Below are 1153433 nucleotides of genomic sequence, written 5' to 3'. Positions count from 1 at the left end.
AGGATCTGCCATTAATTAGATTTGTGATAAGTAGCCTTTCAACTTCCATGAGACTCAGTTTCTTCATCTGTAAAATGTAGATAAAATTATCTGGTCTTTGTTGTTGGTGGTATAGCTGACGTTTATAAAATTCTACCTGTGTGCAGGGCACTGCTGCAGGGGCTTTGCATGTCAATTCATTTAATTCTCACCTCTTCCTGGTACAGATGAGATTGAGGCACAGAGGGAATGTGCTGTGGGTCAGGCTGCTCATAACAGGTGCAGCTTGGATTCCAACCCAAGGCACCCGGCCCCAGCACCTGCCTTCTTACTCTTCTTATTGTAAAGAATCAAATGGCACAATAGTTATGAAAGTGCTTTGGGGATGACTAGCTCTATACAAATATAAGAGTTTATTAACTACTTATCCAAGTCTCTTAGTATTTGGTCTTCAACTGGGATCCTTAATCTTTCTTGGCAGGGGATGAGGTTGAGGGACTATTTTATGTTTTCCAAAAGCCTTCTCATCACTGACTAAGAAGAAGGAAGGTGGAGATGAGCATGAAGAAGGAGAAAGATGAGTGTGACAGTCAAGGATGATGATAGGTGCTGAGAAGGGCCAACTACTCCTGGGTGTACATGCCTGTGTGCTTGTGTGTGTGTGTATTGACAGTATGAAAACTGGCTCCTGAACTCACCAAGCCTGGAGAGCTTTCCTCTGAAGATCAGGTAAGAGACAAAATGGGCATTCCATCATATTCCATCTCTACTGAAACAGGTAGGAAAGGATAATCTTAGATCATCTCATCAACTCCAGCTCCTTTGTTCTGCGGCTGAGGAAGTGAGAATTGGGAGTTTAGTTTCAAAGACACATCTACCAGTGAATAGCAGAAGTGAGACTGGAAATTGGCTTTTCTGACTCCTTGCCTTGTGGTAGAGCCACTCAGCCACACTGACCCACAGATGCTTACTTTTGGTTGGCGCGAGGAGCTCGTTCTTTCTGTGACCTATTATTTCACAAAATCGTCACAAGGTTACATTCTGGCTTCTTTGTTTTTAAAATAAATTTTAGATTAAAATATAATATACATACAGGCATGCACACAAATCATACATGTGCAGCTGGGTGTGTCCGCATCTGTGTAAGCAGCAGTCAAAGAATTAACCACCACCTGACTCCTAACATCACAGATTGGTTTTGCCAATTTTTTTAGCTTGATATAAATGGGATTTCACAGTATTCTTTTGTGTCTGGTTTCTTTTGCTCCACATTGTCAGTGGGATTTGTCTGTATATTGCATATTGAATAGTTGATTCTCACTGCAATACATCATTCCATAGTTCTGGTCTTTTGAACCAAATCAAGAGGTACACATAGAAAGAAATGTCCTAAAACAATTCAAATTGAACTTTTAAAAAAAAGGGAGGGAGGGAGGGAGGGAGGAAGGGTAACTAAATTACTGAAACAAACAAAAAAAGTTGGTCGTCTTTGCAAATTAGATGCAATTTATTTGCCACCTTCCCAAGTCACTCTTGCACCCCATTTTCCTTTTCTTTTTCCCTGGATTCCCACACCCCCAGCTGCGTAAACTGTGCTGATCTAGTCCGGACCAATGAAAGGGGCTTGGCGGTTAACTGGTATGTTCTCCCTGGGTGAACCCACTTGACTTTGGAAGCACTCAGAAGCTTGGACTGTGCCCAGCTTGGCCAGTAGGGTCCCTGCATTTTCATCAGCATCCTAGCCTCCTTCTTCCACAGTCAAGAAAACCGCCTCTCACCTCTGAAATCCTGGAGTTATTCCCCTTGACCTCCGATACCCTTGTCTGTGTCTGCCTGGGTATAAAGCTCCTGAGGCTGGAGGCCAGCGAGAGGCAGGAAGGGGGCTGGTCCTCCACCGTCCCCCTCCCACTGCAGTCACCACTAGGAATCACTCCCACAGCTTTCTCAGGCTCTGGCCTTCATTCCCAAGCCCAGCTTGGCTGCAAACGGGCTGCACCCTCCTTCTCTCATCCTTTCCTTGCCAGACCACAACTGGTCCCGATTTCTTCATGCTGACCGGCCATTCTGGGGTCTCCCTTTTGTGGGTAACAATGACCTAATCCCAAGATGCAGTTTTAGGGGAGCCCTGATGCAAATCAGCTGGAATGCCTGTTCTGAGCCTGCACCCATATATGGTACAATCCCTGAACCACTAGGATAATGCTGACTGTAATGCAACACAGCTGATTCCTCAGCTGTCCCTCTCTCTCTCCCAAAGCTGTGCCTGCCCACTCCAGTTTCCATTGAGATCGGCACGACATCCACCACAAAATGTTACGATAGCTGTAGTGCAGCGGGGGAGTTTTTTCTGCCTTTGGCAAATTGCAATTTAGTTTTTACTTCTTTCTAGACTCCCCAATTGCTGGGAGGCAGTCCTCTGTGGAATGTGATGGAATAATGACTGGTGCTTTTTCTTCAGTACTTCACTTCTCTCTGCTGTGGGCATGGTCCGGGAGAGCTGAAAGGAGCAGCAGTTAAAACGCAGCTCGCTCAAGCCCAAGTGCAGATGCTGGAAGCCATCACGGTGCCCCACCCTGACCCTGGGAGAGTTCAGAATTTACAGCACTTTTGTCGGGCTTTGGCAATTCTTTGGTCTCCACCCTCAACTATTTTTTATTTCTCTGGCCTTCTTTTAAACATGAGGGATGGAGTTAAAAAATTCTCACACCCAGAAAAGAACACTGGAGTCTGCGTTACCAGCTATATTCAAAGCTCATTAGTGGATATTCATGCTCTTTTTCTTGGTTTCCTCACTATCATTGCAGTGCCTATTAAAAGCAAAGCATTATACTAGCATCTAGCAGTGGTGTGCTGGAGCTGGCTCAAACTGGCTTGCGAGGCTCATTGTTACATTTCCAGGAAATTCGCAAACCAATTGTTAAAGACAGCAATTATTAAATATTAAATTATATTCAATTACAATTAAATAAATTAGATTAAAAACAAAGAAACAAAGACAGTAAATACCTTATCATTTCCTAATTATCTCACAATAGACTACAATTATTTGTGCCCTGAGGTTATCCACATCTATTGTATCCATGTGATAGAAAATACCAACTAACATGCACATTTCTTCCCATGGAAGTCAGAAAACTCAATAAATCAGCCCCCACATACACACATACCCAGGGCCAGTGTAAGTGTTTGCATATATAGCGCTGACTCTAAGGGTCAATCAAGAATAAGACAGGACCCCCTGCCCTCAAGGTGCTTATATTGAGGCAAGAGAGACAAGTTCTTTCAGACTTGGGTTGGGCACTTTTCGTTTCATTTACCATGAAATGGGTCCGATTAAACAATGGGGACTTATTTGCTCATGGTTTGAGGCTGGGAAAAAGTCCAAATTATGGCGTCACCAAGATGATGCTTCTTCCCCAAGGCTGGCATTCTGGAGCTGGCTGCTAGCGATCTTGGCTCCTCTGTCACGTGGCAAGGCACATGGAGGCATCTCCTGGTCTCTCCCTTCTCTTCCCGGGTTCTGTTGATGTTCAGCGTCTGGCTGCTTCCTCTTTGGTTTTTTCTCTCTCTCTCCTGTCTGAATTCATTCCATTTATAAAGGACTCCAGTAATAGGATTATGACCCATCCTGGTTGGGCTGGGCCACACACACCATAACTGAAGTACCCTCATCAAATGTTCTGCGTACAATGGGTTCACACTCACGGGAATGGAATAGATTTAAGGGGATTTTTTTCTGGGATACATACGGCTCCAAAGCATCACAGGCACTACCTTCTATAAATTAGCAATGGGGAGTGAAAAGGAATAGGATTTGAAGTCAAAAAGACTTATATTCCATCCCAGTTCTGCTGCTTACAACCATATCACCCTAAATAAATTAACGAATGTTTTAAAATCATGTGCAACACGGTACTAATACCATGTTCCTCACATGATTGCCACAAGGATTAATGGTAAAGATAGTAAAGAAAGGGCGTTTCTGATTGAGGGACTGCAAGCAGAATGGCAGAGAGGCATAAAAGTGAAAGGGCTACTCAAAGAGGAGCCAAACAGTTTAGTATACCTGGATATGAATTCATGCCAGGTCGTCAAGAGCGGCAGAGTGTAGGTATGATGTGACACTGGAAATGCAGGATTAACAGAGAGGGAAAAGCTGAGATGAGATGGGGCAGGATTGGGGCAACTGAGTCTCTGTAAAGGCAGCCAGCAGTCAGGTAGACAGTTTTGAAAGGCCCAGCAAGTTCAGGCATAACTCAATCACCTAAACCAGGAGGCACAATCTGACAGGCAGTGTCATGGGCTATGGGACATCTGTTCACCCAAGACAGATCTGCAGTCAGAACAGAATTACGGGGGCCACATCCCGGCCTTTGAAGAGGGGGGGGCCAGGAGGAGTGAGGCAGGAGGTCCAGACCCCAGATTAACAGGCTATGGTTTGGGGTGGGGGTGGGGAGGTGGTATCACTACTAGGATGGTAGGATCAAGATACTAGGTAGGAAAGGCAGACAGATTTCAAAATAGTGAATCAAGGCATTATTGGAATTGTCTAATACATGAAGGGGTTGAATAGTAGTGAGGGTGAGCTCAGCTACAAGTAACAGAATGTTTGACTAACAGCAGTTTAAGCAATAAAGACATTGAATTACTTCACAAGAAGTCTGGTGGCAGGTAGTTCTAGGGTTGGTTAAGTGACTCGGCATTCTTATTAATCTTTCTACTCTTGCTGTTCTCGGTGTGCCAGCTTTCATTCTTGGAGTTGATACCTTATAGCTATAAGATACCTGCTATTGCTCCAGACATCACATCCTCATACCATCTGAAAGTAGGAGGGAGCAGGGTAAGCTTCCTCAGTGTTTCTCTTCTTATCAGGAGGAAGATCTTTGTCCCACCACAGCTGACTTTCCCTTACATCTCGTTGGCCAGAAGTGGGTCACAAGCTGTGGCAGGTCAAATAATGCACCGCCCCCCCATGCTCAGGCCCTAATTCCCAGAACCTGTGAATATGTTACCTTACACGACCAGAGGGATTTTGCAGATGTAATTAAGAGCATAGACCTTGAGATGGGGAGATAATCTTGGCTTATCCAGGTGGGCCCAATCTAATCCCATGAGCCTAGTTGAACGAGGGAGGTGGTGGCCTGAGGAGATTTAGACACCCAGTTACTGGTTCTGAGACTGTGGGGAAAGATATGTAAGAACTGCAGTCAGTCTGGGGGTAGTAGTGGAAACCTCCAGCTCTCAGCCAGCAAGAAAATGGAGACCTCAGCTCTGCAAACTTGCAGAACTGAATTCTGCCAATGCTTGAATGAACCAGGAAATAGATTCTCCCCTAGAGCCTTCAGAAAGCCACACAGCCCTGCCGACGCCTTGATTTGAGCCCAGTGAGACCCATTCCAGACTTCTGTTCTACAGAATTGTAAAAGCATAAATTTGTGTTGTTTTAAGCTAAAGGTGTGGCGATCTGTTACAGCAGTAGGAAACTAGTATACATGCCTACCCCTAAAGCCAAGAATGGCCAAGGCAATTAGGGATTGTCATCTGGGATTGGGGGACCAAACTCCTGAGTGTGCCGTCAAGTGTCTATAAAACAAAAAAGGAAGCCAAACACCTAAAGGTACCAACAGGTAAGGAGCACCACAGGCAGGACTGGGGCTTAGCAGGTAAACTCCAGGTCAGACATGCCGGCTGTTTTCAGCCATCTTCTGTTCTGATTGGTCTGCTCATTAAATATTTTGGATATTGTGGCAGTTTGAAGCTTTCATGAACCACAGAAAATCCTGTTCTTAAAGATAATCCATTCCTGTCTGTGTAAAGTTTACACTGTAAACCTCTTGTTGACGAGACCTTTTGCTTGGATTCAGTTAAGGGAACTTCCTTTTGATTAGATCGCTTCAGGAGGGCATGACCCAGGGTGGGTTTTTTTTTTTAAAGATTTATTTTTATTTCTTTCTCTTCCCTTCCCCCCATTGTCTCCCATATGATAGGCGGACACTCCCCCAGTTGAGCCACGTCTGCTTTCCCCAGGGTGGGTCTTAATCTTCCTACTGGAGTCCTTTATAAACTGAAGAATAAAAAGCTGCAGACAGAAAAAAAAGCTTCAGAGACAGAGAAGAACCCTGGAACTGTGAAAGGCGGCCCCGGGCAGTGAAGAAGCCACTTTAGCCAGAAACTGAAATCAATGAGTCCCAGAAGAGAGGGGAGAATGGAGTGGGCACTGCCACGTGCCCACAGCTGCAGCTCGGTGAGAAAGCATCTCTGATGATGCCTTGATTTAGACACTGTCATAGCCCCAGAACTGTAAGCTTTTAACCTAATAAATCCTATTGTAAAAGCCAACTCATTTCTGATATACTGCTTTGACAGCATTTAGCAAACTAAAACAGATATCAACTCGGTTACAACGAGGGATCACCCTGGGCTGATTGTGAGGAAAAGACTTAGAGAATGAGTAGACATGTTCCCAGTGGCTGCCTGTGCTTCTGGAGAAAGCTACTAACTGTATCTAATCAAAGCTGAGATGACTGTAGTTGTAAGGCACCACTGTTTTACAAACCACTAAGACAGAAAAAATGCCACCAAATAAACAATAACATGCCATTGATTGTGGGATCAATGTTAAAGGAGTGAGATGTTAAGAAAAAAATTAACAAAATATAATAATCCTAATTTTCCACCAACAGTAAGTGTAAACTTTTTTTTTTCCTATCTGGTTGTGTCATTGTCTTTTTTGGTGCGTCACTTCTTCACCAGTCTGGGACACCTTTTTTCTTTTTTTACTAGGAGGTCTTGGGGATCAAACGTGGGTCCTCCATATGGTAAACAGGAGCTCAGTTGCTTGAGCCACAGCTATTTCCAAAGAGTAAACTCTTAAGATGCTGCCTAGTTGAGTCAGTATTGGCAGGGGGAGGTTTCCTGCATTCCCAGGGAAGGCAAAGGTCAAGGAAACAAGAGCGGAAAGCAAAAACTCATGGATCTCCAAGAAGCCAAGCTAAGAAATGTAGACTTCTTCCACAGGCAATGGGCTTGGAAGCAGAGGTTTCCAAGAGGGGCAGTATGATATTGGCTCCTCTGGCCGCTAGTACCTGAAACCATTTATGACTCCCTCTCCCATCAAGGCATGAAGACGCACACTCCTCTTGCCCAAGAGGGTTGGACTGGAGCAGCTGCGGAGTTGACCTTTGACTACCGTGTGTCAGTACATTCACCCCCGTGATAAGAGGATACGCTAAAGGCACTGCTCTTTCCATCAAGAGCTCACCTTTACCCATCCCGATGTGCAGGCTCTGTTGCCTCTGAGTCAGTCATTAGGTGAGGGACAAGTCCTCTTTGTACCCATCTGGGACCCTGCCCCAGGGCCTCAAAGGACAGCAGGGATTACACCAAAGGCCTGGTCTGGTTGGAGGGAGAAGTTGCACAGATGGAAACTTTAGGAGCCACTAAAGATCAGTTTTGCCTCCTGCTTAATCCCTTTGCCTGGGGTTGGCCCCGAGTCCAGACAATTTGGAGTTCTTTTGTGTATAATTAGGGAAATTATAATTGTATAATTCCTTCTTATATAATTAGGGGGAAAAAACACAGAATAACAATATGGAAGGTCTCCAAAAATCACCTCAATCCCATAATTTTCCTGATTAGGAAACTGTGGCTTGGGAAATGAAGCATGCCTGGCCTCAGCAACACACCTTAGGGGTGCCAGAGCTGGGTTGAGATCTAGGTGGAGTCCCACCTCCTAGGCAAGGTCTGGACTTGCCTCTTCACAGCAAAGGACCTTGGGCAAGTGACTTACCACATCTGGGCTTCCACTTTCTCCTCGGCCAAATGGGGCTAATAATAATAGAACCTATTTCAGAGGGGTGCTGAGAAGACGACATTTTTAAAAATCCGTGTGAAGGGCTTAGACAATTGCCTGCCAATTAGCAATTGCTCCAAACAGAGTCATTGCTGTTATTGTTATTCTTTCCAGCAGGTCATAGGCTGCCTCCATCACGGGCTATCAAGCTGGAATCCTGAACTTTGATACTTAGGGACAGAGGCATCTGTGGAATTTGCTCCCCTTGCTAGTCTGGCAAAATCAACAAACCATTTCTGTTCAATCTGAGAGGAGCTTCTGGAGATGTCAGCGTGTGGCACGGAACAGCTTCGTAGGAGAGGTACCAAGCTTTGGATGGAGGGAGCATTGGCATCCCAGCTCGAAAGAGCCTTTCTGAAGGCTGGAGGAAGCCAGCTGAGTGCGGAGGAGAAGAGGTGAATGAGTCGTGAGACAGCTGAGTGGGGACACTTGGCCTGTGAGTGGAGAGTGGAAGGCCAGGCAAGGGGATATGACGTGGGCATTTATGGCTAGAAATGCCAGAGTCTATGAAAAGAAGCATTTTCTGTGGTGCTCAGGAAGGGCCTCTCACAGGGGATTTCCTACACGGGGCTCCGGGCCTTGGCTGCCTTCCCAGGGAAAGGTGGTGTTTGCCATGCGAAATTTGCACACTACCTGGCATCAGTTCAGAGACAGAGCCCACTCCCTTCTCTGGCACCGCTGGCCTCCCTGGGCCTCGTTCAGCAGGGAACAAAATACTCTGTGCTTGAACCACACACTGCAGACCTCTTAATGTATGACAGGGACACTGAGGTCAGGGCAGAAGTTGGAGAGAGGGGACTGGAAGTTTTGAAAAACACCGGAATAAGGGGAGGTGATATACACAAAAAGCATGCCCTGGAGACAGGGTGGTGGGGGATATTTCAAAGGAATGGGCCCTTAAGGGCTTTTGCATGGTCCTCAGACTGCAAGTCAGCCCCATACCATTGGTCATGCTGAAGTGGAGTTCAAAGTGGTCTAAGGCAAGATCCCTTTGGAGAGAATTTCAGCTTAAACACATGTGCGTGCACACACACACCCGCCCACACAATCAGCTCCTCTTTCCTTTTTTCTCTGAGCCCAATCAAAAAGTACAGTGCACCGTACTGAAAAATCACATCTCAGAAGCACTGTGCACTTTCTGACAGCATCTGCCAAGATTTCTGATGAGGCTGATAGAAACGTATTCCATTTTCATGTTGTATAATGAGTAGACAGGAGTCTTTGCACATCTGTTCAGGCAAGATAATGATAATATTATTACTAGAGGCATCGTGCTGCAAATACAATCTCTTTTTTTTTGTCTCCCCACCTCCTCCCCATATGCAGCCTCACCCCCTCTTTTCCTTCTCTTCCCTCATTACCAGGTGGTGCCTCCCTTCTTCTCTTGTTTCCCTTCCTTGCGTTCACCTTTCCTTTTCCTTTCTCCATTTCTTTCCTTGCCGAGGCCCTCTGCCCAGCTTGCCGAAACCCAAGGGACAAAACAATGAGGACTTCTCATCATATCAGGAGAAGGGGTTACTCAGATGGCACCAGGGCAAGGGACTGGTTGCTGATGCTCATGAGAGAGGGGGGTCTTAGAGGTTTCTTCCTGTAAAGGGCTCTCTCCCATTTGTCCACAAGTGTCAGAGAAATAGCTGAAGCAATGTGACTAGCTAATGAGCAAAGGGTCAATAAACGGGAAGGACTTAATGTATTTAACATCAGGAAGTATTTTGCATAATAACTGGGCAGTTCTAAATACCCAATTGGTTTGTAAAGGAAGGAAATTTTAATGCTGCATTACAAGCACAAAGAATAAGAATGTGCAGGGGACGCCTTTCTTGTGCTTCTCAAATCATTCATTCATTCACGCATTCATTCATTTTTGTTAAGAAATATTCACTAAGCACCTACTATGTGGCAGAGAATGAACTGGACTACTAAGACACATAGATGGAAAGCTGTGATTCCTGCATTTCAGGGTACAGTTCTACTCAACCTAAAATTAGCTCTAGTCCTGACCATGGCTCCTCTGGGAAGAATCCCTTTGGGGGCCTTTATTATAGAATTGCCTTGGGTCCTGTAGCAGCATGAAATTATTGATGAATTCCAAAGAGAAATATTGGATTATATTTGTAAACTGGTCTTTTCCTCTGGGCATATTAGAGTGTATTAGATTCAGAAGTTTTACTTGTACTTGATTAAATAATGATTAAGACTTTGGGCCACATCAGTAGGACATTGCATCCCTGCCCCCTTGGTGGGCACGGACTCACAGAGAAACCACACCACAGAGAAGGCAGGCTGGAGTTTTGAGCTGAAGCTCCAGGAATTAAGCACATAGAGGAGCTTGGTCCTGAGGAAGGAGAACAGCCATTAGCCTGATTGTGTACAGTTGACCTTGTGGAGGAGCCAGCAGAGGAGCTGAGCCTGGAGAGAAACGAGCCTCGGGCGGAAAGAAACCCAGGAAGCCTGAACCCTCACAGATGTCGGCAGCCATCTTGCTCCAACATGTGGCGATAGACTTTGTGAGGGAAGTGAGTCATGTTTTATGGCCTGGTAACTGTGGGCTTCTACCCCCAATAAATCCCCTTTATAAAAGCCAACAGATTTCTGGTATTTTGTATCAGCAGCCCTTCGGTTGACTAATACAGGTACCAAAATAAAGATGAAATGGTACAGATTCTTGTATATTGGTCCATTCATCTAGCCACCTACCCATTGATCCATCCATCCACCTAGCCATCCATTCACACACCTATCCATCCACTCATCCATCTTCCTTCCAAACATGTGGTAGGGGGTAAATTATTAGCTCAGTGGGGAGCTGGGCATACCTCACCAATTACAGTGGTAGGATGCGAGGCAAAGATAGAACCCCAGTAGTTGCACTTGGTATTTTCACCTGACAATCCACTAGTTGTCTCTGGACTGAACACTGGGTTGTGATCTGAGAAGCAAAGATGAGATGAAGTTGAAGGACTGGTAACAAGAGTTCAAAACGAAGTACCTAAATTTAATCAAGATAATGTCTAAGTTTTTCCCCAGTCTAGAAGAGAGCTGCTCAGGGAAGGCAGACGCAGCTGTCAAGTAAATAGGAATTCATGAAAACCTTCTTCCTTGTATGGAGTTCTTGCTATTGGGCTTTTCCTCAATGTGAAAACCTGCTAATCATAAAAGGGTTACTCTAATGATTATTGCTCTCTGCTACCCAAATAAAAACTAAGAATAAGCATTTTTGTGGGAAGTTTAAGTTTCCAATACTTTCCATCTGAAGGTGCCCCCCAAATTGTAGAATTCAGTGGAAAACAATGCCTGAAAATTTTCTCTTTGTCCTAACATAGTATAATTGTGTCCCTTTTAAAAAGTGACCCCTTCTTCCCATCTGAAAGTCAGGTGGCACATTCATTAGTCGAATGGAATTAATATGTCTCTAGCTGAATGAGAGCCGGAAAGAGGAAATAGGGTGCAGTGGTTAGAGCCCTGGCATAGTCAGGAGTACTGGTTCCCATGTCTTACTGCTACTGAGTCACTAGCTGACCTTGGACATGGGCCTTGGCTATTTTGAACTATCACCTGTGCTCTAAAGGAGAGCAGGCATAGGATGAACGGGTAGTATGTGATGAACATTGGAGTAGGAAGGAGAGGCTCCTGTCCTCTCCACAACTCACAGAATCCTTATTAACTTCAGCAAGCTTGTAAACCTTCCTTTATTTGTCTATAAAAAGAGGGACATGAGCATATGATCTCTAAAGTTCTAATATGTGGAATCTTAATTTTACTCCGTCGTGTACTTAGCATATTTGATATTGGAACAGATCATTTTTAGCACCTGCTCCACTACATGATAAAAAATACTTCCAGAAATAATCATGCAATGAAAAAAGGTAATAACAATGGCAACTGTTTCACTGTTTTAAATTTTAAATGCAGATAAAAGCTCCAAGTGGTCACAAAGAATGACAGAATTAAGGTAGCTTAAGTTCTGTCTCTTTGTCTCTACAATCACTGGGCTGATTATCATTGTTTATTTCAAATCTGTGGTTCCAAGGCAAGAATTTGTAGTACCACCAGGCAAGAAACATAAACTGTGCCCAAAGCAAACTGAGATGATTGCAAACCATTGTGAACATACTCATGAAACAAATGTGTGCATCTGAGATCGCATACATCAGGGACTGAATGTACATGTGAGAGTTCTCAGAATTAATTTCCATGTAGAATGCAATGTTTATTAAAAGATAAATAATCAGGAGGATTGCAGGAAGATGACAGAATAGGAACCTCCAGGAATCAGTCCTCCACCAAAACAAATATTGAACTGACAGGAACTGTCTCAACCAATTATTTTGAAACTCTAGAGTCTAGTGGAACACAGAGCAGCTTCCAGGGAAGAGCTGGTGGAAAAGGATGGTAAATTATGGTAAATATTGGTGAATTTCCCCCTCTATGCAATAGCACCATCCCCATTCCCCAACCCCATGGAAGGAAGCAGTGGGGACTGCAGCTTGGGCTTCTGGTAGCTTGCTGGTACCAGGGTGGGCCATAGAACCTGGTCCTCCAAAATCTGGTTGTGTGTGGTTTGACTACTGATCATTGCTTTTGATTGACTTCTTCAGATCCCTGGGTGGGAGTCATGGGTGGGGGGAGGAGGTGGAAGCTTGAGGTTGGCCATTTTCAACACCTCCTCAGGATAGAGTGGTAGAAGAGTCTCAAAGAAGCAGTACCTATTTTTTCTTCTCTTTTCTCTTTCCATCCCCAGATTGGAAGCAAAAATTGTTTGAGGGAAGTGGACTTGGCCCAGTGGATAGGGAGTCCGCCTACCACATGGAGGTCTGTGGTTCATATCCCGGGCCTCCTCACCCCTTGTGGAGCTGGACGACACGCAGTGCTGATGTGCACAAGGAGTGCCCTGCCACGCAGGGATGCCCCCACGTAAGGGATCCCCACACGCAAGGAGTGCACCCCATAAGGAGAGCCGCCCAGCGCAAAAGAAAGTTCAAAGACCTAGAGCAGCACTGTGCCTGGGAGTTCCCTCCGGACAGCCTCCGTGTTACTCAAATGTGACCAGTCTTGAAGCCAAACTCAGCATGTAAATGCAATGCCTTCCCCCCAGCGTGGGACATGACACCCGGGGATGAGCCTCCCTGGCACTGAGGAATCACTACTAAGTACCAGCCGATGATGCAACTAGAAAATGAGCTTGAATTAAAGGTTCAGTGTGGACCAGCAGAATATCCCTGTCTACATATAGTAACAGGAGTTAAAAATGCTGTTTGACCTAAATTAAGGGGGAAATGGACAGGACAAATGAGTTTATATGGCTATGAGTCTCTAAAAAAGAGTCTGGAGGTTGTCAGAAGGATTGCCCTTATGCACACCTGAGCAGAGTCTCAGAGACAGATAAAGTAGATACAACCCCAGGTATTGGTCCTTTTGAGGGCTAAAAAGACCCACAGGTTCTATGGTCATGGCAGATGTCAGTTGGCCCTTCTTTGGAGCTGGTGTTTCTGTGTGATGGAGCTGGACTCAGATGGGATCTCTTTTCACAAGACTTTCATGCTACTTTACTGGAATTGTAGTTGATGCTCGGGCTTAAGATATATCTAGGGGATTTGAATCTCTGGACTGACAATATGATAGCCAGGCCCTGACCTCAGCAGACTACAGCTCCTACACTCTGGTTTATTGGACTTACCCCACTCAGCTAACATGCAGTTGAAGAATGTCAACCACCACACCATGGAGCCTAGAGTGCCTACAACTGAAAGCAGGAGGATTGCATCCAATATCCATGTGGAATCTAAACCCCCTCTTGACATAGATGTGGAATGGACACAACCAAGCCAAGGTCCACAGGAAGGAGGAATACAGTAAGGATCAGAGTGGACTTAACGATATTCTATTCATGAACTATTGTGGTTAATAATCGAGAAAATGTGGCATTGATGTGGAAAAAGTGGCCATGGTGGCTGCTGGGTGCGGGGAAGGGGAGGAAGAGAAAGGATGTGGAGGCATTCTTGGGACTTGGAGTTGTCCTGGGTGGTGCCCCAGGGACAATTGCTGGATGTTGTATGTCCTCCCATGGCCCAATGGATGGAACGTGGGAAAGTGTGGGCTATGGTGTGGAATACGGGACATGGGGTGCAGCGATGCCCAGAGATGTACTCACCAGATGCAATGGATGTGACATGATGATGGGGGAGAGTGTTATTGGGGGGGAGTGGTGGGGTGGGGGCGGTGGGGGCAAATGGGGACCTCATATTTTTTTTAATGTACTATCTTTAAAAAAAATGAATAAATTGAGTAGAATTTGAAAAAAAAAAAAAGAAAGTTCAGCCTGCCCAGGAATGGTGCTGCGCACATGGAGAGCTGACACAGCAAGATGACGCAACAAAAAGAGGCACAGATTCCCATGCTGCTGACAACAGCAGAAGCAGATGAAAGAAGAACACGAAGCAAATGGATACAGAGAACAGACAACTGGGGCAGGGGTGGGGAAGAGGAGAGAAACAAATAAAAAAAATAAAAATAAAAATAAAACAAAAAACAAAAATAGTTTGAAAAAGTCACAAATTGATGGCTCCAGCCCTCAAAAACACAACAATAGCAACAAAAAACATCTGGGGGAGCAGCAGATGTAGTTCAAGGCATTGAACGCCTGTTTCCCACGTACAAGGTCCCAGGTTTGATCCTCGGAACCTCCTAAAAACAAACAAACAAACGAAAAAACCAGTCACGCATTGGGGAGCGGGTATAGCTTAATAGTTGAATGCCTGTTTCGCATGTACAAGATCCTAGGTGCATTCCCAGTACTTCCAACAACAACAACAAAAATCTGGCAATCTCAGATTTTGTACGTGTTATAACAACGTAATACTCAAAAAGTCCAGTTCTCAGGAAAAAAAAATTAGAAAACACACAAAGAAACAAGAAAGTATGGCCCATTCACAGGACAAAAAGAGTTTACCAGAATCCATGCCCAAGGAAGCTCAAATATTGAAACTATTAGTGTCAAAGGCTTTAAATCAACAATCTTAAAATATGTTCAGTGTGCTAAAGGAATCTACGTACAAAGAACTAAAGGAAATTAGAAAAACATTGAACAAAATAAAGAGATGGAAATTATAAAAAGGAACCAAACAGAAATTTTGGAGCTGCAAAGTACAGTAATTGACAAATATGAGAGTATTCTCTCATGAACTATAACAAATGTACAATACTAATACATAGCATTAATAATAGAGAGTGTATGGAATAATATACCAAATGTAAGCGATAGACCATAGTTAGTGTTAATAGTCTGATGATGTTCTTTCCTAATCTGTAACAAATGTTCTACAACAATACAAGGTTGTTGCATCCAGCCTGAAGGGTATAGGGAATGAATAACAAGAGAGAAGGGATCAGGGGATCTGCAAGTTATTGTCCACAGCCAAGTTTATTTCCATTCAGCTACATATTTATAGAGAAAGCTTGCGTACTAAAAGCCCAAAAAGCAGAGACAGATTTGCTGTTGTTATCTTATCGTTAGGAACAGGGACAGGTCGTTTTTATTTTAACTTTTTAAGACAACTTTGTTCTTTCTTCTAATCTGGCCTGTTGACCTAATAGATCTTAACCAGAGACATTCCTGTCCTGTTGACTAAGAAAGTCTCAACAAAGAACATTCTTTTCTTGTTCTGTTTCCTAGATTACACCACGTCTTATTTTCTTCAGCCAACAAGTCATTACTTCCTTCATGTCCCCCTTTTTGTTTTAATGCCAGGGTGACTGTGCCTGTCTTAGGTTGCCCTTATCACAATTTTAGGGTCTTACCCATCATTGACTACCAGCCAAGCTCTTCTGGCACAATATTTAGAGGGTTTTTTTTGCAATGCTCTTGCAAGAACAAGGATGTTGACTCGTCCCAGCTGGTCGGTGCTCTGTACTCACTTTGTAACATATCAATTAAGACAAGCCATTGTTATAAGCAGTATTATTAAAACAACCATCCCTATTCCTAAGGATGATACAAAATGTTGTGATTTCCACCAATTTACAGGATTAAGCTTCATAACATGAGAAATTAAACCAGAAAAAACATCCTTATCAGTGGCTACATGTATCTGATTCTGAGACAATTCTAATATTTTCTTTTGCAATTCAACAATTTCTAATGAGATATTTGTTTTGTGACCCAATAAATGATTTTTTATTTTTTCCCACTCTATATCTGAAGAATTATATACGAGTGGTGGAATACAGAAGTTGCTTTCATTCCAATCACATTTAAGTCCTCTCAACAAGTTTAGATTATGCAATTGATCTCCAATATGCAATATAGCAGATTCTAAATCATTAACTCTATTATTAAGCTGCTCATCAGTATGCTTTTGACTATGCCATAAGTCACTGGCGTTTTTATGCCATTCATGCACATATTGCTGGGTCTGAACTGTTTCATGCAATGCAATGGTGGCAACTGTTATTATTCCAGTTAGTCCCAATATTCCAGCAATAATCAGTCCTATTAGTCACTTTGTTTTATATAAGCTTGTGCAAGATGTAACAGCAATTGACTTTCAGGTAATGACTTCCACATCCGGGTTGTCCGCACTGGAACCCATACTCCTTTTCTTTCCTGAGCAGCCAAGTTAGTTTCATTTTCCTGTAAAATATTCTCAGAAATACAAGTATACAGTGTACATCTTTGCAAAACAGGGTCTGATTTCTAATTTCTAATTTTCCTGTCACAAAAACGTAGGGATCTCATATACATGTCATGAAATGATATGTTTGGTTAAAATAAAGATAATGTCCAGTGTTGTTCTTATTCCCAAACCACTCATAAGTGGGAGCTAGTCCAAGAAATACTTTCCATAAATTTCTCTGAACAATTTGTGTACTATTAGTTCATGGGGAAGGTAACCGCCTTCCTTTGTTTTTCCAAATAACTGATCTATTAGTAAATATAGTTTTTTTCATTCTTGGACCATGGAAAAGGATGTCCATTAGCACTAAGCTGACTATTCATTCCATACCATGTAAAGCTGCTGCTATTATTAGTGGGATACCCCATAGGGGTACTGTCCCGTACCATTCCATAGGAATCATTAAAAGTGACAACTCCTCTTCCCTTATGGCAATCTTGCCATCTTTGTTCATCACTTTGTTCTTGTGGTGGACAGCTATAATTTTGTAACATGGCCAGAGAATTATTATAGGATGGAAATACAGTAATAAACAATTCAGTAATGATCACAGTGTGATTCTCTATTCTCATACAAGGAAGCTCTTTTTCTATACATAAAGGATGATCATCAAAAGGAAAGGTTAAATTTACTATAATTCTTTCTTCTTCCTCAGGTTTCAAAGGTAATCGATGATCTATAGGTCCTAGGAACATATAAGTTTTATTTAAAAATACTGGAAATGGGGAATCTGCCCATGTTGAAGCTCTCAATAATGGTGGATTGGGTATATATGCCCAATAAGTATGGTTTTCAGCTACATTACCCAGAAGCATTGGTCTTATCAGGAAGAGGTGAAAAATCATTAAGGAGCAATGTTTCATTTTCTGTCCATGGTTTAATTTGCTGTGCTGGTAACCAAATTTGTTCTCCATCTCCTGTAATTACAAGAGCATATCCTTGCCCCCATACTTTAACTTTCCTGTTATGCCAAGTGTTAGTCAAGACCTCTTTCCAGTATACTGGCTGATATTCAGCTTGGCCAGATAAAACCATTTCTTTATTTAAAGCATAATGCCATTCAGCCAGTGTGAGAGAATCATATACATTAAGAAAATTTAAAGTAAATAAAGCCTTTGTCAGTTGATCCTTTGGTACTATGATACCATCACAAGGTATTGGTAGAGGGATGATGTATGGGAGTTCTGCACATTCAACGTGATTGTTCTACAAGTTCACAACTTATCTAATAAAAAAAATTAAAATAAAAAGTACAGCAAACTCCAAGCAGGATAAACTCTAAGAGATGTACACTAGGACACATTATAATGAAATCATCAAAATCCAAAAACAAAGAGAGGATTTTGAAACCAGTAAGAAAGAAGAAACTTGTGATGTTCAAGGAATTCCCTAATAAGATTAACAGCAGATTTCTCATCAGCAACCATGGAGGCCAGAAGACAGTGGGGTGACATATTTAAATTCCTTAAAAGGGAAGCAGATTTGACCCAATGGATAGGGCGTCCACCTACTACATGGGAGGTCCAAGGTCAAACCCAGGGCCTCCTGACCCGTGTGATGAGCTGGCCCATACACAGTGCTGATGCATGCAAGGAGTGCCGTGCCATGCAGGGGTGTCCCCCACATAGGTGAGCCCCATGCACAAGGAGTGCGCCCTGTAAGGAGAGCCGCCCAGCACGAAAAATGGTGCCACACACATGGAGAGCTGATGCAGCAAGATGATTCAACAAAAAGAGAGACATGGATTCTGGGTGCTGCTGACAAGAATACAAGTGGACACAGAAGAAAACAAGCAAATGGACAAAGAGAGCAGACAACTGGGGTGGGCGGGGGGAGGGAAGAGAAATAAATTTTTTAAAAATCTAAAAAAGAAATTAAATCCTTAAAGAAAAAAAAAGGTCAACCAAGAATTCCTATATTCATAAAAATTTTCTTTAAAAAAAAAAATTAAGACACAGATAACCAAAATCTGTAAGAGTTCATTATCAGAAGACCTGCCTTGCAAGAAATGCTAAAGGGAGTTCTTCAGGCTGAAATAAAAGGACACAAGACAGTAACTTATAGCCACAAGAAGAAATAAAGATCATAGGTAAATATAAAATTCTGTGTTATTGTACTTCTGGCTTATAACTGCTCCTTTACCATATGTCTTAACAGGCATATGTGCAAAATAACATTCTAAATCTATGTTAATGGGCATGCAATGTATAAAGATGTAATGTGAGACAATAACAATATAAATGGGGAGTGAAGGAGATATATAGGAGTACAGAGTTTGTATATTACTGAAACTAGGTTGATACTAGTTAAGCTTGATTGTTATTTAAGATATTGTCATCACAAAAGTAACCACAAAGAAAATACAGAGAAAAGGAAAGAAGAAACAGAAAAAAAATGGTACACTATTAAAAAGCAACTGTGGTTGTTTGAAGCTGTATGTACCCCAGATAACATGTTCTTAAAGTTAATCCATTTCTGTGGGTGTGGACCAATGATAAATAACTATATTTTGATGAGGCTACTTCAGTTAAGATCTGACCCACCTCCTTTGGAATAGGTCTTAATCCTCTTACTGGAGTCTTATAAACAGAATGAAGGGAGAGACAGAGAGAGAAACAGAGAGAGAGAGAGAAAGCCACAGAAACAAGAAGCTGAAAGCAACAAAACCTGAAAGAGAAGGGAGAGACCAGCAGACACTGCCATGTGCTTTACCATGTGGTAGAGGAACCAAGGATTACTGGCAGCTGGTGTTTAGGAAGAAAGCATTACTTTGATAATGCCTTGATCTGGACATTTTTCTCAGCCTCAAAACTCTAAGTGTGTAAGCTAACAAATTCCCATTGTTAAAGCCAGCACATGTCATGATATCTGCTTTCAGGAGCCTAGCAAACTAAAACAGCAACTAAGTACAAAAAAAGCAGTAATGGGGTAATTGCAATGGATTTTTAGATTTTGAATTAAAAGTACAAAAAACAACAACAGAGATAGGTAAGACGCATGCCACCAAAATTTAAAACTTTTGTACATCAAATGACGTTATCAAGAAAGTGAAAATATAACCAAGAGAATGGGAGAAAATATTTGAAAGCCATGTAAGGGTTTAATGTCCACAATATATAAAGAACTCACACAATTCAACAATAAAAAGACAAACAACTCCATTAAAAAATGGGCCAGGGATTTAAACATACATTTCCCTAAAGAAGATATTCAAATGGCCAATAAGTATATGAAAAGATGCCCAATATCATTAGCCATTAGGGAACTGCAAATTAAACCTACATCAAGATATCGCTTCATACCCAGCAGGATAACTTTGAAAAACTGAAAAATAACAAGTGTTGGTGAGGATGCAGAGCAATAGGAACCCTTGTACACTGTAGTAGGAATGTAAAATGGTGAAAATTTTAAAAATTGGTAGATCTGGGTATCTGTGTGTGGGGGGAGGCTGGTTGGAGTTCTCTGCATGTAATTTTTTTAAAAATTAGAGTTGTAGGTTTATGGAAAAATCATGCAAAGAGTGCAGAGTTCCCATATACCCACCTCAGATGCAGTTTTCCATATATTGACATTTTGCATTAGTGTGCTATCTTTGTTACAATTCATAACTCAATATTATTAAAATTATCCTGCTAACTTTAGCCCACTGTTTACATTAGGGTTACCTCTTTGTATTGTACAGTTCTGTGTGTGTGTGTGTGGGTAACTTATATATAATCTAAAATTTCCCTTTTGTCTCCTTTTCAAATATACAGTTCAGTGGTGTTAACTACACACCCAAAGTTGTGCCTCCATTCCCATCAACCATTGCCAAAACTTTTCTATCATGCCAAACAGAAACTCCACATCAATGAAGCAATAACTCTCCCTTGGGTTTTGTATTATTTTTCTAACTCTCCTGTAAGTTTGAAATTATTTCCAAATAAAGATTTTAAAGGGAAAAATATAAGGCTGTGGTCCATATGGACAAGGCTGTGGATGGTGCAACAGCCTCTCTCAGTCAGGCAGGCATCCGACAAACACTTGTATACAATACACCGTATATACAATACTTGTATACAAACACGTATATACAATACTTGTATAGAATACACCGTGTAGGGCTTGTGCTTGGTACTGTCAGAATATGAGAGTGAATGGCAGAATTCCTGTCTACCATCCAATGGGGTGGGGTAAAATTCACAGAAAAACACTGATTTCAGGAGAACATGGTGCTACCTGAGAGATAAACAAATGGTGCTGTGTGGACGTCTCCAGCCTGGTGCCCTGAAGACAGTTTCGTGAAGAAGTACATAAATTTCATACTGAAGGATGATTAACCTTTAGACAAAGGGATATGGAACAAGGATGGTGTAAGGGAAACAAAGACACAGGAATTGATGAAGCAGAATTGTCAGTGGCCATGCTAGAAAGGTGGAGAGGGCAGCTGGTGGAGGCTGACCTGATCAGGCTCTGGGAGGCCTGAAGCGGTTGCAGTGTGTCCAGCAAAGGCAGCCGGTACTGAGAGCCTGACTCACCGCTCTGAGTCCTGGTTCAGCCACCTACTAATTAGGCAGCCTTTGGTCATTCATGTGTTTCTGAACAGCTACCCAAAGGGGTTGGTAATAACTGTCTTGCTTTCCTTAACAGAGCAATTGTGAAGTGAAATATACACGTGAGAGGTTATTATCTCCTCCACCTCCAGATGTAACTATATATTCACCCATTCTTGGGCCCTTGCCCCAGTCGCAGTGTTTTCTTTGGTTTCTTCAATGAACTCCCATATTTCTAGTATTTTCAGTATTTCCTTCTCTCTCCTGGGTGTGTGTGTCTGTGTGTATGTGTGGTTTTTGATTTTTTTTTCAGTCTGAAACATACTCCACTTCAAACAAATATAATTTAAAGGTCCTTTCCTAGAGCCTTCATATTTCTCAAAACACCATCCATTTTCCTTTTTCTCATCAAACTTCTTAAAAGAATAGTCTACTCGCTGTCTTCTTTTTTCATCTTCTCCTCACTGTAAGCCCATTCTAATTGTTCAGTTAAAATTGAGCTCTCAAGAGCCATGCTGGCTAAATCCAGGGCTTCATCTTAGTCTCATCCTGCCTGAGTTAACTTGCCCTTGTGAAACCCTTAAGCCTTGGCTCCTTCCATCCCATGCTTTCCTCTTCCCCCTCCTCTCCCTTCTGGATGTTAGGGTTCGTATGATCCTGCCTGACTTTGGGCTTCTTTCTACACATTGTTCCAGGAATACTTATTCAACTTCATGGTTTCAACAATCATAATCAGATGAGCTGCTAATACTTAACTCTAGTTCTGATTTTTCTTCCCTAAATCCAATCCAACAGTTTCCAAATGACCTGTGTGGAAGTCCTGTGAGTCCTCAAACCTAGCCTGTTCAAAGCTGAGGTTGCTTTCTCTCTTAAACCTGCTATTTCTCTATTGTTAAATAATATATATCAATGATGTCACCATCACTCACATCATTCTAGCTTAACGGTTTTTTAAAATTTTTAATTTATTTCTCTCCCCTTCACCCCCAGTTGTCTGCGGTCTGTGTTCATTCACTGTGTGTTCTTCTGTGACCGCTTCTATCCTTATCAGCGGCACTGGGAATTGTGTTTCTTTTTGTTGCGTCATCTTGTTGTGTCAGTGCTCTGTGTGTGCAGCGCCACACCTGGGCAGGCTGCATGTTCTTTTGCGCTGGGTGGCTCTCCTTATGGGGTGCACTCCTTGCGCATGGGGCTCCCCTATGCGGGGGACACCCCTGCGTGGCAGGGCACTCCTTGCACATATCAGCACTGCGCATGGGCCAGCTCCACATGGTCACGGAGGCCCGGGGTTTGAACTGTGGACCTCCCATGTGCTAGGTGGATGCCCTGTCCATTGGGCCAAGTCCACTTCCCCTAGCTTAAAGTTTTGACACCTTCCTCTCCCTATGTCTTATATTCAATCAGTCACCAAATTCTATTAATTAACCTCTAAAATGTCTCTGAAATAATCATCACTCTTTTATTCTTATCACCATTGTTCTTTTGAGAATTATTTCTTTACAGACCTGTTGTAATGCTTTTTCAAGTGGTCTCTATGATACTAATCTGTTTGAATCAGAAAGATCCTCCACATTCCTGAGAGTTCTCTTTCTAAACACGGATCTGGTCATGCTTAGGAATCTCCCCTTTCTTTCCATTGTTTTAAGAATAAAATCACAATGATCTATCATGGCATTCAAAACCTGCTGCAATCCAGATCCATCTTAACACTCCACAATTCATCTCCTACTCCTCTTCAGTACTCTGTCAGTAAAATCCTACTAAAGGCCTAACCCAAATGTCATCTTCTCTCTATCACAAAGTAAGCCACTTTTTCTTTATATTCATAATATATATATATATATATATTTCAAATTAGAGTCACCATTATCACGTTGAATTGTAATGATGTCGTTATCTCTCCTAAAAGAGTATCAGCTCCTTGAAGGCAGGGCATAGCAGTTACCTATTACTGCCTAACAAATTACAACAAGCTTTAGAGACTTAATACAACAAACGTTTATTAACTCAGTTTCTGAGGCTCAGGAACTTGGGAGCAGCTTAGCCCGCTGGTTTTGCCTTGGGTTATCTCATGAGGTTTCAGTCAAGAAGTCATCTGAAGGCTTGACTGACACCCGAGGATCTGCTCCCAATGTGGCTCACTCAGAAGCCTGGCAAATTAGTTCTGGTTATTGGCAGGAGGTCTTGGTTTGTTGCCATGTGGACTTCTCTATAGGACTGCTTGAGTATCCTTACAACCTGGCAGCTGGTACCCTCCAGAGCGAGTGATCCAATAGGGAGAAAGGAGAAAGCTGCAATGCCTTTTTTTTTTTTTTAAGGAGGTACTGGGGATTGAACCCAGGACCTTGTACATGGGAAACAGGCACTCAACTACTGAGCTACATCCTCTCCCTGAAATGACTTTTATGCCCTACTCTTGGAAGTTACACACTATCACTTTTGCTGTACTCTGTTAGAAGCAAGCCACCAAGTCCAGCCCATGGTAAAGGGGAGGGGAATTAATTCCCACCTCTTGAAGGGAAGAATATCAAAGAATTCAAGGACATATTTCAAAACCACCACACAGGGGTTATTTTAGCTTTGTTTCTAGTAACTAGCACAGTGTCTGGCACTTAGTAGGTGCTCAATAGATGTTTCTATGGAATGACAAATTAAAGATCGTGGAAGCAGAGATATTAATAGGTAATTAGCGTGAGCCAGGTGTAGACCCCTGGAGGTGGGAATGAAAGGGAGGAGAGCAGGGTGGGGGAGGATTCTGAGGGCAGAATTCATAGGACTCCATGACTGGATGAGAGGAGTTGAGAAGAGATCCGTTTGGGGGTGAAGATGGTTTCAGAAACTAGGATTTAGAGGTGGTTATGATGGCTGAAGTTGGCATCCAGTACTTTCAGCAGAAGGTATCAAGGGCTTGAATATGCAAATCATGTGTCTAAGAACTGTGCATCTAAAAACTCTACATCTAATTGCCCACCTGTCCTTGAACGGGCCCAGGGCAGGGAGTCAGCAGAAGGCACATGGTCTGAGCTATCCCCTGACCTCAGGCTTCCAGTCTACACATGTGGAGACTGTACTAATTAGCGACTTCCCAGGACTTTAATCTTAAACTACAAATGCTAACAGCTTGATAAGGTCAACATCCCACCCAGAACAGGAAATTCACACAACATCCTCTATAAACGATCCCTGGGGAACACTCCTGTGAAAATGAAGGATTATGTTGAACTATCCAGATATTCATAGTTCACAGTTTTGACCTACAAAGGAACCAATTTCATATTGTTCAACTTAATCAATGTAGGTACAGGTTGAAAAGTTGAACATTTTGGAGATGGAAAATCATGATCCTGCAGGGGATTCTTGATCTTCATATTCCTCACAAGCCTAAGGTTCAACTTTAAGAAAGGTTAGTCTTGAAGTTAAAAAGAGGTCTAGTCCACATAGGCATAACTTACTTATTTTGCGGAGAGTCAGATAAGAGAATTAAAGATCAAGACTGCTAAATATCGAAGTCAAGAAACTTAAGTAGTGAAATTTATCTGGGAACTCCAGTGCATTTTACATACTGTGCCGTTTTTGGAAAATAGTTATTTTCTGAGGACTTAATAAAAAAGGGGAAGAGAAATTAAATAGCTTTGTTCATTTTGCATTTCTGTGTATCTAGAAAGTGATTTGTTTTCTCTTTCATTACTGCTAGTATTAAATCCAATATTTGCCAATATAAACTAATTTTCTAAAAAGACCCAAACTTCTGTGACTCTTGGTGTACTTTCAAAATTTAATATTAAAAAGAAATGTCCAATAAGTAAGTTCTTTCAGTACTTTTTCTTCAGTGTTTTTACTCTTCTATTTCTTCAAATCAATTAATACTGAAGGGAGACTTTAGGGAACACGAGTAAAACCTACTGATGATAACACAAGGATCTCAAGTTGGAGAGCAAAACTTCACCCATGCACCCTTCTCCCATTGTAATATAAGCTCCCTGAGGGCAGGGAATTCTTTGTTTCCTGAGTATGCCCAACACTCTGAATCCAGCTTAGCCCACTGCAAGCTCTCAAGACATACTTGACTAACTGTCCATTCATTTATCAGTTCAGCGAGTCCGTTCCTGCCGGTCGCTCGCAAGGCGCTGTGGTCAGCGAGAGGGCCGGCCTGCAGCTTCCCTCCTTCCACCGAAACCTGTGCCACTCTCAATGGCTCTCCGGCCCAAAGCCCCCAGTCCCGGGAATATCCTACGGCCCGGCCCACCCCTCCGCCAGCCCGCGGCCTCCCGCGACCTGCCTCCTACCCCGCGGAGGAAGGAGCGGGGCGCCGGGGAATGGGAAACCCGGGCCCACTTCCTGTCCGGGCAGGTCCAGGCAGAGCCAAGCGGCCGCCTCCCCCGCGGCCTGCTCCCTCCGCGCGGCGGCCACGCCGCAGGCACCGAGAACGCGGCGGGGCGCGGCGCGGCTGCGGCGCGAGCGGGACCTGGGCCACGCCCGCCGCCCCCACCCAGCCAGACCAGCGCCTCCCGCGCGTCTCCGGCGGCGAGAGGGTTAAGCGCGCGGGGGGGCGGAGCCGGAGGGAGCCCTGCGCGCCGAGTGCGGGCCGCGGTTGGGAAGGGGGCTGCGGCCGGGGGCGGTTCCGGGCGGGAGCGGGCGGAGGAAGGGGGCGGGGCCCAGAAGTTGTTCCGCGCAGGGCGGGCGGGCGGCTGGCCGGCGGGCGGACCGGGCCGGGCTGGAGAAGTTTGCGCCGCGGGTCCTGAGCGCAGGGTGCGGGCCCCGCCGGCCGCTGCGCGCCCGCTGCCATGGCTTTCCGCAGAAGGACGAAAAGTTACCCGCTCTTCAGCCAGGAGTTCGTCATCCACAACCACGCGGACATCGGCTTCTGCCTGGTGCTCTGCGTCCTCATCGGGCTTATGTTCGAGGTGAGAGACTAGAGGGGGAACGGGCGGGGCGGCCAGTGCCCCCTCTCGGGCGCCTCCCGCCCGGCAGTCCCCGGTAGGTCCCCGGGGTCCTCGTCGGAGCCGGGGGCGCCTGGCTGCCATGTACGTTATCTGCACCCCCGGCTTTGTGCACCGTACCCCCTCTCTCGCTTTTGTGCACTGTACCCTCCTCGGCCTCTCAGTCAGCCCAGACGCTACCCTCAGCTCCACGCCGTGCCAACCCTGTCTCCCCCTTGGGCACCCACCGTATCCTGCAGCTCTCCCTGCAGCCCTGAAACCTAAAGCTGGCCTCGAATCAACCACAGAGCTGCCACCCTGGCCCGACGCGTGGGGTTTCCTTTCTGGCGTCTGGGAGCCAGGCTCGGAGACTCCCAGTCCCGCAATCATTGCACAACTCCCCCTTCCAAGCGGTGGCCACCAGCTCTTCTCGGCTCTTCCAGTGGGAGGGCCCTCGACCCTTTTCCACCTCCTACGTGATTTTCAGGGTCTTTTGCATCCTTAACTCTGGAACATTCCCGGGGTTTCACGTGTGGCACTGGCCCATTCCAGGAGTTCACTTCTGCTGTTTTCCTGCCCCCTTTTTTCAGATGGGGCCTAAAAAGCAAGTTTTAGGATTCCCTTTATCACTCGTGGACTGTCCTTTTAGAGTCGTCTATTGTGGACTCAGAGCTTCTCCCTCTTTACAGATTAAAGGAGAGTGGCAGGGACACCCTCTGCATTTAGGGGAAGGGTGATTCTCTTACGGCTGTGGGAGTAGAGGGCAGAGGATGGGCTCTGACCCCACAGCAGTGTGCTGGTGTGGAGCTCACGGTCCTGGGAGTTTTAGTAAGCCCTCAAGGGGTCAGAATGCAAGGGAGCCGATGGGGAGGACTCCCTACTCCCAGTAAGCAAAAAAAATGGGATATTCAGAAGTGGAAAGAACTGGAGGAAGCTGGGTATAGTACTTGCTGTGGTATATCTTATATCAAAAGTGAAATTCCTGACACTCCCCTCACTCACCTCCAACTGCTCCAGTTCCTCATCCTCCCGTCTGGGTAGGGTTGCTTATCTGCATTCTCTCCGGACGGGTTAGGAAGCTGTAACCATTTACAAACTGCTTTGCAAGTGGAGGATTCCTAGCGGGGCTAGGTTCTCCCTCCACGTCCCTCTGTTTCTGGGTTCCCTTGTCGCCTCTCCAGGGATGACAAGGTCTTGCTTGGCTGGTGAAGCTGTTCTCAAGCTGGGGACATTCTTGTGCTGCCCAAATCAGAGCTGGATGGGCGAATGTGTCCTTGGCTGGGCTTCAGCATCTGTAGGAAAATAAATTGGGAACTCTGATTTGGCTCCACACTTCAGTTTCTGGTGCTCCTCTACTTCCATCTCCTTCCTTGCCCCCACGGACAGCTGGTCTTTGTCAAGGCAGGGTGGTCCCTGTGTCCCAGGCCCTGCTCTGTCATTCCTCTGACTGAAAACTGACGAGAGCCTCAGTCTCGCCACCATATAAGTGAGATTAGGAAAACCTGCTGCCCTCACAGGGCTATTGTAAGGCTTACCTGGAGATCACGAAGGCAAAAAGAAAAAGCCGGAACAAACTCTGCAAATGTGAAAACGCATCTCTTGCTCCAGCCCCATATTTATCATAATAATAGCTTAATGAAATCAGAGACTTTTTTTTCCCTCAGCCAGTACCCTCAGTATCTGTTGGCTGCCCTCCATTCTAAGAGACATCCCAGTGCCCTGTCATAAGTTGTGGAGGGTGTGGCTGAAAAGACACACGTGACAGCTGTAGACCTCATAGCCACGCGCTCGGTGGCCAAAGATTCCTACATAGCCTGGTGGCTCTCTGGAGTAAAAGCAGGCTAGACTCCTCGTAAGCCAGCACGGTGTTTACTGGATGTTACTTAGGATCTAAGTGTGTTTTCGATACCTGTTAAGGTTTGTGGCTCTACCTGGTTTGGGTTTGAGCCTAATACCTGTTTTCCTCCCTGCCTCTAGGCTTGTGAAAAGTCCTGTGTGTTAAGCTGGCCTCTGTGTGAGAGCTGAAAAGTGCTAGGAACTCTCACGCCCTGTACCTGACAAGAGAAAGGCCAAAAGTGCCTGAAAAAGAAAAACAGCTACCCTCAGTGTCCCTTTAGGATTGGACTGGGGAGTGTGGAAAGGGCCCTGGTTGCAATGTTTGCAAGGTCCCCCTTTCCACCATCTCTACCACGCTCTTTCTTTAAACTGTGTTCCCGTGGTGGGGTATCTTGTCTCCTCTTGGAGACAGATTGTGGGATCAGCAGTCAGTGCTGGTTTGGAAGAAGGAAGGCTGTGCCCCGGTCCTCCCTTATGAAGGACGGTGTTCTGGTGCTGGACACAGAGTCCACATTGTCCAGACCACCTGCCCATTCCACAGAGGTAGTTAATGTTTAGGGGGGGTAGGCAGGGCTTGGAATTCTACCAAATGAGAGCAGAAAAATCAAGGTTCTTTCTAGGGACCGCAGAAAAAACGTATGTGGACATCTCCACCCTTGGAATAAAAGCAGGCTAGACTCCTTGTAAGCCTGCACGGTATTTACTGGATGTTACTTAGGATCTAAGTGCGTTTGAGTTCTCCCAGAGGTGTGTGGTATGTAAGTGTGCTTACGTAGGGATGCACGTGGCGGTGGTGGGGTGGCATGCATGCAAGAGGATGGGGTCAGCTCAGCACTTAACACGCTTTTTCCTAGAAGTGAGGACAGGAGGAGGTGGAAGGGGAAGGAGTTGGGGCAAAGGGAGAGAGGACATCAGGCTCTTGGGTTTCTACCTTGGAGCAGGCTAGTATTTCTTCATTCACAAGCCAAGTCGGGAAATCTGAATTTTGATTCTTCCCACAAAGAGCTGCTCTCCCGGCCACTCCTGCCTCTGGGGTCCCCTGCCCAGCCTTTGCCAATGAGCCGGGCCCCGCTTTGCCCCCACCACAGGCTTTTGCAACCCTGCCTTGGAACCAGTCTCCACCTTGCTGGTCAGCTCTCCAGTGTTCAGAGGGGCTTTCATTTCCTCTCAGGAACCCCAGGACTTCAGTTCTCTGTCCCCTGGGAGATGCTGATCCCAAATTCCTTCCCTTGGGATCAGTTCCTTTTTCAAGTACCCATGAAAGGGTGACTCCCACTTCTACTTTATTGGGGGGAGGGGAGCGGGAGGTTAGTTTTGAGCCATCCTGAGATCCCGTTTCCCATTATCAAGGGGGGGGGGCGGGTTTTTCCCCTTGGACCCAGGTTTTCTCCCCTTCCTACGGGCTGTTTGGAATTGAGCTGTTCTGTGCAGCCACAGCACTTGGCTAAAAAAATGTCAGGAATGTGGAGCTTTATTTCCCCCTCCTTCCTTTCCAGCTTTCTCTTTCTTAAGGCTGCGCAAGGGGGAGTTTTCTGCTTCACAGTTTGGTCCTTCAGTCCTTAGGTGGAGTCTGGTCTGACCGTCCTTCAGCGTCTGGGCGGCTGGTTGGGGGTGTGTGTGTCAGATTTGAAAGTAGCCTTTCCCTCCCTCCCCTTTCCCTTCGCTTTCCTGTTCAGTGCCACGTTTCAAACTGAAACAGGCAGGGGAAGAGAAAAACTCTTTCATTAGCAAATAATGAGAAAAAGAGGGCACATTGCATAGAGAGGAAGCAATTTATATATCCTACTTCTGAAACGTCCTTTTGAGACAAACTTTTTTTTTTTTTTAAAGCTGATTTGCACACTGCAGCTACAAGGAAACGTTTCTGAAATTCTGGGCCTACTGTTTGTAGGTTTGGTTTCTGTTTGGTCTGTGATGACCTAAGGGTTTAGAATCCAGAGGGGTTTTGGTGTAGTGGTTGGTGTTTGCTTCTTAATTGTTTTGGAGGAGGATGTAATGGATTTACCTTTTCTCCAGGAAATACTTTCTTGCCTGTTCCTGACACGGTGAATGACTTGTCAGGATGAAATGTTTGCAGCATATACAATGGAAGCCCATTGTGTCATAGCCAGTTAGTACATGGGTTCCCATGGCACCAGATCACATCCTCCAGACACCTGTAGGCAGTGAACGCCCTGCATCATAACCTGCAGTGAGGCTGCTGGTCCTGACTCTTAATGTTGACATTGTAGACCGGTTCTGCCTATAGCATATTCATAGAGAGAGGTATGTAAATGGTGCAGACATAAATCTGTGACACATGCCATCTTTCTTTGACTAATTTCTAATGTGCTTTTCAAGAAGTTCTTAGTTCCTATTGCCAGTTCTGGGGTTCAAAAATGAAGAACTTTTTTTTCTTTGAGGTCCCGGGGCCAGGGATTGAACCCTGGACCTAGTATGTGGGAAGCCGGAGCTTAGTCACTGAGCCACATCGAGGAAGAGCTTAGCTTTTTTAGTGTCTGACTGTGCATCAACCTCCCCAGCCTCTGACTTAGTGCTTCAGCGGTGTGGTAGAGAAGTTAGTCAGGGGAAACCGAGTGGGGTCACTTACTCTCTTGAGTGCCCTTGTTCAGTGGGTGAATTTCTATGAGCATTGCTCAGGGATTTACGAAAAAGAGCAGAAATTTGGAATTACTTTTTCTCCTGGTGAATCCTTGAGTGTTACCCTACCCAGAGGACGTAAGAGCATATAGGTTATCCCTATTTTCATCTCTTGGTAAAAGTGGGATGTCCAGAAAGGTGGCACTGATCAGTTAGCGAGTTTTTGGTTTTTTTTCAAATGAAGTTATATATATTTTTAAAGATTTATTTATTTATTTTTATTTCTCTTCCCTTCCCCGCCCATTTGTCTGTTCTCTGTGTCTATTTGCTTCAAGTTCTTCTTTGCTCGCTTCTGTTGTTGTCAGCAGCATGGGAATCTCTGTCTCTTTTTGTTGCGTCATCTTGTTGTGTCAGCTCTCCGTGTGTGCGGCGCCATTCCTGGGCAGGCTACACTTTCTTGCGCGCTGGGCGGCTCTCCTTACGGGGCTCACTCCTTGTGCGTGGGGCTCCCCTACGCCGGGGACACCCCTGTGTGGCAGGGCACTCCTTGCGCTCATCAGCACTGCGCATGGGCCAGCTCCACATGAGTCAGGGAGGCCCGAGGTTTGAACCGCGGACCTCCCATGTGGTAGACGAACGCCCTAACCACTGGACCAAGTCCGCTTCCCTAGTTAGCGAGTTTTAACCCAAACTGCTGGATAAAGAATAATATGAATAAAAATGTCTTGTAGTGTGCCTGGCACATGGCACTTGATAGCTGCTATCAACAACCATGCAGATTTACTAATGCTACTGACTCATTGTTGGGTCTTTGAGTACACCCTCTGCCATCAGACCTGCTCAGTAGGCACCCTGGGTATATTTCTTTTTTTTTATTTTTTAAAGTTATGGCATGTTTTTGAGAAGGAAACCTTAAAGGTAAAATGGGTCTTTCCCCAAGCTTTCCCATGCTAGATGTCTTCTCTCCTTTAAAAAGGGTGAGTGCTCTGCACTCGTTTTTCCCAGGGAGCTAGAACATCTGTTTTCTCTCTGACATTCATCTTAATAGAACATGGGCTGTGGGTATCAGAGAGTCTTAGTGCTGCCACTGTTAGCTTTGTCCAGGAGTAAAAACCACGAGGAAACTGCCCTGCAAGCTAAATAGGTGGCATTTTTCTCTTGCTTGCTCTGTTATATGAATCCTCAGTCGCTCATTTCTTGAGGGCACTCTTTGGACCGGTCACAACAGAGTGCTTTAGTCCTGACTGTTTGTAGAATAACATGTGTTGCTATGGTGAAACCTTCACTCTGGCAGGCATGAGCTCCTTTTTGATCTGCTTCTTCACGGGCAGGGGCCTCAGAAATCACTCTGTGGCATAGCCGATGTTCCTCTCGTTCCCATCCTGATAAACGATGAAGCCAGAGGGTTGATAAGACTGGACTAGAGTTCCCAAATGACAGAAGTGCTTTCTAGTCAGTGAGAGCTCTGTTAGCAGGCTATGGTGAAAAACTCGACTGATATTATCTCTTCACGTTTTCATCCAGCTCTGTATATCTGGTATCCACTGGTACCTAATGGTTAGAGAAAGAAACAAATAAAAAAGGGGAAGAAAACAGTAAAACGAATGTGACACCTGACTAGCCCTTTCATGTCATGAACAGACCTTTATCTTTTACACAGTTTATTACTTTGCCTTGATTTACCTCCACTGTCTGAGATGTCCCAGAGTAGAAGAGAACCAAACCTAGCTTAGTCACAGCTGGCCACTGTTGCTTCTTAACCCTGTGGTTTGAAGTGCTTTGCATGCAATGCTCTTGAACAGCGTTCGGGGTAGGTTCACATTATCTTGTTCAGCAAAGGAAATGGAGTGAGGTGGAGAGTGGGTGCTTTATGGCCTTAGGAGCCCCAGGATTAGGTGAGGGGCTGTTCTGTGGTTCTCATCCCCAGCATTGGTAGCCTCCTGATGGCTTCCCTCATATGTCTTCAGGGGTTGGCAGCACTTTGCATCTGTGAAATGCTTTACTAGCCTCACCCTGTAATCTGGATGGTTTATGGGGGTTGTCATGCCCATCCAGAGCCTGGTTTCTAGTGGAGACTTGGCCAAGAACCATCCGCTTGCATTAGAGTCAGAGCCAAAATAAGAATTCAGCAGTGCCTGGCACATTTAGAGCTCAGCCCTGATGCTTCCATGAATGGGGCGTCTACCGAATGTAGCCACAGGCTGCTTTATTTTTCTTTGTCTGAGTGGAATATATTTATTACTTGGAAGAAATACCTGTGGGTAGTTGTTCTCCTTGGATCCCTTGCTGCCTGGAAGAATCATTGCAATTTGCATCTCTCTGAGTGTGTGTATCACATGTGAACATAGAAATGTAGGCAAATGAGCAGAGACTTTTCCTTCTTTTAAAGTTCCTGCCTCTTATTACCCAACATCTGTGTCAGAATAGATGCCTAAGGTTGTTAAATTTTCATTGCTCTTATCATCAAGTTAATATTGTGGCCATAGCTCAAGGGTACATCTTTTCTTTATATTTTACTAGAGGGAAACCTAGATGTCATCTATTGTCTTTACCAAAGAGGAAACCAAGGCCCCCAGGGGCTGGGAGATTTGTCCATGACAGTAGAATGAGACAGTAGAATGCGTTTTTCGCAAAGCTGGGGCTTGAACCCACATCTTCTGACTCAAGTCCAATGCTCGTTCGCTGCCTCTGCCCACTGAAATTCTAGATCCTACCTTTGAATGCCAATGCATGTGTAGAAGTCTTGAATTTGTTATAGCTTCAAAGTGCTACGTTCATTTATTTGGCAGCTGCTTATTGACTGCCTGAATGCCTGCTGTGTGCCCGTGTTGAGCTCTGGGAATGCAGTACTGAATTAGGTGGGGTCCCTGTCCTCAAAGAGGTCACGGTATGGTAGTTTAAAGCTGATAAACTATTTGTGGATAGGAATCAGGTCTTGAACTTGATGTAAGTGGCAGGTGCTACTTCAGACTTGTTGAGCTCAACCTCAAGCCACTGCCTGAGGTAGAAGGGGTGGTTTATTAAATGGAGACCTAACCTCCTGAGATGTGCGGTTATCAGTATTCAGAGAAGCGTGTTGGTCTCTCCTAGATACCTTGTGAGGCACAGCTGGTACTTTTATATACAGGTTACTGATTTGAGAATAAGAGAACTGACCAAAGGCTGTTTGTGGGTATGGGTGCGTTTGATTTTTAATAACTTTATTGATTGAAACCCTGGCTGGGGCTAGGAGAACTTTTCTGTATGGTTTAATACTTTTGGCATCAAAACCCCAGCATGGTTTATAGTGTTCCTTTTGGATTGGTGGAGGTGATGCTCATACATGGGTTGGTAAGGACATAATGCTCTGAGCCTCAGTTGCCCTGCCTTTGCAATAGGGAGGGGACTATCTTAATAAAGCACCTGAATTTTGCAGGGGTAGAGTATTATTCATTTAATCAGTTTGTTCCTTCATCTTGATTACAAAGGTATAGATACAGTCTCCTGGTGGGTATTTAATTTTTTCTCTTTCACAGAGACTTTTTTTTTAAATAGAACTTTTTAGTGACCCTCCACCATTATTTTTGTCTGGTCTTACTTGTGTCTACTTGGGAGGGAGAAGGATTTGCCTACCACAAGACAAAGGGTAGAGGTGTAATTTATGCAGCTATGCCCCTCCTTTCTCTGTTGAGCTTGCACCCCTTTGTTTTCAGGAATACCCTGGACCATGCTGGTCATAGTCAACAAGTACTTAGGGTCTGTGTGCCAGGCACAGTGCTGGAATCTGTGGAAATACCCTTCCTCAGGGTTCAGTGAGAATGAGGTTTCAGGATTTAGCAGTGCTAGGGATGTAATGTCAGCTCCTTTCCCTAAGGTCTGGAGTAATTTGGGGGTTCCTGAGCTGTGGGGAGTAGTCCTAGGATAAATAGGCCTTCCCTCCAGCAATTCCTGGAGTTCTGCAGGAAATCGCAGGGCCTACTTCACAATGCCCAGTTTCCTGCTGAGAAAGATTCCTTGGAACTTGGAGCAGAATTGAAATATTTCAGAGCCAGTGCTTCTGGAGTTTAGAATGTGTTTAGTTTGAAGTCTGACTTTGTATTGGATCAACTTTTGACCTCAGTAGGCAAGGAATAACTTGTTGGTATGGATTTTGTGATTGTTGGTTACATGGAAAAGAATGGGTGACACTTTTTTAAAAAATTGCAGTTTGGTTTTGGGTTTGGGCATTGTGGCAGTTTGAGATTATTTATGAATCCCAAAAAGAGAAAGATTATGTTGCAAACTAATCTGTTCCTGTGTGTGTGATACCCTTTGATTGTGTTAGATTCAGCTGAGATGTCTTTGATTAAATTACCTGTTAAGATTAGGGCTTTGATTCAACCACATCAGCAAGGTGGGTCTCAGGTTGAGTCCCCACCCCTTTAGACACTTCCTCAAGAAGACATAGGGGAAGAGAGAGAGCTCTGTCATTTTTGACTCTGGGGCCCTGGGAAGAGATGAGCTATTATTTGCATGATAGCCTACAGCTGAGATCAGGAAGAAGCTGGGCCCACAGAGCCTTAAGAGGAAGAGAAAGCCCTGGAAGGAGAGACCATGCAGAGACCCAGCAACCATCTTGCTTCAACACGAGGCAGCTCACTTTGGTGGGAACACAACCTTGATTTGGACTCTTTAGTGCCTTGTAACTATAAGCTTTTACCCCAAATAAATACCCTTTTATAAAAGTAACAGATTTCTGGTACTTTGCATCAGTATCCCTTTGGCTGACTAATACAGGCATGAAGGCTAGAAGATATGCCTTCCAGAGACCGTGAGACATGGCTAGTGCTCTGTGGATGGACCCCATGGTGTGCCCTCAGCAGAGAAGAGTGGGCTGTGGAAAGGGTAAGGTCTGGGACCAGGGGACCTAGACTCTTGCCCAGTCTCTTGCCATTAAAAATCTGTGTGGCTCATGACAGCTCCTTTCCTTCCCTGGGCTCCTTTGGCTTCATGGGGTGGTGACAGTCCTGTGGCTTATTGTGCTTCTTTAACCTGGATATGCAGAACTGTGCTGCTAGAAAATGGGTATACAGCTTAAGTTGCCTGTTAGAAACTGGAAGGAGAGGGAAGGAGGCACTTTCCCCCAATCATATAAAGTTAGGATTAGTCATTAATTGGAGTAGTACCTCCATTCCATGAGTGGACTCAACTTGTGATCTTGGTTTCATGTCTTACTTGAGATGAAAGCAGATTTTAGCCTAAATTTGGGTTTGGAATGTAATAATCTAACTTAGTGGAACCCCTGAGTTTTATAAATTAGGCAATCTATGGTATTTTGGTGGTGGAGAAGGAGTAAATCTGTATATAAGAAAGGAATTATTGTCTTGGGGTGGGGTGGGGTAGGCCTGTCTCTGAGACTTTCATTTTAGAGGTGCTTTGGCCTCTCCAAGGCATGCCCGGGACCTGGGAAGAGCAAAAGGAGGTCACTGCTTTGGGCAGAATCGCCCTTATCCAAATAGTGCTCCAGAGCACTGATTAATACTGTCTGGCTAATTAATACTGTTACTGCTACAAGCGCCTTCTTAGGAACCTCGGCCTTGCCAGGGTCTTCAACTACCCTGACCAAAATGGCCCTTTTTCTTCCTAAAAATTATGGGAATGAAAAACAAACAATTACAGGGTGGGAGATTTTGTGAGGAGATGCATTAGTACTTAATTATATTCTTTTGAAGCCTAGTTACAAGTAGGAATTATTCCTTCTGTTTAATTTTTGAAACATCACAAATTTTGACTCATCACAGTAGTTCACAACTGTGTCTTGGTAGCCTGATGGTGTTCCTAAATCTCTGCCCTTCACACCTACGCTGGCCTTTCAGGTCCTTGTTCAGAGCCCAAAGTACTTTATATATTATCATAAGAAGCTTGGTTATCTGGTTTGCAAACTCAGAAAAGTAAACAAGTAAAAATGGGAGAGGCGACTAGAGGGGGCAGACTTGTAGTAGCTGACAGCTAGGAGGGCTGTACATTGTTAAATGTTTAGAAGTCATGAGAAATGAAAACTACAGAGACCTGGTGGCAGTTAGTATATTGGTAAACAGCTTCAGTAGATTTTTGAGGTCACTGTGATAGAATCATACAGTATAATAGTTGATCATAATGATTACCTTGTAACACCACAAAAAAGTCAAGAATATACCGTATACCAGGGTAGATTTTAAGGAAAATTTCCATCCACAATGATTAATGTCAGAATTGCAGTATCCATATCTTTAGCAGCATGGAAAATTTGACTATCCAAAGTGATTCATTCCCAGAAAGTTCTGGGGAGCCACATTGGATAGTCCTATGGAATAAAAGGCAAAGTTGGTCTGCTTTTCAGTGTATTTTATTAGTGAAAAATGTGAAAGAAACATTTTTGTCATTCTTAACACCTAGCCTGGGAAATGTCCTCATTCAACACTATTCAACCACCTGGCCATTAATATATTTTTAAAAATCATTCAACAAATATTGAGTACCTACTCTGTAAGACTGTGAAAGCAGAAATGGAAACCATCTAAGATAATGGTTGACCCAGCTCACCCTACTGTGGTCATTTTTGGCATTTGAGCAAGAAGGGAATGAGATATTTCTCAGCCACTGTTCCCTGAGTTTCTTGGGTCCAAATACTCTAGCTGTGTTAACTGACCACATCAGATTGTCACCGACCTTTTACCACACCTTTAACCTGCAGCTGAGGTCTGTGTAACTTGGCCAGTGTTTCTAGGACTCTAAGTCCCAGTGGCCAGGTGGCCTATGGGATGAGCTGGTTCTGATAAATTGTCCCCTCATTCTGCAAACATTAAACAGTGCTTTTGTGCGAGACATTGTTTTAGATGCTGGGAACACAGCGGAAAAGGGCACAGTTCCTAATCACCGGGGGCTTACCATTAGTAAGCCAGATGAAAAGAGACAGATGAAAGGAGACAGATGAAAGGAGACAGTGCAGAAACCTGATGATGAGTACTGTAGTTGAGCTGCCATATTGGTTTTCTGTGTTTAGCACACTCCAGTGTTCAATGATTAGTACTCTCTTAGGGGGCGTGCTTTGAGAACATGGAGGGAGGCTCCTAGACCAGAATGTAAGTGGGATGGATTGCTCTATAAGGCCAGAGAAAGATGGGGATGTGAGAGGGCAGCTACACAGAGGCAGCAGTGCATCCTTCTGAAGGCACAGAGATGAAGAGGAGGTGGGTGAGTGTACTCAGCAGGCCAGTGTCATAGGATGCTTGGAATATGGGGCAAAGTGGGGAAGGAAAAGGGATAAAGATGGGGCCAGATCGTGGAGGGTCTTGTATATCATGCAGGGAGCTGAGACTTTATCCTGGAAGTAATGGGAAGCTTTGAAGAGTTTGGGACAGGACAGTGACCTGATGAGGTCACCCTGGAGACTGTGTAGAGAGAGATTTAGAGGGTCAGGTTGGAGCTAGGGAGTTGGTCAGGAGACTGTGGTACTAATCCATGTGAGAACTTCCCCCTGGGGAGGTTTCAGTCGTGGCCCACAACCAGGAAGTAAACCCAGAGAAGCTGGGAGGTGGTGTAGTGACGAGGGCATCCCACACACCTGCCTCTCCCTGGTGTTGATTCAGAGACTGCGAGGCCTTGCGTGACACACACAAGCAGCAAGGCAGTTGTGTGGGGCAGCCCAGGACTGAATGCTGGGAAAGAGAAACAGTTTTTTCTAGACTTGGTTATAATCCCGAGGCATGCATTAATGCTGGTATTGCCCTTGAAAATGAATATCATTCTGTCATACTGTCTTTTTGTTTGTTTGTTTGTTTGTGGTTGCTGTCTGCTCTCTGTGTCCATTTGCTGTGTGCTTGTCTTCTCTTCAGGAGGCATCGGGAACTGAACCCGGGACCTCCCGTGTGGAAGAGAGGCGCTTAATCTGCTCCCTGGTTTGTTGTCTTTCATTGTCTTTCCTCTTTGTGTCTCTTTTGTTGCATCATCTTGTTGCATCAGCTCACCATGCCTGCCTTCTGCGTCAGCTCGCCTTCTCTAGGAGGCACCAGGAACCGAACCCAGGACCTCCCATGTGGTAGCCAGAAGCCCGATAGCTTGAGCCACATCCACTTCCCTGTCATACTGTCTTATGTTGCCTTTGTGTGACTTTATCACCAAAGGGTCCTTTGATCTTATTAAAAGGTATTTATTTGCATCTAGTATGGTTTCTGATTTTTTAAGAACTAGGACCACAGAGAGAACTTCTTTCCCCTCCACCTTTTCCTTTTTAGCTATAGAAGCCTTGAAGGGGCTTGCATTCAAGTTACCGTGGCCTTATCTAAGGAAGCTCGTTTGGTTCCAGCATTCAGAGAAGGCAGAGGGAGTAAGGCCTTCCTCTGGGAAGCCTTTCGTAGGGAGTGGTAGGGGTGGGCAGGCCTGGTACATGGTTCAGTTGATTGGACAGAGAAGAATGTTGGCATGGTGTGTATTTACCATTGATTCAAAAAAAGCTGTGGAGCACTCACTATATTCTAGGTTTTTACCTATATATTGGACCTGGGAGTACCCAAAGGGGATGTCAGTAAATTCTTATAGGTATGTTTGATAAAATGAGGAGGACTTGTTGATGTCATGTTCCTTTCATCTCTAGACTTTTGCAGACCCCTTGAAACAGATGCAAGATTTTCCCCTTGTCTGATATCTAGCAACCAGGTAGAACATCTAGGACTCTTTTTACCAAGGCCTGTCGATGATCACCGACGATTTCATTAACCTTATGTATGACTGCAATTTACTCAGTCTCCAGAAGAAGGAAATAGACAGGTGCGTCTGCCCTAACAGAATCCTGCAGTCGTCACTTCTCCCGTGCCTGGCCTTCCCCCCAGGTCTGTTCATTTGCTAAGTTCATTCGCCAAGTCACGTTGAGTATACCTTCTGCATTGCTCCTAAGTCTTCTCTCACCTTCACTTCTCTTGCCTCGGCCTTAGCTCAGGTCCTTGACAATTCTTGCCTGGATGGTTACAGTGGGTCCTACCTGTCCCCCAGCCCCAGCCTCTCATCTTGTCTCCTCTCTGGTCCTTCCTCCACAAAGCCACCACTGATGGTTCTAAAACATGGAGCTGAGCGTGGGTAGCCCCTACTTAAAATCCTTCTATGAGACCCATCTAAAGCCGGGGCTGCTTAGCCTGGTGTGTCTGACCAGCCTTTGTCCTGGGCCCACTCTGTAGCTCATTCATGGCCTGAGCTCTCATTGCAAACCCAACTACCTGCAGTTCCTCCTCTTTCACACCTCTCGGGTTTTGTTCGTTCATGCCTAAACCCCCACCCCCAGCCTCTTCTCTTTGCCCCTTTCCTCCAACTAACTTGTGTTTCTCTTTAACGTCTGCCTCAGATACTGCATACACACTGCCTGCAGACACTCTAATAGAGTTAATTCCTCTTTTCTGCTGGCCTCTGTATTTCTCTTGCGTTCATTCAGCCAGACTTAGACCGAGCACCTGCTTGCTCTCTGCCAAGCAGCCTTCTCTGTGCTTGGGATAAAAGATGAAAAGGCAAATATTCTGTCGTCATGGAGCCAAGAGTCCTTAGGGAGATGACATTATCATTGCGCTCTTGTGCGTACAAAGTATGATGTGCACGTCAGGGAAAGAGCACAAATCTCCCTAGAAGCATTAGGGGCAGTTTATTTTCCAAAGGAGTAGTTTGGGCTGGGTCTTCAGGCCCAAGGAACGTCAGCCAGGTAAACATGCAGGAGAGAGAGTGTTCCAGACCAAGGGAGGACGTGTGCAAAGATGAGACGTGGATGGGGCGTGGCAAGGGCTCCGCACTGCCAAAGCATTGGGTTTAGGGAGGAGGTGGTGGAAGACAAATCTGGACTGGCAGGCCGTGTTCAGACCATGGAGGCCCTTGTTCAGAAGTCTGCATTTGGTCCTCTGCTTAGGTGACAGGGAGCCCTGAAGATTCTCAAGCATGGGAGTGACTTGATGAGATTAGCACTAGGAAGCTCATGAGCAGTAGGGTGGGGGATGGCTCCTTGTACTTGCTGTGAACTTCACAAAGGAAGGACTGCTTCACATTTTCTCTGTGCCTAACTCGTAGTTGGTGAACTTACCAAGGCTGGTCCTGCATACACACGTTAAGAAGAGCATCACCTGGGGGTGATGATTTCAGGTTTTCCTATCTGTGCTCTCCCATCTGGGCTCTCAGGAAATAAGAAAGAGATGCTTGTGACCATGTTAGAAGTGCTGGTTACTTTAGCTTGTGATACTGGTAGAGAACCTATAACCTTGGCCTTTTAAAACTTAAAAACAAAAAAAAAATTTGGGTGTAGGTACTACTGGGTATGATACATTCACTTGGTTCAAAAAATCAAAAACATACCAAAAGGAATACATTGAGAAGTGTGCCTCCTCCACCTGTTCTTATCCATCTTCCCCTGCCCAGTAACCACTTTTATTGGTTTTTATATATTATTTTCAGGTTTATTTACACAAATACAAGCAGTTATAAATGTGTAATATGTAAGATATATAGGAATTTATACACACATATACACATGTACTCCCATCCCCTTTCTTACATAAAGCATAGCATATTGTGTACACTGTTCTATGCCTTGCCTTTTCAGTTAAAAAATACATATTCTGGAGATCTTTCTATATCAATGCACAGAGAATTTCCTCGTTCGTTTGAACAGTCCCCCCCCCCTTTTTTTTAAAAAAAGATTTATTTATTTCTCTCCCCTCCCCCCCTACCCCGGTTGTCTGTTCTCTGTGTCTATTTGCTGCATCTTCTTTGTCCGCTTCTGGTGTTGTCAGCTGCATGGGAATCTGTGTTTCTTTTGGTTGCATCATCTTGTTGTGTCAGCTCTCCATGTGGGCGGCACCATTCCTGGGCAGGCTGCACTTTCTTTCGTGCCTGGCGGCTCTCCTTACGGGGCGCACTCCTTGCACGTGGGGCTCCCCTACATGGGGGGGTACCCCTTCATGTCACGGCACTCCTTGCACGCATCAGCACTGCACATGGGCCAGCTGCACACGGGTCAAGGAGGCCTGGGGTTTGAACTGTGAACCTCCCATGTGGTAGATGGACGCCGTAACCACTGGCCAAGTTCGCCTCCTGAACAGTCCCCTTTTGCACTTAGGTTGTGATCATCGATCTTTTGCTCTTATAAACAGTGCTGCAGTGACTATCCTGGTACAGATGTCATTTTGTATCCCTACAGCATTACTTGTAGAATATTTTCCCAGGAGTGGAATGGTTGGGTCAGAGGATATCTGTATTTACTTTTTTGATAGATTTTTTTTTTTTTTAAGATTTATTTATTTTATTTATTTCTCTCCCCTTCCCTTCCCCCCCGGTTGTCTGTTCTCTGTGTCTATTTGCTGTGTCTTCTTCTTTGTCCGCTTCTGTTGTTGTCAGCTGCATGGGAATCTGTGTTTCTTTTTGTTGCGTCATCTTGTGTCAGCTCTCCATGTGGGCGGCGCCATTCTTGGGCAGGCTGAACTTTCTTTTGTGCTGGGTGGCTCTCCTTAACGGGGCACACTACTTGCGCGTGGGGCTCCCCTATGCGGGGACACCCCCAGGTGGCACGGCACTCCTTGCACGCATCAGCACTGCACATGGGCCAGCTCCACACGGGTCAAGGAGGCCCGGGGTTTGAACCACGGACCTCCCATGTGGTAGACAGATGCCCTAACCACTGGGCCAAGTCCACTTCCCTTTTGATAGATATTGGCAAATTGTAAACACCCTGTTCAACCCAGTGAATCAGTTAACCACAGACTATTTACCATGAACTCGTGAAAATATACAATTTTATAGCAGATACTCTACCAGAGTTCGTGTTGGTTTTGCTCTCTGTTGTATTCTCAACATTTAGGACAGTGCCTGGTACAGAGCAGGAGTCAAATATTGGTTGGGTTTTAAAAATTACACTGTTGGTACATTTGGTTGATGAGAGTCTTTCCTGTCGGGTGTTTTCCAGCCCTGTCATGATGTTTCTCTCACCTCCGGCCCTTCTTGGAAGTTCTTCCCTCAGAACACTCCCATCCTTCACTTGGACGGCTGCTCCTCATCCCTCAGCTCACAGCCCACTTTTTCTGGAAAATCTCATTTCTCCAAGTTCCCTGTACTACTTCTCATGCCTCTTACTACTCCACGCCCATCATGTATGGCCTTGTCACTCTCCATGGCCTGACTATGAGTTCCTCAAGAAGTCTTGCTGAACCTGCACAGTACTTGAGATTCTGGTGGTTCTCGTGTAATATTTTTTAAGTAAATAAGTGGTAAAGTAGAATTACTATAAACAGTTTTCAAATAATTTCTTTTTTCATTTTTTATTGATATAATTCACATAGCATAAAATTTACCATTTTAAAGTTTACAGTTCAATAGTTTTTGCTATGGTCACAGAGTTATTCAACCATTACCACCATCTAATTCCAGAACATTTTGTCACTCCACAAAGAAATCCTGGACCCTTTGTCTGACAAAGACTTTCTCTTTCTCGATTTGCTTATTCTGGGTTTTCTTAGTTTGTCAGTGCTGCTATAACAGATAACACAGACTGGTTGGTTTAAACAACAGGAATTGTCTTACAGATGAGGAGGCTAGAAGTCCAAAATCAAAGGTAGTAGAGCATCAGCATTTCTCAGAAGTCTGTGGTCTGGTGTGGATTGTTGTCAGTCTGTAACTCAGTCTTCTCTGTGTCAAAACTTCCTCTTCTCCAGTTGTATTGGATTAAGGCCCACCCTCATTCAGTTTGGCCTCATCTTAACTAATAAATCTTTGAAGATCCTATTTAAAAATGGGTTCACATTCACAGGACTGGGGATTAGGACTTGAATGTGTCTTTGTGGGGGCATGATTCAATCCATTTCATATAAATGGAATCATGTAATACCTGACCTTTTATGACTGGCTTCTTTCACTTACCATAATGCTTTCAGGGTTCATCCCTGTGTAGCATGAATCACTGCTTTGTTTCTTTTTGTGACTGAATAATATTCCAAATGTGGATGTACCACATTTTGTTTGATTCATTAGTTGATGGGCGTTTGAATTGTTTCGTCTCTTTGGCTATTATGAATAATGTCTTTGTGAACATTCATGTACAAGTTTTTGTGTGGACATATGTTTTCTATTCTCTTGGATATATACTTGGGAGTAGAATTGCTAGGTCATCAAATAATTTTAATATTGGAAAGAAGCCAGCACTGAAATTATATTGAACAGTTTGTCTTTTTGATTTGAGAGTTATATCCCCTAGGGCCAACATTGTGAATATTCCTCAATATTTTCCTGTCTTCATATGGCAGTGCTGGTTATTAAGTAATAGACTGTGAGCCAGTAATCCTTTGGTTCAGTGGCAAATGTTGTCAGAATTCATACAAAAGAATTTATTGAATACTTACCATGTGCCCAGCACTGTGTTAACACATAGAGATGCTAAAGTGCATAGGATTCAGCTCTAGCCCTAAAGTCACAATTTATTTGGAAACAACCTAAATATCCATCTATATTGAACCAGTTCTGTAAATTGTGGTTTAGTCATATAATGGGATATTCTGTAGCTCTTTAAAAGAGTATGAAATGTGTGGATATGGACTGATGTCTGAGAAAAAATAAGTTACAGATTAGTGTGTATAGGATGAGTCCATTTTAATAAAAAATGTTTATGCATAGGCATAATCTGGAAAGATGCAGGAGACTGTCAACATTGATTTTATCTCTAGAAGGTAGGTTATGGAACACTTTAGCTTTCAACTTTATATATTTCTCTTAAAAATTTTTTTTACAGTAGTTATATGTATAGCTTTAAAATTATTTAACTCTCCCAATTCCATTTTTGGAAAAGATGGAACTTGAGGTAAGAATTTTATCTGAAATACTTGATATCAGTGTAGGACCTAGTACCACATTTTGGCATATAACTAAATGCCTAATAAATTTGTGGTAAACCTAGTATTCTTACAAACTGTGTAAGCCCAGAGGTGACAGAGCTTTTAGATTTGGTAATTAAGCAAGCTTCCTGAAAGAAGGGTGAGACTTAGATTGGGCCTTAAAGAATGGGCAACATTGGTATAGCAGTTTGACCTGTATACAAAGATACATGCGTGCTTACACAGTGATAAACACTTGACCTGTATTCTCTCATTCAATCTTCACAATCACAGTATCCCCCAATATCTACTCAGTGAGGTAGGAACTATGATTACTTCCATTTTACAGATGAGAGAACTATGGTTTAGAAAGCCTAAGAAACCTGACCAGGCTCCCATTGCTCATAAATGTCAGATTCAGAATTCAAAGTCAATGTGTCTAGCTTTAGACCTTGAGTCCTTTACTCCATTTTAAGGGTAAAGAAAGAGAGAGCTAAGAATTCAGGTAACTTTCCCAAGATCACACAGCTGGTAAATTGGGGAGCCACGATATGAACTTAGGATGTTCCAAGGAATATAGCATGTCGGTTACACTGATGTTTCCTGAGGTGGGTACCGGGCTCTTGACAGCTCTAGGGCTGGTAATGGGGGGCTGGGAGGTCTTGGGTCAGAGAGGGATGGGGAACTCTCTCTACCACACTCCCTTTCTTGGACATTCACATCACCAGTAACCTTATTGGCATCCACAGTTTCTCAGTCCTGGTGACAACCTCTTTTCAAGTAGTATTGATAATATTCCACAGATCTCACTTTGTGAAAGGCCACCCTCCCATTCTATATGGAAGCATAAGTGAAGACGTGTTTATGAACGGTTTTCTGTTTCTTTTTCTTTTTTTAAATGTGTGCATGCTCTAAGATCGGAGGTTGGAAACTTGTAAGGGAGCATTATTCGTTGGAATTAATGGAGTGGAACCTCTTGATTGGGCTTGGGGCCACATCTCTAACCACTTACACATTTTTTGGAGCCTTCCTGCTTTAGGACACCTGCAGAGCCTATTGGAGCTGTATTTACCATCTCTTTCTGACTTTCTGTTTTTCAGTACATCATGATTCATCATTGATGTTACCTAATCTGTCCAATACTTCTTAAACGCATTCAATTCTCACTCTACCAAATTTCATACATTGAGTATTGGAAGTATCTGAGTGCTGCCACAAACATTTATTGAGCACGCACTCTGTGAAGGTATCTGGGACACTGAAATAGTTAGGACACACTGTGCACAGTCTGATAAAGAAGACTGCTAGGAAAACTAGTGGTTAAGTTCAGTAGGACCAGGGTTGTAAGGTCTCCTTAGGGAACTGAATCCTCAGGGTCTTACAAGCCTCTGGATGGAATCATGTTACCTCCCAGGGAGTGCTTCAGGATCTCCTCTTGAAGCATCCTATTTGCTGATTGCTGGCAATCAGCAATCTCACACCACCACGCCCTAGCAGAACTGTGCTACTCTGTTCTCCAGACTGTTAGGGAGAAAAAGTCAGGCAGATTTTGCTCTGTAGCTGAGCCCACGTGGCCTGGGGCGGGGGCAGGGAGTCGTAGGGTGCTGCTGCCAAAACCAGAACTTCACCAAACCCCAAATCAATGGTTTGCCCAAATATAGTATCCTAGGCCTTCCACCCGTCACGTTTAAGCTAAATATACTGTCTTTGAGTTTGCAAGCTCAGTTTCCTCCAGTAATGACTTCCATGATTATTCCAAAGTGCCTTTTCTCCATTTTGCTTCTAAACAATGACCATGGTGATGTGGCCGAAGTCCCAGACTAGGGGCATGTGTAAAACTAAACAGATTGAAGAGGACTGGCTCCATGTCACGTTTGGTTTTGTGGATTTCCATAGAGATCTCTTGGAAGTGTGGCATTCTTGTAAAGTAAGTAGAACACTTTAAAAAGAAGGTTTACTCTTATGATTAACTTACAGGCTCTCCTTCCCATGAAAAATAGTGCTGATTTGAGGCTTAATTGCTTTAGGCATCTGGATATGCATCCTGATTCTCCATTTCACATTGCCAGATTGTGATGGGCTTATAAATATGGTGAAATGTACACAAGTTGGGAATGCAGGCTTTTAATTCCAATGGTCTGATTCTTTACCTGGCTCCCTTTTTAAACTAGTTAACTGTCCCCCAGTTTTCTTGTCAGTAAATGGGGATGAAAATAATTGTACCGCCCTCGTTGGGTTTTTGTGAAGATCGAGTGAACTAATAATGCCTGTGTAGCACTTTGCAGATCCTGGTATAGAGTAAGGACTCAATCTATGTAAGGTTATAGTCCATGAATATTAATTCCATAAATTTTGCATCTGTCATTAAGTGGTCATTCTCTGCCTCTTTCGTATTATATGCTATTTAGTCTGTGCATCACAGAAACAGTCCAACGCTGGACATATCTTTTATGTACAAACAAAGCCACCTGGGCCACGAAGACTGTTGAGAAATGTGCAGGTTAAGTCAGTTTGCTGACGACTTCTTTGTGGCCCCTGAGCTCTTCTTTGTGCCAGTCCGAGGTCAGCCTTCTGCCCTCTGCCCCCTGCCCCCAACCAGTGGGTTTGCCCCTGAATCCCCAGCTCAAGTGCCTCAAGTTCTGGAATTTCTCTCACCATTTCCCTTTTTCAACGTTACATGGCTTCAGTACTGCTGTTTTCTTTTCCCCCTGGCAAGAAAACTAGATTAAATTAAATGGAGATCAGCTGCTTGAAATATTTTATACTGAAGCGCAAGGCCTAACCATCATAATATTTTATAAAATAATGGAGAGTTTGCATTTTAAGAGTTACTTTTCTTGTAGGACTTTCTTTGCTGTTTAAAGATTGCTTTTATAAACAGAGTTCCTCAAGCTATTTCAACTTAACACAGCTGATTAAGTTTCTACTCTATTCTTATACGTGAATTCTGTGGTTTTTCATGGTTGTAATAAAATTGCACACTGGATTCTGATTGCTTTTCTACTCAAGATTATGCCCAAATATTTTGAGATGTTAGCACTTTTAAAAGATGAGGCTGTTTAAGGTTAGAACAATTTAAAATGTTGACATAAATCTGTATGCAATGGCATAAAATGATGCCCACACATTTGGTTGTGTTTTTTTAAGAAGGTGACAATGCCATATTGGTTGTGGGCCCTTTTCTGTAAAAGTTTGGGTTGTTTTATTTTTATAAAAAGGTTTCTATAAGGATGATTGATAAAATATTAGTGGTTTTCTCTGGGTGGTAGAATTTCAAGTAATTTAATCTTTTTTTCTCCATGCTTTATCTACTGTCCATATATATGTGTATCTTTTTCAATGAATGTATGCCATTTTGATCATCAGAAAAAGGCATGGAAAGATGGAAAGCTTGGTTGGCGACAGAGCCCATTGCTTGGAGGACAGCAGGAAAAGTGAGTGGATAGAGGGGAGAGGAGAAGCTGGGAGGGAAGTTGGGGTGTGGGAGTGAGGCAAGTTATCAGCAGAGCAGCTAAGGGATTCTGTAAAGATAAGCCTTGCCCTTGATCTTAGAGATGCTAGTCCCACCTCCTGTAAATAAAAGCTTTGCTTTTAGGGCTTTGTCAAGAGTGACTCTGAGGGGCAAAACGGGAGTATTTAAATCATTCAGAGAAGCCTATACAGAAGCATCAAGGAAAACTAAAGTCAAGAACTGAACGAGTCGCATGAGTGAAATGACCTGCGGTAAAAATGTACACTTTTAAAAACAGCACTTGAAATTTAAAAATTTAAACCCCTACACAGCAGGCCGTTGTTGTCTGAAGGTGGGGCAGTGGAAACCGGCCCTTCAGCCCCTTTGGGGTGAGATAGACACTTTCTTCCTGCTGGCTTCCTCACCAGCTTGAGGGGTATGGTAAGCCAGCAGGCGGTGGGGCAGGGCAGGACAGTGGGGCAGGCAGGACGGTCAAGTTCCGGGCTTCTTGCCTTGAGGAATCCTTGGACGTGCCGCCTAAGATCACGCTTGCTCAGTGCTCTACCTTCTTCCCCAATTTATGCATTTACCTGCTGTCCCATGAGAGATGAAGCTGCTGTTGGCATTGCCTCCATCAGCGTATGTTTGTTACCCTGATTTTTTGCACAGGGCACAGCACTTAGCCCTGGAATTTCCTGGGGCTTCTCCTCTGAAAGAGAAAAGAAAATGATAAATGACAGAGCAATGATAAAAACAATTGTGCCAGGCGGGTGCTAGTATTTGACCTACTGATTGCACTAATCCCCTCAACAGTCCTCTTTAATAGATTCTCTTATCTCTGTCTACACTGAGCAGGGAGTCATTGAGGGGCAGAATTGGGATTTTAGCACAAGGTAAAATTCTTCTGCTTAATGGAATTCAAAATCCAGGCTTTTAACCCATATGTTCTATTACCTCTTAACAACAAGGTCTGGGCAGCCAGTGCTTCAGGGAAGGAAGCCTGGGGGCTGATGTAGGATGGGGGAGGCTTCCAGAGGAAGTAGACGTGAAGGCAAGTCAGGGCAGAGAAGCAAATGGAAGGCAGGTGAGGTTGGGCGTCCAGGTGTAATGCAGGACTTGTCAGTCTTTATATAGTAGAAAGGAGCATAGTGTATCTGCACTAAACATATTTGTTGAGCTTGGAGAATATTGCATGGAATAACGTTCTCAGAATATCCTTTAGGAAACCCAGGGCTGTCATACTGAGTTTGGGGAGTTGTGATAACCAAGTGTGGTGAGAGATTAAAGTAGATATTGTCCTTTAAGCAGTGGGGAGCCATGGAAGGGGGTGTCTGCATATTACTGTATTATAAAGTTTATTCTGCCTGTGCTAGTATCTAGGATGGGGGGGGTGGCAGTAGGTGGGATGTCACCTAAACAGAGAATCGAGGTAGAAGCCTTTTCTGAAGACTGAGTGAGAGATGAGGGTGTGAAGCTCCTTAGTATCAGTGGAGTAGAAATAATGGACTGCAGCCTGGGACCGGGCAAGTATCGGAATGTCTCCCAGGCACGAGCTTTTGGAATAAAGACACTAAGTTTGAATGTGGCACGTCAAGTGGGAGTTGATGAGCAATTTAAGTAAAGATGCAGCACTGTCTGCTGGGGAAAGGTAATAGTAGGAAATGTGTATTTGCGTGTCACTGGGATGGAGGTGGTCCCTCTGACAGGGATTTCCAAGGGAGCGAGAAGAGCCGAGACTTGAACCCCAGACCGGAAGGTGATTCCATGTGTCCAGAACTTGTGGAGGAATCTATGTAAGCAAAGGGACTTGGGCAGTTACTCTTTAAAGAATGAGAAAACAGAGGCTTAGCAAGTGGGTGGGCAGCACCCTAAGGCTCGGCCGACTAAGGCCCCGGCCTCCTCTGTGCTGCCTGCTTCCTCTCAGTAATATCTCAGGCCACCTGAGGTGTGGACGCTGCTTGTGCGTCACTTGGGCTGCAGGTGGCCTTTGAAGCAGGTGTAGCCACCACTTACCCACCCAGACTTTAGATTTCAGTCTGTTCCAGCCCCCACGCCCTCCGCAGGGCAGTAGAAGGGCCGGAGGAGCCCATTGGTCCTGTCCAGTGGGGTTTCTGCTCTGAATCCTAGTCGTTTGGGCTTTGCAGGCGGACCCAGAAGCCTCTCTCTCTTAGGATGCCAGCCAGGATGGCTGCCTGGGGGTGCTAGCTATCTGTACCCTGCCCCAGGAGCACCTGGCTTCGGGCTGGGACCGAACGTGGCCGCGGGCCAGCTTGTCAGCACACGGCTTGGGTTTCCGTGTTAACGTTCCCAAATTGGGATTGCAGGGGATCGAGTGTCCGTGTTGTCTGGTCACGCTAGCCTTCTTGAGCAGCCAGCTGCGAACCTTTCAAAGGACTGCGGGTAAATTGGTTTGGAGATGCTGAGGGGGACTGAGAGGAGGACAAAGAAGTTGGTTTTTAAAAAGGAAAAATAAAATGAATGAACATAGCCTTGGGCCATTTGGGTGGGGCACGGTACTTGGGCACATTGACCAAACTGCCTTCTTCCCGTCGTATTTGTTCACCTCCAGAGCCCCCTTTGGCCAGTGTCTTACTGACCTCTGCAGACCCCTTCTGTGTAAATGCTGCTTCTGTCCCCACCCCTTCGCTCATTACGCATTCCTTTAATCTGACCCATCTCCAGGTCGCCAGCTGGCAGAGGCACAGCGGATTCCAAACCCCAGCTGGTGCCGGAGTGTTTACACGGGCGGGCGGGGAAGCTTGGCAGACGACATGCCCCCAAGCCACTCAGCTTTGGGAAAAGGTAGAAAGACAAGCCCGAGATAAGTGGCCCGTTTGTTTGCAGACTTTCCCTCCTCCCTCACCACCAACCCTCCCCTGCAAGCCCACTCTTTTCTCCAACTCCTGCTGTATCCTGAAAAAAAAAGTGAAAAGAATCCCTTTGTGAAAGAGGAGGTAAAGGTCGGGGACTCCCTGGCTGATCCTTCCATCCCAGCCAACCTTTATGCAGTGCTGTGCCCACGTAAAGGGAAGAGCCTTTGACTTCCTTGCTGCAGCAGGTCGATCCGAGTTTAAAGTCAGCCCCTTTTCATAGTGGGTGGATTTTCCAAAAACAATAATAAAAGCTACGTAGTCGAGTTTTCACGTAGCCAGTGCCGGGATTGGAAATGGAGTGTGATGTCAGTGCTGTCAGAATCCTGCATTCACCCTCCTCCTCCCTCAGTGAAGCCTCCCCCAACACTCAGAAAGTGGTTCCTGATCCACATATGTGGTTTGTTTCCATCAGAGTTTGTGAGAAGCCAGTCAGGGGGAGTCCTGAACAGAGGCGCCGGTTGTCAACACCACTGGTCATTTGGTACTTCAGGGGCCTTACAAGAGTGTGGCTGTGTGGCTGCCTCCTGCTGGTTTACGAGGAGCATTCCCAGCACGTATGTGTGGAAGAGAATTTTGCTAATTTAGAAAGCTCTGTTGCCAGTGGTGGTACTGATGAGGTTAATTGTTGTCATGTGGTGTTGGTATTAAGCGTTTTATTTGAGGCGCATAGGTACCCCAGCCAGGCTTCTAACAAGAAACACGAGGTAAATGAGGAATGAATGGTTCATGAACGCACTATTTACTGCAGGCAGGATCTGGGGCAACTTAAGGGTAAAGCACCGCAGGGCTTACAGAAGTTGGCAGATACCCTTAATCCCGAAGGGAATGGGGATGGAGTGAATACAGTAGTAAGGAGGGTAGAGAGGGGAAAGGGGTGAGGGAAAGGATGCAAAAGGGCACCACGGCTGGAGAGGGACTTCAGAGACCCCCTCCTCACACCCTCTAACCTGCAGAATTCAACCTGAAGCCGGAGGTTGGGGAAGCCCAGTGATGCATTCCATCAATGTCATCAGTTTATGCACTGGGATGGGGCAAGGTAGAAAAAGGATGGCAGGGGGTGGGATGGCAAGTGGGGACTATCCAGCTGAGTTGCACTTAGAGATTCTTCTCTATTTCCTATTTGAATCCTGCCTCATATATCTCATATATGTCACAGGCAATAGGGAGGGGTGGAAAAGCTAAACTTATGTTCCTAAAATATTGTAAACTCTGATGGCAGGGTTTTAAACAGAATTTCCTGAATGCAGTAAGCCAACTGCAATGTACCACATCTGCTTTAAGCTACTTACTGCCCTGATTTCTAGTGAGGCCAGAATCACCTCTGCTTCTTAAGGTGGTAGCACATTAAGTGTCATCTTTTGTGGCTAGTTCAGAAAATGCACAAGTACCATTTAGCCCATATCCTTTGGTTACCCCAGTGCTTTGCTCACTGGGCCCCCAGGGACCAAGAGGACTTTCCATTGTGGACTAGATGGGATTCTGATCACTGTGTCCAGCTACCACTGGTCTTCAAAATTACTTCCTTGACAGCTTCACATGGAGCAGTGCACTCATTTCCATTAAGTACCTGAAAATTTTGAGTTGGTAAATTATAAATTATGCAACAGTTTTTAGAGTTTTGTGGCTGGAAGAAAAAAAAGCTAGAATTTTTATGTTACAACATTTCATCCTTTACTTTGAGGGAAGCAATCATTTCTTTGTCTTGACCAGAATCACGTTGAGAAGAAAGGTTTGAAAGGTGCACCATGCTGGAATAGATGATGTCTCCATTAATGAATTTAGTAAACAAGAACAGTTGACTTTGAGGCCCAGTAGCTTTTACAATAAGTGAATGAATAAGTAAAAGCTTTAAGGGATCTGAGTGTCAGGTGTCCCTTCCTCTTCCTATTTTAGGGTAGTTTCTTAGAAATAAATAGGACAGTTATGACCTGAAGTTGGAACATACAGAGGATGGTTCCACAGTGCCACTATGACTACATTAAAAACCTTCCCTCTTCAGTCCTGGTACATTCTCAGCACCACGATGGTTCTGTCCTAACCCTCACCCCTTCCCTTCTACTTATCTACTGTCAGCACATCTTGCCTGTTCAGCTCACCCCCGAAGTCTTTCCGGCTTCTTATCCATAAATCTCCAAACCTAGAGCACTAATCAATATTTATTGAGCCCTTACTTTGTGCCAAGACACTGGGGGCTGCAAAGGTGAATGAAGACATGGTGTCTGCCCTTGAGAAAGGAAAAGAGCCTCCACTAGTCCTTTGCCTAATTGTGTCCTGATTTATGGCATCTTGTTGTTGTTTTCTTAAAACGAAATCTTCATGCTTGAAAATCTCATTTTGATCATTAGTTTTTAGATACGCTGTTTAGGTAGCTGTATTAGCCAAAGGGGTGCTGATGCAGAATACCAGAAATCTGTTGACTTTTATAAAGAATATTTATTTGGGGTAGAAGCTTACAGTTACCAGGCCATAAAGCCTAAGTTATTCCCTCACCAAAGTCTGTTGCCACATGTTGGAGCAAGATGGCTGCTTTTTCCTCTTAAGACTCCGTGGTCCCTGCTTCTTCCACTATCAGCTGTAGACCAGACTCTCTAGGCTCTGTCTCTCTCCCAGGACTCAATTCTCTCCAGACTTAGCTGCTCTGCTCCTCTGTGTGCTTACTTCCTGGGCTCCAGCTCAAAACTCTAGGCTTCAGCTCAAAACTACAACTAACTCCTCTGCTCTGCCATGTAGTTTTCTCTGTAAACATCCTACTGATGTTGCCCAATCAAAGCCTTAATCATTATTTAATCAAGTAAAAGTAAAACCTCTGAATCCAATACACTCTAATATGCCCAGAGGAAAAGGACCAGTTTATAAACATAATTCAATTATCTATTTTTGGAATTCATAAATAATGGCAAACTGCTACAGTGACATCGTGGTTAAGAGCCCAGAAGCCAAATCAGATGGACGTTGGATTCAAATCCTACTTCTGAGTTTATTAGCTGTGTACCTTTGGGGAAATTTCTTCAGCTTTCTGAGCCTCACTTTATGTGTACAAGAGGGCCACTGGGAGGATTAATTGAGATAATTTCTTTAAATGTTCAGAATAGTTCTGGCACATGGTACAAGCTCAGTGAGAAGTAGTGGTAGTGCTCTTTGTAGAGTTGAAGTTTAAATGAGGTAATCCTTGCTTGGATAAGGTTACTTGAGATTAATAATGTAAAGTGCCTCCATTTTGCCTTGCTCTGCAGTAAATGATGGATTATGGGAAACCTCCCTTTATCATTTCTAAAATAAGGTACTTGGACTAGATTGATAGTCCAGCTCCTGATTGGGGTCTCTGAGTTTTTGAGGGGAGTTTTTGAGGGTCTTATACTTTTTTTTGCATCTCCTCTAACATTGTGCCTTGCCCAGAGCTGGTGCTCAATAAATATTTTGTGATTGGAGCATTGATTTTTAAAAAATTAATTCCATTTTGTACAGACAATGCTAAACAAAGACGTAGTTTCTGGGGTGTGAAAGTCTCATTCTGGCCAGCTTTTGCACACATGCATACACATGCATGTGCACACACACACTTTAATGCTTCCCTTGGCACGTCTGTTTAGAAAACTCAGTGTGGCTGCTCTGGGATCCCAGAGAGAGTCTGCGGAATCACGCTAATGGCTGTCGTGGCAATTACTGCCAGCCTTAGAACGTGGGCCCTGACTCATGGCCAGTGCTTATCTGCCTGTCTGCGGGTTCTGATTCTGAACTGATCAATCTGCCAGAGGCAGTAAAGCCTCTTGTGGGGCTGATGGACTGATAGGAAGCTGGAGGCTTCTGCCGGCCCTCCAGCCAGCACCCTAACAATTCTCTCTGAGAGTGTAAACTACAATGTAAACCATTATCCATGTGGTACAGCAGTGCTCCAAAATGTATTCACCAAATGCAGTGAATGTCCCATGATGATGAAAGAGGTTGTTGATGTGGGAGGAGTGCGGTGAGGATCTTTTCTATAGCTAGTGGCATGCATATTCACAAGTGTCGGAACTTTAGAAGGAATGGGTGGGTGGGGTGGTGATAGGGCCAGTGGCCAGTGCTCCTCCTTGAGCATCACTCTTGGGGTTCTAGATCTCGTTTCCTGAAGAAGTGCCAAGGGAATTTCCCTTGCTTTTTTGCACATGCAACTATTTTCTCTTTCTTGGGTCTTCCCTTGCTTTTCTGCGTGTGCAACCACTTTTTCTCTCCTGGGTCTTTCTTCTCAACTCATAGTAGGTTCAAGCCTCTCCCACGCCCCTCTGACCTTCCACTTCTCTAACTGAGGCCTCTTTTGCTTTGCTTCGTAGTCAAACCATCTGAAAAGGCAGTCTGCACTTCTCCTTCCACTCTTATATTTTGTACTCACCCATGGACACCAGCCCCCGTCCCCATCTTTCCTCCAAAATTTATTTGGCAAGGTCACCAGTGACCTTCTGGTTACCAAATCTAGTGGGCAATTCATGCATTCATTCCACAGATCTTTACTGAGGTCCCACTGGGTGGAGGACAACTGAAGAGGGCCTGTGGTCCTTTAGGAAGATGAATCTGTCATCTTTCCCAGTGCCTGGTGAGGGGCAGATGGCAGAAACAGCACTTGTGGGCGCTTCTTTTACCTGCCCTGTGTGTGGACATGACCTTGGTTCCTGCATCAGGGTGTGTTTTTGTCTGGGTGTGTCTGTCTCTGTCCTCCCCCCCTTAGGCTCTTGCTCTGTAATTGTTTTGTAGGGAGATAACAGTGCTTCTTCGTGAAAGCTTAGCAGGGGCTGGGGACACTTAGCCCCTGGACCTTGCCCCGAGGCCTGGGTTTGTCAGCAGGTGGGGTTTTGCACGTTGAACCTTTGTGAGGGTGACTGGCCCTCTGGTGCCCCTGACCTCCAGGGTCGGGCTGTAAGTTCGGGGGGGGGGGGGGGGCGGCCCTCACCTGCTGATGTTAGGTTTTCTTCCCGCACTACGGTTATTACCCTTGCTGAGGTCATCCTGACTCCCAGGGTACCAGGTCGCTGTGATAGAGACCGGCCTAGCCACTGGAATGAGTAAAAGCACGGAGTTCCCGTGTCAGAATCTCAAGAAAACTCAGTTTTCAGCGTTTTAGGTGTTATTTAAAATAGTGCTTTCAAGCTAGGAAAATGAGAGTTCATAGTAACATGTATAGCTGTATCTAAGTGCTTGTGTGTGTGCAGTCTTGGAATATGGTCTTTTACCTGAATAGCAACGTTTCCCCAGGCTGTGTTAGTTTGACAGAAAGGTTTGGAGGCATACAATATTTACCTCAGGCCATGATGTTGGGGTTATATTTGTCTATTCTGTTCATCTGTAGCATGTTCTGCTGGGAACCCTTGCATTTTATGTTGTTGCTTTCCTTCTTTGCTTTGAAGACAATTAGGAATATCACCTTAACGAATATCATTTGTTCACTAACAGGGACATTGTGAGTATTGGATGTGTTTTTCCCATTAACCTTCCTTGTCTTCATTTAATTCATCCCAATCAAATCATCACCATTAAATTTCCCTTATCAGGTGCCCCCGTGGATGTGGACCTTGGCAGGTCTTTGTAAACTCAAACACGATGGACCTCATGCCAGCCCAGAATGTAGTTATACTGCGCTTCTCGTAGGAGCTGGATGCATTGCTGTGAGGCATAGAACGGCAGGAAGTTAAGGCGATTCAGCCTCAGGATGCACAGAGCAAAGTTCCCTGGACCAACCTTGACTTCTTGCATGCTTAGAGAAGAGGAAAGCTACTGGAGTGGTACCACTGGCCAACTTGCTGGGACTCCGCACTTTAATCTCCTTCATTGACTTACTCAGTGCTGGAGTAGGGGTGTGCTGGAGCCGGGATAATAGATTTGCCCTCCAGCCCCAGTTCCCTGTCAGTTCAAACATAGGCAGAGGACACCCCTGGGTTAGAGCCTCTCTTTATGTGCTCCACACAAATGCTTAAAGGAACCTGAAAGCTTCCTGTGAGAATTGGCCACTCAGTTGTGCCCTCAGGCCTGGTTTATGACTCCTGTAGACTTTGCTCGGTCCCTGAGGCTCATTTATCTAGCACGCTCTAATTCATGTGCCTGGCTCGTCATCTGTAAGGTGGTGATCAACAGGCTGGTGTGTTTTGAGTGGGAAACTTTGCACATGGTAGAGAATAATTAAGAACATCACAGTAGATCACTTTTTCCTTCTCTAAGCACAAACAAAGCAAATGAAGGCAAATAAGCCTCAGGACTTCCTGGTCTAGCTGGTTGCCCTGAATCTGTGAGGCCCCTGAAGAATCCTCTGATTTTTCCCTGATTATCAGGAAATGCCAGAAGTTCCTTATGGAAAATTTTCCCTGGCACCCACTCTTGATGATTGCGTATGATTAGCGACTGGTGGGCAGGGGCACATCTGTAATGATTGGAATTACCCCCTGCTTTGTGTTTCCTGTTTTTATGGAGCTAAAGACTCTTATTTTTTTATTTTTTTGTATTTTTTTGAAGATACATACATTTAAAAAACATAATAGGTTCCCGTGTACTCCCCACCCCCCACCCCACTCCTCCCACTCCAACAACCTCCCCCATCATTGTGGCACACTCATCGCACTCGGCAAACACATTTTGGAGCATTGCTGCACCACGTGGATAATAGTTTACCCTGTAGTTCGCACTCTCTCCCAGTACATTCAGTGGATTATGGCAGGATATATGAAGTCCATAATCTGACCCTGCAAAATTATTTAGGACAACTCCAAACTCCCAAAAATGCCCCCTCATCACATCTCTTCTTCCCACTCCCTGCCCTCAGCAACCACTGTGGCCACTTTCTCCCTGTCAATGATACAATTTCTTCTATTGGTAGTCACAAGTTTTATAGTAGAATATCAGTAAGTCCACTCTAATCCATATTTTATTCCTTCATTCTGTGGGCCCTGTGATGGTGATGTCCACTCTACCTCTAGATCAAGAGGGGACTTAGATTCCGCATGGATGATGGATGCAGTTCTCCTGCTTGCAGTTGTATAAAACCTCTTTTAAAACTGCCCTTAAGATGACACCACAAAATTATATTATTTCATCAGTTGCAACAAAGGAACCACACTAATGCAAACTATTAATAATAGGGAAAACTACATGTGTGATGGAGGTGGGGGGAGGTATAGGGAGGCTGTATGTTTGTATGTATTTACTATATGCTTTTATGTAAACCTACAACTTCTGTAACTAAAAAATGAGAAAAAAAATAACACTACAATATGTTGGTTCAATGATTCCTTTCTGCAATGAAATTTAAAATCTCACCTAATCTGGGAGGCGGATTTGGCCCAATGGATAGGGCGTCCACCTACCACATGGGAGGTCCAAGGTTCAAACCCAGGGCCTCCTGACCCATTTGATGAGCTGGCCCACACGCAGTGCTGATGCGCGCAAGGAGTGCCGTGCCATGCAGAGGTGTCCCCTGCATAGGGGAGCCCCACGCGCAAGGAGTGTGCCCTGTAAGGACAGCCGCCCAGTGCGAAAGAAAGTGCATCCTGCCCAGGAGTGGCGCCGCACACGTGGAGAGCTGACGCAGCAAGATGACCCAACAAAACTAGACGCAGATTCTGGGTGCCGCTGACAAGAATACAAGGGGACACAGAAGAACACACAGCAAAAGGACACAGAGAACAGACAACTGGCGGGGGGGGGGGGGGCGGGCGGAGAGAAATAAATAAAAAATAAATCTTAAAAAAAACAAAACAAAACTCACCTAATCTTATTCTCCAAAAATCACTTGCAACCTAAAAATCTATACACCAAAACTTTCTTTTTTCTGTTTTGTTATTAATTTATTTTAAAGATTATATTGCATCAGAACAGGCAGCTCTTGGCCAAAATGCAAATATTTTGTCCTGGCCAGTGTGTATGTTTTAATAATATCCACAACACAATCAGTAAGTTTAACTGTGCCCATGGTTCAGGAGAAATAAGTTTTAAGAACATTGGTATTCTTAAAAAATTTTGTGTGAGCAATTCTTTATTTTTTGTTTTTTAGCTTTCATGAGGAGTGGCTTATACATATGCTGTGCTATCCAAATCAGGAAAAAAGTTGTTGGGAGAGGGGAAGGATGTGAAATATATTATCAAGTAAGAGTATTGGAAATATTGATCTAGTACTCTTCTTTGGGGCTAGGGGGTAGGTACATGTATAAGACCTTCAGGGAAGAAATGTATTTATTTTAATAACTGTATGCATTTATATTAGGTTACCTGTAAAAGGCATATAAGCCATGTTCAGTCTGTATAAGCTTAAATATGCTATTTTCTTGAAGTTTCCATTAAGTTGTGAATACGAAGGAAATAGGAAGGACTGTTCTAGGCTACTCCTGTTTTTTAGTATTTGATTTAAGTTCCCTTGTTGTGGATGGATAGCATGGCAAGTTTGATCTTCATATGTATCTTTTTTAAAAGTCCAACTTCACACATTTTAAAAGCTCTTCAAGTCACCCTTTCTAATTTCCTCTTTATCCCAATACAAAGTTTAGACTTTTGACCTGATGAATATAACAAATAATATATTTTTTATTGTGATTACTCTGAGTATGGGTTTTGCTCATCAAATATACGTTGGCATTTAAAAAATCTAATATAAAACCACAGCTATGGCTGTTGGGAGTGGTAGTGAGTATCTTCAGCATTGTGAACACAGACTAGAGAATGTCGTGTGTGTGTGGGGGTTTAGCTTTGCTGAAGACAGTGTTTCAGGTGAGAAAACCAGAATCCCTAGGCGTTGCTGCAGGCACAGCAAGGCCCTGTTGGAGCTCTACCCCCTTGCCTGCCAGCCAGAGCTGGTCATCCAAACCGGAGATTTTCAGAAAGCAAGAGTGAAAAGCGTCTTTGTTTCAGCTGTGTCTGCCTCTTACTGAGTGCTGGGGCAGGGGCTGCAAACCTGCGTACATCGCATGATGGGCGACCGTGACCCACAGGGGTCCTCAGGGCGCAGGATCCTCGGGAAGCAAACCCTCAGGAAAGGAAGGCAAAAAGACTCTTAAACAAACAAACAAAACAACAACCAAAAAAATCCTCTTCCTCCCCATTTGGGTGTGACTTTGAAATGTTTTCCTGTCTGACTGAAATTTTCCTATCTACTGCCTTAGCAAAAAGATGCAGAATCAATTTTGGGAAAGCCTGAGTTGAGGCCATTTGGCTTCCTGAAAACAGGCTGACCTGGGGGAAGAAGGAAAGTTTTAAAAGCTCCTAATTTCGCAAGCTCAGCAGGACGTTTCCCTTGGCTTTCCCTGTGCTTCTAGGCAAGAAGATACCGAGTGCCTTCGCTGTCAGTCACGGGGGTTATGGTTATACCATCTGCTCCTGTTTGAGTTTCAGCCCCTCAAATGGGAGTGCCCGGAGATCATGGGACAGAAGAGCTTTGGAGCAGAGCTATTTTCTGTGGAAATAAGGCCCTCACATCCTGTCCTTTCCTCAGTGGCTAGTCTACCAGCATAGCCCCTCCCAGTGCAGGGAGGTACCTGCCAGGAAATACATAGAATAAAACAAACACAAGGGTATAATACCTAAAAGGAAAGTGTTGCCGTTGCTTTCATCTTGGTTCTCCTCTGTTGTCTTCTGTGTCCAGACACCAACTTGCAGGGAAGGGAGAACTGATTGGGGCATTTGGAAGCCTCAGCGTGATCCAGTGCTTGTGGCTGGCAGCCTGGAGGCTGGCAGGTTTACCTAAGAGGCCTTACTTCCTCGCTGGTCAGACATGGGTGATAACTGGATCTTGTCTTCACAGAGTGAGGAAGCAAAGTGGAGGTAGATGGTAGAGAAACAATAATACATTTTAAACTTTTGGAAGGACCACTCAGCAATTGTCAGTGTAAGGCTGTGTTTTTGGCATTGAAAAATAAGTGGAATCAGGAAATACTGGGTTTTTCAAAAAACTTTTTTCATGGTAAGATATTGTAAAAGTTTGATATGGTTCATGAATTCCAAAAATAGGTATTGGATTATGTTTGTGAACTGGTCTGCACCCGGGTGTGGTTATATTATGATTAGGATGTCACTTGGGCCACACCAGTAGGCCCACCCTTTGGTGGGTGGGGACTCACAGATAAAAGACATGGCAAAGGACAGAGTCGGAGTTTAGATGCTGGAGTTTTGAGCTGGAACCCAGGAAGTAAACACACATGAGAAGAACACACAGGAATAGAGACGGCTCTTTAGACACGGTAGAAGCCGCAGGGAGAGAGTAAGCCAGTCACCTGATAGTCTACAGCTGACCTTGTGGAGAAAAGAGAGGAGTTGAACCTGGAGAGAAATGAACCCAGGAAGAGAGGAACCCAGGAAGCCTGAACCCTCGCAGACATCGGCAGCCATCTTGCTCCAACACGTGAAAATAGATTTTGATGAGGGAAGTAACTTATGCGCTATGGCCTGTTATCTGTAAGCTCCTACCCCAAATAAATTCCCTTTATAGAAGCCAACAGATTTCTTGTATTTTGCATCAGTTCCCCTTTGGCTGGCTAATACAGAATTATAACAAAATTTGCCATTTTAACCATTTTTAAGTGTACATTTAAATGGCATTAATTACTTTAAAAATATACTGCCATCACTACCTTCCATTACTAGAAGTTTTTCATCACCTCAAACAGGAGCTCTGTACCCATTAAACTAGAACTCCCTCTTCCTCCCCTAGCCCGCGGTCACCTCTATAATCTAATTCCTGGCTCTATGAATTTGTTTATTCTACTTATTTCAGATGATTGGAATCATACAATATTTTTCCTTTTGTGTCTGGCTTATTTCATTTAGCATAATGTTTTTTAAGTTCATCATGTTGTCGTTTGAATCAAAACTCATTCCATTTTAATAGCTGAGTGGTATTCCATTGTATGGATACACTGCATTTTTCTATCCGTTCATCTGTTGATCAACACTGGTTACTTCCACCATTTGGCTATTGTGAATAATGCTGTTGTGAACACTGGCATACAGAATTTTGGGGGTTTATACCTAGGAGTGGCATTGCTGGGTAATATAATAATTCCATGTTTAACTTTTTGAGGAACTGCCAAGCTGTTTTCTATAAGAGCTATACTGTTTTACAGTATCACCAGCAATGCACAAGAGTTCTAGTTTCTCTGTATCTTACGTTTTGGTTTGTTCTTGTTTTTAAATATTAGCTATCTTAGTGGGTGTGAAGTGGTATCCCATTGTGGTCGGGAGACCTCTTTTTTTTTTTTTTTTTTTTTAAAGATTTATTTATTTAATTAATTTCCCCCCCTCCCCTGGTTGTCTGTTCTTGGTGTCTGTTTGCTGCGTCTTGTTTCTTTGTCCGCTTCTGTTGTCGTCAGCGGCACGGGAAGTGTGGGCAGCGCCATTCCTGGGCAGGCTGCTCTTTCTTTTCACGCTGGGCGGCTTTCCTCACGGGCGCACTCCTTGCGCGTGGGGCTCCCCTATGCGGGGGACACCCTTGCGTGGCACGGCACTCCTTGCGCGCATCAGCGCTGCGCATGGCCAGCTCCACACGGGTCAAGGAGGCCCGGGGTTTGAACCGCGGACCTCCCATGTGGTAGACGGACGCCCTAACCACTGGGCCAAAGTCCGTTTCCCGGGAGACCTCTTAAAGACAGTCCTTTCTAGCTACCTCAGTCTCCCTTATATTTCTCTGCTTCTCTTTGAAATGGAAATATCACTGTTACCTACCTTGAAGGGTTACTGTGAGAATTATTATTGTTTTTTTAAAGATTTATTTTATTTATTTTCTCTCGCCTTCCCCCCTGCAGTCGTCTGCTCTGTGGTCATTTGCTGTGTGTTCTTCTGCGTCCGCTTGTGTTATCAGGCAGCACTGGGAAACGGAGTATCTTTTTGTTGTGCCATTTTGCTGTGTCAGCTCTCTGTGCATGCGGCGCCACTCCTGGGCAGGCTGCACTTTTTCATGCAGGGCAGCTCTCCTTGCGGGGTGCACTCCATGTGCGTGGGGCTCCCCTACGCGGGGGACACCCCTGTGTGGCATGGCACTCTTTGTGCGCGTGGGCCAGCTCACCACATAGGTCAGGAGGCCCTGGGTATAGAACCCTGGACCCTCCATACGGTAGACAGATGCTCTTATCAATTGAGCCACATCTGCTTCCCAACTGTGAGAATTACGTGACATAATTTATGTAAAATACTTAGAACCATGCCTGGCCCCCAATAATTTTAACCATTATTATTATTACTGCTGTTAACAAATGAGGAAACTGAGATCCAGGGAGGTAAACTCTTTGCCCAAGGTCACTCCACTGGCCCAGAGAAGAACCGTGACTGGAATCTAAGTCCACTATGCTTTGCTGAAAGCAGCTATTTCACAGGAATCCTTGATGTCTTTGCATCCAAGAATTCAGCTTCATGTGTCCCTAATAGCACGCAGCATGTGGAACAGTTTTGGTGTTGCTTGGCTTCACAAGGATGCGCAGTGTCACCGCGTTTGTGTTTGATGCCGTTTTAGTTAAAAATTTAATGAAGCTTTCTGTGTGTGTGTGTAATGTGGTCCCTCCTACATAATTTAGTATTCTTCCTTTGCATTCGTGTATTAGTATGTTGTCACTTTTAACCTTTTGCCCCTAAGCTTGGAATTTAAAATGCTATTCAACTCAGTAAGTTTCTTATAAACAGCCTTAGAGGGATAAAAAAAAATCATTGGAATGACCTTTTTAATAAGCCCCTGTTCCTTAGCCGTCTGTGTTACAATAATATAGCCCATACTTACAGAGGGGATTGTTACTTGCTTCGAACTGGGAAAGGGTTATAAAGTGATGTTTTGGGGTGCCAAAGGACCTTTTTGCTTGTTTTTTCTTTGTTTGTTTTTATGCTGGTGAAGTAGGGTTGCTCTTTGGAACAGCCTTTTTAAAAAACTAATGGGCACGTTGAATCCAGGAGCTGGACACTTCCTCCTCCAGATGGCTGTGAGAAAGCTTAGAGCCAAATTTCTGGCCACTTTTAGCCAATTAATAGGACTTTGTGTAATGCATTTTCATGGGTCAGCCCCGTGCCTTCCTCATTCTCTTGGCTGTCACTATTTTTTTTTTTTCTTCTCCTACTTCCATTTTATATTGCCATTCTATTTTATGGGCTTTATTGTTCATATCCTGAATTGTTTCAGAAGCAAATTTAAAAAAAAATCAAGTCAGATCATACCGTTTCTTCTTGCATCCTTGTAAGGTTTCAGGAGGCCAGTTTTCCTCTCTCTACCCCAGTTTAACATCTTCATCAATTAACTGGGGAAACTGACTATCTTGCTAAGATGTGGGAATGTGGGAGCAAACATGCAAACATGAATGCTTGCAAAAAAAAAAAAAAGCCTTTTTTTTTTTTTCTAACGGTTGATGCTGCCCTACCAGAGGGGCGGGGATGGAAAAATACTGGAATCCAGTATTTTTGCCTTAATCAGAGCCCTGTATCCTGTTCTCTCAGAGTCATATTTGGAAAACGTATGTTAAGCATTCACCCCTGATTACTAAATACAGCCGCTTGTAGCTTTAGGTCTTCAAGTGGGTATTTATGAGATACCTACTACATGCCTGGCATCGGGCTGGACCCCAGGAGGAGAGAGAGGGAGAGGACAGTACACTCAACTGTCAATGTAGGCAGATGAGGACTGAGGGATCATAACTGAGTATGATATTGGCTCTCCTACTTAATCATTATATTTATTTATCAAGTACTTACCGAGTCCCTGCTGTGTTCTCAGCAATGTGTCAGGCTACAGAGGATTAAGGATAATCAAGGCAGCTAAGATCCTACTTTCATAGAACTTACATTCTAGCAAAGGAGGTAGTGGATAATGATAAACCCCATGGAGCTGGACAATTAAATTGGGTGAATTTTATGGTGTATAAATTATACTTCAGTGAAGCTGGTAAAAACAACAACAACAAGAACTCTTGGCCCTTGTGGAACTGGCATTCCACTTTGCCCTAAAACATATACAGGGCTAGGGTAAGAATACACATGGAGCCCATATACAAATGTCTTTCTTCATTTTAAAAAAATAGTGTCAGTGGGATTCTTGTTTTAGTATAGGAGTCAGAGCAGCATACTCTATATATTTTTATACATGCTCACACAGAGCCCATTATATTTGACCAGACTTTTCATTGTTAACCATTAGGAATTACCTAATGGGGAATAGTCATGATAGATAGACACTACTATATGATGGGGATTTTTATTGTATAGCCACTTATTTATATGTTAGCATTAGTAAACAAAAGGCTGACCACACATTTTATTTTTTTTTTATTATTTTATTATCTTTGACCTACACATTTTACTTGGAAGCACACTTTGAATAGTTTCATGTACATTGCATAGATTTGCATCTTTGTCTATCTGATTAACAGAAGCTAAAAAACTTCAAATATTTAATAAGAATGTAGCACATTTTACTCTTTAACCCTTGTGTTAAGTTGTACAAACACAGTCCAAGTTGTCACATCAAAGTAAAATAATATGGATTCTACAAAGGACGTAGGGAAGCTCTGAGATAGAGACTGCACTGTGGGGTCTCCTTAGGCTGATGCGGGACAGACGCTCTGACAGTGGTCCCAAAGTTTCACGTTGGAAGCCTCGGGAGCCTGACAACACTATGACGCCCCGAAGGGTCTGGTTCAGTTCTTCTGGGAGTAAGATTTTTAAAACTTCCCCATTGATTCTCACGTGCAACCTGGTTGACCATCAGTGCAGTACACATAGAATAATGTATCTTGGAAACACTTTGCCTGGCACAAGGGGACGGTCGGGGCTCACAGAGCTGCAGGGAGGCTGGGTACCCCCTGGCGCTCCAGGGACTGGGCTGAGGAACCACAGCAGGAGACTCGGGGTGGGCACGTGGCACTGACCTGCACTTCCTCCTTCCCCACCCAAGATCCAGAGCCCAGGAGTGGGTGGCGGAGTGGCTGGACTCCAGTCGTGGTCCCATGCTAGTAGAGGTTCTGTCCCCTTCATCCTTCATGGCAGAGATGGTGACCGAAGTCTCCCTCCACACACCCACATCCACACGCACACACACACTGTACCCATACACAGCTGGGGACAGGTGTTTCCCGCAGACAACCCTGGTGCTGTTAAAAGGGGTGATGGATGCCAGGTAGCCAAAAACCCATGGAGGTCCACTTCACAGCCTTAACAGATGAGTGTGTTCCTGAATGAAACCAGGTGAGAACCTTGCGCCCAGAGCATGGCAGAGTGTGGGAAATAGTTTCTTGCCTGTGTGCCTGCCTTTCTCCTCTCTCTTTCTCCCATTTCCTTCAGCTTCCTCTGATCTCTCTTTGGGAGCTCAGTCTGAGAAGACAAGGTTTTACCCCCATGGGCGTCGTGGCAGATGGTGGAGAGCGTTCTGAGTGTAGTCGTTTCGAGGATGGTCAGCATGGGTGGAGTTGGGGGCAGAGGCAGCATGGGGGGACGGTCAGGAGGGGCTTCGTGCAGGGCTGGACTAGAGGATGGCTCAAGTGAAGGCCCTGGGGGCCATTCCTGCAAGAGAGGGAGCAAATACTCCCATGTAGCAAGCCAGTACAGACTCAGCTTCTGATTTTTCACCTTATTCAGCAAGCATTTATTGAGCACTTACTGTATGTATTTGGGATATAATGAATAATGAGGCAGCAGAGTCCCCACGTTCAAGAAGGCTATAGCTGGTGATTACTCTAATTCAGTGTTTGGAAACAATAGTACAGCAGAATATGGCACAAAGTGCTTCCCTGGGAAGAAAAGACCATGACTTGAGGAATTAGGTTTCCTGGAGAAGGTTACAGTTGAGCTGGGTCGAAACAGATGAGTAAGATTCTGATCAGTAGACCTCGAAGAAGGAGGATACGTTATGAGAGGAGACAGACCCCCCCCAAAGAGGGGGTTAGAATTGCTTGTTAAAGAAATATAGGCAATTGGACTAGAAGGGTAGATTGGGAACACTGAAAAGGTCTTGAGAACCAAAGTGAAAAGGTTTTGAGTGGGGCTGGGGGAAACCTGGGTATTTGTACAGGGCTTTGTGTTTTCCAGAACTCCTTCTCATACGTGCTTTTCATTTGAGTTCTTCCCTGTGAACTTGATAGAACTTGTCTACGACAGCTGCACAAATAAACAAGACCACTCCTGCTTGCTGCATGCAAAGATAAATGACACCTCCTGCAGAGGACCTGGTCTAGTTGACAGAGTTTTGCTCTTTAGTGGAGAGTGTTGTCTTCAGGGGTTAGCCGAAGGAAGGAACCTCTCCCTGGGCATGTCAGGAGTCCGAGTGACCTGGAGAGTCTGCCATTTCTTCAGTGCCCTGACACTCAAGTGCACATCCTTCGTCTTTCTCTGTGCTAGCCCTTTATGGAAGAGGTGTCTCCAGGGACCTCCTGGAAAAGGCCTGAAGCTGGGCTTCCTCCTCGCCTGGCTTCCGCACATGTCCTGGAACAAAGTGATGGTGTTTCCTAGCCCCAGCTGTCTATCAGAAACATCTGGGGAGCTTTAAAAAGCTCTAACAGCTGGGCCAGCACCAGCCCCGGCCGGTCGAGTTGCAGTCTCATGAGGGGGTCCTACAAATATCTCTGTTTTTATAGACAAGGACATGAGGCGTAGGAGTACAAGATTACTCGCTCATGCTTCCGTGGCTAGCACATGGCAGAGTCAACATTCAGACCAGGCAGTGGATTCTGGAGCCCAGGCCTTGCATACCCGTATACTTTGTCATCTCCCCCCTTTGGGCTAACCTGCTGTAGGACTGATTTGGCGTTAAAAGACAGGCGACAGCCAGGGTCTTTACACAGCAATGTCAAGATTTTAAAGGGCACTTTCGAAATAAACAAATCAGCAGTGTGTGGTGTTACGCCTCGCCCCGTGCCCCACACCGGAATAGATGTGAAATTAGCAGCTGGGATTCTCTGTTTCTGAAGCTCAGGTGTAGATTTTTGGGGCGCTGTCCAGTGTGCAGTCAACCAAAGCCCTGGGGAAACCCCCGCTTGGCCCTAAGCTTTAAAGGCTATGATCTGGGAAGTGGGCTTGGCCCAGTGGTTAGGGCGTCCGTCTACCACATGGGAGGTCCGCGGTTCAAACCCGGGCCTCCTTGACCCGTGTGCAGCTGGCCCATGTGCAGTGCTGATGCACGCAAGGAGTGCTCTGCCACTCAGGGGTGTCCCCCGCATAGGGGAGCCCCATGCGCAAGGAGTGTGCCCCGTAAGGAGAGCCACCCAGCGCGAAAGAAAGTGCAGCCTGCCCAGGAATGGTGCCGCACACACGGAGAGCGACACAACAAGATGACACAACAAAAAGAAACACAGATTCCCATGCCACTAACAACAACAGAAGCAGACAAAAGAAGAACATGCAGCAAATGGACACAGAGAAGAGACAACTGGGGTGGGGAAGGGGAGAGAAATAAATAAAAATAAATCTTTAATGAAATAAAATAAAGGCTATGATCTCATCTTCTATTAGTTTCTGTCTTTCAACATGCTAGGTGTGCAGAACTTCTGTAATAAATACTTGAATGAGTGAATGAATGAATGAATGAATGGCAGACCGATTTGGACCCTTAGCTCGTGAGGTCTCAGCTGCCAAGGCACACAACTTGTTTGTTCCATCTGCTGTTGAATACAAGCCCTCATACCACCTTGGGCTCAGGGTTTTATGCTTTATCTGTCTTCAGTGCAGGTATTGCGAGGGATGTTGTTAAAGAAAAATGGGAAAACTGGTGTTAACTCTGCCTTCGGGAAAACCCTTCCTCAGAGAGGTTTGTGGGTCTGGGATGTCAAAGGGTGGGCCCAGGGGCTAGTAGCAGGCTCTACTTGTTTCTTTTGACGTGCCCAAAAAAGTTGAACTGGAACTTTTCCCTTTGTCTTACAGGTCACAGCCAAGACTGCCTTCCTATTTATTTTACCTCAGTATAACGTTAGCGTGCCTACAGCAGGTAAGGAAAGCACTAGTCACCACACTCCCCTGGCCCTGCCAACCCTGCAGGACGTGGAAAACTTCCTGGACCCATGTACGTGTGTGAAATCTTTAGATGTTTAAACTCAGCCTCCAGCAGCTCCCTGCAATTGAAATAACAGTGATGCAGCACCAACACCTAGTTGCTTCCCTTGGTTCTCCAGCTGTGGGGTCAGAAGGAAGCCACTGCACCTGGGGGCTCTTTGTGTGGCCCCCACTCTTTCCCCTAAAACACCTACCACTGACCTCTGTCGGGCACAGGATATGAGGCCGGCAAGACCACTGGCCCGTCCTCAATTGTATGTCTTCTTTTTTAAGAAAATTTCCATGAGGAGTGAGGGCAGGAGGTCACATTTCGATGGTGTGTGGGAATGTGGTTTGGAGACGGAGTGTTATACTGGACTGGATTGGTGGGTCAGGAGTAAACCCCAGTCCCCAGAGGTGTTGTTAGGGCCCACTGTGGCACTAGTGAGCTGCCTTCGTGTCCGGCAGTCATTCTCTATTTCCTGAGTTTACAGGGAGCCTAGCATCAGGCTAGGTACAGCACAGTCCTCAAGCAGTTCCCAGGCCATTTGCATAAATGCATAAATGCATAAATGGCTGGACTGGGCTGGGGAGATGGCCCATCTGCAAAGGCCACCCCTGCTCACTTCCAGCCAGTTGTACAGTGACACTAAGAATTGGAAGAAATCCCTTAATAGGTTGCAATATCCTGGTTTTTTAATGTTGGCAACTAGTTTAGAAATTTTGGAAACATCACGTGGGCCATGCCAGTACATCTGCAGGCCGAATCCAGCCTTTAGCCACTGGTTTGCAACCTTGAGGCTCGGTCTCCATCGGGAACCAGGAGTCTCTCTTTTCATCTGCAAAGCGCTGGGTGCCCTTGGATGAATAAAGGAGTTTTTCTGGGTCAAATAGTTTGTACATTTAAAAGGTTTTGTATATATATTGCAAAATACCCTCTGTCATCTAGTACTTATTACCCATATAGCCTAAGTATGTTCGTGAATATAAAATGCATGGGCTTTTTTTTCCTTTTAATGTCAGAATCCTAACTTATTAATTTACAGTGAGATAACCAATTATCAGATGTACCGGGATTTTGAAAACTTTCTCACTGAAGTCAACTTATATGGGACACCAGCAGTATCTATCTCACAGCTTGGATGAGAAAAGTAGACTTAATGCCCAAGGGCCAACTCATTGCCTGTGAGTTTAAAGAGCTCCCCACGTGTTTCAAGGGTGTGCCACTATTGATCAGGCTGTGTCTTTGTTTGAATTAATTAATCCAGACAGATATTTGTGTGCCTACTTGGTGCCAGGCTCTGGGTGTAAAATAATTTACAAAACACATTTGATCTCTGACTTATGGATCTTACCATTTATTAGGGAGAGGTAGAAAATAAACAAGTATACATAAACAATTCCAATTGTGGTAAGGGTGGTAGTGAAGGTTAAGGTTACATGATAAGGTTACAAGGCTATGTAATAAGGAAAAATAAAAGGGTGATAAAGGAAGATGCTTCTGAGAAGCTGAGTTGGGGAGGGTAGTGTGTTGGGGGTGTAGGGACATTCCAGGCATAGGGATCAGCATGTGCAAGGACCCTCCAGTGAGAAACAAACACCTTGAGGTGTTCTAGCAACTGAACAAAGGCCAGTGTGCCTGGAGCCAGCTTTTTCCAGTGTTGGGCTGTTGACATGCGCTCCTGGAATCCTCTGGGCCCCAGAGCAAGGCTGTGGATAAAGGTACATTAAAATCCATACTAAATTGAGGAGGACTTTAGAAAGGAAGGACAAACTTGTTAAATAGCCCGTTTTTTTGGTTTAAATCTTGCCATTTAGGGCTATTTATGACAAGCACATAACCAGGAGAGATAATGAAATCAGAATAGCCTGTTTAATTTTGCCTTGAGCTGCTTAATCACCAACCTAGTATGGTAATGTTTGGTTTGTAAGTACTAGAGGAAAGCAAACTTCTCATGGGAAAGATCGCTTGACAATAACAGGCCTGTTAAGGTTGTGATTTTTAAAATCCTCCCCCAGCTCTCTTTAGGGCTGTAGGTGCTGGAATGTATCCTTTTTGTATAATCAGGGTATATTCTGACAGTAAGGTTTCTTCTTCAAATGATGTGTAACTAAAACGGAATTTCAGTAGAGTAAGGATTCTTTTCGTACAAAGTAGCCTATCATTTTTAAATCCGTATGTCGTCCTTTAGCTGAGGTCTTCAGGTTTTATGGAAAATAATAATAATGTTGATGAGATTCTCTTGACTACGTCGTTTTGCCCTAATTCCCTCTCCTTCTCTACTCCCTTCTTCCCAGCAATGGCCTTTTTTATTTTTTTGCATTATAATTAGCTAATTAAAATTAAGCTCCATTCGGAGAGATAAAATAAAAGAGGAGACGGGCTTAGTAGTTTCAGTGCTAAGTCTGTGTATCCTTGTGGAGCACCTGGCAAGCTGGCGTCCTTGTGGTTTTCTTTAGGGTCAACAGGGATGAAGGAGGAAAGGTTCCTTTTATCAAATCCCTGTTCTCGGTGGTCCCACTGCCACCCGTTAGGGTTGCCAGAATTAGCAAATAAAAGTCCGGGACACGATATACTTATACTAGAAAATTATTCATTGTTTATCTGAAATTCAGGTTTAACTGGCTGTCCTGTATTTTATCTAGCAGCCCTACACCCTGCCCAGTTCTAGCAATGAATGAAATGTCAGGTGTTGAGCCTTACCACTAGATTCTCTCGAGTCTTCTTTCTCATTAACATACCACAGACCATCTGGAGTTATGGCCAAAAATGTATAGACTGTAAAAGATCAGAAAATAGAAGAGGTTTGATTTTTCCTCCAGGATGACTCAAGAACAGGTGCATGACCCCAAATGGGCAAGTATTTACATGGTGGTTTTGAGTTGAGCCACTGATCTGCTGAATTGTCTGAATCTCTATCCCCCATCTGCAAAAACCCAGCGGTTCCTGAAGACAAGAAGCCTTACTAGTTCTCTGAGTCCTTACTACTCAGACTGTCCACAGACAAGCACCGTCATCATCACTTGGGAACTTGTTAGAAATGCAGACTCTCAAGCCCCACTCTGGACCCGATCCTGCAGTTTAACAAGAGCCTCAGGTGACTCCTGAAAGTGAGGACAGACTTGTTATATAGCCCATTTAACGAGTGAGCTGCTCCTAGGGCGCTTTCAAATAATCCCTTATTCTCACAGCAAAGATAATATAGTTAGCGAACTCACTAAATCAATAATATACATTCATCTTTCTCATCTCCAAATTTGGCTTTTCTACAAATAACTTGCTCTGGACATTTGAGGCTAAGGTTGCAGGTCCCTAAGAAGGTTGCAGGTCCCTAAGAAGTCAAGGACACATTGGCAAGGCAATGTGAGATTTCATTTGTAGGGAAATTTGCTAGCCTTGATGTTCTCCCGACTGCCGGCTGCTGTACATCTAGGGGGGGAAACTGAGTTTAGGGGATCTCTTCAAGAGAAGGGTTTGTTTTGCAGTCATTGAAGGTGACAAGGCTTCCTCCCCTGGCTCTGTTGGTTCCAGTCGCTTCATCACTCCCATCTGCCATGTAGCATTTTGCAGCTGGAGATGAAAAGCCCAGGAAATCTCCTGCACCTTGACCTGGCCATTGTTCTCACAGTCCCTTGTAGAAGAGATATGCTGCTGCTAAAAACAACCCCAGACAAATGCTTTTAAGGCCTCATTCAGCCAGAGGGCTTTGTCTAGGGCTCAGAGTACTTTCTGGGTCCCTTTGCTTGGTGACAGGAATTATTGTTGTCTGGTGCTTGTGCTGCCATATACTTAAGATTGGCATCACATATCAAACCAATCCCCTCTTTGTAAGACGACCTCGTGGGAGACGAGAAAGGTAAGAGACAGGTGGCAGTAGTGGCTGGAGTTGGACGGTTTCCTTGATTACAGATGAAAGCCATCCAGCCCAGACACATGGCTTGTCCTGCTGTGGAGGAGGCATTAGACCCAGTCCTTTTACAGAGCAGGGAACTGAGGCTCAGAGACTTGATTTACATCCTCAGAGTGATAGGAGCTGGACTGGCTACACTCTGTGCCTCACCATGGCCTGGGGAAGCCTTGGAAAAGGCTGCTTTTGCCAAACAGGGTGGCAGGTGTGGTGCACCCAACCTGGGAGAGAGGGACCTGGCTCTGTCCTGGTCCCCTGTGGCCTCAGAGGCAGGTTATCTGGCCAAACAGCCACCAACATCTCTTCTGACCTGATGATCCTGTCTGTTCAAATAAGAGGAAACTAAGGAGAGCCTCGTGTTCTGGCATTATGGGCTGGCCATCCAAAAGAAATGGGGTGCTGTTGACCTACGACTGCTGCCAGCCCTGGGCTTGATTTTTTTCCCCAGTAAACTTAATATTCGAGTATAATAATCATGTAGAAAAGTGGACAAATCGTAGTTGTTCAGCTTGATGAATTTTCACAAAATGGTCAAATCTGTGTCACCAGTTCCCCAGAAGCCCATGTCCTCTTCCAGCCTAGATTGATTTCATTGACTCCCTGTCATAGCCAGAGAATTTGTTCCACTCAGAGTGGAGCTTCTGGAGGTTTGAATAAATAGAACCATGGAGTCACTATGGCTAATTGTTAACCAGTGTGAAGCCCACAGTCACTTGACCAGCAGTGGAGTCTAGCCACCTGCGTCTCTGATTTCCTGGCCTGCTTCCTTTTCTCCTACCTCTCTGGAATCATCTTCCTCTTTCCCTTCCTTCTCAATTCCTCCGGCCTGGACCCCACCCCACATTTTTATTTCTTCAGCCTTCTGATCAAATCTTTTCTTTATCTGGCATAATTTTATTTCTACTTGTTGTTCTTATTGAAATAATCCTTGTCCTTATTTTAACAATGGGTTAGTTGAAACTGTGATTTTTATCCAAGAAAAAAAAAACAGTTCCAATTTGTGTTTTTCTTTTTATGTCACTCCGAGGAATTGTTTTTCCTTTTTGGCTCTCAATGAATAATTTTTTAAAAAGTTAACACCTTGCCCCCACCTCTAGGCATTCTTCACAGTGCCACAGTCTGCTGAATGCACATTATCTCGTCTGCCCATGGCGTTGGTTTGTTTTTTATTTTGTTTTTATAGAAAGCCACAAATTTGTAAACTGCTGTGGAGAGGTGGTATATGCCTGGCACATAGGAGCTCTATTTATTTCTTGAAGGCTGTGGGGCAGGTTACAGTCTTATACATCAACCCTGATATCTTAGCCCTCATTTTCACTACATCTTCTTTACAGCTTAAAAGTACCTTTCCCTGTCTTCCTTCCTGACCATAATGGAGAAATACATTCCAAATCATGTGGTTAAATTGGTAACTTTGAAGATCCATCAGCTAGTGCTTTCATTCCCTGGGCAGCCCAAATGTGGTGTGTGTGTGTGTGTTTGTATGTAAGGGGCGGGGAGAGAGCGAGAGCTCTGAGAACCATGACAGTGCTCATAGACGCTGCCGACTGCCCCGACCAAGCTGGGAGGCAGGAGAGGGAGTGGCCTGGCAGCCTGGCGTGGCGGGGCAGGGGTGGCGGTCCCTGCCCATGGCACCCGTCCTCGGCCCCTCTCTCTGCCCTCCCAACCCAGGGTGTGGGGCAGGCTTTCAGGGTCTAAGAGCGCTCCCTCCGTGCGATCTGAGGGAGAGTCAGGAAGCAGCGACGCCTGACTGTCCTGGGCCTGCACTCCTAACTGGTTACTGGGCCTGGGGGCTGGGCTCCTGCTTGCCTCTGAGCCTGGCTGCCCCGTCTGTGATCAGGGCGATGCTGACTCAGAGGATCGCCGTGAGGCTTGGGCACCGTGGCTTTCTAGATGTGCTCAGTTGAGTGCCTGGCACAGCTGGTGCTCAATGAGCAGCGTGGCAGTCGTCTGCTGTGTTTATCCTACACAAGCACCCTCATGGCAGTATGCTTTCTTGCTGCACAGTGACTCTCCTGTTCCTTTAGCTCCCAGTTCTGTTAGAAATAGGTATAATGGACACATCTTTTCGTGTAGCACTTTACAGGTGTCTATTAATCCTCAGAGCTTTGTGAGAGAGGAGATGGTGTGATTTCCATTGTTCAGAAAGGGTCAGAGGCAGACAAGCTGGATCACGTGACAGGCAAGCGGTGGCTCCACAAATGGCTTAAGGCCTGCTTGTCCCTGGTCTGGGCCTCTGTGGAAGAAAAATGGAGTGACAAGATAGGAAGACACTGCTTTTTAGTTTTATTTGAACAAAGCAAGAAGACTTTGAAGATATACTTTTTTATTTAAAAAAAGTTTAAATAGACGATATACTCACATGTTTCAGATATAAATTTGTATAAAAAGTCACAAGTGAAGGTCTTGTTCCCACTCTGTGCCTCCTTTTCACATCCCACCTCTGGTGGATAGTCACTGTTGTTTTCCATGTTCCCTTCCAGAATTTCTCATTTTGTCTTCCAGTGCTGCTTTATGCTAATAACAATACATACTTTGCTTTCCCTCTCTTTTTTTTTTAACATAAAAGGTAAAATACTATATGTGCTATTCTGTACCTTGCTTTTTTCCTTTAAATAATGTATCCTGGCTATCAAAAACTTCATGGCTTTTTCAGAAATTTTATTGAGGTACAACATGTATGGTGAAGTGCACATATTCTTAGGAGTACAACATGATGAATTTTTATTTCTAAACCCATGTAGCCATCATCAGATCAAGATCAGCATTCACAGTTCCCTCATGCTCCTTCTAATCAATACCTCCTCCCCAAAATAAGCACTATTTTGATTTCTGTTTCCCCTGATTAGTGTTACCTGATCTTGATCTTGCCTTATTTTTTTTTTTTAATTTGTTATTTACATTATTGCTTCTTAAAATTTATTGTGCATCAGAATCACCTAGAACATCTTGTTAAAACACAGAATCCTGGCCCCTTACACAGAGTTTCTAATCCAATAGGCTTAGAGTAGGGCCTGAGAATGTGCATTTCTAAGACATGCCCAGGTGATGCTGATGCTTCTGGTCCACAGCCACACTTTGAGGGTCCCCTGTGTAGTTAGAACTATATTTTATTTAACTAGTCTCCTAGGGATGTGAAAAACCTAGATTGTTGCCATTACTTTCCTAATAAAAACAGTTCTGGCAATTGTGTGAAGATGGTGGAGTCGGAAGATCCAGGAATCAGACCCTCCACCAGAATAACCATTAAACAGCAGGAACTGTCTGACTCACCTATTTTGAAACTCTGGAGTCCATTAGAACACTGTGCAGCATTCAGGGAAGACTGGGAGGAAGAAGCTAGTAAATGATGATAAATACAAGTGAATTGCTCTCTGCCCAGCGGTTACTGTCACCCACCCCCAACTCACACAGCAGGCAGCAGTGGGGTCTGGCCCCTGGAGTAGCTTGCTAGTGCTAAAGAGAGACATAAAAAACGATTTCCCCAATACCCAGGGGGATGGGCATGAGAGTTGTTCAGTCACTGATTACTGCCACCGAGGGTAGACGTTATCCCAGCCCAGCCCGCACAAAGGTGGCAGAGGAGGCTTGAAGATGCGCAGTTCCTCAGAGCTGCAGAGGACAGTTAAAGGACGGCATTTGCTGGCTGGTGCCCAGTCAAGAAAGCACGTCTCTGGGGAGCCATGGAAGAAGCCCCTTGGCACCTTCCCTGGCCCCTTCCTTATCTCTTCCCCAAGGCAGTTTGGAGCCAGCTGGTGCTCCCTTTGTGGGTCCCTGGGCTTTGCTTCAGCTGAGAAAGACTAACATGGGAAACTCCTCTCTGGTGCGCCCCTTCCCTCCCACCCCATCCCCCACCCCCAGAATTTGTCCCCCAGGCAAAAGCAACTTGAGAAATGAAAGTAGTGTAAGAACCAGTTGGGGTGGATGGCCTGGGGTAAAAGCTTGCCTACGTTTAGTCCTACAATAGAATTCCTGGGAGAAGGAGAAGGTCTGTTTCCTGGGAAGTAGAGGGGCCACTCGATCTCCTGTAAACGGGAATGCCACTAGCACGCACAAGCTCAGAACAAGACACAGACCCAGAAAAGACAGCGCGGACCCTGAACTTTGCATTTGCCTTGGGCTAACCTTGAGAAGAGGGCTAAACTCTGATGGAGAGCACCAGCCAATACAAAGCCAATTTGCAAAGATGCTGAAAGGAGCTTTTGCATTGATTGGTTTTGTTAGCTCCTGACACTCAAGAAAACATCATTCAGACCAGTAGCTGGATACAAACTCAAAAAACAGACATCTTAGGGGATAAATCCCAGAGTTAACATTTTAAAATATTAAAAATGTATAGTGTGCAACAAAAGAGTAAAAGACGAAAAAAATTATGCACCATCCACTGAAAGAGGATAAAAATCCAGAGAAAATCAACAAAGAAGATCAGATTGTGGATGTACTAGACAAAGACTTTCAAAAAATGATTTTCATTATGTTCAAGGAAATGAAGGAAAATGGAAAATACAGAGAAAGTACTACAGGATAGCAGGGAAAAAAAGAATGAACAATACCAGAATCTCAATAAAGAGATACAAATATTAAAAAGGAACCAAACAGAACTACTGGAGTTGAAGACCACAATGACTGAAATATAAAATTCCCAGGAGGGTTTCAACAGCAGCTTGGACCTGGCAGAAGAAAGAATCCGTGAACTAGATGACAAGACAATTGAAATGAGTCAGACTGAGGAATGTAATGAAAAGAGAATTATAAAAAGCAAAAATAGCCTGAGACCCCTGGGACACCATAAAGTATACCAATATACACATTATGGGAATCCCAGAAGGAGAGGAGAGAAAGGGGTAGAAGGAATATTTGAACAAATAATTTCAGAAAACTCCACAAATTTAGCAAAACAGATGAACGTGTACATTCAAGAAATGCAGAATACCTAAGAGGATACAGTTGAAGAGAAATATTCCCTGTCACATACTGATCAAACTGTCACATGCAGAGGACTAGGAGAAAGTTCTGAAACCTGCAAGAGAAAAGCAACATGTTATGTATAAGAGTATCCCAATTAGATTAAGTGCAATTTCTCATCAGAAGCCATGGTGGCAAGAAGGCAGTGGGTTGAAATACTTAAAGTGCTGAGAGAAAACAATTGCCAACCAAGAATTTTATAGCCGGCAAGATCTTCTTTCAAAAATGAGGGAGAGAGTAAAACAATTCTAGGTAAACAAAAGCTGAAGGAGTTCATCACCACAAAACATTCCCTACAAACAATGCTAACAGGAGTTGTTCAGACTGGACGGAAAGGACACCAGACAGTGGTTCAAAGTGGCATAAAGAAATAAAAACCTCCACTGAGGATAGCTGTTTCAGTAATTACGAAGACCAGCATTATTGTATTGTATTGTTTAGTATATTCCACTTCTTTCTTCCTATAGTTTCTAAACTGTAAATTCATAAAAAGTAATGATAAATCTATGGTTTCATACATGAAATGTGCAATGATATAATTTGTAAAAAGTACAAGAGTTGGGGAACCAGAGGACTTATGGGAACAGTGTATGTGTATGCTATTGAAGTCAACTTGGTATCAAATAAAATATAATTGTTGTATATTTAGAATGTTAAATTTTAACTCCATGGTAACCACAAGGAAAATATATGAAAAATATATTCAGAAATAAATGAGAAGGGACTGAATATGGTACAATACAAAAAAACAAATAAATATGAAAGTAGGCATTATTTAAAGAATTAAGAGACAAAAAAGGTGTAAGAGTTACAAAGACTAAATAACAAAATTGCAGAAGTCCAGCATTATCCATAGTGACTTTAAATGTAAATGGATTAAACTCTCCAATCAAAAGGCAGAGATTGGCAAAATGGATAAAAACATGATCCAACTATATGCTGTTTAGAAGAAACTCACCTTAAGGTCAAAGGCATCAGTAGTTTGAAAGTAAAAGGATAGAAAAATATATATACCATGCAAGTAGTAACTAAAAGAGAGCTGGGGTAGCTAAGACTATTTTATCAGTCAGCCAAAGGGGTGCTGATGCAAAATACCAGCAATCTGTTGGCTTTTATAAAGGGTATTTATTTGGGGTAGAAGCTTATACAGTTACCAGGCCATAAAGTGTAAGTTAATTCCCTCAACAAAGTTTGTTGCCATGTGTTAAAGCAAGATGACTGCCGATGTCTGCAAGAGTTCAGCCTCCCTCTTTTTTTAAGGCTCCGTGGTCCCAGCTTCTTCCAGTATCAACTGTAGGCTGGGATAAGTCTCTCTCTTCGGGCTTATTTCTCTTCGGGCTTAGCTGCTCTGCTCTTCCCATTAGGCCAGTTGTAAACTACCAGGCAAATGGCTCATCTCTCTTCCCAGGGTCTCTGCCATGTCTATTGGAGCCTTCTCTCCTTCTCACTTACCTGCTTCTCTGTGTATTTACTTCCCGGGGCTCCAACATTAAGACCCCAACTAACCACTCTGCCGTGTAGTTTTCCCTTGGTTGGTGGGGATTCGACATCCCACTGACATGGCCCAATCAAAGCTCTAATCACAACTCAATCAAGTAAAAGTGAAACCTCTGAATTTAACACAATCAAATATGCCCAGAGGAACAGACCAGTTTATAAACATAATCCAATATCTATTTTTGGAATTCATGAGTAATACCAAACTGCTATAACTATTATCAGGTAAAATAGACTTTATGTCAAAAACTCTTATGAGGCACAAAGACAATCATCATATCCTGATAAAAGGATCAAGTCAACAAGAAGATAAAATGATTATAAGTACACATGCACCAAACAGAAGAGCCCCAGGATATATGAAGCAAATATTGACAGATTTGAAGGGAAAAATAGACAATTTTACATTAATAATAGGATACTTAAATTCATGACTTTCAATAATGGATAGAACATCTATGCAGAAGATCATTAAGAAAATAGAGCACAACACTATGATTATACTAAAAGCCACTGATAGTCCTCTTTGGGTGGATTTTATGGTATGTGGATATATCTTAGTAAAACTGCTTTAACAAAATAAAAAAAGAAAATAGACATGAACAGTACTCTAAACCAACTAGACCTAACAGACATATATAGAACTCTTCATCCAACAGCAACAGTTTACACCTTCTTCTCATGTGCACTTGGATCATTCTCCAGGATAGGCCATATTTTATATCACAAAGCAAGACTCAATGAATTCATAAATGTTGAAATTATACAATGAAATGAGGCTAGAAATCAGTAACAGAAGGAGAAATGAAAAATTCACAAATATGTGGATGTTAAAACAGTACAAACTTAAACAACCAGTGGGTTAAAGAAGAAATCACAAGGGAAATTAGGAAATATCCTTAGATGCATGAAAAGGGAAATATATCAAAATTTATGGGATTCAGCAAAGGCAGTGCTGAAAGGGAAATTTATAACTCTGCTTTCATTAAAAAGAAGAAAGGGAAGCGGACTTGGCCCAATGGATAGGGCGTCCGCCTACCACAAGGGAGGTCCGCAGTTCAAACCCCGGACCTCCTTGACCGGTGTGGAGCTGACCCATGCGCAATGCTGATGCACACAGGGGTGTCCCTTGCATAGGGGAGCCCCATGTGCAGGGAGTGCACCCCGTAAGGAGAGCCGTCTAATGCAAAAGAAAGTGCAGCCTGCTCAAGAATGGCGCTGCACACGGAGAGCTGACACAGCAAGATGACGCAACAAAAAGAAACACAGATTCCCATGCCGCTGATAAGGATGGAAGCAGTCACAGAAGAACACACAGCAAATGGACACAGAGTGCAGACAACCAAGGGGGGGGGGGAAGGGGAGAAAAATAAATAAAAATCTTTTTTTTTTTTAAGAAAAGAAAGATTTCAAATTAGAGACTTAACCTCTAAGTGGAACTACTAGAAAAAGAAGATCAAACTAAACCCAAAACAAGCAAAAGGAACAGAATAATGAAGATAAATGAAATAGAGAATTAAAAAACAGTAGAGAGAAATAACAAAACCAAAAGTTGGTTCTTTGAAAAGGTCAATAAAATTGGCAAAACTTTAGCTAGACTGACAAAAAAAGAGAGGAAACAAATAACTAAAATAAAAGGTGAAATGGGGGAGATTACTACTGACCCTACTGAAATAAAAAAGACTGAGGGAAGTGGACATGGCTCAACTGATAGAACATCTGCCTACCATATGGAGGGTCCAGAGTTCTATACCCAGGGCCTCCTGACCCGTGTGATAGCTGGCCCATGCACAGTGCTGCCACATGCAGGGAGTGCCATGCCATGCAGGGGTGCCACCCTGCATGAAAAAAGCATAGCCTGCCCAGGAGGGGCACCGCACACACAGAGAGGTGACACAGCAACAAAAAAGAGACGTAGTTTCCCAGTGCCACCGGATAATGCAAGTAGATGCAGAAAAACACATAGCAAATGGACACAGAGAGCAGACAACAGGGGGAAGGGGAGAAAAATAAATAAATCTTTTTAAAAAAAGACTGAAAAAGGATAGTATGAGCGACTAGTAACTGATATAAAATGGACAACTTCCTAGGAACACACAAATTCCCTACATTCATAAAGAAGTAGAAGATCTCAACAAACTAATAACTAAAAAAGAGATTGAATCAGGAAGCACCTGTGGCTCAATTAGTTGGGCTCCCGTCTACCATATGGGAGGCCCTGTGTTTGTGTCCCGGGGCCTCCTTGTGAAGGCAGGTTCACCCGCACACTGCGGAGAGCTGCCATACTGCAAGTGCTGTGGAGTGCCGCCCAGCCCACAAGTGCTGCAAAGTGCCACCAGCCCACAAGTGCTGTGGAGTGCTGACTCAGCAAGGTGACACAACAAAAAGGGAGACAAGTACAAACACAGAAGAGCACACAGCAAATGGACAGAGAGGGCAAACAAGCAAGCTGCAAATGAGGGGGAATAAATAAAAATAAATACAGACACACAGAAGAATGCACAGGGAATGGACACAGAGAGAAGACAGCAAGCAAGCCACAAGGGGGGAGGGGAAATAAAAAAATTTTTAAAAATAGATTGAATCATTAACCAAAAACCTCTTGTCCATGAAAAGCCCAGAACCCAGATGGCTTCACAGGGGAGTTTTACCAAACATTCCAAGAAGAATTAACATGAATCCCACTTGAAGTCTTCGAAAAAATCAAAGAAGAGGGAATATTCCCTAATTCATTCTATGAAGCCATCACCTTCATATTAAAGCCAGATAAAGATATCATAGGGAAAGAAAATTACAGACCAATGTCTCTCATGAATGTTGATGCAAAAATCCTCAATTGAATACTAGCAGACTGAATCCAACAGCACATAAAACAATTATACACCATGATAAAGTAGCATTTATCCCAGGTAGGCAAAGATGATTCAATATAAGCAAATCAATTGATGTAATATATCACATTAACAGAATGGTGGAAATAAACCACATTATCTCAATTGATGCAGAAAACACATTTTTTAAAAGTGTCAGGGTACAAGATCAACACCCTAGATTCAGTACTGTTTGTATATACTAGTAATGAACAATTGGAAGAGGAAATCAAGAAAAGAATTCCATTTACAAAGTAACTTTGATGGTTTGAAACTGTATGTACTCCACAAAAACACGTTCTTAAGTCTAAACCTTTTCTGTGGGTGTGAATCCATTCTAAGTTGGACCTTTTGATGAGGTTACTTCAGTGAAGGTGTGACCCAGCCCAGTCAGGATGGGTCTTAATCCTATTACTGGAGTCCTTTATAAGTGGATTGAAACTCAGATAGAGAGCCAAGGGATGTAAGAAGCTGGATATCAGCAGAACTAGGAAGAGAAGGGAAAGACCAAGAGATGCTGCCATGTGCCTTGCTGTGTGACAGAGGAGCCAAGGATCACCAGTAGCCAGCCCCAGAATGATGGTCTTTGGGAAGAAAGCATTACCTTGATGACACCTTTATTCTGACTTTTCTTCTCCCAGCCTCAAAAAGTGTGCAATAAATTCCCATTGTTTACCCTGACCCATTTAAGCAGCCTAAGAAACTAAAACAGCAACTAAAAGAATCAAATGTCTAGGAATAAATCTAACCAAGATGTAAAGGGCTTGTACAGAGAAAACCACAAAACATTGCTAAAAGAAAACAAAGAAGCTCTATATAAGTGGAATGACATTCTGTGTTTCATGGTTTGGAAGACTGATGTTAAGATTTTCAACCCTACCCACAGTGATTTACAGGTTAAATGCAATCCCAATCAAAATATCAACAGTGTTCATTGCAGAAATGAAAGAGCCAGTTATCAAATTTATATGAAAGGATAAGGCCCCAAAATAGCCAAAACCATGTTGAAAAAAGAAGAAAGAAGTTGAAGAATTCACACCCTGATATTAAAACTTATTACAAAACTACAGTAATGAAAACAGTATGGTACTGGCACAGGGACAGACATATAAACCAAAGGAATCAAACTGAGAGTTCAGAAATCAACTCTCACATTCTTGGTCAACTGCTTTTTGACAAAGGGCAAAGACCACTCATTTGGGAAAGAATGAGAAGTCTCTTTAACAAATGGTATTGGGAAAAATTAATGTGTAACCCTACCTCACAACATATACAAAAGTGAACTTATAATGGATCTAAGACCTAAATATAAGTGCCAGAACTATGAAATTCTTAAAAGAAAACATAGGGAAGTATCTTCAGAACCTTGTGTTAGGCAATCATTTCTTTACCTAAAACACAAGGAACAAAAGAAAAAATGGATGAACAGGACCAAATCAAAATTAAAAGCTTTATTTTACATTAGAGGACTTTATCAAGAAAGTGAAAAGTCAATTTACAGAATGAGAAAAATTATTTAGAAATCAAACATCGGGTAAAGATTTATATTCAGGATATACTAAGAATTCCTACAACACAACAAGAAAAAGACAACCCAATTTAAAAATGGGCAAAAGACTTGAATAGACATTTCTCCAAAGAAGATATGCAAATTGCCAAAAAGCAGATGAAAAGAAGCTCAGTGTTATTGACCTTTAGGGGAATGCAAATGAAAACCACAATGAGATACTATTTCACACCTACTAGAATGGTTACTGTTTTTTAAAATGGAAAATTACAAGAGTTGGAGAGGATGTAGAAAAAGGAAAACTTATTCATTATTGGTGGGAATATAAAATGGTCCCACCACTCTGGAAAAGTTTGCCAGTTCCTTAGAAAGTTAAGTAGAGAATTGCCGTATAATCCAGCAATCACACTTCAAGGTAGTACACCCAAAAGAACTGAAAGCAAGAACTGAACAGATATTTGTTACAATATTCCTAGCAGCATTATTCATAATTGCCAAAAGATAGAAACAACCCAAATGTCCATCAACCAATGAATGCGTAAACAAAATGTAGTATATATATACAATGAAATATTGTTTAGCCATAAAAAGGAATAAAGTTCTGATACATGGGACAACATGGATGAAGTTTGAAGACATTGTGTTGAGTGAAATAAGCCGGACACAAAAGAATAAATATTGTATGATCTCCCTGGTATGAAATAATTAGAATAAGTAAACTCACAGGGTCAGAATCTAGAATATAGGTAACCAGGGGAGAGGGTGGGGGTAGGGAGTAGGGTGTTGTAACAGTCTGATATTGCTTATGAATTCCAAAAATAGATAATTGGATTATGTTAGCAAACTCGTCTGTCTGAGGTTTCCCTTTTACTTGATTAAATTATGATTAGGGCTTTGGGCCATGTCAGTAGCACGTTGAGTCCCTGCCCCTTGGTGGGTGGGGACTCACAGGTAATAAACATGGCAGAGGACAGAGTTAGGGGTTTTGAGCTGGAGCCTGGGAAATGAACACACAGGAATACACAGAGGAGTGGAGATGGCTGCTTAGACACAGCAGAAGCCCTGTGAGAGACAGAGCCATTCACTCATAGTCTATAGCTGGCCTTGTGTAGAGAGCACAGTAGCTGAGCCCGGAGAGAAACAGAGCCCTGGGAAGAGAGAAACGCAGGAAGGTTGATGTCAGCAGCCATCATGCTCCAACACATGGCAACAGACTTTGGTGAGGGAAGTAACTTAGACTTCATGGCCTGGTAACTGTGAGCTTCTACCCCAAATAAATGCTCTTTATAAAAGCCAACAGATTTCTGGTATTTTGCAACACTTTGACTAATACAGGTGTTAATGTTTAAAATTTATAGAGTTTCTATTTGGGATAATGGAAGCGTTTTGGTAATGGGTAGTAGTGATAGCACAATAATATGAACATAATTAACAACACTGAATTATATATTTGAGTGTGGTTAAAAGGGGGAATTTTAGGTTGTATGTAAGTTACCAGAAAAAATTTTTTTAAAACTTCATGAAACTGTGTAACACAGTGAACACTAATGTAAACCATGGACTATTGTTAATAGTAAAATTATGAAAATGTGCTTTCATCAATTGTAATAAATGTACCATACCAATGCCAGGTGTTAATAATTGGGAGATATACAGGAACTCTATATTTTATGCATGATATTTATATAAACCCATAACTTATTTAAAAAAAAACCAGCATGCAATAAATTAGCTTATACATATATCATTTTGAACATTGCAGGTAGTAGATATAGGATAAATTCCCAGAAGTTGAATTGCTTCGTCAAAGAATATATGCATTTATAAACTGTTAGAAATTGCCAGATTGACCTCCATAGTGTTGGTACCATTTTGCATTCCCACCCATTGGTGTATAAGAATGCTTATGTCCCCACTGTCTCAGCAAGAGTGTATTGTCAAGCTTTTGAGTTTTTCCAATCTGATAGGTGTGAAATGGTATCTCAGTTTAGTTTCAATTTGCATTTCTTTTATGTGTAGTGTTGAGCATCTTTTTTAAGTTAAGTTTAAAGGCCATCTGTGTTTCTCTTTCTGTGAATTGTCCGTAAAATTAGCCTATTTTACTATTTTTTAAAATATATTTTTATCTTCATGTTCTAGGAATCTTTACATTTTATTTTAGCAAGGCCAGCCCTTTGTTATCTGAATCGTAAATATTTTCCTCAGGTGTTCACTTGCCCCTTGATTTTATTTATGGTAATTTTTCATATTAAGTTCTAGGTTTGTATAGTAAAAGATTTGAAATAATGTGAAAATAATGTTGGCAGTAAGCACACAAATGAATAGTAAGCAAATTTTACAAACTCAGATTTGCAAGGATTGGGAAAATAGGACAGAGAAAGAAGCATCCAAGGTATGCTGTGATGCTTTTTAAACAATGGAAAAAATGCCTTTGACAGATGCCCGGACTTTAAAAAGATCTGAAAAGCCGATGGGACAGCAGCAAGAAGTTGATACCAGCTCAGGTCATGAGGAAGGAGGAGGTCAGAGACGGCACTACAGTATCTGGACGAGCTTGGGAAATTTAAAGGCAGGCGGGAGAAGCCACTTACAAGTGATTCAAAAACGAAACAACGGGAAAATAGTCATATGTCACAGGAAACAAAACAGGAAGAATATTACTTTCAAAAATGGATAGCTGCTTAGAGGTTGTCAAAACAGCCAGTGCACTTACTGATTTTTTTTTTTTTTCTGTGATCAAAGATTAGCAAAGCAGGTATCACTTTTCATGGCACTTGGGATAGCCCCTCTACAGTGGGAAGATCGTTGTTGAAGGTCTTTCTTTCAAAGCGGGTGAATTCCTCCAGTCGAGCGGATTGACGTACTCAGTGGTGGCATGTAGGAAGAAGACCCTGAAATTGGGGTTGGAAAGCTTCCAGAAAGAACTCGAGAATAATTCCCCACAGTCAGCCCATCAGCTGGTTCTTTGGATTCCATCGTCAGAATGTGTCTGGAATCTGTCTTTTCTCCAGTGCTCTGCCACCGCCCTGTGCAGGGCACCACCATCTCTGCCCTCACTGGAACTGGTCCCCTGACCTTGCCCTTCTCGTCCCTTCTCCGCAGGGCAGGAAGGGAGATGGTTTACGTTGGTGACTGAAACCACCGTGGCGTCCTCCGTCATGGTCCTGACTTGTGAGGGTGCCTTCGTGAGGCAGCCCTTGCCACCTCCTCGGCCTCCTCTCCTCAGCCACCAGGGTCTCCCTCACCAGGCCTCTGCCCCGACCACTCTCCCGGCAGCTCACTCAGCTGCGCACGTTGGCCACGATGACCCCTTACAGCCGACCTCCATGATCCCCCCGAAAGGGGCTTCTACGCAGCTCTCAGTCCCCTTCAGGACACTTACCAAACCTGGACATTGGTTTGTTTCTTGTTGCTGTTTAAATTTATTGTGGTAATACATGTATAACATAAAATTAGCCATTGTAGCCATTTTTAAGTTTACAGTTCAGTGGCATTAAGTACATTCACAATGTTGTGCAACCATTGCATTACCAAGACTTTTTCATCATCCCGTACAGAAACTCAGTACCCATTAAGCAAGAACTCCCTCTTCTCTCGTCTCCAAACTCCTCCTGGTAACCTCAGATCTGCATTCTGTCTCTATGAATTTGCCTATTCTAGATATTTCATATAAGTGGAATCAGATAATAATTGTTTTTTTATGTCTGGCTTATTTTACTGAGCATGAGGTTTTCAAGGTTCATGCACATTGTAGCATCTATTAGAACTTCATTATTTTTTGTGGTTAAATAATCCATTGTTTCGCTATACTGCATTTTGTTTATCCATTTATTTGTTGATGGACACAGGTTGTTTCCACTCTTTGGCTAGGGTACATAGTGCTACTATGAATATTAATGTACAAGTATCTGTTTGAGTTTCTGTTTTCAGTTCTTTTGGGTTTATGCCAAGGAATGAAATGTCCGCTGGTTTTTGAGTATTTGGGTATTTGGCATTACCTGCTAAGTTCCAAGAGGTCAGAGCCACACCCGCCTTGTTCACGCCCCGCCTCCCAGTATAGGCCCCTGCACACAGTTTGTTGAGCGATGAACAAAGCATGCACTTAACACTCAACAGTGAGGGAACCAAAGAATCTGTGTATTCATATGTTCGTTCTTATTTCAAGAAGGATTTAAGGCTATGGTGATCTCTCTGTGGAACCACTGTATTTGGGGTGGAGAATGGCAGGTGACCTTCAAAACATACTTATACACTTCAAAATAGATAATCCACAGTCTTTGTTATTTGATTACTTTTGGACTGTGCTTGTTTGGTTGGGGTTAAATCCCTAAACCTAAAATAATGATGTCCTTATCCTCATGATGAAACTTTGCTGCTTCTAATTAATCACCTGTGGTCCTCCCTTATGGAGAAGGCAGGGAAATGTTCTACCAGTTCCACAGATGCTAGAGCAGAAACAAGAGACAGAGTCATAGCCCCACCGTTTCACCCTCACCTTCAGTACCTTTTCCTTCTGTCCTTGTGCCCACTTCCACAGCTCAGGCGCCCGGTCAGTCACCGGGTATCATCGGTTCTCTGTCATTGACGTCCCTTCTCCCTCCCCCCTCCCTCTTCCAGCTTGACTCAGACCCCATTGTTCCTTACCTTGGTCACGGTGGCAGCTTCCAACCTGGCCTTTTTACCTCCAGGTTAGTTCACTGCTGCTGGGATAAGCTTTTTAAAACAGATTTCATCATCTTACACTTTAATTTGAAATTCTTCATTGTGTCGCGGTTGTTTTCAGGATGTAGCCCAAGCTCTTTCACATGGCCCACAGGGCCATTCACACCAGCCTCATGGTGTCACCCTCCACCCCCCACCCCGCGGCCCCCAGCTCCCCAGCCTCAGTCCCCACATCCTTTGCAGATGCTGCTTTCTCCACCCCCAGCTGGAGCCATCCCGGTCAGCCATGGCTCAGGGCTCAGGGCTCGTGGCTTGCTGTGCTTACCTCTTGGCAGCACGGGCCTCTCTGCATTATAATTGTATGTTTATTTGTCATTCTTCCCACTGGACCGTGTGCTCTGAAGCCAAGGGCAGTGTCTTTTATCTCCACATTTCAACAGTTAGCCCAGAGCCTCTTACAGAGTAGGCCTTTGTGGAAAGAAGGAGGGAAAGGAAAAAGGAAAGTTTGTCGGATTTCAAAGTTCATGTTCTCACTGTACTCACCACCTCCTCCCACCCTTTCTCCACCGCCCACCATCACATTCTCCCAGTGCAGGGTGGCTGAGGTTATGGGTTGACTCTCTTTGTGACCTGCTTCATTTCATGGCCACCCAGAAGCAAATCGACCCTGGCCACCATCTGGTAATTGCATCCCAGCGAAGAGAGATGACCTGTGTGTGTGATTCAGGGCAAAACACCACTACTGGAAAGACAACCAGTGTCTTTTTTGGGGGAATGGTCGATTTAATGGAGCAGCAGAGAACAAGCAAGCGTTCGTGAGCCTCCAGCAACTCTGTGACCTGCTCACTAGAACAAGGGTATAAATTCTCTGTCCATGGGGAAATCAGCTGCATTAGCAGAACTTTTCAAGACTATATATCTGGAATTCTGTTTAATTTATTACTATTAAATAACATTTTAATAAACCACCACTGATTGCATGCTTACCATAAGTTACAGACAACTGCAATGAACATCTTGCAAATTACCTAATTTAATCCTCCCAAAAGCCCAGCAACAAAAATAACAGCAAATGCATATATAGTACTTACTATCTGTTAGATGCTGTTCTGAGTACTTTGCGTGTATCAACTTATCTAATTCTCACAATAATGCTCTGATGCAGAAACTGTTATTATCCTCATTTTACAGATGAGGAAACTGAGGCAAAGAGGTGACCGAAGGTCACAAGGAAGTAAGTGGCAAAGCGGCATTTCAAATTCAGGCAGTCCGGCTCTTGAGTCCACACTCGTTGACACCCATGCTGTATTTCCTCAGTGAAGTGTAACTACTGTCCCGTTATAAAGGGGAGGCAACTGAGGCTCAGAGAGTGATGGAGCCAGTGCTGGAGATGAGTTATCTCCATGCCTGGCAGCTAACGCTTGTGCTGACCTACACAGACTCAGGGAGTGTTCGTATCACAACATGGTGCGGTTGATTCTGCCTAGCCTTCCCCACTGGGGCTTTCCAAGGGTCTTTTGGGTAGGCTTCTGCGCCTGAAACTCTTCCTTCTAAGTCTAGGTTTTGCAGCAGATAGGTTGCATTTGGTGGCACATTTTGCTTCAGACACCTTTTCAGTTTGCTTAACGAGGGGCAAAGTGGTGTGCTCAATATTTGGGTTTTGTAGATTTGTGTTAATAGTGGATTTGAACGTTTCCGTGAGACATGCAGACTTCACCCCAGGAGTCCTGATGTGGTTCTGGTTCCCTCCACAGACAGCGAGACCATGCACTACCACTACGGGCCCAAGGACCTGGTCACAATCTTGTTCTACATCTTCATCACCATCATCTTGCACGCCGTCGTTCAGGAGTACATTTTAGATGTAAGTGGCATCTCCAGTTTCTGAGATCACAGGCTGGGGAGATGTCTTTGGTTGGAGGTCCTTACCTTGAAGGAAACTCTGCCTCTGAATCCATCCACCCACCCCTCCCCATTTACATCCCTTGGTTGGCCTTGTGAACTGGGTTTCCTCTCCACACCTTGGTCCCTGTGCCCTCTCACAGCACCTGTGAGACAGCAGTATTATGTGGGGTGGAAGCTGCCTGAAATATGACAAGACAGTACCCTAATAAGTTTATTGTACTCACTATGTTTAGGGGATGTCTTCTCCATGTCTAGGCTAAAGATAATTATCTTGCCTTTCTCAAAACGCTTCCCTTTAGCTCAGTGCTGTATGCACACCATAAGACTGAATAACTTGGATTTTGGCTGGCTTAAAACTTCTAACCATTTTGAGCCCTTTCCTAGGGAGAAAACAGGAGTTTGAAACCTGCCCATTATTGATACACATGTATATTTATATGTGGCCTTTTCTTTTTTCTTTAGAAAATTAGCAAACGGCTTCATCTCTCTAAGGTCAAACACAGCAAGTTCAATGAATCTGGACAGCTGGTCGTCTTTCATCTCAGCTCTGTGATATGGTGCTTCTATGTGGTGGTGGCGGTGAGTGACCCTTGGGACTTTTTATAGAAATGACTGTGAAGTCCTTAGCAGGGAAGGAAAAGGGTGATGAGCGGAAGGTAAACTTGGGGCACTTAGAACTGAAACTCTATGTGTATCCTCATGGTATAAGAAGGGAGAGGACAAATGATATGGACACTGCTTTAGAGCTTGAGAGTCATCCTGTCCAAAAATTGATACTTTTGTAATTATTGTGGGGTATTACAATAATAATACCATGTATCTGCACAGCACTTCCTTGTTTTCCAAGGCTCCGTTATCCCATCAGATAGATTTATGTCCCCATTGTGTAGATTGGAGAAACTCAAGCTCAAATTTAGCAGCTTGCCTACGGTCAGGTAGTTCTGCAGTGGCAGAGAGAAGGCTTCCATGGGATGTCTGGTTCTGCATCTGGCACTCCTTTTGTACACTACGTTTGCCTCTCAGAAGCAAGGTCAGCATCAGCCCTGTTCACAAATCAAATCTTGTGACAATATCATTCCCACAGTTGTCTCAAGGACCAGACTATTTATCTATCTTTCTACATTTCAGGACTTACTTCGACCAACTTTTGATAACGGCAGAATTCTTGTGTATAGAGGAACGTGGACAGTGCCCTGGAGTTGGTTGTAACCAGGGTGGACCTGTAGTACTAGCAAGTGTTTAATTCGCACCCACCCCTCCCCAGGGCACCTGCACCTGTAACCTGTTTCTCAGGAGCTAGAATTGGCCTGTGAGAAACCCAGGACCGGGCCTTGGAGCATTCAGCCATGCTGTGCACTATTTGAAATTTTTCTCCTGCCTTCCACAGATGCTGCTCTTCTTTCTTTTCCTTTAGCAACATTGATGGGCTTCACATAATAAGGAACTCTCTCTCCAGAGCTGAAAGTTGAATCCATATTATCAAAGCAAGAGCCAACATGCCCTTTTCTATATTGATTTTATTCCTGTTATTATTTACCAGCAGAACAGTTTTGCTAAATGAAACTCTAGGAATTTGAGATGAGGACCCCAAGATTTGTGTACTCTGCAGCAGGGCTCCCCTGTTTACAGGGTGGTCTGTGTGCGCGCTGCTCCCCTGCCTTTGCACAGCCCAGCCTAACCCTGGGAAGCCAGGCACTTACGGACTGCCCACCCCTGGAGACCCTCAGCTGCTCTGAGGTGGAGTGGCCTCAGGATACCACAGTATTCAACTGGTCCTTCCTGGGAAGCGTTGCTTCATCTCTGAGTCACTTTTGCCCTTGCAGCCTCACTCCCAGATAATCCCATCCCAGCTGTGACACAGATGTGGGGGCCAAAGAGCCCAGTTACCTAATACCCCTTCCAGAGTGCAAAATGCTGAACTTGCTCTTTCTTTGCTTCTCTCATTCCTTCAAGGGCTCAAAAATGATGATGCTGATGAGTTTGGGAGCACGGAGTGTTTTTCTTGGGAAAACTTATGATGGTCTTTTTTGAGGAACCAGGGCCTGGGGACTGAACCTGGGACCTCCTATGTGGGAAGCTGGTGCTCAACCACTGAGCCACATCAGCTCCCCTGAGTTGTTTTTTTTGTTTGTTTTGCTTCTTGTTTTTTTGTTTGTTTTTTTCAGGAGGCACTGGGGACCGAATCCATGTGGGAGGGGGGAGCTCAGCCACTTAAGCCACATCCGCTCCCCAGTAGTCTTTTATTATGGTATAAGCCTGTTCCCTACTCAACATTCTCAGCAGGAAATGGAGACCCAAGGGATCCTGGAAAGCACCAGTGACCAAATTCCTAATAACACCGCTTAGCTCCTTCTCCCCACCCTTCCATCTGCACTGTTCTACATGGAATGAAAGGGATTAAGGAAGAAGAGAGAGTAGTTTTGTAAAAGGAGTGAAACATTTTTTAATCATATTTTTCTTTTATGGTACAAATTTTTCTCAAGCCCTCTCTGTCCTATTCCACAATCATTTCATCAGCAAGTCTGGCCAACTTTACCTGCAAACGATACTGAGGTTTTATTGTCTGCTTTCCACCTGCACTGCTCTCCCTAGTCCAGTAGTTCCCAAACAGGACTCTCCATGGGACATTTGGCAATATGCTACCGGCATCTAGTGAGTAGAGGACTGGGTGCTGCTGTATATCCTGTAGTGCACAGGACAGCCCCCTACAACAAAGAATTACCCAGCAGTACCTTGTGTGACAAATCCTGCCCTCGGCCAACCCACCATCATTTCTCGCCGGGACTCCTGAATTGCTTCCTTCTAGAAGTAGGTCTATTTCATTTTAAAAAATGCAGATGAGTCATGCGTTCCCCTCCTGAAAGTTGTCATCGCTGATGACCTGGACCCCGCCAGCCTTGCCAATCCCATCTCCTCCCACTCACTGGCCCAGCCCGCTGTTCTCCTCTCTGCTCCTCTAGCTCTCCTGGGAGGTCTCTGAGACTTTGCATTAGGGGTTTCCACCCGCTGACATCCCATGACCGTGGCCAACCTCACCTTGTTATCGGAGTATCCACCTCCTTAGAGAGGCCTTTTAGACAACTCAATCCATAAACTCCCCTGGTTTGTGTTTTCTGCACTTTGCCCTTTACCATGGTGTTTTTCTTGTTCATGAGTGTGTTCTCTATTGTCTGTCTCTTCTCCTAGACCCTAAGCTGCTGGTGAGCAGGTGCTGTGGTCCCTGCCGTATCCCTAGTACAGTGACTGACACGTGCTAAGCACTAGGTTGCAAGAATGAGTGTATAAATTACTGCAAATGCATCTTCTTGCTCCAACCTTCAACATTTTTAAGTGATGAATTGATGTTATAAAACTCATAGATGATCATTTTTTTAAAATGAGCAATATAGGATTCAAAATGGAAAGAAAAAAATTATCCCAAATCCCTACCACCAGAAATAACCAGTTTTATTTTGGTATTTAATTTAGACATTTCTCTCTGCAGATGTAAATTCCACAGGGGAAAGCAGAATTCATATTTCAAACCTTAACTCTCTTGCTCAGGAGAAACCCAATAGATTGGGGTAAGGGGGCACCTTTAATGTAGTGCTTTGTATCTGGGCTGGTTTCTGCTAATGGACTAGTTACTTTAGCGCAGATTTTGTTTTTAATTGTGGTAACATAGATGACAAAATTTGCCATTTTAGCATTTTTAAGTGTACAGTTCAGTGGCATTAATTACTTTTACAATATTGTGCTACCACTGTTCATTACTAAGACCTTTCCATTACTCAGAACAGAAACTCTGTACCCATTAAGCAATAATTCTCCATTCCCACTGTAATCCACTTTCTGTCTCTATGAATTGGCCTATTCTAGATATTTCCTGTATGTGCAATCATACAATATTTGTCCTTTTGTGTCTGGCTTATTTTACTCAACAATTTTTTCATGGTTCATTCATGTTGTAGTATGTAAAAGAACTTCATTCCTTTTTATGGTGAATAATATTCCATTGTATGGGTTCATCCATTCATCAGTTGGATGCTTGGGTTGCTTCCATCTTTTGGCTATTGTGAATAATGCTGCTGTGAACATTGGTATATTTGTTTGCATCCCTCTTTTCAATTCTTTGGGGTGTATACCTAAGAGCAGAGCTGCCAGATCATTTGGTAATTCTACATTTTAATTTCCTGAGGAACTGCCAAACTTTACCACAGTGGCAGCAACCATTTTACATTCCTGCTAGCAGTGTGCAAGGGTGTGTCTACATTCTCACCAACACTTGCTTTCTGTTGCTTTTTTTCCTCCCAGTAATAGTCATCTTAGTGGGTGTGAAATAGTACCTCACTATGGGTTTTTTTGTCTTTTTTTTTTTTTTTTTTTTTTTTTTTTATGGTGGCAGGGGATTGAACCTGGGAACTCTTAAGTGGGAAGCCTGCATTCAACCATGACCCACATTGGCTCCCCTGAGTTGTTTTTTTCATTAGTTTGCTTGTTGTTTGTCTTTGTTTTTAGGAGGCTCTGGAAACCGAACTGGGACTTCCCATATGGGAAGCAGGCGCTCAACCGCTCGAGCCACCTCCGCTTCCTCATTGCGGTTTTAATTTGCATTTCCTTAATGGCTAATGATTTGAGCATCTTTTTCTGTGCTCTTTTGCTCTTTTGTATATCTTCTTTGGAGAAATGTCTATTCAAGTCCTTTGCACATGTTTTAATTGGGTTGTTTGTCTTTTTGTTGTTGTGCTATAGGTGTTTTTGTATATTCTGCATATTAAATGCTTAGCAGATATTTGATTTCTAAATATTTTGCTCCCATTCATTAGCCTTTTTTCACCTTGGTATGTCCTTAGATGGACAAAAGTTTTAAATTTTGATGAAGTCTAGTTTTTTTGTTCTTGTTACTCATGCTTTTAGTGTTTAGAGCAGATTTTTAGTATGAAGCTGCTCCTGATGGATAAAGTATGTCTGAATCTAGATAGCAACTGACTTTGTTTTGTCTGGATTCTACTTGTTTTTGTGGTGATTTTTTTCATACATCAAAAACGAAGCTTGCTGGAAAAGGAAAGGATTGTTCCAGCTTGCTCAGGCCTCACTGAATTCATGGGCTGATCTGTAAACTCAGAACAAAGCTCCTGAGACCATTTGCTGAGGCCTGTCAGTGGAGGTGATTTGGAGTGGGTTGTTACAGGTAACTTCTTGTGCCAAACTCAGCCCACTGTGAGCTCAGGTGGTCTGGTGTGCCTGGCCTCTGAGGGTCCCCTCAGCCCCCATCTCCTTTAGGCAGCTGCTTGGCCAGAGGTCTGGACTCAGAGCAGTGAGTCATTTTTCCTTTGGCTCCCTCTATCCCCTCCCTACGCAGTCCCAGTGGACTGGACATTTGCAAGCAGACAGCATTTTTCTGAGAGTTTTGTTTGCTTGTTGTCTTCAGAGTTCTGACCTCTTTATCTCCTAGAAAAAAAGAGACAAGCTGAGGAGAATTCCTGTTTAAAATCTTACAAGATCATTTGGACTTTAGATTTCTCTCAGTGCTGCTTCTCTCTTGGCAAGATTTTTGGGTTTTTTGTTTGTTTGTTTGTTTTTTGCTGAGAATCCTCTCACACCTCAGTCTCAGAAATACCATTTTCCTCCTTAACTACATTACTGCTTCCTCTAGGAAGGAATATTCTCTCCTCTCTGATTTCCCTGGAGTCAGGTAGAGAACAAAGAAAACTGCATAATGCTGTGTGTCTAGGGTCAGAAACTGGTGAGAACAGTTGTGAGAAGGGCAGCGATGCTCGTCAGCAATGAGGGTGTGTGAGAGAAATCAGAACTCCCCTGCCTACAAGCCCAGAGCCTTCCACTTGTGTGTCTCTGCTTGGGGCTGAGCAGGAGGATGGTGGTAGTGAGAAGAGATTAAAAATGAAGCTCTAAGGGGTTGAGGCGACCTACAGTTCCTGAGGCCCAAGGGGTGTGGGATCGGGGCTGTAGACTCGACCTGAAATGCATGCTCATAGGCCAGAGGGCCTTTGGTGACCAGAGGGTGGACGGATTGGCCTTCACTTGGAAATACAGTTGAGGATCCAAAAGATAATTATTGAGAATACCTCTCGCCCCTGTCGGCCTTCTCCTCCTTGATACTGCTAAGCTCAGATATGTGAACATCTGAGGTACTCAGTCTCCTCAGCCTTGTCCATGGGAAGCAGACACTCAACTGCTGAGTTACACCCACTCCCCCCAAGTTTATTTTATTTTATATTAAGATTTATTTTTATTTATTTCTCTCCCCTTCCCCCAGTTGTCTGTTCTGTGTCCATTCTCTGTGTGTTCTTCTTTGCCCACTTGCATTCTCAGCAGTACCAGGAATCTCTGTCTCTTTCTGTTGTGTCATCTTGCTGCATCAGCTCTCCGTGCGTGTGGCGCCATTCTTGGGCTCACTGCGCTTTTTTTTTTTCATGTGGGGCAGCTCTCCTTGCCAGGTGCACTCCTTGCACGTGGGGCTCCCTTATGCGGGGGACACCCCTGCGTGGCTCGGCACTTCTTGCACACATCAGCACTATGCGTGGGCCAGCTCACCACATGGGTCAGGAGGCCCTGCGTTCGAATCCTGGACCTCCTATATGGTAGACAGACGCTCTATCAGTTGAGCCATGTCTGCTTCCCCCAAGTTTATTTTTTAACTCACTGAAGGCACCTGGCCGGAGGTAAATGAACCAGATGATAGAGGCCCACAATCAGATTTCAGGTGTGCTGTGAAAAATCATATAATTTCAAGGATCCTTCCTGTCTGTTCCTTCATTTCCCCATTTCTAAAATAAGATCATACAAATCTAGCTTTCTCTGTCTTCTCTGAGTGATAATGTTTTTCTGAGGGAAGAAAAGCATTCAACCAACGTCCCTTTCTCTCTCCCTCCCTCCTTCCCTCCCTCCCTGTCTCCCTTCCTTCCAATAAATTTTTATGGGACTTTTGAAGCATCATCTGCCTCTTGCTCAGGGTAAACTATTTCCTCATGTATTTTGTAATCTTGGATTGTAAACTCATTTTTTTGCAAGGCTTTTTCTGCAGGAATTCTGTTCACCCTGGGATAAGGATACCAAGGGTATCCCCAGCCCAGCCCAAAAATGATTAATATTAATTTCTTAGCTTGGTGGGTCCTGGACCACACTGGTGGGATAAATTTGAACTCCAAATCCATGTGGAGGTGGACCTGAGGTTATGAATTTTAAGGGATTATTTTTCCATCGAGGACTCTGAGACAGACCTCTTCATCTCTGTGTTGGTGGGCCAGTGCTTTGCAGTCTGCCCTTTCTCTGAGGCTGTAGCCCTTCAAGGGTCCTGATCTTAACGGGGCTCTCAGTTACACCTCCTGCGACACCACCCTCTGTCCCCTGGGCTGCCAAGGCACCACCCTTCCTTACTGCTCTGGTTTTTAATTCCTGTCTTGGGTTGCAGGGGGTTTCCCTTTCACAATGTGAGCTCAGCTTTGCACTTAAAAGAGTATTTAATTTCTAGATATTCTGTGATGGGACGGTTTTCAAGTTACCTTCCCACGTTTTAGCACTGGGCACGTACTCTGTAGGAGGCACTGGGCTAGTGCTGGAGACAGAAAGAAGGCAAGAAAAGACCCCTGCAGGAAGGTGCTTGTGGAACAGTGGAAGCCACCGGTGATGATGGTGCAGTGTGGGAAACGTCAGAATCCACGTACTTGGCAAGACCAGTGGGGACCTGCCATTCTTTTTCTCCATGGTGATAGGCAAAGCCAAACCAGATTTCTCATCTTTCCAGTCGATGGTTACCCTAGAGTCCATTTGCTTATTTGTTCTATAAGCCTACATGCCAGGCACAGCACTAGACACTGTCACATAAACTGAGGCATTAATTTCTAATAATAACTCTGTGCGCATAGATATTTTTATCCTCCTCTTACAGATGAGCCAACTGAAGTGTCCAGAGACGGAATTAACTTGTTCAGGGGATGCAACTAGGATGTTTCAGACCCAAATTCAGACACAGATCTTCTGACCCTGAGCCTCCCCTTACTGTTTCATGGCTCTTTCATGATAAAGAAACGGGGCAAGTACCCCGGGTGCCTCACAGGGAGGTCCTTCGTTTTGACATTTGCTGTCCCTCCTCTTGCAGGCAGCTGGGGCCTGGGTACGTCCCTGACCCAAGTCCATCACAGGGCCCCAGCACCTCTCTAAATGCCGCCTCTTCTCTTCCACTGCAGGAGGGATACTTAACAAACCCAAGAAGCCTCTGGGAGGACTACCCACACGTCTATCTCCCGTGAGTATTCTCCTGACTCGATCTCCAGGGTGACGCGAGCGGTCACTGGCTTCTTCACGCCAGAGGGAGGCTGGCGTCACGACCAGCTCCTGCCCTGAGTTCGGGGGTAGTGCTGTGGAAGGCAGGCTCACCGGGGCCGCTTCCTCAGTATGCTTTACCCAGAGAATCCCCAGGTGCAGTCCATCTGCACTAGCCCTTACCTCAGGAACACTTATAACTGCAGCAACAGAACCCCTCCAGGAAGTGCTCCAGGCTGGGTGCCTCCTGGGCGGGCCCTGCCTTCAGAGCACCTCAGTGAGGCTCCAGCAGAGGCTGCTATCACCCGCCCTTCCTCTCCTGCTCCAGGGTGCTCTGTGCCGCCAGGACACCAGGAGGGCGGACCTGCCTCCCTCCAGAGCCCCCTCTTTACCTTCTGTGAGAGCTTTAAGAGCCACAGCTAGGGCCTCCTCTTGGCGGATTTGAGTCCTCCTTTTGCTGCGGAGCTCCACGTACTCTTCGGTGTATTCAGTGGCCACCACCTTCTCCACTGGCCATGCTGTCATCAGCTCCCTCCTCAGCCTTCCCTTCTCTAAGCTGAAGAACCCCTCCTTCTTCCTCTGCGCTCCTCATCGCTTTCGTGTCTTTTCAAGGACTTTCCGCACCCCTTTAAGTGGCCCTCGGGAGAAGCCAGGGTCCCCGGCTCAGGAACACGGGGATGCCTGGCCCTGCCCCTCGCTCCTGGCCCAGCTCCTCGGGCAGCCTCAGCCTGTCCGTTTCCCTCCTGCCCTTGGCGGGCTCCCACGGGGACACTTTTTTTTCATCCTTATGTGACTCACTCCCTTGTCTCCAGCTTCCAGGTGAAGTTTTTCTACCTGTGCCAGCTGGCCTACTGGCTGCACGCACTTCCTGAGCTGTATTTCCAGAAGGTACGGAAGGTGAGTTCTCGCCTCTCCTCCCCCCGCCTTGAGGACCTCCGTTCTCCGCCTCCCTGCAGTTCTCAGAGAGAACTTTCCCTGCCTCTGGAAGCTCCGGCGTTGGGCGGGGACGGGACTGTGTCTGGGCGCAGCACTGCATCAACCCCTGGAGAAGTCTGCCTTAGACCCCACGGCAGCAGGTCGTCGGCATCAGCCTCTTGCCTGCCTGCCACGTCACACATGTGGCTTTGGGAAAACTTATCTATGATATTCTGTAATAGATACCAAATGGAAAACTTTTTGCCTTTCCTACAGTCTTTTTTTTTTTTGATAGTCTCCCACTGAATTATTTCCAGAAACTCTCTTCCCCACTCCCTGTCATATCTTTCTCAACCTAAGCATGGCCCTCTGCTAGGGGACCTGCAGCTGCAGCCTCCCCCTGAGCCTTTTCGGGAGCCCGGTACCTGAGACTCTGTGCCGTGGGGCATCCGTGTTGCAGCAGCCCAGCCGTGGAGGGGCAGGGTGCTCTAGCCCTCCCTCATTCCTCTGCCCTTCCCCTCATCCCATTGACAGTCTGGTTCTTTTCATTTTCAGGAGGAAATTCCCCGTCAGCTCCAGTATATTTGCCTGTACCTGGTCCACATAGCTGGAGCTTACCTCTTAAAGTGAGTGAGACCCTGGAACTGGCAAGATTTCCTTGCCCATTTCCTTCCATGCATCAATCCGTGCATCCATTTATTAGATGCCTACTGTGTGCCGAGCACCATGCTTACACCTGGGAATACAAAGATGGGTAGGGGAGGATTCCGTTAGCTTCGGTGGTTCAAAGTCAGCCTCAGCATAGGAGAGACAGTTACAGACCTCAATAAGGATAACCTGAGTGTGTGAACTGCTGGGGAACGATACGTAGCATCTGCTCTGGAGGCCCGAAGAGTGACCACCTCGGCCTGAGAGCGAGCCAGGAAAGCTTCCGAGGCATGGTGGTGCTTGACACACGTCTCTGCAGGTTGCAGGCGGCCTGAAGCTGGGCTCCTGCCTTGGCACCCGTGGCAGGTGCCGCTAGAGCCGGAATCCTAAAATCCTCTTCCTCTAACTTGTAATGAGATGGAGAGTAGACCAGGCCCCACCAGGATAGCTTGCTGCTTGGTGGTTCTCCCGAGTTGAAAAGTTGCTATAGTATTAGGCCTTGAGCATTTCTTTTATGAAAAGAACCACAGTAATGAATAAGCTGTGTCCGTGGCAATTGAGGGCGACGTTTTTTGAGCTTTATCAGTGCAGCGTAGGAGAATACCTTGTGGTTTCTCTAGGCTGGCATTTTTAGAACTTGCTCTGCATGCCTTTGTTCTGAGGTGCCTGAGTCCTGAGGCCCATTGTCTCCTGTGTTCTCACAGCAAGAATGACTGGCCCAGAGTCCTGGAGGTAGGGAGGGAGGCAGCTTTGACTCCCCAGCCTCTTGCCTCCCGGAGGGCCCTGTCTCCAGATGCCTAGAGCAAAGGCAGCTTCTGGGTGGGCCTTTGCCGGGCAAAGCGGGCTTGGGGGTGCTGGCTCTGCCCTGGGGTGCCGCAGAGCCGGTATGGAGACGCCAGCATGCACTGAGGCCCTGGCCCTGTGTGGTGAGAGCCAGGGTGAGGAGGTCGGGTCCTGCTGTACCCCCGTCACTTCTTTCTCCCAGAGATGCAAGATACTGTCAAGTACATTTTCTTCCCGTCCATCTGTGTTCCGGGGAAGGAGGGCACATGCCCAGCCCTGTTGGGGCTGAGTTCTCTAACTTCTTGTTTGGTGGTGAGAATGGAGCCGAGGGCAGGAAGCAGCAGATGCTCCACAGTCGTGCCCATTACACCACTGCAACTGAAGATGTGAAAAGTCCTTCGGGACATTCACCAGATGGGCGCGTACCCAGCGAGGCTGGCACCGTTTCAAGGTGCAGCAGCAACTCCTGGAGAAATCCTTTTCCTTCAGTCCTTTTAGTTTCCAGAAGTGAGTGTGTGGAGAGGAAGACACAAGATCTCTCAGGGACAGACCTTTAAAATGCCAAATGATACAGGGTTTCGTTCGGGCTCAGAGCTTGGCTCTTGGAGTTCTTCCCTCATTCAGCGCCTGTCTGAGCACCACCTGGGCCAGGCACTGCTCCAGGAGCTTCAGTTATCTATGGACAAAGTCCGGCAAGGCCCTGCTCTCCTGAGTCTTCCATTCCAGTGGGAGGCAGACCATCAAGGAGGAGTGAGATAAACAGAAGTTTCTCATGACAGTAGGGGCAAGGCTGGAAATAACCCAGGGTCCTGAAACGGAACGACTTGTCCGTTGGGCACGTTTGGTGTGGCAAGGGAAGGCGTCTTGAGATGACTGGAGCCAAGGCCCAAATGAAGAGAGCCTGGCACGTGGAGCTTTGGTCGAAGATCGGTGCAGGCAGTGAGAAAAGCACGTGCAAAGGTCCCGAGGTGGGAATGAGCATAGAAGCCCAGTGTGGCTGGAGTCGAGACAGTGAGGTTTGAGACAAGGTCATGGGCCAGACCACGTTGGGCTTTGTAGGCTACCATGAAGACACTGGGTAGTTTTTACTATTGTCACCCTGTTCACTGGGCATACCCTCCCCATGAATGTCCTGATCACTTTTTTACTTCTTTAGTTGCATTTGGTATAATCAGCCAGATCCTCATTTATCCATGCTTTTGGGTGTGCTCCCACGTTTTTTCCTTGACTTGGTAAACCTGCATGTTTGGCAGGATTTATAATTTCGCTCTACAGTCTCTTAGCTTTGTGAACTACATCTAACATTGTTAAGGGACTGCCTCACAAAGTCACAACTACAGTTAAGCAGAGGGCCATGCCCGGGTGGGTGCTAATTTTATGAGTCCGGGTCATGAGTAAGTACTTTTGCATTATGTTGAATTTTGCTTCCCCGTGTACCTTTTAGCTATGAAGACTTGGTTCATGAAAAGTCAGGCAAGAGGAACCCCTTGTATTTCAACAGTCAAGGTTCAGCAGACTTGTTCTGAGCCTCTTTTATGTGTTTGGTTCTGGGCCAAGCAATGAGGGTGGAACAACGTGGGCAAGGTGAAAAGTGCTCAGAGTCTAGGCCAGCTTCTCTGCGGGAGGCAGGTAGGAGCGCCAGGCCCAGAGACGGCAGGTAATGGGACGCGGCTGTAGGAAAAATCCTTACAGGTGCAACAGCTCCGCTGACTTCCTGGAGGATGGGGAACGGTCAGCCAGCAAAAGGGGGAGTGGAGAGCAGAGTGCGGGATCCGGGGGCAGCCTGAGCAAACCAGGGTGCTGAGCCCCCGCCCGCCTCTCTAGCTGTCCTCTTGGCCCGTTTCCTTCGCAGCCTGAGCCGCCTGGGCCTGATCTTGCTGCTGCTGCAGTACTCCACCGAGTTCCTCTTCCACATGGCTCGGCTCTTCTACTTCGCAGATGAAAACAACGAGAAGCTGTGAGTGGTGCTGCTGGAGGGCTGGTCTGCCGGAGGCGGTGCGGGCTCGGCGGGCAGGGCCTCCCCAAGGCCTGCGTGCCTTGAGCATCTGGGTGCGAACTCCCCGCGTACCTGTAGGCGGCACCCCGAGGTTATTTTTCTTCCTGGCGCATCTTATTCTAGATAGCTCGTCCCTCAAGCACCTTCTTAGGCTACTCCAAACCTTCTTCCCACTTGGGGTTGCTTTGGGAAAAGTAGGTGAGGGTTCTCTCGGGGGCCCTGACGGCTGACATCCCTTTCCTGCCTCTGCGAGCAGGTTCAGTGCCTGGGCTGCTGTATTTGGGGTCACGCGCCTCTTCATCCTCACCCTCGCTGTGCTGGCCGTTGGTTTCGGACTGGCTCGCGTGGAAAACCAGGCGTTCGACCCCGAGAAGGGCAACTTCAACACCTTGCTTTGCAGGTGAGCTGGGCAGAAGGCTAGGGTGGTAGTTCAGGGCTTGCTGCCTGGAGCCTCCTGCACTCGCACAACCTCCGCAGAGGGCCAGGAGGTGGCTGACCTTGAGGCTCCTGCACAGTGACCTGGAGCTGGAAGCCTCGGCACATCGGCCCCGAGGGGAGAGGAGATATGCCAGCCTTCTGTTCTTGTCAAAACCTTCTTCACTTCCTGCTCCTAGTTGGCTCAGAGTGCGGCCAGAGACGGAATCGGCATGCGAATCCTTTCCATTTCCCCGGGGCCTTTTGGCACACAGAGCTGTCACATCCAGCTTCTCCGTGTGTCATTTACGACTGTGCTTGGACTCTTTCAAACCCTGTTCTCCCCAGCTTGGCTTCCGGCCCCCGCCGGTGAGGAGGGCAGGGAGAAGGCCGTGATGTAGCCGTCAGATGGGCCCTGGGCAGGGCGGGGTGAGATTTGGCCAGGGTTGCTCAGGTTTAGGTGGCTCCGGAGGTGAGAAGCCGCTCTTCCTGAGCCACCTCATAATTCTACCAGTCCTTCAGGAGCTCATCCCAGCCACATTCTGGGTAAGAGATGATCTGGAGCCAACACAGTAGCACGATCTTGGAGCTGGATGTGCATCCCTTGCTTTCTCCTTTCCCATCTCTCCAGCCCCAAACGTCACCAACCCCGAAGCGCCCTAGAGCGGAGACAGTGGCCCTAGGTGCTTGTCAGCGCTGAGCCCGGTACCTTCCCGGGGAGGTGGCAACGGCACGAGGGGGGCCTGCAGAGGCTGAGGGCCCCGGGACTCAGCCTCGTCTCTGCCCCTCGCCCGAGGCTGTGTGCCCGCCGCCCTGAGCCGCCCTCTGCCCTCCGCAGGTTGTGCGTGCTGCTGTTTGTGTGCGCCGGCCAGGCCTGGCTCATGTGGCGCTTCATCCACTCCCAGCTGCGGCACTGGCGGGAATACTGGAACGAGCAGAGCGCCAAGCGCAGAGTCCCAGCTGCCCCCAGAGTGCCCGCCAGGCTGGTCAAGAGGGAATCTGGTGAGTGCCAGCTCCCCCGGGCAGACGGCAAAGCGGGTGGCCTGCGGGGGGCGAGGCGCGGGCCCTGCTGGGCTTTCTCCAGGTCGAGGCTGACCAGTCCTGCCGGCTCCTCTGCCCGTCTGCCCCCATTGGGCTGGCTGGCACGTGGCTGGGCCTGGGGCGGGGCAGGGTGGGGGCCCTCATCGCGTGGCGGGCAGGGGCGGGGGCGCATTCTGGTGGGAAGCAGATCCTCAGGGTGGCTGCCGGACCCTGCCAGGTTCAGCCGCTGCTGCCTGTCCCCGCGGCCGGCCGGCTCTGTCCTCGCCTGCCCTCTCCCTCTCAAGCTCTGCCTGCCCTTGCCTCCCAGGCCACTGGCTCCTCCTCTGTCTTCACGGGTGACTCAAGATGACAGCGTGCCTGGCGGGCAGCCGCTGGGAACACCTCCTTCCCTCGTGGCCGCTGCCCTCACGCCAGCCAACACCCACGCCCCCTGGGCCCAGGGGCGCTGCCAGCACTGCACTTTTTGTCCAGCCTGGGGCACGTCTTCCCCAGAACCTGTTTTCTGACTCACCTGCCTTTCTCCAGGCAACGGCCTGCTTGGCAGAGGCTCGCGTGTGTTTGACCCAGACACGTGCGGACACGTGCCCGCCGGGAGAGAGGAGGCGCCGGGCCTGGCGTGGGGCGGTGGGAGGCGGCAGGCAGGCCTTGCTGCTTTGGCTCTGAGGAAGCCCGGGGAGGCGTGTCTAGCAGTAAGGAAAGATATCCAGGTTTTCTGCCAGAGGAGTGCAGCCCTCTGAGCAGGCCTTGCAGCCTGCAGCCTCTCCAGCCACACTCCCTTCTCGGCAGTTCTCACCGTTCCTGGGAGTTGTCGATTTCAGCGCCAGCCTCAGGCAGCGCCGGGGCGGGCAGGCCTCAGCCTGTTCCCAGTTACTGTGTACCACCCCAGCCCCCTCCCACCTAAGGACAGCCGGAGACCAAATGCTTTCAACGGGGCCACCTGCAGCAAGTCTGCTGGGGAAGGCGGGAGCCCGTCGGAGCTGCCTGCTGTTTTCCATTTGCTTCTGGAGCTGCAGCCCCACGTCCCCTTGGGCCCTTCCTGCTGTGCTGAACTGCCCTCTCCTCCCTGGTGCTGCTCCAGTCCCAGCAGAAACACCATGTGTTTGTCTCCCTCCACTTGCCAGGTTACCATGAAAATGGAGTGGTGAAAGCTGAGAATGGAACCTCCCCACGGACTAAGAAACTCAAGTCTCCTTAAGGCCAAAGTGCTGCCAACAGGAATCCTCTCGGGGGCCAGCGGGGCGGCCAGAGCCCAGGCCCCCGCCGCCCCGCTTGCGATGCTCCATCTCAAACAGCAGAAACCTGTTCTCAACTGGGCTTTTCTCGCTTTATCTTCTTTGATTCCTCTTCCTTTTTCTTCCATAAACCATTCTCAATAAAACCAAAAACCTTCCTCTTCCTCTCCCTCAAGCCACCTCCTGTCCTCACCTCTGTCCTGTGTCAGGTTTTCTGGAAGCCCAGGTTCCCATGACTGTCTTTCTGCTTGCCTCCTCTTTCTCTCCCTTCCAGCTGCCTCTCTCTCTTTCACTTCTTAATTTTACCTTCTTGTGCAATTTGTTTTGCATCCAATTTTTACAATGGGAGGGAGCTAAGATTGCAGTACTGTCCACCCAACACCCGGCTTCAGTCCCCCGGACCGGCAAGCCTCGTGCCTGGGGCGAGTAGCAGGCCCCTTGGCGGTCCTTGTGTGGAGTGGGCAAGAAGAGGAGAGTCTCCCCCTCTTGGAACTTAATTTAACCTCCTTGGTGCTGATAAACTGACAAGATGTAGGATTCCAGTTCCGCCCACACCGTCTTGAGGCGCAGCGTGCCGCCGCTGGCTCTAGATGCCGGGGCGTTTAGCTCTGGGATGTGAAGATGTGGCCCAGAAGGCTGGTGCCTGCGTCAGGTCCCTTGACTCGAGAGCTTACCGGCAGCCGGTCTGGCACTGGACGCCAGCCTCAGTTGCCCTGTTAGGCTGAAGGAGGACAAGTCTTCCCGCTGTCTAGAGCAAGAGCAAAGCGCACAAAGAGCAAAGAGCAAGCAGTGGGCACTTTCGGAAAGGTAACGGCGGCAGAAATGATGGAGGAGTCGGCCTAGGCCTTTCTAAAGCAGCCCCAGCTACGGCTGCTTTTTCAACCAGTTCACCAGCATTTGAAACTAAACCAAATAGCAGTTAGCAAACCTGACCAGGATGTGCCACCCTGGGCCCCCAGAACCAGCCAGCCTCGTCAGGGGCCGAACTTGCTCTCTTCATCTCTCCACCTGCGGGAACACTAAGCCCCACGCCAGGCCCGCGGGGCCTTGGGGAGGGTCTCCAGGGCTGTGCGCCCCCTGGGCTCTTAGTGAGTGAGCTTTGGGATTGTCGTCATTTGTGGTGGTTGCCGGGCACACCTACAGCATTTTAGACTGCCTGAAACCAGGACTGTCTCAGAATCGTTCTTCTGGCTAGATGAGCAGGTGCAGCTGTGTCAGCAGGAGCCTTTTGCGCTCCTTGCCTGCTCTTTTCCCTCCCCTGAACCCAAAGTCAAGGCCTCCAACTCCTTAGGGTGCCTTTTGAGGACTCCCAGGAGGGTTAGGCTTGAAGAGGCCCTAGTTAAGGACTCGGGACTCCGTGCTGAGGAGGAGGGAGCAGTTTCTGGTGGGTGCAGGAACATTGTCTCTTTCAATATCCTGGTGTTCTTCCTGCCATCCCAGTAGAAGCCAAACATTGGATTTTTGTCCACAAGTGGCAAGGTGGGTCTTTCCATCAAGGCACCTCCCCTTCTCCATGTCACTTGCATCCCAGATAGATTTTCCTTTACCTGTGAGTGAGGGATTTGTTTCCTAGTACCATTGTAGGCCCTCGTCTCTGTCTGGGTTAGGTTACAGAAATGGAAAGATGCCCTTGGCTCTTTTTTTGATTGCCCTTAGGAAGCAGGACAGTGTTTTAGAAAATACCCATTTCTTCTGTCCCTCCTTTCCTGTTAAGTAGCATGTTGGTGACAGGGTGGTCTGGTTCCAGCAAAACAGCTCTGATCCAGAGCCCCATGGCAGTTCAGACGCCCCCGGCGCAGGCTGTGATGGAGGTCACTCTCCCTGCCTTGCTTGCGTGGAGGTCACTGTCAATGGAAGGAGTGCTCAGCCAGCAGCCTCCTAAGCCTGCCTTCCCCGCCGTTAGCCTAGACGCCCATCCCCGGTCCCTGCTGGCTGTTGGGGGTCGGGCAGGGCCGGGCCAGTGTCCTGCGGCAGCCCCCGCCCCCACCAGCTGGGCCTGGGTCAGAGTGCTGCCGCATGCCTGCCACAGCCTCGTGGGGTGTGTCCGTGATGTGCCTGATGCTGGGGATGAAGTTAAGGGCTGAGCAGCTGAAGTCTGACATCACGCAGCCTCCAGGCTCACGTAGGTAGGTTTTCATCACTGTCCCAGGACACGGGTGCCAGAAAGGACACAGCTCCCTGTTCCCCCAAGACTCCCCCATGTTTCTGGCACTGCCAGAATAATGTGCTTGGATGTGGTACCACTGGCCCGATGGCAGGGGGTTAACCTAGGCTTTTTTTCCTAAAGGAAACTCCTGAGAGTTTGGTCAGTGATGGGACTTAGTACAGTCTTTTTTGCTATGTTAAAAAAAAAAAAAAAATCCCAGAAACACCCTGACACCTTTTGTAAGGCTGGGATCTCATCAGCTTGACTTCAGGGGTGAGTTGGGGGATTAGAGGGTAATTGTAGGGTACTTTCACCCCACTGGCTTCCCTGGCACATTTATGTCAGAGCGGAGCCAAGTCTTCAGTGAGTTGGCCCCAAACCACATTGCCAGAGGCTGAATTAACTCGATTCTACTTTATCCTGTGAGCTTGTTGGGCTGTTTGTCCTGATTTGGCCGCTTGGGCTAGTTTCATCAGCTTTACACACTCTCTTGTCCCAGAACAAAGTGCCAAGCCACATGTGATGGCCCTGCCAGACACCTCCGGGTTGGAGGCCTGGCTCACCACCACCCGCCAAGAGCAGAATAGGTGCTAATCTACCTCAGGAAAACGCTGCCTTTCTCCCGTGGGCAGGGAAGGCCCGGGGATGGCGCTGGTGGGAGAAGGCGGCCGTCTCGGCGTGATGGAGGCTCCCGTGCTGTCTGCCCTTCCGGGGAGGTTCAGTGATGGGGAAAGGTAGTCTTATCCAGGGCTCCGAGAGCTGCACTGTTGATAAGTCACGTGTTCCTTTTCAAGGGAGGGAGAGCTACTGACTTTAAATGCAAGATTGTGCGGGAAAGGGTGTCAGGCTGAGGCAGGCAAGCCAAGCACTTTTATTCTGCAGGTTACTGGGCCACCAGACCTTAAGTTGCTGAGAACCTTTTCCGTTTCTTCCTCGAGGAAGAACTTAACTAACATTCAAGCAACCGAAATGGAACCTGTACTCTGGCCAGCTTTGCAGATGCTTTGCAGATGCTTCTCGACTGGAATCCTTAGGACCCTGAAACCGCCGGGGTGTGGGCTGGGTGCCCCGGGGCTGTATGTTTTCAGGTTTTCTTGTAGGAAGGTCCTTAATACCCCTTGACCTTTTTGTCTAAGTGGGAAATTAGGGTAAGGGCAGAGAGTACCCACCCTGCCAAGATTCCACTTTTAAAATGGAAAGTGGCTGGCCACCCGCCATGGGGCTGGTCTGACCTTGGCTTGGATCTCCTTCATGGGCTTCAGCCCCGCCCTGGTTTGCGCTTCCTAGGCCTGAGGTGGGTGAAGATGGGGAAGCCTGGATATGTCGAACCCCCCAGCCTAAGGACCTCAGTGCCTCAAGGGGAAGAAACGTCAATTCTTGGTCTTCTAAGACCTCTTGGATCACTGGTCTTTAGCCTTTTGGTAAATCTTACTGGAGAACTAGGTAATGGTCAGATCCCTTGCAAATCTAAATGGAATCCCTCTTCAGCCCGTGGTTGGTCCAGAGAGGAAGCCTTCGCCAGCTTCTCACTCTACGCCCCAGTTCTCGCATGCGTATTAACACCAGCTCCCCCAAAGGCTGAAAAAGACACCCCTCTTCCCCCCCCTCCCCCCCAGCTGCCTCACCTCCCACCCACTTGCTCTTTTAAAGAAGGTCTCTGGGATCAGCGGAGCTTTGAAGATAAGCAGTCAGACTGGCTGGCTCTGGATCCTCACCTGCTGTGCTGGGCAACCCCTGCCAGGCTGCAGAATTTTTCTCCTAAGCAGATCCTTATTGTGTGTGTGTAAGACGTGCCTTGCTCTGCTGTGTGGTCTTGCAGCCTTCACTTACACTGTTCGGCCAGCCCCCAGCTGCCAAGGCTGCGGGGCTGATGGCCACGTGCAGACAGGGACACCGTACCTCAGTACACGGCAATATAGAAAGGGACGCGGATTCGGGGTTTCGCCTCACTTGTCGCTCTTTCCCCTCGTTGTGCTAGGGTGTGGTCTGTGCTGTTTTGTTTCCCGTGTCTCTCTTGTGCGTCTTCTCTTGCAGCCAGACTGGTCGGCTGCAGAAGCGCACAAGGTGGCCCATTGAGGCCTCTGTGCCTCTGCCTCTTGAGGGAAGCACAGGCTTCTAGCAGCCCGAAGCCCGTTGGGCCTCTGGTCCCACACAATGAACCACGTTCTTTCAGTCTCCATATTTAAAAAAAAAAAAAAAAAAGACATCCGTACCATATCCTTTCTCATCTACTTTGCATCTCCCTCAACCCAAAGTTTGTGTTACAAAGGTATTTACTTTTACCTCCCAGTTACAAGTGTTAACCCATAGATAGACGTTGTATTCCCATAGATACCCGTTTTACATCAGGCCTGGTCTGGCCCTAGCTCCTGACTCAGTGTTAGCCCTGCGTTAGCAGCAGCTCCCCTCTGCCACCCCTGCCTACCTTCCTTTTTCTTGCTCTTCCGGGTTGTGCAATAACTCTCCCAGCTTGTGGTCTTTTCCACAGGCCTTTCTGTCCCTTACAACACCCTGCAGTCAGGGAGAGATGGGACCCACAGGAAGGGGTAGTCGGTCATCCCTTACTGAAGAATTGTCAGCTACTTTCCCTTGTTGCTGTCATTCTCCACGATACCAGGTGGGTGCCTGTGGCTCTAGTAGAACATGTAGCATCACCTTAGGGGTCGCTCTCTCTATTTAAACCTGTTGAAGAGGAACAAAAAAGAAATGCAACCTCATGGGGCTTTAGTAAGTCGGCATCTGGAAGTATGCTCTGTCGTGATGCCCGTGGCATCGTGCGGTCGCCGGCGCTCTGCCTAAAGGACTTCCAGAGGTTCTTGTTCATGGGAGAGGAAGGAGGTTCCAAGAGTCAGCCATTCGCCCGGTAGTCTGGCTGTGATAGCACCACCATTTCCTTGGGTACAGATTCGGTGTTTGTGTGATGAGACTAGAAACCTCATTTTTTCAGTTCCTCTGTTTAATAAACATCTGAAGGATGAGCTGAGGCTGCTGGTGCCCTAAGCAACTCGTAATGCAAATGCGGACAAATTGTCTTTGTTTTTCTACCTTAGCCTGTTCATGTTATGGACCAAATTTCAACAGGAACTCAAGGAAAATTTGTACCTGCCATATTTATGCGTTCATGTAAAAGGGTTTTTTTTGGGGGGTGGGGGGTGTGTCTTTTTACTTTTGGTGAACCTTTTTCAAAATCCTTTTCCACTGTTTCTGTCTGGTTTTAAAACAAACTGCAGTTTTGTATGGATTTTTTAAATGTACATTTTGAAACAAATGATCAAATATTTTCTGATATAACTGAATAAAAGGCATAGAATTATCAATATAGTCTGAAATAATTCCTTGAAATGCTTTTATATACTGTTTTTAATCTAGATGCTTACATTTTCTTTCGTTTGAAAAAGAGTTTGCATTGATTTTAGCCCTACTTTCTAATATTTCTCACAATAGTAGTCATTTCATGTAGATCTTTTGAAATATTTTTGTTTATTGTGGTGAAGTGAATTAGGGAATTGGAATTAAGGATGGAGAAAGATCTGTTACTATTGGGTGCTGTATAGCAATGGGCATCATTTTTATTTGAATCTACAATGGTCAACTATAAAAGTGGGTATTTTTCTTGACATGGATTTATAAATAGGAAGCCCCAGAAAGGAAGCACATCATTCTTAATGGGTGCTATATTATAAAGCCATTTGACTTGGAGGAGATGGGGAGTTTGGTTTGTATGTAAAAGCCACCGAATATTAGTGTTAGTGCTGTGGATAGAAGGCATGTAGGTATTAGGAAAAATGGTGGGCAGTGGGATTGCATTGCAGGTGTCAGGTGGCCTGCTTTTGCTGGAAGTTCTGCTGCAGCTGTCTGCTCCGTTTTCCAGAACCATCTTCAGAGAGCTGAGGGGATGCGTGCTGTCACAGGTAGTAGTCAGCCAAGCACACACACACCGTAAGAATTAGACAGGAAGCATTTATTTGAATTGAAGGTGAGTGGTACTAACAGGGTAAGCTTCGGTGCAGACTTGGCTTTCATTCCTGCTCTGCCATGAGAAGCTAGGTGAGCAGTTAACCTCTCTGGGCCTGTTTGCTCATCTGTATCCCAGAGGTTGTGTGTGTGTATGTGTGTGTTTCTGGGGATGGGGAGTGTTTGGGGAGTGAGATTTAGAGAGAGTGAATGCTAAGTTCATGGTACAAATAAAGCACTCACTAGACTTTTTCTTCAGTGAGCATGTTGATACCCATGTGTGAGCAGGATGTTTAGGAGCTGCTCACCCAAGCAATCTTTTTTTTTTTTTTTAAAGAATTCTTTTTTTTTTTTTTTAAGGTTTATTTTTCATTTCTCTCTTTCCCCTCCCCCCCCCCCAGTTGTTTGCTCTTTGTCCATTCGCTGTGTGTTCTTCTTTGTCCACATGTATTCTTGTCAGCAGCACTGGGAATCTGTGTTTCTTTTTGTTGCATCATCTTGCTGCATCAGCTCTCCGTGTGTGGGGCACCACTCCTGGGCAGGCTGCACTTTTTTCACACTGGGCAGCTCTCCTTACGGGGCATACTCCTTGTACATGGGGCTCCCCTACGCAGGGACACCCCTGCGTGGCACGTCACTTCTTGTGCGCATCAGCTCTGAGCACGGGCCAGCTCACCACACAGGTAAGGAGGCCCTGGATTTGAAACCTTGGACCTCCCATGTGGTAGGCGGATGCTCTGTCTGTTGAGCCAAATCTGCTTCCCACCTAGGTAATCTTTGATTCTCTGGAAACAACATTTAGAGAAGTTCTTCTCTACCTGTTGGTCCCAAACATAACTCCTTGAAACCTAAAGATATGGGCATGATAAAACCCTAATGAGATGGTATTTTCAAGGCCCCCTCATGGTGCAGACAAGGTACAAGTCCAGGTCTCTAAGCATTGGCTAAGTCAGCCAGTCTTCACTCATAAGGCAGATGTGTGTGTGTGTGTGTATGTGTTTGCTAGAGCATTGGTAGGTTTACAGAAAAATCATACAGAGTACAGAATTCTCATATACATTCCACCTCACACAGCATTCCCTATTAGCATTAATGTGCTACCTTTGTTACAATTGATACTATTATATGTATACTTTATGGTCCATGGTTTACATTAGGGTTCACTCTGTTGTACTGCTTTATAGTTTCAACATTTTTATTCTGGTAATATACAACCTGAAATTTCCATTTTAACCACTTTAAAATATGCAGTTCAGTGGTGTTCATTACCTTCATGATGTTGTGCTACCACCAGTACTACCCATTGCCTACCCCCGCCTTGGCCCTGGGAAACCTGTATTCAAGTTTGTGGAGGCAGTGGCCGCTGGAAGTTCTGAAGGGAGGGAGAAGGAAAAAAAGGTGTAATATGGGGACATTTTTGGGACTTGGAATTGTCCTGAACGACATTGCAGTGACAGATACAGGCCATTATATAACTTGCCATAACTTACAAAACTGTGCGGGAAAAAGTGTAAACTGTAATGTAAACTATAATCCACACTTAGTGGCAGTGCTCCAATATGTGTTCATCAATTGTAGCAGATGTCCCACACTAATGAAGGATGCAAATGGGAAAGTGTGCAAGGGGTAGTAGGGAGCGGGCATATGGGAATCCCCTATATTAAGAAAAAAAAATGGGAATAGTAATTTTTTCTTCCTCACCAGACTGTAGACAGGATTAAATGAGATCATGTATGTAAAGTATTTATTCGTCATGTATTAAGTGTTCATAAATGATGTTATTGGTTTTTTTTAAGATTTTTAAAAATTTATTTCTCTCCCTTCTCCCCCCCCCCATTGTCTGCTCTCTGTCCACTTGTTGCACGTTCTTCTGTGTCTGCCTGCACCCTTGGTGGCATCAGGAAACTGCATATGTTGAGTCATCTTCCTATGTTAGCTCTGTGTGTTTGGCGCCACTCCTGGGCAGGCTGTGCTTTTTTCACGCGGGGTGGCTCTCCTTGCAGGGCCCACTCCTTGGTGTGAGGCACTCCCACGCAGGGGCACCCCTGTGTGGCACAGCACCCTTTGTGCGCGGCAGCTCTGCACATGGGCCAGTTCACCACATGGGTCAAGAGGCCTTGGGTATCGAACCCTGGACCCTCCCATATGGTAGGCAGATGCTTTATCAGTTGAGCCACGTCTGCTTCCCTTTTGTTTTTTTAAATATAGGAATAGATCTAGCTTCGACTTTAAAAAAAAAAAGGAATGTATTCAAGGGGAGCAGATGTGACTTAAGCAGTTGAGCTTATACCTCCTATATGGGAGGTCTCAGGTTCAGTTCCCAGTGCCTCCTAAAGAAAAAACAAAAGCAAAACAAATGATAAAACCAACTCAGGGAAGCCAGTGTGGCTCAGTGGTTGAGCGCTGGCTTCCCATGTACATGGTTCTGGGTTCAGTCTCCAGCCCCCGGAGCCAACCTTGTTCAAGATTGCTCACTGGGAGATGCTTCTAGCAGTTACAGTGGGGCTGGCATTGTAATACTGGTCTCAATTGCTCTCAATAAAAAGATACATTTTATCTGGAAATTTTATAGTAGAATAAAGAAGAGATTAATAGTCACAACTAAGTTTAGAAGGGCTATGAGCACTTGGATTTCAAAGTGTGAGTAAGAAGATAGTAAGAGACTTGCCTAATGTCTCTATTTTGACTGGAGACTACAGCTGAGTACAAAAATTGGCAAGTACCTCCATATGTGGCAGATTGGTACAGATTCATGAAAGACTTGCAGAAATGGAGTCCTAATACTTTTGTCAATTTCCCTCTTCCAGGGGAGGCAGGGGTAATGGAGAAAATATTGGAGAGTGTAGATTTCTTGAAAGGAGCTCTCGGTCCACATGCTCAATTAGGGATGCTTGATGAGACCCTCTCAGGCTTAGCATGTGTCCCCTGGAGTTTGGAGAGCACAAGATTTGGGGTGCCTGATTCTTACATAAGATAATCTCAAGGAAAGTTTAACCGCACAGCAGAGAGGGAGATCTGGGCAAGAGTGGATGCCTTGGAAAGTCAGATTATCCTGAGAGGATGAGGAGGAGCATGGGTGGTGTACACTTTTAGAGCTGGGCCTGTCAGGTGGTCAGTTGGAGACGGGACTATCTGCATCCAAGAATAGTTCAGTGGGAGGTTTTCTGTGGGCATCTCCTAAGAACTCACAAAAAAAGGTGCCCTGGGAGAGAGAGTCAGCCTTTGGGAAAATATCACTCAGATGCCCCTGATTCCAGATTACAACCTTACCAGCCCAAGAAATAAGACTGCCCTTTCCTGTAGTCTCCACCCCATACAAGGGGCCAGAAATAGCAGCATGACTGAATGGGGGAAGGGGAGCAGGAGATGGAAGGAAGTGGTGCATGGAGGGAGGGAAAAGGAGAGGAAAGGAATGAAGGGAGGAAGGATGGGGGAAGGGACAGAGAAAGGAGAAAGGAGAAACCTAGATTACCTCCCCACCCCACCCCACACACCCCACCACAGTCTTCCAAATCTGAGGCAGGACTGAGCTAAAGCAAGGACAGAGGTTAGTATTTTATTTAAGAATAAAATGGGCTTTTTTCAAATACTTGAAAAGAGAATTCTTTAATAGTTGAGAATAAAATGATGGGGCAAAACAAAATGGTTCTTCCCTGAGATATCAATCTGGAGCAGAAAAAGGAGGGTCGAGATAACACATTTACCAAATTTTTAATAAGCTACGGTGGGTGCTTTAGCTCATCAAGGAAGGATAAACTATGGGAATTCTTCCAGTAGTTCCGAGAAGCCCAGGCATCCTGTGTCCCATGTAACCCCATCCTCCTTATACCACACTTTGGGAAGCACAGAGGAACGTGCAATAGCATTTGTAAAGACAAAATTGGCAGCTGGTCTCAACTAATGAGCAGCCCTGGTTCTGAAATAAGTCCACACTCATTAGATAACCAGGAGCTGGTACTAGTCTTTCTCTCCTATCTCAAGGCCAGGTTCTCTAAAAGCATTTTTCTAAAAAAAATTTTTTTTACTACTACTGCTCACATCAAAAATACATTTTATATCATAACCCAGGAAAAACACAATTGAAATAAGTTTCATGGACCAGTACATACCTACTCTGGTATTTTCTATTCCAGTCTATTTTTTTTTTTAATGCAGGTCTACTAATGGGTCTGGAATCATAATTTTTAAAACGTGGTATATTTCCCTGCAATACTGGGGCAGGGGAAGAGGTGGCGGGAAGTAGGGTGGAGTGTGTGTGTGTTGGGGGGAGAGGCTGACTAGCACCAACAGCCAGTACTGTGAGCTTATTTTTATGCCCCAATGATTCTTCTCCTAACACATTCTATCCTTCTCCTGCTCGTAATCATTTTCCATCCCTATCCCCAAAAATGGCACCAATCTTAATTGCTGTAAGATTCAATTTAATTTAGGCTTCAGTAGTCATGAACTGTCAGAACCAAAAAAGAAATAGAGCTTCAAGAGTCCTGTAAATGCCCCTATAAAGAGCACAAGGTATATTTCAAAGTGTAGGTTCAACCTCAAAAAATCATCTTGCATTCTCTCATCAGGTCAGTTTGAGAAAGCACGAATGAAGTTGTAGTAGTTAATCTTGCCTTCTTCGTGAGAGCACATCCTGATTAACTGCAGAGGAAAGCAAACAGGTGAGACCGACATGCAGGGGTGCCTTCTGCTTAACTGCAGAGCACGCTTATGCATAATGATTCTGGATGTTAAACCAGTTCCAAGTTTTTATATTCACAGTTGATTCTGAAACAATCCTGTGAACCTGGCAGATAGGGCAGACATTATCCCCATTTTACACTTAATGAGACCAAAGCTCAGAGGGAGTAAATGGCCTGCTCAAGTTTCCAGGGCTAACACCTGCATTTATAAGGGGTCTGCCATTTTCAAATACTTCTACATAGGCCACATGGAGTAAGACTTAGGTTCCTATTATCACAGCCTAATAGAAGAATCCAGCTATTCACCATGTGATCCACACCCCCTGGAACCCATTTGGGAGTAGTGATGGACACTTGATAGGCCACGTGTAAATCTGCCCCACTGGCCCCTTCTCTCCCACTTCCCATGAGCTTCCGTTCCTCTCTCCCATGTGACAGGTGGGGCAAAGGACTTGAGAATCAAAAGCTGACATGTTGGGAGTGGATGGGGCTCAAGCAGGTGAGCACCTGCTTCCCACTTCGGAGGTCCTGGGTTCAGTTTCTGATGCCTCCTAAAGAAGACAGACAGCAAGCAGACATCTAGCAAAAACGAGCAAGAAGTGGATATGGCTCAAGCAGTTGGGCACCCACCTACCACACGGGAGGTCCCAGGTTCTGAGTTCCTGGTGCCTCCTAAAGAAAACGAGCAAGACAGCAAACTCACGTGACAGGGTGGTGTGGTGCAATGATGCACAAAGAGACACAATGAGGAAATACAATGAGACACAACAAGTAGGAGCAAAGGTGGCTCAAGCCATTGGGTGCCTCCCTCCCACATGAGAGGTCCTGGGTTTGGTTCCCAGTGCCTCCTAAAAAGATGAGCACACAATGAACAGATACAGAGAGCAGAAAGGAGTGCAAACAATGAGTGGGGGGTGGGGGCAGGCTGGTATGAATAAATAAAATAAATTTTAAAAATACAGAGCAAACAGACAAGGGAGCCATCTCAGAGCAGGGGGCAAAGTTGGCATGCTGCCAGTCTGGGATTTGAGACGCTAAATGAGTGTTTGGACACGTGAACCAATAATTTTCTATCTGCCCTCCCCCACTCCCTGCTAATTGTTCGTGTCTATGAAAAATTCTCATCTCCAACTTGGTTGTTCTATAGCCCTAAACAAAAGCTTTCCCTAAATGAGACTTAACTACTCAACTTCTCTTAGAATCTCTGCTTGGCAGGTACCCCTCCAGGATTCATGTCTGCTGCCCTCCTTCAGCCCTGACATCTTGTGCTCTCTAGCCCTATTCCCACTTAGAGATTTTGTTTTCTGCCCTGGGATAGCAATTAGGGGAAGGGGAAAAAAAAGCTAAATCTAGAAACGGGGAAATGCCATAATTACGGTAGAAAGATCTGATTTAAACAAACCAAACCTTCCCCAATTAAAACAAAATACACATGCAAATAATGAGTGAATTTTGCTCAGCCTGTCCAGCCAACCTGAAGAGTGACTGCTTGTACTGACCTCCTTCACCAAGGAGTCATCGATTGGGACATTAAGAGATTCACAGATTTTAAAGAACTTCTCCCTGTCCACAAATCCAGAAGCTTCCTTATCATGAACTTGAAATGCCTCTTGAATGTTTTCTTTACACGAATGATCTTTCAGTTGCTTCTGGATTGTGTCTATTAATGCCTCCAGTTCTTGAGTGCCTGGATCCTCTTCAGTTTGCTTGCTGTAGAGAAAGGAAGGAAATGATTGGACATGGTGTTCGTTCGTGACCAGTCTTATCTCAGTGACCAAAGTTCTCACATGGAGAACTCAAGGAAGCTTCTAGTGACAAACAGCTTTGACACCGAACTGACCATTACCTAAATGCCTCCCTGGGCGGGCTGACTGATGGCTGACTTCCACACCAGTGTTTGAACCAAAGCTCAGCCTCCCTTTCTGCCTTCTCCTAAATCACTGCGCTGCGAAGAGCCAAATCTACAAGAGTCACATGATTGCCTCTTAATGTTGCAGGTTAATGTTACACCATCTAAAAATAAATGTCTGAGGATTTTCTGTAATATAAATATGCAGCCAGGAACCTCTTGCAGTTTTAACATTTCCTCTTCCATTCACTCTGACTTTTGTGCAAAGTTCTCTATGGGGGTTAAGAGACTGCTCTGTATTATGGAGTGAGAAGTTCAGGCTCACTAAAACTTTAGTTACTGAAATAGAGAGAGATGAGGAACCCAGAGCATTAAGAAGGGAGATCTTTTCCTTCTAAGCACAAGCACAATTTGTAGAAACCTAAATTTTATTTACTCTGAACATGAAGGTACCATGAAAAAATGAAAGAATTTTAGAGTTGGAAAAGATGTCCTCCTGTTTCACCTACTTAAATACTTCAGGAACAAAATGGGACCCAAATAGATTTAAGCAAGCACTCTTCCCTTCTCCAAGGATGAGAAAACACATTTGAGGACTTTGGTTCATCCCAGGCATCATGTCAGAGGCCAGAGCAGAACTCACGCCTCACTCAAGGTTCAACATGTTCTTTCAAGCATTCCCAACCACATTTCACTGAATCCCTCTCCTTTCGAGCCTTCAAAATGATCGATCCACCATTGTGTTTGTTTTTATTTATTCTTATAAAAATGGGATCAAAAGGTTTACTGTTCTAAATAACCTCTTTTAACTTATTTTCCCCTTTTACTACAAGTAACCCTTTTTAGGGGAAGTATAAAGTGAAATAACCTTTCTGGAACAATTTGGAAACATGAAGCAAAAGCCCAGGAAAGCAATTCACCTAATTTATCTTTAGGAAATAATCCTGGGTTGTATACAAAGATACATATAGAAGGCCATTTTGCACAGCCTAAATGTAAAAAAAAAATAAGGAAATGGCTAAATAATTTACACGATAATCAGATAATGTAATGATAATGCAGCTATTGATAATGCTGCAGAAAAGACTAGAAAGACAGTAAGCAAGGCACAAAGATAAAGAATGCTACCTTTTGTATAAAAGTTTGTGGGGAATAATTATATATATATATATACTTATTTTTTTATTTTGTCTTCAAAGATGCTTTAGGTTACAGAAATTCATGTACAGAACATACAGGATTTCCATATTCCCAGCATCCTGCCCCATTTCTCCTTTCCCCTATTAATAACATTTTTTTGTCTTTATTTTTTAATGTTACATTAAAAAAATATGAGGTCCCCATATTCCACCCCACCCCCACCCCCCTCACCCCACTCCTCCCACAACAACCACCTCCTCCAATATCGGACACTCACTGCACTCGGTAAACACATCTCTGAGCACTGCTGCACCACATGGTCAGTGGTCCACATTTAAGTTTACACTCTCCCCGAGTCCACCCAGTGGGCCATGGGAGGACACACAATGTCCAGTAACTGTCCCGCAGTACCACCCAGGACAACTCCAAGTCCTGAAAATGCCCCCACATCACATCTCTTCTTCCCACTACCCATCCCCAGCAGCCATCATGGCCACTTTCTCCACCTCAACGCCACATTTACTTCCATCACTAATCACAACAATTCCAGAATAGAGCATCATCAAGTCCACTCCAATCCATACTCCATTCCTCCATTCTGTGGACCCTGGGATGGCTATGTCCATTCCACCTCTCTATCAAGAGGGTGCTTAGATTCCACTTGGATGATGGATGCAGTTCTCCTGTTTGCAGTTGTAGGCACTCTTGGCTCCCTGGTATGGTGGTTGACCTTCTTCACCTCCCTATTAGCTGACTGGGGTAAGTCCAATAAACCAGAGGATAGGAGTTGCAAGTCTGTTGAGGCTCAGGGCTTGGCTATCACATGGACAGTCCAGAGATTCAGGTCCCCTGAGTATACACTAAATCCCAAGCGCCAACCACAGGTCGGGTAAAAGTGACAGGAGAGGCTTGTGAACAAAGATCACATCTGAGTCCAATTCGATCACACTCAGGAATACAAACTCCAAAGTAGGGCCTACTGACATAGCACTGAGTTCCATCTGCAATGACCAAATAACCTGTGGGTCTCCGTAGCCCTCGGAAGAACCAGTACCTGGGGTTGTATATATTTTAGCTGTCTCTGGGACTCTGCTGAGGTGTGCGTGGGGCGACCCCTCTGATGACCTCCCAGCTCTTTTTTGGAGACTCATAGCCATATAAATTCATTTGTCCTTTCCATTTCCCCCTTTTATTCAAAGTCAAAAAGCATTTTTAACTCCTGATATTACATGTAGGCTGAATATTCTGCTGGTCTGAATTGACTCTCTTATTCAAGGTTGTTCTCCAGCCACATCATCAGCTGGTACTTGGTAGTAATCCCTCAGTGCCAGGGAAGCTCATCCCAAGGAGTCATGTCCCACACTGGGGGGAAGGCACCACATTTACATGCTGAGTTTGGCTTTGAGACTGGTCACATTTGAGCAACACGGAGGCTCCCAGGAGGTAACTCTTAGGCACCTGCAGCTCTAGGCCTAGTTCTTATTTCAGGCACACGGGCTCACAAGCATAGTCATTCGTATCAAGGGCTCATTGTTGGACCATCCTTCCTTATTGGTCTTAGTCACTGCACTTGGGGGATTGTTGCTGTTCCATTAAGGAATGCGACAGAGCTCCCTTGGCCAGGAACTCAGCACTCCCCCAGCCGTCATTCCCAACTGTAATCACTATGAAAATATCCAAACATTTTTATGCACCCTGCACATATGCCCTGGGGAACTCCCTCCCAACCATGTGCCTCCCATCAATAACCCCCCACACCAGTATTCCTCCCCCGCCACCATCGAACCCCTCTGTGGTCCAGAACCTTCCTGAAAATGAAGCCCAATATATTGCCAGGTTCCATTAATAGTAAAATGGAATATAGTGATGGGTTTAAAGGTTAGATATAGAATACATACTAATTTAGAAAAATTAAAGTAAAAATAAATTGGGGTATCAAAAATTTAAAAATGAAAAAGCTTTTGTTCTTGATGTTTTGCCTTCCATCACTGCAATAAGTGTTGCCCTGTATGTACATTGGCAAGGCAACTTCTCCCATCTCTTCCTCAGTGTCTACGTCCTTTCTTTTTCTTTTTTCTTTTCTAATTATTAAGCTTGTCTTCACAAAAGTTTTAGACCACAGTAATTCATATATACAATATATGTTATTCCCATATATTCAACATGAGACACTTTGTCCCTTCCCCAGCAATAATCTTTTCACATGTTCATACTATATTTACTGCAACTGATGTACAAATATTGAGACAATAGCTTTCAAACAAGGTTACACTTGGGTTTATATTATGGTAATAATATATATTTAAATTTGCATATATTATGTAAAGAAACTTGGGAAAGATAATCCAAAGTCTAAGGTAAGAAGTAGCTATTTATGTGGAGTTGAGAGTGAGAACTAGGTGGGAGCAAAACTTTCCCCTGGTGCCTTCACATATATCTTATCTGTGTGAATGCAATACCTACTCAAAAAATTAAATGATCAGTGTTACAGAATATTTCATGGTATCAGAAAAGTTCATAATATACTACCAAGTGAAAAGAACTGGTAAAATAGCATTGTGGAATGATTTCATTTTATATGCATATTGAAAAAACAAAAGCATCAGGACTAGTCACCTTTGGGTTGTGGGACCTTTAAAAAATCATTTTGCAAATTTCTATTTGTGTTTCCTAAATTTTTCCTCCCTGATTTTTTAAAATGCTGGAACCACGCTACTTTTGTGGTAAGATAAAAACAATAAAAATTGTTATTAAAGAAACCCCAGTGTCTAAATGCTCTTGGGCATTATTTATTATAGAAGCAGAAGATGTCTATCTTGTGGTATAACTCTAATCATATATACTAAATTACTAATGACAGCCAAAGAGCTATTTTGGTGGGAAAGCAGTCAAATCCCAATCTTCCACATGTTCCCATGAGTCAGAGCCATGCATTTTTCTGGCAAGAAGCGTAACGATAGCATTGTAGTAAAGAGCATGGGCCCTGGAATCTGACTGCATGGTTCAAAATCTCGGCTTTGCCACTTAGAGGTTGCATGATCTTGAGTAAACACTGCTTAATCACTCTGCGCCTCAGTTTCCTCATCTGAAAGTTTGTAAGGGAAGTCACTTCACAAAAGTTGTGAGAATTAAATGAGTTATTATACAAGTACTTAGTGCCCAACACATAGCAGTCATGCAATAAATGTTAGCTTTTCACAAAATTCCTTTGGCAGTCCTGGTAGAAATATTCATTCCCTAATCTAACAGTTCCTTATTAAACATGTAAGGCTCAATGTGAGCTTTTGCAGAGGAGAATAACCTGTTGAGTATGAAGAGGATCCTGTGAGGAGCTTGCTGTCCAACAGGGGAGTTAAGATACAGACTTTAAACTCCCTAACAAAAGAGAGAGATTGATCAGTATCATTTACAAGAGGTACAGAGGATGGGAGGACCAGGAAGGGCTGAACTGCAGGGTGGCATTTGACCTAGGCCTTGAAGGATGTGAGGGCTTGGACATGCAAAATGAAATAAAGGAACTGTCTAAGAAAAGACATGAAGAAAGGCATGCTTGAGGTCAATATAATAAACCTGCTTGTATGGAGTGTAGAGTGCATGAAAGGTAAGTTAGAACTCTAGGTTAGAGGGTCACTGGGAGCTACACTAAGGAGGTCTCAAATACCATACTAAGAACTTCACACTTTTATTTTAGGTCAAGTTCCAGGGTGCTTGGTCTGGCAACAGTGTGTAAAATGGATTCAAGAAAAGAGTCGGGGTGGGAATATGACTTAGGAGTTATTGTGATAGAGCCTCAATAAGTAGAAATGGAGGTATGGCAGACACTGGTGGTGACCTGCCCAATACCCACCTCTCCATCCTCATAACTCAGCCTTTATTTTGTCTGGGGCAGCAATTAGGAGTAGTCATATGATTGGCCTAGCCAATGAAATGTAAGCAGAAGTTGCTAGATTCCTCAGAAGCCCTTTAAAAAGAGGAAGGACAAGGTGAGACTGGCTCTTTGGTCTTTCACCCTTGGTTCTTCCCCTTCTTCCTGCCTAGGATATAGCTGTGATGCTATATCAGTATGACATTCATTTTGAGGCCACAGAGTGAAAATCATGAGGATAAAGGCTACTTGCTAAAGAGGTCTGAGAAGAGAGATAGAAGTCAGGCCCCTGATAGAAAGCAGCCCTGAACTTCTTATCTCCAGACAGTGTTTTACATGAGGAATATAAAACCTCCATTAGGTTGAGCTAATGTATGTTCGTTTTTGTTATTAGATATATGCTACTGCAACTCCTAACTTAAAAAACAGAGTTCTTTACATTAGCAAATGATGGTAAGAAGGAAAAGGAAAAGTCAGAGGCAAAAAGAAATATTGTAGAGTTAAATTAAAGAACTTATCCCCTTACTGGATGTGGTATGAAATTGAAGGGGTCAAAGATATCTCTAAGGTTTCAAATCAAGGAAAATGGGACACTGATGTCATTAAAGAAAAAAGGGGACTAACATTTACTGATTGCCTCCTATGAGCCAGACACTCTGCTGGTGCTTGACCTGTGTTATCGCAATTAGTTATCTCAACTTCATGAGATAAACAGAAAGCAGGAATGAGGAAGAGCAGGTGGGCTGGAAAGATGACTATGACAATGGCTTCGTTTTTAGTTGTACAAGAGTGAAGTGCTGGTGGTTCAGCTGGATGAAGACACACCCAACAGGCAGGCAGGCAGAAATGTAGGATGGGATTCAGGAGAAGGGCAAGGATGGAGAACAGCTCGTTTAGACAGTGTGAGATAAGATGGCAATTGTCCGGAGAGTTTAGAGAAGGCCAACAAATGGACTAAAAATAGGACCTTGAGAAACACCAGCCTAGTAGATAGAGTAGGAAAAAGATACAAAGAATGGGGTTCAGAGAGATAGGGAGTGTCAGAGACTATAACTCCTCAACAGGAGGAGCTTCAAAAAGAGAATGGTAAAGAGTAATCAATACTGTATCTAGATTTTTTTTTAAAAAAGACTAAACACTAGTTTAAAAGGTCAGCAATCTACAGCCCACAGCCAAATTCAGCCTGCTGCCTGTTTTTGCAAATAAAGCTTTATTGCAATAGCCACACCAATTCATTTACATGTTGTCATGCCTGCTTTTACTATATCATCACAGATTTGAGTAGTTGCAACAGATGGTATGGCCGGCAAAGTCTAAAATACTTACTATCTGCCCTTTTACAGAACAAGTTTGCTGACCCTTGCTCTAGACTATGAAATATACTCTCATACATTTGCGTAAGTATTTACGATAAGGTCTGGCACATGGTGCAGGCTCAAATATCTGTTGAATTAATGAATAAATGAGAAGAAAGCATTAGATTTGGAAACAATGATGACTTTCAAGAAAGCAATTCATGAAGCCTGTTTGTAAGATTCTACAACAGTCAGGAGGGAGGAGGTTACAAGCCCAAAATAGAAGAATTAAATTAGGAGAAATGGGGAGCTACTTATCTTTGACAAAAGAATGGAAAGAGAAGATGAATGATAGTACAAAAACATCCTAAGGTGAAGAGTGAGAAAATTAAATAAGTTTACACCAAATGATTTGATCTTATATTCAAGACCAACAGCAAAACAAATGTGAAAGAGCTTGAGGCTTAAAGAAAATGAAAAAAGAAATGACACTATTTGGAAATGTCTATATGGCAGTGAAAAAAAGAAGATTGAAAGGATCATTCAACAAGAAAGGAGGGTCCTCTTGAAACTGAAAAACACAAATGGGCATGCTATCCAAACAAGAATATTATATCTGAGTATATGTGTTTGTGTTTATATATGCTATTCACACATGTAGATTTGTATGTAGCATGGGTTTATGACCACGCACATTTGTTATCCTTGTGAATTTGATATATTGCAATAATGATCGAATACTTCAAATGAACTTCAAGATGCACTGAACAGTCCATTAACTGTGCACTATTCTAATTTTTCTGGTTCAGAGAAAAGAAATGGCTAGATCCAAGTTTTATCATCATGTAACTAACATGAAAAAGCATGGAGAGGAGTGGATGTAGCTCAAATGATTGAGCGCCTGCTTCTCATATATAAGGACCTGGGTTTGATCCCTAGTACCTTCTAAAAACAAAACCAACCAACTCACAGGAGCCAATGCAGCAGAGGGGTTAAGCACCAGTTTCCCATATATGAGGTCCTGGGTTCAATCCGCACCTCTACCCCCACCCCCCAGAAAAGTACACAGGCCTGACAAATACTCAAAAGTGCCTTTCATTCCTGAAGTAAAGGATTTGTATTTCCTTAGAGCAGGACTTTTTTACCCGATGGGTGGAGTTAAGAGCCAGGGACAGAACCGCTAGAAGACACAGATGGTATGACACTTGGGTTGATAACACCTTCAAGCATTTTCTCTCTCTTTTCTCTGACCAATCACAAGAGAACAGAGGGAAGGTGAGGGCCAAAACGAGGATAGTTATGGATCTCTTACCCCTGAACTTGAATTTAACTTTATTTTTTACTAGTGTCTCATTCTAGGGGCCTCAATGATAATTTTTTCTTATTGCTAAATACAGAAGTAAAAAAAAAAAAAAAAAAGAAAAAAAATTTTTACTGATAATATGCCAAAGCAAGAAGTTTTCCAGTGTCTGCTGGATCATAGTATTTGTACACACATGGAAAAATTACAAAATAAAAACTTCTGAAAAGTACTTGAATTATATGTATGGCTATGAATTTCTAGTTTCTGAATGCTGTCCAGCATTATATTGTGCTTCTAACTATTCACACCCCTTCCCCCACTTTCCTGGACAGCTACTGTATTTCTTTAGTCCTCAGAGGGTGAATATCAAATATAATTGCAAAGTTTTCTTTCTTAGTAGCAGATAAAATAGTGCAGTGCCTTTATTTTCATTTTATTTTATATTCATCTTATTTATATATTCAATAAAATAAATATTTCCCAACTTCCCCTCTCCCCTTAACCTCAGACATCTTGTCCCCAGTCCTCACTCTTCCTATGACCTACTATACCGAATATAATGAAACAATCAGAGGCAGATCCCCATCCACCCACAATACAACCAGATCTACCCCCTACCAGCATTCACACCCATATACTCTGCCTTCCTGACGTTATTATATATCAAGGTTCTCAAACTCCTGGATGCCTGGAAGCTCCCAGGATGCTTTTGGGGGTCCAAGAGGTCAAAACTCTTTTCATAATAACACTAAATCATTATTTGCCTCTTTACTCTTGTTTGCTCACAAGTGCCCAGGGGAGTTTTCCAAAGGTTACATGACAAGTGATATCACAGCAGACTGAATACAGAATCAGATATTAAAATGCAGCTGTCTTCTATCATGTCAGATGTAGATAAAGAGATTCACAAAAATTTAAAACAATGCCACTCTTCTCACTATTTTTTTCCAGTTTGGAAAAATATAGCTATTTTCATTAAAAATGCTCTTTCTGTTCATATGAAATGAGTTTATTATTGTTCTTTTAAAATAAATAAATAAATATTTATTACAATTTCCTAGACATAATTTCTAATATGGTAAATATCAACAGATATATACCATGTAAACAAAAACTCTTTGGGGTCCTTAATAATTTTAAAGAGTATAAATGTGTCCGAAGTTTGGGAACTGCTGTCCTAGATGAATGATTGGCGCTTCTATACATTACCAATTTCTCCGCTGGTGTACTGAATGCCATCCCCTCTCACCTACTCCAGCAATTCTTCCTCTGTCTCCCACGTTATCAATGTTTCTCTCTCTTCAGGATCATGCCTATTAGCATACAACTATGCAGTTATTTTTTTCTATCTTAAAAAAAGATAACGCAAAACAAAACCCTTTCTTTTGACTACTTCCTCTGTCACCTACTGCACCATTTCTCTGCTCCCCTTTACAACAAAGTTCCTCCAAAGAGGCTCTAATTGCAGACTCTAATTCCTCTCCTCCCATTCTCTCTTAAATCCATTCCAATCAGGTTTCCCTACCACTCCTAATCCACTGAAACTCCTCACTAATGCCACCACATCGCTAAATCCCAGAATCAATTCTCAGTCCTCATCTTACTTGACTTAACAGCAGCATTAGTTAGACACAGCCAATCACTCTTGACTTCCTCATGAATTTCAGTTACCTCCATTTAGTTAAAAAAAAACCCAGTCTCCCAACAACATGGTTCAGATTTCAGTTACCACCACGTATTAACTGAAATTGCAAAAGGTATAAACTTCACTGCTGGCTCTTCAGTCCACAGATTATTATGTAAATAACAGATGTGCATCATCATGATCAGTGACCAATCACATCACTTCTTTCATAGTCTGTTTATTTTGCCACTGAGGTCTGTATCCCAGTTCTTGAACTGGATAACAGCAAACATTGATTTGTATTGCCTTCTTGTCGCTCAATGATAAGTGCACATGACATTTTACAAAAATGGATAACTGAAAGAGGGAACTGAAGTGCATCAAAGAAACAAAAAGTGATTAATGCCGCAAGTGAAATTTGAGTCAAAAGTAAATGGTGGTGTTATAGAAAAAATAGCTGACTATTGAATGTTGCCACTACTGTCATTCAAGAGAATGCAGCGAGAAGCAAACTTACCAACACAAGTGAGGAAAGTGGTTGTGACAGGAAGAATGAAGATGTCAGAGGAAGTACACTGGCAAAAACTTCACATTAAAAGAACTCTCAGAGATATTTTGTGATAATTAAAGCCAAAATAATGAAATGCTGGAAGCTGATCCAAACTTAGAAATGAGTATGACAATTTGTCAAGGCATAGAAAAGATACTCACTCTATATGACAAGAAGGCAAGTGCTATTCTAGCTACTCTTAAATAAGTCTTTGACAAAGAAATAAAACACTTTAATTCTTAATGTTTCCAATGCTTTAAATTAAAATGTACTAAAAAGATATTTTATTTTTTCATTTCCTTTATTTATTTCATTTCCTATATTTATAATCGAAGGAGATTTTTAATGTTTTGCCAAAAGTTTTTTTAAAATCATGGAACTGTAAAATTTCCCATTGATTGTTGAGATCGTTTTGCATTGTTTTAGTTCGCATGGCCACTTTTGCAGTCCCTTACAACCATGCAAAAGGAGGATGACTGTACTTCCTTCATTTGCCTTCCAGGACACCACAGCCACTTGGTCCTTCCTGCCTCACTGGCATGTCCTTCTCAAAATCTTCTTCTCAACTCTTAGAGTTGGAGGACCCCAGAGTTCAGTCCTTGGAGCCCTACTCTTCTTTATTTACTTCCTTCCTTAGTGATTTCATCCACTCTCATTGGCTAACATATCATCACATGCCAGCAACTCCCACATTTACATCTCCAGCCCAATCCTCTTGCCTAAACTCCAAATTTTTATGTCTAACAGCCTGTTTGACCTCTCTACTCAGATGTCTAATAGATATCTTAAACCTAGACTATTCAAAACTGATATACCGGTCTCCCTCCACCCCCTGCAGAAAAAGAAAAAAAGTGCTTCTTTACCTACAGTCCACATCTTCTCCATCTCAGTTGATGGCAATTTCTTTCCAGTTGCTTGTGCCAAAAACCTTGGAGTCATCCTATGTTTGAAATTCTGTTAGATCTACCTTCAAAATGTATCCAAAATCAGATACTTCTCACCATCCCCATCCATACTACCCTGGTCCACATTCTATCATCTCTTGCCTGGATTACTTCAGTATTCTCTTAACTAATTCCCCTCTTAATCTAATCTCAATACAGAAACTAGGATGATCATGTTAAAACATAGGTCAAAACTTTTCACTCCTCTATTCAGAACTCCCTAATGAGTCTCCATTTCACACAGAGAAATTCCAAAGACCTACAAGGCTCTATACGATCTGGTTCTTTGTTGATTTTCTGATTTCATCTACTACTCCTCTTTTTGTCACTCACTCTATTCCAGGCAAGCTCAGTGGCCTGCTTCTTGTGAGTGTTACTTGAGTACTCTAAACATACCATCACCTAGGCTTTGTACGCAACTTTCTGTATTCCTGGAAAGCTTTTTCCAGATATCCACATGGCTAACTATCTGACCTTCAGTTGTTCACTCAATGTCACTTACCTCAATCAATTGCATCCTATCTCTATTCTTCCAGAAGACATTATCACTCCTACTATGCTCCATTTTCCCACAGTACTCATCACCTAAAATACTGTATAATTGACCCTGTCAAAATTCATGTCCTCCAGAAAATTCAGAATGTGGCCCTATTTGGAATGAGGGTCTTTGTAGATGTAATTAAGTTACAGATCTCAAGATGTGATAATTCTAGATTTAGGTTGGGCCCTAAATCTAATGGCTGGTTTCTTATAAGAGAAAGGAGAGGGAGATTTGACACTCAGACACACAGAAGGGAAGCCCAGGTAAAGATAGGATTTCTGTTGTTCGAAGGTACTGAGTTTGTGCTGATTTGTTACAGCAACCCAAAGAAACGAATACACTGTACTATTTACTTACCTATGTTTATTGTCTTTCTCCTGCTGCTTAGAAGGTCAGCTCATGAGGACAGAAACTTCTTGTTTATTTTGTTTACTGACAAAAGCTCAAAGCTATCGTGACAGTATCTGACACACAGCAGGCATTCAACAATTATTTATGAAATGAAAGAAGTTAAAAAGGTTCTAAGTTATTAATTTCTATAGAGGACCCAGGGAACCTTTTGTGTATGTCTAAGAACTCCCATCTGGTGGGGGAAATCTGAATGTTTGAACTGTGATTACCTATTCATTTTGTCAAGAACTATTCCATGAATGCCTAATATGCACTAAAGCCAAAATGAACTCTAGGCGGCCAAACATACTTTTCCAATTCTGGCGGAGGAGCCTCTTTCTTTCGGATGTGGTTCTGAATTGACAAGAGTGCTTCTGGTGGATATTGGGCAGCATTGCTCTCCATGTATTTCAAAACATACTCATCTACATCAAGGATGATAAACCGGTGACCAAATACTGGGGAGAGGGTAAAAATACATACAGCTTAGTTATGTTTCTATCACGCAATTGGGAGTGAAATAATACTGATCCTCCAATGACAAATTTAGATATGCATTTGTGACCCCAGCTAATGACTTCCAAAAGCTCTATAAACTAATATGCATCAAATTGTTCAGTGCTTAGGAAGCTTGGTGACTACATTCATAGCAAATGCATTCAATTTAGAGTTTAATTGATAAAGAAGGAGATTAAGACATTGTACCACATATACAAGAATATTATCTTTATAACATTTGGAATACAGCCTAATTTTTTCTTCCAAGGATTAAATAAATTAAGTTCCAACTAAGAAGAATCCATTCACTTGGCTAGTAGGAGAACCTGAACTGTGTTTAGACGCACCTTCAATCATAGCCCCAATGAAGAAGTCACCAGGGCCATAGTAGACAGGGTTGTCCACCAAAGAGAATGGTTTAACAACTTTTGTCCTGCCAAGGTACTTGCCCCCAATGATGCCAGAATTTCGAACTGGAGGCTCAAAGATACTGATCATGTCTGTGGCTAGAAAATAAGAGAAGATGAACCGGCGGTCTTTGTCTTCTGGGATGGGGGATTCCTAGAAAGGTGAAGAAAAGAGGATAATTAGAAAATAAAGATTCATGATCCACCCAGATTCCTCAAACGCAAATGCCTACAAGGGCTAGGTATATAATATACATGAAGTGGGCTGGGTTAGGGGTTCAGTAGGTCTGGGGGGACTCTGGTGGCCTGGAAAGGACGCCACATTTAAAGGGGGGCAGCCCCAACTCAATGCCTGTGGATTGTTGCCTTGTAGGAATTTAAGTCCAATGTTACTAAATCTTCCAGCTTTTTAAGATAGAAATCTGGATTACTACTCCCTGATTTTAAAATGTTGGCACATCAAATAACAGCACTCCTGAGGGCTCTAAAGACATCCAGACACTATAAGCAGGGCAGACAAGCTCAGAAATTTGGCAACCTGTCAGTCGGCCTTATTTTGGAATTTATGCTCCCCAGTGTAACAGGGTTAGACTCATTTATAGTTTCCCTATGCATGGCTTTTCTGCCCCTTCTATTTGAACATATAATAAGCAGTATAATTGATAAATATATGTCTCAGAGACTTAAATCTTTGGTCTATCCATGTGCCAGTTGAGCCTTGAATCTCAGCAGAGTTGGAGCACCTACTCTCCAGTTCATTGGACTTACCCAGGACAACTAATAAGGAGATGACGATGGACAACACCGAGCCCAAGGAATAGAGTGTCTGCAACTGCAAGCAAGACAGTTTAATCCATCTGCCCCATGGGCTCTAAGTCTCCTCTAAATTAGAAGCACAGTGGGTATCAACATTCTCAAATCCTCAAGATTAGGGAATGAACAATGGACTAAAGTAGACTTATTATTATTCTACGATAGACTTATTATTATTATAGCAATGGAAGAACTTTTATCATTGATATAAAGGCAGTGGCCACCAGAGGTTCTAAGGGATGGGAGAGGGAAGAACAGGTGTAATATGGGGGCATTTCTGGACATTAGAATTGTCCTGCATGACAGTGCAATGACGGATACGCCATTATATATTTTTTCATAACCTACAAAATTGGGCAGGACAGAGTATAAACTATAATGTAAACTATAGTCCACAGTTAGTAGCAATATTTCAATATGTGTTCATCAATTATAAAAACGTGCCACACAAATGAAGGATGCTGTTAATGTGGGAAAGTGTGGGAGGGGTAAGGAGAAGGGTATACAGGAATACCGTATATTTTTTATGTAACACCTATGTAATCTACAGATTCTTTAAAAATAAAAAAAATAATTAAAAAAATATTGGCACAAACTCTTTAAGGCCTTATGCTGGCCAAACAAAAACATATAGGCCACATTCTACCCACAGGCTGCCAGTTTGAGACCTCTTGGTTGACACTGTGCTCAACTTAGCAGACACTAAAAATTATGCAAACTTTAATTCTTTAAATATATCTATTTATAAACATAATTTTAAAAAATTGAGTTGGGAGGAATAAGAACAATATAAAATCACAGGATTGAAGTGCTCCTATCTTTCAGACAAGATTTTTCTTTAATCAAATGGCTTAATCAAATTGATTATACAACTCTTTTGAGAAATTCCAGATTGAATAAACCTTAATACAGACATGCTTATTCCTGACTAAAATCCTCTCATTTTTCAACTTCACACACATCTTCTTGCTCAGACCATGGAAATATTTGTGTAATAACTTCTCATATATTGAAGAAAGTCATTAGGTTTCCTCATAGTAAAATAATTTCCTTATACCATTCCTTAATCTAATAATCTTCAAACTTTTTTGATAGATGCTCCTAATGTAAGTCACTGCTCTGCCTCTAGTGGGGGGTGGGCACCAGTTGCCACCAGAGAGACAGAAATTTACTGTTCTTTACCGTAATTCATCAGCCTCTTCCTGGATACTGTATAGTGTTCTTCTGGGCTCTGGAGTTTCAAAATAGTTGTTTCAGACAGTTCTTGCCTGTTTAATCATTGTTCTGGAGGAAGGACTGGGTCCTGGAGCTTCCTATTCCACTATCTTCCCACAGTCCCCTATTTTTACCAGTTTTAAAGTGTACATTTAAGTGGCATTAAATACACTGGTGAGCAGGAGATGGCAACGCCTCTACGGCCTGTAGAGGCTCAGTTGGTTGTGCTGCTTTCTGACCTGCAGGTTTTCAGGAAGTCAGGGGGAACGGAACCTGAACTCGCCACAGCCCAGGGCTTCTGCCTGGCATCCATGTGACGGGATACAGCATTAATGGGCAGGTTCAGTCTAATCTGCAAGTCGGGGCATGACATCGACAAACTGGCCCACATCTTCAGTTATTACATTACTGACATTGTGGAGCATGTGCTCTGCGTTGGAAAAGATATCCTTAAAAATCACAGGAAATGTGCTCCTGGCCCTCTGGATGGTAAAAAAGAATTGACTGATGACATTATTACTCTGGTGGGAAAATGCAGTCTGGAGATACAGGAGAAGTTTGGGATTTACCATACCAGAGAAGGCCAAGACCTACAGCTAAAGATAAGTAGTAGCTCCTAAAACAGTGATCCAAATGAAAAAAAAAAAATGCAATAAAAATTTCAAAAGATAACCAGTGGAACAACATTGTGAATGTAATTTAATACCACTGAATTATATACTGGACAATAGTTAAAACGGGAAATTTTAGGTTGTATATATGTTATCAGAATAAATTAAAAAAAAAATAGAACTATATAGTACCAAGAGTAACCAAAAGTAAACCCTAATGTAAACTATGGACTATAGTTAGAATAATAATATTGTTTTGTCAATTGTAACAGAAGTACCACACTAACAATGTAAAATTTTAATAACAGGGAAAACTGAGTAAGCAGAGAGCAGGTTATATGGGACTCTGTACTTTGCATGATTTTCTGTAAACCTAAGACTATTCTAATAAAAAATTTTTTAAATTACATTCACAGTGTTCTGCAACCCATAACCACTATCTATTTCCAGAATTCTCATCACCCCAAATAGGAATAATATACTTATTTAAGCAATAACTTCTCATTTCCCCCATCCCCCAGCCCTGGTAACCACTAATCTATTTGCTGTCTCTGTGAATCTGTCTATTCTAGATATTTCATATAAATGGAATCATGCAATATTTGTTCCTCTGTGCCTGTCTTATTTTGTTTAGCCTAAGGTTTTCAAGGTTCATCCACATTGTAGCACGTATCAGAACTTTTTTCCTTTTTATGGCTGAATGATATCCCATTTTATGGATATACCACATTTCGTTTATCCATTCATTTGCTCCTGGATTGTTTCTACTTTTTGGTTACTGTGAATAATGCTGCTATGAACACTAGCATACAAATACCTGTTGGAGTCCCTGTTTTCAATTCTTTTGGGTTTATACCTAGAAGTGGAATTTCTATATCATATGGTAGTTCTATGTTTAGCTTTTTTGAGGAACCACCAAACAGTTTTCCAGTCATAGTATCATTATACATTCCTACCAGCAATGTACAAGGGTTGCAATTTTTCCACATCCTTGTCAGCAGTTATTTTTTTATATATAGCCATACTAGCAGGCATAAAGTATCTCTCATTGTGAATTCAATTTACACACCTGTAATGACTAATAATGTTGAACATCTTTTCATGTGCTTATTGGTCATTTTCATACCTTCTTTGGAGAAATGTCTTCTCAAGTCTTTGGCCCATTTTTTAATTGGGTTGATTGTGCTTTTGCTGTTGAGTTGAAGAATTCTTTATGTATTCTGGATATTAAGCCCCTATCAGATATATGATTTGCAAACACTTTCCACCATTTTGTATGTTGTCTATTCACTTTCTTAATAATATCCTTTGATGCACATTTTAAATTTTGATGAAGTCCAATTTATCTATTTTTTTCCTTTTCTTGTCTGTGCTTTTGGTGTCATAGTTAAGAAACCATTGTCTGATCCAAGGTTATGAAGATTCCTCCTAAGTTTTCTTCTAAGACTTTTATAGTTTTAGCTCTTAAACTTTGGTCTTTGATTCATTTTGAGTGTAAGGTAAGAGTACAACTTTATTCTTTTGTGGGTATATATCCAATTTTCCCAGTACCATTTGTTGAAGAGACTGTTCTTTCACCATTGAATGGTCTTGGGACTCTTGTTGAAAATCAAGTTATCATAGATGTAAGGGTTTACTCCTGGGTTCTCAATAATATCTCATTAGGCTACCACACTGTTTTTATTATTGTAGTTTTATAGTAAGTTCTGAGATTGGGAAGTGTGAGTCTCCCAACTTTGTTCTTCCTTTTCAAGTTGCTTCAGCTATCCTGGGTGCCTTGAAATTCCATATGAATTGGGATAGGTTTTTCCATTTCTGTACGAAATGTCATTAGGGTTTTGATCAAGATTGCACTGAATCTCTATATCACTTTGGGTAGTTGTGATGGTTAGGCTAATGTGTAAACTTGGCCAGGTAACAGTAACCAGTTGTTTGGTTAAGCAAACACCGGGCTAATTGTAATACAAGGGCACTTCATGGAGTTTAATCATCAGTGAGTTGATTGTACCTATAGATGATTACATCTACAATCTACTAAAGGAAATTGCCATCACCAATGAGTGATGTCTCATCCAATCAGTTGAAGGCCTTAAAGGGAGAAGTGATTTCAGCATTCAAAGAGAGTTTCTGTCTCTAATTCAGAGAGACAGTGTCTCCTGGAAAACTCATCAATCAAGGATCTTCACTGGAGTCTCTGGCTTGTAACCTGCCCTATGGAATTTGGACTTGTGCATCCTCATGGTCGCGTGAGACAATTTTATAAAATCTCAAAATGTTTACATTTATCTTCTTTCAGTTCTGTTTCCCTAAAAACCCCTGACTAAAACAGTAGTATTGTCATCTTAATTATATTAAGTCTTCCAGCCCATGAAAATGGGATGTCTTTCCATTTATTTATGCCTTATTTTATTTCTTTCAGCAATGATTTATACTTTTCAGGGCACAAGTCTTTCACCTTCTTGATTAAACTTACTCCTAAGTATTTTATTATTTTGATGCTATTGTAAATGTAATTGTTTTCTAAATTTCTTTATGGATTGTTCATTGATAGTGCATAGAACTACAATTGATTTTTGTATATTGAATTGTATTCTGAAACTTTGCTGAGTTTATTAGCACTAAAAAATTTTTACTTGTGTGAATTTTTTAGGGTTTTCTATCTATAAGCTCATGTCATCTGTGAACAGAGGTAGATTTACTTCTTTCTTTCCAATTTGGGTGCCTTTTATCTTTTTCTTGCTAACCGCTCTGGTTAGAACTTCCAGTACTGGTTAAAGAGAAGTGATGAAAGTGGATTTCCTTGTCTTGTTCCTGACCTTGGGGGAAGAGCTTTCAGCCTTTCACCATTATGATGCTAGCTGTATGTATGTTTGTGTGTGTGCGCTTTCACAAATGATCTTTATCATATTGAAGAAGTTCCCTTCTATTTCTATTCTTCTGAATGCTTTTTTCTAAAAAGGGTGCTAGATTTTGTTGAATGCTTTTTCTTCATCAATTGAGATGATCATGTGGTTTTTTCCTTCATTCTATTAATCTGGTATATTATATTAGTTGACTTTCATATGTTGAATTATCCTGGCATTCCTGAGATAAATCCCACTTGGTCATGGTATATAAGTCCTTTAAATATGTTATTATAGTTGGTTTGCTAGTATTTTGCTGAGGATTTTTGCATCTGTATTCATAAGAAATATTGGTGAGTAATCTTCTTGTGATGTCTTTGACTAGTTTTGGTATCAGGATAATGCTGGCCTCACAGAACATTAGGAAGAATTCTCTCATCTGCAACTTTTCGGAAGAGTTTCAGAAGGACTGCTGTTAATTCTTCTTTAAATGTTTGATCGAATTCACCAGTGAAGCCATGTGGTCCTGGGCTTTTCTTTGATGGGAGGTTTTTAATTATTGATTCAATCTCTTTACTTATAGGTCTACTCATGTTTTCTGTTTCTTCTTGAGCCAGTTTCAGTAGTTTGTGTGTCTAGGAATTTGTCAGTTTCATCCAGGTTATCCAATTCATTGGTGTACAGTTTCTCATAGTATTCTCTTATAATCCTTTTCTGTAACACTGGTACTGATGTTATCTCTTTAATTTTTTTAAAGATTTTATTTTATTTCTCTCCCTTTCTCCCCTTATAGTCTGCTCTGTGTCCATTTGCTGTGTGTTGTTCTGTGTCCACTTGCATTCTTGTCATGTGGCACTGAGAAACTGTGTTGCTTTTTTTGTTGCATCACCTTGCTGCATCAGTTCTGCATCAGTGTGTGTGTGTGGCACCACTCGTCGGCAGGCTGCACTTTTTTCACATGGGGTGTCTCTCCTGGAAGGGCACACTCCTTGCATGTGGGGCACCCCTACACGGGGGACACCCCTGTGTGGCATGGCACTCCTTGTGTGTGGCAGCACTGGGCGTGGGTCGGCTCACCACATGGGTCAGGAGGCCCTGGGTATTGAACCCTGGACCCCCCATATGGTAGGCAGATGCTCTATCAGTTGAGCCACAACTGCTTCCCTCTTTCATTTTTTATTTTAGTGATTTAGTCTCCTCCCTTTTTTCTTAATCAGTCTAGCAAAAGATTTGTCAATTTTGTTGATCTTTTTAAAGAATCAACTTTTGGTTCCATTGACTTTCCAAATATTGTACTTCTTAAATTGTATGTAAAAATAATTTGAGGCTTAGGATGATGCTATCTTCAGAGAATTTACATCTGCTTATTGCCAGATGCCTGGGGGCATTAGTAACTCAGGATCATCTTAATCCAATTTCTAGTACTTAGATAATTCAGGGACTGAGATAATTCAAAGCCAGGCAACAGTCTCTTCAAGGATTAGCCACTTCTAAACTAAAGCACAGAGGGTTTACCAGTTGCTTCTGTCTTTAATAAGCCCAGGATTCCAATGTTTGCCATCACATCTGCTTCTTCTGGAATTACAAACATGCCCAAGAGACAAATTCCCCTATATGCCAGGCTCACCTCTCTGAATTTCTATTTTCTCTTGATTCTTTTTCAATGATTCACATATCAGTTGCTCAACACCTTCAAGCAGAATGTATATCTATATGTACATGCATATGTATATGTACATGTATTCCAATTTTTCTAGTTGTCTACAGTAAGAGGGCTGATACAAATTATCTAGTCTATCATTACTAAAAGGAGAAGTCCTCTATGTACTCTTCAACCTTTTGTGATATATCACATTTTCACAGGTTACTTATGAATATAGAAGACTACAATCAATATAAATGTGTCCTTTCTCCTCATTTATCAATGTCAAACAATATTTCTAGCAGTTTTTGATAATTCAATTATATAATATTTTTTCCAAGGTTTTTTTTTCAAGTAGAAAAGGTAAGCTTACAATTATGTAATTTACAAATTCTTATGAGTCCTTTTCCCTTTTCTAAGTATTATACTGATTCTTATTTAAAAGAATGTTGGGTTAAAAGTCAGAAGGCTGGGTTTTAGTACTGTTGGCCCAAGTGGCATTGAGACCTGGGACAAACCAGTTAGCCTCTGACTTATGTCTTAAAACATAAAATGGGTATTATATTATAATGCCTAATCATGGAGAGTATAAGTATAAAATTCACTCACCCATTCATCAAACAGTTATTGAATACCTACAGAATCTATTAATACATGAGCCCTGCCCTCTAGGAGTTTACAGTTACCCCATCATAAGTCACAAAACCTCTTGAATTTTAATAATAACTTAGTAGTGGTAAAGCCTTCATTAATCAGAATTCTTAGGGAACAGAGTATTCCAGTTAGCCTAGAACTTGCTAGAACCCTTTCCTGCCTTTTATTTAAAGGCTTGTTATGCATTTTTCTAAAATATATTAGTCAACTATGTTTTCAATCAATTTTTATATTTTTCAAATATACATGTACATAATTTGAAAAGTCACCTGGCCCACCTCTTTCTACTCCCAATTCCTATTCTCAGAAGTAACTTATTCCCCTTCTGATATTAAAATCCATATTTCTAAATAAAATGCTTATCTTTCTATTAACTACATTTTCTTCCCTTTAATAGGATTATCCTTTGAAATCCTATCAGAGGGAAGCAGATGTGGCTCAAGCAGTTGCATGCCCGCCTACCACATGGGAGGTTCCCAGTGCCTCCTAAAGATGATGTGCAAGACAGTGAGCTGACACAATGGGATGGCACAGCAAGCTGATGCAATGAAGAGACACAATGAGTAACACAATAAGAGATGCAACAAGCGGGGAATGGAGGTAGCTCAAGTGATTGGGAGGTCTCCGGTTTGGTTCCCAGTGCCTCCTAAAAAGAAGACGAGCACATAACAAATAGACCCAGAGAGCAGACAGCAAGAAACAAACAATGAGGGGTGGGGAAGAAATAAATAAATAAAAATAAATTCTTTAGAAAAAAAATCCTATCAGCAATTTGTTTTAGGTAATCTAGCTAGTAAGTGGAATATTCAGGATTTGAACTTGTCAGTTTTCAAACACCATGTTCTATTATTTCTCAAAGGCAGCATCTATTAAATTGGCAGTACTGTTTTTTTACATGTATTTAATAAAAAATGTATCAAGGTAGATATCACAGGTAATGGTAAAAATTAGTAAGACATAGTCCATACTCTCAAGGAAATCACAGGATACTGTTGTCTTAGTTTGCCAGATCTGCTATAACAAATAGTCCACATTGGTTGTCTTAAACACAGGAATTTATCATCTCACAGTTTTGGAGGTTAGAAGTCCAGCATCAAGGTATTGGCAGGCTATGCCTTCTCTGAAGTCTGTTGCATTCTGGCTGTGGCTTGTTGGCAATCAATCTGCCTCCATCCTTTGGTAATCTGACTCCTTTGGTCTCCTCCTGTGGCTTCTACTTCCATGTCCAAATTTGCTTATTCCAATCATATAGGATTAAGGCCCACCCTGATTCAATTTGGCCTCAACTTACTAGGATCTTCAAAGATCCTATTTTCAAGTAAGTTCATACCCACAGGACCAGGGGTCAAGATTTGAATATGTCTTGTGGAGGGCATTGACTCAATCTCCAACAACTGGAACATACAAATTTAATACAAGGCAGACTCTCATAATTGCTAAATTAAAAAGGCAAAAGGTCTCTTAAATTTTGAGAAAGAACATCTAAGAAAGATTTTTGTGGGAGAGAAGACTTGGGCTAGGTCTTGGTTCAGGGGAACCACACATAATACTATCTAACCTGCCTAGATGCCGATGCTGAGTAATAAATCAAAAGAACGTTTGCATAAGCACCTAACTCTGACAACTGTTATTATACAGCTTTCAAAATGGACAATTATAGGGAAGTAGACTTGGCCCAGTGGTTAGGGCATCTGTCTACCACATGGGAGGTCTGTGGTTCAAACCCCGGGCCTCCTTGACCCATGTGGAGCTGGCCCATGTGCAGCGCTGATGCACGCAAGGAGTGTGGTGCCATACAGGGGTGTCCCGCAAGTAGGGGAGCCCTGCGCGCAAGGAGTGCCCCTGTAAGTAGAGCCGCCCAGCGTGAAAGAAAGTACAGCCTGCCTGGGAATGACGCCGCACACACAGAAAGCTGACGCAACAAGATGACGCAACAAAAAGAAACACAGATTCCTGTGCTGCTGACAACAACAGAAGTGGACAAAGAAGAACATGCAGCAAACAGACACAGAGAACAGACAACTGGGGCAGGAGGGGGGAAGGGGAGAGAGAGAAATAAATAAGTCTTAAAAAAAAAAAAAAGGACAATTGTATACATTCTGAGATAGAAAAGAACCTTTGTATATAAATCTTAGCCTTACCAGTGCAGCCAAATAACGAAGCACCTTGTTATCATTCACCAGCATTTTAATAACATCTTTTGGGGGAGCTTTTGGAATCAGAGCAAAGCAGTTCTGAGCAGAATCCTCAACTAGTCCATAGCCATTATAAGGAGGTAATTCCTGGAGGCATACAGGAAGCAAGAAATAAAGCAGATGTTCTATGGTAAGTTAAAAAAAAACCTCTAGAAAACATTTATTCAAAAACAATTCCCATATTTACAACTGTATTCAGAAAAAGTAACACATTATATATTCCCTTCTTATGGACTTTATATTGTGCTCACTGGTCACAGAAGTAACTGATGATGCTACAAAGTAACCCCAGGGCTAGACAGAAATGACCACTGATGTCCACATACCTCTCACTGCCTAAGCAGGGTCTGGTCCCATTGTCAATCCCAATCCCAGCCCTTCTGGTCATTTTAGGATGGTGAGGCCCATGGGTCTGTGACCTCTTGGTTTTAGAGTGTGTGCCTGACCAATCTGAATAGTGTTTTGTCAGCCTACCTGAAGTGGTTGTGTGTGCTGGAGTTGAGAGTGCAGGGTAGTCAGGACTTGGTTCATGCTTTTTCTTCTATTTACTTCTATCTTTCTAACATATTCATTTACTGATTTTATCTCATGGAAGAGGGATGACAGCCATACTTGACTGAGAAATGAGACCCCTGTCTACACAGGACCCTCATTTCCTAGTGAAGCAGCTCATTCAGGAAGCCAAATTTCAAGTGTGAAGATTATTTGGTGAGTTAGCATGAAGGTTTAAGATGAGTGTGTCATATTTTGCTCAGGCTCCATGAAAAGATGAAGAACTAAAGCATCACTCTAGGATGCTAGGTTTTTTTCGCCTAAAAACTTAAGTAGTTCAGAGACTACATTTTCCTCTCCTCCATCAATGCTGGGCAGACATTAGCAGAGTTCTTTTTCCCTGACTCCTTTTTGCTATGCTTTTTCAGCAAACTCAGCTTCCACGAGGTGTGCTTACTTGTAGATACCATCCAAACTAGTAAATATGGTTCCTAGAACCATCCATTACACAGTATTCCTCTTGACAACCAATGACTCTGCTTTTTATGTCTAAGGCATATTCATTGAACAATGACCACTTATCTACTTCCTAGGGCTGCAGTTAATGTGATCAACATGGCTTGCATATGACCAGTGGATCCAGCAGATGGACAATGACCTAATTTGCTCTGAGTGCAAAACTACTATTCAATGAATATATAATACAAGTTGCCACAGACAAAGGGAGTTTGGGCTAAGCATCTGACCCACTTTGGAGACTAGGTAGATAGTGCAAAGTGATAGAACCTGTGTTTGTTTTGCCTTCATACCAGCTCATGAGAGCAGCCTCATTGAGGAGTGAGGGTGTAGTTGAGGTATTATGTAATAGGGAGGTAGTGTAAGCCTCTGAGTCTTCCTCTCAAATTCATATTGTGATCTATAATTAGTACTATACTTGTTAATTATATGTCCCAAAGACATAAATCTTCAGTCTGTTCGTATGTGGATTGAGCCCTGAATCTCAGCAGAGTTGCAACACCTATTCTCCAGTTCATTGGACTCACCCAGGACAACTAACAAAAGGATGATGGTGGACAATACCCATCCCAAAAAGCAGAATGTCTACAACTTCAAGCAAGACAGTTCCATCCATTTGCCCCATGGGATTTAATCCTCCTCTCAATCAGAAACAGAGTTGGGCATCACCATCCCAAAATCCTCAAGATTGGGGAATGAACAATGGACTAAAATAAATGTATGATTCTATTATAGACTTATTATTCTAGCAACGGAAGAATTTGTATCATTGATATAAAGGTAGAGGTCACCAAAGTTCTGAGGGGAAGGAGAGGGAAGAAAAGGTATAACATGGGGTCATTTTGGGGACAGTGGAATTGTCCTGCATGACATTGCAATAGCAGATACAATCCATTACACATTTTGTTAAAACCTATATTTGTGTAGAGCAAAGTGTAAACTATAATGTAAACTATAGTCCATGGTTAATAGCAATGCTTCAATATGTTTCAGTATGTAACATATGTACTACTCTAGTGAAAGATGTTAATGTGGGAAAGTGTAGGAGGGGTGGGGAAGAGGATGGGTTATATGGGAATCCCCTATATTTTTGATGTAACATTTACATAATCTAAAGCTTCTTTAAAAATTAAAAAAATACATATATTTTTAAATTCCTATTGTGTTTGAACAAGCTTCTACCTGTTTTCCCTGACTCACACACATCTCATTTCCCTGCTTGGAATGAAGAGCTTCCCTAAATATAGCCCATATACCTTGGATCCTGGCACCCTGCTTCTACTCCAAGCTACTGCCAGGGTCCTGTTCTAAATTAGACAAGCCACGTACCTGACAACGTGCCTCATCACTCCTAGCTATTCCTACTCATGTGACCTACCCACGAGATTTTTCTGCCCAGGCTTTCCTAACAAATCTAGTACATGTGGAGCCTCAGAGTCCCATAATCCTTCAGATATTGCTTTTAAGTGACAGTCCCATAGCAGATTAGCTCTCCTAGTCATAGTTTCTTCTTTTTTCCTATTGGCATGTCCTCCGGTGGTGAGATAGAATACATCTGGGCATTGGATCCATGTAGACTTATTCCTGATCTAGCAGATCAGTTTGACCATCCCCATTCATATCCATATCGGTTCCTGACCACTGACCCAGGATTCCTCCAGACACTGATACAGCTTCCCAGGCCTGGTTGCCACCTACATGGGCCAGGGTTAAAATGACTAAGGTGTAATGACTGAGGAGAGTTAAAGGAGAGTTAAAGGTTGCTTAAGGTGTTCTCCTACTTTCACACACAGGCAGAGACAATTTATTTGTAATCAAATTATTTATTGTGGAGAACTTACTGGAAACAAACCGACCTAACACTACAATTAAAGTGCCATCTGTAGGGAGGTACATTTAGTTCTATTATACAGAAGGCCGGAGATAGGGCAAAACAAACAAACCAAACCAAAAATCTACAGTGGTTCATCAGCTCTCTCTCTGCTCTTTTTCCAAGCTTTCGCCTCCCTTTCTTTCCTTAGAAAATAGGTTAGGGGAAAAAAAGATGAAACTAAGGAGATGGGGAACAAAGGTATTCTGGGACTAAAATGCTTTCATCTGCTCAAAAGATGGATAAAAGTCCTTTCACTAAGAAAAATGCACCACTAAATTGCAATCCCTCCCCACCCTATATCCTCAAGCACAGGTTAGATAAGACCCCTGCTTTGTAAGAATGCTTGCCATTTAATAGAATTGCCTTTTGTTTTGCAATGTGACCTTGGGCAAATCCCTTGAACTGCTTATCTTACACTATTCTTATCTATAAACTAAAGTAGTAGAAAAGTTTGCTTGATCAGATTCTAGATTTTTTTTCCTGTATACTGCATCAAATGCCACCTCAAAATGCAAAAATTGGAGGTGAGGGAAGGTATAAAGGTTTTATTATAATTCTTAATCAGTGGACATATTCATTAATAAGGCATTTTATTAGAGTGAAATTGCACCAAGAGGTGTTATCATCACCCACACATCCTTTCAGAAGTTTTATTGACCCTGAGAACTCATAGTCAAAATCAAAATCCTTCTTTGTAATTGTTTTTATGAAACATTGGTTCTCAAAGTCTTGCTTAAGACATTACCCACCTTTCTGGGGAACAGCTACATACTTCACAGGCAACTATCTTCAGTCCATGTTCAAAAAAATACTACCTGCCTCCTATTTCTTAGGCACTGTATTAGGTGCTAGGAGCACAAAGATGAAGAAATTATAGTCTCTATGCCATAAAGGAAACGATAGTGTCATAGAAGAGATTCATAAACAGATATTTAATAGATAAGAGGGAGGCACAGAGCACCCCAGGAAAACAGAGAGAGGCATTTAGCCATGCCTGGAGCTTTAAAGAAGACTTCTTGGAAGAGAGTGGGTCGGTGGGAGTCTTAAAGGAAGAGCTAGCTGTGTAAAGAAATCTGGGAAAAGTAGCTCAAGCAGGTGGAGAAGCGTGAGTGAAAACCCAGGGGAGTAAAACAGGATGCTTTGCTGGCAAAACCACACGTAATTGGGAGGAAAGGGCCATAAAAATGGAGGAATTCAATAGTTTCATCCTTTTATTCACACATTTCTTTTGAGGAGAAAGAGCCTGGGGACATTAATTTATACTTCTAGTAGCAGGTATTAGCATCCTAATTTATACATGGACAAGGAACAGAAAGAGGTCTACTCCAAACACATATAACAACCAACATTATTTAGTCCATGATACTATGCTATCTTAATACTTTATTATTATATTTATATATTATATATATAATATATATTATCTATATATTTATATTATATTATATTTATATATTAAATTTATATCATATTATATTTATTATATTATATTTATATATTAAATATATATAATAAATATATATTTATTATATTATATTTATATTATAGATTATTCTTGAATTTACTCTATAACATGAATTTTAAAAAAACAAAACATGCAATTATCATTTGAAATTCTTTAAAATATACAGCTTGGCTAGAATTCTGAATGCTAAATTTATCAGATTACTATTTCAGTACATTAAAAGCTCCACAAACTTATGTTCAGATCAGAGGTACTTCTGTAGTGTACACAGAATTGTGCAGTTCTGTGTGGCTCTAAGGAAAGTCATGTTTCAATGAAAGAAAGCTGTACTTCAACATCTTCAATTAATCAGTCTTCTGTTAGCAATTGTTTTTGAGACTAAAGGGCTTGATAAACAGGCAAGGAATAATGAAATGCCCTAGGGATCTGGAATTTCAAAAGCCTCTTTTTTTTATCAAAATGGAAAAATAGTATAAAAGTAATACAGGACTTGTTGTAAAAAAAGTACATATTAAAGTCACAAACGAGTATAAAAAGAAAGGTCCCTTGTCATCTTCCCTTTCCTTCCCTACTTTCAATGTTTATCCCTCCAGGTTTTTTCTCAGCATATGTAAGGTGATATTATATATATTAAATTCTAAGAATAAGAATATATATATATTACTTTAAAATATACCATGGACATTTTTCCATGTTAATATGCATTAAATTTACTCACTTTTTAAAAACCTTCTAGTTGTATGGATGGGTGTATTATCATTTATTTTGCCATTTATTTATTTATTTGCCATTTATTTGCATTTATTTTACACTTTATTATTAGGTATCCTTTCACACATCTTTATATATTCCCCAAAACAGATTTTCCAGATCAAGAGACATGCAGTATTTTATTTTGAAAATAATAAAAATGATAACAAACTGCCCTTTAGAAAGGTCATTCTGACTGGCTCTCTCATTAATAGTATGTGAAAATGCCCATTTCTTCCCACCAAGGCAAACACTGGCTATACTGAGTCTTTTTCATCTCTGCAAATAAGATAAATTAATACACTTCATTATTTTCAGTTCTATTTCTTATCAATTAGACTGAGGTTCTTTTCACAAGTTTATTGACCATTTTAATTTCTTTTTTTTGTGAACTGCTTTATGTCACATACTTTACCACTTTTTTTATTGGCTCTTCATGTAAAAGTCTTTTTCCTACTTTTCTATATCAAAGATTAATTCATCACATTCATATCTAGTGTTCCATTACCTGTTTTACAGGCGGTGGCTCCTTCTTGCTCACATCAATACGTGGTAAATTGGTGATTCCAAACTTTGCTTGGTAATACTGCCGAGTAAATGGATCACAATCATAAAGGAAGAATGTTCTCCCAAGGATAGTGAGTGGTTTTCCAACAATAAAGTCTTTGGCAGTATACCATTCCAACACCTCTTGATCAGAGATTTCTAGCACACACTGAGGGAAATTCTCTATCATAAGACAGGAAGAGACAGAAAAGGAGGAGGAATGAGTATGGGAAGAAAGGCTGACACACAACAGACGGGCATTCTTGATTACCTGAGGGAATACAGTCTTTTGCTTTGCTCAAGGTTCTGGAACTCCCTTATATTCCCACCAGAATATAAGGCTATGTATTTCAACTGTTGACAGGACACATAAATAATATCCTAGATGGTTTTTATAAAGTCTTTCTCCCATGTTCAGTTTGAACTATCACTCCAACTAACCTTAGCAGAATTAATGCTGGTAAGAAATCATTACTCTAGATATAGAGAGCTTTAGTCCTAGGAGGGATCCATGTCCTTTTGTTCAACCCTTTACCCATTTATTCAGTCATCCAACAAATTATCAGAGACCACATATACCAGGCACCAGGTACACTGCTAAATACTAAGATTACAACAATGAACAATAAAGATACAATTCCTGCCTTCATGGAGATAACATTCTGTAAGGGGAGACAGACACTAAACAAACAATTACACAAAAATAATTTCATTTCAACAGTGATCACTATTAGGAATGTCTGACCTAATCATAGGTGCAGGGGACAGGGCAGGCAGTGAGATAATTACAGTAATCAATTTATGTGGTCAATCAATAGATTTTCAAATGCAGAATCAACCTTGAATTCTTGAAATAACTCCAATTTTGTCATACTATTTTATGAGAACTAAGAGTTGAAATGTTTAAAATTGATTCCCTGCAGCTTAGTTTCTATGAAAACTATAAAACAAAAGTTCTGGCGGAATGGCACATTGTATACCTGCAACCATAAGGCATGAACCTTATGGCAGGAACCCAGTGAATCCTAATCACTGGGTAGGATGACAAATAGGCTGGTATTCTCCTCATTGGTAATTTTCTAAGATGGGAAAACAGGGAAGGAGGCTAAGATTCCACTATATTGTCCATAAGAGCTTGATTGTCTATAAAAACTTGAACCCCAGTCCTTAATCATGTCAGGGAAGGGGCTGGTTATTTTCCCAGTTGTGCATCTTAAAAGCATCTTCTCCCAGTGTCTAATGCCTAATCCCATATCTTTCTCTATTCCTAGTTTGCTACAAGTTTTATTTTTTTTAAAATCATGAATGGGTGTAGGATGTTGTCAAATGCATTTTCTGAATGTAATAGATGATCATATGTTGTTTTCTCTTTTTTGTCTGTTAATATAATGAATTACACTGAACCATTTTCAAATGTTGAACCAACCTTGTATTTTTGGGATAAACTCAATTGGCCAGACTATATTATTATTTTTATACATTGTTGGATTGAATTTGCTAAAAATTTTTAAAGGATTTCTGTATTGATGTTCACGAGGGATACTGATCTAGAATTTTCTTTTATCTGTAATTTCTGGGTTGGGTATCAGAATAATCTGACATCCTCTTCAATTATCTGGGAGAGTTGTGAAGAATTGGTATTATTTCTTTCTTAGATATAAAGAAAATGGCTAATAATTTTCCAGAGTTTATTCACCAGTGAAGCCATCTAGGTCTGGAGTTTCTTTTGTGAAAGGTCGTAAACAAATTTGATCTTATTTTTCTAGTTTCTTAAGGTGGAAACCTGAGTCACTGCTTGGAAACCTTTCATCTTTTCTATATATTTGCAGCTATAAATTTCCCACTAAATATTGCTTTAGCTGCATCTACAAATTTTAATATGTTGTGTTCTAATTTTCATCCAGTTCAAAATAATTTCTAATTTTCCTTTTGATATCTTCTTTGACCCATGTGTTATTAAGAACTATGTCATTTGGTTTCTGAATATCTGGGGATTTTCGAAATATTTTTTTGTTAGTGATTTCTAATTTAATTATATCATGGTCAGAGAACATAGTTTGGATGACTTATCTGAATTCTTTTAAATTAGTTGAAATTTGTTTGATGGTCCAGAATATGGTCCTCCTTGGTAAATGATCCCTGTGCACTAAGAAAAAAAACTATATTAGGCTTTTGTTGGCTGGAGTGTTGTATAATTATCAATTAGATCAAGTTGTTTATAATTGTTCTTCTATATCTTTGCTGATTCCCTGTGTACTTGTTCTATCAATTATTGAGTTATGGGTGTTAAAATCTCTCTCTAAATCACTAGATCTCTATTTCTTCTGAGAAATTAGCTGCCATTCTAATTGAAATTCTGTGTTGCTAACTTTTTTTTTTTTTCTGGCTGCTTTTAAGTTGTTTAGTCTCTGGTGTTCTTAAATTTGCTTAGGATATGTCTAGGTGTTGGTTTTATCCTGCTTGAGGTTCATGATGCATCCAAAATCCAAGATTAGTGTATTTTATAAATTCTGGGAAGTTATTAGCCATTTTCTCTTTGAATATTACTTTTCCCTTCATTAGTTTCTCTAAATGCAATTCTAATTAGACTTATGTTTGGCCTTATCTTTCTGTTCTCCAAATATTTGGAACTTCTTTTATTTTTTCATCTCTTAATGTTTCTGTTCTGCCACCTTGGTAATTCCTTTGGATTATCTTCCAGGTCATCAACCTCTCTTCAGCTGTGGTTAATCTGCTATTTTATCTATCCATTGCCTTTCTCATTTCAATGCTTATGTTTATTATTTTTAGAAATTCTCTGGTTCTTTCCCAAATCTGATTAATCAATTTTGATAATCTCAAATTCCTTTGCCATATTTTTACTCTAAAAACATATTAGACATATTATTTTATATTGTCTATAATTCAAATATCTTCATTCTTTTTCAAGTCTGTATGTAGTTGTTTCTTCTGACTAGCTCACTGGAATTACTATTGTTATTATTTTATAGTGATTTTTGGAGAAACTCATGGTTCTAAACATGTGGAAATTCTTTGCATTTAAGGTGTGTTTTTATTGTAGGAATGCTTTGAGGCCTGGATTTACAAAGCAATTCTTTCCATGAAAGGACAAATATTGCATGATTTCACTAATATGAAATACCTAGAATAGGCACATTCATAGAGACAGAAAGTAGATTAGAGGTTATTGGAGCCTGGGGGAAGGTGAGAATGGGGAGTTATTGCTTAACAGGTACAGCATTTCTGTTTGAGATGATAAGAAAGTTTTGGAACTAGATAATATGATAGTTGCATAACTTTGTGAATGTGAGTAATGCCACTAAATTGTTCACATGAAAATTGTTAAAATGGGGCGGCGGACTTGGCCCAGTGGTTAGGGCATCCGTCTACCACATGGCAGGTCCACGGTTCAAACTCTGGGCCTCCTTGACCCATGTTCAGCTGGCCCATGCGCAGTGCTGATGTGCGCAAGGAGTGCCCTGCCATGCCACGAAGGGGTGTCCCCTGCGTAGGGGAGCCCCACGCGCAAGAAGTGGGACCGTAAGGAGAGCCGTTCAGCCGAAAGAAAGTGCAGCCTGCCTAAGAATGGCGCCGCCCACACAGAGAACTGACACAGCAAGATGATGCAACAAAAAGAAACACAGATTCCTGTGCTGCTGACAACAACAGAAGCGGACAAAGAAGACGCAGCAAATAGACACAGAGAACAGACAACTGGGGTTGGGGGGGGGGAAGGGGAGAGAAATAAATTTTTTAAAAAATTGTTAAAATGGGGGAGCAGATATAGTTCAGTGGTTGAGCGCCTGTTTCCCATGTATGGATCCTGGGGTCAATCCCCAGTACCTCCTTTGAAAAATAAAAAAAATAGGTTAACATGGCAAAACTTGTGTTACATATATTTTACTACAATAATTTTATTTTTAAAAAGGGGGAAAACGTGGGAGAAAGGAAAGTTAAAGCTACCAACAAAGTTTGATAATTATCTGCAGATTACAAAAATATAAAGCAGTTATTTCAAAGTGGTTCTGCATTGCTTTTGATGGGTACCCGTGGGCATTATTAAGACAAGAACAACTTCTCATTTTCAGTTTGGCATTATGGAGACACATAAGAGAGGTAAATTCTAACCCCAAATGTATGAAAGTATAGGCTTGTGGGAATTTTAGGGAGACTTCATTTCTCCTGCTTGCTCAAAAACCAAGGTCCAAAGAGGCAAGCATCCCTCGTTTACCTCTGCAGAGGCGTTTATTCCTAGTTCACTCACTGAGAGTTACCCTTCTGATATCCCACCTTTATGGGAATCCATGACCTTTACCCCTTATTCCTGTAGCTTTGTCTCCTGTCCTTCCCGTGCAGTTTTGTAAAAACTCCAACTCTAGTATTTAATTTTCTTTATGGATTGGTAATTTCTTGTCACTTCTAGCCTCCGCAGAATCTCCTCACTTTACCAACTCCAATATGCCAGTTAAAAAAGAAAAGGATAAAATATATATATATATTGGGACCAGACGTGGTTTAAGCAGTTGAGCACTCTCCTCCCACATGGAAGGGCCTGGGTTCAGTTCCCAGTGCCTCCTAGAAAAAAACCCAAAAACAAACAACAAGCAAAACAAATGAACTATATATACATACATACAATGAACCAGCATTTTAAATTATGCCATATTAGGAGGGATTTCTATAAATATCTATTCTATCATATTACTGGAAATGGAAGTTTTAGGATCTATATTTTTACAGGTAATTCTGGGATGCAGAACCACTGATATTCTTTCCAGTTGTAGCACTGTCACACTATATTGCAATTATACACTTATTGATATGCATTACTCACTAGATTGTAAAAGCCTTTGAGATACAGGCTTATATCTAGTATTGGATTCTCTGGGCCTAGCATGGAGCTTCCTTCATATATAATGGATGCTCAGTAAGTATTGTTCGAATGTTTGAATAAGTCAGTAAGGATGCCTAAAGAGTGAGGAAAAACATTCAACTTTCTGGAACACTGAATGTCCAACTGAGAGCTGATTTTGGAGTCATTTGAAAGGCAAGTTCAAACTATGAGAGCCAATGTAAAGGATAACTAATATATTTAGATTTTCAGAACCTAGTACCCTAAGATCAAAAGCTGAAAAAATATATATAAGCTGAAGGCCAGAATCCTCCTTTGACATTAGTTACCACATATTGGTAACCTACAATTATACACCACAGAGAAAGAACTTCTGGAGGTCCTGATATTTTAACTCCATTCATCCTAAAAATATTATTTTGATTCATCTTAACTACTTAAAAGAAGGCTCTGGCACAGAGAACTTTTGAAAAGACACTCCTGCAATTTCCAGTTACTGTTCAACACAAACTCTCTGCCTAGCCACACAGGTCTTCTCTTGGACCCCCCAAACATGCCATACTTATTCCTAATTCTGGTCCCTTACTCTTGTTCTTCTCTCTAAGTGTTCTTTTCCTTCATTTTCTGCCTTTCCAAATCTGGGCCCAATCCCAGCTATTCCACAAAGTCTTCTTAGTCTCTCTAGCCCATATTTCTCTTCTTCTGAGCTCTCTCTACGTGACATAACTAATTATATAAACAGGTAATCTGAAAAACATATGACTTGTCTCCCCAGTGACACCAGAAGTGCTGGAGGGTCAGAGATTCTAGGTGTGGGAGTTACATTTTCATTTTATCTTCCATAGCACTTAGCACATGAAATGATTTCCATAGCATATATTTAACTCTTATTTAATTGAATTTAATACAAACCATTCATTGGATAAATGCCTTCAAGAGTCAATTAGATGATACTCCTTTGACACCACCATTCCAGTTTAAGGAATTATTCAGCTGGTGGGACCTCAGCCTTTTCTGTCCTGCTACCTCATGACAAAAAATAACTTTCACAAAAAAATAGGTTTCATACTTCTGAAAAGGACTTTACCTATTCACCAGGCTGCCTCTCCCTACACCTTTGGTGAAAGCTAAAAATTCAGAAGTTATAGAAAAGGATTGGTTACATACTGAAAATTTTAAACATGGGGGGTCACATTGGTAAGATAGAGACAGATCTGGAATCTGAGATTTCAAGGGATTCAGTTTCAGTGACACTCTTCCCATGCCACCATGAATACATTCCCATTCTTTCTTTGACTATACTGTAAATCTAATTTGTTAGCTCTAGATGGCAGGAATTTCAGGCTCCTTTAAGCATCTGTAAAGCCAAAATTAGTACATTAGTCCCCATGTCATAGAACTCTAGGAGGATAATAAAGGGAGTTGAGTCTAAGAATAACAGTAGGAAGCAGCTGGATTATTATGATTTAGGGCACAGATCAGTTGTTGCTGAGACTGAATAGTAATATAAAGCATGTTAGCAGTTATTTTTCATTTCTCAAGAGAACTCAGAAACCTCGATTTTTCAATGTGAACTCTTCTAATTTTAAAATTGATGACAATTTCTACTCCCTTTTACCTCTGTAATCATTCTTTGAGTTAACTTGGCCAGGCAATATATGGTACCCAGTTATTTGATCAAACTCTAATCTAGGTGTTGCTGCAGAGGTATTTTGTATATGTGGTTAAACATCTACAATCAGTTGAATTTTAGGAAGGAGATTCTCTTGATAATGTGGGTGGGCTTCTCATCCAATCAGTTACCCAGGTCAGCTAACAGGGAGGTGAGGATGGTCAACTCCAATACCAGGGAACTGAGAGTGCCTACAACTGCAAGCAGGAGAATTCCATCATCCATATGGAATCTAAGCCCCCTCTCAGTATAGAGCTGGAGGGGACATCATCATCCCAGGATCCACAGGATGGAGGAATAAAATATGGATTAGAGTGGACTTACTGATATTCTACTATGGAACTACTGTGACTAGTAATAGAAGAAATTGTATCATTGACAGGGAGAAAGTGGCCACGGTAGTTGCTGGGCAGGAAGAGGGAAGAAGAGATGTGATGTGGGGCATTTTCGGGACTGGAGTTGTCCTAAATTATATTGTAGGGACAGATGCTGGACATTATATATCCTGCCATAACCCATGAATGGACTGGGGGAGAGTATAAACTACAATGTAAACTATTATCCATGTTGTGCAATGGTGCTCCAAAATGTATTCACCAAACGCAATGAATGTGCCACAATGATGAAAGAGGTTGTTGATGTAGGAGGAGTGGGGTGAGGGGGGTTGGGGATATATGGGAACCTCATATTTTTTTAATGTAACATTTTTTGTGATGTATGTATCTTCAAAAAATATAATTAAAAAAATTGATGGGGGTGGAAGGGTGGGAAGTGGGTTATATGGGAACCTCTTAAGTTTTTTAATGTAACATTTTGTGTGATCTATTAACTTTAAAAATATGTAATTAAAAAATTAAACTAAATTTTTAAAAAATGAAGCAGATGGGAAAACCTGGCCAGGTAGACAGAAAACTAAGGAAATGAAGAGGCATTTAAAATGAAGAAGCCAAAAAGTATACAAGATAAATGTAATTATGGTACCCACTTTTGCTATTGGTAAGACTTTACACAGTCATAATTATGTAAACATATTGATTTATTTAAAAATGATGGTTTCTAAAAAATAAATAAATAAATATGCAAATGCATAACTTTCCAAAAAAAAAAAAAAGGCTTTGAGAGCAAAAACTGAGGTTTCTCATAGAAGGAAAAATTCTTCAAGACTACATCAACTCTGGCTGGAGTTTGCAGCCTGCTAAATTGCCCTACAGATTTCCAACTTGCCAACTGTATGAACCAATTCCTTAAAATAATGTGTGTGTGTGTATCTCCTATAGGTTGTAATACAATTATACAATGCTCTTTTCCCACTCTCACTGTCCTCTCTCTCACATGTAACCATTTCAATGTGCAGCTTTTCATTTGATTATATGAGTACTAAGTGTACTATGTTTTGTGTGCATGTATTTTTTTTAAGATTTATTTATTTATTTCTCTCCCCTTCCCCCCCACCCCAGTTGTCTGTTCTCTGTGTCTATTTGCTGCGTGTTCTTCTTTGTCCGCTTCTGTTGTTGTCAGCGGCACGGGAATCTGTGTTTCTTTTTGTTGTGTCATCTTGTTGTGTCAGCTCTCCATGCGTGTGGCGCCATTCCTGGGCAGGCTGAACTGTCTTTCGAGCTGGGTGGCTCTCCTTACTGGGCGCACTCCTTGCGCATGGGCTCCCCTACGCGGGGACACCCTTGCATGGCACGGCACTCCTTGTGCACATCAGCACTATGCATCAAGGAGGCCCAGGGTTTGAACCGTGGACCTCCCATGTGGTAGATGGATGCCCTAACCACTGGGCCAAGTCCACTTCCCTGTGTGCACGTATTTTAAGTTATGTAAATGGTACTACATTATAACGTTATATATCTCGTTTTACTCCAAACCCCCTCCCCCCACAGCACTATGTGGTTTTTTGTTTGTTTTGTTTTTTGAGGTACCAGGCCCCAGGGATTGAACCCGAGACCTTGTAGTGGTAGGCCAGTACTTAACCAGTGAGCCACAGAGCCATATCAGCTCCCTTGAGTTGGTTTTTTTCATTTGTAGCCTTGTTGTTTGTTTTTGTTTCTTTCTTGGAGGCACCAGGAACCAAACCCAGGACCTCCCATGTGGGAGGCAGGCATTCAACTGCTTGAGCCACATCCATTCCCAGCACTATGTTTTTAAGATTCATTCGTTTTCTGGGTATGTCTTGTTTATTGCTCCTAACTACTGCCATTAATTAAGTTGTATCTTCACCATATTTTGTGAATCTACACTCCCATTGATGAAAACCTCTAACTCCTTGCTCACAAATAACTGCTTTAAAAAAACAAACAAACAAACACTGTGCAGGCCAAACAACACATGTGGGTGGGTTGAATTTAGCCTGCAGACTGCCAATTTGTTTATAACTTCTAATCTAGATGAATCTCTTTCTCAATATCTGGAATTTCTTATCTCCTATTTCCCAAAAATACAGTAAAAAGAAGAAAATTCAATGAAAGTGTTTAGAATTCTGTCAGGCCCCTAAGCATGAGAGATGTCATTACATATGATCAAAATGATATTTTTGTAAGAGAAAATTCTTTAACTATTAAATCAATAGCTAATGTAAGCCTACTTATCCCAGGGAAATACTGGTGGATGGTAGGTGTCAGCTGCATTTTTTTGCATTCTCATTCTCCAACCCACTAGGTTATTTAAACTAGGAACGAATGAGCAGAGGTTATCACAACAGGGCTCCACCTCTATGAATCACAGACGTGACTTTTCCAATCTCAAGTTATCACACTTCTTGTCTAGAAAGCAGTTGAGGCAAGAAGCAAAGTCAGGAAAGCACATAAGGAAATCCTAATCCATATCCTTGAATGAAAGTGAGACTGTTTTAAATACACATAAAAAATCTGATATTAAATTGCTTCAACTCAAAAGCCTTCCCCCATCGCCCTTTAAATGCATCTCCCAATGCATTTAAATGCATTCAAGGTTTTGTTTCCTTGAACTGGGCATTGGTCTTCTCCACTGGACTGTCTCAGAGGCATGCCTGGCCAAGGGGCAAGTAAAAGAGGAAAGTTCCGGGAAAGTCATCTTCTGAGCACCTAGGAGACCACAGGTAGACAGCCTCCCTAGTGTGATGGGAATGAGCAGACTGATTAAGCAGCTCCTTCGGGAGCCCAAAGACGTCCCACCCAACAGAGGATGCATGGAAGCAAACATACTTGCATTCTCCACCAAAACTTTGGGCATGCGCTGGCGGTTCATCAGGAGTGGAAAAGGATCTCGTCCATCGTTACGTTCATGGACCTCCCGAATTTCCACAGTGTCATCCGCAAGATAGTAATGAATGATATAGCTCCGACATTCACCAAACATACTGTCTGTATCATCCCAGATTGCATAGAATCGAAGAACCTTTGAGAGATCCAAAGCAGTGCTTTAAGTAAGAATCCTTCAGGTATAGAGTTCAGCTATTTTGGCATTTATATAAAAGACAATGATGAAAAGATTAGCTGAAAAGGCTGTGAAGCAATCTTAGACAGTGAATTGGAAAAAGAAAAATTCATCAAAGACACTAAAATAACATCTGAAATTGTTTACCAAATGTTGGCAGCTGGAAATAATTAAATAAAAGTTTGTGCAGAGAAAGATGAGTTCACTTTGATCCATAATACTAGTCAGTAAAAGAGAAGCTGAATTAAAAGGACAGTGGGTCCTTTTTATAGTGGTTTATATGTATTAATAAAGGTACACATGAGAGGTTGATATACAATTAACATGGAAGGATCCCATCAACACACATCCATGCTGATGGTATCAACAACATAATCTTTAAATTCAAAGGAATAACAGATGTATGACTGACATAAAGAAAATCTTTATAAGGCCAAATAGCTGGAAGGAAAAATTTTCAGAACTAAAAAGAGTTAAATTTTTGAAAGAAGAAGATTACTGACAAAAAGGCAGTGCTCTCCCTTTTGTCTTTTTCTTTAGTACAGAGAGAAAAAGACTCAAATCTGCCTACATTCATTAGCCCACAGGAGAAAACAGGAAAGTTACGCCAGAGTTGGAAGATACCCAGGAACATTCTGCACTCAAACATTAATATAAAGTTTAACAAGGAATTATCTGCAATGGAGTTCCTATGAAATTGATATTTTAATATAAGAAACATATATTCAACAGCTATGAAATTTCCCAATAATTCGTTTAAGATTTCCCAAAGGATTCTATGAGATTAGGTCACGTTTTGGGGACAGAAATGGTCAATCGGAAATACAAAACATGTAGCACATGCGGTTGGGGAATTTTTTAGGATTTTAAAGTTTGGTGGAACTCACAAACCATAATGCCCCAATTTTCTCTGGATCTCTAATCTAAAACTTAGATTTTCTAAACCTCAAAACCTAGAGGAAATCAGAAAGGTAGCATTATATCCAAACGGCTAAATTGTCGATGTAATGTTTTGAAATACACATCGACCAAAACAACTTGCCAATAAATACATGTGTCACATTTGGAAATGAATAAACCTACTTAGGTGCCAAGGTCACTTACTTGTTTGTCAAAGGTGAGAAATTGCTTGAGTTGATCAAAGTCCGATGGGGTGACATACTTACGAAGAGGCTGTTTCCGGAGTTCAGTGTAAGGATCAAGAGCCATCTTCTCTGGGGGATTTAATTCAATTCCTTGACTTTCCAAAAATACCTAAATAATTCAAAATAAATAATGGTCATCTTTCTTGGCTTCTTAGAACAACTAATTAATCTAATGATATAAAAAATAAGTGTAACCATAACTTTTACACTATTGCCCAAGTTAACTTTTAGTTTGCAGCTTGAGCATGTGTTAACAGTACTAAACCTCCAATTGACCCAATTCTATAATGCAGATAATTGATAATTACCTTAATTACTTTATATTATAAAAGTACTAAGCAATATACTGAGGTAGTCAGGGAGACCTATTTTGGTAAGGTTATTGGTTCCAAATATGAATTCAGATCAATAAAATTTAGTTAGGTGTCAAAGAACAGAGTACATCCTAGGATTGCTTACATTAGTTTCAAAACAATGGTAGGTATGGGCAAGCTGCCTAACGGAGGAGTTATGCCGAAATCATATTCTCAACTTTCCAACTTACTTAAAATAAGTATATGATTAAGTATCCCTACACCCCCAAAAAAGAGGGGCTTGGAGAAGCACTATCCACTGGTTATTTTAGACCATAAAACATTTTGGCAATTTAGGAAAAACATATTAAGTACTCACATCTCACCAAAAAAAAAAAAAAAAAAAATTAAGGTAAGCATCTGAATTTGACATGAACTTGAATTTTATTTTGCTAATTATAAATGAATATATTATTTTCACAGTCACTATGTATTTTTATATTACAACTTGACATTTCCTCTTAAAAGCACCAAAATAACCTCTACCTTGTTTGATCATCAGAAAAGAAAAGTACAATTTCACGGTATCTATTTACATTCTGGAACTGGAAATTAATCTGAAGTCTGGGTCTCTTTGGGGAATTAATAGGATTGCTTTTAGACAGTTCAATAGAACATATATAGAACACATCAGGGTCAGTATATTTGGTTCTAGTATCAATTCGGCTGCTAACTAGCTTGTAATCTCAGTAGTTAGGCAGTTTCTAATATTCTTTTAATATAAAAATATTATGATCTTATTCTATTAAAACTGCTCAACAGGAGATAATGAATAACAATAAAATGATTAATGTAGGGAGTGGATGTGGCTCAAGTGGTTGAGCACCTGCTTCCTACATGGGAGGTCCTGGGTTTAGTCCCTGAGCCTCCTAAAAAAGAAAAGGAAACAGAAAAAGGAAAGAAAGATTAGTGTAGGTGGATTACTGCCCGAGGTATTAAGGGATGTGTTACTCCCTTTTGTTGCTTCAGACAGATTACCAGATTACCAGGTCCTTTGTTACCTTACTTTAGGGATTTAGGCAGGAATGTAGAAGCTACCTGAAGCTGACTCTTCTTCCTGTCTTTTAGAAAAGCCTTAACTCTATTAAGAGATAATTCTCAAGTATCCCAGGAGGAGAGGAGAGAGAAGGGAATGCCTTTGAGGGCAAGAAGAGGGAAATTCTCTAGACTGGAAAATAGGCTCTCTGTGGATGTCTCTGAGGCAGTCCTTAGAACACACAAGAAACCAGTATCAGGAGCAGGCAGTCTCAGGCATTTCCCAGGTCCAGATCTTACCAAGCACCAAAGTAGCAGGGAGGTACCCTAGGTCTCTGGACAACAGTCCACAGAAGAGCTCCTGTCTGTCTTATCCTTTTAGATCAGGGAATGTCACTGCTTCCTAGTTGTTCTTAGGAACTGGAATCTTTGGCAAAGCTGGGGGTGATTAGAAACATCAGCCCAGTTGGGTTGAGGCTCAAGGAGGTTTTACGTCATCTTCAAAAAAACAAAACAATATTTTGTGCATACCTACATTTGTGCAGTAGGATTCATAGCTGCTATACTGGCAATAATACTTTATTAAAGATAATTCTAGATTTTTGGACCTTTATTTTGTTAATGTGTTCAGTTAATCCCATCTGTAGGACTAAACATTTATTTGGAATAGTGAGGAAAGGGTAAGGAGGGATGGTGATATATTTGAGTAAAGGTAATTCCTGCTTCAAATCACACCATCAACAAGTGATCTTCCCTACCCTCTCATAGGTCCAGTCCTAAAGAAAAACACTAAATTTGATGAGATTACTATGTGCATAAATTTTAAACTGTCATAGGAGCCAACTTTCAACACAGCAGATCAACTAGAGAAAATGTAATTCAGTCTAATCACCAGTGCCTTAAATACACAGCTCTAGTCAAATATCAGTGATTAAAATAACTGACTTAGATCAATTGCTCATTGATCAACTTGCAAAAATTAAATTTTTCCATAAAGACACACAATTGCAATACCTTAAATTTATATAACATTTCATAATTTCCCATTGTTGGTGCAATAACTCTGAAACTGCCTCTGATAAATATGACCTAAGGCATCTAAAAAGTGACAGATCCACAATGGAATATTATTTGGCTGTAAAAAAGAACCATGTGAGAAGCGGACTTGGCCCAGTGGTTAGGGCGTCCGTCTACCACACGGGAGGTCTGCGGTTCAAACCCAGAGCCTCCTTGACCCATGTGGAGCTGGCCCACATGCAGTGCTGATGCGCGCAAGGAGTGCCGTGCCACAAAGGGGTGTCCTCGCGCAGGGGAGCCCCACACGCAAGGAGTGCGCCCCATATGGAGAGCCACCCAGCGCGAAAGAAAGTGTAGCCTGCCCAGGAATGGCACCGCACACACAGAGAGCTAACACAACAAGATGACGAAACAAAAAGAGACACAGATTCCCATGCCGCTGACAACAACAGAAGCAGACAAAGAACACGCAGCAAACAGACACAGAGAACAGACAACTGGGGCGGGGGGGAGATAGGGAGAGAAATAAATATCAAAAAAAAAAAAAAGAACGATGTACTGAGACATATTGCAACATGGAAGAACTTAGAAAACGTTATGCTCGGTGAAATAAGTAAGACACAGAAGGTCAAATACTGTATGCTATCTAAGAGATGTCTAGAAATAGCAAATCTGCAGAGACAGAAAGTAGATTAGAGGTTACCAGGGAAAGGACGAGAGGGAGAAGAAAGTGTATTTTGGGTATATATGGAGTGCATGTAAATAAAATAAAGTAAAATAAATAATAAATAATAGATATAAAAAGAGAACAAAACATGTCTGAAGGGGACAATAAAAGATGGTTTAGCACCTCTACCTCCTAAACTGTTTACCTCTATTGCTTTTGGGTGGCACTAATGCCATGGCCCCTTCCTCCACCTCCTTCTGGTCTCTGTTCAACTCTTATCAGTGAGGCCTTCTCTGACCCCCTTTATAAAAAGCACCTCCCCACTCCCATCCCCTTTTCCTTTGCTTTAGTTTTTTCCATAGCTCTTATCACCATTTAACATATTACAAATTTACTTATTTGCTTATTGCTTCTTTCTTCCAACCAAAATGCAACCTTCACAGGGGCAAATCTTTATCCTTCACACCTAGAACAGTACCAGTTCTGGGGCACTCAATAAATATTTAAATAAATTATTAAATGAATAAATGAATTCATAGGATCCTAGTGAATGGTAAAAATTAATCGCATTTGGCATTAGGTCTCATGGTATAAAATACTTCAGAGTACTTTAGAAATTTAAAATTGGCCAATGTTTCTTCCGTACTTCCATCCCTTCCCTATTCTCCGTTTGAACTTACTGATTTCTTTTTTTCTTCTTCTTTTTTTCTGATTTCTTATCAAATGATTCAGCTATGATGGGAGTTTATTTTATTTGAATGGTTGGGTATCAATATCATTCTGAAAAAAATGTTATCACTAGAGAGTGATGTCATGTATATATGCTCCCACACATAAATACCAAGTTAACTTGCATAATAATTAATATAGTACAGATTATTAGTATCTCTCATTATTCTAATACAGGGGTTCTTAACCTTTTGTGTTCCATGGACCCCTTTGACAGTCAGGTGAAAAACACGGACCCCTTACTAAGTCTACACTATACTGTGTATTATTAATAAATATATCGCACCCACACCAACATGTGCCCACAAGAAAAATGTTTTTTTGAATTTCAATTCAAGCCCACAGACCCCTTGTTAAGAATTACTACTCATGAAACATATCCCTCTGTAAATTAGAACAATGCCTCAGACTCCAAAACTTCTAAAAATATATAGAATACCTGTGTGAACCGGTCGCAGTCAACAATGCGGAAAGTTTTGCCATAAATTGTGATATCTATTCCCAGATTTAGGTCTTTCCAATGGTAATGGTCTCCCTGGTCATTCTTGGTTAGCCGCTGGCGTTTGATTAACTTGCCTTGAGGGATCCCGGAGTTTTCTACAATAGGCTCTATGATAGACATACTGTCATCTTCCAGATAATAGTAAATGTTCACTTGACGGATTCTATAATGTTCCTCAGTTGACATAGGTACATCTTCTTGGAAATAGGCATCAAATTTTAGCACCTGTAACACACAAAGGAGGGAGAAATGGTAATATACTAGTTTTCAAAAAAACAAAACAAAACAAAAAAAATCAAGTATCCTCCTACAGGAGACAACTACATAAGGGGATTTGAATATTCTTCATTTTCATCCTCTAATCAGCGGTTGGCAAGCTATGGTCCATAGGCCAAATCCACCCTGCCACCTGTTTTTGTAGGACTTGTGAACTAAGAATAGTTTTAACATTTTTTTTTTAAAGATTTATTTTATTTATTTCTCACCCCTTCCCCCCTACCCCAGTTTTCTGTTCTCTGTGTCTGTTTGCTGTGTGTTCTTCTTTGTCCGCTTCTGTTGTTGTCAGCGGCATGGGAATCTGTGTTTCTTTTTGTTGCGTCATCTTGTTGTGTCAGCTCTCCATGCGTGTGGCGCCATTCCTGGGCAGGCTGCACTTTTTTTCGCGCTGGGTGGCTCTCCTTACGGGGCGCACTCCTTGCGCATGGGGCTCCCCTACATGGGGGACATCCCTGAGTGGCAGGCACTCCTTGAGTGCATCAGCACTGTGGTGGGTCAGCGCCACACAGATCAAGGAGGCCCGGGGTTTGAACCGCGGACTCCCATGTGGTACACGGATGCCCTAACCACTAGGCCAAGTCCGCTTCCCATTTTTTAAATAGTTGGAAAATTCAAACGAATACCTCATGACACACAAAAGTTACATAAAATATGAATTTCAGTACCCACAAATAAAGTTTTATTGGAACACAGTCACACTTATTTGGTAATAGCTACTTTTATATTTCAAGAGCAGAGAAGAGTATTTGCAACAAAACCTAAAATATTTATCATCTGGTTCTTTACAGAAAAAGTTTGCTTATTTCTGCTCAAAATACTCAAACAGTATGTAGACCATTTACTGTGTGTTCCTTGGTGAGATGACTTAAAGATATTTACTAGTTTCACCTTCATGTAAACAATCCCACTGAGAACTTTTGGAAAGAGTAACAAATTTGGACAAGACTATGATTTTTGGTTTCTGAATGAAAACTAAGGCTCAAGTCCATGTCTTTAGGAGTCCCTTGTAAATGAATATTAATGATACATTCATTCTTACAACTTTATAGGAATTTCAAATCATCAATCCATTATAGAACTTTTATTTTCTATTTATTTATTTTTTAAAAGATTTATTTATTTATTTATTCCCTCCCCGCCCCCCCTTGCAGCTTGTTTTTTGCTGTCTGCTCTCTGTGTCCATTTGTTGCACGTTTTCTCTGTGTCTGCTGGTCTCCCTTTGTTGTGTCATCTTGCTGTGTCAGCTCTCCACAGCACATGGCCGTCAGCTCTCCATGGTGCACGGGCCAGCTTGCCTTCACAAGGAGGCCCCGGGATGGGAACCCAGGGCCTCCCATATGCTAGACAGGAGCCCAACTGATTGAGCCACAGCAGCTTCCCCATTATAGAATTTTTAGAGGGCATGTAGGTACCTTCACTGTGCTCAATTACATACATTATAATTATTCTATAATAATTCTATATATATGAGAGCTGTTGCTAAAAATGGCATGGTGTTCAAATATGGAAAAACAAGTCGAAGAACAGAAGACAACTGGCTATTGTATAGGAGAAATATGAATATACTGAAGTGAAGGCCTTAAAACTCATAATAAAAAGATGAAATGGATGAATGCAATGGAATGTCTAGAGAAGAAAAATAACATGGTAAAAGCAAATGACAAAATATACCTTTTAAAGAAACATTTTAAATCAACTACAAAGAATTCAAAGTGGGGGCACAGGGAGTGGATATAGCTCAAGTGGTTGAGTGAGTGCCTGCTTCCCATGTACAAGGTACTGGGATCAAATCCTGCTACCTCCAAAAAAAAAAAGTGGGGACAGGATCACAGTGACTCATATATGAAATTGACTGGATTTGAGCCACAGATTTATAGATACACAAAATGTTGAAGCCAGAAGCTATGAGCTAATTCAACCCCTATTTTAAAATGCGGAAACTGAGACTCAGGGTGGTAAAATGGTTTGCCTGAGGCCATGCAAGTAGTCAGGGGCAAAGATGGGACTGAACTCAGTCTGTAGACTCATAGCCCAATGTTCTCTCCACACACTACCTCTCAGATAACAGGTGCTGCAGGGTTTCACAAAGGGACCTGTGTGGGCTAAAATTGTCAGAAAGTTTTAACAGAGGATACAGAAGTATTAGATTTGCAGAGTGGGAAGAATTTAGATAAGTAGAGGGGATTCCTGGCAATGATAACAGGGAAGCAGGGGGCAGAAATCCAGCAGCAGTACGCAGGCTATAGCACAAGAGGGAGGTGCTCGGCATGACCATCAGGCTGAATGCCCCTGCAATAATCCAGAACTGGAATCCTCAACTACCAGAAATGGAAAAACAAAGGCAGGCTGACTGCACTGATAGTGAGGAAGCCAGAGGATGGAAACCAGACGAGGCATCGAGGAGAACACAGTGCTGGAGCACAGTGGTGACTCATAGAAATGGAAACATAAGGGGCAGAAGATAATTTTAGTCAGGCAGATGGCAAGCTCGATTTTAAATTTACTGAAATTAAGTGACAGCTCAAATTGATATTCCAGGTGGCAATTTGAAATTCAGGACTGGGTTTTGGGAAAGAAGTCAATATTGGAGAAACAGCTTTGTGGCCCACCTGCATAGAAGACTGTTAATTCTTAAAGAACTCACAGAGGAAACAAGAGGCAAGGATTTGAAGACAGCTTTACATGAAGAGAAAAACAGCTCTCAAATATAACATTAGGAGGTGCAGTAAAGCATATGACATGATCAGTTTTGTGTTTTTAGAAGAATTACTCTGGTTAATGTGTTGAGAAAAGACTGCTGGGGTAGGGACAAGGAGGGAAGCAGGGAAACCAATCAGAAGGCTATTGAAATACTCCAGACCAAACAATGGTGGCTTAAACCAGAGTAGAAGTAGAAGGGGCAGAAGTATTGGAGTCTGGTTAAATTTTGAAGATGGATTGGATGAGAAATATGAGAGAAAAAGAATAGTCAAGGATGACTCCAAAACTTGGGGCATGAGTAACTGGAAGGATGGAATTACTTTCAAATTGACAAGGGAAGACTGCAACGGAGAGCATTTGTGGAGTTGGGGTTGGATGGGGAAGTGGGAAGAATTAGTTCAGTTTTGGACACATTTAGTTTGAGATTTCTCAGACATTCAAGAAGTGGCAAATAGGCCAAATGCATATACCAATCTGGAATTCAGGAGCAAGCTCATCACATGAGTCTGCATGAGGTCACCAAAGGAGTCAGTGCCCTGAGAAGAGTCAAGGACTAGTCCTGAAGCATACCCATGTTCCGAAACGCTATGCTGTCAAAGACTTGAGGACGAGGGAAGCGGATACGGCTCAACTGATAGAGCGTTCACCTATATATAGGAGGTCCAGGGTTCAAACCTAGACCCACGCACAGTGCTGCCACACGCAAGGAATGCCATGCCACACAGCGGTGTCCCCTGCATAGGGGAGCCCCACACGCAAGGAGTGTACCCCACAAGGAGAGTTGCCCAGCATGAAAAAGGCGCAGTCCACCCAGGTGTGGCACCACACACACGGAGAGCTGATGCAGCAAGATGACGTAACAAAAAGAGACACAGATTCCCGGTGCCACCAAGAATGCAAGGGGACACAGAAGAACTCGTGGGGAATGGACATGAGCAGACAAGGGGTGGGGGGGAGGGGCAGGAAGGGGAAGAGAAATAAATAAAATAAATCTTTTTTAAAAAAAAAGACTTGAGGATGAGATGAAAATGCCTAAGGCAACTGAAACTTGGCCTCAGAATGGGAGCAGAGGGGTTCAAATAACCAGATATTTCTGCATTGTTTTTTTAAAAATCCAAATGACATAAGAGTTATTGAAAAGCATATGTAGGCAGGAATACTTTTAGGCAATGGGGTGTGAAGGGAAGGAGATGAAGGAGGACAGTGAGAGAAGGTGATGGGATTAAGGGTTGGCTTGTTCTCATCATTATGGTAGATCATGGATTAGAAGACTGGGAAATAAATTTAAAAGAAAAGACTGGGAAAGAAACTAATGATGCAAGAAAAGGCAGGTATAATGGAGAGAGGACATTAGAGGGGAAGGGTGTGCACTGAAGGGCATCAGGAGAGGTGTTTGCCTTGCAAAGGAAGACAGTTGCTTCCTGTAGTGAGTGGGAAGGAGGAAGATAAGTATAGAAAGAAATTTTTGGAAATTTATTTTGAAATTTTGAAAATATTTTACATGGTTCCATTTGCATCCTACATTTCCTCTCATAGGTGTATTCCTAACAAAAGGTGTACAGATGTGCGTGAAAACATGTGAACAAAACTTTTTAGAGCGGCAGACTTGGCCCAGTGGTTAGGGCGTCCGTCTACCACATGGGAGGTCCGCGGTTCAAACCCCAGGCCTCCTTGACCCGTGTGGGGCTGGCCCATGTGCAGGGCTGATGTGTGCAAGGAGTGCCCTGCCACACAGGGGTGTCCCCCATGTAGGGGAGCCGCACACGCAGGGAGTGCGCCCTGTGGGGAGAGCTGCGCAGCACGAAGGGAAGTGGAGCCTGCCCAGTGGCGCCACACACACGGAGAGCTGATGCAACAGGATGACGCAACCGAAAGAAGCACAGATTCCTGTGCTGCTGACAACAACAGAAGCGGACAAAGACGACCAGCGCGCTAATAGACACAGAGAACAGACAACCGGGGTGGGGGAGTGGAGGAGAGAAATAAATAAATAAATAAATCTTAAAAAAAACTTTTTAAAGCAGCATTATCTCTAACAGCCCAAACTAGAAACTACCCTAATCCATCACCAAGTGAATAAATAAATTGTGGTATATTCACCAGGAAATTCTATTCAGCAGGAGTTCTCAAAATGTGACCTACAGAATAGGGATCTCCAAAACCCTTTCAAGGGATCTCAAGGTCAAAACTATTTTTATAATAATTTTAAGAAGTTATTTGCCTTTTCTACTCTCATCTTCTCATGGGGGTACAGTGTTTTCCAGAGGATACATGACTTGTAATGACATCACTGCCCTTATATAATGGAATATGTGGCTTGCATATGCTTGAATTTTAAATATTTCTGTATTAATTTTTAATTCAGCAAGTATAGCAGTTTGATATGGTTATGAATTCCAAAAATAGATATTGGATTATGTTTGTAATCTGGTCTGTACCTGGGCATGATTAAGTTATGATTAGAGCTTTGCCTGGGCCACATCATTAGGGCGTTGGGACTCAGAGATAAAAGGCATGGCAAAGGATAGAGCTGAGGGTTTTTGATGTTGGAGTTTTGATGTTGGAGTTTGAGGTGGAAGCCTTAAGCTGGAGCTCCGGGAAGTCAGCACACAGAGGAAAGAGAAGCCAGCCCCAGGAAGAAAGGAACCTTGAACCCAGAGAAAAGCAAGACCCTGGAAGGGAGGAACCCAAGAAGCCTGAACCCTTGTAGCTGTCGGCAGCCATCTTGCTCCAACACGTGAAAATAGACTCTGGTGAGGGAAGTAACTTATGCTTTACGGCCTGGTATCTGTAAGCCCCTACTCCAAATAAATAACCTTTATAAAAGCCAACCAATTTCTGGTATTTTGCATCAGCACCCCTTTAGTTAATACAGCAGGCACTAATAGATATAATCCACAAAAATAAAAGGTCTTGACTGTAGGGGTCCTGAGACTAAAATGTTTGAGAACCACTCCTACATAAATGAAAATGAACAAACTACATTGCCTCGCAACAACATGGGTGGATCTCACAAACACAAAGTAGAGCAAAGGAGGCGAGACACAAAAGCATGCATACGGTATGATTCCATTTACGTGAAAACCAAAGCCTGGCAAAACCAATCTCTGCCACTGGAAATCAGAAATAGCTCAGTTTTACATTGGTTTTTAATGACATTTGGATTTTGTAGGGGAAAGCAGTAGCTGATAATACATGTATGCTATATTGGTACTCATCTAGGAAAGTGACTACTCAACTGGAGCACTAAATTCTCAAGTTCTTTGGATAAATGCCAATTGGTTGTCTTACATAAACTTTAAGTGGTGAAAATATTACCTGTTAAAATACCTCCTAAAAGTTGTTTTTTTTTCCTGTTTGTACTCTCATCCCTGATAGTTTAACATGTATCAGCTTGCCCAATAAATTACATTGGGGGAAGTGGATGTTGGCTCAAGCATTTGCACTCCCTCCTACCACATGGGAAGAGACACAAGAAAAAAAAACATGAGACACAAGGAAGCAGGGAGTGGGGTGCCTCCTAAAAGAAGATAGCGAGCTGACATAATGGGCAGGTACAGCAACTTTACAAAACAAGATGACACAACAAAAAACACAAGAAGAAAAATACAATGAGAGATACAACAAAGCAGGGAACAGAGGTGGCTCAAGCGATTAGGCACCTCCCTCCCATATCAGATGTCCTGGGTTTGGTTCCTGGTACCTTCCCTAAAGAAACAAGGATGATGAACTGAACAGACACAGCAAGTGCAAACAATGAGGGGATGGGGAAAATGAGTAAAATAAATCTTTTTTTTTAAAAAAAAGCACTTTGGTTTCCTCTGGTGTGTCATCTACATAGATGACTAAAACTACATATTTTCTCAAACCCCGGGCCTCCTTGACCCGTGTGGAGCTGGCCCATGCACCCGTGCTGATGCGCGCAAGGAGTGCCGTGCCACACAGGGGTGGCCCCCAATAGGGGAGCCCCACGCGTAAGGAGTGCACCCCATAAGGAGAGCTGCCCAGCACGAAAGAAAATGCAGCCTGCCCAGGAATGGCACCACACACACGGAGAGCTGACACAACAAGATGATGCAACAAGAAGAAACACAGATTCCCGTGCCGCTGACAACAACAGAAGCGGACAAAGAAGAACACGCAGCAAATAGACACAGAGAACAGATAACCGGTGTGCGGGGGAGAAAGGGGAGAGAAATAAATAAATAAATAAATAAATCTTTTTTAAAAAAAACAAAAACTACATATTTTCAACATTTGTAATTCATGTTACAGAGACCCAAAACAATATGTGAGGATGCAGGTAAAGAATAATCTAACCCATAAAGTACTTAGGAGCAGATGTGACTCAAGCAGTTGAGTGCCCACCTTCCACATGGAAGGTCCTGGGTTCAGTTCCTGACGCCTCCTGAAAAAACAAACAACAACAACAAAAAACAACAACAACAAGCAAAACAGATAAAAAAGCCAACTCAGGGAAGCTGATTTGGTTTAGTGGTTGAGCACTGGCTTTTCACGTCGAGTGCCTGGGTTCGATCCCCAGCTCTTGGGCCCTAAAAAAAAAGTATTTATTTATTTGATTGTTAATAAAAAAGGCACTTATCAATTTACTTATGAAAAACAGGATTAAGAATTCTATACTCCTCCTACAAAGATATGACAAGGAAAGAAGTTCATATTGGAAAGTTCATTAGTAGTTAAGATAGTATTAGCTTTCGCAGGTGGACTTCGGTGTAATTAAATAGAAAAATAGGAAAAATATAATATTTATATACTGTGTTTAAAAATGCACCTTTCATGGAAGTTTAGAGCTAAATGGGATCTTAGTTATCATGTACTCTAACCTTCTGATTTTATAGATGAGGAAACTATTATGACTTTCCAAGGTTACAAAGCTAAAGAACCAGAATTAGAACCCAGGTCTCCTAACTCCTAAACAGTGCTCAGAATGTCACAATATAGATGGAAATACTTGCATTTACTTTAAGATTGGGAGCGGAAATGCTGAATAAGTATTTTTATGTCACACAATTATAAAAAGCCTAGTCATCCTTTTTTTTTTTTTTCAAAACAATCAGAAAACATATATTACACCGAAATGTATATCCTACTTTTTTTTTTTAAGTAGCAAATTTGCTGGTGCCATAACTTAACCTGTTTCACTGGGATAAACTAATGTTCAATACTACTTGTATAAATTAATTTGTATAATTTTGGGTCTGACAAGCTTTTTAAGTTTATTTACCACCCTTCTAAAACCTGATGAGTAGTTCAAAATAGCACATAGCTTTAGGTGGCATTTATTGTTCCATATATCTTGAGACTCCAAAAGGAAATATATAGACAAGCAAAACCCTAAAACAATTAAGAGAGAAGCTCACTTCTTTCCCAGGTGATTGGTACAGAAAATACGTGGTCATACAAAAGCAAGGGAAAATGACAGAAAGGAAAGCTTTCTTCCTGTAGGGTCTACAGGAGTTGCAGGTATTTTTAGACTGAGGATGGAAGTCTCTTGAGACTGTACTTCTTTGTATTAAATTAACCCTCCTTATGAACTAAATATAAAATGTCAAAACTTTTACCCAGCTAAGTAGTTTGTCTTCGGGGAAAGAATCAAACTCAAAATTACTCATCCCTATTTTTCCATATGAACAGAAAGCAGTGACTTAAGGGACAGGAAATTTAAGGAGCTAGAAGAAAGTATGAATTGTTTTGGACAGTAAAAAAAATCAAGCACACTAGGGGAGTGTATAATATCGTCAGACAATGTTGAGAACCCCATTTGCGATTTGAAGCCATGAATTAAATATAGAAATACCAGAACACTAAAGCATATGCTTCCAGTCCAATCTCAAAATAAGACATTTATTCACTTGCTTATAAAACAAAGGTTTACTATCTATTCCAACCAAGGCACTATAAATAAGGTCCAATGAAAGATTCAAAGAAGCATGATCTCAGACTTCAAAGAACTTACATTCTATTAAAAGAGATGAAACAAATATGTACACAAATAACTATAATGAAAAGTGATGGCTGACAAGAGACTAGTTCAAGTGTTGTGGATGTTCAGTAGAAGGACCAGCTTAAGGGATTACAGAGATCCAATAAAAAGGTAACATCTGAGCTGGGCCTTGATGAACAGTTAGAATATGAATATTCAAAACAAGCAGGGCTGGGGGTGATATGCGGGCAGGGGCAGTAGCCACACGTTCCAGGAAGAGAAAGGACAGTGAGCAAATGTATAGAGGCAGGAAAGTGCAGGGCAAATTCTAGAAATGGTGAGTAATCCCTTCCAGCTGGAGTCTGAGGTATGTGAAAGAAAAGTGGTGAATATTAAGTCTAAAAACATGAACACTGTGTTACAGGAATAAGGACAAATAAAGCCTGTGTAAGAATACCAGTCTGTAGAGCCTACATGTATTCAAAAGTCAGTGAGAGCCTCTGAAGGCATTTTCCCAGAGAAATGACCTAATCAGAGCTATGCTTTGGGGAATAAGCCAGGCAGTAGCCCTGTTATGAGCATAAAGACCAAGTATGGGGCAAATATAACTGTTCATGTGAGTCATATTGCTTTAACTATGATAGTGGAAGAGAAAATGGAAGTGAGAGATACTTGACTCGGCAACTCATTGACTGTACAGAATGAAGAAGAGAAAAGGCCAGAAACATTCAGGTGTCCACCTTGGATTACTGGGTGAAACCCTAGGAAGAGCAAATCCATGCAAAAAGGTGATAAGCTCACATAGAAACACATAGAACTTGAGGTGAACAGCTCATCCAGATGCAGATATTTTGTGGACAGTAGGATGTAAGTCTGGAGTTTTTATAGGGTCAGAGTTGGAAACAAATATTTGACAGTTGTCTACACTGATAGTTAAAGCTGTGAAAGTGGGTAAGGTCTTCGTAGAAGACATTTAAAAGAATGGAAACAGAACCTTGAAAAGGCTTAACATCAGAAGTGGAGGAAGTGAGACAGAAGGAGCACAGAAGGAGCAACCCGATAGAGGGAGGAAAGCCAGGGAGAGCAGAGTCATGGGAGCAAAAGAACTGCGTTTCAAGAAAGAAGGCAGGGTCTACAGTGTCAGAGGTTATAAATAAGTCAAAGAGAATGCTGGCAAGGAAAACCTCTCCAGATTTGGCAAAAAGGACAACACTGGTGTGATGGTTGGCTAATGTGTCAATTTGGCCAGGTAATTATGCCCAGTTGTTTGGTCAAGCAAGCACTGGGCTAATTGTAATACAAGAGCATTTATGGACTTCAGTCACCAGTGACTTTACTGCAGATGGCTGATCACAATTATGTCAGTCAGGGAAATTGCCTCGGCAATGAGTGCCTCTTTATCCAATCATCTGAATGCCTCAAAAGGGGAAGTGATTCCAGCATTCAGGGAGAATTTCCCAGCTCATCTTTGGACAGCCATTGTCTCCCAGAAACTCATCAAGGACTTTCACTGGTTGCAACCTGTTTGCAGAACCTGGACTTATGCATCCCCACTACCAAGTGAGAGACTGATAAAATCTCTTACTATTGACAGATATCTCTTGTTGATTCCGTTTCCCTAGCACCCTGACTTATACAACTGGTTACATAGGAAAAAGTCATTTTGGAGTTTGGTGGTGGGCAGGAGTCAAACTGAAAGCAATCTGACAGTCAAGTAAGGAATAAAGCACTGTTGCTTAAAGGAGTCACACGGCACAGAGGGTTTTTTAGGACAGGGCAGCATGACCCTAGATAGAGATGTTATTACTGGAGCATTTGAAATGGAAGTAGTATAGGGGTTAAAGATGAGAAAGGGGGAAAGAAGAAAATATCAGGAATAGAGAAAGGGAAGATAACCTGCGAAACAGAATGTAGAATATTGTGGGTGATGATTTTAAAAAAACAAAAAACTATCTGGGAGTAAAGAGAAAAAATTAGAGGTCTCACATTAGATGTTCTGGTCTTTATTACCTAAGTAAGAAATGAAGCCATAGCCTGAGGATGAGGAACAGTTCAAAAAATGTTTAAAAAATATATATGGACAAATATTTTGGCTATTAATAATAGACCTTGGGATATAAAAACTGCAATTTCTTTATTGCAAAAACAAAAACAAAAACAAAAACCCTAGTTTCAAAACCACGCATTTAACTATGGTCTACTTCATTATCTATGTCAAGAATCATTTTTCTAGAAATTGTGATGATCTAAGTAAAATGAACAGTAAAATAAAAATGTGAATAATATTCTTCATGTCCTCTATCCTTCAAGAAATAACGTAAGAATAATACTAAATAAGTAATTATCATTACAATTAGTATAAAATAACATAGTGAAAATAACATAGACAAAAAAAAATCAACAACTATAATTTTCTACTCAGGCACAATTTCTTCCCCATGGAATTTCATTAATACTTTTTTGTGACCCATATTACTCTATCACTTTCTACCTTATAATATAGTTACTTGCAGTTCTTTCAATAAAAATTGAATGTGCCAGGATTTATATCTTGATGAAGTGTTAAAAAGCCTATTCTACTGATTTCTTGTCATTTTATCCCCCCTCTTTTCTCTATTGAATCTGCAATGCGTGTCACAGCTGTGAATAAACAAGAGAAACAAGTAAAAGTAAAGAAAACACAACTATCCCATTTATGCTATCTAGAAGATGTTTAGGGTCCGTTTGTAAAGAGATACATGAACATGTTTCTATCAAGGGTCAACTGAAATGGGGAAGAGGAAATGATATGGATTCTGGTTGATACATTTACAGAAAAATATTAGTGATTGTTAATGTAAATGGCATATTTCTTCAACCAGATTATTTTGTATCTCCCATTTTCTAGCTTGCAATGACCACTAGATAAACGTTGACTATATGAATGAAAATGTTATAGACATTTAGCAGAAATAATAAAATGAAAGTTAAGACAAAGGTTAAAGAAAAAAGAGAGGCTAGGAGTAAATTAACAAAGCTAATTTATAAAAACTGGTCAGTAGTTGTTAGACCCAATTAAACATAAAAATCATTTCAAAATTAGAATGGAAGAGGGTTGGGCAACATTTGAATTTGTTAAAATTTCCATCAGTGAGTGATTCTGTAGCATGGCCATGATTAGAACTACTTAGTCTCAGTGAAAAGAGGAGGCTTACTGACAAGCAAAAACAAGAAACGGGAATGTCAATCAATGGAAATAAGGCAACTTGTGTTGCAAAGTATAAGGGTAAGTCAGAAACAAAGATAGAAAAAAATGTTATACCACCTTTTGGTTATGTTATGACAAATCTGCAATGTTGCCTTAAAAACAAGATCTTATGGAGACATCTTGGAGAAAATTAATAATAGACGGAGTCGTCGTTTGCATGGCGACATTTTTGCATTCCATAGAAAATTAAAGATCTGTCATAATTATAGAATACAGTGTTTTTAAAAAGAAGAAAACACAGAGCAGGTAAAGACAGAGCAATAACAAACTCAAGAATTCAGAACTTTTCTTTGATTGCATTTGGAAAATATTCCAGTAAAGTCTACAAGGAATTTCTTATATTTACTTTCTGTAATTGGTTTCCTCACTAAAGAAGGCCTCTTTCAATTCCCAGTTCAGTTGTCTGTTACTAAAGGTTGAGGCATTTGAACAATTTCCTCCTCAGAACTCTCTGGAAAACCTGTGGTTTACTGTTAGGTTTTCTGCAAGCAGTTGGCTCCCAAAAACCTGAATTCAAGAGGCACCCTAAAATGCCAGATAATACCTTTTTGTCGAAAGCCACATGAGCAGGAATAAATTCAGCAGGCGGAGCCTGCTTAGGTTGGCCGTAGGTTAGCAGTGGTGCTTTATTGGCCAACTCATCCAGGTCAGCCTGGGACAGCTGGTTGACATGGAGCCGGTCGCCGCCTATCCCAACTGTTGGACGTCGAGCAATTGCATAGCCGTTCCTGTAGCCCAGTGTCTGACTTCTATGGAAGGCTGTTTTCTGAGGAAGAAAATCACATCATTAATAAAACCATAAATGTATTTGTTAGGTAAAAAAGCTCACTTAAAAAACATCATAATTTAAATCTCTGCTTAAAAACATCACAAAAGTTTTATAAAAAAGTTATCTACCTTGAAGATATGTTCAGTGAAATAAGCTGGACACAAAAAGATAAATATTATATGATCTTACTTACATGAAATACCTAGAACACACAAATTCATAGGGACAGGTAATAGATTACAGGTTACCAGGAGGCTGAGGTGAAGGGTGGGGTAAAGGAAAGAATGTTAATGCTTAATGGGGTACAGAGCTTCTATTCGAGGTGATGAAAAATTGGGATAATGGATATTGGTGATGGTAGTGCAGTTTTGTGAATGCAATTAATACCATTGAATTGTACACATGAAAGTGGTTAAAATAGGAAAATTTAACTTGCACTTACTATTACAACACAAAGTTTTTAAAAACATGTCCTACATTAAAACACCCTTGCATTTTAAGCTAAAAAAAATTGGCAAGGAACAAGAAACTAAGCAATGACCTGCTCTTAAAGCAAAATTTAAAACCCTGCTTGGTAATCCTCAATTTAACTACCAGCCATCTTTCACAAAAGACTAAAATATTATCTCATCAATACTCAATTTTTCACTGGTCTTCCATGCTTTTCATCCTATCTGGTGGTTATGAACCATGGAACCTAGAAGATCTGGTTCTGTATATTTTATTTTTTACCTGAAATGAAAAGCCATTCTTGTCACAATAAAACTAGTACATTCATATAACTCTTTGGCAAATAACAAGATATATTTATAGTCTCGGACTCAATAATTCCACCCCTGATAATCTATTTTAAGGATTAATCCAAAATTACAGGAAAAAATTACATAAGTTGCCCATTACAATGTCAATTACAATAGTAACACATGGGAAACAGTCTAAAAGACAAACATTAAATGAAGATGTGCATAAATGAAGAAACATTCACTCATTGGACTATTATTCAGCCACTAAAATATTGGTTTTAAAGAACATGCACCAACCTGGGGAAAATGTTTATGATTTAATAAGGTCCCAAAAGCAACATACAAAATTATATGTATATTACAGTGACAAACTTATAAACATGTACATGAAGAGAGTCAAGATTTGGGGAACATTAGTCTTTCTATATTACACATTTCTGAATTGTTAATTTTTTTACAATAAACATGTTTTTATTGGCAAATGGGGAAAAAAATAAAAGATTAAATATAAGAAGAAAAAAAAGTAGACATGAATATTAGAGGTTGTATTAGTTTGAGGGAATATCTTTTCCTTTTTCTGTTCTTTTTAATATTATGTTATCCTATTATTTTCCAAAGAGTTATATGAATATACCAGTATCACTGTGACAAATAATTTAGAATGAATCATAAACTTTTCTTTTAATGAAAAAGAGACACATCCATCAGCCACGTGGGATCTAAGCCCCCTCTCAGTTTAGAGGTGGAATAGATATCACCATCCCAGGGTCCACAGGATGGAGGAATAAAACATGGATTAGAGTAGATTTACTGGTATTCTACTATAGAACTATTGTGACTCTAGCAGTGGAATTGTATCATTGATGTGGAGACAGTGGCCATGGGAGTTGCTGAGGGAAGAAGAGGTGTGATACGGGGACATTTTCAGGACTTAGAGTTGTCCTGAATGAGGCAGGACATTATATATCCTGCCACAACCCACTGAATGGACTGGGGGAGAGTGTAAACTACAATGTAAACTATAATCCATGCAGTGTAGCAGTGCTCCAAAATATATTCACCAAATGCAATGAATGTGCCACAATGATGAAAGAGGTTGTTGATGTGGGAGGAGGGGGAAGGTGAGTGGGTATATGGGAACCTCTTATATTTTTTAATGTAACATTTTTTTGTGACCTATGTATCTTTATAAAAAAGACAGTTAAAAAATTTTGCTATTTAAAAAAAAGACTTATTTGTCTACTTCCTAATTTCTTTGGAGCCCAGCCTACAATTTTTCAAGATCTGTACAAATATGAAAGGTACAACACATGAAACTTCTCTTGCTAAAAGAGTGACAGACTGTGGACTTTTGTTTAAGGATCACATGTTCAGGGTCACAAGTCACAGCTGTCAGAGCTGTTTCAGGAGCAAAATACACATGACATAGAATGAAGTGAGGCGGCGGACGTGGCCCAGTGGTTAGGGCGTCCGTCTACCACATGCGAGGTCCCCGGTTCAAATCCCAGGCCTCCTTGACCTGTGTGGAGCTGGCCCATGTGCAGTGTTGATGCGCGCAAGGAGTGCCCTTTCACGCAGGGCTATCCCCCGCGTAGGGGAGCACCACGCGCAAGGAATGGTGCCGCACACACGGAGAGCGGATACCACAAGATGACGCAACAAAAAGAAACACAGATTCCTGTGCCGCTGACAACAACAGAAGCAGACAAAGAAGACTACGCAGCAAATAGACACAGAGAACAACCAGGGGGAAGGGGAGAGAAATAAATAAATAAATCTTAAAAAAAAAAAGAATGAAGTGAGCTGAGCTGAGTTCCTCACTTGGGGAACCAGTATAACTTCAAGCTCCTCTTCTTCCACTTTTACAGACAGAAGCCGCATCAGCGACTTTAGTTCCCTCTCTCTGTTACGGAAGGGTATCTCTGTCATCATGCAGCTATATGACCTTTATTAGTGAACCCTCATGGGCAACCCTAGGCAAGGCAACCTTAGGTTCACCCTCTTATTCAACCCTCTCATTCATTATAGGCTCACCTTCTGAATACCTTTAGAATTACATGTACCTAGACTTTCACTGTTGAAAATACAGTGACAGTGTTTATCAAATTTTAAATCTAAGGCATTCAGTGAGTAGATTTAAAATACAAAAAAAAATCTCCCACTTACTATATGACTATATCACAAACTAATTCAACTCAGTTTTATATTTCATTACTATGTCCAATGCACAGGTCATCTTACTTGTAAGTACAGCAATAAATGTCCTCAGAATCTGGTACCTCCAGTCCACATCTCTGTAATTCCTGAAATTAATTTAAGTCTAATCCTCCCACTATCACATGATCTTTTTTCTCTGTCAGTTTTCTTTATTCTGCTGTCAATCCCTGCAATCAGCCTCTTAGGTAACCCACACTCACTAATACCAAATCCTTTGTCTGCTCTCATATGAGGCAGGAACTTGCCTACAACCTCTTCTAAATTACAGAAAAGTCCACCAAAATTAAAAATTTATAATGCTGAGTCAATGCAGGAATAATTGTGAAGAAGGAGAGATTTGGAATTCAAATTCCTTGACTAAGTTTTCAATGGAAATTACATATTCATTCTCTCACAGAAAATACATCGATACATGAATATTTTATCTTAACATGATGAGTGGAAAGGAATTTACAGTTTAAATTATGTAATTATCATTGGCTCATCTAGGATAATCAGCCTTCTGAATCTTAATACTGACTTTCCAGAACATATATTTCAGTAACCCTGTTAGAATTAAAACTAATACTAAATAATTTTGTCAAGGCCTAAACAATGTCAGAAGGAACAAATGCAAGCTCCCCCCGACCCCACCCCAGTTTCATCTAGAAAACTTAAACGAAAATGCTTAAGGTTGGTGGTGGGCAGAGAAGAAAAAATCTGAATAGGAATCTTTTAAAAAATATTAGGGTGAGAAGAATAGTACTAAAGTAAGAGAAAATAGCAAGTAACCAATTGTGGTTGGGGGAATTGGGATGGACTATCTCCTACAAAACAGGGAGGGATGGTTTGGGAGGAAGATGGGCTAGAGTTCAAAGTCTGAGTTTTGGAGAAACAGTAATTGAGAAGGAAGATTAAACAAGGATGGGTACAAGTTAGGACAGGCCGTAGAAAAGGAAGAAGTGGAGGACAGAAAAGAGATGGGGTTGGGTAGAAGCATAAACCAGAAGGGCGGAAATTGCAGTAAAGGACATGGTTGGATAGGGCAAGAGAGAATAAGTGGAAAAGACACACAAGACAGTAAATGGCAATGGGAGTGGGAGACATGACGGGTTTAGGATTCAGGAGAGGAAGGAGGCAGAGCGGGAATGATGACCTGGGGAGAGTGGGTAGGATGGGGCCGTGGAAATGAGGATGAGAGTAGAGAGAAGAGAGTGGGGGTGGCGGGCGTGGGGGCGGAGGCAGACCTGGCCAGGGTCGGAGGCTGGGGGGGTTAAAGAAAGAACTGGGGAGAGATGAAGTATGGTGTGGGAGAATGGGCCAGAGAGAAGTAGAAATGCTGGCTGTCAGATGAGGATAACAGTGAGAAGAGGCAGGGGCTAGGGGACGAGAGCAGCAGGGAAGAACGCGGCTAGAGGGATGAGAACTGGCGGGACGCGCGTGGGGGTGGCGGGTAGGTAGCCAGAACGGGGTACAAACACCGAAGAGAGGGATGGAGTGGAGAGGGGAGAATGGGAGAGGACGAGGCTGAATGGGGAAGACAGAACTGAGGCCGCGAAGTGAGAACCGGATTAGGGCAGAAGACGGTCCTGAACGGAGAGGACAGACCTGGGTGGGGAAGAACGGAGGGGCACTGAGCGGCGAGACCCCGGGCGGGCCAGAGCTGGGGCAGGTGGAGGATGGGCAGATAGGTCTCACCGTGGAGTCTTTAAAGGACGTGCCCGGGAGAAAGGGCAGGCCGTGCACTGGGTTGGACACCATCGAGGCCGCTTTTGTCCGCGCGGGGTGCGCTTTGGTCCCCCCGGGTTGCCAGGGCAACGGACCGCTTCGGCAGGCCTCTAGTTTCCATGGTAACGCCAAACAGGCAGCTCTTTCGCGAGCAGAGGGCGGGACCTGAGGCGCAGGCGCGCCAGTTTGCGCGTGCGCCGCTCGCAGGCTCCGCGTGCTCACCGGGAGGTGGCGGGCGGCGGAGCTGCGCGGTGACTGGGCTGGAGGCGCTGGCCCCGCCCCCCCCGCTTCGCCCCGCCCCAGTCCCTGTAGTTCGGCGGTACAGCCGGGTCCGGGAGGCTGTGGTAGGGAGGCGGTGTTTTTCAAATGAAGGCTGGGGGTCGGAGCTAGCAGACCTTAGCAAAGTTAAAGAAGAAAAGCAATTCCTTCTTCCCATCCTAGTCCTCGCAGTCATCGCCACGCCGGCGCCGTGACTTTAGACACTCCTCTCTCAGCCTTGAGAAGAGGACCCCTGCCCCATCTTTCACTTGTTACCTAGCCAGACTCGGAGCTTTCAGAGGCAGCGACCACGGATTAGTCACGGTTGTATATTTGTTGCTCAGGGATTTTCGATAAACGAATGCAAAAACCTCACCTCTGATTTTGTCACTGTCGAATGTTCTTTTTCCCCCTTCAGCTCTCTTTAGTCTACTGTCAAATTCTGCATTTCAGCAGCCTCCAGGTGCTTGCAGGTCGTACCTTGCCATGTTCCCTGAAAGACATGGTGCACCGCTGCGGTGCTCGATATTTGCCGACGGAGGAACTGGAGGATGCTGATCTCAGTTCCCCTGACCACTGGTTTCTATCACAGCTGCAAATGAGAAGAACGGAACCTCAAGGGGAAACACACCTCCTTCAGAGGAAGAGAGTCTTGAGAAAGAAGCAATTCAGGTGAGGCGAAATATTGCCAACAGCGTAAAAGTTCTTGCCTTTGTTGCTTTTTATAAAACATGTTTAAATTACTTTTCTTTAAAAAAAACGTAATCCCATCTAGCCCATGTGGAGGCGGAGGGTGGGTCTGCTATCCACTAGCCCTGAGGAGCTTAAAAATAAAAACAAAAAGCAAATAAAACCCAGATGCCCAGAGACTTGGATTTATTAGGTCTGAAGTGGCACCCAGGAATTTGATTCTGACAACAGGTTTTCTGAAAATGAGCTAGTTTATGAACACAATAGACATTTCTGTGTCTGACACAAAGGGCATTTCTCAGTGTGTTACTGCCCATACAGAGAGCTGCTTTAGTTTTACTGCTGCTTGTCAGAGCAAATCACCCTGTTGGGTTTCACTAATTAGTGTGAAACCCAGGGTGACCAGGACCTGAATGCACTAAGTGGCACTGGAAGCTATTGGTGGCTATCGACCTCCACACCTTGCCGAAAAGTGTCTTTTCTATTAGCTCTTCCTTTCCCTGTACTACTTCTGCTTCCTGTTCTTGTCCCTTTTCACCCTTTTACATCCTCCCCGCCGCCATCTTCTGTTGGTACATTCATAGACATTTGCCTACCTTAATACAGGCAGTTAATATACTTTTTTAAAAAAGATTTATTTGCCTCCCCCTGTGCGGTCACCCCTCGGGCTGAAGTGTGGTTTGCTGGCCTGGCGGGGGAGCGGCCACGGCAGGCCTAGCCGCTGCCCCCATAATAGGGTGGCTGGTCGGACTCACCGCCACCCCTGAAGGGAGCTCGGCATGGGCGCAGAGTGCCCTCGGGTCTCCCCTTCTCGGCAGCCATGCTTCCGCAGCCGCCCCTCCTCCCGGATGGCACCCGCAGGGCGGAAAATTCCAGTCTGCCCTTTTCCCCTCCGGGGACAGCAGCAACAGCCAGCGTGGGCGGAGAAATCCAGTCTGCCCTTTTCCCTCCCCCGACAGCAGCAACAGCCAGGCGTGGGCGGGAAACTCAAGTCTGCCCTCCACCCCAGCAACAGCAGCCACCAATCCCTAAACCCTGCCCCTTCCCCCAGCAACAGCGACAGCCAATCCCCAACCACCACCCCACCCCCTTCCAGTACCTCCCACTGACCTTTCTCCGGCAACCAATCAGAACAGGGCGTGGCTTCGACCAATCAGCCTTCCCCAGCCCCTATAAAACTGTTGCCTCTCCCTCAATAAAGTGGACTTGCGTGTTTACCTTGTCTCCGCGGTAGTTCTTCTGCCGTGCGCCCTCCAGTCCTGAGAGCCCCCGACAAGGGCCTGGCCTCCCTTGTCCCCAGTTCGTCGCCTGCTTCTCCGGGCGACCCCGTCAGCCGAACCGCGCAACCCCTTGTGAGACCGATCCCTCGTCTGCTGCCGGACCGACCCCTCGTCCCAAGCAGGACCGACTCCTCGTCCAGAGCTGGACCGACCCCTCGTCCGCAGCCAGACCCCACCTCTACCGACCGAGCAAGCCACCGCACCCCTGCCCCCCCATTGTCTGCTCTCTGCGTCCATTTGCTGTATGTTCTTCTTTGTCCACTTGCATTCTTGTCAGCGGAACCGGGAATCTGTCTCATTTTGTTGTGTCATCTTGCTGTGTCAGCTCTCCATGTGTGTGGGCAGGCTGCGCTTTTCTCACTCAGGACGGCTCTCCTTGAGGGATGCACTCCTTGTGGGTGGGGCTCCCCTACTCGGGAGACTCCTCTGTGTGGCATGGAATTCCTTGCGAGCATCAGTACTGCGTGTGGGCCAGCTCACCACATGGGTCAGGAGGTGCTGGGTTTGAACCCTGGACTTCCCATATGGTAGGTAGACGCTCTATCAGTTGAGTCAAATCTGCTTCCCAGCTAATACACTTTTAAAACAAGATTTATTTATTTTTATTTATCTTCCCCCCCCCCCCAAGTTGTTTGGGCTCACTTGTCTGATCTCTGTGTCCATTTGCTGTGTGTGTCTTCTCTTTAGGACACACCAGGGACTGAACCCTGTACCTCCCATGTGGGAGAGAAGCACTCAATTGCTTGAGTCACCTCAGCTCCCTGCTTTGTTATGTCTCTCATTGTCTTTCCTCTTTGTGTCTCCTTGTCGCATTATGTTACCATAGCACCAGCTCTCTGTCTTGCTTGTCTTCTTCAGGGGGCACCAGGAACCAAACCCAGGACCTCCTATGTGGTAGGCTGGAGCTTAATCGCTTGAGCCACATCCACTTCCCTGAATACACTTTTTTAAAAATTATTATCTTTTTTTTTTAAGATACATAAATCACACAAAATGTTACATTAAAAAATATAAGAGATTCCCATATACCCCACTCCCCACAGCCCCACTCCTCCCACATCAACAACTTCTTTCATTAATGTGGTATTAATACACTTTTAAAAAAGAAACTTCAACACATGAATTGCTGAAGTTACTGAAAACCTTACAAGTATCAGCCCATTGCATTCTATCTTAACCACTGGGAGAATATTGCAAGATAACAAGTTGACTCTTTCCAAGAGAAGTTCTTTCTCCCACTTTCTTACACCTCATGTGATTCATAGTAATCAGAATCACTAGTTACTATAATTCTCATTAATTCTTCATGATAACTATTAACTCTTTAGGGTATCTGACCCCTGCTTCCCTTCTCTCCCAAGAAAAGTAAATCCCACAGCATTAGAACACATTTTGAATAAACCTTTTGGCTAACAGCACCAGCCTGGCAGGGAGGGAGCATCTGGGGGCTGGAAAGGCTGAGTCATGCTTAAACCCATTGTGCAGTGTGGCATCTGTTTTTTGTTGTTGTTGTTTTTAAGATTTACTTGATTTATTACCCCCTCCCCCTCCCCGTTGTCTGCTCTCTGTGTCTGTCACGCTGTGTGTTCTTCTGCACCTGCTTGCGTTATCCAGCGGCCCTGGGAAACTGCATCTCTTTTTGTTGTGTCATCTTGCTGCATCAGCTCTCCATGTGTGTGGCACCACTCCTGGGCGGGCTGCGCTTTTTTCACATGGGATGGCTCTCCTTGTGGGGCGCACTCCTTGCACATGGGGCACCCTTAGCGGGGGCGCCCCTATGTGCCACAGCACTCCTTGCACATGGCAGCACTGCACGTAGGCCAGCTTATCACACAGGTCAGGAGGCCCTGGGGATTGAACCCTGGGCCCTCCATATGGTAGACGGATGCTCTGTCAATTCAGCCACATCTACTTCCTGGGCATCTGTTTTTATTTAAGGAGTGCCCTCTGCTCAAATGCCTTTTCCCCCAGAAGCGTATGCTAGTTAAACAGCAGAGTGTTTTATCTACTTTCTAGAAGTACATAATGAAGAACACTTCTCTTGGTCTAGGGCCTGGTAAAAATGCCATCACTTCTGAGGAAGAAAAGCCAGACAGTGCTGCAAGATCACAGAGGCAGATCTGTGAAGAAGGAAAAGAAAAGGCTGGACTTTGGAAAACTGCTCAGCCCCTGAGAAGATCTGGTATGACTAAGAGATTATATCCCATTTCTCCCAAGTGTGACTACTCAGCTTGTAATGCACTTCGGTCTGTATGCACTATTTCTCTGTGGAATATGTGGGAGGGGCAGGAATCTGACCATTCCCAGCAGTTAAAGTAGAAAGTGCTCTAACTTTAATGTGTACATAAAGCCTGGACTCAGGTGACCATGGAGACATTGTGTGATTTTAGCAGGTGTTTCGAAGCTTGGGGATTGGGAAAAACGGAAAGGTCAGGCTGCCAGCAGGACAAGCCTCAAAGAGGGCCCCGTGTTGGATGAGGTCTCCAGGGGACTCCTAATGGGAGATATAAGACTGGCAGAGGCCAGGAGCAGTCGCCAAAAATAAACTTCTCCTCTTTTAGCATTTTGCCCAGGGCTGGCTTTACCCCAGGATTTTGTTTTTAAGCCTGCAGCATTTTTCTTCAGTATCTCGATTCACTGGAAAATACCAAACCTATGCGTGTGTGTACGTGCTGCAGGGAGGTAGGGGAATGGCATGAATATATTTCTGCAGAGATCATGGTATTCTTTTTTTTTTTTCCAAAGATTTATTTGTTTGTTTATTTCTCTTCCTCCCCCCCACCCCCACCCGGTTGTCTGTTCTCTATGTGCTGTGTCATCTTCTTTGTCCGCTTCTGTTGTTGTCAGTGGCACGGGAATCTGTGTTTCCTTTTGTTGCGTCATCTTGTTGTGTCAGCCCTCTGTGTGTGGGCAGCGCCATTCCTGGGCAGGCTGCACTTTCTTTCGCGCTGGGGGGCTCTCCTTACAGGGCACACTCCTTGCGCATGGGGCTTCCCTATGCGGGGGACACCCCTGCGTGGCAGGGCACTCCTTGCGCGCATCAGCACTGCACATGGGCCAGCTCCACACGGGTCAAGGAGGCCCAGGGTTTGAACCGCGCACCTCCCATGTGGTAGACGGGCGCCCTAACCACTGGGCCAAGTCCACTTCCCAAGATCTTGGTATTCTTTTCCCCTTTTCTGGATAAAAATGGTACATCATTGTTTCTGACAAACTAAACTTAACTACACACTTAAAGGTTTGAATGTATGGCAGTGTGGCGAGTGCATGACTATGAGGGCATAACTCTCCTATATTAGCCCTGCCAAAGGGCTGCCACTGCAGAGTACCAGAAATCTGTTGGCTTTTATAAAGGGGTTTATTTGGGGTAAAAGCTTACAGTTCCAAGGTCATAAAAAGTACAACTCAAGGCACCATAAGAGGTGTTTTCTCACCAAAGTCAGTGGCCACATGCTGTAGCAAGACGGCCACCGATCTCTGGCTGGTCTCTGCCTTCTGCTCCAGGCTCACCCTTTCCTCTTGAGCTTTGTGGGCCCAGCTTCTCGAGGCTTCTTGAGGCTTCTTGAGGCTTGAGTGATCCTGTAGTCCTCTTTCCTGGCATAGGGCTTGTTTCTTTCCGGGCCTCTAGCAGTCTCTGCTGTTCCGCTCTCTTCCTAATCTCAGCTGTAAGTTCTCATCTCTCCACAGGGCCTCAGCTGTTTGAGCCTGCTCCTTTATGTCACATGGCAGGATCAAAAATGACAGAGCTCTCTCTTCCTGTGTTTGTCTCTGTCAGTGTCTGTTTATATCAGACCCAGCAAGGGGGCAGGGACTCAACCCGAGTCACCTCCACTGACATAGTCAAATCAAAAGCCCTAAATCAATCTTAACAGGTAGTCGAATCAAAGGGCCCACAGCTGGATTTAATACAATCAAAGGGCATCACACCCAGAGGAGTAGATTCATTTACAAACATAATCTTTCTCTTTTTGGGATTCATAAAATAATCTCAAACTGCCACACATCCCGAGGGAGTATTCCTCAGAGTGCTCTCCTGTATTCACTTCCATCCTTCTGTGATCTCTGGAATATCTTATCTAAAAAGAGGGCCCAATTGATGGCTTTTTATCATTGCAAAGTATGGGAATAGGAAAAGGAGAGAGAAGCATCCACAATGATTTCCAAGCAGATTCTGTAAGAGATTTGAGACCTAAGTAAGATCTTCATTTGGCACAAAATCACCCAGTTTGGGTTTAGACTATTTTACTCTTGCAGTGGGCTTTGGCCTGCAGCTTGGCAAAACCTGTAGTTCTGCTGTCTTTTCCTTCCTTTAGTCAAACTCACCAGATGGCTTTAGCTGATTCAGTTGAAATTCCTTTCCCTCTGAAAACATCTATCAAATATTGCCTCACAGAATTACATATTACATTATATCCTCTCAGGTTGTAAGCTCCATATAGACAGATTCCTTGTTTTTTTTTTCATTGCCATTTTCCTAACTCCTGTCACAGTGCCTAGCACCTCCTAAGTAATGAAGAGTTGTAAAATGACTGACCAAATAAATTAATGAATGAGAACTGAGAGGTCACAGGTGAAGTATTTTCCAAACTACCAATGGATCACCAATTGTAGGTCTTAAAATTAACTTAATGGGGGAGCAGATGTGGTTCAAGACTCCCACACAGGAAGTTCCAGGTTCAGTTCCCAGTGCCTCCTAAAGAAGACAAATGACAAGCAGACAGTGAACTGACAACAAGCAAAAACAAACAAGCAGGCAGCAAATGTGGCTCACATAGGCGAGCACCCACCTCCCACATGGGAGGTCCCAGGTTCAGTTCCTGATTGTCCTAAAGAAAAAAAAAAAAAGAGCAAAAAACAACAAGCAAAAGAGAAAAAAGAGCAGACAACAAAAACAATGCACAAACAGATGAGGGAGTCATCTGGGGGGTGGGGATTAACTTAATGGATACCGGCCACAACCAGAATTTTTAGGAGGTATTTTTGTAGGTCACAGTCAAAAGACTTGGAAAGCAATTGAAATAATCCAGCCTAGTCATTTTACTGATAAGAAATCCCCAGACCAAACAAGATTAAGGAAACATTAGGTAATGACTTATTCCCAGTTGAATATTCCTTACACTCTGCCTCACTCTCAGCTTCAAAAGATATTCCTCATTCAGCTTGTGAGGAACCACTGGTCTTAGCATCCTGCTTGTGAGACATCTCTCGCATAATAAAGTTCTCCAACGATATGGAGAAAGAGAAATGTTAAGAATGCGGTGGCAGTAATACTGATTAACAGCACTCTTCCTTTTCCCCTTTGGAGGGTACCCTGTGGAGCTGAAAATGAAACACCAGGTCGGCGGGCCTGAGAGCTATATTCTTGTCCTCTGTTAGGATTAGTTATGTGAGCTTGGCAATCTTAGACACCAGAGTCCCATTCACTAAAATGAGAAGGAAGCCTCGGCAGTAATTAATTAATGATCATTAATCATTTTGGGGTCATTTTGAAAGTCACATGAAAGCTATGGACCCTGGCTTCCCCAACGGACATATTCACATGGACAGATTTTACATATAATTTTGTGGAATTGATGCATGAGCTCCAGTGTCAAGAAGGACTCTGGTTGAGTTCTCCTCTCTCTGAAATCTTAAGGAATGAGACGTTGTAACATCCCAGAGGCAGAGGATGCAGTGGTTAAGAGAAAATGCTGTTATATTTGGAATTTGCTTCAAAATAATATAGGAAGGAGCACGTGAGTGGAGGTGGAGGTGAAACTAGATTGTCCATGGGTTGATAATTGTTGAAGCGATTACATGGCAGTTCATTATATGATTCTGTTTTCGTATATGTTTGAAATTTTCCATAGTAAAAAAGTTAAAAAAAAAAAAAAAAGGACTCTAGAGCCAGGCTGCCTAGGTACAAATCTTGATTCCATCACTAACCACCTGGGAAAGTGGCTTAACCTTTCCTCTCCTGTAAAATAGGGATAATAATAATTCCCACCTCACAGTGTTGTTAAATTAAATTATTACTATATAAGCATTTACAATAATGCCTGGCATTTAGTAAGCAATGATTTACATTGTCTGGAGGAACATTCCTGAATGGTCAATTTGGAGAGTGACTGGGGACTGGGAAAACTCTGGATGATTAATTAAAAATGGAGGAGAACGAAGGGAAAGTGGGGAGTGTGCATTTGGGCATTTTAAAGCCTTGCACCATTTAGAAGGGTTTGGCACGCGTGACTTGTCTCTTTCCTCTCTACCCCCCAAAACTCTGTACAAACACTGCACACACACACACACACATAACCAGTTCCTTTTGGAGAGGGGGAGATGGCTGGGGGGAGGGTGGGGTCTTTTCATGTTCCATTTTCTGCCTGTGTCCGCTGAGCTGTCACACGAAGAGCAAAGCGGTTAGGACAAATCGTATCAACTGCAGAGAGAGGTAAGAACTAAGACTGGTCCCGGGATAAGAATCAAGAAGTGAAAAAAAATGAGCCAGTGGACCCGTGAGGTCTCTTCTGTGGGCTGAGATTGTATGAGAAGCATAGTGGGAAACGATGGTGCCGTCTTCCTGTCTGGACAGGTGTGGGTCCCGGGGAAGGCTCTCCCCAGGCCTGTGATGGTCTGTGACAATAAAGAGGGTTGAAAAGGGAAAGAGGAGGAAAGCAACAAATTCCCTACCCAAAACACATGTAGAATTCCCCACTTTCCTGGGAAAATAAAACCTGTCTTAATCTGTTATGGATAGAGAGAAACCTCAAGGGTAGTGAAAGCTCTCTGGTCAGAGATGTCTCACGACCCAGAGAGGCTGGATGCATTTGTATGGAATCCACAGCGTCCAGGCTCAGTGTGACGTCAGAGAAGTGACAGCCATAACGACAGTGAGCGCTACCAACTCGTACTGAACACAAACTCTGTGCCAGCCACACTACTGCTAATTTTTTCACAGTAAAATTGGTCACAGATTCCAAGATAATTTGTTCTTGTTTGGAAAATTTAAAAATACTGAATGGAGATGCTTTGAATGTTGCCATAGTTGTCTTTAAGAAAAAGGAATTATTTAAGCCTAGGATAGTACTCAAATTCAGCTTTATGAAAAATAAGATATATTTAATAGGTCCTAAGGATGAGGAGGGATTCACTGGAGGCATTTTGTGTGCATTAAAGACATGTGAAAAATAGTTTGAGGCTAGTCAGCAGTTCTTAAAGCTGATTTGAGTTCTTAAGGTACTTTTGGTGATTACAGATGTTTGTAGTGGGACTTATATGCATTTTAGATTCTTACACAAAATACATTTAAGAATTTCATCACTGGCACCACTTCAACAGTAACATCATAGTGGCTTTAGCTTGGTTGAAGTGTCTAGAAATGACAGAACCACATACTTATTTCCCTTATCGGGCAGTGGAAAGTACATTACATTTCTCTCACTTCTACACATTTTCTACTTGTCACAACTGGCCATGGGAACATTAGTACCAAGAGTCTTATAAATTTATTTTGGTGGTTAAGAATATGGACTCTGGATTCAACAATTTGAGTTTTTGTGAGATTCCATTATTTAGTAGCCAGGTAGTTTTAAGAAAATTACCTTAATTTTTCTAGACCTCTGTTTCCTCATTTATAATGGGGCAATAGGGTTCTTCTGAAGATTAAATGAAATTATCTAAGAAACTGCTTAGCTCAGTGCTTAGCCAGTAGTAAGCACTAGATAATATAAATGGTTTTGGTAATATTATTATTCCCAATTTATGGACTCTGCCCTGGATGTTTCATTCCATTTCTGCCCAGAGAACTACCCAGAGTACAAACTAGTGTCAGTAGAACCAGGAAAACTTCAAAGCCTGCCTTAGAAGTGGAGGTCAACATTCCAGGCACTTTGTTCTGGGAAGAATTGTGCATGCATGAACTTGTGTCTGTAAGAAAGGAAAGTCTGCTGGGCTGAGCCCATAAATAGAATGACTTAATGATAACCTGGTTTTCTGTAGACTGGAAGAAATGAATTTGCTCTAGTTTCGAAAAGGAAAGTAAAGTGCAGTTAGCAATTAACCCATAGAGATAACCAGCTACTCTGAAGTTCGTGGAACAGAATTCTTTAACAGTCTGTGCGGCCTTAAGTCACAGTGAAAGCCAAAGTCCTTTCGGGGCCCTACACACTCTGTCCTCACCTACTCTTCTCCCCTTCTGTATTCCACGGTCCTTTTGTGCTTCTGCTCCCTGCAGGGAGAACAGCATGGCTGGTACCAGACCACCCTCTTTAAAATTGCTAGCCCTTCCTATGCCCCCACCCCTCTTCCCTGCTTTCTATGTCTCCTCGGCATGATCACCTTCTAATAAACTATGTATTTATTTGTTTGTTGGTTGTTCGCCTTCCCCATTCCAGAACATAAGCTCTGTAAGGGCAGCGATTTGAGTTTTGTTCATTGCTGAATTCTCGGTGCCTAGATCAGGACCCCGCCCCAGCCAGCGGGTGGCTAGTGTTTTGTCCAATGACTGCCAAGAGCCCACTTACTCACCAGTTCAACAGGCTGGGCCTTCCCTCCAGGCAAGTGTTTTCTAGCTCAATACTCTGAGGGCTTCATTCAGGAGAGGCGTTTCACAGAGTTTTATCATCCTAAGAGAGAATGTATCCCTGGCTTTTGTTTCCTAAGCCAGTATCTCAACCACAGTATCATCAAATTACCCACATAATGTAATGTCAGAAGGGAGTATAATTTAGCCGTCTTGGTATTCCTGTAAATGGAACCAACAGTTTTGCTGATTTTGACTCTTATAGAATGAAAGTATTTGGTTGCTTAAAATGCCTAGTTCCCAATTTGTTTTTTCAGAAAGCTTTGACTCTAATTTACCTTTTATCATTGATAATATTTTTGTGTAAACTTATCTTGTCCCTAAAGGGTTTTATTTTAGCAATGAGCCCAAGAATTATTTTTCTTTCTACTTCTATGCATTTTCTTTAATATGCATATATTACTTTAAAATGAGAAAAAAAAAGACTTTTGGGGGGGGAGGGCTTTCTACTAAGTCTGACTAACTCTTTTATAAGGCAGAGAAAGTTTTAAAATCCCATATTTAAATTCCTATCATTTGTCAGAATTCCTGGGAAAGCTAATTACCTGAGAAACTGACGATGCCAGCGAAAGTGAGAGTGAGGGCTTGGAGTTTAGCAAGGTTATCAGTGCTAGATGGGTTTTTCACCCAAGGATTCTAAGGTATTTTCCTGTTATTTTGTAGCTTTCAATATGGTCATGACTTCATAGTCTATACTGCATACCTCTTCCAACAAGAATGAGGTTAGGTAAGAAAAACCTGTTCCTGAGATAGACATGTTCCCAAAGGTAATAGTGAAATGATTTCATTTTTTAATGCAGTGATTTTCCTCCCATACTAAGTAATTTTCATAAAAATTCCACAAGGACAGAATACTGCATGTCCTCTTCCCTGGAGGGTGAGACTGGGATGTCTATACAGTCAGTGGAAATTCAGGGACACTCTGTCTGGACGTGTCAGGGATCCCCAGGACTGAACTAAGACAACTAGAAAGCAGTGAGAAGGGGTTTGGAGAAGCCTCTGGAGTAACAAGAAAGTCGAGGTGGCTTTGAGGTGACCACCTTGCTGGTGGAGTAGATGTTCCCAGCGTCTGGTGTGGAGAGGGAGAGTTTTTTTTTTTTTTAAGAAGAAGGTTCTGGCCCAAAGCAGGCACTAGCCTTCTATGAGTTTCGCAGGCTATCTGGACCTCAGGCTGAGGTTGGACCAAGATCTGGAGGAACGGACCCTTTCATGGCCACAGGTGGGAAGATGCTGGTCCTTAATTATGGACTGCCAACTCTGCATGCAGGTTCCATGTCAGTTTTTCCTCATTTTGGTATCACCAGAGCCAGCTCGGAACCTGTCACTAATAGGTGCTCAATAAAAAATTGCTGAATCAATAGCTGAAGAGTGGTTCAACTATTAACAGTGACAGCAGAAGTATTTGCAAACTGCCTGGCACCCCTGCTGGTAGTGAACAGGGTTTGGGCAAGAGGGACACCCATAATTCAACAATGGGGTCTCTACCCGGAGAATGCTCTTTTCTTACTGTTATTGTGATACTACTACAGCCTGAAGTTAGAATATCCTAGAGATTCACCTTAGCCATAGCTATTTAAATTTAATAGTTAAGGCTACAAAATCATCTCATTGATAGAGTCACATTTCACAACAGATATGTTATAATTATACTATGTCCTAATTTTTAGATGCCATAAAATGTCCATCAATTTTAAATCCTGAAATTGTTAACAATAGTGTCCATCAGACTAGGTGTATTAGGAAGCAGATGTGGCTCAACTGATAGGGCGTCTGCCTACCATATGGCAGTTCAAACCCCGGGCCTCCTGACCTGTGTGGTGAGCTGGTCCACGTGCAGTGCTTATGTGCACAAGGAGTGCCCTGCCACGCAGGGGTGTCTCCCACGTAGGGGAGCCCCACGTGCAAGGAGTGTGTCCCACAAGAGCCGCCCAGCGTGAAAAGTACACAGCCCACCCAGGAGTGGCACCACACACACAGAGAGCTGATGCAGCAAGAAGACACAATAGATACAGATTCTCAGTGCAGCTGACAAGAATGCAAGTGGACAAAGAAGAACACACAGCGAATGGACACAAGAACGTAGACAATGGCGTGCCGGGGGAGAGGGGAAGGGGAGAGAAAGAAATCGTTTTCAAAAAAGACGGTGTATTTATTCAACTAAACAGAAATCCTCAGAGACATTAACTCCGTAGGTTTTTTCTGGGGGTGGGGGTGGGGAGGACAATCTGTTTGCCTACTCATAAATAAGGATTTGGTGAGCATGTGCGTGTTGTTGGGGGTTGGGGCCAGGAGACAGTGTGGAGACTTTTTTAAGCTTTCATGACTTCCTACCTCTGAGTGGCTGTAACACGTCCTGTCTTCCTCCTCCTGGCACTGTTTGCTTTGACAAAACCTTTCTTTGGGATAGGCCTTGTTAAGGTAACTTTCTTTAAATTGTTGACACTACAGCAATCAAGTAACAAAATCTGTTTAATAGTCATTCGTGTAAGTAGATTTATATAAACAGAAAACAGTTCCATTTTTTTCATTGCCAAGCAAACAGAGCACAAGGACCATCACAATCAGGAGGCTGAGGCCTCCGGGATGAAGGCGTTGCCTTAGGACATGAGCGCCATCTGGAGGATTCATCTGAAACTACAGCGTGGCGGCCAAGGAACCTAATGTTTTCAAGAATTAAGGTACAATTTGTAAACAGGTGGGCAACCAAGGCAGGAACAAACTATCTTCATTCCCATGGCGTGAGCTTCTACTCTTCGAGTTTCCAGTAGGGGACTCCTGAGGATATTTTTACTGAGTGAGGTACTTCCAGAAGAATTGGGAAATGGATCCCTGACATCTAAAGAGTATTAACATTAGGTTCATAAATACAGGTCAGGAAACTCCAGGCAAAAGGGTAGCAGGTGAATATGTCCCCACCTCGCTGTGTCTTGCTCTCCCCTATCCCTGCCCTGGGTAGGGCTTCATACAAACCCATCAAAAGTTTTAATGACAAGAAAATGTAAATGACTGATAGTTTAGTTTTTTCCAGAGCATTTCTATTTTAACAAGTTGAAAGTCTTAGTTAAAAAAACAGAGAGGGCTAACACAGGATTTCCAGTAGATGTCAGCTGTTAGAGGGGCTATGGTGGAGTAGGATAACATCCACCTTTACAAAAAACTTAATTATTCCTTTAAATAAACTAGGTCTATCCTTACTGATACACCTGTTCTCATGAAAATGTTTTAAAGGGGGGTATTTAACCCCTGAAGAGTCAGAGCACTTAAAAATAAGTATCTGTGTTTCCTGTGATTATATATTTCTACTGAGATACTCATATTTTGAGAGCATGTCATAGTCCTTTACCTCAATGCTTCTCAATATCTGTGAAGACCGTTTTAGTTTCTAATTACTTTGACTAATACTTGTATAAATTAAGGATAAAAACGTTATGGCAATGTCTGACAGTTTAGTCTCTGAAATCGTCTTGTCACAGAACATTAGCAGTGTGTAGACTATGAACTGCATTTGAGCATCTCTGCTCTACCTCCTGTTCTCTCTTTAAAAATCCCCAGATTTAACATAAACATCTCTGTCCATTACCACAACAGTTACTTTCATGAGTGTGTTTCATACCTACCTACCTCCTACCTTCTTCTTTCATATCCTACCTCCAACTTAAAAGAACAGTTGTTGAATCAGTAATAAGGAAATTTTCAAACACTTTCTCATCTCCATTTTAAATAGACCCTCCACTTATAATGCACTTCTGCCATTACCATGTTCAACCCGGCTCAGTTTTACCTCAAATTTGCCTAGACACCAGAAGCTTGTATAGGACACTTGGGTAGAATAGAAGTTCAGGCATTTAAGGAGTAACAGGAGAAATCCACTTAAGAAAACACTGTTGCTAACGACATTCTTCCTTTCTTGAGATAAAGACTGCAGAAAGCTTCCATTGAATATGTTTTTCTCTGCTTCCCACTTTCATTTTCGTTTTGCCCAAAACAGGTTGAAAGACGCTTTTGACTGTCGAACAATCTGGCTTTGTGGAGTTTCCTTCATTCACTGTTTTGAAAGCAATGGATTATTTTCTTATCCTGATCCAAAACAGAAAATTCCACATGGCCATATTTTAAGTAAAATGTCCTTACATTTCCATTTATAAGGCACAGGCCCCACACATCTCTCAGAGGGAAGAAAACAAAGATTTGAAGACTAAAAAGTAACCTAATAACAGAGGAGGTTATCAAACTGGAATTAAAACAAACCACTTCCCTATTTAGTAACTCGGGACCTTACACTGACAGGAAATGTATCCTCTGAGGAGGCTTCCACGGCCCTTCCCCCTCTGCAGCCTCCTTCTCGGGGTTAGTGCTGAAGTTCGATCAGAGGACAGAACACATCAACTGCAAACACCACTCCGCAGAAGCTGCGAGGCTGGGATGTTCTCTAGAGAAGCCTTCAGGGACTGTCCCACAGTGAGCACATGTGCTCACCTGTCTGGGGCTTGATTATTTTAGGAGTTCTGCTTTCAGCTGAAGCAGAACTGCCTGCCTGAGGACCCTAAAGTAGGGTGGTGATGTGGGTCCTTCATGGAGCATCATCTATTGAAGAGGCTGGGTCTTGGGTTCCTCTTGAACTCCAGAGCGACCCTTAGAACCAATTTACCCTACCCAGGGCTCTCTAAACATGCTGGTCACCACCTGGAGATTCACTTGAGCAATCTCCAGATCTCCTAGCCTGTAACCCTGCAATCCTCAGGTGGAGAAGAGAAGGGTCCTATGATACCAAAGAATATCCAGGCTGATTGGCTAGGGCTCCTGGCGGCTCTTGGCATTGTACTGTCCAGTACCGTTGACACGAGTATTATATGCAAACAAGTTTCCTAAATGTCCCCAGGGATCCAAGAATTTCCTGGAAGTACGAGTGCCTCTTAGTCCTTTATATTAGTACCATGCAAGGTAGAGATGGGTGTGAAAACCACTTCAGAGAAAACAGGCAGGCAGACGGACATCCTGAGAAAAGGGTCAGTGTTAGAGTGCACAAGAGAGGAGAGGCCAGAAATCAGACGAACTGAATAATTCATTCTAAGGGTTTCACTGAAAGATCTTGAAGATTCTGACTTCTCTACCCTGGACAATCTAAAATCAAATGAAATCGAGTTCTTGGGCCAACTTAATGAATTACCAAAGACCAGTACAGTTGGACAGCCATTCCATTAGTCTGTGGGCCAGCCATCTACTTTCCAATCTAATTTTATTATCCCTTCAGTTCTACCACTTGCTGCTTAAGTCCGTAGTCAAAATTCTGCTACATTTTAGGCATGACACTAGTTCTCCTTAATTCAGTGTCCTGTGAATCTTTCCCTTCCTCTGCCTTGTAAGGCTGTGAGCCAGAGGGAAAAGGGATAGTCCTGTTGTCAACAGCAACAAAACTCATGAATCCTTTGGCTCCCCAAGGCTGCAGCCATGGCACATCCTTGGAAATACATATTAATTTAAACGCCAACCCTTAAAAACAAAAAGTCACTTCTTATTGTTGTTTTCCCAAATCACAGCTGGCCATCTCCACACATGGCCCCACCTGCCAGCTTCAGGAATCTTTCTTAGTCAGTTTGTCCTTGACTTTGTGCCTCAGGAGGGCTGCAGTGGCAGCACTACAGGCCACCAAGAAGAAGAAGGAGAGGCAGGCCATGTGGACAGCCAGGGGACTGTGGCGCTGCAAGAAGATCTCCCGCCTTCCCTGGTAGTCCAGGAGGATGGCCTCCAGCTGGGATAGCGTGCAGATGGACAGAAAGGCATGGAAAATCTGATGCCCATGGCCCACAATGTCACAGGAACCCGGGAAGTACTTCTCAGGCACAGGGCAGGAGAAGAAGTAGGCGCTGACCAAGAAGAAAAGGATCTGGAGGGTGTGGTACCATGCCGCCTGCTCCTGGCAGCTAGCCAGGTGGCAGAGGGCCACGCGGTGTGCCACGGGGCTGATGTCTAGGACGAAGGCCAGGCCTGCTGGCACCACTTGACAGATCTTCCTCATGACTGGATAAGGCCTTCGGTAACGATACTTGGCATAGCAACAGCCAGCGCAAGACAACCAACCGCAGAAGGCAGCCGCTGGCAAGAAGAAAAGCCAGAACCGCTCGTACCAGGCCTGGTCAGAGCTGTAGAAGAAGTGGGCCAAGGCACTGCCATACTGGTAAACGCTCACCCCGACATAGTCCACAAAGTAGAAGGTGTAGTGGGAGAGCTCCGACTTGGACTGCAGCAGGTGGGCCAGAAGGCTGCACGTGAGGTAAGTGATTGAGGACAGAATAAAGAGGAGCAGCGGCAGGGAATGGGTGGAAGCCCATGGCAAAGCCTCAGCCTCAGCAAAGGCCCAGAATCGCAAGAGGACTGCCAGAGCCGCCAGTAAGTGGGTCCAGACATTGACCACCTCGTTATGTTTCTGAAAGAGGCTGAAGAAGTAGTAGCGCCACTCGTGGCCTGTGGGGCGGTAACCGGTGTGGATGTAAGGCTCCCGGAAGAGCTGGGGCACATCCGTCTCTGGGACGGTGCAAGGCATCTTGGGGAGCCCATCTTCCAGGATCTTGGGTAGGCGACGAAGCTGCTGTCCACTGACAGACAAGGTGCTGAGGCGTTCCAGGATGGCAGTTGTCATGGCTGTGGAAGCCTTGACTTAAGTTTCTGCACAGCAAGGTCAGGACAGGAGGGATGCAACCTAAAGAAAATAAAGTAAAATCAGCAAAAGTGCAGTGAGAGAGGGCCTGAGCTAAGACAGGGGAGGAACTAAGGGTAATTTAAACACAACATAGCTTTCCAGTGCAATAGTGAAAACAGGGAATTGCTGATAGCTTCTCTGAGCCTCATTTTCTTCATCTGTTTAGAATGATGGAGTTGAATGTTTACTATTCCAACATTCTAATTCTGTCTGTACTACCCACTACAGTGATGGGTGAAATCAAGTCCTAAAATTTAGGAATTTAGCCATACTTTTGTTTTTGTATTTTTTTTTAAGATTTATTTTTAATTTATTATTTCCCCCCCCCCCCCACTGTCTGCTCTCTGTACCCACTTCACTGTGTGTTCTTCTGTGTCCACTTGCATTCTTGCCAGTGGCACTGGGAAACTGTGTTGCTTTTTGTTGTTGTTGCATCATCTTGCTGCATTCAGCTCTCCGTGTGTGCAGCGTCACTCCTGGGCAGGCTTTTGGGCGGCGTGGCTCTCCTTGCAGGGCATACTCCTTGAGTGTGGGGCTCCCCTACGCAAAAGACATCCCTGCGTGGCACGGCACTCCTTGCACACATCAGCACTGTGCATGGGCTAGCTTACCACACAAGTCAGGAGGCCCTGGGTTTTTGAACCCTGGACCTCCCATATGGTAGGTGGATGCTCTATCAGTTGAGCCAAATCTGCTTCCCAGCCATACTGTTTTTTAATGATATTTATAAGATAAGTAAGGCTACCTTTATAGGCTTTGGGGTCTCCTAGATGTTATTAAAATGTAATTTTAGCCTGGCTCTAATAGCAACAAATAGTGTATTATACTATAAAATATTAAAAATGTAAGTATTGATATTACCTAAACTACCCACCAGTTTCACTGTTAAATCAAAGATCTGGGATAAGCAACTGACTAAACCTCAAAATAAAGACAAAGTAAATGACTTATTAATTAGATCAGTGAAGACCAATATATATTCTGGGAAATATTTTAACAGCCATTAGAAATTAACCATTAGAAATAGCCATTAGAAATAAATGGCCTAAATTTACAATAAAATCTAATTACAAAGATTGTTGTTGATATATATTTTTAAAATTATACTCTGGAAAGTACTTTTGGACTTGCCTCTCCTGGGTAACTAAATCTGTGCTCAATGAATTTCAGGCCTGAAAAATTCCTAACTTTCACTTGGAATTTCTAGATGAAACAGCTGGATGAGGTCAGTGATTAATTCTTAAAACATTTAATAAAATGGCAGTTTTCTGGTATGTAAAATGGAAATGTTAACCACCTTGTTATTTTAATAATATCTAGGAAATAAACAAGACTATCCTTAAAAGCATTTGGGGTTTCTAGATGCTATTAAATATAATCATTAAACCAACTTTAAGAGCATTAAATGTTATAAGTATTATATAAATGCATATAAATATTATAAATATTTACTAACACCTAATCCTGTACTATCCACTAACTTCACTGGTAATTTGAAAATCTGATACAAGCAATCAACTGAACCTCAAACTAAAGGTAAGAAAATGATTTATCAATTAGGTTAATTAAAAAAAATTATAATTTTAAAAATTAGGTTAATAAAGGACAACTGGGTTGGTAAAATTGATGCTGAGTAAAGATTCTTGTAATGGCTTAACAGTTGAACAAAATTAATACATGGTCTAAATTTATTTTACTATAAACTGTAATTGCAATAGTTAGTCTTTATTAAGCTCTGGAAAGTAAGTCACTCTGGACTTGCTTCTTCAAGGTAACTAAATCTGTACTCCTTAACTTTCACTTGGAATTTTTTGTTGAAAGAGCGAGATGAGCACAGTGACTGCAAAATTCCATGTGAAGTTGCTAGAAAAAGAAATGGATTTTGAGCTTATTTCCAGTTACCAGCTCTCCTTATGGGACGCACTCCTTGCGCGTGGGGCTCCCCTACACGGGGGACCCCCCTGCGTGGCAGGGCACTCCTTGCGCACATCAGCACTGCACATGGGCCAGCTCCTCACGGGTCAAGGAGGCCTGGGGTTTGAACCGTGGACCTCCCATGTGGTAGGCAGATGCCCTATTCATTGTGCCAAGTCCGCTTCCCTCCAGTTATCCTCCATACCTTGTATTTCCCAAGTTCTTTTCCTCAGTAAAGTTCAAAACTTGATTTATCTAAATGCCCCCTGCCTCCAGAGACCTCAAGTGGGAGAGATATAGCAAGTGCTGCTCAGGATACCACAGATTTTAAGGAGGAAAATTTAATCTTCCTATTCATGCGCCTTAATATTGAAAGGGGAAAAAATATCTAATCAGGTAAAAAATATAGGGCATAAGAACAAATAAATGTGAAATAAGTTCTGAGACACCTTGAGTCAAACCCTGGTTTTGCCACTTCCAGGATGACCTTGGACAAATTTTTAAACTCTTTAAGCCTCAAATTTCTTCATCTGTAAAATGGGGATAACAATCGTACATATATGGGTGGCGGTGATATTGAAATGAGAGAATCTAAAAATGAAATGTTTAGCACGCTGCCCAGCCATGATAGGTGTGCAGTAAATGTTAAGTACTACTGTTATTTTATTACCTTGAGAGGATGTCTGTGCTAGGTAGTAGGGTATGATACAGAGACCAATAAGATAGGGTCCCTGCTTTAAGGTCAGTGTCCTGGGGGAAACAGACAAGTAGAGGCACATGACAAAATTGTGCCAGAAATGCAGACAAGCGCTGGCTCAGAACCTCTGCAAACCAAAAGAGAAGAGGGCTGGCTGGTCAGGCTTCTCCAAGTGACCCCTGAAATGAGGCTGGAAGGAAAACTCAGAATTCCCAGGAGAAGATGAGGTGGGGAAGAGGTTTCCAGGCAGAAAACAAGGCCAAAGAGCTTATGCCAATATTTGGGGCCTCAAAAGCCGGGAGTGTCTGAGGAGGTGGCACTGGTGTGGTTCTCAGCAGGAGTCCTGAGCTCAACGCCTGAGCCCACCTTCTGTGAGCACATGACCCCCAGCAGCCTCTCCCAGCCTCCAGCCTGAGCTTTGTCATCTGTCAAGTAGAGCTAATGACAGAGAGAAGCTGCCTCCCAGGGCTGATGTAAGGAATAGATGATGTAATGCTTGTAAAGGGTTCAACAAAGCACATGTTCAAAGTCAGCAAGGTTTACCATGATTGTGACCATGGCTGGAAGGAGACGTGGGAGTGGTCAGAGAAAGGCAGGCATTTTGTGCATTCTTCTATGGAGCTGTTTAGCCAGCACCGACCAGACATGAGTACCTACCAGGATTGAAAGGACCATGAACTGTTGCTTAGTACAGGAAGTAAAAGCACCAAGACTAACTACTGAGGAGTTAGCCAGAAGGAGGGAGAGTGGGAGAGAAAAAGAGAATAGTCATGAGAATAGTGTAATTCATCTAAAAACAAACCAAAAAAGGGGAAAATAAGAAAAAGCTGAGCAATGCTTCTGCTCTTACCCAGCAGAGGCCTCCAAGTGCTCTAGATGTAGACTCCTTCAACTGATCTCAGTGGCAGCTGATGATGGGAGCGTGGGAAGGGCAGGGAGGGGTCACGGACCCCCAGGCTGGGGCTGGGAAAAGGGATGACTTGCTGTTAGCTGAGAAGCATATAATCTGGGGGAGCTGGGCATGTTGGAGCTGTGGGGAATTAAAGTGTGCTATTTTCTTTAGATCTGAGCCTCTACTATATCTTGTGAAACAGAAGAGGAAATTAGATAAATATATCAGTCTGATTTCTGGTTGGGAGAAATAGAGGCCAAGTCAGTGGGAGATGAGGCTTCAGAAGATAGAATACCTAAAGACTCCCCAGGAAGCCCCACCTGCCAGCAGTAGGAGACGGTGGATACGTCCACTCCCTCTGGGCATCTATACCAATCGAGACAACTCTGCATCCAGAGTTAAATGAGACATGATCGCACAATTCCTACTCGACTTTGTATCCTATAAAACAGGGAGTCAAGCACACAGCAGGTTCTTGAAAACAAACAGCTGAACTGAAATTCTGAAAACTAACCACTTTGGATTTTACTGTCTGAATGGCCAGAACCAAGCACAGCTCAGACCTGGGAACCAATTAGCACTGTCTATTCCAAGGGAGGAAGGGAAGAATTGGGGCAGGCTCGCTGCTGTCTCCAAAAGCCCATGTCTGCTGGGCTTGGATCTGAAATCCCCAACTTCCTCTCTAACGGCTTTATGCTGACCACTCTTTTCATAAAATTATTTTCTAACTCTTCTTTATGGAAAACACATGAGGAAAAGGCTAATAGAACTGAGAAGCAGAGAGGTACAAGACCAAAAGGATATTAGCTTTAACTTCAAAGGAAAAGGCACACGGGGGGAAAAAAAAAGGCAGAATAATCATTCCTCTGAGGGCAAGGAGACTTGGGGGACATTTTCGGGACTTGGGAATTATCCTGAATGACACTGCAATGACAGATATAGGCCATTTTATATCTTGCCATACCTACAGAATTGTGTGGGAGAGAGTGTAAACTACAATGTAAACTATAATCCATGCTCAGTGGCAGTGCCCCAAAATGAGTTTATTAATTGCAATGAATGTACCATACTAATGAAGGATGTTTGTGTGGGAAAATGTGGGAGGTATGGGGAGTAGGGCATATGGGAATCCCTATATTTTTTTTTTTAATTTTTATTTTTTTATTGACTTTGTAATAATATTACATTAAAAATATATATGTGAGGTCCCATTCAACCCCACCCCCCCACCCCACCTCTCCCCCCCCCCCCAGCAACACTCGTTCCCATCATCATGACACATCCATTGGATTTGGTAAGTACATCTTTGGGCACCTCTGCACCTCATAGTCAATGGTCCACATCATGGCCCATACTCTCCTCCATTCCATCCAGTGGGCCCTGTGAGGATTTACAATGTCCGGTGATTGCCTCTGAAGCACCATCCAGGGCAGCTCCATGTCCCAAAGACGCCTCCACCTCTCATCTCTTCCTGCCTTACCCCATACCCATCAGCCACCATGTCCACTTTTCCCAATCCAATGCCACCTCTTCTATGTGGACATTGGATTGGTTGTGTCCATTGCACCTCTATGTCAAGAGGAGGCTCAGATTCCACATGGATGCTGGATGCAATCCTCCCACTTTCAGTTGTAATCACTCTAGGCTCCATGGTGTGGTGGTTGTCCTTCTTCAACTCCATCTTAGCTGAGTGTGGTGAGTCCAATAAATCAGATTGTAGGTGCTGGAGTCTGTTGAGGCTCAGGACCTGGCCATCACATTGTCAGTCCAGAGATTCAAATCCCCTAAATATATCTTAAACCCCAACATTAACTGCACCTCCAGCACATTAGCATGAAAGTCTTATAAAGGAAGATCCCATCTGAGTCCAGATTCATCACACATAAACACCATTTCCAAAGAGGGGCCATCTGACCTGGTAGTTAACCCCATCGGCCATGACCATAACTCCCATGGGTCTCTTTAGCCCTCAAAGGAACCAATATCTGGGGGTTGTATCTGCTTTATCTGTCTCTCTGACTCTGCTCAGTTGTGCATGAGGGCAATCCCTCTGCCAGCCTCCAGACTCTTTTTTAGAAACTCGTAGCCATATAAACTCATTTCTCCTTTCCATTTCCCCCTTACTTTAGGTCAAACAGCATTTTAAAGTCATGTTATTTTATGTAGACAGGGATATTCTGCTGATCCGCATTGAACCTTCCGTATAAGGTTATTTTCCAGTTGCATCATCAGTTGGTAGTTAGGAATCCCTATATTTTTAAAGTAACATTTATGTAATCTAAGTATCTTTTAAACAAAAAAAATATTTTTTTTAATGATGTGCTGTTTTTAAGGCTCTTTAAAATGCAGCTACCCCAGTCTGAAAGTCTCTTTAATAACTCCACCCTGTGGCATGTGCAACTCAACTCCCACAGAGGGACTGCAGTCCAGGGAAGCCACCACCATGGCCAGGAACTCAGAAAATGATCCCTTTTTCCCTCCACAAGGAGGGGGTTGCAAAACCCGATCTGTGTTTGAAAAGGACTTAAATTTCCCTTTGGAAACCCAGGGTCATGAAAAATTTTACACCTGTTGTCAGAAAGACGGAGGGTTATTTCTTTGTCCTTTCTTTAGCACACCCACTTATTCCCCTGCCAGGAAATTCTCCCCTTGTCCAAAGACAGCCATCACGGCCACAGAGATGTTAGTAAATGATTGTTCTTTTTATTATTATTAACTCCAGAAGCCAGTGGAGTCTGAGCACCCTCACTTTCACCAAGTCAGAGTGGACAGTGCTTCCAGAAACAGACTTCAAAGGACCACCTGTAGGCCTGTTTTGGAGGAAACCACGTATTGATGTCATGATGGTGGTGCAAGCACACACCTCCTGTTCTTCCTTAGTGGCTGCTCAAGTAAGGTCCTTCCTCATTCCTGACCTCTGTCCCCATGTACTCCTAGCTAAGCTGATATGGCCATCAGCTGGCCAAGAAGCTACCTGAGAATGATCTCCTTTGCATACGGTACACATTCTGGAGCTATCCAACTCCTCTGATAAAATTTAAATCTTTTTTAAGAATCAACTAGGTAAGCGCTTAATAACTGATCAATCAGAAAGCTTTTTCAGAGAAAGAATTATCTGCTTAACATTAGTTCAAGCTATAAAGGCCAGAGAGACAGGACAAAATAAGACTCCTTTTCTCAAGCGGCTTACGAGGGGAGACATACTTCATGAACATCAACCAGCACCACCCGCATAATCAAGTGTAGAGGAGAGTGATATAGCAATAGGTCTCTACAGAACCGAGGATGCTTGAGGCACACTTGGGCAGCCATGGGAAAAATGAAACTTGGGCTACGCCTGGAAGGCTGGATAGGTCTGAGACAAGTGAAGGGGTGAGGAGTGGGGCGTTCCAAGGAAAGGGCAAAATATGAGCAAAGGAATGATGTGTCTTCTTCTTGAGTCCATGAGCAGAGGGGCTGTCAAGGAGTAGTGGGGAAGCGAGTAGGGTACGTGCAGTGGTATTAGTGGATGGAGTTTAGATTTGATGTTGCAGAAGAAGATGGAACGTTTTTCTCTCTTGAAGCTGTTAGATCATTTTAATCCTTATCTCACCTGAGCTCTCTGCAGGTTTCACACCTCTGACCAATGTTTCCTCTCTTGACTTACGTGACACTATCGTCTCTGGCCCCTCCTCGATCTTCTTCTCCCACCCCTTGTCAACTGCAGTGGCCCCAGGTTCCAGGAGCAAGGTGCCTTGTTCAGGTGTACTTCTCTCACGCCCTTGGCTTCAGCTAGCACCCCTACCAGATTATACCCAAATATGAGGTTTGGATTCAGATATTCCACAGCTCTGAATGTGTCCATCGGAATGTCCCCCAGGCACCTCAAACTCAACATCTCCAAACATCAACTCTGGCCCAGACTTGACCAGTCCCCTACATCTAGGCCTGCTGATTTATCTAGACATTTCTCGACTCCATTAGTCCTTTCCTTTTCTAATGCTCTCCCTTATTTCAGGCCTTCACTGTTAAAAAAACAGCAGCCTCATACCTCACCTCTCTTCTCCAAGTAATGTTTTCCCTGCCTCACACCCCCAATTCCTTATTCTCCTCACCACTTCAGACTGATAATTTAAAAAGGAAAATATGATTGCCACTCCTCTCCTGGAAATCCTTTAATGGTTCACCATTGATTGTTTTCAACACAAACTTGAAATCCTTACCATGCAAACAAGGCCCTTTTTCAGCTGACCTCAATTAACCACTCCAGCCTCCTCTCCCTGAGCTCTTCCCCCAGGCCTGACTCTTTAAGGAAAGTTCTTCTGAAGCCCCACCCTCCACCCCCATGCTCTTTCTGCCCTTTGTATTTCTGCACAAGAGGATCCCTTTCTCGAAAATCCTTCCGTCCCCTCATGCCTCTCCTAAGCACAGTACCCTCTGCCCAGCCAACTTCAGTTCATCTTCAAGATCTGCCAGCCAGGAAGCCTTCCTTAACCCCAGCCCGGGCTAGGGCTCTCTCCAGCTCCCCTTGTACCTGGGCTGGCTTCCTTCAGTAGCTTTTCTTCTGGGGCCCTGATCACTGGTTTGTTCCACTGATTTCCCCATTAGCCATCAGCTCCTTTAAGGGTAGGGACTATGTAGATGTGGAAATCCCCATGTCTAAAATAGTATCCTGGCACTTGGGAGATACTCAACAGAGGCACAGAGATTAAGTAATTTGTCCAGGGCTACACAGTAAGTGGCAGAGCCAGCGTGCAAACTCAAGCAGTTAGCCCTAGAGTCTTAGCCAGGAACTATATGACCCTCAAAAAATGCACTCTAAACACAGACATATTATTATGATATGCAACTTCAGATATACTCTTCTAACATTGCTTTGCTCCATTTACAGAGATAATCTGCAGTTGGCCTGACAAAATCAATCACTACTTATAAAAAAAGCTCAGTTCTTTTCCACTGAGTTTATTTGTAAATGAGGCTCACATACTCTGCAAGAACAGACACATGCTTCCCACAAAACCTGAGTGCAATCTATCACACAATTCAAGCAGGTCTGTAACCCAAATAAAAGTGGTCAAAAACCTGATGGACCTCTCTCATCTTAAAGAGACATGTAACAAGCATGGCTGGCCTTGCAGAGTCAGTGCAGTGCCGTATAGCCATTGTAAACCTGAAGACTGAATTAAAGACATGTAACGAGCATGACTGGCCTTGCAGAGTCAGTGCAGTGCCATATAGCCATCGTAAACCTGAAGACTGAATTCATTTAGCCTGTTGGTGGAAAGCACATAGACATTGAGAACAGTCAATGAATTCTGCAACACATGTAATGTGCTAGCTATAAAGCCTCTCCCATAATAACAAAGAGCAAAATTAAAGGCCCCATACTTGGGAAACTGACATAGTTTGGTACTGAGGACATTTTCTCTGGTACCTAAATAGAAGCACTCCAAAGCAATGATACTCTCTGATCTATTACAAGGACCCTACGTGAACCTACCACAAACGTGGACTAGTTGATTTCCTGCAAAGAGCACTGCACCAGGAGTTAGAAGTCTTGACTTTCTGTGCCAGTTCAAACCCCATTTAGGTAGTTTGAAGCAAATCGTTCAACCTTTGTATATCTCAGGTTTCTTGTCCATAAAATGGGGTGTAATCTCTGCAAGCTCTAATACTGTGGAATTCAGTAATTCATCTGGGCTACGTTTTGCTTTGTGCTGAACATCAAGCTAGGGACTGAAATCAGCAAGCAGATCCTGTGGCATTACCTCGTGTCACAGTGAGCAGGAACAACACAGATGGCAGGAAGATGGCCTGCTGGTTGTTGGACAGAGAACAAAAGAGGGGCAATTCTCATTACACAGGGCAGAAGAAATGCTTCCGGAACCCATGGAAGCTCTGCCTTCCACATCACTGCATCACCATAAATGGCTGAGAAAGAACAGCAGCCAAAATGCCAACTTGGTATTCATTTGTAAGTTCTGGAACTGTGCTTTTGAGCGAAGCCTTTGGTCTAATCAGAGACGGCGGTGGAGCTGTGAACAGCCACAGGCGCCTCTGGGCTCTCCACAGTCATCCATCAAGTGGGAGAGAGTGGGCCCACACTGATCTTGGTGGCCACGACTGCCAAGTCTCATTATCGCTCTTTATAAAGTCCTATTTTAAAGAGAGGCACCACGAGCAGAATCCTATTATTAGCAGAGACAATTTTAACATGGACTCAGATTCACCAACAGTCAATGCATTTTCCCCCTAACTCTAACAAAGCCTAACAAAGAGCTATCTTGCTATCCAAAAAATGGGTGATCTATTTAAATACAGTACAATAAATCTATGTAATAGAACACTATTCACATATCACAAATAATTAGCTAGATATATTTACATATATTGTTATAGAAAGATGGCAGGATATATATGTTAAGTGCCACTGTTAATTCACTGTAGTCTCCCCTGCACTTAGAGAACAGTGATTAGCACATAGATCCTCAAGGGATTTGTTGAATAAATAAGTGAATGAGACATTTTTACAAAAGAAAAGCAAATGAACAAAAAGCATGTATCCCATTTTTGTAAATGTAGAAGCATGATGGCACAGAAAAAGTATGGAAGTGCATATAATCAAAACATTAACACAGATTGCTAAATGGTAGGATTATGGGGAACTTTATTTTTCTTCTGGGGTAGGTACTATCGTTATAGTACTTTCTTTTGTTGTTTTTTTTTTTATTTTTCATTTTTTATTTTTCTTTATGATGTAGCACTTTTTAGTAACAAAGTTATTGCTATTCTGCAAATATAAATGTTTGACAGAAATATACAATAAGTTAAACACTGTAGCAGTTTGATATAGTTATGAATTCCAAAAATACATGTTGGTTATGTTTGTAATCTGGTCTATTATTGGGCTTGATTGAGTTATGATTAGGGTTTTAATTGGGTCACATCTTTAGGGCATTGAGTCCCCAACCCAGAAAAAAGGGCTGGCAAAGAACAGATTTGAGGGTTTCTGATTTTGAACTTTTGATGTTGGAGTTTGATGCTGAAGACCTGGGAAGTCAGCACACAGAGGAGAGAGAAGCCAGCCCCAGGAAGAAAGGAACCTTGAAGCCAGAGTAAAGCAAGCCCCAGGAACACAGGAACTCAGGAAGCCTGAACCCTCTTAGACATGAGCAGCCATCTTGCTCCTAATAGACTTTGGTGAGGGAAGTAATTTATGCTTTATGGCCTGGTATCTGTAAGCTCCTACCCAAATAAATACCCTTTATAAAAACCAACCAATTTCTGGTATTTTGCTTTAGCACTCCTTTGGCTGACTAATACAAACATGATTAATTTTTAAAATGGATACTAAGACACCCACCCAAAACACCCCAGAATTCTAAAGGAATACATATATACTCACATTATTCTGTGGATTTTGAGCTCCACTAGTTAGCATACCCTACTAATATTAAGTTATCATTAGGAATAATCTAACTATACTTGCCATAACTGTAAGCTAATGGTCATGGGAGATAAACTAGACTGGGGGGAAAATGTAACATCTACGGTTAACGCAGCAATCAAGTTCTCTTAGATTGGAAAGCCAGTCTATACGATATTTTCAGAATACTTTTCCCACAGCACACAAACCCAATGGCCTTACTAAGCGAGTGGCCATGTGGGTCCAGGGCATGGCTGAACCCTGCCTCTAATAAAAGTGAGGCACACCTGAGTGCCACGGATGTGCCAGGGTGCTCAGCTTCTGAAAATCCTTTCATTTGCAGCTCCCTATCATGTAAATAGGAGGAAAAAGAAAGGACCTTAATTTGTTGCCATGCCCCGCTGGGGAAGATGAGAGAAATGCCATTTCCTCCAAGGGCCTTTTTCTCTATCCCTACTGGAATCCTGTAGCAGGAATTCCTGAATTTTAAAAAATTGTCACCACTTTATCTCCCACAGTTCACCTCAGCTCCTCACCTGAGCAGGCACTATTTTCAAAACGCATTATTACAGATATCAAATGAATCTTTCACAAGTAATATTATCTGTGATTCATCTTTTGTGGGGACAATTTGGAGGAGCTGAGAACAGTTAAAAGGAGAAGACATTTCAGAGAAGCAGTCTAAGGAAGGAGGTCAGTCAACTGATCAACTGGGTGTGATCATTATTCCTTCAGAGACTTCTTGTTTGGGTAAAGGTAAAACTCTGCTGTCTGAAATTCACGTTAATTAAAACCGAGGGACAAGAGTCTCCCAGGACCACTGGCTTCATTAGCTGTGGTTTGGCTGCAGTTACAGTGTCTCTGTTAGATCTAGCCTCCAGCCAGCAGGAAGCTTCACTGGAGACCCACAAACCTGCTGGGACGAAGGCCAGCTCGGGTGAACCCCAAAGAGAGCTGCAGATTTCCACTTGCAGGAAATCAATCTTAGGAATGTACTTTCCATGGCAGAAGATTCTGATAAATTAAGCCAGGGTTGAGGTACCATGTAAAAATTGCCGTGTTTCCTTGCGATTAAAAATTAGCCCTTGCGCATGGAATACTTAGTCTTTTTTGCTACAGAGAATCAAGCAAGTCACTTCATTCTTCCTTTCTCCTTAGAGATCCTCAAGGCCTTAGTTCATTTCCACATGGGCCATGAAGCCTTCTCCAAACCATCTTGATGTCTTTTCTCTCTGAACATTCATCTACCAATTCCACATGTTTTGATCAGCCGAATATCCATGACTTCACAGCTGTGTGTGCACACCTTGCCTCCCCTGGCCTACTTGGGTTGCAAGCTCCTGGAAAGAGGAGCACTGACTCAGCCTTTATTTTTCCTAGCAGCAAATTATCAAAGGTGCCCCAGAATGTGTCAATAGATAACTGTTCAAAGACAAAGTGAATCAGACTCTCCTTTGCCTTTCTCCACTTCTAAAAGCAAGAATCAGTGAGATCTTAGGTAATGAAAATGCTGAGTATTTTTCAAAAGGAAACAAAATTTCAGTTGGCTGTTGATCTGTGTGGGGTTCATCTACTTGGGAGGTATACATAACAATATCTAAATTGCTAACGGAATTTCCAGTCACCAGCTCACTTTTGGAATAACTCCTCCTACCATTGATACTTTGTGCTCAAGAATGCCTAAGCAGAAGTGGAAAAAAAAATAAAGAATGCCTAGGCAGAGATGTAGTGAAAAGGAGAGGCCAGGCAGGGGAAAAAAAAAAAAAAAAAAAAGACGGAAAATAACACTGGAGCAGGAGTTGAGCCCTACTTGTTTGTTTGCTTGTTTGTTTAAATTCCTGCTGCACAGGAATCCACAGGAAAAAAGGCAGAACAGACTGTCCTGGTTCCCTAAACAAGCCACACACTTGAAATCCCCAATGCTGCTGGACCCCTCCATGCCTGACAAAACTTGCTTCTCTCTAAAATTGGGGCTTAAAACGCAACCCTACTCTGAAGATTTGCAACAGCCTTAAGTAGAATTAATCACATCCTGTTACAACCCCTTAGCATTATGCTGTAACTGACTCTACATGTGTCTTCCTTTACATTAAATTGTGAAATTCATTGAAATGCATAAGGAAGTTAAAGACTTTTTAAAGAGATTTTAGTTTATGCTACTTGACTGTGAGAATAACTGAAGCACAGAGAATTTAAGTGACCTATTAAGGCCCTAAACCAAAGAGGCACTAAGGTGTGGACAGATCCCACTGCTTCTGACTCCTCTGTCCCAAGAGTCCAGTCAACTGTGTCTCAGTAAAAGAAAACCAGGAACAGGAAAGGAAGAGCAAGGTGAGAAGGGGGTGTCTGTCTGCCTCTGAGCTGGTGACAGACTGCAGTAGTCCTGGCTCGCTGCAACGTCCTCGGGGTGTCAGGCAGAGCCTCTCTACCAGGACATTCCATGAGGGCTCCTCTAAGGGAACCCCTGAAAAACCCTCTCCACTTCTCAGGGAGGCCTCTCCTACAATTGGAAGTAGTAATTTATAATCAGTAGTTGGTCCTGTTAAAAATGAGTAGCTCTTCCATAGAGAAGCTATGCTCAAAAAGTTAACCTACACAATTCAGATCATTAACTATCACACAACTACAGCTTTCATTTCTGCTATACTACAATGACTCATCAGCCTAGTTTGCAAGTTCTACCAGGAGAGTGATAATTTATCTTTCAGAATTACTTTGGCTCCAACATCTCCCATCTGAAATTCCCACTCCCTGATCACAACACTCCTGACCTCCACTTGGCTGTCCCCCACACCTGCTGCACATCCTCTTTGGGCTCCTCATGACCTCCAGTCCCCGGTCCCTTCTTATCTCTTAGTTTCCTAGCCTCATTTTGGCACCACTACCATCCCAGCTATCTCATTCCTACCCTGGCCAGGACTCTGCACCCGTTCTTTCCACCCCTTCCTTCCTGCCCAGCCTTTGCTGAATCTGCATAGCCCAACCTTGAGTTTTACCTAATTTTCTTTTTTCCTTACCAGGTACAAGTATATTGCTAAAGAAAGTCATAAAACACTATGAGACTATTATAAATTCATGCCTTTTCACCTTGACCAAGATTTCACTCTATCCTTAAACACTGTACGTTCAAAACCAAACAATTCCTGACCAATCTTCTAGTCACCAAGCCTTGGAATCAGTGTGATTTCAAATCCCAGTCATAAAATCCTTTTCATTAAAAAAACAAAACAAAAACTGTAGCATATCTAAAACCTGTTCCTTCTTTCCTTTTCCCTTTTGCCCTGCCCCAGCTACACCATGGTAACAAATTCCTAACTGATCTCGGATCCCCCAGCCTCTAGCCTCAATTCTATTTTATGTGATGTGCCCAAAGCTCAGCTTTGACTCTGACCACCTCTAGTGGTCTCTCTTCTCTACCAACCAAAGCTCACATTCCTGAGCCTGGCACTTAGGAGCTTTCTGTGACTTGGCCCTAATCTGCTTATTCAAACATCACCCGCCACTTGATTTCATGGGGAACGAAGTAGAGTAAACAGAATAGAAAATGTCCCAGTGCGCCCCACATTTTAAGGATGGGTATGGTCATGAAACTACTGCTCTCTAAAGTAAAAAATATTTCTTATCAAAGGTCATGTTAAAATTGGAAAAATTTACACCATTTGCTATTTCCTAAACATGCACTTTGACTTTCTCCCTTTGTTTCAAAATTATTAGGTATTTCAATAGAGGATAACAGGACAAACAACTGTCAAATCTTGACATATATTTGCTTCCAATCATATGTAATTTTATGGAATACAACTGAAACCCAGGCTCCTATGAGCACACATGCCTTCCCTCTCTCCCTAGCAGCAGCCACTATGTACTGAATTTGCTATTTTTCATTTCCACTGATGTTTTCCCATGAAAAGGTTACAAAATTATAAAATTTTATATGGCAAAATAAATACACAAAAGGACATATACAGAAACAATGTATCTATTATTTTGGATATTTTTAACCTTTATACGAACTTTGAACAAAATATTCTGCATTTTTCTTTCACTTAATATGTTTCCAGATCTTTCCATATTAATTGCTACATAAATCTCCAGTCAATTCATTTTTCCTCTGCTGAATAATTTCCACTGGGTCATTACACCACAATTTTTTTTCCCATCCTCCTGTGGATGGCCATCTACGTTGTTTCCAGCTATTTGGTATTACAGACGAGACTACACTGCACAGCCTTGTTCATGCCTCCTTTGCCCAGGTGGTGCCTTTTTCCTAGAATGCCCTCCTCTCTATTGCTACCTCAGAAAGCTTCATCCACCTCGAGGCACCTCTTAGATGCTGACTCTCCCATATTTTCCAATTGAGTCAAAGAGGTATCTCCCTCTGTCCACTCTCCTGCAGCCTTCATTTTTTATCACTCGAATGATACTGCTGTTGGGAAGTGGATGTGGCTCAAGTGATAGGGCCTCCGCCTACCATATGGGAGGACTTAGACTCGATCCCTGGGGCCTCCTGGTGAAAAAGAAGAGAAAGCGTGCCTGTGCAGTGAGCTAGTGCCCACATGGTGAGCCAAGTGCCCATGCAGCGAGGTGAGTGCCTGTGTGGGTGCCCGTGTGGCCAGCCAGTACCCATGCAGCAAAGCCAAGTGTCCACACGGTGAACCAGTGTCCACGCAAGTGAGTCACGCAGCAAGATGATAACACAACAAAAGAGAGAGGAAGGGAAGAGAGTCAAGGTAAAGCGATGAAGAAACCAGGAAATGAGGTGGCACAATTGACAGGAAACCTCTCTCCATATCAGAAGTTCCCAGGATCAAATCCCAGTAAATCCTAGAGAAGAAAGATGAGAAGAGAAGACAAAAAGAGAAATAGATACAGAAGATCACACAGTGAATGGACATAGACAGCAAAAACAGCAAGGCGGGGGAGGGGAAGGAAAAATAAATCTGGAAAAAAAAAAATGATACTATTGCATGCACCCTTGTCCTGTGGCTGTTTGGGCAGCTTCTTATACTCCTGTCAGGCTGTAAGCATCTTGTGGGCCTGGACTGGGTCATGTGGCATTAAATCTCTCTCCTCCCCAGTCAGAACCTAGCATAGGTATTTGTCAAAAAGTAGACCCTCAGGGAAGTGAATATAGCTCAAGTGATAGAGCTTCTGCATACCATATGGGATGACCTAGGTTCGATCTCTGGGGCCTCCTGGTGAAAACGAAGAAGAGAAAGCATGCCCACGTGGTGAGCCAGTGCCTCATGCAAGTGAGTCATGCAGCAAGATGATGACACATCAGAAGAGAGACAAGGGGAGAATCAAGGTGAAGTGCAGCAGAGACCAGGAACCGAGCTGGCACAATTGACAGGGAACCTCTCTCTACATCAGGTGTCTACAGGATCGAATCCCGGTGAATCCTAGAGGAGAGAAAATGAGAAGAGAAGACAACACAGACAGCAAAAACAGCAGGAGGAAGGAGGGGAAGGGGGGGGGGAATAAATAAATACATAAATAAATCTTAAAAAAAAAAAGAGTAGATCCTCAATATATTTCAATTGAGTCCAGTGAGCTTTTCTTCTAATGGCTATTACTTTCCCACATATGACTATTTCACCACAGGGGTAGAGAGAAGCCTGTTTCTTTCATTAACACTGTATATTTGGAGAAATGAAGCTACAGGAGGACACTCTGACCCTATAACCAGCTGGGACTAACGTCATCATAGGTAGTGGCCTATGCTTTAAGGATCAAAGAAAAAGGCTCCCTCCACTCTTTATTGTCAAAGCACCCAAGATACTACAACATTTATGCCAATAATTTTATAAGATATTTATTCAGAACTAAAAGAAATCAGACATTGAGAGATAAAAATGTGGCAAAAAATGTCCAAGCATGGTCTGTACTGTTTCAATCAACCAAAGCTTACTGCATCAGGTGGAACAGACTTAAAAGAGGGAATCAGTTCCTCCTCCCCCACCTAGCCTCTGTCCTTAGCAATTTATTCTACAACTTTAGATGGGGAAGAGATTCACACACAGCCCCGGGTGTTCTGAATGGCTTCTAACGTAGCCTCATAACCCTTGGCCAGGGGATGGGTTGGTGGAGGGGCAAAGTTTCTGTCCATCCACAGATGTTCATCTGCCCATCATGAGGGGGCAGGGGAAGACTCCTTCCTGATTCATGCTCATTATGTTTCTTTTTTATTAGAACTTTAAAAGTGAAGGTAAAAAGTGAGATGTAGAAAATCAGTTCAAGAATCCAATGCCACAAACCTTTTTTACTTTTTACATGAGTACAAAGTATTGGCTTAAATGATGGTAAGTTGATATGTGTTTATACCTGCCTCATAAATTACTTATAAAGCATGTCCAGGTAGCAGGATTTTTCTAAGCAGCTCCCTATTCAATGCAATATGACCTATCAGATAGAAAATAATAGCAACCATTACTCTTGAGCTGCCTACCCTCCCTAGCAATGGGTTGAAAGAAAGGTCAGCCAAGACCTAAAAACGCTAGTCCTATGAATTTTTTAAAACTCAGAAATGAATATTTTTCTCTTGACTCCTCAGGCTAAACAACAACGTGCAGAGTTAGTAGTAACTGAAAACTCAAACTTGGCTTTTGCTTCTAGGTTACAGAGTTTGATTTTAGAAAGGGCCAAGCACAGAACAACCATTTCTTTTCACTGTAACATAACCGCAAGTTTCAGATGGCATCTGATTATAATCTGTGCAAGTGCCACCTGAGTACCTGGATTGTTTTTCCAATGAAGTTGAAATCATCCAGGTCCGCAATTTCGACATCAGCTGCCCACCGCCTAAACCTTACAGATACACACCACCGGTCTCTGCCTTGGCTTTGCTGTACATCACCCCTGGGCCCTGGAAGAGTCAAGCACAGCTGATGACAGCAGCCAAGAGGAAAGCAATTCCTCTCAGTGCTTGCTCAAATCTCACCTTCTTACGGGGGATTCCTGACCACCTATTGATTTAATACAGCACTTGCCCACTTACTGGTACTCCAGAGCCTCTTACTCTGCTCTACTTTCTTTGTTTTCTGTAGCACTTATCATCTTCTGAATTAATGTTATGTTTATTACCTGGCTTTCTCAGTCCCACATCAGTCCAGAATATAAGCCCCATCAGCAGAGGGATCTTTGTCTATTTTGTACAACGATATATTCCCTGCATCTAACAAACAGCACCTGGAACATACTAATTGAATGCATAAGTAAAAGAAAGAAATACTGTAAGTACACTAGTCTAGTTCTTGCCTTGTTTCTATGTTAAAATCTCAATCTGGCCTTGGTCATAATTATATATCTATATATATAATTTAAATATTACCTTTATTCAAAAGCAATTTAGGGCCCTTAGAAAGCAATTATCCCTTTAACAAATATTTGCTGAGGGACTACTATATACTCTTATTCTTCTTCTGAAGCACATGGAGTTTAGTTTTTTGGTGAGCTGACAAAAAATCCATAGGAAAACCAAGGAGAGAATCTGCAGTACAGAGAAAACTTAGTGATCATCTTAAGTGGGGTATATCCCCATGATAATCTCTGTTTAGCTGTATGAAAGATTCTTCAAAATGAATGTGATAAAAAGATTCTCTGCCCCTCCTCAACTAAACCTGCTTCTGCTCCACTGCTCCTTATTCCGATCTCAGTAAATGGCAGCATTTAGATGCTCAAGCCAGAAACTAGGAGTCATCTTTAATTTTTCTCTCTTCTTCATTCCCTGCTCCTTTTTATCCAGTTGCCAATAATTATTATAATGACTCACATATATTGACCAATTACTATATGCTAGGCGCTGTTCTAAGTTCTTTGCATGTATTAACTATGAAATGGGAGCTATTATTTTCAGCTATTGTGCAGATGATGAAAAAGGTTAAGTCCTTCCCTGACTCATAGTTACCCATCCAGGAAGTGGTGGAGCCAGAATTTGTACCCAGGTAGTCTGGCTCCGGAGTCCATGCGCTGAACTTCTATGCTATTCAGGAAATGCTTTCTGTTTCAATATCATTGACTGAACATCATTCTAAAATGCACTTTCCTAAATGTGTAGGTGAATATAAATCTGGGAATTCAGAATTGTCTGGGTCCTTCGTCTCCTGGATATAAACGATTACTACGCAGCTTAGCTAATGGTGGTACTTATGGTCAACACTGGACAGCATCTACGGGGATCCTAGGACCTCCCTGGGAAGCTGCTTTTAAACAAAAATTCCAACAGGGCCTTATTTTCCTGAGTTTTGATAGAAATCAAAGTGGAATATGTCGGTAAGGGTGAGTTTAATCGGAGGTTTTCATTTATCAGGTATGTTGCAGTAGAGACACTATCAATATCAGCAAGACACTTCCATTATAAACACCATAACAATTCTGACAATTTTTTCTTCTTTGAGGTTTTATTGCTCTTGGAGGCAAAGTGAACTGGAAGACAGAAGGCCCAAGTCCTACTCTCATCAAATTAAATGAATTACGTACTTAAACCACAATCCTTCTGGGAACCAGGAGCACCATCTGTAAATTGAGAAGAATAGTAAAGACCAATGACTTGAGATTTATGAATCAAAGTTTAAAAACTGAATGTGCAGCTACAAGCATAAAAGAAGATGATTACCAGTCCAGAAAGCTTATTCAGTGGCTAACAGTCAACACTATGTAAATTCACAATCAAGTGAACATTCAAATAAGAGGCATTTTAAAGCCGAAAGGGTGCATTTTAAAGTCCCCAGGGTACCTTTAGAAAACAAAGGATACAGTACCATCTAGAAGCTGTACCAGCCAGAAGCTATTCCGAGAAAGTACTAGCTATTTGGGCAAGTTCCTTAGAACTTATAGGCTAGGGAGAGACAAGCACTTAATGTTACCAGAAAATTCAAGGTCAGCACTTGCAGTTTCATTTTCATGCCTCAGAGCGCCCTTCCACAAAGGATTATAGTATCTACTGAAAAGTTGCATTCATCCTCCAACTGGCTGTTCCAGCCTCACCCACCACTCATCTCTCCCCAGAGAATTTCATTATTTCAGACATTCCCAAATAACAAATGCAAACAACAATTACTGATCTCTTTTCATATAACATCCAAAAAGAAAAAAGAAAAAAGTAAACAAAAAGAATAATAGTATGCCACAAACAATGCAGCCAAAACATGATTTTAAAATATGCATTACTAAATGAAAGCACACATATAATGGGGGCAGGGGTGGGGGGGAGCCCTAAAGCTACCTGAATTTACAAATTACCTTTTAAATACCTGGACAATCTAACCCTTTGCCTAATTTCTATGCTTTTTTCCTCCTCCCCCTCCCCTTCCCCTGCCTCCCTCCAGTAACCAGCTAAGACTTCTGAAATGGAACAGCACCTCTGCCTGTCCTTGATGGTAAATCAGAGCATTCCAAAATGAGCCTTGGTCTGGCTTTCCTTGCAAACAAAATGTACCATTGATTAAAACAACAACAAAGAAAACCGTGTGCACGTGCGCACACTCGGCTCTTAACCCAGACTGCAGCCTGGCACCCTCTGTCAGTCTTCCTGAGGACAGCCAGGCCTGGAGCAGCAGCAGCATCTGCCTGCTCAGGGTAAAGCAGGTGCTAGTGAGTTCTGGGGGCTACTGACTAGCCTAAGCCTTTCCTGCCACCCAGGACATTATCTATAATATGGTCCTGAATATTTAAAACACCGGTCACCTGTTGCTTCCTAGGCCTTAATATCCTCCACATTTCCTTGACCGTAAAGAGAACTGTTAGTAAGCTGAGAGAGTGAGTTACTTAGAGCCAGGCACTTACCAAGTGTCTTGCTTCCCATCTTATTAAACTACACTGAATCCCAATTCCACTGACTACTGCTGTTACACCAGATTAGGAACTCCTTAAGGACAGGCTCTGCACTTCAATTTCCTGTGTATTCCCCTTGGGCATGAAGCATTCCATTGTCCTATAAAAAGAATGTCTTCACTTTGCCTTACTGACTTACCAACCAATCTACAAACCCACTGAAGAAACCACTTAATGGTTGACAAGGGAGAGTCGTGGCCTTGAAGTCCTCCTTGCACCAGCAGCTTTTAAAACTTCGTACCCCTTGTTATTTGCTTTCCAGAAAGGGTTTAGCATCCTCAGGGAATAACACTTCCTTCCCCTCACTTTGATCTGGTTCTTGGTGAAAGAGAACAGCTCCCTAGCTGGTAGGGACCTCATGGCTGTTGGCAGAAAGCCTCTCAGATGTTTGTGTAGAAAGGGCTTGTAAGACAATTCAGGCACAGCAAATCAGCCTCAACCGTGGTGCCAACCCCTACCACATGGAGGAGGGCACTGAGTGGTGGTCGAGACCTAGGCTAAGCTGTGAGGGAGAGGTGCTATGATGGATTTACAAGATCTGAAAGGCTCATGAGGGAGCCGAGGCACAGAGCCATGATCTGATGTCCCTGGCTGACTCAACTATAAAGATTAAGTGACTTGCAGTCCAGTGTTTTTCCCTCTAGACTTTTTTTTTTCAAATTCCCCCCCACGCCACTGGCTCGTTGTCTGCTCTCTCTGTCCATTTGCTGTGTATTCCTCTCTGTCTGCTTGTATTCTCATTAGGCGGTTCCAGGAACTAATCCTGGTACCTTCTGGAGTGGGAGAGAGGCTATTACTCTCTTGCGCCACCTCTGCTCCCTATTCTGCTACGTCTTCTTATTTTCTCTCCTCTTTGTCTCTTGTTGCATCATCTTGCTGTGCCAGCTCTCTGCATCAGCCAGCACTCCTGCCAGCACACTTTTGACTTTCTTGTGTGGGTTGGCATTCCCACGCAGGGTGGCACTCCTGCATGGGGTGACATTCCCTGCATTAGCCAGCACTCCACATCGGCCAGCTCATTGCGTTGGCCAGCTCACCCTCACCAGGAGGCCCTGGACATCAAACCCTGGACCTCCCATATGGTAGACAGGAGCCCAGATGGTTGAACCACATCCATTTCCCCCCCACTAGACTTTTAAAAAGGTACAAGTTGTATCAATAATGAGAAAATATTTAAAAATATTTGCAGCAACAAATGTTAAAAAAAAAAATAGTGTTCCTAAAAAGAACACTGAGCTCCTTGCTGGTATGTCCCATAGAGGGCCAAAGGCATAATTTCTAGGAACTTCTTCAGCTCATCCTGACAAATATCACCTTTTAGCGCTCCACAGATGAGAGGATTAAAGAGGAGCTGGCACTCCTCCAGCGGTGATGGGGCTTTTGTGATGGGACTAGATAGGTAAGGAGAAAAGGGAAAGAAACTGAGGGTTGAGAATCAAACTAATGTCAGTGATCCCAACAAGAAAGGAAATTATTCAGCGGAAAAGTCAATGTGATGCCTGCTTTGACAGAAAAATGAAGAACCGATTTCTTGAACTTGAACTAGCACAGCTCTCTTGGGTCAATTAATCAATAGTATTAACTTGCTTTCTGCTCTGCCCTTCACACTGTGATGGACCAAGTGTGGTGCTGTTAAGGCAAGAGGGATGGTTCCTTTCGTGGATGGTTTATAAAATCCCTCCTCTGAGGGGCCTTGGGCACCAGGGGCTAGGTCAGATCTCTGCAGAGGCAGAGTTGGCCTCCCAGCATCTACTCTTTGTTGTCAGCCAACTGGATCCCAGGTGAGGAGAATGTTCTGGCAGTAAAAGCAGTACACAGCAGGCAAGAGACCTTAAGAAAAGGCAAGGGAGAGGAGGCTGGCATGTGATTCTGGAGACAAATAAACACAATTAGCTGTGCTAGAAACAAACTGAAAAGACTCAGTGGGAAGATTCTGATTCCTTCTGCCAAAAAGAAAACCACAGGGAATTTCACTTCAAAAGAAACCTTTACTTCCCTTGGGAGCCATATGCAGTCCTATTTTCTGCCTTTTAAGTGCCGAATTGTCCAACATTTCAAACACTATCACAATAATGGGTTGACTGCTTTATCTGTTTTTTGCTGCCCAGGTAGAATCCATCCATATTTCAGATCGGTCCTTTTATTCCTGGAGATGACAATTCCAGGCCTTTCACAGCCATCCTACCCCCGTGTACCTAAATAGAACCAATTTGTAACAACGGACAGCAGAGTTGAATTCATGGAAATCAATAGTCACGTTCCTGAGAGTTTGTTTTTCTATTCCCAGCACTTAATTCCGTCCAAAGAGGGATTTAGGGGAAAACACGTAATACAGTGGTTAACAGGACAGGCTTTGGAGTTAAGCAACTTGGGTTTGATTCCTGGCTGTATCATTACAGGTTTTCCTTTGTTTTCATTGTTTTACTATTTAAAATAGGGATAAAATGGTCCCTAATAGAGCTGTTGTGATTTATAAAGAAGATAATAAAATGAATCCTTATCTTTTAGAAATACATTCTGAAATATTTACAAATAATGATATAATGTCTGGGGTTTGCGTCAAAACAATCTGAGGGTGAGGTATATATGAAGGAAGATGGGCCAGGAGTTGATAATTGGTGAAGCTGGGTATGCGGATGGGTATACGAGGGTTCTTTATACTGTTCTGTCCACCTTTGTCCATTTAGAATTTTCCATAGTAGAAAGTTAAAAGGAGAGACAAAGAGAGGATACCACATGTAAAATCCTAGCACACATGTTGTGTTCAGTAAATCTAATGTTATAGAAGAGACGGGGTCTTGAGGCCTTGTTCACAGGTCCCTGAGAGAACAGCCCGCGAGACACAGGCAATTCTGGGGCGAGCAGAGGGGGGTGAGAATGTCACTGTCACTCCAGGCCAGTAAGACCCAACTTTCTGGGAAACGGACTTTGGCCCAGTGGTTAGGGCGTCCGTCTACCATATGGGAGGTCCGCGGTTCAAACCCCGGGCCTCCTTGACCCGTGTGGAGCTGGCCATGCGCAGTGCTGATGCGCGCAAGGAGTGCCGTGCCACGCAAGGGTGTCCCCCGCGTGGGGGAGCCCCACGCGCAAGGAGTGCACCCGTGAGGAAAGCCGCCCAGCGTGAAAAGAAAGTACAGCCTGCCCAGGAATGGCGCCGCCCACACTTCCCGTGCCGCTGACGACAACAGAAGCGGACAAAGAAACAAGACGCAGCAAATAGACACCAAGAACAGACAACCGGGGAGGGGGGGAAATTAAATAAATAAATAAATCTTTAAAAAAAAAAAAAAAAAAGACCCAACTTTCTGCCACCAACCCCCTATTAAATTGATTATTAGTTCTCTATGCTTTGAAAGCTTACTAAATGAACAGCATTCATCATAAGGTCATTACTCCATATATTTAAGTCAGATACACATAATCAGAAGTCAGAGTATCAAGTCAGCTTTAGATAGCTACTGGGTGGGCTCCAAACTGAACTGCTATCACTCCAGCCAAAAGTAGCACACTTTCAAGTTTGTATGGCCTGTGTGGCTGTTTGACATGCAAATACGTGGTTTTTGTAGATATATAAAAAAATGAAAAAATGCTCAGTGATGCACTCTCTAAAGCCTATGCCTTCAGTGGGTTCAGGGAAGCACTTACATAAATTCAGAAGCAGCCCTGGAAACGCCCAGTTTCTGGAATTCCTTAGATAGCATGCTGAGCTGAAAGGACTCCCCACTTGGACCAATTCCAAACCCTATATGCACTCCAAGGCAGCCTGCAATTAATCCAGCATCCCTGAACTCTTCCACCCCATGTCCTCTCATGGGCAAGGAAATCTGATATCCAGTTCTAATACTTGCTAACTGTAATGGCCTCGGGCTACCCACTTCCTCTCTGTCCTGACGTGTAAACTGGGATATTATCTCTCCTAGGTTGTTGCAGAGGTTAGAGGTAATGTAAGTCAAGTGTGTTGCACAGCACCTGGCACATACAAATTGCTCAATACGTGGTAACTATATTCTATCTCTGTATGTCTTTTTGTACCCATGGATATACTATTACTACCTCCTTTGGAATTTGGTTAACATTTACACCCAGTGGTTCTCCAGATCTTGAAACCTATCACAGGTAGTACAGAGTATTTTCTTTCTCTTTCAGGTGACAAAACTTAGATGCATCTGCACTCAATCCTCTCCTCCAGAGTCAATGCACAGATAAGTATGTCACTGTCATCTGTACCTACGTGTCCTGTCCTATGCGATTCACATTTCTCCTTCAGTAAATGTCTTGTGACAGTATCTTTTTAAACTAAGCAAAAAATTATACAAAGCAAAAAGAAGAGAAAAGGTAGTCCAACGCAAGTCTAACAAGCCCACCCTTATTACTATTACGCACTGCTTGCTGCATGTCAAAGCATTGCACATCCACTGTATATATCACTGAGGGGATCAATGGATGAGTATAAATGCAAAGGGAACTTCATTTCCCTTTAGTGGCGAGTCATGCTTTTCCAGGGAAATTAAGGGCTAACTTAAAAACCTTTATTTTATCCTTGTCCTTAACCTTCACAGCATTTACCACTACCTAAAATTATAGATTTCCTAATTTACTTGTTTATTGTCTGTCTTCCCCTAAGAGAATATGCATTACCTGAAAGCAGGGATCTTGCTTATCTCTATATCTCCAGCACCTAATACTTGTATCCAGCACATACTAAGCCTTTGAGAAGTATTTTTTAATGAATAAATTAATTTTCTTTTCCTTTCTCCAAGCACCCAACTACAAAAGGGAAGCTAGTTCTGAAATCCTGCCCAATGTATTCCTTGTACAGCTGATGATTGTGCCCCAGTACAGGCTCTAAACAAGTAAACGTACACTATGTGAAGGGTGCTGTGTGATGAGAAGAGAAATGAAGTAGGACTAAGTGATTTCCTTAGGACCTTACACAGACATACTGTTTTGATTTTTGCCTCTGGGTGATGCTTGAGCGGTTCTCCCATTAGAAATGCCCACCTGTATATCTACACATTACTCCTCTTTCAAGGTCTCATTCAGGTTTTCTCCTGAATGATATACTCTGACCACAAGAGCTTACATGGACTTCTCCCGTTTCTAAACGGAGTGGCACTGCCCATATTATCAGTGCCTTGTAGCTCAGCATACTTATAAAACGATCTGAAGTCTTCTTTGTTTTCATGTGAAAAAAATTTTGATGTTCCCAGTATATGACAGGCTCCTGAAGCCCCCAAACCATGCTTTAAGCTTCTCTGGTATAAGGAAAGGCTAAGTTTAGTTTTCACATAAAGGTGAAGCCAAAGCTGGCTCTGCATTTGGAGGAGGAGGGAAGGGGGTTCTAGCGGCTTTGGTGCCAAAAATTTGAAAAGTGGCACCAAAGCGAGGGTGGGGCCAAAACAAAGGCGGGGCAAATGGTGAGGGCAGGGCCAATGGTGAGAAGCAGCACTGAATTTGAAAAGTAGTGCCAGGAGTGAAAGTACCTAATCAGTGGGGAACAGGGGAGGGACCTGCGCATTAGGCTTAGGGTATAAATGTCATTGTTTCTTGTTTGGCACACCAGACATTTTATCTGGTCTCACGCCCATTCTTGCAAGATTGTTAATAAAATTCTTTTCTACCGGGTGAGCTTTTGTTCTCTTACAGGTGCTGCTTTCTTTTTAGCATCTGGTACCCCTCAAAGTACTTAGCACAGTGTTAGGGACTTATTATGGTCAAAAGTCCTTAGAGGGAACTGACAGATTTCCTACTGTGAGCCTCCCCTGCTGCTGCCCTGGTGGAATCATAGCCTAGCATGATTCCATTTATACCCCAAGAATATCTATTTCCTTTTTCCTCTTATTCCTCCCAAGTGCCCCTCTCCAGCTGCAAAACTCTTAAAATAACATCCCAGATGAGGCAGAAAATTGTCTTGGGCCCTGTTAATGATTTGACAGCAGCAGCTCGGAAGATGGCACTACTTCCTGGGCCGTAAGCCATAAAAAAACAAATCATCATTCAAGATATTTTAAAGAGAGAAAACAAAGCAAAACAAAACCCAGTCATACAATCCCAGAAATTAACCTGAACATCTTCACCAGACCTGAATTCAAGGAATTAGTTTCTACCTTCCTGAAATGCCACCAGTTTCAATGACTTTCTTGGGTCGTTGTCTAGAACTACAGCCAATTCCGAAACTGACATTAGCCCATGCATGAAATTGACTGATTCTACATATGGTCTCTGAAAACTCAAAGGATAAAAGTAATGCCTTTATCTCACTTAAGTGCAGGAAGAGAAAAGCTAAGATGGGACTCCTGGAATGAATTATTTGGATGGAGTTAAGTATAACATGCAGAATATAAAAATTATTATTTTATGATACTGAAGCCAGATTCATGCTTTGGTTGCAATCCCCTTTCTTCTCATAGTCTGCTAAGTCACAAGAGGCAAATCAGAATTTTGGGCCTACAAAAACAGGGGTTTTCGTAATTTTCTCATTGTGACTTTGAACAAATTTCTTACCCTCTAATTCCAAGTTTCCATCATCTGTTAAAAAACACAATATGATGATATCTGTCCTCCATGCTTCATAGGATGATTACAAAAGTCATATCTGACAAGGTATTTACAAAATCACCCTGAAAACTGTCAAGCAGATGTATGCACAGAAATACTCAATAAGGTAGATTTATCAGTATTAATTAGATACCTCTAAGGTTCCAAAATGATGTTTTTTCTTTTTTAAAAAAAGATTTATTATTTATTTCTCTCCTCTTCCCCCCTCTCCAATTGTCTGCTCTCTGTGTCCATTCTCTGTGTGTTCTTCTGTGACCGCTTGTATCCTTATCAGTGGCACCAGTAATCTGTGTTTCTTTTTGTTGCGTCATCTTGTTGTGTCAGCTCTCCGTGTGTGTGGCGCCATTTCCTGGGCAGGTTGCACTTTCTTTCGTGCTGGGTGGCTCTCCTTACGGGGAGCAGTCCTTGCGTGTGGGGCTCCCCTACACGGGGATACCCCTGTGTGGCACAGCACTCCTTGTGCACATCAACACTGCGCGTGGGTGAGCTCCACATGGGTCAAGGAGGCCCGGGATTTGAACCGCGGACCTCCCATGTGGTAGGGGGACACCCTATCCATTGGGCCAAGTTTGCTTCCTGAAATGATGTTTTTTCAAAAATTTTTTTTCCCACCACAACCCACTAAAAGAAACACATTTTACACAGCAACTCAGCATACATTCATCTCTAAGAATAAAATTTGACAAAATACTTTTGTTACTTTGATATTTTTTAATTTAGTTCTCTTCTCTTTCTCTCTCTCTCTCTTTTTTTTTCTTTCAATTCCATAGCCCAACAAGGTAGGGGTCTTCGGCCCTCAACTCTCATAGGGCATCCAGAATCATCTCGTAAAAATTCTCCTGGGCGAGCCCCACCCACTGAGATTCTGAATCAATGGTTTGGGGTTGGGCCCAGGCATCCTTTTCTTGGATAGCCCCAGGTTACTCTATCCTGCAGCTGAGATAGAGAACTACAGCACCAATGGGTTCTAGCTTAGAGGCAAAAAAACAAAGAACCTAAAAACTGCCTTATTCACATCCCCATCCTTTCAAGACTCTCAGCACCCAGAAGGTGCCCCACCCTGCATCCAACCAGCTGAAGATCTGGTGGTTACTGTATGTTGATTACTCACTCACAGGGCTCCAGTCTGCATGAGCAAACCCAGAGAGGCATGAGGATCAAAGGGGAGGCTGGGCTTTGTGGGAGACCTCATTTCTCCTCCCAGATGGCCAGTTAACCTCATGCATCACAGCAGAAACTGGAGCTGATTTGGAGTTTTTTGTTAAAAGTGAAGGGACCTCGAAGTTAATCCATAATGAGTCTAGAGTTTCTGTTTGGGGTGACGGCAAGTTTGGCAATGAGTGATGGTAAGGTTACTGCAACATTTGTATGTGATTAATCCCATGAACACTATGCTTGGGAGTGGTTAAGATGGGGAAGTTTAAACTGGGTATGTGGATGGAAGGGAGGGAAGGAGGAAGGAGGAAAGGAAGAAAGAAAGAAAGGTAGTACATAAGTGAAGATCCTTGTTCTCAGGAAGTATTATGTGTTCAAGGAGCATGACATATACAACCTACACTCAGATGTGCAGGAAATGGATTGATAGAATGATACGGCGAAAGTGGTAAAATGTTAAAATTCGTGATCTGAATATTTGGCAGGGGGAAGGGTATCTTGGATTTCTCTGTAAAGGTTTTGTATTATTTTTGCAACTGTCCTGTAAGTTTGAAATTATTTCAAAATAAGTTCAAAAAGAATATAAAGAGAAGACAAGAATGATTTCCCTGAGTGAGAGGAGTGAAGGAAAAACAGAGAAATTGTAAAGAGAAACTGTCAGCTCGCAATGCCTGTTCATGCAGAAGAGCAATCGTTAAACATGCTTAGATAGGGGTCTAGCAGAGCCCTCCTGAGCCCTGGAGACAAGCTCTGCCTGGGGGGTAGGCTTCCAGGCCGAGCCACCTCATGCTTCCAGGTGTGGCCCAGATGGAACAGAGAGCGCCTCCATTCTCAGCTCATCTCTGCTCCCCACAAGAGAAGTCTGGAGGACCGTCCGGTGCACTCAGTTGGAGAGATGTGCAGCCTGCACTCAGCTGCCTCACAGAATCTATCCTTGGGCAAAGGAATGGGAACATGTCTGTCTACATAATGTGTTAAAAAATCAAAGCTGTGTCTGTTTAAAGCATAGTCCCCAGATTTTGAGCCAGACCTCCAAACCAGTTATAATACTAAGAGTATGCGCTGTAAGCTTCATATACATCAATTCCACAGTATCTCTTCAGATATGCATTTTATAAATATTCAGGTGAAGTACCTTCCTCAAGGTCATGCAGTGACTAACAGGTGGTGCCAGGATGCTAAAGCAGGTCTGTCCTCAAACCAGATCCCACACTGTAGTCTAGGCTTTCTCAGCATGACTCTTTGTGGTGGGGGAGTGTCCCGTCCATTGTAGGATATCTGGCAGCATCTGTGACCTTTCCCCAACTAGATGCCAGGGACACCCTGCCCTCAAGTTGTGACAACCAAAAATGTCTGCAGACATCACCAGCCTCTGGAAGAAAAATCCACATCCTCCCACCCCTCCCACCATTAAGAACCACCGTTATAGTCTAAACCACGAGGCCACCTTGTCTCCTGGTACTTTACAAGTCCATAAACCACTATGCAGCAGACAGAAGAACCAGCTACCATGGCGGTGATCATCAGAACGTGCCAGGGAAGAGCGGTATAACCAGAAGACCACCCTACCTACAGTTATGGATCACTTCACACTTCACTGCGCACTTGTATAGCCATTATTTTCTTTCATGGCCTCTGAGTGTCTAGAGGGATCTAATCCTGAAAGAGTGAATCTACTTCAAAATATGAATACTGACAGACCTACCTATTTAGGCTTCTCCAAGAAACTGAGGGACAAGAATACATGGTCAAATTCATATTAGGGAAGCAGACTTGGCCCAATGGATAGGGCGTCTGCCTACCACATGGGAGGTCCACAGTTCAAACCTCGGGCCTCCTTGACCCGTGTGGAGCTGGGCCCACGCGCAGGGCTGATGCGTGCAAGGAGTGCCGTGCCACGTAGGGATGTCCCCCACGTAAGGGAGGCCGACATGCAAGGAGTGCACCCCGTAAGGAGAGCTGCCCAGTGCGAAAGAAAGTGCAGCCTGCCTAAGAATGGCGCTGCACACACGGAAAGCTGACACAGCAAGATGACACAACAACAAGAAACACAGATTTCCAGTGCTGCTGATAAGGATAGAAGCGATCACAGAGCAACACACAGCGAATGGACACAGAGAGCAGACAACTGGGGGGGGGGGGGGAGGGGAGAGAAATAAATAAAAAATAAATAAATCTTTAAGAAAAGAAAAAAAAGGAACTATTACATTGTTTAAAAAACAACAACAACAAATTCATATTAGTCCTTAACCCCATAAGCCATTAAGAGAAAAAGTTTTACTAATACATAATCCTAAAAGAGCACATTATGTGAAATTCTGGAGGGTAAAGCCTGTGTCTTGTACCGCTATTTCTGTACTAACTTGCCTAAAACACAGAAGACTCTCAATGATGAACATTTAATAAAACATTATCTATTTCATAGCAATCCAGAACCACTTGATTAAATTAAGATAGTTATTTTTCCACATTTTCCTAACTTATGTATATAATTTTCATAAAATCCTTAAGATTTGAAAAAAATTAATGTTGATATTTACAGAAGAGCTGAGAACTTGGGCAAGGCAACTCTTCCCCATTGTTTAAAAAAACAAAAGAGAGCAAAACTCAAGTTTAACGGAAAGAAATGTTTACAGAATCATCCTTTTCAAAACATGCCAAGATAAATGTAGCTATTTTGTTAGAACAATATTTTCATTGGATCAGGAAAAAAAAATTTAGGAGAGGCTTTTAAGCTCCTTTTGTTCCTTCAGATTTCCACTGCCACACCTAATACACAATCATAAAATAAAAATAATGATCATTTTTAAAAATCTGAATTCAAATAAAGTAACCAACTATAGTTACATTTAAAGTGGCCCTTTAGAAACTCCTTAGAGGCCAAGAGACTAAAAAAAAAAAAAAAGTTCTCATTCACATATTCATCTGCAAAGCCTAGCTGCAGGGGATATCATTCCTGGGAAAATGATGAACTTGTACATGGCTTCAAAAGAATTCAATAAAAAACTACCAATAAATAATCCTAATAGCAAAATGGCCTTTATTGAGCACTCAGTATTGGACACTGACCTCAGTGTTCTATGTGCATAAATCTTATTTAATCTTCAGCACAGCACCATGAGGTACATACTATTAGTATTTTCATTTTAAGGTAATAAAACTGAGGCTGAAAGAGATCAAATTACTCACTCAAAGCCACAGCTAGATCAAGATTCAAGTTATGGCTGTATGAAGCTTTACGATATAAACTGAAAAAAAAATATGGGAATTGAGGGAAACAATGGAAGAAAGGCATCTGTTAAATTCATTATTCACACTCTGTAACATGGAATCCCAGAGTTCAAATGGACTTTCAGAAATCATCTTCCCTCTGCTTCTATGTAAATCCTTCACAATAAAACTCAAATACATAGCATTAACTATATATCGGGTAGGTGAACTTCTGGCTACCTTTCTAAAGAGAAAACAAGCCTTGAGTTTTGTTTTGTATTTTGTGAAAAATCAGCCGTGATGCAAACTGCCTGGAAGGGGAAAAGGAAAGGCTTACTTTCTCCAGCCCAGTAGGACATAAGGTATAACGATCAAGTGAAAGGACCGATGTTTTCCCACACCAGCAGAACATAAACACCTACTGTAAAGGCTTGTACTTCAAAGTCATTATTTTCCCATCCTAAGCACATACACAATACCTTTACTGGATACCCATTTTTAGAACTGCCAGTCTGTCAAGAGGACTTTCATTACTCTAATGGGCATCCTGCATATTATAATCTCAGAAGCCAGCGTTGGCCCTATGCCAGTTTGGCTCTTCTTTCCCATTGGAAGAAGGCTTGCCTCCACAGAGGAGACTCGGGAAATGTGCCTCAAACTCTAAAGGCAACTCCAAAGCAGGAGTTCCAGAATTATTCTCAGCAATGACAGCATCATTAGAATTGGTACATACCTTGCCAAGATGAGGCTTCTGAAAGGGAGAAATACTCATCTAAATGTATAAAACTGGCAAATTTATTTTAACATTTGGATAAAGACTGAAACAATCAGCTACTTAATAGCTTTAGGTCCAACTGAATGAATAAATATTCTGCTGCAAGAATGATAATGCAGGTTTTGGTACAAGGTTCTAACCACCACATAAAGTATAGATACCCCCTTCATGATAAAAAAAGCTTGTCCTCAAATAAGTCTTATAAAATGAAGAAACTGCTTTCCCCAAAACTTCCATAATGATTGAAGAAATTCCCCTTCTGTGAAGAGAAAAAAACTGAACCAAGAAATTCTAGTTGCCAGAATCGTCCTTGGTCGGCCCAGGAAGTTCCAGTCTCAGAAGATGGACCAATGGCCACACAGCACAGGAGGAAAGAGGGGTCTTGCTCCCCTTCCCCCAAGCTCAGGAACCTTCTAAGGGAGAATCCACTTAATAGGATTCTCAGGCCTGGGCCTTTCTAAAGTTACTGTTAAGCCAAATGAACAATCACTACACATAATTAACCAAAAAGGGTAAGGATCTAGTCAGCGTTATTTAAACTAACTGAAGAAAGCCTGCACCCAGGACAGAAGCAGAAAAAAAGACAGACAATGCTCTTGTCATTTGTCTTCATACACACACTTGGATAACTTTCTTTTGGCCTGGTCAAGGGTGCAGCAGCTGAGGGGGGAGTGTAAGCTGTGCGCTGTTCTAAGAAAGCAGCCAACTGTAGTCTGTCCACCTTCCAGGCAGGTAACTTCTTATCACCTTCATGAAAGGGAGGCTACACGGACAATCTCCACAACTGTATTTTTGTTTACTCGCTGGTGGAATACAGCGCTTTCCACCGAGTTTCCGTGTTGCTGATCTTCCTCCCGTTTTTACTCAAGAGTCAGCGTCTCACAGTGTACGGGGGAGTGGGGAGCAGGTGGATCTAAAAATTATCCGTATAGACCTTTATATATGAGCTATGCCTAAGGCACACACACCTGTACACTGAAATCTTACTCCATAACCGTTCTTTATAGCCCAGGCTCTTCTTATCTGGTCTCCAGGCGAAATCACATCTAACGCGCCTCAAAAATATGAGATGCAACTTTGGCCAGGAGTTGTCCACCAGTGCCCAGAGCGTCCACAGCGCCCCAAGAAGCTGCTGTGCCCCGCGGCCTCAAGGTCGACAAGGTGCATCCTTTCTTAGCCGCATTCCCCCCCGCCCCCCCAACCCCCTTCTGCAAGTGCCCAGGACTTCCCACTAGCGGGGTGTCGGGTCCCCGCCCCACCCGGTCTCGGGTTGCCCAGTTTTGCTGCCCCTTTCTCTCGAATGGGTACTCTCTCAAGGTACCCACGACCCCATTCCACCCAGGGGGCTGCGTTCCCACGGCCGAGCCTGGCCCGGAGTCACAGCCCCAGCCAGCCGCCTCTGCCGCCGCGGCGGGTCCACTCCTCCCAGCCGCACCCCCGCCCACATCCAACAGCCCCGGGCTCTCAGGACAGTGGGCTCCCGGCGCCCACCGACTCGGAGAAGCCCCTTCATCTTTACCCAGAGGAGCCTCGCCGCTCCCCACCCTGCCGGCTGATTCCCTTTCTGGGGCTCCCCTCACTGCGGCTCCCCCTCCTGCCGTTCTCGCCCGAGCTTCCTCTTCTTCGCACTCCCCTCCCGAGTTCCGTTCCCCACCGCCCTGCAGAGAGCGCCTCGAGAATGCGGACAGAGCACCCTTCATCCCGCCCCCTCCGGGGGCTCCGTCTCCGGTGTCCCCCAGTATCGCGGTGCTGAGAGCCCGCATCTCCCCCTTCCCCCGGCTCGGATTCCGGGGCTCCCCCATCTCGCGGTCCTGACCCTTCCCGCCCTTCGGGCTCGGTCTCCCAGGCTCCCCAACATCCTGGTTCTGGACCCTCTGACCCCCGGGCTCGAGTTCTGGGGCTCCCCAGCATCTCGGTCCCGCTCCCCTCCCCCGCCGCCCCGCCCCACCTCCCCGCGCCGCACTTACCGACAGGGGCGCGGCCGAGCCCGAGCGCGCAGCCCCGCGCAGCCCCGCGCAGCCCCGCGCAGCGCAGGCCGGCCCAGCGCCCGGCGCCCGGCTCCCGGCTGCGAGCTTCCAGCCGGCCGCTCCGACCGCGGGCTCCCGGGCACCCGAGAGCCGCGGGGATGAGCCGCGGGGAGGCGCGGCCGGGAGGCGGGACCGGCAGGGGCGGGCGAGGCCGGCTCCACCCCTTCCCCGCCCGGGGGCGGGCTCGGGCGCGCTCCCACCCCACCGCGTCCGCGCGCGGCCCCGCCACGGAAGTTGACAGTTTCTTCCCTCCCACGCGGGGCTCCGACCTTCCGCACCCCTTTCCTGCTGCAGAAAACCCGAGGGGTTGAGAAAGTGACGCGGTCACCTCTCTCCTATTCTTTCCAAGAACCGGTCCCTGGGGGCCTTTCCCAAGTCCTTCGGGAAGGGGAAAAACAAAAACCAAAAAAACTTCATCCCAGACCTATAGACTGACTCAAACCTTTGCCTTCCTTCACCTGCCCGTCCTAGCCTACCACCCTAACTGCACATTCAGGGTCATTCTGCCCAGGAAACCAGTTTCTAACACCTCACCCAAGGGCCTTGCTGACCCGAAATGCACCCATGCCTTTCCCATGACCTGTGCCACACCCCGCATACACTCACACGTCGGGGAACCCACTTCTACCCCTGCGTCCTTAATCCACAGCGCTTTAGCCGGTGCTGTTAATGACCCGCACATACGACCACAGCCCGGAAGGGAAATTTCACGTCCCTGAACTACTCGTGGCCCACAGTGCTTTCCATATTTCACCAGGAGAAATACAGACATAAAATGTAGAATCATCAATTAATAAATCAAGGTGACTTTGCTGTTAAAAGATGGCCTTTATTAACTGGAGAAGAAAGAAACCGATCAGATCCTGAGAAGGAGGCCTGCACCAATGGCACTGGAAAAGGAGAATTTAGTTACCTTTCTACAGAGTCCAGGCACGTTTTCATGACATTCTCCCCTCACACCCTTGAGTAACATGTCCCATGAGACCTCACCTTGTAGAGAGTTTTCACTTTTCAGAGCATTTTGAAGCCTATTATTTTATCTGTTCTGACAATGTTGAATTTTACCCGAGCCCTGTAATCCTGGGAAACAAAGGCTAAGAAATCCCCCACCTACAGTATTCCAGAAAATGGCTTACTGCTAAGACCTACCCTTTCCCATATGACTTAGGTAAGACAAGGATGCCCCCTTATTTTCCTGTGACAAGGCGAGACACGGACCCTCCATATTCCCATTCTTTGCCTAATAAATGATTAGCTGAACTGCTGGTCAACTGGAACAAAATTCTTGTCAACCAAACTTGGGTTAAGCTTCCTTCCTTCCTCCAGGTCCCTGAACTTCAAGGGCACCTCCCAGAAAAATAGGCTGCTTCAGCATAAAGCATTCTCTGATCGTGCCACCCTCTCATCCCACTTCCCTCCACTTAGTTCTTCCCTCTCTGTAAAAGAAAATCCTTTTTTGCCTAACTCTTGGGATGCTTGCTGATCTTATGGTCAGAGTGGTCCCCCTATAGCAATAGTCCCTTTTCCTCCTTGCAATAATCCTTTTCAGTGAAGTTTCACCTTAGCAAAACTGGCTTGTTTTTTAATTTGACAATCCTCAACAAAACATCATGAAGCAAAGAAAGTAGATTTCCAGTGCCATTATTTCTATTCCACAAATGAAGACATTTAGACTGCACCTGAGCAGTTAAATGACTGATTTGAGTCAGAGTTAGAACTAGGAGATGTTTCAGGGACCTGATCTTCCCACAGGATCGGGACCCAGCAAGCCTAGTAATGGTGGAAATGTCACAGGAGACCTTCGCTAACTCTGCCCCCTATATCTCAGCTTCTCCCCAAAGATGCCAGGGAACTCTTGGTAATCTCAAAAACTGGTGCCATCAATATTAACAGGCATTTAGTTTTTTTTCTAATGTTCCTTTCCTCTGGCCCTTTATCTAGAGGGTAGGTGTGAACGTGGTGTCATGAAGTTAACCTGTGACTCTTAGGAGTTTTACCTGTGGAGGGGGAATTCTGTTTGCAGGGGCACTGTCAGGGCCCTCTAAACACGCCTGGTGGTTTCTCATCCTTCATGCAGTGGTTCTCACACAAGCTTCTTCCATCTTCTACTCTGAGGCGATAGCTTACCTCAGTTTGAGCAGTAAAAGTGATGTTTTGGTAATGATGGAAAAATAGAATCCTAAAGTGAACTTGCTATTTTTGAGTTATAATGAAAGGCTCTTGGATCCTTTCAAAAGAACAGTCAACATGGCCTTTAAAATATGAACATTCACAGCCAATCTCCCTCTATGTAACAGTTCAACAGAATTTTGACCTGTGGTTTTTCCAAAGGCTGGAAATAGGCAAGGTATTGGGGAATGCAAAATTTCCTCTGTAAGCGGAATGTTCAACTGCTAATCCAATTAACATGCTCTCAGACACCATTCCCTTCTAGATCTCCCTTGAAAGCAACGAACACAGGAAATTTGCAAAGTGATTTAAAAAATAGATAGGGAACTATTTTTGTCCTACATTTTATACTGGCACATTTTACATTTTATACATACCACAGGACCCTTTTTCTATCATGTTACTTTGTGTTTACATAGCATTCCTTTAATCAGAAGCTCGAAGTGCATGGGACAACATCATATCACTGAACCGCATACATTTTATGTGAGTTGGAAAGTGGTAGGGACTTCAGCCTTACTGTAACATGGAGAAATGGAAGTGTGCTGTAAATATTGTACCATTTATACAGGTCTAGCCTTAAAAAAGACCTATTAAGAGACCTACTTGTGAAAATTGATGCAAGATACAGTTGTTTAAAAGCCCTAGTTATTGTTGTTTTCTTTTACATCATGTGGAAAGACTTTAGAGTCATTATTTTCTTCACCATTTTGGCAGTGTAAATGGGAGATGCCTTGCACAGTAGTTAACTGCATGGGCTTGAAAAAGTCAGACCATCCTGAGGCTGAGACTGGGTACCACAGTTTAGAGCTGGGTAAGTCTTTGGTTAGTAACAACCTTTCTGTGCTTTAGTAATCCTCATCTGTAAAATGGAAATAATAATTATACCCATTTAGTATAATTATTCAAGGAGTCAATGAAATAATGCTTATTAAGGACTTAGTATTGTGCCTATCACATAGCAAGGCTTGAAAAATGTTAGTTAAAAGGCAGTGGCTTGAATTTGAATTAGGTAGTTGCTTATAGGATCCTTACTCCATTTCTTTTCTTTCTTTTATTCTTTCTTTTTTTTCTTTCTCTCTCTCTTTCTCTCTCTCTCTCTTTTTCTCTCTCTCTCTCTTTCTTTCTCCCCACCCTCTTGTTTTTCACTTGCTATGTCTGTCTTCCTTGCTTCTTTAGGAGGCACAGGGAGCCAAACCTGGGGCCTCTGATGTGGGAGGGAGGTATCTAATTGCTTGAGCCACCTCTGCTCCCTGCTTTGTTGTGTTTTTCATTATGTTTTTCCTCCCCGTGTCTCTTGTTGTGTCATCTTGCTGGGTCAGCTCATTGCGTTAGCTGTCTTCTTTAGAAGGCACCAGGAACCTCTGCTCCCTGCTTTGTGTGTCTCTCATTATGTTTTTTCTTCTTGTGTCTCTTTCCAATTCTTTCTACTTGAAGAAAAGATGTACTTTTCCAGTGGACTGCATAGAAGGAATTTGGAGAAACTTGAGTATCTATGTTTAACCCGAGGTCAAACTATCCATTCATTGATAGTCTGTCAGGCTTTTTTCACCAGACACCTACATTTCATCAGACAGCCATACATATTTGGCTTTTCTGTTTAGACCCCACTGCCAGCTGGTCAACTGGGGAAAGCAATCAGGATAATTTAATTACTTTCATACACAGAATGCTAATGAACTGTGGTTGAATCAGATGAAAAATCAAAGCAAGAGTAATGGTTTTCTTGTGGTGTGTCTACATTATTTCATTTCATGCTGGAATGGTAGGGGCTCACTAAAGGCTAATTTGATTTTCATCGGAGTGATTCACTCTTTCTATTTTATTATTTTATGTTTTTACTCCTTTTATTTTTTAATAATAAACAATTGACAATTCAGGAAGCAAACCATTTAACATCTGTAGGCAACAGAGAGAAGACACAGAAATTGCATCCTGGCCCTCAGTAAGCCAGGGCATCTTGGCATTTGTGAGGTTTCTCACCCTTGGATCTGAACTCCCACTCTGACATAACTCTTTCCTGGTTGAATAATTTCAGATGGCAAACTTTGGGGGTGAATGATAAAATGACCAGCCAGGAACCTTGTATATTATCAATAAAATAATATGAATTCCTGAATCTCAACAGCATTTGATGTATATAAGTATTAATTTTAACACTTCTTAAACAACATGTAAATTTATGAAATACAGTATATAATTGGATAATACTAATTTAATGACAAGTAAAAGAGTATAGCTATTAAAATATGAGGCCTTTCCATATTCTTCAGCAGAAATTTGCTTCTGAAAAGCCTCAGGATAAATGGCCCAGGTTGCCCATTTTTTCAAAGATCTGGACAATTTTGTTTCTTCCATTCACTTTGCTCCTTCTGATTCTTAGTTCTTATATCCTGGAAGAGGGAAGGAGGTGGGCAATCTCTGAACATCTGCAAAACCAGAGGAATTGAACTTCAAAGATCGATGTCAAAATTTTTGAGAAATAGTTTTCACTTTGCTCAACTTCAATTCAATCTGGACTGTTTTCTTTTTTTTTTTTTTTAAGATTTAGTGTTTGTTTATTTCTCCCTACCCCCTCATTGTTTGCATTTGCTGTGTCTGTTTGTTGTGTGCTGGTTTTCCTCTTAGGAATCCCTGGGAACAGAATCTGGGACCTCCAATGTAGAAGGAAGGAATCTCCACTCCCTGCTTTGCTGTGTTACTCCTTATGTTTTCCTCGTGTCTCTTGTTGCGTCATCTTGTTGCTTCAGCTCACCACACCTGCCCATCGGTCAGCTCGCTGTCTTGCTCATCATCATTGGAGGCGCACCGGGAACCACATACTGGGTCCTTACCTGTGGTAGGCAGGAACTCAATTGCTTGAGCCATATCCACTTCCCATGGACTGTGTTCTAAAGGGAGATATTGGAGAAAAAATTCTCAGATTTAAGGCTAGAGGATAGCCATGTGAACTCATCCATGATGAAAACTGAGGCTTGAACCTTTGGACTTTGCCACACCCCCAGGTGCCTGGAAGTGCACATTCCCTTTAGGCTTATTTCAGTCTGTCATCTATCATATGGTCTAGGCTAATGAGCAGAGGCACAGCTGGGGGTCGGAATCCCCAGAAGGGGCACTGTGTTCTGTCCATAGCTCTTTAGTTGAAATCTGTCTGATGAGAATTATCTTGGCTCTCAGTTCCTTCTAATAGAATGGAAAGATGAAAATGGCAATCTTGGGCAAGATGAGTAGCAATTGCATTATTCATGTTTGATTCTGGCATTGTTTCAGTGTTCCAATCATTTAAAAAGGAAAAAGAAATTCAGTGCAACAATTGACCAATTTAATTCATCTCGTGTTTACTGAATCTCTTCACTGCGTAAAGGTGAGCTCAGGGACCAGAAGTGGCCTGTCCATATGTCCATCTGGAAGGATTTTCAGAATAGATGAGACCTGGATTGGGCTCCAGCCCAGACCTCAGGACTGGGGCTGATAAAATTCTCCAGTTATCTTTATAATCTCCTGAATGAGTACCGGGGCTTGGGGCTTGGGCCCGATTTAAAGTTTGGTTTAGGGTGACCTTTGGTCTAATGAGGCAGAATATCTTGAACTGATCTCTTTTCTGGTACTTATACATCATTTTTTAATGATCTATTTGCTTCTTTGGCTACTCCAGTAGACTGTAAGCTCCTAGAGCAAAGTTTGTGCCTTATTCATGGTTGTCTATGTTGTTCATTGCCAAACCCATGGCCTAGCACGCAGTATGTACTAAAAAATATTTGTTGAATAAATGAACGAATGAACCAAATAATTTTTTATAAAGTGTTGGTATGAAATGAGCTAAAGTAAGCTGAACTGAAGGATTTTGACCCACTAAGAGGGCATCTTGTAGAGTCAGATTAAAGTAAAATTCTTCTCCTTCATTCTCCCTTTGTAAATTAAATTGTTATTATTGCGCTTCCCACAGGTAGGTTTCCCCTAGACCTGAGGGCATGCAGGGAGGATCCTAGAAGTTACTCTGGGTGTGGAGACCCAAACTGATTGGTTCTTTCACCTAAAATCCTAGATGTTCCTGAGAGTCTCCTAAAAGCCTGAGGATTTCAACTAGAACCTTAGCATCCTGGCAATGCCAACCAGAAGCTCCAGCAGGACAATTATAAGACAAGTATTCCCTGCAGTACGGTAAGATGGCTCAGGACTGACTAAATTAACTATGCTCCATGCAGGAGATGGAATACTGTAGCACAGCCTTCAAAAATCATGTTAGACCGTGTGCTATACATAAACTTTCATCCTGCAGGTCTGTGGTTTAGTAAAACAGAGCAAGTTATAGTGCAGTATAGTGCAGTGTGATCTAATTAAAAAAAAAAAGATAGATATGTTTTGAAAAAGAAAAAAAGAAAGCTGTATAATGCAATGATCATAATGGTTATTTCTAGATGCTGATATTCCAGAAGTTAATTTCCTCTTTATGATTTTAAATATTTTAAAAAATATCCTTAATAAAATAAATACATAAATGAATGTCTGCTGTTCATTGCTGTGTGCCTAATTATAATTTTAATGGACTATAATTAATTGTAGATTATTATAGGACAGAAATATAATGATGTTAATTATAGCGATTGTGATGGTGATGTGTGGGGCACTTTGTGAACACACTGTGCTTTTCAACTCATACAATAATAAATAAGAATCTCTATTCTCTTTTAAATAGAGACATTAAAAGAGGTAACTGCTCGGGGCAACCATAAACTTTGTCAGAGTCCCTTCATCATCCGGGAGCCGGCAGCGGGGAGGTCAGGGAGGTCAGACTCAGCGTGCTCAGACTTGGGGGAACTGAGGTTCTTGGAGGGGCTTCTGCATATTAGGCATCGTGCCCTGTGTCTTAACAGTCACTAATGGGCAAGACTGGCTCCTCTGACCTGCCTTTTCAGATCTGAGCAGTCTCCCTCCTCCCACACACCTCTTTAAAGTTATATTTGACATCTCTTGCCCCTTCTATTAAATCAGGGCTGGAAGAAAACTGTGCCAGCTGATCCATGTTTATGGAGACTGAACCAAGCAAAATGTGCAACAGGACGGAGTCTGCCTGCTTTAGGTCTCTGTCTTCCTCTTTAGATGCATCCAACAAGTCCTGATTGCTCTACATTCCTGACAAGGGGAGCAACAAATTGCCTAGGTCGAAAGAAGCACCTTATAAAGATGGTGTGAGGACACTAAGATTAAGTCTGGGGCCAAAGGGACCTGCGGACATTATTCATTAGGCAAGATGTAGTTTTCTATTATTAATTCTGTCATCTATCCTGAAAACATTTATGGAAAACCTCCTAGGTACTAAGAGAACTTTGCTAAGACCTGGGGATAAAGAGACAAGATGCAATCCTCATGCCCTGTGCAGCAGAGAAGACCTGTTTAAACAAATAATTACAAAGCAATGCCATGAGGGCTGTAAGAGAGATACACTGGCATTAGGGAAGATCGAAGAAGGCATCTAGCTCTCTAGTACTGGGAGGGTCAGGAAAAGCTTTCAAAAGGAAGGAGTACTTGAGATGAGTCATGAAGGGTGAATTTAGCAAACATTCAGGCCAAAGTAGCAGCAGGGGCAAAAGCACAGAAGCACAACACTTGTAGGAAATGACAATGACTAGTGTGCAGGGCACATGTGGGTACAATCTTGCTTACACACCTGGTAGTAGATTCCTAGAGCTGCAGTAACAAATAACCACAAGCTGGGTGGCTTCAAACCATAGAAATTTACTTTTCACCTTTCTGGAGGCTGAAAATCTGAAATCAAGGTGCTGGCAAGACCACACTCCTTCCAGGGCCTCTAGGGGAGAATCCTTTACCTGCCTCTTCTGGGGGCTGGCAGCATTCCTTGGCTTGTAGTTGCATCACTCCAATCTCTGCCTCCCCCTTCGCATGACTTTCTACTCTTCTGTCTGTATAATCTCCCTCTGCTTTGCTGTCATAAGGACACTTGTCAATAGATTAAGGGCCCACTCCCACAATCCAAGATGATCTCCTCATCTCAAATTCCTGAGCTTAATTACATCTGCAAATACCCGTTTTCCAAATAAAGTAACATTCATAGGTTCTGGGCATTAGAATGTAGACATAGCTTTGCAGGAACCACAATTCAACCTGCTAAGCCCCTCAACATGGAAGGAAGAGAATGTATAGTCCATAGCCAAATAGTTTTACTGTAAATTACTTAATCACACACATGGAATATAAAAGAATATAAAAACAGACCTTTATTTTTGGGTTCCAGCAGCACATTCTAACTTACATAAAATTTTGGGGGGACTTGATATACAGGAGCTGTTTCTTGTCTCTGGTCAACATACCCCACCAGATCCTCTAGCTACCACCAAGACTTAGTATCAACTCTTACAGTGGCCATGGGATCAGTACCTTGGACATGCAAGGTCAGAGGAGCCATCTCTCCCTTTGGGCTTTCTCTGTCTCCCCTCTCCATCCCCATTCCTTTCATCCATGTAAGTGCTTTCATTCCCCCCCACTCCCTGCTCTGCCCAGTGTCCCACCTCTTCTTGTGCTCAGCCTTAGGTTGTGAGTCAACTTCATTTGCTTCTGCCTCTAGCCTGAGACAGGGACTTCAGATCATGTGGTTGGAGACAGAGCCCATGAACTGGTCACAGAGTCACATATCCAAAAAGATCAGGCAGAGCAGGTGTAGCTCAGTGGTTGAACACCTGCTTCATGTGTACAAGGTCTGGGTTCAATTCCCATTACCTCCTAAAAAGGGGAGAGAGAAAGACCATCATACCTTTCATGTGGCCTAGTTTAGCCATCCATTCACATAGCATTTGTAGCTTTTTATATTAAAAGAAAGTCTGTCCACCTCTCTGCTTTGGGGAGCATTCTCATATGGATGATGTATAGCCCATGACAATTGGGAGGAGGTTGGGAGGAGCCATGGCAAGGTGTGAGACTGGAGAAGTAAGCAGGGGTCACATTATAAAGGCTTAGGAAGGAACCTGAATTATGCAATGATTCTCCACCGAGCTGGGGAAGAAGGGCAAACCCCCTTCGTATCAATCACTGTAGTCATGGACCCCTGTTCCAGTGGGAGTGTGTTATAGTCCTCAGGTGTGTCAGGGTTTCTATAGGAGACAAAGTAATTATAAGCTGTGAAACGACATGATGAGATGTTTTGTTTTCAAAATATTTTGCTGGGAGAAATGTAGGAGAAAGATTTGAGAAACTGGGACAAGGAGACTGGTGAGGAGGCAGTCACAGACCTACAAGCAAGAGCTGATGAAGGCTTAAAGCAAGGCAAGGTATGGTGGGTAAAGAGCAGAAGCCAGCATTTGGTGACTGATTGGAAGAAGGAGGTTAGACCCCTGTGCTGTGCACTTGCAGAGATCCCTATATTTCCCTTATTGTGGTCTTCATCTTACTGTGTTGGGATTATTGGCTTAATAGTCTTCCCCAGTATCAAACCATATAGGCTAAAGCCATATGCATCTTGTTTGTGGCTGTGTTCTCACAATGACTGACATATAATAGGTCTCTAAAAAAGATTAGCTGAATGAATAAACAACAAATGAACGACTGAAATAGAGAATGACTCACGTATGGATGGCTTCAATGAGTGGGTGGGTAGGGATCTCTCAACAAAGGGAGGAAGTACAGAAGGAAAAGGAGGTTCGAGTCCAAAACAATTTTATCTTCCTCATGTTGTTTGAAGTGTCTAGGGGACCTCCAGGGAAGACATCCAGCTGCAGTCGGAGCCCAGGGCAGAGGACTGGTATGATAGATTGGGTAATTGTTGGAAAATAAGTGGACATACATGGGCCAGGTGCAGGTAGGATGAGTGTATAAAGTGAAACAAAGAGTACGAATGACAAATCCCTTGTTTCTAACCATACGGTGGTGGGTTTTTTGCTTTTATTTTTATTGAGATACAATTCACATACAAATTTCACCCTTTCAAAATGATTTTTAGTATATTTTCAAGGTTGTGCAACTATCACCACCATTACTCCCCAAAATAATTACCATTCCCCATTCTCTCCTTTGCTAGCCCCTGACAACTACAGATCATCTTTCCCTTTCTTATGGATTCTCCTAATCTGGATATTTCCTATAAATGGAGTCATACAATATGTGGCTTTTCATGTCTGGCTTCTCTCACTTAGCATACTTTTTCAAGTTTTGTCAATGTTGTATCATGTATCAGAACTTTATTCAGAAGGCTGATATTTAATCCTTAGCAAAGTTCTTTGGATCCCCATCTTTGAAACTCATAATGTGTTCCCGGATCTTTGACTGTATCCTTCGAAGTCCAGATGATAGGCTCCTTCATTAATCCATAGAGTTTAGAAAATCTTTATGCTGACAGGAGCCATAGATAGCATCCCCAGTGACTCCCTGAGGCGTCCCTGACTACACTGGCCCACAGGGATCTCTCCTTTCTCTGCCTCCCATATCACCCACTGTAAGCACTACACAATTACATGCCTTACTTTAGGTCTTACTTTTCAAATGAGAGTAAAGTCTCCTGAGGGCAGAGGGCAAGGGGTGTTCTGTGCTGTATTTTTCTCTTATTTTCTGTAATAAGTTAGTACAATGTTGTACGGAATTCTTACCTACAGGCATATAGAAACCAAAATGGCACTCAAATTCCTGCTAAACAGTTTCCAGAAATACTATTGCTTTGCTTTCATACTGGGGTTGACTTTTTTTCTTTTTAGACTCCGTAGTAGACCATTCTTAGATTAACTACCCAATCACAATTATTCCCCATTTTCTGGAAACTGGTTCTCTTCTGTCCCTGTCCCAGGCTAATATCCAGCTAGAATGCCCTGCCCGGCTGTACTGGGTTATTTATAGCTGATGTCCATTGTCATTGGTTGATGCCATATCTTACCAGTTTTAAATATTTTTTTTATATCAATTTGTGCCATATAGTAATAGCAATAGATTCCCAGTATCCATTTTTTTTCCCTAATGGGATTATGTCACCCTGGTCACAGTTGATGGTGCAGTTGGTAGGATTTGCCAATGAGAACCTGAGGTAGGCTGAATAATGGTCCCCTGAAGATGTCCACTTCCTACTGCCAGGAATCATGTTGTTGATGTGATTTAGTTCAGGATCTTGAGACAGGGAGGTTATCCTGGATTTTTTGTATAAACCCAATGGAATCACAAGGGTCCTTATAAGTGGGAGGCAGGGGACGGGGTATATGGGGACCTCATATTTTTTTAATGTAACATTAAAAAAAATAAAAAGAAAAGAATAAGTGGGAGGCAGGAGAGTCAGAATCAGACAAGAAGATTTGGGTCATAGGCAAAAGGAGGAGTATGAAGATGCTATACTGCTGACTTGAAGATGGAGAAAGAGACACAAGCCAAGGAATGCCAATGTCTCTAGAAGTTGGAAAAGGTAAGGAAACAGTTTCTCCCCTGGATCCTCCTGAAGGAGTGAAGCCCTGCTGACATTTGGTTTTAGCTTCATGAGAACAAATTTTAACTTCTGACCTCCAAGAGAGTAAAATAATAAATTTGCATTGTTTTAAACCTCTAAATTTGTGACAATCTGTCACAGTGATAGGAAACTTAACACAGACCTCCTACATGTGGATTTGGTTCACCTTTAGTCTATGTGATATTTTGAACAAGGAAGATGCAAATTCAGGAGACAGCAGTGCCCGTGTAAATTGGAAAAGCAGACAAAACCAACCTGAGCAGATGAAAAAAATAAAACAATGAAGTCCTCCTGCAGAGAAGGGCCACAAGAGATGGATTTCGAGTCTAGATGGCTTTCAAGCCCCTGGTTCCAATTCATTTCTGCAGGCTGGCTACAGCTCTGCCCTTGAGTTCCAGTAAATGCTCATATATCTTTGTATGTTGAGTTAATTTATTGAGATATTAATATCCTTGTGATATTAGTGGGCAGTGGAAAGAATCAGAAAAGAGAAGAGCTACTTGAGTTTTATTCTTTTTCCCTCACCTCCCATTCCTCCCTTTCAACAGGGCTGATGTTCAGCTTGTATGCACCTTTGTGCCATAGTTGTTAAATATTTTGAATATCCTCCCTGCTTCTCAGCTCCCACCCCTGCACTCATACACATTCTCTCCCTCATATTCCTGCTCGCACAATGGGCTGGAGGATTAGAATCAGATTTTGTTTGAGTCAAAGGAAATTTACTTATGTCCCATTCCTTGAAGCTGGAGTTTCTAAAAAATATATTTTTTAGCTTTAGCTACCTCAAGGGAGTTTCAGTTACTGATAACCAAAAGAAGTCTAAGTCAGAAGACTTCTAATGCAGAAATGATTTTTTAAATAGCGTTGGAAAAGGCTTTAGAAATCACCCTATTGTTTGATCCAGAAATTTAAAGAAACTTGTCTGATACCAAGCAGATTTGACAGAGCAGAGACTGTACATTTCCTTCCACTCAGTCCAAAGGTCTTTCCCCTTCAACACTCTCCATCTCACTTCCCTGGCAACATGCAAAATGGAAAACGTTTGCATTACTTAATGGCAGGAGAAAGATTAATTAGTGCTTTTACTAATTACTCAGTTTATTGTCATAGTCAGGAGGGTCTAACTGCATTTTACGGAGAGTGTGTGATCAGTTTGAACTGAGCTTTGCTGAATTGCTGAAAGGTATTGACTGTGGCTGACAAGCAGGGATCGCTGCACTCCTTGGTATAGGTATAATGGTTTGATTTGGTAACTACTAAATAAAGACAACAACTGAGCTTTCTGGGACGGAGTAAGAGGATTGTCCACTCTTTGCCAAGTCCTCTGACCATCTCTACCTGATAACTCCACCATATCATAACACATCCAGCAACTATATTCTCTTTCCATGATGGATTCCACTGCTACTTTCCCCATCCTCTGTTCTAGTCTAAACTTGCCAAGGAAAGTGAGGAAACCTAGAATGTCTTGAGTTGTCAAGGATTTTGTGTGTCACTGCTTGAGAAACAGTCTTTGATTGGTTGAGTCCCAGCAAGGCTGCAGGTAGCATGTGTCTTGCTGGGTGCTGTAAATGCCCAGTGTAGAGCCAGATGCTTTGAGTGTGCCAAAGAGGAACATGGCGCAGTGAGTAGGCACTCCCATGTCTGCTAGGTCAGAGACCGCTCATCTAAGACCATATTCTAAAACTCCAGGCTGGATGAACTCAGAAGGTTTAACTGACCTTCTCAAAGAAACAACCCTATATTTTGATCCTACTTTGGTTACTAGCTTTCAGTGCAATTCTACAGATATCATTTAACTCTTCTCCATTTCTGTTTATTTATGTAAGAGCATACCAGTGACTTACTTCTGAGTCTTTGTTAGTCAGAATCTTATGGCTTTGTCTATGCTATATTTTTTGTTAGCTAGTTTTTCATTTCCCAGCAAAAGAATTTCATCTAGCCAATTACCATTGTCTACCCCAGGCCATACACTTCTTGATGGCAAACACTTTCAATTATTTTGTGTACTACCCAGAATGCTGCCAGGATAGCAGCATTTAAAAGTCCATTAAAACCTTAAATATAGCAACTTCATAATCATACTTTTATTTAACTTAGCAAGCAGATATTGACTACATTCTGTAGTGGTTATCTGTTTCTGCCTGGCAGCTTTTCATTTCAGAACTTGTTCTGCCTCACGTAGCAGCTCTGACCACCACATTTTCTCACTTCCCCCATCCTGCAGGTAGGGAATGGACCAAGGCTGGCCAGTAACAGTTTCCTAGCCCCCTAGAGACAGGGATGAATATGCAACCCAAATTGGACCATTTGGAATTTTCTCTAGGACTGGAAGGGATCATTAATGAAAACACACTGTTTTCTTTGGATCAACTACTTAGTGAGGACCATGTGAACCCCGTGCTGCCATTGGGATATTGACCACCATTTTGAGAGACTGCCTGAGAGGAAGCCATGGACCCAGTTCTGATCCATACAACTTAAAGAAAATCTGCCGAGGGTGGTTCTGGAAAAACTTCCGTTAGTAAAGGAGACAGTCATGGTCCCTTCTACTTTTCCTTCCTTCTGACTTGAATGCAGGTGTTATCGTTGGAGTTGAAGCCACCCTCTTAAAACCATGAGGGGACCACAGAGATGACAGGCCTGACATCTTCAAGCCATTCAAACAATGCCCAACAATTACCTTACTCTAGGCCAGGGGTTGGCAAACTATAGCCCCCAGGTCAAATATATGTTTGAATACCTCTGGGGCATCACTTGAGTAGGCTGGCACAGTGAGCCATGGAGACCAAACCAAGGTATCCTCCTCTGCCCGTGCTTCCCCTTGGCTCCCAGCACTTGCTTCCTCCAGCTGGCTGGCAAGCTGTGCCTCCCTCGCCTCTGCCTAGGACTCTGCTGGTTGCCACCTACATGTTGAAGACTCTACAGTTAATAATGCTGGGCACTGAGTAATAGACCCTCAGCCCAGGGTTGGGCACTCAGAGCGTTGCCTTGCCTCTGGCCAGCAGCCCAAGTTGATATGTTTAGGCTCACCAGGAAGAGAAAAAAGCACACAGGACTCTGGCTGTCACTGGTGTGGAGAGTAAAACTGACAAGGGCTGCCACTCTACAGCCCACCTGGTGCTCCTGGTTCCTCCCATTGTGCTAATAGCCCTTTCTTCTGAGAAGGTTTCCAGCAGAAGGTGTACCTACTACCGAGACAGCCCATGCCAGGAAAACAAGGCAAGACAGGAGCCTACTCTCCTGTTATAGAAGTACAGTAAATTCTCATTATTTGTGAATTCAGGATTTGAAAATTTGCCTACTCGCTAAAATTTATTTGTAACCCCAAATCAATTCTTGCTGTGCCTTCATGATCATTTGTGGACCTGGACAAAGCAGGAAAAAGTTTGTGCTGCCCTGAGTCACCTGACAGGCATGTTCCCAGCTGAGGCTAAACAAGACAACGCTCGACCTTCTTATTCAGCTCTAATGCTATAAACAAGTATCTTTTTCATGGCATATTTAGTGCTGTGTTTTCTGCTTTTTGTCAATGATTACATTGTTAAAAAATGGCCCCCAAATGTAGGGCTAAAGTGCTGTCTAGTATTCCTAAGTGCAAGAAGGCTGTGCACTATTTATAGTAGGACAGTTATAAAAATATTCTTTCCTCAGTTGTAACAAATGTACACACTAATGCAAGGTGTTAATAATCAGGTGGTATATGGGAACTGTGTGTTTTATGCAAGATTTTTCTGTAAATCTACAACTCCCCTAATAAAAAAATTATTTTGAAAAAGGTTACATATTGCATGATCCCATTTATACAACATTTCTTGAAAGGGAAAAACTAAAGATGGAGAAATGGTTAGTGATTTCCAAGGGTTTGGTAGGGAGGAAAGAAGGAAGTATAGCTATAAAAGGGCAGCATGAGAGGTCTCCTTGGTGGAACTGCTCTGGGTCATAACTGTGGTGCAGTCACAGTGATCAACCCATGTATTAAATTGTATAGAACTAAATGTACACACACATACGCACACAAATGGATGCATGCAAAACTGGTGAAATTTGAACAAGGTGGGTGAATTATATCAATGTTGGGGAGCAGATATAGCTCAGTGGTTAAGCACCTGCTTTGCATATAGGTGGTCCCAAGTTCAATCCCCAGTACTTCCTTAAAAAAAAAAAAGGTATCAGTGTTAATTTCTGGGTTGTGATATTACACTGTAGTTATGCAAGATGTTACCATTGGGAGAAACTGGGTAAATGTATCTGATATCTCTATTATTTCTTACAAATGCATATGATTCTTCAATTATCTCAAAATAAAAATTTAAATATATATATATATATTTAAAAAGGACAGAATCTTGGTAGGGTCTAGGGAAAAGGATACAAGAAGTTAAAGAAAGTATGGTGGAATATGTGCAGGACAGGACAGAGGTTGAGAATGCTGAGAATATGGATGTTTGTCTAGCCATCTCATTTCTGCTGGAACTTGGTGTATCTACTCTACTGTGCATTTTCCTCTCATTCCCTTAATTCTACTTTCAAGTATTTGAGGATTTGTCATATGTCAGGCAACTTGACAAGACATTTTCTACTGACTTTTTTTTAGTTAAATTATAAAATGATCTCTTCTTGTGGAAAACGTTGAAATTACAAATACATTGATTTATATTGAAAATATTACTTATTTTATTCCTTATTCTTACATGTAAAAGACAAAAAAGATGAAATTAGTCAGGGTTCTCTAGGGAAATAGAGCTGACAAGAGATAACTGTAAATATTATGAGATTTTTATACATATTTTTCTCATGTGACTATGAAGATGCACAAGTTCAAATTCCACAAGGCACACCACAAGCTGGGAACTCTCACGATGGTTTTCAATGAAATTCCCAGTAGGAGCTGCCTGGCTGAAGTAGAGATGGAAATTCTTACTTATGACTGCTGAAATTATCATTTCTCCTTTTAAAGCCTTCAACTGATTGGATGAAACTTCTCTCAGGTTGAAAGTAAAGGTAATTTCCTCAGTTGTTTGTAGATGTAAACAGCTTTAGGTATAATCAACTTACTGATGATTTGAGTTCACAAAATATCCTCACGTTAACAATCAGGCCAGTGCTTGCTTGACCAAACAACTGGACACCATCACCTGGCTAAGTTGACAAATGAATTTCACCATCACACTCCACCCCTTGTCAACTTGTCAGCCATACACATCTCCTTAAATCATACTTAATCTCTAAAAAAAAGCACAACATTCATATTTTTGCCTGACAATAACTGCTCTGTGTGTACAACTAGAAATGCTCTAACTTTCCCAAGAATAGGGTATAATTTCTTGGATAATGTTCACTCTTAAAGTTGACACTTGATATTCTATAACACACGTGTGTGTGCACATATAATAATCTCATGTGAAGTTAATATAACTAATGTCAAGATAAGGGGACTAGGGAAGAAAACAAAGAATTTTGTTTTATGCGTATGTATACAAACACACTCATAACAAAACAAGGAAGAAATAGTCATAACCATTGCAGACATCATTTCTATAACTGGTCATGTAGTTGTAACTCATATTTATAACCACCTTCTTCCACTACCCATTCCATATTCCCTTTACTCCAGTAAGCACTTTTGCTGGCCATGGTTCTTTGCCTGCGGGGGCCTTCATTCCTGAAGTTTCTGGGCCATTTTTCAGCCTGTATTGGATTGTTGCAGTTTTACATTGAAGTTAAGTACAGGGCATGGTAGTATTAAGAGAGGCCCCCAGGGACCTCCTGTATTCCAGGCAAACTCTTTATTTCCATTATGTAATTGCAGACCTGTTTCCCTTTGATAGTCAGGATCAATCACCTAGACAATACAGTAATTTCCTTCTTGGCTTTCTGATTCAGAGGCATAAGGAGCCCAAAGTGGCCAGGTGGCAGTCTAAACTTCTAGTTCAATAGAATCATTGTTGTGTCTCCTGGTGGACACATTCCTCCTTTTGAAACTAAGACCCATAGTCCAGAAGAGTTTAAGTTTCCAGGGAACAGGAAGCAAACAATTTTCTAGTGGATTACTAGAGGTTATAGTGAATGTTGCCACTCCCATTTCCTTCCCTTGATTCCTGGCCCCATGAATCCTGGCTATGGAAGAAATAGCCATCACAGAGTGGACACTGATTTAGTATACACAGCCTTCTGGAGAACATTGACCCAGCCTAGCAAGGTACTTCCACCTCATTGGTGCCACAACTGAGTCTTCAAAAGGCCATTTCACTATTCCACTAACCCAACTGCTTCAGGAAAATGGGGAACATGCTAAGACCAGTGAATTCCATGCATATGTGACCATCCTGCACTTCATTTGATGTAAAGTGGGTTTTCTGATCAGAAGCAATGCTGTGTGAAATACCATGCCAGTGGATAAGGTATTCTGCAAATCCACAGATGGTAGTTTGGGCATATACCCATATCTGGAGTATGTGTCTATTCCAGTTAGAATAAAACACAGTCCATTCTGTGATGGAAGTGGTCCAATGTAATCAACCTGCCACCAGGTAGCAGGTTGATCACTACAGGGAATGGTGCCATATTGGGGCCTGCATGTTGTTGGTCTCTGCTGCTGGAAGATTGGAAACTCAACAATGGCTGTAGCCAGGTCAGCCTTGGTGGATGGAAGTCCATTTTGCTCAGTCCATCTACTCTCCATCCCTGCTACCATGGCCACTTTGTTCATAAGTCCATCGGGCAATGACAGGAATGGCTGGGGAAAGAGATAAACTGGTATCCACAAAGTGGGTCCTATTTTCCACTTGATTATTAAAATCTTCCTCTACTGAAGTCACCCTCTGTTGAGCATTCATGTAGGACACAAATATGTTCATTTTCTTGCCTACACAGAAAGGTCTATCCAGATACATCTTTCCCAGACTTCTTTTGTTTTTGTTTTTGTTTGTTTTTTAGGAGGAAACTGGGATTTAACCCAGGACATCCTACATGGGAAGCAGACACTCAACCTCTTCAGCTACATGTGCTCCTCCCAGACTTCTTTGTCACCATTTTTTTCTATCACATCCCTTCAAAGTCCCTGACCATTCAGCCAAACCATTGGCAACAGCTCATGAGTCAGTATACAAATGCACCTTTGGCCCTTTCCCCTTCCAAGCAAAATGAATAACCAGGTGCATTACTCAAAATTCCGCCCACTGGATATATTTCCCTTCACCACTGTCGTTCAAGGATGTCCTTGGGTCGTACCTGCATATCATGCAGAATTATCTGTAAACCAGGCCTGAGTTTTCTCTCCTTCAGTCAGCTGATTTTAAGGAACTCCCCAAGAGGCCATAGCTGAGGGCTGAAAAGGAGAAGGTAATGTGGCAGGAGTGAGGGCCATGGGCATACGGGCCACTTCATCATGTAAACTTACTGTGCCTTCAGGACCTGCTTGAACCAAAAATGTTTATGTGCAAAGATATATTTTCTTGATTATTATCTTGAAAATAAAATAATTCAATTTAGCCACTTGCACAATGAAACTCTGGGTCCCAAGCATAGGGTTCATTTGTGGGTCACAGGGAAAGGCAGAAGGCTGTGCTGCACCAACAATGAGGTTGAGACACTGTATTCATTTTCTATTGCTGCATAAAAATTACCACAAATTTTTGGTTTAAAATTACATATATTTATTATCTCACAGTGTCATATAGGTCAGGAGTTTGCACCTGGCTTAACTGGTTTCCCTGCCAGGCTGTAGTCAAGGGATGGGTTGGCACTGCATTTCTATCTGGAGGCTCAACTGGGAAAGAGTCTGCTTCCATGCTCACTCAGGATGTTAGCAGAATTTATTTGCTTGTGGTTGTAGGACTGAGGTCCCTGGCTTCTTTTTGACTATTGGCTGGGGCCACTTTCAGGTCCTAGAGACTGCTCTCAGCTCCTAGAGGCTGCCCACTTTCGTAGAGGCCTCTACAGTTCCTTGCCAAGTGGGCTTCTCCAACACAGCCACTTACTTCATTAAATCAGCAAGAAGTCTCTAAAGCAAGTCTGCTAGCCTAACAGTCCATATAACAGAACATAATCACGGAAGTGACATCCCATCGCCTTTGCCATAATCTGTTGGTTAAAACAAGGCACAGGCCATATTGTCATTCAAGGAGAGAAGATCACATAAAGTCATGAATACCAGGAGGCAGGGATCACGAGGTGGTCTCCCCAGGGTCTGTCGGCCACAGACAACATAGCCAAATCTGGTCAGATATCAGCTCAGGTACCAGAAGAAGGGGGATGGGAAAGCTTTCTTGGAAATTAAAAATATAGCTCCTTCAGTTCACCTTGAAATGAAAGAGACATTCTGGAAACAGCATTGCTGAGATTTGGCCCCTGCTGAGTAAGATTTAAGAAAGGGACTAGACAAACTTGACTCAGGGTTTTAGAGCCAGTGACTGATAGAGGGCAAAGCTCTTGACTGAACTTGGAAACTCAAGCAGAAGGAGAGTGTGGTGGCTTGGAGCTACGTACCCCAGAAAAATTCTTAAAATTACCCCATTCCTGTGGGTTTGGACCTATTGCAAATAAGATCTCTTAAAGATGTTACTTCAGGTAAGGTGTGGCCCAAATTGTGGGAAACAAAGGCATGTTGTTTCCGTGGAAGCAAGTTACTTCCTTGACCACTGAGTCAAACTGTCCCTTGTGATTATCGGTGCGGATCACAATCTTGGCAGGGAAAACACACCTGCAGGCAGAATAATAACATATAGAACAGAACGACCTGAGTAACAAGATTCATAAGTATAGTTACTGATATTTATAATAATAGTTCCAGTAAAGTTTGTTGGTGTTCATCAATCACTAGTTAATATAGAATGAGGTAAGGGTAATAGGTAACTTGATTTTATGCTGAATGTCACGTATGTTAGGGGTATATATACTAGCCCCTCGACTCAATAAAGTTGTCTGATGAGCTTGAGAAATCAATGCTCTCAGATCTCCTGAACCCAATCTTTCTTTGTCTTTCATTCCCGATACCCTCGGGTCACCGACTAAGACTCTGACACCAAATGAATCAGGTTGGGCTTTAATCTGGTTTACTGGAGTCCTTTATAAACAGAGTGAAAATCAGACAGAAAAAGAAGCCACGGGGAACAGATAGAAGGTGGAAGTAAACAGGACCCACCAGAGAAGCCAGAAGAGGCTGCCATGTGCATTGCCATGTGACAGAAACGCCAAGGACCAAGGATCATTGGCAGCTGGGCCCAGAGCGCCAATCTTCTAGGAGAAAGTGTTTCACCTTGATGACACCTAGATTTTGGGCTTCTTCCAGCCTAAAAACTGTGAGCCAATAAATTCTCATTATTTAAGCCAACCCATTATGTTGTATTTGATTCACAATCAGGAAACCAAAACAGAGTGAAGGGGGGAAGGTGAAGAGATTCATTGAGAGCTCTTGTAGGATGTCCACATGTTTGTACATCTGGAGCTCAGAATAGAGGCCAGAGAGGTAGATTTGGAAATCATCCAACTAGAAGTAGATGACGGGAAGCAGACTTGGCCCAATGGATAGGGCATCTGTCTACCAAATGGGAGGTCCACGGTTCAAACCCCGAGCCTCCGTGACCCGTGTGGAGCTGGCCCATGCGCAGTGCTGATGCGCACAAGGAGTGCCATGCCATGCAGGGGTGTCCCCCGTGTAGGGGAGCCCCATGCGCAAGGAGTGCACCCCATAAGGTGAGCTGCCCAACGCGAAAGAAAGTGCAGCCTACCCGAGAATGACGCCGCACACACGGAGAGTTGTGGAGAGCTGATACAACAAGATGATGCAACAAAAAGAAACACAGATTTCCAGTGCCGCTGATAAGGATAGAAGCGGTCACAGAAGAACCCACAGCAAATGGACACAGAACAGACAACTGGGCCGGGGGTGGGCGGGAAAAGGGAGAGAAATTAAAAAAAAAAAAAAGAAGTAGATGACATTTGCAGCTGTGGGAATGATTTGTGTATGGAATGGTAGCCATATCCACATACTCTCCTGCTTACAACATTTCAAATTTCCTCAAACTCCTTAAGCTTACAGGATCCTTCAGAGTTTAGCTCCTGCTTACCTCTCTTGACTCTATATAGCTCTCTCCCTAGAACTCTCTTACTACTTACAGGTCTCCAGATATGCCATGTACTTCCTATTTTCTCTGAACCTTTGTTTACTGTTTTCTCACTGCACAGAGCACTGCTCACCTTCACCTTCTGTCATTGCCTAGTTATGTATCCTTTGGGTCTACACGTAGTTTACATCATCTGGAAAGCCTTCAATGACTCCTTGGGACCAAATAAGGAACCCCTCTTTTGTATACCCAGAGCACGATATACAACCCCTTTCTGTAACTCTAATGGCACTGAATTGTCATTACCTATTTATGTGTCTCTTTGTAGACCATAAGTGTCTCAAAGGCAGGAATGGGGTCTAGCCCATCACTATGTTCCCAGTTTTTAGCACAGTCCCTCGTACATTGAAGATGCTCAATAAGCATTTGTTGAATGAATGAGGGGCGAATGTTATGTTTCTCTCTCAGTTAAAACTCCTTTGCCTTCAAGTGTTAGAAAATCTCATCCACATAGAACAAAAAGGGTACTTAATGGCTCATATAACCAAAGAAGTCCAGAACTCATGTTGGTTTCAGGGGTGACTTGGCTCTCATTCCTCTGGTTTAGTTGCACCCAGTGCTGGGCTGGGTGTCCCTCATGGTAGCACCATGGCTGCAGCCACTTCTGGTCTCACATCTACATATTCAAGCCTATGGGCCAAAATGTTTGTTTCAGTCCTAGAAGTCTCATGAAATTCCAGTGGATTTTTGAGGAGTCTCAGGCCCATTCATGAACCAATCACTATCAGTGTAGGAGAATGCAAGGCTTTGGCCACACCTGCATCAAATGTTGGTCTGCTCTATCAAAACCACTCAGACTGGGAACAGGGAATAGAGCTAGGGGTTGGGGATAGGGTAGACTCGCCAGACAGGAATTTGGGACTTTCTTTGGAACTTTGGTGAAGGGATTCTGGGTGACCCGAAAAAGCAAATTTGCATGAAACAATGCCTACAATTCAGGGGAGAAGGGAGACAAGGATCTAGGAAAGAAATCTTAGGTAAAGCAATCAGAGAGATAGGCAAATAACTAAGAATATACAGCGTCATGAAAGGAAAGGATGGGAAGCGGCTGTGGCTCAATCAGTTGGGCTCCCGTCTACCATATGGGAGGCCCTGGGTTCACGTCCCGGGGCCTCCTTGTGAAGGCAGGCTCGCCTGCATGCTGTGGAGAGATGCTTGCCTGCAAGTGCCATGGAGAGCCGACTCAGCAAGGTGACACAACAAAAAGAGAAACGAGCAAAAAAAAAACACACACACACAGAAGAATGTGCAGCAGACACAGAGCAGACAGCAAGCAAGCCACAAGGGGCAGGGGGGAGGGGGAAGAAGGAAAGAAGGAGAGAGAGAGAAAAAGAATGAAAGAGAGAGAGAGAAAGAAAGAGAGAGACTACTATTTGCCTAGCTCCAACCCTGTGACAGGAACTTTTCATATGGCATTCGATTTAATCCACATTATTATTCACAGTTTACAAATGGTCAAACTGAGCTTCAGATAGTTTATATGACTTACTCAGCCAGCTAGGAATAGTGCAGCTGGAACAGGAGCTCGTGCCTCTGTCTCTGAAGCCTGTTTCCTCTCCATGGATCCAAGCTGTAACTAGACAGTAAGGTGTCAAATCTAGCAAGGCAACAGGGTTAGATGAGTGCTAATTTGGCAATTACAAAGTGAGAGCTGACTTTCAGGATGGCCGTTTCAGGTGAGCTGTGAGGACTAAAGGTATTGAGTAATGAATAGGTGGGTACTCTTGCAGGAAGTTTGACCATGAAAAGAAGGAGAACGGTGACTCAGATATTTACCTCTTAAATATTTCTCTGCAATCACAAAGTGAGCTCCTCAAAGGCAAGGACCAAGAAGGTCTTATTTGTTTTTATGTCTCCTGCTAGGAGAGGGCCTTGCTCATCGTGTCTGTCACTAAACATTTGTTAAATTAATAAATGGATGAATCATTGCTTGACTGAAAGAAGAAAAACAGTATGCCAAGAGGAAAGGAAGGTAGAGAAAAAAATGTAGGAGAGTGGCTAGACTTGAATATGTTTCTAAGGCAAGTGGAAAGAGGTTGACAATGAAAAAAAAATTGATGATGAAGAAAAGTCCCTTGTAAGGTTCAAATCCAATGGAGGAATACACTTTTGATGAAGGTTTCAATTCTACTTCCCCCAAAGCAAGAGGAAGGGAGGAAGGTCTACGATCTTCAAAAACTCTGGGGTGGAGAGAAGAAAAAACAAAAGCATTTTTTCTACTGTCCTCAGTCTTCACTGTGAAGTCAATAGTAAATTTTCTTCATTCCCTAACTGTTGAATGTCCCACCAAGACAAATATTTTAATTCATGCCTCACCCTCACAGTGCCAGTCATAAAATAGATGCTAAAGGAAATATATAAACTCACTGGGGTAAGCTGAATAAAATTAAATTAACCTTATTTTTTTAAAAAAATTGAGGACAGCCTGCAGAAAGGGCAGCCACAATATAATCAAATTTTGGTGACTTGCAGGGACTTTGGTAGAGTGTTGTGGGAGGCAGTACAATGTGGATGTGTTATTTGCCCTTCAGAATGCCTTCCCTGGGCAAACTGTGCCTTACTGTTTTCTTTTTTAATACAAGTTTACACCCCACTTCTCCAGAATACCTGGGCTTGGGGAGTGATTATTAGGTTGAGTATTTGTAATAGCAGGTTTGTCTTGGGAAATTATAGGATGTGAGGTCTTAGAGGTTAGCAAGCGGGAGGGATTTACCAAGCAAGTCTCCCATGGCCTGGTGCCAGGACCGTCCCTCTTAGCCGACTGATTCAGCCAGCATTGCCACCTGTTCAGCAGCTGGTAGAGCTGGTCCTGCCACCTCTATCTACATGCCCTGCTCTGCCCACCGCTATGACATCAGCCAAGTCAGCAAAGCTCAGGGCTGCCCAGAGGTGACCTCCAGCTGCAGGAGGCAACCTGACTTTGAACTCTAACAAGGCTTTGAGTTCTTTATCTCATAGAATGAGGAAACAGGGAAGATGGATTAGAACAACTGTGAAATTTAAAAATATATTAATAATAACCCCTAGTGAAAAATTCACTCCCCTGGCTATGTTTAGGAGTAAGGATGAAAGAGGGTGAGGTGAGAGAAGGGTGTGTCAGTAGACCCCTTATGGCTACCAGTGGGAGCCTTTATTGATGCGTTCTTTTTTTTTTTTTAATTTTCTTTTGTTCTTTCAAGTGAGTAATTTCTTTTTTTTTCTTCTCCCCTTCCCCTGCCCCCCATTGTCTACTCTCTGTGTCCATTGCTGTGTGTTCTTCTGTGTCCGCTTGCATTCTTGTCAGGCAGCACCTGGAATCTGTGTCTCTTTTTGATGCATCATCTTGCGCTCCGGGACAGGCTGTGCTTTTTGTGTGTGGGGTGACTCTCCTTGGGGGCACACTCCTTGTGCGTGGGGCTCCCTTATGCAGGGGACACCCCTGCAGGGCATGGCACTCCTTGCATGCACCAGCACGGTGTGTGGGCCAGCTCACCACATGGGCCAGGAGGCCTTGGGTACTGAATCCTGGACTTCTCATATGGTAGGTGGATGCTCTATCAGTTGAATCACATCTGCTTCCCTATTGATGTGTTCTTGTGAGGCAGGAACAAAGACCAGGGGCTGGAAAAAATGGAATTTAATTCTACCTCTTTGTGTGTGGTGGGGAGGCTAAGACGTGGGCTGGGAAGGGAAGCAAGTAGAGCTCACTTGTCCATCTTCAGTGATTTCTGGTCCTCCTGTTTGGACAAGCAAGTGATTTATTTCCAAGTAAGTAATTTAAGAGTCTTACTTTGTACAGAGTTGGTGTGTGTGTGCTTTCTGGAGTAAAGGGCAGCAAGAGGAGGGAAGTTTGGTACTGAAGCTGGCCAGAAGGAGATTCTTAATATATGAATCTTTACCTTAATTTCAAGCAAATATATTTATATCTGGTCCCTTTACCCCTTCTGCTTGCTCGCCCCCCCTAAGCACAGTGAAGGTTTTTCTTCTTTTCAGAAAAGAATATATTAATTAGCCTTCCCTTTATGGTGGAGTGTTTTATTATTGCAACAAAACCATTCATGGGGAGAAAATGTGTAAAAGTCAAAGCTTATCTTCAGCTTCCTCTTTCCTGTGGCTCTGTCTTCTTCACCAACTCCATAGCACAATCTAGTTGTCAAGGAATGGTCAGCAATTTTTTGTTTGAAGTATGAATTTCCTCATGGAATATTTTCCTCCTCATAATAAACCTTACATTTTGCTTTGCTGTACATGATCTCATTTGGCTAGCAATGCTGTGAAGAAGATAGTCATGGGTATAATATCCCAAGAGATATTTTTGGCCACTTATAAAAAGAAGTACAATTTACTGAGTACTTTTTACATACCGGTCCCTTTGATAAATGCCTAACATACTTCAATTAATCCCCATGCTCCCTCTGTGAGGTTGATGATATTATCCCTATTTTATAGTGTAGGTAACTTGTCCAAGGTTATAGAGTTAACTAGTGGCAAAACCAGGATTTAGGCCTGGGCCTGGTCAAGTCCTAACCCTGTGTCTTATCTCCTCTCCTGTTCTACCTATGCAGAAGGCATTCTAGGTATCATTTATAGCCATTTTCTAAGGGTCTTTTTCTCTTTTGGAAGTGGAAATTCAGAAAACTACTTTATAACACTAACAAGCGATAGAGCTGGGGCTAGACCTCCTTTAATAGATGATTCCAGAGATGAATTACTATAACAGATGGAGTGATTGGACCGCCATATTGGATTTTCAGGCATGGTAATAAGCATTGGAATAATCTTCATTGTACCTCTCAAACCATGTATTTAGAACCTGACTATCTTACTTCATAAATGGAGTTCAAAATAAAATAGAAGAATCTCCTGAACTTTCTGCAATCTGGCTTCCTCCCTACCATTCTGTGGAAATTGCTCTTATTAAGATACCAGTGGGGAAGCGAACTTGGTTCCGTGGTTAGGGACTCTGCCTACCATATGGGAGGTCCGCGGTTCAAACCCCAGGCCTCCTTGACCCGTGTGGAGCTGGCCCATGCGCAGTGCTGATGTGCGCAAGGAGTGCCCCGCCACGCAGGGGTGTCCCCGTGTAGGGGAGTCCCATGCGCAAGGAGTGCGCCCCGTAAGGAGAGCCGCCCAGCGCAAAAGAAAATGCAGCCTGCCCAGGAATAGCGCCTCCCACACGGAGAGCTGACACGCAAGATGACGCAACAAAAAGAAACACAGATTCCTATGCTGCTGACAACAACAGAAGCAGACAAAAACAAGAACACACAGCAAATGGACACAAAGAACAGACAACGGGGGGGGGGAGGGGAGAGAAATAAAATAAATCTTTAAAAAAAAATACCAGTGACCTCCTGGTTGAGTAATTTCACTTCACAGTTTGTATCTGTCTTGAACTCTATGGCATTTAACTGTTGATCAATCCTTTATTGAAACTCTCTCCTCCCTTATTTCAGGGACAACATTCTGTTTTGCTGATACTTTATCTCCATTATGTAATTGCAGACCTATTCTCTGGCCTCCCCTTAGTCTCTTTCAAAGGCTTCTGTTTTTTCACCTATATTGGTCAGGGTTCAGATGCAGAGGGCAGAACCAACTAGCTATTTTAAGCAGAAGAGTGATATTGCAAGGTTTTAATTGGCTTACAGAATCAATGGAGAGTTGAAGAAGTAGACATCACAGGCCAAGCTACAGGAACAAAACTGCACTGCAGGACTAGGTTGCCAAGGGAGTTGCTGCTTCTGCCACAATTAGGAAGTGCCTCCTGAATTGGGAAACTGCTGCTACAGCTGCCAACTAGAGACCTAGAGTTGTTATACTCCATACCAAAAAAAATGGATGCAATCTGCCCTGCCTGTTTCCCCACGTCTTCAACTCTGAATTTAAGTTTCAGAGGAGTTGTATCTATTTGGTAGAATGAGAATTACATTCTCTGAAAACCTAGCTGCAAGGAGTCTGGGAAATACTTTTAGCTTTTTAAACTTGCAGTACAGGAAGGTGCACTAGAAGGAGATTGAAATAGACACTGAGTCACATAGTCCCTTAAATTTTGTTGTTATTCACAGTTATATTTTACACTCCCCCCTCCACCCCCATTTTTTCTAGTAACTCATGGCTTCAACCACCATCTGGGTTATCTCCTCCCAGATCTCTTAATCTGAACACTAGACTAGAGCTCTACTTCCTCTGAAATCAGCATCCTCCTACTGTATTTCCTGTATCTGTGTATGGCACCACTGTCTACCCAGTAATACAAGCCAGAAATCAGGGGCATTGCTCTGTCCTTCATCTGCCTCATCCAAATGGTGTGACATGCAGCTGGTCTACGTTTAACAGGTTTTCTGAAGTTAGGTGGGGCCATGTGACTGCATTCTGACCAACATAATATGAACATGGGTAATGTGAACAAGGTCCAGGTGAAGCCAATGGAAATTTCACACAAATCATCTGCCATCTGAATGGAGAGAACTCCAGGAAACTAGAAGAGGGCAGAGACATAGATATAAGGACTCTGGATCCCTGAATCTGATCTGCATTGTACTGTGATATGGGGGCATGGCAACCATGAAATGGTGCCACTCGGATCTCCTGTTATGGGGAGCAAAATTAACTATGACCCTAGCTGCTGCTCTATTGGATCTAACACTGTTTGTGCCAAGGCTATACTTTCCATGGGCTACTTCCAGACAATGGCTGAGCATGATGGGGGTACTAATCCGGACTCATTCCTGTGAGATACATGATGCCTCCAAAGTTTGACCTTAATTTGTGAATTCTCCATTGGCCTGGCCAAACCTTACTTGGAACTATGTTGAAGTCCAAGATTCTTCCTACCCAATCCTCTTACCTTTTCCCTTTCCTTCACAGGTGTCAGACCTGCATTATGGTCTGAAGGCTCTCCTTGCCTGGTTTGGCTTTCTCCCTGTGATGGTTAATTTCAAGTATCAACTTGTCTAGGTTAGTCTCCCGTCACTTGGTCAAGCCAGCCCTGGCCTGACTGTGATGGTATTTGGTAGATGGATTTGCTTCTATAGTCAGTTGATTACATCTATAATCAATAAATGAGATTGCCCTCAGCAATGAGGAGAGTCTCCTCATCCAGTCAGTTGGAGTCTTGGAAATCAGAACTGAGGATTGCAGAAGTCAGAAAAAAGAATTTCTGCCTATATTCCAGTCAGCCAAATTTTCCTGGGGAATTAAACCTTACTTTCATCAGTTTCCAGCTAGTGGCATGCCCTATAGAATTCAGACATGCCAGATTTCAGAATCATCTTTATGAGAGTTTTCAGTTTGAGGGTTGTGCTACAGAATCCCTATGTTGTGGGAGGCGATGTCTATAATAAATCTCTCAATATTTAAACACACACATGTAATCTCCTGTAGGTTCTATTTCTCTGGAGAAATCTAATTAATATACTACTTTTATCTTTCACAAGTGTTTCCCCCAGTAAAACTCTTGCAGGTCTATTCCTGTCCTGGCAGCTGCTTTTCAGATGACCCGAACTAACACAGGGAGAAATAAACTTTTCTTATGTTTCAGCTGTGACCTTTTTTCATTGTTTGTTATAGTAATCAGTCTATCCTAATGTAATCATCGGTTTTGAATATTTCTAAAAATTATTCTCTTTCCTCTTTGTAGCTGACCCATCTTCCTGAGTGAGCCTCTTGCACCTAGGGCTGGTGAGCAGCCCAGCTTCAGAATCCACCTCCACACCACCTTGACAGTGCTTTTTCCAATATTAGCCACCACTTTTTAAACACCTATACCAGGCACTAAACACATGTTCTTACCAGTTCTCAAAACAATCTTGCCAGGAAATTATTATTACTACTACTGATAATATCATTATTATTACTCTTCATTTTACAAAAGGGCACTAAGATTTAAAGAGGTCAGAAAACTCACCCAACATTACATGTCTATAATTTATAGAATTGGGATTTTTAAAAAGTTATTTTTGTTTTAGTAACAGATACAACAAAATTTCCCATTTCAGTCACTTTCAGGTATAAAATTAAGGGGTATAAATTACTTTTAAAATATTGCACAACCATCACCACCATCATTCCCAAAAGTTCTCTATCATCCCAAACAGAAACTCTGTACCCATTAAACACTAACTCCCCATCAGAATTGGGATTTGAATCCAGATTTGTTACCAAAATTTGTGGATTTTTTTTACTACTCCAGTATTTCTTGACCTTTTTTTTCTGTTGCACTATACCCTGACAGATGACATTCACATGTATTATCCATGCCCTTGAATTAACCCTAGTTCTGAAATTAACCCAATTTCCTAAAAGTTCCATGGTAAGTAAAGCAAATGCATCACAGGCTACTATGGAAAGGGACATGAAATTCATAAAAGCATATTATAAGCATGTAAGTAAAGTGGCTATTTAATGATATAGATACCCTAAGCATTTTTCTTCATTTATATTTTCTTCTTCAAATAAAAATGTAATAATTGGAACAGGTAAAAAGAACGTGGAAATAAATATAAAATTATAAACAAGTACTACAAAATTTTAATATCTCCTGATATTTAGAGGTTCTATGAGGTGCCTTTCTAAAAGCTGGGACAAAGATAAGCTGGCATGTAAGTTATGCATGCTATTCTTGCAGTTCTGATAACCCCATTCAAAATAACATTTGAAAGCAAATGGCTGAGAGTGCTGTTATTAAGGGTATAAACTGGTGCCTGTTTTAATTTATAAAAAGCAATGCATTTGTAATTTCAATTCTTTACTATTATTTTCAGATTTTGAATGCAACCGAAATAGAAGCAATCCCCATGTGTGGGTATAGCACAGCACCTTGCCATGCTAACACGCAAATCTGATTACCTCATGCCCTGCTAAATAGCTTTCAGAAGCTCCACATACCTCTGAGGATAAGGTCTTTAGTCTCGCATTCTGGGCCCTCCGTGAACTGGCTGTTGCCTCCCCTCTCCTGATGTCTCCATTTCCACACTCCCTTCTAGCCCTAGCAAACCAACCACCAGCTCTCCTAGGCATCACACTTCCCCTTTTCCTGCCTCTGGATCTTGGCAAAGGCTATTCCTTCCGAGGAGAGAACATCTTTCTCCCTTTCTTGTCTTCTTTTGAAAACTTAAAGAATTTCCCAACATACAGTTTGTGTCACCTTCTTTAAGAATCTCTCCATGAAACCATGCTCAGCACATTCCCAATCTAGGCTGAATTAGCACCCTCCCCATTGCCACCCACCCTCCACTCTGCTCTCCCTACCTCAAGGCTCCTACTGCACCTCTGTCTAAGCATGCTGTTATAACTGCTCATTTACATATCTGATCTCCTGATGAACTGGTTCAAGTCTTAAGGCTGGGGATTGATGTTACATAATGTATTCCTTCCCCCAAACATGTTAAGCAAACACAGGCGAACCAATGATAGAATGAATAAAAGTGCTGGCTTCTCTAGCCTACAATAATATGTATGCCTTATATAATTTATAAAGACTATTCACTTTCCAATACCAGAAAATGAATTTGGCATCATGTCATAGGCATCTGAGTATATCAGGTTAACTAAAATTTGGGGGTCAGAATTTCAAGAACTGAGAATCAGGCAAGATTCTTATTAAGGGAATTTTAACTGGGACTTATACTGGACTCTTAAGCTCACTGAGTTTATATGCAAAATTGTGTTTGTGCATAAGACTGCCCCTTATCTTCTTGTGTTCTCCCTTATCATACAGATCAACAAATGGAAAGCACCATGGTAATACTGTGAAGGACTTTGAGGAAGCTTAGGAGGGTTAGGTGGTCATAAAAATGAAGAGATAGTAGTTTCAAAGAAAAAGCTACTTATGTATTTTAAGTTATTATTAGGCTTTCATCTGGTGAAGTATGTGAACATCAAATATAGCATTAAAAAATAACATTTTTACCATTTAAATATGAAAGGGCCAAGTTTTATTTTTTTTCCCTTCACTGTTGAGTCTGATTTGTCCTTTGTATGCTGTTGAGGGTAATGAAGGGAGGAGAATTGAAAAGTGTAGAGAAAAACTGATTTATATACAAACAATGATTTTCAGAAAGGAAATAATTCCAGAAAGTCAACGAAAAGGTCTATTGAGGTTTTCCTTGCAATAGAAAAGGGAGATTCTGCAAGCAGTAGCTTGGATGGATGAAGCCCAGGAGAGCTGTCCAAATGGGATTTTAGGAAATACTGTACAGTTTTTAGGAAGTGTGACAAAATGTCCTTGCCAATTTTTCACCAGGCAAGACCGTAGGAGTCATATGTATGTTTCTTTTTCAGTGTGGTCACATGTGGCATGAGGTCTCAAAGCAGAAGCAAGAAGGCCCTGCTTTATTTGTTCAGGTTACACAGGTTTCCCTTCTTGTTCTGCTATGGGGCAGCCTCAAGTCCATACCCGCCACACCTATTTTTGGTCTGGTTGGGTAGGTAGGTTGAGGAGAGGTGAGTCAGGAAAATCTAAGTGACCTCCTGTCAGCAGTTTCATTGACTAAGTCACTTCCAGGCTTTTATTTGTTTTGTGGTAGGACTGAGTCCACTTGTCAGGTAAAGAAACTTCCACAGGACAATCGCTCAAGTCCCTGGATGTCAGAATGTCGGCCTGAAGGGTATCGGGAATGAAAGAAATAGAAAAAGGAGAATGAAACAAAGAGAAAGAAAGAGAGAGAGCTAGGATCTGGAGGTCTGCAAGTAGAGACTCATCAGACAACTTTATTGTTTACAAGGGGCTCTCTATATACTCCAGTCTATGTGAGAATAAGAAGCAACATGCAGTTAACTAGTAGCATTACTCATGCTCTAAGGAATTAAAAAAATCTTATCTCCAGGTACAAAGTCTAAATGTTCGATTTACTATAAAATATATGCGCTCATTTTTATCTCTGCCTGTGGCATCATCCTGATAGCCATCAAGCATTCAACCGTTGCATTCCTTATGTTGCAAGCTAGCCATGGAGACAGCACGTCTCTCCTTGCGAGGCCACTGTGCCTCAGTTTCCAACACCTGGACAAAAGAACACCAAAGATGTTACTTTTTTCTCCTGAGAAAATTAATGATTTATTTTACTGTTATACTGCAATCATAGCCATTTTTAAAGGTTTGAGGTAGACACTGTGGTTTGGCATGCAGTAGCTGTGTGATAGTTAACATTTCAGGGATTGCATACCTTTGGAAGGGAATGTACTGGCTAGGGCAATAGATCAAGTATTTGAGAAACATGAAGAAATAGGAAATAGTAATTATAAGGATAATGGATTCATATGGTTGTTGCTGGAGGAGGAGAGGGGAGATGTCCTGGAGAAAGACAAGGAAGACGTAAAGGTGATTAATCAGGAATTGAAGGCTAAACATGAAAGCCAGAGTGTATCTTTGGCAACATACAAAGAAACTTTCATCTCATACAGCTGGCGGGCAGAAAAACCTAAAGACTAGGCTCAGCAGAGCTCCTGAGAAGTTTCGATTCTCAGTGGCAGGTCTGCTATACCAAGACTCACACCCTGATTGGGGAAGAGCTATGGGGAAGCATGATAAATGGAGTCATGCATTTGGGTTGATACACTGAAAATCTTTAACCTCCAGATTCCCCTCAAAGCCTCTGAGCCTGCAGAAGGGCCAGTTCCACCCTGTTAAAGGCTAGTGCTTGCTGCTTGCTTAAGGATATGCAGAGGCCTCTTGCCTTGTTAGACAACATATGCCCCATCAGGATCTGCTGCCACTTTCCTTCCTGGCCACTAGACCCATGACAATCCATTATAAACAATAATGTAACCCATTAAGTCATGACAAACCCTGACAGGGAAGTGCTGGGCCTGCTAAAGGAGGAAAGGGGTGATACCCTGACGGAGTTACAGGACCTGGCCGCAGCTCCAGGAACTGCAAGAGCATGAATGGGATTGGATCAAGGTGAAGGGGAACATAAGGATAGATACAGCAACAAGGATTGATATGGGAACATTCTCCTGAAATCCAGGATTTAATAGCCTGGCAAAGACCCAGGACTCAGGGTTAACACACTGCTAGGTGGCTCTTAGACAGTTGGAAAAAATGATGGCTACACTGAATAAATGCCAGAACTTCTTTTGCATTGCAATAAGAAATAAAAATCCTTAGAAAAGGGGATGTGTTCAACAGGATTTTTTATGTAAGGCTGGAAACCCACCAGATGACTATTTTCCACCCATGGAAAATAGCACAGCTATTTCAAATAGAAAGTCCCTCCTGGACCCGGTGCTCCAAAGGAGAAACAAGCCTCTCAGTGAGAAGGGGATTTATTGCAAGTGCACAAGCGAGGGCTCAGAAGACACTTCATTTACCAAAGTAATAAAGAAGGCTTTGGTAAGATTTTTAAAAATGGTTTGCCTTCTTTATTCCACAAAGTAGAACTATTTTGTAGGATCGGAAAACATCTGTTGCAAAGGTGTGCTATTCAGTCTTTTAAGGCAGGTTTCTGCTTCTAAATGTAGAGATGTAGTTTGGATTTATGTTGAAAAAAAGAAAAATTTTAAACATGACAAAGATGTGAGAAAAAAGCAACCTACACTAAGACAAAATGGAATTTGGACCACTGTTTGGAATCATGTACCATGGTCTAAAATAGATGTCTCTAGCATCATGTCACTTTGATTCATTTCAGTTTCAAAGGTGTCATTCAATGAAGGCCTGGAATCTGGAATTTTCCTTGAGGTTTCCAGGGTGCAAGCCCTGGTTCTTTCCTTTGTAGGTCAGAACTGATGGTAAGAGATGAAGTTACAGAGCTGGGCCCCTGATGTTTCTGTAAGCACGGCTATTTCAAATAAAAAGGCCTGCCCAGATCTGGTGCTCCAAAGGAGAAACAATCTTTCGGTGAGAAAATGTTTTATTGCAAGTGTACAAGCAAGGAACTGGGGAATCTTCCCCAAACCAGTTCAAAGTGAGAAGGGTTTTAGGGATTTTAAAGGGAGAATTGGGGTTGAAGATCAAGTGATGCCTCCATGTGGGTGATGACTTGGTAATTTTTTACAGGGTCTTTTGAAGGGAATGTGGGCAAATTTCTTAATCCTTTGTTATCTCCTGTATGTGAAACTCCTATTTGATGTCACAGCCTTGTATCCCAGAGAAGTTACAGATTTCCTGGACTATATGGTGCTCCTGGCACCATTCTTTGGTTTTACTGAGATACCTTATTCCTGACTTTCCTGGGAGTAGAAGTGGGAAGCTGTGGTTATTGTCCTTCTAGGAACTAAGAACAAAGAGTAAACTACTAAGATTAGGTTAATAGGAAACCAGTTCAACTAGATCTGGGGAGGTTATTTGAATTTTTCTGAGCTGCTTAAGAAATTTCCAGCTTTCACTGCCAGCAATAGGGATGATTATATCCTAATGCTAGATGACAGTGCTTAACCATTAGAAGCAAGGTGGGATAAATTGTTGTAGTGGGCAGCAATTATTGTTATAAACTAGGCAGCAAGACTTACAGAGTGCTATGGAGATGTTAATAGAACACAGTATATTTTTTGTTCAATCTACCCAGTCAAAATAATCAAGAATGGATGATCGAGAAGCTAATAGCTTTCACTCCAATGAAAGTCATGATCCCTTGCCCAGTTTCCAGACCTAAGTCTGTTTTCAGACCTAGAACTCTTGACTGAACAGAAGAGACACTAAGCACTAAGAAGACATAATGACTCAGCTAATTGATATCAACCAGCCTCTGTTACAGGCTACCCCAGTGTTGTCACAACAAAATAGCCATGATGGCAGGGATGGAGGAGATGTGTGGGCCCAATAACAGGGGTTCCCACTCACCAAGATGATCCAGCTACTGCTACCAAATTTCCAACTTGCCAGCAATAGTGATAAACCCTGTGCCCCCAATATGATACCATCCCTTGAGGAGGGCAACCAGCCATTTAGAGGCAAGTTGACTTTGTTGGACTCCTTCCATCCTGGATGGGGCAAAAATTCATCTTGATGGGAAATCAACAAAAATTTCTGCTCTGTTTGCCTTTCTGTTTATAGAGTCCCAGAGAGCACCATTATCCAAAAGCTTATAAAATTTCATCTACAATAAAGGTCGGCTATATATGACCACATTGGAATTAAGGACACTTTTTTTTTTAATTTAAAAGATGAAATTGTTCCTTTATTTTATCTTTAGGCAAGTTCTTTTCTTTTTCATTGTTAAGAAACACTCTTTTTTTTAAGCAAAAGCTGTTAAATAGAGTAGAGCCTAGATAGCTAAAACTGTACTCCTGAGATCAAACTTACAGATAAGTTTTTTGCAAGTAGTGCTCAATAAAATATCCTCCCTTCCCATTCCCCTGCCCCAAATCTTGTATTGTTTCTTAAAAAAACTTTGGTCAAAAGTAGAAATATATCCAGGCAGATGTATATGTCATACAATAGTAAGAGCAGTAGAGCCCAACTAATGACTTTGGGTTTTAAAAATAGAAGGCAATTAAAATGTACTCAAAGTTACATTAAGAAAGCTTTCACGGGGTAATATTGAAACGGTCACGAAGGTTAAGAAAATACTGATATCACAGTACAAATGACTACAATGTTAAAATAGACAAAATACAAGAGCCTCTTTTAAAATTAAAAATAAAGGACACACATGAGTCAGGATTATTTTCCTGGTCTACTCATGATTTTTAGTCTTTATATTCACAAGGTTGTTTATGTTGCCATCTATATTAGGGCTTCTTATGACATCTGATGACATCTCATTCCATCTTCGGGGGGTAGTTTCTTCCTGAGGAACCTCTGGATCCCGGTCACATCTTGGTCATTGAACAAGTTCAAAGTAGTGCAATATTGCCATGATGTGCTGAGGCATGAAGATGTAGCCTGTGTACAATGCCATCCCCACAATGGACACCAGCATGGAATTGAACACAGTCCACTCCCAAGGCTCCAGCATGTAGAGCGCCGTGACCAGCAGGAATTGTAGTAGAACCACGACATCTGCTTCCAGGCCCGCGCCAGTGCCATCCCCGCCAGGCGCTGCCCCCAACGTGGCCGACTGTCAGTCTCTAAAGGACATTTTTTTATAGCAAATATGTGGCAGTGGGTACATAACCTTGGGATCTACTGGCTCTATCATATGCTGCATCACCCAGATAGAGAATGGACTTGGCTTGTTGAGCTACAACTGAGAGAACAGCTTGGAGGTGACCCATAACAGTATATACCTTAAATCAACAATCATTATATGGTGTGGTGTGCCTAGCAGGAGGATATTCAACCAAGAGTCTCATTAATTTTCAAGTTTCAGCTGTGATTCAGTCACTTCAGGTTCCTTGTGCCAGAAATCAACAGCAGGGAAAGAAGTTATCATCCTAAAGGGGTAACTGGCCCTATTCCTCTGGGAGGGTTATAGGTTCTTCTTATATAATGGGTGGGGGGGAGGGGAAGCAGGGAACAATGTATTTGGTGATCCAGCTGGTACTCCTTTGTAGTAGCTATAGCCTGAGAAAGGCCTGGGGACCATGGGCTCAGACCCTTAAGAGATGAGAGTCTACATCATCCCACTAGAAAGGCCACTGAGACCAACAAAAGTGAGGTTTTTTTTTTTTAATTGAGAGCAGAAAATGGAGATAATAAGCATTAGGTGGAGCCTTGCAATTAGCTGCTGTGGTAATTTAGTGGGGACTGTAGTTATTTCCACTAAATTTTCTATTATAAACCTCCACCAGGCTGGAGAAAGCTGCCTCACCCAAAGTCTCTCCTGCTTCCCAGGCCAGTCCTATTTCAGACCTCCTTTGTGGGATTGCCTTTTGGCCCAACTTTCCCCTCCACCCATTCTTGCATCTGTCACTCCCCTACAGATGTTGATCCTGGGGGCACCCCTAATAAATTGCTTGCCTGCAAATCTCTGTCTCAGTTTTTCAATTGTATCAGTCTCTCCTCCTAAATACATCTATTTTAATTTTTCTTTGTTTCTCCCTAGTTGTCCTCATTTATATGCATTTTCTGTTTGGTTATTTTCATTATATACATGCACTTTTATATTCATTTTAAAATTTAATACTGTCATAAAGCACCTTTTTGACATATTATTACATCTCCTTCATAATTACATTTCGTTTTACCTATGAAAAGATTTATTTTAAAGAATTGACTTACAAAATTGTGGGGGCTGGCAAGTCTGAGATCTGTAGGAAAGATTGGCAGGCTGGAAATTCTGAGGGGAGTAGATGCTGTAGTCTTGAAGTAGAATTTCTTCCCATAACTGCAATTTTAATATCAGAATAACCTTCCCTTCAGTTGATGTAGCATAACTTTTGAAAAATGATTCTTCTGTTTTGGGACATTTCATTTTCTTTTTATTATCAGGTGCATTTTATACAGAATTGAGATTTTCCTGCAGATGGCTAATTTCTTATTTGAATTACATTCTTACATAAATCTTGAGGAGTAGAATGATCCAATTGAGTAAAAGGGTGTGAACATTTTGGGTCTCTTGGCATTTTTTACCAAATTGCTTTCCAAAAAGAACAGAGCAATTTAAACTGCTATTATCAAGGAATATTTCAACACAATCTCTCCAACATTAGAAATTACCAATATAAAATTTGTGAGTAGTTTAATAAATGTATAATAATAATTGTATCTAATTATTGTCTTTGCTTTTTCTTTTTCCAGAAAATTCTTCTTTAACTTTTAATGTTCATTTGATATGTTAAGTTTCCTTGGAATGATGACAGTATTTTTAAAAAATTGGAAGACACTCTCACACTACCGTAATTAAATAGGAGAAGACCTGAAAGAGTCTTGAGTAAAACTCAGATAGAAGCAACATGATAATATATTGGAAAGAGCACTAGACTTAGATTCAGTGGATGTAGCCTCAAATCTTGACAGAATCATTTACTAGCTGTGTTATTTTGAGAATGTTTTAGACCACTGAAAATTTGAGAAGTATCAATAGACCAGATTCTACTCTTTTTTTAGGGTTTATTATTTTATTTTTATAGAAGAAATTGTAGGTTTACAGAAAAAGCATGCAGAAAATACATAGTTCCCATATTCCCCCTCGCACACAGTTTTTCCAGTTATTAACATTTTGCATCAGTGTGGTACCTTTGTTACAAAAGATGAAAGAATATTATTGAAATTGCACTATTAACTATCACCCATAGTTTACATTAAGGTTTACTGTTTGTGTTGTACAATCCTATGCTTTTTATTTAAAATTTTATTCTACTAACATATATATAACCTAAAATTTCCACTTTTAACCACATCAAAAATATAATTAAGTAGTGTTAATTACATTCACAATGTTGTGTCACCATCCAATACCAAACTTTTCCATCACCCCTAAATAATAACTGTACCAATTAAGCATTGGCTCCCATTCCCAACCTTGACCCTGGCCCCAGGTACCATTTATTCTAGTTTCTGTCTCTGTGAGTTTACTTACGCTGATTATTTTGTCTCAGTGAAATCATAAAATATTTGTCCTTTGTGTCTAGCTTATTTCACTTAACATAACGTCTTTGAGGGTCATCCATGTTGTCACATGTATCAGGACTTCATTCCTTTTTATGGCTGAGTAGTATTCTACTGGACATGTATGTCACATTTTGTTTATCCATTTATCTGTTGATGGGCACTTTGGTTTCTTCCATCTTTTGGTAACTGTGACTAATGCTGCCATGAACATCAGTGTGAAAATAATTGTTCCAGTCCCTGCTTTCAATACTTTAGGGTATAGAAATAGAAGTGGGATTGAGTCATGGTAATTCTATACTTAACTTTCTGAGAAAGTGCCAAACTTTCTTGGCAGCTGCACATTTTACATTCCTACCTACAATGAATGACTGTTACTATTTTTCCACATTCTCTCAAACACTTTTAATTTTCCATTTTTTAAAATGGTAGCTATTCTAGTGGGTATGAAACAGTATCTCATTGTGGTTTTGGTTTGCATTTCCCTAATAGCTAATGATGTTGAGTATCATTTCATGTGCTGTTTGACCATTTGTATACTTCTTTGGAGAAATTTCTACTTAAGTCTTCTGCCAATTTTAATTGGATTGTTTGTCTTTATGTTGAGTTGTAGGATTTCTTTATTATTCTGGATATTAAGCCCTTATTAGATAATTGGTCTCCAAATATTTTCTCCCATTCTGTATGTTGTATTTTTACTGTCATGATGAAGTCCTATGAGGTACAAAAGTTTTAATTTTGGTGAGGTCCTGTTTATCTATTTTTTGAGGAAGGGAATGAGACAGGAGATTGCAGTAGAGACCTCCAAAATAGTGCTTGGTAGATAATTTCATCATTCTGTGGCTAATTCTGTGATGTTCCATTAAGAACACAAAGCCTCGCCAGTGAGCCATACTATAGACTCATAGGGCTTTGTCGTGGGACTAAAAGAGAAGAGAGAGCTGTGGAGTGGTGGGGTCGAAAGGACGCAGTTGCTGTCAGAAAAATTGCTAAGAAGAAAAGAAAGGTGGAGGATCCTATGGGAAAGATGGATAGCATGGTGGCTCAGATCGTGGGTTTTGCTGTCACATGAAGGATTCCAGTCTCAGATTACCTCTCACTATATGTCTGTCCTTGCAGAAGTTGTATAAACTTTCAGATCTTCATTTCCTTGTGTATAAAATGGAGATAGAGCAGTGCCTTCTTCACAAAATTCTCTTGTGGATGAAAAGATAAAAAGCTCTTATGTGTTTGGCACAAATCCAGACACAAAATGTATACTCAATAAATGCCAGAAATTATTATTATTACTATTCTTTCTTCTTTCTTGGCTTAAAACTAGTGACATTGTGCAACTGGGGGACATCAATGGCCATTTCCTCTTTCACAAGCAGCAAATAACCATCAAATTGCACTTCCAGGTGGTGTCAACATTCCTTATGAATGTCCTGAGGAACCGGCCAGTTGGACCTGAAGAAGCTGAGGAGCCACTTAGAAAGAACCTTCTATTTCTCTCCCTGTCTCTCTAGTCCTGAAGCCAGCTGAAGTGATGACATCTTGGTGACTTCACAGCAACCATCTGCAGAGGAGACAAAGGTGCTTTCTGCTCTGGTCAGAGGAAGGATTAACAGCCTTTTTGTACTGCAACATTTTCAGCCAGAAAGCCAGGACTGGCTCTTTGCCTTGTGTCTGAAGAATTGCCAATAAGCCATTTTGACCCATTTTAAATTCTTAAGAGTGGCTTCAATGAATGTGGGAGTTCAGGGGCACTGTTTTTGAGTCTTTAGTTTGCACAAATAAATTAGGTGGCTATTTAATATTGGGCATGTCAACCTCTATTTGTAATACAGTGGGTAGTATGTTCTGTTTCTTCCATTTTATAAGATTTATAAGATGTTGGATGTGTTTGTACTTGAATTAAATAAAAAATATTTATCATGTAAACTTAAGCCTTAAAGCCACAATTTCCTATTTTATAGACTTTATTTCTGAAGGTGACACCAAGGTTATCAACTTACACCCTTGTCAGCCAGGACATTTTGACTCCACTTAGGTTACTGAACCTGAAGTTCTTCATTGTGGCCTTTAAGCTAGGTTTTCTCACCATGGAAAATTCTATGACCTTCCCAATACTTAAAAAAATAAATCCTTTTTGTGCTTACATTACAAAAGTTGGCTTCTATTATTTACAGCAGAGCATGCTGAATGATAGTCATCTCTCATACATCGATTTTCTCATGTAAAATATGAGTAGTGTTCATATTATTTATTACTAGCCCCAAATTTGAACATTAAAATGTTAAGCAAGGGAAGCAGATGTGGCTCAAGTAATTGGGCTCCCATCTACCATATAGGAGGTCCAGGATTCAATACCCAGGGCCTACTGGTGCTGGCCCGTGCAGTGAGCTGGCCCATGCAGAGTGCTGGCCCACATGGAGTGCCACCCCATGCAGGAGTGCCAGCTGACACAGCAAGATGATGCAACAAAAAGAGACACAGAAGAGAGACAGTAAGAGACGGCAAAACCAGGGAGCTGAGGTGGTGCAAGAGAATGATCGCCTCTCTCTCACTCTGGAAGGTCCCAGGATTGGTCCCTGGAGCCACCTAATGAGAATACAAGCAGACACAGAAGAGCACACAGCAAATGGACACAGAGCGCAGACAATGGAGGGAGGGTGGAGAAAGAAGGAAATAAATCTTTTTTAAAAAATGCTAAGTAAGCAGTCTAAACTCTTTCTTGCAAATAATCATCAAGAAAATTAATATTTTACATTTTAAAATAAAAGTAGATCACTTGTTCTTTCTTCATTATTCAATCTTCTTTCAAATAAATTAATAGGTATTAAAATAAGCAAACATAATATCTTTGAATGAGTTGCAAACTAGGTAGCTTTTAAAATAGCTATAAAGTATTTTGATAACAGAAATATTGTAATACCTTAAACACTTGTTGAAATTTTGCTTCATGAAAAAAGCATTATTTTTGAAAACTTATAAAAAGCTTTGGCTTTCTGGGAAAAAAGTGATATAAAATATAAGGTATTCTTATTTAAGCAAGTTACAATAGACATGTCTACATCCAGCTGCCACAGAGGGCAGGAGATACAGTCTTTGTTTAACAAACATATAGACATCTATATTTCACATTCTCTCTTTTTAAAAAGATGTATTTTATTTACTTATTCTCCCCCTCCTGTTTCCTCCTCTCCCTTCCTCCCTCTTGTTTTTGTGCTCATTGTCTGCTCTCTGTTTCTGCCTGTTGTGTGCTCCTCTTCTTTTTAGGAGGCACTGGGAACTGAACCCAGGACCTTCCAAGGAAGGGAGGTGGAAGGGAGGTACCAAATTGCTTGAGCCACCTCTGCTCCCTGCTTGTTGTGTCTCTCATTGTGTTTCTTCAATGTGTCTCTTCGTAGCATCATCTTATTGCGTCATCATCTCATTGTGACATCATCTTGCCATCTTGCTCATCTTCTTTAAGAGGCACTGGGAACTGAACCTGGGACCTCCCAAGTGGTAGGTGAGCACCTAACTCCTTGAGCCACATCTGCTTCCCCTCACTTTTCCTTTAATTTCAGGTCGTTTCAGTATCAGCTTTATGTTTCACATGAAGTGAGCATTTTGCTCACCTCATCAGAACTCCTTTTAAGGAATTAGACAAGATGAGGAAATATGGAGATGTCCAGTCACAGAGGCCAGTGGTAAATTAAACAACAGTCAGAGCAGAAACCTCCATAATTAGTGATTAGTGCTTAATAGGCAGATAATGCTGTATGAAGCAGTACGAGGGAAATGGCAACAATATATGAGGAACAAAAACACAAAATCTGGTCCTGATTTTCTCCCTTGGACCCCCTATTTATCTATGAAATGTTGAAATATGTAAACTTGTGCTGTAATTACCTCAGATATTTGATGGCAAAAATAATAAATAAATAAACCCACTATTTCAAAGGAAATTTATGCCTGTTTCCACATTTTTTCCAGTTAAAGATTACTTACTATATTCATGTCAGATTATCAACATTATCTCCTCCACATCAGCTATAATTCAAACCTTGAAATACTTAGAATTTAATTAGAGATAAGTATGGATATAAAAGAATAAAAAATAGGATCTTTCAAAGAACTCTGAGAATCTCAACCATAGATAATGTTAAGGGTCTCCTGGTTGGTCTTCGTGGACAATGTCTCTGCTCTTAGCCTGGTTCACTGTCTACCTTGCAGCTCATCACCCACTGCCTTCATTGTAGCTCACCCCTACCACCAATGGTTCCCCATTACTCTTAGATCAGCTTTCAAGACTCTCCACAACATGTCCTGACCCCCCTTTCTCATTTGGTCTTCCACCATTACTGAGAGGTAACCAAATAGCCAGGCTAGTGTTTCCACTGTTCCCTAGACCAGCAAGCCTGTCCTCACAGGCTGGGCTTCCTCTCATGCTGCTCCCCCAACTCAGAATGCCCAGCCCACTCCTCTCCATATATCCAAACCCCTCTACTTCCTTGAAATCTCCCCCAACTCCTTCCTTTTATGTCCATGTCTCTTTTCTGGCTTCCTATACCATTCCTTTTAACATTGAATTGTAGGCGTTTTCACATTGCTATTCACCTGCTTTAGGAGTGTATGCTGTTTCCTCTCCCATTTATTAAACAAATGCTTAGTGAAGACTGTCTGCCAGACAATGTGATTGGCACTGCATATACAGCAGTGAACCAAGCAGACCTGATATCTGCCCACCTAGAGTTTATAACCTAGTGATGTAAGATGATTATATGTAAATAAATCAACAAACATAAAATTCCAAATGATAAGTGCTACAAAGGCAAAAACAACAACAACACACATACACACACCCCACATCAAGAAACTATGAAAGAATAACAGAGGGACCTAAATTAGATGGAGTGGTAGGTAGGGGCAGGGTATGGTCAGGGAAGGTGTGACATTTGATTGGAAATCTGAACTATGGTGTGGCAGTTTGGTATTTATGAATTCCAAAAATAGATACTGGATTATGTTTGTAAACTGGTTTGTTCCTCTGGGAATATTAGATTATATTGGATTCAGAGGTTTCACTTTTACTTGACTGAATAATGATTAAGGCTTTGGGCCAGTCAGTAGGATGTTGAGTCCTGGCCTCTTGGCAGGTGGGGACTCACAGAGAAACCATGCTGCAGAGAAGGGAGACTGGAGTTTTAATGGTGGAGGAAATTATATAGAGAAGTAAATATACAAAGCGGCAGATACATGAGGAAAGAGAGAAGACTCCATTAGACACAGCAGGCGCCCTGGGAAGAGAGACGAGCCATTTGCCTGAGAGTTTACAGCTAGCCTGTGGAGAAAACAGAGCAGCTGGGCCTGGAGACAAATGAGACTCATCCCAGCCTACAGCTGATATTGGAAGAAGCTGGGACAATGGAGCCTTAAGAGGAAGAGGAAAGCTGAACCCTGGCAGATGTCAGCAGCCATCTTGCTCTAAGACGTGGCAACAGACTTTGGTGAGGGAAGTAAATTATGCTTTATGGCCTGGTGACTGTAAGCTTCTACCCCAAATAAATACCCTTTATAAAAGCCAACAGACTTCTGATAGTTTGCATCAGCACACCTTTGGCTGACTATTACAGATGGGTAGGAGTTAGGCAGCCAGGCAAAGCTAGGAATAGGAAGAATATTCTAAGGAAGAACATCTGCAAAGGATCTAAGTTAGAAAGGAAGGGGCTCAGTGAATTCGAGGAACTGAGAGACGCTGTGGAGGGGGAGGTCCTTAGGCCCAGGCACCACATTCATTTACATTGAACATTATTTATATGTCACCACCTAAGAGTAGAGTTGAGTTGCTGTTAACTGGTTTTCGTAATATCAAATTCTGTGGACCTTTAAAGAAAAATATATTACTTTGAGTATTGCAATATTTTTTAAAAATTCAATTCTTTTTCCAGGTCTCAAACATTTTTGTAGGTCCTAGAAAAGCCTGTGGGTCCTGAGTGCTTTGCCTAATGGATACAAGGCTTGTAATCAAGAGCCAAACTGGTTAGAAAAAACACTCCCTATAGGGACTCAGGAAAAGGACATATCAACAACTCCCAGGAAATAGAGAAAGTAAGAGGGTCCTGCTAGTCTGGATATAACCTGGGTCTCAAAGCAGAAAGCAGTAGGTCAAAGTGAATCACCAGGAATCTTGCTAAAAATTAACTTTTTAAAAGTTTAGAAAATCCAAGAATGAACACACTCAGATTTTAAGAAGGCAAACTTTACAAATTCAAGAAAAAAAACATAGATCTGAATTACATGGCCTAAGACACTAAACAGGATGATATCTCCAGGGGATAAGACAAGTGTCAACAACAACAACAAACAGTGAAGACACAATGAACAATGAGAACTGGACAGACTAGTTGTAATGCAAGCTCACTATTGAGTTCTGATTTGAAAAGGGGCACATCAGGAAAAGGAGGGCGTAGATACAAATGAAGGACACACCTAAAGTGGCACGTGGACTTTCAAGACAACTGTAGTAATGAATAAAGCCAAGAATGAACTGAGACTTGTGAAAAGGAAGCAAAGTTATTTTTTTAAAAGGCAGTGTATCGCTGAAACATACACTTAACAATGGTTAAAATGGCAAATTTTATGGAATATGTAAGTTGCATTATTTAAAAATGAATTTAAGAAAATGTTTAAAGCCAGGATAATATTGTAGAAAAGATCAAGGGGCTTTGGTTCAGGCAGACCTGTGCTTGAAATCTGGTTCTCCCATTCATTAACGGCATGACTTTGATTGTTAATTAGCACTTCTGAGCCCTAATTTCCACAGCTGTAAATCGGAGCGGAAAATGCCTGGATCACAGGGCGGTCATAAGAATTAATGCAATAGGGGTTTTAACGTACCTGGCAAAGAGGAAAGGCCTTTGTAAGGTTTTCTTTTTTTTTTTTAAGATTTATTTACTGTTTGTTTATTTATCTTCCTCCCCTTCCCCTACACGTTTCTCTTGTCTTTCTGCTTATTGTTTGCTCACCTTCTCCAGGAGGCACTGGGAACTGAACTCAGGACCTCCCACATGGGAGGGGAGTGCCCAACAGCCTGAGCCACATCTATTTCCTGTGGGCTGGGGCATCTGCTGGCTTGTAGCATCAGCTTGTTGCGGTGGGTGCAGGGTCTGTTCATCTTCTTTGGGAGGCACTGGGACCCAAACCCAGAACATCCCACATAGTAGGTGGGTGCCCAACTGGTTGAGCCACATCTGCTTCTCTTTTGCAAGGTTTTGATGTGCACAGAAGGTACAGACATGTTGCCCAGGGGTAGAAGTTGTGATGGTAAATGGTGAAACACAGAATGCCTGCTTCACAGCTGGAATGCCTGCTTCACAGGGAGCTCATAGAGTGGGAGGTGGGACCAGGCAGTTTACAAATATAGTCTTATTCAATCTTCACTACAACCATCTAATTATAATAATAGCTATTATTATTCCTATTATATAGATGAACAAACTGAAGCTCAAAGAATTGGGTAACCACCCAAGATCATACAGGTAGGGAATGGCAGAATCTGGATTTGTACCTAGGATTTCTCATTTCCTTCTCAGAATCCCAGGTTTCCTGCTCCAAATTTGTGGATCTGAATGCTTTCCATACAACTATCAGTAGGAAGACATTGAAGCACAAAATGAGAGGGGTATTGTAAGAGAATGCCTAGTTTTGAATGAGCTTATGTCTCCAAGCTTGGACAAATTCTGGCTGGGGTACTAACAGAATTTGTATATGAATTGACTGTTGGCAGTTTTTCAGAGACTGCAGAGCCAGGGGGAAATGCCAGAAGACTGTAGATGGGTACACACTGTTCCAATTTGTGAAAAGGGGAGAAAAGTTGATTCTTCTAACAGTAAATTCCAGTCCTGGGAAAAGTTCTAGAAGGGCAATCCTTGAACAAAAAAAAGGAAGGATGTGCTTACTAGGTGCCAAAAAGTTTTCACTGAGAAGAAATTATTCTCAATGAACCTCATTTCCCCTTGCTGAGGTAAAGGACTGATATGCTTATGTTTAGAGAGTGCATTTTGTTCCTTATCATGAACATAATGGAAATGTGTCAACTGCCTGGCAGACAGGTAGATTCATAACAAGCTGAAGAAGCTTTTTTAATGAAAATTATAAAAACCATTTAATTTCATTGTTTCATGAAAAATATTTTTGGTTATTCAATTTTAGAAATTGAGACAATTGTAGATTTACATGTAAGAAACAATACAGAGATCCCTTATATACTTTCAGTTTCCCCAATGGTAATATTTTGCAAAACTATAATATAATATCATAATCAGCATACTGACACTGGTAAAATCTACCCAGTTTTACATGTACTCATTTGTGTGTGTATTAAGTTGCTTATAATTTTATCACCTGTGTAGTTTGGTGTGTCTACCACCACAAAGTACTGAACAGTCCCAATTGATTAATCATTTTATTTATTTAGTTTTTTTTTAAATCCCCCTCATTGTGGCTTTTTGTGTGTGTGTGCTGTCTGCTCTCTGTGTCCATTCACTGTGCATTCTTCTATGTCTGTATTTATTTATTTTATTTCCCCTCCCCCCTTGCAGCTTGCTTGCTGTCTGCTTTCTGTGTCCATTCGCTGCATGCTCATCTGTGTTTTTGCTTTTTTCCCTTCTTTGCTGTTGTTTCATCACCTTGCTGAGTCGGTGCTCCACGGTGTCTGCAGGCCGGGCAGCTCTCTGCAGCGTGCGGGTGAGCCCGCCTTCACAAGAAGGCCCTGGGACATGAACCCAGGGCCTCCCATATGGTAGGTGGGAACCCAACTGAGTCACAGCTGCTTCCCAGTTAGTTAGTTTTTAATATATATAACATGAAATTTGTCATTTTGACCATTTTTAAGTATATAATTCAGTAGCATGAATTACCATTACCATCATACATTACCAAAAGATTTTCATTACCCAAAATAGAAACTTTGTAAAACAAATCATTTTTAATAAAGGTGATGGAACTGTAAATAAGTCTTAAAAGACAAAGGAGAGGAAAGAATATTTCAGATGAGAGAAAGGAAAAAGGAAAATCAGAGGGACAGGTGACTATGGGATGTGAGGGTGGGTATTAGGCCCATTATAGGGAAGGATTGCTAAATTATAGAAGAGGGTAATTAGGTCTCTTAGATAGGATACATAGCCAAATTATAAATGGCTTTGAATGTCAGGGACGTTATCTTTTGTACTAAAAACAGTATATTGCCTAACTCTTGTGCTTAGAAAACATTCAAATATTTACAGTGCTGGCACATAGTAGGTGCTTAATAATTGACGAGTAAATAAATAGGCGACCTGTAGAAGTTGTGGTCTTGCATACCTCCTCCCATTTTTCCTTCCTATTCTTGACTTTGTAGGTTCAAAATCAACAAATAAAAATGGGGGTGTTCTATCTTTATTCCCAGGTAGGCTTCCCAAATTTTACTTCAAACCATATAAAAAGATGTGCTGAGTAGTAAAAGAAGGGTATTATTTGTTAATGGTTACATTTGATTGGACTCCATACTAAGACCATTTGTTGATTTATAGACTTGGCGCCCACTCAAATTAAGTATCAGGCAGGAGCTGAGTGGCTTTGTCCTCAAAGACCTCATAACCTAGTGTAGGAGACCACATTAAAAATTATAGTACCGTAGAAAAGCACAATGAGCCAGGTGAGATGAAAGGAGTCACTTAATATCTGAGTAAATCAGAAAGGATTCAGAAAGGAGTGCCACTGAGATTGGGAATGGAAAAAAAGAGTAGGTATTTCCACGTAATCAACCAGAACCAGAAAAGAACTGAAATGTAGGCAGTTTTACGTATTTTGGGAGATATCTCTGTTCCTCTCCCTGCAGTATTCGTTCATTCATTCATTCATTCAGCCAGTCAGTCAGTGAATAGTTTTTAAGCACCTATCTCTATCTGGGGAGATACAAAAAAGGCAGATTTGGTTTCCTGACCTCAAGACTTTCATAATTTAGTTGGCAAGGTAAGGCATAGACAGCACAGCGCCCACTCTGCTATCAGACTGCCTGGGTTCAAATCCCAGCTCCACTACTCACTAGCTTTGTGATGTTGAAATAACTTGACCTTTCTTAGCCTCAGCTTCCTTATCCATAAAATGAGGAAAATAACAGTACTTATCTCATAGAGTAGTCTTGTATACAGTAAGTATTCAATAGATACAGCTATTAGTATTGTCAATTTCAACAAAATATAAAGAATTGTGAGACTGGACAAGAAGGAAAGAAGCACAGGATCGCAACGTTAATCATGGCCACATCCTTTCATGAGTTTTTTGATATTCTTTTATCAGCTCAATTACTCTTTTTCCTCCAGTCATTTGAAGCTTCCCATATGTGTTGATGAAGGAAGGCATTTACTTATGTAACTTTTCTAAGGCCAAATTCACTTCCTTTTTTTCTCAATCAGTTTCCATAGCTTTTGTATCAGTTGAGCTCTTCAGCTGGGCTTCGACCAAAGAGTCCTGTATTTATATGGAATAGAAGCTTATAGTTACCAGGCCATAAAGTGTAAGTTACTTCCCTCACCAAAGTCTGTTGCCATGTGTTGGAGCAAGATGGCTGCCAGTGTCTGCAAGGGCTCATGCTTCCTGGGTTCCTCTCTTTCTGGGGCTTGTTTCTCTCAGGGCTCAGCTGTTCTGCTCTCTCCACAAGGCCAGCTGTAGACTATCAGGTGAATGGCTCATCTCTCCTCCTGGGGACTCTGCTGTGTCTTCTCTCCTTTCTCACATATCTGAGCCTCTATGTGTTTACTTCCCAGGCTCCAGGATCAAAACTCTCACCTCCCTTCTCTGCTCTGCAGTTTCTCTCTGTCCTACTGATGTGACCCAATCAAAGCCTTAATTATTATTTAATCAAGTAAAAGTGAAACCTCTGAGTTCAATATAATATAATATGCCTAGAGGAACAAACCACTTTACAAACATAATCCAATATCTATTTTTGGAATTCATAAACAATATCAAACTGCTACAAGTACCTATGAGTTATGGAACTGGATGAGGGGGAGAGGCTGAGGGGCAGCCTTGGGGTGTTAGGCCTGAGCAGAGCAGAGCACATCCAAAGGCTCACAGGGACCTAGCATGTAGCAATGTGCAAATCTGCCTTGGCAGGGACTGTGATCTAATGAGCAATGAGGTCCCTCAGCAACCCGGTTTTGCTGGTATATAAGAAATGTAGGTCCAGTACTGATGGAAAGGATGACTCTTTTTTTTCCCCCAAAAAAGCTAAAAATCCAGATTTGTATATGAAATCTCATAATAATTTATGAATTTGTGTGTCATCTTGGCTCAGGAACCATGATAATTTCTTTATGATTCAGATTTTAGTATATGTGCTGCTGAAGTAAACACTTACCAAATAATTGAATATTACCAACCAACCAACTAATTTAAAAAATTTTAAACAAAACAGATTCACAAGCAGGACTCAGTCCATGGGCCTTGAGCTTGCAACCTCTGAGAGGAGCTCAATGTTTCGGGTACAAAGGGACCCAGACCATCCTGTTCCAGCCCTCCTTTACAGAGGAAGCAACAGGACTAGAACCCAGGTCTGTGCTAACAAAACCAGAGTACTCCTGTTGTTCCTGGTTTTGAGTTCAAGCTGTTATTTTTCTAATCATTTTGCAATCGGTGAGGGAAATCTTAGATGCAAAGGGAGGAAGTGGGAAGTCAGAACTTGCAGTTTTGTTCTGTTTAGTCTGTTTTGTTTGGGAGTTGTTTCTTTCTCTTCTTTCCTCTTCTCTTTTTCCTTTCTTTTTCATTCTAGCTTTCCTCTGTGAGAGCAAGTTCCCTAACTGCAGAACCCAACTTAGGTGGTCCCTGATATGTATACTCACAGCCCTTCACCCCTCCCTGCGACCAGCCCTCCTTTGCTGCAAAGATCTGTTTTCAGCTACGAGTCAGTCAGCCTGAAGTAAGTTTGACAAACGCGTTCACTTCAGTAGCAAGGTCGGTGGCCCAGGTGCCTAAGGTCCAAGAATTATTCCCCACTGTCACGTGTTATCTCCTCTGGAGAGCCTTGCAGTTTAATAAGAACACCAAAGTCAACTGCAAATCGCCATCCCGGGAAGCGCACCCGCCTTCGGAAGAGTGGGGCAGACACCAGGGCGGGCCTGGGGCCCTGAGAGCCGGGCCCTGCCCTGGGGTTAAGGGTCTCCGGCCAGTGGCAGCCGGAAGTGCTTCCGGTTAAGTTGGAAGTCATATAAAAATAAAAATAAATTTGCTAAAGCTGGCTTGGAGGAAGCGAGGGGAAAACGGGGAAGACAAAAGCCAGAGGAGGAGGAGCGGGGAGGAGGAAGACTAGCGGAGGCCGGGCGGCCCCAGCGTGGTGGTGGCACTAGACTTCGCCTGCCCGGCCAGGGCTGTCTGTCCATCCGTGGGGACTGCCGGGCGGTCAGGTTTGCGGGTGTGTGCGGGTGGGAGTGGGCTCCTTGCTGACCGCCGGGCTTCCAGGGCCCTCGGGAGCCTGTGGGGGCCCCGGGGGGGCTGGCAGCCAGGTAAGCCAGACACCCTAGTTCTGGTCTCCATTCACCCGGGAGTTGCAAGAACCAGTGTAGGCCCTGACAGACCGATGTTTTAGAGTTTAATAAAAAAACTTTTTCCTTTGGAAACCACCCCGGGGGTGGGGGTGAGGGGGGTGGGTAGCAGGAGAGAGTAGAGCAGTTAGTAAAGGTGAGCCGGGCACCAGATTCTATGCGAGAAAGTTCAAACCTAAATGGGAAAAATAAAGTTCTTAATTTGTCTTCACCCATTTCTCTCCTTTAAAAAAAGAAATGTGTGTGTTGGGCAGGATTGGGGGGTGGGGTGTGGGGAGGCCGGGAATGCTCAGTTTTCTTCCTCTTTTTACCAACCAATTAATAGATGGAATGCAGCATATTAGCAGCAGGAGGACTTGCTGATTAGGAGGCACTGGGCACAGAGAAAATCAGCTGGAAATTCTCCTTCACCTCCACCTCTCCTCACTAGGTTCAATGAAATGGGTCTAGAAATGCTTAGAGGAGCTTTAAGGTGTGATAAGACCTCACATTTTAAGTTATTAGTTGAGTTAATAACTAAGGAGGAAGCAAGCTAACTTATTTAGCACAGGGTTGAGAACATAACTAAGACGAGGTATTACTGAAGACAAGCTGTGAAGATGATTTACATCAAAGGAAATCAGAATGTGAAGAAAGCAGAACTGAAACATGCTTCCTCTTGATCAGTGGGGTTTGGTTAGATTGTCATTTCCAAAAGGAAGATGTCACAATGTTTAGTAATAGAGTAATTTCCCAAACGGGTACACTGAGAATAAACTATTACCATGAGAGCTTTTGTGGCACTGACTAATAAATACATTCCTTCCTGCCCAGAGAGAGTTTATAGAGTTTTGGGAAAATATATTTAGCCACTACATGAAAGGACTCATCTAAATCATTAAAGGCCTAAGTGCCAGAATATTCAGTCCTGCCTAAGTCAAGAATCTGCTACCAACAGCAAACATAGAAGTTTCCAATTATAAACAGGTACCAAGAAAGGGAGGACAAAATACTGCAAATTCTTTCTCCAAGCTGCTGATCCAATAACAAGTGAAATTTCATACTGTAACAGTTACCGCATCCCCTGTGCCTTAGTTCCTCACACATAATAAAAGTCTTGATAAATATATGTGGACTGTACATTGTATTTATTATACTACCTTAGGAATAAGCTCTGATATGCAAAGTTTCAACCTTTTCAGCTGGCATCCTGTGGAACCTGGCCCTTTAACTCAAGGATGTTAGAGCAGCAAGGAACTTAGGGTCAGATGAGTCCAACCTAATTATTTTACAAGGAGAAAACTTGAGGCACAGAGAGGGGAGGTCTCTTTTCTAAGGTAGCACAGCCTATGGAGCTAGGATATTGATGCATCTTCTGGCTCCTATCCTGCACAGGATGGACACCAGCTCATACAGAATGATCTGTGATGTATTGAAGTAGATTTTCATTAGGCAAGAAACAGCAGGAGAGGCATTGCGGCATGGAGGAGGGGCTGCTGTGGTGTGTCGGGAAGCCTTTGTAGCCTTGTAGATCTACCATTAGGCAGGTCATAAGAGCAATCCAAATGATCTGGCAAGGCCCAAACTCTCAGATCTAGAAATATCCAGTGCTAATGTTATAGCCTATTCTTCATTTTGAAAACTAAGGAATAATTGATTTGTTCTTTTTTCCACTCCTGCGAAGCAGGTATAATATTAAGGAAAGAGGAATCCAGAGTGAAAATTTCAAATAAAAGCCAGGAACCTGAGATAGAAAAGGATCTTATCTTTTTGTCCAAGAAACCTAACTGACCGTTTCTTCATGTGCTTCCTTGTGGGGGCACCAGATGATCAGGAAAGAAACTGGCTGGTGAACTAAAAAACTGGTTTTTCAGATCACTTCTTGATTTCAGTGTTTGGGAGGGAACTTATGTAGACTTTTTTTTCCCAAGATTTTTATTTTTTTAGTTTTTTATTTCTCTTCCCTTCCCCACCCCAGTTGTCTGCTTTCTGTGTCCATTCACTGTGTGTTCTTCTGTGTCTTCTTGTATTCTTGTCAGTGGCACCTGGAATCTGTGTCTCTTTTTGTTGCGTCATCTTGTGTCAGCTCTCCGTGTGTGTGCTGCACCATTCCTGGGCAGGCTGCACTTTGTTTCGCGCTGGGCGGCTCTCCTTACAGGGCACACTCCTTGCACGTGGGGCTCCCCTACGTGGGGGACACCCCTGCATGGCAAGGCACTCCTTGCGTGCATCAGCACTGTGCATGGGCCAGCTTATCACATGGGTCAGGTGGCCCTGGGTTTGAACCTTGGACCTCCCATGTGGTAGGTGGACGCCCTATCTGTTGGGCCAAATCCGCTTCCCTTACTGCAGACTTTTGCCAAAGTGTTTGCTTGAAGAGAGCCAGAAGGCTAACAGAAATGGAAAAGTCCTTTAAAAGGAGTTTACAGAAGAGGAAGTCTGCCTATGAAGAAAAGAAGGCAAGCTGATATCCACACCAGGAACCTACTCTTATTTTCTTTGAACTGTTTTATCCTGGCTGACTGAATCTGTAAGAATATAGAGGTTGTGTGGTTATACAGATGTAATTACATTTAGATCCCCAGTCAGTTTATGGGGAAAAGCCTGCTATTCATCAGCAAACTCAACCTTGATCTTTCTGGTATTCATCCTTATCTGAAGGCTAAGAATTTCAGTTGACTATCATTAGGAAAGCATACTCTACACAACTCAACTCAGTGGCACCCACAACCCCCAAAGTAGGTTCCATGGATCAAGCTCAGGAGGGGCTACAACTTCTTGCATGAGCTGCCCTGCAAATGGAAGCCCCTTCTATTATGCTTGTGGTTGAGAGTGAGGAGGCTGAGAAGGTAGCTGCTCTGACCCAGGCCAGGCAGGCAAACCTGAATCAAGCCATCCTCTGTGCCCTGAAGACCCAAGAGGTCATCCACACTCTGTTCATAGACTGCTGTGTTCTGCTCTCTTGGAAGAAGAGCCCAAAGGACCAGGACTATTCCCATATCATCTCATCTTTGGCAAGACCTCTGAGCAAGCAGACTTGCCCCCCACAGATGGAGGCAAGACTTCCAAGTGTATCAGGACAGAATATTTTACTATATCTGAAGAGTTGTCCCAGCATCTTCAAAGGGAAATCGCCCACATGAGATTGCCCTTCTCTGTCCCTCAGAAAGTAGCCACTGAACTGTATTGGCTGGCATCCCTGTGCCTCTCTGCTCTGTGTGGCCAAGCTCTTGGGGGTGGGCACATGGACCTCTGGGCATGCCTTCCATGAGGTTGTCAGTGCCATCTGTGTGACCTTTCATTGCCTCCTGGACAACCAGCCTGACATGGAGGAGATCATGGAGAAGTTCCGAACCAAATATGACTTCCCAGTGTGTGCTGAGCTATCGGAGGCACAAATATTGAGGCATCCTGTCCTAAGAGCAGGAAAAGAACTATAGGAACTAGCATTAGTACTTTTAAGAAGTCCTTCGAGCCGTGGCTGGTCTTGACCTTTGTTTCAGCCACGTGTTCACTGGCTGCCCAGGGTCCAGCCATGATTCACATGTGTTGAAGGCCAGTCCACTTTGCCATAGGGCAGATAAAGGAACTCTCTCCCTCTTTTCCCAAAAGAAGTAGGGGGCACATCATAGGACCTGTCCTTGTGGGATGAAGCCTACTCTCTCCGCCAATGGGCGATAGCCCCATACCACCAACTCATCACCCCCAAAGACCTGCGTTTCAACCAGCAGCTCTTGGCTGTCTGGTGCACAGTGGAGTAGACCTTCAGGCAGCCTTGAGGCTGGTGGTACTGTGTCTAGCTGAGTACATCTGTAAGGTGGTCACTGGTTGCTGCAGTGACCGCAAAGAGGTCTGTTGCCCAGAATGGGACCAAAGCCTCTATCCTCACTATGTAGGGCAGGGGCATTGGGAACAACGAGGCACAGAGGGAGCTGGGGTTCCAGGTGCGCCCAGCTGTCATTCTCCACCTGGCATTCCAGGCCCAGGGTGAAATCTATTGATTGTCCTTCCTGCTTTTTCTTTTGAATTTCTCCATCATGGCTTTTTTCTTCTTTCCGTGTTAACTCTTCCTTCTCCCTTACTGTGAGTAAAGCACTATTGTTAATATTTGTAACATTCCAAGTGTGCCAGTAGTGCCTGGATAGGGCAGGTAGGCTGGTCATCCTGTAAAAGTGCAAAAAGTTGTCTGTATCATCCCAGGGACCTGCAAGGAAATTGTTCCAGGTGTGTGACTGCTTTATAATATCAATTTATAGTGACACACTTATTCATCTGTTGGTCCTATTCTAAATTTCCTGGGTTTTGCTTTTTATTAGTCACAAAGGCACTTCCATTTTCATATATATATTTATACTTGTACACATGCCTACCCTCCTCTGAACCAACCCTGTTCATAAAATAACAATAATAATCAGTTTCCTACTGTTGCCATAATGAATTTAACACAAACGTAATGACTTATGATAAAACATTTATTGTTTTGCAGTTCTGGAGGTCAGAAATCCAAAATTAGTATAAGTGGGTTAAAATCAAGATGTCGGCCAGGTTGCATTCCTTCTGAAAGTTCTAGGGGAGAGTCTATGCCTTGCCTTTTCCAATTTCTAAATGCTGCCTACATGTTTTGGCTTGTGGCTCCTTCCTCCATCTTCACAGCCAAGAGCATAGCACCTTTTCTCCTCTTTAACCTTGGTTCAATTTCTACATCTTCTTTTACCCCATCCTACTTCCCTTGAGCTCTGAGATTCCTTCTAGCTCTGACATTTTTTAAAAAAAATATTACATTCAAACAATATGAGGTCCCATTCAACCCCACCGCCCCCAGCCCCCACTCCCCCCACAGCAACACTCTCTCCCATCATCATGACACATCCATTGCACCTGGTAAGTACATCTCTGAGCATCACTGCACCCCATAGTCAATGGTCCACATCACAGCCCACACTCTCCCATGTTCCATCCAGTGGGCCCTGGGGGGATCTACAATGTCCCATAATTGTCCGTGAAGCACCACCCAGGACAACTCCACGTCCCAAAAACGCCTCCCCATCTCATCTCTTCCTCCCATTCCCCGCACCCAGCAGCCACCATGGCCACTCTTCCCAAACCAATGCCACATTTTCTCTGTGGACATTGGATTGGTTGTGTCCATTGCACATCTATGTCAAGTGGGGGCTTAGATTCCACATGGATACTGGATGCACTCCTCCTGCTTTCAGTTGTAGACACTCTAGGTTCCATGGTGTGGTGGTTGACCTTCTTCAACTCCATGTTAGCTGAGTGGGGTAAGTCCAATAAATCAGAGTGTAGGAGCTGAAGTCTGTTGAGGCTTTGGGCCTGGGTATCATATTGTCAGTCCAGAGATTCAAATCCCCTAAATATATCTTAAAACCCAGCACCAACTACAATTCCAGTAAAGTAGCATGAAAGTCTTGTGAAAAGAGATCCCCTCTGAGTCCAGTTCCATCACGTAGAAACACAAGCTCCAAAGAAGGGCCATCGGACATGGCAGTGGACCCTATCTGCCATGACCATAGAACCCGTGGGTCCCTTTAGCCCTCAAAAGAACCATTACCTGGGGTTGTATCTACTTTATCTGTCTCTTAGACTCTGCTCAGTTGTGCATAAGGACATTCCTTCTGACAACCTCCAGACTCTTTTTTAGAGACTCGTAGCCATATAAACTCATTTCTCCTTTCCATTTCCCTCTTACATTAGGTCAAACAGCATTTTGAAGTCATGTTATTATATGTAGACAGGGATATTCTGCTGATCCGCATTGAACCTTTAATTCAAGGTCATTTTCTAGTTGCATCTTCAGCTGGTATGTGGTAGTGATCCCTCGGTGCCAGGGAGGCTCATCCCCGTGTGTCATGTCCCATGCTGGGGGGAATGCGCTGCATCTACATGCTGAGTTTGGCTTCGAGAGTGGCCACATTTGAGTAACATGAATGCTGTCAGGAGGAAACCCCCAGGCACAATGCTACTCTAGGCCTTGTTCTTATTAGCTCTGACATTCTACGAGTCATGTTCCCAAGCTGAGATAAAATACATAACAACTGGGAGATGATATTGGTTTGTGGGAACTGCTCTGGAATCCTTCAAGACATGAAATCATCACATCACCCCTTCCTGGGCAATGCATATACTCTTGAGATCATTCATTCACCATACATTTTATGTGCCTGCTAAATACTAAGTACTTGGTATACAAAGGTAAAAAAAAGATACAATTCTTGCCTTCAGGAATTCCAGTGGGAGAAAGCTAAGTAAACCAATAAAACACAATAAGAGAGCCATTGTGACTGTGTTAGGAGCTAGGCATTATAGTTACCTAGAAGAGGGGCACCACATTGAGCTGGGGGGGATCAAGTAGACCCAGAAGAGGTGACTCTTGAGCTGATCATAAAGGACAGGCTTGATCAAAGGGGCTCCAAGAAGTAGCAACTGCAGAAGGCTCAGGGTGAAAGCAATGTAATGCTTTGGAAGAATTGCAAATAGTTCTGAGAGCAGGATGCTAGAGTGTGGGGGACTGCAGGGTTGCAGAGCAGGCAGGGGCCAGGTCATATGCGCCTGCATGCTAGCTAGGAAGGTTGAACGTGTATCTAATAGCCAAAGGGAATCACAGAGGGGTTTAAGCGAGGGGGGAGATGATCAATTTGGCTTTTTAGAAAGATGACATTGAACAGTAAAGAAGTGGAGGTGGGGAAGCAGACTTGGCCCAATGGATAGGGTGTCCACCTACCACATAGGAGGTCTACAGTTCAAACCCTGGGCCTCCTTGACCCGTGTAGAACTGGCCCATGAGCAGTGCTGATGCGCGCAGGGAGTACCCTGCCACGCAGAGGGGTGTCCCCCGCATAGGGGAGCCCCATGCACAAGAAGTGCGCCCTGTAAGGAGAGCCACCCAGCACGAAAGAAAGTGCAGCCTGCCCAGGAATGGCACCGCACACATGGAGAACTGACACAACAAGATGTTGCAACAAAAAGAGACACAGATGATACTGACAATAGCAGAAGCGGATAAAGAAGAACACACAGCAAATAGACACAGAGAACAGGACACAGAGAACAGACCACTGGGCGGGGGGAGGGGAGAGAAATAAATAAATAAAAAAAAAGTGGAGGTGGGACGAGGGGAGGAGGCTGGGGGCAGGAGGACCATCTAGGAAGTCAGTGGAAGAATATGTGAAAGCTGGAGACTGAATTGGACAGGAATGTGTGTGTGCGTGGGCCATGGAAATGAGGATTTCGCAATTTGAAGAGTACCCAGAAAGTTCCCCTTGTTAAGCATCCACCATCTTCTACTTATAACTGGTCAACACAGAACCACAGCCCAGTAACCTGTTTGATGATGGAGTTGCCCGTTCCCTCAGTTGGGCTAAACTGAGAGACTTCTGGGAGACGTAGTTTCTGCAGCCGCCTTGCCCTTTGCTGCAGGTCCCCTAAGGCAAGGACCTTTCCTTATCCATGACAGCCCTCTTCCTTGGCCTATCCTCACTTCACCCACTACCCTCACTCCACCTGCCCAGTGCTAGGCAGAGCACCTGGGCAGCCTTCCCAGAGATCTGGAGCTTGCAGACCAGACTCTCAGGAGTGAGAGGCAAAGAGTGGACTGGAATTCTGCAGAGCTGGAGGAGGAGCCTCTGCCTCTCCATCTTAAAAAAATGTAGGGAGACAGTCCCCCAAATCAGATGTAATTTTACCCATTTCCCTGTGCTCTCCCTCTCTTCCAGTTTTCCGTCCTTCCATCACAGTTTTCTAGAAGTGAAAAACATACCAGGTGTATGGGGGGTGGGAATTAGGGTGAAAAAATCACAATAGGAAAGTTCTACTAGCTTAAAAAGTATAATTTGGAAATGAAAGTTTTGGGTGAACAAACCACAGTTGGAAAGTTCTACTAGTTTAGAAAGTGTGAACAAATCACAATTGGAAAGGTCTACTAGTTTAAAAAGTATAATTTGAAAATGAAAGTTTTCATTAGTTTGTATGCCCCTGTCTACTTCCTCGAAGACCTAACGGTTGCATGGAGAGGGCAGCACTCAATTCACAGGTCAGGGGAGTAAAACCACACCTCAGGCTCGGCTTTCACTTGCCCCAGCATTCTGCCAAGAGATAACTGTGAAAATAGTGGTTGTGGCTCTTTTGAGATTATGAGAAGCTTTGGGTAAACCCTAAACTCTGGGACCCCAAGTTCCTGGAAAGTTTTCAGGCCTCAACCTCTATCTGTAAAGTGAGAGAGCACAACTGTAATCATCAAGGCCACTTCTAGCTCTAACACTGCATCACTTCTAGTATGGAAATGTTGTCATTGTCCTTGCTACATACCCAGTAGCATTCTCTGAGGCCTCAGACAAATTTGAAGGATGATCAGAATTAGCCCCAGTTCCTGGGTCAAGACTTGTTAGCTGGTGGCAGGGGAAGAGAAAGAGGATTCCTCTGCCCTTCTTAAGCCTTTGGAGTCACAGGAAGGCAGGTACCTACCCAGAAGTCTGGGCCCTGGCCACAGGAAGGCCCTGGGCTGAAGGAAGAGTTGGGTGGTTGGGCAGAAGTTGAGGTAGTCCAGGGTGCAGATTGGAGAGAAACCTCACAAATGGCTTTACCACCATTTGAAGACAGAGCATCAACGGTAACTTGCTTCCCTCCTGGAAGAGGGATGCAATACCTACCCCTAAGGATTAGTTGGAGGTAAGTGTTCATGAGTTGTTTCTGTAGCTCTTGTTCTCTTTTTGATATGGCCCTAAATGAGAGAGCATGGATGCTTTGAGACCCTCAGGCCTAAAAAATTGGTAGCTTCCACTCTTACAAAGACTAAAAAAAAATCATACACAGAATGCTTATCACAATACAAAAGAATGCTTCAGTCTAGGCTTGGGTAACTGTCACCCTCAGTCCAATCTGTGCTTCAGGGAGTCCTGGGAGGAGGAGGAGGTGACAATGATGGTGGAACAGCTAACCCTGAGGGACTGAAGGAACTGGCAATTGGCTGTTTCACCTTTGGGGTGTGTTTGCTGGTAGGATATTTACTGACACTTCAACTGTTGTGATTACTACTTCAGTGATCAAAGTGGGAGACTGCAGTTGAGTTGGCCTCTTCCCCACTGGAAGAATGTCCTCATTTCCAGGGCCACTCTGCATTTGGACAAAAGATTGGGGGGCAAGACTTCTCTGAGAGCCTATAGACAATTAATTTGGACCAAAATCAGAAGGGCCTTCCTGGATCAATCACATTAAGCAGGTCTGAATCTCACCCTCACCCCATTACTATTCCTGTTCATTTTCTCTACAGTGCTAATCATTTGTTTGTAGGTTTATTTAATGATTATCTTCCTCACTAAACTATGAGCTCCATGAGGTCAGGGACAATGTTGTTGTTTTTATCACTCATGAATACCTTGCACCTAGTATAGTGCCTGGGCATAAAGTAGACCCTCAAATGTTCTTTGAATGTATAAATGATAATAGAAGGGACTTGGGATAACAAAAAGTGAGACCTAAGTCTGTCCTCCTTGTTCCCAGCCACCAGCTTGTCTAAGGCCTGTTTGCAATCATCAGAGGCCTATCCATTCTTTGCTTCTGGGTTAAGACAGCATAAAATACAAAGAAAAAAACACAAAACATTAGCTGCTTTCATATCAAGATCTTTCTATTAAAAAATCTGGATTCCATTGTCTTTTGTTCACCTTGCCCACCTGTCTCTTCAATCTATTTTTCAAATTTCTCCTAAAAGAAGGAGGGGGAACAGGGGGTGAGAATCCAAGCCTCTATGAGAAGTCTCCTCCAAGTCCTGAGGGTGCTGGCTGTGGCACAGGCTGTGGGTTGTATGTCTCATTCCTGACTCAGGTGGGTTACAGATAACCTAAGGAGGGCTATCCCCTCATGGACAGCATCAGCAAAGTCCTGTAGAATGGCCACCACCTCCTGGTGCTGGGTATAACTGTCTTGTGCCACCGGGATCAGGGCTGCCATGTAGATGTTGTGCAGGTCTAGGTGGTGCTGCAGCTGGGCAGCTGATTCCCAGGCCAGTTCGCTGGCCAAGCGCCAGTTCTCTGACATCTCGGCGGCAATCACAGCAGCTGTCTGGTGGTGCCTGAGAGTCCGGGCTCTGGGCAGGAGTGGGTGCATGCGGCCCACCCGTGCTCTGGTAGGTGCTATAGACACCCCTGGAGCCTCTGAGGCTGATGCTGGGGCCTCTTTCTAAGGCTGGTTTCTGTGTGGAGATTCTGCCCTCCTCTGGACTTCTGTCAGAGGAAAAAGAAAAATCCGAGCTTCTCTCCTCTTCCCACTCTTTCCAGGTCTCCATTTTAATATTGGAAAAGATCAACATGATAACCAATTATAAACTACATTTCAGGCAAGAGCCAGTGGAAAGATCACTGGGCTGTGTTCTAGTTTCAGTCCCTGGCATTAACTGGCAGTGTCTCCTTAAGCAAATTAATTTCCTCTGGCTTCGTTTCTTCATCTGTAAAATGCAAGGGTTGGGGATGGTCTCCATCGCCATCCAGCTTTAATATGCTGACCCCAACACCTACAGTGAAACCATGATTTCTTAAGTTTTCCAGAGCTCCAGCTCTTTTTAGAAGTTCCCCTACCTTGGTTTTACCTTTTATGACTTTACCTCTCACCCAACCCATCAGGGCTTTGGTAGAACTCAGTTAGCCACTTACCTGCCCTGGTCCTTTGGGCAACATGGCTAATCTCGGTCACAGTGGTTGTGTTGGCCTGGGTATTAGCAGGACTTTCAGGACTGAGTTCACTGGGCAGCTCTAATACTTCCACTTCTAGCTTGAACTGATGCCCCCTCTCCATATCCACCTCTGCTTCTGGTCCCTCCTGCTGCTCTTGCTGGGGAGAGTGTCCTTCTGACCTATCTTCCTGCTCACTACCTTTCCCCTTCTCTGGGTTGGCCAGTCATGGTGGTCAAGACCCCATGGTTGGGTCTGCTCCCTAAGGTGGTCTGGGCTGCTGCTGCCCTTGATCTGTAGTACCCGACCTATCTCTTCATAAAAGGGGCAGCGCTGAGGGGCCTTCCCAGAGTGGAGGAGAGCCATATGGGTCTTCTTGTAGGCCACTTTGAGGGCTTTGAACTTGGTGTGGCACTGGTGTGCATGCCTGATGTACCCCTGCTTCTGAAGGCGCCTGGCCAAATCCTCACAGACTGAAGTGTTGCGGTGAACTGTGCTCAGGCGTCTCTTGATGGTGGGCTCCTCCATGATGGTGAGCAGGTACTGGATCTCTGCTGGGGTCCAGTGGACCCCAGCTGGATCCTGCTGTGGTGCCTGGGATGATCCTGCCAGCTCTTGGCCTGGAGGTGTGAGGGCTGAGGCCATTGGTGGATATCCTGGACTGGTCCCCTCCTGGCACATAGTCTTGCTATTGGATCAGTCAGGAAGCTGTGTGGCAGTAAGGCTGGAGGATCCCTTTCTTTCTTTACAACCTTCTGTGGGTGATGGGAAGGGCAAGGTGGAACACCTCTAGGCCATGTTCAATATGAAAGGCTCTACACTGTTTCTGCCTCTATTTCAGAGAGTGAATGTTTGGTGACTAGTCTGGAGATAGGCTAGGGACAATATTATTGAGGAAAGGACTCCCAGTGAAGAACTTTCCATGACACTGATTTTCCTGCTTTGGCTGCTGGAGCTCATTAGGGATGTTGCTGATATAACAGATGATGTTGTGGAGGCTCCAAAATCAGAGAGCTTGCTGAAGTCCTACGCCTTGTGATCTGCCATGCTTTGCTCAAGCTATAGCCTATGGCAGGGAGGAATGGAACCAGAGAGTTGCTCTCCAGTCTTCCGCCCATCCAGCAATCCCAGACCTGTCCACGACCCAACAAGACTGGCAGTCAGGTGAAGAGATTTCTTGGCTGACTGCAGCCACCCCAATCTGTTGGCAGGGAGAGGTAAAAATGGATCTGTTGGTCTTGTCCCCTCTTGCTGTAAGCTGCAGCTTCCTCTGAGTACACCACAGGATGTGTCTCTGCCCGTGATGTATCTGTCTTACTGTGGTCTGTGAAAATACGTGAGCTACATTCAGCCTTCCTGCTCACTTACCGCCACTTAAAATGGCTCCTGAATAGCTCATGGCTGAAGGACCTGCAGGACTTGCACGATGTGTGGCCAATGAGAAAGCAGGCTCAAGATGGGGCAGCTGCAGTCCAACAGACCGGCTGCACTCTTTGGAGCCAAATAAACGTCTTTGGTGGAAAATCCTTTCTGTTGCAACCAAACAGACTGGTTCCCACAGCACAGTTGATGGAAACATCCTGTGTGGCCAGGTTAATTTCTCTGTTAAGATATTACCACCCACAACTGTAAGCACCAGCCGATTTCTCTTGAAAAGAGAAGATTGTTATCATGAAAACTATGGCTGGCTTTGGAAGGCCAGGGCCAGGTGTGAGAGAGTGCTCATGGGACAGTACACTTCCTGGAACAAAGTTCCCTCTCCCAGATACCTGCTCCAAGTCTGGCTCCCTGTCTTCTTGGCAGAGCACCCTGTGGGCCACCTAGAAGATGGTTTGAGTGTCCAGCTTAGACGTGGAGATAGAAAATTTAACAGTTTCAAATTTCCAGGCCCTGAAAGATAAACCCATGGATGTGTTGAAGCAAAATGGGAAGGCTTGGAAGGCTTACACATACAATGGAAGCTGCTCCGGTGGGAAAGAGGCTATGGAATCAGTGAAAGTATGATGTTGCATATTCCACATTAATTCAACAGACACCCATTAAAACCTACTTTATGCCAGTCACTGTGCTGAGCACCTAGTGGAAGAAGCAGAATAAGACACAGTCTTTGTTCACAGTTCAGTAGGCAAGACAGATACATAAATGATCACGGTGATACAATACAAGAAGCTCCAACTGAAAAAATGTCAAAGCAAGTGGAAGAGGTCATTCTATTTAGTTTTTTTCTACAGGGCTGTGATGCTCATGGCTCTGGTATGAGAAAGACAATTGGAAACTCCATCTCGACCATTTTCTCCTTTTCTCCCCCTTCTCCTCCCAACCTGTTTCCTCATCTGCCCTCTCTTCCTTCCCTACAGCCTTCCAGTGACACCTAAGGACACTCCCTAGTGGTATTAATAGAATACATAGTTAAATAAACCACTGGCCCCCGTCCTAAGGAAACAGACCTTCCCTGTGCAACTGGTTGGCTCAACTTCTTAAGCCTCTGTTGTGAAGAGGACTCATTATGTTAGATCATTATGTTGTTGGCAGAAGAAATCAAGTTTAATTCCTAAGATTTAAGCCAGTGAATACTCCAACACAGAGAAAAGAACAAAGTATCTGAATAGTTTGACTTAAAGTGTTTCTTTAAAATTTGTATCAATTTTTTATTGATATATATTAATAAAGCATAAATCCATCCAAAGAGTGAACAATGGTATTCAGTGTAAATACATGTTTGTGCATTCATCACCACAATCACTCCCAGAGCACTTTCATTATTCCAATAATAATAATAAACAAAAACAAACAAAACTCATCATCTCTCAATCTCTCTATGCCTCACCTACTATACATAGCTGCTATTCTTTGCCCTTCTCTCTAATATATTTGTATTTATATTTTGTAAGTCTTATATATGAAATATCACCCATATTTGTGTTTACATAAGGTTTTACTGTCTTATATAGTCCCATGTTAAAGTTTTTTTTAAACTTTTCTTCTAGTAATACACATGATCTTAGACTTTCCTTTTCAACCACTGTCCTACCCATACAATAGCACTGCTAGGTATGAACACCATGATATGCTTTAACCATTTTTATCCATTTCCAAAGATTTACAACAACATTTTAAACAATTCTGTACAGATTAACCCTCAGCTTTCCATTTTCTACCTTCCTTCTATTTTCTGGTGACCTATATTCTAATTTTTAACTCCATGAGTTTACACAATATATTTAGTTCATAATAGTGCCATCGTACAGTATTTGTCCTTTTGTGTCTGGTTTGCTTCACTCATTGTCCTTCAGGTTCATCCATGTTGTCATATGCTTCATGAGTTCTTTTCTTCTTACATTTTAAATTTTAATTAAAAATAATGAAATAATTTAAACATGAAAATAATTTGAAATCCATATACTCACTACTCACATTTTATATATGTTAACATTTTATCACATCTGTTAACAAATCTTTTTATGGGAAAAAATTTAGACCCAACGAAAGGTCTACTACTTCTCTTCCCCAACCCCTTCCCCAGAATAAATCACTTATCCTGAAGTTGGTTCATGCTATTCATTCCCATGCATATTGTTATATTTTACTGTATTTGCGTGTTAATAAAAAGAAATAGTATGAAAGTTTCAAAACTTTACATAAAAAGTTTAGTTCTGTACATATCTTTTGCTACCTGATTTTTTTCATTTAGCATTAGGTTGTTATATGTGCTCCATTAAACTTTTTAAAAAAAATTTCCCTCCCCTTCCCCCGCCCCCGCCCCGTCTGCTCTCTGCATCCATTTGCTGCGTGTTCTTCTGCATCCGCCTGCATTATAGGCGGCACTGGGAAACTGCGTCTCTTTTTTGTTGCATCATCTTGCTGCATCAGCTCTCTGTGTGTGCAGTGCCACTCCTGGGATGGCTGTGCTTTTTTTTTCACATGGGAAGGCTCTTCTTGCAGGGTGCACTCCTTGCATGTGGGGTGCCCCTACGCAGGGGTGCCCCTGCATGGCACAGCACTCCTTGTGCATGTGACAGCACTGCGCGTGGGCCAGTTTACCACATGGATCGGGAGGCCCTGGGGATCAAACCCTGGACCCTCTGTATGGTAGATGGATGCTCTATCAGTTGAGCCCCATTCGCTTCCCCATTAAACTTTCATATTCCATTGTAAGAATAAAGCAGTTTATTTTCTATTTATTTATATTTCTTGTGCTTTCTATTCACCATGCTTTTTCTCTTATATCTTTTTTTCCATCTCTTTCCTGTCTTCTGTGTATTGATAGTATTTTCTTTATTCCCTTTTTTTCCTGTATTACTTTGGAAATTATACATTCTATTTCTATTTTCCTATAATTTTTAGCAGGAGTAACTGCCTCCAAATGTCTATTCTCCTCTCACAAAATATAAAGAACTTAGACCGTTTAACTCTGCTTAGCTCCACTCATTTGCCGTGTGTGGTGGTTTAAAGCTGTATGTACCCCAGAAAAACATTTTCTTAAATCTAATCCATTCCTGTGGTTATAAACACATTGTAAGTAGAATCTTTTGATGAGGCTACTTTAGATAAGGTGAGACCTGTGTCGTTCAGAATGGGTCTTAAGCTTATTACTGGAGTCCTTTAAAAATGGCAGGAATACAGACAGAAAGAGAGCAAGCCATGGAAGCCAGAAGCTGAAATCAATGAAACCTGGAAGAGAAGGGAGAGGCCAGAAGATGCCTGCTTTGGCTTTGCTATGGGACATAGGATCTAAGGATCACTGGCAACTGATCTTCAGGAAGAAAGTATCCCCTTGATGATGCCTTGATTTGGATATTTTCTTGGCCTTAAACTGTAAGCTAATTGTTTATGCCAATGCATTTCATGATATCTACTTTAATCAGCCTAAGGAAACTAAAACACCATGTGTGGCAGTTTGAGATTATTTAATGACTCAAATGAAGAGAAAGTTTGTATTTATAAACCAATCTAGTTCTCTGGGTATGATACCATTTGATTGCATTAAATTCATTCAAGGGGGCTTTGATTAGATTACTTGATGAGATCACTTTAGGGCTTTTAATTGGACTACGTCAATGAGGCTAACAGATTGAGCCTCTGCTCCCTTGCTGGGTCTGATATAAACAGAAACACAGAGATGGACTCACTCAGACAGAGGAAAAAGGAAGCCAGCATATTTGATTCTGCAATTTGAGAGGACTTTTTAAGCACAAAGCCCCCAAAAGGCTGGGTTCGCAGAGAAGCTTAAGAGGAGACCAGCTCTGCTATATGCCTGATAGTTTACAGTTAAACTCAGGAAAAGAGTGGAGCAGCCAAACTGATACAGGAGGCCTGGAAAGAGACAAGCCCTATGCCTGGGTGCCCTCAGCTGAGCTCCAGGAGACGGTAGATTCTGGAGGGGGAGGCAGAGAGCAGGCAGAGATTGCCTGCCATCTTGCTTCAACACGTGGCAGCTGGCTTGGGTGAGAAAGCACTTCATATGGTACCCTGAGTTGGACTTTTCATGGTCTTAGAAATGTAAGCATTTACCTCAAATAAATATCCTTTATAAAAGCCAACATATTTCTGGTACTTTGCATCGGCACCCTTTGGCAAACAAGAACACCATGTTATTATTGTCTAAAGCTGTGCTGTCTAATATGGTAGCCACTAGTCACATATGGTGATTTAAATTTAAATTAACATGAAATGAGATTAAAAGTTCATTTCCTTGGTTGCATAGCCAAATTTCAAGTGCTCAATAGCCACATGTGGCTAAGGGCTACCTTTTGGACAGAACAGATATAGGACATTTTCATCATTGCAGAAAGTACTATTAGACAATGCTGTTTAGTTCTACTTAGTTTTTAATCCCCTTCAAATTAATCATTATTGGTAATATTGGTTTTTAGAGCCCATGCTTTCTTACATTTATCTTCTTGTTTAACAATTTATTTGCTACCACTGCTTTATGCACCCTGTAGCAGTTTGATATTATTGATGAATTCCCAAAAGAAATATTGGATTATGTTTGTAAACTGATCTTTTACTCTGGGCATATTAGATTATATTGGATTCAAAGGGTTGCTTGATTAAGTAATCATGTAAACCTCTTTGCCAGTAGGGCGTTGAGTCCCCACCCTTTGGGGGGTGGAGATTCACAGATAAAAGGCATGGCAAAGGACAGAGTTAGGGGCTTTTAGTGTTGGAGTTTGATGCTGAAGCTGGAGCCCCAGGAAGAGAGACTGAGCCATTCGCCTGATAGTCTACAGCTGACCTTGTGGAGAGAGGAAAAGCCTAGAGAGCCTCATAGTCTAGAGCTGACCTTGTGGAAAAACCAATATTACCAATAATGATTAATTTGAAGGGGATTAAAAACTAAGTAGAACTAAACAGCATTGTCTAATAGTACTTTCTGCAATGATGAAAATGTCCCAGAGGAACCCAGGAAACCTGAACCCTTGCAGATGTCAGCAGCCATCTTGCTCCAACACGTGAAAATAGGCTTTGGTGAGGGAAGTAACTTATGCTTTATGGCCTGGTATCTGTAAGCTCCTACCCCAAATGAATACCCTTTTTAAAAACCAACTAATTTCTGCTTTTTTGTATCATCACCCCTTTGGCTTACTAATACACACCCATTCCTTTTGTATTCAATTTCCTTCTTCCTAAAATGTATCCTTTAGAAGTCTTTTCAAGAAAGGTCTGCAGGGTTATTCTGAAGGTCTTTATTTTGTTCTAACTCTTCAACTACAGTTTAGCAAGGAACAGAATTCTAAGTTGTTGGGTATTTTATTCCAGTATTTAAGACTATTATTCCATATTGTTGAGAAATACTGTTGTTCTAGTTGAGAAATCTGCAGTCTTAAGTGTTGTTCCTCTGTTGTTAACCTGTCTTTTCTTTTGATTGCTTTTAACTTTTGTCCATATTTCTGATGCTTCGAAGTTTTACTACAGTGTGTCTAAGTGAGGGTTTAATTATATTTAATATATTCCTTATTTAGGTTTGACTAATCTGAGGATTTCTGTTTTTGATAAATTCTGGAAAATTCTCAGCCAATATTCTTTTACTTCCTCTGCTTTTCTCCTTCTGGAATTCCCATTATATGTATTTGAACCTTTTCAGTCAATCATTCATGTCTCTTAACCTCTCTTTATATTTTCCATCTCTTCCACTCTCCTGCATTAAGGGCAAGTTCCTTAGTTCTATTTTCCAGTTTAGTAATTCATATTCATTTCTCTCTCTCTCTCTCTCATGCACCCTGATATTCAATTACTCTTTAATAAACATTATTGGCATACTTTTCATTTCCAATTAATGAAGGTGGTCTTGGAAGTCAGCGAATAAAGAATGATTAACTTAAAAGTCACCTTCCCCAGATCGCTAAGGTTGTGTGCCAACAACTTCAGTTTTCTTATATCCCCTTCCTGTATTAGCATAGAGAGAAACAGGTGGTTAACCAGATGGATACAGGCCAGGAAAAATTTCCATCTGGGTTTGATTTCAGATCAGAGATATTTCTTTAGAGGCTCATGAAAGAATCCAGTGAAAGCCTGAGGAAAAGCAGTAAACATTAAAACCTCTCAGCTTCTTAGAGATTTTTGTTTTGATCCTGGTAGCTCTGAAAATACAAAATTAGAGTGCCAATGTTTTTCTTCACTCTTGAAAACCAACAGATTATTGGAGAGCTGAGAGAAGGATAATGAAGGCCTATATTTCTTTTTATCTAAAGAGTATCATGGTTGAGCTGGAAGAATGTTGGAAATTGCTGCAAGGACAATCCTGGTATGAACTGAAGGTGTGGGATAGGGGATGTGATCTTTTATTTTTATAATGGGCAAGTGAGTGATAAATACATCTATTTCCACAGCTTGTATTCAAATTTTGCTTCTATATTGTCAAATGTTCACTGAGTTGAGGATGCAATGAGATTCAGTCTTCCCAAGCCTCGGCTTCATATCTCTCAAATTGATTGTTAATAAGTATAGACAGGAACTGTAGCTTCTTAGGAAAATAGCATGGAGCCAATTAAATTTAATATTCAACTCACTTCAAAGAGTACTGGCTCCTCCTCCTGTAAATCCCCTCCTACCCTCATCAGCTGATCAGATGCCTCACTAAGCTTCTAAGGTTTATTTTCTTTGCTTAGATCTTTAAAATAAACTTGATTGGGGTATAATTTATATGCACTTTCCTTAGTTGTGGCACAATTTATACATACTTTGTATTTAAAGTCAACAAAATATCATTTCCTTCACTCTTCCATTCTGTCCTAGATGAAGTTTCGGAACTAAATGTCAAGGTTGTATTCTTCTTCTCACTGGTGTTTTGGAAGACTTGTTATATCTTAAATTTTTTCCCTGTGTCACACCTGCAAAACATTTGTTTTCTAAATAAAGATCCTTAAACCTCTGTAGGTTTTTTTTTTTTAAGATTTATTATTTATTTATTTCTCTTCCCCTCCCCCCCCACCATTGTCTGCTCTCTGTGTCCATTCGCTGTGTGTTCTGCATCCACTTGTATTATCAGACAGCATTGGGAAACTGCATCTCTTTTTTGTTGCATCATCTTGCTGCATCAGCTCCCCATGTGTGCTGCGCCACTCCTGGGCAGGCTGCACTTCTTTCGTGCTGGGTGGCTCTCCTTGCAGTTTGCACTCCTTGCATGTGGGGCTTCCCTATGCAGGGGCACCCCTGTGTGGCATGGCAGTCCTTGCTCGTGGGAGCACTGTGTGTGTGCCAGCTCATCACACGGGTCAGGAGGCCCTGGGTATTGAACCCTGGACCCTCCATATGGTAGGTGGATGCTCTATCAGTTGAGCCATGTCCGCTTCCCTCAATATGCTTTTTGTAACCCCTTGAGGCACTATGTCTAATTTATGCAACATATGTATAATTTTTATCATTCACCCTCTCTTGTTTCTAACTCCATCCAACTAACTTTTGATGTGTCAATATTTCCTTTGAAATGTTTCATATTCATCCTTTTCTTTCTGTCCCTTCTTTGAACACCCCTTTCCAGGCCTCCTTTTTTTTTTTTACTTGATTAAAATAATCCATTCTGCACAGAATAAATTTCCCAATACAAGACTTTGAAAATGTCACTTTGTTCAAAAGCCATCATTGGTCCTCTTTGTCAATCAAATCAAGCCCCATCTTCTTACTCTGCTGGTGAGTGTCCTCAACAGTTAGACCTGATATACTCGGTTGTTTTCAATCCTATTCTGCACTCACCTCTCACATGGACCCTTCATTCCAGCCACGTTGGTATTTCTCTAGAGCTTGTTTATTGTTAACTTAACACTTGACTTAGAATGTCAGGGCTGCTGCATTTCCCTAGAGGAAATACTGCCTGCATTCAATCCACAAATCAAATACTACCTCCTTTCTTTAGCCTTCCCTCATCATTCCAGTGCAAATTTCTGTCTACCATTTTTGATGCATATGGCACTTTGTGTCATCCTTATAACACCTTTTGCCTTTTTTCATGGTTACTTGGGTTTGCCCTATATTTTCCATACTGTATAGTAAACTTTTCATCTTATCTATCTTTGTGTCCCCCCATATACCTTGCGTATGATGAGCAAGGAATATCATTTATGGTGTGAAAAAATAGTACCTCAAAGCTCTGTGGACTGAATAAGGACAAACATTTTAAATATTCTGAAGCTTAAAAATAATGATGTACATGCACACAAAACCAAAAACAACAACAACAAAAAAATAAAAATAATTATGTGCACTTTGCCTGAGGGATAAGATAGGCTAAAAACTGATTACAAACAAAAAGAACAAATATTACAGGATAAATGCAGATGCTAGCCTACCTGCAACCTAGCAGAAGACAAACATCAAGTCCAAAGAAAGTCTTGCTCTCTATACCTTATACAGTAAAATGATTAAGAAAAAATTATAATCAACTAAGGTAAATACACAGTATACTGTTTTTTGAACTTAATTGAAATATCTGAAAATAGAAAAAATCTGTTTACTTAATATTTAAATACACTCTATTGAATCTTATGGAGCAGAGTTTGGATTTGGATTTTAACATATTCATTTGTTTTTATTTTATTTTTTAAAAGATTTATTTATTTATTTCTCTCCCTCCCCCGCCCCCCCCGCCCCAGTTGTCTGTTCTCTGTGTCTATTTGCTGTGTCTTCTTCTTTGTCCGCTTCTGTTGTTGTCAGCTGCACGGGAATCTGTGTTTCTTTTTGTTGTGTCATCTTGTCGTGTCAACTCTCCGTGTGTGCAGCGCCATTCTTGGGCAGGCTGAACTTTCTTTAGTGCTGGGCAGCTCTCCTCATGGGGTGCACTCCTTGCGCATGGGCTCCCCTATGCGGGGGGACACCCCTGTGTGGCAGGGCACTCCTTGCACGTATCAGCACTGCACATGGGCCAGCTGCATACAGGTCAAGGAGGCCTGGGGTTTGAACCATGGACCTCCCATGTGGTAGACGAACGGCGTAACCACTGGACCAAGTCCACTTCCCTTCATGTGTTTTTAAATGCTATTCCATATAGACTTGGGTTCAAACCTGCGTCTGCCTGTTGCTGGTGTGGGATTCTGGGATCTTTTAAGCTTTACATCTCCTCATCTATAAAGTGCAGATTAAAAATACCCACTTTTATAAGGTTGCTATAATGATTATATGAGATTAAATGATAACATACTTAGCATAGTGTCTGGTGCAAGCACATGTTTGATAAAGGTTGCTATTATTCCAAGCTAAATCATAAGCTATTTCAAGAGATAGATTTTTACAAGGGGGGGAGGGGGAAAAAATAAAAATAAAATAAATCTTAAAAAAAAAAAAGAGGGAAACGGACTTTGGCCCAGTGGTTAGGGCGTCCGTCTACCATATGGGAGGTCCGCGGTTCAAACTACGGGCCTCCTTGAACCGTGTGGAGCTGGCCATGCGCAGTGCTGATGCGTGCAAGGAGTGCCGTGCCACGCAGGGGTGTCCCCCGCGTGGGGGAGCCCCACGCGCAAGGAGTGCGCCCGTGAGGAAAGCCGCCCAGCGTGAAAAGAAAGAGCAGCCTGCCCAGGAATGGCGCCGCCCACACTTCCCGTGCCGCTGACGACAACAGAAGCGGACAAAGAAACAAGACGCAGCAAATAGACACCAAGAACAAACAACGGGGGCGGGGGGGGGGGGGGGATTAAATAAATAAATAAATCTTAAAAAAAAAAAAGAGAGATAGATTTTTATACTCTAAAGCTACATTGCCCAATATGGTAGCCACTAGCCACATGTGGCAAATGAGTACTTGAAATGTGGTTAGTCCAAACTGAAATGTAGGTAAGTGCAAAATACACACTGGATTTCAAAGACAGAACAAAAAAGAAGTAAAATATCTCATTAATATTTTTATATTGATTATATGCTACAATGATAATATTTTTGGATATATTGGGTTAAATACATCATTAAACTAATTCCACCTATTTTGATTTAATTTTTAAAATACGGTTACTAGAAAATTTAAAATAATATATGTGTCTTGCATTATATTTCTTTTGGGCAGTGCTGATCTGAAGTCTCTAGTGTAGGACAGGATTAGGTGTTTGGATGTTCAGTGAACAATATTTGATTAGTTGATTAATATGACTAGATCTCATCATCATTCTGTTACATTGGCACAATTTAAAGCATTAAGGGACTATATCTTTACAAACGCACACTTAGAACAAATAAAGATAGATTTATTGAATGTAGTTATTATTAGAGAATTTCATACACTGTATTTGAATTCATTCAATTTCTGGTAACTTTCCCCTGCAATTTTATGGCTCTAAGGACTAAAGCAAAGCTGTTCAAGTAGAACCTCACCAAAGGTTTGTGCCATTAAGAATGGCCATGACTTCTCAAGGACTAAGAAATTTGGATGCTGAAATCAAATTGAACTTGGCAAATGAAAATGAATCACGAATTGTTGGCAGGACAAATGTCAAGTTTAATGGGCAAATCAGAATGACTGATCCTCCATCTGGTTCCTGAATTTTCCTGCTCTGTGTAGCATTTCTAACTCTCAAGTTTCCTGGAAGCTTAAGATGGAGCTGGGGTGAAATGAAAGGAAGGATATGGACTCACTTGTCTTTACAAGGCAGGATTCTGCTAGCTGGATCCAGAGGCCACTTAGTAGTCTATGAAATTCTTTACACATGGGGCAAAGGCTTCTGATGACTTTCAACACTGGCAGAATCCTAAAACAGGAGGAGTAAGACAATACTGTCTATAAGTGTATTATTCCTTTGACCAATTAGATTTCCAGCAAAGTGAGTCCCAGTCAAAATCATGTCTAGATAGTTTCTATTGCAAGCCTTTGGTACGAGTGGGAGAGGGTTGTCTGAATTATTCCAGAATGCACCAAGTTGCTTCTTCCCATTTCCACACCACCATGCCCCCACCTGTCCTCATTCCTCAGTCCTTCTCCAACCACTGTCACCACCACCACTGTCAGTTTTATTTGGTGCTTACTATATGCCAGGCACTTTTCTCAATATTTTACATCCTCTTTACTTCATTGAATACTTACAACTATTTTATGAGATAGATAATATTTTTATTCTAACTTTAAGAGTAAGGAAACCAAGATACAGAGTGGTTAAGTAAGTCATCCACCATCACGCAGCGAGTAAGTACTGCAGCCAGAAAAAGAACTTAAGTGGCGCTTGCAACCCTAGACCACAGTAAATGGCAGAACATGCTGACTAACCCATTCCACAGACAAGGAGAGCAGGTTTGTTCCACTGAGGCAATCCTGGACTTGCTGATTACTTCTTAAGCCACGCTGGTACCTGGACGTAGTTTTTCATCTCCAAGCTCTAGTGGCCTTTGAGTGAGCATCACATTCTTGAGTACCCGAAGCTAGTTAATCACAGGGTATTGTTTGGAAAGTGTTGTTTAATGTTGTTCATTGATTTAAATAAAAGCATATCATTTAATAATTATAAAAATATTTATTACTCATGTGAACAATGTATGAAATATGAAAAAATGTCCATAGCTTTTCTTTAATCAACAACCTGATTCCTGGTTCTCTCTGGGCAATTGAGAGTAGGTGGAGGATAATAAAGTAAACTGTGGATATGCTTTCTCTGCTCTAAGATCCTACTCCCTAATGAAAGAAGGTAGAAATGCCAGTTAAATATCTGAGTGTCCTTCATGGTTGAAGAGGATGATATAAAGGCAAAATTAAGTCTTTATCAAGGCCCATGGCATGATAATTCACTAAATGAAATGGTCTTTACATAGTTTTCAAATTTACCATAGGCTCATAGAATATTAGAGTGGGATGGACTATTAGAGATGTTCTTACTCAACTTCCTCATTTTATATATAAAAAACCCGAAGCCCAGAGAAAAGTATGCTAGTGTCAAAGTTTTCTTTTTTAGACTCCCACTACATTGGGCTTTCCACTGCTAATGACTTGGTTTCTTTGTTTTTTTGAATTAAGCTGGTTCCTGGTTATGTTATGTTTCCAGAGCAGAGAATATTATTGGTATTGCATTGCCTTCAATATACTCATAAAATAACATTTATGAAGTCACAAAGACATTTTAAATTTACAAATAATTATTTTTTACTAGATAATTACAAACAGGATCTTATTCTAGAATTAAATATTTTTTTCTTCTTGCCTAAGATAAACGATGTAAAAAGCAGCCAGGCAATGAATGGCCTTTTTAAAAAAATTTTTTTTCATTTTTATTTTTTATTAAAAATCATGTTATCTGCCCACAGTCCTGGAGATTTTCAAACATAAGTTAACCACCAGTTGGTTTAAATTTCAAATATAGCATTTCCAGGTCTCATATTGGGTAATCTGGTATTTTAGCTTCCTGTTCACATTCTGGATCAATGGAAATGTTCTTTATAGTGAACTGGGTGATGGTTACATGCATGTGTACGTATGTAAAAATTCATTGAGTTGTACAATTAAGATTTATGCTTTTTACTGTATACAACTGATAGCCTCAAAAAATAAAACTGAAAAAAAAACCAAACCACAAAAGAAAAACTCTCATTCAATTGACCTAATATAATTAGCACTATTGATGCTTAATCAACAGTGGATTGAAACAATTGTTTTTTGTTTCTCCTTGTATTTATTTAATTTTTTATTGATTTTGTAAAAATATTACATTAAAAAAAATATGAGGTCCCATTCAACCCTACCACTCCCACCCCACCACTCCCCCCCCAGCAACCCTCACTCCCATCATCATGACTCATCCATTGCACCTGGTAAGTACATCTCTGGACATCTCTGCACCCCATTCTCCTTGTATTTAATTACCCATTAATAAATTAAGCTACTTAAAACGATCTTGTGATCCTTTCATAAAGTGAAAATACCTTTTGTGATTTAATAATTTTACCCTCTAATTTACACACTTGCAAGTAAGATGACCTAGAATTTTGTTTAGTAACGCAAGAGGTCGTCTCTCGGGAGGCGGAGTATATTCAGAGAGTTTTCCTTTGACTCCACCTTTCTAGACGGCCTGGCATTTTTATGGGGTACTTCATGCAACAGTAATCAGACAGCAAATGGGTTGAACTAAATAACATTTCCCTGAGATGCTATGATTCTATTTTCCATTTCACAGATTGTTAAAATTCAATTTTTTCCCCCCTAGATGCCACTTAGGGAAAGTTGCTTCAGAAACATTTATTAACAAACTTGACTTGGATAGGTTTTTAAAACGATTTGCTTTTATGTTTTTCACCTTTCTGCGTTATAACTACCCATTTTCTGACGTTTAGTCTACTCTCACGAAGGCCCCACAGAGTAGTCCAAAGACATGGTCATATTGCTGCGAGTTAGGAAACCGCAGCTTGAGAAGAGCCGACGAAACATCCGGGAAAAGAAAGAAGACTACGACTCCCAGAAAGCAGCGCACCCCCGCCTCTCCCGCCCGCAGAGAGGGGCGGGGAGAAACAAAGACAGTCCCAGCAGGCGCATTTCCCGCGACCGTGGGGCGCTGCGCCGGAAGCCGGAAGAAGAAAAGCTGCCGATTGTGTATTCGGTAGGCTGGCGTAAGAGGAAGCAGCCAATTAGAGTGTGCATCTCTCCCGGAGTCCCTGCCCCTTCCTCGAGGGACTTTCTGGTGGCGGGAAAAGTTTCTGAAGTTTTCCCGCCGGGGCGGAGTCAATTTAGGGCGCTCCGTGCGGCTCGCGAGCAGGCGATTCCGAGGCAGCGAGCATGGCCGGGACCGTGGTGCTGGACGATGTGGAGCTGCGGGAGGCACAGAGAGAGTACCTGGACTTCTTGGATGACGAGGTGAGGGAGGCCACTGCTCGAGGCCCGGTTGCTTGGAGACCCCGGGGACTGGGGCGGGTTGGGTGGCTGCACGGGAGGCTGCTTCTCTCTAGAGTAGCGACACAGCCTGGGAGCGAGAGGCCCGTCAGGCCCCCAGACTCTTGGCTGCTGGAGCCTTCCACCCTGAAAGTGTAATTTCTAGCCGTGGAGTCCGTCGCTAATTGGCTCTCGAGAGCTATTCCATAACTGTCCTAAATACAAGTAATGCTTAGGTCCCGGGAACAGCGACAGGTTTCCTTCAAGTGCAAACAAAATGAAGAATCCCACCTTGGCCTTTTCGAAATTATGTCCTGCCCCCTTTTTTTTGGATATGATGGGAGACAGATAATAACCTGTCGTGTGTGTAAAAGTCTTTACTGAGATGAAAAGACTTCCTGATTCGGCTGCATCCTTTTTTGGTTTCCTGTAATATGCAGATTAAGAGGGTTTTGTGTGCATGTAACGGGGGTTTTGTATGTCATCCAAGTTTTAAATCCATAGAAGGTTGAAAGGTTGATGCTGTGTCTGTAAACAAATAGCTAAACTTCCCTCTTGAGTTCCTTTTTATGACATAAAAACTGGGGAAGATAATTAAGTAAAATAAATTGGGAAATAGAATATTTTAATTATTTATGTAACTTTTAATGAAAAGTCATTTTAGTATGTATACTAAAAGTTCATTCATTTTACTTTTTAAAAGGTTTTTACCTATCCTCCTCTTAGACTTTATATGAGCTTGTTTTAATGCCCCATACAGAAATGTTTTAATAAGCTGTTGATGATAATAGAATAATAACTTGGACTGTTTTCCTTGAGGAAATTATTATGATTCCTACAGTGTCCCCTTTGCATCTTTTTGGAATCTGAGGCCATTGATGAATGGATACTTGGAGGTCAGCACTGCCCAGAGAGTGATTGATTTATCCTGTTGTGACAGTTACCTGTGTTTTAAAACATCTAATTTTTTTATGGTTGTGCTGATACGTGGTGGCTATTTTGCAGGAAGACCAGGGAGTTTATCAGAGCAAAGTTCGGGAGCTGATCAGTGACAACTATTACCGGCTGATTGTCAATATTAATGACCTGCGCAGGAAAAATGAGAAGAGGGCTAACCGGTGAGTGGCAAATGGGGGACATCCTAGCTCTCCATAAAACCGTTGTCCTCCCTCTTCCCCAAGTCTTAATAGGGCTTTCCAGGAAGCAACCTGGGTGAAACATGATTGACCTAGAAGCCCTTGTTGCCTCATCTGCTCCTATGTTTTGTTTTGTTTTTTTTCCTTCTAAAAGTAGGTGGTAGATATTTTCCTCTCAAGTGCCCCACCTTCTAATGTTTAACTAGGTATCATTTCTGTATCTTAGACAAGCTGAAGTAAAGTTGACCCATAGTTCTATTTTACTGAATCTTGGATAACAGGAGCAAATAGGAGCTGGATTCCCTCCTTGGTCTTGATGATCTAAGAATGTCCAGTTCCCTTTCCAGGGTCACTTTTGTGGAGTTCTGGCCTCTCTGCCTAATGATTCTTTTTTTTACCCATATGTAGCCTTCTGAGCAATGCCTTCGAGGAGCTGGTTGCCTTCCAGCGGGCCTTAAAGGATTTTGTGGCCTCCATCGATGCTACCTATGCCAAGCAGTATGAGGAATTCTACATAGGATTAGAGGGAAGCTTTGGTTCCAAGCATGTCTCTCCCCGTACGCTCACCTCTTGTTTCCTCAGCTGTGTAGTCTGTGTAGAGGGCATTGTCACTAAATGTGAGTATGTTAAAGGGGGTAGGGGGTAAGGGAATGATAGACTTCGGGTGGTTGGGGCTGGAAAAGCAAGAGAGGCAAAGTAGAGCTGGTAGGTTGTGGCTTCAGAAAGGTGGATGGTTGAAGTTACAGGTGAACTTGGAGGAGCTCAGAGTGTGTGCAATGTGATACCTTGAGTGTCTACCTGTGCTAGCAGGACAGTGAATTCTGAGAGGTTGAGGAGAATCTTGGCTCCTAGCAGTTTTCTTATTCCAACTCTGAATCCTTATTATTTCTTAGTTTACATCAGTTGTATTTAAAATTTTACGTAGATACAGTATGTTCTATATAGAAATTTAAAAATGTGTAAAAGGTAGATAGTGAAATAAATTAGTTGGAAGAACACAGTATTTGGAGTCATTGTTTGTAGGCTTGCCTGTGTTAAGATTACATCTCCATCCCTGTCTAGATGGATGACTGTGAACGCATATTTCCCTTCCTAGGCTCTCTAGTTCGTCCCAAAGTTGTCCGGAGTGTCCACTACTGTCCTGCTACCAAGAAGACCATAGAGCGGCGTTATTCTGATCTCACCACCCTGGTGGCCTTTCCGTCCAGCTCTGTCTATCCCACGAAGGTGAGGGGGATGAATCCATTGGGCTTCTTTGGGGGTTGGAGTCAAAGATGTCTGTTTTCATGAAAGTAATTGGGTAATAGATGAAGTCTTTTTTCTAGAAGTAGATGATGTAAAAAGTAGGGCTGGCCAGCATGTAATATAGAAAGTAAAATAGAATTATTTTAAAAAAAGAATATGTATTCATTTTAGAAAATTTAGAAAATTGTGGAAGGGTTGAATAAGGGAAAAAAGTTCTTCAATTTGCATAAAGTTAAACTTTTAACAAGTTAAAATTGTATGTATTGCTTTGTAATAGGCTTTTTAAACTGAACATAGGAAAATAGTTATGCTATAATGCTGCTATATATAATCTTTGCAAATGTTATTTTTCTGTGCGTATAAGCGTCCATAAAACAAAACAAATGCCAGTTTATTAAACCATTCCTCTGTATGTTGAATATTTAGCTTGTAGAAAGCCCATAATTCCTAAAGTTAGTTTTAGGAGCTTGGTAGGTTTGGGAGAAGGCTGGCATAGGAAAGGGCTTTTTACTTGGTATTGGGATTGATCTGAACTGAGAAAGATGGAAGGCCTTCTTGCTTAATGAGATGAAAGAAAATGATTAATATTGGTTACTTGATGTCTGAACTTATCCTATCAAAAAATGTTCCCTTCCCCCCATCAAATTTTAATTGAGAGCTCTTGTATCTGAAGTATTGCTAGATTCTGGAGAACACAGATGTAAATAAACTGCAGTTCTTGTCTTCAAGCTTATCTTATATTAGCTTGATTCATAAGAACAGAAGGGAAAAAAAGAGGAATGGAGACTCATAAAGTAAATTACTATAAATCCATAGAATAAAATGAATACCAGGCAGCTGTTAACAACAGCAAAAAGACAGAACTTGCAAACTCCAAGCAGGTTACATGTAAAAGGTTATCCCTGGGCATATCACAGTCATGGTAATTTTACCAAATATAAGGAGAAAATAAAGGTGGAGGAATCTAACATCTAAGCAACTAAAACAAGAGTGAGTATCTTAGAATTTTAACTGAAATATGCTTTAAGTCATTTAAGCTACTTCCAAATGAATGGTTGAGATTTGGAGAGGTTAAGTGTTCTAGTTAATGAGAGCCCCGTAGGACTAGGACCTTTGACTTCTTTTTTTGAATTTTCTAAGACATCCTCTAGTCTTCATTAATACCCCCACTTTAGCTTCTAGAACTTATCTAGGAACCCATATTTTGGCTCAGGGAGTACTTGTTTCTGCTAATCACTGGCCGATCTTCTTTTCTTGAGGTTGAAAATACATTGTACCAGGTCTCTTGGAGGTGGTCTAGCTTAAGAGCCATGGTCTTTGGAGTTATATCTGGTTCAAGCCCAGCTCTGCTTACTCTGTGACCTTTGGGAACTTATTATAACCTCTTTCCTAGCCTCAGTTTCCCTATCTTTAAAATATGAAAAAGATCTGCTTTACAGACTTGTTGGGAAAACTACATTAGATAATTTTTATGAAATAATAGCACAATGCTTGATAGTAAGTACTGAAGAGATCATGGTTTGTTTTTTTTTTTTAATTCAATGGCAGGGAAGCAAAACTTAAGAATTGCTTTTTTTGAAGTTTATTATACATACAGGAAAGCTCATATAACTCTGCAGCTTGATGAATTTTCACAAACTGAATATATCTTTATTCAGCATCCAAACCAGGAAATAGAATCTTACTAGTACTCAGAGATACCTCTTGATCCACTACCCAAGGATAACCACTATCTTGATTTTTAACAGGATAGGATACTTTTCCTGACTTGATACTTTAAATACTTTTTTGAGTTGGGTTTCTTATGTTTAACATTATGTTTGTGAGATTTCTTCGCATGTTATGGAGGTATATTTCATACATTCTCATTGCTGTATAGTATTCCCTCATGGGAAAATACTAACATTTATTTGACCATTCTGCTGTTAATGGTATTTGGATACTTTATAATTTTGGCTATTAAGAATAGTACTTCTGTGAACATTCAAGTATACATGGCTTTGGTGAATATTTCTGTTGGGTATTACTTAGGAATGCAAATACTGTGTCATAATATGTTCACCTTTACTAGGTGAAGTAACAGTCTTAAGTTAGGTGTTAGTCTAATTTGTGGTATTAAGCCATGGTCCTTTCGGAATATGGATCACTCCTTCCATTAAATGATTAGCTACTAGAACAGAGATAGGATGGGAGAAGTTATAGAAGGTATCTGGCTTTTTTGTTGTTCCTGTATACTAAAATCTCATTAAGTCATTTCCAAATATTGTTCCCCACAACAGATGAGTATGGCATTTCTAAGACAGGGCTGAGATAATTGCTTTTCTGTGTTCCTTTTTAGGATGAAGAGAACAATCCCCTTGAGACAGAATATGGCCTTTCTGTGTACAAGGACCACCAGACCATCACCATCCAGGAGATGCCGGAGAAGGCCCCAGCTGGCCAGCTTCCCCGCTCTGTGGATGTCATTCTGGATGATGATTTGGTAGACAAAGTGAAGCCTGGTGACCGAGTCCAGGTCGTGGGGACCTATCGTTGCCTTCCTGGAAAGAAGGGAGGCTATACCTCAGGGACCTTCAGGTAAACGATCAGCTGTCAAGTGTTTACAATGCTGCTGGCAGCTTCCATTTCTGGTAGTATTCTTTGTTGTCCAGTTCGCCATATTCCAGAGAGTTATATCTGACAGGTGGAATACTGTTCCTGCCTGGAAGGAAGGAAACCTCTTCTCTGGCAGACAAAACTGGTGATAACTATTTGTACTAAAAGTGGGAGTTACTGGTAACATGACTACAGTCTTATGGTTTATCTGGAAGTTTCTCGTTGCTGTCTTCTTTCCAAACACACTTCTCTCTGAAGCTCTGTGTCAAGTAGCAATAAATAAATTCCAGAAGTGAGGCATGATTAGTATATTTGGGTCATCACCTGAAAGACACTCAGTTACTGAATTGAGAACAGCTTTTTCCCCCTGATTATCTCTTTTGGATTAGTAGACTAAAAGGCTTATTGCTGCTGGGAGTTAGGAATAGCTTCTAATGTTCAAAATTGAACATAACAGGCTTCCTCTTATTCTTTTTGTCCCAGGACTGTCCTGATTGCCTGTAATGTGAAGCAAATGAGCAAGGATGTTCAGCCTTCATTCTCTGCTGAGGATATAGCCAAGATCAAGAAGTTCAGTAAAACCCGTTCCAAGGTTTGGCATCCTTTGGGGATAGATAGCACCATACCTTGAATTTAGGGTTTGAGGGTAGGAAGGATTTTGGTGTGGATGGCTATCTTTTGTATGGGTCAGGATGAAGGTCAAGATTTATTTTTCCTCTGGAGTATTGGTGTTAGTGTCTTCTAGTTTTGTCCCAGTCAGAAAGTAAAAGGATATTTTTGTTTTTTTAGTATTTCCTTGTGCTGCTTGCTGGGTTGCTAAATGGACCTAAATACAAATGTTAGCATAAGAGTTAAAGTATCAGCCTGTGTAGTTATACAGATGAGTCAATTTTAAGTTATTACTGATGACATTAATGATGAATGATTATTTAAACTTAAAATACATTACTTTGTTTTAGTCCTCCAATTTATTTTTCCTGTCTTTTTCCTTTTTTAAGACAGGATGTTTAAGGTTTTTTTCCTGTTACCTTGGCTTGCAAAATGTAACTTTGTAATATCTTTGGGGAGTAGATTTGTGCAGTTTTCCTCTGGTGAGGCTTTGTTTCATACTGAAATTATTTTCTAGGGAAGATTTTATAATTTGAGAAGTGTTTTCCAGTCATCTGTATTGGATGACTTAAGTGGAGATTTCATTGGAAGGTGGAAAGAACTGCAATGGCAGACCTTTCATAGGTAGTTCTTTCTGTATTTATAGAATTAAGCAACATATATGAAAATGTGATAAGGATTAAATCCTGAAGTACATTCTTATTAAATCTCAAATATTTCAAAACTGGGAACAGTTTTTTTCCCCTAAAAATAAAACCTCTAAGCAAGTTTTGGAATCCAGACTACCTTTATATCTGTTTTGTTAATGGTCTAGTCAATGTGATTTATCTTAGAGCTTTTGCAGTTAGGAACAGTGTCTATGTTTCTTCTTCAAATAGTGTCAATCAGCTAAAGTATAAAGTGGGAGTTCAGTCAGATTCCTTTGAATGTCAGTAGGCTTTTCACTCACTTGGTTTCCCTCTTCTAGGATATCTTTGACCAGCTGGCCAGATCATTGGCTCCTAGTATCCATGGACATGACTATGTCAAGAAAGCAATCCTCTGTTTGCTTTTGGGAGGGGTGGAACGAGACCTAGAAAATGGCAGCCACATCCGTGGGGACATCAATATTCTTCTGATAGGTATGATGTTGGGGATTTGCTTTATAGACTCTTGGCCTTAGCTTGTGGATTGTGTTTGTGAGAATCTATAGTTTATAAGATTGTGTATTCTGTTGCTGGCAGTACTTCAAAGAGCAAAAGACTAAAGGAAACTTAAAATTATTCTTTCTGGGTTCCTGATTTTAATATCTATTGTGTATTATTCCACAGATGGTAAAGGGAAAAGTGAAGGAAGAATAGCAGAACTTACTGGGGTAATAGTTAGGTATCTTTTCTTAGTTTCTTTTCTTAGTTTCCTAGAGACTCACCATTGACTTCATCCAAATTACAGGAGACCCATCGGTTGCCAAGTCTCAACTTCTTCGATATGTGCTTTGCACAGCACCCCGGGCTATCCCCACCACTGGCCGTGGCTCCTCTGGAGTGGGTCTAACAGCTGCTGTCACCACAGATCAGGAAACAGGTAAGAGGGTAAGGGTCCTTAGCAAAGGCCCAGCAGTGAGATTGAGCACAGATTCTTTGAGCTTGCACTAGGCACTGGCTTGTGTTGGGAAGAGGTTCATTGGGTCCAGACTGTAGAGAACTGAGTATCTGGCAATAGTAGGTGAATTATTTATTAAGTCTGTTGTGGCATCCTATTAGTAAGAATATCTCTTACAGAGAGTTTCAAAAGAGAAAGCTTGGCAAATTGGAAGGGAAATTAAACTGAAGACTGTCCTATTTTATAAATTAGAGGAAGATATTTGAAGACCAGTGAAAGAGAACAAAGGTCTTGTTGGGAAATCACTTGATGAGGATGAAAAGATAAAATCAAACTATGTAGGAAGTTTGAAGGAGGCCAGCTGCTTAGGGGTCAAAGTGGAACAAGGGAGACATTGTTGAGGGTAGAGCTGAAAAGGTGACCCACTTAGAGTTTCCTTTGACTCTCTTGAGAGCTGACATCTCTTTACTACATTCTTAAGTGCTGCAATGAATGACACATTGGAAGAGGCTGAAATCCCTCTTCTTGGTCTCCTACAACCTAGACCTTCACATTAATTATTACCAACTCACTTCTTAGGGGAGCGCCGTCTGGAAGCAGGGGCCATGGTCCTGGCTGACCGAGGCGTAGTTTGCATCGATGAATTTGACAAAATGTCTGACATGGACCGCACAGCCATCCACGAAGTGATGGAACAGGGTCGAGTCACCATTGCCAAGGCTGGCATCCATGCTCGGCTGAATGCCCGCTGCAGTGTTTTGGCAGCTGCTAACCCCGTCTATGGCAGGGTGAGTGCAAAAATGGACTATATTCTCACAACTTGTGTAACTTGTTTTGACATTAAAATAAAGGTACTACATGCCTGCACATGGTAGTAGAATTTATGTTCAGAACAGGGATATCATATGAAAAGTAAAAGCCTTCCTTCTTTTTCCTGTCCCTTTCCCAAGAGGTAACTAGCAAATACACTATCTCCTTTTTGAGAATTTTTTCTTTATCTTGGGTTTTTAGCATTACCATGAAGTGCCTAGGTATAATCTTTTTATTTATCCTGCTTGGAGTTTGCCGAGTTTTGCCTTTTTGTTTATAATGGCTGGTATTCATTCTGTTGTATAGATTCATAAATTTACTTAATGAGTCTCTATTTGGTGGGCATTTGGTTGTTTCCTTTTTTCTCTTTTTGTTTTTATGAATGAAGCTGTAATGAACATCCTTTTACGTGTACTTTGCTATACATTTGGGAATATATCTATAGGATAAATACCCAGCAATGGAATTGCTGAATTTGTTTATATGCATTTTTATTTTGGCAGAGATTGCCTAATTGCTCTCATATAAGATTATACCATAATACTTCTCTTAACTAACACTGCTTAATGATTTTATCTATCAACTCCTTTCATCCTCAATAATCCTATGAGATAATAGGTATTTATTATACTCATTTGACACATGAGAAAAAATGGTGACACTTGTTCAAGGATTATAAGCTAGAAAATAGTTAAGCCAGGATTTGAACACACTTGCCATGCTGTGCTTTGGCAGTTTATATTTCTAATCTTTGGAAATATCTCTCTGGTGGTACTTTTTAAAACACAGCAGTTCCCTGGTCCCCAGCCCAGAGTTTCTGAATCCATATCTCTGACTTGGGGCTCTTGGTAGCTGTGGTTCAGAAGGGTTCCATAGGTTGGTTCTAATGTATACCCTGGGTTGAGAACCATAGATTTATGGATTAATGGTAATATTAGGTCATTCTGAAGAATGGTATTGGAGAATGTAGGGAGAAAGTGGCATACTTATTCCTGAAATAAGAATATATCCAAAATTATTTTTCATATTAATTAGGCCCTCTGTCTGAAAAGTGTATGTGGATGGTTAGGTATCAGCCAGATAGGCCCATAATTGACTATGGATCATTGACCATTTTACTCATTACCACCTGTGTAAGGGTCTTCAAGGTTCCTAAATGCTTCTGGTCTACCCACCTTTTACTGTATTTATAACAGGTAGGGCAAAAGGAATCATCTTTCAGGGTTGATCCTGCCTTTGGAATGTGAAGAGCAGAATAAAGCTTGGGAAGAGGTGACTGATTTTTATACCCATATTTACCTTGTTAGAGGTGCCTAAGCTAGTAGATAGGGTTTAATTTGCTTAGAAGGAAGGTGATGGGACTTCTGATCTACTTTAGGTCACCTGGGCTTTAGTTTGAGAAGGGTTGCAGATAGCAAGAGGTGATTCTGAATTTTAATGGATTTAAAATACTTGGCTAGATTTGTGTGTATTTTTTGTTTGTTTTTTTAAAGGTCTAGCTTGCCATTGCCACTTTTGAGAAATCAGTTTCTTCTATCAATGTTATTTCCATTTCCCTTTTTCTTATGTTCACCAGTATGATCAGTACAAGACACCCATGGAGAACATTGGGCTGCAGGACTCACTGCTGTCCCGATTTGACTTGCTCTTCATCATGCTGGATCAGATGGATCCGGAGCAGGATCGGGAGATCTCAGACCATGTCCTTAGGATGCACCGTTACAGGGCACCCGGGGAGCAGGATGGAGACGGTGAGGCCATGACAAGAGTAAGAGTGACTAATTAAAGGGATCCTGAACAGAAGCAGTTAATTCGAGCCCAGCTTAGGTGGTGGTGGGTGTTTTAATGTCTGGGCCAGGTGGTTGGTGCCACCTTCCTTATTTGTATGTTCCTTGCTTCTGTTTCATTCTGGGTCCTTGCTTTGTGAATCTTGACTCTGTCTTCCCTTCCAAAACTATCAAAGAAGGAATTTCCACTGACTTAAAGCTCTTTCTTTTCTTTTTCCTAACTTGGGCTTTTCTAGCCATGCCCTTGGGTAGTGCTGTGGATATCCTGGCCACAGATGATCCCAACTTTAATCAGGAAGACCAACAGGACACCCAGATTTATGAGAAGCATGACAACCTTCTGCATGGAATCAAGAAGAAAAAGTAAGCAGTCCAGATCCTGAGATTTATGTCATCAGAACACATGTATTTCTGAGCTCAGAGGCATGATGCTTTCCAGGCTGATGTCATGCTTGTATTCATAACTGTGGGCCAGTTTTCCTTTCTGGGTCCACAGATAAACCCTTTATCCTGACCAGTTGCCTTGTAAATGTTTGTGGGTGATTCACCTCACTTTCAAATCTTTTCCTAAAACAAGACTTTGCCAGCACACCTTACTGATGGTGGGTGTGTGATGTCACCTTCATATATATGAAGGATTGCACATGCCATGTAGCCATTTGTGGTGAGTTTATGGTGAAGGATCAGTGGGTAGCAAGATTGGAGACTTTGCAGTTGGATTTAGATGAAAAAAAAATTGTGATCAGAGCATAAAATATGGGGTCCTATACCTCTTGTTTTGACCATGGTGTAGTGGAGGCATAGAATAATCTTCAAACCTGCTGATTTAAGAATGCAGAATCTGGTATCAGGAAACGGAACTTGAGTCCACTTACCTTCTCTAAGCATGATTTTCCCATCTCTGAAATAATACCTACCCTGTCTACTTCATGAGGTTGTAAGAATTAATAAGAATATGTGAAAAGGCCTAGTAAATGTTCCATATGCATGGGCATTGTGCTAATGGGATCTAGGACATGCTTCTGCTTTGCCACTCAACCTTGACTTCTCTGAGGTGAGGCAAAACCGCTACCCCAGGTGGGTGGCAGGGAAGTGGGATTCACTGTGTATGGGCCCAGGGAGAAGATGGTGAGTGCAGCTTTCATGAAGAAGTACATCCACGTGGCCAAAATCATCAAGCCTGTCTTAACACAAGAGTCGGGTACCTACATTGCAGAAGAGTACTCCCGCCTGCGCAGCCAGGACAGCATGAGCTCCGACACTGCCAGAGTGAGTCCCCAAGGGGAGGATGGGCTGGGAATCCCTTAAATATTTGACTGGAGAAGGGGTTCCTCCTATCTGGGGCTTTGAAGGCATTTTAACTTAGTGCTTCAACCTTTTTCTTTCTGGTTTGAAGGGCCTCCTGTAAAACAGTTTTAGTCATTTCTTTTTACAAGTGAAAATGAAATCAGAACTCCAGAGATACCCATTTATCTCATTAGTTCAAATTGCTTTGGTTTCCAGAAGCTGTGATTCATTAATCAACATAGGCACAGCTTCTGGAAACTAGTCTCTATTCTTTTTTTCCCCCCCTATTTGTTCATACAGTATTAAAAAGAGTTGTCCTCAAAGAGCTCAGATCTGTGAGGAGGAGGCAGAAAGGTATTAGATATAGGTGTTCCTAAGTGTACTTTTTATAAAAAGGAATGAATGTGAAGGAATATGGGAATATAGATGAAAAAGCTATTAGCTTTTCTTTAGACTTTGCAGAAGGAGTATGACTGTCAGGGAAGACTTTTCAGACAGTGTGATCATGGGAGCTGGACTTTGATGAATATGTAGGAGATTGACAATCATGATGTTTATCCAAAACTATTTCTAATAACCTAATAGAACTGCCCTTGAGTTTATCTAAACCTGTTGGGGCAGTGTAGTCAATTCAGGATTTTATAAGAGAGAGGCCCAAGTCCAAAACCTTCATGACTTGTCTTCAGATTAAATATCTCCCTTTCTTTTCAATTGTTCCTCCCCTGATGTGACATATTCCAGTGTGTCAGAGACCCTGAATGGAACATAATACACTATGTAATTATGTTATTAGTGAGAATGGTAAATCCCTCAACTTGGATCCTGTAGTTCTGCTGCTACAGGCCAGGATCTCATTAACTTTCTAAGTTAGTTTGGTAATTGGGGCTTAAAATGGAACATATAACCTGTGAACTTTGGTAGCTTTCTAAATCTTTCAAAGATTTGGTGAATATATTTAAAACCTGAATATATGTGCTTTTGAATATTAGTATGGTTGACTTGAAAGTAGAAGTGACCAGGACACATTACTGAAGGGTCATATAGTGGACGGTTCAGAAATAAGATAGAATTAGGGCTAGGTTTGCTTCCCAGTTCTGCAGCTAGCTTTTGGACTTTGGGCAAATCCTTTTACTTCTCAGGTCACAGTTTTCTTATCCATAGAATGAGAAGTTGGATAATGTCAGGGATGCTTAATTAAGAAGGCATATCATAATAGCCTATAATTTAAAAGGTACACCTGCTTGGACCTCAGCAGAAAATTCTGATTCATTAGGTCAGGGATGCCATTCAGACAGTAGCACTTAAAACAGATAAACTCACCCCTGTTGATTTTGGTATATACCTTTGTGAGAAGAATTAAGTGAGTTTACCCAACTGTTAAAAATTTGTCCTAGATTTCCTTTTTCACACCCTTTCCTAGTGTGATATTGGGCAAATTACTTTAAGCTCTTTGAATTTCATTTCCTCATCTGTAAAATGGGGTATTAATATCTTCCACTCCAAGTAATTAAGAGGGTTAGGTAACATGATGAATGGTTTTTTGTTTTTTTTAAAGATTTATTTTTTATTTATTTCTCTCCTCTTCCCCGCCCCAGTTATCTGTTCTCTCTGTCCATTTGCTGTGTGTTCTTCTGTGTCCACTTGTATTCTTGTCAGCGGCACCGGGAATCTGTGTCTCTCTTTGTTGCGTCATCTTGCTGCGTCAGCTCTTCATCAGCTTTCTGTCAGCTGTCCATGTGTGTGGCGCCACTCCTGGGCAGGCTGCACTTTCGCGTTGGGCAGCTCTCCTTACAGGGTGCACTCCTTGTACGTGGGGCTCCCCTATACAGGGGACTCCCCTGTGAGGCATGGCACTCCTTGCACACATCAGCATTGTGCATGGGCCAGCTCACCAAACGGGTCAGGAGGCCCTGAGTTTGAACTCTGGACCTCCCACGTGGTAGGTGAATACTCTATCCATTGAGCCAAATCCGCTTCCCATAATAAATGTTAAAAACAAAGTTTTTAACTTAAAAATTTTTTTATTTTGGAATGCTTTCAGACTTGCAGGAGAGTTAAAAAATATTACAAACCCCATACAGAGAATTCTAACATACCCATATCCTTGCCACCCCTCCCTGCCCCTGATCTCCCAATTTTAACATTTTTGTCACATTGGCCATATCATTTATCACTCCATTTTCTGAATCCTTGTATTTTGGTTGTATTTACCATGTTCCTTGAACATTTATGGTGTTTACCTTAAGTGCAGTTATCAAGTTCAAGAAGTTTAACGTTGATATAAAACTTAGTCTATATTTTAGTTTTTCATGTGTCCCAATAGTGTCCCTTTGGGCCTTTTCCTTTGTTAGATCCCATCCAGGATCATGTATTGCATTTAATTATCATTGTCTGTTTATTCCCCCCCCCCCTTTTTTTTTAAATTGTGGGAACATATATACAACAGACTTTCCCATCTCAACCATTCCCAAGCATACCTTTCAGTGGGACTAATTACATTCAAAATATTGTACCCTCCCCATCTTCCATTACTAAAACTTTCCCATCACCCTAAATAGAAACTCTACACCCTTTATGCATTAGCTCCCCATTCCTCATGCTCCCCTCCCCTACTTTGTCTTTAGAAGCTTGCATATTCTCCATATTTTTTTTAGTTACCATGGAGATAAAATTAAACAACACAAATCTATGACAATATCATTTGCTTTGATACCAACTTAACTTCAGTATATACAAACTGTGTTCCTGAACCCCTCTGTTTCTCCACCTTTATGTAGTTCTTGTCACAAATTACATGTTTATACCTTGAGTCCAAAATCACTGGTTTTTATCATTACATTTTATTCATTTGCCTTTTAGATCCTGTTAGAAGTAAAAATAGGGTTCCAGACCAGAAATTCAGTAGAACTAGCACTTAAATTTACCCATGTTGTTAACCCTCACTGTAGATCTTCATTCCTTAATACAGCTTCAGCCTTTTGTCTATTGTCCTTTCCTTTCATCTAAATTCTCTTTAGCATCTTTTGTAGTAGTGGTGACAAACTCACTCAGCTTTTGTTTATCTGGGAATGTCTTTATTTCACCTTCGTTTTTGAAAGACAGTTTTTCTGGATATAGAATTCTTGGTTTGGCAATTTTTTGCTTTTAGCACTTTAAATATGTCATCACACTACCTTGTCTCCATGGTTTCTGCTGGAAATAGGCACTTAATCTTATTGAAACTCCTTTGTATGTGACATGATGCTTCTCTCTGGATTTCAGAATTCACTGTCTTTGGCCTTTGGCAGTTTGATTTAAATATGCTGATCATGTTGGTTTATTTGGATTTGTTCTCTTTAGAGTTTGTTGTGCATCTTGGATATATATATTCTTGTCTTCCATTAAATTTGGGAAGTTTTCAACTGTTACTTCTTTGAATTTCTCTCTGTCCTTTTCTCCCGTCTCCTGGGGCTCCCACAGTGTGTATATTGGTGTGCTGGATGTTGTCCTATGGGTTCCTCAGGCTCTGTTCACTTTTCTTCATTCTTTCTGTTCCTCAGACTGAACGATTTCAATTCTTTTCAGTTCTTTCTTCTGCCAATCTGCTGTTGAACCCTTCTAGGGAATTTTACTGTCTGTTACTGTGGTCCTCAGCTCTATTTAGTTCCTTTTCATAATTTCCATCTTTCTATTGATACTCTGCTTTATCTAGGCCATTAGTTCCTTCTTCTTTGTATGTTTTGTAACTTTTTGTTCAAAGCTAGATATTTTAATATTTGGATTCTGAGGTGTCTGTTTCTTAAGCAGCTTGTATCCAGCTAGTGTAATGACAGAGTTTTCCTTACATGTCAGAAGTAACCAAAAAAAAAAGAAAATGTAACACCTTTCCTAATACTTACAAATTGAACTGTGTGAGCACTCTCCTTCAAGTCTTATATAATGAGTTTAGAGAATAGCTCCAAGCCAAAGTATAGGGACCTCCTTGATCCTTTCTGCTAGTTTTGTCTTGGGCATGTGATATGGCCCTAGGAATTCCCTTATTTACAGGAATACAGATGTCCCTCACCAGCAATCCCTTACCCCAGGGAGCATGACTTGAGTGTTGTCTTATGGTGTTCAGTAGGAAAGCTTTGTGAATTGCCTTCTACAGGCAGGGCCAGCTTTGGAATGGCATGTACCTCAGGCCACCACCAGAGATTGGGCCAGACATACATGTTGCAGTATGTGCACAAGGGTTGCTCTGTTTCTTATGGCACTGGGACCAGGAATCTGCACTGGAAGTGTGCACTGGCTCCTTGCTGAGCCCGTGAGGGGTGAGGGAGGTCCAGCTAGGGCACAAGGATATCCTATCACTTTTAAGTAGTCTTTTTCTTGATTTGCACTCACACTGATAGTGCAGTCTTCTGTTTACTGGAGCTCTGAGAAAGATGTTTCTCTCAGTTCTTGCTGATTATTCCACACCCTTCACTTTTATCATCTTTTTAGCATATGTCTTTCCAGCTGTAAGAGGCCTTATAAAGACTACAGAGTTCCGATTTCTTTGCTAGGATTTCCTGGAGTGTTTTTGGTAGTGCCTTTATTTTTCCCTTTCTGTATGGTGGGGAAGATGGACATGTCTAAATAATTCTGGATAAACAGTCCTCGCATGTTCTTCACCAGACATCTCCAGTTACAGCCCGGACGCTGGAAACTCTGATTCGATTGGCTACGGCCCACGCCAAGGCCCGCATGAGCAAGACTGTGGACCTGCAGGATGCAGAGGAAGCTGTGGAGTTGGTCCAGTATGCTTACTTCAAGAAGGTGAGTATTCAGATGTCTGTTCGGCCATGAAAGATTCTCCTGAGTAAATCGTTGGTGCACGTGCTTCACAACCTCATGGCTGACACCTGCATTTACATTGTCAAAAGAAACCAGCATTTGCTTACCAGGGTTCAGTTTCTCTCTCCTTCCTCTGGAACTTGCAACACCAGTGGTTTTCAACTCTGACTGCATAAGAAAATCAGTTGGAAGTGTTTAAAATTCTGATGCCAGGGCCCTGGAGATTCTGACTTAATTGATCTCCTCCACCTTCAGACAGTTTCTTTTGCCTCTTAAAAAGTAGGTATTTCCAGAATTTTCCCCTTCTTTCTTCTATACCTTTCCTCTTGGCAGTCTATTCAGGTGTTCCATTGGCACCTCAAAAACTTGTGTCTAGAGTTGAACTCTCATACTCACCTCCCATTGTCTTTCTCTATTTTTGTTGCATGATGTATCTTATCATTTTAGATAGCAACCCTGGAAGCTTGTCTCCCTTTTTCCCTTGTTGCCCACCTTTCCCCCAGTTTAATGAATTGTAGCCTTTTGAGAGTTTGATTATTGTCTGATAAGCTTCTCTTGGCCTTTTCTCTTTGCCAGTGTGAGAGTTGTCCTTAATTTTAATTAAATACCTGATTTGTAAAGAACTGAACTGTTTCCTACTTAACCATTATGGAGTGGACATTATTTTTACTTTATTCAGTTAATATTTATTGCATAACTACCATGAGAAAGAAACAGGCACACCTCCCACCATTTTTTTAGAGATGGATAATGCCTTATCCCCCTGCCCCTGGGATGTGGGTACAAAGGAACTATAGGTCATTAGACCTTTGAAAGTCAGTTCTGCTGAAGATGCAGAAGGCACTTTTTATTCACAGTTCTTTATTCAGTTCCCCAGTATCAGTGATCCCTCCATACCTTGTTTGGTCCTAGGTTCTGGAGAAAGAGAAGAAACGTAAGAAGCGAAATGAGGATGAATCAGAGACAGAAGATGAAGAGGGGAAGAGTCAGGAGGATCATGAGCAGAAGAAGAAGAGGTAAGGTGGGACAGAGAGATGAAAGATAAAAAGGGTCAATTTGGGGCTGGGAAGAGGGATGTGGTGGGATCAAGTGCTATTTATTGACATCATCTTCAGGAAAGAGCTGCCTAGACCGGTAGAGAAATGAGCAAAGAGAAAGAGTGAGCAGTCCCCTCTTTTGTGTTGAGTATGATGCTTTTGACTTCTTTCCAGGAACAATATACTCAAGGTTTTTTGTTTCATTTTGTTTTCACTTAGATTTTTGAGTATGTGTTTTGAAGTTTTGTCCCCAAGATTATTATTTTTTCCCTCATGTCTGTAGTTGACTCTGTAATGGTGGGTGAAATGAAAAGAGAACATTTGGAAGCAGAGCCTGTTTTAGGTTCTAGTACTTTTGTTCTCTTTCAGGAAAAGCCATTTGTACAGGTCTTAGTGTTTCTCTTTGATTGTAGATGGTTCTGTTTTCTATTGCCTGTGGTCATAACCACAGGATAGGTGCTCCCAGAGCTTCTTTCTTAACTGTTACCGGTATTTTAGGAGGAAGACACGCCGCTCGGATGCTAAGGACGGGGACTCATATGACCCCTATGACTTCAGTGATACAGAGGAGGAAATGCCTCAAGGTGAGTAAGTGAGCATCCCTCTGTTTATCAGAGAGGTTGTTCCTTTAACTGCTCATCGTTTAGTTGCTCTGTCTACTGCATGTTCTTATGGGCTTCCATCTGCTACCTGCTTGGGCCTCTGTCCAGGAGGTTCGTCCCAGGAACCCCTGGGAAATCCACAGAAAAAGCCTGGGAAAGTAGGTTTACTCAGTTGTTTGCTTTATTGATGAACTGTGCTCTTTTGCCAAATCAGGTATAAGTGTCCCAGATTATATATGTTGAGGGTCTCCTTTATCATTCAGTGGGAGTTTCCCATTATCCTCATTGTTCTATCTGCCCCATAGAAAGCATAAGTGTTCTGCAGGCTCAATGAAGGATGGGGAGTGGGGAAAATAACTTCTGGTGTTTGTAAAAATTACTTTATCTTGGTGTCTTCCCAACCTCTTCAATTATTAATCCTCTGAAGTGCACACTCCAAAGCCGATGGACCCACAGGAGACCAAGGAGTCCCACGGGGTGGAGTTGAGTGAATCCAGGTGAGAAGGGAAGTTGTTCCTGCTCCTTTACAAAGTCCATATGCTATTGAGGCAAGGATTGTATCAATCTATCTATACGTCTAATTTTTTCTTTATTAAATTGTGGCCATTTTGAATGAATTTTTTTTTAAAAGATTTATTTATTTATTTTTCTCCCCTTTCCCCCCCACCCCGGTTGTCTGTTTTCTGTGTCTGTTTGCTGCATCTTCTTCTTTGTCCGCTTCTGTTGTTGTCAGCAGCACAGGAACCTTTGTTTCTTTTTGTTGCATCATCTTGTTGTGTCAGCTCTCTGTGTGGGCAGCGCCATTCCTGGGCAGGCTGCACTTTCTTTCATGCTGGGCGGCTCTCCTTATGGGGCACACTCCTTGCGCATGGGGCTCCCCTATGCGGGGAACAGCCCTGCGTGGCACAGCACTCCTTGTGTGCATCAGCACTGCGCATGGGCCAGTTCCACATGGGTTAAGGAGGCCCGGGGTTTGAACTGTGGACGTTCCATGTGGTAGACAGACGCCCTATCCACTGGGCCAAGTCTGCCGCCTGAGGTGAATTTTTATCACTAGGGTTTCAGAAAACAGGTTTGTAAATTTCAGTACTAGACATGTTTTGTTTTGTTTTTTGTTTTTTTTATTTCTCTCCCCCCCTCCCAGTTTTCTGTTCTCTGTGTCTGTTTTGCTGCGTGTTCTTCTTTGTCCACTTCTCTTGTTGTCAGTGGCACAGGAATCTGTGTTTCTTTTTGTTGTGTCATCTTGTTGTGTCACCTCTCCATGTGTGCGGTGCCATTCCTGGGCAGGCTGTACTTTCTTTCGTGCTGGGCGGCTGTCCTTATGGGGCGCACTCCTTGTGTGTGGGGCTCCCCCATGCAGGGGACACCCCTGCATGGCACGGCACTCCTTGCACACATCAGCACTGCGCGTGGGCCAGCTCCACATGGATCAAGTAGGCCCGGGGTTTGAACTGCGGACGTCCCTTGTGGTAGACGGACGCCCTAACCACTGGGCCAAGTCCACTTCCCGACACCTCTTTTTATACCTTAAATTGCCCATACTCACGATGTGTGTGTGTTGTTGTTGTTTTTAAGATTTATTTTTATTTCTCTCCCCTTCCCACCTCCCCCTCCCCAGTTGTCTGTTCTTGTGTCCATTTGCTGTATATTCTTCTTTTTGTCCACTTCCGTTGTTGTCAGCGGCTTGGGAATCTGTTTCTTTTTTGTTGTTGTTGTGTCATCTTGCTGCATCAACTCTCCCTGTGTGTAGCGCCATTCCTGGCAGGCTGCACTTTCTTTCGCGCTAGGCGGGACACCCCTGCATGGTGCAGCACTCCTTGTGTGCATCAGCACTGTGCATGGGCCAGCTGCACATGGGTCAAGGAGGCCCGGGGTTTGAACTGTGGACCTTCCATGTGGTAGACGGATGCCCTGTCCACTGGGCCAAGTCCACTTCCCTCACAGTGTGTTCACTGAAGAAAATTTGGAAAACAACAAGAATTTAAGGGGGAAAAATAAACATTAAAATCAATTGTAATTCCACTTCCCAGAGACCGCTATTAAAATAACCGTATCTTAAAGTACTCTCTGAATTAGTTCATATCTTTTCAGTAACTAAATAGGGTTTCTGTAGTAGAAATGTGTCAACATTTATTTAATGAAATTACATTAATAAATGAAAAAAAAATTACTTCTCTAATGATGGACATTTAAATTGTTCCATACAATTGCTGTTTTTTTTAAAGCATTCTTATATTTATCACTGTGCACTCATGCAACAATAAGAATTCCTAGAAATGAATCCCTAAGTCAAAGAGTATTTGCTTTGAAATTTTTAGTAAGTTGCTAGTTGTCCCCCCAAAGTTGCCACACTAGTTTACGTTTCTTCCAACAGTGTACATGAGTGCCAATTTCCCACCCTCAAAAAGCCTCTAACTTTAAAATGTCATTTCTCAGTGTGCATAAAGCTCAGTTTAGCTTTAAAGGGGGACGCTTAGAGTGGAGCAGCCATCACAGGCAGAAATGTGTGTGCATGAATACTGGGGGGCCCTGTACTGTATTAATACCTTGGATTTTCCTAACAGATCTTGCCTGAGAGCATTTGGGTGTGTTTGCTCAGCCTTTACCCTTTCTCTTGTCTTGGGCAGGTTGAAGGCATTCAAGGCAGCCCTTTTAGAGGTGTTCCGGGAAGCCCATGCCCAGTCGGTGGGCATGAATCGTCTCACAGAATCCATCAGCCGGGACCAAGAAGAGCCCTTCTCCTCAGTGGAAATCCAGGCTGCTCTGAACAAAATGCAGGATGACAACCAGGTCATGGTGTCTGAGGGCATCGTCTTCCTCATCTGAGGGGGGCTCATCTCTGAACTTTGTGGGTTCTGCCAAGAAAGTTTCTCCCAAGCTTCCTGTCCTCTTTCCCAACCCTAGCTTTTGCCTTCTTTCCCTGAGTGTTTAATTAAAATGATGATAGGAGACACCTGGTTAGAGGTGGAGTCAGGACTCAGTGGAAGCTTTGGAAACGAATCCTGCCACTGCATAATGACAGAGAGGAAAGTGGGGAAGTACTGAGACTATTGCATCTTCATTGCAAGGCACTGGATCTTACTTTCTTCACTTCCCTTCCCCAAACTAACCAAACCATTGTTTTCTGTAAATAATATGTAACTTCTGACTATTTTTGGGGGGTGAGACACAACTTGTTTATCCTCATCCTATCTATGTCTTTTGGATATTTGTTCTTCAATGCACTTTTGTCTACAACAGACTTGAGGTTTTTCTATGCTGGTGGAGAACTCTGAGGCCAGATCATACATCATACAGACCAAGAAAGCTTTTTTTTTTTCTTTTCCAGTAGTGCCGGTTAAGACTTAAGTATTTTTGACCTAAATATCCAAGAAGTTGAATAAATTTAACCATTTTACACTGTGCACATGTTACTCTTCTGTTGTGTTTTTGTTTTTACAATGGCAAGAGGCTTACTAGGTGTAAACTCTAGGAAAGATTAAAGGGGGCGTTAAGCAGGATTGGACAGTGAAAGCCTTCAGATCATGTTGTAGACCTGACACCTTTTTTGAGATTGCAATAGCTGTATCCTGCTGACCATTGCTGAGGGTCCTCTTCAGATGTCAAAACGAATTGTCTGAATGGAGAAAGTAAAGGCAGGGGCTGAGACTCAAGTTGCACCAGGGTGAAGGAGGAGACCCATAACTCAGTACTCATGTTAGAGGGCCTCCCATGGGGTGGTGCCTGAAGGGTGATTCTGGGAAAGGAGAGGGCCCGTTTGCAGCCATATTAATGGCTTCTGGGGGCATCGCCAAAGACGACAACCTGGGAATGGAGGAACCCTCCATCTCTTGGGGAAGGGAGATGCCCTCCATCTCCTCGGCAGGGAAAGAGCTTCCCAAGCTGCTCTTCCTCATGGGAGTTGCTTCAGATTCTGGATCTCACAGTGGAGGGTCCTGTGTATCAGGTCCTCCTGGCGTTGGTGACAGTACCTCATCCTTCTGGCAGCTTCCTATTTTGGGTTATTTCTAATCTGTGTTTCAAGAAGGCAGCTTCCCTGGTCTGCTCACCCTTTGCTTTCTCTAAAGCATGAGCTCTGAGCCAGTTGTCATGGGCTTTCTCCTCATAAAGAGCAGTCTGCTTTCTGAATAAACACTGTTTATTGCAGTTTTCATTCCATTTCATCAGCTCTTTGCTTGTAGTTCTGTACTTTCTCTATAACCATGTTCGCTTTTTCCTCTAGCTCAACAACTGCACCTGGCTTTGCTGCTGCTCACAAGCTTTCAGTTCAGGCTTCTCTTCTGTGGCCATCCTTCTTTGATCAAAGATTTTGTCAAGAATCTCTACTTTCAGACTAAAGGTTTTGCATTCCACTTCAGCTTTCACACACTTCAATAAGTCATTCCAATTCCCTTTTATATTCTTGCGGGTTGCATTTAGTGGACATCAAGGCTCTCTGCTGACATTTTAATGGTTTCAGCTCATTCTCAACTGTTGATATGGCAGTTTTTGTCTGCGAGACACCCATCATTTGTGTCCTGAGTTTTCATCTCCATGCTCATGTTACCTGCGAGTTCTCTATTCAGACATAGAGAGACCCAATTCAGCTGGGAGATGCAGTTAGTCAAAGCAGCAACCTCCTCATTTTCAGTCAGATCTCTTTCCAAATCTTTCTCCGTGTTCTCTAAGACTGGTTTATTCCTGGACATGAGAGTGCTCTTTTCTCTGGCATTCAATTTCCTGCTGCAACTGCTCTTTCTTGGTCTTTAGTGGAGCATCATCCTTCCATTGCCTCTTATTTTCTGACTTTGCTTTCACCTCAGTGATAACTACCTGGAGGAAGGGCACTTTTGACTTTGGACATGGATGAGGCAATTGTTAATATAGTATTTTAAATTTCCTGTGATTTTTTTCCCCCCTTCTTCCAGTATCAAGTCCTAATTGTTTACATTTTGAAGTTTCTTTTTGCAAGGTGGCCCGTGTGCACTCAAGGATGTCACCCAACGTTTCATTCTTCCCTTCAATGGTCTTTATGTTAAGCTTAAATTTATTTCATCAGATAGCCCTTCATTTCTTACATATATTTCTTTGATTCATTGAACTTCTGTTTCTAATTGGATAATTTTTCTAGTAATTTGGTGTTTTCCTCCATGCAGTTCTTTGTCTTTGACAAAATTTGCTGTAAATTAACTTGATATGTTTGAGGCTTTACAGCAAGGACAGTGCTCCAGATGAAATGACAAATGAAGCAATTTCCAAGTAGGTAGCAGTATTGGTTACCTTTTTATGGAAACGACCATTTACAAGGTCGTTTCCATAAAAAAAGATCAGGATGAAAATCATCAGGCATAGTTCTTTTGTATAATCATGAATTAAATAAGTATATACATGACATAATATACCTGAATTAAATCCTTTGTTAATTTTCTAAAAACGCACTCAACTGGTAGACCCAAGCAGGAGGACTCAGAAGAGCAACCGGGGGGTGGGCAGGGGCGGGGTGTCATGTGTTTTTGTTTTTTTTTTTTAATACAGACTTTAAAATTATTTTTCAATTTTCTAAAAGTTTAATTTTTTTATTTTTATTTTTTCATTTATTCCCCCCCCCACACACACAGTGGTCGGGTCTCTGTGTCCATTCGCTGTGCGCTACTCTGTGACCACTTCTATCCCCATCAGGGGCACCGGGAATCTGCACCTCTTCCTGTTGCGTCATCTTGCTGTGTCAGCTCTCTGTGTGTGCGGCACTATTCTTGGGCAGACTGTACTTTCCTTCACGCTGGGCAGCTCTCCCTATGGGGCACACTTCCCGTGCATGGGGCTCCTCTACACGGGGGACACCCCTGCGTGGCAGGGCACTCCTTGCGCACATCGACACTGCTCATGGGCCAGCTCCACACGGGTCAAGGAGGCCCAGGGTTTGAACTGCAGACCTCCCATGTGGTAGGTGGACACCCTATCCATTGGGCCAAGTCCTCTTCCCTAATATGTGCTTTTTATACACATTTAATTTTGTTTTCCTTAGAAGCTCTGCCCTATAGGATTGCTGCTGCCACAATTGCACCAAAGCCACCACAAGGTGGCGGCAGGCTGCTGTCCTTTCTATGTGCAGCTTAGGTCTTCTCTTGGCAGGCTTCCTCTTCAGTAACACCAGTGTTTATCGGTTACAGTTGTACAAACAAAAATCCTGCTGGTTTGAAATAGCTAACTCGTCTGTAGGAGGCCAATGAGTGAAATTCCAGGAGAAGAACTGACTCTGCCTAGCTTTTCCAAATTTGAAGATAAGCTCTTTCATGAACAATTAGTATCTGACATGTTAGACACCTCAGAATCCTGTGACTTCTTGCCTGTGAAGAGTCCCCACTTGGAGGACCACTTGTGGCTGGGTGCAGTTTGTTGTTTTGTGTAACTGCTCTAACAGTGATGAACTGTGCTGAGATACTCACCCACTCATCCTGACCTTCCTTTGGGAAGGCATTTGTTCACCTGTTTGCACAGAAGTTTGTAAAGGGGTCTGGGCAGGCCCTCTCTCCTACTCTTGTATGGTTTGGGTATCTTCTGAAGGACTTAAGGTTATTTAAAGGAAAAATAAGAGCAATGTGTGCCTTGGTGGGGGCCTGGGTCACATAGGTTGTGTCGGAGTCTTGGTCGGTGACCCGAGGTATCGGGAATGAAAGACAAAGAGAGATTGGGTTCAGGGGATCTGAGAGCATTGATCTCTCAAGCTCATCAGACAACTTTATTGAGTCGAGGGGCTAGTATATATACCCCTAACCTACGTGACATTCAGCACAAAATCAAGTTACCTATTACCCTTACCTCATACTATATTAACTAGTGATTGATGAACACCAACAAACTTTACTGGAACTATTATTATAAAAATCAGCAACTATACTCATAAATCTTGTTACTCAGGTCGTTCTGTTCTATATGTTATTATTCTGCCTGCAGGTGTGTTTTCCCTGCCAAGATTGTGATCTGCACCAATAATCACAAGGGACAGTTTGACTCAGTGGTCAAGGAAGTAACTTGCTTCCATGGAAACAACATGCCTTTGTTTCCCACATTTCCCCCTTTTTGTTTTAGTCAGGGTGACTGTGCCTGTCTTAGGTTGCCCCCCAGGGGGTCTTACCCGTCATTGACTACCAGCCAAGCTCACTGACTGGGGGTACTATTGTAGTGTTTTAGCAAGTACTAAGTTATTAGCCTGTCCCATTGTGTCCAAACGGTGCAATCTCTGGCAAACACCTTTACCCACGCAAGCGACAACCATGAGCAACAGGATTAATACACATATCCCTATTCCTAAGGCAGATAAGAAATGCTGAGACTTCCACCAATCAACAGGATTAAACTTATTTAAATGTGAAATCAAATCATTAAAGATGTCCTTATTATCTACGTATATCTGATTATGAGACATTTCTAAAATCTTTTTCTGCAATTCCTCAATTTCTAATGACATATTTCCTTTGTGTCCTAACAAATGATTTCTGATCTTATTCCATTAAAACATAGAAATGTTATAATCCAAAGGAGTAATACAAAAATTACTTCCATTCCAATCACATTTCAATCCTCTTAACAAATTCAAATTATAAACTTGGTCTCCTAAGTGTAAAACAGCAGATTCCAAATCACTAACTCTGTTATTAAGTACTACATCAATGTGCTCCGGACTATGCCATAAGTCACTTGCATTCTTGTGCCAATCATGCACGTATTGCTGTGTGTGCACCGTCTCATGCAATGCAACAGCAGCAGTGGCAGCAGCAGTGATGACACCAATGAAGCCAAGAATGCCAGCTATGAGAAGTCCCAAAAATCTCTTAGATCATTTCAACAGTCCTTGAGCCAATTGGAAAAGAAGATGACTTTCAGGTGATGACTGCCACATCCGATTCATTTTCACCGGGATCCACACTCCTCGTCTTCGGTGAGCCATGGTGATAATATCTCCATTCTGTGAAATATTCTCAGACAAGCAAGTATACAAAGCCCATCCTTATAAAATAAAGCATTTTCAGTAATGGTAGCCTTCCCTACCACAAACACATATGGATCTCTGACACATGATTGAAAATGATGAATTTGATCTAATTGTAAATATTGTCCATCCATACTTTTATTACCTTTCCATTCAGAAGTAGATACCACTCCTAAGAAGACTTTCCATATTTGTTTTTGATCATGGACTCCAGTGCTATTGCACCATGGAAAAGGAACCCATTTCCCTATATTTTTCCAATCACTTATTTTTGGTAAAAATTATTTTCTCTTCCAAATCAAGGGATTCATGAAAGGGGTACTGCATATTACTAATTTGTTGTCCCATGCTATTTATACCATACCAAATAAATCTGCCCTTATATTTGTTGGGAATCCCCATAGGGGCACTTTCCCAAACTATTCCATAGGAGTCATTAAAAACGACAGATCCTCTTCCCATATGGCATTCATACCATCTTTGCATATCACCAGCATTCCTCTTAGGACAACTATAACTTGGATACTTATATTCTTGGTATTGATAGGATGGGAATAAAGTTACCAAAGATTTAGTATTATTATGGCTAAAATTGATCATAGTTCTATTTTTCACAGCCATACATGGTGGGCGATTGCCAATGCAAAGAGGTCGGAAATCAAATGGAAGAAGGAGATTGTAAATCCTTTGTCCTTCTTCTCGTGGTTTAAGTGGAAACCTATCATCCACAGGTCCAGGAAATATAATAGTTTTATTTAAATAGACAGGAAAAGAAGGATCTTCCCAGGTTAACACTCGAAGTAATGGGGGATTAGGGATATAAGCCCAATATGTGTAATTACCATTACCATTGCCGGTTTCACTCACTATCAGTAGGATCCATATGTGTAGAAGACTCCACTTCTTCAGTCCTAGGTTTAATCCTTTTTGCCGGAAGCCAGATTTCTTCTCCATTTTCTGAAATGATAAGAGCATAACCTCGCCCCCATACATTAACCCTGCCTTTCTTCCATTCATTACTTAAAACATCTTTCCAAAATACTGGTTGATTCTCAGATTCTGCAATTTCTGTGGATTTTTGAGAATGTCCAAAATGACATTCAGCCGGTGTCATAGAATCATAAACGTTAAGAAAATTTCAGGTAAATAAAGCTTTAGCCAATTGATCTTTAGGTGATATCATACCATCATCTCCCCCTTTTTGTTTTAAAAGCATAGTCTTGAGAGTATGATGGCATCTTTCAACAATAGCTTGACCTGTAGGATTATGGGGAATGCCGGTAACATGTTAAATAGCATATTTCCCACAAAAGGAAGCAAAGGATTTACTAATGTAAGAGGATCCATTATCAGTTTTAATTTTTAGAGGGCATCCCATCACAGCAAAAGCAGACCAGAGATGTGAGCGAACATGATGAAACCGTTCCCCACTTTGAGCAGTAGCCCACATGAAATGAGAAGAAGTGTCAATACAAACATGAACATATTGTAGTTTACCAAAGGATGGAATGTGAGTAACATCCATCTGCCATAATTGATTAGGAGTCAGGCCTCTGGGATTAGTTCCAGCCTGAAAAGGCACTGCTGTTAGTGGTCCACAGGTAGGACAAGTACGAATAATTTCCTGTGCTTGTAGTCTTGTTAGCTTTTGATATTTATTTCGCAGGCCTTTAGCATTAATGTGAGTTAAAGCATGGTAATCACGAGCACTTTGTAAACACCCTACTAATAAATCAGCTCGAGCATTACTTGCTGTCATAGGACCAGGCAAAGAGGTATGAGAACGTATATGTGTAATGTAAATAGGATGCTGCCTTAATTTAATGAGATGTTGCAAATCAGTAAAAAGTTGAGATAATTCATCAGTAACAAAGATATGAGCCGTTTCAATATGCTTAACAGTAAGGCATACATATTCAGAATCAGAGACAATATTCAAAGGTTCCTTAAATATTGTTAACACCTTAATGATGGCAGCAAGTTCAGTACGCTGAGCAGACGTGAATGGAGTCTGCCAAGCCTGTTCTTTTCCTTTGGTAACAAATGCTTTCTTTCCCGTTACTACTGCCATCAGTAAACACTGTACATGCATTTTCTAAAGGTAGAGATTTTATAATCTTAGGTAATATCCAAGTAGTTTTTCGTAAGAAAGTAAGTAATTTTGAAGTAGGACAATGATTATCAGTAACACCTTGAAAGTCACTGATAGCTATCTGCCATTGAGGGCTGGTTACATATAGATGATGAATTTCTTCCTGTGATAATTCACAAATAATGCGATCAGGGTCAGACCCTTTAAGTTGCATTAAGTGCACACATCCTTTTGCCAATATATTGATGATTTTTTGTAAATAAGTTTGTAATCTCTTTTGTTTATTATTAGGTAGGAAAATCCACTCCAAAACTCCCTCCTGCCACAGTAAAGTTGTGGGAGATTGAACAGTGGAAAATATAATTAAATCTACAATTTTTCCAGGGTCAGTTTGTGTCAACTGTCCTTGTGAAATTCTTTCCTCAATTAAATTTAATTCTCGTTCTGCTTCCGCAGATAAAGAACATGCACTAGTAAGGTCTGAATCCCCCTGCAGAGTTTGGAATAAATGAGTTAACATATAATTAGGAATTCCTAACATAGGCCTAATCCAATTAATGTCTCCTAAAAGTTTTTGAAAATCATTAAAATTGTTTAATTTATCTCTACAATTTGCACCTTTTGAGGTGTAATACACCCTTTAGACAATTTCATGCCTAAGTAAGAGAATGGAACTTCTTTTTGAATTTTTTCTGGGGCTATTTGTAACCCAAATTCTGGTAAAATTTTTTCTGCCATAACAAATAATTGTAATTTTTCACCAGAAGCATGAGCGAATAATATATCATCCATATAATGGATAATCATTGCTTCAGGAAATTGATCACGTAACTTTTGAAGAGGTTGGTGTACAAATAATTGACATATGGTTGGACTTTTCATCATACCCTGAGGTAAAACACACCATTGATATCTTTGCATAGGTACCTGATTATTAAATGAAGGCACAGAGAAAGCAAACTTTACCTTATCAGCAGGATGTAAAGGAATAGTGAAAAAACAATCTTTCAAATCAATTATAATAAGAGACCAATCTTTTGGAATCATTGATGGTTGTGGAACTCCCGGTTGTAGTGCTCCCATAGGACTCATAACTTTATTTATAGCTCTTAAATCCGTCAGGAGTCTCCATTTTCCAGATTTCTTTTTAATAACAAATACCGGAGAGTTCCAAGGACTATTAGAAGGTTCTATACGCTTTTGCTCCAACTGTTCTTTAACCAAACTATGTAGGGCATTTAATTTTTCTACTGTTAGGGGCCATTGATCTATCCATACTGGTGTTTCAGTAAGCCAAGTAATTGGTATGGGACTGCCCTTTCTTTCAATGGCCCCTAAGATAAATTTGCTCGTTCAGGATCCGATGAACTGGAAGGAAATCCAATTCCCCTCCTATCTCCTTTACTTCTAGTATTATATTGCATATCCATATATAATGTTTTAGCCTGCTCCGATAAGGTAGGAATATGAATGAAAGCACCCCATTGACTTAACAAATCACAGCCCCACAAATTAATTCCCACATCGGCCACATAAGGTTGTAAAGTCGATTTTTGTCCATCAGGGCTTAAAACATCAAAAATGTTAGTGCTTTGATAAACATCAGTCATTGTACCAACTCCAGTAAAAACTGTAGGTACTTTCTGCAAAGTCCAGGATTGAGGCCAATAATGATTAGCTATAATAGATACGTCTGCTCCTGTATCTATTAAGCCAAAGAACACTTTTCCATTAATTGTAATTGTAGTTTCAGGTCTATCATCATTTACAAAAGTTTGCCAATACATATTTTTTCCAGTTGATCCGAATCCCCCTTTCCTTTTAAGAGTAGCTGGTTTATTATAAGAAAGCAGTAATAATTGAGCAATTCGTTGTCCTTTTTGTATTTGAATAGAATTAACAGCTTGAACCATTATTTTTATTTCCTCTGTAAAATCACTATCTGTAATTCCTACTTGCACCAACAATCCCTTCATAGTTAAACTACTTCTTCCAACTACAATGCCTACTGTATTGTTAGGTAAAGGTCCTTTTACTCCTGTAGAAATTGTTTGAATGCCTGCCTCTGAAGTTATCAATTTAGTCTCAGTAGATGGAAGATCAACAGCAGCACTACCTTGAGTAGCCGCTCTTAACTCTGAGACTGGGATGAATGATACTGACCGCTGCTGACAGGACATTGGTCGGCCAGGCTCATATTTTTTGTCTGAGGGCCCTGAGCTAGGCCGGCAAAGCGGTTTCCCGATTTTAAGGGTGTGCCTTTCCAGTCTATTTTTGATCTACATTCATTAACCCAATGATAACCTTTACGGCACACTGGACAAATTTTTGATGGAGTACGAGGTCCTTTACCTGCTTAATTAACATAGGACCGACAATTCTTTTGAAAATGTCCAAATTTTCCACACTTAAAACAATTCCCTTTCTTTTTCAGGTTATTTCCTCCTCTCATAGCTGAAGCTAACACTGCCATCTGGTGGGTGGTTGAACCAATGTCCTGACAAGCTTTTATATAATCAAGGACAGACCCACCTGCGGCCTTAATAGGCCGGATAGCTTTCTTACACTCACTGTTAGCTTGATCAAAAGCGAGCGTTAGCAGGATTAACTCTCTAGCTTCAGGAATTTCAATAGTCTTAGTAAGCATATCAGTCAGTCTGGCAATAAATTCCACATAGGGTTCATTAACACCTTGAATCACTTTAGCAAAAGACTGCGTAGGCTTTCCTGGAGCTGTAATCCTTCTCCATGCAGCCAAGCATGACTGTCTCACTTGATTAACAGCTTGATCTTCATAATGAAGCTGCCTCTCAATACTTGTCCAAGCTCCAGAGCCTAGCAATTGTTCAGCAGTAATATTAACAGGTGGATTTTGAGCCCTATTTCGTCGTTCTCTCATAGCAGCTTCATCTGTCCACCAAGTCTTAAATTGTAAGAACTCAGCAGCACTCAATACTGTTTTAGTCAGCATGTCCCAATCCCAAGGTATTAACCTGTAGGTGTTTGCAAGTCCTTCCACCAATCCAACAGTATAATGACTCCGAGTGCCATATTGAGTACATGCCTGTTTGATGTCCTTCAATACTTTAAAAGAAAGAGGCTCATGATGAGCATAAATTCCCCCTTGTGGGTGTCGAGCATCAGGAGGAATTTGTTGAATAGTTACAGGAAAAGCTGCTACAGCTTGCATAGCCAGAGGCTCACCTTGACTAGATCCCAGTAAAAGACATCTCATTAATGGAGTAACAGGCACAGGATTTGGCTTAAAGCTGCTACGAACATAAGGCAGGTCTGTAGAGAAAAGTCCACTAGGTACTTTTCCAGGTTCTGGAGGTGCAGAAGGAACCTCATGAGTCAAATTAGGATATATGTTTACCTTAGAAATATTTAGCTCCGACATGGATTTAGTTAAGAACGGATTTGTGTCTTTAACTTCAAATAACTCCTCTTCTTCCTGATCCTCCTCCAAGTTCCTGTCTTTACCTGTATCATTCATAGCCGTTTCCTCCCTTGAGAAAAGAACAATCTCTTCCTCTTCGTCAGACTGCAAAGGATCTAATGCAGCAGCAATATGCTGTCCTAAGGCCCAAACTGATACAGGTATATTCTCTCCTTTCTGATATGCTCTCTGCAATGCTTTCATTACTTGCCTCCACTGCTTAACATTCATCAAATTCTTTCCTTGTGGTTGAAACCAATAACAATGCTTTTGAACCAAAGCAAACAATTCTAACAAATCTGCAGTCTTAACTGTGATGCCTACACTGTGCAACAGTGTTTTCAAAACCTGTGAATATTCTTCCAAGCGTCCTGGTTGATTACCCATACCCTGATGCTAGCGGAAAGCAAAACTTAATAATATGAAGCAGCAATCTACCCGGGTTAATTAATTTCGACTCTCCTTACCTTAAAAAACGCTTTTCAGCTTTCCGCGTTCCCGATCCAGAGGTGGAAGATCCTACGCTGCCGTGTCTTGATGAATCCTCTGCCTCAGGCCCCACATCTGGGCGCCACTGTCGGAGTCTTGGTCGGTGACCTGAGGTATCGGGAATGAAAGACAAAGAGAGATTGGGTTCAGGGGATCTGAGAGCATTGATCTCTCAAGCTCATCAGACAACTTTATTGAGTCAAGGGGCTAGTATATATACCCCTAACCTACGTGACATTCAGCACAAAATCAAGTTACCTATTACCCTTACCTCATACTATATTAACTAGTGATTGATGAACACCAACAAACTTTACTGGAACTATTATTATAAAAATCAGTAACTACTCATAAATCTTGTTACTCAGGTTGTTCTGTTCTATATGTTATTATTCTGCCTGCAGGTGTGCTTTCCCAGCCAAGATTGTGATCTGCACCAATAATCACAAGGGACAGTTTGACTCAGTGGTCAAGGAAGTAACTTGCTTCCATGGAAACAACATGCCTTTGTTTCTCACAGGTTGGAAGTTGCCCTATGGTGGTAGATGAGGCTCTGAGGAAAAGGGGTTTTGCCATTTCTAAGCTGTAAGACTGATGAGGCACTTTCTTTTCTGGGAAGTAGCCCCCTACCCGAAGTCCTAAGGTATTGGTTTCTCATGGCAAAGGTATTTTTTTTTAAGGGAGGGCAAAATTCTGAGAGAGTTCAGTTTCATCTTTGTGGGTTTTTCCCCCTACAGATGTGAGATCAAGTTCTATTGGAAATGCTGTAGAGAGCACAGGTGGTGGTGGTTGCAGCTTAGCCAGAAGGAGGAATTTCACATCAATTGAGCGCTTGCAATGAGTTAGGCATTGTGCTAGGTGCAGCCGTGGGTGCAAAAATATGACTTTATGTTCTTGGGGCCTACAGCCTGGGGGCTTGTATGTTTGATACATCAGTGAAACTTTAAAAAGTAAAATTATATACCAAATGAGGGTGTACAAGAACTGTAGGAATTATTCTAGGGGAAACATGAGAGTGTCAGAAGAAGGATGGGAGCTACTAATGGTGGTCTACTACGAAGAAAACGTATGGAATTTTAGGGGTCTCTTTTTCAAATAATCTGTACCAGAAAGGGCAAATATTTTGTCAGTAGGATTCTTACTCCCTATCCTTCACACCTGAAGAAACTGAGGTACAGAGTGGGAGAGTAACTGTGTACCAGCATTTTGATAATAGCTGTAATATCAGGTTTATATTTCTTACCATTTCAGCTATCTGCACGCTAACCCAAAGAATAGAAGGTAGAAGACAATGTATTCAGCAGCCACAATAGATGTTAATTGTATGAACATAACTTGTCTCAGGAATTCAGTGGATCATTACTCACAAAAAACTTGTGGGTATAGTTTCTCCACTCACAGCAACTCAGAAGTTGGTATCTTGAAAAGCACCAACTGAAAAGAACTGAAAAGAAGCATCTTGAAAAGTTGCAATACCTGACTTCTTGGTTTTCCTGATTAAATGAACTGTTAATATGAAAACATAGTTTTCAAAAAAGGTAATTTGGTAAGGGTTGCTGGGATTGAGTCCTGCTTACTAAATAACTTCACTTAAGTTTTGAGCTTTCTGCTTTAAAATGGGGATAATTGTCTTATAGGGTACTTGTGAGATATATAACAGTGTTGGCTGGTGGCAAGAGCGTGCCTGACATCTCATGATGATTTAAAACAAAACAATTCATTTGATAAGCATTAAAAAACAAAACCAAACAAACAAACAAAAATGGTTCTTCAGTAAAAACCAGATAAAACAATTTCACCCTTGTTGAATTCTTGAACTCTTCTTTGCCCTGCCTTTCTACTCCCTGATGGTTCTTGTCGTCTGGTTAGTGTAGCTCTGACTTAGGTACTTCTCACAGAGAGGACCCTTACTTCTGGCTTGTACCATTAGCCCTGTAGCTTTCTCCCCAGGATTGAAATCTTCTGCTCCATGCAGGCAGTGTTCACTCTATCTTCACAAAAACCCTATGAGGTAGAATCATTAGGAAAACATGGAGGAGGAGAAAGATGAGAAAGGATCAAGGAGACCAAAGAATAGGTAAGTTATTCCCTTATTTCTCTTGTGGCATTTTCAAATGACACCAGTTGTCCTAATGATTCCAGACTTACTGAATCTCCCCAAGGGGTTTGGCTAGTGGAATATGGCAAGTGTGACATGGGGTCCAGCCAATTAGCTGTGCAGCTCTCTGTGAATTCTTGCAATTTCCTGCTGTCTTCATTCCTCCCTCTTCATCAGGAGCCAGGCAGATGAATGGAGAGGAGGTGTGCTTTGCACAGATCATACAGCCAAAAGGCTGGCAGGAGATGAGCCCCTTTCTGCAAGATAAGGGTGTTGTTATGTTCAAGTTCCTTTTCTGACCCTGTAACTAAGATCTGTGCCAAGCTCGGTGGGCCACTTCCTTAGAGGGAAGGCCTTGATTTCTTTTCGGAAAAGGTGGTGGCTGAACCAAGGGTTCTCTGAGGTTCTTTATAGTAATGTGTATGTTTGTCTTAAGGTCCAGTGTGAGGTCTACCCACAAAAAAATGTTAGCCCTGATACCACGTGATAAGACCTGGCTTGGGCTTTTTAGAGAGTCTAGTCAGACTGAAAGGACTGAAAAAAAAGCAATGAGTTGTCTATTATCTTGTTAAATATACCTTTTAAGGGTGGCGATTTTCGTGCTTCTCTGTTCGGTGGGTAGCCCTACAAGATGTTTCTATTTATCTCCAGGGATTTTTTTAATTCCTTGAAAAGTTTCAGAACAAAATTCAGTTTTGTTTAATTTTATTTTAATTTACTGAAATATAAACCTAGTTCACTTTCTTTTTCAGGTCTGATGCCTTAGTGATGGGTCCTGGATTCAGGCTGGTTTGTTATTAACCAGCATGTACTCCTAGCTCATTCTCTTCAGTCTTTCCTCAAGGGAGAGAATTAAGATTCTAAATTCTTTTCCTGAATATTTTCACTATTAAGTCTTGAGTATTTTCTCACAGCCTGTAGGAGGAGATTAGCCTCTGCTGAGATTTACCATTCTGATAATAGTGCTCTCAGCAGGTATTCTTTGTAGCAAGCTAAACCTTCCTACCTTTTAGTACCAGCATTTAACCTTGATATAGAAAGGTCAGCTCAAGTCATCTCTCATATATGATGTTGTTCTATTACTCTAAGTGAATGGAGTCCTGAATGAGGGCCATAATAAAGCCTGCTAAAATCTAAAGTCCTTTAAAAGCAGCAGGAGATTGGAATTTAACCATGCGCATAGTTCTATTTTTAAAGTATTATTCTTATAACTAATAAAACATAATACCTTAAGGAATGCTTAGAAAAACAGAACAAAAATTTATCTCACCACCCTACATTACCTACTAGTATTTATTTCTGGTGAATTTTGAAATGAATTTTAAGAGTGATACCTCAGGGAAACGGATTGGGCTCAATGGATAGAGCGTCCGCCTACCACATGGGAGGTCCAGGGTTCAAACCTGACCTGTGTGATGAGCTGGCCCACACGCGGTGTGATGTGTGCAAGGAGTGCCCGTGCCACGCAGGGGTGTCCCCCACGTAGGGGAGCCCCATGCTCAAGGAGTGCGCCTCGTAAGGAGAGCTGCCCAGCGCGAGAGAAGTGCAGCCTGCCCAGGAGTGGTGTCACACACACACGGAGAGCTGATGCAGCAGCAAGATGATGCAACAAAGAGAGATTCCCAGTGCTGCTGACAAGAATACAAGCAGATACAGAAGAACACACAGCGAATGGACACAGGGCAGACAACTGGGGGAGGGATGGAGGGAAGGGTGGGGAAGGGGAGAGAAATAAATTTAAAAATAAATAAATCTTAAAAAAAAAAAGAATTGATACCGCACAAATATTTCCATTGGTATCAGTAAATTATAGATTAGGCATTTGGGATTGAGATTAATAAAGAAACAATAGTCTAAAGAGTTTAGGGACAAAAAATATTCTGAACTTGAAGTCAGATTTCCAAAAATTCTCTGGCACAATAAATGTAAGTATCACATGTCATATTTAGCCCTAATGGATAATAAAAAGCAAAACAAATTAAAGTTAACATGGATTTGTATGGGTTCCATGCACCCAAACTTTTACTCTGATTTCCAGGAACAACTTCATGCTTTTAGTGATTGGGGCAGGTGAGAGGGGGTGGCCCTGCCAATAGCTGTCATTTATTAAATGCTTACTGTATACTAAGCACCCTATATATCTCATTAAATCTTCACTATAATCCTATGCAGTGGATTTTATCCATTTATGGGCTTGGATTAGTTAACTTGCCCAGGGTCTCATAGCTAAGAAGTGGTGGAGTCCAGATTCAAAGTGCAGGCTGTTCGAATCTAAATTAACCACAGCGTTCTAACCACCATACTGGGCCCCTGTTTTTAAGGGCTTCAGAGTTCTGGGAGTGCTCTGAGGACCAGAAGTGTTAGGGCTACATCTGTGAATGAGCTGGTGGACAGGGCAATGGAGTTCTAGTGTGGCAAGGTCTGTGGTGAATCTCTTCTGAGATGAAGCAGAAGATGTCCCCCAGCTGGTGATCTGCTGCCTCTGATCAACCTCAGATTTGTTCTAGTTGAAAGAAGCAGCCTGTTCGGCAATGATTGGTGTTTGCCGTTTCATATCATCTCATGCAGCTCGTGCTGTGGTGGTGCTCATTACCAGGAAACTACCTTTCTGGAACCTGTTTAGAAATTTAAAAACAGCTTTAATGTATTTTTTAATTACAAAAACAGGATATTTTCATTAGAGAAACACTAGAAAGTAACGATAAAAAAAAAAAAAAGAAAATAGAAAACACCTAACAATTGGGCCACCTAGAGAAACATGCATAGAAGACATTCTTTAAGGTATTCCATGCCTATATAGTTGGACATTTATTATTATTATTATCAATTTTCCATGACTATAAATAATGCTGGGATTATAAATAGTACTTTGGATGAATTTTGCCGTATCTTTATTTACTTCCTTAGGATAATACCCTACAAGTGTAATTGCTGGACCAAAAATATGAACTTTATTAAAGTGTTAGATATGTATCACTAAATTACCAATTTATGTCCCCACAAGTATGTATGAGGAGTGCCCTTTGCCCTATACCTTTGCTATACCCTCCCTCCCTACTTTTTAAGAATTGCCAAATTCAGTCTGGGTAAGACTTGAAGCTTACTTTTAAGATAGCATACCATGCACTTCTTGCACAATACCTACAGTAGTACTTGAAATTCAAAATTACAAAAATGGTTTAAAAATTCTTACTATCACTAACATAGCAAATGCAGAAAGGCAATGTCCTATTAGCAGAACACTCTGGGTTCTGGGTGTCTAGGTTCTTGAATTTGCTGCATAAAAAATTTTAGGGGAACGGATGTAGCCCAAGGGGTTGAGCTCCTGCTTCCCATGTACAAGGTCCTGGGTTCCATAGGGTAGGCAAGGGAGTAAAGAATTTATTAAGAAACAAAATTAGAAATGAGATAAGCACACAACCGGACACATGGGTTGTGGACATGCTACAGGGTGAGGCGCAGACGTGGGGCGGGGTTAGGCCTCTTAAGACCTTTCCTTGTGTCGGGGAGGGGCCCCAGCTGTTTGCTGTTCTGATTGCTTCCCCCACCTGTTAGCTCTCGGGGTGCCAATGGTGAGACCTTTTGTTTGAAGGTGTCTGGGGCTTCCCTTTGACCCTGGAAAGAGTTCCAAATAGGACCTCGTGGCCAGGTCTCAACGGGGTTTCACGGCCATGTTTTCTGCCAGGTCCTAGCTGTATTCCCTCTTTCCCTTTATTAACCTGCCTCAGTTCCACCACTATTATTATCGTTCAGCAATAACTCCAGGTGAAATGCTGATAGAGTAAAGCGTCTTAACTGTCATTTAAACCACCTGGCCTGACCTTATTACCGTTTATCTTGTCATACAGAGATAAATGGGTGTAAGGTAATGGGCAAAAGCTAAAAAGAGTTCATAATTAAAAATAATCACTCTAGTTTTATTTCTCGTCATCCTGCATCTGGGGAAATTTATTTTTCCTTCTCTGGGTTTGGAGTCAGAAGAATTGGCTTTGAATTTCAGTGTGGCTATTTAATGTGTGGCTTTGGGCAATTTCCGCGCACTTTTTAAGTGTCAATATCTTGATCTGTAAAATGAGATTTATCATAATTTCCCTATGGGATTGTTGTGAGAACAAAATAAAATGTAGGTGAAAATGATTTGAGAGGAGTGTGGTTTTATACACATTGTAAGACTATTAATATAATCATTTCCCTCCAGGTTGATGGCAATTTGTTAAAAAGTCAACAGGGTTAGAACACAGAAAAATGGCCCTGAAAGTCAGAGAGGAATCCCTTTATTTTCAAATGGAGGCTAGAGGGGTTTAAAAGCTGTTAGAAATAGAAGATAGTGGAAAAAAACTAGTACCAACATCAAATTAAATCAAGTGAACAAATATTTGTTGAACTCCAGGTATGGGTACGATACTTTGCTGGATGTGGTAGAAAACACAAAAAAACTGCAAGACAGTTGCTTCCTCTAAAGGGTTTAAGATCTTGTATACCAAATTAGGAATAAACACTTGAAAAATTAAAGAGCCAAAGTACATAAATAGCAGTTCGAATGGACAGGAGATAAGTTATCTCTCATTAATTCCAAAATCAAACACCACAGGACTAAGTCAAGAGTACAGAGGAGGAAAAGATGCAAATGGGCTGCATGTGAGAGGGGATAGATTTGGTGGAAGAGGCTTGAAATTTGGGTAGAACTTAAATAAGCAGAGAGACCTGAAATGATCATTCCTGGGAAAAGCAACTGACACGGAAAGAGTGAGGGCTCAGAAATAGAAAATGTTTTGTGGAATGGAACCTGAAAAAAACCAGTTCAGCACAAGTGGAAATTTTGGGACAGTGGTTTGCTTTCATGTTGGGGTGGGACCATGCATTAGATTTGGGCTGATATCTGTGGAATGAAAGATTTATCTTTCTGAGGCTGAACTTGTCATCCTGATCCACCACCCCAATACTTCGTTGTTTACCGGTATGATAACGGGGGGGGAAAGTGCAGGACAAGTTGCTGATTCCTGGTTCCTGTGTAACCGTAGTAGCAACAAGGTGAGGAGAAATTTTGAACGGGGAAGCCAGGAAAATTCAACAGTGTTTGATAGACACTCACCCGGGGCTTTCCCCAATCACTGACATTCTGGCAGTGTGCTGACTAATTTGGTCTACCTCAATGCAGGAAATCAGCTTGGATGCTGAGTAAGTGAAAGTCTGCACGAAACACTGTGGGGCCTTAGCTAGCCTGTGGTTAGCCAGGTTAGCTAAGGAAGAAGCTGCTGCTGAATTTTGAAATAGAACCACCTGTTATTCTCTTCACCCCCACACTTGGCCAAAGACCCTTCCGGAGTAGGACAATAGGTATGGTTCTTATCTGCGACAGAGTGACAATCTGAAATTGAATGCTTCTCTTTTCTTATCCCAGTTTCCTTTCAAGGATACTTGACTCTCTTTTAATCTAGAAAATGTAATGAGTTTAGTGAACCCCATTGCCATTTTATGGGAAGTTCAGTACCTGCGCCAATGTTCCCTAAAGCAGCACATTTCAGACTCTAATGCGATATAAATCATTTGGGGATCTTGTAATAATGTGGAGTCCTAGTCAATAGGTTTGGAATGGGGATCAAGAGTCTACACTTCTAACCAGCTCCCAGGGGCTAATGAGCTAGTTTTTGCTGGTCGCAGGACCCAACTTTGAGCAACAGGACCCCATTTAGATGGGAAGGGGTGGTGGGTGGTGCTTACGCTTTCCTTCCAGATTCTTGCTCAACCTGCACTTGCTGCCTTCGCTCCTGAGGCTGCTGTCCTCTCTCACATCACTTTGCTGTCATCAGGCATTGCCACTTTCCTTTCTTCTCCCAAGCCCCAAGGGCATAAGGCTGTTTAGTATGTAAAGGTCTTATCTTAGATGTGGAAGTGATGCAAGCAAGTTAAAGCACAGAGTAGATAAGGAAAGATTTGAACTCTAGGCTCCTGTCACTTCCCTAGCCACCAACTGCTGGAAGTTTCTCACTCGTTTCTCCATTTCTCTTCTCTCCAGAGGTAACACAAAATTATTATTATTTTTATGTGGAGTTATTCACGTCTCTGTCTCCATCCTGGATTTGTACTTCCAAAGAGATCCATCAGTGTAATTCTCCCCACAGCAGAAGTGCCATCTGGACTGACAAAGTTCATGGCTTTCCTGGACGGAAGAAACTTTTGTGGTCAATTTCATTTTGTTTTTTTTAGATAGCTTTTTTTTTTTCTTTCTCTTACCCATGTTAAGTGCCCAGTACAGTGACTTGTACAATGTGATTATTCAATAAATGGTGTTTTTGTAAGCAAGAAGTAAAAGACTCTGGAGCAAAAGCTTCCACAGGCCCATAGAATAGATTCAGAATATCAGGGTTCCTTGTTGAATCTGAAACTTTCTCCAGGGACCTCAATTTTATTCCCTCAGGATTCTCAAGCAGTGATCTGGAGAAACTCTTTTCCTATATTGTCCCCCTTCCTTTTCTTGGATTTTGCTTCCAATCCCCTTCCCTCATCTCTCTTTTCATCCACAACTCTTTGCAGAGGCTCTTCATTTTTTTCCTCAGTAGACCAGGAATTGTACCGTCTTAGAGAGAGAGAGAAAGAAAGAGTAAGAGAGAGTGAGAGCGAGAGAGAGAGAGCACTTCTTTTTAATAAAAAAATCTTTTGTTTACTTGAGCCCCACATAATTCCTGTTCCCATAAATATCAGCATATGATGATGCTGGCCCAGATTTTTCATCTGACAAGTAATCATTACAATGAACTCCCTCCTTAAATTTTTAAAAAAGTTATTGTTTTAACATTTTATTTTGAAATACTTTCAAGCTTATAGGAGGTGTATAAAAATAATATAAACCCCATACAGATAACTCCAACATACCTCTCTCACCCCAGATACCCAGATCCACCAATTTTATCATTTTGCTACTTTGGACATGTTATTCTATCTATCTATCTATCAATCTATCTATCACTATCTATCTATCTACCTATCTATCATCATCATCTATCCACTTTTTTCCTGAACACTTGAGAATAGGTTGTATACATCATATTTCTTGAATACTTAATACTGTATATGCATTTCCTAAAAATAAGGATATTCTCTTATGTAACTACCTTAAGTGCAATTACCAAGTTCAAGTAATTTAACTTTTATATAACACAGTCTCTGTTCCAAGTTTTTTGTATTACCCAATAATGTATCTTTGGACCTTTTCTCCTCCCTTGTTAGATCCCATCCAAGACCATGCATTGCATTTTATTGTCATTGTCCCTTTTTTTTTTTTTTTAAAGTTTTATTTATTTATCCCCCTCCCCTCCATTGTTTGATATCACCATCTGCTCTCTCTGTGCATTCACTGTGTGCTCTCTGTGTCTGTTTAACTTCTTTTTAGGAGGCTCTGGGAACTGAACCTGGGACCTCCCATATGGTAGGCAGGTGCTCAAGCACTTGAGCCACATCTGCTTCCCTGAACTCCTTAATTTTTAAAGCAAAAATAAACTTGTTTTGTTGTTGAAAATCTTTTGATATTAAAAAAATATGTTGATCTTTAAGAAACCAAGCAGTTGCTACAGAGTGTGATTTTATGGAGACCCTAGCAAGTACCTCATCAGTTGAGTATTTGACTCAAAAAATAGGCAAAGCTGAGTTAACATTTAGGTGCAAAGAATCCTAAAACTGAAGATCAATTGCATTAAAAAATTATGAGGCCTGTCATCTTTCATTAACAGATACAATCATGTTACCATGTATTTTTTTTTTCTTCAAGAAAGGACAGAGAAATGGGGTTATGAAAGTGAATGGGGCATGGAGTTTCTAACTGATCTAGGGGATAAAAAGGTGACTAAACCGTATCTTTGGTTAGTTTGAATAATCTAAGCAGATGAAGACTTTTTGTGCTTGAGGGAAAGAAGAACTACAAGAAGCTTGAAGGTTGAGGATAAAAGACAATATTTTGAGGTCATTCTGATCAAATATTCTTGATCTATATTCAGAAGGGTTTGACTCTAATATAAATGTGTTCAGAGAAATTAGAAGGGGGAAGCAGACATGGCTCAAGTGATAGGACTTCTGCCTACCATATGGGAGGACTTGGGTTTGATCCCTGGGGCCTCTTGGTGAAAAAGAAGAAGAGAAATGTGCCTGTGTGGTGAGCCAGTGCCTGCATGGTGAGCCAAATGTCCATGCAGTGAGCCAGTGCCCACACAAATGAGTCACGCAGCAAGATGATGATGCAACAAAAGAGAGGCAAAGGGGAGAGTCAAGGTGAAGCACAGCAGAGACCAGGAACTGAGGTGGCGCAATTGACAGGGAACCTCTCTCCATATCAGAAGTCCCCAGGATTGAATTCCAGTGAATCCTTGAGGTGAAAGACAAGAAGACAAAAAGAGAAACAGATACAGAAGATCACACAGTGAATGGGCACAGACAGCAAAATCAGCAGGGCAGGGGGAGGGGGAGGGGGAAAATAAATCTTAAAAAAAAAAGAAATTAGAAGTAAGTATTTTAATATCATTGGGAGATAAGACTGGGATTAAAATAAATTATATAATACTAGGTTTGTTTAGTGAATAAGAGTGTATTATAGTCTCAGTCTATTTTTTAGCTTATGATATTTTTTATGTTTCCCCCTGAGATGGCTCCCTTATCTGTTTGCTTATTGTTTTTGCTTGTCATTTGCACTAATTGTCTGCCCCTTGTCTGCTTGTTTTCTGCTCATTGTTGTTTTCTTTTTGCTTGTTGCCTACTTGTTTTTTCTTTAGGAGGCACCGGAAACCGAACCCAGGACCTCCCATGTGGAAGGCAGGTGCTCAACTATATGAGCCACATCTGTTTCCTGCTCATTTTTGTTTTTGCTCGTTGTCTGCTCATTGTTTGCTCCTAGTCTTGTTGTTTTTGCTCATTATCTACTTGTTGCTTTTGCTCAATGTCTGCTTGTTGTCTGCTTATTGTTTGTTTGTCTTCTTTAGTGGCACTGAAAACCGAACTTGGGACTTCCCGTGTGGGAGGTGGGCATTCAAATGCTTGAGCCACATCCATTCTTCAGCTTTTTTCTTTGTGAATGCTGTATATCTGGAATAAAATAACATTGTTTAACTGGCTATTTTAATGAGGCTAGTTTCTTACAAAAAGACCAACTTGTAAAATTCTTTAATGTCTGTATCAGTCAATTTAGACTAGGATATGCAGCAGTAACAAATATCCCTAAATCCCAGTGGTTTACAGAATAGAATCTTATTTATTGATCATGCTCACATGTCGAGTGTTGGCTAGCAGGAAAGCTCAGTTCATTTTACTCACTGGAGAGCTGGACTGATGGAGGCTCTACCCTCTTAAAATGACCTCATTTCCCTCACATATTTACAGCAGAGAATTCATGGAGAAAGACACATAAACTTTAGATTTTCTGTCTGAAATTGACTCACATTGCTTCCACACACGTTTCATTGGCCAAAGCAAGTAATACAGTATGCTTAACTATAGGAACACAAAGAAATGTTATCTTGCATGTTCCTGGAAGTAGAGGAGAAGAAAATTTTGATGATCATTAGTAATGTCTACCACAATCCATACTTCTATTCACCAAATATTTGGTTCATTCTCCTTGCATACATAATATCTTTACTCCTTCCCTAAGGTCAAGCCCCCCATAATCCCACCCAATCAGAATATCTAGCTCAAAGTCTAAGATTTCTAAGTGGTATACTATATTTATTATATAAGGTCTGGGTGGGTGGAATAGGGGCAGGAAAATAACAATAAATACTTGCATTTGGAAGGGAAAGAATGAGAGATGCATAGCGGTTTTGGTCAGTAGCAATTTTGCAATCCTGCTGGGTTGACATTGTGGGAACTATGTAGCCAGGGCATGGAGAATGTTCTTTGATTAGACCCTGATTCTGCTCTTTGGAGGGAGTCACCTGTCCATTGTACTCTGAGGTCCTTGGCTCCCCCTCCTGGGAGGTTTTCTTCTTTGCCAATAATCTCTTCCACCACATTTGTGATAATGTTGCTATACCTCCCTTGGGGCTTGTGTGGCTTTCTCAGCTCAATTCCTCCTCTTAGATGGTTGGGAGACTAAAGACTGTTTAAAGTCTGGAGCAGTTCCCGATTATTTTTGAGAATACTCTGAAAAACTTAGTGAAGGTCTTCTCTTAATTGTTTTTGAGACATAATTCCTCGAATATCTCTCTTTCTTTGCTTTTCAGCCCTGTAACTCTTTCTCCCTCTCTTGATTTAATGGTAAGATTGTGAGAATTATATACCCTTAGGCTCTTAGTGTTCTAAGTTTTTTTTTTTAAGATTTATTTACTTTACTTGTTTCCTCTTTCAAGAGATCTGGTGTATTCCTCTGCATTGAGGTATGGTTCTGAAATGAGGGGAGACCACTGAAGAAAGTGGGTGACTCAATCTACTCAATTTAATATCCAGTTAAGGGTCTTTTTCATATTTTTCTCTAGTAACATGAAATAAGTTGAAAACATGCATCTTGATTTCACTCTGTCCATGGAAGAACATACCGATGAAGCCTCAAAGAACATATCTGATGAAGCCTCAAAAAGTTTCTTATGAGATGGATTTACAGACTTCAATGTGGCTGGAAGGGATTGGCTAGGGGATGTGTCTTGATGCTAAGGCTGCACAGAAAATACAATGTTTTAATTTATCTTACATGTTTGGGGGAAGGAGTCTGGTAGAAACTATTGGGGGGAAGGGGTCCTAATGACTTTAGAGTCAACCGAAATCTATGAAGTCACCAGAGAACTATCCTAAAACAATATGTAAGCAAGAGCAAGATAGATGAAATATGAGCACTGAGGTAACAAGGAAAGGAAGATCCCTGAGAGAATGATTCAAGGAAGTCTCCTTGTGGGAGTTAAACTTTTGATTGTCTCAGAAGAGAAAAGCAGAGAAAAATCCATAGGCATGGAGAGGAGCAATGTGGATGAAAGGCTCATGATTACAGAAGAATTTTGATCAATTTCAGAGGCCCTTTTCAAAGAACCCAAGAGTAACTTCCTCTTTATTTTTTTCAGTTAAACAAAATGGAGCAGAGTTGTTTAAACATGTTGCTAAGAGGGAAACGACTCTGTCTTGCTTGAATGTGGCTGCCTTTTTAAAAAAGTGTTTGTAATTTTATTTGATTTTTCTTGAGGTTTTAAACAAAGTGAGTTACCATTATTTTGGAGATGTCTGGGTATTCCTAAGGTACAATGCCTGACAGACAGATGTGCTTAATAAATGTTCATTTGCCTGAACTGAACAGAGACAGATAAACATTTCTCAGGTTAGAATTACACATCAGAGCGTTTAAAGGCTTCTACTTGCTAATTCATTTTAGTTAAAAAAAAAAAGTCCTCAATCAGAAATAGCCAAGAAAATGTTCATTTGTATGTTGTCTCAATAATGATTATTTATTAAGCACTAGTAGGTGCCCAGCCATGGTTTAAAAATAGAGTTAGTCCAGGTGGACCACAGTGGTTTTGTTGAATCTCTCATTGGTGTTCTTCATTTCTTTGATTTGGTTTTCCCATCCATAAAATGGAGTTAAAGATAGCCTTCTAATTTACCACAAAGATTCCTCTAAATGAGATGATTTACTTCCCATTTAAATCACAGTTCAAATTGCATGACTGTTGAATACTGGAAAGTACAACATATGGTGTGTGACAAAGGTTGCTGACAATTTGTGGAAGATCATAAAAGATCATGCTAAGAATTTGTGACTGGTTCATCTCTGTAGTAAATTAGTTAAGAATTTTGTTATAATTTCGCGGCAGTGGGGGTGGAAGTGGGGTCGAAGAAGAGGAAGATTTGACCCTTTTTCCGTCATTCTTTTTTAAGGCCCCACTTTGATTCTCCTTCAGGAAGTGGAATAGTAAAAAAATGTAAATTCGTCAGTAACTCTGCGTCAACCACAAATTACAGACGGTAAGCAGGTCAGTCAAAACAGGGACAGTGATTGCTATAAATCTGACAGGTACTCGCATTGACTCCACACAGGCATATAGAGGGATACATATACACAGGAAGAACTTACTGCACAAAGCACGTGACCAGAGCCAAACGACAATGGCCGTCCTTCGTGATACAGCCATGGTGAGTAAAAATAATTGCTGTTTAGGTGCAGTCATTGCTAGGAATTTAGAAAAACTGATTTCTCTGCAATTAGGGTAGAGTGAGGTCTTTTCTTGGGTCACTTCTTTCAAAAACAAAGCTGACTTTAATCTTGACTCCTGTCTGGTGGAGAAAAAGAAAAAATAGCCAGCAGTTTTAGTGGGATACAAAACAGCTCTTCACCTGATAGTTTTTGCACAGGTGGTGTTTGCAGGCCCGGTTCTTAGCATCACAATTAGACGAGCTTTCTCCTGTGGCCTGTTACAGAGTTAGGTTGGTCTAAAGGTCTTATCTCGTGGTGGGAGCTTAGGCAGCAGGGTTTTTTTTGTTGTTGTTGTTTGTTTGTTTTTTTAATGCAAAAGGCTGGAACCCACAGAATTTTGTAGTCCCCAAGACTATAAGTAGACAAAGAATGGTCTGGGGGGAGGAAATGAAACCCCCCAGGGCTGAATTTTGGACAGCTCCCTCTGAAAGCTGTTTTTTTTTTTTTTTTTGCTTTGTCCCATTCTTGGAGGAGAGAAGGATGTGGGTGTGATGGAAATTTACCATCTCTTGTCCACAGTCTTGCAAGGTTTTAGACATATAAGACAGTGAGAAATTTAATATAATGGAGCATGAAAACGGAGCTTGGGAAATCACCTACCATATTATTGGCTTAAGTAATTCTTTTTTTCCCCCTCCTTTTATAAGAGCAACTTAAAGAGCTTGAATTTCATACAAGGTGATGAGGTGATGATAACACAATTTTGTATTTATATATCGTTTTAGAGATTAGAGATTTAGAAATGCAGCAAAGTGCATCTGTGGGGACATAGGTTTTGGAGTCAGAGAGACCTGGCTCAACCACTTACTAAACATGGGCTTTTTGGGTAAGTTAACCCCTTTGTGCCTCAGTTTCCTCATCTTCTGGTAGGAATAATAATGACATCTACCTCAGGTTTTCTTTGGAAAGGATTCATTGAAATAATTGAGAGTGATGAATCTATACTCTGAAATGGCAGATCTGTGTATGCTTAGCTTTTAGTTAACTTGGCCATTCTAATTTACCATGACTGATAAGGATAGAGAAAGGATTCAGTAAGTATTAGCTATTAATATTAATATTAGTATTTTATTTTATTTTTTTTAATTTTTTTTTAAAGATTTATTTATTTATTTAATTTCCCCCCCTCCCCTGGTTGTCTGTTCTTGGTGTCTATCTGCTGCGTCTTGTTTCTTTGTCCGCTTCTGTTGTGGTCAGCCGTACGGGAAGTGTGGGCGGCGCCATTCCTGGGCAGGCTGCTCTTTCTTTTCACGCTGGGCGGCTTTCCTCACGGGCGCACTCCTTGCGCGTGGGGCTCCCCCACGCGGGGGACACCCTTGCGTGGCACGGCACTCCTTGCGCGCATCAGCGCTGCGCATGGCCAGCTCCACACGGGTCAAGGAGGCCCGGGGTTTGAACCGCGGACCTCCCATATGGTAGACGGACGCCCTAACCACTGGGCCAAAGTCCGTTTCCCCATATTAGTATTTTAAAAAATTCCTTTGACCCAGTGAAGTAGGTAGAAATTACTTTACCCAACTACGCATAAAGAATAAAAGTTCAATTAGGTTGATTTATTTTATACCACTGGCTATTGGATGTGCAAAAATTGGGGTGTAACTGTAGGTTTTCTGACTCCAAGCAACAGTATGCTCCTCTTTGAAGTGTTCGGAGGCAAGATTTCTGAAGGTAAAGCCATTGTGCTCCAATAAATCTGCTGAGTAGTTTTGTGCTCCAAAGCAATTTCTATTAATGGTTACTTTGAAGAAATCTGTTGGATGATCAGCATCAGAATAAGACTAGAGGGTGGGAGGTTGGGGAGCTAGGACAACTTCAGTAAGTAGTTGAGGCACATTCTCCTGATCTCAGGAGCTGGCCAGGTTCTGGAGTCCACATCTACATAGGAGAAAGCACCAGTTGTAGATACATTTGGGAGACAGATGACCAGATAGTCTCTCAGGTGGACTCACAAAAGAGTGAGGAACCAAGCTAGACTCAAAGGCTGTGTACTGTATCTGCTCACCTTCAGCTTGTGGTTCTGACGGCTTCTATTTCTTATTATACAAAACAAGAGTAATACCAATTTACTTGCCTCACGGGTGGCATATAAGAATTCAAGTCTGTAAAATGCTCTGAACTCTCAGAGAAGTGCTGTCTGTATCTTTCTTAAGAGCCAGCAGGAGTCTTATCGAAGCCACGACCTTGTTTTGCATAACCACTAAAATCTACAGTTTTAGATAAAAAAGAGTTGTGGTGCAAGCTAGAATGATTTGCAGACATCATCTATTTCTTGACAAAGGACCACGTGACCTACTATACTCATGCAATTCTAATGTAGCTGTCACACTGCTTCAAATATTTAGTTCCTCTAATGAGACAAAGTTAAAGACTAAATGCCATGAGTACTTCTATGTTGATAATAATAATGACCTTCAGTGGAAAAACACTGACCACTGACTCCTAGGTTCCAGGCCCCAGACTGGTGAACTCAACCAAGTTATTCATTGCCTCTCAGCCACTACCCCCTCACCTGTCTAATCAGGATAATTAATATTAGCTTATAAAGTAGTTGTGAGAATCTGGTGTTTAAAAAGATGTGAAAGTGTTTTCTAAAATACTCTAAGAATACAAGGGATCACGGTAATGAATTATTAGCAGCATGAAAATTTTTGCCAAATCGTGTAACCCAAGGTATGGTTACTTTAGAGCTCAGATAATGAAAATTAGAAATAATTCAGTGAATATGATACAGAGGCAGAAAGAGAAAACGCAAAGGAGCAATTCATTTTTAAGAAACCTAAAGAAATGATTGATAGGCATGGGAAGCTATCTAAAGACTCCTTACCTAAGTAGACATTCTTTTTGTTTTCTAAACCTACATAGCACTTTGTGAAGACAGAAGGGTCTGGGGGGAAATTCCATGTTTTTTTGTCCACTGTGTGTCATTAGCACAATGCTGACCACATGGTCGGTACTTAAGAGCTTCTTACCATGTGCTGGCATAGATTGTAACATTTACTCTTAGTACTTTACCTGGATCAGCACATTTAATCTCCACACTTTCCAGTGGAGGAAGCTGAATTGTAGCTATTAGGAGTTCTGGAATTGAGTTATGAACCCAAGACATTGGACTCTTGAGCCTGTGCTCTGAATCACCATACTAGAGAGTCAAGAAAAAGTTGTTGAATGAATGAATGTTTAGGGGTTGGAGGTAGATGTCTGCTGATTATCTGAAGGCAAATCAGCCTCACTCTAGCTTATCTGGGTCAATCTTCCTTTCAAATTCTTCATAACAGCTACCTGTACATGGCAAATTGACACCGTGGCCTTTTTGCTTATTCTTATCATTTCTTGCCTCCAGCATCTGCAAAATATAAAAAGGAGGGCCTTTTAAGCCAACACATCTAATCACCTGCCATACCTTAATTCATCGAAGGTGTGAGCCTGAACAACTCTGCTGAAAGCAGCTCAGCTTTGGCTATTGTTCTACTTTTCGTTGAGAGTCTGTGATTGGCATTGTCCATTCTCAGTAAAGGAAAGTGATGATAGTGGGGTGAATGAAGCAATGGTTGTGACAAAGGGAAGCTGGAGAGATATTCAGCTTTTCTTTTAGTTAGGTCTTCAAGGAGCACTTCCATTCTTTGTGCATTTCTGTAACACCAGACAAACCTGTTTTTCAATCTAAGTATAAAAATATATGTTCCAGAGCTAAAGAGAAACAGTTTTCCATATTCTTGGCTGTGCATCATTAGTGCCCCTGTTTCTTTCAATTAGCATGGATAATTGGATAATTGGATAACTTTGTTGTAGTTGTTTTTGCATAATGTTTTTCTTAACACTTTGAGCTTGGCTGTATTGTGTAACTGTATCATCTTGTTGGTTCATTCACTCATGTACTCTCAGTCCAGGAAGTGTTTATGGAGCATCTGTTCTAAGAGATGTTCTCCTGTAGGGACTTACAATCTAATGCATGCAGATCTGACATGAACACAAATACTAACAAATACTATATTTTAAGGAAACAAAAAATGCTGCTTGAATGCTAACTATGAAAGATCTATGATTTAAAGGTAATAGACACAAGTCTGACTGAACTAGCTTAGGAACTACTCCTGGAAGAGAATGTCTCTGGGTGGGACCTTGATGGAAGTGTAGGATTTCAATAGGCAGAGTTGGGACAGCATATTCTAGGTGGATGATGAGTATAGGAGAAAGGAGTTTTGGAAGATTCATGGAATATGAGGTTGGAAATAAAAGCAAAAGCCATCATTAATTAGGACACTATTTGTGTCAGGCAGATTTATAGTGCTTTACACAAAACATGTCATTTAATCTTGTTACTATTATTATAAGGTGAGTATTATTATCCTATTGGAAAGAAGAGAAAGAGAGGCTCAGGGAGGAAGTCTGAGCAAGATTCAAAGCCAGTTTGAGAGCTGACATCTCTCCATCTCATGTTTGGGAGCTCTCAGGCTGTGAAGGGCTTCGGGCATCTGGCTGTTGAGTTTAGTTCTCAGCTAGGCACCCCGATAGCTTTGGGAATGACTGTTTCCCATTCTGTGTGAGGACCTGAAGTTCCTAGTGAAGCCCTGATCCTAGAAGAGGGCCAAGAATGTCAAGTTCAGCTGGAGGATGTGCTATTTTTTGCAGGCAAGTGTTGCCAGGTCCGTAACCAATGCCACCTCCTCTCTTTTCCAGGTCAAGTCCCTGCTGATCCTGATGTTGGGGCTCACCCTACTGTGGGAGGTGGCAGCTCGGAAAAACCCCAAAGCAGGGGAGATTGCCCCCCAAAAGCCTGGGGCTTGCCCCCCTCTGGAGGACAACAGTGTGAGGGTGGACATTCGCATTCTCAATCAAAATCAAAGGGTTCACTTCTCACATGACTTCCAGAACCGTTCCAGCTCTCCCTGGGATTACAAGTAAGTGCAGAAGGGACTGATCTCACTCTTTTTAAAAATGTAATTTATTCTAATTATAAAAATAGAAAATTTAGAGAATATAGAAAAACAAAAATAAAAGCACTCCCATTCATTAATTTCTTTAAAAAACAGAAATTCTGCTCTACCTGGGAATTCACACTTTTTGGGGCATTGGTTTTGTGCTAGATCCCCTGATATGGTTTTTGCTTCAAATTCTCATTGACTCTGCCTTTTTCTGCTTCATGTAGTCCTAGGTTGGAAAGAATAAATTTTCTGGGTGGGTAGAGAGGGCTTTTTAATGCAGCTTGCATCATTATTTCTGCATGGAGATAAATGGGATCCATTCTAAAGAGACCTTAGTCTTCAAGGAGTGAGAAGGGAGAGGTGGAGGAGAAAGGCCAGTTTGGGAAGTGGGACACCAAGTGGAGGGCTTCAGGTTGCAGGTTCATTAATTTGTCTCAAGGTGTCGAATCTCAGAACACCAAGCACTTACCTATACCCTCCAAATATATGTGTGGAAACACATCCCAGGGCTTCTGGGGCGGCCCGCGTTGCTTCCACACACCCGAGTGTGCACAGGGCAGCCTGGCTGGACAGACTCGCCTGCCCTTCTGCCTCCTGGCCGAGGGATTTACAAGGGAGAAACAGAGAAGGCACTGGATTCACAGACCTCTAGGGCTTTGGGGTCCTCTGGCAACGGACATTGGTTTTCCTTCCCAAGCAGCAAGCCCTGTAGACTGTGTATTGGGAGACCTACTAAAGATGTTCAATGTTGGGCAAAGGATGAATATAATAAAAATAACCACGCAAGTCTAAATAAAATAAAATCAGTCAACATTTATTGAATGCTAGCTTTTTAGAATGTGTTTTATATACATTTGTAGCCTGAATGCTCTCCACAGTCCCACGAGAGACATAAATGCCAGTCTCCACTGTGTAGCTGAGGCACCTGAGGCTTAGGGTGCTAAGCACCTGACCTAGAGGGGTGCTTGGATCCCGGCCGCCGGGCTCCAGGGGCTGGGCTGCAGCCCTGGATTTCTCAGAACTGCCTCCCCAGAGGCGGGCGCTCGGGTGCGCGGCACTCGTCCCCTCTGTCCGCCTCCGCTTCCCTGGCCTCATCCTTCGGCTCTCTGTCTGCTCCTCCTGCAGCATCACGCGGGACCCGGACCGGTTCCCCTCGGAGATCGCACAGGCCCGGTGCAGGCACGTGGGCTGCGTCAACGCGCAGGGGCAGGAAGACAGCTCCATGAACTCTGTTCCCATCCAGCAAGAGTTCCTGGTCCTCCGGAGGGAGCCCCGGGGCTGCTCCCGCTCCTTCCAGCTGGAGAAGGTACGGGTGACCGTGGGCTGCACCTGCGTCACGCCCATCGTCCGCCACGTGGCCTGAGAGCGGCGCGTCCACCGCGCTGCGGACGCTGCGGAAAGGCACCTGCTTACCCAGCGCGCTGCAGCAAGTCCCGTGTGCCGCCCACTTCCCTCCACTTCGCAGGACTTTTAATAAGAGCTGCATGGAATTCTCAAAGCTCTGTATTAGGTAGAGAACAAACATTCTGGGATGTTTCAGAAGCAGACATAGTCCTGAAATGTTCCAATGTCCCACCCCTCTAAAAAAGCAAGGAGAGTGTGAAGAAGCTCTTGGCCCATTCCATTTGGGCTTTATGAGAATCTCCTAGCCAAACAGTCACCCTGAGAAATGCCCTTCCCTGGGAGCTCTGTTCCACATAGAGATGTAAAAAGTAGAAAGTAGAACCACAGTGTATTGGTGTGTGTGTAGGGGGTGTAGGGTGGGGTGGGCTTACCTTGGATGGGTACAAAGACCTATAACACGTTTATTAAGCATTTGCTAAATACAGGGGAGGTTGACCTGAACTACAGGATATTTATATTTGCAAGGAAAGTGTCCCTATATTTATAATGGATTGATTGTATACAATTTTAGAAGAAAAAATAATATACTAAGTGCTAGTATAATAAAGTATGCATGATTGAAAAAGTGCTTCAGGTGTTCATTTCCCGTCTCAGCTTGTACTCCGAGACCTTGTAGCTCTAAAGATTTTGAAGTCTATGTGCCTATCATTTGTTTTTCCTATTTCCTCATCAAAGCACCTGTGTTAGAGTTATTTTATGACTCATGGTACTTGGGAGTTTGATGGAGAGTTAAGGAATCTAGTACAAACAGAACTTAGGCTATCTGGTCATTGTTTACTGCTCTATCTTTCTGGCTACATTTATTCTGTAAAGCGTGCAGTTATTGGCTCCTGGGCTAGCTCCTGGGAATACAAAGAAAAGCTGGACGTGGCCACCCCACACAGTGTCTGGGTATTAGGGTGGTGGCAGTAACTTTGCCTCCTCCTCGTTTGACTCCTGGCTTTCTTTCCTCTCTAATGGATCTCGGCACCCAGAAGCTTCCAGATAGTCCCGTGGCAACTCTGGGGAAACTCAGGCACTCTCATCCTTTCCTTGTCCAGATAGACCATACCCAGTTTCCTCCTTTCCTGCTACCATGTTACTACCCCCAGCACAACTGCATTGCTGCTCCTTCTACAGGGGCTGTGGGGCTCCATTTCTCAACTATTCAGAACCCCAACTCTCACCAGGGACTTGGCTTGAGGACGGGCAGAGGGCAGGAGCCCTGCACGTATTTCTGACTCTCTTGTGTGGATGACTTTTATTTAGTCTGTGGTAGCAGTGAGGATGGAAGGGTCATGGCTGGCTCTTCATCTCTTTGTTCCAGAATCTTTTGCTTATGTAAGAAACACTGAATTTTGTACTTCAAACGTCCAGGCTCTTGGAATCTGAAAAACATTTTCTCTCATAGCCATCAGCTTCCTATGTTTGCCATGGCTCTCACAAGCCCATTTTGATACTCAAATCGGTGCAATGAATCTTTCTTTCTCTGTTCATATTTTTAATAATAATCATACCCTGAGGGTGGTACATATAAAAAACCTTTTGTACAGTCTGAGTGGTGGGAGAAGAGAAGAAGGGAGAATTACAGGGGAAAAATTATACCTCTGAGTGTATCAAGAAATTATCTTGTCACACATTTACACAAGTCATTTCAAGGGAGTGTGCTAAGTACTGTAATCAAGGTACAAAGTGTTAGAAAAACACAGGGATGATGGCACACCAAGAAATTTCAGAGAAGGAATGACGTTTGCTCTGAGATGAACACGAGTTGGTCTGGAGGAAAATGGGGAAAGGCGTTTGTAGCAGAGGGGGCACAAAAAAGCCTGGTGTGATGTGGAATCTGAGCCTCCTCTTGACATAGAGGTGCAATGGACACTACCAATCCAATGTCCACAAAGAAGAGGTGGCATTGGATTGGGAAAAGTGGACATGGTGGAAGATGGGTGTGGGGAAAGGCAGGAAGAGATGAGAGGTGGAGGCGTCTTTGGGTCATGGAGCTGCTCTGGATGGTGCCTCAGAGGTAATCACCGGACATTGTAAATCCTCACAGGGCCCACTGGATGGAATGGAGGCGAGTATGGACCATGATGTGGACCATTGTCTATGAGGTGCAGAGGTGCCCAAAGATGTACTTACCAAATCTGATGGATATGTCATGATGATGGGAACGAGTGTTGTTGGGGGGGGAGAGGGAGGGGGGGTGGGGATGAATGGGACCTCACATATATATTTTTAATGTAATATTATTACAAAGTCAATAATAAAATAAAAAAAAAAAAAAAAAAAAAGCCTGGTGTGTTAGAACTGTTCGTAGGACTTCCATGTACCTGGGACAGTATGTAATACATGCACAGACAATGGTGAACACATAATAATTCTTTAATGAAGAAATTAAGCAGTTAATGGTAAAGAAAAGCAGGCAAAGGGCTCACTTGTGAAGGATATTCTAATACAAGGAGTAATAGCATAGCTCTGTTTCACAAGATAACTCTGGTAGTAGTGTGCAAAAGTGTGCAAGAGGACTTGGAAACCCGAAGGTCAGTCAGAAGATCGTGGAGAAGGCGATTTCTCTCCTATGGTAGACTCATGTTGTAAAGGCTGGGATAGCCTGTAGTTCACCTGGTCACCCCTTCTCACTTGCAGATGAAGTCCAGAGGAATTAGGTGATTTGCTCGAATTGACTGTGGTAGTTCGTGGCAGAAACACTGATTCCAAGTTCATGATTTTCACACTGGTTTTGCAGCATGCTATGGTGTTTCTAATAAAGACCCAGTCATTTCTTACGTGGCCTAAGGTGGGCCCTGGGAGAGGGTACAGAAGTATCTCCACATCCCACAATACCAAAATGCATTATACATGGTGACCCCTGGTGTCTGGGGTCCTCAGTTACAGCTTTCCTTCCCAACTTGTGTTGAGGGTAGTCACTGAGAAAACTGCATATCCTCTCCTGCTCACAAGGTGGCAAACTGCACCTATTTGTTCCTAGATTACCTAATTTGGGTCAAAAGGAAATGACTGCCTGGGGGGTGGGATGGGATCTGAATATTTCAGCAACCTGCAGCTGTTCAGGCAGAAGAGCAGGCGGGTTCTTCAGCCCCCGCTAGCTTTCTAGGTCTCAGAGATCTCTTGCAGGGGAAATGCCTAAGCCGAGCGATTCAGGGGTTCAAATACAAGGTTGCCATCTTAATAGGTGGGGAGAGGAACTTTTCTTTCCCTATGGACACTTGAAAGCATAGAGCCTTTTCTCTTGATAGCCTGTTCTAATTTATAAAAGTTGGCTGAGGGGGAAAACATTCTCTTTCTCCTTCCCTCCCTGTCTCCCTCCTTCCCTTTCTCCCTCCCTCCTGAGCTCTCTTTCTGGATAAAATCACCTGTGGCTATGCTCTCCATTTCCCTCTCTTATTCCTGACCTGAGATCAAGTCAGTTTATTGACTTAGCTCCATAACTTTTCCTCCTTAGTCTATCTCTTCTGTTCCTTTCATTAAACTCCTTCAGTGCCATCCTAGCCAAGCTATCAAGAAACAGACACCTGAAACTCCTTTCTCTTTTCTTCACCATCTATCAAATTTCTTACATCTATCAAATATTTTTAAAGCTCTATATGAGAACTTTCACCTGTAATTTACAGTGGTGAAAATGTTTAGGAAATTGTTTTTTTCCCTAATAAAAGGACTGATATTAAAAATTAGAATTTAAAAAAAATTAGAATTTAGTATTCGGGTAGTTCTGACTTTCAAGCCTAGTTCTACCACTTTCCGGTTGTATGAATTTAGGCAAGTTAATATTTCTGAGACCTACTTCCTCATATATTAAATGGGGATAATGTATATTTAAAAATACTGTGTATGAAGTCACCAGCCACCAAAATAATAAAATGTCAATGACTTGATACATTACCAGGAAATGGTGGCTCTTAATAACTGGTAGACATTATCCCAAGACACACAGAACTTATGTTTCCTATTTTGCTAACCTTTATGCTTAAGCACAACAACTGTGTTATTCCTCATGTTTATCAAACTTATTTTTTCCTTTTAATTTCTATACACACATATACATAATGGATTTAGAGTGGTTTAAACAAAATGCCTATATATTGTTACATAGTCTAATAATAGATAGGTCTTTTGTGTAAACCACTTTAAATTCATTTATGTAAGAATTGAGGAAGTTATAGATTCAGTACATTAAAAAAAAGAGGACTCCTTGGGCCCAAATACTCATTGTAGTCTATTCCACTGATATAAATGGAAAGAAAAACATTACTTTTAGTTAAATAGGTCCTAGGGGTCGTACATGTTCAGCTGGATTCCCCTCGGTACAAAGGAATGTACGTTTTCTCAAACAGAGACTGCCCCCCCCGCCCCCCACCATGGTTGGCACTAAGGAAAGAATCTTTGAGAAAGTGTCAGGTTCTGAAATCGATCAGCCCTGAACTTTGCTTGCATATCTCCAAGTGTCATAAAAGACTACAAAGAACCATTCCTTCCTCTTTAAAGAGGGCCCAGGAAAATTGGAATTTCGCTGGTGAGAAAGATCAGGTATGGGTATTGGCCCCATGGTAGGAGTATTTCTGTATGGAGGGTTTCCTTCATTTGATCCTTATACTTGTGAATCTGATAATCAGGAGGAGGTATTTTCCAAGTCATAACTCTCCATCTTCCTGTATTTGCAAAAGGATTAAACTGCATTTGCCACAGAAGTTTATTTTTTGGTCTAGAGCATTAATGTGATGCAGGGAGATAAACCCAATGACAATCCTATTGAAGTTTGTTAAAAATAATAAAAATAGTAATGTTGTAGAAGATGAGAGAGGTTCAGTTATTTGCGTATAGAAAGGCCAGGACTCAGGAATGATTTTGAGAAGGAAAACATGATTTATTGATGGACGGACTCGGGAACTTTCTCTTTCAAATGCAAGCCCCGAACAAGATTCTTTAGTTCCTTTTATACAGAGAGGAAGGGCCAAATCGGTCTTTGTTTCTGTGCTCAATAGGCTTGAATTAGCATATATGGTCCACATCCTAGGTAAGCTTTTAGTGTGGACTTCATACATTCTAGATAAGCTTTTAGCACATTTGGTTTGCATTTTCCCTGAATATTTAAAACTTATAGAGTTTGCATTGCTAAACTGTTTCTCCCGGACTGTAGTCGTTGCCATGGTCACCAAGGGCAGGGCTGCAGCCTCTTACAGTCGCACAACCACAGGTCAAGACACAGACAGCTTAGGTTATCTACGAAGAGATGAACAGCCTCCCACCCATAGCCCACATCAGTAACAATAATAGCAGCTCATATAGTGAGTGTTTGCTGTGAGTGTCAGGCACTGTGCTGTTTTAAGAGCATGATTTTAGTTTTCACAACAGTGGTGTTGATATGGACGGTGTGGGGGGGGCTGTGTGTTTCTTCATAAATAACCTGGGCTGTATGTGTAAACTAAATGTGTTAGTTCAGGCTTACGTGGAATGTGGAGGATCTGTGTTAATTCAAGCTACCTGGAGAATATGTGTTAATTCAAAACCTGCTATTACTCAGATAAAACACTTGAAACTCTAAGAAACTAACAAAATGTCCTTTTGCATATAAGCACCGTTTGACTCCCCACTCCTACATCCTCTGAACAAAAGGAACCCAACATCTTATCTGGGGCTCGGTTTTCATTAGGACAGGAGTCCGCTGAGTCTGGCTGGTCATAATAAACCTTCTTTCTCAGTTTCTTGCATCCTGACCTTCAATACCGCATACACCTGACTTCTCTCTCTCTCCACATCAGTATGTTTGGAAACGTTATTATCTCCATTTTACTGAAGAAGAAACAGAAAAAATTGGTAACTTGTCTAAGGCCCAAGAGATAGTAAATATTTCCACCAAGGTCTAAACCCTGCTCTCATGGGCTTCAGATCCCCTATTCCCCTATTATCTAATCAGTCCATCTGCAGAAGTTTGGATAACTTGCCTAACTTTACTTCAACAGAATCTTTTCCTATTTGAAAGTGAGAACTGGCTAAAATGTTACTTATGTAGCTCCCATGGAGGTTCTCAGGACTAATTCTTATACAAAGAGCATTGGAAATCTGCTACTCACTGTTCTTCAAGAAACACCCCTAACTTTTCAATAAAAGAGGATTACCCCAGTCTTATATTTTACCATAGGGACCGTGGTGGTTTGAAGGTATATGTACCCCAGAAAAAACATTCTTAAATCTCCTGTGGGTATGAACCCACTGTAAGTAGGCTCCTTTGATGAGGTGACTTCAGGTAAGGTGAGGCCCAGCAAAATCAGGATAGGCCTTAATCCTCTTCTGGAGTCCTTTATTAATGGAATGAAATTCTAACAACGAGAGAGAAGTCCAAGGAAGCAAGAAGCTGAAATATCAGCAAAAACCCAGAAGAGCACACGGAGGCCAAGAATGGCTACCATGTGACAGAGGAGCTAAGGACAAGGGGGAATAAATCCCCCTTGTTTAACTCAACTTATTTTATGGTATTTGCTTGAACATTCCAGGAAACTAAAACAGATTTTTGTAAGGAAAGTAGGGTACTGTTATTGCAAATACCAAAAATTAAGGAAAGGACTTTGGAATTGGCTAATGGGTAGAGACTGGAAGAATTATGAGATGCTTGAATGAAAGGACCTAGATTGCTTTGAAGAGACTGATGGTAGAAATATGGATACTAAAAGTATTTCCAATGAGGCCATAGACAGAAACGAATGTGTTATTGGAAAGTAGAGAAAAGTTGATTGTTGTTTTAAAATGGCAGAGAACTTGGCAAAATTGAGACCTGATTTTGGATGGAAGGCAGAAACTGAAAGTGATGAACCTGGATGTTTAGCTGAGGAGATTTCTAAGCTAGTGTGGTAGGTGCTGCCTGGTTTCCCCTTGCAGCTTGTAGTGAAATGAGAGAGGAAAGGGATAAGGTGAGACGTGAACTCCTGGTCACAAAGAAACCAGAAACTGATGGTTTGGAAAATTCTGAGCCTATCCAGAATAGAGCTCCATGTGAGGGTTTAAATGAACATGGAACCAGTCAGCCCTTTCCGTGGAAGTCAGGACTGGGAATGCAGTTATGGAGGAAGGTTCTGTGGGAGGTCCTATTGTCTGGTGGTTTGGGCCCCTGTAAACTACATGCGAAACAGACAAGATTTTGCAAAATTTGTTTGAAGAGAACCAGCCTGGACTGAAAGGGACAAATTGAAGGACAAATGAGTTCAAGGGCAGAATCATGGAAGCTGAATCTGGACTGAGGAGATCTCCTCTGGCCAAGACAGCAGGTCCACCTGTGTGTGGCATGGGCGCTGAGCCTGCCCCTGCGCTGGGAGGAGGCAGGCTTTCCGCCTCGTTGTTCAGGAAGAGTGCTCAGAAGGCAGAGCCTGTGCCATGGGGTTTGTGGAGAGCATACTTGCTGCATAAGCATTTGGAAGGGGTGGAACTGATGCTCCATTAGCACCAGAGGACAAAATATTGTTCCAATTGATGACTCTCAGACTTTGAAAACTTATGGAATATGTGCCCTGTTGGGTTTCAGAATTGTGTGGACCCATGATCCCTATTTTCCTTCCAATTTCTCCCTATGGGAATGGAAATGTTTATCCTATGCCTGTCTCTCCATTACATATTGGAAGCAGATAACTTATTTTATGGATTTCACAGGTCTACAGAGGACAGGCTACACCCATAATGGTTTTAATGAGACTTTATACTAAGCATTGTTTCTGAAATGACTTGAGGCCCATGGGATGCTGTGAAAGAATGAATGTGTTCTGAATGTAGAAAGAACATGTGTTCTTGGGGTCTAGAGGGTGGAGTGTGGTGGCTTGAAGCTGTATGTACCCCAGAAAAACATGTTCTTAAATCTAATCCATTCCTATAGGTGTGAACCCATTTGTAAGTAGGATTTTTTTTTTTATTGACTTTGTAATAATATTACATTAAAAATATATATGTGAGGTTTAGTTCAGGTGTGGCTCAGACCAATCAGGATGGGTCTTAATCCTATTACTGGAGTCCTTTATAAGCAGAATGAAATTCAGACACACAGAAAAAGAAATTCATGGAAGTGAGAAGCTGAAATTCAATAGAACCTGGAAGAGAATGGAGAGACTGCCATGTCCCTTATCATGTGACAGAAGAGCCAAGAACCAAGGATCACTAGCAGCCCCCCAGAACACCAGTCTTTAGGAAGAAAGCATCGCCTTGATGATGCCTTGATTTGGACTTGCTTTTAGCTTCAAAACTGTGAGCAAAAAAAATTCCCATTGTTTAACCTGACCCATTTAATGGTATTTGCTTGAGCAGCCCAGGAAATTAAAACAGGGACTATGTGAGATATGAGTTTTAAAAATTGTGACATACTGCCAGCTCCCTGGCAATTAATTAGTGGGTTCTGATTTAGAGAACTTTGCTCACTAGTGAAAAAGAAAATATTTAGAAACTAAGATTAGAAAAAAAAAAAAGACCTGATTTGAATAGTAGTTGTTCTTGCCTACAGAATGTTTCTTTTCTTAAACTGCACAAACATCATAACAATATAAGGGCTAACAACCGAGCCCAGGGATGTTGGAGCCAGGCGGCCAGGTTGAAATGCCGGCTCCACTATTTACAAAAATCACTTACTAATGATTTTTGCAAGTTACCGAACCTCTCTGTGCTTCCCTTTCCTAAATTGTAAAATGAGGATACTAACAGTACTTAACTGCATTGGGTTGTTGAAAGGATAGAATAAGATAAACCATAAGGGGCTTGGAATAGTACCTGTCATGGTAAGTAAGTACCCATTATTTAAAAAGAGAAGAGAAGTCATCTATTACCCCAGCACAGTGATAGCACTTTTACTTTTTTTGCTCCCCTTTGGCTTATTTGCCCCACAGATACCTGCTTTCTAAGGCTCTAACTGTAACATATAAGCTTTTTATATTTTATAACTTTTAAACCTACCGTTATATTTTATATATTCCTCATATCTCTATGTAGTATTTATAATGATTTTCGGTGTATATGTATATTCTTTCAAGTTGATAAACCACAATTTATTTAATTATTCCTTTATTTTTATAACTTTAACTATACTGCTTATAGCTGTTTTCATTATTTTTAAATTATGAACTATTTAATGAATACATAAGATTATATGTCTTTATATATGCACATTTAGCTTGCATGTTTTTTTTTTTTAAGATTTATTTATTTCTCTCCTCTTCCCCCCCATTGTCTGCTTTCTGTGTCCATTCGCTGTGTGTTTTTCTGCGTCCACTTGCATTATCCTGTGGAACTGGGAAACTGCATCTTTTTTTGTTGTGTCATCTTGCTGCATTAGACTTCCATGTGTATAGTACCACTCCTGGGCAGGTAGTGCTTTTTTCATGCAGAGCAGCTCTCCTTGCAGGGCACATTCCTTGCGTGTGGGGCACCCCTATGTGGGGTGCCCCTGCATGGCATGGCACTCCTTGTGCATGGCAGCACTGCACATGGGCCAGCTTACCACATGGGTCAGGAGGCCCTGGGGATCAAACCCTGGACCCTCCATATGGTAGACAGACGCTCTATCAGTTGAGTCACGTCCGCTTCCCTAGCGTGCATGTTAACATTCTATGTGCATGTGTTTCCATATCTATAGCTTACTTTGGCTAAGTTGTTTAAATTCTCTGAGCCACAATTTCATTGACTCTAAAACAGGGATGTTAATAATAAATAATACCTGCCTCCTAGGGTTGTGGTGTGGATTAAATGGTATAATAATTGTGAAGCACGAGTATCAATTCCAGGTGCATACTGGCTGTTACTAGTCTTAATATGTCACCTTACACAAGGCCTGTGGATAAATGTTGTCACCCTTTACTTCTTGTTTTCAATGTCAAGTGAATCAAAGCATTAAACAAAGTGGGATTTCTGAGTTGTTCTAGGCTTGTGGCTGTCAGAAAACCTCGAGACTTCTGACTCCATTGGCTTACCTCTGTGGTTTCCTTGCGTGCTGTCTGTAGGTGCCACACCACAGCCCTTCACAGGGTCTGAAGGCAATGATCAGACCTTGTTTAAAGTGGTGATAACACCAGAAGTCGTGTGACCATTTCCCACAACCACATTCTCATGGCTTCGACAGAAATCAGTTCTGGGAGGCAAGCTCTGGATGGGTGATGGGTGCTGAATATTGGCCTGGGACCTGGGTGGACTGACCCCTCAGGAGGGACACCGTGCTCACTGCAAATTCCTAAGATTCTAATCCACAGGCATGTGCTCTGGGGCTTCTCAACATTGAAGAGAAAAAAGGCCCAGATTATCCCACAGACCACTTGTCAAATACCTGATTACCTTCTGTGGTCAACTCAAACCTCAATGTGGGATCCATGAAAAAAGCTAGGTTTTCTTCTGTCACTTGCTTTTGCCTATGTCTACATATGGGATGCTGAACTTCTCGTTACTGTCTTTGAAAATACATAAAAATGGAATTAAGTAAAAAAGGAAACAATTTTTTTTTCTTTTGGATCTATGTTACTTATCTTTGTAAGTTCTACCAGGTACTGTGGTTTGGCGTTAAGAATTTGGGTGAATTGTAGTTCCTACCATACATGGGAGGAAGTGTTTCTAGGTGAAGAAATGATGTACAGTAGAAGAATACCAAGGAATTCCCCATTATCCTCATTGGTATTGGAACCCTTTTCTAATGAACGTTGACACTTGCTGAACGCTTACAATAAGATAGACGTTCTTCTAATTTTATGTGCCTTCACTCATTTAAGCTCTCCTAAGAACTCTATGAGGTAGGGACTGTTAGTCTTATAAAATATATAGATGAGGAAATTGAGGCATAGATTGAGCTAGTACCTTTCTTCAGGTTACAATAGTCATCTGGTGGTAGACTCTAGCATTTCATCACCAAGTTATATTTTCTCTTTGTGGGACAGCCACCACTAAACACTCGCCTGAACTGGAGTCCCTGATCTGTTGAATCTGCTCTGGGGATCATTCTCTCTGTGGTCATGAGGGGTATATTAATTTCCACGTTTACTATGTCATAAAATGATGGAATTTGAAGCCTTATGGAAAGCCTATTGGAAATGTAACTAATAGGTCCTTGACATTGCCGACTTCTGTAAATACCTCAAATTATAATGGCGATCATCATGCTTGTCTCTAGGATGTCCAGTCCTTTACCAGGCCCCCTTCCTCAAGGGTTTCTGGAAATCTCTAAGCAGCATCCTCATTTCCTTCAACTCTTTCCTAAGGTTACTTGCTACCTTGAAACTGTTTGGTTTTGGACAACCAATCTCTGCGCTGTCAGCCACCTTCTTTCAGGCTGCTCCTTCCCCTTTATTGCTTCATCCCAAGCAGGGATATGGATCCATCTTCTAATTTCCCACAGAAGTAGTTGAGGCCAATTTGCAAATGTTGACAGAATTTTACTAAAGTTAGCAGAAGGGAAGTAACTACTAAAGATGACAACTTTCAGACTCTACAGACCCAGATGCTTTTTGTGGAGGTTCCCAACCTGGCAGTCCCATCTGGCAGGGTCTGGATCATATCCCCCATTGGGAAGGCTCCTAAGATTGAGTTTGTCTGTTGCTTACCTTTTTCCAGGATTTGGCTCTTACAAGGACAGTTAGGAGTGGGGATATACTTTCTATTCAGGAGAAACTTCCCCACTGTATCCAAAGAGGTATGGTCTTACCTTAAGGGCCTGATGGCTTGTTTAAAAGTGAATACAAATTCTTTGCTATTCCCCCTCAGTGAAAAGTGGGGCCTGTCACCTCACCTTGAATCTGGGTAGGCTTATGACTGCTTCAACCTATACAGTGTGGTGGAAGTGATGCTATATGATTTCCAAGGCCAGATCACAAAAGGTATCTACATGGTTCTCTTATAATGCCCAGTTGAGCCCTTCCTGAATTTTTGTGAGCAAAATAAAATGGATGTTACTTTATACCAGTACATTTTAGGTGTAATTCATCACACAGCAGTAGGAACCAAATGTCCTCCAGCAGGAGTTGAAAACTGTACCATTCTGTATTTGTTACATTCTTGGCTATCTCAACAACTGCTGATTAAAAATACACAAACACAAACTTATACAATAACAAGTAACACAACAGCGCATAACACAGTATATCTATACTTAAAAAGGCATTTTTCTAAGAAGGATATTCTGCTGACAGTATGAAAAACTCTTTATATCACCTTTAACAGAGAACAATTTAATCCCCAGGAACCACAGCCTCCCATATTGTTCCCCATTATATTTGCATAATTAAAGAGCTCAACTGTGCATTTCTCAGAAAAAAAAGGGGGGTTTCAAGACACAACTTGTGCAAGGTAGAAAAATGCTTGCCTCTTGGAAAAGCAGATTTTCAAATTCTATTAGCACCAAAGTTTCAAAGATTTTAGGGCACTCTGCTTTTGAACAATTACTACCACATCCCTCATAGTTTATACTAATTCAATTAGAACTGAGCCTCTGGTTTCATTTATTTACCAGAACTCTTTATAAGTGAGCACTTCTGTATTTACTCCTAGAATATGGTGATGAATTAGTTGATGCTCATAAGAACAATCTTAGATACTGCTTTCTAAATAAACAAGAGAATATTATGTTCCGTTTTTAGTTTTAGTTTGCTAAAGGCTGACAAGGCAATATACCAGAAATGGTTGGCTTTTACAATAGGATTTATTAACTTACAAGCTTATAGTTCTGAGGCTGTAACAGTGTTCAAATCAAGCCATCATCAGGAGATGCTTTCTACTTGAGCTGCAGCTGCGAGGGATCAGGCACGTGGTGGTGTCTGCTGGTCTCTGCCTTTTCCTCTGGGCTCCATTGCCTTCAGCTTCTGTCTGTTCCTTCTGTGTTTCATTGATTTTAGCTTCTGGTTCCTGGGGCCTTTTCTCTCATCTTCTGGGGGCCCTTTCTCAAATGAAAAACCATAATGGCAGTGGCTGAGGCTTTTTATTCCTGTTTTTTTAAAGGACTCCAGTAAAAGGATTAAGACACACTCTGGGCCATCAAATCTTATCAAAGACCCTTAAATGAAGTAATTCAATCAAAATGTCTTACCTGCCATAGGTTTACACAACAGGAATGGATTAGCTCTAAGGACATGATCTTTTGGTGTCCACCCAGCCTCAAACTCACAGATGCATTAAAGTACTATGTATATTCTGTTGTTTTCGTCTTTGGAAATCTTTCTTGCATGGTTTGGTAGGCTGAATAATGGCCCCCAAAATACCCACATCTGAATGCCTGGAACCTGTGAATGTTCCTCTATATGGCAAAATATAAATGTGTAGCTGTGATTAAATTAAGGATTTTGAGATTAGAGGACATTATCCTGGATTATAATTCTAAGTGTAATTATAAGGGTTCTTATCAGAAGGAGGCAGAGGAAGATTTGACTATTGAATCAGAAGACAATTTGAAGATAAAAGTAAGATTCTACAATACTGGCTTTAAAGATAGACGAAGGAGCCTTGAGTCAAGGAATGCAAGGACTGTACCTCTAGAAGCTGGGAAAGGCAAAGAAACAGATTATCCCCTAGAGTGTCTGGAGGGAGCAGGGCCTAGCTGACACCTTGACTAAGGCCCAGTGAAACTGATTTTAAACTTCTGAATTGTGAGAGAACAGATGTATGTTGTTTTAATCCTTCGAGTTCGTGGTAATGTGTTAGAGCAGCCATAGGAACCTAATGTAGTGCTATATGTACCTGATTGCCTTTTCCTCTTTGAAACTCCTTGTAGGCGCAGCTCTTCATCAGCACAAACATTATGGTTAAGTATTTGTTTGATTAAGCATCTAAGCATTGCTGGAAGAGCATTTGCTCTAGGAATTATTAGGAATGGTCTACTCATTTGTACTCTTTGTGCCACTGTCCCCTGCTGCAGAGCAGTAATAATGGTTCATTGTGTTTCAAGCCCTTCTTTTGGTGTATTCCAGACAATTTGCTTTTTTCATTGCCCAGCCAGCTGAACAATGTCTTTGGTAGTGGGAGACGCGAAGTCTGAGAAATGCTTCTGACTCACCCTTGTGATGGTTCTGAAAGGACGCAACAAGGATGCTGTTTCAGTTTGACTGCTGCGTGCTGTGTGTGGGGAGACACACAAAGAGCATTCTGGGACCTCATGTTGGCTTCTCACCATCTGGCCGAAACAGGCAACTTCTTACAGTAACCTCAGCGGGAGGAAGTCAGCGTTGGCGGCGTGCTCCTTCCACGAACTTAGACCGAGATGCTTGACCTATATTTTCAGCCTCCAAAAGACCTTCCTTCTACTCATAGTGGTTCAGGGCTAAACACATAAAAGTAAACATTGCATGCCCATCATACTTTATATAAAGATTATTTGAAATTCTTTGGCCTCTTCAAAGTCTTTCAATCTGATGCATTAAAAGGCAGTATGGCAAAAGGGTTGAGCGGGTAACTTATTTGTCTTTGTGAGTGCGTTACCACAGACTTTTAGGAAAACCTCCCTCCTCCATTGCCAGGAGCTCTTTTTCCCCACCCTGATCTTACTACCAGAGAGTCCTACCAGGTGATGACAGAGTCCAAGTTAGGACTAAAACGGATTGTTTTCTTCAATGCCAAGCCCCGTTCTCCTCCTGAATGGCTGTCCCTGGTCAGTCACTCTTCTTTCCTGGGGCCACAGAGACAGAGGTGGCAAGGGTCTCAGACTGTCCTAGACTCTGTGGTGAGCTTGCGTGGCTTCAGAAATGTCAGCTTCAACTGGTCTCAAGCTGAGCAAAACAGTTCCTTTTCTATGTATGTGTCTCGTGGGCCCCTGGAAAGGGACTCTGGCTCCCAAAGAGGATAAATATCTCTTTATCCTCTGCTGAAATACTTCTTTTGAAACAATAGTTTCGAGGACTACTTGAAACACACACACCTCTAGGAGGTTGCTGCAGTGAGCTGGTGAGGTAGATTCAATTTTTAAAACATCTTCTGAAAACCTTCCTTTTAAGGGCTCAATTGAAGATCAATCAATAAGGCACCTAGTCTTTCCTTTGCCATGCTCATGGTCTACAAAAGAGATAGCAAAAGCGTCAACATATATAATCCCTGTCAGCTGGAGTCCTTGTGCCTATGGAAATTTAGATAAAAACTGGTTTAAACAATTCAGTGAGCCCCTCTGGGGATATCTGGGCAGTGGGTCGGAGATGGGGGAATCTTAGGTTTCTTCTAGTCTCCTGGAGTTTTAGGCACTGCGCTCCTGAACTTCTGCTGTCATTCATGTCCCACCTCCTGCAAGATGGTTCTGCTCTGAGCTGACCTAGAAGCTTTGGTTTGTGAGAAAAGCACATTGGTATTCGTGCATGTGGCAGACATCTGTGCAGATGCAGCATGACAGAGGGAGGTACCCAACAGCACCACAGGACAATTAACCCTGAATGGTAGGTAGCCTTGCTCTTAAACATTCTTTAGCTTCTACTGGCACTGAGCAATTCTCAGTGGCAGCCATTTCTGTCCCTCTTTTCCTCATCTTCCAGTGATGTCATGATGCCTTTAATTGTCCTAAGGACCACACATTCGAGGCCTTCAAAACCAGTTATTTGGCTCAAAGGATAGGGTGTCCGTCTACCACATGGGAGGTCTAGGGTTCAAAACCCAGTCCTCCTGTCCCATGTGGTGAGCTGGCCCACGTGCAGTGCTGATGTGCGCAAGGAGTGCCGTGCCATGCAGGGGTGTCCCCCTGCGTAGGGGAGCCCCGAGCACAAGGAGTGCGCCCCGTAAGGAGAGCCGCCCAGCGCGAAAGAAAGTGCAGCCTGCCCAGGAATGGCACTGTACACACAGAGAGCTGATGCAGCAAGATGACGCAATGAAAAGAGACACAGATTTCCAGTGCTGCTGAAAAGAATACAAGCGGACATAGAACACAGAGTGAATGGACACAGAGAACAGACAACTGGGGTGGGGGAAGGAAGGGGAGAGAAACAAATAAAAAATAAATCTTTAAAAAATACCCTTTCTACTTCTTTTCCAAAAAATGAACTCCTCCTTTATAATCAAATACTCTCAGTTTGCAGTGAGGAAAAAAATCATTTCATATAGTGAATTCAGACCTAGTATGAATGTTCTAACATACTCTCTTTCCCTGGTTTGTGGTTCTGAATCACCTGGGAAGGCTGAAAAAGTTCTGATGCTTGGGTTCCATCCTCAGAGCTTCTGATTCAATTGGGCTGGGTTCAGGCCTGCTTTGTCACTGGGATTTTTTAAAGCTCCACATGTGAGTCTATTGTGCAACCAAGGTTGAGGACCTCTCTTACAGTTTATCATACTGACTCAATTGTCAATCATAACCAAGGACTGTAAAACTTATTGTTGGAGAAAAACAGAGTTCACTGGGACATGGAGACTGATATGACCACAGGCAGAGGACTTATTGAGAAGCTCTCCCAACAGAGTGGGTCTGAAGAACAGACCCCCAGCATGGAAGGGGTCTGAAGAGAGACTTCAGCCCACTCCAGAAAGGAGGAGATTTGAATTTATACAGAACTTTCCTAAGCAGGGAAATGATAGGTTGGTGGGAGGGGGTTGAGGGACTGAATGAGGGGCATAGACCAATAGGAAGCCCTAGAGGTGAAAATTTTCCCTGATATGGCTAGAGGATATTGGGTTAGGGAGTTATGGTTTCTTGGAATGCTGCAGGAGCATATGTTTCTTTGATCTGTAGGGATTACAGGGTTTCTTTATCTTCTTCTGATATGTAGATAGTGAAGGTTTCTGTCTCCCTCTGATTTGCAGGTGGGGAAGGTCTTTATTTCCCTTTATTTCCATCTCTACTTGGTTTCTTTGTTTAACTTGTGGGGAAGTATGGTGCCCTCAGGCATGGGGGTTAGCCTTTTCCCAATACATATTAGGGGAAACTGAGCTACAGTTTGTTAATTATTGCAAACCTCTAACACTTACATTTCTAGACTTCACTTTAACCCTCCTCATAAAGTCTGAACTAATATATCCATTTACCCATGATCATCCCAAATCTCCATGTGCCAGCATCTAAACTCTTTGCCTCCCCTACCTAGAAATTGCTCTTCTTCATAGTCCCATCTTGTTTTTGAGCACCAGTGCCCACCCATTGGTCTTACCAGACCCCTGAAAGTTATCGTGAAGTCCTTCCTCTCATTAACCTTTCCCTCCTCTCTGCCCCAGCTGCATACGAGCAATCACAAATTCTATTGATTCAATCTTTTCCCTCTCTGCCTGCCCCATGGACCGCGGACATTTCAGAAGCCCCTTATTTCTTTTTATTTATTTATTTATTTTTTATTTTTATTTTACTTAATTCCCCTCCCCTCCCCCGGTTGTCTGTTTTCTGTGTCTTTTTGCTGCGTCTTGTTTCTTTGTCCACTTCTGTTGTCGTCAGCGGCACGGGAAGTGTGGGCGGCGCCATTCCTCGGCAGGCTGCTCCCTCCTTCGCGCTGGGCGGCTCTCCTTATGGGGCGCACTCCTTGCGCGTGGGGCTCCCCTACGCGGGGGACACCCTTGCGTGGCAGGGCACTCCTTGCGCGCATCAGCACTGCGCATGGGCCAGCTCCACACGGGTCAAGGAGGCCCGGGGCTTGAACCGCGGACCTCCCATGTGGTAGACGGACGCTCTAACCACTGGGCCAAAGTCTGTTTCCCCCCTTATTTCTTGTTTGGGCTTTAACAGTAGCATTCGAACATGGCATTTCCATGCAATCAGTACAATGTTATCCAATCTTACAGTGTTTTCAGAGTGATCTCCCTAAAATGCAAATTCAATCATTTCACTCCTTTGCCTAAGATCTTGAAATGGTTCTCACTCTTTTAGAGAATGGAACCCAAATTCCTTAACATGACACAGATTTTGGTCCCCATGTGATATGCTCTGCTGCACCCCTAACCACACTTCATGCTCCTGCTCTGCCAAATGCTCCTAGTTTCCTGAGCATGCCATTCTATTCTGTGCTGCCGTGCCTTTGCACACACTGGACTCACTGTTCAAAAGGCCATTTGCCTCCCAGTCTTCCTGGTAAACTCCTATTCATCCTTCAGAGGCAACACTGACGTTACCCTTTTGGGATGCCTTCTAGGACCACCTCTCTGTCCCAGAAAAAAAGCCCATCATACCTTATTTTATCTTGATTCTGTTCTTCATGTCTATATTTATTTTTGCATTTATCACACTGTATTGAAATTGTTCACTACAGTGGTATAAAAGAAGAAAATGCTGTTTAAAACCACAGCTGACTTAACGGCTTTCACCCTAAAATGAGTAGTATAATTTCCCCCAGAGCAGATGTGTTTGCAAAACACTTTAAAAGGCAGCATTTGGTGCAAAAGGCAAGGCCACCAGAACCTGTTTTAGCAGACAACAGAGATAGCTAAACTGTCCTGCAAATGAAGGTGCTAGGATGTGGTAAGGGGCAATGGAGGCTGGGTAAGAACCGAGAAGAGACTTCCTCACATCAATTTTGCCTGAAGCATCTTTTGGGTAAGGACCCCCAAGCATAATCACTGGGGTCTACAAGAAAGTCTTTAGAAATTATGGTCCTTTTATTATTGATTCATTGACTTATTGCTCTGGTTCTTCTGCTAGTTTCTAGGGGTGCAGGCAATGCCACGGAGGAAAGGGGTGGTTGCCAGCAGCCCGGGATGACGCTGTCAGGGGTGTGAGAAGGATGGCTTCTTCAGGGAGGCCCATCTCGCATCCGTCAGGCACTGGAGCTGTTCCAACGTCCAGTGAGAACGATGTAAGTTCAACCATTTTACCACCTACATAGCTAAGTTAGTATTTCCTCAGAGGCATGTTGACATATAACTAACATTCTCTGAACAAAGGCTACTGGTGTCCTTGAGCAGTATCAAGACTCTGGAGCCACCTGGAACCTGAGCCTGGAAGGGTGTTGTGAGAAGGATACTCTCTCTTTCCAATGCGATGGCAAATCTGGACCTCCAAATGACCGTGCTCCCTGTTACTCAAGGTTTGCCTGCAGTAGGAGGGCACTAGGCCACACACCAAGAGCCAGAGGCAAGTGGAAGTGACAGATAGATGTAGACAGAAAGAACTGGGGGTGGGAGGTGGGGAGATGATCAGGGCAATTCTTGGTCCTGATTACCATAGCCCTCTTTTTTTTTTTTTAATTTTTAAAAAAAGATTTATTTATTTATTTAATTCCAACCCCGCCCCTCCCCTGGTTGTCTGTTGTCTGTTCTTTGTGTCTATTTGCTGTGTCTTGTTTCTTTGTCCGCTTCTGTTGTCGTCAGCGGCACGGGAAGTGTGGGCGGCGCCATTCCTGGGCAGGCTACACTTTCTTTTGTGCTGGGTGGCTCTCCTTACGGGGCGCACTCCTTGCGTGTGGGGCTTCCTTATGTGGGGGACACCCCTGCGTGGCAGGGCACTCCTTGCACGCATCAGCACTGCGCATGGGCCAGATCCATACGGGTCAAGGAGGCCCGGGGTTTGAACTGTGGACCTCCCATGTGGTAGGCAGATGCCCTAACCACTGGGCCAAGTCCGCTTCCCTACCATAGCCCTCTTATCCTTCCTTAGCTTTCCCACTTAGATAAGCTAATATGAGTTTTGTTAAATCCAACTTGAGGACACAGCCTTGGGGATGTTTATTTGAAAAAGAAAGAGGTGCTATTAGAAGCGACAAAGACTAAAGATGGAGGTAAAATGAGAAACCAAGGAGGACCTTTTCCAAGCAGAATGATTACAAGATGACCTTGGAGATATCCTGTTTCAGTTGATTTGCATTGTTGTCATAAAAGCCAAATGCAAGGGCTTTCGAGGCAAAAGAAAGTGAGGAAGTAGAGGTGACAGGTACTGACTGCTGCCTCATAGCACCTGGCTGCTAAAGACCTGTTAATACCTGTAGCAATTACAGAAGGATGAGGGATGGTGCTATACTTTAGGGATGGTGCTAAAACACACAGCACTGGGTCTCAGTTGTTTTAAGAAAATAAATGTTTTCTTCAGGATAAAGAACCCAGCTGCCCTCATCTGCACAGGGGTGACCAGGGCAATGTGAGCATGGAGGAGGGCAGTCCAGAGGCTCCAGGGGCTGCCATCACCACTACCTAAGGGAAGTGGCTTCCACCAGGTGGGAGCAGCGAGCTCTACCTCACTCCCGGCTTTTAGAGTGGGCTGTGGCTTGATAATTGTGTGAGAAAGGCTGCTAAGCCAAGACCAGCAGCCTCATTTCCTCAGGTTGCTTCTCTGCATTCAAAAGTCTCTGGTACACACTTGTGCTGGATAAAGAGTTCTCAGGGAGTTTATCTTCCAGGCACCTTCTTTATAGCAGCTTTGGAGAGGGAAAGGGAATGAAGGAAGGAAAGGAGATATTTGAATATGCCCATAGTATAGGGAGGGATTCCCTGGAGAAGAGAAGATTCAGGATACCAAAGAGAAAAGAGAATGATGAACACTTTCAAGGAGGTTGCAGAGGAGGGAGGGCAGATCCAGGGGAGGGACGCCTTTGAGGCAGAAGGAAAGATGACAGGGAAAGGACGGGTAATGACAGGGAAAGGGTGGGTCCTGGAGGCATTAGGTCCAGGAGGGTTATCTGGACCTAAGGAAATGAAGGTGGGGTTGGGAGGCTTGAAGAGAATGAAACATTTGGCACGGCAGGCAAAGGAATGGCAGGGACAGATGCTCCCAGACTTGTTCAAGCAGCAGAACTGTCAGGAATCATGGCATCTTTGTGAGTCACTGAAAGATAATGATGGATTTAACACGAAGCTTATTAAAGTGATTTACTTGGGAAGCAGATGTGGCTTAAGTGATTAGGCACCTCCCTCCCACATGGGAGGTCTTGTGGGTTCAGTTCCCAGCGCTTCCTAAAAAGAAGATGAGCAACAGTGAGCACAAACAATGAAGTGGGTGGGGAGAAAGAGTGATTTACTTCAACATTATATATTTGTCTATTTTAAGCTTACATTGTTTAGTCATGTTACACTTGGTTAAATTTACATGCTATAAAAATAACACCAGTCATAAGCACTTGTGCATTACACATTACTTTGGAAGACTAGGCATAACAAGCATCTCTCAAATTTGCAATATATCAGCTCAAATGTTTATTTTTACAAGGTGGCCATGGCAGGGGACTGGCTCCTCTGCAAAGAGACCCTGGTGTGGGTCTTCATGAGATGCTTTGTGAACTCCTGATAGGGGTAGTTGGTGAACATGGTTTCTTTCTAGAGGCCAGGGGTGAAATAGCTGTAGGCCTTGGAGATAGTGTGGCAGGTGGCCTCGGCGAAGGTGCCCAGGGCCGCAGAGCCCCTGGCCGAGGTGTAGCACTGGTGGACATGGGCCATCAGCTGCAGCTTCTTGGGCATAGGGGCCAAGAGGGTGTCAGTGCTTCTGGGGGCAGGTCTAAGATGCACCAGTCCAGAGATGGAGCAGCTGGCATCTTGCAAGGAACAGTGTGGCACTGGCTGATCTTGTTCCATCAGTAGCCCTGCCGTGCATGGATGATGGGGAGCTTGGCCAGAATGATGGCTCTGTGGAAGGCGTGTGTAGCAGTTTGATGTGGTTATGAATTCCAAAAATAGATACTGCATTATGTTTATAATCTGGTCATACTTTGGTGTGATTAAGTTATGATTAGGGTTTTGATTGGGCCATGACGTTAGGGCATTGACACCCACCAAGGGGTGGGAACTCATAGATAAAAGGCATGGCAAAGGACAAAGTTAGGGTTTCTGATGTTGGAGTTTTGGTGTTGGAGTTTGATGCTGATGTCTTAAGCTGGAGCCCCAGGAAGTCAGCACACAGAGGAAAGAGAAGGAAGCCCCGGGAAGAGAGGACCTGAGCCAGAAGAACACAGAGGAATAGAGATGGCTCCTTAGACACTGCAGAAACTCCAGGGAGAGAGACACAGCCGTTCGCCTGATAGTCTACAGCTGACCTTGTGGAGAGAGGCAAAGCCTTAGAGGGCCTCATAGTCTACAGCTGATCTTGTGGAGAAAACAGAGGAGCTGAGCCCAGAGGAACCCAGGAAGCCTGAACCCTTGGCCACCATCTTGCTCCAACACGTGAAAATAGACTTTGGTGAGGGAAGTAACTTATGCTTTATGGCCTGGTATCTGTAAGCTCCTACCCCAAATAAATACTCTTTATAAAAACCAACCAATTTCTGGTATTTTGCGTCAGCACCCCTTTGGCTGACTCATACAGTGTGGCTACTTCCTCTGAGCACTTGATGCCCAGAACCATGGGCCACTGTAGGGCCCATGCTCCACTGGCCAGTGTGGGTCTGCTTTGGCACAGGCATAATTTTAAAAAACTTCTCCTTGAGGGACGTCCCCAGGAAAAAGTCAGTGACTTCAGACGCCTTGATGGGCAGAGAGAGGAGACAGCTCTCCTCCAAGGACCTGATCTTCTTGTCTTTGACCATGCATCCCAGCTTGGTGACAGGGAGCTGCTCCATGTCCTGCCTCAGTCAGCTCTGGGGTCCTGGCCCCTCCAGGACCCCAACCACGGCTGCAAACCTCGGCCCAGGACCCCGCTGCTAAAGCTTCCACGGAAGCTTCCAGGGCCTCCCATTCCAGAGCCCCAGGGCCCTCCAGAACCTCCGGGGTCTGCACACCTCCCATAGCTCCTGTGTCATTCCCCATATGGTGTTTTCTCGAAGTATAACATATTTCTCTTCCTATGTGATTACTACCGATCTGAATAGGGATGCTGGAGGGGAAGGACGACGTGCTTATGATTGGATGGACCCAATGTTCTAATATGTGCTGCTGATGTAAGCACAGGTGACTAATCTCTGATTCTTCTGGTCACATCTGAGTATTCTGTACATGTCTAGACCCCTGCTTTTACCTTAGTTCTCTCAGGCATAAACTGCTAGCTTATTTATTTAGTAATATTATGCACGTTGAACAGCAGTTTTCCCAAAGCAGCTTTTTCCTTTCCTTTTTTTACCTTCGTCCCCCTCTCCCTCTCTTTCTTTCTCCCCCTCTCCTTCTCTCCTCCCTCCTCCCTCCCTTTCTCCCTTCTTCCCTTCTATTTATCTCTTTTGTTTGCTCATCTGTTTCGGTGTTTGAAGAAATTCAGAAAAAATACAACTACTGTAACAGCTCAGGAATGTTTCAAGTTGAGTCATGAATGACTGGAATTTTTCACTTTTGCTAGAAGTGGAGAAAAGTTTGTTCTGATTTCTCTTTAGTCCTCATCTTGAAGTTGATGCTGAGGAAGACAAAGGGTCTGAAAAGGAAGGGAAAGGGTCTCCAAAGAGAATGGAAGTACACTAACTCTCTTCCTGGCTATGCTAAATTCATTCATGATTATTTTTCAAGATGAGAATTTCTGTTTTCCAAGTGCATTTTTTCCCTTTCTTCTTTCTCTCTGGATCTGAGCTATGGGGTTATTATATTATTGTGATAAGCATCACTATGGTAAGCCGCCAGTTTGGGGGTGGGTATGTTGTAGACAGTCTGGCTAACCTCAAGGCTTGCTGGGAGATAAGATAAACAGACTAAACCTAGAGAAGAGGGGGCTCATGGGAGTCAACGAGAGTGTGACACAGAGATAAAGTCCAGGTTATCTAGGACAGTGAGGAGCTCTCTGAATGCTGTACTCCAAAATACCATACCATCTGTTTAAGAGCAAATTGTTAATACCAGATTTTGTACTGTGTGCTCCTTATATCATTTAAGAAACTTTGGCAAAGAATCTGAAATGCTTGGTTAAAGAAATATTAAATAAATGGTTAAGGCCAGTTGCAGATAGTGTGCTTTCTGATAGAAATATATATATAATTTGTAAAATAAAATAATAGCCTGAAAATACTTCTGTTTTTCTTTTCTGGACCTTGCCCTTAGGGAAAATTGTTTCACTCACTACTGACATTGTGAAATGTTATACTGGATGTATGGTTTTCAAATATAAATACTATTTCTCATAGCAGAGCTTTGGCTAAAATTTGGACAGCAGGCAGTTTGAAGCTATATTCTCTAGCAATTGCCTGGAGTGTTAAGTATTCTTTATTGCTGCTTAGGGAAGAATATTAGTTAGAAATCAGTATGGCTGCTGTAACAAAGATCCCCCATTAAAAATAGATTGAATAAAATAAGCTTGTTTCTGTCTCACAGAAAGGCCAAATCTGGATGGTGGTCAGGGCCTTAGGCTTCCTCAATCTTTTTTTTTTTTTTTTTTTTAAGATTTATTTATTTATTTCTCTCCCCTTCCCCTCCCACCCCGGTTCTGTTCTCTGTGTCTATTTGCTGCGTCTTCTTTGTCTGCTTCTGTTGTTGTCAGTGGCACAGGAATCTGTGTTTCTTTTTCTTGCATCATCTTGCTGTGTCAGCTCTCCATGTATGCGGCACCATTCCTGGGCAGGCTGCAGTTTCTTTCACGTTGGGCAGCTCTCCTTACAGGGCGCACTCCTTGCGCGTGGGGTTCCCCTACATGGGGACACACTGCGTGACAGGGCACTCCTTGCGCGCATCAGCACTGCGCATGGGTCAGCTCCACACGGGTCAAGGAGGCCCGGGGTTTGAACCGCGGACCTCCTATGTGGTAGACAGACACCCTAACCACTGCCGCTGGTTTCCTCATGACTCAACTTGAAACATTCCTGAGCTGTTACTATAGTTGTATTTTTTCTGAATTTCTTCAAACACTGAAACAGATGAGCAAACAAAAGAGAGAAATAGAAGGGAAGAAGGGAGAAAGGGAGGGAGGGAGGAAGCCTGCCCCTACCAGGAGGCCCTGGGCATCGAACCCTGGACCTCCTATATGGTAGATGGGAGCCCAATTGGTTGAGCCACATATGTTTGCCCAAATTATGTCTTTTTACATTGTATGTCCCAAACCATAGGTTTATCATTATTTTTTCTGACTTCCCATTTTAGAGGGCTGTAAGAAGTAAAAAGTGTAGTTATATACTAATAAATACATTACAGTAGTACTGTGATTTATAATCACCCATATGATTATCTCTATTGGAGATCTTTATTTCTTTATGCTGCTTCAATCCACTGCCCAGTGTCCTTTATTTTCCATCTGAAGAACCCTCTTTTTTAAAAATCAAATTTATTGATACTTATTTATAAAGATACTCATCCATGGTGTACAATCAATGGTATTTGCTATAATCACATAGTTGTGCATTCATAACTTCAATCATTATTAGAGCATTTTCATTATTTCAATAATAATAAAAAACGAAAAAACCAGACAAACAAGAAAATTCCTCACCTCTCAATCTCTCTATGCTTCCCCCACTATACATAGCTGTTGTTTCTGGCTATTCTATCCAAAATGTGTAATGAATGGTTTTTAGTGTAATCACAATGTTGTACATTCATCATCTTAAAACTCTTAGAACAGGAAGCGGCTGTGGCTCAATCAGTTGGACTCTCATCTACCATATGGGAGGCCCTGGGTTCACGTCCCAGGGCCTCCTTGTGAAGGCAGGCTCACCCACATGCTGCAGAGAGCTGCCCGGCCTGGAAGCGCTATGGAGAGCCAACTCAGCATGGTGATGCAACAAAAAAAAAAGGAGACAAGTAAAAAAAACACAGAAGCATGTGCAGTGAATGGCCATAGAGAGCAGACAACAGGCAAGCTGTGGGGTGGGGGAGAGGGTGATAAAAAAACAAACAAAACTAAACTCTTAGAACAATTTCATTACTCCAAAAAGAAAAACTCTAAACCCCTTAACATTCCTTCCTCAGACCTGCATAACAACTAATCTCCTTTCATCTTTATGAATTGATGTATATTTTCCATAAATGGAATCCTACAGTATGTAGTGCTCTGGACCTAGTCTCCTTTACTGAATATAATTTTTTTTTGTCTGATATTAACATTGAGATATTAACATAAACTTACATTTGCTAAACTTCAAGGAAAAATGGTCTTATGTATGCAATTCTACCCACATTCATATTTCACATAATATATTTATATTTCACATAATATATTTAGTTTATAATAGGGCAATCAAACAGTATTTTTCCTTTTTTGTCTGGCTTGCTTCACTCAACATAATGTCCTCCACGTTCATTCATTTGTCATATGTTTCATGACTTAACTTCTTACCACTGCATAATATTCCAATGTGTGTATACTCCACAATTTGTTTATCCATTTGTCAGTTAATGGACACCTGGGTTGTTTCCAACTTTTGGCTATCATGAATAATGCTGCTATCATATCAGTGTGCAGATGACTATTCATGTCACTGCTCTCAGTTCTTCTGAGTATATACCTAGCAATGGTATTGCCAGGTCCCATGGCAAGTCCATATTTAACTTCACTAGGAACTATCAAACAGTCCTCCACAGTGGCTGTACCATTCTACATTCCCACCAACAGTGAATAAATGTTCCCATCTCTCCATATTCTCTCCAACATTTACAGTTTTCTGACTTTTTAGTAGTGGCCAGTCTAATATGTGTGAAATATCTCATTGTAGTTTTGATTTGCATTTCCCTAGTCGCTAGCAATGTTGAACAGTTTTTCATGTGTTTCTTTGCCATTTGTACTTTGGACAGTTGTCTTTTCAAGTCTTTTCCACATTTTAAAATCAGATACTTTGTCTTTTTATTGTTGAGTTGTATGATCTCCTGTTTATCATGGATATTAAACCCTTATCAGATACGGGATTGCCTGATATTTTCTCCCATTGAGGCAGCTGCATTTTCATCCTTTTGACAAAGTTCTTTGAGGTACGAAAGTGTTGAATTTTGAGGATGTCCCATTTATCTATCTTTTCTTTTGTTGCTTGTGTTTTTGGCGAAGGTTTAAGAAACTACTGCCTACCACAAGATCTTGAAGATGTTTTCCTACATTTTCTTCTAGGAGTGTTATGGTTGTTGTTTTTATATTTAAGTCCTTGATCCATTTTGAGTTAATTTTTGCATAAGGTGTGAGATAGGGGTCCTCTCTTCCTTTTGGATATGGCTGTCCTCTTCTTCTAGCACCATTTGTTGAATAGACTGTTCTGGCCCAGCTGGGTGGGCTGAAGAGCCGTCTTTAATGTTGTTTGTAGGGCTGGTCTAAGGGTGGCAAACTCCCTCAGCTTCTGTTTATCGGGGATTGTGTTAGTCTCTCCCTCATTTTTGAAAGAAAGTCTTGCCAGATATAAAATCTTTGGTTGGTAAGTGCTTTCTTTAATCACTTTAAATATTTCATACCACTGCCTTTTTTCTTTAAAGATTAATTTATTTATTTCTCCCCACCCTCTTGTTGTTTGCGCTTGTTGTGTCTGTTTGTTGTGTGCTCATCTTCTTTTTTTAGGAGGCACCAGGAACTGAACCTGCAACCTCCATGTGAGAGGGAAGCCCCTAATCGCTTGAGCCATGTCTGCTCCCTGCTTTAGTATTCTATCATTATGTTTTCCTCCTTGTGTCTCTTGTTGCATCATTTTGTTGCATCAGCTTGTTACGCTAGCCCATCATGCCAGCTCATTGTCTTCTGTAGTTGGAACTAGGGACTGAACCCAGGACCTCCCGTGTGGTAAACTGGAGCTCAATCACTTGTGACACATCTGCTTCCCACCTGCCTTCTTCTTTCCATGATTTCTGATGAGGAATTGGCACTTAGTCTCACAAGGATTCCTTTGTAAATAGCTCCTTGCTTTCTTTTGTAGCTCAGAATTCTCTTTGTCCTTGGCATTGTACAGTTTGATTACCCTGTCTCTGGCATGGTTCTCTTTGAGTCTATCTTATTTGGGGTGTGTTGGGCTTCTTGAATATGCCTGTTCATGTCTTTCATTAAATTTGGGAAGTTTACTTCCATGATTTCTTTGAATGTTCCTTTTGCTCCCTTTCTTTTTCTTCTCTTTCTGAGACTCCCATAATGCATAAATGGGTACACTACATAATGCAATAGTGTCCCACTGGTCTTTTATATTCTTTTTAAAAAAAGATTTATTTATTTATTTATTCCCTCCTTCCCCTCCCTCTCCCCTTCCCTGCTGTTTTTGCTGTGTCGCTGTGTGATCTTCTGTATCTATTTCTCTTTTTGTCTTCTCTTCTCATTTTTTCTCTCCTAGGAATCACCAGCATTCAATCCTGGGGACCTCTGATGTGGAGAGAGATTCCCTGTCAGCTGTGCTGCCTTAGTTCCTGGTCTCTGCTGCACTTCACCTTGAGTCTCCCCTCTGTCTCTCTTTTGTTGCATCATCATCTTGCTGCATGACTCACTTGTGTGGGCACTGGCTCACACGTGTGCACTTGGTTCACCTTCACCATGTGGGTACTCACATGGGCACTTGGCTTACCATGCAGGCACTGGCTCACCATGCAGGCATGCTTTCTCTTCTTCTTTTTCACCAGAAGCCCCAGGGATTGAACCCAGGTCCTCCCATATGGTAGGTGGAAACCCTATCACTTGAACCACATCCACTTCCCTCTATATGCTTTTTAAAATTATTTTTTCTGGGAAGTAGACTTGGCCCAATGGATAGGGCATCCTCCTACCACATGGGAGGTCCCTGGTTCAAACCCCAGGCCTCTTTGACCCATGTGGAGCTGGCCCATGTGCAGTGCTGATGTGTGCAAGGAGTGCCCTGCCACGCAGGGGTGTCTCCCACATAGGGGAGCCCCACGCGCAAAGAGTGCACCCTGTAAGGGAGCCATCCAGCATGAAAGAAAGTACAGCCTGCCCAAGAATGGTGCTGCACACATGGAGAGCTGACTGCAGCAGGATGACACAATAAATAGAAACACGGATTTATCTGATAAGGATAGAAGCAGTCACAGAGGAATGCGCAGCAAGTGGACACAGAGAGCAGACAACTTGGCGGGGAAGGGGAGAGAAAAAAAAATCTTTTTTCTTTCATCCCCTTAGTCTGAATCATTTCAATTGTCTTGTCTTTGAGACCACTGATTCTTTGTTCTACCAGCTCTAAACTTCTGTTGAAACCCTCTAGGGAATTTTTCATTTTACTTTTTGTAGTCTTTAACTCTAGTATTTCTATTTGGTTGTTATTGAGAATCTAAAAAGGGATTCCCATATTATTCATTCATTGTTTTCCTTATATCCTTTTAGTTCTTCATATTTTCCTTTATCTCCTTGAGTATATTTAAGATCATTCTCTGTCTGATATGTCCAAAGTCTGGTCCTCTTCATTGATGGTTTTGGATTTTTACCTTGCTCCTTTGGATGAGTCATTGTTTCTCATTTGTTTTTCTTTTAATCTTTGTTGCACACTATACATTTTAAAGTGTTAACTCTGGGATTTAGTCCCTGAATTGTGTGTTACTTAAGTTTGTATCTAGCTAATGATATGATGAATATTTAATGAGATTTCCTTGAGTGTCAGGAGCTTACAAAAACAAACATACCAAAGCAAAAAACCTCTTTCACAATCTTTGCACATTAGCCCTGCTTTTTCTGGTGTCTCTTTCAGAGTTTAGCCCTCCCATCAAGGTCAGCCCAAGGCAAAAGTGAAAGGAGAGGTCTTCTCTTTCTTATCTAAGCTGCGGGAAGCCTGCTTCTTGTCCTGGGCTTGTACCAGTGGCCTTAGGAATTCCTGGTTTATGGGAATTCAAATGTCCTCTCTACTCCCTTTGAAATAGACTTTCCCTCCCTCCTGGGTGCTCAATTATATGACTTAATGCAGGTAGTCCTTTGGCAGACTGCTTTGACTTAATTATTTCTCTCACTCTTCAGCTGTCTGCAACTGCTTCTCTGCCTTCAGGACAAATTCTTCAAGTGAAAGCCTGAGTCAAGTTTCCTAGTTTAATCTTTCAGGCTTCCCCCAATATATTCGCAGTGACAAACAGGCACCCCGATATGTGCACAGGGGCTAATCTACTCTCTCCGGAGCAGGGCCACGGACCCACAGTGGGGGTTTGGGCTAGCTCCACACCATGTCAAGGAGGGGATGGTGTAGGGGCTAGCTAGGCCACAGAAGCTTTGACTACCATTTTTGAAGCTGTTTTTATTTGATTTGGCACTTGCCAGCCACAGGACCCTTTAACTGTTTTCTGGAGTTTTGAGTAAGATAGCTCTGCTAGTTTTTACTAGTTGTGCAAAGATTCTATGGTATAAGTTACCACCATCTTGGTGGACCAAAAGTTGGCTCAAAGTATCAGTCATTTATTTATTTATTTATTTATTTATTTATTTATTTATTTATGTATTTATTATTTATTTATTTATTTATTTATTTATTTAACAGTATCTATGTGATCCATGGAACCACTGGATCGGAGTCAGTTGAATTGCTGATCAAGATGCTGATTGCTTGACTGTATCCATTCTACTTCCACAACCCAATCACAAGACCACTGAATTGAGTTTTTTGCACAGGCCTATGAATGTGCATTTTAAAGCAGGATTATTTCCATGATCAAGAAAGGAAAAGGAGTTATAAAGGTAATTGTCATCTGGTATTTTAAACTCATTATATTGAGATAAATTTGCATAAAGCAAAATTCTTCCTTTAAAAATATGTCATTTGATGAGTTTTGACAAATGTATTATCATGTGCCCTCCATCTCCAGTCACACCATATATTATTTCCATCATTTCAAAAACGTCCCCTCATTCCCCTTACTAGTCAATTCTCTCTCTCCAATCCCAGCCCCTGGCAACCTCCTACCTAATTTCTGTCTCCATAGTTTGGCCTTTTCCAGAATGTCATGTACATGCAATAAGATAGTATATATCCTTTTGTGCCTGGCTTCCTTCACTTAGCAGAATGATTCATTCATGTTGTGTGTGTCAGTGATTTCTTTTGTTTCATTGTTGAATAAGATTCCGTTGTATGGATACACAACAATTTATTTATATACCAGTTGATGGGCGTTTGGATTGTTTATAGTTTTTGGCTATTATGACTAAAAATGTACATATAGATCTTTGTGTACACATATATTTTCATTTCTGTTAGGTAAATACCCAAAAGTAGAGTTGTTGGAACTTTAGTAAGTGTATACTGAATTGCCAAAATGTTTTCCAAAGTGACAATTTCATTTTACATTTCCACCAGAAATTTATGAGAGTTTCAGTTACTGTCTCCTCCTTGTCAGCACATGGTTTTATTAGTCTTTTTACTTTTAGTAACTCTAGTGGTTGTGGAGGGGTATCTCAAGGTTTTTTTTTTTTTTTTTTTTTTTTTAACAGATCAGTCTTCTTGATCTATGTGGTTTTAATTTGCTTGCCACACTACATTGATTTAAACATTTGTTACACTAAAGAGTGCTATCTCTTCATTTAAGTGTTACTGTTTGGGGCCTGCATAAGAGGCCAATCCCATGTGTCAGCAGCTCCATTGTAGATGATGTTTTATGAGAAAAGTCGACTTTCTGCCTGTCTTTTCCTGTCACTTGTTCTGACCTTGTGAGGGTGCCTATGAACCTCTCTTTCCAGAACGTTTGGAGTCATGTTGTCATCTGCGTTCTACTGAGTCATCTTGTTCCAGTTATCTCCTTCGTTAGTTCAGAGTCTGCCTTTTCTCTTTTTCTTCTCTCATCGTGGTTAAGGCATTCATCTTTACTCAGAACCCACCCAGCTGATGTGGAATTTTCCTGGCCTTCATATTCTTGCCACAGTCACTCAATCATAGTCATGTATTGGAAATTTTGGTCAGTCATCACTGATCACTCCTATTCTCCTTTTGATTTGATGCTATTCGCAGTGCCCTGTGCTTCTGATTGATCTGCTCCATTTTCCACAAATATCTTGCAACAACGGCCTGAAAAAATGTAGTCTTGGACAGCTGATGCCCTATATTAGGGGGATTGAAAACCTAACTTTGGAAGCCACAGATCTTGGAAGCACATCTACATTTAGGCACAGAACAAAGAAATGAAACTAGTGTACAAACAGAAGAAATTAGTAGGGAGATAAGGTAAGAGAAAGTGTCATAGTAACCAAGGTGAGAGAGAGTTTTGGGAAGGAGAGGGTATTCAGCAGAGTTATGCTGTACACAGGTAGAGAAGGAAAGGAATGAAAATACACCACTGAATTTTTAGGAGAGGGATTATTATGTACATATTTAAGTCTTTTAAAGAAATTGTTGGATTACAGAAAAATTGTGTAGAATGTATGGAGTTTTCTTTCTCCCTCTCCAGTTTCCCCTATTGTTAACATTTTTCATTTGTGTGCTAATTTTGTTATAATTGATGAAACAATACTAATATAATTATATTCTTAAGTATAGTCCATAATTTCCATTAGGGTTCACTCTTCGTATTGCATAGTTCTATGGGCTTATTTTTATTTTTATTCTGGTAACATATATCTAAAATCTCTCTACCTAAAATCTCCCATTTTAATCACTTTCAAGTGTACAATTCAGTAGTGTTGATTGCTTTCACAATGTTGTGCCACCATTACCACCATCCATTACCAAAATTTTATCATCACTCCAAAGAGAAACTCTGTACCCATTAAGTATTCCCATTCCCTATGCTGAACCCTGCCCCTATTCTAATTTCTGACACTATTAATTTGCATATTCTAATGAAAAAATTTAGGTTCCATCATTCAATATTTGTCCTTTTGTATCTATTTTATTTCACTCAACATGATGTCTTCAAGGTTCATCCATTTTGTAGCATGTATCAAAACTTCATTCATTTGTATGGATTAATAATATTCTATTGCAATTATATATCACATTTTGTTATCCATTCTACCACTGATGGATGCTCAGGTTGTCTCCACCTTTTGATGCCACTGAATTTTGAAATTGGAGGTTATTTGAGAATTTGAAAAGTGCAGTTTCAGCAGAGTGATAAGGCCAGAATGCATAGAATTAGGATTTCTATTCTAGACAAGAAAGTGGAGGAAACAAGGAGAGATGGGTCTTTCAATAAGTGTGGCAGCCATAAGCATACCTCATTCCTTTAATCCTTTCTATAGAGGAAGAGGTGGACATTCTCCTGTGCTTTGGGTCCCACCTGCAGCCTTACTCTCCTGAAGTTTCCCCTATATCTTTAATCCCTGATAATTTCCCCTCTGTTTATTGACCTCTTCAAACATCTTCAGACTTTAAAAAACAAAAGTGAAAAATGCTAAAAGTAAGTCACAGTTCTTATGGCCATTATTCTATCACCTTTTTTTTTATAGGCAGCTACTGGAAAAACAGCCTTTTTGTGTACCTCCCACTTCCCCCCCTCCATTCAAGTCTCAAATTATTCTAATCTGACTTTGGTCTTCATCACTCCACCTAAACATCTCCTTGTAGGGCTCACTGACTTACTTTGTCAAATCTGACTGTCTCTTTTCAGATCACAACTTAATCCTTGGCATTTGGTTCTGTTGACCTACTTCCTCCTTCTTTAAATTCTCTGTTCTGTTGGCTTCTCTATACAGTTTTGCTTTGTACATCTTGGGTATCTCTTTCTTATTCTCCTTCATGGGTTCTTCTTCACCTTGGTCCTTAAATACCAGGGTTTTGTAGAGTTTAATTTCAGCTGTTGGATCCTTTCACTCTAACTCCTCTTTAGGAGAACTATCTGAATTAATGGCTACTGATAGTCACTCACATGTCTGCTGTGCTTTGGATTCTACCTGCTTCTGCCTGAGGGACCTTCACCTCCTAAATTCTTCAAGATCACATTGGCTGAGCTGCAGGCTAATTGCTTCCTTTGCATACTGGACATCTGCACTGGAATGTCCTGCAGGTATCTCAAACTCAACATCCTCACGAGCCCCTCACCTATTTTCCTTCTTTCTTCAATTCTGTACATGACTAAAGGATATTGCCATCCACCTCACTGATCAAGCCAGAGACCTGCGTGACATCATGTCTCTTTCTACCCCTGCATCCTTCACCTTAACTGCTGCATCAAATTTTGTTGACGTTATCCTTACTATTTCCCAAATCCATGCCTTCTCATAATTTACACTGCTACTAACATACTTCTTATTCTCTCCCTCAGGAAAATCATATCTTTTTGATTACTTCCTCCATGTAGAGAATGCCATTCATTCATCCATTCAATTTCATTCTTTCAATTTATTCAGCGACCATCTGTTATATGAAAGCTACTATTAAGGGGACAGTATCAGATTCTAGTCAAGTGTTTTTTCTATCTTGAATACTTCCTCTGGACAGCTTCCTCACTAAAGCACACATTAGGAATCTAAACCTTAACTGATTTTTCCTCCACTCACACCATCCTACCTAAAATGGGTTACTCTGCATATTATGAAATTTTATACTCTTCAGGCTGGATTGGAGTTAAATATATCAATTGAGTTAATTTTGCCTTGATAAGATGATAATGATTCAAAATAGAGAACAAGTAGAATGAAAAAATCAATAGTGGTGACTGATGTAAGGGTCAAATATCCCAAACCCAACAACCTTTTATCCCTCTTTCCCATACCAGACTCTCTAATTAATTTACTGTCCCTTGTCCCCCATGTCTTTATTTCCCTTCTGCAGTGGTATGAAGTTGTATGTATCCCAGAGAAACATGTTCTTAAACCTAATCCATCCCTGTGTGTGTGTGTGAACCCATTGTCAGTAGGACCTTTTGATGAGATGAGGTTACTTTAGTTTAGGTGAGACCCACCTCAATCAGGATTGTTCTTAATCCTATTATTGGAGTTCTTTATAAGCAGAATGAAATTCAGACAGATAAAAAGAAAGCCACACAAGGAGCAGCCAGAAACAAAACATCAATGGAACCCAGAAGAGAAGCTGAGAGGCTACCATGTGCATTGCCATGTGACAGAGGAGCCCAGGACCAAGGATCACTGGCAGCCAGTCCCAGAATGCCAGTCTTCAGGAAGAAAGCATCACCTTTATGACATCTTGATTTGGACTTTTTCCCAGTCTCAAAATTGTGAGCTAATAAATTCCCATTGTTTAGGGGACTCATTGCATGGTATTTGTTTGGTAGCCAGAAAACTAAAAAACCTTCTTACCCAGCCTAAATCCATGGTGAGTCATTACATCACTCCCTTTGCACATGCCCTCAGTCCCTTGCCTATCCCAGTCACATTCTACTGGTAAAATTCAAGTTTAATTCAAGTCTCCAATTACTCTGTGCTTAAACCTGCAGTGCTACATGTGGCTGGAGAAAAACATGTAACTCTGCTGACTGATCTCACTGGGTCCTTAATGCTACCCAAGCATCCATTTACTATCCTATTCCATTACTACGTCATATTTTCTCTTATCTTCTGGTGTCAGTTACAATTTTTTCCTCATCTCCAAATCTACCCTGACATATACTCCTCAAACATCTAATACCTGCTTCACCCTCCTCACTTTCAGCTGATGATTTTGCCCATTTTATGCAGAAAATAAAACCAACCAGAAGAGAACTTCTACAAGTCCTATACCTCCACCCATCTACCTGGCTCTGCCTGCTTTCCTGTTCATCTGGATGACCCGACTGTGCTCTTAGCTAAGGCTGACACTTCCATTTGTTCAATGGCCCCCATCCCCTCCCCGCTTATCAGTTTATTGTTCCAGAATTCTGCCCTCTGTTGAACTGCTTCTTTAGATAAATTCATAGAAGTAGTTTAATTGGATTAAAGGATTTGAATGTCTTTGTAGTTTTGCAATTCTTTGAATACAGTATGCGGCGGCTTGCTCGGTCGGTAGAGGTGGGGTTGCACTGCCCCACGTTGGGCGCCAACTGCGACGGCTTGCTCGGTCGGTAGAGGTGGGGTTGCACTGCCCCACGTTGGGCGCCAGCTGCGACGGTTTGCTCGGTCGGTAGAGGTGGGGTCTGGCTGCGGACGAGGGGTCGGTCCCGCTTGGGACGAGGGGTCAGTCCCACTTGGGATGAGGGGTTGGTCCGGCAGCAGACGAGGGATCGGTCTCACAAGGGGTTGCGCGGTTCGGCTGACAGGGTCGCCCGGCGAAGCCGGCGACGAAGGGGTCGCCCGGCGAAGCCGGCGACGAAGGGGTCGCCCGGAGAAGCAGGCGACTAACTGGGGACAAGGGAGGCCAGGCCCTTGTCAGGGGCTCTCAGGACTGGAGGGCGCACGGCAGAAGAACTACCGCGGAGACAAGGTAAACACGCAAGTCCACTTTACTGAGGGAGAGGCAACAGTTTTATAGGGGCTGGGGAAGGCTGATTGGTCGAAGCCACGCCCTGTTCTGATTGGTTGCCGGTGAAAGGTCAGTGGGCGGTACTGGACGGGGGAGGGGTGGTGGTTAGGGATTGGCTGTCGCTGTTGCTGGGGGAAGGGGCAGGGTTTAGGGATTGGTGGCTGCTGTTGCTGGGGTGGAGGGCAGACTTGAGTTTCCCGCCCACGCCTGGCTGTTGCTGCTGTCGGGGGAAGGGAAAAGGGCAGACTGGAATTTTCCGCCCTGCACCTGTGCAGGGAGAAAGAAGAAGAAGGGTGCCGCCCTACAAGGCATCGTGTGGCGCTATCCGGGAGGAGGGGCGGCCGCGGAAGCATGGCTGCCGAGAAGGGGAGACCCGAGGGCACTCTGCGCCCATGCCGAGCTTCCTTCAGGGGTGGCGGTGAGTCCGACCAGCCACCCTATTATGGGGGCAGCGGCTTGGCCTGCCGCGGCTGCTCCCCCGCCAGGCCAGCAAACCACACTTCAGCCCGAGGGGTGACCGCACAGTAACATAGTATTATATATTTATATGTCTTTGTGACTAATGCTGCTCTATTCCTGAATCAATTCATGTGTATTCATTTTTTTTTCTTAATTAAAATGTAAGGTCTTTGTATTAGTCAGCCAAAAGGTGTGCTGATGCAAAGTACCAGAACTCGATTGGCTTTTTTAAAGGGTATTTATTTGGGGTAGAAGCTTACAGTTACCAGGGCCTAAAAAGTCCAACTCAAGGTACCATAAGAGGTACTTTCTCACCTCAAGTCATTTGCCCCACGTTGAAGCAAGATGGCAGGTGATGTCTGTGAGGATTCAGCCTTCCCTATTCCTCTTAAGGTTCCGAGATCCCAGCTTCTTCTGATCTCAGCTGTGGGCTGGCATAAGGCTTCTCTCCCTTCTTGGGGCTTGTTTCTTTCTGGGCTCAGCTACTCTGCTCTCTTCAAAAGGTCAGCTGTAGACTGTCAGGCTCATCTCTTTTCCCAGGGCCTCTGCCATGTCTGATGAGCCATCTCTCTTCCTCTGTGTTCTTCTCTGTGTGTCCACTTCCATGTGAGAGTCTGTTTTACTAGCTCACCAAGGGGGCTGGGACTCAAAACTGAGTTGTACTCTAATGAGGTAGTTGAAACAAAGCCCTGATCTTAACACACTATAATCAAATGTCTCAGCGGAATCTAATACAGTCAGAAGGTTATCACACTCAGAGGAAGAGACCAGTTTACAAACACAATCTATATCTCTTTTTGGAATTCACAAATAATATCAAACACCCACAAAGGGCCTGCCAAAGGCTTCAGACAGCATCTCTATTTGCCACTGAAACTTTCAGCACAATTGGATCAGCTTGCAGAGCAGCCTGGACCTGTCATAGAGCCTCCTCTTATTCCAGTCCTCAGTAATTAACACATTATCAGTGGCAAAGGTGTCCTTAATAACTTAGTTTTTTACTGAATCCTCATCACCATCACCTCGTCCACATTTGGCATACATCTGGGTATGTGCACAACACTGCTCACTGTTACTCCTTCTAGGAAGGTGTGAGAATAATCCACCTGTGGTGTTCCGGCATGAGGTATGTGAGGTAAAGACCACCTTTGATCTGAGCCCTTAAAGGCTGCTTGCTTTTAACCACACACTCATCTGGGCTTCCCCTACATCACCAAGAATACATTTCATGCTCTGAGAACCAGGCTTGTCAGCTCTGACCTAAATCGTACACCTGGTAAGACTTGTTCCTGAGCATATGAGGAAGCCTGGAGACAGACAACCACTCTTGAGGTCCCTTGTTAGTGGTTTTCATGATCATTCCTGATTTGCTTTTTTTTTTCCATGATAGGCTCTGAGTTTCTAAATCTGGGTTCTAAATGTGCCCTTGTAGTCAAGGAAACAGAAAAACACATCACGTCCCAGCTCTCTTATTTCCTAAGCCTGAAATTTCCTTTTCTCACTTCTCTCTCCAGCTGCTTTGAATTTTTTTCTGGGGACTCAGCTCAAATTCCCTCTGGTTGAAGCTTTTTGTGACCATCCTATCTAACAGTGAAGAACCTTTCTTCTGAAAGTCTTTTTTTCCCCTTAAACAACAGGAATTTATTATCTCACAGTTTTAGAGGTTAGAGTCCAAAATCAAGGCATCAGCAGGCCATGCTTTCTTCAAAGTCTATAGTGTTCTGGGGGCAGGGCTTGCCAGCAATTGGTCTCTGCCTCCTTTACATGGCAACCTGTCTTCTTAGTCTCCAGTGGCTTTTACTTCTGCTCATCTGTTTCTGTCTAGATTTTCTGTTCTTATAAGGATTCCAGTCATGTTGGATTAAGGCCCATCCTTATTCAATTTGGCCCCACCCAAATAGGTTCTTGAAAGATCCTATTTACAAATGAGTCTACACCTAGTAATCCAGGGATTAGGAATTAAGCATGTCCTGTGGGGGACATGATTTAATTCCCAGCATTCTTCTTTTAAAAGTCCTTGACACCTATAATCTGTATCACTCATGTTGTCTATATCTTTCCATAAATTCTAATTCTTTCTTCGTATTTATCTTCTATCCCTCACTCTCCCTTGTCCCATTGGACAAGAGACTCCTTGAGGATAAGAAGCTAATCATTTATCTTTGAGTCTCACCATAACTCCTTCTCTGGTGTTTTGTCAAAATTGATGCACAATATTAATTTTAAAAATAGTTGATTGATATTGTATTAGATCAATATTGCATATGATCCATGGCTGTGGATGGCAGTTACTATGTCTGAGAAAAAAAAAATCAACTATATTTGGTCAGCTGGGTTGGTCTTGATGGAGAACAAAAAAAAAGCTGTTCAGCAATGCTCCTGAGGGCTCTAAAAACATCTAGACCCTATGAGCAGGGCAGACAAGCTCAGGAATTCAGCATGCTCTCAGTGGGACTTACTTTGGAATTTATGCTCTCTAGTGTAACAAAGTTGGACTCATTTGTAGTTTCCCTAAACATGGCTCTTTTGACCCTTTTATCTGAACCTATAATTAGCACTATACTTGCTGAGTGTATGTACCAGAGACTTAAATCTTTGGTCTGTCCATGTGCCGGTTGAGCCCTGAATCTCAGCAGAGTTCATTGGACTCACCCAGGACAACTAACAAGGAGATGATGATGCACACCACCCACCCCAAGGAACTGAGAGTGTCTGCAACTGCAAGCAAGATAGTTCCATCCATCTGCCCCATGGGATCTAAGACCCCTCTCAATCAGAAACATAGTGGGCATCACCATCCCAAGATTGGGAAATGAACAATGGACTAAAGTGTTGTGGAAGCAGAGAGAGTCAATGATCACGTATGGAAGGCCAGGACTCAGGAATAATTTTGGGAAAGAAAATTTATTAATGACCGGCCAGGCTCAGGAACTTTCCTGTTGAAAAACCAGAGCCCCGAATAGGATCTTTTTTTTTAAAGATTTATTTTTATTTATTTATCTCCCCTTCCCCCCACCCCCCCAAAGGTCTGTTCTCTGTGTCCATTTGCTGTGTGTTCTTCTTTGTCCACTTCTGTAGTTGTCAGCAGCACAGGAATCTGCGTCTCTTTTTGTTGTGTCATCTTACTGCGTCAGCTCTCCGTGTGTGCAGCACCATTCCTGGGCAGGCTGCATTTTCTTTCACTCTGGGCAGCTCTCCTTATGGGGCGCACTCCTTGTGTGGGGGACACCCTGCGTGGCAGGGCACTCCTTGCACTCATCAGCACTGTGCATGGGCCAGCTCCACACGGGTCAAGGAGGCCTGGGGTTTGAACCGCTGACCTCCCATGTGGTAGACGGATGCCCTAACCACTGGGCCAAGTTCGCTTCCCCCAGTAGGATCTTTGGGTTTCTTTTATACAGAGGATGTAGGAGTTGGGAGTCAAACGGTGGTGTTTATATGCAAAAGAACTTTTTGTTAGTTTCTTAGAGTTTCTATTGTTTTATCTGAGTATCAGATAGGCTTTGAATTAACACATACTCTCTAGGTAAGTCTGAATTGATGCATACCCCCCCCACCATATCTTCCACATTCCAGGTAAGCTTGACTTAACATATTAGCTTACAAACACAGCCCAGTTATTTATGAAGAAACATACAGCCCCCCACCCCACAGCCCATATCAAAAGTAGACGCATTATTATTCTATTATAGACTTAGTATTAGCCTAACAATGGGGAAATTTTTATCTTTGATATAAAGGCAGTATTCACAGAGGTTTGGAGGGGAGGGAGAGGGAAGAATAGGTGTAATATAGGGGCATTTTTGGGGCATTGGAATTGTCCTGCATGACATTGCAATGATGGAAATAGGCCATTATATACTTTGTCATAACCTATAAAATTGTGAGGGGCTGAGTGTAAACTATACTGTAAACTGTAGCCCACAGGTAGTAGCAAGGCTTCAGTATGCGTTCATCATTTGTAACAAATGTACCACACTAATGAAGGATGCTGTTAATGTGGGAAAGAGTGGGAGGGGGAAATGGTGGGGCATATGGGAATCCCCTATATTTTTGATACTTATGTAATCTAAAGCCTCTTTAAAAATATAAAGAAAAGAAAAGCTGCTCAAATTTTGATGAAGCCCACTGCTCTCTGACTCTTTGCAAGTACTCCACCTCCACCGATGTTCCGAGATGCCTCCTTTCGGTTCCAGCTCTAGTTGCCTGGGTCGCCTTGTCTCTTCTTTTATTGCTCCTTGTCTCTTTTAGTCCTATTACCCACCCCCCCCCACCCCCCGCCCCTGCATTATCAAGACCTAAGATTGAGAGAGGACTGAGATTTTCATCCCAAGGGTGGGTCTTCCCCATGAATGTGTAGGGAAGAGTTTTTTGTTATTGGTTTGTTTGTTTTTTTCATAACACAAAGCAGGAGGCTTGAAGTAGGTCATGAATAAAGACAAGCACAAGAGTGCTTCTCAGAAAATCTGTCACTCCCATGGAATTTGCCTTCAGCAAAGTCCACTTGAAGTTCTTCATGACTAAACCTTGGAAATTAAAGGACAGGAATGTTATATTGATGTGGGCTATGGGTGGGAGGCTCTTCCTCTCTTTGTAGATAACCTAAGCTGTCTGTGACTTGTGGGTGTGGGACGGTGAGAGGCTGCAGTCCTGCCCTTGGTAACCATGGCAATGACTCCAGTTCCAGGAAACTGTTTAGCAATGCAAACTCTATAAACTTTAAATATTCAAGGAAAATGCAAACCAAATGCACTAAGAGCTTACCTAGAATGTACAAGGTCCATGCTAAAAGCTTACCTAGGATGTGGACAAACCTCTTTAACATCCTAGCTGTGTAAAAAGCGTTATCACAGTTAACTCTCAAAGCAAACTTTAGGGTTGTCTCTGTTGTTGCCTCATTTCACAGGTGTGAAAACCAAGGTTTCGAGGCATCAAATAAGTTGCCTAAAGACACAAAATTACCAAAGCTGAGGCCTGCTGGCAACTAGGGCAGACGAATGCCAGAGCTTCTCCTGCCTCTGGTGAGTGAGAAACAACTTCTTTGCTCCACTTGTTGCTGATGCCTGAGAGTCCAGTGTCACCAGTAGAGTAATTCTTTTGGGTTACCAGAGGTCCTCTCTGGAAAGGGAAATGTGCCTGGAACAGCTGAAGCAGCCTAGTAAGATAGGGAATTAATAGACTGATCTGGAACCTCGCAAAAAGTCCACGTGGACGTTGGTAACCCCAGGATGGCTGCTGGAGGACTCTCCCCAAGATTCTGCCACTCAGAAGAAGACTTCCTCCAGAAGTCAGGAGAAGCCCGGATATTCCCCGAGGACTTTATCATTGGGCCCTCCTGGGAGACTGATGAGGGAAATAAGAAATCACAGTGATGAAGAGCTGGAACTCCTCCCCTGCCATTAGCAAAGGGGTGGGATAATTAGCAGTTTAAAAAGCAGTGCCAGGCCTGAGTTTGCTCTCTCATGCTCTCTTGCCTCTGGACCTGGGCTCCAGATGCTTCTTCTCTGTTAGAATCACCACGCAAGTAAAACCTGGGCATTTAGAACCTATTATGGGAAATTGTGGCCTGTAAATCAGCCCTCTTTATCACTTCTCAACCCCTTCCTCTCTACCTGGGACCTCTGATCTGTTATTTTCTCCCATTTCTCTTCCCTCCCTACCTGAATAAATGACTGGCCTACCTCACCTGACATGCTCTTGAAATTCATTTCTGCAACATAGTTAAGAACCTAGACAACATCTGGTAACAGTGACATATTAACGCATGTCACCCATATCTTAGTGTGGCTTAGAAACCTTCCTGGATGCCTGCTGAGAAAAGGATACAGAGAAAATGGAAAGATAGATGTGCTGAGAAGTAAATAAAGGGTGATTATGGAACATAGGAAGAGCTTCCATTTGTCTCACCTTGTGTAAGCCAGTTAGAATTTTATATATTCTTTACATTGTCACCCTTCCAAAAATTATCCAGAAAATTTTGACACTTGGAAAATTTGCACTTAAAAAAAAAAAACACCCAAATACTTCTCCTGCCCAGAAGCGGAGCCCAGATGCCTTTTAGACCTCCTGCCTTGATGTATTTTCCCTTTGGATGTACGGTGGCCGTCAGTGTGGAGAAGGGTAGGGGGCAGCCTTTGACACAAAGCAGCTGGGGAAGAGAGAAGGGAACCCGCTTTCATCTTGTTCACAGTTTTGTCCAGGGCAGTTCTGCTCTGGGCCAAAAATCAGGGCTTCTTGGAGGACGCTGAGACTCTTTCAGAGTCCAAGACATTTGACGACAGATATTCAGATAAAATAGGTGTTCCTTTGCCATGAAGTCCAGCCAGCGCACTGTGGTAACAGGTGAGAGCAGGAGCTGCATCTGGAGGAAGAGTGGGCTGCAGGATCCCTCCTAGACCTAGGAAGGTGGGAAGCATACACTTCCCGAGGTCTGTGGGGCCAGGCTCTGTGCATCGCCTTTGCTTTCCTTCCAGGCAATTAGCTCAGACGTCCTTGCTGGCAGCCCAGGAAGGAGCTGTGGCCAGGGCCTTCCAACAATGGCTGCTGAGGAGGGAGGCTGAGGGGAAGACCAGCTGGCCCATAACCCAGGGATCCCCGCCAGCCTGCAGCTCTTGACTCTGGAGCCCGAGGAAAGGTGGTTGTGAGGATTAAATGTGATAACCTGAGGAGCACCGTGGCACTTGCCTAGCATAGAGAAGGGGTTTATAAATGTTGGCTTCTGGGAAGCAGGTGTGGCTCAACTGATAAAGTATCCATCTACCATGTGGAGGGTCCAGGGTTCGATCCCCAGGGCGTCCTGACCCGTTTGTTGAGCTGGCCCACGTGCAGTGCTGCCGTGCACAAAGAGTGCCGTGCCATGCAGGGGTGTCCCCACGTAGGGCTGCCCCATGCACAAGGAGTGCACCCTGCAAGGAGAGCTGGCCTGGGTGAAAAAGGTGCAGCCCACCCAGGAGTGGCACCACACACACGGAGAGCTGACGCAGCAAGATGATGCAACAAAAAAGAGACGCAGTTTCCCAGTGCCACTGGATAATGCAAGTGGATGCAGAAGAACACACAGGGAACGGACACAGAGAACAGACAACAGGGGGAGGGGAGAGAAATAAATAAATAAATCTTAAAAATAAAATAAATGTGAGCTTCTTTACTTCATCCTCCCATTGCTCTTTATGTCGTAGTCAGTGCCTTTTTATCTTCTTTTTTATCTTCTCCCATTGCTGGCAGAAGAGATCGGCTGTGGAATGGGAGCTGGGTAAAGAAAAAAAAGAAGGAGGGAATGCTCCTGGGTGTCAAATGTTGCTGAGAGTTGGAGTAAGAAGAGGACTGAGGCATGCCAATGAAATTCGGCAACATGGAAATCATTGCTGACAGTGGCAGCAACTGTTTTGGGGAAACGGTCAGGAGCGAAAGCTTGATTAGAGTGAATGTTACGATATTTCAAAACCTTTCCCATTTTGAAAGGTAGAAAATTACGACTACTACCTCAGCATTTCGGTTTGTACCACTGTGATATTTAAAAGTCTCTGGAGGGGAGAGGATGTGATTCAAGCAGTTGGGTGCCTGCCTCCCACATGGGAAGTCCTGGGTTTGGTTTCTAGTGCCTCCTAAGGAAGATGAGCACACAGATGAGGGAACCATCTTCTGGGGGGGGAGGGATTTAAGAAAAACAGCTTATTTTATATAAAAAAATCCTCTGGTCTGAATTTCCTTTTGTTTTTCAATCTCCACCATACTTTGCTTTTGATCCTGCTGAGTTTATTTTTCACCAAAACACAACAAAATTGAGGATGTGATGGGGATGTGGCAGTGATCACTAATTTGATCAAGAGAAATAGTCCTTTTGGATAATTTATGCCCCAAAACAGACTCGTTGAGCCCTTCAACACTAATGGTTGTGTAAAAGTGGTTTAGAACACAATGTAATACGTGGTTCCAGGTCTTTAACCTTAGGGGAATGAGTCTTTGATCCTTACAACATGAAAAGAATGAAAGGGTATGTTAATTTTTTAAAAATTTAATTATTTCTGGATGAGGTTTTTTTCTTTAAAGATACATAGATCATACAAAATGTACTTTTATTTTCATGTTGCTTTGTGTATGTGAGATCTTTTTCCTGATGTTTTGAAGATGAAGCTTTGTTTTTAGAGCGAAGTTTGTAGTTTTTTCTGGTTGAGCATGTTCTCACCTTACTCTTATTCTACTTTGGGTGTGCTGCCACAAGGGGGTGCAATGGGCCTGAACTTTTATATTTTTTAATCTGAAGTTCTAGGTTTCCAATGTTGACTCTTTCTTTGAGCCATTTTCATGTACTATTCTACTTTCCAGTCATTATACTGTTGCTTTAAGAATGGAAACAACTTACTCAAATTCAAATTACCAAACAACAATTATTTTAAAGCTTATAATTTTCAGCTCATAAAGCCCCCTCCAATTTAAAGAGATAGAATTTCATTTAAAATCAGAAATTATAAAGAAAAAATTAAAACGATCCATTCTCCATATTCCAGAGTAATTTCTCTTACTATTTTTTAGTATTTCATTCTTTTTTTTTTTTTTTGAGGTACTGGGGAATGAACCTGGGACCTTGTATTTAGGAAGCTGGTGCTCAACCACTGAGCCACATCAACTGCCCTAAGATGTTTTTTTCATTTTTTTTCCAGGGGGCATTGGGAACTGAAATGAGACCTTCCACATGTGAGGTCCGTGTGGGAGGTGGGTGCTCAACCACTTGATCTACATCTCTCCTCTCCTTCCCATATATGTATATATATATATTTCCAAGATGTCTTTTTTTCTTGCCTATCCCCTCTCCCAGATGGTTTTTTTCATCTGTCTGCTCACTGTTAGCTTGCCTTGTACAGGAGGCACTGAACCCGGACCTCCCACATGAGAAGGAGGGGTCTGAGCCATCTCTGCTCCTCATGGGCTGCAGCAGAGGGAAGCAGCACCTAGGTCATGGCAATGGGAGGTGCCATCTACTGGTCTTCTTTTAGGAGGCACCAGGACCTGTACCTGGGACCTCCCATGTAGTAGGCGGGCACCCAACTTGTTGAGCCATATCCGCATCTCTCCTTTGCATATTTTTAATGCCTCATTTCAAATAGTTGAACAAGCCTCTTTCTTGCTGTCTTATCCTTATTTTTACCCATGTATTTATACTATATTATAAACATGTGAGAATTTCATATTTTATAAGCTGTTAGTTTTGAATATAGTTTTTGTCTATACTTCTTATTATTTTGCTATTATAACTTTCCAGAAATATAATTAAGGCAAAAGAGCATGGACATTTTTGATTTGTTTTTCTTTTCTTGTTTTATTTACATTTTGTCTTTTTTTGCATGAACATTTTCAAAGGTCTTGAATTGAATTATAAAATTATAAAATTGCTTTTTAGAGTGCTATACCATTTACACTTATTCGAAGTGAATAATTGCTCAACTTAGTACATCCCTGCCAACACTATTTAATTAAAAAATAAACTTCGCTAATTCAAAAGGCAAAAGGCTGCTAATAGCTTAGTATGAATTTATTCGGTTGTTAGTGATAGCATATATTTCTCTTCATGCTTATAAAACATTTTGATGCTGTATATTGTATAAAGTTAGTTTGTATCTTTTGTTCTTAGTGCATATCTTATTAATTAACATTCACTTTTCATATTCATTCATTCATTCAACAAATGTTTATGAGCATCCACCATGTGCCAGGTACTGTTCCAGACACTGAAATACAGCATTGAAGAAAGCAGGCAAAAATTCCTGCCTGTGTGGAGCTTTCATTTTAGTCGGGAGAGATGGACAGTGCAAAGTGAATAAGTTAAATAGTATATTAGAAGATGCATTCCATGGAGAAACAAAATCATCCAATAGGAAAGAGAGTACAAGTCGTCACCAGGAGGTCAGGGGAAGCGTGTGCCAAGGAGAGGGAAGAGCAAGGCAAAGGCTGCCAAGAGCGGCTCTGCCTGGTGGGCAGGTTCACAGACCGGATATTAACCACATGCAGTAATTGTGGCAAATACAGTGTTCAGTTTAATGCTTTTTAACATAATTGATTTACAGTTTGTATAGCTAAATCTATTACTCTTTTCCTTTGTGATTTCTTCTATAGCTCTTAAAAGTTTTAATTGTGAAATACATTTATCTGGAAGAATGAATAAACTGCAAGTGTACAGTGTAAAGAAAAAAGAAACAGCAAATATCTCAAACACCTCAAACTGCAGCACTACTTACCTACCTACCTACCTACTTAACTAAAATCTCTCGTTGTTTTCATTTCTCTAGGGAATCAGAATCCTTAACTAATATACTGTGCATATGGGATATAGTGCTGTAAATCTTATTTTTACATTTTCAGTCACTTAATTATTAATGTGTATCTATATTGTGACTTTTTTTGCTTTTCTCTGTATAACAGTCCATAATATATGTCTAACAAATGTCCATCTATATTTTAATGGTGTTATTTTGTTTGTCTCCAATTCTCAGCTATCATCACCACCACTACAACCTTGAACTTGTTCCCTTAAATTTTTGTGAACCATCTTCTCTGTGATATACATATTGCATCCCTACCTGTCTCTATATGTGTGTGTGTGTAGCTATATCTGAGCATATTATTTTTGCTTTTTTGGGTGATTATCTCTCTACATAGTTTCTGTGCCCTCTTAATTGCTCTTTTTTGTATGCTTTTGTATCTGTCTTCCATGTTAGATTTCCTCAGATATTTGCTTAAAATTAAGATTAAAAAACCTGACTGATAACTTGTGTGTGTGGGTAAATCCGTGGACTCGGAGTTTCACTAAGGGTGATCTAAGCAGGCAGTTGTGGCGAACCTCTCTGAGTATCTTTAGGTCTTTCGTTTTGGGCTGATCAGATTCCCCAGTCTCCTGCTATGAGTGAAGGTCTTGCTACTAAAGTTCTGGAAACGCAGGGAAAGCCCAAATCTGGGGTGGTCTGCCGCAGTCAGCCCCTGTAGCTCACCTAATCCTTCTGTTTCTGCCATGGTACCTGTGGTGGCTGAATACTGGCCCCATAGACATCCAGGCCCTAATTCCGGGAATCTGTAAATGTTACCTTGTGTGGCAAGAGGGGTGTTGTAGATGTGATTAAGTTAAGAACCTCGAGGTGGTGAGAGTATCCTGAATTACCCAGGTGAGCCTTAAGTGAAATCACAAGTGTCTTTGTAAAACGGAAGCAGAGGAAGACTGGCTACAGAAGCAGGAGAAGTGAAGGCAGAAGAAACATGGCTTGAAGTGGTGTGAGGAAGGACTGACAAGCCTCCAGAAGCTGGAAAAGGCAAGGAAACGGCTTTTCCCGGAGAGCCTGCAGGAGAAGCCTGCCTTGCAGATGCCTTGACTTTAGCCCAGTGAAACCAATTTCACACTTCTGGCCTCCAGAACTGTAAGATAATAAACTAGTATTGTTTTAAGTCACCCTGTTTGTGGTAATCTGTCACCGCAGCTACAGGAAACGAGTACAGTATCATACCTCACTTGTGCTGCTGGACTCCAGTCCAAAGATCGGCTTTCCCCTCTCCAGAGAGAAACCTCCAACTTTCTCTTGGGTTTAGGAAGACTACTTGCCCAGCAGTTGGGGATTGGGAAGAGGAGTGGGGTGAGGGGATGGGGGTGAGCATTGGGTGGGAAGGTAGGGGTAGATCAAACTGCTGCTTAAACAGCTTTTATCCAGTCCTTCTAAAATCTACCCTCCTTCCCTTACTTTTGTTAAAAAATTGGTTCTAGTAACATATATACCACCTGAACTTTCGCCTTTTAACCACAGTCACATCTGTAATTCACTGCGGTTAATTACCTTCCTTCCCTTTTATACCTGGCTCTTGAGGCCCCGAGGTGCTGCGAGGACCTGAGCTTTCAGAAGATTCTGTCGTGTAAATTGAGATGGTTCTCGGCTGCCCCTCTGTGAGATTTTTAAAGGATTTTTCTCTCTCAGTTCCATGACACGATAGCACTCATTCTCGGTTTTCCTCTTGTAAAACTGCGTTGCTGTTGTTGGGTTTATGTGTGTGTGTTTTTAAAAAATCACTTTATTGTAGTTTAAGTGTAGTTTCAAAAGGAAGGAAAATTAGACGTTTAATCCATCATGTGTATATGGGAATTTCTTCATTTCTGTGAAATTTACAAACTCTTAGACCATATAGATATTTGGTAAATACTAATACTCAATTATATTTTGTTTTTAAAAAATAGAAAATTAATTTTTTTGTTTTAAAAATAATATATACTTTTAAAAAGTTGAATATATAGGTAAATATAAGAAGAAAATAAAAATTATAATCTCACTGGTTAAAGAGATTTACCTTCAATTCTTATAATTTGTGGTTTTAATTTTTTATATTTTACTCTGTAATTCATCTGAAGTTCATCTGGGTGTATGATATAAGGGAAAGATATAGCATGGTTTTATTTCTCTTCCAAAGAATCTCCCAGTAAGTCCAAACTTATTTACTAAATAATTCTCATTTTATTAATTTGTGATGAAAGTTTTCTTTTACCATATTTTATATCTTTTATAGATATCATGATATATTTCTGGGTTATTTAATTTGTTCACTGAGTTTTCTATTCTCAAACCACATTACCTTAAGAATGCAACTTTAACAATGTTTCACCACCTGGTAAGAGAAATCTTCAATAGCTTTTCTTATGCATCCTCAGAATATTTTTAGAAATTTATTATATTACCACAAAAACCCTTATCAGGATTTGAGTGGTAGACATAGAAATTAACTAGGAAAGAATTATTTTATTTTGCGTATGTAATCTTCCCATACATGAATAGTGGGTTTCTGATTATTTATTCAAATTATTTTAAATAATTCATCAGCATTTTCTAGTTCTCTTTCTATAATCTCTCTCATATTTCAGTAAGGCTGGTCCTAGGTATTTCAGGCTTTTTCCTGCCCCTCCATAGAAAATGGTGCTTTTTTTCATTATGTTTTGGACTTCTTATTGCCACAATATATAAAACTATTTTTTAAAAAACTATACATTAATCTTTCAACTAGCCAGTGTCTGAGCATTCTCATTACATCTAACAGTTTCCTATCGATTTGTTTATATGTAATTATATCCTCAGAAAATAATGATGATTTTATCTCTTCCTTTCCAACATTTGTTTCATCACATTGGGCAGAACTTTTAGGCAATGTTAAAGACTGTAGTGTCTCTTCATTTTTAAAGGTGTTTTAACTTATATATTTGGATGTTATCCTATGCATGTGTTTTAATAGCTCTTATCTTTTCCCCTATTAATCTAAATGTTTTCCATTTACAGTTACTTTTTTTTTCATTTAGTGTTTCTGAATTTTACTACCTCTGATATTGACCTTATCCCTGGCTGTTTCTAGTATGTATTTGCCTGGATTATTTCTTGCCAATTCCTTTATTTTTAAACTATCTTTGGCATTTGAAATCTGATGTTTATATCCAACAGGAAAACAAAATGGTCCAGCTCTAAGTGTCAGATCAGTTGGTAATAATATTGCTGTGAGCATCAGATTAGCTCAGAGATCAGGGGCTGGTTTTTTTCTTCCTTTCTTTCTCACAAGCAATCAAATCCCACCAGCCTTGGTCTCAGTGTGCGGGGATCAACTGGGAATATGAGGTTTTAGTGACTTAGCAGTTGGAACAAGCTTTTTAGTGAGGTTCAGTTATGGTTTTGCAAAACTGAGAACAGTTGGGAAGCATGTGGTGGCATATTAGCCAGTACATGCCATTTCTCGGCTGGTTATGAAAAGTAGTTAGTAGTTAAAACATGAAACAAATAAAACCAAGTCCGAGTCTCTTTGTTTAAGATGTAAATTAAAAACATTGGGTGGGCAAGGAAGACTTGTCTGAAGAGATGATTCCTGAGCTGTTCTTTCTCCCCTTCAGTATTTGGAGACTTTTCTTCATTATCTCCTGGTGTTTGATGTGGAAAAAGTCTGCAATCAATATAATTTTGTTCCTGGGAATTTATTTATATTTTCCTCTTGTATATGAGTTTATATTTTCCTTAGTCCTAAAAATGAAAATAATCAATATTTATCCATACAAAATTATTAACAAGCTGTTTTGCATTTTTTATACTGTTTGCAATCCAGTATTATTTCACACTTCCAACAAATCTCAGTTGGGACTAGCCACATTTCAAGGGCCCAGTGGTCTCACTCGGTTAGTGGGTGATGCATTAGTGCAGTACTAGATGCTGCTGCTATGAGAAGGTGGAACCTCTCAGGCTGGGTCCCTGAGTGACTGAGTGGAGCAAAGCTCCCAGGGGATCCCTGTTGGACAGTAACATGAGCAGGAAAGGAAGCTTTACTCATTTGAGTTTTGTTTATTGCAGCAGCTCTGAATTACCTACCCTGACTAGGCTTTCCTCGATGTCTGAGAGACACTGAATTGCAGAGTTTAAGAAACAAGGCAGAGAGACAGTTGCAAGGCAACTATAATAGTGACTGTGGAGTTAGTGAGAAGAGGGAGGACACAAGAGAAACAGATGAGAATTTGTTACTGATTGGTTAAAGAAGATGAAAGAGAAATCTATGCTTCTGGCTTAGGTGGGTAGGGTGATGCCATTTGCTTAGATAATAATTGCAATAAGAGAAGCTAGTATGGGAGTAAAATTGATGAGTTTATTTTTGTCTCTTGACTTTAGGGTGTCTTGGGCTATTGGTTCAAAATTCAGTTCAATATTGATCATCTAGTGTGTACCAGGTCAGGTGTTGATATCCCTCCTTTCAAGGAACCAGAAACTAGGTTAGGGGACCTATGCTTGAACAGACGAGGCCAATGTAGTCTATATAAGAGCAGTGATAAAGGATGCCCACAATGCATTTGGAGTCCAGGAGAATGGAATCTAATCTGGGCTGATAGGGAGGGAAGGGTCTGGGTGTTTGTTTTTTTTTAGGATTAAAGTAAGGTTTTAAAAAAAAAAAAAACTGTGGTAGTTTGGGTATTTTTTTATGGGGCCCAGAAAAGACCAGGTCCTTTGAGCTAATCCATTCCTGTGGATGGAAAGCTATTGTCAGTGGTACCTTCCTTTTTTTTTTTTTTTTTTTAAGATTACTTTCTTTCTTTCACTCCCCTTCCCCCCTGCCCTGGTTGTCTCTTCTCTGTGTCTATTTGCTGTGTCGTCTTCTTTGTCTGCTTCTGTTGTTGTCAGCGGCATGGGAATCTGTGTTTCTTTTTGTTGCATCATCTTGTTGTGTCAGCTTTCCATGTGGGCAGCGCCATTCTTGGGCAGGCTGCATTTTCTTTCATGCTGGGCGACTCTCCTTATGGGGCGCACTCCTTGCGCGTGGGGCTCCCCTATGCGGGGGACACCCCTGCGTGGCAAGGCACTCCTTGTGCACATCAGCACCGCGCATGGGCCAGCTCCACCCATGTCAAGGAGGCCCAGGGTTTGAACCATGGACCTCCCATGTGGTAGACAGATGCCCTAACCACTGGGCCAAGTCCGCCTCCCACCTTCCTTTTTTATACGATTGCTTCTGTAGGATGTGACACAGGAAGGGTCCTCTTACTCGAGTCCTTTATAAACTGGATGAATATGGAGAAATGGGGCCACAGAACAGACACAGGAGCTCAGAGGGGAACCTACAGGAGTGGAGAGAGAAAGCCTCAGATGGAGCATCCAGAAGCTGAAAGCAATGGAGCATGGAGGAGAAGGCAGAGATCGGTCGACGCCACCACGAGCCTTCCCGTGTGAAAGATGCATCCAGGATTGCCCACAGCCAGTCTTCAGGGAGAGAGCATCTCCCTGATTTTTACATTTTCATGGCCTTGGAACTGTAAGTTTGCAAGCCACAGCCAACCTATTTTTGATGTACTGCTTTTGGCTACTTTTAGCAAACTAAAACAATTATAAAAACAATAACTCTTGAGAAGTCTTAAAGGAAAGGAAAAAGACACCAGAATGCAAAATTACTATTGTGTGACTCCAGGCCTTCCCCAGCTACTCAGAGGGTGGACATGGGGAAAAGACAGTTGAAGCCAAGAAGCAATTCTGTAAAACAGGAAGACTTAGAAACCCTACAAATATGATTAATATCTAAACTTGTTTTGCTTAAAAATTTTTTTTTTAATATACCAAAAAGGCCTGCTTTAGTGAAATGCTACTCCCACCAGAAAATACCCTCAATACCCCAGTGTTGGGAACATGACCAGTCAACTCATATTGCTAAACCCTTGTGTGTATAAGCATATGTGTATCTTTTAAACCAGAGCCACTGCTTTAAAGGGCGACTGCTACTGCTAGTAACCTGTTTCCATTTGTTAATGAACCAATTTTTCCTTCCTTCAGAAGGGTGGGCATTGCACAGTGAGATTCAAATGGTAGGGAGGGAATTCTGGCCCTAAATAGCCAACTTCTCAAGCAATACCAAGTGGGGTTTTGAAGCCTGAGTAAGAGTGTGAGGGGAGAATTGAGTGGGAAGAGGGGCAGGATATGACTAGAAGGAGACCAAACCTACTCTGTGGTTAGAGGATGAGATATTGGGGAGAAAGCAGCCTGAGAGAAAGCAGGAGCAGGAGCAGGGCCAGATGATGGAGGTCTTGCTTTGTTTGACTTTTTAAAAAATATATATTTATTTTGAGGACAGGAGCAATGGCTACAGGAACAGCTAGAAAGCAGTGGCAATTACTGAAGTGGGAAATGAGAAAAGCTGAAGTCCTGAGCTTGTGTAGTATGGCATTGGTGGCAAAGCAGGAGGGTGATCTGAGAACTTCTAAGAAGTGAAACTTCCTAGATTTGGTGATGCATAGTTGTCAGGAGAGAGGAGAGGAAGAGCGGAGCGGCAGGGATGCCTCCCAGATTCCCGGCCTGGATGACTGAGTGGATGAGAGTGGATTCAGGAGCCCTTCTCTTGCTGCCTTCCATGACCCACAAAGACAAAAACACCTACAACAAATGGAATTTTTACTATCACCATGCAGGAGACTCTGGGAAATGAACCACAGGTTTTTAGTGAGCGGTTTTAAAGCAGGGGTTCTTAACCTTTTTTGTTCCACGGACCCCTTTGTCACTCAGGTGAAATGACTAGTACTGTAATTTATTTACTGCATACATTCATAAGTGTAGGAAACGTCAGATTTCAGTTAGTGGTCACAGAAAATAAAGACAATAAGTTGATTTTTTTCAATGCAAGCTCATGGACACCCTGAAATCTTTCCATGACAGTCTGTTAAAACTGTCCGGCACAGCTGCCTATGGGTTTCCTATGTGAAGGTGGGGACAGGCGGTGCCAGGAGAACCACCACGCAAGAGCACAAAGTGACTCTAGAAGGAGGGGCTTGGGGAAGTCAGCTCCTAGACTTGGAATTGGGAGAGAAGCAGAGAAAAGCCACCAGCTCTGGCTGGGCTGGACATCCTAGAGGCGGAGGGAGTGAGGAAGACGGTTCTGAGATTCTCCAGTGGCCTCCAGAAGTAGGGCAAGGCAGGCCCTGCACCACGGTGGGAGCATGGTAATGACTTGAAACTTGAAACCACTCTGGAATTGAATGTGATGCAGTTTTTATTTTACTTGGGGTGAAATTTTCTCATACCTCATGTTTTCTTTGCCCCAACGGCTTTTTTTCCCATGACCTTGGATGCTAGGGAGAAGGAGGGTGGTTCTAGGAGTGTGTGGCCTGAGAAAGAGAAAAATGTTCTTCTTTTGTTCTCTGGTTGAGAGATTCTGTTTGGAAGAGAAATCAGACATCCTAGGTCAAAAGCAATGTCTCCTCTAAGCACTTCGACCTTCGTGCCTTTTTTTGGGGCAAGGTCTTTTCCCCTTATGACCTTTAATAATGACATGCCTTTTTGCCAGGGCTGTTCTTTTATTTGCTTAACTCATTTCTAAATGCTTCTGTCTACAGCACTGGCCAATAGTATGAGAGCCTCGGTCCTCTAATGTCCTGAAAGCAAGTAATATTGAGAACTTGGACCTGTGTGGGTCCAAGGCCTTGTTTCTCAAGGGCATGCTTTGTTTTGCTTTATGGGTAGCCCGATTTGCATACTTTTCCAAATGGAGAAGAGTTATGTTTGCAGAAGCACTTTTAGTAGAAAGAGTAAGGAAACAAACAAAAAGTAAGTTCTTCCAAAACTTTATTATTACAAAGTGTTTTTATTACAAAGTGTGGACAGAGCAGAGTTAGATTTTCTGTCATTCTCCTGAAATCTCAAAAGTTTACAAAATTAAGTTAATAAATATGAAACTAGGTTCTTTAGTCTTTCTTTCTCTTCAGCCAGGTCATGCACTCCAAAAAGGCAGAGATGAGAAAATCCTATATTCATATATAGGAAGAACTCAAATTTCCAACTACCATTTAGTTCTAGATTTCCCCACGCATAACAGGGAATCATGATTTCACCTTTCTCTAAAGACTTAAGACATAAATAGATCAATAAATAGTTCATATAAATATAGTTTTCACCTTTTAAATAACAAATTTTCAAGCCTGAAATTTTGTCATCTTTAAAAAACACAAAATAAGGTAGGCAATCCATTAAAGTGGAACCTTCTGCCCGAAATTCTCTCAGGGCATACAAATACATAACTTAAAGCTCTTAGAAAAGCAAAGAAGAAGCAAAACTGGTACTCAGTCTAAAATTTCCTCTTTGAAGAGACAGAGGGAGAGAGAATTCTGCACCCAGGTGTTAGCTCCAAAGCTTCAGTTAGATGAATTGTCTAAAGGGCTCTGTGAGAGTGGCCAGGGGTAGGGTTGGATCTGAGAAGGTTGAGGGTTCCTGAGGGGATAGGTTTATCCCACCAGAAAGCCCAGCTGCTACGGGGGGCCTCAGGTTCTGACCCACCACTCAGACCATGGTACGGACAATGGGGGTGACGCAGGTGCAGCCCACGTCCACCAGCATCTTCTCCAGCCGGAAGGTGTGGGGACAGCGCTGAGACTCCCTTCGGAGGACCAAGATTTCTTGCTGGATGGGGACGGAGTTCATGTGGTGGTCCACCTTCCCCTGAGCGTTGACACAGCCCAGGTGGCGGCACTTGGCCTCCCAAATCACAGACGGGTATCTCTCAGGGTCCTCGTTGCGGCTGCAGGGGAGACAAAAGTCAGGAGGAAAGTGAATTCCTGGAAAAGTGGGAAGGAAATCAAACAGATTAAAAAAACCAAAAAGGCAGGCAAGCTCACAGGGTGACAAATTATAGGCACTGCAAGGTCTGAAGAAGAAGGAAGGTGGGGAAAACTTAAGGATTTTCAAGCAGACGAAGTGTTACGGAAAAGTAGAAAATGATTGGCTTTTCCCATTTTCTTTGAGGAGGGAACCACAAGATAGACTGAAGCTGCAGAAGGGGTTTAAGTTTGTACTTAATGCACTTTGGGGTACATTTGATAGATGGAAAAGTTCAAGGCAAGAATAGATGTGGAATGATCTTATTCTTATAAGACGGCTGTTAATCTGACTTGATGAAACCTATCTTTGTGAAACAGGGAATTTCATCATCATTTTATCTGTGGGCACGTTCCTTGGACAGAGCCCAAAGCTGAGATGAAGACCTGGAAATAAACTTTTCTACCTGAACATTTTTCTTCCCTCTTTCCTCTCACCCAGTGAATGATTTACTTTGACATTTGGATTAATTTATTTAACTATTCTTAGTAATGGGAGGAGAAGAAATCCACTAGTCAGACAAATCTGTAGGTTCCATATAACCAAGGTTTGTTTGCAGAAAGTCAAAGTATCAAAGTATATTTTGCATTTAGTCCATGGTGGGGATCTAAATTCTAGGCGTTAAAAAGGGGCACAGAAGCTATGGTGTTGTGGAAATAGATCAAGACATTTAACTTAAAAAAGGATGGAAATACACAAGATAATACTTTCTCCACTGAGACTTAAGCTGTATTTTTCCAATGCTGATATGCCCTCTGGTCCCCCACCAAATTACCCTACAGCAAGGATCCCAGTTAATTACTAGTTATTTTCACCAAGTATTCTCAATGGTAGATAATTCAAGCATTAATCTCCCATGATGAACATCTACTATTTTTCTGGAATAAATAAAAGACTTGGGGGGCTCATAAGTATCAGAATGATGGCTATTTAGTGGGGCTTTGGTGTCAGTGACAGTGATATATAATAACGTGGTGATATGGGGGAGGGTCCTCTTTGCTCTACCCAAGAAGTCTGTGGAATGAAAAGTTTGAGAACGCTTGTTCTGCACAATGGCCCTTCCAAGTTTGACTGATCCTTTTGAGTGAATAAAGTCACTCCCAAAGTATTTTAACTGGTAGTCTCTGATACATAAGAAAGTTGAAGAATACAGAGCTTTTTATCTGGAGCGTTTACGTACTGGAGATTCCAAGGTGAGGTGGATCGGTTGTAGTAATCTGAGGACCTTCTAGAATGTGTATTCCGGTTTAGGATGCTCAGGTTGACCCTCACAGTCTGGGGGAAATTCTTGTCCTCAGTATTTGGGCATCCTGGATTTTGTGGGATCATTATTCCTGCCTTTACTGTCGCCACCAGACTCAGCAGCAGTAGCAGTGACTTGAACTGAATGGGAAAGGGAGAGAGGTGAGATCAGATTAGTGTGTGGTTTTTGTTAAATCAATTGTGATGATGACAGTATTGCTAATCATAGAAAACATTAATGTTCTATACTGATTAGTTAAACAAATAACTGGTTAGATGACCAAAATAATGTCAGATCATGGATTTGTTTAACCAGTTTTAAACATTTTTGACTTAGGAAAGATACATTATATGTGGCTGGCAGGAATTTTAGTAAAATGACAAGTAGTAAGTGGCACATCATAAGCCTGTCAGCTCATTGATGTTTCATTGGGAGAAGAGCAACCTTGATTTTCTGGGGAAAAATGTCTTCCTGCACCATATTTCTCAGTCCTAGCATTTTATGAAAACCTTTATGAAGTTTAGTGTGCACCTTGGAAAAAAGAGCTATAGAACACCCATGTGGTATCAGTAGTCAGGTAGAAATGCTGCTCCACTGGCAAATATCCAACTAAAAATTAGATCCCCCTTACATTTTCTTATGCGTATTTTCTAATTTTTCTAAATAAACAGGGATCAAATCGGTAATAAAATCATTTCAAAAAAGATGCTTTAAGTTAAATGTTTACATTTACTTTAAGACAGTTATACATATGTCTAATTAGAAAAAAATAGTTTCGATGAACCAAGACAATAGTAATATATACATAGCAAAGAAAGATTTCTGCCACAGCTTTTAAATCCTCAACAACAATAATAAATTTTATTATGGATTTAAAAATGCTATGGGAATATTCTATTAAAGCCTTTGTACCTAGAAAAATAGACTTTCAATAAACATTCTTTCTCAATGCACAGCATCCTATGCCACTTCTTGTGTGGTTTAGTCCCAAAATAGCTGTCTTTCAGTTTTAATCTCATCTTTCAAACCAATGTGTCAGTTCATGAAAATGCTATACAATGACTTAAGCACTTACCAGAGCTTTCATTTATCTACCCTACATATACAGTATTCTTGGATCTCTCATATTTAGAATACAGAATTTCATGCCCACAATCCGGATATATTATCTGGTATGAATCAATGAGAAAATTGCACATTAGTGCAGGACTCACCACAGATGAAATCCTCACAGAAGACATTGTAGCCTCTTTGGATTAGCTGGAGATGGATGAAGTTGTGTCTGCTATGAGACCGATAAAGTGCAGCGCTACTTCTCTCTTTTTATAGGACTTCTTTCCTTCTGTGGTCACTTACGTGTTGGCTTACGTTTTCTTAGTTCCATCCCCAAATGAGGTCAAAGAAGAACCTCCCCTTCATGATGGGTAATACCTGCTTTCGAAGGAAAATGGGGAGGGGGAAATGTATGATTCTAAAGACCATGACCTCTCTTCATTCTTCAAGAAACTATTACTTGTTGGAAATCAAAGCGAAAATGCTTCGCTAGGGGCAGACATCATTTACGTCAGCATGTATGTCAAGGTGCTGTAAGAGCTATACTCTTTTTTTTCAAAGATTTATTTTTTATTTATTTCTCTCCCCTTCCCCCCCCAACGCCCCCCATTGTCTGCTCTCTGTGCCCATTTGCTGTGTGCTCTTCTGTGATCGCTTCTATCCTTAGCAGCAGCACCAGGAATCTGTGTTTCTTTTTGTTGCGTCATCTTGCTGTGTGTCAGCTCTTCGTATGTGCCGCGCCACTCCTAGGCAGGCTGCACTTTCTTTCGAGCTGGGTGGCTCTGCTTATGGGGCTCACTCCTTGTGCATGGGGCTCCCCTATGCGGGGGGCACCCCTGTGTGGCACAGCATTCCTTGCGCGCATCAGCACTGCACGTGGGCCAGCTCCACATGTTTGACATAGCACACAAGTCTTCTGGTATCAACTACCTTTCCTTTCCTCACCACATTCCCTGGCCAGAGGTCATGGGAGCAATTCCCAAAGTGATTCAAGTTCTTGCCATATGACCAAACCAAAACAAATAATAGTTTAATGATGACAGGCTGTCTATATTATATATACTTGATTTTAACAACTATTTTATTGAATGTCTATTCTGTGCAAGGAATTAATAACTAGGTTCGAGAGATGTGAGATTTACTGTTAAAGGCATATCTAGTACTACATGTTACCAAGTAATTTGTTAATATTTTGTGTTTTGAGGCTTGATCTCATACAATCCTTTAGGAATGAGATAGAGATGGAGGAGAGAGGATATTTAGCCAGATAATGGAAAGAAGAAATTGAAAACGGAGATTGAGATTGAAGAAAAGTGATGGAGGTAGAGAAAATAAGGGTGATGGAGAGTAGAATGTGATAAGAACAAGAAAGAGAAGAGGAATGAGGGGGATTAGAAAGAATGAGAGAAGGAAATGGCTCTCTCCTTCCCTCTTTTGTTTTCACTCTCTAAGTAAAATGAACTTTGATTTCAGGTCTTTGGGAATATGAAGGACTGGGGTAAGGATGATAAAGATGAAGGGTCAATAAATACAGATGTCGCTGGCTACACATCACCCTTTTCTTTGCTTCTTCTATCCAGTGAGATAAACCATGGCTCCTGTTCCTCTCAGTTGACAACTCATATTCTCCATGGTCAAGAAGAGAAGTTCATCAGCATTTCTCACTTAATTGTTGGGGAGGATGATAAGTTTGAAGATTCTGGATCGGTTTGTCCTCATATCCATTCCTTCTTGCCCTGCTTTCCTCTATACCTCGGAAGGCTGACACTTCAGGCTGCTTTCTCAGAATGTCCCTCAGCTGGGTTCAGCCAAAGGGAGATTGAAGAGAAGAGAGGGGAGAAGCTAGGGTATCTCTCCCCCTCCTTCTCCCCACAGTGCAGCCGGATCCCGTTGTCCCTTCAGCCTTGGGCTGGCAGCAGCCTCTTGCTGACACCAATCAGCAAGTGTGAGTTTGTGTGTATGTGTTTGTGTGTGTGTGAATATACCAAAATGTCTGGAAACGTAGGCTAAGTATGAAGGGATACTATCAAACTGTTCATGATAGTTAACTCAGTGAAAGGGAGTGGGATGGGGATGGGGTGAAGAATGTTTCAAGAGATCCTTCTTAATATTTTGTCTTCATTTGGTATTTTTTAGAAAATTTATTAAGCAGTTTTATTGAGATATATTCACATATTGTACCATCTATCCAAAGTGTATAATCAATGGCTTTTAGTATAATCACAATGTTGTATACTCATCACCATGAAAAAGTTTTAGAACAATTTCATTACTCCAAAAAGAAAAACTTCATACCCCTTAGCAGTCCTTCCCCAGCCCTACAAAACCACTCATCTAATTTCCTCTTTATAAATTGATTTATATTTATGCTTTATATAAATGGAATCATATAATATATAGTACTTTGTGTCTGGTTTCTTTCACTTAGCATAATGTTTCTTTTTGTTTGATATTAACATCTTGTATTAACATACATTTGTTCAGTTTTAAAGAAAAATGGTCTTATATATTCAATTTTACCTATATTTATATTTCACATGTTACTTTTTTAGCTTTCCTTTTAGTAATATACGTGATCTTAGTTGTATCTTTCAAACCACTTTCATACTTACATAGTACTACTGCTAGTTATAAACATTATGTTGGGTTTTCACCTTTTCTATTCATTTCCAAAGATTAACACATCCTTTTCACCAATTCTGCACAAGTTAACCTTCAGCTTTCCATTCTCTGACCTCATTCTAATTTCTGGTGACCCATATTCAAATCATTAACTCCATGAGTTTATACTATATATATATATATTTTTTTTTTTAAAATTAATTTATTTCTCCTCACCCCGCCCCCAGTTGTCTGTTCTCTGTGTCCATTTACTGCGTCTTTGTCCGCTTCTGCTGTTGTCAGTGGCATTGGGAACCTGTGCCTCCCCCTGCTGTGCCATTTTGCTACGTCAGCTCTCCATGTGTACAGCGCCATTCCTGGGCAGGCTGCACTTTCTTTAGCACTGGGCGGCTCTCCTTACGGGGTGCACTCCCTATGCGTGGGGCTCCCTCATGCGGGGGACACCCCTGCATGGCACAGCTCTCCATGCGCTCATCAGCACTGCGCATGGGCCAGCTCCACACGGGTCAGGAGGCCCGGGGTTTGAACCATGGACCTCCCATGTGGCAGATGGATGCCCCAACCACTGGGCCAAGTCCGCTGCCAACACAATATATTTAGTTCATAGTAGCACAATCATACAGTATTTTTCCTTTTGTATCTGGCTTGCTTTGTTCAACATAATGTCCTTCAGGTTCATCCATGTCATATACATTATGACTTCATTTCTTACATTTGCTTAATATTCCATTGTGTGAATACACTATAGGTTGTTTATCCATTCACTGGTTGATGGACAGCTGGATTTTTCCCAACATTTGGTAGTTGTGAATAATGTCACTATGAACATTGGTGTGCAGATGTCTGTTCGTGTCACTGCTCTCAGTTCTTCTGGGTATATATCCAGTAGTGGTATAGCTGGGGTATATGGCAAATCTATTTTCAACTTCTTTAGGAACTGCCAAACAATCCTTAACAGTGGCTGTACCATTCTACATTCCTACCAGTGGTGAATAAACATTCTTATATCTCCACATCCTCTTCAACACTTGTATTTCTCTGTCTTTTTAATAGTGGTCATTCTAATAGGTATGACATGATATCTCATTGTAGTTTTGATGTGCATTTTCCTAATTGCCAGTGATGTTGAAATTTTTGTCATGTGTTTATTTTTGCCATTTGTATTTCTTCTTTGGATAAATGTCAGTTCAAGTCTTTACCCATATCTTTTTATTGTTGAGTTGTACTGTTTCTTTATATATCATGGATATTAAACCCTTATCAGGGAAATGGATGTAGCTCAACCATTTGGGATCCTGCCTACCATATAGGAGGTCCAGGGTTTGATGCCCAGGCCCTCCTGGTGAGGGCAAACTGGCCCACATGGTGAACTGGCACATGCGGAGTGCAGTTCCACGAGAGAATGTGGCCCCGCACAGGCTGCCCTGTGTGGGAATGCCATTCCATGTGGGAAAGCTGCCTCGCACAGTAGTGCTGGCCAACATGGAGAGTTGGTGCGGCAAGATAATGCAACAAGAGACACAGAGGAGGCGGCAGACTTGGCCCAGTGGTTAGGGCGTCCATCTACCACATGGGAGGTCCACGTTTCAAACCCCGGGCCTCCTTGACCTGGGTGGAGCTGGCCCATGTGCAGTGCTGATGCATGCAAGGAGTGCCATGCCTTGAAGGGGTGTCCCCCGCGTAGGGGAGCCCCATGCGCAAGGAGTGCACCCCGTAAGGAGAGCTGCCCAGTGCCAAAGAAAGTGCAGCCTGCCTAAGAATGGCACTGCCCACATGGAGAAATTACACAACGAGATGACGCAGCAAAAAGAAACACAGATTCCTGTGCTGCTGACAACAACAGAAGCGGACAAAGAAGAGGACGCAGCAAATAGACCCAGAGAACAGACAACTAGGGTGGGGTGGGGGGGAAGAGGAGAGAAATAAATAAATCTTAAAAAAAAAAAAAAGACGAGAGAAAATAAGAAGTAGCAAAACAGGGAGCTGAGGTGGCACAATAGAATAATTGCCTCTCTCCCACTCCAGAAGGTCCCAGGATTGGTTCACAGAGCTGCTCAGTGAGAATGAAAGCAGACACAGAAGAACACACATCAAATGGACACAGAATCTGACAACAGGGGAATTGTGTGTGTGGGAGAAATAAATAAAATAAATCTTAAAAAAAAAAACTCTTATTAGATATACAATTGCCAAATGTTTTCTCCCATTAAGTCAGCTGCCTCTTTACCCTTTTGACAAAGTCCTGTGAGGTGCTAAGGTGTTTAATTTTGAGGAGGTCCCATTTAGGTATTTTTTCTTTTGTTGCTTGTGCTGTGAGTGTAAGATCCAAGAAACAATGACCTACCACAAGGTCTTTAAGGTGTTTCCCTGCATTTTCTTCTAGTAGTTTTACAGTCCTAGTTTTATATTGAGTCTTTGATCCATTTTGAGTTGATTCTTGTATAGGGAGTGAGGTAGGGGTCATCTTTTATTCTTTTGGTTATGGATGTTGAGACCAGCTCAGCAGTAGGTTTGCACAAAGGGAAGGTGATGCAGAGATGAAGAAATAAAAGGACAGAAAGGAAGACACAAGAGAGGAAATAAAGATGGGACCAGGGGACTCACAGCTTCTGAAACTGAGAGCCTCAACCCTAGTTTCCACATTGTATTTATTTAGGAACTAACAAGCAGCTGTTTGTTATCTACTATAATAAGGGACAGGAGCAACATTTATGATAATAAGGTACAGGTCATACAAAATTCAAATGCCTCCTCTCACAAGCATTTTTTCGTGCTGACCAGATGGTGTTCCATTTAGTCAAGGCCCAGTGTTCCTGAACCCACACTTTTTGTCTGTGTTATGGAAACGTTTCAACATCAAACCATTGTTGTGGGAAACTGGCTTACCTATTCCTTATTGTAAATGTTACACTTGTGCTATTGTAGATGTTGCAGTTGTTAGATGTTGCACTTGTTCCCTATTATTATAGATGATGTTGCAGTTCTAATAGCAAACAGCTGCTTGGTAGTTTCCAATAAATATGAAGGGGAAACTAGGGTCTAGGTTCTCAGTTTCAGAAGCTAGGAAGTCCTCTGGTCCCATCTTTATCTTCTCTCTTGTCTCTCTCTCTCTGTCCTTTATTTTTGTAAGTTCTATGACACCTTCCCTTCGAGCCAACCTATTATTGAGCTGATTGCACAAAAGGAAAAAGGCTTGCAGCAACTTGTGCCTGAACAAGGACCCAAAGGGAAGAAGGATAGCCTCGAGTGAAAGTTGGTGTAATGGCATAGAGCCCCGAGAGGTTTGGAAAGCCTTTGAAGTCCCCAAGGGTTTGCTTATATTTCCCCAGGAGATGTAGAACATCCTGTGTGGGTACCAACTCATTGGATAAAGCAGTACAATGAGCGCCAAGAGACGATGAGAGTTTCTGTGGAACCCAGAACCTCTAGTCATGCAAATGGAGAGACGGGCTCTGGAAACTGCGTGGCTGGCTCTCATTCCAAAGACTAGAATTGCTTTACATCAAAGTATCTAAACCACAGAACTTGTTCAAGCATGGCATCATAAAGCAAGTATGACTTTGGGACAGAAAGAGATTAAGAAGGAAATTGAGAGGAGGAAAACAGGAAAAGAAATGTATTATTACCTAAGTTTAAAATGTTAATGAGATCTCTATAATAATATAATAAAAATTGTAAGTCTTGATTAATAGAATTACTTTGTCTCTTCATAAAGAATAGTTTTTGCTTAATTTGAAATGAATAATTTATTTTTTTAATAGGATAAAATGAAAGATGTAAAAGTCAAACATATTGAAAAGGTAAAAGTTTCGTGGGAATGCTAACTGAAATTTAAGGTGTAGGTTGTCTTAAAATAAAATGGTTTTATAAAATCAGAAACATGGAGATATGCAGGACAGAACTAGTATGCATATAGCAAGTTGTAAAAGTATTGTGGTAGTATTCAGTGAGATGTGTTTTGTAAAAGTAAAACAAGCCTGAATGAACTGTGTTGAAAGGTCCGCAATGGACTTTTGCAGTTCTTCGAAGAAACCTGGGGCAGTGACCCTACTAAGAAACATCAGAGACAATGGTATTTGAGGAGCCTGGAATAGGCAAACAATTGGGACAAGCCGTAGGGTCCCTGCTACTCTATCAAACTATTAAATGTTGTTTGGTTGGATAAGACAAAACTATACTCTCTGCTATTATTGATAAATACAATATTTTCTCATATTAATGGAGTTTGTAATGACTTAGCCTGTGAATTGGATGTGGCAAGCACTAATATCGAGTACTGGCCTATATAGCCTTGTAGGTTGGGAATTTTAAGCCCATGAGAAATGAAATCTATTCCTTAAATGTCTGCTAGTTGGAAGTCTAATTGTTTGTTGTTGCAGTTACGGGTTATGTATGAAATGCTTGAATACTAATCAGAACTTTAATAATGAAACGTTTTGTGTACTTAAGTGATTTGATGAACTTTAAGTGACATATAAATGTAACTTGATGTAAATCTCTTGTTTTAAGTTTGAACAATTCTGGTACTGAATATATTGAGAAAAAACTTTTGAGTATTGTTCAAACCTAAAAGTGAAAATATCATGCAGGAAGCTTTGTTAATCAGTGAAATATCATTTGCGTAGACTTTGCAAAAACAAAAAGGGAGAAATGTTGTGGGATGCTGGCTTACCTGTTCCTTATTGTAAATGTTACACTTGTGCTATTGTAGATGTTGCACTTGTTAGATGTCGCAGTTGTTCCCTATTATTGTAGATGATGTTGCCGTTCTAATAGCAAACAGTTCCTTGGTAGTTTCCAATAAATATGAAGTGAAAACTAGGGTTGAGGCTTGCTGTTTCAGAAGCTGGGAAGTCCATCTCTACTCCTGTCTCTCTCTCTCTGTCCTTTATTTCTGTAAGTTCTATGATGCCTTCCCTTCCAGTCAACCTATTGCTGAGCTGATGTTCCTTACTGTTTTCCCACAACATATGGATATCCAGTTCTCCGAGCACCATATGTTGAAGAGACTAATTTGTCCTTTTAATATGGCTTTGGTAGGTTTGTTAAAAACCTGTTAGCTGTAAAGATGATGGTTTATTTCTGGACTCTCAATTCTATTCTTCTGATCTATGTGTCTATCTTTATGCCAGTACCATGCTGTTTTGACCACTGTAGCTTTGTAATATATATAATTCCTCCCATGCCACTTTTCTTTTTTAGAATGCTTCTGGCTATTGGGGTTTACTTTCCCTTCCAAATGAATTTGTTAATTTCCTTTTCTATTTCTGTAAAGAAGACTGTTGGACTTTTGATTGGTATTACATTGAATCTATGAATCAGTTTAGGTAGGATTGACATTTTCATGATATTTTGTCTTCCAATCCATGAACATGGGATGCCTTTCCATTTGTTTAGGTCTTCATTGATTTCTTTTAACACTGATTTATAGTTTTCTGTATATAGGTCCTGTACTTCTTTGGTTAAGTTGATTCCTAGGTATTTGAGGCTTCTCGTTGGTATTGTAAATGGAATTTTTTTCCTGATTTCCACCTTAGGTTGTTCAGTACTGGTGTACAGAAACATTACTGATTTTTGCATGTTGATCTTGTATCCTACTGATTTGCTGAACTCGTTTATGAACTCAAGTAGCTTTTTCGTAGACATTTCAGAATTTTCTAAATATAGGATCATGTCATCCGCAAATAGTGATAGCTTTACTTCTTCTTTTCCTATTTGGATATATTTATTTCTTGTCTAATTGCTCTAGCAAGAACTTCTAGTACAATGTTGAATAACAGTGGTGACATTGGGCATCCTTGTCTTGTTCCTGAACTTAGAGGAAAAGTTCCAACCTTTCCTCATTGAGTATGATGTCGGCTGTGGGTTTTTCATATATGCCTTTTATCATACTGAAGATCTATTCTTATCTTTTGAAGTGCTTTTTTTTTATTATCAAGAAAGGATGCTGGATTTTGTCAAATGCAAAAACCAAGATGATCATGTGTTTTATTTTCTTCAATTTCTTAATGTGGTTATTACATTAATTGATTTTCTTAGCCTGAAGTACTCTTGCATACCAGGAATACATCCCATTTGGTCATGATGTATAAGTCTTTTGATATGCTGTTGGATTCAATTTGTAAGTATTTTGTTTAGAATTTTTGCATCTTTGTTCATTAGAGAGATTAGTTTGTACTTTTCTTTTCTTGTAGTTTCTATATCTGGCTTTGGAATTAGGGTGATAATGGCTTCATAAAATGTGCTGGGGTACTTTTCCCTCTTCTTCAATTTTTGGAAAAAAATTAAAAAGGATTGGCATTAATTCTTCTCAGAATGTTTGGTAGTCACCTGTGAAACCATCTGGTCCTGGACTTTTCTTTGTTAGGAAATATTTGATGACTGATTCAATCTCTTTAAATGTGATGGATTTGTTAAGTTTTGCATTTCTTGTAGTGTCAGCGTATTGTTTGTGCATTTCTAGGAAATTGTCCATTTCCTCTAGGTGGTCTAATTTATTGGCACACAGTTTCTCATAATATCCTCTTATGATCCTTTTTATTTCCATGGGATCAGTCATAACTTTGCCCCTTTCATTTCCTATTTTATTTATTTGCATCTTTTCTCTTTTTTTCTTTGTTAGCCTAGCTAGGGGTTTGTCAATTTTATTGATCTCAAAAAATCTCTCTTTTTTTTTTTGGTTCTCAATTTCATTGATGTCTGCTCTAATCTTTACTATTTCTTTCCTTCTGCTTGCTTTGGGAATGGCTTGCTGTTCTTTTTCTAGTTTCTCCAGTTGTTCCTTTAGTTCTTTGATTTTAGCTCTGTCTTCTTTTTTAATAAAGGTGTTTAGGGCTAAACATTTCCCTCACAGGATGGCTTTCACTTTATCCTATAGGTTTTGATAAGTTGTGTTCTCATTTTTATTATCTCAATGTATTTACTAATTTCACCTTTGACCCCCTGGTTATTTAGGAGTTTTGTTCAACCTCCATACATTTGCAAATTTACCACCTTCCTGTCTATTACTGATTTCCAGTTTCATTCCATTATGATCTGAGAAGGTGCTTTGTATAATTTCAATCATTTTATAGTTATTGAGAGCTGCATTGTGCCCTAACATGTGATCTATCCTGGAGAAAGATCCATGAACAGTTGAGAAGAATGTATAACCTGCTGAGTTTGGGTGCAATGTTCTGTATATGTCTGTTAGGAATAGCTTGTTTATCATATTGTTCAAGTTCTCTGTTTCCTTGTTGATCCTCTGTGTAGTTGTTCTAAATAATGATGTGAGTGATGTGTTGAAGTCTCCAACTATTATTGTAGAGATGTCTATTTCTCCCTTCAGTTTTGTCAGAATTTGCGTCACATATATTGGAGCCCCGTGGTTAGATATTTATGACTGTTATTTCTTCCTGGTGGATTGTCCCTTTTATTAATATATATTGGTCTTCCTTATCTCTTATAACTGCATTTATTTTCTTTTTTTAAAAATTTCTCTCCCCTTCCCCCCCACCCCGGTTGTCTGTTCTCTGTGTCTATTTGCTGTGTCATCTTCTTTGTCCACTTCTGTTGTTGTCAGCGGCACGGGAATCTGTGTTTCTTTTTTTGTTGCGTCATCTTGTTGTGTCAGCTCTCCGTGTGGGTGGCGCCATTCTTAGACAGGCTGCACTTTCTTTCGTGCTGGGTGGCTCTCCTTACAGGGTGCACTCCTTGCGTGTGGGGCTCCCCTATGCAGGAGACACCCCTGCATGGCACGGCACTCCTTGTATGCATCAGCACTGTGCATGGGCCAGCTCCACATGGGTCAAGGAGGCCCGGGGTTTGAACCATGGACCTCCCATGTGGTAGACAGATGCCCTAACCACTGGGCCAAGTCCACTTCCCTTATAACTGCATTTAAAGTCTCTTGTCTGATATAAGTATAGCTACTCTTGTTCCTTTTTGGTTACTGTTTGTGTGGAAAATTTTTTCCAACCTTTCACTTTCAGTTGGTTTGTATTCTGGGTCTAAGGTGAGTCTCTTGTAGGTAGCATACAGATGGCTCATGTTTTTTTTTTATTCATTCACTCAGCCTACATCTTTTGATTGAGGAATTTAATCCATTCAGACTCAATGATATTACTGTAAATGCATTATTTACTTCCACCATTTTATTCTTCGGTTTTCATTTGTCGTAGCTTATTTTTGTCTGTCTTTTTACTCTTCTGGTTATCCTTTCTGCTATTCTTTCTTCTATATTCTCCTAGCCTCTCTCTCCTGTCTTTTTCTTTTGGGCCATAGGCTTTTTTAATATTTCCTGCCAAGGTGTATTCTTTTTTTAAAGAATTCTCTTAGTTTCTGTTTGTTTGTGAATATTTTATACTCACCTTCATATTTGAAGGACAATTTTGCTGGATAAAGAATTCTTGGCTGGCAGTTTTTCTCTTTCAGTATCCTTATTGTATCACAGCACTGTCCTTTCACCTCCATGGTTTCTGATGAGAAATCTGCACTATGTCTTACTGGGCATCCCTTGTATGAGATGTTTTGCCTCTCCCTGGCTGTTCTCAGAATGTTCTTTATCTTTGACATTTCACATTCGGAGTAGCCTTAGGGGCTATGTACCTCTCTCTCATTTTCTGGGGGAGGTAGATCCCTGGGGTGCACTTTGTCTATAGCTGCTGGCCCCGAGGCCTGAGAATTCAAAAGTGTCTATAGGGTGGGGGAAGATGCTGGCAGTTGTAGCTGTGACTTTTAACTCACAGTTTTGCTGTCAAGATTTTTCTCCTTTATCCCTCTCACTTCTGGGTGGTGTCCAGCCTTCCCCTGGTGTCCTAAACCCTAGAAGATTTTTTCCCCAAGCCATTTGTGCCTGTCCTCTAGCTATTTTTCTGGGAGAGCAGAGAGTCCCATATCTTTTTAGTCTGCCATTTTCCCAGAACTCCTCTGGGACTGTTTTCTTTTTCTAAAGATTTATTTTTTATTTGTTTCTCTCCCCTCCCCTGCCTCCCCCTCCCCCAGTTGTCTGTTCTCTGTGTCCATTCGCTGTGTGTTCTTCTGTGTCTGTTTGTATTCTTGTCCATGGCATCGGGAATCTGTGTGTCTTTTCCTTGTGTTATCTTGCTGCGTCAGTTCTTTGTGTGTGTGGTGCCACCCCTGGGCAGTCTGCACTGTTTTCACGCTGGGCGGCTCTCCTTACAGGGCACACTCCTTGTGCATGGGCTCCCCTATGCGGGGGACACCCCTGCGTGGCAGTGCACTGCTTGCACGCATCAGCACTGCGAGGGGGCCAGCTCATCACACCGGTCAGGAGGCCCTGGGTTTGAACCCTGGACCTCCCATGTGATATGTGGACACTCTATCTGTTGAGCCAAATCCAATTCCCTGGGACTGTTTTAATAGCCACATTTGCTCATCCCAACTCCTGCCCACTGACCATCTTCAACATTCCTGCAGTGACTCCCAAAGCACGAATTGTGCCTTTTCTTTCCTCTTTAGTTTGCATACAAAATGAAATGTAAACCTCTTATCATTTTAGTTAGTATTTGAATTTGTCCATGATTGTCTGCACCTTTCCTTTCTAGCCTCATCTCCCACCCAGGCTCCATGATCTGGGCTCACAGAGCCCTGATATCCTTCTGGACCTCCTTCTGCCTATATGCCTTTCATTTAGATACTGTCTCTGAAATGCCCTTCTCCTACCTCAGTTCATCAAAATGTTATTTGCTGTTCAAGATCCTGTTCAAATGTGTCCCCTAAATCTGGAGGTCTCTCCTGATTACCTCTGTTGCAATGAATAGTCCCATCACATGTAGTTTACACTTATTCTCTAGTAATATTGCTTCACTTTGCACTGTGCTTTTTTTTTTTGTCTTTAAAGATATGTTTAAAACACATGTCTGTCTCCTCGTTTAAATTTTATCGTGACCCTTCAAGACAAATATGCTACTCATGTTTGTAACTCCCATGCTTAGCTTGGATCTTAAAAGATGGCAGATCTTGCCCTTTCCTCCCTGATGCACAGCTTTTTGTATATTTTTTAGTGTATGGCATGTCATATGTTTACATATTTGCCTTTTCTGCTGGAGCGTGAGCTACATGAGGGCAGCTACATGAACCATCTTATCAGTCTTTGTATCTCCTAGTAGAGTAAATAGTAGGCATTCAATGTTTTGATTGATTGACAGTTTGAATGATGTTATTCTGGAAGTTCGGAATCTTGTATAATATATTATTTTTGGGGTCCATCTGTATTCCAATAACCATAGTGAGTTGTTTAACACCTTGATTCTTCATGCTGATGTCTCTAGAAGTAGCATGGCAAGGCCTGCTCTGGACCACTCTGGAGTGGTAAACTCCTTGCTTGTTGTTTTCTGGCAAGAAAGAAGACAATGTGTTTGCTGCGAATTCCTGTAGGAGAAGGGGCCACAGGTGATGGTGAGGGGGAAGAGCTGACTCTAGCAGTTCTCCTTATCCCTGCCACCAGCGAAATGCAATTTAGCCTCTGTCTTTTGAACTATCATTGCTTACTTTAAAACCAGGATGGAGAAGCAAGGTAGGTTTTCATAAAAGTATGAAAATGATCATTTTGAAGTGGTGGCTGGACCTAACAGTGCACAGCCTCAAGTAGGGCTGATTCCCATATGCTCACTTGAGCCATTAATCTGTGCTCCCTGGAGGAACAGTCAGAAGTGAAGAGCACATGGAGAAACTCAAAGCGAACATCAACAGTGCTGAGTGGGGAGCGGTGAGCTTTCCCTCTGCATGTGATTACAGAGGCAGCTGGCTCAGGTTTGGATCCCATTCTTTGAGGTAGAAGTAATCAGGGAGCCCAGAACACTGGATGGAAGGCCAACTTTGTGGATGAGAGGACACCTTTGCTTTAGTTTTGGCTCTGCCACTACTGACCCATGCCTTTGGGCACTTCACCTCTTTGAGACTTAACTTCTCTCATTGTAAAATGAGTTTTGTTTTTTTTTTTTTAATTGTATTTTTATAACCAGGTAATCTTTAATTGTGTTTGACTTTTTGGGAAGAGGAAATAGTAAAAGAACAAATCTGAACAGTAAAGAGGTAATAATTGTGCTTCATGATTCTCTTCTAGTGTTTGAATCGTGCTTCTCTGAGGTTCTGGGAAACAGAGGGCCACCAGTCATGTGGGACTGCAAGTGGGAGCTAGGAGAGAAGGAAGAAGGTTTGCAACTAGAACCTGGGAAATATTCCTGGGAACCAAACACACTTGAAAGTACAGGACTGGTTAAATGTCTGTGGGCTTCTTGATATAGAGAAATGATTTTCAAGGCCGATTGAAATTATAAAGTCATAAAACAGTATTCCTTTCTGCTGAGAGTAAAGAATGAGAGGAATGGAAGGAAATTTTCTTCATTTTGTACCCAGTAGATGGTATTACAGACTCTGTCTCAATGTAATGGAAAATTAAGACCTGTAGCTAAAATATAAAATAAATGAAAAAACCAATTTTTATTTTTTTTGGTTAGGTGGTGGGGTTACCTTTAAGAGACAATTGAATTTTTATTTCTATCTTGAGTCACAATTATAAAAAACAAAGTTGGTCACAGGATAGGAGGATATACTATGCCATCAATAGTGATTTATGTATATTATAATTTAAAGACAATGGTTATTCTCAGTGGTAGAAGCCATTTTGTTTAATGCTGTGTGCATTACTAGACAACACTCCTCTCTTGATCTTGATCTAATACGGAGAGGATAATCGGTAGCTGGAAAGAATTGTCTTGGTTTGAAACCTAGGGAAAGTGATATTTTGAAAGGGGCCAGCACTTATGGAACAAAGTCCAACTCAGTCTTAAGAAGATATGATGTTAAGGGAGGAGAATATTTGCAATAGAAAGTCACTTAGCGGACCTTAGGAATTGTCAGGATTTAATTGAGATCCATATTTAGATCCAATTTATCAAGATTAGGATCATCTTCCCCCAACTTCACAGTCCAGAGACCATATATAGCAGAAGCTCAACCGTGATGTTAAAGCTGCTGACTTAGAAGAACTGAGACTTAAAGCACATTAAGTTACCATGACTTATTAAGTAGGAAATGTGGTCTCAACCTTAGCATCAGCCTGAGAGTATTGTTCCTCCCCAGCCTAACACTGTAATGTGTTCATGATGGCTGTGCTCTTGAGGGCACATCCACATCCAGCGCCTTGAAGGATGGGAAGACTCAGGGTAGATACAGGCTTCATCTTGAATTCCTGGTGAGAGAACTTCCCTTGCTTATATGGCATGATGAATTAAAAGAATGATTCACAATGAGGTCCTTTTAGCAGGGTCAATGTCAGTGGGCAGGTAAGGACTGAGGAAGGGGAGGCCTCAGAATCTTTTTTCTCTATTTGGTTTTGTTTTCTGACCGCTGGTCATTCTAACTCTCACAAGATGTTCTCTCCCGATGAAACCAATTCCTCTGAATAACAGTTTTCTTTCTTCTACTATTGGTTTTTGATATATCCCCACATCATACCAGTTTTAACTGATGACAGATCACAAAAAGAGTTTAAATGCCTTTATAAAACAAACCTAATCTGTATGACCACTGGAACATGGAATAGTCATCACATTATCCACATGAGGGATCTAATTGAAAGGGCATTTACGGCCAGTGGCTTCCAAATAGTGTGTAATGCTTTTCTTATGAGGGTAATTGAGGCTTATTGTTATATACCCTCTTCACCAGCCCCAAAGCATAGAAATAACTCTTGGAAACTATGTGAAAGATAAAGCTGTGCAAGAAGGAAGACATGTTGCATCATGTCATCTTTAAACAACTACAGTCCATAAGTATTTCCCCTACTCCTATATTAAAATCTACTAGCAAACCAAACAGAGGAGTATGTCAATTTGTCCTTTGAGTAATAACTATTAACCTCATGGAAACCGAGCCTCTTCCTTACGTGGGTTTCTAACTGAAACACTGATTTAAAGTGGGTCAGAAAACTTTCCATTTTTTGCAAAGAAGTATATTTAGAATTCCACACCTTTACGTTAGCAGGCCCATGCAAATTTGTTTTACGGGTGGCCTTCCCTTCGGTAATGCTGACTTCATCTGATACCCTAAGAATTAAGGTCATCAAGTGACTGAGGTTTCAAGTCTTCTGAACGGATGTCACCGAAAAGTAAGGTCTAACATTAAACAAGCAAACCAAACCACACACTGTGGTTGAGCTATCCAGTTGAAAAGCTTTATTTTCTTTTCAGCAATTTTGAAGTGAATATGATTAAGAGACAAACGCAGGATGTATTTAAAAGGAAATATGAACGTGGAACAAATTGCTAATTGGTTTTATTTATTAATACAACATAGAGGATGCTCTGGTAAAGTAGCTGTCCACAAATTGGAAATATGGTAAAGTCAATACAAAATATTGCTATATTCCTTTATTCTCGAATCCTTCACAGGAAGGAAGACTTATAACAAAAATCCAGGTAATAAAGCAGACATAGAAAAATGAATCAGGCCTAAGGAATATAGAAACAGATTCAAAAGTCAAGGTCCGAGAAAACGTTATAGTCCATAAGGGCCAAAATAGTTGACTAATTGAGGTCTACACTTGTCTATGAGCTTCCTGGCAGCCAAAGAGAAAAAATGGAGATATGCTCAGTTACATAGTTCTCATTAACTAATTATTTTACTAAGTCAAGAAGGAAGAAGATGGCTAATTCTTTAGAGGAAGTAGAGATTTTCCTATCACATTTGAAATAAAATTTTTGCCTGGGATTTATAAAAGTCTCCTGTTTAGGATATTGATTAAATTTTTCAGCACCCGACATTTTTACAATCAAGTGCCAGCTCTACCTTAGTGGAACTCGAGTCACCTTGAAAAATTACATCATCTAAGTCTCAGTTTCCATAGCTGCAAAATGGAAATAATAATAGTAAATGCTTCATAGATAGCTATGAGGTGTAGTTAGATAACACATGTGGCCTCATAAGTATTGTGTTCAATAAATATTGATAAACCATTAACATTTATAGGAATGTCAGATCCTGAGAATCCATATATTTATTTCATTTAATGCCTGTAGCAACCATGGGATCTTATTATCCAAATTTACAGACAAGAAAATGGGAGTTTAGTGGGCTTTAAGAACTGCTCCAGGGGGAAAACGGACTTCGGCCCAGTGGTTAGGGTGTCCGTCTACCACATGGAGGTCCGCGGTTCAAACCCCGGGCCTCCTCGACCCGTGTGGAGCTGGCCATGCGCAGTGCTGATGCGCGCAAGGAGTGCCGTGCCACGCAAGGGTGTCCCCCGTGTGGGGGAGCCCCAAGCGCAAGGAGTGCGCCCGTGAGGAAAGCCGCCCAGTGTGAAAAGAAAGAGCAGCCTGCCCAGGAATGGCGCCGCCCACACTTCCCGTGCTGCTGATGACAACAGAAGCGGACAAAGAAACAAGACGCAGCAAATAGACACCAAGAACAGACAACCAGGGGAGGGGGGGAAATTAAATAAATAAATAAATCTTTAAAAAAAAAAAAAAAAAAAAAAAGAACTGCTCCAAGGTTGTCCTTCCAGCAGGTAGTGGTCCTGAGACTGATCATAGTGTCCCTGACTCTCAAGTCCATGGTCTTTTCACTGTGATAAACTAAAAGCACTGATATTGAAAACTTTTATTTTTTTAAAGATTTTTTTTTTATTCCCGCCCCCGCTCCCCAACCCCGTTCCCTCTTTTGTTTGCTCTCTGTGTCCATTTGCTACGTGTTTTTCAATGTCTGCTTGTGTTCTCATTAGGCGGCTCCAGGAATTAATATCCTGGGACCTTCTGGAGTGGGAGAGAGGTGATTAATCTCTTATGCCACCCCAGCTCTCTGTTCTGCTACTTCTTGTTTTCTCTCCTCTGTGTCTCTTGTTGCATCACCTTGTTGTGCCAGCTCTCTACGTCGGCTGGCACTCCTGTGCAGGGCGGCTTTCCCACGCTGGGTGGCACTCCTGTGTGGGGTGGCATTCCATCAGGGGCTGTACTCTGCATGGGCCAGCTTGCCATGAGAGTCAGCTTGCACTCACCAGGAGGCCCTGCGCATTGAACCCTGGACCTCCTATATGGCAGATGGGAGCCCAATTGGTTGAGCCACATCCATTTCCCTGAAAACCTTTTAAAACATATTTTGCAGCTCATTTTTTGAACTTTTTGAAATTTGTTTGGTAGAATTACCTCTTTCATTTACCCTTGCCCATTATCTCTGTTTTATTGACAATGCATCTTTTTCTCTGCTATGCCCATTTAGATTGAGAATTCCAATATATTGATTCACTATTCTTATAGTAGAGATTTCCATAAAAATAAATAAGGGAGGAGCAGAGAAAGGTGTAGATACATTTTCCTGAGGATAAAGATAATAGGATTATTGCTCAATTTCCTGGCTGGATTAGATGATCATTAATTTTTTTCTTTCTCTGTTTAAAAAAAGAGAGGTTGGAGGAAATAGAATTTAAGTATGAGAACCACATAGGGGAATATTACATGATGGCTATGATTCAGATAGGTTTTTCTGTTTAGTTCTGAAGAACTAGGCCATTACGGTCATAATGGAGAAAATCTCTGTGGGAGGCAGGGTTTTGAGTATTAGACCAGCATTGAATTGAGCCTGATGCCAAGTGTATACTGATAGTAGTTGAAGAGAAATACATTTTGAAAACTCTCCAATGAATGTTTCATTTTTAGTGTTGGGCTAGAATTCAATTATATGTATGTATCATAATTTATTTAGTTTTTTATTAAGGGATTTTAAATTCATTTCACATTCCCTTTTATTCAATACAGTGATAAATATTCTGTTAGATCTCTGCTCAAATGCATACTATTACAATAGGGTATATAAGGCTGTTTATGTTATTGCCTAAGTTTTTTTGCTAAAAGTTTGAAAATGCTATGGTTTCTTTTTCATTTTTAATAGAAACTCAGTTGAACTAGCCTCAGCAGTAGTGTGAAATTAATTATAAGGATATAAGGATGCTTTAAAGAAATCAGGCAGGAATTACAGAAGGACTCAGGCAAGTATTGGAACAAGAGCTAAAAAAGTTACTCTCAGCCTCTCACACTTCCTCTTTCTCTAAACTGTCTGTTTTCTCTCTTTCTCCATATTTCCTTTCTCTGTACTTTTGGTTTTCCCACAGCCCCCAGGTTCATTTATTTTCTGGTCCACCCCAATAGACAGCTCTCAGTTCAAAGTCATATTTATGGGAAATTTTGATGGACCTTAATTTGAGTCATGTATCTCATCAGTTATGATTGGGCAGGATCATGTAGTACAAACTTATTTGCTAGGCGTCCAGCCTTGTGGTCAGGTTAGCATATTCTTGAAAAAGAGGGCTGTGGGCTAGGCAGGTATTCTTAAAGGTGTGTGTACTCGAAACAGAGTTTTCCTTCAACAGAGGAAAAATGTACACGGATGGCAAAGTGGTTTCTTTCCTCCATACCATCAGAGCTTTTTTGTTTTTTTTTAGGAGGTACCAGAGATTCAACCTAGGACCTCATACGTGGGAAACAGGCACTTGACTATGGAGCAACATCTGCTCTCCAATGATAGATGGCTTTTTTTGTTTGTTTTGTTTGTTTCAAGAGGTACCGGAATGAAACCGAGGACCTCTTACGTGGGAAGCAGGTGCTCAACCTCTTGAGCTACATCCACTCCCCATACCATCAGATCTTGACAAGAGTGCCTCCAGTTCTTTGAGCTTTATTATTCCTCCTCACTTTGAGTGATGCTAGTGTCTTTATCTTGTTGTTTATGACATTATATATATATATATTACATTTTAAATTTTGAAATAATTTCAAACATACAGGGCAGTTTAAAAAATAGTACAATATTCCATGCAGAGAACTCTAACATATCCCCCACTCAGATATCCAGACCCACCAACTTTTGTTTTACCTCATTTGGTGTATCATTTTTTCTATGTATCTATCCATCTACCTCTATATCTTTCTATGCATTTGTTTACTAAACATTTGAGAATAGGTTGCATACATTATGCAGTCTATACTCTGATTTTTCATATGTCTCAATATTGTCCCTTTTTCTCCTCTATTATTAGATCTAGTCTGGGATCATGTATTGTCTCTAGTTGTTATTGTCTCTTTAATCATGACATTGTATTTTTTTATTCTTTTTTTTTTTTTAGATAAATAGATCACACAAAATGTTACTTTAGAAGACATAAGAGGTTCCCATATACCCCACCTCCCCCTCCCCACCCATCAACAATCCCTTTCGTCAGGACAGCACATTCACTGCATTTGGTGAATGCACCCTGGAGCACTGCCACACCACATGGACCATAGTTTACGTTGTAGTTCATACTCTCCCCCAGTGACATTGTATTTTAATTAAATATATGTATTTATTATATTGAGTCTACCCCCATTAGACCTAAACTACTTGAAGGCTTCTTTTAAGTTATAGTTTTGAGCATTGTGCAAAGTGTATATGTAGATGTTTATATTTTCAGGATGCTCTCTAAAAAAGGCTGGGTGCAAGTCTATGTCTGTTGTCACCTTTAAAAATAGTTATGTGGTTTACTTAAGTCTATGTGGCTCCTGCTGAACCTATAGGCTTCTTATGTTCATCTTTGGTTAGATCTGCTGCATAAGGCGTTGATACCAAATGTGGTGAGCTTAGAACCCAAAAATGAGAGATGGGGAACAAGGGCCTCTCTGGGCTAAACAAAGTACTTGCCAGAGACCGTGAGGAAACAGCCATCAAATAAGCAGTTGAAATATCATTTGACTGAGGTGAGAAACTCACTCAGCTCTTGTGTTTATGCTTACTGCCAGGAGAGATACTTGAGCAAGGACATCTGGTGCTTTTGTTTAGGAGCCTCAGTCCCAGCAGGGATGAACTACTCACTGATTGTCCAAATTCATCAAGCATCTCCATTCATCTACCCATCATCTATCCCATTTCAACTATCCATCTAATAAAAATTATTAAAGAATTGCTATGTGAAAAGCAACAATAACATTATGTTGGAACATGCTCAAAGAGTTCACAAATAGGAAAACTTTGGAGTTAGAAACATCAAAATTCACTGTTGCTTTGTAGTTATGTGACCTTGACTCAGTTACTTAACATTCTGTAAGACTCAAGTTCCCCATCTTTAAAATGGCAATAATAATAATAATAATAATAATAATAGCATTTACATCATATTGTTTTAAGGATTAGAAGAGATACTATCTAGAAAGTTCTTTGAGACAGTCATACATATTTTTGCTATCTTTATTTTTACACTTTTTTATTAAAGTTAATATATCACAAAGAACGTTACATTAAAAAACATAAGAGGTTTCCATATAACACACTCCCCACCCCCCCACCCCCATCATTTTTGTAAATTGTATTTTTTTGAAGATATATACATCTCAAAAAATGTTACATTAAAAAACATAAGAGGTTCCTGTATACCCCCTACCTCCCCACTCCACTCCTCCCACAGCAATGCTATTATTTTTAATTATCATCTTTGTCATCAATGACAATGAATTCTTATAGGAGCTCAAAACTTTATGCATTAAGAAACAGGTAGAGGGAAGACAAGTACTGCCTGCCAAACCAGTCACTCTAAAGAGGAGATTGCTTCAAGTGGGATGTGTCCATAAAATAACAAGGCATCTGAAGAAAATAAAACCTAGGTTATCAGAATGCTTTGTCTACTTGTTACCAAATAGAACTTGGTTATTTACTGTAAAATCTAGATGGGCTAATTTTTTGTCTTTCATCTGTAGGCATAAGTACATGGCTTTAGACTCTAGGCCTACAGAATGAAAAACGGAAATAATCCAGAGAGTTTATCCAATCTTAGGTGTTCTTAAAAACTTCTAACTGCCTAAGCATCTATGCTGTATTTAAGCACTTTCAGAGAAAGAGATGTTATTACTGCCCTGGAAATTTATCTTTATTTTTAACTTAATTGCTCCCAATTATAAATTCAATTAATTTTCTTATTTGTTAATATTCTTTAAGCAATATTTTTCAAATCATAGGCTTTAAACTTTGTCATTGCCTTCGTTCTCTTTTCTCTTCTCTTGCTACCTTCCTTCTGAGCCCTGTTACCGATTTTAATTTTTCCTCTGCTGTTCTTCTGCCATGTGGTAGAAGAAATTCTTTCCAACCCAACTGGAACTACACTTGTACAGGCCCCCATCACTTCATGCTTTTATTTATTTTATTTTTAAAAAATATTTATTTTATTTTAAAAATTTAAAAATTTTATTTAATTGTCTTTTTTAAAGATACGTAGATCACAAAAAATGTTACATTAAAAAATATAAGAGGTTCCCATATACCCCACACCTCCCACTCCTCCCACATCAACAACCTCTTTCATCATTGTGGCACATTTATTGCATTTCGTGAATGCATTTTGGAGCATTGCTGCACCGCATGGATTATAGTTTACATTGTAGTTTACACTCTCCCCCAGTCCACTCCACTTCATGCTTTTTTAACAGTAGTTGCTTCCTAATGTGGATTTCCCTACTTCTAACCCCTCCTCCTTGCAGCCCATCTTGCTCATCAAAACTAGTCCAACTTCCTTAGCTATTACTCTTCATAAAGGTGTTCCTATGTAAAATTATTATAGGATCAAGTTTGAACTTCTCAGTTTTTATATCACAGTCCTCCACATGTCCTTGCCCTTCCAGTCCATCCCTATCCATCACAATTCCCAACTTTGCTTCTGTCCATCAGGTTTTCTTTCTTTTGCTCACAGCACTTCCATTCTTTTCTCCACGTCTTTGGTTCTATAAATTATTTCCATGGTACTAAGACAACCCCTCTCCTCTTGATTGTTGTATGGATAAATGGTTGGGAAACTGTACAAATGTAATGGGACAGAAAAGTAAAAAATGGATTTGTGGATGTTAGTCAGCTATGCTTACACATGAGCTGGGAACCATTTGGTTTCCTCAGAATGGAACTTGGGAAAGATGGCAGATTTTGAGACAGAGATCCTTAACCTAAGGTTTATGGATCTCTAAGAAGATCCTGGGATAGAATTCAAGGGATCTGTGGTCCTACTAAAATTACACGCAAAAACTCATGTGTATGTGCATTTTTTTCATGGGAAAGATCCAGGCGTTTCATCAGAGACACAGGACACCTGAGAAGAAGGGGCTTTAGTTAAGCGATTGACTGGGCAGAAGAAGGTAGGATAAAGCTGAGACTGAGCCAGGCCAAGGTGAAAACTGTCACCTTGTACCACACCATAGTGAAAAATTCTTTTCTTGATTCCTCTGGGGAACTTGAAGATGAAGAAGCAAAGACTCACCAAAAGGCTGAGTACCTGCTGAGGGGCAATGCATTCAGTTGATCCTAGAACCTCCAGAGTGTTAGTCCCTGAGACTTCTTAAACCCAGGTTAGAAAAGGGCTTTTCTTACTTGAGGTCAGAGATTAGGACATCAAAGAAGGTTTGGGCTGATGTAGAGCATTCATTTCTGGGGGTAGGATGGAATTGTCTGTTTTGGTGGAACTTGTGGGACATGCTTGAAAGATTAAGAACTGGATTTTGGAAAGTACTGAGATTCTTTTTAACAGGGCTACTCTGAAATAACTTGAAGAAGGGGTTTCAATGTAGATGAGAAGAGGAAAAGGAACTCTATACTAGATCATTTTGTTGATTAGGAACTCTGTGACTTGATTTTAGTTATGTAAGTTTCATATCCATTAACATGTACGTTCAACATTTTTTTTGCTTGCATATTTTATTAGTCATACTTTTTCCTTTTAGTTTTTGGTAAAGATGTGTTTGAAGATGTGAATCTAATAAGTTTTGAAGAAAGGAAACTTAGGAAAGTGATAGGGTATAGTGGGGAGGGTGAAAGGGACTTTGTTGGAAAATGGGAGTACATGGTGGTGCAGCCTTCCTGCCCCCAAATATCTATAGCCTAATTATCCTTTGATCATATGACAAGTTTATGAGACTTTAGCTTTCTACTGAACCTCTGATAATCCGTCACTCTCTCCTCCTAGCGCAGTGGTTCTTAACTAGAGAGGAGGTTGGGGAGTTTTACAAAATCACCCCAACTATCCACAACAATCGAGAGCACACACTGTGTGTAACACTTAAAAAACAAACACGTGATTTTGACATTATTTCTCTCTATGTGTGTATGTGTGTCTGTGTACATGTGTGGGTGAGTGTGTGTATCCTTACAGTAATAATACTCTTAAATTCTATCAAGTTCAAATTAGGGTGGGTAGGATATATTGTTTATATTATTAAAATTATTAAGAAGGAAAGAACCCATAGTTTATATCCCTTAGTAGAAAGGTCGAATGTTGCTGCATTAATAAAATATGTTAATACTGTAATTTAATCTTGATTACAATATGTTAATCTTTGAATGTTAGTAAAATAGATGGATTCACTTAAGATTATTTAATGACCTATTTTGTAAGGCAATAAAATTTCAAATTCACTTACAAAAATTACACAAATGAAAAGACGTTATAACTAAGTAATGACAAACTGCCAAGATGAGAGAGGTGAATGGGTTGAAACTACCCCCCCCAAAGTTAAAAATCTGACAGTTCAACCCATAGAAGAAATGAGAAGATACATATTCATGAAAAGTTGGGGGATGGTTTAGAAACTTTCACGGTCTTGTGAGTTAAAAAAAAAAATCACATATATAAAAATAATGGGGAATATGTATTGAATAATAAGAATGTAGTGATGCTGAATTTATGTCTCATGTAACATAGCAATTAAAAAAGACAGCTTGGAAAATGTATCAAAGTTAAATGTAAGACATATAAGAAGGGATAGAATTGTAACAGGAGTTAAATCTTTATTGTTAGAACAATAAAGATTCTGTTTTATTAATTATCAATGATTTATATTTTATAAATATTTTATTCTTAACAGAAGATCTATTTTATTTTTTTTAAATAAAGAAATAAAAGGCAATTTATTTAGTAATACCAATTAACACAAACGGAAAGGAAAAGATGGTTAGAAATTTTTTTTCCAAAATAGATAGATTTTTAATCTTGTCCTTCGGATATCTTTGATGTAGGATTTTGCCAAGTACCAGCATCCTTGCATGACTGTGGAAGGAATAATCTTTCTTACACAGGCCGCATTCGAGGCCTTGTTTGGCCTTGGATTCTGAGCACAGGTATCTGAGCCAAGGACTACAGGGTCCTGGAGACCAGGGCACATTTGTGGGCATCAGAATACTTATCAGCAACTTTGAAAACCTGGGAACACACTAGGAAAGGCACTCTCCATTGTTTTTACTTTATTGTGGCTGCAAATGAGTGAAAACTGTTATCGACACACTTGGTTAGGCACATGTTTCTTTGATCTGATGCTGAATTAGGGAGCCTGAAGTGAGGGTGATTGAGGAACACGAATACAGTTCATTTTTCTCTAATTTGAGGCAGGCTACATTTGGATAAAGACAAGTCCCAATCAACCCTTTAAGCTTCACATCAGGGGACTGGTCGGGCCCTGTGGGTGTGAGTGAAAGTTTCCTGCTGCCCACAGGAAAGGAGAGAGAATGTGTGAAGCTCTCGACGCCAAAGCACAGGCTGTATGTGCGTTTATGGAAGCTGAATCCACAGGGTCTTCAGAACACCATGGTCACATTTCTGTCACCATATAGTCACTATAGTACTTGAAATGCCATTTTCAGGGGATCGATTGCTATGCATAGGGGCAAACTTTGCCCATTCCTGGAGCTCTCTTTCAAAATGTAAGCGATGTCAGGGTAGAGTGATGTTAAGTTAGACATGGGTGGTATGGGTTACTTGCTAAGAAAGAGTCTTTCCTAATACTCCAAGAGCAATCAGGAAGGGAGGGCCAGTAAAGATGGGGGATAATGGTGAGGGGAAAAAAAGGTGCAGAGAGAGGTATTGAAAGGGCAAAGGAGATGAAATTTCTGACTCCGTCACTTCTAAACTCTGGGGATGCAGGCTTTGTTAGAGGCCCCCATGAACTGTAGCCACACTTTCAAAATGAGCTCCAATGGCAATAATGGAAATCCCCAGGCATGTGCTCATGCCTAGTATCATTGATTGCAGGGACATTAAAGCAATTAACACTTTTATACACTTTGAGAAACTGCAACCTGTAGAAAAATCTTCATAAAATTCACCTATCAGTCTATCATCTCAAGATAAATGTTAATATTTTGGTACATTTCCTCATTTTTATGTTGATTGTCTTGTGTGGTTGTAATTAGGCTTAATACTTGACATTTTTAAAATTTGAAATTGTGTGATATATATTTCCCCATGTGATTAAAACACCATTTGTGTCGAACATCTTTTAATGGATATCTAAAATTCTTGTGTGGATGTACCATAATTTTTAAAAACTATTTCTGTATTAATAAGTAATGAGACTATTTCTAGTATTCTTCTCTAATATCACAATGGAAATCTCTGCGGATAAATCTTTGTCCTCTTTTCCATTCTTTTCTTAGGAATCCTCTAAGTGAAATTTACATGGTATGAACATTTTTGAGAGTCAATTTATGCATTATCAAGTTGCTTTCTGAAAATAGAGGTTCCAATTTATGCTCCTGTTAATAGAGAAGAATAGTTTCTAGTACATTATTTAATTTACTCATAGAAATGGATGATGGCTATCCCTTTTATTGAGCCCACACTGGCACTGCTATTATGAGAAGCAATCTAAACTAAAAGAAAAAAATAATGTCAAAGACAACAAAAGGTCTTGCTAATTAATTCACAAAGAATTGCATTTAGCTGCTATTATTGGTATTTCCTTTAAGCCTGGTAGAGTTAGGTAATTTTTCTTATGTTTATTAGCTCTTGATTTTTTCCCTCTTCTGTGAATTATCAACTACCTTTTTATGTCTGGAAATTTTGGAAGGAATTGTTTCTTTGTTGACCCCTAGGACTGTCTGGAGGCAGGACAGAGTTTGTAAGGGACCCAGGTTGTGAGAAAATTGACTCAGGTCCCAAAGAGAAACTTCCTCTATTGGCTTTGAGTTCAGAAAGTCTTTAAAATGGGCTTCTTCAAAAAGACGTCCCAGAAAGATATCTAAAATCCATTGGAATTGCCAATAGTGATTGAAAACACCTGGGAAATAGTACTTATTATTTACAAGGGTATGTTCTAATTGATCCACTGGTATACTCTAGTGACCCACTATATTCTTACCATTTCCCTCTCAGATAGTTACTATTATTATTCCTATTTTTCATGCAAGCACTAGAAAGGATAGACTGCTTAAACAACATGCTCAGAGTCACACAATTAGTAGGATGCACATGGGTTTGAACCCAGTCTGCACGCAGAGACTCGTCTCTTCCTCACCAAGCTACACTGGCTTACCAGGCATGTCAGAGACAGGACGTAGACAAGGTGGGTGTTCCTGTTCAAAGCCCTCTTCACTCCCAGGCGTTTTTTTTTTTTTTCATGACTTTTACTATAATTAATTAACTGGGAAATACTTAAATGTCTCTTTTCTTGCTAGAATTTAATCTCTGTAAAGGTTGTGATTGTTTCAGTCTTGCTTGTATTCTATCTCCAACATCTAAAATGTGCCTTGTGACCGCACAACACGGTATTTTCTGGGTGAATGAATAAATGGCCTCAAGATTAGTATAATCTTTTCAGTGGATGTTTGGCTGGGGACCAGGTTGATATCTGTGCTTGGTCAGATAACAGGATGTGAATGGTGTTTGATAAACTACAGGCAGCGGATGTGCCTTGCAGAACTTCTTTCCCAGTCTATAAAAGTTCTGTGCTGGTCTGTCCGCACACTCTCCATGCTCTCTTTCCTCTGTCACCAATGGCACATTCTTGATGTACTTTGCTGAAGCTGTGAGCATGGCCTGGCTTCTCTCTTACCTAGAGAACAACAGACCCTGGTAGCTTGGTTTAATCATGAAACTTCACACTGTCAGTGGATCTTCGGAGTCATCTAGCCCTCTCTGGTCAAGGAAGCAGGTATGAGGAGATTAAAGGACTTGTTCAAGGTTAAGGCTAGCTTACAATGGGATGAACTTCCTGTTTTCTCACTCCCCATTCAGGACTCATTCAGCTACACCACATTTGAGTTTAGAAATTTTGAGCCAATTTTTGTTCCTTATTCCAGTTCAAGCTTAAGCAATGCGTACACTCGAAGCATAAGGACCTAAGCACCAAGAAGTGAATGTGAGGGGTCAGCTTCTCCATCCAGGCTCTTCCCTTGTACTAAGAGGAGGACTCTTACTTCTCAGGTTGGCTCCAGTGCCCCGCATGGGCTCCCACAGCACACTGCTGTCCTCTTTGCATAGCCCTTATCACTCAGCACATGTCTGTTTGCTTGTCCGTATTTCTGCCTTGACAAGATGTATTTCTATTTTGTTCCTCACTGTATTTTTAGAGCCTGGCATATAGGATTTGTGTAATGATAAAAATAATATTACTGATATCTAACATTTATTGTGTGTTCACTAATTAAAAGACATAATCCTCAATAACTCTTTGAGGAAGGTACTATTATTTCTATTTCATAAATCAGGAAACTTGCTTAGAGAGGTCAAGTAAATTCTACAGACAGTGTAGTAGGTTGAATTATGTACCCCAGGAAAAAATAACATAATCGAAACCCATTCCTGGGGGTCTGGTCCAATTTTGGATAGAGCCTTTTGAAGAAGTAATGTTTAATTAAAGTCTGACCCAATAGAGTGAGGTCAGGCCTTAATCCTATTACTGCAGGCTCCATAAGGAGAGAACCATGTAGAGGGAAAGAAGCTGGAAGTCAACAGAACTGGGAAAAGAATGGAGAGGACATTGCCATGTGCATTGCCATATGACAGAAAGGCCAAGGACCCAAGGATCACCAAGCCAGCCCCAGAATGCCACAGTCCTTGGGGAGGAAGCATCACCCTACTGGCGTCTGACTTTGAACTTCTCCTAACTTCAAAACTATGAGCCAATAAATTTTTGTTTTAAGACAACCCTTTGTATGGTCTTTGTGACTGTAGCCAGAAAACTAAGACAGCCAGCCAGATAGCAAATGGCAGAGCCAGAATTTGAACCCAAGTCTCAGATAATCTGGTTTGGGTACCGCCATGAGTGGTGCTCTCCAGTGGAACCTCGAACTTGTTAGACGAGAGTTCCCAATTCTGGCTCAAGGAATCAGGAGGCTAATTTTTACTTCTTCATACCAACTCTGTAGCAACCCCCTCCTCACCTTTCCTTCTTATTCTTCTGAGGTCTGCAGATAGGTGTTGACAGCATCATTTAGGTTAGAAAGAGCAAAATCCTGATTTACTCATTTCTTATTAGGCTCATTCAAGCCTCCGCTTTAATTAAATGTCAGACTGGAATCAGATCTTTTTTCAGATGCTTGGAATCTTATTTTGTGAGTAACTACTCCAGTGCCAATCATTATCTTGTTGGCTTGGGTATAGTTTATCCAAAGGAAAATTTTGGGTCAATGTAAATCTTATACTCCTATTTTTCTATTGCCATTAATCCCTCAAAATGCCTCATAACTACATGTATATTAATAGAGTATGTTCTTCTAGGTTTAAACCCTTGTTGGCAGCATATATTTTAGAGTAGAAGTTCCAGAGAGGAAAGGAAACTTTGTTAACTTGTAAACAGAGGTGTGTGCTTAATACAGGCTGTTGAAGGATGTTCTCCTATTGGTGTTTCAAATGGAGGAATCATTAATGAACTAGTGTCTAAAAGAGCTTTCCTTTTATCTACTGCTGTCATCTGGTGGCAAATTTGAGGAATAGCAGAAATGTTCAATATGCACTGTAATTTTCCTTTTTTATGTTCAACAAAATACATTGAGTATTTTCACTGTGTTTGCCTGAGCATATGATCCAATTAAGTGGTCTTTGAGAAAACGAGGATTTATTATAAACAAAAACCTTATGATAATAACCAATATTTATAGAGTACATTTTGAGGACCAGGACCTGTTTTAAGTGCTGTATATGGATCATCTCGTTTAATCTTTCTGAGACTCCGATAAGATGGATATCATTATTACGTCCATTTAATCCCCGAGGCATCGAAAGCTTGAGTACCTAACCCCACACACACTCCTGATAAGTAATGGAGTCCGAGTTGTCATTCAAGAGATCTGCTTCCTGTGCCCATGCTCTTGTCCTATGCTTTTCATTGGGTACTTCAGCTAAGCTGGCTGACAAGGGCAGAGGGAAAAGCACTAGAAGGGGGGAGATGTGGGTGTGAAGTTGGCTCTACTGCTACCTAGTTAATAAAAATGCCTTGCTCCAAAGATTTACATCAGCAGGCATCTGACTTGGCCAACTTCCCTTCTCTGGGTTCCCTTTTCTTGTCACTAAAATCATGGGATTGGACTGAATCAATGATTTTCCAACTGGATTTTGTTCTGTGCTAGAGATTCCACATGAGGTGGGAATGGGTAGGAGGGAGATGGGAAGGGAAGGGGCGCTCGCCAGGTGGGACTGGAGACCTTCTCCCTAAGCACTACCACTTTCTTCACTTCTTTTGCATAATGGTCTTTCAATTAAGGTTTGGGTTCTGCAAAGGATGTAATGACTAAAAGAAAATTTAGAAACAATAGGGGAAAACCTCTTCTGGGGATTCTCAGAGGAACACTTAGCAGAGAGAACATGCCTAGATACCTGTAGGTGGGAAGAGTCACTGAAGACTGTGTCATTGATTTTCACTAGAGAAGCGGTGGAAATATCATTCTTATGTGATGCCTCCAGCTTGGCGTTCTGAAATACAGCTGCTTCAATGGGATATTTAGAATACGTATTTATAATATGCTTAAAACATTGCAGAGATCTTTGCCCATGGAGAACACTTAAGAGAAAGATTATTTGTTTTATATTTGGAATAGGATGCAGATTTAAAGCCAAAACTTTTACTTTGAGAATTTAAAAAACTTTTTTTGGGGGGCGGGGGGGGGGGGGGGTTGAGGAGAAGTGATTTAATTCAAAGAAAAAGTTAGAAAGAAAAGAAATCATACAGTATTAGTCTTCGAGTTTCCAACAGTTTTTATGCTTACCCAAATGTGTTTATCATTATAGGTTTATTTATATCTCATTTATTTCATGCCATATTACATTGTGTATGCTATACTCACGGTTGCTTGTAGGACACACGGTTTTTGAACATTTTGGCCCTGGGTGGTAGGTTTTATCTAAATTTTAAACCTGTACCCCGCATACCATTGTGCCTTGTGCGCTGTAGGTGTGCCTTGTGCGCTGTAGGTGTGCAGTAACTGCTGAAGGAGTACTACGGCAGCTGAGTGAAGGAGCGTGGTTCATTCAAAACCATCTGATTTAATTCTTTGGCTTTTTGTCCTACTGAATATTTATTTGCTTAGTAAATATATATATTTTTTCCATTTACTGGTTTTCCCCCATTTTATAGATACAGAAATTGAGGCCAGGAAAACAACATTGTTCCAAAGTGTTATATAGAAAGTAGCCTAGAGAGAATTAAAATTTAGTTTCTTTTGTTCTCTTTTGATTTTTTATTGCAGTAACCTATAGAAAGCACATTTCTCATTTTAACCACATTCAGGCATGCAATTCAGTAATCTTCTTTATATTCATAGTATTGTTCTATCATCACCAACTGCAATTAGCCCCTAGGACTGAGTTTCCTGATAGCTCTGTGTCACATCTCCACAACTCAATTTCTGGAAAGCCAATCTGTCAATTAATCAATTCACCACACTTAGTTGTTTCTTTTAAACTATTCCATTTTGAATGACCCACTTTAATTTTCTCAGATTCGTAATAAATTTGAACATCTCTTTTTTGGTTTTTAGCCTGTTGGAGTTATTTTGTAAATTGTTCTTTATACGCTTTACCCATTTTCCCATTGGGGGTTCCTGTCTTTTTTTTTCTTGTTGATTTGTGGGACTTACTTGTTTGTTATAAATATTAGCTGTTTAGACTTGCAATACCTGTTTTGTACTTTGCAAAGGCCTTCTTTAAACTTCTTGTCTATCTGTCAATGCTTCCATGGTATCCCTCAGTGAACAAAAAGCCAGAGTTTTGATGTAATCAAACTATTATTTTTTTTGTTTTTGCTTTATGGTTTAGGATTTTGTTTAAGAAGTGATTTCCCACACCAAAGTAACAAGGGTATTCTCCATTTTCTTCTATTAACTTTAGAACTTTACTGCTCACATTTATACCTTTAATCTGCCTGGACTTGGCCTTTATTTGTAGTGTTAGGTAAGAATCCAATTTCATTTCTCTCCTTTTAATGAGCCAGTTTTCTCTACATCATCTTCTTAATACTCCATCTCTTCCCTATTGACTTATGGGGCTTCTTTTTTTAAATCATATATTAAGTTTTCCTATGTATATGAGTCTGTCTCTAAGCTTTCTTATCTGTTTCATTAGTTTATTTGCCTGTTCTTTTTATGAAAATGCTAAAAAGCAGTCCTGTTTGATAAATCTTTGAAATAAAGAATTTACTGATTCCTGCTTCACTGATGAGAACACAGGTTCTAGAAGTATTAATGTATTAGTATGAGATGGAGGATGAAATCTGCCCCCTGGATTCCAGTGAGGAAATTGATCCCATGAGACAGAGGCTCTAACTCTGATGGCGCCCTGGCTCTCTGAAGAAATTTCTTTTAGCATGTCTCTATCTAATAAACAAATACAGGAATTTTCTTTTCTTTTTTTTTTTTTTTAAGGCAGGTACCAGGGATTGAACTTGGGACCTTGTACGAGGAAGTGGGTGCTTAACTACTGAGCTACACCTGCTTCCCCAGGTAATTTCTTAAGCAATAACATGAAGATTTAAATACTAAGGTATTTAGTTTGTTGAATATTGTCATATTTCCCCCTTGCCTTGGCTGCCAGGAAGTTCCTGGCTGAGTTTAATGCCTGACTACAGTAACTATCTTTTCCCAAGGTCTGGATTATTTCGCTTATGTATGTATTTCAGATCATACTCTCTGACTTTGTCTTTAGGGGCCCACTGACTTTGGAGAATGTCTAAATCTCTCAAGCACATAATTAAAGTGTTTGATTTCACAGTTTCATCATCTTCAAAATGGAGAGGATAAGACCCATCTCACTAGGTTGTTGGAAGAGCAGATGAGACCTGATTTCGTCCATGGGACAGATGACCGACAGCCTGCTGGGCTCACTCACTTCCTAAATGACTCACTTCCACACACTAGCCTCAAAGGGAGAACAAAGTTACGTATTATTGCACCGTGGGCTTTTAGAGTCACTTATGAAGAATCAAAACAGCAAATGCCAAGGGTCTGCTGTGTGTGTTCTTTAGGGGAAGTGGAAGTGGCATAATGTTACACAAACATGTTTGCCCGTTGAACATCTCAGAAGTCAGGTGCTCTACAGAGGCCCTGATGAACACTCATCTCAGCTCTCATTCCCAGCACCCTTTTGGCTTTTTCCACGTTAGCCTTATGTAGCCTCCATCTCGCTCTGGCCAACGTAGAGGGAGAGGTGCTGGCTCACTTCGTCCATGACTGTGGTCAGCCTGCAGCTTGGCCTCTCTGGCTACAGGGCGAGACATTCCTACACATCTCTGAAGGACTGAGGGTGAGGTGGGCCCCGTCCTCCAGCAATGAGGATCCCTCAGGGGTGATGCTCAGAGCCTCAGCCCTGTCACAGGAGGCTATCACCTCCTATAAGGTGTGGAATTAAAGCAGGCGCCTCCCGGGAGCCAGGGAAACCTAAGGAGGGGCCAGGGAGGGATGAAGAGAGGCCAGAGAAGAAAACAAGGTAATAGGGAAACATCTAAAGCTAGTTACACCCATGGAGATTTTTAGCATTTAATCCCTCCATCAAATTTTCCTTTTCTAAATTTTTACTTTCCATTAATTCTACAAACCAGTTCCCCTTGAGAACCTTATGGAATCTTTCTTCATCAAAAACACTCATGGATTCAACAAAACAAAACTCTACCTTGCTGGAGTTTGAGAATTGGAGTTTAAGAAGGAATTATCTCCTCTTGCTTAAAAATTTCTCAAAGAGCAACAACTTTTTTGGAAGATATACAATTCAGGAATGTAGCATTTGCTCTTAGTATAGAAAAGCTATTTTCTTTTTCTGCCATACTCTCCTCAAACCTTCTTTCTCTATTCTATAGCTCCCCCTCCCACACCCCCATACCCCAGCACACCCCACTCCTTGCACACATGTGTGTTGATGAATAAAACACATTGATGAGCTTCCACAGAGAGGGACTGAAAGCGCCACTTGCCATTGGAGGGGCTGGGAGCCAAAGGAATGCCTGTAATATAAGAAGCGTATTTTTTGTAAGGATTCCCTTTCTCTTCCCTCCTCTGGACTATTTTCTCTACCCTATAAAAGTGTGTGTGTATGTCTTTTTGTTGTAGAGTGCATGTGTCCCTGACCACAGTGGAGCCCTACAGTTTGGACCAGTCATGCAGAACTGTGGGTGACTCTGGCGAACATGTTTTATTGAGTGATCCTTGCGGGGTGTTGAAGCCCAGCAAAAGCTGGTCAACAGGTGGCCATTTTCCTGGGGTGGCTTTTCTCCAGTTCTCCAAGGTGCCCATGGTTGCTGCCTTGGGAAGAAGATACCGTGGGGGTTGGGGGGGGGCATGGGAAGGGGAGACAGAGGCCGTGAGGGCTGCCACATGTGCTGCGCAGCTGTGCCAGGCATGCTCAGGCCAACAAGGCATCGCCATGGGCTCAGGCCAGCGGGTAGGTTTTCTGTGACCAGTAGTCTTGTCCTCAAAACCTGACAAAGAAAGGGAAATGCACACATTATTTAGAAGATTCCACCGGTCAGTGTTCAGTTTCTCTCTAAGGGCTGTAAAATGCCGTTGGAGACTTTCTTCTGCAGGTAACATAAGCCCAAGTCTTTCTTCCCCCCCGCCGCCCCCGTGTGTGTGTGAAGGAATATTTTAAAAATATGTGGCTGCTGGTGGATTTCAGTGAGACCTGAAAAGGAGTCAGGAACCTTTAGTTGTTTTTTTGTGTTTTTTTTTGAAGTGACCAAGTACACGCCCACATCACCTTCACGGCATCCCTGCTCCCCAACTGACCCCTGGGGCGTAGGTGAAAGTCTGGGATTAAGGTCAGCTCAGGGATGGTCTGGGGTCTGGGGTGGGTTAAGCTTCAGGGATGGGGTGAATATGACTGCACATGTAACTTGGTAATAAGGGTAAGATGAATATTTAATGGTTTGTTTTTAAAGACGCATGAAATATGTGTAAAGTAGTTGTCTCAAAATGGTCATCATAAGATTTTGAGTACCTAGGCCTGTACAGGAAGAGGGAGAAGCAAGAAAAGTTTTAAAGTAACATTAAAAATACATAGCTATTTTTCACATAGGTTTTCTTCCTTAGGATTATGAGAAAATAGAGACAGCACTGGGTCTTTGCTATGTGAAAGAAAAAGTTCATGGAAGGCTGTTAGTTTTCAGCAAAGAATCTGCTGTGGCCTGGTCCTCTGAGTCAAGCTACGGAACATTGGGAAGTTTGGGGTATGTATACATGTGCTTCTGCGCGTCATCAGTGTGGCTCCATAAATGCACTTTCCCTCCAGTTTAGTCGTTTTAAGGGTGCACTTCAGTGGTATTAATTGTATTCACAATGTTGTGCTACCATCACCACCATACATTACAAGACTTTTTTTATGATCCCAAAGGGAAACTCTGAAACCACTGAGCATTACCTCCCCATTTTCCCCTCACTCCCAACCCCTGGTAATCTCCAGTCTACTTTCTGTCTCTCTTAATTTGCATATTTGAGACATTTTATATAAATAGAATATAGAATATTTGTCCATTTTTGTCCAGCTCATTTCACTCAGCATAATGCGTTCAAGGTTCATCCATGTTGTAGAATGTATTAGAACTTCTTTCCCATTTATGGTGAAATAATATTCCATTGTGTGGCTATATCACATCGTGTTCATCCTTTTATCTGTTGATGGACACTTGGGAAGTTTCCATTTCTTGGTTATTGTGAATTACACTGCTATGGACAATCACGGACACATATCTATTTGAATCCCAACTCATGAGAGCACTTTTAATTTATAACAATTTCTTTAATAGAATATGGATTCTTGCTCTACCAGTTGAACACTCTAAGCACATGAGACCCATTTACTGGCCTTCTATGAAGAAAGAACTGATAATTATTTTGGGATGGTGAAAATGCAGCTATTATTGATTTCCCCAGAGAAAAACTCAAGATGAAATGAGTTTACGTATCAGTAGGGGTTATTTATTGGGACACAAAGAAGAGTTCCCCTAGCAAGGCCATGTAAAGGATGTGCATGAAGCTTCTCCTTAGATTACAGGATGGTCAGAGCAGAGTCCACACTGGGCCTTGCACAGAGAAGCCTCTGCCGGGATCCCACCAACCTTCCTCAGGTTCCTCTGCTTGCAGGGATTCAAATGGGCACACTGTGGTGGTGAGTGGGTGAGGGATGGAATGTTAACTGGGCAAAATTTAGAACATTTAGAAAGCAAAAAAACCCACCAAAAACATTTAGAAATACTTACTATTGACTTTCATTCTAGAGTCGGCCATGTTTTTCTCAACATATATGTACATGTACTCTTGTTAATTTTTTTTTGAAATGGATTGGTAGAGTTGAAGTCTTTTTTTATTTATCTCATCCCCTTTCTGCCTGCTTGCCATCTGCTCTCTGTGTCCATTTGCTGAGCATTCTTCTATGTCTGTTTGTCTCCCTTTGTTGCATCATCTTGCTGCACCAGCTCTCCGCGGGCGTGGGCTGTCAGCTCTCCGCGGGCGTGGGCTGTCAGCTCTCCGCAGGCACGGGCCAGCTTACCTTCACAAGGAGGCCCTGGGATGTGAACCCAGGGCCTCCCATATGGTAGACGGGAGCCCAATCAATTGAGCCACCTCTGCTTCCCTATTATTAATTTTTTTCAAAAATGGATCATGTTATTTTGCTTTCGTTACTAATGGTATGTCTTTCGTATAAATTTCTAGGTAAATGGGTATGCATTTGATGTTATATGAAATAGTCCCCTTTTGTTTCCAAGAGACTGATTTTAGGATTAAATTTAGATGAAAAGGGACACAGTAAGAGGAGCTAGCCTCAGGAACAACAGGGCTCAGGGCTCAAATGCCTCCAGGACTCAGTATCTCCTCTCTTTGGTTTCTTTTTATGTATTTAACTAAGTCTCTCTCTCACTGAATACTGGGGGTAAGTATGGGGAATGGTTACTGTGATAATTTTATGTGATTGTTAATTTTTAGCCTAGACTATGGTGTCCAGTTGTTTGGATAAACACTGGACGTTGTTTGAGACTGGATGTTGCTGTGGAGGTGCTTTGTAGATTTGGTTAGTATCTATAGTGAGTTGACTTTAAGTAAAGAAGATTGTGCTAATGATGTGTGTGGCATAAAGAGCAAAAAAAGGAGAAGAAATTCTGCCTTAGGACTATCACATCAACTCTGCTGGCCTTCTTCATGGATTTGGACTTGCTGCCTGCCTGCAGAGTTCAGATTTGTCAGTGTCCACAATTGTGGAAGCCAATTCCTTAAAATAAATCACTTTATATATACCCTTTAAAAAAAATTATTTTATTTCTACCCGCACCTCATTGTTTGTACTCGCGGTCTGCTCTCCATGTCTGATCATTGTGTGCTCTCTGTGTCTGCTTGTCTTCTTTCTAAGAGGCACTGGGAACTGAACCTGGAACCTCCCATGTGGTAGGTGGGTGCCCAACTCTTCGAACCACACCTGCTTCCCTATATATACTCTTTTTAAATACACACATACATCTATTCTGTTGGTTCGGTTTCTCTGGAGAACCTGGACTGATAGTGTTGGCAAACTTTCCATCTATCCATTTTAGCTCTCCAAGGAATTACATCCCTGATTTTCACAGACCACAGTCCAAACACCCAGGAAAGGGTCGCTAGAATTAGATCAGACGGTGGTGTGGACATGAAAGATTCTTGTGGAAACCTGGTGGATAGAGTGAAGGAAGGAGTGGTTTTAAGAATGTCCAAGGAAGGGGCACCAAGCTATGAACAGAGGGAAGGGTTTGGGGCAGAGAAAATAACAGCATCCTCAGTAAATGAGTATTGGTAAATTATGCTCTGGAAAGTGTGTATCAATATTGACTACTCTCAGAAGTTGAAGAGCTGCCTGATTGCCAGCAACCAGCACTGGGGATGATCATCAAAAAGACAATCTTTGAAGAATGCTGAATGGGGTTTTCCTAATTGTTCTGAATTCCTGCAAGATAAATAGCTGTGGTAATATTTTCCATCACTCCTTCTGGGGAAATGCTCCGTGGGCATTTGCATGCTATCATTTTCTGCCATTACAAATTGGATCCCACCCCAACTTCCGGTGAGCTGTATCTCTAATAGGCAGAAAATGATAGCATGCAAATGCCCAAGGAGCATTTCCCCAGAAGGAGCAATGGAAAATATTACCACGGCTATTCGTCTTGCAGGAATTCAATTTGAAGGTGACACAGCGTTGTCATGTTTGAGCAGTGTGACATCATCTGTTGCCTCTTACTGTCACCCGAGGGGACACAGCAGCAAAAGCAAAACCACAGGCTCGGTTTGGTGGCCTAACCTAGATTTCTGCCCTGAAAAGGGGCTGTGGCAGGATGAGCAAGAGCAGCCCTTGGGCAGGATGCCCAAATCTTTGATTCAGCTTGATTCCTTATGTAGAGTTTGGTTTTGTGGGATATTTGGGCATGGATGCCAGGAACATTCAAACTTACCAAAAAATAAACATTTTCTTAAAGATTCTGCCTGTCTTTTCAGTGGCAAGCAGGAGCAGGGATTCCTTTGCTCCTTTCCTGACTTTATGAAAATAAAACAGAAAAAAACTGGAGTTGCAGTTGTATTCTCAAGGGGCCTAATCATTTGGGCATACGAAGTTAGGATGCAGGCTGCTGCCAGAACTGCTTCCATCCTGTGGCCCTGGAAGATTGTGTGGTCAAGGGCAAGGTCGGGTGAGCTCAGGTGGGAATGTTCACTCTTTGTTCTTCAGCAGTTGCAGGAAGGTCTATGACCTGGTTCTCTGACCCCGTCCAGAATTGCTGTCGAGGAGGCGGAGAAGGAGAGGGAGGTCAGGTGCCCGCCAACTCAAGCTGTGTGTGGGTTGGCTGCTCCCTAACGTAGATAGACATATTGTTTAGCCTTAGCTTTATGCGGCCCTGTCCAGTTTCATCAGACATTTTAGTTATAGAATGCCAAATTTGAAATAGCCCCATATTGAAGGCTCCTTATATAAATAATCAGGTGCAGGAAGGGTGAGTGACACCAGATATGTGTGAAAGACAAGTTTATTCGTACACACAGTCCTAGAACAGAGGGGAGTGGCAGGCTTTGCAGGGTTCCACGGGGAGACACGTCGGGAGTTGGGCTCTACCAAGGTTGGAGCACAAGGTTTCCGTGGGCCTGGGCGCTACACCTGAGTGGTGTTAATGGGTGGAGCTGTCCCAGTGGTCAACAAGAGTGGGGATTGGGGGGCTTGTATTTGACTTTCTCTAGCAAACCCAGGTAGGCTGCCGGGAAGAGAAGGAGCCGTTCATCTTGTATAAGCAGGTGCCACGGTGGTCCTTGAGGGTTCTAACAGTAGGGTCCAAGCATCTGGACAGTGCAAGAGTCCCTTAGCGCAGAGTTGCAGAGGCATCATGAAAGTGTGAAAAGCCGCTATTGTATTTTAATTCTCTGCAGATGCTTCTTTCCCTCTCCCAAGACCTGCATTTGCACTGCTGGTCTAATCCTTGCCTTTAGGACCTCTATGTTCCCAGACGGGTAATCTCTTCTGTTCTCCCCATGCAGACTGAGAGCTCTGTGATGACTTCCAGACCTCCCTTGCTTTTGCCCCCACTCCCAGGATCCGCCTCGCCCTCAGGGCATCTCCACCCCGTGGGCAGCACTCCATGAAGAGGAGGAGGGGCTCTTCCCACCCCCGCCCTTAGATTGGTTGGAACCAATAACAATATGCTGTGTTTAAGGAGGCAAACAGACCTGGTTGAACCAGAAATGACATGATTTCATGGTTTGTGTTCGTAATAAAAAGAAAAAAATAAAGGAGGTGATCATTTATTAAACACATTTTTATTGAACACCCATTTAGTTTCAGGAATATTTCAGGTACATTTGTCAAAGATAAAACCTCTTTAGTGCTTATCATGTACCCAGCACGCTTTTTAGATCTTTACATGCTTTTTCCTTTCATTCTCACAAAAACTCTGTGGAATAGACACTACAGGGGAGGAAGCCCAGGCCCATAAGCAACTTGCCCACGATGGCAGAGCTGGTGAGTGGGGCATGGGATCTGAGCGGAGGCAGTCTGGCTCCAGCACCTGCGTGTGAACTTCGCGCTGATCTTTGGAGAACACGTTCTGTTGCCTTCCTGTGCTCGGAAGAACTCATGGTTACAGACTAGCATCTCTGATGGCACTCACAAATGCAGGCTTTCCAGACAGGGTATTTCTTTAAGAGGATAATATGTGCCTCATGTGTGATACATATTTTTTAGTAAATTCTATTACATACTAATGATACATACCAGGATGAGTGTATACTATATACTAGTATGATTGGTCAGAGATTGATTGATTTAGTGTTCTATTTTTCTCTTTTTTTAGTCTGGTCTTCCTCTTCCAGGTAGGACTGCCTGTGGAAGCAGCTCTGTCTTTGTACTCTGGCTGTTTACAACAGCAAAACAACAACAGCTACCCTTTTTGGGGGGCTTATATTTGGATCTTTACAAACATTATCTTTCTTAATTCTTACATCAACTTCGAGTTAGGTAGCATTGTCCCCATTTTACAGATGAGGAAACTAAGGGTTATCTAATGTTAACTGACTCTCAAAAAGGATTTATCATAGCTAATACACGAGAAGGGCAGGATTCCGACCTGGGTCACCCTGACTCCAAAGCACGTGCAGGAAAGCACAGCACTCACTGATGTAGTGACTGTGGTGGGCAATGGGCATTTATATGACCATATTTTTGTCAGAGTACAGCAAGTGAATACATGTGCCTATGGACCCTTGAAAGGCAAACATTTATGAAGCACTAGCCAACTTTCAGGCACAGGTGGTACATAGTCAAGGCTATAAATCTTGAAAGAGAAATTGGAAGGATAGGTTAGGATTCCCCCATAATAACAGCTAACAATTACTGAGAGCCTTCTAACACCTTTATGTATTCTCATTTCATTCCACAAAAACCATATGTGTTAGGTACTATTTTTATTATACCCATTCTACAGATCAGGAAACCGAGGCATGTAATGTAGCTTAGTGTTGAATGGATCAGTAGAGACTTGATGGGATATAATGAGCCAGGTTTATTTGGTGGACTATGTTAAGAAAAGGTATCTCTTGTAATTAGCCATGCTCTGACTTGCAATAGCATTGCATTGTGCCATGTTTATATGCCCAGCCTCTTTTCTCAAGACTGTTAGGCCCTTGTGAGCAGAAGCCCTGTCTTCTCTGTCTTATCCTCCTCCCATGGCTGGCCCAGGACAGGCCCAGACTCTGTCCTCAGAATCTTTACTGACTGTGTGTGTCAAGAGCATGCGAATAGGTCGAGTTGTGGGTGTGGAGGCACAGAGTTCTGGGTACTAAGCATGAAAACCTTGCTTACTTTTGAACCCATAGCTCCCTTTGACTTCCTTTCTGGGAGCGAGAGAAAATGATGAAAAGACCAGAGCTCATTTCCCCCCACCAAGGAAGGCATCAGTAGGTAATCTCAGCCACAGGATCATCTCTTCTCTTCCTCCAGGGACCGGGCATTGCCAGCCCTGCTGTAGCTGGTTGAAGGGGACCAAACCTCTCAAGAAGACGGACTTGGTTCCGTTTGACCAGCCAGAGCAGGCGGCTGCTCCCTGGGGAGGTGACTGCAGGATACTGGGAAGATAACTTGGTATGTCCCACGCATTAGTTCTCCCAACCTGCAACACACAGAGAGAACCACCATTAGCATGGATCAAATCCCAGTAGCTTGCCTTGTCCAGAATATCTTCTCACGTGATTTGTGGAAAACATACATAATTTGTATTTTGCATTGCATAACTTTGGTTTACTTTCTTTCTTTAATCTTTATTGTTTCTTCAAATGTAAGCATTGTGAAGAATTAAAATGATAAAGAATTATAGCATATGGAAAATGAAAGTCTCCCATAATTGTCTCTCTCCCATCTCCCCAAATAAATTGAACATTTTAGTATATATTCTTTGAATATCTTACATTTTAATTTTAATTCAATATAAGGATGTCCTTATAAAAGAATATGTATCATACACATGTAAACTATGACATAATGATAAAACAAATACTCACAAACAACAATCAACCTCAAAAGAGAACTTTTCCAACGCTGTTGAGGCTTCCTGTACGCTATTCCCAATTTATCTCTCTCTGTTTCTCCCAAGAGGTAACTATTACTCTGGTTTTCTTCCTTTCTTACCTTTTAACTGATTTTCTTTATAGTTTTAACCACTTATGCATATATTCCTAAACAATATAGTATTTTTTAATATAATGGAATCATACCATAGATATTCTTCTGTGACTTGATATTTTCACTTAAAATAATATTTGTAAATTTCATCCACATTGGTGTGGTAGCTATAGTTTAATCTTCTTTGTCTTATGGTTTTCCATTACATGAAACTACTATAGTTTATTTATTCATTCCCTTGACAAAAGACATTCAGTTTTTTTGGTTTGGCAAGTAGGGAGAATTTTTGACTAAACAGATTCTCAAGAGAAGTGAGGAAATCTTTGATTTGTGTAAATTTTAAAGTAGAAGCCTGGATTCCAGTGTTAATGAACTTGTAGGATGACCTTGCAAATGGAAAACAACATTTACCAGCCTAAAACATTTGGATAGTTATATATATACACACACATATATATATATTTGTATATATATATACAAATATATATATATATATATTTTTTTCACTTTGAGGAAAGAAAAATCAAGATTCATGTCATTTGCTAGCGCTGGGAGGTGGAGATCAGGCAAGCTTTTCCTCCACTATGGTATAGGTCAATAATTACCTAATTAGAAAATCTGTGGTTATGTCCCTCACTAGTGGTCTGAAAGCTAATGGTTGAAATCAGTCTTTCATTTGTGGTTGGTCTGTTTGTACTGGATATTGGAAGAGGAGACCATTTTGGTATTTGCTTTTTCTACCACAGCCTCCTTATCTTGTGAACTAACCCTCTCCATTGCCCATGGGAGTGGCTCCAGGAGTCATGTTTGTCCCCAGACCTTATCCTCCTTGCCAGAGTGGAATGGACCAGGGTTGAATGACACCCAGCCCAAATGAGAACAATCAGATCTCAGGAATTTGGTCTCTGGGGAAACTTCTTTCCTACCCGAAGTTATTTGACTTGACTTCCCTATCATCCTCTTCAGTGGCCACCAAACCCCCCTCTACCCAGCCAGGAGGGTCAGCAGCACACATGTTGTTGCAATCAATTTAATAGTTGATGGTGAGGTTGGTTTCATCATCATCATCTTTCTAAAGGTAATAAAACCGGCCAAAGGCACTTCTCTAGATATGTTAGAAAGAGCAGAAACTGAAGGAGGTCCTGAAGATAAGTATTCTTGGAATAGTTTGTAAGGAAAGGGGAAATGATAAATTTCACCCCAAAGCTGAAATGGAGTCTCACCTCCATGGAATCACTCTAGGAGTAAGACAGTATGAGAAATGAGCCACCTTTTCCCCAATGGTGGTGGCTGCCTTTGTTCTCGCTCTCCTAGACCGCTGACTGGCTATCTTTGCCTCTCCAGAGGCAACCCGACCTTCAGGAGGAGAGGTTCTAGGTGCCTGAGGCAGTCTGCAGCTTCCTTCATTCAGGAAGATTTTGAAGGGATGAGCTGCTTCTGCCAGAGGGAAATGGCCTGAAGCTCTGGGTCAGGTTATGAGAGTTGTAGGAAGCTCCTGAGAGATAAATTTGGCTCCTACTTCCAAGGCAGTCTGTGTGCTGTTTGATAGTGTGGCTCTTCACCATGGCCCTCCCCCCAAAAAACCAAACCAAACCAAACCAAACAAACAACCAGAACAAAACCCAAGTGATTTAATGTTTATTGAATGGTTACTATGTGTCAGGGACAAAGCCAATCACTGTACATGCACTATCTCATTTAATTCTCAGTACAGCCTTGAAAGTTGGATACTGTTATTCCCTCTTCATTTAACAGATGGGAAGAGAGGTACAGAGAAACTGAGCTTTTCCAAAGCTGGTAAGTCTGGGATTGCACAGGTGGTGTTGATCCACAGTCCACATCTTTAACTACTATGCATTATGGCTTCTGAAGGCCAGGTAGTGACCTACTGTGCTATTTCCAATACCTTCCATGCATGAGACTGGTGGTTCTCAAAGTCTGATTCCCAGTCAAGAAACATCAGAATCACCTGGGAACATGTTAGAAATCCAAATTCTCCATCTCCACTCCAAACTACTAAATCAGAAACTATGGATTTAGCCTACATTCTCTGCTTTAACAAGCCCTCTGGGTGATTCTGATCTCCTAAAGTTTGAGAACCATTGGACTCAGGGAAGTACATGCTCGTTTCTCTCTCTTTCTAGGAAAGTGTCGTAGAGAGTGCAGGTTGCTTTTTAAGAAGGAGACACTCACCAGGAAGGTGGCCTGGGTATCTTCAGGATGTATTTGAGTAGGTGGAGGAAGAGGTAGGCAGAGAGGACAGGCTGAATGTTGACAGAAAACTGCCCTTGTCCCTTGGGCATGGCGTTAACTGTCTTTTATTTCCTCTCCCTGAGAAAGAGAATTATAATCAAGCGGAAAAAGCGCAGTCTTTGAAATCACACTCACCTGGGTTGTATTAGCTCTCTTCTATTAGAAGTGACATAATGTCTTTAAGCCTCAGTTTCAACCTCTGTAAAGTGGAGAGGCATACCTCCCTTGCCTGCTCTTCTTATCAGGTTTAGCAACAGGTAAGGAAAGGTGCCCAGTGCTGAGTCCATGGTAGGTGCAATGAATACTGGCAGGGTTGTGGGAAATTTCTAGAGACAGACTGTGTCAAGGTCCCAAATCAGATTGCATTGAAGGGACAGAGTTTCACTCTCAATTCCTGCCTGTCCTTCCTTCAGCCGTAGGTATTTTCATTTCATTCCTGAGGTTGTTGAAACCACTGATCAGGAAAAGCAGAACTGGTTTAACCAGCCCAGTGGACTTCTGCCCCCTGGATCCCTGCTTTGGAGCTCTGGCTGGAATAAATAAGACGCTGCAGAAATCAAAGCACTGAACAAGGCACAGAAGAAATGGCAACTAAGTAAAAGCACATTGTGGTAGTGGTGGTGGGAAAGTGGGGTCACCACAAAATAGGGCTTGGTATAGGGTGATGTTTAAGCTCCTTCCTTGTGCATATATTCACTGCTTGCTCTGCAGTTAGACCTCTTACCTTTTCCCACCTCCTCCCACCAACGTGTCTTAGGTTATTGCACACCAGCTGTTTCTCTGACTAACCCATCCTTGCCCTCCAAATCTTCTCCAGCTCCTCCTGGGGAGGCAGAGTGCAGACAGACTGCCCGAAACTAGGACATAAAAACATGTGCGTCCAGCTCATCAGTCAGAATGACAATCTTTTTTGGTGAAATTTCTTCAATTCAGGATATTGTTCTTCCATCTTCTTCCCCATGCCCCAGTAACATACCCGTCTACGCATATAACATGCCCACAATTTCTGAGCAGACCACATGAAATGAATCTCCAGAGCAAAATTATCTTTAGAGCAGGCACAATGTAGAAAAAGGGAGAGTTATTGGAAAAAAGCACAACCTTGAGGTAGCTACCTTTTTTACAGACACAAAGACCAACGTTCATAAAATAGGGTCATTTTCTTTAGAAAATATAGTGTGCCATCATGTGCAGATGTCTGAGACCTAATTCATTCAAAGCAACACTATCTAAAGCAGAATTTCTCAACCTTTGCACTAGTGATGGGATAGGATAATTCTTTGTTGCTGGGTGGGTGGGTGAGTGGGTGTTGTACTGTGCATTTCAGATGTTTAGCAACAACCCTGACCTCTACCCACTGGATGTCAGCAAGCCCCCCTGTTGCAACAACCAAAAATGTCTCTAGAAATTGTCAAATGTACTCTGGGGGACAAAACTGCCTCTGAGTGGGAACAACTTATCTAAAGATGTAAGTTTCTGTGTTCAGTACTGAAGGTGTCCCATCTCTAATTCCTCCATTTTCTTCTAAAGTACCCCTGCCCGGAAAGATTACGGGTTGAAGTGCTCTTGAAGGCATTTAGACAACTGCCCTGTGTCTGGAAGGGATAGCTGGGTGGTGTTCCTGCATGCTGCAGCCCCGTGGGGGCATGGAGGAACCCCAGCCATGTGTACAGGGTGTGCTGTCAGCCTCTCAGGGAATGGCACCCTTCGCCTCCAGCCACTCAGCATTCATCAGCCCAGCTGCCATGGCAATATGGCTACCCTCACTTCTTCCTTCCTGTTCCTCCTCTCTCCACGTCCATGTCCAACGTAGCTACATTTTACATCCCTTCCTGTGCATCTTAGCACACATCTGTCCAATCCTGTGGCCTTTCCTTTTGTGGTTCTGCTTAAGAATGCATAGTATAAATTTAGTGTTTTCCAGTCTTTATCTCAAACCCATTCACCCTGAAAACAAGGGAGTGGAGCTGTGGAAAGTCTAAAGCCATCCTGGCACTGGGGCTTAAGAAAGGGAGGGAGGCTCCGCCATGCCTCCCCTCTTGCTGAAATGCTGAGGTAGGTGATGGCGTGAGCCTTGGGTGACTACAGTCCCCTAGGGCCATTCTGTCCCTCACACTCCTGGACTCTTTCTGTAAGTCCAACTTCTTCCTGGGGTAAGTTCAGGCCCTTTAGGGTCATGACTGGGAACACAAAAGTCCAGAGAAGAGGGGAGAAAGAAACATATCCTAATGAGATAAGTGAATCAGTATTTTAGGATCTCAAACCGTTTCCTCAAAGAGCACCATCTAGAAGCATCACTTTGCGATAGGGTTGTGGTGAAATGGAAAGGACAGCAGGGTTCAGGATTTCCAGCTCCATCATAAACGGATGGTGTGGTGGGAGGCAAATTGCTTGTTATGGCCATAGTTTCCTGAGCCTCATAGCACCTGCCTTCTCCACCTTCACAGTGAAAGCACTTGAAAACGGGCAAGCTGCCACAGAAGCATGATACGAATGGTTACAGAGGAATTACCATTTAGTTTGGTTAGTAGAAACATCTCATTTCAGGAGCAATATGACCAGAGGAAGCGGGTTAGAAGAGAGAGACTATTTCTGTGAAAAACCTTTGGTAACTGGACTCTTCCCACCAAGCAGAGACAAGGAGCCAAGTCTGGAAGGCTGGTCGCAGAGGGGACTCTGGGAAAGCAGTCCTGGGGCTTGAAACCTTGATCTGCTCTGAAGCTTCGAGATGGGCAGCAGGGAGTGTGGGAGAGGAGTGCAGCCAGGCTTTGGAAGCTCTTGCTTTGTTGGCGAGGGAGACACCTGGTAGCAAAGAGGGTCACCAAGCTTGTGCTCTGGGTGGGACCAGCGACGAGACACTTGCCAAAACCACACACTTCCTTACATTCCATAGCAATGTAATCCGTATGGGGATATAAAGAAGCATGTGGCCTCGGGAAGCAGGGCGGGCCCCAGGCTGGCTTCTTCTGTCGTCCAGATGGAGCCTGGCGTCTCAGCTGTGGGCCACGCACTTCTCACCTCCTTCTCTAGATGGGGAACCCTCTGAGGCAGGGCCACGGGGGCCTGATCTCGTTCATCCTAGAATTCCCTCCCGACTGTCCTGGAACCCTGGCTCTGCTGAGGGAAAGTCCACAGAGTAAAATTCAGAGAGTTTTTGGAAAGCAGTTTGGCCTTTAGCATCAAGATCCTAAACTGTTCCTTTTCTTCATATCCTAACAATTTCACTTTGGGCATATATTCTGAGGAGATAATAAAAGATGCAGAAAAAAAGGTATGAATAGGGATTTTCATTTAGAATAATTAAAAGGGAGAAACAAACTTAAATATCCAACTCTTTTAAACAAATAATAAGACACCCATATAGTGATTGTTATTCAGCCTTTAAAATAATATTTTGAAAGGATTTCAATAATTTGGGAAAATGCTTGTGATTAAATACTGTGTGAAAAAGGGTACGCCTTTTATACACATGAGCCCAATTTTATTAAATTATGGGCACAGAAAACAACATTGGAGGAAACACTACAAAATGTTAACATGGAGTATCTTTGGGTAGGATTTTGGGTAATTTTATTTTTTATTCTTTTTGAATTTTCTATAATGAACATGAATTATTCTTCTAAAAAGAAGATTATACTTTATTTGAAAAGAGTTAAAGTAAAGTTTCATTCCAGCAACTCAAGCCAGTTCCAAGGCATCTCCCACAGTGCTTTTTCACAGTAAAGAATCAAGATGTCTGGATTGTTTTTGAGGACGAGGCAGTTTGTGTGGTGGATAGAGCAGGGAAGCGGTCCAACTATGCTGTGGTATGCTCTGTGGCCCTGAACAAATTGTACAATGACCCCAGGCTTGTTTTTCCCATGATTAAACTGATATGTGTTCATTCTAGAAAACATTGACGATTCAGAATTGCCAAGAGAAAAGGAAAAGTACCTACAGTCCCATCGCCCTCATGTGACTGTCTTTACTTCTAGTTTCTTAGTTTTTTATAGACCAGTTTATCATTTCCAAAATGGAAATGCTAGTTTTAGCTTTTCAGAGCCATTCTGAAAATTAAATGAGGCATGATCTCATTTAGTGCAAATAGTGCATATGAGGTATATTCATAATTGTTCAACAAACGGTGATGGTTATTATTAAAGAATAAATTTTCTGTTCTTGAAAATGGCTATCCTTTTGGGGACCCAATCTTTGCCTACTGTTTGTTCAGAAAATAAACAGCACCAAAGTTTCACTGTCTTCTTTAGGGGGAATTAACAGTTTATCACCCTTTGTTAGTACTGTTAATTAATTTGTTGCTGCTATATGTAGTTCAATATATTATTCTTAAAATTTTTGGAATCCTGTGAAAGGAAAATGAAAAAAAAAGAGAATTTAAAGGAGAAATATTCTGCACATGCACAGAGAGCAACTAAGTCTTTGAAACACACGCAGGGCATACTGTACTTTCTACTGTATGTCTGTTCCTGTGTGTCTGTCCTGGGTGCTGGCTGATGCCTGCAGCTGCCGGCACGGCATTCCAAGCACAATTGTTCACTGTGGGAAGGAGCCCTGTGTTTGGCTTCTGCTCCCCTTGGTTCATCTGTGCCCCACAGTCCATCTGTGAGGCCTGAGCTGGGGAAGAATGAGGGACACTGGCAGCTGTTGAGCCGCTTAGAGTCTGGAGTGGCCACCCCGCCTGGAGGGAGAGAGGGTTTTCTGCATCAGGGCATCTGATTGTCTGCCGGGAAATGGTGAGGTCCTTGCCAAGAGAAGGACTGGGCCCCAAAGAAGGCTTGAGGCCCACAGCACTGACAAGGGTAGTCAAAGAAGTTTAAAAATAGTAATAGAAATAGGGGCTGACTTTTCTTCAAGGATGCTCTCAATGACAGGCTGTTTTTGGTGCTTTACATAAGTAGGCTCCTTTAATCTTCATAGCTTTATGAAGTGGTTATTATTTTTAATCTGGTTTAATAGATGAGATGCATAGAAAACAATTTGCATATATGTAAATGACTATATTTTTGGGTTTTTTTCTAACTAATTGGACTAGAGGGACAGTCCTGAGTCAACTCGTGGAGAGAAGGTTGGAAGGTAAGACGAGTTGAGAAGGAAGGAAATGAAAAACCTTGGGTTAAGACTGTGCACAATTATTCCTTTGTAGCTTTGTACTTGGGGTGGTGATGGCAGCTGAGAAACGATATTTTTTTCTCAGGAAAATAGGAAAATGTCCTGGGCATCCCAGTGAACATGTTTCTGACTGACCTTGAGAATCATCCAATAACTCGTTTAATCTAATGCTACATAAACTTTTTCTCTGGGAACACCGTTCTCCCTCACAGTGAAGTGCAAGCTTCACGTGAGTGTGAATGTGGGCTGCTCTTCCTCTTCCAAGTTTGGGGTGGTGGGCAATCAAAAACACGGCGTCGAGGGCTGAGGGGCTGGAAAGGCAGAGGGGTCTGAGGAGAAGATGTGGTTCTGCCCTTGAAGAGAGCAAAATGTCTCATGTCTTTCAGTGAGTGAATTAGGCAACCCGAGGGCTGAGTAAATGTTTACCTGGTTAAGCTCAAGAGCCTCCAAGGGTTTGGCATGTGAGTTGGTGGTAGTGAGGGTTTGCATAAATGAGAGGGACAGAGTTTTACAGTCTAGAGAACTAGAAAGAGCTGGCTTTAAGTGATTTGCTACTCATGAGCCAGGCTGAGGAAGGCAATTAAATCATGTAAGATTATTATAAAAAAAGATGTCCAGGGAAAAGGTATGAGAAAATTGAGACAGTGCTAACCATCCGATGAGACTCTCACAACCCTTGGGTATGAACTGTTTTGTCTTTGTAAAGGCCAACCTTTCATGGTCAAAAGTTTACTTCAAAAACTACAGGAATAATCAAAAGCTTTGAATAACTGATTATTCAACTGTTCACGTGTCTGGGAATGAAATTCCTATCAATTTAGAACACAAAAAGAATATTGGATTCCAAGGGAAAGTATGAAATGGGCACATCTATGACAAAGTCTCCTATAAACTTCTGCTCTACTTGCCCTGATCATCTAATTTAAGATGCAAGGAAGGAAATTCATGGAACAGATTAGAAAACGGAGTGAAAGGTAGACTGGAAAGAGAAAACAAAATAAATAACAAACTCAAAGCATTTCAGACCAGGAAAAGATCTAGGATGGGGAACATAAGTATATACTTTTTTGAGCTTTGCACAGGCAAAGGGCATTGATATGGTAATTTGATATAGGTCTATCCAGGAGGTTTATTTATTTAATTTTTCCTACTTGCCAAAATCTTTTGACTTTGGTAGCCAGGTTAATAGGAGATGTTTTGTCTCAGTAGGTCACACATGTGCTCTGTGATAGTTGCAAAATGACCACCTTTCTGTACCTCCTCCCTGTACTGTATCCCATGCCAGTTATCTACAAATAACAGTTGTGAAACTACTTGCCCATTAAAGGGTGGGCTGGAGATTAATGAGATAAGACATGTGAGGGAGAACAGGCTGATGGCAAAATAGAATGCCATTTGACATGCTATCGAAAATAATATTTATTTCTTCTTTCCCTAATCCAAGTTTGTAATTGGACAATTGTTCAAAAGCCTTAAATGACTAAATGGTCCCTTGTTCCTGGGAAGCAACTACCATGTAAAAGCATTCTGAGCTTAAATAATAGTAAAAGTAGCATCACAGCCTAAACAGCAATCACAATTCATTTCCTGTTTCTTTCACTGAACAAGGAAGTGTGAGCATAAATGACTGATGAACATTACATAGATGTGATGATGGTGAGTTCTCACTAATGGTCCCTTGAAAACCTCTCTGACTGGGGAAAAATCAAGGAGAGTCTGAGAAAGGAAGAAGTCTGAATTACGGACTAACACAACGCTACAACCTTCGAAGTCATTGGCGGCAGAGTGGTCTAGGGAGAAGAGCCTGGGTGTGGAAATCTTTGTGTTTGGCTCTGAGACCCTGAGCAAGCTACTTAACCTCTATGAGACTCATGATCCCCACCAGTAAGGTGAGAATAAGAATGCTTACTCGGTCAGAGGTTTCAATAAAAATGTATTTACATAAGGGCTGTGGACATAGTTTTGGGAGCCTAATACATGATCTGTTATTAACATTAACATTCATACAGTAACTGAAACTACCCATTGTAGATTCTGAAGAGTTTCATTAGCATGACAATTGTTTTTATGCTAGGAATATTGGTCCTACAACTTTGGTTTTCTTTTTCTTTTCTTTCTTTTTTTTAACTAAAAGAACAGTTTCAATATTTTCATGTGCTTAAAAGGGATTGGTTAGGAAAAGGTATTTGTCAGTACCATTTCTGCCAAAAATCATTATAGCTTCTGGATTTCCAGGCCCTCAATCTCATTTTCAGGACCTTTGTGAAAGGGTAAGAGCAAAATGTGCTGACCACAGCATATTTGCCCTCTTGCCCTCTGATGACAGATGTGACCTTCATTACTTAGTCCTTCATTAAAGGAGGAAAGGAAACCTGGACTCTGTGGAGGAAAATCCCCCGTATCTCACTCTCTGAATTTCTATCAGTATCTTAGCTCTCCTTTCCCCTTCTCTGCCCCACGGAGGCCTGGATGTTTGTTTTATTTTTAAAATTTGTATTGTGGTAACATATATACACCACAAAATTCCCCATTTTAATCACTTATATGTGTACAACTCAGTGATTTCAATTGCATTCACAATATTGTGCGACCATCACCACCATCCGGCACAGGCCTGGAAGTTTTAAACAACTGATTTTTAAAATGTCATCAGAATTCCATGCTTTTACGGGGATTAGAGCCCTGGGGTGTCTGCAGCGTCAAGGGGGAGTGGTTTGCACAAATGCCTCCACAGCAAACTCTGAAGTCTTGTGACCTTCTGAACTGGTGTCTCTTGCTGCTCTCCTTGGTGTCTCTCCTTGGAACAGGAGCTATTCTGGAGCTCACCAAGGTAAAAGCCAAATCATTTGGGGCTTACCATCATCTGGCTGAGGATGGAGGAAAGAAAGTAGGCCCCTCCTTTTAAGGCAAGCGTGGGGTAGTAGGTTGGGACGGAACCTGGCTTTTTCCTGAGGTTCAGCCAGGATGTCTTACTATTTTTAGACTGGCCAGTTCTGAGTGTTGATTCAGTCATGGGCAGAAGTCCCATTTTAACTTTCCAAGGGTGGCCGAGAGCAATGCCAGCTCCAAGCACCCACTTTCCTTCCCTGCAGGCATTTGTGCCATCTTTCTTAGAAGAGGTGAGTAGCGGTGGCATTTTCCCATCACTGTTTTCTTTGTCCTGCTTCCAATGCAGGAGAACTGGAGCTGGACCTTCAGGGGAGGGTGTAGCAAGGGGAGGAGAGGTAGCCAACAGTATATTCAGCCTTTAATTTGAAGTATTTATGGTTACATCAATCCTGGGAGGTCAATTTTATTCCATAGGATGCAATTGTCTCAGGCAGGTTAAGTAATTTTGAGGCATAGAGTGGCTAACAAACTTGCCAAAATCATACAGCTAAGTAAATGGCAGACCTACGACTTGAGCTCTCTGTCTAACCCAAAGCACGCATTCATTCTACTGTGCTGTACTTCCCAACTTTGCCTGATCATTGGTGTCACCGAGGCACTTATTAAATAATCCTGTTCCCGATACCCCACTCCAGAACCACTGAATCCAGAATTTCCTTGGGAATGGCCCAAGTATCCATATTTTTAACAAGCACCTCCAGGCGATAGCCCTGCTTAGCAACTTTGGAAAAGGATAGCTCTAAAAGAACTGTTTTTAAACTTGAATGAATGCTGAGTCACAAGGGAGCCTGGTAAAAAGCAGATTCTTCTCACTTTCTCTCAGAGATGCTGAAATAAAAGATCTGGGCCAAGGCTCAGGAATCTGCATTTTTTAGCACCCCCTTTCCCCTCAAGTTATTCTATCGCACCAGCAGTCAGACAACTTTGAAAATCAATGATTTAATATAAGGAAGAAAGAGAGAAATGGATTTTAAAGTAGTGAAAATTTCAGTACAATAGTTCCTACTGCTTGTGGCAGTCCTTGTGCACACATCACATTTTACCTTCTAGTGTAATTCCTTGTGTACCTGTAATGCACGCCTCTCCTCTCCTACGTGGCTGGGATCCTAACATCTTCATTTTTGACTCCCCATACCTCCTGGTCAAGGCCTTTTAGACAGAAAGAGTGAAGTAGATAAAACCATCACCACCACCACCACCACCACTCTGATATTGCACTTCCTGCATGCCAGGCTCTGTTCTAAATGCCAGAGCATGTTAACTTATAGATATCCCTATTTTATGGAAGAAGGAAATGAAGGCACCAAGAGGCTGCTGAATCGAGGGATCTCCTTTAGAAGCTATAGCGCTGTAGGCAATCAGTATCAAACCTGTAAGGAGAAATGAGCTGTGTGGACTCAGGAAAACAGTGCTTTTAAAAATCTAACCTTCCAATTTAGTGCATCAGAATCACCCAGAGGGCTTATTAAAGAAGATTGTTGGGCCCTACCTCAGAGTCTCTGATTCAGTGGTTCTGAGGTGGGGTTTGAGAGCTCATGTTTCTAACAAGCCAGGCAATGCAGGTGCTGCTGGTCTGGGGACCACACTTTGAGGGTCATTGCCCTATTTCAATTTTTCTGAGGCGCAACAGTTTGAAAGCAAGGAATGGACCCATATAGTCTGAGATTCCTAAACCGGAGGCAGAGAGAAAGAGAAGTAAAAGCCGACAGAAGCCAGGGGAGGTGTGAGCCATCTTCAAGGATGTGGTTGTTGGAGCTTCCCAGTGAAGGTGGAGACAGTAAGTCAAACCCCAAAGAGAGGGAAATCCTGTCTGGGAAGTTAAGTATTTTAGGCTAGAAGGGTTGTATACTACTGGAATGGCCTCTTTGACTCTCAGTTCTTACCAATAAGTCTTAAGTGGGGTTTGGTGAAGAACCGATATAAATAGAAGTGAATGCTTTTCTTGAGAAGGTAGAGGGTCCAGTGACTCACATTACCTCACATCATTTTTGCAGAGAGATTCTAATGGATGGAACATAATAATACATTCTAATGCTAAAGCTCTTTAACTCCAAAATATCATACTGTTTTTCAAAAAGTACTGAGTGAAGATTGAGGAATGTTTAAGATCCAGGGAACAAGTCAGGAGAAATGAGTTCTTGCCCTAGTTTACCAAAGAAACACATTGCTCAGGGACTTAATTTTTTCATTTTTAAAAATAATTTAACAGTTGACATTGGCTTAGGGGGGCATCTATAGGGTAATCTGAAACCCATCCCTATTCAACAATTGAATATTTGAGGTAGATTACATGTTAAAATACATATTCATTTGAGTTCTTTTGAAGAGAAATTCAACACACATTCAAAAACATTTTACCAGGCACTGAAAGGGTAAACAGCAAATTCAAGGTCATGTGCTGCTGTCATGTTCTCTTCCACCACTCCTAAAACCTGTAGCTCTTCTTGAAGTAATTGACCAGTCCCTACAGAGATTACTGTGAAATCTCTTTCCTAGAGCTGCCTTTCATTGTCCCTCTGTCTTTCACTCCTCTGTCTTTCCTTCCCCTCTGCCTTTGCTTCAAGCCCCAGCACATATTGTTGGTACTGCTGACGAGCCATTCTCATGCAGTGATAACGAGGGACAAGATGGTTTCTCTCATTCATTTCCCCTTGTGTACTGCTGCCTGATGGAACTGACTCTAGCAGTCCTCTCCCTTCCCTCAGATTTTGGAGTTTCACCTGCTAGTATAGACACTGTCATGCTGGCTTCAGATGACAGAAGCAGATCGCCCACAGGGCTTCCCAAAACTTCACAAAGAAATAAAGACAGATGGGCAAGGCAGGAACGGCCAGAGGACAATTAGAGGAGAAAGCAAGCTCAGTACATACCTGGGGAAAAGTTGCAGGCAGGTTCCTCCTCCTTTCTGTGAGCTTTCTTCCCTGGCAGACTTCGGCCCCCATTGAGATGTTTAGAGTATGGATTGTTATTATTATTATTTTTTTTCAGAGCTGGCAGTGTTGGCTTGCATTTCTCTGCCTTCCTGTCAGAATTCTCTCAAGGAAACAGCAGCTGGTGAGCTCAGAAATGTCAGTCAGAATCTTGGCCTAGTTTGGGGCCTTGAAGATTCTTACAGAAAGTTAAAAAGGTTTCTGGGCCAGAGTCTCCTTTGGGTTTTCCCTCTCCTGTTTCTCACCTTTTCCATCTTCTTTTTTTTTTTTTTTTCCTTTTCATTTTTTACCTCAGTAGCTAGCTGCTCAATTGCCTGCCTCTGTATTTCTGATGGTCCCTCTTGGGTAAGGCTGTGGCTCTTCTTCCAGCCCCATCTAATAGCCTGGTGATCTTCTAAGCATTCAGAGGAGTCCTTGTACACTTATTACTTATTTTGTCTCCTTACTTATTCCCTTTTCCCTTTTACTTGCCTTCCTTTCCCTCTGTTTAATTAGTATCCTTCTAGTCACACAGAGAGTCTTTCCTTTGTCTTTCCCTTATGAGCACTCCCCAGCCCCACAGGACATCCTGCCATTTCTCCCTTTTCGTCCCTGTCTACCCATCGCACTTCCATTTTTTTTTCTGTTGTTGTTCTGACTTTTGTTCGCTCTTTCCCTCTGACTTGTGTCCTCTCTAGCTGTGGCCTATCTTCAGAGCCCTCTCCTCTTTCCTCCCTTCCCCTCCCCTCCTCTCTCCTCCCCCATTAGAACGCCTGGTTCTTGGCCCATCTAACTCCTGCCCCCTTCTGTCTCTGCCCTGGGAAGGCAAGCCTCCTCCTTTTTGTACTCTCCAGCCTTCTACCCACCCCCAGCACACTCTCCCACCTGTTTGTGTCTTTTAAGGGCCTTGGTTGTGTCCATGCCTTCTGTCCACCTCAATCACCACAGTGACGGGCATCTGAAAGCTGTTCGGTTACACCTCTTCAGCTGTCCCATCGCAAGAAGGAATGTCCTCTGCAAAACCCTTTTGCAGATAGGCAAATCTATATCAACACTTCTGTTTATTTATAGAATATACTGAAACAATTAATATAGCACTATGAAGAGTAAGAACATTATCAATTTTTAAATGAATAAATCCTTGTTTCTTGAAAATGGCTTTCTTTTATGGTTGTATATATATATACCACCTCAGATAAAGCCCTTTTAGGTGATCTATAACTTATTTTGGCCATTTTCCAAATAGGAAGGTGGTTATGGTGGAGTTTATGGAAACTGCAGGCAATTTGGAACTTGACTAGATACTCAATAATATATGTCATGAGTGCCTGCTAAATCACAGTATGCCATTTAAGCACTGGAAATAGAAGGAAGTGTCTATGTTCCCTGCCCTTGAACGACTGATCGGCTCTTCAGGGATAAGACTTGAATCTGGAAACTATACCTTCTCTCCCAAAATAGAATATGATTTGTTACAAAGCTGACAGACAGAAAATAAGTATTGTTGGCACTCAGAAATAGAGATTGATAAGTTGAGGACCAAGTAGTGGAGGCTGGGTTTCAGCCGGGCCTGAAGAAGTGGGGGGCCCACATCTGTGCAGAAGGGAGGGAAGGCAAGGACTTTCCTAGGTGGGGGAGCAGCTTGAGCCAGAATGTGTCCAGGAAATACTGCTTTACCTGTGACTGGACCCAGTGCTTTGCGAAGCGGAGCTGTGGATAAGGGTGGAAAGGTGGGCTGGGATCAGATTGAGGAAGGTCTTGGACACAAATCAGCCATTTAGAGAAAAAATACTTATGCTAGGAGATCTCAATTTATATGAGTCCCTTGAGACCACATATATACAGGTAACTTCCTTAAAAAGAATAAAACAATAGTGAGGATTTAGATTCTGCAATTTAAATGGATATGAATTTGTATTCTTTGATAATAAAACATCTGGATAACCATAATTGAAATCTGTTGATATTGAATATTCAGAGAGAAACACACATTTCTCCCTAATCCCCCAAATATAAAATATTCCTCTTTATTATTCATTTCTGGCATTAATTTGTTATCGGAGGTCTATTGTTACAAGATTTGGAAAACTGCTAGTCCCGCTCATTCACAGTCCATCTCCAGTTCTATCTTCTTTGTGCAGCCTGTCCCAAACACTCTAGTCAATACCAATCTTTTCCCTTCCTGAAGGCTTAGATCCTATCTTGGCTGGATTATATGTATATTTTTTATGGGCCACACTTTAATGTCACCATACTGTTTTTGAAATTGCTTTATAATAGTTTTTTGTGTGTCTATGTAGAAGTCTTGAATTCACAAGATTATAAACTCCTGGAGGTCAAGCTTATACTTACTTTGACTTCTTCGCTGGTATCCAGCTTGTTTGAAGACACACAGTGGGCTCCCAAAAACATTTTAAAAAATAAACTGAATAAACAAGTATGCTAAAATGTCAAAACAGATATAAATCCACACAGCCACCCTAGTAATAGGAGACTAAGCATCTTTGTAACACTTGTGGGATTTATCTAGGATCCAAAGAGGGAACCGACTTACCTGTATGTAGTATACTTAACAATTTTCCAGGAACACTTACTTTTGAGTCTTCACTACTATTTGGTGTAGGTAAGTCAAAGAGGTATTGGCACCAGAATTTGAAAGGTGAGGAATCAGGGGTCTAGAGCAATGAGGAAACTTGCTGTGGGCTATGTGGCCAGTTAATGAAAAAGTGGGGATTAAACCCAAGTCTTAGGACTTATAATCAGTTCTGCTCTTTGCCATTCCATGTTCTGGGGGAATATTGACTTTTTTCTGATAAAGGGCTAAATTTGTTTTCCCTAAAGTCTTGTATAAATCAAGTTGAGTTTTAACAATCCAAGTTGATGAGTGAAGTAGAAGTGTAGGCAAGGAGTGAGAGGATTCCTTCGTAGAACTTCTCTATAGAAATCTACAGAAGCCAGGAAAGGAGGGAAATCAGAGCTGGTCAGAGCAGGAAATAATGGTCGTTTATCTCACTTTGTTACCTCATTCAACAGATGAGGAACTGAGGCACAGGTTAGCAAAGAGACTTGCCCTTGGCCACTGAAACAGAGTTTCCTGACTCCTAGGTGAGTGCTCCTCAGATTGTAATTGCCTTCTGTTTTGTTTTGTTTTTAAATATTATCAAATTTTATAAGATTATCTCATGCAACTATGGGGTTGCACAAGTCCAAGTTCCATAGGGCAGGCTGCAAAATAGAATCTCCTATGAAGGTCAAGATGAATTCCTATGGGGGAACTGGCTGGCTAAAATAATGAGGTGAATTTTCTCTTCTGACTGCTGAAACCTCACTTCTCCATTTAATGTTTCATCTGATGGGATGAGACATCTCTAATTGTTCAAGGAAATCTCCTTTGTTGACCCTATTTGAATGACCAATTTTCACACATATGAAGATTACCACTGACATGATGGTGGATGTGTCCTTCCTGTAGATATGTTGTATGCTTTCTGTTTGACAAAGAACCCCATGAAGAACCTTCCCCTCCTCAAGGTAACCATTGAGGCAGGTGGTGGTGGTGGTAGCGTGAATACTTGAGCTACCATATTTACAGCTGGAGGCACCTCTTGGAATCTTTCAACAGTGAGTGGAAACAGTGGTGCAGACCCACAACTGTTGAGGGAATGCAGAAAACAGTGTTCAGTGTTAAAAAGTATCTTTTAAATATGCTTTGTTGTGGGCTCAGCTCCTGAATTTCTTAAGAGTGGTAATAATAATAATGAATCATGGGATGATAATAATAAATCCTTTGAGATGCTGCCAGAACTACATATCGCCGGCATTAGATGCCAATGGGCAGCTGCTTGGCTAAATGTGGTCCCCAGTTGTCAAGGAGAGACCCACCCTGACACGGGAGAAACAAATCAACAAGGACTTGCAGAACATGCACAGGGCAGAGCCAGTGGAGGTGAAGGTTTCAATTCAGACACCATCCATGCCCTTAACAATTTAAAATTTTGCTCAAAATTTCAAGTTTGGCAGATGGGAATTTATGGCCCTACGGATTGACTTGCATGGATCAGAGATCAAATGAAGTATAATGTGCCTTAGTTCATTACCCTGTTTTAAACCAAATGGTTGAGATTTGCTGGCGTTATGGAGCTGGATGTCCAAGAATAGCAAAACACTCATATTAACGTTTTTGTTTCCAAGATGTTTTGGTCTCCTTAGAACTGGAAGGTGGTGCTTTGCTATTTATTGTTTGATTTGCCAGTAATTACTGATTCTCCCCTCAATCTGCTCTTCTAAAGACTAGAGATAGTAATATCTGAACCACATCCCTTATTAAGTTTGGTTGGGAGGATTAAATGAAGTGGCTTGTTTGTTACAAAATATCCCAAAATGGTTTTTGGTTTGTTTGCTTTAATTTTCTTTGGAGTGGGTAAGCTGTAAGCAGTGTGAGAAAGATAAGGGGACTGCTGGAGTTTTTTGAAAGTGTATTCAACTGTAGATGGAGTTGATTGGAGGAACTATTGCTTTGAGGCATTTGTTCATAACTGTAAATTAAGGGGAGATCATCTTGTCTAGTTTTCTCATTTTGTCGTAAGGAAATGGAGTCCTGAGAGTTTTATCCAGTGTGTCAGAGGGGGATCAGAACCCAGACTTTTGAGTCCTGATAAGTGAAGTCTTCCAAGTTTGTTCTGAAGACCTAGTGAGACCAAATGAGATAATGGACAGGGAGCTGTACAGAACATATGTCCAGGGTGCATGGTAATGTTTGGATATACTCATAGTGGCAACAATTAAAAACCACAGTAGGGGGGGTACTGGGTTCCTGGCCAGTGGTGCTCTGTCGTGGTCCCTAGGGGAGCAGCGACAGTCTCCCAGGTACAGTGACGGGGACCGGGAGGGAGTGAGGGTTCAACAGTGAGCCCCTGATGCTAATGACTATGCTTGTGAGGTGATAAACCCAAAATAAGAACAAGGCCTAGAACAACTTTGTGCCTGGGAATTTCCTCCTGTCAGCCTTCATGTTACTCAAATGTGGCCAGTCTCGAAGCCAAACTCAGCATGTAAATGCAATGCCTTCCCCCCAGCGTGGGACATGACACCCGGGGATGAGCCTCCCTGGCAACGAGGGACCACTATCAACTACCAACTGATGATGCAACTGGAAAATGACCTTATACGGAAGGTTCAATGCGGATCAGCAGAATATCCATGTCTACATAAAATACCATGACTTTAAAATGCTGTTTGACCTAAAGTAAGGGGGAAATGGAAAGGAGAAATGAGTTTATATGGCTACGAGTTTCTAAAAAAGAGTCTGGAGGCTGGCAGAGGGTTTGCCCCCATGCACAACTGAGCAGAGTCAGAGAGACAGATAAAGCAGATACAACCCCCAGATATTGGTTCCTTTGAGGGCTAAAGAGACCCACGGGAGTTATGGTCATGGCCGATGGGGTTAACTACCAGGGCAGATGGCCCCTCTTTGGAAATGGTGTTTATGTGTGATGAATCTGGACTCAGATGGGATCTCCCTTCATAAGACTTTCATGCCAATGTGCTGGAGGTGCAGTTAATGTTGGGGTTTAAGATATATTTAGGGGATTTGAATCTCTGGACTGACAATGTGATAGCCAGATCCTGAGCCTCAACAGACTCCAGCACCTACAATCTGATTTATTGGACTTACCACACTCAGCTAAGATGGAGTTGAAGAAGGACAACCACCACACCATGGAGCCTAGAGTGATTACAACTGAAAATGGGAGGATTGCATCCAGCATCCAGGTGGAATCTGACCCTCCTCTTGACATAGAGGTGCAATGGACACAACCAATCCAATGTCCACATAGAAGAGGTGGCATTGGAATGGGAAAAGTGGACATAGTGGACGAAGGGTATGGGGAAAGGCAGGAAGAGATGAGAGGTGGAGGCGTCTTTGGGACATGGAGCTGCCCTGGATGGTACTTCAGAGGCAATCACCGGACATTGTAAATCCTCACAGGGCCCACTGGATGGAATGGAGGAGAGTATGGGCTATGATGTGAACCAATGTATATGAGGTGCAGAGGTGCCCAAAGATGTACTTACAAAATCCAATGGATGTGTCATGATGATGGGAACGAGTGTTGTTGGGGGGGGAGGGGGGGGGGTGGGGGGATGGGGTTGAATGGGACCTCACATATATATTTTTAATGTAATATTATTACAAAGTCAATAAAAAATAAAAAAATTAAAAAAAAATGAGATAATGACTATGAAAGTTATCTGTCAATGTAAATGCTACACAAAGGTGAAATGTTACTTTAATGAAATGTTTCCCCAAAAGCTTGTTATTGTAGAAAACTAATATTCACTCTGGATGATAGTAGAGAGACAGGGCCTCAGGCAACAGCTGTTCTCATGAGGTTTTCCCAGCTGCTGCGAAGGCCAGCACCGCGGTGGAAGAGCCCAGAAGTGGGGGTATTGCATATAGAATCAGGCCAAAGCAGGTCAAAGGCAAAACAGTTGAAGCTGTTTGGGAAACAGGTGGGTACAATGGAAAATTCATTTGGTTAAATGTGTGCTTAAATCAACGCAAAAGTTATCCCAGTTGCTTGGTTTTGGAAGACAGAGCATACAGTGTTTAAAAATTTTTCTCCCTTCCTCTGTCCCTCTGTCTGCTCCTCCCTCCCTTCTCCTTCCCTTCTCAAAATAGCATAAATATGATGCCTATATTAATAATGGCTAAATATAAAGATTAATATTTATTGGAAATATACCTCATGATATTGATAGGGATTTTTATATTTCCATGAGTTCATACATACAGGGAATGGATATTACTCATTGTTAGAGTGAAGGTTTAACATTGACTCTATTCTTTTTTTCCATTTATTGAACTGAACACCAAGAGCTCTTGTACATATAAATAAGAAGATGGGAATGGAAAGAATTTTATTATGGCAGTTTAACAAAATTATTTGAATTTCGTATGAGATTTATGCCAGAAATCATGTAGTAGTCTATTATCAAAATGATAATTAATAATCTATCACTGACTACCCGATGAGATTCTCTTTCAATTTTGTTGACAACTAAGATATGGAAACTGTATATTTGGCAGAAGAATGTGTTATCCAGTCATGAGAGTATTTTGGTGCGAGAGGCAATCCACCATGGGCCTTGAGTGTCCCTGCACATTCTTGCTGGGAATCCCAAGAATGCAAGGTCCTGACGGAATTTTCCCCTGGCCATTTCTCAGGGCTGTATTTGCTGCAAGCACACTTGAGATGAGGTAACATCTCTCCACAGACAAAGAACAAGGTTTGTGTGATACAAACCTACCCAAAGCTCAGTGTGATACAAACCTACAGTTTACACAGAATCTACTTTTCGTCCATGTGCTTTTCCCCTGTGGGACTTGGGAAACCAATGCAAACCAGCCTCATGCTTATGCTTCCTGCTGTGCTGAGATTGCTAAATGCATCAGTCTTTGATCCAGGCTTCTCAGGCCTGCTGTCAGCACACGTGAAAACAGTACAGACTAGCTTATTAGCTTGTAAGCAGAGTAAAATCCCAGAACTTTCAAGACCCTGATATATTTAGGTTTTGAATTTCTGGGAAGAATACCACGAAGGTGTTCCTATGACTCACGGAAGGACTGCTAATTGTACCAGTTACTCTTTCACTTGAGACAACCTGTTTACCATAATTAATTAGAAGTGTTGGAAAAAAACTGAACATTTTTCATTTCAATGCACGTTTGTCAATATGATTTTTTTTTTCTTTTGGAGACACTGGGAACCGAACCTGGGACTTCCCATATTGGGGGAGGGTACTCAACTGCTTGAGTTACATCTGCTTCCTGCTTCTTTGTTTTTGCTCATCAGCTCATTGTTTTTATCCCCCCCCCTCCATGTCTGCTCATTGTTTGTTTTCTCTAGGAGGCACCAGGAACCAAACCTGGGACCTCCTGTGTGGGAGGTAGGCACTCAACTGCTTGAGCATATCCACTCCCTCAATATGATATTTTTGAAAAATACTTATAAAAAATCTTGTCACATACTTTAAATATGTAGTTATCAATAACTTGGAACAAAAAAACCCCCCAAAACAACAAAAAACTTGGAGCCACAGATTTAGTTCATTCAATTTATGGGAATGTCTGCCATTAAAACCTGCCTGGCAAAGCTAGTCCTTATGGTCAAAACCATCAATCAAAATGAATTTATTCAATGTCACTACTCTGTCTTTATCTTTTCACTCCAAATGTGTTAATATACCTTTCTGGGACAGCCATTTCATTTCTGAATGAAACAATAAAGGGGTAATAACTTCCTCAACATGTCCTCAAAAGATGGCATTCAGTGTCCCTAACTTCATAACATTTTCCATCTTCAAGGCAACATCCAGTGTTCTGCACAAATCCATATCCAACCTTTCAGAACCCAAACTTGATCATAAAAAAAGCATTCAATTAAAGTTTTAAAAATGATTTTTAAGAAAATGATTTATTTAAGCTCTCTGTGTCCATTCACTCTGTGTTTTCTGTGTCTGCTTGTATTCTCATTAGGTGGCCTCAGGAACCCATCCTGGGACCTTCTGACGTGGGAGAGAGGCAATCATTCTCTTGTGTCACCTCAGCTCCCTGATCTGCTCCGTCTCTTATTATCTCTTCTCGGTGTTTTTTTGTTGTTGTTGTTGTTTTTACATCATCTTGCTGCACCAGCTCTCCACATGGCCAGCACTCCTGCATGGGCCGGCACTCAGCATGGACCAGCACTCGGCATGGGCCAGCTTGCCTTCACCAGGAGGCCTTGGGCATTGAACCTTCTATATGGTAGATGGGAGCCCAATTGCTTGAGCCACCTTTGCTTCCCTAATTAAAGTTTAAAGCATGGAGCCTGACATTGGCTGAAATGGCCTATTTCTAATGCCATACTTTCAGTAATAGAAATGTATTGAAGAGGAGAAAAAAGACAGTCTTACTGCAGCTTTATAGTACCTGAATTGAAGCAGCTTTTGCAGACACCAAGATTTCAAATTGCCCCTTTTGTTTGGCATCCACAGGAAGAATCAGGAGGGGTAAAAGGCATACATTTCTTTTTGTATGTGAAGGAGGAGGATTGTGATAGGAGAAGAAAAGAGAATTGGATTGAAGTTGTGAGAGATGAGTTTTAGCAGAAAGTACATTTCCAGGAAAGTGGTTTCCCTCAAATTTTCATTGTACCCCTTAGAAAATTCCTGATTAGTCCAGTTTTCAGATCTCTGGCCTAAGTAACTGAAAAGTGTTTGCTTGGAGTTGGGGTGGGGACAGAGAAGGGTAGAGGAACCCAGTGGCTGTTCCTTTAATACACTGGGCTGACTTCTTTCAGGTTAAAATCTTATCCTATTATGGGATGAGATTAAGTGAAGAAAGGATTATCCTCAGAGTCTATGAAATTTGAGAGTAACAGATTCCATAGATTTAATGTGCTTGCAAATAAAGTGGTGAAATAAGTGTACTCCAGTATAAAATGTCTAAGGGCATGAAAGCAGGAAGTAGGGATCCAGAGCAGAAGGAGAGTCCAGGTGACTGCCTTTTACATTTTTCAATCACAATTAAAAACATACTTTATTCGAAACCTCAGATTGGATTCCACCACTTTGATTTATATTTTTTCTTTCAGTAATGGAGTCATATTTCACATATCACTAATTCATCTGGGAGATGTACCACACAATAGTATAAATAAGCTACATGTCTAGCTACCTATGTCAATATTTTATGCATATTTAGTGGATGTAAAATGGATAAAGATTAAATTTGCAGAATGGTTTAGTCAGAGGAGTGTTTAGGTGGTGCAGAAAGAAGCATGGCCTCTCTATTTTTTTCTAACGAGAAATTATTTTCAGACCACATTCAATCTGAACTTACTATTAAGAGGGAAATACGCGCCGACATTTAGCTGATGGGCATCCCAAAGAGATAACTCTGCAATGCTGAACACAGACAATGAAAAAAGAAAAGAATCAGACAGAGACATTTTAGATTAAGGGTTTTCACTAATTCTTTAAGGAGGAGTTGAAAGTTAACATCAAATTCCATATTGTACATTTATTTGTAGCTTATTAAATAGGTAATCGTGTCTGTTAATTGTTAGCAAATTGTGTATAGCTGTACTTCATAACCTGGAGCCAGCTGGTCTCAATGGATCCTTTAGACTTCGCATAGTCCCAATTAAAGAACTCCTTGACATTTTGTTAGAGATCAATGTCTAGACAATGAACCTGACCCTTAGGTGAGTCTATCAGGTAAGCATTACCTAAGGAATGGTGTTTATGCTATTCCTGCCTCTGGCCGCTTCATGTGCTGTGTGCATTTTAGGGAAATCCTGCCTATAGGTTCACGGTCACATCCTGTGCTGGGTGGGGGTCCAAGGTGAGTCCTATTACTTGGTCTGGTGAAATCAAGTTAAAATGAACATCCGGGACAGTTTGGAAGCAAATGGAAAGGAAGCCACCAAAAGGCACCGATAGCCTGCTGGATGTTTGGAAGGGGAAACTTGGACTTGGTAAGAGGGATGTAGGATGGGGCTGATAACGTGCGTAAGAGGGGTCCCAGCTTCTGCTGGAGCGGGCATTTCTCATGAGAATGAAGAACCTCCTGGCAGTGAATGCATCCTGAGGGAGGGGCAAGAAGTAGAGCTTCTCTGGAGAGAGTGGGTCTGAGTACCACATGCAGTGTGCTCCTGAAGGGATTCCCAGCTTGAGCTCTCCTGGACTTGCGACTGGGTCTGGGGCATGGGGAGGGGAGCTGTAAGTAAACATTGTGAGGGATTTTTACATTTTGCAATTACAGACTGTAAAATTTGAGGCCCAAACTGTGCTAGTTTTTGACACCTCTGGCAGAGGTGTCCTTGTTCTCTTTCACCAGGGACCACTGTGCAGCTTTGGGTCCTTGAGGACACCCACGCATCAGAGGTGGCACCAGAGGGAGGCAGTGGTGCCCAGAAACACACTGGGGAAAGGCCAGGAGGCTGGGGGACTCTGGGGGGTGGCAGTGGCTGCAGTACCAAGTGGAGAGAATTGTGCTTAGAGGGCCAGGTGACACTGAGGGAAGTGGCAGTCAGTAGTGCCCAGCAGAGACCTTTGGTAGATGGGCGCATACATTTGTGAGTATATAAAAACCTCTAAGTGAAGTCTCAGCTATTTTGACATAACCGTAATAACCGGGGGCGGGGAGGGGGGACTGTAAGAGACCGAAGTTCTGCTGAGTAAATAGGGGATGGAAAGTGCCAGTGACATCTGCATTCATGACACCCCATTTGCCACCACATTCCAATGTATGTGGTGGTCCTGGGGAAACTCAGGTTACATAGAAAGCCTTAGTTCTTTCTGAGCAACAACTGGTGAAGCCCCTTTCTCCTTCCCTATCAGCTGTCTCTTGAGTTACCACCCTCTGTGGCCTCCAAAATTTCTGGGGAAAGTAAGCCTTTTTTTCCCTTTGATTTTCTCTGAAGCAAAAACTGGAACCTCCTCTCTGAGCCCCTGTGTTGGACTAGCCCAGGCACATCCCCAACCCTCCTGGGAGGCATTTGAAGGGGAGATGCTCTTGTGAACCTGGCGATGGCACAGGAGAACGGTGCGGCCAGCTGCCCGGCCCTCCCTCCATCAGCTGAAACCAGCAGTTCCACCTGTTTCCCGGTTTAGTCCTGCTCTCAAAGCCCAAGACTGGCAAGCTGCCTGGTTAATGTTTAAAACAAAAACCTGTTGAACAGAAGGGAATTCCCCCGAAGCACAGAAGGCCTTCATGCTGAAGCCCCTGTTAAATCTTTCCTCAGCAGGACACTAGGTTTATTATCTCAAATAATGCTCAGTGAAGTGGAGGTGCAGCTGCTCAGGGAAGGATAGGATGAGCATATAGACCAGGAAAGACAAAATTCTGAGGAGTAGCTTAGAATTTTAGGGAAGGGGAAGGGGCTGAGATGGTTAGAGGACCCCGGAGCCAACATGTTCAGAGGAGGGTCTCGGGCCCCTGAACACGGCCAGTTGCAAGGTTGGCCTTGGGCTGTTGGGTTCACGGGACAGCTGGGTGGCTGAGGGGGCCAGTCAGGTGGTTTCTGGGAAGGGCCAGCCCGTCAGCATCTTTGTGAAGAGGCAATCATTAACCTGCTCTAACTGCAATGAAAGAATGCTTCAGAATTTTGATTAGATGTGACTAATGTGGGCAACAAGAGAAAAGAACTAAGTAAATGTTTGACAGCCTGTGATGTGGAGGAGAGGAGACAATGGAGGACTGTACTGACAAAAAAACCAAACAAACCTGTATTTGAAAAAATTAATTAACATTTAAAATTGTGGCAGCAGATATTCAACGCAAAATTTTCCCTTTTAACCACTTTTATGTGTACAAACCAGTTCTGTTGATTATATTCACATTGTTGTGTTACCATCCTCATCATACATTACCAAAACTTTCACCATGCCAAGAAAAAACTCTGTACTCATTAAGCCGTAATTCCCCATTCCCCAACTCCGCCCTGCCACCGGCCTCTGATAACCTGGAGTCCACTTTCTCTGCTCATGGATTTAGTACTGTAGATGTGAAATAACCTATATTGAATTGTTTTGAATGAATGAAAGAACATGTAACAGGTGCATCCACAGCCCTTTTCTCAGCTCAGAGGGTCCTAGTGGACCCTTATGTGCATCCGCCTTCCCCAGTCTCTTAAGGGTCTAGCGGTCCCTATAGGGTTTATAAATGTGTGGGGGTATATCAAGGGTTGACAAATGACTAGTTTTTGGAGAACTTTTGCCTGTTGGGTCATGTACCCACATAGGTAATATCTGGAGAGGGAAGAGAAGAGGCTTCAGTGCAAAGAAAGGGTGGTGGCTGGAATACAGTTTTGTTCACTGATGTATGCTAAGTGATTAGAAGAGTGTTTGTGGAGTACGTGGCTCCACTCACGTGAGGGACAGTCTGCTGAGGCCGGCACAACTTCTGGACATGTGAGGGTGTCACATCGTGGTTACTTTGCTGAACCGCCAGGTGGTTCAGCTTACTGTGACTGAGGGATGCGGCCTGGGTATCTGAACTTCAGTCCAGTTGCAGTGCTCCACCCCCACTCCTCCCACCACTTCCTCTTGCCCTTCCCACACTAAAAATCAACTCAAAGCTGATCCTACCCTTTTCCAAATGATAGCATTCTTGCTTGCTGTTTTAGGGTAATTGATTCCTACATATACCCCCTTTAAGGGGAAGCTACCTTTACTTCTTAAGGTGAAGAAAAGGAGACACTAATACAACAACTCTACAGTCCAGCAGGTCTTTACACAGAGGAAATAAATTTACTGCATGTGAACTCTAATTGGCCCCCTCCTGTGCTCACCTTGAATTACATTTCTATAGATTTTTCAAGAAGCTGTTAATGGGATATTTTATGGAGAAGAAGTGACACAACTTCCTTCTATAAGAAATAATACATGGCCTAGCATCATCCAATTGTGTCATGGGTGTATCACACGATGGTACAGAACTGAAGAGCAGGAAAGCAGAGAGGAAATGCTGTTTCCTTGTCATTTACTTATTCATTCAACAAACATATGTCACACACTGACTTTGTGCTAAGCACTGTTGCTAGAAGCTAGGATGCAGTGGTAAAATGGAGACAAGATCTCTGTCTTCTGGAGCTTACAGCCTATCGAGGAAGTTAGCACATGCCTACCTATGCCAGTGGACAAGTAAAAAGAGAGAAGTGACAGCTAGAAGGCCTTCAGCATTCTGTAAAATGGAAGTTGAGAGAAAGACTGGGAACACTTTGGTGCTAAATTAGCCTGACATGATCAAGGTTGCATTAACTCCAGGACAGATCTAACTTGACTATAAGAAAATAATTGAGCCTGAGAGATAAAGAGATTTTCTAATCAAATCTAGGAATAAGTTAGGGTGTGTTTTTTAAGTTCAGGGCTAGTATTGAAACCATTAAATGAACCTATGGGAAAATAGAAAAAAAAATGTTTTGTGTATGGTAGAAAAAGAAAAGAACCACCTTCAAATGCAAACCGTAGGCTGGGAGAAAATATTTGCAACATATGTATCCATAACATTAAAATCTCCTACAAATCAACAAGATAAACTGAAGATTACTTTGTAAAAATAGTCATTGTATCAGTCAGTTCAACAGGAAACAGTGGTTCACCCAGAGGATTTTAGTGAAGAGAGTTATAAAAGCGCCATTTGCAGAGACATGGCCAGGGCTGAGGCAACAAACCACAAAGGTGCTGGCAAACAACAAAGGTGCTAGCAAAAGCAGGCTGCCATCGCCACTCCTGAGTCTGCAGGCGTGAGGGGAGTGAGTGACTGCTTGGAGCCTGGAGAACCTGGAGAGGGCTGGCGCTCTTGATGAGGGGCCTCCCTTCTGGAGCTGAGCCTGGGGGAGGCAGTCCTTATAAATCAGTCCTGTCGTCCAGAGTGGACAGAGAAGGGTCCTGAGTGGGTCTGGGGTGGGGTGTGGGGCAAATGGAGAATAACCAGAGCAATTATAAAAGGAACCCACAGTTTTAAAATAAATATAATCATTCGATTCATTTAAAAGTTCCCCAATCTCACTGATGAGCACTGAAATTTAGTAAGAAGATACTATTTTCTCTTGTCCCATTGAGACATGGGAAGAAGTGGGAGCTCTCATACATTACTGATCGCCTGTTGGAGGATTGTCAGTAACGATCCACTTTTAAAATACTCTTTGACCCAGCAACACTACTTCTAGAAGCCACTTATGCTGCTGAGTGATAAGTTGAATTGCCTATGTTTTCAGAAGGAGACAAAATCTTTGCCTTCCTGGAGGTTACAGTTCATACAAGAAGTTAGCTCTTTCTTATGCCTTGTTAATAATTTGTGTCCCAATGAGTCAGTTCAACAAGTATTTATTGAACAGTTAGTATGTGTCAACATCTTTACCAGACAATGAGGATTTTAAGAAAATAAATTGTGGCTCTACTCTTTGAGGGATTATGATCATGTAGGTAAGGTGGCTACATAAGCAGATAATTGGAATATTTGAAATATAATCAGTTAAAGGTCTTAGCAGACATATTCACAGAATAATATGGGAACAGTATTATCTAATATTAGCTCAGGAGAAAGAAAAGACACTCCAGACTGAGCAAATAGCATGAGCAAAGCTGAAAGCAGGAAACAGAATGGTATTTGGGAGAAATAAAATCAGCTTAGTGGAGACTTCCACTTCTGCTAAGATGGGGTAACAGGACCCAGATCACCCTCCTGCCTGCAACAAGCAAAAGTCACAAACAAAACTACACAAAGCCATGCTTTTCAAGCAACTGGACATCAGGCAACAGATAGCGATCCCCAAGAGACAGAAATGAATGAGCTGAGTTTTCAGATTTCCCCATCTTAGCATTTTAAGAACTTTTCTGGGCTGTAGTTCAGGGAGGAGAACCCAAGCAGAGTCCACTGGATTCCCAGAGTTGAGGAGACAGAGCTAAGAGTCCTGAGGGACCAGTGTGGCTATCTTTCACTGAGAACTATAAAACACAGGTGAAAGAATTTAAAAGAGATCTAATAGAAGAGGAGATATACCTTGTTCATAGGTTGGAAGACTCAATATTGTTTAGATATCAATTCTTCCCAGATCGATCTATGGAGTCAATGCAATCACAATCCCAGGAAACTTTTTTTTGTAGGTATTGACAAAGCTGTTTCTAAAATTCTTAAGTATCTGTAATAGTAAAAACCATTTTGAAAAAGGAACAAAGCTGGAGGTCTAATGCTCTCTGATTGCAAGACTTATTATAAGGCCACAGTAATCAAGACAATGTGGTATTGGTGTAAAGATAGATAGATTGATCAATGGAACAGAATAGAGTGTACAGAGATAAACCCACACATATATGGACAACTGATTTTTTTTGGAAACTCTTTTAAATTATCTTTTTTAAAAAAGATACATAGATCACACAAAATGTTCCATTAAAAACATATAAGGTTCCCATATATACCATTCCCCCCACATCCCCACAACTGATTTGTGACAAAAGTACAAAGGCAATTTAATGGGGAAAGTATAGTCTTTACAAGTGGTGCTGAAACAATGGAATATCTATATGCAAATTAAGGAAATTTGATCCATGCTCTCACCACATAAAAGTTCACACAAAATGGATCATAGAATAAAATTAAAACCTAAAGGTATAAAACTTCTGGAGGAAAACACAGAAGGAAACCTCTGTGACCTTGGATTATACAAGGATTTCTTATGCGAAACACCAAAAGTATGATCCATGAAAGAAAAAAAAAAAAAAAAGATAAATTAGGCTTCCTCAAAATTGAAAATTTCCTTTTTGAAATCCACTATTGTGAGAATAGTAGCATAGACCAGGAAAAAAATCTTTGCAAAATCATCTATCTCATAAAAAACTTGTATCCTCAATATATTAAGAACACTCAAGTCTTTTTTTTTTAACTTAATTTTTAAGAAGTTTATGATTTCAGAAAAGTTACATAGAAAATATAGGGGAGTCTCATATCCCCCTCCTTCCCCCTCACTTTTTCCCCTATAAATAATATCTGGCAACAGTGTGGTATATTTGTTACAATTGATAAACAGATCTTGAGGCATTGCTACTAGCCGTGGTCTATAGTGTACATTATGGTTTACATTTTGCACTGCACAATTTTATAGTTTTTGACAAAATGTATAATGACCTGTATCCATCATTGCAATATCATTCACAACAATTCCAATGCCCGAAAAATGCCATATGTTCCACCTATTCTTCCTTTCCTATCCCTTCAAAAAGTCTAGTAACCACTGTTTATATATCAGTGTTACATGTTCTTCTGTTACTACAACAATTGTTTTACTTTGACCCATGGTTGTATTCCTCCCTTAAGTTTGTTCATTCCTCAATCTTGAGGATTTTGGGATGGTGATAACTCTTCTGCTTCAGACTGAGAGGGGTCTTAGATCTTATGTGGCAGAGGTTTTGCTGGCAGGTATAATCTTGGCTTTCTGGGATGGGAATTGTCCATCACTGTCATTTTGTTTGTTGTCCTGGACAAGTCTGATGAGTTGGACAGTAAGTGTTGGCTGAAACTCTGCTGAGATTCAGGGCTCAACTGGCATATGAAGAGCCAGAAGATTTAACTCTCTGGGACATATATCTAACAGGTATAGTGCTAATTATAGGTTTAAATAAAAGGTGTAGAAGAATCATGTGTAGGGAAATTATAAATGAGCCTATCTCTGTTAAATTGGGGAATTAGATTAATATATATTCCAGGATAAGGCCTTGCCTATGCTATCCAGATGTCTCTAGAGCCCTTGGGAGCACCCATCTAAGGCTTTGTTTACTGCGGCAGTTAGTAAGAGCCACCTGAGATGGGCATGAGCGTAACCTCTGGAATGGCCTCCAGACTCACTTTGAAATCTCTTGGCCATAAAAACTTGTTTGTCTTTAGCCTTTCCTCCTTTTGTTCAAGGTATTTTTCCAAATGCATTGCTGTTTGGTGCTCGGTATTAATCCCTCAGTGTCTGGAGACCTATCTCCGAGAGTCATGTCCCATGTCAGGGGAAGGTAGTGAGTTTATTTGCTGAGTTTGGCTTGGAGAGAGGCCACAGTTGAGTAAAAAGGCTTTCAGGAGTTAACTCTTAGGCAATAGATATTATTAGGCTAAGTTTCTATTTTGCAAGAATAAGGTTCTCAAGTACAGACATTAATATCGAGAACCTGGCGTATTGGTCTGTTTCCTTTTTTTAGATACTGCCTATGTACTCTAGAGATTCTTGCTACTCTATACATACTCTAGAGAATGTAGCAAGACTCTCCAGTGTCAAATCTTAAACTTAAAATAAATAATGCCCCCACCCTCAAAAAGTGGACAAAAGATTTGAACAGATAATTCACCAGAATAGACATACAGATAGCCAATAACCACATAAACAGATGTTCAACCTTGTTAATCATTAGGCACATACAAGTAAAAACCACAAGGAGAAGCCTACTACAATGACTAAAATAAAAAAGACTGACCACACTGATTTGATGAGGATGTAGAGGAACTAGAACTCTCATCTGCTGCTAGTAGGAATGTAAAATGGTACAACGACTTTGGAAAACAATTTGGTAGTTTCTTAAAATGTTAAACATATACCTACCATAGATTTACATATTTACTTGAGAAAAGAAAGCATATGTCCATACAAAGACTTGTACATAGATGTTCATAGAAGCTTTATTTTAATAACCAAAATCAGTTGTCTATCAACAGGTGAAAACGTATGTTGTTGACTAAATAATGTCCCCCAAATATATCAGGTACTTATCTCTGGAGCCTGTGAATGTTACCTTGTATGGGAAAATGGTCTTTCCAGATGAGACTAAAGATCTTGAGATGGGGAGATTACCCTGGATGCTAAAGGTAGACCCTAAATGCAATGACAAATTTTCTTATAAGGGAGAGACTGAGGGAGATTTCACACAGAAAAGGAGACAATAATGTGACCATGGCGGCAGATGGGAGTGGCGCAGCCATGAGCCACAGAATACTGGCAGCAACTAGTAGCTGGGAAAGGCAAGGAAGGGATCTCCCCTACGGCCTCTGAAGGGAGTGCGGCACTTCCACTACCTTGATTTCAGGTCAGTGATACTTATTTTGAACTGTGAGAAAATAAATTTGTTGCTTTAAGCCATCAAGTGTATCTTAATTTGTTCCAGGAAAAAAATCCATTGTGGTATAGACATACAGTAGAATACTACTCAACAAAAAAAAAGGAATGAATTATTGATACACACTACAACATGTGCACATTATCAAAACAATTATGCTGCATGAAAGAAGCCAGACCAAAAAGAAAATTCATTATATAAACCAATTCATTTAAAACTCTAGAAAAAGCAAGTTTTTCTAATCTATAGTGAAAGACTGTAGATGGGTGGGCATGAGGAAACTTTTGGTATGATGGGTATGTTTATTACTATTACTGTAGAGATAGTTTCATGGGTGTATACATATGCCAAAAATTATTGAACTATACATTTTAAATATGTACAGTATTTTGTATGCCAATTATACCTCAATAAAGCTATTAGGCTTAGTATAAAGGCTTAGTATAATGATGGGACTTAAGATGCTAAGAGACTTCAAAATGAATTGGGAGGTCGTTGGAGGGGTCGCGTTTATGTACACCTCAGCAGGATCTCAGAGACAGCCAAAGTAGATACAACCCCAGATGATGGTGCTCCTGAGGGCGACAGAGACATCCATGTCCTACAGTCATGACAGATGACTCTGGAGTTCAGTGCCTTGCCCGTGGGCCCTACTTTGCAACTTGCATTCCTGAGTGTGATGGAGTTGGACTCAGATGTGACCTCTCTACACAGCCTCTTCTGTCACTTTTACTGTGATTGGCACTGGGGTTGGTGTATGCTCAGGAGACTTGAATCTCTGGGCTGCTCTTGTGCCAGCTGGGCCCTGAGCCTCAGCAGAGTTGCAATACCTGCTCTCCAGTTTGTTGGACTTACCCAGGTCAGCTAACAGGAAAGTGAGGATCGTCAACCAACATACCAGAGAACCAAGAGAGTCTATAACCGCAAGCAGGAGAATCCCATCCAATAGCCATGTGGGACCTAAGCCCTTCTCAATTTAGAGGTGGAGTAGACATTGCCATCCCAGGTTCTTTGGGATGGAGGAATAAAATATGGATTAGAGTGGACTTACTGGTATTCTACTATAGAATTAATGTGACTCTAGCAATGGAAGAAACTATTATTGATGTGGAGACAGTGGTCATGGGAGTCGCTAAGGGCAGGGAGAGGGAAGAAGAGGTATGACATGGGGGCATTTTTGGGACTTGGAGTTGTCCTGAATGATATTGTAGGGAAGATGCAGGACATTATATATGCTGCCATACCCCACTGAATGGACTGGGAGAGAATGTAAACTACAACATAAACCGTAATCTATGCTATGTAGAATGCTCCAGAATGTACTCATTAAATGCAATGAATATACCACACTAATGAAAGAAGTTGTCGATGTGGGAAGAATGAGGGTGGGGTGGGAAGTGAGAGTATATGGGAACCTCTTTTATTTTTTAAAGTAACATTTTGTGTGATCTATATATCTTTTAAAAAAATTTTAAAAAGGAGAAAGAGGATTGGAGAGGAAGGCGAAGATAAGTCATGGGCAGATGGACAGTTTTGTATGGCATGTAACAGAACTAGGACTTTAATCCTTCAGATGATACAATCTATTGAAGAGTTTTAATGATGGTTGGACTGTGTTTTCTGCAGTTGTACAGAGGATATATTTGAGGGTGTGAGACTGGAAGCAGAGTGACCAAGATGAGGCCATTGTGATATAAGAGAGGAGAAAACCTGAACCATGGCAGGGGTGTTAGTTTGGAGAGAATGGGAAAAAGTAGACATTAGAGAAATAGGAGGAAAGCAAATGGGTCTTGGATGATTGGACATAAGTGTTTTTTTTTTTTTAATACACTTAAGAAATTTTTTTAAAAGATACTTAGATTACACAAATGTTATTATACATAAAAAATATAGGGGATTCCCATATGTCCTGCTCCCTAACCCTCCTACATTTTCCCACATTAACAACATCCTTTATAAGTGTGGTACATTTGTTACAATTGATGAACACATTTTGGGGCATTGCCACTAATCGTGGTTTATAGTTTGCATTGTAGTATGCACTGTCCAGCACAATTTTGTAAGTTATGACAAGCTATATAATGGCTTGTATCTATTATTGCAATGTCATTCAGGACAACACCCAAGTCCCAAAAATGTCCCCATATTACACCTGATTTTCCCTCTTCCTCCCCTCAAAACCTCTAGTGGCCACTGCCTCCACATTAGTGATAAAAGTTCTTCCATTGCTAAAATCACAATAAGTCTATAGTAGAATACCAGTAAGTCTACTGTAGTCCTGAAGATTCTGGGATGGTGATTTCCACTCTGTCTGTAATTGAAAGTGGGCTTAGATCCCATGGGGCAGATGGATGGGACTATCTTGCTTGCAGTTGTGGATTCTCTCTGTTTCTTAGGATGGTCGTTGTCCACCATCATCTCCTTGTCAGTTGTCCTGGCTGAATCTGATGAACTGGAGAGTAGGTGGTGCAACTCTGTTGAGATTCAGGACCCAACTGGCACATGGACAGCCCAAAGATTTAAGTCTCTTGGACATACACCTATCAACTCTAGTACTAGCTATATGTTCAAATAGAAGGAGCAGAAGAGTCATGTGTATGGAAACCACAACTGAGTCCAACTCTGTCACACTAGGGAGCATAAATACCCAAGTAGTGCCCATTGGCAGGGTGCCTAACTCCTGAGCTGTCTGCCCTGCCCATAGTGTCTGGATGTCTCCAGAGCCCCCAGAAGTCCGGCCATTTGAGGCAATATTTACCTCGGCTTACAATGAGATCCTGCTGAAATGTGCATAAATGTAATCTCTGGAATGACCTCCCAACTCACTTTGAAGTCTTTTAGCCATTTAAACTCATTTGTCCTTGTGTTTTCCCACTTTCGGTGGAGGTCTTTTTACAGTTGCATTGCTATTAGGTGCTTGGTAGTAATCCCTTGGCACCAGGGAGGCTCATCCCCAGGAGTCATGTCCCATGGTGGAGGGAAGGTAATGCATTTATACACTGAATTTGGCTTAGAGAGAGGCCACATTTGTGCAACTCTTAGGAGGTATCTCTGAGGCTCCCTATACTCCTAGGCTAAGTGTCAATTTCAAAAAATAAAAGTTCATATGTACAGTCATTAATATCAAGTGCTGTCAATGGTCCATCCTACTTCACTAGTCATTTCCCCTGTACTCAGGGAACTCTTACTGTCCCAATAGAAGATGTGGCAGAGCTCACCAAGAAGGGAATTCAATTTTTTGTGTGTGTTATTGTGTGAATATCCACCCACTGTGACAAGGGGCAGGTTGACTTTGATGACCCTGTGAATCATCCTGCTAGACAGGGTCAGCAGGCAGTTCAGGAGAGGGATGAGGTCTAAGAGTCATTAACACAGAAGTAGTGGGAATAGATGACCATAACTAAAGAGACTGTGCAGAGATTTTAGGGAAGTGGTCAGGAATGGAGTCCTGAGGAGCATCAGTGTTTAAGGTGTAGGTTCTGGATGAGGAGCTCTCATTGGTAAAGAATGGTCAGAGAGCAGGAAGCCAAAGAAATAAAGGGTTTGAAGGAGTAAATGATCAGGGCTTACATTAGCTTTCTATTGCCAGTGAACAATTTACCACAAACTCAGTGGCTCAAAATGACACACATCTACTATTTCATAGTTCCCATAGGTCAGGGTGCTGGGCGCAGCTTACCTGGCTCCTCTGTTCAGGATCTTGCACAAGGCTTCAATCAAGGTGTCAGCCAGTCTGCATTCTCATCTGGAGAAGACTGCTTCCAAGTTCATTCAGGTTGTTGGAGAACTCATTTCCTTGTGGTCCTATGACTGAAGGTTCTGGCTTCTTACTGGCTGCCAGCTAGAGGCTGCACCCATGTTCTAGAGGCCTCCTGCAGTTCCCAGTCACATGACCATTCACAATGTAGCTGTTTGTTTCTTCAAGGTCACCAGGAGAGCCTCTCACTCTTGTTTGCTAAGATGGAGTCTTCCATAATGCAATGTAATCAAGAAATGACACCTTATTGCCTTTGTCATAGTTTATGGATTAAAAACAAATTGCAGGTTCTGCCCACACTCAGGGGAGGAGATTTACAAGGATGTGATGCATTGGGGTCACCTTAGGGTGTATCTGTCTCAGTCCTGTTAAATGCAGAGATCTTTATGGAGGTAAGAACAGGACATTTGGCTGTAGGAGTGTTACCTTTAGCAGTACAAGTACTACTGGTGCTTTTTATTTGGCCAAATTCAGCGGCATGGTGGACATAGAAGTTGTAATGGGAAGAAAAAGCAATGAGTGAGTGGTGCTAGCCAACATAAGCTACTCTTCTAGGAAACTTGAATGAGAAGCAAAGAAGGGTCAGTGACTGTAGAAGTGCACAGGGACAAGAATAGTTTTGTTTCATTGTAGATGAAATCTGAGCCTGTTGATTGAGTGGAATCAGTCCACAGAAAGAGAAAGATACAGGTTTTGGAAGGGAAGATCTTAATTCAGCCCAATTAACCCTAATGGCACACTACCCCCAGAGGTTCTGACTTAATGGGTCTGTGGTGGGTCCTGAGCATTGGTATTTTTTAAGCTCCCCAGTTAATTATAATACACAGGTAATAGATAGAACAAACTTCATGAGGGATTGGGAGCTGGTGAGATTAGGAATACAAGTGGAGGATATTATGCACTTTGGTGGATTATAAAGGTAAGGTGTTTTCAGGTACAACATGACATTCCTGTATTTCTTCACTCTTTTCTTTTCTTTTGGTCAGTTTTAACCAGAAAGTGGTGGATGGTAGGGATAAGCATGTTTTGCTTGAATCCTTCCTCTCTCCCTTCCTCCTTCCTTCCTTTCTCTCTCTCTGTTTCTCTTATGATGGAGAATATGGAGAATAGGCAGGCTATTTATTCATTCCTTTAAAAAATACTTTGTATCCATTTTGCTCTATGCTGGGAACTGAGGATATAGAAAGTAAATGGGCAATTATAATAGAGTCTGATAAATGCAAAGTCAGTGGGAGTGGAGAAGAGTAGAGAAGACTAAGTGAACAGAGAAGGGATTGTTAAACACTGGAAGGTGAGGAAGTCCTGCTAGAAGTATCTACTCAGATACCTAAGAGGTGAGTAGGGGACAGCCAGTGACAGAGACAAGGATGGAGAAATAAGAGTTCCAGACACAAGGAGTAAACAGCCAAAGACCTAAAGGTGAAAGCAAACATGCTATTTTTGAGAAACTCGACTGCAGCCTGAGTGCCCTGGGATGCTGTTGAAGTGTTGGAACTGGGTGGTTAGGAGCTTACCCATGCTTGAAAAGACCATGCTGCCTGCAGGGTTAAAGGGGGACAAGGCTGGAGGAAGTGACTGTGATGGTAATTCAGGCAAAACATGATGGGGGCCAAGCTAGGGAAGTGATTGTGGAGAAGGTGACTGGGATTGAGAGAAGGGGACTGGACAGACTTGGCTATAGTGAGGGACCTTGAGGAGAATCACAAGTTCAGGAAGACGTTCATTTTAGGGGACATGAAGGTAGGTTATCAGTTCATTTTTGCATGTTGTGTTAATATACAGTACAATGCATATTAAATGGTTTGAATCTGAAGAAAGAGAGAACTTGGTTGAATGAAGATTTGGGAATCAGTACCATCTTTGCTTTACTGTAAAACAAGGAAGTTGTCAGGGCCTCTCTTCCACTTGCGTATATCTATGTCACAGTACAAACAAAAGCATGTGGAGCACTATATTATGCTACTGTGTTGAGTAAGTCCACCTTGCTAGCTTATTTCTGATCATAACTGCAAAAAGCCTGAGTTGACACGCCATGCTATTTTGATGGCAGGGTCTTAAAGGAGAGACTCATTAATCTCACACCTCCCTATATTCAAAACATCTGCTCCCCCAATGATGGGGGTGGCTGGTAGCACACCTCTAAGCCCCTTCCCTCCTCTCCCCCCAGATAAAGGAGGGCTGCATGGGGCTAAGCTGATGGCAGAAACCAAAGAAGCCCCAAATCTGTTGTCAAAGCAGCTGCATGAGCCATTAATTACTGTGGAAGCAGAACTAGTGGCTGTCAAAGAGTGGCGGAGTGAAACAGGAGCAGCTAGAGTTGGGATAGATTTCCCTTTGGTTTCTTCATCATGGCCCTCAGCTCAGAGTTGCAGGATTCCAGGCCTTTTCTTGGAGACAAAAATTCATGGGCTGTGTAAGCAACAAAGGAAAAACCGATAAATTGGATTTCCTAAAAATCAAAAAAATTTTTTTCATCAAATGACAAGATTAAGAGAATGAAGAAACAATCCACAGAATAGGAGGAAATATTTGCAAATCATATACCTAAGAGTCTAGTATACAGAACATATAAAGAACTGTTATAACTCAACAACAGAAAGACAAACAATCCAATTAAAAAGTGTGGAAAGGACTTGAATAGATATTTCTCCAAAGAAAATATGCAAATAACCAAAAAGCACAAGAAAAGACGCTCAATGTCTTTAATCTTTAGGGAAATGCAAATCAAAACCACAGCGAGATATGCCTTCACACCCACTAATTCCTCACCAATACATGTTATTTTGGTGTATTGGTGAGGATGTAAGAGATTGCTGATGGGGATGTAAAATGGTACAGCCACTTCAGGAGACAGTTTAATAGTTCCTCAATAATTTAAACAGAAAATTACTTTATGACTTGACAATTCCACTCCTAGGTATTTACTCAAAAGAATTGAAAACACATTCATAGCATCTCTAGTCACAACAGCCCAAATGCAGACAAACCCAAATGTCCATCATCTGATGACTACATAAATAAAATGTGGTATATCCATACAATGGAATATTATTCATCCATAAAAAGCAATGAAGTACCAATACATGTTATGGTATGGATGAACCTTGAAAACATTATACTGAGAGAAGTCAGACAGAAAAGATCATATATTGTATTATTCCATTCATATGAAATATCCGGAGTAGGCAAATCTATAAAGACGGAAAGCAGATTAAGTGTTTGCCAGTGGCTGGAGGGAAGAGGGAATGGGAATGACTGCTTAATGGATACAGGATTTCTGTTTGAGGTGATGAAAAGCTTCTGAAACTAGATAGCAATTCTAGTTGCACAGCACTGTGGTAGATGCAGCCATGTAACCCCAAAATCATGTTCTTAATATTACACTTCATTCCTGTGGGTTTGAACCCGTTGTAAATAGGACCTTCTGAAGGTGTTATTTTATTTAAATTGTGACTGGATTCAATAAGGTTGGTCCCTAATCTGGAATACTGGAGCTTTTTATAAGCAGAAAAAAATTCATATAAAGTACGAGGAAGCCATGGGGAGGAGCCAGAAGCAGGAAGTTAGTGGAACTCGAAAGAGAAAGGAGAGGGCACAGCCATGGGAGAAGTAGGAGATGCGCGCCAAGGAACACAGAGGATAGCTGCAGCCAGTCCAGAGTGATATGGCCCTGGGAGGAAGCAAGCCTTCCAGCCTGCAGAGAGACAACACATTCCCCTTGTTTACGCCAACCCATTCTGTGCTATTTGTCCTAGGAGCATGGCAAACCATGATAAACACTGTGAATGTACTTAATGCTACTGCATTGTACACTTTGAAATGGGAAATTTTACTCTGTGTGCATTTTACCACTTTTAAAAAAAATCTGTGGGCTGAGTTTTCCTTTGGATTCCCTTGGGCTTTGTGGCCAGGTGGATGGCTCTACCTCTGTGCTTACTCCCATCTCCAAGAGACTTTTGAAGAGCCTCCTTCTGCAAAGATGGTGACAAGACAGCCCTGCTCTAGGTTGCTCAAGGGGTTTCCCAGCAGGTTGACCATTATGGCATCATAAATGTCTTTTTACAGATAAGAGGAAATGGTCCTGAGGGGTTGTCTCTATTTTCTTCCCTTGTAGACTATAAGTTAAAACCCTGATCAATTAAGTGGGAGTCCTTTGCCTATAAGGAGGGGCCATACAGCATGCACAAATAGTATATAGTGTGTTTTTGTGTGGGTAGTGTGTGTGTTCAGTAGGTGTGGTTTATTAAAAAATAAATTTTAACAAGAGCTTTAATTTATTTGGTGATACAGAAGAGGTTTTTTAAAAAATTTAATTTAATTTTGTTTTTTTAAAGAAAAGTTGTAGGTTGACAGAAAAATCATGCAGAAAATATAGAGTTCCCATTTATTCCACTCATATGCAGTTTTTTCTATTATTAATACTTTGCACCAATATGGCACCCTTGTTATAATTGAGGAAACAATATTATTATAATTATAGTATTACTTAAAGTCCATAGTTTACATTAGGGTTTACTCTTGTATTATACAGTTCTATGGCTTTTGTTCAATTCTAATAACATGCATGAAATCTAGAATTTCCCCTTTCAACCACATTCAAATACATAATTAAACAGTGCTAATTTTACTCACAAGGCTTTGCTACCATCACCATTACCATTATCAAAACTTTTTTATCACCCCAAACAGAAACTTTGTACCAATTAAGCATTAATTCCCCATTCCCTACCCCTGTCCCTGGTAGCCTGTATTCTTATTTCTGACTATAAATTTGCTTCTACTGGTGATTTCACATCAGTGCAATCATATAATATTTGTCCTCTGTGTATGGCTTATTTCACTCAACATGATGTCTTTGAGGCTTATCCATGTTTTCACATGTATCAGAACCTCATTCCTTTTTATGGTTGAATAATACTACATTGTATATATACACCACATTGTGTTTATCCACTCATCAGGTGGTGGACATGAGTTGGTTCCATCTTTTTGCAATTGTGAATAATGACGCTACAAATATCAGTGTGAAAATGTCTGTTTGAGTCCCTGATTCCAATTCTTTTAGGCATATGCCTAGAAGTGGGATTGCTGGTCATGTGGTAATTCTATTCCCAACTTTCTGAGAAACTGCCAAAATGTTTTCCACAGGAGCTGCTTAATTTTACATTCCCCTTAACAATGAAAGACTATTTATATTTTTCCACATCTTCTCCAACGTTTGTTATTTTCTATATATTTTTTAAAAATAGTAGCCATTCTAGTGGGTGTGAAATGGAATCTCATTGTAGTTTTGAGTTGCATTTCTCTAATGCCTGATGACAAGGGGTCTCTTTTGTTTTTATTTCTCCCCCCCTGCCCGCCCCCCCCAGCTTGTCTGTTCTGTGTCTATTTGCTGCTTGTTCTTCTTTGTCCTCTTCTGTTGTTGTTAGTGGCACAGGAATCTGTGTTTCTTTTTGTTGTGTCATCTTGTGTCAGGTCTCCGTGTGTGCAGCACCATTCCTGGGCAGGCTGAACTTTCTTTTCGCTGGGCGGCTCTCCTTATGGGGCGCACTCCTTGCATGCGGGGCACTCCCTGCGCACATCAGCACTGCGCATGGGCCAGCTCCACACAGGTCAGTGAGGCCCGGGGTTTGAACCGCGGACCTCCTATGTGGTAGAGCAATGCCCTAACCACTGGACCAAGTCCACTTCCCTGGGGCCTCCTTTTATGTGCTTTTTAAAATGTGTTTTTGACCATTTGTATATTTTCTTTGGAAAAATATCTACTCAAGTTTTTTGCCCATTTAAAAATCGAATTGTTTTTCTTTTTGTTGTTGAGTTGTAGGATTTCTTTATATATTCTGGCTATTAAACCTTTATTGGATTTGAGGTTTCCAAGCACCTTCTCCCATTTTGTAGGTTATCTTTTTACTTTCAAGATAAAGTCCTTTAATGCACAAATGTCTTTAATTTTGATGAAGTCCCATTTATGTTTTCTCTTTTGTTGCTCATGTTTTTGGTGTAACATCTAGGAAACCATCGCCGGAGACAAAGTCTTGAAAATGCTTCCTATGTTTTCTTCTAGGATTTAAAAAATTTGTTTTTTTCTATTTAGGTTGTTGAGGCTTTTTGAGTTAATTTTCATATGTGGTGTAAGGTAGGGGTCCACCTTCATTTTTTTTGGCATGTGAATATACAGTTTTTCCAGAACTATTTGTTGAAGTGACTATTCTTTCCCTATTGAGTGGATATGACCCCTTTGCCGAAAATCAATTGACCATAGATGTGAGGCTTTATTTTTGAACTCTCAATTTGATTACATTTGTCTATAAATCTGACCTTGTGCCAGTGCCATGCTGTTTTTTTTTTAAATTATTTATTTATTTATTTTTAAATTTACATTAAAAAAAAAATATGAGGTCCCATTCAACCCCACCGCCCCCGCCCCCCACTCCCCCCACAGCAACACTCTCTCCCATCATCATGACACATCCATTGCACCTTGTAAAGTTCATCTCTGAGCATCACTGCACCCCATAGTCAATGGTCCACATCATAGCCCAGACTCTCTCACGTTCCATCCAGTGGGCCCTGGGGGGATCTACAGTGTCCCGTAATTGTCCGTGAAGCACTATCCAGGACAACTCCACGTCCCGAAAACGCCTCCATGTCTCATCTCTTCCTCCCGTTCCCCACACCCAGCAGCCACCATGGCTACTGTTCCCACACCCATTCCACATTTTCTCTGTGGACATTGGATTGGTTGTGTCCATTGCACACCTATGTCAAGTGAGAGCTTAGATTCCACATGGGTACTGGATGCACTCCTCCCGCTTCTAGTTGTAGACACTCTAGGCTCCATGTTGTGGTGGTTGACCTTCTTCAACTCCATGTTAGCTGAGTGGAGTAAGTCCAATAAATCAAAGTGTAGGAGCTGAAGTCTGTTGAGGCTCTGGGCCTGGGTGTCATATTATCAGTCCAGAGATTCAAATCCCCTACATATATCTCAAACCCAGCACCAACTATAATTCCAATAAAGTAGCATGCAAGTCTTGTGAAAAGAGATCCCCTCTGAGTCCAATTCCATCACGCAGACTCAAAAGAACCAATACCTGGGGTTGTATCTACCTTATCTGTCTCTTAGACTCTGTTCAGTTGTACATAGGGGTATTCCTTGTGACAACCTCCAGACTCTTTTTTAGAGACTCACAGCCTTATAATCTCATTTCTCCTTTCCATTTCCCCCTTACATTAGGTCAAACCGCTTCCCGAAGTCATGTTATTATATGTAGACAGGTATATTCTGCTGTTCCGCATTGAATCTTTAATTCAAGGTCATTTTCTAGTTGCTTCTTCAGCTGGTATGTGGTAGTGATCCCTCGGTGCCAGGGAGGCTCATCCCCGGGTGTCGTGTCCCACGCTGGGGGGAATGCATCACATCTACACGCTGAGTTTGGCTGTGAGAGTGGCCACATTTGAGTAACATGAAGGCTGTCAGGAGGAAACCCCCAGGCATAATGCTACTCTAGGCCTTGTTCTTATTGCAGGTGTATAGGCTCAAAAGTGTAGCCATTAGTATCAAGAGCCCACTGTTGGGCCCTCCTTCCTTCCTGGTTCTTGCCGTTGCACCTGGAGGATTGCCGCTGCTCTCCCAGGGCCCACAACAGTGACCCCCCAGCCAGGAGCCCAGTACCCCCCCCCAGCTGTTGTTTTTAATTGTTTCCACTATGAGTATATATAGACATTACCATATACCCTGGGCATATGCCCTGTATAACTCCCTGTCAACCATATATATCTTGTCAATAACATCCCATATCAGTATTCCTCCGCTGCCATTGTTGAACCACTCTGTGATCCAAAACTTCCCGTAAAGTGAATCCCAACATAATGTCAGCTTCAGAAGAGTCTTAGATCACCGAAATTCATATATACAATATACAGTATTTCCCCATATCCACCATAAAACCTTTTCCCTTCCACAGCAATAATCTTTTAACTTATGCCATGCTGTTTTGATTACTGAAGCTTTGTAATAAACTTGAAAATTAGGAAGTATGAGCTAAAGGTTTGTCAATTTTATTGCACTTTTAAAAGAAAAAAACCTTTTTGTTTTGTTGATTCTATAATTATTTTATTTTCTATTTTGTTTATTTCCACTCTAATCTTTGTTATTTCCTTCCTTTTACTCACTTTGGGCTTAGTTTGCTCTTACTGAAGAGTTTACTTTTAGAAAAGGAGGTATATAGAAATTCCTAATGATCATTAGAAACATGATAGGAGAAGTAATCGTACATCTTATTTAACTTTTTTCCTTCTTCCCTCCTTTCAATTTGCCCCTAATTAGCCAGAGGATATTTTAAAACCTAAATCCCATTCTTTTATTTCATTGTTTAAAGCCTTCTAATAGAGTCCCACTTAATTAAAAATAAAATCCCAAAGCCCCCAAGACCCTTAAAGAATACGACTGTTCCTGGCTTTTCTCATGCCAACCCCTGCTGCTTCCTTCCACGCACTGTCGCTAGACAACTCTTGCCCATGCCCACTGTAGGGTCTTGGTGTGGAATCCTCTGTCCCCAGAGCTTGATGTGGCTCCTTCCTTGACCTTGCAGTCTCAGCTGAACAGTCACCATCTCAGAATAGCCTTCCCTGAACATCTGAAGATGCCAGGCATCCTTGTCACTCTCTGCCACGTCCTCTTGTTTTACCTTCTCTATTATTTTTATTTGTCTTAACTTTTTTAAATTACAGAAGTTTTATGTTTACTGAAAATCATGCAGAAATTACAGAGTTCCCAAATACTCCTCTTCACACACACGCAGGTTCCCTACTATTACCGTTTTACATTCGTGTGGTCCCAGTATTAAAATTGATGAAACAATATTATTATAAATATATTATTAACTGTAGCCCATAGTTTACATTAGGGTTCACTCTTTGTGCTGCACAGTTCTATGTTGTTGTTTTTGGTGATGGTGTTGTTTTAAACTTTATTCTGGTAACATATAGACAATGTAAAATTTCCCATTTTATCCACTTTCAAATATAATGGTTTAAATTATATTCACTGGGTTGTGCCACCCTCACCACCACCCATTTCCTAATAGAAATTCCATGCCAATAAACCTGAATTGTTGCTCATTATCTGAAAGTACCTTGTTCATGTATGATTTACTTGCACGTTACCTGTCTTCCCCAATGGCATGTAACCTGCATGAGAGCCCAGACCTGAGCCATCCTATTTAATGTGCCTACGAAGGTGCCTGGCATGCAGTGGGGCTCACATGTTACTCCTCTGCCAATGACCCTTCACTTCTTTCCATCTTATGCCAAGGAAAGCTCTTGTGCTTTTGGTGATCCTCAAGGTCCTATATGATCTGTAACTCCTCCCTGGCCCCCAAACTGCCAGCACCTCTCTGGCCTCATATTCTCTCTTACCCAGCTCCAGTCACTCTGACCCGCTCACTAAATTTCAAAGAAGCCACGCTGGCTCCTGTCTCAGGTTCTTTGCAGTTGTCGTTCCCTCTCCTGGAACTCTTTCTCCCTAGATAGCTGAGGACTTGTTCCCTCAGTCTTTCATGTCTTTATCCGGGGGCCTCCCTGTCACAAACTTTAGTCCCTGTGTTTCTTCTCTTCCTGTCCTGCTTTACTTTCTCTCCTTTGCATGTGACTCTCTCTAACCTGTTGTATCTTTTACTTGCTCTCCTTATTGATTTTCTTTCTCTCCCGTAAGACTGCACTCCCTGTGAAGGCAGGGATTTCTGCCTGTTTCATCCGCTGCTGTATTACAGTGGTTGAGCAGTACGTGGCACATAGTACTTCTCAGTAAACATTTACCAAGTGAACGGAAACTTAGGGAGGGCCTAATATACCTCATTACAAATTTTGGATTTTATTGGGAAGCTATTGAATGATTTTAAGAAGATGAATGCCATATCAGTTTTCCGTTCAAAAGAAGATCACTTTGGAGACTTGAGGCAAATGAATTGGGAAGGTAATTGTGGATTTTCAGTGAGAAGCTAGGGTGTTCTTGCAGTATTTTGGGGTGAGAGGTTGACCAGGACTAAAGGTGTGGCAATGGGGATGGAGAAAAAGGATGAATCTGAGGCATTTATGAGGGTAACTATAAGGCTTGGTGATTGCTTAGAAGTGAGATGCCAAGGAGAAAGCTGTAGCAAGTATGAAACTAGGGTTTTCTACTGAGAGTATTTGCATGAGTAGTTGTTCTATTCCTGGAGACAGAAAACCCTGGAGGAGGAAGAGATTTTGGGCAGAAGATCAAGGGCTCAAAGTATGGACTTGCTGAGTTTCGGGTATCTGAGAGATAGCTGAGTGGAAATACTGTGTTGGCAGTTGGCTATTCAGGGCAGGAGCTCAGAAGATTCGAGTCATCGGCACAGAGATAGAACATGAAGCCCTGGCTGTGCATGATAAACAAAAACTGGCTGTTTCTCTCTGGGAAGACTCCTTTGCTAGGTCATTCCTATATTGAGGGCTAGAGTACTCGTAATCTCCAACTAGCCTCGTCCTGCCGAGTCCTCCCCAGGCCCCTCTGTTGGGGTTACTCTGGACATACTTGCAATCCTGTCTTTAGACAGTTCTGTTTTGGGGTTTCCTTTCTGCTTTGTCCCTGGACCTGCCCCATCAACCAAGCTGGCTGTGAATGAGCTGTGAGGGGAGGGTGACAATCACCCCACTCTCCTGCGCGTGGGAGCAGTTTCCTCCTGGGGCTTCTGGACCTGTGCTCAGACCTCAGTGTTCAGTGCTCACATGGGAGCAGGGGGACAGATGCCTCAAGAAATAAAGAGGGTCGAATGAATGGAAACGCTTTAAAGTGAAAACAGCTCTTGGTATAGTTTGGTGAATGCTTGGATATCTTTCTTTTATTCTGAAGCAATTGTTGTAGAAAACATGCCTTTATTTTGGGTTTGGGTTTTTATTTCTTTTTATTTAAACAAACTTTAATAACATTGCATATTTATTGTAAAAGTTCAGTGTAGAAGGGTGTGTGTGTGTGCATGTGCACAAATATAAAAAACTGTTTCAATTGGTTATCCTGTTAATGTTGTTTTAAAATTCAAATTTGGTAGGGTTCGTCAACTTAACATGATTCAGTCTGGTTGTACTCAGGTTTCTCAGTAGCAGCTGTTTGCTCTGAATGAATATCTTTCAGCAAGCAAGAATGAATATCTTGCTTGTGCTGGGGTCTTGCAGGCAGCTTCTCCAGGCCACTTTTGACTCAAAAGCACCTGGGAGTACATTCACATATTTTATTTCTTGGACAGGAGATCATGAGCTCTGAGGACAGGCAGCTGCCTCCCTTTAGGAGGAGAAGCAGCAGGTGGAGCAGGAGGGTGAGGTGTCAACAAATCCCTTGCAATTTTTCCCCCTTCCTCAGCAGAGGCTGCCAATCAGCTAAATAACACAGGGAGATTTTTTCCACAGTGAACAACTGTCCCCGGACAGCAAGCTGGAGATCACATTTCAGGAATCTCGTGTTGCCCTTGAGAAGCCGTGTGGATGGCTGTCAAGTGTGTGCAAGGGATAAGAAGGCTCCAAAGAGAGGTGATGAGTCAGGAGGCCTGGGGTGAAAGGGGGCCTTCTGGCGTGGTAGGCGGGGCAGATACCTCCAGCTTGCACTCAACTTTACGTGGAAGTGAATTATCGAAATGCTAGCAACTCACACTTCTATAAATTACTTCTTATTTTTCCTGTCCTTTTAAACATTTTCATTTCCTTTCAATTTAATTTCCAATCCAGTTTGAAATATAGTATTGTGGAATACTTTAATAATTTATTAAAATTAATCGAACACTGAATAACACGACTGGACCCGTTTTCTTTCTTATCATGTGGCTCTAAAACATATAATTTGTACCTTCAACCCCAGCACCATCCATCCCTATGGTTTTAATGATACCTGTTACCCATGAATACACCCTCTTTGTAAAATATTCCAGTAACACTGATCCCTTTCATTTGAGGATACTTAGCTTACAAAGTATATTCACAATTTTTCTCTCTCACCTTATCTTCAAAAGAAAAACAGAAAAATTACCTTCTTCAAATGACAGAGGAAGAACCTGAAAGAGAGATCGAGCGACTTGCCTCCTTTCAGGACCTTTCCTGCTCTTCACGATGGTTTCTCTGTCCTCTGGGTGCACAGAGCGGAGAAGAATCAGCCCCCTAAGAGGCCCTGCCGACCGTGGGATAAAGCAAAAGGAGGCCATCAACTCTAGGTGCTCTCAGCCAATGTCACACCTCTGCATATCTTTTGAAAGACCCTGGGAAAATAGCCCTTCCGGTCAGAGTGTTCTAAAGAAAGTATGGGGCAAGGAGGTGGAAGAAGAAGGAGAAGGAGCCTGGAGGTGGGAGGTTCTAGTTCTTAATTTAGTTCAATGTCCTTGAATCACTGCCCAGGAGGTCCGTGTGGCTCCTGATCTCGATCCACCCTCTTTGTTCCAGTCCCCTCACTCCATTCGGAGGCACTTCGCTAGATCCCAGACCTGGGTGGAGGGGATGGGCTGCATTGATTTGGTGCCCAAGAGGATGGGCAGTGCCTCAAGGAGGCGGCCAGCGAGAGTTAAACAACAGCACACAAACAGCACACCTGGGGAGTGATAGTTACACTACCCACAGCTCTCCTGCCTTACCCTGCCTGGCCCATCTTCCAAAAGGCCAAGCAACTGGGTGAGAGGGCTTCTCTCCATTTCCACCCATTGCCCTCAAACGCCATTTTATGTCTCTTACTTGTCAGTACCTGAAACTCCTTTATTCACCTGCATAAACGTGTTTTTGGGGTCTGTTTGGGGGTAATGAGAGCAAAATGAAGACTATGATTTATCTTTTGGGGTTTGGCTGGAGGCAGAGTGAAGGGCCCTGGTCCCATCACGCTCTGCTCCCTGTCTGATACATAAATTACTGGAATTAACTATCATCGTCCCTGAGATGGAGAACTGGGGAAAAGACCGCATTCTTAAAGCATGGGGTAAAACTGAAGTTAGTAAAAGGCACAGCCAGTGCCAAAGCCACAAGAAAACTCACAGACCATGTGCCTCAGAGTTCCATTTATCAGGTGCCTCTGAGAGGGCAGGAGGCCGGTGTCAGTTAAGGTCCCTGGGAAAGCCATGGGACTGGGTGCTGGGCCTGGCTTTCCCCCCACCAGTGGTGTGATTTCTGTCTCTAGGCCTCCATTTCCTCTTGTTGTCAGCGGCACGGGAATCTGTGTTTCTTTTTGTTGCATCATCTTGTTGTGTCAGCTCTCTGTGTGTGCGGTGCCATTCCTGGGCAGGCTGCACTTTCTTTTGTGCTGGGCGGCTCTCCTTATGGGGCGCACTCCTTGTGCATGGGGATCCCCTACGCGGGGGACATCCCTGCGTGGCAGAGCACTCCTTGCGCGCATCAGCACTGCGCATGGGCCAGCTCCACACGGGTCAAGGAGGCCCAGGGTTTGAACCGCGGACCTCCTAACCATTGGCAGACGGACGCCCTAACCACTGGGCCAAGTCTGCTTTTCCATTTCCTCTTAACTAAAATGAAGGGATTGGACTAGGTGATTGATATGTAACTCTGATATCCTTCAATGCAAAATGTAAGGCTTCACAGCCAGGAAATTGGCAGGGCCAGGGAGCAGTGAGAGGTCATTCTCTGCTTTTAAAGATCCTTGACTCTGTTCTGCTTTGCAAAGTCCTTAGGGTCCTTTTCCCTCCTGCCCTCCCCCAGCGTGGATCTACCCAGCTACACGGTGCTTCTCTTCTAGACCTAACCCTGTCCGTTGTCCATTCTGAGGCCTCTTATCCTCAGGACATGGACTCCTGCCAAGGGGCTCCCTGGTGATGATGACTTTGCTAAGCTGCCTCCATTTCCTCCATGGGACTGAGAAGGGTCATCTGAAGAGTCATATTGGAGCAAAGTACACCCTTATTTGATCATGTCTCCGTAGATGGGTGCTTGAACACACAGGGTTCTCCCCAGCTCAGAGTTCCCCATGAGCAGTATTCTGATTGTACTTATAGAAAACAATTGCCACTGTCTCTAAGCTCTTTCATTTGTCCTACATGCCAGAGCTTTTAAGATCAAATCTTTCTGTTCCTGGCCCATCTCTTAAGTTCCTTGGTGAATAAAGGACACATTAGCATTCCAAAAGGATAAAACAGCATGGACTAGATAGCTAGTCCTTCTAGAAATGATTGAACTATATCCAAACTACAGAAAAATCAATTTCTAAAATCCCAACTAGTGTTTGTAGAATATTACTTCTCTCATTTTGGGGTTTTTTGTTCTTGTTTTGTCTTCTTGTTATCCAATTCTGTAAATCAGAATTTTCCAAAAAATGTTTGGGAACACTTGCTTTGTTTTATTTTTTTTGTAATTTGAGAAATTGTGATTTAATAAAACAATCAAGCATACCACATGGGATTCCCATACATCGCCCCCCCCCACCTTATGTTGTTGTGACACATTTGTTACAAATGATGAAAGAACACTGTCATAATATTAATGCTGTCAATAGTCCATAGCTTATATTTGGGTTTTTTTCCCCATACAAACCATCCTATTCTTAACATCATGTATTAGTATTGTTTATTTGTCATAGTTCATGAGAGAACCTTCTCATATTTGTACTGTTAACCACAGTCCATCATTCACCTTGGTGGGGCACTAGTTTTACGCACAGTACGGATCTGTGGCAAAATAAGTATTTGGGAAATACTTCAGCAATCTTAAATGGGATTCCATTCTGCAGGACTTCTCAGAACCTTTAATATGCTAATTTGTAATTCTTCAAGGAAGGGATACAGCTTTTAGCAATTTCCTTATTTGCTTTTTGTCATGGATTGTCTTTCTGAATTACTGAGTTCACAGAATATACTTTTTGAGATTCCTTTGAATGAAAAAAGTTGCTTTAATGGTACTCCATGAAGTAGATTAGTTAAGTAGATAGGCACTGAAGTGCTTGAACTTTTGGTTTACTATCTTTTCCTTATCAGCATTTGCTTATAGCTGTCTGATTCTGTGTTCATCTTCACGGGCTCAATATTGCCTCCCAGTGGGTCCGGTCAGACCTCAGATTCTCTGTCATTGTCTTAAACTTGGAAAATGACAGTTTTTTTTTTTACAAAAATAAAATCTTTTTAAGTCACAAAAAAGAGAACCACTACCATCAAATATGCTATCACTTAAAAACCTTTATGACACAAACAACGCATGCTTGTTTTAAAATGAGAATATAAAGGTAGACAAAATGAAGAACATAAAAATAACCCATAATCTTACTGCTCAAAGCTTAGTTACAAAGATTTTAATGTCACCTTCCTATCCTTCCAGTCTTTATTCTTTTCTACCCATGTACATACAAATCCATACCTCACCCCTGCACACTAAAAATTTTCTTTTCTAGCTTTTTTTTGTAAATTTCATTTGAACCTCTTTGAAGGGGTATGGTAGAGAGAGAGGGTGAAGAGATAAAGGGGTAACCAAAAGCCAAGTAACCCATTATTGTTTATGGGTAGTGGTGTCACTAATGTCTTCCAAGAGGAACACATCCCATTTCTAATGTACCAAATGATAATACTTCCTTGCTGTATTAGTTTTCCATTGCTGCGATAACAAAGTACCGCAAACTTAGTGACCTAAAACAAAGTGGCTTCATTATCTTACAATTCTGGAAGTCAGAAATCCAAAATCGGTCTCACTGGGCTAAAGAGAAATGTTGGTAGCCCTGTTTCTTCTGGAGGCTTTGTTTCCATGCCCTTTTCAGCTTTAGAGGTCACCTGCTTATAGGTTCATGGTACCTGCTTCTCATCACCTCCATCTCTTGCTTCTGTTATCACAGCTGTGACTATCAACTCTGACCTCCTGCCTCCCTTGTCATTACATTGGAATGACCCACATAATCCAGGATAATCTCCCTATCTCAAGATCCTTAATTTAATCACACCTGCAAAGTCCTTTTTAACATGTTAGATAACATATTCACAGTTCCTAGGGATTAGGATGTAGACATCATTGGGAAGCCATTATTGAACCTTTAACACTTTTTTTTTTAAAAAAAGAATTTAAAGTGAGTATTAGGTATTCATTTTCTGGCAGCCAAGGTCTGTAAAGGTCATGGATTAATCCAGTAAATATGAGAGTATGCCATATGGTGACTGAAAGTCAAATAAAGCCCACTTGTATCTCCTGCCATGACTGAAAGATGTTGTTCTGGGATTGACATAAAGGACTTTGGCCATCTACTACACCAGGGGTGGGGGTAGTGGACAGACAATTGAGCATTCCTGGCATAGTTCAGAGCCAGGTCCCAGAAGCTGTGGTGTACCATCCATTCCACTCTGAATTTGAGATCTTAGCACTCTAGAGTGTTCCCTCCACATTTCTGGCTTGGCTATGTGCCCCCTTTGAAGTTCTGCACCAGTTGTTGTCTATAAATAAGGCATGTGCAGGGCCATCAAAGCTCTGAGTTGAAGGGCATGGCTCACCTACATAAATACTGAAAGTGTAGGACACTATGAGGGAGTGATCATAGTGTCACACTTCTTCCCCATCCTCTTCTCAACTCAGCCACTTCCACCTCATGAAAAACATACATGAAGGTGCTAGAGAGAATAATCAAAGCTATCTCACACTTGGCAGACCCTTTCTTGCTTGCCTTTAACAAGAAGGGAGAAAAAAAAAAAAGAGCATTTGGATAAGAGCCCTCGAGCCCACATCAGGTTCTTTAGTTCAGATTTTCCCTGAGCAGCAGCGCCTCCTGGACATCTCCTTGGAGTGGGGGGACACTGATGATAACAACATTTATTGGGACTTACTCTTGCCAGTACTAAGTTAGCTTATCTCAGCTAATCCTCATGACTACGGCATGGAGTTGGAGTGTAAGAATCTCCATTTCACAGATGAGGAACTGGAGCTGCAGAGAGGCTAATCAGTGCTTATCCCAATTTTTGACTTCTAGTAATACACAGAAAATGATATTTGAGCTTCACCTGAAGGTAAACTGATAAAGCTGCATAAGGCAGAAGTGACTGACCTTGTTCTCCAGTTGCCCAGGTAACCACACAGCAGTGATGCTGAAGAGAGCAACACTACAGCATGCCTGTGAGCTCTTCATGGTTAAGAAACTTGTCATGGACTCTGTAGCAGTTTGATATTAGTGATGAATTCCAAAAAGAAATATTGGATTATGTTTGTAAACTGATCTTTTCCTTTGGGCATAGTAGATTATATTGGATTCAGATGCTTACTTGATTAAATAATCAGGTAAACCTCTTTGCCAGTAGGGCATTGAGCACCCACCCTTGGTGGGTAGGGCTCACAGATAAAAGGCATGGCACAGGACAGAGTTGGAGGGTTTTTTGATGTTGGAGTTTTGATGTTGGAGTTTGATGCTAGAGCCTTAAGCTGGACCCCTGGGAAGAGAGGAACCCTAAGCCTGGAGAGAAGCAAGACCCCAGAAGGAGGAACCCAGGAAGCCTGAACCCTCACAGATGTTGGCAGCCATCTTGCTCCAACACATGGAAATAGACTTTGGTGAGGGAAGTAACTTATACTTTATGGTCTGGTATCTGGAAGCTCCTACCCCAAATAAATACCCTTCATAAAAACCAACCGATTACTGGTATTTTGCATGAGCACCCCTTTGGCTGACTAATACAGACTTGAAGACCAGGAAGTTGTTAACAAATTGCATTTGAGTCCATGTTTGTCTGATTCCAGATTCCATTTAAAAAAAAAAAAAAGGCTCTCTGGAGGTATCTCAAACTGAAATGATCTTTCCTCAAAACCATCCTCTTTTCCTGGTTATCTGCCTTCAGTCAGGTTCCCTAGAAGCAGAGCCTTAACAGGAGTTCTTGGGCTAGTGGTTTATTGAGGGAGTGATCTCTGTAAAGCAAGTTTAGGAAGTAGGGCTGTGCAGAGGGCAAAGCCAAACAAGGTGTGATTTAGCTGAAGTCTACCTCAGTTTGGTCCTGCAGGGAGCTTTGGAAAATGAAGGTCACCATGGAGTTATTTCTCCTTTAGAAAAGGGGTTGGACTTTTGCCCTCCATATCAGCTAGTCAGTGGCTTTGGGCTGCTTTAGGGGAAGGATGCAATCTTCTAGGCATTTCCAGACAAGGTGGCTCCCACTGCTGAGGGCAGTTCTTAGAAAGGCAAAACTAGAAGCAAACCCCCACTCACAGGAGCTGAGGGATGGTCACACCAGCCTACTAAAGGGTTGCTGAGCTGGACATCGCCACCCATTACTGATCCAGTTGTAATAACACCGTTTATCCAGCTGCCCAAGCTGGAAACATTAGGGCATCTGTGATATCTCTGCGTCATCCTGACCTTGGTCAAGACCACTTGAACCTATATCAAAAATTTCTTTCAATTTGTTGTCTTTTCTCCATGCCTCGGTTGCTGGTGGAGCTCAGGCTATCATCATTTTCCTATTACGCCATTTTCCTTGGACCTTCCTAAGGCCTCCTTACCTCCCTTTCTGCATCCATTTTTCCCTCTGCCAAGCCACACAGTTTCCAGAGTGACTCTTTGTGTCTGTTTATGTCATTTGATGACCTAAAATAGCAACAGCTTTCCAAATCCTAAGGAATACAACAATCATTTCTGTGGCCTGACCCAAACGCTCTTCCTAAGTTGGCCCAGCCCCAGCTGTCCATCGATACCCTTCTCATTCTCCTAGTGCACCCCCAGACTCATACCTTCCTCAGACATCTACTACAGCAGGGGTTCTTAATCAGGGGTCTGTGAGCTTGAATTGAAATTCAAATAAACATTATTCCTGTGGGAATGTGTTGATGTGGGTGTGATATACTTATTAAATAATACACAGTATAGTGTGGACTTAGTAAGGGGTCCGTGGTTTTCACCTGACTGGCAAAGGGGTCCATGGAACAAAAAAGTTAAGAACCTCTGCACTACAGTCTTGTTGAATGAATGAATGAGTGAATAGGGATAGTTTTGTTCAGAAGTTTGCATTTCAGGTTGACATGGAGATATTGTCTATTTCTGGGACTGTCTAAAACCTGGGTATAGACTGGGAGCAATGATGTTAATTCCAGATCTGAGACTTGCTTCATGCTCTAATTAACTCCTCTGTAGCCCCAGGTCCCCATCTATTCCAACTACAAGGTGTAGCATAGTAGAGACAAGTAAGCCCCAATAACCGTAGATGTCGTTATTGTTGCACATTGGGGTGGCATCGGGGAGACACTGCTGCTTAGGGAGAGTCTGAACTGAGGAGCTGGATGTGGGTCTAGACCTCGCTTTCTCTTATGTTCTGCTAGTTTTCACTTAAAAGCATCTACTGAATGTCTTACCTGATAAAGTTTGTCTGTTTGCTCCTTAATTATTAGAAGGTGGGGAGAGCATTCTGCAGTGATCAGAATCTTGCCTATTTTGAATCTGCTCAGGCTCTGTTTCCACCTCACATTGAACCCATTTTGTTCCACTTATTTTAGGGTTCCAAATCAGTGAATCAATGTCTATATCTAAGGATATGGAGGAATCCTTTATTTCTTAAGGCAATTTGATTGGTCTTTGCAGTCAGTAAGAAAGTAGACAGCCAATTAGAAGAATTTTCCTGCAGCTTTGGTCAAGAGAGGTGGGGTTGGCTGCGGGACACAGAGTAGGAAGCTAAGAAAAAGTACTGCCCCAAGGTGAATATGGGTCCAGGGCCAAATGAGCCATCCAAATGCAGCTTTTCTCTGGAGTGGTCCAAAAGGTTGAAGGCTGGACTGAGGTAATCATTCTGCAATCAGAGAAGAAGGACAAAGAGAACAGTTTTGTGAAGCCTGAGGCACGCTGGAAGGCTTTAGCTGAGGAAGCCTGTGGCCTCAGGTGTGGAGGGAGCTACTAAGAGCACAAAGCTGGCTCAAATCAAATTGTGCCTCTTTTCATTTTCAACATTTTTTCTTTTCTCTATATATATCAATATATCAACCTACTATTTAGGAGTGCTGGATAAGTTTATTTTTTTTCCTCCTAAACAAACATCTTTTGTTTCTTTTTGCTGTAAGTAGCTGTAAGGTTTATGGCAGTTTGGCTCTTGGATTTGAGTCACTGATAAAGTGACTGAAGTCACTGATAAAGCTCGGGCCTGTGGTTTTGACCTCAAGACCACACCGATACACTCTATCATCCACATTTTAAACCCTGAACTAGATGCTTCTCAAGGCCAGCTGTCCCTAATCTAATTCTGCTGTTTTTTTTTTTTCTACTTTCCCAGTATGTCCCTTTCAGTTGTACTTTTGTGTTTCCTCTCCGTAAAATGGCTCTCCACCTACGGAGAGCCCACAGTCCATCTAAGTCCTACTCAGATGTTCACCCCTCCAAGGGCTTTCCTGATTACCTCAGGGAAGTGACTGCTCTTCTCGTGATTCCTGGAACATCATCACTTGTCCCTCTTCTGCGGTGCTTCCCACATTGTCTTATATTTCTTGGATGTGACTTTTGCTTTGTTCTTTTCAACTAGGTTGAAAGTTTCTGGAGGTTAGTGGTCACATATTATAGATCTCTGTGGCCCTCACAGCACCTAGGACTGCACAACAGGTGTACAAGTAACATTTGCTTGTTTGGTTCATTGGATCAAATTAGAATCAAAAGTCTGGATTTTCCATCTCCTAATGCAGTTTCTTAATTAGTGATAAATAGATGAATGCAATTAATGGCATCCCATTTTAGTTGGAGGTTCAGCTCTCTAGGACTGTTGCTAAGGCCCCATGGGTGCTGGGAATCTTTGTGGGGTCCTTGGGAGAAGGCATCTCACTTCTCTTTGTTAACTGTTAGACTTCATGAGGCATTGGTGCCTGTTCAGGCCATACAGTAGAATGTGTGTATCGATTATCTGGGTCCCTGATGTGGAGATTCGATTGTTAGTCCTGACTCCACTCTAATTAGCTATGGACTTCAGTGTGCTGCTTGTATTTCTGAGTGCTGCTGTTTTTCACCTATAAATTGGGCGCAATAAACCACAGGGCTGTAAGGATTACATGAGTTAATGTGTGAAAAAGAAAAGAGAGAAAGCTTTGAAAGGATAAAAAAGTATCAAACATCTGAAATTAATATGGGGTCTGGAGGTTTAGAGGCATTATTACATTGTTTCCAACACTACTTTGCTGAATGTAGTTAATAGTATAAGTTTTGCCAGAATCTTGCTCATGGTTTGCAACTTTATGCATCCTTCATCTTTTTTCCTTTTGCTTATAATGTGTCAGATATAAATTATTGAAATAGAAAATCTCAATACATGGAAAGACTGGTGGTGCCACCTGTGGAAGACTGGCTGATACTCAGACAAGTCCTCACAGTTGGCAGAACTCTCCTGGGAGAACTACTTGAGTCCAGAATGAAGCCCTTGGTTCAGAGACCTCATCTGCCAGCATTCCAATGGAGATCTGGCTCTCAGGTGGGTTCACCTGTATCAGATTCTAAGAGACTGAATTCTCTGCCAATGCTAATTAATTCATTTATAGTAAAATCCACAACAAATCTGGGGATCTTGGCTGGTGCATCTCTCCCTTTACACTGGCATCTCAGAAGCTCAGAAGCAAGGCTGTTCTCAGATGTGTAGTAGTTTCCTAGCTGCTGAAGCAAATACCATACAAGGGCTTGGCTTATCAACAAGAATTTATTGACTCCTAGTTTCAGCTGTGACTGCTTCCTCTCAGGGTCATAGCTTCTGCTGGTTGCAGTGTTTGGGGTTAATGGCTTTTCGGTCACATGGTGATATCTTCTTTCTCCTCCAGGTCCCAATGTCTTCTGTCCCTGGCTGGTCCCAGTTGCTTCTTTCTCTGTATCCAAATTATTTTGCTTTTAAGGACTTCAACCATATTGGATTACGGCCCACCCTCCTTCGGTTTAGGCACCTTAACTCACAACATCTTCACAGGTCCTATTTACAAATGGATTCACATCCATAGGATGAGCGGTTGCTCTGAACATGACTTTCGTGGGGGACATGATTCAATCCCCAAAAAGAGACTTTCACAACGGCATAGATTCAGAACTGGGAGCTGTTACAGTAACTGAATGTTTAGAAGCATCAGCTCCACAAAAGGGCAGCACAGGGAAATGGACTCAGATCTGATCCCCACGCCCAGCTCTATCCCTCACTAGCTGGGTGATCTTGGACACATTTCAGAACTTCTCTGTGCCCTGATTTCCCCATGTATAAAATGGGAAAATGATAGCGCCTGCCAGATAAGGTGGTTGTGAGGACCAAATGAAATAGTCCATGAAATTAACAGACAGCTCAATAGGGCCAGTAATTGTTAAGTATTAGTATTAAATATCTGATAAGTGAACTTATTCATTGAACAGGTATTTGCTGAGTACCTACTATGTGCTAGTCCCTGTGGACAAGATGGACACTCTCTCTCTTCTGATGGCATCTACTTTGAAATGAGTGAGATGGACATTAAACAACTAAGTAGAGATATAACAGGACAGCAAATGAGCTTATTCTTGTTGCCCAGAGTTTTGCTATTGAAAATTAAGGACAAAATTGTGTCAAGTACTCAACATTTAAAAGGGAATCTTCCCTCAACCCCCCAAAAATTGGGTCATGCATCTCAGGGATAATGAAATATGGCTCTATCAGCCCTGCTCACTGACCACACAACAGGCTCCTTGACTCCCCCATCTCTTAGCAGCCAACAAAGGGGTGGAGGAGGAGTCTTACATTATTGGAGGCCTGGGCTATTGCCATGCCCTTTTCTTCCTTCTTTATGGAATAAGGGGACCCCAGCAGGAAGAAACTCTGGTAGGGATGTCATGACAAAAGGACAGGAATGGGTTGGAACAGCAGGCAGGGGATTTCACCCAGGTCAGGGAACTGTGCAGAGGGCAGATTCCACTCAGGACTGTGGAAGAACCCACCTAAAGGCCCTTTGCCTGCTGACTTGCAAAGGGTATCAGTGACCAGCAAGGGATAGCTGGTCAACAGAGGACCCTAACAGTAGTCACATGAAGAAGATGATAGCTAGAAAATATACTTATTAACATTTCTTCATTTAAGCAGTTCTCAAAATTTAAAAAAAAAAGAATTTAGCTGGTTTTCTATTAACATAATTTTAGAAGTTTACTCTTTGTACTTAGTTTCATGAAGGATATTAAACAGACCTTCTCAGTTTTGCTTGCAGGAATAAGATAATGTCTCAAAGCAAAAGCAGAGAGAATGGTGCCAGGAGCACCTTATGACCCAGTAGATCTGTAATTTTTCTCAGAGACAAAAAGCTTGATATCCTTGAGTGGTCAGCTGAGAAAGGAGCCATGGTGACCTTGCACCTGCACAACACTATTTAAACTGTGATTTATTAGCTGCTAAAACCAAAGAGAAGCTGAACATGCTTCAGACAAGGCTGGACTGAGAAGTTGCACGTAACCTCCTCACAAGACCCCTAGAAGATCTAATGTCATCCCCTGTTTTTTAACTTATTTTTCTTCTCCTTACCCCTCTCTTTTGCCTATGAAAACTCTAGCTCCCATTCTCACTTTGAACTGGTTTTGGGAAGATTATCCCAGTTTCTTTTTTGAGCACTTGCAATAAATCACCTTTTCTCTGAGAGATGTGTTTCTCCTTTTTGGCACTGGATCAGGTGGGCTCTTCTACTGAGAATAGCCATGTGAATGGTAACAAAGACACATGAGTCCTTGTCCCCAACTTTCTCCCCATGTTTTCACACTGGTGCAGAAAAGGTCTCAGAGGAGTGAGGGAGCAGTAAAAGCACAGACACACTCCTCTCTATGAGGCCCCTGGGGCTGTGGGGAGAGACTGAGCCCCAAAGGAGATTGAAATTTTAAGCAGGAATATGTTAGGGTCAATTAGATTTTTTCCAGTATATCTTTTATTTTGAGATAGTTTAAAATATAAGAAATATACAAAAAATATCATACACAGAATTCCAGTATAACCCTTAACTTGGTTTCCCCTAATGATAACATCTCCATGAACATGGTAATTATCAAACCTAGAAAACTGACATTGGTACAATACTGTTTATGGCAGACCTTATTCATATTTCAACTGGACTGGATTTTTAACAGTTTGAAGCAAGCTGCAAGCAATGGCATCTTCCTGAAGTGTTGTTAAGGAAAGAAAAAGATTTGATGAGCATGGTTGAAGGCAGGGATTGGAGAAAAATAAATCCATTTTGTGTATTATCCCACAAAGTTCAATATGTCAGTAATACTTAAGTAAAATTGTACTAAATGTGTCAGGATTAAAAAAGAATTCAACAAATGCATACAATGGGATACTCTTAGTCTAGGAGGAAAAGCTTTCTCTTGGATAGTCATTTAAGAATACTCTCTGGATGAGCAGAAGGTAATGGAGATGAATATTAAGTAATGTGGATGCAGGGTGGTTCTTAGTTCAGAGCTTAGAGAGGAATTCACAAATATTAGTTTCTGAGTTCTCCCATTTCCAAGCTTCCATGGCTTATTCCAGGTAGTATATAATAAACCATCCTAAAGCATAATAAATCATCCTGAAGCAGTGGCGTTAGTGAGCAAGGATTTTATTATACTCACAGATTCTGTGGCTCAGGAGTTGGGGAGGCTCATCTCTGATCCATGATGTCTGAGGCCCCAGTTGGAGAGACTCAAAGGCTGGGGGTACCTAGAACCCTGGAGAGCTGGAATCATCTGAAGGCTCATTCACTCTGGTGTCAGGTGTGTGGGCTGGAAGGATGGAAACGGCTGACTGTGGTGCTTACAAGAGGCCTCTCCACCTGGCTTGGCTTCCTCACAGCATGGTGGCCCCAGGGAGTTGGACTTCTTACATGGTGGCTCAGAGTTCCAAATAAGTGTACAAGGCAAAACTGCATTGTACTTTCTGACCTAGACTTGGAAATACTGCAGCATCATTTCTGATGCGTTCTATTGGTTATGAGTCCCAAGCCCACCGAGATTCAGGGGGAGGGATACTAGAATCTACATTTCAATGAGATAACTGTCAAAAATTAAAAAATTTAAACCACCACACTACCCATCTTCACAAATAGGTTTTCTTTAGATTCATTAATTGCCTTAAGTCTTATTGAGTTATTTGATCTATGACTTGGTGTTTTCATTGTTTAACTCATTTCTAAAATTTTGGGTTCCCCTCATTTTCCAATGCTTTTATGTCCCTCATATTAGGTTTTAGGCTATTTTATCAGCCTGTGCAACATTCGCCAAAAAAAGGGCAAGCATTTCTTCCATTTTTAAAACAGCTTCCTTTAAATATAGAACTTGATAATACCATAACATTCTGGAGCTAAAGCAAGGATTCTACTGGGTTGCAGAAACACATGAATTCAGTGTCACTGATAATTTTAAAGCTATGTGTGAGATGCACTTCAGAAATCTCAGTTGGGCTCCTAGACTCAGGTAGTAACATGGTATCAAACTAGAAAAAAATTAATTGCTTTCATGTTGTTGCTCCCTGCTGGTATGATTTATTTTAAATTCTGCTAAACCCAGAGAGAAGGAGCTGTACTGTAACTCAGAAACTGACATATGCTGTTTTGCCCAAATCGCTCACAGATGCTCCAAATTCAAAGAAAAGAATGTTTCTGTGGTCTGGAAAAAATTGAATATTGCAAGAGCTATTTTATCCGACATGGCAGGAATTGAGTTACTCCACGTAAGTGAATTTTATGAGAAACTGAAATCTACCTCTTTGAGTGGCAAACTGTTTTAGAAAACGTTTAACTTTTCTGGAATAAAAATCTGTCCAAAATGTATTACACTTATTCTGCTGGTTTTTTTTTTTAGATGTAGGTGACCAGCCATTCCATTTTGCCTTGGAATTTCCTGGTTTTCACTTTTAAAGTTCTGTCACTCTCTTGTTCGTCACCTTACAGGTAGATATGAACTTGATTTCATGGCTCCTTACTGACTCTAAGTCATAGGAACCTGAGCTCTGTGGAGTGTTGTAATCTAGTGATGCCCTCAGGGATGACTGAGTTTGATAGTATTGTTTGCTCTCAGACTAAATGACACTAGATTTGATGAGCCAGATCTGCTCTTCTGAGTGAGGAGCTATGTCTAGCTCCATGCTACTCCCAGAGTGCATGGGCTTCGTAAACTGTTTTCACCTGGCCACCCAGGGGTTTTCAGGACTCTCTCTCATCAGGATAATGGACATTACTACAGTTTGGCTTCTGGACATGTGGGGTCATTAGTATCAAAAGAAACAATTCAATGGGCAAAGCTTATCTAGGACAGAGGCTATAATGACAAATTGCATTTGCATGATTTTACTTAGTGGGAAAGAAAACATTTCTGAAGAAACTATGAAGCAAATATTTCACCTACAGCTTTAACTTCCTCATGGAACAGACTTGTTTTCCCTCCAAGTTTGAGTCCATGTATCCATTATCCTCAGGAGCCCAGTGTAGACAAGAATACGACTTTTTTGCCTTAATTTTGTTTCTCCATGAAGAAGGAAGACTAGAGAAACTTGAGGAAATGAAAGGAGGAAGAGTTGGGCAAAACTAGGGAGGGGAAATGGGAATTGCCTGGGGAGGATTCTGACAACAGGAAGTGTGAAGGGTGTAGGTCCATGGCCAGTCACAGCAGATGGTACCCGGAGAAGAACTTGGGGTGGAGGCCAGACTCTCTGCAATCTCCAGAGCTCTTTCTGCCAAATTAAGTGCTTACTTAGGTGGAAGGGCCTTGTTGGTCCTGCTCCTTTGATGACCCACCTTTTTCAGAAATATGCCTGTAAGTCAAAGAGGATATAATAAAACTAATCTGATGAGGAGGAAGAAAAAAAGAAAGAAAAGGAAAGAACTGAAGAGAAAAGAAAAGAAAAGAAGGAAAGGCAAAAATACATGAGAATTCCTAGTTTCCATTTTAAACTTAGTTTTGGCTTTTGCTTCTCTGAGCCATGCCAGTGTGCTTTTCCTCAAATTCACAAGGCTTTCCTGCCCATTTCATTGTATGCCTACCTACATAAAGCAGAGTACAAAATGTTTTGGGGGTACAAAAGGCTAAAGATAACTCTTGTCTTTCCAGAATTTACCACACAATTTGGGAATGAAATGCATAACTCAGCCTGTGTATACTCTTGAGGTCACATTTACAGTAGCATACAAATTTTGATGACTTTGAACTCTACATTTTCCCAGATCATAACTGATGGTTTGAAGCTGGATGGATCCCAGAAAATCATGCTAATCTATTCCTGTGGGTGTGGACCTATAGGAGGTGGGACCTTTTGATTAGGTTACTTTAGTTAAGTGCCTTTTGATTAGCTTGCTTCAGTAAGGCATGGCCCAGGGTGGGTCTTTTATTCTTACCCTCTTACTAGAGTCCTTTATAAGAGAATGAAATTCAGATGAAGTGAGAGAGAAAGTTGGAAGCAAGAAGCTGAAACTATGAAACCCAGAGAGAAGGTACAGCCCAGCAGATGTCACCATGTGCCTTGCCATGTGACAGAGGAGTCCAGGATTGCTAGTACCTGGTCTTCAGGGAGAAAGCATTGCCTGATGATGCTTTGATTTGGACATTTTTCTCAACCTTGGAACTGTAAGCTTGCAAGTCCGTAAATCCCATTGTATCAAACCATTTCTGGTATATTGCATTTTGGTAGCCTAGCAGACTAAAAGAGGAACTTAGCTATCTCTTAAAGCTTATATATCAGTTTGGATACCAGCAGGAAATGCTTATTCCTGCTGGTATCCAAGCTGGCTTATTCAAGTTGGAAAATTAATAAAGAGTTTATTTCTAAGAGGTGTGGCCAAGGTTCAGGAAAGGCAATAATGGATATGCAAGCTCTATGTGCAAGCTGGCTACAGGAGGAACTTCTTGGCTCCTGGGATCACCATTAAGTCTGAAGGGGCAAAGGGAAGAAGGGTTACCAGAACTGCAGAGAGAGACAGAACAAGAGAGAGGGAGTGGGAGTGAGAGCAAGCTCGCTACATGGAAAGGGCTCCCTGCAGTAGCTAAGATCTTGTAGGCATGGAAATGGGGAAAAATACCAGTATCACATACCTCTGAACCTCCTTCTGGTCTCCTGATGGTGGCCACCATTGGTGGAACCAAACAGACACCAATAGGCAAGGAAGCCCATTAGCTTTATTTACATAGGACACCCTACCAGGGCATAGAGTAGGCTGAAAAAGTGTAGAGAAGAGATCTGGAGTGTCAATGGAAGATATCAAGCACAGTGATTTTGGAGAGTTCCTTATATGATGCCCTCTTATCTTTCCTTTTCTTTTCTGACTTCCCTTGTTTAATATCTGTGGCCAGCAAACCTACCTAAAGGATCATCACCATTGATGGCATCTTCTGGGGCCATTTATGAGAAGTCCAAAGTCCTTGCTGATGGTTATCTCTTCCAGTGTTCCTCTGTTAGTCTGTGTCCCCCAAGAAGTAGATACCAAGACAGGATTCAATGTGCAAGAGTTTTATTAGGAGAAGAACCTATGAGAGAAAATGAGAAGGGAGCCAGGGAAGGTCTGGGAGAGCTGCCAGACCATGATGCCACTCTGATCTGCAGAGAAGGGGAGAGTGGTAGAAGCATCCTAGATGGCCATGTAGTCTACAGAAGATTCTGTGAAATTGTCAAGGAGTCCTTGAGCTGAAGTTGCTCTCAGAGAAGTCCTGTGTCTCCTCTAAATGAACAGGCCTGACTTAGTATTCCTACCATGTTCAGTCCTTCACTGGGAGCAAGCTATAGGAAGCACTGCCTTGGTACAAATGTGGCAATGGATTTCATACTGCAGCAGCTGGGCCCTTGATGACTTATGCTTCCTGTAATTGGAGGTCTGTGAGGTGCACTCTCCTGCCACCACCCCCACCCCCCCCACAATTCCCAAAGTTGCTAGTTCCCAGAAATTCAGAATTGTATTGGGAACCAAAAGAAAGGGATCAGAGAATGACCTTCAGCTCATGACCTCTCTGGAGTTTGTTTCAGGAGCCTGAAGCAACACTTTTTGTACCCAGAATTTCATTTCACAAATTCTCATGGAACTATTTCCTTGTGGAACAGTGTTGTGACAGATGAGTTAGGTTTGCTGCCGAAGTCAATGTCTGGGGATGGGCATAACTCCACCTCAGAGTGGCAGGGAAACCATGGTCAGGCTGCCTGCCGAGAGCATTTGTCCTCATCAGTGTGTGAGAGACCTGAGCTCAAGCTGTGTTTAGAATTTCTATGTGGGAGAGACTTCGGAGCATGGTTAGGTAGGAAAGGGAGTTTTGAATGGCGGTTGTGTTGGCCTGGCAAACACACTGTATTTATTTGGCTATGTATGTATTTTGGGGGTTTTGGGGAGGATGATGAAGCTCACAGAGAAGAGTACTCAAATCTCTGCAAGCCACCATTTGGTATGGGCACTGCCTGTAAATTTCTGCAACTTCTCCATTTAGGCTTTGGAGCATGAGATGGCTCATTCTATTTCATTTCTTCAACAGAAGATCTTAATTCCCCACCAGCAAGTTCCTAGACCACAGTAACCAAAGTACCATGTATCATTTAGGAATTTCTTTAGTTAATAGTGAAGAGGTAAATCTCCATAAAAAATTGGCTAATTACGTGAGGATAGATGGGATTAATTTCTGGAAACCTTTTGCCAAAGCATCAAGAAATAAAACATGAGTTAAGTCTTTATCAGGAGACTCTTATACTATGCAGTAAAATAATTGGATTATGTTTTTGTCTCTGTCAGAATGCAAATACTTTGAGGGCAGACATTCTGTTGTATTCTTTAAAAAAACAATTTGGAATCATCCAAGTGGTTCATGAATATAATTTCCTTTATGAAAATAAAACATTACCAATAATGCTGAAATTTCCTTTGGCTATTTCCCCCAAACCTGATCTGTCCCTTCCCCCCCCCCCCATTTCCGATGTGCCAGGCATATAAGTGTGGTTCAAATGAAGCTTGGTGGGAGGCAGACTTGGCCCAGTGGATAGGGCATCTGTCTACCACATGGGAAGTCTGCGGTTCAAACCCTGGGCCTCCTTGACCCGTGTGGAGCTGGCTCACACGCAGTGCTGATGCACACAAGGAGTGCTGTGCCACACAGGGGTGCCCCCTGTGTAGGGGAGCCCCACACGCAAGGAGTGCACCCCATAAGGAGAGCTGCCCAGCGTGAAAAGAAAGTGCAGCCTGCCCAGGAATGGCACCGCACACACGGAGGGAGACCTGATGCAGCAAGATGACTCAACAACAACAACAAAAAAGAAACACAGATTCCTGTGCCGCTGATAACAACAGAAGCAGACGAAAAAAAGAACATGCAGCAAATGGACACAGAGAACACACAACTGGGGGGTGGGGGGGAAGGGAGAGAAAGAAATACAAATAAATCTTTTAAAAAAACAAAACAAAACAACAACAACAACAAAAATGATGCTTGGTGACTTGCATTAGAGGGATTCAGAGTGGAAAGTGAGGTTCAGCAGGCAGGCAGGATGGCAGGGTGATTCTCTCTCCACCTCCCACAACCTGGCTAGACACCCTCTTTCTACATTACAGACTGCAGTGCTATGAAAACTCGTTTGACTTATCACTAGTTGCCAAGCTGTGATGTAGAGACAAAGTGGGCATGTGAGTTCCCAAACTTTCTAGAGGCTAAATTCATCACTTTCAAAAGAGCTCTGCTGTATTTCTACAGGTTAAATCTGCTTTGACTGGGGATGCTTTCCTAGATCAACTGATGATCCTTTGTCCAAAGAAATGGTGGGAAACAAAGAGAAGAAAGATCTTCCAGTTGGGAACCACTGGGCTAGGGTGACACGATCAGGAAGCAGCTGGTATAACTTGGAATGTACAGTGGAACAGGGACAGAGAATTCAGATGGGGAATATAGGAAGGCGGCATGACTGGGCCTCTGGTTCTCTGGGTCTTTATCAGATGAGAGTCAGACCCATGACTGAGACCCAGGGCCTGAGTGCTATAGGAAGGCAGGCGGGTGCAAGTCAGGGACTTCCTCTTGGTCACGAAGCAAGGTCAGGAGACAGGGCAGGCAGTGCAACTAAAGGAGTGTAGTCAGCTTTCTCGGCAAGACTTTGAAAAAGTGCTTTCCTTTCTCTCCTGTACATCCACACCCTAAAGTGAGTAGGGGAGTGTAGGAATGTCAGCTATAGCAGAGCGTTTATGCGTTGTTCCTCTTGATAAGCGCCATGGACTGCTCATGCTAGAAATCAGCCCTCTAGTGGCCTTTTCTCATGGGTCCTCTGTTTCGTCACCGGCTTGCTGGAAAATTCTTTCAATCATTGATTGCCTGTTTGTCTCACTGGGTAGACGTTTACTTAGAATTCTTGTCTGGGGCACATACAGTAGGTGGAGAAAAAGGTAAGAGATTTTGGTCATTAATAAAGGACCCCGAGGGAAAAAGCCTAAGTAGCTTGTGTTAATCATTAAGCTTGCCCTGTGGACAGCTCTGAACTTTTACTTTGGCACACATTTGACCGGGACTCAAATGAGTTAGGTGACGTATAGGCCAACATGAGTGAGTTACCTGCCTGGTAGCTGTAGGCTGGCTCTACCCAGATAATGCAGCCATCGGTTCTCAGCAGAGAGGAATAACCTCATTTGAAAAAGCAAGAAAATTTCTCCTTTGAGGCACAAGACAGAAACAGAAAAAGGTACTGTCTGATTCAGAAATGGCTCTGCTGTCTGTTTTCCAGGAGTTGATTTTCCTGCCAGCATTGTGGTGAACAAAAGGAAATGGGGAATCTCTTTTAGCCATCTTGTGGTTCTATTCTCAAAGTCCCAAAGGAGAAGATAAGAGGGAAAGGAGAAGAGCGGAAGAGGGGGGCAATGAGAGCAGAGGGAGTTGAGATTGACAAGAGAGAAGACTTCATCAAATGCACATGGTTTTCTTCTGTGGTTGAAAACAATCTGGTTGAAAGAAAAAAAAAGGAAGCTGTGTTTATCTTTAGGAAGAATTAGTGGATTAATCACACTGAGCAAATTATGTTTCTTATTGATTTGATTGCTCTCCTCTAGGTGCAGGTTTGAACTTAAAGTTTTAGGAAAAGTAATGTGTAATATTTATTTCCATTGTAATATTTATTTCCATTGTTCTAAGCTTGGGAGGAGGTGCTGAAATGAAATGTTAAAATCTTGGAGCCAGATTGGAAATAGACTCTCCTGTACCGAGTATATTTTGTCAGGTGTAACAAGTAAATCAGATCCCATACTTCTGGACTAGGTAGCAAATACTACTGGCTACCTTTCTTTATGCAGTAGATGCATTTCTGAAAATTGAATGTTTGTAAGTTGAATTCTATTTCAAGTAGATGTAAAAATGTAGGGCATTTTCCAACTTAAAGGAACACTTGCTGAATCCATTTGGAAATTTTAGAACTCCTTCATAACACAAATAACCTTCATTTCTACCCCATTTGCTAGTGACATGAGGGCAGGTACAATTTATTTGTTTCTGTTTTCTCAGCACATGCAGTGCCCACCATAGAGGTGGCATGCAATAAATGTTTGTAGAATTGAATTAAATATAAATAATTTTATTTATTGGACTGTCTTAATCAAGATATAAGTAAGACCAGTTTATTGTAAAAATTTTTTTGCAGATATTCTTTCTCTGGGAGTTTATTGTGGATTTTACATTTTTGGAAATGGTATAACTACTATTGCTAGTCTCTGTTTTCTTGAAGCTATATATTAAATATACCAATTTAGTAACCTCTGTGTGTATATACATGCATGTATATGTGTGTGTACATGTGTGTTTATTCTTTTTAATTTCTCGAACTTTCAGAAAATTTTAAAGCCAACATTTTAAAAAGATTTTTTTCTGTGCCCTCTGACTTGGGGGTGCTGGAGAGCAGCTTGGCAACCTTTCCAGGGCAGGCATCAGGGTATTATCTAAGGCATATGACTTTTGAGCCAGGCTTCTGTGGATTCCGTCCATTCCTGCATGTGTATGAAAGCCATAATCTCTGAGATTAGGTAACCCAGGTTTGAAGCACTTAACTATGTATTCACCAATTAGAACTGACTGAGCACTCTTTGGAACTTAGCACTAAGAGGGTTATAGAAACAGAAGATTGGTCCCTGGATCTCTTCAAGGGATATGCAATCTGGAAGAATTGGCATATGTGGTACTAATATATCTGATTCAGGTTCTACTGGACATATGCTGGGGGCTCAGGGGAGGAAAAGTCAATGAAGACTGGAATGACTGGGGAAGGATTCAGTGGGGGAAGTAGTTCCTAAACTGGGTCATGAAGGAGGACTAGGATTTGACTCGGCCAAGGAGGGAGTTTGGAGATTCCAGGGAAGGGACCAGCAGGAGCCACGGCAGAGAATGACATGTAGAAGGCTTGTCTGCGTGAGAATGAGAATGGCAAGGCTAGAGTGCTGAGTTGAAACTGAAGAGTAATGGGAGGGAAATTGGAGAGGTAGGAAGGAGCCCGATCATGGCGGGACTGAAATGTCTGGGTTTGGCCAGAAATAGAGGGCCCGTGAAAGGAAAACTGACATTTGTGGGATCTCACATTTGCGCCAGACCCTGTGTTAATTTCTTTAATATGTTACCTATTGAATTCTGATAAAAATCCTGAGAAGAAGAAAACATTCTTACCTTCATTTTTCAAACGATACAAGTTCTGCATTGAAGAATGGCACAGTGAAAGCAGTGTTTAAGGAGGATGGGTCTGGTAGTCCCAGGTGGATTCCTGGAGCCACTGGGGTCAGGGGCCCACCTAGAAAGGCCCAGCACTTCCTGCTTCTGTGTCTTCCCTCCCTTTCTCCTCTGCTGTGAGGATAAGACAATTTCCCCCCAATTCCAAAAGGTCCTATTTTCTTATTACATAACTCTGCTTCAGATTTACTTTATTAAGCTCTTTGCCTTTTGCTGTAGATTGGTTCCTAGAGGACCTGGACTCAATTGAAGGAAAAACAGACTAAAATAAAATAAAAACTCAGACCACCTTTTGCTCATTGAGGAGGTTCATGAAAGAGGTTATTATTAGTTATTCAGATTAAACATGCATAGGTTGGTTGAAGGAGGTGGGGAGTGATGGGGATTTTATACAAGACTCGTAGATGACTGTTGTCTACAGAGCTTGGAATGATGGCCCTTTCAAAACTCTAGGGCTCTATCTGTATCATTTACCTAATTTCCCAAGTTTCAACATAGCAAAGTATAATATGTAAGTAAAAAATGATAGCAAATTTCCACTTCATTTAAATTTTTTTTTATAGATAAAAAGCCTATGCTACTTCAATCAAAATGGAAAATACTTTAATGCCTGAGCAATCTTAGGAGGTTTCCTTTAAGTGGACAAGATGCCTATCTGGCTGAGTTCTCTGATAAGTATTGAAGTAGTATTTTTGGCAGGTGAGTAAGATGGGTTTTGAGGGATTATAGATAATAACACGATAGTTTACCTTGAGAACGAGTTTAATGATACTTAAAATATTATTTTGGGAGGATGTATTGAAGTGTCTGCTTCTGGGTTTAAATTTCTTTGTTTAATAACAATTTTTTCTGTTTAATAGTTGAGGTTATATACTAAATAGTTACGAATATATACTTCAATTTTTAATTACCAGTGGACATTTTTGTTATAGTCCAGTGTTTTTAGGAATAACTTACAGCATTTCTTTTTTATTTCTTTTTGGGGTATATGATATAATTTTTTAAGATTTATTGCTTTGTCTTCCCAAAGGGACTAGCTTATCTTGTCTTAGTCTTAGTGGTTGATTAATGACTGCTTGCTTTAAAATCTCCTTTTCTCAAATCATACCTCCAATTTTTTTGTAAATTTGGTTATCTTCTGAGTCTATTTGTAGCATTTGCTTATGGCCTTCTTTAGATAGAAGTATTTAATATTCTTTGAAGGGTATGGATGGGCCAGTCTGGCCAAGGCTGCTATGAATGGTCGTACTAATGGAAATGGTTCCCTACCTGTTCTTGGGTATGCAGGGTGCTACTTGCAGAGCTGTATGTGGAAGCCCTGGGCTGACCAAGTTAGGATGACTTCAATTATCCTTTAATACTCCTAATTTTGAAACTGAAAAGTGTTCTTTAGATCACACTTCCCTTGTCTATGATCTCACTGAGCCTCAGGCTAATAGTTGCTGCCTTCCTTGCATTGGCTTTACCTTGGTCAAGGTGGTTGCATGTCCAGGAGAATCTTTAAAGTAGGAAGGCTCATTAAGGCCATGTTCACTGGTGGCCACTAGGGGACAACCAACATAGCCTGGCCTGTGAGGTCTGTAACCAGTTTTGTTTAAGGAAATTTCAGCAATGATCCTCTCTGTGCAAGCAAGGTAGAGGATGCAAAATGTGATTCCAGGATGGAGGTGGGGAGGTCAACAAACTAGGGAATTATCCTTGTAGATTCAGAAAAGGGAGTGATTCTGACCATTTATTTAAGAAAGGGAAACTAGAAAATGGTATCCTAGGGAGAATTGAAATATGGACTGTTCTGGAAGTCTCTCCTCTCTGGAAAATGGAAATACAAGAAATAAGTAGTGATTTTACAATTAAATAGAAACATCTGAATAAAGAGTAGAAAAAGAAAAGAGAAGGAAATAGTCTAACTGGTAACCATTTGTATCCTTGAGCTCTTCCCAAAGGAAGTAAAAATTCGGGATTATCCTGGTGAACACTGGGTTTTTGTTTGTCTAAGAGAAGATCAGTAAAGATTTTCCTTAAAACAGGGATTCTGAAAATGTGGTCCCTAGACCAGCAGCACCAGGATCACTTGAAAACTTGTTAGAAATCCAAATTCTTGGTTCTTTCTCTGTTCTACTGGGTCAGCAACTCTGGGGTTGGGAATAGTGGTCTGTGTTTCTACAACCCCTGTGGTGATTCTGATTCAAGTTACACTTTCCATAAGACATTGGGGGAGCTGGTGGATCGATTCTGACATTCAAAACCAGTGTTTTTCTCATTCATTTATAGTGCCTGGTCTGTGTTTACATATTGAACCTGAAGAAGGTAGCCTTGCAGGCGGAACATGGATCACAGTCATTTTTGATGGTAGGTTTGGTTCTTACCAAATGCAAGTTTCTTACTGACTCATGATCCTGAAGAACATGAGTCTTGGGTTTTCTTCCTTACTTAATAATGGCAAGTTTACAAACGGAGCATGTGGAACACTTGGCTGACCTGAGGAGGAGGCTGGGGAGGGCTTGAAGGGAAATGGCTGACAGACCAAGTTCTGTCTTTTCAGACGCTCACTTAGTGTTGCAGAAGCAGAACACTCTTGCCACAATATGTCTCTGTTCACTTCCTCATCCAAGCTGTAGGACAGAACAGCTTGGAACCCTAGATGAGGTGCTGTGTGTGAAGTGCTTAGTATACCATTTGGCCATGTGTTCCCCAGAATCTTGGTTATCTTCCTTGTAGAGAGTTCTGTTTGGGAGCTTTAAATTATGGTTTAGCATATGTCTCTTGGCCATGGAAAAAGTAGCTTTGAGGGTTAAAAATGCTTTCCTGGGTTTATGTGGACCTGATGAAAGAAACATATTTATATAGCAACTATTCATGCCTTTGGAAATGAGAAGTATTAATTTACTCCTTAGGTGACCTCAATGCTCACATTGCCCCCATGTGGCCACATTTTTATATGATGTGTGGATTACAACCTGCTCAGCCTGAGATCCACCCTTTCTCTTGTGCTCAGATTTGGACATGGGTCTCCTTTATCCCACCAATGGCTCTCAGCTGGAGATAAACCTCGTGAATATGGCAGTGCCTGCACTGTTGAGTATCCCCTGTGACGTCTCTCCTATCTTCTTGAATTTGCCTGTGGTGATGTGCCAGACCAGGTAGGCTTGTCCAAGAATGGGAAGACTAGATAGGATGAGTGCTTTTTGCACACCTCAGTAGTTCTTGGTGAAAAATTGGAGCAACTCCTGCTGTGACTGCAATTATCAGCTATAGATGAAAAAAACTTTCCCATGTGAATATATACCTAAAAGGTCCATCCATATCAGAGTTCTAGAGCTCAAGGGAAGATGGCAGTATGGGGAAGAATTTTGAGTTGTTTATAAGGTGATGCTGGATTGCTTTAACCATTTGTTCTTCGTGAGAAGCCTTATGGTTATTAAGATTTCAATAAATGGTGCCATTTTGCTATCTAAAGAACTCATCCTTTGAAGTAGGTACAATTATAATAATTGTGCATTAGTTGGAAAAAAATTTGGATTAGTCCTCAGTTTGTTTGCTGAGTTTAATATAGTTCTCATTAGGAAATAGTTATATAGGATTTCAGATTATCCACTGTTCTATCAAGTTTTTGTTGGTTTGTGAAGTTTCCACTAGTTCATTCTCTCTTTACTAATGTCTTAGAGAAGCTACATAAAAGTGGATCATTGATTGAGAGAAAAAAATGTAGTTTCCTTTTGTCTTCTGTTCCCTTTCTCCCAGGAAGTTTCTTCCTTTTCTGCCTCTACCTATTGGAATTCTCACCAACTGCACTGCAAATGCTGCTTCTTTCCTGAACATTCAACTGAGTGTAACCTTTCCCTTCCTTGATAGGGGGTCAACTTAGGGGCTGAAATCAGTCTGTGGTTTCATCACTTTGAGGATGGAGCACCTTTTTGTAATTCATCCACAAGGTGTGTGTGTGTGTGCGCGCGTGCACATGCGTGTGTATGCCTGTATACACATTTTTGTACAATTCCTCCTCCTGAAGAGGGCACATTTTTATATAAAGGCACGGCGAGTATATCCTTAGTGGTCCTATTTCCATAGCACTATGTTTCTCATGATACTTGGGCCAGTTACCCACATGTCAGATTCATCCTCATAGAGATAAGTATGTTGAGGGCAGGGGATATATGTTTAACCCACACTTTAGTCCTTGTGATACTTAGCACAATGCCATGTAAATAGTAGGTGCTCAATTGATGTCTGTTGAACTAAACTTCCTGATAGCACTACTATTGATTTTAAAACTGGGTTTTAAGTTTTCCTTTGGAATTATGATGTATTTGGTCATCTACTTTCTGAAGACTTGCCATAAAATATGTCAAAGCTCTGGAGATTTGTGTATCCTGAATCCCAACAAGTTATTTATTTGAAGATATACAATTGATTTAATATCACCTTGCCCTCTTAATGGTACTCCTTGCTTAGAAGATGTATATCAAGTTTGATTAACATTCAAATGTGAACAAAATACCTTTTATCATCAATGAAATACTGCCATACTTCTTATTATAAAAATAATAAAATTATCATATCTGTTTCTCCAAAACAGTCACAACAACTTTAAATCAGTGCTGCCCAATGAAAATGTAATGTGAACCAAAAATGCAATTTAAAGTTTTCTAGTAGCTATATTAAAAAGTCCAAGAAATAAATGAAGCTAATTTTAATAATATATTTTATTTAACCCCAAATATCCAAAATATTATCACTTCAACAAATACTCAATTTATCAATTACTAACGAGATACTTTGCATCCTTTTTTTGTGTATACCAAGTCTTCAAAATCTAGTATGTATTTTATACTTGCAGCATATCTCAACTCCATCTAACTACATTTCGAGTGTTCAATAGCCACATACAGTTAGTGACTACCATATTGGATAGTTCAGATTTAAATATTTAAGGTCATACTGAAGATTTTGCTGAGAAGGTTTGAATAGGAAGCAATTCCTGAATCCAGTTCCTTAGTCATCATACCCACCCCCCTACAAAAATCAACGTGAATGCCAGCCTTGACATGACATAGACATCAGTGAAAAGTGTGAAGAGAGGAGAGAAGGTTGAGGACTCTCTGTCTTGATGCAATAGAGGACGTGCTTATTGGCTGTTTGGATGGTTAGGAAATCAAGACTTTTTCAGATAACAAGTAGCAAAATCAAATCCCGTATTGAGAAAGAACCTGGGATTCAAGCCCTATTTTGCCCTTAACCTATGGTGTTAACATACATGGTCTCTTAATCTATCTGGAACTGCAATTTTTAAAAAAGGAAATCAGGAATAGATTATCTATCAAAATCCTTCTAACTCTGAAAATCCTATGAGCCTATAAATCTGAGAAACAGAGGACTTTTTTTTGAAGGTCTTTTTCTTAACAAAAATTTTAACTTTTCAAAATTTCTATTCGTCTCTTTTGCTGAAGGATCTCATCTTTAAAGTCCCATAATTATGAGCAGATCTATAGGTGTCCTTGGTTGGCTCTGTTTCATAAGCACAGAGAGGCTATTTGAAGTGGTTAAATGGGTCTGCTTGCTTTGGGAATTCGTGAATTTCCACTTTCTGCCCTCAGAACCCTGCTGTCTGAAGTACAGGAAGGCATGTACCGCCTGGAAGTGCTCTCTGGGGGACAGGTGGCAAGCAGCCTGAGTCCAGGACCACAAGATAGCTGTACTTTCAAGGTGAGTTCTTGGATGGAGGAAGAAGGCATCTTTGCATGGTCTGAGAGTGTGCTTGTGTTTTTGACAAGCAGTATTATTCATGAGCCAGTGTCTCCTTTGGCAGGGTAGAGAGAAAGGTGTATGGTAACAACAGGGGTTTTTAGACTATATTAATGAGAAATATGTAGCGAGCACTTGTGTGCCAGACTCTGAGTAAGCACTTCATGCACATGGCCTGGTTTAATGCTCTCCATAGTTGTATGGGATAGCTGTTTTATCCTGCTTTGACAGATGAGCTGGCTGAGGTTCTGGGAGACTAAATAATTTGCCCATTGTCATCCAGATAGTAAATGACAGAACCAAGATTTGAGACTGTACCTGACTGTAACACCACACCTAAGCTGAGGCCTTAGAGGAGCCTCAAAGAGTACCACTGTGGATCAGTGTTTTGTTTTATAGCTGAGTCTCAGGATGGTGATGGCACTCAGGAGCCCAACTTTCCTGGTGAAGGCACCCAACTTCCTTCTCCCCTTGCTGTTCCCTGGTCTATTTCTGGTGCTCTTTCCATATTAGCCTGAAGGAGCATTTGCTGGTAGAATTTTCTCTTAAACTCAGAGCAAATAGAAAGCAGAGAGAGCTTATGAGGCTAATGTTGACTTATTCTAGAGCGCATCCACTGAGTATATACACTGGTACTTAGTTTTATGTTTGACTCCATTTCCTGTCCATATCATATTAGTTTTACCCTAAAATAGTATCTGATGGAGTAGATCCTAGACTTTTCATAACAGAAAAACATTTGGTATTGGTCTTAAGTACAGGGTTGTACTTTCCATAGGTTGTCTCCATTTGAAAGCTGTTGTAAAGAGCACAATTTAGTCGTTAATTAGTGCTCCTTTAAAACAAACTTTCACCCTCTAAATTAATCTCTAATACGGTCCACATTATAGAAAATTTTGAAATTTGAAATTTGCTCTCAATTCACAGTTAACAACTTGTTTCTCTGTCTAAGAGACTCTTGTTTTCCTGAATGTTCTTCTGCACATATGCAGCAGAAAGAAAACATGTCATATTTTCATATTAAGATCTGTACTACCACTTCTACACTGTCTCGGTGAATATAGTAGAAGGAAGATGGCTCAGCTTCCTCCTTAATCAACATGCTGTGTTGGGTTTTGATGTTCCTTTCATTCCAGATACTAGCTTTCCTATTTATTAAAAGATTGATAAGAGAAGAGAGGGGAAGGAAGAGAAACACTTCCTAAAATTGCACATTAAAGAAAACAAGTCCTTCAATGGTTCAACTAGCTTGGCGAGTTGATGAAAAATCATCAGGGGATGTAGTTAATGAGAGACATTCCAAGCTAGATAAAACACGGAATGTGTCTTTGTTTTGGGACTAGGACTGGGTGAACCATGAGTATAAAAAATTAATTTCACCTCACCAGTCTACTGCAAAGAGCCTGCTGCAGGCACTGACGAGTTTGAACCACTCATAGAAGGTTTATCAAGCAGCTGGTGTCTGTGGCTTTTCATTCTAACCTGCTGCTTTTTCTCTCTCCCATCTTGATGCTGCTGACCTCCCTTCAGCTCAAGGATCAGCATGAGGGAAGTTTGATTTGGAAGCTCATTAATTTTTCACTTTGCCATGTCTCTGGCTTTGTGGGTGACCAGGGGTTTATTTCTCCTAGAAATCTACCATATTATGTTGTGCCAGCTCAGAGAGAATCACTTTTTTGAAGTTTAACCCTCACTCTCTGGGACTTGGGAGGAAGAACTCCAAGAGTTGCTATATTCCTCCCAAACTCCTGATAGGAGGATTCCAGACTTTCTGAGTAGTTGGTATTTCTTATAGTTCAAGTTGAAATTTGTGTTTCCTTATTTGTTTTGAACTCAGTTCTTCCACTTGCTTCAGCTTCTAACCTCTGTGAGATGAGGGAGTACCCACTACTCTACCTCTGGAGGTCCCTAGGATAAAGTTCCAATTGAAATAACATTGGTATGATGGTCCTTTCAGTGGGAGACAGAGGTCTGGGTGCAGGAGGAGACTGAGGTGGTGGTGGGGTGTAGGTGGAATTACATTAATCTTTATCTTTTGGTGAGATGGGAGCCAATGCCAAGTCTGTGAGGTCACAGCATTCTTCTTGTGACCTGCTGCCTGTGCACATTTTCTAGGAACTCTTTTATAACAGCTTCCTTTAGAAAGGGGGAAAAACTAGCCTTGACAACAGACAGCACAGCTACGTGGATCAATACTAAAACCCAAGTTTGCCAGGCCCCCATCAGCTTCATTGAAGTATCTGTTGATTTTCAATGTCTAATTAGGGCTGTTGATTAACCATGAAATTATTCTTCGGTGATATTCTCCATGGGAAGGTGGACTCCTGGGGTGGTGGAAGCAGACCAAACAAAACAAATTTGCTGTAATTTTTTCACAAATGGCAAACATTGTAGGTTATGGAGAATGGAAGAGGTCTAGGAATCTAGAAATAATTAGGGGGGGTGGGTAGGCAGGGGAATTGGACTATTCCTGGATGAGTCACTGTCTCATGGATCAAACTTTGGACTGATTAGTCCATCCATATGCTTCTTTGATCCTTCACACTTCCCCTCAGTGTGATTTCCCGAAGGGTGCTAATATTAGACTAATCACCTATGGGTGAAATGGAAATCCTGAGATTGTCTCATTCTCCCTCTGCTTCCAGGCAGTTTATCAATCACGTCAGATGAGCAACTCCATTCAGTCATAAAAATTTGAATGTATTTTACATACCAAGCTATGCATAGGAATACAATAGCAACAGTGCCAGGTGTCATCCCTGCCTTATAGAACTCAAGGTTAGCTGATGATGTGCTTGGGGAGGGGAAGTGTCACAAATTGATTTGGAATGTCATGCTCAGGCTTTTGCAGGGTACCACTTATCCCATCAATGCTATTTTCCTCCTTTTTGAAGTATGATGTTGCTTCCATTCCTTGAATCATTTTTCTCCCAATGGCACCTTCCATTTCCCAAAGCAACTCACTGGTATGCCTATCCAACTTCCCCCCCTTTTTTTTTTTTTAGCTTAATGATCCCTACCAAGGTCCTGGCTGATAATAATTTAAGTTGCAATCCTTCTAATTAAGTAAGTGAGCTCTTGTTTAGAAAGGTAAAACACCTTTAACATCCAAAAGCATCACTTGAATAGAATTAAACGGTTGTTCTTCTAAAGCATGGCCTTTCCTTCCGGTAAAGGATGTTCCTGCATAAGCAGGTGGGTAGGTAGGAACAGGTTTGCCAAGGTTTGGGGTAAAAATGGTTCAAGATAGAGAGCTCTAAGACCCTGATCAAATTTCCTTTCCCACATTTATAGAAGAAATATAGTATTATCTGTCATCTCAGCTTCACAGAAATATTATGAGAATTAAAAGAAATACATTTGAAAGTATTTCTGATGTAACCTACTTATTTACTATCTTCAACTAATGTGTTATGAGGAAGGACTTGTATCTCTGAAGTCTGTGACTAGGATAGGCCAATGAAATTCTAACTTGAGATTAGTATTTTTAATTAAAAATTTTTTTTAAAAATTATACTTTTTAAACAGTTTTCCAAGGCAGAGACACCTATTGTTTACCAAGTTTATCCACCAAGTGGAGTTCCAGGTAAGAAATATTCTGTCAAAATAGAAATAATTAAGAGTCTCTTTGTTGAAACCTGTTGCAAACTCTTCTAACCAGGTGGTGGTCTCTATAAATGAGGAAATTTAGTTTTTCCTCTGATGCTGTTTTGAACCTATGGTTCATTTTTAACTGGTTTGATTTCACTGTGGGCACTCTTGCTCTATTACTTCACTGATAACCAAAGTATTCTAAACATGAAGGAAAAAAGTCCAGACAAATCAAACAGGGAATCCAAGAGAATGAGGAAATAGAAAACCTCATCATTCTTAACTTTATAATCATCCTCATAATAACAAACCTTTATTGATACTTATTATGTGCCAGGTTCTGTTTAAAGTTCTTGACGTGTATTATCTTGTAAATCTGCACAGATCCTGATGATATAGGAACTACTATTGGTAGCATTTTGCAGATGAGGAAATGATGTATCAGGAGGTTAACTAGTCCTAAAGTCATACAGCTAATTGTTACAGCTGAGATTTGAGCCCAGACGGGAGAAGCCGGAGCGAGTCCAAATGTCCACCATTTGGTTGGGTGTTGTGTGGTGTTGGACACCGCTGGAAAGGCCAGAAACCCTCATACTTATACAGGAAGTTTGTTGAGTTAGAAAGCACATAGCTGTGTAAAGGCCAGGAGGATAGAAGAGAAGAAGAGAGAGAAAGCTGGAGGATTTACATAAAAGGGAAAAGGATTGCAACTAAGAAATAGATCGAGGAATTGCAAATTCTACCTTAAAGGTAAATGTAATCATAGCAAGGATTATATGTAATTCTTTGTCTGACTTCTTGGCAAATTTCGACTCTTTTTAAAAAAATGTTTTTATACCCATTCAGATAGGTTTACAGGATGGCATAAGTATGGGAACGCAAGTTGCTAAATTTTTATACATGGTTGTGTTTAAATGCATAAACTTGGTGTAGTTGTTTTGAATGGATTGACTGGTCAATAACATCAAAATGAATATCTGAGTTTTTGAAAAGTGCTTATATAATTTTTGCATGTGTACAGACACAGGTTATTTATTATGTATTAAATTATATCCCAAAGAATATGAATTTGGCATTATTTTTTTAGCATGGGTTATTCACAAATCTATTCTTTCCAGTTTGTCTGAATAATCATGACATAATAGTGTTTTATCAAAAAGAGATGTGGAACCTACAGCTTTCATAGTTAAAAAAATGTAAAAAAAAAAAAAAAGAAGAGACATGGTTTATGAAAATCACCTGCAGATGTTTGGGTCTCTGCTGCTGTGTTGTTCGACTGCTCCTGTTTAGATGGTAAAAGTCTCGATAGGGTGAGATATGAGGAAGAAGCCAGCCTTTAGAGGCATAAAATTGGATGTCAGCTGGCACCCAGATCTGTGAAGCCTGTTTGTCTTTCTTCTAACAAGTTTGAGTTCTGCATCCTGTCTCCTCTACCTTCTTGGGGAACGATTGCTCGCTGGCCTGGCTGCAGCGATCCTGCCAGGCAGGATGCACATGGCTGCATCCTTGCAATCACTTTCCAGGCAATTACCTCATTTCATTTGGGAAGCCAGTCCAGAGTTAGTAGCCAGAGAGGAAGGGAAAGTGGTGAAGACAGGACAGATGATGCTTTATGAACAGTTGAATTCCTATATGTGGTTAAGGCCCTCCACTATGATGCAGAATTCCCAGGCATCATGGTCTGGCTTAGCTGGGTCTCTTTTATTTAGAGACAAAACAAAATCTCACAGGACCTCCTAATTTCTATAACCTGCTATTAATTTTAAAATTGTAACCACCAACATCAGAAATTGTGCCCAACAAAGCTAAGAAATTGATAATGTGACCCTGCTAAAATTAAGAATTATTATTCTGCCTGTAATTAGCAATAGCAGAGAATTTCAAACTCCAGGTTTTCAGAAATCCTTTGACCTCTGTCCAAGTCATTATGTTCCCTCTTTTTCTACGTATCCACCTGTAAAATGGCCTTAATACTACTCAGAAGGTTCCCATTGTTTTAGTGCAGGCATCTAAAGTATATATGTGAAAATCACAAGTGAAATGTGAAAGGAACAAAATGTTGGTAATGTCCTTTGGTGGCCCTTAGATGTCCATGAAGAGACTCAAAGTCCTCTGAATTCAGTGACCTTATGAGTCTCATATGTACCCTTTTCTCACTGAGGTTTTATCTCCTTAACCAACACTTGTCTCATCTTTAAACACTGTTTGTGATGCTACATGATTACAGCATAGATGATTAAATTCTCTAATTATTTGGAAGGCATTTGATTCCAGGTTGTGGGGGTTGTGTGGTGCACTGTAACTACATCACCTTGCTGTGGTGTGTTTGTTTAAAACTTTTGCTTCATGCAGTTCCACAGAACAGCGTTTAGAGGTTTTTCAAATATGGAAGAAATTGGCTCATGTAGCATTTGGTACAATTCCTATGAACCTGGAGGTGGGGTTGGTTCTGAGAGTGCACTTTACTGAAAAGAGATTGGTGATGCCTGCAGCCCCATTATTGTGAATGCAAAATAGAGGGGGATTAAGGAGAAGTTCCTGCTCAAATGGAATCTTTGTAACTCACAGAGGGGAGGCCCAGCCGTGGAAGTCATCTGCTTATCAGTAAGGTAGATGTCGCCTATTTGGGGAGCCCCAATTTCCCATCTTTGAACATTAGCCTAACATAGATTGGGTGCTCAAGAAATATTTGCTGAATGAATGACTTGTGTCAATTGTCCACCATTCAACCCATAACTACGCTGCTAATTTCTGCCCTTCTATCTTTGGACCTGTCCACTTGGGGCTCCTGTGACATTTATCTTTTGTTCTTTGAGATATGGAAAAGAGTTTAGGATACCTGAATGCCCGTCCGGATCATGTGATATGAGCCTCCTCATATCAGAGCCAAGAGAGCAGAACAGCGCAGTGTGCAGAAACTGGCTCCTCCCTCCTGAAAGCCATACACTGCAAAGGACTGTAAGGAAGACCCACTGTACCTTCTGTGCTCCATCCAGAGACAATTAAGTCTGTGATCAAAATGGTTGACCCCTTTAGTCTTGCTAATATGTAATATTGATCAATGGATCATACCATTGACCTTACATGCCGTATAGAAAAGCATTAATTTTCTTGGTCTCTACCAGTTTGGTCATATTAGGTAGAGATACACAGTTTATGCTATGTTATACATTTAGAATTTGAGCTAAGTGCACATAATTTCAAAAAATCTTTCTAAAACAGGAGAATTAATATATGTGTATGGCTGGATTATTACTGGAAGATTGGAAACCTTTGATATTGATGCCATGTACATTGATAGGTAAGTGTGTGTGTTTGTTTTTGCTTTCAATTAATTTCAAATCTGCTGAATTGCTTCCTGGGACCAGCTTCTCTGGTAGCAATAAATTGTTAGTAGTTGGTGCAGGATTGCTGCTTTTCTCTTTGCAGTTCATGGTCCCTGGTGTTCTGGATTTCAGCAAACTTTGTTAATGTGATTGTGACTCTTTGATTAAGTTAGTCCATTTATTTACTGGTCACTCTGGGCTCCATATGAACTGTACTGTAATTGTATCTGTGGATTTTCCATTTTGATTCTTAACCATCTCTGCCTTGTTTCCTGGGATGAAATAAATTCTTTACAAAATAGTGCATAAACTTGAACTCCTTTATAATTTTTTTGTTTGGTGGTTATTAATTCGTGCTGTTGGAAATTCTGTTAGTGTGATCAGAGGAAACATGTGGAAGCAAGTACTGAAAGCCATTGTGTTTTTAATGTTTCCTGAGCATGATGAGGATGTTAACATCATTTTCTTCAACTGAGACTTGTTTCATGGAAAGTGGTGCTATTAAACCATCCATGCTAGGGAGAGAGGAGAACACATCAAGCAGTCAAAGTGGTGGTGTTTGTGGGAAGCTCTAAGCAACTGTGATTATTTAGTAATGAAGTGATTATAGTGAGGACTTATAAGGTAGAAGGAACACAAGCCTACTCTATGCTCAGCTCAGTAGAGTCTCTACAAGGGACCAAATTTTTCCTTCACTACTGGAGGGGTAGGGGACCTTCCTCTGTTCCACCCCATCTCTCTGACTCTGTCCTATTCTTCAAAAACATTTTGACTGTTCTCAGGATCTACATTTCTGATGTTGTCAACTTTCCTTCAAAGAAAATTGCTCTTTCTGTGGGGCCAGAAGCCCTAAATACATCCTGGACAATATGCCATATTCCTTGCTCAGGCTTGTTGCAGTCTTGGTCTGGGATACAGCCTTTGTAAAGGAATACCATGGCTCTGTATAGACCAGTATAGTCTATGTAAAGATGATGAAGATTTTTTAAAAAAGGGAACTTCTCCCTCTGAAAAGCACGGACCATGATAAAGTATTGTACACCCCTACTCTCAGCCTGAGAATTTGGTTCAACCTTTCCTTGGGACAGGCTTCAGCTACCTGCAGTCATGCTCCATAAATTCAAAGGAGAACATTCATCTTACTGTTCCTCTGTCAGGAATATTTATTAGGAGCATTGCACTATTTTCTCATAACTTTTCTTTGGACTTTTTACCTAGCCCACTGATCCTAGAAGCTCAAGGAGGCAAATGCATCACTCCTTGTTCTCTTGTAAATAGGCAGACAGGAAGCAGGTGAGTATCTTTCTTTTCTTGCCATCATATATGTTTTTTGGTTCTTCTACATGGGTACAACACACACACAAACACAAACACATATACATATTTATTTTTTATAATTTTTTATTTTTTAAAGATTTATTTTATTTATTTCTCTCTCCTTCCCCTCCCCCAGTTGTCTGCTCTCTGTGTTTATTCGTTGTATGTTCTTCTGTGTCTGCTTGCATTATCCGGCAGCACTGGGAAACTGTGTCTCTTTTCTGTTGTGTCATCTTGCTGCATCAGCTCTGTGTGTGTGTGGCACCACTCCTGGGTGGGTGGCACTTTTTTCACATGGGGCAGCTCTCCTTGCGGGGTGCACTCCTTGCCTGTAGGGCTCCCCTACGCAGTGGTGCCCCTGTGTGGCATGGCACTCATTGTGTGTGACAGCACTGTTTGTGGGCCAGCTCACCACATAGGTCAGGAGGCCCTTGGTATAGAACCCTGGACCCTCCATGTGGTAGGCAGATACTCTATCAGTTGAGCCATGTCCACTTCCCAGTATTTATTTTTTGATACAAATCACCCATCACTGTTGACTACCTTGTATGTAGACTTACCAGAAGACACAGGAGTTGATTTACATACAAATTAAACTGGATTCTGAAACTTTTCTCAAAAACAAATAGCTAATTAGTGCTTATTATAGGCTAAGCCCCACTCTTAGCACCTTGTAAATATAAACTCATTTGTCTCCCATAACCTTTTTTTTAAAGATTTATTTATTTATTTATTTCTCTCCCCTTCCCCCGCCCCCACCCCGGTTGTCTGTTCTCTGTGTCTATTTGCTGCATCTTCTTTGTCCGCTTCTGTTGTTGTCAGCGGCAAGGGAATCTGTGTTTTTTTTTGTAGCGTCATCTTGTTGTGTCAGTTCTCCGTGCACGTGGCACCATTCCTGGGCAGTCTGCGCTTTCTTTTGCACTGGGCAGTTCTCTTACGGGGTGCACTCCTTGTGCGTGGGACTCCCCTACGCGGAGGACACCCCTGCATTGCACGGCACTCCTTGCGCGCATCAGCACTGTGCACAACTAGCTCCACATGGGTCAAGGAGGCCCGGGGTTTGAACTGCGGACCTCCCATGTAGTAGACAGATGCTCTAACCACTGGGACAAGTCCGCTGCCCCATAACCTTGTTTTGAGTTCAAATGGTAATTGGTCCCACTCTACAGATGAGAAACTGAGGCACACAGAGAGTTTAATAACTTGCCCAAAGTTTCAGAGAGCAAGTGGCAGAGCTAGGAGTTGAACCCTGCATCCTGACCTGCCTCTAGAGTTCATGTCCTTAGCCACTATACTGTAATGACTAAGCAAATAAAAACAAGTAAAAATTTTAAAAATGAGTGCCTATATGCTCACAGTTCAGAGAAACAGCCTTTTGCTGGATTTTCACTTCACTGTGGTCTGAATAGATTAACCTTCCACTGAGACCATTATATGAAATATATTCTGTGGCTTAGCTGTTTTTGGACAAATACTATAGTGTGGTTTCTTTATGGGGTCTTCAATTTGTTTGCTTAGGATTTTCCTTTTTGGGTTCACACTTGATAATAGTTTTTTGTTTTGTTTTGATTTGATATGGGTTTTGCTACACCTGTCTATAATAGAATTTGGAAAGGCTGAATAGAGGTTGAGAATAAGTTATAGTTTGTCTCACACATTGTGTGTTTGACTGGTAGCATGTACAGTGATGATAACTCTACTGATGCTCCAATGAGCTCATTATACCTTCATTATCTACCAATTTTCTCTGACTGATTTGCATTTTATTTTGTTGATTTCATTTCATTTTACTTTACTTTCCTGGCTTAAGAGTCAGCACTCCAGAACTGTGTCTGGATTTCATTTTTGTTGTTGTTCTTTTCTTAGCTATCCTGTTGAGGAGAACCAGGGCCTTGGGACTCTTCAGTGTCGGGTGGAAGGCAATTACATCGGTCTGTTCAAGAAGTACTATTTTAAAGTTCTATCCATTTCTTCCTCTGTAATTGGAAAAACATGATTTCAGGAATTGGTTCTCATGAGGATAATGAAATTAGCTACCAGTTGTTGAGGACTCCCTGAAAAATCCAGTGTAAAGAAGCTTATATATAAACTTATCTAACTTAATTCTCACAATAGGCCTTTGAGGTAGGTACAATTATTTTCACTGCATACATGAGAAAGTCAAAGTTAGTAACTGGTGGATCAAGCTCGACCTAATGGAAGCCTGGGTTCTTACCCAGTGTCCCCTACTACATTTTCCCTTTATTGCTGGAAGGCAACATCACTGATGGTGCTAGGCCTAGAAGGTATTTATTTTGGGGGGCATTAGGATGTTTTGAGTTTCAAAGGTCCCTTGAGTTTATGGTAGAAGGGACCTGGTCCAGGTGATTTGTTGAGGTTTCTCCCTCCTTCCCTCCCTCCCTCCCTCCCTTCCTTCCTTCCAAAATTGACTGTTTTTTCTTTAAAAAAGATTTATTTATTCCCCTCATCCCCCATTGTCTGCTCTCTGCATTCATTTGCTGTGTGTTCTTCTGTGTCTGCTTGTTTCTCATTGTTACAGGTTCCCAGAATGTTAGCTTCTCTGTATTTAACAAAGGAAGGTATGTAACTGGGAGTGGCAAATTTGTCTTCATTTTATATTGTTTATATCTTGTCTTGATTTATTTAACTTTTTATTATGGAAAATTTCAAACTTACACAAACAGAATAGTATAATAACCCCCCATAACTGCTTGATTTCTTTTACCTGGATAAATATAATTGTGTTACATCCACTCATCTGTAGTCTATGTAAATATTTCAATCTAGTGATGGTACAGAATTTTGAGAATGATCTCTTAGGTGATCTCAGAGTACTCTAAATTTAAAACTGTCACATGTGTCTAATGTAGAATATGATTCTGTGAAATACATCATACTATTCCAGGATATGCCAACTTCAAAATGGAAATGGTCTAACTTTCATAGAGCTTTGATGAAGAAAATTAGGTTTCTGGATTTCTGTAGGCCTTATCTTCTGTTGTGCACTATAAAATGTGATAGGAATTTTCCTTAAAAGTGCGTTGTTTAGCTGATATTAATTTCATTGCGATGGTGGTAGGATACTACTTATAGCTAGACAGTCCAAGGTTTGGAGACTCTCATTTACAAAGGGTAAAAGAATATTGCATGGCCATTATGGGGTAGACTCATTATTATGTCCTTTCAAGGTCATCATTTCCATTTAATACTTGGAAAGCCCTGTAAAGTAGGTGTTATTATTCCCGTACAACAATAGATCAGAAAACAGACTTTATCTCCGTGGTATTGTTCTCTAATCATTGGAGGGAACTGGTATCCAAAATATTCTAAAGGTCCCTAGTAGTTATTCCATGGTCTTCCTTTTGGTAGTCAATTAAAAAAATTAAATTCCAGAGTGGATGCTGTTATTTTCATCTAAAACAAAACTGTCTTTTTTGAAGGTCAGTAATACACAAGAGTGCCTGGCTCATCAGTGCCAAACAGGACCTTTTTCTGTACCAGACTTACTCAGGTACTATTCCCCTTCACACTATACTCCTCATCCCCTCCCCTCATGTGTCATCCAGTGTTGAACCCTTCCTTCCAGCCATTTCTCCATTAACGTTTTACACCTGAGGTGCTCATTGACAGTCCCTACAAATGTGAATGCCCTTTGGTTTGGGATGAGAGTAAATTGCATATATAAATATCTGCTTTAGTTACAAAATTAGAAGAGGCTCAGTTGTAGATTTCTACACAGTTTATTGATATAGACTGAATGAAAGAAATGGGAGCCAAGCCTTGATCTATGTTCTGAAAACTAACAGAAAAGTGGTAGCACTTCAAAATTTAAAAGCACACCTTTCCAGTTATTTTAACACTTCACCTCTGAGCATTCACTTGGCAATTTATATCTTGCTGTTGTACTTCTATCTGGTCGGTAAACCTTCATGTAAAAACTCAAATGCTGAAAAGAAAATCTTGCATGAAATCATGAACATTGTTCAGTTGTAGAGAGTTGGCTACTAAAGAATAGCATGTAGATTCTAGGGCTAACTATGATCACAAAGCCACTGAAGAAATGTCTAGATTGCCAGGTTCAGATTCCAGATGCAGCACAGCGTCTACCTTTGCCAAAAGTGAGAAATTTCCTAGGTCTTATGCCATTCTAAAATAGCCTAATCCTGCAAAAGTTGAATTTTGGGCCTTGCCTTTATTTTCTTTAACAGTTCAACTAGTCTCTTTTGAAGTTAGTTTGAAGACACTCCTAAGGTGGGGATGTTAAATAGCAGCAGGAAGCAGAATTCCAGCCCATGAGGGTTTTACATACAGTCTCATTTAACTATGGGGAAAGTAATGTTAGCCCCCTTTTAGAGACGAGGCAAACCAAGGCCAGGAAAATGTCCTAGTGCTGGAATATGTAGATCTAATGCAAATCTTGTGCATAGATCCAATGTCCTATGTGAGGTGTTCTCTCTTCCCACCATCTCAAGCTGCTTTGGGAGTCTGCCCATCAATACTGAACCTCAACATGCCAGACTGGATGATGGTTTTCTCCAATCATACAGCTATTTTGTATTTCCAGGGCCAATGTCTTCTTGGGATGAGGACTCACAGATCAGAACTTTTGCCTAGCAGAGGAGGAATCTGTCTGTGGGGAAAGAGGATGTGGACACCTGCAATGAGACCTGAGCTGAGAAACTTGAGAACCAGCATTCAATTAGTTGTATGAGCTTGGTTAAATCAGTTAGGCTTTCTGAGTCTCAATTTAAACATCTATAAATTGGACAAAGTAGAGTCTGTATTAACTCCAAATGTTGTCGAAAGGAGAAAATGAACAAGAATCTTGGGATTCCAAGATTTCTATCCTTCCCTCACTTCCGTAACTATTCAATCACCAATACCTACCAATTTTACCTCCCATGTATTTCTTAAATGTGATGTGTCCACTCCACCTCTACAACACTGTTTTAATTCAGGCTTCATCACCTCTTACTTGTCACAGTGCAACTGTTTCCCAGAAGTGCCCTTGTGCTACAGTTGTTCGATTCTGACCCAAGCCCTGCATAGCTACCTCCATTCACTACATCAAGCACACATCTGATGGCTTTTCCCTGTCTACTGTCCTCTAATGGCAACACATGTGCTTCAGAAAATGGTCCAAGCTCCTGATCAGCTCCTTGTCTGTTTCTCCAGCCCCATCTTGCACTTCTATTCCAGAAACAACTACACGTACTATGCAATTACTTCTCTTCACGCTGGGACTGTTGCTCACTTGAAATGCCTTTGTCCTCTCTTTGTCCCTTTCCTGGGCCCAGTTGTAATTCTTCCTTTAAGATTCAGCTCAGATGTCATCTTTAGGAAATTTCCTTCTATCCCACCAAACCCTACCCCACTTCCAAACCTCTCCTTGATACTTTTATATACTCTCTCTAACTTCAATAACCTGAGGTATGATAAATATAATTTTGTGTACCAGTCCTTCCTTATTAAGTTGATCCCCTTGAGGACAGGAATTATTTTGTATTCACTTTATATCCCTAATACCACATAATAGGTATTCTGTGAATGTAAAAAAAATGTAAAATAGTAGATTAAAATAAGGGGATTATTGTTATTGTTAGTGATGAATTTTGATATTTGAGGATGGAGGTGGAAATCTTTGCCTTAAAATAATTCCTATGCTTTGTCTCATGGGCAAAAACATTATATAGGAAATATCCTCATAAAATTCATATTTTGGAAGAGTAACCATTCGTGATTAGTCTCCTTGTACCTTCAGTTCATCAGAAAACAGGTCCCTCTTCTCTTTGAGGGAATGAAACTTTGAACTATTGAAGTTTCATCAAAGTAGTGGAAAGCATCAGAAAAAGTTAAATTCTTGGGGATATGTGGCATGTTACTGTGGGGGATTCTTTCTCTCTTTTTTTTAAGTTTTTAAAAAAATTTAATGGAGCCAATAAAGCATATAAATTGTGTTTTGGCAGACATTAAGACCTACTTTCTCTTACCAAAAAAAAAGGACACATGTTTTATCAAACTTTGACAATTGACAGTAAAGGGTACTGAGATTAAGCTTCAGAGTACCAATTTATAAACAAAAACAACAAAAATATTGTTACTCAGCTTGGAAAGAGAAACTAGAACCAAGGCATAAAGGGAGGGATTAAATATGTGTTCTTTGATCTCAAAATCCTTTAGGAATAGGAGCTCTGGCCATTTGTGTGCCAGACCCCAGACACCACCAGACCCCCAATTTCAAAGTCTAAAATTTGTGATGATAGAAAAACAGAAGGAACTCCAAATGCATTTCTTGGTATATTCCGAAGGGAAGTTTGAAAGTATTCATAATACATAGGCTTGTCCATTTCAGGTAAAATATGACAGATTGCTATAATTCTTCCTGCTATTATATATTCAAATAACAAATGGGTCAGTTAAAAAAAGAAAAGATTTATTTATTTATTTATTTCTCTCCCCTCCCCCCCCCCAGTTGTCTGCTCTCTGTGTCCATTCACTGTGTGTTCTTCTGAGACCACTTCTATCCTTATCAGTGGCACTGGTAAACTGTGTTTCTTTTTGTTACATCATCTTGCTATGTCAGCTCTCCTTGTGTGTGGCACCATTCCTGGGCAGGCTGCACTTTCTTTTGCGCTGGGCGGCTCTCCTTATGGGGTGCACTCCTTGCGCATGGCGCTCCCCTACGGGGGACACCCCTGCGTGGGACGGCACTCTGCGTGCATCAGCGCTGTGCATGGGCCAGCTCATCACATGGGTCAGGAGGCCCAAGGTTTGAACCGTGGACCTCCCATGTGGTATGCAGACACCCTATCCATTGGGCCAAGTCTGCTTCCCACAAATGGTTCACTTTTACAAAAATTTAGAAATACCTCACTTAACGTTCCTATTTTTAGTATGGAATTCACTTTTTAAATAATGGCTATGTCTATAGTGAATACGGAACTTCAATTCACACATTTCTGATATTCCATTCTTAAAACAATCAGGAGTCAGCATGAGGGAACCAGGTACAAAGTGGTAAGTTCACAAAGAGGAAAGGTGGATGCAGGATGGGAAGTGGAAGAGTACTGGATTGAGTGTAATTCATGTTTTGGCTGAGAGCAAATTGCAGACTCGTGGGTGGATTGAAGCCTTACCTGGTGCATCTAAAGTTGATTCTTCCATTTTGGGTAACCTTTTAGATTTCCTAAAAAAGTACCATAGTTTGCAGGGGGCTTTTACTGATATCATGAGTGACTCTGCATTTTCCCTTCCTTTAAAAACTGATTCTATGTATTTGATACATATTGTATTAGTCAGCCTAAGGGGTGCTGATGCAAAGTACCAGAACTCTGTTGGCTTTTTAAAAGGGTATTTATTAAAGGGATAGAAGCTTACAGTTACCAGGCCCTAAAGAGTCCAACTCAAGGTACCATAAGGGGTCCTTTCTCACCCAAAGTTGCCATGTGTTGACGCAAGATAGTGGTGAAGTATGTGAGGGTTCAGCCTTCCTCTTCCCTCTTAAGGCTCCGTGGTCCCAGATTCTTCCCACCTCAGCTGTAGGCTGGCAAAAGGCTTGTCACTCTCCTCAGGGCTCATTTCTTTCCAGCCTCAGCTGCTCTGTTTTTTCCACAAGGTCAGATGTAGACTATCAGGCTCGTCCCTCTGCCTGTGTATTTGCTTCTGTGTGTCTACTTCCGTGTGAGCATCTGTTTTATCAGCCCAAGGGGGCTGGGACTCAATGCTGAATCATACTCTAATGATGGGGTTGGATCAAAACCCTAATCTTAATATAATTTATTGAGACATCTCAGCTGAATCTAATATAATCAAAGGTTATCATGCCAGAGGAAGTGACCAGTTTACAAACACAATCTATATTTCTTTTTGGAATTCATAAATAATATCAAACTGCCACACACATAAAGTCCTTTACTTATTGTAGGTATTGTAATGACTTTTACAAGAAATGAAAAAAATTCCAACCATTGCTGGTCTTAGAAAGTTAATAATTAGAAATAAATCATTGATAGTTTCTATTATATTATTATTTGGTTCACATCCTGGTCTATAATCAGAAACTTACTTTTTATTTCTCTTGCAGAAATACTATCTGTATTTCCAGAAACTGGGAGCCTTGGGGGAGGAACAGACATCACAATTACAGGAGATTTCTTTGACAATCCTGCCCAAGTTACTATTGCAGGTAACAAAGTTGGTGTAGCTGAAAATATTATAGTTCATTGTTTTAAATGCTGTGGGAGATAATGCATCTCCTATAGCATGGGGTGTGTGTGTATGGGAAGCAACTCTTGCCCGTTTTAGATGTATCATGTCACCTTACTTTATCTGTGCTTGATAGAGACCAGGTGGGATTGCAACCATGTAACAGGGACCTGGATGTCAACTTTTCCTTCCTGCAGACACACTCAGGAGTCCAGGGCATGTCCTCAGCGTCCCCATCTTACAGATGTGAGGCAAAACTGAGTGACATCCTTCTCCATGGAGGAGAGAAGGGAAATACACAGCTGCCTCTTCACAAAGGATTACTTCCCCTAAAAGGCAACTCTTCTCCCTTCCTGCTCAGCCTTCTCTATGTAGAAAAGCAGGAGTGGGCAGGCAATACTCTGCAGTTTCTTCTGGAATGCTTCCTCCACAAACTTTTTGGGGACCTATCTAGAAACTTTTGTTCTGCCCTCTAGATGATGAGGTAAGGATGCAGCAAAGTGTCCTCACACTTTCACATCATCCTTGCTTTTCCAACATCCCAAGGTGGTTGAGTGCATCCTAGTGAATATCATCGCATTGCTCTTTCAGATTCCTACAAACAGCTCTATGTTCTACTGTTCCATGATCTCCCTTTCTTTGCCCTCCATCAATTGGTTGACACCATTTGCTCTACTATCCACATCTAGCCCTTCGTCTTAGAATAGGGGCCAGCCCACTTCAGTTTTGTCCTGTCCTCCCATCTTCATATATATATATATAATTTTTTTTTGATAGGCATTCCATGTGATATTAGACATGTGTCTCCCAGGAAGATTGAGTGCACCACTAGGTCTCCAGGAGAAAGTACAAGGCTCACTGCTCCTCAGACAGGTAAGGAAGTTCCCAGAGCTGTTTTGTGAATCTCTGGTTACATTTTTTTTTTAATTTAATTTTTAAAAAAATTTATATTTTTTGATTGTATTCTTTTGAAGATACATAGATCACAAAAAATCTTACATTAAAAAAATAAGAGGTTCCCATATACACCCTACCCCCCTCACCCCACTCCTCCTACATCAACAGCCTCTTTCATCATTGTGGCACATTCATTGATTCATTTGGTGAATACATTCTGGAGCACTGCTGCACCACATGAATAATAGTTTACATTGTAGTTTACACTCTCCCCTAGTACATTCAGTGGGTTATGGCAGGATATACAATGTCCAGCATCTGTCTCTGCAATATCATTTACAAGTCCCGAAAATGCCCCCATGTCACATCTGTTCTTCCCTCTCCCTGCCCTCAGCAACTACTGTGACCACTTTCTCCACATCAATGCTACAATTTCTTCCATTACTAGTCACAGTAATTCCATACTCTGGTTACATTTTAATCGCAAAGGGCTGGGGAGTAGAAATGAAGGCATTTGGATTCTGTCTCAGGCCTTGGTCTGGTGAGCTCAGTGAGCCCTGGGCTGATGATACCATTGTCATGGGCTTCCTATCCGAGAGGCTCTTATCTGAGAGGCTCTTAGCTTTATTGAGATGCTTAGCCGCATTCTCCACTCCTAGCCCAAGCCAGATGTATGGCCAATGGGACTTTAGTGGATGTCATGATCCAGACATTGTTACTGCTCATCAAGACATTGTTACTGCTATTAGAGGGAACCCTGAACTGCCTCCCTCCCTAGGATGGGTAAGCTGCATGCCCATTGTCCTTGAAGCTGGGAACTTTAGAAGTGGATTCTTCTATGCTCATAACCAACAGTATACAAGGCCAGAGCAGGGCAGTGCAGTGCAGTTAAATGTCAGTTCTTCTGCCTTGCAGGCAGCTGTCTAATACTTTGAAAAGTAAGGGTGTATTAAGTGAGCAGAGATGGAGGAGGCAAGGTGGAAGCTCCACTTGTCCTCCTGTGTTTCAAGCTTCTACCTCATGGATGTAAATTAAGAGTACAACATCCGAGCTCTCTTCTCCGCTAAGATCTGGAGGCTCAGGGTAGTTAGGGATAAAGGGCAGTTGGCAGGTTACCCACCCTGGAACCCCAGCCTGCAAGTTTGTATTCCTTCCGGGTCCCACAGGAGGATGACTTAATGGTAAACCATAGGCAGTCAACTCCAGAGACTCAGAGCTTAAAAGTAAAGTTGCCCTGCAGGGGAAGAAACCTTTCTAAGGAAAGGCCATTCAGGTGTGAAAATGCATGCAAAGCTTTGGCTTGAGAATTCTCCTGGTCCCAGATCTGCAGTTTTTATTCAGAGAAAGCTCCCATCCAAGGAAGCAAAATTACTGAAACAAGTGATTGAGAGAATGCATGTTTCATGTGTCAGGAAATAGAATGCCTGCTCCTTCTTTGAGCATTTCCACTTTAGCTACTTGGGTAGTGGTAGTGTAATTTCCTGAATGCAACTGTTTTGTTTTTGTTTTTTTTTTTTAAGTTAGTTAACAATGTCCTTTATGAAGAGCTTTTGAAGTTTTTGTTTTGTTTTGTTTGTTTTGTTTTTGCCCATGGAAGTAGGGCAAATTACTACATTTAAAGTAGTGATTCTCAGCTGGGGGTGATTTTGCTCCCCAAAGGACATTTGGCGATATCTGGGCCCATACTTGGCTACCACAGCTGTGGAGAGGGCGGTACTGGCACGCAGTGTGTGGAGGCCAGTAATGCTGTGAAACATCTGGTAGTGCACAGGACACCTCCACAACCTAGAGTTACTGGCCCCAAAGCCGATAGTGCCAAGGTTGAGAAACCCTGGTTTAAAATAATATTCTTAAAATATGCTCTTATTTTTCTGTTTCTTCTCTGTTTCCTCTTTTTAGGAGTTAATGAAAAACAACAGTAGTAGTTTATAAAGGTAATTATGGGAGCTCTCCTTTATTGAGCACTTATTGTGTTTCAGACTCTTTTTGTATATATTTAAGCTCCCTTAAACCTTGCTATATTACCTCTACTTGCTATTAGTCCCATTTTGACACTTGCGGAAATGAAGATACGGGGGCATTAAGCAGTTTTCTCACATCTGGTAAATAGCAGAGCTGGGATTTGTACCCGCTGTTCTCTGATTCCAGAGCTTTTACCCTCCATCCAAGTTAGTTCCCAATATTCATCTGTGCCTCTGGCCCAGGGTTTGCTTAATATCAAACATAAATTAATAAGTATAACATGTAAAATATCACAGTCACAGCATACCACATAATTGGCTCTATATGCAGGTCCTCAGATTTGGGCCAGGGCACAGGAAATATACAATGATTGTCAGTTTTCTGGAAAAGAAGAGGTTTACAGGAATAGAATTCTCAGGTTGAAGTGCACCTTAAAAGATAATGAAGCCCATACTAGCTGCAGGAAGCAAAAGACAAGTCAAGTTCACAAGCACGGACTTACTTGGCTCGCCTTCTATTCACATAGTATTGTTTTCTCTTCTCTGTGCCACTTGATTAGAAAGGGCTTTCTACTCTTCTCTGGTCTTCTGTGACTCTCTCTCCCTTTTCTATTCCTTATCAATTTTCTCTTTCTAAGAAGCCAAATCCTGTACCAAGGAGCATTTTCTACCCTCCAGAACTTTTGCATTCTCGATAGAAACTCTCCTATGACTATTCCATCTAGGCTTTCATTGACTCACCTTTGCAGATCACCTCTGAAATAACATATAGTCATTCCCCATTTGGGGAGAATGCCCTCTGACATATGAGTTGTACATGTCTTTCAGGCAATCGAGGACTTCTTTTTGAAGTTGGAGATGCTGTTGAGGACTTGGACCTGAATGAAGCCACCCCTGGGTACAGGTGGCAGATTGTCCCTAACGCCAGTTCTCCATTTGGGTTTTGGTCAAAGGAAGGACAACCTTTCAGGTATGTTGTAGAGCCCAGGAAAAGTAAGAACTGATATCAAAAGCATCTTTACTGGTTTAGGTGAGACTAGGATAGAGTTAAGTAAGGCAGTGAGATTCCTAGGAGAGAATTTATAAACTGGCCCTTTCAACAACAGTGACCAGTGATCTCAACTGGTGTGGACCTTTTGTAGGTGCACCACTAAATTTTGATCAATATGTAAAATTTTTATTTTCAACAACTCAGTTTATAATCTGCTTCGGAGATCGCTATCCATTTGGAATATTGAGCCGAGTAAGTGAGGAGCCTTGGTAGAGGGCAGTATAAAGCTAATGCTTGAGAGATAACAATAACATTTGGCTGATGCCAAAGGAAGATGCAAGGATTTTCCCTTTGAGCCCACATGGGGGCAAAGTCAGGGCAGTCAACAGTTCTTCAGAACAACCATTCAGTGCTGAAGAGCAATTTAATGGCTGGCGTAATCTCTGGGGAAACCTTATGGGTTCTGCGAGACAAGGTTTTCTGTAGAGGTGAATGCGTTATGCTTATGGCTTTCCTGTTTAGTGTTATTTTGAGTATTTCTAACCCCTTCATAGATGTGGCAAAAATCTCAAGTATTCTAAAGAGGGCTTAAAAATACAAAAAGTTTGAGAATCATGCAGGCACATTTTAGAGTGCTTTCCATACTTATGGAAAGGGATGGTTCCTTTCATATGCAGTGGCTCTCTCCTTTTAAACCCTTCTCAAAGAGGGATTTGATGTGGGTCATGACCCCTGAGTGTAAATTTCAGTCAGTCTGTGACCTGCTGCAAAGATTTTATCATTTTAAGTCTCAATTCAATTGTGGAATGAAAGACTTTGTTCCCTGTGCAGGGAATTTCAAGTGTTGAAGAAGCCAAGTAGGGAAGATGTTGTGTGAACAGAATAGCATCTCCATTGTCCCCAAATTTTACTAGCTAGATGCCAGATAACATGGTACTGCTATGTACTATTATACAGTACAGCTATAAATATTATTTAGGCACTGATTTATGGTTTTAAAGTGGTAGTAACTTCTAGTCCCTTGTAGCCCTATGATGTCTTTATCACAGATTTTGAGGACCATTAATAATATTCACAGCACACCTTTCAGCCATATCATTGTGTGTGTATGTGTATGTGGGGTATGCTAAGGAGAGTGTCTGTCCACCTCAAAAGACAAAAAGAACAAAATATTTTCCCATGATCCATTGGGTATGGTCCTTTCAACTGACTTTCTGAGGAGTGAAAAACCAGATAGCAACTCCTTTTCCATTCTTCCTCCATTTATTCCTTTAAATTAAGAAATTAAAAATAAAAAAATTGGCATATTTATTCATTGACCCGCACATTAATGCTATTACATTGATGGTTCTTTTTTTAAAAATATTTTTAAAAGATTTATTATTTATTTATTTCTCTCCCCTCCACCCCCCCTTGTCTGTTCTCTGTGTCTGTTCACTATGTGTTCTTCTGTGTCCACTTGCATTCTTATCAGGGCACCGGGAATCTGTGTCTCTTTTCATTGCAAACTCTTGCTGCGTTAGCTCTCCATGTGTGTAGCACCACTCCTTGGTAGGCTGCGCTTTTTTTCACATGGGGTGGCTCTCCATGTGGGATGTACTCCTTGCGTGTGGGGCTCCCCTATGCAGGGGACACCCCTCTGTGGCATGGCACTCCTTGCATGTATCAGCACTGTGCATGGGTCAGCTCATCACACAGGTCAGGAGGCCCTGTGTTTGAACCCTGGACCTCCCATGTGGTAGGCAGATGCTCTATCAATTGAGCCACATCCGCTTCCCTTGATGGACCTTTGAAAGGAATATTTTCAAAATAAAATTCTTTCTAAAGATGAAAGCAACAGGCATGTGTATATTAAATAGAAATTTAAAAATCCTTTATTTAAATCATCTGAAGACTTAAAAAAATAACATAAGCAGAAAATCTATGTGGTATTTTGTTGGTACTTTAATCAACTCCTTACACATATCTGTCTTTAATACTGTGTCACTAGAATTTATCTTAAAATTTAAATTAAAAATATAGTCTTCTTTTAAAACTGTTTCATAAAATTTCCTGCAATCATCTTCAAAGTTGCATTTTATGGCTTTTACATTTGAAATTGTTGTCACCTTCAATTGACTCTAGAGTACTCTGGCCAGTTGTATTTTGGCACCAGAATCAGTTTTTTCTTCCTGACTACTATTAAGGAAAACAAAGTACAATGGCAACCGGTTGTTGGTTTGGTGATGTAGGCCTCAGTTGCTCTTGCATGACTCTGGGTTCTTCTACTTTACAGAGCACGGCTCAGCGGGTTCTTTGTGGCCCCAGAGACAAATAATTACACATTCTGGATCCAGGCAGACAGTCAAGCTTTGCTGCACTTCAGTCTGTCAGAGGATCCAGGGATCAAGGTATTCACCTTCCCCTCATTTTCGTCTTCCTCATCCCTAGCCCATCGCTCCTGACAAATCAGTATCAAAACTAAAGCTTTCACGTCCTACTGATAGTTGCAACATGCCACTAGGGATGCTAATTGTTGAAGAAAATGAATTTGGCTGAATGTAATGGTGCCTAATGTTGAGGCATTATGCTAGACCTTTTATATACCTTGTCTTACACTGCGAGGTATGTACGTTTATCTCCATCTTACAGGTGGGAAACTGAGGCTTAGGGAAATTGGAGAGCCTGTCCAGGGACACTTGAATAGTACACAACAGATCTGGGATTCAAACACAGGTTTTTCTGAGTCCACGACTTGTGCTTTTCCCGTTGACTATGGGTCCAGGGTGTCGGCAACCATATGAAGGAATAGTTCCATCAACTTTGAGGGATAAATCTATTAATACACTTCATGAAATTGCTCTGCTAACTAGTTGGAAAAATGTCATGTGGTAAAATCATTCTAGCTCTCAAAGGACTGAATACGGCTCTTTATCCACAGCATCTTCTAACCTAGGGTTTTAGGTTGACTGTCCCTGCTCTAAACATGGTCTGTTTCACCTCATTTGAATACTTAGCCTGAGAGAGAGAGACAGAGAGTGAGAAAGAAAGAAACTCAAGGGCTTGAGAAGCATAAACATAACCACAAGTCTAAGTTTGACTGGGCTACCTTGTTGGAAAAAGACCAGATAGCTTGGTTCCCTTGAGAGAGGGTTCCACTTTGGAAAAGATTAAAAAAAAAAATCCCTTGTTAGTGGCTGTCCAGACACTTCCTGTTTGAGAAAGCCCAGAAGCTTCACAGTGTTGACCTTGAGATGCTTATTTGGGCACAGGTGAAAGTGGCCTCCATCAGAATTGGCACTGCTGACTGGTTTGACTCCTGGGAGCAGGATGGGGATGAAGGGACCAGGCAACAGAAGACCCCCAAGTTGGAGTTGGTAGGTGGAGCCAAGTACTACCTGGAAGCAGAGCATGTTGGGATAGCTCCCAGCAGGGGAATGAGAATTGGCGTCCAGATCCACAACACCTGGCTGAATCCCGAAGTTATCAGCACTTACCTCCGTGAGAAGCACCAGATCCGAGCCCATGCCCAGAGGCTTCCCGAAATACAGGTCTGTGTCTTTTCCCAGTTCTATGGGTTAAGTTCAGGAGAGGAACTCTGGAATGGAGATCATCTTGACCTAGAAGAAGGATCATGACTGGGAGCCAGGAAATCCAAGTTGTAATTATAACTGCTGCCAAAGGAACAGGATATCTAAAGTAGAAAATGTGATACAAGAGATTAAAAGCTATATATAGGTCTCACTCCATAGCAAAAATGTAATGTACCCAATAGGTAATGCATTGGAAGCAAAGCAGAACTTTAACGAGGCTTGGACGGAGTGTGGGATGTTAGTGGCCACAGTTGAGAGAAAGTACTCTGTGGAAGGGCTGAATGCTTGGTGCTCCATGGAAACATTTAGGTTTTACGCTCTGAAGAAAAGTGGAGGGGATGAATAGGGAAACAGACACTATATTATTCCAAGAAAAGTTCTCATTTACTGATAACCCTTGAAATTATAAAATTAAAATTATAATGAAAAGGAAATGGCAAGGCAAGGAAGCATGTCCTATGTTTCTAGATAGGCTCTCTGGTTTAATCAGCACATTCATTTAATCCTCTCTCTCTTGAATTTTTAGATGCTGGATGTGTCTGGCATAGGGAAATTTTTCCTTACTTGGGGCAATGTCGCTAGCCAGCCAGTCTCTGCAAATGCCACAGCTCATCAGGTGGGGACCTTTTTCAGAAAATGGGGGGCAGGTGATCTAGGGGTGGTCCTTACTCATGAACTTGGGATATGTTTTTCTTTTTAATAGATTCAAACAGCCATTGAGGAGTTACTTTCAGTAAAATGCAAACTGGAACCCCTTTCAGCTAACATCCTTCTCCGGATTGGATTTGAACACGGTGCTGTCCCTGGTTTGACAAATTATGACCCTCATTTTCTTCTCCTTTCCTGTAAAATGAGAACACCATTCATTTTGCCTCAAAGGTGCTAGGAAAGTCAAATGAAGATGTGGAGACTGGATTTGTATACTTGTGTGGCCAAGCGAGTGGCTACATGCTTTGGTGGGAGGTGCTTGGTGTGGACATCAATAGAAAGACATCAATAGAAAGGCACCCAACCTTCTTCCCGTTTCACAGATCGGGAAAAGGGCAAACGATATATGTGGAAAACAGTCAAACAGTACAAATCTTGTTGAATTCAGATTTGTGCCTTGTTTACAGGAATTATTACATAAGGGAGTAATCTTTAAGATTCTTAAAATGTGAGGGTCTTTTTAAAAATTCTACTAAGGTCAACCAAATTTCAGTTGACAATCCTTGTCTCTTGTTACTTAACAGCTTTTCACTTCATGGCACACCTAGAAATGATTATATGTTTTTGGTACTCTGGGGCAGACAGAAGGAACTTTTCATGGCTGGAGGCTTCTCGCTGGGGCACGCTCACCTCCCCAAGCCCTGTCCAGCTCTTTCAAGGGCAAAGCGGCCCATATCCTGGTGAACTGAACCCATTCCCCACATACATGTTGGGGAATTCAGACTTGTTCAACTTCTATGCCTATCTTCCTCTTGGTCTTTACTTTTAAACTACATTCTATTTTTTCCAAACTGAATCCAAGGCCTCCGAGGTTCAAGCTTTGATGGGGACCTCACTAGTAGCACGGAGCCCTTCTGTGGAAGGTTCAGCATTCATCAGCCTCAACACCTTGTCCTAACACCCCCGGCTGCCCAGAAGGGCTATCGGCTACATCAGTACACACATGTAAGTAGCAGTCCTCATGCTTCTAATAATAAAAAGGAAATAGCAAGGCGAGGTGGTAGGGAAGGATTGGCACTGTTTCTCTGGGTTTGAGACTGAAAAAATGGAAGTACAAGGTAGTGATTTCTGTGACATGTTCAAGTGTCTCAGACTGAGGTTCTAAACCTCTCAAATGCTATTTCAAATACACCCACCTCCCACTTGTTAGTTGTTTTCAGGAGAGGCCTTTTGTTTCAGTTTGCTAAAGGCTAAAATACCAGAAATGGGTTGGCTTTGATAATGGGATTTATTAGGATAAAATCTTACAGGCTATGAAAATATCCAAATCAAGGCATCATCAGAGATGCTGTCTTGCCAAAAGTCAGCTGCTGATGATCCAGGACTTCTGTCATGTGACAAGGCAAAATGGCAGCTGGTCTCTGCCTTGTCCTGCAGGGTGACTTCCTCCTGAGCTCAGCATGGGTGATCAGGCATATGGCTTGTCTCTCCCTGGGTTACATCTCTTCAGCTTTGGGCTGCTCCACTGACTCCAGTCTCTGGCCTCTCTCTCAGCTCTCGGGGTTTCTCTGTCTTTCTGCTGCTGTAGGTCATCCTGTAGTACTCTCTCACATGGCAGGGTGAAACAGAGCAGCTCTGCTCATCTATCCTCCATTTATATAGGGCTCCAGTGAGAGGATTAGGCCCTACTCTAAGCCCTGCAATTTATTCAAAGACCTTTAACCAAAGCCCTCAATCAAAAGTGATCTAATCAAAAGGTCCCTTAACCGAATCTAACCAAAGGTACCACATAACACAGGAATGGGTTTCCTTGAAGAATGGGATTTTCTGGGGTCCACAAAAGACTCAAACCACGGCACCTTTTTATTAGCTGTGAGGCCTATGAAAATTTATATATATTCTGGTATTTTCCTTGCTCTCTAGGTGAGAGAGTGCAGACACTGTAGTCATACACTGTGGCTGAATCTTGACTCTAGATACCCTGCATGCCTAAGTATATTACACATTTGTTTACTTGCCTGTACAATGGGAATAATGTGGTCTACCTGTCAGGATTGTTGTTAAAATTAAATGAGATAATCTAGTAAATTGCTTGCATAGTACTAAAAACATACAGCTTTTTATTATAATTATAATTATTACTGATGGATTTACTGACAGCTCTTGAACACCACACATATCCTTTGCTTCAATAGCTCTGCCTTCCTTTATCAAAGAGGTGAAGCTAATTTTCTCCTTTGGGAACAAGCGCAAGCCTTGCTGAGGTTGCTGAGTTCATGGCAATGGTTTCATGTCTTCTCCTAGTTGGGCTGCAGGGGGCGCTGGAGCTGAATGGTTCATGCCAAGGGCACTGCCCATATTTCTGCCTTCACTCTAGACCAGTGTTTCTTAACTGGGGCTATTGGCTCACCAAGATACATTTGGCAAAACTTGGAAACATTTTTGCTTGTCACAGTGTAGGGGTAGGGTGGTACATTGCTACTCGCATCTAATGGGTGAAGGCCAGGGATGTTGCTAAACAATGTACAACGCACAGGAGAGACACTCGTTTCCCCCCAAATGAAGAGTTATCCAGTCTACTATGTCAGTAGTATTGAAGGTGAACAAATCCTGCTCTAAAGTTTCCTTGTGTCCAAAAGTTTGCACTTAACTCAGAAACCAAGGAAGCTGGGGCGTCAGAGTCAATGAACTGAGGCTCAGAGAGATTAAGGAATTTACTTAAGGTTGCACAGGTAATTTAGTCAAAACACATGTTTTCTAGTTGAGATACTTTAGCATCCTTACTGCCAACTACAGTCTAGGCATTTACTAACTCTGTTGAGTAAATAACAGCTTAATCATTATACTTGTATCTCCAAGTAGACTGGTCATCTCTAGGAGGGCAGGAACTGGGCTGACTCTCTCTCACAGAGTGTTCTAGGTTCTAGGGAGGCAGACTATATCAATATGTTTGTTAAATTGCTGTTGCTTGCACTAGTGGAACTGAAGGACTTATTTGATGTCTATAGCTATGCTTTGCATACAAAGGCCATATGAACCACACCCTGAAGATGACCATATCCTTCATAATCGACTTTCAAAACACTGTAAAGAACAGCACCTGTGACTGGAGCCCAGCGCGGACCAGACCCGAGAGGTAGCTAATCTGCGGTGAGCTGTGGTAGGAACTCAGTCAACTGCGATTATTAGCTGTCTTGGGACAGCAGTCACCTGAGCCACTAACAGTCTCTTATATTTGGACCTCGGATACTAGGATCTCTGAACACATGTTATTTGACCAAAGGAATTTGGTTTAAGAGTAGTTAGTTGTTAAGAATATAATACTTGGTAAGAGTCTGGCATTTCTCATAGGGATAGAATCATGGAACATCATAGTTGGAAGAGACCGCAGAGAACATTCCTTGACATTAAAATTGAGGAAAATTGAGCTCCAGAGAATTTGTGATTTACCAGAATTAATTCAGTTAGGGCACTGAAGAACCTGGAATAAAATTCAGGCATCTCGAACCACTCATGAGTCACGGGTGCTCTTTCTACTCTGTTTCTTACAGGTTTTTAAGTGGTTTTCAACTTAAATGAGTTCAGTAATGACTGGTAGTATCAGTCTTCTTGTTGATTAAATCCTTAACATATAAGCTGCTTAGGACATGCAATTATATTGTAATTTGAAAATGTCACTGACGTTGAGTGTCACAATTGAATGATTGACTCACTAGTGTTCTATCAAAAGCCGAGCTGAGCTTGTCTTGGGTGGGATGTTGGTACCCATAGCACACAGCACTGCTTGGGGGCAGGTGCTCATGGGGTCTGTCCCCTGGTAGTCTTCAGGTCCCAGGTTTGAGAACCAGGACTCTGATGGGAGAGCCTGGGGGTACACTGAGGGCCCCTCCTGTTCCGTGTTTGTTTTCCAGCTGGCAGTTCACTTGCACTGACCTCTGGGAGAACTGTGTGCGTCCTTCTCAGTATCTCCAGCCCCTTCTGGCAAATTCCCCAGTGCTGGTTCATCAGATTCACCTCTTCCCACTGGCTCATGAGACTGATGTGTTCTATATGGATGAAATTATTATCGCAGACACAAATCTAACAGGTGATCATCAAAGCCCCTCTCCTCCACTCCTGTCCATCAAATGCCTCCCTCACACTTGACTGCCAGGGGCAGCAGTTCTTTTAATGGGGAGGGAGCAGGAGATTCTCCGTCTAGCCTGTCTTGGTCCTAGAAAGGGGATAGTGTGGAGCCCCTATGCATGCTCTTTTTTTTTTTTTTTTAAAGATTTATTTATTTATTTAATTCCCCCCCTCCCCCGGTTGTCTGTTCTCTGTGTCTATTTGCTGTGTCTTGTTTCTTTGTCCACTTCTGTTGTCGTCAGTGGCATGGGAAGTGTGGGCGGCGCCATTCCTGGGCAGGCTGCACTTTCTTTCGCGCTGGGCGGCTCTCCTTCCGGGCGCACTCCTTGCGCGTGGGGCTCCCCTACGCGGGGGACACCCCTGCACAGCACTCCTTGAGGACATCAGCAATGCGCATGGGCCAGCTCCACACAGGTCAAGGAGACCCGGGGTTTGAACCGCGGACCTCCCATATGGTAGACGGATGCCCTAACCACTGGGCCAAGTCCGTTTCCCCTATGCATGCTCTTGCTACTGGTTCCTGTGTTGTAGGTTTGGGAAAGTCAAGTGCCAAGTTATTATGCCAATTTTATCACTTTCTGTCTGAGAGGCCTGGATTTCCTCATCCGTAAAATGAGGATAATAAGGACCCTACCTCACTGGATTACTGTGAAGATTAACTATAGTGTAAAGTATTCATCACAGTTCTTGATCATAGTAAATGTTCAATAAATATAATAATAATTATTATTACTTCATCATCATTATTTTCAGTATTAGGCCAGCAGACCAGCCAGCAGGGCTTCTCTATCATTCCATGAGTTCATATCTGTCATACAAAGTGCTTCAAGGAACACATCAATATCTGGCCCTGTAACATGGGCAAGAGGTTTGATTTATAACACTCAATACAGGCCAGGGAGAGTTTGCAGGGTAACCAGGCCTCACGAGGAGGCCCTTGTCCTTCTGCCCATCCAGATTCCTCCCTCTCATTATTCGAAGCTCCAGCCCTATCCCTTCCTCCATGGAGCCTCCCATGACCTCTTTTGGGCACAGTCATCTCACCTAGTTCTCCTTGCCCACAAGTCCTGGGGACAAAGTAATCATCAGGAGTCCTTCTGAGGCTGACCACACATGATGCCCACCCAAGGGAAGAGAAGCCCATGACCAAGATAGAAGGTGTGGTTTGCTCTCAGGGACTCAGGTTCCCAACTTTTGATTTTCCACCAAATCCCTTGGGGCTCATCCTTCCTGCTTTTTGTAGCTTTTCTCCTCTTCATGGAGAAAAGAATGAGACCATCATTTACGTTTTGATTGAAATGAACTTACAAAATGTGCAACTTTTCCATCTTCTGCCTAAAAATTGCAGAGCTGGGATCAGGAAAGATGGGGATGAGTAGTATACTCTATCAGCCCTGACATGGTGTCATCTTTGATACTTGTCAAAATTCCATCCCTTGTCTGTTTTAGTGGTTTACATGTGTTTGGAGCATCTAGGTGAGGCCAGGTCATTGCTTTTCATTCCTAATCCTGCTCATGTTCTAGCACACTTAAAGAAATTACCATATTTGAATGGTGTGCTGGGATAACTGCTTGGATTTGTTCGAGCCTCAGACAACTGACTGGAGGCATTTGGTGACCCCCTAGCCCTCCCAGCCTGGAGGTCTGAGATCAATATTTCTTATGCTTGAACTTGTTGATCGCAAAACTCAGGACCAGACAACAGCTGCCATTTCCCTTTCTCTCTCTCTCCTAAATGTATTCCTGCCCCTCTAAACCCCTGAAGCCAAGGATTCAGAGCCCTTTCTCACTGCCACCCCACCTCTTTGCTACCAAATCCTCCAGCATCTGGAATTATCCAGGGGTGAGGTGAGGCGGGAAAGCAGGAAAGAAGATGGACGGGTGGCTTGACTGAAACGATCTGTTTTCTACTTTGTCTAATTACCCTGCTGCCAATGAATTTGATGAGGATTTTTTTTAATGCCAACATAAACACAATTCAGCCCATAGTTAATTGTATGCCATTTATCTGATCAATTTAATATTTGATTTTATTCCACCACTTAATGTCTTCTATGAAAGTACTTTTTATCTAGACTTAGCTACCATTTATTTCTCATTTAGTTTTCAGAAGCCCATGAGATGGTCCAATTAACCCCACTTTATTTTTTAATTATTTTTAAAAAATTTTATTTATTTATTTATTTTTCTTTATTTTCTTTTAATGTTACATTAACAAAGTATGATGTCCCCATATACCCCCCACTCTGCCCACCCCACCCCTCCCACATCAACAACCTCTTCCATCATCATGGCACATCCATTGCACCTGGTGGATATATTCTGGAGCACCGCTGTACCACATGGACGGTGGTCCACATTGTAGTCCACACTCTCCCCCGGTCCACCCAGTGGGTCATGACAGGACACACAATGTCCAGCATCCATCCCAGCAGCACTACCCAGGACAACTCTAAATCCTGAAAATGTCCCCACACCATATCTCTTCTTCCATCTCCCTACCATCAGTAGCCACTGTGGCCACTCTCTCCACATCACTACTACAATTTCTTCCCTTATAATCACAATAGTTCCCCAGCAGAACACCAGTTAAGTCCACTCTAATCCATACTCTATTCCTCCATCTTGTGGACCCTGGGATGGTGATGTCCACTCCACTTCTATATCGAGAGGGTGCTTAGATTCCACATGGATGATGGATGCAATTCTCCTGCTTGCAGCTGTAGGCACTCTTGGCTCCCTGGTGTGGTTAACCCCACTGTAGAGACAAGGAAACCCCAGGCTTAGTGAGGTTGAATAGCTGGCCCCAATCACACAGATGGGATGTGGGGAGTTTGGAACCCATCCATCACTGACCCCAGAGCTAAGCTGTCAATGACTCCCTTAGCCAGCTGAGACTTAGTGAGCACCTATTTTGTGCCTGGTACTCGGCTAAGCATTGGGCATGCAAAATGTTTAAGACAAAGACATTGTTCTTAAATTGTTCACAGCCTTGATTGTAATCATTTGTGGGGAAGAAGTTGTCTTTTACCCAATGCCTAATATTAGGTGGGGGGAAAGGGTATTAACATCTATTGTGCTGCTTATTTTACATCTACCATCTCCCTAAACTCTTTCTGCTAAGCAGGGAGATACATGTTATTACCCACACTTTACAAATAGAGAGGGTACATTGATTAGCCAAGTGGCTAGACAATTAGAAATGGGAAAATTGGGATTTGAACAGCAGTCTGTTTTTAAACCTTGTGCTCTTTCCAGGGCACATGATATATCCTACAGAACTCCACACAGTAGATAAACTCAGTGCTTCAGTAAGTGCCTCATATGTTCACTGCTTCTGAGGAAGATCAGTTGTGCATCCTGGGAGTTGCCAGGGAGCTTAAGAAGGAAGGAGGAAAGGGTGGCTGTCTGTCCTGCAGTAGACTATCCGTGTAGGGGTTCCTCCAGGGGTGTTGGGAGGGATGTGGCCTGGCTTGGGGATTTTGAACTTTGCTATGGAATCAGTGTTAGTCTCCCTGAATTGTGACCTTGCCTCTTCCTTTTGGTGCTAAACCTAATAGTGGTTGCCCTCCACGGCAGTGGATGGGTAGGAATCTCAGCATCTCCAGTTGGGATTTTGCACACAGCAGGTCTCCCATCCTGAGTTTCTTGGTAATAATTGGCTCTTTGGCTTCTAGTTTCTCAAGTTGATTCTGGAACAGCTCGTCCAGGTGGAAATCTGGTGGAATCACTTTCTGTGGTGGGAGCCCCTCCAGTCTACAATGTAACCCTCTGGTCGGCAGGGTGTGGCGTGGAGCTCCCGCTCATCTCAGCACGGTAGGCCCCAGAGTTGGTTCACTTTTCCTGCTTTAGGATTGTGAGTTGGCTTTGGGAAATGCAGAGGTGGGACTTTATTCAGGAAAAGCCCCTTGTCTTGTTGCTTGAAACAAAGGTTCTCAAGGGATTATGCAGCATCAGACTCACCTGAAGTCCTGGTTAAAACGCAGATTGCTGGGTCCCACCTCCAGAGCCTCTTGTGCAGTTGCCCTGGGGCAAAGCCTGAAAATTTGTGTTTCTAATGAATGCCCAGGTGATGCTGATTCTGCTGATCTGGGAATCACTTTTTGAGAACTACTTGCTTAATGGAGGAAAGTTTCTGGTGAAATTGTTTAAAAATATTTCCCTCTATGCTTGTCACAAGTTCACGTTACCACTGTTTTCTGTCCTCTTCCCTCATTCCATTCTCATGTATTAATCTTTTCGGAATACTCTGAAGTAAAAGGAAATTCTAAGAACAAAAATAGCTGTTTTCAGAATTAACCACCAGCTGGCACTAGAGCCCCATAAGCATTGCTTTTCCTTAACAGTCAAATATCTCTTAACTGCTGTTTACAAAGCAGTAACCAAGGATCAGGGTCCTCTGAGCTCCTGGAACACACATATGCTCTAATTCATCCTTTTAATTTTTCACTTAAATCCCAGTGGGATGGGACAAATGGAGATGCTCTGCTTTTAAACATTTCTTCTTCTTTTTTTCCATCTCTTTGTACCAAGTTCCAAGCATGTTTCACATGCTTGTGGCTTGGTATTAAAGGCAGACACAGAAACCTTGAATCTGTGCTTCATTCTCCTCGACCTACTGTTCTGTGCTCCTCTGCATGGGAAAGAAGCAAAACCCAATACATAGAATGAAGGGGTGCGGGAACTTCACTGGCAGAGACTGCGCTACCACCTTGACTGCCCTGCGGTCCTAGACCCCCAATGCTAACACTGGTAACTCTGTAATGATGGGGGCTAATTTTGGGTACTTTAGACAGTCCCACATCTAGAGTGGTCCGTTTCTGAGTTTTCCTCAAGTCCCTTAGCTCTTTCTGTGTGTCACTGGCCTAAGAAAGACGGGATAACCTTCAGACTGGCCTCTCTCACATGCTCTCCTAACCCAGACAGTATCACTCTGTTTGCCTGTCTATGTATGCTTTGTATGCCTATATAGTAATATGTGGTAATTAAATAATGTTATCAGTGATAGAAATGGTGTATGCTCATTGTTGGTAATTTGGAAAGTACAGAAAAACACATGGAAAATAAAAAAGTGCTCATAATCCCTCTGTTTGGCTATATCTTCTATTAACATGTTGGGTCCATATTCTAATCTTTTCCCCAAGCAGTTTTATATGCATGTAAATGTATCTTTTTACTTTTTAAACATCAGACTGTGATCATACATTGCATACTATATGTGTAAACTTGGCCTTTTCACCTAAGCGCATATGTGGAATATTGCCCCATATCATTAAACATCCTTCTAAAATGTGAATTTTAGTGGCTGAATAATATTCCATTGCATGGGTATGTCACAATCTATTTGATCCAATTGTTATATTAGAAGCAGGGCTAGGTAGACTGTGTTTGTACTGAGGGACTAGATAAGGGCTTTGCTGGATGGAGTGGCATTGCCTTCAGCATGGGATAGTGGGTGGGAGAAGGGAACCATGGCCCATGACTTTCCTTTTGGCTCCGCAAATGAGCTTAGAGATACCAAGTTTTCTCTGAACTCTGCTTCAGGATCAGAACTGTGGTGGCTGAAGCTATCACTTCACTTTGGATCCCTGAGCTCCAAGGTTCCATGCAGGGTCAAGCCTGGAATACTCAGAGAAGCATTCCAGTATTTATATTATACTTTTCCTTCTGTGCTCGGAGAGGGACACCCAATTTTAGCAGCTCCAGCTCATGGCATGGAAACGAGGGAGATTGCCTGGTCTTTGAGGTGAGTGGTTCTTCTTGATGATTTCAGTTACTAATGCTTTGTTTTTGACATGCCGTAGTTCTTTGCCAGACGCAGGAATGGAAGGAGGCTTGGAATCGGTCCGGGTGACAACACAGAGACTACAGAGGACAAGTCCACCTTTAGGAGGACACTTTCGTATTCAACTTTCCAAAACAGTGATATCTGGTAAAGGGGCAATTGAGGTGTATACTTCTCATTTTCAATTTTGGGGCCATTTGCAGACAACATCCGGTGAGGTTGCCAGGCAGGGTGACAGTCTTAAAAACTTGTTTTGTTTATTTTCCAGTGCCTAAAAATGACCTTAAAATTAAAGTTCTGGAAGGGACTTATTACATGATTTCAACTTTTTAACCTTGTAGACATGGAAACCGAGTGTATTAGCTTCCTTGGATTGCTTGGTGGCTTTAAAGAACAGGAATTTTCTCTCTCAGAGAGGTCAGAGGTCTGAAATCAAGGTGTGGGCAGGGTTGCGCTGGAGGCTCTGGGGAGAGTTGCTTCCTTGCCTCTTCCAGCTCTGGCAGCTGCGGGTGTTCTTTGGCCCGTGGCCAGTTCACTTTCACCTTGGCCTCTGCGGTCACATTTCCTCCTCCTCTTCTGTCTCACAACTCCTTCGTGGTGTCTGGGTTCTTTCACTTAGACCAAGAAAAATACTTGTGTGCAAATGTTCCTAGTAGCATTATTCACAAAAGCCAAAACCTGGAAACAACCTCGATACCATCAGCAGATGAATGGAAAAGAAAAATGTGGTTCCATTCATGCAATGGAAAATTAGCCATAAAAAGGAATGAAGTTCCTCTCACTTATAAGGATACATATGATGGCAGTTTGGACATACCCAGATAATCTAGGCTAAGCTCCCCTTCTTGAGATCATTAACTTAATCACCTCTTTTACATATAAGGAAATAGTCACAGGTTCCAGGGATTAGGATGTGGACATAACTTTTTTGGGGGGGTTGTGGGGGAGGAAGGACTATTTAGCCCATTATACTGAGACTTGCTCAAATATCATAAAAACAGTTGGTGACGGGATCTGGATGTGAACTCTGGTATTTGATTCTTGGGTCAGTCTTCTTTTTTCTAGGTTCCTTGAGCCAAGATCCATAGTGGACATAGTCCTTCCAAACTAAACTCAACCGTGACACCATGGACTACTAAAAGTTTTAGTAGTCTTAACAAATGTAGAAAGAGCTTTCCAGTGCCGCTGGTACAGAATAGTTTCTAAATATTCAAGAATACACACATTTCACAAAGAACAGGGATTAGAAGTAACTAGGATATATTAGTTATTTGGTAGAAACATAGGGGAATCTGAAGGGAGGCTCAGGAGAATGCAAGAGTGACTGTTTAGAAATTGGTCATGGTCTGGAAGTCTTTTGCCCTCCCAAGCAGAAAGATGCTGGGCTTGCAGAAGATTTTCTTGGATAGGAAGAATGGAGTGGTGCATTTACAAAGATAGGTCAGTTTAGGAGAATTTGAGGCCCCCTAGGTTATTGGAATCTGGTAAATGGCCAGCAGTACCCTGGCTTTACAGAGTCCATTAGTGCCCCATGTTTCTGTTCCCTCTTCATGAATGAGAGAACTGCAGCTTATCTGTAGAGAGACTTAATCAGTCATCATGTTCTATTGCCGATGTCCTCACATCACTGAAAACAACAACTGGGGAAAGTCTGCCTTAACTTGGCCTTTTGAAATGGTGGTGACCCTCAAGTTATGTACAAATATATTTAAAAAATGTTTTTAAAAAGGGTAAGGGTTTTGTTTGCTTTTAGAAATATTGTGTTATTTTATTAACCCTTCAGGGCTGAGTGGAATAAGAACAAGCCTCTAGAATAGGTAGAAGGCAAACCTGGGCTTTCATCTAAACATTTCTCATTTGGTTGGCAAGCTTCTGAATCTTGTTGGGTCTTACTCTTTTCAATCTTCTAAAGCAGACATTCGGTTCCTCATCTGACCCACCTCACAGGGCTGTTGTGTGTAGCTAACTAAATGGAAACTTTTGGTGAATCATGAAGCAGACTTCAGACATAAGCAGGATTCAAACAGAATGGTGTTATTTCTCTGTGGGAAGATGGAATGGGGAAGCAGGTGGTTGGGATTAGAGGAGATTTTAGTAGAGAAACCCAAATTGAACGCCAGCATTCCTCAGATGGGCTGGCTAAACTTTTATGGGTTCAGATGCTATGTGCCTCCCCCACTCCTAGAGAAAGGTGGCCAACATTTTTCTGTTCACTGGGTCATCTAAAAATTTCCAGGGAAAACCCAATATTTAAGTAGATTTTCAGGCCTTACCAGGAAGTTTGCTTTCTGAGCTGACAGTGTTGAGAAAGTTCTGTCTGTGACTGTGCTCTCCTTGCTATGTGGTAGTGATACTGATTAAGGGCATCACAATGTACAAAGTGGATATCTACTTGTATTTGACAGGGAAAAATGGTTTAACTAGGGCTTGGGGTTCTTTTGAAACTGTATTTTGATCTCGAGAAAATTCTAATAGGCTTCCTGACATATGTTCTTTGTTATTTTTGATAATAAGACTGGGAGGTGTATAAATTAGTGTCTTGTTTTTCTATATCAAAACTTTCTCCTACAGGTGTCCCTGTGCACATTTCTGCTGGTCACCTGCACAAGCTCTTACAGAAAAATGCTGATGACATCACATCCAGGTACCTCAATGTCAGTGACTTGAATGTGAAGGAAGATCTAAGCTCTTGCTACGAACGTGTGTGGACACTCTCTTGGTCCACCCAGATTGGGGATTTGCCCAATTTCATCGGGGTATGTACAGTATCTCTTGTGGTTGTGAGAATTTGGTGCTGTGGAGCAATGTGTAAAAAAATCAGAATCATGTGAACAGAGATTGTCATGAATTGTTAATTTTATTGGCATATTTGAGAAAGAATTCTATGCTCTTTCTTTTTGGAAGTTTTTCAGTGATTTTTTTGGTGTCTCATATCCATGATGAAGCAATTTAAACACACTGTCTCCTTTCCTAACTCACTCTAGGTAAAGAAGTTTTGGTCAGTGTCCACCATGCAATAATTCTACATCTGTTATCGGGTAATTTAAGCAGATGTGATTGACTCAGATTATTATAGAGGCAGATGGCAGAGCAGAAGGAAGTTTGGAAAAAGATTTGCTGTCTTTGGATAATGACAAAAGCAGCTGCCGTTGCATATTGAGGATTTTAAAAAATAATCTACTAATCATCTAGTATGTAGTTATTATAAAGCGAAGCCAATGATCAAATATTACCTAAGCTATATGGTATTGTGGATCATCATGTGGTTAACAGAAAAGATACTTGGGTGGAGATGGAAGAAGGACAGGATCCTTGCTCTTATAACACTTGTTTCATTTTATTTTAATGTTTTGAATTGCAAGCGCATATAAGATAGAGAAGTATATATAGGGGCAAAATATCTCAAGACCTAGAGAGAAGGTTGATGTGCTGTACCTCTTTAGGCAACTCCACTTACAAATAAATATTCCTCTAGTCTACTGGGGCTTTCATTAGCCATCACTTACTGTTAGGTTTTAAAATTTTAATCCTGTCTCTTTTTCTAGTTGTCTGATTATCTTAAACAGAATGCAAAAAACCTCATCATTTATTTTAAGCAACACTAGACCTCTGTCCCATGGCAGAATTGACCAAAAATGTAACCATTTCAGGTCTCTGATGAAAATCTGACTGGAGTGGACCCTGTCGCAACTACTCGTGTGCTATATGATGGTGGAGTTTTCATTGGACCCATATTTGGAGACATGCTGGTTACGGTCAACCAGCGCCCCCAGGTGAGAATAGATGGGCTACCTGGGGTGCAAGTCTAACTCAGCCCCTCAAAGATTTGTGATGTGGGCCTATGATTTAGCTCCCAGTGGTCATTTTTCCAATCAGTTAAATAAGGGCAATTATGGTTGTCCTCTTTCTACTGCTACAGGGAATGTAAAGTCTATGAAGTATAGGTGTATTGTAAAAGTAACATCCTATTATCATAATTATTGATGCTATTATTATAGTATAAAAAAATAAAGAACCTCTATACAAAAGTTATTTTGTGCCTGCACACAGTTGCACTTAAGAGTAAACAGGCTAAGTTGACTCTTTCCTTTTTAAAATGTCCTTTTCTTTTTCTTTCTGTATTCCTCGCGAAAAATTCAAATCACGAAATCGACAAAGAACAATAAAATCTGGGTATATTTGGGTACCCAAACCAAGGATTGACAATTGTGAACAGTTTGATATATTTATTTTGTCTTTATGAACAAAATAAAACATTATAGATAAAATTGAAGTATCACCCCTGTCATTCCAAATCCCTTCCATAAGAAAATACTAACATAAATAAGATATGTGTGCTTTTAATCCATTTTATAGGTAAAGTTAACTGACATTCTATTTTATCTTCCTCACCTCTGAGTATTGCTTGAGTCCTAATAGATTATTAGTTCCAGGGGGAGGGAAAGACATCTAGTTTCTTCTTGGCCATTCTAGGACAAAATGGACCCAAATCAAATGTACAAATACACCCTAGCTTTCAGTTATATATCCTTATAGTGATGATGGAAGGAGGGAGCCTGCTTCATTGGTGTTTGCTAGCAAAGAAAGGGCATTACACAGCAAGTAGGTACTTTGTTGAAAATACAGAGTGAGAGAAAGTCCTTGTACACTTTGAATTTTATTAAATTTACTTCTATATGACAATGAGGGAATTTATCTGAGAATTTAGCTTGTTAAATTACAGAAATGTTAGGTTGCAGCATAGCCCTATCATTTAAAAAAAGTTTAATATATTTTGAGCCATTCATTACAATTTTAGTTTTTTTATCAGGAACATAGAAGAAAGAAAGGAGAATAATATTAATAAAATCATTAAAACATTTTCATTTGGGTAAATTGTACAGCTATTTTATGAAAGCCCCTATGCATATGAAATGCATGCATTTGTTTTAATTCTTTTGCTTTCCTCAGGTGGTTGTGCATGTGAACGATATACCAGCTCACTGCTCAGGTTCCTGCTCTTTCCAGTACCTCCAAATGTCAACTCCTTGGGTTCACTCTGTATGGTATTCCCTTGGTATGATTTGTGACTTGGCACTAAGATGGGCATGAACCCAGACCCAAAATGATTTTGTTAGAGGCCATGTGTCTGATGATGGTGTAGATAGAAGGTACATCAAGACATGAGGTAGAGTTGCATAAGAGCAGAAAGTGTATTTTTTTTGGGCCAGTCTAAATGAGGTGATCATGATATGTAAATGGAGACAAGTATAATTTTGATGACATAAAGTGTTTCATTCTCTTTGTTTCTTGTTTTGGAATATTCTTTATTTGGGTTTTATTTTCATTTCCTTAGTGAGTGGTAATCTCTCATTACTAGTTTAAGAAACTTTTGGATGGGGCTGTGTGCTGCAATGGTAAATGCAGATGGCCAGTATTTGGTTCAGCAACCATATCTCTGAATGTTTAGGAGGGGAGGGAAGAAGGAATAAACATTTGTTGTTAGAGATAGGTCTCTTACATGAAGTGATATGATTGAGGGATGATTTTATTTTTTAAATTTCTTTTCTCCTATTAGATGGTGACACCAGCCTACTGGTTTATATTACTGGAATTGGGTTCTCTAATGACTCCCAGGCCTTGCAGATTACAGTGAACCGAACAAGTTGCGATGTTGTTTCCTCAAACCACACACACGTTGTCTGTCAGATGGATTTGCTACCAGTTGGAGTGCATCAGATCTCGATGTTGGTGACACCCTCTGGTCTTGCCATCAGTGCCCATGGAAGAGGCCTCTTCCTAATCGTCGAGCCCAGACTGGATGCTGTGAAGCCTCCCAGAGCTGCCGAGATTGGTAATCAGGGGAAGTCACCACATTCCATCTCACCCTGGGAAGCCGGCCTTTTGGACTTGGGCAGGAATCTAGTTCTGCTGTGTGATAAATTCCATATGCACTATGAGTCACAGCTTTTTGTTCTCTGCCATCAGCATTTCTTTTAATGAACAACAGACAGTTGGGCCTTTAAGTGAACTCCCTTGCCACATAAAGGGTCACAGTTTGGCTGGAGGTGTCAGGCATAATTGGAATTGGGTCAGACACTGAGTCACGGGGACTATTTGGTCCAGTGGAAACGATGCTGGCTGGGGTTAGGGCATGTTGCCTGCATTTTAGTCCCACCACAAGTCAGATGTGTGACCTTAGCAGTTTCAGTTGCTCCTGTGGGTTTTAGCTTCTTAATAATGATGATGACAACTATAGAATCAGTTAGTGAGCACCTCTTCTAAGTTAGTCAGTGGCACATTTTATCTCTAAAGGCTTACAACCCGTCAAAGATGGAATTATTATCCACATTTTGCAGAGGAGATAATGATGGGTCTAAGAGGCAAGTGACTTGCCCAAATCTTCACAAAGGAAAGAGGTGGAACTAGGATGCAAAACTGCCATGTGGTGACTCCCACACTCCTGCTCCTTCTGCAATTCCATGCTGCCTTACGAATAGGCCTCCTCAGTTTTGGCGAGATTAAAATCAACCTCCAGGTGGGAAAGCCCCTTGCAAAGTAAAAACATTGTGGCAACTATGAAGTACAGGCCTTGCCCACTGCATTGGATTTCTTGGGCTGCCAAAACAAAGGACCACAGGCTGGATAGCTCACGATGACAGAAATGTGGCCTCCCACAAATGGGCTGCAAGTTCAAAAGAAAGACGTCGACAGAGCCTTGTGCTCTTGAAAGCTCTAGGGGTCTCCCCTCTTGCCTCTTCCTAGCTCCTTGTGGTTCCAGGCAGTCCTTGGCTTTGCTGCCTTGTAGCTGGATCACTCCAGTTTCTGCCTTTGTCTTCTCCTGGCTGTCTTCCCTCTGTATGTGCCTGTCTCTCAAATTTCCCACTTTTTATAAGGACACAAGTCATTGGAATTAGGACCCACTTTCATCTGGTATGACCTCATCTTACATAATTAAATCTGCAAAACCCTGTAACAACCGTATTTCCAAATAAGGTCACACTCCCAGGGACAGGGTAAGGACTTGTGGGCAACATAATTCGAGGCACTATACCCACTATGAGTTTTGCACATAGTGAGAGTTTCACAAATGCATGTTAACTGACAGACACTTGATATCTGGCTGACCTACAAAGTCAAGTACTGTTAACCTCCATGATGGCCGTCAGCCCCATCCAAGCCCACCCAATTGCACAAGCTTCTGAGTCTTGACAGCTTAGAGTTCCTAGTTGCCTCCCTTGGTGCCCCTTAACCAGTGGCTGCACTAAGGCCCTCCATTTTACACAGCCTGAAGCCACTGTCTTTGCTACCTGTATTCTGTAATGTGCTTTCCATATATAGGCACAATAAATTAAAAAAAAAAAAAAAAGGAAAATATGGAGGGCAGAATGACAAGTAATGTCTTGTCAACATTTAGCCCCATGAGTTGGGTCTTAGTGTTATGGAAAACTAAGGAACCCTCATGACTTGCTACTTTGTGAGGAACACAACTAGTTTAAACTGGATGGCAAGAATCACGCTTAGGAATATTCTTGCTTATGTTTGCTAAAGTGTAATTTTTAGAGCATAAAACTCCCTTTCTTTATGCCTTTTGCATCACTTTTATTATGATAGGTAGATACCTGCTGCTTAGAACATTGTTTAAAGCAGTTTATCCTGGGCCCAAACTCATTGCCCAAAGGAATGTCTTGTTTCTTACTTGACTTTGCTTAGAAAAGTGAATTAAGAGGCCCACCCCGCCTGGTCTCTGTACCTAAGACAGAGAAAGCAGCACTTACTATTATTTCTTAGTGATTTAAGGAAGGAGCCAAATAATACATGGTGCTTAGAGTGGAAGCTCATGGTCTGTACTGACCCAGTAATTATTGACTTGTGATCAGAGTCATATAATAGTCTTCTACCAAAACAATGCAGGGCTTTGGTCTTCTTAAAAAGTTACCTTCGCAGTTCAGGCCACACAAACCTTCTTTAGCTCCTCCCACCTTGATTGTAGGCCCTTTAAGGGCAGGAAGTGGCTTGGTCAACTTTGTATGCCTTATACAGAGTGCCCTGCACAGGTAGGGTGACCAACTGTCCCACTTTTCCCAGGAGTGTGGGGGTTCCCAGGATAAAGGACTTTCCGTTTTAAAATGGGGCCAGCCCTGGGTTCTAGAACTGAGGGATTTCCTGGGATGTGGAACTTAAGTAGTTAAAACTGAGAAAGTCCCAGGCATACCAGGATAAGTTGGTCACCCTATCAGGCAAGCTGTACCATAAATATATAGTGAAGGGATTAGAGTCTGGGAAGATTGTACACCATCCTCAGATATAAGATTTTAAAATATTTTCTCCTATATTGTGGGCTTTACTTCCCATTTCTTTATTGTGTCCTTGAAAGCCCCCATGTTTTTAAATTGGATGAAGACTAATTTAACTATTTTTTTCTTTTGTTGCTTGTGATTTTGGTATCACATCTAGGAAATCATTGCCTAAACCAATGATATGAAGATTTATACCTGTGTTTTCTTCTAAGAATTTTATGGTTTTAGCTCTTGCATTTAGGTCTCTGATCCATTCCGAGTTTTTTGTATGGTGGGAGATAGGTGTTCAATTTCATTCTTTTGCTTGTGGATAGAGCATTGTCCCAGTACCATTTGTTGAAAAACTATTGCTTGCCATACTGAATTGTGTTGTCACATAAATTAATTTTAATTATAATTAAAATGTAATTTATAAAATGCTTTATCTGGCAGAAGACTCCCTATCCTCTTATTTTTGAAATTTTTAATGATTATTTTTCTCTGAACTTTAGAATCAGCTTGTCTAAATTAAAAATTGTATCTGTATTTTTATTGGGATTGCATTAACACTTTAGATTAATTTAGGAAGATATTCCGTCTTGTAGCTTTTCACTCTTTCTAGCCATTTTTTAAAACTTTCTTTTGAGTTCCCCAGTGGCATTTCAAAATTTACATCAACTGTCTTTATATTCTTGCATTCTTCTTGTCAAGATTGCTTCCTGATATTACATCTTTTATTTTGCTACTGTCACTGGCATCTTTTCTTTTATATTCTCTAATTTTGAAGTCTATTGTAGTTTTGCCACAATTCTTCAGGATATTTTCCCACCCAGTCACATCCTACCCAAAGGTTTTCCTCAGGTTGTATAAGTTCCTCTTTCTCACCCTGACGTGTAGGGGAAGGTGACCTTGCTCTTGCATCCCCTCCCCACTCTCAAGGGTACCTATTTCTCTATTTGGGGCCTCCTTGCCTCTCTTATCCCTTCTGGGGAGATGGCAGACCTTGTCAATAATAAGGAGGATTTTCTGTTCAGCAGCCACATCCACGGCTACTTCTGTAAATGAGAAAGTGAACCACGAAACCATAGGGTGCCATCTCTCTTCTTACTGATGTTTGCAATAAGGAGTAAGGGGTTTCTGTGTTTGCTTGTCAATGGTCAGCAGAGAAATCCTGACAGCAGTGGGTGGTGGTGTCAGTCACTTCTATACCATTATGGGGACTAGAACCTGATATGTGTGGTAGCAAAACACAAAGCTGGGAGGACCAAGGCTAAGGGACAGTAGCATAAAGACCTGCTTTCAAGTGGCAGAGCAAACTGGTACACTTACTCTGGACCCATTGCTCTTTCTATGATGATGCTCTTTTATACTTGGTTTCTCAGAAAATGAGTAAATGTCATAGGTTTGGTAGTGATGGTATTTAGGAATCCAGGGTAGGAAGAGTTTTCAGAAGCCATTTATTTTACTTCTCTGATTCACGGCAGTATTGTACCTCTGTTTTATTATTCATTATCTCTAGAAATCTGTTACTATTTCTCTCTGTCTCATAGTCCCCATTTTAATCTCTTTTTATGTAGTTTATATATTTAACTTCAGTCTTTTTCTGCAGTTTGAACATTGCCTTGTGTTTTAACAAATCAAGAGTCTTCATAGTTTAATTTCATTTTACCTCTCCTGTGGCTTATTAATTTCTTTATGCCTGTGTGGCTGGGGATCCTATCTGAAAACGCTGTTTTTTTTTGTACAGGAGGGCTCTGGGCCACCATCCAAGGTTCTAGTTTGGAAGATGTTAGCCTGGTGTTATTTGGTTCTCAGCCTTGTGCCATCAATATTACTACAAGCAATTCACAAAAAATTCAATGCAAAGTTCCACCCAGGGTAAGTGGAATCCTTTGGCATCTCTTTCTGAGTGGGTTACAATCATTAATGTGCAGCTTAAGGTTTTGAGTGAATCACTTCTTAGAACTAAATTAACTGATAGTACCTTTTCCTCTTGAAAGTATTGTTATATTGTCTCTTACTATGAAGTGGGAAACTGACCCCACCAATGGGACTTTTAATTAGCATCAGTTAGTTCCTTTAAAAACAAGACAAATGGGTAGTCCCAGTACACAGTCTCAGTGAGTGTTAGTACCAAAGAATAAATCAATTTATTGGGTGCATGTTCTCGGTGTGGGTGTGCAAAATTCACAACATTCACATAACTGGTATTATTACTCCTCTTAGTTCTGCCTCATGGTCTATTAAGGGCACTGAGTCCATGCTGTTCCCTGGTGCTCTAGTGAGAGATGTTCTCACAGCTGCAGTTGAGCTTCCTATTAAGAGTTGACTTTAATGTTATCAGTATTCCTCGCACACCCATGAACAGGCAGAAAACTACACCATGCCCTTACAAAAAACACAAAAAACAACAAAAGATATTTAGAGCAGTTTTAGGTTTACAGAAAAATTGCATGGATAGTAAAGAGGATTCCCTTATACCATCCCTACCACGCAGTTCCCCTGTTAGTAACATCTTGCATTAGTGTGGCACATGTTCTTAATTGATGAACCACTATTGATGCATTATTAGTATTATATTAGTCTGTAGCTTAAATTAGGGCTCATTCTCTATGTTGTACAGTTCTATGGATTTTGACAAATGGATGTCATGTACCCAACATCACACTATCATACAGAATAGTTTACTGCCCTATTTACTTATTCATCCCTCACTTCCTCCCTGAATTCCTGGAAACCACTGATCTTTTTATGATCTTTTTATTGTGTCTATAGTTTTACCTTTTCCAAATGTCATGTAATTGGAATAATCATACAGTATGTAGGCATTTCAGACTGGTTACTTCCACTTAGCAATATGCATTTTAGATTCTTCCATGTATTTTTGTGGCTCATTTCTTTTTACCACTGAATAATATTCCATTTAAATGAATGTGTTGTTTTGGAACTGTGTGTACCCCAGAAAATCATGTACTTAAAGCTAATCCATTCCTGTGGGTATGAACCTATTGTAAGTAAGACCTTTTTATGAGGTTACTTCAGTTGAGGTGTAGCCCAAGGTGGATCTTCAAGCCTATGCTATGTAGTGTCCAGTTGTCTGAAAGTCTTTTTCAATTTATACTCCTATCATCACTGTATGGATATATGATTTCTGAGATTTGGTCAACCCTGGATATTTTCCTTTGATTTGTATATATATAGTCACCATTTAAATGGGTAAAATTTATACTGTTGTATTTCTTATACTAGAGAGGATGAACATTAAAAAAAGCAAATTTTAAGTTTTGATTAAAGTAATACATACAAGTAGGGAATAGTAAAACAATCATGCCCTCACATCCCTTTCCCCCTTTCTCAAATTGTTTTAATTCTTTTGAATATAGTTACAGAACCACTTTTTGCTAAGTCAGTAATCTGTATTTACATTTTTATAACAATCTAAATGATGTGGGCAGAGAGAAGTAGAATTCTTTTTAAATGATTCGTTATTTTTTTCCTAGAGTTCCTATTTTTTTTCCTTAAAATGTCTTTCTTATAAAATTCTTCCATCTTTTAAAAAAGTTCTATTGGAACAATTACTGTTTTTTCTTGAAACTCTCTGTTCTGTTCCAATTAAGTTGGCTGTTTTCTAGGCTTCTTCCACAGATTTCATCATAGTACTTCCTTTGACTACTCTCCTGTGTTAGATACACAGTTCTTGAAGTTCACATCTTATTATGGTTGCTCCCTTGTTTTCTAAGGCCATGGCCTTAAGAAACATCCTAAGGAAGAGTATATGGGAGGGAAATTTTATCAGCACTTACATGTCTGCAAGTACTCTTATACTTGATGGATAGGTTAGCTAGGCATAGATATTTATTTGACATTGCCATATTTTGCAGGTCATTAAATGATTGAATATTGCCAGCTTAGTATAGTGGAACAGATAGATGAAAAAGAATTTTCTTCAGAATTTTAAAAGCATATTTCATTTGTCTTTTTTTTAACAAATCAATTTTATTAATATATATTAATTAAGCATACAAATCATCCAAAGTATACAATCAATGGTATTTGGTATAATCACATAGTTGTGCTTGCATTACTTCAATTATTATTAGAGCATATTCATTATTTCAATAATGATAATAATAATAAACAAAAACCAGACAAAGAAATAAAAAGAAAATTCCTCACCTCTTGATCTCTCTGTTTCCCCTGCTGTACATAGGTACTATTCCTGGGAATTCTTGCACAATTATTTATTTGTTTATTAGGCAGTTTTATTGAGATATATTCACATACCATATGTTTTATTGAAAGTGTATAATCAATGGCTTTTAGTATAATCACAATGCTGTACATTCATCATCTCAAAATTTTAAAGCAATTTCATTACTTCCAAAAAGAAAGACTCTGCACCCCTTGGCATTCCTTTCCCAGCCTTGCATAACCACTAATCTAATTTCATCTTCATAAATTGATTTATATTTACATTTTATATAAATGGAATCATACAATATGTAGCATTTTGTGTCTGGTCTCCTTCACTTAGTATAATTTTTTTTGTCTGATATTAACATTTTGTAATATTAACCTACATTTTTTCAGCTTCAAAGAAAAAGGGTCTTACATGTGCAATTTTACCCATATTCATATTTCACATAAAATATTTATATTTCATACAATATATTTAGTTAATAATAGCACAATCATACAGTATTTGTCCTTTTGTGTCTGGCTTGCTTCACTCAATATAGTGTTCATCCATGTTATATGTTTCACAACCTCATTTCTTTTTACTGCTGCATAATATTCTATCATGTGTATATATCACAATTGGTTTATCCATTCATCAGTTGATGGACACCTGGGTTGTTTCCAACTTTTGGCTTTCATGAATAATGCTGTTATGAACATTGGTGTGCAGATGACTATTCATGTCACTGCTCTCAGTTCTTCTGGGTATATAACTAGTAGTGGTATTGCAGGGTCAAATGGCAAGTCTATATTCAACTTCCTTAAGAACTACCAAACAGTCCTCCACAGTGGCTGTACCATTCTATATTCCCACCAAACAGTGAATAAGCATTCCTATCTCTCTACATTGTCTCCAACATTTAGAGTTTTCTGACTTTTTATTTTTTAAATTTTTATTTATTATTATTTAATCCCATCCCTCACCCCCCCCACCTGCTCTCTCTGTCCATTCGCTGTGCATTCTTCGGTGTCTACTTGCATTCTTGTTAGGGGCATCAGGAATCTGTGTCTCTTTTTTGTTGTGTCATCTTGTTGCGTCAGCTCTCCAAGTGTGCAGCGCCACTCCTGGGCAGGCTGCACTTTTTTCGCACAGGGCGGCTCCCCTTATGGGGCACACTCCTTGTGTGTGGGGCTCCCTTATGTGGAGCCACCTGTGTGGCGTGGCACTCCTTGTGCACATCAGCACTACGCATGGGCCAGCTCACCACATGGGTCAAGAGGCCCTGGGTTTGAACCCTGGACCTCCTATGTGGTAGGTGGATGCTCTATCAGTTTAGCCAAATCTGCTTCCCAATTTTCTGACTTTTTAATAGCAGTCAATCTAATAGGTGTGAAATAATATCTCATTGTAGTTTTGATTTGCATTCCCCTAATCGCTAGTAATTTTGGACATTTTCTCATGTGTTTCTTTGCCATTTGCTTTTCTTTTTTGGACAGTTGTCAAGTCTTTTGCCCATTTTTAAATCAGATAGTTTGTCTTTTTATTGTTGAATTGTATGATCTCCTTGTAAATCATGGATATTAAACCCTTATCAGATATGTGATTAACAGATATTTTTCTCCCATTCAGTAGGCTGCATTTTCACCCTTTTGACAAAGCCCTTTGAGGTGCAAGAGTGTTGAATTTTGAGGAGGTTCCATTTATCTACTTTTCCTTTTGTTGCTGGTGCTTGGTTGTAAGGGTTAAGAAACTACTGCCTACCACAAGATCTTAAAGATGTTCTCCTACATTTTCTTCTGGGAGTTTTATGATTGTTGTTTTTATATTTAGGTCCTTGATCAATTGAGTTAATTTTTATATATGGTGTGAGATAAGGGTCTTCTTTCTTTCTTTTGGATGTGGCTATCCAGTTCTGCCAGCACCATTTGTTGAATAGACTGTTCTGGCCCAGCTGAGTGGGCTTAACAGCTTTGTCAAAAATCACTTGACTCTAGACATGAGGGTTGATTTCTGAGTTCTTGATTTGGTTCCATTGGTCAATCTATCTGTTCTTATGCCAGTACTATGTTGTTTTTTACCACTGTGGCTAAGTAATATACTTTAAAGTCAGGAAGTGAAAGTCCTCCAACTTGGTTCTTCTTTTTTAAAGACATTTATTTCACTATTCAGGATCCCTTACCCTTCCAAATAAATTTGATTATTGGCTCTTTGAATTTTGAGAAATAAAGGCTGTTGGGATTTTTATTTTGATTGTGTTGAATCTGTAAATCAGTTTGGGTAGACTTGACATTTAAATGATATTTAGTCTACCAATCCATGAACATGGAATGTCCTTCCATTTATTTGTCTTCTTTGGTTTCTTTTGTCAATGTTTTGTTGTTTTTTGAATACAGGTCCTTTATATTCTTGGTTAAGTTTATTGCTAAATATTTTATTGTTTTAGTTGCTATTATAAATGGAATTTTCTTTCTGATTTACTCCTCAGATTGCACATCAGTACTGTATAGAAATGCTATTGTTTTTTGAGTATTAATCTTGTATCCCACCACTTTGCTAAACTTGTCTGTTAATTCTAGTAGCTTTGTGAAATTTTTAGGATTTTCTAGATATAGGGTCATGTCATCAACAAATAGTGAAAGTTTTACTTCTTCCTTTCCTATTTGGGTGCTTTTTATTTCTTTGTCTAGCCTAACTGTTCTAGCTAGAAGTTCTAGCACAATATTCAATAACAGTGGTGACTGTGGCCATCCATGTCTTGTTCCTGATCTCAGTGGAAAAACTTTCAGTCTTTCACCATTGAGTACCATGCTAACTGTAAAATTTTCATAATGCACTTTACCATCCTGAGAAAGCTTCCCTCTATTCCTATCTTTTGCTTTGTTTTTATCAAGCAAGGGTGATGTATTTTATCAAATGTCTTTTCTGCATCAATAGAGAGGATCATATGATTTTTCTTCTTCAATTTATCAATGTGCTTTATTACACTAATTTAGTGTTGAACCACTCTTGTGTACCTGGGTTAAGAACCCATTTGATCATGGTGCATAATTCTTTTAATGTGCTTTTGGATTAGTTTTGCAAATATTTTGTTCAGGATTTTTGAGTCTATTGTCATTAGAGATATTGTTCTGTAATTTTATTTTTTCATAGTATCTTTATCTGGTTTTGGTATTAGGGTGATGTTAGCTTCATAGAATGTGTTTGATAGTATTCTTTCCTGTTCAATTTTTTTTTGGAAGAGCTTGAACAAAATTAGTATTAGGTTGTCTTTGAATGATTGATCAAATTCACCTGTGAAGTCCTGAGTTTTTCATCTTTGGGAGGTTTTTGATGACTGTTTCAATCTCTTCAATTGTGATTAGTTTGTTGAGGTCTTCTGTTTCTTCTAGGGTTAGTGTAGATGGTTTGTGTTTCTAGGAATTTGTCCCATCTCATCTACATTTTCTAGTTTTGTGGCATACAGTTCTTAGTATCCTCTTATGATCTCATATTTCTGCAAGGTCAGTGGTAATGTGCTCCCTCTCATTTCTAATTTTATTTATTTGTGTTCTCTCTTTTTTTCTTTGTTAGTCTAGCTAAGGGTTTGCTGATTTTGTTGGTCTTCTCAAAGAACCAGCTCTCAGTTTTGTTGATTACCTCTGTTGTTTTTTAGTTCTCGATTTCATTTATTTCTGCTCTGATCTTTACTATTTCTTTCCTTCGACTTGGTTTGTGATTAGTTTGCTGCTTTTTTCTAGTCCTGCCAGGTGTGCCATTAGGTCTTCAATTTTCTTCTTTTTTAATTTAAGCAATGAGGCTATAAATTTCCCTCTCACCACTGCTTTTGTGGTGTCCTGTAGGCTATGATATGTTGTGTTCTCATTTTCATTCATCTCAAGGTATTTGCTGAATTCATTTCAATTTCTTCTTTGACCGACTGATTATTTAAGAGTTTGTTGTTTAATCTCCATATATTTATGAATTTTCCTTTTTTCTGTCCATTTTTTATTTCTAGCTTTACTCTGTTATGATCAGAGAAGGTGTTATTTTACAATTTCTATCCTTTTAAATTTATTGAGACTTGTCTTGTGACACATCATATGGTCTATCATGGAGAAAGATGCCATGAACACTTGAAAAGAATGTATTTCCTGATGTTTTGGGGTGCAATGCTCTATAGATGTCTATTAGGTCTAGTTCATGTATCATATTATTCAAGCTCTTGGTTTCTTTATTTACCCTCTGTCCAGATGTTCTATCCAATACTGATTGTGGTGTATTGAAGACTCCTACTATTATTGTAGAGACATCTATTTTTCCTTCCAGCTTTACCAGTGTGTCCCTCATGTATCTTGGAGCAATAAGTTCGGGTGCTTAAACATTTAGTATAGTTATTTCTTCTTTCTGACCTGCCCCTTTTATTAGTATATAATGACCTTCTTCATCCCTTATAACAGTTTTGCATTTTAAATCTACTTTGTCCAATATTAGTATTGCTACTCCAGCTCTTTTTTTGGGGACTAATTGCATGGAATATCTTTTTCCAACCTTTCACTTTTAACCTGGTTTTATCCTTATGTCCGAGTTGAGTCTCTTATAGACAACGTATAAACGGTTCATATTTTTTTAATCCATTCTGTCAGTTTATGTCTTTTGATTGGGGAGTTCAAGCCATTAACATTCAAATGTTATTATTGTAAAGGTATTACTTACTTCATCCATTTTGACCTTTGGCTTTCTTTTGTCATATCACACTATTGTCTATCTTTTTATCCTGTAGTTTACCCTTTCTAATAGTCTTCATTTCTACACTCTTCTCCACATCTCTCACCCTTGTTTTTTCCTCTTAGGCTCCTGTACTCCCCTTAATATCTCTTGTAATTCTGGTCTTTTGTAACATATTCTATCTGTTTTTGTTTTTCTTTGAAGACTTTAAACTCACCCTTATTTTTGAAGGACAGCTTTGACAGTTGGACAGCTGGCAGTATTTCTCTTTCAGTACTTAAATACATCATACCACTTCTTCTCCATGGTTTCTGATGAGAGGTTGGCACTTAATCTTATTGAGGGTTCCCTTTTATGTGATGCTTTGCTTTTCTCTTGCTGCTTTCAGAATCTTCAATTTATCTCTGATATTTATCATTCTGAATAGAAGGTGCTTTGGAGTAGGTCTATTCATATTTATTCTGTTTGGGGTGTTCTGTCCTTTCGGATATTGATATTTTTGCCTTTCACAAGGGTAGGGAAGTTTTCATTCATTATTTCCTCAAAAATTCTTTCTGCCCCCTTTCCATCTTCTTCTCATTCTGGTACACCAATAATGCATATGCTTTTGCATTTCAAGTTGTCATTCAATTCCCTGAGGCCCTGTTCCATTTTTTTCCATTCTCTTCCCTATCTGTTCTCTCGTCTTTTCCACTTCAGATATTCTGTCTTCGACATCACTAATTCTGTCTTTGAGCAATTCAAATCTGCTCTTATGTGCCTCTAATGTATTTTTAATCTCATCCATTGTGTCTTTCCCTCCCATAAGTTCTGTTAACTTTTCTTTGCAGACTTTCAAATTGTTTTTTATTTTCACCCAGTGTCTTCTTGATATTCTCTATCCTTTAGTTATATTTTCTTTTAATTCTTTAAATTGATTTAGGAGAGTTATGTGATTACCATTGATTAATTGTCTTAAATCCTTTATCTCTTCAGGGTATTTGGTTTGTTCCTTTGACAGGACCATCTCTTCTTGTTTCCTAGTATGACTTGTAATTATTTGCTGATGTCTAGGCTTCTGAATATGTTGGTGAATTTACTCTAATGGCCAAGCTCTCTCTCTTGTATATTGTTATTATTTTTTCACAGCTCTTCTTTGATATTTGGTTCAACTTTTCTTTAAAATTGCCCCAGCTTAAGTTATCAAATTTGTGCCAGAGACTCATGAATGGAACCAATTTTCTCCCAGAAGTAAGAGAACAGGGGGACCCAAATGCCATTTTTGCCCATGCAATTTCCAGACTCACTAGTAGATGGCACTCACTGACACACCTTTCCATGGAGGTGTATCTCTCCATTTTCCTTTGTTTTGGTCTGGGCAGATCCAAGGTTCAAAGATGGCTCCCCTGGCTGATTTCACTGAAGGAAAGCACCCTGCCTCCCCCTCCCTTTTGCCTTGTAAAAGCTGACAGTGAAAAAGATGCAGTCAGCTGCATTTCTCAGTCAGCTGCAAAAAGCCATGGGTTCCCCGTCCCCATAATATCTTAGTGGTGGGGGAGGGGAGCCTTTCCTGACTGCTGTGGAGGCTTGGTAAATCATTGTTGTTTTGGCTTCTTCATCTCTCTGTCTCTCATCCTCCTGGGAGTTGTGAAGCACTGTCCTGGCTGCTGACCCCCAAAGCATGTAACTCAGGCAGCTTTTGGCTCTTCCTCCATTGTTTTTGTGAAAGAGCTGAGCCTTGTCTGCCTAATCTGACACCATCTCCCCACAATCCTGTCATTTATCTTTTAGCATCCAGTATTGCTATTGAGGTTCAATGTAATTCTGATTTTCTGTCCTTTGTAGGTAATTTGTGATTGCCTTTCTGGGAGTTCTTAGGAATCTCTAATTTAAAAATGATATATTTTGATAGGAATCATCTTTTATTTATTATGCTGACCATTTAATGAACTCTCTTAGTCAGGTGACTCATGTCCTTAAATTCTGAGACCTTCTCTTCCACCCCTTTCCTCCTCTTACCCTCCCCCTCTCTTCTCTTTCCCTTTCTATCCCTTCCCTTTTTCTGAAGTTACTCCACCTGCAGTTTCTCTATTTTTCTTTTTGGGACTCCTATTTGTTAGATGTCATGTCAGATGTCCTGGATCCATCTTTATGTGTCTTATCTTTTCTTATATCTTTTCAATCGCTTTGTCCTTTTCCTCTACTTTATAGGAGATTTCTTCAACTTTATCTTCCAAGACTTCTATTAAAGTTGATTTTGGAAATACTATTTTTAATTGCCAAGATCTCATTTTGGCAATACAATTTTTAATTGCCAAGGGTTTGTTTTTATTTTGATTATTCCTATTTTATTCATGAAATATCTTCTTGAACTTCTTTAATTGAGTTTCTTAAAAGTTGATTTCTTTTCTTTGTGTTACTTCAGTATCTCCCAGAGTCATATTTCTGTCTATTTATCCTGGCTTCTCCTATGTCAGATGTTTTCATGTTTAAGATGGAGGGACTTAAAGGGAGAGTACAGGTCAGTGGACATAGATGGGTCTCATGGACTGCTGGTCTTTCATTTAGGGAGACTGAGCAAGGAATTGGCTGCACTGTTGGGGACACTCAAATGCTATTCAATTTCTCCAAGGATCTCTCCAAACTCACCCCTGGGAGTAACTATGTAGCTGCTGGCATTCTGTATGTGTCAAGGGTTGGGATGTAGGGAGGTCATTGTTTCATATAATATTCCTGACTTCAACTCTATATTTCACCTTCATTTTCCCCATAGACCTGGCTCACAGCATCTATGGTGTTCTATAGAACAAATGTTTCCTTTTTGCCTGGGAAACTGAATCTCCCTCCATCCTGCTATATCAGCTACTATCTTCCTAACTATTTTCTGTCTTTCAAAATTGTGTTAAAATCTCCTGTCTACAATCAGCTCCACTCCTGCTGTTTACATTCCTATGAATTAAAAGTATTTTTTCTTTACCACCTTTTTGGTGGGGTCTTCAGAAGGAGAGAAGAAAAATGTATGTATTCAATTTTCTATATTTAATCATAAATCTGAATAATTTTTCAAATGTTTATTTGACATTTGTAGCCTCCCTTTTGTGAATTAGTAGTCTAGTATATGCTCATTGCCCATAACCCCCCACCATTTTTCCCTCCTCTCCATTGGAATAACTGTCTTCTTATGAATTTGGAAAATCTTTCTTGTATTAAATACATTAATCCTTTGTCAGCTATTTTAGATATTTTCATCCCAGCTATTCAAGCTATAGTGTATTTTGGTAAAGGATGTCTTCTGTAAGTCATAGGTGCAGAGTGGAAGGGGTGAGGATTTTTAACAAGTAAAATTTTACTAGATAAAATGGAAAGAACTTGGTGATAATTGAAAAGATGAAAGTTGGGGTATCTTGTGAGGGAGGGAGGGAGGGAGAGAGAGAATATAGATCACTTTACAACAGAGAAGTCTGGATGATGGCAGAGAAATGGATGATGGATAGAAGTGGTTACAGGTGAAGACAAAGTTTATAGAGAAAAAGAGTGACATTTAGGAGCTTATATAGGATATCATATAGGAACTCATATATGCACTGGTGCATTGAGGGACCTTAATTTTCTTAATTTGAATGTTTCTAATTCATTTATTTTTGGTTACATATTCTAAGGTTTGGACTGGTAGTGGAGAGTACAAATTGGAAGGACTATGTTGGTGATCTCACAAAGACTAAAGAAAAAAATATAGGCTCTGTGCTGAGTAGTGTATAACTGGTTCAAAATACCCAGTTTCATCTAGAATTTTAGACTGTGATAAATATTCCAGATTTTCTTTCACATAGAGGATTATAATTCTATATCTGTGCATTGGTTAGTCTAATTTGCATTAAAATATTGACCTTCTTGAAAGGACTCCTAAAAGTCACCCACTTTCTTTTCTTGGAAGGCAGGATACAACTGAAAACTCAAAATGATGAATGGCTGGCTGTTTTAATTTGCTAGACTGCTGAAAGCAGATATCATAAAATGGATAGGCTTTTTAACAGTGGAAATTAGCTTACAGTTATGAAGCTGAGAAAAATGTCCAAATCAAGGCATCATCAAATGATGTTTTCTTCCTGGAGACTGGCTGCTGGTGATCCTTGGCTCCTCTGTCACATGGCAAGGCACATGGTGGCGTCTGTTTGTCTCTCCCTTCTCTTCCACATTTTGTTGTTTCAGCTTCTTGCTTCCATAGCTTTCTCTCTCTGTATTCATTCTGATTATAAAGAACTCCACTAAGACGCTTAAGACCCATCCTACCTGAAATAGCCTCATCAAAAGGTACTAACAATGAGTTTACACCCACAGGAATGGATTAAATTTAAGAACACATCTTCTGGCATACACACAGCTTCAAAATTCCACACTGTCCCATCAAATGATAAAAATTCAGAGTTGAAAAAAGAAATTGAAACAATATCTTATCTTCATTTTTTTTCTGAAATTGGAAACTTATAGAACTGAATTAATACATTCAGATTTCACTAATTAGAAATTTTTTTTATCATTTAAAGAGGGCTAGTGTGAAACTTACCCTTCTATCAGTTTTGAAGAAAGGGAGGGCTTATTTTACAAATCTGTATTTGGAGGAGGGTGGCCTTAGGGAATGTTAAACACCTGCATTCTCTGGAGAGCAGGCTATTTTCAGTCTTTCACAAAGACATTAGAAGCAACCATTTACTTAGAAACAATTGGAGTGTTAATTGCAAATCATTCTTATTTACCCTTTAGAGCAGTTACCTCTGCATCTGTTCAATACTGTACTTGGGTAGTTCAAGTACTTGTCACTGCATGTGAGTGTGTGTGTGGGTGTGTATGCAAGTGTGCACATGTGCACAAGACTTGAAAGGAGAAAATAAGCCCTTTAAAAGCAATTTTTTTGAAATTAATGTTTAAAACTAATTCTATATGGACTTTTTCTCTTTCCTCAAGTGACTCTTATTTACTGAGGTTTGATTTTAAAACTTGATTTTCAGGGGGAAGATGGACCCATTGTGAATGTGAGTGTGGTAAGCGGGGATCATTCTTCAGTTCTACCTGCAGCATTTACATATGTCTCCACTTTAAATCCAGTGATCGTGTCTCTTGGCAGAAACAGAAGCAGCATAGCAGGTGAAAATACATAATACTGCAGGAACTTTTTTTATTTTATTTTAAGGTATTGATTGTATAAGTAAGACAAGCAATAGCCTATGAATTTTACTGAAGATGGTATTATATTTTGGATGAAAGGGTTTTTCTCTGAAAAGCAAGAAACCTGTTTTCTTATCTTAGTTATCATTAATCAATGTCCTTATACCTGTTTCTACCTCTATAAAATTGGGGTCACTTTATCATGATGTGGGAACTTAGTTCTGTGAATATTTATTGAGTACCTACCATGTGCCAATAATAATAGCGTAGGCATGTAATAATAATTGACTTTAATTTAATCCTTACCACAAATGTATAAGATGATTAGCCCTGGTTTACAGAAGAGAAAACTGAAGCTCAGAGAGAATAAGTAACTTGAGCATCTTAGCTCTACTTTCAGTCAGTAGCAGAGCTGGGATTTGAACCCAAGCAGTTTGCTTGCAGATCCCAAGTACTTAGCCACTTGCAGTTAACTATAAAAGCAGGTTTTTTTGGTCAGCAGGTTCAGTGGTAGCAGTTATTGATATGATTAAAGAAGAGGGTGCCCTGAATAAATAAGGATTCTTGTTCCTGGAGACATATCACATATAATTACCTTGTTAGAAAGCTAATGTCTCAGACTCTGTACATCACTTATAAAAAGAATGGATTCTTTAGCACCATATTCCATGAAATAATTTAATCTTTCCTTGATGATTTAGATGATATGCCAGGATGGAATTCTAACAATTTATTATCATATCATAGCTTATAGATTTGGAAAAGAAGAAGGCAGTGTATCTTTCTGGGGAATTAAATGCCAGATAAGCATTTTAGGCAGCCATATGTAAGGGTTTATTGTCAAAGGCCACCTTATTTCCCAACAAAAATGCCTGGGCTCAATTTCTCTGGTATCGTTTTCATTTTCCATTGCTCAAGAGTACATAAATAAAGGGAAGTGTCTTTTAGTTCCTCAATATTATTCAGATCGGAGAGTGCAGAAGAAGAATTTGTTGCCTCAGGCAACTAAAAAGCATGAAATACCTTAGTGGGACAGGTCCTTCTACTTCCTATGAGGTAGGAAAGGGAGGAGGGAGCACCATATTCTCTTCAGAATTCAGTGATTTTGGCTTTTAATAAAATATCCTACCTATAATGAAAAGAATGTATAGTGCCTCAAAGACATTTAGGGTTAGCATTAGCTTGACAATTAACCAATAGTCCAAGGAGCTCATACTATTGATATGTACAATGTGATGCATTGTTTTCAGGGTTTACACTTGCATTTCAGTCTTTCGATGGGCAGAATAAAGAACACACTATAAAACCCACAAAGGATGGTAGCCTATTTGCAAAATCTCTTTTGAGTTGGAGAGCTACATGTCTTCATCCAGCAGATGATTTTGATGACAAGGAACCCAATGTGAAAACAAAGAAGAGGAGGGAAGAGGGATGGGAAGGAAGAATTTGATTGGTCCATTAGTGTGGTATTTATAGACAGACAGAACTGGATCTGAATGAATCCTAGCTTGACCACTTCTTGGGAAAGATATTTAAATTACTTTATTTTCAGTTTCTCCATTTGTTAGGTTGGAGAAAAAGTGGTTGACAGCACCTAGCCCAGGAACTGGCATGGGACAAGCACTTCACTTTTCTTTGCTAGCTCCTGTAGAGTCCCTATTTTTATCTACATGCACCTTTTCTTCCAACAATACCCAGTGCCTTTTCTTTCTCTCCAAGTCACTGGCTGATTAAGCAAGAAACTGCTACAAAAGGCTTTGGGTGAAACTGATGTTTCAGAATTGAATTATGAGTTTCCACTTTATCATTTTCTCTTGGGGTTTATCTTCTAAATTAGACTTCAAGCACCATCTTGCTGCCCTTAAGGCCATTCCTGATATTCAGAATGTTGCCCTGATTTGAACAATCCCACTAGTTGATTTGCACCTCTCTTGTGGTATGTCTTGTACTAAAATTATTTGGCACCTAACATCCTACCTTTGAGGTCTCTTTGAGGACAAGGTCTGTGTTTAACTTATTTTTGTGCCCCTTGTGATATCTTGCTTAAGGTGCTCAGTAAATATTTGGGTTAAAAGGAATTGAATTAAAGTGTTCATAATATATATGGCATTTCAGTAGAGTTGCTAATTATATTAAAAAATGTATTGAAATAGGAGACAGAAGAGTATGCTCAAAAAAAAGCCCTTGACTTCCCTGTCAATTGGCTTTGAGGCCTTGGTAGCTAAACTTTGGTTTCCTCAAGAGCAAAATGCCAGTCCTACTATCTGTTCACATATGTCATCAGGATAGTGTGAGGATAAAATGGGATGATGCATGTGAAAGTGCTCTGTAAACAGTGAACTACTTTACTCATAAAAGGGGTTATGAGATTCAGCGCACACTAAAGATAAAGTTTTAGACTTTTTTCAGTAAAAAAAAAAAGAGGGTGGAAAAAGAGAACACAAGGTGCTATCTGCCAGTTATGAAGACCCTGAACCCTCCAAACTACTTCTTAATTTACCATTGCATAGAAATAGGTTAAGTTTTTGTGAGTACAGTCGTCCTAACAATTTTGCTTTTGTGTATTTGAGGTTATAGACATAGCTCTGCTAAAACAGGTGTTAAGAGTGTCATGGAAAAAATGAATTTGATATTAAAACTCTTAAGAGTGTTATATGGAGTGCTTACCATGTATTTAATCATGTAGGACAGTTTTGAAATTGACTAGATGGTTGAGGCCACTGGCCCACATCAGAAGCTAATGGATTCTTTTTAATGTAGGAGGTGAGATACTTTTCATTGGAATGGCATCGCTGGTGAACTATACAGATTTGAATGTGGAAGTCCACATCTGGGACACCTTGGCTCAGGTTCATACACAGACGGCTCGGGGCCTGGAAGTGATGCTGCCCCCACTGCCAGTTGGCCTTCACAGAATTTCAGTTTCCATCAATGGTGTTAGCATTCGCTCACAAGGGTGAGGTGGACACTTGTCATCTTAGGTCTGTTTGATGTCCTTGGCCATCCAGCTGGGAAATTCTCTTTATTGATTTAGGCTTGCTTTTTGTTTTGTTGTTATTGTTTTTTCCTCTGAAGTTAGGGGATAATGACTTGAGAATGGTATAATTTGAACAAATCTTAGAAATCCCATAGACCTGTTCACTCCACGATGGATCCTGGGGAAACCTTTGACTAACTACTTGTCTCAGTTTTCTATTTGCTACAACAAATACTGTATAAGGGGTTAGCTTAACAACAGAAATTTATTGGCACATGACTTCAGAGGTCAGAAAGCTTGCATCCTCTTGGGGTTGGTATTTTCTACTGGCAATCTTGGGGTTCCTTAGCTTTTCTTTCACATGGCAATGCACATGGCTGCATCTTCTCCTTTTCTTCCAGGTTCTATTGACTTCTAATGCTGGTTGCTCCCTGTGGCTTCTCTGCATCCAATCTCCAATGCTTATAAGGACTTTAGCCATATTGGATGAAGGCCCACCCTCATTCAGTTTGGGCACCTTAACTAATAACACCTTCAAAGGTCCTAGTTATAAATGGGTCTATATTTATAGGAGCAGGGGGTGGGAGCTGAGCATGCCTTTTGTGGGGGACATGATTCTGTTCCCAGTACTACTTGTGGAAAGGGGAATTTCCTGGGATATACTATTTTGTGACTCCTAGTTAGAATGGAAGTTGTGGGGAGGGGAACATTTATATTTGAAAAGGGAAAGAGTCTGTGGTTTACACCTTTAAGAAGGTTGTGACTTGGATTACAAACCATCTCTTCTTCATGACCCACTTTGCTCTGAAGTTCCTTTTCCCAATATTTTCACAGAAGTTCCCTCTCTTCACTCCAAAAGTAGCTAACTTGTATGGGACTGATGTGACCACATGATACTGGCCCAGGAAAATGTTTTCCACAATATCTTTTCCCCACCATGTATTTTCTTCTCTGTTGGGTAGTATCATTCACACTCATCCTCCATCACTGCTGCTTTTCTCTCTCTTTCTCCCCCAAATACATAAAGCTCTTCTATTTCACCCTTTCTTTACTTCTTCTCTACATCCCAGTTATTCCATAATGATCTCCCTGTCTTCTCTAGGGTTGATCTTCATATCCAGTACATCACACAAGTTTTTGGCATAGAGCCTTGCTGCGGATCCCTCCTGGGTGAGTGGTTCTGGCATGACTGTTATATTTATCCAGTGAGTCAATTCACTAAATATTTGGACTTTGTTCCTGGATTCATTAACTTGCTCAAAATGTCACCTATAACCCCATGAGGCTGGAGACAGGGGACAGGAGAGAGAGAAACTTTCCTTGTACTTGGTGAATTGAGTGGTAATTCCTTAGCCAAGTAATCTTAAGAAATTAAAGAATATTTATGAAAAAGAGATGTGCCTAGTTTTCTTTACCCTAATGGAAAGAGGCTGAAACATCTACTGGGTAGCATATCTCTATGCTAGTGGATATTGGAAAAACAACAGCAAGAGTTTACTGCCTTAGCCTTTTAGATACTACATGTGCAACAGAGGAGGAATGAATCTTTAGTGTTTTCACTTTCTTTTAGGGATAGAGATAAATGACCATGAAATAGAAACACAAATGCCAATATAGGAGGAAATATAAGGACGAGACAAATAGAGGAATCTCTATGCATCTGAACAAACATAGAAATTGTGTGTGAAATACATATTATCCTTTTGGAGTATAGAAAAATGCTCTTTAAAGATGCTTGGCTGTACCACAGTTTTGTATAGGCTGTGGATTGTATTACTCCATCCTCTGTCCTGAAGATGGGATTTGACTCTCCCTCAACTAGAGAGCAAGGCAAAGTCTATGAATATAGCAGCAAATTCACAAGTGTAATTTAATGGCTCTTGATATGCTTCATAATACATACATACACATATACATGTATATCTGTATATATATATGTATGTATAGAAATAATTTATAGAATAGATATAACATTAGAATGCTGCATAGACTAATATAACAAATAAGTAGGAGACTGCAAGGTATATTATTTTTCATTATTGTGTAGTTGGTACAAATGGAAACTTCCAGGAAATGAAAAGGTACTTAAAAAGTTTGTTTTAAATATTTTAAACTTACTTTCTCTATAAAAATTATATTATTTCACAGGTATGTGAATTTCAGCCCATCTGACTCCTGTTAAAATGACCACAAATTTGACATTAGTGGAGGCAGTGTGAAATTGGGGCTCCACTGACATTGACTCCAACTTCCACTTAATTGCATTAAGGCTTAGAGATGCTGTGAGTTCTTAGTTCTGAATATCATTCTTAATATTTGTTTTTGATATTCATGCTTTAGGTGGAACCATCCTCAGCATCTCAGGAGTAGGCTTAAGCAGGGAGGCAGCTTTGTTTAGGGTACTTGTGGGCAATCGGTCCTGTGACATCATGGACTCAACTGAGGAAAATATCTGGTGTGAGACCCCATCGGTCCCCTTGCTGCCTGATGCAAACAGTCTCACTGCTCCTGTCCCCGTGGAGGTCTGGATTGGCAATGTTACCTTCACCCATGGACCTGCACCAAGCCTGGCAAAGAGGGGCTTTACCTTCATCTATGAAGCAGCAGCAACACCTGTGGTCACTGCGATGCAAGGAGAAATCACCAATAGCAGCCTGAGGCTCTATGTGGAAGGCAATAACATCTCCAACTCAGTGATGCTTCTGGGGAACTTGAAGTGTGATCTCGAGGCCCAGTCTTCCAGGAGCAACGTGAGCCTGTCTTGGTGCTCCTTTCCTCTTCACGCTTTGGAGGCAGGCATCTATCCTCTCCATGTACGTCAGAAGCAGATGGGATTTGCCGATATGTCTGCAGTGCCCAAGCAATTTGTGATCACACCTCAGATAACATCCATCTTCCCAACCCAAGGTTCTGTTTGTGGTGGAACAGTCCTCACTGTGAAGGGTGTGGCTCTCAACTCTAGTAGGGGTTCAGTTCAAATTGACCTTTCAGGCCCTTTTACTTGTGTGATTTTGCATTTGGGTGACCGGACAGTCCTCTGCCAGGTCAAGCTGGTGGGCAACCCCTTGCCAGGAGATACCATCGCTCTGAATGTCACGGTGTTCGCCAATGGGCTGACCAGTGAGTGTTGGGGGAACTGCACGCTCTTCATGCAGGAAGAGACAACTCCTGCCGTGGATGCATTGACCGCCAACACCAGTGGGTCACTGACCACAATGCTGATTAGGGGTCAGAGATTGGGGACCACAGCTGATGAGCTGATGGTTTTTGTGGATGACCACCTTTCTTGTGACATAACTTTCTTTAATGCAAGCCACGTGGCATGCCAAATCAGTGACTTGACCCCAGGACAGCACCATCTCTCAGTTTTTCATAAAAGATATGGGTATGCTTGTTGTGGAAACGTTTCCAGACATTTCAACATTTTCCCTCGAGTATTTCATTACTTTCCTAAGAATTTCAGCATACATGGTGGGAGCATCCTGACTATAGAGGGCAGATCCCTGAGAGGACGGAACACCTCCTCGGTCTACGTTGGCCAGCAGGCCTGCCTCACGGTGAAGGTTAGTGCTGAGCTCATCCAGTGCGTTGTTCCTGCCGCCAGTGGCTCCATGCCCCTGGAAATAGAAATAGATGGAAGTTTGCACCACGTGGGAGTCATTGGTTACAGCAAAGTCTTCACCCCAGAGTTGCTTTCTGTTTCTCAGACTGATGACGTCTTAACCTTTGTGGTGGCCCAGGTCACAGGAGCTGTGGACATTGACATTTTTATCGGGTTGTCACCCTGTGTGGGTGTCTCTGGTAACCACACCGTTCTCCAGTGCATGGTCCCTTCCCTTCCTGCTGGGGAGTACGGAGTCAGAGCATACGACCGGGTCAGAGGGTGGGCCTCTTCTGTTCTGGTGTTCACGTCGAGGGTTGCTGTTACAGTAGTGACCCAGAACTTCGGTAAGTCAGGCAAATAGGAAGGAGCGCCTTTGTTATGCAAGTGAACTAACAGCTGCTCTCACTTCTAAAGGTGGAAATCTATGTCAATATAAAGATGGGGCAAGAGGAAGGGTTGACCTCTTACAGTCCCAGCTTCTTCCTGATACTTGTCTTTGCCATGCTCTATCTATGAGACTCTGATTGCTTTTTATTGAGGGAATTGTGCATATCCTCTAAGTGTTTGATTGTATTTTAATTTGATGCATTAACCCAATTTAATTTGTTTTAAATTAAATAATACTATTTGTGAGAGCTCATAATTTGATCATTTAAGTAGAACATAAATGCTTTCACCTATTTTTAGACCTACATGCTTGTTTTCATTATTTTGAACCTATTAAATAGAATTAATTTTTATCATTTTGTGTTATTTCACAGATGAATTCATACTCCATCAATAATAAACCAATTGCATAGTACAATCATGTTGGTTGAAATTTTCCCCTTTTTTGATATACTGAAATTTGCCTTGCCTTCTCTTCAAATGATGGTTTTGATTTCTATTTACTCAAAGCACTTGGGATACCTCAAATCTGAAAGTGGCTTAGAAAATATAGAGGAAATTATGGAAGGAGAATCTTAGACTGATGAGGTACTAACTAAGTAATTTCTTAGAAATGGCCTCAGATGGGTGAAGTGCTCTAGGGGTCAGGATTTGGATCTTGGTTTTGTCACTTACCACCCCCTCTCTGAGCTTCAGATCCCTTATTTGAAAAACACAGGGCTTTAGACTGGATGACCTTTCAGCGTCCCTTTCTAATCTCTAAGATTCTATGAATTTTGTGGTGGGAGAGTAGGCTTAAGATATGTACCTTAAGCAGAAAGTGTTACTCTTGAGTTTTTCGGGTGGCTGTGTCAGTACTGCCTAGACTCTCCTTGAAGGCAGTAGGAATTTGGGGTGCGGTACCTCAATGTACACTAGAAGATTCCACCCATCTCAGATTACAGGGGAGTGTGGGGCACAAACAGCATTTCCCTTTATTGATTCTTAGGCTAAAGCAAAACATGTCATCTGCTTCATTGTCTGTAAAGAATTGTCATGCTTTTACCTATCAGAGACAGGCACTTTCATACATTGCTAGTAGGAGTGTAAACTAAGCACAATACTGCTTTGGAGGGAAATTTGACAATATCCATAAACATTAAAAATTCACTTTTCCTTTGACTTAGCAATTCTGCTTCTAAGAATCTCTAACAGCTTTACTCACACAAGTTTTCCAAAAATACTTACAGTTCTTTGCAAGTACTAATTCTAGCAAAAGGGGAGAAATAATCAAAGTATTCATCAATTGGAAGTTTGCTCAGTAAATTGTGGTAAAATCATGTAATGGAATTCTAAGTAGCTATTATAATGATAGCTAGACTTGGAGAAATGTTTAAGATATATGTTTAGGTTAAAAAAAAACAAGTTAGATAATATATAAGAATGACCCCTTTGTATGAAAATATATATACTTAGAAAATTCTAGAAGGATTAACAGGATACTATATATGGCTACTTCTGAGGTATGAGACATGTGATTGGGAGACCATTTATTTTTGTTTTATACTCTTTTGTATAAAAATTTCAAAACTACAATTACTTTTCTGTGTAAATATTGTTATGTGTTTTCAAACCCCATTAACATGATAGGTTGTTGAACACAGTTGGGACCTGACAGAATACAGACCCCAGACTCTGCATATCAGGGACCTAGAGCCAGTTGTGTGAACTCTGGACGGTGTAGAAAGAATGATGGGCAATGTAAAAGCAAGTTGTTTGAATTGTGAGTTAAATAAAGAAAGCTTTGCCTCTATGATCATGCATTTGTAATTTGGTCTTTAAAGGCTACCTGGGTGGAAGGCTTGTGCATGTGTTTGGAACAGGATTTTCTCCAGGGAATATCTCAGCTGCCGCGTGTGGTGCTCCCTGCCAAGTCTTGGATAATGCTACAGTATCTGCCTTCAGCTGCTTGGTTCTGCCACTAGATGGTCAGTAAAAAAATGCAGTTACAATTTTCAGTATTCATTAAATAGTATTAAATATTTAATATTTAATGATATTTTTGCATTACTCCTACTTTTGTAGTTAATGTGGTTCAGACTACTGGTTTTTCTGGGAAAAAATTTCTCAAGTACTCATCTAAAGTGGTAATTAGAATATAGGGCTGCCTATTAAAATGGTTCTATAATAACTTTTATCATATTGATGGGTCAATGTTAAATGTTTGCATAATTATAGATCTTGTTAACCGTGCACTTTAAAAAAAGTTTACTACATGTGCTTTCTGTGTTGTGCTTTAAGTTGTATTCCTAATGTATTTGTCCTTAATTTTGATGTGTGCTAAGGATTTACAGAGTGATACAAATTTCTCTGCCTCCGAACTTGGCCAATAATTCCATGATGGATAATACTTTTGAGATGGCAATTTATACTGTATTTTCATAGACAACATGAAGAAAATGAATCCTTGTTTGAAATACTAGAAATTGAATTTCCTATTATCACTATGTGACTAAGTAGAACATTATGCAAGAGAGATTCATTCCATTTAAGATTCCACAGTAGGAAACTAAAGATCCAGTTGATTTGAGCTTAAAATATCTGTTTCATTCATTGTTCTACATCATGTGCAGAGAACAGTCCTAGTGTAGGGTGGGTTCAAATTTAATGTTTTATGAAAGATTAAATGAAGGAATTGGGCAATGGTGGAAAAAGAGAATGAAGACCCCACATTTCTGGTAATCTTTAATCTGCTTTTACTTTTTTTTAAAAAAAACTTTCACATAGACATTGCTTAAATTAATAGATTTTTAAAAATCCCTTTGGTGTTTTTCAGGATACAACTAGAAGTACAAATCAGTGTGGTTTTAGAGTCAGGTGAATTGTGGTATTGGAAGCTTGGTAACTCCTAGGGGAAGAATAATAGAAATTATTCTGTTTTAAAAGATTCAATTATGTTTTCACAAAGGACTTCTCAAAGTTTTTTGACTTTAGAGGAGGAAATTACGAATTGAAAGTTGTAACTCTTAGTGTTGCCACCAGGTGTCACCAAACACCTGTTTATTGTGCAAGGGACCCGCTTATCCTGGGGAAATGGATAATTTGACTTATTTTCGTATTTCATAAAAAAAGTCTTTTTATAGATTTTTACCACAGTGTCTAAAGATGGAGAAAAACTGGTGAGACCCAACCCCAGAGATTCCTTACTTAAGATCCAGGATGGAATTCAGGGATTCTATCAACCACCTGGAATTGGATCATTTTGAGTATATATTTTAGGGAAGTAGGTCCATAATATAAATCAAATGATCAAATGGGCTATGTGTCAGAAATCATCCTCCGGCTTTCAGACAGGAATGCATATAACCAACTTAGCTAAGAATCTGCTATATTTTAAAAGTTTTCCAGAGGATGATTTCTCAGCAGTGATTTTTCCAAGTGTTTTATAAGCACCATATTCAGGAAAATCTATTCTTTTAGCTAACTAGTTTTCCCTAGCTTTACTTTTTTCAACCTTCAGTGAAAACTAGAGAAATCAGCTGGTGGTCCTTGGAAGATGAAATAATCTCGTTTCCTTTAAGACAGTGATTCTCAAAGTGTGCTTCCCCAAGCAGCAGCAGCAGCAGCAGGGTCCTGGGAGTTTGTTAGAAATGCAAATTATTGGGTCCCACTGAATGAGAAACATTCCAACAAGTAAACATTTTGGCACTTCTCTTAAGCCCTCTGTGAATTCCTACATTCTTTCCTAGTTTGAAACCCAAACTAGGTAGCTCCTCTGCATGAGTGAGTTCTGGCTACACTGGGTATGTTTGTCTTTAAGGGGCAGCACCGTCTTGCTTGTTTATAATCTTTCTGTTACCTACCACTATTCCAAAGTGATTTTTATCTCTAGCACGGCTGTACACAGCTGGCCTTTCCTCGTTTTATATTTATATAATTTCTTTTTTCTTCGGTAGTTTACGCCTTGCTATTTTGGTCATTTGTTTATTTCTGTTAACTTTTAAAATTTACCCAAGGTCACTTTGAATTCTGACCCTTGCTTTGAGTTTTATTCATCAGTTTGACTTTGTACGCTAAGGACAGCGATGCTTTACAAAAACGTTCCTAATTATTGTTTTGCTTGTTCCTAGGCCACATCGCTAATGTGTTTTCTTTTCATGAGTCCGGCCAAGGGGGTTAAAGGTGGGGCTCTGAAAAAGTTCTTTTGCTGCTTTTGGTGTCATCTATCTTTACCTTTTCCTGAAATTGTACTTCTAACAACAGAAGAATTTTACCTTTTAGTATGATGGGTGACTAAAACATCCTGTTGGGGAAAGCAATGCTTGGCATTTGTTTAAACAGCAGCAAGCTCTTTGAACATCAAGTTTCTTGCATTTTGTGAATTACACTGCATAGCTTTTACAAGAAACCTTTAATTTTTCCAGGAGTCACGACAAGGTAAAGTGATTAAGGTCACACAGCTATTTAGTGGTAGAACTTTGAGTAAATAAAACCCAGGGATTCTGATCCTCGGCCCAGGATATTTTTCGTAATCTTCTCTGTCAATTTCCATCTATCCAATCACCCTGAATGAGTTCATTATTTTTAGGTGTGGAGCTTGTTTTTTATTTACCTTAGGGCTTACTAATTGGAAAGTTTTCAGGTTTTGTCTATCCATATGAGAGTGCTACTGTTGATCATTTTTATGGCTATAATTCTTTGGACACACATTCATAGAGAGCGTCATAGGTGTCAGGGACTTGGGGATGTAACTGCAACAATGACACAATTTGTGTGTTTTGAATAGCTTCAAGCCCCTTCATGGGTTGCATCTCATTTATCCCTTGCTGCAGCACTATGATGAGGCAGGGCAGTTAGTTTCAAACTCACAGCCCTTGATAACATTTCTTGAATACCTTTATGGAGAGGCTAGCTGCAGCAGTAGCAGGCTGATGAGACCTTTCTTTTTCTTTGGTCTCCTTTACTTTATTAAGGTTTTCAGACAGAGCTACTTGGCAGGATCTCACATGGAGAGCTGTCCATCATCCTGCTGAAGGTTATTGCCAATCTGCCTTGGTGATGCTTTTTACATTGTGTCTCATGTCCCAGCAAGAAATAACCTGAGAATCAAAGGGCTTCAAATAGTTGCTTTTCTGCTTTATAAAATGCTAGTAGGGAAGTGGCTGTGGCCCAATCGATTGGGTTACAGTCTACCATATGGGAGGCCCTGGGTTCACGTCCCAGGGCCTCCTTGTGAGGGCAAGCTGGCCCGTGCCTGTGGAGAGCTGATGGCCCACACCCATGGAGAGCTGGCACAGTGAGATGACACAACAAAGGGATTCAGGCAGACACAGAAGAACGTGCAGCCAATGGACACAGAGAGCAGATAGCAAAAAAGCTGCAGGGCAGGGGGAGGAATAAATTAAAAAAAAAAGCTAGTAGTTGTGACTGTATTTAAACCATGGACTTGTTATTCAAGAGATCAAAAAAAAGAGAGTAAAAAGTTTACCCTTAAACTTGAGGAAGATATTATAACCTTCATAGGTTTAGTACCCAGAATATGTAAAGGATACAAATCAGTAAGAAAATTAAAAATGGCCTAGAAAAATGGGCAAATGGTAGGGATAGGAATTTCACAGAAGAGGAAACTCAAATTATTGGTTAACATATAAAGAGTTGTTCAAACTAAAAAGTAATGATGAAAAAATAAGGCCTCAATGGGGCTTCATTATATATACAATCAATTGGCAGAAATTAGAAGCCTGACAATTCTAGTCATTGATAATTACGTGGAGCAATGGGAACTTACATATAGAGGTGCTGGGAATGTAAAATGGTACAATCATTTTGGAAAAGAATATATAATAGCATTATCTTGTAAAGTTGAACTTATACTTTAGGAACAAGCAATTTTTTTAACAGGCATATTCCTTAGAGAAAATTTTGTGCATGTTTGTAGTAGCAAAAACTGTGAAATGCCCAAAGACCATTGGTAAGAGAATAAATACATTGTAGTATTTTAATGCAATGCAATATTGCACAACACAGATTCAAGAGTATTACAACTGTTATAGATCTTATGTTGACTGGTAGAATCACAAAAGTTTGCCTTATTATGATGGTTTATAATTTACAAAAATTTTATGTATATTCTTCTGTATGTATCATATAGACATAATTTATTACAAAGTAAACTGGTAACTTCAAGGTCCCATTGGCCAATTGAGAACACATGGACTTCAATTATGAAACAATGTGAGTTTATCTAACCTAATGATGACCGTTTCCTCAGCGTCCTTGGCTTTCCTTTGTGGCCTGAAGCACAAGGAGGAGGGCTGTGAAGCTTCCAGTCACACCTACATTCAATGTGATTTGACTTTCACTGTGGGGACAGAGAAATTGTCCAAATCATGGCCTTACCTCTACATTTGCGAAGAAAGTTCCCGATGCCTCTTTGTGCCCGATCAGTGGACAGAGCCTGCCTTTCCAACGTTCTCAGGCCTCTTCATCAGGTAACCCTGGCCTGTCTTTCCCTGCTCCTGCCCCATGAATGCATGGCCAATGGTCCGATGGGGCCATGAGGGACGGTAGGATGGGTGGAGGCTACCCTGAGGGCCCACAACTCCCATTAGAGGGGCCATTCCATTGTGAATTCCAGCCAGGCTACATATCAAAGCATCTCCTGTCTTTTTCAAGTGTTCAAGAGAACATCTGAAAAATCTGCCCAGTAAACAGCTCGCTTTGTTCTTGCTTAGATTTTAATATTTATCTTCCGATCCAAAGCAACATCTGGTGAATGCCAATGGGGAAAAAGATTAGACATTATGAAAAACAGAAGGCTTTTTTCTCCTTTCCTTTTTCTTTTCTTTCCAAACAGATTCATAAGCAGGAAAAAAGTAACAGAGAAATCCGGCAGATTTTACAGTGTTTATTCAAAAGAAGGGGGGAGATGTGCAGATGGAATTACTGTAGATTTAGGATTTGGAAGCCATAAGCTTATAAGAATTTTTTAAACTAAAAGATAAAAAAAAAGTACTGCAACCCTTTTTCTTAAGAAAATAAGCAAACAAACATGAGACCATGTTGGCAATTCTGGATGGCCTTAATTTCCAGTAAGCAGTACTTTTCCAAGGCAGTGTGATATCTCAGTGCTGAATATTGCCCTGCTTCCTTTATTTCTTATCTTTCAGGTGGTTACATCTGATTATTTAATGAAGGCCTGTTTTTCCCATTTAAAAAAAGACTGAACAAGACCAGTTACACAGAATCAAAGACATAACCAGCCCTTTTCACAGCAGCCTGACTTCTAGGTGTCTTGAGATTGAGTGTTTTTTAGGATGAGTTTGCTGTCAGAGGTTTGTGTTTAGTTAGATGAACTGAGGACATTCCTTGGCTGGTTGCTTTCTAGAAGGCCATGAAAAACCCTGTTTAGGTCACATAGGAAATGCGGTACTGGAGGTTGGACTCTTGTGAAATTGGTTGGACCTCACTAATGCCAGATATAGAGAAGTACAGTCAGCAGTTCCTGGCTCCACTGAGTTCAGGGGCTCTATCTGGATCCCCAAAGCTCTTCCTTCAGAGTTCTTCCATGTCCTTCTTCATTCTAGGGGATGGCTGAGGAAACGGAGCCTTAGACCCCATCAAAATTGTGGCCCAATGTTCTGGCTATTGATCAGGCAAAAGTGGATATATTTTCTTGAGTAAGAATTAAAATAAGTTCCCTATAATTTCAAAAATAAAGTTTATTTTTGTGGGGAGACCAGCACTGTTGCATTTTGCTGGTGGGAAGGTAAGTTAGCACAATCTTTAGAGGAAAATTTGGCAGTATCATTAAAAGCCTAATAATTCTTAATGCTTGTGACCCAACAATTTCACTTCTAGAATTTTATTTTAAGAAAGCAGTTAGAGATATGTAAGATTTATCGCCATGTTCACTGAAATGTTAGGTATAATAACAAAAAATTGAAGTTCGGTGTTTAGTAATAAAGAATATATCCAAATGATAGGCTACTAAAGAACCATTAAAAACCATGATATAGCATTTTTAACTAAGTAGGGAAATACTTAAAATATACTGAGAAGTGGAAAGCACAGTTCACAAAATAATGTGTGAATTTAATCCTAGTTTTGTGTACAGTACATACATGTGTACATACATGTGAAAAGGGTGCTTAGGAAAAAGACTAGAAGGATGTATTTAAAAACATTGATAGTGCCTATTCTTAGGGGGCTGGAATGCTGATGATATTCATTTTATTTTCTTGAGTTTTTATTTTTCTAGTCCTATGTACTAATTTTATAATCAGAAAACACAACAGATTATGTAAGGGACATTAAGAAAATTCTTAGTTCACAAAATAGCTTTTCTGGGTTTCTTTTAAGATTATACATGTGAATCCAGAGAACTCTTCTCCAGGACCTTTTTAGAGAACTCACTTCCATTTAATGCTTTATCTCCTTGCCAACCACTCTGATTATTGGCTTGATGTCATTTTTCAAAGTTAAATGTGTCGGTATGGCAAAAATAATGCTTCATCTATCCATCTGATAGGTATTTATCAAGCACCTACTGTGTTCCATGCCAGGTGCAGTTTTGAACATGATGGGAAAGACCCAGCCCTTAAAAGGAGACTTTAGGGTAGAGGGGAAATGCAGACAATAAACAAATGATTGCCTGTTGGGATAGGTACTGTAAAGTGGTAATGAATAATGGAGGCTACTTTAGACAGCAAGCTCAGAGGAGGATTCTCTGAAGGCTCTTTTATGCTGGGATGAGAAGAAGAAGGAAGAAGAAGCAGAGAAGGAGGAAGAGGAGGAGGGGGAGAAGGAGGTATCAGCTGTGGAGAATCAGGCAGTGGGGACAGCAAATGCAAAGCTCCCTATAAGTTCTACAAATTGCCAGAAGGTCAGTAGGACTGGAGTATAGAGAAAAGGAAGAAAAAATGGCCCTCCATGAGCTAGAAGAGGAATGTAGGGCCTTGGAGTTCATAGCAAGGGGTTTGGATTGTATTCTTAATACAGAATAAGGGAGTTTCTCAAAGTCACACAGTCAGGCCATATCAGTAGTTGGGACTGGATCTCAAGGCTGCCAGTTCACAGTGTACTTAATGATACACTGTACTGTGATTGTTAGTGATGAGAGCTTTCATTGACCTCTGCGAATTAAGTGAGATTTCAGAGTCATAGGAAGCAATTTTCAGACTAAGTTCAGTTGATGGAATACCTTCAAGTGTTCTTACTACCTATCCTAGAGAGCACATAGGTGAAGATTACCTGATTACTTTAGGATCTGCTCAGACGAACTGAAAGAAAAATAGATTAGGGATCAAGAAATCTAGGTTATAGAACTATCTTGGATAAAAAATTTTATACTTTCCCCATATGTACAGACTTTCTCTCTTTTTCTCTCTTTATATTTAAACCTGGCCAACTGTACTGCTTAATTCACAGGATTATTTATTGTGGAAGAGAACAGGGAATAATAACTATTAAAAATTTTAATATTATGTTATTGTTAGTATATTTTTGACATTGTGGTGTCTATGCTAATTTTGGTGATGGCTTTTTAATTAAAAAAGTTCTAGTGAGGTGATCAGGGGAAAATACAAGAAGGAAGTATGAGCTAAAGCATGTGAACAAAAGTCTAATCCAACCTATAGGAGTTTTAACTCTTTTCAGAGCAAAAAGAACATAACTGGGGAAGAGTGTATCACTAACAGGCAAACAAAAGGAGAGCAGAGTGACTCACCACATTTTTTTTTTTTTTAATTTTTTTATTTTTTATTGACTTTGTAATAATATTACATTAAAAATATATATGTGAGGTCCCATTCAACCCCACCCCCCCACCCCCCCTCTCCCCCCCCCCCAATAACACTCGTTCCCATCATCATGACACATCCATTGGATTTGGTAAGTACATCTTTGGGCACCTCTGCACCTCATATACATTGGTTCACATCATGGCCCATACTCTCCTCTATTCCATCATGTAGGCCCTGTGAGGATTTACAATGTCCGGTGATTACCTCTGAAGCACCATCCAGGGCAGCTCCAACCACATTTTTACTTTTACCTTTGCCAGCCATGAACCTAAAAAGGGCAGAAGAAGGCTCCTTAGAGAATGGAAATCCAAGGCGGAGAAGGTTGTAAAGGAAGTCAGTCACTCCTTTCCTTGAGTTCAAGTGTGTAGTTCCAAATCATTTATATATTATGTACAAAGAACTTGCTCATGTGATTCAGGATCCACTAATGATAATGAACCACAGAAAAGCGTGCACAAAACAGAAAAGAGGTGATGGGCAAACAGTCTCTGAATTACCTTAAAGGGAAAAAGGGGAGAATTCTGGAACGTTAGACAGAGAAGCTTGATGTCAAATTCTAGAATGAATTATCAATCAGATGGTTTGTGAACTCTCAGAAATGAAAGTAATATGAGAACCAATTGAAAAAGAGCATGGTAGTTTGGTAAGCCAAATGCATTTCATTTCTGATGATAAGTCATTTATGACTGGAATATATAAGGAGAGCTTCTCAAACTATTTTGAACCCCCCCTTCCCAGTAGCAAAAAAGGAACCTGTGTGAAATAGGTGCTCAATTATTAGAAATTCCATTTTATAACGAGAAAACCAAAGCTTAGAGAGCATGTCTCCAAGGTTACACAGATAGATAGTATCTGTTTGGGATTAAAATCTAGCTGGTCTGATTCCAAGCCTAACCTTTGCATGCTAATGCTTCTCAGAATATTTGAACAAATACAGAATGGTGAAATCCTCAAGTACCTGCAGCTTTGAGATTTTTGAGTATGCCACTATCTTAGTATAAGCACAGAGGCTGCAGAACAAACACAGTCTCAGGTACCATGGGAGGGAGGGCTCAGATCAAGACCATAGTTCCAGAGGCCAGCCTATACTACCTATGTTCATTTCCCGGTGGCCTGATGTTAAATTATTGGCACTCTATGGTGGGTCTAGAGGACAGTGGACATGAAAGTCCCACCTTAGGTGAACATAGAGCTGAGACTATTTTATCATGAAGAAGAGAAGATTAAGTGGGGGAGAGGGGAGGGATAGTTATGTTGCTCATTATTTCTCCTCAATTATGGTAGAAACCATTTTGACATTGATTTGAAAAAAGATGCTATACCTCAGCATGATTTATAGGTTCCCAAGGAGTGACCTTTTGCCCCTTTTCCCACCCTTTCCTGGCTTCCCATGGGATCTGCCGTCTTGGGGACTCTCAGAACTTGAGAGTGCTGCTCCAGGATACAGGACACCTGAGTTCGAATCATGGAGGTACCATAATTTTGTGTGGGATTTAGTGCAATTGTCCTTATGTCTTTGGGTTCCATCTTTTGCACTCCTACCTAATTTACAGACTGAAATGAAAAAATGCTTATGAAATTGTTGAAAATGATAAGATATAAGGCACTATTAATGCTAATAATCTTTGCATTAGTTGTGACAGTGCCTAAAGCCAGGATTATTCTTGAATATGTATCACACCTGTTGGGGATGATATCCTTCAATATCCATGCTCTCCCCTCTTCTGGACCACATATTTTTAGACTTCCTGTAATGCTACACTGCTGTTTTTCATTTTAAATCCAGTCTGGCTTCTCTCCTTAAAGCAGGAGGACTTTTAAAGCGAGTGGCTGGTAGTATAACTGGCACATATATCGAATCTCCTTAGTCTGGGCTGTTAAGTAAGTTTAATTAATTTACTAAGTTAATGTTCCACTGCTAGCAACAGAGCCTCATTGCTATCAGCTGGGGAGAGGGAATTGAAAGCCTAAATGAGCTCATTTTTTCACAGTTGGAATTAGGGACCAGTTAGCCAGTTGTGTGGGTTTTCCAATTTCTCCATCTGCCCTGGGGGAATTCAGGCACTTCACTCCCCAGACACTAAGTGTGAGTAAGAGCTGGAAGAGGGAAAGGGAAAAGAAGAGAAAAAAAAGCAGGAAAAAACCCCCAAAAACTAACCTCTCCCCAACCTTTGCTTCCATTTCCAAAATTATTTTTGTCTGTGCTTTACTTAAGTTGGTCTTGGAGAAGCTTTTGCTAGTGTTCCTAATAGGATACGAAAAAGAGAAAGGTCTCAGTGAAAGCTATCTACCACGTGTATTTTTATTGCAGGGTATGTAGATAAAAGAAAAACAAATAAACAATAAAACAATGGAAACAAAATTACAGAAATTTGCAAAATTTGACAAATGGTGGCCTGTAGTTGCCACAAGCTAATGGCTTGCAATGATTAATAAGAGTAAAAATAATTGCATTTCATTAAGATTGATGACACATCATTTAACCTCCCCTCTTGTTTCAGCCCTAAAGTGGAAAGAGATGAAGTTCTCATCTATAATAGCTCTTGTAACATTACCATGGAAACTGAGGCAGAGATGGAGTGTGAGACGCCTAATCAGCCAATTACCGCCAAGATTACTGAGATATGGAAACACTGGGGCCAGAACACTCAGGTATAATCAAATCTTTTTTACAGACTGATTCAAACAGCTCAAATTAAATTTGTAATATTGTGTACATTAAAAAAACAATTTAGTCCAAATGGCAGCGATATATAATATTAAATGCTCTCAAACTTTGAGGAGCTGGTCTAATGCACATCATCTGAATTCAGAGTTAACTATGGTTAATCATATATTTTCTCAAAAATAGATGAGTGCTGCCTGGGCTCTTTTAAAGCAAATTCTGAGCAGATAATCTCCTCAGTATTTTGTCCTCTTTTTCTGCATGCATGTTTGAAAGGGGCTCTCCGGGGTTTATTTCTTCATGAAATTAATGGCCTATAATTTACCCAGGTCCTTCACAACTGGAAGGCTTCCAAATCCCTCAGCCATCCGCAGCCTGATGGGACAGCAATGTCAGCTGGTCCACGGTTCACTTCTGTCCCATGGGGAGCAGGGTGGAGATGTCAGCTTTGCGTTGCATGATATGGAGATTAGGACTGCCAAGGACCTCAGGGTCATTTGGTTGAGCCCCTCAATTCAGTGGTTTTTAAGTCATTTAAACCACCCCTTCCAAGTGGCTCATCTAAGAATGCTTAAGAAGTCCCCCAGTGAGAAATTCCACAGTCTCTCCAGGGAGTTTGTTGGACTTGAAATCAGAAGCTGAGAGCTCTTTGGGAATGTAGCAGCTAGTCTTTTATAACTCCCTAGGCTTCTCACTCTACACAAATAAAAAATAATATTTATTGAGCACCTACTCCCTTAGGTCTATTTCCCTTTATGAAAGCATTTCACAGATTTTCCTCCTTTTGCCTCTTTCATTTGGAACAAACATTTATTGAGTGCCTGTTGTGTGCCACATACCACACAGATTCTCTTGTGAATGCTGCTTCCCGATCTGAAATTAAACTTACTAAGTTTGTAATGTATGTTTTTCAATAACTTTTGAACTGGGGCTGAAATACATAGGCAGTTACAATAACGTCATTTTTCTCTCCTTAAACTGTTCCCTGTCTACCTTCCTCACACCTTGGGGCCTCACTGTCCTATTTCCTTTCCTGTCTCCTAATGCTCATTTACCTTCCCTTCTAGGTGTCACCCAGGACTGTTTATTCTTGCTTCATTGTTTCCCCCAACAGGCCTCTCCCATTCCATTCATTGTCAATTTTACTTTTTCATCTCCAACACCTCTGTCCCCTACCTGCAGCCTTCTCTGAGCACCTGTGCCCCTTTCTCACAGGCAGCTGCCAGTGATGTCCCCAAGGCTTATGGTAGTAGGTGGGGCAGCTATATCACCTATTGTATTGTATTGTATTGTGTTGTGTTATAAAAAGGGATGCTGGATCAGATGAATCTGTACTATGAGCTTTGTGACACTGGGTAGTCTTTAAACTTCTCTGGGTCTCAGTATCTGTCTGGGGAATAATGTGGGGGTGGTTGGGGTGGTCACTTGAGCAAGTGCCAGGGAAAGAGAGGAAGGGGCAGGCTACCCCAGGGAGGAGCACGTGGACTTTGGATCTAGACTACCTGGGTTCGAATACGTTGTTGGTACTAGGGGACCTCAGGGGGCTTAACTCCTCTGTGATTCAGTATTCTCACTGGAAAGCTGGGATAATGATAGTATCTCCAGAACAGAGTTGTTACGCCATGGAAGCCAAGAGAGGATTGGACCTTGCACATAGCAAATGCCCACTGCTAGCTGTTGTTGGTAGTAGTGGTTAGCTAGTTGAAGTGCTTGAAAATGATAAGAAATTATTTTCTGTGGAGCTTGCTACTTTGATCAGATCAGGTCCCTTCTTAGATTGTTTAATTTTTCCTCATCTCAAAGTCTAATTTCGAATTTTGTTGTTCAGCTTAAATGTCTCACTCATTTTTAAACATATATACAACACATATTTATTGACTTTCAGCTATGCTCAAAGTCCTCTGCCATGCTCTGAGGGAGAGGAAAACGAATGTGGAAAGAGACCCCACCTTTAAGAGGTGGTAGAGAAGAAGGGCATGAATGGAAATGGGTGAGGTTCGAAGAAGAGCCTGTAGAGCCAGTTCCTTGGAGTTGATTGGAACCTTGGACCCAACCTAGATCCTCTCATTTCATAGATGCTTAACTGAGGCCCATAAAGGGAGGTGATGGGATGAAGGTCACACAGCCAGTTCTTTGGCATCATAAGCCATGGAGCCAGATGTCATTGTGGTGAAAGTAACACATTTACTCTTTTTTTTTTCTTATTTATTTATTATTTGTTTATTTAAAAGATACTTATATTACACAAAATGTTACACAAAAAATATAAGGTATTCCCATTTGCCCCACTCCCCACACCTCTCATCCCTCCCCACATTAACAACTTCTTTCATTAGTGTGTTACATTCATTGCAATTGATGAACACATTTGGAGCATTGCCACTAAGCATGGATTATAGTTTACACTCTCTCCCACTTAATTCTGTAAGTTATGGCAGGATATATAATGGTCTATATCAGTCATTGAAATAATGCCATTCAGGACAATTCCAAGTCCCAGAAATGCCCCCATATTACAGCTCTTTTTCTCTCTCCCTGCCTTCAGCACCTTCAGTGGTCACTGTCTTCACATCAATGATATAATTTCTTCCATTGCTACAATACCAATAAGTCTATAATTAGAATACCAGTAGGTCCTTGTGAGGAAAGAAAACCATTTACTCTTTAGGAACCAGAGGGGCATGTCTCTCAAAACCTCCTGGCTATTGACAGTGTCTAGGAAACCCTAGTCCTGGGAGGTGGAGGGGGGTGGTGGCGGGAGCACCGCAGATGGAGATTCTGGGTATAAGCATCACATTCAGATGTTGGTGATGATGTGGTAGTTTTAAACAGTCTGTTGGAAGCAAGGCCCTCTTGAGCAGGAGGAAACTGGGACAATGACAGAACTTTATAGCAAAATCATTTGAATTTAAGAAGAGCCGATGTTCCAGTGAAGTCCTAAAGAGTGAAGCAAGAGTTTCAGGCACAAGTCCTATGATATAGACTGGGTCAAAATGGTAGAAGTCAGGGAACAGCTATGGCTAGGTGGGCACATGGTTGCCCAGAACCCAGAAAAACAAAATGAAATTCTAGGTAATTAACTAGAGTTAATTCTATGTGCCATTCTTTGATAGGGTAATTTGGTTTGCTTTGGGAATTGGGTGGAATGAAGTCTATAGGTAGAGGGCTTAAACTAGGTGACCATATGATTTATTACTCAAAGCATGATGCTTTTGAGAGTGAAAAGGGCACCATTAATAATTACACAGGGATAATATGTCACCCATGTTGGGGTGTATGTTTACTTTACCTAGGCTTGTGGACAAACCACCACCTATTATGGGATACATGGTCACCCTACTGTGGTCTGGTGTGAACATGTCACCTGTGTTAGGATAAATAGCTACTTTGCCAGAGCTTGAGCCCAGGGACTAGAATGCAGGTGCTCAGTTCTGAGTCAGAGAATTCCCTAATGGGAGAACCTCAGAACAGTAGTTCCAATAAGATATTAATAGGCATTCAGTGATTAAAAGGTTCCAAAGTCAAATATATTTGTGAAAGCGAGGTGAAACAAAGTTATGTATTTTCTTTTACAATAGGACTTTGAGAGCATTTAATATGTGAATTTAATATCACAAGTGTCTAAGAAAGGGCTGTGGTATGGAGTATTATCAAGCGTGGTTTTCCACAAAACTCTTCATTCACAGAATTTCTCTTGGGGGCTGCTATCCTGCTGCCCTCATTTTAGGAGATGTTGCCATGCCATGCTCTTTCTCCTGACATAGAGTGGGGGCTCAGAGGAGGGAAAGATTATTTTCAGTCAACTGAGAGCTACTGAAGTGGGTAGCTACTGAAGATGGTTCTTCAAATAAGCCATGAAGAAACATCAGGATTTGGCATTCAGGGATACAGAGGAATGGTTTTTCTGGGAGAAGCACCAGCATGCACAAGGTGGCAAGGCAGGAATTCACAGGAAAAGTGCAAGGAGCATGATGTGTGTGAATGGGACTAAGGAGTTGTAGGTTTCGAAAGATGGGCTGGGATCAGATTGTGATGGCAGGCTGGGCCTTTGGTCCTTTAATTCAGCATGTGACCAGGAATCCTTGAGGACTTATTGCTTGATCATAGGTGTATATTTCAATCACATTGTTCTAGTTGCTAGGTGGGGATGCCTTGGTTGGGAAACCCACAGGCGGCAGGTGACAGATAAATGGCGCCTGAACTTGGGAAGTTGCAGAGGAAATGGGGAAGGGGAGGAACATACGATAGTAAACTCTGGATAACTTGTGTTAAACCAAATGTTCAAAGATATGGAAAATTAAATGAGGTTAGTTAAGAAATATTATGCACAGGTTTTCCAAAATGGTTTTTTCAAAGTTTTGAACAATAGTATATCTATGTTCGTGACTCCCCAAATTGGAATTTCCAACCCAGATTGCTCCCTTGTATTTCACATTCCTGTGTTTCACTGTCTACTGATACCCTTACTCACATATCTAAATGACATCTTAAATTTAGCAGATTCCAAACAGAACTCCTGAACTTCTCCCTGCCTCTTACCAACCTTCTTGAACTCAGTTGATAGCAACTCTATCTTTTCAGTTGCTCAAGGTATGGAGGCATCCTTTACTTTCCAAATCCCACATCAGCCCTATAGAAAATTCTGTGAGCTCTACCTTTAAAATATATCCAGAATCTGGCTACTTCTGGCAAGACCACTGCTACTGCCATCACCATCATCTCTTCCTGGATTATGACAAGACTCTCCTAGTTGGCTTCCCTACTTCCACTCTTGCCTCCCTTCAGTCTGTTCTCATAGAACCACATGATCCTCAAGAAATGTCAGATAATTTTACTCTTCTCTTCAAAAACCTTCCACTGGCTCCCCAATTCTCTCACTGTAAAAGCCACAGTCCATATACTAACTGAAATGGTCATTCTCATTCTCTGCCGCTGTCCCCAGGTCCTTGGACCTCACCTCAACTTGACCTGCTCTGCTCCTGACACACTGGCCTCCTTGCTGTTCTGTGAACACACACCCGCTCTGAGGCCTTTGCATGTATTGTTCCCTCTGCCTGGATTACTCTTTTCCCACCTTGTTCACTTTCCCCCCACCCCTTTTTCACTTCTTGCTCAAATGTTACTTCCTCAGTGAAACCTACCCTTACCACCCTCTTTAAAATTGCAACCCAGTACTCACAACATATGCCATAGTTCCAATTTCCCTTATTTTCATCTATCTTTCCATAGTACTAATCACTGGTTAACATTCTCCATAAGCTACTATTTTATTATGCTTACTGTTTACTGTCTGACTTTCCTTTCTATTATACGATATCAGCTTGAAGAAGGTGAAAGGTTTCTGGTTTCTGCTTTATTCACTGGTGTTTCTCAAGCACCTAGAGCAAAGCCTAAATCAATTGACAGAATGAACAATACAGAAACACAAATACAAGAACTTAAAAAAACATTCTCACATGTCATGTCTTTAATCATACCTCCAGAGGATTATATATGAGAGGAAATATGCACACATAAACATACATGCACAGAAACATACAGTCCCATTTGTACTCAAATATGTTACTGTGCTATTTATTTTATTCTTACAGTTGCTTTTAAAAAATAAACTTTTTTCATTAAAAATTTATTGAAGTATAGCACACAAACATACATAAACAAAGTATATAGTAAAAGTTGTGAACGTACAAAACAAACATGCATAACATAATACAGGGCTCTAATACCTCACCCTATCACCAATACCTTGCGTTGTTGTGAAATACTTTTAAAAATGATGAAAGATCAGCCTCAAAATATTACTACTAAAAAAAATACAAAACAGAAAAAAATATTAATACTTACCAAAGTATCTTATATTTGGTGTATTTTCCCCCCAACCCACCCTATTATTATTATTATTATATCATTCATACATGAACATACATAAACAATAACTGTATAGTAAAAGTTGTGAACTTACAAAGCAAACACGCATAACATAATTCAGGGGTCCCGTACATCAACCTACCATCAACACCTTGCATTGTTGTGAGACATTTGTTTCAAATTATGAAAGATATCATCAAAATCTTACTACTAACTGTAGTCCATATCTTACATTTGATGTGTTTTTCCCCAATCTACCCTATTATTATTTTTAAATATATTTTTTATTACAGAAATTGTGAACTTACAAAATAATCATGCATATGTGCAGAATTCTTGTACAACACCTCTTCACCAACACACCACACTGTGGTAGAACATTTGTTACAGATTATGAGCTAATATCAGATTATTACCAGTAACCATGGTCCATAGCATACATTTGGCACACATTTTCCATGCTCCCCCAGTATCAAAACAGTACATCTTTGGTATAGTTGCATGAATATTATGGTATTGCTGTAAACTACACTCCATAGGTCACTCCAATTGTATTTTTCCCATGCTTCTCCACATTCCCACCACCCTGCAATAGTGACTTGCATCTGCTGCAACTCACAAAAGACACTCTTGCCTCTTTACCATCAGCCACAATTCTCATCCACCTCTGGGTTTACTGTGTTATTCAGTCCCTAGATTATTCTCTAGCTTTCTTTCAATTGGCATTTACATCCCTAGAGTACCCTTTCCAGCCACATTCCCATTTATAAACCAGCTGTTACTCTATTGTGTTTCCATAAACAATATATTCTACACTTTTAGAGTAAAGTTAATTAAAACTTCTACATATATTAAGCACCAGTAGTCCATCTCAGTCCTTCTGTTATCTCCTTTAAGAATCTACTACCTACCACCAGGTCTTGAAGATGTTTTCCTATGTTTTCTTCTAGAGGCTTTATGGTTCTTGCTTTTATATTAGTTGATCAATTTTGAGTTAATTTTTATATACAGTGTGATATAAGGCTCCTTTTTCTTTCTTTTGGCCATGGATAGCCAGTTCTCCTAGCACCATTTGTTGAATGGAGAATTCTACTTGAGCTGGGTGGGTTTGATGGGTTTGTCAAAAATCACTTGACCTTAGATGTGTGGGTCTGTTTCTGAACCATCATACTGGTCCTATTGTCTATATGTCCGTCTTTATGCCAGTACCATGCTGTTTTTACCACTGTAGCTAGGTAATATTAATTAAAGTCCAAAAGTGAGACTCCTCCCACTTCCCTTTTCCTTTTTAAGATGTTTCTGACTATTTAGGTCCCCTTACCTTCCAAATAAATTTAATAATCTTGTTTTCCATTTATTTAAAAAATGTTGGTGGAATTTTTCTCAGGATTGCATTGAATCTGTATATTAATTTGGGTAGAACTGACATCTTCATGATTATTTTGTCTTCCAATCCATGAGTGTGGAATATTCTTCCAATTATTTAGGTCTTCTTTTTAAAATTCTTTTAACAATGCTTTGTAGTTTTCTGAATACTAGTACTTTATATCCTTGGTTAAATTTATTCCTAAATATTTGATTCTTTTAGTCTCTATTATAAATGGAATTTTTTTCCTCACTTCCTTCTCAGATTGCACATTACTAGAGTTTTTAAAGTCTATTTCTGGGAAGCGAACTTGACCCAATGGATAGGGCATCTGCGTACTACACGGGAGGTCCGCGGTTCAAACCCCAGGCCTCCTTGACCCATGTGGAGCTGGCCCATGTGCAGTGCTGATGCATGCAAGGAGTGCCCTGCCATGCAGGGGTGTCCCCCGCATAGGGGAGCCCTACATGCAAGGAGTGTGCCCCTTAAAGAGAGCTGCCCAGCATGAGAGAAAGTGCAGTCTGCCCAAGAATGATGCTGCACACACGTGGAGAGCTGACATAACAAGATGACGCAAAAAAAAAAGAAACACAGATTCCCAGTGCCGCTGATAAGGCTAGAAGTGGTCATAGAAGAGCACACAGTGAATGGACACACAGAGCAGACAACTGGGGGAGGGAGGGAGGAAAGGAGAGAAATAAAACAACAACAAAATAACCTTTGAGTTGTCCTGGGTGATGCTGCAGAGACAGTTACCGGACATTGTATGTCTTCCCATGGCCCACTGGGTGGAACATGGGAGAGTGTGGGCTATGATGTGGACCACTGACCATGAGGTGCAGCAATGCTCAGAGATGTATTCACCAAATGCTATGAATGTCTCATGATGATGGACGAGATTGCTGCTGTGGGGGGAGGAGTAGGGTTGGGGGGTGGGAGGTATATGGGGACCTCATATTTTTTGAATGTAATATTAAAAAAATAAATAAAGACAAAAAAACAGATGAGGAAACTGAGGCACAGAAATGTTCAAAACATTGGCAATTTTAGCAAATAAAAATGCAGGATACCCAGTTAAATTAAAAAAAAAAAGTCTATTTCTGATATCTACTCCTGCTATTTTTCTTTTTGGTTACTGCATGTGTAGAATATCTTTTTTGAGCCTTTCACTTTCAATCTATTGGAACCCTTGAGTCTAAGGTGAGTCTCTTACAAACAGCAAATAGATGGCTTGTATTTCCTTATCCATTCTGCCACTCTGTATCTTTTGATTGGGGAGTTACAGCTATTAACATTCAATGTTATTACTGTAAAAGTGTTTCTTTCTTCACCCATTTTGGTCTTTGGATTTTATCTGCCATGTCTTATTTTCACCATTTTTTTTACACTTTGTTACTTTTACTAATATAATCTTCATTTCTAGACTCTTTTAAAATCTTCTCTCCTGTCTTTTCTTTTCAAGCTATTGCATTCCCTTTAGTATTTCCTGCAAAGCCAGACTCTTGGTTACAAACACTCTCAGTTTCTGTTTATATGTGAATATTCTAAACTTGCTTTCATTTTTGAAAGACAATCTTGCTGGATATAAGATTCTTGGCTGGAAGTTTTTCTCTTGCAATATTTTAAATATATCATACCACTGTCTTCTTGCCTCCATGGTTTTTGATGAGAAATCAGCATTTAATCTTATTGGGTACCCCTTATATGTTATGTATTGCTTTTCTCTTCTTGCTCTCAGAATTCTCTCTTTGTCTTTGGATTTGACATTCTGATTAGTATGTGTCTTGGAGTTGGTCTATTTAGATTTATTTGGATATGAGTTCATGGTGCTTCTTGATCGTGGCTATCTATATCCTTCAATAGGGTTGGGAAATTTTATGGTATTACTTCTTCAAATATTCCTTCTGCCCTTTTCCCTTCTCTTTTCCTTCTGGAACACCCATGACACATATGTTTGCATGTCTCTTGCTGTTTAGTTCCCTGAGAACTTGTTCAATTTTTTCCTTTCTTTTCTTCATCTGTTCGTTTGTATGTTTGCTCTCAGAAGTCATGTCTTCAAGCGCACGAGTCCTTTCTTCTGCCTCTTCAAATCTGCTGTTATGTGATTCCAATTTATTTTTCATTTCATTTATTCACCTTTCATTCCCGTAAGATCTGCTATTTTCTATGTATGCTTTCAAATTCTTTGTGCTCATCCAATGTCTTCTCAATATCCTAATCCCTTTAGCCATCTACTTCAATTTATTAAGGCAATTTGTTTGAATGTCTTTGATTAGTTGCCTCAACTCCTTTATGTCATCTGGATGCTTATCTTCTTCCTGTAACTGGGCCATACCTTCCTGTTTTTTGGTATGAATTGTAGTTTTTTGTTGGTGCCTTGGCATCTGGCTTACTAGATGTACTTATTCTGGGTACAGTTTCTCTCTTTAGATTAGGGCTTTTTTGCTCTTTCTCCCTTGCTGGTTATGTAGTAGGAGCTGAGAAGGTAGTTGGTGCTATATGCTGTGGAGGCGCAAGCTGCCTGTGTTACTCCAGAGGCTGATGAAGATTTTCTCACCTTTGTCCTTTGCCAGAGGGAGGGGCAGATTCATAGCTGTGAATAATAATCCAAGTTGTGCAGGCCTAGACTGTAGTTGCCCAGAGAAACTAATGAAGCTTCATGCCTCTTTCTCCCATGCCTGGCGCAGGATGGAGCTGCAAGTGTGGGCAGCATTTTATGCAGTGCAGGTCCAAGTGACTGCAGTTTCCCTGGGACACTTCTGGCTATTTGGTCTGTGCCAGCTGACTGTACCTGCTGTTACCCGGAGAGGCTGGTGCAGGTGCCACTACCTTCCTCCCTGCCAGAGATGGGGCTGAAGGCTAGGCTAGGGTTGCAGTTCAATCTGGGTGGAAAGAAGCTGGTCCCTAACATCACTGTGATTTTCTGACTTGGACAGGTTCAAACTTTAGCTTTTCTTAGGATTATACTTTGGCCTGCTACATTTACTAATCAGTAACTGAAGGTGTTGCCCAAATGTCTCTTCCTCTCCTGTTTTTGGGAAATGGAACTTCCATTTCCAGTCAAGGAATAGCTCCTGAGGTGCTGCCAGTGGAGGATGGGTACCAGCCTCCATGGTCTGGAGTGCTCTACTCATGAATCTTCTTTGCATATGGGCAGTCACCTTCTTCCATTCTTTTAAGGATGTTCCAGGCTGTTCTTCTGGTTTCCTGGAGCCCCCAAATAGTTGCTTTAGATAGATTTGGGTGATTATTAACTGCCCTGTAGCAAGAGCTGACTCTAGGAGCCCCTTACTCTGCTGCCATCTTGCTGGCTATCCCTAAACTTTAATTGAAAAGTGGTTTTAGATTACAGAAATGTTGCACTGAAAGTATAAGGGAGTCCCATGTACCCCACCTCTTCCCCCTCCTATATATTCCCCTATTAATAACAGCTTACAATTCTGTGGTACATTTGTTACAATTGATGAATAAAAATTGAAGCACTGCTGCCAGTCACCGAGGTCTATAGTTTATATTGGTTTATATTTATTCCAATGCCCTAAAAATGCCCTATATTCCCCATATTATTCCCTCTCTCCCCTTAGAACCTCTGGTAACCACTATCTTTATGTCAATGTTACATGTTCTTCCATTACTGCAATAGTAATAAGCTTACTTTGTCCATGGTTATAATCCCCCCCTTATGTTTGTAAATTCCTCAACCTTGAGGATTTTGGGATGGTGATGCCTGCTCTGCCTCAGATTGAGTGGGGGCTTAGATCTTAGGTGCAGATGGAAGAAACTGTTTTGCTTGCAGTTGTAGATACTCTGTTTTTTTGGTATGGGGACTGCCCATCATCATCATTTTGTTAGTTGTCCTGGGCAAGTCCTGTGAACTGGAGAGCAGGTGTTGGCCACAACTCTTCTGAGATTCAGGACTCAACTGGTATTATGAACAGACTGCAGATTTTTAAGTCTCTGGGATATATATTTAATGAGTATAGTGCTAATTATAGGTTCAAATACAAGTGGTAGAAGAATCATGTGTAGAGAAAGTATAAATAAGTCTAACTCTGTTACACTGGGGAAATAGGTTGTCATATATTCCAAGGTAAGGCCTACCAACAGGGTGCTGATATCAAGGGGTTGTGTACCTTGCCTATGGTGTCCAGACGACTCTAGTGCCCTCAGGAACACCCCTAGTTGAGCCTTATTCACAGTGGCAGTTAGTGAGATATGCCTGAGACATGTATATGTGTAGCCTCTGGAATGATCTCCTGACTCATTTTGAAATCTCTTGGCCATAAAAACTCTTTTGTTTTGTTTTTGTTTTGCTCAAGGTATTTTTCCAAATGCATGGCTGATTGTGTTTGTTATTAAATCCTCAGTGTCAAGGAGGCTCATCCCTGAATTCATGCCCCATGCTGCGGGGATGATAGTGTGTTTATTTCTGAGATTGGCAGGGAGAGGCCACATTTGAATAACAAGGAGGTTTTCAGGATATAACTCTTAGGCAATAGTTATTATGAAGCCAAGTTTCAATTTTACAAGAATAAGGTTCATAGTTACATGCAGTAAAATGAGGGCTTGACATATTGGTCTGTTTTCTTTTATTAGGAACTGCCTAAATACTAGAGAGATTCCTGCCTGTCTATTTGAGAATGTAGCAGGACTCTCCAGGATGGGAATTTAATATTGTGTTATTGTCTGGGTCTCTACCACCTGAGATATTACCCTATGACAAGATGAACATACTCATGTATCATAGAAGAATGCCCCAGGTGCACCCTTTCCTATACACCCCCCACCCCTAACACCCTGTACTGGTGACTCTCCACTGCCATACTTGCCAAAAGAACATTTCCACAATTGTATTTTCAATCACAGACCTCCACCTCTCCAGGGTTCACCTGTTCCTTCCTCCACCATTCCTCCCAGTTCATGGATAGCGCAACCCGCTCCTTCAACCCTTCTTAGCCTCACACTCCAGTACAGCCGACCTCACTCATATCTCTGCACCACCATCATCCCCATCCATTGCTAAACCACCCAATTCCACCTTATTACAGGTTCCATCCAGATTGAGCATTGACTCACCACTCTTTTCTCACTTTCTCTCAGTAACCTATCTTCCAGACTCTTATCTTTGTGAGTCTGCTCAATATGCTTAGGTCATATCAGTGAGGTCATGCAATATTTATCCTTTAGTGACTGGTTTACTTCACTCAACGAATAGTCTTTGAGATTCATCCATGTTGTCACATGTGTCAATTCTAAATTGCTTGCTTTTTCAATTCTGAATTCTTTTTTCCTTACAGCTGAGTAATATTCCATTGTGTGTGCGTGTGTATGTATATACACACCACATTTTGCTTATCCATTCCTCTGTTGATGGGCTCTGACTTTCTCCCAACTTTTGGCAATATTGAATAATGCCACTATAAACATTGGTGTGCATGTATCTGTTCATGTCCCTGCTTTCAGTTCTTCTGGATATATTCCTAGTAGTGGTATTGCAGGATCATATGGCAATTCTATAGTTAGCTTCCTGAGGAACCACCAAACTATCCTCCACAATGGTTGAAGCATTCTACATTCCCACCAGCAGTGGATGAGTATTCCCATTCCTCCACATCTTCTCCAACACTTGTAGTTTTCTATTTTTTAAAAAAATAACTGACAGTCTGATAAGTGTAAAATGAGATCTCATTGTAGTTTTGATTTGCATTTCCCTAACAGCTAGTGATCTTGAGCATCTTCTCATGTGATTTTTAGCCATTTGCACTTCCTCTTTGGAAAAGTTCCTATTCAAATATTGGGCCCAATTTTAAATGGGTTGTTTGTCTTTTTATTTTTGAGATGTACGATTTCTTTATATATGCTAGATGTTAGACCCTTATTGGATAAGTGGTTCCCAAATATTTCCTCCTATTTAGTAGGCTCCCATTTTACTGTCTTGACAAAGCCTTTTGAAGTACAAATGTTTTTAATTTTGAGGAGGCCCCCTTTATCTATTTTTTCTTTCATTTCTCATGCTTTTGGTATAGAATTAATGAAACCATTTACTACTACACAATGTCATAGATGCTTCCCTACATAACCTTCTAGAAAGTTTTATGGTCTTGGCTCTTATATTTAGGTCTTTGATCCATCTTGAGTTATTTTTTGCATAGGGCATGAGGTGGTAATCCTCTCTCATTCTTTTGGCTGTGGATATCCAATTCTCCCAACATAATTTGTTGAAGAGACTATTCTGTCCCAATTGAGTGGGCTTGATGGCCTTGTTGAATATCAGTTGGCTGTGTATGCACTGGTCTATATCAGAACTCTCAATTCAGTTCCATTGGTCAATCTGTCTATCATTGTGCCAATACCATGCAGGTTTGACCACTGTAGCATTTTTTGTAGTATGCTTTCAAGTCAGGGAGCATGATTCCTCCAATTTTGTTTTTCTTTCTCAATATGATTTTGGCTACTTGGGGCCCCTTACCCTTCCAAATAAATTTCATAAATGGCTTTTCTAGTTCAGTGAAAAATGCTGTTTTAATTTTTATTGGGATTTATTGTGTTAAATCTGTAAATCAAGTTGAATCTATAAATCTTAATGATATTTAGTCTTTCAATTCATGAACATAGAATATTCTTCCATTTATTTAGGTCTTCTTTGATTTCCTTTAACAATGTTATATAGTTTTCTGTGTACAAGTCTGTTCATCCTTAGGTAACTTTATTCCTAGTAATTTGATTCTTTTAGTTGTTATTGTAAATGGAATATTTTTCTTGATTTCCTCCTCAGATTGCTCATGATTAGTGTACAGAAATGCTAATAATTTTTTTTTTTAAGATTTTATTTTTATTTATTTAATTCCCCTCCCCTCCCCCAGTTGTCTGTTTTCTGTGTCTTTTTGCTGCATCTCTTGTTTCTTTGTCCGCTTCTGTTGTCGTCAGCGGCACGGGAAGTGTGGGTGGCGCCATTCCTGGGCAGGCTGCTCTCTCCTTCGTGCTGGGCGGCTCTCCTTACGGGTGCACTCCTTGCGCGTGGGGCTCCCCCACGCGGGGGACACCCCTGTGTAGCACGGCACTCCTTGCGCGCATCAGCACTGTGCATGGGCCAGCTCCACACAGGTCAAGGAGGCCTGGGGCTTGAACCGCGGGCCTCCCATGTGGTAGACGGACGCCCTAACCACTGGGCCAAAGTCCGTTTCCCAGAAATGCTAATAATTTTTGTGTCTTATACTTGCTTTTTACAAAATTTAATTGTTTTCTAGGCTATAGAACTATTAAGAAAAGAATATTGTTTTGTCACTGCCGTTTTCCCAAAAGCTTAGAAACGTGCTGTGATGTTTTTTCAGGGCATGGAGGAAGTGGAGACTCCTTGGGTCAGGCTGGAGATTGGATGATGCAAGCAGGATAGCATGACATCATGTGGTCTCCACAGGGCAGACCATTACAGGTTTATCTGGCAAAGTCTCAGCGGAATTTAGGGTTTTAATGTCCCCACCAATATCATCATCAACCCATATATCTCTATCCCAATCCTAGGGTTCCACTCCTGTCCAATCAATGCCCTCACTTTAATAGCAGACACCCTGCAAGATTCAGATTTTAATTTCCATTGTAACTCTGCTACTTGTATGATGAGACTCTGAGTCTAGTTTTCAGAGATCTCAAATCTGTGGCTTCAGGAAATAAGATTCTCTTTCAGAGCACACATAGAAACTTTCACATCATTCATGCAGTGTTTTTATTGCTTTAGTTCATTCCTTTCTTTTGTAACTGTATCCAGCATATTTAGGAACAATCAGCTAACACCATTTTACCCTTTTACCCTTTAACTCCACAAAACTCTGATAAGATATCACAAGCACTCTCATCTAGATTCTTTCCTCTTATAAACATGTAAGTAGTATCCAGGGGAGATATTTTGCATATTTCTATTGTCAACTCATGCCATGGACTTTCAATGTCCTCTTTTTTTTAATGGGAAAAAAATGTATATTTATATTCCGAAAAGGTAATACAGAATTTTTAACAAAACATGTAGTAAAAGTACTGTGTTACATTCCCAATATAATCAGTGAGAACGGTGATATCACATATATTTTTAAAACACGCAGCATATTAACTAAGGGGCTTATATAATAATACACAACTTTTTGTTACCAACCATATTAATAGTTTGATGATTAGAATTAGGAAGCAGTGATGTAAGCATTTTGCATCTTAACATGATTCTCATATGTACACATTCTACAGTTTCAGTTATATTTTAGTAATTTGGTTTGGGTGGACATGGAAACATTGTTTCCTATTTAAATTATGACATATCAGCTCTCAGTTACGTGTTTTTATCAGGAAATAATCATAATTTTTATGAGGGAGATGCCTAAATGTATGGTATATGGGTCTGTGTGTATGTAGGTATGTATATTGTGTGTATACATATATATATATGCATATATATATATAAATTTAGTAGTCATTTCTGGTTTCTACCAGGTATCCAGTCTCCCCCTTTACCTTTACCTTCTTAACAGTATTCAAACATTTAGCTTTGACCCTAGTCCATGGAACCCACATGATTTTGGGGAAAGCTGATCTCACCCTTGGTGGCAGGCCATGTCTGGCTGGAGAAATCACAGCCCATTGTTCCCAGAAAGCAACCTACCAACTTATTATTCCTGGTTCAATAGTAGATAAGCAGAGTATTTGGGAATATGCTATTACAAATAGGACATTATCTCCTGGATGTAAACTTTTACTATTGTTCTTTAAGAAAATTGAAGACTAATATAATTTTTCCTTTAGAGTATTGTAAAAGAAACATGCCTAACTATAAATTCAAAGATAGTATGGACACACTGAACAGCCCTAAGTACTGTTCTCATTCATCTCAAAGAGAAGAAAGCATCCCTGAGGTTTCCCTGACCATTAACCCAAGTTCTTATTTTTTAAAATGTAGTTAAGGTAAAATTGTTCTCACTGTATTAAAATAGTAGGAAAGATTTGTCCTCTTGATTATTAGAAACTGAGTCATTATTGTACTTTAATCAGAGTAGAGTGCCAATTGCAAAAATCCCAGAACCAATTCAGAAATCCCATTTTTAAGATTCTGTTTTTAAAGAACCACCTCTGGTACCAAACTGTACTAGTCAGTGTTCTCTAAGGAAACAGAACCAACAAGAGATATCTGTAAATAGTAGGAGATTTTATAAAATTGTCTCACACAGTGATGGGGATGCAGACATCCAAATTCTGTAGGGCAGGTTGCAAACCATGGACTCTGATGAGTCCTTGATGATTTCCCCAGGATGCTGTCTATCTGAAGTAGAGATGGGAATTCTCTCTCTGAATACTGAAATTACTTCCCCTTTTACGGCCTTCCCCTTTAAGGCTGGTTGGATGAGACATCACTCATTGCTGATAGAAATCTCAGTGGATTGTAGTTGTAACCAGCCATCTATGTAATCAACTCATAGATAATTAAAGTCCATCAAATGCCCTTGTATTACAATTAGCCCAGTGCTTGCTTGACCAAACAAACTGGGCATCATTACTTGGCCAAACTGACACACTAGCCATCATACATGCCTAGTACATAGCAGTGATAATTAAAAATTGTTGAATGAATGAATGAATTTATAAATGAATGAATACATAATGGTTACCTTTTCTTTTTAGCATATGCAAATCCTTTTCCTTTAGAAAACTTTGTTTATATCTATGGCGTATCATATGATATACTGAAACAAGATAAAAGATTGAAAAAGAAAATCCAAAAGAGTGCTGGAAAATAGAAAAGGGTGCCCCGCAAGACAATCAAAGATTTTATGGGATTTCTGAAGAAAAAATAGCCAATTGAACTGAATCCATAGAGACCATAGAAGAAAATAAACAACCCAAACCGAGTTTAGAGAAAAATGCTTTAAAGATTGCAGCTATAATTCTCAATGAAGTGTGGGAAGAAATTCCAAATTTAAGAGTCAGATGGGGCTGCCATTAGGATAGTTTATCAAGCAAGTGCTTGGGAGAAGCTGAAGGTCAACATTTCTCTTTCCATTTCTTTCTCTCTGACCCTGTGTACATGGAGTGGCTGTATCTATGGCTCTCAAGATAAAGTCTTAAGAGCAGATCACAAAAGAAAGGGGGGTTATTTGTCTGGGGACAGGAGAAGGGTTTGGTTTATTGTTTGTTTTAGAACTGATGTTAAATGAAGCCAAATCCTAGGCAATCTGGAACTCTACAACAGACTCAAAGGGAAAGGTGTGGAGGGTAGAAAAGCAACTTTCTTGTCATTTCTGGCTCCATGGAATCCCTTTACTTTGATACCACTCTGTCAGACATTTTACCCAGAAATTTTAGTTGTAATAACCTGGAGAACATCTGATCTGCCATGTCAGTGGAAAAAGAAGACTGAAGCAATCTTATTAAAGTTCTCTGGGAGATGATTTTGAGCCTAGAATTCTAAACTCAGTCAAATACTATTTGGGATAGTAACAAAGTAAAGACATACAAGCTATACAAAATTCATAAAGTTTATCACCTTTGAGTACTCTCTGAAAAAGAGGTACTTAATGATGTGCTCCAACAAACTGTAAAATTAATCCAAGAAAGAGGATATGGTATATATAAAATGGTGGTGAAGAACCTTCACAACAGTAAAAATGGAATAAAAATTGTTGGTAAATGACTGTAAAGTTGAATACATTTCTTAAGAATGGATTCTTAACAAAGAAGAGGCAGGAACCTCCTGTTTCAAGTTGGTATAATAAAGGGAGATCAAGAAATAGAAGTATAAACACCTTTTTGAAACACAAATTGCATTATGTGAAGCTGGAAAGTAAGTGGAAGAGTGGCAAATGACTTAGAAGCATGAAGGAGAGTAAAAATTAAGTGATTGTAAATGGATATTTAGATGAAAATCAAAACAGTTGGTCCCATAGATTCCTAGGAAAGCTTTGGGATTAGAGAAGTTGGGTACCAGAAAATGCAATGAGGCAGGATACTAAGAAGAGAAGAGTTATTTGAAATCTTCTGTAAGGAGTAGTTTGATCCTCAGGACACTACGGTTAGCTGGAACAGTCAGGCATCTATTTATTTCTGCCCCACTCTCCAGGAAGCAGAGGCATAGTTTCTTGGCAAATTGGGTTAGGCAGATGATAATTAAGTACTTGACACCAAGCACAGGGGACAGTGGGGAAGGAAATGCAACTGAAATCTGAAGGATGAATTGAAGTCTGCCTACTCTTCTGAGAGAGGTTATCTCCATCCTTCACTGACTTCTTTCCCCTTCCCACCTCCAGAATCCTGGCAACCCAAGTTCTGCTCCTCCAAGGAAGGAAACTGGAAGTTATTTCTCTGGAGAGAGTAAATATCCACAATTACTGACATTTGGAAGCCTTCGTGAAGTCCCACCTACATGGATTTTCTGTCTAACTTTTTAGTGCTTTGCTTTTAAATACAAATGGACAGACTTCTGGTTTTATCCGTGAGAAAGCAATGAGATTCAGACCCACCCTCTTGCCACACATAAGTATAAAACTGGTCAAAATATATTTCAACTTTTGTATAACAGGCAGCACAGTGTTGTGACCTTTGAGAGAAGAGAAACACACAAGGCAAGCTCCACATTCACCCTGACTTTCTGTCTGGGGACAGTAGTCAACATATAGCAAAGAAAGTGGATCCCAAACAGAGACTAGCAGTCTCACTGGGTGGAGCTCAGTCTGTTGATGTTTCTGGAATTTTCAAGGCAGGTTACTAGAGAGGAGGGAGCTATGTAGAGAAGGAGCTCTAGAAATCTTCATGGTGTCTCCTTGAGTCTTTGGTCAAATAGTAAAATGATCATGTACTGAATGCATTTCTGTGAGGTCTGACAGATAATAGCTACTAGGAAGCTTGAGGAAAATATGGATCCCAAAGATTGCACAGTTCTGAGAGATTTTTGGAGTGCTGGCCAGTTAGAGAAGAGAGCTTTCACTCAGCTCCCGAGAAAGGCCACGCTTTATGAATAGGGTTTCTTTAACTCTAGAAAAAGGCTACTCTAGCCACCCAAATGGAGCCTGAAGAAAGGCAGGATAAAGCTTCTCTTTCAGTAAATTAAATGCCTGCCAGAACCAAGCCTAATATTCTTTGAAGGATGAAAGTAGAATCCAGAATCTCAAGAACATAGTAGCTAAAATGTTCAACCTACAATTAAAGAGGCTGAAAAAAACAAACAAACCTGAAAAACAACCAACTAACTAAACAAACAAACAAAAAAACACAGAAAGTATAATCAATTGAAACAGACCCATGGATGATAGAGACATTGGAATTTATCAGCCAAGGACTTTAGAATAGCTATTATGAACATATTTAAGGTTTTAAAGAAAAAGACAGGCCTAATTAGTGAACTGATAGGAAATCTTATCAAAGATATGGGGACTATTTCAAAGAACTAAATGAAAAGTGTAGAACTGAAAGATGCAATATCTATAAGTTAAAAAAATCACTAATGGTAAATTGGACCCTGCAGAAGATAAGATCAGTGACCTTGAAATCAGGACAATCAGCACTATTCAAATTGAAGGACAGAAGGAAAAAAGAGAAAAATGGACAGATATTTAGTAACCTCTGGTATAATACTGAATAGTCTAATATTTGTAAAATTGGAGTTTCAGAAGGAGAGTAAAAGTAGAAGGGTTAGAAAAATATTTAAAGAAATAATGGTCAAAAATTTTCCAAATTTGATGACCAGTACAAACTTGAAGATCTAAGAAGCTTAATGAATCCAAAGCAGAAGAAATCACTGTTGGTTTCCAATAATGTTAAATTGTCAGTTCTCCCCAATTAATCTTTAGATTTGATGCAATTCCAAAAAAACATCCCAACAGGTATTTTTGGTATACATTTCTGTGTTGATTAAAATATTTTATGGAAATGCAAAGATCTAGAGTAGACAACACTACCATGAAAAAAGAAGAACAAATGAGGAGGTTTCATTCTGCCTGATTTCAAATTTTACTGTAAAGCTATGATAATCAAGGTAGTATGGTATTGGCTTAGGACAAACAGATTAAGGAAAGAGAGTCCAGAAATAGATCTGTGTTTATACAGTCAGCTAATTTTTGACAAAGGCATCTTAGCAATTCAATGAGGAAAGGAAAGTCTTTCCAGCAAATAGTGCTGGACAACTGGATTGTCACAAGGAAAAAAAAAAAAAAAACTTTGGGACCTCCCTCATATCCTTCACAAAAATTAATCTGAGGTGGCTCATATACCTAAACATAAACTCTAAAGCTATAAAGCCTGTAGAAAAAAACAGAAGAATGTATCTTCACACTATCTAGGAAAAAGCATACGATATTACCATTGGCAAAGTTTTCTTAGACAGAATTCAGAGCACTAAACATAATAGAAAAAATTGAGAATTGGGCATCATCAAAATTAAAAACTTCTATTCATTTTAATGGACCACTAAGAAAATGTACAGGCAAACAAAAGACTAGGAGAAAAAATTTCAGAAAATATATTTGACAGAGGACTTTTATCCAGAATATATAAATGACTCTCACAACTCAATAAAACAAACAACCCCCAAAAAAGTGGTAAAAAACTTGGACAGAAACATCCTATAGAAAGGTGAAATGGTCAATAAGCCCCTGAAAAATGCACCACATAATTATTCATCAGTAAAATGCAAATTAAAACAAAGAGGCGATTAGATTAGCTAAAATATAGAAAATTGAGCATACTAATTATTGGAAAGGATGGGGACTATAGCAGTTTGATATGGTTCATGAATTCCAAAAATAGGTGTTGGTTTATGTTTGTAAACTGGTCTGTACCTAGGTGTGATTAAATTATGATTAGGGCTCTGATTGGGCCACATCAGTAGGGTGTTGTGTCCACACCCCTTGGTGGGTGGGGACTCACAGATAAAAACATGGCAAAGAACAGAGTTGGAGTCTTTTGATGCTGGAGTCTTGAGCTGGAGTCCTGGGAAGAAAGCACACAGAGAAGCTTAGTCGTGAGGAAAGAGAGAAGGCCCCTGGAAGAGAAAGAAGCCATTCGCCTAATAGTCTACAGCTGACCTCATGGAGAAAACAAGGGAGCTGAGCCCAAGAGAAATGACCACAGGAAGAGAGGAACCCAGGAAGCCAGAACCCTGGCAGATGTCAGCAGCCATTTTTCTCTGACACATGGCAAAAGACGTTGATGAGGGAAGTAACTTATGCTTTATGGCCTGTTATCTGTAAGCTTCTACCCGAAATTACCCTTTATAAAACCAATTGATTTCTGGTTTTTGCATCAGCACCCTTTGGCTGACTAATAGAGGGAGTAAACGGAACTTTTATACTTTGCAGGTAGGAGTACAGAATGTTAGTTACTTTGGAAAGTATTTGACAATTTCTTATAAAATCAAGCATGCGGTTACCCTATGACACAGGAATTTTACTCCTAGGTATATGTTTAAGAGAGATGAAAATATATACCCTTCCAAAAAAGATATATCCATGAATGCTCACAGGAGCATAGCAGTCCAAAACTAGAAACAGTCCAATAGCAGAATGGATAAACAAATTGTCCATATTCATGCACTGGAATACTACTACGTAATACAAAGGACTGATGTGCTGATTTGCATAATGACATGGCTTAATCTCAGAAAGCCAGAAAAAAGTTTGATTCCACTTATTTGAAGTTCTAGAATAAGCAAAGTAATCTGTGCTGGTAGAAGTCAAATCACTGGTTTCTCTGGAGTAATGGTTAAGATTGGCTGGAATGTGCCAACTGGGTACTTTTGTAGGACTATAGAAATGTTCTACATATTGATATGGGTGTGAGTTACATTATAATATTTGCTTGTCAGAACTCATTGAACTGTATTCTTTTTTTTTTTGTCTTTATTTTTTAATATTACATTAAAAAAATATGAGGTCCTCATATACCCTCCCCCCCTCCCCCCACTCCTCCCTCCATAACAACAATCTCCTCCATCATAATGAGACATTCACGGCATTTGGTGAATACATCTCTGAGCACCGCTGCACCTCATGGTCAATGGTCCACATCATAGCCCACACTCTAAAATGTTCCACCAGTGGGCCATGAGAGGACATACAATATCCGGTAACTCTCTCTACAGCATCACCCAGGACAACTCCAAGTCCCGAAAATGCCTCCACATATCATCTCTTCCTCCCATTCCCTACCCCCAGCAGCCACCATGGCCACTTTCTCCACACCAATGCCACATTTTCTTCAATTACTAATCACAATAGTTCATGAATAGAATATCAGTAAGTCTACTCTAATCCATACTTTGTGCCTCCATCCTGTGGACTTTGGAATGGTTGTGTCCACTCCACATCTGTAACAAGAGGGGGCTTAGATTCCACATGGATGTTGGATGCAATCCTCCTGCTTTCAGTTGTAGGCACTCTTGGCTCCATGGTGTGGTGGTTGACCTTCTTCAACTCCATGTTAGCTGAGTGGGGTAAGTATAATAAACCAGAGTGTAGGAGCTAAAGTCTGTTGAGGCTCAGGGCCTGGCTATCACATGGTCAGTCCAGAGATTCAGGTCCCCTGGGTATATATTAAACCCCAGCACCAACTACAGTTCCAGTAAAAGTAACAGGAGAGGCTTGTGAACGAAGATCACATCTGAGTCCAGCTCCGTCACACAGAAACACACACTCCAAAGTAGGGCAAACTGACATGGCACTGAACTCCATCTGCCATGACCATAGCACCTGTGGGTCTCTGTAGCCCTCAGAAGAACCAATACCTGAGGTTGTATCTACTTTATCTGTCTCTGGGACTCTGCTGAGGTGTGCATAAGGGCAACCCCTCTGATAACCTCCTGGCTCTTTTTGGAGACTCATAGCCATATAAACTCATTTGTCCTTTCCATTTCCCCCTTGATCCAGGTCAAAAAGCATTTTTAACTCCTGGTATTATATGTAGATTGAGATATTCTGCTGGTCTGAGTTGACCCTCTTATTCAAGGTCATTTTCTAGTTACATCATCATCTGGTAATTGGTAGTAATTCCTCAGCACCAGGGAGGCTCATCTCCAGGAGTCATGCCCCATGCTGGGGGGAAGGCAACGCATTCACATGCTAAGTTTGGCTTAGAGAGTGGCCACATTTGAGCAACACAGAGGCTCTCAGGAGGTAACTCCTAGGTACCCTGCAGCTCTAGGCCTTGTTCTTATTTCAGGTGCACAGGCTCACAAGCATAGTCATTAGTATCTAGGGCTCATTGTTGGACCTTCCTTCTTTTTTGGTCTTTGCCATTGCACTTGGGGGATTGTTGCTGTTCCTTTAGGGAACTGTGATAGAGCTCCCCTGGCTAGGAACTCAGCACTCCCTCAGTTGTTGTTTTTAATTGTATCCACTATGAAAATATCCAAACATTTTTATGTACCCTGGATATATGCCCTGTAGAACTCCCTGCCAACCATGTGTCCCCTGTCAGTAACATCCCACACCAGTATTCCTCCCCTGCCATTGTTGAACCTCTCTGTGATCCAAAACTTCCTGAAAAGTGAAGCCCAATATATTGCCAGGTTCCATTAATAGTAGAATGGAATATAGCAATGAGTTTAAAGGTTAGCTATAGAATATATATTAATTTGGAAAAATTAAGGTAAAAATAAATTGGGTATCAAAAAATTTAAAAATGCAAAAGCTTTGTTTTTGATGTTTTGCTTTCCATCACTACAATAAGTGTTGCCCTGTATGCAAATTGGCAAGGCAACTACTTCCATCTTTTCCTCAGTGTCTACGTCCTATTTTTTTCTTTTCTTTTTTCTAATTATTAAGCTTATCTGCACAAGAGTTTTAGATCACAGTAGTTCATATACACAATAAATAGTACTCCCACATATCCAACATAAAACCTTTTCCCTTCCACAGCAATAATCTTTTTACATATTCATACTATATTTACTGAAACTGATGTACAGATATTGAGACAATAGCTTTCAAACAAGGTAACATTTGTGTTTACATTGTGATTTATATTTTAGACTATATGTTTTCTAAATTTTTAGTTATCTTATGTTTTACATTATGATTTACATTTTATCCTATCAGCCCCTATTTATTTTTGGAGTAATTTTATATGTCTTATATCCATCCTTACGTATTCTTGTGGAACACTTCTGTTGCCCACACAGTTACATTGGTTCCATCTATTCAATATCTATTTCCCCCTCCCCTTAGGGCCCACAGTGACTGTCAATAGTCAATCTTCATTGCTTGAAGGGCCATGTTCAGAGGTACTTGCAACAGTGTTGAGGGCTTGACATGCTCAACTGCCGAAAAGCACTGGGAGCCACCATTTCTCTTGAGAGATACAATTCCCTCTACCTGACAATATCCTTTGTTTGTATGTTGCCCCACCCTCCCCCCAATTTCTTGGGCAATATTACCCATCCTCCTATCCCTAGCCTCCCTCAAGCCTGCAAAGCCCTACCCAAAGGTAACCCTATGCCCCTATTTTATCCCTTTCTTGTACAAATACTTACCTCTAGCTTATCATAGATTTCACCCATGTAGGTGTCATCTTACATCCTTCCTCTACCCCCCAATTTCCTGTAATCCTATCATCCAGTCTCTAGCTCTCTGAGGCAGCTTGGTTTATTTACTTCATATCATTGAGGTCATGTAGTATTTGTCCTCCAATGCCTGGGTTGCTTCACTCAACATAAGGTTCTCAAGATTCATCCATGTTATCACGTGTTTGTAGTGTATTTATTCTTAAAGCTGAGTAGTATTCCATGGTATGTATATACCACATTTTATTTATCCATTCATCTGTTGATAGGCATTTGGCTGATTCCAACTTTTGGCAATAGTGAACAATGCTGCTATGAACATTGGTGTGCATATATCGGTTTGTCCTTGTTTTCAGTTCTACTGGGTATATACCCAGCAGTGGAATTGTTGGGTCATATGGCAAATCTATGGCTAGTTTTTTGAGAAACTGTCAAAGTGTCCTCCAGAATGGCTGGATCCTTCTGCATTCCCACTAGCAGTGGATGAGTGTTCCCATTCCTCCACATCCTCTCCAGCATTTGTAGTCTTCTGTTTTTTTCATAGCTGCCAATCTTATGGGAATAAAATGGTATCTCATTGTAGTTTTGAATTGCATTTCCCTGATAGCTAGAGAATTGGAGCATTATTTCATGTGCTTTTTAGCCATTTGTATTTCTTCTTTGAAGAAGTGTCTGTTTAAATCTTTTTCCCATTTTTTAAATGGATTGTTTTATCTTTTTATTTTCAAGATAGAGGAGTTCTTTATATATGCAGGTTGTAAGTCTCCTATCAGATATATGGTTACCAAATATTTTCTCCCATATATATAGACTCTCTTTTCACTTTCTTGACAAACTCCTTTGAGGTGAAGAAGGCTTTAATTTTGAGGAAGTCCCATTTATCTATTAGTTCTTTTGCTGCTCGTGCTTTTGGTGTGAAGTTCATGAAGCCATTTCCTATTACAAGGTCTTGTATATGCTTCCCTACACTGCTTTCCAAAGTTTTTATGGTCTTGGCTCTTATATTTAGGTCTTTGATCCATCCTGAGTTGATTTTTGTGTAAGGTGTAAGATGGTAATCCTCTTTCATTCTTTTACATATGGATATCCAGTTCTCCAGGCACCATTTGTTGAATAGGCCATTCTCTCCCAGTTGAGAGGGTTTGGTGGCTTTATCGAATATTATATGACTATATATATGAGGATCTACATCAGAACTCTCAATTCAGTTCCATTGGTCTGTGTGTCTCTCCTTGTGCCACTATCATGCTGTTTTCACTACTGTAGCTTTGTAGTATGTTTTGAAGTCAGGGAGTGTGATTCCTCCAATTTCGTTTTTCTTTTTCAGTATGTCTTTGGCTATTCAGGGCCTTTTTCCTTTCCAAATAAATTTCATAGGTAGTTTTTCTAGTTCCTTAAAGAATGCTGTGTTGATTTTTATTGGGATTGCATTGAATGTGTAGATCAGTTTTGGAAGGATAGACATCTTAATAATATTTAGTATTCCTATCCATGAACAGGGAATATTCTTCCATTTATTTAGGTCTTCTTTGATTTCCTCGAACAGTGTTGTGTAGTTCTCTGTGTATAAGTTTTTTACATCTTTAGTTAAATTTATTCCTAGGTATTTGATTTTTTTATTGACTATTGTAAATGGTATTTGTTTCTTGATTTCCTCCTGAGCTTGCTCATTATTGGTGTACAGAAATGCTACTGATTTTTGTGCATTGATCTTATAACCTGAGACTTTACTTAACTCATTTATGATTTCTAGAAACTTTGTTATAGACCTCTCAGGGTTTTCTTTGTATAGGACCATGTCATCTGCAAATAATGAAATTTTGACTTCTTCCTTTCCAATTTGAATGCCTTTTATATCTGGTTCTTGCCTCAGTGCTCGAGCAAGTACTTCTAAGACAATGTTAAATAGATGGGGTGAGAGTGGGCATCCTTGTCTTGTTCCTGACTTTAGAGGGAAGGATTTTAGGATTTCACCATTGTAAATGATGTTGGCTGTGGGTTTTTCATATATGCTCTTTATCATATTCAGAAAATGTCCTTGTATTCCGATCTTTTGCAGTGTTTTTTATCAAGAAAGGGTGCTGTATTTTGTCAAATGCTTTTTCTGCATCTACAGATATAATCATGTGATTTTTTTCCTTCAATCTGTTTATATGGTGTATTACATTGATTGATTTTCTTATGTTGAACTATCATTACATACCCGGAATGAATCCTACTTGGTCATGGTATATAATTCACTTAATGTGTTGTTGAATATGGTTAGCAAGTATTTTGTTGAGGATTTTTGTGTCTAGGTTCATTAGAGACATTGGTCTGTAATTTTCCTTTCTTGTGGCATCTTTGTTTGGCTTTGGTACTAGGGTAATGTTGGCATCATAGAATGAGTTAGGTAATGTTCCTTCTGTTTCGATTTTTTGGAAGAGTTTCAGCAGGATTGGTGTTAGTTCTTTCCGGAATGTTTTGTAGAAATCACCTGTGAAACCGTCTGGCCCTGGGCTTTTCTTAGTTGGGAGGTTTTTAATGACTGATTCTATCTCTTTACTTGTGATTGGTTTGTTGAGATCATCAATTTCTTCTTTCATCAATATAGGCTGCTTATGTGTTTCTAGGAATTTTTCCAATTCCTCTGAATTGTCATTTTTGTTGGAATATAGTTTTTCAAAGTATCCTTTTATGATAGTCTTTATTTCTGTGGGGTCAATGGTGATATCTCCTTTCTCATTTCTTATTTTGTGTACTTGTGTCTTCTCTCTTTTTTTCTTTGTTAGTCTCCCGAAGGGTTTGTCAATTTTATTGATCTTCTCAAAGAACCAGCTCTTGGTTTTGTTTCTTTTCAAGTGCTTTCTTATTTTCTATTTCATTTAGTTCTGCTCTTATCTTTGTTATTTCTTTCTTTCTTCTTCCTGTGGGGTTACTTTGTTGTTTTTTTACTAATTCCTCCAAATGTGCAGTTAGTTCTTCAATTTTTGTTCTTTCTTCTTTTTTGATGTATGAATTTATGGCTATAAATTTCCCTCTCAGTACTGCTTTTGCTGCATCCCATTAGTTTTGGTATGTTGTGTTATCATTTTCATTAGTTTCAAGGTAGTTATTAATTTCTTTTGAGATTTCCCTTAGACCCACTGTTTTTCTAAGAGTGTGCTCTTTAATTTCCATATCTTGCTGTGAAATCTGGCCCTATGGCCCTTGCAGATTTCCAGCTTCACTCCACCATGGTCAGAGATATTATTTTGTATGATTTCAATCTTTCTGAATTCATTGAGCCTTTCTTTGTGACCTAGCATATGGTCTATCTTGGAGAATGATCCATGTGCACTTGAGAAAAATGTTTATCCTGCTGTATTGGTGTAATGATCTGTATATGTCTATTAGATCCAGCTCCTCTAATATACTGTTCAAAGTTTTTATTTCTTTATTGATTCTCATTTGAGATGTTCTGTCCAAAGTTGATAGTGGTGTATTAAATTCTCCCACTATAATTGTAGAGGCATCTATTCTTTCACTTCGTTTTCCAATGTTTGCCTCACATATTTGGAGGTGCCCTTGTTAGGAGCATAAATATTTACGATTGTTCGTTCTTCTTGAAAGATTGTCCCTTTCACTAAAATGTAGTATCCTTCTTTGTCTCTCACAATTGTTTTGCATTTAAAGTCTATTTTGTCTGATATTAATATAGCTACTCCTTCCTTTTTTTTTGGTTATTGTTTGCTTGTAAGATGGTTTTCCAGCCATTCACTTTCAACCTCTGTGAATCCCTGGGTCTAAGATGTGTTGCTTGTGGACAGCATATAGATGGGTCATATTTCCTTATCCAATCTCCCAGTCTGAATCTTTTGACAGGTGAGTTTAATCCATTGACATTCAGTATTATTACTATCAAGGAATTATTTATGTTAGCCATATTTTGTTTGGACTTGTGTTTGTCATATTTTGTTTGTTTTATTCCTTCTCTTTTTGTCTTTTTTGTTGCTCTTACACTCTCCTCCAACTCTGCCTCTCCTGTTTTTTCCTTTCTTCCTGCAGAACTCCCTTTAGTATTTCTTGGAGGGCAGGGTTCTTGTTGGCATACTCTTTCAATTTCTGTTTATCTGTGAATATTTTGAACTCTCCATCATTTTTGAATGCTAGTTTAGCTGGGTAGAGTATTCGTGGTTGGAAATTTTTTTCTTTTAGTACCTTGACTATGTCATACCACTGCCTTCTTGCCTCCATGGTTTCAGATGAGAAATCAGCACTTAATCTTATGGAGCCTCCCTTGTATGTGATGGTTTTCTTTTCTCTTGCTGCTTTTAGAATTTTCTCTTTGTCCTGAGCATTGGATTATTTGACAAGTATATGTCTTGGGGTAGGTCTGTTGGGATTTATGGTGTTTGGGGTGTGTTGTGCTTCTTGGACATGTACATCCATCTCTCAGTAGATGTGCAAAATTTTCAGCCATGATTTCCTGCAGCACCCCTTCTGTGCCCTTTCCCTTCTCTTCTCCTTCTGGGATGCCTATAATACGTATGTTTGTGCATTTTGCCTTGTCATTCAGGTCCCTAAGTCCTAGCTGGATTTTTTCTATCTTTTTATCGATCAGTTCTACTATCTGTTTGATTTCAGATGTACTGTCTTCCATGTCACTAATTCTCTCCTCTGCCTCTTCTAATCTGCTGCTATTTGCTGAGAGTATATTTTTGATTTCTTGAACTGTGGTGTTCATCTCCATTATATCTGTTATCTTTTTGTGTTATGTCTGCAATTTCCTCTCCAAGTGTTTTCTTCATATTGTTAATCTCTCCCTTTACTTCATTAAGTTGGTCTCTAATATATGTTTTGAGATCTTTATTTACTTGTCCGATGTTCTGGTCCCCTTCCTGATTTTTAGTTTGTTCATTGGATTCAGCCATGTTTTCTTGATTATTGGTTTGGTTTGTAGTTTTTTGTTGCTGTCTGGTCATCATTTTATCTTGACAGGTTTAATCGGTTCCTTAGCTTCTTTGTCTAGTCTTGGGGATTAATTAGTTGTTTGTGCATAAGTGTTATGTCTTCTCTTTGTCACTTTGTTCTTCTTACTCTATTTTCTTGTTGCTGGATAAGTTCACTTTGAAGGAAATTATTATGCCAGGGAAAGCAGAATGAGTAAGAAAAGAAAATGTATAAAGTAGTATTGATAATAAATGTTACCAGAGCAACAATGTGAGATCTGGGAGAATGGGTATTAGACTCATGTGAATTGTGTAGAGTTATAGCAGTAAGTAGAGTACCTATAATGAGACAGTCAATTGAATATGGGGAGGAATATAGTATGAATTAAAAAGCCAGTGTTTTCATGAGAGAGGGAAAGAGAAAAGAAAGACAATAATATCAAGAGTGGATAAAATATAGAAAACAGAACAAAGGTATTACAAATTAAAAGTCAGACAATTTGGGGGCCAAAGAGAAGGAGGTGGAATGGAATAGAAACAGTAGATGATGGATGATGGCAAGATGTGGCGGAAAGAGGATAGTGTAGGTGGCCAAAATCAATTCACACAGAAAAGAGGAAATGGAGGATGAGGAAACACAGCAAGTGTGAAGCACTCCCTGCAGCACCTATTATATAAAGAAAAGAAAATAAGAAGTAAAAGAGAGAAAAGAAAAAAAAAAGAGAGGAGAAAAAGAGGGTGGGCAAAGAAAAAAAGGGGGGGGGGTGGGGACAAGCAAGAAAAAGAAAAGGAGAAAGAAAACTAAATAAATGGAGAAGGACCTTGGGATATAAAACGGGAGAAAAGATCAGGAGACAATGCATATTAGCAACCAAGACAAGAAAAAAAAAAAGAAAAAAGAAAAAAACACACACAAATGCTGAGGACTAGGGTAATTAAGGACCTCAGATGGACCTCAGATGGACCTCAGGGTGCGGTGGATTCAGGGATGGGAAGTCTGTGACATTGCAGACTCAAGGTGTGTGAGTCTCTGGAGCATGGGTCACCAGGGTTTAGGGGACTCAGACCTGGGAACCACACATCCGGTTAACAGGGAGCCTGGGAGCACCACAGCACAACACAGCCTTCAAGGATCCCCACAGCTGGGTGCCAGCCCTAGGGGGAGGAGTCCCAAGTCCCACCTGCACCCTCTGACCTCTGTGTCAGAAACCCAGAATTCCACCTCTCACAAGAATCTCTTCTGTCACTGTCTTACCAAATTGACATCCAGATACCTCCAGCCCTGCAAGCCCCCGAAACAACCCACTTGGGATGCCGCTGCACTACAAAGATTTCAGGGACCGCCGCAGATAGGCTGCCATCCCTAGGGGGAGGGGTTCCGCCTAGAATTTCTGACTTCCGTGTCAGAAACCGAAATTTCCACCTCTTGCAAGAATCTCTCCTATCACTGTCTCACCAAATCGACATCCAGACACTTCCTGCCCTGCAAGCCCCCAAAAGAGCCCGCTCAGTGTTTGGGAATACCCCACACAGCAAAGATCCTAGGGATCACCACAGCCCACCCACCGGAACTGTATTCTTAAGATTTGTGAATTTTACCATATATATTGTATCTCAATAAAAAATAAATAGAAAGAAAAAGGAAAGAAAGAATGAAAGAGAGAAAGAAATGAACAGCCAAGGATCATTAGTTGTGGTAGATTGAATTATGTCCATCAATTTAGACATATTCTTAATCCTAATCTGCAATTCTGTGGGTATAAATAGGATCTCTTGAAGATGTTATTTTATAAAGATGTGGGCCAACTGAAAGAGGGTGGAACTGAATCCAAATGACTAGAGTCCTTACAAGCAGAAGAATTCATGCATGGTGAGGGAAAGGTATGGGGAGGAGCCAGAAGCTAGAAGTCAAAACAGCCCAGAACCTAAAGGAGGGTGTAGCCATGTTATACAGGGCAGGGATACAGGCTAAGGAGCCCCAAGGATCACTGGCAGTCAGCACCACAATGCTGCAGACTTTCGGGAGGAAGCATTGCCTTGGTGATGCCTCACTTTCAGACTTTTCCTAGCCTCAAAACTTTAAGCCAGTAAATTCCTGTTTATATACCAGTACATAGTGTGGTATTTGCCATAGAAGCCTATAAAACTAAGGCATTCATCATTTAAGAAAGTCTCTAACACAAAAGAATTTCAATAAACAAAACCAGAATAAGCAAGTAGGCAAAAAGAACTCATAGGAAATAGAAAATACTCAGAGAGAAGAGAAAATATTATAGCAAACAGGAGTGAGCCTCTGTATAAAAGAAGCAAGCAAGGATCAGAAACCACTCTTTGATACTAAAAGGAGAAAATTACGGAAGATAGAATTAAGAGAATAGAATAGTGGCTACCAAAGTATGATTCTCAGATTGGCAGCATCAGTATTTCCTGGTAACTGATTAGAAATGTAAGTTTTTGAGCCTCATTCCAGAGTCTGGAGGTGGGTCCAGCAATCTGTGTATACAAGCCTTCCAGGAGACTTTGGGAACTACTGTCTTAGAAAATGAAACAAACAAACAAAAATACAGGTGGGCTACAGGACAGAAAAGACAAGAATAGTAGAATATAGACAGGAGGCTCAACATGCAAACAAATAAGAGTTACAAAAATGTCAAACAGAAATATTTAGAATTGAGGAAATGATAAAAAAACAGAGCTCTCAGCACAACAGGGCAAAGGATTTCAGCTCTCTGTCAAGTAATCCAGTGTATGATATAGGAAAGTATCATGACCAAGGTATGTTGTCTTGTAATTTTTTACTGACTTGCCAAAGTCCCACCCTGGTTAGATCCAAGTCTTGGTCTATTCTGTGCCTGTACTCTCAGACCTGAATGTGACTGGGGAAAAACACACCTCAAATTCTGACTGCTAACCTCAAGTGACCTCATTTCCTTGTTTAGTCGTTTTCCTAATTCTTATATGGCTACTCTACCCAAATTAGGGCAAGTGTTTTCTCTGATGTGTTTACAGTTATCTTCCCAGTGCTAGCACATAGTGGATGCTTGTAAATGAATCAAGCAATAGGAAAAACAAAACTATAGTAAAAATAGTAAAATAAAATAAATATAAAAAATAAAAAAATAAAATAAATAAAAAAATAGTAAAATAAAAAAATAGTAAAAACAGTAAAAATAAAAACTAAATTAAAGTAGTGTAGATATGTAAAGCTATATGAGATGCTACCCGTGAGAAGCTTACAACACAGGTCTGGAGGAACTATCAGTAAAGAAAATATGCATTTGGGAATCTTAACCTTAACAACTGTGACAAAGATCTTTGGTGATCTCTTAGGGTGTAGAAGAGGGGAGAGAAGGGATCATGGATTGAACCCGGAAGCACCCAGTTCTGACCAAGGAGAAGGACAAACCAGGGCAGTCAGAGGTAAAACAAGGCAATGTCTTTAAACTGGAGCAGCTTATGGCCCATGATAAAGCCTTGCTTTGATGTGTTTTAAAAATTGGGGTTCTAGGCTAGATCTCATTTGAAAAAAGGGTTCTATTTTTAAAGGTATTGTTTGAAAACTCTTGCTGTGGTGTTATGGAACCCTGGAGAAGGGAGAGTTTGAAGGAAGGTGTGACGAAAGGTCTCAAAAATTATGGCATTTGGGAGACCCTCAGAGACATTTGTGGGGGTATGGAGTAAGAGAATGACAAGAATATGCAGGCAGCTGTTGGAGACCCCAGGTAGGAAGGCAAAGGAAGGATGCCCCTAAGTACCATGGATGGGCAGCTCCTTCCTCGGGCCCCCATATGTAGTTGAGGGATGGTTTTCTTAAGTTAAAGTTACATTGATTAAAGCTGTGGTCGTCAAGTGTGCAACTTAAACTGTGAAATGATTTGACAAGACCAAGACACCAAGTTCTCTCACTCCTCCATTCTTGTAGTGACTACAGAATGGCCCTCCGACAATTCTGATATTTGGCTGGTTAAATCACCATCATTTAAAAAGATATTAAAAAAAAAAATTCATATGGGCTCTTATGCACACCTTCAGGAAAATTTTTCTTCCCTTAAAATTGAAGGATTTTTCTCCTGAGAAATCTCATAGTACTTTATCATACTTGTCTAATGGAATTTATTATTTTTTGTACTGTTCAATTACTTGTTCATTCAAATATCTTATCTCCCAACTGGACACTAAATTCCCTGAGGGTGGGATCCATGTTTGATGCATCTTTGATGAATGGATCAGTGAAGGAGCATATTTACCCAAGATCAAGCAAAAGCACCCTGCTTAATTTAATACCTACTTTTTTTTTTTTAATTTTTTTATTTTTTATTGACTTTGTAATAATATTACATTAAAAATATATATGTGAGGTCCCATTCAACCCCACCCCCCCACCCCCCCCTCTCCCCCCCCCCCCAACAACACTCGTTCCCATCATCATGACACATCCTTTGGATTTGGTAAGTACATCTTTGGGCACCTCTGCACCTCATATACATTGGTTCACATCATGGCCCATACTCTCCTCTATTCCATCAAGTGGGCCCTGTGAGGATTTACAATGTCCGGTGATTACCTCTGAAGCACCATCCAGGGCAGCTCCATGTCCCAAAGACGCCTCCACCTCTCATCTCTTCCTGCCTTTCCCCATACCCTTTGTCCATTATGTCCACTTTTCCCAATCCAATGCCACCTCTTCTATGTGGACATTGGATTGGTTGTGTCCATTGCACCTCTATGTCAAGAGGAGGGTCAGATTCCACCTGGATGCTGGATGCAATCCTCCCATTTTCAGTTGTAATCACTCTAGGCTCCATGGTGTGGTGGTTGTCCTTCTTCAACTCCATCTTAGCTGAGTGTGGTAAGTCCAATAAATCAGATTGTTAATACCTACTTTTAGTTTACGTAGACTCTCCTAGAAAATTGGTACAATCAGTGATGTGACAAATTTTACATGTACATAACTATATAGAGGCTAATTTGAATGCAAATTTTCTCCATTTCCTTCCTCCTGCAAAACACTTTTTCCGTCCCTTCCCTTCCTCTCCCCTCCCTCTTCTGTCTGTTCTTGCCTTCCTTTTAATTCTGTGTGCATCTTCAGGGTTGGTTGCTGCAGAGGCAGGTGCTGTTGAAAGCAGCGTTGAGCTAGTGGTTAGATCCAGGAACTCAGCCGTCCCCGCCCCTTCTCCCTCATGCAAACTGGAGAAAACTTATCAAGTCCCCTGGGCCTCTGTTTTCTCTGTGAATGGAGGCCCCTAATGTATGCCAGTCCACTACTGCAGGGGTGGGGGCTGGGGGAATGTGGGAAGACATGTGGTTTCACATCTGAAAGGGACTTTATCTCTTTAGGGTAATTGGGTGGTAGCTGAGACAAATAGGATGCGAGGTGGACGGACTCTTGGGGCCAGGCTTCAAGTTCTGGTAAAGTCCCTGTCTGACTTCTGTGTGGCAAGTCACTTAAGCTTTCAATTGATTGAGGTTAGTACTCCTTGGCTTCCAGCTTTTGAGGGAGGAAGACAGTGCATTTAAAAAAAAAAATAGTGGTGGGAAGAGAAACCTAAAAGTCAATCAGGCATTTGATCTAGTAGTTATGAACTTGGGCTCTGGCATACAACTGAATTTGAGGCTGCTCCTTCTACTTACTTGTTATATAACTTTGGATAAATTTCCTTAGCCTCACTGAGCCTGTTAATTCTTACCTCATAGGATTGTCAGAATAAATAATGCTTGTGTAACACTTAACACAGAATCTCACTCAGAGGAAACCTTCAGAATGTGTCAGGGATCACTATTTTTGGTTAAATAGATAATAGGACAAGTATAAAAGAGAAGGAAACCATTGAAGACCTGTTTTAAAAGAATATTTAAAAAGAGTCGGGTGGTCATCAGGGGGTAATGCTTATGCATGCCTCAGCAGGGTTCCAGAGACAGCCAAGGTAGATGGAAACCCAGGTGCTGGTTCTCCTGAGGGCTGCAGCGACCCACAGGTTCTATGGTCAAGGCAGATGGCTCTGGAGTACAGGGCCATGTCAGTTGGCCCTACTTTGGAGTTTGTGTTCCTGAGTGTAATAGAATTGGACTCAGATATAACCTTTCTACACATGCCTCTTCTGTCACTTTTACCGGACCTGTGGTTGGCGTTTGGGTTGTTGTATACTCAGGAGACCTGAATCTCTGAACTGTCCATGTGATGGCCAGACCCTGGGCCTCAGCAGACTTGTTTGCTCCCCTCTGGTTTATTGGACTTACCCTGGCCAGCTGACAGGGAGGTGAAGAGGGTCAGCCACCACACCAGGGAGCCAAGAGTGCCTATAGCTGCAAGCAGGAGAATTGCATCCATCATCCATGTGGAATCTACACCCCCTCTTGATATGGAGGGGGACAGGACATAGCCATTCCAGGTCCACAAGATGGAGGAATAGAGTATGGATTAGAGTGGACTTACTGGTGTTCTGCTGGGGAAATATTGTGATTAGTAAGGGAAGAAATTGTAGTAGTGATGTGGAGAGGGTGGCCTCGGTGGCTGCTGATGGTCGGGAAAGGGAAGAAGAGATATGGTGTGGGGGCATTTTCAGGATTTGGAGTTGTCCTAGGTGGTGCTGCAGGGATGGATGGTGGACATTGTTTGTCCTGTCGTGGCCCACTGGGTGGACTGGGGGAGAGTGTGGACTACAATGTGGACCACTGTCCATGTGCTGCAGCGTTTCTCCAGAATGTATTCGCCGGATGCAGTGGATGTGCCACAATGATGGAAGAGTTTGTTGATGTGGGAGGGGTGGCGTGGGTGGGGTGGGCAGTATATGGAGACCTCATATTTTTTGACTATAACATTTAAAAGAAAATAAAGAAGAAAAAAAAAGAATATTTAAAGACATGGATATGTTCCTTAATTATAGCAGACTGTAAAACAATATTATTCATATTTTTAAAGTACATTTGTGGACACAAAAAAATTATTTAAAAGATGTCCAAGTCACATTTTCTTCATCTGCATTGGTGGCTAATAATATGTCCTCATATATTAAGAAAGGTAACAAATGCATAAAGTTCTGAAAACTACAAATTCTCAGTCACAAAGTTAAGGTGTTATACTTTATGCCATTGTTTTTTGTAGTGTTATCATAAACAGAACTTGCTGTGTAAAAGCAGTTTTGCCACTTGAAACCAAGCCTTTATGCTTCTCTCCCTATTGCTCTTATTTAAAGAGGGGAAATTCAGAAGATGTTTACCCAGAATGCTGGCTTAGATTCATCTGAACAAGTTAATTGAGCCTCCCTGTGTTTCAAAGGCTCTCTCTGTTAAATGACTTCATGACATCAGCCGGCTCCTTTCACACCAAGGTATCTTAACAGATATGGTTTCCATGACCCTTTGTTATATTTTGCTCTCAGAAAAAAATCTTTGTCATTCCTAGATATTATATCACAGAGTAAATACCATATTACCATACAGGAGTTAAATCATCTCAGGTAAACTTCTCTTAACTTTAATCTTAAAATAATAGTTCCTCTTCTCAGTGGAAAACAGTGAACTTCATTAACCCTGTGAAAATACTCTATTAATGAGAGGCAGAGGGCAATCCCAGTGGGACTTGACATAATTATTTCCTTCTAAAGTACAGCTTTGTAAATTGAAGCTCTCCTGGTCTAAATAAATACTGCGTGGAATTTTCTCAGTGAAACCTAATATCATACAGAAATACATGGACTCTTTTTGGGTTTGACTGTGAGAATGCAATGACTAGATTTCTTCTGAGCTTTTCCAAATACGAAACTTTAGTTATCTCACAGGTAGGCATGAAGGTGGTGTGGTGGAACAGCCTCATGTTAGGGTTCTTTGGATTCTACAGGGGAAATGAGGCTTGGGGAATGAAGAACCAGAAATATTTACATTTGTTTGTTTACTGACCTATTGGGTAACAATGGACAACTTAGTTTTGCAATCTCATGTCCTGATGTCCTGGTATGTTGTGATATGGATGGATTATATCAACTTCGTTAGCAGTGGAACAGTGAAAACTGTGATATGTGAATCTGTGACATAGACAGTATATTTAATTCTGTGTGTGAGAGAAAATCTTGCTTTTCATAGGTCCATTGGTTCAATTCCTGAAGACACTATAGTAAAGTACCATCTTCACAAAGAGTGATGAAGAATTTAGGCCACCCAAATATCTGAATATGAGTAGATTCCCTTTTCAGAACTGAAGTGTTTTGCATAGTTGTTGAATGGGTTTCAGAAATGAGATATAGTGTTACTCTGTGTGTGTAAATGTGTAGGGGAAAGAAACAATATGGGGTTCATGAGTGTTTGGATATGTGGTTCCTTACTAGACACGTTAAACATTTTTCCTTTTGTGATACATAATGGAATATCACCAGGCTGAGTCAAATAAATATAGCATTTCCATTTGCAACAGTATATAGTTTCAGTCTTGAGCTATCATAGGCAATTCGGTTAAATTGGAGAACTTGGGATTTCTCTTCAGTGATATCCTGTTTCATGAATAAGTCTCCCTGGCTCAGCCATCCATCTTCCTCTCCAGGGTCCTTGCTGTTAACATCTCTGCTTTCTTTAAAGAGTCACAGTAGTTATCCCTAAATGCACTTCCTTGTGGGAGAATCACAGCACGTTTTAGCCATATAGCTGTAGTAGTAGCTGGAGTCCCATTTTGAAGGAATTTGGGTAAAAGTGAATAAGAAGTACATCTTATTTAAGGGGAGGGAGAATGTGGTTATTCAAACATGGAAAGTTTTTCAAAACTGAGTTTATCAAGTTGAAAATTCAACTAGCTCGGAGAGAAAGAATTCTTCTCTCAGGGAGCTATTTTAGAGGAGAAGATAACTGGAAGCAGAAGGAGAGAAGCATGGTGTTGGGTAGAATTAAAAGAGTATTGAGGGAAGCAGACTTGGTCCAGTGGTTAGGGCGTCCATCTACCACATGGGAGGTCCGCGGTTCAAACTCCAGGCCTCCTTGACCCGTGTGCAGCTGACCCATGTGCAGTGCTGATGTGTGAAAGGAGTGCTGTGCCATGCAAGTGTGTCCCCGCATAGGGAACCCCATGCTCAAGGAGTGCGCCCCGGAAGGAGAGCCGCCCAGTGTGAAAGAAAGTGCAGCCTGCCCAAGAATGGCGCTGCACACACAGAGAGCTGACACAAGATAACGCAATTAAAAGAAACAGATTCCCAGTGCCGCTGACAACAACAGTGGACAAAGAAGAAGATGCAGCAAATAGACACAGAGAACAGACAACCAGGGCCAGGGTTGGGGGGAAGGGGAGAGAAATTAAAAAAAGAAAAGGAGTATTGAATTGTTTAAAAAAAATAAGAACTGTTGCTCAGAGATTGAGATTCTCTTTATGGTATTGTAATGTGTGTGGATGAATTGATGTTAACTTGCTTTTGATGCTATAAAATCATTGTCTCAGGCATAGGCATTTCTGCATGTTGTTTTTTTTTTTTACTTTCTGCATTTTTTACTACTGTTTCATCCCAGCTTTGAGGGGGCTGAACTAATCTCACTGGGCAGATCAAGGAAGGGTGCATATGCCCTACATACTGATGGTTCATTTAGCTACTGTCTTCCTGATGCTTTTGTGGATCGGTACTCATTGGACATTTAGGTTGGACCTCTTCTGGTGCCTTAGTTTCCTTGCAAAAGTTTGTTGGAGGTGGGCTGGTGGCAGGGGAGTTAGTGGAGGGGTATCTGACCCCAATACCGTCCCAAGGCTTCTCTCTGGCTGTCCTTCTCTATCAAGCCAGCCTAAATGCAAGTCAAGGAAAGAAGGTGTGGATTAGGGAAGATTTTCCATGAATTATATACGAAGGGATCATCTCAGCCACTTGAATGGAAAGAAATGTGTCCTTTCTAAAGGAATAAGGAAGGAAATATATGGAAGCAACCATTTCATAGGGGATAAATTGCTTAAATTATTATACATTAAAATAACAAGCAAAAACAAACCTAAAACAGGAAAGGTATGTCTTGATTCTGTTGGTTTGCCAAAGGAACCTCTGACCTAAGGTAGGAAGAAAACTGTGCTAATTTCTTCAGGTTCTCTTCTTCAGTGTAAGATGAAGATATACCCCGGAAGGAATCATTGTGACCTTTGCTTATTTTCAACTAAGGGCTAGTAACCTCTTAAGATAAATTGATATCAAACTGGTTTTCCAGAACAGTTTCTCTCTTTTAACTGAGACAATTTATAGCAGCTCTGTAGTCAGTGCCCTCTGTGAGAGCAAACTTTAATACCCAATTCTCTACTTGGGGCCCAAGGGGTATTATACTTCCCCACCCTTTTGAAGTTTGATGTGATCATATGATTTGCTTAGAATGTGGGTAGAAGCATGTAATTTCTGGTGCTTGACTCTCCAGTGCTCTTTTCCTTTGTCATGACAAAACAGCATAGAATATAGTGTCAATTTAGGGAAGACAGTTGTTCTGTCCTCGAGAGTTGTCAACAATTATAGTAACTTTGCATGAAAAAGAAATAAACTTTTGTTTTGTTGTGCCCCTAAGGATTTGGGGTTGTTGCTATACGTAACCTAGCCCATCCTGTGTGATGACATCATCTTTCACAAGTGACTACAGCACCGAGGCTGACTCACTGCGTTCCACATGATGCCTGTAATTCTTCTCTCTGATCCGTCATCAGGTCATATCCTGGTATAACAGGCCAGATCATGAGATGGAATTGTTAGGCAGAAATTATGGACTGATGGGTTTTAATGGAAAATGACCAGATAACTGAATGCATTCAACCTCTGTCCAGCTGCTGGATTCTCATTTTCCTCCCCTTTCAGTAGGGTGTACTTTCAATTCTCACCCACATTCTCTACACCCTGAAGATCTTCTGTGGGGTTTTCTAATGCTGAGAAATTCATCACCGTTTTTTGCAGTGTTTTTGTCACTCTGTTGTGTGAAGTTTTATGGGAAAACATGGTTCTACTGGTATTCTCAGATGGATTAATTCTCTGTTTCCTCCTAAGAAACCTCCAGTGTATTGTTCAAAAAGAAAATTTGTTCAAATGAAAGCAAATGCCTTTATCTATAGTTTCTCTATATATCTCTATATAATCTATTTATAACTATTTTTCATACACACCTATTCTCTTATTTCTACCTTTAAAGTTTACTCTGGGGCTTAAAAATCTTATGACGATTTCAATCACAAGGAACAAAAACCTGACTCAGATGGACTTAAATGATAAAGAGAATTTATTGGCTCAAAGAACTGAAAAGCTCAGGAGTTGAGTCTAGGCATTGCTCGATCTAGCAGCTTAGTGCTCACTAACAAGAAGTCTCTTTTCATATCTCTGTCTTGCCTTTCATAGTGTCAGATTCAACCCAAGACTACCTTCTTTGTGGCCACAAGATGATTGCCAATCTCTCTCAGAACTATTTGCTTCCTTAGTTGTATCTTAAAGGACAAAATAGGACCTTTGATGAATAAAGTCTCCAAGGAGACTCCCTATGTCTTCTTGTGACTCATTGGTCCAACTTGGGTCACCTGACCATACTACCCTTTGCTGATTAGCTTTTGCCAGTCAGTGTCCACTGTGCACTTAGAATAGCACTAATCCCACATCAAACAGCCGGTGAGAGTAGTGATGCCTGCAAGGAAAATCTTGGTGCCGATAATAACTGGAAAGCTGGGGAATGGATGTTGGGAAGTCATCAGCCCACATGAGCACAGTGGCATGCATCACTTTCTCTTTATAGCTGTAAACTGCGGCCCCTTCCTCTGATACCCTTCGCTGATCCTTTTTGTTAACTAAAGACTGGCTGTTGCATGGAATTTTGACAGGAGTGAAAACTAAGTACCTTTTCTGTATAAGAGAATTAGGTAAGTGAAAATAAAACAAAGAGTTTGGAAAACTTCCCTTAGAATTCAGTGAGAAGTGTTTGCTTTTAACAAACACACAAATAAACAAGCAAATGAGAAAGCCTAATGACTACATAAAACACACATACCTTCAGTAGCCTGCAGGACTTCAAAATCAGTTATGTGTTTCTTTTGAGATGTGCATCTTCCTGATTCTAAATGACAGTAGTTTCTTTTATGATGTACCAGCTCCCAACGGGGATGGCTCATCATTCAGTTCTACGCGAGACAACCCTCCTCTAATAAAGAAAAGAGCAATCTAGAGAAAGAAATGGTCTGATGCTGTGTTTGCGTCTCATAATGGGTCTTCTCAAACACTTTAAAAATATTAATTAAACCTCTCATTACACATGGCTATGTGTAATGAATGCCTATTTATACAGGGTGGTGAAGATGGAGTCAACTGACCAAAACTTTTCCGTGAATTAATGTCAAAAGTAAGGACCTTTACTGTTTGGGCTCACATCTCCAGTACCAGCCACCTGAAAGCATTGCCATTTAACTCCTTTCCCTTCCCAGAGGGCAAAAGTATGCACAGCCAAGCAGAAGCAAATATATTTTGTTCTCTTTCTGCCTGGCACTGATTAATAGGAGTTTGAAGGACATTTCTTGATGACTTTACGAAGACATTCAGGACAAATGGAGCACTATGATCAGTAGAGAGAGCAGGATATTCCTGGATCAGGAAAACTAAATTATCACCCTTTAGTCCCTGTCATATACTATTTAAAGAGAATTCAGAAGGTGCTAGTCTCTCTGTGCAAAATTTTCAGAGAGTTTTATTGAGAAATGACAGAAAACTATGGAACTATGAAGGACTTGGATAAAATCATGTGTTCAACTCCAGAATATTAAAACTAGACAGAATCCTTTGGACTTGCAAAGTCTTAGGGGTGTATGAACTCTACAAATGAATAAGATATAGCCTTCACTATTTGCCATGTACTATCTGATAGGAGAGATAACATATAAACCCAATAGCTATACTATAAGTAGAATGCAACAAAACTAATAATAAATGGACTTGTATTTCTGCGTGGAAGATTAGTGAAGTCAATTTTTTGGCTAGAAAAATCACTTGAAAAGCCCATGGTGGTGTGGTATCTTATCTGGGCCTAAAGGGTCGATCAAGGTTTGGATAAGAGAGACAAGAAACAACAGTCTACCTGCAAAGGAACTTGTATTAAGACGCCCAGAGAGAAAACAGGGTTTAAATTGAAGTAATTTTATTTGGCTGGAATGTAAGGTTTGAAGGGAGTAATAGTAAAGGGAGTAACTGGAAAGGAAGATTAGAACACACCATGAGTGGTCTTGAGTGCCGTGCTGAGGAGTCTGATTTCTGTCCAGGAGGGAATATACAACTGTTGGAGGCTTTATATTGTAGCTTCCACTTTATCTCATGAAATATCCCTTAGAGCCCAATTCTGGGTCACAATGTGAGACTGGCTGGACTGTGGCCTGGCATGTAGCTGCTGTTCTTTGGAGCTTAGATTCAGGTATGGAAAGTACAGTTGTGCCTTCTGAGGTGAAAATTGAAGGAAATGAGCCGTTCTTTAAAGCTGCAGGTGAGAGAGAATATTCTGAAGTTTAGGTGGAGAGACACGGAATGACTCCCTGAGTGACTGAAAAGCCTAAGTGATTCTCCTTGTCTACTTTTGATTCCCAGTTAGTGTAGTACGGTGGTCTAGGAAGGCTTGGGTGTTACCTACCTGAGTGACTGTAGGCAGGTCCTTGGAAGAACTTTCAAGGCCCCAGTTTTCCCATCTGAAATGAGGTATTGGACTAAATCAGCATTTTCCATTGTCTGCTGTATGGACAATTAGTGGCCTATCAGATAAATTTGGCAAATGCTGCAGACTCGATTTCTCTTGGAGAGTCATGAAATCCAGTAACACATAAAAGACTCAGAGAATCCTGTGGGAAAAAAGGCAATTTTACTCTTTCAAACTTAGTCTTCCTTCCTTAAACTTCTTTGACCATAAAAATCTTATCATTTTTTTCTTCCATGCAAAACCTATTGCTTCCCTGTGGAACACTCTGGGGAACTTGGGACTAGATCATTTTAAGGTCTCTTCCCACTCTTACGTAGGATGATTCTGTGTTACTTCTGAAAGTTTCTTCTCAGCCTGAGTTTTTAGAAATTCAAAGGAAGTTACTGTTTGAGTGAATTTTCCTACCCATAATATAGGCTTGATTATTATTCTCCAATCAACTTTCTCTCAGAGTTGAGGCAAGAAGTTCTTAAAAAGTGTTTTTAAAAGTGCTTTGAGATCCTCTCAGGAAGGAGATCCCTGGTGGATTTATCATATGACTTCATTAGAAACCTTGTATGCTAAGGAGCTATCAACTTTGGCTTCCAGTTTGGAATCATCAAATTTCTAACTTTCTCTATTAACCAGGGAAGAGTTGAGAGACTATTTTTGCCTTCTCTTTTGCATCTGTATATAATGTAATTTAGCCTAGCAAAAAGACACTGATTGTCTGTCCCATAGGACTTAATTAACTTCCAGCTTCATGGTGCGCTGCAGAAATAATAAGAAAAGTAAAAGTTCTGGTGTTCAGAACCTGTCCACTTCCACCTCTGGTGCATAATGAGATGTCAGGAGCGGTGACACTGATGAGGTGTGTAAAACCTGCTGATTGCAGGAGGCGCTGAGCTGCCCGCTCGGCGCAAGGGATCCCTGACCAGGCTGGAAGAACCGAAGACCAGTGAACAGACTTTTCCTTTAGATTACAATTTCCGACATGCTCCCCACTATCACCTCTCTGCCACAGGAGCGGTGGTTTTGTTAACCTTTAGCTCTGCCTTCTGCACCTTGGTCAGATGTTATGGCAATTGTCATGGGGCAGATGCCATGTTTATTAAGCTGCCTGTAGCAAATCCTGACTGGTAGTGCGGGATTCTACCAGCCAGCCCTCAGGGGAGCCCATTAAGAAATTGCAAGGCTAATAAAAATCATGCTGGATGAAATTGCAATCCTCTGGTGCCACTCCATGATGGGTCGAATCTGGTTTTAAATTTTAATGGGGGCAGGGACTGAAGGTATGAACCAGGGCCCGTTTATGAGCAGCAGTGAAGGCTGTACCTTCAGAGTCCAGGGCTGAGATGGGGCAGCAACAGGGCAAGCTTGCTTCTCTCTTTGTGCAAGCTTTCTGCACATCTGAGAGAGAGGAATTTGTTAATGTTTCTTACATACCAACAATGCACTGTACCTGAAAAAAGCCTCACCATGCCACATGGCATGAAATTTGGGCGCAGTTAGAGTCCTCTAGGCTTGCATTGAAGACGCCAGTGTCCATATTTGTGGGGAGCCTTGAGAACACATGGAGCCCCTTATCTCTGGGTAAAGTTTTGTTGAGCTTTCCATACTGAAAAAGGAGATAGTGTGCATTCTCTGGGGCAGCCATTCCAGCATCTAAACTCATCCAAATACTGTATGCATCAATCCAGGGACCAATGGACCAGGAAGTGATTCTTCATTTCTTTACTGCATCCCTCCTGTTTTAATTGAATGTCTTTGCTCAGAAAATTCAGAACTTTGCCTGAATCTATTGATAGTTTACAAACAGTAAAATGAAACAACCAAGTATATAATTGCTGTTTGAGGAAGACTGAGAAAAATGGAAGGAAAAACTTATAAGCATCTTGCAGTATTAGGCATGATGTCACCTAAAGGAGTATATTCTGTATATTGTTGTAAATATGTAGAAATAATACTCATAATATTAGAAAGAGGGAACAATAATGGAATGTTTGCTTCTCATCAGGAATTGTGTGAAGCTTTTACTTGAAATACCACATTTAATCCCCAAAATGAGGCTTTGGAGTGATAATTATTATTGCCTCCATTTCATGGATTGAATAACTGCTCGGAGAAGTGTAGTAGCTTGTTTCAGGATGTGCAGCTGGTAAGTGGCAAAGCAGGAACTCAAAAATGAGTTAGAAGAATTCCAGAGCCTCTATTAGTACTGCTAATTTTTTCTTTGAAGAAAAAAAAATGCAGATCAAAAAAGAAGAAAGAAAATCTGTTTTCTTTTGTAAACATTTTATAATATAAATATGTCAAACTAGAATGCAGATCTGTATAAGTAGGTCTCTTGATAGTGGAGAAAGTACAAGTTTATTAAAATCTATGCTCTGAACTTCAACTTTGGCTCTAATTATGGCTCCAGTCTGTACCCTCTGGCCTGCCACAGCTCTTGCCTCCTTAACCTGCATCATCCTACCACTTGTGTTCTAGACCCTTCCAGTGGGACTTTCTGTTTCTTTCTATCCTTCCCCTCCTCTGACAGTGGTTTGGGAGGAAGTGTGTGTGTGTGTGTTTATGTGGGAGGTAATGTGATGTGTAGTGAGGGTCTGCTATTTATATCTTCTCTGTAGCTACTGCAGTAGTAAAGTTTGGTTGAATGAGTATGTGAACGAACAAAATTAGAATTAATGGTCACTAGATTGAAATCGGTTCTCAAAACTTTTATTATTGCTAAACTTTTAGAAACTATTGTTGAGACTGTAGAAATGAGGAAACAAAAAGGAATCATACTCTCATCAAAGAAATAAGTTATACAAAGGGTGGTTTTGCTTGGAAAGATCTTCCCACTTCAAAGGATGAAATCTGGTCTCTAAAACCATAGTAGTTTTGCCATTTGCCAGCTGGGTTTTCTTGTGGGTTGCAGAGGCAGAGGATGCTGATGAAAGTGATTTTCATTGTGTCTTCCTGAACTCTTTCATTAAATCCTGATACTATGAATAATATTTAGTAGAAATTACTTGTTTTGAGGTGAACAGGGAACTTATAGTATCTTTTGCTCCATTTTTTTAGTGCAGGAATGGGTGACCAGCTCTGTAGTTTCAGGATGCTTAGTTTAATTTTCCATCTGGGGAATGAGGTTATGCCTCTTTAAGATAGGGATGAATGGTACCAGTGAAAAGCTTCAGAAGCTTTCTTATTTTTACATGTTGGCAATATGATGTTGTCCCACAGGTTCAGCTTCTCTCTTCCTAATATTTTGACCTCTCCACATACTACTCAAATGCTTTTATGGACAAAAGTGATACCTGCTTACAGTAGAAAATTTGAGAAGAAATAATCATAAAAGCATCCTGCATAATTTCAATATTCAGTTTTATTGACTGTGGCCCTGGCCAAGGAAATGTTGGTCAGTGATGTCTTTGGCACCTTCATACCATAACCTTCAATCTGTAGAGTTGAGAGATGGCAGTTGCTGTTTTCAATATTTTTGCCAGTGTGTGAAATGATACGGGCACTGGATGTTAGAAGTAAGGTAATTTGGTGAAGTAATTAAAAGGCATTCTCTGTAGCTTGAATGAATAAATTTGGAAGGGTCATAAGTTCAACTTTGGCAATGCTTGGAGTGATATGTCTGTCTACATCTGTATCTGTAGCCATATCTATACTTATATAACTATGTCTATACATAATATGCATCAAAACAATTTAAAAAATCTCCTTGTTCTCTCTTTAGAAATCATATCTTTAAGCATCATAGGAAATTGGCTTTTTTTTTTTTTTGATAACACAGACAACTATTGTACAATTGGAAGGACATCTCAATTAGCCCTATTTAAGGTAATATATTTATTGGGGCCTACTTTTCTTTAAAATTTTGTATAGACAATTTCAAATATATAAAAGTAGAATAGTATAAAGTACTCATCACTTACTTTCAACAACTATAAACTTATTTACTTTTTTTCTTGTATTTTTTTTGGTTTTGTTTTTTACTTTTCATTTTTTAAAACTTTTAATTGAAGCCCCATTTGAAAAGCAGAAGATGCTAATTGGAATTTTAAGGAGGAAGGCAAATTTTAATCTGGGGATATTTCACAGTTTAGCATTTTATAATACTGAATATACCATATGATTACATTTCGCATTTATCTGAATCCATACAATCATAAAGCAGCTAGGACTGAAATTAAAATTTAGAGCAAAATTCATATATGAACAGTTTTCCTTTGCCTTTTCATTTTCTCTTTCTTTTGTTTCTATCTTTCCATTCCTATTTAAGATTTACACTCATAAGGTCTAAAAACTTCTCAAATACATTTGCATTTTGAAACAGAATTCTTGGGAACCCAAATAAATGAAGCTGTAATAGTAGATAAATAGGCAGGAAAGGTCATTTTTGTATATTGGGTGGGCCATTCTTAGTAATCATCAAATTCCATTGCCTGAGCAATTAACTGACTATTCATTGACTTTAAGGCAATAAATAATAACTCAAATATATGGAACTTTTATATGTGACAGGCACATGGCATATAAGTATTTTATATGCATTATTTTCACAGCAGTATGGAGCATGTATTGTTAGCTCCATTTTACAGATAAGGAAATTGACGCTTTGAAAAGTTGAGAGACTTGCTCAAGGTCCCATGGTTAAACGATATTGGAGCTAGGATTTTGAAATGCAATCTGCTTGATATTAAAGCTTCCTCCTAACCATCACACTGCTTGCTGAATAAGTTACTAAAAGGGATAGCTAATGGTATTTCAGGATTGGGGAGCAGATGAAATCTGAAAAGAATGGAGAAGAATGGAAAATAGATCTGAAATCTTCCTATGAAGGCTCATATCTAGTGAAATTAGAGCCACACTGTGTGAACTCCATTTAACTTCAAGGACATGGCTATGTTTACTAAAGAAAAAAAGTATTCAAATTTTATTTTGCAAATTTTGGCCCAGAAAGACAAGATTATTTTTATAGCCCATAATTGTTTCCCTGAACTATGGCACCGTTCTGAAGAAGGGAGGGACTTTACTCACTCCTATTCTGGTTTTGTATGAAAAGATGTCCACAGGAATAAAACAAAGAAATATGCCAAACAAGGAAAGCAAAAGGACTCAGGGAGCAGATATTATCAGTGCTGGGCGAGGCACATCTGCACAAGGTTGTTAAGATGCAGCAAGTCAAGATGGCTGCTGCAGTAACCACAGGCTATGCGAAGAGATAAATGGTTGACCCCAGCCCGTGTCAGGCTACGATTGATGCCACTATCAGCCCTAGTGCCTTCCCAATGATTTTTTTTAAAAAAAATCTTTGATAGAGTGTATTATCTAGTTACTAGCATGAGGGCAATAGCCTGGAGGGGTGAAGGAAAAGGAAAGAATAAAAGGTCACTCCAGGAGGACAATCTCTGTCCGACTAAATGAGAAAAAAGGATCTAGCTCAGAAGGGGGAGGAAATAAATAAATAACAATAAAAGTGGCTGCTAGGTGCATGGATGGGATAAGAGAAATTGCTGTTTCTCTTCCTTTTCTTTCCTTCCTTTTCCTCCCGTCTCTTCTCTTCCCTCCCTCCCTCTCTTCTCCCTCCTTCTTTTAAATTGATAGACCTAGAGCTATGCTGGGGAATTTAGGAGCTGTGGATTCTTTGTTTTTCTCTTGAACTTTTTTAATGGTCTTTTTCGGATTAAGTCTCTTTTAAAATCCCTAGGAGAGAAGTTGAAATTAAAGGTCTTTATTCGTCTCCACCTTGCCTATAAAATAATGATAACATAAGAGTGAAAGATAATTAAAAAACAATGAAATTCCTCTAAATAATGGGAAAACATGCCTTCACAACTTGCTAATATTAATTTATTTGTGGTGGATATATGAATTTAGTTCTGTGAAAACTCTCATGTCTTCTCCCATGCGCATGCATGGTGCACGCACATACACATACACAGGAGCACCCGCATGCATAGTTTTTTTCATAGGTACCTGCACACACTATTTGAAGGGCAGGAGTAAAATTGCTGTTTCTCAGTATTGCTGCACCAGAATAATTCTATTTCACAATAATAGAAAGTTTAATTGACTCCTGTCTTGGAACAAGTTTTGCAGGAGAAAAAGAAAAGAAGGGAGAACTGAAAAAAAATTATTTTTTTGGCCTAAAAGAATATGACTTTAATTAGTATAACTTTTTTCTTATTTGACCTGGGAAAATCAGGTATTTTTCTTTTTCCTCTAAGAGTTTTTGTAGGAGATAAAATGTTGGTGAAGTTTGGAGTGGATTCATAGCATTAACATTCTTCCTTGAGAAGAGTCATGTCTGATAGAAAAACTATTGGCACCCAAAAGTAACTCAGGAAAGAGTAGAGAAATACTTCTTAGGCACATTCCATCTTTTCTTAAGGTCAGGTGACTCTAGCACCATGATTCCCTGGCCTTCCATCACTGGTTCTCATTAGCCAGTGCTGTACAGGGTCATCTATACTTGGTAGTAGTTGGAGGACTTGTCTTGCTGTTCCCTTCTATGTCAAAGGCATTGGAGTATTGGAAAGAGTAGAAGCCTCTGTGTTGGAAGACTGAGGTTCCAGTGTTGACCAGCGCCATCTTACTAGTGAAGAGGCCTTGGGTCTGTGGCTCAGTTTCTCAGAGCCACGATTTACCACATGTATACACTGTCAGTAGTGCTTCACAATGCCTTCTTGCCAAGCTTTTGAGATTTAAATGATTTGGCAGGTGTGAAAACCCTCCGGAAGAATTCAAGCACATTTCAGCTGTTAGTTCTTACATCCACATGGATTCCAGTGGCCTGTGATAAGGGTAGTTGGCAATGCTGTGGCCAAAATGCCTGCACAGAAAACTGCAATTTAGTATTTTCAGAGTAAAGCAATGAAACAGTGGTTCTTGGAAGTATCCATGGGCTTGATTAACACAGGAGCAAAGTGGGGGAATGAAGTTTTGGGGCAAAATGAAATATATGTAGTATGTATTAATTAGTAATTTTAACAGTTTCAAATTTGACAATATAAAATACATTCTGTATAATTTGTTTTTTTTCAGACAGTGCTTGAGATATTACATTAAAAATGAAAATTTATTTGATTACAATTTGCCTCTTGATATATAAATTACATATAATTAAATGCACAGATCTTAAATGTATAGTTTGTTGACGTAGGTATATACTTTGAAACCCACGCTTGAAATCAGGATGTAGGGCATTTTTTTCATCCCAATTGTTTCAATTTTTTTGCCATAAATGGTGATGCAATGAACTAAATCTTAAGAAATTTTTCTTTTTCTTTCTTTTTTCTTTTTGCTAGCTTACTAGCTGAGGGAAAAGAAAGGCAAGGAGTATGCAATAGAATTTATTAAACTCATGTTATCTTTCAGGCACTGAGTTAGTCTTCACTTATATTAATTAACTCATTATATAGTTCTTATATAATATATATAATATATATTATAATACTATAATTATTATAGTCCTTGAGAAACCTCCACGTTATGGATGAGGAACTGAACTTCAAGGAAATCAGGTGACTGTTGAAGGTCACACAGTGAGGGTGTGGTGGAGTTAGGATTTCAATGCATGCCCCTGCCTTCAAGGTCCATTTTCTTCAAGTGGGAAAAGAAAAAAATGTCACTGTGGATTGGGGGACTTGGAGGTCTTCCACAGAATCAGAGAGATCCAAAACATCCACGTTTTCAGGAAAAAAATGTTGGAAGAAAAAGAACTACTCCCCACCCCAATGAGAGAAGAAAACTGATTAGACTCAACTTTTGATTAGGGATTCAAGCTAACTGAGCATCTTTCTTTTTCTCAGGCTATATTTTTCTCATCATTTCAAACTTCTGAAAAGATGTACCATTGTCGAGATAAGCTTTTATATTCTTCAAGGGCATAGGCTTTCAAAAGTTTGCAGACAGAGGTTTGAAGCACTCCACCACTTTTCCACAGTTTGTCTTTGAGCTAGTTACTCTGCTTCTTCGGGCCTCCATTTTCTCACCTGTAAACAGGAATGATCAGGCAGCTTCATCGCAGGCTTGCCATGAGGCTAAATAGGAATGTGGACGTAGGAGACTCAGTGAAATGCCTGATGTATAATGACTGCTCAATCGCTGTTTATTACTATTACTGTTATTATTGTTATCTGGTGCTGTCAGCTATGTTGTTTTCGTTATTGTTTGACTATCTTTCAAAGCCAGATCAATCCATTTAATGTGCTATCAAAATGGATGGGATCTGAGTGACTGAGATATCAGTCGGAGCCTGAGGCTGTGCCATGCACAGACCTTGCCTCCAACCTGGGAGGGTTCTCTGAGCCCTGCTGGCTGCATTGGGGGCTCTATCGAGGTGCCCCCAAATCCTCTCTACCCACTTCTCTACCTAGTACCTGCCGTTGTACTTCTTTCCCCTAGAATTTGTGTCCTTGGGGGGTAAGGGTTTGTCCTAGCACCTTGGCATTTACTGCTTGGCATTTAGTTTACTATACCACTGTTTGTGGAATGAATGACACTCCAAATTTTATATTGCACCAAATTTTCGATGGTGTCATATATTTTGTCAACTTTAAAGTGACATAAATATCTCATGCTTCTGTTTTCCTTGCAAAATGAAAACTGCCACAGCAGTGAATTTTTGGGGCAGCTGAAACATTTCCCTTAAAATTCCAAGCCAGGTTTATTTTGGATATTATATTCTAAAACATTTGAAGGCTTTTCTGCCTTTGTTACTGAGTGTATGCAGTAAATGAAATGTTTTCTTGATGCTTCTGGATCATCCGTTTAAACTTCAGTTATTTTACTGTTTAAAAATAATACCTCTGCCTTGGTGGAGTTGAAGTTGCAGAAGGTGTGTGCCCCTCTCCAAATGGCCAATGCCTATATTGAGATTTTCCTGTCCCTTTGTTTGCTGTCAGGCTGCAAGTCTGATGTCTAGCTGTTGTCAGTAGCCCCTACTTCCTTCTAATTGAACCTTCTATTTTCTTTTTAACCAACTACCAAGATAACAAAACCCCAAATTAGATATGTATACAAAATCAGAGTAAATAGATGCTGAGGGCCGTTCTGAAAGATTCTTCTTTTTTTTTTTTTTAAGATTTATTTTTATTTATTTCTCTCCGCTTTCCCCCACCTGCCCCAGTTGTCTGTTCTCTGAAAGATTCTTCTTGAAGAAGTACAGCAGCACTAGTGCCGAGACTGTTAGAGATAAGCCATGTCCTCACCACCACCAAGACTTGATATGCTATTTTTACAACACTAGAGCCAAATGCTCTGCGTTACTTACATTTTTGTTTCTTAAATGTAAGACCCAAGGCAGTAACAGGTACACAGACTCCCCAAACAGAATTATTCCTGTTTATCAATTAAGATTTTTATTTCTTTGCTTATTGTGTAACTGGAAACATGCTAAGATTAAAAATAAATTGTTAATGTGCCCTGTGCTACTCTTTAAGTAGTAACTATCAAAAGTATACTCCAGGGAGCAGATGTAGCTCAAGAGACTGGTGTGGAAGGTCCTAGATTTGATCCCTGGTGCCTCCTAAAAACAAAAGCAAACAACAAGCAAACAAATGAAACAACCACCTCAGGGAAGCCAATGTGGCTCAGTGGTTGAGTGCTGGCTTCCCACATTTAAGACTGGGGTTCAATCTCTGGCCCTAGGACTTCAACAATAACAACAACAACAATAACAAAACAAAACAGAAAAAAAAGTATACTCCAATTCATTAATGCTTACTCTAACTTACTTTAAAAATTACTGCCTATTTGTATACTTTTGGAAATAACCTAGGAATCACGTAGCATGTAAGAAATCTAAGAATAAAGGAACATATAACATAAAGATTCTATTTGGTATTTTACAAGAAATTATAATCAGAGAATATTTTAGTTTATGGAAACTAAAAAGAAGGATCTAGGAACAACAAAAACATCTGTGGACAAATGACCTGCCTTTCCTCTTTTTCCCTCACTCCTCTAGTTGTAGCCTCTGAATTAGCTGCCTTCTTTTGCCATCTTTTTCAGGATTTCCTTCTTTGTGTGGCAGGGTACCCCAGTCTTGGTTTGGTGAATGAAAATCTTGAAATTATATGTTATTTCTAGTTCACAGATTCTGAACTTCCTTTTCTTCGGAACTGAGATTTTTTTTCTCCATTCCTCAGAGGCATTACAGATTAAGTTATAATTTCTGGTTTTACTTTTCCTTGGTCTAGAAATGCCTCAGGCAAAGGATACTCCTAAAGTCTCCGGCATAACATTGGCTTCAGGGAAGTGGCAGTAGTTCTGAATTATCTTTTTTAAATGTTTAAGGTCAAGAATCTGTACTAGATTACTGAACACAGAATCTGTTCGTAGGACTGTGACATAACATTCCAAATGATGCTCCCACTTTGTTTTAATGTGTCATGAGGGTGGAAACTAGCAACATGTAAACGTTGTGCAAAAGCAGGGTGTGTATCAGTATCCTTTTATTTCAAGGTCATTTTCTCTTTTTCATTTTTCTAAACTTTTATTGTGGTAACATGAGTACAAGTCAAATTTTAACCACTTTCAAGTGTACAAATCAGTGGTATTTATTACGTTCACTTTTCTTAATATGCCTAAGCCTTCTTTGTCAGGAGTAAGGTGAACCGCTTACTTCTGGGTCTTTCTCCTTTGAGAGCAATTGGTTCAATTCGGTAACAGTGGATTCCCTTTTATTCAATACAGGATTTTAGCTAAGAGGTATCTGTGAGTATCTTCTCTCGGGAAATAAGATTTAAAGATATTAAAAAAGGTTAGCGACATTTAGCAAAAATAGCCCCTTCCCATAACTAAATGTGCCACCTGAACAAAAAACAAAGTATACTTTTGTGTTTTTTTAAAAAAATTAACTTCCTGTCCCTCCTTGGACTTCATTCCATAACTTAAAAGGTAGTATTTCTAGACTATAATTCTGTGAGTTTTCTTATTCTGATTATTTTACAAACCAGTTACCAGGGGACAGGGTGGGGATAAGGAATGGGAAGTTAAGGCTTAAAAAATGTATAGGGTTCCTATTTGGAATGATGGAAATATTTTAGAAATGGATGGTGGTGATTGCTGCAGAATATTGTGACTAATTAACAGCACTGACATATATATATATATATATATAAATTATGATTAAAAAGGGGAAATGTTAGATTAAATATTTGGTAACAGAGTAAAAATTTTTAAAAAATCAATGAAACTATACTACATTAAACCCAAAATAAACCATGGACTCTAGTTAATAGTACAATTATAAAAATGTGCTATCAATTGTAGCAACTGTACTATAGTGACACAAATTGTTAATAATAGAGTAGTATATGGGAATTCTGTATTTTATGCATGGTTGTTTTAGAAAACGACAACTTCTCTAGTAAAGAAAAAATTACCTAAGTTCAATATTTGGACGAATCATCTATACCTCCAATTTATAGGGCTTGTGATCAACAATCCCCACATTTTTCCATTCCATAATTTCCTGGAAATGAGAAGTTCATCTCTGTGTCTTGGTTTCCTTGTATGTCTTCCAAGGTTAAAGTGATTCACTCAGTACATTTGTTTTGAAAGGCTGGAGAGCAATGTGGCCAGTGTCCGTGTTTTAAATAATCTCTATCTAGTTGCTAGTAATCCTGAAGATAACAATGTAAACAATTAGTGATATAAAAGTTCATGAAAAGAGTAATATGAATTTCACAGCAAGGGGAACAAAAACTGGAAGGAGTGAAATATTCCAGGCCCATTGGTCCATGTGCTATTTTCTCTTTTGGGGAAGGATCATTTTAATGACACTGCCAATGAAACATAACTATTTTCATCTTGTCTTTCTAATGAGCAAATGGTAAAGCTGAAGTCTGCCATGAGCTCATTTCTTTTTCCCTTGCGGCCTGTCCCTTTGTGGTAACTCAAAGTTTTCAAATCTGTCGGTATAATCTGGGTTGCTGCAGAGCAAAGAAGTTCATTAACGTTTTCCTGCTAGACTTGAAAACAATTAGAACAGCGACTAGAAGGAGTTAAAGAGGACCCCCCAAACCCTGAAACCAAACAGACATCACAGGGCAGGGACAGCAGGTAAAGTGGTTGCTATAAACACTTTCTCTTGAAAGCTGTGTCTCTTTAATAAACACACTGTAAGGCCCTAGCAAAATATTTCCAGTTGCCTTCATGGGTGGCGCAGTGCTGGAAGCTGTTAGCTCATGCTCAGTTAAATTTCAAATGTCAAAGCTCATTAATAGTGATTTTAGCCAAAGACAGCTTGTAAGGTGCTGTGCAAACTTAACTTCCTCAAATAAAACGAGAAGAAAGATGACCATTTAACATGGCTTTTCCTCCCCCTGCTTTCTTCACCTCCGCTTCGAGTTTGTTTTTGGTTTTATTGACAGTAGGCTTCAAGTTTATATTCCACATTTCCCTTAATTTGCCTTGTCCTTTTATCCTCCCTCCCCTCACCCCCTCTTGGGAAATAGCCCCATTACAAAGGTGTTGCGATGTTTCTTTGAATTTTAGGAGGAGTGTTTGTCTGTTTGAAGCAGGCCTGGAGGAGGCTGTGAAAGTGCTAAGGCAGACGGTTTGGCTTTTGAGGGAAAGAAACACACTGTGATATGATTATGGGTTCGTATGCTGTTTCCAGCCTCTATCTGAATATAAATGGAGAAGGAGATTCTGTTTACACAATAATGATGTTTCAAATTAAAATATTAATGTAAGCAAGCACCTTCATTATTTGCAGTCTAGCCAGTTCTCACCACTATAATTACCTGGAAAATTAAATGAAATAATTTTGAGGGCCTGGTCTGAATCTATTTGGGCAGTTGTGACCGAGGGTCAGCCTGTTCTGTTAAATTTTATAGTTAACTATTAAAAATTGAACTACCTATTCAAAATTCGACGTCAACTTGGCCTCCCTTTTGATTTTGGATTTTCCTAGCAGTTTGCTTTACTGTGCTCCCTTCCTGAATCTTGTAAATGCTTCCTGGGCACTGAGTCAGAAATGCCTGTGATTTCAGAGTGGGGTGCAGGGGCCTTAAGAAGCCAGGGCAAATGCCAGGGCAGAGTGCCAAGAGCAAGAGTTTTTTAAAAATGCAATTTTATTTTTAAAAATTCCCAAAGTTTGCAAGCACTCTATACCCGTTGGATCAGTCAGGATTCTCCTGGGAAAAAACCTCACAGGAATTGGCTCATGTGACTATGGGGGACTGGCAAGTTAGAATTCCATAGGGCAGGCTACAAGCTAGAAACTCTGATAAAGGTGAAAAAGTCGAACTTTCCATGGGAAACTGACTGGCTGAAATAGAGTTAGAAATTCTTCCTTCTGGCTTCCGAGCTCTTCAGTTCTAGCTTTTAAGACTTCCAACTGATTGGATAAGGAGATGCCCCACATTGCACATCTTTGTTGTTGTGGATGCACTTAGCAGTAGATGAAATCAACTGATTATAGATGCAAATCCATTTACAAAATGTCCTCACAGTAGCACTCAGGCTATTGCTTGCTTGACCAAACAACTGGACGTGGTAAACTAGCCAAGCTGATACATGAAATTGTCACACCCACAATGAACAATTTCCCCAATCTTCCATCTCCCCTGCCCCTGGTAATTTTTAATCTACTTTCTGTCTCTATGAATTTGCTCTTTCTCAGTTATTGATATAAGTGAAAATAGACAGCATTTGTCCTAATGGGCCTTGCTTATTTCACGCAATGTAATGTTTTCAAGGTTCATCCATGTTGTAACGTGTCTCAGAACTTCCTTCCTTCTTATGACTGAATAATATTTTATTTTGTGTATGTACCATTCATCGATTGATGGACATTTAGGGGGTATTTTATAGCCTTGACTCCTTTGAAGAATTTGAGTTGTGTTGTACTGAGTTTTTGTGTGACTCCAATCAGGGTTGAGGTGGTGTGTGGAGGGAGGAGTGCGGAGGGCGGTGAGTATCAGGGGACCGCACTGTAGCAGGGTTTCCTCTGTGGGTTTATGGCGACTCTCTCTTACTCTCATGGGGGCAAACATGGATCCCAAACAGTAGTTTATGATCTTTGTGGTCTTTTATATTTTTGACCAAAATTAGGGAATTTTAACTTTTTCCCAAAAGCTTATTTGGACTTTTAAAGAAGCTGACTGATTTGGACAAATGTTGTTCTGCTGCCAAAGGCCATTTATTGTGAACATTTCACCATCTTGAACTGAAAAGGGATCTTTTTACATTCTTCAAATGGGCCTGTGTTCAGTTACTGTTCATAGATTTCAGTGAAATTTGGCTCACACATAGGGGTTTGCTCAGATGGCATCATGTGAGTGGGCTTACCGTTCAGAGTATTAAAGTTTGCATGATTTCCATTACAAGCCAAAAATTAGATATTTCTGTGAGTAGGATCGAAGTCTGGGAAGTATTCCTACAAATAATGTCCTTTAGCTTTTATCTTTTCTAACTTTTCTTGAAAACATCCTGATTTTGCCCTTCTAAGAAAAGAAACAAGCTCGTGTTTCATTGAAGGGATAGGTTTGTGTCTTGGTCTCTTCTAGAAAGTAAGCTTCCTGTGAGCAGGGAATTATGTTATTTATCATTCTATCTCCAAGGCCTAGCCTAGTACTTGGCTGAAGAAATGTTTATTGGTTGAAAATAGTAAAACATCATTACTGATACACTAGCAACATTGTAGGTGCAATATTTAACTTAAGAGAAAAATTAATTCTATGAACTCTAGCACATTAATTATTTGCATGCAAGTAGAGGCTTCACTTTACAAACGTGTGTTATCAATTTATTGAAGCAGTTGTGGAGGGCCAGCAATTTGGGCTGTGCCTTCGTTAATATTTTCTTCAATTAATATTTTCTACAATCTTTTAAAAAAACACTAGATAATTTTAACACAGAAAATTATCCATCCCAGCACAAATAAATTGTGAAGTTCAGGCAAGACAAAGCTTTCTGGTATCACTACAATCCACAGTTAGTTGGTTGCCTGTTCCCTATAGTCAATAAGGTGGTTGAATTAATTCGTTTAGTCTTATTAATTTGATAAGTACTTGTTATGTGCCAGGTACTGTGCCAATGACTTGCAATACATGGGTGATAGCTCTGTCCTTGTGGAACTCATAAACTAGCAATGTAAACATAGATATAAATATGGGCCACAGAAGGGATTAGAGCAGAGTGCTGGGCAGGCATGGATGAGATGAGCCTCAGAAAGTCCTCCGAGGGAGGCTTAAAATGGAGCCAGGCCTTGAGATGATTGACTTGTCCAGGAGAGAAAGAGCACATGGATAAACACAGTTATGATGTGTGGAGGAAACAATGTGGTTGTTGGTACAAAATGAGAATGGTGTGTATCCCAGTGAAGGCATGTGGAGAAGTGGGAGATGAGGCTACAGAGACCAATCGTGGGTGGAGGTTTTAGGTTTACATGAATTTGGACTTATTCTGTAAGCACTGGCAACTAGCTCTCTTCTTTAATTCCTCACCTTTGTATTCTAAGTGTGGGACCCAGGCCAGGTGTGTGCGTGTGTGTGTATATGTGGAGACACACAGAGGTACAGAGAGAGAGAGAGAAAGAGAATGAATGATTACATTCAGTTATTTTTTCTAGAAAGAGAGTATCAGCAATGGTGAAGAAAATGGAAGGATATGAAGAGAGTGGAAACAGAGACCAGATTGGCTTTTGCAATCAATAACCATTCATTCAACATTCATTCATTCATTTCATAAATATTCATTAAGAGCCTACTACTGTATGCCAAGTACTGTGCTAAACTCAAACATACTCTCTACTCTCAGGGAGCCTAAAATCAAGAAGATCCAGGTGAAAGATGAGCATCCTCTAAATTAAGGCAGTAGCTCCACACATGGAGAGGACAAGAATGAAGTGAGAGGCATATATGAGGTGAATAGACATGGTTACCTATTCTGTGCTATGAGTAAAAGAGAAGGAGCTGTGGGTGACAGTGTTTTCTAAGTTAGGGAACTTCTTGGTAAACTTGGTGGATAGTGGTGTCATTAACCAATATTTAAAGTATTGATGGGGAGGGGAAAATAATGAATGGAGTTTTCCACATGCCCTATATTTTTATGGATGTATGTTCTGTGAGTGCTCTAGGCAATGTGCAAGTGATGCCCTGCTATTTATAGTTCAGGAGAGCATTCAGAATTTGAAATACAGATTTTGGAATGCTTAGATGTAGGTGATAACAGAGTCCAAAGAGAGGTGGTGACATTATCCAGGAAGAATGTACAGATGAGAAAGAAAGGAATGGATGCTTGGGGACTGCCAGCGGGGAGACATAGTAGGAGACTGATCCCCTGTCCTTTACTCTAGATCACTTCTCTCCCACCTTGGTGGCAGCATCTGAATTAGTCAATGGCCCCACATCTTTCCTACATCTTCTACCTCTCTTGTTCTCATTTTCTCAGTACGTAACTCTCTAGACAAAGAACCCCAAACTTCCCCCAATCCTTTGACTCTCTGGCCCCTTCTGACAAGTGCTGGAGCTCTCTCCTTCCCTTCTGAGCCATGCTTGTCCAATGAGTAACCCCACTGGCTGTTTCCAGTTCCTCTCTTCATCCTCTCCCCACGCTGCTTGGCTTCGACCTCCCCTCAGCACTGAAGTGGCTCTGGCCCTGGTTACCTGTAACCTCCTACTAAATATAAGGGCTACGTTCCAGTCCTTATCTTATGACCTGCTTTTGAATGCCTTACTTGGTGGGCTCTGATGATCACCTGACTGCAATTCACTCTAATGTAACTTTGAAACCTCAATTTTCCCCTTCCCCTTGCCTAGATGATGTGTGCTTCAGGCTTGGAAGCCTGTGGTAGGGAAATGGTTATTTCTTCTCTCCATCTGCTTTCCCAGTTCCTCTAGGAGCTGGTCCAGGGGTAGAGGCAATTTCATATGAGTCAACCTAATATTTATTTATTTTTCCCTCCAGTTTGTGAGGCCCTTGAAGGTCTTATTGGTATTTCAAAATGGCTTATTCCTGGCACATAATACATGCTCCATAAACATTTGTTGAATGTATGATTAAGTCAGTAAAAGAATTTTTAAAATCTATTTCTCTCTTCCCTTCTTTTTTTTTAAAGATTTATTTTATTTATCCCCCCCCCACTCTTTGCCACTTGCTTGATATCTGCTCTCTGAGCCCATTCACTGCTCATTCTTCTGTGTCTGCTTATCTCCTTTTGTTGTAGCATCTTGCTGCTCCAGCTCTCCATGGGCACGGCCATCAACTCTCTGTGGGTGCGGGCCAATTTGCCTTCATAAGGAGGCCCTGGGAAGCAAACTCAGGGCCTCCCATATGGTAGATGGGGGCCCAATCAGTTGGGCCACATCTGCTTCCCATCCTCCCATTCTTTTTTTAATATGCTGGGTATGCAGACAAATGTGCTCCTCAAAGACCAGAATCTTGTCACATTAAATTATTCTGTCCAAGGCCCAAAATGAGAGAACAGCCATTGTATGATAAACCCTAGGGACTCCATTTCAGAACAGAGTCCTCGGCTTTGGTGAGAAAACAGAGAGTCATGCAAGCATGCCTACACACTTATGATTCATTCATTTATTTATTTGTATGTTCTTCAAGCAGGAATTGAAGAATTATCATAGATCCAATCCTTTGCTAGATGTTAAGGATATCCATTTAAATGGGGCATAATTCTTGCCCTCATGTAATTCACATTCCAAGAAGGGAGAGCCACTTATAAGCAAGAATTGGAAAATAGTTTAGGATAAACACTATAGCACTGTGGGTAAAGCCCAGTGGAAGCAGAAAGAGGGAAGGACGGACTCAGCTATGAGATGGGGGGACATTAGGAAAGGCCTTACAGGGAGTGGGAATGACCTGGCATTGAAGAGTGAGAAAGAGTTTTGCTGATAGAACAGGGTTACAAGGCTTTTCTAGACAAAATAGAGGAAACTGCTGTGAATGAAGGCAAGGAGGTGAAGCATAACAGAGTGTGTCTGGGAAGTACAAGCGGCTTCTGTATGCTATCATAGAGGGGTGGAACAGTGGTCACAAGAGGTGAATGGGGTCTAGAGCATGGAGGGCTTGTAGACACACACTCTCAAAAAACAAACAAACCTACATTCCACAGAGCAGCAAGGTCATGAAATGTGCAGAGGGGTATCATCTTCTTTTTCTTTCATTTTTCATTTGTTCCCTCATTCTTTCACATGGTTTTGGGACTTTGAGAAAGCCACTCAACCTCTTGGGGCTCCAGTGTCTTTACTTGAAAAATGAGGAGACTGGATGCTCTAAAAGTCCCTGTCCCTGATTCTAGTTGAGGTTCTGTGGAAGCACTGAATGAATGGGTTAAGTTTAATTTTCTACCCTTTGTTTATTTGATCTAGAGAATCAGGGAACTTAAGAATGCTGGTAGTTTAATTAAAAAACAAAGAAACATCTCGTAACATAAATTATAATTCAGCCTAAATTCTGTCTTTAAAATCTGAATTTCTTGCCTCATTTGCAGAACACAATTAAGTTTCATTTATTTTCTGCCTTTACCTCCTATTACCTAAAAATGTTTCAGGTATTGTTCCAGTTTGCTTCACTGCTGAAAGCAATATACTGGATATGGGTTGGCTTTTAGAATGGGCATTTATTAGCTAGCTTACAAGCTGAGAAGTCCAAGGATGTGAAAATGTCCAAATCCAGGCATCATCAGGACGTACCTTTTACCTGAAGATGGACTACTGGAGATCTGGGACTCCTCTGTCACAGGGCAAGGCACATGGTGGCACCTCCTCATCTCTCCCTTTTCTTCCCGGGTTCATTGCTTCCAGCATCTTGCTTCCTTGGCTCTCTCTCTCTTTGTCTGAATTTCATTCTTATGAAGGACTTCAGGAGGAGGATAAAGACCCACTCTGAATGAGGTGGGCCACATCTCAAGGTCCTACTCACCGAAAGATCCTGTGTACAATAGGTCTACTGTCTGGAGTACACACAGCTTCAAAACATCACAGGCACTGTCTTATTATCTTGGTTGCTTAGAGAATCAGGCAAGGCTTCAATTGTTTATGCTCATTACATTGTCTTCAAATGTTCTCAATTTGTTTAAGAGGTTTAAAAAATGTTTTAGACTAAATAAGGTCTAGGTTTGCTTTGGTCTGCCTGTATGAGAAGCTTAAAGACATCAGGTTAAAAACTCCCTCCCCACCATTCACCCCAATTAGTTGGAGAAAATGAGAAAGAGAAGAGAGTATGAAGGAAAGGTTAATTCTTTCTTGTTCATTCAATCAGAAAGAGATGAAGTGATCTTTCTCATTTTTAAAAACAAAAACAATAACTAGATCCCAACCAAGGGTAACTTCACCAGGAGAGGGGGATGTCAGAAAGTTTTCAAGCTGAAGGAAATATGGAATGATAGAAAACTGTGCCTTTTGCTTGCCAGATTTTTTCATGGGCTCTCTTTTTAAAAATTTTTAAAAAATTTATTTATTTTAATTTTTTTTAGACTTATTTTTATTTATTTCTCTCCCCTTTCCCTACCCACCACCGGCCCCAGTTGTCTGTTCTCTGTGTCCATTCACTGTGTTCTTCTGTGTCCGCTTGTATCCTTGTCAGTGGCAAGGAATCTGTATCTCTTTTTTTGTTGTTGTTGCGTCATCTTGCTGCATCAGCTCTCCATGTGTGCGGTGCCACTCCTGGACAAGCTGGACTTTCTTTTGCACTGGACAGCTCTCCTTATGGGGCACACTCCTTGTGGGTGGGGCTCCGCTACGCAGGGGACACCCTGCATGGCATGGCACTCCTCACACGCATCAGCATTGCACATGGACCAACTCCACACAGGTCAAGGAGGCCCTGGCTTTGAACTGTGGACCTCCATGGGTCTCTTGATGTGCTCATAACTATTGGAATGCATATTGATTGATCGATCAAGAAAATTTTAAAAGAGCTCCTTATGCTATGGCTGTGTTAATTTAAAAATTAGCTTTTAGTGGAAAAAATAGATCAGTTTGATTTGGCTTTTTGTCCTGGCTCTGCCCCTGCTCAATTCATTGAAAAATCTTGTAGAGGTCACTTAGTTTCACATTTACAAAATGAGATAATGTAGTAGATATCTAAGCTTTCATTAGCCCTTAAGTAATACCTGGACTTTTTGGGAGCTATATTTCTTCCCATCGGGGAAAGGAAGAAAGGAGAAGTTTCTATTTTCTTAAAGCAAAGCAGAACCACTTGAATAATTAACCTCAGCAAGCTGAGCACCTTATTTCCCGCAAGAGGGTAATTCCCCCAAATTGGGAGAATTCTGCCGAAAGGCATTTTGCATGTGTTGAAAGCGTTTTGTTCTCGATAACTCTCTAATATTGCTTGCTGAATTTTCCCCGCCTTGAATCACTAGGTAGTTGGCCACTGTTGCCTTGAAACTCGTTTCATGTGAATCTCTGGGACTTTTGAACTTCTAAACTTTGAGGGGCTTCTTGGGTCATAATTATGCCTGTGGACTGTTTAGTATTCACCAAGGATTCTGAATTTTCTCCCTTTAAAGGCCCATAACAAGGGAAGTTTTTGGAGGGTTTGTATAAACTTATGTGTATATGTTATGTGTGCATGTTTATACATTATGCGAATTGTATGCAATGAATTCCAGGTGACTGTGAAGCAAATGATTAAAGTGATATTTTGCTATCTGGAAATTATACTAAGCTTTATGAACTTTTGGAAGGGCTTCGGAAAACTTTTGCTTTATGGAATTTTCTCTGAAGAAGAGTTTACTGTACAGGGGAATGCCTAATCTTTGTTAATCTTATTTAGCAGAAGTCTAAATAAGCGATAAATTAGATATTTTAAAAAATAACAGCTTAAAGCACAGTGCTTTGATATACTAAATACATGGTAGTTGATTTTTGACTGTTTACTTTTTAATCATGGGTGTATTTAAATTATGTCACCACCTGCTTGCCAGTTTCATTCCCATATTAATAACTGGCATATGAAAATTTGGAAAATAAAACACAGATATTTTTCCATCATGTCAAAATGGCATGTGGTTTTGATCTGGAGAGTGGAGGGTTTCCATCAGACTACCCTATCTGAAATCTCTGGGTCTATTTCCTCCTTGGCCAGGACTGCTGTTACTGGTAGTTGGTGTTATTCAATTATCTCTACATTTTAACCTTGGTGTTTACCTCTAATGTTGCTCAAGTCAGTAGATGATTCATTGCATCTGGAACCAATAAACAGGGTTTGGCAGAAAAGGGACAATGTGTGGCGGATGCATTTGGACTAAAGGGAACAATGCATTTGAAACTGGGCTCTAAGAGCTTAGAAATTCAATTATGTTATTCATGGGTACTAGGGTAGTTTCAAGTCCTGGCCCATAGTGAGCATTCAGTAATTGTTTGTGATGGTGTTGGTGATAGTGATGATGATTTTATCCAACACAAACTGTAAAAAAAAAAAAAGACATCTGAACCTCAGGGACAGCCAAGTTCCCTAAATTCTAGGTTCCTAAATTTCATCCCAATTCCCAGCTCTGAAGCATATCAACACAGCATTTAGTCTTTCTGGGTTGCCTCGTTCTTAAATAGGACTGATAGTTTTTTGTATTAGCCTTTAAACTAATGATCTTGTGCATTACCAAGTAACAGGCAATACATGCATGAATGCTTAATGATCAAATGTGATGATACTTTGATATCAGGAGACCTATAAACTCAAATTAACATTTCCTTTGTCCTTCTTAAAAAATACATTAATCTCTACTTTGAAGCTTAGAGAGTTAGAAAAGTTATTTGGTCAAGGCCAACACAGATGCCAGGTTGCGGGGTGGATTTCTCAGGTTTCTGAGCTTCATCTCTCCCTGCAATGGATCACCTATTTTTTCAGTGAGGGAATCAAAAAGTCAGGTCCTTTTCTCTCCTCAGGAAGCAATGCTAGCAAAAGAGTAGTCTTATTAATACTAATTATATTCAAATACCGTCTCTCAGAAGTAGAGGTAGAATATGGGCTTTTAAAACTTCTTAATATCTCCCAAAGGATACATTTCATGGCTACTTTCAGAATCAGAAAGGCTTTACTTTCCTTCAGCCTAAATAGAGAGCATTTGTGAAGACATAAAAGTCCTAGGGCATTTACAGTTTAGCTTTACTAGTCTTAAAGCTTTGTGATCAAATGAAAAGTCTGCATCAGGTTTTAATTTAAACTTTTTGGCATTGTAAATTCAGATATTCCATTGCATGTCCAGTGTTTGGGGACTCATTTTTGCATTGAGAAAAACCTGGTCTTCTGCCCAGCACTCACATCCCAATTTGACCTTTTTGCAATCTACTTTTGTGAGCAGTAACTTTAATGAAGAGGAAACCCTACCACTAACTTGTTCTCTGTAAAAATTGCTTTCCAAAGAAAAGCCGTTATGCTGATATATTCATTTTCTATTGGTGTGTAACAAATTACCATGATCTGAGGGACTTCATACAACACCTATATATTAGCTCACAGTTTCTGTGGGCCAGGAGTCCAGGCACAGTGTGGCTGGGTCCTGTGCTCAGGGTTCCATAAAGCTGACATCGACGCATCAGCCTGGCTGCTCGGAGCCTCCTTCCAAGCTCATCCAGGAGGCTGGCAGCATTCAGTCCCTTGTAGCTGTTTAACTAAGGCCCCCTTATCTTGCTGACTATCGGTTTGGATGGCTCTCAGGTCCCAGAGGTGGCTCTTGGGTGTTAGCCACACAGTCCCCTACCTAAAATGGCACTTTGCAAGGCCATCAGGATAATCTCTCTTTTGAAGACTCACCTGAGTAGGTGAAATCCACCTCCCTTTTGATTAATTCATATTCAACTGATTTGGGACTTTAATTACATCTGCAAAATTCCATCACTTTTGCCATATAATCTGACCTAACTATGGAAGTGATATCCTATCATGTTCATGGGCTTTGCTCCTACTCAAGGAGAGAGGATTATATAGGGGGATGGGAATCTTGGTACCATGTCAAAATTCTGCTTACCACAGGTAGCGCGCTTGGATCTGGGGATTTGAATCGGTCTATAGACATACCTTTTTGAAAGTCAAGTTTCTCCTGCTAGTACTGTACTTATATGCGCCATATCTTCTTGAACTCCATATATTTCACTTAGTCCTGGACCATCCTTCTTGGAATGCCAAAGAAAGGACTCCATTTAAATCATTCCTATTTCCAGAGACTTTAGTGAGGTTAAGTTGGCTGTATGCCCTTCGAGGGACTCAGGTCTGGGGTGGCCCTGGGAAGCTTATCCCAAAGGATATCTGAAGTCTTGATAGACCACCAAGCTCTTTATTCAGTATTTCTCAGAACTTGGCCTATGTTATGGCTTCAAGAAGAGTAGGAGAAGCATAGCCTTGTCTGGTTCTAACCAGGTAGTGTGGTATAACAGCAGCCCCATAACTGTACCTTTGCTCTCTGTGAGAGTCGACTCCTTGACTTCCGTGAGTGGTGGGCTTGACTCCTCCAAAAAGGTTGGACAAGAAGGACAGGGAGGGAACACCAAGGGGACCCCATTTATATGTGTTAATCAGGGGACCTACCCACTTTTTTAATCGATTGTTCCCTACAAAGTAGCTTGATGGCTCCTTTATCCTGGGAGCTAAATAATCAACTTTTGTTTGTTTTTGTAAAAAAAAAAAATTTTTTTTTGCCCTCGAGGAGATCATTATTTCCATTGTATGAAGACGGTAGCCCAAACATTAGAAGTAATTAGAGCAGATGGTAGTGAATACTTCTGTTGTAAAATACACTGATGCTTATAGACTGGTTTTCATTCTCTGAGCCTCCTCCTTTTTCCTCTGCCACCACATATTCATCTTGTTTCCCTTCAGGTGGAAAGGGGAGGGAAAAAAAAGAAAAGGAGAAAAATAAAAAGAAAAGGTTCCCCTGGTGTATGAGACTGAGGAGCTGTCAAAGGTTCATGGCAGGGAAAGTGCGCTCCATGTATTCAATCACTGAAATTAAGTGTTTTCAAAGGCAGTGCAGTCACGGGTCCATTGCATGGGGAAATAACACGCTGTAGTCCATCACTTAAAATGTTAACCTTGTCTCTTACTAGTGACTGGGAACAGAAACATGTGCTCTGTGCTCGCTGGTTAAATGGCAGTCTGTCAGCTCTGTGGAAAAGTCTAGCGTGTAGATGTCAATCTTCTGATTTAGCTTTGTGTGCGTGTGTGTGCATGTGCATGTGTATGGCATGCATGCACATACACACACACACTGGCCCAAAACTTCCACTTCCCTTTGTGTAGTCTTCAGAGCGCTGGCTTATTGCTTACTGAAGACAACTTAACCAGTTTTGAGGGCTTAAACATAAAACTTTACCAAGCAGTTTTGCCTGGCAATCCTCCAACTCTTAGGTTGCTGTTTCATTTTGAGCTTATTCCAATATGGATGGAATGTATTTTGTACTGCACTGAGCGTACTGTAAGTATTTGAGCAATATCAGTTACTACTACTATACTGATTATATGAATTAGGATATACTGGCAGTCAGCAGACTTTTTCTGTAAAGAGTCAGATAGTAAATATTTTAGGCTTTGGAGCCCATATGGTCTCTGCCACAAACTGAAAATAGCCATAAACAATATGTAAATGAATGGCCATGGCCGTCTTCCAATAAGACTTGATTTTGAACAGGTCAGATTTGGCCTGTGAATGGTTTGCTGATCCCTGGTATATACTACTGAATATTTCACTTGGTTATTTTCTCTGTGACCTGTGAAGGACTTGTATCCACCTATTTCTCTACAGCCTTTCCTAATGCAGTGGGACACTGGTGGAAAAAACTAGTCTTCTACTGCATTAGCAGAAAGGCTGTAGAGCTGTGTAGCCTTCCTTCCTTTCTCCTGCCCACTGTTCCAGCCACCCTGTCTGTCCTCCTTGCTGTGTGCTCCTTCTTAAGGAGCGTGCTCCTTCCTAAGTCCTTCCCCCAGAGAGCCTATGGCTCAAATACCACTTCTCTGCTCCAAACCCTCATCACGAGGTGCAGCCCCCCGCTACTCAACATAAAAGAGCTCCTCTCCCTCTAGACTTCCCATCTCCATCACCCTGCTTTATTTCTCAAAGCAAACTATTTGTTTTATATATGTCTTTAATTGATTGTCTTCCTTCCCTAAAATACAAGTTCCATGAGAGGAAGAACTTGTTTTGCTCAGGGTCTAGACCCGTGCCTGGTGGGCAGTGGGTACTCAAAACGTATTTGTTGGATGCAGGGTATTTCTAGCTACTCCATTGTTATAGGTAAGACCTCTGAAAAGAGTCTGTGATTATGAAGTGACATAATACCTGTAAGTGCAATCATCAATGTTAGCTCTTATTACCAATTTTTAAAACTCTATTTTAAGTGGAGGGAGTCATACCTATGGTTTTTGGTTGTGATGATTTGTGATACTGTAACTAAAATGTCTAACACTGTTCCTGAGACATTCAGAAATTGATCACTGTCATTATCATTATGATTTTCTCCAGCAAGTGAAATGATCTTCGGGCTTAAAATGCAGAAGAAACATTGTTAGAGTAGAACTGAGGATTCAAATGACAGAGGAGATAAAGAAGGGGCCTGTAAATTTGTTGTTTTCATGTTGTCATATGAAATATGTGCTAAAATGACTTATGCAAATGAAACAATGTATGTGTGATGCATATATAGCACATAGATGAAGTAACGGTAATTTTTGAGAAATCAGGGAAACAGGAAGTGTGTAGAAGTGAGAGAAAAACCAATGAATTGACTGTTTTTCTAAGGAGGGCAAAGGGGAAATCTGAACTGATACAAGTCCCTGGCAAAATGCGTTTGTGAAATTTCCCTGAGTAGCCAATGTACTGGGCAGCATGGAAGGACTTTCTCATGTTCTCTCATAATTGCAAATGGTTTATAAGTATTGAGAAAAGAAAGTGATCACTTAAATCTAGCATGAGCTCAGTAAGAACAAATTATGCTAAACTAATTTAATTTCCTTTTTGTTCCCTAAAGCGTTATTTGATTATAGGTTAGGGGCTCTAGTCTTAATTCTGGACTGGTAGAGGGTTGAACTTTTTTTACAATGACCAACTTTTTTGTTTCATAATCAGTGGACATAGTCTTAGCCTATGTTAATTTATGTATAGGGTCCAGATTTTTTAAAAAGGCAATTATTGTACCCAGGTTAACATGTAAGGTAATCTTTGTCAAACTCAGGCATCTAATCCTCTGAACTCCCATAGTTCCTCCTTTATCCCTTTATTGAATTAATCACACTATATTTTAATTATCTGACTATTGGTCTTTTTCTCAATTATAATATAAGCACCTTAAGAACAAAGATGAGGCCCTATTTGTATGGGTGAGAAGCCTTTACATTAGCTGATAGATGAAAGGTTGGGGATTTTAATTGGCCAACACATTTGATATCACCCAAAATTATGATATAATTATTAAAATAGCCAGAGCTTAGTAGAGAGAGCAATTTTATTCTATTAGTGGTACTAAGACGATCAGTTAACTATTTGGGAAAAAAGCGAAAGTGAAGATGAAAATAAAGAAAAAATGCCAACATAAATGCTAAATGAATTGAAGGGTAACATGCAAATAAAAAACTATACAAATCAAAAAGAAAATATAAGTGATATTTATGTTATAATGATGGAAGGATGCCCTATGTATAAAACAATGGAGGATGTCACAAGAGAAAATACAAACAAATTTGGTTTCATAAAAATTAAAAACATTTGTATATAAAGAAGTACTGAAGAAAAAAATTGGGAAAATATTTGCCACTTCATATAAAATTATTAGTTCTTAAAAATGACATAGCATAGTGATTATGAACCCAAACAACTGTTGAATATTCACTCAAAAATATTTGGGGGTAACTACCACGTGCCGACACTGTTTTGGGCACTGGGCATACATCAGATAATCAAGAAGTTCTCATGAACCTTACATTCTAGTGAGGGTTGACCAACTAGAAACAAATAGGTAGCATATCAGGTGGTAATAAGACCTTGGAGAAAATAAAGCAGGGTAAAGGGTGGGGAGAATGGTAGTTTAGAGACCTGTCTTTTCCATTTTCCTAGACGTACATGCTGAGACAGAAAGCACTCTGGTAAAGTGTGCCTTTGCCATCCATAAGATACTGTGTCTAGAGAGATTCCTGTGCAGACCCCCTCCCCGCCACCACAGCTCACCATGCTCAGAAATACGTCTTTTCTTTGCCTGGTGCTCCAACTTGCTGATCAATGAGTTCTTTCAAGATAACTATGGTGGTGTTGCAAGTACATTTAAGGTGACAAGTAAGATTTGCAGACACTGCACATTCCCTGAAGTTCAGAGAAGTGCTGACATGCTGCAAGAAGAAAACAAATGGCATAAGCTTCCTAGCTGAGGTGGGAAAGTTTTCACTCATTTCTTTCTGGTTCATTTGGGATTGTATGCACTGGGGTAAAGGCAAGGAACTATTCCAGGCAGTTTTTATATCTCTAATCCAGGGTCCCAGTTTGCCTTTTCCACCTCCTATGCTCATGAGGAAATCATTTTTCTCATCTGCAGAATGGGAATGACTGATTTGCTTTTCTCAAAGAAGAAAAATAAAGCCAAAGTCTGAGAATCTTGGGAAGTATGCTGGAAAGAGCTTATATTAACTATAAGTGAAACCTAAATTGACTTATGAAATGTGTTGGTGATTCAAAGCCTGGCTTTCACCTAAAACATCATGTTGGTATCAACAGAGAGGCTTTCAAATACATTGACAAGAATGCTTTTATCAAAGCTGTCGGCATCCTTTTTTGATCAAAGTGATAGGGGTTGGAGGATAAAGATATTGGAAGGTGAGCCATCCCCACTATTTCAAGGGGCATTGCCCTAGGAATTCTGCATAGGGAAGTGTCAGCTGTGATAATGTGGAAGAACTAAAATTTTTTGGTTGCATGCTTGTAATCAGAGATTTACTGGCCATATGTAATCATGGAAGTAAATTGCTCTTTTTCTTCCCCAGGTTAGTAAATTGTGGCTGCATTAATTTTTTTAGGCCTTTATTGTTTATTGTTTATGTTAAACCATCAATCATCAATAAAATTTTTCCGCATATCAAGATACCCTTTTTCTCTGCCAAAAAGAAGTTTGGCCATGGGAAAGCTTACAGCTCTTGAAATTGAATGCTTAACTATTATATTAATTTGAGTTCTACCACTTTGAATAGAGAAACTTATGGTGAAAAAAATAATCAGTGAAAGATTTTGTAGGGAGAATTAGTCCAGGTCTCAGGTTTTAATTTAGATGCACTTGATGTCATTTGATTTAGGTTTAAATAGGGCTTGCAAACACAAAAAGAAATGTGAAAACAAGTGGGCTAAACCTGATGGATTAGGAGACTTAGGAGATATAGCATTTTAAAAGTATTTTAGGTATTATCTTCTATTTGTCCACTTAATGTATCAGGAAGAGACATATATGTGTAATACCTGTAAATGTGTACATGGAAGAAGATTCATTTGCTAAATTGAGTCAATAATTATTAATTGATACTGTATGTCAGGCACTTTGAAGGGGTATGGGAATATAGCAATGACTAAAACAAAGTCCCTGCTTCAGTGAACTTACACTTGGTGAGCTCAATAGATGCTAAAGAGTTATATCATCTAATACCAGAGAGTGATAAAGCTATGAAGAAAAACGAAGCAGTATTATGGGAGAGGAAGTGATTGGAGGTCCTATATTAGAAAAGGAGATAGGGAAGAAGGTGTCATTTCAACAGAGACCTGGATGAAGTTAGGGAGAGAGTCATGCAGCTATGTATGGGGAAAGCCTCCCAGGAGAGGACATGACATGTGGAAAGACCTGAAGTAGGACTTAGCTTTGCCTGAATCCAGTCTGCTTCCATCACTATGGTATTTGAAGAAAGTCCTTAAAGTTCATGTAGAACTAGATTATAGGTATCAATACTAAATTATAAGAGTTGTAAAATGTTGCCAAGTTACTTAATGAAAGACACTATAGATGGCCTTCCCTTAAATATCTAATCAATACCTAAGTTGTTCCAAATCTTTTTCCTGTGAGGGTCATGAGCCCTGGTTTTCTTCATGGTTCTTGGACTAGGCTCTGGACCTGACCATCATGCTAGTGTCTAGGAAAAGTGGTGCTGCTGAATTCTTGAAATTTCCTAGGGTGGATTCACATTGCCCATCTTATCAGTTTTCACTGAGACCCTGAGCTTTATGTGATGGTTTGGAGGAAACTTCCTGGTTCCTTTTTTGGATATGCCTTGCTCTCCCTAGCTGTTTGGCATGGATTGGTTTTCATACACTGATGCATAAGTGTCACTTGAGTACAATATTAAAATTATATTTCCCTGGGCCTTACCTCTGGAGCTTTTGATTTCATAAGTTTGTGATGGTGCTGAGGAATCTGCACTTTATCCACTGATAACTTGAGGAACACTGTCTGATATATCTTCTTCAAAATGAAGGGACAGAATTTTTCTAGCATTCTTTCCCACTCTGACATGCTCACATTCTTTTGTAGTGGACTCTGAGATAACAATGCAGATCATCTGGTAGACCCTCCTCTGCAGTTGACTTTGCCTTCTCCATCCATTTCCACCCTCTTCTTTCGACCCTCTTATCCCTTGATCCCACTCCAGCTTCTCCTATTCATCACCCTTTCCTCTCTATGCCTTCTACAGGAGTGAATTCAGAGATTATACAGATGTGTAGACTTATAAGAAGCACTTTTTATAATTTTACCTCCTTATAATCAGCTCCAGTATAAAATCAGCTAGAGTTAAAATTCTACTTTTTCAGATTGGGACATTCATGATGCTCATAAACAATCCATTCTCTGCTCTGTAATGCTTGGTCTGCTTCTTGCTATGCCTATACCTTTCCATCTCTTTTTTCTTTTTCCTTTGTAGATGTAGTGAATGGGAAGACCACAACATTGCTTATTCCAAACCCGTGTCAGTGATTGGGTCAGGTAGAGAACTGGGACTATTGACCTGGGGGTCAGTACATGCTTCTGGAAAGGGTACCAGTTCTTCTGGCAACACATTTATGTTTTTTCTTTCAGAAATATTCCATGGCACTAGTCTCTGTATAGGTGTATATTGGTGTTATAAATATGCTTTCTCTTTGTAATGATCTTCTCCCATCTGTCTCTAACACTCCATGAGAGGACCTTTGAGGCAGTTATTTTATAGGAACTTAGGCTTCACATTTTGTTGGAATTAGTTTGGGAAGAAGAACTGTATAGAAGAAGCATATACATGTTGTCAGCGTTACCTTGGAATTGCTTCTCGTTTCTGATTTTCTCATATTTATCATAATTATGGTTCCATAACTGCACAAGGCATTTAGACATGTTCCCGCCCCTTGCATGAACTGAATTCTTCTTTTTGTGATTTTACGTCCTTGTTTTAGAAAACACATGACTTCAGTGTGATCATAAATTCAAAGGAAAGCCAAAAGATCCGAGAGGGAGACTGCAGACTGGAATGGGAGGCAGGTGCTTGCTGCTCTGGGCTCCTCTCAGTCTCACTCTCTGCCCCTCACTTGATGGTTGCAGGCTATTTACTTGTCATCTGAAGCCAGTGGGCATTTTGCCTATGCATGGGCTTTGTTCAGCACTGCTGTACTGAGCATAGAGAGAATGGCAGCAATAATATGAAAAAAGGTAGAGGGAGGATGTATCTGAGTGCTGGAAAGAGGAATGTTCCAATAAAACAGGAACACTGGCAGTAGAGCCAGTGAAAAATGATACCAATTACATAAAGCAAAATGCCACCCATCAAACAGAACATTTTAATTCTCCCTATTCCAGGCTACTTATGACTTTTTGTCCAAGACTCAATACATGCGTATAAAAAATAAAAAATAGAATCGACCCTATCTGTGGGTAGAAGAGGGCCCTGAGTTGGAAAAAAAATGTTAAGAATATATTCCCAGCATATTGTTGGAGAATTCCAGGGGCCAGTCACAGTTAAACACTTCAAATATAACTTTTTCCCTTCTGTATTTTTCCCTGTTTGTGTCAGTTGTATGAGAAAGAGAGAGGTGGCTGGTTTTATAGAGACATTTGAAAGTTTAATTTTATTTTCTTTAGGAAATTTCTAGTTTGATTGATCACCCATGCTATTCTCCTTTTAAAAAGAAACCAAAACAACAAAAAGCAGAAAATCAAAACAACTCTCTGTTTTCCAGGGCAACATTTCCTTTCAGTTCTGCCGGAGGTGGTCAAGGGCTCACAGCTGGTTTCCTGAAGGAGTGCCACAAGATGGCGACAACGTCACGGTGGAGACCGGCCAGTGGCTACTGCTTGACACCAACACAAGCATTCTCAACTTCCTGCATGTTAAAGGTCTGTGGAGTGTGAAGATTGGTCACATTATTATATGTAATTCTGTCACTTTTAGGGAGCAGGATGGGGGGAAACTTTTGGATAAGTTCCAGAACTTGGTTGACAATTTATCACAGACCAAATTGAGATCTTACTATGAAAAGGAAGAAGTGGTCAGAGGGTTCAAAGTGAAAATCCTCTCTTTTGACTCTTATAAGAACAGGGCTTGGTTACTTTAATTTTTCAACATAAGAAGGTTAACAGTGTTCTCAGAGAATATGCTTCTTTATTCAAGCACTTTGTAGTCATGCTTATCCTGGGCAGCCCCCATAATAGAGCTAAATGCCCTGAAATTGGCTAATGCTGCTGCCTTTGAAATTCCCTGCCAAGAAGGCAATGTCTTCCTGCTTTTACCCTGTTGTGGTTTTGACTCCTTGGTCCCATGGAAAGTCATATAAATAGGGCTCCTTATTGCAAAGTCGGCCACATAGCTCTAGGATCTAGGAAGTTGAAAGAGACTGAGATTTCGATTTTCAATTCTTCCACCACATCTCCAAGTGACTCAGTTATTTCACCTCTTTGCACATTTGTTTCCTTATCTGTTAAATGAGAATAAAAATCATTTCTACTTCAGTGGCTGATAAAAAGGAATAGTTATTAAAGTGACTCTTCATTGGCAAATGAAAAGTGCTTAGGAAATGTATTTAGTTATGGATATATATAAAAGTGCACCAAAACACGATTCCTTACTATAAATACATTTAACACATACACAAGCATTTGTTCTTGTTAAAGTAAAAGCATGACTACATAAGCGGAAAATAAAATAGTTTTGAAGAGCATAAACTGATGCAATTTTGATACCTGTCTCTTATAGCTTGCATCAGATTTTTCTGACCAGGCATGTTATCGTTCTATATTCTAGAGCCAACCCATAGGAGGCATGCCTTATTTGTCCTTCCTTCTTCTTTCCTTCTTCCTGGAATGTAAATGTAGTGGCTGTATTTTCAGCTGCCATCTTGGACCATGAAATGACTCCTTAGGAATAGGGAAGCAGAAATTAAAAAAAGACACCTAGGACGCTGATGACCTTGAAGTTGCCATTGCAGCACTGGATTGCCCACCTCTGAAGATATTGTGACTGAAAAAGAAGCCTCCACGTGTTTAAGCCCCTGTACTTGGCTTTTATGTTCTTTGCTAAAATGCTCCCCGCTACAGTGCATTGCCCACATTCTTTAAAAATACATTAGATCTTGTTTACTTCTTTCCTCAACGTCTTCCCCTTCTTCCCCCTCGCTCCCCTCACCATGGCTTCTCTTCCCATGGAATAAAACCCCAATTCCTTCCCATGATCCCTTTGCTGATGTCATCTTCTGCCTTCCTCTTCCTCATTCACTCTGCTCCAGTTCTTCCGTGACACTTGCCTGCCTTAGGGCCTTTACCCTTAATGTCCTTTGCTTGGAATATTATTCTTCCAGATATTCACGTGGTAGGCTCACTCATTTCATTCAGCTCTTTAAGAAAATGTCACTTTGTCAGAGAGACCTTGCTGGCCCCCTTTTCTAAAATTGCAGTCACTCTCTTCTCTATCCTTTCATTCATCCATGCTTTTCATCATAGCATTTATCATCACATACCACATTATACATTTACCTGTTTATTGTTTACAGTCGGTTTCCTCTACTAGAATATGTGAAAAAAGACAAAGAACTTCATCAATTTATTTACTACTATCTCTTCAGGGTCTTGGACAGTGCCTGACAAGACACAAGAGCTTAAAAAAATATGTATTGATTGTAGAATGAACAGACAAGTAACAGGACTGAGAGTTCAGATCCTAGATGAAACTCAAGAAGAGTGTATTTCAAATGCTTGCTCTCTCAAATACAATTTTTTTCTCACTCTTTCATTGCCCTCAGTTGTTCTCACAGACACACATACATGTACATATATATGTATATACATACACATATACACATCAGTATTTATATACACAAATATATAAATACATACAACATATGTACATTGTGAGTTATTAGGAATATAAAATCCATTGGGAAGTTACTTTTCTGTTTCTACAAGGCATTTGAAGAATGTTTGCACTGGTGAAGAACCCCAACTGTCAAATATCTTGTTGATAGATCCTAGCTCTAAACCTCCAATGTCTTCTTTTGGTCTAGAATATATGTGAAAGCAACTGAAGGATAATAAAGAGCAATTCAAATATAGGATTAAATCATTATTATCATCATTATCATCAAAAGCAATTCACTGACTGAATGTCTGCATCACTATTTATCTTTTTCATACCCATTCATGATATCAGACAAATAGTGGACTGGGACTGTCTTCATTTTTCTATCATTTAGGATGATATAACCATGAAAAGTTTCAAGCCAAAAGATACTTTTTTTCAGAGCGTTTTAATCAACATAATATAAAGTATTATTGTGTAAGTAACTTCTTAGCTATTTTTAGAATATTACAAAGAATATATTCTACATGAAATATGTATATGCTTTGAACAGGATTAAGGCAAAGAAAAGTGATCACCTGAAAATTCCATTCGAAACTACTTTGTGAAAATATCGCATCCTTTATAATATTTTTCCATTCAGGGAAGCCAGCATCCAGTACATAGAGGATCAGGCACTGGATCAGGAAAACCAGCACTTCTACATGAGGACCCTTAAGATTCTTGAACTCACCTTGCCTTGCTCATTTTTCCATCTATAAAATAGAACTGACATTTCTTTCTTATAAGTACAACTTATAGAGTGGAAAGGAGGATTGTAAATGCCTTTGAGGTAATTGGAAAGTGACACCAGAGACAACATTTGTGCTATTTTTTATGATCCTATGTGTACTGATGTTTGAACTTTATTGAAAAATGGCAGATTATTTTGTGGCCATGATAAGAGCTTCAGCTGTATTTATTATTATTTCACTTGAATTAATGTAGGATCCAGAACTTTTGTCTACTTACCATTTCAACCACCTCCCTCCCTTCCTCCCCTCCCCACTTTTGTTATTTTTTTAGGGGTACTGTTAAACACAAAAGAGAATTAACCCAATCAATTAATACTAATGAGCTGGGATGGAAATAGGCATATTGCCTTGATTTAGTTAATTATATTTTTCGTTCTTTTATGTCAAGATGCCCAGCGGCCATAGGCATCACTAAATTAAAATTTATTATTTTTATTCCAAGTAATTATGATGAGCCATAATAACAAAGAAGGAATGTTACCCTCTTGTCAGTGTCATTAGGCATCTCAGGCAAGGATCTCAGCCTTGTGGCCTGTAGCTGGGGAAGCTTTTTCTATTTCCTGAATGAATCATGGAATCTCTCTCTGATCAGGTGGTCAAGCAGCTTGACTTGCTTTAGTGGCCCAGAGAATATGATTAGTAAAGGGTTAGTTAGGGGAGAGGAACTCTAGACATTCCTCTCCCCTTGGTGTTGGGCTCTCAAAAGGAACACATTTTGCAGTTTCTCACTGCTCACAATGCCATCTCTCCAAAATGTTTGAGCAGAAACTTGTTTCCAGTCTCTACTGCTGCTTAATAGTGCGCTGGTTTCCTTTAACGTGATTTTCCATTTCTTGGTCTAGTGGTATATTCTAAAGCAGTTAAATGCTTGGCAGGCTTTGACACAGAAAGAACAAGTCTGAATCGGGGCTCTGCTATGTACCAGCTCTGTGACCTTGGGCAAGTTGCTGTCCCTCTATAAGCCTAAGGTTTCTCCTCGTGATGGTAATGCCTGATTATAATGAGCACAGCAGGGACAATGATAGCCAACATTTATTGTTTGTTATTGTGTGCTAACTCCACAATGTATTGCCACCTCTTATGGATGTTTTATTTATTAAATGATGGAATATTTGTAAAACTCTCAGCACAGAGTCAGGTCCAGGATAAGCACTCAGTGCTCGGTGTTGTTTCTTTTGGACTGTCAGGGTAACAGAAGTGATGGTTGACTATCGGGCCTAAGTCTCAATTTTATTTATAGGTGTTGGCTACTTCTGTATACAAAGCAAAGTGGATTGCTGAAAGAATTAGCTGTACAATAGAGATTGGCTGGCTTTGGTCTCAGTTACCTCCAAATTGCAGATTGCAGTATATTTCATACAGAGGTGCCATTAGCAGAGTCTTCCATTTGGCTACCTCTATTGTCCTTGTTACTTGACATTGTAGAAGCATTTTTTTTTCCCTAGTGCAGTTTGGAATGTGGTCTCATTTTCTCCAAGGTTTTTTTTTTTAAATAATAGAGTTTTGAGGACACTCAGATTTTTTTGTGTATGATTCTATTTGAGATTTCTATGGCATAGAAACACATATTGTTTGTTTATTGAGATGGACCATCTTCTCTTAATCAAACTTCAAGTTCATTGTCCCAGGCAAGAATTTAGGATTTCAGAGTAAGGTATCAAGTACTATATCCAGCAGTATTTTTGATCCCAGTGATCCTTCTAGTTAGCTCCAAATTGGCCTCAGAATCTGTCAGTGCTTGCTTCAGATAATGCTTTATAATGCAGTGATCTGGAAGTGCTATAGAAACAGGATTTCCCTGAGATACCACTTGTGGTTTCTTTGTGCTTTAGACAGTTTCAGTCACTGGGCCTACAGTTTCGAGGCTTCACAGATACACACTTGTATTTAAAGGAAAGCTAAATGAAGGCAGGCTGGAGTTTTGATAAAAATGAAATATTCTGTATTAGTATTTCTTTCTCTCATAAACTATGAGAATGTCTTAGTCAACAGAGAGGTTTTGTGGGCTAGAAAAATTTGTTGTGAATTGTAAGTTTAAAATACTTTATCAATAAGTTGGCTGTAAAATAAAATCAATTCACTCGCCTTCTTTCTCAGTTAACATCTGGGTACCCTTCTTAGTTGGTGATGTGATGATTGTGTATACAACAAGGTTGCCTTCATTGTACTCAGGGCAGCAAACTGGGAACCTGTGTTCAAATTTGAGGCAGCCCCAAACTCTCCTGTGGCTTTGGGTAAGGCTCTGGTCCTCAAATCAGTGCACACAATGGAAATAGTGGTGAGTCTCTGCCCTTTGCAAGAGGGGAGTGGCTTGTAAAAACCTCTACTAAATGTCAGTATTGTTTGTATATGCGACCCTGTGGGGGCAGGTGGTAAAGGGGTTAATAACCTTCAGCTGTGGAAATAATTAAAAACAACAGCTGAAGAAGGTTATTAACCCCTAACAGCTGGGGGGGGGGGGGTACTGGGTTCCTGGCCAGGTGGGGGCTCTGTCGTGGTCCCTAGGGGAGCAGCGACAGTCCCCCAGGTTCAAAGGTAAGGACCAGGAAGGAATGAGGGTCCAACAGTGAGCCCCTGATACTAATGATTATGCTTGTGAGCCTATACACCTGAAATAAGAACAAGGACTAGAGCAGCACTGTACCTAAGAGTTCCCTCCTGACAGCCTCTGTGTTACTCAAATGTGGCCAGTCTCGAAGCCAAACTCAGCATGTAAATGCAATACCTTCCCCCCAGTGTGGGACACGACACCCAGGAATGAGCCTCCCTGGTACTGAGGGATCACTACCAAGTACCAGCTCGTGACGTAACTAGAAAATGACCTTAAATTAAAGGTTCAACGCGGACCAGCAGAATATCCCTGTCTACATATAATAACAGGAGTTAAAAATGCTGTTTGACCTAAATTAAGGGGGAAATGGAAAAGACAAATGAGTTCATATGGCTATGAGTTTCTGAAAAAGAGTCTGAAGGTTGTCAGAAGGATTGCCCTTATGCACACCTGAGCAGAGTCTCAGAGACAGATAAAGTAGATACAACCCCAGATATTGTTCCTTTTGAGGGCTAAAGAGACCCACAGGTTCTATGGTCATGGCAGATGGGGTTCACTGCCATGCCAGCTGGCCCTTCTTTGGAGCTGGTGTTTCTGCGTGATGGAGCTGGACTCAGGTGGGATCTCTTTTCACAAGCCTTTCCTGCTACTTTACTGGAATTGTAGTTGGTGCTGGGCCTTAAGATGTATCTAGGGGATTTGAATCTCTGGACTGACAATATGATAGCCAGGCCCTGACCTCAACAGACTTCAGCTCCTACACTCTGATTTATTGGACTTACTCCACTGAGCTAACATGGAGTTGAAGAATGTCAACCACCACACCATGGAGCCTAGAGTGCCTACAACTGAAAGCAGGAGGAGCATCCAATATCCATGTGGAATCTAAACCCCCTCTTGACATAGATGTGGAATGGACACAACCAAGCCAAGGTCCACAGGAAGGAGGAATACAGTAAGGATCAGAGTGGACTTAATGATATTCTATTCATGAACTATTGTGGTTAATAATTGAGAAAATGTGGCATTGAGGTGGAAAAAGTGGCCATGGTGGCTACTGGGTGCGGGGAATGGGAGGAAGAAAAGAGATGTGGAGGCATTCTTGGGACTTGGAGTTGTCCTGGGTGGTGCCCCAGGGACAATTGCTGGATGTTGTATGTCCGCCCATGGCCCACTGGATGGAACGTGGGAAAGTGTGGGCTATGGTGTGGAACATGGGACATGGGGTGCAGTGATGCCCGGAGATGTACTCACCAGACGCAATGGATGTGACATGATGATGGGGGAGAGTGTTATTGTGGGGGGAGTGGTGGGGAGGGGGTAGTGGGGGAGAATGGGGACCTCATATTTTTTTAATGTAATATCTTTTAAAAAAATGAATAAATTGAGTAGAATTTGAAAAAAAAAATCCTTGTAATACATAACATTAACAGAAAAAAAAAATAACCTTCTTCACATACGGACAATTATGGGACTCCATGAGGGGGCTGGTCTGTGCAGTAATCTAAAGGGGAAGCCTGATGAAGCGTCAGCATCTGAAAGAATTAACCTCCACTTTTTTCAAATCCACCTATAAGCTCCTTCAACCTTGTGCTTCTTTGCATGTCAGGTTCTTCTTGGTGAGAGTTTGATGTCACTCATTTAATGGGAGGGGGCTTTGACGCTATCTGAAGCTAAGTGTATCATTGATAGAATTAATTGACTGCTAATGTGAATTGCATGTATATCAATTATTTACAGATTTAATATTAGGGTATACCTTTTTTTCTTTTCTTCTCTACCTTTGGGGTAGCTGTGATCTAGGCTATAAGCGTAAGAAGGTGGGATCCAGGTCTGCCTTTGCTCACCTTTATACTGCCAGCACCATTATACCTCTAGGCACATTATGGACACTCAAATGGGTTAAATGAATGAATTAATGAATGAGTTTCTGACCTACAGAGGCAGAGTTAGACTCAAAGAATTTCTCTGTAATCAGAGTCCTTCCAGGTACCCTTAAATGTTAGTAGAGTAGTCCAGGCAATGACCAGTTTCATTTAGTATTTGTGTATCAGGACATCAGAGACAAGGGCCTTTTTAATGTGGGGGCCAACTTGGCTCTGAAACCCCTTATTTTTCCCAACCAGACAAATGACTTATCTTATTTACCGCCAGAGAACAGTCCCAGACACACTTGATTAGTCATAAATGAAAGATAAGGCACTGCTGTGAGAAAGGACATGCTTTCAATAGATGGGCAGACAGACAGATAGCTAGATATTGAACAATTTACAGTTTTACATCTTGACAAGTTGGATATGGGAACATGAAAAATGCTACCGACAGGGACCAGTCTCTTCCTAGCACAGAATCTTGATATTTTCGGTAATGAAAGATAACTGTTTTGAACTTCCCAATTTAAAACCCTCCATTGGCTTCCCACAAGCCTTTAAGGTCCAGTCTAAACTCCTTAGCACGGCTCAGGGGGTCCTTCAGGGTTTGGCCTCTCTTATTTTTCCACCTCATTTGCTGATTCATGATTTCCAGTTCTTGCTTATCAAGAATGGGGAGTGTAGCTAGAAATCTGTGATACTTGTATTTCTGGGATTCTTGTACAGATGACAATGTATTGGAGACAGAGCATTTCATTATTATTTTTTCATTTACTGTAATATTCCTGGGAGTCAGGTGTTCTCATTTTTTATAAACAAATTCTATGAGGAAACAATCATTACCTTTCATTTCTAAAACTATTTTGCTACAAATATTCAGGAATAAATAATATTTGGGACCTTTAAAAAAACCCCACAGATTTCTCAGAAAAGTCTATCCAATTGAAGCGCTGCTCAAAAGCGTGATTGGGTCAGGCAAAAATGAACTATGATAAAGAGGAGGAAGTTTATTTGAGTGAGTGAGTAACCTGGTGGCTAGGGCGATTTTTAGCTGCCTGGTACAGACTTTGAGGAAAAGGGTTTTTTTTTTTTTCCTGTTTCTGTTTAGAAATAGCTTTCTTTCTGGAGACATATGTGACTTTTTAGAAATCCTTGGAACAGCTGAGGGCCTAGAGCACTTAAATGCTTGGAAGCATTATTGGTAAGAGGAAGTAATGGTTTTCTGGAGGTAAAAAGGAAATCGAGGTTTAGTTAAGTAGTAATTGATAACAGTGGTTTTAATGACAAAGGCATGTGTTGATAACTCAGTGTTTGAGTTCTTTCAAATATTTCTATATATTTTGTGTGCCATGAATATACTTACACATGGTAATTAGTATAGAGTTAATTCATTAACAAGGTTAACGTAATGAGTCTTATTTTAAAAATAAAAGGTTGAGCCTATAACCTTTATCTTCTCTTTCAGTTATCTAGAAAGTGGGGTCAATTCACTGAAACTACTATTTCAATTCACCTGGAATAATTAAGCTTTGCGGTGACCTTCTGGAAACAGACCCTGTATTTTTTAAATCTTTATTTCAGCACCTAACATTTGTGAAGTTGTCATTAGTAAATGTTGGTTGTGTGAATAAATGAATTAATATGTTTACAGATTATGTAAAAATCTGTTTAACTCAACCTGTTTTAGATGACAGCAAGGATCACAAGGCTAGGTACTCCTAGAGCAATCACTTCATTTATCTTTAGCAGTTTCTTTATGTGTGGCCCCTGGTCAGCAGCAGCAGCATCACCTGGGAATTTGCTAGAAATACAAATTCTTGGGCCCCCCACAGACCCTTTCTGAGGTAGGGCCCAGCACTTGGCTCACCATGCGGGCACTCAGCTCACTATGCAGGTACTTGGCTCATCCTATGGGCACTGGCTCACCATGCAGGCACTTGGCTTGCCACGCGGGCGCTCGGCTTGCCACGTGGGCACTTGCACAGCCACTTGGCTCGCTGAGCAGGCACTGGCTTGCTGCAAGCATGCTTTCTCTTCTTCTTTCTCACCAGGAGGCCCCAGGGATCAAACCTGCGTCTTTCCATATGGTAGGCAGAGGCCCTATCACTTGAGCCACATCCGCTTCCCCCAGCTACTCTTTTATTCCGAAAAGGCTCTGTCCACCTTTGCAAAGAATAGAAACTTGGCTGGCCATGTTGAATAGGTTTATCCTCAGCATGGCAATTTTAGCTGGACATGGTTTTCTATCCTGCCAGGGAAATATGAGGTGATGAAAACTTTCTCTCCCAACTGCTACTGTTTGCAATTCAATGATTTTATTTTAAATACGTTTATTCTCCCCTCTCCATTACCCATTTGACTGTAGCACCAGGCTAATTGAAGAATGAGTATATGACATCCATTCCAGGGAGGTATATGATTCTTTTCCTGCATCCTGAGAACATTTTTCTAAACACCTTCTAGTTCATATTTTCTTTTTTTAATCAGGCAGAGACATTACAATTAAAATACCGTTAAAGTGATTCTGGCAAGTATTGCAATAAGCATGTTTTTTAATTAAAGGAAGAACAGGGGGATGCATAAGCAGCACCAGCTAAAGGGGAAAATTTCATCTGATATCTGTTTTAATTGAATGGCAAAAAAAAAAACAAAACAAAAAAACCGAAAACAAAAATAATGGGAAAAGCAGCAGTGGCAGCCTGTGCTTGTGTGCATGCCTTGGTCCCAGGTTGCTAAGTTTAGGTGTTCTGTGCTTGATTAATTAGTAGCCAGAGAGTCCATTCCCTTTGCCTCCAATCCTTAAAACCTAATTTATGCTTCACATCCCCATGAATATGTGAGGGCTCAGGCATCTATTTCCTGAGCTGCTAGTGGATAGGATTACAGAGCGTGGACTGAGCTCTTGGGGGCTCTCATTTGCCAGCCAAATTGATTTTCCGCCTCTCTGGCCAGGGACAAGCCCACCTCGAAGGCTTCCCAGGCTCTGCTCCAGTGGATCAGGCACAAGTCAAATCTGGATCTTGCCAACAAAGAAAGCTATGTGCATCCTGTCACAACGCAGGCTTCAGGCTGCAACTGCCCACCCTAAATGCGACTCTTCACTCCCTCATCTCCTCCTGGTACCCAACTCCACACCAGTGCAGGGCAGTAGAGTACAGCAATATATCCCAAATGTACCCTGAGCATCCAGCCAGTCCTTCTTATTGAGGCAGAACAGGACCACCCATCATGAATGGGTGATTATCTACAATTCTCCAGTGGAAAGGAATTCCACAGGCTCCCCTGACTATCTGTTTGACCATTTAACAACTGAAAAGTAATGAGATACATGCTGCTGATTTTTTAAAGGCATTATTTAGGATTGCCGTGAGAAGCTAAGTGGAGATAAATCAATTGTAGATAAGTGAATTGGATAATTTATACCTCAAAATTTAGATAGTTCAAGCTTTGGGTAAATGGATTATCTATTCTGGTGATAAAGATTGATGTGATTAAGTAGAGTCCTCAGATAACCCACTGGGCCTCACCTCCATCCATCTCTGTCTTCCCCACTGCTAAACAATGGAGTCTCTCACCCTCCAATCATGTCCTAACCCGGGGCAGTCCAACTCTTCACCCTTCCTCCCCTGATCCTACTGAAAATGACAATAAGGGCTTGACACCATCAACTATCACCTTCACAGTTCTTAGAACTCTTCCTAGAGACCAGGTCTCCACAAACGTTTGATTCTTCTCCTAATTCTTTGGCCCAGTTTCAAGAATCTTGCTTCTTTCTCTCCTTAGTCTAATCATTACATATTGGTGTTTTCCACGTTTTTCTCCCTTATCTCTTTTCTGTTCTACTGTACATATCCTTCCTGGGGGATCTCATTTACTTCCAAAGCTATAACCTCCATTCATTCAACAAATATTTAGTGAAACATCACATTCCCTCTGTGCTAGGCACTGTTTTGGACACAGGGGCTATAGCTGCAAACAAAGTGGACAGAAATTCCTGCTCATGTGGATTGTACTTCTATAAAGGAGAAGGTCAATAAGCAAAATAAGTAAGCAAATTTCTTCAATGGTTAGACTTGCTTGGTACCCTGGGAAAAAATGCAGCAGGAAAGACAGATATAGAGAACATATTTGGGGGGGAGGGGATTTGCACATAGAGGGAGGGGATTTGCACATAGCAGGAACAAATGCTCTGAGGCAGCAGGATCAAGAAGCTCACCATGCCAGGAGTTTTGTGGGTAAGGATTGAGTAGTGAGAAGTGGAGCCAGACAGCAGCAACTCCTATGTGGTCTGGTAGGCTTTGCCTCTGAGTGTGATGGGAGCCACTAGAGAAGTTTGAGCAGAAAGGTGGCATGGTTTGGTTTACATTTAAAAAAGAAATCACACTGGCTGCTGTGGTGAGAATAGACCCTGTGGCAGGGGCAAAGGCAGAACTAGGCAACTGAGTTAAGAAGTTGTATAGTAATCCAGGGGTGAGGTGAGAATGTCTTAGATGCCAGAAAAAGATGTGGAAGTGATGAGAAGTGATTGAATCATGGGGATATTTTGAAGGTAGAATGTCCTCCTGAAGGAAATCGGTCATGGCATGAGAGTGAGAGTGGAAGCTGATTCTATGATTTTGAGACCAAGCAACTGGAAGGATGGAGCTGCCATATACAGAGATGGGAAAGGTTGTGGGAGGATATGTGGGGCAAGATGAGGAGTTTGTTTTTTGGATGTGCTAAGTTAAGAAGCCCATGAAACATCCAAGTAGAGATGTTGAGTAGGCCATGGGGTTTTACAAAATATATATATTCTGAGTGGAGGGCAGGGGTCAGCCCTGCAAATATAAATTTGAAAGTCAACCACAATTAGCATATGAGGGCGTTTAAAACCACAAGACAGGCTGAGACACTCAAGGCAGTGTCCATCAGTGTATTGATAAGAAGACTCAGTGTTGGGAAACTCCAATTGTCAGGGTTTGGGATGATGATGAGGGATTTGCAGAGGAGGCTGGGAAGGGAAGGCCTGGAAATTAGGAGGAGAACCAAGAGGGTCCATTTCTGGGCAAACGAGGGGAAGAAGGAGTTACATGAAAGGAGTGACCAAGTATACTGAATGCTGATGGCCAGTCAGGGAAGGTGAGAGCTGAGCATGGAGCCTTGGATTCTGCAATGTGGTTGTCATTTGTGACCTGACAGGAGCTGTTTTGGTGGAGTGGTTAGGCAAAGGCAACTACTGCAGAGGGTTCAAGAGAGAGTAGAAGGAAATAACTGAAAATAGTGGGTATAGAAACCTTCTGAAAAGTGCTGTTATGTAGCAAAATATTTATCATCTATATTTTTTCTGTAAGGGGGAAAATAGCTAGAATTGTATGTTTATGGTTTGTTTTGTTTTATTCAAATCCCAAGCAAATTATTTTGTGGTTCTTATAGAGGATAGCTAATTGTTGGGTTAGCCAAAAGTAGGTTTTGATGTTTTTTGGTTTTTTTTTGCAAACGTTAGCTAGCTGCTGAAAGTCTTTTTTACTTCCCTTTAAAAGAAATCAAAGACATGTTTAATGGAAAGAAGTGATTACATGCAAAGTTGTGTTCATGTATTTGTTTTAGAGGGGAAGTTACAATACTGATGGTTGATTGATTTTTATAAAACTACCCAAGGTCACTTGTCAGACAAACTCAACTTTCATGAACAATCATACCAAGAAATTTAAGGGTCACAGCCAAAGGCTGATTTCAGCCCTGCTCTTTATTTCAGCTTTCAGAAATGAGGTCAAGTTCTATAAAGTGGAGAAATAAAGTTCTTCTACTTTCCTCCTGTACTCAAGTAACTATCCTTTAAAACAGCACACTGTATATTTATTTTAAGCTAATAAAGTGTGAGAATGGCAAACTTGGAGCTTTGGCACAGAGCTAGAGTAAATATAGACTTAACATTCTTTCATACAAAGAAGTTTACACTTTGTTTATCAGTAATATCAGCAAAAATAGCTGAATTCCTCATACTCTTAACTTACCTAGATTTCCTCATACTTGCTGCTCATAAAATGAGTACGGAATGTTTTTTTAGCAGGGAAAAACAATTTATTGTATTAATTAATTAATCCTGTTTGTAGCACTTGCCAACAGAAAAACTCATTTTCTTTGGGCTGAGCTTCTCTTTCTTCATTAGTGTCATTATTATTTCCTGTCAGTAAATGCTGCTTTAAAATTTCTGCAAACCTGTTTCAGTGTTTTTATTATTTTTGCTTTGCTGCTACAAAGGACAAAGCCTAGGTTTATGTTTTTATCCACTAATCCTTGTAATCTGCCTCAAATCCTTTTTGGAATGAGGAGAGGTATATCTACATTAACAAAATTAAAATAAATCATATACAAACAAGCCATAGGCAGACTGACTTAGATTAGCACATGTTTTTACTTGAACACAATTATGAAAACATTCCCTAATGAATGATAAGGCTAATTGGCAGAATTTTTAGAAGGAGATAGAAGATGAGCATTTCTGTCCAATGGTCCTGGGTTCTAATGCTTGCTCTGTGGATTCTGGACTGGAACCCAAACTCTCTGCTCTGTGAAATGCCAAGTGTGATGTTGACCTCACAGGATTGTTTCAAAGATCATTTCATCATTTTGGACAACCTCTCTAAAGATTTTTGGTGGTCAGTAAAATCTTTCCACTGTAGTGTTTCCACTGTAGTCTTATTTGAATTCTAGGCTGTGCATGTGTTATCTTTCTCAAGTGAAATTTAAAGTCACTACGGCATAGGTGGGGTCAGGAAAGCAAGAGTTCATGTCTCCATCAGTGTCAAATGCACCTCTGACTGCATTTTAAAAGATGCAAATTCTGGCATGTGGTTCTACTTCCATTTACTCATGAGGAAGCAATGGATAGATGGTGAGAAGGACAGATTTGGTAACCATATAAAGAGGGAGGGATTTACTGAGGGTCATTCAGATCCAATAGCAGAGTTAGGACATGAGCTTGCTCTTGAAGGTCAGTTTGAATTTCCAGTGTGTTTATAATGAGGGAGCCTTGCCATTCAAATCTATGACCCACTAGTTGAAGATAATTAATAACCTTGCGTTTTGAGTGAAATGGTTTTAGTAAACATGAAAAAAATTGACCTGTCAACACAGATCACATGTCTTACTTCTTGTTCCCAGCAGGATTCATAGTTATTATTGCATTTCTATGTATCACTGACAATGGAGTAGAACGTTAAAGCAAATATTGTCAGAAGGCCCAAATGGATGTGTAGTAAGCAATGTGCCACTCTGGCATTAAGCCTAGAGATTACCAAAGGGATCTTTTCTTGCTCCTTGTATGGTTCACTCAAGAGTATGATGTACATGTCATATTTTAGAAGGAAAGCCAGGACGAGAAACAGGGTAATGTGAAAGTAGATGGTCTAGTCTTGCTAAAGTGATGGAGCAACTGTAGTAATTGAGCACTGATTGCAATAATGGGAGGAAGGGAGATGATGGGTGTGACGAATGTAGCAGACAACATTGCGTTAAGGGCCTAATGGGTGTCAAACCACATTCCAGGGGTTTACAAGCATTATTTTTGAATCCTACTTTAATTCTCTGAGTCAGGGACTCTTAGCATCCACCATTTTGCAGTTGGAGAAACCGGATCCCTAGGTAGGGTATGCCATTCTGAATTTTGGCTGGGAAGAAAGAGTGCATTCAGGGGTCTAGTCTAAGCAAAGATTTTGCACCTGTTGGTGATGGTGTATGGTTTGAGATTTAGGATTGAAGACTAGAAGTTTTGATGAAAAGAGATGAGGAAAGATGAAGAGAAATCTTAGAACAGAAGGTCAAGGATGAAGTGGCTTCCACATTTGACTATTGGGGCAAACATTTATTGATCACTATTTCTCTACTATGATAGAAGTAAACAAAAATGACTAAAGGTATCTTAGCTTCTCATTCCATAAGAGGGTGTGTAACGACTTTAAGGGTATGTACTGACTTTCAGTTGTGGTTTGGGGACAGGAACAAAAATCCTCAATAATTTGGCACAGTGGGTTTAAGAGTAGATTTGACAGGCTAAGAATCCCTAACCAAGACCTTCCAGATTAGATTAGAAACTGCTTTAGAGCCATTTCTGACACTTTGCTCTCTCCACATCCTTTGTCTACTTTAAGCTCATTGAGACAATACCTAGGCTTATTGATTAAGTGTAATGACAACATCCTTTCTGAGAAAATGTGAGTAAATGTGTGTGCATGGGTGTTTTTTTGTAAGAAGGAAATTTGGGCACTTAAGCCAGATTTTCTGAAAAGATAAAACCTGTATTAGTCAGCCAAAGGGGTGCTGATGCAAAATACCAGAAAATGGTTGGTTTTTATAAAGGGTATTTATTTCAGGTAGGAACTTACAGATACCAGGCCATAAAGTATAAGTTATTTCCCTCACCAAAGTCTCTTTTCACGTGTTGGAGCAAGATGGTTGCCAATCTCTGTCAGTGGTCAGGTTCCTGGGTTTTTCTCTTCCCAGGGCTTGTTTCTTTCTGGGTTCAGGGTTCTTCTCTTCCTGGGGCTTGCTTCTCTTTTTTCTGTGTGCTTACTTCCCAGGGCTCCAGCTTAAGATTTCAGCATCAAACTCCAACATCAAAACTCCAACATTAAGAACTCTTTAACTCTGTCCTTTGCCATGTCTTTTATCTGTGAGTCCTCACCCACCAAGGGGTGGGGACTCAATGACCTACTGGCACAAGAGGTTTACCTGATTACTTAATCAAGTAAATCTCTGAATCTAGTATAATCTAATGTACTCAGGAAAAGATCAGTTTACAAACATAATCCAATATTTCTTTTTGGAATTTGTCAATAATATCAAACTACTACACAACAATGGATTCACTGACTTAACAATTCTATGTTGAGTGCCAACTATGTACCAGTCACTGTTCTAGACACTAGTAATGTAGAAGTAAACAGAACAGGTAAGGTTCCGCCCTGATGAAGTATGCATTCTAATGGGGGAAGGGTAGAAAATAAACATGAAAATATATAAATAATGTGCCTAATGTTTAGTGTTATGCAGAAAACATATTTGAGTTAAGGGCTAGGACATACTGTTTTGTATAGATTGGAGGGGGAAGGTCTCATGAGAAGTTAACATTTGAACTATTGATAACACACAACAGCCTGTATCAATTTCCAGAGAATTATGCTGGGTGAGAAGAGCCAATCCAAAAGATTATATACTAGTGATTCCACTTATATAACATTCTTGGAATGAGAAAATTATAGCTCTGTAGAGCAGATTAGTGGTTGCCAGGAGTTAAGTTGAGGTTGGGATGGGATGGAAGTGGGTGTAGCTTTACACGGGAAACATGAAGTCTCCTTGTGCTTATGGAAATGTTGTGTATCCTGACTGTATCAATATCACTATCCTGGTTGTGATAATTGTATTATAGTTTTGCTGATATTACCATTGGGGGAAACTGGATAAAGGATACATGTGATCTCTCTATATTATTTCTTACAATTGAGTGTGAATCTACAATTACCCTAAAATAAAAAAGTTTAATTAAAAATGCAAGTACAGTTGTCCTGTGGATAATTAAATGTATGACTTTGGAGTTCAGGGTAGAAATTAAGGTTAGATATATACCTTCTGGTATTATGAGATTGCAGGTGTTATTTAAAACCATAGGACCAGATGAGAGGATAAGAAAAATAGTCCAAGGACTGTACTTTAGTGAAGGGTTTCTTAAATTTTAATGTGCATAGGAATTACCTGGGAAGTATGTTAAACTATAGATACTGATTCAGGAGATCTGGGATAGAGTCTGAGATACTGCATTTTTAACCAGCTTACAGGTGCTGCTGATGCTGCTGGTATTTGGAACATACTTTGAGTAGCAAGGTCATAAGGCAAACAAAATTGAGAGAGAGAGAGAAAAAACACAGAAGGGGGATTGGGAAGGAGCAGCCAGGGAGATAGGGCAGAGTCTAAGGGGAGCTATACTCCAAAGGCCAAGTAGGAAAGTGTCTTAAGTAGGAAGGGTAGTGTGCTCCCTCAAATGCAGCTAATAATTCAATGAAAATGGAGACTGAGGAATTGACTGTTGGATTTGACCATATGGGCATCACTGGTATCCTTTAAAGATTTGTTTGAAAAAAAAATAGCCTTACATGAGGGTGTTCAAGAAAGAATGGGATGGCATTAGTCCTCCCCAGGATGTGGGTCCACCCCCACTCTCACTACTTGGGTTTCTACCCCATGGTGTCACCCACTCTGGCAGAATGAGCCATCCAATAGAGGGAACTGTATCCCTCGAGAGAAAGGGTGGCTCCCAGGGCATTGGGGCAGTTGAGCAAGTTAGGCCCTGAACACTATTCCATCTATCTCTGGAAGTGGCTCCTCAGGAAACGGAGGTTGGCTATCACTGAGGGCACCAAGGTGGAAGGGAAAATGGACGTTAAATGTGTGGAACCAAAGTAAATGGGGGGTAAGAGAGGAGTTTCTTGAGAGTACACAAGGATGGATATAAAACATGTAATATTACACCATAACATATAGGAGATGACAGACTGATAATGTAAACCATAATGTAAAACATAGGATAACTAAAAATGTAAAGAACTGTGTATCCTAAAGTATGCACCATAATGTAAACACAGATGTCACCTTGTTAGAAAGCTAATGTCTCAGACTCTGTACATCACTTTAAGTAAATATGATATGAATAGGGCGTAAGAGTATCACTGTGGAAGGGAAAAGGTTTTCTGGTGGATGTGTGGGAGTGCTGTATATTATATATATACATTGCTGTGGTCTAGGACTCCTGTGAAGAAAAGCTGAATAATTAGGGGGGGGGGGGGGAAAAAAAAAAAAAAAAAAAGAAAAAAATAGGATGTGGAATTTTTTCAAGTCAACATTCTTTATCTAATTTCTTTATCTAACTTTATCCAAGTTCTTTATCTATCCTTTAAACTCATCGCTATATGCCATTCCCTAGTAAGGGACCATGACATTATATTGGGCTTCAAATTTCGGGGAGTTCTGGATCACAGAGTGTTTCAACAATGGCAATGGAGGGATACTGGTATGGGATACCAATGACAGGTGATATAACACTGACAGGGAGCTGTACAGAACATATGTCCAGGGTGCATGGTAATGTTTGGATATACTCATAGTGGCAACAATTAAAAACCACAGTAGGGGGGGTACTGGGTTCCTGGCCAGTGGTGCTCTGTCGTGGTCCCTAGGGGAGCAGCGACAGTCTCCCAGGTACAGTGGTGGGGACCGGGAGGGAGTGAGGGTTCAACAGTGAGCCCCTGATACTAATGACTATGCTTGTGAGCTGATAAACCCAAAATAAGAACAAGGCCTAGAGCAACTTTGTGCCTGGGAATTTCCTTCTGTCAGCCTTCATGTTACTCAAATGTGGCCAGTCTCGAAGCCAAACTCAGCATGTAAATGCAATGCCTTCCCCCCAGCGTGGGACATGACACCCGGGGATGAGCCTCCCTGGCAACGAGGGACCACTATCAACTACCAACTGATGATGCAACTGGAAAATGACCTTATACGGAAGGTTCAATGCGGATCAGCAGAATATCCATGTCTACATAAAATACCATGACTTTAAAATGCTGTTTGACCTAAAGTAAGGGGGAAATGGAAAGGAGAAATGAGTTTATATGGCTACGAGTTTCTAAAAAAGAGTCTGGAGGCTGGCAGAAGGTTTGCCCTCATGCACAACTGAGCAGAGTCAGAGAGACAGATAAAGCAGATACAACCCCCAGATATTGGTTCCTTTGAGGGCTAAAGAGACCCATGGGAGTTATGGTCATGGCCGATGGGGTTAACTACCAGGGCAGATGGCCCCTCTTTGGAAATGGTGTTTATGTGTGATGAATCTGGACTCAGATGGGATCTCCCTTCATAAGACTTTCATGCTAATGTGCTGGAGGTGCAGTTAATGTTGGGGTTTAAAATATATTTAGGGGATTTGAATCTCTGGACTGACAATGTGATAGCCAGGTCCTGAGCCTCAACAGACTCCAGCACCTACAATCTGATTTATTGGACTTACCACACTCAGCTAAGATGGAGGTGAAGAAGGACAACCACCACACCATGGAGCCTAGAGTGATTACAACTGAAAATGGGAGGATTGCATCCAGCATCCAGGTGGAATCTGAGCCTCCTCTTGACATAAAGGTGCAATGGACACAACCAATCCAGTGTCCACATAGAAGAGGTGGCATTGGATTGGGAAAAGTGGACATAATGGACAAAGGGTATGGGGAAAGGCAGGAAGAGATGAGAGGTGGAGGCGTCTTCGGGACATGGAGCTGCCCTGGATGGTGCTTCAGAGGTAATCACCGGACATTGTAAATCCTCACAGGGCCTACTTGATGGAATAGAGGAGAGTATGGGCCATGATGTGAACCAATGTATATGAGGTGCAGAGGTGCCCAAAGATGTACTTACCAAATCCAATGGATGTGTCATGATGATGGGAATGAGTGTTGTTGGGGGAGGGGAGAGGGGGGGTGGGGGGGTGGGGTTGAATGGGACCTCACATATATATTTTTAATGTAATATTATTACAAAGTCAATAAAAAATAAAAAAATTAAAAAAAAAAAGATAGAGAAAAAAAAAAAAAAAGAAAGAATGGGAGGAGGAGAAAACAGACAGTGAGTATAGATTTTTTAAAAAAAGAATGTTTATATAGAGAGACGCAGAGAATTGAAGTAATAGCTGAGGGTTGGTAGCTGAGGGTAAGGTGAGGATTTTTAAAGATGACAGATTGTATATTATATTTTTGTATATAATGAGGGAAATAAATGTGTAGAGATATACAGAAACCATGATGATATGGTGATACAGTAAAGGTTGACAATGATTTTTCCATTTATTCATAAGATAATTATTGAGCATCTGCTATGTGTTATGTAGTATGCCAAACATAGGGAATAAATAATGATTAAGACATGGTAATTACTTCAGGTCATACCTCTTCTAGAGTCCTGTCTACAACTGAGTAGAACACAAGGCGGCGCTCTTATCCCAGATAGTTGGGTTCAGGAAGGATTGTCTTTCCTATACTTAGGGAATCTGGGGAATTATCAACTGGTTTTTTTTCCTTTAGATGTTTTGTTGTTGTTGTTGTTTGGTGTTGCCTTTTAACAATAAAACTTGTGGGATTTTCCACTTTCCTGTTTCACTCTCTAACCTGAATAGCATGTCCCTTTATGCTCTCATGAAATGAAATTTACCTTTTTTTGCTGTCATAATACACAGCGATCATAGACTCTGGACAGTATAGTTGAAGGAACAGAGGACCTGCCTAGGAATCACAGGGACTGGATTCCCTTCTAAGCTTTATGACTAGGATGGCTATGACTTCCTGGCACAGTTCTAGTTTGTCCCGCAGTGACTGTTAATAATTCCTCCTTTCATACCTTCAAAAGCATCTCAGTTTCTACAACAATTCCCGTGGCCATTGTATCCATGATCCACTCCCCACAAGATGTGGGGCAAGCTTCTCTGGCTTCCATCATTTTACTCTAAATATGTAGAGGCAAGAGTTTTGAGCATACAATTCTAAAACATCAAAATAAATGGTTGCAAATGAGTTTGTTTTCTAGCTCTTTTTTTTACACAAAGTCAAATGTGTTTCTAACACTTAGTCTTTATTAGTTAGCTGTTTCACATCTTGTGGACACTACCTGATTATAGCCTCTGTTTTATAATGTTTTCCTTTTTCTTGTCATTAACAATTCCCTTGGAATTTGTTTTTTGAGCTTTCTTTTAAAGTTTCTATATTTTTGCAGTGCCCTATATCACTACCCTTTATATCCAGCAAAGAACATCTATTCATTCATCATTATTATAATAAGCACTTCCTCTATGTAAAACACCATACCAGAAATCATGGCAATTGAATCTGATATGACTACAGACATGAGCAAGATATAGTTCAAAGGACAGATCATGAGTTATCCTGAGTTCACTTTTCACTTTCTTCTTGGATGCTTTGTGGCCACAAGATTTCCATGTACCAGACTCTTAGTGTTCAGTGGAACCAGAAATAAGGTGGCAGGCCCATTGTAGATCATATGCCTAACTTCAACAGTGCTTGTCAAGATGAAAAGTGTGATAACAAGGAAGGTAAAAAGATCCATTGCTGAACATTCTCAAATATTTATAAGGTATCCCAGAGTCTGCACAGAAACCTCAGGTCGTGAACAATAAAGGTCAATATTCAACAGGTTGTGACCAAATCCATTTATTTTATATGCCTGTTTTATCTCTTCTTCTATGCCTGGTTCTTTGGTGAGAATGGAGGCAAGATTGGGAAATCCTGGGAACTGAGATAAACACGATAATCTGGAGATACATAAATTAAAATGGACTTTAAGGGGTTCTGGAGCCTGGTAGGAATAGGCATGTATGAGATGAAAAGATCAACAGTATGTGGCTAGATAGTTGATAGCCACACCTGGAACTTGTGTCTGGGGATTGTCCTCTCTAGGCTTTTTCAGACTCGTGGTATTTCTAATATAAAGTCACAGCTCTGAAAACTGTGTTTTAGTCCAGAGCTTTTCAAATCACTTGTAGGCTGGATTCAGATTTAATAGCTCATTTCATGTTCAAGTGTTTAGATGGAAGCTTTGATTATTCCGGTGTTCCTGAGAAAAATCTTTGTGGTATGTAAATATTCTAGATGCTTTTGAGGAGGGGCATAAAGATGAAAATGCCTTTTTCATATCTTAAGAATTGTCTCTCATAACATAAAGTAATTGTAACATATATTCCTACGTTGTCAAAAATTTGGAGATTAGAACAAACCTATATGTGTCTTAGTTAAGGTTATTAGGTTTCAAATAACAGAAACCAACTTTCCTTTAAAAAGGAACTTTATACGTATTGGGTAGCTTATGGAATTCATTGAAAGTCTTGAAAATCAGGTTCAGAAGTAGACAGGCATCAGGACACTCTGGAGGGAATGGTGCGTGAGTGTCTCAGAGGCAGAAATTCATCCCAGTTTCTTCAGGATGCCACCACCGGGATTAATGAGATAACTTCTCCAGTCTTCGTTTTGCTCCAGATTTCTTTTGGAGCCTAGGCACATGACTCAGGCTGTGGTAGGACAGGGTGCCTTGACTGACAGTCCCACTCAACTGCATACAATGGGCAGAGCAATTCCTCAAGGAATTTATTATCGAAAGAATGTACAAGAGATTGTGGTCAGCTAAAATGCTACAAATGCCATGAAGTTTGCCCATGATTACTCCCCCTTTTGCCATAAATCTTTATAGTTTTGGCATATTTTCTTCTATCCTTATTTCCTGTCCATTTGTCTTCTAGATTTCCTTTACTTTTTTCTCTTTTCACTCGAATTGTAGAAGTTTTGATTTCTCTTCTGTAAAATGGGAAAAATAGTGATCTCATCTCTGACTTAAAATGTCATAAATTGCTGAAATTTAGGTTTTTATCATCCAAAGTATTATAAATAAATCTGCAGTGAATATCTTAACATATAACTCCTTCCATATTTTAGATTATGTCCTTATCAGAGAGGAATAGAAGTAGAAAGTATCTCATGATTATTTGATCATGAGAGCCAAGAGAAAGGGAGAACATGGTCATAATATACATTTTACTGTGTTATGTTTGGAAGGTAACATATATGATCTCTTAGTTAAAGAGGATTCCGTGTTAGGCTCCTTTTATTGTTATTGGAAATAGTTTGGGAAGAAGGGCAGATTGTAGGGTTGCCCATTTTTGATAGCTAACCTACCTAGGCTGGTTTAGCTATTCTCGGGTATCTGATCCACTCTATTGTGCTTCTAGAAGAGAAGCTAAATTAACATAAAGTATAGAAATGAAGAGGATTCAGAGCTGTCAAAAGGTGAGCTTCTATGGACTAACAATTTTCTCTTTGGCTATTAGGGGGCAAGCTGATTTTCATGGATCCAGAACCCACTGAACTCAGGGCACACTCTATCCTTGTGTCTGATGGTGGAGAGCTCCGGATTGGATCTGAGGACAAGCCCTTTCAAGGCAAAGCTCAGATCAAACTCTATGGGAATTCCCACTCTGCTCCCTTCTTTCCATATGGAATCAAATTCTTAGCTGTGAGGAATGGAACTCTTTCTCTGCATGGTAAGTGAGGCAATTGACCGGAGGAAATGAGTTAGAACTGTGTTTTGCCAGTGTGGGGGCAATGGGGAAAACTATAAAACTATCTTAAAATCATTTGGCTGCTAGTTGCTGAGGCAACAATGTCAATCAGAGCATGGGCACTATTTCTTTAAATAAGACATATTAATTGTTTTGATGCCTATGATAGAGTATACCATGATTCTCAGTTATTTTCTCCTCTTCCTGCAAGGGCATTATGTACTTCCATCCAATGTCAGGTGAGTTGCGGTGCATCCCTGTGGGTGGAGCATACCCTGCAGCCCCATTGAGAGTAGGCTTAACCATGGACTTGCTTTACTCAATGGAATGTGAGTAAGGTGACATATGCAGTGGCCAAGCAGAAGTATGAAGAGCCATTGCCATGCTTTGGCCATTTTTTCTTTTCCTTCTGCCTGAGGATAATCTTTCCCAGAAAGGGACTGCTCCTTCAGTTTGGGAACTTGAATGAAGACAACATGGAGTAGACCTGCAGCTGAACTACTGTGGTCATATATGTGAATGAGGAATAAATCTTTGTAATCACAAGTCACTGAGATTTGTGTTTGTAACTGCAGCACATCCTCGTGCAAACTGACTGATACGATTACCTAGCATACAGTTAGTTTGAGATGGTCTGGTGTCCCAAACCAAGTATTCAAATGAAGAATTAAATGCTCCTAATTCTTTTGCTGCCTTTATTTCGACTTTTCATTATCCTGTTCCAGTATGAAGGACCAGTGAAAAAGTTCATAAATATACCCTTATGTACCTATATTTTCAATATACCCTGTACTTATAAGCCTTTGTGTTTAATCAGTTGTCAACTTATGAAATTCCCTACTGCCATTGCTTACAATCAATACTGGACAAAGAAGGCAAAATAGATGCTTCTAATATGTTTCCAGAATTCTGAATGTTAAGGAAAAAAAAATATTGCTCCTCTAGCCCTGTGATGCTACTGGGTATTGAGAGTACAGATACCTGTTCTCCATCTGCTCCCCTCCTCCCTCTTCTCCTCTCCCCTCCTCTTACACCCCTGACTCACCTTCTGCTGGCCCCTCCTCTTTTCCCAATTCTCCCAAGGTTAGGCTGTCACCAACAACTGCTTCGAGCAGGGGTTCTTAACCAGGGGTCCACAGACCTCCAGGGGGTCTGTGAAAAGATTTCAGGGGGTCCGGAGCTTGAACTGAAATTCAAAAATCATTATTCTTGTGGGGACGTGTTGGCACGGGTGTGATATATTTATTAAATAATACACAGGATAGTGTGGACCTAGTAAGGGGTCCCTGATTTTCTCCTGACTGGCAAAGGTATCCATGGAACACAAAAGGTCAAGAACCCCTGGCATAGGCCATTCCCCAAAGTCCTTTCAAAATAGGAGTGACTTGGATCATGGAAACCACAAAGCCTGTACATTGGACGCAGGTGAAAGCAAGCTATTTTCCTTTCTGATGTAATGCTGTTGTATTTCATTCATTTGCAAGAAATGTGATGCAGAAAAGAGCTTTGCCATTTCGTGAGAATGATTCCATTCCTGATGAATCTATTAGAGTCACAGTCACACCCTAAGGCTCATCAATCCTCTCCTTCACCTAGCCCTCACCACCTGGGGCCTCAAACAGATTTCCCCTCCGGCATGGTGGTATATCATGGTGAAAATCGTTACGTAATTTCACTGGCCTTTTCCCAGGGCCAAAGGTGGATCTTGTGACACTGGTGCTTTAGGGAAAAACTCATTTTCTTTTGCTGTCAAGTATGCAAAAACAGTGAGGGACTTGATTCACGGCTGTGCACCCAGAAAGCCCCTAATGACTGACCATTCACTCAGCTTCCCAGGAAAATGTAGGCAGGAGATCCACCAACTTAAGTGTATCGAAGACTTACCTGGGGAGATTTTAAAACTCCAGATTTCTGGGCCTCATCCCTACCATCGGAGTCAGGGACCTGAGGTGGGGCCCAGGAATATGCATTTTAATGGGACCCTCAGGGGATTTGATTCAGGTGGTCCATTGACTACACTTAGAGAACCGGTTTTAGTGGTTAATACTTTTGGAATCAGAAATCAGTCCAGCTCTTCCACTTGTTAGTTATTATTACCTTGGGCAAATTAATCTATAAAACCAGGAAAAACCAGGTCTTCCCTCACAGACTTTGTGCTTGTTAAATGCCTCAGAGTGTCAAGCACACAGTAAACACTCAACAAGTGTTAGTTTTTGCTTTTTGATTGCATTCATCTCCCCACTCCCAAAGCAGGGAACACCCAACACCAATTATCTCCCCCTCTTTTTTTTTCCCTTTGAGGTAAGGATGAGGTGGGGGCTTCTGTGGTGAAATTTGACATGGGGCCAGATCTTCATAGAGATTTTTTTCCTCTCATTAATATTTCTTGTTTATCTCCTTTTATCAAAGAAAAGGAAGGTTGTTCCCTTTGGAGATGATGAAGTAACAGTATTCCCAGATAGTTTATGTTTTGTTTCCACCACCCAGTGAACACCTTTTGATTTTAATCTCTCTTGGTGCATACAGCTGCTTCCCAGCAGTGGTAAGCCACCTGTTTGGGGATTGACCAACACTCCCACAAAAGGCCCCTGGTCCTATGGTGTAAACCCATTTGTAAATAGGACCTTGGAAGATGTTACTAGTTAAGTTGTACCCAAACTGAATGTGGGTGGGCCTTAGCCCAACATGGCGAAGTCCTTTTAAGCAAAGGTAATGGGGTGTGAAAGAGAGAAGCCATGAGCAGCTAGACGTCAAAGGAACCCAGGAGAGAAAGGAGAAGGCGCCGCCATGCGCTTTGCCACATGATGGAAAAGCCAAGGAACCCGAAAGATTGCCAACCAGCCAGAAGATACCAATCCAAGGAGGCCTCCCAGCCTCTGAATCCCTGAGTCAGTGAATTCCCAGTGTTAAGCCAACCCCTTGTATGGTATTTGTTTTAACAGCCAGGAAATCAGAATACCACCATCTCTGGGCATGGTTACAATAAAGGCTTCTTAGAAACCATTTGCTGGGGCCCCACTATAGCAAGAAGTACAACAGTGCCCAGCAAATGTGGCATTTTGTAGGCATTTTATTCCTCACCTCAAATGGTAGGAGAACTGATAGATTCTACTTTAAGTCCTGCTTGGTTTACATGTATTCACACAAAAGGATCTGCAGCTCTAATGTTGCCTTCCTCACAGTCTCCCTCTTACCTCATCGTCACTGTGGCCCCTCGTCACCCTTCCATACTCCTGATTTTTATCACAGATTAGAATCGCCAGGCAAACAGGTTTTGCTCTGCGGCTGTCATGAGGAAAGATGGCATTGAAAGTGCTTTTCATGTTTTTCTTTTAATGTAGAAAAACTTGTACATTCTCAAAGTCACATACACACACCTCTGTCTACATGCACCCAGGCACAGCCACACACACTATCTGTTTCTGTCTGAGAGGATCAATCTGGACAGGGCATGTTCTGAATCTGGTGCGGTTCAGATTGCTTAGTAAATTCTGTGGGCTGCTGACTCTGATACGTCAGTATGACTAAAGAGTCTCAGGATTCCTTGAGAGTGGCGGTCTGGGGTTTGGGTGCATGTCGTCTGTAAGGAAATTTCTCACCTGCCTTTCGTTCTTGCCACCCTGTCTGCCTGTCCAGGTTCTCCACCCCAGACTGACTGTCAATCATGTGCTGCTTTTCAAGGCAGTGGGTCGCTGTCAGCCTGGACAACTTGAATTTTTGACAATGTAATTACGGCCCTTGCTTCCACAGTGGGAGTCTGAGAGGGATGGTGGAGCTTTTATTGATTGTTCAGCAGGGAAATTTATCAATGTCTCTCACTTCATTTCCAGTTCCTCCCTGAGAAATTTGGCTGACAGTTTCTTAGGAGCAAAGCAGTCTTATGGCCTTGACTGGACTTATGTCTTTGTCCTTTTCAAGAAATTACAAGATACAGGCATTAAATATAAATGGAAATTTCTGACAAAATCATAGCTAGTGTGTGACTGAGGAGAGCACTAGTGCAGTTGTTAGGCACACGACAATTCTGTAGGAACAAATAAGAAAAAGGTAGTTTATATCAGCAAAGTATATGGTTTGTTTTCCTTCTAGAAGTACCAAGTATCTGTAAATTCCTCACTTTTTATAAGTACAGTGTTTCAGCACCATTATTGTTCTTGCTGAAGAGTGTCAGCTGTCCTGAAGCACAGTGCAGAGCATGTGGACTCTGCATGCATATAGGCGTGTGTTCCTGGCCACTGGTTTTCATACTGTGCTCTACAAAATTTGAATGTTTCCTGAGGGACTTCAGGGGTTCCACAAGCCTTGTGTTTGGGGGTAAAGCAATAAAAATTCAAATTGCTCAAGTACATCACTCATTGTTTTTATCTCTATTATATATTGGTATTTAAAAGTATTATTTCATTTGAAGAAGGAGTTCCATGGCAAAAATAAGGAGTAAAAGCAACACTGTTAGGTCTTCCTTTAAAAACTGTCATATGTGGGTCCTTTTGAACAGCCCAGGGCCTCTCTATGTGATTTTGTATTTCTTCAAGACTTACTGAGCTCTTCGGCCTTTTCTATAAAAGTCTGTTCTCTGATAGGGCATAAAAATGTCCAGAGCTCATTTTCATGTCCTAATAATCCCTCTTTAGCCAACAATATGTTTTCGGATATCTGTTCTTTTGTCTTCTGATCAGTTATTTCCAGTCTTGTCTCTTCTCTGTCCATAACACCTCTTCCTGTCCTGCTCCCTACCTATTTCTTCTAGACCAGGACTTCCCCCTTCTCTTCTATCTCTCATAGTTCAGCCCAAGGGTGTTTTTTATGTATCTTTATTAGCCTCAACTGTTTGGGTTGTAAGGGACAGAAACCAAGCACAAACAAACTTAGACAAAACAAAGCTCCTGTAATCAAACTGCAGATTGGGTAGGAGGGAGCTGGCCTTGGGCACACACGTCTGCATCTGGGGCCCCAGATGCCATCAGGACTCACACTGTCTTGCTCCTCTGGGTGTCTGCTGCATTGGCTTCATTCTCTTCTGCTCCTTACTGGCTTCTTCCACATGTTTGCTGGCATTTTCTGGTCACATGGGCTTGGGTTTTCTACCAGAGAAGAAAAGAGCTCTGTTTTCTATCATTAGCTCAAAACAAAAACAAAAAACGAGGAAAGAGTTCAGGAAGTCCAAACCGATTAATTTAGCTGGCCCAGGACAATACAGTTCCCCGGAGGATAGGAAACTGTGATTGCCCCACTCAAGTCACCTTACCAACCGTCAAGGCCAGGGAGGCAAAGGCATGTGAGAAGATGACCACTCTAATCTGACCGGGGAGGTGTGTCATGCTGTGAGTGTGTGTCTGTGTGTGCGCGCGCATGTGTGTGTATGTTGGGAAGCAGTTCACAGAAAGAAGGGGAGGTGGTCAATGCCAGAGCAGGCATTGGGAGGAAGACAAAACCCTAGGTGCCTTCTAAGCTAGGTAAACTACAATTGTAGGCTTTTGGATTCTAGCTCAGCCTTTGAAGTTTTAAGGTGACTGACATCCACAGGCAGAATATTCAAATGTGGTAAAATCTTTACAGCTGCATCACTCAGTGTGTAAAGGTGAAACCAGTTGTCATTTGGGTTGCATTTCGGCTGAATGAAATACCTGTGTGAGGTCAGATAAACAAAAGGGCCTGATTGGACACTCTTCCCAATGTTATCAAAAATTTAAATATTTAAAAATTTGAAAAGCTCTATTTATCTTATGGAATCTAATTTTTCTGTTATCTGTTATGCTTTTCCTCTCTCCTTATTATTCCTATCTCCTTAATCCTTATCATTTAACCCTGGAGTGTTCTTGATTTTTCTCAATATTGAAGAAGTTCTATGCCTTCCCTGAGCACATACTACTGTGAAACATTACCTGAGATTTCATGGGAAACTTTAACTGTTGTGTAATTCTGACATAGAGCTAAGCCCATGGAAGAGGTACGTTTTTAGGGATTGTTGGGAGACTTGAACCTTCCAGGCGGAAGCCTGATGCAGAACCGACTTTGTTTTTCCCTAATCACTGCTTTCATTCATACTCTCATGGATGTCTTTTTTCTTGACCCTTAACAACACCTTGGTCACCATATCTTTCCAGTAGATTTCAGATATCTAAGAAGCCAGTCCTAAGCTTCAGACTCCTATTCATTTAAAGGTCCCCTCCTCTACTCAAGGCTCCAGCCTGAGGCCCTTGGAGTAGTGGGGGCTTGGCTTCACTCTTCCTCCCAACCTTGTTCTACCTTCTCTCACTGTTGGGGCTGGTAGGAGAGGTTAGGCAGGAAATTTGGCAGACTTTTTACTTCACTGTGCAGTTGCATCCTCTGGGGATGTTCCTACCACTCGCGACAGTTGTCAGGTTGACTGTTGATTCTCTCACGAGATGCGCATATGAGATCATGGCTGCCCTTCGGAAGACCTTCCTATCACAGTGTCCCAGTGTGGAAGCTCCTCCTGGGTTGGTGACCTCTTTGCTTCTACCTGGGGGCTTGCTCTCTTGGGTAGCATTCCAGCAAATTGGCACAAGCTTATCTTTCCACAGAAACCAACTGTCCCTGGGAAACTTCCTAATCCTTCCACACCAAGGATGTTCCATTTATCACCTCTTTCTCTGCCCTGCTTTCTCTCTAATTTTCCTTTCCCTTACTCAGATAGGCATAGGTAGCCCAGCAAAGGTGTGGCATTTGCAGACATTCAACTTGGAAAGAGAAGCCAGTCCCCTTCTTGTAGCAATTCCAAACTCTGTGATGGTTTTTTTTTGGTCTGTTTTTGTTTTTGCTTGAGTGGAGAAATGTACCCTCACCCATCCGTCTGAGAGAAGGAGAGGAAAAGGCAATGAACGGATTGCTTGTCCAAGCTAATGACTCAGTACCATCTCTGAAGATTCCCTTGACTCTCCTTTCCCAACCTTTGTTGCTCCATATAGCCTGTGTGGGGTCTACTCCAGAGACGGCTGGGATGGCAAAGCTAGATTCATCTCATTTAAAGAAGCCCTAGAGGATTCCTACTCCTTAACTGCTATTTATGGATCACTTACAATGTTGGGTGCTTATCACCTCTTTGTCCACATCCTGGACCACTCTGGGAATGTGGAGGTCCAATTCAACAACCTGCTATGTATGTGAAATGTTGGTTCAAAGGGACCTGGAGCTTGAAGGCGAGAACAGTGGTAATGTTTTGTTTATTTGTTTCTGTGTTTTATTTTGATTAGTTTTGATTTAAGGGTGGGAAGTAAGATCAAAAAAGGAGAGGAATGGTAGGAGGACTGTGGAAAATTTAAAACCTATTTATTGCTTACTGTAATCTTAAATTCAAGCAAGCTACAAAACAGTGTTGGTTCTGGTCAGCTGGCATATTGTGGGGCATATAATTACACAGTCAGGTAAACACTGGGTAGTATGGGTCTAGAGTGTTTGGAATCTTCGGCATGGTAGGGCATCAGTGACAGGATGACTGGGTCCCTTTTCAGAGCCCATGAGGTTTGGTCCTCAACTCTATGTCCTTTAAAAGCAAAACACGGAGAGGGGGCAAGATGGCGGCTGAGTGAACATCCCTGTTAGAGTCTTCTGCAGGGAATTGGCTGGGCGGCGTTGGAGACTCTTTGGGACTGGATTGTTTCGGGATTTTTGCTGGTCCGGAGGTGTCTGGACATCGATTTGGAGGGAAGGTAACAGAGAGGATTCGTCTGTGAAATATACACGGAGATCCCAGCTACCTGTAGAGGATTCCCTTCTTGGGTAGGCGGAGACGAGGCATCTAGCCCCGCTCGGTGGGGCTGGGCCAGGCCGGGCCGCGCTGCGCCGGCGGTGAGCGGGGCCGGGCGGGGCCGAGCCAGGCCGAGCCGGGCCGCGGTAGCGTTTGGAGCCGGGCGGGGCCGGTTCAGGCCCCGGCTGCGGGCCGCGGTAGCGTTTGGAGCCGGGCGGGGCCGGTGCAGGCCCCGGCTGCGGGCCGCGGTAGCGCTTGGAGCCGGGCGGGGCCGGTGCAGGCCCCGGCTGCGGGCCGCGGTAGCGCTTGGAGCCGGGCGGGGCCGGTGCAGGCCCCGGCTGCGGGCCGCGGTAGCGCTTGGAGCCGGGCGGGGCCGGCGGGCCGCGGTAGCGCTTGAAGCCGGGCGGGGCCGGTGCAGGCCCCGGCTGCGGGCCGCGGTAGCGCTTGGAGCCGGGCGGGGCCGGTGCAGGCCCCGGCTGCGGGCCGCGGTAGCGCTTGGAGCCGGGCGGGGCCGGTGCAGGCCCCGGCTGCGGGCCGCGGTAGCGTTTGGAGCCGGGCGGGCCCGGGTCAGGCCGCGGCGGGTACGGAGCCGGGCAGGGCCGGTCCAGGCCGCGGTGGCGGGAGGTGGACGCCGGAGCCGGCTGGGCCGCTGTAGCGAGCGGAGCTGGGCGGAGCCAGGCCAGGCCAAGGCGGCGTGAGGAGCCGGGCAGAGCCGGTCCAAGCCTCCGTGGCGGGCGGAGCCGGGCCTGCGGAGGGGTTTCTGTTTTTTTTTTTTTGTTTGTTTGTTTGTTTTTTGTTTTTTGTTTTTTGTTTTTTTTTTTTTTATTTTACTTAATTTTTTTTTTTTTTTTTTTTTTTTTGAGCATCTGCAGTACTGGGGAGTTCGTGGGCCCTGGGTGGCCTATTGGGGGTTTGTGGGAAGGGAGGTGCTTGCAGACCCATTTGGGCAGACAGACGGGGGGGGTTTTAGGGCAAAGCGGGGGGAAGTTGTTGTTTTAGATAGTGTTGCAATTGTGACACGTGTGTACCTGTATCTCTCTTCTCCCTATCCGTTCCCCACCGTTTGCCCATCCTCTTTTTCTTTCTTCCTTTCTTCTTGCCTTTCTTTTTTCTTTATTATAATTAGTTTTTTTTTTTTTTCGGTTTTCTCTTTCCCTCTTGTCCCTCATCTTCCACTTATTTTTACTTTAATTCAAGTATACAATAGGTGCTACAGGGAACACCTCACATTTGCTGGGTTTTCCCATCCTCCACTGCCTCATTTCTGTGTGAACTGATTTAGGCTACCTACACTATCCCCCTTCCCCTGCATCTTGATATCCACTATCATCTACTGTCTCTCCTATATTCCACCCCCCACCTCCCGTTCTTTGATCCACAAAGTGTCTAACTCTTAATTTCTAATACCTTTGTTCTGTTTTCTGTCTATTATCCACTCTTGAAACTATTACCTTTCTTTTCTTTTTCCCTCTCTCATGAAAACAATAGCTGTGTAGTTCATACCATATTCCTCCCAAATTCAGTCATCAACTTCATAAAAGGTACTCTACCTACAGCTATAACTCTATACAATCTACATGAATCTAACCTCCATACTTCCAGATCTCATATTCCTGCTTTATTAACATACATCACCAATACAACTTTACACTTTTCCCTTGCTTACACAATTGCCTTTCCCCAACACTAATACTTTCCTCTAAAGTGAACTTAACCAACAACAAGTAACTAGAATAAGAAGAAAAAAGTGACAAAGAGAAGATATAACACCTGTGCAAAAATAACAACTAATTAACCTCCAAGAGCAGACAAAGAAGCTAAGGAACTGATTAAATTCGTCAAAATAAAGAGATGACCAGAAAGCAACAAAAATCTACGAACCAAACCAATAATCAGGAAAACATGGCTGAATCCAATCAACAAACCAATAATCACGAAGGGGAGCAAAACTTGGCACAAGCAATGAAAGATCTCAGAACATTTATCACCGACAAATTTGATGCAGTAATGAAAGAGGTTAACAACATGAAGACATCACTTGGAGGGGAAATTGCAGACATACGCAAAAACATAACAGATATGATGGGAATGAACACCACAGTTCAAGAAATCAAAAATACACTTGCAGCAAATATCAGCAGACTAGAAGAGACAGAGCAGAGAATTAGTGATGTGGAAGACAGTACATCAGAAATCAAACAGATAGTAGAAGGGGTCAATAAGAAGATAGAAAAAATCCAATTAGGATTTAGGGACCTGAATGACAATGCAAAACGCTCAAACATACGTATTATAGGCATTCCAGAAGGTGAAGAGAAGGGAAAGGGGTCAGAAAGAGTGTTGCAGGAAATAATGGCTGAAAACTTCCCAAATCTACTGAAAGAGACAGATGTACATATCCAAGAAGCACAGCGCACTCCACAAGTCATAAACCCCAACAGGCCCACCCCAAGACATATACTTGTCAAATTATCCAATGCTCAAGACAAAGAGAAAATCCTAAAAGCAGCAAGAGAAAAGAAAACCATCACATACAAGGGAAGCTCAATTAGATTAAGTGCTGATTTCTCTTCTGAAACCATGGAGGCAAGAAGACAGTGGTATGATATAGTCAAGGTACTAAAGGAAAAAAATTTCCAACCAAGAATACTCTATCCAGCTAAACTAGCATTCAAACATGATGGAGAGTTCAAAATATTCGCAGACAAACAGAAACTGAAAGAGTATACCAACAAGAAACCTCCCCTTCAAGAAATTCTAAAGGGAGTTCTGCAGGAAGAAAGGAAAAAACAGGAAAGGCAAAGTTGGAGGAGAGTATAAGACCAACAACAACAACAAAAAAGACAAAAAAAAAAATATACAAACAAAATATGACAAACACAAATCCAATCAAAATATGGCTAACACAAATAATTCCTTGATAGTAATAACACTGAATGTCAATGGATTAAACTCACCTATCAAAAGATTCAGACTGGGACACTGGATAAGGAAATATGACCCATCCATATGCTGTCTACAAGAGACACATCTTAGACCCAGAGACGCATGGAGATTGAAAGTGAAAGGCTGGAAAACAATCATACAAGCTAACAATAACCAAAAAAAGGCAGGAGTAGCTATATTAATATCAGACAAAATAGACTTTAAATGTGAAACAATTGTGAGAGACAAAGAAGGATACTACATTTTAGTCAAAGGGAAAATCTGTCAAGAAGATCGAACAATCATAAATATCTATGCCCCTAACAAGGGTGCCTCTAAATACGTCAGGCAAACGCTGGAAAAACTAAGTGAAAGAATAGATACATCTACAATTATAGTGGGGGATTTTAATACACCACTATCAACTCTGGACAGAACATCTCAAAAGAGAATCACCAAAGAAACAAAACATCTTAATAGTATATTAGAGGAGCTCGATCTAATAGACATATATAGATCGCTACACCCAAACACAGCAGGATATACATTTTTCTCAAGCGCACATGGATCATTCTCCAAGATAGATCATATGCTAGGCCACAAAGAAAGGCTGAACGAATTCAGAAAGATTGAAATCATACAAAACATTATCTCTGACCACAGTGGAGTCAAGCTGGAGATTTGCAAGGGAAAGAAGCCCAGATTTCACACCACGATTTGGAAATTAAACAACACACTCTTAGAAAAACAGTGGGTCAAAGAGGAAATCTCAAAAGAAATCAATGACTACCTTGAAACAAATGATAATGATAACACAACATACCAAAATTTATGGGATGCAGCAAAAGCAGTACTGAGAGGGAAGTTTATAGCCATAAATTCATATATCAAAAAAGAAGAAAGAGCAAAAATTGAAGAACTAACTGCACATTTGAAGGAATTAGAAAAACAACAACAAAGTAACCCAACAGGAAGAAGAAGGAAGGAAATAACAAAGATAAGAGCAGAACTAAATGAAATAGAAAATAAGAAAGCACTTGAACAGATAAACAAGACCAAGAGCTGGTTTTTTGAGAAGATTAACAAAATTGACAAACCTTTAGCAACACTAACAAAGAAAAAAAGAGAGAAGATGCAAATACACAAAATAAGAAATGAGAAAGGCGATATCACCACTGACCCCACAGAAATAAAGACTATCATAAGAGGATATTTTGAAAAACTATATTCCAACAAAAATGACAATCTAGAGGAAATGGACAAATTCCTAGAAACACATAAACAGCCCATATTGACAAAAGAAGAAATTGATGATCTTAACAAACCAATCACAAGCAGAGAGATAGAATCAGTTATTAAAAATCTCCCAACTAAGAAGAGCCCAGGGCCAGATGGCTTCACAGGTGAATTCTATAAAACATTCCGGAAAGAACTGACACCAATCCTGCTGAAACTATTCCAAACCATCGAAACAGAAAGAACATTACCCAACTCCTTCTATGATGCCAACATTACCCTAGTACCAAAGCCAAACAAAGACATCACAAGAAAGGAAAATTACAGACCAATTTCTCTAATGAACCTAGACGCAAAAATACTTAACAAAATACTTGCTAATCGTATTCAACAACACATTAAACGAATTATACACCACGACCAAGTGGGATTCATCCCAGGTATGCAAGGATGGTTCAACATAAGAAAATCAATCAACGTAATACACCATATAAACAGATTGAAGGAAAAAAATCACATGATTATATCTATTGATGCAGAAAAAGCATTTGACAAAATACAGCACCCTTTCTTGATAAAAACACTCCAAATGATTGGAATACAAGGAAATTTTTTGAACATGATAAAGAGTATATATGAAAAACCTAAAGCCAATATTGTTTACAATGGAGAAATCCTAGACTCCTTCCCTCTAAACTCAGGAACAAGACAAGGATGCCCACTGTCGCCGCTCCTATTTAACATTGTCTTAGAAGTACTTGCTCGAGCACTGAGGCAAGAACCAGAAATAAAAGGCATTCAAATTGGAAAGGAAGAAGTCAAAATTTCATTATTTGCAGATGACATGATCCTATACATAGAAAACCCTGAGAGATCTACAAGGAAGATTCTAGAACTCATAAATGAGTTTAGTAAAGTCGCAGGTTATAAGATCAATGCGCAAAAATCAGTAGCATTTCTGTACACCAATAATGAGCAAGATCAGGAGGAAATCAAGAAACAAATACCATTCACAATAGTAAATAAAAAAATCAAATACTTAGGAATAAATTTAACTAAAGAGGTAAAGAACTTATACACTGAGAACTATACAAGATTGTTCAAGGAAATCAAAGAAGACCTAAATAAATGGAAGACTATTCCTTGTTCATGGATAGGAAGACTGAACATTATTAAGATGTCTATCCTACCAAAATTGATCTACACATTCAATGCAATCCCAATAAAAATCAATGCAGCCTTCTTTAAGGAACTAGAAAAACTAACTATGAAATTTATTTGGAAAGGAAAGAGACCCCGAATAGCCAAAGACATACTGAAAAAGAAAAACGAAATTGGAGGAATCACACTACCTGACTTCAAAACATACTATAAAGCTACGGTGGTGAAAACAGCATGGTATTGGCATAAGGAGAGACATATAGACCAATGGAATCGAATTGAAAGCTCTGATATAGAACCTCACATATACAACCACATAATATTCGATAAAGCCACCAAACCCTCTCAACTGGGAGAGAGTGGCCTATTCAACAAATGGTGTCTGGAGAACTGGATAGCCATATGTAGAAGAATGAAAGAGGATTACCATCTCACACCTTATACAAAGATCAACTCAAGATGGATCAAAGACCTAAATATAAGAGCCAAGACCATAAAAACCTTAGAAAGCAGTGTAGGGAAACATCTACAGGACCTTGTAATAGGTAATGGATTTATGAATATCTCACCAAAAGCACGAGCAGCAAAAGAACTAATAGATAAATGGGACTTCCTCAAAATTAAAGCCTTCTGCACCTCAAAGGAGTTTGTCAAGAAAGTAAAAAGGGAGCCCACACAGTGGGAGAAAATATTTGGCAATCATATATCTGATAAGAAACTTATAACTTGCATATATAAAGAACTCCTACATCTTGAAAATAAAAAGATAAACAATCCATTTAAAAAATGGGAAAAAGACTTAAACAGACATTTCTCCGAAGAAGAAATACAAATGGCAAGAAAGCACATGAAAAAATGTTCCAAATCTCTAGCTATCAGGGAAATGCAAATCAAAACCACAATGAGATACCATCTTACACCCATAAGATTGGCAGCTATGAAAAAAACAGAAGAATACAAGTGCTGGAGAGGATGTGAAGGAAGGGGAACACTCATCCACTGCTGGTGGGAATGCAGAAGGATCCAACCATTCTGGAGAACAGTATGGCGGTTTCTCAAAAAACTAGCCATAGATTTGCCATATGACCCAGCAATACCACTGCTGGGAATATACCCAGCAGAACTGAAAACAAAAACACAAACCAATATATGTACACCAATGTTCATAGCAGCATTGTTCACTATTGCCAAAAGTTGGAATCAACCCAAATGCCCATCAACAGACGAGTGGATCAATAAAATGTGGTATATACACACAATGGAATACTACTCGGCTGTAAGAACAAACACACTACAAACACATGTGATAACATGGATGAATCTTGAGAACCTTATGTTGAGTGAAGCAACCCAGACATTGAAGGACAAATACTACATGACCTCAATGATATGAAATAAACAAGCTGCCCTAGATAGCAAGAGACTGAACGATAGGCTTGCAGGAAATCGGAGGGTGGAGGAAGGATATGAGCCGATGTCTGCAGGGGTGGAATTTAAGACGAGATGGTGGTAAGTATGAACACAAAGAAGAGATAAAAGGGGGGCAAGGGGTTGCCTTTGCTTGGGGCTTTGCGGGTTTGAGGGTGGCTGGGGAGGGACGGGTGGGTAACGTTGCCCAAAAGTGGGGGGAGGGAGGGGTAGCATACGAACCAGGAGAGGGTCAGGTGTTGGTGGAGAGTAAAATGCCGAGAAAATCATATCAAAATATAATAAAGAGGGTTACCTGTTTAGAATGCTCGGAGGGGAGGGTCTGATGCAGGACGGGCTCCTGGGGAATGTCTAAATGCTCATTCTGCCAGAGTGGGTGACACCATGGGGTAGAAACCCAAGTAGTGAAAGTGGGGGTGGACCCACATCCTGGGGAGGACTAATGCTATCCAATAGAGGGAACTGTATCCCTCGAGAGAAAGGGTGGCTCCCAGGGCATTGGGGCAGTTGAGCAAGTTAGGCCCTGAACACTATTCCATCTATCTCTGGAAGTGGCTCCTCAGGAAACGGAGGTTGGCTATCACTGAGGGCACCAAGGTGGAAGGGAAAATGGACGTTAAATGTGTGGAACCAAAGTAAATGGGGGGTAAGAGAGGAGTTTCTTGAGAGTACACAAGGATGGATATAAAACATGTAATATTACACCATAACATATAGGAGATGACAGACTGATAATGTAAACCATAATGTAAAACATAGGATAACTAAAAATGTAAAGAACTGTGTATCCTAAACTATGCACCATAATGTAAACACAGATGTCACCTTGTTAGAAAGCTAATGTCTCAGACTCTGTACATCACTTTAAGTAAATATGATATGAATAGGGCGTAAGAGTATCACTGTGGAAGGGAAAAGGTTTTCTGGTGGATGTGTGGGAGTGCTGTATATTATATATATACATTGCTGTGGTCTAGGACTCCTGTGAAGAAAAGCTGAATAATTAGGGGGGGGGGGGAAAAAAAAAAAAAAAAAAGAAAAAAAAAGAAAAAAATAGGATGTGGAATTTTTTCAAGTCAACATTCTTTATCTAAGTTCTTTATCTAACTTTATCCAAGTTCTTTATCTATCCTTTAAACTCATCGCTATATGCCATTCCCTAGTAAGGGACCATGACATTATATTGGGCTTCAAATTTCGGGGAGTTCTGGATCACAGAGTGTTTCAACAATGGCAATGGAGGGATACTGGTATGGGATACCAATGACAGGTGATATATGACTGACAGGGAGCTGTACAGAACATATGTCCAGGGTGCATGGTAATGTTTGGATATACTCATAGTGGCAACAATTAAAAACCACAGTAGGGGGGGTACTGGGTTCCTGGCCAGTGATGCTCTGTCGTGGTCCCTAGGGGAGCAGCGACAGTCTCCCAGGTACAGTGGTGGGGACCGGGAGGGAGTGAGGGTTCAACAGTGAGCCCCTGATACTAATGACTATGCTTGTGAGCTGATAAACCCAAAATAATAACAAGGCCTAGAGCAACTTTGTGCCTGGGAATTTCCTTCTGTCAGCCTTCATGTTACTCAAATGTGGCCAGTCTCGAAGCCAAACTCAGCATGTAAATGCAATGCCTTCCCCCCAGCGTGGGACATGACACCCGGGGATGAGCCTCCCTGGCAACGAGGGACCACTATCAACTACCAACTGATGATGCAACTGGAAAATGACCTTATACGGAAGGTTCAATGCGGATCAGCAGAATATCCATGTCTACATAAAATACCATGACTTTAAAATGCTGTTTGACCTAAAGTAAGGGGGAAATGGAAAGGAGAAATGAGTTTATATGGCTACGAGTTTCTAAAAAAGAGTCTGGAGGCTGGCAGAAGGTTTGCCCTCATGCACAACTGAGCAGAGTCAGAGAGACAGATAAAGCAGATACAACCCCCTGATATTGGTTCCTTTGAGGGCTAAAGAGACCCATGGGAGTTATGGTCATGGCCGATGGGGTTAACTACCAGGGCAGATGGCCCCTCTTTGGAAATGGTGTTTATGTGTGATGAATCTGGACTCAGATGGGATCTCCCTTCATAAGACTTTCATGCTAATGTGCTGGAGGTGCAGTTAATGTTGGGGTTTAAGATATATTTAGGGGATTTGAATCTCTGGACTGACAATGTGATAGCCAGATCCTGAGCCTCAACAGACTCCAGCACCTACAATCTGATTTATTGGACTTACCACACTCAGCTAAGATGGAGGTGAAGAAGGACAACCACCACACCATGGAGCCTAGAGTGATTACAACTGAAAATGGGAGGATTGCATCCAGCATCCAGGTGGAATCTGAGCCTCCTCTTGACATAAAGGTGCAATGGACACAACCAATCCAGTGTCCACATAGAAGAGGTGGCATTGGATTGGGAAAAGTGGACATAATGGACAAAGGTTATGGGGAAAGGCAGGAAGAGATGAGAGGTGGAGGCGTCTTCGGGACATGGAGCTGCCCTGGATGGTGCTTCAGAGGTAATCACCGGACATTGTAAATCCTCACAGGGCCTACATGATGGAATAGAGGAGAGTATGGGCCATGATGTGAACCAATGTATATGAGGTGCAGAGGTGCCCAAAGATGTACTTACCAAATCCAATGGATGTGTCATGATGATGGGAACGAGTGTTGTTGGGGGGGCGGAGAGGGGGGGTGGGGGGGTGGGGTTGAATGGGACCTCACATATATATTTTTAATGTAATATTATTACAAAGTCAATAAAAAAAAAAAAAAAAATAAAAAAAAAAAAAAAAAAAGCAAAACACCACCACCAACAAAAAATAAGGTGGAAAATTTTTCTAGTCTATCTAATGATGCTTTAAAAATTCTAAAATACAGGGCAGTATAGCTCAATGGTTGAGTGTCTGCTTCCTGTGTACAAGGTCCCAGGTTCAATCCCTGATGTCTTCTAAAACAAAATGAAAAAGCACAATCATTCTAAGCACAATGGCAGAAACATATCTGGTAAAATCTCAGCAATTTTTAACTCAAATAACTTAGAATTTTTATTTGTTTAATCTGGGCAAGAGTGACCTTGGAACCATCTATAAGAAAGGGTTCATTAATTTAATAGTACAAAGCACGTTTAATTGAACACGCTGTTTTTGAGGTCTTATAGGATTTTAGGTATTTACATGTAAATGTATACTGCTAATTAGAAATGAGTTCTAGCTATTCAATAATCCAAGTACAGCAGGGACACCACTTAGAAACACATTGTTAAGTACTTGAAGTTTCTAAATATATTTGAAAGTGTTGGTATTAGTCAGGTCTTTTTTTGGTTGCAAGTGATAGGAAACCCAATTCAGACCAAAAATAATAGCACTTATTGACTCATATAATTGAACAAAAAAGATTTTTGAGGGACAGCTGAGTCCAGGTCTGCAATGAATTTGGACATTAGGACTTTGTTTCTCTGCAGCTTTTGATTCTGCTTTCCACTGAGTTGGCTTCATTTTCAGGCAAGCACTCCCATAGTGAAGGCAGAAAAGGGTCTTACTCCATGAAAGCTGAAAGAAAGTGCTTCTTTCCTAGTGCTATTTGACCACTGAGCAAATTTCAACACTCTTGGTCACCAACATTTTATACCCTCCCGTGTTTTCCCCTTTAGCATTTATCATGAACACATTATAAATCACATATTATAAACAGAGTTTATGTATCATTATTCTATTATATTGGACCATACTTGTATTTATTCTATTGTGTTCCCCAGTAGAACATATACATGATGAGGGGCAAGGATTTTCCTGTTCTGTGTATTTACAATATACCCTGTGTCTAGGACAGTGCCTGGACTCATAGTAGGTTCTCAAGAAATATTTGCTGCATGAATAACTAAATGAATAAGTCAATCCCATTTGCATCACAAGCTTCTCAGTCAACTACTGTGGCCCAGTGAAATGATGTTCTTATTGGTTAGGATGGGCTATGTAATCATGGCTGGAGCCAGAGGGTGGGGGCACCTCCCAGAACTTCATGGTCTGAGAGTGGAGGAAGGTGGCTTCTTAAACTAAGAGAAGAGCTATCTTACTAAGATGAAAGAGAATGGCAAGTAAAAACAATAGTTTGTCTACTTTTTACATATTTGACAATCCAAATTGTTGACCATTTTAACTGATTTGAAATTGCCTTCTCTCTCATTAGCACAAGTTGATTAGATTTTACTGCATAGTCTACACTAATATATTTCAAACATGTTTAGTTTGGCTAGGAAAAATACCATTGAAACACTTAACTCAGTAAAACCAGAGCCCTTATGATAATTAGCAGGAAAGCTAGCATTAAAAAAATTATAATAATATTGTGATCTTTTCTAGGTTATGTCTTGAAGTGTTTTTAAAAGGATGAGGCTGATTTTAAGATAATTTTTAGTCAGGGGATCCAGGATCATGTGAGTCTTGATCTTGACTGGCCATTTTTGTGTGACATCTCTTAATGAAATATGTACTTCTGGGGCAGTTGTCAACAAAAGCATCAATACTGAGTGTTAGGATATGGTTCCAAACCAAAAAGAAAACTTTTAGTGAGCAATGATGTATCAGGAGGCTAATTCTTTTTGTCTAAGCTATAAAGGGAATGGACAACTAGCTTAATTTCCTTCCTTACTTCCAAAGGTTAAACACAAAACTGAGGCTTAAAATTCATAGAGTTAGAATCTAGAATATAAGTTACCAGGGGATGGGGTAGGGATAGGGGATGTGAAGTTAAGGCTTAAAATGTATGGGTTGCTATTTGGAATGATGGAAATGTTTTGGTAATGTATGATAGTGATGGTGGCACAACATTGCGAACACAAGTAATGCCACTGAAAAATATATCTGAAAGTGATTAAAAAGGGAAATGTTATATTGTTTATTTGGTAACAGAATAAACATTTTTAAAAATCCATGGAACTACACAAATAGTGAACCCTAAGTTAAACCATGACAAAAAAAACAAAAACAAAAACAAAAAACAGACGGAGACTGAGGATTTCTTCCCTTGAAAGAAAATAAGTCCAGCACAACCAGCTAGTCCAAGAAGAGAAGAGAGCAAATTTCTGGCCTACCTACTTTAGGCCTTTCTATTTTAGGGGACAGATTGAAGGGAGCTGACTCTTGTCCTATTTTTCCTATGCCTGTAAGGGAAGAGAGATTAAAAATGGAGACCTCCCCTTCATTTGGTCTAGAGAATTTTCCATTCTCTGGGACTGGAAATGACTAATCTATAGTAATACTCTTCCTCTTTGTAGTATTGAGGGGATAGAGGCAGTGAGAAAGAGTTTTAAGTGCCTAATGATAAGAAATCTAAAGATAAGAAAATTATTTCATGTCAAAAGCAAAGAGTCATTGCCATGTTACAAATACTAGTACAGTAGTAAAATATTTAGACCAATGCAAGATAAATTGGAAAGTTATTTCTCACATTAAAATAATAGATTATAGGGAAGTGGACTTGACCCAGTGGATAGGATGTCCACCTACCACATGGGAGGTCCACGGTTCAAACCTTGGGCCTCCTTGACCTGTGTGGAGCTGGCCCATGTGCAGTGCTGATGCGCGCAAGGAGTGCCATGCCATGCTGGGGTGTTCCCCGCGTAGGGGAGCCCCATGTGCAAAGAGTGCACCCTGTACGGAGAGCCGCCCAGCACGAAAGAAAGTGCAGCCTGCCCAGGAATGGCACTGCACACACGGAGAGCTGACATAACAAGATGATGCAACAAAAAGAGACACAGATTCCTGTGCCACTGACAACAACAGAAGTGGACAAAGAAGAACATGCAGCAAATAGACACAGAGAACAGACAACTGCAGCGGGAGAGGGGAAGGGGAGAGAAGTAAATAAAATAAATAAATCTTAAAAAAAATAATAGATTATAGTTTTAAAAAACTGAGAACTGCTTCCTTTTAAAATCCCAAGCACTAGTAGAATGAAGTAGTGAAAATAGTACTGAATAGTACTTTAGGCCTTATATTTCATATCTAATCCTTTATTGTTCTAAGATTTTTCCCTATATTCTTTTGACTTGGTGAAAATGTTTTAAAAAATAAACCAAGTGGATCCTGGTTTATTTTTATAACCTACTCTATCACATCTTAGATATATAAAGCAGGAAGTTATCAAGCCTATTGTTTGTACAAGGTCTATACAAAACTTTTCAAGTAGGAATAACTATCTCTAAGACACATCTTTTCATTTAGATTTCTCCAACTAGGGTATGGGGATCTCTGTTGACATTCTTCATCCTCTCCAGATGAGCTTGACGTTGCTCACTCATCTTCCTCTGGATGGGTGTTAGGAGCTAAGGCTCTGAAAGAAGACTGCTTTGGTCCAGATCTCATCTCTTCTACTAAGTTGCTGGTGGACCTAGTAAAAGTAAACTCCTTAATGCTTGAGTTTCCATATATGTAAAATAGGGATGATACTAGAGCATTTCTTATAGTGGTGTTATATGGTTTAAATGAAATAAAATATGTAAGACATTTAGCACTTTAGAAGGCAATGAGCAAGTGCTCAATAAATGTTAATTGTTGTTGTTGTGCCTGTAGTTTTGATTTGATAAAACTGCCTCATTATTATTCTAAGAAGGCTGGAATGGGTGTTTTTTCTTTCCTGGTAACTTTTTTTTTTTTTTTAATTTATTTATTTATTTTTATTGACTTTGTAATAATATTACATTAAAAATATATATGTGAGGTCCCATTCAACCCCCCACCCCCACCCCACCTCTCCCCCCCCCAGCAACACTCATTCCCATCATCATGACACATCCATTGGATTTGGTAAGTACATCTTTGGGCACCTCTGCACCTCATAGTCAATGGTCCACATCATGGCCCATACTCTCCCCCATTCCATCCAGTGGGCCCTGTGAGGATTTACAATGTCCGGTGATTACCTCTGAAGCACCATCCAGGGCAGCTCCATGTCCCGAAGACGCCTCCACCTCTCATCTCTTCCTGCCTTTCCCCATACCCATCAGCCACCATGTCCACTTTTCCCAATCCAATGCCACCTCTTCTATGTGGACATTGGATTGGTTGTGTCCATTGCACCTCTATGTCAAGAGGAGGCTCAGGTTCCACATGGATGCTGGATGCAATCCTCCCACTTTCAGTTGTAATCACTCTAGGCTCCATGGTGTGGTGGTTGTCCTTCTTCAACTCCATCTTAGCTGAGTGTGGTAAGTCCAATAAATCAGATTGTAGGTGCTGGAGTCTGTTGAAGCTCAGGACCTGGCTATCACATTGTCAGTCCAGAGATTCAAATCCCCTAAATATATCTTAAACCCCAACATTAACTGCACCTCCAGCACATTAGCATGAAAGTCTTATGAAGGAAGATCCCATCTGAGTCCAGATTCATCACACATAAACACCATTTCCAAAGAGGGGCCATCTGACCTGGTAGTTAACCCCATCGGCCATGACCATAACTCCCATGGGTCTCTTTAGCCCTCAAAGGAACCAATATCTGGGGGTTGTATCTGCTTTATCTGTCTCTGTCTTTCCTGGTAACTTTTTAGCCAGAAATCTGCTAGTCATTCTTCATACCTCTCTTTCTGTCATTCCCCTTATATGTCTGGGTTCTTTAGAGAAACAGAACCATTAAAACATTATGTATATAAATTAAGAGATTTATGTCAAAGAATTGGATTATGTGATTGCGGGGGCTGACAAGTCTGTAGTCCAAGCAGGCAGAATGGAAACTCAGGCAGAGCTGATACAGCTATCCACTGGAAAACACTTTCTTCCTCAAGGAAACTACAATTTTGTTCTTAATATCTTCACCTGACTTGATGAGGTGCACCTGGGTTATAGGGGATACTCTCCTTTACTTAAAGTCAGCTGTTGCAGATGTTAACCATATCTACAAAATACCTCCTCAGTAGCACCTAGATTGGAATTTGAGAGACTGGGTTCTACAGCCTAACTCATCACCAAGTCTTGCTGATTTTAATTTTTGGATAACTCATAAACTCATTTACTTCTTTCAATCTCCTTTACTATCGCCTTAATCCTTGATACCACCAACTTGTGTCTGAGCTATTGTGTGAGATTTCTAATTCACATTTGGGATTGCTACTCTTGTGTTCCTTGGCAATTCATTCTTTACCCTGGAGATAAAGCCATCTTTCAAAAACACAAATCTCTTTATGCCCCTTGATGCTTAAAACGCCTCAGGGATTTCCCGTTGTTCTAGGATGAAGCCCACCCTTTCTCACGTGGTTTAAGACCCTCCTTGATTTGGTACTTGCCTACACATCCTGCTTCCAGCCTTGTCCCTCACCCCTCACCTCACCCCCATGCTCTTGTCACATTAGCCCGTTTTAAATTTTTTAAATGGGTAATGTAGTCTAGATATTTAAAGATTTGCATTTTTTTACATTTTTGAGTACCAAAAGAACTCAGCTTTGTTAAGTAAATGCAAACAACATAAGCAGGAGCTTGTGATTTTTCCTTCAAAGAGAAATCTTCCACATGTATCATTAAAGCAGTGCCATTAATAGTTCAGCTTTCAGCCTGGCCATGGAGAAAAAGTTTCATTGAAGTGGGTATTTTATTCAGTATCTGTTAAAATTGAATTTTACCCAGATCCTGGTGCTTTAACATTTTCAAAGATGCGTCTCATTTTGTCCTCTTTTTAGACTTTCACAATGACCCTGTGAGGTAGCAAAGACTGGTTTTGTTATCTTCATTTCACAGATGGTGAAACTGGGTCCCAGAAAGGGAGGTAACTAGTATTCATCTCATTTAAGCACATGTGAGCTTGCTGCGATTTTGTGTGCACACAGCTGGTATTAGCTATAGAAGAAAGACAAACAGAAGACACTCCTTCTAAGTCTCTAGAAGAGTCTTCTCAATTTTAATTTCTTCAGTTTGTTTTGAGACTCCAAGTGGGGCTTTGCTCTTTGTGGCTCCCTTTTAACACTGTCTATAGAGACACAAAAAAACACATTTTTTTCCTCCAGTGTATCATTTACTTTTCAGCATTTTTATGGAGTTTTCTAATCTCTATGATGGCAAATCTATAAATATTTTACTTTATGGCTTCTGACTTAGTTTCCATGATTAGAAAATGCTTTCCTATACAAAGTCTATATAAAAATTTCTTATTTGTTTCTTTGGATTTTTCTTCACTGCATTTTTTTCACATTTCTGTCATTAAACCATGGCTCAGCAAAGGGCCAAATCTGACCAATTTCTGTATTTCTAAATAAATTTTTATTGGAAAACAGCCATATCCATTCATTTACATATTGTGTGTGGCTGCTTCACACAACAATGTCTAGATGTATAGTTGTTACAGCAACCGTATGTGCCAAAAGCTGGAAAAAAGTTTGCCAACACCTGCTTTAAACCATCTAGAAATTACTTTGATGTAATAAATTACTCAGTTATCTAGTTTAATTTTTTTCTAAATGAATAGTCACTTTTCTCACTAATTATTCAACAGTGCAAGGGTGGTAGGCTGAAAAATGGTCTTCAAATAAGTTCACATTCTAATATCCAAAACCCATGATGTTACCATGAATGTTGCCTAAAAGGGACTTTGCAGATAGGATTAAAATAAGGTTTTTGAGATGGGGAAATTATTTTGGATTAACCAGTGGCCTTGATGTAATCACATCAGTCCTCAAAAGAAGGATCTAGGAAGAGTCAGAGTTGGCTAAGAAGACGATGTGATGAGGGAGGCCAAGGTTGAAGGGATATCCCTTGAAGATGGAAGGGTCCTTAAGCAAAGGAGTAAAGGCAGCCATGAAAGTGAAAGCGGAAAAATGCAAGGAAACAGATTATCCTCTCAGAGCCTTTGACATCTTGACCTTAGTTCAGTGAACCTGCTTTTGGAGTTCTAGCCTTCAGGACTATAAGATAGTAAGTTCTTGTTGTTTTTAGTCAGTAAATTTGTGGTATGTTGTTACAGCAGCAATAGGAAACTAATAAAGCAACATTTTCTGGGAATTTGAAATGTTGCCTTTATCAGACACTAAATTCTTATTTTATATAGACATAGATAAATGTATTTTATGAATAAGTAACTTATAGAGCAAATCAAAACCTGGTGAGGGATATAAATAGATATGTCACTATAATTAATGCAAATAGTCAGTTAATAGGACTGTAGAGAGGACTTTGGTTTTCCTATGTTCACAATGAGAGAGAAATTCTTTTTTGTTTTTATGAGTCTTCTCATTAGTAATCAAAGAAATGAAAATTAAAACAAAAGCAATTTTATTTTTGTCTATAAAATTGGCCAATATTAAACAAGGAAAAAAAGAGAAGTAGAAGGTCTGGGGGAAACTGACAATCATATATGTTGCCAGTGGGTATAGAAGTGTGTGCAATGTTTCTGTAAGGCAAATTGGTAATTACATCTAAAGACTTAAAAGCAGGTATATGACTTGATATAGCAATTCCACTTTGGGGAATTCATTCTAAGGGATGATAATTAGTATGCACAAAAATTATGCTCACAAATGTTCACATCAGCATTGTTTATGAGAGCAAAATATTGAGAACAAACTGAATATGGAGAAATAAGCAATTAGAATTTAAAAGACATCTTTAAAATGGGATACTCTGATACCATCATGATGTTAAACAATATGTAATATAAACAAAAGATATTCCCAATATAATAAAGAGAATTTTAAAAAATGGTGTGTACATTATTATAGACTTTTTTGTTCAATAATGAAATTCTGTAAATATATGAATATAAGAAAGGAAAGGTGGGAAAGACTAACTTGTATTAAGATCATGGGTGGTTTTAATGTTTTCTTTTTGTGTCTTTTAAAAAATTTTAAACATTATATATTTATTGCTTTTTCAAAAAGAAATTGTTATTAAAAATTACCCCTTTCTTTCCTCACTGCCACCTCCACTCCAAAGCATAAACCCTTATGATGGTTATCAAAATGATTATCTTGTCAAAAATATATCTGAAATATATCTAAAATTTCATATATATATATGTTTTGGGCAATGAACAAGAGTGGGTATTAAGAACATTTTGTAGAAATCTTTTGCTCTTACCAAGTGGTAAGACTTTCCGCTGGAGTTCTGTTTGGCCTATGCGTGACATTTGTAAAGTGAGCTAGAAACAATGTTCTGGATTTTCCATTAAATCACAATGTACTATTTCCTGGGTATTTTGAGCCTTATTCCTTGATTCTTCTCTGTCACTTGTTTTGAATCAAAGTTGCTCAGATTGGGTAGAAATATAAGTTAGTCTTTCTTTTATATCTCTCAAAAAGGCCTTTAATTTAATTATGGTTTATTGTGCCAATCAAATAACCTTGGTTACCCTGGGTTTAAACCTCTGTGCCAAAGGAATGGTGGGCTTGCTTGGTAGCACTAGGAACAGATTTTGTCCCCAATTCCCTTTCATCACAAGGTTTGCTGATCAGCTATGGATGTAATCAGCTGAGCGCACATTTAGAGAATTGCCTGGCTCCCTTTCTCCTTCCGGCAGGTACATGGTTCTCTGCTCAGTGAGTACCAGAGATTAACCAGATGGCTCACAGTGTACACACAGAGTCTAACTCATGTAAGATGTCCCCTGCCAAGTTTTGCCTCATCCAAGGGAGATAGTACAGCACCTGGCTCTCACGGTCAGAGGGAACGGTACGTGAAAAATGCCCTGATTCCCTCTCTTTGGTCTGCCTGGTAATTTTATATTGATGTAATGTCAAGTCTTTTCTTCTGAAATACAGTAACTTGCATTGCCTTCAATTCACAAATGGTTTGGGATCTAAAAGCTCCCTTTTAGGTTGGTAGTTTGGAACTTGGAATACATTTTTCTCAAAGACATGTCAATGAACCCTGTATTAGTCAGCCAAAGAGGTGCTGATGCAAAATACCAGAAATTGGTTAGTTTTTATAAAAGGTATTTATTTGGGGTAGAAACTTACAGTTACTAGGCCATAAAGTATAAGTTACTTCCCTCACCAAAGTCTTTTGCTGTGTTTTGGGGCAAGATGACTGCTGAAGTCTGCCAGGGCTCAGGCTTCCTGGGTTCCTCTCTTCCCAGGGCTTGCTTCTCTCTGGGCACAGGGTTCCTCTCTTCCCAGGACTTGCTTCACTCTGGGCACAGGATTCCTCTCTTCTGGGGGCTTACTTCTCTTTCCTCACAACCAAGCTCCTCTGTTTACTTACTTCCCAGAGCTCCAGCTCAAGACTCCAGCATCAAAAACTTCAGCTCTGTCCTTTGCCATATCTTTTATCTGTGAATCCCCACCCACCAAGGGATGGAGACTCAACACCCTACTGTCATGGCCCAATCAAAACCCTAATCATAACTTAATCATCCCCAGGTATAGACCAGTTTACAAACACAATTTAATATCTATTTTTGGAATTCATGAACAAAACCAAACTACTACACTCCACCCTCTGAATTCCAAAAAGACATTACAATATTAAAAAAAAAACAAAACCTTAAATCAGTAGCAATGTTAACTATAGAACCACATCCCAAACAATTTTAAGAAATACAGTTTGTCTTGTGGCAAAATGCTGTCTGCTCTAGACCTCTGCAACTTACAAAACAATTTATCTGCTTTCAGTACGCAAATGGAGAAAAAGAATAAACATTTTCATTACCATAAGGAGAAATTGGGAGGGAAATATGAGTCATGGTTTCTCTATGGTTCAGTAAACCTGCAGGGCATACTTCATTAAATTTCAAAGTCTGAGAGTCATCCTTAAGATGATGGTTTCTTCTCCCTGGGGACTCATGAGGATTCACCATTTCCACAGGCTTGTCCAATGGCCATTTTCTTGGTTCCACCCTCATCAAGCATTTGGGTGGCAACTAACCTCCAGACCTCACCCTCCAAGAGCATTGGGGTGATGGTCACACTTTACCCAATGTCTGGGTTAGAGACTTAACCCCCCTAGTACAGTGGGGTGAAGGGAACATCCTCTCTAACCTTTGGCATTCAGGTTCAACCCTCTCGGATCAATGAGTTGACCACCTGACCTCCCTAATCCATGGGCGACAGGCATACCCCTCTCAGACTTATGGGGTGCTGACCTTAACCACCCTAATCCTGGAGGAATGCACTCCACCCTCTCTGCACTCTAGGGTGGCAGAACTCTCCCAGAACATCAGGTGGGAATATCCACCCTCTTCAACTGCTGGTGCAAACTCACCCTCTCTGTACACATGGGTGGGATTGCTCTCTTGGTCCAAGGTGATGTCTTAATTTCAGATCTCAACTTCCATGGTTTTCCTCTTAAAGCTGTTTCTCTTTCAATCTCTCCTTTCTATGTCCCTTTTAGTCCAAGCTGACAGTGGTTTTGTTCATGCAGTTATCTCAAAAAATTTGTTGGTTTAGGATGCAGGAAGCAGTGGTCTAAGCCATCAGACAGAAAGACTTTCCACAAGTCTTTCCTAGATAACTGCATCTTCAATCTTGATTTACAAGTTCCAAGTTTGGTTAAGATCTCAAATGGGGCCCTATCATCTGGGAGCTTGATTTCCAGAGACTTAGAATTTCCAGAATCAGTTTCTGTTTTCTTTGTGCCCAACAGTTCAGTCCTCAGCTTATCTTTTTTGCCTAGCATTTTGCTATAAGCTGCAAAGAGAAGCCAAGCTGCATTCTCTGGGTTTACTTTGGAAAGCTCTTCAGCTAAATGCCCAGCCTTGCATTTTCAAATTCTACTTTCCATAAAAAACCAGGAGTTAATCTTGCTAAGTTCTCTGCAACTTTAGAACACAGATCACCTTTCCTCCAGTTTCCAATAATAGTTTCATCATTTACTTCTAAGCCATCATAAAAAGTCTTTTTAGCATTTATATTGCTATCAACAGTCTCTTCAAAGTATTCTAGGTCTTTTTCATCAAGCATTTCACAATTCCTTCAAAAAATACCCCTTACCCATTTATAAAACCATTTCAGCACTTTGGTAATTGCAAAAGCACTTCCCCACTCCTCAGTTCCAAATTCTGTATTAGTCAGCCAAAGGGGTGCTGATGCAAAATGCCAGAAATCAGTTGTTTTTCATAAAGGGTATTTATTTGGGGTAGAAGCTTACAGTTACCAGGACATAAAGCATAAGTTATTCCCTCACCAAAGTCTTTTACCATGTGTTGGAGCAAGATGGCTGCCAATGTCTGCCAGACTTTAGGCTTCCTGGGTTCCTCTCTTCCATGGGCTTGCATCTCTTTCCTCACAGCCAAGCTCCTCTGTGTGTTTACTTCCCAGGGCTCCAGCTCAAGACTCCAGCATCAAACTCCAGCCCCCAAAACTCCAACTCTGTCCATTGCCAAGTCTTTTATCTGTGAGTCCCTACCCACCAAGGGGTGGGGACTCAACACCCTACTGACATGGCTCAATCAAACTCCTAATCATAATTTAATCATGCCCAGGTTACAGACCAATTTACAAACATAATCTAGTAACTATTTTTGGAATTCATGAACCAAATCAAACTGCTACAAACCTCAGGGTGAAGCACCCAGGTGAGCCCTCAAAACTTTCTTTCACCTAAAACTGCCTGCTATCTAATAATGCTAATGGGAGTATAGCCCCTGACTACTCTGTATAATACAGTTATCCCTTATACATCCCAGGGGTTAGGGCAACGGTGTCCTGTACTATCTGGAAAATCTGCAAAATTTTTTGGCCCTCCCTTTGTATTAGAGAAGAAGTCTGAATTTTTTCTTTCTCTCTTTTTTATAGCTTTTGAGGCTCTCTCAGTGGCATTAATGACACAGGCAATATTGAATTCCTTCCATACTTTAATTACGTTGTTCTATCAGGGTTTTGTTTGATTGTTTTGGTGATCCTTTCTATTGAGTAGCATGTGTAGTGTGCCTTAATGCCCTTGGTACCCTCTGATCAAGAGGTTGAATGAGAGACATTGTGTTAGGTGGTGTGTATCGACTTCAACACCTTCAACATGGAATTCATGGGGTTTTGGGTGGCTGGGGGCATTGTCCAGAAGCAATAACACCTTTAATGGTAATCCCCTGCTGGCAAGGTATTTTCTAACATCCGGCAGAAAATACTGATAGAACCAGTCAAGGAAAAGTGTTTGGTTGTCCATGCTTTCTTTTTGAATATTCAAAGGATAGGCAGCTGGTACCTTTTTTTTTTTGTTTTAGAAGTAGTGGGAATTGAACCTGGGACCCTGTATGTGGGGGGAAGGTACTCAACCACTGTGCTACATCCTCATCCTGGTACTTGTCTTTTCCTTTCAAAGCTCAACAGTTAGCAGCTTTATATATCTGAGCTGTCTTCTTTGAACCCAACACATTGGTACAAAAGAGCAGGGTTACCCTAAACCTTGTGGTTTTAAAATTGGGTCTCACTTCTCTTCTTGGCTGGTGTGTGTCCTCTGAGGCATTTCCCCCCCAATATAGGGCAGTTTCATCAGCAATGAATGTCTTCCAGTATGTAGTCTTTCTCTTCAATTTCTTCAGAGTTTCACAAAACTCCCCAGGTCTCTCTTGATTGGCAGATGCTGCCTTTCCGTTATTTTCACATTGCAGAGGCTAACCCCACCCCCTCCCCCTTTAAAAAAAATTTTACAAACAAGCCTTTGCTGGCCTGAAAATCTGTAGGGGTAGACACTTCACCTTCATTTCCCTTTAGGGAATCATATAAAGACTTAGTCTTTTCTCATATGATGCCAGAGTCAAGCAGAATGCCTTTTTGAAAAATAATCCTGCACCTAAAAGAATGTTACGCTTTCTCTGTGAGAGCAGTGAGGATCTCTCTTAGTTTGTGCAAATGCTTTGCAGTTGTTAGTGTAGCTGCAGCAGTGGTTTGGAGGACTTCCTTCTCTTTTTTTCTTGATATGCCATACAGTCGATTCATTAATGCCATAATGGTGGCCAACAGCAGCAGCTGTTTTACTGGAATGAACATCTAACAATTCTACTTTTTCTTTCAAGTTCATCGCTTCCCTCTGTTTCTTGGAAGTACTTTCTGAACCACTAGAAACACTACACCTGGGACCCATGATTTTAACAGAGTTTCAGCATTTAAATAACAGAAAATATGAGAAACTTGAGGTGCAATGATCATTACGAGATCGCTGAGAGATGTCACGTGAGAGATTGCTGAAACATGCTTGGTATCCCCAAACCAGTGCTTAGAAATGCAATTCTTTTACTACAAATTTAATTTTAAGAAAAGAAAATTGTGTAGCTGTTCATTTATGTTATTAAACAGTGTAATATATACTGTACAGGTAATATATGCATGTAACAGTGCATATGTTTTATGCATTTAAGAGTTACTAAACTTTTAAAGATATCTACATCCCTAGTCTTTGTGTGTCATCTGCTGGTTTTTGCATTCTTTTCACAAACTTTAACTTTTTATTTATTTTAACTTTAAAAAAAATTGTATATATTTATGGTATTAAAATATAAAATATATTGACATTATATAGTATTATACATATATTTTATGCATTTCTGAATTTCTAACCTTTTTCTATGTTGTCCGCTGGCCTTCATGTGTTGTCTGAGGTGTCTGCAAAACTCCCCCAAAATTCTCGTTTAACTTCTTATGCTGATCCATGATCTATCCAAACCATGATGGGGAAATTCCTGGTGTGGAAAGGATAACTGTACCGACTCTGGGGAACTGGGTTCATTCCCAACCTGGTAAGCCAAGAACACCTCTCTCTTCTGTTTGGGCTCAACCATCCCAATTCTCTTTCTGACTATTGGTAACAACTCTCAGTACCTCTGCCCTGAGGGTGATTTCTGTGGTCCAGAGGAGGGACCCTGGCACAAGTGTGTGTTCTAGGAGCAGACAAAGCCAGCTCAGATGCAAGGAGAGGCAATTGGCAGCAGCCAGCCTTTCTCTAAACCCTCTGGTTACTTATTACCTTCTACTGACCTTAGAGATGGTATATGAACAGAGAATTTGAGCCAGGTGCTGGTAGGAGGAAGGGGAGGTGAAGAACAGAAGAAGGATAGTTATCTGTCTATTCCTGTCCGCTCGGAGCTCATATTCTACTACAATGAACCCTGCCTCCTACCGGCAGACGGATGAAATGAACAATGTTGAACCGGGCTTGAGCACAAGAAATTCTGGGCAGGGCATCCAGACCTTAACAATAGCCAAAAAAGCAAGGGGATGGAATGAAGCCAAAAGTTGCAAGGAGGGGCAAGAATTTCATTCTGTTGCATTTTTAAAACGCTATCATATTTTATAAATATTAATATAGATATCATCTATTCAGTACTTACAGGACAGACCCAATGCTAAGTACTTTCACTACATGATCTCTTTAAATCCTCTCAAAACTTTATTATATTTATTTGTGTTTTTTCTTTTCTTCATTTTTTAAATTAGACAAGTGTGAGCCTACACAACAATCATACATAATGTGCAGAATTTCCATACATCACCCCTCCACCAACACCTTACATTGCTGTGGAACATTTCTTGCAGATTATGAAAGAACATGATCAAACTATTACCACTCATTATGGTCTATAGCATACACTTAGTATATTTTTCCATACACCCCTATTATTAACATTATATATTAGTCTTGTACATTTGTTTTAGTTTATGAGAGAACACTCTCGTTTGCACTGTTAACCACAGTCCACCACATGATTCACTGTGTTATACAGTCCCATGCCGCGTATGTTCTATCCATCCAAAGTGTTCACTCAGGGGTTTTCAGTTTCATTGCCCCAGTAAACCTTTGAATATTTTTCTTAGTCCAAAAGAAAAATATCCCATAACCCTAATTATTGATCCTTAGCATTGATATAGTACCTTCTTTGACACTGATGCAAGAATATTAGTATTGCTGTTAACTATAGTCCATAGTTACATTAATTGTATTTTTCCCATACATCACTATATTCTTACACTTTGTGATAGTGATATACATCTGCTATAGAACGTAGAAGAATATTCTTGTATTTGTATTAATTAACCAAAATCTTCATCCACCTCTGTGTTTACTGTGTTATTCAGTCCCTGGATTATTCTCTAGCTTCCTTTCAATTGACATTTACATCCGCAGACTACCCTTTTCAGCCACAAATCCATTTATAAACCAGCTGTTATTCACTATAATATATTACCATCAACTTTATCCATTTCCGCACTTTTACAGTCAAGCTAACTGAAAATCCTGCATACAATAAGCACCAGTACCTCTTCACAGTCCTTATCCTATCTCCTAGTAACCTATAGTCTAGGTTTTAACTCCAAGTGTTTTTCTTATTTTGTTCATATTAGTGAAACCATACAATATTTGCCCTTTTGTGTCTGGCTTATATCACCTAGCATAATGCCCTCATGATTCATCCATGTTATCATATTTGTCCCAATTACATTTATTCTTACAGCAGCATAGTATTTCCTCAAATGTATATACCACATTTTGTTTATCCATTCATTGGTTGATGGACACTTGGGTTGCTTCCATCTTTTGGCAATTGTGAATAATGTCACTATAAACATAAGGCTTAAGAAACCCCCACCTGCAACCAGATCTTGAAGATGTTTCCCTACATTTTCTTTTATGAGTTTTATTGGTTCTCACTTTTATTTTAGGTCTTTGATCCATTAAGAGTTCATTTTTGTATAAGGTATGAGATAGAGGTTCCCATTCTTTTTAAAATATGGATATCTGGTTCTCCCAACACCATTAGCTGAATAGACTGTCCTGCCGCAACTGGGTGGGTGTAACAGACTTGTCAAAAATCACTTATGAGGCTCTGTTTCTGAACCATCAGTTTGGTTCCATTTGTCTATTTGTCTATGTTTATGCCAATACCATACTGTTTTTCTTACCACTGTAGATAGGTAATATGATTTAAAGTCTGGAAGTCAGAGTCCTCCAACTTCATTCTTCTTTTTTAAGATGTTTCTGACTATTTGGGACCCATTATCCTTCCAAATAAATTTGATAATTAGGTTTTTCATTCTTTAAAAAAGGCTGTTGGAATTTTTATAGGATTGAATTGAATTTGTATACCAATTTTGGTAGAATTGACATCTTAATGATATTTAGTGTTCCCATCCATGAACACAGAATTTTCTTCCATTTATTTAGGTTTACTTTGATTTCTTTTGGCAATATATTGTAGTTTTCTGAATACAAGTGCTTTATGTCCTTGGTTAACTTTAATCCTAAATATTTTATTTTTTTTTAGTCACCATTGTAAATGGAAATTTTCCCTGACTTCCTCCTCAGATTGCTCATTATTAGTGTATAGAAACACTATTGATTTTTGCATATTAATCTTGTATCCTCCCGTTCTGCTGATCCCATTTATGAGCTCTAGTAGCTTTGTTGCAGATTTTTCATGATTTTCTAGGTATAGTATCATATCATCTGCAAGTAGTGAAAGTTTTACTTCTTTGTTACAAGTATACCAGGGAGCTGTGTAAAATGACATCTTCCCACCAAACTGAAAGGAATACAGTACACCAAAGAAAGGCTCTGACAAGTCCAGCTTGGCAAGCAAAGAGCATTTAATAAGGGGTTTACATGGGACCTCACCCTTGATGTTCCAGAGGAGAGATCCTCTCTCTTGGAGAGTCTGAACCTGGTCATGGCCTAAATCATCTGTGGCAGGGGGCAGAAACTGTGGGACTTCTGAGGCTCAAGCTGCCCTTGATACCAAAGCAAGAGGGACTTTTATACTATATGACAATGTGTAGATGTGGGGAACACATGAGGAGAGAGCGTGATTAAAAAGGCAATGCTCAGGACAGATGATCAAGGACTGGGCATTGATTTCCCAGCTGGGCAGAAGTTATACTTTCTTAGTGTAACTAAGTGTAACTTAGTGTAACTTAGCTACTTAATATGAGCATTTATAATGTTTGTCAATAGTGCTGTAATTATAGTAATTACTAAGGGATCTATTGATAAAAAGTTGGTCAAGCATTTCACAGATCAGATTATTATTAGAGTTCCAGGAGAGTGGTATAAGTATACTTTATCAGTAATTAGCTCAGAAACAGTTATTTCTCATGTCTTGATTTGTAACTGCTAAGAAATGAAATGCTTCTGTGACTAAAAAACAAAGAAAATGGTAGAGTTGTGGGAAAAATGCAAAGCCATATATGCTACATTCTTCATTTTGAATTTTGATGACTTTTATTTCTTTTTCTTGCCTGATTGCTCTAGTTAGAACTCTAGGAATATATTGTACAACAGTGGTGACAATGGACATCCTTGTACTGTTCTGATCTGGACAGGAAAACTTTCAATCTCACCATTGAGTACAATGTTAGCTGTGGGTTTTTAATATAAGCCCTTTATCATATTGAGAAAGTTTCCTGCAATTCCTATTTTTCAGTGTGCTTTTATTAAAAAGAATGCTATGTTTTGTCAAATGCCTTTTCTGTGACAATCAAGACAATTATATAATTTTTCTTCTTTGATTTGTTAATGTGTATTATGCTGAATGACTTTCTTGTGTTTAACCACCCTTGTGTACCTGGGATCACACCCACTTTTCGTGATGAATAATTCTTTAATGTTTCATCAGATTTGATCAGTATTTCACTGAGGATTTTTGCATCCATATTCATTTGGGAAATGGGTATGTAGGTTTCTTTTTTCATAATATCCTTATCTAGCTTTGTTGTTAGGGTGATATTGGTGTCATAGAATGAGTTTGGTAGCATTCTTTCCTGTTCAGTTGTTTGGAAGAGTTTGAGTAAGATTGATATTAGATTACCTTTGAATAATTAGTAGAATTTACCTGTGATGACATCTGGTCCTGGGCTTCTCATTTTGGGGAGTTGTTTGATGACTCTTTCAATCTCTTTGCTTGTGATTGGTTTGTTGAGGTCTTCTATTTTTGTAGGGTCAGTGTAGGTTGTTCTTATATTCCTAAGGATTTTTCAATTTCATCTACAATGTCTAGTTTGTTGGTATACAGTTGTTCAAAGTATCCTCTTATGAACTCTTTTATTTCTGTGGGCTCAGTAATAATGTCCTCATTTTCATTTCTGATTTTATTAATTTGCATATTCTTTCTTTGTCCATCTAGCTAAAGGCTGTAAATGTTGTTGATCTCAAAAAATCAATTTTTGGTTTTGTTAATTCTCTATATTTTTTTTCTCAATTTCATTTATTTCTTCTCTGATCTTTGTAATTTCATACCTTTACTTGCTTTAGGCATTGTTTTCTGTTCTTTTTCTAGTTCCTCCAGCAGTATAGTTAAGTCATAAAGTTTAGCTTTCTTCTTTTTAATGTAAGCCTTAAAATATATAAATTTCCCTCTCAGCAGTCTTTCACTGCGTCCTATAGATTCTGATATATTGTGTTCTCATTTTCATTCATTTCAAGATATTTATTGATTTCCCTTGCAATTTCTTCTTTGACTAACTGATTACTTAAAAGTGTGTTGTTTAATCTCCACATATTTATGAAGTTACCCTTTTTCTGCCTGTTGTTGATGTCCAGCTTTATTCCATTATGATAAGAAATAGTGTTTTGTATAATTCTGATCTTTTGAAATTTATTGACATCTGCTTTATGACCTAACATATGGTCTATCCTGGAGAAAGATCCAAGAGCACTTGAGAAGAAAGTATATCCTGCTGGTTTGGGATGCAATGTTCTATGTATGCTTATTAAGTTTAGTTTTTTTGTCATATTTTCATGCTCTCTGTTTCTTTGTTTTTGTTGATCCTCTGCCAAGATGATCTATCTATTGCTGGGAGTGGTGTACTGAAGTCTTCAACTATTTTTGTAGAGACATTTATTTCTCCCTTCTGTTTTGCCAGTGTTTGGCTCTTGTAGTTTGAGGCATTCTGGTTCGGTGCATATACATTTATGATTGATATTTCCTTCTGGTGAATTGACCCATCTATTATTAAATAATGACCTTCCTTGTCTCTAACAGAAGCTTTACTTTTAAAGTCTATTTCACTGATATAAGTATAGCTATTTCATCTCTTATTTTGGTCACTGCATGCATGGAATATCTTCTTCAAGCCTTTCACTTTCAATCTATTTGTATCCTTGAGTCTAAGGTGAGTCTCTTGTAGACATCATAAGATGGCTTGTATTTTTTTAATCCACTCTCCCAGGCTGCATTTTTTTGATTGGGGAATTTAATCTACTAATATTCAATGTTATTACTGTAAAGGCAGTTCTTTCTTCACACATTTTGATCTTTGGGTTTTATCTGTCATATCTTGTTTTCACCACACTTTTTATACTTTTAGTTACTTTTACTAATATAACCTTCATTTCTAGACTATCTTCCAAGTCTATCTCTCCTGTCTTTTCTTTTCAGGCTGTAGAACTCCCCTTAGTATTTCCTGCAAAGCTGGTCTCTTGGTTACAAACATTTCTCAGTTTCTGCTTATCTGTGAATGTTCTAAAACTCACCCTCATTTTTGAAAGATAGTTTTGCCAGATGTAAGATTCTTGGCTTACATTTTTTCTCTTTCAGTATCTTAAATATATCATACAACTGCCTTCTTGTCTTCATGGTTCCTGACAAGAAATCAACACTTAATCTTATTGGGCATTTCTTGTATATGATGGATCTCTTTTATCTTGCTGCTTTCAGGATTTTCTCTTTATCTTTGGCATTTGACATTTGATTCATATTTGTCTCAACATATTTGGATTTATTCAGATGGAAGTACTTTGGGCCTGTTGGACCTTGATATCTATATCTGTCAATAGGGTCAGGAAATTTTCTACCATTATTTCATCAAATATTCCTTCTCCCCTTTCCCTATCTCTTCTCCTTCTGGGGCATCCATGAAACATGTTTGCATGTCTCTTGCTATCATTTAGTTCCCTGTTACCCTGTTCAATTTTTCTCATTCTTTTCTTTTCTTTTTTAAGATTTTATTTTTTATTTATTTCTCCTTCCTTCTGCCCCCGGTTGTCTGCTCTCTGTGTCCATTCACTGTGTGTTCTTCTGTCCTTATCAGTGGCACCAGGATCTGTGTTTCTTTTTGTTGCATCATCTTGTTGTGTCAGATCTCTGTGTGTGTGGTGCCATTCTTGGGAAGGCTGCACTTTCTTTCACAGTGGGCGGCTCTCCTTAAGGGGCACACTCCTTGCATGTGGGGCTCCCCTATGCAGGGGACAACCCTGTGTGGCATGGCACTCCTTGCATGCATCAACACTGCACATGGGCCAGCTCCACACAAGTCAAGGGTTTGAACTGTGGGCCTCCCATGTGGTAGGCCGATGCCCTATCCATTGGTCCAAGTCCGCTTCCCCCATTCTTTTCTTCTTTTCTTTATCTGTACTTTTGTATGTTCTCTTTCAGACACCCTGTCTTCAAGTCCACTGATCCTTTCTTCTGCCTCTTCAACTCTGTTACATGCCTCCTGTTTATTTTGATTTCATTTATTGTGCATTTCAATTCCTATGAGATCTGCTATTTTTCTAGGAATGCTTTCAAATTCTTCTTTGTGTTCACCCAATGCCCTCTGCTGTCTTTAATCTCTTTAGCCATCTCATTGAATTTATTAAGGAGTGTTGTTTGAACATCTAGGATTAGTTGTCTCAACTCCTTTATGTCATCTGGAGGCTTATCTTTTTTCTTTGACTCAACCATATCTTCCTGTTTCTTGGAATGGATTGTAATTTTTTGTTGGTATCTCAGCATACAATTTAGTAGATGTATTTATTCTTGGCCCCTTTCTCTCTTTCATCTATGGGTTTCTATTTGATTGGCTTTGTGCTACAGGCCCTCTTTGATACTTGGTTCAACTTCAAGTATTATAGTTGATTGTGTTTAGCTAATCTGATTTTTGTTTTTTTGCTCTTTGTCATCTGCTTCTTGCCACTTACTCTTGCTAGTTGTGGAATAGGAGCTGAGGATGAAGTGGTACTGTAAACCATGGAGGCTGAAGCTCCCTGTGCTGCCCCAGGAATGATGAAGCTTCTCCCACCTTTCTCCCCTGCCAGGGATAGGGATGGAGCTGCAACCATGTACATTAATCCAAATCATGCAGGCCAAGGCCATTTGTAGTTGCCCAGAGAGACTGCTAAAGTACCACACCCCTTCTTTCTCTGCCTTGGTAGGGTTGGAGCTGCAGTTGTGGGCAGCAAACTAAGCTGTGTGAGTCAAAATTGACTGCGGTTGTCCAGGTGACTGATGAAGTACTGGTCTCCCTCTTCCTTGCCAGGGGCAAGAATGGAGCCTCTGGTGTGCTCAGCAATCTAGTCTATGCAGGGCAAAAGTGACTGCAGTTGCCCAGAAAGAGTGAGGGAGCACTGTTCTTCCTCCTGTTCTGGAATCACAGATGTGTCCAATAATCTAGTTCATGTGGGCTGAAAGTGGCTACAGTTTCCTGGAGAGTCTGAGGGTATACTTTCCCTCCTGTCCTGTCAAGGGCAGGGAGGGATCCAGTGATGTGTCCAATGATATTGTTTGTGTGGGCCAAAAGCCTGCAGTTCCCTGGAGAGGTTGAGGTAACACCAGCCCTCTCCTATCCTATTGGAGATGGAGATGTAACCACAGGTTTTCCCACAGTCTAGTCCATGTGGAGCAAATGTGCCTGCAGTTGCATGGAGAGGCTAAGGTTGCACTGTCCCTTCTGCCTCATCAGGGGCTGGGATGGGTCCACAGGAGTGCCCAATACTCTAGTCAGTACAGGCTGAAAGTGCCTGCAGTTGTCTGGAGAGGTTGGAAACAGCTGCCTGGAAGAGGAAATAGTGCCTCCCTCCTTTCCAGTTGTGGGTGGATGCAGGTCCACAGGTTTGTTCACCAGTCTAGTCAAAAATGACCTTTCTCTTCATACCTACTGCCTAGCTCTGATCCAAACCTCCAAAACTTCTTGCTTGAACTATTGCAAGCCTTTCACATAGGCTTACTACTTTTATTCTCTTTCCTGCAAACTATTCTTCATATAGCATCCATGGTGACTTTGAAAAACATAAATTTGGTCATGTAACTCTCCGTTTAGAATAATAGATCAGGCAAACAAGGGCTCACATTATTTTGCCCAGTGTCATCATGTTGCCTCACTCATGGTGCTCTGGACACACTACTCTCCATATAGTTCCTAGAACACATCAACTTCATTCTTTCCTTACTGACTGGCCTTGGCTTTGGATTTTCACATACTCCCCAATATTCAGTAAATATGTTTTATCACTAAAGATTCTCTCCTCACAGTTTGATACATGCACTTATGGGCTTAAAACATCGCTCATATCATAACATTATGATGTCTTCATTATTATCCCAGATATTCCTTTGGCGACTTCCAAATGAGTTTTGGAATAAACTCTGAGTTCTTTGGAAGGATGTACAGAGCACTTGCTGGGTGGGTCCTGCTCACCTCTTCCAGTGTGCCCTCTGTTGGTGGCTCCTCATCACATCACCATCTCCCTGGTCTTCCTGCCCTCCAGTCATACCACGTCTGTAGAGGTTGTAGGTGCCGTATTCTCCACACCTTGTGCACACTGCTGCCTGTGCCTGGATCCTTCCTTCCTCCCTCCCTCCCTCCCTCCCTTCCTTCCTTCCTTTCTTCCTTCCTTTCTCCTTCCCTCCCTCCCTCCCTCCTTCCTTCCTTCCTTCCTTTTCTTGCTCTGTTGCTTGCTAACTTATTCCTTTGGAATAAAGATTAAAGTCCCATGAAATAAACTGAGGACAATTAGTTATTTTAAAGGGAGTTAACTGAAAATGATTATTATTATTTTTTCTCTATGCCCATTTGATAAGAATGGTTTTCTGGACAGTATAATTTATAGATGAATGTCACTGACATACTTGAACAATAATTTGTAGGAAATAAAATTATGAGTAGAAGTCATTAATGGAGTAAATGAAGAGTTTGTTGGTTAGCAGGCCAACTTTGAAAGCACAAAGTGGGTAAACATTGTTTGAAATTACAAATTAACAGCATCCCGTTTTCATTTGAACATATTCATAAATTTTTGAGTTTTTTAAACTGCAGTTTTATATGTTTATTTATTTGTGGCACAAAGGAAGGGATCTGCCCAATCTGGTTTTTAAAGAGTTCTGTGGAGTAAAATTATTCTCTTGCTTTTGAAACTTGTAAAATACTTTCCATATCAGAGAACACAGTATGTCTACCTTGTGTGACATTTGAATAACATTTATGAAGTAACAGATACAATTTTTTTGGCATAATTAAAGCCAATTGGGAAGAGTTAATTTACAGTTTTTTTCCCAGAGACCAAGAATTCAATTACTTGTCAAGGTCTCTGGTCTCAGATTCAGAAGGTCTAGTTGCAGGCCCTGGTGCTAGGATCCTGAAACTGCGGAATCTTGCCCTTGAAGAATCAGTTTTCCAACCTGTGCAATCTATTAAAAGAAAAAAAAATCTTACCTTAGAATAAAACTACCTAACATTGGAGCATGAATTGGGCCTACTCTAAATTCAATGAAATGTTTGTGTTATTTTTTATTCTTTTTTCATACTGGTAATTATTTTCTCACTTGGATATCTGATGTGAGTTAGCAAGCGATTGTCTAGAAAGCAATAGTCAAAGTAGTTAATTTAAATCACTACAGGTTAATAATTGTGACATACATACATAAAGGAAAAATAAGGCAGTGGCCCTGCATTCAATGTGCTAACTGGTAGGGTTGATGAGATAAGACATATGTACTCTAATAACTACAGAATAATTTATTACTTAAATCGATGGTACTGATTATAGGCTATGTAATTCATGTTTCCCTGGGCCTCTTCCCTGAGCTTCCTCAGCCTGTGGATATTTCAGCAGTGATAACAAAAATTATACTCCCTTAGTTGGTTAATTTTATGTGTCAACTTAGTTAGGTTACAGTGTTGAGTTGTTCTGTCAGACACTGGCCTTATTGTTATTGTGGAGGTATTTCATAGATGGGATTAATGTCTACAATCAGCTGAACTAAAGAATGAGAGATGACCCTTCATAATGTGGATGGGCCTCACCCAGTCAATTGGAGGTCTTAATAGCAAGAATTCCAGAGATCAGAAGGAATTCTGCTTCGAGATTACACCCTCCTTTTTTTCCTGAGTTTCCATGTTAAGGAATTCAGACTCAAAAATTCAATCACTCTCACTGGCATTTCTGGCCTCTGGCCTTCCCTACAAATTCAGACTTGCTACTCCCCACAATTGTGTGAGCCAATTTCTTAAAATAAATTTCTTTATATATATATCTATAAATCACTGTTGGTTCTGTTTATATATATAAATCCTGTTGGTTCTGACTGATATATGCTCCCTCTGTCTCACTCTCTCAGAACCCCCAGCCCTTTTAGCATTCCTCCCTGTTTGTTAAAGGAATTCTCACAAGTTTCATGTGCGTTTGTCAATTGGTCTGCCACAGTCACCACGAAATATTTTTCATGCTCTTTTCTTCCTATGGGCTTCATTTTCTTGGTCATTGTTCTTAGGTAAGGAGGGCTCTGGGCCTGATTCATCCCTGTCCCTGCTGCTGATACCCACCACAAGAATATCAAACACATGGTTGCCAAGGGCGTGGGCTTGCTCCCCAAGCTGTCAAATCCCAAAGTATGGGAGTGGTGGTATGTTCTACAATGAAATGTGATGATTGCCTCTCTGCGTCACTGGGTCCCACACGGTCACCTGACCTTGAATATATTGATGTTTATTCCTCCAGGTCTCATTCATGATTTTATTCATTTCGTACATGTTTATTGAGCACCTATTGTATGCTAGACACTGTAGTAGGCTTTGGTACGACCAAGGTTAGCAAAAATAAGTATCATTCCTGCTATCATGTTTGTTGGGGTAGACAATCGGATAATTTATAGTCAATCCATGACTGTGGTACGTGTTAGAAAAGGAGAGGGACATGGTGGTATGACATTGTAATGCAGGGTTTGACATAGTCAGGAGATCTTGGAAGACTTCTTCAAGGAAGCAAATTCAATATCATTCTGAAGAATGAGGCTGAGTGAAGTGGTATGAGAGTCCCAGGCTGAGGAGAATCTGGTGCAAAAGTCACTTGGAGGGTACGTTCATGTTCTGCTTGTGTCCTTTCTTTCCTTGTTCAATCATGGGTCCATATTGGAAGAAGAGAAGGTGCATATCTGAGACAGACTCCATGCTTTTTCTTTCATCTTCCTTTCCAAGTACTACTTTTGCCAGCTTCTTCTCCTACACAAAGTAACTCAAGGAAATGGTCCCATAAACTCATCAAACATGCTTGAGCATACCTACATCCCAGATGTACATACAGCTTTCACACACTAAGGACCCCACCCCATCATAAGATCTGTATCAGGGCCTAAAGTGTTCTCTGGACTTCAGTGGAAGAGAGAGGTGGGACTTGAGCTGGAAGGATAGGTGAGGGGAGGAAAGGAGGGCTTGCAGGTGGGAGAGACAAAATGGGCCAAAAGGTAGAAACAAGAATGATCCTATTAAATGAGAAGAGGTACAGAGACTGGACTTCCTGGAATATGGAATTTATTAGGACTGGATTATGGAGAGTCTTGAAAGTCAGAAAGGGGGTTTGGGGTTTTGTTATAGAGTACTCTAGGGAGATGCTGTAGGTTATTAAACAAACAAAGGCTGCAATTAAATGAATATAGCAAAGTTTTAAAAACAGGCATTATATGGAATGGATTAGAAGATCTGGAATCTCCTCTACTGTTTGCAGATGGTCTAATTCAGGTAATTACTGCAATTATCCTGTTATAAGGTGATGAAGTAGGAGTTTGATGGAAGAGAAAATTAGGGGAAATAGGAGAATTAAATGATATTCAACAAAGAATTATTAATACTTGTGAAATATTCCTCTAATGGGTGATGTAGAAGTAGGGTTTTTAACAATGGTGGCATCAGTGAATTGGGAGTAGAAGAAAGGAGAGTTGACTTTATGGAGAAATGAGTACATTATTTTGACATTTTGTATTTGAGATGACAGTAGTCAGCCAAGTGCCAGTATCTAATATATAGTTAGAATGAGGCTTGTACTCATGAAGCACCCAGGCTTGATTATTTAGTGATATGCATAGAGATGCTGTTTGTTCCAATGAGAGTGAATATGTTATGAGATAATTTTACTGCTTTCTAGAGACTCTGTCAACATTTAGAAAGACATAAGGTTATGTCAATAGCGAAAAATGAACTTCAAAAAGCCTCTAACTTTTTTCATTTGTTTTGATTTCATTATCATTTATTAGAAGAAACAGTCATGAATCTTGGTTCTGCAGTGTATAGCTTGCATTCTTATAGAAAGATAGTATGTGTTTCTTGCATATTGAGTAAATATTGTGACCATTGATTACAGAATTTGGTAGCATTTTGTCTTTGCTAAACATTTTCCTTTGTTTGGTAGAGATTTTTCAGTGTAGATATTCAAGCATGGATCACAGAAATTCACATACATGTGAATATACATCTAAATAAACTTCATTTTATTTCATTTTATTGTTCCCAAAGGTTAACACAGACAAACAAGGAATAAAATATTATTTTCTTTTGAGATGATTTATGTCTTAATTTTCACCTGCCCTATAATTAGAAATTCTGAACTCTTTAAATTTTTTCAAGATAAAATTATCACTCAAGTAAATTTCAGAATATATATCATTAACCCAAAGACCTTTCTAAGCCTGGAACAACATTATTGGTACAAATGCCTGCACACACACAAACACATGCACATATACACAGAGAGACAAATAAATAAAAAGGAGAGTTTAAAATAATTTGAAAATGATTTATTGTTGGCCACCTCTGTAGCTGGCAATTCAAGTATTATTACTTTACTTTAGTGCAACAAGGGAGGACAGTAATTTGCTGTGGGCTAAAGGTAAATTATGATCTATTGCAAAGGAGGAAGCAAATGTACTGAGGAAAGAGGAAGGAGTTGAGAATAAGCCATGTGTTTTCTAAAATATTGTTTCAGATAACACTTTGGAAAAAAACAAAGCAAAATTTTGCCTGACCCTTGCTGGAAAGGGCCAGAGTACACTGTGTAACAGACTACCTATTTCAATCTTTGATAATTAAGGATTTGTACGTTGGTGTCGGGAGGAATAGATGGATGCAGTGTAGTCTAATGCAAACCAAGATATCTAAAGTTACAAATTATCCTTCTTCAACTTGGCTTAGCAATCCTTCCCTGCATGCCAAGACTTAGGACAACAATTCCAAGGTAATTTTGATTTTCTCCTCCACTTAACACTATTTGTGAAGTAAGCTTGAGCCTTCAGATTGGAAATTAGTTATGGATTTCTACATCAGAGTCAAATAATGATACACTTTTATTTGAAATGAAGAAAGAGGTGGAAAAATTTGTCCTTAAAACACAGTGTGAAAGTTCTGGGAAGATGGTGTCAGAGTAGGGAGGCAGTGCTCAACTGTCTCACAAAAACAATGGAGAAAGGGCTAAAAGCTGTCCAAAGGACCTGCATTGGGGGTCAGTAGACCATGACAGTGCTACACAACTCCAAGAATGTGAGGTACAGAGAGATGAAGAACCCAAAACAACAAATATGAGTTACCAAACCACTGGTAGTGACCAGGAAGGGCTCTCCTCCCCCAACTCCCAAGATATTAAGCTAGGATAAAACTCCTGGCTCCCAGCAGCTGCCTGAGAGGGGAATAGATGTCTTCCTCCCTGTCAGCTGTTATAAGGGTAAAGGAAAAGGGAGTCAGGGGGTACTTCTCTTCAGGGAATTCAGCCAGCAGAGTCTGCTTTGAATCTTGGTGCCAGCCAGACCGAAACACAGGGAAACTGAGATTGAAAGAAAGACCTCCATGGAAAGGTGGAGTGACAAGTACCATCAGCTGGCAGGTCTATAAACTGCAGAGATAAACTGCTTTTAGTGGTCTGTCTTAGCCCAAACTCATGGAAGAATATCTGCACCCATTAGTGAGTCCTTGGCCCAATTTTGATAACTTAAGTTAGGCAATTTTAAAAACTTCAAATAAGTTAAACCAAATATCAAAGAAAAGCTGTGGGAAAAAAATAGGCAAGAGAGAAATTGACCATCAGAGAAAATTCACCAACATATTCAGATGCCTAGACATCAGCAAATAATTACAAGTCATATTAGGAAACAGGAATTGATGGTCCAGTTAAAGGAACAAACCAAATATCCTGAAAAAATACAAGATTTAAGACAATCAATAATAATCAAACAACTATCTTAAATCAACTCAAAGGATTGAAAGAAAGTATGACTAAAGAAATAAAGGATATTAAGAAGACACTGGGTGAACATAAAGAACAATTTGAAAGCCTGCAAAGAAAAGTAAAAGAGATTATGGAAATGAAAGTCATGATGGATGAGATTAAAAATGCATTAGAGGCACATGGGAGCAGATTTGAACTACTTAAAGACAGAATTAGTGATTTAGAAGATAGGATACATGAACTGGAAAAATACAGGAGAACAGAAAGAGAAGAAAATGGAAAATGGAAAATATGGAGCAGAGAATTGATTGACAATGCAAAACAAATATATGTTTTATTGATGTCCCAGAAGAAGAGAATGGAAAAGTGGCAGAAAGAATATTTGAGGAAATAATGACTGAAAATTTCCAACCCTTATGAAAAACATAAATTTCAATATCCAGGGACAACACACTCCAAACAGAATAAATCCAAATAGAACTACCACCAGCCATCTACTATTCAGAATGACAAATACGAGAGAAAAAGATTAGATTCTTTAAAAAATATATATATTAGCAATAAAATAGTTTACTAGGGAGCAAAGGTAAAGTCTTAATTTGTGACTCTACCATTCTTTCCCTACCAGCCGCATACCAGAGGTCTTATATTCATAAAATGGGAAAGGGGCAGAGGGTTGTGCAATAAATCCCCAAAGCATCGCCTACAAGGCAACCTCAATAAGATTAAGTGCCAACTCTCATCAGAAACCATGGAGATGAGAACAAAGTGGTATGATATATTTAAGGTACTGAAAGAGAAAAACTGTAGGCAGGAATTCAGTATCCAGCAAAAACTATCCTTAAAAAATGAGGGTGAGTTCAAAGTTTTCAGACTAAACTGATTGAATATGTTCCTGAAGATCACAATTACAAGAGATATAAAGGGAGTGCTGCAACATGAAAGGAAAAAAAAAAAACAAGAGTGAGAGTCTTGGAGAAGAGTGTAGAAATGAAGATTATTAAGAAGGGAAAAATAAGAGGTAAAAAGACAGAGAATAGTAAGATGTGACAACAGAAAGTCAAAGGACAAAATGGATAAAGTAGTTATGCCTTTATAGAAATAACATTGAATGTTAATGGCTTGAACTCCCCAAACAAAAGACATAGATCAATAGAATGGATAAGAAAATATTTAATATGAGCCATCTGTATGTTATCTACAAAAGACTCACTTCAGATGTAATGACATACCAGGTTAAAAGTGAAAGATTGAGAAAAGATATTCCATGCAAATAGTAATCAAAAAAAAGCTGGAGTAATAATACTAATATTGGACAAAATAGATTTTAAAAACAAAACTGTTATACAGGATGAAGAAGGTCATTTTATATTAATAAAAGGGGCAATTCATCAAGAAGAAATAATTATAATAAATATTTATGCACCTAACCTGAGTGTCCTAAGATACATGAGGGAAACACTGGAAAAACTGAAGGGAGAAATAGAGGTCTCTACAATAGTAGTTGAAGATTTCAATCATCACTCTCAGTATTGGATAGAACATCTGGACAGAGGATTGATAAAGAAACAGAAAGCTTGAATAATATGTTAGATAAACTAGACCTAACAGACATCTGTAGAGCATTGCACCATAAAACAGAAGGATATACATTCTTTTCAAGCACTTGTGGGTCCTTCCCCGGGATAAACCATATGTTGGGTCACAAGACAAAACCTAATAAATTTCTAAAAGACTGAAATTATACAAAATACTTTTCTATGATTGTAATGGAATGAAGATGGAAATCAATAATGGATGGAAAAAGGGAAAATTGATAAATATATGGAGATTAAACAGTACACTTGGAAATAATCAGTGGGTCAAAGAAGAAATTGTAAGAGTATTCAGCAAATATCTTGAGATGAATGAAAATGAGAACACAACATAACACAACCTATGGGACACCACAAAGGGAGTCCTGAAAGAGAATTTTATAGTCCTCAATACTTATATTAAAAAGAAAGAGCTAAAACTGAAGACCTAACTCCACACCAGGCAGAACTAGAAAAAGAACAGCAAACTAATCCCAAACCAAGCCGAAGGAAAGAAACAGTAATGATCAGAACAGAAATAAATGAAATCAAGATTTAAAAAAAGTAGAGAGAACCAAACAAAACCAAAAGTTGATTCTTTGAGGAGATCAACAAAATTAACAAATGCTTAGCTAGACTGACAAAGCAAAAGGAAAGAAGACCCAAATAAATAAAATCGGAAATGAGAGGGGAAACATTGCAAATGACCCTGCAAAATAAGAGAGATCATAAGAGGATACTATGGATAACTGTATATCAAAAAACTAGAAAATGTAGTCAAGATGGGCAAATATAGACACAAGAACCACTACACTGACCCTAGAAGAAAGAGAAGACCTTAACAAACCAATCACAAGTGAAGAGATTGAAACAGTCATTGAAAGCCTCCCAAAGGAAAAAGGCCAGGAACCAGATGGCTTCACAGGTGAATTCTACCAATCCTTCAAAGTAAATATAGATGCAAAATCCTCAACAAAAATACTTGCAAACCAAATCCAAAAGCACATTAAAAGAATTATGTACCATGATTAGGAACCAAATTGAAAACTCAGAAATAGACCTTCATATCTACAGTTAAGTGATTTTTGACAAGGTTGGGATACCCTCCCAGCTGGGAGAACTGTATAGCCATATCCAAAAGAAAGAAAGGAGATCCCTGTCTCACATACAATTTTATAAAATTTAATTATACAAAATTTAATTATATAAAATTATACAACAATTAGCTCAAAATGGATCAAGAACCTAAATATAAAAGTGACAATCATAAAACTCCTAGAAGAAAATATAGGAAAACATCATCTTTTTTTTTTAAAGATTTATTTATTTATTTCTCTCCTTTTCGCTCCCTACCCCAGTGTCTGTTCTCTGTGTCTATTTGCTGCGTCTTCTTTGTCCGCTTCTGTTGTTGTCAGTGGCACAGGAATCTGTGTTTCTTTATTTGTTGTTGTTGTTGTGTCATCTTGTTGTGTCAGTTTTCTGTGTGTGTGGTGCCATTCCTGGGCAGGCTGCACTTTCTTTCATGATGGGCGGCTCTCCTTACGGGGTGCACTCCTTGTGTGTGGGGCTCCCTTACGCGGGGGTCACCCCTGTGTGGCAGGACACACCTTGTGCACATCAGTACAGAGCATGGGCCAGCTGCACACAGGTCAAGGAGGCCTGGGGTTTGAACTACAGACCTCCCATGTGGTAGACGGACGCCCTAACCACTGGGCCAAGTCCGCCACTGGAAAACATCTTCAAGATCTTGTGGTAGGTGGTAATTTCTTAAACCTTACACCTGAAGCACGAGCAATGAAAGAAAAAAATAAATATATGGAACCTCCTCAAAAGTCAGCACTTTTGCATCTCAAAGGACTTTGTCAAAGGGTGAAAGAGCATCTGACTCAATGGGAGAAATATTTTGAAATCACATATTTGATAAAGGTTTAATATCCATGATATACAAACAGATCATCAAATTCAACAATAAAAACATAAACTATCCATTTAAAAAATGGGCAAAAAGACTTGAAAAGACAATTGTCCAAAGAAGAAATACAAATGGTGAAGAAACCCATGAAAAAGTGTTCAACATGGCTAGTGGTTAGGGAAATGCAAATCAAAACTACAATAAGAGATATCATTTCACACCTATTAGACTGGCCACTATTAAAAAGTCAGAAAACTGTAAATGTTGGAGAGGATGTGGAGAGACAGGAATGCTTTTTCACTGTTGGCGGGAATGTAGAATGGTATAGCCACTGTGGAGGATTGTTTGGCATTTCCTAAGGAAGTTGAATATAGACTTGTTATGTGACCCAACAATACTATAACTAGGTATATACCCAGAAGAACTGAGAGCACTGACACAAATTGACAACTACACACTGATATCCACAGTGACATTATTCATGATAGCCGAAAATTGGAAGCAACCAGGTGTCCGTCAACTGATGAGTGGATAAACAAATTGTGGTGTATATACACGATGGAATATTATGCAGCAGTAAGAAGAAATGAGATTGTGAAGATTTGACAGTATGGATGAACCTTAGAGGACATTGTCTTGAATGAACCAAGCCAGGCTCAAAAGGACGAATACTATATGATTGTGTTATTATGAATTAAATACCTTATGTAAACTCATGGAGTTAATAATTAGAATATAAGTCACCAGAAAATAGAATAAGGGTAGAGAACGGAAAGCTGAGTATTAATCTGTGCAGAATTGGTAAAAATGTTGTTTATAAATCTTTGGAAATGAATAGAAATGGTGAAAGCTCATCGTAGTGTGTGTAACTAGCAGAGTTATTATATGGCAATGACAGCGGTTCAAGGGTATGTCTAAGGTCGTGTATATTATTAGAAGGAAAGCCAAAAAATCTAAAATCTATCTATATAACACAGTGAAACCTTATGTGAAATATGAATTCAATAGAAGCTGTATATGGCAGGGGAAACAGAGAGAGATTAAGAGGTGATGAGTTTTGATTGTTTTTTGTTTTTATTAGTATTATTATTGGAATAATGAAAATGCTCTAAAAACGACTGAAGTGATAAATGTACAATTACGTAATTATACCGAATACCACTGATTGTATACTTTGGATGGATATTTTATGCTTTATTAATATGAATAAAATTGATTTGTTAAAAAAAAGTAGCAAGTGATAAAAGTTTCAAACAAACTATGAGATCTGACTCCAAAACAAAACAAAACAAAACAAGAAAACAAAACACACAATGTGATGTAAGGAAGGAAGAGAAAATACTAAAATATATTCATGATCTATTATGTGGCAAGGTCCAAGCTCAACGTTTCATAGATAGTACCTCATTTAAACCACCTGCAGCCTTATGAGGGAAGACATTGCTACTTCTGATTTGTAACTGAAGGAACTGAAACCCACCCTTATGTATATTACCCAGGATCCATAGTCAGATTATGGCAAACTGGGATTCAAATGCAAGTTAAGTCTGTCTCCAAGTCCTGTAATTTTCACACTACCACTCTCTATCCTGGATTTTTTTTATTGCCACCCTGTTGCAGATGAGAAATCCAACATACCAAAAAGTGAAGACACTGGTGCTTGTGAATTCTGAGACTTTCTTTTGCAGGTTCTTCTTTCACACTGTTCTCTGATTAAATAACATTACTTTGTTCTCAACCATTAAAATGTCTAAAGGCAAATTTTCCTTGGCTCCTTTAGGTCCACTGCCAGGAGTAATTGTCACCCATCTTCGAGCAGCTGCGCATGCCCGTGACACAGTGCTGGCTCTGGAAGATGCTGTGAACTGGTACCCTGGGGATGAAGTTGTCATCTTCAGTGGAATAGGCATCAAGGATGCCAAGCCTATGGAAGAAATTGTCATTGTGGAGACTGTGCACAATGCAGACCTCTATCTTAGGACACCCTTGAGGTACTGAGTTGTCAGCGTGGCTAAATTCAGGTGGAAGAAAATGAGGTTTTAATTGTGTTGGAGTCTGGATATTTGTATTTTTATATTAAATACAGTATATTAAATAACAGTAAATAATGCCTGAATTTTTTACAATAAAATGATAAGACATGAAGTATTTTTAAAAATATAGACGTTCCGTCTTATGGTCAGTGCAATAATTAGCATAGTTCTTAATTTCCATGAATTTGTGCTAATAGTCCACACTGTGTTTGAGTTTCGAAAGAAATAGGCTCCCAAATGAACAACTACTTTGATCTAGTGACTTACTAACATAAGATTTGGAGCGTGATGTTTTCAGAGGTGTCTTTCTTTTTATCTCTTTATCATTTTTTTTTCAGATATTCCCATGATATCACAGAATATTGGGTGGCTGGAGAGCACCTTGTTTTAAAGGCCACGGTGGCCCTGCTCAGCAGGAGTATTACCATACGAGGAATTTTTACCAATGAGAAGATCAGGCACCTTGTGTCATACAAAGAGGTCAATGCCTCAGAAGGTAGACACTTATTTTACTGGGAAATTCCATGAGTGAACAAGAATGTTCTCACTGTGAAATGATACATGGCATTGCTTTGTTTGGCCTCCTTCAAAATAAATAAACCCTAATCTTGGCATGCCATAAGATTCTATGGCTTCCAGAATGCTTTTGTTAAGTTGTCACTTCATGACCTTGTGAAAGAGATAGACAGAATTTCCATTTTGGAAATTAATTACTTCTCCAGGGGAAAAAAATCCCTGTTAATGTATGAATTCTGGAGAGTTTGATTAAATTTTCTAGTAAGATCTTATAACAAAGTCTTAACTGTTTCCAGTCCCAGTGTAATATAGTCTTTGGAAAACTGTAATGCCAGAGACATGAACTCAGGCAGCACATTCTTACTGATTAGACAGATAGAGCTCTTTTGCTCCCCCACCCCCTTTTTTGACTTGTTTTCTGAGTGAACTACCACGTATTTTAGTGAAGTGGTCGAAATAGTCAATTTATCTTCTAGTAGAATAACAGGTACTGAATCACACTGATGTGCCTATTAAACATCTATTTCAGGGATGGTTAGTTTAGTAGGTTATGTTTTGGTTTCCCAGACTGTAGATTATGAGGCTTTCACATGTTGTGAAGACATCATTTGTCAGCTTTCGTCCAGGATGGTATGGGTGTCAAGGATGACTCCCAGGCATGAGCTCTGGATGGATGATGAGGCTGTTTACTCAGATGGGAAGAGGAGCAGGTTTTGGGGTGGGAGGGTGGAGTTCATGAGTTCAATTTGGTATATGTTGAGTAGAGATGGCTGTGAGTGTCTGGAACCTGAAAGAAATGCTGGGACTGGAGATAAAGCTGTGGACCATGTATGCCTACTGGGGCCTGTGGGTGTCATGTTGGAATGTGGCTGGGTATGGAGGGTTGGTAGTGGTACAGAGGCATTTTGACCCACTCCTTCCCCAGTCGTCCAGCTCATACATGTGTCATTCCCTGAGAAATGTCTGGATAATGGTGGATTAGGATCCACTGACTGTCAAAGTAACAATTCTACTGAATCAAGATCTGCATTCTAGTCAAGCTCGCTTAATAATTCTTATGTAAGTGGTTCTCAGATCATATGTTGTGAAATATTGCATTTGATCTGGCTGCAAGTGAGACTAGGTTTCTAGGTTTGAGCCATTATAAATTTGTTAGCTCTTAATGGGAAAAATCCCTGGTTTGACAATAGCTCCTAAATGTCACTGCAAAATTCTCAGAATAAAAACTAAATCCATGGGCCTTAGTTAAAAAGCCAAAAATATGGCACTCACCCCTTCTTTATGTGGTACTGAAGTATGAGAATGAGGTAGCTGAATTGATCAATATAAGACATTGTCACACAAAAATAGTGTGGAAGTTTGGCATAACAGTAAAAACCATGATAAATATACAATTATTTGAATTCTTCATTCATCTTTTATTATATTCAAACTCTGAGTGTTAGGAAGGGACTGAACTCTGAAATTTGCTGTTATTTGGGAATGATACATTGTTTTATAGTAGTATCAGTTCTTTGCTTCATTAGCACGGATAATAAGGAATCAATTTAGGAGATAATTTCTTCTCCAAAATGAGATTAGATCACACCACTTAATGCCATGTGTCAATAGAAACTGTCCTGGATCTTGAGGTCATGACACTTTGTAGTAATTGTAGTTGTAGGTGTTAAGTTTGTATAGTCTGCTATCTTTTCCTTATCACAGAGCTAGTCACAAAAAATGAGTTGGCTGCACAACTGGGTAGGGAGGTAGTACTACAGAAGCTGCCTTGTTATGTCTCTGGAGCCTTTTGTCATTTCTGCAATGTTATTATTGCTATGTTCTCAAACTACAAAATAGCAGAATAAAGGAGTAGTCCCACTGGACATTTGAAGATAGAAAGCATTGTCCTTTCATTCAATGCACACATCTTTCCTTCAATTATTAACCACAAGAAGGTCATTTTATCCCACACTCCCACCAGGGGCTCTTTTGGTTTGAAATAAGCGTCTATTTAGTGTGTGTTTGTGGGCTGTAGTCTGCTTCTTTGTGACAGTAAATTTTAAGGTGGTAGATTTGGGGGTTTCTGGAAATCATAGAGTGAAGGCAGCATTATATCTAGTTATTTAATCTTTTAACTAATAATCCACAGAGAAAAATCAAAGTCAAAGGGAAGAAATATTATTAAATGAAATAAACACTAATGGTTTGTCTTTATGCCAACGGTGCCTTTCAAACTGGGAAATTTGTCTGGCCTCGTATTGTACGTGCTTCAGGTCCAGGTGCCCTTGACTTCTTTCTGTGTTTCAGGTCATTCACAGCGCTGTTTGTATTCCAAGAGTGAGAAGATGCTGGGAGCCAGAGATCTGGGTGCCAGAGTCATCATCCAGTCCTTCCCAGGGGAGCCGAGCAGGGTCCAGTTGAAGGGAGTGCAGTTCCGTGACTTGGGGCAAGCCTTCCATAAGTATCTGAGCTCACTGACTCTGGTGGGAGCTATGAGTGGTAAGGGGGTACAGGTTTATGGTGTCTCACTTTTCTTTCCTCCCTTTCCCGTGCTCAAGACTACCTAGAGGGGACCATGCAGGTGATATAAGGGGTATGGAGCTTCAGAGATGGATATTGTATCCTCTCCAGATGCTTGCACTCTAGATCAGTGGTTCTCAAACTTTAGTTGGCCTAAAAATAATTACTTGGAAGCTTATTAAAATTTCGAGTTTTAGATCCTGCCCCAACAAATTCTGGTCTAAGGGGGACTTAGGGGCCTGAAGTTTCAACAATGAAATAGTAAAATTCTGAAACAGGTGATCTAAGCAATACACTTTGAGAAATATTGGTGTAAGTGTAGCAAGAGTGGAATGTGTCTGGAATATTGCCTCTACCATTTACTAGCTTGGTGTCTACAGGCAAATTAGCTTTGAATAGTGTTGAAAATCAATGCTATGGAAGTCCAGACACAGGAGGCAGCACTTTTATGTGAAGTTGTCCTAATTCACAGGAATCTTCTGTTTGGGAAAATGAGTGAAAATGGACTGAAACGAGGCATTTTTCTGGGGAACATGGAGCTCGCAGAGTGCAAGTCTTAGCTAGAGCTGAAATTATCGGAAGAGAGCAGGAAACATCAAATCCAGTTGAACAAAGAAAAAACCCAATATCAGAACAAGAAATGAAGAATCCAGGTGCACTGATAAAAGATTTTAAATTCAAAGTTGGAGAGATAGGGAGGATCCACAGTTGAAACCCAATATCAGAAGCTGATAAGCACAGAGTCACAGAATTGGGGGTCAGATGCTAAGTAAGGAGGACAGTAGCTCCATTTCTGAGTTATCCTCCCAAGCTTCAGGTTCCTCCAACATCCTCACATTCTAGCTTTGCCTCTGTCTCAAGGGGTGGCCCTTGGGTGTTTCGGAAGTTGATGCATCTGCACCAACATGGCGATGCAGTTGGGCCTTGGGAGATGGTAGGATTTCAATAGGTAATAACAGTCACCTTTGAGGTCATTGAGTGCAGGATCCTGGCTAGCCATCTGAAGCATTTTTCCTCATTTCAAATCATCTGCATGTCAAGAATATCTATTTATCCTAATTTTCCATATCTCTTTTGCCTTGTTTGTTCATTTATTTGTTTGTTTATTTTTAACATTCATTTAGGGGGAAGGTTCTTATCATGGATCTTTCCCTAGTACTTTGGGATGATTAGTGTCTTCCTATCCTTTTCTCTGGCTCTTTTGTTTCTCGGTGGGTATCATGCTACACAATATTTGACATGGGGACCAGCTCCAGTATAAGCACGGGTAGATAATCACATATCAATTATCATTGAACATAATCTAGACCCTCCCTTGCTCAAAATTCGCTTCTGTCTCCTTCCCCCACTCTCCCCGCCTGCTGCTTCAACCCGAGTAACTGTACTTTTATCTATTATAATAATAAGGTTTTATTTAAAGAAAGGGTACAGTGCTTTAAAAAATATTTGTAGACCAGTTCAATAATGCATTATCCCCTGTAGGTCTCTGTTAAAATGCAAATGTGTTTCCTGGGAGGGGGTAACATTAACCCAGAGGTTAGAAACTTCGGACTTGCTTACCAAAGGATTTTTTGTTATTTCATGCCCTGAAGGCCCTCACGCTCTGCATGTCCAGCAGCCACTGCAGGTAGAGGGCATTGGAATCTTTGCAGTCTACTTTGAAAGGTTTACCAATTCCTTAACTCCACCCATTAGTACTCAAACACATTTGTACTTATTGGTTGTCCAGATGAGCAGGCACATTCTCATAGGATGATATTATGGTGAAGATCTGGAGCAGGCTGTGTTTCTTGCAAAAGTGGATATGGATGGGTTATCTTATTGGGGTGGATCCATGTTGAGTCATGTGAGGTCACTGGGTACTAGAGAAACAGAGGTGGGGGGAATGTGGAGGTCCAGTATATATAATGATCTTAGAATTGAGAATTTTCTAGAGAGTTCCATTTTAACAGTTAAAATATCCCATAAACCAAAGTAGTTTGTCCAATATTCCCCAAATTTGGCATCCATATAATATCCCTTTCTCTACCTGGAAATACTATAAAACTCTTTTTTTTTCCCCAGGACGTATGGTTTAATTAGGCAAATAATGTTATTTTTATTATTTTAGTAGCAGTTTCCTCCATCAGACTGGAAATACATAAGTGCAGAATCCACTTGGCTTTGTTCATCTTTATATCCCCAGCAAGATGCACAAAGCCTAAAAGATATGGTTGATACTGATTTATTCATTGACTGACCCAGACCACATAACCAATTTGGTGGTTGTAAAATATGTCTATGGAGTCACTGTAACTATTTTCCTCAGTGTCTGTTCCTTTTAGCACAGTGGAAGGTACTCCTTCTTTAGCTTTATAAATCTACTGTGATCAAATGTGTGTCATATTCCTCAGATCAGTCTCGAGCTTTATTTACAATGTATTGTGAGGCTCTCTGGCTATCTTGGGTCAGGATTATCATTGTCTGACAAGGTAAAACTGTTAATTCACAGTCCAAGAAATAATGACATCTCCTGATGCCAGATACAGTTTCAAAGACCAGATTTGGTCCAAAGCAGATTTGGCATACTGTCCTTCACTTCTCCCTAGACTCTGCTGTATTGCAGTGAGAGGTGATATAAAATTTTGGCCATTATGAATCTTGACAGCCATGTGTTTGTGTTGTCATTTGCTCTTACTTTCTCATTCTTAACATATTTTTGTTTTTTTAACACTTGACCCTTGGATTTAACCCTGTTTAGCTTGTAGCCATTTTTGAGGCTAATTGGCTTGAGCTGTCCATTTCCTTGATTTGATTGTTACCTCCAACTCCTTGTCCCTTGAGTCTCATTATTGTATGGGGGTTGACTTTAGCTAGAGCATAGCATGCTTTGGTTGAGTAACAGAATTGGAAAAGCCTTTGAGATTCACTTCTAATTCTGACCTTCTTTTTTCCTATTTAGATTCTTATATTCAGGGCTGCTCAGTGTGGAACTCCTTCAGTAGAGGCCTCAGCATGTCTGGGACATGGGGCCTGAAAGTGGACAGTAATGTGTTCTATAATATTTTAGGCCATGCACTGCTGGTGGGTAAGTGAAGTGAACTTGTTTCATTTTGGTATTCTTGAGTAGGACACATAGTTTTTCAAAAGGGATTAACCCGCAGTTTGAATTCCCAATTTATAAAAACTTTGGCTCCTGATCATTAGATATAGGCAATAGTGCAAAATTCTAAGTTTAAAATTAGTCATCACTGATTGGCTCATTGAACTTTACCAATAGGAAACCGATCTTTTAAAGGTGACTTCCAGTTCAGGATTAAAAATATATAATGAGTAGGTTTTAAAATTTACTGCCAGCAGTTTTCACAATAAATAATATCTCTGTCCAGTGTATCAGATCGTCAACCTTGGATGTTGGCCAAGGATTTAAAAATCTTGAATTCTGTTCCTCAAACCTTCTGTGACTTAATGAAGAAGTCCATGTTGCATAATATCCTGACTGTTCATCTATATCCACTTTTGCCTCCTAAAGTTCATTCCCCATGCAAAATCCAGCATGATCCTTAAAATCCCAAATTTCATCATAACGCTCCTCTCAAACTCTCCTTTAAGAGTTTCTTATTGCTCTTAGAATACAATTCAAAATTCTTATTCAGACTTAAAAGACCCCGTCGGTGAACTTGCCCCTGTTTACCTTTGCAAACTTTGGCTTGTTCTTTTCCTCTCCCCCTGTACTCTAGTGCCACTGACCTATTTTAATTTTTAAATAGGTCATTCTCCTGCTTCAGGGCCTTTGCACAAGCTTTCTCTGTTCACAGCACTCCCTCTTCTCCTGCAGTCTCCTTCCCCCACCCCACCCTCAGGACCAGAACTTCTGTTTAAACCCTTTTAACACCAATCAGCACTTACTGATTTAAAACTATAATCTATGTTTGTGGTCATCTGATTAATGTCTGCTTTTACCACCAGACTTCAGGAGAATATCATATCCTTAGTCCTTCACACATTACCTACATCCCGCATTGTAGGTATCTGTTGAAAGAAATGAAGGAATTAATGAAAAAAGTGCCTCTGGTTATATTAGAATGAAAGAATAAACCAGAGGTTTCCACTAAAGTAAAAATAAAACTGTATTTGTTAAATAATGTTTTATATTTAATTCTGTGATGTCATTGGTGGGAAAATGTATGAGTTTCATTTAAGATCTGTTGAGATACCTGTTGAGATAAAAAACAACAACAACAACTATGCAGTGGGAAAATATGGATCAAATAAACTTGCTTTTAAACAAACTCCAGCTCTAAAAGGCAAAGAGATAAGGAAAAACACAGTGATCAGGTGCAAAAAAAAATCTTCAGATTGGAAGTATATAGCTGCAGGGAAGACAAACTAATGCATGTAGGATTGGTTTTGTTTATTCTTTTTGCTTTGTGGAGGGGAAAAGTTTGATGAAATCTGGAGCAGAAAATTCAGCAAGATACTCTAATGATAGTATTTTAGCAGAAAACAATTATGTGAAATAGACATTAGCTAGGCAAGGAACAGAACTGGGAGGAAGAATTTAGCTTCAGTGCTTGGAAATTATGAATTGAAGGCACTTGGCATCTACTGTACTGCAAATGAGAAAATGAAAATATTAGCTTATTTTAATGCATTATAGACAAAATTCTCAATTTCAAATTTCATGTACAATGCATTTGCAAACCAAGACTTGTGAAAAGACATGGGAAGGCCAGACACCTAAAGCCCTAGTCAATTGGGGTCCGCGGGAATGCTTTCTCTTGCACCATGGAAATGACTACAATCTGTAGCATTACCAATCTTTTTATTCAAAATCTCAGTGATTTGAGTGTGAGGGTTCCAGATACTATACAGTCTTTTCCTCCAGGACATTCCAGATGTTCCAGGAGAAGAGCGAGGCATACAGACAGCTGGTGGTCAATTTGGATGGCTAGAAATGGGGCTGGCATTGACACAAGAGTGTCTGCTTTTGGCTATGGGGAGAATCACTTAAACTCTTCTAAGAAGTGAAAGAGTAGGTCTATTTCTCTCTCTCTCTCTCTCTCTGTGTTTTGATGAATTTCTGATCAATGGTACTCTAAAACTGAAAAGATAATATGATCATTATTTCTGAATTATAGATTAAACAACAAAATAACCCATTACCCAAAAGTAGAGAGAGTGTTGTACTGGCCTTCACTTTGCTGGGCAGCATGAAATGTGCTGAGGTAACATGGTCTTTTTTTCTCAGGGACGTACATGGAGATAAGAGATACCTCTTGGGGCTCTATTCCAGGAGGAAAAAATGGTAAATACGTGAATTGGTTTTAAATTTATTACAGCCTGTTGTTATATGTCTTAAATTTGTTGAATGTACTAAATGTCTTCTAAACACATATCATATTTATGTAAGCAATGTATTTTGTGAGCTATAATATATGTTAGTAGAATCTAGAGTATGTAAATGTGAGTTATATTTGCAAATCCCCTGTGTTTGATTTATCTTTTTACTGGCCAGAACAGGGAAACGTAATAAGAAACAACGTGATCATCAGTGTTTCTGGCACCGAGGGCCTCTCCAGTCCTGAAATGTTGTCACCATCTGGCATCTATATCCGCAATCCCACCAATGTTGTAGAGGTAAAGATTTTCTGGTGTCTGGAAGGTCAGAGCTGAGAAGGCATAAAGTTAACCCTGGTATTTAGTTGGTGTGGAGGTATCAGTGATGTGGTATGAAATGTTTTACTTGTACTTTACTTAATAATAACTTTGTAAATTAGTATTGAGAAATTAATGTATGTTTTTATTTTAAACCAATACTTTAGGATAAATGTAGTCATCATTAACTCAGAACTTCGATGAACACTCTGAAGCAATATCTGTATGGAACAAAGTGAAGGAGATGTTGATAACTTTCTAATTGTTTATCCTAATGTTAACAAAAATAACAACCTGAACTATCCAATGTGGGTGTTGATTTTTGCCTCTGTTGATTCTGATACCAATTACTTAATAAATTTTGCCCTTTTAGGGTGTTCAAAACTGAGGGTCAGCAAAGACATCATATGTCTGAGATCATGTCAGATTCCATGAGGATAAAGCATTCTTTCATGGCCTTGTTTTTTCATTCCATTATTTTGTACAGTGAACATGTCTTTCTTTTGATAAATTTCTCCGTAAACATTTAGGAAATTAATTTTTCTGGGTACAGTTTAATCACAGATCTGTGAGGAATTTCAATGGAATATTGGAATTGACTGTTTAATTTCTCTTTTCCCAATGATTTTATCCTATGTTTCTATGAAAGGTCTGAGGCTGTAGCTCTTCCTGGGTGCTTCTCTGGGCATCCACTGAGTAGTGACAATTTTATCAACTTTTTGAGGAACTGAGAGAACTAACTTCTCCATCTCCCTCTGATCATCTCTTTTCAATTATCTCAGCTGAATAACCCCTAATAAGAGTCGTGGTTATCTCCTCAACCTTCCTCTAGACTCTTAATTGCATTTAGTCCAAGCACAGCACTTACACACCGTTTTAGGTGCCTAATGGAGGCAGCGGATATGCCAGTGAGGAAAGGAGGCAGAACTGCATAGATTTCAGGAAATCAAACTCTAGTCCAGGAACAGCTGGAGCTGCATTTAACATGTCGACACCTATAGTGCTTGTTATGTAGTTATGTCAGTAAACTTTGGGCCTAAAGAATCATGTTTTGGCATGATTTCTTGGGTATATAATCTTGACTACATTGAAACACCTTATTAAACCCTCTAGGTTTCCCAGCTCATCATTATGCCTGAAGCTAGCACCAAGGCCAGGGCTGTTGTCTAAGTGCTTTTGCTTCAGTGAGTAACCGAAGTCTCCTGGCCAGTGTGGTGGCTGCCGGCTGAGAGGAAGAAGAATGGAGGTGGCCAGTGGTGCAGAGAACCAGAGGGTCATTGAAAAGAGGATGAGTTGCCTGAGCCTAGTCATATTATCCTGTAGAACAATACCCAGTCAGCAATGGATAGTCTAAGATGGGCTCTTTACACACCCTCAGATGCCTTCCATTTCCTTAATATACTTTCTTCTTCTTATATCCACTTTACAAAATTGAGAAAAACTCAGTGTGGGTGTTCTGAGAATGAAGTTTCAGGTACCGACGGTGTAATGAATTGAATTGTGTGCCCCAAAGGCCATGTTCAAGTCCTAACCCTTGGTCCTGTGAATGTGAACTTATGTGTTAATAGGATCTTTGAAAATGTTACTAGTTAAGATGAAGTCAGTCTGGATTATGGGGGACCCTAATCCAATTTGACTAGTGTCCTCATAAGGAGTTGAAATTTGGACACAGACAGAGCCAGGGAGAGAGACAGCCATTTGATGGAAGTAGAAGCTGAGTTGTGCTGTCACAGTGAAGGAATGTCAGTGGGTTTCCAGCTACTCCCCAGAAGCCAAGGGAGAGGCTTGGAATGGATTCCTCCCTTTAAGAGGAATGATTTCCCTGCCAACATCTTTATCTCAGACTTCTAGCTCAAGAACCATAAGGCAATAAATTTCTGTTGTTTAGACCAGCTAGTTGTGGTACTCTGTTACAGCAGCCCTGGCAAACTAAGATGGCTGGTAATGCATTCATTAGGTATATTACTGATATATTCATCTTTGATGAACTTTAAATTCTGGAGTTCTCTTTTTTTATTAGTATTAAATTATCTTTTTTTTCTTTATGATACATAGATCACAAAAAATGTTACATTAAAAAATGTAAGACGTTCTCCCATACCCCACACCTCACTTCCTCTCTCCTCCCACATCAACCTCTTTCATCATTGTGGCACATTAATTGCATTTGGTGAATACATTTTGGGGCACTGCTGCACCACATGGATTATAGTTTACATTGTAGTTTACCCTCTTCCCCAATACTTTCAGTGGGTTATGGCAGGATATATAATGTCCAGCATCTGTCCCTGCAATATCATTTAGGACAACTCCAAGTCCTGAAAATGCCCTCACATCTCATCTCTTCTTCCCTCTCCCTGCCCTCAGCAATTACCGTGGCGACTTTCTCTAGATCAACGCTACAGTTTCTTCCCTTACTAGTCACAATAGTTCTGTGGTGGAATATCAGTAAGTTCACTAATCCATATTTTATTCCTCCATCATGTGGACCCTGGGTTGGTGATGTCCACTCCACCTCTAAATTAGATTTTTTTGCTGTTAGACCTTACATTATGTCTGTAATATAGTATTTGTCCAATAAAAATAAACAGGTTGTAATGAATGAAGGAATGTAGGTATATAATTCCAAAACCAAAGTTGGGGAAGAGGATCATAGAGAATAGATCCCAAATCATTCCGATAACTGAAAAATCGGGTATGAAATTCTGTAATAGCTTTTGGAGTCTGTTGGACTCATTTGTCAGTATTAAATTTTGCACGACCTCTTCCAAATTTTTGGTGGTGCCACTGACTTTTTGTTATGCTGCCTCTTTTGTATTCTATGGGCTGAAATGCATCACCACTAAAATCATAAGTGCTAGCTAGACGTAGACAGAACCTATAAGGTATGAGCTTTTCCTGCCCCTTAGAGCCAATGTAGTTCATTTTTAGTCATTTCGCAAGCAATAAGTTAGCATTTATCTACTATGTCCTATGTGGACAATACACGAATACTTTGAATAATACATATTTTAAAATGTGGTATAGAAACACAGTGGAATATCATTCAATCATAAAAAGGAATGATGTTCTGATACATGCTACAGCATGCATGAACCCTGAAGATAGCATGTTGAGTAAAATAAGCCAGATGCAAAAAGACAAATATTACATGATCTCACTACTATGGAATACCTAAAATAAGAAATGCATAGAAAGAGAGAGTGGATTACATGTCATCAGGGGCCAAGGAATGAGGAGAAGAAGGAACCATTGCAGAATTTCTTTTTGAGGTGATGAAAAAATTTGGGTAATATAAGTTGGTGATGGTAGGCCAAGATTGTGAAAGTAATTAATACCACTGAATTCTACACTTGAAAGTAGTTAAAATGAGAAATTTAGAGTTGTATTTATGGTACTACCTAAAAAGTTTTCTTAAACTTTGGAAAAATAATTGCAAAGGAATAAAAAGGAGGCTACAGCGACAATAAAAATGTGTATGTGTGTGTGTATAAAGCATGGAACAGGAGAACTGCAGTAGAAAAGTTTGCCCTCCTCCAGGTTGTTCTGGTATCCATATGGTTGAAAGTTCCTTACTCCGAGGACCTGTTTCAAGTGTGGTGGTTTTTATGTCCTGCTATGTGAGTGGCTCAGAGTCCAGCTGCCGCTTAAGAGAATGCATGCAAGTCTGTATATGTTCAGTTTTCATGACCCTATCTCCTGCCTTGTTTTTCACTTTTCTGTTAGCCTGCAAATGATTATTTTTAAAAAGTCATTGTATTACTGTGATTAATTAGTATTTTTCTTTTTTTGTTATTTTAACATTTTATTTAAAAATAATTTTAGACTTAAAAGAAGTTACAAAAAAACCCAAACAACTCAGATCCTTTGTACCTTGCCCCAAGTTCCCCAGTGATAATATCATAATAAACACAGAAAATTGTCAAAACTAGTAACCTGACATTGGTACAATACTAGTGACTAAACTACAGACTTTATTTGGTTTTGAAGAAGTTGACCTACATCTAGTGTCTGGGAAAGTAATCCTGAAAGCCTAAACGCTCTCTCCACATGTCTGGCCTTCAACTGGGCAGGCAGGCAGGGGAAGAGAAGTAATTGATCCTTAAGTCTCAGCAGTGATTCATGGTTGCAAATTATTCCAGAATTTCCGTGACCCAGAGCCAAGGACCAAACTCTTGGCCAGAGAGGGAAGAATCCGCCTTGGCTTCCAGTTAGTCATCTTTATAATTCACTCCCTTTCAACTCTACATGGTACAAGGGGATTTCTCAAATGTGATATATCTTTTTAGTGTTCAGAGCTACAAATGGTCTGCCTACCTTTCTGCCCAGGTTGCAGCTGAGCAAAGTCCAGGGCAGTTTCTCTGAGGAGCAAAGCCTCTGCTTTGTGCCTTTTGGCCAGTTAAGAATTAATCGAGTGTAATACCCCTATTCCAGCGGCCATGGGTATTTCCTTGCGTGCTCCTTACATAGTTCCTTGCCATACTTTCCAAAAACAGATGGGTGGTGGTTCTTGCATGCATCACCCTGTAACTTCTTTGAGCATGCAACCGCCCAGGCTATCTTCCTTCAAAAATGCAGCATCCAGAGTTATCTGCCTGGAGGCTCTAGCTTTCCAAAAGACATAACCTACGTAAACCTCTTTCCAATCTCTCAAGCTGGACAGTCTCTGCTCTCAAACAGTGAGGGAGTGTTGGCTTCCAGAGGTCTAAAGTATCCCCTATTTATATACATGTTGGAAATTTCCTGTGACAAGACTCCTGTTTAGGATGTTCCGTGAAAAGCCCTGGAGAAGAAATCGTTGGAAATGGCCATTTAATTTGAGGAGAATTTGTTCTGGTTTGGTGAATCAATTTTGTAAGGAATTCCGTGTTTAAAGGCCCAGCTTCAGGTCTCTAGCTCTCCCTGCTGAATAGGTAATGTATATTTAAGAGCTGCCTGAAGGGTTAACTCACTTTTCCCCCAGTGACTGTAGATGCACACCTCCAAGGAGCTGGCTTACTTGGGCACTTAATTTCTCTCAGGAATTTCTCTTGCTTGAATGTCCATAATATATTGACTCCCAGAAAGAATTGATTTCCACACAAAATTCCCTGCTTGCCTTAAACCCTTCACTGCAAGCTGCCAGCTTCCTGCATACATATGTTTTTTCTTCCTGAATAATTTCTAACATACGCAATTGGAATTGAGTAATAAAGGTCTGGGAAGTGAGTGATCCAATTGGTCAAGTACTTCTTTTATCAGAAAAGTGGGCCTTATCAGCTGAGGGAGGACCAGTGTTGCAATATCCTGCTTAACTAGAGGGAAAGCCAGCATTTGGAAAGCATTTATGTATGATCACCCAGATGCTCCATAAATACTAATGACACTAGTGCAGATGATTAAACAAATCCATTCATTCAGGGAAAGTGTATGCCTTCTGAGCACCTGCTCCGGCAAAGGTGTTATATGAGGATGTAGCCCTGGAATACATTTTTGATGTGTTTGAACCTTTCTGCCCCTTGTAAAGTTTTGGTAATGGACAGCATTCTTTGGTAATGAAATAGAGGGATGTGTCCAAGTGAGATTATGGTTTTTAGTTTCTGGTGCACTTTCTCATTATTTATAAACTTGTGGAAAAGGTGGATGTTTTAAGAAGTCCTCTTTTCCTGACCCTCAGGCCTTAAAGCAGGGGTTCTTAACCTTTTTTTGTTCCATGGACCCCTTTACCAGTCAAGTGAAAACCACAGACCCCTTACTAAGTCCACACTATACTGTGTATTATTAAATAAATATATCACACCTGTACCAAAACATCCTCATAAGAAAAATTTTTTAAAAAATTTCATTCATGCTTATGAACCCCTTCTTAAAAACCTCTGCCCTAGAGAAACACAGCTGCTCAGTACAGGTTATATGGAAGGTGGCCCTACACATGTACTACCCTGGGATCAAGTTCAGTTGTGGAATCATGACCGAAAATCAACAGCTGTGCTACACAAGGAAGTATCCTTGTGTAACTATAAGAGCTGTGGAGATATATTGGGCATTGGGATTTGCCAACTCAGAGAAACTGGTTATTCCTAAAGTCAAGAATCATGAGTGTATGTTCTGCTTCCTAGCACAAAGGGAAAAATTAAGAGAACTGATTCAATGCTAATACATACTCTTTTGGGAAAGTCTAGAGGCAGATTCAGTTATTTTGTAAAACATAAATGCCCATAATAAAGATTGATAAAGCACTCTTATTGTAATTAACCATGTTTTCATATTTAGGTTGTTCTTTTCATACATATTTGGAGATGGGATACTAGAGGGTGGGCATGGGCTGTTTTGACAACACAGGCTCTAGTCTAGACTCTAGATCAGGGATTCTCAACCCTGACAGTACTGACATTTTGGTTCAGATAATTTTTTGTCATGAGGGCTGTCCTCTGCGTAGCAGCATCCCTGGGCTCTACCCACTAGTTGCCAGCAGCACTGTCTTTCCTCCTCTCCCAGTTGTGACAACCAAAACTGTCTCTAGAAATGTCCAAATGTTCTCTGGGAAACAAAATCATCTCCAGTTAACCACTGCTCTAGATGGTGCTGCTCCAAGATACTTGCAGTCTCAGAGATGACCTTGGAGTCATGTTGAGAGCCTGAATGGTAATCCAATTTCATATTCACTGATACCCAAATGTCACTTTTGTGGATACCATGTGATAGGCAAGGTACATGATTAGAATTTTAAATGGGCTCAGGAAGTTGAAGAAATGCTTGGAATCAAAATAGTGAAATGCAGTAGAGAATAGGCCAACTAGTCCATGAAGCAAGAAACATTCTGTGACTGAGTGAAATATAGGAGAGCAGCTATTATAAATACCCAATATGAAAAAGCCCTTGGGTCTCACAGTGAATGACAAGCTAAAGTTGAGCCAACAACACCCGCCCCTTGATCTCAAGGAGTACTGCTGTATAACGGCTGCCAGAGGTCACGGAGATTCAGAGGGTTACTTTTAATAACACCTAAAGTTGTCCTTTCACTTAGGATGTAAAGTCACTAAAATATTAGTCAAGAATGACTGAAGCCATAGGATGAAATGAGTTTACTCAACCTAAGCATAAAGAGAGAACAGTTACAACTAAAGAGATATGCTTGGACTCTTTACTCTTAATCTTTCCTTCATCAGGATGCGGTCCAACTCCCTGTGCTAGCTTTGGCTGTGCCAAAGAGCTCTGTCCTTGAACAGTTAGAACTTTAAATTCTCACTCTTTTCTGGGTACTGCAACTCAATATCCCTGGCTGTTGGCATTGATATTAAATAACAATTGCAGATAGCCTCCATCTTTTTCATCAGTTGTTTAAAATTCACAGGTTAGTAACCAGTCCTCATTAACTTTATGTCTAAGCATCAATAAAGCTCAAGCCATATAATGATGGAATTTTAGGATTGCTGTTTTTCTTAAATATACTTTTCAAAATGTCATGTCTTCCTGCTTACTATTGGAAATCAATCCATATCCTGACCCTTGTGTCATTGTGCACTCTGAGCTGAGCAGGCTTTTTTCCCATGAGGTGGGGGCGGATGGGATTTAAGTTCTCTGGGTTTTTGCTGTGAGCAGAGGAAGTCCTTCATTAGATCTGATCTGAAAAATGCTCTCTGATTTTGGAGAAACCTGTATTTATATAGCAATATCAAATACTACTGCAGCTCTGGCTACCTAGTTAAAATAGTTCAAGGCGTTGTTGTTCAGAATATTTTGTCTACCTTTGAGGAGTTGAGGAGGCTACAGCAAACTCTCCTGCTCTGCCCTTGACCTTGCGGCACTTATTATTTGGGATCCTGGCTCTGGGTACTGCCTTTATTCCTCCACTCTAGACTATAGCCCCCCACATTTTCAGGCTTGGATGTGTATGGAGTTGGCCTTTAGCTCTGTTACTATGGGCAAATTATTGAACATCTCAAATGTTAAGCTTCTCCAGTTTCTTTGCCTGTAAAATTGTAATAATAATATATAACTGACAGTTTGTTGTGAAAATAAATGAGCCTATAGAATATGGTACTTGGACTGTAGTTTCTCAACAAATCTTCACTATGAGTATTCATATTACTACTTGGTTGTAACTTAAAAAAGATAAATACTTCTAAGGTGAAGAAAAAAAGTTCAACATAAATAAAACTCTCACTGAGCTGGACAACACTTTTTCTGGGGAATTGATTACCAGCTTACTGGCTTAAGCACCCCACCCTGATCTTCTCTAGGTCTTCACCCTTTTTCAGTTTTTCGATAGTGACTTCCATTTGCAGTGGGTTCTTGAAGCAGATCATGGCAGAATTGCAAGTGAATGGTCTTCTCAGTGTCTCTCTCTTCTTTGAATATCTCCTAGGACCCTAGGAGACTAGACAGTTCATGTTACTGTCTTTGTCATACCTAGAGAAATAGTCATCAAAATGAGGTCAAAATATCACGTGCCTCAGAACTCTGTATGGTGTGAAGAATGCAGAGCACTGCCCTGCATCCCTTTCACCCCTGTCCCTAACACCTACTAAATCAAAATAAGGTGGTGAGGCCAGAAAAGTATGTATGTATATAGCACCAGGTTAGATTTTCCAGTTGATATAAAATAAACCAGGTTAAATTTGAATTTCAAACAAATGTTTTTAAGTATAAATATGTGCGATGAAATTTTGGGGACATGCTTATACTAGAAGTTTTTTGTTTATCTGAAATTCAAGTTTAACAGGGAATGCTATATTTTTATTTGCTAAATCTGGCAACTCTACCTGGGTGTATACTAAAGTTTAAGAAACTATTTTAGTGGGATGTTCATAGCATACTCCCCACTGAACCTTGTAAAGAGACAACTACAGCCCTGAAATGTTTTGTAAAGAAAGATATTCAATGCCTGGTGAGTTATACAATGTCACAATAACCTGCTCCTCATGCTCTTTTTTGTATTCTTTGGTGGCAAACAAGCTCTCCTAGTCCTATAGTGTGTGCTCTTGGGACACAGAGAGGACACTCCAGGTTTTCCTGTCTCATACCACTTAGGCCACACCACATCCACCATCCCCCCTTACCACATGATCAGGATGGGAGCCTCTGGGACTGTAGCACAATATTAGACCCAAGGTAGGCTGAGCAACCTATTCATTATTGTCGTTCCCCAGGTAGACCCCAGGTTAACCTTTGATCAGCCTCTCGTGCTGAGAAGACAGAAGCACACAACTACATAGGAATTAGTCCAGCAGCTCAATCTGTTCGCCCCCTTAATTCATCCTGCTAAAGTATCATCACAGTGTGGATTCCTGATGGAGTCCTATATCGGGAAGATGGAGACAGAGATTGGAGTGATGGTTTGTGATGGTTAAGTTCATGTCAACTTGCCTGGGTGGTATTGTCCAGTTGTTTGGTCAAGCAAGCTCTGGCCTGATTGTTACTGTGAAGACATTTTGTGGCTTTAATTCTTTAGTCAGTTGCTTGCATCTGTGACTGATTGCATCTACAGTCAATAAAGGAGCTTGCCTTCAGCAATGAGAGAATTCTCATCCAATCAGTTGAAGGCCTTAAAAGGAGAACTGATGATTTCAGCAGGCAGAAAGAAGAGTAATCTCTATCTTTAATTAAGCCAGTCTGATTTTCCTGGGGAATTCACTGAAATCTTTATTGCATTTCCTAACTTGTGGCCTGCCCTGTGGAATTTTGACTTATCAATTCCCAAGTTTGTGTGAGCCAATTCCTCTAATAAATCTCAACATATTTATATATGTACATAAAGTTAGTTCTGTTTCCCTGGAGAACCCTGACTAATACATGATGCCCCAAGCCAAGGAATGCTTGGGGCTACCAGAAGCTGGAGGAGGCAAGGAATGAGTCTTCTCTCGAGGGTTGGTTCTTAGGGAAATGGCACTGCCAACACCTTGCTTGTAGACTTCTGGTCTCCAGAACTGTGAGAATATAAATTTTGTTGTTTTAAGCCACCCAGTTTATGATATTTTATTACAGAAACTCTAGGAAACTAATTCAGAACCACGATTTGTGTCAGAGTTCTTTTCTAACTGATGGTGGGGAGAAGAGATAAGGCATAAACTGCCCTTGAGAGGATTCCAATGCAATTCAGGAAGGAGTATAGGAATGCCCATAGAACAGCTAACTTGTCATTTACTTCACATTCTGGAACTAAGAGGTCATGAAGTCAAATGCCTACTGGGCTAGGCAGGCATCATGAATGAGTGAAGCAGGTAGGGTGGGGACTATGGCAAAATATTAATCATTTGTGAGCTAAAGAATGCAGGCCCTTCTTAGCTCTAGCTGATCCAGGGGTACTTCATGGGAATATGGGCCTAGTATTTTACAAAGCTGGAAGTCTGGATTTTTGTATCAAGTATCCTGATTTTAAAATGTTGAAAAAAATTCAAAGCTTTTGTAAACATTGGGTAGGTCAAGCACAATCCCTCTCTGTATCATATTAAGCTCTTCAGGAAGTCAGTTTTCTACTCTGTGCTAGACTATATTACAGTGATGAACCCATTGTAAGTATTTCATTAGACGTATAAAGATAATTTTATTGTATTCAGTTTGAGGAACTAGACTTTAAAATTCATGCTCTAAAGAGAGAACTTAGGTTTTATATGAACATATAAAAGACATATAAAGGTTTTAAGTTATATTTGACATCAGCCACTGTGTACCAGGGCTAAATTCATATCTAATCCAATCATGTGGCCTTCAGTCCACAGTCAAGTCATTGATTGGTTCAAATGATGGAAGAGAGCACTTCGTGTAGGTCTGGCTTCAAGGATACACCCTTTGCCTTGGAGAGCCACTGTGTGTTCTTGTAAACACCGAAGAGGAGATGCTTAGACTGGCTGTTGCAAGTAATCTCACTGTGGAAGCTTGAAAGAAGGTTTTAACATTGAGATGCCAGGTAGTGAGGTGGGCAAATTACAGGAGAGTTGAGCTGCTTGGAGGAAGGGGAACTGGAGTCTTCTTTTTTTCCCAAGGGGAAAAATGAATAGTAAATGAGTCCTTAAATGTATTGCTATACCTTGACAGGAAGTGGATAAAAAACCAGAATAAGCACAAATAAATCTTTCTTCACAGCTACCTCAGCATATAAGAAATAACATTTTTAACTCTTATAATTTCTGCAGGGAAACAGAGTGTGTGCTGCTGGTTATGGCTACTTTTTTCATCTTGTGACCAACAAAACTTCTCAAGCTCCTCTTCTCGCCTTCACTCAGAACACTGCACATTCTTGTACGAGGTAACTTCAGGGAATTCATATATACTTAAGGTGTAAGGCTTATGATTTTGACTTTTTCTGTAGAACATTCACACAGATGGTATTACTTTCGGTATTTGCATAAGATTTGATGACACCCCTGTGTAAGTATTATGGCTCATAAAAGTTTGGAGGTTAAGGGAAGGAAAAGGAGAGGGCAGGTATTTGAGAGGGCAGCAGGGCAGAGTGTACCTTTCGTGTGCAGAGGACAATCCAATAGAGAACCTGCAAGACATTGGGAGCAACTGCGCTGCAGAGGCCCTTCCAGGATGGAGCACCTGGTCTCAGGAGCTGAGAGGGTGTGAAGAAGCTTTTCTCCTGTGACTTGTACCCTATAAGATGAGAAGGTGACGAGGAATAAGGACTTAGTTAAATAGGAGGAGGATAGAAGTATGCTGTTCAATCATGTTGGCCTCTTTGTTATGTAGGGGCCTACGTCATCCGCTAAGAGCAATTGTATGGGGGAACAAGGTAGAGTAGGGGATTTCAGGAGCGTGGGAAGAAGGCAGACTTCAGGGGCAGTCAGACTCTGATTCAAATCTTGACCTCACTACTAGTAAATTACTTTTTTATGTTTTAGTTAAGAGTCAACTCTCTTTCCAAAATGGGGAGAAAACGACATTGAATGGTTGGTGTGAGAATTAGAGATGGTCTATGTAATGCACCTAGAAGCACATGTGGAACATAATAAGGTTTTAATAATCAATAGTAATAATTATTATTGTAACAGTAAAGTAGCAATGCTATGATGGAAAATGGTAAGAAGAGCCGATTATGAAAGATTGTTAAGCAATGCTGACATCCCAGCTAAGGTTGGAATTAGTACATATGTAATAAAATTATCATTCCGCTCATGAAGTTTTCACCCGGCAGCTCTCAGCAGCCCTGAAATGTAGGGAAGAAGTCATCCAGAGAACATTAATTAGGTACGGCAATTGCGGTAGAAGAACAAAGGTGAAGGAAATCCACATGTTGGTATCCACTGTCTCTAGTGTGTCTAGAGCAGGGCAAATGGAAGAGCGGTAGCCATGGTAATCCGCATCTTGTTGAGATCCAGGAGCAAGTCACAGAGGTCAGATGAGTGGGAGGCGGCAGTCAGAGTTAAGGAGCACAGGTCTAATCTCCACTCTCCCTTATTCATTTTCTTTACTTTCATGTTTTCCAGTGAGAAAAAGTGGAAAGTGAGAAACAAAGAAATTGGCTAAATTTCATCATTTGTGTTGCTTTTCTAGGACTGGCCTCTTTGTTTACCCTAAATTCCAGCCTCCCTGGGATAATGGCATTGGCCCCACCCTGTTCCAAAACTTCATGGTTTGGGGAAGTGCAGGTGGTGCCCAGGTAAAGGTTTCTTTAGTTTTATTTTATTATTACAACCTTCATTTTTTTCTCATGGTGATTTATTATTTATCTCTATTTAAATGGGAATGATTTGCAACTGAGGGGAGCATTGCAACATTATCACAGTTTTAAAGAGCCAAGGGCATCCTAAGTATGTGTGGGAGAGTTGTTGAGTGAACAAATTCACAGTCAGTAAGCTGTGGTTAGTTCATTTCCTCTGTGGTGACTTTTCATCAGCTCTGATAGAGAACAACAGAATCATAGACTTTTGCAACCAGAAGGGATCACAGAGTTCACCCTTCTGTGCCATGTCCATTTTGAGATAACGAAGTAAGCCTCAGTGTTGGAGCATCAGCACTCTGCTTGCTGTGCTGAACTGCCAGTCAGAAAGCGACAGTCTTAGCACCTCCAGGGGAGGGGTCTCACTGCAGGGAGGGTAGCGGCAATGCCTGCTCCCAGAAACAGCAGTCAAGGGTCCCAACACAGTCCATGGTTTGCAGGTGTCAGTGTTGCCACCAAAAAAATGGTTTACACAGGCACTGAAGGAAAGATGTTTACTCACAAGGAGAGCAGACAGAGCAAGGCCAGATTCACTAGTGGGCGTCAGTCCAAAGGCTGGCAGGTCTCAATCTGCGGCCAAGGTAGGGAGATGTTCTCCACGCAGCTAGTGTCTCAGTGCAGTGGGGGGATCCTGCTCCCTCCCCACCAGGAACAGATAAACCTGCGGGAGTGAGCCGGGTGCCTTAAAATGGACATACCTTAGCCAGACTGTCCCCAGGGAATGTTTACATATGCTTGGCACAGTAGGGGAAGGAATGTGCCTGCAGGCCACTCTCTTCTTAGGGCTGTGTTTGATGGAGGCACTCCTGAGAGAGAAGGCAGTTAGCCCACAGGTCACCCATCCTAGGCTCCAAGCTGACACATTTGGTCCACAGCACAGGATGCATTTGTGGGTGCAGGGAAGGGCAGCGGGCTGTGCTTGGACCATTCTGCTCCCCACTCGGAAAGTAGAAGGCTTGTCCAAAGTCACACAGTTAATAGTAGTAGCACAACCAGGTGCAGAATGTAGACTACAGATGCTGTGCATTTGACCCCCTAATATCCTGAACAATATGTGCTTTAGGCTTAAGAAAAAGTGTGCTTTGTCATTGTGACACAAAAATTCCAACACAAGGTGCCATTCTTACTTTTATAAATGAACTGAATTTTCTTTGATTTTTCCTCAAAAGAAAGAAAAAAGGTTCAGATTAAATCATTTACTTTTCATTTTTATGATTTTCTGTCATGGAAGCTATACCTGCTCACTGTTACAACAACATACAAATATCCAGAATCATTGTTTGGTGCTGTACAGAGAAAATTATGTATACTTTGTCTGTGCCACTTAGAAATCTAGAGCCTAAAATATGTAGACAAGGAAATATGTTTAAATGGCATTTGGGAAATAGAATAAAGACATAAAGTTAAGTCACAGTAAAGGAATGGCATTTATTTAACATGTCCACCAAAAAGAAGAAAATTGTGGCTGGGGAAAGCACAAAAGTATATATCAATAATGTAACTGAAAAAAAGACTCCCAATTGTATTTATATTTTCTTCTCATTTAATTTTATAAAGTAATATGTTTCCCATAAGCGCTATTAATATAGAGGTGACAAGTCCAGAAGCAACATTTATTGAATGCTCTCTTCTGCAGAGAAGCCATTCATACCTTGCAGAAACGTAAGCTCCATAGTACACACTGTGTTTCTACTCTTGAATAAACTTGTTCCAGAGGAAATAAACCTATTGAAGCTAAAATATTAAAAGATGCTAATTTTTTAAAGCATTATGTGTTTTCATTTTTTTTTAAGATTTATTTTTTATTTCTCTCCCCTTACCCCTCCTCCCCGTTGTCTGCTCTCTGTGTACATTCGCTGTGTGTTCTTCTGTGACCACTTCTGTCCTTAGCAGCAGCACCCAGAATCTGTTTCTTTTTGTTGCGTCATCTTGTTGTGTCAGCTCTTTGTGTGTGCAGCGCCATTCTTGGGCAGGCTGCACTTTTTTTTCGTGCTGGGTGGCTCTCCTTACGGGGCGCACTCCTTGCATGTGGGGCTCCCGTACACGGGGGACACCCCTGCGTGGCACGGCACTCCTTGCGCGCATCAGCACTGTGCATGGGCCAACTCCACATGGGGTTTGAACCGCGGACCTCCCATGTAGTAGGCGGATGCCCTATCCATTGGGCCAAGTCTGCTTCCCAAAAGATGTTAATTGAAGCCAGTTCTTTCAAGTTTTGCAATCAGAAATGCTGAACCTGTGAAAAGAAGGAGTCTTACGATTGAATTCATGTGTTCTAAATTTAATCAATCATCAAAAGCCTCAAATACCAAGAATGCTTTTGGAGTTTCATGTTTTTTTTCTTTTTAAGGGGAAATTCAGTAACATGATAGCAAGGATTTTAAAAAGTAATCTCCTCTGTCATGGGAAAATCCCTAATTTTTCCTCTCCATTTGTGATATGGAGACAGTGATAGTACCTGAATGATATGTTAGTTTTGAGAATTAATAAGTGCCTGTGTAAAGGGCTTTAGTGGAGTACCTGGCCTTTTGGAAAATCTTAAGTAAATTAGCCATTTTTATTATCATTGTTAATAAACAAGATTGGGTGGTGATAATGATGTTTCTGGAAATGTGATGTCAGGAAGTGTCTTCTGAGTCATCAAAAAGTATATTGGGGACAACCAGCAAGATGGTGGCAGAGTAAGGAGCTCCTAGAGTCAGCTTCTGCTACAGGGCAGTTAGCAAATAACAAGAGCTATCTGGAGCTAGCTGAAGCACCTGTTTAGGGGATCCAGGAGACCAGAAGAGCATACTGCAACATATTTGAAGGATTGAAAGGAGGAGACTGCCCATCTGCAGAGAAGATTTGTAAGTAGAGTGCTCCACACCACAGAGGCTGGTGCCTAAGGCACAAGCCACCTCAGGAGCCATTCCGCAGCTGGATTGAAAACTCCACTTCCCAAACATGGGAGGAAGAGACAGTTGGACACCAACTTCAGCTATTGATGAGTAAATTCAGCAGGCTAAAGTATAATCCTGAGAACAGCTGAAGTTTGAACCTGTCCAAGCCAGAAAGAGGCCAGTAGCCACTCTCTTAACTCCATGCCTGGCACAAGGGGAAGTTAGGTGGACTGAAAATCACAGTGCTGGTAGGGACCAGCTTCTTTCCGTCCAGATCAGATTGCAACTCTAGCCTAAGCCCCAACCCCACCTTTGGCAGGGAGGAAGCTGGGGGGACCTGCACCAGCCCCTCTGGGAAATTACCGGCCAAGCTGTGGCCAGTGATCATCCGACTTTGGCAGCACAAGCTGCCCAGGAGTTATTCTGTGGCTGGAATTTGAAGCCCCATTTCCCCAAAACAGGGGAGGAGGAGATGGCTGGCCACCGGTTTCAGCTACTGATTGTGGATTCAGCTGGGTAGAGTATAACCCTAAGAACAGCTTAAGTTTGAACTTGCCCAAGTCAGAAAGAGGCTGGTAGCCACCATTTTGACTCCACCCTCAGCAGGAGGGGAAGCCAGGCTGATCGAAAATCACACTGGTTTATTTCACCCAGATCAGCCTGCAGCCCCAGCCTAGGCATCAGCCCCATTTCTGGCAGGGAGGAGGCTGGCGGACCCTGTACTAGCCTATCAAGGTAACTGTAGGTACTTTTGGCTGGCAAGACTGAATAATCAGAAGTCTACCAGGGCAACTGTGGTCATCTCAGACCTGCACTGCATAGATTGCTACCCATATCTGCAGCTCCATCCCTGCCCCAGGCAGGGAAGAAAGGGGCATGAAGCTTCATCTGTTTCTCTGGACAACTACTTCAAGGCCTGCACAACTTGGATTATTCCACACAGCTGTGACTCTTTCCCTTGTGGCAGAGCGGGGGGATTCCAACCTCGCTCAGGCCCAGGAGTCGGGGGGCTGCTCCAGTCGAACCGCCGGCAGGGGGTGCTCCGGGCGGAGCACCGGCTCTCCAGGTGTGGGGGACGCGCGGTTAGGAAAGAACCACGGAGACCGCTTGAGCGCAAGAACAGGTCTGCTTTATTGCGGAAGTACACTTGGTTATATAGGCAGGGAAGGGGGTGGAGTATGAGGGGGAGAGCAGGGCGGAGGGGTGGCTGCGGATTGGCTAAAACTGGGGGGGCAGACCTCTGGTAATACGCCGTAAGCAGTTACTGGGGAAGAGGGCAGATTGTAGGTTGGTAATATGGGCGGGACTGGCGGGAAGGGTGGCGGGGGCTGGAAGGGGAGGAGGGGTGGAGAAAGGCGGCAACAGTCCCTACCCCTGGCAAAGGAAAAAGTTGGGAGAAGCTTCATCAGTCCCTAGGATAATGAGGGCAGCTTGAGCCTCCACAGTGCATAGCACCAACTAAATCATTGGCTCCTCCTGCACAAACAGCAAGGGAGAAAGGGCAGGAAGCCCTAAACTAAAGAGAAAAACTGCCCAGAATAAATACTCTAGTAATCCTGATGCCAAGATAACCAACAAAAAATTACAATTCACACCAAGAAACAGGAAAATATGGCCCAGTTAAGGGACCAAGATAAGCCTCCTGATGACATAAAGGAGTTGAGACAACTAATTATAGATGTTCAAACAAATCTCCTTAATAAATTCAATAAGATGGCTAAAGAGATTAAAGATATTAAAAAAGACTTTGGATGAACACAAAGAAGAATTTGAAAGCATACACAGAAAAATAGCAGATCTAATGTGAATGAAAGGTGCAATAAATGAAATAAAAAAAGACATTGAAATCATATAGTAGCAAATTTGAGGAGGCAGAAGAAAGGATTGGTGAGCTTGAAGAAATGGCCTTTGAAAGTGAACACACAAAAGAACTGATGAAGAAAAGAATGGAAAATTTGAACAAAAATAGGGAACTAAATTACAGCAAAAGGAATGCAAACATACGTGTCATGGGTATCCCAGAAGGAGAAGAGAAGGGAAAAGGGCAGAAGGAATATTTGAAGAAATAATGGTAGAAAATTTACCAACCCTATTGAAGGACATAGATATCCATGTCCAAGAAGCACAACATACTCCCATCTGAAAAAATCTGAATAGACTAACTCCAAGACACATACTAATCAGAATGCCAAATGCCAAAGACAAAGAGAATTTTTGGGAACAGCAAGAGAAAAGTAATGCATAACATATAAGGGATTGGGTTAAGTGCTGTTTTCTCACCAAAAACCATGGAGGCAAGAAGAGAGTGGTATGACATATTTAAGATACTACAAGAGAAAAACTTCCAGCCAAGAATCTTATATCCAGCAAGATTGTCTTTCGAAAATGAGGGCAAGTTTAGAATATTCACAGATAAACAGAAACTGAGAGAATTTCTAACCAAGAGACCAGGTTTTCAGGAAATTCTGAAGTGTATGCTAGAGTATGAAAAGAAAAGAAAGGAGAGAGAGTTCTAGAAGAGAGTCTAGAAATGAAGATTATATAAATAAAAGTAACTGAAAGTGTCAAAAGAGTGGTGAAAATATAATATGACAGATAAAACTAAAACAGTCAGAAATAAACTCAACCAATGATGTAAAGCACTTGTATTCAGAAAACTGAAACTCAGTGTTAAAAGTAATCAAAAAAGGTGTAAATAACTGGAAGAAAATTCCATGCTCACAGATTGGCAGACTAAATATCATTAAGATGTCATTTCTATATAAACAGGAGGTCATCAGAGGGGTAATGCTTATGCACACCTCAGCAGGGTCCCAGAGACAGCCAAAATAGATAGACGCCCAGGTACTGGTTCTCCATCCTGAGGTTCTACAGTCATGGGAGATGGCTCTGTGGTCATCTCAGACCCGCACTGCATGGATTGCTATCCATATCTGCAGCTCCATCCCTGCCCCAGGCAGGGAAGAAAGGGGCATGAAGCTTCATCTGTTTCTCTGGGCAACTACTTATGCACACCTCAGCAGGGTCCCAGAGACAGCCAAAGTAGATAGAAGCCCAGTTACAAGTTCTCTATCCTGAGGTTCTACAGTCATGGCAGATGGCTCTGGAGTTCAGTGCCATGTCAGTTGACCCTACTTTGGTGTTTGTGTCCCTGAGTGTGATTGAGTTGGACTCAGATACCAGCTTTCTACACATGCCTCTTCTGTTACTTTCACTGGACCTGTGGTTGGCACTGGGGTTGGCTCAGGAGACTTGAATCTCTGGACTCTCCATGTGACAGCCAGGCCCTGAGCCTCAGCAGACTTGCAACTCCTACCATCTGGTTTATTGGACATACCCTGGCCAGCTAACATAAAGGTGAAGAAGGTCAACCACCACACCAGGGAGTCAAGAGTATCTACAACTGCAAGCAGGAGAATTACATTCATCATCCATGTGGAATCTAAGCCCCCTCTTGATATAGAGGGGGGGGGGGGCATACAGTGGACTTACTGATGTTCTCTGTGGAACTATTGTGATTATTAATAGAAGAAATTGTAGCATTGATGTGGAAAAAGTGGCCATGGTAGTTGCTGAGGGCAAAGTGGCCATGGTAGTTGCTGAGGGCAGGGAGAGGGAAGAAGAGATATGATGTGGGGACATTTTCAGGACTTGGAGTTGTCCTGGGTGGTACTGCAGGGACAGATGCTGGACCTTGTATGTCCTGCCATGGCCACTGGGTGGACTGGAGGAGAGTGTAAACTGCAATGTAAACCACTATCCATGTGGTGCGCTGTGCTTCAAAATGTATTCACCAAATGCAATGAATGTGCCACAATGATGAAAGAGGTTGTTGATGTGGGAAGAGTGGGTGGAGGGTATATGGGGACCTCATATTTTTTAATGTAACAGTTAAAAAAAAATAAAGATGGGGAAAAATGTAATTTCTACTCAAATTAATACACAGATTCAATGCAACCCTAATAAAAAGTCCACCAGCATTTTTTCTTTTTTAAATTGACAACATTATTATCAAATTTATTTGGAAGGGTAAGTGGTCCTGAATAGCCAGAAACATCTTAAAAAGGAAAAGCAAAATTGGAAGACTCTCATCTCCAGACTAGCTACAGTGGGAAAAATAGCATGGTACTGGCATAAAGATTGAAAAGTAGACCAATGGAAACAAATTGATGGTTCAGAAACAGATTCTCACATGTATGGTCAAGTGATTTTTTTACTAGCCTGTCAAATCCATCCAGCTCAGGCAGAACAGTCCATTCAACAAATGGTGCTGAGAGAACCAGATATCTATAGCCAAAAGAAGGAAAGAGGACCCCTACCTCACACCTTATCCAAAAATTAACTCAAAATGGGTCAAAATCCTAAATGTAAAAGCAAGAACTATAAAGCTTCTAGAAAAAAATGTAGGAAAATATCTTGCAGACCTGGTGGTAGGTGGTGAATTCTTAAAGGAGATAAGAGGAGGACTGATATGGACTACTGATGTTTAATGTATGTAGACATTTTAATTGGCTTTACTGTAAAAGTGTGGAAATGTATAGAGTGGATGGTAACACATAGTAACAGCTAGTTTATAAATGGGGATGTGGCTGCAAATGGTAGTCTAGGTATGTAAATGCCAATTAACAGAATGCTAGAGAATATTTTAAGAATAGAATAGCACAGTAAACCAAGAGGTGGTTGAGAATTGTCATTGATGGTATGGATACAAGAGTGTCCTTTGTTAGCTAGAGCAAATGTACATCACTATTGCAGTGTGGTGGGAATGTGGAGAAACATGGGAAAAATAAAACTGGAATGACCTATGGACTATGGTTATCAGGAATAATATAGTATTCTTGCATCTATGCCAAAGATGTACTGTGTTGATAATGTGGCATTACGGAAAATGTGTGCCAAATGTACATTATGGATGTGGTAACAATCAGATGATATTGTATTATTTTTAACAAATGTTCTGCCACAGAGTGGTTTGTTGATAGAGGGGTGTTGTTTGGGAATTCTGCAAATGTGCATGATTGTTTTATAAGTTCACAACTTCTGTCATAAAAAATATATTTAAAAAATAATAATAGGGTGGGTTGGGGGAAAATACACCAAATATAAGATAAGGACTATAATTAGTAGTAAGATTTTGACAATGTTCTTTTATATTTTTTAACAAACATCTCACGACAATGCAAGGTGTTGGTGGAGGGTTGATGTGTGGGATCCCTGTATGATGTTATGCATGTTTGCTTTGTAAGTTCACAACTTTCACTATTCACTTATTGTTTATGTATGTTCATATATAAATGATGTAAAGATGATAATAATGGGGGGTTGGGGAAAAATACTTTCATTAGTAGTAATATTTTGACAATGCTCTTTAATCATTAATTAGAAAGGCTTAACAACAATGCAAGGTATTAGTGGTAGGGTGAGGTGCCAGAGTCCTGTATGGTGTTATAGATGTTTGTTTTATAAGTTCACAACTATTACTGTATACTTATTGTTTATGAATATCTATGTATGAGTGATATACTTCAATAAATTTGAAAAAGTATATTGGGTTTAAATTACATAAACTCAGTATTAGATATGTCTTACTGCATTTTGGCCATTTAGACATTGCATCATGCACATAGATACTTGAACAGAATACTGAATTAGTTAAAATTCCTATTTTGTATAAATATTAATTTATACCTTTTTGATGATACTAAGAGTTAATACTTATGGGACATTTTCTCATTTAATCCTCTTAAAGGGGGAGGGTATACCATTGTTATTCTCCTTTTGCAGATGAGAAAACTCTCTAGGTAGTTAAACCCTTGATAAAGTCACACAGCTAAGAATTGCTCGAGACAGTTGATCCTTCCACATGTATGTTAACAAGCGTTGAAAAAAAAAATACTTGCTCCTCACCACATCTCAGAAATGCAGAGTGATTCTTTTAGAAGGGGGAAGAAAGAGATGAAAAAGCTGTATTCAAAACCAGAAATGGGTGAATTTGCTATAGTATTATGGTTTCTTTTTAAAATTAGTAGGTTCCCCAGCAAATGTTAGGTGTTGACTGTTTTTGAGTGTATTTGCCAGAGGCTGATGCCTATATGAGGTAACAACTGCCGCCAAGACGTCAGTTCAGTTCATACCTTGTTTGTGTGAAGTATCATTTCATGAAAATTTTAGTTGAACACGTAATGGGAAGTGCCAGCGAGTCACTTCTTGAAAATTCAAGCACAAAGACTGCTTGTCAGGTAGCAGGCCCGTGTACGATGCTTTAAGGGTACCTTGGTCTTAAATCAACAGGGAACTTGCAGTTAAATGTATGAATGTAACCACAACCTACTCAGTGTATAAAGAGCACTTAGGTTAACTGCTAACCCTGATCTCCACCCTGATTTTAAATATGGTTGAGCCAAAGCCTCAGATGGGTTCAATATCTAACCTAACTAGTTAGGTAATGTCAGAGCTAGGTGAAAAGCAAGGGCTTTTTTCTCCCAGGCCAGTGATGTTCTTTCAACTCTACCTAGCTATTTTTGTTAATAGTTGATCTCTCTTCGGTCATACCAACAAAAGTTGTCGTAAATATATATGCATATAAATATGTCGAGTCTACACACAGTGAATTTGCACTCAGACTGAATTACTTCTTTCATATTTACAAGTTTCTGGCATTATTAGTAAGTAGCACCCTGAGGAAAATGTTAAGCACTGGTATTCTTGGGTGCTTTGTTTTTCTCCACTAATTTTGTGTGATTTGGTAATTATAAGTTTACTGTACGTATGTGGACAATTCACATTGACCTTGGTAATGAATCAGTTATCATGAGGAGAAATGAAGAGTACAGAGAGAGCATTATCAAAGTAATACTAGTTAGTACTGGCTTCATGGCATCTTTGGGATCTCTGTACAGATATTGATGGACAACAACTCTTGAAATATGGTAGAGCATGATTAGTTATACTTAATCAATAATTAAAGAAACTGCAGGAAGTCTGGAAGAAACACCCAGCTGCAGACCTTTGTCATAACATATGCTGTTATTTTATAGATTTTTAGAAGTAGCAATCTTCACTTGAAAAACTTTCGAGTTTATTCATGCAGAGATTTTGGAATTGACATCTTGGAAAGTGATGGAAATACTTCAGTTACTGACAGCTTATTACTTGGTCATTTTGCCCACAAGGTAAGTATCCCAGTGTAGTTGTTTTAAGCTGTCCATCAAAATGGAATCACAGGGCTCCCTGGTGACTTAAGATATGTAATTTTAATAGCATTCTTTAGTGAATCTTGTATTTAATTGGTAAAAGTTGGAGGAGCTTTTCCTTTATAAGAGTGGTAATATAGATAAAATTCAGATATATGCAAGGTTTCAATGTTATGAATCCATATCAATCATAAAAGTACTGAGCACATTGCTGAATTCTTATTTGGTTGTAATTTAGGAATATTATCCCTGAAAATTCAGTAATAAACCTAATGATTTAGATTAATTTTCTCTGGTCTCACAAGGAATATGGAATAGCATGATCTGTGTTGTCTTTCTGTTCTGTGGTTTGACAAATTTCTACATCAACATATTGTTCATGTGGTTATTCCATTTAGGGAGTCCCCAAAAAAGAGGTAGAATCAGATAATACAAATTTATTTAGAGTTTGCTACAGAATTAATGTCAATAAATCTTAACAGAGACTAAATAGACATCATAATGAAATTAATTATGAAACTAATTTCATAATTAATAAAATTAGGATATAAGTGATGACCAATGAGTGTTTATCATGAGATAATAAAGAATAACCACAAACCTAAGGTGTGATTCAACAAGAATGCAGAGGAGCTGAGGGTAAGGATGGAAAATGTTAAACAGGTCCTCAGTTTTGTTCTTGGAGAAATCTGGATGCTGATTAGTCAATCAAATCATAAAATGCAATTTTAGAACTAAATGTTACCTAAGAGATGACCTAATTGTAGCTCCTGAATTTTCAGGTAAAGAAGTGGAGGCTTTGGGAAGTCAAATGACTCCTCTAAGATTCATGCCTAGTATTGTAGAGCTAGGGCCACCTTGAAATCAATCCTCCACCTTCAGGTCCAATACTTTTCCCATTACACATAGAATATGGCTTTGGCAATGAGCCTTTGTTAGTGCCTACTCCAATCTTCCCCACAGTGTTTTCTCTGGAAGACTAGCTCCAAGAGAGGGTCCGAGAAAAGGAGGATTCTTCCGTTAATTAAATTGAGATGTGTGGTTTACCATATCTTCCTATTCCTCCAAAATTCACATTGCATATGAATGCATTAAACATAACTCCATTGTGGTTACTAAAAGCCATTGATTATACACTTTGGATAGATTGTATGGTATGTGAATATCTCAGTTAAACTGCTTAACAAATAAATAAATAATTGCGTAAAAATAGCCAGAAATAGCAGCAGTGTACAATAGGGGAAACAGAGATTGAGAGGTGAGAAATTTTCTTGTTCATTTGTTATTATTGAAATAAAGAAAATGCTCTTGAAATGATTAACGTGATAAATGCACAACTATGTGATTATAGCAAATACCATTGATTGTACACTTCGGATGAATTGTATGCTTCATTAATAGATACCAATAAAACTGATTTGCTTAAAGAAAAACTAAATAAAAAGAAAATAACTCTGAAAAAAAAGCTCCAAGAAATCTTAGGTTGAAAACAAACAAAATATCTATATCTATTTAGTCTATATTTAGCATAATATTTCCTGGGAACCACTTTATTGTCATTTTAAAGTGTTTATGTCAGTTGGAAAAAAAAGAAAACAAAAATGAGGGTGCCTGACTTCTTTGTGGCTGTGGAACTCTGATTTTTAGCTCCTCTCTTTGTGCCTGCCATTTCTTTAGGAATTATGATTTTCAGGAAATTAGACCATCCACTCCCATGTAATTGGTGGCATACAATCATCAGGGAGTTATATCTTGAAACAAATACTTCTTTGTGGGAGAACTTTTTATCATCAGAAGGGAATTTTTTCTTCATAGAGTATACTTGTGTATGTGTAGGTACTCTTACACTCAATGCATCCTTTAGGTCAAGATGGTAGAATAGTTTTCAGTGAGTGTGGCTTTAATATACAAGAAGAAAGAAGCTGTGTTATAGCATCAACATCTGTCCCAGTTTGCGTGGACATCCCAGGCTGTACTGTTGCCCAAGCATTCTATTAATTAGCAATCTCTTTCACAATATCAGAAATGTCCTGATTTAGACATAAAGTATTGTCACCCTACTTTTGGAAGTATCTGTAGGACAGCTGTTTTTTTGTAAGTAGTGTATTAATTTAAGGTGGTGATTCCGTGTTCGAAAGTATCTTATTCAGACGGATGCTGATAGGGTTGCTTTACTCTTTCTGCCCTTTCTCTAGAGGTTGCTTTCCATTTTCCCTTGTGAATTTGTCAATTTGGACATTTCATTGTTTTGTTTCTCTGAATTCTATTGTAGGGCCCCTTCTCTTCTTACTACACATACTTTTCCTGGTAGAAATCTCATTTTCCCTTTTGGTTTCAATTACCCTCCATGTGCTCATGTCTCTCATTTATTTGCACTCATTTCTACCATCTTATTTTGTGTCTTAGTTCACAATCTGTTTTATTTCTTTTTTACTACTTTCCTAACCTGAATCATCTTGTAGTGACTAGTATCTTTTTTTATATTTATTCATTTGAAAGATATTCATTCTGCTATGATTATTTTACTTATTGGCTTTAAGTTTTTCACACTTGTGCTTGTTTGTTAGCTGTTGCCTGAGCAATTCAAGGAATTTAATTCCTTTAACTTCTTTCCTCATCCTCCCATCTTCCATGTTACTGTTCCCTAGTACCTTTAAAAATACATATTTTATGGAAATATAACATTCATGGGGAAAAGTGAAAACATACCATATACATATATCACCTAGACCACCAAATAGAATACTACCAGTTCCTCTAAAGCCCCTTCATGGACTCTTCCAGACATACAACACATCCCTCTTTCGCCCCAGCCAAAGAAAACCAATATTCAAATTAATTGTAGAAACCACCTTGTTGGTAGGTTGTTGGGTGTAGTATACCAGGTTGGAGTCAACTTTCTCTTGAAATTCTGAAGGCAATGCTTTATTGTCTTCTCACTTCCAGTTTTGAGGTTAGTTTTAAGGCATTCTGATTTTAGGTCTTATGATATAATCTTTAATTTTTTTCCTTTTTGGTCAGATTTTAGGGTCTTGTCCTGGTCCCTGGTGTTTTGCAATTTCAATGGGATATAACTTGGTGTGGCTCTTTGTTCTAACCACTGTGTTGGTCATTGAGTGGATCTTTTCAGTCTGGAAAATTGTGTCTTTCTGTTTTGGAAAGGTTTCGTTATTTATTTGATAATTCCCTCTCCTATATTTTTCTTTTTTTGAAACTATTATTTGCATATTGGACCCCAGGATTGCTTTTCTAATCTTCTTACTTTTACTCTCTGATTTCTATCACTTTGTCTTTTCATTCTATTTTCTAGGATGTTTCATCAATTTTCCTATTGAATTTCTTATTCCTGCTCTCATGTTTCTGGGTCTTATGTATTCTTTTTTTCTCTGCTGCAAATTCTTTCTAAGCCTTCTTCTTGTTTTGTAGATATAATATACTACTTATTTCAGTGAAATTATTCATGACTATTTAATTCTGATTTCTATACTGGCTTTGTCTTCAGTGAGTTATTTTCTTCTGCTTATTTTTTATTTTGTCTCTTTAATATTGGAGGCTTCCATAAATTTTTTGGTGATCCTCAGATGTGCAATTATGTATTTTTTAAGATTTATTTATTTATTTATTTCTCACCCCCTTTGTTTTTTGTGCTCACTGTCTGCTCTCTGCTCTCTGTGTACATTCATTGTGTACTCATCCTTTTATCCCCTCCCCCCCTTTTTTTACACACCAGGAACCAAACCTGGGACCTCTATGGGAGGGAGGCACCCACTAGCTTGAGCCACCTCTATTCCCCACTTATTGTGTCTCTCATTGTGCTTCCTCATTGTGTCTCTTTGTTGTATCATCTTGTTGAGTTAGCTCACTGTGCCAGAACAGCATGTCAGCTCACTCTCTTGCTTGTCTTCTTTAAGGGCAGTGGGAACCGAACCCAGGAATTCTCATGTGGTAGGCAGGTGCCCAACTGCCTGAGCCACATCCACATCCCATGTGTAATTGTTTCAAAAACTGAAACAGTAAGGTAATAACAGCCTGACTGGACAGGGCTTGTTGAGTGATTTTGTGGAAAATCCTGAAAGCAGTATTTGTTTATTTTTAGACTTGTTGAAAATTTTAATTTTTAAAATTAACATGTAACAAAATTGACTTTTTTGATGTACATTTATAGGTATTTGTAACCACCACCACAAATAGAAATGGAACATTTCCATCATCCCCCTAAACTCTCTCATGGCATATCTTTATAGTCACATCTTCCCTTACCTCTAAACCTCTGGCCATAACTAATCTATTTCCTGTCACTATAGTTTTGTCTTTCCAATAATATTACCAATGGAATCATATAGTATATAACCTTTATGAGTTCACTCCAAAAGACCTTTGGGATCCATCCAAGTTGTTGCAGGTATCCATAGCTTTTTCCTTTTATCACTGAGTAGTATTTCCCTCCGTGGATAAACCATAGAATGTTTATCCATTCATCCTTTGAAGGGCATTGAGTTGTTTCCAGACTTAGTGATTATGAATACAACAGTTATAAACATTCATGTACAGGTTTTCGTGTGAATGTAAGCTTTCATTTTTCTGGGTTAAATACCTAGCAGTTGACTTGCTGGGTCATATGATGAGCATATTTAACTTTAGACAAAACTGCCAAGCTATTTTCTAGAGTAACTGTTCCATTTTGCTTTCCTATCAGCAAAGAATGAGTTTAATTGCCCTTCATCCTGATCATCACTTAGTATTGTCACTATTTTAAAATTTAGCTATAGTTGTGCAGTATAGCTCATGATGATCTTAATTTGCATTTCCCTAATGGATAATGATGTTAAACATTTTCTTTTCATGTATGTATTTGCCATCCATATAGTCTCCATGGTGAAGTGTCTTTTCAAGTTTATTTTTGACTTTTGAGTTGTTTGTTTTCTTACTGTTAGGTTTTGACAGTTCTTTGTATATTTTGAATGGAAGTCTTTTTTTTTTTTGGGTAATGTGATTTGCAAATATTTTTTCCCAGTCCGTAACTCTTTTTTATTCTGTTGTTTTTATTAGTCCATTATGATTATATTTCATATAGTCCTTTAATTTTGCTTTCATTTTTTTCTTCTTTTTCAATTACAGGGAAGCCCATGTATGACAGCAGGGATTAAAACGCCCAGAAGATGGGAACTGATGGTATTGAACACAATTTTTGTTAACTTTGATCTCACTGACTGTGTAGCCATCAGGACCTGTTCAGGCTGTTCCCGAGGACAAGGTAAGTTTGAGTGGACAGGACAGATGATAAATAAGGCCAACACTCAAGTGACTATGGTAAATATTGGCAAAACTTTTGTGATCTGTTATTTCTTTCAGTCATAAAATTGTATCAGTTGAAACTGCTGCTCAAATCTCCAAAAAGAAATCCTAGAGGAGGCCAGGCACTCTCAATTTGTCCCCAGCAGTTCCCCACCCTCTCCCATACAATGGCACCTAGCACACTTCATCATCACAGTGCTGGTGTCAGACCTTCATGGAGGCAGAGATCGCGTCTCTCTTGCTGAGGGCTTATCGTTAGTGCCTGGCAGAGAGCCTGGTTCCTAGTGGGCAGTCCACTGATTGAATGAATGAATGGGGTTGGAAGGAGGGATTTGTATGATGAATTAACACAGAACAACCTTTTCTGAAAGAGCCAGTGTTCAGGTACTTAGTGTGTTCAACCGCCCAAGGCTTGTTGTATTCAGGAAGAGAGCCACACCATTTCCTACTTAATTGTTAACCACATTTCAGAGGTGGTGAAAAATACCTTGGAGGACTCCTGGGCCAAGGTAAAAAGAGATAGAGAGCAATCAAGTTGATTCGATCAGTATAAACAGCCAAACCAAGTAATTCAAGTAAATATGCTCTTGTGGTTTGAATCACCAATTTAGATAATTGTTTGTTTTTTTAATTAAATGAATAATCAACAAGTCTCCACTTTACTTTTTTTTTTTCTATGTAGACAAGTCAAAGATTGTTTTTATTTGGGTGGCACCCGAGTTTAAGATTGTAGAAATAATAATAGGCATAAAAATTGCCATATGGAAAACATTTTAAACCACAATTCCTCAGTTCTTTAATAGCTTTCCTATTCATATCATTCATAACATACTGAAAAAAAATCACACTACTTCTTATATACTTTTTTTTTAATTGACTTTGTAATAATATTACATTAAAAATATATATGTGAGGTCCCATTCAACCCCACCCCCCCACCCCACCTCTCCCCCCCCCCCCCAGCAACACTCATTCCCATCATCATGACACATCCATTGGATTTGGTAAGTACATCTTTGGGCACCTCTGCACCTCATAGTCAATGGTCCACATCATGGCCCATACTCTCCTCCATTCCATCCAGTGGGCCCTGTGAGGATTTACAATGTCCGGTGATTGCCTCTGAAGCACCATCCAGGGCAGCTCCTTGTCCCAAAGACACCTCCACCTCTCATCTCTTCCTGCCTTTCCCCATACCCATCTGCCACCATGTCCACTTTTCCCAATCCAATGCCACCTCTTCTATGTGGACATTGGATTGGTTCACACTACTTCTTATGAGCTTCATTCCTTCCCACTGAATGATGTTGGCTAAGCTGTCTCTTTCATTTGTTTAAAAACTCTTTGTATTTCAGGTTCTGTTGAAGGAACTGAGGGTACAAAGATGAAAATGCACAGTTCTGTTCTTCAAGAACTCTCTATCTAGGCACAAAAATAAACGTCTAAAGCAGACTATCACCAGAGGACTAAACAGGATCAGTGAAGGGATCAAGGAACTGGGTTAGCTAAGATTTCATAGAGGTGACTCGAGAAGGGTTTTGAAAGATGACTAGAAATCTTCCAGGGAGAAGAGACAGGACAAGGCTTCTAGGTGTTAGGAACAGGACAGGGAAAAAAAGAACAAGTTGTGTTTGGGGAATAGCGAAGAAGTACAGTATGACTGAAGTATAGAACTGCAGGTGGTTGTTGTATTAGGTGAACCAGAGAAATTCCAATATGTGGAAATATTCCAATATGTGGAAATTCCAATATGTGGAAATACTCCATATTTCAACAGAACTCCATATTTCCATATTTCAACAGAACCTGCATGCTTTACTTAATTCATTTCATATACTCTTGGGGTACAGAATGCAAATAGTAGAGCCTCCACTTATTTACATCTTAATTGTAATTTCATTTTTAAAATATGTTTTACACTGAACATTATACAGCAGTATGGTAGTACTGGGAGATGTGTCCTTATGTTGTTTTCTTTTAATGATAGGGATATGCTAATTAGATCACTATCATAGTTTCTGCCTAGGCGACTGGACTAGCAGTCCCAATGAATCGCATGGCAATGGTGTGAGGCAGGGAAGTATGCCAAGATGTGAAACTCTAGAGCTAGTATTTAAAAAATGTGTTGCCATTACTATTTGCCCACATGATTGAGCAAATAATGTCTGATGTGTAAACTTCATAATAAGGGATTTTGTTGGTAGAGCTAGACTCACCATAGAGGAATCAGAAGAGAAGGAGGAGACTGAACCATCATATCTTTAGTGTTTAGTAATCAATAAGTTGTGTTCAGTATCTCTGTTTCCCACTAGTCCAGAATTTTTCACTGTCAGCACTTTTTGGCATTTTTGGGACAGTACTGTACATTGTAGGACATTTGGCAGCATCCCTGGCTTTAACCCACTAGATGCCAATAGCACCTCTCCAGTTGTGACAGCCAAAATTGTCTCCAAATAGTGCCAAATGTCCCTGGCAGATGGTGGTGGTGCAAAACCTCCCCAGTTTAGCATCACTGCCATAGACTACAATCTCCATGAAGGTACACCAATGCTGGTCTTATTTACCTCTGTACCTCTAGCATCTATCACAGAATCTGGTGGGTAATAATGACCCATGAGATTTTTTCTTGAGTAAATAAGTGAGTAAATTTTAAAACCATATAAATGTGCAATTTAAAGCACTGAGACTATTCCAGTGAACTTAGTTATAATTTATGACTTAATTGGTCTTGCTGTCTTCCAATTTATAGGTGGATTCACTGTGAAGACCAAGCAGTTGGAGTTTCCAAACTCTTCAAACTTAGTAGCATTTCCATTTCCTCATGCAGCAGTTCTGGAAGACTTGGATGGGTCTCTTTCTGGGAAAAATAGAAGTCATATTATTGCTTCTATGGAAACCCTTCCAGCCTCTTGTTCAGTCAACACAGGCTTTGGTCAGATTGTCCATGGCAGTGTCTGTGAGGAAGGGGTACTCTTTCATCGTGTGTCTATTGGACTGTGAGTCTAATTCCTTACACTTTTTATCTTGCCAATATGCAGGCATATATCATTCAGGCTGTTGAAGCTTGTAGAAGGGAAATGGTTTCCCTCTTTCAGATTTAAAATATTTAGTAGAACAAAGTGATATGGGAATGATTTGACAGCTGTCAAATTGTGAATTTATTTGTAGACTTAGTTAGACTCAAATGGCAACTAATTGTACCAGTTCTTATAACCCATGACCATTTATTGACATGTTGAACAAAGAGTTTACTCTTGAAAAGACTTATAACCAACAGAGAATTTGAAATACATTTAAATTGAAATTATTATTTTAAAATTCCAATAATGTCCATTCTCATTTATATACCTATACTCTTTCCAAACTCTTAAGTGTTCAATATGCTTCAGGGAAGCAATTGCTGATGCCTCCTATTACTTGCAAAGTTGCTTCACTCCAGTTCATTTTCCTTGTTAATTTCATGAACTATTGGATTCGTACAATACATTTCCTATTAATATTGGAGAAAGGACTCCTTGGTTATGCTACTCAAACTACCATTAAGTCACCAGCTGGACTGTTTATAATGTATAATAGGATTGCTTCTGCCTCTTTAATTTCCAGGTAATGATTTCTGAATGTCTAGAGTTCTGTCTTATACCAATTTCAAATGCATTGTATATATTTAGCCACCCTCATTTCCTTCCTTTGTTTTAAATGTCCTAGCTTCATGAATATTAAGTCAAAGGATTCAGCCAGGACACATGCACATCTTATTTGAACAGGTGAACTCTAGAGAGGGAAAGACTAATTCTGAATCTTAAATGCATACGGAATTGATATCTTGGCATTCTCTTTTGGAAGGCTGAGCTGCTAGCTTCTAGTAGTCTTAAAATTTTCCACTTTTGCTTTCCAGACATTCTATTATTTTACTAATGTTAGTGGGTACAATTGCAGTGAGTAAGATAAAAATATGGGAGGTTATATTTTCACGTGTATTCATTTTAATTGTACATAGTATGACTTTCTCTTCATTCTCAGCAATGTGATTTTCATTGTTATTTTGGTGATTTTACCCAAGATGTTTTCTACAAGTATTTTAACATTTATGAAAGTTTGTGATATGTTTCTTCCATGCATTTTTCAAATGAGGAAAATAAAGTAGATTTGTGTAGTTAAAAGGCATATTAAGTGATTGCATGATATTTGTTTCGATGTGTTCTTCTTGATACTCTTTTTTTATGGATTACTTTGAGACCTACTTTTGGGTGGTCCCTTGAGAGGTACTTGGCAATGTAGTTTTAGAAGACTTTGCAGAGGCAATCACATCTGAGCATCTGTTCTTTGAGATCTTCAGGACAGGACACAAGTGCTTGGCAGCAGGTCATGATCCCAGTACTTTGGGCCTGACAACGTCAAGAAGATAATAAGTGATGCCGTATTTTAAGTAGACTCAAAGGCTCTTAGTAGACTAACCAACCTTTCCTGGTATGCCTGTGATTTTCCTGGTTTTAAAACTGAAAATTCTCCATCCCAGAACCTATCCCACTTGCCAGGCCTGGGAAAACCAGTTGGGCCACCCTACTACTCCCTATGCTTCTCTTAAATGTTTCTCAGGTTGACCCACTTTTCTATGAACAAATACCCAACTGCCCCTAAATAAACCCTACAGAAATCTCAGCATGTTCCTAACTATAAATCTATTGCCTCTAGTGTCCTCACATTTAGGATAAGGCAAATGATTAGAGGATATCTGTGGTCTTGCTCCTTAGAGTGTGGTCCATGGACCAGCTGCATCAGTATCACCTGGGAGCTGGTTAGAAATGCAGAATTTCAGGCTTCACCCTAGACCCACTAAATCAGAATTCCCAGGCAATTCGTAATAAAGTTTGAGAAGCACTACTCTAAGATCCTTCTAACTATCTTTCTATGACTCTGTCCCTAGCTATTTGTGCTCAGTGACTTGATCTTTGCCCCAAAGCATTATAACCTCATTAGGAACATGTCAGAGCTAATGAGCAATTTGAATTCAGCATGGATACAAGCTTTGCAGCATTTCATGGAGAAAGGATTAATTTGTTGTGCTATCTGCCCTGGGGAAAGCACCCTAAGAATTGATTTACAAAGCTCTCACAGTCATGATCTTTTGGGGTTGTATGTTGATGGAGATCTGATGTGTCACAAGCGCCCTGCTGTCTTCATTTTCAACTCTTACCTCCTCTCTCAGCAAGAGAAAGGGTGAGTGAGACCTCATAGCTGCATAAATAAGGCAGCCCCATGGCAAAAGAGTTGCTAAAGGAAACCACCATACTCTTGGAGGGTGATTTCTTCTTTGGTAGGGCCCCTCTCAGGTTCCTTCTCACTATAAGTTCTTTGACATCGGCAACCTTCTGTTCCTGCCCCTCACCTCCTTATTTAAGTCTAATGGGTGTCCATACTTGCTGCACTTCTTTCTCCTTTTATGGTTTTGACTCTGACTCAACCCTAGCAGATGGGTTGTCTGAGGCATAGATCTGTTTGACAGTGGTCATAATATTTCACATGTGAGTGAAGAGAAAACTCCCACCCTCTAAAAGGCAGAGTCTAGTTTATGTTTCATTACAACAACAATGTAGGCATGAGTGCCACTTAGATAGTTCTTTCTCTTTCCCACCAGTTCTAACAATGTGCTTTCTGTAGAAGACACAGGTATTCTGGAATGTGTTCCTTTCCCAGGTTCTGTTTCTACCAATCTCATTCTTCCTGATGACACAGGAGTGGTGGTAGCCAACCAAGATAATATGGGACCTCAGTTTGGAAAAAATATGTCCGTGACCATTTTTCTCCAGGGATGACTTTCTGGTGCCCCATGTGGCTCTTGGTTTATCAATCCCAAAATTTAAATAAATCATTCTTCTGAATAGAGATAGTTACCTGGCACAAAAATTATATTACCGTTAGAATGTTGTGTGCTCCTTCTAGGTCTCCCTTGCTGAATCTTCTCAATCCCTTAAATGCTGGTCGGTGCTCTTTAGGATTCTGTGAGGAGATTTCCTTTCTTTTCAAGCTGCATATATTCTTCCCAGGTGATCTGGTTTATTATCACAATCTCAGTTATTATTCACTGATGAATCCTGACTTTTTCACCCAGTCTAGATTGTTCCACTGAGCAGACCCATGTATACAGTTTCTCTTAGGATCTGCACTGTCCAATATTGTAGCCACTAGTCATATGTGACTCCTGAGCTCTTGAAATGTGGCTGTTGCAAATTGAAAGGTGCTGTCACTGTAAATTACACACCATATTTTGAAGACTTAGTAAGAAAAATATTATAAAATAGCTCATTAATAATTTGTTTATATTGATTTCATTGATACTATTTTGGTATATTAGGTAAATATAGTCTTAAATTCTGCCTATTTCATTTTACTTTTCTTAAATGTGGCTACTGTAAGATTTAAAATCAGGTATGTGACTTGCATGTATTTATATGAAACAGCACTGATCTCAGTATTTCCACTAGCATGTTTAACAAGCACCTGAAATTCAACTTGCCAAGATTGAATTTATGGTCTTTCTCCATAAACCTACTCCTCCCTAGGTATTCAGAATTCTATTAGGGCACATCCCCCAATTGCCCTAACCAGAAACATGGAGTCATCTTTGACTTACCTTCCTATCTAACTTCCCACTTAAATCATGCATCAATTCCAGTCCATTTTATCTCCTTAAAAAATGTTTCTCTTGAGCTTTTCTACTTCCCTCTTTCCCAATTGTCTCCTCTCTTGTCCAAGCCACATTACCACTTGAACCTGATAAATGCAGATCTGGTGTTGCCATTCTGATTGAAATACTTCAACACATTGCCCCAGTACCTCCCTAGAAGGGTCCAACATTCTTAATACCTCATGGACTCTTCATCGTCCCAACATCATCTCTCAGCATTCTGCCCTCCCTTCCCTGTACTCTGTGCCTCAATCACACTCAACTTCTTCATGCTCCTCAATTCATAAGGTTTGGCTTCTATGAACTTGGCACAGAGATCATTTTCTCTGATGTATGCTTGCTCTCTATACTTTCTCTAATAAATACAAATAGCTCCTACATAGCTTTTCAAATTGTCCATCTTTCCTAGTAGATGGTGGTAGGATGGGGATAGGAGGCTAGAGTTTTCTTTCTCTCCTTCTTTCTTTCTTTCCCTTCCTTCCTCCCATCCTCCCTCTTCTCTTCATCTTTTTCTGTTCTTTTTTTGTGTTTTATAGTGCCCAATATCATATTGTGCACATAGTTGCTCAATAAATCTAGTGTTGAATAAATGAATAAAAATTATGGACTCCTAGAAACCTTCCTATAGTGCCGTTATTTTGCGTTTCTCTCTTAGAACATGTAAATGGGGAGTACAGAGCATTCAACTTTTCTTCATAAGGAAGTTCAGGTTTTCTTCATAATGGTTAAAATGCTGTCCCAAGATTTTGTTTGTAAAATTCCCAGGAATATCTAACACTTAAGAGTATCCTATAGTAAAATGCTCTGGAATTTTGCCTTCCTGGGCAGACAGTTGACCAGATAACTTCTCTCCCGTCCTCACTGCCACCCCCTTCTCTCCATCTCCTCATTGTTTTCCATACCCTCCTCAATCAGCAGTTTGCTTATATTTGTCAATTGTTCTTTTGCCCTAGTATTATAGATAAATAGAATTGTGATGGGGCAGAACAAGAAATCAGTGTTCACAACCACTATCTGTGAATTATTTCTTGTGTTCTAGATTACTGTACAGCTCGTTCAGGCCTCTAGACTCATCAAGTTATTAATAAGTCAAATCTTGATTCTGTTTTCCAATTATTGACTAGATTGAGTGTGGGGGAAATCAGAGTAGCTTGCAAGATATTGTAGGCTGTCCAACTAGTCCTTCTGAGATTTTATAGGATGTATGTAAAATATAGTCAGGACATATGTATATATTTGAAATTACTTTTCAAAGATTGAAAAAACAGCAGTAATTAAGAATCATTTGTGAGGATAAATCATGGCATTCCTATTTCTTGGGTGTGTTCTTTTGGACAAGTTACTTCACCTTTCTTTGCTTCAGTTCTCTCATCAGTAAAATGGGCATAATGGCATATATCTCACAGAGTCATTGCCTGGCATACAGTAAGTTCTCAATTGGCTTTAAAAAGTCTTTATTTTACACTTGTGATTTACAAAGCAAAGCATAGACATTCTACTAATTGAATAAAATAGTACACATTATTACATTTCCAAGAAACAGATGCCTGGGAAGGGAATTAAGTTTGTTCAAACGTAACAATGTTCAAATGAAAAAATCAGGGAATGTTTCCCAATTATCACATGGTAGCCCACGATACTGCGAAGCCTCCCAGGTTTCATAGAATCTGGAGTCATTCAGGAGACAGTCTTTGATTCCTTGTGCCCCAGGACTCTGTTTCTTCCTTCCTACTTCTCCTGGAAAGGAAAAGGTTAATGTTCTTGTTGATCACCTTGATTCTTAGATCTTTCTCAATATCCTCTCCTGGAGTGCTTGCGTTCAGTTTTTACCTATGTAACTGCTCTTAATGTGCCAGCATTCAAATTATGAGGCACCCCCTGCTTCTCTGAATGCAAAAGTAAAGAAGAGTTCAAATGGAAATTTTGGCCTAGCTTTTCCTTTAATAATCGCCTAACTCTCCTTCCTAGGGATAAATAGACATAGCATCACTAATGGCATGTTTTCAGTCCCCACAAAAACCCTGTGAAAATTCCAAGGAGTATTATGCTGTCTTGGCAGCAGATATTACAGAAATAAAATAGAAAAAGATATAAAAATCATAATGGGCCCCCAAATGAGGAATACCATCAATGATATACTGCATGATTACTAATTTTCATGAATAATAAAGGGATACAGTGGTATGGTGGTGTTTAATAACTGTTCTTTTGAACAAAAAGCTTTAATTTGTAGCATTTGCCCATTTCTGTGGTAAAAATACTGTCACTGACCTATTTCCACCTATCAACATGATGCCACTGAAATTAGAGTTGGGAAGAAGGGCTAACAATGAGCTTTTGAGATCCAGTGTCAATCAACTCCACCACACCACTTGGTGTGTGTATGTAGCTATGCTTGTATCTATAACTAAATCTAAATCTAAATCTAAATCTGTTTCTGTGTCTATGTCTATGTCTGTGTCTGTGTCTGTGTCTGTGTTTGTGCCTCTACCTCTACTTCTGCCTCTATCATCTATCTATGTCTATGTCCATGTCCATGTCCATGTCCATGTCCATATCCATGTCTTTGTCCAGCTCTATCTTTATCTCTATCTCTATCCTCATATATTTAAAAGTTGAGACAGGCAGTTTTCTTTATCCAACTCCATTCTTGATCCATAGGATTATTTTTCAAAATCCCTGACAAGTAGTTGTCTCTTCTCTGGTTGCCGAGCCCCAATGCTTGGATTCTGAGGCAGCCATTCCAGTTGGCTCAGAAGATCAAGAGATGCAATAGCATGTGAAAGCCCATCTTAAGTAGAATGATGAACATCTATTGCTTCTCTCCAGATATTAAGATAGAATGAAGAAGAGGTAGTGTCCTAATATGATAGCAGATAAATGTATTGCAAAAACTGCAGTAGTCTGAAAACAGACTTTAATTTTGAAGAGAAACCAGATTGATTTTGGTGGTCCTTTACAATACATTATTGCCTTAGTCAATTCTGAAAAAAAGGTATACAGAAATATACATCTGCAATCTCATGGAAGAGTGATGGTGGAGTGTCTGCGAGAAACAAAAGGGTTATTAATCATGTGATTTGTCTATATGCCTACCAGTTCCATTTTGTATGTGAGTTGAAAGATTGTTGAAAGTTTTGGGGAAAGACTGAATGCTCTGATTTCTTTTCTTTCTCAAAGTTTCTTAGCTTAGTAAGGAGGGGAAATATATAAGTGGTTTCTGACTCAATTAGGGTGTAAATATTAAAAACTTATTGATACACGTAGTATATCACTAGATGGTAGCAGATCAGCAGGTAAAATAGTTGTGCTATGACAGACTGCTATAAGCCCTGTGTATTTTTAAAGGATGCTCAAGCAAAACTGTGCCACAAAAATTTGTTGGCTCCACTCAAATTTTCTATTTTGTCCTCTTTTAGCAGTAAAATATGAGAGTGACAGCAGCAAACGCTGATATCCAGGAGATGACCAAAGCACCATTTGAGGCTCACTATTATGATGCATCTGTTTTAGGAGATACGTAATTATAAAAGGTTTATTTCACGATGTTCTGAATTGAGAACATTTAGAGCCCAATGCAGTGTTTGTTTTAATACATAGAGATATGGACCCTCAGGAAAAGTAAGGTAATGGTAAACACAAACTGGGGAGTTAATATTTGTTCTTGTTGGTATTGTTGATTGTCTACAAATCCTTTGTGGGCAGTTATACATTCGACAGTTCTGCACAGTATATGGACAATAAATTACTAACTTTATGCAACTAGTATGGTAAATTGGTACTTAGGCTGGGAAGTTTTATCAAGTGGTAGTACTATATTTCTAAAGGAAATTGTCCCTTAACTAAAAACAAGCTTGGTTATTTTTTTAAAAGTGGGGGGAAGGGGGATGGGGATGACAAAATTAAGGCACCCACTAGAAAAGAAAAAGCAACAGCTAACACTTGTAATCCTGTGTATTTTTTAAATCATATACAGGAGCTATTGCTGATGCAGAGGTAAGGGTTAATGTCTAAAATGGACTGGTTGCCTCCTGATTTCTTGCACATAAAGCCATGAGAAGTTCAGGGAGAGACTTCTTCCCCTCGTAATGAAGCTCTCTGCTGCTAATGGCCCATGCAGACTCCCTCGGCTCCTCCAAATTAGAAATACTTTTGTGCTCCTTTGCTTCATTAACAGTAAAGAAAGGGAGATTGGTGGCTATTTAGGGCACGGGGAAATTGGTGGCTATTTAGGGCAAGTGAAAATTGTAGTAATTATGGTTGGTAAATTCTCCTCATGGTGTTCTTTCACTCTTGATGTTCTTTTGGTGCTTTTCAGAAAAGGCATCTACTGTCACTGCTGGCATTTGGCCTAGAAGAATGGGAGCTGAGTTGTCTTTAAAGTTTTGACCCCAGGTGATGGTCAATGCAAGGCATCTTTCCTACTGGGAGATGAGTCTTTTACATTTTGATGTACTTTTCAGAATGCACCATATGACCCTTCCCACTACCAGTTGTGATCAAGATATAGTTCATAACCTCTATCTCTACTGTATTGTGCTACAGAAATCAGGTGCTGCACATAAGTACTTATGAAATTGTATTCCACATAAGTGTTGGTTGAGATGAAAAGGGGTGGTTTGGCAGGACAGGGCTCTGAGAGGATGGATAATGCTCAAAGGTGGAAGAGGAAAGGCTAATTTAGGATCACAGTGTGTTATGGTGAGTCTGGTTGACCAAGAGCTAAGCATCAGATTACTCCAAGCTAATTAGAAGAAGGGCTTCAAAAGGAATGTGCCAAGGTTCCAAAGAGCTGGAACAGTGGTTGACAATGTTTGATGAGGTTATCATGTTTATAAGAGTCTTCTGGAACTGGGGAGATGGTTGGAAAAATAAATGGTCCTTTCCAAAATTTAACTTGCAATTTTTAGAAACTAGTCTGAATCTGGAGAAATTATCTTAATAACAGCTTTATAAATGCAGCACTGATGGAAGTTTGAGAATAATTATGTCTAGTCAAGACAACTAGGAGATTCTTGGGATGACATTGCTGAAATTAAGAAACATTTGCAGAAATAGCTACCTAATTTATTGAGGTAATATTTTCATAATTTTTAAGTGGTATCTAAAAGTGATACCTAAAAGTGATAAAATATAGGTTGGTAAGGCAGGAGGAATTAAATGTAAGCCAATGGATGTGTTTGACCAAATAAAATTCCTCTTTTGTTCTACGGTTAACAACAACAAAAAGAACAGCAACACAACAAACTATTTGTAAAAATGACTTAACTGAAAGCACATGACTAGGATAGAAGAACTATGAGTTGTTAAAGGAACACTAACATTTTTCCAAGGCACAATCCACTATTAGCATGGATTACTTGTATGTGCCTAGGAAAGGTTTCCTGACTACTACACACAAGTATTTCAATCCTTTTGCCAGATATCCTATTAATATGGGTTAACTGAATCAGGTTCAATTGTGATCCACTGCTTATTTTCACCCTTTGATTAATAGGTTTATAAGAAATCTCTTGAGGCACATGTGGTTTCCTAGGTAGATTTTTCTGTTAGGGAGAAATATCGCTAAGTAGCTAAGTAGAGTATTTTGGTCCATTTAACACTAATTTATTCATTCAGCAAATATTTTATTGAACACCCACTAAGTGACAGGCAGTTTTATTTCTTACTGTAAATTATTAATGGGAATTCTAATTTATCATTGAGTTTCTCCTGGGTATAGGTTTTGTGACTCATTTTCCAGAGCCATATAACTCTATGAAAACAGAAAAGATGAACTTTCAAAGCTGAAATACTTTAAATCTTTCATGGGACTATGGAAAGTCCCATCTTATATAATGACCATGGGACCTTCTGTAGCTGATTCATTTTTCTCTTTGACAATTCTTAGTTCTGACCTTTCTACTTGTATCATATTTGTTTTACATTTTTTTCCTGCAAACTTAGTATATTTGTTAAATATATTCTTTGGACCAAATTATGTTGGACAATTTCCTGGGATTATGGGACACATGTTTTAGTCAGAAGAAGAGAGCTAGAAAATACAGGAAAGAAAAATTTAGCTTTCTAAAGATTAAAATTTAAAAATTAATTCCATATGTGGAATAATCTTCTATTTGAGAATGTGAACACCCCATAACTAGAAGTAACTTAGAAAAACTGGATAAAATATCATAGGGAATTCTTTTAAGAAGGTAAGAAGGTAGAACAGATGACCTTCTTGTCCATTCTAAGAATATAAGTTAAGAATTGTCCATTCGTGTCCATTTAAATTTTAAAATAAATGTGAAAAAAATTAAGTATCTCAAACCCCAAGAAAGGAAGAAAGTTTTTTTCTCCCGCCCAAGGTTTCTAAATATTTAGTTATTGCTGCATGGGGAAATCTGGGGAAAGAGCATTTCTTTTATTTCCCAGTGCCCTGAGCATTTTTCATCCTTTTCATTTCATTATGGGATGAAACAAACACTGAATCTTGCAGGAAATCTGTATCAAGTACAACATTATTAAGATAAATGCTCTGCGAGTGCATTTTGGGTGAGTTTGTAAATGTCCAAATAGCCTTATAAATCTGTAGACATTGAAATAAGTAGTACAGGATGGCAAATACGGCACATCTGAGATCCTTAAGTGAGCTATGGGTAGATGTTAATGGTCTTGGTTATGTTTACTGAGTGCTATATATAGATTATCTCTTAAAATTTCAAAGTAGCTATATGAGGTATGGTATTAGTTAGCCAAATGGGTGCTGATGCAAAATACCAGAAGTTGGTTGGTTTTTATAAAGGGTATTTGTTTGGGGCCATAAGCGTAAGTTACTTCCCTCACCAAAGTCTATTTTCATGTGTTGGAGCAAGATGGCTGCTGACGTCTGGGACGGTTCAGGCTTCCTGGGTTCCTCCCTTCCAGGGTCTTGCTGCTTTTCCTCTGTGAGCTTACTTCCCAGGGCTACAGCTTACAGCTTCAGCATCAAACTCCAACATCAAAACTCCAACATTAAGAACCTCCCAACTCTGTCCTTTGCCATGTCTTTTATGCCCTACTGGCACAAGAGGTTTACCTGATTACTTAATCAAGTAAACCTCTGAATCCAATATGATCTAATATGCCCAGAGGAAAAGATCAGTTTACAAACATAATCCAATGTCTCTTTTTGGAATTCATCAATAATATCAAACTGCTACACTCACCCTCTGAATTTCAAAAAGACATAACAATATTAAAAAAAAAAAACTTTAAATCAGTAACAATGCAAGTACTAAATCATATCCCAGTCAATTTAAAGAAATACAGTTTGTCATGGGGCAAAGTCCCATCTGCTATAGACCTCTGAAACTTATGAAATTATTCATCTGCTTCTAACATACAAATGGCAAGAGAAAGGATAAACATTTTCATTATGATAAGGAGAAATTGGGAGGGAAACACGAGTCACAGTTTCTCTATAGTTCAGTGGACCTGCAGGGCATCCTCTATTCCATTTCAAAGTCTGAAAGTCATTCTTAAGAAGATGTTTTTTTCTCCTTGGGGTCCTTTCCACAGGCTTGCCCAATGGCCATTTTCTTGGATTTCACCCTCATCAGCATCTGGGTGTTGGCCAAGCTCCAGACCTCTCCCTCCAAGCGTGTTGCGGTGATTGCCACACCTTACCCAATCTTTGGGTTAGAGTCTTAACCCCCCTAGCACAGTGATGTGAAGACAACATTCCCCCTAACATTTGGCACACAGGCTCATCCATCTCAGAGCAATGAGTTGAACACCTGGTCTTCCCTAAACTTTGGGGGACAGGTCCACCCCTCTCAGACCTGTGGGGTGCTGATTTTAACCACCCTAATCCTTGGGGAATGTGATCCACCTTCTCTGTACTCTGGGGCAGCAAAACTCTCCAAGAACATTGGACAGGAACATCCACCCTCTTCAACTGCTGGTGCAAACTGACCCTCTCTGTACCCATGGGTGCGGTTCTGCTCTTTGCCCAAGATGTCGTCTTAATTCCAGATCTCAGCTTCCATGGTTTTCCTCTTGAAGTCGTTTGCCTTTATTTTCTCCTTTTCATGTTCCTTTTATTCCAGGCTGACAGTGGTTCTGTTCATATAGCTCTCTCAAAAAGTCTGTTGGTTTAGCATGCAGGAAGCAGGGGTCCAAGCCATCAGACAGTAAGACTTTCCACAAGTCTTTCCAAGATAACTGCATCTTCAATCCTGATTTACAAGTTCCAAGTTTACTTAAGTCCTCCAATGGGTCACTTTCATCTGGGAGCTTGATTTTCAGAGGCATGGAATTTCCAGAATCAATTTCTGTTTTCTTTGTGCCTGACAGTTCAGTCCTCAGCATATCTCTTTCAACTAGCATTTTGCTATAAGCTGCAAGCAGAAGCCAAGCCTCATTCTCTGTGTTTACTTTGGAAATTTCTTCAGCTAAATGTTCAGGCTCACCATTTTCAAGTTCTGCCTTCCATAAAACACCAGGAGTTAATCTTGCAAAGTTCTGCAATTTTAAAACATGGATCACCTTTCCTCCAGTTTCTAATAATAGTTTCATCATTAACTTCTAAGGCATCATAAAAAGTCTCTTCAGCATCCATCTCACAATTATTTCCTTCTAAGACCTTATAACAAGTAACTTTGGGCTCCATATTGCTACCAACAGTCTCTGCAAAGCAATTTAGGCCTTCTCCATTAAGCATCTCACAATTCCTCCAAAAAGTACCCCTTACATTTATAAAACCGTTCCAGCATTTCAGTAATTGCAAAAGCACTTCCCCACTCCTCAGTACCAAATTGTGTATTAGTCAGCCAAAGGGGTACTGATGTAAAATACCATAAATTGACTCATTTTTAAAAAGGGTATTTATTTGGGGTAGGAACTTACAGATACCAGGTGATAAAGCATAAGTTACTTCCTTCACCAAAGTCTGTTTTCATGTGTTGGAGCAAGATGGCTGCCGACATCTGCAAGGGTTCAGGCTTCCTAGGTTCCTCCCTTCCAGGGTCTTGCTTCTTTTCCTCTGTGAGCTTACTTCCTGGGGCTCCAGTTTAAGGCTTCAGCATCAAACTCCAACATCAAAACTCCAACATTAAGAACCTCCCAACTCTGTCCTTTGCCATGTCTTTTATCTGTGGGTGGGTGGGGACTGAATGCCCTATTGGCACAAGAGGTTTATCTGATTACTTAATCAAGTAAACTTCTGAATCCAATATAATCTAATAAGCCCAGAGGAAAAGATCAGTTTACAAACATAATCCAATATTTCTTTTTGGAATTCATCAATAATATCAAACTGCTACAGGTACATACTATTGTGACCTCCATTTTTAAAAAAAGGCACCTGAAGCTTAAAGACTTTTGGCAATTTGCTCAAGTCCACACACTTTGTGTGTTCACATCTAGATTTCCAACCACATCCATTTGACTCCATAGGCCAAAGCATATAACATGAAAAAAATTTCCTTTGTATAATATGCCACTAGATTATAAATCAACTTTGGATATGTTCATGCCATACCTCACTTTGAAAATCCAGTGTTTCTCTTCATCTCATTTCCCTCTATTTTGAGAATTTAATTATTAGCCTACAGTAAAATGCCACAAAGATTCTCATGAAACCTAAACCAGAGAAAGATAATAATAAAGTGGACTGATTTTTTTTTTTACATTTTGCTTTATTTATTTTTTTTAAGTCCACTTTGACTTTTTAGGGTCTTGGCATGTGGATAAATGTATTATGTTCTATTAAAGTCTGATAAACCACTCTTGGGGATGGGCTGTATAGACTAATCTGGGGATCTTGAACCACAAATTTCTAGTTCTACCTTGTGATATTCAAATATTACTTTCTCTATCTTCTGCCTCACTTTTCTTATTTGGCAAAATGCAGTTTTTCTAGAAATCTTTTATGTAAATCAGGAAACTAGCACTGCTGCTTTTGGAAGATCTTATCCCTGCATTCTTCATTCAGACAACAAAGATGGTTTGAGTACCAATTATACGCAGGGCCTTGTACAGTGGCTGATGATACCAAGAGGAGAGAAAGTACCTTTAACTTAAGGATCTCAGAAGCTATGTTCTCTCATTTTTTAATTTTTAAAACAGCAATGACGTGCTCTAATAGGAGTGAGTCCTAGGTTTTGTGGATCCTACAGGAGAAGGGGCAGATCACCTGTTCATTCTAGAGAAGTCATTCCTCCTGTGCAGTCGGAGCTGGGCTTCTGAGAATTTGGGCAAAACAGGTCCTGGGTCTCGGTCATTTCTCCCCATGGGAATACCTAATTGCCAAAAATAATGTGTTTTGTGTTCCTAATAAGTCTGTTCTATAGCAAAATTGCGGCCATGGATATTTGTCTGCTTAAAAGTATATATTCCTGGCCTTTATGATTTCTTTAAAGTGATGATTTTATTAGTAGCCTAAGAACTATTACCACTTCCAGCTCACCATTATTTATATGCACCATTATTTATATTACATTTATATAATAAATAAATGATCTGATGGCAACTTCCTTCAGATCCATTTTGATCCACACAAAGTGACTGCTTAAATTTCCATCGACCCTATACAAAGAGGGCCTAAGACATCCATGGCAGAAATGAAAAGATGACTTAATATGATGGAAGAGGAGTACATTAGATCCAGAACTGGCAAATAACCTTGAAACTTTTTTAAATCGCCCTAGAGCTAATGTTCCAGATGTGGCTTATGATTTAACCGTGACTGACAGCAGAAATAAGACAACCACTGTCAATTATGTTGGTGACACATTGTCAAATGTGTATGGATGGATGGCCTTGCTCTTGGATCAGGAGACCTACACACTGCAATTTGAGACCCCGTGGATCAACGGATCTCTGCAGGTAACCCCAGACATTCACTCATTGGCAAGTCCTATCCCCCAGGGATTTTATCTTTTATTCTATGAAATAATGGGTTACATGTATTTGCATCTTCTGATGCTGAGAAAAAACTGCAGCAGCATTTTGGACAGATGAATCTAGACTGAAGGCAAGATTTTTAAACTTGAAAATTTTAGGATTTGTTTCAATCTCACCTTCAGTGCAGAGTAGTTCTTCCTGATATTTTAATCTCATTAACACAATGCAAAACAATTTCTAAGTTTCCAAGTATTTTATAGAATTGTATTATCTTACGGGTTAAGAGTCAAGTTTACCCTGAACAGAGGTATTGGGCCAGAGAAAATATCTAAACAAGGCATTAATGCATTGTGTACTGCCACCTTGTGGTCAGAGATTAACTTGCAGATGAAGGCCTGCAAATGAATACCAAGTCAGATGTTTAGGAAGAACAAAAATTGGACTAGAAAATGGTTACATTTTCTAAAAAAAAAAAACACAAAATAGCAACCCAGTAGATTTCTTCAATCTTCTCTTCTTTCTTTTAACACATTTCTTCCTTCCCATCTCCCCATATCCGTTCCCCCTAAGGGTCATGAGGGCAGATCTTAGGGAGCTAGGAGCTGCTTCAGAGGTGCCACAGTTCCAAGGAATTCAAAGCATACTCTCTTTTGATCCTCTCACCACAGCTCTCAAAAATGATGTATGCCTCTTTCCTGTCCTCGGGGTTCCCATGAGAACATTCTGGGGAATTTCTGTAGGTTGAAGGCAGAAAAATGGTGCCTGTGGAGCTGGATGGCATGGATTTATATCCTGGCTCAGCACTTTCCAGCTTTGTGATACCGAGAAAGTTACTGAAGCTCTTATGCCTCGGTTTCTTCATCTTTAAAATGGGGCCGTCAAAGTGACAGTCATGGGGGTCTCATGAGGCCTGAATGACTTGATCTGAAGTGTGCCTGAGAAAGAATAAATGCTCCAGCAGTGTTAGCTGTTAAGAGTTACAGATGATGACACGCCTCTCATTGCCTGCCTCTTCGCACTGTGGGGAAAACTGGAAAGGACTTCTAGACCTGGCTCTGTCTCTCCCGGCTTGTGTGACCTGAGACAAGTCAGGCACGGGCTTTGGTTCTCTCATCTGTTAATTGAGATTATTAATCAAAATGATCCTTATGACATCTTTCAGTCCTCCCAGTCTACGATTTTGTGATTCCAGTTATGTATCTACTATGGTTTTTAGTTGTTCTATTTCAAACAGTCTGTGCCTGAACTGTCCTATTTCTAACCTCCTCCATCTGTGTTCTCTGTAGCTCTTTTCAGAGGACCTTCCTTACTAAAGGAACTCTACTGTACTTTTCTCTCTCTTCAAGTACTCGGCCACATTTGATAGCTTTGCTCTTGGGAATCACCTCCTGCTGGTGCACTCGGGCCTGCTACCGTACCCTCATATCCTCATAAAGTGTGGAAGTCAAGTGGGCCGATCCCTTGCATCTCTCCCATCACCCCATCGGGACCAAGGCTGTGACTGGTTCTTCAATAGCCAGTTAAGACAACTCACCTACCTTGGTAAGTATAATTGGGAGGGCACTTTGGACATTGGCTCTTTGATTCTAGGCATTTGTGCTAGAAAATCATGAGGACCTGAAGAGTACAGTTTGGTATTAAGGTTAAGTGGAAGTTACCAAATGCAATGGATGTGTCATGATGATGGGAGAGAGTGTTGCTGTGGGGGGGGGGGGGGGCGGTGGGGTTGAATGGGACCTCATATTTTTTGAATGTAATATTTTTAAAAATGAATAAAAAATAAAAAAATAAAAAAAGGTTAAGTGGAAGGGCTCTGAAATCACACTGCCTGGGTTTGAGTCCCAGCTCCAATACTTACTAGCTATGGGACACTGAGCAGTTACTCTTCCTCTCTAAGCCTCGGTCTCCTCATCTGTAAAATAGGATAACAATAGGGCCTACCTTAAAGGGTATGAAATTAAGTGAAGGACAGCATATAAAACTCTTTGCAGAATGCCTATCCCAGAGCAGGCGCTTAATAAATATTGGTAGTTATTAAGATTTTCAATTCACCTTAGGGAAGCATTGATTTGTAGAAAGGACAACTGTACAGATAAGGACAGGATGGATGGTTATGGCCATAAATAAATAAAGGGAACAGCGAGGTTTACAAGGTGAGAGGCCAAATGGAGATTAAAGTTAATTAAAGAAGAGAAGCAAAGATGTGGGATGGAGTCCAAAGTCAGGAAGGTGAGATGGCATGGAGGGCTGTGACCTGGGGACCAGGGGTTGGCCCTTGCCTGTCTTGTGTCAGGATGTCAACTCTATCACAAACACACTCATTTTATAGGACCAGGAACCCTACTGTGACTGCAATGTAACAAAGGGCATGGTGGTTTCCTCACCTTCTTATTGTGCACGTTTGACAGGAGCCCAAGGCGAGGGTCGGGACCCTTTATTTCCCTTGACTTCCTGCGGCTTGTCTCATCTTCCCGTCCTCTGCCATGCCAGAACTGGTCCCTCCGAGCTCCACGGTACCCACTGGTAACCACCCCAGTTCAATGTGGTCTGTAAGAAGAGGATCTGGCAAAAACGGTCTCTAGAATGACAGTTTTGTAAAAATCTGTCTTAGTGTATCAGGGAAAATCCAGAAGCCCCATTGCATTCAGTCCCAGCACTTGCCACAAGGCCAGACTTGGCCCTAAGGATGTAGGGCTGGAAAAATGTCCTGAGGCCCGTGTCTCTCTCACTTGTGCCTAGCCGTAAGTTAACTGAATCTGATCTTTAGATTAGCCCTGGGGCTATTAAATTTCAAAAACCCCTGGAAGGAGAGCCTGATGCTTTCCTGGTATTTTTGGAGTCTTTTCCAAATGGATTGTTGTATGCCTTATCTGCCCTGAATTATATATACCATTCAAATTTTATTTCTGATTTGATCCACCCATAAATATAACCCAAAACACTAAAAACTGGGGATGGACAGAGATTCCGGAGACTGTTTTGCTACCGTAGCTGATTATGGACACTAAGCAACAGCAGTTTTCATTAGCTTTAACTGTGGACTAGTCACTTGATATATATTCTGGAAAAAAATTAATTCTAATTGTCTTTCTTCTTATTACTAAATATGGTTCTGAAGAACCTATCTTGTCCATTGGTCAGATTTTGTTCATGAACTGCAAATTAATTTGAATATTAACATAAACCATGCATAATAAAGAGAAATTTGTAGTAAAAAGAAAAATAATTCAGATCATGCACCTACACATTTTCTTCCCCTTTGTTAGCATAATTAACTGAGTTGACGGCAAGTTTACTATTATACTAAATATATACATATATGGTATAAATGCACATGTATAGGTACTAACGTACATATGTATATACCTATGTATACTTATACAGAGATATACATCTGCTTGTAATATGTTCATGTAAATCTACGATGCAGGTAATTTTATTATAGATAAAGTTAAAGACTACTATTAGAGAATGTTTATTAATTTTTAAAAATATTTCTATCAAAATATTCTAGTAGCTCTACTTAGGGTATGAAGGGGAAAAGGAACAGGATGTCACAGAAGATGGGTTGAATGTTTAGTAAACTTGGAGACCCTTGCTCCTTCAAGAGACTTTCCCGTCATCTGAGCAATGGCTTTTATGGTCATTGGTGCCTCCTGTATACTCTGAGTGTGTGGAGTCAATTAGTGGCTGGAGCCACTCCCACTCCCACTTCTGGGCTGGCTCTGCGAGGACCTAAGGACTCAGGAGGAACGGAGGCTCCCGTCTCCTTGCTGGTGGTGGCCTGTGCAGCTCCGTTGAATTGCATGGGCTGGGTTAGGGTTTTGGATATCTTCTGTATAAAGTTCATAACCTCTCTAGAAAGTGGGTGATTAGCTTACCTGGTTTTGCCTAGACCTGCTTATACTCCGCAGTGCCCAAATGGCAAAGAGATAGTTGTCATAGTTGGTGCCCCCAAAAGGCTCCTGCTATGCCTGGTACATCTTACATTTTGCTTAGATTGTCACCTTTACTGAATTGTGTTTTCAGACTATGCGACTTTATAAAGGTCTGTGAATGGGGTAACTTTACATCAAATACACTTAATCTAAGAAGAGAGAGCACCGTCTATGTGGGCATATTCCTGGGATGAACACATGGGAGAGCTATGTATTCGTGAGTTTTGTTTCATTTTAAGGAAACAGCTTGATCTCCTGCAGGTCCACCAAGCTCCCTTTCAGGCTTTGGGCAGACGTGCTCATGTTCCTGGCTGGCCCTGTGTTCACAGAGCGCTGCTTCACTGACGATTGGCTGGTTATATTCATGTGTTGACCACTTCTAAGTGGATGTCTTCTGTTTTGATCTTGTGCAACCTCACCACATCCCACAGGATAGGAAGTTTTTAAAAAATCACAATTATCTTCATTTCCTCTACTTGGCTGCTTTATGTGTGATTTAAGATACCTGACCGATCTCCTACCAAGCGAATGGAAGGAAAGATGGGAACCCAGGCGTTCTAGCTCCTGCCTCTGAATCTCTCCACTAGAGTGTGCTGCCCACTAACTAATCACTGATGGTTGGCCAGAAAAGGGGAGTGGTGCTAGGCAGGGTTGTGAGAGGAGACCTCTCACTGACCCCCAGGGACAGAGAAAAATATTCTGCCCACGCAATATGTTTGGCCCTTGCATTTTTCTTCTCCACCAAGGCAAGAGTTTTGTCTTTGTTCAGCAAATGCTTTTATGGAATGCAGGTTCTTTGGACAGCTCATGGCCCCGGTTTAAGGCTTAGGATTTTAAATCAGTGCCTGGTAATTTTACCTGGGGCATGGCATTATAATTGATCCAGGCCTCTATGGTTTCATCTGTAGAAGCAAGTTATGAATATTTACTTGTCTCTTGGCATTGTGGTACAAAACACCTGAACATTTTCTAGTGTAATTAGGATGCTATGTTACTTTACTAAAAATTTTCACAATAGCCTGTTTTTCTGGAATTTTTCTTTTTAACCATAAGGTCAACAATATTGTATGACTTCAACTAAACATACACATCATAACCGTTCCGAAAAGGTCTTGTTCTATCTTCTCATACTCAGTTTTGTAAGGTAACCGAGAACCACAACAATATAAGACGTATGATATATTGGTCCCATGACTGAAAGTTGATACCACTCCAGCAATTGTATCCACAGAATAAAACATCTTTGCTCATTTGAAAATACCTTTGAAGGTAATTAGTTCGGGTTGCCTTTCTAAAACCACTGAGAATTCTGCCCTAGGAGCCCCTTACCAAACAGACCACAAGTAAAGTCCTTGCATGCTCCAGTTTGCATTATGTCCCAGCAGTTGGTAATAGTTGATGTGATAAACTATTATGAGTGACAGTTCCAAACCGTAACTCCTGTGCCATGCTTGGGAATGGGTATGATGGTGAAGCAAGCAATCTTTTATGTTTTTAAAGTCGGGAGTAAAATTAAGCAAACCCATTTTCCCATTTTCATGACTTGATTCACTGGGATCTCATGTTTCTTGGGTACAGAGCCAGTTTCCCCCAGTTTCCCTCTGCCTCATTCCTTGCTGCTTTTTCCAGGGATGTTTCAGTTCATGGTGAAGTATTTTTATTTTTTAGTTACATTAACGCTATGAAATAATTAGTCAGCTAATTAATCTGGTTTACAAGCTTTGTAGGATTCTTTAGCTGTCAGTCAGGCCCAGCCCCAGGCCTGCATTTAGTCTCAGCTCTCTCGCCCATGTGATTCTCGTTGCCATGGCTACTGGCTACATCTGCTGACACCCCACTCTCTATTTATTGCTTAATTAAGAATTTCACGCTCAGCCCTTATCTGCCTCTAAGAACAAGCACACACTGTTAAGAAATTCCAAATTTAGGCCCAGGCACAAGGAAAGCCTTTCTTCCGGGCTTGGCTGCATGGAGCCTCTCTAACGATCCTCTCGGCATCCCAGCCGCCACCCTTCAATCAAAAATCATTAAATGGGGCAGAGATAATGAGCATGTAGCATATCAAAAGAAGGATGTTTGCTTGGTCCAAAGGAGGCAAAGCTGCTAGGCCCCATGCTCAGCTCCACTTCAAAGGGAGAGGAGACCCATCAGTACCAGGGCCTGAGAAAGCCTCATTTGTTCTGGGCTTGACTTATGCAAAAGGTCTGGTATGTCAGAGTCCCATCTCCCAGACGCCGGCTCCCCCCACCTCTGGCCTCCACCTCCGCCGGCCCCCTCTCTGGCTCTCTTCGGCCTTCCGCACGCTCGTGTGTCAGCACTTAGGCAGCTGGGTCCCCCAAAGCATGAGGCGGAGCGTGTAATCACTGACTCTCCAGGCACAATGGCCACTTGTAGGGGGTGGCCAGGAGGAGGTCTTCATCACAATAGGAGCACAATTATTGCAGCTGCTAGGGAGCGCGAGGCTTCTTCCTGTAGAACTATAATACAACTTGCCCCAAACAGGAGGAGAAGGCTGGGGGGGAGATGGTGCAGGCTGAGAGGGGTGGAGAAAACAATCTTGAGTTGATTATTCATATTCTGACTCTTGGAAGCCTGATGCGGAGCCAGTGGGGTTCCAGCAGCTGCTCGTACACAACCCCCTCCAATAATTGTACATTCTGTCGGGGGTCAACTTACTTTTGACCCTGTCTTTTTATATTGGTAAAAGGCTCTTTAGGGCAAACTGTTGGGTTATGGCAGGGTGCATTAAACACTCACAGCCCCTTCTCCTTGCTTTATCCCCCACCCACCCAACAGCCGGTGATAAATTCATATCAGATGCTGGGCCATTCACAGTTGCCCTCCCGAGTTCACACAGCCCTTACTCACGCAGCGGCGAGGCAGCCGAGCTGGGACATTGTGTGCGGCGGCAGCTGAGAAGGTCCGTCTGGGAGGCTCAGGGGTTCCTGACGTACCACCTTCTGATCTGACTAAAGAAAGACATGTGTAGCCTGCTTGGCCAGTGCTTGTCTCCAAACGTCCCCGTCACAAAGATAAAGGCAGGCTGCTTGGCGAGAAGCCTGGGCCGTGGTCTGTGAGGCAGGAGGGCTGTGGATAGAAAGACAGATGGACTTTATTTTCTGTCCGTTACCCTGAACAACTCAAGTCATCACGCAGAGGGATCAACAGCCACGTTGTGAACTTGGGAGAGCCTGAAAAGAATGTTCGTGCTGAGTTTGGGGCGCAGAAATCATGGCTACTTCCTCGGGTTTCCCTTTGCTGCCAGGGGCAGGGCCCTGGGACAGAGAGGGGAAATGCTTCCGTCCTTCACGTGGCCTGGCAGGCACTGTGCGCCTCCTCGAGAAGAAATCCTGTTAGGATCCAAGGAGGAGAGAGGACCCAATTGGCTTTGTAGGCAGAGCAGAATCATAATCTTTTCAAGCTCTGCTGCCATTCCCATGCTGAGGCCCTCTAAGGCAATCTATAGCATTCTAGTTAATAAATTAATTTACATTCTTACAGAAAACTCATTCTGCAAAGATCCCCAAGGATTTTTACTGGGATATAGGGGATTGACTTCAGGGAAATGCACTAAGCTTTATGGCAAAATATAGATAATGGAACAGGAGCTGGGGATGATGTGAAAAGGGCTTTTGCATCTTAGAAGCAACTTCTTCAAAAGAAAAAAGGAGGGAGGGAGGGAGGAAGAAAGAAAGGAAGGAAGGAAGGAATGGAAAGAGGGAGGGAGGAAAAAAGGAAGGGAGGAAGGAAGGATGAAGGAAAGAAGGGAAACAAATTTGGAAGTTGGGAACACAATTTTTTTTTTTTAGGAATCATTCAGGTTAAGAAGCTAAGTCTTAGCAATGCTGAGTGGTAGTTACAATTCACACAGGTTGGATGTGGTACAACCAATATCCAAACTTAGCTTTTCTGACTTAAATTCAGTGCACTCCTGAAAATAATAGTGGTGTTATTTTAACCCAAGCTTATATACCTACTCTTGTAAACCAATTTGTATTATTTCTATTTAGAAAAAAAGCAGGTACTTATTGGTTAACCCTGTGCTTCTTAAACTTTAAATATTTGAATACCACCTTCACAATTTTGTCACATCCTTATGCCTCTGGTCCTATTATTTACTTAGTATTTTTCTTAGGTCAATTGCTTTAGTTTTAAAATGTAACCTCTTCTTAAGCAGTAATATCCATAAAATATCATGAGGTTGGGAAGTGGCTATCGCTCAGTCAGTTGGGCTCCCATCTACCATAAGGTAGGCCCTGGGTTTCGCGTCCCGGGGCCTCCTTGTGAAGGCAGCCTCGCCCGCACGCTGCAGAGACCTGCTGGCCTGCTAGCTCCATGGAGAGCTGCCCAGTCGTCTGCAAAGCACCATGGGGAGTTGATTCAGCAAGGTGACGCAACAAAAAGGGAGACAAGTAAAAAACACAGAAGCGCGTGCAGCTAATGGACACAGAGAGCAGGAACAACAAGCAAGCTGCAAAGGGCTTATATCACGTGATGTCACAAAATATCACGAGGCTGATGAAGTTGTTTTCTCTAATATATATTAAAATTCATAGCCATTAAAATAAAAATTTTTTACCATCTATACTCATCACCTCACATTTTATATTTTGGGAATATAAAGTAGTCTGCAAGTTTTTTGTTTATTTGATGAAAAGTAAGAATTGTGAGTATAAAGATCTCTTTTTCATATGCATCTCTGTTTTCACTTGCTAAGTATATCTGATTCTGAGAACAAATCACATTTTCAAGAGTACAGTATGAGAAAAGTTGTATAATTCCTTAAATCAGTGTTTTCTAAATTTTCCTCATGGGCAAAAAGCTGGAATGCATGTTCCTGGGTCCCTCCCCTGAGATTTTGGTTCTGTAGGCCTGGGGCAGGGCCCAGGAAATCACCAAGGTCCCACACAAGTGTAAGTGTTGCTTGGAGACAGGATAACCATTGCCAGGGTTCTCTGAATTAATTAAGAGGGCTTAATTGTGTTACTCTCAGGACTGTGCTAAATGCATGTGTATCTCTCAGCATCTTGATAATTTCTTTTTACTCTTACCCTTACAAGATCCCACCCTTCCATGAATGAATGTTCCTGGGACTAACAGAAGACCTAAAGGAGATCATGGGATTTTAATACAATATTTCTTTGAAGGTCTTTAAAAGGTCTGGTATTTCAAGGGCCATGGTGACATCTGTGGCTGTCACTAATGCCCACCGCTGTGAGGCTGAAGCCCAACAGGAATGGGATTCTGTGAATCAAGCTCCAGCTGTCCAGGAACCAAGGAATAAGAAGGCTCGCTGTGTCAGCTTCTGGGGAATGAGGTCATGTTCACTGAGCAGGAAGGGATGATGGAGCAGGGACATGCAGGTGTGTGATGCAGATTGGGGAGAAGAGGTGAAAGTAGAGGATAGGGCAAGCTAAGATGAACACTCATAGTGACAACCACCTCCCACAGCTGAGTCATGAGGACAAAGCTAGAGTCTGGGTCCAGGACAGTCAGAGTGAGGGAGCAGCCATCAGTCACGGTGGGACTGGATGAAATTTGCAGACACATGAAGCTGCTGTTTCATGGCCTCTCCATGTGCAGTCAGTGGTTGACTTGCACTAGATAAAGAGGGGCTGAAGGAGAAGCCCTAGCATCTCAATGATACTAGATACCTAGTATCTCAGTGGTAAAGTGAGAATGGGAAAATGAGTGGAAGAATGAAATAGGGAAGGAATCTGTTGCCCGCTAAGATGACACTTTTTTTTTTTTTTTTAATAGATACGTACTTAGTTCTCCCTTCAGAATACCAGGAGAGAATGGGACCTGCTTGGGGAGAGAATTAATTCATTTTTCTCTTCCTAGTGTCCTGGTGAGGATAACATTTGCCAGACACAATGCATAACCCTGGTAGGTAGAAGTATCATATCTAGTTGGGGAGCTCTGTCTCCTTCCTCTTACCAGGAGCCATTTTTCTTTTCCTTCTAAATGTCTGTGTTTTTAGGAAACTTAGATCATATAGCACTCTTCAGGATAATTAGGGAATAATTGACCCAAAGACTTCCTTTTCTTTTCGAGTACCAGATCTTCTTACAATCTGGGAAGAATCAACTACAATGAGACTCCTTTTATAAACAAGGTAGATTAACCATTCTTATATTACAAATGCAAAATCAGAAATTGTAAGCACAGAGGAAACATATGCACAATATCACAGCTAGTGTAAGGCTTTTAAACTCTTCCCAAGTCAATACCTTTATTCTCAAATGATTTTCATCCCTCTTTGTATTTATACAAATTGAAAATGACACTTAACATTTACACCGTCTTTCATGGAGTCAAAGCACTTAGCAATCTAGCAGTTCTGGTTAAGTTGCTTACAACTCTGTAATACAGTGGCTCCTCATGGTTAGGTGCAGTTGTAACAAAATGCAAGAAGAGTAGAGGCATATTTCTTGGGCCCTGTTAACTGTCTCCTAGAATGATGAACATGGTATAATAACAGCATTGGAATTAGGTAACATTTATTGTTTATGTGCCAGACGCTGTGCTAAGCATTAAATGTGGATTATTCCATCTTTTCTTCCTGATAATCCTATGAGGTAGTTTTTCAGATGAAATGAGTGCAGAAATGCTGCATAACTGGACAGCACTCTTGCCGTTGGGAACTGGAAGAGCTGGGGTTAAAATCCAGGTGGTGGACTCCAGCACCCACATTCTTTCCCACCACTCTTTATCAGCTCACATGGCCTCAGAACAGTGTTTGGGAAGAAATGGTCCTCTGACCTGTGATCACATGCTCAGCGGCAGCCCCTGAGGGTGAGGTGGTGGGATAGGTGGTGGGATAGGAAACAATCCTCTAACTTCCCTGCTTTGGGGAATGTTTCTCCATCTTCTCTGATACTGAAATCACTTCCCTTCTCCAGATTGAGTGGTATTCACACACTCACTTTAATAAAGCGAGCAACGACTTTCCAATGCACTTTTTAGTTTTCTGATATCTTGTTTTGGGAAATACTTCCTCTGGAGGTGGGCGCGTGTATCTATGGAGAGGCGGAGTAAGATCAGTGGCCCTCTGTCCAGGAGTGCCAGTGTAGTGCAGTGTTCAGAGCTGCAGGCATGAGGGACAATTGGCCCAGGGAGCCTCAGTTTACCTAGGGCAGAGCGGGTAACCTGGACCTGCCCCAGGGCATGGGTAAGTGAATACAGGAATTAAAGGGCCAGCTGAACAGCTTACAATGGAGTCGGCTCTGTGGAGGGTTTGTCTGTTCAATCTAAGAGTTCATCATCATGGTGACAATTGCCATTCATGGACACTTATGGCCACCTCTATTAAATTAAGGGATTTTAGATATATTGACTGTTTTCCTTCCACTTCAAATTTTCTCATATATTTGGTGGGAATAAAATGATGTTTCTGTCTTTCTCAACCCCGAATATCCTCTCTCATAAGTGTAAGTCATACCTATTTTGGGTTGATTTAATCACTATAAAATGAATGGAGCATCTTTGAAAAATTTTTTTTTATATGTATCTGTTTTACTTCCGTCACCTCAGTGGATCTGTCTTAAGGAAGAGGGTCACTGAAATCTACAACTTCTTGGGAATCATTTACAAGATTGATTTTTCTAACACCTTTAAATGAATTTATTTCCTATCCAAATGTATCCTATATTGTTTCCTAGTTTGCCTTGAGTAGAGTGTGTTCTATTACAATATTTAGTTTCTTCCTCTTGTAAAAGGGTATACTATTATTTTAGTCTTTTGCATATTTTTAGATGGCATCGTTTCCATTTTCACTCTTCCTTTTTTTTCTGATGATACCTAACATTTTTTTCTATCTTACTTTTCGTTTCCTCTACAGAGGTCATTTCATGCCTTTAGGAGAGTGGTCAGAATATATTTGTCAGTTAAGAATTAAATAACCAAAGTAGAGGATTATAAATTTAAGATTTCTAAATTGGTCTATGAAAATTAAGTATCTACATGTCAAGCAATATGTAATATTATAAACTATATGAGAAAAGCCAGTATAGGTTCTGTTCTTAAAGATTTGAAGGCAAAGCTAACTATTGATACAATCTTAAATTTACAGTTGATGCTCAATTGATATTAATTAATGTGAGAAACAATATGTGATAATATCATAGTATGGATTTAGAATTGCTCTTCAACCTTAGAAAATGCACAGATCAGTAGGACCAGAGGTTGCTGAATTAGATCTTATAGAAAAAAGGAAATGCTTGACTGGTGGCTGTATTTTTTAAAGGTCAAAAGGTGAATGAAATATATACTAGTATAAAAGAACATCATAAATGAAGTCTTGAGAGTGCAGATAAAGTTATAATATGTAAAGAGCATGTTGGCTATTGCAGCTGGCCTCAAGATATCCACAGGAGATATCTAAGAGAAAACCTCAGAGTCATGCATTTTAAAATGGAAAAATTTGAAAGTGAGAATAGTGACTGATTTAGTTTCCTCGACTGCTTAAAGCAGATACCATGAAACGTGTTGGCTTAAACAATGAGGGTTTATTAGCTTTGAGGCTGTGAAAAAGTGCAAATCAATGTATCATCAAGGTGATGCTTTCTTTCCAAAGATGAGCTGCTGGTGATCCTGGCTCCTCAGCCACATGGCAAGGCACATGGTGGCACCTGCTGGTCTCTCCCTTCCCTTCCAGGTTTTTTAGCTTTCAGTTTCTTGCTTCTGTGGCTTTCTCTTTGTCTTGCTTCCATTGGAAAAGGACTCCAACAATAGGATTAAAACCCATCTTGAATATGGTGGGCCACATCTAACTGAAGTAGCCTCATCAAAGGAGGCTACTTACAGTGGGTTCACACCCACAGGAATGGATTAGACTTAAGAACATGTTTTTCCGGAGTACATACAGCTTCACACCACCACAGTGACCAACACAAGAATAGGAGAGGCCTGTGTAAAGGAACCCCCTGAAGTCTCATCATATATCCCTTCGATGTTTATTTTCTTTGTAATGTTCTGAAGCTTATACTTTATAATCAGAAAGAATGGTCCTCAGTCGACTTCAGCCCTGTGATGGAGGAAAGGGCTTGGGATCCCAGGGAAAGGCAATTGGAGAGTGTGGGGGTTGGCTGAGGCCCTGAGTCCCCAGCTCCAGTAGCATTGAGCCCTCTGGTGGCAGGAGGTGCTGGCCTACAGGACTTCTGATAAGGTAATTGCCAATAAGAGATAAGGTGTTCCTGAGAAGAGAAGTTCGAGTACCTGATTACTAATTAATCACGCGTGAGAGCACCTTGTAGATATATTCACTATTTAATTATAGCAGCCTCTCTTGGCAAAGGAGCATATGTTCCCAGCTTAATCTACTGGGTTATACTGACATCAAATTGTCATTATCAGAAAGAATCAGGCCTTTTGATTATTTCCACTAATTTATTGAACACTTAAAATTAATGAACCCCAGGCCTTTTAAATGTGCTCAGTTGGTTTGGAAGATAGGAGGAAAAAGGCGGGTGGAGAAAAGCCTTCATTAAAAGGACAATTTGTTTGGTTAAAGGTAAAGCAAATACATTTCATGGGCGATCTGAACTCCATTGGTGAAAAACACATGAATTCTAGAAGCTGGGCCTGTGAAATTATGGAGAGGAAATAGGATGCAAGGTGTGCCCTGCTTGCCATGATTGTCCTCTAAAGCACATATGGCTAGGGGGCTTTTTCCCTAATTATTTATGTGCCAATTCTCTTGGAGACCTCACTGCAATTAAGTTTAATCAAATAAAAGCAATCAAAATCAAATGTTGGAAATCAATTGCTAGATTACCTAACAAGGACTTCATTTTTTAATCTTGAAAATTTAGGAAGGAAGGACTATAGTATAAAGCCAATGTTCTTACATGCAAAAATCTTTTATCTTAAGGTGATCTTGGTATCATATTCAAGCTGTGACTTTTTGTGTTCAGTTTCAGGTGAAGGCCAAGTTCAAGTGACTCTCCAGGTGAAGGAAGGTGTGCCCCCAACTATTTCAAGTAAGTGTTAATCTACCAGATAGAAATATCTGGTGTAGCAGATTGTCCTTCAATAATTCTCCAAATTCCTTCTCAACATCTTATTTACAAATCGGCAGGTATCATCCCTAATGATTTTACGCTTGACAATATTCTCCACTGTGTCACTCCTTTAGCTAAAATATGTGCCTGCATGTCAAAGAAAGATATATGAAGGATGCACTAATTCTTTAAAACAGTGGAAAGTAAGAATTGAAATGTGTAAAGAAGCACATTTTATAAATTGTGGACCATATGTTCATACAGGAGTCCAGATCTACAGATGGGCATTTGGTCCACACCAAATGGGAAAAAAAAAAAATAATGATATCTCAAAAGTTTAATTGTTCTTGGAGATTTCAGAAAATCATCATATGCCCACCCTCCTCAAGAGTCAGATGGGAAAAAAAAAGGAGTCAGATGGTTCTGTGAAGTCTTTCTAACCAATAAAAGCCAAATTCTCAAAGATGAAATATCTCATAAGCACCTTCAAGTGTAATTCATTGTTGGTTTTTGTTTATGCTAAGTCAGTTTAACTATACATTTGCAGCAGGAATAATTCTTTCCAAGGGTCCACTTTTCCTATGATTTTCGTTAGTACTTTTGCACTGTGGCCAAGTGGAGCCCAAGCTAATAAAAAGTGAACAAATTTCTCTGTTTAATATAAAGCAGAGGTACTGGACTAAAACTATAAACTAGTCTATTCTTACTGGACTATGAAGAAGGTGGTTCTATGATTATTTTCATTACCATTTCTGAGCTCCCATAATACTTTGCTCTTTATGCCCCTTGTCCTTTGTTCCCTTCTCCCTTTGCAGTGGCTCACAATGCACTGGTTTTTGAGTGTCTCTTTTGTGAGGTGCGGGGGGGCACAATGATGAGCAAGTCGGAATGCAGTGTTGACTTCATGGAGTCTTACAGTTTCCTAGGGATGTCAGTCAAATGACTAACCAAACAATTAATGATTCCTTTATAATAACTTACCAAGGAAAGTATCCTATACATCTCTCCTCTCTGGAAGTCTGGTGTTCACATTCCCTGGGACTGGGTTGTGTGGGTCAGTCCCCATTATGCTGAGGTTATAGCCTTTGGGGGGCACTCTCATGCCAAACCACCTCACTGAGTACTGGACTGCCTAGGGGTGGCCATTCCAGTTCAGCCCACTGTGGGCAAGCAGCACATCACTCAGCACTTAGGGTGAAGATATCTGTATAAAGAACTCCTGGGAAGGATACCATGGGTAGCCAGCATCCAGGCCTTTCCGGACGGGGTGAGTTTAAACTGGGAGATGCTTCTCTTGCCCTGTTAGTTACACTATGCTTAATAAAGGGAAAGCTGGTACTTCATTGATTTGTGGAACTTTAGCAAGGGAAAGGACCTCAGAAGTCATCTTATCCGATTGCCTCATGTTACAAATGAGGACTTTTAACTTACTTTACTATTTAACTTGTTCCTATTAGTAGTCAGTGGTTGAGCCTGGAGTAGAACTCTGGTTTCTCAACTTGGGCCAGTGGTCTTTCTGCTATACTATGTAGTCTCTAAGGTGTTTAAATTTCATTTTTTTACATATATTAATTTATTAGTTAAATTAAAATCAATTATATATCGCCAGTTTTCCTAAAGTAGTATAGAAAACTATCCCAAAACACAGAGAGTTAACAGAATTAGTAGATTACCATCCATCCATCAGGAAGAAATTTCAAATATTAATATGATTTCAAGAAATTGACCAATTCTCATCATGGTACAGTGTATAACTTGTGCTAATGACAAAATTTAAATATATATGTTTTGCTTAATGAAGAGTTGCATGGAAACAGTAAAATTATTGCAATCCCAAAAGTTCTTTGACATAAAACAAGAGTGGATTGATTATTGGAATGCTGTCCATATGTTAAACTATTCAAAGATTCAGTATGAATGTGTAATACAAATATAACAGTTTGGGTTAAGATGTTCTTTTGCAGAGAACCTCTCCTTTTGGTCAATAAGTATTTAAGGTCTATTCCATGTACAAGATTGTGTTGTTCATTGTGGGAACATTATAAAATGGAAACTCCAGAGGCAGCAGATAGTACTGCACAAATGGGCCAGTGCTGGGAAGAGACAGAGAAAGTGGTCACCCTGTAAGCTGTTGTATAGGTAGTTTATGGGCTCAGGGTGAAGATTTACACTAATTGGTCAAGATGGTACCCACGTTTCTGAAGACTCTGGTGCAGGACCCTCTTTTGTCCTCCAACATTGTGGTTTTACTGTTTTTTTCTCAATGTCCATAAAGTTTTATAAAAGATAGGAGAGGGCAAGATTACTGAAGCAACTTACTTTGGGGAAGATAAATATATTTCTGAAGAGTCTTCCTTTCAAACCATGTTGTCTTTTTAATGAGGAGTAATTACACAGTGTCCAGAGTCATAATGAGAACATCAGACCATCAGGTGTTCTCTTTCTAAATTTGTCCCAGACCTAATTTTATATCCTTTCCTCTAAACTCTGAGAATCAGGCAGCCTTTCTTCTGTTTAAAGCACCTATCCTTCCCACCATCTTTGTAATTTTGCCCCATTCTGAACCGTTCTTTGACTTCTATAGTTAACTATGGAAGTGCCTTCCAATAAAACAAACAAAACAAAACCATACATTAATACTGAGTCCTCCTCTAGCTGAAATCTCACTTCCAAACTCCTCAAAAGACAAGTCTCTTCTTGATGTAGAGGCATAAAAAGATGGGGTAGATGAAGAGGGAATGGGGGAGAGGAAAATATTTGACTCAGATCTCAAGTTCAAGGATACCTCAGATTTCAGCTACTGTGAGTGATGAATTTTTCCAGGGAAGTAGGGTGAGATTTCAGCACAAATGTTGGTCCTGACTGAAATTCATGGACCCCAGTTTTAGGATATGTCTAATTTAGCTAAAGGTTGGGAAGGTAGATAAAAAACTGAGAGCCTCAAGTCTTAAAGCTGTCCAGCCATCAGTGAGCTTTTTGGAGGATCTGACCTCATGCCTTCCCTTCCTTACCTCTAATGCTTTCCTCAAATGGTGGTAACATGATTTCCCCCAAGACCACTGGGACCATCAATGTCCTGATTGCCAAACTCAATAGTCATTTCTTAGTTCCTCTCTCACTGGAACTCTGCTATGACCACGATCACTCCCACCCTTTGGACATGCCCTATTTCTTAGCTTCCTGGCATACCTCTCTCCCGATTCTCCCTGTAGATCTCTGACTGTTTCTTCTTTAATTCCTGTGTATTTCTTTTCCTTTTTCCCTGCTTTTATATTTATGTTACACAGAAGCATAATAGTAACTGTAGAGAAATCTAATAACTCTGACAGGAATTGAAATGCGTTTCTTCTCCCATTAGGTGTTGTTATCTGAAGGCAGGATGGTGCAGAATTATTGAATTGGTGCACAACAGCATTCTTTAGCACCTTTCCCTCCCAAGTAATGGAGTTAGAATCGCTACCTTAAGATCTAATTTGTCTAAATAAAGATAATTGTAGTCTCCTATAAACAAGAATGAAGGTGAAAAAAATGAAGAATGCTTGTTTCTACAATCTGTCATGAAAAAACTAAAGTAATTAAGGGTTTTTGAGGTTTGGCATGGGGTTTAAAGAGTCTGACATTGCCCATTTGAAATACCATTGGAAGTAAAGCATCAGAACACATTTCTTTCTGGCCTTTGTGGTTTTAATTAGTGGCCATCAAGAACAAATACCCCAACCCTGATCCCACTTGGATATTTGGGATATAATATTGGGAAGAGGCCAAACTAGGAGGAAACTTAGGAAGGTATTAACAGTTTTAGAATTTACAAAATGTAAGAAATGCCTTTTTTTGAGTGAAATTTGTTTCGAGACATTGCCTGATTCTCATGATATGGGGTATATTTTATGCCGATTAACTTGTCTCTGATCTCTTTCATCACAGTCTATTTACTTTTTATCCAGGCCCTAAATAAACCATGACCTCTGGGGAATATGATCCTGGTAGACAAAAAACTGGGTATTTCCTAGAGTTCTGACTTGAGGCATTTTCTGTTTTCACTTTGTCATTCCCTGAAGCTATCACAACCATCCTTACAGTTTCGAATATTACCTCAGGGCCGATGGTGCCCAGCTCCATCTCTCCAGCTCAGAGCACCCTGCCATCCTCCAGGCTCATAACCAACCACTGCTTCTTACATCTCTCTACTGGGGGCCTCAGAGATACCCCAATCTCTATAGGGCCCAAACTGAATTCATCAACCCACCTGGAAACCCAGGGGTCATCCTCCCGATTCTGGCCCCTGGGTATTTCTCCAGCCTTATCTCTCGCCTCCTTCCAGCTCTGAGGCTTGGCAGCACCAAACCACTAGAGTTCCTCCACTTAATCTCATGCTCATCCCTCTGTCTGGACTACAAATCCCCTGCCATGCCCTCAATATAACCCCCCTTTTATCTGTTTAACTCCTGAACTTTCAAAATGCAGTTCAGACACTACCTCTTCCATGAAGCTGCCCTTGGCAAAGTCTCACTATTTCCCCTGCTCAGGTACCATTAAAGAGAACCTTTTACAGGCATGTGCAGTTCTCTGTATTTCCAGTATTTACCTAAACAACACTATCAGCTCCTTGGAGACAAGGGTTTATTTTATTTCTTTTTGTATCCCTACCCTATTTATGACAGACTGGATAGAGAAGGAGCTCATTATTTATGCTAGTGAAGTTAGAAAGTAGTGGATGAGCTCCCCCTCCCCTAGGCTTTTCGGTCCCCTCTTTTGAGACAATCTCTCTGCCTTTCTGACTCTATTTAGCAATTGCATCCCAAAAAAGAACATATGGGTACAGCTTGGCATGTTCTTGGGCATGATGTGATACTGGGCTGCCCAGATTTAAGTTTCATTTTCTGTGGAGGGCACGTCGGTGATTGAAAAGAAATCATCAGTTGATCATCGGGGGTGGAAGTAATAAAAACTAGTGTAACATATAAGCTGTGTATGTGTTACTATGATGAGAGCCTTTGCAAATCTTACCCTTCTTTTAATATGTATTAAGAGCCATGAGAAGATTATATTCTTTGACTTAGTAATTTCATTGTTAAGAATCTATCTTAAAAAGATAATCAGGAGTATTGGCAGATTTGCATAAATGTATTTGACAGCACATTATTTATAATTACAAATAAGGTAGAAAGTGCTTAAATGCCAAACATTAGGGATTAAATTATGGACCTTTTATATGATAGAATATTATGTAGCCATTAAAATTAAGTTTACAAAGAGTTTTAATGGCATTAGAAGATGTAGCTGAAAAACTGCTAAGCTAAGCAAGAAAGAACAAGAAGCAAAATTGCCATGTATGATATAATCTCATTTATGAAAAATGCTGAGAAATTCTGGCATGCAATACAATATAAGGTTAGTGGCAGTTATCTCTAGGTGGTATGATTATGGGCTAATGTTATTTTTCCTTTTTCTTTATTTGCATTTTCCAAATATTCTATAATAAGCATATGTAGTATGTATAACAAGATAAAACACAAATGCTTAATAACAAAAGTAAAACTATATTTCATTATAGTACAGATAAACTCAGGATTAACTACTTACTTTCTACCTGGTAAATGATTGTATAGAAATTTATAAATATTGAGAGGCAGGTACTTTAGTAGGTGAAGCTATAATCATCATCCTAAACTAAGGATAGAATTTGAAAGTTATATAGTGAGTTAAACTTTCATAGTTACCCTGGTTATTTTCCTTTTGTCTTCCAGCTTCTACCCCTGCATCTGAATCAGCTTTAAAATGGTCCCTTCCTAAAACCTGGCAAGGGGTTGAAGAGGGTTGGGGAGGACACAACCACACTATCCCTGGCCCTGGGGATGACGTCGTGATTTTACCCAGTGAGTAAAACCACACTTGAAGTCAAATCATCACAGAAACACTGAAAAAGAACCCATCTGATGGGGAATTATCTTTTATTAATATAGTTTACAACCCAATAAGGAGTGTGGAAAGAAGTAGGCACTTAGGTCTACAAATCTCTTTTTATGGGTGAATGTAGGAGAAAAGTTTTATAGACCAGTGAAATAAAAAAAGAATGTCCAGCCTACCTTCATTAAAGGTGGAATAATTAGTCGCAATGCCAAAAGGGTTAGAATAATCCACTAACAGGATAACTTTTCTTCATGTGTCAGGGGACAGATTCACAGCCAGTTCTAATATCCTATGTTTGAAAGATGGAGGATATGGAAGGAAGCAATTTGCAAATGTCTCCTTATCTTTTGCCTTTTACTTACAGGACTGAGGGAAAATGATAAATAAGTTCTTCTATTGCCATGGTTTTTCAAAGATTCTGAGAAAGGAAAAGATTAATTAAATAGAAAAACTCTCATCTACGTATAGCTATCAGTCTATCATCTATCATTTATTCATATCTATCTGTATATCCACCTATCTGTATCAAGTTATCTCTCCACCTAATTCCATCCATCTATCTAGAACTCGAGATCTAGAAAGATGATTTTCAGGGATGCAAAGCATACAACTATACTTACAAAATTCTTTGTCCTTAAGCAAGAGTTCTTAAAACTCTCAGAAAAATTTCCCTAGCCTGAGAGAAAATGCTTTCAGTAGAAGAAATATATTTTCTCCTAAAGACCTAGTTCCACTTATGGTTTATTTTGGGTCTCTTCAAGTAATACTGAATAAAAGAAGGATCACAATGAAAAAAAAAAAAACACTTGGTCACCTGTGAGCTAAAAATAATGATAATATCAAACATTTCTTAAGAACTAACAATGTGCTGGGAATTGGTCTCCAAGTATTAACTAAATTAATCCACACAGTAACCCTGCCATGTAAATAGTATTGTCATCACCATTTTTACAGACAGAAAAACAGAGGCCCGGGGCAGTTAAATAACTTGCCCGTGGTCACTCCGTGTTTAATTTGGCAAAGTCAGGATTTCAACTCAGGTAGTCTGGCTCCAGTTCTTATTCTTTTTGCTAAAGTGCTTTCCCTCTCTAAAAGGAAAATGACTAAACTAAAAGAGAATAATTACATTGCCACTTCATTTATAGGGTGGGCAAGGCATACTGTCCACCATCTGGGTATTGATGGTGTGTCCATGTCCTGGGTGAGTCCAATGAACTAGAGAGTAAGTGTTGAAACTTGTCTTAAACAGCCTGAATCAGTGCGCTAGAAAAAAATGTGGAGGCACGGGGATTGGAAATCTAAGTTACTCCCAATCAGTCCTTCAGTATTATTGGGAGAATCACAGATGTTAAGATTTTAAATTATACAATTATTGATCATCATTTTTGTTTTCAAATGGAAAGATAGGTGAGTGAAAACAGATATGTTATATATATTAAATGAAATCATTGCTTTTTTCTTACTGCCTCTCTCCTTTTTCAAATGTCAGCAAATCACCTTATATTGGTCACCATTTTAACCCATTATTATGCACAGTTTGGGGTGATGGGCCGGAGCTGGTCTGGCTGACTTTCCCTTCTAATATTTGGGAAATGCTTACTGATATTTTACTTCTGATGGAACTTAGGGTTAATTCTACCTTCTATTTCTACTTGTGGGTTTGTCTCTCTCTGCTCTCTTGAACTTTTCCTGGTTCTCCTGGGTTCTTTCATTGTGAGTCTTTTTTGACTCAAATAAGATTGTTCATCTGATTCTGGCACAAAATAATTACTCAATAAACTTTGCTTGACTAAAGTTTACCACCTCAATGCTGCAATCCATAGTTTAATTCCAAGAATACATCTTTGGGTTTGACACATTGAAATGATAAGAATTTACAGGTCTGTGGAGCATAAGAATGTCTTATGCTTTGAAAAGATTCCACTTTGAATGATGAAACTATTTTGATAATGAGGATTGTGATGGTAGTAGCACTTATAATTTGAATGCTTGGTGTGTGACATGCTTTGTGCTAAGTGCTCTACTTAGATTTTTCCTGTTTAATTCTCATAATCACCTATGTGTGGGTCATATTATTATTTTCGCTTTTTATTTTTTCTATAACTTGCCCAAGTTTCACTCAGCACTAAATAAGGAAGCTGGGGCAGAAACTCATAGTTTGATTGGAGACACTTGACCTTTAATGGTATTTTCCTTTTAACTCACCCTCCATATTCTGATCCATCCAAATCAGGCTACACATTATACTAAATTTATATTTCTCCGCTTACTGTTGACATTGTTCCCTTCAGTTAGAATTAAAAAACAAAAACTGCTACCTATTGAGTACCTGATATGTGTCAGATATTGTACTTGAGGAATTCAATCTTCTCCCATCCTTAATTGGTTCCTAAACATATAAACACTAGAGAAACTTCCCAAAGAAGTGATGAGCCATTGTCAAAAGCATTTATTTTGATTCTTGTACCAAATGCTGCTGTAATTCAAATTAGCACTTCTTTCTATTTCAGTTTACCAAATATTTACTGAACATTCATGATGTTCAAGGCACTATACCAGATGTCCATGACCTGGGGTCCAAAAGCAAATAAGATATAGCCCTGATCTCCACAGTTAGTGATCTAGCTGGTTTAATTAAATATTTAATATGTAATAACACAGTCAATAGCTGCAATAGAAGGCAGAATGTGTTTGGAATCAATGTGTTTCAGGTCAGCAGAGAAGAGATGGCTTATGGAGAAGAAGCATTTGAAGTAGACTTTGAAAGATGAGGAAAGAATTTGTGGGGAAATTCAGGGGCACACAGGCATTTTGGGGAGATAATGATACATTAGAGTACATAGAACAGGCTGTGGACCAGGGTAAAACTGGGTTTACATTTGGATTCTGACATTTATCAATGGTGTAACACTGGTCAAATTTTAAACCTGTCTGATCCTCATCTGTAACATGAGGTCTAAATTAATATATCATAATGTTTTGAAGATTAAATGAAATCACATCAGCGCCCATGACCCCTGCCTAGATCATTGGTGGAAATGGAATTACAGATGAAAGCAGTGATTGTTAACGTATCAGCGGTTCTTTCCCTTCATTTTTCCATCTGGCTGCCCCTCTTGGCCTTTGGTATTAGTGGCACTTTGTATTTGCTTTCCAATGGCTTATTATTTAATTTTCACAATATCCTTGGAAGCTAAATAGGTAATAACTATTATTACAGTAAAAACCCATTTTTACATAATACGATTTTAATGGAACTGCTGATTTTACAAAATGAAAGTGACTGGTAAAGAAGATTTAAGTGATACTTTTGAACCTCTAATATAATTTTATGGTGTTTTGTATATTTTAATTCATTAATAAAGGAAATGTGTAGAACATTCCCATCATTATTCAAATAGAATAGCATAATTTTTCAATAAAATTCTTAGGGCAAATTGCCTATTTTCATTTTCTGGAAAATCAATTTTATGGAATGACCTCGGACCCATCCTATTCTATAAAAAGAGAACTTTACTGTACTAATAAAAAGATACTACTATCTTAAGTATGGTCGCATTTTCCTTCGAGGTGTTCTGTCATTATAGACATTGGATTTTGAAAGTGCTATAATTTTTTTCTCTGTGGTTTTATAAGGAATAAGCTGAGGTAATCATGAAGAATTTGCTCTTGTAGTTTAGTTTATGATAACTTTACTTCAAGTCAAGTGTAGCTTGACCTTCTTTGCCTTCTTTATATTGGCACAATTGGGTTAAATATATGCTAGACATCTTAAGGCATAGCAACAATACTTAAACCTACCTTACTCTGCAAATCTCAAATCTTCATAAAACATAGCTAGTCAATTGGTGAAATGATCCCACTAGCTTCTGTTCCATACTTTGTCCTGAACTGACCTGAGAGGATTTGTGTAAGATGCTTCCAGTGCTTTCTCCAAAGGAGTTCTAGCCTTGGCAAGATGATACCCTTTTTTACACAACGCAGCCTTAATGGAAGGGAAATATAATTCCAAATGATAGGATTCTGTTTTGAAGGGTGCAGATATGATATCATGTAGCCTCAAGCATGTTTTCTTTCTTTCTTTCATGGTGGAATCCACTGTTTCATTTTCTGTATTACTTTGAACTGTCCTATTTGAAGAGATGAATGAAAGAGTACTGTTTTTCTTTTTATGATATAACAATTTTCTGTTTGTTCTGATTTTCAGTACTTGGGTGCTTTAATGGCAGAGAGGCTCATCAAAGCCATGTGATTTTCAGTGATGGTAATATTTAACATATTTCCTTGTTAAGTTGCAAGCCATTAGTGTTAGTGATATATGGCAAGATGATAATAAATCAGGAAATGTATTTGGGAGAGGGGACTGTCTGAAAATGTGATTATACAAACTTTGACTTGACACTTTTCTGAGCTTATATCTAATTTAGAATGAGATATATATCAATAGAGGTTTGGGTCTGCAACACCAATTAGAAACCAAATATTAAACACCTTGTAGTTGTCTCTAAGCTCAACTAGTTCTCAAAATTTTAATAAGGTACCATTTGGATGAGTCAGGAAAGTCCTGTAGACAACCACTCCACTTGTTCTGGGTTACTAGTAAGTCAGGACAGTGGGAACCTGGGGCTTGAGTTTCTAGGGTCCTTTTCATAATGTCTAGGATCAGAATGGTGACAGTGTTCTGGAAATCTATCACTACCTAGCAAGCCACCCAGAAACTTAATGGCTTAATGGTTTAATGGCTTAATATATCTATTTTATTTTGCTCATTATTGTGTAGGGAAGGTCTACGCCACACAGGTTTTGTTCGGGGTCTATCACGCATTGCAGTTAGATGGTAGCTGAGCTCAATTTGTCTACACAGTCCAAGATGGCTTGTTCACAAGGTTGGATGTTGATATTGGTTGTTGGCTAGGAGTTCAACCAGGGCAGTCAGCTAGTGGCCTCAATTCCTCTCCACATAGGTTTCTCTGTTGGAGCTGCTTGTGCTTTCTCACAGCATGGCATCTGGATTCTAAGAAAGAGCATTCTAAGAGTAAGTGGCCCAAAAATGAGCAGTCCAAGAGGTCTGGTAAGAGCCACATGCCTTCTGAGTTAGTCTTAGCAGTCCCAGAATATCATGACCATCTCATTCTAGTGTTCGAGCAAGCCACCAAGGTCAGCCCAGAATCGGAAGAGGGGAACCAGGCTCCACCTCTCAGTGGGAGGAGCGGCAAGGAATTTGCAGCTGCCTATAATCTACTGTTGTTTATGTGTGTGTGTGTGTGTGTGTGTGTGTGTGCGCATGTGTGTAATTAGGAACAGATGTTCCTGACTTAATTCAAGAGATTTGAGTGTTATAGGGCCTGCTAAATTTGTGCTGTCTTCCCTCTCTGGGCAAACTTTATTTAGCTTCTGATGGCTTACATAAGACAGAAACTGTAGAATACCAGGAAATAGACTAGTTAAAGGATTTTAGTTGCTTTATTCTTTACTACCATTAATAATTGGTCTTATCGTGCTGCCTCTGCTCTGCCTAAAGGTGAGATTCTTCTACCCTTTAAGCAGTAATTGGGCCCCTGATCTGGGATTTCTCCCTTCAGGGTGGGGTAAATGACAGTGTTTGGGCTACAACCTGTGGCCACATCTTTACATGTATGATCAGGACCAGAAACCTCTTCCTGGGAAGGAGGATGTGACAAGATGAGGGGAGAGATGGAGGATAAATATTTTAAGTATTTTGTTTTTTCCATTACAGAAATTAAAGGTCCAGAGGGATGACAGTCAAAATTTTCTTTATTCTTCTTAAAAACATGGAAAAGATTAATCTTTATGCTTTTATAGAGAACAGGTGAATATGATTTTTAAAGAGGTATTTTTGACACAGACACTTTGATCAGTGTTATTATCAAATAGAAATAAACAAAAATATGATCTGAAACAGGATCTTTAGAACCTGTTTAATTCTCCTTCCTTTCAGGCAGTTTCTTAGAGGAGCCCATAGACCTCAGGAAACTTGCTTAATGGGAAATGGCCGTAAGGCTTTCTCCTTCCCACAAGAAAGGAAAATCAGGATCTCAGGCTCCATGGGGCAGATTTTCCCAGGGACCTCCCAAACAACTTATTTTTAAAATATTGAATATAAGTTCTTTTTTTAAGTATGTAAAATCATTAAAATACACTATTTAAGGGAATCTCACTGCAAAAATCTTTGCAATATGGAGTCCTTTAATGAATCTAGTTATTTGTTAGTTTTGTTTTGAAAAATCTTTACATAGATTTGCTTATATTCAGTCCATATTAATATGTGAATAAAATATAAATACAAAGAATAAGTGTGCTGGTGGGGAATGTAGTGGCTCTCTAATCCATCTAAAATGAGCTAAGAGAAATGCAGGTTTTATAAATTATAAAATGCTATGAAATATGTTATTGTTGCTTAAACTAATATGTTGTTTTGTCTCAAGGGTCAGAGTAGAACTTCAGTCTTCTCAACTCCAGTCCAGTTTTGCAAATGGCCTCCTAAAATTTAAAAGAAGGAATACTGTTTTATTTGTTGTGTTTCGTATTTGTGCTCCTAAAATATAATTGCATTGGTAAGACACAACACCTGGTGACTAGAAAGTTCCTTCTACTTATTTTTTCTTTTAAAGATTTATTTATTTAATCCCCCCCCCCCCCCACCTCCCCTGGTTGTCTGTTGTCTGTGTCTATTTGCTGCGTCTTGTTTCTTTGTCCACTTCTGTTGTCATCAGCGGCACGGGAAGTGTGGGCGGTGCCATTCCTGGGCAGGCTGCACTTTTTTCATGCTGGGCGTCTCTCCTTACGGGTATACTCCTTGCGCGTGGGGCTCCCCCACGCGGGGCACACCCCTGCGTGGCGTGGCACTCCTTGCGCGCATCAGCACTGCGCATGGGCCAGCTCCACACAGGTCAAGGAGGCCCGGGTTTGAACCGCGGACCTCCCATGTGGTAGACGGACGCCCTAACCACTGGGCCAAGTCCAGTTCCTTCTATTTATAAGAATCACAATTCAAATGTCTTCTTCCTAATGAATAGCAGTAGTGCTCTAACTTCTGGACTATGGCTTAGCACAGAGTCTGCTTGCCAGAGGCAGAAAACTGGGAGTTGGAACTTTTCTTTAAAAGTATTTTTGTAACTAGGTACATTTTCCTATAAAAATGAAATCTCAATGAAAATAACAGCAGAGATTTGTATTTATGCAAGTGAGGAAAGGAACATAATAAAAAAATATTTTAAGAGATTGGTACCCTATCCTTAATCTCAATTTGTTTATTCCTGCTTGGCTCAATCACAGTGTTTGTTTCTGGGCTAATTAGAACTCACTTAGAATCTTCTCCTGGGATCCAAAGTCATGTAGGCCCTGATACTCTTTATGGCTTGCTAACTTGCTGGAACTAATTGAAGTTTTACTCTAATCAAGTGTTTTTTCAAATGCTTTCAAGTCCTCACTTACCTGAATAACACATTGTCATAGTCTATTGCTATTAGTATCATGGTAATTTTCTACTTTCACAGGGTGCACAGATCATATAATAATTTTGGGAATGGTTATTGGCAGGAGTATAGTAGATGAGACACAGGGTTTATTTCGATAGTAACCCTACCTAGAAAATCACCAATTTTAAAATTTTATCTCCTGTTATCTCAAATTCCCAAAAGGTATGAGCCTAGTGGAGCACCTGCATTTTAGTATGGAAGGAGAAAAATAGGTATCTGGGTAAGATACGCATGATGCTTTTCTTCAGTCAGAATAGGTGTGATTTTTTTTTTTTTTTTTTTGGCTATTGTAGATACCTTTTTGTCTCCTGTATACTCTCTACATTCTTCCTTCTATCTCCTATACTTATAAAACTAGTTCTTAAAGGATCCATACAATCCTCTCTTGAGGACTTTCAAGTATATATTGGACCCAGTAATACAAATAAAAAGCTTCCTAGTAAAAATAAATGCAATTGTGGTTACTATGGAAAAATATGAAAGATATCATAAACTTGATAGGAAAACAGAATTGGTAGGTCTTGGCAAATTACTCATTATGAAGGTTGAAAGAGAATGAGACTGAAAATATGCTTCAAGACTTTTGAGCCTGAGTGAATGGTGAGAGGTGCCATTAATAGAAACTGAGGATGCAGGGGAAGGAGTAGGTTTATAGGGAGAAAGTTAATTCCATTATAGATATACTAGATTTCAAGTTAAGGTGTCTAGATGGTAACTGGAAATGTGGACAAAGGGTTTTGAGAGGGAAGCCATGAATGGATTTACATTTGGGAATCAGCAGAATTGTCTAAAGAAGACTTAGGAATTGAGCTAGGGGTAGCATCAACATGTGAGCCACTGCAGAGAGATATAAGAAGGGGTATGTGATAATTAAATTCATGTGTCAACTTGGGTAGGCTATGGCATCCAACTGTTTGGTTAAACACTGGCCTATTTTTTACTGTAAAGGTATTTTGCAGATGGGATTTGCATACATAATCAGCTGATTGCATCTTCAACCAGTTGATTGCATCTACAATCAATAAAGGACATTGCTCTCAGCAATGTGGGTAATCTCATCCAATCAGTTGGAAGTCTTAAAAGATTTACTGTACGGTCTTAAAAGGTACAACTGAGAGTTTCAGGGGTCAAAAGAAGAATTTCTGCCTCAAAGTCAACATTGGCTCTTTTTTTTTTTAGATTTATTTTATTTATTACTCTCCCCTTCCCCCGTTGTCTGCTGTGTCCATTCACTGTGTGTTCTTCTGAGTCCACTTGCATTATCCTGTGGCACTGGGAAACTGTGTCTCTTTTTTTGTTGCATCATCTTGCTGCGTCAGCTATCCGTGTGTGTGGCGCCACTCCTGGGCCAACTGTGTTTTTTTGACATGGGTCAGCTTTCCCTGAGGGGCATACTCCTTGTGCATGGTAGACCCCTACATGGGGGTGCCCCTGCATGGCATGGCACTCCTTATGCATGGCAGCAGCACTGCATGTGGGCCAGCTCACCACCCAGGTCAGGAGGCCCTGGGGATTGAACCCTGGACCCTCCATATTGTAGATGGATGCTCTATCAGTTGAGTCATGTCTGCTTCCCAACATTGGCTCTTGATAGAATTTCTAGCCACCCAGCTTCCCTGGAGAATTTGGACTAAGGACTGGAACATCATCTTTATTGGAGTTTCCAGCTTGTGGCCTGTCCTCTGGAGTTTGGGCTTGCCAGCCTCCATGGTCATGTGAGCAAATTCCTTATAGTAAATCCCTTCCTAAATATGTATTTCCCATCTCCTGCTACATTGAGTGTGCAAATATGAATATATGAGTGTTCTGTTGGCTCTGTTTCTCTGAAGAATTCTAATACAGGATAGAAGACAATACCTTGGAGGAAAATCTATTTTAAGGGGTAAGAAGGCAAACCGAAGAAGGAGCAATCAGGAAAGCAGGAGAACTAGGATAAAGGAAGCCAAACAAAGAGCAAATGCCAAGATGGTTAAAGTGGTCAACAGGGTAAATGCTCCAAGGAGGACAAGGAGGACAGTAATTTAGAAATTTCCTGAGAATAAACTATATACTTTCTGGAGGCTCCTACAAATAAAATGCAAAATCTAAGCCACTATCACTTTCTTGCCTTAGAATTTCATACATTTGGATTGGATCTTTATGATAACTCTCGTAGAGATTAGTCTTTTCAAGGATCCCCATACCCTTTTAAAAATGAAGAGCAATTACTCTTTGGACAGCAGCACTTCTACAGTGGCAGCCAGGCCTGATTGCTTTCCAGTTAGAAGGCTACCAAGTGTACTAAATGAATAGGCTCATGTTAGAGGTTCAGCCCAACAGAAATGATTGATTTGCACAGCTCAATCAGTTCAACTGGGAAAACAAAATAGGTTATATCCTATAAGATATCACTGTCACTTCTTAAAGGGGTACAATATTACAAAAGTATAAAACAGCACAGTAAATATATATATATATATATATATATATATATATATATATATATAAATTTAGGGGTTTGTATATATATATGCATAACTTGTACAGTGATTTTAATTCTGGAGGTAAGAATTAAGTTCACATTATTTTAAACAGCCAGCATTAGTCCGTCAGAACACACTGACTAAATCCTTTCAAATTTGGAGTATTGAGAGTTGCATTCGGAGGGTTTGTTATTTCTCTTTGGATGTTGATATCAGGAATAAAACTCTTTAAAATCATTAGTAAATGGAGTGACCACTTGCCTGGTTTGACCAAGGCTGAGGGGTTTCTTGGGCTGCAGGGCTTTCAGAACAATAACTAGAAAAGTCCCAGGCTAGCCAGGGCCTTTAGCGTTCCAACCACATCCATATTCTAGGATCTGCACCACAACAACTTTGCTGAAAATTAATGAAACTTTTCCTTGACTCAGATGCATAAACTTATCCTTTACCTAGTTTTTCCTCCCAAGAAATCTGTCTTATGGAATTAATATTCTTTGAGGAGACACAGGCATTTCTTACAAGAAAAGGGGACCTGAGTGAATGCATGTGTTTTGCCTTCCTGGTTGGGTTTGGGGAAGTTGGAGCCAATAGGGAACAGCTGCCCAAAGGGGCCCTCAATGCAGAGCAGGGATTTTTTCACTTGTTCTAATTGAATTACTTCTTTTTCTCTTTACTTTTTGGTCTGTTTTCCATGCAGATATTTTTGGAATGTAGAATTAAATAATTCATGATTTCCCATTTATTGGTTGAGGTACAGTTGCCACTTCTTGAGTTGATTGTACTCCCTTGAGGGGAGATTTTGGAATCTCCTCATGTGCAGAGCTTTAAAGGTAAGACGTTTGTCCAAGTGACAAGGCCAGTCTAGGTACAGATGGGCCGACAGGGCTAGAAACAACATAGGAGGCTCACTGTTGACCTAGGGGTATCACACTTCACACGGCCCAGTATTTCTTAACTTTTTATGTGCTCTTGGTCCATCTAGTAAGCCTGGATCCATTCTTAGAATAATGTTTTTAATGTATAAAATAAAATAACATCATTACAGAAGAAGCTAGTTGTAGTGATACAGCTGTCAAAATATTAAAAATCAAATTTATGATATAGTAATTAATATATATGGTTCTCTATAAGAACATCAAATAATAATGTCTAATGGTCTAATAATGTTTAATGGTCTAATAACTACCAAAGTAGTTGTGGTGGATATTCCCCCAAAAGATGATGGTCATAAATTCCTTCCCTCCCTGTAAGTACTGCTGCTCCTCCCATGGAGAGGTGGGGTATCACTCCCCTTTCCTTGAATCTGGTCTGTCTTAGTGGCTTGCTTCACCATAGTAGAAGTGCTATTCTGGGACTACATCACAAGAAAGCTTGCCTAAGAAGACCTGTCTGCTGGGGTATCTCCCTTGCTATTGAGACGTTCCCTCTGGGAGCACAGCCCTCAGGCTATGGGAATCCCAAATCAGGTGGAGAGATCACATATGGGCACACTGGTCAGCAGCCCCAGGTAAGCTCCAGGTAGTAGGCAACATCAATTTCCTGTCATGCAAATGATCCAGCTTGGCTATCCAGGCCAACTGAGCCCAGTACTAGGTCTTGCTGACTATTCTGAGATTTTCCCTCCTTAATTTGAGAACACATTAAATACCTCCCATTTTATTGTTAGGTTGGCATTACTCAGAATTTCTTATTTGTATCTTAAATAATGCTTCCTTAAGAGGAGCATTCTGACATTTAGTTCATTAGGATTAAAATTGGGAATAGATGAGTTAATGGTCCACGTGCTACTCAAGAGAGCTAAAAAGAAATCAAAGCCCTTCTTTCAAGTGAGTATTCTCTTCTTCACTATCGATTTACATTCATTCCTTCACTGACATTTGCACAATGTGCTTTATATTAAAGCTGAGTTCAGAAATCATGCTTTTATTTAGTAACTATTTATTGGGCATATCATTTACTGTGTGCCAGATACTTTGCCTCAGGTTGGGGATAAATTGGTGAGCAAAACAACTCCAATACCTTCTCATTTGGAATTTACTGCCTAGTGGGGTAAACAGAAATGTAATCACACATTTACTTATATTCTAATAAAACTAAAACGCATGCTGCAGGAATATTCAGAGAGTAATCATAACATATACCATGGGGCCTGGTCTGGAATGGAAGGGCTCCAGTTCATTAAATGGTAGTGTAAGACTAAAACAACTATTTAGATATTATTACTATGAATAAATTTAGCCAGCATTTCTCATAGTGTTCCATATGCAACTAGCTCTTATAAGTATCATATGAAAGAAAGACAAAGTTAAATAAGTTTGGGAAACAGTGGCTAAGTGCAGATATACAGATTTCTTTGCATCTGGCATTTTCCAAGCTTTTTATATGGTAATATGGATTATATAACCTCCACAGGGGAAGTTGGAGTTGGAGAGGTGTGTATTTGGTTCTTAATATGTGTGACCATGTAACTCTTCGTTCATAGAGCATTCATGATGCTGGGATTTCAGGGAAACACCTAATCTGATGTAATACAGCCACTCCATGAGGTTAGGTAGCTAGTTGTATTAGGTAAGATTAGGTCTTCTGTGAGTAATAAAGAACTGAAATATATAAATTTCTTTCTTTCTTACATAAAAGAAGTCTGTTTCAAAGTGTTAGGGACTTGGATGCCACTGTTTGGTGCTTCCATACTCAAAGTCACCGTATTGCCCAATATGTCTGTTGGCACTCCAGCCATTGCAACCTCTTTCCAGACAGCAGGAAGGACAAAGTAGCAAAGAAAAATCTGCCTACTTATTTTATCTTACTGCTGGCTGGATGACAATAAGTTCAGGTAAAATTTGGAATCCTTATTTTTAAGGAAGGAGAGAATGAATATGTCATACTCAACAAGTGGTTTCTTTTTTTTTTTAAGATTTATTTATTTATTTCTCTCCCCTTCCCCAACCCCCACCCCAGTTGTCTGTTCTCTGTATCTATTTGCTGCATCTTCTTTGTCTGCTTCTGTTGTTGTCAGCGGCATGGGAATCTGTGTTTCTTTTTGTTGTGTCATCTTGTTGAGTCACCTCTCCGTGTGTGTGGGGCCATTCCTGGGCAGGCTGCACTTTCTTTCGCACTGGGCGACTCTCCTTATGGGATGCACCCCTTGCGCGTGGGGCTCCCCTATGTGGGGGACACCCCTGTGTGGCACAGAACTCCTTGTGCACATCAGCACTGCTCATGGGCCAGCTACACACGGGTCAAGGAGGCCCGGGGTTTGAACCGTGGACCTCCCATGTGGTAGATGGACGCCCTAACCACTGGGCCAAGTCCGCTGCCAACTAGTGGTTTCTGACACACTGACCCCCATTTCATAGCTGAGGAAAATGGGTCCAAAGAGGACCAAGAAAGAGATTAAAGATCATAGAGATGGCACAGATTCAAGTCTCAGTCTCCCAGCTTTTCTCTCTGGTTTTTCATGCTACGTCTCTTTAAACATGCAGGAGAGATTTAAACAGAGCCTTTCAAGGGTTGTGATTTAGACAGTAATGGTGATATGCTCAGATAATACCACCATAAAGTATATTTTTCCCAAATCTGGAAATCACTGGCATTTGATGAATGAAAAATTACAAGTGGTGGCTGCCTTTTTCCCTGGATGTATGGCATGACCATGATTCTGTTCATCAAGCTGCCATGCACTCCCGAGCCGACCCTGTACCTAATGGCTTGTCCTCGGCGTTCTTCATTTACGACATCAGTGATGCTCTGCAGACCTCGCTTCAGTCTGGAGCCATCTGTTTGCCTCTCTTTATTTACATGGTAATGTCACCTGATGGCACTTCAGTGTCTGGATAAAAAGCATTGATCTTACCTAGATTGAGCTATGTTTTTGTCTGTTTGGTGTAATGACAGCAGGCTAACCCCAGTGGCTGTGTTTCTCAAGCATCGTACTGTGCAAGGGAGACTGCCTGCATAGCCCATGGAGGAGGGCTGAGCAGAAGTGGTGAGCATCCTGCACCGTGCCAGCCAGGCCCTGCCGGGCTCTGCTCAGCAGTGCAATGGCAGGCACCACGCTGCCGTCTTCAAGCATGTCATTGGCTCTTACAGGGGACTTTGGCATCTTTGTGTTTCCAGTGTCTGGTATAGTTCCAGAACACTTGAGTGACTGAATGAGTGAATGAATGCATGCTGATTAAATCCCTCTCATCTATTCATATTGATGTCATAATTGATGGACTTGTGATGGATCGGCAATAATGATTGTTGAGGGCACAGTGAGGGTGGAAGCCTTGGGGGGTGGATTCTCTGGGGACGAGGCTAAGAGGTTGGCTGGAGTCCTGATCTCTCTCTCTCTCTCCTCCCCATTGTTCAGTAGACAGGAAGTCACTTGTGGAAGTGTTCTACATTGGAGGCAGGCACTCACCACTGAGCTACACCTGCTCCCAGGAAGTGCTTTCTTCTTGAGAGAGGTAGGAGGATGAGTGTCTAGAGCAGAGTCTCCTCCCACAGATGCAGGTTTTTGGTAGTTCTAGTCCTCCCCAGAGTGGTGATTTTCTTGACCAAACCCACACATGTGAAAGGGAAGAGGGCAGGACCCTCTGATGGCTTGATCTTACGGACAGGATTTAAGCTTAGCCTTGTTACCTCTGGCAAGGAAGTGGAGACACATATTTCTGAGGTAGACTGGTTCCCAAATTGCTGACTCCTAAATCCTCATGAGGGAAAACTGGAAAATTAGCCCATGAGAAAACCAATCTGTCTCTGAGACTCCAGGGTTCTGGTAACATGGGACAAAAGTTCTGGAGCAGAGGTTGTTGTGGAAGCCCATGACACCCCATGACACCCCTCCCAGCTTGGAGGACACTCAATCTCCATCCCTCTGACTCCACTCCTGGCTGTGTTTCTTATACATACGGGGAGCGCGGGTCAAGAGTTTCATCATAATCTGTGTTATCTGTCACCCCCACATTGACCCTAAGGGAGCTCAGGGAAGGGGGTTCTCCTCCATCTCGCCATGGTCAGTTGCCTCGGTCACTTAACAGCCACAAACAAGTGGTCAGTGCACCTGGGGAGACATCATCATCATCCTTGGTTAGGGTCCTTCTTTCTGTTTCTCTTGATTCAGTTTGTTTGGCTCAATGGCCTCTACATTCATACACACAGTGGAAGGGAGGTGGGTTTAGGCATTTGTTCTCCATCTGCTACAGTGGCTTCCACAGTGGAGTGTGAAAGATGATCCATCGAGGTGCAGATAGAAACTATTAGAATGCTCATTTATTTTTATCATCTACTTTGAAAATTTTCTCTGTGTATATAGATTTTATGATGTACCTAGTACTTGGTATATTAGTATTGTGGTGCCTGTATGTAATTTATAAATTCATAATAAGTTTATAAATAAGTAATATTGGGAACACATGATAAAAAATACACTATTCTAGAGAAGGTAGACTGGGTATTTATTTGCACTGTAGTACCACATGAGTGTTTATTAATTATATTGAGCACTTGAAAGGCATTTCCTAATGAAAGAGGTGCTTTATATGTTACAAATAACTATATATGTATAGGATTTTATAAAAAATTTAAAAATTAAGTGGCAAAATAGAAAATTAGAAATTTGACATCAGAAACCAGAGCTCAGACAAGGGTATCAATTAAATAGAAGTTGGGTTTCCATGTATTTTATTTTAAAAAACAGGCTAACCCTTGTGGAAATCTGGAAAACCTAATCGCCAAAAGCAGCACGTTTTAATTTTCCTAAGGATTTGGTATATTGGTGTTGCATAATATTTTAGGAGCTTCCCAAAGCTTTCAGGGTAAATTTCAAACTCATTTGTCTGAAATGACATCAAAGCCCTTTTGATCTGGCCTGGTGGTCCGCTGCTCCTCCTTATGTATCATTGCTCCTCTACTTGCAGCTCTAGAAGGAACCATCTACGCCTCTCCCTGAAACTTTCCCTTCCTTCTCTTCCTTATTCTACTTACCCCTCTGCCCCATCAACTACTTTTTGTCCTTTAACACTCAACTTAGTATCACTTCTTCCAGAAAGTGTCCCTGATTCCCCATTAGATATAACTATCCTTCCTCTGCGTTTCTACAACACTGTGGGCATATTTCTATTATATACTCTTATCACATATTCTGTGATTATTTTCACTTTTCTGTCACCCTAAGGATGGAGACCATATCTTATGTGATTTTTGATATCTCTAATGCAAACCCCCTGACTTGGCCCACTATGCTTACTCAATGAGTGCTTGAGTGAATCACTGAGAGTGTGAGATGCTGCTACTGACCTGTCAGTCCTTATTAAAGTTTTTCTAGGGATTTTGGAAGCTGAGGTGGGGAGGTGTCACTGCCACACTGAGAATCTTGGAAAACAAGGTAGGGATCCATCCCTAAGAATCTAAGCAACTGATTTGGGAGGGGGCTGATCCAGTTGCTGGGTTTGGGAGAACTCGACACCAGCATTTATTTAGCATCCCCGGGCCAGAAACTTCCTCCTTATGAGATGTGCTTCTGGCAAGTAAGAAGATGTTCTCTGCAAGAGGAAGTGGGCTCGTTCCTTTTCTTAATGGAGTTCTCTGAACTCTAGTGTTCCCAGTAGGTGCCTCTCATTTTGCTTCTCCCCTGGTGAGCTGGTGGCCCTTCATTCAAGATCTGACTCAACACAGCTTGCCCCCCTCCCCTCTCTTTCCCCCTTCCACCTGAGCAGATGATGGGCCTCCTGTGGCTTAGCACCTGAGGAACCATGGGCCTGGTGTGGCTTGCCAGTAAGGCTTTTAGAGCTCTCTGGGGATTTACTGCCTTCCCAGCCTGCAGGCCTCCTGCGGCTTAGCATCTAGCCACTTGCCACACCTCCTGTGGTTTTTAGCATGTGAGCAGCTTGCCGGATCTTCTGTTTGCTGTGAAATAGTTTCAGAGGTTACCTTTTCTCATTTGCATAGTGTGGATGCACCTGTTTTTGTTTGTTTTCTTTTCAGGTGAAACTAGAAAGAATGGATATGCAAAAATGTTGATGCCTGCTTAGAGCTATGCTGTTGGCCACTACAAAAGGGCCCAAGTTTTGTTGTTGGGAAAAGAGTTAAAGCCAATCGTAGCATCAGTGAGGAAATTACTTGTGGGAGGGAATTGGAGTGGTGCCATCAGTCTTTCAGGCTTTTAGAATATGCACCTGATGTGTATTTAATGATATCTTGGGAGTCTGAATGAATTAAAATGGCTTCTGACATGTCTTAAATTATTTTAGTCATCTGCAAGTGCCATTCTAGGGAAGGCTTTAGGCAGAGCAAGCTGCAGTCTGGGTAGTTCAAATGTGATGGGAAGGGAAATAGTTAAAGGGTTTTAAACTGCTAAATAGGGCTTTAAACTTTTTTTCTGGAAAAGCAGCAATTTGCATGGAAATCACAGCTTTTATAAATTAAGTATGGTTATGAGTCTCTTCCCCAAAGCTGTATAAGAAATGGAGACTTTTTTCCCCCCAAGGAAAAAGGAAAATCAGGACCAAAGCCACTTATAGTTTGGTCCTAAGGATTTCCATGTAACAAAGAGAGAGGAGGGAGAGACCAGTTGGTTTGCAGAAGATAGATTTTCTTGATAACATGCTGTTCAGCACACCAGCCTTAGACCAACCCTTTCCTTGAGAAGAAAACTTTAACCAAGATTTTTATAAACTCTTCCCTTCCCCATCCCCATTCCACCCTCACCCATCACAGGCAAACCCAAATCACATTGCACTATTAAGGACCCATGCCAGAATTTGTCAGAGCCAAGTACTGCACTTGCCTTTGCAAGATCTCAGATTACTTGTATGTTAATCATCAGAGGAAATGAGTTAAAATCGGAAGGCCATAAAGCACTATAGGCAAAACATGATGTGGAAATAGCAGAGGTATTAGAATTTAATTTTTTGAGCCAACAAAAGGAATGAATTATTATGTAAATACCAGGCCATTGAAGAATATGGCCTATTGAGGAGATGCCAGATCCCTCATTTATTTTATTTTTTTAAAGTTTTTTTTTTAAATTACTTTCTCTCTCCATCCCCCGCCCCATTGTCTGCTCTCTGTGTCCATTTGCTGTGTGTTCTTCTGTGTCCGCTTGCACTCTTGTCAGTGGCACCAGGAATCTGTATCTCTTTTTGTTGCGTCATCTTGCTACATCAGCTCTCTGTGTGTGCAGTACCACTCCTGGGCAGGCTGTGCCTTTTTTTTCACACCGGGTGGTTCTCCATGCAGGGTGCATTCCTTGCATGTGGGGCTCCCCTATGTGGGGGACACCCCTGAGTGGCACAGCACTCCTTGCACACATCAGCACTGTGCGTGGGCCAGCTCACCACACAGGTCAGGAGGCCCTGGGTTTAAACCCTGGACCTCGCATATGGTAGGCAGATGCTCTATCAGTTGAGCCACATCTGCTTCCCACAAATCCCTTATTTAATGACAGCATGGTGATAAAAATAGTCCTACTACCTGTTAATATACCTGTCATGGTAATAAGCATGAGCCAGTGTGGGTCTCTTCCCTTTTGCTGAGTCTGATATAAATGCAGACGCAGAGTGACACAGACACAGACACAGATAAAGGAGCCGCCATATTTGAATCGGCCATGCAAGAGGAAGGACAACAGTTTTGCTCACAGCTGAGCTGCAAGGAGAGAAGCCCCCAGAGAGGCTCAAAGACTTGAGGTCCAGGGAGAGACAAATCATATGCCTGATAGCTTGCAGCTGAACTCAGGAAGAATGTGGAGCAGCTGAGAATGATAGATGCCCAGAAAGAATCAAGCCTTATGCCTTGTTGCCCTCAGCTGAGCTCAAACATTGGCAGAGATCAGGGGCTATCTTGCTTCACCATGTGGCAGCTATCTTTGGTGAGAAAGCAGCTCTTATGGTGCCTTGAGTTGGACTTTTTACAGCCTTGGAAATGTAAGATTTTACCCCCAATAAATCCCCTTTCTAAAAACCAACCCTTTTCTGGTACTTTACATTGGCAGCTCTTTGCCAAACTAAAACAACAAACAATACAACAGGAAACGTATTTAAACTTTATTGTACAAATGGATGCATTTGTCTAGGAATCAACCGATTCCCAAAGTAGAGTCTGTAGCCTACCTAATTCCCAAAATCACCTAGGGTCGTTTTTTAAAAAATGCAAGACATAGCTTCAAAGAACAGATAATAACCATGTTGTAAAAGCTTTTAGAGTCCAGAAAAAGGTGGAAAACTTCCCAATTCATTTTTAAGACTACAGAGTTGATTCTAAACTAGACAAAGATTACACAAATGAAAATTAGAGGTTAATCTTATTGACATGAAGGGAAGTCTTAGCAAATCAAATGTACCTATGCTTTGGAAAAAATATAAATAATGGTTAAGATTTAATCCTAGGAATGCAAAGAAGATTCCAGTTTCAAAAAATCTATTATAATTCACAAAAGAAGAATAACAGTGTATGGTCATTTTAATAGAGGTTAGTTCTTGGTCCTGGCAAAATTAGATTTATCTCTCTACTCTCCACAGACTGCACTTTGACTCTCTTTTATAATAATGTGGCAAAACTTTCAGATAGCCATGTGGGTACATGATAGAAGTTTTAGCGAGTTAAGTGTGAGCAGGAAGAGAGAACTAAATTTCTAGGCAGTAGAACTAAGAGAAGAATGGGATGGGTGGTTGAGGAAGGAAGAGATGAATTGAAAAAAGAAATCATGGGTCCATAATGATATCTAATCACAAGTCTCTCAGCATATTTGGGACAGTGAGGGACAAATCTCTCCCTGTTGTTTTTATAGATAAATTTAAAGCAAAGAAAAGGAAATCTAAGTAGATTTTTGGTTATTTATTTAATTAGAGAAGTTGTTATAGAAAAGTCATGTAAAAAATACAACATTCCCATATACCCCACAATTGTTGACATTTAGCAATAGTGTGGTAACCTTGCTAGAATTGATGAAATAATATTAAAATCGTACTATTAACTATAGCCCATTGTTTATATTAGGTGCATTTTCCCATATAGTACCCTATTTTTAACACCTTGTATTAGTGTCATGCATTTGTAATAATTTATGAAAGAACGTTCTTATATTGGTACTATTAACCTTATTCCATTGTCTTCAACAGGGTTCACTGTGTCATACAGTCCCATATTTTCTCTGCTAACTTTCATCTAGTAACATATATGACCTACAACTCCCCTTTTCAACCACATTCACATACATAATTCAGTGCTGTTCATTATATTCACAATAATGTGCTCTAATAATGAGCAAGCTGAGGATAACATTAAGAAAAAATTCCATTTACAATACCAACTAAAAGAATCAAATGTCTAGGAATAAATTTACCCAAAGATGTAAATGACTTGTACACAGAAAACTACAAAGCATTGTTAAAAGAAATCAAAGAAGGGAAGCGCCTGTGGCTCAATCAATTGGGCTCCCATCTACCATATGGGAGGCTTTGGGTTCACATCCCTGGACTCTCTGTGAAGGCAGGCTTGCCTGCGCGTGCAGAGAGTCACTGGCCAGCAAGAACTGTGGAGAGCCAACTCAGCAATGTGATGCAACAAAAAGGGAGACAAGTGAAAAACACAGAAGAGCGTGCAGTGAATGGATACAGAGAGCAGACAACAAGCAAGCCACAAGGGAAGGAGAGAGGTAAATTTAAGAAAAGAAAAGGAAAGAAATCAAGGAAGACCTAAATAAATAGAAGGACATTCTGTGTTCATGAATTGGAAGATTTAAAATGTTAAGATGTAAATTCTATCCAGAATGATTTACAGATTCAATGTAATCCCAATAAAAAATTCCAACAGCCTACTTTGGATAAATAAAAAAGCCAATTATCAAATTTATTTAGAAGTGTTGGGGCCCCAAATAACCAAAAACATCTTGCAAAGGAAGAATAAAATTGGAGGACATACCCTTCCTGAGTTTAACACATATTATAAAACTATAGTAGTCATTATTAGTGATTTTTGCATGTTGATTTTGTACCTTACCTCTTGCTGAATTCGTGTATTAGCTCTACAAGCTTTGTTGTTGATTTTTTTTGGACTTTATATAGGATCATGTTACCTGCAAATAGTGACTTTATATAGGATCATGTTACCTGCAAATAGTGAAAGTTTTACTTCTTCCCTTCCAATTTAGATGTCTTTTATTTCTTTTTCTTGCCTAAATACTCTAGCTAGAACTTCCAGTACAATAATGAGTAATAGTAGTGAAAATGGGTGTCCTTGTCTTGTTCCAAATCTTTTGTGTTTGATATTAGCTGTGAGTTTTTCATACATGCCCTTTATTATATTGAGGAGGTTTTCTTTTACTCCTATTTTTCTAAGTGTTTTTATCAAAAAAGAGTGCTGCATTTTGACAAATGCCTTTTCTGTGTCATTTGAGATCATCATGTGTTTTTTTCCTCCTTCATTTTGTTGATGTGATGTATTACACTAATGTATTTTCTCATTTCAAACTACCTTTGCATACCTGGGATAAAACTTACCTGATCTTGGTATATAACTTTTTTGGAAAAAAAAATTTTTTTGGATGTGCTGGTGGATTAAGTTAGCAAGTATATTTTGTTTGTTTGTTTGTGTTGTTTTTTTTAAGATTTATTTTTATTTATTCCCCCCCCCCCCCCTCCAGTTGTCTGCTCTATATGTCCATTCACTGTGTGTTCTTCTGTGTCTGCTTGTATTCTCATTAGGCTGCTCTGGGAACCAATCCTGGGACCTTCTGGAGTGGGAGAGATGCAATCATTCTCTTGCGCCACCTCAGCTCCCTGATCTACTGTGTCTCTTATTATCTCTCCTCTGTGTCCCTTTTTGTTGCATCATCTTGCTGTACCAGCTCTCTGCATGGGCCAGCAGTCCTGGGTGGGCCAGCACTCCTGCATGGGGCAGTACTCTGTGCAGGCCAGCACTCCATGCAGACCAGTACTCTGCATGAGCCACCTTGTCACATAGGCCAGCTTACCTTCACCAAGAGGCCCTGGGCATCGAACACTGGACCTCCTATATGGTAGATGGGAGTCCAATTGCTTGAGCCACATCTGCTTCCCTGTATAGTTGATCTTTTGTGATGTATATAACTGATCCTTTTCCCATTTCTATTCCTGTATATTTTAAAAAATACTTTCTTTGTTGTTACCTTGGGGTAACATAACCTACAACTGTAACCTACTAATATGAAAAGATATTTTGCTTCAGTAGCATACATGTTCTTTGTTCCCCGATCCCTTTTACCCTCTTTATGTTGTTTTTGTCACACTTTACCGTTTTATATTTTGCACATCTGTTATCAGGAAATATGCCCTTTTCTTGTTCAATTGTATTCAGATCTTATATAAATTAAAGAGTAGGGTTGTATATTGAGTGTATAGTACTACTGGGTTTTGCATTTACCTTTTTAGTTACCCTGACTGATCATTTTCATTTCTTCGCACTACTCCATACCATTTTCACCTCTTTTCCTTTCAACCTGCTGAACTCCCTTTAGTAAATCTAGTAGGGCAGGTCTCTTGTTGACAGACTCAGTTTTTGTTTGTCTGTGAATATTTTAACTCTCCCTCATTTCTGGGGGATAGTTTCCCAGATAAAGAATTTTGGCTGGCAATATTTCTCTTTCAGTACTTTAAATATATAATGCCACTGCCCTCTCACCTCCATGATTTCTGATGAAAAATCAGCACTTATTCTTATTGAGGATCTCTTGTATGTGACAAATCACTTTCCCTTGCTGCTTTCAAAATTCTCTCTTTATCTTTAGCATTTGACATTCTGGTTAGTATGTGTCTGGCAGTAGGTATACTAGGAGTTATTCTGTTTGGAATACATTGCAGTTTCTGGATGTGTATGTCTTTCATAAGAATCAGGAAGTTTTGAGTCCATTTTTCCTTCTCTTCTCCTTCTAGGATACCCATGATGTTTATGTGTGCTTAATGCTGTTACTGAATGATTGAGACACTGTTCAATTTTTTCTATACTTTTATCTGTTTTTCCAACTGTTTTTGATTGTCCTGTCTTCTTGTTCACTGATTCTTTCTTCTGCCTCTTCTGTTCTGCTGTTGTATGTCTCTAGTGTATTTTTAACCTTCTATTATTGTGACATTCATTAATCCCCATGATTTGTGTTTCTTTTTACACTTTCAAATTCTTCTTTATGCTCATACATTGTGTTTTTAGCATCTATTATCCCTTTAGGCATATTTTCTTTCCTATCCTTGAATTGATTAGTTGTCCCAACTTCTAAGTCTCTCTGAAGTTTTAATTTGTTATCTTGACTGGGTCATAGCTTCCTGTTTCTTAGTTTTGTCAGTAATTTTTTGCTGATGTCTATGCATCCAGTTATCTTGGTGAGTTAATTCTGAAGGTCTGTTTCTCCTTCTTGTCTAGGACTTTGTTGTTGATTGGCTCTGGGTTAAGACTCTTCTTTGATGTTTGGTCTAATTTATTTTAGAACTTTGGGATAGCCTGTGTTTTACTTTTCAGATTTTCTCAGCTTTTCTTCAACTAATTCTTGCCCTGGATATGTGTGCAATTTTTAAGATTGCACTTTTTTTTCTGCTGAAAGTTTTATTTATTTGTATAAGATGTAATTTAAAAAAAACTCTTAAAGCATTGTCATTACAGTGAATGAAAATTTCAAGATTTGAGTAAAACTTCATTCACTGGAAAGGTAGTTGACATAAGGAGAACAATTAAAAGCACAGTCTCTGAAGACAACCTGCTTGGATGCAATTCTCAGCTCCATCACTGATACCTGTCACTTGACCATGCTCACTTTTCTTATCACATAGGCACTTTTCAGCCCATTCCCAGCACATAGTGAGTGCTTAGTGAATGAGAGACATTAAGTTCAAGCAGCACCACTAGTAAACTATCTACAGAGTTCAGAAATAGCATGCATTTCATGATATAGCAACTTCTGGGCTTCCAGAGAAGTAAGTCAGACAGCTGAGAGAAGATGGTTCCTTCCATCCTATGGTTTGAGCTTCATGAGGATAGAAAAAGAAAGGATTGCATTTTTTGTGCAACTGGTTCATCTCCAGAGAGAGCTACTTTTCCTGTTTCTTCTCCAGGAATCCTGATCTGTTCTATTTGTTGTTGTGTAGACTTTTTCTCCTCAACCCTAATGATTTGCTAAAATTCTCTTGCTCTCTCAGTGCCCTGTTTTCCTTATGCTTTACAATTGTGAGATCTGTCCTATTCTACAGCAACTCAGTTTAAACCCCCATCTTTTTTTTTCTGTGAGGCTTTCTGCCTCTGTTTCTTCCCAATTAGGATATCCTGCCGCAGTAAGCCATAGGTGGTCAATTCAGAAATTTATGTCACTTCAGGAAAGTTCATTTGCCTTTAGGTGCTCCAGCCAAATGAAACTGGATTAAGTTGGGTCAGAACTGTTCTTATCACCATTTCTATCATGGTTTCTCTTCCTCTCATGGTGGCCCTTTTGTATGCAGCACTCCTCAATTCTTGTGTTCTTCCCTGAGTCTCTCTGGACTGAGGTCCCTGTGCCCGGATATGCATGGTATTCTAACTTGCTGCTGTGTGTCAATCTATGGTCAGTCTCTGTCCACAGTGGGCGGGACCCAGACTGTGCTGCCTCTGTGTGACTCCCAAGATGTGTGGGACAAAGTGAGGGTAGGGGAAAGGGATCTGACTGGTGGTTTGGGATGAACTTCTCTTAACTGAGGTTTTGTTGTTTCTTCAACTCAGCATGTGTGGAATCTTTCACTAGTTGCATCATTCTTCAGAGATGCAAGCAAGTGGGCTTTGTCTCTTATTCATCAAATCTCCGGGGAGGCCTTTTCAGGGGATGTCTTACATTACAAGTTGACGATATCGCCCATAAATATCTTCTTAGACCAAAATGGAAAGAAAGTGTATGTGGTCCGTGTAGTCCCTGGGCCATGGTCATCTCTAAAATTTGCTTTCTGAATGATCCAGACCTTTGTTTGGAATGTGGATGTGGCACAACATGTCCCAGGCAGGTGGGAACCTCCCCCATGGTTTCAACAGGGGCAAAGTTTGCGTTCTTACTTTGGAAGTGGCACTAGAGTCTGGGGAACTGACCTTCAAGCAAGACTTTTAAAAGGCATTCCATGGTCTGTTTTCTTTGTGGAAAGCATCCTGTCTCTCTCCGGAATGGGAGCACAGTGATATTTGTATGCCTTGCTTAAAGGCAAAAGTCAACAATTGCAATGTGTTCAGCTCACCTGATTTCCATCAGAAGGAAAAATGTTTGGATGGTAGTTGCAAGAGAATTTAACAAGATATTTCCCCAAAATGCCCTTATATCTAAAAAGAAGAAAGCTTTTGGTAAATTCCATTACCTATTTATCAACAAAAATTATTAAGCCAGAGAAAGAAGGAATTTTACTTAACTTGATAAAAAGTATTTGTAAGAAATAAACAGGGAATATTATAATTACTTGTGAATGCTTAATTACATTTCTATTAGAGTGAGGAACAAAACATGAATGCCTGCCATCATTTCTATTATCTGAGGTCCCAGACAATGCAACAGGACAAGAAGCAAATACAACAAAGGACAAAACCATTAGAAAGATGGAGGAAGATGATTATTTGTAGACCTAGCTTGTTCTAGAAAAATCCATAAGATTCAAGTGAACTACTATTAAACAAAAAGAGGTCAGTAAAATACATGGAAATAATGCCAACTTACAATAAGCAATAGCATTCCTATGTACTGACCATCACCAATTAAAAAACGTAATAGAAGATATGTTTGATAGAAAAAAAGATAAAATACCTATGAATAAACTTAACAAAAGTCATATGCCATATGAAAAACATTCTTAAAACTTTCCTGAATAAGTGAAACAATGTACCTGCATTGGAATGCTAATACTGCAAATACATCAGTTCTCCACTATATTAATCTATAAATGCAAGTAACCATAGTCAAATTTGCACCTAGACCTTTTTTCAATTGATTTTGGGAAGCTAACTCTAACATTCTAAGGGAAAAGCAAATATATAACCACAGGCAATGAAGTTTTAAAGAGTTTAATATGAGGTGGCTTACTCCAGAGTAATCTGAGGAAAGTGGTAGGATAGTATCACAGAAATAGACAAATGTAAAGAATGTGAATGAAACACAATAGACACTCTAAATAGACCCATGGATAGCTGAAACTTTACTTAATGATAAACATGGGATTTCAGAACAATGGGGCAAAAGATTAAACTTCAATAAATTATGTTGAAACAATACATTTAAAAAAATAAAACAACCCTGTTATATCACTGTGACAATTTAAAGCTGGGTGGATCCCAGAAAATCCTATTCTTAAAGCTAATCATTCCTGTGCATGTACTCCTATTGTGGATGGGAACTTTTGGTTAATTCAATTAAGCGACTTTCCTTTTGATTAGATCACTTCATTAAAGCATGACCCATTGTGGGTTTTATAAAGGGTCCTTTGTAAATGGAAGAAGACAAAGTCACAGACACAGAGAGAAAATTTGCAGAGACAGAAGAGAGAGGTCCTGGAGGCTGGAGAGTGGAGGCTGGAATCAATGGAGCACAAAGACATGAAAAGAGGTCTCCAAGAAGCTGAGAGAGAATTTGCATGGAGAGTAACAAGCTGAAAGCAGGGAAGTGGTTATGGCTCAACAGATAGAGAATCCACCTGCCATATGGAGGGTTCAGGGTTCAATACCCAGGGCCTCCTGATCCGTGTGGTGATTGGCCCATGCGCAGTGCTGCCACGTGCAAGGAGTGCTGTGCCATGCAGGGGTGTCGCCATGTAGGGGTGTCTCATGTGCAAGGAGTGTGCCCTGCAAGGAGAGCTGCCCCATGTGAACAAAGTGCAGCCTGCCCACGAGTAGCGCTGCACACATGGACAGCTGACGCAGCAAGATGATGCAACAACAACAAAAAAGCAATACCATTTCCCAGTGCCACAGACAAGAATACAAGCAGACACAGAAGAACACATAGTGAATGGACACAGAGAACAGACAACAGGGGATAAGGGGAGAGAAATAAATAAAGTAAATCTTTAAAAAAAAAGTTTGAAAGCAACACAACCCAGAGGAGAAGGCAGGGTCTGCAAGAGTCACCATTGTGCCCTGCCACGTGGCAGGAGGCCAGGATTGCCAGCAGCTGAACTTTAGGGAAAGAGCTTTGCCTGATGCCTTGATTTGGACATTTTTTTCATCCTTGGAAATGTAAGCTTATAAGTTAGATCTCATTGTAAATGCCAACTCATTTCTGGTATGTTGCAATGGCAGCTTTTAACAAACGAAAACAATTACCAAGTCATACCATGCCAAATAACTAAATAGCAATATATAAAATGTAAAGGAGTTTAGGAGAAATGTGGGAGACTATTTTCTATATTCTTTTTTGTGAAAGACACTCCTGAACAAGACAGAAAATCTACAAATTGTAAAAGAAAAGATGGAGAGATCTGGTTCCACAAAAAGTAAAAACCTTTTACATGAAAGGAAATCTAAGCAAAGTTAAAACTCAAGCCACTGGGACAAATTATTTGCAATATACAGTATATGACATTACTTGTTAATATCGAGAATATATTAAGCATTCCTATAAGTCAAAAGCACAAATGACCCCAGAGAAAAACTGAATTCATAAAAGAAGGGATAAAATGGCTAATAAGCATGAAAAATTCTAACCTCACTACTAAGAGCAAAATGTTAAAATTAAAATGTTATTCTTTTGGGGGGAGATTAGTACACATTAGTACACATTAAAAAGAGTGCAAATTAATATTTATTGAGCACTTGCTATTTGGTTATATAAGTGTTTTACACATTAACATTTTTCACCCTCACAGTTACACTACTAGGTATGTGCAATTATTATACACACTTTATGGATGAGGATTTAGTTGAAACTGTTAGATGTTGTTAACATTATATATTACCAATTTTTAAAGATTTGTCTGTACATTTTACTTGATATTCTGCATACTAACTTTTTGTATTCCCCATCTCCCTCTTTTCTGGATTTAGTTCTGGTTTGCTGACCTATGTCTTCTACTAATTCTTTCATAGAGCAACTGAAGAACTTTGAGAATTTGCTATATTGTTTACTAGTACATGGGATGAAAATTTATATGATTTTTATATTTTGTAGGTATATTTAAGCTTGGGAAAACTTTAAGGATTCTCTATTATTCACTGCACCACTTGAATCTGAGGATATATTTTTCTTTAATCATGTTAAATTGTTTATTTGATGATCTTCTATTTCTCTGTTCCTTTTGAAACTCCTAAATAGAAGCATATTAAAGCTTTAGAGTATATTACTGTCTTAAAGTCTTCTTTTAATATTTTATATATATTTACTCTTTTTGTGTTCTGTAAGAATGTATTGGGAAACAGACTTTGGCCCAGTGGTTAGGGCGTCCGTCTACCATATGGGAGGTCCGCGGTTCAAACCCCGGGCCTCCTTGACCCGTGTGGAGCTGGCCATGCGCAGTGCTGGTGCGCGCAGGGAGTGCCCTGCCACGCAGGAGGGTCCCCCGCGTGGGGGAGCCCCACGCGCAAGGTGTGCGCCCGTGAGGAAAGCCGCCCAGCGTGAAAAGAAAGAGCAGCCTGCCCAGGAATGGCGCCGCCCACACTTCCTGTGCCGCTGATGACAACAGAAGCGGACAAAGAAACAAGACGCAGCAAACAGACACCAAGAACAGACAACCAGGGGAGGGGGGGAAATTAAATAAATAAATAAATCTTTAAAAAAAAAAAAAAAAGAATGTATTAGCTTGATATATACAAGCTTGTTATAAGTTAAAACTTATAACATTATCTATTTTGCTATTCAGTCTACTGATTAAAAATAATTTTTGGATAATCAATTTTTTTTCAATCACCATATAGTTAATTGTTTTCTTTTCATGGATGTAGTTTCTAAAATGTCTTTGGAGATATGCTTGTCTTACAGTCTTCTATTTGCTATCTTCCATGTCTTTGGGGATCAGTTCTTGGAATTATTGAATTGATTATTGATATTTAAGTAGTTCTCTTTCACTGTTCTCTACTTATCTTCATATTTATAATTCCTTATTTGCCTGCTTGTGAATCTTTGTTTCACTTTGAAGGAAGTTGTCTCCAGTGACTAAGGGACACAAAGTTGCAATAAGGAGAAATCACTGGAGAGCTGTGCAGTCCACACAAGCAGTGGAGTTTGGTTTTTCAACTATTAATATAACAAGCAAGATCTGAAGTCAGAACAAATTAAAGCATTGTGCTAAACTCCAATCCCCAAGGCAGAGTCGAGATTTTCCTGGATTCACAGATACCCAGCAGTTTGAAACTCATCTGAAATATCTAAATGTAGAAGGGACAAAGATGGGGATAAATTAGAAAAGCAGCATTATCTACCAAAATGTAAGCGTGGCACATTAGAATAGGGATGATAAAAAAGACAAATTAGGTAAGAAGAAACTGTACAGCTATCTGTATTTCTCAAGGCATCACTGGTAGTAGAACACTGCAAATCTGGCCAGCACAAAAAGAAACTTCAAGAAAATAATTAAATACACACACAGAGGACTAAAATTTTTCCTATATCAAGTTAAAAGATATAACCAGTCTTTATTTTTTATTTCATTTTAATTTAACTTAATTTTTAAATAGGCAATACATTTACATAGTTCAAAATTGAAAAGGCACAAAGAATATTCATTGAAAATTCTCCTTTCACCTCTATCATTTAAACACTCAGTTTCATTTCCTGCAAACAACAATGTTACTAGTTCCTTGGGTATTCTTACAGAGATATTCAATGCTGACTATAAAAATTAAAAATATATTCATATAAATAATTACATTGCATAATAATATATATTTCTATCCCATATCTATAATGATATTATAGTCTGTGTTGTACCTTGTTTTAAAAGATATAATTTGAAGATGGTTTCATATTAGTACATAAAGTACTTCATTATTTTTAACAGTTTCATTGAACTATAATTCACATTCCATATGAATCACCCCTCTAAGTATATAATTCACTGCCTTTCAGTATATTCACATAGTTGGGTAATCATCACTGCAGCCAATTTCAGAATATTTTCTTACCCTAAAATAACCTGTTAATCATTACTCCCCAATCCTCCCACCCTACTCCCTTAACCCTAGACAACAATTAATCTACTTTCTGTCTCTATAGATTTGCCTATTCAGGACATTTTGCATAAATAGAATCATACAGTATGTGGTCCTTTTTAACTGGCTTCTTTTACTTAGCATGTTTTCAGCATATACCCATGTTGCAGCATGTGACCAGTTTCTGTTTGAGAATGGGTGGGTGGCTAAAAAAGACCCCATATGTAAAACATATATTTGGTTTGATATATGGATGTAATGATATACACATGCATTAATTACTTGAACTATTCCATGAGTTTGTATAGTAGGCATTCATTCTTATATATCTGTTCTCAATTGCTCTTAAAAGAACCCCATTCAGATGGTGTTAAATTAATAAGGTATCTTAAGGAGACTCCAAGCCAAGCACCCAGATATCTGGTTTATTTCACACAAATAATTTTGTAATAGAAATCATCCCTGATTGGTTATTGTCAGGTGAAAGTGAGTCCTCAAATTCACAATCTTTGCAGAATATTTTAGTATTTACTTTTTGTACCAATCTTTGGGTTCCTTTTGAAATGAGACAAATATGTTTAGATTGTGTGTTCACCTCCACCTTCTTCTCTCCTTTTCTCCTGTTGTACAGAGAATGCATTTTAACTTCTCTAAAAGATCAGTCTCAGCTGGTGTTCTCAGCATCCCATGCTCTTCTTCTTTTTCAAGGGCTTCAGCCCATTAGTTGTCTCCTTTCTCTTCCTGAGCTATAGCCTCCCTCTCAGCATCCAGACAACTTTGTATGTTCCAGTTCATTTTAAAAATCCCTTGAGCTTTCATCTTCTTCTATATACTGATTCTTCCCAACGAATTCTGTCTTTTATCCCTTGGTGATTTCTTGGAACATAAATTTGACAGTTGTGAACATATAGATGATGTTTGAGACCAAGAAAATGTTTTTTCTTTTTCCAAATATCAGACCCAAATGTCCAACTGTGAACTTGTAATCTCTACTGGGACGATTTACAAGTATACCAAACTATTATGTCCTAGAGAGCGTTCTCTCTTCTTGTCCCATCTCCACCCCAGCTTCTCCAGTTTTCCCTTTCCAGTACATGGCATCATCTTCCACTACTTATTGCTCAGAGTTTTCTTGACACTCAACCAATCTTGTGTATTCTGCTTCCTAAATATTTCTCAAATCGGTCTCCTCTTTTTTAAATCTTTCCTTTTACCACCCTAATCTATGCATTACCATTTTTGGGGTGCACGACTAGAATACACATTCTTTTCTGTTTTTATATGAAAACACCAGCACCTTCTGGTATTTATCTTTTAGAGTTTGAGATGCAGAGGATTGATCTGATACAGTTGGTAATTTTACTTAAAAACCTTCCTATTACATATAATCAAAATATTTGTGAAGAACAGATGGTATAGATGAGCATGAGATAAACACTGTGTGTTAAACATTTTATTGATCAATAAAAATATAATTTAAAATGTTGATTGTACTATAGGAATTGTGTCTGTATGTTTGTTATTGTGAGCCCAGAGAGAATGTGTGAGTAGTAGGATGGGGATTGTTATCCAAAGTTCCTGGGAGGTGAGAATGAATAGAGTTGTTTTCCTCCTGGTGTCTCCTTTCCCCTCCAGTCCCCTCCTCTGTTTTCAGTCTCTCCCCCTCCCTTGCTCATACACTCACACACACTCACAAATGCACTCACATTCCCACACACATGTACACACACGTATGCACACCAGTAAGGCAGATCCTTTTTCTTCAAGGTGTTATGAAACTGGTTTTCAGTCTTGAATTCTGTGTCTTTGGGAACTTTGAAAACTGCCTCTTCTGCCTATTTTTAAAGACCAGTTTGAGAAAAAAAGTAAACAGAGGATAAGGATACCACCTGTGTGGATTTGATGAAAAGGACAAGTATAAAATTAGCAGCTCTTTGAAAAGAGTTTAGTTATAGAAAGAACGCATTCTTATCTTCTAGCCCTTCTTTGTTCAGCTTTTTCTATAAGAGAAAGAACAGTTGAGAATCCAATATTATCATGTCAATAAATTAGGCTAATTGACCCTAATTTTCAATCGTGTTAACCTTTCATCCCTTGTACTATTTTTGTATGACAGCTTTCATTTTGTAGTTGTACTTTTCTTGGATGTATCAGTTCTCCTCATGAAATTGTATAGCTAGAATATTTAAATAAATTGTTAGATTCCTCAAGAGTTAAATAATACCACAAAGGGAAAGAAAAACACCACCAATCACTGTGTAAAATATACATTGCAAATATTTAAAGTACTCAAGTTTGAGCTAAAAATATTCTTCTCTTTTTAAAAGGGAAAATTAGGTCATTAAATAGTCATTTCAATAGTATTAAAATTTACTTTTCTTTTGGTTCTCATGCTTATAGGAAAATATTGGTGCCAAGGCTAAAGTAGAAACAAACCTTTTAACTATGGAAGATATGGGAAAGTAGCAAGCCTACAAATAGTCCTTGTATATCTTTCCCTGCCTTTGCATGCCATCAGTCTCCCTCAGAAGTCTGAGCTATGTCCAAAGTTGGTGTAGGCTGTGGCCCCAACAATAGCAGGGTTGTAGTAGAAACTCTCTTCACCACCTAAGTTATGGGGCCTGATACAGTGACTACCATACAGACAGTGGGTCTGCTGCCCTAAATTATGCCTGTTCATGTGACCCTATCATTATTCCCAGGATCTGTGCCCTTTGCCCTTGATCTCATTTCAATAGGATTTAGAAAAGTGTCAGACTCTTGGAATGCTACACAATAGTGACCTTGATTCCCTGACTTGGCTGGGAAAAATAATGAATTTAAACCTACTGTTAAAATTATATGGAATGCTTTGTAGCTATGATAGTCAAATTTTTCCTATATAAAAGAAACCCTAGCCCTCTGCCAAAGACATCTGTCTTTTGATTTGGCTCATGTTTTCTGGTCCTGAGAAAGCTAATATGTTTATAAAATACTAAAGCTTCATTGCTATTGTTGTTGTATTTAGTACATGGGGAAATTCAGGTGATTCCTCCTTGCTCTTAATTTTCCAGATATTATTTCTAATACTTTATCCTTCTAATCGTCAAAAAATAACACTTTCAGAAAGAAAAACACTGCTTCCCAAAGGATGCTAGGCTAAAGATGGTGGGTGTTTAGTGCTTGATGGATGAACAAGTGGTAAGAGGGTATAATTCGGAATCAAGAGGCACCACCCTGTAGTTGGTCCTGAGCCCCTTTGGGGGGAAAAGCAGTCTTTAATTACATCTGGAACTCATTAATTCTTTTTGGAGCCTCTTTCCAGATCAGCTCCCCCATCAGCCTCCCATTGAGCAACAGAAATTCCAGATGGTTCCCTCCATATGCCAGTGCTCATTCTCTCAAGTAGGATTGATTGGTCACTGACAGAACAGGATGGAATAATGGTGGCCACATCAGGGCAAGGTGGAAACCATTGGGCCATGCTAAGCTAGAGGTGGCCATCATTTATGTTTATTAAATGGAATGTACAAGTAACTATTTCTGAATGATTACTCTGAAATGGAAATGATGCTCCTTCTAGATTATGTGGCATACTCGTCCCAACTTTCCACACCCAGAAATGAGAGAAAGATGCTACAACCTGTCATTACAGCTAAGGAATAGTCAAGGTGAGATTGTAGCTACTCTGCTCTGGGAGTCACAGTAGGGTGTTTATTTTTGCTTTTATCACAGAAGCACAGAAAAGCAACCACAGCTGTGATCTCTGAGTATTAGGGATACAAGGAAAATTCCCTTATAAAAAATCTTTATGGGCATATGTTTATTTTCATTTTAGCAGAATTTTGTTAGTGTAGGCACATTGATAGATTTTCCAAATTGAAGGGTAAGAAGAAGAGGCCAACGTCCCTATAATGTAAGAGTATATCATCATTTATTTATCAATATGTTTATTCTTTATATGTCTGTCTCATCTGATGGTGGAATATATGCCAAACATATCTTTGGCTCTCTGTCATGCAAGATTAGCACATCAAAGAAGGAAAAGAGGAAAGAAAGAAAGCAGGAAAGATGGATCCAGGAAATTTGGAAATGAAATGTGTGGTATCAAATTCACCAGAAATAAGAGCAAAGTTCCTACACTTGCCTTCATACTATACTTTTCCTCTGATAGCTATTGGATTTTATGTGTGTATTTACATTCATATCTGTGCTTGTGTGTGTGTTTGTGTGTCTGTGTTGTGTGGTGTTATTTGTTCTTCACCTACTATGTACTAGGTATTATCCTGGCTGCTGAGCAAATAAAAGTAAGGAAGAAAGCTATGGTCCCTGTGTCATGGAGCTTACAATAGTTACTCTGTGACTCATCTGGAATTTGTGAGTGTATTTGGAGGGGGTAGGGCAATTAAAAGAAACATTTCTTCTAAGAAGGGTATCTAATAAAGACCTTAAAGGCAACTTTAAAATTCTGTGTAATTGTTATATTTTAATGCTAACTAGGAAGGGTGCTCTAAAGAAGTCCTAATATAATATGTGTGTGTATATATTTTAAATGAGTACTCTGTGGATAGAGAATTTATTGAACCAATTATTTTGTATCATCAGGCGCAACAGCTAAACCTTGATAGAATGGGCCATCAGGCTAGAACAGATAAAGACCATTCATATTTAGCTCTTGTTTTTAAAGATGCTTACTTTATTTTATTCTAAAATATTTTATAAAATTCTAAAAGAGCTGCATGAAAGCATTTGCTTTAGGCATTTTTAATTTGGATTTTGAGTTACCTTAAATCATGAAATCATAAAATTTATGCTAAACCTAGAATATTCTCTAAATATTTCAGTCTTTTGTTTGACTATTTTGGAAAATTCCAAGATATGAGATTATGGTTTATGTGTGTGCATGTGTATATATAAATATTCTTTATTTTAAAAAAATTTTTGGTGTGCCATTCCTGGAAGTACTGTAATTCCAAGTTGATGCATGTAGTGGATGAAGCAAGCTCCTATTCTATCTCCTGATTTCAAAAATCCATTTAATATACATTGTCCTCACATAAAGGATATATCAGATATTAAACTGATAAGAACAGATACTACATTTGATCTTAACCAAAAGGCCAAGAAACGATATATATATATAGTCGTATTTATCTCTTCTACTTGATTATTCATTTTGTTTCAGTCACTAATGAAACCTTGAATTATGGGTATGTGGATGACTAAATTCAACAGAGATAGGCATTACAATAAGTACTGGGGATTAAAAGAAAAGATCTATTACCTTCAGGAAGTAACAGTGGGGAAGAAAGATCTAATTGCAATAATGTTTTAGTACTCTGATGTAACCATTTCATTGGCACATGAAAGATGTTGTTTCCACTGGAAGAATGGTGAGCCATCGGGGAGGTTGGGAATGGCTTACTAGCAGAGCTAACACTTGCATTGAGTCTTGATGGTTGAGTGGGTGGTATTGATGCTGCTGGATCACAGCCAAACTTTGAGAAACACAGCTCTTCATCTAACTAATAGACATGGGAAGGGAGAGAGAGGACAGAAGAGGATTTATGCACTAAGCCTGGGGATGGCACGCTTTTCTGCCTAAATTTTTGACAGCAACTTAGTCACATGGCTTCATCTAACTGCAAGGTATGCTGGGAAATATAGTCTTACTGTGGTCCCTGGAAGAAAAGGAAAACAGTTCAGTTTACAACTACAGTTTTTGCCACAGAAAGGTATGGCTGGTCTTGAATCTGGGGAAAGAAGTATTGGCTAAAAAAAAGCCAACTCATGAAAAGTTCATATATTTGGACATATCCTAAAGAACAGCAGGTGCATAGTTTTCCAACTCTTTGTGTTAACAAAAGAATTCCTTAAAATATTTGCATGTGTCAATAATTATGGTACTTGAGATTAAAGCAGAAACATTTATTTGATATCTTTAATTCACGTTAAATTACCGCTAAGCTTCAGAAAATAGCGTTAATAACTGGCATACATGAAATACATACTTTGTTTTAAATGGGGACTTACTATTCATATATTACTCTATTGTTACTTCCAGGCAAAATTCCATGATTGTTTTATCTCAAGTAATATGAACACTGCATTTATGAAAGGGGAGATGGAGAATAGTAGGTTTTTAAGTTACTTATGAGTTCTGTAACATGGTACAAGTAATTATAATAAGCAACATTTGTTGACCACTTACCATGCATTGTGCCTTAAGTAGTTGCAATCGGGAAATTGAGAATGACTTACTAGCACTTTGTAAGCATTTTGAGGTATTAAATCATATAACCATCACTCTATGAAGCCTATGAAAGAAGCAGCAATTTTACTGTTATCCTCATTTCACAATGAGATAACTGAGGCACAGAGAGATTAATTTAGTCCACAAAATAGCAGGTGGCAGAGCTGGAATTCATATACAGATAGTCTGAATTCAGAGACCAAGGTCATATCAACTGTTCTCTACTTCTCTGGAATTAGAGCCAAAGCGAAGGGACAGAAACAAAGAATGGGGGCTCATCTGTGTGTTTGCACTGAAGGAAGCTTGGGGCACCTGTTTGGGACACAAGCAATGCCTTTAGGCCTTAACACTTGGTGTGTTAAGCAATGGCAGGATCTATTAATTGAGGACATTTTGCTATCTTTCTGTTAAGGCCGAATTGGCACACCGTTCTTCTAGTAGCTGCATCTATACTGGCTATAGGAGCAACACAGGCAGCTCTTGAATTGCTTGGGGAAATACTACGTAAATCACCATGGGAAGGTGATTCTTGTGGTTACACGTCTGAGCAGTCTCTTTTTCTTCTGCAGACAGAACTGTCCTTGTGGATACAGAACTTCCATTCCTCAAAGGCCTCTATGTGATGGGGACGTTAGAGTTCCCGGTGGACAGAAGCAATGTTCTGAGCGTGGCATGCATGGTCATTGCAGGCGGGGAGCTGAAAGCTGGTAAGTAATGAGCACAATGATCAGGAGCAAAATGGAAATTAAGCTTTGTGAGAAAGGGTTCTAGAAAATGGATGGTATCCTATCGAGCCAGGTTGCTTAATGGGGTTTGGGGAGGACTAAGGCAAGGTGATTTTACTGAGCAAGTTAGAAGTGGGCAAAGGTGGCTTTTATTGGTCATTCTCTCATGTCCATCCCCACTGTCACTGAACCCTGCTTTGGGCCCCTGGACTCTCTTTGCTTCCTCCAGGCTACAGATCAGTTCTCCCTTTTGTTCTTTGTGTCAGACTCTACTGTGACTCACTCTTTCAAGGGATACCATAGGATGGGTTTGATATCTTCTAGTCAATTAACTCACAGTAGAATGTCAATTACTGTCTTAATGCAGTTCTTTAGGAAATCAGAACTGAAAGCAAGACTTAGGTGTTGACCCTTTACTGAATAATCTCAGAGAAGGAAGAGTGAGGAAAAAGGAGAAATGAGGGAGAAAATGGGATAAAGCAGATAGGTATCCACAGTTTCTCAAGAAAACATAGCTGTTTGCTTGCTTATGTGAGGTGCCTTGGGAGAAGACTTATAGAACCACTGCATCTTGGGACAGTATGGGGAAGAGGGTGAGGGTGAAGGCAAATGATTCATTTGTCAGACCCTTCTGATCTCCCGTCTCTTGCTGGTCAGAGTCTACCCCGAAGTCATTAACTCCCCTGTCTTTCTTTGTAATGCCCTGGCTTTCCAGACAAGCTAGTAGAGGGGCCAGAGACTCAGTGGGTGCTAGGAGATGTGGGAAGAGTCATGTAGCTGAGGCCCAGGGACAGGAGGGACGGAGTGGCTCTGCGGTAGTACATCAGCTGGGTCTGATACAAGGGCTTACATAATAATCATAAGCATGAGTTGTTTAAGGTATACTCTGTATGCAGAAGTGTTCTAGGCAGTAAAGATAGAATGCTGAAAAGTTTGCCCCTGCCCCCAAAGGAACTACTTGACCTTAAGGCATTCTATTTTGCCCTGACAAGAAGACTGAAGGAGTATTCCCATAAATAATACCTATCCCGAAGAAATCAATGGCAAGGAAATATTTAGATATCAATGTTTAATAGCACACTAATTTTAGAATCTCTGGTAGGAGAGAATTCCAGACAAAAGCACCTGTCCAAAGCTTAAATCACCATAGGGCACAGTGTAGAAATGGAGGTACTAAGAGAAGCTATCCAGTGCAGTTAACATCCAGCTGCTATAACAGATATAATCTTTAACTAATACAGCCAGAGATTAACTAAGCTAACTTTTTATTCCAGTCATGTCATACTGATTCTGCCAACTATATTGTCAACTCTAAGTTCTTGTCTTTTTTAAATGTACAACCCCAAATACATCTTTACACCTTACAATTGTGTAGGACTTATTTTGTTTTCCCAGGGGTTTTGGTGGAAGTCTAGAAGGGATTTTTTATTTATCTCTTTTTTTAGCAACACAGATTTTTTTTTTTTATTAGAGAAGTTGTCAGTGCACAAAATAATCATGTCATGCCATATAGGATTTCCATGCATTGCCCTATCACTACCTTGCATTGTTATTGTATTTTTTCAGTTCATCCACCCTGGAGAAATCCTTTTGGATTCCAATCCTTTCCATCAAGATTAACATTTTATTAAATATTCTGTAAAACATTCTATAAAATCCTTATCCAATTAGCTGATAGAATATTAAATAAGACCCAGACCTCCTCTTGTTACTAGAAAATGTATTTCAGGTTGACATCTTCTTTTGTTAAGGTGGGTCATTTTTTGTAAATTATTTTTAAATTTCTGTTGTTACTTATTACTATTATATAAAATGTTTTTCCTAAAAATCTCTCCCTTTGAAGGGAAATGATTCTGTGTCACTTTCTACATTTTATACATTTCAAATCTTATTTTAAAAACAATCCATTCTCAATTAATTTTTTGCCCATTACTAGACAATGGTTTGTTCTTTTTCTCTCTGCTTTGTCCATGTGTTCGAGGCCTAAAGGTTGCTTAAGGAACCCATCTGCCCAATTCTATGTGTAATATGCCTGAAGGAAGACTTTCAACCCATCTGTCCAATTCTACCACATCCTAAAGAAATCCCAACATGAAATAGATAATGAGACTTGTTACTAAATAAACTTAATAGATGTGGACATTGGCATGGAGTGCAACCAGAATGTGCCTAATATCTGATGCCATTTGATCCATGTCCCAACTTTGTGGAATTACATTTCTTGGTGGTCCTGTTTTGAAGGCAATTGGTTGCTGGCAGAAGGTATCAACTGACTTTAAGTAGAGTAGAATCATAGAATGCTAGGATTAGAAAGGAAATTCAAGATCAAAGCTTTGCTTAGAGGGCTACAGCTGCATCAAAAATGCCAAACTGAATTTTATTTTTCACTCTGTGGTTGTCTCATTAGTCTGTTAAAACATTTGAGATGAGCTTAAAGCATTTCACTTGTGTGTTCATTTTTTCATTCATCATATATTTACCCAGTACTAAATGTATGTCAGGTACCATGGGAGATGTTGGACATGCAGAAATAGAAGTCATGAACCCTACCTTTCAAGAGGCATTTCATTACAATAGTGGAGACAAACAAGTAAAAATATAATTGAAAGGGTCACCTCTTCCAACCTGAAGGGGACTTAAAAATAAAGGAAGAGATCTGAAAACACACGTATTTGTGGATAAGCATTATACTGTCAAAAAAAATTGTAGGGAATTAGTTATGTCTGAATTGTAGGATCATACTGAAAGTTGGTGAACAGATGAGGCTGCAGGATCTTACATACTAGGCTAAGGACCTTAATGAGGATCCACTGGCTAATTTTAAGCAGGAAAATGACATAATTAAGTTTGGGCTTAAAAAGGTCATCCCTGGCAGTGTGTGGAATATGTTGGAAGGGTCAAGATTAAGGGGCACAGTGAAAAGTGATGAGCGACTAAGTTGTTCCAGGAGAGAAATTGTAAAGGACTAAACTAAGACTAAGAGAGGGAAGAATGACAGAAAAATTACTAGGAAGTAAAAATTAATAGGACATAGTGGACACAGTGGCCATTTTGATGTGAGGTGAGAAGGAATTATTTAGGATAACTCCTAGATTTCTGGTTGGGCAATTTGGATTGATGGTAGTACCAGACTGAATCCCATTTCCAACATTTGTTAGTTGAGTGACCTTAGACAAATTACATGAGTTAGTTCTGTCTCAGTTTCCTCATCTTGCAAATGGTAATGATACTAGTATGCATATCTTAGAGTTTTATGAGAATTAAATAAATTAATACCTATTAAAGTACTTGAACACTGCCTGTCACATGAAAGCTCTATAAAATAATAAATACATAGATTCATACAATTTAAGCTAGATTTCAATGGAGTGTGTAAATGGTAACATCTAGAAGAAAATGGATTTATAGAAAAGCAGCACAGGATAGATGTCTGTGCTAAATATGTGGATTTTGGGTCATCAGCCCAAATATGATGTGTGAAATCAAGGGTGTAAATAAAATTGCCCAAAGAGAGTTTGCAAATAGATAAGAAAGTATGACCAAGGATGAGATTTTGGAAATGCCAAACTTTTAAAGATAGTAGAGGCTTAAGAAGCAGAATGGAAAAAAATAACTACGAAGGTATGGAAAATGAAATGAAATTAATATCTTAAAAAAAAGGGAGGGAATTTTCAAGAAAGAGAGATATAGTGGAGAGACTAAAGAAAGTAGGGACAGAAAATTGGCCATCTTACTAAATATTTGCCCTCAGTAATGGCTGTAAAATCCAGTTTTAACATAAAGTGTTATTTTGCATATTGAAGAAATAAAAACATGCAACACTTATTGCCTGATGGGCAGTAGCATTTAATAAGCTTAATGCCATTTGTCTATTCTTTAACAGCTTCATATTTGTTTTGGCTTTAATATAGTCTTCAGTATCATTGAACATACTCAGTCTCATGCTTGACAATGAACAGTATTAAGAATGATGTCATCAAACCTTTTAGGATTCTCATGAATTCTTTTGGGTGATAAAAATAAAGCAAATAAGTATGTATTAAAGGGAGAATAGTTTCTCTGATATGGTGATTTTTCTTTTTCATCTGTAGATTGGATCCTCCCTCCCTCCCGCCTTACCTTTCTCTCTCTTTCCCTCCTTTCTTTTCTCTCCCTCCTTTCTTTCCTTCCTCTATTCTCCTTCTCTTTTGCTTTCATAGAAAAGCAACTAAATGGTAGACATTTTTCCTGGCATTGAGTATTCAGCTGTAAGCAAGGCTGATAAAATTCATGCTGTCAGGGGAACCAGACAATGAAACAATAAAATAAGCGGAAAAGAGACGTTTATATGGCAATGTGTGCTCTGAAGGAAGCTAAACATGAGAATGAATTGAAGAGAGGTTCAGGTTGGGTGTTGGCCACCATAAATTAAGACGTTAGTAAAGATCTTACTGAAAGGGCCATGTGACCTCAGACCATGAGGACAAGAAGGAGCTAGCCCTGCAAAGATTTACATAGCCCTGCAAAGATTTTGGCAAGCAGTTTCAGGCACGGTGTAGAGCTAGGGCAGAAGTCCTGGGATAGGAATGTGTTTTGTATAGTTGTAAGACAGAAGAGTAGCCATTGTACCTGGAGAATAGTGAACAGTAGACATGCATTTTGTGATGCAGGCTGGGTTTTGAGGTATGCGGTGTTGCTATTTAAAGAACTTAAATGAGGGCAAATTGCGCCAAAAGTTGTTACTTTTTGATAATCTCATAAGTATGACTTTAACAAGGTAGAAATTAGTTTTGAACCCTCAAGTATATGGAAATTCCAGAGACTTGGATTATAATTCTAGTTCAGCAACTCATTATATGATTTCTGGTAAATTCCCCAAGAGTAGGTTTATAACTGATTTAATAGACCTCAGGGTTTTTCTGAATCAACTATCTCATTGTGTAGATAAGGAAACTGAGATCCAGAGATTATTGATTTGTTCCAAAGTTTCACAGCTGGTAAAGAGCAGGTCCAGGGTTGGAACCTATTTTAGCTACATTAAATTCTCATCCTTCTAATCTTTGCTTCTTTGAAGCCTTTCCTATCTTCATTCATTAGATTTCAGTATATCTTTTCTTCTGACCCGTTGTGCTCATTCATGTTGTAATAGGGCATCCATTTTATTAATTGGCATATTTCCACAAAAGTTTTCTCTCCATTAAACTATGGTTTCTTCAAAATACTTTGTAACCTGGGAACCTAGCACATAGCATGCTTCTGAAAATGTGCTGTGTGACTGAATAGTATATACATAAATGGACATACCTTCTGTCTTTTATCTCTGTGCCTTTTTCTCATAACACATTCAGTTCTCCTATACTTAAATATCTATATCAATAAAGAAGGAATTATATATTGTTAATGTATAAATGACAACAATATGTTTATTTTTCCTGCATAAAAGGATAAAAACAACTGCAAAAACACATTGAAAAGTTGGCCATCTTATACAAACCCAAGTAATTTTAATTTTTACAGTCTGTCCAGGACAGGAAAACTGTTATAAAAAATGCCTAACTCAAAGCCTGTTCAAAAAAGATTGATTTGTTAATTGTTTTAATGTGCAATTTCTTTGCACAGGAATAGCTATCTGAACCACTCCTTTCATCAGTGTCTCCTGTTGGATGAGATATCATTCCTATGCTTTAATTTGTGTTCCTTGTTATCTTAGCTAAAAGTGGAGTTGACATGTTATGGACCCAACTGTTCAACTCAATGGAGGCTGCTTTTTAAATCTTGTACATTTGAAATTGTAAATGGAAATTCTGTTGTAATAATTTATGGGAAGATTTCTGAGAGATTAATATGTGTAGCCATAGATTTATTTCTTTAAAACGTAACAGAACGTCTTTGATCACTAAAGTAAACAACAACACGCCTCATACATCAGTACCTTTGGGAATCATTGGTACGTTGGTCTTTTGGCCTGTCACAACCACCTCACATGGTGCATTGCCTAGTTGCTCAGTAATTATGCTAGGAACTTAGGTTTTATCCTAAAACTTGTCACATAATATTTTTCAGGGCTGGCCATAGGTATTTATAGCCAGAAGCCTGAGATCATCATTAGTGCATAACTTTGATTGTCAGGAAATGAAGTACTAGGTATAGGAAGTTTCTTCATTGCCTCCATGATTGGTATTTTCTCAATCCTAAAGAAGAAGAAAAATCCATACACAGTTTATTGCCTTCCAAACTGACAGTTCTATAAGGTTCATTGGTTGATTAAGTAATAAGAAGGAGACAAACTAGAGAAAAGTGTAGATTAAAACATATCCTCCAGCCTAAAGCCCCAATACCCAGTAGTCAGTCCCCTTGAGCAACCAGAGAGAATATTGTGAGGTTAAGTTCTTTCAGAGATAACATTTTAAGTAAAATATGTATATATGTACACATGTACAAATATACCTATGCATATATTCTAAAATCTCTTCTTCTAAGTTTAACTATGGCAATCAGCATTTTATATATAAATATGAGAATAAATATACCTGTGTATCTGCAAAGTAGATGGTTTTAAATTAGCTCATGTGGATCATCAGTCAACAAATTAGCTTATGTTTACACTAACACTACTCAAACTCATGCTTATTTGGCTGATAAATAAAAGGTGACATCAGAGGGATGTGAATTTTAAATAGTGTATTTCTTTAACTATAGGACCAAAAGTATAAAATGTTTGCCCTTTACAGGTCCAGGAAACACCTCTGTTTCACTGCTCAGAGAGTTCCTAATAAGGCAGGCATCCAACAATTAAATATAATACTTACTCAAAAATAAGGATATGCATAGAAAAAGCTGTTCGTTTTCCATGGGTATTAGTTCTTTGACAGGAAAACATGGCATGATCCTTACATATATATGTATTTTTAAGCAAATAACTAACACAAGAAGTTGTTCTTTTGTCCAGTTGAATCTCAGCAAGTCTCTCCTAAACACATTTATAGTAATCAGCTTTACTTTAATGTTTTCTAAACCAGCATTTCCAAACTGTATTTTTCAAATGTGGCCTTCGACTGCAATAATATAAAATTTCTTAGAAATGTATTAGTAATTTCATTATTTTTGCATGGAAAAATAAATAACTTTGAGAAAAGAGATTCATTACATATAAGCTTATTATGAAAGATTGATTTAAATTTCAGTTTGGCACAATCTTTAATAATGTCCATGACAAATATACAAGAATAAATTTTGATTTTTTCCTATTTAACAAATAACTCATGCTGTTTAATTCACTTTGAATTAATTTTGTAGAAGACAGCATGATTTGACAACACATGTTGAAACATAATACTGTGTTGTTTTGTTGATGACTGTGTATTAAAGTGTAGACTTACATTTTATGTTTACATATAATACTGTATGTATTACAGCATTAAATGACATTCATGGTTATATCTTTGGAATTCTTGCAATTTGGACTTTATGAAACAATTTGCTTATTTTACAAAAGGTGGCATGTGTGTCCTAAATTAAGATTAAGTCATTGAAGAATTTATTTGGAAGTATGTCTCTATTAATAAGATAATTTGGACTTGGGAGGATATTATTCTTAATAAATGGGGGTGGGGGAGGACCAACAAGTTGAATACAGTTGACTCCACTGTTTCTCCTTCAACATTTTTTTCTTTTATTTTTTTCACACTTTTAAAAATTAAAGTTAATAGATCACAAAGAACGTTGCATTAAAAAACATAAAAAAAAACCCATAAAAAACACAAGAGGTTCCCATATACCCCATCCCCCCCACCCCATCATTTTTGTTAACTGCTTTTTTGAAGATACATACATCACACACACAAAATGTTGCATTAAAAAATATAAGAGGTTCCTGTATACCCCCCACACCCCACTCCTCCCACACCAACAACGTCCTCAATCATTGTGGCACACTCATTGCACTCAGTGAACATATTCTGGAGTACTGCTGCACCACATAGATAGTAGTTTACCCTGTAGTTCACACTCTCCCCCAGTACATTCAGTAGGTTAAGGCAGAATATATAAAGTCTGTAATCTGGCCCTGCAATATCATTTAGGACAACTCAAAGTCTCAAAAATGACCCCCACATCACATTTCTTCTTCCCTCTCCCGGCCCTCAGCAACTATTGTGGTCACATTCTCCTCCTCAATGCTACAATTTCTTCTATTAATATTTCACAATATCTTAATAGTAGAATATCAATAAGTCCACTCTAATCCATATTTTTTTCCTCCATTCTGTGGACCCTGGGATGGTGATGTCCACTCCACCTCTAGATCAAGAGGGGACTTAGATTACACATGGATGATGCATGCAATTCCTCTGCTTGCAGTTGTTGGCACTCTTGATTTCCTGGTGTGGTGTTTGACCATCTTTATCTCCCTGTTACCTGATCTGGGTAAGTCCAATGAACCAGAGAGTAGGAGTTGCAACTCTCCTAAGGCTCAGGGCCCAGCTGGCACCTGGGCAGTTCAGAGATTCAAGTCCCCTGAGTATGCACCATCCCTAGGACCAACCACAGATTCAGTAAAAGTGTCAAGAGGCCTGTGTAGGAAGGTCACATCTGAGTCCAGCTCCAGCACACTCAGGAGCACAAATTCCAAAGTAGGGCCCTCTGACATGGCACAGAACTCCAAATCCCTCTGCCATGACCATATACCCTGTGGATCTCCATAGCTTTCAGGAGAACCAGCGCCTAGGATTGTATCTACTTTGGCTCTCTCTGGGGTCCTGCTGAGGTGTGCATAAGCGTGACATTTTTATGTCCCCTATATACATGCCCTGGAGAACTCCCCTCAACTCATGTGCCCCCATCAATAACATCCCACACCAATGTTCCTCCCCTGCCATGGTTGAACCTCTCTGTGGTCTAAAACTTCTTCAACAATGAAGCCTTACATATTGCCAAGTTCAATTATTAGGAAATTGAAATATAGCAATGGGTTTAAAGTTTAAAAATGGAATACATAATAATGTAGAAATACTAAAATAAAGTAAAAATAAATTGGTGTATTAATAAAATGAAAAATATTGTAAAGCTTTTTTTCAAACATTTTGCCTGTCATCACTGTAATAGGTGTTGCCCTGTAGGTACAGTGGAAGACACTTTCTTTCATTTCTGCCTCAGTGTCTACATCCTTTCTCTTTTTTTTCTTCTAATTTAAAATTTTGTCTTCAAAAAAGTTTTAGATCACAGTAATTCACATGCACAATATAGGGGACTCCCATATAGCCGACATTAAACCCTTTTTCCCCTTCCCCAGCAATAATCTTTTTACATGTTCATGTTATGTTTGCTGCAGCTGATGTACAGACTTTGAAAAGAGCTATCAAACATGGTTCTAGTTTCATTTACATTATGGTTTATATTTTAGACTGTACAAATTTCGAAAATTTCTCATCATATCAATGCATTATACTGCTATGGTGACAGACATCTTAAGAAGCGTTTACAGAATTTTTATATACCTCACTAACATGTAGTTCATTTACAGCCTTATTTATGTTTTTTTGTCTTAAATTACAAGCCCATTATGAGTGTAAGTTAAACAATGTCTGACTAGAATAAAACTGTATAATATATAATGCTCAAAACTTCCACAGTGCTATTCAGTTGACAGTAAAAAAAAATCTCAGCCTCAGCTCTCCACTAGCCTTCCCACATGTTCCACATTCCACAGGAGAAAGAAAACACAGTTAAGAAATTATTTTATTTCATTATCTGAAACTATTGATACTGATGCCATTTCTGACTGATGTCGTGAGTCCCCTGGACACTTTTCCTAAATTTAAGTTGATTACCATGCTAGTACTGATGCCGCCGGTGGAGCACTCGCTGTGTGGCAGGCACTATTGTAGGCACTTTCTCTCTTTCTATGCTCCCAACTTCCCTATAAGGTTATCTTCCCTTTTTTGACTGATGGGGAGCCTTGAGCAGGGAGTGGCGAAGTAACCAGCCTCAGGTCACTCAGCTCCAAAGTGATGGTCCCTGGACTTGACCGCAGGCTGCATGGCTCTGGCAGTTATGCCTTTCACCATTTCTTTTTACCCTCTCCCTACAATGGAGAACATGATCTGAGAAGCATGCATAGGAGGGTGGCTGGAATGACCATAACTTAAAGGTCTAGTTTTGCATTGATTCTTTAACATGCCATCCTTTGCATACTCTGAGGCTTTCAGTGGTTGTTTTTGCTCTTTTGTCCACAGGTCTTTTCTGTGCCCCCTCCTCTGCTTTAAAAAAACTCCTTTCCCTCTGCACACCCTTCCCTTTTTTATTGAATAGTATTCCTCCTACTCCCCAAACACCTATGCGTTCCCCCATTTGAATGATATTTACAAGCTTTGAAGGGAAAAGAGGGTTCCAGAGACTACATGATTTACAAAGAGATTTTGTGCCTGTCATAATAATAAAAAGGTGAAAACCTTGCATGTTTTTCGGTGGTGGGTTGATACCCCAGAAATGCATAAGTCCAGCTATTAATCTTGCCTTCCTCAGAAGCAGCTTAAATTAAGTAATTCACTCCTCTCTCCCTTTTTCATAAAGGATCAAGGCAGCTCTGAACTTCTGTTGAACTATGATGATCTGTATTAATGTTTCCCAATCCAAATTATGCTGCTGATAAACTATTTAAATTATGCCATGGACTGTTTGTCTTTCTAGAATGGATTCCCCATCTGTCTTATTTAGCTCTCTTTCTTCCTCCTCTAACATCTCCAACAAAACTGGCACATGGAAGACACTCAACAAGTAAGTGCTGCATGAAAGGAGAAAGAATGAATTGGGGTGGGAGAGAGCCTCAGGAAAAGGAGTAATTATGAAGGGAAAAGCTTTTACTATGGCTACCAGATAGCAGCTAGAAAAATTTATCTAAAGCATTTTTTGTTGTTCAATCAATTTTTAAAAAAGTTTTTTGATGTTCTATTTTTAATTTTATCTTTACAAATAAATACTCTCCCCCCCACTTGCCTACCCCTAATTTCTTGACAGTATGCTTTGTTTCCCTAATTAATTGTCAACTTCTTAAAAGCAGATTTGTTTTTTCTACTTTTTAAAAATCCCTTACAGCTGTTTTCACGTTGTAGGTATTCCAAAATTCCTTGATAAATACTCTCCTCAGAGGATGGGAAAATACAGTAAAATTCCTTCTATGTAATTTGTCATTTTACCTTTTTTAAAAAACACAAACCCTCAGTCCTTTTGGCTCTAAAGGCTGTATTCTTTCCAAGGCATCCCTCCACCTACTTAATAAGAGTTTTAATTATAAGGTAAAGTATTGAGGAAGGAAGTGTTTCGAGGCATTTGATGTACCTTTAAAGGTACAGAATCCGAGAATGATGATTACAACATTGCTAAATTTGATTGCTTCCTATTTTAAAACATACAACATATTTATCTATATTAGTGGTTCATGGGAAGAAAGGGTAAGGATCTCAACTATGAATTATCTAGTCTAAATCAACATAATGCTGTTCACCCTTTATTGAGCACTCACCATGTACCAGGCATCAGCACATGCAATCATCAGGACACTCCCATGACAGCACCTTATTGCTATCATCTCCATTATATGCTTGAAGAAGACGTGAGGGAATGTGTGCAAGGCAGCACAACTGGTAATGGCAGAAGATGGAACAAGAGACACTTTATTTTTTTTGCTTCTGCTGCTCCTAGTCTTTGCTGCTATGCTTCACTACCACCTATAAAAGCAAGAGATCAGAGAGCCCTGACTTAGTCTAGGTCCTCTGAGAAGCAGAGGCCAAGTGATTAAACACATAAAGGTTTTATTAAGTGAGAAATCGGTGTGAAAGGAACTAGGGAGGTGGTAGGTAAGGCTGGGGAGCCCTCAGTCTACACTGCAGCTCTGACCTCAAGGGGAAGAGAGTAAGAAGGTTAGGTCGCAGTCTCCTAGACTACTTTCTAGGGAAGGGCCGACAAAGCCAGGAGTTCTGTGTCTCGGAAGAACAGGCCTGCAGCACAGGGAAGGTCAAAGCATAGCAGCAGGGGCCCTGGTCTTATAGCTCCCTGCAGCAGGAGGCCTGCTGGGTACTTTCTCATGGCCCCCAAGTGTTGGGGAGTAGCGGGGAAAATATTGCTCTTCTATAAAATATTAGATTATGATGACCTGGAAATTTGGGGATTGATGTGGAGCTAAATGCAGATTTTTGCAGACTTCTGATTGAAGATCATGGGGTGCTCTGTAAAGTACTTCAATGGATCCTGCTCAGGACTTTTCTTTCCTAGCCGTGAATGAAGAGTCACACTGAACTCACCAACTCGGTTGTTTCTTCAGTTAGTTTGTAAACTTTGTGGAGGCAATGCCTTCATGGATCTTCTTTATCTTTTATTTCAAGCCCAGCAGAATACTTTGTACATTTAGAAGCTCATCAAATGTTTGTTATGGATTGAAAGGATCAAACTACTACAGCATGTAATGACAACTAGCCATTTCCACACCCAAGCAAAAATGTAACCTACTATTGAGGGAATGAATAGTTTATTAAGTAAGGATCTGGGAAAAGACTCTGAGGTTAAAGTTTCATAGGAGCAGTTTCAATCCACATTCACGAAATAAGCCTATACTCAAACCTTGTAATATTGATAATCTGGATCATCCTTATCTATACCTACTCCCTTACTTCTTAGAGAGAGAAGAAATCCACTTGTCCAAATAGAGAAAACATCATTTGTCCAAAGCAACAGAAATTAAAACAAGACATCCTAAATATTCAGCTCTCTCACTTTTCACTTTAGAAACTAGATATAGAAACTATTCTAATTAAATGAATATTGAAAATACATCCAGTTAAGGAAAAACAGATAGCAGGAAAATGAAAGACAGAGGGTGGGTTGATAAAAGGATGGATGGAAAAGAGAGAGAAAGGAAGAGGGAGAAGGGGAAAAGCTGCTCAGGTGTGGGCTTAAGGAGACTGGAGAGGGAGGAAGGGGTTCCAAATGGGCAAAGTTGTTTCCATTGTACGCTATTTCAAAGAGTTATGAAATGTTTGCTCTTATAAGTAAGTAGCACTGTAGTGAACAATGTCAGATATTAATCTTTGTCCATTTGTCCTACTGTTTCTTTAGGATAAGTTCTTTGAAAAAGAATTACTGCAGCAAGTGGAATGGACATTTTAATGCACAAAAGGGGCATGTAATTCAAAATCATAGCAGGCGTTTAGAATTCAATAATAGTGCAGCCAAGTCTTGGGAGATGGTTAGGAGTTAGGGCGTATGAAGGTGAAGGATATACAAGGCTGGGGAAACTCTGTGTCTGGAGGAGAGAGTGTGCAGAGAAAGGTATGTAAATTCAGTATGGGTGGGTTTAGTTATGAGGTGTAGGGATTTATGTTGACACAGTGGGCTTCAGTGTAAACTAAATTTAGACTTGATTCAAGCAAAGAGTTAATAAAATAATTAAAGGTCCTTTCCCCCTTTCCCTTTTTCCTACTTTTTAAAGTTTATGGCATCCATTCGAACCATATCCCCAAATCTTTATAACATTTATCTTCCCTATACCAGAACTTATTTTCTTCCATCTCCCCAGGTGAGTTTAGCTTCTGTAATAAATTCTGTTTCACTTCCATTGCCCTCCATCATACTTAGTAATAACAACTTCCCTTTATTTTTTTTCTATTCTTATATGTCCACTTGGCCTAGGATGGTTCTTATGAAGTCCATGGTCATTCTTCACCATTAATTAGCTGTATGATCTTTGACAAGTTACTTAAAGTCTCTTTGCTGCAGTCTCCTGGTGAGGACTTCAGCAGTCTCCATCATGATGTTGTGAGAATTAAGTCATGTATGTGAGAACTCCTTTGTGACACAATGACAATTATTTTCCCTCCCATGGTGAGAATCTAAAATTTCCCAGGTTTAAAATGCCTCTTGCTATGGTTTTAAGCAACTTAGTGCAGCTTTTTAGGGGAAAACCAGGGATGAACTGGATTATCTTGAGGATCTCAGGTGGCTACTCTAGCTTAGAGCCGAAAGTCATCTTGGAGAGACCACCCCACCTTTCTTTCATTGCTAGATTTTAGAATAAAACAAGGAGCCTTTCAGACTTTCCCTTCACTAGCTTTTACAAATTCAAGAAGCATGGCATTTTAATGTTAGAATAGCATGTATTTCCTTTTCTTAAATCACTATTCCCTTCTTTTTACTCTGTCCCCTCCCCCAAGTAACAAAAAGAAGCCAAACCCTGGTCATTTCAGATGCCAAAAGATCATACAGGCTGACTAATTTTGCCCAGACTTTCTGAGAAAATACCACTTGTGCTGCACTTTGGGTGTTGCATAATTGATTTCATCTCTGATTTTAGAGGAATACCAAACTCTTTTTGTGGGTCTCTACATATATTTCTCTAGGGCAAAAACTGTCCTACTTTTTTCTCTCTGGTATCTGTTTCTCCTAGGCCATTTTCTCCCCAAGTCTGTAAACTACCCTCCGTGAAAGAAATGAAATCACAGCTGGAAAATGGCTTACTGGACTTAAAACTGCAAGATAAGAGCTACACCACACATTTGCTTTAACATTCTCCCTCTTTCCTGCTTCCCTGCTTTCTGCTCAAGCACATCTTTATTTTAGCTGCGAAGATGCATTAGTGGCTTAGCTCAGGATTGGCATTAACTACACAGAGCAGTTACATACCTTAGTGCACTAAGCAGTTCACTGGAAATGCACAGGCTGTGTGTTCTAATCCCTGCTTGCTCATTGTCTTAGACCCTTGGCAGATTTACTTCACTCTGTGAGGCCTTTGAGAGTTGTGCCTGTGAAGGCTGGCCTGTAAAGATAGGTGTGCAGCAGGTAGCAAGACTGCATTAAGCTTTTTGGCTAGTCAAGTATATTTGAAGTGCCAACTGAAGGAAATGATTTTGTGCTGCCTGAAGGACAACTAAACCAAAATGGCAACCAGGCAATTTTAAGTTTACCAATTATATCATCCTGTATTTGACAACCTCATTTTTGTTTATGTTTTCAGGAATTTCTAAACTAGAATGTCTCCTTTGATAGCAGATGGTTTTCCAACCTGTTCGGTCCAGTATGTAGTTTGGGGAATTATCTTTCTACTATTTTCTTCTTGAAAAGCTGATTCTTTGCAATATTTTATGTACCCTAACACATATTTTCCAAAAAAACCAACCAACCAAACAAACAAACCAAAAAACCCGTCTTTATGTCTGTACTCATTATTTCAACAAATTCCTTAAATAATTCTCATAGCATAGAAGTAACCAATATTTGCTGTTTACATCAATGGAATAAGGTCAGAAATAATTCCTAACTGTTGTCTCAGTTTTGTAGCCTTCATGGATTGTGTACTTATGCTGCTAAAAGAATTTAGGCTTGGAAAATAACCTATTGTTTGTTTAATTAAACAGTTGGCTTAAACAGATGTTTGTTCAAATCTGTTGCTTTCTAGCTGGATGAATTTGGGCAAGTCCCTTAATCCTTTAAACCTCTTTATGAATATTTAAAATTGAAATAAGACCCATACTTAACTTCTTAGGTTGTTGTGAGGATTAAGTCTTCACAGCCATAAACAATGCACCGGGGAGGTTTTGCTGTAATCATGGTATGTAACAAAAAATTCCAAAGTCTCAGTGTTTTACCATCACAAATATTTGTATTTGACTTGGCTGGTCTTGGCTCAAGACTGTGCATTCTGTTCAGGTCTGCTCTATATATGTCCTCATTTAGGGACCAGAGGATATTTAGGGAATGTCTTTTTAAGGTGGAGAAAAGTATTGTAAGAAGTGTGGTGGACACTTGCCTAGCTTCTTGGAGCATTGCTCAGAATTGGCATACTGTCACTTCCATTCATCTCCATTGCCAAAGTAAGTATTATGTCCAGGCTAAATATCAATAGATCAAAAATTTTAAAAATAAAAAACAAGTAAATGTTAGTAGATCAGGAAAGTATGCTGTGCCCTAATAAAGAAAGAAGAGACAATACAATACTGAACAGTTATACAGTCTCCTGCAGAGTTTACTGCATCTCATTTTTTTCCAACTCTTATTTCACCTGTGTGACCGCTGGTTCTTCTCTATACTGCTGCTTATATTGCCCATTTTTTTGTTCCAAAAATTACATCAAAATTTCTCTTTCTCTCTGTTTTTTTAATTTTAATTTACTTTAAATAACATACGTTTCTATTCGAACAGGTACATTAGACAATCCCTTAGAAAAAGAACAAAAGCTTCTGATCCTCCTTCGAACCTCAGAGGGGGTGTTTTGTGACCGTTTCAATGAAATTCGTATTGATCCAGGAACAATTGGTAAGAGTATAATGTAATCTGTATAAAAAACTAAATGTGTGGGTATGTGTGGGTATATGTGTGTCTTTGATAGGGAAATACCATTCGTAGAACATCTACTAAATTCTAAGCACTCTTCTAGGTGACATACTTTTATTATTTCCTAGCTTTCCTGTGAGCAGTATACATTTTACAGATGTCAAAACTAAGGATCTATGGTGACAAATGTTATGTAGAAGCCCTCACAGCTTTAGACTTCAGAACTTGAATTTATAACCGGACCCATGAGTGCAGTAAATGGCCAAACTAGTGTTTTTGAAATTTTCTTTCATTCTAAAATGAAATAAGGAAAGAAGTATTTGTTCTATTGCATGCTTACATTTTTGTGGTATCTTAATTAAAGGACAGATTTTAGTCCTTTTAAATCTTACAGTATCCTTGAAGCAACTAAAAAACTAAAAAATGGTATCATTTTACAGTAAACCCTTGATGATAGGGAATGATTAAGAAATTTGCTTTTCTGATGAACTGAATTTTGGGGGAATTCTAGTTTAAGGAAATAAATTGTTTTTTGTTAAAATCTTTTTTAAAATTGTACATCTCCCAAAATTACCTTGGGATCCTTCCCTCCTTAACTTATTTAGCATATAGATAAAAAAGGTTGAATTTTTCCTTTTATAATGATGATGATGTCTTATTTTCCTTTAGTGTAGTCACTATAAAGATTAACTCATATATATATATATATATATATATATATACATTCATATATATAAATAAAAAAATAATTAAGTGAACAATGAAAGATGGCACCAGGACATGTTTTGAAAGTTGGATTCATTTTTACATTTCCATTAAGCCTGATTTTAATATTGTCTTTTGACTTTTTAAAATGAAATAAGAGTATGGAAAAAATTATGGGTATTGACATTATCAGATGGTAGGTTCTAAATTGAGAATTTTTGTCCACATTGGATGAAAACTCAAGGTCTAATTTTGTATTTTACTGGTGTTTATGGCTTCTATTCATGTATTTTCTGCTGAGAAATGTGATTTCCTGATCAATGTTTTGCAGCAAAATGGGGTGCAACAATCCAGGGGTATGCACAAATATTTGGATGCAGGAAGAAAATATTATAACTTCCATTCATATACATATATATATATATATACACACACACAAACATATGCATATATATGTGTATTTCTCTAAAATAATCTAAAACAGATATACATTTGTTAAGAGTAAGTGATCGTAACTTTTTTTATTTTTTTGCTGCTGGAATTCATGCTCAAAACATTTTTTAGACCACTTAAGAGGAGGAATTATGCTTACTAAGGTTGAAAATGGTAATAAAAATATGTAGGAAGAAAGAACTATTATACCTGGTAGAATAAAACTAGACTGCATCAAGCCATGCTTCTGGTAAGACTTTAATTTGTGATCCTGAAATAAATTATATTTTGAAATAAATGGCTTAAAGATCGATCCTTTGATACCGTTATAAGACAAAATATTAGGTCCAACTGCTGCAAACAAAGCTAATAGCACAGACTTCCTTCCTCCAGGAAATAAAATTATCCACTGTGTCTTGGAGAATCTAGTGCATAGCATAAAATAAAACTAGTTAAGTTCTAACTGCATTACAAATTGTTTGGAGTTACTTGGTGAGGAGGAGGTGGTAGGAGGTTACCTTCTCATATCTAACTAGTCAGTCATTATACTGTTTTATTTCCCAGTTTTCAAATGATTATGATGTGGTGTAGCATTCATTTTTCCACAACTCCTGGGAGAATATGTTTCATAACCATTTGACATATATTTGACCAACTGTAAAATAGAGCACTTAAATTTTCTTTTCCTGATAAGATGGAAACCTTCATTTTAGCTTTATATCAAATATTTTGCACAATAACCACTGGAATAAGTTTTACTTATGTAGCTTTAATTTCTCTAAGGATTTTCCTTTTTAACTGTTCTTTCTATTTCCAGGGGTTTATGGGAAAGTTCAGCTTCATAGCGCTTATCCTAAGAAATCCTGGACACATCTTGGAACTGATATTGCCTCAGGAAATGAGAGGTAAGGGATACAAATAAGTTAGGAATGTATTTTTTTTTCAGTTTATTTTGCTTCTGCTTGAGGTTTTCTTGTAATATGAAATTAAATTTTAGATTAAGAATAAGTCAAGGATGAACAAATGGAAAAATAAGGGACTAGAGGGGATTAAAAACATCACTGTAACATAAAAGAACAAAGCCAGCAACAGGCAGGGGAAAAACATAATTTATTCCAGAAGTAAATATTAGATAATACCTATTTACTGTTGTCAATAAAATCTTAAAAAATATGAATTCTATGAGATAAGAGATCAAAGATGAGGTGAGAACACAATAGACTGAGGTAAAATGGTAGCTGGTTAAGGGAGAGACAGAAATGAAATAGGAGTGAGATGAAACGTGAAGAATCTTATGGAATTTAAGACAAAATAACAATTTAATAATGCATTGGAGATAGTAAAGGGCAGAATCAAAGTGAACAGGTGACAAACTGGTGGAGTGCTACCTGAATGCAGGAGACAAGATCAGGACGAATGATAAGAGTGATGGTATTAGAAATAGAAACCATAAAATGGAAAGATACATATAAGCAGCTGTTCTTCTTTATTGGGAGCTGAAATAAGTACTACAGAAACACTATTAAAAACTGTAACAAATACACTTTGAAAACCTAATTGGAACAAATCCATGTCAAATAATGATTAATATGTAACTTTATAGTAAATGAAAGAAGAAAATAAGTGAAAGAAAAGCAGAGAGGGAAATAATTAAATGTAGAAAGAGTGGTACAACATCAATGAATTAGGGACAAAAGATTATGATCAAGAATTAGACACCTGTTTCTTAACCATTCACATGTGAAAGCAAACAAAAGATATTCTTTGTTTCTCAAGAACTGAAGAAATGCAAAATGTTGTTCTAACCAAGAATTTAAGAAGAAGAATAGCATAATATAAAGGACTGAGGGTAAGCGTTGAAAAAATTAGATATAATATGGTTGTAAATATGGTATTAAACGAGACAAATTCCAGTAATTGCTCTTTTAAAAGAAACTATATAAAATTTGAAAAAATGATTTTCAGATAAAAATCTATGTTGAAAATATTCCCATAGTGATAAGAAACTGTAAATGGGTCATAAGAGTGCCATAAAAAGTAAATATGAGTCAATTTGTTTACTAGCAGAATTTAAAAATAGGTTATATAACTTCCAGAATACCAGATGAAAAAACATGCTTGACACGATAAAATATATGGTAAAATAGGGAAAGGAAAAGAAATGAAATGGTAGGAGAACAAAAATAACATAAAGCATATAAAAACCAACAAGAATAAACCTGCCAGTTACAGAAATAAAATATGCTTGTTGAAATGACCCTATACTGAAAACAAAAGTGTTAAAAAATGTAGTCATATCTTTTTAACCAAAGGAAAACTTAAAATCAATTCAGAAAAAAAACTGGATAAAAATGAATCATTAAAATGAAAATAGGAGCCTCAAAATTATTAACAAGAAAGTGAAAATCAAATTAAAAGTATGAAATTGATCAAATAAATACATTTTATATTAATAGAGACTTCAATTTCCAGTGAGACTTCAGCAATCAGGAAACTTTTGTACCAAATAACATAATGTAGAAATATTTAAAGCAAAATATCTAAGAATTTAGGGGAAATTGACTTAAACAAAAATAGCAATCAAGACATTTGCTTATCTCTTTCAGTTCTTAAGCTTTAATTGGGTTAAAAAGAATACACATTGTGAAAAATATAAATAATTAAGGCAATTTAATTTATATGTATCAAACTCAAAGAGCATCAGAGAATATGCTCTTTTCCTACTGCCCATGGACTATTTACAATATATAGATAGATGATAAATAACTGTAATATATTTTAATGAAAAGAAATGATAAAGATTATTACAATATAGTAGACATAAATATTAAAGCAACATATAAACTAAATAGCTCAATCTCTTCTAAGAAAAAGAAAAAGGAAAGGAAAGGAAGGGGAGAAGGAAGGGGAGGGGAGGGAAAAATCCCCCCCCCCAATAGCTTTGTATTAAAGATGAGATCAAAACTTTATCCACAGAATGCTTGGGAAATGAGAATAATGAAAGGCTGCACATGAGACATGGCTGAGCATGTCATCCCATTAAATGCTTACATTATTGAACAAGAAAGTTTAAAAATAAGCAAACTGAGTTTTCAGTATGAGAAAGGAGAAACAAAATCACCAATAAGTCTAATGAAATCAATCAGTAAAGGATAAAGGCAGAAATTAATTAGAAAGCAGAAAATTTGTAGACAAGTTTTTAAAATAAAAAGGGTAGCTGTTTATTCTCTAAGCACTTTAATCATGCAAAAACAATAAACAAAATCATAAAAAAGTATTAAAATATAATCAGTGCAGAAAAGATGAAAATTGTAACATAAAAATATGTGCATATATATATATATATTTGTTTTGAAATTTTTGGAAAAAGGAATTATTTATAGGGCTGTAAATGATCATAATTGGCTACAAAAAATAATCTGAAAGAACAAATAATGGCAAAAGATATAAAGTTATCAAAGATGTATTGCCTATAATACATTTGGCTCAGGTTCTTTTAGTTGTTCAAATATCAGACATTTCCTATTTTATATAATCTATCCCATACCCTAGAAAAATATGTGGAGCTTTCCAATTATATTTTAGGAAGAAAACATAAAACTAATTTCTAAAACACCTGCTGAATTAATTTAAAAAAAACCCACCAAGACAGTATCCAATTGTAAATACAATGCAAAAATCTTAAATAAAACAGCAACAAATGAAATCTAGACATTTAGTAGAGCAAGAAAAATCATGATAAAATATAACTTATTAAATAAATAAGAATGGTTCTATTAATATAATTTTCTCAACACTAGATATAAAGATTAAAAACATGATTGCTTTTGCAGAAACTAAAAGGCATTTAGCAAACTTCAACATACATACTTGGAATAAATGTTTAGTAAATTAAGACTACAAGAATACTATTTTTTAAGAGAGTGGTTCTTCTTTAAGTTAAGAAATATTGCTTGAAATAAAAAAGAATCCCCTTTCAAACAGTTAACTTTTTTATTTTATGGAAAAATTGACATTCTCCTTAAAATAAAGAAAAATACCAGCAATCCCAGTGATCATTAAATATTGTTATTAAAGTTTTAGCCAATGTAAAGAGTCAAGAAAATTATATTATAGGGAAGAATGTTTCAGGAATTTTCATTGAGCAACCCAGTAGATGGTGGAAGCAAGCCCTGAGATGGGAAGGCATGGAGAAGAACAGATTTATCAGTATGGAATGTGGCAGGGGTCCTACTTGGGGCATGCTAAGTCAAATATGACCAGAAGACATCCACTGATGGCCAGAAGACATCCACTGGAAATGTCAGAAGGCAGTTAGATAGATCACTTAGGGCTCATTGGGAAAAGGATAAAGAGTCATCCTGGAAGTAAATGATGCCACTGATGGAGAGGACATAGGCAGAGGACAATATTGGATCCTGGTAGTGTGATTGGGACCCTTTTAAATTTTTAGTTGACAGATGAGGAGTCAGCACAAACTGAGAAGTAAAGAATAGAGGTGGTTAAGGGTGGGAGGGAGAATGGAGAATGCAAGGGGTTGAAAGAAAGCCATGGAGGCTGAAGTGGAAAGCAAGATAAGAATATGAGGAGGGTTCCAAGAAATAGTTCGGGATCAGACCACAATTGGCTTATTTATTCATCTGTCGATGGACATTTGGGTTGCTTCCAACTTACAGCAATAGTGAATAATGCCGCTATGAACGGTGTGCATTGGTGTGCATGTATCTGTTTGTGACTCAGTCCTTCTGGATATATACCCAGTAGTGGGATTGCTGGATCATATGGCAGTTCTATAGTTAGCTTCCTGATGAACCGCCAAACTGTCCTCCACAATGGCTGCACCATTCTATATTACCACCAGCAGTGGATGAGCGTTCCCATTCCTCCATAGCCTTTCCAATACTTGTAGCCCTCTGTTTTTTTTTTTAAATAGCTACCAGTCTAATGGGTATAAGTTGATATTTCATTGTAGTTTTGATTTGCATTTCCATAGTAGTAGTGATATGAGCTATCTTTTCATGGGGTTTTTAGCCATTTGTATTTCTTCTTTGGAGATGGTTCTATCATCTTGCCCATTTTTTAAGTGTGTTGTCTTTATATTTTTGAGGTATATGTGCTGGATATTAGGCCCCTATTGGATAGATGGTTACCAACTATTTCCCCCATTGAGTAGGCTGCCTTTTCACTTTCTTGACAAACTTGTTTGAAGTGCAAAAGTTTTTAATTTTGAGGAGGTCCCATTTATCTATGTTTCCTTTCATTGCTCATGCTTTGGGTGTAAAGTTTATGAAACCATTTCTCACTACAAGATCTTGTAGATGTTTCCCTTGTATGCAATTTAAGGAACTGTAGCAGGTTTTTAAGTGAGTAGTATGGGTGGGTGTAGCAGTTTGATATAATTGATGAATTCCAAAAAGAAATATTGTATTATGCTTGGACTCTAATCTGTACTTAGGCATGATTGTGTTATGATTAGGGAGTTGAGTTCGCACTCAGTCCCCACCCCTTGGTGGGTGGGGACTCACAGATAAAAGGCATGGCAAAGAACAGAGTTGAGGGATTTTAATGTTGGAGTTTTGATTTTGGAGTTTGATGCTGAAGACTTAAACTGGAACCCTGGGAAGTCAGCATGCAGAGGAAAGAGAAGCCAGCCCCCAGAAGGAAGGAACCTTGAAGCCAGAGTAAAGCAAGTCCCAGGAACGTAGGAACCCAGGAAGCCTGAACCCTCGTAGACATCGGCAGTCATCTTGCTCCAAATAGACTTTGGTGAAGGAAGTAATTTATGCTTTATGGCCTGGTATCTGTAAGTGCCTACCCCAAATAAATACCCTTTATGGAAACCAACCAATTTCTGGTATTTTGCATCAGCAGCCCTTTGACTGACTAATACAGTGGGATATAAATCGTGTTTGTATCTATAATAGAAAAAATCACTGTTCACACAGTGTGGACTAATGGAGGGGCAAAAGTGGATCCAGGGTCACCAATTAGGAGGTTAACTGAAGAGTTCCAAGCAAATTGTAGTCAACAGAAGCAGTGGAAAAATGGAGAGAAGTGGGCAGATTTATAGACCTGAGATAAAATCTATAAGATGGTTTAGATATGAGGGTTGAGGGAGAGGAAAATGTGATCATTTCTCTGTTGGACTCTGGTTTGCATAGATGACTGGGACTTCCATTCACTAGAAGAAGACTCAAATGTGGAGGAAAGGTTTTGAATTCAGATTTAGTCATGTTGAGTTTCAAGTGTCTTTCTGATATCCCAAAGTCTTTGTGAAGTAGGCATTTTTAACTGATCAATAAGAAACTTTAATTACAATTGGAAGGTTAACAAGTTGGAATTTGGCAGATGCCATATAAATAGATTTTTCTTATAAGAATGTGTTAAAAACCTCATTCAGAGACGGAGCTACAGGCTATTTTGGAAGAAATTCAATGTTATTAATTAGAACTATCCATAGTAATTAACTAGCTACCATTTATTGAGTTTTTATCATGTGAGCCTACTATATGTCAGACCTCTACAAGCATTTTACATGTTATCTCATTTAAATCTTTCAATGTTATGCGTAGACATTACTATCTGCACTTTACAGATATGGAAACTGAGGCTAGGGAAGATAAGTAACTTTTCTAAGTTCAATTTTTAGAAGTTCCTGAGGCTGGATTTTACCCAGGTTTTTCTGATTCTATTACTTATATTCTACTTATTATTCATATTTTTAAAGAAACACTAAATTTCTTAGACTCAGTCCTGAGGAGAAATACTTAATAAATTTATATGAATGTTTAATTAGCATAGTATATCCATTTCATGGATATCTGCAAACTGTTTCTTTTTTAAATCTTTTAAAACTTTTAAAATAATTGAAAAATCAAAGACATTGCAAAACTCATATGTAATTCCTGTGTACCCATCACTCAACTTTCTCTGATGGCTGTATCTTATATAACCATAGAACATTATCAAAACCAGGAAGTTGATCCTGATATACTGTTACTAGCTGAGCTACAAACTTTATTCAGACCATTTCTTTAAACATTACACTACAATTTTCCCTGCATTAAAAGTCAGTTTAATAACCCTTTCTAATATATTGTTATGGTGTCAGACTTCACTTAGATACCTTTATGAAATTTCACCAACAGAGTTAGAGATCTGAATTTATTTGAATATAATTGGTTTTATTTTACGAGTAATATTAGAGTGACACTTTCAGAGGAAACGTTTTGTGTTAACTTCATGGACTTAGACTCATTTCTTACTCTACCAACCAAAGCAAGCTTAGTAAGATATTTTAAAGAGAAATTATTTTCTTTTGTTCTATAGTATATAATTTATCTGTAAATTAATTTACTCCTTAATGTTGCTTGTTTCAGTTGACTTTGGTGGGAAGGGCTGTTTAATAAAAAACATTAGAAGTTTTGGATTGGAAATAAATCAAGACAAATTATACTTGATGCAGAGAATTTGGTTTTTCTCCCATTACAGGTGTTCCATATTTTTTTTACTTGTGGTTCTTTTAATTATTTTAAAAGAATCTTTTAAATAAATATTAAATAAAACTTGTGATTCTTTTAATTATTTTAAAAGAATATTTTAAACAGGGCAGTAGCAGGATCTGATTTGTGTTTTAGTCTGATTTATGCTCTTTGGAGAGTTGACTGTTGGAAGTGGAGGGACAAACATGGAAGTAGAGAGACTGCTAAGGGGTCATGGAAAATTTTCAGATGAGACATGGTGATGGCTTAGAAGAGGGTAGTCGTGATGGAGGAGGAAAGAAGTAGGTAAATATATATTGAAGCAGGCCTCATAATTTGCCAATGGAATGAACACTGGGTGAAAGAGACCTGAGCATCTGAGAGAGGTGTGGCATCATTAACTGAGATGGGAGGACTGGGAGAAGAGCAAGTGTATTGGGGAAACCTTTCTTGAAGGTTCATATTTTTTTCTTATTTCTGATCTTGTTTATTTGAAAGAAAGACAGTGTATAAAGCATTATTCAGTCTATTTGTTTAGTTATCCTCTGTGTGTCCCAAGTGATTTATTAACTTAATTTGTTACTTAAAGGAAATAACTTTAAACTGAAGAAAAAAGTGGCATTTATTGCCTCAGCCTTTTCTCTTAGGACTAGGACCTTTAATTTGAAAGTCAGCATTGATTTGATCTATTCTGTTCTCTCCTATATCCAGTTAGTGATGGTCTTCTCTGGATATACTTTGTTTGGAATATTTCTTGCTCTGGTCTCTTCTGTTAAATTCCTACTCTCAGCACTTCACACATGGTTCTCTATAAAAATTTTTGGACTTGCTCTTTAAATAATAAATAAGAGGTTCACAAGTACACTTACAACTCTTCTTTTCCCTTTCACTTCCTACTTACCTGAAAGATTTCATCATATCTCCTATAAGGCTTTCTCATTGTCCCCTCCAGCATACACTGATTTCCCACCATCTGAACTGTTACAGTACCTCATTTTATGATTCATAGTTATAATAATATGCTTATAATAATAAGTGAATGATGCTAAGCTGCTCAGATATGTATGTGCTATTCTTCCAAGTGGCTTCTACAGGGGAGGAAGACAGCTTTTATTGATTTGGTATCTCGCTTTGAGTCTAGTACACAGCAGGGCATAGAGAAGGTTTCCAATAAATGCCTGCTACATTGAATTAATGTGTCTTTCCTGCAAATCGGAACTTATTAAGCCTCTTGGCTCAATGGCTTATTGTCTAGTAAATGAGAATCTTGAATTATCTTAATTCTGGAAATGTCTAGAATTTATTTTACTTATTACTCAAATCTTATTTTAATGTTTTAGTTCAAGTATTAGAATACATAATTGGTAGCCTTATCCATGTATTTGCAGGAGGTCAGGATCACATATGTAGCTTCTAAAAGCAAATGATTCTTTCTTGTTCAATGAAATACCAGGTCCTAATTTCAGATTTGCTATTATCTCCAGGCTGAGAAGAGGCATATGGATTAGCAAGGTAGTTTGGAGATAGTATTCTACAGTGGGCAGGCCAACTAAAATAATTCTAGTTCTACTATTAACTAAACTTATTTATTGGGTAAATTATCCTCTCTGAGCCTCAGTATCTTTTTCTATAATATAAGAATAATAATACCTAGGTAACTGAGCAGTTATAAGGACTAAATGAATTAATATCTAAAAAGTGCTTAAAACAATTTCTGGCACCAAAGTCCTCAAGGTATAGTAGCTATTGTGTTATTCAGAATTCTTTTAGTTACAAGTAAAAGTACCCCTTCTTAATCCACTTGGTAAATTGCTCAAGGCCTGTCTTCTCTCTCTTTTGCTCTCATCGTTCTATAGTTCAACCATATATGTTTCTATTGAAGAATTGCTTTCTCACTCTGCAGGGTGCAAGTGAGTCCAGAGCTGTGGAGCTCTTCCCAGCCTCACTACCAGCAAGGAAATTACTCTCTTCCCTTAGTTTCAATCCAAAGGATTTTGATGAATGAAAACAGGTTAGATCCCTATGCCCTCCCTTTGGCAAAGAGTTTCTGGGATTATAATCTCCAGCTTTCACTAGAATCGCTTAGTATGGTGGGTGAGGAGAGCAGTTTTTAAAAGAGCTGCTGTAGATTTTCTGGAATGAGGGAGAAGGAAGATCAGTAGAGATATAATTAATCTTCCCTCTAGCTGTTATTATAATCATCATCATTATCAACATCACCATAGGATTCCATTTCTTTAATACCTAGCATGCAGTCTGAGGATCCTCATTACATTTGAAAGGCAGTGAGAAAAATTTAAACTGGAATAAAGAAAAAAGAAAAAAGCTTCAATGTTAGTAAAGAGTTCAGAAATCTGTGGCCATCCCAATTCCTTGGGATTGGGGGTGTGGTGGAGGGGGGTGGTCGGCGGATTGTGGGATCAGTACACTCTCTGAGCCTGTGGTGAAATGCAGTTATTATCATTAAGACCTAACCCAAAGTTCAGTTAACACATTCGTTTAAATTTTAGGTGTTTATATATGAATGTCTTGAACATGGTTGTAAAAATTTTCAGGTCAAATTTGGAAGCATATATTCTTTTCTGTTCATTGAAATTATGTTCTTTTAACCAGCAAGTATTATATTATCCCTCAAGTAGGTAAAATATTAGTGGCAAAGTAAAGGAAGCTGTGCTACTATTTTGTTTATGTTTTTTTAAAGTTATCTTTAAGGAGCATTCCATAGTAATTATTTAGAATTTCCTCCCTCTTTGCATATGGTTTTCATTTAGGTCCCATTATGTTGCAAACAGCTCTTCTAATTTCGTGTTTATTTATTGTTTTAGCTATGCTTTGCTCAGAACAAAAGAAAGTCTCTCCTCTCCTGTAGCCTATAGGACGCTCATTAGTATTAATCAGAGGCATGAGATACATCTAGAATGCAAACAGTCTGTAAGCTAGGACTTCTTGAAATGCCTGATGAGTAACAATAATAGTAGAAAACTGACACTAGGAATAGTGAATATTGGAGTTGAGGGAACTGATATATCACTAGCATAACCAACTATGCTTCTGATTCTGAGCCCACAAATTTTCTTTAAGGTTGCCCCTGTTGCTATTTGGAGATTGGGGCCAGGCTCCCTTGATAGATGCAGAGGGTCCTTATGAAGTATAGAATGCCAAGGCTTCAGGAATATAAAGAAAGACCAATTGTCATGAACCTCCTCTGTTTTAGCAGGTAATGGAAAAGGTCAGTTTAAGTTCATTTATGCTTTTAATACATGATTTGGTTTAATAATTTCAATGATTCCTTTTTCTTTTTGCCTAGAATATCTCTAGGTGCTATGTATGGGGTTTGCGTAACAAGATAAATATATTTCCATTAAATGATAATTAGAAATATCAAAAATAACCACCAAAGACAGTGGTTGTACCAGAAAGATCTTAAGGCAGTAGTAGCTGTTATGTCAAGTTCATGATGGTGCCAGAACAGGATTGGGCTTTCAGTGGAGAAGAGACTCCCATGGAAAGACTTGTTGAAGGTAGTATAGCTTGAGTCAGGTTTTACGAAGGAGTGAATGGAAGAGCTGAGTAGGAGCAATGATATTGGAAAGTGACAGGTGAGAACCACAGAGCCATTTCTTCTTGGGCAAGTGAGCAGATTCATCTGACTGGAGTAGAGGGCTTTTTATTTAAGGGAGTTGTAGGAGAGAATTGTACAAGGAACTTTTCAGAACATCACGATCACCTTTGTTTGAAGATCTTTAGTAAACAAAACAAATAATATTACAAAGATCACCTAGATAATGTGGCCCATGAAAGTAAGATTTGACTTCAGTTATACTGACTGGCCGTTTTGACTTTCTGCTGTAGACATTTTCTTTTGAAAAGAGTGCTCTCTTATCATTACATTGTAATGCATGTTACTTTTAGAAAATTTAGAAAAATCACCTATCAGCCCACCATCCACAGGAGGACTAATATATTAACATGCATCTTTGTTGTCTTCTTCTGTGTGTGCATTATTTTTATTTTTTAAAAAATGGGACCTATTGTTTTATATCCTGCTTTTCCCAATTAATACATCATGAATAGTTTTCTTTATAATCCAATATGCTGCTAAAATGTACTTATAAAAAAATGTATTTATTTTTACTTATTTATCTTCTCTTCCCCACCCCCTCTACCCGTTGTCTGCTCTCTTGTGTCCATTTGCTCTGTGTTCTTCTGTGTCCGCTTGCATTCTTGGTGGCACTGGGAATCTGTATCTCTTTTCGTTGCATCATCTTGCTTGTCAGCTCTCCATGTGTGTGGCGTCACTCCTGGGTGGGCTGCGCTTTTTTCACAAGGGGCGGCTCTCCTTGTAGGGCAGCACTCCTTGCGTGTGAGGCTCCCCTACACGGGGGACACCCTGGCGTGGCATGGCACTCCTTGCGCGTGGCAGCACTGCGTGTGGGCCAGCTCACCACACGGGCCAGGAGGCCCTGGGTTTAAACTCTGTGCCTCCTATATAGTGGGCAGACACTCTATCAGTTGAGCCACATCCGCTTCCCAAAATGTACTTTTTAATGTCTTCACAGTATTTCTTTTTATGGAACATAGACTTTTCATGATTTCATCAATTATTTTATCATTATGAAATATGAGAGTTTAGCTTTTTTTTTTTTTTTTTTTTTTACCATTTAGCAAGGTGAAAAACTAAGAATCAGACAGGTAAAGTGATGTTATTTAGTGCAAAGAGCCCTAGACTAGGTCTGAAGTCTTCCTTTGTCCTAATTCAACCTCTGCCACCATTCAATTATCTAATCAGGATTTTGTTATCTAATCTCCTTGGATTTTAGTTTCCTGGTCTTTAAAAGCTAGAGATTGCTTTTGTAATGCTGAATTTCCTAGGATGTCATAACAGAGCTAAAACTCTAAATTCTTTCTTTAAAATCACAAATTTCCCCCTCTCTTCTTTTATACCTCAGATACATAAATTTGAACTAATTTCCACTAATTTCTACTTTGGTTCATGACAGACTCATATCATTGGTCCATAAATGACCCCCCTTAATTAATTTCTTTATTTGGTTTTAATACCACACACTAAATACCTGTGACACCTCCTCTTTCCTTACCCTCCTTCCGAATCCACTACCCACACAGCAGACTCTTTAAGGATGCCTATTAGCCAAACTCAAAGTTGCTGGTTTTTAATACAAAAGGTATATGTTTTATTTATGTCTTTAGCAACCTAGTGCAACCTGGTGCAAATGGTTGTGCAGTTAATATATGTGTTATGATTGAATGGCTTTCACATGGACCCAGTGTCAGAATGAACATTTACTCGTAGAGGAGAATTTTTTGTCAAAGCTTGCTAAAGTTTGAGCATTAGTTAAAGAGGCGGGTAATTAAAATAAACGTATACTTTGGAAGTCAGTAATGACTGAATGGAGAAGAAAGCAGTCATATTCATTAGGAGAAGCTAGGCGGCAGTGAAAGACTGAACAGAATTTTGTTAAATGTAGGTTTAAGAAAATGAACAAAATATTCATTGTTTCATAATGCAATGAAAACACAATGCTTGGAGCATAGCACACTTTAGTCCCAAAAATAACACTGAGAGCTTGAAAGGGAAGGTTTAAATATTGCCACTTTTCAGATAATGATAAGAAGCTCAGAGTAGTTAAGAGATTTTGCAAGGTCACACGGCTAGATCCACACACCTAGCATCTTCCAGGATTCACAAGTACATCTGTCTGACCATGAAGGGATGAGCCCTAAAGAAATTGCAAGTAAGTGGCACTATAGATTTCAGAAAATCAGAGAAGAGATCCCTTCCAAAATGCCTTTACTATTCAAACTGTTTTCTAATCAAGGAGGAAAATTGGGAAACCATGTGTTACAGGAAACCACGTGTAGAAGGCATTGACAAAACCCTGGACCTTTTTTTGTTTGTTTCTTGTTCCTTTGCCTTGGACTTCATGACTAAGGAATATCTTCGCTATCTCTGTAATGTATGCATTTCTAACCTGGAAAATTGACTCCGTTAGAATTAAACTTTCCCCTAAAGCTTTTTTTTCTGCCACAGTGGATTTCCTTTTTTTTCCCTCTGGAGTTAGTAGGTGATCTGTGTTGCTCTATCAGTATATTTGATGCCATCTTTATGCTATTACAGGATTATAGTGAAGGATGCAGTAGATTGGCGGCCCCACGACAAAATTGTCCTTAGTTCCTCCTCGTACGAGCCTCATGAAGCAGAGGTTCTCAGTGTGAAAGAAGTCAAGGGCCACCATGTGTGGATCCATGAACGTCTCAGACACCGGCATGTAGGTAAGGCTTGGGTTTGTCGCTTACCAAGAATGTGTGCAGCAGGCTGCCTGGGAAGCCTGCTCATTCAGAGGGGATGGCTGGTACCTGAAGGCTTTAGCTATATTCCTTCATTAATTTTATTGCCTAATTTTAAAAGAATACTTTCAGGTGAGGGGATTTTTTTCTTTTTATTTATTATGACATGTCTAGAAGCAGAAGGGTTCAGAATTGTTCAAGGTCAGTGGGCAGTTCCATGGCTACACCAGAATAAAACTCAGGGGCACTGAGTTTCCAGTTCATTTCCTGGCCCATTAAATAACACAATCACAGAGAATGTGGTAGTTATTGTAAATAATGACTTCGTTTCCCTTACTTAGAAATGTGTCCTTCATGACATGAGGACTTTTTATGTGTTGACTACCACCACTGGGAAAAGAAAAAGCCAAATACCTCTTTCTTAAAAGAAAAATGTACTGAATATTTTATGTACTATGCCCAGTTAAAAGTATTACACATAAATAATACATAATTATAAGCTTCCAGGTTCTATCTAATACGTAAATCTAATCCAGGAAATAGCTAATAAGAGATAAAACGTGGATACAAAGGGGCAGGAGACTATCTTCTTGTCTCTGATAGGTGGGAAAGAAATACATGTTTTCAGCAGAACTATATCTAAAGCTATTTCTAAGTCACACCTCCAAGGCTGATATCTTTTTAAAAAAGTGCCAAAGAGATAACTTCAGCAATCTTTGCTGATAAGAACCAAGGTGAAGTACAGTGAAACAAACCAGCAAGGCGCTTGAATTCCTGCTGCTAAGGAAGCTTGCTCCAGCAGTGGTGAGCTTTAGAAAGAGCGCTACTGCACTATACATTGCTTCTTTTCCTTCTACTTTCATATCTTGCTGCTTTAGCTCTGGCACTGGCTCAGTTGATCTGGGATTCCTCATTCCCAGGAAAGAGGTCAGTGGACAATGTGCAACCAAGCACTGAGGTCTCATGCTGATGTTTAAGGAAGGAGGTTGGGGATTCCACTAATTGGACAGGTCTGCCCTAAATTCTCTGCACCAGTGGCCTGTCCCAGTACCCACTGTTATTGAGAAGAAATAAATTCTTGCTCTAATCCTCTCACTCTGATTCCAAAGAGAGACAAGTAAACGGACTTTTCATTTCTCAGCTGACATTTGTGGAGAATGCCCGAGGATAAACAGACCTTAATGTTGGTAGGACTTCTGAAGGGAAGGAGTATTTTTATTTGTCAGTTCTCTGGGTCCCCAGCTGGCAGTTTCTGAAATAGGTTTTAAATTTTTTTTCCCCAACTCCTTTGCCCCAGGAAGTGACCATGTTATGGAAGATGGCCGATACATTGGTTTGGCTGCTGAGGTTGGACTGTTGACCCGAAATATACAGATCCAGTCTGATGTATCATGTAGGGGGAGACTACTTGTAGGAACCTTCAGGAAGTCCAGCAGAGAAGAATTTTCAGGTAAATGAAAGTTTAAGTTACTAAGAGTTATCAGTTGGAGCCTATTCATCTAGGACAGTCAGACATTTCAACTGTGAGAAGTTACATTTATAAAACAAAATGTTTGAATTGGAAGGCTCCTTTGTGGTCTGAGATGCTCTGAATTTTCACTCCTAATCTGCACTTAATTATCAGTGTGATGTTAAAATAATATACTAGTGATCAGCAATATGCACATTTTTACCTCAAAGAAAACATCTTCAGCAGATGTGAAATTTCCTCTGCTTTGAAATTAAAGATGATTTAATGACCACTTGGATTTTATCTCTTTCCTGAATTTCTATTACTTTTTCCCAGTAGCATGCTATATCTGATTGCAGGCATCAGTTCATGCTATAAATCAATAGCAGAAATTTAAATAAAAATGATTTCCATATTCTAGACTACTTTAATGACCAGTTTTAACGTTGTCATTACTTTCAAGCTTTAGTCCTTTTGGCAGCTGTGCGATTATTTGATTAGGCCCTTGTTTCTCAAATTTGTAGTCCTTACACATTATTCCAAAATTGTTTCCTGTTCAAATAAATTTGCTAAAGGCTGTGCACCATAGCTCCATCTTAGAAAGTCACTGTGTACATCAATAAATAAAGCCCAGAAAAGACCTTGAAATAAACTATCTAACCACACTACAGATACATTGAGGATGAAACACTTTTTTTTTTAATTTTAGCACATCCATTGCACAAGTTTGGTAAAAGATAGTGTTTTAAACTTAAATCAAAAGTTCAGGATTTCTTATCTATAGAACAAGCTGTACCTCCATAAGCTTTAGTTCCTTAAGTTCTAAATGAGGCAATTTTGTCTCCCATGGGGCATTTGGCAATACCTAGGAACATTTTTGCTTGTTATAGCTGGAGGGATCTTCTGACATCTAATGGGATAGAGACTAGAGATGCTGCCAAATATCCACGGTACGTAGAACAGATCCCAAATAAAAAGTTATCTGGTCCAAAATGTCAATAATGTCGAGGTTGCGAAACCCTGCCCTAGAAGACTGAGGCAATGACTCGGTCTTAGTCTTGTAGAAACAATACTCTCCTGCAGTTTATGAAGACAGAGAATCAGGTGGGGGAGAGCAAGTCAGAGTCCAGCTAAGTGAAACTGCAGATGAAGCTGGAGCTTGGTCATGGGAACAGGACTGGTCAGTCCTTAGAGCTGAGCCCCAAGCCGGAGCTGAACCGGTGGTGGACTGACATGGTCCTGACGTCCAACACTGCTGGTCGAGGGTTTCTTACATCTTCCCTAGGGGAAGGAAAAGGGACTCTGTGTTGAGTGCTTCTTAGGAACCAGGGACTGTGCTGGTTTTCACACCTATTTTACCTCATTTAATATTCCTATAAGACAGACATTACATCCTCATTTTTACAAATGAGGAAAATGAATCTGTAATAAAATTGCCTATTTATTTGTACTACTCCTCATGAGCATGTGAATTCCTTGAGAATCAGGTTGAGTCTTTCGTCTCTGTTTTCCTAGCATGGTGCCTACACAATATTTGGTGCCCCATAAATGTGAATGAATGTATGAAGCACACGAAAAATCACTCAGCTCATAAGTTACAGAAGTAATATTTACTTTCAGGCCTGACTTAGAAGCCCTTGCATTAAAAAAAATAAAATTTTAATGTTGGAATAATTCCAGATTTATAGAAAAGATGCAAAGATAATAGAGTTCCTATACACCTTTCACCCAATTTCCCCTATTTTTGATATCTGGCATAACTCTGGTATATTTGTCAAAAACAGGAAATTAACACTGCTATTACCCTAACTCCAGACTTTATCTGAATTTCATCAGCTTTTCCACTAATTCCTTTCTCTGTTCCAGGATCCAATCCCACCCTGCATTTAGAACCCTTGTGTTTTTAACTGTAACATACTCCACAGCCTGGATGAGGTTAGATTTGCTGATGGAGGTCAAGGTTATCAATTATGGTTATGGAACAGTAACAGGACAAAAAAGCAGGACCACACTTACAATTCCTACTTTTATCTCAGATGGTTCTGTCATTTTCTCCTTCTGACCAGTAATATCCAGCAAGTTGTATTTACTTCATTAGAAATTTTTTTCAGAGTTGTGATTTTCAAAAGGAAATATAGGAAAATAGTAATGTAATAAATCATTACTTAAGACTTCGTTAAAGGTTCAAGAATTCTTAAGCATTCATTATAAATTTACAGTCATTTGTTAATATGCACATAAGCAAAAAGATCTTGTACAATTTAAAACTATAAAAAATAATGGATTAAAATCATGCAAATATGAGACATAAAAAAACCACTAATTGCAATAAGACTGATATTTTGCTTGACAGAGATTGTTAAGTCACCTTCCATTTTAGAAAATAAGCTATTTACATGTGAACTGACATTTGCATTTTGTGCCCTTCGTATCAAAATTCCATGGAAACAGCTTTGACAGCCCTTTAAACTCTATTCTATTTGGGAGAAAACCTTGAATTATGTCAAAAGTGCTATCACCAGATAATCAGCTTTCGGATGTTTCATTATTCTGTGAATATTTATGCACCTCCACCAGTGTCTCAACAACCAGTATCAGTTGAGAAATTCAGATATGTTGAAATGCTGCTGTTTGACCACAAGACTTGCATGGTCCTTCACTTCATCTAGCCTCCCCACAAGGGGACTTGGTTCTTAGAGCAGCTGACTTCCCAGGATTCTAGGTTCTCATCTGCAAAACCAGAGTAGGGAAGGAGAGCTTAGGCTGGACACAGAGCTCTCTAGAGAAGCAAATCCAGCAGGAGCTATACATCTATCTATCTATCTATCTATCTATCTATCTATCTATCTATCTATCTATCTATCTATCTATCTATCTATCCAAATTTGTATTTGTATTTTTATATATTTAAAACTAACAAATATGTATCTTATATAAGAGATTTATCTTAAGAAATTGGTTTATGGAATTGTAGGGACTGGAAGTCTGAAATTGATAAACAGGCCAGCACACTGGAAATTCCAGCCAAAGTTGGTGTTGCAGCCTTGAGTTTTAAATTCATGGGCAAGGCTGGCAAACTAGAAACTCAGACAAGAGTTGGCATGGAAGTTTTGAAGCAGAATTTCTCTCTTCTTTTCTGGGAAACCTCAATTTTTTACTCCTGATGCTTTCAATGTTTAGGTGAGGCCCACACACATTATTGAGGGTAATCTCCTTTCCTTAAATTAGGCAACTGATCATAGAGGCTAGTAACATGCTACAAAATACCTTCACAGAAACATCTAGACCAGTGTTTAACCAAACAGCTGGACACCATAGCCTGGTTGACTTAAAATTAATTATTGCATATACTATTTTTTTCTTTTTTTAAATTGTCTTTTTAAAAAAGATAAATAGATCACACAAAATGTTACGTTAAAAAACATTTGAAGTTACCATATACCTCACTCCCCACCCCCCACCCCTGTTCCTTCTACATCAACATCCCCTGTCATCAGTGAGGCACATTCATTGCATTTGGTGTATATACCCTGGAGCACTGCCACATCGCATGCACCATGGTTTACATTGTAGTTCACACTCTCTCCCAGTCCATCCAGTGGGTTATGACAGGATAAACAATGTACTGCATCAGTCCCTGCAATATCGTTCAGGACAACTCCAAGTCCCAAAAATGCCCAATATCACACCTCTTCCTCCTTTTCCCAACCCTCAGCAACCCTGTGGTCACCATCTCCACATCAATGATACAATTTCTTCCATTGCTAGAGTCATAACAGTTCTATAGTAGAATACCAGCAAGTCTACTCCAATCCATATTATATTCCTCCATCTTGTGGACCCTGGAGTGGTGATGTCCATTCCACCTCTTTATCGAGGGAAGGCTTAGATCCCACATGGCTGATGGATGCAATTCTCCTGCTTGCAGTTTTAGGCACTCTTGGTTCCATGGTGTGGTGGTTGACCATTCTTACCTCCCCATCAGCTGACCTGGGTACTTCCAATGAACTGGAGAGTAGGTGTTGCAACTCTGCTGAGGCTCACGACCCAGCTGGCACATGGACAGTCCAGAGATTCAAGTCTCCTAGCATACACAAATCCCAGTGCCACTCACAGGTTCAGTAAAAGTGACAGAAGAAGCATGTGTAGAGAGGTCACATCTGAGTCCAACTCAATCACACTCAGGAGCACAAATTTCAAAGTAGGGCCCACTGGCATGGCAATGAACTCCAGAGTGATCTGTCATGGCTGTAGAACCTGTGTGTCTCCATAGCCCTCAGGAGAACCAGTACCTAGGATTGTATCTACTTTGACTGACTCTGGGATCCTGCTGAGACATGCATAAGTGTGATCCCTCTGATGATCTCCCAACTCATTTTGAAGTCTCTTAGCCATATAAACTCATTTGTCTTTACCATTTCTCCCTTTCAGTCAAGGTCTTTTTCTAGTTGTATCACCAGCGGGTGATAGTAGTAATCCTTTGGTGCCAGGGAGGCTCATCCCTGGGCATCATGTCCCGCGCTAGGGGGAAGGTAATGCATTTTACATGCTGAGTTTGGCTTAGAGAGTGGCTATATTTGAGCAGCTTGGAGGCTCTCAGGAGGTAATGATTAGGCACCCTGCAGCTCTAGGCCTAGTTGAAATTTCAACCACACAGGCTCATAACATCGCAAATACTATTAATATTACTAAAACACAGTAAAACTGAGAAATAATGAGAGAACTAACTTTCTATCTTATATTTGGAAATAACATTTTCTCCTTTCTTTTTTGAACAAAAGAAAATAAATGAAGGCCAAATGTGTGACATGAATAGCTACAAGTACATGGCTTTTGTTGGCACACATATATGACAAATTCCTGTGCATATAGCCCTATCATCTGAATCCCAACATAAACCTGTAACTTTTCTACCATACTTATACTTTGTTCTCTGTCCCTGCATTGGGGATCCATATGCCTAGATCTAAATCCCAGCTTATTATTTAACCCTTCTCTGCCTCAGTTTCCTTAGATGTAAAATGGGAATCACAATTGTACCTATCTCATACTGTTTTATTAAATTATATAATAATAAATATATGACTTAAGATAGTGCTTGGCACATAATCACATAATGAGATTCTATAATTATTTTATTATCCATTTTGCCAAGAGTATATACACTAACTTGTTAGTGTTCATTATATTTGTAAATTAACCTAGTATTTTGTACTGTGCTTTTAAAATGCCCACCTTAAATAGTACAAATAAGATCCCCTAATGACACTAAATAATTCAATCTTTTCTCTTGTCATGAAAAACAGAAAATCTTATTATTGTGAAAATTAACAGGGAAGATAGTGTGGTAAGGATAAAAATACAGAAAAGATTTTAAAGGGTCTTTAATTTGAGGATGCGTTATTGCTTCTATCATGTCTTATTCAAGAAACATTTATTCCTTATCATGTTTCTGGACATAAACTGAACAGAAGTAAATTTTGCACTGATATCATTCTCTTCTTCAGAAATGCTTGAAACATTTGTTAGAGTCAGCCATTATATTCACTCAGGTAATCATTCTGTGAGGACGTGCTGTGAGTTTTTCACATGAGGTCATTGAGACACAGAGAGGGAGACATGACTTTGAGATCAGTGGTCAGGAACTCATATTTCCTTTGTTTTCACTAGTTGCTCAACCCAGAACTGCAGACAAATGAACAGAATCTTTAAACTTAGCCATACTCACCTCCAAAGCCTATATCTCTTCCCAGTCCCACATGTCTTCTGCCTCCATCCTACCACCACATTCTTCAGACTGTACATGAAACCTTTCAGGCATTAATATGATTCTTATTTTGTGATTGAGACTCAGTGGCATGAAATGCCATGTTGGTGCTGAGAAGAAACTATTACTTTTTAATTAAAAGTCTACATATCCCGATACCCATAAATGACCACCTTTATGCCTTCTCTGGGAAAGAAGAAAGTACCTGATAACATGCATTTTGCTTGCAGGTGTACTTCAACTTTTAAATGTAGAAATTCAGAACTTTGGGTCATCGTTGTATTCATCCATCGAATTCACTAACACGTCGGGATCCTGGATAATATCTTCTGCTCTGCACCAAAGCTGCGGAGGGGGAATTCATGCCGCTGCCAGCCAGGGCATCATTTTGAAGGACAACATAGTATTTGGCACAGCTGGCCATGGCATTGATTTGGAGGGTCAGGACTTTTCTCTGACTAATAACCTTGTGGTTCTGATGACACAGCCAGCATGGTCCACCATTTGGGTAGCAGGAATCAAAGTGAATCAGGCAAAGGACATCAGCCTCCATGGCAACGTTGTGGCAGGATCAGAGAAGTTGGGCTTTCACATCCGAGGCCACAGGTGTTCTCCTCTGGAAGCATTTTGGTCTGAAAACGTGGCCCATTCAAGTCTTCATGGCCTTCATCTCTATAAGGAAGATGGATTTGACAACTGTACTTGCATCAGTGGCTTCCTGTCTTTCAAGAACTTTGACTATGGTGCCATGCTACATGTGAAGAACAGTGTGCAGATAGAGAACATCACTCTGGTGGACAATGCTATTGGTCTTTTGGCAGTAGTGTATGTGTCTTCTGTTCCAAGGAGTGCCTTTGAAAATGTCCAGATTGTACTCAGGAATTCAGTCATTGTGGCCACCAGCTCCTCTTTTGACTGCCTTCAGGACAAAGTTAAGCCTCGTTCAGCTAACTTGACATCAACAGCTCGAGCTCCTTCCAATCCAAGAGGAGGTCGAGTTGGGATTCTGTGGCCTGGATTCACCTCAGAACCAAATCTGTGGCCTCAAGAGCCATGGCACAAAGTGAGAACTGGTCATTCCATTCCAGGAACCATGAAACTTCAAGGTAGGACATTTGGGCTTATCCAAGCAGCCTAATTATATACGTCTGTGTGCAAAATCTTTAAAAGTTTTCTGAAATTATATTAACAAAAGCGTAGCAGGGTGGTCTAGTGTTCATTGTCCAATTAACAACCTGCGGTGCTTTGGTGGTTTATAATGACACTGAGTGGTTCCTTACAAAGTTACTGCTGTATACATTTTGAAGAGCTTGCCCAGAAATGATGTAATTTGGTCTATATAACAACTCTCTTAGGTGATGTTATTTTTTCTATGATACAAATGAGGAAACTGAAATGCAGAAATTGTGACTTGTCTGAGGTTGCTTGGTAGTTGACGGGGCAGCTAGAATTAAAATCGAAGTTATATACAACTTGTACAGTAGATCTATCCAATTTCTTTCATACTATTGTACTCATTCCCTACACACTTAATCTCTCTAGCAGTTGGTTTGTTTTTCTGCAAAATGAATGGATTTTGATCAAGGCTGTGACAAAAAGTATCACTCTTGAGACTTTAATGTATTGACATACTTGTCTATTTTACATACAGTATTCATGTCTTGAAGAAATACAGATACTTTTAGTCAAGGTTTATGTAAACTCTGGGAACTAGCCTGGATAGCTTAATCTGACTTCTAGAAATTAATAATTATTGGAACTTTTAGTTGTGCAATATGTATTTGTCGTTAATGGTTTATATGATATAATGTTATGATTGTTTTTTAAATTTCAGGTATCACTTTTTCTAATTTTGTGAAGAGTTGCTATACCAATGACCTAGATGTCTGCATTCTGCCAAATGAAGAGAACACTGGAATCATGCACCCAATAATAGCAGAGAGGACCAGGATGCTAAAAATCAAAGATAAAAGCATATTCTATTTTCATCCATTACAACCCAGGTACCACATTTAACATGCATAGTAAGCCATATTTATTTTAGAAATTGGCAATTTCCAAATTCCTAAACATGATGAAAAAAGAACAACATTATCAATGGAAATAACAATTAATACTTCTAGGGAGGAATGCAGAATGATTTAATGGCCCCAATTCTTTCGCCCTTCTATATTCGTGCTCTTTGATATATGAGATTTTACAGTTTCTCTCACTAAAGAGGCAGAGTCTATTTCTCTACCCCTTGAATCTGCACTCATCCATGTGACCTTTTTTGGTTATCAGAGGAATGAGGTGATGGAGTACAAGTCCCAAGTCTAGGCCTCAAAAGGTTTTTCGTGCTTTGTATGTTCTCCTGCAATTCTTTGTCACATGCCCAGACTCCTTACTGAGTGTATAGTATAAGTGTATAAATAAGAAACATGTGGAGCAGGGGTGCCCCCACTAAAAAACCCCAAACAAGCTTAACCTAAAGAAGGGCCTCTTTAGTTGGCCCCAAATCATGAAGAAGTCTAAGTCCAACAAAACTGTCATGTGAATGAACCCATCCCAGATCAGCTGAACCCTGACAACTCATGAAAAAATAAATGCTTACTGTTGTGTGTTATGATGTTTTTATATAGCTGTTTGTTACACAGCCATAGTTGTGTAACTGGCAAAAAAGGGAATTAAATATTGATGAGTTTGATGAATGTTTAAACATTTTTGTATCACCTTCCCCTCAATATTTACCTTTTATTTTTAAGGTTTATTTTGTTTATTTCTCTCCCCGTCACCCCCATTGTCTGCTTTCTGTGTCCATTCGCTATATGTTCTTCTGTGTCCACTTGTATTGTCAGGCGGCACCAGGAAATTGTGTCTCTTTTTTGTTGCATCATCTTGCTGTGTCAGCTTTCCATGTGTGCGGTGCCACTCCTGGGCAGGCTGCACTTTTCTCACGCCGGCTGGCTCTCCTTGTGGAGTGCGCTCCTTTCATGTGGGGTTCCCCTACGTGGGAGCACCCCTGCATGGCACAGCACTCCTTGCGCGCAGCAGCACTGCATGTGTGCTAGCTCACCACACAGGTCAGGAGGCCCTGGGTATCGAACCCTGGACTCTCCATATGGTAGACAGATGCTCTGTCAGTTGAGCCATGTCTGCTTCCCAATATTTACCATTATTTGACGAAAATCCTACAATGTATTTAGATAGGTAATATATATAAAACTAAGAGTGCTAAAAACAAACAAACAAACAAAACTTTAAAGGATTGTAAGGTTTTTCTGCCTGACTATAAGCTTCTAATGTTTTATTTTTATATGGTTTTCTAAGGCCAAGCAGAAACAGTTGGCATTTTATATATAAATAGTAAAATTGTGTTGACTGAATAAATGAAATTCATCAGAAGTCTTCAGAAGTAGGCCTTTCGTATCCTTGTGCATGAACTAATATATGTCTCAGCTTCAGGAAGCCCTGAACTAAACAATGTAGATTAGATGGATAATGATGCTAAGACCAAGTGTAGCTCTGTTCTTGAACTTGTGTTCCAAGAATTTGATTCAAGAATCTGAAAATTACATAAAGAATTCTTTTTTTGCCATTAAAGAGAGTGCAGAAGTTAGGAACCTACAGATTGGGTTGCTTTTTCTTTTCTGCAATATTGGGGAAAACTCCTTTAGTCTGAAGAAAGGAATCAAGATAAATCACCCCTAATTAGAAAAGTTCATATATTTGTCCCAACACCAGTATCTTTTTGGTGCCCATTCCTGAACCATTTTAGGTTCCTAAACATGATTAGGTATGAACGTTGCATTATTCTGCCATTTTCCTGCTATTGTCTAGTTTTCCTTATGTTTGTGTCCTACCTTTGGGCTAAAATAGTTATAAAACTAAATGATAGTAACTTCTTATTCTTTGCTGTGTTTAATACTTACAGTAAGAATTTAATGTTATTACTACAGGTACCTACAGGTATTAGACCTGGAGAAATAAGATAAATTCTCTATAATTCAATATTGCAATTATATATTACTTGTATATATACCCCAGTTGACTCTAAAGATTCCTATCGTACAGGAACCATATCTATTTTTTTCATTATTTTATTCCCCAAACATGCCGGTAGTAGGTTGAATGAGAATATCTAATTTTATTTTGTCTGTTTGTAGTACAAATATAATTTATATTTATAATGATAATCCTAAAATACTGCAAGGTCCTGAAGTACCATAAAGAAATGATTACGATCAGTAGATGTTAGGAGCATTTCGTTCTATCTTGCTCCTTAGAACATTAGCAGTCTATGTAAAGATTACCTGTTTAGATATCCAGTTTATTTGATTGATAAAAGGGTCTTCCTTACTGGCCATCTCACTGGGAAGTAAATTATTTAAGATAGAGCTTTATTTCATATAATTTATTTTGCACAAGATCCACACTAACAATGTATGTTTTCTTCTTGCTGCTTATCATGAAATGAGAGAATTGCTTTCTATTTATCTTTACAGAAAAGATCTAGAAGTCATCTGCCCTGAATTGGATTGTGAAAGTCCAAGAAAATATCTCTTCAAGGATTTGGATGGAAGAGCTTTGGGCCTGCCTCCACCAGTTTCTGTGTTTCCTAAAACAGAGGGAGAATGGACTGGATCCTTCTTCAATGCAGGTCAGGAGAATCTGAAAGCAATGCTTGGAAGAGAGAGTGTGTACGAATAGGAACTGGCTTGACTGTGCTATCCATGGGGAGGAAAATTCACTAGAGAGGAGCTCCAAGAGTTGAGCTGGTCAGTGCTAATATGCAGGTCAGCCCTCTTGTCACTCAGGAATGTTGAATGATTAAGTGATACCAGAACATCACTGCTGTGCCCTCTGTGAAACCGCCTGTGCCTGTGCCAATGTGCAGATTCCCAACACCCAACTCTGTGTGCCAGTGGGGAGAACAATTCTCTCGCTAGCTCTGTGCCTGCCCCCAAAGCAGTACTGCTTGTGCTGAGTGTTTTGCAAGGCTGGCCACAGAACCAGCTCCTCGGCTCTCATAGTCTACCTTTCTCTTTTATTAGGGCTAATATGTTTTCAGTCTGGAGAAGGTAGTTGTATAGATGCCACCTTCCCTTTTATCTAGCTTCCAATTGTCCCCAGGGAGCTGTGTTTGAAACTCCTTTTCGCCTCTTTTTGCTTATACAACCAAAGACCCTCTGCTTATCGATTTTTATAGCCAGACGCCTAGAAGGATCATTGCTTTTCTACTTCCAGAAACAATGACACTGAATTCCTGTTACAGATTAAGAATTTCCCTTGCCACCTTTGACCTCAGTCACTGTTTATTTCCAGACTTCATTTTTGGTCTCCCTTCCCCATTTTTATACTGTGAATGTAGGAATATCCCAAGGTTATGTCCTCAGATCTCTTTCTTCTCTCTCTGATCTTGCTCTTCAGGTCTCAAAGTTGAAACATCATCTAATGTCCATGGCTTCCAATTTATATGTCCACTCTGACTTAATTCTGAACTTTGGTCTTGTATATCCCAACGGATGCCACTGGGAAAGGAATTGTAGTAGTCACCCCAGACTCAGCATGCCCAAATGGGATTCTTGATTTCTAACCCTATTCACAACTTGCATCTTGCCTAGTCATCCCTACCTCGATAATTGATATCACCATTCACTTGAATATTTACGTAAAAAAACTTAGCAGCAATCCTTTATTCATTTTCCTAACTGAAACTCTCCCAATTTTCATTCCCTCCACTACTGCCACTCAAGCCTACCCATCACCATTTCTTACCTGACAAGAGAATACCCTCCTAACTGGTCTTCTTTCTTCTACTACTGTACCTGATAGTCTGTTCTACAGACAATAGCCATAGCAATGTTTTTAGCCTCCCCATGACTTTCATCCCCCTTAGAATAAAATCTAAACCACAAGCCTACAAATCCTGTCTGGTTCCTGCCTACTACTCTCAACTCTTCTCCTGTGACTCTACCTTTCCTTATTCTTCTGGGCCTTTTTCATTTTTCCTTTAATGCACTATGCTTCTCCCTACCTCAGGACCTTTGCACATACTACTTTTTCTGCCCAGGATATATTGTCCTCACTTCTTTGCTGATCTGGTTTTCCTCTGTCCAAACTTCTTTGAGAAGAAGCATTCTCAAAAAAAAAAAAAAAAAAAAAAAAAAAAGAAGCATTCTCTGACCACCCCATATTAAATAATCATGATGCCATTTTTCTCTAGCCTTATTATTTAGCCTTGCTTCATTTTTCTTCAAAGCCCCATTACCTGAAGTATAAATATACTTGTTTACTTACTGAGGGCAGGAATTTTGTCCTGCTCAATGCTGTATATTTGGTGGGTACTCAACAAATATTTATTGACTGACTGATCAAATGAATGGATTAATGATGGCAGAATATTAATTCATTTGCCTCAAACCATTCAAAGACATAAAGAAGGAATTGAGTTCATTTGCTTTAAGGATCTACCTGTAATAGTTTTTGGTCTCACAGACATTTGTAGGCACTCTTTTACTTGTTTCTGCCTTTCTTTCATCTGAACTACTGCTACAAACTACTTTATAGCACTTGGCATTTAGAGAAGTTTCTACTCATAATTCTTTTCATTACCATAAAATTTCACATGTGAACACTTTTGCATATGTTGAAGACTTATCTTTGCAACAGAATAACAAGCTGTGGGGAGAAAGTATAGGTTCAAAAAGTCGTGCTGAGAACATGGAACATACTGAATAAATATTCATTTTGATATGCTGATTATGTCTGTTGGGTATAACCAGAAAATATATTCTTGCTCAAAAAATGAAATTTGAGAACATATATATATTAATGAGAAAATTTTTGGGAAGTAGTAAAAGGAAAATTAAAAGGTAGGCAGCTACTCTCCTGCTTATTATAAGATCTATCCAAATTGTTTCCTACAGTCAGTTTTTTGATTGTTTTTAAGAATTATCCCACTATTATAGGCCTTTATGCTATGGCAAAACGTCTTCATACTTTAAAACATGTACATGAATAATTGTGGGGCTTTTCCTAATTTGTGACTTTTGGTAAGGCGCTACATTTTTCTGAAATCAGTAAGAAAGCATATGTGTTCCAGAGTATTTAATGAAGTCTACATTTCATTCCAATAAAAAGGGTAAGACTGAAGATAGTGTCTTAGTTTGGGTTGCCCCAAAAGCAGACCCTGGTACAAAGTACAGAGTACAAGTAGCTTATGTGTGGGGGTAAGAGAATTCCAGAAACAGCAGTAGGATGTGAGGTAAGGAGGGGAAGGAAGCCCTAAAGGGACTAGGTACCACTGTGTGCAGCTGGAGTTCAAATCTGATGGGGAATTCCAAGAGACCATGGGAAATGACTCAAATCCACCCCAGCCGAGCAGTGAGGAATCTAATGTACTCATACATCAAATCCTCACCCAGTGTTAATTTGTTGAGGGCTGCTTCTGGGGACATTAAATCTACAGCCCATTGGCTTTTCCTGTTTACAAGCCACATGTGCTCTCACAACCAGGTATGTATTTTTTCTCAGCAGGAAATGGCAGGTTTGTGCATTCAGTAGCTTTTGGTGTGAAAAGGTGAGTGCCAAAAGCATATGGTCGTGGCACTGACAGCATCTTATCATAAATAGAAATTCTAGAATGTCCATCAAATGCTCAATGTTTAAATAATAAAAGATATTCTTTGGATGAACTCTTGAGTGGTTGCATACTGTGGCGTACTATGCTGTCTGGGCACAAATATGCTTTGGCTGCTGGCTTTTGTACTAACACTTTTTTTGTTATTCTCAGCTCTCTGTCTTGGTGGTGAAACAAGACTATTCATGTGCAGGCAGGCACATGCATGTGTGTGAATGGCTGACTGTGTATATGATGGATTGCTTTAAGTCCCTGATGTTTTAAAGCTTACTAATATTTTAAAAATAGTTTTATTCCTGTTTTGTAGCTTTTTTAAAAAGTAGGTACAGAGATTGAACCCAGGACCACATACATGGGAAGCAGCCACTTAATCACTGAGCTACAGCCCCTCCCCAAATAAGGGTTAGTTTTTTCATTTGTTTGTTTGTTTTAGGAGGTACCAGGAATCGAACCCAGGACCTCAAATATGGGAAGCAGGTGCTCAACCACTTGAGCTACATATGTTCCCCATTTATAACATTTTAAATACCAACTGCAAGGATTCCTGCAGTGGAATCCTGTTGTTTACTGCACTAAAACTACTATCTGTGTCCTCTTGCAGTGAAGGAGACCAACCAAACTAAATGCTACCTTCTGGTTCTGACAGGATAGAAGTGTTTTCTTTTGACTTCCAAAATATGAGTAGATTCCCGCATTCACCATTCAAGTTCCTCAATGTTACTATCCAATTTATGTCCACATTCTAGTAGATGAGAAAAGCACAGCTTGAATCTCAAGGGAATAAATAATGTTTGGAATACTCGTTCTTCAAATACAGTCTATCAATTTTTGTAAAACAAAGAAATCTGTTCAGTGAAAATGAAAATGGAGACCACGGGAGCCACATGTCACATTTATTCCAAATTCCGTCAAGTTTGACACACCCTTATGCTCTTTTATTTTTATTAATGGGCCTGTTCACATAGTTTGGAGTCCATGGGCTTTGATGTTTATTTTTAATTTGAAAATAAACAGATGTTTATTTGCACATGTAAGTTCACACACAAAAACTGCCCACTTAGATATCCACAGGGCCTAATGTACTATCACAAATTCTGACATCAGGAGCAAAAACCATCCATGTGGATCAGCTGTGAGAAACACTGTGCCAGTGGGTTTTGCTATCTGTGTAAAGCAGAGTGTGTAGCCAGGGGAAAAGTGAACTGGCAATATTGTTTTGTACTTATCTGTAAGGTTGCATTTGCAGCCAACTTTGAAAAACACATGGCAACAGAGTGTGAGGCAACTAATCGCAAGCAGGGGATCCTTCAGGAAACATTTTCATTTCATTCCAGAAAGGGTTCCTTTTGTTTAAGAATGTATCTGATGACCTAAAAATTCAAAAACATTTAGAAACATAAAGTCTTAAAATGAATATTCCTTTTAGGAGTGATTAGAAATATATGGGAGCTCTCCATTCTGGCTTCTTACTCATTTCCTGTCTGCTCCAAACTAAAAGTTGATGACATCACCTCTCAGACTGCGTTTATAAGTGTATACCACCAATGTTGTTGGGGAGATATTTGAAAGAAGTCAGAGGTTTAGTTTCAGGGGCATTTTACAATGGCTGAGCTAGAACCAAGAAAATAGAAAGGCAGTAGAATGGAAGCTAACATTACTTGAGCACCTGTTACATGCTAAATTGCTGGATTTGGCATTTTCATTCATTCAGCAAATGTGTATTGGCCACTTACTGTCTACCAGCAGCACCTCTCTAAGGGTGGGAACTATGGCGGTGGGCAAGACAAAGTCCCTACTTTCACTGAGCTTGTGTTCTGCTAGAGAGAGATACCTACACAGATAAATGAAAATAACCCAGTAGAGATAAGAGATATACAGACCATGAAAGAGGGGTTTGGGGCCAGAGGTAGTTTGTGGTGGGCATGTTTATGTGTGCAGGGTGTTGCTGTTTGACATAGAGTTACATTTGAAGTAGTACCTGAATGAGGAGGCAGGAGCCCCTGCTCTGAGCAGGGAGAGGTGCCTGCGGGGCGGAAGGACCAGCCAACATAGAGGCGGAGATGAGAGTGGGCCCTGCAGGTCTGAGGGGTGGAAAGAAGGTGGGTGTGATGGGTGTGTGGTTCATGAGAGGGGGAGTAGTTGGAGGTAGACAGGAGCCAGCGACAGCCTAGGTCAGCGTAAAGGGTTTGACTTTATTCAAGGTCAGTAAGATGGTGTTGGAGGGTTTTAAGAAAGGGGGTTATAAGATTTGATTTACTCGCTGAAAGGGTAGTACTTGCTGCTGTGGACAATAGATAACGGGTGGAAGTAAGACCAGAAGCAGGCCATGCAGTTAGGAAGCCCCCCGGGGGGAGGAGCTGATGGGGTGAGAGGCGGGCTCCTCTGCGGTGAGCGAGCCCACCGCTCACACGGGCCCACAGCCCATGTTTCCATCTACAGTGAGATCATTACAGAGATTTAGCAGCTAGAGACAGAAATTTAACAGAGTCATGGCATTTCTGTTGGATCTAATAAATGAAATTGGGGCTTATATTTTGTTTGTATAATTTATCTAATAATTTCGATTATATTTAAAAAGTGCTGGTCTTTCTTGGACTTGACATTTTAAAACAAATAAAAACAAAGCAAAACAAAACCCTACTTCTTTGCCATGAATAGTTTGTAAATCACCGGCTTAGCCCCTATTGGTTGCAGTGAAGGTGCTAAAAATTGTATGGAATTGGGATATATTTTAGTGATGGAGTCTATAGGACTTTGCTATTGATTAGATTTGGAGGGTAAAGGCAAGAAAGATATCCAGATAGATATTTCAGCTTTTTTGGCCCAAGCAACTGAAGAATGGTATTGCCAATTTTAAGAAATAGCTGTAAGTGGGGGAGAAGCAGATTTGTCAGGGGTATCCAGGCCATCCCAGGCCTGGCTCTCAGTGGCGCTGTGGAACAAGTGGGTGGATGCACCAGCCCCATGGGCAAAAGAGCCATCAAGGTCGGAGATGAGGCTTTCCATGTGGGGGAGAGAGGAGAAGGGAAGATAACTGTATCTCTTTCATGACAATTATGAAGTCTCAAAAAATTATTATGAGGAATGGACTAAAAACTATTTTTTGCAAGTACTGTTTTAAATAGTCATAATAAGAGCTCTAAGAAAGGCATTGTTTTTCCTTTTGATACATGAGAAGGAATAGTCATCTTGTGCTCGGTGGTAACTGCCAGATATAACTGGCTCCAAAATGTACTTTCTCCTGCCCATATGTCTTTAGTTGAGTAGATGAATTTGATATACTGAGGACAGTTGTTCCCAAAGCTAACCTGTCACCAGAATCATCTGGAACATTAAAAATGAATTTGTTACCTAGCTACAGTGGTAAAAACAGCATGGTATGGGCATAAAGATAGATACATAGATCAATGGAACTGAATTGAGATTCAGAAACAGACCCTCACATCTATGGTCAAGTGATTTTTGACAAGCCTCTCAAACCCATCCAGCTCCAGCAGAATAGTCCACTCAACAAATGGTGTTGGGAGAATCTGATATCCATAGCCAAAAGAAAGAAAGAGGATCCCTATCTCACATCTTAAACAAAAATTAACTCAAAATGAATCAAAGATCTAAATATAAAAACTAGAACCACAAAGCTCCTAGAAGAGAATGTAGGAAAACATTGTCAAGAACTGGTTGTAGGTTGGGACCTCCTCAAACTCAAACACTTTTGTAATTCAAGAATTTCGTCAAGAAGGTGAAAAGACACCCCAATTAATGGGAGAAAATATTTGGAAATCGCATATCCAATAAGGATTTGATTCCCGTGCTACATAAAGAAATCATGCAACTTGACAATAAAAGAGCAAGCAATCCAATTTAAAAATGGGCAAAAGACATAAATAGACATTTCTCCAAAGAGGAAATACAACTGGACAAAAAGGACATGAAGAAATGTTCAATATCACTATTGCAAATCAAAACAACAATGAGATATAATCTCACACCACATAGAATGGCCATTATTTAAAAAACAGACAACAATAAGTGTTGGAGTGGATGTGGAGAAATAGGAACACTTCTTCACTGTTGGTGGGATTGTAAAATGGTGCAGCCTCTGTGGAAGACAGTTTGGCAGTTCCTCAGCAAGCTAAATACAGAATTGCCTTATGATCCAGGAATTCCTCTACTAGGAATAGATCCGGAAGAACTGAAAACTGTGACACAAAAATACATCTGCACACTGATGTTCACAGCAGCATCATTCACAATTGCCAAAAGATGGAAACAATCCAAGAGTCCATCAACTGAAAAATAGATAAACAAAACGTAGTATATACATCAGATGGAATACTATGCTACAGTAAGAAGAAATGAATTTGGGACACATGTGATAACATGGATGAATCTTGAAGACATCATTCTAAGTGAAATAAGCCAGACACAAAAGGATAAATATTGCATGGCCCCACTAATATGAACTAAATATGAAGAGTAAACATGTGGAGTGGAGTTAAAACCTAGAGTATAGGTTACTAGGAGATAAGAGGAGAGCTGTGAAGGTGTACTGATACTTAATGTATGTAGAAGTTTTAATTCATTTGACTGCAAATGTATGAAAATGAAAGGAGTTAATAGTAACACATTATAGTGAGTTGCGGTTGGTTTATAAATGGTTTATGGCTGAAAACAGTAGGCTAGGAATGTAAATGTCAATTGAAAGAAAACTAGAGAATAATCTAGGGGCTGAATAACAGTGAACTCAAGGTGTATGAGAATTATGGTTATCAGTACAAATACAAGAATGTCCTTCTGTGAACAAGAACAAATACACATCACTATTACAGGGAGGTAGGAATGTGGAGAAGCAAGGGAAAAATACAATTAATGTAACCTTTGGACTATAGTTAGCAATACTGTAATATTCTTGCATCAATGCCAAAGATGTACTATGTTGATAATAGGGGGTATGGAAAAAATAAACAAATGTGTTCTATAGACCATAGTAAGTGGTAATAGTCTGATGATATTATTTTATAATCGGTAACAAATGTACCAGACAGTGTGGTGTGTTGGTGAAGGGTTGATGTATGGGAATTCTACACATGTGCATGATTGTTTTGTAAGTTTCAACTTCAGTGATAAAATTATAATAAAAAGTTTTAAGGAAGTTGATTTGCATGTGGGGCAATTTTTATCCAATAACTTTGTGTGAAGCCAGGGATTTTTGTTTTTAAAATACGTAAGCAAAAAATAAACTGTCCCAAGTGATTCTGCACTGTTAGATTTGAGAACCATTGCTGTTGAGGGATGTGCTCCCTTTGAAGTAAATAAGCAAGATGTTAAGGAGACATTTGCTATTTTTAATTTAAAAAGTGACCAATTTGGCTTTCTCATGAATAACAAGAATTAGCTCTCTGTGTCAAATACCAACACAGATAAATATACTTGCTTAGATACACATTGGATATATTTCTGAAATGGAAAAGAATGCCAGCTAAAGGGGGTATATACAGGCTAAATTAAGTCTTTTTATACTAAGAATATATAAAACCTTATGTTTTAGAGATCATTTTTCTGAGTATTGAAATAAATTGAAAGACCTCTAAATGTCACTTTCGTAATACATCACAATCACTGGATAAAAATGGGTTCAGTTCTAAGTTTATTTTTTAAATTCTGCATTAAATCATTATGTTATAAAGCTTTGCTCATGATAAGATTTTCCCACACTTTGCTGGATGTTATTATTTCCAGTAAAGTCTTGTGGTCCGACCAGGGCTTCTGACTCAATGCAGCTTCAGGGCAGGTAAAAGTTTCCCATTCTTTACCAAGGGTAAGAAACATTTTTCAAATTGTGTTACTTCTTGGCCACTTCTTAAGAAAAAGAATTGTAAACCATTGTGGAGACCTTAAAAGTGACTTGCCTCAAATCAAAAATAAAAGATTAGATTGGTAAAAAGAAAAAGGAAAAAAGGAAAGGAAGCTGGCATTTGACTGAGCCTATAGAGTGATGAAGTGGCTTCTAACTGAATAATGGGACAGTCAAGTAATGTGGAGACGTATGCTCAGCTGCTTAACAGACATAGCATGGCTAGTGTTTTCTCAACTCTTTGTTGCTAGATCTTAAAATGTATCACTTCTTTAAGCTTTCTCGGCTTCTTTTTCTCCCCATTTGTCCTGGGAATGACAGCAAGATACTATTATAAAATGGGAGAATGGAGAGGGAGGGAGAAAATGAGAGGACAGAATGGAGAGAGGAAACGGTTGTTAGAAAATTTGTCTGCCAATATCTGTGCTTGCAGAGGTCTTTTTCTTCTAGCTAGAGGGGGAAATACCATTCTCTTTTCCCAAGCAATTATAGGCCCCAAAGATTGAAACTTGGTATATAGCTCTTTAATCTCAGCAGATATTTATGGTTAAACATTAGACTTTTAGGATTCCAGATGTCAGGGTATTAAAATATAAAGACACAGTAGAGTCTCGGATAATATTAGAATCTTTGGGATATGTGGCTGCAAGGGATTTTCATCCCAAGCAGAGCAGGATAAAGCTTCCAGTGATTCTTTGTAAAACCCAAAGAACACCTTTCATCCACCTTATTCTCTCACTTTCCTGGACTCTAGGGTATTGAATGGCATAGCAATGTTCAAATGCATTTTGAAAGAGTCTATACGGTGAGCCAGAATGATTTTCCATTTGTGGTTTGTAAAGGAAGATGTGAAAAGACATGCGATCCATGGAAACAGTTTCCTTTTCCTTTCCTCAATCTAGACATTTTATTACTGCATTTGTCTTGCTCCTCAGGTCTTCCATTAACCATGAGAGCAACTAACACTTGTAACGTGTCCACTATGTGCCCAGCTCTCTGCTAAGACCTTTAGACAAATTATTTTACTGAATCCTATCAACAAAATCTACTTTATAAGAAACTTCTTCCCATTTCCTCTATTTTATCCATACAGAACTGGGGTTGAAACATTAAGTAACTTACCCCAAATTGTTCAACTAATTAATGGAAGAGTCAGGATGGGTCCTGTGTTTTAAACACCGGGCCACATATACCTGGCACTCTCCTTCCAAGTCTTCTTCCTTCTCCACCTTTAGCTCTTTCAGAGCTGTCTGCCTTTCTCACACAGAAGTCTCTATCTACATAAAACAAAGCAAATGGAGACTGGGCCCTTATTCCAGCAATTACCAGCCTTTCTAGATAGAATAATAGTTACCATTTTCCTAAAACATTTCATGTGCCAGTTTATAAATGTATCCTTACAGAAACGTTAACATGTAGGGGTTGGTATTCCCTTGCAGCATTTGGGAAATAGAGGTTGAGAAAAGTTAACCAATTTTTCATGGTTCTGAAGTTCAATGTGCAGAATCAAGATTCAAATCTGCATTTATCTGGACTCTAAGCCTGGGCCCTTAACCACTCCTAGATAATTATCATTGTGTGGTCTGAATCATCTGGTGGGACTCTGCTGAGATATATTTAACTGAATAAATCACATATTTCTACTTTACTTGGTAGCAATAGATTTTTAGATAAAAAAAAATAACAGCTCTCATTTACCATAACAATTTGAAAGGCAATGTAATAACAACCTCAAAGTACCTCATTTAGTTTCTCTTCTTTATATATATTTATATTTAAAATATATATATTTGTATATATTATATATATCTAAAATAGGAACATGTCTCTATGTGCAAAGGAAATGGACTATGTCACATTCATATTAAATGTTTTGCCAGTGGTAACCAATGGAAGTTTGGTGATGACAATGTAGTACTATGGAGTAGACAATTTGGTCATGAAATAAACATTTATTATGGCAGTCATGACATTACTTTAGGCTTTGTTGTTCTGTAGCCCTCCTTTTCCCAGTGAATTCATGTCATTATGTATTTATTTATTTTTGCAACTGAAATGTTTGTCAAATACCCACTGAGAGCTTGACACTATGTACTGCTGACATAACCAGGGGACATCAAGATTGGATAAGAGTCAATTCCTGCCCATGTGGGCTTGTGGGTTTGTTCCTGGGGAGAGGAAGCCCAGCCTATAAGATGTGGTTAGTGTAAAATTGGCACAAAGTACTGGAGAACGCACATATAGTTGGGGATATAAAAAAAGTTTTTAGAAGGATATAGTATAGAGAAGAGCCTAGATGTATGGGTAAAGCTTTAAAAGCCATAGATAACAGAGAAAATGAAAGAGTTGTATTGAGAAGGAGCAGATGCAGGGCTGTAACCTCTGGGTTGCCGTGTAAAGCCTCCTCTGTAAAGGAGTCCCTGGCTTTCACATGCAGTGTGCATATCTGTCACCTTCCTTTCCTTTATTTAGCATATACCTCTCATAGCATTTCCCATGCTCAGCTGCCATCTTTTTATAAGTCTGCCTTCTCCATCAGACTGTATCTTGAAGGCCAATGTCTTTGAAATTGTTATCTATTCCTGGAACATAATATATGCTTGGTAAATGTTTGATAAATGAGAAAAAAATGAATAAATGAGTGAAATAAGCCAAGAATTCAAGTTCTACAGTATAAATACCATTGATTTAATTAATGTTTAATTGGCTTAGCATTTTTAAAGAAAGATCATCCAATCACTAATCTCAGGAGATTCTCTGTGAAAATAGTGGTCCATAACCAAATGCATTTTATAAACCCTGACTACTCCATTCTCATTTTGGAGATTCATTATGTGAATTAAAATATTAAAGGTCCTGAAAAGTCCTGCTATTAAATTTGTAAAAGAAGTTTAACTTTGTGTTATCTGGTATTTCTCAAATTTAATGATTAGAGAATATTTATATTACATTTTATTTTTCCTTAGAAATAATGTACATAATAATTCATTTTGGGAAAATTTGCCCCATACTAATCCATTTGCCCTTGGGCCCAGAAATATATAACCATTGGAATGAAATTATGAGATTACTGCATTCTTAATTCAGATGGTTCCGTAAAGTTACACTCCAAGCTATACTTCCCACATGATGCACAGACTATCTCTACCTTTAACTTTTCCAGGAATTGGGAGCTTACTCCTCACAATGCTTCTCAATATATTTTGAAGAGCTCTTTTAGGGTCTTTCTCCTATGACTTCTATTTAGTGATTTGCTTTGCTTTTCGGCATGACAGAGCATAAGTCTAATTCTTTCCACATTATACTCTTTCACATATTTAAAAATAGTGGAACAGTGATTTTACAAGTCTAAGAAATCTCTTTCAAGCCTAGATATTCTAAATTCCTTCAGTTAGTCAACATATAATAAGTCTCATTTTTGGTTCTTTATTTTCCAGAATGACTATTTTGGAAGTTCTTCAGTATGTCAATTGCTCTCTCAGAATGTAGGACCAACAACTGAGTATTATCCATCCAGAAAAGTGTTACCCAACATAAAAAAATTAGCCAGAAGTGTAGCTTAGAATTTTCTAATGGCTAGGTTAAAGAAAAAGTAAAAACAAAAACACCACAGATGAAATAGAATTAATACATTTAATCCAATATAATCAAAATATAACTTCAAGAGGTAATAATATAAAAATTATTGAATAAAATATTTTGCACAATTTTCAGACTAAATCTTTGAAATATGGTGTGTATTTTACAGTTACAACACATTTCAATTCAGAAACTAAAAATTTTTTATCAGAAATATTGATCTCAATCTAGATTGCATAAGCTTTGCAGTTGAAAAAATAGATTGACCTATACAAGTTATAACTAATACATGGAAATATTTTCCAATAACTGAATTGAGTATTAGTTTTAAATTTTAAATTATAATTAACTGAAATTAACATTTAAAATTTAGTACCTGAGTTGCACTGGTCACATTTCAAGGACACGGTAGCCACAAGTGGTATTTATCATTTTTCCTTGTTCTGGAGGGACACATATTAAAAAGAATTGATTTTTTAAAATCAAATGCTAGATATCATTCAATTCAATTCTTATAAGAGAATGGCAATCAGATATAATTTGGGCTCCTAGGATTATGGTTAATACCAGAAAGGTAAAGGCAAATGAGTTTACATGGCTAAGAGACTTCAAAGTGAGTTCGGAGGTCATCAGTGAGCTAACATTAATGCACGTCTCAGCAGGATCTCATAGACAGCCAAAGTAGATACTACCCCAAATAATGGGGCTCCTGAAAGCTCTGGAGGCACCCAGGTCCTACAGTCATGGCAGATAGCTCCAGAGTTTGGTGCCTTGCCAGTGGTCCCTACATTGGAGTTTGTGCACCTGAGTGACAAAGTTGGATTCAGATGTGACTTCCTACACATGCCTCTTTTGTCCCTTTTATTGAACCTATAATTCGTGCTGGAGTTGGTAGGTGTATGTCCAAGAGACTTGATACTCTGGGCTGTCCATGTGTCAGCTGGACCCAGAGCCTCAGCGGAGTTGCAACACCTACTCTCAGTTCATTGGATTCACCCAGGACAATCAACAAGGAGGTGAGGTTGGACAATCACCACACCAAGAAACTGAGAGAGTCTACAACTGCAAGCAAGAGAATCCCAGCCATCAGCCATATGAGATTGAAGCGCCCTCTCAATGAGAGGTGTAGTGGCATGACCATCTCAGAATCCTCAGTATTGGGTAATAAAATATGGACTAGAGTGGACTTACTGGTTTTCTTCTATAGACTTATTGTGATTCTAGCAATGGACGAAATTATATCATTGATGTGGAGACAGTGGCCACTGACAGTGCAGAAGTCAGGGAGAGGGAAAAAGAGGTGTAATAATGGGGGCATTTTCAAGACTTGGAATTGACCTGAATGATATTGCAATGACAGATACAGGCCATTATGTATCCTTCCATAACCTTCAGAATTGAGTGGGAAATAATTTAGTGGCACTGCTCCAAATGTGTTTATCAATTGCAATGAATGTACCACACTAATGAAAGAAGTTGTTAATGTGGGGAAGAGTGAGAGGTGTGGGAAATGGGGTATAGGGAAATCTCTTTTATTTCTTTATGTAGCATTTTATGTAATCTATCTTTTAAAAAGAAATAAAAAACATATTAAAAAAAAGAAGTTATTACCAAAATTAGAAATTATTCTAGAGAGACCCTAATTGATTCTGGACCATAGATTTCAATTAGTGAAAGAAAGAGGCTCACCTGGCCCTAGAATATCTGCCATTAGCAGGATCTATTGTTTAAATATCCAGTCCTCCAAACAAAGATTCAAGGACTGGAAATTTTATTCCTGAGACTGGAAATTTTACTCCTCAAGTTAGTGATTCTTTACTGAGAAGTCCATTCACATTTTTATACTGTGGGGTGTGAGAAGCGGTGATAAAAATGTTCCACAAGAGGGGCTCTTTGCAAAGGCCTGTAATTAAAGGAAGATTACTTGGCTTTTTGCCATGATAATATATCTGCTCTCTCTTTTTCCTTTTCCCTTTATTTCTGTTTTTCCTTTTTCCCGTATATTATATCTAAGAGTTCTTAAAATTGTTAGCTGTATTCCTATTCTTTACATTGAAATAATGGAGGAAACCTGCATTGCTATTTTCATTCTTTTGGTACAGGTTGGAAGTCTGAAGCTTAAACTTTAGCTTATTTTATGCCTAAGGCAGATAGATGCTTGTCTGTTTGTTTGATTGTTTTATATGTTTACAAGAGTATGTGTGTGTGTGCAGTTTAAAAGAAGGGAATACTTGAGCTGTTCCATCAATAAATAAAACGTTTGTGCCTTGCCAACAGGTACTAAGCAAATTCATGATTGAGAACTTCTCATCTCAATACTATGGATCTGAAAGAGTCTTTGATCTCATTTACAGTTTTTCCTCCGTATATTTGCATGCTCGCTAAATGTAAAAATGATACTGATTTATGACAGTTTGAATGCAATCGTATGAAAATGTCTTAACAATAGATAGAGATGTTGATGGCACAAAAATTTTTTTAAAGTCAGAAATAGATACAAATGCATTTTAAATCAATGGGAAAAGAGATTATTGAGTTTGACTAATTGATTAAAGTAGGGGAGATTCTTCAGGGCATGATATAAAATCTTGGGAACATGGGGAACTTTAGAAAAATTGACTATATAAGAATTATAAACTCCTGCAAACTAAGTAGAAGAAATAAAAAATCAAATGTAGAAAACATTTACATCTCATATAACAAATGCAAAAGAACTCTTACAATATTTAAGAATGAAAAGGAATAAATCAGTTGAAGAAATATGCAAAGGATTCCAAAAGGCATTTCACAGAGAAATAAATACAAATGCCAATCAATATACAAAATGATGAGTGTCCCTCATCATTAAAACACAAATTAAGATCTCTGCCCTGAGTCAGATTACTTGAAATGAGTCCACCTACTAGATGTGTGACTCTACACAAGTGCTTATCCTCCTTAAGCCTGTTTACTTCTTCAGGAAGTGCAGATATTCATATTTTATACTTGTATGTTTATTGGGAGGTTAAAAATAGATAAACTTTTTAAGCTCCTTAGCAGAGTGCCCAGAAAACACTAGGCACTCAATAAAAGCATCCTACCACTGCTACTGTAATTATTACAAATATTATTTTACCAATCAGATTGGCAATGACTAGAAAAGTGTAATTCTTAGTGTTGGGGAAGGGGTGAAACAGCCCTCAACCTTGTTCTCAAGTATCACTTGACGTAACCTCTTGGCATCCATCAGTGTGTAAAGGCATCTATTTCTGACTCACCAACTCCTCTTTTAAGAATATATCCTAAAGATTTTTTGTTTTATATATGATGAAACAATAAAAGTTATGCCATGGAAAAAAAAAAAGACTCCCTACCTCTTACGTCCCTACTATCCCCAGAGGGAGCAATTTTTAAAAATCATTCGTACCTATTACTTATTTTAATAAGAAAAAATGGCAGTAAAATTTATTTACATGAAAATTTGGAAATCCTGGAAAATGAGTTGGCTATTAAGCAAGTCTAGAAATGGGAAACATGAGAAAAGAAAATTTCCTAGATGTAGAAGCCAAAACCTAAGGCATTAGGGACTTCTTGTACAACCCAATTCTGATTTGACTAGCTCCCTTGCAGGATACATATTAACAAAAACGGAATATACGTTATTGAAAAGTAATTGCCATGGAGAAATGAGTTGAAGCTACTGCTTTAATGTGGCTGAGGATAACAGTTGCTTCCTTTTTTTGAATGATATTGTTAGAATGCAACTTTTCTTGAGCATTTGGCATATGAAAACCAACCTATTCATTCATCTGGCCAGTCTCTCTTTCTGCTTGAGAACGTTTAAGGGTGAAAGAGAAGATCCTAGAGCTATAAAACAGATAATGCATTTAAAATACCCAGTACCATGCCTTGTACTGGATAAGCATTAAGTAAATGCTAGTGACTACTGTTCTCTTGTCAGCACTGCCACCATTTATCATATCTCTGACTAAGGTGGGGACTTCATCATTTGAGCATCATATCTTGGTTCTTGTACAAGTTTTCCATTACTCCATAACACATTACCACAAATTTAGTGGCTTAAAACAAATACCCATGTATTATTTCACAGTTTTACAGGTCAGAAATCTCATGGGCTTGGCTGGTTTCTCTGCTTTGATTCTCACAAGGCTGAAATCCAAGATGTCAGCAACAGGGAGCAGATGTAGCTCAGTGGTTTGAATGCCTGCTTCCCATGAATGAGGCCCCAAATTAAATTTCTGGTACCACTCAAAAAAAAAAAAAAAACAAAACACAAGAAAACACCAATCCTTTGGGGAGCTGATATGGCTCTGTGGTTGAGCAATGTCTTCTCACATGTAAGGTCCAGGGTTCAATCCCTGGCCTGGGTACCAAAAAAACAAAAGATGTCAGCAGGAGTGCATTCCCTCCTGGAGCCTTTGGAAATAAATCCATCTCCAAGGTAACCCAGATTGTTGGCTGAATTCAGTTCCAAGCAGCTCTAGAATTGGTCCCTCTTTCCCTGCTCACTGTAGGTTTGGGATGTGGTCAGCTTTTAGAAGCCCCAGCATTCCCTAGTTAATAGTCCCCTTCCTCAAAGCTGACAACAATATGTTGAGTCCCTCCATGCTTCCGATCTCTTCTTCCTGCTCTTCCCCTGCATTTCTCTGATTCCAGCCAGAGAACTTTCTCTGCCATGAAGGGCTCATTGGATTAGATTGGGCCCACCCAGATAATCCAGGATAATCTCCTCACTTTCAGATCCACAACCTTTATCCCACATGCAAGGTCCCTTTGCCATATTCACATGTTCAGGGATTAGGGCATGAGCATCTTTGGGGGGGGACAGGGGACATTATTTGGCCTACCATAGTTTTTGTAAAGCATCAGTTTTAGTTGTGTGTGTGGGGGAAATAACATGAAATAAGAAGAAATAAGAAGTTGGGACACTGATGCTATCTCTGCAAGATTTCTTCTCTTTTAGGGAAGAAGTTGGAACTAGTTTATCTTGTTTCAGAGGTAGTGAAAGTGTGGAGTATTCTATCTCCTCTGTGTAGGATGTAAGTCATTTTGATGGTAAAACTATCAACTTAATCTGGTTGTCTTTGATGGGATTATGTAATATTATAATTTTAAGTGATCTTTTCTCATCCTTGCCCCAAGCTGAATAAAGATAATATTTTACTTTGATATATTTAATTATTATATATTTAAATATGATTGTTTACTGCAAACTATCTTTGATATGTTTATTTATACTACAGTATAGCTTCTAAACATAGCCAGCATTTGTGTCATCCGTCAATTGCCCCTGAGTTAATGGAAGCCGAATCTAAGTATTAGAAACTCCTAGATGTCCAGGGCCTGATGATGCTTGGTGACACAAATGCGAGCTTCTATAATATACGAAAGCAGCTAATTTTCTCAGCATCTCTCAGACACATCTATGGCCCACCCAAATAGCTGAGTATGAGCTTGTGAAGCTTAGATGAGGGGGCATTGCATTTTGCAGCAATTAATTTTGCAGTGGAAGCAGTCTGTTTAAAGATGCCTGCAGCACTCACTGAAACGGGGGTTGTTTTTTAAGGCCACCAACACTGCAGTTGGCTAAGGCTGGCTCATCAACAAAACAACAATGCTAAAATATGGCCTTCTGGGTTTTGCAAAAGAAGAGACTAGAGGGGCAATGAATTATGCTCACCTGCTAGAGTTGGGTGAAGACTGTAATTGTTTAGCCCCCTAGCACAACCCTGCAAGGGTTAAAATGACAGAGATATTAGTTGGTGATGGCTAAAATTGTTGGTTTGAAGCTCTCGGCAATACACAGACTGTTATTTACCGGACTTGGTCGATTTACTTCTTAATGCAATAATGACCTGTGAAATGAAACGTGAGCTAGACAATTGTTCCTCATTGTTTCCAGTAAAACATCCTTTCATACCCCATTAAACCACCATTAATTCCATATGAAAGACAGTCACGCACAAGCACCCGATGGTCTCTTTTCTTTCTTTCTCGGACTTTCTTGCTTCCATATTTCTATTTGTTGTTGTTTGTTTGTTTTTTACTTCTTTGTGGGTTTTTTTTTGTCCTCTTTCCCGCCATTTCTCCAAATAAAATACGGACGTATTCTGACGAATGATGAGAAATTCCTTTGGAGAATGCTCTGTGTTACATCACTTCCAAATCAGGATAAGGTTTCAATTGCAGAGCATCCACCAGGCTTTCTGTTTGCCTTGAAAATGAAAATAGCTGTAGCAACAGAAACTTTGTAAAAACCAAGAAACAATTGTTTCAGCCTGTTTAATGAATTACCCACAAGGCCAATTGCAGATGGGTGGGTGCGCATTCTCACACATGGGGCGTGTTGAAAGCCACCAGTGGGACAGCCTACCATGTGACTGAGCCCAGCGCCTTCACTGACCTGGGGGTAGGAGGAACACACAGGTCACTGATTCTATTTTCTAGGAGTCAGACCAGTCTCTGGTATTGCTTTCCCTTATTTTTGGACTTTCTCTAACTTTCCCATTATTAAGGGTCTCAACCAAGAAGAGCTGAGTTCCCTGGCTTGAAAGGCACTTCTGTAGTATTTCCCTTGTCTCATCTTTTTCCCGCAACCTCCCAGTTAGGGGTTCTCTCAATTTCCTTCACTCTCGGGTGGAGTTTCCCCCCTTGCTGTTAGCACTGTCACTGTGGTAGGGGACATGGTGAAATCCATGGCATTGCTTTTAGTATCTCAGTCCTATGGATGGATATAAAGTATGACCTTAATGTCAAAGATAAAATTAGAGCAGAAGCTAAGTGAGGGATGTGTGCTACCAGTGTGTGGTGCATGCAGCCAAGCAATGGATATGGGGTTCATTTGGGTTGTGGGACTTTGAGTTGATTTGGAGCTGCATTGTGCTCAAGAAGAAAGTGTGGTGTGCATTTGTTCCTACCTCATTAATATCTGACCCCATTTATTGAGCACATGCTCTGTGCCAGGTTGTGTAATAGGTATGTTCACATTTTACCTAATTTAATCCTGACTAGAGTTCTAAAATGTCATTATTGGCACCCCAAATTTATAGGTGAGGAAAGCAAGTCTCATCGAGTTTAAGGCATACAGGTAGTAAATGGTAAAGCAGGTAGCCAGCCCTAAATCTGAACCATAATACTACAACCCTAACTATCTGAATTTTACATGGTGTATTAGTTTCCCATTGCTGCTGTAAAAAATTAGCACAAACATATTAGTTTAAAACAATAGAAGTTTATTCTTATAGAGTTCTAGAGGCCCAGGAGTCCAAAATGAGTCTTCCAGGGCTAAAATCAAGGTGCCAGCAGCGCCGGATATTCCTGAAGGATCTAGAGGAGAATCTTTTCCTTGCCTTTTACAGTTCCTAGTAGCTACCAGTGTTTCTTGGCTCATGACAACATCACTTCAGTGTCTGCTTCTGTTTCACGTTGCCTTCTCCTCTTCCTACATCAAACTTCCTACATCAAACTTCCTTTCTGCCTCTCTGTGATAGGAACATTTGAGTAATATTTATAGCCCACTTGGGTAATCCAGCATACTCTTGCCATCTCAAGATCCTAAACTTAATCACAATTCCTAAATTGCTTTACCATATAAGGTAAGAGTCACAGATTCTGGGAATTAGATATACACATCTTGGGGGACATTATCCTGCCTACCACACACAGTGATTTTAAGAATAGATACACCTGTACCTGTACCTATATGTGTACCTGTACCTGTACCTGTACCTATACCTATAGCTATAGCTTAGCTGTATATAAATAAATCTGGAAAGCCCAGGTTTTGAGTTTGTGATTTACTTAATCACTGAATCACTATTGATTTAGTGATTGAGGATATTCTATTTTCCCTTTTTCTTTTGGAGGGTTAGAGGATAAAGCAAGTATCATTATTATCTAGAAATCACTAAGAATTTGGGAACATCTGGTAAGGGAACCACAACTGATTTTGCCCAACCCCCATTCTCCTAGACTTTTAAGGCTTCCTATCTTGGTCTTTGAAGGAGGTGCTCTTCATACACCATTATGGGTGACTTCTCCAACTTTCTATTTTTTGGCACTTTAGTGGGAGAAATATGATTTACGTCAGCTTTAGGCATAGAAATCTTATTCAAAGAAAAAAATGGGGAAAAAATTGACAATTACTAGAAACCATGTTAACCAAGACTGTGACAATTATTTGTAGAGCCAACAGATTTATTTACAGATTTTAATATCTTCAATTTTTTTAATCAAAAAAGGAAAATTATATCTAACCATTAGTTTTGTTTTTTTTTTAAAGCTTTTTACTATCCTTACTTATTTTTACTTCTAATTTTGGATTCTTTTCATCATCCTTTGACCTATCAACAATTTATTTTCCTATCTTTCTCAAAATTGTTCCACATGTACCTGAATAATGCTTCAATAGCGAACCGTTTTGTAGGCATAAATTCTAGCGCTGGTCTATATGATAGTGGCTGGCATTTAGAAAGGCTGCTCCCATCACCCACATTCCTCCCTCCAAATGGGGTCATGTGTGCTGGGGCATTAGTGGTATTGGAGGCTAGGCACTAACAAAGCCTTTCACTATGACAGGGAGAAAGGCCATGGAGACTTACCATGGGAACTCACTTTTGACTCTATTGTGGAATGGGGCTCATCACCTCACTCTTTCCTAGATGTTTCCTAGCGAAAACAGATAAGGCATTTACTATTTTACAATGGAGATCATGAAGGTGCCAGGGGCAAAATGACTCATTCCAGATCATATAAGCCTATCAGACCTGATTTTTAGTCCCTTCTTCCAGCTAGTATTTTTTTTCCCTCCATTAGGATGTCTTTTAATAAAAAGGTAATTAAAAAAGGAAATCAGTAAAGTAATTAGTGAAGTAAGTAAATGATTAATGGCTCATTTAAAAAAAGCTTCATTTTTTTAAAAAGGAAAAAAACATATGAGAGTAACCCTTTACTGTTCAGAGTAGGCTCATTCCTGAGGGTGTTCTATGTTGCTGAGTGTTGGAAGGCCCTGTGTGTCCTTCAGGCAACACCTTCTCCATGCACCCCAGCAGTAAGGGAGGCATTTCTTTTCAGACTACCTTGGGGCTTAGACTTAGTGGTGATGTCATTCATTCAAGTTACATTTTGCGTAGAATGGTTTAGTATATTAGTGTGTGTTGGTGACTTCTTCCCCAAAATTGGATTATAACCTCCTGGAAGTCAGGAAGCATTCATAATGGTAAGTTTAGTTTAATTTAACCAAAATATATTGATTCTTTTTAACTAGGCAATAATAGTTACTACTAGTTCCGCAGCTCCTCCTCACTGGGTTCTTTACCTATCGTATCTTTACAATAACTTGGAAATTAAGCATCGTTTTACCATTCTAAACACAATGAAACTGAGGCTTATAGAATTTAAGGCTTTGCTTCAGATGTTATATCAAAGGTAAAGCCAGGATTTTTGTCCAGGTCTGTCTTATTTTAGTGTCCATGCTTTTCTAAATGCCCACCCCTCCTTCCCATATATAGATTATCTGGGAAATTTACATATAAGGGATATTCAGCTTGGAACCTCAAGGAGATAACAAACTGCAATATGAAGCACTGTGAAAAAAAACTCCTGCAAATACATAAACAGGACTCTGAGCAGACTACTTCATGAAGAAGATGGAATTGGAAGGATGGTTGAGATTTTGGCTGAAGGAGAAAAGGACTTTCCAGATTGAGGGCAAGCACACTTAAGGAGCATTGATATCATAAGGTGTGGACTATTTTTCATTTGGTTGCATTTTGGAAAACATGTTGACAAGAGAGGGAGGATGTAGCCATATTTTTGGAGGGTCTTGAATGCTAGACTAAAGTCATTCTATTTACTTCAGTAGTCACTGAGGAGCTTTTGAAGATTTAAAATAGGAGAGGGGCCTGTAGGAAGCTGTACTAAAGAAAGATTACCCAAGGCAGCAGGAAGCAGCATGAAGAATGGGTTGTAGCATGGACCAAATGGAAATACTTGTTAGGACACTGTTTCAATTGATTAGAATTAGAGGAAATCCATTGAGGACCTGAAGAAGATTGATAGCAATCAGATGGAGAGGATGGTACAGATCAAAGAAGTACAAAAAAGAGGAAATAGAAAGGGTTTTCCAACTCCTGACCACTGCGGACTGAAAGAAGTTAACAATGAGTCCATTGTTCAGAATCAGATCACTGGGAATGGAGGTTCCAGTAGTAGATATGGGGAAACAATCAGGAGGGATATGATATTGGTTAAGATTTGCCTTTAGTGAGTTTGGGGTGCCACCATATGGGAGGGGAGATAAAATATTTAGTTTTTGGTCAGAATCTCTAGGATTAGACCTTGGAAAGTAAATTGGAGCACAGATAAAATTAAAAATTATTTATAATGAGGTGTTAGGTCAAACAGTGGGGTTAAAAAGATTTATAAAGAAGAGAGAAAATAAGCCAATGCTGGAACTTAAGTCAGGGGAGCCTTTGTTTCAAAGTTTGTGCAAGCTACTAATGACTCATAAAACTTCACTGTCTGTTGCAGAGACAAGGGGACTAAAACTCTTACTATATGCTATGTTTCTGGCTGTGTTCTGAGGTGCTTTTAGGAAAAATCTCTGACAAAGATGAGGGAGAGGAAAGTTATCGAGTGAAAGGAGAAGCAGGGTCAACCCTGTGTACTGATGGAGGAAATAGGTACAGATACAATGTGTTTGAGGTATTGGTAATGTTGTAGAATTTGAGAGAAGTTCAATTATTTGAGTATAGAGAGGCCAGGACTCAGGAATGATTTTGAGAAGGAAAAATGGTTTATTGATGGCCGGCCGGACTCGGGAGCTTTCTGTTTGAATCCCGAGCCCTGAACAAGATTTTCAAACGTCTTTTATACAGAGAGGAAAGGCCAAATGGTCCCTTTGTTTCAGTTCTCAATAGACTTCAATTAGCACATATATCTTCCACATCTTAGGTAAGCTTTTAGCATTGACTCCAGATATTCTAGATAAGCTTTTAGCATATTTTGTTATTGCATTTCCCCTAAATAAAGTTTATAGCCCTTGCACTGTTAAACTGTTTCCTGGGACTGGAGCCGTTGCCATTGTCCCTAAGGGCAGGACTGCAGCCTCTTACCGTTCCACACCCACAAGTCAAACAGCTTGGGTTATCTCTGAAGAGACAAAGAGCCTTCCACCCATAGCCCACATCATTCCCCCCTTTTGCCAAAGTTTAACTTGCTAAGCTTTGGCATAATTATTGTTGGAGCTATGAGGTGGATGGCTGTTTGTTGTTTTGATTGATTATTTATCAGTCTTTAGTACAGCATCCAGGACTGTTTTTAGAAGTTTAGAATATTCTGCTGCAAGTTGCAGCATCCTTCATCTTAGAGAGATTTTCCAGTATTCTACTAGCCTGGTGCATAGTGCTCTCTGGCACCATGGAACAGTGCCAGTCTGGAGGCGATATCCATTGTACACTTGGCTGTACCGAGTCATTATTGGCTGCTGCAGGAGCTTGAAACTGCAATATAGTTTCCATTGACTTCAGGAGCAGAACCAGAGACTGATAGAGCACATACTTTAATTGAGGGGTCAGTGACCAGCCTAGCCAATAACTCACATGGAGAGGCCACCTGTAGTGTATTCAAGGCCTGGTTTGAATGCACAAGAGTTTGACAATGTTAAAGTTTATTCCTTGTTTTTATATATATTTTAAACAACTTAACGCAACACATATATCAAATGACTGTTTACTTACACAATTTTACTATGAAGGTAACAGTAGGTACTTTACTTTAGTAAAAGAGGAAAAATATTATTTTTCATTGTTAAAATGAAAACAGAATATTTCCAATAGAATCAAGACAACTTTTTATTACCATTTACTTAAATGTGTACTTTGCAGTGGCCTTCAGACAGGTTTTATTATCATGAAGTTATTTCTGCTACCAATACCAATCTAAGTTTTTTTAGTTAACAATGACTTCTACAACTAGAACTATTTAAACATTTTCAGTTTGGAAGATGTTTTACAAACTCTTTATAATTGACTATAACCACATTGATTAGCCACCTCATGTTTAAATAAACTTACTAAATTACAATTACCAATGAAAGAAATTTACTCTTTATTTAAGAGAGCATATCTACAATCTTTTTCCTTTAGCCTAATTTCACCAATGTGAACTTACAATTTTCATTACTGTAAAGATTTTGTACATATAATGTTAATTTAGTTTATAAATTAACTATGGGAGATTACACTCAAGTTAAATAAAATTGAAACCATAATAGTTTATGCAAGGAATGTTCTCTTTTTCCCTTACAGGAAGCTAAAAACTTCTTTTCTTTGTTTAAGTTATGAAAATTAATAATTTAAAAGCATACTGACTACCAGGTTTTAAAACACATTACACAGTTATTTAATTTTTTTTTTTTTAATCATAACCCAAGAAAGATCTCTCCATAGTTTTTATGGACTTTCCTTTACTTACTGAAATTTGTTAATAGAGCCACTAATTACCTTTATTTTGTTGGAAAGAAATCTTCTGAAAGAAAATAAGGCTCACCAGATTGTGGAGAAGAATTTATTCTCAATCTTGCAAGAAGGTGCGCAGAGCCAGATATGGATGGTGCCCCGAACAAAGAAAAATGACACAATTTATACCCCTAAGCCTAGCATGCAAGCTCTTCCTCTGTTTTTCCATAGATTGGAAACTTCAGAAGTTACAGCTTATCTGAGATCTAACTTTCCCACACAAAAGTTTGTGATTTAACTGCTTCCTCTATCACATTCCAACCGTTTTAGTTTTTACCTGCTCCCCTTTGTTAAATAAGGAATAGAATTTAGTGCTGAAATGGCATCGACTTAGTCCTTCTTGGGCATCCTTCCACTGCCCATAGGACTGGCCTAAACTGGTCTCCTCCACTGCTGTCCAACCCGGGAGTGGGAGACTGAGGCAGCAGGCCGCCAGGTTACACCAATCAACAATTTTTTCCTTACGTGAAAATTAACCTAATCTTTGTTTTGTTTTGTTTTGTTATTTTATGGCTGACAAAAGGTTTAAACTGGGAAATTACAGGGCAAACTGATTCTTAATTCCCTAGCCTAGTAGATAGGTTTAATCTGCCACACCTAGTCTTGCCTTTAAAGCTCTTACAAAGAGGAGGCCCTTTCCCAATTGTTTCTATAATCAGATTTCTATGACTTTTTCATCCTGCTTAGTTTAATTTGGGCTTTAAGAATATTTACAAATATAACTGCATATTTAGTTTTTAACAATTGAATAGAGCTCTTTTAAGAATTTTTATTTGTTAATTTGATATTATCCTGATGTATGAAGACATACACTGAGCATTTTTTTAAAAATGGGCAGACACAAAGAGTTAGACACAAACACAACTCATTGATATTACTTATAATTTGCATTATTTTATATACTGTTTAGCTTAATTAGGGGTCCAGAAATACATATTACTTACATAACTGCATATTTAACCTCAACAATTTGAGCAAATAGGCAGATATAAATAGTTTGAGACAAAAACATAACTTTAATTACTTTAAACTTCTAATCTTTACAAAACAAGTGTGACTGCAAACATTTCAAAGACTCCTGAAACTTTCCTTAATTTGCACTATGACCATGCAGTTTACCACAAGAATTTTCTTTATTACTTAATGGATTGTAATAACCAAAATGTTCTCAATGCTTTAGCACCATTTTGTTTTAGAACTTTATATTTTACTTTGAAATTAGCAGAATTTTGGATAAACACCAAGATTAATCTTATATATTTACTGAGGCTATTTGAAGACTCAGGGAGACAGACGTTTCTCTCATGAATTGCCACTCTTAGGGACACTGATCGTCCAGGCAGGAGACTTCTCCCCCTCTACCCCTCTTTTGAATTTGGAGATAATAAAATTCCAGTGGTCATTTAACCTTATTCCATCAGGCAGCAATTTATTTAGTTTACACTTGAATTCATGAGAGAAAGGGTTACTAATACCAGGACAGGAGACAGTGATGTCCCAGCTCTTTTCTGGCCTATAGGGGCAGAAGCTATTATGAAATAACCATAGGCAAAGGCAAGGGGTGAGGTTAGCCTTGAAGTAACCATAAACTAAGGAAAGGTAAAGTTTAGAGTTTACACTTATATAATAATTTCAGGCTAAATTCACCCAGCTATAATTTCAGTTATTACCTTTCCACTGTTTTATAATATAAATGCATTTATAAATGATTTTAACGACAAAGTCATCTTCTGTTTCCTTAACAATAAAAACACATTCCATATATCCCACATAGTAAGTTACCAGGCAAACTTCTTACAACATATAATTGCCATTAATACTAAAAAGCTTGTTAAAATAATGAACTTTCCTTCACTCTAAATACTTAGCATGTAATACCAGAAACAGTTTCTTTGGAAGCAAGTTGGCAGGAGAGGTTGGCTGCCAAATAAATTTGTTATAAAATTACCTTTTATTATTATTATTATCAATTCAGTTTTTGTTTAATAATGACTTTCTGCAATTAGCCATTTAAATACCTTAATTTAAACAATGCTTTGTAAAACTTTTATAATTATTTATACCCTTAAGATAAATTTTACCTTCACAGAACACATTCTCTTACTTAAAGTTACTATAATACCTTCTAAGAACCTGGGCAGAATGCAAAGGTATTTTGGCTTTGACACCCTAGGGAGGGAACCTTACTGCATTTATTCTGATTCTGCTTTTCACCCCCTTCACTTCCCCCCCCTTCCAGGCAGTCAGGTGCACAACAAACAGGAATGCGGCTTATGAATAGAAGGGTGGACTCACTGGAAACGGGCAAGCCGCTCCTCCCTTTCCAGCTTTCAGCCAAAATGGGCAGTCAGAACCTACTCAAATTTGGCAACTCTCCTGGGGACCCAGCCACCCTGACTGGGACATCCCCAACAAAATTGGGTGCGTGGCGCGGACACAGATGGCCTCCAAGCCCCGGCAAAGGGCCAGATCAGAGACAAGACAGCAGAGCATGCACAAACATCTAGACTCCGCAAACATCCAGACTCCTCAGCTTTTGCCCCAGAATCATTTCACCCCCTTGCCAATGGCAAGGGAGGGCTCCAGCTCAGCTGTAATTCTACTTTACATAAGGACACAACTCCAACACTAGCATTGAGCTGACACAGACAGAAGCACAGAGGTCCCTAATCTGACCCACAAGTTTATATATTTATTTTCACCATGGCTGCCCCCACAGCCATCACAAACCTCAGAACACTTAACCTTTGGTATAAAGCAAATTCATTCATAAATTAGCACCATGACAAAAGATTTCAGCTAGACTTTTCCACTGTTTAACTTTACACCCATACCAAGCTCCACTAAAAAAGTCGATCCATTTTTCTGTAACCAAGTTTGTGTGTTTGTTTGTTTGTTTTTTAATCCAGACCAATTTCCAGGACGTTAGGACTTGAACCTATAAATAGCCCTTCCTATTAAAATCAAGCTTCCACTCCTTTAGTGGATATAAGACTAGTACCAGATTCTAACATGCAGTTAGACAAACCCAAAACACCAGGGCCTTTCCTTGGTTTTTCTCCTCTTCCCAAGCCTAGAGAGAACGGCTTCCCCCAACCTTCTGGGGCTACTAGGGTTCTCTCGGGAGGTGATCAGCCTCCCCTTCCTAGCAATTAAAGCTAGGGCCTTCCAGACTGTGCTCACCCGGGGAGTCTCACCTTCTTCCATGTTCGGAGTTCTTTTTCGTTCCCAGAATCTTTCTCTTCAGACCTTCCATTGCCCTCGATTTTTGTCGGGAAGATTCTGGCAGAGCCCACATCTTTTCTGGATTAAATTTAATCCAGGGGCACCCAGATTTGGGGTTCACCCGAGTCCTCCTGGCTTCCTCGGGGATTTGGAAGGGGCAGCAAAATGCTACCGTCTCTGGCCTTCGTTTGTTGTCCCTTCGTGGTTGCCAAAAATGTTGTAGAATTTGAGAGAAGTTCGATTATTTGAGTATAGAGAGGCCAGGACTCAGGAATGATTTTGAGAAGGAAAAATGGTTTATTGATGGCCAGCCGGACTCGGGAGCTTTCTGTTTGAATCCTGAGTCCTGAACAAGATTTTCAAACGTCTTTTATACAGAGAGGAAAGGCCAAATGGTCCCTTTGTTTCAGTTCTCAATAGGCTTCAATTAGCATATATATCTTCCACATCTTAGGTAAGCTTTTAGCATTGACTCCAGATATTCTAGATAAGCTTTTAGCATATTTGGTTTTTGCATTTCCCCTAAATACTTAAAGTTTATAGCCCTTGCATTGTTAAACTGTTTCCTGGGACAGGAGCCATTGCCATTGTCCCTAAGGGCAGGACTGCAGCCTCTTACCGTTCCACACCCACAAGTCAAACAGCTTGGGTTATCTCTGAAGAGACAAAGAGCCTTCCACCCATAGCCCACATCAGTAACCCAAGGGGCTAGCTGTCCCTCAAATACCTCCCCTGTCCATGCTGTCTTCTCCTTTCAAGCCTCAAATTCCTATCATTCCCTCCAAAGGTCAATGTTAAGATGTGCCCATTCATTTATTCATTCAACAGACATTTATTGGGCATATGCTGTTTGACAGGTCTTGTGATAAAAGAGGGATGTACAAGATAGCACGAGACCCACCCCTCATGTCTTATGAGGGAAAGTAAACAAAAAGAGAAATATATAATTACAAATTATGATAATGGTATAAAGAGGAAAATAGGAACACCATGAGTACATAATAATTTAGAAATGGGATGGAGGTTGTCGATGACAGTTGATCTTGGAAGTTGTATTAGAACTGAGACCAAAACATTGAGTAGGAGCTGGCTGGCTAATGTTTGGAGGGTAAAGCCTTAGAGGGGGAGAGGGTGGTTTGTGTGGAAGCACCAAGACAGGAAGAGCATTGTGCATGGAGGGAACAGAAAGAGGGTAAGAGGACTGGATTGTGGCAAAGGAGTATTCTGTGATAAGGTTGGATAAGTGGATGAAAGTCAAAGTGTGAGGAGCCCTGTGGGGAATTCTATAAAAAATGGGACCTTATTCTATTCGTAATGGTTGAATGACAATTTATTTTGCACATTGCAAGAGTGGATAAAAGAAAACTGAATTAGCGGTTCTTAGGAAATGACGATGGTGTGAATTACTATGGTGGTTGTGGAGATCTGTTAATTTTCTGTTAATTTATGAAAATATTTAATAAAAGATATAAACTATAATTGAAAAATAGAATTGATTAAGAATGTTCTCTTCTCTTGGAAATGCCCCCATCCCCAAGTCCATGCACATATGTGTGAAAGCTTTTCTAATATTAAGAATGCCAAACACAGGAAGCAGACTTGGTCCAGTGGTTAGGGTGTCCGTCTACCACATAGGAGGTCTGCAGTTCAAACCCTGGGCCTCCTTGACCCATGTGGAGCTGGCCCATGCACAGTGCTGATGTGTGTAAGGAGTGCTGTGCCACACAGGGGTGTCCTCTGCATAGGGGACCCCCATGCGCAAGGATTGCACCCCATAAGGAGAGCCGCCCAGTGTGAAAAAAAGTGCAGCCTGCCCAAGAATGGTGCCACACACATGGAGAGCTGACACCACAAGATGACACAACGAAAAGAAACACAGATTCCTGTGCCACTGACAACAACAGAAGCGGACAAAGAAGAACACACAGCAAATAGACACAGAGAACAGATAACTGGGGCAGGGGGGAAGGGAGAGAAATAAATAAATAAAATAAAATCTTAAAAAAAAAAAAAGAATGCCAAATACATGTAATTTATTGAAATCCATTAAAGAAAGACATTCTTGAAAATATGTTTAGTAAAATCTCCTATAAGACTTTCTTCCTTGTTTTTTCACAAAATACTTGTGGAGATAGGCCAAGTGTCAGGAGCTGTATTGGGCACTGGGGATACAAATGAGAATAAGGCAAGACTCCGCTGCTGAATAGCTGCCAGACCTTACTTTTTAAAAAGAATTTTGCCAAGAACCTAAGCTGTTTATGCTACAAGGAAGCAACGTCATTTATTATGGTATAATATAATTAGTCCATTTAAAAATTGGAAAATTAGCTCTATAATATAAAGAGATATGGTATTTCTAAGGTAATTTACAATTTATAAAGAGCAGCTCCTGTTGTTTAGGAGGTAAACATTTTAAAGGCTCTTTATAAATTGTAAATTACGCATCCCCCACCAATAAAAAGATACTCAGTCTTGAATGTCAATAGTGCTGAGGTTGAGAAACCTCTATGCTATTATTCCTTTTTCACCTATGAAGGAAAATTGCTTAAAACATAACCTAACTCCTAATTTGGCACACTTTCTGCGATACTAGGTTACCTTTCTCAGAAGCTTTACTATTTTGACAGACATACCAGTTAAATATATATACTACATATGTGTTTACAGGCTGTTTCTTCTATGAAGCTGCCATTTCAATATATGAAGACCTGGTTATTCTAGCCAACTGGAATGCATGTGAGTTTATGTGGGCTCTATTATGAATTAAAGTGATGAAATGTCTAAACAGCTTAAGCACAAAAAAGTAAAATTCCTCTTGTGGCAGATTGGTATTGTTTATGAATTCCAAAACTAGATTGTGTTTGTAAATTGGTCTGTTTCTCTGGGCATATTAGATGGTATCAGATTCAGAGGTTTCACTTTTACTTTATTAAATCAAGATTAGGGCTTTTATTTGACCACATCATTAGGGCAACTTGGCTTGAGTCCCCACCTATTGCTAGCCTACAGCTGTGGGCTAATAAACAGATGCTCAGTCAAAGACAGGGAAGTAAATACACGAGAAGGAGAACACAGGGAGATTAGTTTTGGGTACTGGGCCCCCAGGGAACTGTTTACCTGATAGTTTGCAGCTGAAGAGACCAGAGACCTGAAGAGCGGAGAAGGCCCGGAAAGAAACGAGCTATGGGGAGAGAGACAAGCCTCATGCTAGCCTGTAGCAGACCAGAAGGATATGGGACCACAGAGCCTTAGGAGGAAGAGGAAGGCTGAAGTCTTCCTCTTGGAGCCATCCTGCTCCAACATGTGGCAACAGAATTTGGTGAGGGAAGTAACTTATACTTTATGGCCTTGTGACTGCCAGCTTCTGCCCCAAATAAATACCCTTTGTAAAAGCCAACAGATTTCTGGTACTTTGTATCAGTATCCTTTGACAGACTAATATACCTGTGCCATAAAGGAATAATTTCTCACAACTTGGATAAGAAAGAAACTGAACACAAGGGCATTCCCTTTGTATTTCCCATGGTCTTGATGCAGTATGTTTGTGTTTATCATCACTGAACTATCAAGTTTAAAGGTTGTTTCATGTTTTCTTATTTGATTATATCTTCATTTATAGTTGCTCCCATTTTATGTGAGAGAAGCTGAAAATATAAATCACTTTCACTGTGACCATCTCTATAGATCAGAGGGCAGATAATAAATGTTATTTAATGATGGTAACATAGGATAGCAGTATAATTTTCTCTGTGCTCCACCTCAAATTCTACCTTATGGCTTAAACATCATATATATAATCCGAAATGGAGCTTTAAGTATGTCTATGTATGCTTTCAAATGTTTACCTCCTAAGCAACAGTGAACAGGTTCACATTTCTAGGCTGTGAACATTAGTGACAACATTTCTTAATTCAAATGCATAAAGACAACTCTTGTCCCCATTTTCCTTCAGAGTAAGAAAGCATTATAGAATAAGTGTGTGTGGTTCCCAGAACCCAGAGGATGTCACACACCATTAGATCAATGCAGTGAAAAGAGCATAAGTAGACAGTGGTCTACATGGCCTGATTTGGAGGAACCTAAGGAATGGTTCTTCCTCCTCCTACAATGTCTACTCAAGCCACCTGCCCAGAGGCCTTAAGTTCCAATAGAAAAAGAGTGATCCATTGGGTATACTGAAGAACTTTCTTTTGTCTTTGTTTTAGTTTGACAAAAGCTTTTGGAAGCGTTATACCAGAAATGGGTTTGCTTTTGTAATTGGAATTTATTAGGGTGAAAGCTTACAGTTCTGAGACTGTGAAAATGTTCCAATAAAGGCATCATTAGAGATGCTGTCTCATGGAAAGTTGGCTGCTGGTGATCCTGGGCTCCTGCCATGTGGCAAGTCACAATGACAGTTCAGTGGTCTGGGTCTCTGCCTTCTCCTCCAGGCTTCCTTTCACCCTCAGCTCATCTGTGGGCAATCAGGTATATGGCTTGTCTCTTCTCTCTCCTCTGAGCTCCTCTCTTTCAGCCTCTTGTTCATGCCTCTGGGCTTCAGACATTCCAGCCTCAGGCCTCCAGAACCTCTCTCTCCACCTCTCAAGGTTTCTCTGTCTCTGCTGCCTTTTTCTGTGTGTCTGCTGCTTTCAGTCCTCTGTTTATAAAGGACTCCAACAAAAGTACCAAGATCTATGCTGGGTTCCACCTCATTGAAGTAATACAAAGACCCCCAGCTAAATCCAATCCCATCAAAGGTTCCCATACCCATAGGAATGGATTAACTTTGAGAATATGATCTTTTCCGGGATCCACAAAAAGCTTCAAACAACCATAGTCTTGATCAGGCCTCTATTGGAATATTAGTGCTTGGAGAAGAAGCAAACATTTTTAACCATTAGCAAAAAAATTACTTAAGGTTTCATCTGAGCAAAGGTTTCCTTGCTGAAAGTAAGACCCTTCGAAAGTGAGACATATATGGTAGTACCTGCTGTATTGAGGGTAAAAGCAAATTAAAGGCTTCTTAACCTGACATTTGCCTGCACTGATAGTTTTCTTAGCAGACCCAGTTCCCTTGAGCACAGGCTGCTTTCTTCTCTGATGCTACCTCATGCTTTCAGGCCTGTGTCTAGTTCATGCTCTCATCAGAATCCCCTTCCCTACAAGTCAGGTGATCACTTACTCAAAATATTAACTAAGCCAAGGAAATGAAGCACAACTCTAAGAATCTTCCACAATAAGTAAATTCAGTAATCTTGATAAAATATTTGGCTTGTGCTTCTGGGATGCTGGGGTTCCTAACAGAATTGAAAAGTTAGAGGTCCTTGACAACTACGAGGAAGTAGGAGCAGGACTTGTTGCTGCCAGCCCTCTCTGTCTCTCTCTCCTCTTTGCTTGTCTCTGCTCCTCGTGACTTCTTGGCATCTTTCCTTCCAGCTGCCAAAAGGTCTTTTCTATATGGAGGGAAATCTTGCCTCAGTAACTCCAGTTTATTAATCCCAGCTGAAAAATAAACCTTTTCTCCCAATATCTCTATATCAGTCACAAAGAAAGACTAACAATTCCTAATTGACCTTTATGTCCTTTTCAAGACTACTCACTCAATCCAAAGGAATTAGGAAATACGACTGGGTAAATCAAGGTTACAGATCCACCCTTGTGGCCATCAGGATCCAGAACTGGGGGAAGGGGAAAGAGCAGAGATATGCCAGGTTGTCAGTCTACTACACTCAGCTTTTGGGACCCAACTTAGAAAGTACTTTGGGAACTTTTCTGGATCCTGCAGTGGGGATGGGTACTGCTTCCTTGTGCCTCTGCCTATGAATACCCCAGAACCATTGTAGTCTAGTAACATTGTTTTTCAATACACAACTTAAGACCAAGTATCCTACAAAAAGGATCTGTATTTCAGCAAATAGGCCTTTAGACACCTTACTTTTTTGTTTGAAAAAAAAAATTTTTCTGTAAAGAATTCATTCTTCAAAAAGTGTAAAGAATAGCATAATGAATACTTTGTATCTGCCATCCATTTTTAGAAATAAAACTTTACAATTTTACCTTGAAGCTCCCATGGGCCTCTCCCGAATTTAATTGAATTCCCTTCTTTTACAGGTGTAACAGTCTTGAATTTGATGTTTCTCATTCCAATACATTTCTTCATACTTTTCATCTTTATTAAGTCTGGTTACAAAAAATTGAGTGAATAAACCTCTAACCTACATAGGTGTGTACTAGCATTGGTGACATTCATCACAATGACTTGTGTTCCATTGTCTCTCCTTATTAGGTGATACCCTCACAAGGCATTAGCATTGACTAGCAATGACTAGTATTGTTCAGTAAATGACAAGAAAATGCAAAGAAGGCAAAGTGGGAATGTGCTCAAGAAAAGCAAAACCCAGTACCCGATTTTGTTGAAGGATATTGAGAATCTCTCGTGATTTTCTTTCATGTTCATCATCAGAGTAGGTGCTTCTCAACATCATGCTAATAGATTGGCCTTTAATTTTAATTCTGCAATGCTAGGAATTTTCTATATCTAGGCCAACATTGTAGGCTCTAGCCATGTGTGTCTACTGAGTACTGGAAATGTGATTAGATAGACTGAAGAGTTAAAATTTTTTATTTTTTTATTTTTCTATGTTTTAAATTTTATCAAAGTATATCATTCATACATGAACTTACATAAGCAATAAGTGAATACTAAAAGTTGAGAACTTACAAAGCAAACATGCATAACATCATACATGGATTCCATAAATCAACCCACCACCAACACCTTGCATTGTTATGATACATTTGTTACAAATAATGAAAGAATATATCAAAATCTTACTACCAACTATAGTTCATGTCTTACATTTGGTGTATATTTCTACCAACATACCCTATTATTATTATTTTGAATATATTTTTGTTACAGAAGTTGTGAACTTACAAAACAATCATGCTCATGTGCAGAGTTCCTATATAACACCCATTCATCAAAATACCACACCGTGATGGAACATTTGTTACAGATTATGAGAAAATATTATCAGACTATTCCCACCAACCATGGTCAATACATTTGGCACACTTTTTCCATACTCCCTCATTATTAACACAGTACATCTTTGGCTTAGATGTATGAATATTACAGTAATGCTGTTAACCACAATCCATAGGTTTTACCAGTTATACTTTTCCCATGCTTCTCCACATTCCCATCACCCTGCAATAGTGTTGTACATCTGCTGTAGCTCACAAAGGACATTCTTGCATCATTACCATCAACCCCAATTCTCATTCCCCTGGGGTTCACTGTATTATTCAGTCCCTAGATTATTCTCTAGTTTTCTTTCAATTGACATTTACATCCCTAGACTACCCTTTTCAGGCATGTTCTCATTTATAAACTAGCCATTACTCACTACAATGTGTTACCGTCAACTCTATACATTTCCACACTTTTACAGTAAAATTAATTAAAACTTCTATATACATTAGGTGTCAGTAGTCCTTCTCAGCCCTCCTCTTTTTTTTTTTTTTTTAAGATTTATTTATTTATTTATTTCTCTCCCCTTCCCTCCCCACCCCAGTTGTCTGTTCTCTGTGTCTGTTTGCTGCATCTTCTTTGTTCGCTTCTGTTGTCAGTGGCACAGGAATCTGTGTTTCTTTTTTTTGCGTCATCTTGTTGTGTCAGCTCTCTGTGTGTGTGGTGCCATTCCTGGGCAGGCTGCACTTTTTTTCGTGCTGGGCGGCTCTCCTTACGGGGTGCACTCCTTGTGCATGGGGCTCCCCTATGTGGGGGACACCCCTGCATGGCACAGCACTCCTTGCGCGCATCAGCACTGGGCATGGGCCAGCTCCACACTGGTCAAGGAGGCCCAGGGTTTGAACCGCGGACCTCCCATGTGGTAGACGGATGCCCTAACCACTAGGCCAGTCCACCGCCCTCAGCCCTCCTCTTATCTCTTTAAGAATCCACCACCTACCACCAAGATATTTTCGTACATTTTCTTCTAGGAACTTTATGGTTCTTGCTTTTATATGTAGGTCTTTGATCCATTTTGAGTTAACTTTTTATCAGGTGTGAGACAGGGGTCCTCTTTCTTTTGGCTATGGATATCCAGTTTTCCCAGCACCATTTGTTGAATAGACTGTTCAGTCTGTGCTGGGTGGGTTTGGCAGGCTTGTCAAAAATCACTTGATCATAGATGTAAGGGTCTGTTTCTGAACCATCAATTTGGGTCCATTGGTCTAGTTTCTGTATTTATACCAGTACCATGCTGTTTTTACAACTCTAGATAGGTAATATGATTTAAAGGTAATATGATTTAAAGTCTGGAAGTGAGAGTCCTCCAACTTCACTTTTCTTTTATGAGATATTTCTGGCTGTTCAGGAGCCTTTACCCTTCCAAATAAATTTGATTATTGTGTTTTCCATTTGTAAAAAAAAATACTGGTGGAATTTTTATTGGGATTGCATTGAATCTGTATACCAATTTGAGTAAAACTGACATCTTAATGATATTTAATCTTCCAACCATGAGCATGGAATGTTCATCCAATTATTTAGGTCTTTTAAATTTCTTTTAACAATGCATTATACCAAGGCAGATGTAGCTCAACTGATAAAGCATGCACTTACCAAATAGGAGGTTCAGAGTTCGATACCCAGGGCCTCCTGGCCTGTGTGATGAGCTGGTCCATGTGCAGCGCTGTTGCACACAAGGAGTGCTGTGCCACGCAGGGGTGCCCTCCATGTAGGGGTCATCCACCAAGGAGTGCGCCCTGCAAGGAGAGCTGCCCATGCAAAAAATACAGCCCACCCAGGAGTGACACCACACACATGGAGAATTGATGCAGCAAGATGATGCAACAAAAAAGAGACAAAGATTCCTGGTGCCACCTGACAAGAATGCAGGTGGACACAGAAGAACACCCAGCAAATGAACACAGAGGGCAGACAATGAGGGTGGGGAGGGGGAGAAATAAATAAAATAAATCTTAAAAAAAAAACAATGCATTATAGTTTTCTGAATACACGTGCTTTACATCCTTGGTTAAGTTTATTCCTAAATATTTGATTCATTTAGTTGCTATGGCAAATGGTGTTTTTTTCCTGACTTGCTCCTCAGATTGCACATATTTAGTGTCTTTTAAAGTCTATTTCATCTGATGTAAGTATTGCTACTCTGGCTTTTTTAGCTGTTGTTACTGCAAGCATGAAATATATTTTTCCAGCCTTCACTTTCAATCTATTGGTATTCTTGGGTCTAAGGTGAGTCTCTTGCAGACAGCATACAGATAGCTCATATTTTCTTATCTATTCTGTCAGTCTGTGTCTTTTGATTGGGAAGTTTAATCCATTAATATTCCATGTTATTTATTACTGTAAAAGCAATTCTTATTTCACCCATTTTCACCTTTGGGTTTTATCTGTCATATTTTATTTTCATCACTCTTTTGATATTTTTAGTTACTTTTACTGATATAGTCTTCATTTCTAGACTCTCTTCCATGGCTCTCTCCTGTCTTTTCTTTTCAGACTGTAGCATACTCTTTAATATTTCCTGGAAAGCTCGTCTATTTGTAATAAAGTCCCTCAGTTTCTGTTTATCTGAATATTCTAAACTCACTCTTATTTTTGAAAGAAAATTTTGCTGGATATAAGATACTTGGATGGAAGTTTTTCTCTTGCAGCTTCTTAATTATATCAGACCACTGTCTTCTTGTCTCCATGGTTTCTGATGAGAAATAGGCACTTAATCTTATTGGTTATCCCTTTCAGTTTATATGTTGCTTTTCTCTTGCTGTTCTCAGAATTTTCTCTTTGTCTTTGGCATTTGACATTCTGATTAGTATGTGTCTTGGAGTTGGTCTATTTGGATTTATTCAGATGGGAGTGCATTGTGCTTCTTGGACAAGGGTATCTATGTTCTTCAATAGGGTTTCAGAAATTTTCCAACATTATTTCTTCAAATATTCTGTCTGCCCCCTTTCCCTTTTCTTCTTCTGGGATGCCCATGAGACATATGCTTGCATGTCTCTTGCTGTTTTTTAGTTCCCTGTAATCTTGTTCAATTTTTTCCATTCTTTTCTTCATCTTTTCTTTTGTATGTTCACTTCCAGAGACCATTTCTTCAAGTTCACCGATCCTTTCTTCTGCCTCCTCAAATTTTCTGTTATATGATTCAAGTGTATTTTTTTAAAGATTTATTTATTTAATTCTCTTCCTTCCCCCCCCCCCCCCCAGTTGCCTGTTCTCTGTGTCTATTTGCTGTGTCTTCTTTTGTCCACTTCTATCGTTGTCAGCGGCATGGGAATCTGTGTTTCTTTTTGTTGCATCATCTTGTTGTGTCAGCTCTCCGTATGTGCGGCACCATTCCTGGGCAGGCTGCACTTTTTTTTGTGCTGGGCGGCTCTCCTTATGGGGTGCACTCCTTGTGCATGGGGCTCCCCTACACAGGGGACACCCCTGCATGGCATGGCACTCCTTGCGTGCATCAGCACTGCGCATGGGCCAGCTCCACACGGGTCAAGGAGGCCCGGGGTTTGAACTGCAGACCTCCCACGTGGTAGACAGATGCCCTAACCACTGGGCCAAGTCCGCCGCCCCAATTCAAGTGTATTTTTAATTTCATTTATTGACCCTTTCATTCCTGTAAGTTCTGCTATATTTCTATGTATGCTTTTAAATTCTTCTTTGTGCTCACCCAATGTCTTTTTAATATCCTTAATCTCTTTAGCCATCTCATTGAATTTATTAAGGAGATTTGTTTGAACATCTATGATTAGTTGCCTCAAAGCTTTTATGTCATCTGGAGACTTATTCTGTTCCTTTAACTTGGCCATGTCTTCCTGTTTCTTGGTATGGATTGTAATTTTTTGTTGGTGTTTTGGCATCTGGCTTACTAGATGTATTTATTCTGGGTGCTATTTCTCTCTTTAGTTTAGGGCTTTCTTGCCCTTTCTCCCTTGTTGGTTGTGTAGTAGGAGCCAAGGATAAAGTTGGTGCTATAAGCTGCAGAGGCTGAGGCTGCCCACATTGCCACAGGGACTGATGAAACTTCTCCCAACTTTCTCCTTTGCCAAGGATAGGAACAGAGCCACAGCCATGCATAGTAATCCAAGTCATATAGGCCAAGACCATCTTTAGTTGCCTGGAAAGACTGATGAAGCTTCATGCCCCTTCTTCCCCTGCCTGGAATGGGGATGGAGTTGCAGGAGTGTGCAGCAATTTATGCTGTACAGGTCCAGAATGACTGCAGTGGCCCAGGTGGACTGATGTAGCACTGGCCCCTCCCTCCCTGACAGGGGTAGGGATGGACCCTCTGGAGTGCCCAACAATCTAAATCATGTGAGTCAAATGTGCCTGCAGTTGCCCTGAGAGGCTGAGAGAGTACTGTCCCTTCTGCACTTTAGAGTGTGGGAACGGAACCACTGACAATGAACAGTGTCCATGTAGGTCAAAAGTACCTGCCGTTGCACGGAGAGGCTGAGGAAATACCAGGCCCTTCCTATCCCATTGGATGGTGGGAATTGGTCCACAGGGACATTTCAGTCCTGTCGGCTGAGAGTACCTGCTGTTGTCTGGAGGTGCTGAGGATACACCAGCCCCTTCCTATCCTATTCAGGGTGAGGGTAGAACCTCAGGCCCAACTGTCCAGGCCATGCAGACTAAAAGTACCTGTCATTGTCTGGAAAGGATGAGGAAACACAGCTCCCCTTTTACCTTACTTGGGGTAGGGATGGCACTACAGGCTTTCAACTCTTTAGTCTGTGTGGGCTGAAAGCACCTGCAGCTACCCAGAGAGGCTGAGGAAACATAGCTCCCCTCTTATCTTTATGGGGGCTGGGGATGGAGCTATAGAGGATGGAGCTATAGTATCTAGTCTGTGTGGGTGAAAGCACCTGCAGTTTTCCAGAGAGGCTGAAGAAACCCCAGCTCCCTCCTATGCTATGGGGTTGGAGGAGTGGAGATGGAATTGAAGGCACTCATTGGCATGCCTACAGTTTGTGTGTGCCTGCAGTTGCCTGGAGAGGCTGAGGAAACATAGCTCCTCTCCTATCTTTTTGGGGTGAGGGGATGGAGCCCCAGGTGTCTCACTATTCAATGTGTGCTGGCTGAATGTATTTGCAGTTACCTGAAGAGGCTGGTGAGAGTGTTGCCAGCTTCTTTCCTGCCAGAGGTGGGCCTGGACCTAGGCTAGGGTTGCAATCAGATCTGGGTGAAAGAAATCAGTCCCTACCAGCACTGTGATTTTCAGTCTACCCTGCTCCCCCTCATACTGGGGGCAGAGTTGAAATGGAGGCTACCAGCCTTTTTCCATTGGACAGGTTTAAACTTTAGTTGTTCTTAGGATCATACATTAGCCAGCCAAATTTAGTAATCAGTAGCTGAGGTTGGTGCCCAAAGTTCTCTTTTTCCTCCATTTTTGGGAAATGGAGCTTCCAAGTCCAGCCAAGTAGTATCTCCCAAGGTGGCTTGCATGGCCAGTGGATAATGGGCACTGGCCTCAGCAGCATGGAGTGCTCTACTCATGAATCTTCTCTGTAGATGGGCATTGTCCTCCTTCCATTCTTTCAAGGATTTTGTAGGATGCTCTTCTGATCTCCTGGAGCCCCCAAACAGATGTTAGATAGCTCTGGGTGATTACTAACTGCCCTATAGCATGAGCTAACTCTAGGAGCTCCTTACTCTGCTGCCATCTTGCTAGTTGTTCTATTTTATTTTGTTTGATTAATTGAAATTTAAATATACATAGACACATATAGTGAGTAGCTATTGTATCAGGTAGCACAGACTGAGACAGTCTATGTTGACTTTGCAAAGGAAATAGTGTAAATTAGCATGGCCAGCATCAGTGTATATTGTTCTTCCATGATACATAAGAGAAGGTGAGAATTCATTGGGAGGTGGAAGAAGACTGCTGTAAGTATCATGTTGACACTTTTCAATGTGCAGTGTACTAAGAATTCTCTTTTCTTACAGGGGAGGGAGCTCTTACCAAATAATTTGGTCTTTAGAGTACCTCTAAGAAGAGTATAGACAGATGGGGGCTGTTGTCTGTCACACTGCAGAAGAGTCTATGGATGAGACACAAGTTGAAGTAATTGTGGTAAATTTGTGGTAAACTTCCCAGATTTCTGGGCAAAGATGCTGATTTGTTTCCTATTGGCCAAGTATAGAACAAGTATGGCCCCTTTAGCAGGGACAGGAGGATAATTTTAAAAGAGATCCACCTAAGTGGTCTGAGATGACCTCAAGAGAGGGGTAGACACTGGACACCAGGGACTGGTGGATAAGACTTAAGTAGCAGGCATCACCCATGCCAGGCAAGGAACTGCAGGTACTTAGTGTAAACCTCTGAAGAACCCACAGCAGGACCTGGCTAGAAGGAGTCAGTTTTAGACATCCACAATACTCAGAGGACATCAATGCTAGATTACAACTGCCCTCAGTCAAGGAAAACATTTCTGTCCTATATTGCTCTTCACAATCTCAACTCTGGAAGACTAGAGGCCACACTATGCGTGGAGGAGGAGGAATAGAATCCCAAGGTGGCCAAATGGTCCAAAGCTTCCCACCAAAACACCTTTTCCCTACCACGGGTTTTCTAGCCTGCAGCAAGCCCAGGCTAAGGGAGGGAAGAAATTTTAAAAAGGGTTTTATATTGCATTAGATTGGACTGGAGTTTTTAATATCTGAAAGTAATCAGAAAAACTATATGATCTGTCTACGGTTTCATTCAGGATTCGAGAAACATCATTTAACAGAATAAGTTTAAATGGGAATTTGCTAGAAAGACTGAATTTCTTCCCTGGCACCTGCTGAGTCCAGCTCTTTCAATAAACTGTTTACAATAATAAAGATAATTATACATTATTAATGATACATTAATTACGGTGATGAATAGCTAACATTTAGCAACTGTTTATAACTTACTATGCTCTCTCCTAAGCACTTTACATTATTTAATCCTTTGGCTGGAGATACATGTACAACTGATTCCTCTCTATCTGGGTTAGTTCAGATAACTGGACTGTGAGACTTTTTGACTCACACTGGAAGATAAAAGCATGCCTACTGGAAAATTATTGTCATAGAATATTTATTAAACATACTTATCAAACACTTTACATGTATTATTTAATACACCAATGATACTATGAAATAATTACTTTCATACATTTTAGAGATGAGCAAATTGAAGTTCAGAGAAGTTAAGTCAATTTATGCAGTTATAGGACTGAGTCGGGAATATGGGCTGTCAGGCTTCAGGACTTTCTTCTTTATCAATTCTCCATATCAGAGAAAAGGATTAACAATCACTTGTTCTCTCTTCCTGAAGAGAGTACACTAATTTTAAGGAACAAGAAGGATTTTTCCAAGAAAAATAATAAGTTGGTATATTGAGACTCTATAAATTTTGTTGGGTACTGAATAAAAATCTTAATGATAAAATGAGTTTCTTCTCTAGAATTACCTTGATGATTGCTCCCAAATGCTCAGTTTTAGTGTGGAGAAAGTATACAGAACATGGCACAAATTCACAGTCAATATGTATTACTGTGTATATATGAAAAACAAAAGCAGAAGAGCAATTCTCAATTCTTCCCTCTTTAAGTATTCCTGACCTTCTCAAATATTCTTCATCTTCATTCTATTTCATTGTTGTTCTTAAGATGAATTCCAAAACCCAAGAGAGGGATAAGGCTCTATGAAGAAGAAAAGGAAGAAGCTATGCTGTTACGGTTCAGTGTATTCTGAACTCTTAAAATTTGGGGTCTATTTATACTTCAAGACAAACAGAGATCATGTTAACAATAGCAGATGTTGCAAGGGAAGGATAGAGTTTATTATAAGCTGATCTATCACAGGTCAGAAGCAATAGGCTCTTCCTGCAGAGGAAGTAGAATGGGCAGCTGCAACCACTTGGCTAGAAAGAGCTCATTATTGTATTACAGTCAGGCTGAGAGCACAGAGTGGTGCCCATCTCTGTTGGCTGGATGCACACGCACATTTACTACTCCTGATACAATTTCCTGGCTGGTCCTAGGTCTACATTCAAACTGAGTAGGTAGCTTGAATGCCAGGAAAATATCTAGCCACTTTGAAGGAGGAAAGAGATGCCTCATAGTTGCAAATATGATTGGAAGCATTTTATCTTTCTTTTCCCCTCCACATCTTCTAAATATTTGCATTTAATAAAATACACATTTCTTTCATTTATTTTGAACTCACTCCAAAGCCAGCAAATACCAGAACCTCAAATGTTATCATAGGATAGGTTCTTTATTGGTTTGTTTTCTTTTCATTCTTTCTGTTTTTACTGTGTGATTCTTTTTCATTATAAATCCTTATGTTTCCAACTCAAGGAGCCTGACTAATCAGTAGGGCTTCTAGCCGAGATACACAAATATTCTCAACATGGTCCTGAGACCCAACAGATCCAGATAGCTCTGGCAGTCACAGGAAATGAAGAAGTCAGGTCCATCAGAGACAGAAGATTTCCTCTTGGGATAAGACATGTTAGCTGTTGCATATTAGTGCAACAGGAATAGCTCAGGAATAGAGACAAGATGATTTCAGATGGTGGGGAAATGGCTTCTTCTTATCCTGGATTCCACTGAAAGCAGAGCCTGAGTCAAAGGCTTGCAGAGAGGTTATTTGTTTGAGAGGAGATCCCAGGGAGCTGGGGTTGGGGAGAGCAGCAGTGAAAACAAAGGAGGGAAAGCAAATCAAGATGCCTACAGAAGGTACTTGATCTTTTGGGGCCTTCTGAGGACGCTTATGAAACGTATCTTGATACTGCCATGGGGCAAAAGGGGAAGACATGGGTTCATTACTCCAGTTGGTCCTGGTTGTTCATGTTTGAGAGCTAAGTGGCTCATGTGGGCATCTCAGGTGGTGGCATCAAAGAGACCCAGCAGCAGAAGACCATACACTGTTAGCCTTGGAGCTCGATGCCACATCTGTGCTGGAGCAAGAGGAGAAGCCAAGGGGATTTGAGTAGCTCACAAGAGGTGTCCAAAACAAGCTCCCAAGGAAATTATTATTAAAGGGTGGTGGTTCATAGTCAACTCAGAAGGATCTGAGTTGAGGCCCCATCTGTGCCATTTACTAGCTGTATATCCCTGGACAAGTTATTTGTTCCTATGCTTAGTTTTCTAATTCTTAAAAAAGAGATAAAAGAATGGCACTTACCTCATCTGGTTATTGTGATATCACATATCCTTAGTGACTAGTACATTGTGTATATTCAATAAATGCTTATTATTATTTTTATTAATGGTATTAGTTATAGCTATATACACATATTATATGGGTTTGGCCTGTAGCTCAGACAAATGGTGAAATGGTCAGGAAAGTGAAAAGGAAAGGAAAAATTGAAGGATTCTTATTACTTCTCATTGGACATGTAAGACATCTGTAGTGCTATATAGATTTCCATTAATTAGGATAAATCTTAGGCATGGGAATTCCAAAGTACATTTTGAATCATTAAAAAATGGAATGCAATACAAAATATTATATTTGATTAACATGTTTAATTTGGTTTAAGTTTATGAAAACATGTTTAATAACCAAGTCTGTCACTAATTCCCAAGGAGCCTTCTACACTAAGAAACATTTGCTTCACTTGTCCTCCATATTCAAATCCATAAGATCGTGGTGTTGACACAGATGATTCTTGGAGTTAATTTCAATTCTTAAATTCTATATCCTAAAATAATTCTTATTTCATCCTTGCTGAATATCAATGTTAGGATATATGATTCCCCCCATCATATCAAAAGGAAAAAGAGTGGCACAATGTAGTCACTTTCCAGACTTTTTTATGTGTAGACGTATATGGCATGTACAAAAACAACTTGTTATAAAGTTATTCATTAACTGTAACTATAGTCATAAGCCCCTGAAAGTGTTTTTATGACCTATATGTTGGCACTATTTATTTTCATTTTCATTTTGGTTCATTCAACAAATGTTTGTTGAGAATCTGCTATGTACTACATGCTGGAGTTATAATGGGATCAACATGAATGTGGTACCTGACTTTATGCAGCTTAGTAGCTAGTATGGAAAGGAGTCATTAAATAATTGTAATAAAGCATGTGTATGAGAGCTGGAGGAGTCCAGGACATTAGGGGAGCACATAGTAGAGACACCCGAGCTGGTGATCTAGGGCAGAGGTCAGCAAAATTTCTGTGAAAACTAGATAGTAAATATTTTAGGCTTTAAGGGCCATTATTTTAGACTTTAAAGTCTCTATCTGTTTTTTGTTGCTGCTGCTCCTCCTTCTTCTCCATCTTCTCTTCTCTCTTTTTTAACAATGTTAAACCTTTCTTAGTTTCAGTGCTCTACAATAAGTAATAGGCCCATGGTTGTAGGCTGTCGATCCTTCATCATCTGGGAAAGGGCATCTGGGAAAGCCTCTTGAAGCATATGGTTCATAAACTGAGATTGGAAAGATGAGTAATATAGCCAGGTAAAGAAAAACATTTTTGGAAAAGCATATGAGATGGAGGGAGAACGTATGCAAAAACACAGAGACCAAAGACCAAAGAATGAAAAGTAACATAAATACTGGGATATAAGAGATTAGATTGCAGAAATGCTTATAATTCATGTTAAGAATTTTGGACTTGATCCTAAAGATAGTGACACATTAATGAAGGATTAATGTCTTGATCAGATTTATACGTTTAAAAGATTATTCTGGCTGCCTGTAGAGAATAGATTGGATGGGGGCAAGTGTGGAAGCGAAGAGTTAGGTACAATGGCAAAAACCCAAAGGAGAGGTGATAAGACAGCATATACCAGGCTGATGACATGAGAAATAAATGGCAAAAGTGACATATGTAAATTAAAATTTGCTGGATTTGTTGATTGATTGCATGCAGGATATGAGGAAAGTGAAGGAGATAAGAATGACTTCCAGGTTGTTCCTTAAACTGGGTGGCTGGAGTGCCATTTACCAAGAGAGAGGACTCTGGAGGAGGAGCAGGTTTGGAGAATAGGAAGAATTCAATTTTAGATAAACTAAATGGGTTATATAATAGGACATCCAAGTAGTGTTGCCCAATAGGGAGTTATATATACAGCTCTGTATTTCACATAAGAGGTCAAAGATTTTAGGTTATCATATAGACGGTAACCAAGGCAAAGAACTGAATGAAATTATGGGTAAGAATAAGAAGAGCTTTCCCCTGCCCCAAATGTTGAAAGAATGGCTAGGCAGAAGGAGATCACAAAGAATATTAAGATAGAGTACTCAGAGATATAGGTGGAAATCTAGGTAATTGTAGATGCTAAAATCATTTCACTGTAGGTGGGATGATAGTAGCAAATGCTACAACTAGAGAAAGCAAAATAAGCTTCAGAAGAAACTATTGGTTCTAGTAAGACAGGCTACATTGGTGGGCTTTATACAAGCAATTTCAGAGAAGTGGTAGGGTTGTAAGTCAGACAGGAATAAGTTGAGGGGAAAGTGGAAGGAGATTACAAGGAGATGGTTAAAATAAACGTTTTGATCAAGTCTAGTAGGTGTGATGGGGGTAGGAGGAAAAGAGGAAGGCAGGATGGCAGTTGGAGCTGGATGTGGGAATGAGGAACGGATTTGGTAAGATATTTGCAGAAAGTCACTCCTTGAGCTAAAGGTAGCTTTGGCCAAGAGTAGGAATACTTGAAATGGGGGAAAAGAATGCAGAAATGATGGGTGGGAAGCAGATGTGGCTCAAGCAATTGGGCTCCCGTCTACCATAAGGGAAGTCCAGGGTTCAATTCCCAGGGCCTCCTGGCAAAGGCAAGCTGGCCTGTGCAGTGAGCTGGCCTGAGTAGAGTGTTGGCCCACACAGGAGTGCTGACCTGCATAGAGTGCTGGTGCAGCAAGATGATGCAACAAAAAGAAATACAGAGGAGAGACAATAAGAGATGCAGCAGACCAGGGAACTGAGGTGGCTGAGTTGAGCGCCTCCCTCCTATTCTGGAAGGTCCCAGGATCGGTTCTTGGTGCCGCCTAAAGAGAAGACAAGCAGACACAGAAAAATACACAGCAAATGGACACAGAAAACAGACAGCGAACACAAAACAATGAGGGGTGGGGTAAATAAATACATAAATAAATAAATAAATAAATAAATAAATAAATAAATAAATAAAAAATAAATGAAAGGAAAGGAAATGATGGGTAAAGAAATCAGTCAATTTCTTTTTAGATACCTTTCAATTCAGCATTCTTCCTAGTGTTACACACAAACTTTTAAAATGAAAGACCCTCCCTCTTCACATAATAAAACAAAACTGGACTGCAGAGTAGTGATTATTTATTGTTCATCAACATTGGTAAAATACGTATTGACATAAAGCTACTATAATTTCAACAATTCTTTTAATGAACATGTTTCAGTAATCACAGCAGCCATGTAAATTATTAGAAAATGTAGTAATTTATTTGTTGAAATAGTATTTTTCCATTCTACGTAATGCCTGGCTATCATATGAATTATGAGAGCTTTTGTAACAATATTGAGAGTCCACCTTTTTGCAGCTGCTGCAGCGGATCTACAAGCCAGGTCCTGGGTTCAGCTATTACTTTAGGGAATGATAAAGTCATGTATAAAAATATTAATGGTCCTTCCTGGATTTCAGCACCAACAAACAAACAAAAAACAAGAAAATTACTAATGGTACTTTATTTGCTTTCCAAAGAATTGAAGCACAATTCATTTATGTGTCAGAGGAGAATAAGATTCACACTTGCCCCAGCCTTTTACTATAAGAGTTTGTTCCTGGGATGGGACTCTTGGGAAAGGCATAGGTGATGAAACAGGACAAAATATCAGGAATTGAATGAATAGAAAATGGTTTCTGGAGTTTAAGGACCCCTCCTCTTCTACTTGCTTCTCTGTCTTTAATTAGTCATGTATCCATTTTGTACCATAGACCAATCTTGAGTTAGATGAGAATTAGAGAAAGTGTACAGATTTGTCCTGGAAAGAGATGGGAATCAATGTACATCAATGGTACATAGAAAGAAAGTCCTTCTTGGGGCCACAGTACCTCTAAGATAGGTTAAAAAGATTATTTCCAGTTGCCCATATGCATATAATAGGCATGTATAGGTTGAGCATACATAAATTGTGAATAACCTGCCTTGAAAACATGAGAGAATGGTATTGTCCGTGTGTACCCATTGCAGGAAGAAAAAGACAGCAGCAGTCACAAAAGATACGAACATCAGTGCATTGTTTCAATTGCTGAAGAAATTTCAAGGGAGCAAAGACACCTCGCAACCATTATCAGACTTTGATTTCTGCATGTCCTTCCTTTACTTCTGTGATGATAATTAGGGAAAATTATAAATGATTGCAGAGTTTGACCCCAGGGCATTTAACATTTTTAAGTGCCATCTGTATTATCTAATAGATTTAAGTTTGAACCAAATTAGTATTAGCTTTATTAAGTTGAATTTTTATCGTTAGAAATCAATTCGGTATGTATGATGCCTCTCTGTATGTAGAGTGTAAGCATTTAATCAGAAATGCCCTTCTCTGCTCATACCAGAATATATGGAATTTTCTGTTATCACTAGTGATTGAATTCAGGACGAACTCAAGCAAAACTATGAAGCAGGACAGATTTTCTTTTGCAATCACCTTCTCACTTCCCTTTCTACTTTAAGCATCTCTCCTGGCCTCATTTCCAGTTGTTACCTGGGTATTGGCATTTTAATAGAAAATTGCTGCTAGTAAAAAGCCTGTAAGGGCCAGCTAAATGAATCATTCATAGTAGGCTTTTAGATGGAAATGGAGCCCTATGGGAGAGACATTTTCCAGAGAAGGGCAGCCATCGATTTGTGCTGCTGGCATTGTGGGCGTATCGTATAGGATTCCAAGTAGTAGTTCCGAGACAGAGTCTTTATTTGAGTTTTGCCACTACAGTATTCCTGAGGCCCTTTAACCCTGCATCCCGTGTGGCTACTGCTATATCCTTCTTCATCACTTCATAGCTTAGCTTCTTTAAGGCAAAATCTGCAGTCACTGACATTTCCTTAGTCCCCTCTCCATTGCAACGTGGCTTCTTCCCCCAATTACTTCACTGAGATTGTGCTGGCAGGCATTAGCAATTGCCAAGTTGACTGGCTAGCTTGTCCTTCTGTTATGATCTCTGGGGAATTTAACACTGAGTTCACTCCCTGGTTCTTAAAATCCTGTCCTCCTTTAGTTTCCAAGGCAATGCTCTTTCCTGGTTCTCCTAATCTCTTGGTACTAGAATAAATGAAAGGTGGGTCTGGGGTAAGAACTGTCTTTAATACAGACAATTGTATTTTCTCAATTCTTAGGCCAAGTACCATGTGAATGACTCTTAAATCCCCATTCTAACCAGATCATTTCCCTGAGGCCATTCGAAAGAGCTTTGGAAACATTCCTAACTCAGCTAATACCTCCTCCTCATATTCTTATGAATCCTCTCTTTTACCCATTATCTTCAATGCTAGTGATCCCTGAAGTTTTGTCATGAACCCTCTTTTCTTCTTCCTTTCCTTTCTCCTCCTGATCTTATCAGTGCCCTGGTCCTCTATTCCCAGGTTTAATGTTCTTATTACTAAGATCACAAGGGGGAAATACACATTTTTAGAAAACCTTCAACATTATTTTCATAAGTTCTTCACCTGTATTTGTGCAACACTTTATGCATACTTTATTGCAGCATACATTACATATCGCCATCATGCTTTGTCCGCCTCTTGAATTTTAGCACTCTGAGGAAAGGCTGCTATTTGCCTTTGGGTTTTCCTAACCTAGCACAAATTCTGAGAAAATTATGGTCGATACTCAGTCCATACCTTTTTAAGTGAAGGTAACTGCAAGCAAAAACTAGATTTCAGATAGCTCCAAGTCACACAGAAAATTTCATACATTTGAATTCTCTATACTTTATTGAGGTCTTAGAGGATAAAATATATAGCAATTACTTTCACTAATTACATTATGTGAGATATGGTAAATATAAAGTATACCTCAGGTCCACAGGGCAGCTCAGAAATGTTAGCAATGATGTCATCTCCTGTGATTTTAAAAGTCTCGTCCTCTGAACAAGGTCAGGGGAATAAAAAAGTGTGTAAGTTGAACCTGAATTAAGTCTGATGTTCTGGATGAATAAAGAATATTTTATAAGCATCACTCAGATTGTAAGTTTCCTGAACTTCAGGGGATTTCCCTGAAGAACTGTGTTTAGAAGTTTCCTTAAAAATTGTTTTTTTGGCTACAGATTATCCTAGGGGGAAAAATTGCATTGGGGGATAGTGTTCTTTGCAAGCCTAGTTCCTTGGAAAGGTTCAGGACTGGGAGTCCCAATTTATAGTTTATAATGGATTATTTATTTTATCGTGAATTTCTAATTTGCCATGTTTCATTTTTAGCTACCTTAGGCATAAAATAAACTATTTGTGCTTCTTTTTTACTTTGTGGTGACACATTGAAAAATAAAAATTAGATACATGCTATTGGAGAGGTTTGCGATTCTCTTTAAATAATGTCAGTCAGCAAACCACAGTCTATGAGCCAAATCTGGCCATCACCTGTTTTTGTGTGGCCTGCAATCTTAGAAAACAGTTTTCTCATTTTTAAAGTATTTTAAAAAGTCAAATGAAGAATAACATTTCATGATATGCGAAAATTATATGAAATTCACATTTCAGTGTCCATAAAGTTTTGTATTTCATCATTTAAAAATTGTGGAGTTCTTGACCTGCAAAGCATAAAAATTTACTCTCTGAAACTTTGAAGAAAAAGTTTGCTGACCTCTGTTCTATAAAGCACTTTTACATAAATCAAAGACACAATTAGCTTAAAAAATTTCCCTAATGCAACATTTTAACACTAGCCTAGACATTGAAATAATGAGTGCTGTGTCTCACCTATATCTGTGTCTAACCTTCTCTAGTACCTTATTTGTCTAGGCATAAGGTTGAATGCATAATGGATGTGTAAATAAAAACTGCTTAATGAATTTATTTCTCTATCTGTGCAGGTTTGAGTAAAGACCTTGCCTTATCCCATTGGAATTTTAATTAATAACATCCTAAAAATGCAACATAAATACAAGTATTTATAATAAGGATAATTTGAAATTACTTGACTGGACCCTGAAGGATATGTTCAGAAACAAAACCTAAAATCTTCAGACTGACTTAACTCAAAGCCACGTCTGGGAAGGACTGGAGGTGATAACTTAGGCAGCCAAAGAGGTGCCTCTGAATTAATATCTGGACAAACAGGTTGATTTTTGCCTAATTCTAGCTTAATAATTTCAAATGCAGCATTACCAGTGACATCAACCATTAAAAAAACAAAAAGACCTAAAAATTAGGCAACCTATAGCAAAGACATTCATTCCATTGTGTAAAATATAACTCAGCATTTTTGGCTTGGTTATTTAATATCATCAGCATCTTAGCGAATTTTCCCTTTTGGTTATAAGCAGCCCATAGTAATTTTACTTTTTAAAGAGCGTGCCTTTTCTAGCTGCTTGGATAAGGCAGGTTGTATTGTAAATCCTACCTAAGTGTAGCTTGAATAAACCAGTCAAGAAGTTAACCTCTGTTTGACAAACTAATTGGCTGTAGGTTTAAAGCCATCAGTTATGTAATAAAACTGTATGCAATCAATTAGGGTGAACTGATTATGTTCAGCCAGCTTTATTTCTAAAGAAATCTTTTTAGCAGTTGAAGTCTCTGAGTTACTTGCTTAACTCCTAGAAAATGATTCAGCCTTTTGAATAAGCATGAGGTTTTCAATTCCCTGCGAATTTCACAGGGCTTTCATGTAATGGGTTGCCTTTTTTACCGAAGGGAGCAATATCAAGTGCACGTGGGAAGAAGTGCTCTGACATAAGTCAGTTCCTTAGAGAATCACCAATGAGCCATTAATGTGTGCGGCCCCCCTCTGGATGAGCAGGGGCCTGGAATGGAATGCAATGCAGGAGGAGTCTGAGATGGGGACGAGCCTACTTCCTCATGGGCTATTATTTTCCACTGGGAAGCTGCAGATCTGATCCAGAGCTGAGCAGTTAATCCTGAGATGATCCTAAATAATGAGATGAAAACTTGGAAACTGGACAAAAAACAGACCATTCAGAGAAAGGTGGGAGTGGGTTGGAGCCTGGTCACACACCTCAGCCAAGAGAGGAGAACTGTGTTTCAGCCATCAGCGATGTTCAAAATGTTCTTGCCACTTATCAAAAGGGATTGGGTATTTTTGAGTAAAAATCATAATTTTCCTTCTGTCAGCATTCTAGATCTGCTTTTGAAATTAAAGCTCTTGTTCAGTTATCACCATTTGTATTATATTTATATAATTTTTAATTTATACTAATTTGTCAGAAACACTTTGTAATTTCATTGTTTGTTATGAAATCAGAATTAAAGCCCAGTTAATGTTATCTCTGTATGCTCCCTATAAGGAATACCTGGCACTGACCAAGGAAGACAAATTTCCAGGTAATGTATACTATACATAACTGAAGATTGAAAAATTACTCATGTAATTGATTATCATTTTGTCCCCACCAAATCTGTCCTATTCACAACTATTCCCTACATAATAGCTCTCACCAAATATTTGTTGAAGTGATTAATGTGGTTCTGGTTCTTGTAATAGCACAAAAAGCATGGAGCACATTTTTATAGTTACCACAGATGCAAAATAAACTAAACACATAGTTCAGGGCCATTTCAGTTCCCTCTGAAAAACTTTTCATTCAGTTCCAGAGGGTCTTACCAGATGGTATTGAATGAAACACCTTATTATGGTTTCAAATGTTCGATACTAAAGTACTTTCTTCAAAACACCTTATTGGAAAATGAAATAATGCTTTCACACTTGGATTGATAGCTGCTTTAGATTGAGCTTGTCTTATTTTAAAAACTAAAGATATAGTTTAGTAAAGTTTTTCTAGTGTTCTTGGATTGAATCTATCAGCCTACAGCACCAAATGCTAGAGAAAATACAATGTGGAGCAACTGGAACTTTCATATCTGGCAGGTGGGAATGAAAAATGGTACATCCACTCTGGAAAATGGTTTGACAGTTTCCTGTAAAGTTATACTTACTGTATGTCCCAACAATCCCACTCATGGTTATTTACCCTAGAAAAATGAAAACTTATGTACAGGCAAAAGTCTGTGCACAGATATTCATAGCAGCTTTATTTGTGATAGCCAAAACCTGGAAATGACCCAAATATGCTTCATCAGATTAATAAACAAACTGTAGTACATCCACACAGTGGAATATTTCTCAGAAGCAAATGGAACAAGGTATTTATATACAGAATTACATGTATGATTCTCAAAGACATTATGCCAAGTGAGAGAAGCCAGTCTTAAGCCACTTACATGCTATGTGATTCCATTTATTTGATGTTCTCAAAAAGATTAAACTATAGTGATGGATGGGAAACAGATGTGGCTCAAGCGATTGGGCTCCCATCTACCATATAGGAAGTCCAGGTTTCAATTACTGGGGCTTCCTGGTAAAGGCAAGCTAGCCCAAGCAGTGAGCTGGCCCGAGTAGAGGGCTGGCCCACGTGGAGAGCTGGCCCATGAAGAGTGCTCATCTGTATGGAGTTCTGGCATGTGCAGGAGTGCTGACCTGCATAGAGTGCTAGTGCACATGGAGAGCTGGCGCAGCAAGATGATGCAAAAAAACGAGACACAGAGGAGAGACAGTAAGAGACAAAGCAGGTCAGGGAAGCTGAGGTAGCACAAGAGATTGAGCACCTCTCTCCTACTTCAGAAAGACCCAGTATCAGTTCCTGGTGTTGCCTAAAGAGAAGACAAACAGACACAGAAGAACACACAGTAAATGGATGCAGAAAGCAGATACTGAGCACAAAACAACTAGGGGTCAGTGATAAATCATTCAGTCTTTGAAAAACAAAACTAGGGAAGCAAATGTGGCTCAAATGATAGAGCTTCCGCCTACCATATGGGAGGACCTGGATTCGATCTGTTTCACCCTTCCTGGTATAAAAGAAGAAGAGAAAGTGTGCCCGTGTGGCAAGCCAGTACCCATGTGAGTACCTCCATGGTAAGCCAGTGCCCTGTGTAAGTGAGTCACACAGCAAGATGATGGCACATCAAAAGAGAGACAAAGGGAGAGTCAAGGTGAAGTGCAGCAGAGACCAGGAACTGAGGTGGTGCAATTGACACAGAACCTCTCTCCCCATCAGAGGTCTCCAGGATCAAATCCCGGTGAATCCTAGAGGAGAGAAAATGAGAAGAGAAGACAACACAGACAGCAAAAACAGCAGGGTGGGAGGAGGGGGAGGACGGGAAGGGGGAGGGGATATAGATAAATATAGAAAAATAAATAAATCTTTAAAAAAAACTATAGTGATTTTAAAAAGATCAGTGGTTGCCAGAGGTATGGGTGGGGTAGGGTGAGGTTATGGCTATAAAGAGGTAGCAGAAGGGAGTTTTTGGATTGAGAGAACTGTTCTGAATCCTAATTGTGGTATTGGTTACATGAATCTATATTTTTGTTAAACTCCATGGAACTGTACACTAAAAGAAAAAGATTACCTTATGATCATTTAAGAAATAAAATAAAAATCTCTCAGTCTTTAAGATTCAGATATTTCTTGAACCAGCTGAAACTTACATCAAGTGATATCTTCTCAGGCATATCACAACATGAGACCATTAGGTTTTGGAAGCCATGGTATAGTTATCTGAGAGCTGGTAAGGTGAGGAATCAGCTAAAGTATAATATTAAAGGAAGAAATAAAATAGGTATGTTCAAAAAGGAGACTTTCCTATAATTATTCAAAAAGAAGAGTTGGGAGATCTTGTCAGAACCCATCACTTAGCTGTCCAGTTACATGCATTTCCTGCTCTGGGACCTATTCTGGCATTATTTAGTATTGCAGCATTTGAAAGAAGAATTAGAAATGTGTTATGTTAGAAATAGCCTTGCTTTAAGGGACATGCATATTGATATGCCAGGAAAACTTGGACAGTTTTCTTACTGCAATCATTTTTTTTCCCATCCAGACAAGTCCAATGGAAATCACATATTTACTAAATGATTGATGTTTATATTCTTCCGGAGTCATGAGAATTACCAACCTAGATCAGATCATTAGGCTGCCTAGTCTAACAACTTGCTTCTGGCTTAGGTAATTATCTGATGCTTTTGAGCAACGTTCAGGTCTTCTTTACTGAGCATTTGGCCACTGTTTCACATAGTATTAATTCTCATTGTTGAGGCACAATTGAGAAATCTAGGTTGAAAATAAACAATATGGCCCAACTAAGTTTTCTTGACTTTTAAAAGATATTTTTGTTTTGACAATCTTTATGATATTGGTTAGATACCAAATTGTGAAGAAAGTTGTGATATACTTGATTTAATTTCTGAGGGTTCAATTTTTTACTTGACTATGCTGCAAAAATGACTAGGTAACAGTCCCTTTTAATCTAATGGGTTGTATACTTCTAGAAGTCCCATATTTCTTAACAAGGAAAGCAAATCATCTTCTCCATATTTGCAATATGGTTGCTGAGTGAGTTATGTTCTATGGTCTTGTTGTGGAATTTAAGAGAAGTTCAATTATTTGAGTATAGAGAGGCCATAGGCAGACATGAATAGTTTGGTCTCAGAGCTAATTATTTCCAAATCATTGATAAGTCTTTAGACAGTTGCTTTGTTCCATTATCTTTCTGATACATACCTTTGATTCCTTAACAATGGAACAGTTTAATTGACTAATGGAATGTAATTCTCTCTACCTTCCTATGTCCTAGGTAGATGTAGAATGTATAGGAATTGTCCTAGAGTCAACAGCAACTTATTTAGCATTTACAGCTCCTTAGTGAGGATTTTTTATGAATGCCAGGTGAGAGATGAGCTCTCTTTTGCAAATCCCCAGGAGTTAAAATATAGGTATCCTACTTCATGGGACTATTTTCTTGTGTATAAGAAGAGTTCTAGCTGAGGTTTTCAACTGATACAAAGGCAGCAATGCCACTTGAGGAGCTACTTGAGGACAGAGTATATGAAGGATTATAATAGTGGTTTTTCAGCCAAGGTGATTTTGCCCCCAGGGGGCATTTGGCAATGTCTGAGGTTACCTTTGGTTGTCAAAATTGGGGGAGGGAGCTGTGCTTACTGGCATTTAGTAGGTAGAGGCCAGAGGTGCTGCTAAACATTCCCCAAATACAGGACAGTCTCCCACAATAATGACATGTCAGTCCAAAATGCCAATAGTACCAAGGTTGAGAAACCCTATTCTAAGTGGGGAAACACGGTTTTCAAGCACTGAGCAATGTGCCTTGAACATGGTAGGTACAGAATTTGTATTGATGGAATTTCCACATGGGGCTTCTCAAATCAGACTCAGGGCTTAGAGGCATAGTATTAATTATTGTAAACAAGTAAATTGCAAAGCACTGTTAATTTAACACAAATCTCATGAAGTGTATTACCATTATTCCACAACACATTAATTAGGCATACATGCAAAGCAGCTCATCAAGAGGACAATCTCTGTTATCACTTTTAACCTATGAGGCTAGTCTTTGTTTTCCTCTCTTCTCTGCTATAGTTTTATACTTCTCATTGATTTTTCCTTATCTCCAGTATCAATGGCACACAAAGTTTCTAGAGCTGATGTCCCACTGGCCAGTGCTCTGTTGCTTCCATCACACTTCTCCAGGGCTACAATTGCTTGTGTTTTGCTTTAGTTCTTTTAGATTGCTAATACTCTCCTTAGTTATCTGATCCCTAAACTTGAAGGATTTTGGAGAAAGAAATACAATTGCTTTGTCTCTACTCTGAATTGTGGATCTTGAAAATAAACTCCTTATGATGAGATAGGAAAAAATAGGGCCAGGAGGTGGCTATATAGTAGGTTGTACAGGGGAAAGTACACAGTAGAAGGGATTTGGCAGCTCAGTTCCCAGTTTAAGAAAGAAGATGGCCTGTCCCTAATCTTTCGGGCAGATTTTTGCTTAGTCTGGTGGTGCTTATGATGGCTCACATGGATCTTGCTTTGCTGATCTGGGGACTAGCCAGGGAGCATTATCCCCTTTTCTTCCTTTCTAGAAGAACAGTGATGTAACTATGGGCTACAGAGCAGCTACTGATCTCACCTAAAGTTTGTGTCTGCTCCTTGCTCACAAATCCTTAAAGCAGTCTATCTTTAGATCTACCTTTAGTGTGCTATTAGTTTGCATACAAAGGAAGTCCACATTCTAGAATTCAGGACATGCTTGAAACTTGGTACTTATAGTTCCTTTAGCCAAGAGAGACCTCTCATTTTGCAGTTAGAGATTTTTTTAACATTCAAACTTATAAATGCAAACTGAGAGTTCTAGCTTATTAAAACAAGTCATCAGCATTCAAATAATGATAGATTCTTTCATCCTTGGAAGAAATAGAGAGCAGTGTTTGGCTCTCCAAAATGGGACAAGTTACTTTTCTAAGAACCAGAAGGGCCAACAAAGGCGAACTTTCCTACTTTGGAATTTTACTTGGGACTTGGTCCATTGTTTTTCTGTTCTTCACATCCAGATTTACAGTCACCAGATAACTGACAAGGGAAGAGAAAAGATGAAGATTTCCATTGTAGAATTCACTGCTGCATAATAGAATTTTATCTACCTATTAGCCTCTACAAAACCCAGAAATTTGTAATTAATATGATTCACAGAGATATTCATGTATACCCATATTGTTATTTTTTAAACCAGTGGTATTAGAAAGCCATTGGTCATCATTTTCACAAACTGTGTAAAAGTTCTCAGGATGTCAAGAGTATAAATTCCTGAGACTTGGGTAAATGTACCATTGTTTCAAGCAGATTTACTATAGAAATGAACTCTAAAAACAGGTTGTACAGATAAAAATGATGCCTTGATCATTTTAGACTTCAGGATTTCATTTTCTTTTCTTTTTCTTCTTTTTTTCAGCAAAGTTATCCTCATGTTTCAGAAATAACAGTATTAAATGCTATGAAGAAGGGTTAGAGGATCAAGATTGAGGTTGCTTTATAAAGACAAGTTAAAAGCTTCAATTTATACTTCAGAATAACAAGATATGAAAGGATTTTGTCAAATCCTTTGTTCATTGTGTAATGTTTATTTAACAAGAAATGAGTGTTTTCAATGAGATTAAACTGTGGATTTTATTGAAAAGACTTTAAGAAGTAAGGTCTCTGTTCTTTAAACCCTGTTGATTTAAAAAAATATTGCTCAATACTTTGAAGGTGATTTTTATTCAGTTTTCTTTACTTGCCATTGGTTATTACAGACTTAGAACCTTAAATCTTATTCTTTTAGTCTTCATATGCTATTTTAAAATCTTGGCAAGGTAGTGTTCTTTGTGCTTGCTCTTATTTGAAGGCCACAGCAAAATCTCGACTCCTCTGTAGGAAGAAGCCTGGATGTCATTGGCAGTGCAAAAACTGTTAGCCAGGAAATCTCTTCAGTCAGCAATGTGACTGTACAGCTGCATGGTCTTCTGTGGGTCAGAAGTTAGTGACCAGATATCCCTGTTTGCCTAGGGCAATCTGAGTTTACACCTGGTGTTCCAGCCTAACTGTATGGCACCCTCTCCCAAAAGCATCCTGGTTTGACTAATAACTTAAATGTTCACACTAGGCTTAAAGGCTAGAGAGAGAGAATGGTAATGGTCTCAAGGTGTTCTGTTTTTAGGGGAGGAGGAAAATGAGATAGAATGCTTTAGAGTTTCTTGGAAACCGAGAAAGAAAACACTTGCAGGTGTTTTTATAAACTGTCAAGACAAAAAGTGGGGATGGAGGAGAAAAAATAAATGTCAAAATAGCATGGCTATTAATAACTGGGACAAAGCCAGGAGGTGTGGTTGAGGGGGAGGGTGGGGAATGCATGGGTCTAGGCATTCAATGTTACTCTGAGAAACCTAAGTATTTAAATAGTAAGAGTATATGGTATAGAGGTCAAGGGCAGGGGCTTTGGTGTAGGACTGCCTGGTATTCACTTTCCCTAAGCTGTCAATTAAAGGAAAAGATGCATAAGTCCACAATGCCTCATTTCCCTCACCTTTAAAATGGGAATAATTATAGTAGGTCATAGGGTTATTGTGAGGATTAAATGAGCTAATACTTATAAAGCATAGTGGGAACACTCAGTACATGTCATCTGCTAGTAAATTGTTATTGTTGTTGTTTTCAGTGAGAGAAGAAGGTAGTGGCCATACCACTGTCATCCAGGGCCATGATTGAGGCTGCACGGGTTGTCTTCTAGAGGCAGAGGAGCGCACTGAACAACCCTGCCACTTGTTCCTGTCTCCATCACTTATTTGTTCAGCAAATTTCTGAATTTGTCTTTAGTTTGTCTCCACATCTGTAAATGGAGATCGAAATAGTATGGGCTTTTTAGATTTATTGTGACGATTAGATGAGCTACAATTCTTCTAAACCACTTGGCATGATCAGGGCTAAGTAAATGCTAGACCTTGTTCTAAAAGCGCTACTCCCTATAACCTTGTATGCATAATCAGGGAACAAGCAAGCCATTGACTTTCTGGATCTGTTAAACTTCATCATTCTTAAAAAGTGGATAATGAGCATGTGGTTCATATTGAGGCATGGAGGGGCTACAGGAAAGGAGGAATGTTTGAAGTGTAAGGAAAATGTCTTGCTAGAGAAGGGTGGTTGGAGGTAAAGTTCTGACATTCAGGAGAGGTGATGGCTTTGGAGTCCATTATCACATGAATGTGCAGGGGTGGTGGGGTGGGCGTGGCTGTGCATGTGAGTCCAGGGGCATGTGTGTTGTGAAAAGATGAGAACAAAGAACTGAATCATGAAGAATACCTTTCCTTGAAGGACTGGTTGAAAAAGGAAGGCCACCAAACAAGCAAACAAAAAACCCAACAGTTGAAGAGAGGCAGAATTAGGAGATAGGAGATGATGTTCAAGGATCAAGGCAAGAGAGCATTTCAAGAACAGCAACAGCAAATGCTGTGATGAAGTAAAATATGAATAAATCAGAAAAAAAGCAGCTGGGCCTGGTGTGTAAACTTCTAATAACATTAGTGAGACTAGTGTTGGCAGATTAATTCGGGCAGAATCTAGATTTCAATGTATTGAGACCTATCTATAAGATGAGAAATATTGAAAAGCAGCAAATAAAAATATAAAGCAAAATCAAATGAAAGCCTATTTTTTTTTCAAGGAGTTTGCTAATAAATGGAAAGAAAGAAAGAAAAGGAGAGGTAGAAAGAGAAAGAAAGAGAGAAAGAAAAAGAAAAAAGAAAAAAGAAAGAAAAAAGAAAGGGAAGTAGGGAGGTAGGAAGAAAACGAAAGGTGCTGTGCATGTGGGATGATGAGAAGAAGTTTGAAGATCTAAGAGACAGGGACTAATTGTTAGGGCAAATTTGTGGAGGTCAAGGAAGAGGGCCTAGATTAAGGTCTTACGTGTAGAAGTTAAACTTGAGAAAGAGGAAGGATATCATTTGTCTGAGTCAGATGAGGAGACAAGGAAAAGGAAGTATTTGGAAAAGTTAGGAGTAAAAGTGTGAAGCTAAATCTCCCATTAATGCCATATTTATTTGTAAAGTTGGTGATGAAGTCATGCAGGTAGAAGGATAAGGAGAGATAAAGGTGTGAACAGAAAAAAAAAGGTTTAAATATGGTGAATAAAATATGGGTTAAACAGTAGTGAAAGCTCAACTGAGGTTGGAAATAAAGTATTTGTGATAGCAACAAACGTCAGTTAGCATTATGTGTTTTTTTCCCTTAATTTTGTGATTTTTTTCAAAACTTTTAAACTTCCAAGGTGTAAAAATAATGGAAGTACGTGCTTTGTAAGGATCTGGGGATTTTAAATGTGAATATGGCAGATGAATGAAGTATGAGAGCTCAAAGGACTGAGAATGCTGATGAGAGGATCAAGGAAGTGATAGGAAAGGAAGCAGGGGTTCAGTAAGAAATGGAAGGAAGCCAGGAAAAGACCCCATGAACTGGGAGACCAGGGAGAAACCAAAGGGGTGATGTTTCAATGAGCTGAAAGAATAGGTACAGAGGGAGTGTAAAGAGAGAAGTTTAACTGGGGAGTTTTCTTGTTTAAGATATTAGAGACAGAGGGGTTCTGAGAAATGAAGAGGGGCAGGCATTAGGGTGGTACTAATATGGTGACCTCTAAGTGATAAAATCATTTTCATGGAATGTTGAAAGAGACCTCAGCAATAATTTATTTAGTCTACTTCCCTTTTTCAGTATTTTCAGTCTGAAGTCCTGTGAGCTAAAGTAGCTTGATAACGAACAGTGGATTTTGGCAAAACAGCTAGTAGAAACCAGGTCCCCTTGTTGCTTATATGGGGCTGTATTTAATAAACCACACAATTATAAATTTGAAAGAGTCAGGGACTGATTTGCTCAGAGAAGGTGGAAACATTATATTATAAAGTGACTCTAGATAATTCTTAGAAATGAACAAATGTCTCTTTCTATATCACATCATCAGATTAATTTGTGGTGTCAAATGGCATGTCCATCAAAAGGAAAATGTAATCCAGGTGACATACAACATTGCCTAGCAGTAGCCTTTGCTTACAACTAGTGAATTAGTGGTACTTTCGGTTAATTCAAGTGGATGGACCTCAAGGCAATACTCTTTGTAGAATGCACTGCAATGGTTATATACTGTTTTTACATTCTATTAAAAGTGCTTTGAGTATTAATCCACATGGTCTGATGATATGAAATTAATTTCGAGGTCACTTTGGGGATTACAGTCATGTCTTATATCATTTATTCATTTATGTATTATAAGAAATAAATCTTCTTCTAGAAGATAATAAGGCTCACCCGATTGTGGAGAAGAAAACAATTTATTCTCAATCTTGCAAGAAGGGGCGCACAACCAGAAAACATGGCTGGTGCCCCCAACAAAGAAAAATGACACAATTTATACCCCTAAGCCTAGCACGCAAGCAGTTCCTCGATTTCTCCATAGATTGGATACTTCAGAAGTAACAACCTATCCGAGAAGATCTAACATTCCCTCGAAAAATTTGTGATTAACCGCTTCCCCTATCACATTCCAACCATTTTAGTTTTCACCTGTTCCCCTTTGCCAAATAAGGAATAGAATTTAGTGCTCAACTGATACTGACTTAGCTCTTTCTTGGGCATCTTTTTTACTGCTGATAGGACTGGCTTAAGCAGGTTTCCTTTGTTCCTGCTTTACCCGAGAGCAGGAGACTGAGGCAGTAGGCCGCCAGGTTACATTAATTAATATTTTCTTCCTTTATGTGAAAACTAAAGTAATCTTTGTTCCTTACATGTATCTACCCACTATTTGTGAAATAATTTGCTTCATAGCCAACACTAAGTATATCATGTTATGGCAGAAAGATTGAGCTCTATCTTTGGGCAAGTACTAACCTATCTAAAACTCACTTTTCTCATCAAGCAAATGAAAATACTACATCCTCTCCCTACCTTTCATGGTTGTTGTGAAGGGCAAATGAGGGCACGGAAAATGGTGTCAAAGTACATGGAATACTGAGGATAATATGCCTTCAAATCCTGACTCTGCACTGAATAAATGGGTGTTTATGGTTATGTAAATTATCTGACCTTCATTTTAATCATCTTTAAAACAAGAATAAAGATATTTATCTTTCATGTTGTTGCTAACTTCTATATATAATGCATGTACTGTATCTGTTACATAAAGAAACTATTATTAACACATAATAGCAAAAGTTATAATTACTTGGATATTTAAAAGTGCTCTCCTCCCATCTTCATATTCCTTTTCTTCCGGTGACCTGATTAAATCCATACACCTAACTTGACCTTTTTGCCTCCCTCATGTTTAATTCAGTCCTCTCTATGGTGGCAGGGAACTGGAAACAGTGTCAATTCATCCCCTCCCTGTTTGGTTTGCCCCACTCCTTTTCACTGATTTTTGACAATGGGATAACTTACATATTCATTTTGGATATTAAGATTTCAGGTGGCGTAGTACCTTAGCTTTTCTGAAAACCAAGGGAAAATAGAGTATCTGAGAAAATGCAAATTCGTATCTGATACCTGAAAGGCAGGGTAAACTTAATACCCAGTCCTTCTTGGACAACATTTTAGAAAGACTGCCTTGTAGATTTCAAACCTATGCATTCCACGTGTAAAGGAAATTCAGCTACAAATGAGTGGAATATAATGCCAATTTGGAAATTCAATCTGAATATGAGTGAACCAGAAAAGCTCTGGAGTTAGTAACTAAAAGAAATGGATGAGTTAGGTTTATTTAGTTCTGTGCATATTTACTGAGTGCCTATTATAGGTATGTTATTTTTCTAGGTAGTTGTGTATGTAAGTGTAAAAACTAGACAAAGTTCCCTGCCATCATTGAGTTTTACTTCTAGAAGAGAGAGACAGGAAACAATACACATAATAAATAGAAAACTACCTAGTAGTATAAGTGATGACTGCTGTAGACCAAAGGGGAGAAAAATGGTAGAGCAACTAAAGGAGCAACAACAGTAGGTGCATGGCTACGATCAGGGTGGGTCTACCTGAGAAGGAGACGTTTGAGACATGTAAATATTTGGGAGAAGAGCAGAGAAATTCTGCTTGGGCAGAGGCCCCTGACAGGGTGTGTGCCTGAAGCGTTTGAGGATCAACAAGGAGACCTGAGCAGAGAGAAGGGAAACAGGAGAAGGTGTGGTCGGAGGGAGAGCAAAGTGGTTCTTTGCAAATCAGTTTGACTTTTAGTGTGGTTTTAAAAATCACCAAAGTTGAATCCTTTTAGCATATGAAGCAGAGAAGCAATCATCCTTCTTTACCAGGGGAACATGAATCAAGTTCAAAAGGCTTCCCACTGTGAATCCCTAGTGCCTTTCTAAGTCCAGGCCAGGTAAGATTTAGGTGTTGCTAGCCTAATTTGCCATCTATGTGGGGCAGGACTTTCAGTCTTAGAGACATTATATGATTCTTGTTAGCCAGTGATGATAATTTTCAATTTTAGAGTAAATTAAGGCATGAATTTTGTAAGCCAGTGATCACTACAGAGTGACTATTTAGAAACAATCTTTATAAAAGCTTTACAAGTGTCATATGTAGATTTGTAGAATGGAATTGGGGTAAGTTCTGGGTAAGGCAGCCACATAAGTACTAACTCTTTGCCCAGGAGGTGAAGCGATGTTTATCTTGGCAGCAGGTTTTGTGGAGGTGCCACCATTCCCTCACCTCAGTAAGTCTGAGTGCTTACTGATTAGTAGACTCCTAATCTATCACATTTTTCTTACCCAATCCTAACATGACTTCATATTCCTTCCTAAGGCAATACTTTGGCAGCCACTGCCACAGATGGTGGCCCTCAAAGTACAAAGTCTATTTGCCATTCTGGGTTAACTAGAAAAAAGAAGTTGCTTTAGAAATTAATGAAGTGAAGTTTGCTTGAAATACAGGGGAGCAATTGACTAGGTACCTTGGGCTCTTAGCCAAACCATGTACCTACAAGGAGGTGTAAATACAGGGTAGAACTTCTGGATGGTCAGGTACCAAAAGTAAACAGTATGAGAAAGAAGCATGGGAAGACAATAAACATGTTCACATTTCATAGGAGTAGTGAAAAATCCTTCTCCTTTTCTTTTTCCTTTTCTCCATTTTATAATATGAGAACAAGTATGCTCACAATGAAATTAGCAGTGGGAAAAACTTAAACAAATAAAAGGAAATACTTCTTCACTTAGCGTATAATCAGCAGAGGCTTTTCTGTTGAGGAAGGTCAGGGAGTCAAATGCTGAAGAGGAAAAGAAAAGAGAGGAAAATCTGGTTAATTTTATGACCAATAATAACATTGTAATTATGCACTAAGATAAGAATAATGAAGTTGAAGCTTTGGGGCATAAAACGATAGTCTCAGAGGACAGGAAGGAATTCTCCCACTCTTACCCTAACATATGAATGGCACCAAAGAACTGGCCAGATGCATTATGGGGTAACATGTTTTCCCAGGAGGCAGCTCCTATGAACCTGGAAAACCATTCTTGAAAGACCAGTGGCTACTTTTATCTGGGAAATCCAGTATTTCAGGGGAAATTAGCCTTGAATCCCAGAAAAAGGAATTTTGTAGTTGGTGGAATGATAAACTCCCCAGTGATAGAGTCTAATTTTGCTTTTGACCCAGTGTGTGAATTTCTTTAAACATAATATTCATCTAACTAACTTAACCTATCACATGGATGAAAATTGGCCTCCCATACAGAGCACATGAGCTATCCCTTAGGAGTTATAAATATGCTCTTGCTCCTCTGCCAATTTTTTTCCAAGTTTCACCTAGTTGCTTGTAGCTTCTGACTTTGTTTCTTGGCAGTGTAGAATGCTTAATTGGGAGCTTGTGTTCTTGGTCCTTAGGGAAGCTTTGAATCCTCAGTGGTCTCCAAGGGTTCCCTGCTTAGTTTTGAACTGGCTACCAAATGGGGAACACCTAGGAAGGCAAAGCTGATCTGTCTTCTCTTCCCATAGCTCTCCAAAGGACGTGAATTGAGGGAAACAATGTCCTACCGATCCCTTTGGATCCTCCTTAAATGCAGATGAAGTCTAGGTCAGAAAGTCAGTGTACCCTTGGCCTTTCCTTTTAATCTTGCCTTAGACCATTTGGGACATTAGCCTGATTTGTTCTTCACCTCCATTTACTCATTCACTTTTAAAATTTACTACATTCCTCTATGTTGGGCGTGGAAATAGTATGAGGCAGGGTAATTAGCCCAGTAAACAAATAACCTCCAAATCTCAGCTGTTTAACAACGAAAAGTTCATTTCTCACTGACATCTCAATCTGAAGAATGTTGGATGGCTCCCTTGTTGGCTGCCCTCAAGCTGGTGAGTCAGGATTCTAGACTGCTTCTAAAGTCTAGCTTGCCGTCTCAAAGTCCTTCAAGTCCAGCTGCCAAAATGGGCAAAGAATGTATACAATCATTTCAGAGTTTGTAGCCTAGTCTGGAGGTAATATGCATAATATTCACCCTCTTCCCATTGGCCAGAACCCAGTTACAAGGTCCCAGTAAAACTGCAAAGGAGGTTGGGAAATACAGTCTTCCAGTGTCTTCACTAAGAAGAAACAGTATTGGGGAACTTCTAACCAGTCTCTACCATATATATGAGGTTTTCTACCAACAGACAGAATTATTTTTAATAAAATGAAGTTACAGATTTGGCAATGCTCAGTAAGTTAAATGTGCCATTTATTTATCTGTTTATTCAATGACAAGCATTTATCAAACATATTCATGTAATAGAGAGAGAATTTTAGAATCAGATCTAGTTTATATCAATGTCCTACTATTTTATCAATTGTATAATCTTGGAAAAGTATCTAACTTTTCCTAGGCTTTAGTTTCCTTAAATTGGAAAATGGAAGCAATAAAACATACCTTTCAATTTGCTGTGATAGTGAAATAAAATAAGACATGTTGAATAACTCTTATATACACACTGTGTAATAGGAATCATGCAGGTATGTTGGGAGAGGGGGAAGGTTGGCAAAGATGAGCAAGTCTGATACGTCTTCTCAAATTGCCCATGAGCTCACTGTCTCTAAAAGAGAAGTCAAATTTGTTTTAGAAACTAGACACTAAGTAAGCTCCGTGAAGGCAGCATTGAGTCTATCTTTTTATTTTTATCAACTGCATTCCAAAGCATAGTTCAGTGTCAGGATAATGACAGATGTTCAATAAATAGTGTTGAATCAATGCTTAAAGGGAGGAGTTAGAAAATGAGATTCTTTTTCTGTTTTCTTTCCGTATCACTTACTCTGCCCCCGGAGTTCACAAAAATCTGAAGTGATAAGATAATGTTTAGGGGAAGCAGATGTGACTCAAGTGATTGGGCCCCCACCTATAATATGGGAGGTCCACTGTTTGGTTCCTGTGCCTCCTAAAGAAGACAGTAAGTTGGCACTGCAACCTGACATAGCCAGATGATGCAATGAGAGACACAAGAGGAAGAACATGATGAGAGACGCAACGAAGCAGGGAGGAGAGGTTCCCAGTGCTTCCTAAAGAGGACAAGCAGGATGGCAAGCTGGCGCAATGGGCAGGTATAGCAAACTGACATGACAAGTTAACGCAACAAGAGACACAAGAGGAAAAACCTAACTAGAGACACAACAAAGCAGGGAAAAGTGGTGGCTTAAGTGATTAGTCACCTCCTTCCCACATCAGAGGTCCCAGGTTCAGTTCCTGGTGCCTCCTAAAGAAACAAAGAAGATGAACAGACAGCAAATGCGATCAATGAGGGGGGTGGGGTGGGGAAGAGAGAAATAAAATTTTAAAATCTTAAAAAAAAAAAAAAAGAAAATGTTTAGGATGATGTAATTTCTTGAGTCCATACCAAACTTAATCCAAACTGTAGAGATTGTTTTGAAGTATCCCTATGTTCTGCCCGTGGTACACAACTGCTTATAATTTTTTAATCTTGTGCATGATTTATCTATGGTATATGTATATTTTTAACCTTGTATATTTTGCTTAATCAGCTTTATTTCCCATCCTGAGCCTGGACATTCTATTTTTTGTCTGACTGGTTTCTATACACCTATTTTGCCATCAGGGTTCTTAAAACTCCAACCACAACTTTGCTTCATAGTTTGTCTAAAGCCTTTGCTATACACAAGCCATTCTATCTCTGAATATGCAATGCCAATTTTGTATCTTGGTAATTCAGCTATGTTTTGTTGCTCAAAGGTGAATTCCAAATAGTCCTTGAAAATCCCCTTCATCTTGCTGAATTGTGGTGCACCACCTTTCAGGTGGAGCCATTGCATTTAAAGGATGACTTGGTAGTAACTTACCTGGGAGTCTCTGGCCCAGTATCCTATTTGTAAGAATCTTAATAAACATTTTGCCCAACAAACTAGATGGTAACTTGTTGATCTAACCATGCATCCTACCCTCTTCTATCCCTGGTTCATATTTATTACCTCAGTGAGCAGAATGCTTGGGTGTCTGCCTCCTCTTTCAACCCTCTTCCTTATAAGTGCAATTAATTTTTATGCGATTTTTCCTGTATTAGATAAATATCCATGTGTATTGCTTAGTATACATAATAAGGAAACTGAGGCACATAGGAGCCTGTCTCCTGCCAAAGGTGACCGGGAATCAAAAGAAAAGACATTGGAATTGACGTCTTCAAACTACTGTCTTTATTCATCGGATCATAGCTCTTCTCTTGGTAAGATTCCCCTTGGCTCTCCTTCCTATGGCTGATACCAGGGACACAATATTTTCATTAAGATCTCCAACATTTTCTCCATCAGCTCCCACTCAGTTTGTCCTTCTGTGAGGTCCAAATGGAATGTGTTGTTTTCTGCCAAGAAATGGATCTGTTTCTTTTTTCTCCAAAGGAGAAGATCTGGAATTACAAAATGAGCAAATATAGCCAGGTGTATGCATTTTTACTCCCATTAAAATGTCAAAGTACAAACATAAGAACTTATTCTGAAAGACCTTTAGCATGCCAATTCTGGACTTATTTCCATATATTTCTACTAAATTACTTCAATAACCTCTGTGTGCAGTGTGTTGAGGAAATTTCATCTTTATATCATAAGAGCAGGGAAGGCAAATTTTCAGAGATTTGTGAAATTAATTTTTCAGATGTTTTACACAGAGTAGATTACTTCTCAGGTTTTAGGTGAAACATACATTGGGATAAATTATGTAAAGAAAATTATATTTAGAGAGGAAAAATTCCAACCCAAACTCAAATACTTTGTCTTCTTCCTAGGTCACCTGAGGACAAAAATAGAATCTTCTTATGCTCTTTGTTCCTTTCTCTAGGATATTTTATATGAGTTCAAAGAAAAAAAGATCTGTCAAGAGATTAGCATAGATGCTGTATCCATCAGGGTAGGACAGGTCAGTATGTGGTAATAAGTAACACATAAATCTCAATACCTTAAAACCAGAACTGCTTATTTATTTATTTATTTTTATACTTCGTGTCCATCTCCGGTTGGCAAGATTCTAGGCTGAGAGAATGGCGTCCCTCTTGAGTATTGTTTGTCACTGTCTCAGGGACAAACTTAGAACTCTTAAGCAGGGGTTGGCAAATTTTTCCTGTAAAGGACCATATGTAAATATTTTAGGCTTGGTGGGTCATACAATCTCTTTCTCATTCAACTCTGCCTTTAGCACAAAAGCGGTCAAGACAACAAGTAAACAAAGGAGTATGGCTATGTTCCAATAAAACTTTATTTTCAACAACAGAGGGCTGGATTTAGCCCATGGCCTATAGTTTTTCACCCTTACTCTAGAGGGTTTTACTCTGGCAATTAAGTTGTCTGGCCCAAAAGAGACACTTGTTGCTTCTGCTCAATAATTAATGACTAATTAGTGATTCCTCCCAACCAGAAGAGGGCTGGGAAGTGCTAACCTACCACTTCCTGCAGTAAGCCTGGGCTTACTTAACTTCATGCACATGTACACAGAAAAATGGAGAAGCAGCTGATGGTATTTTTAAAGTTCCATATGTTTGATTAGGCCTATCAGTCTTTTTTAATTTCTGTACCCCTTCAGTTTTCCCTTTAATTCAGTAAAACAGACTTTAAAAGATGTTAGCATTCATTAGCTATTTAAGAGACAGTAGAAGTGGCCACCCAATCAAAGAGAATACTGCTCAGCCCAGTGTTTATTCAATCTTTGTGACCAGGTCTGGGATAAAGAGTGGGGGCTATTCATGCATTAAATTTTCATCTTTGGGAGTCCTAAGGTGAGTCACAAAATGCATCCTAGAAGCAGATCTTGGGAAAGGATTTGGAAGTACAAGAGAGGCATTTTGTCAGATGACATTCCACAACAGTGAAATTGCCTAGGGGATGAAATAATTTTCTCACAGACCAGTTTCTGAAAGGTTTTCTAGTCATAACAGTATAGCCAATGCAGTATAGCATTGGGGATCAATGACAACAAGTGGGGATTTTCAGTCCATTTTACTATAAATGGAGTTTCACTTAAGTTTGTTTTACCACAAAAGAATGCACCAATGTATTTGGTTTTCTCAATCTCTCCCATCCCCAACTCATAGTCCCCTCCCACATTTGAACTATATATTTATTTTGTCCCCTCCTACTTAGTCTTTGTTTTATAGTCTCATGGTTCTTTACCCTCAGTTGACACCCCTCTCTCAAGTTATATTAGCTCTGCTTTGAAAGCAAACTTAAATAGTCCACTTATTTTTATACAGTTCAATTCCTTAATATGTTTTAATTTTTTCCTCAGAAGTAGCTTGGCTAGATATGGAAAATGCATATTCAAGTGGGTTTGTCTGCTAGTTAAATGGAGACATTAGGAATCTATTGTGTAGGTAATAAGTGCCCTATAAATTGAAATACCTGTTCAGACCGATTATAATCATACCTTCTAAAATGTCAAAATACTTTCTCATATATTATCATATAAGCAGTATACTTTACTGAGTCCATTTTTAATAATTAATTTAAAAAAATGCAATGGGGAGCAGAGCATATACTGGACTAGGAGTCATTATTTAATGACAGTTCTTGACTTTCAGTTTCCTAACTAGTGATATTACTTTGAAATATGAGAATATTCCAGAGGCAAAGATTTCTCAGCTATGACCAAGAGTACAATCTTAAAAAGAGCAAAAGTAACCTTCATTTTAAAAATATTTTCAAGGTCCAGTTGACATTTTTAGTCCAAGTAATGCGGTTCTGTGTTTGAAATTAATTGTATATGGTTTCAGTGAAGGTGCTGCTATTGTTTTCTTTCACAAATTTCAAATTTCATTCCCCAGATTAGCAGCCAATATTTATTAATATCAAGCTATCATAGACAGCTTAAGAGACAGTATTCAAGTTTTTCTGACTGCCATAATAATACTAATAAATAATGTATGTGCCAGGCACTGTACTGACTTTTCAAAGTACATTTAACTGTCACAGCCATTTAATGAGCTTGATACCATACAGTTATTCTTCTCAGTTTGCAAAGGAGGAAAATGAGGCACAGTTAGGTTCAATCACTTCAGGAAGTAAGAGTCAGGATTTGAACCCAGGCAGTTTATACCAGAGTTAATGTGAAGAAGCAGGATCCGTTATGTAACCACCATGCTGTAACATCTTTCACAGCAGTGATGGTGTGATTGGCACTGAGAGACCTGGGGGAGTGCTGGGGGAGAGGGGCAGAGAAATTTGAAGTCTTTTAAACAAGCAATCCACAGAATTGGAGAAAAGCTATGCTCTTTTTCTGCTTATCTGAATTAACCACAAATTTACTGAACATAGGCAACTTTATTTTACTGGGACTGTGCAGATACAGGGACAATGCTAACGCCCTTGATTTCGGCAATTGCTCAGTGTAGAGATTTTTGTCTGGCATGAAGGAAAGGAGAAAGGAAAGAAAGCATTCATAAGTTTCAGCTGCTTTCCACAAGTCATCAGTGAATTTGGCCCCTCTTAGCAGCTCTCTACCTTCCCACCTGGCTTGTCGGCCTCCAGCTTCCTGGGAAACACTGTGGTGTACTCGGGTTCCCATACAGGACCGCCTTGCCTTGCAAAGAAGATTAATATAAAATATCAGTCGAAGTCTTTGTATTCCCATCCCGATCTTTATCTCAGAATAAAGGAGGGACATTTATCTCCTTTAGACCTGTGAGTCACAGGCATGGAGGAGCTGGGAACATTTCACTGGCAGGGAGAGTCGACAAAAATAGTCCTAGTGGATTTCAAGTTTATTTGACTAATTCTTTCACCACTTGTCAAATGAAACTACTTTTGTTTAGGTAACAAAACAAGCTGTTTCCTCTGCCATTTCTCCAGTGAGTAGTATAGGCACTTGTGGCAAACACACATTACTGCTAACTGTTATGATGTTTGCTGTCAAATTCATTTATTTATACAACTGCTGTAAAAAGCCTGAGGCCCATAAGCAGCCATGAAAGATTTCAGAGTCATGGTGTGGGGTCAGGAGAGGGGAAAAAAAGTCTCCACTGGTTATGAGAAAGGAACTGACACAGGAAATGGTCACATATGGCGCAGATTTATTGTGTCCGGGGCTTCCCATTCAAATCTCATTATAGCCACAGCTTAGAGCAGGGCATGGCACAGCCACATCTATTTTCGTTTTGGCATCCAACAGAATTACTACTCCAGTTTCAAACCGAGGGCTAGAGAGGTGATAAGTTTATCATTCTGGGGAAAGAGTGCTCCAGCAAGCGTATTTGTAAAGAAAGCTGTTGGCTGGCCCTGCCTTTAAATTAACCCATGAACATCGCTTTTTTTTTTCTCAAAAGCTGGCAGGCAAAAAAGACAGAAGGGTGAAAAAAAAGGATGGGAGAGGGAGGAGAACATTGCAAAAGGAATGAACAGAAGAGTTAAGATGAGATGACTGGGCTTTGCAGGTTTGTTTTCCTTGGTCAATGGAAAGAGATGGTGTCCCACTTACTACACACACACGCATACACACACACACACGCATGAGCACGCACTATGTGTGCTGTTTTTTTGCCTTTGTTTTCTAAAAACGTGGTTTCTAATGCCCGTGTTTTAACATTTTCTTCAGCTGTCACTTGTTTCTCCCAACATAGTTTGTTACAGATGATGGCAGGAGCTATTTTAGAATATCAGGTAAATGTTGCTTTGAGATGAGGATAGAGGCAAGAAAGGCAAAAGGAGAGAGTAAAGTCTTTTTAGAAAACTGCTGTTTTAAATTATGGGGATGATGGTGAATATTTAGTAGTACCTATTTATCTCCAGCTCCACACATACACATCATCTCATTTATTCCTTACCATCATCCCATGAATTAGGTATTCTCCTCCACCCCTGTTACAAATGAAGAAAACTAAGTCTGAGAGAATATAAACAGCCTGCCCTTGGTTTTGCAGTAGAAAGTGGCAAAGCCAGAACGCAATGCAAATCTCTAACTTGAAAACCTGATCTCTCACCCGCTAAGCTGTACTTCCTGAGCTTGCATATGCCTTGGCTGTTTTCAATGTAGTATTCAAAGATTAAAAATCATAATTGAGACCATATCCATTGATGCTTGTGGAGCAAATCATATTACAACAAAATAACAAAAATACAAAAACTTTCTAAGCCACTTATTGCAGGCAATATACAGAGATGACATTTTAGCGTAGTAAAAGAATATAAAATAGTCCTCTGGAATTTCTTTGACTGGCCTTTCATCACTAAAAGTAAGTTTTATTATTAAAAAATTAAAGAGAAAAATGGTTGTTTCAGAAGAAGGGCTATTTAATACATACCTAACCCCATCTCCCTCAATCTTCATTATCACTTCATCTCTTACATTCTTCTCTAGATTTTTTTTCCTTTCAAGTAACATGTCTATAAAAAGAGAGCAAATATTTCAAAATATCCTCCAAGAGGACTTAAAAAAGGCAGAAAGGCCTTTAACAGAAGGCCTTACAGGCATTGATTTAGGCAAAGGCTGGTTTTATGTGGTTTTTCATTTTCCTCCAGTTAATTTGGAGATGTATTCCCATGAAAGATAGACCCAAGCCCGAGACCTCCGGTGAGGTTGCCCTTAAAATGTGGCCAGCTTGCCATGCCCACCACGCCTTTATGCCCACCACGCCTTTGTGTCCGCAGACGTGGGGACTCTCACCGGCAGCAACTCTTCTGACCCAGGAGCATCAGTCCTTCAGAGCTGTCTTCAAATGCGGCCATCCCCTTATCTGCTTTCTCATGGCTCCTAAGCATTTTGGAAGCCCCCTGCCCACCTCAGTCACTGCTAGAACGCCATCTTCCACATTCCAAATTATGTCAGAGAAGACTGCTCTTGAGTGCCACTGTCTTACAAACCATGTAAGCCAACCTGGAAATGCCTTCATTTTGAAGGCCCACGACCCAAATATTGAATACTTGTACTTTCTTGATTTAATGAATGTTTAAGCTTCTTGAGTTACGTTTTCTAATAATGATAACTATCTGTGTGTATGGGTTATGTGCAAGTATAGGTACCTTATCTCTTTTATAATGAGCACCAGCTATGGTCATTTAATAGATTTTAAAGACCTCTAATTCCAAACTTCAAATAGGCAAAGTTATGTTTCCTGTCATCTATATTAAACCGATTATTCGTAAGAACTTCACTCTCAATTTATCTTCACTTTATAAATCTAACACATATCCATTAGTATTTTTTAATTAATTAATTTTTTTATTTTTCTCCCCTTCCCTGAACCACCCCACCCTCCAGTTGTCTGCTCTCCGTGTCCATTCATTATGTGTGTTCTTCTGTGTCCACTTGTATTCTTGTCAGTAGCACCCGGAATCTGTGTCTCGTTTTCGTTACGTCATCTTGCTGGGTCAGTTCTCTACATGTTCCTGGGCAGCCTGCACTTTTTTCACGCTGGGCAACTTTCCTTACAGGGCACACTCCTTGCATGTGGGGCTCCCCTATGCAGAGGACACCCCTATGTGGCATGGCACTCCTTGCGTGCATCAGCGGTGCCCATGGGCCAGCTCATCACACGGGTCAGGAGGCCCTGGGTTTGAACCTTGGAGCTCTCATGTGGTAGGTGGACACCCTATCTGTTGAGCCAAATCTGCTCCTCTATCCATTATTTTTGAAATTTTAAAATCAATTTTAGATAGAATTTCCCATTCTAAAACAGTAGACTTTCTATACTATTTTCAATATGACCAAAGATATGCTATTTAATATTTTTTAGAAGATCTTAGTTGATCCCTTTGTATATTTAGGAACACAACTTTGAAATTTTGGAGCTTCACTCGTCATAGCCTGAGGGTCTGAGGCAATATATATTGATGGGGATAAATTCAACCTTTCTTCAGTTTATTTGATCTGTGCCCATTTATATTTGTTAAATTAGAAATAATGAGGCATAAATGTGTTCTGACATAAAAGATTTATTTTCATTTCTTGAAAATAAAAAAATGATTATATACATTGTTTTTGTCAAAATCTCCTACATTTTACTCTACCATGATTGTGAAATCTATCACAAAATGACTAAAAAAAATTATTGAAGGAAATGATGATGTTAACCTCAAGGAAAAAAAGCATTAATGTTGATGTATTTCATTCAACTTTAAACATAAAAATTTTTCTTTTTCTCTTGAAAAGGGGGGGAAGATGGAAGGATTCTTTGTGCCTTTGAATAAAAACACTTATTTAAAAAAATACCTTTTTTTCTTTCCTTCTGACCCATTTTTCTAAAGAAAGGATAGGAGTTGGCTTTTTATTCTTTTCTTTTTCTTAGCAAAGATGACCCCTTTGGCATATTTTCTTTTCAAACATGAAATGAGGTGGAAAATCCTCATTTCACGACAGGAAGGACAAATATTGACACAAAGTTAATATTTGTCGGAACCCTGGAAGCAACCTGAGTATTCTAACACACACACACACACACACACACACACACACACCTTTTCCTTCCTTTTCCTTCTCTCTCATCCACCAGGTGTACATAACTTGCCTCCTTTCCTACTTTTGGGTTTTAAATCTCAGGAAAGGTGGTCAGAGTGTATTGTACGTGTAGGGTATTTTCAGAAGTTGAAGTATACACACAGCAAGTGTTCGTGTGCACACATGCACACACAAATACAACCTGCTTAATCTAATTTCCCCCACTTAGAGGAGCGCTTCTGGACTTTATCACTGTTCCTGTCCATCGTGAATGCAATAGCATATGCCAAGTCACTGTTCACTGGTCACTCGGTGTTTATTAAGTCCTGTCCACTCTTGCCTTTCCGAGGAATGCCCTGGGGTGACTGGGTGGCTGCCCTGACAGGCTGTGCCACTTATCTATTCACAATGATTATGAAAGTCAGCTGTGGCCAGACCTTGCTTTTTATTCCTTCTTCTCTCAGCCCCTCTTACAAGCCCCCCTGCCTGGATTTTCATGAGGAAATAATCAGATTAGGCCTTTCACGGTGAGTTCATATGGAGTTCTCTTTCTCCAGTGTGCTACTAACTGAATAAACGTGTTTAGTGGTAAATTGTAAATGACATTATGATTACCAAAGCCAGCATGGGTTTCATTTAAAAGTGATCAAAATTGCAGACCACAAAAATTGTGACTGGCAGATAAGGCCATTTGGAGAAGTGGGAAAAGAAAAGGTAAAAACAAGTAAGAAAGATAATCATTACTCAAAACTTAACCTTCCCCAACTGAAAGAAACAGGAGGAAAAGAAATCCAAAGGGAAAAAAGCTTGAATGCTGTTACGTGAAGCTAGACTGTCACTGTGGGCTGCCGCCAGCTGTGGCTGTGAGATGGTGGTGAGGTCCGTCAGCTGTGTGCACACCCTCCCTGAAGAAGTCAGAGTATTCTCTGCCTCGGCAAAGAACTACACCCTTTTAGCATCTCTGGAACCCCAAAGCATTTGTTGCTTACTTGTGCTTTATTCTTTCCTCACACTGAAATTAAAATACTAGAATTGATAAATTATAAAGATGAAGTAGGAAAATGGATGGTAAGATACTAATAAGCCACCCATCTCTTTGTCGCTTGCAAGTTCTGGAGAAAGAAAAATTAATTTTCTAATTTATGAAGACCAGGATTCCAAGTTTTGCTGTTAAACTGAATAATTAATTTTATTTTTTGATCTTATATAGACTATTGCTACCTTCATCATGCTTTAAAATTAAATGCATGACTATACCATTATATTCCTTGGATGATATGACAAATTATCAGAAAGACCAAATGATAACATGACAAAGCAAGCAAACTCTTACCAAATATGTGTTTTGACAAATAACCAAAAACCTTTCTGCATGTTCCTGTCAGTAGCTCGTGCTGAGAGAGCTCCATTATTAGGGCACGTCTTTCCCAGGGTTCATCACACTTAACCTTACATCAAATACAGTCCAAGAATGAAAGTAATCATATTCATTTTTCCAGAAGCACTGGTAGAAGTTTGGAGACATGTTCTTTCTCTTCCTTCTTTTGTTCATTACTACTGCAAAGTAAATTTTGTGAGTCAAAATTGCTGTGACATGATTTTTCAATCTATGAACCAGGAAAAATTAAATTTCCCATTAGGAAGTTTTAGCTAAAGTGGGGAGGGAGGAAGGGAGGGAGGGAAGAGGAAGGGTCACAAATATTATGACTTGAGAGCATCTTTGAATTGAAGCCAAGGCTTCCTTTTTGCCATTTTAACCCTTTCAAGACATTTCTCCCATTAGTTTTTGGCTTCCCATCTCTCCTATGCAACCACTATATATTAGCTTGAAACAACCATATGACCACCATCTTGTCACCTAAGACCTGGCTAAACAGTCACCCAGAGCCTCTATTGACCAAAAAAATGTGTGATATCTCAGAACACCACTGATAAACCCTACTCTCCACATACTGTTTGAGAATATAAGGGCAAACTATGTCTTTGGCTCAGTCACTACCAGAAGTGTACTGTCTCCAGAAACACACCATCTGCTATCTCTAGAACGATACACCTTCACTGCTTCCTTTATGATCTCATCCATCCTTTTACTCCCTTTCTCTAAAATTTGTTCCCAGTGCTCTCTGGTACTTCCTCCCTTCACCCCAATCCACAACAAATATCCTGATATTTGACTTTCAGTAGATGACCTGCTTTGCTCACACCTCCCAGCAGATGATAGCACCTCCAGTCTCCCTTCAGTGGACTTCCATCCACCTACACACTGCTCTCCTTCCCGCTCCAATGATATAGCCTTTCAACCTTTGAAAGCCCATCTCCTTTAAATGGTCTCTGGACCCAGTTCCCCCTTACGCTTGAGGAGCTTGCTCATCGGTCACCCATTCCTTTCAAAATCAATCTCTTCCTTTTTATGAGTTCAGTTTTACCTGCAGAACTTCAGCTTATATCAAAGTACAACAAACTTTTTTTTCTAATGCATTTTATGAAAGTCTGAATGATCAGAATTGTGCATTAAGCTACTTTCGATACCCAATTCTTGAGTGTTAGACCAATTTACTTCAGTAAAATCAAGGCTTTTTTATTTTTTAAAGAATCTCCTTTTTGGCTCAAGAGTGAGATTATTTCCTTTGTATAGAATCCTTATTCTATACAGTGTAAGGATATAAGGAATATATCCTTATTCCTCCTAGAAATAGACTGAACCTACCAGAAATGACAATATAGTTGTTTGGTGGGATCATTTTGGTTGTTTATGTTCAAGGTTTAATTCAAATTCAAAAAATAAAATAACAGGCAAAAGGCAGAACATGTTATGGAAGCATTTTTCAAAACCAGTTCTTTCCAGGCGCTTTTATCTCATCTAATTCTAAAAACAAATTCAATTGTTCTTCCCTTTTTTATAAAAGAGGAATTTTCTAGTTAACTACAGTAATATATCCACTTCATAAATCATCTTGCCCCAGTGGGTAAATGCTACCTGTGTGCAGCTTTCTCTCTTTCACAAAGAGGTTGGGTCAGCCACATCCCAATTCTCAAAGAAATCTCAGATCTGACTTCTAAGAGGCTCAGCACTAGAGAAACAGTATATCATTCATAAGATTGAGTGTCTTAATATTTAATTAATATGTCATTTATCACCAATGTTTTTTGCACAGTGGTATTCTGAGGATAACAAAAATTATAGAGTATATGCTTTTGAAGAAAAGGTATCCTGTTTTGTTTTATTTTTGTGAGATTTGAACCAAAGAAGGAATTCAAATATTCTTTATACTTTCATTGTATCAAACTGTGTATGTTTTCCATTTTGTAGGGGTGTGTTAAGGAAGGCATAGGGAGAGAGTTTCTTCATAGCTAATGTTTCATGAAACTGTTTTCTTAAATTTGGAGTACTAATTATCAACTTTATGAACATCAAAATGGTAAATCAAATGGCTCAAATCAAAATGCTTGTGGTCCCTTCATAGTAAAATGGTTACACACAAAGGATCAAAACATTAAAAAGTAAGGAATTAATGATAGAAGCAATGCATGCAACTGACACTGCATTGATTCCTATGAAATCGAGAAGGTAACTGGCTACATTTAAACAACTAAATAATGAACACATCTTTGAGTACTGCTATGCACTTGGCCTTCAATCCGTAATCCCAGGACGTTCTTTTTTTTTGTTATTGTATTGTTTTATTTTTTTAATGAGTTCAAATAATATTCTCATTGTTGAGAAATACAATATATAGATGTGTATGGTGACATCCTCCCTCCCAGTGCTGATATCCACATCTATTCTGTTCAAAACTCCTACCCACTTGAAATTTATAACTACTATTTTTTTTCATTTTTTTTTATTGACTTTGTAATAATATTACATTAAAAATATATATGTGAGGTCCCATTCAACCCCACCCCCACACCCCCCCTCTCCCCCCCCCCAACAACACTCGTTCCCATTATCATGACACATCCATTGGATTTGGTAAGTACATCTTTGGGCACCTCTGCACCTCATAGACAATGGTCCACATCATGGCCCATACTCTCCTCCATTCCATCCAGTGGGCCCTGTGAGGATTTACAATGTCCGGTGATTACCTCTGAAGCACCATCCAGGGCAGCTCCATGTCCCAAAGACGCCTCCACCTCTCATCTCTTCCTGCCTTTCCCCATACCCATCGTCCACCATGTCCACTTTTCCCAATCCAATGCCACCTCTTCTATGTGGACATTGGATTGGTTGTGTCCATTGCACCTCTATGTCAAGAGGAGGCTCAGATTCCACATGGATACTGGATGCAATCCTCCCATTTTCAGTTGTAATCACTCTAGGCTCCATGGTGTGGTGGTTGTCCTTCTTCAGCTCCATCTTAGCTGAGTGTGGTAAGTCCAATAAATCAGATTGTAGGTGCTGGAGTCTGTTGAGGCTCAGGACCTGGCTATCACATTGTCAGTCCAGAGATTCAAATCCCGTAAATATATCTTAAACCCCAACATTAACTGCACCTCCAGCACATTAGCATGAAAGTCTTATGAAGGGAGATCCCATCTGAGTCCAGATTCATCACACATAAACACCATTTCCAAAGAGGGGCCATCTGCCCTGGTAGTTAACCCCATCGGCCATGACCATAACTCCCATGGGTCTCTTTAGCCTTCAAAGGAACCAATATCTGGGGGTTGTATCTGCTTTATCTGTCTCTCTGACTCTGCTCAGTTGTGCATGAGGGCAATCCTTCTGCCAGCCTCCAGACTCTTTTTTAGAAACTTGTAGCCATATAAACTCATTTCTCCTTTCCATTTCCCCCTTACTTTAGGTCAAACAGCATTTTAAAGTCATGTTATTTTATGTAGACATGGATATTCTGCTGATCCGCACTGAACCTTCCGTATAAGGTCCTTTTTCAGTTGCATCATCAGTTGGTAGTTGATAGTGGTCCCTCGTTGCCAGGGAGGCTCATCCCCGGGTGTCATGTCCCATGCTGGGGGGAAGGCATTGCATTTACATGCTGAGTTTGGCTTCAAGACTGGCCACATTTGAGTAACATGAAGGCTGACAGGAGGAAATTCCCAGGCACAATGTTGCTCTAGGCCTTGTTCTTATTTTAGGTTTATCAGCTCACAAGCATAGTCATTAGCATCAGGGGCTCACTGTTGAACCCTCACTCCCTCCCGGTCCCCACCGCTGTACCTGGGAGACATAACTACTATTGATCTAGTGATGTGTATACTTTACCCTTTATGCATATTCATGTAATTATAAGTATATATATATATATATTTTAATGTATTTTTTAAAAAAGTTTTCTTACTCTGTACCGTGATGTTTTCACTCAATGTTATAATTTGGAAGTCTTTCTATACTATGTACAGAGAAATTTTTCTTGTTTCTCTTAAAAATAATGGCATATTATTTTGTTGTATTGATGCACTACTAATCTCATGTTGATGAACATTTGTACTATTGCTACTCTATATCGTTTTTTTTCATGAAATAAATTTTATTTTTAAAGAAGTTTTAGATTACAGAATAGCTACATTGATTCCCATATACCTCACCCCTCCCCGTCCCACAACTTCCCCTAACGATAACATCTTTTATTAGTATGGTACATTTATTATAATTGATAAGCAAATATTGACCCATTGCTATTAACCAAAATCTATAGTTTACATTATGATTTGCTTTTTGTACCATACAGTTTTATAGGTTTGATAAAATGTGTAATGGCCTGTATCCATCATTCAATATCACACAGAACAATTCCAGTGCCCTAAAAATTTGCTAACTTCTACCTGTTCTCTTCCCCTCAGAACCTCTGATGACCACTGTCTTTATATCAATATTACAAGTTCTTCCATTACCAGAGTTAAAGTAAATCTACTTTAGGTCATAGTTTTATTCCCTCTTATGTTTGTTCATTCCCCAATCTTGAGGGGGTGATGCCCACTCTGCTTCAGACTGAGACAGGGCTTAAATCTTATGGGGCAGATGGAAAGAACTGTTTTGCTTGCAGTTGCAGATACTGTTTGTTTTTTGAGACAGGGATTGTCCATCATCATCCTTTTGTTAGTTATCCTGGGAGTGTGAGGAACTGGAGAGTAGGTGTTGGCCACAACTCTGCTGAGATTCAGGGCTCAACCGGCACATGAACAAACCCAAGAATTAAGTATCTCGAACATATATTTAATGGGTATAGTGCTAATTATAGGTTCATGAAAAGGGGCAAAAGGATCAAGTGTAGGGAAATTATAATTGAGTCTAACTCTGTTACATAGGGGAAGTAGGTTATCATATTTTCCAAGGCAAGGCCCATTGACGGGGTGCTGATTTTATGGGGTTCTGTGCCTTGTCTAGGGTATCTGGATGTCTCTAGAACCCTTGGGGACACCCCAGCTTGAGGCTTTGTTTACTGTGGCAGTTAGTGAGATCCTCCTGAGACATGCATAAGTGCAACCTCTGGAATGACCTCTCAACTCACTTTGGAAATCTCATAGCTTTCTCTTTGAAAACTCTCGTATTTAATGTTTACCCCTTTTGGTCAAGGTCTTTTTCTAAATGCATCACTGCTTGGTACTTGGTATTAATCCCTCGGTGTCAGGGAAGCTTATTTTCAGAGTCACATCCCATGCTGGGGGTAAGGTAGCTAGTTTATTTGCTGAGTTTGGCTTAGAGAGAAGGCACGTTTGAGTAACAAGGAGTTAATTCTTAGGCAATAGATATTATTAGGCTAAGTTTCAATTTTATGAGAATAATGTTTATAAGTACAAGCATTAATATACAAGGCTTGGCATATTGCTTTGTTCTCTTTTATTAGGTGCTGCCTATGTATTCTAGAGATTCTTGCCACTCTATTTTAAACTGTAGCAGGGCACCCCAGGATGGGAGCTGAATATTTTGGTACTTATTGTGTGGGTCTCCATCGACTGAGATAACACCCTATGACAACGTGAATGCATTCATATTCCATAGAGGCATGCCCCAGGTGGACCCTTCTCCACACATTCCCCCATCACTGACACCCTGCACCAGTGACCCTCCCCTACCCAGATGTTGAAAGAACACTCCCATAATTATATTCTCAACCACAGTCCTCAACCTCCCCGGAGTTCACCTGTTCTCTCCTCCACTCCTCCCCCCCAGGTCCATGGATAGCCCAACCCACCTCCCACCCCTGAGCACACTCACACTCAGCACTGTTGGCCCCACTCACATTGCTGCACCACCATCACCACTATCATAGTTTCTGCCCAGATTGAGCATTGGCTCACTACTCTCTACTTCCTTTCTATTTCCTGGTAAATTATCTTCCAGACTCTGTCTCCATGAGTCTGCTCAATATCTTTAGTTCATACCAGTGAGATCATACATGTGACTGACTTACTTCACTCAAAATAATGCCTTTGAGATTCATCCATGTTGTCACATGTGTCAGTACTTCATTTCTTCTTATAGCTGAGCAATATTCCATCAGATATATATACCACAGTTTGCTTATCCATTCATCCTTTGATGGATACTTGGGTGGCTTCCAACCTTTGGCAATTGTGAATAATGGCATGACGAACATTGGTGTGCATATATCTATTCATGTCGCTGCTTTCAATTCTTCTAGATATTTTCCTAGTAGTGAAATTGCAGGATTGTATGGCAATTCTATACTTAGCTTCCCAAGGAACTGCCAACCCATCCTCCACAGTGGCTGCACAATTCTATATTCCCAACAGCAGTGGATGAGTATTCCCATTTCTCCACATCCTCTCCAACACTTGTAGTTTTCTGTTTTTTTAATACCAGCCAGTCTAGTAAGATGATATCTCATTGTAGTTTTGGTTTGCATTTCCCTAATAGCTAGTGATGTTGAGCATCTTTTCATGTGCTTTTTAGCCATTTGTATTTTTTCTTTGGAAAATTTTCTGCTCAAATCCCTTGCCCATTTTTTAAATGGGTTTTTCGTCTTCTTATTTTTGAGATTTAAAATTTCTTTATATGTACTGGATATTAGACCCTTATCTGATAAATGGTTTCCAAGTATTTTTTCCCATTGAGTAGGCTGACTTTTCACTTTCTTGACAGACTCCTTTGAAGCACTTTTTTTTTTTTAATTCCAAGGAGGTTCCATTTATCTATTTTTTCCTTCCTTGCTTGCACTTTGGGTGTAAAATATATGAAACCATTGCCTATTATAAAATCTCATAGAGGCTTCCCTACCTTATCTTCTAGGAGCTTTATGGTCTTGGCTTTTATATTTAGGTTTTTGATTCATCTTGAGTAAATTTTTCTATTGGGCATGAGATGGTGGTTCTCTTTCATTTTTTGCATATGGATATCCAGTTCTCCCGGCACCATTTGTTGATGAGATTGTTCTCTCCCAGTTGAGTGGGCTTGCCTATCCAAGGATATATCTAGCCTTGTGCCAATACCATGCAGTTTTGACCACCATAGTATGCTTTAAGACAGGTAGCATGATTTCTCTAATTTTGTTTTTCTTTTTCAAGATGTTTTTGGCTATTTGGGATCCCTTAACCTTCAAAATAAATTGGATAATTGACTTTTCCACTTCTGTAAAAAAAATGCTGTTGTGATTTCTATTGGGATTTGTTGAACCTGTAAATCAATTTAGGTAAGATAGACATCTTAGCAATATTGAGTCTTCCAATCCATGACCATAGAATATTCTTCTATTTAATATTTAGGTCTTCTTTGATTTCTTTTAGTAATGCTGTATATTTTTTTGTGTACAGGTCCTTTACATCCTTAGTTAACTTTATTCCCTGATATTTGATTCTTCTAATATTGTAAATGAATTTTTTCTTAATTTCCTCCTCAGATTGCTCATTATTAGTGTACAGAAATGCTACTGATTTTTGCAAGTTGATCTTATATACTGCCACTTAACTGAACTCATTTTTTCAGCTCTAGAAGCTTTGTTGTAGATTTTTCAGGAATTTCTACATATAAGATTACGAAATAGTGAAAGTTTTACTTCTTCCTTTCCAATTTGGATGACTTTTACTTCTTTTCCTTGCCTAAGTATTCTAGCAGTATTTCTAATACAATGTTAAATAAGAGTGGTGACAATAGGTATCCTTGTTTTTTCAGATTTTAGAGGGAGTCTTTTGCCATTGAGTATGATGTTAGCTGTGGGTTGTTCATAAATGCCCTTTATCATGTTGAGGAAGTTCCTCCTATTCCTATCTTTTGAAGTGTTTTATCAAGAAAGAATGGTGTATTTTGTTGAATGTCTTTTCTGTGACAATAGAAATAATTATGCCAGCATAGTTACAAATAACAGCAGTAAGCTTCTTATTAATGAATAGACAAAATCATTTTAAGCATGCACAAGGAATCATAAAAATGGTTACTCCATTCCTTACTTCAGTTTCTAAGATTTATAATACAACTCATACAAAGTTCCGGTGGTTAAGATTTGACAATAACTTTTCATACCATATCCCCTTATTCCTGGGTTTGTTCATGGGCCTGAGTTATAGACTCTCAAAGGTATACATAAGCTCACCACACACACATTTGCCCCTCTTGAACTCACATTCAAACCATATCTGATTCTTCCTTGGTTCAACCCCCTTTCTCCTGTTTTCTCATAATCTCTCTCATAATCCTGCCTCGTCTGTGACCAGCCTCCAACATGAACAAGAACATGAACATGAACATGAACATGAACATGAACATGAAAGTCATACTTTGGTTCATCCATTTCCACTACTGAATAGGGGAATAGGTAACTTTGGATCTTGAAAACAGAGATGATTGAGGGGAAAGTCTTCATGGTAGACTGACTTCTGAATGGAACACATAAAAAAATAAATAAATGAAAAGAACTGCATCATTGGATGTCTTTGAAGGTGTATATATATATCCTGCCAATATTGCTCCTGTACTGTGTCACTCCAAAAGAGAGGCTTGAAGAGTGTACCTTTTAACTCCAAGAGAATACTTGAATCACATCATAAATTGCCTACCTTGTTATTTTAACCCTGTAAAGCACCTGCTACTAGAATGGAAACACAGAAAAAGAAACTCATGTTCCTATATGCATATTTATTTAATGAACAAATCAGTCAGGAAAAATTATCACAACAGAATCTTCTGTGAACAGATCAAGTATATGATTAAAGAATAGAAATGGTTCATATAAATATTGTAAGGCATAATTTCAATTTTATGGTTTCATATGGAATAGTTGAATTTCTTATAGTATTGAACTAGCATATATTAGTCTCCAGTCAGTAGATAATATTCACAATAAATTTTGGTAATATACTTAATTATTACTGGGAGTTGAGTTGAAACATATTTAAGCTATAGGATATTAATGTTATAGCTATAAATTGACAAAAAAGATAAAATTATTTGAAGAATAGGAGTTTCATTTTTGACAAGGACATTACATATCAATCAGCCAACACATGCTAATGAGCATCTACTGTATTTAAAGTAGTGTGTTGAGCCTTGTGATATGAGGTTTTGTTTTTGCTTTGTTTTTTTTGGGTATTTTTTCTAATTCATTGGTTTCTGCTGTTATCTTTATTATTTCCTGTCTTCTGTTTACTATGGATTTGCTTTGCTCCTCTTTTCTTAAGTTATTAAAATAATACCTTAGGGCACTGCTTTTAGATATTTCTTCTTTTCTAATATAACCATTTAAAACTATACATTTCCTTTGAAATACTGTTTTAACTGCATCCCAGAAATTTTGATATGCTAGATTTTAAGTATCAGTTTGAAATACTTTCCACATTCCTTTGTGGTTTTGACCAATGTATTTTGACTAATGGATTATTTACATGTATATTGTTTAATTTCTAATCATTTGTGGTTTCCTAGATATCTTATTATTGATTTCTAGTTTAATCCACTTGTGGTCAGAGAACATATTCTGTATGATTTCAATTCCTTTAAATTTATTAAGATTTATGTTTTGGTTTAATCTTGATGAACAAACCACATGCATCTGAAGAATATGTATTCTGCGATTTTATGGTAGTATCTACAGAGATCAATATGGCCAGGTGGTTGATGCATTGTTCAAATCATTTTTGCCACTTTGATTTTTGTTTAATTGGTTTATGAGTTGCTGAGAATGAGGTTTGTTTGTTTTGTTTTCTGGTTTCTTCTTTCCTATTTTCTTTTAGACTATATGAGTATTTTTTATAAATTTTAATTTATCTATTAGTCTTATAGCCACTTGTCTTTCCATTAATATTTTAGCTGCTTAAGCAATACAACCATAACATTTTATACTCTACTTAAAGTTAATATTGTACAATTTCAGGTAAAATATAGAAATATTATAAGCCTAGACATCCATATAGGTCCCTTTTCATTTTAATTGATATATAAAAGTATTATATGCTTTTCTGCATCATGGATATATTGCCCATAATACAATGCATAAGTTTTTAAACCCTATGTATTTTCAAGAATTTAAGGGTAAAATAATATACAGTATTTACTAATATATTTGCCATTTTCTGTTATCTTCATTCCTTCTTTTTTTAATTATTATTATTATTTTTTTTAAATTTCTCTCCCTTTCTCCCCCTCTCCACCAATTGTCTGCTCTCTGTGTCCATTCACTGTGTGTTCTTTTGTGACCACTTCTATCCTTATCAGCGACGCAGGGAATCTGTGTTTCTTTTTGTTCCATCATCTTGCTGCGTCAGCTCTCTGTGTGTGCAGTGCCATTCCTGGGCAGGCTGCACTTTCTTTTGTGCTGGGTAGCTCTCCTTATGGGGTGCACTCCTTGTGAATGGGGCTCCCCTATGTGGGGGACACCACTACATGGCACAGCACTCCTTGCCCGCATCAGCACTGTACATGGGCCACTCCACACGGGTCAAGGAGGGCCGGGGTTTGAACTACAGACCTCCCATGTGGTAGATGGATGCCCTATCCATTGGGCCAAGTTTGCCTCCCTTCATTCCTTCTTTTTTTTTTTTAAGATTTATTTACTTATTTATTTCTCTCCCGTCCCCCCCCCCCCCCTGCCCTGGTTGTCTACTCTCTGTGTCTATTTGCTGCGTCTTATTCTTTGTCCGCATCTGTTGTTGTCAGCGGCACGGGAATCTGTGTTTCTTTTGCGTCATCTTGTTATGTCAGCTTTCTGTGTGGGTGGCGCCATTCTTAGGTAGGCTGAACTTTCTTTTGCACTGGACGGCTCTCCTTACAGGGCTCACTCCTTGCGCGTGGGGCTCCCCAACACAGGGGACACCCCTGCGTGGCATGGCACTCCTTGCATGCATCAGCACAGCACATGGGCCAGCTCCACATGGGTCAAGGAGGCCTGGGGTTTGAACCGTGGACCTCCCATGTGGTAGATGGATGCCCTAACCACTGGGCCAAGTCCACTTCCCCCTTCATTCCTTCTTGAAGTTCATGTTTCCATTTGATATCATTGATCTTCATCCTGGAAAATTTTACTTACATTTCTTATAGTACAAAACTGTCAGAGAAAATTCTGACATTTTATTCCAAAAGTATTTTTATCTCACAGAATATATATAGAATGTATATAGAACTCAAGATTCACAATTTTTTTGTCTTTATTTTTTTAATATTACATTAAAAAAATATGAGGTCTCCATATACTCCCCACCCCCTTCACCCCACTCCTCCTCCCATAACAACAACCTCCTCCATCATCATGAGACATTCACTGCACTTGGTGAATACATCTCTGAGCACCGCTGTACCTCATGGTCAATGGTCCACACCATAGCCCACACTCTTCCACAGTCCACCCAGTGGGCCATGGGGGGACATACAATGTCTGGTAACTATCCCTGCAACACCACCCAGGACAACTCCAACCCCCCAAAATGCCCCCACATCACATCTCTTCCTCCCACTCCCCACACCCAGCAGCCACCATGGCCACTTTCTCCACACCAATGCCACATTTTCTTCGATTACTAATCACAATAGTTCATGAATAGAATATCAGTAAGTCCACTCTAATCCATACTCTATTCCTCCATCCTGTGGACCTTAGAATGGTTGTGTCCACTCCACATCTATATTGAGGGGGCTTAGATTCCACATGGATGCTGGATGCAATTCTCCTGCTTTCAGTTGTAGGCACTCTTGGCTCCCTGGTGTGGTGGTTGACCTTCTTCACCTCCATGTTAGCTGAGTGGGGTAAGTCCAATAAAGCAGAATGTGGGAGTTGGAAGTCTGTTAGGGCTCAGGGCCTGGCTATCACATGGTCAGTTCAGAGATTCAGGTCCCCTGGGTATACACTAAACCCCAGCGCCAACTACAGATCCAGTAAAAGTAACAGGAGAGGCTTGTGGACAAAGATCACATCTGAGTCCATCTCCATCACACAGAAACACAAACTCCAAAGTAGGGCCAACTGACATGGCACTGAACTCCATCTGCCATGACCATAGAAGCTGTGAGTCTCTGTAACCCTCAGAAGAACTAATAACCTGGGGTTGTATCTACTTTATCTGTCTCTGGGACTCTGCTCAGGTGTGCATAAGGACAATCCCTCTGATAACCTCCCGGCTCTTTTTGGAGACTCATAGCGTCCTTATAAACTCATTTGTCCTTTCCATTTCCCCCTTTTATTCAGGTCAAAAATCATTTTTAATTCCTGGTATTATATGTAGACTGAGATATTCTGCTGGTCCGAGTTGACCCTTTTATTCAAGGTCCTTTTCTAGTTACATCATCAGCTGGTACTTGGTAGTAATCCCTTGGCACCAGGGAAGATCATCCCCAGGAGTCATATCCCATGCTGAGGGGAAGGCAACATATTTACATGCTGAGTTTGGTTTCAAGACTGGCCCCATTTGAGCAACACAGAGGCTCTCAGGAAGTAACTCTTAGGCACCCTGAAGTTCTAGGCCTTGTTCTTATTTCAGCAGCACAGGCTTACAAGCATAGTCATTAGCATCAAGGGCTCATTTTTGGACCTTCCTTCTTTTTTGGTCTTTGCCATTGCACTTGGGGGATTGTTGCTGTTCCTTTAGGGACTGTGATAGAGCTCCCCTGGCTAGGAACTGAGCACTATCTCAGTTGTTGTTTTTAATTGTAACCACTATGAAAATATCCAAACCTTTTTATGTACCCTGGATATATACCACAAGTTTTAATGTCAGAATTTAAAAAAAAAAAAAATTGCTCATCTTGTTGCTTTCATAATTTTATATGAGAAGTCATTGTAATTTGAGTTGTTTCCCTGTATGTAATATGTAATTTTTCTCTGCATTCACAATTTTCTCTTTATGTCAGATTTTCAGAAGTTTATGGTGGACTTAGGCATGAATTTCTTTGTAAATGTCTTACTTGTGGATCACTGAGATTCTTGAAATTTTTATTGCTCTATCTTCAAGTTCATTGACTCTTTCTTCTAAGAACACTATGTTTTGCTATTAAACCCACCCATTGAATTACTTTTATTTCAGCTATTTCATTTTTCACTTTTAGAATTTCCATTTTTAGGTCTCTTTCCTTCTGTGTCTCTATTGAGATTTCCTGCTTTTTCATTTAATCTGTAAATACTTTTCTGTTCTTCCTTGAGTCTTATTTCAGTAGCTTAAACTTCTTGTCTGCTAATTTCAACATCTGTGAAGTCTTGGTCCTGGTCTCAATTAATTATTTTTTTCTGTTGACATTGTTCATATTAGGGTGGGAGACTCTAGTTTCTTTTATATTCCACTGAAAAGCATTACAGGTTTTAATAGGCAATTAACTTTTTTGTATTCTACTAACAACTCTTGGGAAAGTATTCAAATCTCGGTCTAGTTCTTTTATCTTTAACAGGAATTTGTTCCATGCATATGTGTTCCAAGGGTCAACCATAGATTTGGGTAGAGTTTATCTACAGAATTTGGGGCTTCCCCCTCTCTGTTTCTCTCATTTCTGGATTTTTTCTGTTCCACTGCCAGGGGCTGTGGTTACCCTAAATTCTGGCTTTGTTTCTGTTCAGAAACAATGTGGATTTTCTTTCAGAATTTGAGCCACTATATATATGACCTCGACTTTGGATGGCCTTCAAGCTAAGAGAGACCAGCAAAACCTCCAGAATTTGCCTGATTTTATTTACTATTTAGTACTTTTATTTTTTGTTTTCTTTTTTCAAGAGCTTATAGTTGTTCTCTATAGCAAAGTTAAGTGTAGCATGAGCTTACGCATGTGCATAGAAGCCAAATCAACATTCGGTTTCATTAGCAGTTATTTATTTTTATTTATATATATGATCAAATAAAGTTTCTGGAATTAAAAAAGTGTGGACATGAGATAAAGGGTGCAAGATAGTGACAAGAGTAAGAAGCTCCAAGAGTCAGCTCATCCTACAGTGCAGTTAATAATCAGCCAGAATGATCAAATCAACTGTTTGGAGGGCCCAGGAGACCAGAAGTGTATCCTACAACATCCTTGGAAGAATAGAAGGAGGAAACTGCCCATCTGCAGTGAAGATTTGTGAGTAGAACACTCCATGTTGTGGATGCTAGAACCCATTCCCCACTGGCAGTACAAGCTGCATTGGGACCTATTACCTGGCTGGAGGGGAAACCTTTGTTTCCCAAAAACAGTGGATGAAGAGAAGGTCAGTCATCAATTTCAGCTAACAATTAATAAATTTGTTTGGCTAAAGTTTAGTCCTAAGAACAGTTAAAGTTTGAACTTGTCAAAGTTGGAAAGAAGCTAGTATTCTCCACTTTAACTCCACCCCGGCATGAGGGAAATCAGAGCTGATTGAAAATTATAGTAATGGTAGGGACAAGATTCTTTCCACCCAGGTCAGATTATAGACCTAGCCTAGGAGCAGCCCCAACTCTGGCAGGGAGGAAGTTGGGGGAACCTGCACCAGCCTTTCTGGGCAACTATAGGTGGTTTCAGCCAGCATGGACTAGACTGCTGGGCACAACAGAGGCTCCATATGCCCCTGGTAGAGTAGGAGGGGGCCCAGTGCTTTGTAAGTCTACCTGGGCAACTGTGGTCAGTTTTGATTAGCACAACTTAGTTTGTTGTCCACATCTGTGGCTCCATTTCCATCCAAGGCAGAGGAGGAAGGGGTATGGAGTGCCTTCAATCTCTCCAGGCAAAGACAGATTATCTTAGTGTGCATGGCTTGGATTAATGCACACAGTTTTGGCTATGTCTGTACCTCTGGCAGGGGATAAGTGTGGGAGAAGCTTCATCAGTTCCTGAGGCAACATGGACAGCTTCGGCCACCACACTTTACAATGCCAACCACATCCTCAGCTCTTATTCTGCAACCAGCAAGGGTGAAAGTCTAAGAAATAGATGAAAAGGAGCTGAAAAAATTCAGATTGGCTAAATATGAGCCACTATAAAGTTCCAAATTAAAGTACCAAAGAGGGTCTGTAGCACAAAACCAATCAAATAGAAAGCCTCAGACTCAAAAGAGAAAAGGAACCAATAATAAATAATTCTAGTAAATCAGATACCAAGACACCAACAAATATTTACAATCCTTGCCAAAAAACAGGAAGATATGGCCCAAAAAGGAAAAAACTGAACTTCCAGATGGCATTAGGAGCTGAGACAACTGATCATAGATGTTCAACCAAATCTCCTTGATGAATTCAATGAAATGGGTAAAGAGATTAAGGACATTGAGAAGACACTGGGTGATCATAAAGAAGAGTTTGAAAGCATGCATAGAAAAATAAAAGGTCTTATAGGAATGAAAGTCAAAATAAATGAAATAAGAGATACAATGGGGGCATATAACAGCAGATTTGAAGAGGCAGAAAAAAGGATCAGTGTGCCTGAAGATAGGGACTCTGAAAGTGAACATACAGAAAAGCAGATAAAGAAAAGAATGGGAAAAAATGAAAAGGGTCTCAGGGAACTAACTGATGGCAAGAGACACATATACATATGTGTCATGGTTGTTCCATGAGTCAAAGAGAAGGAAAAAGGGGAAGAAATAATATTTGAGGAAATAATAATAGAAAATTTCCCAACTCTATTAAAGGACATAAATATGTGTGTCCAAGAAGCACAATATACTCCAATTTGAATAAATTTGAGTAGACCTACTCTGGGACACATAGTAATCAGAATGTCAAATGTCAAAGATAAAGAGAAAATTCTGAAAGCAGTAGGGGAGAAGCAAACCATCACATACAGGGCATACCCGGTAAGATTAAGAGCCAATTTCTCATCAGAAACTATGGAGGCAAGAAGGCAATATTGTGATATATTTAAGATACTAAAAGAGAAAAACTGTCAGCCAAAAGTCTTATATCTAGCAAGATTGTCTTTAAAAAATGAGGTGAGTTTAGAATATTCACATACAAACAGAGACTGATAGACTTTGTAACAAAGAGACTGGCTCTACAGGAAATACAAAATGGAGTGCTACAGCCTGAAAAGAAAAGAGAGGAAAGAGGGACTTGAGGTGAGACTAGAAATGAAGATTATATCAGAAAAGTAACTAAAAGTGTAAAAAAAGTGATGAAATCAATATATGACAGATAAAACCCAGAGGTCAAAATAGGTGAAGTAAGAACTGCCTTTACAGTAACAATATTGAATAACTGAATAAACTCCCCAATCTAAAGACACAGATTGGTGGAATGGATAAGAAAATATAAGCTGTCTATATGCTTTCTACAAGAGACTCACCTTTCACCCAAGTATAAATACTTATTGAAAGTGAAAAGCTGGTAAAAGATATTCCATACATGCAATCCCCCCCCCCCAAAAAAAAAAAAAAAAAAAAGCTGGAGTAGCTATACTTATATTGGATGAAGTATTTTAAAAGCAAAGCTGTTATTAGAGACAAGGAAGGTTATTAAATACTAATGAAAAAGGGGGAGGGATTCCCTGGGAGGAAAAAACAATCGTAAATATACATACAGCTAACCTGGAAAACCCAAAAATACATACATGAGGCAAACACTGGCAAAACTGAAGGGAGAAATGGATATCTCTACACCAATAGTGGAGACTTCAAAATACCACCCTCATCATTGTATAGATCATCTGGGCAGAGGATCAATAGAGAATCAGAGAACTTGAATAATATGAAAATGAACTAAATCTGCTAGATATGTACAGAACATTGCACCCCAAAACAGCAGTATATACATTCTTCTTAAGTGTTCATGGATATTTCTCCAGTCTAGACCATATGTTTGGTCACAAAGCAGATCTCAATACATTTGAAAGAATCATATTATTCAAAGTACTTTCTCTGATATTATGGAATAAAGCTGGAAATCAACAACATGCAGAAAAATGGAAAATTCACAAATACCTGGAGATTAAACAACATACTATTAAATAATCAGTGGGACAAGGATGAATTTGCAAAAGAAAACAATAAACATGTCAAGATGAATGACAATGAGAACAATATATCAGAACCTATGGGATGCAGTGCAATCAGTGCTGAAAGGGTAATTTATGTGCCTCAATGCTTACATTAAAAAGGAAGAAAGAACTAAATCAATGACCTAACTACACAGTCGAAGGATCTATTAATAGAAAAAGAACAGCAAACTATTCCCAAAGCAAGCAGAAGGATGAAATATCAAAGATCACAGCAGAAATAAATTAATTCTAGAAGAAAAAAAGAATAGAGAGACCTAATAAAACCAAAAGTTGGGTCTTCAAGATGATGAACAAAATTGAAAAACCATTAGTTTGATTGACAAAGAAAAAGAAAGATGTCAATAAATAAAATAAAAAATGTAAATGGGAACATTACTACTGACCACATAGAAATAAAGGAGATGGGAACCTCTTATATTTTTTAATGTAACATGTTCTGTGATTTGTGTATCTTTAAAAAAAGATAATTAAAAAGAGGTTACTATGAATAACTGTGTGCCTACATACTAGACAACATAAATGAAATGAACAAATTCCTAGGAATTTACGAACAACCTACTCTGACCCTAGAAAAAATAGAAGACCTCAACAAACCAATCACAAGTGAAGAGATTGAAACAGTCATCAAACAACTCCCCAAAATGAAAAACCCTGGACCAGGTTGCTTCACAGGTGAATTTTACCAAGCATTCAAAGAATATATAATACATATCTTACTCAAACTCTTCCAAAAAATTGAACAGGAAGGAACTCTACTAAACTCATTCTGTAGCCAATATCACCCTAATACTAAAGCCAGATAAATATTACAAAAAAAGAAAATAACACTCCCATTTCCCTAATGAATACACAAAAATTCCTAACAAAATACGAATTGAATCCAACATCACATTAAAAGAATTATTCACCATGATCAATGGGATTTATACCAGGCATGCAAGTGTGGTTCAACACAAGAAAATCAATCCATATAATATGTCATATTAATAAATCAAAGAAGAAAAATTGCATGATCCTCTCCACTGAGGCAGAAAAGGCATTTGACAAAATATGGCATCCTTTCTTGATAAAAACACACTGAAAGAAGAATTGAAGGAAACTTTTTCAACATGATAAGGGGCATATATGAAAGATCCACAGCTAATATTATACTGAATGGTGAAAGACTGAAAGCTTTCCTGTTGAGATTGGGAACAAGATAAGGATGCCCAGTCTCACCACTGTTGTTCAATATAGTGCTAGAGGTTCTAGGTAGAGCAATCAGGCAAGAAAAAGAAATAAAAGTCATCCAAATTGGAAAGGAAGAAGTAAAAGTTTCATCATTCAGAGAGGATATGATCCTATACCTAGAAAATCCCAAAAAAAATCTATAACAAAGCTACTAGAGCTAATAATCAAGTTCAGCAGAGTGGCAGAAATCAAGATTAGTAGGCAAAAATCAGTAATATTTCTATACAGTAGTAATGAACAATCTAAGGAGGAAACCAGGAAAAAATTTCATTTACATTAGCGACTGAATGAAAAATTTAGGAATAAATGAAAAAGAATGTAAAACCTATATTCAGAAAAGTACAATACATTATTATTAAAGAAATCAAAGACTAAATAAATGGAAGAATATTCCATGTTCATGGATGGGAAGACAAATATCTTTATGATATCAACTCTACCCAAATTGATACACAAATTGAATGCAATCCCAATAAAAATTCCAATGGTTGTTTTTAAAGAAGTGGAAAACCCAATTATCAAATTTATTTGAAAGGGTAAAGGGTCCTGAATAGCCAGAAACATCTGAAAAAGGAAGAACAAAGTTGGAAGACTCTCCATTCCAGACTTTAAATTGTATTACCTAGCTATTTTGGTAAAAACAGCATGGTACTGGCATAAAGGTAGATAGACCAATGAAACTGAACTGATGATTCCAAAACAGACTCTCACATCTATAGCCAAGAGAGTTTTGACCTGACCCTCATGCCCACCCAGCTGGAGCAGAACAGTCTATTAAACAAATGGTATTGGAGAACTGGATATCCATAGCAAAAAGAAAGAAAGAGGATGCCTATCTCACACTTCATACAAAAATTAACTCAGAATGGGTCAAAGACCTAAATGTAAAAACTAGAACCATAAAACTCCTAGAAGAAAATGTAGGGAAACCTTTTCAAGACCTCCAGGTAGGTGGTGGTTTCTTAAACCTTACACCTAAAGCACAGGGAACAAAAGAAAAAATAAAATAAAATAAATGGGACAACCTCAAAATTTAACACATTTGCACCTCAAAGGACTTTGAGTTGGTATGTTGTGCTTTCTTAAACCTTACACAGAAAGCACAAGCAATGAAAGAAAACATGGATAAATAGGACTTCCTTAAACTTAAACACTTTTGTGCTTCAAAGGACTTTGTCAAGAAGATGAAAAGGCAACACACTCAACGGAAGAAAATATTTGGAAACCACTTATCTGATAAGGGTTTGATTTCCATGCTATATAAAGAGATCATACAACTTAACGACAAAAGAGAAAGCAATCCAATTTTAAAAAATGGACAAAAGACTTAAATAGATATTTCTCCCAAGAGGAGATGTGGTGAAATGGTGAAAAAGTACATGAAAAAAATGTACATTATCACTAGCTATTAAGAAAATGCCAATCAAAACTGCAATGAGACATAATCTCACACCTCATAAAATAGCCATTATTTTAAATAAGGTAAAACAATAAGTGCTGGAGAGGATGTGGAGAAATAGGAACACTTCTTCACTTTTGGGAATGTAGAATGGTGCAACCTTTGAGGAATAGAGTCTGGTGATTCCTCAGGAAGCTAAATATAGAACTGACCTCAACTAGGAATATATCCAGAAGAACTGAAAACAAGTATTTGCACACCAATGTTCGTAGTAGCGTCATTCTCAATTGCCAAAAGGTGGAAACAAACCAAGTGTCCATCAACCAATGAGTGGATAAACAAAATGTGGTATATAAATAGGATGAAATATTCTGCTGCTATATGAAGAAATGAAATTGGGACATATACGATAACATATATGCTTGAAGACATTATGCTGAGTGAAATAAGCCAGACACAAAAGGGCAAATATTGTACAGGTTCATTAGTAAGAACTAAATATGAAGAATAAACACATGGAATTAAAACCTAGACTATAGGTTACTAGGAGATAAGATGAGGACTGAGAAGGGTATTGATGTTTAATGTATGTAGAATTTTCAATTAGGTTGACTGTAAAAATGTGGAAATGGGTGGAGTTGATGATAAAACATTACAGTGAGTATAACTTACATGGCTGCTTTACAAATGGGATTGTGGCTGAAAGGAATAGTGTAGGGATGTGAATGTCATTTGAATGAAAGAGTAATCTAGGCACTGAATAGCATAGTGAACCCAGAGATGGATAAGGATTGTGTTTAATAATACAAATACAAAAATGTTCTTTTATGAACTAGAACAAATGTATATCTCTATTACAAGGTGGTAAGAACATTGTGGTGCATGGGAAAATACAATTAATATAACTTATGGGCTATAGTTAACAGTAGTACTATACATCAATGTCAAAGAAGGTACTATATCAATGCTAAGGGTTAGTAATAGGGGCTATGGGATATTTTTCTTTTGGACTAAGGAAAATGTTCAAAGGTTTACTGGGGCAATGATTGCAGAACTTTGTGATGCAAGTGTGAGCCACTGAGTGTGCCCTTTGGATAGAACATACAAGGTAAGGAAATATATAACAGAGTGAACAAAGTGATGAAGATGGACTGTGATTACTAGTACAAATATAAAAATATTCTCCTATGAACTGTAACAAATGTACAATACTAAATAGTAGTGTTAATAGTGGATGGTTATGGAAAAAATATCCCAAGTGTACACTGTGGACCAAAGTTAGTGGTAATAGTCTGATCATGTTCTTTCATAATCTGCAATAAATGTTCCACAGCAATGTAAAATATTGGTGATGTATGGGAATTCTGCATATTATGCATGATTGTTTTGTAAACTCAGAACTTTTCTAATAAGAAATAAAATAAAAGGAAGCAGGTGTGGTTCAAGCAATTGGGCTCCTGTCTACCATATAGGAGCTCCAGGGTTTGATTCCTGGGACCTCCTGGTGAAGGCAAGCTGGCCTGCATAATGAGCGGGACTGAGCGGAGACCTGGCCCATGCAGAGTGCTGGCCCATGCAGAGAGCTGGTGCAGTAAGAGGATACAACAAAAAGAGACACAGAGGAAAGACAATAGAGGACGTATCAGACCAGGGAGCTGAGGTGACACAAGAGATTGAGCACCCCTCTCCCACTCCGGAAGGTCCCAGGATCGGTTCCTGGTGCTGCCTAAAGAGAAGACAAGCAGACACAGAAGAACACATAGAGAATGGACACAAAAAGTAGACAGCAGAGAGCCCGAAAACAACGAGGGGGTGGGGAGGATAAATACATAAATAAATCTTAAAAGAAAAATAAAGTAAAATAAAATAAAATACATGTTATGGGGAAAAAAGAGTTTAGTCATGTCCACTGAGTTGCTGAGTAGTCAGTACCTTTCTCCTATTGTATAAATCTTATTTAAATATGTGTTAACTGAATCTTTGAACAGTTTTCCTTACGGAATACAACTATGTTCTACTCATGTTATTTATTATTTGTTAATGCCATAGTTCTCTTCTTTACTCACTTTGTTTATAAAATTTAATTTGTATTGTTGTAACCCATATTGTTTGCTTTCTTATTAGGTTATGTTTTATTTCAGTCCCCACTGGTTACATGGTATTTTGGAGCCAGATCCTAGCAAATGTATATGTTAAAAAAATCCTTTTGCTTTCTGTTTCTATAAAATGCATTTGCAGTTCTCATTCATGCTAGACATATTTAACTTCTGATAGTAATAATTTCTTTCGCTGCTTATTAGAATTGAGCTACATTCTAGATGACATGATAATTTTTCTACTTCGTCTTCCTTCACAGCTCTGAACAGGGAAAGTGTTTCATATAAACCTTCCTATGAGTTCTAGGCTGTAAATTAGAACTAAACTTAGGGTATTGTGCAGCCCCTTCTCTGAAACTATCCAAACATGAATGTGCATTGCGACTGTTTTTTTTTGTTGTTGTTATCAGAGACAGTATTTATTTATTTTTTTCTCTATTTTTTCAAATGTTACATTAAAAAAATACAAGAGGTCCCCATATACTCCCCAGTCCCCCTCACCCCTCTCCTCCCACATCAACAACCTCTTTCATAATCGTGGGTCATTCATTACATTTGGTGAATACATTTTGGAGCACTGCTGCACCACATGGATAATGGTTTACATTGTAGTTTACACTCTCCCCTATTCCACCCAGTGGGCCGTGGCAAGACATACAATGTCCAGCATCTGTCCCTGCAGTACCACCCAGGACAACTCCAAGTCCTGAAAATGCCCCAACATCATATCTCTTCTTCCTCTCCCTACCCTCAGCAGCTACCGTGGCCACTTTCTCCACAACAATACTACAATTTCTTCCATTACTAATTACAATAATTCCATGGTACAATATCAGTAAGTCCGCTCTAGTCCATCCTCTATTCCCCCATCCTGTGGACCCTGGGATGGTTATGTCTACCTCTATATCGAGAGGGGGCTTAGATTCCACATGGATGATGGATGCAATTCTCCTGCTTGCAGTTATAGGCACTCTTGGCTCCCTGGTGTGGTTTTGACCTTCACCTCTTTGCTTTGATCTATTTTGGGTTGCCTAATTTTCCAAGTTTGAGTAATAAACTAATCTTTTAGAAATGAAGATAGGATGTAACTGACAAGATAGGGAAATGAAAATGCTCTTTTAGTTTTTTCCCCATTATTACCTTAAAACTCTGCTTTGAAGCATGGTTACAAATGTTACCATATGGGGACCTGTTCTCCCTTTCACCCTTTCTGTAAATTCCCTCTCTGAATTAGGGCTTCTGAGGTTTCTTGGATAACTTAGAAGAGGAAGAGACTGGTCCAATTGCAAAAATGTTTATTGAACACTTAATCTCCTCTATAAAGGTAGGAATGAGAGACATTCCTTTGTTCAACAAATATTTACTGATTACCCATTTTATACCAGACCCTGTGCTGGAAGCTCAATATATGACAGTGAATGTAATAGACATAGCCTTTATGTTCATGAAGTTTACAGTCTAGGGATGAGTAATATATGACTCCTTTTTTTTCTTACCTGAGCAACCTGGTAAATGCAGGGAAATTTCCTAAGATGGGAAAGAAAGGAGAAGAGAAATGAATGAGAGATCAAAAATTAATATTTAGATATGTTCATTTTAAGATTCCTTTGACACAAGCAGTTGAAATAACAAATAGCTAATGGATTTAGTATTCTGGAGTTAAAGGGAAGTATCTGAAAATGTAGCTTTTGATATTCATCATCTAAAAATATATGGAGTAACCACCTATGATTAGGGCTCCAAACAACGAAGGTAACATGGCCAGACTCCTAGCAGCACCAATTAAAGACTATAATAGTGGTAAAACTAGCCATTCAATAGCATTGGCCAAGAAAGATAGAATTTTGTATGGTATGTGAGATTCATATGCAGATATAAAGAAAGTTGAAAAAATATCCAGGGGAATTATCATTGATTATATTATTAATATAATCATTAATTAATATTAGTTTTTTTATTGTTAACATATAGTTACTCTTTATGCAAAAATGTCAGACCCTAAAGGACAATTGGGTCCCTCAGAAGTAAAACCCTTGGCTTTTACAGAATAAAAAAAAAATGATGCCCATGCTTTTTCAGCTCTCCCATAACCTAGAGAGGGTTAAGAGAAGACAAAGACAGACTTGCATTCCATCAGTGGGTAGCTATTCAATCTTGTTAATCAGTATTTTGGGTCAATAAACTTGGGTGAAATAAGTTAATCCAGAAATTTCATGTTGTTTATAGCAATATTTGTACCTGAAAAGATTTGTACTTATCGTGGATACAGGAAACAACCAAACTGAAAACTTTGTATCTTGTGTTCTTAGGATACTTAATTTTAATGTGAATATATAGTACACTCACTGAAAATCTTGTATCAAATACAGAAACTCTGATTTCCCACACCTACACCACCCAACATTCCATTTTTGCTGGGAAAAATTTGTGGTTCTTTAATGTGAAATGTTATATGCTATAAAGGAAAGTTTTGTGAAATCTTCCTACAGAGAACTTTCAAAAACTCTGGTTTAATAAATGTGAACTAATTGCTACTTCTTATCTACATCTCTGAATTTCTCATGTAGAAGTAGAAATATGAAATACAACCAATGGCAATTTATTGAGAGTAAACTTATTCTGATAACCAGGGTCTCTCATTTGACCCCTGTTGGTGGAGTTTTAGACATCAGGGATGTTAGTGATATTACTAGTACATGTTATTTCCCTTGACTATGTCAGAGGGCACAAGACTTGCTGAGTCATAATCTTATTTCCAATGTATAGGACTCATGCTTGTCCCATACTGGGGAAGGGATGCACTCTCTCCACAGAGGTGTGGTACTTCTTTACCCTACTAGTTGAGGTATGAATGTCTGGGGAAGCTGGGGTATTCCTCCCAATAATTTCATATCCAGCACACACTAAATATACTGAGTGCTATGTAGTATATTAGTAGCTTGAGGGGAGTCAGTACATATTTGGTATCCAGGCCAAGTATAAAGGAACTCACTGCCTCATAGGTTAAATACCTATGCTAAATAATTATAATTCAGGTGAACATACATCCTAGTTTGCCCAAGGAGTACCTGATGTAGGTCCCTTGGTCCTGCATAATAATCATTAGCACTTCATTCATCCTTAAGTATCCAGTGGTGGATGGTAAATTCTGAGATTACCCGTTCACTAATAAAATACAGAAACTGAGAAATGCCACCAGAGAGTGAAGCACCATGGGTGTGATAAATAATTTTAATATTTAATATTTTAAAATAAATTTAATATTTTAAAATAATTTTAATATTAGGGAGGAGATGGTACTTAACCTGCATCTTGAGGGGGCCATAGAAAGTGGATTTATATAGTTGGTGCAAGAAACATCATGAGCAAAATCAAGGCGTAATAAAAATATGGGCTTATATGAGGAACAGAAACAAATCGAGTTGGCAGGAAATATAAGAGAGTAGGAGGAAATTAGCTTGGAAAGGTGGTTTGGGCTCAAATAAAATGGTGAGGGTGGGATGCCTATAATAATAAAGACATTTGGAATGTCTCCTGAAGCAATGGAGAGCCAGTGGATATTTTAAGTGAAGGAATGATATGGTTAGGTCAGTGCTATAGAAACTGGGTCCTCATATTTAAAGTCTTTTAAGATTTTGAAAGATGATCACTATCCCTTTCTGTATGCTTTTCATGTAAGCATATATTAATGTATACAGGATTCTCTTGTAATGAGAACTATATTATAAAAACAAATGATTACACTCACAGTATTGTGCTACCATCACCTCTGTCCATTTTCAAACCATTACAATCAACCTAATTTTAATGTCTGCACAGATTAAGCATCAGCTCTACTGCCATTCTATCTCCTGGCAACCTGTTTTCTAGATGCTACCTCTATGAGTTTGCATATTATAATTAGTTCATATTAATGAGAGCACACACTATTTGCCCTTTTGTATCTGGTTTATTTCACTCAACAAAATGTCCACAAGGTTCATACCTATTGTCACATGCGTCAGTACTTCATTCCTTCTTATTAGCTGCATTGTATTCCATTGTATGTATTTACCACATTTTGTTTATCCATTCTTCTGTTCATAGATATTTTGACTTCAGATATGTTGGCCTCTTACAGTGTAGAGTGGATTCTGTCATATTTTACCAACATTCATACTTTCTACAGTATATAAAGTGATGTTTAAATATAGCAATAACAACAACCAAAAATGTTCCCAATAGATCCAGTAAGTGTGGCAAAATGTTCAAAATTGGTGTATCTGGATATCTGGGTGCTGTGCATATTGGAAGTTCTCTGTATGAGTTTTTTTTTTTTTAATTTTTGCAACTGTTCTGTGATTTTTAAAGTATTCCAAAATATAAAAGTTACAAATATTTTAAAAATTAACAATTTAAAAAACAAATGAAAATATGCTTGAATATATTTTACTTGTTTTTGTTATTGCTGTGGCAAAAGGAAACCATGTGCCCTACCCCTGAAGTAACACCTTGGTAATTAAATTAATTATATATATATTTGCATTATTTCTTATTATACCATTTGGAAGGAAGGATAAAAAGGATACAAAGGTCATGCCTGAATGTAGTATTTCCTACATTAGTACTGGGTTAATTTCCTTGTTCTACTCCTTAGACTACATTGATGAACTTGCACTATGGCAAATTCAAAATATCTAGAAAACAATAAAGGGTGATGTGCATATAAATTTTAAATCACAGTAACTCTGTGCTTGTTGGAAGATAAAATGTTCGTGTGGATTGAGAATAAGTATTATGCTAGGTTCATAGAGAGGAGAATTAGGAATAGGTGGGAATAGTAATGGGTCAAGGGATAATACTGTTTCATTATTCTTCAATCATCCTCAACTCAGGTTTTAGGTAATGTCAACAGTTCCCCCTCCCCAAATTACTAGTTTCTTCTTTTCCTTGTCCTACATTTCTTTATTGTTTATGTATAGAGAAAAGGAGGACCATGATAAAATTATATATTCTGGCATTCAAGATCCTTCACAATCTGATCAATTGTAATGTACCTCAAAATTCTCTGCTCCAGCCCCATCAATCTACCTGTCCTCCCATTGGCTCAAATGTCATTACCCCTTTCTCACTTTCCCTTCTTTCTTGAAGGAACCCTTGGCAATTATTTCTTTTTCTTAGTTCTTTCACTTATTCATCACTTTTTACACTTAGCTATTACATGCATTATTAACTCTATATATAGTGTAGCATTTGCATTTAAAATATATTTAGTAGCGCTATTATGTATCTTATTAGTGTATGTTCCTAGATTTGCTATACTTGTTAAGCACAGGGAAATATGCTGTAAAGTTTTTTGATATTACCAATATCTAGCACACGTTAGATGTTCAGTACATGTTTCCTAAGGTTTACAGATGATTATGAGAGTGATGAATTTCAAATCTTTTTGGGAAATTGTGGCTGGCTAATCTGTCACTTGTTTATTTTCTTTTATCTTACAGGTACATTTCAAGAAGAACAGAAATGCACATACCAGTCACTAATTCAAGGCTACGTCTGTCAACAGACAGATCAAGTGGTCCTAATTCTTGATAATTCTGATGCAATTTGGGTGAACAGGAAGTTATATCCAGTTGTATCTGTGACTGGTGGCTTTGTGGACACCTTTAGTAGTGTGAATACTCATAATCCCTGTTCTGCCTCAGGGCCTGTATCTACTTTCTACTCCATTTTACCCACCAGTCAAATCACCAAGATCTGCTTTGTGGATCAGACTCCTCAAGTTTTGCGCTTTTTTCTATTGGGGAATAAAAATACCTCCAAGCTTCTCTTGGCCTTATTCTACCATGAGCTCCAGAGCCCCCAAGTTTTCTTAGGTGAAAATTTTATCCCACCCACTCTGGTTCAATCAGCTTCTTCACTGCAGAATGAGACTATTGGTTCCAACCACTTCAGCATCATGGATAACCTCTTGTATGTTGTTCTACAAGGAGAGGAGCCTGTTGAAATACGCTCAGGGGTTTCCATTCATTTGGCCCTCACCATGATGTTTTCAGTCCTGACGAAAAGCTGGAAAACAGTGATCCTTCAAAAATTAACTGAATTTTTACAGGTTGACCAAGACCAAATTAGAATTATCTATGAGATTCCTGGCAATGAAAGAACCTTAAAGACCCTTGCTGACAGTAGGGCAAAAAGAAAACGTAATTGCCCCACTGTGGCATGTTCCAGTCATTATATAAGAGTTGGCCATCGTAGACCTCTAATGATGGAGACGACCACAGATAGAATTCCACCACCAACTTCTATGGAGGCTCTGTCAAAAGTGATTGTATTTGAAATTGGTGACCTGCCAAAAGTAAGGAGCCCTGGACTGATTCCATCCTTATCATATAACAAATTACAGAATTTGGCTTACCAGATTATCACTGCTCAACAGACTGGAGTTCTAGAAAGTATCCTGAATATGACTATCGAGGCCTTACTGGTGACTCAATCAAAGGGCGTCACTGACTATGGGTAAGTACAAATTTTAAAAACATCCAAATGAGGGCAACTTTTTTGCGGCCAGAATACAAATGTCACTCAATCATATAAAGAGTCTACCTCTTATGATAAGATATAAAAAAATGTAAAAAGTGACCCAGATTTAAGTTCTCAATTTTTAATTTTTTTATTAAATCCTCATTCTCCATGATTATAGTATTCTCTAGGTGGTTGGAAATGTAATATTTTGATACCTTTAAGTAAAAAACATGTAGAAAGAGATTTTTCTAAAGCTAGTTGTTTTCAGTTCATCCATTCATCCATCCATCCATCCATCCATCCATTCATTCATTCATTCATTTATTCATTCATGTAATGAATTTAAATAGTATGTTATGTTCTGGGGACAAAATCACCACTTATCACAATATCATAGAACTATGAGCTCAAACCTGAGCACTGAAGGGGATAGAAATAATTCTGCCTATTGGGACTGGGGAAGGAATTTGTATTTAAGAAAGTTTTGGAGGGATGACCAGGAATTTATTAGTCAAAAACAGTGGCCCCGATTGGGTTTTATTTAATATAGGATTCTAAAGTTGCTGAAAGGATACCTTTGTGAATAGTTTAAGACAGGGCCATCATTGCTGTTAGCTATGTTTATGGCACAGACCCATGCCATACTTATCATGTACTTTGTACTGTTATCCTGATTCTCTACAAGGTTGTATTTTGAATTCCTCCACCAGATTTCTAGACAGTGCACATTAGAGAATTAAGTTTACCTGTAAGTTTTCCTCCATAAAAGACTAACACTGGTCAACTGACCCAATAAGAGTCAGTTCTTAAGCCCAGGTCCTGTGGGAATGGACCGATCTGTAAATAGGGCCTGTGAAGATGTTATGTTAGCTAAGTGTGGCCAAACTGAAGGAAGGCAGACCTTAATCCAATATAGCTGAAGTGCTTATAAACAAAGGGAATTAGACTCAGAAGTAGAAGCCAGCAGTCAGTGGAAATCAGAGGAGCAGGCACAAGGAGTGAAAGAGTGTCATATGTGGAGGATTGCTGGGACACTATAGACTCTAGGGGAAAGCAAGTTTTGCCAATACCTTGATGTTGGGCTTCTCACCTCCAAAACCATGGAGGCTAAATTCCTGTTGTTTACGCCAACCCATTGTGTGGTAGTTGTCATAGCACCCTTTTGATATTAATACTAAAGATTTAAATATCATGGACTAAGACACAAAGGAATTAAAAATGATATCCCAGACTGAGAGAACACGAATTTCTCATGATGCTTAGGAAGCAAATGCAAAACTAACCTTCTAACAAATGCATGCTGCTTGGTTATAATGGATTTCAGATGAGAAAACATGGATATTCCATAAAAATCTATCACCACCACTAGAAAAATAGACTCAAACACATGTTCATTTTGAGTTGAATTAGGTCTCTGAAATAGGTGAAATTATTTAGGTTCTTGGATGATTTACTCAATGACATTTTTGAGTGCACATATTCCTTTAAATTATTCTTCCATTGCTGCTTTTTTATCTTAGTTATGGTGGTGGTAATAAATAAGCAATTAATATTTAATGAATAGTAATTACTTCTATACAACCAGCTCCAATGGATGTGGGATTCCCTATTAACTGAAATAAAAACAGAAGAGGGTGGCGGACTTGGCCCAGTGGTGAGGGCGTCCGTCTACCACATGGGAGGTCCGCGGTTCAAACCCCGGGCCTCCTTGACCTGTGTGGAGCTGGCCCATGCTCAATGCTGATGCACGCAAGGAGTGCCCTGCCACGCAGGGGTGTCCCTCGCGTAGGGGAGCCCGACACACAAGGAGTGCACCCCGTAAGGAGAGCCACCCAGCATGAAAGAAAGTGCAGACTGCCCAAGAATGGCGCTGCCCACACAGAGAGCTGACACAACAAGATGACGCAACAAAAAGAAACACAGATTCCCGTGCTGCTGACAACAGAAGCGGACAAAGAAGACACAGCAAATAGACACAGAGAACAGAGAACAGACAACCTGGGGGGGGGGGTGGTTGTTGAAGGGGAGAGAAATAAATAAATAAATAAATCTTAAAAAAAAACAAAACGGAAGAGATGCCTTCATACTTTTGGGCATATTCAACTAACACATTGATTATCTTACTATACACAAAGCAACCTATGTGAATGAAAGCTTATCAAATGTTCTTGTATTATGTTTTCCCTATTGGTATAATGGACGGATATGTTTCTCTTCCCTATTGTGCATTAATATGTATGGAAGATATGAAAATAAAATTCAAGGAGTTTTGTTCTGGATTCTGGTTGACTGGAAGGCCTTTGGTAATTGTTAGTTTAGAATTTAAAATTATTTATTGTGGCATAATTGCTCACAATCTATTAAATTTTGGATACTTTTATCAATCATCAAACTTTCACCATGCTAGTGATGCTCTTACAATAGTATGTATGATCATGTGGAATCAGGAATCTGAAAACAAAAATAAGGCTAGAACATTTTACTTTCTGTTTACATTTATTTTCTTTCTTATTGCCTGATTTCCTTTAGATCCCAGTGAGGCTTTGTAAGTACATTGTATGTGTGGTGGCTAGAGAGAAAAAGCCCAGGCTATTGCCAAATTTTATTTAGATTTTATGATACTGAATTTTCTCAATGTCATCATTATGAAATGACTTGTTTTTATATTATATATTTTAAAATACACAGTGAATAATCAGCATTTAGCGAGAAGGAAAGACAAGCTAAAGAGTATAAACAAGAGGTATAGCAGAGCAAGATCAACAAGAATAGACCCAGCCCCAGTTAGGGCCCACACTATCATTCTGTCAAGAGAAGTAAGACAGCTTCAGGGAAAAGACCACTTTTATTTATTACCTAACATCCATCATACCCATGTGCTTTCACTTGTGACTCACATTTTTCAGATTTAATAAAAATCTGCCTAATCTCTATATTACAGCACATATTTCCTCTTGGGATATATTATAGCTCCATTTCTCTCTGTTTCTCTAGTATTTTAAGAGATATTTTCTAGACATAAGGCAGATCTTCTGGAGACACGGTAATGCTGCTTCTTAAATATGTCTGAAAAGTTTCTACAGTATAGGAAACACAATGTTTTATGAAATTGAATGAGAGCTGGCAAGGTTTTTCAGGGTCCTAAGCATTCCACAGTATGGATAAGAACCTTAACACCCTGCACAGGCCCCCAAACCAGGCTGTTTCTTTCAGTTTTGGTCATTGTCAACTGGGACTTACATTGACCTCACAAGAGAACTGTTGAATTGACCTTGAGACAGGAAAGATGCAGGAACTATTTCATTGAAAAGCATTATGGATGTTCTCAGAGGTTCACTTTTGCTTATTTAATGGAATTGTATGCATTTCAACAAGTTGAGACTGTATTGGACACTTATTTTTCAAGGAAAGTACAACTTATTTAGAAGAATCTACTTACTTCTCTGCAGGGAGAAATAGAGTTGTTGACTTTTTTTTCTTTTTTTTTTTAAGGAGGTACTGGGCATTGAACCTGGGACCTTGTATGTGTAAAGCACACACTCAACCACTGAGCTACACCTGCTCCACTGTCATCTACTTTTTAAAATAACAGATCGATTTTATTGATATGTATTGTTAAGCATACAATTTTTCCAAAGTGTACAATCAATGGTATGGTATAATTACATAGTTATGCACTCATTACTTCAATCATTATTAGAGAATTTTCATTGTTTCAATACTAATAATAAAGAAAAAACAGCAAACAAGAAAATTCTTCTCTTGATCTGTTTCCCCTGCTATACATAGCTATTTCTGACTATTCTTGCATATTTATTTATTTATTAAGCAGTTTAATTGCATTATATTCACATACCATAAATCTATCTAAAGTATATAATCAATGGCTTTTAGTATAATCACAATTTTGTGCTTTCATCACCACTAAAAATTTTAGACCTATTTCATTTCTACCTTTAAACAGTGAACCCAAGTTAAGAGTACTGAAAGTCAAGGACAACCAGTTAATGCTACCATGTTTATTTTCCCCAATTTTATTGATGCTTATTGATAAAGCCTAAATCCATCCAAAGAATACAATCAATGGTATTTGTTGTAATCACATTTGTGCATTCATCACCCCAATCACTCCCAGAACACTTCCATCATTCCAATAATAATAAGAAACAAACAAACAAAACTCATCACCTTTCAATCTCTCTATGCCTAGCCTGGCATACATAGCTCCTACTCTTTTTCCTTCTCTCTAGTATGTTTGTATTTATATTTTCTAAAAAGTCGTATATCAGCCCAATCTGCCTTTTACTCAAACTTAGTCTCCATTTTATTTTCCAATATATCCTTCTTGTCCAAATTCTTATTCTATACTGTTTTATTTAATGTATTTTTCAGGTTTTACAAAAGCCATTCATAGAAGAAAGGAAAGAGTTAGGTATGTGAAAGTTTTAATACATATTATTTCATTTAATCCTCAAACAATTCTATGAGGGAACAATTATTATCCCTAAATTATTATCCCTATTTCACTGATAAATATTCTGAATTTCAGAGAATTTGGGTAACATGTCCAAGACAGACAACTTATCAGGGCAAAACGTAGAGTTAGACCATTCTGACCTACAAAATGAAGTCTTTCTTGTTTTGTAGAGTTGTTCAATTATTTTATCAAAGTATTACACACTGAAATTAAAAATTAGATCATTTATAGGACTATAGTTATAGCCATTCCCTTGGCTATCCCCCTCTACTGCTTGTCTACCTCTACAGAGGCAACTACCTGCAACATGGTTTAGCTGTTTCTTCTGGTTATTAACTACATATGTTGGAAGAATAAATGTTTTGACATTTATATGCAAACGTGTTTATATATATTTTATTTAATCAATATTAGAAATTTTTTCGTGTGTAATGGTTCAAATTTAGCATTCTTATGTTGTTTTCTCCTCACTCACCCTTCCCTGCCCATTTTCTCAAAATTCCTTTATTGTCACCTTTGAGCCTCATCCCCATGCTCTGTGATACAGGATGCCTCCAATTTCCAGGCCTTTCCAATTCTTCTGAGTGAATTGGCCTCTCCTGGTCCTCATCCTTCTCTAGAGGCACATGGATTGGAGCTTCCTCGGCTTTGCTCAGTCAATTCCAAGAAACTTTCTGTTCTTCCCATACTTTGTTGACCTTGTTTCTCATTTATTGTCTCTTCACCTGTCTTCTTTATCCTTGAGTGTTCACATCATTTTTATTCCTATAAGTCATTTCAGTGGAACTTGTATTGGAAGCAGAAATAAACACATGCATTCAATCTGCCCCTTTTGGCTGGGGTCCCCTGCTGGAGTCTTTTTCAGCTTAAACTCTTTTATCTGGAATTCGGGCAGGATATATTTTATATTGCTTCCCATCGTTTTAGTAGAAATTTAAGTTGGCTCTCTTGAATGACCTTCTCTCCTTTCTTTCCTCTCCCCCTCTCTCCTGCCTCTTTAATCCTCACAATAGAAAAACAGTTCTAAATAATAGTCTTCTATTCATTAAAGTTAAATATATGTGCATCTCTTATGGGAGGTTAGCTATTAAGATGACAAAGCTATTTGTGACTGGCAGAATATCTAACATGGCTCCTAAGGATGTGCTGCCCTGATTCCAGGATGGCAGCTACGAATTTGATGAGCTAGCACTTCTGTGATTATCTGTTAGATAACACTGTTGGCACAATTGACCTTAATATAAGAAGATGAGGTGGGCCCAATCTAATCACATGTGTCCTTCAAAGTGAAGTTTTTTCTTCTTGTGTTAGAAGATGTCGAGGAGATTTGAAGAGTGAGAAGAACTCAATGTGTTTTTGCTGCTTTGAAGATGAAAAAGACCAGGTGAGAAGGAATGCAGTGGACTCTGGGAGTAGAGAGCAGATTTTGTCTGACAGTCAGCAAGAAAACAGGAAGAGAGAAGAAAACCAGGAGAGACAAAATGATGAGACAATCCATTGGCATTCCATCTCATTTACCATTTTCTTTTCTGCAACCTTTCCATGCCTGCTGGGCACCTACTGTCCAGGAAATAGCAGCTAGGAGTGTGCAGAGAGAGAAAATTTCTATCAGTACAGGAGGGTGTTCTTTTCCAACGCAGCAATAGCTGACATAATGTTCATCCCAGAAGAGATTCTTGAGCTCCCAACTTGTCTCTTTCCTCCCTCTCAGCAAAACCACAGCTTTGCCATTAAATAGGTTTTCTACACCATTTTTTCTCTTCACTACAATACCAATTCACTGCTTTGTTGAATTGGAGACTGGAAAGAATAGCAGAAGAGTATTTCCTATATGAGGCATTATGATAGAATGAGATGTTCTGTTTAAGCAAGGTTTTTAAAAATGCTAGTGGTTAAAGGAACAATATTCTTTTTAAAAAGCCTTCAACTAATGTCTTAAATTAAAGCAACAACAACAACAACAACAACATAAACAGATCACATATTATCCTTCCTTATTAAGTGGGTAATAATGGACCATTCACTTTTTTTTGATGATTCATAGTCATCATTAAAACTAACATTTATTTCACAGCCTTGTTTCTTCAGTGATGCCCTTGGGTACTGTAGTTCTTATTGTAAATGGTCCCAGACCACTATGCCTTTGATTCTTGTTTTGTGGCTTATGTATTTTTTCCTGCTATTTTCCTTGTGAACAGGATGTTAATTATAATCTATAGCTGCTGTTGACATATCTACATCCAGCATTTCCCTGCACTCATGCACACATAGTTCTAAATTGAAAGCTGGTCTCTTTTTTGTGTAACCACACTATCTTAGAATCAAATAATTTAAGATTTATGAGTACATATGGTGAATTCCCAGGTAAATATAATAACAAAGACCTATGAAGCCTACATTTCAGTGGTTTTTTTATTCTCCAAATATTAATTGAACAGTTATGTTAAAAAATTGTCTGTTTCATAAGAAAATCTAGAGATTTAAAAATTAAGGGATAGGCAAAACAAACATTTACTCAATTATTTAATCAGAATATGCTATATTCATCTTATTCTATATCTACTTCAAAGAAATCATTAATTCAATATAAAGGAGCCTAAAGATTAATTTTTTTCATAAAATTAACGAGTATATTTTTATCTTTATAGTATTTTATTACATGATCAAGGCTTCAGTTCATGGTTACATCTCCCATAGTACCACAAACAATAAATGATCATTAAATACTTGTTGCAAATAGTGGAAATATAGCCTATTTGGCTTCTCCTGTCTTCTAATAGTCCTGTGTAATCAATATTCTTTGTTGTATCTCCTCCATGAGAAAGATCTTGGGGGACTTCTGTTTTCATGGCTAGACTGACTACTATAATACCCCACAACAAGTGGGATTTCTGAATTCTGTATATGATAAAAAAATTCTTTCAGAGTTTCCATTTTCCTATATAAGATATTCATGGCAAATTTACTATAAAATATGAGTTAAGTGATTTACCAATGAAACTACTTAGTTTTCTGTCATCTCAATATTTGCTTGCAATTGACATTGCTGGAAGATGTGCCATGACTATTCCTTGTCTTTAGATATCCCTGGCACACTGCAACCTACACCTAGGGTTATTCAAATTCCAATCTGAAATGTATAATTCCAAGGAATCACAAGAGTTTAATAAGAAAAATCGCACCACAGTGGGCACATAGCTTGAAGAGTGTTCCGGAAGTTGTAGTTGGCCAAGCCAAAAGGGATGCTTACTTTCCACAGGCATTTAGAGGCCCAAGAGCAGAAGTGCATAATGTTACTATAGTAACACTTATGGTGTGTTTACAGTGTGCCAGACTCAGAACCACAATATCATAGTGCCAAAAAGAAGCTGTCAGTGGATGGTGATGGTGGAGGCACATTACTGAGTGTAATTAAGAGCACTGAATTATGTATGTGTATGTAGTTAAAAGGGGAAATTTCAGGTCGTATATGTGATGTGAGTAAAAATTGAAAGCTAAAACACAAGACTGTATAATACAGTGAACCCTATTATAGATAATGAACTATAGCTGATGGTACAAATACAAGAATGGTCTTTCATGGATTACAACAGATGCATGATACTAATAAAAGGTGTTACTAATACAGAGGTATATGGGAAAAATACACCTAATGCAACCTATGGGTGATAATTAACAGCATAGTTTTAATAATCTCTCATTAACTGTAACAAAGCTAACTACTGTTAAAAATAAAAAGTACAATTATAACAATGTGCTATCATCAGTTGCAACAAATATTCACACCAATGCAAGGTGGGGAGGTGTATGGGAATCCTGTATTTTATGTATAGTTCTTTTGTAAACTCACGACATCTCCAATTAAAAAAAGTGGCTGTCAGGTCATCAGATATTGCTTCCCTCCTAGGAGTTGACAGCCATTAAGGACATCTGGCTTTGTTTAATATGGAGCAAAAGGACCATGAAATTTAAGTAAAATGATATATGTCAAGTCAGAAAGATAGGAAAGGCATTCTTGTCTTATAGACTATATAGAAGTGCTTTCCTGGGGGGCAGAGGTCATGGTGTTTTATTTATCTTCGTATATCTCACTGTGCCTTGAACAACATTTTGTACATAGCAGGAGGGTCAACAGATGTTTACTAAACTGAATTGACTAGAGAACTTATTCTCCCAGGGCACAGAACCTTAGAAACCCTTTTGGAATTCGAGTCTGTCCCTCATGGCACATATAGACATTCTGCCATATGTAGCCTATTTAAAACTATAAAGGTTGAAATGTGCAGGACACCCTGCAACATTTAATCAAAATGTAAGACTCTTCTGCAGGAAACTGGCTTAGCAGCTTTTAGGAGAAGGTTGAAGAGGGATCGAAAAACTATGGCTCACTAATCACCCCCTCTTTTGCTCCTTCTGAAGCTTAAGTCTTGTTCAGAGACAGGTTTCACCAGCAACATTTATTTGTGCTGGGTTTATCTTGCAAATGGAAATATCCCCCTCCTCTTCAGGGTAAACTTTTTGCGTCTGGAAGATTAACAAGCAAGAAGAGTTGGAATGTACTGGTGACTGCCCATCAGAGAAATTCTGCATTCTCTTGATCTTTCTCTTTTACCCTGCACTTAAGTATTGAAAGAAAAAAAAATTCTTCCACATACCTGACTAGGTACTGAAAGCTGTTAAATAGTGGTTAAGACTGGGAAGAAACTTGCCTCCCCCATTTTTTCAAGTTTGGCTGTAGGTTCTTCTGCCCGCAGGCTACAGTCACATTAGCAGTTGGAAATTGGATAACGACAGCACAATGACAAATCCAGGTTGCTTGCAATAAGTTGCTAATCCCTTTGCTTTAATATAGGAGCAGCGTGTAATGATGTTTGGACATCACTCTGGTTTACTGACGACCCCACTGGGGCCAGCAATAGAACCTTACAACTGTCTAACAAGGCGTCAGGTGACTCCCGTCGTCACAGCAACGAACACTGGAATCTAATCTTCCCTCCATCCCTTCTAGCACCCAATAACGCCTCGATTATATAAGTGGCCCATCACTGCTTGGTAACTGGAATCAATTAGCGTTAATTCGCACAATGCTATGATGTATTGTGATCACTTTCATTTCAGGGAAGGGGGAGAAATTGCTATAAGTCACCTAAAATGAGGTTGTCTGTGGTGCTGAGGTATTAATTGGGTGTCCATATTAAATGCAGAAGGAGCCCCATTGTGAAAGGAAAGTGGATGAGTGACTCTCTTGGCTGCTATTGACCTATCAGAAGAAGACAGTGCCCTTTTCCTTTGCTTTTATCTATTACAGTTTTCCCTATTGCGTGTCAAGTTGATGTATTATAAAAAATTCATTTGGTGACCTTTCACCCCCTTAGCAGATTAAACAATTTCACTTTGATGGCATCATTAACAGGACCCTGCATTTAATGATGATTTCTCTAAAAGGCCACGGAGATTCGATTTTAAGCTAACAGATTTATTGCACTATTATAACATATCGTAAAAAACTGTACCACCTACGGTCAGGTTTTAGGATAGAAACTGCTTAAGAGTTTATGTGGAGCTTAAAGTGGTATTACCTAGGGATATGCTGTAGCAGCAAGTCTCTGACCTCCAGTGAGATGCTGTTTACATTTAATAAGAGATGTTTGCTCACAATAAACTTTAAAGTGTGTCAGGGAAGGGCCTTTCAGCGGGAGTTCAGGCGGTTGGTTCGTGTCCCTGAGTCTCCAGACATCAGGGTACTTATGTCAGAATCTTTGAGGGAATCCTTCGGTTTCTTCCACCCAGACTGCGTGCCCATATCCTAGCTCCTCATCAGCAAGCATTTAAGGGTTAGGTTGGGGAGATTTAAGAGCAGGTAACAATGTTAGAATTTCCTAATCATTGGAGATCCCTAGAAGGATAGAATAAATGGCATAGATTTTTAAAATCCTATTTAAGTTGGTCTATCGCAAAAAGGAAAGGAGCCTCATCCAGTCAGACAGACAAAGCAAGCTTATACATGACAATTGGGCTAGTTTCTGTAGAACTTCCAGTGAGTGGCTCTAGTTAGAGGCCAGGTAGCTGGCAGTTGACAAAATGAGTCCTTAGGATGAAACATCCCTACTCTGCCCCCATTTCCCTGGATTCACAGGGGAGAAGGAAATTGCCACCCACAGAAGCACTTTGTTTTCTGATCCACTGGATTTGCTCTTCCACTATTTCCTCTTTTTAGGACTAGTTTTCATCCTTACTTTACATGCACCCTTCATGAGAATTAAGTTTCTCCTTTACTTCTTATATAGAAATAAAGTTGGAGAGTAGAGTAGTTGGCTGAAGTGGACTCACAAATATTTCATTGGGGGGTAGAACAAGCTTTATTTATTTATTCATTCATATTTTCATTTAATCAGAGTGTTTTGAAGATTAGTCACTAAAGGATCATCTATATTATGGTGTGTGTGTGTTTGTGTGTGTGTGTATAATGTCTGTATATCTCCATTTAATTGCCAAATATCTCTTGTGAGCCCACTATGAGTAATACACAGCAGGCTTAATGGAACAAATGATGTATAGTGTTCTTTTAATAAAGCTAGCTTGGCCATAAAAATACCAAAACTCTTGGTAAAAGGTATTTGGAGGTATCACGATTATATCTCCATTTTATTTTATTTTTTATTTTATTTTTTATTTATTCCAATTGTATTGCTAAGTTATACCAGCAATTAATGAGCTCGAATGAGATGAGAGGCAATACAACTCTTTGGTTAACAGCTCCAGCCCTTGGTGATACACCTAGTAGCTGTAAGACCTTTGGCAAGTTCCATCAACCCCTCAGTTTCTTCATACTGGATGTGGGATTTTAAGAGTGTCATTTTAAAGGTGCAATGAGTTAATACATAAAAAGCTTAGAATAGTACCTGGAACATAGTAAATGCTCAGTAAATATTACTTACAAGTATCATTCTTTCTAGTAGATTCATGCAATTAAAATAAATTGATCAATTTATTATACAGTTATGGAGCTTACTTAACGCAAGGTACACCGTGGAGAATATCAATATGAAGGTGGTGTTGTACGGATTAAATCAGCCATTGCATATAAAACATTGGTGTGCTGGAGCCATCTTATGGGCATTTCTTCTCAACTCTGTTCAGTGATGTCATATTGGTAACTTGGATTTGGCTGTGGTGGGAACATTTATATCATAGAATCAGAAAACTCTAAAAATCAGGGTTTTTTCTTTGGCGAGCTGATTTATCAGGTACTACTGAACATGCCTCTACCCTCTAAGTATTTTAGTCTAAGTTCCCTCATTAAGGCTCTTTTTGGCAGATCTTAATAAACAGTGATAACATTTAAATTCATAATTTGCATTCCTCCCACCCTCAATTCATCCTTTATTATGGCTAAGCAAATTCATCAAAATCAATAGACAATTATTCTTTGTTTTAATGTCATGTTCACTACAAAGTATAGTAAGTTTCTAGAAATACAGGCAAATGCAAGTATTTTCATAGGTAATAACATATTATGAAAAATCACTGCAATGATATTTTAGTCTTAGGACAGTGTTCTTTTTATTTTCACATGTGACAGAAATACAAGCAGTTTTAAAACTGGGAACTTGATATATATCCGGCCCTATGCTCTCTCAATCCTTGTCCAGCCTTCCGATGGAGAGGTAGGAAAAGAACTTCCAGTGCAACCACAACTTGTTTTTCTGGATAAGCAGGTAACATTTTTATGGGCAATAATCTCTCTTTAATGTTGGACATGTTTTCATAATATGTTTTAGATTCTTTTATCACTGATATACATTTATAGTGCCTACTATGCGCAATTTTCTTACTTATAACTTCTAACTACTTTCTCCATTCTCCTTCCATTTCACAGTTTGCTTTCCCTCCAATTTTTATGAGTTGTTCGGAATTTGGTCAATGATGAAAATACAATTCTAAAACTTTTCCTTCCTATATTAGTTAGCTAAAAGGGTGCTGATGCAAAATACCAGAAATTGGTTGGTGTTTATAAAGGGTATTTATTTGGGGTAGCAGCTTACAGATACTAGACCATAAAGCATAAGTTATTTCTCTCACCAAAGCCTATTGTCACATGTTGGAGCGAGATGGCTGCCGACATCTGTGAGGGTTCAGGCTTCCTGGGTTCCTACATTCCTGGCGCTTGCTTTTCTCTGTGTTCATTTCTTTTCTTCCTGGATTGGCTTCTCTTTCCTCTGTGAGGTTACTTCCCGGGGTTCTGGCTTAAGTCTTCAACATCAAAGCTTCAACATCAGAAACCCTCAACTCTGTTCTTTGCCATGACTTTTATCAACACCCTAATCATAACTCAATCGTGCCCAGGTATAGATCAGATTACAAGCATAATCCAATATTTCTTTTTGGAATTCATCAATAATATTAAACTACTACACTTCCCAAGTAAAAAATGTTTTTTTTTAAAATGTGTATACCACAATTTGTTTATTTATTCATTTGCTCATGGACATTTGGGTTGTTTCCAATTTCTGGTAATAGTGAATAATGGTGCTAAGAACAATGGTAGGCATGTATCTATTTGTGTCCCTGCTTTTAATTCCTCTGGGTACATACTCAGCAGTGTGATTGCTGAATCATATAACAGTTCTATAATTAGATTCAGAGGAACTGCCAAACTGTCCTCCACAATGGCTCTAACATTCTACATCCCCCTAGCATTGGATAATTGTTCCCATTCCTCCACATCTTCTTCAACACTTACAGTCCTCTGATTTTTAAATATCTGCCAGTCTAATGGGTGTCCCAAATAAATTCTTGAACTATGTCTCTTAAATCTTCTCTGGAGAAGACTTTCCACATGCTAATGGAAAAACCTAAGAAGTCTATGTGTATTATAGTTTTATGTTATTGTATATTATTTCTCTTATATGTGGTTAATAAAATCATCAAAATCAAGAAGTTTCTGTGCTTAATACTAATTTCAGTCTCCATGTCCTTTTATTTTATTTTGCCTTTTCTATGCTTTCAAAGTCATGGGGGAAAGTGAAATATGATAGTTAAATCAGCGTTCCACTTATTACTTTAAAAATGCATCCATTGGCATGTTTGCAGAGAGAAGAAGACTGTGGGGCTGAGGTCCACTTGGAAACCTGAGAGTTTGTATCTAGTCTGGCACTGACCCAACTCCCTTCTGCTTTCTTCTCTTAATTTTTCCTTCCTTATCAACCTCTAACGTATGCCACTCTCCTCATCCATAAACTCACCTTTCCTTTTTCCTCTTCATTGCCCAGTCCCAACTTTTCCTACAATGATCTCCCTCTCCCCTCTCAATTAGCTACTTTTGATTTGTTTTTAATTGAGGAAGAAAATATTGATTTATCAGTTTCCTTTCTTATTTCTACTGAATATACACTTAATACAAGTTTCTGTCTGAATCCTCTTCTTTTTTAGAAAACTTCATAAAATTCTCTTCTGAATTCAACCTTTCCTGTTTTTATTATTTCCAGAATAGAAGAGTGGAGCTCTTGGGAACCCCTTTGGAGCCTTGGTCCATTTCAGCTTCCCTGGAAGGGACGTCAGATTCAGTGCTGACAGGTAGATTGTGTGACTTTCAGACACCTGCTAGTAACATATCTGCACAGAAAATATTTGCACCCCATGCAGCGTTCATAATCAAGTCTCTAATACTTGATCTCTTAGGTGATTTGGAAGAAATCTCTTTCATCCCCAATCTTCAGTGATAGTGTCTGTGAAAGGGAAGATTAGGCTGACAGTAAAGCATAAGGAGTAATCTTCTCCTTTCTCCTTCAGACCCTGGTCTGAAGACTACCAGTATTCTCGCCAGTGTCCTCAGTATGGTGTAGGAAATGGGCATGGAATCTTAGGCTGGGTCTCAAACCCGTTTTGCTAAATAGACTAACCAGTCACCCTATGAGGCACACTTCTTTGGTACAGTCCCATGGACTGGCCCAGGGACCAGTTCACCATGTACAAGGTGGTTTCTGTGGGGAAAGAGAAAGCCTTGCTCTCAATGCTGTGAAGAGTAAGTGGGATGATAAACGCTAAGCACCTGAACCAGAGCAGACAGTCAGAATTTGTTTTCCCCTCTTCACTTTTCTCTGCCTTTCCTTACCTTCCCAGCACCCTGAGAGTTCCATTTACTTTCCCTGGAGCCCATATTTCAAAATAAAAATGGGCACTTATTGAAAAGTGCAGATTCATGGGCCTTGACCCAAGCTATTCTGATTATATATTTTGCAGAGTGGCCCAGGAATGTGCCTTTTAGTAAGCACCTTTAGGTGACCTTCAGAATGCTATTTGAGAAAACTAACTAGGCATCTGCATTTTAAATTGTTATTAGGGCCCAACCTAGAGCCGAACCAAGCAAGCAAACATAGTTTTTATGGGAAGAATGCTTTTTGATTTCTAAATTCCTGACTACCTGATCCACGAGAAAACTCTTGAAATACAAACTACTCAAAAATATAAAAATGTACTTGCATGTGTCCCCTAGTGGACTATCACAGATGAAGAACTCAGAATCCCCAAGGAGAAGTTCTGGTACTGTCCCTGGTTTGTCTTGACTTTGGTGGAGCCTGAAAGGTATAAATTTCTTTATAGTGAAATATTTCATTGTAGTTTTATGTTTTAAAACAGTACAAAATGTGATCCTCAGAAAAGATTTTAAGGAGAATGTACTTGAGAGACAGAAAGAAGGCAAAGGAGCCTAATGACTGAGGGAGACACAGGCAGAAGATAAAGCCAGGAGGTGATATTGGAGAGCAAGGCTGGAGTCAGGGCACAGAGACCCATGGATACCACAGTGGGGGATTTGAGATGGACTCTAAGGGAAGAACATGGCCATTGGATGGTTTTAAGCAGGCCAGTTACAAGGTCTGATGCTTAGAAGACCACTTGGCTCTGCAGATTGGAAAATGAAAAGAGTGAACCTAGGAAACCAGTTGGTAAGTTATTTCAGAGGCCTGGGCAATAGATGCTGGTAGAGATCAAAAGTGGATTGATTCAGGGCACCATTTAGAAGTAGAATTAACAGGATCTACCAAAAGATTAGAAGAGGAGAGTAAGGGCCACAAGGATTTAAGGATGACTTTTAGGAGTTTACCTTGATGTACTGGGTGGATGTTAGCATTATTTACTGAAATGGAGAAAACTAAGGAAGGAATGGAAACCAAGAGTTTTGATGAGGAGAAATACAAAACTGTACATCTAGTCTGGCTGCTGGACCAAGTTAAGACAAAGGACTCTTTGTAGATGTGATGAAAATTTTAAGGCAGCAAAATTGAAAGCTTTCTGGTTTATGATGACCACATATTTTGTTCCATCAGAAGAGTTAGAAGGGCTTCCTGTGTTCTTACCTGCCCCTCCTTCTGACCAAGCCACAAATGATGAATCATTGTTCCTACTAGGGACTTTGAGTCCCTTGTGTATAGTCCAGGGAGTGTCTCCAAAAACACAGTTTTTAACCTCAGAGCCTCAAACTCTGTGAGGGCACATAGAGGGTTTCTTCTCAGACAGGGGACTGCATGGCCATCAGAGCACAGGTGTTCTTTTTGTGTTAAGAGTAGGGTTGTGTATTTCTTTCTCATTTCAGGGAGTCACAAACACACACACTCATAGTTCCATTCCAGAGCTTTCCCCTGATTTAAAGAAAAAAATATTTTATATCGTGTGCATACAACAAGGACAGGATGGCATAGTGGAACATTCTGAAATCTATGAATTTGGGATCAGAGACTATGACAGTCAGAAAACATAGACCTGTTAAATCCCTCTAATCCCTTTAGTTTCAATAAACTAGCTCAAGAATTAAAACTGAGTAAAAATAATTTGTAAGGTAGGTCGTGGAAAATATTATCAGAAAGGAAAGCACCAACCACCCCTCACTCCCAACTGCTATCCCAGACAGCACTCATTAAATACCCTGACAGGGTCATCTAATTAAAAGAACAGAGCCAATGGGTTCATCTTGCTCTCATGAATTCAGAATCGCTTAATAATTCTGATAAGAGTTAGGATTCAAACAAATCTCTGAACTAAATATTCGTATTGTTTTAGATTAAAAAGACTTTCTAAACATTAGCTCAGTTGTGGTTTGAAAATAACAGTTTTTTTCAAAATATGTATTAAATAACGAGTTCATAATGATATATTTCTGTATTTGTAAAACAAAAGAAGGGAATAGCAGATATATACTCTTAAGTACAGTTATCTGTTAGTACTTTGATATTTTCTTATGATAAAAGATCTTGAAACAGGGAAGCTTGTTAGCTTTTACAATCTCTTCTTTCCAGAAAAGTGCTTTTAACCATTGGTGGATTTATGCATTTACTATTGTCATGACAATTATGTGCCCTTTAAGGCTTGTTAGTGACATAATGAAAGGCAGGGTCCATACTAATGGTCATTTAAATTGTTGTAGTGTGTATGCACCTTTCTATAACTTGTCAAATATCTCCATCCCTATGTAAATTTATAGAAGCATTGAGAACTCTTAAAAAAATCAGCCTATGAGATTTCTTATCCACTATGAACGAATTAGGATTTCTTTTGGTTTTGGATTGTTTGTAATGATTTTCCAAACTTGGAAATAACTCATCTATTAGTTAAAAATCAGCATATCTACAAGGTCACTGGTTTCTGAGACAGGCCATCATTTCACAGTTCTTACTTGCTGTACCCTGGCTATGGTCTAAGCTCATTCACAGGTCCCCTTAAAAGACATGAAATGCTAAAATGTATAGGAAAAGTCAGTAGAAGTGTTAAATCTTTCCTCCTGCTAACTGCATTTACTTTTGGTCTAAACTTTTACCTGCTACCTGGTACATACCACCTACTTCTCCTGATGACGTTCTTCCATTCTTTGTTACAGGTCTCTGAGTTCAGAAAGACATAATAAACGTTGATGATAAAGTTTCCTAGATAATAGGTTCTCATTTCACCATAGTTTTTAGTGAATTTATACCAGGATTTTAAAAAATCTCACCATATTATTTAGCTTATATATCTTGTTTTCCTGCAAATCTATACTTCATCAATTACAGAAAACAGAACTATGTCTTCTGAAAATTCTCTTGAGGAGACAATCGACATCTTGTGATTAAACATTTAACAGCTTCAAACCCTTATTGTTTAAACCTTGTTTATTTGTTGTAATCTTATTAAAGCTATTTATTGGACTGCTATCTCAAGTTGCCTTTAAAATATTTTGACCCATAAATTCCCTAGCCTGTCTATTTACTTATTAAGAAACTAAATATTTTCAACCTGTCCACGAAAATAATTTCTCCAAATTTCCATAGTCTTGTTGCTCTCCTCAGCTCTCTATCAATTTTTCTTGGTACAGTTTAATTTTAAAAGCCCAGGTAATGCTGCATATTTTGTGAGAATAGCCTTATAACCTTTCCATACTGAACCTCTTATACAATATAAATTTTGCTCACTTCAGTTAAAGTTTGGTGAAATATTGCTGACTCATATTTTTGTTCTCCTTGGTCATTTCTTTACCCAAACAGTTAAGTCTGAAACTCCTTGGGTTTAAAATACAAAGAAAGAGGGCAGCCCCAAATATCATCTCTACTGCAGAGATGAACAACATCTTTAAGAAAGTAAAGTAATTAGGCAACACTTCCAAGCCTGGCCAATGTGAAAAGTTAACATTTAAAACTGCATTATGAGAGCACAAAAAGTTTTAATGCTGTCATTTTGATTTTCTTCAATGTCATTTTGCTGCTGTTTTCAGTATGGAAAATGTGCAAGGTATAACTCACCTTTTGATCTTAAAATACACAGCAACATCAAAAATGTTAGCTTTCAGTCTTTTTCATGTTCTAGTAATATGTATAACAGATACCCTCTCTTGAATATACTCACCTACCCTCCTCCTCTTCTCCATAAATTATTCGTATTCCATACCCTACTCACACTCCATAACTCACCCATCCACAGTACCTTACCTGTACTCTATACCTTATCAACAGTTCATCCCTTACTCCTAGTCTCTAAATTATCTATCCTCCATAGCCTTATGTGTAGTCCATATCTTACCATTCCCTTAACATTACCCACACCCTGTATCTTACTCAGACCCCATCCCTTACCCACACATACTCTGTAACTTGCCTATGCCATACCTTACTCCTACCCAGTACTTTACTCACAGTGCATGCTTTACCCGTACTGCATACTTTACTTTGCCCCATTCCTGATGCTTACCTCCATCTTCTATTATGTTTCTTTTGATTACCCCAAGGATGTCACCATTGACCAACTTAGAATCATATTGTGTCCATGCAAATAAATAAAGTATGAAATGGTTTGCTTTTTTATTTGGTTGACATCAAACCACACTCAGACTAGCTGACATATCTAGATCAGTACTGTCACCATTGTTCTCCTTGGGAGAATGCAATAGGAAAATTTGAGGGATGGGCTAACGGTGTCTTCCATTACACAATTTTTGTGTATCCTGAAGTAAGGAAGAAATCATGTGTTGTTTTCTGTTGGTAGAATGCCCACATCACCAAAACATCCCCCTATTTCATCTGATTGAAAGTTTCTCCTAAAGCTATCATGAAATATTTCTCCTTAATTCCAGGAAAAATGGCTCCCAAACTGTTTGGATGGGTTATCTAACTTGCTTAAGTATTTCCTGGAGAGAAATAAAACAACAAAACCATACCTCCCTTTGGGATATCTTTTTCAAAATATTTCCGTTTTTACTATGTGTCTAGCCAAAATCTTTTATGCTGCAATTTCACTTCATGATTGTTTGTTTCAGTAGACCCTCTTTGGTGGAAAATAGATGTTGTATCACCAAAAAAGTGCTTTCATATACTTAAAGACAATTATTTAAGAGTCCTCCAGATCCTTTGACATTTAATTATATTATCCTAGTTGCAGAAAAAGATAGGATCTTAATATTTTCAAAAATAAAGTCTCAAATAAATTATGTAACAGATTTGCTAGAATATGTAAGTAGGGGTGGAGGGAGAGAAGAGTTGTGGGATATTTTGACTGAAAAGGTGTTTTAGGAACCATATACCTGCAGAAAGGCATTCAGGAAACATTCAATGATAGTCATGTAATCAATTTCAATCTTGCTTCAAGCCCAACACTTCACCTCATCCCAAATTCCCCCAGCCTATACATTATGTGTTCCAGCTTGATCAGGGAGCCTGTCAATAGTATTTGTATGTTTTATAATTGCTATTCCAGGGATACGATGAACCCTGGAGTAATGTACTGCATCAGCTTTTGGGCACATATGCTTCAAATCTGAGAATATCATAGATATATATGGGAATCTTTGTACAGATCTCCAAGGCAAGCTGGTATTTAACACAAAAGCAAACCCATTTGGAGCTAAAGCATTTTCCATTAGGCATTTTGGCGGCTGTTCTACAAGGCAGACTCACTGTGCTCCACGGACACATTTGGATTAAATGCTGCTTTGTATTCTTCCAAAGATGGGAACAATAAGGACGTTTGTCAAAGGAAAAACTGCAGCAAATGATTTCATGTTGAACATCTGTACTTTGTGGCTCATTGTTTGCAAGTGTTTATTGACCATAATTTTGATGCATATAGGTTTTAAAGAGTATAAACTGCATTTATCTTGGGTGCCTATCATTTATTTGAGTCTAGGATTATTTATTTCCATTTTTCTGGGCATTTTATTTATTTTGGGGACTCAGGAGATGAAGGAAAAGATGTTTCTAAGAAAGGAAGTTTTAGCTTTGCAAAATTGATGAGGAAAAACAATGTTTTCACAAAAATTATTGAGTAATTTAACTGAAAAAGCATAACAATATGCATATTATATCTTTATGATACCTTGAAGCTGTAGACATCTCAAACCAGTTTATAAACTTTTAGATCACTCTCCAAACTCTGCTTACCATAGTGACACTTCCAGAGTGAAAGGTGACAGCTGTCAATTAGCAAAGTCATTTAAGGGTAGTGGAGTCAAAAGATAGGTTAATGGAATTGTGATTCTTATCCTGTGTTAAATTGCCTTCTTCACTTATAGCATACAGCTTAAAGACATGAGCTTTCTTTTTGGCATGTAATTCAGGGAAACCAAGGCCCAGGCTCTCCACTTTGTTAAAACAGGATAGCCTTATCAGACATGATTAGATAAAAGGATGCGGTCCTATTGATTTAACCCTGCTACCACATAAACTACAGATCCCCTGACTAGAAGAGAGGCAGACCATAAAAATGATCACCTCAGAGAGATAGTAGAATTTAATTGGCAGGAATTTAATAAAATAGTCATTGCATGTATTGTTTAAGAATACAAACTTTAATATCAGGCAGATTTGAGCTGTAACTCTAGCACCAAATAATTCAACCTTTCATGTGCCTGTTTCCTATCTATAGAATATAGATTAGATCTTAGCATATTGCATAGGGTTGTTGTATAATTTATATATGATAATATGTATAAAAAGCACAGGGTCTGGCATTGTAAATTTTCATTATAGATTAGCTGGTACTATTAGCCCATCTTGGATTATTTGGTTCCAAGACTTATGTAAGAAAAAAACCTGGTGGGTTGGATAACCACTTATTTTATTTTTTTTTCATTTACCTTTATTGTTCAATCACCTCTCTATAGAAAAGACTTGAAGAAATTTCTCTGGAATAGAAAACTAACATTTATTTTTGGTTTTGTGTTTGTTTTTAGGGTGTACCCAGGCAGAAATTCAAGGAGGTTATGTGAGCTTCTCCAATTTGGCAGTCTTGATCTCTGGGTCAAACTGGCGCTTTATTTTTACTGTCACTTCCCCTCCAGGTAATTTCAGTGGAGTATTTATATTATCTGTTTCTCTTGAAAACATACACACACACTTTATAATAGGAAGAGCTCCCATCATGAATCAGAAATCATTGTAGTTTAGAGGAAAAAAATCACTTGGTGACATTATTAGGGTGGGAAAGTACACATGTAGAAATTAATCCTCAGAAGACTCCAAGAATACAAATCCAAAGATTGATTTCCCTACCTTACATTGAAACTCCACTTTTAAAAATCCAGCTCGATTGGGAATTAACCAGAAAATTTTAGTTTATGAGAACGGGAGTCATGAGATATTGAATATTGTGAAATTTTATCTTTGGACCCTGCCTTCCTCATCCCCCCAAATGGTGAGTATATCCATTTGAAGCCCTGCTCCTTTAAGGTATAAAATGTGTGTAAACCAGTTCTTTTTGACAAAACATGAAAGAAACAAATGTCTTCCCCTTTCTGATGTATTCTTGAGAACTTTTGTTTTTCTAGAGGTAATGCTAGTTAATAAATTGGTGGTAGTTTAACATGTTAGTTAAACTTCAAAGCCAGCTGAGGCTATGCAATACATTATAAGCTCCTTTCCATGAAGGATAGAGCAAAGGCTTCTCCTACAGAGGAAAGGTGAGAGTGCAATTTTTTACATCCTCTTTTTAAAGGATTGAACTTTGGTGTAGAGATAGGGTTATCTACCTGCTAAAAAAGTAATTTAATTATTGCACCCACTACTGTGCTTAACTAGAAAAATACCTTAAGAGCATCTAAAATGATTCTAAAAATGGCCACACACCCCATTTGAACTGAAAAGTAAATATTTGCAGTCAAGTCTTAACTTTGGTCAAGAAAATTCATCTGACATTTAAGGCATACAACTGTGCAATGCAGTTTGTGCACAGGTGTGATAATTCAAAGTTTTATAAAATGCATTAGAACAACCATCACTGGGTTTAAACCTTTTAAATGTAGGAAATGACAAAGGAAATCAAATGTTTTTATGTGGGATATCTTGAGCCCACCAGCAGATGTTTAATTAAACACAGATAGTAGGCTTTCTCTCATAAAACTTAAATCCAAACTGACATAGTATACATTTTTAAAAATTAAAAATGCGGGGAAACGGCTGTGGACCAATCAATTGGGTTCCTGTATACCATATGGGAGGCCCTGGGTTCATGTCCCAGGGCCTCCTTGTGAAGGCAAGCTGGCCTGCGCCCACACAGAGCTGGTACAGCCAGATGATGCAACAAAGGAAGCCAAGCAGACACAGAATGCACAGTGAATGGACACAAAGAGAGCACACAGCAAGTAAGCCGCAAGGAGGGCGGGGAGGATAAATTTTTTAAAAAATTGTACCAAGTCATTTAAAAAAATTTTAAATGTAATTCTTACACAAATATATAAGGAGCATTTGTCAACAAAGTATTTAACTCATTTATAAGAGAGCCAGAAGAGTGGTAAAGTTGGTTTAGAGATTGTTTGAGATTATATAGCCAGGAAAGAAATGCTAAACTAAGCTTTTAAATTGGATAAAGTATAATAAAAATGTAACCTTTGAGGTTTCATATCTACAGATATCATTTGCATCTTTACTGGACAAAAATAATTTGCAATGCATCTGACTTCTAGGAATTAATTAATTAATTAACTAATAATAAATAGTAAGTCAAATAAGGGTGTGTTCCTGAAAATGTGACAATCTTTGGAGGGCTGCTAGAAAATGTTTCAGTATGTCATTTATTAGATTTGCCCTCATTTTTGCCTTACATCCAAGTTTTGGAACATTTTTCTTAAAAGAGGAACATCTTTTGATATTCTATAATGAGGACAGAATGAGGAAGAATGCTTATGTGATATTGCTGGAGTGTGGTAGTTCTTCAGAAATATAATCTCAGATTTCTCATTGATTTGTTGTTTGATCATTCACTTCAATAACTGTTTCTTGAGCCCCTCCTATGTGCCAGGTACTGTTCTAAGCATTTCTTTCTCATTAATTTTATTCTATTATTATCTTAATAATATATTATTATCGGGACTTTCTTTTTTCAGGCGTTAATTTCACAGCTCGCTCCAGGCCATTTGCCGTCTTGCCTGTGACCAGGACCGAGCGGTCGGCCATCATCCTGGCTGTTTCCCTGGCCTCTGCGGTCTCGTGGCTGGCTCTCTGCTGTCTGGTGTGCTGTTGGCTTAAGAAAAGCAAACGCAGAAGTACATGGTTTTGTTTTTTGGGGGGAAGGAAACATCTGGGAAAAAAAAGTATCATGTATTAATGATTCTTTTTTCTCCCCAAAAAGAAATTTCTATGAGTCTTGCAATAGATAAACCATGGAGCCAAATTCTTCAATTCATACCGTAGAGACAAGGCTTGTTGAACATTAAATAATAATAGCAATAACAATGAAAGATCATATTCATTAAATACTCACTATGGACCTGGTTGTAAGTGCTTTAGATGCATGAACTCACTTAATACTCAAAACAACCTTATGCTGTAGGTAATAAATATTGCACCTATGTTACAGATATGGAAATGAAGCACAGAAAGGTTACGCCACTTGCCCAAGGTCACACCACAAAGAATGCAGGCAGTTTGGCCTTGGAGCCCCCTCTTTGAACCATTGTGCTCAATATCCCCAGGTGACCCTCTGCAAAGTGAGTTAAAGAATCTCCCTTTTCTGGGAGAAGGAAAAGAGGGCTTGGTAATTTTTCTCTACTTTAAGCATGGTTTTGAGCATTTTCTCAGAAACAGAAGAATTTTTTTTTTTTTTTAGGCTGGAGACATGGACAGTTACTGAGGTAAAGAAGTTCTGTAAAAGAAGCTTCTTTCTGTTTTTCTTCCCTGTTCTTAGAGTGGAGGAGAGAAAGGAGCAGATCAGGCACTCACAAATTCCTTTCTTTACCCACCTTCACCCAGGTCATCAAATGAGTGGAATAAACATTTGTGGCATTAAGAAGTCAAGTTATAAGCAAGAGTGAGAATAAAAGAGGTAACATTAGTAGAGATAAAGAAAGTCAAAATAAATAAGGAAAAGAGGGAATGGCACGATGCCACGTATGCTCTTCCCATGACACATCTAGCCCTTTAGGTCTCACCGTGTCAACCCTGGAAGTTGCCTAACTTCACTGTTTCATCTTTATGGAAGAAATGGTGCTCATTTGGTATAATCTTCAATAAGGGGGAAGCTTTAAAATTTTCATGTTTTTAACCTATGTATGGCAGACTCCAAATTATAATAAACTTAGCCCATTCATTATGTCAGTAATATTTCAGGCACCACACTGAGTACAAAGAATAGAGACACAGGCAAGCCATGGACGGTGCCCTTAAGGAGCAGAAGACAGAGGTAAAATCCAGAAACAGCAACCAAAGGAGACAGAGCATACAGATACATGCCTGTGGTTTGCTGGGAGCACAAAGGAAAGGATGATTGATGTCCCTAGGGTCTGCATGGTAGGGAAGGGCAGGGCAAGTCAGAAGAGGATGCTTTGGTGAATCTTGAAAAATGAGTAAATATTCCCCAGGTTGCTCAGTGTAGGACGGTCCTCAGCAGAAGAAAGAACGTGTGCAAAGAGGCACAGGTAAAAATAAGCGAAAAACAAACAAACAAACAAACCTGAGAACCGTGAGGAGTTGCATATTGTCTATATTGATGGGAAGGGTAAGGTGAGAAAGGTACTGGGCTTTGGGAGAGAAAGCGTGGACAGTTTTGATATGGACGCCGAGTTTAAAGTTTCAAGCAGAGGAGCAACAGCATAAAAAATATGCTTAAAGCAATCACTTGCATACTCACCTCGTGGAGACAGATTGTGGGTTCAGGGCGAACTGGACACCCAGACGCCAATTAGGAGACTGATACAGACCATGTGTGAAGACTTTTAGGGTGGGCTTGCCGTTCAGAACTAGCTCATTCACTTCTTGTTCTCGTTACATGAATCCATGAGGAATGCCAGGTGTAATGAGAGGCCCCTCTCAGGAAAGGTAGCGTTTTTCTTCCACTCAGAGAGGAGACAGAGCTGGACAGTCTGCCTCCCTCTTCTTCCAGGAGCCGTGCTGTCTGGCAGCAGCCTACCATCCACACAGAGCTCACGACCTTCCACCGTCCAATGGCTAATAATGGCAGAAGCTAATCGTTTCTTCTAGTTACTCGTGAAAATATGAGGAAAAGCTTTCTTTCCTGATTAGTTTTGGGCACTGGAACACATTTCCCAAGGAAACAAAAGTTATACTTTATCTTGGTGGTGGGGTACAATCTAGAATTGCAGTCTGGTCCTTAGTCTCCTATTTTAAAATTGTGAAATAGGGTTTGGGATAAGCAGGTCTCCAAATTCCACTGCAGTCCAAACACTCATGATTCTGTGGCCCTGTGGAATGCGGGCTCTGGAGGGGCCTGGCCGCGTCTCTGATACTCTGTCAGGCAGCGGGGGGTGCTTTGTGCCCTGCAGCTGCTCTGGGGAGACTGTGCTGGTTCCCTCCTCCTTGGGCTCCATTCACTGTGCTTGCTTGCCTGAATGACACTGGGAAAGGTAGTTCCACCTAGACCAGCGCTCTTTATTTTGAACTGAGTTTCAGCCTGGAATCCCTCCCTCTGCCTGCCCTGGTGATCTGGGCTGGACAACCTTGAGGAAACCTGGGGCTTCCGCCTGTCTTTCTGAAAGAATGGCATCTTCTCTTGTTTCTGCCTTGTGTTGTCTGATAGAACATTATCTAAAGTTCTATCTATGCCCCACCTCCCATATATCTGTAGATACAATATTATATGTAATATTGTAGTGATTTCTGGCTTGTAAGCAAAGAAATTTCATCATTTTCTGTATCATGTGATCCTGTGAAGTCGGTGATTTACTTCTCATTCTGCATTTCTAGATAAACCTACTAGCCGTGCAGGGACCTTGCCCTAAGCTCCGGTAACCCCACCTCTTCCCTTTTCTTTCCCAGCCCTAGGGGTAGTGGCTTCTTCTCACAGTAGCTAATATATTGTTTATCTCAGTGTCCTCTTTTTGTTCTAACTTTCAATATCTGTGGACACATTTCCCTTTATTAACTCATGTTTTCCTTAGAGGACACAGACTCCTAATTATGTTAAAAAATAGTAAAGAGATTAGATGGAAATTTATTTTCCAAAGATTTATAGTAGTAAGCTCTGTGTGGTGATTTCTATTTTCTTCCTTAATCATCTGCCTTATATCTTTCTGTATTTTTCAAATTTCTAAAATCAGCATGCATTACTTTAGGGTCAGAAAAATATATTTCTCCCCCTGCCTTCCAACTCCCTTGACTTTACACCATTCTGAGAGTGTTAACATGTAGACAGGTGGCACATGTGAAAAATGAGTCATTTAGTACCTATCCTTTCAAAAGTATAATCTTGAAGAGGGCAGACTTGCCTCTTATTTACTCATTTTCATAATGCTATTTAAAAATAGTAAAGCTATTTTGAACTCTTAGTATGTTTACACCCATTTTATGTATGTTTATTTTTTAAGTTGTAAATTTAAAGTTCTTTAAAATATCAGGCCCTAATCTTACCAGCTATATGCCAATTCATTTCATGACTAATTATCAGAATAGTGAGTCTAAGCTTGCTTTCCTTTAGAATAATCACAAAACTATTTTAAAGAATCTGAGGGAAATGTCCTCTTTTATAGGAGAAGGAAAAGAGCACATGCTTTCAATTCACAGATGGGAAATATGGGACTCAAAGACTTTCCATGTGATGCCTGGAGACAAAACATGAGTTAGTAGAATGGAATTGGGATGCAGGTTTCCATAATTTGTCTAAGGAGTAGCACTGAGGGGTCTCCCTGTTTCCTCCTTGTGGAAGGTGATCCTCTGACTCAGCTGTGTGTTCGCAGTTTTCAAAATTTCTGTCTCAGGACCTCTCTACACTTTTAATTATTATTGAGAACCTCAAAGAACTTTTGTTAATGAGGATTCTATCCCTCAGAATTTCCAAATTAAAAATTAAACCAAAAATTTAAAATATTTACTTAATTATTTTAAAATCACAATGATCCATTCATTACATGCTAACATAGTTACATTATTATAAAAAATACTGTCTTTAAAAAAATTCATGAAGAGTAACATTTCTACAAACCTTTTTTTTTTTTTTTTTTATAATTTTTTAATTTTTTATTGACTTTGTAATAATATTACATTAAAAATATATATGTGAGGTCCCATTCAACCCCACCCCCCCACCCCCCCTCTCCCCCCCCCAACAACACTCGTTCCCATCATCATGACACATCCATTGGATTTGGTAAGTACATCTTTGGGCACCTCTGCACCTCATATACATTGGTTCACATCATGGCCCATACTCTCCTCTATTCCATCATGTAGGCCCTGTGAGGATTTACAATGTCCGGTGATTACCTCTGAAGCACCATCCAGGGCAGCTCCATGTCCCGAAGACGCCTCCACCTCTCATCTCTTCCTGCCTTTCCCCATACCCTTTGTCCATTATGTCCACTTTTCCCAATCCAATGCCACCTCTTCTATGTGGACACTGGATTGGTTGTGTCCATTGCACCTTTATGTCAAGAGGAGGCTCAGATTCCACCTGGATGCTGGATGCAATCCTCCCATTTTCAGTTGTAATCACTCTAGGCTCCATGGTGTGGTGGTTGTCCTTCTTCACCTCCATCTTAGCTGAGTGTGGTAAGTCCAATAAATCAGATTGTAGGTGCTGGAGTCTGTTGAGGCTCAGGATCTGGCTATCACATTGTCAGTCCAGAGATTCAAATCCCCTAAATATATCTTAAACCCCAACATTAACTGCACCTCCAGCACATTAGCATGAAAGTCTTATGAAGGGAGATCCCATCTGAGTCCAGATTCATCACACATAAACACCATTTCCAAAGAGGGGCCATCTGCCCTGTCTACAAACCTTTTTAACATCTGTCTTAATAGAAGTTCGCTGGATTCGCTTAGCAGTTTCTGCATTGAATCTGTTGCGATATGTTGGTTTGGTTGAAGTATATGAGGAAAATCTGGCCTCACAAGGAAATACAATAGAAAAGGAAAGCATGTTTGAATAGTCTTTACAGGTAACTGTGGATATTATTCTTTGATAGTGTAACCAAACTCAATAAGAAGTAGTTTCTTAAAGGTTAGTTGCAAGGGGTCATTTGAAACCACTTCAACATACTCTTTTTACTTGCTTGCTTTAAAATCCATGGTATCACTTGCTTAAGCATGATTTTGAAAGATTTCGCTTTGGCCAGTTGGTAAATGTTATTTCACTGAGTTGTGTAGATTTTCTAAATGCTTACACATTTCATTACACAATTCAAAAAATCATATTTGTTAATATTAACATGGATTTTTAAGAATTAGAAATCTGTGAAATTCATGGTAGTTAATACAAGTTTTCCAAAATTCTAAGTTTTTCATGAAAGTTTGGATTTTATCATTGGAAACAAATAATGCCAGTTGTTTCTTTGACGCTACAAGGTCACTACATTCATTAAGAAAAAATCTTCCAAATATCTAAGTATGAATTACCATAATTTATCTCAGTCATTCTTTCAAGTTCTTTCAACTAAAAAGGGTATTGAAAAAAATCAGCAGTTTAGCTCAAAACTCGATCACACAAGTACTTTTCCTTGACAAAACCATCATACTTATTTAGAGTAAAATTAATTTCCTTTACTGCTTCATCAAGGGTATCCATAAGGGAAAGAGGCTTTTTTGTTGTTGTTTGTTTCTTTTGTTGTTGTTGTTTGTTTCTTTTTTTGTATTTTCTGTTTGTTTGATTTACTGTGATTTCATCCCAGGAGATAAGCTCCCAATGACACTTATCCAAAAATATCTTCCTTTTGCCCCATAGCTATCTCCTTAACATGAAATGGCATATTACCTGACATCATATTACACATTTATTTGTGTTTTTGTTGTTGTTGTTGTTTATTTTATGCCATCCAATCTAGAATAAAAGCTCTGTGAAGGCAGGGACCAGTTCTCTCTCATCATTGTCTCCCCAGTGCCAAAAGCATCATCTGCCATGACAAACCTAAGTACATTTTTAATGAATGTATTTAATAAATGGATACATAGAAGATGAAACATCTCTTCAGCCAGGGGCAGACGTAAGATGCAAACTCTTCAATAAAAAACACATCTCCATGAACTCTGTGGATTGTACCACTGTCAATTTCCTTGTGCAATACTTATACAAGATATTCAAATTATGGGAGGTTGGTGAGGTGCACTTTCTATGTATTTTTTTGCAACTTCCTTTGAATCTATAATCATTTCAAAATAAGAAGAAGTTCTATTCAATAGAAATATGATGTAAGCCACAAATGCAAGCCCCATATGTAATTTTGTAATAGCCATTTAGCCCAGTATATTAAAAATATTACCATTTCAATGAGCAATCAGTATAAAAACATTAATTAGATATTTTGCATTTTATGTATTAAGACTTTGAAATCAGGCATGTGTTTTACACTTATGGTACATCTTAATGGGAGCTAGCCACATTTCAAGAATTCAATAGCCACATGTGGCAGCTGGTGTATAGGAGAGCAACATTTTATACCTTAAAGCTGGTGGTAGATGCATGGGATTTTATTCAGTTATTTCTTAAGCAATGCATTGCCTATATTGTATGCATTTTATTGCATGTATAAATAGTTGTGGGGTTTTTTGGGGGTGGGGGGACTAGGGAAACACCTTTAGGGACCACTTACGAATAAAAACTTCTCTAAAAAAATTTAAAACTCTGACTTCTTTTTTCATTAATACAGAAACAAAAACTGAAGAGATTTCTGAATCCCAGACTAATGGTGACAAGAAGCCTATCCATGTGTCATCCAAATGCCAAGGATCACAAATAGAGACTGAAAAAGAACACCCTGTATTGGGAGAAGGTGAGCTTGGGCAATGAGGATAATTCCCACAAAAGGCGCCCATTGCGAATGAACTGTGACCTCTCTCTACCTCTGGCTGCCAATCTCTGAAGTAATTAATTTGTAGTCTCTTGGTTTGTCTTTGTCACTTTTCAAGGAAATTATACCCCAACTCTGGAATATGCATCCTGCTGATTCACTGAGCTATTAACCAATTAGTCGAGATGACACTTGTATTTTTTTTCTCAGTAGATTATTGGCTTAACATTTGAGTATGTTACATAGAGAAAGGGAAACCTAGAAACCAAGCGTATAATCTTTCCCTTAGCTATTGCAAAGCTGCCAGTTTGGCAACATTGTTGAATTTGGGAAAGAAGAATGTATAGTTGCCGAACACCATTTATGCAAATTAGAAGGAATATAGGCCCCTCAAGAAATGAGTCAGCTTTGTTCCTATCTGGTTTGATGTTCAGGCATACTTTGAGCAAAATGTATTATTTTCCTCCTTTGTGCATTATGTCAGATGGTTTAACTTGTTATTATATTGTTAACTTGCCATTAGAATTGGTGCCAAGCAGAGAAAAGATAATCATTTGCCTCAGACCAATGCTATATCCTTGTCCTTCTAATGACACAGAAAGTAGGAGGACAGTGGACTGGACCTGAACATAAGATGGCCTTGCCAAGTGTGGATATGGTCAATGGAAATATTCATATAATTTCCACGAGTCTGAAAATTTAGAAACATATGTTCTAACTAAAATATTCCTGTGTCTTTCCAAGTAAAAGCCAATTATCATGGTAATTGCTGCTAGCAAAGAAATACCGATCTTACTGGTTCTGAGTGCATATTAACCAAAAACTACCAGTCTAATATTGTTCTGACTCTAGTTGAATGAGTGCTGGTATTCATGTATGAATGTGCGTGTATCGGATTGTTTGCCTATTTATATTTTTTCTTAAGTAGAAAATCAAGTGATTAAAAAAAAAAAAAATGAGTAGCTTCTTTCCCAGAGAATAGAATGGTGTTATCTACACCAAAAGATGGCAGAGGATGTGGGACAAGATGGGGGAGAGGTGTGAAGAATGGAGACAGAGAAGAGGGGACCAAACTCTTTCTAGATTCCATCTAAGGACATTTGAATTTTGATCTTTTCAAAGGCTTTTGTCCATATTGTTGCATGTATATTCAGGACAGGTGTTTTAAAACTGTCATCTGAACCTGATTCTGTGAAGATCAACCTATTCAGCTGCATTCTTCAGCAAACAGCAGGAGTGATGCTGCTCTCTGTGCTAATCTAATATGGTCATCTACATGAATCTCAGTTGCCATGCTTAAATTAACATAAGCAGTCCACAATGCCCGAGTGTTTTATTAAGGAACATTTTTTATTTGGTGGCTCATTAATAAATTATCAGGAATGAAGCAGGGGACAGGGCCCCTGTGGAAGAGTTTAGATTGAAGAGATGGAAGCTTCAAAGAGGCTACTTTATTAGGGCATTCATGGTAAAAATAGTAAGATGAACTATCCAAATCCTCCTCTGGGGTTCATACAGATTTATCTCCTTATCTTTTATACTTTGTCCAAATCTTAAGATCATCATTTCCAAGGCAAGTAATGAGGCATCTCTTGCTTTTCCTTGGAAATTATTTCCAGCTACAAAACACCTAATTATTGCTGGCTTTAAATAAATTTGGTTTTATTCCGTTATTTCCACAGCACTTTAGTTTCCCTTTTTCCTCTGTTTTTTTAACTTTCAAAGTTTGCTGATAAAAGATTGGCTGTCACTTTCATCAGCATTTTGCATTCATTGAACACTACCATAGCACTGAGCTTATTTAGTTGATGGAACTGAGCATTACCATTTTCCCAGTAGATTCAGACTGTAAACTCATCATGCATGATATGGAGAGGGATGCTAGAGAGTCGCAATGGGAAAAGAAGGAAGGAAAACATATATCCTAAATAATTAGAGTTGGCAGGTTCTTGTCCTATAGCACCACCCAAGTCATCTTTAAAAAATCATATTTGCTCATATCACTAACTAATTAAAAGTTTCACTGAATTTCCATCATCAGTTGAAGCAGCAGGAGAATGTGACGGTTAAGAGAATGCAGCCCAGGAGTCAGACAGACTGGGTTTAATTCTGACTCTCCTATTGACTTGCATTGTGGTCTTAAGCAAGTTAACTAACCTCTCTGTGCCCTTCAGTTTCCTCATTATAAAATTTCCATTATTATATTGCCCATGTTTAGTTCCAAAGATTAAATTAGTTAATATCCCCCACAAATCTCAGAACAATTCTTGGCATATGGTATGTGCTATGCATGTGTTACTTATTTTTGTGGCTGTTTTGTTGTTAACTAATCAACATCCTCCAAGACCTGACTTCCTCCTATCTGTATAGCCTTAGCTTGGATTTTACCGTCCTGTTCCCTGCTCACACTTAGCAAGCTAGCTCATGCTCTCCAGGCTTGCCTAATATCTTCCTGCCCACTTGTTTGCAAAGTTTCTTCCAATTGGATTTTTTGGCTTCACTTGTTAAAACCTCCTCAAGCTTTTAAGAAACAACTGAAATGCCTTTTTCTTCATAAAAACCTTTCCCAATCCATCCTAGCCTAATTGAAATGAGTATTTCCCTCAGTGGGTTCCAAGAATCTTGAATGTGTACCTCTACAGTAGCACTGATGGTCTTTGGAATTCCTTATAAAGCCAGCTGGCTCTCTGCTCACACAGAGCAGTTGTTCTCAAGAGGAGGCACTTTTCCATACATAATTTTGTTTTTATTCTATTTATTTTGTTTTTTTAATGAGAGAAGTTGCAAGCTTACAGGAAAATCATTCAGAAAAAAACACAGTTCTCATATACCCCCATTACATATAATTTTCCCCATTATTAACATTCTGAACTAGTGTGGTACCTTTGTTACAATTGATGAAACTCCTCTTTCACATGGGAAGGCACATGGTGGCCTCTGCAGGTTTCTGCCTTCTCCTTCTGGTTCCATTGCCTTCAGCTTCTGGCTGCTCCATCTGTGGCTCTCTCTCAGCTTTTGTGGGTTCCTCTCTGAGCTCCTGTGTTTCTCTCCATACTGATCCCATTTATAAACTACTCCAGTAAGAGGATTAAGACCCACCCTGGGTCATGCCCTATTGAAGTAACCTAATCAAAAGAAAACCCCATCTGTAATAGGTTTATACCCACTGGAATGGATTAGCTCTAAGGACATGGTCTTTTCTGGATTTATAAAAGCCTTAAACTAGCATACTTACATACAACACATTCAAATATACAATTCAGCAGTGTTAATTGCATTCATGGTGTTGTGATACCATTACCACCTCCCATTACCAAAACTTTTCCATCATCCCAAACAGAAACTCTGCAACAATTAACTGTTAACTCCCCATTCTCTACCCCCATGGTAAACTTTATTCTAATTTCTGGTTCTATTAATTTACTTTTCTCTAATTATTTCATATCAGTAAGGTCACACAATATTTGTCTTTTTGTGTCTGCCTTATTTCACTCATTATGATATCTTCAGGGTTCATCCAGGCTGCCATTTGTTTCAAAACTTGATTCCTTTTTATGGATGAGTAATATTCCATTATATGTTTATACCACATTTTGTTTATCCAGTCATCTGTTGAAAACTGGGTTGTCTCCATCTTTGGAAATTGTCGATAATGCCTCTGTGAACATCAGTGTGAATATTCTGTTTGAGTTCCTGCTTTCAACTCTTTGGGATATATACCAGAAGTGCGATTGTTGAGTCATATGGTAATTCTACATTTAACCTTCTGAGGTGCTGCTAAACTGTTTTCCACAGAGGGTATACCACTTTGCATTCCCACTAACAGTGAATGAGTGCTACTATTTCTCCACATCCTCTCCAACACTTGTTATTTTTTGTTTTTTAATTTGTTTGTTTTTAATTAGTACCTATTCTAGTGGGTATGAAATGTTATCTTATTGTTGTTTTGTTTTGCATTCCCATAATAACTAATGATGTTGAACATTTTTCATGTGTTCTTTGGCCATTTGTACAGCTTCTTTGAAGAAATATCAATTGAAGTCTTTTGGCAATATTTAGTTGGGTTATTTGTTGTTTTGTTGTTGAGTTGTAAGATTTTTTTATATATTCTTGATATATATTTTTTTTAAAATTTAAAAGGCTTTTTTTGGTCTTCATTTATTTTTTTAATGTTACATTCAAAAAATATGAGGTCCCCATATACCCCCTACCCCCCTCACCCCACTCCTCCCCCCCATAATAACAACCTCCTCCATCATCATGAGACATTCATTGCATTTGGTGAATACATCTCTGAGCACCGCTGCACCTCATGGTCAATGGTCCACATCATAGCCCACACTCTCCCACAGTCCACCCAGTGGGCCATGGGAGGACATACAATGTCTGGTAACTGTCCCTGCAACACCACCCAGAACAACTCCAAGTCTTGAAAACGCCCCCACATCACATCTTTTCTTCCCACTCCCTACCCCCAGCAGCCATCATGGCCACTTTCTCCACACCAATGCCACATTTTCTTTGATTACTAATCACAATAGTACGTGAATAGAATATCAGTAAGTCCACTCTAATCCGTACTCTGTTCCTCCATCCTGTGGACCTTAGAATGGTTGACCCTTATAGGATAAGTGGTTTCCAAATATTTTCTCCCATTCTGTAGGTGTTTTCACTTTCATGATGACATTCTTTTATGCACAAAAATTAATTTAGATGAAGCTCCATTTTCTATTTTTTCTTTTGTTGCTCAAGCATTTGGTGTAAAGCGTAAGAAACTATTGCACAACACAAGAACCTGAAGATGCTTTCCTATATTTTTATCTAAGGGTTTTATAATTTTGGTTCTTATATTTAGGTCTTTGACCCACTTTGAGTTATGTTTTTTATATGGTATGAAATATGGAGGTGCACCTTCATTCTTTTCCATATGGAGATCCAGTTTTCCCAGCACCATTTGTTGGAGAGAATATTATTTCTCAGCAGAGGAGCAATTTTGTCCCTCAGGTAGGGTGATCAACACATCTTGGTTTGCCAGGAATTGTACAAGTTTTAAAATTGAAGTTCCTGTGTCACAGGAACCCCTCCAGTCTTAGGCAAACTAGACCACCTGGTCATCTTACTTCCAGAGGTCATTCGGCAATGTTGAAGATGTCTTTGGTTGTCACAGGTAGATTGGGGGTGTTACTGGCATCTGGTGGGTATAGGTCAGGGATGCTGCTAAACATTTTACAGAACACCTAACAGCTCCCACAACAAAGAATATCTGGCCACAAAGAATATCTGGCCACAAATATCTGTAATTCCAAGGTTGAGAAACTGACAGAAGCTGTTACACATCTTTGTAACATGTAGATGAGAGCCTGCTGGGATGAATGAACAAAAAGAATTATTTTAACTGCCAATATATATTAAATAAGTATTCCTTTATCTCTTGATATTCCTTATTAGACCTTCTTTCTGGAGTTACAGAGACATACTATCTAACACCCTCTCCTTCAGGAGGTTTCAATGTGGTTTTTATGGAAGAACAATATTTTCAGGAAAATGAGGGAATAATTTCTGGCAATAAACAAGTGTAAAATGATCATGACAAACAATATGTATTTGAAGAGCTTAAAGATGGGAGAGAATGCTAAAGAATATTATAATCCTAGGTTACATGTTCAGTGCCTCTAGTTTTTAAATCATATCACACAGTTTCAAATCCCATTTGCTAAGGGCTTGTTAGTCCAGTTTGTACAAACTCAGGTTCACAGAGATCCCAGGGAAGGAGTCCTCTTTGCTCTGTCATAGCTCAGTTTTGCATCATTCCTCCTCTTTTAGTAATAGCCCCCAAAATCCCTCAGGCTAGATACTTCAGGGTTATCTTTAAATTCTAATTCTCCCTCTGAACACTGTGCCCCCTTTCTTGCCAAGTTTTGTTAATCAATTTTACTTGTGCAGTGACTTTATTTTTTATCTACCCCTGCTCCTTTCACAGATATGTCTCCAGTTCAGTCTCATTTACTATATACCTTATGGGTATCCACTCCTTCACTCCTCTTTCCCTTCCAGGCCAGTATTCTCCATGTATAATATAGATCTCCCAGCTTCAATGTGTCTTCTCTAATATAGCCACATATCTAAAGTCTCCCCTTCCTTCTAATCCCAGATAAAATGCTTTTTCTTCAGGGAGCCATATACAATTCGCTCATCTAGAAGGAGGACTCCCTTCTTTCAGCTTGTATAGCACTTCCCTCTGGTTAATTTAATACCTTTTATATGTAATTGAACTATTTATGGTTATCTTATTCAGATCATATTTTCTAATTCCAGCAGCACTTCCATCATGGGGCTTTGCAGATATTAGACCATTGACAACTCTTGTTGAGTGAATGATGAGGACAGAGATGAAATAATGCATCCCCTGACCCCTCCCCTATTCTTTCCACTCTCTCTTTCCAGAGACCCCTGGATTCAGGCAGTTTTTACAACAGCTCGAAAACAGAACCCTCACCTCTTCCAAAAGAGATGTAGAAGGTCTACCCATAGTTCACAGAACCAACAGCAGGATAATGACTACATATCTTTTGGGTCCTAACAAAGGACAAAATGTGACTTACTTTCAGGCAATGTTTTCTGCCAGCTACTCTAGCTTCTTCACCTAGTTTTCTTGCCACTGCTTTTGTCTCAGTAAATTGGTCACTGCTGCTGTCCTCAGTGCTGCCGTCTCCAAACCACTATCTTTGTCTGGCTTGGTCAAATATCATCTGTGAAATCCATGCCTCTAATGTTGGGAATGGGTATCTGACATAAGAAAAGGGGTAGATATTATGCACATGTGACTATGAACATCAGCTTAAGGGATTTTTTTATCTCCACCACTTCGGAATTCTATTGACTATATATGGCATGTTTTGTTCATTTAAGAGAAAAAGTAATGCCAATTTAACTTTTGTAAACGAAAGTTTGTGAGACTGCCAGGGAGAGAAGAGGAGACAGATGGCCTCAAGTTGTGCTGATAGATGAAGACAAAACAGCCAAGAACTAGAAACTGTTCCAGGTTTCCAGGAAAATAAAGCTATATTTAGAAATTATTAACACATTGCGTGTTAAAGTTATATAAGAAAAATTGTATGAACATTTCCTAATTTAAAAACATAGAATAAAATCCAGCACTAATTCCTTAAGACAACCTAAAAAGAAAAGTAATCAGGAATAAGAACAGACCTGCTAAATAAGATGAAGTGTTCCAATATCATTTGCAACCAGGATTCAGTATCACATTTTATTTTATTTTACATTATTTTATTTTATTTTAAAAGAAGCTATAGATTATATAAATGTTACATAAGAAATATAGGGAATTCATAGGCCCCCCCACACACACACACTTTCCCACATAAACAACATCCTTTGTTAGTGTGTGGTACATTTGTTGCAATTGATGAACACATATTGAAGCATTGCCACTAACTGTGGACTATAGTTTACACATTTTGTCATAACTGATATCACATTTAGCAATGGAATATGAGAGGAATTCCTATTCGGATGAAGACAAAACATGCAAATGCACCATCATTTTATAACATATTTTGGAATGCTAAAAGTGCAACTATGTATAAAACAAAATTAAGAGGGCAATGTTAGAGAAAGTATTTGATGGTTAAGATGATAAAATTGTTTACCAGCAAACTGAAAAGTTTCAACTAATTGCTATCATTAATAAATGACTTCAGGTAACTTACTTAAATATTATTGCAATTTATAAAAACTATATACTGTAAACCAATGGTATTATTAACAAAACATAATGAAATGCATAATAGTGAACAAGGTATATGCTGTCTTGGAAAAAAATCTTAGTGAGGTACCTGAAACTTATATAAAAATTAAACCCTAAAATTTGACCAAACAGTTTAAAGAAGAAGACTTGAATACATAAGGAATTACATGTTTTAAATTAGATTGGCTGATATTGCAAAGACTGAAATTATTTCCAGATTAACTTGAATTTAATTACAATGCCAATCTTTTTATATTTTAAAACAATATAAAGCTCATCAGAAAATATAGACCAGTGATTAAAAAAAATTTTTTTTTGCAAAAGAAATGTGATTTCATGGGAGTGAGGGATGGGCAGCTGTACCAGAGAGAAAAATTTATGTTACCATTCTTTTGTTTTTTTCTTCTATTTTTTTAAAATGTTACATTCAAAAAATATAAGAGGTCCCCCTATACCTCCCACCCCTCTCACCCCACTCCTCTCATATCAACAACCTCTTTCATCATCATAGACATTTACTGCATTTGTTGAATACATTTTGGAGCACTGCTGCACCACATAGGTAATGGTTTACATTGTAGTTTACACTCTCCCCCAGTCCACAAGTGAGCCATGGCAGAACATACAGTATCCAGCATTTGTCCCTGCAGTACCACCCAGGACAACTCCAAGTCCTGAAAATGCCCCCAGATCATTTCCCTTCTTCCCTCTCCCTACCCTCAACAGCTACTGTGGTCACTTTCTCCACATCAATGCTACAATTTCTTCCATTACTAATCACAATAGTTTCATAGTAGAATATCAGTAAATCCACTCTAAGTCATACTCTATTCCTCCACCCTGTGGATCCTGGGATGGTTATGTCCACTCCACCTCTGTATTGAAAGGGGGCTTAGATTCCACATGGATGATGGATGCAGTTGTCCTGCTTGCTCCCTGGTGTGGTGGTTGACCTTCTTCACCTCCCTGTTAACTGGCCAGGGTAAGTCCAATAAGCTAGAGGGTAGGAGTTGCAAGTCTTCTGAGGCTCAGGGCCTGGCTGTCACATGGACAATCCAGAGATTCAGGTCTCCTGAATATACAACAACCCCAGTGACAACCACAGTCAGTGAAAGTGACAGAAGAGGCATGAGTAGAAAGTTCACATCTGAGTCCAACTCCATAACACTTAGGAACACAAATTCCAAAGTATCCAAAGTAGGGCCAAATGACATGGCACTGAACTCCAGAGCCATCTGCCATGACCATAGAACCTGTGGGTCTCTGTAGCCCTCAGGAGAACCAGTTCCTGGGGTTGTATCTACTTTGGCTGTCTCTGGGACCCTGCTGAGGCGTGCATAAGTGCAACCCCTCTGATGACCTTCCAACTCTTTTTTGGAGACTCATAGCCATATAAACTCATTTGTCCCTTCCATTTTCCCCTTTTATTCATTCAAGGTCAAAAAGCAGTTTTTAACACCTGATATTACATGTAGGCTGAAATATTCTGCTGGTCTGAGTTGACCCTTTTATTCAAGGTCTTTTTCTAGTTATATCATCAGCTGGTGCTTGGTAGTAATCCCTTGGTGCCAGGGAGGTTCATCCCAGGGAGTCATGACCTATGCTTGGGGGAAGGAAATGCACTTACATGCTGAGTTTGGCTTAGAGAGTGGCCACATTTGAGCAACATGAGGCTTTCAGGAGGTAACTCTCAGGCACCCTGCAGCTCTAGGCCTAGTTCATATTTCAGGCACACAGGCTCATAAGCATAGTCATCTGTATCAATATATTTCTTGACTTCTTTATTGGTCTTTGCCATTGCACTTGGGGGATTGTTGCTGTTCCATTGGGGAGTATGATAGCGCTCCCCTGGCTAGGAACTCAGCACTCCCTCAGTTGTTATTTTTAACTGTAACTACTATAAAAATATACAAACATTTTTATGTACCTTGTATACCTGCCCTGGAGAACTCCCTCCCTACCATGTGCCCCCCATGAATAACACCCCACACCAGTGTTCCTTCCCTGCCATAGTTGAACCTCTCTGTGGTCCAAAACTTCTGCAAAATTGAAGCTAATATATTGCCAAGTTCTATTAATAGTAAAATGGAATATAATGATGGGCTTAAAGGCTAGATATAGAATACATACTAATTAAATAAAGAAAAAATAAATTGGGATATCAAAAAATGAAAAAATGAAAAAGCTTTTTTTTGACGTTTTGCCTTTCATCACTGCAATAGGTGTTGCCCTGTATCTACAGTGGCAAGGCAATTTCTAATGTAATACTGATATCAGAATATATAGACAGAGCAGTGGAATAGAACATAACACCCAATTAGATATAGAATGAAATATAGTTTAAGGAGATAATAAAGAAAAACAGAAGGGTTAGTCTATAAATGAAGCTAGAAATTTTTGACTGTTTTGAACATTTTTGAATCTGGATTTGCACTTTAAAAATAAACCAAAGTAAATTGCAGATAGATTAATGAATTAAGTTAGGTTTACTAAAATATGTCCATTGGTAGAGTTTTAGGAAGTCACTAAGATATAATGTTGGACTAAAGGTGACTTTTCCTTCTTTTTATCTTTCTCTAATGTTTATGACATTCTGCTATGCCATGTATTAATCATTAAAAATAAATGATAATTTTCTCCTTATAGGAACGAATAATCTATGCAGAAAGGAAACAGGTGATATAGTATTTATTAATCATTACATATACCTTCTCCAAAATGTGGACATGACTCATGCCCTTATTAACAAATAAGAAACCAAGGTAGAATAACATTCTTTGTGTTGACTCTACAACTGTCCATCTCTCTGCTTCAGGCCCTATTTGAGCTCAAAGGTCCAGGCAATTATATTGGGCCTTCTGCACTGAATGAGGGTCATCCAACTGTAAATGTAAGACATGAGACTGGGCCAGGAAAATTTGGATAGTTGGGGGTTGAGGTGCAGAATCATTGTTAATGCTTCCTTTGCTCAAGACATTAGTGACTAATATACACAGAAATTATAAAATCATAGTCATGGCCTGGGTGTGTTGCCTATGAAAGTTTTAGAAGCCAAAAGAGGTTATGGATAGCTGGTAAAGTTACAGCTAACAGTGGGCAAATGGGGAAGGACACAAGGAAACCAGTGGTCCCCTTCTTTGTAGAGAAGAGATATATGTTCCCCATGTTTTAAATATTTCTCTCTAAAACTTGATCAGATTCACCAATGGGACTGTGGTTCCTCTTCTCTCTAAGAGACAGGGAGGGGTGATTTGAAATCATTTTAATGGGGACTCATTGACAAGGCAGAGGGGGAAGGAAGCTTGCCAATTCATGTGTTTTGATGCTCACTAGCCTTCCTTCCCTAAAACCCAAACATTCAACTGAATGCCTTAGGACACATATCTGCTATAAATTCATTTTTTATCTAATTTGTCTGAGATCTAAGCTTCCTGTGGAGGTCCGAGATCAAAGGATCTGATTCCTTCTGATGTCGGCGCTGACATATAAAGTGTGCTGACTTAGTTCTGTCTATAACCTCGCAGTGGGAGGTGGCCAGCCTCCCTGGGCTCCTTTACACAGTGAACTTTCATTTCAGCTGGGGAGTCTGTCAGGTATGTTGCTGATTGGAGCTGCCGTGTAAATAATTCATGGGGAGATTTTTAAATGTTTTTGGTTCAACAAAGGAAAGCTATGCCAGTGATCGCGCTTTATGGATAGTTGCAGATTTGAAGCACAGCAAGGAAGAAAAGACTTCCAATGACCATCTCTCAAAAACAGGACAATACCTTCAATGGATTGAAAATGGGTGACTTTCAATGTCTGATCCTTCTTTTATGAAGTGGTATTGATTGGTATTGATTTTACCAAGGGATAAAAATGCAAAGCCTTTTTTTTTTTCTTTTTTAGTTTGCTTCTACCCGGTAATTTAATATTCTTGTTCTCTGGTTATTTAGTGATCCTAATAAGCTCTATCTTTCCTCCTGGTGTAACAGTGGTTTTGGAAATGATATCAAGCTCAGTGCTTGGCATAAGACTGGGTACACTGAGAGAATTCCTTCTCTAAGTCCTAAGAGGAAGACAAGACTGCCACACCAGGAAAGGTGACTAGTAATAGAAGCAACCGCACCGTCACCACGTCCTGAGGCATCAATCAATGTAGTCTGAGCTGTCAAGGAACACTTCTGGAAAGAGTCACAGATCAGATCCCACGGGGGACTAAGGGGACATGAACATTTTCATGAACATGAGCATCTTCATAGATCTTAGCAGGAGCATCACCTCACAGTTAGGTGGTCATGGCAGATATATGTTAGGCAAAAGGAGCATGGAAAAGGAGAGAAAAGATATGACTAACATGGTTTTTGCAGAATATTAATCGATACATCATAGAAACAGTATAAACCACATGATTACTAACTCCTATTGCTACAAATCAAACTTGTATTATAAGTCCTTATGTTATTACCTTTTCTCTTCCTCACCTCTTTTCCTATTTTTGGCTAGATTAAATTGAGTTTGGAAATCAGTACCTTTTGCCACTAGTACTGGCTCTTAAAATATGATCCAGAGAAGATTACTGTATGCACCAAGACAGCCCTCAAACCGAGGGAGAAACATAACATACAGATAAAAAATTAGCATTTACATTGTACATAAAAGCATGATTAAAGATCTTCATGGGGAGAGGTGAAAAAAGCAAGAATAAGAAATGTATGTGGCAGTATTGCCATGACTTTCTTAGGAGCTTAGAACAGTTCTCAATCTTTTATCCATTGTATGGCATATGAAAAAGGACATTTGCATGTATGGCACACTCCCAATCGTGTATCTAACTGAATGTTCTTCTCGACTCCCCCATTTCTGTCTTTACTTTTGCACAGTATCACTCAGAGCTGGGAGCATAGGCTCTGGATTCCATAAAGTAAGAGGTTCCACTACTTTCTGCATAATCTTGGAAAACTTGCTTAATCTCTCTGTGCCTCAAGTCTCTCCTCCAAAAAGGGAATGATAGTAGTACTTGCTTTGGAGGGCTGTTGTAAGGATTAAATGACTATATATATTCATCATATATATTTCAACTTAGGACAGTGCCCAATATGTGGTAATTGCTATTATTGCTATATGAGTGTTACATCAAATTTTTATTAATCTTTTCTGTCTTCAAAAATTTTTAAAAAAATGAAATATGATACCTATTGTTTGTAACAAATAAATTGATACACACATCAACTCATAACATATTATGAGAATGAGAAACTCTGAGTCAGAGAATACTTTTTGAAGGAGGCGAGATATTTCAACAAGAATAAAGAGTAAAAGAGCTTTGAAACCTTGGGTAGAAAAAATATTTCAGGCCTAGACTGTGTTTTAAGATAACTCTTAGGGATGGGATTGGGGAAATTAGGAGAAAGAATTAAAATGTTCAGGTTTGGGATGGAGCCAGGGAATAAAGCACTATGTATATATAAAGTACTTTAATGAAGTTGTATTTGAGCATTCAGCTGAAAGGATTTTAAAATAGTGGAGGTAGGAAAGACTATATTTTTAAAACAATGCTTGTAATGTTTAAGGCTTATTCAATGTCTATAAAATAGTCCTATATATGGTCCTCTTGTTTCTTCCTCCTGAAATCATCAACACTATCATCATCATCATCACTGTCATCATCATTGCTATTCTCTTACTTCTCATTATCATCATCATAACAATAATGCAACCATAATACAACAGCTGAGCTTTATAGAGTCCTTAATAGTTAATGTCATACTTCATCTGCCCTCATAACAACCTTGTTAGATGTCAAAGCATGTTATCCATTTTGACAATTAGAAAACTACAATCAAAGATTAAATTATTTTTTCTAGTATGCCCAGATGTAGGTTCAATGATTGTCAGATTCCAAAGCACATTGGAATGCAAAGGAATAAGGGTGTCATTGATACAGGCATAATTTGAATCTTACCATTGCCCTATGAGAAAGTGTGCATGTGCACTCGCACACACCCACATGCACACAGTGAGCACCAGGCCAGAATGGAAAATCTGAACAGTTCTTTGCCCCTTTCCCCTTTGTTATTGTGGTATATCTTTTCAGATACTTGGACTATAAAAGCTCCTTACTTTCTAGAACACTGCTCTCAACAGAAAAGTATCTAATGCCAATATTCAGCTAACCATGAGATAATTGTTAGGGAAGATAAAAGGGGATTAGGATCAAGTCTCTGTATTCAAGAAGGTTACAATTTTGGGGGGAGATAGGTAAAATATATGCAGAGAAATGTTATTTTATGGTATTCATACATTAAATATATATTAGCACCTGCAGACTACCAGGAAGTTGTATGTGCACCAATAAAACAGCCGAAGAAGAGTAGTTTGGTTTGCTTCATGTGCACTCAACAGGGTTTTTGTGGGGTTTTTTTTGATATGGTAGAAATACACTCCATTTTACTTTCCCTAGATCGCAACATTTCTTCTACCCTTTATTTCCTCAATTATAAATCGACGTGGTAGACACCAAAATCCCCAACCCATATCTAGGTATTCAATAAATGTCTGCCCTCTCCCCTTCCCTACTTATGGTACAACTTGTCCTTAGAATCTGTCAGATCTGCTCTTAAATATATTTCTTAACTCTGACCTACTGACTTTTATTATTTCTTGCTTAGACTATTGCAGTAGCTTCCTAAATGACTTCCCCAACACTCTTACTGTTCATTTTCTTCATTATAGATAGGCTGTTCTTCCCAAGATGGAAATACTATGCCACTGCCTACTTCAAAACTTTCAGTGATCAATCTTCTGTGGGATAAATTCTGAACTCCTTAGTAGGGTTATTAAGGCCCTTTATGATATGACCTGTGTCTAGTGTCCACATTAATACACCCTAGCTTCTCAGTGCCTGGGGCTGTTTCATGGCGCCCAACATGCCTGGCGCGTTCTTGCTTCCCTGCCTTTGTAAATGCTATTCCTTATGTTGTCATGCATCCCACCATAATGTCCTTCGACCCAAGGCATCTCCTTTGTGAAGCCTTCCTAGTCTCCTAGGCAGAGTTAAGCACTTCCTCTGTGTTTTCCTTAGTGAGATGTTAATAGTTGTATTACACCACTTACCATAAGGCTCTAGCCTTCACGGGCATAGAGGTCTGTCTCCCATTGACTTTGAACCCTGGCTTAGCAGGAGCCTTGTCATCCAGGGCCCAGCACTCTGCACAGGCTCCATGGGCCTTCTTGTTTAATGTGTGTCTCCACCTCTACAACATAAACTCCATGGTTTTAAGACTGGCTCTTGTTTACTGCTCTCTTGCCATCCTCCCCACATAGTGGGTGCTCACTACATAGTTAATGAAGGAATGAACTAATAAACTTTTGAGAAAATTGATTATTTCTCCATTAAAGAACCACCAGAGGCCCAGAATGACTTCTCCAACTATCCAGTTTAAGCAGCTGTAAAAGGAGATTTCATGAATGAATTAGGGAAAGCAGAAAGGATAGGATTTCTTTTGAGACAGGGAATCCGAGGCACTTTTGAAACTTCTGAGTGGAAGTGTTTCAAGCCTTCAGCTCTCAAGGTATTTGGCAAAAAAAAAAAAAAAAAAACATGCAAACTAAACTAAGGGCTGATACGTAAGAAACTTCTTAGAATGGGACATGTGTGCAAAATACAAGCAAACTCAAGAACGAAGAAAAAAGGAAGCAACGAAGTTAAACATCTAGGATCTTTCTTGCTTATATTGCTTGATTTGTTTGTTTTAATGTGAATTCATATAATGTTTCTGTGTGTGTATGTGTGTGTGACAGCTCTTAGGTATTAATTTGGGGTACATTATATTAAGGGAAATAATAGAGTAAAAAATATACTTGTGGAATCTCACTTTATAGTAATGTTAAGTGGTTACGCAGGTGGTGAATGAGCTGGACTAAGTTTGATTTCTATATCTACACTTAAAAGCTGTGTGACTTAAGGCAAGCAACTCACCCCTCTGTACCTTTGTTTCCGCATCTGTAAAATAAGGACAATAATAGTATTAACCTCATGGTGTGTCTGTGAGGATTAAATGAGTGAATGTACTTAGAGCATGAAGGACTTGCCTGGCAGGTAATGGGTGCTATCTAAGCATTAGTGATTAGAATGATAGTTATTATCTATGGAGTCCTGACTGTGTCCACAGGTTCTGGGCTGCTGCTTTGCTGCTTCATCCTACTTAATCTTTAAACAATTCTATCAGATAGAGCTAGATAATATCATTACCACTGTTAAACAGATGGGGCCATTGATACACAGAGAGACTGAGTAAAATTTACACATTCAATCAGCATATAAGGGACCAAACAGGAAACTTAAACCACATGAATTTGATTCCAGGCCTATACTCTCAGCCAGGAGGCTATATAACTTCCAGGGACCTTCTTTCACATATTTAATGACATAAACAACTGTTTTGGTAAATTTGACTTAATTGTACCGGTAAAACTCTATATAAAGGATCCTTGATTTTTCTAATAGTATGATAAGATAGTTAGCTCATTTACATATGACAGGATCATGGTATTGAAAGCTAGAGGTGTTATTGCTTATATATAATGCTGCCTTCAAAGGATTGGGCCAGATTAGGACAAAAGTGCCCAGATCATCTGTTAATCATTGCCAATATCAATTTGTACCCTTTTGAACTGAATTTTAACTCTTTTGAGTAGGGAAATAAAAGACAAATGAAATGCCAAAGAAAGAAAAACAATAATTAAAACATATTGGCTAAAATTAAATACATTTTAGTAAATTTGTAAGCAGCACCTGAGGCTAATATAAAATCATCCAACTGAAAACCAGAGAGACCAAGTGACAAGGTGAAAGCCAGTTAGCAGGAAAAGGGGAACTTGAACCCTAATTTTGTGACACCAATCCAATGTCCCTTCTCTGGTTATATAGTGATATATGTACATATGGATATATGTTTATATATTCGTGTTATATTCACATACGTGTTTATTCATGTTTTTATAAAATCAAAGATGTTAAAATTGTAAATTTGACATACATGACTTAAATATTAGATAAGATTGTCTTCTAGGGTTCATTTGACCACATTCCCTAATACAGATATGAATTGATCCATGTGGTAAGAACTAACAATGGTTCATTTTTCATTTTTAAGCCATTTTGCTTACACTGAAAACCTTTGTTAGTGTATCAATGCCATAAAAACGTTTTTCCTGGAAGTAGTATTATCAAACTTTTATTAAACACCTAAGATTAATTACAAATTAGGCAAATTTACTTTAAAAAATAAGAAAATGTGTTTCCAACTGCATTTTCTCGTGTGGCTGTTTTGCTGGGATGACGTAGAAATTGGCATGGCTGTTTCAGCAAGTGGTTGTCTCTGACCATAAGAGAGGCAAGGAGAAGCATCCCAATTACTCCCACCACCACCACCACCCTCCCTGCCTCCTTTCCCAACACCTCGGGGTTCTCCTGGTCCATGCATCTCACTTGGATCTTCATCATACTTCACCTCCTGTGGTCCTCTGATTGTCTCCTGTGTTGGGTTCCTCCCTTCTGCCCTAGAGAGCCCACTCCTCAGGGCAGGTTGAGTAACTTGTTTCTCTTATGGCTTCACAACACTTTAACTTACCTCCAGGCAAATGGGAGATACTCAAGGAACAATTAGGAAATGAAGTCAAGCAGGGTCCCCAGAATCCTCAGTCAGTGAACAGTGCGTAGCATAGCAAGCAAACATATTTTTGCAGTGAATGTTTTAAAATCCTTCCTTTATCTGTGACCTCACCTTTAACAACTGCCTCTCTCTTGCTTACAATGCCTCAGCCACACTCTTCTTTCTATTTCGCAAACAAGTCTCTCAAATTCTACCCTAGGACATTTGCCCAAGCTATTCCTTATGCCTGAATGCTCTTACCCACCATAATTTTGCTTGACTGGTTCTTACTCATTACTCAAATTTTAATTTACATATTGCCTCCTCAGAGAAGACTTTCTGAACTCCCACTCTACAGTATACTGCTGACCCACATCATCCTCTTAATCTTCATTAACATTGACCACTACCTGATATTTTCTTATTTATTTATTATAGTTCAAGCTCCATACAAGTAAGGATCTTGTCTGTCATGGTCACTGATGTAGTCCCTGATGTAGAACACAGTCTGGCATACAGTAGGTGCTCAATAAACAGTTATCTCATGTATAGGTATAGGTTGATTATTCTCTTGAATAAACATCTTAAATGGATTAAGGGATGTGATAATGAATAATAAAGAGTGATAAAAGCAAGCCCTTCCTTACTCTACCTGTCAGGACACAAAGTGTGACTTTTCACCCTGTGCATGGGATACAGTGTCTTCATAAGAAAAAATATATTTCCGAAGGTATTTGGAATTCACTAAACTGATATAACTCACTCTTTAAAATTATTTGGCAATAATCTTTTCAGGAATGCAAAATATGCAAAATGTATAATTAGCTGAGAATGAAATCTATTTCTTTCTCCTCTTCTTTTCTCCATCAGACATGAGAATGAAGGTCATGCTGGGCAAGTCGAACTTGCTCGCTCACCAGTCATTGAACGGAGTGTGTAGAAGGAAGGTTTGCCGCCGCACAGTCCAAGAGGAAAGCAGCGGTCAAGATGAGACTGTTGCACCTGCTGCCAGTGTTGCTGGCATCACATCCTATGGGCAAACCTGTCCCCCAGGCTCTCCTGCTCAGCAGGGGTACCTTCAGGAGACTGGGACCTGGAAGGAGGCCCAAGAGCAGTTGCTTAGATACCAGTTGGCAGGACAAAATCAGCTGCTGGTGGTCTGCCCAAACCTCGGACAAGAGAGGCAGCGGTGGCAAGGTCAGTGTCGGCTGATCAAGGAAAGTGGCAGCTTGGGGCTTCCCCAAGATAAGAAATCCTCATGTGGTGCCACTGAGTCATTCTGCCTTCATTCAGCACATCCAAAAACTCTTCAGGAACAGCTGTGATCAGGGCGTGGTGTGGACATTTAGGCTTAAATATGTCTCAAACATTTCAAAATAATGAGCAGAAGAGATGAGGCTTGATCTGTGGTTATAACTAAGTGGAGAACATATGGACTCTAAATTCTCTATGCAACTTTAAAATGGAAGACCATCATATAAAGGCTCATAGACTGAAACAGTGCTTGATATGTCTTTTGTATCCAATACCAGGCAAATAATAAGATTCTCAAATACTTTTTCATTTTTTGCTTATTTTTAACTTTGCCGGGTATTATCCTCTCGATTTCCCCAGCTTAAAAATGGTGCAATGTTGACTTGTACCAGTAGGGGATGTTATTCAGCTTCCTCTGTGATGACCACCCAGAAGGCTTTCTGCCTCTCTTATGGAAAGGCTCATGAAAAGGTCTGGTCAACTACAGTTATTTTTGCAGTATTACAGCAAAAACATTCTTTTATCCTATAGGAACATTCGAAGGACTAGAGAAGACCCTGCTGCATGGTCTGTCAGCACTAACCTTCCAACCACAAGGCAACTTCCTGTTTTATTTCCAAGCTGGTTTTATTTCATGGTCTAAATTCAATCATTCTGGGGGAGCCCACAGTAGTGCAAACATATTAAGTTTGCACTTCATGAGTATTTACTCTTGAAAATTGATCTTCTCTGGGGCTTTGCTGAGATTTAGTTATAGACAAAGATACACAGATAGCAAGTTTGGAGGAGGAAATTGTCCGTGGACCGATATTTTCAATTGGCTCATTAGTAGCCAGGTCAAATTTACAACTAGAAGAAAAGTATGGAAGACCAGAGAAAATCAAGTGACCAAGGAACAATCCACTAACTCTTTTATTGTGGAATCTGCTTTTTGGAGAAGGTATTGTATAGATCTGTCCAGGGAAGGGAAGGATCATATCATGTGCAGCCTCCCAAGGCTATGCTAAGTTCTGATGGAGACTAGAACAGAGGATCAATGGGTTTGCTAAGTTGGGAAAGGATGCTAAGAGCACTTTCACCTTATTCATACTTTTGCCCAGGACCCATCTGTGTTCAAACTAAGAACTAAGGGATACTTTACACAGTCTGAATGTATCCTTGGCTCAAGATCCAGAAGGTCTTATGCTCCCAGGGAGTAAAGCAAGGACTGCAGAGTTGAAGAAGTTTTGTGAAAAGAACTTGCTCTCAGCTTCTTTTTAAGTATAAACCAAGATTTTCTAAACTCTGAGAAGATAAAGGGATATCCTCTGTTTGAGCTAGAATGAAGGCCAAAGGAAACCAAGTCTTCTACTGCTGAATTTTAAATAATGATGTCCTGGAATTATCCCCTTAGGAGGTATTGGCAGAATGCTTCCATCTGCAAGGCATCAATGGGAACCAGTGTCTCGCCCTACCATGAGTTGGTAGGGACTTTCTCAAACTCTTTGTTCATTCTTTAGGTGTCTTGTGGAAATCTTAAGCCTTAAGACCACCCCTGAAAGGAGTTAGGCAACCTTCTCAGTAGCATTGTTTTGGATTCTGAGGGAGATACAAGTAGACATTAAGGTCTATGCTCTCCAAGAGATTTCAGACCTGGTTACTAGGGGGCGGGGGTAGAGAATGGGATGGGAGGACATTGAAAGGCATTATGCTGGGAAACAGGTGTGGCTCAAGCAATTGGGCTCCCATTTAACATATAGGAGGTCCTGGATTTGATGCCCAGGGCCCCCTGGTGAGGGCAAGCCGGCCCATGTGGCAAGCTGGCCCAGGCAGAGTGCCAGCCCACCTGGGAATGCAGCCCCATTCAGGAGTGCCACCCTGCACAGGGGTGCCAGCTGATGTGAGAGCTGGTGCAGCAAGATGACACAAGAGACACAGAGGAGAGAAAATAAGATGTAGCAGAACAGGGAGACGACGTGGTGCAAGAGAATAACTGCCTCTCTCCCACTCCAGAAGGTCCCCCGATTGGTTCCTGGAGCTGCCTAATGAGAATACAAGCAGACACAGAAGAACACACAGCAAATGGACACAGAGAGCAGACAACAGGGGGAACAGGATGGGGGGAGAAATAAATAAAAATGATCTTTTTTTTTAAAAAAAGAAAGGTATTATGCCTATAGAAATTTACTGTGGTGGAACAAACTGGTTTCCTGCAGGGTAAAAACCACTTGTAGATGTATTTTGTTTGGGCACGAGCAGTCAAAGAAAAATAATTTGAATGACTTGGGGAGAACATGCCTTCTCCAATTTAGTCTCTGTTATAATTAGCCCTTTACCTGTTCCCTGTATTTTCCTAAACTATGAAGTCATTTGAGTTTTCAATCTCTACATTAGTGTCTACTAGGGTTCTCAAAGAGCAGGCACCTTTTTTTTTTTTTAAACACAAAGCATTTCAGGAGTTAAGGTTTTCAAGGATTAAAAAATTTTTAAGAGTCTAAGTTCTTGCCATACCCTCTGAGAGTTTATCTGCATATTTTCATTCACTTTGATGACTTCTTTTACCACCTCCATTTCTAGCCCCAATTTCTTTCCTGAGCACTATACCCATATATTCATCTTCCTACTGAGAACTTCCACTAGGTTAGAAGTCCACACAGCCCTAAAACCTGCTTCTCCTCATGCTTTCCCTAACTCAATGCATGACAGCACTGTAACCCAGCCAAAAGTATAGAAGTCAACCCTCACTCCTTCTTCTATCTCGCCTTTCCAAATAGTCAACTACAAGCTCTATATCAACCCTTCCTTCACTCTTTTCCCAGTCTTTTCTATCTCCTTATCCATCCTCCATATAGTTTCAAGGCTGGTTTTTTTTTTGAAAGGTAAGTTTGATCCTATCTTTCTGCTTAGGAACAATCAAAATTAACTCATTAATTCCACATCAGCAAAACCTGGGATTCTTGAAGGTAGAATTAACTGTTTGGGCTTAAAAAAAGTGAGAAACATCCAGAGTAAACTGCAGGACTCTTGCATGTGGCCTGGAATTTCAGAGTCTCACCAGAATCCTCACCCAGTAGTTAAGCTAGTTTTCTTTTTCTGCCTCAAGAAATGGGAGATTTGGGTAATTACTGGAAGTGAAGAGGTACTTTTCTGTCTAGAGATGAGCCAGTTAAATAGAGGACCACTTTAGGCTAACCTAAGCTTTTTCAGATTATTAGCATGGGTAGCCCAGTAAGTGTTGCCAAGCAATGACAAGCTTTACCCTTTATCCAAATAAATAATTGAAAAACATGTTGTTCTTGTGTTTCAAAGAATCTCTTTTTGTCTCCCACTTATGGTTTTCTATGCATGTTTGACTCCTTTCCCCCAAAAGAGTGAACAAGCTGAATCTATAGAGAATTTAAAAATGTTTGTAAATATTTATGGATGTCAAAATTGAGAGAGAAGAATGAAGGGAGCTAAGGTAGTTTTGACTCTCTCTCTTTTCATGTTTTGGGATTGTGTTTAGAGAAGGTCCCAGATTTTGACAGAACTTCATGGCTCTCCCAGAGTGAGATACTGAGCTAATTTGATCAGGGTTGTGTCCTGCAACAGATTTGCTCATGTTATTGCTTCATGAGACTGATGAGTACCACGAAGCCTTGAGCTCCTTCAGGGTCCATCCCTATGGAGAATTCTGTTGAATGAGTCCCTACCAAGTAGTAATCCAACTGCAAATGTGTGAAAATGCTATACATTGAAATGTGTGCAAACTATATGCAAAAATGAGTAGAGGAAAAATGAATGTAAATCACATGCAAATATCATTCATCCAAGCATTGTATGTCAATGACAATAGAGGATTTTAATTAATTATGTCATCTAAAATTCATGCATTCCATATTTTTTTCCAGAAGAGATAATGCATTCAATATCAATTTTGAAAGAGCTATAAGCAGAAGGAATTAAACTCTATTGAGTATAGAACAGTTGATATCAACTATACTGTAACATTGTGGCCAGTTAAAGACAAATTTAGAAGATACTGGGAAGCTTGTTAAAAACAGGGTAAAAGGAAATGGGTGTTGGAAGCTGAGGGTCTGAAGTTTACAACTCCTAGAAGGGGAAGAGAGTCAAAAGACTCTCAGTGAAGAAGATGGGGAAACAGACTTGAAGGTTATACGGGGAAGCAGATTTGGCTCAATGGAGGGAGCATCCGCTTACCACCTGGGTGTCTGGGGTTCAGACCCAGGGCCTCCTGACGTGTGGAGCTGGCCCACTCATGGTACTGATGCACACAGGGAGTGCTGTGCCACGCAGGGGTGCCCCCGCCGCCCGCGTGGGGGAGCCCCACGCGCAGGGAGTGCGCCCCACAGGGAGAGCCGCCCACTGCGAGGGAAGTGCAGCATGCCCAGGAGTGGTGCCACACACAGGAGGGCTGATGCCGCAAGAGGATGCACAAGGGGAGACACAGATTCCCAGTGCTGCTGGTGGGAATGTAGGCGGACGCAGAGGAGCACACAGCAAATGGACACAGAGAGCAGACAACTGGGGAGGGGGGGTTTGGCGGGGGGTTTGGCGGGGAAAGAGTGAGAAATAAATTAAAAATTAATTAATTAATTTAAAAAGGACATATTTAGGAGACAAACTGCATTTCCAGAATGAATTTTTAAAAAGGGATAAAATATTTTTATAAAGTAAATGGGTTTAAGTCATAGACTAGAGATCTGAGTGTCTAAAAACACTTTTCTAGCATTTGTTGTTTTTAATATATATTTTTTTATTAGAAAAGTTATTAGCATACAAAACATTCATGCATAACATGCAGAAATCCCATATATCACCCCTCCACCAACACCTTATATTAATACGGAACACTTGTTACAGACTATGAAAGAATATCATCAAAATATTACTACTAATTATGATCTATGGCTTCATTTGGTATATTTTTTTCCATGCACCTTCCTATTATTAACATCATGTATTATTATTGTACTTATGTTATAGTTCATGGAAGAACATTCTCATATCTGCGCTGTTTACCAGAGTCCATCATTTACCACATGGTTCACTGTGTTATATAATCCCATGCCTTATATGATCCATCCAAAGTGTTCACTCAGTGGCTCTCAGTTTCATCACGGAGTTATGCAGTCATCACCTCAGTAAATTTTTGAACGTTTTCCTAAGTCCAAAAGAAAAACTCTCATGCCCCCCTATTATTTACCCTTAGCATTGGTATATTACCTTCTTTGACACTGATGCAAGAATATTACATTATTGATGTTAACTATAGTCCATATATTATATTAATTGTATATTTCCCATGTATCACCGTATTCTTACCACCTTGTAATAGTGACATACATTTGTTCAAGTTCATAGAAGAACATTATAGTGTTTATACTAGTAACCACAATCCTCATCCACCACCAGGTTCACTAAATTATACAGTCCTTGATTTTTCTCTAGATTTCTTTCAATTGACATTTACATCCTTAGATTACCCCCTTTCAGCACTATCACATTTATAAACCATCAGTGTTAATTGTACTCACTATAATGTGTTACTATCTACTCTATTCATTTACAACCGTTCAGAGTGAAACAAATAAAAATTCTACAAACATTAAGTATCGGTACCACCCCTTCTCAGCGGTCATCTATCTCCCAGTTAAAATCTACTCTAGATTTTAACTCCATGTGTTCTTTATATTTAGTTCATATTAGTGAAACCATACAATATTTGTCCTTTTGTGTCTGGCTTATCTCACTCAGCATAATGACCTCAAGGTTCATTGATGTTGTCATGTGTGTCCCAATATCATTTAGTCCTACAGCAGTATAGTATTCCTTCATATGTAGATACCACATTTTATTTATCCATTCATTGATTGATGGACACTTGGGTTGTTTCCATCTTTTGGCAATTATGAATAATGCCACGATGAGCATAGGTGTGCAAATTCTTGTTTGCATCGCTGTTTCAGTCCTTCTGAATACATTCCTAGTAGCGGGGTTGCTGGATCATATGGCAGTTCTATATTTAGTTTCCTGAAGAACTGCCAGACTGTCTTTCATAGAGGGAGCACCATTCTACATTCCCACAAACAGTGAAGGAGGATTCCTATTTCTCCACATCCTCTCAGCACTTGTAGTTTTCCATTTTGTTTTGTTTTTTTTTAATTAATGGCCATTCTATGAAGTGTGAGATAATATCTCATTGTACTTTTGGTTTGATTTCTATTTCCCTAATATCTAGTGATACTGAACATTTTTTTCTTGTGCTTTTTTGCCACATGTATTTCCTTTTTGGAAAAATGTCTAGTCAAGTCTTGCCCATTTTTTATTGGGTCACATATCTTTTTATCATTGAGTTGTATGATTTCTTCATATAACATGGATAACAAACCTTTATTGGTATATAGTTTCCGAATATTTTCTCCCATTGAGTAAGCTGCGTTTTCACCTTCTTGACAAAGTCCTTGAAGCACAAAAGAATTTAAGTTTGAGGAGGTCCCATTTATCCATTTATTCTTTCATTACTCATGCTTTGGGTGTAAGGTTAAAGAAACCACCACCTACCTCCAGGTCTTGAAGATGGTTCCCTACATTTTCCTCTAGAAGTTTTAAGGTTCTAGCATTAATATATAGGTCTTTGATCCATTTTGAGTTAATTTTTGTTTAAGGTGTAAGTTAGGCATCCTCTTTCTTTTGGATATGGACATCCAGTTCTCTCAGCACCATTTGTTGAATAGACTGCTCTGCCCCAGCTGGATGGGTTTGACAACCTTGTCCAAACATCACTTGACCATAGATGTGAGGGTCTATTTCTGACACATCAGTTCAGTGCCATTGGTCTCTATGTCTATCTTTATACCAGTACCATGCTGTTTTTAATACTGTGGCAAGTAATGTGCTTTAAAATCTGGAAGGGAGAGTCTTCCAACTTTGTTTTTCCTTTTTAATATGTTTCTAGCTATTCAGGACTCCTTACCCTGCCAAATAAATTTGATAATTGGGTTTTCTATTTATTTTAAAAAATGCCATTAGAATTTTTATTAGGATTGCATTGAATCTGTAAATCTATTTGTATAGAATTGAAATCTTTACATTATTGAGTCTTCCAATCAATGAACACAGAATGTCCTTTCATTTCTTTAGGTCTTCTTTGATTTCTTTCAGCAATGCATTGTAGTTTTCTGAGTACAGGTCTTTTAAGCCCTTCATTAAGTTTATTACTATGTATTTGATTCTTTAGTCACTACTGTAAATGGAAATTTTTTTCCTGACTTTCACCCCAGATTGCTCATTGCTACTGTATAAAAACACTACTGCTTTTTGCATATTAATCTTGCATCCTGCCACTCTGGTGAACTCAATTATTAGTTCTAGTAGGTTTGTTGTAGATTTTTTGGTCAGGATTTTCTACCCACAGGATCATATAATCTCCAAACAGCAGAATTTTTATTTCTTCCTTCTGGTTTGGATGCCTTTTATTTCTTTTTTTCTGCATGATTGCTCTAACTAGACCTCTAGCACTATATTGAACAACAGTGGTGACAGGAGGCTTCCTTGTCTTGTTCTGAATCTCAACAGGGAAGCTTTCAGTCTTTCACCATTGAATACAGTATTAGCTGTGAATCTTTCATATATACCCTTTATTGTTTTTGGGAAGTTTCTTTCAATTCCTTTCTTTCTTATCAAGAAAGGATGCTATATTTTGCCAATTTTTTCTGTCTTAATTGATAGGATCATGTGATTTTTCTTCTTTGGTTTCTTAAAGTGATGTATTATGTTGATTCATTTTCTTGTGTTGAACCACACTTTCATGCCTGGTATAAATCCCACTCGATCATCATGTGATTTTAATGTGTTGTTGGATTCAATTAGCAAGTATTTTGTTGAGGATTTCATATCTTTATGTGCTTTGGTATTAGGGTGATGTTGACTTCATAGAATGAGTTTGGTAGTGTTCCCCACTATGCAATTTTTTAGAGGAGTCTGAGTAAGATTGGTATTAAATCTCCTTTGAATGCTTGGTAAAATTCACCTGTGAAGACATCTGGTCCTGGGCTTTTCATATTGGGGAGTTGTTTGATGACAGTTTCAATCTCTCCTTGTGATTGGTTTGTTGAGGTCTTCTATTTCTTCTAAGGTCAGTGTAGGTTGTTTGTATGTTCCAAACAATTTGATCATTTCATCTACACTGTCTAGCTTGTAGGCATACGGTTTTTCATAGTATCATCTTACGATCTCATGGGGTCAGTAATAATGTCCCCACTTTCATTTTTAATTTTACTTGTTTGCATCTTCTCTCTCTTTTTCTTTGACAGTCTAGCTAGGATTTGTTAATTTTGTTGCTTTTCTTGAAAAATTTACTTTAAAAAAATCTCTCTTTTTTTTTTTTTTTGTTTCCACTTTCATTTATTTCTGCTGTGATCTTTGTTATTTTGTTCCTTCTGCTTGCTTTGGGAATATTTTCCTGTCATTTTCTAGTTCTTCCATCTGTGTAATTAGGTAATTGATTTTAACTCTCTTCTTTTTTAATGTAAGCTTTGAGGGGTATAAATTTCCCTCTCAGTACTGTCTTGCTGCATCCCATAGGATTTGATATGTTGTGCTCTCATTTTCATTCATCTTGAGATGTTTCCCTTGCAATTTTTCTTTAACCCATTGATTATTTAAGTGTGTTTTTTAATCTCCATATATTTGTGAATTTTCCCTTTTTCCTGACTGCTCTTGGTTTCCAGCTTCATTCCATTATGACCAGAGAAATTGTTTTGTATAATTTTGATCTTTTTAAATTTATTAAGATATGTTTTTGACCCAACATATGGTCTATCCTGGAGAAAGATCCATGAGCACTTGAGAAGAATGTATATCCAGCTGCTTTGGTGTGTAATGTTCTGTATATGTCTGTTAGGTTTAGCTCATTTATCATATTATTTATGCTTTCTGTTTCTATGTTGATTGATTTTCTGCCCTGATGTATGATGAGAATGTTATATTGAAGCCTCTAACTGTTATTAACTATTATTGCAGAGACACAAATTTCTCCCTTTAGTTTGCTAGTGTTTGCCTCATGTTTTTTGGGATACCCTGATTAGGTGTATATACATTTATGGTTGTTATTTCTTCCTGGTGAATTGACCTTCTATTAATATATAATGTCCTTCCTTGTCTCTAATAACAGTTTTGATTTTAAAGTCTATTTCATCCAAAATAAGTATAACTACTCCTGCTTTTTGTTGTTGTTGTTGTTATTGCTTGTATGGAATATCTTTTTCCAGCCTTTCACTTTCAGTCAATTGTTACCCTTGGGTCTAAGGTGAGTCTTTTGTAGACAACATATAGATGGCTCTTATTTTTTATCTTTTCCACCAGTCTGTGTCTTTTGACTGGGGAGTTTAATCCATTAACACTCAATGTTATTACTGTACAGGCTGTTCTTCACTCCTTTTGACCTTGGGTTTTATCTGTCATATCATATTTTCACCAATCTTTATACACTTTTAATTATTTTTACTGTTGTAATCTTCATTTCTAGACAATCTTCCAAGCCTCTCTCTCCTGTCATTTCTTTTCAGCCTGTAGTACTTCCATTAGTATTTCCAGCAAAGCCTTTCTCTTAGTTACAAACTCTCAGTTTCTACTTATCTGTAAATATTCTAATCTTACACTCATTTTTATAGGATAATCTTGCAGGATATAAGACTGTTGGCTGGCAGGTTTTCACTTTCAGTATCTTAAATATATCATCACTGCCTCTTGCCTCCATGACTTCTGATGAGAAATCAGTACTTTATCTTATTAGGCATCCTTTGTGTATGCTGAGTAGTTTTTCTCTTGCTGCTTTCAGAATTCTCTGTTTCTGGTATTTGATTTCTGATTAGTATGTGACTCAGAGTAGTTCTATTCAGATTTATTTGGATTAGAGTATGTTATGTTTCTTAGACACAGATATCTATGTCCTTCAATAAGTTGGGAAATTTTCTACCATTATTTCATCAAATATTTCTTCTGCTATTTTTCCCTTCTCTTCTACTTCTGGGATGTCCATGACATGTATGATTGCACATCTCTTGTCATCATTTAGTTCCCTGAGAATTTGTTCAATTTTCCCCCCATTCTTTTATTTATCTGTTCTTTCGTGTATTAGCTTTCAGAAGCCTTGTCTTCAAGCTCATTTATCCTTTCTTTTGCTTCTTTAAATCTGCTGTTATATGTCTGCAATGTGTTTTTAATTTCACTTATTGTGACTGTCATACCCACAAGGTTTGCAATTTTTCTATGTTTGTTTTCAAATTATTTTTTGTGCAAACCCAGTGTCTTCTTAATATCTAAATCTCTTTAGTTATCTCATTGAATTTATTAAGGACATTTGTTTGACCATCTGTGATTAATTGTCTCAACTCTTTTATGTCATCTGGAGGTTTAGCTTGTTCCTTTGACTAGGTCAAATCTTCCTCTTTCTTGGTATGGCTTGTAATTTTTTGTTGCTGTCTAGCATTTTATTTACTTTATGTTTTTATTCTGGGCTCATGTTCTTGCTTATGTCTAGAGCTCTCTATTTGACACTTTTTTCAACTTCTTTTTGAAGTTTATAATAGCTTGTGTTTAGCTAATCTGAATTTTTTCAGCTTTTTTCCTGTTTCTTGCCCTTTCCACCTTGTTAGAGGCAGAGCAAGAGCTGAGGGTAAGCTGGTACTTTAAGCCATGGAGACTGAAGCTGCCTACATTGCCCCAGCAACAGATGAAATTTCTCAACTTTTCTCTCCTGCTAGTGTTGGAGATGGAGCCACAACCATGCCCAGTAATCCAAGCCATGCAATAAAAGGCTGTCTGTAGTTGCCTGAAGAGACTGATGAAGCTCCATGCACCTTCCTCCCTTGCCTAGTGTAGGAACAGAGCTGCATGTGTGGGCAGTAAACTAAGTTTTGTAGGTCAAAACTGACCGCAGTTGTCCAGATAGACTGACGCAACAGTCCCCCTCCTCCCTTGTTAGGAGTAGGGTTGGAACCACAGTTGTGACCCAGAATCTTGTCTTTATGGGCTGAAGGTGCCTGCAGTTGCCTGGAAAGACTGGGGAGGCACTGTCCTCCTCTTAGGCTATCCAGGAGAATGGTTATAGCCACAGAGGTGCCCAATAATACAGTCAGTGCAGGCTGAAAGCAACTACAGTTGCCCAGACAGGCTAAGGAAGCACTATTCCTTCTCCTGCTTTGTCAGGGGTGGGAGTGGAGCCACAGGTGTGCCTAACAATCTTGTTCAAGTGGGCCAAAAGTGCCTGCAGTTGCTTGGAGAGCCTGGGGAGACAATGCTCCCCTTCTGTCCTATTGAGGACAGGTTTGTAGCCACATGGGTGCCCAAAATCAAGTCTGTGCAGGCTGAAAGTGACTGCAGCTGCCCAGAGATGCTGGTGCAGGTCCCCCCAGCTTCCTACCTTTTGGAGGTGGTGCTGGAGCCCAGGCTAGGGCAGCAATCTGGCCTGGGTGGGAAGAAGCTGGTCCTCACTAGCACTGTGAATTTTCAATCAGCCCTGCTTCTCTTCATGCCAGAGTTAAAATGGATGTTACCAACCTCTTTCTGACTTGGACAGATTCAAACTTTAGATGTACTTGGGATTGGACTTTAGCCAGCCAAATTTACTAATCAGTAGCTGAAGTCAGTGCTTGACTGTCTCTTCCTCCCCCATTTTTGTAAAATGGAACTTCCAACTCTAGCCAGGGGATAGCTCTTGAGGCATCTTGATTCATCTACTCATGAATCTTTACTCCAGATGGGCAGTTTCCTCTTTCCATTTTTCCCAAGGATGTTGCAGGATCCTCTTCTGGTCTCCTGGGTCTCCCAAACAGGTTGTTAAAGTCACTCTGGGTGATTACTACCTGCACTGTAGGATGAGCTGACTCTTGGAGCTCCTACTCTGCTGCCATTTTGCTCCTCCTCCTACATTTGTTATTTTTAGGCCTGGAATAGGTTACTGAAAAAGACTGGACATTTCCTTGCTTAGAACAATCAAAGAAAAGGGTAGATTCTGCCCATCAAGCTGGTTTGTTATAAGTCAGAAGATTCATTTACTCACAATTGCAGACCTTCCTAGAATTTCCTGAGATTCAAAGACTTGATTGTCTTTACCTCATTTCTTATTTCAGTATCAAAATGACCTTATTTACTATATCACCATATCATTTATTTCAAATTTAGTGACTGGAATAAAAGGAAAGAAAGTAAATTCCCTTTTGAAAAATGTGGGAAAGACTCACTATTCTCTTCATTATATTGATGAAGAAACAGCATCAGTTGTCATAATTCTTATGATGACAGAGTAGCAAAGCTGGAAATTTGTTTGGACTGTATCTGATTATTTTTATTTATATTTCCTCAGTTTAGTAGTTGTTGTGGATTGAATTGTGTTCCCCAAGAAGATATTTTCAAGCCCTAATCCTAGGTGCTATGAAGGTGACCCCATCTCGAAATAGGATCTTTAAAGATATTACTAAAGATGAGGCCAAACTGGATTAAGGTGGGTCTTTAATCCAGTAACTGGTGTCCTTATAAGCAGAGGGAATTTGGACACTGTCAGTAAGAGAAAGACAGCCACGTGATGGTGACAGAGATTGAGTTATGCTGCCCCAAACCAAGGAATGCCATGGATTGCTGGCCACCCACTAAAACCCTTTAGAAGGAAGCATGGCCTGCTAGCACCTTGACTTAGAACTTAGTGACCAAGACAATGGTACATCTATACTTATTTAAATAAAATGGCTTTTTTTCTATAAAGTTATTCAAGATATAACATTAGGCTAAAAACAAACCAAGTTGTAAATCAATATATATAGTCTAAGTCCATATATAATTAGGTTTTATATAGAAAAGTTATGGAGAGATAGGTCAGACATTTTTGTAAACTATGACTACCTCTAAATAATAGGTTAGGAGATAATGGTTGCTTTTCAGTTCAAATCATATATCCTTGGCAGAGTGGATGTAGCTCAATGGTTAAAATCCTGCTTCACACATACAAAGACCTGGGTTCAATTCCCAGTGCCTAAAACAAAAAACAAAAAGCATTCAGTGGTTAAATTATATATCTTTCTTTCTGTAGTTCAATATTTTTATAAATATATGTTACTATTAAAATAAATTTTAAAAGAATTTCTCCAAGTTATGATTGATCAGAGGTTGGAAATCTCTATAGACTACAGAAGGTATAGGAAATGCCTATAGGAAATGCTCTTAGTTTTTGTAGAACTTGCAGGACTAAGATGGAGAAGAAAAAGAGTTCAATAGTGGAAAACAAATGGGAAGAGAGATCAAGGAAGAGTGAAAGAAAATGAAAGAGAAGTCTATAATGAGGAAAGGAATGTTCTACAGTATATAGTGGTTAGAGTGTGGCCAAATCTGCTTACTCAGCAAAGGATCCCTGAAATGTCATACAGGACAAACTACCTGTGTGAAGAGCTTATAAGGAACCTTGTGTAAGGCTATGGACTCAGTAGCTCTCCATAAGATTCATATGTAGAAGATCATATACAATTCATATGATCTCAGTCACCTGGTATTACACCATTGATTATGTTAAGTGGGAAAAGGGATATTGCAGATGTAATTATGATTACTAATCAGTTGACCTTAAGATTGGGAAAATATCTGGGTGAGCCTAACCTAATCATTTGAGCCCTTTAAAAGAAGAGAGTTTTCTTTGGTAGGTAGCAGAAGAGGAAGTAAGAGATATCCCAAGTGTGGAGATTCTATGTCCCATTGCTGCTTTGATGAGGGCGGCCACCTGGCAAGAGATGCAGGTGGCCTCTCAGAACTGCGAGTGTCCCAGCTATAGGCAGCAAGGATACAGGGATATCAGTCCTACAGCCATAAGGAAATGATTTCTTCCAACAGCCTGAAAGAGCTTAGAAACTGATGCTTCCAGAGCCTCCAAATAAAACCCAGTCCAGCCAACACTGTGATGCTACCTTGTGAGAATATGAGCAGAGAATCCAATTGAGTCTGCCCTGTATTCTGACCTACAGAACTGTGAGCTAATAACTAGGTGCCTTTTTAAGCCACTCAGTTTGTGGTAATTTGTTATGCAGCAATGGAAAAACAATACAGACACTCTGGTTTCACTGAAAAAAGGGAAGCTCAGTCCTCGTCTCTTGCCTTTGCTACTGTCTTTTGGATGTCTCCTCTTCTTTTTTGCAGCAGACTTGAAAACTCTCTGAGGCTGAATTCATTCAATCCCCAGATTCCTCTCCAATGGTATGACTGGCCACTGTGGGGCAGCTGGACCATGTCCATTCCAGGTGTCTTGCCTAGGGTTTTCCATTGGCATATCTCCTTCTCCCAGTATGGAGGTGTCCAGTTATCAGATCCTTCAGCCAACATGGGTTTGTTTCCATCACTGAAACTACAAGAGGGAAACCAACCAGATTGTTTTCTCTTCTCTCTCTCCCTTCTGCCTTCTCATTACCCAGCCTGTCTTCTCAACTAGGTTCTGACAGAAGTTATTTGCCGCATTCCCATCATTTCCATGAGTGACAGGAGACTGGTGTTAACTGAGAAAATGAAATGTAAATTTTATTAAACACTCCTTCTCATCTCTGTGTATCAATCCAGATTCCAACTGAACATAGCAAATCAAATCCTGTCTATGCCAGGCCTCAGGGCACATGGAAAATCATTTCTCCTTAATACCATTCCCTTTGAGTAAAATATTCATCTGTTTGGTAAATGAAAATTTTAAATGCAAACCCTATTTTAATCCCAATGAAAAGTATATCTTCAAAATGAACATTTGAAGGACGGAGCAGAAAAGAGAAGAGGGAGGATTTGGGGGCAAAGGAAAGGAGTAGGGAATGGGAAAAAGGAATTTAATTTAGCTGTGTCATGTGCTGTCTTGTCTGGTGGCTGTGCAGGGATGCACATCCACTGTATAAATGGCAACATTCTTTGAAAGCTTGCACCATCAGGACATTTATCTACATGCCACCCTGTCTCAGAGAAAATAAAGATCTTAAATCTGATACACTGCCTTGAAATAGCATTAGAAATATAGATGCTTCACTCTGGATTTGAATAGCTGCACAATTGCTGGCTTGTCTGGTGTTTTGACAGGTGGTGTCTGATTGGGCTTAGAGAAAATGTTAATTCAGAGCCTTAAAAATGTGATTAACTTAAAAAAAACTTAAAAGGCACATTTTGATTGCACATTGAAGTAAAAATAAAACAAATTAAAAATTTAGCCAATATGTAAGTTGAATTAGAATTTCAAATAACATTATGGCTTAAAATACTTTCTTTTTTAAAAATGTAGTTTACAAACTCACTTTTTCAATTCCACATTCCAACTTCATCAATTTGAGTTACAATTGTAAATACTACTCTGTGTTTAAAAATCATTTATTTAAACTTTTAAAAATTTGCTTCCTTTAAGTGGGTAAAAACATTTGTTAAAATTTTTACTATATTACACATATATACAACATAAAATTTCCCATTTTAACCACTTTCAAGTAGTGTACAATTCCATGGTATTAATTGCACTCATAATATTGTGCTAACATCACTGCTATCCATCCCTAAAACCTTTTCATCACACTGAGCAGCACTCTGTACCCATTAACCAATAAGTCCCCGTTCTCCCTACCCTACTCTTGCCCCTGGTAGCTTGTACTTTCTGTCTCTGTAAATTTGTATTTGGTAGGTATTTCGTATAAGTGGGGCCACACAATATTTTTGTGTGTATCTGGCTTATTTGACTAAAGTTAATGTGTTCCAGTTTCATATGTGTTGTAGCATGTATCAGAACTTCATTCCTTTTTGTGGCTTAGTAATATTCCATTGTAGATATACACCACATTTTGTTTATCGATATATCTGTTGATGGGGACTTGAGGTGCTTCTACTTTTTGAGTATTGTGAATAATGATGCTATGAAAAACAGTGAATGAATATTTATTAGTGCGATGGTTTGAAGCTGTATGTAGCCCAGAAACATGTTCTTAAAGCTAATCTGTTCCTGTGGGTGTAAATCTATTGCAAGACCTTTTGATGAGGTTACTTCAATTAAGGCATTGCTGAGGGAGGATTTTTTTTTCTCTCTCTCTCTTTATTTTATTTTATTTTTTAAAATTACATTCAAAAAATATAAGAGGTCCCCATATACCCCCACTCCCCTCACCCCACTCCTCCCACATCAACAACCTCTTTCATCATCGTGGGACATTCACTGCATTTGGTGAATACATTTTGGAGCACTGCTGCACCACATGGATAGTGGTTTACATTGTAGTTTACACTCTCCCCCAGTCCACCCAGTGGGTCATGGCAGGACATACAATGTCCAGCATTTGTCCCTGCAGTGCCACCCAGGACAACTCCAAGTGTTAAAAATGTCCCCATATCATTGGACAGCAGCCGATCTTAGGGAAAAAACATCATCTTAATGATGCCTTGATTTGGGCAGTCTCACAGCCTCAACTATAAGTTAATAAATTCCCATTGTTTAAAGCCAACCCATTTCATGGTATCTGCTTTAAGCAGTCCAGCAAACTAAAACAGTTAGTTTATGTATATACCTAGAGGTGGAATTGCCTAGTCATATGGTAATTCTGTTTAACTCTCCGAGGAACTATCACTGTTTTCCATAATGACTGTACCATTTTACATTCCAAACAGCAATATTCAAGGGTTCCTATTTTTCCACATCTTTGCTTACTTTTCTTTTTTTAAAAAATATAATCAACTTAATGGATGTGAATTGGTGTCTCATTGTGGTTTTGATTTGCCTTTCCTTGATGACTAATAATTTTGAACATCTTTTCATGTCATTAATGGCCTTTTTTTTTTAAGAAATATCTGTTCAAATCTTTTGGCACAAGTAAAACCATTTTTTGAAATGACATCTTATCAGGGATGTATCTGTATTTGGACTTTCCATTCCAATTTGCCTGGTGCAGAGGTGTTTTCTGGGATTTGGGATTTTCCGTGCTAAACCCAGGAAACCCCAAAAGTCCCAGGCAAACCAGGATGAGTTTGGTCAACCTAAATATATCACCATTATAAATAATATAAAATAATAATTCCCTACATATTAATAAATTGTTAGTATTCTGAACTATAAATATTGGTAAAGGATGTTAAGTTAAATGATTTTATAGTGTCCCTGAAAGGGAGGTCCTTGATTTGGTCAAACCTGGCAGGCACAGTTTAGAATTCCAAAGGTATGAGGGCACAACTCAAGAATTACTGTTGATATCTGAGAAAATGACATTCTTATCCTTCTATTTTCCTTGACTTATGGTTTATATATATATATATATATATATATATATATATTCCAGTTGTGGTTATAAACAATAAGGGCATGGGAAATTCTGTTTTACTTTTCAGATACTGATAAATTGCTGGAAGAACACAATTGATAACTGATAAGCAATTAGGTGTGGTTAAAAGATAGAACCCAGTTTAAATGCCTTCTTCATGTAAAGTCCAAGAAAGTAAACCAAGTATTATATTAAATACTGCATTCATTTCCTGAAAAGAGCGGTATCATTTCTCATCTAACAGAGGTGTGGCCTCTGAGATCGAGGATATCCTATTTAGAATTGAAAGGTAAAGCCATGCTAAAAACAAAAAGTAAATCCATGCTTCCTTTGGGCACAAGGGCAGAGTTTATTTTGTCCCTAAATCTCAGTTGCTCAGACCATCTTACCCCAGACGTGTCTCGATCTGTGGACCTATCGTTTCCACATTCTTCCTTGTTAAACTTACCTATACATTGATGTTCTTCTTCCAGAATTTCTGGGTAGTTTCATAGAATAATTCACAATGAGTTTGTAATATTAAATACAGCACACCTCCCAGAGGTAGGGCCATTTTAACAGATTTCTCACCCCATAACCCAACAAATTTATATATAAAGATGGAATTCCAATTACTGAAGAAGACTATTTTAGAAGCATCTCAAATAATGTATTAGCATCCTATTATTGCTGTCAGAAATTACCATACACTTAGTAACTTAAAACAATGCAAATTTATTCTCTTATAATTCTGGAGTTCAGGACTCAGAAATCAGTGTCGGCAGGGCTGCATTTCTTCTGGAGATTCTAGGGGAGAATCTGTTTCCTTGCCCTTTTCAGCTTCTAATGACTACTTATATTCCATGGTGAATGGTTTCTTTTTCTGTCTTCAAAACACATCATTCTAATCTCTGCTTTCCTCCTACTTTTTACTTCTGTTGCCACATCATCCACTGTATCTGTCATCTCCTACCTCCCTTTAGTAAGGACCCTTGTGATTATATTTAGTGCCCACCTGGATAATCCTGATAATCTCTCCAGTCCAAGAGCATTAACTTAATCATACCAGTATGGCCCTTTTGCAATGTAAAGTAATGTATTCTCAGATCTCAGGAATTAGGATGTGGATATATACTGGGGAACCATTACTTAACATATCATAAGTAGTATCCTCTCTGACCGTCTATGTCCATGAGTGAGGTTGGTTCTGTAGGAAAGAAAACCTATGTTAATGACAACCCCTGGCCATGTATTCAGCCAAGAGTGTTACTTGGGAATTGAGGTAGGAGTTCTCTCCTGTGGTAATCCACCACCACAATGCCCTGTGGTCCCTGTTGTGGACAGAATGGAGCAGGCATAGGGTAGAGTGCTCCTGTCTGCCCCTGTTTAATGGCCCCTTTCAGTGCTGCAGGGATGGAGGTGTGGTGGCTTAAGGAATGGCATCACAAACACAAAAGTAAAAAGTCGCTGGACCTATTGGATCTCAAGGCAAAGTGGTATTTTTTTAAGCTTGAGAAATACAAGAGAAAATATTTGTCTCCTTCCTTATATATACAACTTTTCTTACTTCATCTTGTACAAATCATGACCTATTTACATCCTTTGGGGCCCAGACCATGTCTGCCTCTGGTTTATCATGCCACTCTGAGCTTTCCATTGCCTGAAATGTATTATCTCTCTTTCCTTATTTACAAGGCCATGTCTTGGTGATGAGGGATAGTTGACATTATAGAATTTGTCTTTACCCAATTAGACTCTAAGCTTATTGATACAAGGGTCTCCTGTATCATTGAGTTCTCCACTCTTCTCCTAATACAATGGCTTAGTAAATAATGGGTCTGAATATTTGAAGAATGAAACAGGAAAAATTGTTTTCCTACCTCAGACTTCAGGCAATATTTATGCCTTTGAAATATTTGTAAGTAAAAATTTGCAAATATTTATAATTGTCCTAGCCAATGAGAGGGAGAGTAGATGCTCAGTAAATATCTGTTGATTCAGTGACACTTTAAGTTCAATAGAAGGAAGATACTTCTGGGTTCACTTTAATGGCACTTGCTAAGTTTATATTTATTTTTCCAGGATATGCTATGTCAAAATGGTTGGGGTTTTAAGTGTCAAACAAGTTTAGAATGGTACTTCCAATTAAAGTTTACTCTTCTCAATCTCTACCTACAATTTGAAAACAAGTACTTTATGTATATACCATATATAAATACTGTTTTAAAACCTGAAGTTTACGTAAATAGTTTACAAACAATTGGTAGAGATACAATGGCTTAAAGTCAACAAAGTATCTATTTCATAATCACACCAGTGACAGTTTGAGATTATTTATGAATCCCAAAAAGAGAAAGATTATGTTTGTAACTAATCTATTCCTCCAGGCATGATACCCTTTGATTATATTGGATTCAGTTGAGGGGTCCTTGATTAAATTACCTGTTAAGATTAGGGCTTTGATTCAACCACATCCACAAGGTATGATGGACAGTCACTCAAGAAGACACACTGGAAGAGAAAGCTCTATCATTTTTGATCCTGGGGCCCAGGGGAGAGATGAGGCACTCACCTGGTGGTTTGCAGCTGACCTTGTGAAGAGAACAGAAGAACTGAGACTGATAAAGAAAAAGTCTGGAAAGAAATGAGTCCTATGCCAGCCTGCAGCTGAGAGAGAAGAAACCCAGAGGGGAAGGCTGAACCCATGCAAAGACCAGAGACCATCTTGCTTCAACACCTGCCAACCGACTTTAGTGAGAAAGCAACCTTGAGTTGGACTCTTCAGGGCCTTGCAACTGTAAGTTTTTACCCCAGATAAATATCCTTTGTAAATGCAAACAGATTTCTGGTACTTTCCATCAGCACTCCTCTGGCTGACTAATATAGCACCCTTTTAGATTTTTAATTTAATGTTACCTTGATGCTCTCTCTATTGAATAAAACTATTTGTAATATCTAAAACAAAGGTTACTATACTTCATATTCTAAAGCCTTGTAAATCTGTTTAGGAAAAAGGTGACTGTCTTAGTTCCCTTGGTTGCTCGAGCAAATACCATGAAATTTGTCAGGTTAAACAATGGGAATTTATTAGCTGATGGTTTTGAGGCCAGAAAAATGTCCAAACCAAGGTGTCATCAGGGCGATGCTTTCTCCCCAGTGACAGTGGTGCTCTGGAGCTGGCTGCTGGTGATTCTTGGCCCTGAGCTCTTCCATCACCTGCAGTGCACATGGTGGACCCTCCTGGCCTTGCCATTCTCTTCCAGGTTCTGTTGAATTTCAGCTTCTGGCTGCTCTCTGCAGCTTTCCTTCTCTCTGTCTGAATTTTATTCTGACTATAAAGGCTTCCAGTAATAGAATTAAGACGCATCCTGAACAGGGTCACACCTTAACTGAAGAAACTTCATCAAGAGGTCCTACTTACAATGGGTTCAGAACCACAGGAACGGACAAAATTAAAACATGTTTTTCTCAGGTACATACAGCTTCAAACCACCACCGTAACCATGCTGCCCCCACCCCCAATAAAAGGGTAAATAGACTTCTTACAAGAGAAAAAAAAAGAAATAGAAATAAACATATAAAATGGTTAAAATGGTTAATTTCTATGGCGATGACATAAATCAAATTGAAACAAGGAGATGCCATGTTTTACCTATGCAATTAACATATATTTAGAAAAATGATAATATTCAGTATATGAGAGTACTCTTTATACTGACAAAGTACAGCATAATGAGCATTCCTATATAATTGTTGGTGTGGTTATCAGTTGGTATGAAATTTATAGAGGGTAATTTGACCATTATCAAAAGACTTTAAAATATATATGTATTTGTCTAAGTGATCCAAAACTAATTTTTTCTAAATAATTTATCATAGTTTTCCTGGAAAATATGCAGACAAAATATAAAGTGCACACATATGCTCAAAACAACAACAAAACATCCAAAATGAACAAAAAGAGAAATAATTAAATCTAGATCAGAACATCCAGTCAATCAAAGCTATTGAGTCATTAAAAACTGTGCTTTTAGAGAGTAATAGCATGAGAATGTGTGCTATGATGTCGATCTTTGACCATGAGGTGCAGCCGCGCTCAGAGATGTATTCACCAAGTGCAATGAATGTCTCATGATGATTGAGGAGGTTGTTGTTCTGGGGGGAGGAGTGGGGTGAAGGGGATGGGCGGTATATGGGGACCTCATATTTTTTGAATGTAACATTAAAAAAATACATATATATATAAATAAAAAATTAAAAAAATACTTGCTTTTTAATATTAAGTGAAAAAAATATATATTATGGAAATAGAGTACAATCTCCTGGAAGTTTATGTGTGTATGTGTGCCTACACACCCATATTTATTTATGTGTATATTTGTGTTAGGAGTTAGCTCTGAAAGATGATTTTATTTGTTTCTCAAGGGAATTCTTTTTAAAAGAGGAGTAGAAAGACTAGCCTCTGCACTGACAAAAATGTCTCCCAGATACTAACCTTGGAAATGCCCACCTGTGCAAAATCACTGTATACTGACATGCTTCCCTTGAACACAGTCTGCTGCCTCCAGAAGACCTGGGGAACGTGCCAAACCTTGGAGAGGTCATGGAAGCCAGGGCCCTTGACAAGGCTCTCTTCTTTCCTACTTTTCCCCTCTTAGCCTTTATCACCTTGGTCCAAAGTTAAGATAAACATGGTCTGCACTCATTGCAGTCCAACAGAAGGATTTTCTACTCAACCCATATAAGGAAACATTATTCTAACGTCCCATCTCCCTAAAATTGTTTGTCTAAAAAGTGCTAGAAAAAGTGCATTAACATGCAGCTGGCAGAGAGTGGAAGTGGTAGTACACATGACCATTGACTAGACACAATACTAGTGATGATGCTGGGAAGGCTTCCTGGCTTTGGGTGCCTGAAGGCACTGGTGATCCCCTGCTTATCCTATCTGTCAGTCTATTTGATCTCCAAATGAATTGCTTTTGATAACAGCTATATAAATGCAGAACTGATCCGGTGGGCCTTCTTAAATGAGACTCCTCTCTTTCATCTCCCAGTCATTTAAAAAAGCAGATAGACTTGTTAGAGGTTTTAATGCAATGATTTATGTTTTATCTTGCCCTGGTTTGAGGCAGCATTTATTTAGCACTAAATTCCTCCCAAGCTTCTATGTGAGGGGAGAAACGTTTGAACACACAACATTTAGAGTTGCTCTTTTTAAAAATAAATTCACTAATATAAGCTGTTCTGCCTTATTATGGCTAGAAAAGGCTATAAACTTTATTATAAGGGAGGAAGAAGAAAAAGGAAAAAGTCACTATACAAAACACATTCAGTATCACATCCTTGGCAAAGTTATCAGGAACCATTGGGGAATAACATCTTAATAGGATCATAATAAATCCTTTGAAACAAATCTTTAAGTTTCCCCCCCCCCCCAATGACAATGAGATAAAGAAATCTCAATTGATTTCACATAGTAAGACAAGTTTTCTTATGATTTTTAATGTTGTTTACATTATCTAAAAGAGAAAATTCTGTGGGCATTTAAATGATTTCTGCCTTATATCTTTCTCTCCCTCCACCTCACTTTCCAACTCTCTTTCCACTCCCACCCCTTTCCCACCATATGAATGAAAAAAGCTATCTTATTAAAGAGAGTGGAACACTAGTCATATTACGTGAATCTTTTGTAAGAAGCTTTGATCATTTACCTTTGATATGCTATAACTGAGCATATTTAAAGGGACAAACTTAAGGGGGAAAGACACAATCAGTCGCAACTAGAGAATGAAAGGGAATTTGATTTCCCTTTCATTAAAGGAATCACTCACTCCATGAAATAATTGCGATAGTGAGACGCACGCTGTAAATTGTATACACGTGTATAAATCAAACTTGCTAAATGAATTGGGGCAACCTGTTATTTTAAATTTCGATTTTTCAAATAAAATAAATTATGGTTTTCAAATAAAAAAAATAATCAGCCTTAATCTGACATTTTCATTTATTGGGCATGGTTGAAATGAGATTGCTCTCGTGAAATAACATGCCAGTTTATTACAATGATGGTATTGCCAGACTACCTCCAATGATACCTTCTTTAAGTGATATAGAATAAAGTAGAGAAAAGGAACTCGTATGGTTTGAAATATTTTTGACTTCTCTATCTCTGGGGATAAAATTCACCTTTTGAAAGGTGAGAGATTTCATAATTCCAAATTGTCACAGCTACCTGGAGATGGGCTAGCACGATTTTCTTCTATATTGCAGAACACGTATTTTTATCCTATATAGGACTTTTCCTCTGTAATTTTCTTTGGAGTAAGAAGAAAAAAAAAACCTTTTAAATGCTTGAACATTTGGTTAAAGCAGTTTATATTGTAGTACCAGCACTGAATGCAACAGGTTACAGTTGCTTATGACAATCAGATTATTCCTATAATTTTTTTTTACTACTCTTTCTAAACTGATCTACTATGAAAATCAAACCCATTTAATAGATAATATAATTAATCCCATGTTGTATAATGTAAGGCATTTTATTGCTTAAATTTTTGCCAGCATTGTTTCTATTTTTTATTCTCGAGGATTCTAAAGCTCAGAAATGTAAAGTGATTGGCCTAAAATTGGATATTTTAGAAATAGTCTGAGTTTTGAATAAAGTTGGATATTAGCTTTAAGACCATGAACCTCCCAAGACATCAATGTTTTGGTTCTAGGACAATGAAATCATTCTCTGTGAATTCCCCTGCAGTGGATGGCATGCTGATGAACCATTTTGTTCCACAATAGAAAGTCAGGTCACGGGTATTCTCATGGCTTGCCCAAGGCTGTGGAATCTTGGGCCTCTTAAACTCTCACTCTCTTCTTATGATTTGTGTGCTCAATTCCCACAAGATCCAAAATTTATTTCTGGAAGAAAATGTCATGAATTTTATTATCCAAATTGATATGCATTAGGGACAAGATCATACCTCAACTAAAATATATTTTGCTCTTTCTTGAAACTCTACCAACTTCCTCACTCTATTACTTAATAAATATATACCATCTATTTGTGTAGCTGCATGTTTTCTCTATTTTTACTGTTTTATCTAAGTAAATTTTCCTCTTTTCATTCTGGAAAATTTTGAGGACATAGTGTCTCAGTTTTCCTTCATAGATTCAAAGATTAACGGGCTTATAGAAATGAAAAATACTTAAGAATCTTCCTGGTATAATGTATTTGTTTCACAGATAAGGAATAAAAAAGTAATGAAACACTCATGACTCCACAGAGAGGCAAATAGAGACCTTTAGCATTCTTGATTGGTGAACTTTCTCCTCATCCACTCACACAACCTTTGTGGTGGCTATCAAAAACCATCAGACCACTCCTAAAATTTTAAATGAAGTTCAAACATAAAGCAACTTCTCCCCCTACCTATGTTCTTCAATTTTTTCTTTGTGCTTAACTTAACACATAACAGCTCAGTGGTTAGAGAAGATTTCATGTTTAAGCTTGGGTTTCAAATCTTCACCACTTACCAGCTCTGGAAACTTGGGCAAGTTGCTTAACTTCTCTATGCCCTACTTTTCTCTCCTGGAAACTAGAGGATATACTAGTAGCAACTATCACACTGGAGTGTTATGACTTGAAATTAGTTATTCTATGTGAAAAAATCAGAATGTGCCTAAAGCATGGTAAGATTAAATAAGTGGTGCCATTATCAATATTGTAACCAATAAATGGAACATAGGACATAACACTAACCCAAAAGTAGCTCATGTTTGTCTCTCACCACCCTTTTCAACTTTATGGACTGGGAAATGATTCTCTCTGCCAGTAGATAAAAATTCAGCAGGCCACATAATTTTTCTTTCCTTCCATGCATATTAGATTGTTCTATAGTCATGTTCTGATACAAAAACACAGATGTTTCAGAAATTCAAGGCACCCTATCCAAGGTACAGTCAACACTTGAACTTCATTCAAAAGTAAGACTCCATCTCAACCCCAGCTAACCAGCATTGGTGGACAGCCTAGCTCAAAGAAAGTGAATATATTTGGCTTCTGCTTCCTTCCTCTGCTTATCCCTTCCTCCTGGGGGGATAAGCTGCTGGCACCAAAGTGGTACTGGAAAGAAAGGACGGGAACTTAATTATTTTTCAGGTAAGCGGTATTATTGAATGTTAACATTCACTCTTTTTAGAAATATATAGATATTAAGAGTGCAAGCACTTGAGTGAGACAGTTCCACTGCCCCCCCAACATGGTTCCCTTGTCTGTTTGCTCACTGTTGTTTTTGCTTCATTATTTGCGCTAGTTGTCTGCTCATTGTTTTTTGTTTTTTCTCATTGTCTGCTTGTTGTCTATTCATTGTCTGCTAATTGCCCATTCATTATCTGTTTGTTTTTTCTTTAGGAGGCTCCAGGAACTCAACCCAGGACCACATAAAGAAAAACTGAAATTTTAGAACTGAAAAATACAATACCACAAATAAAGACTCACTAAATGCACTGAATGACAGAATGAAGAGGCAGAGGAAAGAGTTAGTGAACTTGAAAAAAAGATCAATAGAAATCATCCAATCTGAAAAACAGAGAGAAAGAAGAAAAAATGAACAAGACCTAGGGTCCAATGGTACAAAAACAAAATATCTAAAATTCATGGCATTAGACTCCTATAAGGAGAGGCGAAAGAGTGCATTTCTGGAAAAAAAAAAAAAAAAAAAGGATTGAAAAAAAATAAGCAGTAAAACCTACCCAAATTGGCAAAAGACATAATCCTAGATAATCAAGAGCTAAATGAAACCCAAACTGGATAAATTCAAAGAAATCCACACTGAGACACGCCATACTTAAATTGCTGAAAATTGAAGCATAAGGAAAAATCTTGAAAGCAGCCAGAGAACAATGATACATTGTCTATAGGACAAATGACTCAAATGACTTTGAATTTCTTATCAGAAACCATGGTGGCCAGAAGGAAATGACACATTTTCAAGGGAAAAAAAGAAAAGGACTGTCAATTCAGAATTATATATCCAGTGAAAATATCCTTCAGGAATAAAGGTGAAATGAAGGCATTTTCACACTATAGGAAACTAAACAATTCTAAAAGAATTACTAAAGAAAGGTTTTCAGACATAGGGAAATGATAGCAGAAAGAAACTAAGAATATCTGCACGAAGGTAGAGAAACAGAAATGGGAAATATCTGAGTAAAAGTAATAGATTATTATTCTCCTTTTTGAGTTCTTTAAGCATGTTTGATGGTGGAAAGCAAAAATTATAATGTTATCTGTTGGAGTTTCCAGTGAATGTACATTTACTATATAAAGCAAATCTAGCATTAGAGAGATTAAATGAACCTACGTAATGGTAAGGTTTCTAAATTCCAGTTGAAATAGTAAAAAGTTGATTCTACAAATACAACAAATTTTGTAAACCCTAGAGAAACCACTAAAAAAGTTATAGTCAAGGTAACAATAGATAACTGAAAACTGTTCAAATAATACAAAAGAAGGAGGGAAAGGAGAAATTAATGAAAAAATCTGAGAAACAAATAGAAAACAAAATAAAAGTTTAGGCCTATATCCAAGCATATCTGTTGTTACATTAAATGTATGTGGTCTAAACATGCAAAGTATGACTTCTGATTATAAAGGAATTAAATTAAAAATCAATAATAGAAAGATTTGTTGAAAATCTCCTGCTGAAACAATCCTGTTCACAATCTCTAAACACTTGAACATTAAACAACATACTTTTAAATAATCCAGGGCCAAAGAGGAATTATCAAAGAAGATTAGAAAAGATTTAAACTGAATGAAAATGAAATTAAAACTCATCAGATTTTTTGAGATGCAACAAAAGTAGTACTTAAAGGGAAATTTATAGCAATAAGTGATTGTATTAGAAAAGTAAAAGGTCTCAAATCAGTAATCTAAGCCTCCATCTTAAGAAATTAGCAAAAGAAGAAGAAAATGAACCCAAATAAAATAGAAAGAAGGAAATAAAGAAAAGAGCAGAGGGCAATGAATTTAAAAACAAAAATCAATAGAGAAAATCAGTGAAAGCAAAAGTTGATTTTTTGAAAGGATAAATAAAATGGGCAAACCACTAACAAGATGGACAAATAAAAATGTGAGAATACCCAAAATATAAATATCAGGATTGAATAAGGGATAGCACCACAGACCCATTTTATCATATTGTACTGTATCATATCATATCATTAAAATATAAAGGATAATAAGAGAATACTTTAAATTCAAAGCTCATGCACAAATTACTCCAAAACCACAGACTAATGGGCCAATTTCTCCAAAATCACAATCTATCAAAATTTACCTAAGATGAAATAGATAACCTGAATTGTACCATAATTATTAAAAATGAATTTATGTTTTAAATTCCTCTGAGGAAGAAATTGTCATACCCAAAAGGTTTCACTGGCAATTCTCTCAAACATGTAAGAAGATATAGCACTGATTCTAGACGATCTCTCGCAGAAAATATAATAGAAGGGATCACTTCCCACCTCATTTTATGGACCCTTATACTAAAACCACATGAGGATATTACAAGAAAATAACATTATAGACATTAACACTAATGCAGAAATTCTCAATAAAATATCAAGAAATCAAATCCAGCTATATACAAAAAGAGTATTACACCATGACCAAGTTGGGTTTGTTCTGGGAAAGCAAATATGGTTAAATGATCAAAAACCAATCAATATAATTCACCATATTCTAATATAAATAAGAGAAATCATATAATACAATTAACAGAGAAAAAGCATTTGACAAAATATGATATGTAATCATGATTTTAGAAAATCAGCAAATTAGGAATAAAAGGGAACTTCCTCAATCTGATAAAGGGCATCTGCAAACTACCTACAGGAAGCATATTTAGTGGTGAAAGACTGAATGCTTTTATCCCTAAGATTATGAACAAGACAAGGATGTCCATTCTTAAAAAAATAAAACTCTCCCTATTCATACATGACTTTCTATATAGTAAATCCCAAGAAATCTTCAAAAACTTTTTCCAGAAAAAATAAGTGAGTTTAGTAAGGTCACAGGATACAAGGTAGCACAAAAAATTCAACCATATTTCTACATACAAGCAAGGTACAATTTGAAAAAAATAAAGAGAACAATAATATTTATAATAGCTTCAAGAAAATGAAGTATTTAGATATAAATGTAACAGAGCCTGTGCAGAATCTGTATCTTGAGAACCTCAAAATATTGATGAAAGATATAAGAATGGACTTAAACAACAGAGAGGCATGCAATGCTCTTGGTTTAGAAGATTCATCAGAGTAAAATATTAATTTTCTCCAAATTAATCTACAGATTTATCACAATACCAGTAAAAACCAAAAGGATTTTGGGTAGATAGAGATAAGATGATTCTAAAATATACGTGGAAAGGCAAAGGAAATGAATAGCTAATAAAATTGTGAAAAAGAATAAAATTGAGGAAACAATACTAATGTAGAGAGGTAAATGCTAAGGTAATTAAGACAGTGTTGTATTGTCCACAGTGTGGATACATAGATCAATGGAACAAATTAGAGAATCCAGAAATAGACCCACAAAAAATATGGTCATTGCTTTTTGACAAGCATACAAAGACAACTCAATGGAGAAAGAATATACCTTTCAGTATATTATGTTTTGGGGCATTTACAACATTGAAAAAAAAATAACCTTGTCCTACACCACATTTCATGCAAAACTTAATTGAAAATGGATCATATACCTAAATGTAAAATGTAAAACTATAATGATTTTAGGAGAAAAGTAAGTGAAAATTGTTGTGACCTGAATAGAGAAAAATTGCTCAGACATGACACCAAAAGCACAAAGAAAAAAGAATATAATGGTACATTGGACTTCATCAAATTTAAAATGTTTTTTCCCAGTAAAGGCTCTTTTAAAAGAATTAAAACACAAGCTACATACTGTGAGAAAATATTTGCAAATCATATGTTCAACAAAGGACTTATATCCATAATACAACAGAAAACTTCCAAAATGCCACAATAACAAAACAAACATCTCATTTAAAAATGTGCAAAGGACTGGATTAAACACTTCATGAAAAGGACATAAGGGTTACTATAGGTTAGGTTGGGTTTCTGTTTTTGTTTTTGTTTTTTTTCTTTTGGATGGTGTTTTAGTCAGCCAAAGGGGTGCTGATACAAAATACTGGAAATCTGTTGGCTTTTATAAAGGGCATTTGTATGGGGTAGAAGATTCAGTTACCAGGCCATAAAGCATAAAATACTTTCCTCACCAAAGTCTGTTGCCACATGTTGGAGCAAGATGGCTGCTTACACCTGCGAGCGTTCAGGCTTCCTCTTCCTCTTAAGGCTCTGTGATCCCAACTTTTTCCAGTATCAGCTGTAGGTTGGGTAAGTCTCATCTCTCTCCCAGGGCTCATTTCTTTCTGGGCTCAGCTGCTCTGGTCTCTCCACAAGGTCAGCTGTAGTTTATCAGCTCTCTCTCTTCTCAGGGTCTCTGCCATGTCTATGGAGCTGTCTCTATTCCTCTGTGTTCTTCTCCTGTGTGTTTACTTCCCAGGGCTCCAGCATCCAAAACTCCAACCCTCTCTCCTGCCATGTCATTTTCTCTGACATGGCCCAATCAAAGCCCTAATCATAATTTAATCAAGTAAAAGTGAATATAATCAAGTAAAAGTAATATAATCAAATACAGAGGACAGATCAGTTTACAAACATAATTCAATATCTATTTTTGGCATTCATAAAGAATGCCAAGCTGTCACAGATGGGGTCAGTTTCCCTAAAGAGATATCCGACTGATCTTCACCTGGGATTTATAAGCATAACTATTATGGTTCTGAAAACTAAGTAGGAAGATTTTAAGAAATTCTCAGCATTTGGAATGCAGCTCTTGACTTCATCTACTTATATTAATATGATGAATCCAAACTTTCTCTGATTCACCTTCTATGGAGAGTAAATTTCCTGTCTTCTGTTGGGATTGGGAAAGAGATTTGAGTATCAAACTATTCATTTAGAGTCTATTAGGCAATCTTTCTTATTTTGAACCAATACTACATTTCATCTTTAAGAGATACTGGTACGTCCAACTTCTAGACATTTCTGGTGTTCTGCAGCAGGTACTCAATCAGCTGGCTTCCCCAAACCAGTTAGGTTTTAGCTTTCTTTACTCTGTTAATTTAGTTGCACACATGTATCTGCTATCCATTTCAATATTTTATTAACATTTTTAATCTATTGTCATCTTTTCTGTTATTTTTGTATATGTGAGGGCTTAAATATTTTCTTCCTTTAATGTCATTTTAATGTGCTTTCTGGAAGAAACAAAAACAAAGTCATGCACTTAATCTGCCATATTGATCTGAACATCTTCCTCCAAGTATCTCTTCATGTATCCTCTCCTCTACTTTCATTTTGAGTCTTATCTTTCCCTGTTTCTAGTAAAACCCCTCTTTTCTACTTTCCATAGTACTGGAAGAGTGATATTTATAAAATCAAATTCTGTACTAGCAGTGGTAACTTTTATAGTGTGACACACTAGGTCTTTCACGAATCTAGTTCCCTGTACTTTTTTTTCTGTTTTCACCATTTTATTTTTTAAGATACATAGATCACATAAAATGTTACATTAAAAAATATAAGAGGTTCCTATATACCCCACTCCCCCCACACACCACTCCTCCCACATCAACAACCTCTTTCACTAGTGTCATACATTCATTGCATTTGATGAACACATTTTGGAGCACTGCTGCACAGCATAGATAATAGTTCACATATGCATTCCATTCAGTGGGTTATGGCTGAATATATGATGTCCTGCATCTGTCCCTGAAATATCATTCAGGACAACCCCAAGTCCTGACAATGCCCCCATAGCACACCTTTTTTTCCCTTTCCCTGTCTTCGGCAACTCCCATGGCCACTGTCTCCACATCAATGACATAATTTCTTCCAATAATAATTCTACAGTAGAATACCAGTAAGTCCACTCTAATCCATATTTTGTTCCTCCATCCTGAGGACCCTGGGATGGCAATGTCCACTCCACTTCTAAATTCAGAGAGAGTTTAGATCCCACATGGCTTTTTCAGCATTACTTCCTTGAACTCTATCCTGTTCAAACTGATCTTGATCATTTCCAAATGAAGTCACTCAGCATTTTACTTAGAAAAGTGCTGTCCTCATTCTTCCCTGAGATAAATTTTCATTCTTGTTAGAACATTCAACTCAGAAGTTACCTCTTTTGCTATTGTGTGTCCTCACAATCTCTTTTTTTTCCTCACTAATAGCATAAGACGAATGAGCAGAGTTAAAATATTGTGTAATTCCTTCCCCACTGGAGTTTGAATCCTATGCTTTCTGCTCCTATCTTAAAGTAGGCAGATAGTAATTGTTGAATGAATGAATGAATGGATCCACTGGCTGTTGGGCAGAATTAGGGAATGATAGTAAAAAAAAATACAAATGTAAGCTTATTAACATACAACCAGATCCAAATTCATGAAAGACATTTGTCAATGATTTCTAGAACTTAGTCACACTACTAATTTAACTCTTGGATTTAGACACATCTTGTTTTATTATTTATTGTTGGTTAGTGATATTAATTGTCTACAACAAATGAAAAGGAAGAGGAAGGGGAGTGGGAACGTAGCTTAGAATAAAGAGAATTAAGAACATCTTGGAAAGCAAAGAGAAATTGCCAGAAATGAATAATCTCACAATTCCATGATTCTTTCATCCGTTAAAGAGAACTTGGTTCATGACTGCTCTTGCATCAACATGTCCATGTTACATGTTAGCACAGGACAAATGTCCCTTTGTCAGATAACCACACTGATTAGCCTTGTTTCCACTTTGTTGAGATTTCTAAAAGGCTGTTAGTTTTTATGGGTGGGAAGGTTGGATAGTCCATTTGTCTCAGTGAATCTTTTGTTTCTATTCCATCCCTAGACACTCTTCAGTAGCAAACAACACTTTTCAGTATTATTGCTTGGTTTCAAGTAAGAGAAAGTCAACGTCAACTCCACTGCTTGTTTTACTTTCCCCCCTTTCCCTGTGGTTGGGTTAAAACAACCTTTTATTTTCTCGGGGCTGGGGAGGGTGGGGAGCTTGCTTTAAAATGAAGAGGGAGGATGAGCAGGCCAGGGTGCTTTTGTATTCTCCCCTACGTATCACTTATTAAACTCCTGTTGCCCTGACCGTTGTTGCTTCCCACTGAAGTCTGGTTTATTTACTTGAAAATCTGATTTGTTTCATTTTATTACTGTGTTTGCGAAGTAACTGATATCAGATTCGGAGGGAAAGAACTGCCATTTACCAGCAGGCTGTGATGGCTCTGCCTCGGTCTGCAGGCCTGATTTTGAGGCCTCATCTGCCCTGGGGCTCCCGCAGAAATAAGATTACTGGCAATAACTGCTTCAACTGCTTTGAATAACAGACACAACTCAGAGAGCATAAAATTAGCATAAACACAGCACTAGTGTGTTCCCTCAGCGGATATGAGACAGGCAGGCTATGGAAAATTGACTGAAATGGGGTCAGACAATGTAGAAATCTGAAACATAGGAAATACCGCCTAAGAGATATGAGGTATTACCACCTCTCTCGCTTTCTTTTATCTCTCTTTATATATATTCATGCAGCTTTAATGATAAAATGTTAGAACTGATGAAAATTAAAGATGCAAAATCACTACCTCCCTAAAATGCCTGCATTATCTTTCTAGACAAATTATTATTAATCATTTCTCAGCTTCTTAATCCTGAGGGTAGAAAAATAAACACATTTTCACAGTCATTTTAAATTGATTTTTCCTTTTTGGGGAGATATTAGTTTGAGGATAGAGAGTTTGCTTCAGAAAGGAGGTGAACAGTAAAGCGGTACAGGATTGGAGCTTGAAACAATTCCTCCTATATCTATTTATCAAATATTAAAATGGAATATGCTGCCGACAAACGCAATAAAATCTAACATTACAGAGAAAGGAGTGATGCTATGCATCTCAACAGGCAGATGGAAGCTATGATTTTGCTGTTTTAATAATATGTTGTCACATATGGAATACAATTTTCAATACAGCTGCATATAGATGGGCCCCATTGCTTATTTATTTATTTATGGTGAGACATTGGCAATGGTCCAAGTTACCAATTCAGAAAATGGAAATTCCTTTGGAATTAGCAATTTCTGGTCTTATCCTGATCAGAGATCATGCTCAAAGATTAATAATAATCCTGCACATCAAATTTAGATGATGGGGAAAGGCTCTAAATGCTTAGAATCACTCCCCTACTCACAAAACTAGCTTTAGGTCCTGCTTTTGCTTTCTGTATACATGCTCCTTCATAACATTTTCAAATGAAGAATTATTTAGCTAATGCCAGTCTTCCCCATTTGTCTGCAAGTTCCACTGAAAAGGAGGGACACTTGTTTGTCTTATTCACTATCATGTCCGGCACTGTGTCTGGGATTTATTAGGCACTCAATAAATATCTGTTGAATGAGTGAGTAACATATGACTGTGTGAATGACAGGAATGCAATACTGTGGGGGATGATACAAATTTAATTGATGATCTTATAGCATCTCTATCAAAATGTTGATCAGAGAAATATGAAAGTAGTCTCATTGTCTTTGAATTCTGGAAAAAAAAAAAAGAATGCCTAAAGTATTTTAAAAAGAGGTATGGAGAAACACTTCTATAATATTTTTGTAAACACCGGTGATAGAAAATCTCACAGATTAAGTCCAAGATATCCCGAGATTGTGAAATGCTACTGACATATGACATTATTCCATTGAACATATTCATGAAAAAGTTAGCAAGTTTAGGATTTCAGGTCTATGTTCACCAATTAGCGTGGCATTAATTACCTGCAGAGTAGTAGAGATCATTTCACTAAATTTGCAAAAGAATTGGGTGAATTATTTTCTTCTTTACATGTATGAATGTTTAGATGTATCCTAGCAGACATTTACTCCGTGGTTGAATGGACAAAATTTACATATGATTTTTCTTTGTTTAATTATAATATTTGCTTAACCTTGGAAAAGAACTTCAATTTTTCATCCTTTGAGCACATTTTCATGCCAAAGGGCCATCTTTTCTCCTTTGCCTCATCTCTTATAGTAATTATGATCTAAATCACATATTTAGTGAAGAGAAATTGGAACCTTACACTATTAATTACTTTGATCTACATAATGCTCCCCCAGGTAAATTATTAGTACCAAAGGATAGGTACCATGTCTCATATTGCTAGTATCTTCAAATCATTGCATATGGGTGGTACTCATCTGAAGGGCAGACAGTGTAGACAGAACAGTATATACCAAGAAAGAAAGAAAAAGTAGATGTTATATTAGTTAGGGATTGTGTTGGATGCACATAGAGAAACCCAGTTACAGTGGATTACATTTTTTTATTTTTCACATTATAAGAGGTGCAGAGGTAGGAATTCCTGGGCTGATAAAGTACTCACACTGCTTCTGCTTCTCTACTTTACCATCCTTAGCTTGTGTTTCTCAACCTCTTGACCTTGAGATAATCATTATACCTCTGTTATTGGGAGAAAGGAAAAAGGTTAATACCATCAGAGTTTGCCTCCATTAACAGCTTTTCTGAGATCACCACCCAGTGACTTCTACACCTGCTTACATCTCATTAGCCTGGATTAGCTATGTGGCTATGTAAGTATCTAGGAAACAAAAATGCGAAGCTAGACACATTGCCTTTCTGAACAAAACTGAAAATCTGTTAAACACTGAACAAGCAACCACCATTGTAGGCTACTGATATGAGTGGAGGAAAAAAAAAAAAAGCCTATAGACTAGAAATTGGTTGGCCCAAGAGAAAAAGAATAAGAGAGGGCTTGCATGCAGTCCAGAGAGTTTTCTTCTGTTGGCTTCTCTGGTCTTTTATCAAGCCTAGATGCTACTTTACCTATGACCCATGGCAAAAGCTAAGCTAGTCCACATCATCCAAATCATCATATATGGGCAGAGTATTAACTATTGTGCAAATTTTCCACCAATAAACCGATCTAATTGATTGGATTTTACTAGTACCCACACAAATTAAAGTTACTTGTTGCATTGCCTTTTCTAAATATTCATTGAATTGAACTAAATTCAGTTCATTTCAATAGACAACTATAAATGCTTATGTTATACAAGTGGTTGTATTGGAATAATGGCTGAGAAAGTGATTTTCTTTCCAAATGAAGTTTAAGGGAAATATATGCATCTAATTCAAAATAAATGAAATATTTTTTAACTTTTAAAATTATGGTAACGTGACTGGAAAATAGTGTAACCCCTACCTCTTTTTCCCATGTTTCTGTCTCTTGATACCTTAACTGTGCTTCATCTCCATGCTTGCTTAAACATTAATGAAAAATCTCTTCAGGTAAGGACTTGATATCTACTTTTTGCTTTTTGTTTTTTTTAATGATATACTGGGGGTCAGGGATTGAACCTAGGACCTCATATGTGGGAATCTGGCGCTCAGCCACTGAGCCACATCGGCTTCCCTGAGTTGGTTGTTGCTTGTTTTGTTTTTTGTTTTTGTTTTGGTTTTTTGTTTGTTTTTTCAGGAGACCCTGGAAAACCAACCTGGGACCTCCCATGTGGGAGGTGGATGCTCAACCAGTTGAGCCACATTCATTCCCCTACTCAATTGCATTTTAACACTGATTCTTCACATTTCCCAGTTTTGTCTTGAAGCAACCTGATGTGCCAGGCACAACATTGGTAAAAGTCTTAAATAATATCACCAAATATTTATTATGTGCCTGGTTCAGAATATGCTCTCAATGAACACTTGTTGAATTGATTCATTCATTCAACGAACATTTATTAAATACTTCTTCCCTGCCAGTAACCTTCTAGTTACTTGGGATAAAGAGTCAAAGGATATCTATATGATTCTTTCTCCCATAGAGTTCACAAAGTAGATGGCCAGGTACACCACCCAAATGGAGGATTTCCCTTGCCACTGGCTATTAAGGCCACCCATCAGTATGGCTGTACTACAGTGCAAGTCCATTTTCAGCTTATTTCCACCTACCAAGCCAACCATCCATAAACCAAGCTTGATTTTTTCTCTTCTCTGAGGGCTGGTCATAAGGGACCATACTCTGTGTAGCCTCAGTGTGAGTTGAGGAAGAGACCTGATGAAATGGAGATGGCTATGAGTCTAGGCTGCCTGCTTGTGCAGCATACCTGTGACCTCTGGTCCTGTTTATGCTCTAGACAAGATGCACCACTCCATTATGATAGATTTCTGGTAACCTAGACAACAAATGATTTAGTGGTTCTGACAGACCCCAGCTCAGCATGAGTGGTTTTGGTCACTTGGTATTCCATGGACATGTGCACCTTGTCAACCAGAGTCCAGTATCACGACAAGCTGTGATTTGAGAGTGCACAATTCTCAGTGCAAATGGCATTGCCTTGTTTCAGAACCTTAGGCGTCTAAATTGTGATTCCATTAAAGCTTGCTATAAAATTTACATAGCATCTTTTCCACCACAGATACAATCAATACCATAGGAGGTACTGTATCATAACAGCCCAAACAGCAGAGCCACTTGCACTGCAGTCATTACTGTTTATTGCCCCACACAAATCAAGCAGTCTTTTATGTCATGTGCTGGAAAAGTATTCCCAGTTGTAGAGCATGCTGCCTTCAAAATCTGAAGAGGTCTATTAGGAACTCTGCTTCAGGTTTCATGGTGGGAGGGGTGAAATACAATAATCCATGCTTTACTTTAAAGGAGATGGTGTTGCAGGTTCTAGACCAACGTGTCCATAAACTGATGCAGTGGGCCCATGGATTGTTAGCCTTTATCCGTGTTTTAGTTTGCCAAAGGGGTACTCATGCAAAGTACCAGAAATATGTTGGCTTTTATAAAGGGTATTTATTTGAAGTAAAACCTTACAGTTCCAAGGCAAGGAAAAGTCCAACTCAAGGCACCGTAAGAGGTGCTTTCTCACCAAAGTCAACTGCTGTTGAAGCAAATAGCAGGTGATCTCTGCCTGGTCTCTGCCTTCCTCTCTCAGGGTCAGCTGCTCTGCCTTTTTTTTTTTTCATTCTTTCAACAGATATTTGTTTATATTTTTTATTTCTTAATTGTCTTTTTTTAAAAAAATACATAGATCACAAAAAATGTTACATTAAAAAATATAAGAAGTTCCCATATATCACCCCCCCTCACTCCTCCCACATTAACAACCTCTTTCATCATTGTGGCACATTCATTCCATTTGGTGAATACATTTTGGAGCACTGCTGCACAGCATGGATTATAGTTTACTAAGAAGAGATATATGTGGGGGCATTTTCAGTATTTGGAGTTGTCCTAAATGATATTGCAAGGACAGATGCTGGACATTATATATCCTGCCATAACCCACTGAATGTACTGGGGGAGAGTGTAAACTACAATCCATGCAGTGCAACAGTGCTCCAAAATGCTCTGCTTTCTTCCTAATTTCAACTGCAAGCTGGCATAGGGCTTGTCTCTTTCCTGGCCTCCTATCAAGTCTTGGCTGCTCTGCTCTCTTTCCAAGTTCAGCTGTAAACTATCAGATACATAGCAGGGCGGTCTCCTCTTGATCTGCTCCATGAGCCAAACCTCTCGGGGCTTCATACTTAAGCAATCCTCTCTCTTACACAGCAGGATCAAACAGGGCAGCCCCTCAACTGAATTCAATGCCATCAAAGGGTATCACACCCAGAGGAATAGATTAGTTTATAAACATATTCTTTCTCTTTTTGAGACTCATAAAATAATCTCAAATGGCCACAATCTCCCACCCTCAGGAGTACATGTATACTATTGCATATGCCACTTCCTGCTCGTACAGTCCAATTAGCATGATGCCATCAATGAAGAGGATCAGTGTGATGTTCTGTCGGATCCCAGATGATCCAAGTCTCACTGTGATAATTGTGTCACTGTCTTGGCTCTGTTACTGCTGAATCCAATCATCTCCATTGCTCTTAGCGAGCCTTGTTTTAAAGGAGCTTTTCTCATCTACTTGTAAGCACCCCATGGATGCTGGTTGCCCTCTCATCAGCACATATTTAGAATTATTTTGGCAAATGGAGTATCCCCTTCTCTTTCCTATGGGAATATAGTCATCTAGTGAATTTTTCGGCCTTACATTATATATCTACTCTAACATGCCCTCTTGTCTGAGGCTTTTGATTCCTTCTTCCACCATCTACTATGGAAATTCTAGCATTTATACTTCACTTTATATGGATCATAGCTTTCTCTAAGCTTCTGTGAGCCATCTGAACAGCATATCAGAACCATTTTCTATGGTACTTGCCTGGGCTTTAAATCTAATATTCTGTGAGAGGGCACCCATATTGATAAACTCTCCCTTATCCAATTTCACATCCTGCTGACTGTGATCCATGTTGGTGCATGTTGGCCAGGGTCTGCAGTTCCTTTGCAGTATAGTCCTTTACTGCCCTTAGCAGGTCCAGCAGGTCCCCACTGGAACAATAGACTTAATCATTGGTTTGGGAGCCAAGGGGGGATGGAGGTCACAATCCTGAGTGGAGCACATATTGCCTTGCAAGGTATAGAAACCTGTATTGTCTTCAAGTAAGAGTGGAATGTTAGAGGAACATTTTCCTCAAACAAGGAAAATTAGGCCACTCCTGCCAGTCTAGAAGTTGGGGCAGTGTTTCCCAAGGAATTTATACCACCTTCCCACAGCAGAAATTTGATAATTTCTAGAGACATTTTTCATGATCATAACTGCAAGACAGAGGAGGTGCTACTGGCATCTAATAAGAGGAGGTCAGGGCTGCTGCTGAGCATCCTACAATGTACCATGCAACCCCCCCCCCCCCCCCCCAGCAAAGAACTATCTGGCTACAAATGCCCAATAGTGCCAAGGTCCCTAGATTAGGGGAACTTGGGGATTTGTGATTTTCAAGTGCATCATGTCACATGTCCCTGGAAGGGGTATGATTTTGGATCAGACCACCCTCTTCGGTAGAGGCCAATTCCTGGAGAGGGCAGGGAGCAGAGTGCTGAGAGTGGACAGGGCTCCCCAAAGGTGGGTGACAAGTCCTTTGACCAAGAAGGGAGACCTGGGTAGCAGGCACAAGATCTACTACAGACAGAAACCCATTCTAGATGCATTTAAGGGGATTATGAGGTATCCCCTCTTACTTCAGGTGGTGAGACAGCCAAGAGTTAAGTGAGGCTTTTGCAGATGATTTTCCTTCTAAGCAACTGGGAGCAAAAAGAGGGCCTCTTCTCTTCCCTCTAGTAGCAAGATCATGTGGCAGGCTTGACAGTCGTGGTAATTTTGGCTGGGGAAGGAAGCTAAGGACTATTTTAGCCCAGTGGCAAAGCTGAGAAGTAATTAATGAAAATATAATGAGGTAATGATAATTTCCTTAACAATAGTTCCGAGAACTCCTCTTAGAATGGGAACTATCTTTATTTGGAAAACTATCATGATAAGCAGCTTATGGTAGATTGTGAGACTCCAAGCTTATGGAAATCCACAGGGGACTATCAAGAAAGGATGATCACTAAAGTGCTCCCCATAGGAAGGAAAGCAGGGAAGGAAGGAAGGGGAGGAAGGGGAAGGAGAGGGAGAGGGAGAGGGAGAAAAAGAGGGAGAGGAAGAGAGAGAGAATTATTTCATTCCATAGAGGAAGGGGAAGAGAAAAGAGAGCTGTAATCAATTAAGAAAACTCCAGCTCTAAGTAACAAAAACCCTGGTTCAAATAAGTTTAGAAAACAAAGAAATTTATTATCTCATGTTCTCAGAAATACAGAGATGGTACAGGTGCCCAGGTTGTTTAATTCAGTGGCTCAATCATGTCATAATAGACTTGGGTTCTTTCTTTCTCTCTACTCTGCCACCCTCTTCATCAGCCTCCTGTTCAGCTGTCAGTGACCATCTGAGCTTGCATCTTACAAGGAGGAGAAAGAACACCTCTCCTTCAAGCACCTTTCCCTTCAGCTCTATTGGGTCTCCTTCAGCCACATGACTTAGGGGAACAGCTGTGCCAGGCATCTGGTTTACTTCTCTTAAAGCCTGAGTTTGCTGAGGGAGGGTTGATACCTGATCAAAATGGGGGATTCTGTTTCTAGAGAAAAAAGGAAATGAATATTGGTTAGGTAACCAACACAAAAACAGAGGATGAAAGTGGAAGAGAGGAGTTTGCAAACCGAAAACAGCTGGGGGAACAGAAGGTGACCAGCCATTGAAAATTCTCTGGAAGTGAGATAGCTAAAGGATATTATAAAAACCACAAAGCTTATTGTTCCCTTCATAGTTTTTCTGGTTATCATGTGATTCCTAGGATTAATATATTCTCTCGCCACACTCACACCTTCTCTGAAAGACTATCATATTCATGAGCATGTTGTGTGATGAGACATTTTGTGAAATTAGGAGAAGTGGATGTACACACACGGAAGCTTCAATGGGGAGAAAGAGAATTAAGTTCCCTAATAAGTAAAAGAAGCCTTTATGAGGAATAAGGTTTGAGCAAAGTTTACTTTAGACCTCAAAGACTGGGAAGACCCTGGTCAACATCAAGATTACAAACGATTATTCTTGGAGAATAGTGAGCAATGAGGCTGCGTGGGGATAGTTAAAAGTCTTTCAGAAATTTTTTTTCTCTAATTGGGGGACATAAGTCACATACTCCTGGAAATACAATCGAAAAACACTTTAGTTAATTTTCCATCCAAGTACTAAATTAGTTGCGTAGACTAAAATAGTTCAGAAGAAGATACCCTTTAACACACAATGACTTCTTTTTCAATTAATCAGTGTTACCCTGATTATTTAATTCCAGCCTTACCAATCTTTCCTTATACTGAAGGCAAATATTGTCCCCCCCATTTGTACACAAGGAAATTGACATCCTGAAAGTCTCTAGTGACCCTGTGGGTTCTGACTCTGATCAGTTTTGTCCTTCCTAGGATCTCAGAGAAGAATTCCTCTGTGTCCTCTAGCTTTTTTAGTATTCCCCAATTTGTGTTCACTGTTACTGAGCAACTGCTGGGTGCTGGAGAATTCCTTTTGCATGACAAGCATTTTCTAAGAACTAAATATTTCCCACATACAGTTATGTTTTTTAAAAAATATGTTAGGGTGGCGGACTTGGCCCAGTGGTTAGGGCGTCTGTCTACCACATGGAAGGTCTGCAGTTCAAACCCCAGGCCTTCTTGACCCGTGTGGAGCTGGTCCATGTGCAGTGCTGATGCGTGTTAAGAGTGCCCTGCCACGCAGGGGTGTCCCCCGTGTAGGGGAGCCCCACGCACAAGGAGTGTGCCCCGTAAGGAGAGCCACCCAGTGCGAAAGAAAGTGCAGCCTGCCCAGGAATGGCACCGCACACACGGAGAGCTGACACAAGATGATGCAACAAAAAGAGACACAGATTCCCGGGCTGCTGACAACAACAGAAGCAAACAAAGAAGACGCAGCAAATAGACACAGAGAACAGGCAATCAGGGCGGAGGGGAGGGGGAGAGGGGGAGAGAAATAAATAAAAATAAATAAATCTTAAAAATATATATATATTAGGTGTTACTGTGATAAATGAAATGCAAATTTATTTAAAGCATTACTGAATTCATAGCTATGAAAGACCATGCTTTCTCAATTAATATACAAACTTAAAATGTAATTATGAATTTAAAATCCACAATAATTTTTGACTTAAAACTTGGTCTTTGGGAAGCAGATGTGGCTCAAGCAGTTGAGCACCCACCTTCCACATGGGCAGACCCGGGTTTGGTTTCTGGTGCCTCCTGAAGAAGATAAACAAACAATGAGCAGACAATGAGCAGACATTGAACAAAAACAATGGGCAATGAGCAAAAACAACAATAAAAAACAACAAGCAGACAAAGAGCAAAAACAAAACCAAACCAAAAATCCCAACTACGTCTTCAAACTTCAGAAGATTGGGAAAGTGGAGAATCTATCATACATGCTGAGTGTTGAGATTTTAAGGGGGAAGACATATTTGTATGGGTAATAATAATGTAACAAATCACCACTTTGTCAAATAGATAGCTTCTCCCTCTGCACAAATATTCATCCACATAGTCACAAAATATGAATAAGATGGCCACATTGGTTACAGTTAATGCTCAAAAGAAAGACAATAATTTTAAAAGCTCAGATAAAGACTTAGTTTATTTTTATGTATGTGTGTTTGTGTGTGTGTATATATGCAAATAAAGTGGAAATACAGAGAAAGCATACTGGAGAAATGTTAGATGAAGAGAAATCACTGATGTAAATGACTGTCATTATGTCTGATACCTTTCTCAGTTTTCTACTTTTAGTGAGATGAAAATTGGGCTGGTATGGAGACCAGATAAAAGTAATATTCCCTCTGTTCTTAATGACAATACTGAAGTCTTAATTAAGCAAAGTGTGTAAGGAGATCATGAATAGATTACAATGTCTCTTTTCTTCTAAGCTTCAAAACACATGTATGTTATTGTAATTCCTCAAGAAGTCAGCTTTTTCCTCCAAAATAAAATAAGCCACTACACTCTTCCATATTTCCTGCCCAGATTGAACACTGTCTCATAAACAGCATTGAATTAATCTAAAAATATATTTCTCACATTTCTACCTATATGGAACACGGCCCCAGGGATTAAATAGAAGCAATTAAAAAAAATAAAAGACTGTATTTTCAATTTCCTCATAGATACTCCTGATCAATCCTTTCCATGGAACTTCATGGAGCTGCATTTTCCAATTTCCAATTTAACAAATTACAGTGATCTTGAATCACTTATTAGTATATAATAGATACAGATATGAGAAACCCTCCGAATTGGCATAAAATTGAATATTGCCATAAATAAACCAAATAATCAAGAAGTGATAAACTTATTGATTTATTTAATATGTATGTTAGCCACCAGTTTTATTTTCTTTGTTTTGTCCTCATACTGTCTGAAGTTATTGCAACTCATTTGGATTTATTTAACTGGAAGTTTTTGAGACAGGAATTTTTTAAAAAATCAAGAAAAAATGAAGTACTCTCCCTCTATCTCAGCATCTAAAAATGATGTGATCTCTTATTTCTTTATGTATCTATAGTCATGCATACCCTTATGCAGATTTGTCTACATTTACTTAGACTTTCAACATTAATTAGTACCAGGTAATGAATCTCAGTAGATATGCACCCTACGTACTCTCCCAGTTCATTGGACTCATCCAGAACAGCCAACGGAGGGATGATGATGGACAATGCCCATCCCAAAAAACAGAGTATCTATGGCTGCAAGCAGGACAGTTTCATCCTTCTGCCCCATGGGATCTGGATGCCCTCTCAATTGGAAGCAGAGTGGGCATCGCTATCCCCAAATCCTCAAGATTGAAGAACAAACAAACATGGGGGGGCATGTGACTATGGACTAAAGTAGACTTATTATTATTCTAGTAACGAGAGAACTTGCAACATTGATATAAATACTGTCTCCAGGGATTCTCAGGGGAGGGAGACAGTAGAATAGGTGTAACACGGGGCATTTGGGGGACTTTGGAATTGTTCTGAATGATATTGCTATGACAGATATAAGTCTTAATACATTCTGTCAAAACCTATAAAATTTTACGGTGCAAAGTGTAAACCATAATGTAAACTATAGATCACGCTTAGTAGCAATGCTTCAACATGTGTTCATGAATTGTAACAAATGTACCACACTAATGAAAGATATTGTTAATGGGGGACAATGTGGAAGGAGGAGGTGTTGGGATATGGGAATCCCCTATATTTTCTATTTACCATTTTTTTCTAAAGCTCCTTTAAAAGTAAACAAACAAACGAACAAATAAGCACTAGGTCATTTTTGTGTGGTTTCTAGAGAACCCAGCTTCCAGAAGCTACTGTAAGAATGTATAAGGATGCAAACACAAACTTAAAACCATTGTCTCATTTGTCTGAGTAGTACTGGCCAGCAGTTCTTGAGTTCTTGAATGGGAATGATTTTTCCGCTCAGGAGACGTTCTTGGTTGTCCCCTGAGCGGGGGGTCTGGGAGGGTGGTATTATTGGCATATAGCATGTAAAGGCCAGCAATGCTGCTAAACTTTCTACAGAGCGCAGGGAAGTTACCAACAAAAAGAATTATCTGACCCAATATGTCAATAGTGCAGATATTAAGAAATTCTCTGGTAGGGGAAAGAATTTGGTCTCTACCAATAGTCCTGGATTGGAACACAGCACTGTGGACTCAACTATGATCGTCAGACAAATTACATCATTGAGTTCATCTCCTTGTGGAACCCATTATAAGCCCATTTCTCCAAATGGAGATTATACCTTCCCTAGAGAGTTCCTATGAGGGTCAGTTGGAATACATGTAGACATCCTAAAATTTCTAGACATCCTAAATTTCCTGACTGTTAATTCTGTGCTCTAACAGGACTTCTAGCCTTCTATAGAATAAAGCACATTCCTTCTATATTTTATAATTGCTTCAAATAATAAAAGTATATGTCTGCCCCTTTTCTTATTTTCATTGTTTCCCAAGGAGTGTCTCAGCAGCCCATATGAATCACTTCACCAGAAATCACCACACCTACATCAGCCCCAGTTATGGGTGTATCTTAGACTTAATCTGAAATTCCACTACACGTGAACAACAACAAAATTAAAAGAAAATTATATATAAAGTATCAATAGCTTTTATATACGGCTTAAGAAATAATGATATAAACACTGCGTATCTCCCACTCAGACTAAGATATGAAATATTACTAGTCTTCCGTGTGCCCCATCACAACTGCATCCTTCCCACTAACCATTTATGTCCCGCTTTATGACAATCTTGATTGATTTGGTGTCGGCCATTCATATGTTTAATTTTTATTAAGGTAAAATTCACATACCACAAAATTAACCATTAACCATTTTAAATTGTACAATTCAGGGGCATTTAGTACATTCACAGTATTGTGGAAATATTACCTCTGTCTACTTCCAAGACATATCATCACCCCAAGAGGAAATCCTCCCCCCTCTCCCAACCCCTGACAAACCTCAATCAGTTCTCCATCTGTATGGATTTACCTATTCCGGAAATTTCATATAAATGAAATCTTTTGTGTATGGATTCTTTCACTTGTCATAATGTTTTTGAGGCTCATCCATGTTGTAGCATGTAGCAGGACTTTGTTCCTTTTCATGGCTGAATAACATTCCATTGTATGACTATACCACATTTTGTTTATCCATTCACCCATTAATGAACATTTGGATTGTTAATGATGTTTGAATATGGTGAATAGTGCTGCCATGACCATTCATGTACAAATATTTGTTTGAATACCTGTTTTCAATTCTTTGAGGTATATACCTAGGAGTGGAGTTGCTGAGTCATATGGTAATTCTATGTCTAACTTTTGGAGGGACCCTAAACTGCTTGCCACAGAAGCTGCACCATTTCACATTCACACCAGCAGTATACAAGGGTTCAAATCTGTTCACATTCTTGCCAACATTTTTTATTTTCTCAGGCTCGTTTTGTTTTGGTTTACTGCAATAGCCATCCTAGTGTGTGTGAAATGATTCCGCTTTGGTTTTGATTAGCAGTTTCCTAATGACATATGATGTTAAACTTTTTTTTTTTATATGCTTATTTGCCACCTGTATATCTTCTTTTGTGAGATGTCTGTTCAAATATTTTGCCTATTTTGTAAATGGGTTGTTTTTTCTTATTGAGTTTTAACAATTCTTTGTACATTTTTGATAAAAGATGTGTTTTGTAAACATTACCTCCCGTTTTGAGATTCTTCATTCTCTTAACTTTTTGCAGAGAAGAGGTCTTCTTTTAACAAAGTTCAACATAATTTTTTTCTTTCATGGGTTATGCTTTTTGTGTCATATCCAAATAGTCATCACCAAACCCCAGGTCACCTAGATTCCCTCCTATGAGATCTTATAGAAGTTGTATTGTTTTGTGCCTTCCATCTAGGCCTATGATCCATATTGAGTTAATTTTTGTGAAAGGTTTAAGGTCTGTGTCTAAATTCATATTTTTTTTGCCTGTGGATGATCAATGGTTCTAAAACCATTGATTGAAAAGACTGTCCTTTCTCTATTAAATTGCCTTTCCTCTCTTATCAAAGATCACTTGACTATATTTGTGTGGATCTATTTCTGTGTTTCTATTCTGTTCCATTGATCTATTTGTCTGCTCTTTTAGAAGTACCACATTACTTTGATCATTGTAGCTTTACCATAGTCTTAAAATTGGGTAGTGTCAGTCCTCCAACTGTATTATTCTTCAGTATTGCACTGGCTATTGCAAATCTTTTGTCTTTACATAAACATTTTAGAATCAGTTTGCTGATATCCAAAAATAACATGGTGGAATTTTGATGGGAAGCAAAGTTGGGAAGAATTTACATCCTAATAATATTGAGCAAGTTAGGAAGAATTGACATCAATAATATTGAGTTTTCCTATCCATGAATATAGAATATCTCCATTTATTTAGATCTTCTTTGACTTCTTTCACCAACATTTCAGTTTCCTCAAATAAATCTTATAAATTTTCATTAGATTTATACCCAAGGGTTTCATTTTATTGCCTGTGGTGTTGTGTTTTTAATTTCAAATTCCAATTTTTCATTGCTGATGTGTAGAAAATCAATTGACTTATTTATTTCTGCTTTGTGTATTGCAAACTTGCCATAATTGCTTACTATTTTCAGGAGTTTTTGGTCAATTCTTTGGGATTTTCTACATAGGCAATCAAATGATCTCTGAACAGTTTAATTTCTTCCTTCCCAATCTGTATACTTCTTACTTCCTTTTCTTTTCTTATTGAAATAACTAGGACTTCCAGTATAATCTTCCATAGGAATGGTGAGAGGAGGACAACCTTGTCGTTTTTCTGATCTTAGTGGGCAAGCACATACATTTCTCACCTTTAAAAATGATGTTGGTTGTTGGTCTTTTAGAGATGTTTTTTATCAAGTTCCTCTCTATTCCTAGTTTACTGAGTTTTTATGATAAATGGGTGTTGAGTTTTGTCAAATGTTTTTTAGTATCTAGTAATATGATCATAATATTTTTCTTCTTTAGCTTGTCAATGTGTATTTATCTTCTTTGAAGAAATGCTTGTTTAAGTCCTTTTCCAATTTTTGAGTTGTATATCTTTTTGTTATTGCACAATTTTCTTTTTTACTTTTTATGAAATCCAATTTATCTATTTTTTTCTTTTACTGCTTGCGCTTTGATGTAATTTCTAAGAATCATTGCCAGACTCAAGGTTATGAAGATTTACCCCTATGCATTCTTCTAAAATTTTTGTAATTTTAGCTCGACCCATTTTGAGTTAATTTTTCTATATGTTTTTATATGTATTGTGATTTTACATATATTTATATATATGATTTTTATTAATACTTTTACTATGTTTGCATGATTTCATAAGTTACGTATTATTGAGTTCAGCCTGTTTTTAATATTTGTATAAGCAACATTAGGTGGTCTACATTTTTCTAAGACTTTTTTTCTCACATTATATCTTCATGATATCTCCATGTTGAAACATTAGATTGACTTTATTAATTTTTATTGTTTCATTTTATGAGTATTCATTTTTAATTGATGTCATATTTGTGCATAAACATACCAACAAATTTATCCATTCTACTCTACATAGGTTATTTAGGTTATTTCTAGTTTTTTTTTTTTGCTATCACAAATAATGATGATATGAAGATTCTTCTGTACTCTTCCAAGTATATACCTCTAAGTAAAGTTGCTAGGTGCTAGAGTATGTATTTATTAAACTTTGTTAAATAATTGCCACCAGCAGAAGATGAGTTTTTATTGCATCAGTCTTTGCTAATATGCCACAGTGCTTTGCTTTTTTAAAAATCTGTTTAAATTTAAAAGCTATGAAATCCTAGTTTATTTTGATTTTAATTTGTACTGCCACAATACTTATTGGATCTCAATATCTTTTTACATGTTTATTGTTCAACTGTATTTCTTTTTAAGTGAAATTCCTATTCCCAGATAGTATCCATTTTATTCTTACCGATTTACTAGGAGCTCTTTATATATTCTGCCTACTAACCCTTTTATTATATCTATTGCAAAGTATTTTATTATTTTTTCAGTCTCTTTATGGTACTTTTTTGTTACACAATAGGTCTTAAATTTAATGTGACTAAATGTACCAATCTTTTCTTTTCTAGGTCATCTTGTTTAAGAACCCCTTTTCTATTCCAGTTACTAAAAGTATTTCCTATATTATCTTGAAAATAGTTTAAAGTATTGTCCTTTAAATTTTAGTCTTTAATCCATCTGGAATTGATTTTTATGAAAAACGTGAGGTAGGAATTTAATTTACTTTTCCCTATGAATAATTTATTTCCTATATTTTGTATTAAATAGTCCATCTTTTACTGACTAATCTGCAATGCAAGTTTTTTCATATGTCAAGATCCCATATATGCGTGGGCAAATTTTGTCTCAAGTCCTTTGGTCTCTATTTATTAGTAGGCCAAAACTATAAAAGCTTTTTAACAATTATCTCCCCTTGTTAGAATATGGCCTATACCCCTCACCTTTTGTTCTTCTTCAGGAGAATTTGACTATTCTTAATGCATTGCTCTTCCATTTAAATTATAGAAGCATCTAGTCAAATTCCATTAAAAAGTTCCTTTGCATTTTGACTGAAATGTATTGAATCTGTATACCAATTTGGGAAAATTTGACTTCATGATATGGAGAAATTTTCTTCATGAGCAGAGCATGTAGCTCCATTTGTTTTAGATTTTTAAAAAATGTTTTTCAACAGTTTACAATATTCTCCATAAAAGAATTGCATATGTTTTTATAGGTTTATTCCTTGACATTATTTTTTGAATGTTGGTGTAAATACCATTTTAATTAAATTTTCCAACACTTACTGGTATAGAAAAATTTAATTACTATGTGACATTTTCTAGTTTTTCTGAGTAAAATCAATAGATAGTTTCGTTTACAAGTTTGATTATGCAGAAAGTAAACATCAGAATTCATCTTGTTACAATTTTATATATCATGTACTTTAAAAATGCTGAGTTTATTAAATCTTCTCCCATTACATGGGTGATGTTCATGAGGCTGATCATCTTGATAATAATAGATATTCTAACTGTGCTTTTATTCCTATAGGTACAGAGTAAGTTTCACCAGTGCCACCTACAACTGAGTACTGTCTTTTCGTGCTCATGAGGACAATATCCCAACTTAGAACCTAATTCTTATATGGATGTTTGTCACTATATGTAGGAACTAGTACTGATGTGCCCAAAAAGAGACCAGCTATAGTAAATTCTCTCACTGGGCTCATGTTTATACTTTTATTGTAATCGGTTATATGTAACATTTGTATAAGCCCATGTCTCATTTAATTACATTTATTGAAGCTCTGATTTTAAAAAAGGGAGTGTACTTGAATTTCACAAGAAAGTGTGAATTTTCTGGGTTGATATTTTATTGTGGGAAGTGCCTAGAGGGGCATGGTCATTTTTTTAAAAAAGTTAAGCTCTTTCTTAATCTAAAATTTTAGTGTTCCTCACAAGACGATTTTTAAAAAGATCCCATTAGTAAATTTTCCAGAGATTGTCAAGTATAGCATCTTCATTGACCATTTCCACTTTTACTTCCCATCATTCTGGCTGTACACTATGAATAGGAAATAGTCCAGTCCAGAACTTGTCTCCACAAGTACAATTTGAGAAACAATGTTAGGGTGAAACTTGATGATTTAAAGCAAATGATGATTTGCCCAAAGTATCTTCTATTTCTTATGGGCAGGTAACAAAATAATCAAGTTACAAATAACCCATTCTTGTCCTCAAGCTGCAAGCATGCCACTTACATTTGGGCACAGAAACCTTTCTTTAGCCAGTTCTTCTTTCACTATTTTTTATATGAGCTAATCAACATGAGCCCTAATATGGACTGCAAAATTAGGAAGACACCCATATATGCACCTCTGCCTAACATCCATGGGACCGCTGCATTTATTTCTAAAGGATACACATTAAAACTTCCTCTGGAAGTAAGAATTAATAAAAAGTCATATATAATTTTTTATTTTTCGTAGCATTTGCACAGATTTTTTTTTATCCCTAGTTCTGATTCTTATTTCTTGTCTCAAGCCTCCTGTACTTAGCCTCTAACAGTGAGACAAGCTCTATACACATGAGAGAAACAAAAAGTCCATCTGATAATCTGATATCCTTTGCTCTACCTCGTAAGTCTCTGTTAACACTCCCCTTTTTGGTCTCTGAATACCTAATCCAGCAACAAGAGAGGAACTCCAAAATATTTCCTTGTTTACCACCATTCTGTTTTATATCACATTTCATCAGGCAGAGCAGGGGAGAGGGGGAAATGTTACTTAAGTAATTTCTCTCAGGCCAGATGAAATAAACCTAGCAGGAGCAGATGTTAAATTGAAGCCTATAAAAAGTTAACACTATCTTCTATAAATGAAACCTTAGGGAGGAGGTCTTGAGACAGTTGCCAATGGACATGGAATACCAATTCACAAGTTTATTCCTGGGGTCGTTTCTTGCACATTCTCAAAGACAAAAGCAAGTAAGCAAGGGTGGGCAGTGGGGGTGAGCAGGTAGTGATCAAAAAGAAGGCCTCAAAAGACACCTCCAGCTTTGTTTCTAGTTCTCATGGAACCCTCCCCTGGCCCCGTCAGCCAGTAGTTTTTTTCAATGGACCTCCTCTAGGCATTTCAAGGTTTCAGGCAAGTGAGCCCCTTTAACTGGCATCTTCCATGTCGAGTGGACTCACTTCCCCCTTATTCAGAAAGTTTCTGGAGCTTCCCCTCCAGTCCAATGTTTGTCCATGTGATGGACATGGAGGGCATCATCCAGACCCAGAGATGCTAAAAATAATATTGACTTTGACCCTTCAGTAACTCTTTTCAGTCTTCTCATCACTCCTTTAGCACACAGCCTCTCCAGACTCTTTATTTAATCATTCATGATTAAATATATTGGATTTGTTTTCTATAACCCCTTCACTTGGGCACATAATGAGTGCTCATTAGGTATAAATCAAAGTTCTATGTGTTTGTTGCTTGTGTTTTGGGGATGCATGGACATGTATATCCCACTTATGATTTTTAAAATTTAAAAAAAGTATTAAAGTTATTAGAATTCAGTGGCTATGAACTCAAACTGGTTGGGTTAGAAGTCTGGCTCCACCACTTTGCAGCTATGTTATCTTAGGCAATCTACTTAACTTCTTTATGATTCAATTTTCACATCTGTAAAATGAGATCATGGTTGCAACTACCTCTACCTTTATTTTGAGAATTAAGTGTCTTAATAAATGAAAGCACCTAGAAGAGTGCCTGGCTCATAGTAAGATCTAAAAACAATTAGTTATTTTTGTTTTTATCATTTTACTGACTTACTAAATACCAGATATATAATATAACAATTATTCCAGCATTTTGAGATAGATTTCAAGACACATTGGAGCACTGTTACAACAGAAACTCTCATCTACACTTTGTCACACAGAGAAAATGGAAACATGCTCAAGAGATTTATACCGAGGAGATCAGAGTCTTCCTTGAGTAGAAAGGAAGCGTCAAGGTCACTTTAGCTGCGCAGATAAACAAACTTGCAGAAAGAAATGCAGGACAAAAATCTAGGGATGGAATTATTTTCAACATTCCCAGTATTTGTGGACAACATATTTCAATCTAAAGTATAATGATGAACATTCTCCAGGGCATGTGTCTCTGAAAAATATCTGTGCAGAACTTTGTCTGAGAGGGTAATTATTCCTGCCATTCCTGGTGCTGTGGATGAGAATTGTGTTCAAAAGATTTGCAAATGTACTTCAAGTTCTAATAGGAGATGGCAAAAGAAAGGGCAAGAGGGGCTAGTACTAGAGCTACAGTGGGAGCTGCGGTGGGGGAAGACTTTGCTTTCATGAGGTGTACCTGTTTTGGCATCAACACCACAGGAAAGAGGGAGATGAGCTCAAAGGGTTTTATCTTCATTTGTTTTGTTATATTTCCCTCAGGTGTGTTTTGCCAGCTACTAAGAAATCTCCTGGCTCATCTACCTCCTTCCCACCCCACCTTCTTTTTACCAACTCCATCTTCACTGGTTCCCTGTGGTTCCTGCACATTCTCACTCTTTACTTCTTTTCACTCTGTTCTTTAAACCTCTATTTTTGGCTCTAGCTTTGGACCATCTCTCTCTCTCTCTCTCTCTCTCATTCTTCTTTTTATGTCTACTCATTCTTTTTTTATTTTTAAAGAAGGTTTAGATTACATAAATGTTGCACAAAAAATATAGAGGATTCCCATATGCCTCACCCCTCCCCCTCCCACACTTCCCTACATTAATATCTTTCCTTACTGTGTGTATCATCCCTTTTGAGTTCTTCCTTTTCATGCTTCATGTTGATGTGAGAAAATAGTTGCATAGGAATATTCTCTGAAGTATAAGTTATACTTCAGATATGCTCCCCCATATGTATCTTTCATGTTGTAATATACATCTTGCTGGAACTTAACCATGTAAGATCTACCTTTCATTATGGTTTTATTCTTATGAGTGTTTTGAGACCTCATTCTTTCTCTATTTCCTTATTTACTTACATCTTGTTTCCTCCCCTGAGGACAAAGCCTTCACAGAATTAGTGAGGCATCCTCACCCAGGGACCAAATATTTCAAACAGCATGGTGTACTTTCACCTGGGTCTGACAGTGTCTTCACTCTGCCTAATGCATAATTGGGAATTAAGTGTACTATAACTCTCCTGCTGCCACCAGCAGGGCACTGGAAGGAACAGAGATGCTGCTCATATCAGGTTTCACCTTCGCAGATCCTAGCAGGAGTAGGAATTGGTCTATTAATACATACACAGCAAATATATTGTGCCAGATTTTACAATAGTTAACTTTTCAGCTTGTTTCCCAGAGGAAGGGAAATTTTGGCTTTCAGAGTCAGAATAGATTCCCCCAAGGTGCCTCTTCCCCTTCCGTGAAAAAGATGAGATGCATTTGGGCAGAGACCAGGACATGTATCAGCTTCCTCGAATTGTAAATAGAAAACAGAATCCATTGGCCACTGGGGCAGTTTGAGTAGCAAGAACAAGGACTTTCATAATTCTCACAGAATTCTTCCACGTTGGCACAGGACTTTTAGGAAAGGTGATTTGGAGGGATCCCAGCACTTCTATATTTTGCTATTAAGAAAGCGAGTGTTCTGTTAATGCCATTCTATCCTACCAACTCAGAAAGGCCCATGTTCTTAAAACTAGGCAATACTTTATAGACTTTAGTTACTTTTTTTTATCCAAATATTTACCTAAAGTCGTTTTAAAAATTTGGAGAGAGTCTAACAATCTTGGCTTACCATTCAAGAGCTTTAAATTACCTTTCCATCTGCTTCTTCAAATGCTTCCCGACATTAGCCAAACCAGTTGACTTTCTTTTCCTGGCAACATTTTAAAAATGTTACACCCTTATCTTTTTTATCATCTTCCTTCCCACAACTGCTGAAATACTGCTCATGTTTTCAAAATCAAGTTCAAATCCTCCATATTCAGTCCCCTGTCCCGATCACTACAACTAGCAGCAATTTCCCACTTCCTCTTTCTAATTAGAGAATTTCTAGTCTTTAGTAGTTTTTGGTAGTTTCATGTAATCTGAAATATTTCAAACTTTTGAGTGCCTGTAAAATGCAGCTTCCTTGGCCCCATCCTCCAGTGTTTTCTAACTCAATAACTCTAGGATGGGACCTTAGGCATATGTATTCTAACAAATATATCAAATATATCTGATACAGATGGTATATTGACCATATTTTGAAAGCATCAACATAATTTTGATATATTTACTAGTTTTATAAGTACATATATTTTAGTTCCCCTGTTCAATTACATACAATTATATATGTAATTACTATTTATTTTGTATACAATGCCTTAAGTAAAACAATAGCAAGAGAATTAATTCATGTAGTTCTCCTTAGACATGTCAAAATCAATTTAATTAACAGCAATATTAGGAATAGGGTTGACCTGTGAAGTTACTCACAAGAGAAAAGTAAAAGAAAATGACAGCGTTTGTTGCTTTCCTAATAGAAAGAGATCCAGAAGAAGACACCAGCCAATGGTTATCATTAAATATTGGTTTACTCAGGGTTGGACACTATGCTAATATTGTGGTATAATTCCTTTTAGGACTCTTTATTTTCTATCATCCCTTGTGGTAAAAGTGAGTACTGAACACTCAAACTTAAAAATTATAAGGATGCCGTAGGACATCTTGTTGAATGGAAACCAGTTTTCCTGGTGAGAAACCTTGTTTCATTTTTTATTTTATAAATGTTGGTTTAATACTGATTGTGTGTCTTGGAAGAGCCCCACATTTGCTACATCAAATGCAGTGGAAATTATCCAGCTCATATTATACCTTTAAGCCTTTCACCAAAATGTAATAATTTCCTCAAACATAAAAGAAACTTTTTCCATCTTTATTTTTTGTCAAGTGAGAGTACTATGCTTGTACTTTAATTCTCATATTCAAAAGGAGAATCAGTAAAACCACTTTATTCCCTTCCACTGGCAGTGAGGTTGGGTGATTGGTGGGTTTTACTCAGAACTCTGAAATGTCTGCTCCTGGGGTCAGTGGTTCCAGCTTCCCAGGTATCATTGGAGACAAACAACCTCTGTGTTTCCCAGATAAGATGAGAATTCAAATCTCTGCCTTAAAGAACCAGAAAATCCTGTGTCTGGAAGGATCTTCCTGTGTTCAGTGAATATATTTTCCTGGTCTGGAAAGAATGTGTGTATATACTCTAGATAAATAGCCATATACTCCTTTCCAGTAAAGATGGTTTCATAGCTGCCACAAGCCAACAGAAAATCCCTATGTCTATTCCTGGACTTGGACTCTTTCTTCCAGGAATTACCACCCTTGGATTGCTTTCATACCTAAACTTCCTTACAATGCAGTCACTAGATGTGTGCTTGGAGAGGAAATTCAAAATGCACACTCATCCCTTCTGTAAATGAAGTGCCAACCAGAGGCATTTTACAAACAACATGTCTGCCCAGGTCTCTATTGTTCTAGCTCTGGAGGTTATCTGCTCTGACTTGGTCTTCCTTGAGTTTTTTTAGGTTTAACTCCTAGAACAGAGATGCCATGCAATGAAAGGCTGGCTGCCTGCTACACTTTCCCAGTTTCCTGTCTCTTATCATGGTTTAATTCATGCACTGCCTTTAGAAGAGTGGAGGCTTGCCTGTTGTACTTTGAGTCAGATTGGACTTCATATTGCCTTGTCAGAGAGAGCTTCACTTTGGGCTTTTTTCACTTTGTAGGCTTCACAAGAAAGTTTTAAGCCTCTCAGCCACTTTCTTAACATTGCCTTAGGCCTTACCATCCTACCTGATGCCATCTGCAGGCTGAAAGAATGTTGATGAAGTCTTTGTTGCTAGACACCTGGGCTTCTTCGCCCAAGGTTGATGCCATGGAGAAGTGTTTTTCTCCCTCTTCATTGTCATGCTTTCCTTTCGTCATCTTATTTTCTCTTGTCTTTTCTTCTTTCTTATCTTCCTTTCCTTTTATGGGATATAGGACAAAGATTACTTTTGGTATCTTGGGAGACTAGAGGAAGTAGCCCAATTCTTCAATTTTCTAAACACATGTAATTTCTATTTATCTTCCAATATAGCTCTCCCCTCTGCCCCCAAACTTACCTGTCTAATTCCTGTTTTTTCCTTTACTTTCTTCAATATCATCCACAATCCATTCCCCAAAATGACTGGTCTACGTCAATTATGGTCATCCATTTCTCTTGTCAATGACTGATTTAGAAATGGGCATGTGGCCCAATACTGGCTTATGAGAGTTGAACAGTCCAGTGGTGGTTTTTGGGGAAAGTTTCTTCACTGCTAGAAAGAGACATGAAAGAACTATCCATTGTCTTCTTCTAGACATTGAAATGTCTGGATGGGAGGATTGGAACTGCTGCAGGTAACTTGCCACCAGTTAGATAATGAGAATGCACCCAGGAGTTGGGAAGAGACAAGGTCAGCTCAGAAAACAGGAATTGGACCTCTGAGGTAGCATACCTGGAGCCACCCTTACCTCTGGGACTCATGTTATGTGGGATGGTACTTTGTTTTTAAAGTCAATTGCGGTTGGGCTTTTCTGTTTTTTGTCATTGAGCATAATTAATAAAACATATACATGTATTTTATCAATTAAAAGTAATCAAATAATTTGCCATAACACCTAAATCTTACAAATGTATAAAAACTTTAAGAAATAAAGAGAGAAAACCACCCATATTTCTACATTCCTAACAGATTCTATTTTTATTTCTGTTATTCTATTCTGGCTTTTTCCATGTGTACATATTCTTTTTGAGTTACAGTAATAGCTTACACACAATTTCACAGATCAGATTTTTCTTCTCACTAGGTTTGCCAGATATTTTCCACATAGTTTACATGATTATAATTTACAATGAAATTTTATTTATAGAGAGTAACTAATCTGCTCTGTTACTTACCTATTGAGCAATAAACTGCACAGTTAAATTATTTCTAATTTTTCACTCATAAATATTTTCCCTTTCTTCTTTTAAATTATTCTTTAAATTGTATTCCCAGAAGTGGAACTACTAAGTCATAACTTGGTAACCATTGTATCTCTTGATTTCAAAAAAATTCATACGGCCATTTTCAGTCTGGTCACAATTTTGAAAACATCAGGTGTTATCTAGTTCTGCTCATTTGTCTAAATTTGCTTTTCTTTGATTCTTGGCAGGTTTAGACCTCCCCCCCCCCCCCCCACACACACACACATATTTTTTAGTAGTGTTTTCTCTTTGGACACTTCCCATTTATTTTCTTTCTGTCACTTTTTTTTTTTTTTTTTAAATAAGCATTTAGGAGCTTTAGCTATAACATGGTCATTGGCCCTTGCCTTCTTAGTTGAAAATATTAGCTTTTTCATTTGAGTTACTTACTGCAGAAGTTTGTCATCAAATTTGTTTACTCTTCCTTCATGATTTCCTCTATTTTTCAAAGTAGAATGTTCTCTCCCAAATCCCCCAAATCTAGTGAATATTAAATTCCTCATCTGGTTTTCCTAACATTTTATTGTCATATTTAATTATTTTATCCATCTGGAATTACTTTTGGTCAATATTCAGAGTTACAGGTCTTGATTTATTTTTCTTTCCAAAATGCTAACCAGCCATTCAACTGCTATTTGCCGAATAATCCTTTGTCCCTGCCGCTTTGATCAAATAAATCTTGCATATAATAAAGTCTGTTTCAGAGGACTCTCTTCTGCTCCATTTAGCTTTGCTTTGTAGTTCTCAAGACACTTTAACATACATTATCTCATTTCATCCTTCCTACTCCACACTGATTGCCTGGTTCACCCCCTGCTGTTCCTCCTGCCATGCCAACATCAAACAATCTCACTTGCCCCATCCCCGGTTTATTGATGGGAAACAAAACCCTGAAAGGTGAAGCCACTCATTAACCAGGCCTCTCAGCCATTTAGTCTTGGGGAGAAATGGAAAATTTGAGTCTTCACTCGCCCTATGCCCTGGACCACCACATCCCCACAACGGGGAAAACACTGTTTACCATTCGGTTTTCCTTCTTTTGGATTCCCCCAAACCACAAACCATTCCACACACAAACTTCACCTATCAGGAGACTGTGGTAGCTTCTGCTAACATAACAGAGGGGAACAAGCCATCGGCGTCTGTGCTGCGCAGCCTCTGTATACTTGGCACTGACGGAGAACTCTGCTTTCTGTCAGTGCATTTGTGCAGTGACACATATTCTCTGGTGATTAGATTAATGCTGGCAAAGCCAATATGAAAAACCCACACAGATTACCACTGTCACCCGCAGTAATTACATTTATTCATTTCCATTTAGCCAAGTTTTTACAAGCCAAGCAAGGGGCCAAATAAGCAATAAACACAGAGGCAAGAAATTAAAATGCTGATCTGTTTGCTGTGAAAACAATCAAACTATCATCTTTCTTTAGGCACCTCATTCATCATCGGAGAGGGCCACACTGGTGAAATGGAGGTTGGGAACCTAATGTTATTACATGTAAATTCACTAACATGAAATTACTGCCCGTGATGTGATTTTACTAATAAATTAGTTCATCTCTACCTTTTCACGAGAGACTTTAGGGACCGTGGAGAATTGTACATGTGTCTCGTAATCTTGCCTGCTTTATTTCAGGTTGGCTGCCTCTTAAATTTCTATTTCTTTTCCCTCCCTCCCATCTGATTCTTCAGTTTCCTTGCTATGCTTTATTGGATAAACATGCCATACAATTTGTTGTCTTCACATGTAGTTTGAAAATAAGCAGCTTAAGGACAAATTCTCTTTCGCAGGCAATGAGAACATCATCGGGACGCATTATGAATATAATAGCTCTCGTAGCTAGTTGGCAGCTATTATTAATTCATTGTTGGGTGTGGTGGTTTTTCTCATTTTTGTATCAATTTTCAATCTGAAAACAGAATAGAGGCACACTTTGCCATGTCAAGTAGCTATTGAAGCAAGGAAATCAATCTGCAAACAGATCCCTCGACTTGTTACGGCCTCTGCTGTGTCTTCAAAGTAGCAAAGAGTGCCTAGTGGAAGAGCAGCCAATGGCTCACAGAAGACAGATGAGTAGTATCCTCCCATCCGCTCCCTCTGTGGGACTCGCACAGCACTTCCCTTGCTTATTGTTAATGGTCCATGCCTGGACACAGAATATTTCACTTATTTTCAGCTTTCATTTGCTCTGCTGTTTATCCCGAACCTAACATCGCAATCCGGTTTTGCAAGATTACAAATGGTTTCTGCGAAAATGACTTTGAGGCCACCAATGAAGGCATGGAGATGCTGAGAAGAGAACCCGAGATGGAGGGAGAAATAAGTCTTCAGTGGGAACCCCCGCCTTCTCCCGACATTCCTCATTCTGCCCCCTAATGGAGATTTTGTGCAATGTGGCCCAATGTGAAGCCCTTAGGGAAACATAAAATATGCACAATAGTATGTCCATGCATTGCACAGAAGAAATGTGTGTTTAAAAGAGTTTCTTTGATGCAGTGGTTCAGTGAAAATCCAAAGGAGAGAAACGGCAGACATTATGCATTGCACTCATGTCACACATGACCAGCGAATAGTTTCCCTTCCTCCCTTCAACAAAGTAGCAGTAATTAAACTGGTGGGTTAAGGGAATAAACCACATGCTTAGGAAACAACCATCTTCCACACTCCTTGATTTTAATTTAACATAAAACACTATGCAAAGTTAAATAATGCTGGAGGAGTACATAAAATTTCTCTCTTTTATTTTCAGAAAAAATAAATCAGAGTTAGTATACCTGTTGATCTAGAGTTATCATCTAATAGGGTGTTCTGGCTAAATGGATATTTTCATTAACAAATGAAAATGGATGCATGCACTATCAATTGAAAATAACAATTCAATAAATATTTATGGATCACCCACTGTGTACATAGTCTTAAAGCTAGATGCTATGCCAAAAGACAAATAATAAGTCTTGCTCTTTATGGTTTAACATAATTCAGATTCTTTTAGTTCCTCAGGTCACCATGGTTACCTACATCTCATTTTGCACCTATAGAATCACATACTTTCCTTTCACAGATCTTACCACATAGTTTGTCATTATATCTAACTTGGTTGATTACTTCTTTAATGATCTGCCTTCCGACATGGAGAGATAGGAATGCTTATTCACTGTTGGTGGAAATGTAGAATGGTACAGCCACTGTGGAGGACTGTTTGGCAGTCCCTAAGGAAACTGAACATAGACTTACCTATGGCCCAGCTATACCACTACTAGGTATATACCCAGAAGAACTGAGAGCAGTGACATAAACAGACATGAGCATAACGATGTTCACAGCAGTATCATTCACAGTTGCCAAAAGATGGAAACAACCAAGGTGTCCATCAATTGATGAATGGATAAACAGATTGTGGTATACTATGCAGCTGTAAGAAGAAATGAAGTCATGAAGCATATGACAACATGGATGAACCAGGAGGACATTATGTTGGGTGAAGCAAACCAGATACAGAAGTACAAATAACTTGTATGATGTGCTATTATGAACTAAATATGTTGTGTAAACGCATGGAGTTACTAATTAGAATATAGATCACCAGAAAATAAAGAAGGGTAGAGAAAGGAAAGCTGGGAGTTAATCTGTGCAGAATTGGTAAAAAGGTTGTTTATAAATCATTGAAAATGAGTAGAAACGGTGAAAGCACATCATAGTGTTTGTAAGTAGCAGTACTACCGAATGGTTATGACCGTGGTTGAAAGGGAAAGTCTAAGGTCATATATATTACTAGAAGGAAAGGTAAAAATGTAACATGATCCTGTATAACATAGCTAAACCTCATATGAAATACAAATTTGGGTAATATCGACTATATAAGGCTGTTGTTACAAAATTTATATACAAATAAACTAGAGAGACAGAAACAGAATAGCAGCTATGTATGGCAGGAGAAGCATAGAGAGATTGAGAGGTAATGGGTTTTGTTTTTTGTTTATTATTATTATTGGAATAATGAAAATGCTCTAATAATGATTGAAGTGATGAATGCACAACTATGTTATTACACCAAATACCATTGATTATAAACTTCAGATGGATTTATGCTTTATTAATATGTATCAAAAAATTGAGTTGTTAAAAAAATAATAATTTGCCTTCTCAATTAGACCATATTCTCCATTAGAGGAAGGACTCTTTGGGTATTCTTGCAGTTGTATCTTCACTGTGCACACACCAAATATTCAATATTGAATACAGGAATGAACAATTCAGTTGTACAGTCCTATAGAAACAGAGAGTTAGTGTAGAAGATTGCTTTAAATTAGTTCTGCTTCAAGACAAACCACACAATAAATATGGTCAAGAACTATTTATTGAGCATTTGTTATGTGTTACTCTTCCAAGTGCTGGGGATACAACAGCGAACAAGACATACAAAATTTGTGCTCTCACAGAGTTTACATTTCTAATGAGTATGGCTAAAACATTTGTAATGAGTATGGGATATTTTAAACTACGTGTGATATGATTTGTTATATTTTTTTGTATAAATCCCTGTATCAGATGTTGCCCACTCATCTTTTAGAGCAGTTTTGTCCATTTTAGCTTTACTAGTGAAGCACTAGAAATTAAAAAGTGGAAAATATATATTCTCATAGAATAACGAAAGGCCCTCAATTGTCACTTCCTTCCTTTACTCCCTCCTTTACTCCTTCCCATATTCTGTCTAATCCTGATTCAATCACACTAAATAGCTCTGAGGGTTCCTTCCTTTCTTTTCTAGCTGACATTATTAGCTTCCAGGGCCTTATCATCTGAGACGTGGACAATTAGCATAGCCTGACGAGGCATCTCACTGAAGTCCATTCTGGCTAGTGGAGTGACCTCACAGTCTGCTGGATAACACACCCTCCCTTCCTATTTCCCACCTTTACTCATGCTCTGGCTCTTTACACGTCAATGCCCATTTTGTGCTCTGCCTTCTTCATGAAGGCGTCTCTGACCCAAGCACCAAATAATCCTTCATTGCTGGAGGTTTGTAGCTTATATGGTAAATCAGCATGTTCTGGTTGAGAAATCCCACATTGCCATTTATATCATTAACTCAAATTGTTTTCACCTTTTTTTTTGCATTTTGTGTTTTATCCCTCAATTAGAACCTGATCTCTTTAAGGAAGGTATTTTATTTTATTTTATTTTATTTTTGAGATAAATGAACATTTTGTATTTTAATGAGTAATTAATGCCATTGTCCTAAAATAAACTGTCATGATATTTCCAGCAATTTTGTATGATAGATAACTTTCTATTGTATGATTTTGTCATTGTGATAACACAATCTCGATAACTTTCTATTGTATGATTTTGTCATTGTGATAACACAATCTCTAATACATCTGCTCATGCCAATTTTAGCAAATCTTTCAAATATTTCACACAGCATTAAAAATTATGGGACTATTAATGTCCTTGTTGGAGGGAGTTTAGAGTTTGTTTAGCCTTGTAGGAGAAATCTTGGGTCACTTCCTGTAACAGTTTTTCAACCTTAATAATATGCTTGTGATAACATTTCTGAAATGTTTTCAGACATAAGCTTTATTAAATTAATAAATAAGCCATATATCACTAACAAAAAAGTTAGAGGATATTTACAAAAATAGTACAAAACCCATACAGAGAATCCTACATAGCCCTATCCAACTTTGCCACATTTTCCACATCATTATCTATCTATCATCTATCTATCTATCTATCTATCTATCTATCTATCTATCTATCTATCATCTACCTACCTACCTACCTACCCACCTATCTTCTATCTATCTACGATTATATCCATCCATCCATTTTATGGTCACTTAACTGAAGTGTATATATACCATGCTCCTTGAGCACTCAATACTTCAATGTACATATCTTAGGAAGAAGGATATTCACTTATGCAACCAGCTTAAATAATAGTTAAGTTCATAAATTTAACACTGATATAAAGTTCACAGTTTATATTCTATTTTTTCTTATGTACCAATAATGTTCCTTTGATTCTTTTTCCTCCCTTGCTAGACCCCATCCAACATCCAAGATCATGTATTATATTTAATTGTCAATTGTCTCTTTTTTTTTATTTTTATTTTTATTTTATTTTTTAGGTATTTTAGTGTTTTCCACAGTGCCTACTATGTAGTATATCCATGATAAGGACTCAATAAATTTTTATTAAATGAGCAGAACATTTGAATGAATGAAGTCCTGAGATTTGGGTTCACCTTCTGAGAATACCCACGAAACTATAGATTGCATTAAAATTATTCTATCTATATCAAGAATCTCTTTGCCTTGTTTCACTTTCTTTTTTCTGTTCCAGAACCAAAAATGAAATAAAAAATCATGTTACTTATTAAGTTATCTGAAATACTCAAGATGGATGGAATAATGATTGGACACAGAGATAATCACCTGCATTTTGAGCCTCTTACAAAATCAGGTTGTTGTTTTTTCTGTAAGTTTCATTCACAATAAATTTCTAATTATTGAATGTCTTTGCATGTAGACATATCAAAATATATCAAAACTACTACTACACGGTATAAACAAAAAAACATTGCCTAAGAAAGTATTACTTTTAATAATTGAAAATTTGGTAACAATTAGTATGAGTGTTTAGCCCTTATTGAGAACTAAATGAATAGTAAGTCAATGAAGAATAATTTTGCCTTAGTTTGAAAATGTATACCTCCTCACAGAGGAATTATTGCATGTTTAAAAATAAGAATCACTCATGTAGAGATAAAAACAACTCACCCAAGAAAACTAGAAGCTATTTCCTGTACATAGCACGTACTTCATCTATTTCAAGAGTTATAAGAAGGATTCAAAGGGCAGAATTTAGCAGCTGTAGTAAAGCTATGCATTCAGGTTTTATAGACTCTTGGGAAATAAAGACTTACAAGATATGACACAGGTTCCTTTCCTCACCCCCAGATGTGGCTTTTAATCCTGCTTTTAGTTCTCTAAGTTTAGGAGAGGTGTAGTCATCCTTTATCTTATCTGATTATTGAAAAACATTAGCAGAAGTTGTATATTAATTTTTGAAAATCTGGCAATTCCATAAAACTGAGTGTTATCCAGCTATAAGGCCTTACTAGTTTTTCTAATTTTAGGTTGTATAATTGAGGCGTCGAGAAAAGTTTGAAAAAGTAAAAGCACTTGTGCCAAAAGACAGATTCTGCTGGAAATGACTCAGACCTTGTCCTCTGGTCACTAATGACAAGGCCTTCTTAGGTGAGAACAAGAAAAGTATTGAAAAAAAATTTGTTTGGTCCTCAAACGTGAGCTGACTGGAAACCTGTGGTCTATAGTCTTGGAAGGTAGAATGTATGATAGGAAGAATTAGTTTTATTCCTCTATTCCTCAGAGAAGCAGTGGAGGCAAATAAGTGTCTGCCAGGAACGATCTAGACCCAGATAATTTAAAAAATGCTGTATGCTGTGACTGGTTATGTGCCAGTGAGACGGGCCTCCCAGTGACAACCATCAGGAACTTGGCAAGGAAGCCGTGGACACCGTGTGTGTAAGGATGGCACACAATTCTGGCTCTGCTGAGAAAGGCAGTCATACTAGTTTGCAGTTCTAGAAGATTGCTAGATGGTGCTATTTAGGGGAAAAAATTAAAAAACTGTATTATTTTGTGTAGTATTTGGACATACAACATAAAATAGAACAATGAAGTTTTCTCTAAAGTAGAAAACCGCTACTTGCCAACAAGACCCAGAATGAATTAGATGACTTTATCTAGACATTCCAAGGTTTGTCAATTAAGCATCCATGGTGCTAAATTCAAAGGTTTTACTTTTGCTAAATTATGATTGGTGAGAAAGTGTGACAAGATCGGATTAAAGATATGAGAAGATAGGGAGCTGTGAATGTCTTTGTGCTTATGTGTCCGTGTCCCAGTGTCCATATTCCCTCCATTATCAGTTAACGTAATTCCTTTATTCTTCTAAAATGTTCTTTTAAATATGAGTACCACAATTCCCCTCCTGATTCATGTTTTTTTTTTCCCTTGGCTAAGCGTGAATATCATTAAATGGATTCAGAAACACTCCACAAATATATTAAGCAAAGGTACAATTTAGTGTTAGTTTAATAATATAGTGTTATCTTGCTCAACAACTGTAATTTCCATGTTCTTATTGATTGTAATTTATAACATCATTAGCTTTCTAAACTCCCATTAACTAATGATGGACTCTGTGGGCTTAACAGCTCTTTGAAATCAGTTACTGACAAGTTGGCCCCAGAAGCATTTATCAAAGGGGTAATGGATCCCTATTGGAGTGACAATAAATTAGGTTATGTTCTTATCGAATTAAACAATGGATGAAGGAAAATTAGCTATCAATAAAAATCTCTAAAGCCGACCCAATTATTCCCAGTCAATTATATCAATTAGAGATCAAACAGGGAACCCCTGCAGTACGTTAAATAGGACTAACCGGAGCCCAAAGAGGCCAAATTATGTTACAAAATTCAACACCAGGGGCAGCTGCAAAAGAAGTAATCATTACCACCCTTGACAAAAGGGCTGCTTTATTAGAACATGGGGTAGTGCCTGCAGGCCTGCTTCTGGCAAAAAGACAAAGACTCTTTAATGAGGGCAAAAAGAGGGAGCGCGAAAGACACTCCAGAGGAAGAAGAGTGGAAGAGAGAAGAGAGAAAGAAAACGGAGAGTTGTGTGAGGCAGGAAACACAGTAGGACAAGAAAGGATATTGCGCAATTATTTTCATATGAGCAGCCTCTCCTCTGGTACAATAAAATTAAGCCTTCTGGCTTGTAAGGAAGTTTTCTGACCTTTGTGGGGCTGTTCTCACTTTAATAAATTTAATCATACTCTCACACGCATATATACACATATATATGCATATGTATGTACTTCTGTGTATGTATGTATATATATAGTGTGTTTATATACATCTGTATACATATATATATATGTATGCATGGATAGATTGCTAGATAAAAGGCAGAGTGATATCCACACCCCTTTCCATTTTGTGTGACAAGTTTGTGCTGATTCTCCTTAAATCTCTTCCTAAAAAATTTAGAAAGCTTGAAAATAATGGAACAAAGAATGCTTTCGAACAATTTGAAAGCATTGGTGGGCATTTAAGAGAAGCTGAAAACCATAGATTTTCCTGTGTGTCATTAATCTCTATAAACTGTGTACACAGTAGATGCTCAATAAACACCTATTGTTTAGATTTGATAAAAGGTCTGAATTTTACATATGGGTAAAAGGAAATCACAAAGCACAAAAAAGTGTTCTTTTCATCTGCAGCTGTGAGTTCAGAGTTCTTCTAACATATATGCCTTCTTGGTCTTGCTGACACTTTTCATAAGGGATAGATATCATTTTGTTCCAGGCCTTGGAATTTCCTGGACATTTTTCATGTGTTTCAGACGGACTAGACCTCATTGTTCTCCAATAGGCATTGCTCACAGGGAGTCGCTGCTGCTCCTTTCCCTCTGCACATTTTTCACCCTTCTAGTAGCCCATCTCAGTATCCCTCTACCTAAATTACCTGCTCCCATTTGTGACCCTGACAAGGCTGTGTTGGGATTGGCTTGGTCCACAGAAGCCACACGGACCTTAAGGAGGGAAAAGGAAAAGCCTGGGGAAGGCATCATGAGATGCTGCAATGGCCCTGGAGCTAGGCAGAACGGAGCTTAAATTCCATTTCTGCCACTAATCAGCTTTGGTCTCAGTCACTTACACTCTCTGTCTCCTCATCAGTAAAATGGGGGCAATAGGTCTGATTTTGCAAAGCTGTTGGTTTATTTGGAGGTGATATTCACAGAATGCCTGCCAGAAGCACCAACATTCCCATGGATTCACTCACTTTGAGCTTTCATTTCAGTCTCCTCATCTGTAAAGTGAGCAGTTGGTTCCTTCTCACAGGGCTTTTGTGAGGCTCAAAGGGGATAATTAATTAGAAAAATACTTTGTCACCTATAAAACACTAAACAATTTTTTGACAAAAGTAATTACCATTTTATGTCCCTTTTGTCTCAATGGGAAGAATGTTGATTTTAACATCTACTGCTATGCCTCTTAGGAAAAAAAGCCATTTTCCAGGTAACAGAATTGCCTTCTCCTACTCACACCCTCCCCACCACCCCCAGTCCTCCCCCACACCAGCACTTATTCCTATCTCATAAATTGCCCTCTGGTAAACGTGGGTTCAGTTACTTTGACCTTGCGCTTAGCTCTAAGGCACTGGGAGCTACTTCCACTCTTTGGGAGTTCGGGAGATTCTCATTCCTAAGTCCATATGATCTGTTAATGTCTTATTTTTGACGCCCAAGTTCAGAGTGGAAGAGACCCATGGATTCCCCCAGGAGCACTGGTCATTTTTTCCAATCCTCTTTCAACACTGGAATTTGGAAATATAAGGATTCAGAATGGCAACATAGCATCAGAACTCCCAGGTGGTTTGTGAGACGCATGAGGGCTCCCCGTTGTACTTGCCCTGATGTAGGACGCTGCCTAAATGGGTAACTTCTATGAGGCCAAAATTTTTATTCCTTTGCTATTTAAGGAAAGACAAAATTCAGGTAAAATGTCACTGACCATAGCAAACAAATTCGCAAATTTGAAGGCTCTGAATCCTTCACACAAGTACACCTCAGTTAGGTGTGATAGCTTAGGAAAAGGTGTACTTTATTTTGCAACATCTGAAAAGATGGCTCACTACTGAATTTCCCTTGGCAGTATGAAAGGAACTTGAGGGTTTGGGTTTGTACAGAGATTCATCAATCGGGGAACTGAAATTGTGACGATGGCCCTGTAATGGAGTCTTGGCAAATGCTCGGCTCCTGTGGTCTTTCCCAGCGGGGAGGACAGTTGTTAGGAGTGTTAGTTTCCCCGACTGCAAAATGGAAATGACATTTAAGTCATAGGTTTGTTATGATGAATAAATGGGACAATGGAGATGATGTACTTAGGAATGTGGTAAAAATCCCATGCGAGTAAGTAGCTTGTCTCTATTGTTATTTTTAGGGAAATGATGTTTTTCAAGCTTTGACTGAATGGCAGACACTTTTAGTGCATTTCTCTCTTGTAAATACTCTGATTCTTAGCTTCCTCATCTATAAAATAGTATGATGGTGCTCACCTCTATGGATGGTTTTACGCGGACTTCTTAAAGTGACGCAGTTTGTACTTAGGGGACTCACAATTTGAACCCATGCTTGTTTGACCAAAATCCATGTTCTTTCTGCCATCTTTCAAAGGCTACTGTGAATCATATATTTTATTCATTTATATATTCTTTATTGTATTCATTTCTTTTATCGAAACCTGAACAAGGCCACTAAAGGTACTTTATAGTGAGGAACTCAAAGGAAATGTTAATTATACTTAAGAGAAGTGGGAGGGGGAATGTTAATTTTCATACTTCTTATATTTTACAAATGGGGCACTACACCTGCCTGCAAATAACGGAGCCACTCGCTGTTTTACAGCATTTATTCCAAGGGTCTTGTGCCTATTGTTGATAGATCACAAGCCCTTATACTTACAAGTTCCAAATGCATTCATAAAAGCACACAGTTCTGAGAACATGTCCTGAAAAGACATGGCCTTTACCAGAAGAAGCAGAGAGTTTAATAGTTGTAGAAGCAGCTTGAAAAATAAGTCACCTTCGCTCTGGAGATAAGGCTAGTTTTGTAGTGATACGAGTATATCTATGTCTCCAAAAAGCGGACAGGAGTAGGTATGCAAGGACATATATGTAACTCTAAGAATTGTTTGTCTGGGTAAGCAATAATTTATAGGAATTCTTTCCACATATAGAGCACTGTTTTATGCACCACAATATGGTGATTTGGGGAGGGAAGATACGTGTAGGTGGGAAGGAAAGTGTGAGATTCACAAATTTCCAGCCTGACTTTGAAGGCTTTCAAGGAAGAAAAGAAATGAACATACATGGAACACAGGTGGAAAAGTTAAAGCATTTTGTTGACATGAATAGAGACATAGGACAGTAATGAGATGGAAATGAGTATAATGAAAGGACTATAAAAATATTCAACTCTTTAAAATTGCTTACAGGCCAGCTACATTACTTTGGCTAGAGTCCATTTGCCAGGGACCCCCCTTTCTTTCCAACACAGTCCCTTTAATGCTTTTATCTCATTAATCTGAAAGGTCATATGTAGACAACAGTAGACAATGTTTTCTGCATTTCTCCCCAAACCACAATCTTTTACTATTTCAACAAAGACAGGCAAATGAAGGGAAGAGTTTACTGAGTTCCTATAGGCCTCAAGGTCTAGAATCCTTCCTGATTTGTTCTCTGTAGGCTGTAAAGATATGCAACTTTGTCTAGCGGATGGATGTGTGAGCATCCAGGACAGCCGCTAAAATGTACAAAAGAAAAAAATCTAGTTAACACAAATGTTTCTTAAAGCATAAATATGTATTTAAAACATTTGTAGTTCCACATAACAAAATGCATATTAATGTTAGCAGTAGACAAAATGATACACAATAAAATGCAGATTTTAATTCAACACAATGTCTGAAATTAGCGAGTTAAATTAGCTACAGTAGTTAAGGTTTATAAATTAGCTTTACTGAAGCTACACAAGATTTCTGAAAGAAACATTAGCAGTTGTACATGCATTTATCACTCTGAAATAGACGCACTCTGCCACATTGCTTTTGAAATCATCTGGGAGGCTTTGAATGAACTTGTGGCAGTTTCATTAAAGGCTTGATGGCATAATTTGGTCTGTGATTTCAATTTGTTCAACTGGCCACTTTAAAGAAAGTTAATTTCTCTGTGTGTTTAAACTTGCTGCGTAGTGCTCCCAGCATTAACACATCAGTTTTCTATGAGCAGTTTCTACCTTTGACCTCCCAGGGTTTTCCCCAATATTCATTCAACTAATATTTATTGTACACCTACTAATTATCAAACACCGGTACAGGTCCTGGGAATACAACAGCGACCAGAACAAAAATTCCTAACCTTATAAGCTTTTTCTAGTTAGAGGTACCAACGATAAAGAAGACAAGTAAAATATAAAAAATATTAGATTTATAAGAATGTCAAGAAGAAGAAAAAACAAAGCAGGGCTGAGGAACAGGAAAAATGTAAAGATTGAGAAGGGAAAGGGATGTGGAAAAGTTAGATGAAGGCCAGGGGTAAAATCTCTCTGAGAAGGTGCACTTAGGAGGTGAGTGAGGAAGCCATGTAGATATCTGGGGAAACAACAAGTAGTGAAAACAGCAAGTGCAAAGGCGCCAAGGCAGGCAGTTTCTGAAGTGCTTAAGGAATAGCAAGAAAACCTGAGTGGAGTGAGTGAGTGGGCACACATAGGAGCTGAAGTGAGAGGATCAAGGGGCAACAGACAGGTTGGGCCATATTGGTTATGGTAAGGAATTTGGCGTTACTTTTCAGAGACAGAAAATCATTGGAGAGTTTTGGATAAAGGAGTGACACTATGTTAAGAGTGTCTCTTAATCCTTTGAACCAGAGACCAGGACTTACTCAAGGTCAGGTGAGTGAATCAAACAGCAAAGCTGATTATTGCTATGATCATGACCACAGAGAGGGGTCCTAAGTGCAGAGAGGCAGCGGTGGAGAGGCAGAAATGAGGCTGACCTCTGTGTCACGTGTTGATGCCCAGGTGTGATTAGCAGCACGTTTCTTTTCTGGATCTTCTAACTCCCTACAACACCCAAGAATTGAAGATGAAGCCAAGCAGCAAAAATCCTATTAAACCTCCCTTTACTGATTCCACTAAATCCCAAAATTTCTTGAAATAAAATTTTGTTTAAAAGAATGCAGTGCTAAAAATAACCCTCCAAGGCCTCAAGTCCTAAAGACAGGAGAGCCATTTTGGCAAATCCCTTGATTTTTAGGACCTACACATGTTCTTTCATATCTAGCTACTTTGCAAATAGGAACATATTACTAGTGCATGATAATGTTTTAACTATCCAGCTTGCTCACCACCCAGAAGGCACATAACCATAAAAAGAGTGAAATACATATCTGTTAATATTCACCTGATGTAAATTGTTGCCATCTTAGGCAAGAGGCTAAGAAAAAGTAGTTTGTAGAAAAAGATCATATGCAGAAAATTTGAAAGCATTTTCTTATCTCTTAAAACACGGAATATAAAAATTGCAACACCTATAAACTACTGTTCATGTATTGAAACTAGAAAAAAACTATTGCCAGAAAGATTGATATGTAATTCCTGGCTGTCTTAGCACCCATTTGAAGATGAAGCAGTCTCCAATTTGGGGAGGTTTCAAAACTGTGTTTGCATCCCATAATTTGAATCTAAAGATATTTTTCCTGAGAAATAATATTATTGGTGATGTTTGGGATCCCAGGTGAGCTCCCAAAGCATCCCTATATTGTTAAATTATGGCACAGATGGGATGTCTGGGAAAAGCAAGCCAGACAAAGGACAAGAGAGGAGGAAGGGAAAGAAAGGGGGAGAAAGAAGTTTCTTCTCCCTTTCAGAGTCACAGGGACAGCCCAGCATCATTTTAAAATTGGCATCTGCCCCCATCTTTTCCAGTAGACACATCTTTACCTCCAACCAGTAACCACCTTCCCAAATCCCCAGATGTCTTAAGCCCAATGTCATTTGACACTGGAGGCCTGTCCCTCTCCAGCATGTCCTATGATTCAAAATAACTCCCCTCCCCTCTACCCTAAACATAATTCTCACTGTCCCCAAGACATTTGATCGAAAATTTGAGTTGGAAGGAAAATCGATCAAACGATTTCATTCTGAAGAATAAATGACTACTAGACCAGAAATGTATGAGCTCTAAAAAATAGAATACATTTCATGCCAATAAATCTAGAATTGGTAGAATTTGTGTCTTAGGGCAAAATGAAGTGAGGGAAAAAGAGTGGAGAGTAGAAGGGACCCCACCAGAAAATGTGCCCCAGGGATCAGCTCTCCTAACCTGTTCCTGCTTGGCTTAGCATTTTCTCTTTCTCTCATTTTGAGCCTTTGTCCAGGGTTTAATTTCCCACAATGGCACAATGGAGGCAGGGGTGTCGATGGTGACAGACATGGGTTTTGATGCACCTGGGGTTGTGGGGGAAGAGTTATAGAGGGTGAGGAGGTATAGGGTACATTGTAATTCTTAATTTGGGTGTCCCAACTCCACAAAAGGAGCCACCCCCAAATCCCCAAGAGCTACTTATGCTCATTTTCTTATTACATTCCTTTTCAAACTCAATGAGTATAAGAGTTTTGAGCAAAATAAGTTGTTTTAAAGGCAACTTATTGTTATCCTTATAAAAACAAAGCATTACAATAACTTATATGAAGAATATAAAGCATTTCTCCAGTCTTTTATCATGTCTTGGTGTCTGCAAGCTAAAGATTTTATGGCACTGTTCTTTTTGAGTGGAATATTACCTTTCAGCTTAGAAATGAATAGTAAGCCCCAGAAGCTTTAGTTCTATGAAAATAAATAAGAACCATGCCTAAAATAAGAACCTAGAATAGTCACCTCTTCAAAAAATAGCAGCTGATCCACTACCATAAAACAAGACTAGAAGAATTCCAAGAGCTAGTCAATTTATGTAGCTGTACTCAGTGGCATAGTTAAAATTCCACAGCCTCCTAACTCATTTTCGCATGGAAACTTGGTAGTAATTTCTTCTCCGCTCCTTTCGACACACCCCATCCCAAGTCCCCATCCCTGCCATAAACACACAAAATGCCTCCCTCATAAATGGAAGGTCTGATCAACGGTCATAGTCCCCCCGTGACTCCTGGGAATATCACAGTGGCACCCACGGCAGGGAGCATCACGAATGAGATGGAAAACAGAGGCTTGGGAAGTTTATCAGTGACTCCCTATCTCCAATTTCCTATGTGCCTTTGCATAAGTTGCTAACAACCAAATTAGTTAATGTTCAGGCCCTCAGAAGTTGTGAAGTAATCATTCCTTTTCTAAAGAGCGCAACGGGGCTAATTCTTAGTTTTATTTGTTTTCTTTTACGTTCACTGTATTTCTTCTCCCCCCCCCCCCCCCCCCCCCCCCCGTAATGCATGCTCCTACGGTTTTCCCCTCTGTGCCTCGGCTATATATTGCTTTGAAAAATCAATAAATCCTTCGCACATAATAACGCTTACCTATTCTACCTCACAGGGGTGCCGTGATGCGTAATTAATTAATGTGTGTAAAGAGCTGGGGGATCATGCGAGGCAAGATGCCCTCCCCTTAAGTGCTTTAAGTGCAAAGAATCATTATTAATAAGTGTTATTACCCAAATGCCTCTAGATGTCAGCAAAACATCTTTTTAAAAATATAATTGGGCGGCTAGTTGTGACAAGCCCAGGTCTCCTCTTTCTCCCGCGTAAGGCAAAGCAGGCAGCAATCCCGGTGCTGTCTTTTCTTTCCGCTCAGGGAATCTCATTTGAATCTCAGAGTATGAACTTTGAATAGAAGTAAGTATTGGAATGAAGCAGCACTTCAGTGCCTTGAGGTCTGAAAGGGTGGTAGGCTGGGTCATTTTCTGGACAATCTGCAGTAAAAATCAGTCTTTTGTCTCAATGTAGCATTTCATTTTCTCATCTCTGAAGCAATTTGGGTTAGTAGTGAATGGATGGCAAGGGGCTTTATATATATGTATGTATATGTATGTATAAATACACACATATATACATAAACAAGTACATGTACATATATATTTCAATGTATGCTCATTTATCTCTCCATTTGAATATGTATGTGAGGAATTCATACAAAAGAATAGACAGGCACTGTTCTAAATATGCCTAATCCCATGATGGCTATCACACTGATTTCATTCCCCAACAGAAAGGAGAAAACAAAAATTATGGCAATTTTCCACAAAGTACAGGCAATCACACCCCAGTCTGATTTTCAACAAAGAGTACATAGTAACCTAAATTGCCAATTGTTGATGCTTTTCACAGGAAGCAGTTATTAACTTCTCTGATTTCTTCTTTACATCATCTGGACCAGACAGAGAGAAAGTGTGGGATGTGGATAAAGGAAAAGCCCGGGCCAGGTACACGTGGTAAGACGGTTCTCAGATGTGTGTTAGGGTGGGTGGTAAAGGATGAAAGAAGAAAATAAACTTGGTTGGGAAAGAACATTCCATTAAACTTTTAAAAATTCAGTTCAACACACCTTGATTTTTTTGGTTGGGGTCTAAGTTAAAACAAGTTAGGTTAACACATACTTCTCAGAGAGGTAAAACTCATTTCAAAAGTTCCTATGATAAAAAACAGTTTGTACACATTATATTTAAGTCAAATATAGTGAGTTTCAAGTTACTTTTTTCCATTGTCCAGTATCACACAGACTTTGTTTCTAAAGGGAACTACACAGAGAACAGATTGTTCTGTTCATTCTGTTTTTGTCTTAGGTGATTGGGCAAGTCATTTAAAGAGCCCAGTTTCCCAGGATGGAACAGACACCAACCCAGCCCCAAACTAGACCCCTGGTGAAATCTGCATTTCTTGGGCAAGAGTGGACGGTTCCTGGTAACTCTGGGAAAACATTCTTTCTCCATGCCAGATCTTAAGGTTCCCAACCATGGAGATGGGATGGAATGCAGTCTAGGATTGGCATTGACATTGAACCTTTGCTTGACTGTGCCTTGGTGAGTCTTGAGGCTCCCCATCAATTTGAACACAAGAGAGGCAGTGAAGGCTTGATAGGGACTATAGCGAGAGAGACAGAGAGACAGAGGGAGACAGAGAGAGAGGGAGAAGAAATCCAAACATTGTTTAATAAGCATTTTCCTCATTAAATTCGAAATCACATCTAGAACGTAGAACATTGTTTTGGAATGACAGACATAAAACTCCACAGGGCGTTTTAGAGCGATTCAGATGTGAGAGTTTCCTCCAAGTGCATGGCTGGCTAGAAAGGTTTACATCTATCATCAAGTCCTCTCTCTACTTAACATCCCATCCTGTCCCCTTCTGCACTCTTGCCCTGCCTCTCCTGACAGGTTTCCTTACCTATGCAGAGATTAAGTCAATCTTCCAGTTTCCTGGTTCCTCTCTTGGGGTTGTTATAAGGCTTAATTAAATAAAGTTTGTAAAGCATTCGGCTGTTCAGATGTCTCCAGATAAAATGCAAAGCATAATATTATTGTGATTATTATTAATTAGGTGATCCTGTCTGAGGCAAGTGATGTTTCCTGTCAGCTTTGGAGAGTGCTTCCCTGGCCTTTAACTCAGGAGAGAATAACTGCAATTTACATGGCTGAACTCTGATCCTTGGTCTTAGAGGACTCTTGAAAGAGCAAAAGAAATGCCATAAGAATGGCAGATCCCAAGTTGCCAGGCTGGTTGTTAAAAGAGATAAAGGTAGATTTTGTAAACAACCTACAAAGGCCCTAAATTCGGGTACTCCTCTGCTTCACCCCCCACTCCCAATCTCAGGACAGTTTATTAAAAGGCTTGTTTACTCATCCTCAGAGAATGTAGAAACAAGCAATTTAGTCAAACTCGAGGTCTTTGACAGGATCCTTAGACCAATACTTAGGGAAATGTAATAGATATAGAAGACTTCAAGAATACATTTGTAAGAGTGTCTCATGAGAGCATTATGGACAAGTCTGAGGACAACAGATTGTATATGAGTAAACAGTCATGCTCAAATACCAAAAGCCAGGTGGTCCTGGTCTTAAATTCTGTAATTTTGCTGAGACCCTTTAAACTCTCATTTCCTTGCTTTGCCTTTAGTGCCCTTAAACAACAATAATACTTAACAATGAATATTTGTAGACTTTTTTCCCGGCTATCTGCTCTATGGACTGAAAGGAAAGGAAAGGGCAGCTGTGATGCTTTGAAGAGACAAGGATGGAGAGCCGAAGCCCTTTCCTAATGGCTAAGATTTTGGGGGGGCTCTCCTCAATTCACAGTGCTAATTCATCACTTTAAGTTTTATCAGAGCCATCTAATCTGTTTAATTTCTCAGCATGCCACTTCCTTTCCCTCCATTAATCTCCTCATTCCCAGTTTTATGTCAGGGATGATGCTCTGTGGTTGCATCAGATAAAAGAGCAACGGAAAGTTAGAAAGTAACTAATGACCCAATGTTTCTTGGGAAAACTTTTAAAAATAGCTCCAAGGATCGAATTTCTAATCTTCACATTTTTACTCTTTTGCAAAAACCCTACTCCTTACAAATGTCTGTGCCACTTTAACATACTTCGATTGCAATTTGATTAAAATGTTATTTCTGAATAACGTTGAAAAATAGTAGCCAAAAATCAGAACATCCTTAAACGAGAGGTTGAAAGCTGGGAGTGGAAAGACATGAACAAAGAAAAATGCAATTGAGCATCTGTAAAAGCAGTATGGAAAGAATCCAGGAGATTTGTTCACAATCTCTCAGCCTTTTTCAGTCAGGCTCCCTCTCAACAAAGGCTTCAACAGTTGAAAATGGAGACACTCTTTGCCACTTAATAGCACCTCTGTTGATCTCTCTCCAGTAGGTGTAAGTATTGAGAGCAACAGCACCTCTTGTCACCAGCTGCAGATGGGGAGTGGCTGCCTCAGGGGGATCTGAGCCTAAAAAATCCACCACTGAGAAAAGGCAATAACAGAAGTCTGTTGCTGTCTAACCTGCCATATAAATGAAACAATCAAACAAGACAACAAAGGAAACTCCCGTAACCACCAGAGGCAAAAGCAGTTGGTGTAATATATCCTGGCTTCCATGACTATTTTTAGTTTCTTCCCATTCCCCCCTTTAAAAAAAAAATCAACTCTAATTTAGATTAACTGGGGAAAAACATTAAATAATTCAAGAGAGTAAAAGACACAGAGAGGTGAGCAGCAGAGGGATAGGGAGGGCACCCACCTGACTGAAATAAAAAACATATTGTTGCCTTGAAATGTATGTGTGCGTGTGCTCGTAATCAATGGATATTGGAGATTGTTTAAGAACCAAAGGAGAGGCTACTCATCAGACTTACATCCTGTGTTCCTTTTTTCTTGCTGGCGAACTCACTCTCCAAATACAGAGAGTTCACTCAGAGAAAGAATTTTCAGGAATAGGAGAGAAAGAAAGAATCATTTTTCCAGCAGATATTATCAGCTGACTGTGTTAGGCTCCCTCTGGGCATAATACTGTGGATAATACACACGATGGACCAGCACATCCAACATCACCTCCCAGAACTTTTTCCAGGCAAACGTGTCTGCAAATGTGACTGAATTACCCTTTACCAAAGCACATGCTTTTACTAACACTGGACCCAGCACGCTGGTTTCCGTGGGCAATGCTGAATACTGAATTCCCATTTAAGAGTGGCATCCTTTGGACTCAAGGAGATTTAAATGCCTCAAACAGGACTCCATGGAGTTTCGTATGCATAATTGTTTTAGAGAGCTTTGCTGTAATTGATAACTGAGCATAACTCTCAGGATGACGGGGCAGGTGCTTGCTCTGAGTCCACTTGCAGTTTGCCTCAACTCTTGCAAAGCACAGCCTCCTAAGAATGTGTCACGGCTAGATAACACACTCACCCTTTCTCATGACCAGATGGCATTTGTTCCAGTAGTAACTTCTTTACACTGTAGAATTTTGTTTCATCTCTCAAATTTTAAACACTTGGGTCCCCTTTCACTGAGCTCCCACACATGCCCATTAATGTTTTAATTACTGATATTCATGCCAGAGGCATTTACAATAAGAAGTGGATATATAATGGTGGGATTTCAGGCACGAAGGCAGACCAATGGAGTGGATCAATTTTCCCTGAGAAGGGAAGGCCAGGGTAGACGGCAATGGTGGGATGTTGTACCCCACGTGGGGCAGAATGAAGACACTGCGGGGAGGGATGAGAACCTCGAAAATGAAGAAAAGTGTTCTGCAAAAGAAGAGGAAGGACAAAGATGAAAATTCCTGCAATGGATAATTTGCCTAGGACTCACCTTGATTACTGTCATTGCTGTCGCTTTCCCACCAGTCCTACCCTATCAATGTCAGAGCACTTATGAGGCAGCAGGATTCCAGCTGACCCTGTCCTGGAGACCATCTTTCAAATTCATAGTGTTTAACTGGCTGGCCAGGAGCACAGGGCGTGTGCACAAGGAACTCTGGAGAAGCTGCCTAAGCCCAAAAAATCAAGGGCCCCGGGGCTGAACTGGGCTGGGAGACAAGTAAAGAGAATGAGAAAGCAGAGGTAGAGTCAGCTGTCTGGAAAACCGCAAGTCAAGGAGATATCAAACAGTCCCTCAGAGAAGAGCAGAGGGGGGCACACCCTAGTTAAAAGGGATCTTGCCCAAGAAAAGCAGATGCAAGCAGGTGCGAGCAATGGTCGGGATGGGGATTCCCAGGACTGCAGGAAATGGGCCACGGGTGGCTTTTCAGAATCCTTTTAGCCTCTTATATGGCCAGGAAGGGAACGGTTAAGGTCAAGGCTCTGGTATTGCAACAGAAAACCAAAACAAGTTTGTACAGAGAGAAGAGAGATGGCATTAAATGCAATCCTATAGAGATCTTTATGAAAATGTAGCATAAATACATTTCCATTATTTTATTGTGTTTATAAAACCATGTTATTATTGACATGGTTTCATTTTTTAAGGGCATGATATGATGATGGCTTATTCGGCTAATATATAGAAATAGCCTCTGTGAATAATAACGTTAATTCTCTCCGTATGGGAGGAAAAGCACCAGACTTAGGGCTTTAGTACTTTGGCTCTCGCTGGTGACAAATAATCATTTGCTTGCAAATACCCCTACAAAGCTCTAATTTTCTTGAATGATATAAAGTCTATCCCTTCATCTTGCCCATGCTGCTTCTCACTGAGCCTACCTCTTCTTCTGTCTTTCAATCCACGGAGCACTCTTCTCCTCTCTCTTCCTCAACCCCCAATGATCCTGAGTTTTCTGCTGTGTTCATTTATTCTGGGTCTCTGGCTTTCCCTTAAAGATGATATAGGTAAAATTCCAAGATAGTGCTCTGCACTTGCTAGTATTCATAGCTGACATTTACAGATATTTACAGGCAAGATTTAAACATCACTGACGTTGTAGGACAAGGCATGTCTAGGCATGTCACGCACATAAACTCATTTGCTCTTCATGTCAGCCTTATCATGGTAAAAGGTAAGCATTATTACAAATAAGGAAATTGAGTCAAATGCTGCCACACAGGGATGGCAGAGCTGGGATTTGAACACTAGTAATCTGTTCTAAGACCATCTTCTCAGTCTTTATACAATACTTCCCATTAATGAACAGCATGCATTCCAAACAGTCCTCTTAAGGAACAAGATTCAGACCTATCCTTTATACTTTATACCTCATAAAGTTCCTTTGGATACAATATTTCACTTCATCTCTGCATCCAGGAAAATGCACTTTGGTAGGAAAATGGACATTGACTCTTTCAGGAGTCTGTAGAATTTAGGCTCATATTCAGTTCTTCTGATCTAAATTGAGCTCTCTTCCCACTTCATCTGCTTTAAATGCAGGTTGGGTGTTCTCCTGGCACCATCCAGATGGCCATGAGGGCAGAACAGAGAGATGGACAAATAGAAGCAGCAAAAATGGGAGATGAGGCAGATAGGAGAAGCAATTTGATGGGGGGCTGGCTTGAGTCCACAAAAGAACTTTGAAAGAAGAAATTCATATATATATGTATTTATATATATATATATATATCCCCTTTCTCTTGAAAAGCATCATTGCCTCCAGGTGTATAGTAAATCAGTGCTTCTAAAGACATTATTATACACAGGAATCACCTGGATATTTATAATAGTTAAAATTCAGATTCTGATTTAGAAGCGCTGAGATGGGGCTTGGGATTTTGCTTTTCTAACAAGGGCCCCAACAGTGCCCATACTGCTTGTCCATGGACCACACTCTGTGTACCAAGTGGTTTTATAACCTCTAGAGAGATTCTCCTGCTCTAGTTCTCTGAGTTCCATAAAAACTTTCTGAATTCCCTACCAATCTAGCAAGTCCTTTATTTCACTGGGTCAACCTGTTCATGCCCCTCGGATAGAAACCTGCAAGACTTGGAGGCCTAATTCTGAAACTCCAATTGCAGAAACAAACTCCCACTTTTACCCAGGAAGCCTTCGGGTCACGTGGCTACTAGTCTCAGACACTGAAGAAGAACTTGGACCTTTCTGTGAGTCAATGAGGCAAGGGCATTTCCTGAAGAAGGTCGCCAACTTTGCCCACTTTTTCTTCTATAAGATTTTCAGCTGCCTCAGGATACAAGCTGCTCTGAGTGACCTACATTTAGGGAATGCGATAAGTCATAATTGGACCCCCAGCCCCCGCCCAAGCCCTTCCCCTCCACTGGCAGCCCAGAGCGTTCACTCACAGATCACACAGGGCTGAGAGCGCTGCAAGGGTGCCCTCCCCATTTTGACACAAGCCCTTTGAAATGATATTAGCAGTGGCTAATGGTCTGTAAATGTGTCAGAATGTTGCCACCTAGTGCCATGGATGCCATTTCCCCTCGTGGGGTCACACTGGCTGCACCACAGCAAGCCAGAATATAATTAGTGTTAATGTGGTTTTTTCACTGAACAACGACTGCACAGCATTCAAGGTCTCCACTCTGTGCTTATCTGGGGGATTTTTAAAAGCACGCTGTAGTGTGGGGGTGGGAATGTAAGGGGGTGCTGCACATTTGGCTCCTTTTATTGGTTGATGACTTGAAGGCACTTGATCAGTGTTGTTAATAGAATAAGCATGCAGGTTGGTATTTTAATTTTGCTTTCCTTTCCATTTGAATGTCATGGCTTCCTATGGGTCTGGAAAGGATCCCATGAGGACAAATATTCTAAGCCTCTCATGTTGTCCCCTTGGGCTAGAGAGCATTGGAAGTTTTCTGACTAGACCAGCAATACCCAGTTGCTTTGTAAACTAGTTCAAAAGATCTTGGGGGCAGTGAATCTGCTTACCAATACACAGTATCTGCTGCATCTAACAGTATTGTTAAAATGAAGTACAATTCTAGTGCACTAAAACCTACATTATATTTTTTTAAATTAGTATTTGTATTGTTCTATTGCCAGGTTTCTTTTAGGACTGGACTGGTTTCTTTCAGGTTCAGGTACTGTGGCTTCAAGATAACTTCACGAATAGTCAAATTATGTATAAAAAATGCTTAATAGCCCTGGGAGATACAGCAACCTCAATAAGGAAGCTGATCTGTAAGGCCAGCCTGAATTCTTGCAATATAGGACCTGATAAGTCCATTTCTTCCTGTTTAGGTCTCAGTGGAAATAGAGCAAAGCCTGGCCTTATCAGTCTGATCTCCTACCTAGAAAAGGTATATGGGCCTTCCATAGACTAGCATGTGATCTCTGCTTGTGGAAATATCCCAGTAGTATATGTCTACATATTTTAAAACTTGCAAAGAGGAAGTCTCCAGTTGCTTTGCCATATTTGTTCCTCCAAAAGAGCAGAAGACAGATGTGTGACTAGAATATGATCTTTCATAGGTAATGACAGGTACTGCGAACATATGGTATTGAGAGTCCCAAATATTTTGCCTATGACTCCCAATGCCTCATGAACGATAACAACCTGGGAAACTAATCTTTGGACTTCCTGCACTCCAGATTTTATAGTTTAGCATGAAAGAGCTATTCTCTCTCACTATGGTGGTCTTAGAATAATTTTGAGGCCAGACTGGATCTGACATGGTTTGCCTTTTCTGAGGAAAGTTCAGTAAAACAGAATTTGTAAGACTGGATGGTGGACTGAGTCCAGGCGAGAGTAGCCTGTGCTCAGGAATAAATCACCTTTACCTGGTACTAGGTCATATGCTATGAAAGACTTACCTCATGAAGAGGGAACCTATTGGTGCTGTAACTGCCATGCTCTTTCCAAATGACCATTTCATTTTTCATCAAAAGGGCAGGCCCTAGGCAATGCGGTTTCTGTTGGTAACTAAAGACATCATGGACTGGAAGCTCAAGGCTTCATTGACAAGGAGAGTGACAGCAGAAAATCCAGATGAGAAGAAACTGGTAGACCTTAAACTTGAAAAGAAACATAATCAGGAGAATGTTTGGTGACCCAAGTGCTTGAAGAGGCATTACCATATCAAGATCTCCAAAGAATGGTTCTTCCCCAAAGAGTGTGCAAAAGAGGCAAACTTACAGTGAGACACTGGATGCCTCAAGTCATGCCCACATTATCCCTTTCCTCTACTGCTGCATCATGGACCCTCAGGATTAGAATTTACCTAAGAGGCCAATTTAGTCCAGTTCCCATGAAACCAAAATTTGAACATCCACTATGGCATTCCCCATGAGTAGTCATTCAGCTTTCAGGTAAATTCTCTGAGGTATAAGAGATTTCTATCTCAAGATAGTCATCCATTTCTTCTCTACCTCATAGCACATTTGTGGAGCTGAAATTAAGCAACTAGCATAGTGGAAAAGTTCAAGTCCTAACTCAGCAATTGCCAGCTGTGCAATCTTGGGCATGGCACTTAATCCCTCTGAGTCCCAGCATTCTTTTAGATGAAGGAAAGGTAAATAATTTACCCCAGTAAGCTAGGATCTTGCAAGGTATAAGCGACAAAGACACATTGAAGTTAACTTGGTTAAGTAAGATATAAAAAGGAGTAGGAAACCATCTCACAAGTTGCAGGTGAAATCTTGTAGCAAATCAAATGGCACTGCAGGGTCTGCCACACCTTGGTGATCTGGTCATCTTGCTATCTCCTCAGCAGCATATTTGGGCTCCCCTTTACTCTACTGTGCCCCCAATATGGTGATTCGTTTCTTCTGTCTCTTATTCTATTGCCCCTGCTCCTACTAACTGCTTTACTCTCCTCTTAGCATCTACAGTTCAAAATGCCCAAGAGGGAGGATCCCATGGGCCCAGTCCCTCACAATCTAATGAGAGGGATTCTGGCAGAGCAGAGGTCTCACGTGGGGCCCCTCATAGCTGATTGCCTTTGGTTCAAGAATTCACTTGGTCATCTTCGAATAATTATTGGATCCTCTCTATGTGTAACACCCTATTCTAGGCACTGGGGATTCAGAAGGTGAGTAAGACAAAGTCCTGGCCCTCCTCCTAATGGGAGAGAGAGACCATAAATGAGTAGACAAATAAACTGACAAGGTAAGTTCATATAGCTATAAAAGTTATGAGGAAAAGAAAAGAGTGTCATGAATTGGAGGTTGGGGGTTGGTAACAGCTATGGCTGAGATGGTCAGGGAATGTCTGATGAGGAGGAATTTGAGAGGAAACCTGAAGGAGGGGGAAGCAGAATTCCAGGAAACCATTGGGTAACTTAAGAAATGAAAATTTTTTATTTGATTTTGCTTTGAAAGAATAAATAAAAACATATTAAGGATCAAGACTCTAAGGATCAAGAGTGAAAACCTTTAGGAAGCTATTGCAGTGGCCCAAGCAAGAGAAGACATTCTTTGACCAGTGTTTCAAAAGCTGAGATGGTAAGAAGTAATTTAGTTGAGGATTTTGGTTGTGAGCCAATAGAAATTATTTTTAATTGGATGTGGAATCTGAAGGAAAGAAGAAGATCAAGGATGATTGTCAGATTTTTAATTTAAGCAGCTGAGTGGTTAGTGGTGATATTTATTGAAACGGAGAAGACTTGAAGAGGTTCAGGTTGGAGTGTGAAAGGCAAAAAAAAAAATCTGTTTTAGTCATGTAACTTTAAATTCTGAGCAGACATATGAAGTCGGCAGCAGGATATACAAACATGAAATGTAGGGAGAGGTCAGGATGAGAACATGCACTTAGAAGTCATCCGCCTAAAGACTGGATTCAAAGATATCCCTGGAGGAATTCCCCTAGGGGCGAGACTAAGGTAGAGAAGAGAAGCCTAAGCAGATTTGTGGGGGTACCCCGGTCTTGAAGGAGAAAATTGGAAATGAATACCACAAAGGAGACAAGACAGCAGCTCTCATGGAGGTAGAAAGGAGAAAGGGGTGCTACGGAGATGGAGAAAATCTCAAGGAGAGTGTAATAGGTAAGTGGTTTTAAACACTGCAGAGAGGCTGAACAGATGAAGACAGGGTGCCCACTGATGTTAACTCTGTTCAAAAGGGGAAGTGGGCATGGTTGATCCAGAGAACATCATGCCCACTATATAACCTCAAGGATTTGTGGTAAAATCAAATGAAATGCTATAGGTAAAGGTCCATTACAAACTGCACATGGCTGTGCACATGTAAGCTCATTAATACTGAGCCATTCTCCCCCTCCTGGAATTCCTCTGTGCTCACTCCTGTTCTCTTCACCCTTCCACCTACCTGGCATCTTTACCAGGTTCATTTCTATTTCAGGAAAGCTTCCCTGATTCCCCACTGCCCCACCCTCAGTGAAGTGGGTGACCCTCTGTGATTAAGTGGAATTGTGCCCCTCAAAAGAATATGTTGAAGACCGACCCCTCACAACCTCAGAATGTGACTTTATTTGGAAATGGGATTTTTGCAGATATAAGTGGAGCAGGGTAGAGCTTTAATCCGATATGACCTGTGTTCCTAGAAGGCAAGAAGAGACATGCAGAGAGAAGATGACCATGCGAAGATGGAGGCAGGGATTGGAATTATGCGGCCACAAGCCCCGGAACATCTGAGGCTGCCAGCAGCTGGATGAAGCAAGGAAAGATTCCTTTCCTAAAGCTTTTGGAGAGAATGTGGCCCTGCTTACACCTCCAGTTCAGACTTTTACCCCAGAACTTTGAGAGGATACATTTAACCACCTGGTTTGTGGTGATTGGCTACAGCAGTTCTAGGAAACTAAGACACTCCTCAAGGCATTTTCCTATAAGCAACCTCTCAAGGAGCACTCATCACACAGCATCATAATTATCTGTCTATGACCCCACTGGACTGGCCACTTCTGAAAAATAGGAAGTGAACCTTTTATCTCTGCATTTCCAGGTTCTAGCCTGCCACAAAGTTATTTGGTACATATCTGTTGAATCTGAGTGCTTGCTCTTTCACTGAATTGAAATTTGCTCTTTCTTGACTCCCCAGGTGCTTCCTGGGTCTTTCCTTTGATTATTATGTCCTCACTGGGCCTTAGTGTGTCCTCTGTAAGAGGCTCAGCATTAGCTCAGGGCTGCCCGGGAAGGATATGGGGTCACGGGCTGGTGGAGGCTCAAGAGTATATACGTTTTATCCATACAGAACAGTTTTGTTTGTTTCTGAATGATGTAAGCTGCATCTTCCACCCAA

At 40.2% G+C, this 1153433-nt stretch overlaps 7 protein-coding genes, 2 long non-coding RNA genes and 1 other non-coding gene across 25 annotated transcripts; 5 read left to right on the top strand and 5 right to left on the bottom strand.

Moving 5' to 3' along the window:
- Window positions 1-25693: 25693 nt before the first annotated feature.
- Window positions 25694-105374, top strand: TRAM2 (translocation associated membrane protein 2). Of its 3 annotated transcripts, none has more exons than XM_004463778.5 (11): window positions 25694-25939; window positions 68344-68407; window positions 89615-89724; window positions 90228-90344; window positions 97952-98010; window positions 98840-98924; window positions 99498-99568; window positions 102226-102330; window positions 102626-102769; window positions 103622-103785; window positions 104946-105374. In XM_004463778.5, the coding sequence occupies exons 1-11, from the start codon at window positions 25820-25822 to the stop codon at window positions 105017-105019; spliced, it is 1113 nt and encodes a 370-aa protein (XP_004463835.1). In that variant the 5' UTR covers window positions 25694-25819; the 3' UTR covers window positions 105020-105374. The 3 variants fall into 3 exon arrangements, with proteins under 3 accessions (XP_004463835.1, XP_023446084.1, XP_058162862.1); XM_058306879.2 differs by lacking the exon at window positions 25694-25939 and adding an exon at window positions 30036-30055; XM_023590316.3 differs by lacking the exon at window positions 68344-68407 and having other exon boundaries at window positions 25706-25939.
- Window positions 105375-115560: 10186 nt separating this feature from the next.
- EFHC1 (EF-hand domain containing 1) lies at window positions 115561-181067 on the bottom strand. Of its 2 annotated transcripts, none has more exons than XM_058306875.2 (11): window positions 179426-181067; window positions 173900-174121; window positions 161126-161413; window positions 156905-157054; window positions 155569-155761; window positions 145822-146042; window positions 140164-140304; window positions 130185-130398; window positions 129650-129797; window positions 117338-117548; window positions 115561-115797 (listed from the first exon to the last, which is right to left on the bottom strand). In XM_058306875.2, the coding sequence occupies exons 3-11, from the start codon at window positions 161372-161374 to the stop codon at window positions 115726-115728; spliced, it is 1599 nt and encodes a 532-aa protein (XP_058162858.1). In that variant the 5' UTR covers window positions 161375-161413; window positions 173900-174121; window positions 179426-181067; the 3' UTR covers window positions 115561-115725. The 2 variants fall into 2 exon arrangements, with proteins under 2 accessions (XP_058162858.1, XP_004463833.1); XM_004463776.4 differs by lacking the exon at window positions 179426-181067 and adding an exon at window positions 178762-178946.
- LOC131280394 (uncharacterized) lies at window positions 179593-185575 on the top strand. The gene is made up of 2 exons (XR_009187929.2): window positions 179593-179721; window positions 183070-185575. It is a non-coding gene; the product is annotated as an uncharacterized lncRNA (long non-coding RNA).
- Window positions 185576-192030: 6455 nt separating this feature from the next.
- Window positions 192031-230877, bottom strand: PAQR8 (progestin and adipoQ receptor family member 8). 5 transcript variants are annotated; one of them, XM_071218520.1, is made up of 4 exons: window positions 230233-230393; window positions 229682-229759; window positions 199431-199540; window positions 192031-196276 (listed from the first exon to the last, which is right to left on the bottom strand). In XM_071218520.1, exon 4 carries the CDS (start codon window positions 196214-196216, stop codon window positions 195152-195154), a length of 1065 nt encoding a protein of 354 aa, XP_071074621.1. In that variant the 5' UTR covers window positions 196217-196276; window positions 199431-199540; window positions 229682-229759; window positions 230233-230393; the 3' UTR covers window positions 192031-195151. The 5 variants fall into 5 exon arrangements, with proteins under 5 accessions (XP_071074621.1, XP_058162861.1, XP_071074623.1 ...); XM_058306878.1 differs by lacking the exon at window positions 229682-229759 and adding an exon at window positions 199738-199850 and having other exon boundaries at window positions 199431-199603; window positions 230294-230351; XM_071218522.1 differs by lacking the exons at window positions 229682-229759; window positions 230233-230393 and adding an exon at window positions 228672-228991.
- Window positions 230878-308052: 77175 nt separating this feature from the next.
- MCM3 (minichromosome maintenance complex component 3) lies at window positions 308053-329249 on the top strand. The gene is made up of 17 exons (XM_004463773.5): window positions 308053-308344; window positions 309365-309477; window positions 309904-310112; window positions 310592-310722; window positions 313079-313317; window positions 313819-313927; window positions 314912-315065; window positions 315376-315507; window positions 316105-316313; window positions 317912-318086; window positions 318359-318485; window positions 319241-319391; window positions 324048-324188; window positions 325119-325222; window positions 325742-325827; window positions 326273-326342; window positions 328473-329249. Exons 1-17 carry the CDS (start codon window positions 308267-308269, stop codon window positions 328669-328671), a joined length of 2427 nt encoding a protein of 808 aa, XP_004463830.1. The 5' UTR covers window positions 308053-308266; the 3' UTR covers window positions 328672-329249.
- A 24295-nt stretch (window positions 329250-353544) lies between these two features.
- Window positions 353545-360983, top strand: IL17F (interleukin 17F). The gene is made up of 3 exons (XM_004463771.5): window positions 353545-354028; window positions 358767-358987; window positions 360137-360983. The coding sequence occupies exons 1-3, from the start codon at window positions 354002-354004 to the stop codon at window positions 360372-360374; spliced, it is 486 nt and encodes a 161-aa protein (XP_004463828.3). The 5' UTR covers window positions 353545-354001; the 3' UTR covers window positions 360375-360983.
- A 54600-nt stretch (window positions 360984-415583) lies between these two features.
- IL17A (interleukin 17A) lies at window positions 415584-418382 on the bottom strand. The gene is made up of 3 exons (XM_004463779.1): window positions 418356-418382; window positions 417079-417281; window positions 415584-415821 (listed from the first exon to the last, which is right to left on the bottom strand). The coding sequence occupies exons 1-3, from the start codon at window positions 418380-418382 to the stop codon at window positions 415584-415586; spliced, it is 468 nt and encodes a 155-aa protein (XP_004463836.1).
- Window positions 418383-457808: 39426 nt separating this feature from the next.
- LOC131280393 (uncharacterized) lies at window positions 457809-474157 on the bottom strand. The gene is made up of 2 exons (XR_009187928.1): window positions 473305-474157; window positions 457809-459674 (listed from the first exon to the last, which is right to left on the bottom strand). It is a non-coding gene; the product is annotated as an uncharacterized lncRNA (long non-coding RNA).
- A 52953-nt stretch (window positions 474158-527110) lies between these two features.
- On the top strand, window positions 527111-1095895 carry PKHD1 (PKHD1 ciliary IPT domain containing fibrocystin/polyductin). Of its 9 annotated transcripts, none has more exons than XM_071218516.1 (69): window positions 527111-527295; window positions 529880-530015; window positions 531588-531665; window positions 532312-532456; window positions 534911-535019; window positions 538587-538644; window positions 541872-541950; window positions 543194-543268; window positions 545159-545223; window positions 545832-545871; window positions 546733-546803; window positions 551376-551477; window positions 552275-552370; window positions 555184-555325; window positions 557622-557736; window positions 558598-558876; window positions 559445-559534; window positions 559622-559712; window positions 560429-560571; window positions 562575-562702; window positions 563478-563653; window positions 567369-567507; window positions 569496-569623; window positions 572048-572232; window positions 573127-573249; window positions 574427-574466; window positions 575034-575309; window positions 579482-579612; window positions 591604-591739; window positions 594521-594716; window positions 595840-595907; window positions 597078-598685; window positions 600552-600695; window positions 604979-605198; window positions 611012-611162; window positions 685605-685761; window positions 708839-709051; window positions 759897-760107; window positions 760488-760645; window positions 762955-763146; window positions 766109-766234; window positions 768398-768454; window positions 768665-768786; window positions 779919-780031; window positions 781282-781387; window positions 791367-791501; window positions 796641-796776; window positions 799567-799813; window positions 814173-814350; window positions 815715-815910; window positions 828224-828289; window positions 834058-834186; window positions 871068-871205; window positions 887388-887501; window positions 889474-889561; window positions 902277-902431; window positions 903744-903896; window positions 909894-910769; window positions 911498-911666; window positions 914148-914302; window positions 945128-945196; window positions 1018391-1019408; window positions 1031474-1031609; window positions 1033380-1033467; window positions 1040582-1040689; window positions 1042730-1042888; window positions 1049441-1049563; window positions 1067855-1068181; window positions 1070231-1071505. In XM_071218516.1, exons 2-69 carry the CDS (start codon window positions 529964-529966, stop codon window positions 1070347-1070349), a joined length of 12216 nt encoding a protein of 4071 aa, XP_071074617.1. In that variant the 5' UTR covers window positions 527111-527295; window positions 529880-529963; the 3' UTR covers window positions 1070350-1071505. The 9 variants fall into 9 exon arrangements, with proteins under 9 accessions (XP_071074617.1, XP_058162844.1, XP_058162851.1 ...); XM_058306861.2 differs by having other exon boundaries at window positions 574427-574532; XM_058306868.2 differs by lacking the exons at window positions 1067855-1068181; window positions 1070231-1071505 and adding an exon at window positions 1093904-1095895 and having other exon boundaries at window positions 574427-574532.
- Window positions 869185-869377, bottom strand: LOC111765447 (U2 spliceosomal RNA). The gene has a single exon (XR_002797788.1). It is a non-coding gene; the product is annotated as a U2 spliceosomal RNA (small nuclear RNA).
- Window positions 1095896-1153433: the final 57538 nt, after the last annotated feature.

The sequence above is a fragment of the Dasypus novemcinctus genome, chromosome 11 (assembly GCF_030445035.2).
Source record: "Dasypus novemcinctus isolate mDasNov1 chromosome 11, mDasNov1.1.hap2, whole genome shotgun sequence".
Lineage (NCBI taxonomy): Eukaryota > Metazoa > Chordata > Mammalia > Cingulata > Dasypodidae > Dasypus > Dasypus novemcinctus.
This window is presented reverse-complemented; position numbering and strand designations above follow the sequence as displayed.

Excerpts from the sequence above, each read along its gene's own strand:
- TRAM2 (XM_004463778.5), top strand. The coding sequence starts at position 25,820 with ATGGCTTTCCGCAGAAGGACGAAAAGTTACCCGCTCTTCAGCCAGGAG. Across the intron at positions 98,925-99,497 it reads ATTTCCAGAAGGTACGGAAG|GAGGAAATTCCCCGTCAGCT; the intron begins GTGAGTTCTCGC and ends TTTCATTTTCAG. Across the intron at positions 102,331-102,625 it reads GATGAAAACAACGAGAAGCT|GTTCAGTGCCTGGGCTGCTG; the intron begins GTGAGTGGTGCT and ends CTCTGCGAGCAG.
- EFHC1 (XM_004463776.4), bottom strand. The coding sequence starts at position 178,824 with ATGGTGTCCAACCCAGTGCACGGCCTGCCCTTTCTCCCGGGCACGTCC. Across the intron at positions 129,798-130,184 it reads CATTGGGGCTATGATTGAAG|TATTTGGTCACCGGTTTATC; the intron begins GTGCGTCTAAAC and ends CCCTCTCCCCAG. Across the intron at positions 115,798-117,337 it reads ATGACTCCTTGGTGAAGGAG|TTAATCAGGATGTGCTCTCA; the intron begins GTCAGTACAAGC and ends TTTCCTCTGCAG.
- PAQR8 (XM_058306876.1), bottom strand. The coding sequence starts at position 196,216 with ATGACAACTGCCATCCTGGAACGCCTCAGCACCTTGTCTGTCAGTGGA.
- MCM3 (XM_004463773.5), top strand. The coding sequence starts at position 308,267 with ATGGCCGGGACCGTGGTGCTGGACGATGTGGAGCTGCGGGAGGCACAG. Across the intron at positions 313,928-314,911 it reads TCAGTAAAACCCGTTCCAAG|GATATCTTTGACCAGCTGGC; the intron begins GTTTGGCATCCT and ends TCCCTCTTCTAG. Across the intron at positions 324,189-325,118 it reads AGTATGCTTACTTCAAGAAG|GTTCTGGAGAAAGAGAAGAA; the intron begins GTGAGTATTCAG and ends GTTTGGTCCTAG.
- IL17F (XM_004463771.5), top strand. The coding sequence starts at position 354,002 with ATGGCCGTCCTTCGTGATACAGCCATG. Across the intron at positions 354,029-358,766 it reads TCCTTCGTGATACAGCCATG|GTCAAGTCCCTGCTGATCCT; the intron begins GTGAGTAAAAAT and ends TCTCTTTTCCAG. Across the intron at positions 358,988-360,136 it reads AGCTCTCCCTGGGATTACAA|CATCACGCGGGACCCGGACC; the intron begins GTAAGTGCAGAA and ends CTCCTCCTGCAG.
- IL17A (XM_004463779.1), bottom strand. The coding sequence starts at position 418,382 with ATGTCTTCTGTGAGGATTTCATCTGTG. Across the intron at positions 417,282-418,355 it reads CTGTGAGGATTTCATCTGTG|TTCAAGTCACTGCTACTGCT; the intron begins GTGAGTCCTGCA and ends TTTCCCATTCAG. Across the intron at positions 415,822-417,078 it reads ACCTCACCTTGGAATCTCCA|CCGCAACGAGGACCCTGAGA; the intron begins GTACGTAAACGC and ends TCTCCCCTGCAG.
- PKHD1 (XM_058306861.2), top strand. The coding sequence starts at position 529,964 with ATGCCTATCTGGCTGAGTTCTCTGATAAGTATTGAAGTAGTATTTTTG. Across the intron at positions 546,804-551,375 it reads TCTGTACCAGACTTACTCAG|AAATACTATCTGTATTTCCA; the intron begins GTACTATTCCCC and ends TTTCTCTTGCAG. Across the intron at positions 791,502-796,640 it reads TTGGTCATTTTGCCCACAAG|GGAAGCCCATGTATGACAGC; the intron begins GTAAGTATCCCA and ends TTTCAATTACAG.